At 40.4% G+C, this 1,145,964-nt stretch overlaps 15 protein-coding genes, 3 long non-coding RNA genes, 2 other non-coding genes and 6 pseudogenes across 44 annotated transcripts; 16 read left to right on the top strand and 10 right to left on the bottom strand.

Moving 5' to 3' along the window:
- Positions 1–5,767: 5,767 nt before the first annotated feature.
- On the bottom strand, positions 5,768–20,943 carry TRIM38 (tripartite motif containing 38). 4 transcript variants are annotated; one of them, XM_036869181.1, is made up of 8 exons: positions 20,615–20,943; positions 20,431–20,466; positions 18,467–19,012; positions 15,272–15,367; positions 12,937–13,167; positions 11,904–11,926; positions 11,696–11,808; positions 5,768–6,472 (listed from the first exon to the last, which is right to left on the bottom strand). In XM_036869181.1, the coding sequence occupies exons 3-8, from the start codon at positions 18,863–18,865 to the stop codon at positions 5,949–5,951; spliced, it is 1,386 nt and encodes a 461-aa protein (XP_036725076.1). In that variant the 5' UTR covers positions 18,866–19,012; positions 20,431–20,466; positions 20,615–20,943; the 3' UTR covers positions 5,768–5,948. The 4 variants fall into 4 exon arrangements, with proteins under 4 accessions (XP_036725076.1, XP_036725073.1, XP_036725075.1 ...); XM_036869178.1 differs by having other exon boundaries at positions 20,643–20,943; XM_036869180.1 differs by having other exon boundaries at positions 20,664–20,943.
- Positions 20,944–46,009: 25,066 nt separating this feature from the next.
- SLC17A2 (solute carrier family 17 member 2) lies at positions 46,010–69,821 on the top strand. The gene is made up of 12 exons (XM_036869177.1): positions 46,010–46,253; positions 52,229–52,339; positions 53,795–54,006; positions 55,846–56,079; positions 56,165–56,252; positions 64,826–64,912; positions 66,267–66,385; positions 66,508–66,669; positions 67,170–67,302; positions 67,388–67,535; positions 68,310–68,400; positions 69,599–69,821. Exons 2-12 carry the CDS (start codon positions 52,312–52,314, stop codon positions 69,731–69,733), a joined length of 1,437 nt encoding a protein of 478 aa, XP_036725072.1. The 5' UTR covers positions 46,010–46,253; positions 52,229–52,311; the 3' UTR covers positions 69,734–69,821.
- Positions 52,449–52,522, bottom strand: TRNAR-CCG. Its single transcript has one exon. It is a non-coding gene; the product is annotated as a tRNA-Arg (tRNA).
- A 22,042-nt stretch (positions 69,822–91,863) lies between the features above and the next one.
- On the top strand, positions 91,864–106,519 carry SLC17A3 (solute carrier family 17 member 3). The gene is given in 13 exon segments (XM_036869257.1): positions 91,864–92,668; positions 96,438–96,649; positions 96,853–97,086; positions 97,168–97,255; positions 99,693–99,779; positions 103,697–103,791; positions 104,131–104,154; positions 104,278–104,401; positions 104,404–104,438; positions 104,717–104,846; positions 104,938–105,085; positions 105,380–105,470; positions 106,385–106,519. Coding segments are annotated over 13 exon segments (1,623 nt in total). The 5' UTR covers positions 91,864–92,448.
- A 16,588-nt stretch (positions 106,520–123,107) lies between these two features.
- SLC17A1 (solute carrier family 17 member 1) lies at positions 123,108–197,394 on the top strand. Of its 9 annotated transcripts, XR_005021703.1 has the most exons (14): positions 123,109–123,532; positions 127,198–127,282; positions 145,138–145,310; positions 154,002–154,235; positions 154,322–154,409; positions 154,749–154,835; positions 160,604–160,722; positions 160,826–160,987; positions 161,999–162,131; positions 162,223–162,370; positions 170,714–170,804; positions 178,220–178,356; positions 191,780–192,112; positions 197,145–197,394. XR_005021703.1 is itself a non-coding variant. In XM_036867721.1 (13 exons), the coding sequence occupies exons 2-12, from the start codon at positions 127,255–127,257 to the stop codon at positions 178,352–178,354; spliced, it is 1,383 nt and encodes a 460-aa protein (XP_036723616.1). In that variant the 5' UTR covers positions 123,108–123,532; positions 127,198–127,254; the 3' UTR covers positions 178,355–178,356; positions 197,145–197,394. The 9 variants fall into 9 exon arrangements, 8 of the variants coding, with proteins under 8 accessions (XP_036723616.1, XP_036723615.1, XP_036723614.1 ...); XM_036867721.1 differs by lacking the exons at positions 145,138–145,310; positions 191,780–192,112 and adding an exon at positions 148,971–149,128 and having other exon boundaries at positions 123,108–123,532; XM_036867720.1 differs by lacking the exon at positions 191,780–192,112 and having other exon boundaries at positions 197,133–197,394.
- On the bottom strand, positions 195,224–217,945 carry SLC17A4 (solute carrier family 17 member 4). Its single transcript, XM_036867726.1, has 11 exons — positions 217,855–217,945; positions 210,759–210,964; positions 207,691–207,924; positions 207,521–207,608; positions 206,993–207,079; positions 204,534–204,652; positions 204,261–204,422; positions 197,911–198,043; positions 197,673–197,820; positions 196,745–196,835; positions 195,224–195,399 (listed from the first exon to the last, which is right to left on the bottom strand). The coding sequence occupies exons 1-11, from the start codon at positions 217,943–217,945 to the stop codon at positions 195,253–195,255; spliced, it is 1,506 nt and encodes a 501-aa protein (XP_036723621.1). The 3' UTR covers positions 195,224–195,252.
- A 27,959-nt stretch (positions 217,946–245,904) lies between these two features.
- On the bottom strand, positions 245,905–246,453 carry LOC118903514 (annotated as a pseudogene).
- Positions 246,454–246,566: 113 nt separating this feature from the next.
- Positions 246,567–246,947, top strand: LOC118903764 (histone H2B type 1-A-like). Its single transcript, XM_036869189.1, has one exon. It carries the CDS (start codon positions 246,567–246,569, stop codon positions 246,945–246,947), a length of 381 nt encoding a protein of 126 aa, XP_036725084.1.
- Positions 246,948–255,013: 8,066 nt separating this feature from the next.
- LOC118903728 (histone H2B type 1-A) lies at positions 255,014–255,397 on the bottom strand. Its single transcript, XM_036869102.1, has one exon. The coding sequence runs from the start codon at positions 255,395–255,397 to the stop codon at positions 255,014–255,016; it is 384 nt and encodes a 127-aa protein (XP_036724997.1).
- LOC118903513 (histone H2A type 1-A) lies at positions 255,396–256,120 on the top strand. Its single transcript, XM_036868670.1, is given in 4 exon segments — positions 255,396–255,402; positions 255,724–255,839; positions 255,841–256,052; positions 256,054–256,120. Coding segments are annotated over 4 exon segments (402 nt in total).
- Positions 256,121–296,371: 40,251 nt separating this feature from the next.
- SCGN (secretagogin, EF-hand calcium binding protein) lies at positions 296,372–333,708 on the bottom strand. Its single transcript, XM_036868166.1, has 11 exons — positions 333,627–333,708; positions 332,647–332,717; positions 328,184–328,276; positions 324,681–324,770; positions 320,312–320,368; positions 319,931–320,008; positions 309,082–309,137; positions 303,798–303,843; positions 303,491–303,550; positions 301,796–301,864; positions 296,372–296,500 (listed from the first exon to the last, which is right to left on the bottom strand). Exons 1-11 carry the CDS (start codon positions 333,706–333,708, stop codon positions 296,372–296,374), a joined length of 831 nt encoding a protein of 276 aa, XP_036724061.1.
- On the top strand, positions 330,461–361,328 carry LOC118903287. The gene is made up of 5 exons (XR_005021767.1): positions 330,461–330,538; positions 351,419–351,470; positions 359,552–359,581; positions 359,876–360,344; positions 361,253–361,328. It is a non-coding gene; the product is annotated as an uncharacterized LOC118903287 (long non-coding RNA).
- Positions 361,329–365,542: 4,214 nt separating this feature from the next.
- Positions 365,543–682,082, bottom strand: CARMIL1 (capping protein regulator and myosin 1 linker 1). Of its 10 annotated transcripts, none has more exons than XM_036868153.1 (38): positions 681,579–682,076; positions 677,378–677,475; positions 562,132–562,182; positions 557,121–557,180; positions 546,878–546,999; positions 537,189–537,286; positions 536,782–536,852; positions 536,459–536,532; positions 516,310–516,385; positions 510,479–510,567; positions 509,176–509,270; positions 497,501–497,587; positions 490,198–490,301; positions 487,707–487,784; positions 487,486–487,562; positions 484,412–484,516; positions 479,572–479,641; positions 470,999–471,080; positions 470,103–470,202; positions 469,947–470,001; positions 464,895–465,067; positions 463,254–463,322; positions 460,394–460,487; positions 453,754–453,852; positions 443,621–443,749; positions 442,605–442,736; positions 431,316–431,491; positions 428,114–428,201; positions 424,116–424,265; positions 396,765–396,831; positions 396,323–396,519; positions 387,795–387,907; positions 382,256–382,691; positions 378,533–378,614; positions 376,582–376,785; positions 375,238–375,378; positions 372,597–372,746; positions 365,543–366,573 (listed from the first exon to the last, which is right to left on the bottom strand). In XM_036868153.1, the coding sequence occupies exons 1-38, from the start codon at positions 681,616–681,618 to the stop codon at positions 366,437–366,439; spliced, it is 4,269 nt and encodes a 1,422-aa protein (XP_036724048.1). In that variant the 5' UTR covers positions 681,619–682,076; the 3' UTR covers positions 365,543–366,436. The 10 variants fall into 10 exon arrangements, with proteins under 10 accessions (XP_036724048.1, XP_036724049.1, XP_036724057.1 ...); XM_036868154.1 differs by having other exon boundaries at positions 372,597–372,743; XM_036868160.1 differs by lacking the exon at positions 365,543–366,573 and adding an exon at positions 373,082–373,106 and having other exon boundaries at positions 372,694–372,743; positions 681,579–682,078.
- Positions 366,570–382,507, top strand: LOC118903286. 2 transcript variants are annotated; one of them, XR_005021766.1, is made up of 6 exons: positions 366,570–366,645; positions 367,145–367,323; positions 368,603–368,676; positions 375,807–375,955; positions 381,891–381,991; positions 382,421–382,507. It is a non-coding gene; the product is annotated as an uncharacterized LOC118903286 (long non-coding RNA). The 2 variants fall into 2 exon arrangements; XR_005021765.1 differs by having other exon boundaries at positions 366,580–367,323.
- On the top strand, positions 387,921–402,034 carry LOC118903285. Its single transcript, XR_005021764.1, has 3 exons — positions 387,921–388,774; positions 394,509–394,641; positions 401,196–402,034. It is a non-coding gene; the product is annotated as an uncharacterized LOC118903285 (long non-coding RNA).
- Positions 445,410–445,962, top strand: LOC118903284 (annotated as a pseudogene).
- Positions 579,118–847,765, top strand: LOC118903280 (cytidine monophosphate-N-acetylneuraminic acid hydroxylase). 2 transcript variants are annotated; one of them, XM_036868163.1, is made up of 18 exons: positions 579,118–579,195; positions 601,718–601,838; positions 729,761–729,822; positions 791,587–791,684; positions 791,925–792,128; positions 795,602–795,693; positions 810,366–810,475; positions 812,734–812,924; positions 818,637–818,784; positions 819,114–819,195; positions 819,967–820,104; positions 822,508–822,643; positions 830,234–830,374; positions 833,912–834,086; positions 835,666–835,782; positions 840,340–840,455; positions 843,644–843,740; positions 846,481–847,765. In XM_036868163.1, exons 4-17 carry the CDS (start codon positions 791,677–791,679, stop codon positions 843,717–843,719), a joined length of 1,734 nt encoding a protein of 577 aa, XP_036724058.1. In that variant the 5' UTR covers positions 579,118–579,195; positions 601,718–601,838; positions 729,761–729,822; positions 791,587–791,676; the 3' UTR covers positions 843,720–843,740; positions 846,481–847,765. The 2 variants fall into 2 exon arrangements, with proteins under 2 accessions (XP_036724058.1, XP_036724059.1); XM_036868164.1 differs by lacking the exons at positions 729,761–729,822; positions 791,587–791,684.
- On the top strand, positions 622,811–630,758 carry LOC118903447 (annotated as a pseudogene).
- On the bottom strand, positions 725,612–726,970 carry LOC118903281 (annotated as a pseudogene).
- Positions 807,769–809,222, top strand: LOC118903282 (annotated as a pseudogene).
- LOC118903101 (tissue alpha-L-fucosidase-like) lies at positions 814,884–817,415 on the bottom strand. Its single transcript, XM_036867808.1, is given in 4 exon segments — positions 814,884–816,034; positions 816,036–816,183; positions 816,283–816,554; positions 817,402–817,415. Coding segments are annotated over 4 exon segments (1,233 nt in total). The 3' UTR covers positions 814,884–815,235.
- Positions 847,766–966,809: 119,044 nt separating the features above from the next.
- On the top strand, positions 966,810–1,077,694 carry RIPOR2 (RHO family interacting cell polarization regulator 2). 3 transcript variants are annotated; one of them, XM_036869854.1, is made up of 22 exons: positions 966,810–966,903; positions 1,022,614–1,022,740; positions 1,026,550–1,026,705; positions 1,027,438–1,027,516; positions 1,028,986–1,029,009; positions 1,031,837–1,031,890; positions 1,035,502–1,035,651; positions 1,038,712–1,038,775; positions 1,044,362–1,044,405; positions 1,045,741–1,045,866; positions 1,046,186–1,046,334; positions 1,047,682–1,047,811; positions 1,052,260–1,052,937; positions 1,055,891–1,056,075; positions 1,058,335–1,058,503; positions 1,061,856–1,061,991; positions 1,063,248–1,063,409; positions 1,064,356–1,064,514; positions 1,066,989–1,067,191; positions 1,068,470–1,068,553; positions 1,072,336–1,072,426; positions 1,075,935–1,077,694. In XM_036869854.1, the coding sequence occupies exons 1-22, from the start codon at positions 966,843–966,845 to the stop codon at positions 1,076,033–1,076,035; spliced, it is 3,132 nt and encodes a 1,043-aa protein (XP_036725749.1). In that variant the 5' UTR covers positions 966,810–966,842; the 3' UTR covers positions 1,076,036–1,077,694. The 3 variants fall into 3 exon arrangements, with proteins under 3 accessions (XP_036725749.1, XP_036725751.1, XP_036725750.1); XM_036869856.1 differs by lacking the exon at positions 966,810–966,903 and adding an exon at positions 990,891–991,150; XM_036869855.1 differs by lacking the exon at positions 966,810–966,903 and adding an exon at positions 991,390–991,424.
- LOC118904640 lies at positions 1,008,894–1,009,000 on the top strand. Its single transcript, XR_005022087.1, has one exon. It is a non-coding gene; the product is annotated as a U6 spliceosomal RNA (small nuclear RNA).
- A 6,347-nt stretch (positions 1,077,695–1,084,041) lies between the features above and the next one.
- Positions 1,084,042–1,086,549, top strand: ARMH2 (armadillo like helical domain containing 2). The gene is made up of 2 exons (XM_036868145.1): positions 1,084,042–1,084,303; positions 1,086,122–1,086,549. The coding sequence occupies exons 1-2, from the start codon at positions 1,084,042–1,084,044 to the stop codon at positions 1,086,547–1,086,549; spliced, it is 690 nt and encodes a 229-aa protein (XP_036724040.1).
- A 3,236-nt stretch (positions 1,086,550–1,089,785) lies between these two features.
- GMNN (geminin DNA replication inhibitor) lies at positions 1,089,786–1,100,568 on the bottom strand. Its single transcript, XM_036870787.1, has 7 exons — positions 1,100,402–1,100,568; positions 1,098,166–1,098,220; positions 1,095,115–1,095,192; positions 1,094,230–1,094,377; positions 1,091,818–1,091,900; positions 1,091,401–1,091,511; positions 1,089,786–1,090,196 (listed from the first exon to the last, which is right to left on the bottom strand). The coding sequence occupies exons 2-7, from the start codon at positions 1,098,211–1,098,213 to the stop codon at positions 1,090,035–1,090,037; spliced, it is 630 nt and encodes a 209-aa protein (XP_036726682.1). The 5' UTR covers positions 1,098,214–1,098,220; positions 1,100,402–1,100,568; the 3' UTR covers positions 1,089,786–1,090,034.
- A 29,290-nt stretch (positions 1,100,569–1,129,858) lies between these two features.
- LOC118903512 lies at positions 1,129,859–1,130,989 on the top strand (annotated as a pseudogene).
- Positions 1,130,990–1,145,964: the final 14,975 nt, after the last annotated feature.

The raw sequence follows: 1,145,964 nt of genomic DNA, 5'->3' as shown, positions 1-1,145,964 counted from the left end.
TTAATATTTTTCTGGAGTAATGGTAGGCCCAGAGAAAGAATTGAATTACCCAGGATTCCACAAAGAATAAGTGATGGTGGCCCAAGAATTCCTCTTCAGCAGGTCAGAAGTATAAAAGTGCTTTGCAATCATTATATAAATTAACAAAAATCCTGTTTGTTGTGTTGTATACCTAGTGCTTTGTGCCTGAGCACTTCTCACTACAAACTGGGATTACTGCCCCACTATTACACTTGAGGAAGCGGATGGAGGCACAGAGGGGTGGTGTCACTTGTCCACTTGTAAGTAAAATCAGAAATTGGACATAAATCTGGCTGGACCATAGAAAGGTGGAAATTTCTATTTTTAAACTTTACCTAATATCTTTAATGGATTACAGGATGTCCAGAGAACTAAAACAGGAACTCAGGAGTGGCATCAAGATTGAAAAAAGGAAAAAAACCAGTCCCATCCTCAGAGAACCTAGAGAAAAGAGACACAGGGAGACTGATGGCGGAGATACAAGATGTGAGAAAGAGAAGGAGCTCTGAAGACTGGAGGCCCTGCCCATGAATTGGAGTGATGAGCGGACACCCAGTTCCTGGAATATGACAGATTGGATCATTTTTACTTGTCCAGGGGCATCAGGATAAACTCAAGGAGATTAGCATAGTCTCTTGGCCACAAGCTAATCAATATGCTAATCAAGCACCTTCTTGAACAACGATCGCTGTCTTCCTTATTCCTGGTGAAGAAGGGACTTTTTTGGGGTGAAGAGCCTATGTGCAGAGCTTCCTGCATTTCCAATCCCAGCTGCCTGATAACGCCGTTCCCTCCCTGCGAGTCCCAGAGAACCGGTGCACAGACTCCACTTGAGGCTGTTGGTGTGAGTGGGCGTGAGAGGCAAGGCTGAGAGAGGAGGATATGAGGCGCCATTCTCACAGAATCCCAGGCACTGAGGCTGTTTGTGTGGATGAAGAAAGTGCAATTATTGATGGCGCTGAGAGCTCTAATAGACCTTGTCTTTGGGGAGAAACTGGTGCTGAATCTATGGAGGACCAGGGACTCAGAATGTCTCTGCATCTCTGTCCCTCCTTAATTTAGATTTTGAGACTGTATGCAGCAAATTTCTTATGATAGATTGCAAAACTTGTTCTAAATTTATCTCATCCTATTGCTCGTTACAATGTGACATTGTAGCTCCTCTCATCAAGAGGTGGAGTTTATATCTCTGTCCATTGAATCTGGGCTTGGCCAAGTGATTTAACAAATGTGACCTGAGCAGATGCTTGAAAAGAGCCTGGCACATTGCAGCTTGTCCCCGTCTTGGTTCTCCGACAGCCCTGAAACACCCATGTTATGAAAGAGACTGAGCTTGTCTGCTGGAGAATGAAGCACCCAGTCAACAGCCTACCAACTGCCAGACTTGCAGGTGAGGCCATCCTATATTACCCAATGCCAGCTGACTCTCCAGTTGGTAGAGGCACAGGAGAAGAACCAGCAGAATTCAACCCTGACTACAAGAACCACCAGCTGACCTACAGAATTGTAAGTGAATAAATGGTAGTAGTTTTAAGCAAATAAGTTTTGGGGTGGTTTGATACTCATCAAAAATTGGCATGTGCTTAGTGAATGGCCATGAATTAGTCTTCTAGGACAGTGACAGCTTTGCCTGTCCTTCAGGAGAAGCAACCATGCTTCTGCAGCAAATCCCAGATGCATCCAGCTCCTTGTTCTCTCCCCTCCCCCTCCTTTTTTTGTTTTTCATTTTTATATCCCTCCCTTTCCTACGTTAGGAAACAGAAGTGGGGATTAATGAAGTGGTCTAGGCTCCAGTGATGTTTTCACCTGCAAACTTTAGCATTCTCCATTCCCATCTCCTTGGAAAGATTCTCCCATCTGATTCACCAGCCCATAGTTTTCCACATTATCAAAGCCCCTCCAGGTTCCCAGCTCCTGGAGGGGTTGGCTGATGACAGTGAGAGTTATGGAAACAGAAGAGGTGGGTAGGGGAAGTGGGGGAAAGGGAAAGAGGGAGATAAGAATATATCAATAGTATTTTAAATAAATGTTCATATACTGTGACTTGGAAACTTTCTTTCAAAAACCCACCCTGAGGAAAACAAGAGAAGTGAAAACCTACTTACATACAATGATGTTCATTTGAACATAAGTTATAATTGCAAGAAACAACCTGAGCGTATGTGCAATTAGATCACTACAGTCATTTAAAACCACATATTAGCATGTTTAATGCCATGGGGGAATGCTCACACTGAGAAAAACATGCAAGATCAAATATATGTATGGGGAAGGTGATTTACCACCACAGTAGGAGTGTTCATTCCTTAGAACTGAGAGTATAATTTATTGTATTTTACAGTATTCCATAATAAATATCTGTTAATTTAATCATTTAATATCTATATCTTTCTATACATATATTTATATATAGAAAGCGGACAAGAGTGGGGGAGGTAGCAGTGGTTGCTGTCTCTGAAAAGTTGAGCTCAGATCTGGTTGTGGGTGAAGGTGGTAACTAAGATGTGACCCCAGAATGCAGGGTGCTGGCACAGGGAAGGTGGAAAAGGCAGTCACAGGTGCATTCCTGACCTGGTTCCCACTTTGAGCACTTGCTTTCATTTCCCTGGATGTCCTCTGAGGCACTGTGTAGATGGGGTCTCAGAATTGTTCGTCTGAAGCTCATCTGGTTGAAGCTTTATCCATCCACACCATTCCCTCTTCAGTTGAAGTTTTACTCCTGGGATGTTAATTCTCTAACACTTCCTGTCTGCCAAGCTGGTGATCCAAATGAGCTCACCCAGCTTCAGAAAAAGCTGGGAAAGACTACTCTGAACCTAGAACACATTATGCTCAAAGGCTCTTGGACCAGAATGACCTTGGCATTGTCTAGGACCGAAGAGAAGGCCACTGTATATGGAAAATGAGAAGTGGGAAGAACAGATTATTAATCCAGGATGGCAAGGTCTGTGGGGCCAGAATTTGCCTTCTAGGCCGTTATAAGGAGTTTAGATGTTACCTGAGAACAGACTCTTTCTGTGTCAGTTGGACTGCTTATGTTCCTCTGCCTCCCTCAGTTGCTATCCTGTCTGTCATTCCTGCTGTTCCCTGCCTGTCTGTGTCTCTGGTCCTCTGCCGCAGCACCACGTACACTACACATACCTGACCCTTTGTGCAATTACAGGCGGAGGGAGTGTCAAAAAGGTATGAGGAAGGGGCACCAGAGGGCCCTCTTCTTTTGTTTCCTGGCTAAATATGTACCAGATGCTGAGGGTTTTCCAGACTGGACACGTGAGACTTTGGGCTGGGTGGGTGTGGGAGCCGCACTCCCTGTAGCTCTCTGATGAATCTTGCTCAGAATCCTAACAATGTAGAGCTAAGCTGCCCGAGTTCATGTACTGCCTCACCAAGGCGGAAGGTGGCTTTGGACTAAGTTCTGGCTAATGGGATGCAAGCAGAAGGTTGTAGGGTAGGTAGTAAAAGATAGCTCTTGGATACATGCCCTTTGCTCAACTTCCGTATCTCTTTCTCCATCTTACCTCTTGGAATGAAGGTGTGATGCCTGGAGCTTTAGAAGCTGTCTTGGATCCTAGGGATGGTGGGAGGGTTGCTGGAAGGCTTGGCGATTTTGTGGAGTTGCCATACCAGCCCTGGACTTTCTGGATTTCCTGCACTTCCCCATCTGGACTGCCTTTACATGAGAGAGACGTGAACTTGTTTCAGCCACTGTCCTTTTGGGTTTTCTATTCTATAGAACTTAATTGAGTCTTCAGTGGTACAATGAGTTGCTATCCTTAAAAAAAAATGCAGTCATAAATCCATCTGCTCTTTGTTTTGCTTTTTTTCCCTTATTTAATTGGAATTCTGTAACTTTCTGAATTTCACTTCTACGTATTAGTCTGTTTAGATTTTCTTTCCCCTTCTTCGGTCAGTTAGGTCTTTTAGTTTCTTTTTTAAAAAGTCATTTAGTCAAGATTTTCAGTTTTATATGCACATAATTCTTCAAATTGTTCTCAAAATTATCTCCAGTATATGCTTTTTCATGTTTCCATTTTTTCCGTATTCTCCTTTTTAAAAAATCTTTATTAGAGCAGCCAATGGTTTATCTAATACAGTAGAACTTTTAACCCATAAGGACAAGTAGGACTTATTTTTCTTTCTATAACTTGCCTGCACCACAATCAACTTGTAATTTTATCTTTATTATCCTATGGTTTCCAAAGATTTATTTTGTTAATTAAAAAAATTTTTTTTCTTTAGTTGAATGGTTATCATTATTTTTTCTTGGTCAGCAATTCAAGTGTTTAAGGACATAGAATTTTCTCTGAGCAAAGCATTCTAGGCCCTGCCACCGTTTTAAGGAGGCCACCCCTCACTGGACAGGACTATACTTGGATAAGACAGGACTGCAGGGCACCTAGAGGTAGAGATGAACTTCGCAATATCCAGATGGTGCCTTCATTTATCCTGCACGAAGGCAGGGTCTCTCAGTTATCCAGTGGGTCTGAGGCTCCAGAGTGGGTACGTGTGCTTGGACTATGGGGACAGAGAACAAATAACATTGGGGTTGCTTGTATAGGGGAGGAAACAATCATTTTCCTCTACCCATCTTAGGTTTTCCAACTAGGAACCTGTAAATTAGACTAACAAGAGAAAAACAATAAGTTTATTAACATGTTGTGAAATAATAATAAAACATATGTATGTGTGTATATATATATATATATATACACACACATATACATGAATACACACACACACACACACACACACACACACACACATTGGCCTCTTCCCTTGGTTCCTAGTACAGAGCTCCTAAATCCCTTGGAACTTCCTAGGTGATAGGAATGTCTCTTGCTCTAATGAGGCAACTCTTGGTGGGCTCCTGGATAGATCAGGATGGGGGCTGATCACCAGAAGAACCAGGCCGTGATTAGTTGCTTGGAACTTTCAGCCTCACTCCCTAGCCTTCGGGAACGGAGGAGGGGCTGGAAATTAAATTGATGGTTGATCATGCCCACATGATGAAGCCGCCATAAAAATCCTCAAAGTACAGGGTTTGGAGAGCTGCAGAGTTGGCGAACACATCCACGTGCTGGGAGGGTGATGTACTCCAACTCCATGGGGACAGAAGCTCCCGTGCTAGGGACCTTTCTGGACCTCATCCTATGTATCTTTTCATTTGGTTGTTTATTTGTATCCTTTATCATATCTTTTATTATATAAGAGACCAGTAAACAAAGTGTTTCTCAGAGTTCTGTGAGCTATTCTAACAAATGATCAAACCCAAAGAGGGGATCATGGGAACCTCCAATGTATAGCCAGTCAGTCAGAAGCACAGGTGACAACCTGGACTTGCAACTGGCTTCTGAGATGGGGGTAGGAGGGTGGTTATTGCTCAAGCAGATCTCACCAGGTCTGGTAGCCATCCAAACTTACTACATCAGATTATTGATGGCTCAGATTATTAATGGCTTACTATGGCTCAGATTATTAATCATGTCAGTGGTTAGATGAGTCATTGCATTTTTTATTTTCCTGCTCTTTTCTGCAGTTGACAGAGACAATTGAAGCTTTTCCTCATCCCCCATCTATGAGTTTAAATGGCACCAAACAAACTGGGAGAAGTCAGACCTCCTGGTCTCTGAGTCACCCTCCTGGTCACTCAAGAAACTCTGAAGCCATTGAAGAGGGATGGAGAGGACAAAGCATAATCATCACTATTATCTTGCTTTTCCCCAGCTCAGGCTGACCACTTGGGGTATTTTTACAGTCATTACAGTCATTTATTCAAGGCAGATTTATTAAGTATACACTAAAAACCCAGCACTGTTTTAGGTACAAGGAAATAGCAGCGAAGAAAAGAGACCACATTTCTGTCCTCATGGGATTCAGATTATACTCTCTATGCTAGTTAAATCAAGGAGGAGACTTTGCTCCTTCCCTTACTCATCTGGGGGAGGCAGGAACAAAGGAGAATATTGATAGACCTGGAAATAGGGCCGGAGAGTGTCAAAGAAGGAGGCCTTTGGGAAGGTGAAGATGTGGGAACCAGTGGTCATGTTGTAAAAGGATACAACTCCAGCCTCAAAGTCCAGAAAAATCCCCACAACCAGGGGCTGCTCCCTCAGCTGAAGGGAAGTTAGGGGAGAGGTAAGCGCTACATAGCCTTTCTTTTTGCACAGTCTGATGGCCCAGAATCCAGACTGAGGCGTCTGCACCATGACAGTGTCCCTCTGCACATTTTCCATACAGACTCCTAAATCCCACCCAGTCCCTTCTCCCACATCCACTTCAAAGTAATGTTTTCCGGAGGTGAAGCCTTCACAGCCCAGGATACAGGGTAAGGCACTAAATCTCCTAGAAGAAATATTAAGATTCTCCTGGGGGCATCCACGAGTCACTTGTCTCCGATCCTCAGACAGAATTAGTTCGTAATAAGCTGTATCTGGATCCAGAGTCACGCTGACTGGGGGGAGAAAAAAGGACATGATTTTTGTAGCTGAAAGCACAGTTTATTTTAAATAAAACCAGCCTGCATTCAAATCCAAGCATTGTTTCTTTTTTTATTTTTATTTTTATTGGAGTATAGTTGCTTTACAATGTTGTGTTAGTTTCAGGTGTACAGCAAAGTGAATCTGTTATACATATACATATAACCACTCTTTTTAAGATTCTTTTCCCATATAGGCCATTACAGAGTATTGAGTAGAGTTCCCTGTGCTATACAGTAGGTCCTTATTAGTTATCTATTTTTTATATAGTAGTGAAAATATGTCAATCCCAATCTCCCAATTTATCCCTCCCCCCACTTTTCCCGCTGGTAACCATAAGTTTGTTTTCTATGCCTGTGACTCTATTTCTATTATGTAAATAGGTTCATTTGTACCATTTTTTTAGATTCCACATATAAGGGATATCATATGATATTTGTCTTTCTCTGTCTGACTTACTTCACTCAGTATGACAATCTCTAGGTCTATCCACGTTGCCACAAATGGCATCATTTCGTTCTTTTTTATGGCTGAGTAATATTCCACTGTATATATGTACCACATTGTTTCTTACTAGCTGTTGTGAGCTTAGGCAAATCATTCTCTGAGCCTCAGTTCTGTTAAATATAAAGTGGAAATCATTGTATCTGTCACCAAGCATGGTGGGGAAGATTGAAGGAGCTAATGTATGCTTAGTGCTTAGTAAAATTCCTGGTATATAGTAAGTGCCCTGTAAATGGTAGTAATAGTAATGATATCATCATCATCATCTTCAACATCATCACCATCTTAGTCACTCAGAGAAGCCAAGGAGCAGAACTAACCAGAGTTAACGTGGTTACGGTCCTCTCCAAAGCCCTTCCTCTCCCTTGTAGGACTTCTAGGAATCATGGAATATTGGAGCAGAAATGAGCCCTTCATCATCTCTACTAAATTACCATTAACACTGAGGATCAGAGAAGGAAAACGACACAACTAATGTCATAGCTTGTTATTGGAAAACCCAAAATTTTACCCAGGCTTCAGGACACACACCTAGTCCCCTGACTTTTAAGTGTAAGCTCTTCTTTCTTGCTTCAGGTAATGCTCTATAGGGATTATATAAAGTAACACACCAGAGACCAATATACATGAAAAATATCTGACTAGAGTCAAGTAAGACATAAAAAAGTATAATAAAGTGTGATATTGGCCAGCAATGCAATTTTAAAAATGAAAGGTGGTAATGGGGTGGTCCAGCAAGAGAGTTAGCAAACCACTGTGTTACTGGGTTAAACACTGATCATTTGGGCTGTGGCAACACAGGAAATCAAGTATTAGGAAACACTTCCACTGCTGGATGTTCTCCACTTGCCCCTACAGATCACTCCCCACCTTTCTCCAGCCTGCTCTGTGTCCAGGAAGGCTAACCCCTATGGACACATCAACCAGGCTCCCTTCCCTCTGACTGCTATTTGGTTAAGCCAGTGAGAAGCACTAGAGGAGACCACAGGACAAAAAGAAATAGAGTTAGAAGTATTTAGTACCCCAAGTCCCTCCCCACTAGCTATGATTTGGAGGGTCTGCATTCCTCTGCCTCTGGTTATAGCTCCCTCCATCTGTTACCGAAGCCTTGGGGAGGTGATGACTCCCTACCTATTCCTAGCCCTGGTTTGCTTCACTGTTCCTTGATGATCACCCAAATCCTCGTCTTTGTAAATAATCCCTTTATTAAACTCTCTTCAGTCAGTCCTTATCATGAGCCTGACTCACAAAAGTTTTGGGCTTCATTAATATTCCCTGAATGATCCAGGAAAACCAAGCTGAGAAATTAAAATGTTTACAGGTTGGTAATACCACTAGAAAGATGGTTCATGCCTGAGCTCTTTGGAAACAAAAGTCATAGACCTTGAAGACAAATGTGTCTACTCTAAGTTTGAATCTCTATACATCAAAAGATAGGATGAAAATGTAAAATGCCATACACATAACAGAAGATATTGGCTATAAAAAGCTCCCATAAATCAATAAGGAAAAGAACCCAAAAGAAAAATTCTTAAAACACAGAAGAAGCCTGAAGGCTAATGGACTTACTGAAAGAAGCTCAACCTCACTAGTGACACTGGAGAAACTCAAATTAAGTCCACAATTAGGTACCGTTTCAAATCCATCAGATGGCCAAAAATTATAAGCAGAGAGTCAGGGAGATGAGAAACAGTGGGATCTCTTATGTTGCTGGTAGGGTATAAAGTGATACAATTTCAAGATCTGTAGTATCTAGTAAAATTAGATGTGCATCCCTACACAGCAGCATTTTTAATTCAAGGTATATCCCCAGAGGAAACCATTCACAGGACACAAGAAAGCATGGACAAGAAAGTTCACAGTAGTATTGTGTGTAATAGCAACAAACAAACAAAAACCAACTACACATACCTTCAGTGTCCACTCCACAAGACAATGAATTAAAAAATACATCATTTTCATTTTTTGCCACATTGCAGAGTGATTAAGAGAGTGAGTTCTAGAGAGATACTACCTGAGTTACCACCTGCTGGTTGTGGGAATTTACAACAGTCACGTAACCTCTCTGTGTTTTGGTTTGTTTCCTTATCTATAAAGTAAAAAATGCTTCCTACAGAGAGGCTTGTGGTGTAAAACAAGATAACACACGTGAAGCTCTTCTCATCTGTCACAGAAAGAGTGTTCAGTATATGTGAATCGTTTTTCTTGGTGCTGGTGAGAGAGTGCATGTTGATACATTGGAACAAGTAATCTGGTAACATGTGTTAAGATTAACAACAATCCCAGCTTTAGGTATACACCCTACAGGAATGAAAGCACCAGGATATAAGATTGTATGGACTAGAAAGTTATTGGTGCAAATGTTATAATACCCAAGTGCTGAAAGCAGCCTGAAGCTCCATCAGTAGGAATATGGTTACATATAGTTATGATGTACTATGGAATATTAGACAGCTTTAAAAAGCAATGGGTGAATAGGAAGAGACGATCTATGTATTAAATGTTTGTAAAAACATAGAGAAAGACCTAGGTCTTGTTACCTGCAGAAGGGTAAGAGAAACCTTGAACTTTTTTTTTCATATCTCTCTATACGGTTTGACTGATTACAATTTATTTATATTACTTTTTTAATAAGAAAAGCTTTACTAATGAGGGTTTCAAAAAGAAGAATTATCTAGTTAAAAGATGAGCTCATTTTAGAAACAGATTGACTTGAACCATGTTGTAATGCCTTCTGTGAAAGATAAGAGTAGAAAAATCAACTCAGTTAAATCTGGACATAATCAATATAAAGTCCTTCCTTGCATCTGTATAGGATCAAATAGAGAGTTGCTATTTTTTGGTAGTTGTTATTGTTGTTTGTTCTTGTTAACTTGAGGGGAAACTGAATACAGGTTCATAATCCTTATCTGAAACCCCTGGGGCCAAATGAGTTTTGAAATTCAGAATATTTTTGATGTTATAAAGGCAAACAATACAGATGCTCTAGATTATGTGCCCACCCCTGGAAGGGTCTAAGGCATTGTCTTGTAACCTAACGCATCAATATTTCTGCAGTAAAACATAAATTCAAACTAAGCGGGATAAATAAAGACCTTAAATAATCTCATATCAGTGCAGTTCAGGTTTGGCCACCGTGTCACTCAGACACAAGGGTAGCCTTCCGTGATCCTGCCTCTTGGTGTTCATACCCTTATGCAGTTCCTTTCCTTTGAGTGTGGGCAGGCCCTGTGAATTGCTTCTGACCAATAGAATATGACAAAAATGATAGGATGTGACTCCTGTGACTATATTTCATTTTATAAGCCTCCATCTTTCTGGCAGACTTGCTCTAGGGACTCTCTCCTGAGCTTACTTTGAAGAAATAATTGGCCATGTTGGGAGGCCCATGTGCAAGCAGCTGATGGCTCGCTTCTAGAAGCTGAGGGCAACCTCTGGCCAACAGCCAGCAAGAAGCCAGGGCCTTAAGTCCCATAACCATAAAGAAATAAATTCTGCCAACAACCTGAGTGAGCTTGGGAGAGGATTCTTCCCCAGTCTAACTTCCAGGTAAGAACACATCCAGGCTAACACCTTATTTTATCATTTATTTATTTATTTATTTATGGCTGTGTTGGGTCCTCGTTTCTGTGCGAGGGCTTTCTCTAGTTGTGGCAAGTGGGGGCCACTCTTCACCGCGGTGCGCAGGCCTCTCACTATCGCGGCCTCTCTTGTTGCGGAGCACAGGCTCCAGACGCGCAGGCTCGGTAATTGTGGCTCACGGGCCTAGCTGCTCTGCGGCATGTGGGATCTTCCCAGACCAGGGCTCGAACCCGTGTCCCCTGCATTAGCAGGCAGATTCTCAACCCCTGCGCCACCAGGGAAGACCCCAGGCTAACACCTTAATTGCAGCCTTGTAAGACCCTAAGCAAAGGACCCAACGAAGCTGTGCCCAGCTTTATCTCACAAAACCTGTGAGATAATATATGTGTGTTCCTTTAAACCACTAAATTTGTCTGCAGCAATAGATAATTAATACAGCCACCAAATCATTTTAGGTTAGGTCCAATTTTGCAGCCAAACAAGTTATGAAAAAACTGTCAGTTTTCAGAACTTTTGGAATCTTGTAGTTGTGGATAAGGGATGGTGGAAATATAGCAAGCACTGATGAAGAGAATCAAAGGAGCAGGAAGCTCAGGCTTTGGAATTGGTAAAACTTGGTTTTTGTCGTGGTTCTAACATTTACCATCTGTGTTATCTGGGCCAAGGCCCTAAAACATTTGGACCACAGTCATAATACTCACCTACCTTTCTTGCATTGCTCTGAGAATTGACCAAAATATTAACAATAAACACTATGTCCCAGACACTGCTAAGCACTTTACACATGTTGACATATTTAATTTTCCCGACAACCCAATGAAGTGGGAGTTGTTAATATTTTCATTTTTCAGATGGGAAAACTGAGGAGGTTATTTGCCTGGAATGACATAGCTGATAAGTGAGAGAGCAGGAATTTGAAGGGTCTGCACAGATAACCAGTACGCCATGTCCCTGTCTAAGCACTGGAGCAAACTAACAAGGGAGAGGGTGACAGCTCAACTGAAAATATCTGAATGACCCCTCTGGCTGTGAGCCTGCCCAGGGATAGGTGGTGAACTTGGTTACCACTTAAGGTCCCTTCTGTCCGTAGCATTTAGGGCTTCTTCACCTACCTTGGTAGCTCCTTAACACTTTCTTCACATCAAAGTAAAGCTCAGAAACATTGCACACAGTATGAACGTCCAAAGAGAGGGCCTGTGGTTGTTCTAGCTTCACAGCCCAACTCCTAGAATAAGCAGAGACCAAGAATTCTTCAGTGGTAAATTCCATTCAGCTCTATATACCCACACCCCTTCCCTCCTGCATTTGTACAGGACTCACCTGCTCAAAGTATCTTTCACATCCTATGGAGAAAGACAAAATGTAAGTGTGGGAACATCAGCATTTCATGGGACTTGGCATGTGGGGCTGTTCTCTATAAACACTCCTTACAAAGAATTAAAGAGAGTAACCCTAGCCTTAGATATTGATAGATACCCAGATAGAATGATTTCCATCCCGGCCCCCTGGGATATTCAGCATATCAGAATGTTTATCTGTTATCTTCCTTGCTGTGGTCTGTGGAGAGCTGCAGTGTCTGCAATCACATCTACCTGCGGGCTGCTTAGGATAGAGGGCCAAGAGCTTTGCCCATGCTCCCCCTGGAAAGACTTGCTTTCAGTGACCTAATTTCCTTCAGAGTGAGCCCACAGTAGAGACCATTCATTGCAAAGGTCCGTAGTGGTGAATCCATGCATAGCCCCTGTGACTGGGCCATTAAGATGGTAGCAGCAGGTATCACATGTGGTGGGGCAGTCATGCTACATTCTCAGGCTACAGTGTGACCTCCATTTCTATTAGTGGGGAATAGAAAAAACAGCTCCAGTCGTAGTTTGTCTTAATGGGCTGGATCCATTATGCAGCTGAAGGAAGGCCCCAAAAGAGCTCTGGAGGGCTCTACAAGCAAATCAGGGAGAAGGTTATCACTCATAACCTTCTTTTGGCTGCCCCACTTTGTCACCCACCAGTCATCTGGAGGAGTATTTCAGGAGACAGTTTGACAGTCAGAGTTTTGTGAACATGGGACAGAGGCAAATGGTAGTAAAAGTTATCCCATGGTTCCATTTGGCCAAGGAGCCCACCATATCCATATTTTTTCTGATTCACCTAAAGCCGCTCTATAGACTAGTGAAGGCCATCTTGCAAATATTGATGTGTATCCAAAAGAAACATTACTTTAAATTCCCTACACTAATGTGCCATTTTTGAGTGAAACAGACAGGCCTCGCCCAGCTTCCCATGCTTCCTCACCATTCTCCTCCTAAAAGCTCAGGAACAGATACCTTCCTTCCCTTCTCCAAGTGCATGGCCTTACCTGCAGCAAATTTTGGGCTGAGCCCTGACATTTATGCTCTAGTTCCTGGATGTAGCTCTCGAGTTCATGGCTCTTCTGTTCAAGCTTGGCCTCATTGTCCCTCAGTCTCCTCAGAGTCTGCTCTTTTTCTTTCTCCAGTTTCCATAGGTAAGACTTCTCTTCCTCATGCAGGAAGCTCTGGAGATTCTTAAAGTCAGACTGGATTTTTTGTTTCTGAACTTCTGTCTTCTCCTAGAGTCAAGAAAGGTGGAAACAAACCAAATGTCCATTGATGGATGAACTGATAAACAAAATGCAGTATAGATATAGTGGAATACTATTCAGCCTTAAAATGAATGAAATTCTGATACATGCTAAAACATGGATGAATCTTGAAGGCATTATGCTAAGTGAAATAAGCCAGAAAAAAAAAAGAACAAATATTTTATGATTCCACTTATATGAGGTATCTAGAATAGTCAAATTCATAGAGACAGAAAGTAGAATAGTGGTTACCAGGAGTTACGAGGAAGAACTGTGCACATAAAAATAGTTAAACAGTAAATTTCATTATGCATATTTTAACACATACATACACAAAAGAAAGTTTGGGGCTTCCCTGGTGGCGCAGTGGTTGAGAATCTGCCTGTCAATGCAGGGGACACGGGTTCGAGCCCTGGTCTGGGAAGATCCCACATGCCACGGAGCAACTGGGCCCGTGAGCCACAATTACTGAGCCTGCGCGTCTGGAGCCTGTGCTCCGCAACAAGAGAGCCGCGACAGTGAGAGGCCCGCGCAACGCGATGAAGAGTGGTCCCCGCTTGCCGCAACTAGAGAAAGCCCTCGCACAGAAACGAAGACCCAACACAGCAATCAATCAATCAATCAATAAAATAAATAAATAAATAAGAACGTGAATTTCTTTAAAAAAAAAAAAAAAAAAAAGAAAGTTTGCTCAGCTACCATAACATTATTTTCCCATGAATCATTCAAGCTGGAAGAACGTCGCAAATTGCCCACTGCAGAGTCATGCCCGAAAGGCGGGTACTCAGATGTGGGAGAGGTTATCACCTTATTAATTTCCTTCTTCAGCCAAGGTGCAGGAGTGCTAGATAATTTAATCATGCGACTAGGGCCAAGGTTAAAAACTTTATCAGTTACAAAGATAAAAATGAGGTTTTATTCAGGATATAAGAAAGTAGCTCTGAGTCTGAGGGAATTTCTTGAAGCAAAAGCTTGTAATGAACATCACCAAGACTGGACTTTAAGACAACCAGGCTATTAGGAGAGTCCATGATTCTCAGCAGCGGGAGGTCTGGGTATCAGGCATTTGTCATAGTTAACTATGAAATAGTCATCCACCAACTCGGGTCCACCTACTCATCCTTATGTATAAGAAACCAAATGGTACAGCTTGTCAGACTCAGCTTTCATTTGGGGAGATAAGAATTGCAATTTCCATGAGTGCTTTTTCAATTCATGCAGTGTTTTGATGACTGTGATGTTGTGGTAGAGGGTCATTGACAGGGTTTCCATATGTATTAGTTATAATCAAGATCCTCCCCATTGCCCAAGATCCCAGAAATGAGGGAAGCAAGAGTGTCCTCTGAGAGTTCGTTTAACAACTGTACACAAAGGATTGGGCAGAGGTTGGAAGGTTGGAAGAGACCTCTGAAAGAGGCAAAATGGCTCACTGGCCTGTGGGATTTGACTGTAAGCTGATTAATTACATAAATAGTTCCATAAAGGAATGCATCTCTGATCATGGGGAAGCTGGTCAGCCACGGAAACAGTCTTTCAGACCCTAGAGGCTACAGTGCCAAGTGTGTAGGTTCTTGGAGCACTCTGGTCCTCCTTATAAATCAGATAGATTTCCTTCTTCAGTCTAATGAGCTTGAGTAATACGAACCTCAACCTGGAGTGATTCTGTTTTCTTAGTGCTCACAAAGGGTGGCTTCTGAACCTGTAAGGCTGAAAGCCATACCCTGCACTGTGGTACATGTGCCAAAGCAATAAGGTTAATAAGGCCTTCAAATCCAGAAGGTACTTTGAGACATTAAGAACTGAAACCCAGTCAAGAATGGCTCTAGGTAAATGGGCACACCAGTTCTGCTTCTCCTAACTGAGGTTTCGGAATCCTAGCCGGTTACTACTGAAAGGTTGAAGGGGTTGGAGATAAATGCTCATAGATATTAGACAATGAGGGACATAAAAACAAATGTGTTTTCTTCTTTGGGTTTTATCTGTTTGGTCTCGTTTAGTGAAAATAAGCCATCACTATGCTTTGCTCAATCGTCCCCTGTACCTAAGCTCTAGGATGGAAACTAGCTTGAGATCAGTAAACCCAAACTCTTACATTCCATTCGGTTATTTGCTTTGCCGTGAACACCTTCAAGTTCATACATTCCTCTTCCAGTTGCCTCAATTTTGTCACAGCTTCCTGGAGCTTTTCCTGAAGGAAAAATTGGGTGAATAAAGTCTTTTCAATTCAACAATTCTTCATTAGGCACCTAAGGAGCATCCCAGCCCTCCAAGACTATTAGAATAGCATGACTATTGAATATGTATTGAGTCCTTACACTTTGCCAGGAAGCATGCTGAAGGCTGTATAGGCAGTAACATATTTGATTCCCTTGGCAACACTGAGCAGTTAGTAGGATTTTTAACATCATTTCTGTGCCGCAGAAACTGAAGCTTAGAAAGGGGATAAATAACTTGCTCAAGATGCTGTAACTGGTGGGTGGTTGGGCTGTGATTCCAGCTCATCTGCTGACCCTGAGCCTGAGCTATATGCACCGCTAACAGTCTTGTCAGGGAAATTCTACACATAAAACAAGATAATAATCACCTAAAAAGATTTTATGAAGTAATGTGCTGACCCAAACAGAACCAATACCAGAGTGTTTGGCACACATGGAACTTTGTATGTATTATGGTGAGTCAGGAAGGAAAGACAGACCAAGATGCCAGCTGAAGTTATTAGAAACAGTTAATGGAGGAGGGGAGCTCTGAGACCTTTTGAAGAATGGTATCATGAAGCCCTTTAAAAATGATTTAGTATCCATATCAAGCTTTTAGGTTATTTTTCAAAATAGTTTCTCACATTTTCATGGAAAGCAAGTTTAAGCTAAACCAAATTGCTACTTGTGATCAACACTAAAAGAACTGGCTCTTGGGACTTCCCTGAAGGTCCAGTGGTTAAGAATCTGCCTTCTCACATATATACAATGGAATATTACTCAACCATAAAAAGAAATGAAATGGAGGTATTTGTAATGAGGTGGATGGAGTTAGAGTCTGTCATACAGAGTGAAGTAAGTCAGAAAGAGAAAAACAAATACAGTATGCTAACACATATATACGGAATCTAAGGGAAAAAAAAAAGGCCATGAAGAACCTAGTGGCAAGACGAGAATAAAGACACAGACCTACTAGAGAATGGACTTGAGGATATGGGGAGGGGGGGGGGTGAGATGTGACAGGGTAAGAGAGTGTCATGGACATATATCCACTACCAAATGTAAAATAGATAGCTAGTGGGAAGCAGCCGCATAGCACAGGGATATCAGCTCGGTGCTTTGTGACCACCTAGAGGGGTGGGATGGGGAGGGTGGGAGGGAGGGAGATGCAAGAGGGAAGAGAAATGGGAACATATTGTATATGTATAACTGATTCACTTTGTTATAAAGCAGAAGCTAACACACCATTGTAAGGCAATTATACTTCAATAAAGATGTTTAAAAAAAAAAAAAGAATCTGCCTTCTAATGCAGGAGACACAGGATTGATTCCTGGTTGGGAAACTAAGATCCCACATGCCGCGGGGCAACTAAGCAACTAAGCCTGTGCACTCTAGAGCCTGCACGCCGAAACTAAGACCCGACGCAGCCAAATTAATTAATTAATTAATTAGAAAAAAGAGAAATTTTATCTTGATTTAAAAAGAAAAAGAATCGGCTCTTGTCCTAAAGCCAATAAGTATACTCAATTCTCACGTGCTCTCGAGAAAGGGTTCTATAGAACTTGTTAGCAAAAGACTGTATTGCCCTCACTATGTGCCAAGTGCTATTCTAAGCTTTACATGTATTGATGTCCCGAAAGCTTATAACAACCTCCTGAGCATGTATGTTGGAGAGGAAGGGAACTACTGTTATCCCCATTGATAGTTGGGGAAACCAAGGCATGAAGACATTAAATAACTTTGCTCAAAGTCACCCATCTAATAAGTAGCAGAACTAAGATTTCAAACTAAGCAGTCTGACTCTCAAGGCTTAGAACCATCACCCCGTGCTGCTCCTTTTACTACTTGGTGGGAAAATAATTCCAATGGGAATATCCCCATTACAGTAATTAGCTGCTCCATGGAGTTTAAGGAAGAGCTGCCATGTGCCAAGTGGTGGTCAGTATTGACGTGTCCTGATGAAGGACCCAGAACCTTAATAGAAGACCACCTCCACGTCATAGGGGAGGGAACAAGGAGCTCACACTGGGGGCAAGAATTTTTCAAATCTAGCCAGGGCAGAGAAGGAATAAGGCAGCAGGACCATGTCCCCTCCTTCGTTCCACAATAGCAAAGGTCAGCCTTCCTTTATATGCTCTTAAGTGATAAACAGGAGTTGCCCAAAACCTCTCCCTCCATTTCATACTCCATTACCAATCACTTCCAAACCCTTCCACTCATTCCCCTTCCTGAATCTTGCTTGGAACTGCTCCCTTTCCCCCTTCTTATAGGAGTAATCTGAATTTTACTCTTTGGTATTCCTTTCATTGTATCTGTACCAGAATGTTCTTTTCAATGTCAACCTGATCCTTCACTGTGCAAATGAAAATCCCCCCGTGGCCAGGACTACTCTGGGCTAGGGCTTAGATTCCGAGCGGATACCAAGTTCTGGGCCCTGACTTCCTTTCCCATGACATCACCTGCCTTCCCCGCACACACCCTCTGGCCTGGTCACAGCGAGTCAGGTACGCTCTCATGGCTGTGCCTTTGCACATGTGGGCCCCTCGGTCTGGAATGCCCTCTCTCTTCTCCATACTTCTATATCTGGTTAATTTTTATGTGTTCTTCAAGAGTCACTTTTGGGAAGATTCCTCAGTTACCGCTCCACACCCCTTGGTGCTCGTCTCCACCATCCAAATCAGGGGACTCCAGGCAGCCTTTTTGCTGGTTTGTCTGCGCTACTAGACTGTAGGATACCTAAAAGGGGGTGTGTCTTCATCCCCTGTGTTTTCAGACTCTATCCCATGGACTTGCACATTGTGGTTTCTCAAATTACACACACAGTGTGAGGCAATAAAACATGCAGGTGTGCATTGGAGCACATGGCATTCTAGAACAGGGAGGAGTTCATCAGAGCAAGAGTGGATAGGGACAAGAGTGACCGTCAGGCCTTGATTCAGTGAGGACCCATCATAAACTACTTTTCAGAAGAATGACATGATGAAATCTGTATTTCAGGATCCTAATCTTGGGCTTCAGGCTAAATAATCTCAGGTCTTAGGGGGCAACATGAGGCCGGGTATTCGCCAAGGACCTCTGGCCCACCACTCACCTTGTAACCTTGGCATGCATCTTCCACCAGAGCTGTGGTGTGCCCTTTGTGCTGCAGTCCTCGATCACAGCGCCAGCAGATGAGCTGGCCCTCGTCTTCACAGAACAGATGGAGCTTCTCTCCATGTTCCTCACATGACATTTCCTGGTCCATCTCCTTGATGGCTTCAATGAGGTTTCCCAGCTGCTTGTTGGGTCGGAGGCTCGCCATTTTAAATGGCACCCGACACTGGGGACAGGAGAACAACTCCAGCCATGGTTGCATCTCACAGAAGCTCATGATGCACCAGTGGCAGTAGCTGTGGCCACAGCTGATGCTCACTGGCTCGGTCATCAGTTGCAGACAGATGGAACAGGTGGCTTCCTCCCTCATCTTCTTGGTGATTGGGGTTGAGGCCATGGCTTTTCCTGAAAATCTCTAATATTGGATCCAGAGGCAGAGATTAAGCAGCCAGAACTTTCCCACAGTGATGGAACTTCACCTTGTCTGAGGCTCTTTCCGATGCACTGGCTGCCACTGGCCTCCACAGGTCACGTGGTCTTCTCTCTAGCGAGAAGAAATAGATTGGAATATAGAAGATGCATCAAATGTAGCTCTGCTGTGGAATATGGTAGTGACTGTTACATGTGGCCACTTTGAATTAATAACAATTAAATAGAATTTAAAATTCCGTTTCTCACACCCACTAGCCACATTTCAGTGCTTAATAGGTGCCGGTGATTGGTGGCTACACGAAAGCCCAGATAGAGGACATTCCTTTACTGTGAAAAGTTTTCTTGGACCAAGCACTGAGAGAGATAGAGAAATGAGGCAGACTTCTTCAGCAAAGTTGCAGTAAGAGAGAGAACTCAGTGAGGGATTGTCAAACTCTTTACTGCTCTAATGAATATTAAGAATAATTAGTACCAGAGTTATTTCTTTGTAACTGCTAGTAACACCTACATCCAGGTAACCCAGGTAACTGGGTGGTCTATGAAGGATTTCATTGAGACAATCACATTTGATTCTAATTTTTTGTTGTTGCTTGTTTGTTTGTTTTGGCCGTGCCTCTCAGCTAGTGGGATCTTAGTTCCCCGACCAGGGATTGAACCCAAGCCCTTGGAAGGGAAAGCGAGGAGTCCTAACCACTGGACCGCCAGGAATTCCCTAAATTTGACTCTAATTAAACCCTCACTCCCACCCCACAAAGAACAAAAGACACCAGGTTAATAAAGTCCCCAGTGGAGACCCAACCAGTATGATAATGAAAGTAAAAAAGACAACCAGAAAAACCAACAAGTTTTTTTTTGCCCTCCCTGACCTGAGGAAAAGAGAATTGGAAAGAGAACTGGGAAGAGAAGAGGTTGGTCCTGGGGTGCAGAGCTCCTGGAGAGCTAGGGAGGTGACTATCTATCTTTTCAGGCCAGGACTTTTCTCTCAGGAAAAGTTCAGGGTGACTGGAACACAGAGGGTTGGCAGAACCCAGGATGTGGGGAGGTGGGAAGCAGATGGGGAAGGTGGGGCCTCTGTAGGATCCTGGGTGCTGGACACCTAGTATCCACCAGCGAGGACCTGACAACCAATAGACAAAGGAGGAGTGACTAAGAACAAAGGACTCGGTCCCTTCAGCCACTGCTCCGGCTGCTTCGTGAACCTAGCCCTGCTCCCTGCTTCCCCATTCCTGGGAGTTTGTCAGGGAGGGCAGCAGAGGCTGGAGGAAGAGAGTGGCCTTTCCTTTGAACTGACAGTGGCAGAATTAAAAGCAGGGATTCAACTAAAGTTACTGGATAGGCTATGTCCCTCTAATAACCAGGACCAGTCTCTTGGATCCGTAGAGAATTCCTTCCGGAGACTTCTATTCTTTGGCAGGTTATCTCCCCCAAGAGATACACTAGGCTCCACTCTGCCAGGGGTGCTTTGCTCCCGGGGAGAAGGACCTCCCCTCCTCTGAGGCCCCATGGTTCCTGTCCTGGGCCTTCACTCACCTCACATCCTGGATCTTCGGAGATCTGACATGGAGTCTGGCGAAAGAGAAAGCAGACAGGGTGTGAGAGCTATGAAGCAAAGTCCTAACCATTTTCAGAGTTCCAGCAGCTGTTATCAGGAAACAAACTCCCTTCCCCGTGCCGCCCACCACACACACACACACACACACACACACACACACACACGTCTCCTTTCCCTCCACCGAAAAAACCTGGGCCTGGACCCTTCTCACTCCCTTCACCATGCAGCGAGCACATATGCACTGCTAGCTCCCTCCGTCGCTGGTCGCTGCCGGTTCCTGAGATCTGGGTGAGGAAGTTAACTCAGACTGGTCTAAACTCAGAAGTGAAACTGCTGTGGGAGGTGCCGCCCTGTAGATCCGGGGAGGAAGCTCGTGAAATTGCCCGTAGCTTTTACACTCAGCTTGTCCTGAAAGGGAGGGGAGACTGTAGGAAAAATATTTTTCTTTTACAGTAATAAAACGAAGGGACAAGTTAATAATTCAGTAAACTCTTTTGTGACCCCAGCACAGAGGATCTAAAAGCAGGAAGTCTGCAGAGTTCACAGACTCTGACGTGAGATCTTTCTACTTTTGCCACCAACCCCCTTGGGATTTATAAGCCTTTCTGGCTGATGTTATGCTTTACTATTTTTAGTCGCTGATTGTTTTATAACTGCTCTGAAGAGTATGGTGAAAAAAGGGGCGGTACAATAATAGGGCTCATCGGTATCAGAGAATTTGCTCAAGCCGTTCTCCCATTCTTTTCTGTCCTGATGCTGTGTCTCATTTTCCTCCTCGGTATCCCTCCGCAAGATTCAAATACTTATCAAATACTTATCGGAGTCAGGCACCAAGGCCAGCAAACGGGAGCCACTAATGGCCCACAGTTAGAGTTATTATTTAATGGGCAAAAAATAAATAAGACACTGCCACATTTATAGCCTTAGGTGTAAGAGGTATTTATGATAAGTGCGCAACAAGTGTTTGCTTAGGAAATAAATATATGCAGTGGCCCAAAGGAGCCAGTAAGGAAGGCTGAGGACACAGGCAGGGGAAGTTAAATTTGGCTTCTGAGAGCTGCCTGGGGTAAACTCTGGGCCCCTGGCCTGGCAGGTCAGCTGCTGACCCTGAAAGCTCGTGGAAGCCCGTGCTCAGGGCAGCGGACCCACAGATGGAGCCTGGGGGGAGCTGGGTGCAGCCACAGTCCTGCTGGTCCAGCAGCTCAGGCTGGAGGCAAAATTGTGAAACAGGCTCTTCTCTTCCCACCCAAACAGGAGTCTCTCTTCAGCACTGCATCCTCCTGGGTGCCCACAGGGCCTTCTGCCATTTTGCCACCAGGTGACTGAATCATCGTGCTCAGGCATGTCCTGTGGTAGCAGGCCCTGTACACAGTACAGGACAGATCTACTCCTGAGGCAACCAGCACACAGACAGAAGAGAAAGAACGAACCCCTGTATCCCTGATCCAATGATGACTCCTTACAGATTCCCACGACTTTCATTGTTGTGGCTGTGACTCTGGACGTAGGCACAGCTCACTCCAAATTTGTCCTGTCAAAGGATCAGGAAAAGGAAGCTAGTGAATGCCCAAAAGAAAACAGACTGCCACTACAGGCAACAAAAGCAAGACAAAAGCATCAAGCTCATGATGGGGACTGTCTTGTGAGAGCTGCCCCATCTTGCACCTGTTTCTTGTTGCATGAAGGAGGGACAGGTTCACACAGAGAGCTGCAGGTCTTAAAGGGGAGAGGGATGCAGATGAGGCTTCAGAGATCTGTTCTCCAAAGGTGAGCCTAGGGAGAGACCAATCGGAGCTGCCCCATGGGGGATGCATCCCCTCCACTAAGTGAGGCTGGGCTTGACCCTGCGAGTCTGGGCTGTAGGAAGCTGAAGACCCAGAATGGGGAGTGGGTCACTGGAGTCTCCTTAAAAAGGCCTGGACTCTGGCTGTTCCTTCTGTGGGGAACAGTCATCCCTTAGATATCCCTAGGGTGCCTTCCCTCAACTCCTTCAGGTGTCTCTTCTCAGTCAGGCTTACTCCGACCACCTAGTTTACAGTTACACCCCTGCCCCACTCCCAAGCCCTCTAACAGTGCTCTCTTTTGTTCCCATGGCACTTATTACTGAATATTTTATTTATGTATCTTGCTTATTGTCTGCCTCCTGCATGAGAATGCAAATTCCACAGCGGTGGAGAGTTTTGTCTGTGTTTTTAATTGATGAATCTCGAGTGTTTAGAGTGGTTCCAGGCATAGTGGTATGTGTTAAACAAGAGAGTAACTTTCTATGCTGCACTAAACACACATCATAGGAGGTGTGCACACATGTGTGTAATGTATGTAGTGTGGCGTGGGTGATATGTGAGATGTGTGATGGTTTGTGCTATATGTAGTCTGTGATGCATGCTTGCATGTGTGTGATTTGTGTGATATGGTGTCTGGTATGCGTGTGTATGTGTGTGTGTACAGTGTATGTTGTGGGGTGTGGGGTGGTGTGTGCTAGGTGTGGACTGTGATACATGGTTTGTGTTTGTGTGATACGTGCAATGGGGTGTGTCTGTGAAGTGTGAGCAGAGTGTGTGTATGTACATGTTGGAGGTGGTAGGCAAGTTAACATGGCGAATAGTGCCAGAAAATACCAGAACCCATGATGGCTACTGGTTTTCTAGAGAGCTGTTTCTCTCTCCTGTAGGATATATTAATGATTTGAACTGGAAGAAAATGAAAATGAAAGAGAAGACCTAGGCTTCTGAGAAAGAGAGCTTAGCAGAGGTTTGATAAGAGCACACTGCAAAAGTGATCTTGAGGACAAACTTTTCAGATGAGCAAAGGGGAGAGAGGAAGCAACACCCAGAGGTAAGAAGAGAGGACACAGGATTATAGGTTTAAAAAAAAAAGCCTGAGAGAAGACTTATCTGAGCTATTCAGAATGATGAGCATAACAAAGACTTCTCCAAAGAAGTCTAGCACCCTTTGCAAATAGTTTGTACCTATATCTCTCATAATATAGATGACTGTTTCACTGAAGCCTGCTCTGAGGTGAGCTGGGACTTGAGGAGCATTTTCCTTGGCTGGCCCTAGGAAGAGCTGGTAATAGCACACCTAACAAGAAAAGGATGTGTGCTCTTACCATTTCTGTTCAACATTGTACCGAAGGTTCAAGGAAATAAAAGGCATCCAGATTTAAGAGGAAGAAGACAAATATTCTATTTGCCAATAACATAATTTTGTATATAGAAAATCTTAAGGAATCCGTATACAAAAAATATAGATCTAATAAATGAGTTCAGCAAGGTTGCAGGATACAAGATCAATATATAAAATTTCATTGTATGTCTATATACTAGCAATGAATAATCTGAAAATAAAATTAAGGAAATAATCATTTATAATAGCATCAAAAATAACAAAATTCTTAGGAATAAAATTAACAAAAGCAAAATAAAATTGTACACTGAAATTTGCAAAACATCATTGAAAGAAATTAAATTGACCTAAATAAATAGACATTGCATGTTCATGGATTAGAAGGCTTCATATTGTTAATTAGCAGTACTTCCCAAGTTGTTCTACAGACTCAGTGCATGCCTATCAAAATTCCAGCTGGCTTTTTTTTAGACATTGGCAAGCTTATCCTAAAATTCATCTGGAAATACAAGAGGCCCACAATAACCAAAACAATCTTTAAAAAGATCAAAGTTGCAGGACTCGCAGTTTGCAATTTCAAAACTTACTATAACACTACAGTAATCAAGGCTATGTGGTACTATCATAAGGATAAACCTATAGAGTAATAAAATTTAGTAAAGAGTCTAGAAATAAACCCATACGTTTATGGTCAATTAGTTTTAACAAGAGTGCCAAAACAATTCAATGTACAAAGAATAATCTTATTAACAAACAATAGTGGGACAACTGGATAATCCATATGCAAAAGAATGTATTTGGAGCCCTACCTCACACCATATACAAAAATAACTCAAAATGAAACAAAGATCTAAGTGTAAGCACTAAAACTCCATAAAACACTGAGAAGAAAACTTTGGGGCAAATCTTTGTAATCTTAACTTAGCAATGGTTTTTTGGATGACACCAAAAACACAAGCAATAAAAGAAAAAATAGGTGAGTTGGAGAGCATCAAAATTAAAGACTTTTGAGCTTCATAGGACTCCATTAAGAAAATGAGATGACAGCCCAGAGAATGGGAGAAGATTTTTGTGAATTATATATCTGACAAGGGACTTGTATCTAGAATTGTAACTTGTATATAAAAAGTTCCTACAACCCAATAACAAAAAGATAAATAATCCAACTTAAAAATGGGCAAAGGATCTAAGTATACATTATTCCAAAGAAGACATACAAGTACCCAATAAGCACCTGAAAAGATATTCAACAACATTAGTCATTATGTAAATGCAAAACAAAACCACGAGATACCACTTCACATCCTCTAGGATAGCTATAATAATAATAATAATAATAATAAAAAACCAGACAATAACAAGTGGAGAAATTGGAACCCCATACATTGCTTGTGGGGATGTAAAATGGTACAATGTTTTTGGAAAACAGTTTGGTAGTTCTCTAAAAAGTTAAACATAGAGTTATCATATGATCCAGCAATTCTACTTCTCTGTAAATACCTAAGAGAATTGAAAACATACTCATGTAGAAACTTGTATATGATTGTTTATAGTAGCATTATTCACAGTACCCCCAAAGTGGAAACAACCCAAATGTCCATCTACTGATCAATGGACACATACAATGTGTTAAATCCATACAGTGGAATATTATTCAGCCATAAAAAAGAATGAAGTACTGATACACATTCCAACACTGATGGACCTTGAAAACATACTAAATGAAAGAAGCCAGACACAAAAATAACACGTATTGTATGAGTCTTTTTACATTACATGTCTAAGATAGGCAAACTCATAGAGACAGAAGGTAGGTTAGTAGTTGCCAGGGGCTGAGAGGAGGTAATGGGGAATTGCTACTTAAGGATATAGGGCTTCTTGTTGAAGATCTTGAAATGTTCTGGAATTTAGTTAGTGATAATGATTGTACAACTTTGTGAATACACTATAACCACTGAATTGTACACTTTAAAAAGGTGTGTTTTATGGTATATGAAATATATCTTGATAAAAATTTAATATTGGAAAAAAACAGATATGCAAACAAGAAGGAAAATATATCCTAGGATAAGAGAGGAATCAATCAATCAAAATTCACCCAGAACTGACACAGGTGTTGGGATTAGCAGATAAAGACATTTAGAATGTTTTTATAACTGCATTCCATATGTTCAAAAAGTTAAATAGAGACCTGAAAGATTTTTAGAAGACCCAAATTAAACTTCTAGAGATGGAAACTATGAGATAAAAAGTACTCTGGATAGGATTAATGACAGATTAGACTTTGCAAAAGAAACAAGTAGTGAACTAGAAGGCATAGCAATAGAAACTATATAAATGAAATGCAGAGAGAAAAGAGAATAAAAATAAAAAGTGACTACAGCACCAATGAGTCGTGGAAAAGCTTTAAGTCTCAAATATATATGTACTTGCTGTCCCTAAAGGAGAGGAAAAATTGGAAGAAGAGACAAAAAAGAATATATGAAAAAATAATGGCTGAAGTGTTTTGAAATTTGGTGAAAACTATAAACCTACTAATCCATGAATCTCAATGAACCATAAGCATGAGAAACAGGAGCAAAACTAAACCAATACATAACATAACCAAATTACTCAAAATCAACAATAAAGAAAAGATTCTTAAAAGTAACCAAGAACAAAAGTCATATTATGTATAGAGGAACAAACATAGATCACAGATTTCTCATTGGAAACAATGCAAGCAAGAATACAGTGGAGTAAAATCTGTAAAGTAATGAAAGGCCTAGAATATTTTACCTAGCAAAAATATTTTTCAAAAACGAAGGTGAAATAAGGACTATTTCAGATACATGAAAGATAAAGGAATTCGTCTAGTCACATGTAGGAATTGAATGATGTTCATTACACCATAGATGTAAGTTTTCTGTTTTATTTTAAAAAATCACCTGTACAATTAAATATTTTGTTAGTGGATAATCTTGTTTTTTAAAATTGACTCAGCCCTTAACTGAAATATTGTAAAATATTTTTTCTTTATCTGACCAAAAGCAATAAACACCTAATCAGCAGATTAGAACTATGAGAAATATTAAAAGAAGTTCTTTAGACAGAAGATACCAAATTGAAATACCAATCTGCACAAAAGAATAAAGAGCACCAGCAATTGTGACTTCACGGGAAAATAGGTTAAAAATTTTTAAATGTTATTTAAATCTCTGTAAAAAGTGGTCGACTGTTTAGCAGAAATAGTAACAATGTATGTGGAATTTATAAGATTTAAAAGTAAAATGCAAGGTAACACCAGCACAAAAGTAAGAAAGAGAGATGGAATAACAATTTTAAGGTTCTTATTCTATATAAGTGGTATATCACCTGAAAATGGACTGTGATAAATTAATGATGTACACTATAAAGTCTAAAGTAACCACTGAAATTACAAAACAAAGAATTATGGCTAATAAACCACAAAAAGAAATAAAATAGAATCAAAAACTATTCAAGTTGTTCAATAGAAGAGAATAATGAGGGAAAAGGGAACAAAGAATAGATGGAACAAATGGAAAAGTAATAATAAGGTGACAGACTTAAATCTACACATATCAATAATCACATTTTTTAAAAATAAATTTATTTATTTATTTTTGGCTGCATTGGGTCTTTGTTGCTGCACGTGGGCTTGTCTCTGGTTGCAGTGCGCGGGCTTCTCATTGCGGTGGCTTCTCTTGTGGAGCACGGGCTCTAGGCACGCGGGCTTCAGTAGTTGTCGCACGCAGGCTCAGTAGTTGTGGCTTGTAGGCTCTAGAGCACAGGATCAGTAGTTGTGGCACACGGGTTTAGTTGCCCCACGGCATGTGGGATCTTTCCAGACCAGGGCTGAACCTGTGTCACCTGCATTGGCAGGTAGATTCTCAACCACTGCGCCACCAGGGAAGCCCTCAATAATCACATTTAACGTAAATGATCTAAATACTCCAATTCAAAGGCAGAGGTTGTCAGATTGAATACACACACACACACAGATCAAGCCCCATCTATATGTTGTCTACAAGAAACTCACTTTAAACAGAAATACACAAATCGTCCACCGTCACTTTTCACAGGTTTATTGAAACTTCCTAACTAGTCTCTCTTCATCTATTCTTGCTTCTCGCCCTCCAGTCCATTCTGTGTGCTTGGTTGTTTTACTATTATTTTCTTCATTGTTCTCGTAAAATTATTTGTGGTTTTGAGGACTGGGATGAAAGTGCTTTCCTCCAGAGGTGATTTGTGTTTGCTTTTGCCTGGCAGCTAGCATACTACCAGTCAAGAAGTAAACTCAGTTCATGGCTTGAGGGTTTTTTGCTTTTGTTGTTGTTGTTTTTTTGATAACCCAAGTGACGTGAAATTTTGCCCCAAATATGTATAAAAATTGGCTTGTGGTTACAACTTACCAGAGTGTCTCTCTCTCTCTCTCTCTCTTTCTTTTCTTTGTTCCCTGCTCTGCTCAGCACCAGAGTTCCCAGAATTCTTGCAGTTTCCAGGAAGTGAGATCTGTTTACTTCTAGTTCACATTTATCATCCTTTGGGATCTCAGTTTTATAGGTGGTGATGGAGGTGTGTGTCTTCTCTTAAATATACCACCTTCACAGGATCTAAGCTCTGATTTTTATTATCTTTGTTTTCTATGTAAACAGTTTAAGCTATAAACTTTCCTCTAGGCACTGTTTTAGTTGCCTCTCACAAAGTTTTGTATGCCTTATTTTCATTATTCTGTATTTCAAATACTTTATAATTTTTCTTATGATTTTTAAAGTGGTAGATTATTTAGAAGTATGTTTGATTTCCAAATATTGGGGGTTTTCCCCTAGATATCTTATTTTTTATTGATTTCTAACTTATCTCTCCTGAGGTCAGATAACATACTCTATAGGATTTACATCCCTCTAAATTTATTGACTTGTATAGTGGCCCAGAATATAGTCTATCATTATGAATGTAACCATGTGTACTTGAAAAAATGTGGATGCAAATATTCAGTATAATATCCTATAAATATCAATTCATTCAAGGTGATAGATAAGGTTTTTCAGATCTTCTATGACTTTTCATATATTTTACCTAGTTATTCAATCATTACTGTAGGAAAGGTACTAAAATCTCCAACTGGGATTGTAGAATTGCTTATTTTTCCCTTTAATTCTTTCCATTTTTACTTCATGTATTTTGAAACTTTGTCATTAAGTTCATACACATTTATGATTATGCTATCCTGGTGAACTGACCCTTTTACCAATATAAAATGTCACTCTTTATCTCTGAAAATGTTCTCTGTCTTCAACTCTACTTTATCTGTTTTTAATATAGATAATCCAGTCTTTTTATGCTTACTGTTTGCATAGTACATGTTTTTCTACACATTTATTTTAAACTTATCTGTGTTTTTATATTTCAGGTGTTTTTGTTCTAGCTAACATATGTTCAGTTCGTACATTTTTAAAAGCCATTCTAATAATCTTTGCCTTTTAATTGAAGTATTTGGACAATTAACATTTAACATTTACCTTTATTTTTCTTCCATTACTACAGTGGCTAGTATATCCCATACAAACATTGAACATTAAATTGAAATAGTTGGCATCCTAATTTTATTTCCTAATCTAGGGGGGAAGGACAGAAGTGGGAAAAAACTTTCAATAGTTATCATTTTGTATAATGTTTCTTGTTTTCTGGTTGTAGGTTTCTTTTTCATTTAAAAATCTTTACATTTTGCACAATTACTAGTATAAAATATTTTCCAGGAAAAATATCATATAACATCTGTCAATTTTGCTCCCATCTTTCTTTCACATTTTATACAAGCTACCTAAGGGACCACATTATTCAAAAGTAAAACATATTTTACCGGCTTCTTAGTGCTTATCTGTTTATATGTTACCAATAGATGGCACTCTTGCATTTTTGGTGGCTTATGTTCCTATGGTTTTGTCTTTATGAAAGCATAACTACTTCTTTGACCAATATTAAAGAAATGTAAATTTAATCTGGCTCTTATCAATGATTTTAAGTGATTCATACTAACGATGGCAATTAAATCCACTCATTTAAAAATGTATTCATTTATTCACCCAATGAGCATTTATTGAACAGCTTTTTTATGGCAGACACTAGGCTGGACCCTATGGATATATCAACTAAAAAAAATGTATTTCCTTTAAAAGTTTCCAGAAAGTTAAAATATTTTTTAAAAAATAATTATATTCTAAATGTTATACAAGGTAAGAAAAAGTGTTGAGGCTGAGGAAGAAAAACAAAGAAGCAAGTAACTCTTGGCAGAACTTGGATACTTCTGCAGAGGTGGTAACCTCTGAGCTATGTTCTGAAGAAGAAGTAAAATTTCACCAGCAGAAGAAGGGAGTCCAGGAGTTACAGAAAGACTCTTGTAAAAAATGTCAAGGGTCATTAAAAATATTCCATATTATTTGGAAGTTCAGGACTGAGAGCCTGGACTACATGAGGTGGATTGATTTCAAACAAATCTGGGGGGACTTCCCTGGTGGTCCAGTGGTAAAGAATCCACCTTCCAATGTAGGGGGGACGCAGGTTCGATCCCTGTTCGGGGAACTAAGATCCCACATGCTGCAGGGCCACTAAGCCCACGTGCCACAACTACTGAGCCCGCAGGCGCCTCAGTGAGAGAGCCCGCAGGCTGCAAACTACAGAGCCCACGTGCCACAACTAGAGAGAGAAAAACCCGCACGCCACAACCAGAGAGAAGCCCGCACGCTGCAATGACAGATCCCACACGCCGCAACTAAGACCCAACACAGCCAAAAAAAACAAAAAACAAAAACAAATAAATCTGGGAATGAAATAGTCAGGCATTCAGCAGAGCTCACATCTCCTTCCTCCCCTTTCCCGTGCACATTTCCTTTATGGAGTGATTACATGGCTGGGAAAATTCATAATCACTGTTGGTCCAGAGTGCTGGGGTAAGGTGGAGAATGAACCTGTTTGTTTGCTCATTCCAAGCTAGGCCCTTCCTCTTTCTCACCCAATCCCCTCCCCTCAGAGGGGCCCAGACAGCTTAAATCTAGATCTCAAGGACCCTTTACCTACAGACAGAACTTGATTCCATCCAGAGATGAACAAAAACCCTTCCCTGACTCAGACACAGCCAAACTCAATCTCAGCCTCCCTTCCCATAAGTCTCCCACCTCTAGGAAGACTCCTCTACATTCTAACACCCTTCAGGACAGTGAAGGTGCTGCCAGGTCCCTAGATCTATACCTGATAAAGCAGTAGTGGGATGATAAGGCCTTCAGCCCTTGGATCACACCCTTTTCTGTGGTTCCTATGTATCTTACACTTGTTTCAAACTCTGCTGCCAATACCTCTTTGGTCTTCAAGGGCACATTGCTGGGAAGTTTAAAAAATCAATCTATAAAACACCTCACCAATAATCTTTAAAAACTCACTGTCATGAAGGATAAAGAAGCTGAGGAACTTTTCCAGATTAAAAGAGACTAAAGAAACATGACAACTAAATGCAATGTGTGATCCTGAATTGAGGGAGGGAAATGTTATAAGAGACACATTGGGACAGCTGGCAAAGTTCAAATTTAGGGATAAAGTATTAAAGCTAAAAAAGGATGAGACCTACAACTTATTCTCAGATGCTTCAGCAATTATATATATAGAGAGAGATACAGATCTATAAATAGATGGATAGGTGGAGAGAAGAGTAATATTAACAATAGGTGAATCTAGGTAAAGGTTATATATGAGAGTTCTTTGTATTCTTGTAACTTTTCTGTAAGTCTGAAATTATTTCAAAATAAAAAGTTTTTAAAAACCACAAGTCCCGTTGACCCTTGACCCATATCACTAAGAGTGCAGGCCAAGTAGGGGCCCTGTGTCTTTAGGCTGCAAGATGGAGGGATCCTAGGAAAGAGATAAGCTGTTTGGTTCCTCCCTATTGGGGCTGGGGCTCTACCTCTCTTTTTGTCTCTGTCTATGTCTGTCTCTGTCTCTCTGTTTCTCTCTCTCTCTCTCAAACACACACACACACACACACACACACACACACACACACACACCCCTCTGAATATCAGATCACACTATCACTCCTTAGTCCAGTCTTCCTCTCTCTCCCCTCCACGGTTTTGTGTTCTGGTGGCTTGTTTGCTTGCTTGCTTGTTTTGTTCTTTTTCTCTTTCTGCAGCTGGGAGAACTTCCAGACCAGCCTTTTGCCCATTAGATTTATGATGGCTCCATTCAGCCTTCAGAGAGAGAGATCTGGGTCAACCCAGGGTCGGGCACTTGGGGTTCAGCAGTGGGGAGCATTTATCCAGTTCAAAATAATGCATTCTCTCCAAGATATAATTTGAAATAAAACAATACTAAAACACAAAATTTGATATATGCTGAAAGTTGAATCATATTTTTCTGTATGTCTGGGGTAGAAAGTCATGCACGCACACCCACACACACTCCTGCTTTGCTGATTGACAAGTGGTCAGTTTGGTAACACTTCACTGGGAATTAGTTTTAGAGTGGGAGAGGGTACAGTCTAAAGCCAAGACTCCTATTGCTTCATCCAGCATTTTCTGGAGTATCTGTCCCGGGTCTGCTTTAGATACAGTGTGTCCAGGGCTTCTTTATACATCTAGAAGAGGGCAACGGTTTTCTTTGGGAAATGAATCTGTGGCCTCTCTTTTATATCTGGTGACTGATCCATGGTCTAGCTCAGCTGTCCAGAATAAAATTTCCATGTGAAGGGTTTTAATAATTTCAATAATGTTCAGCCTGGTTGAACGTTAGAATCACCTGAGGAGCTTTTAAAATTCTCATCACCGAGGACACACTTGAGAATAATTACAACAGGATCTCTGGGGTTTGGCTCAGGCACTAGTGCTCTTTAAAGCTCCCCAGGCAGTTTGAATGTTTATCCAAGGTTGAGAACCACTAGGTTAAGGCCAAGCTTTATAATAAAAATTTTAAAAGCAGTCTTCATTTGTCTAGAGATGCAGCAGCTTTTTTTTTAAAGGGGAAGTTTTGCTGCCATCCACATGCTTAAGCTTCACTCCTGAGAAGCCTGGCACCTGTGTTTTCTTAAAATTCCCCAGGTGATTCTGAAGCTCCCTCCTAGATAAGAGCCAGTGACCCTGGAATGTTCCACTGCCAATCTCCCCCATGAAACTTGGGAAGTGGTAAGTTGATTATTGGAAGATCTTGGGCCTTTAAATCCTGAAAAATATTTTCTATCTCATTCAGACTAACATTTGGTACAGTGCAGCAAGTTAAGTGAATTTTGGAGACTGAGTCCTTTCGCAGCTTTTGCATTGGAAGATGCTCAGGTGGTAATTATGTAGTTAAAACTATAAGCTCGGCTGAAGGCTTGAGAGGCAGTGTGTTCCGTTGGATGTGGTCTAAAGTTTCGGTTAAGAATTCAGACAAATCCAGGTATCAAACTTCAGGGGTAACTGCCTATCCTGAGACCCAAGTCATGCAAAGAAGTTAGGTGGAAAATGACATTGGAGAGACTTGAGGTTATGATGGATGGACATTTTTCTAAGAGGAACTTCTGCCTCTGTTCTGGAGGAGATAGAGTTGGTACTCCCAACAGAATCAACACAGGGTTATTGAGGACGTGGGGTGTTGCATAAATTAGAGAGATAAAAACAGAAGAACTGGAGACTGGGATTGCATAAAGTACAAGGACATGGGCCTTGTTGGAGAATTGCCTGTTGTAAATGTGAAGTAATGACCTCCCTGGAAGGTAGTCTGGTAGTAAGTTTTACAACTGAGCCAGTTATTTTACTTCCAAGACATTATCTGAAGAAAATAATCAGACCAGTGTGTAAAAATATATGGGTTTTTTTTGTTTTTTTTTTTTAGTTTTTAAGTGTCTTTTATTTTTTTAATATCTTTACTGGAGTATAATTGCTTTACAATGTTGTTACAATGTTAGTTTCTGCTATACAACAAAGTGAATGAGCTATATGCATTACATATATCCCCATATCCCCTCCCTCTTGAGCCTCCCTCCCACCCTCCGTATCCCACCCCTCTAGGTCGTCACAAAGCATTGAGCTGATTTCCCTGTGCTATGCAGCAGCTTCCCACTAGCCATCCATTTTACATTTGATAGTGTATATATGTCAATGCTACTTTATCACTTCGTCCCAGCTTCCCCTTCCCCTCTGTGTCCTCAAGTCCATTCTCTACCTCTGCATCTTTATTCCTGTCTTGCCACTAGGTTCATCAGTACCGTTTTCTTAGATTTCATAAATATATGGTTTATAATAGCATATGTTTAGGTAGGCATATATTTATGATAGAAAAACACTGGAAACAAATTGCATGCTAAGAAATAATAAGTTAAATAAATTATGATTCATCTATACAATATATTATATAGATATTAAAAAAGGAAGGTGCTCATATATACAAAGATTCAATATTATATAAAGATCTCAACAAAATATTAAGTAAAGAATAGGTCACAAGACAACATGGATACTTTAATCCTATTTTTCCCTTAAAAAGTGCATGTTTTAATGACAATGAAAACACAACAACCCAAAACCTATGGGATGCAGCAAAAGCAGTTCTAAGAGGGAAGTTTATGCAATACAATCCTACCTCAAGAAAGAAGAAACATCTCAGATAAACAACCTAACCTTACATCTAAAGCAATTAGAGAAAGAAGAACAAAAAAAAAAAAAAACAAAGTTAGCAGAAGGAAAGAAATCATAAAGATCAGATCAGAAATAAATGAAAAAGAAATGAAGGAAACGATAACAAAGATCAATAAAACTAAAAGCTGGCTCTTTGAGAAGATAAACAAAATTGATAAACCATTAGCCAGACTCATCAAGAAAAAAATGGAGAAGACTCAAACCAACAGAATTAGAAGTGAAAAAGGAGAAGTAACAACTGGTACTGCAGAAATACAAAGGATCATGGGAGATTAATACAAGCAAATATATGCCAATAAAATGGAAAACCTGGAAGAAATGGACAAATTCTTAGAAAAGCACAACCTTCCGAGACTGAACCAGGAAGAAATAGAAAATATGAACAGAGCAATCACAAGCACTGAAATTGAAACTGTGATTAAAAATCTTCCAATAAACAAAAGCCCAGGACCAGATGGCTTCACAGGTGAATTCTATCAAACATTTAGAGAAGAGCTAACACGCATCCTTCTCAAACTCTTCCAAAATATAGCAGAGGGAGGAACACTCCCAAACTCATTCTACGAGGCCACCATCACTCTGATACCAAAACCAGAAAAAGATGTCACAAAGAAAGAAAACTACAGGCCAATATCACTGATGAAAATAGATGCAAAAATCCTCAACAAAATACTAGCAAACAGAATCCAACAGCACATTAAAAGGATCATACACCATGATCAAGTGGGGTTTATCCCAAGAATTCAAGGATTCTTCAATATATGCCAATCAATCAATGTGATACACCAAATTAACAAATTGAAGGAGAAAAGTCATGTGATCATCTCAATAGATGCAGAAAAAGCTTTTGACAAAATTCAACACCCATTTATGATAAAAACCCTCCAGAAAGTAGGCATAGAGGGAACTTACCTCAACATATTAAAGGCCATATATGACAAACCCACAGCCAACATCGTTCTCAATGGTGAAAAACTGAAACCATTTCCACTAAGATCAGGAACAAGACAAGGTTGCCCACTCTCACCACTATTATTCAACATAGTTTTGGAAGTTTTAGCCACGGCAATCAGAGAAGAAAAAGAAATAAAAGGAATCCAATTTGGAAAAGAGGTAAAACTGTCAGTGTTTGCAGATGACATGATACTATACATAGAGAATCCTAAAGATGCTACCAGAAAACTACTAGAGCTAATCAGTGAATTTAGTAAAGTAGCAGGATACAAAATTAATGCTCAGAAATCTCTTGCATTCCTATACACTAATGATGAAATATCTGAAAGAGAAAATAAGGAAACACTCCCATTTACCATTGCAACAAAAATAATAAAATAATTAGGAATAAATCTACCTAAGAAGACAAAAGACCTGTATGCAGAAAACTATAAGACACTGATGAAAGAAATTAAAGATGATACAAACAGATGGAGAGATACACCATGTTCTTGGATTGGAAGAATCAACATTGTGAAAATGACTATACTACCTAAAGGAATCTACAGATTCAATGCAATCTCTATCAAACTACCAAAGGCATTTTTCACAGAACTAGAACAAAAAATTTCACAGTTTGTATGGAAACACAAAAGACCCCGAATAGCCAAAGCAATCTTGAGAAAGAAAAATGGAGCTGGAGGAATCAGGCTCCCTGACTTCAGACTATATTACAAAGCTACAGTAATCAAGACAGTATGGTTCTGGCACAAAAACAGAAATATAGATAAATGGAACAGGATAGAAAGCCCAGAGATAAACCCACACACCTATGGTTAACTAATCTATGACAAAGGAGGCAAGGATATACAATGGAGAAAAGATAGCCTCTTCAATGAGTGGTGCTGGGAAAACTGGACAGCCACATGTAAAAGAATGAAATTAGAACACTCCTTAACACCATACACAAAAATAAACTCAAAATGGATTAAAGATTTAAATGTAAGGCCAGACACTATCAAACTCTTAGAGGAAAACATAGGCAGAGCACTCTATGACATAAATCACAGCAAGACCCTTTTTGACCCACCTCCTAGAGAAATGGAAATAAAAACAAAAATAAACAAATGGGACCAAATGACTCTTAAAAGCTTTTGCACAGCAAAGGAAACCATAAAAAAGACGAAAAGACAACCCTCAGAATGGGATTATATTTCAAAAAAGTATTTGCAAATGAAGCAACTGACAAAGGATTCATCTCCAAAATTTACAAGCAGCTCATGCATCTCAAAAAAATATCAGAATATCAAAAAAACAAACAACCTCATCCAAAAATGGGCAGAAGACCTAACTAGACATTTCTCCAAAGAAGATATACAGATTGCCAACAAACACATGAAAGAATGCTCAATATCACTAATCATTAGAGAAATGCAAATCAAAACTACAATGAGATATCACCTCACACCAGTCAGAATGGCCATCATCAAAAAATAAATGCTGGAGAGGGTGTGGAGAAAAGTGAACCCTCTTGCACTGTTGGTGGGAATGTAAACTGATACAGCCACTATGGAGAACAGTATGGACGTTCCTTAAAAAACTAAAAATAGAACTACTCTATGACCCAGCAATCCCACTACTGGGCATATACCCTGAGAAAACCATAATTCAAAAAGAGTCATGTACCACAATGTTCATTGCAGCTCTGTTTACAATAGCCAGGACATGGAAGCAACCTAAGTGTCCATTCACAGATGAACGGATAAAGAAGATGTAGCACATATATACATTGGAATATTACTCAGCCATAAAAGGAAACGAAATTGAGTTATTTGTAGTGAGGTGGATGGACCTAGAGTCTGTCATACAGAATGAAGTAAGTCAGGTAGAGAAAAACAAATACTGTATGCTAACACATATATAAGGAATCTAAAAAAAAAAAAAAGTCCTGAAGAATGTAGGGACAGGAATAAAGATGCTGACGTAGAGAATAGACTTGAGGACACGGGGAGGGGGAAGGGTAAACTGGGACGAAGTCAGAGAGTGGCATGGACATATATACACTACCAAATATAAAATAGCTAGCTAGAGGGAAGCAGCCGCATAGCACAGGGAGATCATCTCAGTGCTTTGTGTCCACCTAGTGGGGTGGGATAGGGAGGGTGGGAGGGAGATACAAGAGGGAGGAGATATGGGGATATATGTACACATATAGCTGATTCACTTTCTTATACAGCAGAAACTAACACACCATTGTAAAGAAATTATACTCCAATAAAGATGTTAAAAAAATGCATGTTTTTATGAATATGTGATTTGTCTGTGCACCAGAACAAATTGTAAGTAACAAACACCAAAACTATGATTATCTCTGGATTACTATTACAGGTGATGCTTACTCTCTTCTTGATAGTTCCTGTATTACCTTTATTATTTTTAGAATCTGTATTTTACTCCTTTGGGTATAGAAGCCTTATTGGCATATAGATTCCTTTATCCTTCCTCATTTATGTTTTAGTCATCTTTTGTATTACATCTGCATACATTGATAATCCCATCAAAAATGTTATAAACTTTGCTTCCAATGTCAAACATATTTTAAGGAACCAAAGAAGAGAAGAGTGGTCTACTATTCAATATATTTACCTAGGTATTCACTATTTCTGTTGCTCTTTCTTCATTCCTAGTGTCCAAATTTCCTTCTGGTATCAGTTCCCTCCACCTGAAGAACTTTAGCAATTCTTTTTGAGCAGGTTTGCTGTGAATTCTCTTATTTTTCCTTCATTTGAGAAAGCCTTTACTTCACCCTCATTCCCGAGGGATATTTTTACTGGATATATAATTCTGCCTTGACAATTCTTTTCTCTCAGCACTTGAAAAATGTTATGCTACTCCTTTCTGGCTTTTTTGGTTTCTGATAAGAAATACGTAGTCTTCAAATCGCTGTTGCCTTCTACGTTTTCCTCTGGCTGATTTCAAGATAATTTCTTGGTCTTTATCTTTCAGTAGTTTGATTATGGGCATAGATTTCTTTGGTTTTGTCTTGTTTAGAGTTTTCTGATCTTCACAAATCTGTACACTTATATTTTCAGTGTATCTGAGACTTTTTCAGCCAATATTTCTTCAAATATTTTTTTCTGCTTCTCCTCTGAGACTCTGATGACACAAATGTTAGAGTTTTTCAGGATTGTTCCACAGGCTCCCCAGTCTCTGTCCATTTTTTTAACATCTTTTCTTCCCCCTTTCTCTCTAGTTCAGACTGGACTTGAAGATAGAACACTACAAATTATTCACTGTCTCTTTCCTCTGTCATCTGCATTCTGCCATTGAGCCATTCAGTAAGGTTTATGAGGGGAGGAGGTATTGTATTTTTCAGTTCTAAAATTTCCATTTGGTCCTTCTTTATATCTTTTGCTTCTTTGCTAGACTTTCTATCTTTCCAGTCATTTCAAGAGGATTTGCAATTTTTTGCTGGAGTGTTTTTTAAAAATAGTTGCTTTAAGTCTTGCCAGAAAAATTTCACATCTGTGTCATTTAAGTATTGGCATCTGTTGATTGCCTTTTCCCTTGTGAAATGTTGCCATTTTTCTAATTCTTCATATGCCTAGTATGTTTGGTTTGTATCCTGGCCATTTTGAACATTGTCTTATGAAATCCTAGCTGTCGTTTAAGTTCTGTTGAGAAGGTTGATATTTTTCCCTCAGTAAACAATCAACCTAATTAGATTCAGGCTGTATGTTCCCATCAGCTTGCTGTGGGTCAGTTCAGTTTTCAAGGCTCTTGCAATGCTATTCAGGTTTACTGAACATGTGTGCCACCCAGTGGTCAGTCAAAGTCCTTGGTGATAATATATCCATAGTTCATTTCTCAATTCTATAGTATACTGTACTATAGAATTGAGAACTTCAATTTCTCAATTCTCAATTCATTTCTCAATTCTATAGTATACTGTTTAAGGTCGGATCCATGCACATGCTGCTTGGAGGTGAGCCCAGGAGTTCATAAACAATCTCATGGGATTGATTTTCCAAGCCCCTCTTTCTTCAAGATCTCCCTGGCACTTTCAGTTTCTTGGTTCTCCCCTTCGAGAATCCCTTTGTCTGGAAAGCTGGGACTTTATTTACTCCATTCTGCTGTGTTCTTCCTGTGACTGCACCTTTGTCCAGGGCTAAATATCAGAAACACTGAAAAAAGAAATGGGCATTCACCACATCATTTTGAGACCCCTGACATGAGATGAAGTTTCACTTTACTTGGAGTTTTGGCTATGGGATTGCTTGAGGGCCAGGGTTGGAGAGAACGGAGAAAAGAAAAAATGGGTTTACTCCCACTCTTTTTTTTTTTTTTTTTAAAGCTTATTTATTTATTTATTCACTTATTGATTGATTGATTGCTGTGTTGGGTCTTCGTTTCTGTGCGAGGGCTTTCTCTAGTTGTGGCGAGCGGGGGCCACTCTTCATCGCGGCGCGCAGGCCTCTCACTATCGCGGCCTCTCTTGCTGCGGAGCACAGGCTCCAGACGCGCAGGCTCAGTAATTGTGGCTCACGGGCCTAGTCGCTCCGCTGCATGTGGGATCCTCCCAGACCAGGGCTCGAACCTGTGTCCCCTGCATTGGCAGGCAGATTCTCAACCACTGCGCCACCAGGGAAGCCCTACTCCCACTCTTTTTAAGGGTTAGAAGAGGCTTTTTCCAGTTGAGCCACAACTGAAGGGCTTCTTTTGAATTTGTCTTTGTGTCCCTGTGGCCACTTCTGGGTTGTGAGCTGCCTGGAGCCCAGGTCAGGGGATACTGAAGAAAAATAAATGACTAATTCACTCCAGCTCAGTGGTACTTCAAATTCTCTTCTTCCCCTCTCTGCCTGCTACTGTTTATATTTCAGAGTCCGCAGTTGCTGCTCTATGCATTATTTCCAGGTTTTATAGCTGAAGTCAATGGAGGGACAGCATGGAGTATGCTTATCCACCTTACCCTGAAACTCCCAGGGTAGTTTTAAGGCAGAAGTTAACAAATAAGTTATCTATTTCTTTTGTAAACAGAAAACAATGAAACTAGTTTTATTTAAAAAAAAAAACAACTTTGGTTAAGATGAATATAGGGCTTCCCTGGTGGCGCAGTGGTTAAGAATCTGCCTGCCAATACAGAGGACACGGGTTCGAGCCCTGGTCTGGGAAGATCCCACATGCCGCGGAGCAACTAAGCCTGTGAGCCACAACTGCTGAGCCTCCGCGTGTAGAGCCTGTGCTCCGCAACAAGAGAGACCACGACAATGAGAAGCCCGCGCACCGCGATGAAGAGTAGCCCCCACTCGCCGCAACTAGAGAAAGCCTGCACACAGAAACGAAGACCCAACACAGCCAAAAATTAATTAATTAATTAATTAATTTTTTAAAAAAGATGAATATAAAATTCATTCTCCTTTATTTCATTTCATTATATTTTATCTATTTAATAGGTAAAATATAAATAGAGGAGGGAAATAACAAAACTCAGAAACAGTATAAACATCTCTGTAAGCTAGAAAGTAAGGAGAAATCTTTGCACAGGGCTGAGGCCACAGGCCCGCAGAACCCCAGGACTGAGAGCTGGTAGTAGTGTCTGGGAATTTGACCTCTCAGCATTAAGAGGACAGAGATAAAGAGTGGTCTCTGTAAGGACATGGGACCAGAGACAGCCTCACTGTTTGACATGTAGTGCTGATAGACTCTACTGCTCATGGGTATTAGTTATCTACTGCTGCAAAATGAATTACTAGAAACTTAGGGGCTTGAAACAATGCATATTTATTTTTACCCAGTGTCTGTAGGTCAGTTCAGACATGGCTTAGCTGGGTTCTCTGCTTCAGGGTCTCACCTGGCTGCAGTCCAGGTGTTGGATGAGCCTGAAGTCTCATCAGAGGCATGATGGGGGAAATATCCACTTCCAAGCTCCCTCGAGTTGTTGGCAAAACCCAGTTCCTTGCAGCTACAGAACTGAAGGTTTAAACTTCTTGGTGGGGGCTGCCTCAGCTCCTACAGGCTCCTAGTTTCTGCCTGGGTGGGTGTTCCCCAATAGAACCACTTGCCTCCTCCAAGCCAACAAAAGAGTAAGAGAGCAAACCTGTTAGCAAGATGGAGGATAATATAATATAATATAATAATATAATATAATATAATATAATATAATATAATATAAATAATAATATAAGATAATATAATTATAATATAATATAATATAATAAAATAAATATAATATAATAATATAATATATAATATAATATAATAAAATAAATAATAATATTAATATATAATATATAATATAATAATGGAAATGACATTCCTTCACCTTTGTTATATTCTATTGGTTGGAAGCAAATCACAGGTCACACCCACACTCAAGGGCATGAACACAGGTATGAACATGGAGGAGACAGGGGTGACTGAGGTCATCTTAGAATCTAACACATGATGAAAGAGGCAGCAGATCATTCTGTGACTGATGACATCCAGGGCTATGGGCCTTAGCAAGATAGAGTCCTGAGGAGGCAGGGGGCCAAACACAGACTAAGGCTGGCAACTAGGACCTCAATCAAGCTGCCCACAAGATCAGAGACCAGATTTGGGATGACCAGAATATTATCACAGGGCAGGAGACCTGGAATGCTAGGGTAAGCCCTGGAATGGTTCTGGAACATGAACCTTAAAATGCAGATGAAGGCGACACAAAAAATTCTAGGCAGTGTAGGGTAAGCAGTGAGAGAGACGGTGAGGGGAGAGAAGAGAGAGACTGAGAAAGAGAGATAAGTAAAGACACTAATTTGGTTTGTACCCCAAAATTTCAAAATTTATGAATATAGACCTAAAAGACAGCAGGCAAACTCAACAAACGGAACATGAATTTACTTTAAAAGAAAATAATTTTAGTCAGACAAAGGTAACTATGTTTAGACTGCTCAAGGAAATAAATGAAGGATTAACTTCTAGTTAAAATCACCAGGAAATTACAAAACTGAAATAAGTAGAAATTAAACAAGAAAAGTTGACTATTTTTACAATTTAGAAATCCTAGGAAAAATATGGGCATTGAAAGAAGGACCTCTATTGCTAAATAAATTTTTGACAAAATATTATTCCTGGAATGAATTATAGACTAAATACAATGGAAGAGAGTATGAGAGCATTTCTTTCTACACAAAGTAACAATGGGCCAGCAGTATGGGAACTTGCACCATCTGGAAGCTTGATACAAATGCTTAACCTCAGGCCCACCCAGACCCATATATTTAACACTTTAATAAGTTCCCTATGTAATTCATATGCACATTAAATTTAAGAAGTGCTATTTTAGGGCAGTGGAAGAAAATTTTGAGAGATTTGTTCAGAACACAGAACAGAAAAACAAAGAAACCCATACATACATATATGTATGTACATGTATGTACACGCATAGACAAATGTGTGCATATGTAAATTTACACACACACACACACAATTCTACATGCACAGGCTATAACTGTTGCTTTTTTGTAGCCACCTTTTTGTTTAGTTTTATAGGTTTCTTTTAGCATCTCACTAGTTACCCAAATCAGATAACCAAAGTTAACAGCCAGGTCTGGCTCATAGAATCTCATATAAAAATACTCATAGAGGCTTTTCTTGGGTAAATAAATTAGAAATTGGATAAATAAATAAAAAATTTAGAAAAAATGGATCTCTTTCTATGTACTCTGCATCTGCTTTACTCATTTAAAATTACATGACATTGTACAAAAGCATCCAAGTCAAATGGTATAGATGCAACTCATTCTTTTAAACTGTTGCTTAATTTTCTGTGATAAGGCTGTATCACAATGTATTCTGTTAGTCCCACTGATGAACATTTAGGCTATTTCCAGTTTGTCCTTCCATCTTTTCTTCTTCTAGTTGGATTTTTACTGAATCTGTCTATTAATTCAGAGGAGATCAATATTTTTATGATATTAAGTTCTCCCACCCAATCATATAGTATATAGTTCCATTTAGCCAGATCTTGTTTTATGTCTTTTAATGCAATTGTATTGTTTTCTTCCTTTGAGTCATACTTTTCTTGTTCAAATAATTCCTAAAAATTTTAGAGTTTTTGTTAGTAGAGAACATTAAAACTTCTTTCAATTTCCATTCTTGGCTAGTTATTTCTACTACTGAGAAAAGCAATTGATTTTTTTTTTAGTGTTTGTCATGTTTCCCGTCAGTTGACCAAATTTCCTTTATGCCTTTGTACTTTAATCCCCAGGGATGTTGAACAATTCTAATTCCCCACACCTGCCTCTATGGCCTTGTTCTTTCTGGAAAGTCCTTTCCCTATATTACTGGCTCTTTCACGGCACCCATGAAGACTGACCAGACTGCCTTCTCCAGAAGGCCTTCCTCTGACACCCCTCTGTTGACAGGGGTCCTTATTTGTTCTCTCCTAGTGCTTTGTGCACGCTTATATTGTTAGTTTTTATTACTTTTCATCCTAGTTGTCTGTCTTTGTGTATAGTCTCGCTCAGTGGCCTCTGAACTCTGTGGAGTCATGGGTCAGGTCTTAAACAAATTGATATTCTCAGAAGCTAGCATCCTGTCTGGAATATAATAAATTCTCAAAAAAGAGTGTGGGATTGAACTGCTCTGATTAGAAACAGCTGCTAATGCCAGGCCAAAGAGACTTAACTTTTTAAGATTCTGATCTTTTCTGCTACATTACTCTTGATATTTGTAAATAAGTTATAGATACTTATTAAGTGTGGAGCTCACTGAGTTGATTTAACACTTTGTTATGTGAAAATCATGATGGGGGCTAAGGGATTTGGCCCAGCTACAGAAATCTTGATTTTTAATGGCAAGCGTGACTCAAGAATTCATCCATTCAATGAACTAATGTTTATTGAATATATTCTATAGTCCAAATACTGTGCCAAGAGCTATGGATATAGTAATTCTCAAAATACACAAGATTCCTTCAGGGAACTTGCAAAATCCAACTATAGGATTACACTATTTAAACAAAATATGTCGCTTGAAAAATATAGTTTAAATCTTACTTCTGGCATTGGACACTGTTGATCACTCTTTCCTTATTATATTTAGTCCTATTTTGGGGATCCAGTCTCAGCTACTTTTTCTGCCAAGGCTGCTGCCAGGTCATGCTGTACTTTTGCACAAATTAGAAAATGTCACACCTTCATTGGGGCAAACTAGGCAAAAGAAGTTCTCATTTGCCCTCTTTTTAACTATTTTTATTGGCTGACCAAGTACAGAATGACTTTATAATAAGTCATAACCAGAATTTTCAATTACAGGAAGGAAGGCACTGTTGTTTCAGCTCTCCATGCTACTTCTCCACTTTTCAAAAGTGGGCTGCGGTACGCTGAGTAATGCCACCTGAAGATTTTCACATCCTAATCCCCGGAACCTGTGAATATGTTACCTTGTATGGCAAAGGGGACTTTGTGTGTATGATTAAGGATTTTGAGACGTGAAGATTATCCTGGATTTTCCAAGTGAGCCCAATATAATTACAAGGGTCCTTATAAAGAGGGAGATAGGAGGGTCAGAGTTAGAAAGATTTGAAGATGTTATGCTGCTGCCTTTAAAGATGGAGGAAGCGGCCATGAGCCAAGGAAGGCAGGTGACATCTAGAAGCCAGAGAAAAAGAAATAGATTCTCCCCTAAAGCCTCCAGGGAGAGTGTGGCCCTGACGGCGTCTTGATTTTTGGCCCAGGGAAACCCATGTGGGACTTCTGGCCTCCAGAACTGTAAGAATAAATATGTGTTGCTTTAAGTCACTAAGTTTGTGGTAATTGATTACAGCCACAATAGAACACTAATACAGAGAGGAACCAAGTAGCTAATCTAAGATGCTGGTTCCAATAGGCTCCTTGGGCAAGACTAACTGGGACAGGGAAACTCAACTAAGGCAGTTTAAAGCTAACAAAGGCAGAAAGGGTAGGACTTCACCTCATTTTATAATGGCTGAGAGTCAAACTGGGAAGACCCAGTAGCAACCACAGTCCAAAATTTAAGAATCTCAAATAAAACACAAGTCCAGGGGCTTCCCTGGTGGCACAGTGGTTGGGAGTCTGCCTGCCAGTGCAGGGGACACGGGTTCGAGCCCTGGTCTGGGAGGATCCCACGTGCCACGGAGCAGCTGGGCCTGTGAGTCACAACTACTGAGCCTGGACGTCTGGAGCCCGTGCTCCGCAACAAGAGAGGCCGCGATAATGAGAGGCCCGCGCACCGCGATGAAGAGTGGCCCCCGCTTGCCGCAACTAGAGAAAGCCCTCGCACAGAAATGAAGACCCAACACAGCCATAAATAAATAAAAATAAATAAATAAAAATTTTTTTAAAAAAACACAAGTCCAAATACCAAGCGTCAAGCAGAGACTGGATGAGAAAGAGCACAGATAAGAAGCAGGAAGGAAGGATGCAGGGTAGCTTCATGGGAAGATGTCAGAGTAGCCAAAGTTCACATTTATTAAGCTGTGGGCACCAAATGCTTAAGGAAAGTCTAGGTGATTTAACAGAACCCTTTTATGGGAGCATCTCATTTGTTGAGGACCTATTACTGGTTAGCATATGTATTTCATTTTATTTGCCCAATAACCCCATGAGCTGAGCATTAAACCCTTGTTTTACTAAGGTAGAAACCAGTTCAAGGAGGTTAAATGACTTGTCCAAGGCCACAGAAAACACTAGGAAGTGAAGGTGGGGTTGACCTCATTCCTGCAGTCCCAGGAGCCCTGATCTTTCTTCCACATCATGCTGCCTTCCCTTCAGGAAAAAGTCGTGTTGACTTTTTCAGCTGTCTGCAGAGTTCAAAGCAGAAAAACATAGTGTCATCTTTTGAGATATTCTATCAGTGAGAACTTGAAAATGAAGTTAAAAATTAAGCAGCAAAGCCAAACCCAGGCTCTCTGCTCCGAGAACGTAGGGCTAAACCTGATGCAGTCTGCCTGCCGTGTGACGCGTTATTTATCCTTGTGAAATTGTGGAATTATTTGAAAGAGAAGAAGGGACGAAAATGCCTTCTTTCTTCAAGGTAGCCTATAGTCTAGGGCTTACAATACTGGTTTAACGGTGAAGGTAAGTGCATTTCTTCTTTTGGGGTCAGAGGATAATTACTAATCAATCAGAGATCCATTAAAGGGAGGGAACAGTTTAAGGGGAAGTCAGAGGAAAACATTATCAGCAGCCTAAGGATCTCCACCTGGGAATGGTTTCTGATTTCAAAACGAAGAAGAAACTTTCTAAAAAATGTAATCCACTCAATCAAGACCCTACAGCAAGGCTTGAGAGGCCACCAGTGTCAATAGACTCTGTGGACAATTGTCACTTCTCCAAGGATTCCGTAAGTATTTACTGTGACACCTTGATGAGTTGAACAGGCTTTGGCTGCAGAATAAAATACTGGATCAGAACTAACAAAGTTTGGGATTGGGGACTGTGATTCATGGGGCTTTTCAGATTTCTGTATATAGTTGACATTGTCTCTCAGGAAAAGGAGAATATGAACAAAGTTGTGGATAAGACTGAAGGCAAGAAAACTTGTACACTTGTGGAGATCACCTGTTCTGTTGCCCTCATTGTACAGCTGAGGAAAGGTGCCCCAAGAGATTATGGTTAGTACCTATCAGTGCTGTGATGGGAAACCCTAGGGGAAAAGACCCAAGGAAGGTGCCCTCTCCCAACCTGCCCAGAGAAAATCCCAATTCCATAGCATAGATGGATTCATACAGGCCTGGAAGACATAGCCTGAGGTTGTTCCTTGGAGGAAAGGTGCCCAGGCACTCCTGTGTTATTGCTTGGTGAGCAGAGCTGTGAGTCCCCTGTGGGCAGGGCCCCAGTTGCACCTTAATTTTGACCTAACCCTGCCTTCTAGGATTACCTACTATTGGTGCTTAGTACATTTTTCTTTTTCTTTTTTTCATGATTACATTCACATGAACTAACAGCATGATGTAAATGATCTACTGGAATAACCAATTTTATTCCAGAACTACCAATCTTTCAGAAAGGTAAACAGGTGATAAAAGAGGCCTCAGTTTTACTAGCATGGAAGAAATTACTTCTTGGCATGTTCTCTGATGTTGGTAGCAAGGTGCATCCCTTCCTCATCCATCTTCTGGATTCTAGTCCAGAAGAACCCACTTCTAAAAGGAAACATTTAAAACCAATTTAACAATCAATCAAAAGCATTTTTATAGAAAGATATTTCATTTGCTGTAAACCTGTATTTATTAATCTGAGAGGGCCCAAGTGCCAATCTTGTGACTACTTATTATTATTTCTGTTGTTAATATCAATAACATTTTACAATGTATGATATTTTACATTGAGAAGGCATGTCTCATAGCTTTGTTTTCATTCCCAATAGTCCTGTGAAGTAATATTATCCCCATTTTTCCTATGAAACTGTGACAGCTCTGAGATCTTATAAAATCTGCTCTGCTTTACTCAGACTGTGAATGACAGAGAAGAATTGGTCCTTGGATACCCTTTGACCTGCAGGTTCCTGCTCTTTCAACCACATGTAACGTTTACTCTGAGTAAACTAGGGGACTCGGCTAACAGAGGTGATGCAAGACAGGCTCAGTATTAAGGGAAATCTAAGAGCAACAGAAAGACCATTATAACAAAATAGTGAGTTCTAGACTAAGAGTAAGAGGATAAAAATTATTTTGTTTATGCATAAGTCATCTTGTCTATGTCTATATTATTTTTATACCAAATATAACTCTATTTTGTGTCATAAAATTATTTTTAAAGTATAGAATTTTTCTTTTACTTAATTTTAATTCCATTTTTCTATGTCTATTACAGCTTTGACACTAGGATTCACTATTTTTTAGAAATGTCACTCCTGAGTAGGAAGGTCCTTGACAATGTTTATAATTGGGCTAAAACTCATTCCACTGTCTCTAAGTGATATCAATTATGCCAATTCTCAGATCCCATACTATCATATGCTTCTGTGATTATTTTAGAAAAATAGTTGCCATTACTACGTCACAGAAAGACCCTCTTTTCGATTGGTTTGGGATGTCTGCCTGATTTCTGCATTTGTCTCATATACAGGAAACAGGGCAATTAACAACTGAAGTTAGCTATTAAGGCAAATTTCAAAGTAGCATCTGAAACGATGAAAGCCAAGGTAGGGATGGCAGCAGATGGAATGAGAACTGAAGTGATGGATTTGTGATATAATTCCACTAATCAAAAAAGCAAGAAAGAGTAGTCTTTTTTATTTTTTTAAATATTCAAAGCTCAACCTGAAAGTATTTTCATCATCAAATTTCCTTCTGGAATAAATGATTAAAACTTAATTTAAAATCATAGATAAGCAACAAGGGTATACTGTAGAGCAGAGGGAATTATGGCAATTATCTTGTAATAACCTAGAATGGAGTATAATCTGCAAAAATACTGAGTCATTATGCTGTACACCTGAAACTAATATAATATTGTAAATCAACTATACTTCAATTTTTTTAAAAACCCTTAACTTAAAATCATATAAATTCCTATCTGGAATACCTTAAAATGAAACTACCCTATTGCATTTTAAGCTTGTGCTTAAAATATGACCATAAAGAGGAAGTAGTATTAACAGATAGAAAAAAGCAGCAGTCTGGGCATCGGGAGACCTGGTGCTGACTCAGTATATTCTGTGACTCGAAGCAACTTTTCAAGCATTCTGCACATCAGTCTTCTCATCAAAAAAAAAAGAACAGTTGGGTCAGAGAATCTTCAAGTCTCTTTCAGCTCTAGAGCTCAATGTTTGTCAGATTGGTTGGAGAGGTTGGTGGGAAACCTGTAAGTGGAGTACAAGTACTTGTAGCTGAGTGTATAGTTGAAAAATTGCCTTCTGCCAAGTCTTGTGGTCTTACATAACAAGAGAGATCAAATAGAAAATGATCCAAACTCCGGGTCAACCAGGTGGCCACTCCTGTTTCTTCAGCTAAGATCTGAGTGTAGAGCCCTGAACTGAACTCCTGATATCATCCAGATGTTAGCAGGACTGGAGAGCCTTCCAAAGCACAGCAAAACTTTTTGACCCACCTCCTAGGGAAATGGAAATAAAAACAAAAATAAACAAATGGGAACTAATGAAACTTAAAAGCTTTTGCACAGCAAAGGAAACCATAAAAAAGACTAAAAGACAACCCTCAGAATGGGAGAAAATGTTTGCAAATGAAGCAACTGACAAAGGATTAATCTCCAAAATTTACAAGGAGCTCATGCAGCTCAATATCAGAAAACAAACAAACCAATCCAAAAATGGGCAAAAGACCTAAATAGACATTTCGCCAAAGAAGATATACAGATTGCCAACAAACACATGAAAGAATGCTCAACATCATTAGTGATTTCTCACTAATCATTAGAGAAATGCAAATCAAAACTACAATGAGCCGCATCTTCTTTATCCATTCATCTGTCGATGGACACTTAGGTTGCTTCCATGTCCTGGATAGCACAGGGAGATCAGCTCAGTGCTTTGTGACCACCTAGAAGGGTGGGACAGGGAGGGTGGGAGGGAGGGAGATGCAAGAGGGAAGAGATATGGGGATATATGTATATGTATAGCTGATTCACTTTGTGATAAATCAGAAACTAACACATCATTGTAAAGCAATTATACTCCAATAAAGATGTAAAAAATAATTAAATAAAATAAAAACTACAATGAGGTATCACCTCACACCAGTCAGAATGGCTATCATCAAAAAATCTACAAACAATAAATGCTAGAGAGGGTGTGGAGAAAAGGGAACCCTCTTGCACTGTTGGTGGGAATGTAAATTGATACAGCCACTATGGAGAACAGTATGGAGGTTCCTTAAAAAACTAAAAATAGAACTACCCTATGACCCAGCAATCCCACTACTGGGCATAAACCCTGAGAAAACCATAATTCGAAAAGAGTCATGTACCACAATGTTCACTGCAGATCTGTTTACAATAGCCAGGGCATGGAAGCAACCTAAGTGTCTGTCGACAGATGAATGGATAAAGAAGATGTGGCACATATATACAATGGAATATTACTCAGCCATAAAAAGAAATGAAATTGAGTTATTTGTAGAGGTGGATGGACCTAGAGTCTGTCATAAAGAGTGAAATAAGTCAGATAGAGAAAAACAAATACCATGTGCTAACACATATATGGAATCTAAATTTAAAAAAAAAAATGGTTCTGAAGAACGTAGGGGCAGGCCAGGAATAAAGACGCAGGCGTAGAGAATGGACTTGAGGACATGGGGAGTGGGAAGGGTAAGCTGGGATGAAGTGAGAGAGTGGCATGGACATATATACACTACCAAATGTAAAATAGATAGCTAGTGGGAAGCAGCCACATAGCACAGGGAGATCAGCTCGGTGACCACCTAGAGGGGTGGGACAGGGAGGGTGGGAGGGAGATGCAAGAGGGAGGGGATATGGGGATATATGTATACGTATAGCTGATTCACTTTGTTATACAGCAGAAACTAACACACCATTGTAAAGCAATTATACTCCAGTAAAGATATTTTTAAAAAGCACAGCAAAAGCCAACATGTTTCCTTGTGCTGACATTCTCTTGTTGGCAACTGGGCATCTATTTGGGTCCATTGTAACAAAAAAAGAAAATTTCAAAACTCAGATGGGGTGATCTTGTTCTCAGAATTCTAGAGCCATTTGGCAAGCAGAAAACTATCCTGACTGGCTTTATGAAGACTAATTATTGTTCCTTCAAAGACACTGGGTATAAAATAACTACTAATTGTTTAAAAAATCACTTGATAAATATGGAAAATCATAAAGAATTACATGACCACATTGTGTTCTGTAACCCAGAAATAGCCATTGCTGGCATTTGTGTGAATCCATTTCTCTCTTCTTGGATGTGAGTGTATTAACACAGGCATAGTGCTTGTTTGTATACTAGAGTACAGGCATTTCCTTAATATTATTCCATATCTTTGAAAACATTATTTTAATAAAGTCCACTATAAGAATCTATTAAAATTGACTCACCAAACCCTTACGGTTAGGTTAATTTGTCTCCAATATTATGTTGTAATAATACTGCAAAGAATATTTTTGAACAAAATTCTTCACCTGTCTCTTCCATTATGATCCTCCATCCTAAGGTCATAGATCAGAAACATTCTTAAGTGTGCAGATAAGTCTTGTTAAATTTATGTGCAGAAAGAATGCAAAGCTTTGAATGATGCAGTATAAGCATGATACATGTGTTTGTGAGGCCATGGATGCTTCAGTTTAGGAATGGCTGCAAAACTGATGATATTCTTAGCATGAGGATTGTACCTAAAAGAAATAAATGTATGAATCCCCAAATATTGGGGTACAGATATCAAATTGGACGTGTCCATTTCTAGGTCATGAATTCTCTTTACCTGTCAAGTAGCTGGATTTATTCATAATTATAGTAGAAAGCCCTCATTCAGGTGATTTGAAGAACTTTTCAGCCCAGTAAAGTGTCCAAATTGTGTTAACAAAGACAAGAATAAACATTTTAAACCATTAAATACTACTAGTATTATATATATGTGTTATGCAATGTCATTCTTCATGTTCAAAGAAGGAACCATGGGACATTGTTCTGGTTGTACAGAAAGATGTACAGAAACATGGTCAAAATGAAAGGGCTGCTCTGGAAATTTCCTCCCCAGCTCTTGGGCTTAATTTTCCTGTCTTCTGACCTTGCTTCAAGCCATAATATGCCTTACCTTTGCATGGTTCTCTGTGGTTTGCAATTTTCTCATTCAGTTCTTGCAGCACCACTCAGAAAGGAGATCTATTTTTATTGAACACACAAGGAAATTGCCAATTAGAGAATTTAAATGACTAGCTCTATGTCACTTAGCTGGGACTTAGCCAGATTTCTTATAAAAATCGAGTCCTCCGTAAGCATAGAAATAAGGAAGCGTACTGCAAAATGTAAATCATATACCTGTGTTAGGTCTAAACTTTCACTGATGCTGAGAGAATGCAACATTAACACAAGAAAATTATTTGTGTGTCTTGTTTTAGATTGTTGTTCTTCCCCATAGATAAAAGCCCATCGTGGTAAAAGAGATTCAGGGCAGAGGGAACCTCCACCACAAAGTGTGGTACCATTTCCCAGAGGAGCCAAATGGATGAGAAGCCTTCCACCAGGAAGGGTAAAGCCACATCTCTCTCTCTCTCTTTTTCTTTAATATTTATTTATTTGGCTGCACCGGGTCTTAGTTGCGGCACGCAGGACATTTAGTTGCGGCATGCGGGCTCTAGTTCCCTGACCAGGGATCGAACCCGGGCCCCCCTGCATCGGGAGCAGGGAGTCTTAACCACTGGACCACCAGGGAAGTCCCAAGTCACATCTTGTATTTGCAGGCTACCTTATGGAAGAGTGGAAGCTTTATTTCCACATCCTCGTTCTCCATTCCTTCTCCTTTGTTTTTTATCAAGCCTCCCTGTTGTGGAGATTCTCCCAGTATAACATTGACCAGATCCAGCCCCTCATCCTGTTACCTGCTACTTTTTCCTTAGGGAGCCCCAGTGAGGTATCTATGAGAAATTACATCAAATGATCACTGAATCCCAGGGCATAAGGAATGGAATGAGTCCAGAAAAGGTCATTTTAAACAAACCCCTAACCCATATATGAGTTCCTGCTACAATATCTTTGCTATGTAGCTGGTTATTTCCCATGAGCTTTGGAAACCTCCAGTAACAGGGAAATAATTCTTTTGCAGGCAACCAAATCTCATCCCTGAGCCTATTTGGTCATTAAAAATTATTTCTCCCATTATATATATATTTTTGTATGTTTATCTGTTTCTTCACAGGTTCTCTCTTTGTTTCTCTTTAGTCCCAGTTCTCCAAATGTGCAAAAAAATTTAATCCATCATTCACATGGGAACCCTTTCAATATAGGCCCATTGTTCCACTTCACGGGGACCTAAAAGAACGTGTTGCTCTTGTAACAGAATGACAGTTCCTCCAGTACCATATCACCTACAAACAGTAAAAATAGTTCCCCATATTAGTTTTTTTTAAGCTGAATATATGTGAAGGCAGAGCCTAGTGACATACAACAAAAATACTTCCAAGTGAACATTACACTAAGGAGTTAGTGGTTGTGCTCATTTATACACTATATATCAGGTATTTTAAAAGAGGACCCTTGGATGTTAGCTTAATTCAAAGGCAGCTCTCTAAGTATAAACTTTCAAGCTTTATGGTAGATGAATATGCAAAACAGATGGGACCACAGACTTGAGACTAGGAGACTCAGGTTCTGTGACTGGCTCTTCCCCATCTTCCTCATTCACTTTATTTTGGAACAATGTGACATAAATGCCTTCATTTCATTTTTCTTATATTTTCATCTGCTTCCCACACCTCTGAAAAAAGGCCATATTTGTTTTACTTGACGGTAAGATCCCCGATTTATTGTCTTGAAGCCAACTAAAGAATATGACAAAGAAGGGTTGTAGTCATGATTATTTCAGTGAAAAAAGATAGTGGGACTGCGTGAAATCATCTGTAGTTTTCTCAGACTTAGCAGTGGGTGAAATGGAAAGAAGGTGATCTCAGTCAGGATACTCACTGCAGACATCTGTGTTATTCTCTAGTTCCCGAATTCTGTTCATTACGCTATGGACTGGCTCTCATCATGCACTTCTCAAACTTTACCGTGATAACCCAGCGTGTGAGTCTGAGCATTGCAATCATTGCCATGGTGAATAGCACTCAGCAGCCTGGTTTATTCAATGCCTCCACAGAAAGACCTCTTGCATTCACCCTCAATCGCTCCAACAGATCCACCAAGGAATTTAATTCAGGAGTAAGTATAATGGAGACCAAGGCTCTTTGTTGAGAGGGAAAACCCAGTTTGAAAGGAAGACTTGTATCTTGATTCTGTGGCATATAGAAGCATGAATTTTCAGTGGCAAACTAAAAAGGACTGGAATTATTTTTCTTTGAGATAGTGCTTACCTCTGTGATTAAAATGGCCTCACTGAGATTATTATGATTACAAGGTTGGGGGTGGGGACTATAGGAAAAACTTGTGAACACTTCTAGAAAGGAATAGATTACTGGGTATCTTCAATGAAAAACTAGGCACTAGGATGTATCTAAGCACATCCTTCTGCCTGATTCTAAGCAGGTCTCTGTACTTTTCATAGTCTTTGAGCCATTTTACAACTCAGTAAGTTCTATATAATAAATAGTAATGCAAATGATTCTTGCCCATAGCTCTGCAAATGAATCTTGTTCTGTGAAAAATCAATTGCTACTCTCCTCCACTTGCCCCTCAGTTGAATAAGCCAGTTTTGCTATATATTTAAAATCTATTTCAGCATTACTTCCCACTTATATATGTGTGGGTCTTTGAATTCTCCTTTGGGCCAGTTGTAACATCTTACCAATTCCCCCATTAATCAATGAGTTAAATAAAATCTTTATTACATGTTCATTTTTTATTTGTATAAGGATCATGATTACAACCCATTTAAATTTTTTCTTTAAACTAACATTTATTTCACATTTCTAAAATCATCCTCATATTTTATGATTTTGTTACCTTGGAGCCAGCTTATTTATAATGACCTCTCTGTCTCCAGTCTTTCTTCCGTCATTCATTCTACACATTCACACACCTGTGCTCGAGAATCCAGGATACCTTCAAGTCACGAACTCCTCTCTTGAGATGCTGTACTTCTCCAGAACCTGGGCCCACTTCTCAGCACACTCATATCTGCTATCCATGGCCCAGGGAGAGTCTTTGCTCTGAGCAAGTCAGAGTCCTGGTTAGTTTCATTGGGTATCATTCCAAATACTGCAAGTCCACTTTTGCTGTTTTTCTTCAATAAGAATGAGTTTTCCTGTTTCTCTTTATACAAATCATAGGCATTCTTCAAAGAATGGTTCAAGTACTTCTTCCTTCCTGGGACCTTCCCAAATTGTTCTTCCCTCTTCTCAAAGTCCCTATTTTACTGCCGTTCATCCTCAAACTTGAATTCTGACATGAGTCATATATCTTGTATTATTTATAGTTATTTTAAGTGGACAAAATATTTTATATTTTACATTTTTTGGCTCTTTACTTCAATTTATACCATGATGCCATGTATCTAGTGGTCTACCAAAATTATTTATTGGGTTACATCAGAAGAAAATGTGATCTTATTAATGTGTAATATGTGTTTTAGGAAGTCACCTCTGCTAGGGCAGACCATGATTCCTAAACTTGATTTTAGGGACTAATTTTGATAAGCATTCAGTAAAGATGTGTTTTCCTTATTTTTTGAAATGAGAGTCAGCATGTCACCTGAATTATTTACTAGAACCAAAATAGTTAAAAGAAGCTCTTTCACTATATTTCATTTACATCTTCCTATCAACTACCTATGTAATCATTTCTTTATCTCTTTTCTTCTTCATTTCTCTATTTTTTTTCCTTTTCTTCTTCATTTCTCTGTTTTTTTCTCCCTCTGAGGGGAGCAAATTAGAGATATAATTGGTTGTTTGGAAAAGGTGGAATATTTGTTTGGTTAAAAAATGGAGGAAAGCCAAAATTGATATTTTATAGGAGGGTCAAAACCCCAAGCAGCTCTGGCTATAAATTAGAATTTTTATAAAAGAAATTCTTAGCAAAGACTTTTCCTTTTTTTCCCCCCAGGCCTCTGTATATGAATGGAGCCCAGAGACTCAGGGTATCATCTTTAGCTCCATCAGCTATGGGATAATACTGACTCTGATCCCAAGTGGCTATTTAGCAGGGATATTTGGAGCAAAGCAGATGCTTGGTGCTGGTTTGCTGATCTCCTCCCTTCTCACCCTCCTTACACCACTGGCTGCTGACTTTGGAGTGATTCTGGTTATTGTGATTCGGACAGTCCAGGGCATGGCCCAGGTAGCCGGTTACTTTTTCATTCTGTGTGGGATATGGATTCCTGAATTCTACTAGAGATCAAGAGTCTTAATGATTTTCATTTCAGGGAATGGCATGGACAGGTCAGTTTACAATTTGGGCAAAATGGGCTCCCCCACTTGAACGAAGCAAGCTCACCAGCATTGCGGGATCAGGTAAGGATATACATATAGATCATAACTTTGTAATCTGTTTCACCCTATGACATCTTTCCTTCTATGCATAGGATGGTTTGGGGGACAGGGAGAAAAGTGCTGTAAAAATATTCAACAATGTAAGACAGTCACATAACAAATAAGACAGATACATCTGTGCTGTAAAGCCACCAAGACTCAGAAGCAGAAAAGACCATTGTGAGCATTGTGAGGGTAGTCAGAAAAGCATTGTAGGGAAAAGTTTAGAACTTTAAGAATTTGCAAAAATAGAAAAAAAAAACCCAAGTAAACTGTATAAACACCATTTTAGCAAAGATATGCAAATGCAAATTAAGACTATCAGTGGTAAGGAGATAAATCAGTCTGGAAAGTAGAGTTTCAGGAGCCCACATTATTCTGAGTTCTTTACTCTTCTGAGCTAATATTCACAACATCCCTTTGAAGATAATTTTTAACTCTCAATTTCTTTTCTTTTGAATTTTATTTTATTTATTTTTTTATACAGCAGGTTCTTTTAGTCATCCATTTTATACACATCGGTGTATACATGTCAATCCCAATCTCCCAATTCATCACACCCCCACCCCCACCCCCACCCCCCACTGCTTTCCCCCCTTGGTGTCCATATGTTTGTTTTCTACATCTGTGTCTCTATTTCTGCCCTGCAAACCAGTTCATCTGTACCATTTTTCTAGGTTCCACATATATGCGTTAATATACAATATTTGTTTTTCTCTTTCTGACTTACTTCACTCTGTATGACAGTCTCTAGATTCATCCACGTCTCTACAAATGACTCAATTTCCTTCCTTTTTTGGCTGAGTAATATTCCATTGTATGTATGTACCACATCTTCTTTATCCATTCGTCTGTCTATGGGCATTTAGGTTGCTTCCATGACCTGGCTATTGTAAATAGAGCTGCAGTGAACATTGGGGTGCATGTGTCTTTTTATGTTATTGTTTTCTCAGGGTATATGCCCAGTAGTGGGATTGCTGGGTCGTATGGTAGTTCTATGTTTATTTTTTTTTAAATTAATTAATTTATTTATTTATTTTTGGCTGTGTTGTGTCTTCGTTTCTGTGCGAGGGCTTTCTCTAGTTGTGGCAAATGGGGGCCACTCTTCATCACGGTGCGCGGGCCTCTCACTATCGCGGCCTCTCTTGTTGCGGAGCACACGCTCCAGACGCGCAGGCTCAGTAGTTGTGGCTCACGGGCCTAGTTGCTCTGCGGCATATGGGATCTTCCCAGGACACGGCTCAAACCTGTGTCCCCTGCATTGGCAGGCAGATTCTCAACCACTGCGACACCAGGGAAGCCCCCAATGTTTAGTTTTTTAAGGAACATCCATACTGTTCTCCATAGTGGATGTATCAATTTACATTCCCACCAACAGTGCAAGACGGTTCCCTTTTCTCACACCCTCTCCAGAATTTATTGTTTGTAGGTTTTTTGATGATAGCCATTCTGACTGGTGTGAGGTGATACCTCATTGTAGTTTTGATTTGCATTTCTCTAATAATTAGTGATGTTGAGCAGCTTTTCATGTGCTTCTTGGCCATCTGTATGTCCTCTTTGGAGAAATCTCTATTTAGATCTTCTGCCCATTTTCTGATTGGGGTGTTTGCTTTTTTAATATTGAGCTGCATGAGCTGTTTATATATTTTGGAGATTAATCCTTTGTCCGTTGATTCATTTGCAAATATTTTCTCCCATTCTGAGGGTTGTCTTTTCGTCTTGTTTATGGTTTCCTTTGCTGTGCAAAAGCTTTTAAGTTTCATTAGGTCCCATTTGTTTATTTTTGTTTTTATTTCCATTACTCTAGGAGGTGGATCAAAAAAGATCTTTTTGTGATTTATGTCAGAGTGTTCTTCCTATGTTTTCCTCTAAGAGTTTTATAGTGTCCAGTCTTACATTTAGGTCTCTAATCCATTTTGAGTTTATTTTTGTGTATGGTGTTAGGGAGTATTCTAATTTCACTCTTTTACATGTAGCTGTCCAGTTTTCCCAGCACCACTTATTGCAGAGACTGTCTTTTCTCCATTGTATATCCTTGCCTCCTTTGTCATAGATTAGTTGACCATAGGTGCGTGGGTTTACCTCTGGGCTTTCTATCCTGTAATATTGATCTATATTTCTGTTTTTGTGCCAGTACCCTATTGTCTTGATTACTGTAGCTTTGTAGTATAGTCTGAAGTCAGGGAGTCTGATTCATCCAGCTCCGTTTTTTTCCCTCAATACTGCTTTGGCTATTCGGGGTCTTTTGTGTCTCCATACAAATTTTAAGATGATTTGTTCTAGCTCCGTAAAAAATGCCATTGGTAATTTGATAGGGATTGCATTGAATCTGTAGATTGCTTTGGGTAGTATAGTCATTTTCACAATGTTGATTCTTCCAATCCAAGAACATGGTATATCTCTCCATCTGTTGGTATCATCTTTAATTTCTTTCATCAGTGTCTTATAGTTTTCTGCATATAGGTCTTTTGTCTCCCTAGGTAGGTTTATTCCTAGGTATTTTATTCTTTTTGTTGCAATGGTAAATGGGAGTGTTTCCATAATTTCTCTTTCAGATTTTTCGTCATTAGTGTATAGGAATGCAAGAGATTTCTGTGCATTAATTTTGTATCCTGCAACTTTACCATATTCATTAATTAGCTCTAGCAGTTTTCTGGTGGCAGTTTTAGGATTCTCTATGTATAGTATCATGTCATCTGCAAACAGTGACAGTTTTACTTCTTCTTTTCCAATTTGTATTCCTTTTATTTCTTTTTCTTCTCTGATTGCCGTGGCTAGGACTTCCAGAACTATGTTGAATAATAGTGGTGAGAGTGGACATCCTTGTCTCGTTCCTGATCTTAGAGGAAATGCTTTCAGTTTTTCACCATTGAGAATGATGTTTGCTGTGGGTTTGTCGTATATGGCCTTTATTATGTTGAGGTAGGTTCCCTCTATGCCCACTTTCTGGAGAGTTTTTATCATAAATGGGTGTTGAATTTTGTCAAAAGCTTTTTCTGCATATATTGAGATGATCATATGGTTTTTATTCTTCAATTTGTTAATATGGTGTGTCACATTGATTGATTTGCGTATATTGAAGAATCCTTGCATCCCTGGGATAAATCCCACTTGATCATGGTGTATGATCCTTTTAATGTGTTGTTGGATTCTGTTTGCTAGTATTTTGTTGAGGATTTTTGCATCTATATTCATCAGTGATATTGGTCTGTAATTTTCTTTTTTTGTAGTATCTTTGTCTGGTTTTGGTATCAGGGTGACGGTGGCCTCATAGAAGGAGTTTGGGAGTGTTCCTTCCTCCGAAATTTTTTGGAAGAGTTTGGGAAGGAAGCGTGTTAGCTCTTCTCTAAATGTTTGGTAGAATTCACCTGTGAAGCCATCTGCTCCTGGACTTTTGTGTGTTGGAAGATTTTTAATGACAGTTTCAGTTTCATTACTTGTGATTGATCTGTTCATATTTTCTATTTCTTCCTGGTTCAGTCTTGGAAGTTTATATCTTTCTAAGAATTTGTCCATTTCTTCCAGGTTGTCCATTTTATTGGTATAGAGTTGCTTGTAGTAGTCTCTTATGATGTTTTGTATTTCTGTGATGTCTGTTGTAACGTCTCCTTTTTCATTTCTAATTTTATTGATTTGAGTCCTTTCCCTCTTTTTCTTGAGTCTGGCTAAATGTTTATCATTTTTACTTATCTTCTCAAAGAACCAGCTTTTAGTTTTATTGATCTTTGCTATTGTTTTCTTTGTTTCTATTTCATTTATTTCTGCTCTGATCTTTATGATTTCTTTCCTTCTGCTAACTTTGAGTTTTGTTTGTTCTTCTTTTTCTAGTTTCCTTAGGTGTAAGGTTTGATTGTTTATCTGAGATTTTTCTCGTTTCTTGAGGTAGGCTTGTAAAGCTATAAACTTCCCTCTTAGAACTGTTTTTGCTGCATCGCATAAGTTTTGGATCAGCGTGTTTTCGTTGTCATTTGTCTCTAGGTATTTTTTGATTTCCTCTTTGATTTCTTCAGTGATCTCTTGGTTATTTAGTCACGTATTGTTTAGCCTCCATGTGGTTGTGCTTTTTACGTTTTTTTCCCTGTTATTGATTTCTAATCTCATAGCGTTGTGGTCAGAAAAGATGCTTGATATGATTTCAATTTTATTAAATTTACTGAGGCTTGATTTATGACCCAATATGTGATCTGTCCTGGAGAAGGTTCCATGCACACTTGAGAAGAATGTGTAATCTGCTGTTTTTGGATGGAATGTCCTATAAATATCAATTAAATATATCTGGTCTATTGTGTCATTTAAAGCTTGTGTTTCCTTATTAATTTTCTGTCTGGATGATCTGTCCATTGGTGTAAGTGAGGTGTTAAAGTCCCCCACTATTATTGTGTTACTGTCAATTTCCTCTTTTAGAGCTGTTAGCAGTTGCCTTATGTATTGAGGTGCTCCTATGTTGGGTGCATATATATTTATAATTGTTATATCTTCTTCTTGGATTGATCCCTTGATCATTATGTAGTGTCCTTGCTCGTCTCTTGTAACATTCTTTTTTTTTTTTTTTAAAGAAATTCACGTTCTTTTATTTATTTATTTATTTATTTATGACTGTGTTGAGTCTTCGTTTCTGTGCGAGGGCTTTCTCTAGTTGCGGCAAGTGGGGACCACTCTTCATCGCGGTGCGCAGGCCTCTCACCATTGCGGCCTCTCTTGTTGCGGAGCACAGGCTCCAGACGCGCAGGCTCAGTAATTGTGGCTCACGGGCCCAGTTGCTCCGTGGCATGTGGGATCTTCCCAGACCAGGGCTCAAACCCGTGTCCCCTGCATTGGCAGGCAGATTCTCAACCACTGTGCCACCAGGGAAGCCCTCTTGTAACATTCTTTATTTTAAAGTCTATTTTATCTGATATGAGTATTGCTGCTCCAGCTTTCTTTTGATTTCCTTTTGCATGGAATATCTTTTTCCATCCCCTCACTTTCAGTCTGAATGTGTCCCTAGGTCTGAAGTGGGTCTCTTGTAGACATTTATATATGGGTCTTGTTTTTGTATCCATTCAGCAGGCCTGTGTCTTTTGGGTGGAGCATTTAATCCATTCACGTTTAAGGTAATTATTGATATGTATGTTCCTATGACCATTTTCTTAATTGTTTTGGGTTTGTTTTCATAGGTCCTTTTCTCCTCTTGTGTTTCCCACTTAGAGAAGTTCCTTTAGCATTTGTTGTAGAGCTGGTTTGGTGGTGCTGAATTCTCTTAGCTTTTGCTTGTCTGTAAAGCTTTTGATTTCTCCATCGAATCTGAATGAGATCCTTGCCGGGTAGAGTAATCTTGGTTGTACGTTCTTCCTTTTCATCACTTTAAGCATATCATGCCACTCCCTTCTGGCTTGTAAAGTTTCTGCTGAGAAATCAGCTGTTAACCTTATGGGAGTACCTTGAATGTTATTTGTTGTTTTTCCCTGGCTGCTTTCAGTAATTTTTCTTTGTCTTTAATTTTTGCCAATTTGATTACTGTGTGTCTCGGCGTGTTTCTCCTTGGGTTTATCCTGTATGGGACTCTCTGCACTTCCTAGACTTGGATGGTTATTTCCTTTCCCATGTTAAGGAAGTTTTCGACCATAATCTCTTCAAATATATTCTCAGGTCCTTTCTCTCTCTCTTCTCCTTCTGGAACCCCTATAATGCGAATGTTGTTGTGTTTAATGTTGTCCCAGAGGTCTCTTAGGCTGTCTTCATTTCTTTTCATTCTTCTTCTTTATTCTGTTCTGCAGCAGTGAATTCCACCATTCTGTCTTCCAGGTCATTTATCCGTTCTTCTGCCTCAGTTATTCTGCTATTGATTCCTTCTAGTGTATTTTTCATATCAGTTATTGTGTTGTTCATCTCTGTTTGTTTGTTCTTTAATTCTTCTAGGTCCTTGTTAAACATTTCTTGCATCTTCTTGATCTTTGCCTCCATTCTTTTTCCTAGGTCCTGGATTATCTTCACTATCATTATTCTGAATTCTTTTTCTGGAAGGTTGCCTATCTCCACTTCATTTAGTTGTTTTTCTGGGGTTTTGTCTTGTTCCTTCATCTGGTACATAGCCCTCTGCCTTTTCATCTTGTCTATCTTTCTGTGAGTGTGGTTTTTGTTCCACAGGCTGCAGGATTGTAGTTCTTCTTGCTTCTGCTGTCTGCCCTCTGGTGGATGAGACTATCTAAGAGGCTTATGCAAGTTTCCTGATGGGAGGGACTGGTGGTGGGTAGAGCTGGCTGTTGCTTTGGTGGGCAGAGCTCAGTAAAACTTTAATCCACTTGTCTGCTGATGGGTGGGGCTGGGTTCCCTCCCTGTTGGTTGTTTGGCCTGAGGCAACCCAACACTGGAGCCTACCCAGGCTTTTTGGTGGGGCTAATGGCAGACTCTGGGAGGGCTCACGCCAAGGAGTACTTCCCAGAACTTCTGCTGCCAGTGTCTTTGTACTCACAGTGACACACAGCCACCCCCCGCCTCTGCAGGAGACCCTCCAACACTAGCAGGTATGTCTGCTTCAGTCTCCTATGGGGTCACTTCTCCTTCCCCTTGGTTCCAATGAGCACACTACTTTGTGTATGCCCTCCAAGAGTGGAGTCTCTGTTTCCCCCAGTCCTGTCGAAGTCCTGCAATCAAATCCCGCTAGCCTTCGAAGTCTGATTCTCTAGGAATTCCTCCTCCTGTTGCCGGACCCCCAGATTGGGAAGCCTGACATGACGCTCACAACTTTCACTCCAGTGGGTGGACTTCTGTGGTATGTGTTCTCCAGTTTGTGAGTCACCCACCCAGCAGTTATGGGATTTGATTTTATTGTGCTTGTGCCTCTCCTACCATCTCATTGTGACTTCTCCTTTGTCTTTGGATGTAGGGTATCTTTTTTTGCTGAGTTCCAGTGTCTTCCTGTCGATGATTGTTCAGCAGTTAGTTGTGATTTTGGTGTTCTCACAAGAGGGAGTGAGAGGATGTCCTTCTACTCCGCCATCTTGAACCAATCTTAACTCTCATTTTACAAAGGAGGGAATTAAAGTATGCAGAGATTAAGTAAATTGCCCAGAGACAAATAACTAGCTGGCAGTAGAACTGAGATTTGAGCCCCGGCAATTTGGTCCCAGAGTGCACATTCTCAATCACCATGTTACACTCCCCCACCAGAGCATGTGATCATAAGGACTTGATAACTACATCATTGCTATCTGCCCCAACTGGTAGCACTGAGAATGTGTACTTGAAGAACAGAACTGAGGGTCATCAAGCCTCTCACTCCCTAGTCCAATGCATGACTGCATCCTGCAGATTTTTATTCTAAAGCCACCGTCCTGTGTGGCTCCTTCCATTGCAGTTGTCACCATCTCCTCTATCTACAAATGCTCAGTTGGTCTTCTCTCTCCTCTAGCTTTGTTTCCTTCAAACTTCTCATCAAAGCCAAGTTATCTCCCTAAAGCACAGACAGGGCATTTTTGCTAGCCTGCTTAGGAATCTTCAGTGTGTGCCTTCATGATTACAGAAGAAGACTGACCCCCTTATTGCATGGATATAAAGATGCTTTACCATTTGGTCCCAACCTGCCTTTGCGCTCAACATCCCTCTGTAAGCAGTGCTCAGATTGTAGCATGTACAGTCTGCACTTAACTTCTCTCTGGCTCTATTTCTACCGGCTCATTTTCTTGGAAGGTCTTTTGCTCCCAGCTTCTTTTACCAAAATTCCATCCATCCTACTATTAGCTCATGTAAACAATTTGTGAATCTTATCATCAGTTTTAATTTTCTCCTCATGTATACTTTCAAAGAAAATTGTAGTTTTATTATCATGTTTATATTCCACATTCTTTTTTTTTCAAATTGCATATTGGGACCCATTGAAGGGGTCATAAAATCAATTAAGTAGGTCAAAACCAGTATTTTTAAAATGAAAGTGAATAGAATAGAATGGAAAATTTTGGAGTGAGTTGCACACGGTAAGATTAAGTATTGATTCATGAAACTCTTGTTTGAAGTGTGTGTGTGTGTATTTGTGTATATATTGTGTTGCCATGAAAGATACATTTCTTATTATGGGTCTCTGAAAAATATGTTCAGACTCCAAGGTCTACATTGTATTACACTTATAATAGTGAATTTTGTTCACGTTTTTCTCTGCAACTGGACTGAAATCCCCTTGAGGTCAAGGACTTTATCGTATTAGTTTTTGTAAGAGTTTCCTTTTCTGCTGCCAACCTCATATTGCCCCTGCCAGAATGTAACTCTAATTATAAGGAAATACTTGTGGGCTATGTTTGCAGAGAGTTTCTATGACAAACAAAGGGATTTGTATTTGGTCACATTGGAGTTAAGGAGCCATTGAAGTATCAGGTGGCATATTGTTATTATTTATTAATTCTAACTACTTCTCATGACTTCTCAAGATCTCTTATTGGGGGAGATCTGTGAGCTGGAAGAAAGACTCTCATCACCCAGTAATTCTAAGTCTGCCACCTCTTTGTTGGGACAACATCCAGGGAAGTCACTCAGTCTCAACCTTTGTTATTTTCCTCAGTGTTTTTTATCCCTCTTCTCTTCAGGGGCAGCGTTTGGGTCCTTCACCATCCTCTGTGTGGGGGGACTAATCTCACAGGCATTGGGCTGGCCTTTTATCTTCTACATCTTTGGTGAGTCACTTTCTCTTAACTCCTAACACCTCCACTTCCCAGGCATTTGTTTTTATGCTTACATTACCTATCGCCCACATTCTTCCCATTTGAGAGAAAATGTCCATTGTTAAATGGAAGATGACAAAGAATGTTGAGGATTGGTAGATTTCTTAGTCTAGTCTAAGAGATGACCATCTTCATGGTGCTGACTTCTGAGAAATCAGGAGTGTAGCCTTACACACCCACCCCAGGCATCTTCTGTAGAATCTCTGCCACCACGTCTGAAACACCGGGTCTAGTTGCTCTATGTGGTTAACATGTCAGAGTTGGTGAAGCACATTTTCAATATGTCTTCATATTTTATTGTAATTATTGTTTCTGCCAAGATGCCCTTAACCTATTTTCTACCAGGTGAATCTTGCAAAGCTCAAATTAAATGTACACCTCCCTATGGGGACTACCAAGACTTATCCCATCAGATTAAGTCTTTCCGTCCTCTATGATGCTTACTGATAATTTCTTTTCTAGGCTGTGTTGGCATGTAATTATTTATTTCCCCTTCTCCCTCTCCACTAGATTATGAAATGACTGAGGCAAGAAATTCATTCCATATTTTTTTTATCACTTTAGTACTATCATAGTGCCTGACTTAAAGCTTTATAAATAAAAGAATGGATAAATCCAGTAATTAGAGGAAATTTAAAGAACATTAGTCCACAGAGTCTTTTAACACAGAACCTCTTCAGGTGACAAATCTCAGCAATGAGACAAGTTTCTATTCTCAATATGGTTCCAGCTAGGACGGCTTTCTCATTAATGATGCTAATCCCAGGTCATTTTTGTCCATACATGTTGATCAGGTACCGTCAGAAATATTTTTCTGGAAATCCATAATGGATGTATTGTTTGAATACAAATAACACTGTCTTTTGCAAATGTGTTGGAAAATTTTCCTCGCCACACTCATTTTATGGCAGGTTGTTTTGTATGTGGATGAATCCTTTTCTCTTCAATCCTGACTATTCAGATCTTCTAAAATACAACAGTAATGTGTGTATTAAGAAGTTGTTGCTAATGACACACCACGATATATCCACTCGAGTCTGAAGAGTAACTAATCAGCTATACAGTGGTACGTTCATGCTCCTGCTCTGTCGAGAGGGCTCTGACATTGACAAATGGCACTCTACATTTAGTCAAAAGGAGATTTGTAGATGAGTTGAGATGAAGAAGTGGGAAACTTTAAGTCATGATGGTGGAACAACCATGAATTGATATGTGTGTTTTGGGGTGAGGTGTGCTACTTCAGAGGAAACTCCCTTCCCCTAGCACACAAATCTACCTGAAAACTAATTGGATCCCAGCTTCCCAGGTAGCATTGGCTGCGTCTGCTGTCTCCTGTGGTTCATGGTGATTTATGATGACCCCATGCATCACCCATGCATAAGCGTCAGGGAAAAGGACCACATCGTGTCTTCACTGGCTCAACAGGTACAGTGCAGCCCTTCTACCTGTGGGCCATGCAGAGATCTCCAGGGTAGGGTGTGGGGCTCTCAGGAGAGGCATCCTCTGTCCTGTTCTAATACCCATACTGATTAGATATTTCCTTTCAGTCCAGTTCTCCTAGACGATCTGTCCCCATAAAGGCTATGGTCAGATGCCTACCACTTTGGGCCATTTTCACGGGTTTTTTCAGCCATTTCTGGTTATGCACCATAATCATAACTTACCTACCAACATACATCAGTTCTGTGCTCCATGTCAACATCAGAGATGTGAGTATGCTTCCTGTACTTCTATGAACATGATAATGGCAATAAGAAGAAACAGTTCTGTGCTGCCTACTACATTCTGACTTTACACATAACCACTCATTTAACCCTCACAATGATTGAGAGACATTGTAATGATTTCCATTGCACAGGTGTAGAAATGGGGACACAGAGGGGAGATGACTTGCCCTGCATTACACAATTACTGAGTGGTAGAGCTGCTGTGGTATCTGTGTTCTTAACCACTATGCAACGCTGCCATACTAGCTGATGCTTCAATTTCCCTTAGAAATGAGTAGTGCTTTTCTCTGGAGACCAGTGTAATGCAAGTGCTGGCTCTCTTACCTGAGAAAGTGTTCTCCTCATGTGGAAAAGGATGCTAATTTCCTTAAAGCAACTCCAAGTGTCAGGAGGGTGGGCTAATGGTTGGTCTGTGTAACTGATAAACTCTGGTGCCATATGCACCTCTGTAACTACTCACTGTATACATTTCCTTCCTTCAGAGTGGGGTTCTGTCCTCCCTGCCTTTTATTGCTGCCTCAAGTTGTACGATTCTAGGAGGTCAGTTGGCAGATTTCCTCCTGTCCAGGAATCTTCTCAGATTAATCACCGTCCGAAAACTCTTTTCATCCCTAGGTAAGGATGGGGGGACTCGGTTAACCAATCCCTTTTTCCACACGTGGTCAGAGAAGTTTCCTGATGGTGTGTCCTCATTGCCCAGGGCTCCTCCTTCCATCACTGTGTGCTGTCGCCCTGCCTTTTGTGGCTTCCAGTTACACAACAACTATTATTTTGCTGATACTTATTCCTGGGACCAGCAACCTGTGTGATTCAGGATTCATCGTCAACACATTAGATGTCGCTCCCAGGTAAGATTTTACCTGTTTTTTCCCCTCCCCAGGCCCTTCCGGAGGTTTAGGCCTCAGTCTTCTTGCAACTACTTCTTGTTGTTGACATGCACAAAATGATGGCAGAGTAATAGCAAATAACTAGAAATGTCAGTACGTGGCCATGACCTAAGGCGTTTTTAGAACAACAGTGCCCAATCTTGGCCAGTAACAAGTAGATGAAACTTCCTTAGTTTCTCCACTAGAGATTGGACTGTGCGTTCTGGGAAATGACCCACACACGTGTTTTGGAAAAGCTTCCAGAGTGTTGATGATATTAGCTACCACATATGTATACACTTGCCCTGAGCCAGATCCTATTCAAAGGACTTCTCATATATCAACACATCTGATCGGCATAACTACATGTCCTATTGTTATCCTCACTTTATAAGGGAGATGACTGAGGCACAAGAAGTTTAAGTGACATGTCTGAGGTCACACAAAGGCAGAGCCAGGATTTGGACCCAGGCCGTCCGTCCAGTGTATGTTGTCTCATCCACTGCACAAACTGCCTGCCATGCTGAGATGCTGTGGTGGGAACCTGGGCTCCTGAGAGACAGAATTGTTTCCTAGTTGTTGAGTCGGTGGATAGGTGATTTCAGGTTTGGCAAACAGACATTGCCCTAACTATCTTGAAGTGAACAGAAAAAACTGAATTAGGCTAAATGACTTTGCTATTAGAGCTGAACCGCATTAAAGTTGAGTTGCTGAAAAGTGATAGGCAGCTTTCTATATACAATCATCTCCCCGCAGGTATGCAAGTTTCCTCATGGGAATCTCAAGGGGATTTGGGCTCATCGCAGGAATCATCTCTTCCACTGCCACCGGATTCCTTATCAGTCAGGTTGGGCCAGTTTATTGAACATCTGAAAGTGGCAGGTATTGTTTTAGGCACTGGGGATTCACAACAGGGCCTCTGTTCTCAAGGATTGTATGGTCTGATGGGGAAAGTAAGCCTGGATGCCAACACAATTACTCTGTTTGTAGGGGACTCTAAATCAGAGTCTGGGAGTTCACATTTCCCAGGGAAAGAGAAGTAAAAGCTGAATTTCTAAAAATGAATAGGTATTAGATTAATGAAAATGAGCAGTGCAGGCACAGAAAATAGCACATGTGACTTCCTAGAGGAACAAAAGTATGAAACAGCTCTTAGTTATGACCAGAGTGAATGATACATGTCAAGGATAAGAGATGAAGACACAGGAGCAGAGGGGGAGTCCGTTCAGATTAATTCCAATTTCTAAAAAAAAAATCACAAAATGGAAACCCAAAGGGTCCCAAGGCCAGCTTGAAGAGAGGTTAAATCATGGGTGGAAAGAGAAAGGCTGTGACACAGAGCAGGGAGCATAGCCCATGAGGCTTGCTCAGTACCAAGTGTGGGCTGGAAGGGAGGATGGAAAGGCAGAACCAGGCTGGGATGGCAGGATGGCAGGAGCCAACTTACAGAAAAAGATTTGTTTTGTTTTCAACACATCTCTAGGTGATCTATTTTCAGGTTGCTTTTTGACCAAATTGCTAGGAATCCACTTTGACTATAATGCCAGAAATGAACTGTGACTTACAAGGGCTGGATGAGGAAAATCATACAGTCAGACCAAGTGTAACTCACATCATATTGAGATGTCCATCCAGAGGGTTGTTGTGACTGATGTCGACAGTCAAAAACAAAACAAATCAGAGAGAGCACAAGAGTGAAAATCTTAAACCTGTTGTTTTAGGCATAATTTTAAATGAGTAATACGATATTTTCAAGAATGCTGAGATCCAAATTTCTAGAAAAACATTAGTGTAGGTTAATTTATTTGGGTTTAAAGAAAAGTTCATCCCAAGCCAGAACCCAGTGTTCATTTTAGCATCCTCTTGCTTCCATCAGTTTCATAAAACCTTCTTTGAGAATTCAAGGTGCTCAGTGGTTATTGCATATTGTTCCCTAGATTCCTTGTGATCAGTGTTGCAATATACAAAATGGAGAATTTCTAGAACTAGTGGAGAAGGAACTGTAAGGCTGATAATTCTGTGTATTTTTTTTTTTTTTTCTCCAGGATTCTGTGTCTGGATGGAGGAATGTCTTTTTCCTTGCTGCTGCTGTCAACATGTTTGGCCTGGCTTTTTACCTCACATTTGGACAAGCAGAAATCCAGCACTGGGCCAAAGAGAGGACTCTTACCCGTCTCTGAGGATATAGTTGCAGACTTAAATGTAGTAGTGACCATTAACTTTTTCAACATTTTCTACTTATCGTCATTCTCTTTTCATATTCTTGGCCATAGGCTCAGCAGTTCTCAATTTCGGTTACATGTTAGATTTCCCTGGGGAGTTTCTAAAACATACAGATGAATGGGCTCTACTCAGGAGATTCTGAAAGAATTGCTCTGGGATAGAGCCCAGATATCACTAATTTTTAGACACTCCCCAGGATTTCTAACATGCAGCCAGGGTTGACAAACTGCTAGACAAACTTGAAACATCAATTCCTGTTGCCTTTGAATTTTCCTTTTTGTAAGAAACTAGATAAAAAGCTGTGTGAAAATAATCACTGATAAGTACCTTCATGAGGGCGATTATAGACACAGAGAAGATCTACTAGAACCAGAGTTGTATGTTCTAGAGCTCAGCACAGAATTTTAAGGCTGTAATCCACAGCGTTAACATTTTTATTGTTTTTATACATTGAGAAACATGGATGTTTATTTATGTGGTTACATTCTATTAAAATTCACATGCTAAAATTAAATGGGCCATTTAAAAATTATTTACATTAGGATTATTTCCATCAGGCAAAATAGATATTTATTTATCCTAGCTAATTTCCAGGAGATTAACAACCAGGAAATGACAAGAAGATTAAATTAGGCTAACTGAAAATCATGGGAGAGAGAAGATAGAATTGGAAAGCTTACAATGTAAAAAGAATGGATGTGAAGGGAAGCAATGTGGGCAGTTCTAGATGAGACATTGAGATAGTTTGGTCCACAGAATGAAAATTAGAGGAAGATGACAGAGGCACTTTCAAATGAAATGAAGACTTAAATGGAGGAGACGAATACTGAAGGTATAACAAGATGGAAGAAATCATGGAACAATATCACACACACCAGAGAAATTCCTCCTTAGGATTGAAAAAGATCATTTGACCTTCTTCAGATTTTCCTTATTTGCCCAAGATTCTCAGATAGTCATCATCAACCCCAACAGGAATTAATTCTGTCTCCTAACCCTTAAAATACATCCTCTAGGCTGTCTCTACACAGAAAGCTGATGTCAGTTTTGCTGTAACTATTCCAGAGGAGAAATTCTTAGCATGTTTAGAAGCCAAGTAGAACCACAGGGACTAAAGCCTTGGGCTAATTTAGCAGATAAAGAGAATCTCCTAATGCAAATCAACAGGTATTTTTGAGCAGGTGCTTTAAAGAAAACAGATTGACAGGCTATGAGGGTGATACTGAGATAAGAACACTCTGGCTCTGTCTTCTGGATATTTACAATTTAGAGAGAAAGGAGAGTTTGTAGTAAACAAAATGAAGAAAAAAAGAGAGGAGTAGTAAAATGAACTAAATTAAATATAGGCAAATTAAATACAGGCAGAAAAAAAAAAGCAGACAACACAATAGGCAAATATTTTGAACAAAGACTTCATAATAGAGAAATTCTAAGTGGCCTATAAGCATATAAATCGGTGCTCTACTTCCTTAGACATTAGATAAATGAACATCAAAACCACAGTGAGATACCACTACATGCTTAACAGAAAGAACAAAATAGAAGATGGAAAACAGCAAACGCTGGCAAGGTGTGGAGCAACTGGAATTTTCACACCCTATGACTGTAAGTATAAATCAGAACTTGGGGAAAGCTTCTTGGCAATATCTCCTAAAGCTAAATTTAGACATTCCAATGACTTAGACATTTCACTTAGAAATGTACACAGACATTTGGAAAAAGATGTACAACAGTGTTCATAGGAGCACTACTTATAGTAGCCCAACAGCAAACAAATTGTCAAGAGAAGAATGAGTAAAAAAAATGATGGTGTATTCATACAGCAATGAGAATAAATAGACCACAATACACAACACCATGGATGGATCTCATAAACACAATTTTAAATGAAAGAAGACAAAACTTCTTCAAGAAGTTTAAATAGTTTAAAAAAAAACAGACAAAACTAATCTATCCAATTAAAAATCAAGTTAGGAATTCCCCTTGAGTAGGAGTGGAAGGGGGCACTTCAAGGAAGCTCCTGAGGTGCTGGTAATGACCTATTACTCGGGTGCTAGTCACATGGGTGTTTTTACTTTGTGAAAAGTGTATATTTATGATTCGTACGTTTTTGTGTATATAAAAAGTAAAACATTTACTTAAATTCAGTGTTTCATCCACTTCAAAGTTTCTCCTCTCTCTTCAGCTTACGTCTGACAAATGGAGCCGTTGGGAAGGAGGTGTGGTCTCTACTTTCACGTGCTCCCTGATTCTCTGTCTCCTCCTCCTTTGCCCGACCCTCCAGCATCAGAGCAGGGAGGAAGGCAGCAGGACAGTCTGTGTTGTCAGCTTTTGGATTAGAGTCTAAGTTCCCAAACAGCAAAATGAATGAGCTTGGGCTTCCTAAGAAACCCAGTCCCTGGAAACATTTGGTTGTCATCGGTGGCAAAGGTAAGAATAATGGCTCAGCACTTCTAGGTTTCTGAGCACCTGCTATGATCGATTCCTGACAAATAACATCTGTGTGTCAGAGACGCTTCAGTTATCTTTCTCCATTTGATGGTTTGAAAAAGTTACCATCCACTTTTCCTAATGGCTTCAGAATAGATGCATTCTGAGTTGATAGGAAGCATCTCTAACCCATCTCCCCCATCCTAAAGAGTTGTTTCTGATTTAACAATTCTTTTCTAACATTCATTTCTAACATTAATGTGAGTTATTTCACTTTTCTCGAATAGCTTACTGACATCTATTGAACAATGAGATGATCTGCTTTTTCTCTTTTGACTGTTGAATATTGAGTTATATTAATATAGTTCTTAATGTTGAGCAAACTGTTCCTTGAGTATCCTTTCGATAAGCCAGAGGATTTGATTCACTGATAGTTTATTTAGGACTTTGGCTGCTGTATTGTTATATGACACTGGCTCTGTATGCGTGCGTGTCATATCTAGATATGGGGCTTATGCTGAGTTCAAAAAAAGAAAGGGAAACTTTCCTTATTCCCAAGTACTCTGAAAAAATTAGCTAAAACAGAAATTGTATCATTGTTATTATTATCTGAAGGATTGAATACATTGGTTTGTAAAATTATGGAGGCTTAAATCTACTTTGAGGAAAGTTCTTTGATAAAGTTCTTAATTTACTTCATGGTATGGGCCTGTTAAGGGGTTCTATATTTTCTTCCATCAGTTTTGACAACTTAAGATATCTTGGAAGATCATCCATTTTATACACAATTTAAATTATATTTGCAAAATATAATTATTATGTTTTATCAAGTATCTTTTTACAATATATTCATTTTTTCTGTAGCTGAGGTTTGAGCTTCTTTTGTACCTCTGACATGATTCATGTATGCTTTCTTTCTGCTTCTTCATTAGACCACTTATGATTTATTTATTTCTAAGAGATCTTGTCTTTTATTTTTTAATATATTAGCTTAATCTTTTGTCATTCTTACTTCCTATTTCCCTTTGTTTTACTTCCTGTAAATTTTGTTTTGAATATAGAGTTCATTTATTTTTATTTAATTATGAAAGAATTTAAAGCGTAGAGGAAGGCTTCTACTCTAAGTCCTCTTGTGTGGGAAGATTACATTTTACTGTGTTGTGACCCCAAATTTATTGTTTTCTAAATGCATTATTTCTTAAGTTAATAACCTGTGGAGTAAAAGAGCAATTGTTGACTCCTACCTTACATACAATGAGGAAACTGGTTCACTGAGACATCTGAATATCTCACCTAAGTACAGTCCCTTGTTTTCATTGCTGTTCTCTGAAATTTTGCTCTAACTTGTTGCAGTTACTGTATTAGTGTTGCATTAAGTACTTTGCATACAAGAACTGCATTCTATCGAGCATCATAATTGTCACTGTTACTTGGATATAATTCAAGGGTCAGTAGGGTGAGGCAAACCAGGTGCCCAGGGAGGCACTCTTCCTCAGGCTCATTTCGTGCAAGCACGAGATTGGCACGTGAGAGTGAGTATCTCCTTAATTTTGCACCATGGACACCTCTCGCTTACCTTAGCCTAGCCCTAGCCACTGACATTTCTTTTCATGAAATACCCCTCCCACTTCTCAAAATATTTCAGTGGAGATTATTTTGGAACAGTACTTGGATAATCCTCTGAATCCCATAATAGTGGAGAATTTCTTTTTTCATATGCCGTACTATTATTATGGAGCCTTAATACATTAAAATATTAACTTAGCCAGTATTGACTTCCTGCAAGTCTTTTCTGGTGTCTAATATAATAAGGAAGTCTGGTTAGCCAGCTAACTTTTGTAGGAGAGATATATTTAGGCTCAGTGGTGCAGGATTCTCTCTTTAACCTGGAATTCCATACTTTCCCCAAAATGTTATAAAGTGTAAATTACTTTCGACCAATGTTGCCTTGAACATTATGAATAATTTGCTTTTCAGCTAGTGGTCTTAAGAGTTTCTTTCCTTGTATCTTTTTTTTCTTTTCTTTTACTTTGCTTTCTTCATGGACTTCTCAGTGCTGAAAGCACATGAACACATTTCCCAAGATCTTCCCCGACTTCCATAAGTTCCAACTTATTTCCTAAAATTGCCTGAAAATATGCCTATGTTCACACTATCCCTCTTTCCATTAAAAAAGAAAAAAGGCATCCACGATCTATTGTGGAACAATACCTAGAATGTAAACAAATTGTTTCCAAATATTGCTTTGGGGATTACCTATTAATGATTAATATTCATCTGGCTTTTGGTTTTCCTGCCTTTCCTTGTCTGCTGTGTGTGCTCTTATTAGAGATTGGCCAGAGTTGGAATGTTCTGAGTTCAGAACAACTGAAGCAAGGCAGGTTAGGGAACTGGTTCTTTCAAATGAAGTTGGAATCTTTTCCTAAAGTACAAAGTTTCAAGATATATTCGATAAAATCTTCAGACAAAAAAGTTATGTGATTTCTTCTAGATTTGCTATAAATTATACAATAAGATGGTTAAAACTTTTTTATTAAAATCAAATCATGTCATGAAATATTTATTCTAATTGTAGTCATTCCTCATTTTATGTTTCATATTTTCTTTTATTTACAAAGCAAGTCATTTCTATTTTTGATGAAAAGTTTTAGATGTCAAGTTAAAAATATTCAAGGGAGTACCTGAAGTTTTCAAAATTCTTTCATGTGGTACACAATCAAAAGAGTTTGAAAACCACTTCTCTATACAAATTATCTATTTTTAAGCAGTAACCATTCTGATATTTACTATTTCCGGTTTGCTTTAAAAATTTGCCATAGCATTATTTGTTAATTAAAATCTTTCTTTAATACTATCAGTTTCTTTTTCCTCTCAGCGAGTGTCATATTTTAATTTTTATAACTTGCCTCAGAAAGTACATATTTGTTCTGAGTTCTTTAAAAAAGTTTTAGGAACTTACTCTTACTTCCTTGAGAACGTTTTAGGAATTTACTCTTACTTCCTTGAGAAAATCTCAAGAAAAATGTGCCCATCATCTATACCCCATGATGTTGATTTCCTTTTTTTTATTGAGAATTTTTTTTAAATGTTTTCATCAATGAGGCTGGATTGTTTAAGCCACAGTGGATTTATTCAAAGAAATTGAAAGAGGGGCTGCTGCAAGAAACCTGAAGCGAAACCTGAAGAAGCAGGCAGCCTCAAAAGGTCTGAGCTACAGCAGCTCGCTCCATTGCTAAAATATATGGTTTACCCTGTGTTCTCCATTCTCCTGTCCCTCTCCTCAATAGTTAAGGTCTCAGGAGAGAATTTAATTGGTGGAATTTAGGTAAAGTGCTCACTCCTTGGCTTTAACATAGCCTGGAAAGCTGATGAGCAGAGTCTCAACTGACCCTTTCAGCTTCCAGAAGGAGATCAGAGCACCATGATTCACTATCACAATAGGGTTACACACAACGGGCAAGAGATAGTTCCCCCAAATAAAGTTGTGATGCAAGTAAGAAGGAGTAAGAAATATTGGAAATAGATTTATATAAAATCTAATTTTTTTCCTTTTTATTATTGTGGAATAGAACTAGTTCTACCCAAGCCAGCTGTTTGCCCAACTAAAGCGGGGATGGTTTCTCCTCGGGAACCCCCCTTGCTGCTCCGACTGCCACTACGATTCTTAGGACCTGAGCTCTTTGCCAAGTGATATCAGTTTATATGATGAATAATTCATTTAAATGACTCAGTTGAGCCAAGGGAGCAGAGGCATGGACATCCCCAGCAAGTGAATGTAACGGCTTCCCTCAGTTTGTGTTGAGACCACTTTCAGAGTGGTCATGTCCTGTTGTTTTTCTGAAACCAGGGGAGTGCCCACTCCCTGTTTATATGTGATTCTTTGGTTCCAGAAAGCACTCCCTAGTTTTAAGGGTGAATTATCCCCAATGGTCCAGCCCTATGGACCCATCTCCACCTCTAACCCTGGCCCCTAGGGAACCAGAAGAGAAATTGGGTACCGTAGACATAGTCTCAGTAAAGCAGAGAGGCTGAACATCACTGAGATTAGTGGACAGTAGCCATACTTACAACTCTGTTATCACCCAGGAGCTAGAGAATTCCAGCCAGTTTGGCAACTGAAGCTATAAATTTTGTTGAGGCTCTTGGAACCAATCCTGAGAATGAGCTGTTTAGCCATTTCCGGGTATGATGTATGTTGACGCTGCCATCCAGAAGTTGTATGTAAAGGGGTCTTCGACCTCACATACAGATATAGGGAAGAACCAAAATGTGTCAGACAGGTTCAGATTGGTGGCCTAGAATATTATTTACACGTGAGGTACAATGAAATTGAGGAACTCTTTCTTTTCATGCAGGTATCATCATTATTCATATATTTCTTCAAAGTCAATTTTTATCAATCTTTATGAGTTCTTTTACTCTTTCAGTAATTCAATAGTTTCTTCTCAAGATTAGTCTTTAGTCTTAAGGTTGAACCTCTCCATGTTATTTCGTAAAATGATTGGTTGCTCATGATGTATCCTGGCCTCCAGATGGGATTCTCCTGTTTTGTTGTTCATTTATCTATGCTTTGAGCCACTTCTGGGTGACTGGAGGTGAGGTGCTGGAGGTACAGTGATATATGATACCATTGTTGTTCTCACCACAGAAGTCAACATCCTAAATGGGGGCTTATACCCCAGTTCCAAAAATACACGTCACATGCCTGCCATGTAACCTACTTGGGCGAAAGTAGTGACAGGGACAGACACACAGTCCCATGTGAAATGGAGGAAGACATTAAATAAACTGCGTATTGTATACAAGTGATAAACGCTAAGGAGAAAAACTTAAACAGGGAAGCAGGACTCATTGAAAAGGTGACATTTGGGTGAAGTCCTAAAGAGGGGAAGGGAAAGAGGGGAATTGGCTTTGGGGGAAGAGCACTCCAGGCAGAAGGTTAAACAGTGGATTCTAAATCAATCACATATTACAATTAGGGTGAGAACTAAGGGAATGTAATGAAGAAGAATTAAAAAGATTGGAGGGAGAAGAGGGTGGCCAAGGAAGACCTCACTGAGAAAGTGATCGTTGAGTTGAGCTGAGCTCTGAAAGTTAGTGAGAATTACTAGATAAAGGAAAATGGTAAGTACGTTCCAGGTAAAAGAACCAGCATGAATAAGAAGAAAAATGATAAAAATAATAGTATAATAGCCAGCATTTTTGGAGTGCTTATTATGTGCCAGTTAATTCTTACAACAATCCAACAGGTAGGTAGGATTTTTACCCTCATTTTATAATGAGGCAACAGGGGCAAATAAGATATTACATAACGGGATTTAGAATCCTGGCAGTCTGGTTGAATCTTAATGATCAAGAAAATTTGGAAGATATGAAATGGTTCTTTTCAGAAACTGAGGATAGCAGTGATTTTGAATAAGTTGACACCCTTCTGGAGGTTACTGGTTTATGATACTATGCAGGGTGCTGAGAGCCTTCTTAGTGTGTAACCAGTGTTTTAAGAGAACTTGTAGAGAAGTAGCAAACAGTTGGGAGAAAATTTAATCCAACTTTAAGCCTTGCTTTAGTTAAAGTGGCTCCACTTACAAGACAGAAGGTTATTATCTGGCATTTGACTTCCAGTGAAGGCTAATAAGACTAATTAACGAAAAGCTTTCAGAACACAACAGAGCACAAAGAAACCAGAACTTTTATGGTGTGCATAATAGTTCTGCACCCCACAGGGTGCAGAACTCCAAGTGTGCATGAGTGGTGTGCACAGAGGCAGCCTGAGGTTAACGCCTGCTTATCTTGTAGGTTGCCCATTTCTCTCCTAAAATCAGTGTTCCCAGCTGATCAGCTTATCAAGAGCCCTAACTAAACACAGCAGCAACAGTGGGAAGGGGTTGCTTTTGGTAGGCAGTTGCCTGACTATGCTGTGTGGTGAACATGCTCTACCTGGATCCATCATGTCCAGGTCTCCTGGTTCTCCAGTGTTCCTGGTGCCTGGAAGGGACCCCGGTACCCTCATAAGCTGAGTGGGTTCTCCTGTCTGCTTTACTACTGAAAACTCTTCTCTAGGTCTGGGCTTTTGTCCACTTCTATTTGATTTGTTTTCCAGCACATGATTTGGCACTGGATATGTCACTGCTGCTAGCTCAGCAATTCCAGGGTCATTGCCCCATTGCCCCATAAAAGGATTTCATAGCATCTGCCAGCCTCCTCCTTCTTTATACTTAGATTTCAGCATTGCCATTTCTCCCCTCAGGTGTTACAGCTCTCTTTTCCCCTTCCCCATGTGTTATTGGCTTTCCACTAACTCCTCCTTTCCCTAGATTTGTGTTTTCCTTGCTCGTAATCATCCCACCTATCCAGAAGCACCTGCAAACCTTAATTCTTTGGAGACATCAAACCCTAAGACTCTCCACTAGTCATAATATAGACTCCCCAATTCCCAAGCCAGCACAGTCTTTTATATATATTCTCCATTGCACACGCTTTCCCACCTGGAAAACTCTTATGCCAACACTCCTTCCCCTAGGAAGCCTTTTAAAATATTCCCAGGCAGTCAGTCACCCTATTTGGTCCTTTTCACGTCTCATTTTAAAGTTCTGCACTTTTATTTGTTCTATTTGAATGAAGTCTCCTGGAGGGTGGTAATCATCTTTTCCTTTTCAGCTTTTAACAAATAGCTTGATACAAAATGGATGTGTGATAATAACATTTTGAATGGTACATAACTGAACGAATATTTCAAGATTCCCTGGTGCTCTCAATGTTTTGTAATATAAGAGAAAAAGAAACATCTTGAAGTACTTGCCTTAAATTTTATCTACACTGTGATTTCCAACCAAATGAAAAAATAAGTAGGGGTAAAAAAAACAACAAGGAAAATACATATAACTGAAATTTGTGGGTGGGGGTGAGGATGATGAATCTTGGGTAATTTTCCTGTTTCCCAAGTTTATTTGAAATCGTATTAAAGTTTTTTAAATGTATACTAATTTATTTAAAAAGAGGTAGCCTGTCATCCTTTCTGTTAACAAGAAAAAAATATGTTAAAAAATTGTCTCTGGAAGGATACAAGGAAACATTATTCTGGTTTTTTTCAAGAGGGAAATGAAGGATTGGAAAACATCACTAAGCAGAGTTTTTTAATTTGTTTTAATTTTGTTTGCTTGCTTTTTATTATCTTCTTTTATAGGTTTGAATTTCAAACCACATGAATGCGTTACATGTTCAAAATAATGTTATGTTTCAGATAGAGCTTTTGAGAGTTCCCTGGTGGCCTAGGGGTTAGGATTCAAGGCTTTCACTGCCGAGGCCCGGGTTCAATCCCTGGGTGGGGAACTAAGATCCTGCAAGGCACATGGTGTGGCAAAAAAAAAAACTTTTGTTTCAAAATATGCAATATTTAGTACTAAATAATTCTGAATTTTAGAGTTAAAAGTACTTAGGGGACAGTTAATAACAATGATCTCATTTTAAATGATTTTTATTGAAGGATCATTTATAGGAAAGTTATACATATCAACAAGCTAAATTTTCACAAAGGACAGGCCCATATAATTAGTTCCCAGATTAAGAAGAGAACCACTACTACCATCTAATAAGACCCTTCAGGCTCCATTGCAGTCCCTAGGCCTCTCAAGGTGACCCTTATCCTGACTTAAATTAGCATACAATTTTTTATTTTGGAGTAATTTTAATTTTCAGAAAAGTTGCAAAGATAGTACAGAGAGTTCCCATATACTTCTCACCCAGTTTCCCCCCTCGTTAGCATTTTACACTATTGTGGTACATTTGTCAAAAATAAGAAAGTAACACTAATACATTAATATTAACTAAACTCCAGAGTTTATTTAGATTTTACCACTTTTTCATCAATATTTTCTTTCTGTCCCAGGGTCCAATCCAGAGTACCACATTGCATTTAGTTGTCATAGTTCTTTAGTCTTTCTTGTTTTACAGAACCTTAGCAGTACTGAAGAGTCCTAGCTAGGTACCTTGTAGAATGTTCCCCAATCTGGGTTTGTTTGTTTTTCTTATGATTGGAAACAAGTTATGGATTTTTTGAAATAATACCAAGGAAGTGAAGTGCCCTTCTCATTTCATGATATCAGAGAGTACATAATATTCACATGACATCATTGTGATGTCAACCTTCATCACCTGGTTGAGGTGATATTTGCCAGGTTTCTCCCCTGTAAAGTTATTATCTTCCTTTTCCTCACTCTATTCTTTGATAGTGAGTCAGTAAATCTAGCCCAGCCTCAGCTTATCAATTTTTTTCCCCATGGATCATGCTTTTGGTATTATAGCTAAAACTGTATGCCAAATCTCAAACTATAGCTAAAACTGTATGCCAAATCTCAAACCATACATATTTTCTCCTATATTTTACTTTAAAAGTGTGATAATATTATGTATTACATTTAGGTCTATGATCTATTTTTAGTTAGTTTTTGTGTAAAGTGTGAGGAATGTCTCTAGGTTCTTTTATTGGCATATGCACATCCAACTGTTTCAGCACCATTTGTTGGAAAGATTATCCTCTCTCCATGTCATTCCCTATGCTCCTTTGTCAAAAATCAGTTGATAATATTTGTGGGGGATTATTGACTCCAAATTGCCAAAGCAGTCTTGATTTAAAAAAACAAAACTGGAGGTATCATGCTCCCTGACTTCAGACTATACTACAAAGCTATAGTAATCAAAACAGCATGGTACTGGCACAAAAATAGACACATAGATCAATGGACCAGAATAGAGAGCCCAGAAATAAAGCCACACACCTATGGTCAATTAATTTATGACAAAGGAGGCAAGAATATACAATGGAGAAAAGACAGTCTCTTCAACAAGTGGTGCTGGGAAAACTGGACAGCTACATGTAAAAGAATGAGATTAGAACATTTCCTCACACTACATACAAAAATAAACGCAAAATGAATTAAAGACCTAAATGTAAGACCTAAGACCATAAAACTCCTACAAGAGAACATAGGCAGAATGCTCTTTGACATAAATCATAGCAATATTATTTTGGATCTCTATCCTAAGGCAAAAGAGATAAAAGCAAAATAAACAAATGGGGCCTAATTAAACTTTAAAGCTTTTGAACAGCAAAGGAAACCATGGACAAAATGAAAAGACAACCTAAGGAATGGGAGAAGATACTTGCACATGATAAGACTGAAAAAGAGTTAATTTTCAAAGTATATTTACAGCTTATACAACTCAATATAAAAAAAAAATCAGAAAATGAGCAGAAGACCTGAACAGACATTTTTCCAAGGAAGATATACAGATGACCAACAGGCACATGAAATTATGCTCAACATTGCTAATCATCAAAGCAATGCAAATCAAAACCAAAATGAGATATCACCTCACACCTGTCAGAATGGCTATCATCAAAAAATCTACAAATAACAAATGCAGGCAAAGATGTGGAGAAAAGGGAAACCTATTACACTGGTGGTGGGAATATAAATTGGTGCAGCCACTATGGAAAATTGTATGGCAGTTCCTCAAAAAACTAAAGATAGAACTACCATATGATAGAATTCAGCAAGATGGCCAAATACAATATTACAGCACAAATTATCAGTAGCATTCCAACATAGAAAAGCAATGAAAAATACAATGGAAAAATTCCTTATTATATTTCCACCCAGATAAGTTAATTTTATATCAGATAAGGTAATAGACATTTTAAATAGAAAGGATAAGAATTTACAAAGAATGTCAACTTTACAGGACCCTGGACAACTCACAAGGAGGTAACACAGATATTTATATTAGAAATATAAATTCATTGTGCTAACTATTAAATGAAAATGTTGATGGCTCTGAAAAGAGCTTTTGTCTTATGCTGTTTAAATCCTCCTAACAGCAGCTTATTTGGGTAGAACTGGTGTACTTGATGATGGCCTTGATATCATCAGATACAACATGCTTAGTCAATTCCCTGGGCAGGAGCAGGCTCACAGACAATCGGATCTCCCTGGATGGTCCAGAACCTGTAACAAGGAGCCAGGTAGGAAGCATCTCCTACTAAGTGCTTGAAGGTATCTTTGGCAAAATACTTCTCAATACACTTGGATGAAGTGCCCATGTTGGGGTATACCTGTTTCAAAAGGTTAATAAGGTAGATGGACATCTACTTGTCTCTAAGCCATCTCTCCTGCAAATCTGAGTTTTGGTTAAAGTTTTCTTAGAGTCGTTTTTAGAGGCAGCAAACAATTTTTCTTAGAATCATCTATGGAGATAGCAAAATCCTTAACGGAAGACCCAGGTATAATATATCCAGCCTTCCACTACTTCGAGGTAAAGAAAATGGCAGTTGGTACAAAATGGGACCTATTTACAATTGCTGTAGTCAAATGAGGTGTTGGGGCAACCCAATCTTTGCTTGGATGAAAAGTAGAAAAAAGAATACATGTAAATGAGCTGCTTGAAGTTCACCCTGATTGGATAGTATTAATACTTGGCATCAACCACTCAGGAAGCAAATTCAACCAGACAGCCTAGTAGCTGACTGTGGCTTCTACCAAGAGCACTTTGAAATGATTCTCTCTACAGCGCCTACATTTTGTAGATTTCAGTTTCAACCACTTGAGAGAGACTGACCCCCTTAATCTAAATCCATGAGGAATAATGTTGGCCTACTTTGGGTCATATATCCACCCACCCACAATCAACTGTTGTTAGACTGGACCTCCCCTAGATTAAGCAAGAACTATTTGACCTGGGGGAGGAGAATGATCTTGGGAAACGTGGCACCTGGGCTGAGGCCACAGTGTCTCCAGGACTGATTGGAAACCTCAATAAGTTGGAAAAATACTAAACAATTTATAGAGAAGGAGTTGGACTAGCATATTAGGTAACAGATTAAATCAAGGCACCATCAAAGATTGAGAACATTCTGAAAATGATATTTAAACACTGAAGAAAAGCTTTAAACATGGCATGAAATGACATTTAAAGCCTCTAATCAAAAAGTAAAGGATAGAGGTTATCATTTCATAACTGGTACATCAGAGCACATGCACACAGTACTATACAACCTTGGAAACAAAAAACTGCAAAAGACTTTTTTTTTTTTTTTTTTTAATAGAGAGAAAGTCTTTTTTATTTTTATTTATTTATGGCTGTGTTGGGTCTTCGTTTCTGTGCGAGGGCCTTCTCTAGTTTTGGCAAGTGGGGACCACTCTTCATCGTGGTGCGCGGGCCTCTCACTATCGCGGCCTCCCTTGTTGCGGAGCACAGGCTCCAGACGCGCAGGCTCAGTAGTTGTGGCTCACGGGCCTAGTTGCTCCGCGCATGTGGGATCTTCCCAGACCAGGGCTCGAACCCGTGTCCCCTGCATTGGCAGGCAGATTCTCAATCACTGCACCACCAGGGAAGCCCAAAAGACCTACTTTATTCATAAGGAAAGGTGTCAATGCCGAGAGAAAAATTAAACTGCCTTTTTTCCCTGCCGTGTTAACTTACTAGTTGACTGGGTGATTCACAACCAATGAATTATTAGCAAAAACACATGCTAACTAGAACTTTGATGTTAAACACTAAGATGGCTCTTAACAATGTCTTTGGTTTATGATATTCAAGTCTGGTTAAAAACAACTCGCAGCTGGTGTAGTTGTTGATGGCTTTGGCACCCTCAGACACAGTGTGCTTGGCCACTTCTCCAGGCAGTAGGATTCATAAATGTCTGCACATGTGGTAGAAGTTAGTCTAAAACTTGCTTTTATTAAACCTAACGCTAGACTACCTTAAGCTTCTTTAACAACTGCCATTGTCTAACAACCAGAATGTAAGGTCAGTTCCCAGACTGGACTGTGGAATAGAGTCTGATCTGGAGTGAAGAATGAAGCACACCTGCAAACCTTTGACCTTGGAGTTCAGAGGAGAAATGGATGTATATTGCCATTAATCTCTGTAGAGTAATGAAAAGTGATTATGTGATTAAGCAATCACTTTCTTTTCTTTTTTTGGAACATCAAAAGCACAAATTTTAATTTATTATCCGAATTGTAATAGAATTTCCTGTGTTTTGGTCTTTTCTTTCCTATGACTGCCATCTTCAATAGCATAAGATTTTGCAGTTTGAGTTAGGCATTCCTGTTACTGTGGTTGCAGAAGTAAGGGGCATTGAAACTAGAAAGTGGAGTAAAAGAAAGCCATATCTAAGGACAAAAGCAAGGAGTATTTGCAGTATGGCAATCTAGCACATACTTGAATGTGTTGTGTAGATAACAGAAGACATACCATTCTGCTCAGGTGATAAAAGTCACAATAATAGAGATGGTCTTCCAATATGAGCTTGATGACCGGATTGACCACATTTGTTTATAGCGATGGTGAGGCAAACAGGAGTTTGACTTGAACTTGGAGAAGAAAGGATTTGCAAGTACCATGATGTGGACTTAAGATTCTGAGCAGACATAACACATCATTTGGGTTCATGGTTTCCAACCTTTCGAGTGTGTGTGAAAAAGCATCCAAGCTCCAGAGAGTGACCGTTATCATTTAGTCAAGTCTTTCATTTCAGGATTCAGATTCATCCGATGTGATTTCTCGACAGCTGTCCCTGAATCACCGCTAGACATTATGAGGATTGGGGCAGAGTGTGCACATGAGAGGTGCTTCCTTTGCTGGAGCCTCCTAGACTAGAAACAGCAGGCTTTCTGTGTTTACAACGAGACTATACACTGGTGCCCTCTGAAACATCAGCCAGAATCAGAGCCCACATCTTGCCGAGCTGTCGTGTGTCTAATTATTTTTTTTATGCCTTTTTTTTTTTAATAAACTTATTTATTTATTTATTTTTGGCTGTGTTGGGTATTCGTTGCTGCACGCGGGCTTCTCTAGTTGCAGTGAGCGGGGGCTACTCTTCGTTGCGGTGCGCTGTCTTCTCATTGCGGTGGCTTCTCTTGTTGCGGAGCACAGGCTCTAGGTGCGCAGGCTTCCATAGTTGTGGCACTCAGGCTCACTAGTTGTGGCTCACGGGCTCTAGAGCGCAGGCTCAGTAGTTGTGGTGCATGGGCTTAGTTGCTCTGCAGCATGTGAGATCTTCCCAGACCAGGACCGGGAACCCATGTCCCCTGCATTGGCAGGCGCATTCTTAACCACTGTGCCACCAGGGAAGTCCCCATGTGTCTAATTATTAATGACAGTTGTTCACAGTCTTATGAAAACAGCTCTGAGGATAACTTCAACAGTTACCACAGGAGAAATGTGCACCCTATCCTTTCTAATAATTCTAGTTACTAAAAGAAAGCAATTTAAAAACCAACCCTTTTCAAAAGGAAAACAAAATTTTTAAAAGGTAGATATCACAATCTAAGTCAAGGTAATATTTCTATCTATATTCAAGTGTTTGAAAATTAATTATAGAAATGAAGCGAAGTTGGATTTTTTCCCACACAGAGACAACTTACGTCTATTTCTACCAAATCAAAACAAGTTGAATACAAGAATGCTCCAAGTTGAGCATTTTAAGATGAAGTTAAAAATTAAATTGCAAAACCAAGTCACATTTTCTGACTTGGATAATAATTCAGGGTTAGATGTATTTGAATTCTAAAGTTGTTGATTATTTATCGCAGGGTACAGAGTCCTTCAGAAAATGACTCAGGGAAAAATCTTTTACACAGGAAGGTGAAATTTTCATCCCTTTCTTCTATATAATGGACTTAGATTATCCATGCTTAAATTCCCGAAGTGCAGATGGAACAAATCTGTTTTTCTTTTCTCTTCTTATCTCATAATGAATATAATAAGGCTTACCTGAAAGAATTGTGAGGAGGACATATAATAAATGCTTGAAAAATAGTAGCTTGGAGGACTTCCCTGGTGATGCAGTAGTTAAGAACCCTCCTGCCAATGCAGGGGACACGGGCTTGATCCCTGGTCTAAGAAGAACCCGCATGCCACGGAGCAACTAAGCCTGCGGGCCACAACTACTGAGCCCGTGTGCCACAACTACTGAAGCCTGTGCACTTAGAGCCCATTCTCTGCAACAAGAGAAGCCACCACAATGAGAGGCCCAAGCACCACAACGAAGAGTAGCCCCTGCTTGCCACAACTAGAGAAAGCCCACACACAGCAATGAAGACCCAACGCAGCCAAAAAAGAAAAGAAAAATAGTAGCTTGGACTCCCCAAGACCCAGGGACCTCCTTCAGAATCCTTGATCTCAGTAATAGACTTTGCCAGGATCCCACTCCTCCACCAGAATGCTGGGAGGTGATTTACTCTCCTATGATGTAGTCCAAATAGGTATAAAGAGTCAAACTCAAAATCAAAAGGAGATCTCCTCAGGGGCCATAAACTAAGAACTAAGAAGGAACTTAAAATCAAAGTGATGAGCCAGAGCTTAAGCCAGGACAGCTCAAAGGAATGCAGAACCAGGTTTAATTCTCCATGGCTGGAGACTGACTCTCATGCTCACACAGGGAAAGGTGTCTGGGTTGCAAGCACAGAGCATGCAGGGAGCTGGAAATGAACTATCTACATAAAGCAGGGGATCTGAAGGCATTGTTTCATCTCTGAGACAAAGACAAGTAGAACCATATGCGAACTTGGAAAGCAGTGAGGATGTTTTCAACTGCATGGGCATGTAGTTAAAAAGAAGTCAACGTAAACTGAGAGAGGTTGGCTTCCACTGTGCCCATGTGCGTGTTCCAAATGCATGTTGCTTATTCTCCAAAGTGAGTTATAGTGTGGCCCATACCGCATGATAGCATGTACACAAATTTAGAAATGATACAAAACATTATTTTATATAGTTTGTGAACATACCTATAGATAGTAAAAACAGAAAAATGTAGAGAAGCCTCACTAAATTTATGTGAGACATATTATTGTTCGTGTGTGTGTGTGTGTGTAAAAGAGAAAGGATCAGGGAAAGCAATAGAGTGAAGTTCAACTTTATCTGTTATAGTTCAGTATTTCAAAGAAAAAATTAAAATTTCAAAGAGAAAAAACCCAAAAACAACAAAGAAGGGAAAAAAGTACTAAACTGCATTTAATTATAATATTCTCTTTCTTTTTTTAACCTTTTCAAAAGAGAACTAAAGTCATTGAAGACACAGTAAATCAAAGTAAAAACCACATGCAAATGTCTGAACTAGAGAAGGCATCTGAAGTTTTGAGGAGATACACCTGAGGAGAAAGGTCGAGAATCACACGTTGGCAGAGAAGCAGGCAGAACTGCAGAGGGGATTCAGATTCCGAGTACTCAAGGCACACTTTTCTGAAAATTTCCCCAAAGGCCACTTGGCAAGAAGCCTTCTCATTCAACTTCTAGTTTGATGAATCTCATTAATGATTACCGAGTCAAGCCCCAGGCGGCCAAGCATCTTCAGCTGCCTGCTGGCAAAGCTGTGGAGGGAGAGAGCGTGAAGGGAGAGCAGGTTCTAAGTCGAAGTCCTTCCTCAGACACCAAGTAAGTCACTTATCTTGGTGTTGCTACGAAAGCTCTCGAAGGGTCCTTTCTGTGTAACAATCGGCAATTTTTGTATACCCCCCAAGTCACAGGTTTTCTCATATTGAGTTTTAAAAAAAAGTGAATGAAGATGTAAAAGCCTTATCTCCGTAACAAGGCAGAGAGAAGAGAGGTAGAAGCAGGAAGCTGAAGTTTTGTGCCCGATCAGCCATAAGCGTTGAGAAAATGCCAATTGTGGAAGACATTTCCAAGAAACAGGCTCTCTAGTGAAATGTTTAAAGGCTGAGTTTTGGGAGTTTAATTTTGGGGCTTGTGAGCAAACATCAACTCTTTCATTTGCCAACGGGATGATCTGGCTGAAAAGGGTCAGTAATAGCTCCATCTGGGGTTGATGTAAACTGCCTGGGTTAGTAGTTAATTACAGTAGCTATCATAGTTTCTTTTGTAGCAACAGCTGGTGGGAGAAGAGCTGCAGAGTGGTTGTGAAGGAACACTTCAGATAAGAAAGCCTTGGCAATCACAGCTCCATCTCTTACGTGAAGATTCATTGCCCCCGCGAAGGTTGTGCAGGGCTTTTCTCCTGGGCAGATTCACAGCAGCAACAGGACTATTGCCAGTGTCCTGAGGGACTCCATCCTTTTGTAGTCAAGTTCTTTGCCTTAGTTTCCCACCCAGATCAATTAGGGTCCAGGGCTTTGACACAAGACAGGGCTGGGGATGACTCTAGTCTAAGACAGCATCTAGAAGAATGCTGAGTCGGAACCAGTGAGATGGTGTGAAATTTAACCAAACTAAAATGGCTGGGGATAGAAGAAGAAATGTCGAGATGAGGCAATGGAAGAGTCACCAGGGCCACCAGAAAATGGTAGGTGGGCTGAGGACAGTTGGAAGGAGGTGATCAGGGAGAGTCCTCAAGGCAAAGATGTAGAAGTTACAACTTTTTGATGACACTTGTGCCCTCACAGATGTATAGGGAGGGTACTATTGGTTGCACACCCCCAGCCTTTAAAACCAGTGGTCTCTGCAGGAAGGTGAACCTCAGTATAATTCCTTGTGAACGCTGCTTCGAACCAGAAACATCTCAGGATGCCATATACAGTCTCTGACTCAGGCAGCCAGCAGCGTTTTCTGGACCAATAATGGAAAATAAGGTAGCTGTTAAAAAATATGTGTGCGTGTGTGTGTGTATACACACACATATACAAAACATATATAATATGTAAATATATATATGTAGTTTCTTTTGTATAGCCCTATGCCTTGGAGGCTAGCGGGAGTGGAATTGTATTACCCTTGCAACCTCACTGCCGGGACATCCAGCCAGAAAACTTTCTTGAGGTCACCAACCTTCCCTGGAATTCAGATGTTCCCTTGGCAGCCACTTGCTCTCAGAACTTTCCCTTATGTGGATCCCTGTTTGTTGCCTATTCTCAACCACCTGTTTAGCTGTGTGAGTGAATGCTTGTAAAATCTCCTGGGAGAATGATCTCTGTGTATTGAATATATGGTCACATCTGCTGGGACTGGGCACTCAGGTTTCCGAGACAAGGCATGCCTGGTTGTCTAGAATAGAGATAATAGAAAACTGGAAGTAATCTGACATTCAGAATGTTCCAGTCCAAACAGTCCCACAGCAGGGGGATGGTAAAGTCTCACAGCCACAGAGTTACATTGACTGACATCATAGCAGAACATGGAAGTGAGAATAAATATCACTCATGGGGAAAAGGTGTTAATAAAAACAACATATTCCTGTTCAGCATTGCCAGGTTGTGCAAGACAGTGCAGGTGGCCACATCTTTGTCTTTAGTAAAGTATCTCCCGAACAATCTCTGCAATTAAAATCAGGGCAATTTCCCTAGGTACAAAAGGCCTATTTGTTTCAATTGAAGTATACTTGATTTACAATGTTGTGTTAGTTTCACGTTTAAAAGACCTATTTTTGAAATGTTCTGGCCACACCAGGGAATTAGAATGCCCAGTGCCAAGATTTGAAGAGACACCTCTCCAAAGAAGGTATATTGATAGCAAATAAACACATGGAAAGATGCTCAACCTCATTAGAGAAATGCAAATTAAAACCATGATGAGATATTACTACGCATCCTTTAGAATGTCTAAAACTAAAAAGACCGACCACATCAAATTGTTGAGTATGTAGAGGATCTGGAACTCTCTCATACACTGTTAGTGAGAGTGTAAAATGGTACAACCACTTTGGAAAACAATTCATCATTATCTCAAAAAGTTAAACATATACTTACCATATGGTATTTATCCACTCATAGGTACCACTTGTACGTATTTATCTAAGAGAAATGAAAGCACATGTCTAAACAAAGACCTGTACATGAATGTTCATAGCATCTTTATTTGTAATGGCCATGAACGGCAAGCAATGCAATTTTCATCAAAAGATGAATGGATAAACAAATTGTGGTATAACCGTGCAATGAAATATTACTCAGCAATAAAAAGGAATGAAGTATTAATGTACACAACATAGATGAATTTCAAAATAATTATGCTGAGTGAAATAAGCCAGGAAAAAAGTGAGGACATACTATATGATTCCATTTCTATCAAATTGCTAGAAAATGCAAGCTAATCTATAGCACAGAAAGCAGATCTTTTGTTTCCAGGGGTAGAAGAGCAGGATGAATGGGCAGGAGCTGGGAAATGCTGTGGAGAAGGATTACAAAAGGACAGGATGAAACTTACAGGGGGTAATGTACAAGTTACTATTTTGATTGCATTGATTGTCTCATGGGTATACATCCTTCAAAACTTACAGAATTGTACACTTTAAATAAGCATAGTTCATTGTCAGTTATACCTCAATGAAGCTGTATAAGAAAAACAATGAATAAAAACAGAGAGGAGACATCCAAAGGCCACACTCTGAACTTGACCTGCACCCAAGTAGGATAATTATAACATGAAAAGAAAATAGAATTACATTGAAATGGAATCGTTTTAAAACCATGATTCCATAATAACTCTCTAAAATGAAGGTATTAATGTAAGAAATGCTCATATAATAGTTATAACACAAAGAAGGATAGCATTATTAGGGATGTTTTAAAAGTAAAATTTCAATATGTAGAGGGGAATAGACAGAAGTGTGCCCCATTTTTTAAAGTACATATGCCTTTTTACAAAGTTCATTTATACAAAGAATGGTTGGATTTGTGTCCTGGAAGTAGGGCAAGCAGTTGAGGGAAAGTGGGATCAGGAACAGGAAAGACCAATCAACCCTGGTAACCCCACACTCTCACAAAGTGAGAAAGAGACGCAACATTGCTGGCCGTGTGCCACCAGAGAGGGTCTAACTTTATATCCTAAGGGGGCAGCCTATGGCACGTGCAGTAATGAAACTTTTCCTGCACTAATGAAACTTTTAATTTTTAGATAATGCTAAGAAGCCATGCCTTAGTTTGCAACACTGGTTTTAGACCAGGTCTAGTTAAGTGCCAGTGTTTAAATGTTTAAGAGGATATTACTTATTGAACCAACAACTTTGATTTATTAGTGGCATAAATAGTTACATGTTTTGAAACTTTTCCTTTAAGAGGTTTAACATTTAATAAATTGAGCACTAAACATAGCACAAATATTGTAATTCTATACACAGTACCATACAAAAATCCCCTTGGGTATTAAAGATCTTAATATTGTATGTAGGAAAGATTTTTTTACTTCTCTTTTAAGCAGAAAGGTCAAGATCTGTGTTAGTTTTTTCTATAACTCTGTAGACATATCATCAACTTGTGGCCAAAAATGATCAGGATTAGAATTGTATCATCTTGTGGTATATACACAATGGCATATTACTCAGCTATGAGGAAAAAGGACATCCTGCCTTTTGCAACAGCATGGATGGATACTGAGCACATTATGCTGAATCAGATAAGCCAGACAGAGACAGACAAGTACAGTATGATATCACTTATATGTGGAATCTTTAAAATCAAACATGTAAAAAAACCACAGAGAGTAAAACAGTGGTTACCAGGGGATGGAGGGTAGGGAGTAACATTGATGGTATTTAAGGGTACAAATTTGTACCAAGTACTAAAATAGCCATAGAGATTTAATGTACAGTTTATTGAACATAGGCAACAATATTGTACTAAGTATATAATGTGATAAATATCATCACAACGGCAACCATTTTACAATATATAAATGTATCAAAGTAACACGAGATGTACACCTTAAATTTACACAATATTACATGTCAAATTTATCCAATTAAAAATTGTATCATCTCATTATGCAAATTTGGTCTCCAATTATTGATGACACATGTTAGCGACACTCACAGTGGGTCAAATGGGGAAGCAGTGTGGGAGTCATCAGGGGTACCAGAAGCCAGGTTCTCAGGTGCAGCAGAGGATGCCAGAAGGACACAGCTCCGAGGTGACCCACATCTGTAGTAGCTCCAACAATGATGGCAATAAACCACATAGCAACCACTTGCTGAGCACCAGGCACGTACAGTCTATTGAATCCTTACAGATCCTTGATGAAGGTGCTGCTGCCGCGCTGCTGTTGTCATTGTTCTTATTAACAGCAGATGGGAAACTGAAACACACAAATTTGTTCCTGGTAGCACTCAGCACATTAGGTAAATCACAAGCCTGGATTTGAACTTAGATATGCCTAGCTCCAAATCCAGCGCTCTTAAATTGGCAAACAGTGAGTACTCCAGATCCTAAATAATAAACATTTCCACGCCTTAGGCACAGTACACCTGTTGTATTGAGCCAAGAGTAGGTAATGATCCTCCTTATACCCCATCCAGATGGAATGGCCCAGCTTCTGTTTGCCTGTTGCCCACTTTTTAAATGTTTCAAAGAAGTCTCATTTCTCGTGGCTGACACCTTGGATAACATATCACCCTGTAGGTGAAAAACAGTCATCAGGAGAGAAGAACGCAATGGCCACCATGACAGAATTGAGTCCCACGGCAGGGAAGTACTCCCAAGATGTACAAGGGGATGAGAAGCTCAGTCCTGGGAAAGGTAAACTCAACCTCGACTATGTGGTTTTAGGATTTTATGGTGGATTTTTACAATATTGTAATACAAAGAAATGAATTCATGTCTTTTAAGGTGTTTAATTGTTTTTAAAAATCAAGTACTATTAATGTACATTTCTAAAAAAGTATTTTATTTTTGATGATTACCTCCTAATCTTAATCCATATGCACTTGCGTTCTTGATAAATACTACCAAATCGTCTACACATAGTATTGTGTATTCTGCTTGTTATTGCATGTAATATTGTAAGCATAATTGTATTGCTTAATTAAGTAAAGTACAAAAAGTTATTTACAGAAACCTCAAAAAATCAAGATATGAAAAAAGATGTTACTAAGCTTAATGTAACCACTGTAATTTGTTTTTATTGCCTTCCCTTACATGTATATTTTATATAGTTCTGTGCTGTATATATTATGTTGTATGTTTTAGACCACACATAGTTTTCAATTTGCTTTATAATACAATCATTATTCTTAAAGGATACATATTATTATTCCAATATATCCAATAGATAAAGTATTATTTACCTGAAAAATCCCTGTGATTGGATATTTAAGTTGTGGGGTTTTGGGGGTTTTTGCTTACCTATCATACAGATAGATTAATTGATAGATATAGTTATATAGATATAACATATTGTATATGTTATCTATAATATATCTATATATATATATATATATATATATCTCATGATATCCTGTAACATAACACTTGTCTACAGTTCAAATTATTACTTCCTCAGGGCTTTTTCCTAAGAAAAATAAAAATTTTAAGCAATGGTTATAAATATTTCATTTCCATTGGCCACTATGAAGACCTTAGTTTTTAATCTGAAAAATAGTGTGGCCACATAGAGAATTTTGAGCAGAAAATGGCGTGATCAAATTTATGGTATGACTAGAGCACTCCAAATGCTGTAATGAGAGTAGACTGGAACAGGAAGTCAAGTTGAAGGCTATTGCAAAAATCTAGGCAAGAGATGTTGGTAGCTAGAACCACATGGAAGAGGCTTTAAACAAAAAGATAGCAGTGGCCGAAGTGGTTGAATTCTACATATATTTTGAATGTAAAGAAAGCAGTATGTTCTAGATAGATTGGATGTAGGCTGTGAAAGAAAGAAATCAAGGATAAATTGCAAAGTGTTTGGAAGGATGGAATTTCTATCACCTGAGTTGGGAAGGAATTCGGGTGGAGCAAGATTGGGAGGGGGAACTTAGGCGTTTAGTTTTGGATCTATTAAGTTTGATTTGTTGATTAGTTGATCAATTGATTTTTAGTAGAGCAAAAAATGATGCATTTTAAATCAATGACAACTTCAATTTGACAAAAGGCAGTATTATTATGTTATATATTGAGTTTTTAAATTTTAAGACATGAGATGTACCAACATTATTTTTCATGTATCTTAACTAGACACGGGAAACAAATAACTTTTTTTTTTTTTTTTTTTGGCTGTGTTGGGTCTTCGTCTCTGTGCGAGGGCTTTCTCCAGTTGCGGAGAGCGCGGGCCTCTCACTATCGCGGCCTCTCCCGCCGCGGAGCACAGGCTCCAGTCGCGCAGGCTCAGTAGCCGTGGCTCACGAGCCCAGCCGCTCCGCGGCACGCGGGATCCTCCCAGACCAGGGCTCGAACCCGCGTCCCCTGAATTGGCAGGCAGACTCCCAACCACTGCGCCACCAGGGAAGCCCACAAATAACTTTTAAGGACACACGTAGTAGCCTGTAGGGAACGCTTAATATGCAGCAAGCACCAGACTAAGCCGTTTAAATACAGCCTCTAGTGGATCTTTCAGCAATCTCCTGAGGCAGGTGTTCACCCCACCCATTTGTGAGCCATTAGTCTCCTGGTTTGCTGATACTCGCTTTCTGTAGCCTTTGGCCTCTAGGATCCCAAAGCAAGTTGGGGAGATCAGAGGCCAAAGAACTGATAAATTATTAGTTGATTTGATTGACATAGGAAGTCATCACCCAGCCCTGAAAAAGAAAGGAAGACCTTTACAAAGATATTATTTTTTAGCTCCTCGCTCTAATTACAGTACACTTACCAGTTTCTTCCAAATTCTTCCTTCCCCACTACATTCACTACAAGATTTGTGTTCTACTTAAGGAGAAGAGAGTATGGTCTTGAGGGAAAGGCTCTTTTGTAAACCTCAAGGCACCTCTTTTCTTGAAGTTTTGAAGACTTCTTGATGATGCATGGTGTTGTTCTCCTCTCCTACACCATACAGCCATACAAACCCCATAGATGAGTGCACTTGGGTTGTGGCAAAGGTATTCTCATGGAATCATCTGGGACAAAATAAAAGCCACCACACACATGCAGTGCAGTGGTTAAGAGCAGAGACACTTGAGCTACACTATTAGCTGACCGCTCTGCACCTGTAAAATTGGAATAGTAGTAGTAGCTGCTTCATAGGATTATTGTGAGGATTAAATGAGTTAATTCTCAGTCATCATGTTACATAACCTATCAGAAACATCTGACACACCTACTGACTCCCTCCTCCCTGTAGCTCTTTTCCCCTTGGCTTCCAGGACACCACACTTTCCTGGTTTTCTTCCTACCCCACTGACCATTCCTTTTCAGTTTCCATTGCCAGTTTCTTCCCATTTATCCAACCTCTAAGCATTGGAGAGCCCTAGAGTCAGTCCTTGGTTATCTTCCCTATTTATTCTCATTCCCTAAATACCATGGCTTCAAGTATCATCTTGAAGGTTATTAACTCCCAGTGTTTTGCCTCAGCCTCTACCTCTCTTCTAAACTCTAGAGTTTTATATGCAACAACATTCTCAACATCTCTTGGGTGCTTTTTAATAAGCTCTTTATCACCCCCACTGCCCCTGCTTTTTCTGCAGAACTCTCTTCCTCATTGAACAGCAACTCCATTCTTCCAGCTGTTTAGGACAAGAAACTCTCCAATGCCCTTCCCTCACCCATCTGTAAAATTGAAACCAAGATTCAGTTATTCCCCTACTGCAGTCTATCTAGGATCTTATCACATCTTAGTTCCTCTACTGCTACCACCCTAGTTCACGGTTCTTCACTTCTTTTCTGGATTGTTGCAATAGTTTCTTCCTGGCAACAGCCATCTTTCCTGGAAGTACAAAAACAGATTATTTTAATTTTGTGCTCATTTCTTTTTCTGTTATTTTTTCACTTTCACTATATTTTTTCATAGTTTGTCAGTGTCAATTTTTCTCTAATGAGAAAATCTTTCTAGAGGTTTAATTTCAAAATTTAAATGAAAGTTTGCCCTCACTGACTGAGACATATGAGAAGAATAATAAATCTACACCAATGAACAACTCCTTCAATGTTTAAAATTTACATTATATATGTATATAATATAGTACATATAGTATAAATTATATAATTTAAATATGTATACTATGCATATTTCATTTATATGTATATATTTACTTGTAATATATATATTCTATATATCCATATCTATATATATTTAAATATGAGTAATTTCATCAACCATAGAATACAATAACCTAGGAATGGGAGAGACAAAATTGCAGGAAGAACAGAACACCCCAGAGCAAGTCAGGGTCTATAAAGCTGTGGTATAAAACACCCTTTGACTCAACTCAGTCATTTTCTGCTTTTGTAATCTTTCTTTCCCAAAACCGATAGAAGTGCCATTTAAATCATCAGGTGATACCTTTCTGTATTATAACTTGTGGAAAATAAATGATGGTTCAATAAAGAAAGCACTAATATAATGCCATAATATTTCCAGCTCCAAGCTTATGTTCCACTCGCTATGGAATAGCCTTCATCACACATCTCTGCAACTTCATAATAATGGCACAAAATGTTATCATGAACATCACCATGGTAACCATGGCCAACAGCACAAACCATCAGTCCCAGTTTAACAGGTCCACTGAGGGGCTGCCTGTTGACTCATTTGATGACCCAAATAATTCCCCAAAAAGTCTTCCTGCGGGGGTAAGCAATGCAAGATTTAAGTTGTGTTCTTGTTTTTGCTATTTGTTTGTTTGGATATTTATTTTTTCTAGAGTTTATATGTTAAGAAGTTTTAATTGAGGAAATAGTGATTTGAAAGCAAGTGGAAGATCTAAAGAGGCTTCTTAAGTTATGAAACAGCCTTCCTGTAAATGGCTTACGAAAGCATTCTCTGTTTCTTTAAGGCCCCTGTGTATGATTGGAGCCCTCAAATCCAGGGCATCATCTTCAGTTCTATCAACTATGGCATGATCCTGACACTGGCTCCCAGTGGATACCTGGCTGGAAGAGTAGGAACAAAGCGAGTGGTTGGTGCTGCTCTGTTTGGATCCTCATTTCTCGTTCTCTTCACCCCTCTGGCAGCTGACCTTGGACTAGGTTTCCTCATTGCAACTCGAATACTTCAGGGCGTGAGCCTGGTACCCAGACATTTTATAAATATGTGCTGGATATGAATTTCTCTATGGGACCACATGTCAAGAACTCTATTTTTATTTCAGGGGTTACGCTATGGGGGTCAGTTTGCACTCTGGGAAAGATGGAGTCCTCCACATGAACGAAGCCGACGCTGAAGCATTGCTTTCTCAGGTAAAAACATAAAACGGAAATAAGTCCACTACAATCCAACATTCTTTCACTGAGTTCTTCGACTTTTTTTATTGCAGGGTTCTTTGTCTTCTGCTCAATGTCAATCAAGTATTTATAAACTAGGGGGATGGGTCCTTTGTGACATGACTTTTAGTTATTTTCCCCAGGTTGTCATTTGTGATTTGATTTTGCTTATAATGCCTTTTGCCATTTTTTAAAAATACATTTTTATGTAGTCAAATTGATCATTCTTTTCTTTTACGGTTTCTGGATTTGAGTCATAGTTAGAAATGTTACAAAAGCATCCAACCATGGCTTTTATCAAATATGTATGATTTCATTTTTTATATTTAAATTTTTGACATATTGGAGTTTATACTAGTGTTCAGTGTGAGGCATGAACCCAACTTAACCTTCTTTGGAATTGCTCTCAGTTGTCCTGAGAACTACTTTCTGATAATGATCTGTCTGGACAGTGTACCTGGAATGAATATTCTGGAGGAAGAAAGCTTCAGTTACATTGAGTGAAAATGAAAAATGGAAAGAGTAGGGCTAACAAACTGGAAATTGCCAAAGTATGGGTGCTGGGTAAGAAAAGAAGGGTAGGAGAGCCAGGGATTCTTCAATTCCAGAAAACGAGTCACGTGCACACACACACACACTCTGCCTGACCTTATGCCTCTCTAGAGCACTTCACAACCCTGGAGGATTAGTCTTTGTCATCAGAGCTCATATCCACTGATAGGGGAATGGAGGCTCCAGTCTGGACTAAGGAAACTCACTTTGGTTATCACAGCTGACTAAGGGATATCCTCAAATATAAATAAGGATTGGCTTTCCCAAATCCTCAAACATTTGAAGGAAATCAAGAGCATGAAAGAGAGAAACCAAACTCAAAAACTGCAAGAGCTAACCCAAATGAAAAAGAAATTAATAAAGGAATTGAAAGAAGATTTTAAATAATTAACAAATAACATCAGAGAGATCCACGGGAATATGTGTAGATGATATTCATTTTAAAAGAACATACTGCTATAAAAAACAGTTGTTGCTGGGACTTCCCTGGTGGCACAGTGGTTAAGAATCCACCTGCCAATGCAGGGGACACAGGTCCAAGCCCTGGCCTGATTTTTTTTTTTTTAACTGTGAGATCAGGAAAGCCCTTTTAAGCAAAGGAGTAAATCTAGAAGTCATTACAGAGGAAACTTACAGATCTGACCCCATGAAAACTCACAACTGCTAGATTACAAAAGACACCATAAACAAAGTTTAAATTGGGAGAATAGAATTGCAGCCAGCATGACAGACAGAGGGTTATTATTCACAACACATAAAGATTCTATAAATTAAGACAAAGTTAAACAAGTGAAAGAAACAAAAAAAAGATGATGAACAGTTCACAAAAGAAATAAAAATGAAAAAAATGTTCAACTTCACTATAAAAAGAAAAAATGATATACTGTTTTGCATTCATATTTGGAAAACTATTTAGGAGCTTTGAGGATGTCCAATGTTGTCAAGAGATGAGGAAAACAATCTTTGTTGTCAGTTTAATTTAGTATGGACTTTTAGCAGGATACTTCAGCAGTTCTGTCAAAAAATGCACAGTCTTTGGTTTAGCAAGCCTACTTCTTTAAGTTCAGAAGTGATAATTAAGTTTATGTTCATAAATAACAACTAGGTAGAATCTACAGTGACATGGAAATATTTACAAGACCAATTGTTAAAATATAAATGTCACAGGACAATAGGTACATTATGGTCCTGCTTATTTAAAATTAATAATAACTCACATACATATATATAAAAGTTGACAAGTTGATGTTAATGTTCATCTGGAAAATTAAAAAAAACATAATAGTCTAGTTTTGAAGAAGTTGTAAAGGGAAATGTTCCTCACTATTTATGAGAATACTCGGTAAAGCCATGGAAATTAAAACAGTGTTATTAACACATTAATAGACAAATCTATCTTTCTGTCTACATATTACATAAATGCATTTACCAAGAGATGCATGTATGTATAGATATACATTATGTATGTGTGCAGAGAGGAAAATGTATGCAATTATACATCATATAATAAATTGTAGCTGTTCATTAACATTCGAGTGGGGATGGATTGGGGGGCATGTGAGGGGAACCTTTGTTCTTTGCACTAATTTACTTTTACAATAGCATATGTTATATGAATTGTGTAATTAAAAATTAAAATAGCATAAAAGGAAGCATGGTTGTCATCTGCAATGTTACTAGGGAACTGCCAGAAAAATGGATCCTCAGGAGAACATATGAACTCAATCACAAGTTTGAAGTTCATATATTCTACTATGCTTATCTCTTTGTGGTGATACTGCTCTGTAACATGTCATCTGTCATTCTATAGGCATCTATCAGATGGCAGTCCAGAGCCCCACAGCTTATTCTCTCTTTGCAGGAATGATGCCGGGAAGCTGCATTGCCATCCTCCTGGGTGGCATCATCAGTCAAGCCCTCAGGTGACCTTTTGTCTTCTATATCTTTGGTAAGCTGCTGTCTCCCCACTCTTAGGTTTTCATATTCAGGGAGATTCTTCTGAGTATCTATCTGTGTGTACTTTTCTGGAGGAAATGAATCAAGACAGAAAGATCCTAGTAAAAGAAAATGTCTTAATATAATAGTAGGGAAGAATTAACTTATACCATCAAAGGATTTGGAAGTCCTCCTGCCTATGATGCTGTTAACCTGCCATGATGCATTATTAACACAAAGTGATTGGGCAAAATCTGCTGCCCTAGCAGGCAGTAGGGGACAGACTTGCAGAGCGGTGGTTTGTGAGAGACAGAAGAATCAGAGTTGAGGAGATGGAGGTAAGAGCCCTGAGAAAGTAAGGCAGGTAGAGCTCACAGGAAAGAGTGCCTAACAGGAGACAACTGTACACAGAGAAAACCCTGGCTATCTGCAGAGTCCCCCTTGATACTCAGCAGAGCACTGATTAGAATACCTGTGTGGAGACATCATCTGAGGCCGGTGGGGGGGGCATGGGGTGCCGGAAATCATTGGAAAAAATTAAGAATAGTGTCCAGTACTTATAGAGAATCAGGGATAGTGCCTGTTTCCACAAGACAGAATGAAAAAATGTATAATTCTTGGGCCATTGGGCAGAATACTGATAAATGTCTTTCCTCAATAGTGAGAAATAATTAGCTCTAGAGGACATACTGTTGTGGATCCCTCTAACAAATGATGATGACCAGACCCAAAGGGTCAGTGTTTCCATGTAATTTAACTGTACCCCAAAACAAAGCTCAAAAATATTTATAGGAATACAAAAATATTCAGCACCCAACAAGATAATAATTCGTAATGTCTGGCTCAAAGCATAAGTTACCAGGTATGGACAAAGGCAGGAAAACACAATCCATAATAAGGAGAATAATCAATCAATCAAAACCAACCCAGAACTGACACAAATGTTAGAACTAGCACACAAGAATAGTTACTATAACTATAACATAACTTTATTTGTTCAAAATTTAAGTAGACACATGCAAAATATATTTTTTAAGACCCTAAATCAAACTTCTAGAGATAAAAACTACAATATGGGGCTTCCCTGGTGGCGCAGTGGTTGAGAGTCTGCCTGCCGATGCAGGGGACATGGGTTCGAGCCCTGGTCTGGGAAGATCCCACATGCCGTGGAGCAACTAGGCCCGTGAGCCACAACTACTGAGCCTGCGCATCTGGAGCCTGTGCTCCGCAACAAGAGAGGTCGCGACAGTGAGAGGCTCGCGAATCGCGATGAAGAGTGGCCCCCGCTTGCTGTAACTAGAGAAAGCCCTCGCACAGAAACGAAGACCCAAGACAGCCATAAATAAATAAATAAATAAGTGAAATTCTTTAAAAAAAAAAAAAAAACTACAATATAAGGATTGAATTAATGACAGATGATACAACAGAAGAAAAGATTAATGAACTTAAAAGTAACAATAGAAACCATCCAGAATGACCTACACAGAGAAAAAAGTAATAATAAAATGAGAACATAAGTAAGGTGTGTAGTGCCCAAAGGAGAGGAGTGGGATGGGGGAACAGAAACCTTTGAAGAAATGATGGCTGAAAGTTTTCCAAGTTTGTTGGAAACTATAAACTCACAGATCCAAAAAAGTCAATGAATCTCAAGCACAGGAAATATGAAGAAATCTGTACCAAGTTATACCATAATAAAATGGCTCAAAACCAGTGATAAAGATGAAATCTTAAAAGCAGCCAAAGTTTAAAAATAGAGAGAGAAGAACAAAGATATGATGACTGCAGCTTTCCCATCAGAAGCAATAAAAGCAAGAAAGCAGTGGAACAACATCTTTCAAATACTGCAAGAAAAAAGAAAAAAAAATCTGTTAACATAGAATTCTAGAGACAAAGAAAAACTTTTCAGAAACAAAGGCAAAATAAGGACATTTTTAGACATACAAAAGTTGAAAGAATCAGAAATTTAAATTAAACAGAACAATACCATTTTCAATAGCATCAAAAAATATGTAACAGTGCTAAATCTGACAAAAGATGTGAAACATGCACTGAAAACTAAATTATCATGAAAATAAAAAGATCCTAGAATAGCCAATTTTGGAAATTAATGACAAAGTTCTAAGACTAACACAGTCTGATGTCAAGGTATATTATAAAATTACAGTCATCAAGACATTGTGGTATTGGCATAGAGAAAAACAGATCAGCGAAACAGAATACAGTCATAAATAGACATACACATAAATGATAAACTGATTTTTGATAAAGATGCAAAAGCAATTCAATGGAGAAAGGAGAGTCTTTTTAACACATGGTGCTCAAAAAAAAAAAAGAAAAAGAATTTTGATCCATATCTTGCAATCTATACAAAAACTCAAAATGAATGTTGGATGTAATTGTAAGATCTGAAATTATCATTCTTTTAAAAGAAAACATATGAGAAAATCTTTGTTCTTTATTTAGGCAAAGATTTCTTAGCTATGACACCAAAGGCTTGATCCATAAAATAACAAGTTGATAGATTGGATTTCATCCAAAAGACATTATTAGAATAATAAAGAGACAAGTTGAGATGGAGAGAAAATACTTGCAAAACACATATACAATAAGGACTTTTATCCAGAGTGTGTAAATAATTCTCAAAACTCAATAACAAAACAAAAACCCAGTTTAAAAATGGGCAAAGACACCGCACTAAAGAGGATAGGGAGAGGGAAAATAAGCATGTGAAAAGGTGGTCAGCTCAACATCCTTAGTCATTAGGGAAATGCAAATAAAAGCAATGAGCTACCTCTGCACACCTATTAGAATGGCTAATTGTGACATAATAAGAAATATATATGTATGGTTTCTGCCACCAGTTCCTGACCCAGAGCTCCTAAAACTCTTGTAATTTCGTGGTGAGTGGTGGGGATGATAGGAGCTCTAAGCAGAGTTCCTAAATCCCTTGGAATTTCTTGAGTTATAGGAACATCTTTTGTCTAATGAGGTGACTCTTGGTAGCCTCCTGGATAGCTTCAGGCTAGAGGCCACCAGAAAGACCAAGCCGTGATTATAAGCTTGGAACTTTTAACCCCACCCTCCATCCTCCCAGGAGGAGAGGGTGCATCAGATTGTGTTAATAATCAATTATACCGACATGATACAGCCTGCATAAAAATCCGTAAACTGTGGGGTTCTAAGAGCCTCCAGGTTGGTGAACACATCCACGTGCTGGGACGGTAGCATATCCCCAACTCCACAGGGTCAGAAACTCCTGCACTCAGGACCCTTCCAGACCTCACCCTATGTATCTCTTCATCTGGGTGTTCATCAGTATCCTTTATCACATTTTTTATAATAAACCAGTAAAGACAAATGAATATTTCCCTGACTTTTGTGAGCTGTTCCAGCAAATTATCAGACTAAGAGGGAGTTGTGGGAACCTCTGAATTTGTAGTAAAGTTGAACAGAAGTGTGGGTAATTTGAGGACTCACTACTTGCAATTAGTATCTGAAGTAGGGGGCAGCCTGTGTGACTGAGCGCTTACTCTGTAGGGTCTGTGCTAATGCCAGATAGTGTCAGAACTGAGCTAAACTGTAGGATGCCAGGTTGGTGTCTCTAGAGAATTAGAGAATTTCTTAGTGTGAAAACCCCACACATTTGGTGTCAGAAGGGTTGTGAGTAGAGAAATAGTTTTCCTTTATTAGTATTAAAAAGGTTGAGATATCAAGTTTAGTGCCATTCCTAGGGTCTGTGATTTTTGTGCACACAAATAATCAAGAAATATAAAGGAATAGGTTCTCGAAAGCTGTGATATTCATGTGAATATTTTGAGAAATGGGAAGAAGATATTAAGAGCAAGAGCTTTTCCCAGGAACCATATCAGAAAATATCCCAATGTAAAAGAAATTCACACAGAAGTTTGCCAATTTTACCTCTGCTTGCAGAAGGTGTTGGCTGTGTCTCCTGCCTTCTCTGGTTTGTTTTGATTTACGATGACCCCGTCACTCACCCATGGATAAACATCACAGAGAAAGAATACATCATGGGCTTCCCTGGTGGCGCAGTGGTTGAGAATCTGCCTGTTAATGAAGGGAACACGGGTTTGAGCCCTGGTCTGGGAGGATCCCACATGCCGAGGAGCAGCTAGGCCCGTGAGCCACAATTACTGAGCCTGCGGGTCTGGAGCCTGTGCTCCGCAACAAGAGAGGCCGCGATAGTGAGAGGCCCGCGCACCACGATGAAGAGTGGCCCCCACTTGCCACAGCTAGAGAAAGCCCTCGCACAGAGATGGAGACCCAACACAGCCATAAATAATAAATAAATAAATAAATAAATTTTTAAAAAACAACTGTCTTTAAAAAAAAAAAAAAAAGAATACATCATATCCTCCTTGGCCCAACAGGTACACATAAAAACTCTGACCTTCTCCAGAGATCTTGTATCAGCATCTGGATTTATCAGGGTGACTAAGAACGTGTGAGCATGTCTCAGATCTTACTATTCTAATCAATAAATTTGTTTTCAGGTCAGCTTTTCTAAGCAGCCTCTTCCCATCAAACCTATGGTCAGATCTCTACCCCTCTGGTCCTTGTGTTTTTGCTGTTTCAGCCATCAATGGTTAATTAACGTAATGGTTGTATACACACCAACTTAATCAGCTCTGTGTTCAATGTTGATATCTGAGATGTGAGTATATTTCCCTCCACCCGTTTCTCCTGTTTGCATGACTCTCGAATTACTCTGCCTTCACAAATCGTCCCATCTAGAAAAATTTATCTTTTATTACCAAGAGATAATGTAACAGTCATGTGAGTAGCTTTTCTGAGGGTATGATGGAAGAGGCTACTGATTTTCTTAGGAAAGTATGATTTCAGAGTTGTCGGTATGATTATTAGTGCTTTATCGATACAAGTTGTGATCTCACAGCCTTTATTATGATGGTTTACTCAAGTTTTTCCCCTCAGAGTGGCTTCCTGTCTGCCCTTCCTTTTATTTTTGCCTGGGTCGTTGGCATCCTGGGAGGTTACCTGGCAGATTTCCTTCTGACCAAGAATTTTAGGCTTGTTACAGTGAGGAAAATTGCCACAGTTCTAGGTAAGAACAGGACCAAAAGCTCTGATAATTCACAAGGCATACAACAGCCAAATATGTATCTTGGTTAATTTGTCTGTTCCTGGTTCCATAGGAAGTCTCCCCTCTTCAGCATCCCTTGTGGTTCTGCCATACGTTGCCTCCAGCTATATCACAGCAGTGACCCTTCTGACGCTCTCCTGTGGACTAAGCCTGTTTAGTCAGCCAGGGATCTATATCAATGCCTTAGATATTGCTCCAAGGTAGGACTATAATTTCCAATCTCATTTTCATATTTTCTGAAAAAGATTTAGCCCGCAGCCTTCCGGGAGCCCCAAACTTTGTGAAATTATAAATCATGGGCAAGGACCACTGATAGCCTGTGGTCATTTTTTTCAAGTATGTGGGAGGAGGGTGTTGTTGATTTGTCTCAGTACCTTTCAGTGAATATACACAGAGAGAGTCCTTTTTGACATAATTACTATATGACGGATTCATATGCTAAGCAGGGCTGAAGTGTCTGTGGATCTAGCGTGGAACATTCCTGTCACCCACAGGCATTCCAGCTTTCTCATGGGAGCCTCGAGGGGGTTTGCACAGATATCTGCTATCCTGGCACCCACTGTCAGTGGATTTCTTCTCAGTCAGGTAAAGTTTTCTTGTCAAGGATTCTTAAAACACTCTGCTGAATCCATTCATAAAGGTAATAGCATAAAAAAATGTTTTCACATTTTGGATAATAAAATTAAATTGTGGGTGACTTTGTCATGAAGATCAACTTGGCAAAGAAAAATATAAAAGAATTTCCTTCATGACCTCAATCTTTACTTATTCTGAAACCAAAGCACTCACTAGCGATCCACTGGTAATATCCAGTCTTTGAAATCACACAGCCACATAGATGTCCTGTGAGAAGATGATGAATCCATGCATATATGCAACTTGCCATGTCTTCTGCAACACTTTGAAATTTTCATTTGCATAACCATGCAAAAGCAAAGAGATAGTAAAATCAAATATGTTTAAGTGCCTGATACATGCAGGTATTATTACAGGTATTTCATATGCAGTAATCTCATTTAATTATTGATTCTCCCACCAATTATGAAAATGAAACATTATTATCCTCATTTTCTGATGATTAAAATCTGATAGAATATGTCTTTCCACTAAGAGGATGTAGAATCGGAATTCTCCTAACTTAGACCTGTCTAGCTCCAAAGCTCCAAATCTTCTTCCTGCAAGATTCTTCTTGCACCGCAAGAAGAAATATTATTAGCATATATATAGTCATGATTCGCACAAAAGAGAAAATGTATGGCACTTTGATAAATAGGGACAAATACAATTCTGGAGGTTAATTGTAATGGTCCTTAAGTCCATTTTATGAAGAACATTCTGAATCCATTTTGAAATTCTTTCCACCAAACTATTAAGTTGTGTTCAGGAAATGAACTTCTACATGAAAACCCACTGGTGAAAGTTGTCTTCTAAACTACTAATGAGTTTCATAGAAAAAGGGATGAAAGGGGTAATATTTACTTGAAGTTTTGTCTCCTCAGGACCCTGAATTTGGGTGGAGGAATGTCTTCTCCTTGTCATTTGCCATTAACACATTAGGACTGATCCTCTACCTTATATTTGGAAAAGCAGATGTCCAAGACTGGGCTAAAGAAAGGAAACTCACTCACTTATGAAGGTAAAGAAAAATGATTTCATCTATGGTTATAACCAGAGAAGCACTATTTAAATTTTTTTAATTTTTATTTTATATTGGAGAATAGTTGATTTACAATTTTTTTTAATTTTTATTTTATGTTGGAGTATTAAATTTTTAATTCTATGCCATTTTTCCTTCTTAGTTACCCCACCTTGTACGGAAAGTCATTAGGCACCTTATTTCATAAACGAGAAGCCTTCAGTGATGAAAATACCAACAGAAAAAATTTTCTTTGCTGTAGCTCTTTTCAAATCTGAGATCAGTTCTTTATTTTACTCAGATTTCATTTTGAGAAAAATATAAGATGAATGAAAATTCAAATAAAATGATAGCCAAGAACAAAGTTGTCATCTTCATAGAATTAACAATGGATTCAGAGGAGCTGCTGTATAGGAGCCAGCAGGCTAGATTCACAGTTTTTGAATCTCTAAACAGGAAACTATGTTTTGAAACTTTTAATCAAGGGCAGTAACCTCCCTAGGGCAATGATTCCTCCTATTTGTGAAAATGAATATTAATTTTATATTTGTTGGGCTGGATATTGTCCATGTGTTCCTCCCTTTGTGTGCTCCACTCTCCTGCATCCTGCTCGGGCCCCAGGAGGCTGACCTGAGTGCTTTGCATCCTACACTTCCTTGTCCACTGCCTTCTGCTGGATTTTCAGTGGAGGCAGGAGAGTGAGGATAGGGAGTATTTATCTCTAAAGTCCCTCCTCGTGGGGACTGCAGGTGTCTGATCCTTCCTGTATAGTTCACAGCTCCTAGCAGACAGCCCTCTCCACATAGTCTGGTAATTTCTCTCTTCCCATGTCCCATCAAACCTTTTTTGGCCTTTATGTTGCAGGTTCTGGGATTCTCGAGAATTATCTTGTGGTTTCCTTCCCACCTTCCCAATCCTGTGTAAATTGTCTCATTTAACACTGTCCTCAAATTACCCAATGTGAGTCTGTTATGTTTCTCCTTCTAGGATCCAACTAATTTCAGCAGTTAAGTCATATATAAAGCTCAAAACATGAAATAGTTCAGTATTTCTTTAAATTATAATTTGGGTCATAGGTCATAGCATGTTCAGAGGGGCCAAAACTATGCTCTAGGTTGCTTCCCATGGTGGTCTCTACTGTGTTGAATAGAGATTATAGCCATAAAGTTATTTTGTATAGAAGTGATGTGATGGACGCTAGTTCTGAGTGAAAAATTAGGGCAAGGATATAGAAGGTCAAATTTGAATAAGCAACAGCAATTACTGAGATTTTGCATAGTCTAGAATCTAGGCCCTTGGAACACTAGAGTAAATTAGACACAGTCATTATTGTCCATTCAGATGTGGAAGACAGACATAATAATACATGGCAAGTGCATTGTCCTAGCTACAATAGCAGGGGGACATGCAGGTCATTACAGGAGACCAGATGAGGGGTTCTAATCCTAAGCTGAAGAGCACAGGGGAGATCTCCTTCTGCAAGTAATTCCTGAGCTAAATGTTAAAAGAGGAGTGTTATGGTAGAATTTTCCACATTGGAGCCCAACTTGTACAAAAGCATGAGAAAAAAAAAAAAAAAAGAAGAAGGATTCTGAAGGGAATCACTTGCCTACACGGTCAGTTAGGGAAGGGCAAAAGATTAAGTTAGGGAGGTGGGTGTGACCAGAACATGGAGGTCTTGTTTGCCATGTCAGGGAGCTACAAGCAATAGTGACATGGGCAGATTTTCTCTCTAGGTAGGACACTCTGGCCCAATTCCAGAATCAGGAGGACTAGTTAGTGGTCCACACAGCAGCGGTGAGGACTGGACTAGGGCTGGAAGAGCTGTGATGGAAAGAAGAGAGACATGAATAACGTTTAGGAGGTAGAAGTGAAAGATCATGGCATTTGGTTAGATAGATGCAGGAGAAGAGAGGAGTTAGGGGTCCTGGGCCTCTAACCTGAGATATTGAATAGAGAGTGGTCTGAATAACTAAGCCAGAGAATGCAGGAAGAGTCCTTTTCAGAGGGAAGATAATGAGTTGACTTTGGACATGTATTAGCAGTAATACTGGGATAAACAAGTGGGTGTGTGTATTAGTTTCCTGGGCTGCCATAACAAAATACCACAGCGTGTGGCTTAAGCAATAGTAATTTATTGTCTCACAATTCTAGAAGTCCAAAATCAAAATGTCAGCAGAGTTGGTTCCTTCTGAGGTTTGTGAGAGAGAATCTGTCCCATGCCTCTCTTCTGGTAGCCTCAGGCATTCTTTGGCTTATAGGTAGCTTTCTCTCTGTGTCTTCATCTCATCTTCCCTCTCTATATATCTGTCTCTGCATCCGAATTTCCCTGTTTTATAAAGATACCAGTCATATTTGATTAGGGCCCACCTTAAGGACTTCATCTTAACTTGATCATCTGCAAAGACCCTATTTCCAAATGAGGTGACATTTGGTACTGTGGGTTAAGACTTCAGCATCTTTTTGGGAGACACAGTTCAATGCATAACAGCAAGCCCAAAAAAAGCCAGACCATAAATCTGAAACTGGTAAAGAGAACTGGGATGGAGACAAAGATATAAAAGTACAGATGTTCAGTACTAAAGACATGAATGTTTAGTGCTCAGGAGGAGCCCGTGAATGAAAAAATACCAAGCCAAAGACAGAATGCCAACATTCAAGGAGTGGGCAGAATAAGAAATGCCCACACATAACAGAGCCAAAAGTGTCAGGCTTGTACATGTGAGGAACAATGGGAGGACACAACTATTACAGAAACGCATGAACATGGCCTTTAAGAAAGATGACAGATCAGCAATAAGTACACTGCAATTCAATTAGATGAGGTCAGGAAAGGAACATGGTCAACTTGTGGTTAGAAGTTCACTGGTGGCTTTTTCATGACACATTTAGCAGAGTTATAGCTGTGCAGGTCACTTTGCAGTTTGTTGGTGAGTGAATGGGAATGAGAGAGTAGAGAAAGCAAGAAAAATATTTTCAGGAAGGGATGGGAATATAGCCAGAGGAGAATAGAGGGAAAGGAAGAGTGACCTAAGTGGGAAAAGGACTGGCCCAGGGGAGGCTTTGGGGAAGAAACAGTGGAGTGGGAGTGAAGATATGGAAGGACAGGGTGAAGAGATGGAGCAAGGTCTTTGAAGATACAATAAGGATTCAGATACAGGTTTGTCTTGAACATATAGAAAGAAAATATGAAATCAAAAACATGAATTTTCTCTTTAAGAAAGGGAGTCCAGGGAACCAGCAACAAACGAAAAAGCAACCTACTTAATGGGAGAGAATATTTGCAAATCATATATTTGATAAGGGGTTAATATTGAAAATACATAAAGAACTCATACAACTCAATAACAAAAAAACAAAACAATCTGATTTAAAAATGGGCAGAAGAACTGAATAGACATTTTCCAAGAGAAGACATACAAGTGGCCAAAAAGTACATGAAAAGGTGCTCAACATCATTCATCATCAGCAAAATGCAAATCAAAACCATGAGATATCATTTCATACCTATTAGAATGGCCATTAACAAAAAGACAAGAGATAACAAGTGTTGAGGAGGATATGGAGAAAAGGGACTCCTTGTACAATGTTGATGGGAAGGTAGATTGGTGCAGCCACTATGGAAAACAGTATGGCAGGTCCTCAAAAAATTAAAAATAGAACTACCTCATGATCCAGCAATCCCAGTTCTGAGAATACATCTAAAGGAAATGAAAACATTATCTCAAAGAGATATCTACACTCCTATGTTCACTGCAGCATTATTCACAATAGCCAAGATATGGAAACAACCCATCAATGGTAAATGAATAAAGAAGATATATCTATGTATATACACACACACATATACATACATTTCAGCCATGAGAATGAAAGACATTCTGCACATGGACGGACTTTGAAGGCATTATGCAAAGTGAAATAAGTCAGATAAAGACAAATACATATTACTTACATGGGAAATCTGAGAAAGCCAAACGCATAGAAACAGAGATTAGAATGGAGGTTACTAGGGGGTGGGGGATAGGGGGGAAAGGGGAGATGTTTGTCAAAGAGTATAAACTTTCAGTTATATGACAAATAACTTCTGGGAATCTAATGTACAGCATAATGATTATAGTTAATAATACTGTCTTATACACTTGAATGTTGCTAAGAGAGCAGCATTTTAAATCTTACACTTTTAAATCTTAAAAGTTCTCAACACAAAAAAAGAAATGGTAATTATGTGACGTGATGGAGGTGTTAGATAACACTATGGTGGTAATCATTTTGCAATATAAGTGTTTCTAATCAACACAGTGTATACCTTAAACTTACACAATGTTAAATGTCAATTATATCTCAATAAAGCTGGGGGGAAAAAAAGAAAAAGAGTCTATTTTTTTTCTCAGTAAAATGCCTGCTGACTATACTTGTTGAACTAAATTAAGGAGTTCCAAAGTAGATACATTTTTGTTTGATGAACCCTCTTTGTTCCCTATGATATTGATGTCCCAAAAGAAAAAGAAAATCCAGTTGGTGCCAATGAAACCTCTAAGTTTTCCCTGTTGAGCGGTATAACCTAAAGTCTCCATATGCTCGTATCAGCTGCAAGATCTTGATTATTAAATATATTATTAAAACTTCTACCTTGAAAATGAAAGATGACTTAAAATTGAATCAGTTGATTAAAATGATTCTACCTTTAGGTGTATTATTTTTTAAAACGTTACAGACTACACAGTGAAAGCTCCTAAAGTTTAGGATAGCAATTTTACTCTTCCTATTGCAATCAAGTTTTTAAGAGTGATTTCTGCTATCTTTTCTGAAATCCAGAACACATACAAAAATGTTTTCCCTATCCCGTTGTTGTTTTGTTTGTTGACTCTAATCTTCCCTAAATAGAGGAGGCACACCTGTATTGCTTGACAATAAAGAAGAAGAGGTAAAAATGGGTGCAGTGATGATGATTATGAGAGAGGGAAGACATTGGATGGGATTATGGTGCCGCTTTGCCTTTGTGAGTGAAAGGTTGATCTGTGCACATGGCAGTTCATTCATGCAAGTCCACATGCCAGTGTCGTGGTGGGTTAGATGGGAGTCCATACGACAATATATTGGGTTATACAGGCCTGAGTCACAGTACAACAAGGGTTGGTAACTCCATATGAGATGATACTGGGTATTAAAAGGTCCATGTGGGAGCTTACTGATGGGTTTGTAGGTCTAGATGACTATACATTGGGTGTTGTCTTGTGTGATATTGTGATTTATAATAAGAATTTTGTATTTGGTCTTTGTCCCTTCCTAGCTTCCTAGCTCCTAAAAACCTCGGAATGTCCCAAGTGGAGAGGTATCTTTTGTTATGTTAATGTGGTTACTTTTGGAAGGCACCAAAAGATGGGGGCTGCTTGCCAAGGGAATCCAATCTGGATTAGGGGGTGGAATTTTCAGTCCCACTCCTGTGACCTTTGGGGAGGGGAGAGGGGCTGGAAGTTGAATCAATTGCCAATGGCCAATGTTTTAACCAATCATACTTACATAACGAAGCCTCCATAAAAACCCAAAGGAGTTGAGCTCAGAGAGCTTTCAGGTTGTTGAACCAGAGCATGTCCATGTGCTGGGCTCCCAACCCCATAGGGAAGAAGCTCTTGTGTTTGGGACCCTTCTGGACCTCACCGTATGTATCTCTTCATCTGGCTGTTCCTTTGTAGCCATTAATGTCCTTTGTAATAAACTGATAATCCAGTAGATAATTGGTTTCCTGAGTTCTGTGAGCAACTCCAGCAAATTAATTGAGCCAAAGGAGGGGATCATAGGAACCTCTGATTTACAGCCAATATGTCAGAAGCACAGGTAACAACCTAGGTTTATGAGGAGCATCTGAAGTGGGGGCAGCCTTGTGGGTTTGAGCCCTTAAGCTGCGGGATCTGATGCTACCTCCAAGTAGACAGTGTCAGAATTGAGTTAAATTGTAAGACACCTGGTCAGTGTCCATTGAGAACTGGAGAATTGCTTGGCAGTGTGTGAAAAAAGTCCACATTGTACCTTGTGCATATGACAGTGTGCAAGAGGAAGTAAGCCCACTTGGAAGCATATCATGTGTTGATTTATTCATTTGTCAACACATCGGGTGTTGGTTGCATATGACAGCACATTATTTGACAGGACATTATTTCAGCACAGCCACTGTAGAATTTGTGATTTCATGAGACCTGTTCATCCTCTTCCTTGGCTCTAGATGAACCCACAGGTGTGAGGACAATAGTGCAAGTGGGTGTGTGCTGATCTCCAGAACAACCCAGTATTTGCAGCAGCCTCTCTGAGTGAGAGTTTTTCAAGAAAAGGGAACTGATTTTTCTTGAATAATAACAGTAGTGAACATTTTCTAAAAGTTGCAGAATGGTTAAGTTGCTTGTCCAGGGTCACAGCAGTGAGTAGCAGAACTGAGATTCAGTCTCAGGCAGTCTGACTGAAGAGTGAGTGCCTGAAACTTCTACCCTAAACTGCCCCTTAAAAGTATATTTTACTTGGATCAGGAATAGCTACTAGCTATCAAAAAATTATAAAATTTAATATAAAATATTTTATTAAATCTTCACAACCTTATGGATTAAGAAATTATTTCCATTTCCTCACAGGGAAGAGATTGAAGGGCCAGAAGGTTAAATGGCTTCCTCAAATGCTATTTGTGTTAGGGGCAAGAATTTTACAGCAGCCAAAATTCCATTGTATAGATTGATGTAAATGTTAATCAAGACTGATATTTCCGTTGTTCTTCAAGTACATTGTTGATGTTGCACTGAGCACTTCATCATTTTATCCTCCTGGGTTGCCATCAAAGACCGTTTACCATGAGCTATAAGTTTCATCTGCTGGTCCCCATTAGCTCAAGTCTCACCCCAGAACTAAGTGCCCATCAACCTGCTGGTCCTTCTGCACACACATTTCATTAGTTGCTATTTCACCACCAGAGTAAACTCTGAATCAGAAAGCAGGAAGGCCACATAAGGGTAGGCCAGCCATCGAGGTCTGACTCAACCTCACGGAGGAGGTCTCTTCTCAGAAACTAGGTCCTAGAATTGTTCCAGTCAAGGGCAAGGGGGTCTTACCCTTCTGCTCTTCGTATGTGCTCACCTTTATCATTTCTGAATTCTTCAATTTGGGTCATTTGGGCAGAAGTGACCAGTGTCCTCCATAAAGACTTCAGCCATCTGGCCTCCCCATTTGAGCACATATATGACCAGAGATGTGCTGACTGAGGATGGATTTTTGTTTGTATTCTGTATCCTTGCCTTCAGCCTATACACTCTGATCTCCCTTCTCATCACTCTGTCTGCAAACAATTCATTACCAGGCATACACACAGCCTCTAGTACAACATCTTTCTTATAGTAGTTTTAACGTGAATTTTTAAGTAGGCATAATTTACATGATACAAGGAGCGAGCTTTTAAGTGTAAAACTACTGAGCTACTTTATTAAGATCAGAAGTTTACAGGTGATATTCAAAAAAGAATGACATGTATTGTGAGACTTTTGTTTCCCCAGGCAACACCAACCTGGGGTGGAAGTGGGGGGAAATGATTCACACTTACAGGGGAAAGATTACACTGATCTGACTCCAGCCACAACCCGCTCCTACCAAGACTTCACCCTCCAATAAAGCTCAAATATTTCTGAGAATCCCAATGAGGGACTTATTATCATGAGTTTTATATTATCATTGCTATGTCAATATTTGGTGTCAAACCAACAAGAAATTTAAAACCATTTCCAATATGTTCATTTGATTCACTCCTTTTCATTATTTGTAAATTCCATTACACACATGAGTAGTCATCGTGGATGATATAATAAGTATCCCAGCAAGCTGTTCCTATACCAGATTGGCTAGCAGTAATTTAACTCTATCCATTTTTGACCCAAACCACATAAATGTAGCCTAATTTTTAGCCCAAATTAAGTATATTCCCACTTAAGCTTTGCCTTAGCAATATTAAACCATTACTTCATCACCCATCACTAGGGGGAGTCCAAGAGAATGGTGATGGATGGTGGCCTTACACAATTGTGGTTAAAACTGGTTAAAATTTTCAAACACCTAAGACTATGTGAACACATTTCTAGTGCCCTGCCCCCCTCCACCGGAAGTTTGGAAACAGCCCATGCAAATGACAGGTTCTTAATCTTGTCACTGAGAGTACTACATGGATATGACTGACCGCTGAAGGCCCTGACATGGCTGGGCCATGCTTCTTTGAGTCTTCAAAGTAAGCACATAATGAGTATCTAGTGAACTGAACTGAAGCACCAGTGTACGGTCAGGCCACTCAGGATGGCTGTTCTCTTGCTCTCTGTACATCTCCTGCTCGACCTACACCTGCTTCACCTACGCCCTACTCACAGGAACGTGCTTTCCCCCTGCCCCTTAGGCCAGAATGGCTTCACCTGCTAGTTTATGAAAGGGAAACAGCTGTCCTCAAGACGGTCGTTAACCTGAGGGGCTGTGAGGGACGTGCCCCAGCGGCTGGTTTCCCTGGTAACTGATGAGCCAAGCTGACATCATTCCCCCTATAAATGGTAGCCTCTCCACGTCCGCCCCCTCCACGGCGAAGGCTGCTGCCGTGTCCTGGTCGCTGGCGGCCGCACACAGTGGCGTGTTGCTCCAGGACCTGCCTTCAGACATGTAAGAGCCCCTGTCCAATAAGCCATTGATGTCTCTGTCGCTGTCTCCGAGCTATTTCTTCGGTCTCGAGGCTGGGCAACTACAAGGCTTGCAGGCCTGCGGGGTGCAGACTGGTGAGTCAGCCAGAAGGCCAGGGAAACTCCTGTGAGCGCCACGATGTTGGGAAATAAGGACAAGGCATGGAAAGCTGCGGGGAAAGATGTGGCTGTCCGCTCGCGTGTGGGGGCCCGTAGCAGCTGTCTGCCATGAGAGGCATCTTGCTCTTTCCATTATATTCATGATATCCTGTTAACCTCGGAGTCTCTTTCTAGTTTAAAAGTAGTAGCCCCGTGCTAGTGACTCATCTGATTGCACGGAGATGGCTGGTGAATAAGCCACTGTTCGGGGTCTAGAAGAGCTATGTGTGACCTACAGGACCCCCATGGACATCAGTAGTGACCAAGGGATCCACTTTGTCGGCCATGAAGTTCAGGAATGGGCCGATAAGAATGACACACACCGGCATCTCCCCCCGCCTCACAGCCCCACAGCTGCTGGGCTGTGAATGAGCTGCTTCAACAACAGCTGAGACGGGAAACCCGCTCCTTCAACGTGTGGACACATCCCAGGAGCGATCGTCCCAGTGCTGACGCCATGTTAACCCAGAGGCAACTAGTCAACGCCATTCGGGTTCAACTGTTAACCACTGAAGGACCGCTGCCAACTGCTGGCCAGGACGATAACTCACTTCTGCCCTCGCCACAGGCTCTACCCCCAGGGGAACACGTTATAACATGGCCCTGGGATTGGCAGGTAAGTCTCTGTGGTTTGGGTTTGCTGCCTCATGGGGAAGAGGATTAGAAAGGGACTTAGAGCTTTCACCTGTCTCCTACCCAGCCCCACCTAAGAGGACTAAGGTAATTAATCCGGGCCCCCTACTGGAGAAGGGCACCGTCACACTAACCCTGCGGTCTGTTGTTCTATGGCCTCTCCGGTACTCGGCACTGGCTGTGGGGACTGAGGGTAGGCAGGCCGTGTGGTCCTGCAGGCCAGGACAAATCCACGGGCGGGGGGGTGGTATCTCAGAATGCTGTTACTGCTTGTATTTTGCTCAGTGGTCATCATCTGCCCTGTACTGTGCCTGTTAAACACCTTTCATTTCACCCCTAGTCTGAGCAGAGGGGATCTGTCCACAGACTGGGCGACAACAGTGGCTCACTGTGAAATGAGTCTGATGGCTGGGTCTACAGGGAGATGCCGTCGTGGTCCTCCTCTGGCCCCTCTGTGACCCGAGAAGCACCTGACGCCATACGTTTGCCCACCTCTTGGCCTCCTGGTCCTCTTTAGCTGCTGTTGTCTGTATTGCGTTTGTGGTAGCTGGTTGCATTTTGTCTCTGTATACCTGACCCCTCGGACCCCTCTCTCCTCAACATCTGAGGGGACAACGCGGAAGGTGGGGGGGTAAGATTGTAAGGGTCCTGCGGGGTGTATAGGGGTGGAGTATATGGAGGCTGCTCAAGATGGCTGTTCTCTTGCTCTCTGCCCATCCCCTGCTCGACCAGCGCCTGCCTCACCTACACCCTACTCACATGACTGACCTTCCTACACACCTGCCCCGGCCCCAGCTAATGATTGTTCTAGCTTTAGATCAGGACATCTCCATCATAATAACTTATCAAAGGGGCCGCAAGGGGCATGCCCCTTTGCTGGTTTTCCTGGTAACCGATGAACCAACCTGACGTCAATTCCCCACCTGAACGTGCTTTCCCCCTGCCCCTTAGGCCAGAATGGCTCCACCTGATAGTTTATTAAAGGGAAACATCTGCCCTCGTGATGGCTGTTAACCTGAGGGGCTGAGGAAAGTGCCCCCACTCCTGGTTTCCCTTGGTAGCTGATGAGCCAATGTGATGTCAAATCCCCCTATAAAGGGTAGCCTCCCCCTCCCCGCCCCCCCCGCAGTGAAGACTGCTGTCATGTCCTGCCTGCCTTCCGCCCCACATGGTGCCACTCCAGGACCTTGCTTCAAACACGTAAGATTCCCTATCCATTACACCATTGATGTCTCTGTCACTGACTCCAGGCTCTTTCCTCGGTCTCGAGGATGGGCAAGTACAGGGCTTGCAGGCCTGAGGGGTGCAGCCCAACCAGTGTCTTCCAAATGTCCTATTCCACCTCATCATATGAGTTTCCAAGCAGAACTACCTTGTCCACTATGTCTTAAAGAAGTTTTGGTAAAATTGCTCCTTTAGTTTTTACCTGCAAACCCCTTGGAACCCTCTTCCCTCAAAGTCTGAGGGGCTGAACCACACTCACTTTTTCTCTCCTAGTAATTGCCTCTCTTTATTTCCTATGCAATTGTTACTGAATCAGCAATATTGAAATTGTATGCCTGCCTTCATCACCCCTTTGGGTAAGGTTTCTTCCCAATTTTCCTCATTCCCAGCGGGTCTTTAGTCACTTATGAAGAGGTTCCCATCGGATTCCTCCATAAACCAAGCATATTTGGATTTTACTGATTATTATCAATAAAAACAGCTTAGGTTCATCCTGAGACAATCTCTACCTTAGCTGTATGTGTGCTTAAAAAAAAAAATCAATGTAGAGGTTCTTTCCCATCAAAAATTAAGAAGTCTTTCAATTAGTCAGTAACTGCAGTACACATTCTCAGTTCCCTTTGCCAGAACTACATATCAATTTGCAGTGAGCTTTCATTCCCAACACCTGGCACCTATTTGCCTTATTGGGTTATAGGAGCCTGTTTTGCCTGCCAGCATGAATGTGCCTGGGAATTTATGTCCTCCTGGGAACAGGAGGCCAATAATTCATCGCCACAGAGATATAAATACTTCAGTCCCTTGCTCCAACTTGGGACGTCTCTGAGGCAAAACCTACACTGTCCCCCAAACTCCTAAGAGTTGGTCTGGACCTTACTCGCTATCCCTTCTAGATCTTCTCTTCTCTGCCAGTTTTTCCTGGGAATGTGTCCTAACAGATCATTTTCACAGGAGTCCTCATTTCAGGATCTGGTTCTTCAGAATTTGATCTAAGACAGTTGTTTCTGCAAGGGAACCTAGGATGCAGACTCTCAGGATAGACTTCTGGAGTTAAATCACTCACAGGCCAGATGGCACAAGGACCCTCTTGATGTTAGTAAGAGCAGTGGTAATAATCCTGGCCTACTGTAACAGTATGATTACTAAGACCCTCTCCTGTGGAACACTGGGATGGGAAATGGGATACTGGTGAAAGGACATGCACTGGCTTAGTTAATACTTCTAGTGTTGAGAGATATGGGGACGTAGCAATTATAACAACTTCGAAGTTGGCTCTTTGTTGGTCAGTACCACTGAGGGACTCAAGCAGGAGAATTACATCAGAGCATGATATGAAAGTCAGAAAATCTTCCTGGCAGCATTTAAAGATACCACGATCTCCAATAGCCAGAAGGAAGACCTGTTCTGAAGATCAGACTCAGGATTTGATGGTCAGACTAGCAGAAACACAAATAAGACTGGAGTTAAAGGCACAAAAATTATCTTATACTAAAGACAAGTTTTGGGTAAACCTGAAACTTATCCTGCAGGAGTGGCCATACCTGGTGCTGGCAGATAACAGCCTCTTTGTCTGAAGACCACATAGAAAGCACAGTTGATACAGATGCCTTGCAAGAAAAAGCTTACTTGGTCAGTTTCTCTTATAGTTTCCTCTAATATCTGACAAATAATAAACCTAATGCTAGACAAATAACTAGGTCAGGTCTTAGTATGTCCTAACTGGTATAGTACTGGTCTCACTAAGGGAGGGAAGGGATTTTTCACCAATAAAGTGTCAGGAATAAGGAGAGTGTGTCTGAAATATGGAACCAGGGTTTTGGGGCAGAATGTAAGACTGGATAAGGGAGACTTTGTCAATACGGGGATACAGTGCTGTGACTCAGGACTTAATGTTGTATAAGCCTAAATGGGATGCCTGAAATGATCCACTCGTGGAAAATTAGTAACTCAAAAGCAATACTGCATGCCAGGTGGAATGGCGGAGAGTAATACCATTTTAAAAGATTTACAGGATGCTAGGATGATGGCCTCTATCATATTCCCATTCAACTCACCATTTTGTGGCCCCAGCAAAAATGGATTGTAACAGAAGATGAAGGATTACCATAGACTTAATCCAATGGTAGTCTTAATTGCGTGTGTTGTGCCAGATGGCATATTTTTAATAGAACAACTTTATTTTCAACATGTGTAGAAGTCCTAGGTCCCAGAAGAGAGGAATGCTTCCAGGAACGGGCTTAGTAAGGCTTCCAACAAGCCTAAAACTATGAATGCTGACTTGTCATGTTGGGATCCTCTTGCTGGTAGACCAAGAGTGAAAGAAAGAAGTCACCATACTGGCCAGGAGTATTTAACCCGGATCATTATGAGACGGTTGGTTGCTACCACATAATAGGGACAGGGACAAGTATGTCCAGAGCTCAGGGAATCCCACGTCCATTTTAACTATGAAAAGGTAATTACAGCACCTACATCAAAGTTATGGCATCAAACCTTCAGAGATGAATTATTGGGTTACCCCACTCTGCAAGCAACCCAAAGCAGCAAAAGTGCTGGCCAAGAGAGGAGACCTGTAATGGGTAGATGAAGAAAGATCATGAATATCAGTTAAGTCCTTGGGACTGATTACAGCAGCAGGGGTGTAAATGTTTCATTAATCTTTTCTTCCTGAAGAATCAGTGCTATGAACTTAACGTGAAGAGAGAATGGAACTGAAGAGTGTGAAGGGTGACAGAAGCTGTTGGTGCTCTGCCCTTATCTCCTGGGGTCCTTTATATTTTGGAGCACACAAATTCCCCTTGTGCTTTAACTGGCAACAGCCAGCACACCCATCACTTGGTTCTAGGGCTGTCCTTGGGCTGCTGGAACCTACTTGATCTGTACTCACTGAAAGATAAAATTGTCTGGGGACTCAGGACCTCCCGGAGGCAACCCTTAGCCAGGGATTAATGGGTGCTGGCGTATACATACTCCAACTTCTTTAGCTTTGGTTAGGAAAACTCTGAGGTATGGTCAAGACTATGCCCGCTGCTCCCTTGCAGAATGAACCCAAAATTACCTTCCTCCAGATTTAGCTTGTTACCACACACTTGTTTGCTCTCCTTTCTTTTTCTGCCCACTTCCCTCCTTCCCTGCTGTTTTCATTGTTTTTCTGAAAATACTACCTATTAAATCACTTTTACAGGAATCTTAATGTCAAGGTCTGCTTCTAGGAGAGGCAACAAATTTATTTTGGTAATAATGTTAGTGTTATTTTGATGTTAATATGGGTATGTTATAATAAAGCAAGAAAATTAATTATATTAACTAAGATGTTCAACATAAGGGGAAAATGCAAGAGTATAAAATTAATGAACTTTAAAAGAAATCACTCTAACATTCAATTTGAATTGGAAATATTAGAATTTATGATTTTTCTCTTAAAAACTGTTTCCAGATTCTTCCACTGAAAAGGCCTAGACGCAATGAGCACCCCAGTGCCCAGTGTGTGGTCTCCAAATGTTATTTCTTCCTGAAAGGAACCAGCACTCCTTAAAGTCCAGGTCTGGGAAGAGAAAATATTTGGGGACCCTAGAATATAATTTGTGCTGGAAAATAAGGAAGCTAACCAAGATCATTAGGGTCATGTCATAATGACATAGAAGCCAGCTTGAAGGGACTCTTGCTGGCCAAAGAGGAGACAATCTGAGAATCAAAATACAGTAAGGACTGTGATGGATTGAAACACATCAAATTCCATGAGGTCATAATTTTACTTGGTCATCTTTGCTAAGGCACTAAATTATTATTCTGGAATTTTATAAAGTATTTATCCTGACTTTCCTATTAAATCTGTATTTAAGGGTAACCAAATATTTGATTAGGTATATTTCCTGTTTTGTAGAAAATTCCAGCTCATAAATGAAGGCATGATAGAATTACAAAATCACCATTTTGCAACTTCTAATGAAATAACAGTTCTAGGTAACAGTAACAACAGCTAAAATCACAGGTGAAAGGTTAAGTACTTTATTAGTGGATAAGTCAGAGAATATCTGAACCCCCTGATCAATCTTACCAAAAGTGAGACAACCTGCTATGGTGAAAACATCCAGCACCCCTACGAAGTATTCTTGTCCTGAATCTAACGAAGTCTCTCTATATACTTAGCAGTTCCCAGGATGTAAGGGGATAAAGAAATATATCAAATGACACAGGAAGCAATTAGCCAAATCAATTATGAGAGTCATTCTGCAAATGACTCTTGTATTATTGTTGTTTTAAATAACAGCAAGTAGAAAATAAGGGGAGGAATTGTTATGAAATTAAAGAGAGCCGAGAGCCATAACAATTAAGTGTCATATGTGGATCTTGTTTGGATCTTCATTTAAATAAATCAAGTATAAATGGATAACCTTGAAGCAATTAGGAAAATTTTCATAATGACTGGATATTAGATGATATTAAGGAGTTATTGTTTATTTATTAGATGTGCTGATGGCATGTTATGTTTTCAAAAGTCCTAATGAACTATGTCGTCATGCTGTACTTTTTGCAGGAGAAATGACATGATATAATACAGAAAACAACCTTTGGGTATATGGAAACTCGAATGGCCAATTATTGAAAATTGTGGAAACTGGTTAATGGGTACATGGTTATATTAGACTGGTCTACTTTTTTTTTTATGTTTGAAACTTTCCATAATAAAACGTTAGACTTAAAAACTTAATAAGGAAAACACAGAATCCAGTTGTAGAATCCAGAAGTAATTTCAAAGGGTATGACCGAACAGTGTAATGCTTTGGGGCCAGCAAATAGAATGATGGTTCCCTCCTGGGTAATCAGTACCTAGAACTGGGGATATTGACATCAGATAGGAAAATTGTTTGCTTAAAACATGGACATTAAACCGCTGCTGACCTGGGACTTTCAATCAATAAAAGGGCCCCTTCCCAGAAAATGTCAGAAATTGCCAGCCTTCGTGTCAGACAGGACAAACAGCACAAACATCCTGGAATAGCCAGATGAAAACCAGCAGAACCTAGACTTCAGAAAAAGAAAAAAAACATCCAGCTGTATATGACAAGACATCAAAGTCTCTTGGGCAAATGGGTTAGGGTTTTCAACATTTAAAAAACTTTTTATTGGAGTATAGCTGATTTACAATGTTGTGTTATTTTCAGGTGTACAACAAAGTGAATCAGTTATACATATAGATATATCCACTTTTTTTAGGTTCTTTTCCCATACAGTTCATTACAGAGTATCGAGTAGAGTTCCATGTGCTATACAGTAGGTCCTTATTAGTTATCTATGTTATATATATAGTAGCGAGTATATGTCAATCCCAATCTCCCAATTTATCCCTCACCCCCTTACCCCCTGGTAACCATAAATTTGTTTTCTACATCTGTGACTCTACTTCCATTTCAACATTTCTTCAGAGAGAAAATAACTTGTTTAATTTATAGAGCATCTTCTATGTGCCAAACATTTATTGGGCACTTTAAAAGCACAATAAAAAAATTTTAAATGCTTAAGTATGTAAGAAACTGTAGTGCAAAATTTTTTATTTAAGGGTTTAGATGTCCCTATCTGCTCAGTAGTTTGCCTTTAAAGAGTTCCAAGGTAAAATGCTCCCAAGTACTGCTATAGATAGGAGGCTGAACCAGCAGAACTTACAGTCAATGCAGGAGAAGCCACAAGGGAATTCATACTCTTCAGAGGACACACCTCAATAAAATGTACCTCTTTCTGAGTAGCTTGAATATCAAACAGATGTGACCTTTGGAAGAGATGAGGAAAGGAGTGTGGGGGGAGGAGGGATGAGACGGAGGGAGAGGAAGGGAAGAGGAAAAGAGAGGAGAGGCAGAAGGGAAAGGAGGGAAGAAGGGGGAAAAAGCCAATAGGTCATTTATAAGGCATTTAGAAAGCCATAGCATGCCTGTCAAAATAGTACTGTACACACAGAGCCATCCTCAATAGAAAAATCCTGGAAACTCTTATGGGGCAGGCAGGTTCTACTTCCTGGTAGGGACGGAGACTGGTGGTGTCTGTCTGTCATGGTCATGAAATTACTGGCAGATTTCTAGGAGGTTTCTGGTCCATTGGATGACTTTAAGACTTGCATTCCTCCCCTGAAGATTCAAGGCAAGAATGTAAGTGAAGTTAAAAATTAAGTTTTCAACTTTGACCTAGGGAGATCAAAAGATATGGTGAAGAATTTAAATGGCTGAAATTAGCAAATCCAGTAATTCAGTATTTTTAAAAGTTGACAGGAAAGTCTTCACAGGGGAAGAAGGAATCGCTTTTCTGTCCTGAATCAGGTTAGTGACTATATGCTTATCTGCTATTCATTAAATGAAATTTACAATTAATTAATTCCCCAGAAGGATTCATCAGGAGGGCTCCTTTGTTAGAGATCTGATCAAAGGTATTTAGCAATCTGGGGAAATCTGGGGGGAAAATATGTATTTTTGCTAGTTTTTCACAAGGGAAAGAAAAAAAAATTCGTAGGGATGAATGTGAGCTGGACAGTTATGTGGATAGACAAGGAAAGAGAAGTGTGTATTGTGTAGTGGATGGTGCTTGTGTATTTGTGAGTGGTGTGTATGTGGTGGAGAGTACATGTGCGTTCGTGATGTGTGTGATGGTGGTGGTGTGTGTGTGTGTACTGAAAAACACAGCAGCCAGATGTTCCAATGTGTAATAATGGTAGTTGACAAACTGCTCATTTAAATGCACTTTGCAAATCCAATCTTAGGAATTTTAAGTGTCTTTTGAGCATCTGATGTCATATATGCTGATATGGTCAAAATTCTTTGTTTGATTCGCCCACTTTTCTGAGCTTCCTACCAGCAAAGGCAGACCTGGCAGTAGGAGTCGTTTTGTCCAAGGTAGTAGGGAGAATGATTTGCCTCTCCTTATAAGGGTGCTATTAAAAAGCAGATCTTTAACTCTATGAAGATATAAGAAAAATAAAGGAATTTATTTTACCTTTAATTCCTTTTCTGACATCTTTCCTTTCTTTTTGTACATCCAAGTTTCTGACCTTTAGCAATCTCCTTCTGTCTGAAAAACTTCTTTTCATATTCCCTGCAAGGTAGGTTTCCTGGCAATAAATTCCCTCACGTTTTATGTGTTTCATAGTCTTTATTTCTCTTTCACATTTTTTTTAATTCATTCACATTCTTGCATGTAGCTCAAGTTTCTTTTCTTTTTTTTTTTTTTTAAATCTTTATTGGAGTATAATTGCTTTACAGTGTTGTGTTAGTTTCTGCTGTATAACAAAGTGAATCAGCTATATGTATACAGATATTCCCATATCCCCTCCCTCTTGCGTCTCCCTCCCACCCTCCCTATCCCACCCCTCTAGGTGGTCACAAAGCACTGAGCTGATCTTCCTTTTTTCAGAACCTTTTTGTTTTTTTAGATTCCATATATATGTGTTAGCATACGGTATTTGTTTTTCTCTTTCTGACTTACTTCACTCTGTATGACAGACTCTAGGTCCATCCACCTCACTACAAATAATTCAATTTCATTTCTTTTTATGGCTGAGTAATATTCCACTGTATATATGTGCCACATCTTCTTTTTTTTTTAACATCTTTATTGGAGTATAATTGCTTTACAATAGTGTGTTAGTTTCTGCTTTATAACAAAGTGAATCAGCTATACATATACATATGTTCCCATATCTCTTCCCTCTTGCGTCTCGCTCTGTCCCACCCTCCCTATCCCACCCCTCTAGGTGGTCACAAAGCACCGAGCTGATCTCCCTGTGCTATGAGGCTGCTTCCCACTAGCTATCTATTTTACATTTGGTATGTATATATGTCCATGCCACTCTCTCCCTTTGTCACAGCTTACCCTTCCCCCTTCCCATATCCTCAAGTCCATTCTCTAGTAGGTCTGTGTCTTTATTCCCATCTTGCTCCTAGGTTCTTCATGACCTTTTTTTTTTTTTTCTTAGATTCCATATATATGTGTTAGCATACAGTATTTGTTTTTCTCTTTCTGACTTACTTCACTCTGTATGATAGACTCTAGGTGCACCCACCTCACTACAAATAATTCAATTTCATTTCTTTTTATGGCTGAGTAATATTCCATTGTATATATATGCCACATCTTCTTTATCCATTCATCTGTCGATGGACACTTAGGTTGCTTCCATGTCCTGGCTATTATAAATAGTGCTGCAATGAACATTGTGGTACATGACTCTTTTTGAATTATGGTTTTCGCAGGGTTTATGCCCAATAGTGGGATTGCTGGGTAGTATGGTAGTTCTATTTTTAGTTTTTTAAGGTACCTCCATACTGTTCTCCATAGTGGCTGTATCAATTTACATTCCCACCAACAGTGCAAGAGGGTTCCCTTTTCTCCACAGTCTCTCCAGCATTTATTGTTTGTAGATTTTTTGATGATGGCCATTCTGACCAGTGTGAGGTGATACCTCATTGCAGTTTTGATTTGCATTTCTCTAATGATTAGTGATGTTGAGCATCCTTTCATGTGTTTGTTGGCAATCTGTATATCTTCTTTGGAGAAATGTCTATTTCGGTCTTCTGCCCATTTTTGGATTGGGTTGTTTGTTTTTTTGATATTGAGCTGCATGTGCTGCTTGTAAATTTTGGAGATTAATCCTTTGTCAGTTGCTTCATTTGCAAATATTTTCTCCCATTCTGAGGGTTGTCTTTTGTCTTGTTTATAGTTTCCTTTGCTGTGTAAAAGCTTTGAAGTTTCATTAGGTCCCATTTGTTTATTTTTGTTTTTATTTCCATTCCTCTAGGAGGTGGGTCAAAAAGGATCTTGCTGTGATTTGTCATAGAGTGTTCTGCCTATGTTTTCCTCTAAGAGTTTTATAGTGTCTGGCCTTATATCTAGGCCTTTAATCCATTTTGAGTTTATTCTTGTGTATGGTGTTAGGGAGTGTTCTAATTTCATTCTTTTACATGTAGCTGTCCAGTTTTCCCAGCACCACTTATTGAAGAGACTCTCTTTCCTCCATTGTATATTCTTGCCTCCTTTATCAAAGATAAGGGGACCATATGTGCGTGGGTTTATCTCTGGGCTTTCTATCCTGTTCCATTAATCTGTATTTCTGTTTTTGTGCCAGTACCCTACTGTCTTCATTACTGTAGCTTTGTAGTATAGTCTGAAGCCAGGGAATCTGATTCCTCCAGCTCCATTTTTTCCCCTCAGGATTGCTTTGGCTATTCAGGGTCTTTTGTGTTTCCATACAAATTGTGAAATTTTTTGTTCTAGTTCTGTGAAAAAATGCCATTGGTAGTTTGATAGGGATTGCATTGAATCTGTAGATTGCTTTGGGTAGTATACTCATTTTCACAATGTTGATTCTTCCAATCCAAGAACATGGTATATCTCTCCATCTGTTTGTATCATCTTTAATTTCTTTCATCAGTGTCTTATAGTTTTCTGCATACAGGTCTTTTGTCTCCCTAGGTAGGTTTATTCCTAGGTATTTTATTCTTTTTGTTGCAGTGGTAAATGGGAGTGTTTTCTTAATTTCACTTTCAGATTTTTCATCATTAGTGTATAGGAATGCAAGAGATTTCTGTGCATTAATTTTGTATCCTGCTACTTTACCAAATTCATTGATTAGCTCTAGTAGTTTTCTGGTAGCATCTTTAGGATTCTCTATGTATAGTATCATGTCATCTGCAAACAGTGACACTTTTACTTCTCTTTCACTTTTGAGGGATATCGTCACTGGATTTAGAATTATAGTTTAGCAGGATCTGTTTGTTTTCTATAGTTTTCAGCTTTTCTGTATATTTAGTAATCAACAAATATATCATAAAAATGAAATGTGAAAGCAAGAACGTGATAGAGTTGAAAGGGTACTGGTATGACAAAGCAAATTTCCCTTGGATTAATGTTTTAAATCAGAGAGGAGTGCTAGATGGATTTTGCTCAGTTCCTCCCTGAGTTATGCTGACATCAGTGTGTTTTGCACTTGCAGTGGATAGAGAACAAACCCTTCAGCAAGAAGAGAAGCAACCGGAACACCCTTATGTAAATGGATAACCAGGTCCCTCCCAGGAAAGGTAGAAATTATTCTCTGCTCTGTCACATAGGTTTTCTACTTCTCAAATATGACACCATAGATTCCATGTGAGAGGCTTTTGTCCATAAATGTATGTGTGGGGTCTTAGAAATGTTCAGGAAAGGAGGTGAAAGAAAAATAACAGAGAGTCCTGCTATGGTTTTCCATTAGAAAACCCTAAATAAAAGAATCCATGTACCTAGATTGTTCACACTTTGTTATTTTGATTCTTATACACTTGTCAGTTTATCACTTGGTGGAGAATATCAGAAAGAGGTGCACTATTTTGGTTTTATCTCAAGGAGAAAGAGACAGATCCATGGATGCAAGTGAGGCAGGATGAATGTTCTTGCGTCGCTGCACCCTTGTATATCAGCAGGTGGATATTTACAGAATATTTTTTTAGACTAACTGTTTATCTCAAGCAGGGCAGGGGAAAAACAATACGGAATTACTGCTATCAGATTAGTGTTAGGTCCATGTCATGGGGGACAAAATTCTAGAAGAGAGGGTGGGCAACAGATTGCATACTCTTTCAATTTATATAAATGTTAGTGGGCTATTAAATTTTATATTTCTTGTTGTATCAATTTTGATATCTTTATATTCCTTTGAATTTGAATCTATATTCAAATTTATACATGAACATATAAAAGATATAAACATGTATAAGATATAAGCATATATACATATATATATATAATTGATTTCTGCCTTTATGCTTAACATTTCCTCTCTTTTAGGTTCTTTGGGTTTGTCCCTTTGTTCATTTTCCAAGTCTTTGAGTTCTCTCTTCTTTTCTGATAAATATGTTTAGGAGTGTACAATTTGCTCTAACTTTCCATGAGTTTGATATGTAGTATCTTACCATTACTCAGTCCCAAGCACTTTAGAACATCCTTTGTGATTTTTTTTTTTTTTTTTTTTTTTTTTTAAATTTTTTATTGAAATATAGTAGATTTACAATGTTGTGCTGATTTCTGCTGTACAGCAAAGTGACTCAGTTATACACATATATATATATTACACATAAATATACATATACACATATATATATTATTTTTCTATATTCTTTTCTAATTTCCTATGATTTCTTTAATTCAAGACTTATTTAGAAGTAAAGCATGCTCTTCCTGGAGCAATGTAGAGGAAAACAAAACACAAAAGGACACCCTTAACTGACCATGACAAGCCCTCCTCCATACATGGTGAGGATTAGGTTGTTTAGAAAGCTTTGGAGCAAGTCATCTTGGTGTATGTGTGTACATGTGTGGTCTGAGATGTTTTCCAGATGACCCAAGGCCAGTGAGTTTAAAGTGAAAGGAAGGGCTCGGTAATAATTAAATTTCTGAGGCATTCTTTTCTTCCTTCTGCTCAGTTCCAAGGTTCAAACAGGGTAAAAGTTTTTGCCTGTCTCCCTGGAAAGTTAGGAGGCAGTGTATTTACCTTTCACTGACTCAGTAAGTCTTTGGCATCTAAACGTTTAGGGAAGGCGTCTCTTACTAGACCTTTCCACTGCCAGGGCTTTGGTATCTGACTCCTGTTTTCCCCATTCCCTGGGAATCCAAAAAAACCCCTGAGATCAAATGTCTTCAGGGTAAAATCTGCCTTCAATGATCAGTTTATGCCCTGAAGACTGTCTTCACAAAATCCTTGGCCTGAATATCTCATCTTTCCTGCCAGATCATCCACACTTTCAATGAAATGTTATTTTAAATATATTTTATCTAATATTCTTATCTGTTTACAAAGGGAATCAGTCCAGAAAACTTATTTTCCAGGCACTAATGTTTCTCTTTTCACTTAATATATCTAAATAGTATCCCACATTTGTACCTAAAGAGCTTCCTCATCATTTTTTAGAGTTGCATATGAATTTGGTATGAATATATTATAATTTATTTAACTAATTATTGATTTATCTAATTTGTTTAAAATCTTTTACTGTTGTTTCAAACAATTCTTCAAAAATGGATAATGATATAAAATTCAATTCATTGAGATTACTGAAAAAATATTTATGCAACTAAATAAAATAGCCTCAAATATATAAAAGCAAAATTAACAGTATGTTAGAAAGATACAAAAATCCTAATAAAATATTAGCAAAACAAATTGAAGAATTTATAAAAACATTTTTAAAAATCATGAACACTAAGTCCAGCTTAACCTAGGAAAGGAAGAATAGTTTTATATTAGAAAGTAGATATCTGTCATTCAACACAAATTAATTTAAAGAGAAAAACTGTATGATGATCTCAATAGATATACAAAAATATCTTTATGAAATTAACATTCATTCCCAATGAACACTATTAGGTAACTAGGAATATATGATGGACAGAACTCTAAGGTGGCCCCTTTGCACTCTTGGGTGGAACCAAAGTGCAAAGGACAAAGCAGAGAGCTCAGAGGACAGAGCCAAGAGCCACAGGGATTATCCCCAGGCCTTGAGAAAGATTCAACATTTGTCTAGCTGAACTTCAAAACTCTTATGGATCAATGACTCCTTTTTATTCTCCATTTTTACCCTTTGGAACTCGAATGTCTGTATCAGTTATTCTGTGCCTGTCCCACCACTGTACAGTGGAAGTTTTGGGGGCATGTAACTTGTGTCCTTAGTTTCACAAGTCCACAGATAGATACTGCACCAAGGGTGGTTTACTTTTAGAAGCCTCATCCACACCTGTTTTAGATGATTTGGATCATGAGATTTTGGAAATTTGAGCTAATGAGATTTTGATGAGGATTTGGACTTGAGTTGATGCTATAATGAGATGAGACCTTTAGGAACCTTGGGAATGGGGTGAGTATGTTTTGCATACGGGATGAACATGGATCTTCTGGGACCAGATGGTGAACTGAAGTAGGTAGAATTCTAAGCCTGCCCACAAGATCCTGGCTCCTGGTATATATACACCTTCCTCCAGGTTTTTAAGCAAACACTAACCTGCGTGCTGCTTGAAGGGATTTTGCAGATCTAATCATGGTCCCTAATCAGCTGATCTTAAAATAGGGAAATTTTCCAGGTAGGACTGATCTAATCATGAGAGCTCTTCAAATCTGGGTCTAGATGTCAGAGAGCAGTTAGAGAGGTTCAAAGCATGAGAGGGCTTCAACATAAGAGAGATTCTACCTTGCTGGCTTTGGGAATGGAGGGGACCATGTGAGAAGGAATGTGCACAGCCTCTTAAAACTAGCAGCTCTTAGCTGACAGCCAGCAGGAAAATGGCAACTTTTGTACTACAACCATGGAAAACTGAATTCTTCCAATAGCCTGAATGAGCTTGGAAATAGATCTTTCCTTAGAACCCATCTTGGCTGATCCCTTGCTTTTAGCCTTTGAGACCAGGAGTGGAATATCCAACCATATCATGCTAAAACTTCTGACCTACAGAACTATGAGCTAATAAATGTGTGTTGTTTTAAGCCATTAAGTTTGTGAATGTTTTTTGCACAGGAATAGAAAACGAATACACTTCATAAAGCATATCTACAACAGAAACTTCAACAAACATTATCCAAAATGTAGAAACATTAGAATCACTCTGTGTAAATCAGGAGCAATGGCATAAAACCAGGATGCTTGATGCAATCAGTAATACACCAGTGCTTCTGATCCAGTGAGACCATGAAATTAAAGACAGGGGGATAGGAAAAGAAGAAATAAAATCGTCATTATTTGCACACACCCTACATAGAAGACCTTCTCAAATTAGCAGATGAATTTTTAGAAACAATACTAACTTTGGCTAGCTAGCTGGATATAACGTCAATATTTAAAAGTCAAATTTATTTCTTTATACCAACCACAGACAATTTAAAAATATAACCTCCATTGGGTTGTAACAATGTAGGTTCACTCCTCTTTTCTTTCAGGCTGGCCAACAAATGTGCTTTTGGATCTATGCCAATCCGACATGTCATCATAGTTTCTCTCTCTACACAAATGTTTTTGGTGTGTGTGGGGCCATTATTCTGCTTACCACACATCCCATAACAGTTATTTGAGTTATAACAAGTTCAACCCACAATAACAAATTCTACTTAATTTAAGTTATAATTTTATTTCTAGAAATCTAATTGGCACAAACTTTTCTGGAACATATTTATTACTTAGACATTAAACCACATAATTTCCTACAGATTTTTTTCTTTCTTCCTTCCTTTCTTCCCTCCTTCTGTCCTTTCTTTTTTTGTACCTCCTTAACCCATTTTTTGTACCACCCTCCTCACCGCTGGCAACCACTAATCTGTTCTCTGTATATACGAGCTTGATTTCTTTTTTTTTTAAGATTCCACATATAAGAGAGATCATACAGTGTTTGTCTTTCTCTGTCTGACCTATTTAACTTAGTGTTAATGTCCTTGAGGTCCATCCATGTTGTCCCAAATGGCTAGAGTTCATTCTTTTTAAATAAAAACACTAATTCAAAAAGATACATGTATCCAATGTTCATAGCAGCATTATTTACAATCACCAAGATATGGAGGCAAACTAAGTGCCCATCAACAGATGAATGGATAAAAAAGATGTAGTATATATGTACAATGGAATGTTATTCATCCATTAAAAAATCAAATTCTGCCATTCGTAACAACATGGATGGACCTAAAGGGTATTACGCTTAGTGAAATAAGTCAGACAAAGACAAGTATTATATATTACCACTTATAAGGAATCTAAAGAATAAAACAATTTAATGAATATAACAAAACAGAAACAGACTCACAGATATAGAGAACAAACTAGTGGTTACCCAGTGGGAAGAGGGAAGGAGGGAAGGGGGGAAGGGGCCAGATAGGGTTAGGAGATTAAGAGATACAAACTACCATGTATAAAATAAATATGCAACAAGGATATATTGTACAGTACAAGGAAGTATAGCCATTATTTTGTAAAAACTTTAAAAGGAGTATAATTTTAAAATATTGAATTACTGTGATGTATACCTGAAACTAAAATAATATTATAAATCAACTATACTTCAATTAAAAGAATTTTATTCTTTTTTAAGGCTTAATAATCTTCCATCATATATATAACCACATTTTCTTTATCTATTCATCCATCAGTAGATACTTAGGTTATTTCCATATCTTGGTTATTGTAAACAATGCTGCAATGTACATGGGGGTATAGATACATTTTCAAGTTAGTGTTTTCATTTTCCTTGAATAAGTACCCAGAAATGGAATTGCTGGATCATACAGTAGGTTTTTTTTCTTTTCTGTAATTTAATTTTAATTTTTTTAATTTAATTTTATTTTTTTTAATACAGCAGGTTCTTATTAGTTATCTATTTTATACATATTAGTGTATACATGTCAATTCCAATCTCCCAATTCATCCCACCACTACCACCCCCCCACCTTCCACATTCCCTCCTTGTGTCCATATGTTTGTTCTCTACATCTGTGTCTCTATTTCTGCCTTGCAAACCAGTTCATCTGTACCATGTTTCTAGATTCCACATATATGTGTTAATATACAATATTTGTTCTTCTCTTTCTGACTTACTTCACTCTGTATGACAGTCTCTAGGTCCATCCACGTCTCTACAAATGACCAAATTTCATTCCTTTTTATGGCTGAGTAATATTCCATTGTATATATGTACCACATCTTCTTTACCCATCTGTCTGTCAATGGACATTTAGGTTGCTTCCATGACCTGACTATTGTAAATAGTGCTGCGGTGAACATTGGGGTGCATGCGTCTTTTTGAATTATGGTTTTCTCTGGGTATATGCCCAGTAGTGGGATTGTTGGGTCATATGGTAATTCTGTTTTTAGTTTTTTAAAGAACCTCCATACTGTTCTCCATAGTGGCTGTATCAATTTACATTCCCACCAACAGTGCAAGAGGGTTCCCTTTTCTCCACACCCTCTCCAGCACTTTATTGTTTGTAGATTTTTTGATGATGGCCATTCTGACCAGTGTGAGGTGATACCTCATTGTAGTTTTGATATGCATTTCTCCAATAATTAGTGATGTTGAGCAGCTTTTCATGTGCCTCTTGGCCATCTGTATGTCTTCTTTGGAGAAATGTCTATTTAGGTCTTCTGCCCATTTTTTGACTGGGTTGTTTTTTTAATATTGAGCTGCATGAGCTGTTTATATATTTTGGAGGTTAATCCTTTGTTGATTTGTTTGCAAGTATATTCTCCCATTCTGATGGTTGTCTTTTTGTCCTGTTTATAGTTTCCTTTGCTGTACAGTAACTTTTAGTTTCATTAGGTCCCATTTTTTAATATTTGTTTTTATTTCCATTACTCTAGGAGGTGGGTCAAAAAAAGATCTTGCTGTGATTTATGTCAAAGAGTGTTCTTCCCATGTTTTCCTCTAATTTTATAGTATCCGGTCTTACATTTAGGTCTTTAATCCATTTTGAGTTTATTTTTGTGTACGGTGTTAGGGAGTATTCTAATTTCATTCTTTTACATGTGGCTGTCCAGTTTTCCCAGCACCACTTACTGAAGAGACTGTCTTTTCTCCATTGTATATCCTTGCCTCCTTTATCATAGATTAGTTGAACATAGGTGTGTGGATTTATCTCCGGGTTTCTATCCTGTTCCTTTAATCTATATTTCTGTTTTTGTGCCAGTACCATATTGTCTTGATTACTGTAGCTTTGTAGTATAGTCTGAAGTCAAGGAGTCTGATTCCTCCAGCTCCGTTTTTTCCCCTTAGGATTGCTTTGCCTATTCAGGGTCTTTTGTGTCTCCATACAAATTTTAAGATTTTTTGTTCTAGTTCTGTAAAAAATGCCATTGGTTATTTGATAGGGATTGCATTGAATCTGTAGATTGCTTTGGGTAGTATAGTCATTTTCACAATATTGATTCTTCCAATCCAAGAACATGGTATATCTCTCCGTCTGTTTGTGTCATCTGATTTCTTTCATCAGTGTCTTATAGTTTTCTGAGTACAGGTCTTTTACCTCCTTAGGTAGGTTTATTCCTAGGTATTTTATTCTTTTTGTTGCAGTGGTGAATGGGATTGTTTTCTTAATTACACTTTTTGATCTTTCTATGTTAGTGTATAGGAATGCAAGAGATTTCTGTGCATTAATTTTGTATCTTGCAAGTTCACCAAATTCATTGATTAGCTCTAGTAGTTTTCTGGTGGCATCTTTAGGATTATCTATGTACAAATATCCTGTCATCTGCAAACACTGTCAGTTTTACTTCTTCTTTTTCAATTTGTATTCCTTTTATTTCTTTTTCTTATCTGATTGCCTGGCTAGGACTTCTAAAACTATGTTGAATAAGAGTGGCAAGAGTGCACATCCTTGTCTTGTTCCTGATCTTAGAGGAATGCTTTCAGTTTTTCACCACTAAGAATGATGTTTGCTGTGGGTTTGTCATATATGGCCTTTATTATGTTGAGGTAGCTTCCTTCTATACCACTTTCTCGTGTAATGTGTTGTTGGATTCTGTTTGCTAGTATTTTGTTGAGGATTTTTGCATCTATATTCATCAGTGATATTGGTCTGTAATTTTCTTTTTTTGTAGTATCTTTGTCTGGTTTTGGTATCAGGGTGATGGTGGCCTCATAGAAGGAGTTTGGGAGTGTTCCTTCCTCTGAAATTTTTTGGAAGAGCTTGAGAAGGAGGGGTGTTAGCTCTTCTCTAAATGTTTGATAGAATTCACCTGTGAAGCCATCTGGTCCTGGACTTCTGTTTGTTGGAAGATTTTTTTATCACAGTTTCAATTTCATTACTTGCAATTGGTCTGTTCATATTTTCTATTTCTTCCTGGTTCAGTCTTGGAAGGTTATACCTTTCTAACAATTTGTTCATTTCTTCCAGGTTGTCCATTTTACTGGCATAGAGTTGCTTGTAGTAGTCTCTTAGGATGCTTTGTATTTCTGCGGTGTCTGTTGTAACTTCTCCTTTTTCATTTCTAATTTTACTGATTTCAGTCCTCTCCATCTTGATGACTCTGGCTAAAGGTTTGTCAATTTTGTTTATCTTCTCAAAGAACCAGCTTTTAATTTTATTGATCTTTGCTATTGTTTTCTTTGTTTCTATTTCATTTATTTCTGCTCGGACCTTTATGATTTCTTTCCTTCTACTAACTTTGGGTTTTGTTTGTTCTTCTTTCTCTAGTTCCTTCAGGTGTAAGGTTAGATTGTTTATTTGAGATTTTTCTTGTTTCTTGAGGTAGGCTTGTATAGCTGTAAACTTCCTTCTTAGAACTGCTTTTGCTGCATCCCATAAGTTTTGGATCATTGTGTGTTTGTTATTTGTCACTAGGTATTTTTTGATTTCCTCTTTCGTTTCTTCAGTGATCTCTTGGTTATTTAGTAACGTATTGTTTAGCCTCCATGTGGTTGTGTTTTTTACGGGTTTTTTTCCCTGTAATTAATTTCTAATCTCATAGTGTTGTGGTCAGAAGAGATGCTTGATGTGATTTCAATTTTCTTAGATTTACTGAGGCTTGATTTGTGACCCAAGATGTGATCTATCCTGGTGAATGTTCCATGTGCACTTGAGAAGAAAGTATAATCTGCTGTTTTGGGATGGAATGTCCTATCAATATCAATTAAATCTATCTGGTCTGTTGTGTCATTTAAAGCTTCTGTTTCCTTATTTATTTTCATTTTGGATGATCTGTCCATTGGTGTAAGTGAGGTGTTAAAGTCCCCCACTATTACTGTGTTACTGTCGATTTCCTCTTTTATAGCTGTTAGTATCTACCTTATGTATTGAGGTCCTCCTATGTTGGGTGCATATATATTTATAATTGTTATATCGTCTGCTTGGATTGATCCCTTGATCACTATGTAGTGTCCTTCCTTGTCTCTTGTAACACTCTTTATTTTAAAGTCTATTTTGTCTGATATGAGAATTTCTACTCCAGCGTTCTTTTGATTTCCATTTGCATGGAATATCTTTTTCCATCCCCTCACTTTCAGTCTGTATGTGTCACTAGGTCTGAAGTGGGTCTCTTGTAGACAGCATATATATGGGTCTTGTTTTTGTATCCATTCAGCACGCCTGTGTCTTTTGGGTGGAGCATTTAATCCATTCACATTTAATGTAATTATTGATATGTATGTTCCTATTACCATTTTCTTAATTGTTTTGGGTTTGTTTTTGTAGATCCTTTTCTTCTCTTGTGTTTCCCACTTAGAGAAGTTCCTTTAGCATTTGTTGTAGAGCTGGTTTGGTAGTGCTGAATTCTCTTAGCTTTTGCCTCTCTGTGAAGCTTTTGATTTCATCACTTTAAATATATTGTGCCACTCCCTTCTGACTTGTAGAGTTTCTGCTGAGAAATCAGCTGTTAACCTTATGGGAGTTCCCTTGTATGTTATTTGTCACTTTTCCCTTGCTGCTTTTAATAATTTTTCTTTGTCTTTAATTTTTATCAATTTCATTACTATGTGTCTCGGTGTGTTTCTCCTTGGGTTTATCCTGTATGGGACTCTCTGTGCTCCCTGGACTTGGGTGGCTATTTCCTTTCCCATGTTAGGGAAGTTTTCAACTATAATCTCTTCAAATATTTTCTTGGGTCCTTTCTCTCTCTCTTCTTCTGGGACCCCTATAATGCAAATATTGGTGCATTTAATGTTGTCCCAGAGGTCTCTTAGGCTGTCTTCACTTCTTTTCATTCTTTTTTCTTTATTCTGTTCCACAGCTGTGAATTCCACCATTGTGTCTTCCAGGTCACTGGTCTGTTTTTCTGCTTCAGTTATTCTGCTATTGATTCCTTCTAGTGTATTTTTCATTTCAGTTATTGTATTGTTCATCTCTGTTTGTTTGTTCTTTAATTCTTCTAGGTGTTTGTTCTTTAACTCTTCTAGGTCTTTGTTAAACATTTCTTGCATCTCCTCGATCTTTGCCTCCATTCATTTTATGAGGTCCTGGATCATCTTCACTATTATTATTCTGAATTCTTTTTCTGGAAGGGTGCCTATCTCCACTTCACTTAGTTGTTTTTCTGGGGTTTTATCTTGTTCCTTCATCTGGTACATAGCCCTCTGCCTTTTCATCTTGTCTACCTTTCTGTGAATGTGGTTTTCATTCCACAGGCTGCAGGATTGTTGTTCTTCTTGCTTCTGCTGTCTGCCCTCTGATGGATGAGGCTATCTTTGTACATTACTTCTATTTTTATCTTTTTAAGGAACCACCATATTGTTTTTCAGAGTGGCTGCCACAATTTATATACCCACCAACAGTACACAGTTCCTTTTCTTCACCTCCTTTCCAACACTTATTCTTGCGTTTTTGATAATAGTTATTTTAACAGGTATAAATTGCTATCCCATTATGGTTTTGATTTGCATTTCCGTAATGATGAGTGATGTTGAACATCTTTTCATGTACCTCTTGACCATATGCATGTCTTCTTTGGAAAAATGTCTATTCAGTTCTTCTGCCCATTTCTGAATCGGATTTTTTCTTTGTTTTTCACTGTTTAATTGTATGAGTTTTTTTATATTTTGTGTGCAAAGCCCTTATCAGATATACGATTTGCAAATATCTTCTCCCATTCAGTAGGTTTCCCTTTCATTTTGTTGATAATTTTCTTTGCTCTGCAGAAGTCTTTTAGTTTGATACAGTGCTCTTTGTTTATTTTGCTTTCAGTGCTTGTGCTTTTAGTGTCATATTCAAAAAATCATCGCCAAGGCATATGTCAAGGAATTTACCACCTGTATTTTCTTCTAGAAGTTTTATGTTTTCATGTCTTAAGTTTGTCTTTAATCCATTTTGAGTTAATTTTTGTATATGGTGTAAGATAGTCGTCGAGTTACATTGTTTTGCATGTGACTGTCCAGTTTTCAGAACACCATTATTGAATATTGTAATATTTATTGAGGTATAATTATATAAAATAAAATATGGATCTTAGGTGTATATTTAGATGTGTTTTTTTTAATTTTTGAATTTTATTTAATTTATTTTTTTATACAGCAGGTTCTTATTATTCATCAATTTTATACACATCAGTGTATACATGTCAATCCCAATCGCCCAATTCAGCACACCACCATTCTCACCCCCCTGTGGCTTTACCCCCTTGGTGTCCATACATTGGTTCTCTACATCTGTGTCTCAACTTCTGCCCTGCAAACCGGTTCATCTGTACCATTTTTCTAGGTTCCACATACGTGCGTTAATATACGATATTTGTTTTTCTCTTTCTGACTTAATTCATTCTGTATGATAGTCTCTAGATCCATCCAGGTCTCAACAAATGACTCAATTTCGTTTTTTTTATGGCTGAGTAATATTCCATTGTATATATGTACCACATCTTCTTTATCCATTCATCTGTCGATGGGCATTTAGGTTGCTTCCATGGTCTGGCTATTGTAAATAGTGCTGCAGTGAACATTTGGGTGCATGTGTCTTTTAGAATTATGGCTTTCTCTGGGTATATGCCCAGTAGTGGGATTGCTGGATCATATGGTAATTCTATTTTTACTTTTTTAAGGAACCTCCATACTGTTCTCCATAGTGGCTGTATCAATTTACATTCCCACCAACAGTGCAACAGGGTTCCCTTTTCTCCACACCCCCTCTAGCATTTGTTGTTTGTAGATTTTCTGATGATGCCCATTCTAACTTGTGTGAAGTGATACCTCATTGTAGTTTTGATTTGCATTTCTTTAATAATTAGTGATGTTGAGCAGCTTTTCATGTGCTTCTTCGCCATCTGTATGTCTTCTTTGGAGAAATGTCGATTTAGGTCTTCTGCCCATTTTTGAATTGGGTTGTTTGTATCTTTAATATTGAGCTGCATGAGCTGTTTATATATTTTGGAGATTAATCCTTTGTCCGTTGATTCATTTGCAAATATTTTCTCCCATTCTGAGGGTTGTCTTTTCATCTTGTTTATGGTTTCCTTTGCTGTGCAAAAGCTTTGAAGTTTCATTAGGTCCCATTTGTTTATTTTTGTTTTTATTTCCATTACTCTAGGAGGTGGATCAAAAAAGATCTTGCTGTGATTTATGTCAAAGAGTGTTCTTCCTATGTTTTCCTCTAAGAGTTTTATAGTGTCCAGTCTTACATTTAGGTCTCTAATCCATTTTGAGTTTATTTTTGTGTATGGTGTTAGGGAGTGTTCTAATTTCATTCTTTTATATGTAGCTGTCCAGTTTTCCCAGCAACACTTACTGAAGAGACTGTCATTTCTCCATTGTATATCCTTGCCTCCTTAGTCATAGATTAGTTGACCATAGGTGCGTGGGTTTACCTCTGGGCTTTCTATCTTGTTCCACTGATTTATGTTTCTGTTTTTGTGCCAGTACCCTATTGTCTTGATTACTGTAGCTTTGTAGTATAGTCTGAAGTCAAGGAGTCTGATTCCTCCAGCTCTGTTTTTTTCCCTCAAGACTGCTTTGGCTATTCGGGGTCTTTTGTGTTGCCATACAAATTTTAAGATTTTTTGTTCTAGTTCTGTAAAAAATGCCATTGGTAGTTTGATAGGGATTGCATTGAATCTGTAGATTGCTTTGGGTAGTATAGTCATTTTCACAGTGTTGATTCTTCCAATCCAAGAACATGGTATATCTCTCCATCTGTTGGTATCATCTTTAATTTCTTTCATCAGTGTCTTATAGTTTTCTGCATACAGGTCTTTTGTCTCCCTAATTAGGTTTATTCCTAGGTATTTTACTCTTTTTGTTGCAATGGTAAATGGGAGTGTTTCCTTAATTTCTCTTTCAGATTTTTCATCATTAGTGTATAGGAACGCAAGAGATTTCTGTGCATTAATTTTGTATCCTGCAACTTTACCAAAATCATTGATTAGCTCTAGTAGTTTTCTGGTGGCATTTTTAGGATTCTGTATGTATAGTATCGTGTCCTCTGCAAACAGTGACAGTTTTATTTCTTGTTTTCCGATTTGTATTCCTTTTATTTCTTTTTCTTCTCTGCTTGCGATGACTAGGACTTCCAAAACTGTGTTGAATAATAGTGGTGAGAGTGGACATCCTTGTCTTGTTCCTGATCTTAGAGGAAATGCTTTCAGTTTTTCACCATTGAGAATGATGTTTGCTCTGGGTTTGTCATATATGGCCTTTATTATGTTGAGGTAGGTTCCCTCTATGCCCACTTTCTGGAGAGTTTTTATCATAAATCGGTGTTGAATTTTGTCAAAAGCTTTTTCTGCATCTATTGAGAGGATCATATGGTTTTTCTTCCTCAATTTGTTAATAAGGTTTACCACATTGATTGATTTGCGTATATTGAAGAATCCTTGCATCCCTGGGATAAATCCCAGTTGATCATGGTGTATGATCCTTTTAATGTGTTGTTGGATTCTGTTTGCTAGTATTCTGTTGAGGATTTTCACATCTATGTTCATCAGTGGTATTGGCCTGTAGTTTTCTTTCTTTGTGACATCTCTATTGGCTTTGGTATCAGGGTGTTGGTGGCCTTGTAGAATGAGTTTGCGAGTGTTCCTCCCTCTGCTATATTTTGGAAGAGTTTGAGAAGGATGGGTGTTAGCTCTTCTCTAAATGTTTCATAGAATTCACCTGTGAAGCCATCTGGTCCTGGACTTCTGTTTGTTGGAAGATTTTTAATCACAGTTTCAATTTCATTACTTGCAATTGGTCTGTTCATATTTTCTATTTCTTCCTGGTTCAGTCTTGGAAGGTTATACCTTTATAAGAATTTGTCCATTTCTTCCAGGTTGTCCATTTTGTTGGCATAGAGTTGCTTGTAGTAGTCTCTTAGGATGCTTTGTATTTCTGTGGTGTCTGTTGTAACTTCTCCTTTTTCATTTCTGATTTTATTGATTTGAGTCCTCTCCCTCTTTTTCTTGATGAGTCTGGCTAATGGTTTATCAATTTTGTTTATCTTCTCAAAGAACCAGCTTTTAATTTTATTGATCTTTGCTATTGTTTTCTTTGTTTCTATTTCATTTATTTCTGCTCTGATCTTTATGATTTCTTTCCTTCTGCTAACTTTGGGTTTTGTTTGTTCTTCTTTCTCTAGTTCCTTCAGGTGTAAGGTTAGATTGTTTATTTGAGATTTTTTTTGTTTCTTGAGGTAGGCTTGTATAGCTGTAAACTTCCTTCTTAGAACTGCTTTTGCTGCATCCCATAGGTTTTGGATCATCGTGTTTTCATTGTCATTTGTCTCTAGGTACTTTTTGATTTCCTCTTTGATTTCTTCAGTGATCTCTTGGTTATTTAGTAACGTATTGTTTAGCCTCCATGTGGTTGTGTTTTTTACGTTTTTTTCCCTGTATTTCATCTCTAATCTCATAGCGTTGTGGTCAGAAAAGACGCTTGATATGGTTTCAATTTTCTTAAATTTACTGAGGCTTGATTTGTGACCCAAGATGTGATCTATCCTGGAGAATGTTCCATGCACACTTGAGAAGAAAGTGTAATCTGCTGTTTTTGGACGGAATGTCCTATATCTATCAATTAAATCTATTTGGTCTATTGTGTCATTTAAAGCTTCTGTTTCCTTATTTGTTTTCATTTTGGGTGATCTGTCCATTGGTGTAAGTGAGGTGTTAAATTTCCCCACTATTATTGTGTTACTGTTGATTTCCTCTTTTAGAGCTGTTAGCAGTTGCCTTATGTATTGAGGTGCTCCTATGTTGGGTGCATACATATTTATAATTGTTATATCTTCTTCTTGGATTGATCCCTTGATCATTATGTAGTTTTCTTCCTTGTCTCTTGTAACATTCTTTATTTTAAAGTCTATTTTATCTGATATGAGTATTGCTGCTCCAGCTTTCTTTTGATTTCCACTTGCATGGGATATCTTTTTCCATCCCCTCACTTTCACTCTGTATGTGTCCCTTAGGTCTGAAGTGGGTCTCTTGCAGACATTTATATATGGGTCTTGTTTTTGTATCCATTCAGCACGCCTGTGTCTTTTGGGTGGAGCATTTAGTCCATTCACCTTTAAGATAATTATTGATATGTATGTCCTATGACCATTTTCTTAATTGTTTTAGGTTTGTTTTCGTAAGTCCTTCTCTTCTCTTGTGTTTCCCACTTAGAGAAGTTCCTTTAGCATTTGTTGTAGAGCTGGTTTGGTGGTGCTGAATTCTCTTAGCTTTTGCTTGTCTGTAAAGCTTTTGATTTCTCCATCGAATCTCAATGAGATCCTTGCCGGGTAGAGTAATCTTGGTTGTAGGTTCTTCTTTTCATTACTTTGAGTACATCATGCCACTCCCTTCTGGCTTGTAATGTTTCTGCTGAGAAATCAGCTGTTAACCTTATGGGAGTTCCCTTGTATGTTATTTGTTGCTTTTCCCTTGCTGCTTTCAATAATTTTTCTTTGTCTTTAATTTTTGCCAATTTGATTACTATGTGTCTTGGCATGTTTCTCCTTGGGTTTATCCTGTATGGGAGTTGCTGCACTTCCGGGACTTGGGTAGCTGTTTCCTTTCCCATGTTAGGGAAATTTTCGACTGTAATCTTTTCAAATATTTTCTCTGGTCCTTTCTCTCTCTCTTCTCCTTCTGGGACCCCTATAATGCGAAAGTTGTTGCATTTATTGTTGTCCCAGTTGTCTCTTAGGCTGTCTTCATTTCTTTTCATTCTTTTTTCTTTACTCTCTTCCACAGCAGTGAATTCCAGCATTCTGTCTTCTAGGTCACTTATCCGTTCTTCTGCCTCAGTTATTTTGCTATTGATTCCTTCTAGTGTAGTTTTCATTTTGGTTATTGTATTGTTCGTCTCTGTTTGTTTGTTCTTTAATTCTTCTAGGTCTTTGTTAAACATTTCTTGCGTCTTCTCAGTCTTTGCCTCCATTCTTTTTCCTAGGTCCTGGATCATCTTCACTATCGTTATTCTGAATTCTTTTTCTGGAAGGTTGCCTGTCTCCACTTCATTTAGTTGTGTTTCTGGGGTTTTATCTTGTTCCTTCATCTGGTACATAGCCCTCTGCTTTTTCATCTTGTCTATCTTTCTGTGAGTGTGGTTTTTGTTTCACAGGCTGCGGGATTGTTGTTCTTCTTGCTTCTGCTGTCTGCCTTCTGGTGGATGAGACTATCTAAGAGGCTTGTGTAATTTTCCTGAAGGAAGGCAGTGGTGGTGGGTAGAACTGGCTGTTGCTCTGGTGGGCAGAGCTCAGTAAAACTTTAAGCTACTTGACTGCTGATGGGTGGGGCTGGGTTCCCTCCCTGTTGGTTGTTTGACCTGAGGCAACCCAACACTGGAGCCTACCTGGGCTCTTTGGTGGCGCTAATGACAGACTCTGGGAGGGCTCGCGCCAAGGAGTACTTCCCAGAACTTCTTCTGCCAGTGTCCTTTTCCCCACGGTGAGCCACAGCCACCCCCTGCCTCTGCAGGAGACCCTCCAACACTAGCAGGTAGCTCTGGTTCATTCTCCCCTGGGGTCACTGCTACTTCCCCTGGGGCCCGAGGCACACACTACTTTGTGTGTGCCTTCCAAGAGTGGAGTCTCTGTTTCCCTAGTCCTGTCAAAGTCCTGCAATCAAATCCCGCTAGCCTTCAAAGTCTGATTCTCTAGGAATTTCCCCTCCTGTTGCCAGACCCCCGGGTTGGGAAGCCTGACGTGGGGCTCAGAACCTTCACTCCAGTGGGTGGACTTCTGTGGTATAAGTGTTCTGCAGTGTGTGAGTCACCCATCCGGCAGTTATGGGATTTGATTTTACTGTGATTGTGCCCCTCCTACCATCTCATTGTGGCTTCTCCTTTGTCTTTGGATGTGGGGTATTTTTTTGGTGAGTTCCAGTGTCTTCCTATTGATGACTGTCTAACAACTAGTTGTGATTCTGGTGTTCTCACAAGAGGGAGTGAGAGCACGTCCTTCTACTCTGCCATCTTGGTTCCTCTCCCAATGCCAGTTGTGGTTGTGGTTGTTGTTGCTGTTGGATAATCTTAGATGTGTTTTGAAAAATGTATAAACTTACAAACAAGACTCATAGAACACTACATTAAAGTCCCTTCATGTCCTTTTGCCCTCCTCACCAAGAGGGAATTGTTTTTGTAATATCTAGCCACATAAATTAATATTGCCCATTTTTGAAATTCATAGAAATAGAAGGCATAAAAATAGTATGCACTCTTTGGTGTCTAGCTTCTTCAGCTGAGCATATTTTTGTTGAGATTCATCCAGATTGTTGAGTGTATCAGTGTTTCCTTACTTTGTATTTCTGAGTAATATCCATTGTATTAATACACTATGGTATGTTCATCCATTCCAAATATCCAGCTATTTTGAATAAAGCTGCTATAAACATTTCAGTACAAGCCTTTTGTAGACACATATTTTTATTTCTATTAAGAAAGTGCCGTTTGTTGAAAAGACTACTTGCCTCCATTGATTTGCATTAGTGTATTTATTCAAAAGCATATGATTATTTATACTCCTCTCTTTCTGGACTCCCTACTTTCTCCTATTGATGAATTTGTTTGGCCTTACACCAACACTACACTGGTTACTCTAGCTTGAAACTACTTCAAATACATTACATTTTTTTAAGTGCTGTTTTTCTCTGCAATGTGCACATATGAGTTTCTCAACCAGACTAGTCATATAAGTTTTGAGAATGCAGCAGTTTACTTGAGGGAAGGTCTTTTTTGTTGTTCAGGGGACTTAATTCCAAGAGTAACTCAGGGTATTTGTAAATGGTCCCTTTAAAATAGACATGAGCCAAAGTACTTCAAAGACTGGCTCAATTTTCTGGGACATTCTATTAGGGATTATATTTTAGTGGGTATGAAATTATAAGATCAGTCCCACATCTTCTTATTGTGTCATAACTTCTCAAAAGCCAGTTAGTACAATAAAATTTTAAATTAATATATAGGGGTCCAAATTTCTAAGTGGCACTTCCTAAAGTTAAAATATGTTATTACCTCAGATGTGTTAATGATGGATACTTTCTGTTCTACATTCCAGTTCCAAATTTTTGTTCCATTCGTTATGGAATTGCTCTCTTACTCCTCCTCTGTAATGTTATAATAATGTCACAGCGCGTGTGTATGAGCCTCACAATGATAACCATGGTGAACAGCACAGAGCCACATGGTTTGTCCAACACCTCCACAAAGGAGCCACAGGATAACATAAAGGTATATCAAAAATATTATAGACAGTCATAAGTTTAAAATCCTATCTTGCTAACTAATTTGTGGAGAGGTTGAATGTTATTATAATTGATATGACAGTAATTATTAGAGAAAGAAGCTCAAGTCTTGATCTGCCTTGCCAGTAATAACCTAAATAAACATGTCCCACAACTAAAATATGTCTCAATATTTGTAAAGGGCAAGAGAAGTTTGCACAGGAGAAAAAAGGAAAGCATCTTAAATGAGAAGTAGAAGTCAAGACACTTTTTCTTTCTTATTTACATTTTTAACATACAGTACATTTACATGTTTCATTAATTTCATCTATGGAAGGTAATGAGTTGATACCTGTCAGAAGATATAGTACAGAAAAAAAATGAAAATAGGTGGGAAAAATATTTTCCACTATACTCTTCCTATGTCCCTTTATGAATACACAGGCAAATAAGAAAATATTTTCTTATTATCACCCCTATTTACATTAAAAATAACACTATATGAAGTGTACTGCACCCTGATTTTTTTTAACATAAGCATCAGAACCAGGCTCAGATTTGACACATATGTAGGAATTCCTAGACAGGGAATTTAAAATAAGTATAATTAATATGTCAAGGGCTCTAATGGGAAAAAAAAATGACAACATACAATACTAGATAGGTAATGTTAGTAGAGAGATGGATATTATTAGAAAGCATAAAAAAGAAATAGTAGAAATCATGGCAACTGTAACAGGTACAAAAAAATGCCTTGATGGGCTTATAAGTAATCTCAACACAGCTGGGGAAAGGATCAATGAACTTGAATATAGGTCAATAGGAACTTCCCAAGCTGAAATGAAAGAGAATTTAACAAATAAATAAACAAACAGAACATTGCAGAACTGTGGACAATACCAAAAGTTGTAACATATGCATGACTAGAACACCAGGAAGAGTAGGAAAAAATGGGAAGAAGAAATATTTGAAAAATTAATGGCTGAGAACTTTTTGAAATTAATGGCAGACACCAAGCCACAAATCCAAGAAGCTCAGAGAACACCAAACAGGATAAATACTAAAAAGAAAAATAATCAACAACAACAAGAACAACCACCCAGACATACATATTTAAATTGCAGAAAACTAAGACAAAGAGAAATCTTGAATGAAGCTAGAGGAAAGAATCACCTACAGAGGAACAAGGATAAGAATTACGGAAGACTTCTTATCAGACACCACTCAAACATGAAGAGAGAAATGAATTCTTTAAAGTATTGAAAGAAAAAAAAAAAAGACACCTGCCAAACTAGAATTCTATATCCGATGAAATTACCTCAAAAGTCACAGAGAATAAAGACATTTTCAGGCAAAGAAAAACTGAGGGAGCTATATTAATTTCAGACATAGCAGAATTTATAGCAAGGAAGATTATTAGAGTTAAAGGGGACACTGTCTAATGATAATGGGGTCAATTCTCCAAGAAGACATAATAATCCTAACCATGTATGTCTCTAACAACAATCCTAAACATGTATGTCTCTAACAAAGCAGCAAAATACAGAAGGCTAAAACTGCTAGAACTAAAAGGAGAAAAGGCAAATATAAAATTGGTAACTGTTTTCTATTTGTTACATCTGTTCTTTGTTACCTTTCTTTTTTCCACTCCTTTTTTTGCCTTATCTTGGTATAATTGAGCATTTTATATGATTCAATTTTATTTCTTCTCTTGATGTATCATTTATACTTTAAAAAACCTGTTTTAGTAGTTTCCCTAGGGTTTACAATATACATTTTTTAATAATAGAAATCCACCGTCAAATAACACTTTACTGCTTCATGTGTAGTGCAGGCACTTTATAACAGAGTATTCTTAATTCCTCTCTCCCATCTTTTGTGACACTGCTGCTATTCATTTCCCTTATCCATATGATATAAATACCCAATACAGAATTACATTATTGCTTTAAACAAGTAGGTATCTTTTGCATCAATTCAAAATAAAATAATTTACACCTTCATTTATTCTTTCTTCATGCTCTTCTTTTTTAAATGTAGATCCAAGTTTCTGAACTATATAATTTTCCTTCTGCATAAAGAACTTCTGTTGGTTTTACCAAAACTTCTTCTGGCTTTATATCTAATAAATCTTTGCATAGCCCAAAGTAAAAATATATGTTATGTTTTCTTCTAGAAGTTTTATAATTTCAGGTTTTACATTTAAATATGATTCATTTTTTCAATTTTTGTATATGTTGTGTTGAAGATCCTTTTTTACATATGTATATACAACTGTTCTAGCATCATTTGTTGAAAAGACTTCTTTCTCCACTGAATTGTCTTTTAAGTTTGGTAAAAAATCAATAGTTATAGGAATAACGCTACCTACCTGATTTTAAGACTTTGTTATAAAGCTACAGTAATCAAGACAGTGTGTTATTAGCATAAAGACAGAAAAGTAATCATTGAAATAGAACAGAGTGTCCAGAAATAGACTCACACACATATGAACTACTGATTTTTTTCATGATCCACAAAAGAACAAACAAAAAAATTGGACTTCACCAAAATTCAAAAAACACTGTTAAAAGACTGAAAAGACAAACCAGAGACAGTGGTAAATTTTTGAAAATCATATCTAGTAAAGGAAGTTTATCAAAACTCAGTAATAAATGAAACCAACAATGCAGCACAAAAATGGGGAAAAGATGTGAATAGGTACTTCATCAAAGATGATACATGGATGGCAAATACATGAAAATATGCTCCACCTCATTAGTCATTAGACATAAACAAATTAAATCCACAAAGGTATATGACTACACACTAATTCAAATGGCCAAAATTATAAAGATTGGACATAAGTGTTGGTAAGAATGTGGAGGAACTGGAAGTCTTCTACACTGCTGGTGATAATTCACAATGGTACAACCACTTTAGTTAAGCATACAGCTACCGTATGATCCAGCCATTCCACTGCTACTAAAGAGAAATGAAAGCATGTGTCCATACAGAGATGTATATATAGATTCTCATTGTAGCTTTATTTGTAATAGCCAAAAACTGGAAACAACCAACATGTTCATCAATAGGTGAATGAATGCACAAACTATGGCCCGTCCATAAAATGGAGTACTGCTTAGTACTAAAAAGGGATGAACTATTGATACACAGGACAACATGGATGCCACTCTAATTATGCTGAGTCAACTAAGCTAGACAAAAAGAAACAGTACATACTGTATGACTCCATTTATATATATAAAACTTCTAGGAAATGATGACAAAGCAGATCATTGGCAGCGGAGGAGCAGAAGGGAGGAATTACAAGGAGTAAGAAAACTTTTGGAGGTGAATAATATGTTCATCATCTTGGTTCTGATGATGGTTTCATGAGTGTACACATTTAAAACTTTAGCAAGTTGTACACTTTATGACAAAGATTAAATATACAGTTTACTGTGTCAATTGTACCTCAAAAAATCTGCCAAATCTATTCAAAATTTTTTTCTTTAATTCTTAAATATTTGTAGTATTCCATTGCCTTGGTTTAAAAGTCGAGAACCCCATTTTCTAGAGAGATGACTATTCACAAAGCCTGTGTTTTATTTCTTTCACTGTAGCAAAAGAAGAGGCAAGAGAGATGGCTACTCACAAAGGCTGTATTTTATTTCCTTCACTATAGAAAAAGAAGAGGCAGCTCAAGCTGTGGAGCTTGGAACATTTCTTTGGCACATTCACCCCCACCCCACCCCCCATGGAACCTGCTGCTATAATCCAGGACAGTTGATCTTCTTCAAATATGAGTCACAGAAAAGGATTTCAGTTTGTTGCTCTACAAAGGTACTAGATGAAGAAACAGAGCACATAATTATTCTCAAGTATGAAAACTCACCAGGATATCATTTTCCCAAAGCAGATCTAAATTGTAACCTGAAATTACAAATGAACCTAAAAACTAGGAAAGCAACTCTAGCTATGGAAGGAACACTACAGTGCAGCATATCCAGGAGCTCAAAGCAGAGATAGCCAGGTGGTAGCAGTCTATGCTCAGACAGCAGATGAATGGGGGGGAAAAAAAGGAAATTAACAGAACTCAGAAAAGGATTATGATAAAATGAGACAGAACATTTTAGGAAAGAAGACAAAATAACAAGGAAAACAAGAGAGAATAGGAACCAGAGAGACCACAGTAAGGGACACTGAGTATAGAAAGGAAAAGGAAGGAAGATGAGAAAAAGTGTGACACATAAATGAGGAGTATTCTCTATCAGTCTTCCCTCTGCCACAACAGCCAAGGAGTATGTATAATTATTCTATTTAAAATTTACCATTCTGATAGAAATTGTGCCATAACTTGAAATTTTTTATTATTAATGAATGTGCACATTTTTATATTTCTGTGACCTATACTTATTGATCATTTCCATTTTTCTCTCATAAATTATCTATTGATACCCTTAGTCCATTTTACAAGTAGATATTATCTACTTGTTATTCATTTATATGACTCATACAGATGTATATATATTTATTCCTAAGATTTATATAGGATAATTTAAACATTTATATATGTAGCACTTTGTTTAATGACAACTAGTTAATGCAACTTAGGTTTTATCCTTCTGGTGTGGGGAGTTTATGAGTTCAGGAGTTTTAATTCAACTATGGTGGGCTTTTTTTCTTTTTTTTACATCCTGCTGTGAAGAGTGATGGCTTTGTGCCATTAGAAAAACAACCCAATATTCTGAATAATCTGCACAGGGAGAGTTGAACGAATGTGTGCTGGACCACCTGATATGGGTAAGGGTGAATATTGATTTCCTTGGCGAAATTCCTGTGATTTAGAAAAAAATGGCAGAACATCTTGTTCCATCCTCTGAGTAGCTTCCCACCAAATGGAGAAGATCTGGAGCTTCCATGCTCCCTTGGCTATTCTATGGATGCCTCTCACTATTCAATATTCTCAGAGTTGTACTCCTACCAGATCTCTCATGAAAGTCCTTTCCATCAGAAAGAGACATCACTATACAGAGGCCACAGCTACAGGATGACAAAGATTTGAGAAAGGGAGGGAAAAGAAAAGGGATGAAGGGTGAAAGATAACAGTGATGAGAGAACAAACACATAGACTCCTACCTATTTCATTATTTCATAGTCAGCCAAAATTTTCATTAAGAACATTCATTCTTTATTTAACAAAACTCTTCATTTCTTAATATAAAAACTGATTATGCAAGTGCAGAGAAAGTTTAGAGAAGCAGACTATCATACACATTACCAAAGAGGCTTTATCTTGTCCTCGCCTACTAAAATTAAGGCTTCTCCCTGTTCAGTGGGTCCAAAAATAGCACAGCCTCCTCATAGTCCAAAGTATAAGTTCAATGTTCAGAATTTCTTATATCAACTTTAATAATGCAACAAATTTATGCAAGACCACCTAGCCTAAGAATTGACAGAGGAAACCACTCCCAAGACAGACAACAAAACATGCCACATCAGAGCCAAGCAAAAGAAGAGAAATGGTCTTTTTCCTTCACTATCCCATTCAATTATTTCCATAGTTCAGCCTGAGAACTGCTCTTCATGATTTGATATTCTCTCAATTGCTGTTTTTCTCTCTGGGATCATGTGTGTGTGGGAAAAATGTTGTTTTGTGAATGAGGTTAACTGAATAGAGAAATTAGAGGGTGAGAAGGGGCAAGAGGAAATTAATGATTGCCGTAAATGTAGTATTACACGGCACTCTACAGAAGAGTTTACATGTTTTTTAGCAATATTCAAGAAACAGGTATTAGAGATGTTGAAGATGGAGAGGTAGAACGGTCCTGGACTCACCTCTTCATACAGACACGCCAAATATACAGCTACATATGGAACAACTTCCTCTGGAAAAAAAATTGAAAGCTGAGTAACTCCTACACATCAGGCGAACAAGAAAAAGCCCACAACCAAGAGGAAATTCTTGGTTCAAGGAAACTCAAGGAAACTCAAGGAAAATTCTAAACAAGTGAGTATAGAGGGAATGTACCTCAACATAATAAAAGCCATGTATAACAAGACCACAGATAACATCATACTCAATGGTGAAAATCTGAAAGCTTTTCCTCTAATATCAGGAATAAAACAATGATTCCCACTCCCACCACTTTTATTCAACATAGTATTGGAAGTCCTCCCCAGAGCAATTAGGCAAGGAAAAAAAAAGGCATCCAAATTGAAAAGGAAGAAGTAAAATTGTCACTATTTGCAGATGACATGATATTATATATAGAAAATCCTGAAGACTCCACTAAGGAAACCGTTAGAAATAAAAATGAATTCAGTAAAGTTGTAAGATACAAAATCAATATACACAAATCTGTTGCATTTCTATACACTATTAACAAATTAGCAGAAACAAAATTAAGAAAACAATTCTAATTGCATCAAACAGACTAAAACATACAGGAATAAATTTAACCAAGAAGGTTAAACACCTATGCACTGAAAACAGTACGATGCTGATGAAAGAAACTGAAGAAGACACAAGTAAATGGAAAGATATTTTGTGCTCATGGATTGAAAGAATTCATATTGTTAAAATGTCTACAGATTAGATGTAATCATCAAAATTCCGATTGCCTTTTTCACAGAAATAGAACAAACAGTACTACAATTTGTATGGAACTACAAAAGGCCCAGAATAGCCAAAGCAATAATGAGAAAGAAAAACAAAGCTAGAGGCATCAAGCTCCCTGATTTCAAACTACATTCCAAAACTATAGTAATAAAAAAAGTATGGTATTTGCATAAACTCAGACACGTCAATCAGCGAAGCAGTGTAGATAGCCCAGAAATAAACCCATACGTATTTGGGCAATTAATCTATGACAAAGGAGGCAAGAATATAAAATTATGAAAAGACAATCTCTTCAATATATAGTGTTGGGGAAACTGAGCCACTATCTTATAATGCACACAAAAATTAACTCAAAATGAATCCAACATTGGAACATTAAGACCTAAAAACATAAAACTAGAAGAAAACATAGGTGAAAATCTCACTGACATTAGTCTTGGCTATGATTTTTTGGATTTTACATCAAAATCAATGGCAACAAAAGCAAAAATAAACAAGTGAGACTACATCAAACTAAAAAACTTCTGCACGACGAAGGAAACCATCAACAAAATGAAAAGGCAACCTACTGAATGAGAGAAAATATTTGCAAATCATATCTGATAAGAGACTGGTATCCAAAATATATGAAGAACTCATACAACTCTATTGCAAAAAAAAAAAAAATCTAATTAAAAAATGGGCAGAGGATCTGAATAGACATTTTTCCAGAAAAGACGTACAAATTGTCAACAGGCACATGAGAAGGTGCCCAACATCATCAGGGAAATGCAAATCAAACCCACAAGGTATCACCTCATACCTGTCAACATGGATATTATCAAAAAGACAAGAAATATCAAGTGTTGACTAAGATGTGGAGAGAAGGGAACCCTAGTGCACTGATGGTATAATGTAAATTAGTCAGTCACTATGGAAAACAGTATGAAGGTTCTTCAAAAAATTAAAAATTAAATTACCATATCCAGCAATTCTAGTTCTGGGTATTTATCCTAAGAAAATAAAAACACTAACTTGAAAAAATATCTACACCCCCATGTTCATTGCAGCATTATTTACAACAGCCTAAGGATCCATCCAAGGATGAATGGATAATGCAAATGCGGTGTATATATACAATGGAATATTATTCAGTCATAAAAAGTAAGAAATCTTGCCATTTGCGACAACATGAATGGACCTTGAGTGTATTATGAAATAATAGAGACAAGGAAGGACAAATACTATACGATCTTGTTTATATGTGGAATCTAAACAAACAAATGAAAATGAGCTCCTGGTTACAGAGAATAGGCTGGTGGTTGCCAGTAGCAGGGGGTCGGGGGAGGGCGGTGTTGGGCAAAATGGGTAAAGAGAGTTAAAAAGTGCAAACTTCCAGCTATAAAATAAGTTATGGAGGGACCTCCCTGGCGGTCCAGTGGTTAAGACTTTGCCTTCCAATGAGGGGGTGTGGTTTCAATCCCTGGTTGGGGAGCTAAGATCCCATGTGGCTGGCGGCCAAAAAACCAAAACAGAAGCAATGTTGTAACAAATTCAATAAAAACTTTAAAAAAATGGTCCACATCAAAATAAATCTTTAAAAAAATTGTTATGGGGGTGTAGCATATAGCATGGTGACTATAGTTAATGATACTGTATTGTATAGTTGAAAGTTGCTAAGAGAGTAGATCTTAAAAGTTTTCATCACAACTATATATATGGTGATGGATGTTAACTAGACTTGTGATCATTTCTCAATATATACAAATATCGAATCATTATGTTGTACAACTGAAACTAATATAATATGCCAATTATATCTAAATTTTTTTTAAAAAGCAAGTATTAAACGTCTATGCTGTGACAGGTATGGGTGGTACAAATGATGCCCTTGACTGCAAAGACTTTTCGTTATAGTTGAGGGTACTGATGATAAAATGTAATTACACACAGAGAATGATGTTATTAGGAATAAAGAAGTCCCATAATAGAGGATATTAGGCAGAGGGCAGCTATTTTACATGGGGTAAGCTGGAAGACCAGTTTTCCCATATTCCTGAACATCATAGAAAATCATCTGCAGAGTGGCTAGATGTGTCTCCTTTTTCCTTTCAGAACCCTGTGTATAACTGGAGCACTGAAATCCAGGGGATCATGTTAAGTTCCATCTTCTACGGTATACTCATCAGCCAAATTCCTGCTGGATATTTATCTGGAATATACTCCTTAAAGAAAATGGTTGGTTCTGCATTGTTCCTCAGCTCTCTATTTACTCTGCTTATCCTACTGGCAGCTGAATTTGGAGAAGCTTTGGTCATCATATGCCGAGTAATCCAAGGACTATTCCAGGTATTAAGATAATACAAAAACTGAACCAAGAGTTTAAATTCACAGAAAGTGTCGGAGATCAAATGTTCTAATTATTCTTCTTTCAGGGGATAGCATTAACAACTCAGCAAGTAGTATGGATCAAGTGGGCTCCTCCCTTGGAACAAGTCCGACTTACCTCTCTGAGTTTATCAGGTAATGACTACGGGCCTAGAATGTTTAATCTCATTGTCATCTCATGGTAGCATGTGCTGCCCTAGAGCCGTAAGAAACATGTATGTTTTGAACTGTCAAGGGCTTTGGAAACCATCCTCACTTTAAAGATATGGAAATTGTCTGGAATGGAGAAGAGGCTTCCTTATCTCAAACAACAGAGAAAAGAGAGAAAAGCAAATATTTTATTATTTTCTTCTGTTCGGTGTTATGTTATACAAATATTTCACTATAAATTGTTCACTGCTACCATGAGACTACATTATTTCTACTTCCAGATGCCTGCATTCATTGGGGGTGTTCTTTGTGCCTTCTGATTAGGACTTCTGCTAGGACCCTGTGTTGTCCTACTTATAACTGGATTCATCTGTGACTCCCTGGGATGGCCTATGGTCTTTTATATTTTTGGTGAGTCTCTTTCTATAAAAATCTCAGTCATTATTCAGAATTTTTAAAACTTAAAAATAAAAATGGAATATAGTAGTTTATATGAAATTAGCAATATTAAAAATCATAAATCCCGTTGAAGGAAAAAGAGCAGTCAACATTCATGAATTTCTTCTTATAAGCAAGACATCATGCTCAGAACTATACATGCATTACTGTATATAATTTCACAATTCTACAACATCGATGCTACAGATACATATCCCTTACATGAAACTCTTGGGGAAAGGGATGATCAGAATAGATCAAAGATAATATGAGTATACTATTTATACTTAACATCCCAAGCAAAATTTAGAGCATCATCTCATAATCAAACACATTAATTTCTGAAGTGAAACCTGAAATTCTCATAAACTGGAATAAATGAAAAACTATAAAGGATTGGGGTCTCTAAATACGTTAGAAACTCACTTGTGGCTTTCAAATCTTGGTTTCAGATTTGTGGATAAGGGACTGTGGATGGGTGCTATTGTGCTCGTTTGATACGTAAGGAAAATTACAGAGGCTTAATTCAGAAGGATCTATTACAAAGTGATTCTTTAAAATGGTAAATAAAGATGTGGCAGAATCAAATGGATAGAGCAGTAATCAGGTGCTAGCAAAATGGAAGCTAATACCATCCCCAGGTCCAAAAGGGCAAGCAAGGGTGTAGTCGATGGGAATCTACTAGGAGAGGGTCCTGTAGAGATGGCTGCCTTGAGAGGACCCATGACTTTTCATAAAAGAGCATATAGCTGAGACAATGCTAGGGAAGGTGATAACTAGAGAAAGAGACACCCTAATCTCATTCAACTCTCTCCCTCTCATCTTCTGCTCAAGCTTTCTGCTGCCTAAATCTATCTGGAAAGCAGAGAACATAGGGGCCGGTTGATATTCATTCAAGTCTGCCATCTGTGGCCAAAGCAGGGTAAAGAAGGGTGGAGAGTGGATCTAGAGGGACAAACAGGGAACCCCCAATACCCACAGTGAGCAAATGGCAGAGGCATGTCTTCCATCCTCACAATTTCATTGTTCTTCATCACTGCATTAATCATCAGTAGTAAGTAATGGTCAGTATAGTGATGTTACACAAACCCTATGTCAGGAAAGGGCTGGAAGACTTGGAACTGTCTAACCTGGTGAATGAAAACTTGAGCAGACATGCCTTGCAGGACTCTCGTGTAAGAGAAATGCATACCTGCTCTGCATTGCAAAACTAAAACTAATACGCAGGAAATTATAGGGAGGTGAAGTTTCGGCTCCATGTAAGAAAAACTTTTCAATAATTAACGCTGCCCAACATTGCTGATCAAAAGTTGGGTGAGCTCCAGTATTCATGTTGTATTCATATTTCAACATCATATACATGTATACAGCAGTATTTGTCATTTGCAATTCTCATGGGTGGCTCTATGAAGCGCAAAGAAAGGGACTATGCATTATACTATGATAACAGCTTTACCATGAATTGCCCCATCTGCTTTTTCTTATCACTTAGAATAGGGGAAGAGTGCCATCACTTAGATGGCAGCAGTATAGGGATTTGGGTGTTTCCTCTACAACTCTTACAGTGAGTCATACGGTGCCCATAGATGTGAAATAACCTGCCCAAGTTAGTGGCAGAGGCAAACTAAAACCAGGATGTTTTGTGGTTCCATTTGAATGCTCTTCTCAATAAAGTTAAATAAATCTAATCAATACTATTTTAAAGAACAAAATAATACCTGCTTTTAAGCAGCTGATAATTGCTGGGGAAAATTACCATCCAGAACAAATTGAACCATACACTTACATTTGCACTTAAAAGGGCCTGACTGTCCTGCCATGTTTCTCTCCATAAATACTATTTCAAACCTCTCAAAACTTCTCTCCTCTCCTCAAATCTCTAAAATGGCTCCCTTTCCCTGCCGTCTCTTTCAAGTTACCTCCCTTTTAAGAGTCAAAATTATTGAACAACCTGTCTACACCCACTGCCCCCATTTCCTAGCCACCCACTGTCTCCCCAACTTACATCTGACTAAGTGTCTGACCCATTCTACTATCAAGAGAGCCCTTGCCAAGATCACTTATGGCTTCCATCAGAGCTAGAGCTGCTCTGAAGCCCAGGCAGGAGGGGCCTTGCTTTGGATTCTACACTGTAGTGAGCCCATTCTGGCCCCCCTCCAGCCAAGCCTTCTTCATAGGGTAGAAGTCTATGGCATCAAAATTATAGGCTCATCAGAGCCCGTGACCTTCCTTCTAATCATCACTCCCAGAATTTTTTGCTCATATACAACCAAGGCTTTTTCAGACCTGGCAGGACTCTTCCCCACATTCACTGAATTGAGGCTGGGCCAGGAGGTGACAGGTAAAACTATTTGCAGAGAATGTAGATAGAGCATGATGGGGAAGCCAAGAATTTCTATACAGAGCCATTCAAAACCCCTAGTGGTGTGGGACTGGATCTGGGTGGGAACAGAAGAGGTCAAGTCCCAGATCAGTGACCAGGGATTTGTGACCAGTGGAATCTAAGAATTCTAAATTTAAACCCGACTCCCCAGGTCATTTTCTTTCCTCTGGCTTCTTTCAAAATTTTCTCTTTTATTTTCTGCAGTTTGAATATGATATGCCTAGGTGTAAATTGATTGATTGATTGATTGATATTCATCCTTTTTGTGTTCTCTGAGCTTCCTCTATCGGTGGTTTTGTGTCTATCATTACTTTTGGGAAATTCTCAGTAATTATTGCTTCAAATATATCTTCTGTTCCTTTCTCTTACTTCTCTTTCTGATATTCCCATTACATGTATACTACACTATTGTAATTGTCCAACAATTCTTGGATATTCTGTTCTTTTTTATTCTTTTACTCTATTTGCAATTCAGGTTTGGAAGTTTCTATGGACATTTCTTGAAGCTCAGTGATTTTTCCTCGACTGTGTCTAGTCTCTTAATGAGCTCATTAAAGGCATTCTTCATTTCTGTTACAGTGTTTTTGATTTCTAGCATTTTCTTTTGATTCCTTATTAGCGTTTCCATCTCTCTACTTACATTACTCATGTTTTTGTATGTTGTCTGCTTTTTCCATAAGCATTTTAATCATAGTTGTTTTAAATTCTTGATCTGATCATTCCAATACCTCTTCTGTGTCTCAGTCTGGATCTGATGCTTGCTCTGTCTCTTCAAACTACATATTTTGTCTGTTAGTGTGCCTTATGTTTTTCTTGTTGAAAGCTAACAAGATATACTAGGTAAAAGGAACTGAGAAAAATAGCCCTTTAGTGTGAGGTTTTATGTTTTTCTGGCTAGGGGTTAGGCTGTGCTTACTGTGTGCTATAGTTATAAGTTTCAGAGGCTACAGCTTCCTCTGGTGTCTTTATTTTTGTCTTTCCTTGTCTTTGAGTTTCTCTAGAGACTTCTTAAATAAGGTTTGTGATGTGCAGTTCTTCTAGGTGGATTCCCAGTAACATGCAGGACACTTTTGATGTGGTGGTAAGGTGTGTACGTGGGGAGACAGTGTTCTATAGTCCTGTGATTAGGTGTCAGTATTTTAGTGAGCCTCTGCCCCGAACTTGACCTTCACAAGTCCTTCTCAGTTTTTTTTTCCCCTCCTTAAGTGAGACAGGAAGAAGGGGCTGGAATTGGATATTTCCCTTCCCTTAAGTTGGTTAGGCTCTGATAAAACAGTTTCCCTTTGAGCAGTTTTTGTTAAGAACAGAATGCTCTAGACATAATTCAGAATAGCTACTTTTCCCTTCCTCTCCTGGAAGGATGAAGGGATTTTTCTCTTATATTCACTGTGAGAACCTGGTAGGTGTTCTTGAGATAAAACTCACAAAAGTGTGAGGGGTCTTCTTAAGACTGGGCCCCCTATCCCCAGACTTTTCATCTCTCAAACTTGTCTACACTGAACCTAAAGCAAGCCATCAATTGCTAGGTTTTTCTACCCTAGAACTGACTGGTTCCAATGGAGTTTTCTGTTTCTGGGCTTCTGTTCTGGGAAGTTGTAATTCTCTGTATCTGCCTGTTTGTCTCTCTAGAAACAGGAGGGCAGTGGTTTGCCCTGTGACCTCAATTCTCTGATGGATCAAAGAAGGGTTATTGATTTTTAGTTTGTTCAACATTTTCCTTGTTGTAAGGATGGGAGTGATAACTTCTAAACTCCTTATATGCCTCCCAAATGCTGGCCAAGCTCCATGCCCATAAATCAAGTGGAAGTTTTTCAGTCCACATTTGACCTGAACTCTCAATCATATTCAACAATACCTTTCTTTCCCTCGTGCCTTTGCCTCTGACTCCATGTACTGAACCTCAGTGATTGGACATTTCCTTCTCATCTCAGTCTCTCTGACCCTGTTCTTCCTGCGGTGGACTTTATCCTTCTGGCCATTCCCTCTCAGTCTCCTTTGCAGACTTCTCCTCTTCTACTTGCCATTAACTCTTGTCTTTCTTCAAAGCTTTTCTCCAGCCTCCTCCTCTAGGGCTATTTTCCCTCCCTAGACAATATAATCCATGCTTAAGTGTCAGTTACCACTTACTAATCATGTGTCCCTGGGTAAGCAAGCAGATCTTTCCGAGCATCAGTTTTCTTATTTTGAAAAAGAGCTAATAGTATCAAATGTATTTTCTGAGGGTTGAGTACAATAATATAGAGAAATATATGTATTGCATGTGTATTTATTAGGTGCTCACTTTTCTTCATTTACATTTTGCCTTGGGTTTGGGCTCTCAGGTCACAGAATGAGGTGGAAATGGTATATTGTCAAAGTATTCTTTTAATGTTGTCTTAAAGTGTGTTGTAAACATCTGAGATCTTACAGTGGCTCCAGGTTTCCACATGGTCTGATCTCATTACCTCTCATCCTCATCCATTTCCACCCTCACCTTGCTCCCTGCCCAGTGACACTGGTCTCATAACTCTGGGCTTTGGTACTTATTTCTCCCTCTGCCTGGAGTGTCTGTGCCCCAACCACGTCCTAGCCTTCCCTGAACATGGTACTCCTTCCTTCCTCTCCCCATAACTCTCCTCCATAGCTCTTTTCACTAACATTTACTACCTTTTATTTAATTACTTTTCATTATCTTTGTCTCATCCATTAGAAACTAAAGTCTGTGAAGGCAGGGCTTTGTCTGTTTTATTCACTGTTGTATTCCCAGGACCTAGAATGGTTCATGGTACATAATGGACATTTAACCAATATTTGTCTAATGAATGAATGCAATTCTGGAAGCCTGACTACTGAGTACTACATACTCCCTGTCCTAACAGAGGATTCCTTATGATCAGATCATTAGTATAAAAAACTGAAAAACAACAAATAATTTGGCAAACTCTTATGGGACTTGGGCAATCCCTAAGGCCTGGACTGCATCTTAGGAGCATAGCTAAGGCCTAGCTCTTAGAACTGGGTGATTGTCAAGCCCTGTGTGGGCTCAGCTATGCCATACTCTCACAGTAGAACACATTAGGAATCTGTAGAGATGATGGCCTAAGAGCAGGGAGGCCCAGCTGTCCTGCGTGGAGAAAAATAGAGGTTAGGAGATCAGGAGAGGCCAGAGGGTTTACCACCATTTCTGTAAAATTCATTCTGTTGAGAGACGCAGCTATGGATACAGAGAAAACTATCAAAATGTGAGCTTTGTTGCAAAGTTCCAAAAAAGAAAAGAGGAGGTCTAGGTTCTCAGACCAATAATGAAAAATGCCAGTTTGGAAAAGAAACTCACTATAGACAGAAGCAATTCCAATTCTAACTTGTCCTGTTCCAATAGGTGCTTGTGGTTGTGCCTTAAGTCTTCTCTGGTTCGTTCTGTTTTATGAGGACCCAAAGGACCACCCGTGTATAAGCAAAAGTGAGAAGGAATACATCACGTCCGCCCTCACCCAGCAGGTAGAACACGCATGCTCCACTTTGGTATCTCCCAGATTCTGTGCCAAATAAAATGTGTTCCATCTTGTCCTAATGTGCTAATGATTAATGGGTTCCTTTCCAGGTCAGTTCAAGTGCACCATCTCTGCCCATCAAGGCTATGCTTAAGTCTCCTCCACTATGGGTCATTTCCCTCTGTAATTTTGCTTTTTTCTGGGCAAATAGCTTCCTGAGTCTGTATACACCAATGTTTATCAACTCCAAGTTTCATATTAATGTAAAAGAGGTAAGTACACCTTTTGTTCTTCACTTTATGAAGGACTTTGCACCCATTTCCTTTTCTCCCATGACTCTAGTCCTAGCTCTTGCCCACCCCTATAGTACTTAGCTGATGTTCTTTACCTGGAGACGTCACTGTTTCCAATTATTAGGTCAACATTGCCCAGAACAAAAGGTGTAGACATGGTGTCTAGCACTCCCACAACAATACCACACTCACCCACATTCCCACAGATTCCCTATCTCGCATTCCCTGTATAATCACCCTTATGTATTCCTTAAGGCTCAACACCATTGTTCCCTGCAGGGTCAGATCCTTTCCTGAAAGTCAGTTGGCCAGGCTCTACCACCCTTTCCAGCTCATACCAATCCTCTCCCGTGGGGAAAGGCAGAGTCCTGGGTTGTGAACCCATGACTCACAGCTTGCTCTGAAAGGACTGGAACTTTCATTGGTTGTCTGACTTGGAGAATTACTGATGCCTGGAACCTTCTGTTGTTTGATGCCATAATAACCAGAAAAGACTCCTTTAGAAATGGAGTCTGGGCTTGACATTTTGAGATATTCTATAATGAACTTCCAGTAACCCAGCCTAGGGACCAGTGTAACAGTGAGGTCACTTAAGCTCTCTAAGATTCAATTTTATCTTCCACGAGATCATGGACTTGCTGCAAGGACTAACAGCAGCTGGTCCACAATAAGCACCATATACATGTTTTCAATTGTTAGCATTATCATCTCTATCATTTTCCCCACAGACAGCATTTCCCATTCCCAACATAGTTTTCCTCTCTACCATCTAGGACTCTCAGGTCCCAACAGAAAACTAGGCAGATTGTGATGACTGTTTCTGACGTCAAAACTATTTTTCTCTTTCTCTTGGGTAGTATGTCCCCAGAAGTAACTCTGGGATTGTACGTTGATGGCTTCCTATATGACAGTACAAATTTTAGATACTGAATTTCAGTGTAGGGATTATCCTGTTTCTTATACTCACTCACAATAACATTCCCTCCTCAGAATGGGCTGCTGTCTTCCCTCCCCCATTTGTTTGCCTGGATTTTTGCTATCCTAGCAGGTCATATGTCAGACGTCTTCCTGTCCAGGAATATTCTCAGCCTACTCACCATCCGGAAACTCTTCACCTTGCTAGGTAAGAAACAGCCAGGACATTCAAGCACTTTGGGGTATTTCACCTCCATCTTTGGGATACACCTGACTGTGTTGTCTGAATCACTCCCCAGGACTTCTCCTGCCTGCCCTCTTCAGCCTGTGCCTGCTTTACCTGAGTTCCAGCTTCCATGGCACTATGATTTTCCTGATACTTGCTAATGCAACAGGAAGCTTTTGTATGGGTGGAATATTAATAAATGTCTTGGATATTGCTCCCAGGTAGGGTTTTAAAAATCTCTTTCTTTCTTGTATCCAAGTTCTCAAAGTTTTAAGATTTCAAGTATTTTGGAACTGATGGTCAGCAGGCCAAAAGTTCTGAAGAAGCATCTATATAGGTCAGACATATAACTTAAATAATATTTATATACCAAATGATATATGCAAATGTATGTAACTCTCACATGTGTATGAAGAAGTATAGTCCAGTGATCAGGAGAACAGATTCTAGAGTCAGACTATTGGGTTTCATGACCATTTTCCTCAAGCAAATTACTTACTTTCTCAACACGTGTTTCTCACCTATAAAACGGGAGTAATAAGAAAATGCTTACCTCATAAAGTTATCCTCACAAGAGGATTAAACAAGTTAATATAGTCAAGTACATAGAAAGTGCCTGGAACATAGTAAACATGTATAAGGGTTAGCTGATCCATTAAAATTGTTATTATACCATGTTTATATATTATTACTCATGAAGAAAAGCCATCAGTTAGTAATATTTATTTTGTAACTAAGGAAACTGGGTTTCAGATACTTAATTGTCAGCCTAAGATCTCACCACTGGCTTGGATATTAGTTAGGATTTTAATCCAGATCTCTGTGACAAAGAACTTTTCCTCTTTTTACTATGTTATGCCTTTTTTTAGATATAATAAGTGTGACTAATGGAAGCAGTTCTGTCATTTGCACAACTCTAGGGGACACTCTTCACATTGTACTTTATGGGGCTAGCACTCTCTGGAGAACATAGATCCAATATGAACAGACTTCTTTGAAGTTTTGTAAACCAGTGACCTGGGGTAGAGAGGCAAAATTAAACCAAGAATAATCTACTTTGTCACAATTCTGTAAAGAATCTTGCCCATCAGATCTACACTAGGTGAAGGCCAGAGTAATGAAGACATGTATCCATTTGATTTATTGAGTTCTGAGACCCTCCTTAAAAATGCCTGCAGGTATTCTGATTACTTGGAATTATATAAAGACATAAAAGGATTATTTGATATAGAATACACAATTCCACTTGAGCCATATGCACTCTGAAAAACAGGTAAATTAAGAATGTATATACAAATAGATAAAGGAAATTATAAATAGCTACCATTTATTGAGTATTTTTTATGTGCCTGTTATGCCCCCATGTGAGATAATATTGTCCACATAGTGTGGGTAAGGAAACAAAAGACCAGGGAAATGAATGTATGTAAAGTCACATGATTAGTAATAAGTAGAGGGAAGGTTCATACTTAGATATGTCTGCCTCCGGAGCCGTCTAGATGTAGTAAATGCCTCACTGGTGTTATTTACCAGTACCTGGTCACTAAGATGGGAAATATCTCAGCCAGCAATGGCTTGGATAACATAGAACTTGACCTGAGTTGCATCATTCTAATGGGCCCAAATACCATGTTAGCCAGGTAATTTTGTAGCATCAGAGAAGATATACTAATAGACAATTTGGAAATATTCTTAGTCTCTTAAGCTAATTCATCCTCAATATTTAGGGCATATGTGCATTATGTCACAAACATATTAATTTATAATGCTTAAACTTTTTAATGGTTGGGGATGAAACTTATTCCTAATATTCCTAACCATATACTTCCCTTGCCTATTAAAAAGAGTCCCCTTAGAGGATAAATTACTCAACTGTCCTTTTAGGAGAATTTGGTCTTTGCTAGAACTGAGGAATAGGGCAAGTGATTATATTTTTTGAGCATAATGAAGGCGTCAAGGAAGAAGAGGAGACACAGATGTGTTTTTGTGAGAATATTGTTTGGGAAATGAAATTGAGTGAGACAGAGAAGACCTGGGAATGTAGTGACCATCTCTTTGGTGGGTAGCATGAGTAGAAAAGCACAGAGGATTCTAAAGATGCTGTGTGATGCATTAAGCAGGCACTGTCATCCCCTTGACATTCTTAAAGGGAGGCTCCAAAACTTTTTTTAATTGCTTTTAATTATTTTTGACTGATGGATGGGTCATGCACCCTTGAATTTCCCCCCATGTGGGACTGAAGTATCGTTCAGGTATCTGAATCTTATTTAGGTTCTACTAAATCATTATTACACCAAAATATAAAATCAATTAAATTGAAAGTCGACTTCAGCAGCTATTTACCCTTCCAAAATGCTTTTACCATGGGTTATTGCAGCTGAAGAATAAGCAATTTTAGAGCTAATAGCTGTCCAGGAAACTGTCCTGCATTAAAACAATCTCAAGGTTGTTTTCATTCCCCATATCAAATACCTACTGTTTGGGATTTGGGTGGCATGAGGTATGGAGCATATAAAGCTCTCACCTTGCTACTCTCAGATTAGTGAACTGCTCCATACTGTGGATGTGTAATGATTTTCAGAGTAATTGTTGTGGCACTCAGGACTCTTGACACTGGGGATTTTGTTTATATCTCTAATTATGGAATGAAAGCACCTCTTTCAGTAAAAATAGGTTAAATCCTTTCCAACCACCACAGCATGCCAAAGACTTCTGAATCTGAAAAGAGAGCATAGTCATTAAAGGTGCTATAGTTACTGAATAAATAATAGGATAAATACAAAGAAATCCACACCTAGACTTGTTATTGCAAAACTGTGAAAAAAGAGAGAGCTCTTTTAAAAACAGCTGTATACAAAAGACACATTACTTTCAAAGGAGCAATAGTAATACTGACAACTGCCTTCTCAACAGAAACTATGAACGCTAGAAGCCAATTCCTAACATGTTGAAAAAAAAAAATCATTGTTAACCTAGAAGTCTTTGTCCAACAAACATTTCCTTCAAGAATTAAGGTAATAGAAAAACATTTTTCAGACAAATTGGGAATTCATCAGCAACAGACCTCCAGTGAAAGAATTATTAAATGGGAATTCTTCAGGCAGAAGTAGAATAATCACAGATGAAACATAGAGGTATAGAAACAAATGAAGAGAGAAGGAGAGGAAAAATATTAGAGTAAATCCAGTAATTACTGAATTCACAAAACAAAAACAAAAATACCCTATAGGGTATAAAATATATAAATTAAAATGCATAACAATAAATAGCCCATAAGATGAGAAGGTATAAGTGAATTCAAGTGTCCCAAGGTGCTTTCATTAATGGGAATTTTTAAAATATTAATTTATATTAGAGCATAATAAGTCGAGGATACATGTTTTAACCTCTAAGGTAACTACTGAGGGATAATAAAAGTGTAAAGGGAATGATATTTTTTTTTAAATTAATGAAAAAGAAATCGAGTGAAATTATAAAGGAAGATAGGATAGAAGGGAAAAAAATAGAATGATGATCATTTTAAGTCAAATGTGTCAGAAAAACATGAAATATAAAAGAACTAATTCTTCCAAATTTTAAGTTAATCTGGATTGAAATAAAAGCAAAATCAAAATGTAGTAGATTAAAAGTAAAATAAAGGAAACTAGATCAGACAATGTAGACTTTAAGACAAGATACATTACTAGAGATAAAGAAGGATATTTTATAATTATTTTAATCCACTAGAAGATATTTCTATGCATCTAACATTTTATAACCATAAAGCAAAATTTGAGAAAACTGGTAAACCTCCTCATGGGATTGAGCAGCTTGTGTATGACTGACATTCTGGCTGGGAAAAACTGGAAAAGTCCAGATAAAATACCATGAGTATTCACTAAAAGGTATCAGACAGCAGCAGAAGCCAGTAGGACCAAAGACATCAGAGGCTAGCACCTCTGAGAGGTGAGCTGACAATCCCCACCATTTTTTCCTTGGGGCTATTTGCCAATTCTGGAAATTGGCAAAAGGCTGATAATCCAGCTTTGGCCCTGGTAGAAGCCTGCAGCTCTGGACATAGAAATTAGCCAAGTATTTGTCAGTTGCACAGGGCTAGAGTGGCAAAATTGGAAATTAAGGGAACTTAAACACAAAGTCAGTTTCTCTCCTTGAGGTGTTTTCTGAATTCTGAAGTTTAATAGGGTAAGGGGCAAAAAAATTCTAAGCTAAAAATCAATAAGAAACATGGCAGAATTTCCCATACCATCTGTGCTAAGGAGACAAGATCTACCAGGGCCTGGAGGGACCCAGCTGAGTATACCAAGCTCTCTATTTAACACCATGGAGGGCTATATTCAAGGAATGGGGGGGTACCAGAGGTAAACTGAGTCTTATCAAAATTGAAGCCTAGCCTCATCTCATTTCATTCCCTATTTAGGTTAGAGTGTTCAATTTCCTCCCCTCCAAATCTATCTATTAGAGAAAAGAGTAAATCTTTTCTGGCAAAATACAATATATTCTAAAGTCTATAGCTTCTTTATTTAATGTCCATCATTAAATAAAAATTACTAGGCATGCCAAGGGACAGGGCCATTTGATTAATAACCATAAAATGCCATTAGAAATAGTCATACAAATGATACAGATATTAAAGTTATCAGGTAAGAGCTTCCCTGGTGGTGCAGTGGTTAAGAATCTGCCTTCCAATGCAGGGGACACAGGTTCGATCCCTGGTCCAGGGAGATCCCACACACTGCGGAGCAACTAAGCCTGTGTGCCACAACTACTGAGTCTGCATGCCACAACTACTGAAGCCCGTGAGCCTAGAACCCATGCTCTGCAACAAGAGAAGCCACCACATTGAGAAGCCCCTGCTCACTGCAAATAGGAAAGCCCGCACGCAGCAATGAAGACCCAATGCAGCCAAAAATAAATAAATAATAAAGATCTCTCAGATCTTTATTAAAAATAAATAAATAAATAAATAATAAATAAATAAATAAAGTTATCAGGCAAAATGAACTTCAAAATATCTATGATAATATACCCAAGAAACCAGGGAGAAAGCTGAAGAAAATAGACGAAAAGATAAACAATTGACCAGCGCTGGAATCTATAAAAACAATCGAATGGAAATTCTAGAACTGAAAATAAAATGTCTGAAATTAAGATCTTCATAGATAGGTTTAATAACAAATAGCCACAAGAGAAGATAGATTGGTAAACTGGAAAACATCATTAACAAAATCCAAATTGAAACATACAGAGAAAAAAATAGAAAATAAAGAAATGAGCAGAAATGCGGAATTAAGTGAAAAGGCTAACAAATCTGTACTTAAGTCTCAAAAGGAAAAAAGAGATAAAATGTGACATAAGCAGTATTTTAACAGAAAACAGCCCCAAATAGCTCAAAAGTAATAAAAGACCATAAGCCACACATGCACAAAGCTCTGCAAATTTAAATCATGATACAATGTAAATTTATATATATATATATATATTATATATATAGTAAGAATGCTGAAAGTCAAAGATAAAGAGAAAAATCTTAAAAGGAACTAGAGAGAAATGACATGCTACTTTCAAGTAGCAAGAATAAGCCTGACATCTGACTTTTCAACAGAAACTATGAAAGCCAGAAGATAATGAAATGAGTTCTATAAAATGCTGAAAAATAAATGCCAACCTAGAATTTTATGCCTAGTGAAAATATTCTTCAAAAATCAAAGCAAAATAAAAATGTTTTCAGACAGGCAAACAGAAATTTTCATCAGCAGATTTTCACTAAAAGAAATATTAAAAGGAATTTTTCAGTCAGAAAGAAATTATGCCTGATGAAACCTGAAAATGCAAGATGCACTGAGGAGCAATAGGGGGGTGAATATGCGTGTAATTAGGAGACCATTGATCTTTAAAACAACAGAGAGTATCTTATGAGTTGAAATGTATATAGAAATAAAATACACTAAAGAATGAAAATACAGGATGAACTAAAGCAAAGAACTAAAAATGTTCTCATATTCTGGCATTATAATGAAAATAGTAAAAGTATAATTCATAATAAACTTAAGTAAAGTGCATGTTATATCTTCAGTGCTGAAAAGAATAGTGAAATAATGTCATAGAAGGAAAAATGAAATGAAAATGGATTAATCTGAAAGAAAAAAAGTGCAATGAGAAAGGGTAGGTCAAATAGAAAATAAATAGTGAGCAGATAATCACAAATATATCAGTAATTATATTAAATTAATATGGATGAAATACTCCAAGTAAGTATCAAGATTGTCAAGGTCAATAAAAAAGGAAATGCAGCTCTATGCTACAAATAAAAGACAAATTAAACATGAGGATACAGAAAGGATGAAATAAAAGGATGGGTAAAGATATGCCAAACAAATATTAACCCCAAGAAACCTGGAATAAGTATGTTAATATCAAATAAAATAGATTTTAATTCATGAAACATTACTAGAAATAGTGATATTTCATAATGGTAAAGAGAAAAATATCAGAATTCTACTTCTTTTGGAACCCAATCATACAGCTTTAATTTATACTCATCATGAATTGAGCAAACTCAAAGAACTAGACAAATTTACAGTGAAAGAAGAGACTTTCACACACTTCTTTCAATAGCTTATACCAAAAAAGAGGTAGACAAAAAGTAAGGATATGGATAATTAAACAACATCAACAATGAACAGAGTTGACCTAATTGACATATGTAGAACACTGCACTCAATAAGGAGAGAATTCACATTCAGTTGCCCATGGGACATTTTTTCTGAAATTAACAATATGCTGGATCATAAAGCAAGCTGCAATTCATTTAAATGACTAAAACCATTCAGAATACATTCTTTAATCACTGTGAAATTAAGGTTGCTATCAAAAGCAAAAGATAGGTAACTCCCATTGCTTTGAAACTAATGTTTAGGTCAAAGAAGAAATCGCATTTGAAATTAGAAAATATTTTAAATTACAATGAAATATGACATATCAAAGCATGTGGGATGCATTTAAAATCATGCCCAGAGAAATGTATAGCTTTAAACATATATACTGAAAGACAATTAAGTCTTAATATCAATAATCATGTTTGTATCTCAGGTATTATAGGTAGGGAAAAAAAGCAGCAAATTAAACCCAAGGAAAGAAATTATGAAGAGTAGGACAAAAAAATGATATGTAAAGCCAACAATATCAAAAGTTGCTTCTTTGAAAATTAATAAAATTAGTGAAATAAAGATTGATCAAGAAAAAGGGGAAAATTGTCAATATAAATGATGAAAAAGGGTGCATTGTAATAACTCTTAGCATATAATAAAGAAAATAACAGAATATTATAAACAAGTTCATACCAATAAATCTGACAATTTAGATGAAATTGAAAAGTTCCACAACACATAGACAGAGTCATAAAATAAAATTGTAAGTATTTTTTATGGTGGAAGGTGATTATGAAGGCAAAAGTAACAAGGGCTCCCAAAGGCATAAGGAGCCCTATTATCACTGAAAACCCAGGGGTTCTATTGCTAAAATGAAAAAGGAAACAATGAATACTGGAGACAAGTGATGGTTTCTGCCCCAATCTGCACCTGTGGCTGCTCGTAACCATAAATGTTCTTCTTCACACATTAAAAGACACTTTCCAGCTCCCCCCAAAAAGAGACAACTCAAATTTCCACCATGCGACTGCATACAGCTCCACAATCCAGGGACTCTAGGTCCAGATGCTTCTCTGACCCAGGACCCATAAACTAATGAACTATACACTTGCTCCCATATTCAACAGGTAAAGGCAGAGTAAGAATGGAATAAACCCAAGGAAATAAAATAAGAGACAGAACAAAACAAACAAAAAGCCCCCACTCTCATAAAAGGAAAGAATTGAAAACAGAGAACATTTAATGGTGAAATCTGTTGGGCAGGAAAGGAACAGACTCCCTGTCCTGGAGTGAACTAATTTCTTAATTAGACACGGATTCTGTTCTGCAAGAGGCACTTCCTTGTTCTTTATGGCTGATGGATTTGATCCCTACTTTATCTATTATTCTCTGTGGCTTCCCTGCTTTTGTAGCTCACTCTCTGCTGAAGTTGGTTTTGGTGCTCAGGAATGGCCAATCACAGTTGCTTGTAAACAAGTTTCTGGTTTCCTTGCCTGAACAATGGGAGCAATCGTTGGGGCCGGTATTTGTGGGACTGTGAGAATAGGTCAGGTGAACAGAGCCCTTCAATTTTGTATTAATCCCAAACCTGTTCCTGTTACCAGCACACATCACCTTTGGAATTTCTCAACTGTATTTATAGATTTCCTAACTCTGCTGGCTTTCACTCTAATATGGCCTTATTTTCTCAATATATTAATATTCTTTACTGCTAAAGCCAACCTTTCTGGCTCTGCAGTGCAACCAGAAAGTTACTTATATCCATATACTTTTTCAGACATTGTAATGGAATTTGAATAGTGGAAATGGGAAATTTAGGAAGTCAACAGTTATCTCTCTTAAATCTCATTTCATTAGGTTTTTCCTGCAGCACTTGTATTACTTTACATCTGTGTATTATCATTCATTTTTGTATAGATATTATGGACTTCTTAAAGGATTTACAAATGTAATTGGACTAACAGGAGGACTGGTTGCTTCCACTGTGACTGGAGTGATCCTTAGTCAGGTAAGGAACACCCAGACATGGGTAGTTATTTTTCTCATACTAACTGTACAGAAAAAGAAAGTGTAATGCATACAAAAAGTTGCAGAGGAGACATCAGCAAGAGATGAGTTATGAGTTTTTGTGGCATATTAAACTTGGCATTCCCTCCAAACTTACAGATGATACAAGTTCTTTCTTGCTATATGTCAATTAGTTGTGCTGGTAACTCTTTAGTCATTGGTTATTGAAACAGAAGTGGACCTCTGTGATTTTTAACAATTAATGTGTGCCTTTATCAAAACAGGTAGTTGACTGGGTGAATGGTAATATAAGTAAGAAGATATAGTTTTGTCAGGAAAGGAATGAAAAATCAGGAACAAATACAATTTTAAAATGACCAAAAGAAACAATTCTATGAAGGCTGGCATCTGTTTCTGTGGATGAGGTTACCTGAAATTCTCCTCTTAAAAATACTTAAAATGCCTTATCTGGTGCTGAAGGAAAATAACTGCTAGTCTAGAATTCTACAATCCATCAAAAAAAAAATCCATCATAAAAAATGAAGTTTAAATTCATCCATTTTCAAACAGAAACAGAGAATTCATCAAAAGTAGGCTAGCACTGAGAAAAAAAGCTAAAGTTAGTTTTTAGGGAGAAATAAAATTATCCCAGATGGTAGATTGGAGATACAAAAAGGAAAAGAGGCAACAGAAATGATCAATACGTGGATGATTCTAAAGGAATATTGTATAAATTGATAGTAGTATGTAAAGAAACCCCAGTTCTCAAAGCTGATTACCTAGTGGAGGCAAAACCACTATCGTCACCCACGTGACAACTGGAAACACGTGCACGTTCCTCAACCATCACGTTTACTCTGACTTTTCTTCTTAAGCCACAGATAATTTACCTGCTAACCATTAATACTAAGTTTCTTTATTATTTGTTACATTAGTTCATCTTTGACCAGGATTTATTGATCTGTTATGATGACTCTGTTCTGATACACCTGAACATGCCTTCTCCAACACACTATATGCAAATTGTTGTACAATCTTTGCCAACACATTCTGATGAATTCTGTGGTCCCAGAATCTAATAATATATATTCAAAAAAAATTTTAATGCCTTATCAAATTTTAACAGTCATGTTAAATGCATGCCTAATCTTGAGGAAAAAAAAACAGTAAAGGAAAATTTCAGAGACTGAACATGAAGGAAGAGCTTGATTCCAGAGAGGTAAATGACCATCAAAGCCATTGGCTGTCTTGGAGAAATTGTGCATCCTGGGTGTTATAACGGACACCCAGTTATAATGGACAAACAGAGCATAAGAGATAATATCCCAAAACCACTCATAAAAGAAAAGTCAGAATGAAAATGCTGATATATACCTGTAACCACTAAGGACTACAACCTCACATCACTACTACCATGTAGCTCATATATAAACTTGAAGGAAAGTTTTGGAGGAAAATCTCCAAGCTGAGAGGTAGCAGTGTTCAGGCAAATACTCCAATTGCTCCTTGTCCCACAACTTTGGCCAAGGAGAGACAATTTGTACTCACCATGGCCAAATTTCCCATAGAGAGGAGCCCCCCCACCATCATGTGCTAGGACTTATGGTATCAGAAAGGCTAGGAACATCACTATAACCATGGAAGCTCCCTGATCAGAGAGGTAGCCTTACTAGAAAAGAACTCCAGGAGACCAGGGTGTGTTTTCTCCCCCTGAGCATGGAGCCCACTCAGCCTGTTCTTCCAATGAACTCATTCAGACCTGCTGAGCTGACTTCCCCCAAAGGTGGCAGGAAACATGGCTCCAGAACTGTCCAAAGTTGTCTCTGCCCAGTGAGGAAACTTATGTCTCAGCCTCAGCTACAAAGGGAGAGGAAAAACTGAATAAAGACTCTTCTGAACATTTGAAAAAATAAACCAATCTTCACAGTGGTTTGAGGCCCTAATTCAAATTCTATTGTGTCCAAATGCCATAAGCCAAGAATTGAATTTCTAGTAGTCCACAGATGCCTAGTAAAAGTAAATAAATTTTTTTTCTGGAGAGACTCTAAATTCATACTCCAGAATTTCATTATGCATAAAGTTTTGGTGAATATGATTTTACAATCAATCAAAAATTATAAAATGCTTGAGGAAATAATGTGTTATGTGAGAGATGAATAAAAACCACCGAATCAAATCCTCAGAGATATTGGACATATAAGTATATATTTAAAGAAGTAAAAGAGAGGATTGAAAATATAAATAAAATATAAATAAGAAAAAATATAAATATAAACTTAAGAAACATAAGTTTAGACAAAGAACTAAATCTAACCTCTTGCAATTAAAAATATAAAAATTAAAAATTCAGATTAAGTACAGCTAATAAGAGAATTAGTGAGGCTTCTGCCTCGATTAATGGGAGAGTAAGTAATTTGGACCAATTCTCTTAAGAAAGACAATTTAAAAGCCTGAAAAAATGTATAAACCTACATGCACAACAATTTTACTCCTTCCATAAGGGAGTCAACAGACATCCAAAGTCCCACCTAGTTATGGCATCAAGTTCAAAGTGCAGGATGTATCACCCTTTACTGGGAGATAATGCATAATGGCCCTCTATATCAGGAATTATGTGCTCCATCATTACGTACTGTATACAATGGTAGCATAGCAATCCAGTAGCTGCAATAAATACTTCCTTTCAGAAAAGGAGGATTGGAAAACAAACAGCAATCATTTGTCCTTAGTAATGCTGACACACTGCTAGGCAGACATTTTGAGAGTCACATCCTGATGAATGTTTAAATGTTCTTCAATCAGGCTCAGAAACAGATGAAGGTAGGGACTGGAGGATCTTTGGAGTGGTCTCCCTTGATTAGTGTGTTTGGCATAGAGGAAGGTGAGTGAATCCAATGTTTATGGAGCAGAGTGCAGGCTGGAAAGTAACTATTGCAGCTACAATAATTTTTTTGGTTCTCCTCTTGGGCATTTCCCCACTTCCTTGAAATTAGATATATTTATATAACTTATTTTGGCCAGTGACATATGAGAGAAAGTGATATGCATTTATTCTGAAGAGAAACATTGAGAACTAAGCGGCCACTCTCTCGGACACAGCAACTGGCAACAATCAGAATGTCAACTGCAACTCCATTGACCAGGATCCAGGAATGAAGAGATGTGGAGCATAAGCTCTAGCCAACTTGCTATGGACATTTAGTTTAAACAAAAACCAAATCTCTGCCATTAAAAGCCACTAGGATTCGCGGTGGGGGGGGGGCAGTGGGTAACTGTTACTGTAGTATAACCTACTCTATCTTGACTGGTCAGGAGGATCTATCCAGAATGAATCACATTAAGAAAAAAATTATAGAAAATACAGAATATGTGGACTCAGTGAGAAGGCCCAACATACATTTAACTGGAGTTCCAGAAAACAGAATAGGGCAGAAGTTAAATTTGAAGAGAAAATGATTGTTTTCTAGTTTTTCAGAAATATAGCAATTCACATCTTTAAGGAGTCCATTAATGACAAGTAGGATAAACAAAAGAAATCCACAGTTGCACACCTCATAGAGAATTTACAGAAAAGTAAAGACAAAAAGAAAGTCATACAAGCAGTAAGAGAAATAAGAAAGGTTGCCTTCAAATGAGCAACAGTTAAACTAATCTCTAACTCTTCATCCACAAAAAAGGAAGCCCAGAAGACAGTAGAATATCTTCAGTATACTAAATGAAAATAACTGCCAACTTAAATTTGTAAACTCAGTGAAAATATTTTTTTAAAGGAGATAACATATTTCAAGCAAACAAAAATCAAGGAGGTTCAATTCATTAATGGGCATTTAAAGAATGTTTTTAAGCATAAGAAAGTTGGAGGTACAAACAGGAATGAAGAACAGTAAAAGTGGTGTGTGCAAATCCACTTATTTACTTATTTGTTTTATTGTACAAAATAATAATAGTGTCTTGTGGAGTTTTTTAAAAACTACGTGTATAGAATGAATGAAGTAGAGTAGACAGTAACAATAGTAAATTAATCAGGAGAGGATAAATGGAATAATTATTCCAAAGACTTCATGTTCTCTTGCCATAGGATAAAAGTATTAATAGAGTTTGGTGCACCAAGGATACATGTTGTAATTTCTAGGGTAATAATTTTTAAAATACAGAAAAATATCTATAAATTTCAAAGTAACTGGAAAATGAAATAAAAAGCACTTTCTTTAATAAAAGAGGGCAAGAAACAAGAGAAAAAGCAATATAGACCAGGAGTTGTCAATGTAAAGCCAACAAAATAAGTAGGTAAATTAAGATACATCACTATTTATTCAGAGACTACAGAATTATTCTCCAGCTTTCATTTTTAAATTGCATAAGTGTTTGTGTGTGTGTGTGTGTGTGTGTGTTAAAATAAAAACCACATAACATAAATTTACCCTCTTAACAAATTTTGAGTGTACATTACAATATTGTATAGTTAGTATTGTTAACTATATGCACATCGTTGTATAACAGATCTTTAGAACTTTGTCATCTTGCATGATTGAAGCTCTATACCCACTGAACAAGAACTCCCTGTTTCCCCTCCTCCTGGACCCTCTAATTTTTTAATACATAAAGATTAGTATTAAATTTGGGGGGTATGTGTATTAAAATTCCAAGACATAGAGTGTGGAACTTTCAAACCAGGAGAGAGGGGAAAACATGGAATAAAAAAATTTTTTAAAAAGGAAGCAAAAGCCCCTCAATGTGAAAGAAGGTAAGAAATGGTGTGGGGGTTGGGGGTAGGACTATAGGTAGAAGATAGGACAAATTGAAAGCACAAAGACAGATGGTAGAAACAAATACAAATATACCAAAGATCGCAATAAATATAGATGGACTAAACGCTGCAATTAAAGGACACATTTTGTAAGACTAAAAACAAAAGCCATTCATATGCTATTTATATATAAAATACATACCTAAAATAAAGATGTAGAAACATTGAAAGTTGTAAGGACAGCATAAAAAATGAAGTAAATATTAACCAACAAAAGATGATATTATATTATCAGGAAAAAAGTTTTTCTTTAAGCAAAAATACTAGAAACGATGAGAATCAGCTACTTAGTATTTTACAGTGTATATTTCCCCAGCAAAATATCTTGTTCAAGTCTTAGCTCACCTACTTATAAGATATGTGACCTGGAAACATTTCTTAATTGAAGTCTCAGTGTCTCCAGCTGTAAATGGCTAAGATGACATAGAAACCTCATGCGGTTAAGGTAATTACCAAATCAGATCATGTATGCAAGTGTCAGATGTTTATGTGTTCAATGCATAACAGCTATAAGTATTTTTAGTCTCATATACTTTTAAATCAGGAAAAATAAAAGTGTTTTTGCTATCCTATTGTTTAGCATTCTGAAAATGTTAGCAAACACAATTGTCAAGAAAACTTAATTACGGATATGTACAATGTAAGTGTAGAGGAAAAATATAACATTATGTACAGAAAATGCAATTGTCTTCCTGGGGAAAAAAAAATTAAAGTTAGGTAGCATACTGTGGAAAAATCTAAAGCACAGTATCAACCAATATTGCAAAATACCTATGGGTATTTTGAAAATTGTACAAAGTCCATATGATGTCCAAATCGTACAAAGTCCAAAAAGTTGCTGCACACCTATTGAGCAACATCAGTGAAAATATTAGACGGGAGAGGCACGTCAAGTTTCTAGGTTGGAAATGTATAATATCGCTTATATGTGGAATCTAGAAAAATGGCAGAGATTAACTTATTTGCAAAGGAGAAATAGATCTACAGATGTAGAAAACAAACTTATGGTTACCAAGGGGGGAAGGGGGGGTAGGATGAATTGGGCTATTGGGATTAACATATATACACTACTATATATAAAATAGATAACTAATGAGAACCTACTGTATAGCACAGGGAACTCTACTCAATGCTCTGTGGTGACCTAAATGGGAAGGAAATCTAAAAAAGAGTGGATATATGATTCACTTCGCTGTACAGCAGAAACTAACACAACATTGTAAAGCAACTATGCTCCAATAAAAATTAATTTTAAAAAAGTTTCTAGGTTGGACTTCAATTCCAAATCGCAATAGATTCTATTAACTTAAAATTACCACAAGCTTTATTATTTATCATTAAATTTCTAAGCACATCTTGGTTTTTTCCTCCACTTTCTGTTTGCCTACTACCTGTCAAATTTGGCATGTTTGATTACAGAAATCACTGTAATTCAATATATTTAATGTCTAGTTTGTCAGGAAACATTGTTTTATTTTTTTCAGCGTCTACTCTTAATTATATTTTAAATGAAATTGATGATGATTTAATAATGGTCAAGTTCCGAAAAGAATACATTCTATATAATAAAGTTTCATTTCAAACCGGAAGGAATGGATTGATTTTTTAAAAACATAGTGGCAAGCCCACCTGAAAAATACAATTACACTCTGTTCTCATATTTACCCCCAAGTTAATTCTAGGTGATTAAAAAATGTAAATGAAGAAAGGAAACAATAAAGATACTAAAGTAAAATAGGAGTTAATAATTATTTAAGCTTTAGGCAGGACATCCTTGAAAAGCATGGCACCAGAGACCAAAACCCAATCACAATGCATTTTACATTTAACTACATAAAATTTAACCTCAGCTGATGAAAAAGTAAAGGGTAAAGTGGTAAAGAAAATCTGAAACATAATTGAAATTTAATGTCATCTTTGAATATGGATTCCAAAAATAAATGACTTGTGCACAGAATCCACCAACATATTAAAATATATATGACACCGTGATTAAGTAGGCCATTTTCTGTGAAAGTAAAAGTGACTCTATCTATTAATAAAATCTGTTAATGAAACTGATCATATTAATAGGCTGAAAGAGAAAATGTGTCAACAATTTTTATAAATAAGGAAAGCATATTTGACAAATCTTATTCAAAAGCATTGCTCTATATGTAATTAACCACCAATATATTCAAATTTATAGCAACAAAAAGTGAAAAACAACTTTAAAGAAATAAGGGATGCTTTTGTAAATTTTATAAATCTAAACTCTGGATTACTAACCAGTCAGTAACGGTTAGGATATAGTCAAATATTTCCTGATATGCAAACATGTTTATGAGATATTTCTAAATGAAAAACCATATGCATTCTTGGCTTTAGCACTATATACATACAATGTCCTTTTTATACATGAAAAATTATATATACATAGGTCTAAATCAAAACATGGAAAGATAAATAATGATTATCTTAGTAGAGTGAAATGGCTTTTTTGGTTCCTTATGATAGTGTTTTGCTGTGTTTTAGTGACCTGTGTTGAGCCTATATTAATTTTAATATTACATTTTAAATGTTACAAAACAACGTTACAAATTTATAATTTTTTCACTTTAATTCCTCAGGATCAAGACTCTCCCTGGCTTAAAATCTTCTTCATGATGGTAGCCAATAATGTGATAAGCCTAATCTTCTACCTTATATTTGCTAAAGCAGAAATTCAAGACTGGGCTAAAGAAACACAAAACAGTTATCTCTGAAGGTAAGAAGTGATCCGATTAAGGGCAGATTTTGAAGCTGGGGATGCAGGAAACAGAGGAGTTAAAGATGGCCCCTGAGCAAACTGTGGTGTTGCTGAGATGGGAAAAAATAAGGGGTGCAGGTTTGGGGGAGAAGAGGGGGCCATGTAAAGTCTGAAACTATTTGACATCCTGATGAGATGGCATGCAGCCCAGCGGATATACCGGTCTAGAATTCTTGAGAGATACTGGGGCTAGAGATATAAATTTGGGAGCCTAGGCCTCTCTGACATCTAAAGGTGAGGAAGAGAGGGGGATGCTTGCAAGGGAAACTGGGAAGGGCCTTTGGTGAAGTAGGAAAGACAGTTGAGGAATGTGGTGTCTAAGAAGAAAAGTGAAAAAGGTGGGAATGAGTACCAGTGGCAAATGCTATCAAGGGGTCAAATGATATAAGGTCTGTGAATTTATTAATGTGTTTGGCAAGAGGTACTTTAAAGGTGATCCTGACTAGAGTGGTTTTCAATGAATGATGGAGACAAAGCATCCATTAAAGTTCAAAGGAGAATCTGATATTGTGCCTTTCTTCTCTAAACTCTGTCAGTGGTAAATAAATAAGTAGGAAAAATGTATTTTTGTAGAATTAGTTCAGCTAGTACACAAATAAGAATTGATGGATGTAGAAAATCCCCATTTTGCAAACCCCAGTGAATTAAGGGATCTAGGGTTGAGCATCAGTGGCTGATATCACAAAGAGAGACATAGAGACATTGTGTACATCCTGGTGAAAAAATGCACCACCACCAAGGTCTTGCTAAAAAGATCAAACTGAATGTGATCGAGCCTCAGGATACAGCTACTGTTTTGTAATAAATATAGAAAATAGAGAATATGTTGAACTAAATCCTAAGGATATCATCAGCAAACCTAAACTGTCTTATAATTGTCTTTAACAAATGAATTATAAGGAAAAAGAAGAGTGATGGAGGGGGAGTCTCTAGATTCAAAGAGACTTAAAAGACATACAAAATTTTTTAAAACTGGCAAAACTAAAGTCTACAGTGATACATATGTGGGTAATAAATCTACAAAGACATGCACAGAAGACATTACACTAAATGTCAGGATACTCATTACCTTTAGGGGGAGGGAGAGGTTGTGATTAGGAGAGGCCACATGGAAAACTGCTGGGATCCTGGTGATAGTCTGTTTTTCATATCCAAAGTTATTATTAAAAGAGTGTTCATTGGGCGGAGACTTTAGGGTTCTCTATATGGAGTACCATGTCATCTTCAAATGATGACAGTTTTACCTCTTCCCTTCTGATTTGGATACCTTTTATTTATTTTTCTTGTCTGATTGCTATGGCTAAAGAAGTGGAGACAGCAAGAATAGACAGCCCTATAAAGGAGAGCTGAGAAACGGCATGGTACAGCAGGGAGTTTTTTATATGTTTGTTGTTTTAGAATTAGATGTAATAGTATATAAACTGATGGTATAATCCAATAGTGAGGTTTCACAACGTTGGAGAGAAAATGCACATGCAGAATTAAACTACTTGATTTACCAGGACTCATGCATACTATGAGACTCAGGTTGAAGCAGCAGCTGAGGCCCTGTCCATAGGGAACTTAGAGAGCATGGCACAGAGGATGGAGGTGTGCCTCGGTGGGCATTTGCAGTAGAGCTCTCCTTGAAGACTGTGAGCTTCTGCAAGGTACAGTCTAATGGCTTCACCCACTGAAAATCGCCCCAGGTATTCACCCAGGTCCCCTCTTCCTCTCCCTAAAAAACCACCATGAGAGAGAGAGAGACAGAGAGAGTAAGAGAGAGGCAGGCTGGTGAAGGGGCTCTGAACACCAGGCACATGTGTACATCCACAGAAAAAAAAAAGGGGAGCAATGCACCAGGCTGTAGAAGTCTGGAGAGTTCTGCCTTTCTTGGCCAGGAAGTGCTGCTGCTACTGATAACAGCAATTTTATAGGCAAAGAAAGTATTTGTGCTCAAGTAAACTTTGATTACACAAATTATGTACATATTAAAAAAGTGTGTATGATTCCTCGTTAAAAAAAAAAAAAAGAAGAAGTCCAGAGGGGATGAAATCCAAGCACAGAGCAGAGGCTGGCCTTGGATACAAACCCAGAGTTTATCCATAGTAGCTGAGAGAAAGTAGGGTTTATGGACACAGACTTGGTAGGTCAGCACATAGGTTGGCATTTTGTCTGTGCAATAAACAGTGAGGTTTTCACTTAAACTGTCCTCACTTCTTTTCATTCTTTTTTCTTTTTTTCTGTTCAGTGGCAGTGATTTCTCCTACTCTGTCTTCCAGCTCACTGATCTGTTCCTCTGTATCATTTAGTCTACTATTGATTCCTTCTAGTATATTCTTCATTTCAGTTATTGTATTCTTCCTCTCTCTTTGGTTGTTCTTTTATATTTTCTAACTCTTTGTTGAAAACTTCTAATTTCTCATTCTGTGCATCCATTCTTCTCCCGAGTTCTTTCATCATCTTTATGATCATTACTCTGAACTCTTTCTCAGGTAGATTGCCTATTTCCACTTCACTTAGTTCTTCTTCTGGGATTTTATCTTGTTCCTTCATCTGGGACGTGTTCTTCTGCCACCTCATTTTGTCTCGGTTGCTATTAGTATTTTTATGTATGTAGTTGGTTAGTTATATTTCTCGACCTTGGAGAAGTGGCCTTCTGCAGGAGAAGTCCTATGCATTCTTGCAGCATACTCCTCTCTTGTCACCCAAGGTATAAGCTTTAGGGATTCCCCCTAAAAGGGCTGTGTGTTGTGGTCCTTCTGTTGTGGCAGTCTGACTATGTGGGTGGTCTGGTAGTCTTGGTTGACCCCTGGCCCGGTTGGTTGCCAGGCCTTGCCTTGTGTGGATGCTGTTGCCTAGTAGGGCCTGGTCACAGGTGGCTGACTGCAGAGCCCCTCACAGGGCCCCAGGGTTAGTGCTGGCTCACTGGTGGGTGGATTAAGGGTCCAGAAGGCTCCAGTGCTATTCCCCCCCGCCATTGGCGGGTGAAGCCAGGTCCTAGTGTTAGTGCTGGACTACTGGCAGGCAGAGCCAGGTCCTGGAGTTTGGCTGCAGGGCCCAGGGATCCCAGAGCTGCTTCCAGATTGCTGGGGGAGGGGGTGGGGCTCCTGACACAGTTGCATATGAGGTCCTTCATGTCCCTGTGTTGTCCTGCTAGTGGGCAGGGCTGGGGCCCAGCTGGTCCCAGGGTAGGATGTGACCTGCTACGAGTGTGCTGTGTGGCGCTCAGGCTGTGGGACTGTGGTTTTCTTGTGTCTGGTGTCTGCCCCCTGGTGGGTGAGGCTGGTCTGGAAGCTAGTGCAGGCTTCCTGGAGAGCAAGGTCAGTGCCTGCCCACTGGTGGGAGGAGCTGGGTCTTGGTCTTCTGGTGGGCAGGGCTGTGTGTAGACGCCATGTCTAGAGGCAGCTGTGGGCTCAGGAAGTTTTTAGGCAGCCTGTCTGCTGATGGATGGGGTTGTGCCCCCACCCAGTTAGTTGTTTGGTCTGAGGCATCCCAGCATTCCAGACTGTTGGGTGGGGCCAGGTCTTGGTGCTAACAAGCCAGAGAGAGGATCCCACACAGTGGCACCCGCCAGCATCAGTGGCTCCCAAATATGTATGCCACCAGTGTCTGTGTCCGCAGGGTGAGCCGCAGCTGCCCCTCACCTCTCCAGGAGACTCTCCAAGACCAGCAGGTAAGTCTGGCCCGGGCTTGTATCAAATTACTGCTTGTGCCCTGGGTCCTGGTGCGTGGGAGGTTTTGTGTGCATCCCTTAAGAGTGAAGCCATGAAGCCTCTATTTCCCACAGTCCATTGGGACTCCTGAAATTAAGACCCACAGGCCTTCAAAGCCAAATGCTCTGGGGGCTTGTCTTCCTGGTGTAGGACCCCCAGGCTGGGGAGCCTGATGTGGGGCTCAGAACTCTCCTATGGGGAAACCTCTGTACTATAATTATTCTCCAGTTTGTGGGTTGCCCACCTGAGCATATAGGACTTGATTACATTGTGAGTCCTCCCCTCCTACCCATCTCATTGTGGTTCTTCTTTCTGCCTTTAGTTGTAGATCTTTTTCTGATAGGTTTCAGTCATTTTCATAGATGATTATTCTGCAAGTAGTGATTCTGATGTGTTTGTGAGAGGAGGTGAGCTCAGGGTCTTTCTACTCCCACATCTTGGCCAATCTCCAAGGTTTTTACTTAAGAGACAGGAGTTGAGAGAAATGGAAAGAAAAGGAATCCACATTGGAAAAGGGTAAAATTACCATTATGAGTTGATGATATGATTGTTTACCTAGAAAATATAACTGGGTTGGCTGGAAAGCTACAGAAACAATAAGTGCACACAGTAAGTTTCCTGACTAACCTATTAATACAGAAAATTTTTTTCATGTTAAAAAATAACTAGTTAGCAAAATTATTGAAAGAAATGATCCAAATGATAGTTGGAGGGAAATCTGATGTGATCAATCAAAAATTTACTTGACTCAGTTTGCCAGCACCAAGAAATTTCCAAAATGGTGCACTCACAAAAATTCACCAGGATGCATTTATGCTCAAGATTGCTGATTAGAAATGACAAAAATCTGGATCTGGAATTAAACATGTCTACCAATGGCGTCTTCGTTAATAAATTTTGTAAGTGAGTGGAATATAACCAGCAGCTGAAAAATATAGGATCTCATACAAATATTTTAATATAGAAATTACTGAGGCCATTGCTATGAATAAGCACATAACAACACTAGGAAATATTCCATAGGTGTTAGCGAAAGTTTGTCTTCTATTTCCAAGGTACAGAGTTGGGCACAGCTATGGAAGCAATCACACTACTTTATTCAGACCCTATAAATCTTACTTGTTTCTATATATTTGACCTATTTAAATACTAAAAGTTATACTAAAGTTTTCCATGATTGTTATTTCTATTCATTTCTGTTTATGTCCAAGCAGTCATTATTGAATATTCTGATGTTATATTACAATTTCAAAAAGATTTTGACAAGTATATCTTAATTGAAAATTAAATTTTGATTTTGTAAAGTTATCAGCCTTTTCCATTTTATGATTTTTACTCAATTGACTTTCTGATATTGATATTGCATCCTCAAATTTTATGCATGTGTGTGCTTGTTTTAGATTCCCAGGAATACTTTTTCATAGCCTTTAAATTCCGCCTTTCTGAGTCATTTCATTTAGTATGTGTTTCTTACAAAAGGTATATAGTTGGGTTCAATAATTTCACCCATTCCGAGACTTGTCTCCTATGTTAGCTGAGTTTAACCCAACTGCATTCATTATGATTACAAATATATTTCATTTTCTGTCATTTTATTTTATATTCCCTTAAAAAAAAGTCCTCCTCCTCCTGCCCCCTTGCCTGCCTCTAGTAATTTGGAAGGTTTATGAAATATTGTAAGTTTGGGTTGTGCTTACACTCTAATGAAATCTTTGAAAATGTGTTCATTTTCCATTACCATGCTACATTCTTTTCCTGCCTTCTTTTCCTTCCGAAATATTTAACATATTCGACTTTTCTAATTACTTTTCTCTGGCTAGGACCGATTCTCCCTGAGCTTGTAATTCCCCAAGCATGGTTTGGGTAGAATTTTCTCAGTTCTCCTGTTTACCTGGTCGCAGTTTCCATCTTCCAATCAGGCTGCAGCTGGAGGTCTGGGAGTTTGAATCCACTTTTCAGACCCTAGGCAAGAGGACAGCTCAGGGAACACCAGCCTGGGTAATGGGGTAGTTCCGCAGACGTTTTCCTTAGCTTTGCTTTTTGTTTTGATGTGCTGATGGTTGTTTCTTCAGTCATCTGTGTCTTCAGGGCTGTCAGCCATAATCAGAGGTATTTTTCCCTGTCAGTCAAACTGACACACTGTTGCAAAGGTGATCAATCCCAACTTCCCATCTTTATTTAAGAAATTGGGGGAAAACAAGAAAGAGCTGAGTCACAGCCATGTGTTTCTCCTCCAGCCCAGAAGCCATTGCCAAAGGACCTGGGACACCAGAATTGCAAGGGTCCACCTGGTTCCCAGATGCCCTGGCCCTGGGTCATTACCCTCTCTTACTTCCAGACGAATGTACCAAACTTTTGAGTCTGGTAGGCATCGTGAGTTGATTTCCAATGTCGCTTTTTCATTTGATCCCCATTGTTTTGAATTTAGCAAATAGTCCTTGTTGTTTTTGGCATGGTGTAGTGCTCTAGTCTTTGTAATTTTCTGATTTTGCTTCTTTGAATTTATTTCAGTGGGTTCCAGATATAGTAGTTGTGTAAAGGGACATACATTCTGCCTGTGAAAGTTCGTTTAGAGCAAGGCTTCTCAACTTTTTTGTGATGGACCTCAATTCACAATATAATGCCCAGAATTCCAAAGGAGAAAGATTATAGTGAAATAGTTATCAAGATATTTTAAAAACATGTTTATGATCATATATATGCTCCTTTATTAATTCATTAAATAATGAGAGCTAATTACAGGTCTAATAGAACCACTGTAATTTCAAAACAGTGTTGAGCAAAACAGCATATTTTGCAATATTGGTAATAACTGTAATGACATAAGAAGATATCTGTGATTTCTTATGGTGTCAGTCATCAGTACCGCTAATATTACTGTGGTTTGTTGCCTACATTCATAATAGATAGAAATGTTAAATTTCAGCCAGAGGTTGGGGGTATAAAGATGTAATTTTTTTCTATAAAGTTCACAGATCCCACATTAAGAACCCCTGCTTTCTAATATTCAACCAGATAAAAAAATACATTTAAAGCATTTTTATAAGTGCTGAGAAGTGAGCTACATCATCAGGACTTCTATTCCTAAAGGAGCTTTATGTTTTGTTGTGTGTGGTAGGGTGTGTGGGGAGGGGGGTACAGGGAGAGAAGATGAATGATATCTATAGTTTAAAAGTTAAGACAATTCCGGTACTAATAGCCCATAAAGAACATGAAAGAGGGTAACATCATAGAGAGAGTCCAGGAGATCTGCTTTAGTTGCAGATATAGGACGTGACATTTGTGTTGAGACTTCAGTGATGAGAAGGAGAGCCTCATGACAATCAGGGGAAAGAGTGCTCCGAGCATCAAAAATAACCAAGGGAAGGACCTAGAGATGGGAATGAGCTCAGGCTACCTAAGAGGGAGAGCAGAGGGCAGTGTGGTTGGAATCTAGTGAGTGACGGGAAGTGAGATTGGGAACTAGTTAAGGGCCAGATCCTGTAGAGCTTGAAGATCATGGTAAGAGCTTGGTCTGAATGTAATTCTATTCATAATTGGATCAATTAAATGCTTTTGAGGAGGGAGGTGACTTACCTCATTAATGCTGTATAGAGATCCTCTGGCTACCTTCTAGAAAAGGGTCTCTAGGAAAACAAGAGTGGAGGGAGGGAGGCAGGCTGTTTCAGAAGTTCATGTCAAAGATGTTCACGGTGTGGGCTAAGATGGAGGCAGAAGGAATGGTGAGAAGCAGTTAGATGTAGACTCTGCAGGTAGAGCTGGGCAGATATGGCAGGGAGATTATGGATTGTGCAGGAGAGAGAAGAAACAAGGATGGGACCTAGATTTTGGTTTTAACAACTAAGTGAATAAGGAAGTACATTACACAGAGCTCTCAGCATTTCATTCATAGTTTGTTGTCATACTTGCCTTTGCCACCTAACTGTTTTCCATAGCGGCAGTACCATTTTACATTTCCACAAGCAATGTGTGAGAGTTCCAATTCTCTGCATCCTTGCATTTCTTATTTCCTGTTTTGTTGTTTTATTATAGCCATCTTATTGGGTTTGAAGTGGTTTTGATTTGTGTTTCTCTAATGATTTCTTTTTAACATCTTTATTGGAGTATAATTGCTTTACAATGTTGTGTTAGTTTCTGCTGTATAACAAAGTGAATCAGCTATATACATATATCCCAATATCCCCTCCATCTTGCATCTCCCTCCCACCCTCCCTATCCCACCCCTCTAGGTGGTCACAAAGCACCGAGCTGATCTCCCTGTGCTATGTGGCTGCTTCCCACTAGCTTTCTATTTTACATCTGGGAGTGTATATATGTAAATGCCACTCTCTCACTTCGTCCCAGCTTACCCTTCCTCCTCCTCATGTCCTCAAGTCCATTCTCTATGTCTGTGTCTTTATTCCTGTCCTGCCTCTAGGTTCTTCAAACCTTTTTTTTTTTTTTTAGATTCCATATATATGTGTTAGCATATGGTATTTGTTTTTCTCTTTCTGACTTACTTCACTCTGTGTGACAGACTCTGGGTCCATCCACCTCACTACAAATAATTCAATTTCATTTCTTTCTATGGCTGAGTAATATTCCATTGCATATATGTGCCACATCTTCTTTATCCATTCATCTGTTGATGGACACTTAGGTTGCTTCCATGTCCTGACTATTGTAAATAGAACTGCAATGAACATTGTGGTACATGACTCTTTTTGAATTATGGTTTTCTCAGGGTATATGCCCAGTAGTGGGATTGCTGGGTCACATGGTAGTTCTACTGTTAGTTTTTTAAGGAACCTCTATGCTGTTCTCCATAGAGGCTGTATCAATTTACATTCCCACCAACAGTGCAAGAAGGTTCCCTTTTCTCCACACCTTCTCCAGCATTTATTGTTTGTAGATTTTTTGATGATGGCCATTCTGACTGGTGTGAGGTAATACCTCATTGTAGTTTAGATTTGCATTTCTCTAATGATTAGTGACATTGAGCATCCTTTCATGTGTTTGTTGGCAATCTGTATATCTTCTTTGGAGAAATGTCTATTTAAGTTTTCTGCCCATTTTTGGATTGGGTTGTTTGTTTTTTTGATATTGAGCTGCATGAGCTGCTTGTAAATTTTGGAGATTAATCCTTTGTCAGTTGCTTCATTTGCAAATATTTCTCCCATTCTGAGGGTTGTCTTTTCGTCTTGTTTATGGTTTCCTTTGCTGTGCAAAAGCTTTTAAGTTTCATTAGGTCCCATTTGTTTATTTTTGTTTGTATTTCCATTTCTCTAGGAGGTGGGTCAAAAAGGATCTTGCTGTGATTTATGTCAAAGAGTGTTCTTCCTATGTTTTCCACTAAGAGTTTTATAGTGTCCAGTCTTACATTTAGGTCTCTAATCCATTTTGAGTTTATTTTTGTGTATGGTGTTAGGGAGTGTTCTAATTTCATTCTTTTACATGTGGCTGTCCAGTTCGCCCAGCACCACTTATTGAAGAGACTGTCTTTTCTCCATTGTATATCCTTGCCTCCTTTGTCATAGATTAGTTGACCATAGGTGCATGGGTTTATCTCTGGGCTTTCTATCTTGTTCCATTGATCTATGTTTCTGTTTTTGTGCCAGTACCATATTGTCTTGATTACTGTAGCTTTGTAGTATAGTCTGAAGTCAGGGAGTCTGATTCCTCCAGATCCGCTTTTTCCCTCAAGATTGCTTTGGCTATTCGGGGTCTTTTGTATCTCCATACAAATTTTAAGATTTTTTGTTTTAGTTCTGTAAAAAATGCCATTAGTAATTTGATAGGGATTGCATTGAATCTGTAGATGGCTTTGGGTATTATAGGCATTTTCACAGTGTTGATTCTTCCAATCCAAGAACATGGTATATCTCTCCATCTGTTTGTATCATCTTTAATTTCTTTCATCAGTGTCTTATAGTTTTCTGCATACAGATCTTTTGTCTCCCTAGGTAGGTTTATTCCTAGGTATTTTATTCCTTTTTTGCAATGGTAAATGGGAGTGTTTCCTTAATTTCTCTTTCAGATTTTTCATCATTAGTGTATAGGAATGCAAGAGATTTCTGTGCATTAATTTTGTATCCTGCTACTTTACCAAATTCACTAATTAGCTCTACTAGTTTTCTGGTGGCATCTTTAGGATTCTCTATGTATAGTATCAGTTCATCTGTAAACAGTGACAGCTTTACTTCTTCTTTTCCTATTTGGATTCCTTTTATTTCTTTTTCTTCTCTGATTGCTGTTGCTAAAACTTCCAAAAATATGTTGAATAATAGTGATGAGAGTGGACAAACTTGTCTTGTTCCTGACCTTAGAGGAAATGGTTTCAGTTTTTCACCATTGAGAACGATGTTGGCTGTGGGTTTGTCATATATGGGCTTTATTATGTTGAGGTAAGTTCCCTCCATGCCTAGTTTCTGGAGGGTTTTTATCATAAATGGGTGTTGGATTTTGTTGAAAGCTTTTTCTGCGTCTATTGAGATGCAGATGATTGAGATGATCACATGATTTTTCTCCTTCAGTTTGTTAATATGGTTTATCACATTGATTGATTTTCATATATTGAAGAATCCTTGCATTCCTGGGATAAATCTCACTTAATCATGGTGTATGATCCTTTTAATGTGCTGTTGGATTCTGTTTGCTAGTATTTTGTTGAGGATTTTGCATCTATGTTCATCAGTGATATTGGCCTGTAGTTTTCTTTCTTTGTGATATCTTTGTCTGGTTTTGGTATCAGGGTGATGGTGGCCTCGTAGAATGAGTTTGGGAGTGTTCCTCCCTCTGCTATATTTTGGAAGAGTTTGAGAAGGATAGGTGTTATCTCTTCTTTAAATGTTTGATAGAATTCACCTGTGAAGCCATCTGGTCCTGGGCTTTTGTTTGTTGGAAAATTTTTAATCACAGTCTCAATTTCAGTGTTTGTGATTGGTCTGTTTATATTTTCTATTTCTTCCTGGTTCAGTCTCAGAAGGTTGTGCTTTTCTAAGAATTTGCCCATTTCTTCCAGGTTGTCCAATTTATTGGCATATAGTTGCTTGTAGTAATCTCTCATGATCCTTTGTATTTCTGCAGCATCAGTGTTACTTCTCCTTTTTCATTTCTAATTCTATTGATTTGAGTCTTCTCCCTTTTTTTCTTGATGAGTCTGGCTAATGGTTTATCAATTTTGTTTATCTTCTCAAAGAACCAGCTTTTAGTTTTATTGATCTTTGCTATTGTTTCTTTCATGTCTTTTTCATTTATATCTGATCTGATCTTTATGATTTCTTTCCTTCTGCTAACTTTGGGGGTTTTTTTGTTGTTGTTGTTCTTCTTTCTCTAATTGCTTTAGGTGTAAGGTTAGGTTTTTTATTTGAGATGTTTCTTGTTTCTTGAGGTAGGATTGTATTGCTGTAAACTTCCCTCTTAGAACTGCTTTTGCTGCATCCCATAGGTTTTGGATCATTGTGTTTTCATTGTCATTTGTTTCTAGGTATTTTTTTATTTCGTCTTTGATTTCTTCAGTGATCTCTTGGTTATTTAGTAGTGTATTGTTTAGCCTCCATGTGTTTGTATTCTTTACAGATTTTTTTTCCTGTAATTGGTATCTAGTCTCATAGCATTGTGATTGGAAAAGACTTGATATGATTTCAATTTTCTTAAATTTACCAAGGCTTGATTTGTGACCCAAGATATGATCTATCCTGGAGAATGTTCCATGAGCACTTGAGAAGAAAATTTATTCTGTTGTTTTTTGGATGGAATGTCCTATAAATATCAATTAAGTCCATCTTGTTTAATGTGTCATTTAAAGCTTGTGTTTCTTTCTTTATTTTCATTTTGGATGATCTGTGCACTGGTGAAAGTGGGGTGTTAAAGTCCCCTACTATGATTGTGTTAATGTTGATTTCCCTTTTTATGGCTGTTAGCATTTGCCTTATGTATTGAGGTGCTCCTACGTTGGGTGCATAAATATTTACAATTGTTATATCTTCTTCTTGGATTAATCCCTTGATCATTATGTAGTAGTGTCTTTCTTTGTCTCTTGTAGTAGTCTTTATTTTAAAGTCTATTTTGTCTGATATGAGAATTGCTACTCCAGGTTTCTTCTGATTTCCATTTGCATGGAATATGTTTTTCCATCCCCTCACTTTCAGTCTGTATGTGTCCCTAGGTCTGAAGTGGGCCTCTTGTAGACAGCATATATACGGGTCTTGTTCTTGTATCCATTCAGCCAGTCTATGTCTTTTGGTTGGAGCATTTAATGCATTTACATTTAAGGTAATTATTGATATGTATGTTCCTATGACCATTTTCTTAATTGTTTTGGGTTTGTTATTGTAGGTCTTTTTCTTCTCTTGTGTTTCCTGCCTAGAGAAGTTCCTTTAGCATTTGTTGTAAAGCTGATTTGGTGGTGCTGAATTCTCTTAGCTTTTGCTTCTCTGTAAAGGTTTTAATTTCTCCATCAAATCTGAATGAGATCCTTGCTGGGTAGAGTAGGTAGACACTGGGTAGATCCTTGCTGGGTAGACACTTTAAATATGTCCTGCCACTCCCTTCTGGCTTGCAGAGTTTCTGCTGAAAGATCAGCTGTTAACCTTATGGGGATTCCCTTGTATGTTATTTGTTGCTTTTCCCTTGCTGCTTTTAATATTTTTTCTTTGTATTAAATTTTGATAGTTTGATTAATATGTGTCTTGACGTGTTTCTCCTTGGATTTATCCTGTATGGGACTCTCTGTGCTTCCTGGACTTGATTAACTATTTCCTTTCCCATATTAGGGAAGTTTTCAACTATAATCTCTTCAAACATTTTCTCAGTCCCTTTCTTTTTCTCTTCATCTTCTGGGACCCCTATAATTCGAATGTTGGTGTGTTTAATGTTGTCTCAGAGGTCTCTGAGACTGCCCTCAATTCTTTTCACTCTTTTTTCTTTATTCTGCTCTGCAGTAGTTATTTCCACTATTTTATCTTCCAGGTCACTTATGCCTTCCTCTGCCTCAGTTATTCTGCTATTGATTCCTTCTAGAGAATTTTTAATTTCATTTATTGTGTTGTTCACCATTGTTTGTTTGCTCTTTAGTTTTTCTAGGTCCTTGTTAAAAGTTTCTTGCATTTTCTCCATTCTCTTTCCAAGATTTTGGATCATCTTTACTATCATTACTCTGAATTCTTTTTCAGGTAGACTGCCTATTTCCTCTTCATTTGTTTGGTCTGGTGGGTTTTTACTTTGCTCCTTCATCTGCTGTGCATTTCTCTGTCTTCTCATTTTGTTTAACTTACTGTCTTTGGGGTCTCCTTTTCACAGGCTGCAGGTTTGTACTTTCCATTGTTTTTGGTGTCTGCCTCCAGTGGGTAAGGTTCGTTCAGTGGGTTGTGTAGGTTTTCTGGTGGAGGGGACTGGTGCCTGTGTTCTGGTGGATGAGGCTGGATGTTGTCTTTCTGGTGGGCAGGACCACATCCGGTTGTGTGTTTTGGGGTGTCTGTGAACTTATTATGATTTAGGCAGCCTCTCTGCTAATGGATTGGGTTTTGTTCCTGTCTTGCTAGTTGTTTGGCATGGGGTGTCCAGCACTGGAGGTTGCTGGTCGTTGAGTGGAGCTGGGTCTTAGCATTGAGGTGGAGATCTCTGGTAGAGCTCTCGCCGATTGATATTACATGGGGCCAGGAGGTCACTGGTGGTCCATTTTTCTGAACTCGGCTCTCCCACTTCAGAGGCTCAGGCCTGATACCCAGCCGGAGCACCAAGACCCTGTCAGCCACACAGCATACCTCCTCACTGAGCCCAGGAATGGCTGATCTCTGCTAGGTGACCTGATGCAAGTTGTCCTGATGCCTCTCTTACCGAAACTCAGAAGCAGAGCACCACTTGGATGAGCACAGGAAGGAAAGTCCAAGCTCTGACCTTTGCTGAGGCCTTCACAGCAAGGCCTGGGGCCTGGGCACTGCTGGTTCAGAAGTGGCTCATTTTAATACACCCTGGCCTAAAGTTACAGCTCGTTTCTAGAAAGGGAACCAAAAACACCGCCTCCCTGATGATTAATGATGGTGAGCATCTTTTCATTGCATATTGGTCATTTTTATATCTTCTTCAAAAAAATGTTTATTCAAGTTTTGCCCATTTTTTAATTGGGTTGTTTGTCTTTTTGTTGTTGAGTTTATGTATTCTATATATAAGACCCTTATCAGATATGTGACTTGCACAGAGTTTCTCCCATTCAGAGGTTGTCTTTTCACTTTCTTGATAGTGTTCTTTGCCACACAAAAGTTTTTAATATTTATGAAGTCTACATTATCAATTTTTTCTTTTGTTGCTTATGCTTTTGGTGTTATATCTAAGAAACCATTGCCAAGTCTGAGGCTGTGAAGAATTTACCCCTATGTTCTCTTCAAAGAATTTTATTGTTTTAGCTCTTACATTTAGATCTTTGATCTATTTTGATCTATTTTAATTTTTGTAAATTGTGTGAACTAAAGGTCCAGATTCATTCTTTAGAATGTAGCTATTCAGTTATCCCAGGACAATTTGTTAAAAAGACTATTCTTTCCCCATTGAATGGTCTTGGCATGTTTGTCAAAAATCAGTTGACCATAGACACTTTGGTTTATTTCTGGACACTTAATTCGATTCCACTGGTCTATATATTTATCCTTATGCTAGTACAACTCTGTCTTGATTACTGTTGCTTTGTAGAGAGCTTTGAAGTGTGAGTCCTCCAACTTGGTTCTTCTTTTTCAAGAATGTTTTAGCTATTCTGGGTCCCTTGCAATTCTGTATTAATTTTGGAATCAGCTTGTCAATTTCCACAGAGAAACTGCTGGGATTCTGATAGAAATTGCATTAAATCTATGGATCAATTTCAGGAGTTTTGCCATTTTAACAGTATTGAAGTCTTCCACTCCATGAACATCGATTCTTTTCATTCATTTAAATCTTCTCTCATTTCTTTCAACAATGTTTTATACTTTTCAGAGTGTAAGTCTTACATTTCTATTGTTAACTTTATTCCTAAATTTATTCTTTTTTATGCTACTTTAAATGAAATTAGTTTAATTTTTGGATTGTCCATTGCAAGTATATAGAAATATGACTGATTTATGTATATCAATCTTGTATCCTTAAACCTTGCTGAACTCATTTATTAGTTCAAATAGTTTTTTAGTGGTTCTTTACAATTTCTATATAGAAGATTATGCCATCTGTGAATATAGTTTTATTTCTTCTCTTCCAGCCTAGGTGCCTTTTATTTCTTTTTCTTGCCAAGATGCCCTGCCTAGAACCTCTACTAGGATGTTGAATAGAAATGGCAAGAGTGGACATCCTTGTCTTGTTCTTGATCTTATAGGGAAAACACACATTTAAAATTTTTTTCAAAGCCTTTCTCTAACTCCACTCTCCTAAGGCTTTTACTTTTATGTAATCCTAAGTTGTTTTAGAACCATATGACTTTTAAAAAATCACATCCTGAGCAATATCTGTGAGGTACCCTAACACCTCACATTGGAATTTCATGTCTGTTATATATGGCCACCTACAGCAAGTCTTCAATGTAACATCATCATACACCCTGTTACAGAATTAGTCACCATAAATTTGGCCAAATACAGGCCGTCCTAGAAAAGAGGAAACAGAGAAATCTTTATTTCTTCTGATGGACTATGTGCACTTAAAGCAGTGACACTTTGGTGAGAGATGTCAACTTTTTTCTCAGTCTTGGGTGAAATACCTGTGTTGCATAGCATTTTCCCTCCTGTGGATAAAACGCATCATGGTTGCTTACGTTAAAGGAATGTTTATATTCATTTAACACGTAGAAACACATGTGGGGGTACTTACTGGTAGTTATTAGGCAACATAAGTAACTGTTTCCACTGGGAAACCCAGAAAACGTCTGTTTGTATGAATGGCATGTTTTAGTGTGCCTTCCTCATCATTGCCCCAGATAGGCTCCCGTACTGATACCCAAATTAAGCACCTTGGCCACTTCCCCTTTTTGGGTTTTGGAGAACATTATATCAGATGAGTTGATCTGGACACCTGCTAACCAGGTGAAGCTAGGTTTCAGTCCAGTTTTCCATATAGCACTGTCCCAATTGCCACAGGTTTTGGTAGCTTGTTCTTTGAAAGGACTGGGAATGCTTCTGAGCAGGACCAGAGTGTGTGGTTGGTGGAGGATCACAAAAAGAAGTTTCATTTTCATTTTCTTAGTAACAAATAGTTACAAAGAATGGGAATTTGGTCAAGTACAAAAAGTGTGCCTTGTGAATGCTGTGGATAAAATGTATTCCTATTAGGGAGAGCAGCAATATCAAACTACCTGAGTCCCAAACCCCAGGAGTGTGCAGTGTTTTTATTTTCAGGATACAGCATAGGTATAGAGCAAATGGTGGATGGTTTCATACCACGTGCTTGGACCTAGCAAGATATTGGAATTGTTCAGACCTCTTACTCAGAGACTTTTGGGAGTAGGAACGAGTAAGGAGGATAAAATTGCACCATTTTTATGTCAAGAGATGAGAAGTGTAACAAATGCCTAGGATAAACTAATTGGGACAAAGAAAACAACTTGAAAAAATATACTAAGCCAGACTATTCCTTCAAACTGTTGTAAAGCTTTCTTATATCCACTGGGTATCAGGACTCAGTGACATTTATGTGTGCTTTTTTTCTTTCTCTACAAAACTTAGTGTAAAACAGAGCACTAGGAGAGCCTGGGACTGAACTCCTTATTGAGGGGGAGAGGGGCCAGCACACAAGCTGGGACTGAGGGGCAGTCACCAGCCCAAGGAAGAAGATGGCATGGAGATTCCTGGGAGGCCAGTCCCCGCCCCCACCCCCTGCCACCACGCACACCCTGTGGGCATCTCTTTTGTCCATGTATTGTTTGTAACAACACATCTGAATTTTAAATTTGGGTTTATTTGTCTTCCACTCTGCATTAGTTGCCTTATAAATGATTGTTAAATAAACCGAAAACAAGCACAAGAAGATAAAATTTTATTCTAAGACTTTATGAAAGTCTTTCCATAATTTGCAACTCTCACTCCTCCATGTCCTAGGTGTATGGACCAGTGGAAAATCTGAGATTTCTGTACTTTAAGGACAGCGCATTTTGGGGTAGAACTGTAAGCCAGGGGAATGTCCACGAGGGCAAACAGTGAACAACTAAGCACCGGCATCTAATTCGTCACTCGGTTTGCTCAGAAGAGGGTGCACATCTACCTTTAGCCCAGTCCTGCACCTCTGCTTGGCCGAAGATGAGGTAGAAAAACAGGCCTGCTATGTTCACAGCAGCTGAAAGCAAGAAGACATTCCTCCAACTGAACTTTGAGTCCTGGAGGCAGGAAACTACAAGTTATTAACAGTCTCCTAGATCTTGTCCCTCCTGGTTCAGAAAGGCTTTGGCACCATGTTCTACTGCCCTCATCCCCAATTCTGCCCCGCATTATATGTTCCTGGTTGTTCTTAGAATATGCAGGTACATTTCCGGTGCCCTGGTCTTTCCCTCTGCTGGAATATTCCTCCCCTCAAGTGGTCATTTGTCTCGCCCATGTACTTGCTTCCCATAAATATTACTTTTTCAATGAGACTTCCTCAACCACCCTACTTAAAACTGAAATCCCACTCCCTCTTACGTGCCCTATTCTCCTCTCCTGCCCTACTCTTTTCTTAGCGCTTACCACCATTCACTATACCATGTTTTCGTTTAGTGTGTTAGTTTTCTATCTGTTTCTTTCCTACCGACTTCACAAGGGCAGGGACTTCTGTTTGTTTTATTCACTTAAACAGTGCATGGCACATGCTAATGTTCAGTGCATATATGTCGAATGAATGAAGAGGTAAATGAGTGAGTGAGTAATAAGGGAAACAAGAGCAGTTTGAGAATTTCCATTTTAAACAGTGTGTTAGTCAGTGGCTGGAAGAGAACTGAAGCTTCAAAAAACAAGGACTTGGTGTCAAAAAGAATACCCTTTCTTTGTTATTCTCCATTCATTTTCCTGGCTTACTGGTGGAAACCACAGGAAACTTAAAGAATGATAGTCGTGTGAATGTCATATGCATGTTTCTTCCCGTAAAGTCTGTATCAGTCTGATCCTTATGAAATTGTCATCAGATGAATTTGTTTATTCTGACAACTTTAAATGCATCTCCCAGGATGGAAGGCTGTATGAATGTAAAAACACTATGTAAGCAATACTGGGCAGAGGAATTTCTGTACTAACCACTGATGAGCATACATGTAATGTACAGGTTGCTCCTTCGCTCTGTCATTCACTCATCCACTCAGCATCTCGTTCATTTGTTCTATAAATATTTGTTGGGTTTCTACATAGGGTGACCAACTCTTTCCAGATTGCCTGGAACTTTCAAGGTTTTAGTGTTGAAAGTCCCACATCCCAGGAAACCCCTCAGCCCCAGCCAATCAGAATGGTTGGCCATTCTATACTTCACAAGAAAGGCCATGATTATTGCTAGAAAATGTGATGATTAGCATGAGAAACTCATTCTAAGAACTCATAAAGCATAAACTCATACAGTGGAGCATTCTCCTTCACTCCATACCCGGAACATGTGGTAATTTTTCTGCATGAGCTGAGCCTAGGGTCAGAATGAGAGGCTGGATGATCTTTTGAGATGACTCTTGTGAATATCATAATCATCAGAACATTTGACCTTACCTGACTGACAAAAAATCCGGCAACTGTGGGAGAGATGGCTCCCGCTATGTAAGAAAAGATTTGTGACAGTCCCCTGAGTAAGGCACTGTACCTGCGAGAGAGAAAGTGTGAGAAAACAATATTCCTCTGTAAGCAAAGGGTTAATCTCAGCTGATCTGTTGCAACTCTATGATTATCTCTGGGGATTGCTGGAGCTGTGCTGACCCTTAGTCAAACCTGAATGAAATGTACTGACTAGTGATCAGTATAATCCAGTTCTAGGATCTGGGATTTCCAAGGGGTAACCTGCACTAACTTGTAAACATTCATTATACAAAATGTACAGATTGATGATTGGCAGCTGGTTTATATGTTCTCTTGTCTTCTGCTATGGAGCCTGATCTTTCAGCCTTGTTTTTAGGTATAAAAGACCTCCCATTGGATGAGACATGGGCTTCCCTGAGACCAAGGTATCTCCCATGTAATTTGGTGGTTCATTACCTGAAGATGAAGTGTGTCCTATTGACTGTGAACGGTCCATGGATGGTCCCTGGGAGCTATATTTGGAAGTCTCAGTCATCTGATATTTACCTATATCAGAGGTGAATGTTTCTCCTGCTATCCTGTATCCTCTACCTTTATTAAAGCCTTACATGAGCACGCCCTCTGAAGTTTACGAGTCCTTTCAGTGATCCAGCCCTGTGTAACTGCTGCATTCTCCAACAGAAAGAAATTGGTGTGAGTCTCCCACAGTTGAACTGTGAGTGTGGCCACTGACTTCTCCTGTCTTCATCTGGAAAAACTAAGTTCACAGAGGTTGGCTAGCTTTGGGTCCCTTCCAGGAATTATTTGGATGTACGGCTGGTGCTGAAATTTCCTGTGACCCATTGCATGTGTCACATTTTACTCATGTGTAAGAGCATGTTTAGGGATGATCACAGGTCCCTACCGAGGAGCAATATCCATGAAGTTGACAAGGGCTCCTGATTGGCTGAGGCTTTTGGTGGCAGAAGACCGTATCAAGAAGGCCATGGTGGCACTGAAGCTGGATCTGACCCAGAAAAGGGACACGAAGAACGCACATGGGAGGAGAACCCCTGGGGCAGGAGAACAAACACAGAGTGAATAGGAAGCTGCCCTGAGCATCCCACATCCACCCCCCACCCCATGTCTACCTTGGTTCTTACCTATGGCAGTGAAGACTTTCCTGATGGTATTGAGTCTGAGGATTTTTCTGGAGAGGAGAAAATCTGCCAGTAGACCTCCAGGGACAATGCAGATACCGGCAGAAACAAACGGCAGGGCTGACAGCATCCCACTCTGAGAACCAGAGCTGAGGTGAGGTGCATGCTTCACTACACCCACCATGACACAGATTGATCCCTGGGTGAATTGTCCACACCTATAGCTTTTCTTTTATTTACACATCACCTTTAATATGTATTTCTGGAATGAGCCAATATAATTTTAGTGCCTGAGGAAAAATATGCACACAGTTCAATTTGGAAAAAAAATGGACCAATGCTGTCTTCATATATAAGGATCATGTAGAAATAGATATTAAAAAGAACAAGAGCCAGTAGAAAAATAGTCAAAGGATATGAATGGATCATTTACAAAAAAGAAAAATAAGTGATTTCTAAGCATATTAAAAGGTATCCACCCTCATAATAGTAAAACTACTGTGAGATACAATTTTATCAAACTGGCAAAAGTGCAACAGTTTTTTGACATGATCTGTGGTGATGCCGGGGGGAATCAGGCACTTCCAAATATTATCAATGCCCAATGGAGGGCAATTTGATAATAAATATAAAAGTTTATAGAGGAGATAGATCAAGATAGTGGAGTAAGAGGACGTGGAGCTCACCTCCCCCCATGAAACATCAAAAATACATCTACATGTGGAGCAATTCTCACTGAAAACAAACTGGAGACTGGCAGAAAGACTCTTATACAACCAAGTCTGTAAGAAAGTTTCACATGTAATTGGGTAGGAAGGGAGAGAAGTGATCAGATCAGGACCTACACCCCTGGGAGGGTACACAGAAGAGGAGGGGGAATTACACAGGCTCAGAGATCCTCCCTGGGGAGTGAGTGGTGAGAACCACTGAGCACTACGCCCTAGGATCTGGCACCAGGAGGACAAGTCCCCTTAGCTGATTCAAAAAACTGTGGGATTGATAGCAGGACTATAAAAAACCAAGACTCCGCTCATGAAGAGCATGCACACACTGGCTTACTCCCCAGAAAAAGGCAGAGGAAGCAGATTGAAACTGATAGGGACTCTGGCTGGTTTCCCACCACTGCCTAACACACACCCCAGCCTGAGCAGAGCACCTGCTCCAGCCGCTCTTGCTCCCAGTGCAGCTCCACACTGGAGAGAGGGCTGCCATGGCTGAGAGGAGTATGCAGTTGTGAGGGAAAGAGACAGCTCAGACTTAGCACAGCATCTGGACATTGCTGGTGCCTATGAAGGCAGAAGATCAGGAGCTGTCCAGGACTCCGACTAGTGCTGTCACTACCACAGCTTGCACTCCAACCCATACCAAGCACCCACTCCAGCTCCTCTTGCTCCAGCACTGTTCCCCTCTGGGTGAGTGTGCCTGTGCTGGGAGGGGAGAGAGCACACACGTAGAGGGAATGGAGCCAGATCAGACCAACCCTCAGGTCTTCTGACCCAGCAACGTGGGACCCACCCCCACCCTGATAGCATGGTGTTGGCCACCAAACCGAGGAGAAGCCCTGGCTCACAACTGGCTCTTGCTCTAGCCCTTCTACCTCCAGCCCTACCTCCTACCCTGGTGATAGCTGCCAGCACACCATGGGGGAAGAGTGACTTATGCTCAACGTCAGATGTAGCTGTGCCACCAAAGACACTGGGCACATACAGACTGCACAGGGATGCTTCCACACAAGGACACCCCTTCAAGTCCAGGATAGCTAAATGTTTCACCTAATTTCATAGAGACAGAGAACGTTAAGCAAAATGAAAAGATAGAGAAATTTAATTCAAAGGAAAGAACAAGAGAAAACCCCTGAAAAAACAAGTAATGAAACAGAAATAATGTACCACATAAGAGTTCAAAGTATTAGTAATAAGAATGCTAACTAAATTAAAGAGTAGATGAACACAGTGATAAATTTAATAAGGAAATAGAAAACATAAAAAAGAGCCAGCCAGAACCGAAGAATACAATAACTGAAATGAAAAACAGAGTAAAAGGAATTAACAGCTGACTAGGTGATACAAAAGAATGCACATGTGATCTGGAAGATAGAATAATGGAAATCACCCAATCAGAGCTGCAAAAAGAAAAACAGAAGAGTTTAAGAGATCTCTAGGATAACATTAAGCAAACCATGATTTGCACTATAGGAGTCCCAGAAAGAGAAGAGAGAGAGAGAGACAGGTCAAAAATGTATTTGATAAAATTATGGCTGAAAACTTCCCAAACCTGAAGAAAGAAACAGATATCCAGATACAGGAAACACAGAGGGTCCCAAACAAGATGAACCTAAACAGACCTACACCAAGACATATCATAATTAACATGGAAAAATTAAAGATAAAAAAAGAATTCTAAAAGCAGCAACAGTCACATACAAGAGAACCCCCATAAGACTATCAGCTGATTTTTCTGCAGAAATTTTGCAGGCCAGAGGTAGTGGCATGATATATTTAAAGTGCCAAAAAGGAAAAACCTGCAACTAGGATACTCTACCCAGCAAGATGATCATTTAGAATTGAAGGAGAGATAAAGAACTTCTCAGACAAACAAAAACTAAAAGAGTTAATCAATACCAAACCTACCCAAAAAGAAATGTTAAAGGGTCATCTCTAAGTGGAAAAGAAAAGGCTACAACAAGAAGTAAGAATCTATAGGAAAGCAAAAATCCCACTAGTAAAAGAAAATAGACAGTAAAGACTGTGGATCAACCACTTAAATAGGCTAGCATGAAGATTAAAAGACAAAAAATTGTAAAATCAACTATAAATACAATTAACAGTGAAGGGATAAACATGAAGATGTAAAATATGACATCAAAACACAAAACATGGAGGAGGAGAGTAAAAAATGTAGATCTTTTAGAATGTGTTTGAACTTAAATGACTACCAGTTTAAAACAAGTAGATATAGGTAAATATACATGAACCTCATAGTAACCACAAATTAGAAACCTACAATAGATACAAAAAAACGAGAGAAAGGAACACAAGGATACCACTTAAAAAATCATCAAGCCACAAGGGAATAAACTAAAAGAAAAATAAAGGAACAGAAAAGAACTATAAAAACAATCAGAAAACAAGAAACAAAATAGCAATAAGTACATACCTACCAATAATCACTTAAAATTTCAATGGACTAAATGCTCTAATCAAAAGACATAAGGTGGCTAATTGGACTAAAAAACAAGACCCATCTGTATGCTGCCCACAAAGACTCACTTCAGAGCTAAAAACACATACAGATTGAAAGTGAGGGGATGGAAAAAGATATTTCATGCAAATGGAAATGACAAAAAATGGGGGGAGCAATACTCATACCAGACAATATAGACTTTAAAACAAAGTTTATAACAAAAGACAAAGAAGGGCATTATATAATGACAAAGGAATCAATACAAGAATATATAACACTTTCTAACATATATGGACCTAATATAGGAGCACCTAAATATATAAAGCAAATATTAACAGACATAAAGGGAGAAATTGACAATGATACAATAATAGTAGGAGACTTTAATACCTCACTTACATCAATGGACAGATAATTTAGACAGAAAATCAATAAGGAAACAGTGGTCTTAAATGACACAACAGACCAGTTGGACTTACAGGACATTCCATCCAAAACCAGCAGAATACACATTCTTTTCAAGTGCACATGGAATGTTCTCCAGAATGGATCACATGCCAGGTTACAAAAGAAGTTTCAACAAACTTAAGAGGATAGCAATTATATCTGGCATTTGTTCCAACCACAATGGTATGAAACTAGAAATCAATTACAGGAAGAAAAATGGGAAAAACACAAACATGTGGAGACTAAAGAACATGCTACTTAAAAAAAAAAAAAGGGTCAATGAAGACATCAAAGAGGACATAAGAAATACCTTGAGACAAATGAAAATGGAAACACAGTACTCCAAAATCTATGGGATGCAGCAAAAGCAGTTAGTTTATGGCAGTATAGGCCTTCCTCAAGAAACAAGAAAAATCTCAAAATCTGGTATTTGAAAGAGAACGAAAAAAGCCCAAAGTCAGCAGAAGGAAGGAAATAATAAAAATCAGAGAGGAAATAAATAAAACATAGATCAAAAATAAATAAATAGCTATAGAAAAGATCAGTGAAACCAAGACTTGGTTTTCTGAAACGGTAAACAAACTTGATAAACCTTTAGCCAAGATCATCAAGAAGAAAAGAGAGAGGACCCAAATAAACAAAATAAGAAATGAAAGAGGAAAAATACCACCCAATACCACAGAGATACAAAAAAAATCATAAGAGAATACTATGAACAGTTATATGCCAACAATTTGGACAACCTAGAAGAAATAGATAATTTCTAGAAACATACATAACTGAACCAAAAATAGACAATCTGAACAGACCAATCACTGGTAGTGAAATTGAATTCATAATTTTAAAAATAACTCCCAGTAACAAAAGTCCAGGACCAAATGGCTTCACAGGGGAGTTCTACAAAAAATTAAAGAAGAGCTCATACCTATCTTTCTCAAACTATTCCAAAAAATGGGAGAGGGGGGAATACTCCCAAATTCATTCTATGAGACCACCAGTACCCTATACCAAAATCAGACAAAGACACTACAAAAAAGAAAATTATAGGCCAATATCTCTGATGAATATAGAAGCAAATATCCTCAACAAAATATTAGCAAACCAAATTCAACAATATATAAAAAGGATCGTACCCCCATGATAAAGTGATTTATTCCAGGAAGGCAAGGATGGTTCAATGTTCACAAACCAATCAATGTGAGACATCATATTAACAAAAGGAAGGATGAAAATCACATAATCATCTCAATAGATGCAGAAAAAAGCATGTGACAAAACTTAATATCCATTCATAATAAAAACTTCCATCAAAATTGGAACATAACATAATAAAGGCTGAGAAAACAGGGCAGATTGGGGACAGGAATGAGAGTAAGATTTTTCACTCTTTTACCTTTTTATATATTTTTTTAAAATGTTGATCCCTGTTTTTATCAATTCAACTCCTAAATTAAATTGCCATTAAAGAAAATGCAAGGAAAGGAGACCATTCTTTGTTGTATGTAACCCAAACAATGAAAAGGATCTCACTGTCAACTGGTCCGAGATGTTTATTTTACAGATGAGTAAACCAAGGCCATCAAGGTAATGTGAGTTACTGAGAAAAATACCCTGAGAGCAATGGGAGTCCAGATCTCTTGACTTCTCAAGCTGGGAAAACTCTACTGTCTGTTCTCAACTTGTGCTAATCATTCCCTCATCCTCCTCTTCCTCAGCCTTGGCCTCTGAGGATAAAGAGCCTACCCTGCTTCATGCCAGGGATCAATCACTTCCAACAGCCAGCCTCAGGATGTCTAGATCTCAGCACTGGCATCCTGCTTGTCTGGCCCTCCTGTCCCTGATTCCCTGGCCTGGGATTCTGGTTCGATTGCCCGCTGCTGCCCACCCCACTCCTTTGGGAAGACCCATAGCTACTCTATTCTTGGGCTTTCTGATATCAGTACCTCCAGCCTGCTTGCGTGCATGCTCCCCAGACTCTGACCTCTGCTAAGAAGGTCAGTTCTCTGTTGACCACTCAGCGTGTTTTCACCAGATGAGCCCAGTCAACATGAGAGAACTGCTTTTTGAATACAAAGGACAAGAATAAAACACTAATTCAATGACCTAGTGAACTGTCACTAATAAGCTAGGAGATGATATACTCTTCACCAATTTTGAGACATTCATCTGGCAGGAATTGACAGGCTCCTCTCAGCCAATCAGAGCATCTGTTCATTTTTTGAAAAGTCAGAGAGATGTACACATATGTGCACTTTTCTTTTTATATGTTATACTTGAATAAAATGTTTTTCTAAAAAGACATTGTCCACAAGTTTTTGGTATAAGTCCTATTTAGGACTTTATGTGCTATTAATGTCTTACTTTCAGCATATGTTGTTTATGCTTCTCTGTCACAGCTTTCTCGAAGGCAGACTTTGTTTTGTTAATGCTTTATTATTTATGCTGCCAGCAGAATGTCTTGTTTGCAAATGTTGATTGGACTGAACATTAAATTTCTGCATAAGTTCCTTAAAAAATATGATATTCTATGAATGGCAAGTTGACCTAGAGCCATACTACTCTGCCCCCAATAAGCAGTAGGACACATTGAGTTGAATCAGAATTCAAGTGAATCAGGTTGCGTTTCCTACATGAAGGTCCTTGGCCTAAGCCCATGACCATAGGAGAAAGAAAGGTTATATATGAAGCAACAGAAGAGCAGAATGAGTTTTCTCCGTACTTACATCTCTGATGTTAGCTTGAAGTACAGAACTGATGTATGTTGGTAGGTATGACCTGATTACAAAATAATGCCAGTAGTCACTGAAATAAAAGACGAGAATGCTCCAAAGCGGTAGGGATTTGATCATAGCCTTAATGGGAAGAGACCAGCCTGGTGGAGAATCCTGGAAGAAAGTACATATAAATATCCCCTCCATCTAAAGACCAGAACTTTGCTCTACTGAACTCTTCACCACTGAGACATAGGTAAATGGCAGAGGAGTTCCCCTGTGCACCTCTTGAGCCAGTGAACAGATGATGTATTCCTTTTCGCTAGTGCTGATAAACGGATGATTCACGGGGTCATCATAAATGAGAGCAAACCAGAGAAAAGAACAGATGCAGCCAATGCCACCTAAAAAAAAAAACGAGAATCTGCTTAGCACAGGATTGGAGTTCTATCAGTTTGATTCTGCCCTGAGATGATTCCTGTGGTTAACAGAATGGCCCCCATACTCCACTCCTTCCTGCATCTATCCCTTGCATAGCCCTATCATAGGTGGAGGGTACTTCCTCACCACTTGACTTTGGTCTTGGCCATGTAACTTGCTTTTGCCAATGACATGGGGCAGTTCAGAGCCTAGGCTTCAAGAAGCACTTCATTTTTTCACTTGTCCTCTCGAGTCTTATCAATTGGTATAGGAACAACATGCTCCAGCTCACCCATTGTCCAAGACAGATGAGAGACACAGAGAGCAGAGCTGCCTAGCTGTCCCACAAAACTAAGAGACTAAACATTTGTTGTTTAAAATCACTGAGTTTGGGGAGGTTTTGAAATGCACCAATAATAAGGCTGTACGTTGTTGTTAAAAGTTATCAGTGTGTTTGCCCCATGTGCTAGAAAACGCCCTCACTGTTGAAGTACCAGTCAGCATCCCTCCTGCTAGTCATGTTTCTGCAAAGTTTATGTCTTCATTAAATCTTTTCTTATCTATCTCTAACATTTAAGAGTTAGCAGCAGTACATATGTGCAGCTGATTGCCCAGATAATTTCTGGATATGGAATGAAATTCATCCTCAGCAAAGAAATTTCTCTAATATACACATTATTACAGTGTTGGACAACTCAACATTATTAGTATTGAGTGGAAATATGATTCATCTTAAAATTCCCTTTTTAGAATCTTAAAGTCTTGAGTTCTCTTCACTTGTTAGCTTGTTGTTTACACGGTCTTTCACGAATATAGAACAGCCACCATACAGCAGGCATTTTGCTAGATTTTGAGAATATAAGAATACAAAGACATAATTTTGTCATCAAGGAACTTAAAAGCAAGTGGGGAGTGAGAGATATGAAAATTAGTACTGTTGCACATTGAGGATGGAGGATATTAACACTGATTCAACAAATATTTAGTGAGTTCTCATTTTATACACATTGCTTACATTTTCTCAAAACCAGGAGCACAGTAAGCCTCTCTCATTCCTTGAAAATTTTGTAACCTGCCCTTTTGAAGTTTCCATGACAGACCCTTTGAAAGGTGATATGCTATAGTAATCAATCTTCATACACTTTTTTTTTTCTAGCAGATGTATTGGCCTGATGCTATAAGAATCCTGGATCTAAGAGTATTATCCTCTAATGAAAACGCCAGTGGGATTTACTGGTCCCACTGGAATCAGGCGGTTTGCAGATGGGATTCCACAGAATGTTTCAAAAATCAGACAAACACAAACATTAGCTGAAAGCATCTGGGAAGATCCCACCCAGGGCTGGGTAAAGGCAAAATTGCGAAGCAGTAGAATATTGTCTCTGAAGCACTCTGATCTTTGGAAACTTCCACAGCATCTCTCTGTCTATTATGTCCAATCCTAAACCTCACATGATCTGCTCTGTCCTGCAGCCTTTACTGGTAGATTCTCTACTCCAATCAGTATCTTACCTATGATTAGGTCACGTTCCCACAATTTTCTGGTTGTATTAATAATAGGAGAATTTAAAAGAATGTATTAAATAAATAGCATAATTAAAAATATAATCCTACCAAGATTACATTTTCAGCATCTTTTTTTTTTTTTTTTTTTTTTGAAATATGGGGTGGTTAGTTTTTTTTGTTTGTTTGTTTTTGTTTTTAAATTTTTATTTATTTATTTATTTATTTATTTATTTATTTATTTATGGCTGTGTTGGGTCTTCGTTTCTGTGCGAGGGCTTTCTCTAGTTGTGGCAAGCGGGGGCCACTCTTCATCGCGGTGCGCGGGCCTCTCACTATCGCGGCCTCTCTTGTTGCGGAGCACAGGCTCCAGACGCGCAGGCTCAGTAGTTGTGGCTCACGGGCCCAGTTGCTCCGCGGCATGTGGGATCTTCCCGGACCAGGCAGACCAGGGCTCGAACCCGTATCCCCTGCATTGGCAGGCAGACTCTCAACCACTGCGCCACCAGGGAAGCCCACATTTTCAGCATCTTATGAAAGAAATCCGTCCGAGATCCTTTGTGGGTTCAATTTAGAAGCAGGACGGAATGTTACAATGCCTTTAAAGTCATCAGGTTATTCTAGCTATACACTCAGGATATTGAAACTTAAATATCATTTGCAAGATTCGCAACATGATTAGCTCTGAACATTATCAACTTTAGTTATATATTTATATCTATTAGGATTTGGTTAACCATAAATGACTTGCATCACAGAAATCATGCCCAGCAATCTCTGTCATAAAACAAGATTCTGAGATTTGAAAAGCAAAAACTTACCAAAGATATAGAAGACATAAGGCCATCCTATGGTCTGGCAGAGGTGACCACCAACCAGGAGGATGATGAAGGAGCCCAGCACTGACCCTAAACAGAAGATGTGAGGATATTCTGGGTGACAAGGTCAGGCTTGGGACTCTCTGAGCTTCCTGCAGATTGACTTGATCACAAAGCTAAGTTGCAACCCAGGCTACATAGGTTCAGATTCTGCTCCTACCCTCAGTAGCTGTGTGACTTTGGACAAGTTATTAGTCTATTTGTGTCTCAAATTCCCTTATGTGTGAAATGGAAGTAATTATATATAACTGAGTTGGAAGATTGTTCTGAGACTAAAAGGAAATTAAAAGCATTTGCAAGAATGTTTGGTGTCCAGTAAACATTTGGTTATGATCAAGAAAGATAGTATAGGGTAGTGCTTTAGAGCAAGGAGACAGAGTAGTTAGGATGTAAGGTTTGGCTTCTGTTGATAGGCCATGGCAGAGTACTCTTGGGCAGTTCACATAAGGTGACAATTAAGTTATCAGTTACCTGATACAGCAATGGTGATGAGTTGACTCCTTTCCGTTGGTGGAGCCCATCTGGCCCAGGTTGAATACTGACTTGTTAATAACATAACCTGAAAAAAAAAGTTGATTCTTGGCTATCTGAGGTCACTTTGGAACCTATATTCTACTCGTACTTAGAAAACATCTCGGTACCTGGACAATGCCTTGGATGATCTGTAGGACAATGAGCAAAGTCACTCCAGTATCAGCTGCTAGTGGAGTGAAGAGGGTCAGGACTGAGGTAGTAAACATGCCAGCACCAGCCAAGTACTTGGTTCCAAATATTTCAGCCAGATAGCCACTGGGGATTGGAGCCAAGAATGAGCCATAGTTGAGTGAGCTAAGGATGATTCCCTGGATTTCAGGACTCCAGTCATACGTAGCAGCCTAGATGACAAAGAGAAACTCACTGTTTATCTTTGGCTAGAGTGTTGACAATTTTTATCATGAGGACTTGAGATACAAGAAAATAACTGGCAGTTCTCTTTCCTTTTACTTCTCTCCAGTTCCTCCAATCTACCAATTTTATCAAGAAAACCTAAATATATGCCCAATATACTCTTTCCCCTTTCACAGTTTCCCCAGCTACACAATTAACTGACCAATTAAAATAGAGCCTGTAAAGAAAGAAAATCTATGAAGAAGAAAGAATCATAGGCAAGGTAATAAAAAATATGTGAAGGAAGAAAGTAGACATAAATCTGTGAAACTTATTTTGTGGTGATTTTCATCATTGTAAGGGAAGAATTTACCTCCACTAAATGATAAAAATCTGTTTCCTTCATTCTAATTTTAGTCCCCAGTCACACTTACAGACACTAAGTCAGGATAAAATCTCAGATACGTGTTATGTTCTTGTGTAATATCGTTCCTTGAACATAGTAGATGCTCAATACACTAAGTCCCCTACGTACATACCTTCAAGTTGCAAACTTTCAAAGACGTGAAGGTGCATTTGCATGTCCAGTCACGTAAGTTAGTTCACGTGTCTGGCATACATTGTCACGTGCATGTATCCTCTACAGTTGGTTGTGCTTTTGTGTACTTTACTGTATAGAATACAGTAGTACAGTATCTTTACTTCAAGCCCAGGATGTGCGGAAGCAAGCGTAAAAGCAGTGGTGATGTATCTGGTACTGCTAAGAAGCACCAAGAGATGATGATGGAAACAAAAGTGAAAATAATTAACAGAATGGAGTGAGGCGAGAAGAAGGTAGGCATCACTCGTTCTTATGACATGAATCATTCAACCATCAGCACGATTCTAAAGAACAAGGACTAGATCGTGGAACATGTGAAGTCTGCTGTGCTGATGATGTCAACAATAATATCGAAGAAGCATAGAAAAATGATGGAGGAGATGCAGAAACTGCTCAGTATGTGAATGCAAGATCAGCATCAGCATTGAGTCCCATTCAGCTTAATGCTGAGTCAAGAGGAAGCTAAAAGCCTTTATGAATACTTGAAGAAGAAACACGATGAAGAATCAGAGGGCGCATCTTTTAATGCCAGCCATGGCTGGGTTCATTGGTTCAATGCTAGAGCCAACCTTCACAACGTAAAAGTAAGTGGCAAGGCAGCAAATGCAGATACATTAACTGCCCAGGAATTTCCTGAAATGCTTCGAGAAATTATTGATGAAGGTGTGTATTTACCTGAGGGGGTTTTTAATGTGGATGAGACAGGACTGTACTGGAAGAGGATGCCAGACCAAAGTTACATCAGCAAGGAGGAAAAATTGATGCCAGGCTATAAAGCAGCAAAGGACAGGTTAACTCTGTTGCTTGGTGGCAATGCTTCCGGCTATATGAAGCTCAAGCCTCTCTTAGTTTATCATTCAGAGAACCCAAGAGCCCTTAAAAACATAGCCAAGGCCTCTCTTCCTGTTGTGTGGAAGAACAACCCCAATGCCTGGGTTACACAGGCTATTTTCCAGGATTGGTTTTTCCACCACTTTACCCCAGAGGTAGAGAAATATTGCTTGGAAAAGGATGTCCCATTCAACATTCTTTGCTGCTCGACAATGCTCCATGCCAACCCCATTCATGGACGACTTTCATCCCAACGTCAAAGTAGTGCATCTGCCACTGAATACTACGTCACGCATCCATCCAATCTATGGACCAGGAAGTTATAGCGACTTTCAAGAAATATTATTTATGTCACACTTTTTGTCAGTTAGTAAAGATGAGTGATGAATCAGGAACAACCTTGCAACAATTTTGGAAGGACTATAACATCTACAAGGCCATAAAAAACATTGACTTTGCTTGGAGTGAGGTTACGGCCATCACCATGAATGGAGTTTGGAAGAACCTTTGCTTGCAGTTTGTTCACGATTTTCGTGGATTTAAGAAGGTGGATGAGGAGTCCAAAGAGGTCTTCAGCAACATAGTGACCCTCAGCGAGAAGATGGAGCTAGATCTGCAAGAGGATGACTTCATTGAATCCTTGCTGTGCAACACGAGGAGCTTACTATTGAAGACCTGGTGGAATTGGAGGCCCAGAGAAAGAACAAAGAGAGACAAGAGAAAGAAGAAGTAACTGTAGAACCGAAGGGATTCATGATTCAGGAAACGGCAAGGGGGTTTCTTTGTTTGAGGAAGCACTGTTAGTTTTGAGGCACAGGACCCAAACATAGAACGGTGCACGAAGGTTGCAGCAGCCGTTCAGAATGCAATCCGGTGCTACTATGTCATCTCTGATGAGAAAAAAAGAGCTACTACCCAGACATCCTGGATCATTTTTTCAATAGAGTAGAATTGAATACAGCAAGGAGCCAGAACCTGTGCCATCAACGTCAGGCATGAGTGAAATTGCAGCTTGCCCTCCATCTCCTTTTGCTGACAATCCTTCAGCTCTACCATCTCCCACCTCCTCTCCCTCCTCCAGTCAGTAACTCTCCTTGACTGTTCACTTGATGCCAGCCTCTGTATGCCAGCTGTTGTACTGTGCTACTGTACTTTTCAAGGTATTGTACTGTAAGATTAAAAATGTTTTATTTTTTGTTTGTTATGTATTATTTGTGCAAAAAGTATTATAAACCTATTACAGTACAGTACCATAGAGCCAATTGTGTTAGTTGGGTACCTAGGCTTTGTTGGACTTACGAACGAGCTCTTGGAACAGAACTCGCTCGTATGTAGGGGACTTACTGTACATAACTCTTTAGGTCCAAACATTTGAGCCAAAGAAAGGATCCAGAGTCTCATTAGACTTACCACTGCCTTAAATTCATTCAGAGTTTCATTCCAGTTGTCCTGGAAGTCAGTGGGTGGCCTCTCTGTGGAGATACTGGGTGGGCTGGGTGGAGCTGTGTTGTTCACCATAGCTGGCAAGGCAATGCTCATGTTCATTTGTTGGGTGGAAATCGAAAAATTACAGACATGCACAATAAGGGCCAGCCCATGTCGGACTGAACAAAAGCCTAAGAAAAGAGGGTACAGAGAGTCTTACATTCAGGGTGCTTTTCTCCCACCCTTTCTAAGTCTGGAAGTGGGAGAAGATTGCAGTCTGTCTGTGAAGCAGAAATAGAGAGCAGATGTGACTTTGTAGGTGTCTGGGAATAGAGGAGGTGGATAATTCCCTCAGAAGCGTTACTTAAGCAGAGACTTAAAGAATGCACAGAACTGGCCAGAGCAAGCATTAAGAAAGAGTTTTCCAGGCAGGGTCCTGGGATGAGCTGATGAGAGCAGGAATGGAAAGAAGTGAATTTAGAGAAAGAATTAGCCGGAAGCTGTGATTGATTGGATATGGATAGTAAGAGAGAAAAGTTGTTGGAAATGATTCCCAAGTGCCCCACTTGGGCAGCTGGGATGGCTTTTGGTACCATATGTAACCAGGAACATGACAGATTAATATGTTCGGGGGCTGGGAGGAGATGAGGTTTGAAAGGAAGGTTAGGTTAGACTATAGAAGTATTTAAACATCATCCTGGTATTATAATCTAGGCTTGCAAAAAATTTTCTAGTGATCCATGGGAACTCTGGGGTTATCCCTGGGGCTGAGTCCTGATAGATTAGTTTGACAACAGCTGGCAGGATTGATTGATTATCCCTGGAGAGAAATCTCAGAGGTATAATGTGTGGTCACTGTCCTCAAGGCATGTGGGCGCCCCGTTTCCTGGCTCCTGCAAGGGAGCAAACATAGCTGGAGTGGCCAGCACTGTTCCCTCGTGTGTAGCAATATTCTTGTTAAGTTCCAGGAATTGACAGATCCCTACCGTTGGTTTAATTCTGGGAACATTTAGTTGACTCTCCCCTCCCCATCCACAAAATTTACACTAGAATTTTGATCAATATCATATTGATATGGCAGATTAAATTAAGAGGGATTGCCATATTTATAGTATTGCCTTCTCTCAGCCAAGAACAGGGATGGCTCCCCATGTATTCAAGTCTTTTTCTCTGTCCCAGGGTGGAATTTTATAATTATCTTCAGTTAAGTCACACACAGGTTTTTAAAGTACTTTTTGTTGGTTCCATAACTGTGTCTTTTTCCCTATCATTTTCATCTTGTTTTTCCCCCTTAGGTTTAGACAAGAAAATTAAACACATACACACGTTATGTGCAAATAATGGAAAAAATAGGTGATTCTTTTTGCCGTTTGTAACATGTACTCTATTCTCTTGGGTAATTTTATTCACTGGCAGTTTCTAAACAATGGTAAATAGGAACGGAGAGAGTGGGCACTCCTGCCATATCTGAATCTACTGGGAATACTTCTCACATTACACCATTAGGTATGTTGCTGGTGTTGGTGGCTCTTGTACTTTTATGGCATTAAGCTATCTCATTTTGATTTTTTATTTTTATGGGAATGTAATGAGTTTGATCAAATGTATTTTAATCATAGAACCAGACTCCTGGATCTGCTCTCTTTACAGCTGTGTGTTCTTGGGCAAGTGACTTAACTCTCTGTGGCTTCAGTATTTCACCTGTAAAATGGGGTTAATAATAGAGCCTCAAGGTGCTGTGATGAAATTTGAATAAGTTTATGTAAGTTCATCATAGTTATTATTAATAATATTTGACTAGCCTTATATTCTTGGAATGATCTCTTCTTAATAGACTGTTTTAATGAAAACACATGATTTATTTTGCTAATATTTTAGCTAGAATTTTACATTAACATATATAATTGAGCTTAATTTGTAGTTTGTGAATGTGTGTGTGTATGTGTATGTGATTTTTTGCCATGCTAGCTTTGTAAAGAAAGGAAGTTTTAAGCTTTCCATTTCAGTCTGTGATCTGAAGTATTTTAGGTACATAATCATTTTCTTTTTTCTTAATACATTTTTGTTTTAGAACAGTTTTAGACTTACAGAATTACTGAGTTCCTGTATACGTCACACCCAGTTTCCCCTATTATTAACATCTTATATTAGTATGGCACATTTGTCACAATTAATGAACCTACATTAATGTATTATTATTAGCTAAAGCCGATTCTTCATTCAGACTTCTTACTTTTCACCTAATATATTTTTTTCTGTCCCAGAATACCATTCAGGATACCATAGTATGTTTAATCGTCACATCTCCTTGGGATCCTTTTGGCTGTGACAGTTTCTCAGCCTTTCCTTGTTTTTGATGACTTTGACAATTTTGAAGAGTATCAGTCACATATTTTGTAGTGTATCCTTCGACTGGGATTCGTCTGACGTTTTTCTCATGATTAGACTGAGATAATGTGTTTTTGAGAGGTTGACCATAGGGGTAAACTGCCATTCTCATCACATCATATCAAGGATACATGCTATCAATGTGATCTATCACTGCTGATATTAACCTTGATCACCTGGCTTGAGATAGTATTTGCTAGGTTTCTTAACTGTGAAGTTACTCTTTTTTTCACCCTTTTCATGCTGGGCTCTGAAAGAAGTCACATGCACAGTCCACACTTAAGGAGTGAGAAGCTATATTTCACCTTCTTAAGGTGGGTATCTATATAAATTATTTGGATTTCTCCTGCATAGGAAACATAAGCATTTTCTGCTCCTTAAAAATCTCATAGAATTTTTCTAGTGAATCTACCAGGACACAATTCATTTGTTTTGTTAAAAGGGATAACTTTTGGACAACTTTCTCACCTTATTACACAGTTTTTTTGACATGTACAATTTTTCTCAATTCAAACTTATAGTTTCATAGAAAATCATGTACTGTATCTATTTCCCCATAATTAGTACCTTATACATTTTAAATGCTTCTGTCTCCCTTTTCCCCATGATTGCTTGTGTTTAATCTCTTTGATCAATCTGAATAGTGAATTGTTTGTTTTATTGCTGTGAATGGAATCTTCTTTACCAAGGAATCAGCTCTTATATATTTTTTCCATTTCAATTCCCTTCATGATTTGATTTTACATTTTTTCTACATTTGAGTTGTCTACTTTGTTTTTACACATACTTTCCTTGGAGTTGTAAACTCAGCAAACTGATGCTTAATTAAGTTGCTTTTATTTATTTTTGTATGATCTTTGTTTTCTTCCCTTCTTCACATCCATTATCTTTTGATCCATGGCCTTACTACCCCTCTGCTTTTTCCATGACTGAGTCAAGCCTCAGCTCTGCATTGCTGATTTGATTTTGTATAGTGATAATTTCTTTCCTTGCTACTACTAATTCTGTTTTAATTTTGAAGTGACATTTTTTCCTCTTTAGTTTTCTTTCTCATCTTCTTTCATATTTTCCTGTTGATTCACTTCATACACTCTAAGCTTTTTTAATTATTATTAGTCTTGAGAACTTGGAGAAATCGGAAATGAAAATATTCTTCAATTTCCCCGGATAAAATAAGCACAGCACTATAATATAATGGTTAATAATCAGACCACTCTGGTTTGAATCAGATAGCACCTGTTTGTGCCTAGATGACTTCAATGAGTTACTCAGTCCCTCTGTGCTTGAGTTCTTGCTCCTGTAAAGTGGAGATGATGCTGGTAGTACCTTCCTTGAAGGACTGTTGTGAGGATTCAATGAATTAATCCATACAAAGTGCTTAGAACAGTGCCTCATAGGCATGCCCTCGTTATGCAATGATCTCTCTTTTATTTAACGTATTTGTTTCCCTTTTTTTGTGCTGAAGTATTTACATAGGTCCCTTGTGGGTCCTACCCACACCCCCAGTCTTGGACTGTAAAAGCCAAGCGTGTGTGACTTTGTTCCCATGTGTTGTAACCTTTGCAGTGGGCCACCTTGGCTGGTTGAAGTCCTGTTGTCATGTGCTGGTAACAGTGTGTATGTGTGTGGGCAAGAGGCAGCTGGTGGGAGGATGGCATCTTGGAACTCTTTCACCAATACAAGGGAAACTAGCTATTCTTCCACTTTAATTCTGCAATGACATCCCCCAAATTTCCAAGTTAATTTCTGCAGTCATGCATGTTTTCCTCTGCTCTGTTGCACTGGCCCCAAGATGCTAAGCGGCAGATGTTTAGAAAGACTGGTGAGCTGTCGAGAGGAAAACATCAGGATGTGGGCACAGAGAAGCTTCACCCACCATATCCTAGCACTGAAGACCTCACCTTGCCTGTGGTCCACCAGCCTCAAGACACTGCCGCTCTAAGCTGGGAGCATGAGCTGGGGCTTCCCCGTGCCCTCCCCTTTCTTCCTATAACATTGGGCCATGCTCCAAGGATGAGAGTTTTGTCTGCTCTTGGCATCCTCTCAATTCATCCAAATTGTATTAAATCTATCAACAAGCCTTAGAGTTTGTAGTGTGTGGTAGGAATAATTCCCAAGTTTTAATATTTCTCAAACTGTTGTGCTTGTTTTATTGGTTTCTGTGACTTTCAGAAAGGAATATTATTGCAGATTCGTCTTTAGGTGACATTCCTAACATAGGCCAGGGTGTATGTACCTCCGTGCAGGCTTTTGATAGGGAGCAAGGAAGCGGTGCCCAATATTGTTTATTAATTCTCACTGCTATCTCTACCCTTCTCAGTTCTTCACAGTAACAGACAAGTACTTGGAAAGTACAATCCTCAACCTACACGCAAACAGGGTTCCAATAATGAGGGCATTCGGGCGGGGTTTGGAAGGCTGAACACAGTGAGAAGCCACTGTGCCGCGGCGGCCGCTACAGGCAGGAATATGAGAATCGGTGATGGTAGATGTGGGGTTTTTGCCTGGGCCTTGTGTGAATCCTCCTGAAAAGTGCCTACTATGTGCTACACAGGATCGCTAGTGGTTTCCCATCCATCCTATACTTCAGGATTTCCTGAAAGTGACTAACTTGACTTTTGCTTCCCCAGTCTCCCAAAGTCTGTGGACTATTTCCATCCCCTATATTAAACCTCTTTTTTTCTGGAATTATAAAGTGGCTTCCATTTATTTGACTGAACCCAGGCAGAAGCTCAAGGGACCCTGGGAGAAAAGGGATAGGAAGGTCAAGATGATATCTGTCCCTACCCTGCCCCATGAACCCTTAACTGAGCCTGATAGAGAGAAATCACTGACCTTCTGGGGGAAACTGAAGGTCCAGCTTTTTTCACCCGGGGTCTCTAGGGATACAGGAGCATAAGCAACTCTGTTCTGTGGCCATGTGGTCAGATGTGACATATAATGGGGGAGGGGGCATTTCCCCACGTGCCATGGAACACCTGGATTTGATTTTGTGAGTGTCTTAGAATCACAGTCATGCCCAGTAAATATATCAGTAGTCTTTGGGGGTCCAGTACTGGGAGAAAGCCCCAGCAGGGTCCTAAGGGTGTGATACAGAGGACCCAGCAATGCCCAGTGAGTATGGGCTAGAACGAGAGATGAGAGGAAAATTGATGTTGGACACCAACTGACGAAGCAGCCAGCAGGGTTTATTCATAAGCACTTATGAGAAATACTTGGACACTCAACAGAATAACCAGGTGGGACTTTAAGAGGTAGTTGAGGGTCTGCCTTATCAGGTAGGATGAGATTTAGCCAAAAAAGGATTAATATTATTAGCATAATGCCATTTGTGATAACAGACTGGGGTCGAGGGGTGGTCACCAGGGGACTAAGCAGCATGGTTGGGTGGATGCCCTAGAAGACTGTGGAAGAAACTAGAAAGACCACATTGAGTCCCACTTTTAGACAAATTATGACGGAGAGTTCCAATGACTGCTGAAAAGTGGGCTGAGGAGGGAAACCTGTGTGAGAGGTGATAATGATAGCTAAGTTTATGTAGTGCTTACTACGTGCCCGGCATTGTCCTAAGTGGTTCACATACTATAACTAATTTAATCCTCATGGAAATCCTATGAGATAAGTACTATTGTTAGTGTCTCATTTTTACAAATTAGGAAACTGAGACACAGAAAGCTTAAGTAACTTGCCTAAAGTCACACAGCTCATAAATTGCGAAATCAGGATTGCAAACACAGGCAGTCTGGCATCTTAATCCATACTCTTACCCAACATGCTATATTGTGCCATGGAAAATGTTTATATGTAAGTTCTCTGTATTACTGATTTTTAGAGAGAAAGAGTTAGGTTAGGATAGGAGAATTTGACCAATGGTATATAGTCCAATAGGCTCCTAAATATTTAGAAATGGATGGAATCTTAGAGATTACAAACCCTTCCATTTTATGGATGAGGAAGCTGAGGCAATGGAACAGTATTCATTCCATGCCAAATGGTAGTTTATTGTAGGGTGAGTATTAGAATGCACGTCTCCTGATTTCTTCTTTGATAGATAAGATTAGGAGAATCCTCTTTTCTTTAAGGCATGTTCATTTCCCAGCAGACATACTGGCTAAAATGTTGAGTCTTGCAAAGCATTCCATCTTGGTTAATGTTTTAATTTTTAAAGGCATTATCTTATGAAAAGCCTATATCTTAAGAGAATTAATGAATAAAATAGTTATTAAGTCATCAAGAGTTTAGAGTAAAATAAGGTGTTCAACAGTTTCCCTTCTGACATATTATTGAAAAGCACTAAGTTGTAACATAACTGAGAGGAAGGAGGAAACGTGACTTCTGTGGTATGGTGTAAAGAAAAAGCCTGTTCTCCTTGAGGTAGGTCTGGATCCGATATGAGCCGAAAGATCAAATGGGGGTGCTCCCTGGACTTAGAATCAGAAAAGCCAAGATTGGTTTCCATATTTTCTACTTAGCATCTGCTCTGAATTTTTTTCTTTATCTCTAACTAACGTCTTGATACCTACCTGTCCTATATACCTTCAAGGTTTCTCGCAAGAAATGAAGTAATTCTCAGTAAAAAAGGCTTTACAGCTATATAAAATTCTTGGCAATTGATGGTAGCAAGAAGATGCTGTGCATCACCAAAGGGTGATATAGATCCCGGTTTTATCCGCACCCCAGTACATGATTTTACCTTTCTTGAAGGTTTGAACTTGAGCTGTGTTTAAAGTACCATCATTGACAATACCTCCCACTGTGGCTTCAGCTTCTACTGTAGTAAACATTTTGGTTCTCTTCTCCCAGACACTGGTGTTTACCTACTGAAATAAAAGAATGCAAAAGCAAATACAGAAAGAGGTGTCCTATATCATACATGGCATGGCCCCAGTTCTTCTAAGAATTAGGAGGAAATATTTGGTGGAAAAAGTGCTAGATTAGGGTTCAGGAGACATGATTTGTTGTCCAGATTCTATCACTATCCAAATGTTTGGCCTTGGGAATGTCACATCTCTGCTTCTCTAAAATGAGGAATCTTGTCTGGATTGCCTTAACAGATTGTAATATTCTTTCCAGTTCTGTGTTCCCATGTCTCTCAACTGATATCAGTATCAACTGGATGTTAAAACCTGACAACCTTCTTTGAAATTTCATCTGGAAGATTCCAATGGATTAAATTACCTGAAAAACTAGATCTACTAAATACAATCTAGGTATACTAGATAAAACCTAGCAAACATCTTTTTAAATACATGGATCCAGGGACTTCCCTGGTGGCCCACTGGTTAAGACTTCCCCTTCCAGTGCAGGGGGTGCAGGTTAGATCCCTGGTCAGGGAGCTAAGATCCCACATGCCTTGCAGCCAAAAAACCAAAACATACAGAAGCAATATTGTAACAAATTCAACAAAGACGTTTAAAAATGGTCCACATCAAAATAAATAAATAAATAATAAATACATAGATCCAAAGATAGTAAGAGATATCCCCATGGATGTAATGAAAAGTTAGAGGTATGAGCTTACTCTTCAGAGATCTTGGGCCTGGGGACAAGGCATCAATTTCAGTGATGCAGGGGCTTGTGACCCAGGTCCCTATTGGGATGAAGGATAAAGCCTTAGACTCATGCCAGGAAGGCAGTTATAATAGAGATCTTAAGATAGAGCCAGAAGCCTCAAGTAGGTTCAAAACTGAGTTTGAGGCTCTGCCCTTTGCAACAAGTGAGACAGTGACAAGTCTCATCTACATTGTCCTGAGCCTCTCCTGAAAATTACAAAAATTCATAACTATGTTATGGGGAGTTAGGGGTTAGAATTCACACTGTCTTCACTATCTGAGAGCTCTTCCTCCACTGAAAAATTGAAGTAAGAATTGGGCCTAGCCTGATTTGCTCAACAGAGATCACACAGAACTACTGAAGATGAAGCTCCTCTTAATATGACCTCAAGGTCCAAATTATAAACCTCAAAGAAGTGATCATCCAAAGCAAGTCCTTAGACTCAACACACAGCAGGATTAAACTGCTGAGAACTTCAAAAATGAATAGAATACACTGATAAAAACATTATATAAGCACGCTTAAAATCATTGAAGAAATAAAAGATAGACTCTAAAACATAAGAAGATACCAAAAAGAACAGGCAGATTTAAGAAAGATACTGCTTGAAATACAAAAGACAGATTTAGGCATTGAAATTGGAAACTAGGTGACTAGACATAGCTAATGAAAGAATTAGTGAAATAGAAGATAGAGCTAAGTAAATTATATCAAATAAGGCTGAGTGAGATAATGAGGTATGATAGCAAAATTAAGAGATCTGGAAAATGCAGTGAAAAGGTCCAACATATGTTGAATAAGACTTCTAGGAGGAGAAAATAAAGAGAATTGAAGACAGGCAATACTTTTAAAAATAATGAATAGGGCTCCTTCAGAATAGATGAAACACAAGCTTTCTCAGATTCAAGAATCACAAAGAGTGTCAAGCCAAAGAAATGAAATGAAATTTACACCTAGACATATCATAAGGCTGCAGTATATGTATACTGCTTTTTGTATACTGCAGGATACAAAAAGCACAGGCCTTATTTATAATAATAGCTGCCATTAAAGGTCATTGACAAAAGGGGAGAAATCCATTTCAGTATGATATCAGACAGGGGAGAGGTGTTTTTTAAACTTCTTCAAAATAATTTTAAAGAGACAAAATATAGGAAAATGGGTAAAGAGCAGGTAACTATCAGAAGAATAGATAAATACAGATGAAGAACGAACAGTGGGAAATGCAGTCTGCCTTACTTTAAAGGAAGGCCATGGATGTCAAAAGAACAATCTCATACTATCTCTTACCTATCAACCTTCATAAATATTTAAAAGACTTTTATCACCAAGTTTAGGCAGAAGTGTGAGTAATAAGCTGTTATTTATGGTGGTCAAACTGCATTCCTTCCACCTGATATTGCTGCTTCATGGTGTCTGCACAGCCACACAGAGTATGTCCCAAGACACTCCTTGTGCTGTGACTCTTGGCCTGAGGCTTCAGAGCAGAGAAGGGCCCACAGCACACCGAGAGGTCATGAGACCTCCCACAACAGCAGATGCAAAGATGCCTGGACAGAGACCTGCAGGTTCCTTCTGAACCAGATACGGACAATTCAGGAGAGGTCCAGTTTACAGCCTTTTAAAATCCTGCCCAAGAGAACTGTCTCGAGGGGCCACATAGCCCAAAAAAGGTGGGGTGGACTGCAGGATGCCCAACAGGTGAGGGGGGAACAGTAAGGGCTGAGCAGTGGGCATGCATCACCTGTGACATGGGGGAGACTGATGGGCGTCCCCAGTGGGGAACTCTCCAAAAGATCAGCACTGAACATCCACCCAAGCCCAGAGAGCCCCAAGGCCAGATCACAAGAGTCCCAGTCAAAACCCACACTTCCTGCCTCTTATCCACCAACCCATATCGCCCTAACCACCAGCCCTACAAGGATCAGACACCTCAGCTAGCAAGAGGGGCGAGGGGAGGAGCTGACGGAGAAGAGAATAAGAAGCCAAACCAAATCATCCACCACTCGCCTCCCCAATCAGACCCAAGCTGGAGATGGGGAGAAGCTCTACTTTTAGATAAAATTTGGAGTTTTATGCTTTTCATCAGACTGGAGCTATTAATTATAACATGAGATTATTTGGAGGCTGAAAATAACCAATGGACTTTTCACTCTCTGAAAGTGATCAGAAAAGTTACGGGGCTGAGCAGATATAAAGGGAAGTGAGGGCAGGGCAGGAGTTGCCGGTAAAATAAAATTTCTAATTTCTCTCTATGGAGTACTACTTTTATTAACATAAAAGCAAGTATATATCTGATTCTTTGATGATTTGTTTTTAAGTATAAGTGGAAACATTGCATAATGTCTGTGTATGTCACAACTACAGTAGGTAGTGGTTAACTAACAGAACAGTTGCCCAATTCCATCATTCAAAAGCACAGATGCTGGAGACCAAGGAGCCCTCCGGTCCACACTAAAATTCAGAAACAAACTGAAAGTTGAATTGAAATCCAAATCATTGTTCATTGGCAAAATAGAGTGGCTCTGCTAACTGAGAAGAAACCTGTCACAAGAAGGGACTGAATATCCCGCTGTATAAGTAATTTGCTTATCATGTCTGTCTACACCTTAGGGCAATTAGTTTAATTGACAGGGTTATTAGCAGTCACAGAATTGAAGACATAGCTTTCAGAGTAACATTTTCCCCCAAGGGTTTTACCTATAAGGACTCTTCTAGTGTACCAGTGCCTAAGAGTTCACTGACCACTTGTTCCTTCATTGATTCAGTAAATATTTGTTGAGCCAATAAGTGGAATGTTCTGCTACCTTAGCCCTTTCTCTTGCATTTGTGACTGAAGGACTCCATTCTCATTAAATTTCCTCTCTCTGTACTTATTATTACAGAAGCACTTGCTAGTTTTTCTGGCAACCGGCAATAATGCCAGCATACTGTCCACACCAGCACCCTTGCCCTATATCAGCTTTGTCCCAGCTTCTACTGCCTTGTTAACTCCAGCAAAGTCTCCAGGAGGGGCACAAAATGAAAAGAAAGAGGAATGACATTTGCTATGAAGAAAATGAGAGTAGCAGTGACAGTGACTTAGTAACTAGCATCTGGAGAAGAGGGCAACTACTTTGCCAAATCTAACTACTTTACCTGGTTGTGTGAGAAAGTTACATGTGAGCTGAAATGGGAATGATGAGAAAGAGGCAGCTCTGAGCAAGAGCATTCCAGGCAAAGGAACCAGCAAGTTTGTCCAACGTAGCCAGTGCAGAGTGAGTGAGGAGGTTAATGGTGGGAGATGAGATCAAAGTGGCGGTCAGGGCCACATCATGAAGGGTCCTATGGGGTGGATAAGGGGACTGGCTTTCCCTTGGCTGCTGTGGGGTGCATGGTCTACAAGGCACAAGGCTAGGAACCAAGAACCTGGAGAAGAGGCTGTCGTAGTCACCTATTCAAGGGTTGATGGTGTCTGAGCTAGGCTGTCGTGGTGCAAAAGACAAGATTGGGAATCTATTTTGGAGCTAGACCCAAGAAGAATTGCTGATAAGGTGGATAGTGGGATGAGAAAAGAGGTGGGGGGTGATTTTTGGAGACTTCTAGATTTATGGCTTGAGCAAATGAGTGAGTGGTAGTGTGCTCAATGGAGGTGGGGAAATGAGCGAGAAGGGAGCAGGTTTCCAGAAGAAAAACAAGGGTTTCATTTTGGACATGTTGGGTTTGAGATGCCTGTTAGACCCAGAAGGGAAGATTGCCAAGTAGGCATTGTGTCTATGAGTTGGTAGCTTGGGACAGAGGGCCCAGGTAGAAATATAAATTTGAAAGTCATCAGCCTTATTTATTTAGAGACCAGGTAAATGAGGAAGAACCAGCAAAGAAATTGGACCATTCATTCTTATATCAATTTCCTGGCAGTTTCTCTGGCCAAGATTGTTTCTGTGTCTCTTACCTTTGCATTAAGTATACCCTGCTTTTCCGCCATTGATTAGTTCACTGTAGAATGAGACTTTTCTTTAAGGTACCATTCAGAGTTATTAATAACTCAAATGTTATCTCTGTCTGGTCTCAGCACTGAGCATTTCTTCCATATAAGAACAGTTCGTGGCTCTTATTCATAGCCCCAGAATAAAAGTTCTCTGCCCCAAACTCTTCACTCACTACCTACTTCCCAAAGCCATGTGGGATTTCATTTTGTTTTACTCTTCCCCCTACATAAATTAATTGGAAAGGTCTAGTCTGTTTTGATTATTTGATGTTTTAGCCCCGATGAAAATCTCCCTTTGCCAGAATATACACTGACTGTCTCACCATAGATGTGATCAATGTCTTTTTTTTTAATTAATGTGTCCTACAAAAACAAGCCCAGTTTAGGAATCTTAAGCTGGCCATCTAGCCTAACGCCAATAAATGGGTGATATTAACTCTAAAAAGCATAATTTAAAATTGTTGGTTTATCTCCAGGTCTCTGTAGCCATCCTTTTGGATAATTTTGCTCCCAGAGTTTTGTTCCCTGAAGTTCTGTGGCTCTGGTTTCTCTTAGGAAAAGGTGACACCTTCTCTCACTTTTCAGAATTATCTCAGGAAAGAAGAGGTCTCTTCCCCACTCCAACAATCTCTACCCCAAAACAGCAAATTAAGCTCCTCTCTATGGGAAAACTCATTCCCATCACCTCAAAAGCAGAATATTAAAGAGCAAAACATTGAAGGCTAATCTGAGGGAGGTGCAGTGCAGGGTCCTCATTCCATTCAAATAAATTTCTCTAAACGTCTGCAAATTTCCTAGTCTTCAGGAGGTTAATGATTACCCCAAACCTTTAGCATCTATGTTACCAAAGGGGAGAATTTTATTGGCTTAATGGTTTAAATTTTAACTTCACTTTCATTGTCTCACTGACAAGTAGATCGAGCTCATTAAATCTTCCTCATGCTTCAAGCCCAGATGAGGCCAATGCCATCTTCCCTGATCTCCCATTTGGAACTGATGCCCACTTCTTGTAGGAACCTGACAGCCCATGCTCCTTGTTTAAGCACTGCTACCTTATGGGGTCTCTCAGCGTTATTATGTTCTTCATGAGGATGGGATATGTCTTGTCCCTTTTTGGTCCTCTCCCCATTATCCTCCTGTTTAATAGAACTGGGCTCTCCACAGAGTGGAGACTTAATATATTTTGGTTAACTTGAATGATTTTTGTGGTTTTCTGATTATACCTATTTGCACAAAGGCCATTGAGTTTTCTGTGAAAATTGACACCCTGTGATTCTGCTCCCTTTTGTAGCAAAATATTTCATAAGACTCAGGCATGCTTGTCTGTTTCCTCACCTCCAATTCTTTCTCTCTCTTTAAATTGAACTATAGTTGACTTACAATATTATATTAGTTTCAGGTGAACAACATAGTAATTCGATATTTTTCTAGATGATACTCCATATATAGTTATATTCTCTCTTGAGCCCACCAGCAACAAGACAGCCCTTGGCAAAGCCATCACCGACCTCCATACTGGCAAATCCAGTGGTCACTTCTCAGGCCTTATCTGTCGATACTTAACAGCTTTCATCGCTCACTCCTTCCTGTTTCCCTTGATTGCCACATGCCATTCAGGTCTGATTTTTCTCATGCCTTATTGGTTGCTCTTTCTGAATCCTTTTTGCTGAATCACCATCTTTTCCTTCACCTCTAATGTTGGTGTACCCAGAACTCTGTTCTTGAACTCCTTCCCAATCGAAACTCACTCCCAAGGTGATCCCATGCAGTCTCCTTTCCTTACATGCCCTCTCTCTGAGATCCAAACTTTCTCTCTTCAGCTGCCTTCAGCTGTTGTTGAGGTTGGATTTCCACCAAGTGACACAAAACCACAGCAGCTCCTCTGCCATCCAGTGAGCTACAGATGTGCCCTCTCCCAGAAGGTCTGGATCTCAGTCCTTGGGGCTCCCCTTTGGCCCTATGGGTAGTAACTGCCCCTTATCTCCGCTAGTCCTCTACTATTTAGAGTTATTTTTACTGCTTATTAGCCAGTCCCAAGTCCTTACTCCAATTCCCTGAATTCATTCTTTATATTCAAGTTTCCCTCTTCAGATAACTGTTGGTTTCTCTCTCCTGATTGGATCTAGTGGTATAACCGTTGACTTATTTTTTGTGTATTTACTGAATATTCAACCATTGGGATCATAGGGTGTCCTTGTGTGCTATTTATTTAATGTTCTCACAGAGTTGACTTTTAATATTTAACATAGGAAATAGGTCACTCTGAACAATTTTGAGCATGTTGTTTTCATTAGGTTTCAACATACTGTTATATTTTCTACATAAATAGAAATGAAGTGTATTTTTGCATAATTTTTCTGGGGTTCAATTTTCTCTCTATATTTCCCAGAATTTCTTTCCCTCTTTTTGGGAAAAAGAAAACTGTAGCTCACACACACACACACACACACACACACACACACATGCAGAGGGAGGGCATATGTGCTTAATTCAAGGAACAATTGACTCTCATAAGTTTGATTATTCTTAGCTATCAAATTACATCATTACTTCTAATCTTATGTTAATCCTCTTAGAAAGCTTTAGACTTTTCTTCACAACATCACTGCACATTTTTGTTGTTTGTCCCAAATCTTTGTACCTTTTGATCATATGTGATAATTAGTAGGTGTATGGATTACATTGTTTTACCTCATAGCCTCATAGTTAAAAAGGAGCTTTTTTTTTTTTTTTACAGTAATGTACAGTAATGTATTTGGATTTCTATTTTCATTTCTTTCTTTAGATGTTTCTCTATACTCAATGCAATAAATCAACTCCTTGGAAAATTCCTTGACTACTATTCCTGAATATATCACAAAATGTCATCAAATAATGATGGTGGTACAAAGATTTCTTGTCACATTCCTGACTCTCTGGGGAACGGTACTGATATTTCACCATCAAACATGATATTGGGCTTTAGGTTGAGATATACTTGGTCCATGTGTTAAGAATACTATTAGTCTTGTTTTACTAAGCACTTTTTTTTAATGTAAAATAAGTATTAATTATACCCTTTTAGCAAATTTCGAATTTAACAGGGTTTTTTTATTTTTTTTGTTTGTTTGTTAGCACTGTCAGGGAGGAGGAAATTTCCCCCTACCCCTCTCAAGTTCTTTTGGCTGGTCTAATAATTAAATTGACACAAGAGAGATTAACAGGAGAGAAAAACACCAATTTAATTCGTACTCATTGGGGGTCTCATAGAAATGGGAACCCCAAATTCTCAAAGAAGGCTGTTTATATAGCATTTTTAGACAAAGAAACAATTATTTGTGAAGATTTAACAAAACAAAGGGGCTTGTGCTTGGGGTAGCTGACTAACGAAGAGTAACAAAATTTGTTTATATAGCTTTCTTAGCCTTGAATTCCCTAACTCTGGTGATATATTCTACCCTCCTGGTACAGGGAGGGTACCTTTACATGAAAGATTTATTTTGCGCTTTCAGGGGGAAAGTAGAGGATCAGAGTGGGTTTTTTAATCATTTTTTTTTCCCCACTGGCTGTTTCTTAAGTAACTTTAGTTCAAAATAATATATACTGTTTTCCATAGTGGTTGTACCAATTTACATTCCCGCCAACAATACACTAAGGTTCCCTTTTCTCCACATCATTTGTAATTTGTGGTCTTTCTGATGACAGCCATTCTGACAGGTGTGAGGTGATATCTCATTGTGGTTTTGATTTGCATTTTCCTGATGATTAGTTATGTTGAGCATCTTTTCATGTAAAAAAGAAACAGACTCACAGATATAGAGAACAAACTAGTGGTTACCAGTGGGGAGAGGAAAAGTAGGGGAGGAGCTTTAGGGGATTAAGAGGTAAGCCAGAGCAAAATTAATTTTTATTATGTTTAAAATAAATAAGCTACAAGGATATTTGTACAGCACAGGGAATATAGCCAATATTCTATAATAACTTTAAATGGAGTATAATGTATAAAAATACTGAATCACTATGTTGTATACCTGAAACTAATATTGTAAAGCAACTATACCTCAATTAAAAAAAATAATCAATATGCCATTGAGGCATATTTTGGGGCAGCCTGCCCTGGGCCCCAACAGCACAAATATTACATTTAATTTGAAAACAAAAACTAAAACCAGCTATAAAAAATTTTCAGAAAATTGGGCAAATTTGAAAATAGACTAGGTATTAGGAAATTATTGTTAATTTTCCTAGATATGAGAATGATACTGAGAATATCCTCTCTTAGGAGAGGCATACTGAAATTGAAGTTTCCATAATGTGTCAATGTGGGTGTTCATCATACTATTCTTTCAAATTTATATTTGAAAAATATAACAATAAATAGTTGAGAAAATTAATAAAATAACATAAAAAGTGAATGACAGGGTTGGGAAGGGGATATTATTGAAAATAACATTTTCAGGCTATATGTAATTTTTGTGGTCTACTCCTATTTAAAATTTTTGTGTAACTTTTGTATGTTATATATACACAATTTTGTTTACTAGAAAAAAAATAGACTAACTGCTGTCAAGTCAATATTAAAATGACTGGTGTTAAAAAATATAGTACCCGTTTACTGAATAATGGGCTTCAGGAACTTGTATTGGAAGACAATGAAGTAAAGAAATGATTTTTTTATGTGCAACTTAAGGCGATAAAATGACTTGTAAAGGTAAGAAGGGTATTCTGAGGAACTATAGCACTGGTGTGGAAAAAATGAGCAAATACTTTTAGGAACAATTTGTTAAAACAAAGCAAACACAAAATCTATAAATATGTTTGTATAAAATATTAGTTCTAAGAGAAGAATTGAGAAGTCTTTGTGCCTGCTGGGGTTTTTTGAGGAGGGATAATAATATATCAATCTCACCCCTACTTCACAGCTCCCTTATCACTTCCCTCTCAAATGAGGTTATGTCAGAGACATCAATAAATTATGTTTATTTTAAGTAAAAAGGATTTCAAGTTTTAATAAAATGGGTGCTTTCAAAAAAGCAAAAAAGACAATTTCATTATCAGTTATGTGGCATATGTTCTATAAATCTGACTTTACTCTCACTTTAGTTTTAGAACCTAGTGTGATAAACCATGATCACGCTGCAGTTACCTGTGGTTTCACTACAGCTCTTAGTGAAGGGCATTGCTGTAGGGCTTTGCTTTTTCCACAGTTAGGCTTCTTTTCAAATCATGGATCTTTTATATTTGCTCTCTCAGTGGAATAAGTAGATTTTATGTACATAAATTTAAAACCATTTAAATATAAATTATCTCTCAAACTTGAAAATTGACGACCAATATCTCAAAATTACAAGACCAAGTTGTTACATTCTAATATTTACCCAGAGCAAAATGTTCGTATAATTCACTTGTCTGCTGTCTCAAGAGCCATAAGCCGGAGCAAAATTAATTTTTATGGAGAAGAAAAATGAATAAAATGGGGATGAGGACCAGCTCTGGGTTCTCAGTACTGTTGGTGAATTGGAAAAAAGGCGTTTAACACAATTTTTGGAATCTTTTTGGCTTGGTATTATAGATCCCACATTATAGATGCTCTAATGTTAATATACGCTAAGTTTCTTGGAAGAATATTCCTAACTAGATGTATGAAGAATTTACACAGCCTTGGAGGTGTGGTGTTATCTGCCGACATCCTGTGGGCATACACTCCCATCAGACAGTTGAGCTGAAAGCTGAAAGTTTACATGTCTCCTTCCACCGCTTCTAATCTCATTGGCATTTAAGCCTAGCTCCTTACATCACTGAAATATAAGCCCTAAAATAAGATTTACCCACTCATCCACTATGATCTATATTTTTATTATCCTTTCTGAAGAACTACGCTGCTGTCACAATGCATAAGCAATTGTACTTTACTCCAATACCCTAGAATAGCTCCATGAGTGCCCTAACCAAGACTCAAATGGTAATATTGCTGCCAGATCCTGCTGGGCCCAGCTGCTCTGCCTACCCGCAGGAGGTGCTAAGATAGATCCACTTCCACACCTGCATCCTCTCTGAAGCCACAGGCATCAAGGGTTCCTCTGTTGGTGATATTCTTGGTGAATAGCTTTGGGAGGCCCCTGTCATTCAAATCAAAGATTCTTTTTAGGTTACTGTGAATTTGTAAAAGAAAAGTTGTGATAAAGTATCCTTTTTATTGGCAGTCTATTGCTGGGAATCAATCAATTGCTCCCTTGATTCTCTTTCCTACTTTGTGACTAAAAGAAAATGCGTTATCTATTATAACCTAATCTCCACGGTGACATATTCTAACTTCTGCTGTATTGTATTTTCTGAGTCCCATAGACTAACCCTCGTACAACGTGGGAAGGGGCTGCTCAAGGGTGCCAATACCAGGAGGTAGGGGTAATGGAGTGCCATCTTAGAAACTGGCTACCGCACTAGGTCTGCAATGAAGTCATCCGCAAGTATGAAATTGGCTTAGAGTTGACCATGGTTAAATTCCGTGCCTACTATCTTTGTCTAATATTTCACAATAAGACATATGGTGGTGATAGGGACTTTTGGGGGCAGGTTCCTGACTCTAATGACAGTAAAACTATTATTTCACTACTGGACATACGATGCTGGGTTTTCTTTGGAGATGTATCCAATTCAACAACTTCTAGAATTTATGCCATTATCTTCAGTTTACGAAAAGTTTTTAACTGTACAGTAACTATAGAGAGTATTTTCAAATGCATTTTTAGTAACCATTGTTATGAATATAATGCTTTATCAGTATTGACTTGCTAATTTGGTGAATCACCTTTATGGATGTGCCAGTACTGAATCATCCTTGGATTCTGCGGAGGAACTCTATGAGGCAGTCATCAAGGACTCCAGCTGCAGATAAGCTAATTAAAGATCATCAGAAACCAAAGTATTTTCAGAGCAATTAAGTTTCCATAATAATAGCTGTAATTAACTGTGTTTTTCTTGTTTATATGCTCGTGGCTCTGAATCACATAGTTCATTGGATAATACATGATATATTTTTTTTGTTGAGTTTATTATTTGCAGATGTGGTAAACATTCATGCTCACCAGGTAGATGACATTTAATTCTACTTATTATTAAGGTTGCAAAATCTTCTCATGAGTGATCCTCTCTGTCGTTAAGTCAAACTTGCGAATTTATTTCCAAGTGTGTCTTCTAAAACTTCTGAAACGGTCTCGTGCAATAGGACCGTCTCTAGAAAGTCTCTGAGGATTTGTTTATTGGATGGAGTATAGGAGAGGCAATTTTTCAAATAGAGGAGGAGCTCTAGAGAGACAAACTAATGCCTCCATAGTGCCCATTTGTTTTGGCCTTTAGTACTTTCCCAGATTTTCTGGAAAGAGGCCAGATCATCTGTTTTTGTTATTTTGATGACTGTTATTCTGTAAGTCTGAGATAGAAGGATCTCCTGATCCTGAGAACAAGCCTCCAACTTTGGAATGGGAATAATAAGCACCCATTTTCTTTAGTATAGGAAAAAGGAGTTTTTCCCATGATCTGGCCTCCCTCCCCTCAGGAAACATGCCGGGGTTTGAGGCTACAGAACAAGTGAGTGTTAAAAGTATTCCTTTGCCTCTCATTGCCCTCTGTACATTTGTTTCATTTCGGGGCCTCTCTCAAATGTCTGGAGTGAGGGTTATAGACAGTGATGTGCTGGTAAATGTTAAACAACTGGCTCTAACAGAAAAACAAATACACACACAATACATACACACACACACACACACACGCATACATATACATGTTAATAAAACCCTTGATACCGCTCAAGGGTTAAGGTAAAAAAACTCTGTTAAATATTTTCATACAGTTTTAGAAATAGATTTTAGCTAAAACCTCCTTGATTTTCAGATTAGAGCTATAATTTCAAAGGAATTGCTATTTCTTACAAAATCTACTTACCGTTTTTATAATTTTATTGCCCACAATAGTGTCATAAAATCAGACTGCAAATAACTGCTTGATTACTATCCATTTCATCACAGAAGTCACTCACACCACTGACCAATGAATATAGTCCTGACATAAATGTTGATTCTTTTTTTTAAAATTTCACCAAGAAAGAAAAAACTATGTCAGCTCATTGCTCAGATGTCATTGACATGAGGGACTCCTTTGCTGAATCAGATAATAGTTTCTGAATACTAGAAAAATATTTCCTTAATATTTGGGGTTATTCACAGTGTAACAGCTGCAGATACACCACACTTCTAAGTTTAATGCACATTTTCTCCAAGATGTTTTTAAATCTAGATAATCAACAAACTTAAATCTAGGTAATCACCAAAACAATAAGTTAAGTCCTGCCTTTATAGCATTTGTTGATTTCCATGGCGTAAAAAAATCCCACCAGGCTGATTTCCAGCTACCAGCACTTCTCTGAAATCAGAACTGGGAAGAGAGCACAATAGCAAGCCATTAAATGGCATGTCTATCATTTAGATAGAATTAATGAAAATAACCTCAAGGGCATAGGTAATAGTAAACACTAGCAAAAATTAGAAAGTGATGTATATTTTTACCTGTTCTAAATTTATTTAATTGTAGTTGTATACGATTTAATTTTTAGTAATGGTCTTATTTAACACCAGCTTGCAAAATTCCTCCAAATTTAATGGTTGACCCTTGCAAGCAGGTTTGCTCTCACTGGAGCCTAATCCATCACAACACTGGCTCCGTGAGTGACAATTTGTAGGGATTAGGGACAGAGTTCAATGCTTAAGAGAATCCCAAGGATCTGGCTGAAGCAAACTCATTAGATGTGTTTCTTCAAACTTCCCTACCTCCCCATTACAATCCATCCGCATTGGTGCCAACAGTCTCTCAATAACTCACACATCTGACCATTTCACTCTCATACTCAGAAGCTTTGAACAGCTACCCTTTTGATTAGCGGTTCCAATTGCTTTAGCATCCCACACAAAAGTTTGTGTCAACCATCCCCAAGCTGCCATCCGGTCAAGTCTTCCCACCGTGTGCCTGTGTTGTCTAGTCATACTGGACTCTATATTACGCAGAGAGGCCATTCTCGCCACACCTCAGGGCCTTTGATGATGCTCTTCTATATCCCTCAGTCGGTCCTGCCCCTTCCTCTGCATGGCATTTAGTAACTCCCTCATCCAGGTCTGGCTTACACAACCTTCTCCTTGGAAAACTTTTCTTTACCTTCCTCTCCCGAATGAACCAGACTTTCAATCCAGTAGCTCTCGTACACTTTTGTACATATTATCTGCTATACAATAGGGTTTTTTTTCTTAAGCACTTATGATTTTTCTAAAATTATCTGGTTCATTTATTTGTTCATTTCCACATCCATAAGTTCTTTGAAACATTGTCTGGTTTGCCACCAATTCCCCGGGGCCCAGAGCAGTTATGATTGGCATGTGCATGCTCTGTAACCCTTGTTTAATGAGTGGGTGGAAGACATTTTAAGTCCTTAAGTATACTGGCATTCCAAGGTTCAACCATCTGGCTTCACAAGGTATTTTTCCTTAATAAACTGCTTGCTTAGATTTTATATTATTCTGTTTAGGACTTTTGCATCTACTCAAGTAATTGAGATTAGCTTTGAGTTTTCTTGTGCTACCTTTGTCTAATTCTGGTTTCAGAGTAATGTTAGCTCATAGAACCCCAGAGAAGTTGCTTCATTTTTCTGTTAGTTTACAAAAGCTGGAATTTAAATTTTTAATTTATTTTCTTATTATTTTCTTTTTAATTTCTGACAGAAATAGAAGGCATCCCAATAAGAATATATCATCAGAGAACTGTGTTCAGAAGTCACTGGAAATAATCCATTCTTTGTGTATTCATGTTACCAATATGATATACAGTCACCTTCATTCATGTCAGTCTGTTTTCAGAATCTGCTTATTTTCCTTTTGATGTAATTTTTTTCTTGAACCTGTGAAGTATGAACATGGTTCAAAATTTCTGTCCTTTACCCAAAAGTAGCACTCAATATGTATTTTTTCTGCATTTCTTTCTTCACCTCACAGTATATCATGGAGCTCTTTCCCTACCAGCACATGAAGATGATTCTCATTCATTTTCATGGCTTCCCAGGTGCTCCAGTGTGAGTCTGTCCTGGAGATTATTCAACCTTTCCCCTGTGGATGGACATTAACATTATTTCCATTTTATAATATATCACAAATAATGCTGCCTGAGCAACTTCATACATTTTTGTTAATTCATATATGTAGAATCATATTTTTCAGGTAGATTCTTAGAAGTGGAATTCCTGAGTCCAAGGTTAAGGCATATGTTACTTTGTTAGATATTACTAAAGTTTCCCACCATATGTATTATATCATTTTACACTCCCACCAGCAATGTACATGTATGCCCATTTCTCCTTAGCATTGTCAGCTGGGTGGGTTGTAGGATTTTTGACTATCTGATAGGCAAGAATTGATATCCCAGTGTAGTTTTAACTTGCCCTTTATTTTGATTATAAATGTATATCTTTTCATGTATTTAAGGGTCATTTGCCTTTTTCTCCACTGTGAACTTTCTTTTCATCTTGTTAAATAAATAGGACTACACTGAATTTGACATCTTTAGGATGTTATATCATCCTGTCCACAAGTATAAGATGCTTTCTTGTTTATTTAAATCTCCTTTTGATTCTTTTAGGAGTATTTAAAGTTTTTCTTATATAGGATTTACATTTCTTACTAAGTTTACTCCTAGATATTTCACATATTTTGCTTCTTTTGAAAATTTGGTCTTTTCCTTTTTTATAACTTCTAACTGGTTATAGTTTATACTTAATGCTATTGACTTTTGTCTTAGTTTCATATCCTGCCACTTTATTGAATTATCTTGCTTTTCACTGGTTCTCTTGGGTTATCTTCAAGAAAGTTCTGTTAACCTGTTGCCTACAGATAGAGTGTGCCCTTTATTAATCTGATTCTTGGGCTCCCATTTGCTCCCTTTCCAGTGCTCCTTATGAGAGCACTTATACAACACTTTCTATGCGTTGGTCAATGTTTGAAGCACTTTACAGACATTTATACTTTTAATACTCACAGCAAATCTACAAAATACTGTCATTATCCTTATTTCACAGAGAGGTTAAGTAACTTGCTTGTATGGAATGGAGTCAGGATACCAGCCCTTGACCCTGGCTATAGGGTCTGTCCTCTTACCCTCCACCTATTACAAAATAAAATCGTTTCCCTTAAATTTTCCTTCTTTTAGTTCAACCACCTTGGAATTCTTAGATTGGAGACAAAAGCAAGAGGAGTTTATTTTTCTTTCTTTTTTTTCTTCTTCGTTTTCTTTTTCTAATACCCACTGTTCTCTTTAAGAATGTCAGGCATCCCTTCAGACTCTACTTGACTACTTCCACGACAACCATTTACTTTAAAGCTTTTGAGTGGGGTTTAATGCCATCAGGCTCCTCTCTCTCTCACTCTAATTTCACTTCCCTTTCAATGAAAGGTAAGTATTAAGAGCAAGACATCAGTATTGTTGCTACAGAAAGAAAGGGCAGAAATAAGGGCAGAATGCACTTATTTGTTCATATGCTAGTAAATGTGGAATTCTCATTGTGTTGAGTTAGTTTTTGGCTTGGATTTGTCACACAATCTCTTGTTAGTGACAGAAGTCAAATTGAATAGCATTTTAAAAGAGAGAGCAGACAGAAGTGGAAGGTGGTGGTTTGTGCTAAGTAGACTGAGACACCTCACATTATAAGAGCGTTTGAACAAGCACACCTGCTGAGACTGGAAATAAATGTATCTCTCCGTTCCTCACCCCAAACTTCCAAACTCATTTTTGTTGTTCCCCTTCACTTCACCTTTCTTCTCAAATCTTTTCCAAGAGGCCGGAGACACTTTCCTCAGCCCCTCCAGTCTCATTCACACTCTCATAAAAGAAAGAAAAATTATGTTCAAGCTGCTGAAACTCTCAGAAAGCTCTTTCACTGGCTCAGCTCAGGCCACTTCCCTACTTTTGGCCAATCTCTGTGGCCCAGGAGAGCAGTTCTATTGGCAATAAGCCTGTGTAATTATCCCAGCATTTTTTCAAACTGCAGTGTCCTACCCTGCCTTGAAATCAATTTAGTGAGCACCAGAGCATGGTTTTTAAGAAATGTAAAAGGTTAGAACAGGATTTAAAAATCTAATGACAATCTAAATTTCAAGAAAACTAACTTTCACAGAGTAGTCACAACAAAATTTACAAGGAAGGTGTCAAGATAACATTTTTAACTGGACTGTTTTATTGAAAGATTGTATATTGCTCTTTGGAATCTAGCCACAGCTCTTTCTCAGAAACTATGTGCTTAACCTTTGGTTTTTGGTTTGTTTCCGTTCCCCAGAAATGCATATTACTTACTGGGCTTTGCTAACTGGAGACTTTACTGGCACTTGCCTCTGTGGTGGTGGCCCTTGGTTTCCTTTAATATCGGACTGTATGCCCGCCCTGGGCGATGGTTGTGCAGAGTCGGGCAGGATGATGCCTGACTTGTAGCTGCCATGTTGTTTGCCAGCCCTTGCATCGACCATCGCTCCGAGCAGACTCGCTCCTTGCCAGCCAGGGAGAAGACATGATAAACCTTTGCCTACCTGCTCCCCAGCTTCAAAAGAGAGAAAGCTGAAAAACAAGAGTTAACACACGATTGAGGGAAATACCCGCAGGCTATTTTAGCTACTTGACTAAGGTATAAGGTGTGGTTAGTGTTCTGATTGGCTGAAGTCAGGGAGGCATTTATCCAATCAGAGAGTTGAATTGGCAGTCCTACTTTTACTTTTATTCTACTATAATCATCCTCCAATCAGACCTGGTTGTTTCAAAACTTCATTTGAATACACGGACTATAAATAAATCCCTCCCACCGCGTGCATGTAAATCGTCAGTCTTTCTTAGAGAGCAAGTTGCGTTACAATGACTGATTTTCTGAGGGGTTTTTGTGAGTCTCTAAGAAAGGCGATTGAAAAGGGAGGACTGCAAATGTTGGCATTACAATAGGATTTGTGTTTGTTTTGCGAGTTCCTAAAGCAAGTTTGCTTCAAAATCCAGCTGTGGTAGTTGGGTCAAGTTTTCTGGGAAACATCGGAAGTTATAGAATTCGGTGCCTCTAGTACTGCCCAGAGAACTGCAAGGCTATTGGGCTGTTTTACTAGAACCCAAAGGGTTTATTCTGAGCCATTTCAAGTCCTTTCGTCAAAGGAGTGTTTCCTGTTTACTCACCATCTAGGACATCAGCAAGAAATGAGTAATAATTTATAATTTATCTCTATAATTTCGTTATTTTTGAATGTTATATGAATGAGATCATACAGTATGTAACCTTTTGAGATTGACTTTATTTTCACACAACATAATTCCCCAGAGATCCGTCCAAGTTGTTGCATGTATGAGTAGCTTGTTCCTTTTTATTGTTGAATAGTATTCCATGGTATGGATAAACAACAGCATATTTAACATTCACCTATTAAAGGACATATTAGTGTTTTTCCAAGCTTTGACCACTACAAAATAAACAAATCAAAAACAAATAAACAAAACCCTGGTATAAACATTCACCCGCAGGTTTTTGTGTCAATGTAAATTTTCATTTCTCTGGGATGGATGCTCAGTAGTGGGAGAGCTGGATCACACAGTAAGCATATGTTTAGTTTTTTAAGAAACTACCAAAATATTTTCCTCCACCTTCATGCCAGCATTTAATTTTTGTCACTATTTTTAATTTTAGTTGCCTAATAGGTATATATTAACATCTCATCATAGTCTTAATCTCATTTCTCTAATGGTTATTAATGTTAAACAGCTTTTCATGTGCTTTGCTTGCCATCTGTATGTCTTCTGTGAAATGTCTCTGTGACTTTTGCCCATTTTTTAATGGGATAATTTGGGTTTGGGTTTTTGTTGTTGTTGTTGTTTTTAACTATTGAGCTTGGAAAGCTCTTTATATACTCTAAAAATAAGCCTTTTGTCATATATATAGTTTGCATATATTTCTTTTATGTCTATAGTTTGTCTTTTTATCCTTTCCACAGGGACTTTCACAAAACAGAAGTTTTTACTTTTGATGAGATTTACCAACTTTTTCTTTTCTGGATCATTTGGGTTTCATTTTTGCCTAGCTCTAGATCCCAAATATTTTTATATCTTTTCTTCTAAAAGGTTCATAGATTTATATTTTACATTTAAATCTACCATCCATTTTGAGTTACTTTTTGTAAGTGGTTTGAGGCTTAAGTGGAGGTTCTTATTTTTGCCTAGTGCTCCATCATCATTTGTTGAAAAAACTATTCTTCCTTCATTGTATTTCTCTTCATCATTGTCAAAAATCGGTTGGCCATACTTGTGTGGGACAATTTGTGGGTTCTCTGTTTTGGTCCACTGATACATTTATCTATTCCTTTCCTGTTACTATACAGCCTTGATTACTGTAATACATAATAAATCTTGAAATTGGGGAGAGTGATTCTTCCCACTTTATTCTTCTTTTTCAAAATTATTTTAGACATTGTGGTTCCTTTACCTGGCAGCTATTAGTTTTAGGAGGTCTTTTGTTTTTTTTGCTTTGTTTTGTTTGTAGATTCCTTGTTTTCTTCTACACAGACCATCATGTCATCTTTGAACAGAAGGAATTTTGTTTCCTTCTTTCAGATCCATATGCCTTTAGTTTCTTTTTCTTGCCTGATTGTGCAATGGAGGACTTCAAAGTGAAGTTGAATTTAATGGTGAGGATGGATATCTTTGCCTTGTTCCTGACCTTATGGGGAGGCACTGAGTCTCTCTTCATTAGTTATGGTGTTACCTGTAGGATATCTGTAGATGCCCTTCATTAGACACAGAAAGTTCTCTTCTACTAGTCTGTTGAGAGTTTTTAATCAGATAAGGTTGATGAATTTTGTCAAATGTTTTTTCTGCATTCACTGATGTGATCATGTTGTTTTTCTTTATACTGTTAATATGGTGGGTTACACTGATCGATTTTGAATATTGAACCAGTCTTACATTCTTTGATCTACATTGCTGGACTTGATTTGCTAATATTGTATCAATGTTCATAAGGAATATTGGTCTAGTTTTTGTTTGTACTGTTTTTGTCTGATTTTAGTATTAGGGTAATTTTGGACTCATAAAATGAGTTGGGAAGTATTTTATCTTCTTTTATATTCTGGAAGAGATTGTGTGAAATCAGTGTTATTTCTTCTTTAAACGTTCGGTAGAATTCTCCAGTGAAACCATCTGGATCTAGCGGTTTCATTTCCTGAAGGGTTTTAATTACTATTTCAGTTTCTTTAAGATATAAGAATATTTAATTTCTATAATTTATCTTAGATGAATTCTGCTAGTTTCTATTCCCTTATTATCATTTTAATAGTCTGTTATTTTATCCCCTGTTTTGAGATTGGTAATTTGTGTCTACTCTCTTTTATTATCAGTCTTGATACAGCTTTTTCAATTGTACTGGTCTTTTTAAAAGACTTTTTGTTTCAGTGATTTTTTCTGTTTTAATCTCATTGAGTTCTCCTCTTGTTTTTATTTTCTTTATGCTTAATTGAACTTACTTGCTCTTCTTTTTCCATGTCTTAACATTGAAACTTAGATTAATGATTTGAGAACTTTTACCTTCTCTGATATAAACATTTAGTGCTAAATTTCCCTCTAAGCATGGCTTTCATTGCATTCTACAAATTTTTTAAATTAAACTTTTTTATTTTGAGATCATGGTAGATTCACATGCAGTTGTAAGAAATAATGCAGAGACATACCATGCACCCTTTACTCAGTTTCCCCCAAAGGTAACATCTTGCAAAACTTAGTACAATATCACAACCAGGACATTGCTATTGATTTAATCAGGATATAGAATATTGCCATCACCACAAGGATTTCTCTTGTTGCCTTTTTATAGCCACAGATACTTCTCTGCTACCACCTCCTCAACTCTTGGGCCACTAATATATTCTCTGTTTCTTATGTCATTTCAAGAATGTACTATAAATTGAATCTATAGTAGGTAATCTTTTGGAGTTGGCTTTTTTTTTTAATAGACTTTATTTTTTAAAGCAGTTTTAAGTTTAAAGCAGAAAAATTGTGCAGAAAGTACAGCGACTTCTCATATACCTCCTCTTCTTCTACATTAGTGTGGTACATTTGTTACAATTAATGAACCACTATTGATATGTTATTATTAATTAAAGTCTATAGTTTGTGTTAGGATTCACTCTTTTTTTTTTTTTTTAAAGAATTTTTTTTTATTTATTTTATTTTATTATTTATGGGTGTGTTGGGTCTTCGTTTCTGTGCGAGGGCTTTCTCTAGTTGCGGCAAGTGGGGACCACTCTTCATCGCGGTGCGCGGGCCTCTCGTTATCGTGGTCTCTCTTGTTGCAGAGCACAGGCTCCAGACGCGCAGGCTCAGTAATTGTGGCTCACGGGCCTAGTTGCTCCGCGGCATATGGGATCTTCCCAGACTGGGGCTCGAACCCGTGTCCCCTGCATTGGCAGGCAGATTCTCAACCACTGCGCCACCAGGGAAGCCCTAGGATTCACTCTTTATGTTGTAAAGTTCTATGGGTTTTGACAAATGCATAATGTCGTGTATCTACCTTATAGTATCATACAGAGTGGCTTCCCTGCCCTAAAAATCCTGTGTGCTCCACCTGTTCATCCTTGCCCCCTCCCACCCCCAAACCCTGGCAGCTGCTGGCCTTTTTACTATCTCTATCGTTTTACCTTTTCCATGATATTATTAGTTGGACTCATACAGTATGTAGTCTTTTCAGACTGGCTTCTTTCACTTAGCAGTATGCATTTAAGATTCCTCCATGCCTTTCCATGGCTTGATAGTTCATTTCTTTTTATCACTGAATAATACTCCATTGTATGGGTGTAACATAGTTTATTTATCCATTCGCCTGTTGAACAACATCTTGGTTGTTTCCAGTTTTTGGCAATTGTGCATATAGCTGCTATAAACATTTTGTGTGTATGTGTGTGAATGTACATATAAACTCATTTGGATAAATACCTAGGAGCACTGTTACTGGATCAAATAGCCAATATTTACTATTGTAAGAAACTGTGTCTTCCAAAGTGGCCATACCATTGTGTGTTACAAACAGCAATGAATGGGTGTTCCTGTTGCTTCATCTACTTAGCATTTGGTATTGTCAGTGTTTTGGATTTTGGTCATTCTAATAGGCGTGAGATAATAGTGGTATCTCATTGTGGTTTTAATTTGCAGTTCCCTAATAACATATGGTATTGAATACCTTTTCATGTGCTTATTTGCTGTCTGTATACCCTTTTTGGTGAAATGTCCCTTCATGGTTTTTGCCCATTTTCTAATTGGATTCTTTAACATTTTCTAACTGTTGAATTTTGGAAGTTCTTTATATATTCTAGATACTAGCCCTTTATCAAATATGTATTTTGCAACTATTTTCTTTGAACCTGTATCTTGTCTTTTCATCCTCTTAACAGAGTGTATTTCTTATGGTCGCCGTAACAGATTTTCACAAACTGGGTAGTTTAAAACAACAGAAATTTGTTCTCATGTAATATTGGCAGGACGAAGTCCAAAATCAGGTGCTGGCAGAATTGGTTCTTTCTGGATGCTCTGAGAGATAATTTGTCCCATGCTTCCCTTCTAGTTTCTGGTGGCTTCCAGGAATCTTTTGTGTTGCTTGATTTGTAGCTGCATCTCTTCAATCTCTGCCTTCATCTTCCACGCAATCTTCTCTTCTGTGTGTCTTCTCTTCTGTCTCTTATAAGAATACTTGTTATTGGACTTAGGCCCTACTGGGGCCCTTGAGATGATCTGAGATCCTGGATAACCCAGAATGAACACAGATACCAATTAGAATCCAAGCAGAACCTGAAAGGTTGGGATTAAGGAGAATCAGAAGAAAGGTATCAGGAATGAAATGACTTATATCACACAGGATTTATTTTTTATATTTCTTTATGGTAACAAGAGGAGAGACTATTCATTTGGGAAAACCTAAATTTTGCTGCCAGATTTTTTTAAGGGGGAAACTGTGATCTAATATCACTATTATATTTCAGTGAATGCAGCAAGCTTAGTTCTTATTTCCAGCATCATGTTATTTGGGTGCCATTAGTATATGATGGTCATATATTATTGGTTGATTAACAGACTGACGAGTTTAGTTGGACCATGTAAGAAAGTAAAGTTCAAGATCAAAAGACAAGAGGGTGTCACTTTTATTTCTACTGGGTAGAAAGGGCTTGGAGGCAAACTTAGTTAAATGTGATCCAGGTCTGATAAAATTTCAAGATTTTAGATGACTCATTGGGTAAGAGAAGGAACCATGAGTGACAGATTGACGTTATCTCACTGCCCTCATACGGATTCTGGCAATAGAGGTAAGGATTGAAAAGATGACTCCATGGAATGGATCCCCACCCAGAAAGGATGACCCCGTCAGAATGTTCTGATGATCCACAAATACTCTCAAAGGGCCAGCCATACTCCTTTTTAGGTGTTAAATTTGTCTTTTAATTGCCTTATATCATTAGAAGAAGGAGGAAAATTCCATCCCTTAACTAAATTTCATCCTTCTCCTCTGCCTCTCTCTCCTTTATTCTGTATTTATCTCTCAGTGGTACACCATGATTAAAAACAAGGCCATTTTCATTTCAGTACTAAAAAAAGTACTGAGATGAAGGACCCAGATTAATGACCAAACACATTTCATTGACAGTGGTGCTGGACAGAGGGTTTTCGTTGTGCCAAGTTGAAAGCTGTCCCTTGAATTTGCCAGACAAATGTGCTTGCAAGTGAAACACGTAGTTGAAATATATTAAGGAAAAATAGGGGAGACATTAAAAGTAGCCTGAATAACCCTGAGAACAGAAAGAAAAGCTACTGGGACTAAGTCCTTAGAGAGTGGAATCTCAGCAGCCACAGAATTTTTTTCTGATGTTGCCTTCATTTTCTTAATTTGGTCTAAGAACAAGAGATTAGCCACTGACAGTTCTAGATTAATTTTCTAAAGTCTTCAGGTTGCCCTGCACCTGTACAAATGCGTCCCTTCGATTTCCAGGTCTGAGAATCCCAGGAAAGATTGGGTGGCATTCCCACTCTTCGAACGAATATTTTGGCCAGAGAGTGCAGTTTCTTTATTGGCTAAACCTGTGTGCCTCATGAGCTGCTTGGATCAGCCAGCCATTCCTATCATTTCAGCGTTCCAAACAGCAAATCATGAACCATTTGTGAAATAGGATACTCAAGAGAACAGTTGAACAAAATGGAATAATTAAGAACAGTAATCTCCGAATCCTTCCACAGTGGCATATTGTTTATGAAAACTTTTAAGTTATTTGTATGCATGTTTATTTCTGAGTGTGATTTTGCTCATATAGTAAAACAGATTTCTTAATGTGTTGTAGTAAAAAAAAGAAAAAGAAAAACTCACTGTACTGCATTGAATATAAATTTGTGTATTTGAATTCTGTCAGTGCTGCTGATGCTTGTGTAACTCATTACTCACAGCAGTAAGGCAGTTTCCCCTGTTTTGCGTAATAGACTGCATTAGCGCATGATTGCTCACTTAACCCCTGGGCTCCTCATTTACCCATTTAGAAAGTAATCAGATGTACTTATTTCCCCCTCTGGGCTTCAGCATCAAGCTTCATTTATCCTTGTTTCTCCTGATTTCATTTGTCTTTAACCCCCCTTCTTCTCCCCAATTTTTCCATAGTCTGATTCCAGTGGAATATTACAATTCTTTTACTAAGTGTTTGCTATGGCTTTCTGAAATTATAAATGAAAAACGCTATCAATCACCAAAAAGTCCGATTTTATTTTACTTATTAAAATGGCTTCTCATATAACAGTTTAGATGAACTGAGGATAATAGATTAATACCAGCATTAAAAATTTTTTTTTTAAATTTTTATTCTATTTTGGAGTGTAGTTGATTAACAAATGTTATGTTAGTTTTCGGTGTACAGCATAGTGATTGAGTTATACGTGTATCTATTCTTTTTCAAGTTCTTTTCCCAGTTAGGTTATTACAGAATACTGAGCAGAGTTCCCTGTGACATACAGTAGGTCCTTGCTGGTTACCTATTTTAAATATAGCAGTGTGTATATGTCAGTCCCCAACTCCCAATCTATCCCTCTCCCCTACTTTTTCCCCTCTCCCCCCTCCCCCATAACCATAAGTTCATTCTCTAATTCTGTGAGTCTGTTTCTGTTTTGTAAATAAGTTCATTTATACCATTTTCTTCTGGATTTCACATGTAAGAGATATCATATGATGTTTGTCTTTCTCTGTCCAACTTACTGCACTTAGTATGATAATCTCCAGGTCCATCCATGTTGCTGCATATGGCATGATTTCATCCTTTTTAATGGCTAATATTCCATTGTATATATGTACCACATCTTCTTTATCCATTCATCTGTTGATGGACATTTAGGTTGCTTCCATGTCTTGGCTATTGTAAATAGTGCTTCAGTGAACACTGGGGTGCATGTATCTTTTTGAATTATGGTTTCCTCCGGATATATGCCCAGGACTGGGATTGCTGGATCATACGGTAGCTCTATTTTTAGTTTTTTAAGGAATCTCCATACTGTTCTCCATAGTGGCTGTATCAATTTACATTCCCACCAACAGTGTAGAATGTACTGTTGGTGGGAATGTAAACCAACCTTTTCTCCACACCCTCTCCAGCACTGATTATTTCTAGACTTTCTGATGATGGCCATTCTGACTGATGTAAGGTGATATCTCATTGTAGTTTTGATTTGCATTTCTCTAATAATTAGCGATGTTGAGCATCTTTTCATGTACCTCTTGGCCATCTGTATATCTTCTTTGGAGAAATGTCTATTTAGGTCTTCTGCCCATTTTTTGATTGGGTTGTTTGGTTTTTTGATATTGAGCAGCGTGAGCTGTTTGTAAATTTTGGAGGTTAATCCCTTGTCGGTCGTATTGTTTGCAAATTTTTCTCCCATTCTGTGGGTTGTCTTTACGTTTTGTTTATGGTTTCCTTTGCTGTGCAAAAGCTTTTGAGTTTAATTAGGTCCCATTTATTTATTTTTGTTTTTATTTCCATTACTCTAGGAGATGGATCAAAAAAGATATTGCTGCGATTTATGTCAAACAGTGTTCTGCCTATGTTTTCCTCTAAGTTTTTTAGTATCCGGTCCTACATTTAAGGCCTTTAATCCATTTTGAGTTTATTTTTGTGTATGGTGTTAAAGAATGTTCTAATTTCAACACCAGCATTTTGAAGTAGCTATAATTAATATTACATTGAGTATAAATGACTCATTGAAATGCTATTTTTTTTGAAACTTGGTCACAGCTCCTTTTCTGAAAGATGGCTCTGAAGAGAACTGTTGATTTCCAATATAATTATTTCCCAGTTAATTGTGAAGCATTACCCTGCAGGTGTTACTTGCACCTAATTTTATTTTCCTTCTGTTACAGCAGAATCCTTTCAATATTTCTAAATGATTTGTCTAACATAGTCCAGAATAATATTAAAATATAATGATAAGAAAAAGTCTGCTAACAGTAACTACTATTATTCCTCTAAGAAACAAAAACTATCCAACTAAACATACTAGCAAATGTTAAGCATCTTCTGAGTTTAACAAGACTATTTTTCCCTTTGGCTTTATAAAGTGAATTGCTTGCTTTGACTCAACATTGAAACAACCTCACATTCTTAGATCCCCATTTGTCATTGTTTGGTAATTTTTTAATGGGCTGCCAAAGTTAGTTCACATTTAATGGAGATTTATGGGTTATTTAAAACTTATATTGCACTGCACTTAGTAGCATGCTTTTTTCATTAGATTTTATATTTCTTCAAAAATATACTTTTTTTCATAATCTGGAACCACTTCCTTAGCCATAGATTTCTATTTTCCTTAAATATCTAAGAGGATGGTAGCTCATCGATGACTTTTTTTCCCATTTATCTTAGTCCTCACTGCTTTCTAGGTTCAATTTAAGCAATTTATATTTTTCCAGAAACTCTTACATTTCATCATTATTTTTAAATGTGTTAACATAGTTTTTTTAAAACTGTGTTTTTGTAATTTTAGAACACTTCAATTCTATATATAGGTTTGGGTATACGTTTATAGACAAGAGTAGTGTTCAAATTTTTGGTCTAAATTTTAACTTGGCAACTGTTTAAGGAATTTTTAAATTATAAACATGTAGATCTTTGTTTTGTGTTGTGTTTGGAAATTTTTGATGCTTTCATTTTCGTACAAGAATTTTGTATTTGGCTGCTTTCTTATTTGTCAGTTGTCTCTGTGGGTGTTTACTCATAGGCAGTGCTAAAGGATCAACAAAATATTTTGCTTCATTTTCAGTGGTTAAATCTGTTGAATTCAGTGCCTACGATTCCTGAATAATTGGTGGTAGAAAGCTGCCTTGTCACATTACTTACCCACTCTAATATTGATAGTATTTTACCATAAAAATGGTATGTCTTGTTTGAGATTTATCCTACACACTATCAACCTGTTTGCTGTTTTTCACGTAATTAGCTGTCAAGCATGTCTTTCATCTTTTGGCTTAGCATGTCATGCTTAGAGATTTCAGGACATGGAACCATCCTAGAACTCTTGGAAATCCCTTGCTAGAAAGCACTTGAGAGAACAAGAAGCCGTGATGCATGCTCATTTGTTAGCTGCTTGGCTGACATTCTGTAGACATGCTCTCCAAACATGAGTTAAGCCAAAAGCTGCAACTTCACAAGTCTTTCTTTGCTTCTAACCCATTCATTTAGTCTAATTTTATCCTCACTAAAGATTATGCGTCTTAATTCTTTTTCTTCGGAATTGTGTTCATTGTCAGAACAGTCCTAAATTTGCTCCTTTCCCCAAGGAGAATGGCATCTCCTCCAACCCCACCCCTATCCCGCCAGAAGCCCGCCAGGATGTTTGCTCTATCTACCCTGAAATGTGAAAACTTTACACCCAAGTTCACGAGTTTTGTTGTAAAAATTTTTATGAAGTTAAACTGTTTCAGAGGTGTCAGTCACCGGAACTAGATACTTTCCAGAGTTCTGTTAGCGTTAGGAGTTGTGGTCAGTTCTTTTTTGGTGCCAGTCACTGCTCTGTAGTCTCTTTGTAAACCTAAGCTGCTTCTCAGTAATTGTGAGTGGCTTTGGTTTCAGTTTGGGGCTTTTCTCCTTTAGACGTTCAGGTTACTTGCTTGGCTTTGCAACTTGTGAGGTGTTACTTGCACTGGACCTTGTGGTGGTGGCTCTCGGTCTTCGTGGGCAGCAGCACCGCCTGGATGTTGGGTAGGACGCCGCCTTGCGCGATGGTCACACCGCCCAGCAGCTTGTTGAGTTCTTCGTTATTACGGATGGCCAGCTGCAGGTGACGCGGGATGATGCGCATCTTCTTGTTGTCGCGGGCCGCGTTGCCCGCCAGCTCCAGGACCTCGGCCGTCAGGTACTCCAGCCACTGCTGCCAGGTAAATCGGCGCACCGGCCCCAATCCGCTCCATGTAATTGCCCTTGCAGAGAAGGTGGTGGACTCGGCCCACAGGGAACTGCAGGTCGGCTCTGAACGAACGACATTTGGCCTTAGTACGTGTCTTACCACCCTGCTTGCCACGTCCAGACGTTACTATAAGAATACTGATCTGTTATAATGGAAAGAAATACCGTTAGGGTAGGTACGGTGGGTTGTGATTTACTATTTGATTGGCTGATACCCTTATATCCAATCAGAGAACCATACTGGAATCACCTCATTTGCATACACGCCACTACCCATTATCCAATCAGATGTGAGCTCCCCAATACGTCATCTGAGCTCCGCGCCTATAAATATCACGCTTCAGGGGAGCGACTGTTGCTGGTTTGCTATCATAAAGCTGTAGACCGGTGATGCTGGGGCAGAGTATTAAAGGTAGTGCTATTCCAAAGAAAGGCTTCAAGGAATTCGTGACTAAAACTCGGAAGAAGGGGAAAAAGCACAGCAGACGTCGCAAAGAAAGCTATTCACTTTATATCTATAAAGTACTGAAACAAGTTCATCCGAATGCTGGTATTTCTTCAAAGGCCATGAGCGTTATGAATTCTTTTGTTACTGATATGTTCGAGCGCATTGCGGGGGAGGCGTCCCGCCTGGCGCATTACAGCAAGCGTTCAACCGTCACATCCAGGGAGATCCAGACAGCAGTGCGCTTACTGCTTCCTGGGGAATTGGCCAAGCACGCGGTGTGCGAGGGCAGCAAGGCTATCACTAAATACAGTAATTCCAAGTAAAGAAATTCAGCCACCAGACGACTTTTATAACCCAAAGGCTCTTTTAAGAGCCACTTAACTTTCTAGAGAGTTGTAGGCTTTTTACTTGGTTGCTCAGTGTATGTGGGCAGGCTTACTCTTAGAGTGAGGTATAGCTGTTACACTAGTAACTGTTTATTAGATTCACTTTGCTGCCTTTAGTGTGGTTAAGAAATACGTAGGTAACTCGTCCGTCTCACGTGACTATTAGCCAGAATGATTTCAGGTGAAATCCCGGATCTCTTAAGGATGTCAAAGAATAGAGCTCTCTGAGTTGAAGGCAGCTCCTTTAAGTCTGTCTTAAGGGAGGATGGGCCGAGTGCCTTGAGAAACGTGGCTTGCTCTTCTCTGGGGTATGTCCTGTTTTAAGTACTTTCTATCAAGAGACTGAAAGGGAACTTAAGCTGTGGAAAGACAAAGAACATAGGCAAGTTCAACATGGGAGCGTTAAGGCTGTTTTGCTTCCGCCCTACATTTTCTGTAGTGTGTGAAAATTCTTCCTATGGATCAGGTTAGATGCCCTGCAGCTGCTGAGATTTCGAGTCCAATAGTTCCTTGGTCTGGTGGTGTCATCTGTACATTATTGGGGTGTCTAAACGAGGCTGTTTGTTTAAAACAGCTTGATATTGGAGTGGAGGTCTTGCCATATCAAGTAATCCGTATTGGAGTCAAACAATCTGGCTAACCACAACCGACTGGCAAACAGAAGTAACACTGACTGAATTTTTGGGGGGCGTTACTTTTCTTCCAAGTTACAATAGGATCACTTGCATTTTGTTTTATGAGAGGATCATTAAATTGGTGTTTGTGTCCTATATTACTGGACTCCAATACTAACATGTTCCAAATTGGGTCATAATGGGTGTTTATCAAGTCAGGGGACTTTGGGTGCAAGATCTACTCTGTCACGATCGTCTGGACTCTTAGCAGACAAGCATTAAAAAGTGACAAATGACACTGAAATTAACATTAAAAAAGATCAAATTATTACTACTTCCCACAAACCAGTGGTTTAGCTGGACTCAATTCGTTCATTTATATTTTTCATTCTTCCCTTTTAAAAACAAGATTTCGTGCTCATGTGTGTCTTCCTTACAGTTAAAAAATACTTTAGTATCATTTGGTAGAATATGTGTACTAAAACTCCACAGGAAAAAAAAAAAAGTGCCCTACATTTCTGCACAGTAACAGCCCCTACAAGAACCTCTGAATATCTTAACTGGGAATCATCCAAGGAGTTAACAGATGGGGCATCTGTGCCACATTGTCTGGGAGGGGAGGCATCATCTCCAAGCAGGGGTCCCAGCTGACCTCATAAGACCTTGTGAAACAGCAGATGTCTGTATAGCTCCCAAATCCCTGTCAACTCTTGAGTTGAAAAGCATGCAGTTTTTCCACGCTGGTTTTTGCCTTAGCAGCATGTGTTTAGATTCACCCATTTTGTTATGTGAATTAAGAGCTTGTTCCTTTCAGTGGTTGACTAGTATTCCATTGTATGGATAAACCACAGTTTGTCTATCCATTCATCTAATGAAGTGATCTTAGTTGCTTCCACTTTTTAGCCGTTATGAATGAAGTTTTATATAACTACTCACATGCAGGTTTTTGTGTGGACATAAGTTTTCAAATCAGTTGGGTAAGTATTATCAGGAGCACAGTTGCTGGATGGTAGGCTCAAGAGTATGTTTAGCTTTATAAGAAACTGTCAAACTGTCTTCCAAAGTGGCTGTGCCATTTTGCATTACTACCAACAATGAATGAGAGTTCCTGTTGCTCCATAGCCGCCTCAGCATTTGGTAATGTACAATATTTTGGATGTTATCCATTCTAATCGATGTTTAATATCTCATTGTTTTAATTTGCATTTTCCTAGTAAATGATATTGAGGATCTTTTGGTATGCTAATTTACCATCTGTAAATTTGTTTGGTGAAGTATCTGTCCAGTTCATTTGCCCATCCTTTAATTGGGTTATTTTCTTATTGTTTAGTTACAAGCATTCTTTTTTCTATTTTCTTGGACACAAGTCCTGTTTCAGATAAATGATTTGAAAATATTTTCTCCTGGTCTGTGGTCTATTTTTACAGTATCCTAGCAGAAGTTTTTAATTTCACAAATGTCTGGTAGAAATATAATGCAAGCCACAAATACTGATCACATATGTCACGTTAAACGTTCCAGTACCCACATAGCATAAAAAAAGTGAAATTAATTTTAATCCAATATTTTGTTTAGTCCAGTTTATCTAAAATGTCAGTGTGTAATAAGGGTTAAATTATAATAATTTACATTTTTAAAAATTAGGACTTTGAAATTCAATGTGTGTTTTATACTTACAGCATATCTCGTGCAATATTTCAAGTGCTCAGTAACCACATCTGGCTAGTGGCCACCATATTGGACACTGTAGCACTAAACTCTTTCTCTAGGCAACCTAAGTCATACCCTTGCTCTAAATACCTACAGCAGATGATTCACAAATTATATCTGCAGTCCAGGGCTCTCCATGAACTGCAGACCAGTAACTGCTTACTTAATATCACCACCCTGATGGTGCTCATCCATCTCAAACAATTTCTCTCCACAAGGGTTTCCAGTGTATCCTGACAGACCTGTTGTCAAATTCCAATGTTCCCTATATCCATGGGGCCACCCCAATCACATGGTTGTCCAAGCCAGAAATGTATTTTTTCCTTGATAGTACCTCTGTTCAACCTCCATTTCAATCTTTTGACAACATATGGAGATTTTATTTCCTAAATATTTTATTATTATCTGACTTCTTTTGTCATCTCCACTGCCACCATTTTTGTCCAAGCCCCCATCATCTCTCACCTGGGTTACTGTCTCTAACTAGACTCACTGCTCCTAGTGTTTTCTTTCTAAAATCCACTCTCCACACAACTGACAAAGTAATCTTAGATAAGAAAAATATGGTCACTAACCCTTAACTGAAAGTTGGCATTTCTTTTAGTTTTGAATATAGCAAATAGACCAGTCGCATTAGCTATACCTGTGACTTTATTGTCAATGAAAACCATAGCTATAGTCCTAGCACTTAACCATGGTTACAGATATATCAAAATATTGTTTATGCTCATCCCAACCTCAGAATATTATAATTTTGATCTTGCTATTTGAAGCACAAATAAAGAAGCACAAATATTACTGTATCAAACAATATTTTTAAAACTGTCTCAACCTGGCATTGTTTTATTATTAAAATTCATATTTTACTTTATGTATTTAGAAATTTATTTTAAGAAGATGTATATAGGGTCAACTAGACTTTCAAAGAAATTCATAATACAATAAAAGCTAAGAACCCCTGTTTAAGGATTCCAGCAAATACCTTACATATAAAGTAGACTAGAGACAGATGATATAAAAATCAGATGGCAGAATTCCACTAATAATCCAGCTGGGAGCAGATAACTGAATCTTCCTTAGCTGTTAGACTGATTCCTTCATCAAGGATGCCAATTCTACAGCCACAGGATACTGGGGTTACTAGGGTATCCCACTCAATTCATGCATGTGTGTCTGCTGGAAACACACATCTTGATTATTATTGTTTTTATCACTGAAACAATTTCTCACATTACTTCTGCTAACCATCAGCCCTCTAGTGTGACTGGAGATGAAGAGCTAAAGAACTTGTAGTGGGTGAAAAGAACTTGTAGTGGGTCAAATGATGACTAACCTCTTCTGGAGAGTAAATTCCTCATTAGGAAAGTCCATTTATTAGTTTCCTAGGGCTGCTGCAACAAGTTACCAAAAACTGGTTGGCGTAAAACAGAAATATATTCTTGCACTGTTTTGGAGGCCAAGAAGTCCAAAACCACAGTGTCAGTAGGGCTGATTCCTTGTGGAGGCGCTGAGGGAGAATCTGTTCTATGCCTCTTACCTGGCTTCTGGTGGCAGCTGGCAATCTTCGGTGTTCCTTGGCTTGCAGCTGCATCACTCCAATCTCTGCCTGCCTCAGTTTTCATATGGTCCTCCACTTTGCATCTCTGATGCCCCTCTCCCTTCTCTTATGAGCATACCCTAAATCCAGGATGATCTCATTTCAAGATTCTTAACTACACCCTATTTCCAAACAAGGGTCACATTCATAGGTGCCAAGGGTTAAGACTTGGACATGTCCTTTTTCAGGACACTCAACCTACTACACTTCACAGAGCCTAAGGTTTAGCTTAACATTGACTCACACAAAATTTACATCACGCTATCTGGATAGAAGTATTTTAGAGTAAATTACAGACAATACAAAGCTTTCCTTAGGCACCTTATTATCTCTCTCATTCATAATCAGCTGAAATGACCTTGTGTGTTTATATCTGCCTCACTAAACTAGAAAGGAAACAATGAGAGTAAGGACCTCCTCTCTTACACACACAAACACACACACTCTCTTTCTCTCTCTATCAGTGAATGTTTGAAGAGTGAAGAAAAGGGAAACAATTTTTTAAAACCTTTTTGGAAAACAAAATAAGGAAAAATAACAAAATGCAGCCACTTGTCTATGACCAGCCCTGCACTGAAGAGCTAGCAGTGTCCACCTGCCGGAACAATGTAGTGAGGGCTTGATGTGGTCCAGCTCCCTCTGGCCCTGCTCCTTGGGAGGGTTCCCCTTGCCCTGTAGACCTCAGGGACGCATCTGAGATGAGAATAGAAAATCTCTTTTTTGAGGGCTACACCAGCCCTCTTTCTCCTTTTCTGAATTCAGAGGCACTGTGGTGGCTTTTGGGTAATTACAGCATCTGGGTTTCTTTTTTTTTTTGGTTTTGGTTTTTTTTTTTAATTTTTTTATTTATTATTTATTTATTATTTTTATTTTTCGCTGTGTTGGGTCTTCGTTTCTGTGCGAGGGCTTTCTCCAGTTGCGGCAAGTGGGGGCCAGTCTTCATCGCGGTGCGCGGGCTTCTCACTATCGCGGCCTCTCTTGTTGCGGAGCAGAGGCTCCAGACGCTCAGGCTCAGTAGTTGTGGCTCACGGGCCCAGTTGCTCCGCGGCATGTGGGATCTTCCCAGACCAGGGCTCGAACCCGTGTCCCCTGCATTGGCAGGCGGATTTTCAAGCACTGCGCCACCAGGGAAGCCCCATCTGGGTTTCTAAACAGGCCTAGTTGCTCTGCCCTTTTTCCAGCCCTCATCTTACTGGCATCCATTATGTTCTCTGTTCTGCGGCACAACAAAACCACAGCCTAGAATCAGGGAAAGACAGCAAATGTCTCCCCTGCTTCCATGGCAAATCTCAATGGGTAACCATTGCAATGATTTTAGGGTGAAGTTAACAGCCAGATGTAGCTTAGGGAGGGTAGCACCTAACGGATCTGCTTTCCCCAGTTCCGAAACCAAACCTTATCATATTTAAAGCAGAGTCCTAACTTTGCTGTGGCCCTTTTCTCAGAAAATTTTGTCTTGCCAGTCCTTTATAACTTAGGGATTGAGATGTGGGTGGACAAACAGCACCTTTCTTAAACATTTTAACCTAAAAAAAACCCAAAAAAACAAAAAAAATCCTGTGTTTTCTCTGCTTTCACATGAATTGTCTTGGACTAAAGCTTTACTCTTATTTCTCTGACATTATTAAAGTCTTTGAAGGTTGCAAACCCATCCCGACGTCCTGTGTTTGTCCCACCAAGTTCCGTAAAGCTGGGTCCTTGGTCTGCATTTGGTCTGCATCTCTGATGGAAGGAGAATTTGACCAGCTGCTTTGCTGGTCGATAACAGTGATTTCCAGGTTCCTAATAGGAAGTGAAGGAATCTGCTTTTTCTAGCGTCTCTCTCACATTAATGAAAATTCAGAATATATACAGAACTTGTGGGAATAAAGTGAAGCCTGGCTCAAAGGAAAAATGATAGATTTAAATGCTGCTTACATTAATAAATTAGAAAGTGTAAATGCAGGCAGTCCTTCAGGTAGTGTGAAATCTTAAAAGTGACTATGCAAAGCAGTCTTAATAATCAATGGGAAAAATCATGATTGTTCCATGATCTTTAAAATTTTTTATCAAAACATTAAAAACTCACCATCTATCATAAATATAAAGGGAAGTGAAAAACTAATATTAAGGACATTGTAATTTTAAATATTAAAACAATGAGAATTAGTGTCATTTCTTTTTTAAAAACTTACCAAAAGTAGTTGAATGGTGCTTGATTTTTTTCTTATTATGTAACTTATGATACAGAGTGAGTGTCCTTCCTATGCTTTGGTGAATTGTCATGTTTCTTTCTAAGTTTGGATTAACTTCCAACATTTTATCCTTTGCATTTTTAATGCCATGAAATATCTGAGAATTCGTTTAATATGAAGTATTTTGCCAGTGTCACTTTCTTTGGAAAGTATTTATTGAAGTATAAACTGTAAATGATCCATTGGCAACCAGAGTTCAACAGAACATTAAATGAATAACATATGATGCCCAAGCAGGGGGTTATATAAAAAAATGCAAAGATGACTATTAAGAAGTTTATTAAAATAACTCATCATAATATATATTAAAGAGGGAAGGCCTATGCTCATTCTTCAGAGATGCTCAAATGGCATTTTATAAATTTCAACATGCATTCTTAACAATTCTCAATAAAGCAGACATAGAATTCTTCCTCATTGTATGATATATCTAATGAGGAATAGTGCAGATCTTCCGCAAAGTGAGGGATAAAACAAGAATGGCCACCCTATTTAACATTGATATGAAGGTATGAGGCACTGAAATCAGGTGAAAGAAATTAGAAGTGAACTAATTGAAAGGAAGCAGTGAAAATGTTTACTATTTTCAGACATTGCAAACATGTAAAACCCAACAGAATTATATCAGAAAGCCAATGCAAAAATTAGTCAATTCAGTAAGATATAATAGGATATAAAAATGCACAAAAATCAGTACTTTCATATAAAACAAGATGCTGGAAGATATGAATTGGGAAATACACTACTTATGGAAACGAAAACAAAATACCTAGAGCTAAATGTAATAAATATGCCATACATATCAAGTAAACTGGTCCACATCAATCGCATTGTCCCAATTTCCCTTCAGATGAATGACTCAGGCAGCATCTGGGACTAGGCTCAGTCTTAGAAAAGGGACTTGAGAGGAAATCCTCTGGGGAGGCTTTCATTTGCTCTCAATTGGAAACGCAGGGAGATAGACTGTCTTCCTGCCACTACTTTGACCTGTGTGAACACTTGGAACTGTGACCAGCATGAGAGTGTAAAGCCAGGGTCGGGAAAAGAGCAGTAAGACTGCACAGCCTTGGAGCCTGGGCTCTGATCCATGATTGTTACCACTTATGTTTCTTTAATGCTTGTCTGAGTGGAGTCCAGGTGGTTCAGTAATACAGGACACCAACATCTTTTTAAGTGATTCATCATACAAAACACCCACAAATGATCACACCGTAATTTATAGGAAAAATCAAAAAAGGAGTTTGTTACTGTTTTCTAATCAATTGTGGTTAGCCAGATTGCTGGCTTCCGGTATGAGACAGAAAGCAATATTCCCACATTCCAGCTCAACATGCCCTGGACAATGGAGGTCACCAGGACAAAAAGACCCCAAGCTGAGGACCTCAAACCACTTGAGCTTTCAAACAACTTCACTGGCCTACAGGCTCCAAATTTTTCAGACACAGAAGTAGAATAAAACAGGATAATGTCCCTTACACGACCTCTCCACAACTTCAGACCCTTTATAGAATCCTGTTATTTGTAGAGGCAAATGCATCTTTTATACTTTACAGCTCCTTCACTCTAAGAACACTCTGCACTCTGTATATGTTATTAACCATAAACTTCCCTGTAAAAGGCATTTTGAAGAATTTCTTTTGCCGCAGTTGACTTCTGAAAGACCGTTGGAGCCTCATGGGGGCTTCTTTACCGTAGAGTCAGTCACTAAATTACATACACCAGTTGAGTACTGAAGTTTACAATGTAAGTATCCTACTTAAAGTTGAGTCCACAGCTCTCTTTCAGGAACGTGAGTGGCTCTGAAAAGAGCCTTTGGGTTAACTGGAGCAGTGTTTATACTTTACAAGTTTACTTGGAGCTGGTGTACTTCGTAACAGCTTTGGTGCCTTCAGACACAGCGTGCTTAGCCAGCTCTCCTGGCAGCAACAGGCGGACGGCCGTTTGAATCTCCCTGGAGGTGATAGTCGATTGCTTACTGTAATGAGCCAAGCGGGACGCCTCGCTTGAAATACGCTCAAAGATATCAGATACGAAAGAATTCATGATACTCATGGCTTTCGAGGAAATACCGGTTTCCGGGTGCACTTGTTTCAGCACTTTATAGATATAAACCGAATAACTCTCTTTTCTGCATCTTTTGCGCTTCTTTCTTTCTTTATTTTGAGTTTTCGTTACAGCTCTCTTAAACCCTTTCTTCGAAACCGCAGTATTTCTTGAAAACAACTCTGGCATGATTAGTGTTAAGCTCTAGAGTGTCAACAGCCCTAGCGTTACAACTCAAACAGCTCCCGTCAACGCCAAGAAAACGAAGCGACCTCCTGGCCCGAAAGGGTGGTATTTATAGGGGCAGCACTCAAGTGACGTGTGGAGAGGCCAGTATCTGATTGGATATCTGGGACTGTCGTGTATGTAAATGAGGTGATTCCTGTGAGCCTTTCTGATTGGATAGACGGCCATCAGCCAATCAGAAAGCAAAGCACACCCTACCGGCAGACTATAAATAGGCCCAGTCGTAGGGATTATATTTTGCTGTACCGGCTTGGCACATTGCTTGGGAGTTGTGTGTGGGCGTGGGGAACGAAGTGGTAAAGCTCGCGGCGAAGGTGAGTCTCGCTCATCTGGAGCGAGCTTGCAGTTTCCAGTGGGTCAGATCCGTCGTCTGCTCCGCAGCGGTAAATTATGCGGAGCGCATTGGGGCTGGTTCGTCTGTGTATTTGGCAGCGGTGTTGGAGTCCCTAACGGTTTATATCTTGGAGTTGGCGGGCAATGCCTGTCACGACGACAAGGGGACGTGCATTAGTCCGGGCCACTTGCAGTTGGCAGTCCGCAATAATGAGGAGCTTAACAATTTGCTGGGTCGTGTGGCTATCGCTCAGGGTGGCGTTTTGGAACAGCCACGCCGTGCTGCTGCCCGGGAAGACTGAGAGCCGCCATCAGAAAGTGCAGAGCAAGTAATCCAAGCGGAAGTTACCAGGGAGCAGTCTAAAAGTGATGAAAGAACAGAAACCAAAGGCTCTTTTCAGAGCCACTTAAATTATCATTGAGGGCTGTGCCTGGGCTGTCTGGATCTGATTGTGACGTGTTCCAAAAGTAGGCCGCCAAAAAGATCCATTAATTGTGACTTTATCGTGTTGATTCTAACACGTGAGGTTCTTCGCAGCTTTTTTGTTACTGAAGGGCAAGTTCATGGGCCTTCAAGATGCCTTTCGGGTGAGAGAAAGAGAAAGCAAAGCTTCAGTATTCTAATACCCTTTTTAAGGCTCATTTTGATAAGTATTCGTGATGCCTATGGTTTAACACGTGCTTAGAAAATGTTTCTTAACATGTAATGTCCGTCAAAAACCTAAATGGCACATGTGGGGGAGGGATACTAGTGTCTCACTAGAGGTAGAAGTGTGACATGGTATATCATAGTTGGAATTATTAGGGAGGTTTTGTCAGATCTTTCAAATGGTTTCATTTGATCTGTATTATAAACACCAAGAAAAATTGGAAAGTAAATGAACAGGTAGACTGTCATAAAGTTACAGAAAATTCAGCAGTTTGCCTTATCTCAAGGAGAAAGTCTCGCTGGTTATTTTTTTAAAGTCATTGTTAGACACGTGAGAGTTAAATACATAAGAAATACAGAAGCAGGTACGAAGTATAGAGTTCTGTAAGAAATTAAAATATGAAAGTAAACTACGTAATATGTTGATGAGGAACAATCAAATTACGAAAAAGCCAACCATGTCTTAATGTACATAGATAAGGCATGTGATTAAGAAGGGCACAGAAGGAAGGGAAAATTTTGAAAACTGAAACAAAATTGTACAGATATATTGAACAAAATTAGATTATGTTTAGAACATGGCATTAAAAACTAAAATGTGAAAATTTTAAATCTGAGAATGCTGATGTAAGTGATTGACTAAATGAGGTATATGTGAAAAATCTCCTAAACAGAAGAATTTCAAATCATTTATATAGATGCTCCCCCATCAAGCAGTTGGAACTTAACTCCCCAGACTTACCGAAGTGGAGTATGGAAAGGCAGGGGAAAACAGGAGTGACTTTACAGTAGAGAAACCTGGCAAACACTACCGCAAATGATCAGTGTTAAGATCATCAGTGATAAACCACGTGGTTTGCATGTGCCATTAATATGCACTTGATCTTAGCCAAAAGGCCGAGAAGCGACATGTGCCATTAATATGATGTGTTGAGAAGGGCAATTCACTTCTCTGCTCTTCCTCCCGGCAACACATAATCTCAGTCTAAACATGAGAAAAACGTCAGACAAATACAAGTTGAGGAACGTTCTAAAGAATATGAGTCCTCAAAATTATCAAGTTCATCGAAAACAAGGAAATTCTGAGAAACTGTCAGCCCAGAGCAGTTAAGGAGACATTACAAGTAAATGTCATGTACAACATGACATGGGATTAATCAGCATATACCTTATAGTCGGATTCCATATTCAAGGTTCTTCCACATCCACATATTCAACCACAGACTGTATAGCACTGTAGTATTTACTATTGAAAAGTATCTGCGTATAAGTATACCCGCACAGTTCAAACCCCAAGTTGTTCAAGAGTTAAACTGTATTTTGGATTGAATCCTGGAACAGAAAAAGAGCATTAGGTAAAATCTAATGAAACCCAAAGTTTAGAGTTTAATTCACAGTAAAGTACCAGTGTTATTTCCTAGGTTGTGACAAATGCATAAATGTTGACAACAGAGGAAATGGTGAGAGGTATATGGGAACTACCTTTACAACTTTTATGTAAATCTAAAATTGTTCCAAGTTAGAAAGCTTATTGAAAAAAACAAAAAATAAACACATTTTTTTTAATCAAAGAAGAGTCCCAAATCCATAACAAATGAAGAAATCTCAATAGACTATCGCTCAGAAGCTGAAAGTATGAGTGGCTCTGAAAAGAGCCTCTGGTTTCAGATGTTGATGTCCTAAAAAAAAGCTCTCTTGTAGCTGTTGTACTTGGTGACGAGACATAGTGCCTTGCACACAGCGTGCTTGGCTGGTTCCCCAGTCATCAACAGGCATTAGTTCTCTGGAATTCCCTGTAGAGCAGGGGTCCCCAAGCCCTGGACCATGGACCGGTATGGGTCATGGCCTGTTAGGAACAGGGCCACACAGCAGGAGGTGAGTGGCGGGCAAGCAAGCAAAGCTTCATCTGTATTTACAGCTGCTCCCCATCACTTGCATTACCGCCTGAGCTCCGCCTCCTGTCAGATCAGCAGCGTCGTTAGAGTCTCATAGGAGTGTGCAACCTACTCTGAACTACGCATGCGAGAGATCTAGGTTGCGCGCTTCTTATGAGAATCTAATGCCTGATGATCTGAGGTGGAGCTGAGGCGGTGATGCCAGCGCTGAGGAGCGCCTGCAAATACAGATTATCATTAGCAGAGAGGTTTCACTGCACAGAGACCATAATAAGTCAATTGCTTGCAGACCCACATCAAAACCCTATCAGTGACTGACAAGTGAAAACAAGCTCAGGGCTCCCACTGATTCTGCATTATGGTGGGTTGTATAATTATTTCATTATATATTTCAAGGTAATAATAATAGAAATAAAGTGCACAATAAAGGTAATGCACTTGAATTATCCTGAAACCACCCCTCCCCTCCACCATCCATGGAAAAATTGTCTTCCTTGAAACCGGTCCCTGGTGCCAAAAAGGTTGGGGACCACTGCTGTAGAGGATAGTCAAGAGTCTGTTGTAATGAGCCAAGTAGGTTGACTCACCAGTGATGTGCTCAAAGGTCACAAACGAGTTCAGTATTCACATGGCTTCCATAGAGATGCCAGGGTTGGGGCAAACCGCAGCACTGTCTGTGACATCTCTGGTGCTTCTTGCCTTTCTTTTCATCTTGAGGATAGCTTCTTGGACATGACAGTAAACTTAGAGAAAGACTGGGAGATAAGAGACACAGCCATTATCTACCTTGAGAAAAGAAGGATGGCAGTCTGTGAAGCCACAGCTTATTTATACACTGTGTATTCAAATGAGGTATTGAATAAACAATTTCTGATTGGAATAAAAGCAAGAGGCAAATGAATGCAAATAAGGTATCTCAGGTCAACTCTGATTGGATAGTACTCCTACTGGCATCAACCGCTCAGAAAGCAGAAGGCTATCATGTGGGGTCTTGCTCAGGAGCATTTGAACCCAGGGGCCCCTACAGCTGCTCAGTTTTGTAGATTTCAGCCTCAGCTTGTTTTGAGAGAGACCAACTTCCTTAACCCAAGTTTAAATTTCCAAAGAAATTGATCTGGCCCAGTGTGAATCGTTATGTCCACTCACTGTCCATCAATAGTAGTCAGAAGAGAATGATCCTGAAAACAGTGCATCAGAATTGACACATTAATGTTAGGATTATTTGTTCTCAGTTTCCCTGATGCTGAATAGTATTTGCTTATACTTGCCTGTTTTAAAAACCCTGTCCTGTGGTCAAACGTGGTTCTTATCTACTACCTGAGCAAGTGAAGGTGACTCACTGCTATTCAAGTTATTAGCCTGATTGAATTTCCATTTTTTTAATAGTGAGGTGAGGCATCATTTCATGTTTGGTGGTATCTTTTTGACGTTTTTCTTCCTCCCGGTTTTAAAGACTACCATAATGTAAGTACTTTCTGTCAAATGGTGTAAGTTGCCTTTTGTACTTTTCAGAATCAACCTATGCGTTCTCTTTTTTCATATGCATTTCTTAATCCTTTTCCCATTATAATGAAATCCTATTTGAGTTATATTAAAGTAAAAGCTTGTATAGAATAAAATATTTGTAAACAACGTGAATACACGTTTAGGGTGACATGTGCCTTGACTTTTTCAAACCTTTTGTGTATCTCTTATAAAACTTTATGATTTTCCTTATAGAGCTTTTACACATATTTCATGGAGTTTATATCCAGGTGCCCTTCTTTTTATTTTATTTTAGGGGCATTTTGTTGTTGTTGTTGTTCTTGTTGTTAGCTTATACCTTTATTTCTTAAAATAATTTTTCACCCGCTGAAAGGAAACAGAGCACCTTGAAAGACAGGCTGATTTCAGGCCTGTGGCAGAAAATTAAGAGGAGTCTGGGACATCTTGCTGTACTGGAAAGCAAGGAACCTATCAAGAACTAATGGGTCAGGTCAGGAAGACACAAGAACCAGCAGGGGTAAGATACTGGTAAAGGAATGAAAGGAAAGAAAGGAAAAAGGGAGAGAGGGAGCAAATATGGCAAAATCTTGATCATTGTTTAATCTGGGTGATGTGTATGTGGGATTCATTTTAATATTCTTTCTTGTATTTGAATTTTTTCATTATAAGATAAACATTTACATATTTAGGCCTTCTTTAATGCAAAGCAACACATATGTATTATCAATAAAATTAAGTAACACAGATGGGTAAAATAAAAAGCATTGATAATTCTATCACTCAGATAATTACTGAACTACTACTACTAATTTGTTGTGATGCTTTCTCGATATTCTTCACTACATATGCAAATTTTAAAAAACTAATTTCATATTCAATTTCTCATATCATCTATGGCCTAAAAGCACCACTTTGATTATACTATTGGCCTGCTTTCTAATCCATTAGGACTTTCCACAATTACCAAGTACAGTCTGGGCTCCTTGACATTAAAGGTCTTCCAACGTTCTTTCCAGAATTCTTTCTACTACCTTGTCTCCATAAACCCCCCTATGCTCTAGCCACTCTGGATCACCTACATTTCAATTCGTATTGGTTTCTGTATAAATGTCATAATTTATCATCTGAACGAGCACTCAAGACCTTTAAAATAATATATTTGGGGATTTCAAAGTTTAAGACTCCTGATACAACTAGCAACTTGTCCCAGCACAGAGCCTCATTTCTGTCAAAAGGCCAAGCTGTTACATAAGCATTGAGCTGAGATCCATGAAAAGAAATCGAGAGAATGCATCTTAGCCTGTAAGGGATGGCTTGAAAACTAAAAAAAAAAGTGAGAATCTGCCTCCACAAGTCACAGTGCTTCTGCAATATTTTTTTCTGCTGGTGGTGTTAGAAGAAGAAATAACATGCCTGTTTTGCTGAATACAGGGAGTGTGAGGTCCCCCAAAGGTCCTAGGCATCACACTCTTTCAGAATTGGGAATTTTGGTCCCAGGAATAAGCTTGTCCCTTTTTCAGCTATGCTGCATTCACTGCACTTCTGCAACTTTGAGAGGTTATAGTTTTGGTCCGAAAAAATGTAACTCCAATGTTGTTTCTAAACTTAAACAGTCTTGTATGTCAATTTTTTTTTTTAATATCTGTATTGGAGTATAATTGCTTTACAATGGTGTTAAGTTTCTGCTTTATAACAAAGTGAATCAGCTATACATATACATATATCCCCATATCTCCTCCCTTTTGCGTCTCCCTCCCACCCTCCCTATCCCACCCCTCTAGGTGGTCACAAAGCACCGAGCTGATCTCCCTGTGCTATGCAGATTCTTCCCACTAGCAATCTATTTTACATTTGGTAGTGTATATAAGTCCATGCCACTCTCTCATTTCGACCCAGCTTACCATTCCCCCTCCCCGTGTCCTCAAGTCCATTCTCTACGTCTGCATCTTTATTCCTGTCCTGCCCCTAGGTACTTCCTAACCTTTTTTTTTTTTTTAGATTCCATATATATGTGTTAGCATACGATATTTGTTTTTCTCTTTCTGACTTACTTCACTCTGTATGACAAGACTCTAGGTCCATCCACCTCATGACAAATAACTCAGTTTCATTTCTTTTTATGGCTGAGTAATATTCCATTGTATATATGTGCCACATCTTCTTTATCCGTTCATCTGTTGATGGACACTTAGGTTGTGTCCATGTCCTGGCTATTGTAAATAGAGCTGCAATGAACACTCTCATACTTGACTCTTTTTGAATTATGGTTTTCTCAGGGTATATGCCCAGTAATGGGATTGCTGGGTCACATGGTAGTTCTATTTTTAGTTTCTTAAGGAACCTCCATACTGTTCTCCATAGTGGCTGTATCAATTTACATTCCCACCAACAGTGCAAGAGGGTTCCCTTTTCTCCACAGCCTCTCCAGCATTTATTGTTTGTAGATTTTTTTTGATGATGGCCATTCTGACTGGTGTGAGGTGATACCTCACTGTAGTTTAGATTTGCATTTCTCTAATGATTAGTGATGTTGAACATTCTTTCATGTGTTTGCTGGCAATCTGTATATCTTCTTTGGAGAAATGTCTATTTAGGCCTTCTGCCCATTTTTGGATTGGGTTGTTTGTTTGTTTAGTATTGAGCTGCATGAGCCGCTTGTAAATTTTGGAGATTAATCCTTTGTCAGTTGCTTCATTTGCACATATTTTCTCCCATTCTGAGGGTTGTCTTTTCATCTTGTTTATAGTTTCCTTTGCTGCAAAAACTTTTAAGTTTCATTAGGTCCCATTTGTTTATTTTTGTTTTTATTTCCATTCCTCTAGGAGGTGGGTCAAAAAGGATCTTGCTGTGATTTATGTCATAGAGTGTTCTGCCTATGTTTTCCTCTAAGAGTTTGATAGTGTCTGGCCTTACATTTAGGTCTTTAATCCATTTTGAGTTGATTTTTGTGTATGGTGTTAGGGAGTGTTCTAATTTCATTCTTTTACATGTGGCTGTCCAGTTCGCCCAGCACCACTTATTGAAGAGACTCTCCTTCCTCCATTGTATATTCTTGCCTCCTTTATCAAAGATAAGGTGACCATATGTGCGTGGGTTTATCTCTGGGCTTTCTATCCTGTTCCATTAATGTGTATTTCTGTTTTTGTGCCAGTACCATACTGTCTTCATTACTGTAGCTTTGTAGTATAGTCTGAAGTCAGGGAGTCTGATTCCTCCAGCTCCGTTTTTCTTTCTCAAGATTGCTTTGGCTATTCAGGGTCTTTTGTGTTTCCATACAAATTGTGAAATTTTTTGTTCTAGTTCTGTGAAAAATGCCATTGGTAGTTTGATAAGGATTGCATTGAATCTGTAGATTGCTTTGGGTAGTATAGTCATTTTCACAATGTTGATTCTTCCAATCCAAGAACATGGTATATCTCTCCATCTGTTTGTATCATCTTTAATTTCTTTCATCTGTGTCTTATACTTTTCTGCATACAGGTCTTTTGTATCCTTAGGTAGATTCATTCCTAGGTATTTTATTCTTTTTGTTGCAATGGTAAATGGGAATGTTTCCTTAATTTCTCTTTCAGATTTTTCATCATTAGTGTATAGGAATGCAAGAGATTTCTGTGCATTAATTTTGGATCCTGCAGCTTTACCAAATTCATTGATTAGCTCTAGTAGCTTCCTGGTAGAGTCCTTAGGATTCTCTATGTATAGTATCATGTCATCTGCAAACAGTGACAGCTTTACTTCTTCTTTTCCAATTTGAATTCCTTTTATTTCTTTTTCTTCTCTGATTGCTGTTGGTAAAACTTCCAAAACTATGTTGAATAATAGTGGTGAGAGTGGGCAACCTTGTCTTGTTCCTGATCTTAGAGGAAATGGTTTCAGTTTTTCACCAATAAGAACGATGTTGACTGTGGGTTTGTCATATGTGACCTTTATTATGTTGAGGTAAGTTCCCTGTATGCCTACTTTCTGGAGACTTTATCATAAATGGGTGTTGATTTTGTCAAAATCTTTTTTCTGCAACTATTGAGATGATCACATGGTTTTTCTCCTTCAATTTGTTAATTTGGTTTATCACATTGATTGATTTGCATATATTGAAGAATCCTTGCATTCCTGGGATAAACCCTACTTGATCATGGTGTATGATCCTTTTAATGTGCTGCTGGATTCTGTTTGCTAGTCTTTTGTTGAGGATTTTTGCATCTATGTTCGTCAGTGATATTGGCCTGTAGTTTTCTTTCTTTGTGACATCTCTGTCTGGTTTTGGTATCAGGGTGATGTGGTCTTGTAGAATGAGTTTGGGAGTGTTCCTCCCTTTGCTATATTTTGAAGAGTTTGAGAAGGATACGTATTAGCTCTTCTCTAAATGTTTGATAGAATTCGCCTGTGAAGCCATCTGGTCCTGAGCTTTTGTTTGTTGGAAGATGTTTAATCACAGTCTCAATTTGAGTGCTTGCGATTTGTCTGTTTATATTTCCTGTTTCTTCCTGGTTCAGTCTCGGCAGGTTGTGCTTTTCTAAGAATTTGTCCATTTTTTCCAGGTTGTCCATTTTATTGGCATAGAGTTGCTTGTAGTAATCTCTCATGATCGTTTGTATTTCTGCAGTCTCAGTTGTCACTTCTCCATTTTCATTTCTAATTCTATTCATTTGAGTCTTCTCCCTTTTTTTCTTGATGAGTCTGGCTAATGGTTTATCAATTTTGTTTATCTTCTCAAAGAACCAGCTTTTAGTTTTATTGATCTTTGCTATTGTTTCCTTCATTTCTTTTTCATTTATTTCTGATCTGATCTTTATGATTTCTTTCCTTCTGCTAACTTTGAGGGTTTTTTGTTCTTCTTTCTCTAATTGCTTTAGGTGCAAGGTTAGGTTGTTTATTCGAGATGTTTCCTGTTTCTTGAGGTAGGCTTGTATTGCTATAAACTTCCCTCTTAGAACTGCTTTTGCTGCATCTCATAGGTTTTGGGTCATCGTGTCTCCATTTTCATTTGTTTCTAGGTATTTTTTGATTTCCCCTTTGATTTCTTCAGTGATCACTTCGTTATTAAGTAGTGTATTGTGTAGCCTCCATGTGTTTGTATTTTTTACAGATCTTTTCCTGTAATTGATGTCTAGTCTCATAGTGTTATGGTTGGAAAAGATACTTGATATGATTTCAATTTTCTTAAATTTACCAAGGCTTGATTTGTGACCCAAGATATGATCTATCCTGGAGAATGTTCCATGAGCACTTGAGAAAAATGTGTATTCTGTTGTTTTGGGGTGGAATGTCCTATAAATATCAATTAAGTCCATCTTGTTTAATGTATCATTTAAACCTTGTGTTTCCTTATTTATTTTCATTTTGGATGATCTGTCCATTGGTGAAAGTGGGGTGTTAAAGTCCCCTGCTATGATTGTGTTACTGTTGGTTTCTTCTTTTATGGTGTTAGCATTTGCCTTATGTATTGAAGTGCTCCTATGTTGGGTGCATAAATATTTACAATGGTTATATTTTCTTCTTGGATTGATCCCTTGATCATTATGTAGTGTCCTTCTTTGTCTCTTGTAGTAGTCTTTATTTTAAAGTCTATTTTGTCTGATATGAGAATTGCTACTCCACGTTTCTCATGATTTTCATTTGCATGGAATATCTTTTTCCATCCCCTCACTTTCAGTCTATATGTGTCCCTAGGTCTGAACTGGTTCTCTTGTAGACAGCATTTATACTGGTCTTGTTTTTGTATCCATTCAGCCAGTCTGTGTCTTTTGGTTGGAGCATTTAATCCATTTACATTTAAGGTAATTATTGATATGTATGTTCCTATTACCATTTTCTTAATTGTGTTGGGTTTGTTATTGTAGGCCTTTTCCTTCCCTTTTGTTTCCTGTCTAGAGAAGTTCCTTTAGCATTTGTTGTAAAGCTGGTTTGGTGGTGCTGAATTCTCTTAGCTTTTGTTTGTCTGTTAAGGTTTGAATTTCTCTGTCAAATCTGAATGAGATCCTTGCTGGGTAGAGTAATCTTGCTTGTAGGTTTTCCCCTTTCATCACTTTAAATATGTCCTGCCACTCCCTTCTGGCTTTCAGAGTTTCTGCTGAAAGATCAGCTGTTAACGTTATGGGGATTCCCTTGTATGTTATTTGTTGCTTTTCACTTGCTGCTTTTAATATTTTTTCTTTGTGTTTAATTTTTGATACTTGGCTTAATATGTGTCTTGGCGTGTTTCTCCTTGGATTTATCTTGTATGGGACTCTCTGCGCTTTCTGGACTTGATTAACTATTTCCTTTCCCATATTAGGGAAGTTTTCAACTATAATCTCTTCAAATATTTTCTCAGTCCCTTTCTTTTTCTCTTCTTCTTCTGGGACCCCTATAATTCGAATATTGGTGTGTTTAATTTTGTCCCAGAGGTCTCTGAGACTGCCCTCAATTCTTTTCACTCTTTTTTCTTTATTCTGCTCTGTGGTAGTTATTTCCACTATTTTATCTTCCAGGTGTCTTATCCTCAGTTATTCTGCTATTGATTCTTTCTAGAGAATTTTTAATTTCATTTATTGTATTGCTCATCATTGTTTGTTCTTTAGTTCTTCTAGGTCCTTGTTAAACGTTTCTTGTATTATCTCCATTCTCTTTCCAAGATTTTGGATCATCTTTACTATCATTACTCTGAATTCTTTTTCAGGTATACTGCCTATTTCCTCTTCATTTGTTTGGTCTCGTGGGTTTTTACCTTGCTTCTTCATCTGCTGTGTATTTCTCTGTCTTCTCATTTTGTTTAACTTACTGTCTTTGGGGTCTCCTTTTCACAGGCTGCAGGTTCGTACTTTCCATTGTTACTTTCCATTGTTTTTGGTGTCTGCCCCCAGTGGCTAAGGTTGGTTCAGTGGGTTGTGTAGGCTTCCTGTTGGAGGGGACTAGTGCCTGTGTTCTGGTGGATGAGGCTGGATCTTGTCTTTCTGGTGGGCAGGGCCACGTCCGGTGGTGTGTTTTGCAGTGTCTGTGAACTTAGTATGATTTTAGGCAGCCTCTCTGCTAATGGGTGGGGTTGTGTTACTGTCTTGCTAGTTGTTTGGCATAGGGTATCCAGCACTGTAGCTTGCTGGTCGTTGAGTGGAGCTGGGTCTTAGCGTTGAGATGGAGATATCTGGGAGAGCTTTCACCGTTCGATATTACATGGGGCCGGGAGGTCTCTGGTGGACCAGTGTCCTGAACTCGGCTGTCCCACCTCAGAGGCATAGGCCTGACACCCAGCCAGAGCACCAAGACCCTGTCAGCCACACAGCTCAGAAGAAAAGGGAGAAAACAAGAAAGAAAGAAGGAAAGAAAGAAAGAAAGAAAATAAAGTTATTAAAATAAAAAAGGATTATTAAAAATAAAAAAATTTTTTAATAAAAAAAGAAAGAAAAAAGAAAGAAGAGAGCAACCAAATCAAAAAACAAATCCACCTATGATAACGCTAAAAACTGTACAAAACAATAATAAAAATAATAACAAAAAAAACACACAGACAGACAGAACCCTAGGACAAATGGTAAAAGCAAAGCTATACAGACAAAATCACACACAGAAGCATACAGATACACACTCACAAAAAGGGAAAAAGGAAAAATATATATATATATCATTGCTCCCAAAGTCCACTGCCTCAATATTGGGATGATTCGTTGTCTATTCAGGTATTCCACAGATGTAGGGTACATCAGGTTGATTGTGGAGATTTAATCCGCTGCTCCTGAGGCTGCTGGGAGAGATTTCCCTTTCTCTTCCTTGTTCGCACAGCTCCCGGGGTTCAGCTTTGGATTTGGACCCACCTCTGCGTGTAGGTCGCCTGAGGGCGTCTGTTCCCCGCCCAGACAGAACGGGGTTAAAGGAGCAGCTGCTTCGGGGGCTCTGGCTCACCTAGGCCGCGGGGAGGGAGGGGTGCAGAGGAGGCGGGGCGAGCCTGCGGCGGCAGAGGCCGGCGTGACGTTGCAGCAGCCTGAGGCTCCGTGTGTTCTCCCGGGGAAGTCGTCCCTGTGGCGGGCTGCACAGATTCCCGGGAGGGGATGTGTGGAGAGTGACCTGGGCTCGCACACAGGCTTCTTGGTGGCTGCAGCAGCAGCCTTAGCGTCCCATGCCCGTCTCTGGGGTCCGCGCTGGTAGCCGTGGCTCGCGCCCGTCTCTGAAGTTCATTTAGGCGGCGCTCTGAATCCCCTCTCCTCGCGCACCAGGAAACAAAGAGGCAAGAAAAAGTCTCTTGCCTCTTCGGCAGGTCCAGACTTTTTCCCGGACTCCCTCCCGGCTAGCTGTGGCGCACTAGCCCCTTCAGGCTGTGTTCACGCCGCCAACCCCAGTCCTCTCCCTGCGATCCTACTGAAGCTGAGCCTCAGCTCCCAGCCCTGCCTGCCCCGGCGGCTGAGCAGACAAGCCTCTCGGGCTGCTGAGTGCTGCTCGGCACCGATCCTCTGTGCGGGAGTCTCTCCGCTTTGCCCTCCGCACCCCTGTGGCGGCGCTCTCCTCCGTGGCTCCGAAGCTCCCCCCTCCGCCACCCGCAGTCTTTGCCCGCGAAGGGGCTCCTAGTGCGTGGAAACCTTTCCTCCTTCACAGCTCCCTCCCACTGGTTCAGGTCCCGTCCCTATTCTTTGTCTCTGTTTTTTCTTTTCTTTTTTACCCTACACAGGTACGTGGGGAGTTTCTTGCCTTTTGGGAGGTCTGAGGTCTTCTGCCAGCGTTCAGTAGGTGTTCTGTAGGAGTTGTTCCACATATAGATGTATTTCTGATGTATTTGTGGGGAGGAAGGTGATCTCCATGTCTTACTCTTCAGGCATCTTGAAGGTCTCTCACATTTTAGGGACATATTAAAAGGGACTTTTTATTATGTTTTCTGACTGTTTTTTTATAGGTAGAAACTTATCGAGTTTTGTATTGTAATTTCGTATTTAGCTTCCTTATTGAATTCTGTCATTTCCATTTTCTACCTTTTTTTCCCCTAGGGTTTTCAAGCAGGCAAGAAAATCATATAATGTTGCTCCTTAGTTAACTTTCTTGTCTAAATGAATTGTCTAATAGTCAGGAATGATGATAAATAAAAGTGGTGATTGGGGGCTTTCTCATCTTACTGCTGATTATAATCAGAATAATATGACATTGGTGCAGTTCTTGGATTGTTTCTCCTATTTCCTTACCACCACCACCCCCACCCCAGGCAATTTATATTGCTTCACAGTTACCACTCTACTTGGGGGTGGTAGACTTACTGGTTCCCAGTTGGCATTTCCCCTCAGTACTGGTTTGATTACTCTAACCGGAACTGGGAGTCGCAGATAGAGGTTTGCAGAGTTTGACCTTGTAGAATATCAGTGCCCAGTATGTTCTCTGAAATTGGAGAGATAAAAACCTCATATTCTCATGGGGGAGAGTGCGCAATGTCAGTGTCAAAAGGACCTTCCTGGCCATAATTGTTTGCCATCTGTAACTATCGATGGCACTGAGGGGCCAGAAAACCCCTGAGGGTGACCATGTATTAGAGTACATTCGGTTCCAGTGTCAACCAGAGCCATCACCTTCTGTTTACTTCTGGGGAACAATGAATAGTGAGCACAACATGGAGCCTCCATTCCCCCACAACGGCCCTCTCCTGGAGACAGTATTGGCCACATTCTAAACCCAGTACGTGGGGGCACCCACCATGAATAGGACCGTGTCTCTGAGGTCTCCGCTGGAGCAGGTGGGACATCAGGGAAGGTAAGGGCAGGTGGGGCAGGTCTGAACTGTGGTTCAGGTTTTAAGGCTTTTTACCGGCTGACCAACACAGCATTGGGTTGTTGGTCTATCTTTTCAGGTGGAGTCCTTGCAGCAATGAGGTCAAACCCCACTTGCTTCCAGGTTACTTTTACCAGAACGTTTACAGCTGATTGGGATAACCTACTGGCTTCTCCAGCTCCCTCTCTGTCTCAGGTCTTTCCCACAGCCTGTACCCACTCCCAGGGTTTGTCAGTTTCCCCTAAGATTAGCAATGGATCGCCCAACATAAATATCTTGTCCCACGACTGGACCCAACATGGACATCGGTGTACATACCGGGTGCTGGGGGAAGACTGGAGTATCATGGCTTTCACTCCTGCAGTGAATGTAGCCCAGTCAGGGCCTTCAGAGATCAGGGGCATAGATGACCTGACTCATTCCTAACTCCTTAAGAATTTGTTGTACCTTCTGTATAGATTTCTAGAATCCCGCGTACCCGGCAATATCTTCCCCATCCCCCCAATTGGGTCAAGCCTCTCTGTAGGATAGAATGACTCAATCTATAAAGGAGCGAGTACCTTGAACCCCCACACGACGCAGGTGCTGCCAGAGGGCAGGGTGTGTGGGGATGTTGCTCATTTTCTCTGCCTCCTGCCCAGTCAGAGAAACACCATTGCCCCCTGTATCCCATAGCCGTGCTAATAATGCCTGGATACTTTCCCTGGCCTCTGGCTGGAACATTGCAGCTATATTAATAAGCTCAGCAGGTATATAGTCTCTCATCATGAACATTTCCTGAACTGGGGACTGCCCCGCTGACTGACATTGTTGTTGCTATGCTTTTGCTTTTTTGAATTAGGGGTTGGACAGCATGGGACGTTCTGTCCATTTAACTGTCACTCACCTCTTCATCCTCTTCATCAACATCCTCTTCATTCTCCTCACTTTCCTAGGCATTCCACCTTTTAGTGTCCCAATCTGGCTTTGTCACTTCTCAGACCTTAATCTGTAGTAGCTTGTGCCCTCCTAGCTTTGCAAAATGGCACCCTAAAGTCTACACCTTATCCTGCTCTCCTACCTTGCCTGCCAGCTCTGAAGCCAGCAGAGTAGTGGACACCCACATGTCCTTCCTAAATCTCAGCTCTTCTTCCAGCTTTCTAACAGTGCACTCTGTGCAGTACCTCAGTCAAGCAAATTCAATCAGACCGAGTTTTTAGGGCATCCCAGTACTCATGCAACAGTCCACAAGCATCTAACATACAGGCCAGCCTCCCCACACAGAGGTTGATGACCAACCTGGGATTCCCCCCAGGTGCCCCTTTCCCAAGACCCATTTCTTTAGTCTCCTGGTTGGCTCACCAATTATTGGTTCGCAACCTTGGTAGTTCCCCAGGTGAAATTCAAAACTGGCCATCGTTACAGAGGGCAAGGGGAGACTGAAAAAAGAAGCAGACAACTCCAGATTGGTGGGTGGCAGTTTTAATAAGCAAGGGAACTTACATATGAGGCTTGTCTTGTGCAGCTGCAAGACGAGCAGATCCCTGCATCTGCCCACCAGAATCTTAAAGAGTTTATATAGCGGCCTTAAGGGGGTTCAGCCACGAATACAGTCCAGGTGGCCTCAGTAACACATTACTCTCTCAAGGCTGCATCTTTGAAGTGGCTCCTAGTACAGGGACAATGGGTGGAAAGTTCATTCCAAGGACAGGGGAGGGGTGAGGAGTCTCCAGTTCAAGGGTCAACTAGTGGTCACATCCTCTTGATGACCTCCTCCAACAACATCTCTCAACTGCTCCCCCCTAGCTTTCAGGACAAAATTCAGATTCCAAGCTAAGCTGTGGAATCTAGCCCCTGCCTACCTCACTGGGCTTTTTTCTTATCAGTCTCCCATTTGTGGTTATATCAATATACTTGCAGTTCCGTGAATTTAATTCACTTTTGTCTTTCTTAGTTGTATTTCCCCCCGGAATGTTCTTCCTGCCCTTCTTTATTTAGTTTCTGAAAATCATTCAAGATTATGGTCTTGTAATAATATTTCATTATTTCAATCAATGCTGTAACGAACATGTACATGCAAATAGCTTTTGCCTCCTTCTGAAGTAGTTGCCTTAAACCATTCCTAGATATAGGATGATTGGATCAAAGAGTGTACATGATTTTAGGGCTTTGTCCGCAATTGTTAAATGATTCTTCCAAACGGTTGCATCAAAATGCCACAGCCAAGCATGAAAGTATATCTGTTTTATTTCACTCTCAGAGAAGTTGGTGTTGTTTAAATAAAGGTTTGCTTAAGTGTTAGGGTAAAGTGCTACCACATTATTGTTTTAATTTGTTTTTCTTTTGATCATTGTGAGACTGCACGTTTTCATTCATATATATGTTTGTTTTTTCCAGTTAGTTCCATCTTGTGAAATGTCTTTCGATCCATTAAAAAATAATTTAAACAACAAATTCACATTTGTTGTTCTCTAACATTATAAAACCTAAGTTATGTTGGACCCTTAATAGAATATTTGTGAAATCTGAATGAAACAATTTATAATATGGTCAGTAAGAGCCAGCTGAAATTTTTAAATTGCCGCTTGACGAAGAACATATTCCTCATTAACTTGAAATGTGGTCACACATGAGCTCCTTTAAAGGCAAATATAATCTTAGCTGACACCAGAGGGAGCCCGGTAGGCATTCCACGTGAAAGTATATCCAATTTTTAGTGCATTTCTGAAATGACACTGGAGAAAATATACAGTGAAATTATGAATACTGCACTTAACAGTCCTAGAGAGAAAAACAGAAATCAGTTCTTAAAATATATTTTCAGACTTCAACCTTTCTTGAACTAAGGAAGATATAAAATAAGAATGGTGATTAAATGAACAATTGTAGAACACCCACAAATGCCTTTACTGATCTTGTTTTAATTGTTATTTCTGGCTCCTGTGAGCATGGGAATCAGTCAGACCTGCTTCACAGCCCAGCTCTGCTGCTTCTGAGTTGAGTGTTCTTAACCTCTCTGCCTCTCAGTCTCTTCACTTGCACATTGTAATACCTACCTCACAGGGTTACTGTGAAGGTCAAATTGTAGATCACATCAATAAAGCATCTGGTGCATAGCACATGCTTCAGATATGTTAGTTCTTCATCTAGTGCAGTGGTTCTCAACCAGGGGTGATTTTGCCACCCAAAGAACATTTGGCAATATCTGGAGACATGTTTGGCTGATGGAGCCTGGGAGAAGAAGCCTTTGAGTTAGAAGTCCTGAATTTGAGTCCTGGCTCTGCCCCTTTCTACCTGGGTGACCTCTCTTGATACCTCAAGCCTCTTTCCCCATCTATGGCATGGAAGGAAGAATCCCTCATGAGGTTTATGTGGACTTTATCCATTCATTGCTTCACAAGCATCACCTATAATTCTCTCCTTTGCTTGTCAGGTTCTGCCTCACAAAGGAGTCTTGTGGCCAAGCTCAGAAGTTGCCACAGAATTACTATTGTATGGCCTTAAGTTGCCAGCGAGAGGCAGGTGGATTCACACTTATTGAGCATCTACTATGTGAGGATTCCATGTTCAGCACTTCAAGCCCGTTGTTTAAGATGCAAAAAATGGCAAAGCATTAAAAGGCAGCCAAGGGGCTGATCCAAGGAGCTATCTACTTTTTCAATGGACGAAGGGTAAGTGACTAAAATGTAATTGATGGCTTCCTAGGCCCTAGAATGGGAACGTTAATTTAGTTCCCTTTTTTTTTTTTGGTTCACCTGCCCTGCTCACCTCAAAACTTGCTTAAAGGAAGAGGCCACAAATGAATCAACTAGATGCCTGCGAAGTAGGAGATAGGCTGAGGTGAGAAAAGGCTGAAGAAAGGAGATCTTAGGTAGAGGGCCCTTTCCTCCAGCAGCGGGGATTCCAGGGCTGGGGGCAGAGCTGTAAGTACACAGCCATTCTACTCCCTCCTCATCTTGGCTTCTCTCTTCTCCTGAGCTGACCCTCTCTGTCCGTCTACCTCCCTTGTCTACATATGTCTCTACCTGCAGATCTACCTCTCCCAGGCTCAAGCTTATCAAGAGTAGCGGGTTGTGGTGAATGCTGACAGAAAGAATGCATATGAAACACATGGGTAGCCTGTTTCCAAAAGAAGGCTTGGGGCAGGGAGTTTAGCTTTACATTCTCACAGTTAATGGATTTAATCTTGTTGGAGGGAGAGGGAGGTGTTTCTCTCCAAAAAAAAAGTGAAAATGAAAATATCAAAAAATGGTTCAGGGCTTCCCTGGTGGTGCAGTGGTTGAGAGTCCGCCTGCCAATGCAGGGGACACGGGTTCGAGCCCTGGTCTGGGAAGATCCCGCATGCCGCGGAGCAACTAGGCCTGTGAGCCACAATTACTGAGCCTGCGCATCTGGAGCCTGTGCTCCGCAACAAGAGAGGCCGCGATGGTGAGAGGCCCGCGCACTGTGATGAAGGGTGGCCCCCGCTTGCCACAACTAGAGAAAGCCCTCGCACAGAAACGAAGACCCAGCACAGCCATAAATAAATTTAAAAAATTTAAAAAAAAAAAAATGGTTCAAGGGTCTGGCAAAAATGGGAGTGGTTTTGGTTGATTTGACCTCTGGGATACCCAAGCACAAGATCTGCTGGTGGGGCTGCTGGTCTGGTTCCTTAAAAGTTTTCAACCAAAGATGCTTATCCAAGCAGAGATGGAAGGATGAGGCAGCCAGCTACAAAGACTCATTCATTTATCTGCTCTGGACTGAAGGGTTTTCATATTGAGAATCTACATCTGTTAAAGGTCATCATCAATCCTAGGGCATGTGAACCAGGCCTGCCAGCCCCCTGGTGACAGCGTGTTTGAGACAATTGCAGGCTGTCCTCTTCGACAGCTCCTTTTGACTGAACAAGTGCTGCCTTTCCCAGCACTGGCTTAATTTGGAGTTAAACAAATGCTGTAATCCTGATGCAGCAGCTGAGAGTGGTTCTCAGATAATCACTGTGCAAAGCGATATTATTAGCAATATTAGCACTTGTTGGCAGATTACTATAATTGTGCCCGTGGTAATCAATGCTGACTCAGAATGACACAGATTTATAAATAAGACAAAAAAGTGCGTGCCAAGCAAGGATTTCCATGCCAGACAGCCTCTCCCTCCCCCATCATATGTTCAACAACATTCTCACTCAGTTCTTCTACCATCTGCACTCAGATAACTAGGGAAGTAAAATTTTGTTTTACTGTCTAGGAGAAAATGATCATTATATTTTGATAGATGAAATTGGGCTGCCTCATTATTTAAGCGGAAAATGTTGATCTCAAGACAGTGCAACAGAGCGGGACAATGGAAGGATTTGAGGGTCTCAAGTCTCATAGTCAAGGCTGGCCATGCCATGAGGTGGAGAAGACCACTGCCCACTTTGGAAGGTTTGGGGAGGCCAGAATTCTCCAAAATTATTCTTCCAACTGATTATTGAAGTCTGAAATGCCTTTAACCAGGGACAAAACCTCTCATACTAGCAATAAGAAATGAGGTTGTTTTCTACATACATTATTTCACTAAAACGTCCTAACAATCTATGCTCTTGTTCTTTCATTACCCCCCACTTTGCAAGAAGTTTAGAGAAGTAAAATCACACACAGCTAATTATATGATAGTAGCCAGGATAAACCTATTACATGCTGGTTCCTGACCCCATCTGACTGTTCTGCACCCCTATTTTACACTAGTGGCACCAGATTTTTCCCTGAAACCTGGCAACAAGGAGAAAACGTGAGAGAAGAATGGGTTTCTGAAGCAAAAGTCCCCTCAAAGGAACAATAAAATAGAGACGGAAAGAGTAGGTGCCCCTGGGGACCATGAAGACAAGTTGTCACTTCCCACCTGTGCCTGAGGACTGACCCTGGGCAGTGTTTCCCTCCTTGACTTTGGCAGGAGTCATGGAGCACTATAGTCCTGTAACAAAAGTCATGAGAGGCCTGCTTTGCCTGGGCACATTCTTTTGGAGACTAACACTGCTGTGACTAAATAGACCCCACCAGACCTCAGAGGCCCCAGCCTGGGGAAAAGGCAGTCTTGGTGATTTCTTTTATTGTGGTTATTTTCTTTACATTTTTCCCTTTCCATTTGTCCTCAAATACCTTTCTTTAGTCTTTAATTGACTGGAAACAGTTGCCAGTAAGGAAGAGAAGTATATTGTAAACTATTTGTAGGGATTCCATATTTGTCCAAAAATTGCTCTCTTGCTTCATTTCTTGTGGATAATTTTTGGCCCCCATTTACAATGGCTGCTTGATCCTCCCCAACAAAATTCATGGTATAATATTCCATTGTATATATGTGCCACATCTTCTTTATCCGTTCATCTGTCACTCAGCCATAAAAAGAAACGAAATTGAGTTATTTGTAGTGAGGTGGATGGACCTAGAGTGTGTCATACAGAGTGAAGTAAGTCAGAAAGAGAGAACAAATACCTTAAGCTAACACATATATATGGAATCTAAAAAAAAAAATGGTTCTGAGGAACCTAGGGGCAGGACAGGAATAAAGATGCGGACGTGGAGGGTGGACTTGAGGACATGGGGTGGGGGGCGGAATGGTGGGCTGGGACAAGGTGAGAGAGTGGCACGGACATGTATACACTACCAAATGTAGAACGGATGGCTGGTGGGGAGCAGCTGCATAACACAGGGAGATCCGCTCGGTGCTTTGTGACCACCTAGAGGGGTGGGATAGGGAGGGTGGGAGGGAGACGCAAGAGGGAGGGGATATGGGGATATGTGTATATGTATAGCTGATTCACTTTGTAACACAGAAGAAGGTAACGCACCATTGTAGAGGAATTATACTCCAATAAAGATGTTGAAAAAAAATTCATGGTATAAAAGACTAAATATGGGAGTTCAGGTCTTTTGAGCATGAGATGCCCATTCTCCTTGCTGAGCCCTGCAATAAACCTTTCTCTGCTCCAGACTCCAATATTTTGGGGTTTTGGGCCTCACTGTGTGTCAGGCACACAAACTTGTGTTTGTCAACGCTTCCTGTAATAATCTGTGCTGGTTAATAACCCTCAGATGGAAGGGAGGAGGACTCAGGTGATTTCAATCTCTTTTCTTTGGTATTTACCCTGATTGGTGTTCTCTGTGCTTCCTGGGTCTGTGGTTTGGTATCTGAAATTAATTGGGGGAAATTCTCAGTCATTATTGTTTCAAACATTTCTTCTGTTCCTTTTATCTCTTTCTTCTCCTATTTCCCTTACATGTATGTTACACCTTTTGTAATTGTCCCACAGTCCCTGGAGAGTCTGTTCTGTCTTTTTAAGTCTTTGTTCTCTTTGCTTTTATCTTTTAAAGTTTTTGGGGGGATATCCTCAAGCGCAGATATTCTTCTTTCCTCAGCCATGTCTAGTCTGCTAATAAACCCATCAAAGGCATGGCATTCTTTATTTCTGGTACAGTGTTTTTGATCTCTAGCATTTCTTTTTGGTTCTTTCTTAGGATTTCCATTTCTCTGCTTACATTGTCCATTTGTTCTTGCATCCTGTCTACTTCATCCATTAGAGCCCCTACCATATAAATCATAGTTTTAAATTCCGGGTCTGATAATTCCAACATCCCTGCCATGTCTGGCTCTGATGATTGCTCTGTCTCTTCAAATTGTCTTTTGTGATGTTTGGTATGCTTTGTCATTTTTTTCTTGGTAGCTTAACATGATGTACCAGGTAAAAAGAACTGCTATAAATAAGCCTATCGTCATGTGGTGGTGCGGTGTGGGGCAGGGGAAGCATTCTGTAGTCCGGTGGTCAGGTCTCAGTCTTTTGGTGAGCTTAGGCCACTGGACGGTGAACTTCGCAAGAGTTTCTCGGTTTTTTTCTTCCCCCCTTAGGTGGAACAGGGTGGCTAGAGTGGGCTGGAGTTGGGTATTTCCCTTCCCCCAAGTCAATCAGGCTCTGATAATAACCCAGCAGGTGAGGCTCTGGTTAACTAGTTTCCCCTGCGGGCAGGCTTTTTAAGTAGAACAGAGTATGCTGGGATATTTCAAAATGGCTCCTTTTCTCCTTCCCTCTGCTGGAAGCAGGAGAGGATTTTTCTCCGATGTTTCCTGAGGGAATCTGCTCGGGCTTCCGGAGGTAGAGCTCACAGTATTACTGGGTCCCTGTGGAGTTATAACTCTCAGACTTGTTCCTGCTGAGCCTCCAGCAATTCGTCAATTACAGTTCCTGGTTTCCTGCCCAGCATGTCGGTTCCCAAAGGTAATCCCTTATATTTGCCTGTCTCTCTGATCTTGGGGGCAGTGGTTTGCTCTGCGTTCTCTCCTCTGTATGAGTTGTTGCTTTTTGTCTGTTCAGCTTTTTACTTGTTTGAATGGGGTTGCGGCTTCCACGCTCCTTACATGGGGAACCAGAAATGAGACCCCATCCCACACTCCCCCTCCATCCCAGTTAAAGCAGAGAGCTGCCTGAATAGTAGTAGGAAAAAAAAAAAAAAAGGACTAAGCATACGTGTGGGAGTAGGGAAGTGTGGAAAAAATTACCTAAATCAAGTGTCTATTATGTTTTAGATCTTTAAACAATGTGTGTCTTTACTCATCACAAAAGTCATATGCTGTGTTTTACTGCCAGACGTACCCCTTCCTTTTTCTGATAATCAAATGCTCTGTTGTGAAACATTCAGGGTCTTTTAGGAAGGTCAAACTCTGCACCAGAGGCAGCTGGACCACCTAGACAAGCAATCAGCAAACTTTTTCTGTAAAGAACATGAAAAGATGTTCAGCACCACTAATTATTACGGAAATACAAATCAAAACCACAATAAGATATCACCTCACACCTGTTAGAATGGCTACTATCAAAAAGACAAGAAATAATAAATATTGGAGAGGATGTGGAGAAAAGGGAACCTTTTGGTAGGATTTAAAATTGATGCAGCCACTATGGAAACCAATATGAAGATTCCTCAAAAAATTAAGAATAGAGTTACCATATGATCCAGCAATTTCACTTCTGGGTATTTATCCAAAGAACATGAAAACACTAATTCAAAAAGATACCTGCACCCCCATGTTCATTGCAGCATTATTTACAGTAGCCAACATATGGAAACAATCTAAGTGCCCATCAATGGATGAATAGCTAAAGAAGATGTAGTATATATATACACAATGGAATTCCACTCAGCCGTGAAAAAGAATGAAATCCTGCCATTTGTGACAACATGGACAGATCTTGAGGGCATTATGCAAAATGAAATAAGTCAGAGAAAGACAAATACAATATGATTTCAACCATATGTGGAATCTTAAAAAAGCAAAACAAGCAACTCACAGATACAGAAATCAGAGTAGTGGTTACCAGAGGGAAGCAGGGGAGGAATGGGGGAAATGGGCAAAGGGGGTCAACTGAATGGTGATGGATGGTAACTAGCCTTGTGGTGGTGATCATTTTGTAGTGTATACAGATATAGAATTATAATACTGTATACCTGTAACTTATGTAATAATAATTATACACACACACACACCCCCCAGATAGAACATATTTTTGGCTTTGCAAGACATACTGTCTCTGTCATAACTACTCACCTCTACTGGTATAGTATAGCATGAAAACAGCCATAGACAATATAAATGAATGAGCATGACCAGATGTGGCCCATGTGGGGCTGGATTTGGCCCCAGGGTTATACTTTGTCCGCTCCTGATCTAGACCTTACCAGTTGAAGTGCCCTGCCCTCTGGCCACTGTGATTGGCTCAGGGATAGTACGTAATCCAAGCTAGACCAATCAGAATACGCCCTGGAATTTTTCTATTGAAGCTACAGAAAAGTTGGCCCCGCAGTTAGTTGTGAAGATGTGGATCTGTAACTGCCAAGGGCCATCTTCTTTGCATGTTAGAAAGGTTCTGGCTGAGAAATGGAGAAAAGAGAGAGAATTATTGGTGTTTCTTGAGCCCCTAATCCCAGTCAAGGATCCAGATCTTCCTTTATGATTTATAGTTCTATGCACACAACTTTTTGTGGAAGCTAGTTTGAGTCTGGTTTGGCTCTTAAAACTAAAATATTCTGGCTAATATACTATAAGAAATCAACATTATTCCTGTTTTACAAATTAATTTGTATTCTGCTCTGTCACTTACTAACTGGGAGAACTTCAACAGTTTAATTACCCTCTCTAAGCCCAAATTTTCTGATTTGTAAAATAGGAATAATAATGTACATTCATCCCATGATTGAATGGGATAATTTATGTGTAGCATGTATGAATCTCTGTTCACAGATTCAGGTGATCAAGGAATATCACTTTATCTTCTATGACTTCATTTTACTCTGAGGCCCCTTTTTTCCTGGCTAGTTAAAACTTCTCTGGCATTCTTGAGTGTCCCTGCCCCTTACCATCATTGTATTACAACTCCATTGAGTGTGTGTGTGAGTGTGTGTGTGTGTGTGTGTGTATTATGTGGAGGGTATTTGTCATTTGTCATTTGGTCTCATAGAAATAGGACTCAAGAAGTGGCCAAAGGAGGCAGCTTTTATATTTTTTTAAGACAAAGAAACAAATTTGAGGGGAATTGACAGGACAAAGGAACGAAGTTTGGGCTTTTAATGATAAGGAACATCAGCAAAGTTTGGTCTTGTGTGGTAAATTAAAGAAGTAACAAGGTTTGTTCATAGGGGCTTCTCACCCAAATTCTTCTGGAGATAAGGGTGTCCTTCTACCTCCAGATGCACAGAGGGCACCTTCCATATGAAAGATTTATTTCCTGCTTTCAGGGAGACAGAGAGGAGGGTCAGAGTGTTCTTCTTGCATTGGCTCTTTCTTTAAGTAACTTTAATTCAAAATAATCAATATGCTGTTGAGGCACATTTTGGGGCCACCCACCCTGAGTCCCAGCAACTGCATGGTTACAAAATCAGGACTCACAGTCAGCATGCGTGTGTGATGTACAGACCCACAAGGTAACGTTGAGTAACTGTAAGTGATTTGGGGAGCAGGGATGGGACAAGGGAATGACAGAACTTTTTGGTTTGTTTTTTTGTTTGTTTTTAAGTATAGTTGATTTACAGTATTGTGTTAATTTCAGGTGTACAGCTTGATGATTTGGGTTTTTTGCAGATCATATTCCATTATAGGTTATTATAAGATATTGGATATAATTCCCTGTGCTAAACAGTAAAGCATTGTTCCTTATCTATTTTATGTATAGTAGTTTGTGTCTGCTAATCCCATACCCCTAACTTGTCTCCCCACCCCCTTTGATAACCATTAGTTTGCTTTCTATGTCTGTCTGTTTCTGTTTTGTATATAGATTCATTTGTATTATTTTTTAGATTTCACATATAAGTGATATCATATAGTATTTGTCTTTCTCTGTCTGACTTATTTCACCGAGCATTATATTCTCTAGGTCCATCAGTGTTGCTGCAGATGGCAATATTTCATTCTTTTTTATGGCTGAGTAATATTCTCTTGTATATATATACACCACATCTTTTTTTTAATTGAAGTATAGTTGATTTACAATGTTGTGTTAATTTCTTCTGTACAAAGTGACTCAAACATATATATACATATATATTCTTTTTCATATTCTTTTCCATTATGGTTTGTCACAGAATATTGAATATAGTTCTCTGTGCTGTACAATAGGACCTTGTGGTTTATCCATCCTATATATAATAGTTTGTCTCTGCTAATCCCAAACTCCCAATCCTTCCCTCCCCTACCCCCCATTCCCCTTGGCAACCACAAGTTTGTTCTCTATATCTGTCAGTCTGTTTTTGTTTCATAGATATGTTGATTTGTGTCGTGTTTTAGATTCCTCATATAAGTGATATCATATGGTATTTGTCTTTCTCTTTCTGACTTACTTCCCTTAGTATGATAATCTCTAGGTCCATCCATGTTGCTGCAAATGGCATTATTTCATTCTTTTTAATGGCTGAGTAATGTTCCGTTGTGTGTGTGTGTGTGTGTGTGTGTGTGTGTGTGTGTGTATGTGTATATATATATATATATATATATATATATATATATATATATATGTATATATACCTCGTCTTCTTTATCCATTCATCTGTGAGTGGACATTTATATTGCTTCTGTGTCTTGGCTATTGTAAATAGTGCTGCTATGAAGATGGGGTGCTTGTATCTTTTTGAATTATAGTTTTGTCTGGGTATATGCCCAGGAGTGAGATTGCTGGATCATATGGCAGCTCTTTTTTTTCATTTCTTGAGGAACCTCCATACTGTTTTCCATAGTGGCTGCACTAATTTACATTTCCACCAACAGGGTAGGAAGGTTCCCTTTTCTCCACACCCTCTCCAGCATTTGTTATTTGTAGACTTTTTAATGATGGCCATTCTGACAGGTGTGAGGTGGTACCTCATTGCAGTTTTGATTTGCATCTCTCTAATAATTAGTGGTATTGAGCATCTTTCATGTGCCTACTGGCCATCTGTGTGTCTTCTTTGGAGACATGTCTATCAAGGTCTTCTGCCCATTTTTTGACTGGGTTCTTTGGTTTTTGATATTGAGACACATGAGCTGTTTGTAAATTTTGGAGGTTAATCCCTGGTCGGTTGCATCATTTGCAAATATTTTCTCCCATTTGCAAATATTTTCTCCCATTCTGTGGGTTGTCTTTTCATTACGTTTATGGTTTCCTTTGCTGTGCAAGAGCTTGTAAGTTTAAGTCAAACTTTTGTTTATTTTTGCTTTTATTTCTGTTGCCTTAGGAGACTGACCTAAGAAAACATTGGTATGATTTGTGTCAGAGAATGTTATGCCTATGTTCTCTTCTAGGAGTTTTATGGTGTCTTGTCTTATATTTAGGTCTTTAAGCCATTTTGAGTTTATTTTGTATATGGTGTTAGCGTGTGTTCTAACTTCATTGATTTACATGTGGCTGTCCAACTTTCCCAACACCACTTGCTGAAGAGACTGTCTTTTCCCCATTGTATATTCTTGCCTCCTTTGTTGAAGATTAATTGTCCCTAGTTGTGTGAGTTTATTTCTGGGCTCTCTATTCTGTTCCATTTGATCCATATGTCTGTTTTTGTGCCAGTACCATGCTGTTTTGATTACTGTAGCCTTGCAATATTGTCTGAAGTTTGGGAGGGTTATGCCTCCTGGTTTTTTCCTTTTCCTCAAGATTGCTTTGGCAGTTCTGTGTCTTTTATGGTTCCATATAAATGTCAGTATTACTTGTTATTTCTGTGAAAAATGTCATGGGTAATTTAATAGGGATCACATTAAATCTGTAGATTGCTTTGGGTAGTATAGCCATTTTAACAATATTAATTCTTCTAATCGAAGAGCATGGGATATCTTTCCATTTCTTTGAATCATCTTTAATTTCCTTCATTAATGTTTTATAGCTCTCAGCATATAATCTTTATCTCCTTGGTGAGGTTTGTTCCTAAGTATTTTTTTTTTCGGTACAATTTTAAAAGGGATTGTTTGTTTACATTCACTTTCTGATATTTCATTGTTAGTGTAAAGAAATGCAACCGTTTTCTGTATGTTGATTTCTGTCTACCACATCTTAAGCCAATTGTCTGTTGATGAACACTTGGGTAGCTTCCATGTTTGGCTCTTGTAAATAGTGCATGACAGACGGTTTTAAGCTTTACTACTTAAGATGGTGATGAAACAAACCTCCCCCTTTCCTCCCCACTGTTATTGTCTCACCTACCTAATGTTTGTGCAAAGCATCACAGTTTATAAAATGTTTTCATGCACATTAGTTCATTCAATCACACAGTCTTTTCACCAATCATGTGAGGTAAGTATTTTTATTACTGTTATTATTTCCATTTAACAGGTGAGGAAGCTGAGGTTCAAACAGGTTGGACATGAGTATCCATATAGCACATAGCTTGTGAGAACTTAACCAGGCTTCCTGATGCCAAGTTCAGTTACTTTTCTTCTCATTTGTATAGGTTTTTTGTTTTGTTTTGTTTTACATGTCCTTTCTGACCTGGAGTATCCTAGCATCTTCTGCACATTGGAGACATTTGTTTGGTCCAAATGTCCTGCACTTTCTCTCTCTTGTATATAACATACAGACAGGCTCCATGAAGCCATTTAGTTCATAAAAGCAACTTTCAGCTTTGAATCATCTTTGGGACAACAGTTGTTAAACAAGTAATTTTAAACAATAATATCTGTAATTAAAATACAGAATGAAAACATTTGCTTACACTTCCATCATAGCAGATGTTTCCATGATGTTGGCTGCTCTGCTACCTTGCAAGCTATTGTTTTTATTAATAATGGTATTTTGTCATTCTACAAACAACCTTAAGCAAGGGAAGGAGAGAAAGAGAGAAACATCAAAACAACCTGTTGGTTTTTATATTGTCAAGTACTTTTTTTTCCCTTAAAATTTTTTTTGGCAAGTGAGGGAACTAGAAAATTGTTTTCTATTTCTGTCTTAGCAGGAGTCAAAACTGGTAAGGATTTCTCCAGACACGCCCTAACTTATTCATGGTTTTTAGGACTATTAGATTAAATGAGAATATTTATCTGACTCTTTTCCTTTAGAATATTGCAGCATTAGAAACATGTCATGAAATTGTCTCCCTTAAGAATGTACCTATCTGATTAACTTTGAATAATAGTTCAACTCATATATTCTCTTACCCTAATGTGAAATGCGTCAGGCCATGCAAAACAGTGACACAGAAACTAGACCAGAGGGGAATAGGGAAGGAGGAGAGAGTAGGAGTCTGGGGTCTGGTCTAAAATCACATGCCTACCAGCCTCCTTCCCAACCAATAACTTACTCTGAGCTCCTGGCCAAGACATGGTCTCTCTAGACTTAAGAACTGTGTTAATATAAATATGAATAGTTATGTAAAATAACTTAACTTACATATTCACAAGGATATTGGGGAGGAAAATAAGAGACCAATCCCTGCTTTTCATTCAGTGGGGAAGCTTAATATGTCTTCTTACTAAAGACAAATAGGGGAATTGACGGTGTTAGTTCTATTAGATTTTTCAATGTACTTGATTTTTTTTCTTTACTTTTCAAAATAGCAGACTAAATTCTCTAGTTCTGTTTAACTCAGGCTATGGTAAAAATTCATCGGAACCCTTCAAATCTACCGTGGCTGGCAGTGGGCCAGGCTCAAGAGGAGAGTGACAGGAACACACTATAAATGAGTGGGGCCTGGTGACGTGAAAGGGGGCCCCTGGGGCAAATCCCTGGTGAAGAGTTTGAGCCAGATCCTCCTGACTCAGGGGTTATGATAGGCAGGTCACAAAAATGGCTCCAATTCTTCTCTCCTTAAATCCATGCCCTTGCCATGTAATTTTGCAGTGCCCTCGTCCTCTTGGTCCTACTCTTTGATGCTGCTTTGCTTTGGTCATGGGACATTAGCAAATACTGCTCAAGAAGAAGCTTGAGCAGTGCCTGCCCACTCATATTTCTGCAGTTGCCATGAGGATAACATGGGCAGACTAGCCTCCTCAAGAATGAGACACACAGAGCTGAGCTGAGTTATCCCAGTTGCCCAAGCTAAGGCCAGCCTCTATCAGCCAGTGGCCAACCGATCCCCAGATATCTGAGCCAGCCTAGCCAAGATCAGCAAAGTGATTAGCTGATCTTAGACTGGTGAGCAGTAAACACTTAAAGTTATGTTACTTAGATTATGTGGTTGTTTGTTTCAAGGGAAATGCTAATTGATACAGCCTCCACCCCCCAAGTTTTCTACCTGGACCCAAACCTAGTGGCCCTGGTGATAGGGAAAACTAACTTGGAGCTTATCCAGAATACCAGTTAGTAGTAGGGGAAAGTCAGCCAGTGACTTACAATTGAGCCAGAATGGTTCTCAATGGGACTCCTTCCCATGTGACCAGTTGAGCTTTGACCATGTTTGTTATTTTCAATTTCTCCTTCCATCTGGGGACTGAGAAATGTTCTTTCTTTCATGTTCCCTTTTCATTCCTAAGACTTTTCTAAAGAGCTGAAACAAAGAAACACATACAGGAAACTAGAGAGGCAATCATTCATGTTGCTTGTTGTTAGGAACTCCAAGATGTATCCATGTCCCCCAGAATCTTTTCCACTGGCCTGTGTTTCAGAAAGCCTATCCACTCTTTTGAGAGAAAGCATTGTTCTCAAGAAACAATAACAAAATGATTACAGTGCTAGTATGCTCACCAAAAGGCAATTCATTAAGTTATCAATTCTGCCACACGGTTGTCATCAAGTATGTGGTTACAATAGAAGGAACCTTAGAAATCTATCAGTCTCGTCTTTGATTTTATGTAAAAGAAGCATAATCCTAGGAAAGTTAGGTGACTTTGTTCAAAATAAAATAACCTAAGTTGAAACTCACATTCAGGATTTCAGACCCCAGGTCTGATGCCTCTCCCACCATGCTGCTGCGTTTCGGGCAGCAACTCCCAGCTCCTCAGAGGAGAAGAGCCCATACATATCAGACAGCCTCTCTGGGTACTACCGAGTGTTACCGAATTAAAATTAAGCAGCCTTGTGGCCTACTTATACACAGTGGTTTATTCAAGGAAACACCAATCTGATAACCAAAAAAAATTTTTAAAGAAACTTAAATCATTACTGAACTATTTCAATAAACATCAAAGGGGGATTCCATTAATAAAATCCAGTGAACTGTCTTCCTCCCTTTATACCCCTCACACATAGCTGCCCCCATTCTCTCCTCCCTCATTTCAAACTCTCCCAAACTGTGCCCCAATTCCAGCCCACACAGCTGCTTCATTTCTTCCCTCCCTTCTCTTTTGGATCTGTTCCTCTCCCAACGACTCCAGCCCTTTCCAACGAAAACCAGATGGAATTCTTGACTTCTGCGATTCTGTCTCTACCTAATACCCTTATTTTGTGTAACAGGGTCTTGGGAATCTAGTGGGCAAAATAAAATTCTCCTCAGTGGATGGGAGTGAGAGAGAAGCTATACACACACCAGGATATAAGACCAGAGAGCAGGACTTTGTGTCTGTGACCCTGCTATATACTGATCGCCCAGAAGAGTAATGGTATGCATTAATTAAATGCATAAATATTTGCTAAATAAAGAAATGTCACACATGCAATGAAACCTCCAGGAGGTACAGAAGAACAAAGGCTGTCAAGTTGTATTGTCAGTCACGTGGACCCCATTGCAGCAAAGTGGCTGGTGTCAAGGAGAGGATCTTATAATCTAGCAAAGTACATTGTGCCAAAGACATTAATCCTGTTGATTCCGAGTAATGAAGTCACGTTAGGAGCGAAGGATCATATTTTCACCACCATGCGGTCTTCCTGGTAATAGGTGAGCACAGGATGGCAGACAAGCCACTGGTTGTTGCCCCTCCTTTTATGGTGTGTATGAAAAGAAAAAGATGTTCCCTCTACTGTAATCTGGGGGGCAAAAAACAGAATTTATCATTTCATGCTCTAACAAATTAATGATGACAGTTATTAAAGGAAGAATGTGAGGTACAAGCTCTAATTCTCTGGAAATGATTTCCCTATGAAAATGATTACCTCAGCTCTGTTGCAATATCATCATTTTCACATAAAGAAAGTTGAGAAAATGTTTAAAAATAATTAGATTCCAGGAAAGTTAATTAGACAAGCACTAATTCTATTTTAAGAGGAAGATAATAAATAGTTTTATGACAAGACAAAGTGGAGGGTGGGGGAAAATCACATCAGAAGAAATGCCATGAAATGCTTCAGTGTTTTTTTTTTTTTTTTTTTAATTTATTTATTTATTTATTTATGGCTGTGTTGGGTCTTCGTTTCTGTGCGAGGGCTTTCTCCAGTTGTGGCAAGCGGGGGCCACTCTTCATCGCGATGCGCGGGCCTCTCACTGTCGCGGCCTCTCTTGTTGCGGAGCACAGGCTCCAGATGCGCAAGCTCAATAATTGTGGCTCACGGGCCCAGCTGCTCCGCAGCATATGGGATCTTCCCAGACCAGGGCTCGAACCCGTGTCCCCTGCATTAGCAGGCAGATTCTCAACCACTGTGCCACCAGGGAAGCCCTGCTTCAGTGTTTTTAAAGACCAACTTCCCCAAGACATGCTGCCCCCAACTTTCTCACATAGCCATTGTCAATCTCCACAGAGAGTTGGGAGCATTTCCTTGTAATGTGACATAATGGAATAGAGTCATGACAGATCCATTTCTTTTGTCTAAAGAATGTCTCTAAATGACTGAAATGCTCCTTCTAAAAGATTGAATCATTCAATCTCTGCTTTGGATATATTTCCTAATTCATTCCAGTCTGCCTTTAGTCATTTCCTGTTTGTACTCTCAATGATCTGAAAATGTCTTTGTACAGTTTTTAAAGTTGTATAATACTAATTGGAGAAAAAAATAATTATCTTCATTCTCTACTGTCAGGCAAATATAAAGAATAAAGAATGAAAAAACTTTTTACCACAAAGGCATTTTCTGAGATGATTATGTAATAAGCTTACTTGGAAATGTTCCCTTGTCTTTGGCATCTAGCTTTGCTGATAAAAATCTGCTTACGATAATTATCATTTACTAAATATTTTTCTCCTTTTCTCAGATAGCTTTTGAGGTTTTACATTTTAACCTTTATTTTCGACAGTTTTCCTAGAAAGTGTCTGGTGTGAGTTTATTTTTATTTGCTAGGTTTAATATTCAAGCTGTATTCCTATTCTGAGGACTCATGTCTTTCTTCATTTCTGGAAACTCTCAACCATTATCTCTTCAAGTTTTATTTATCCATCATTCCTTCTGTTCTTTTTGTTTGGAATTGCTGTAGACACACATTGTGGACTCTTAATATAGCTACCATCTTTCTTTTTCATATTTATTATCTCACTACATCTCTGTGTGGCTTTCTGTGTGAATTATCTGCTCTATTTCTATTCACTAATTACTTCCAACTGTGACCAGTCAAAAGTTATTTCTTGCATTGATATTGTCTCAGTGATTATACTTTGGGCAAAGGTGATCAAAAGGTACAAACTTCCAGTTATATAATAAGTAAGTCCTGGAGATGTAATGCAGCAGGGTGACTATAGTTAATAATACTGTATTGTATATTTGATGCCAGCCCCTGGTGTCAAGCAGTGAAACCAACTCCTGCCTTCCAATCCCTTTTAATGCCTGATACTAACCCTTTTGACTCAGAATTGGGAGCCCAGCAAGACCTCTGGCCCTGTGTTATCTTACAGGAAGATTATTTTGTTTGTGAGCATCATTTTTAGAAGTCTTTTTTATTGCTTGCTGGGACACTGCTATGCATTTGGAGTGGTGACCTGGGGAGAGATGTGCTCAAAGCCTGAACATACAGCATAATTTTCACTGGAAGTCAACACGGTTATTTTACAGATGAGGAAATTGATGTGTAGAGAGATTAGGTGATCTTTCCCTAGGAACAGACAGAATTAGAACTAAATGCCAGACTACCGTGTAGTCTTATAATTGAGACTCTTTCCATTACACAGTAATATTTTAAGTTTCTAATTGGTGCTGGTGTTGACCAAAAATAATTCAATAGTCAATCTAAGAAAGAAATGGAAAATTGTATTCAAGTCAAACTGAGGAGTATAACCCAGGAGACAGTGTCTCAGAGAGCTCTGAGGACAGTTCCAAAGAGGTAAAGGGAGAGGCCAGTTCATATGTGAGTTTGGCAAATGGGTACGTGCAATCAGGCACTCATCTTGGTAGAAGATTTTGCTGTTTGTGAGGAACAGATATCTTAGTTAATGGTTTAGTGCTTTTCTAAGTATGAGAAGATGCAAGAAACTGGGATCACACAGTCTTCTCCTGAAAATATCTATCTCAGAGCCAGTTCTGTCAGTTTTCCCGGAACACAAAGTGCCGCATCCTGATCTTCGCCCTGAATTCCTTTCAAGGTGTATTATAGGTCAGTGACTGCAGTGGCTGGTGACTTGATTCTTGTAGAACTGGATGGTGGGCAACATTCTATATTTTACAATCTCCTCTCTTTTGGTCTTAATTTCAACCAAGGTTTGGGAGGCATTTCATGACCACTTTGTCCCATGGTGCTAAGATCGCTCATTTCCAGGTCAGGTGAGGATTTCCTTGATAGGCTAGTCAGTGTGCTGTTACTGGACCTAGGCCCTGTTAAAGTAGCCAGAAGCCTCTGGACCACCTGTCTTACTAGTCTGTTATGGTCCAGGAAATGTTTCCCTTTTGTTGCTTCTTCCCATATCTAGAGTTGTAATATTACGATCATTGATCTTATAGAGCTGGATATTTGATCAACTGTTTCAAGTCACCTAATTATTAATTTTATCTGAGGCTCAGTCATACATTTAGTAATGCAAGAAACAATCTTGTAAAATAAGCAGAATACAAGTAATATAGCTAGTAATATTAATAAGGTCATAAGTAAATATTTAAGCTAAGAACTTACATTCAGTATGGCCCAGTATCTCACCAGGTTATCTGACCAGTCTGTTCTGCCCCAATCACAGTCTTTAAGGGAAATGATATATTGGCTGCACCTGTAGATGGTCTGCACCTATAAGATGAGTGGTGAGTCATCATGACCCCTTATAAGTTAGAGAAACAAATATTATAGTCTAAAGAGTTACACAGCTGGCATCAGAGGGAGAAAAATTGATCTTTATGGTTGAGCAGGTATTTCTGCCACTGGGGAGTCTGGTTAATGCAGAATGCAGATAGATGCATGATGCACACTAGAGGGGAGGGAGGAGGCCCAAATGGGCAGAGAAAATTTTGGTTTGAATTCTTCTTGTCATGCCTTAAACTGTGAATTTCTGTTTCATCACTGGGCACTGTGCTAAGAGATGTATGTATGTGTGTAGTGGTCAGGTAGGGCCAGCTTCTGGAAGAAATCTAAAACAAGGTTTTCTGATCTTAAAAGAAGCTTATCACTTCATTGGAAATGACAAAACCAGACGTATAAAACAACTACAGAAGGATTAGAATCAAATTATAGAGTATTGGTTAAACAATGACAGAAATTGGGGGGTAAAAGGACATCGGTGGAGAGTATTGGGGCAGGCTCTATGGGAAAGTTGACGCTTGAGCAGACCTTTGAAGAAAGGGTGGATTTTAATTGGTCAAGGGGAAGAGGAATGAGGTGGGAGGTGCGAAGGGACTAGAGACCAGACAGAGGTAAAGAAGAGGGAATGGGCAGCTGTAGGCACCGCAGTGAGAGGCGGGAGGGGGCAGCTGAGGAGAGCAGAGCCGACCCTCAGGGAAAGGAGCCCGCCTGGGAGGCACTGAGATGTCCTAGGGATGTGGAGATGCAGAGAACCAGTGAAGAGGGAAGGTTAGCAGTCATGATAATTCGTTCCTCTAACCCTGGAGGGAAAGAAGAGAGAGGATCCGTTAGGGAATAGAAACACATTTTTATCTGCCAGGTTGATTGTTTGTTTTCATAGTTAGAAACTTATATTGTCCTAGAAGTCTCATAGACTCTAAGTATCTTTACCAGAATAAAGCAGAAATATGCCGACTATTGCTGTTCCTAAAACTTACAGACTTTCAGAACTTATAAGTTTATAAGCAATCAAGAAGCAGAATTAAAGCCTATGGGTCTGGTAGTAGGGCCTCTGAAGCTGTTTTTTTGGTTTGTTTGGTTTTTGGTTTTTTTTAATGCCAAGTCTTGTCTGAGTTCAGTCAGAAAGTCTGTTATTTGTGCAATTATTAAATTCATTCAAACTGCTGGATCTTACAGGATTTTTGGCTGAACTGATCAGATACTGCAGTGTCAGGATAAAGTAAAGCTGGTACCCACACCAGTTTTACTGAAATTTTACAGAAATGAATGATTGGATTCTATCACTCAACCTTTTCTTTTAGGCTACATTATGCAGCAAATATAATCACATTCTTTTTTGCTTTAATATCATGTAGACATATATTAAAGCAAAATAGAATGTAATATATATATGTATGTACATGTAGAAGAAGATTATATGTATATAATCTTTTTTATTTATGTATCCATTGATGGGCACTTAGATGGTCTTTGCATCTTGGCTATTGTGAATGATGCTGCAAAGAAACGTGAAAGTGAAGGTACCTCTTCAAGATCCTGATTTTATTTCCTTTGACTGTATACTCAGAAGTAGAATTGCTGGATCCTATGGTAGTTCTGTTTTTATTTTTTTGAGGAACCTCCATACTGTTTTCCACAGTAGCCGAACCAATTTACATTCCCACCAAGAGTGCACAAACGTTCCCTTTTCTCCACATCCTTGCAAACACTTATCTCTTGTCTTTTTGATAATGGCCATTCTAATAGGTGTGAGGTAATATCTCATTGTGGTTTTGATTTGTATTTCTCTGATGATTAGTAATGTTGAGCACCTTTTGACATACCTGTTGTTCATTTGTATGTCTTCTTTTGCAAAATGTCTATTCAGATCCTCTTCCCACATTTTAACCAGATTGTTTGTTTTTTGCTACTGAGTTGTATGAGTTTCTTGTACATTTTGGATATTAACCCCTTATTAGACAGATGGTTTGCAAATATTTTCTCCCATTCTGTAGGTTGGCTCTTCATTTTAACTGTTTTTCCTGCTGTGCAGAAGCTTTTTCGTTCGATGTAGTTCCACTTACTGACTTTTGCTCCTGTTGCTTGTGCTTTTGGTGTCATATCCAAAAAAATCATTGCCAAGACCAATGTCAAGGAGCTCTTTCTGTATTTTTGTCTAGTAGTTTTATTGTTTCAGGTCTTACATTTAAATCTTTAATCCATTTCACGTTAATTTTTGTTGAGTGGTATAAGATGAGGATCCAATTTCATTCTTGTGCATGTGGCTATCCAGTTTCCCCAACACCATTTATTGAAGACACTATTCTTTCTCTTGCACATTCCTGGCTCCCTTGTCAAATATTAGTTGACCATATATGCGAGGGTTTATTTCTGGCCTCTCAATTCTGTTCCATTGGTCTATGTGTCTGTTTTTTATGCCATACCATACCATTCTGATTACTGTAGCTTTGTAATATAGTTTGAAATCAGGAAGTGTATTGTCTCCAGCTTTGGTCTTCTTTCTTAGGCTTGCTTTAGTTATTTGAGGTATTTTGTGGTTCCATGCAAATTTTAAGATTATTTTTTCTACCTATATGAAAAATGCTATTGGAATTTTGATATGGATTGCAATGAATATTAGATGACTCTGGGTAGTATTGACATTTTAACAATATTAATTCTTCCAAATGATAAACACAGGATATCTTTCCATTTACTTGCGCCTTCTTCAATTTCTTTCATCAAAGTCTTACACTTTTCAGTGTACATATCTTTCACTTCCTTGGTTAAATTTATTCCTAAGTATTTTATTATGTTTGATGCTATTGTAAATGGGATTGTTTTCTTTGTTCCTTTTTCATGTATTTTGTTGTTAGAATATAAAAATGCTATATACTACAGCATTTTGCATGTTGATTTTGTATACTGCAACTTTACTGAATTCATTTATTAGTTCTAACAGGTTTTTGGTGGAGTCTTTAGGATTTTCTCTATATAAGATCACATCGTCAGCAAATAGAGACAATTTTACTTCTTCCTTTCTAATTTGGAATGAATGAGCAAACATCTTCAGCAAGGAGCACAGCTCTCTGGGGTGCCATCACACCTTTCCCCAACCCATCAAATATTTACAGCATGGGCTTTGATAAGAGACTTCTGCCTTCTGTCAGTCCGTTATTCAGCACTCTGTTCCCCTTTGGTGCTCCAGCAGAGGGCTAAGACCAGTTATTTTCCTTGGCCATTGCTATAGACTGAATGTTTATGTCTCTCCAAGATTTATGTGGTGAAGCTTAATCCCCAACATGTTGACATTTGGAGATTTGGCCTTTGGGAGGTGATTAGGTCACAGGGCAGAGTCCTCCTCATAGATGAGATTACTGCCCTTATAAAAGAGACTACAGAGAGCTTCATTGCTCCTTCTACCATTGGAGGACACAGGAATAGACATCTGTCTATGAACCAAGAAGCAGGTTCTCACCAGACACTGAATCTACCAGGACCTTGAACTTGGACTTACCAGCCTCTAGAACTGTGAAAAATAAATGTTTATTGTTTAAGCCACCCAGTCAATAGTATTTTTGTTATAGTAGTCAGTCAGTATGGGCTGAGATAACTATCCATTAATGTACATACCAGCACCTATATTATAGGACATGAGGCTCAAACTTCTTGAGAATGTTTTTGAGTGAACTCATTCCTTAAGTGGAACAAACCCACCTTCCTTCCACTTAAAGATCTCCACCAGCCCTTTCTTTGGATGCTGGGAAAGGTCTTTGCCAACCTAAGGTTATGACTGGGCAAGAAACCTGAGAGCTTCTGATAGAATCTCAGCCACATGCCATGACCGAAAGCTTGCTGGTGCTCAAGGCAAGTAGCTGCCCTCAATGAATCTTAACAAATTACCCTTAAAAGACTAAAGCTTCCCTTCCCCACTCACTTCCACCTCCATTATCTCCAGAAAGACACTGAGGACCCTTTGGCTAAGAATGTATACAGTCATGGCTGGAGCAGTAACCTCAAAAGTTCTCCTCATGTAGCTAAAGGGAGAGTCATGAATTAAATGAATATATGTCAGCTTTGGGTCCAGTTTTTATTTTTTCCTTCTTGTGAGCTTAGGTTGTCTCAACCCTGGAAACAAATGTTTTCTCTTTGAAGGGTGTGTGGGTACACAGCTCAACATTTGGACAATGAGGAGAAGTCTGTCTTCTTGGCTTGCCCTGTACTCCTTCCTGGGCTCTCTTTAAGCTCCCATGAAGCATTAATCCACACTGAATGACCCAGACTTAGAGAAATGTTCTGCTGGGGGCTGCTGTGGACCCCACAGTGAGACCAAACCTGTGGGGAAGGGCCAAGGTTTCCTGAAAGGTGCATGAAAATTGGCCATTATTTGTATATATGTCCCACATCTTCTTTATCCGTTCATCTGTTGATGGACATTTAGGTTGTTTCCATGTTTTGGCTATTGTGAATAGTGCTGCTATGAACATAGGGATGCATGTATCTTTTTGAATTAGAGTTTTGTCTGGGTATATTCCCAGGAGTGGGATTGCTGGGTCATAGGGTAATTCTATTTTCAGTTTTCTGAGGAACCTCCGTACTGTTCTCCATAGTGGCTGCACCAACTTGCATTCCCACCAACAGTGTAGGAGGGTTCCGTTTTCTCCACACCCTCTGCAGCATTTGTCATTTGTAGATGTTTTAATGATGGCCATTCTGACAGGTATGAGGTGGTGACTCATTGTAGTTTTGATTTGCATCTCTCTAATAATTAGTGATGTTGAGCATCTTTTTAGTGCCTACTGGCCATCTGTATGTCTTCTTTGGAGAAATGTTTATCAAGGTCTTCTGCCCATTTTTCAATTGGGTTGTTTGCTTTTTGTTGTTGAGTTGTATGAACTGTTTGTATATTTTGGAGATTAAGCCCTTTTCTGTCGCATCATTTGAAAATCGGCCATTGTTGACCCCCTGACTCCCAACCTCTGATATGTATGAGCACAGACATGCTGCTTAGCTTCTATTTGCCTCAGTTTCTTCATCTCTAAGGTGGGTGTCATGAGAGTACCTACCTCATAGGGTTTGGTGAGGACTAAATTAGTTAAGGTATGGAAAGCATCTAGAAGAAGTACATGGCACATAGAAAGCACTTGATCAAATAGTAATTATGGATACTAATTATCTGTATGTTGGAAGTAAGGGGCACCTAAGAGGAAGGGAACCAGGTTAGGACCTGTGTGTGCCAGTGAGGGAGATCTCTGTGAGTGGTAGAATTTCTTGGGTTATGGTCAGCTCTAAGTGAACTATGCTGCACTGTAATTTTTCTGAATTACCTGCAACACTTCGTTAAACCTGACATTCCTGCACAGTCTGGTATAAGGTAGGGGTGTTCTGGAAAGTAAAGTGTCAGGACAGCAGAGGAATCAATCTATCTGCCCCTGCCCCAGGGGGACTGAGTCAAGAGTTCCAGGAGTGAAGGGAGGGGGTCTGGTCCATGGGGGAGCCAGCAGCCTGCAGAGGGGCCCACAATAGTCACAGGCATAGGAGGAGGCCTCAGGGGTCCCAGATTTGCCAGAGGAAACTGTTGGAAGGGGAATGGTTGGAGGGGGTGACAGATGCTTGGGTTACCTGGGAAAGATTTTCTCCAGATTTCTTCTGTATTCCTGCCTGCTTGGCCATGTGAGTTCGCAAAGCACCTAAGAGCAAAACCCAGCCCAGGATGAGTGTTCTTGTCTTCTCCACGCAGTGAGATGAAAGTGACTATTGGCAACTCCTACTTTGACTCCAACTCATCCGGGCACCTGAGAACTACAGAAGGACTGGTGATGGGGACTCCATCCAGGATCTTGCCCTTCTCTCTCCTTCTCCTCTTTCCCCCACCCCAGTTAGAGAAGTAGTTCATCCATCCAACCATCAGGTAGAACCCTCCAAATGTCACAACACAAAAACAGTTATCAGTGCATCTTTGTTTCCAGCTGCAGGTTTATTTCCACTTCAAAATCTATTTGTAAAAGTCACGGGACTGCCACGAATGCCACATACCATTCAGCAGAAAGCCGAAAAGAAGTGCGCAGATAGATGGACTCAGCTGCCCCACCTCCGCAGTGACTGGGGGAGGACAAGCCAAGCAGATCCTGGAGGTCAGCTGAGTCTTTAGGGGGACAGGAAAGCCCAGGGTCAAGCGGAAAATAACACAGACCCTGCGTGGGGGGCTTCCAGTAAAGGTAGGAAAACACCAGGCCATTAAAAAGAAGGCCCTCAGGTCCTCCCCTTGCCCAAGAACACCACACCATTTGTTAGAACGTTTGCCTACTGTGTCCCCAGTAGCAAAGCACAGATACAGTTTTACCAGCAGGAGCTCAGAAACACGCTAAGAGCAAAAGGCAAAGCGGTGTGGGGATTAGGGGTTGATTTTCAGCCCAAGACACAAAGCCAGCTCAGACTTCTGAATTTTTCCATCCTTATTCACATCGCAGTGACGCAAAAGAATCTCCCGGAACTTATCAAGGTCCACGCCACTGATGCTGGGCTGAGGACAATAAAAATAACATGTCAGTAGGCAAGCCAATGGCAGTCCCACCCTTTCATGCCACCCTGCCTCCCCTCCATGTTTGTTAAGCTTAGGGGACACCCTGCCTTCTGAGAGCCCCTCCCTGGAGACAGGCCATGAGGGAGTGATTCTATCTCCTCATCCCACCAAATGTTACCAAGGATAAGTTTTCTGCCCACAAGTTCATTTCTCAGCATGTTCCTTCAGGCAAAAGAATGTCTATTCCCACATCATTTCTCTGCAGTTCTAACAGAAAGCCTGCCTTTTTCTCAACCATAATAAAGATATTTTGCCTTAGAGCAGAGGATCGTCACCAAAATTCTGTCTCACTACACTGCTGAAAGAAGGCACATTTATTATCTCCCTGTGGGAGGTTTCTGTGCCTCTAGTTTTTAAAAGGGCTACAATGCATGAAAATCTAACTAAAGAATTATGTTGTTGAGCTAGATAGGCCCCATCACATTTATTCCAAGGGGATATTTCAGGGGCTAAGAAGGAATTGTGAATCAGGTCAGCTAGGAAAATATTCTAAACTCAAAGGCCTGCAAAAGTGAGCAATGCTGGAACTGATTCTCCCTAGGTTATTTTATTTAATCCTCGCGGTAACTTTGCAAAGTAAATGATTATGCCTTGTTTACAGATTAGGACGCGGAGGCTCAGAAAGAGCTGAGACATCTTGCCAAGCTAGAAAGAGGCAACAGCATTTTTGATCCCAAGTCTTTTGTCTCCAATTAAGTGCTTATTTCACCAGTTCTCACTGCTCTCATGGCGAAATCGCTGGCCTAATGAAGCTGTATGCGTGGTGATGAATCTAAATTTAAAAGTCAGTGTCCGGAGAGAAAGGAAAACATCAGATTTCCAAACCCCTTGATCGTGGACTAGTTATGAGTGAGCAGCAGAGGCTCACTCTGCAGGGTGTGATTTCAGGAACTCTTGGAAGCAGACCTCATCACCCAACCCCACCCCAAGGTTTCCTCACTTCCAAAGAAAGCTCCAGAAAACCTGCAATAGGAAACAAAACCTTTCATTCTGCAACTAGACAGCCATATTAAGACAAGCTAATTTGCACCGTCCCACAGGGTAAATGACTGACACGAAATCTACCCCTGATAGCAGGTTTTAACAGAGCGAAGGAGGGGAGGGAACACCAGGAACGGGGAGCCATACGGCAGAGCAAGAAGAAGAAACGCCGAAGTGGGGCAGGATTCTGGGAGATATCAGGAGGTGAAAGGGTCTGGGGCCAGAAGCTAAACCTGGCGAACTTCACTCCTCTGCTGAGAATACCTGAGTGTTTGGACTAAGAGGCTAACACGTAACACATTGTCAATAGGTTCTCTTTGTCGGGGCTCTAGAGGATAGCTCCCTGGGTGTCAGTGCCAGGCAGGTATAGACGTGGCCTGAGGAAATGTGGCCTAGAGGTCCTGAACACAGCAAGCTACACTCTGTGGCTCTGTATTAGAGGCTCATTTGTTGTACAGTTACAAGTGGGGATATTTGGTTTTCAGTATCCTCAAACCACTTTTGCTAAATCCTTTCTGCAGCAAGTGACACCTTGCCCCAGGATCCTTTTAGTAAATTCCCACACTTAGAAAAGACTCGGGTGGTAGTCATGTACATATTAGCATATATTAATTTGCCAAGGCATTTATGCAATACCAAACTATTCTAAGCTCTTTTTTTTTTTTTTTTTTTCTAATTTGTTTCCTTTAAGTGAGTAGAAATATCTTAGGTTGTGTGCAGGCATGTGTTGGGGAGGCAGTTGTGGGTATGAATGTGGGTGTGTGTATAAAGGAAGTTTCTTTGGATCTTTTGAGTTGTGGGTTTTGGGTTTTGTGGGGTTTTTAAAAATTTGTTTATTTATTTTTGGCTGCGTTGGGTCTTTTTTGCTGCATGCGGGCTTTCTCTAGTTGCGGCGAGCGGGGTCTACTCTTCGTTGCGGTGGGTGTGCTTCTCATTGTGGTGGCTTCTCTTGTTGCGGAGCACGGGCTCTAGGCATGTGGGCTTCAGTAGTTGTGGCACGAGGGCTCAGTAGTTGTGGCTCGCAGGCTCTAGGGCTCCGGCTCAGTAGTTGTGGTGCACGGGCTTAGTTGCTCCACAGCATGTGGGATCTTTCCGGACCAGGACTCGACCCCGTGACCCCTGCATTGGCAGGCTAATTCCCAACCACTGCGCCACCAGGGAAGCCCTTGAGTTATGTTTTTAATGCTTGACAAATCACCAGGATTCAGGAGGACTGAATGCCACTGCTAAAAAAATGCTTGGATCACAGAAGACAAATCATTTGAAACCACTGAGGGCTTCTATTTTAATAACAAGTTGCCAATATAAATGCATGCAGGTTCCTGATCTAAGGCCTCTATGAGTCCCCTCTTGCCAACCATCTTCTTGTCAACAACAGAGAAAAGCAGATGGTGTATCTAGCAGGGAAAAGAATAAACTTTTGGAGGCCTGGGGGCAGGACCTCTCATCATCTCCAGGCAGACACCCTGGTCATCTCTGGCATCCCTTTTATTTGGTTTCCAACATTTTTGTTCACATTGCTACTTCTCCTTTGTGGGTGCTTGGAATCTTCAATGTCTTGCCTTCCCACTTTCTAGTTTAGGTTGTAGATTCTTGTGTTGATTTTCTTGCTGTGCTAAGTGAGCTACAGGCTTTCAAAAAGTCTTGTGTAGAAATTATGGTGTCTGCTCCCTCAGGGACTTGCTATCTTATCACACTGATGGAGGACAGCCTTGGGTAGCATTTTCCAGAGGTTAAAGAAAAGGGTGGGTGTTCTAGTAACCAAATAATTTTGTTAATACAAATTCAACATATGCACCATATATTACTGTACAAGAACTAAAAGGCTATAAAATAAGCTTACTTCAGGGTTATTATTGCAAACATTGGGGATCCTGACCAGGACTGTATGTTTAGAAACTGAACCAGCTCCCTGCTGACCCCATGGCATGCTCTGATAGTTGCTTTTAAAATAAATCCCAGATACTGGTTTAATTGTCCTGTGGCCCTTTCTTTCTTTTTTTTTTTTAATTAATTTCTTTATTTATTTTTGGCTGTGTTGGGTCTTCATTTCTGTGTGAGGGCTTTCTCCAGTTGCGGCAAGCGGGGGCCACTCTTCATCGCGGTGCGCAGGCCTCTCACTATCGCGGCCTCTCTTGTTGCGGAGCACAGGCTCCAGACGCGCAGGCTCAGTAATTGTGGCTCACGGGCCCAGTTGCTCCGCGGCATGTGGGATCCTCCCAGACCAGGGCTCGAACCCGTGTCCCCTGCATTGGCAGGCGGATTCCCAACCACTGCGCTGTGACCCTTTCTTATAAGATGAAAATAAAGAAAATAGTCACAGGAGATGGCTCTAGCTTATGAAGCTGAGAAATGTCAGATCTTCAGTGGTCTCAATGTCAGGGTCTCAGTGACCCAATGGTCATACTTCACTACATCTTTCAAATTGTATGTGAATATATATTTAAGCAACCTGGAAGACTAGAAAGATCCAATAAAGATAGGCACCCTCAATCATCTGGCTTCAGGGGAGAACATTAGTAACTAATTACTGCGTACATACTTTTTAGCTCAACAGATCAGCCTCCTATAAACTGCTTTTGTATTACTAACCACAGTCTGACCCAATCCTTAGAAACCAGCTGTCTCATATTATCTGGTACTGACATGGAGAAGTGCTTTTTAGTTGCCCCAGTAGCCCCACAGAAATAGAGGGGCAAGGACAAAAGTGGTGGGGATCCTCTGATTTCCCATAGAGGTGATATAAGTCCATCAAAGAGTGAGGCGGACTTCTGCCTCCAGCTCAGGTTTTTAGATGGTCATGAATTTTTCCCTTTAATTTTCTCTAGAAAAATGTCTTCTCTGCTCCGTTGCTGGTTTCGGTTTTACTTCCATCATCTCCCATTAACCTTTGGAAGCCATTGCCGAACCCAGAGACAGCTGAAAGGTAATTGAAAGGATCTGTACGGATCTGAAGCCTCTGGGCTCTACACTCAGGCAATCAGGGGCCCTGGCTCCACAGCAAAGAGGAGGCCACACAGCTTTGGAAAACAGGCTCCCCATCCCATTATTCTATCAAAAGCAACTTAAAACTCCAGTTAGGCAAGGGCTTCTGCTGTGCACCTTTAGTGTCCCATGGATAATTGCTCACTTTCTATTATAGAAGTCATTCTGGCATTAAATAGGTAATGAGTGAAATGGGATTTTAATTTAGCAAGCAGTGTAAAAGGCAATATCACACCAACACCCAGCAACTATCCTGGCTGCGCAAATGTTGGTGAAATCTCCAACAGGAGCACCACGTGAAGGGGACAAAGAAGTGGCAAGGGGCCAGTTGGGATGGGACTAATGAGAGTTAGGAGGCATCCTGATAAGAGAAATCTCATCCATGCCTGCTTAACTGCAGTATGTAAACTTCCTGGAGATTTACGCAAAAATCGGTATCTGGGCATTTTTCCATGGCAAAACTCCATAGTTTTAATCAGATTTTTCAAAAAGGTCTGAGACCCCAAAAACCGTTAATAATTGTTGCTATTCAAATTTATTGCCATCTGGGCCAATCAGGAAACGACCATTGTGTCCTATACAGACCTCAAAAGAAATCCCTAAGGATATGAGACTATGAAATTCAGTGTCTATACAGTCTCATAGAAAAACACCCACACAGGAGTTGGAAAGTACCTGTTTAACTGGATCGTGCAGCCAGTCAGTACAATTCATCAGGATCTCAAAGGAGATTGCTTTTTTAAACATTGTTTACCCTACGTGAAACAGCTCTGTGATGTAGATATAATCTAAATATCATCAGTCCCAATCACTGCCTTGCTAGGTAAAACAGCCATCTTAGGCTAGGTGTTAGAGCAGCCCCTTGGTGTAAAAAAAAAAAAGAGAGAGAGAATCCCAAGTATGAGATTTATTACATGAAATTAAAAGTTTTAGTTATTCTAATAACCAAGTCCACAGGAGAAGGACTTTCTGTAATCGAAAAATAAAGCAGTAAGATATATAGTGGCACTGTGCTCCTTTGGTAAAATAGATGACATTCAAATGATGGTAACAAGAAGCTTCTATGGGGGCTTCACTTAATTGAAACTACAAATGATCTTAAGAGAGAAGAGAGATTTTTTGGGCTTCAAAGTTTGTTAAACAGACTACATCCCTAGATTTTCTCCAGCATTAATCTTTGGCCCTACTGATTCCCCAAAATAAACAGTGGAGTCAAAACGTCAACCCCAATCCATGATGGGGATGATCTACACAGCCTCGTGAAGTTACCTGGACAAGCTCCATCATGTCTTTGACAAACCCATCCACTTCTGGGCCTTCTAGGGCTCCAGTTTTACTCTGAAAAATAAAAGATCCAATCAACCAAATATCATTTTCTTAAGTCAGAAAGCTTAAAGAATAAATTATACAAATAGACCAAATCAGTATTCTTTTGTGACTGCAAACAAGTTTGGAAATGGCATGTTCCAACTTATCGTCTCTCTGCAGGATGTGAATGCTCCACATAAATCAGAAGCACTCACTGTACATAACTCCCTCCATTTAACCAAATGGGAAGCAGTAGTTTTGAGTTCCTTGGCTCTTACAAATAGCATTAATATGACATGTACCAACTTTATTTGCTTCCCAAATACTAGGACTCAGTTCAGACTAGTGCTAATTGAACATCCACTGATCCTTTGAAGGATAGGTTGACATTTTAAAATTTTGCTTTATGATTTAGCAATGATTTAATGAGTATCAAAACACATTTTAAATTCAAGAGAGACTAGATTGAGTGAGCATATTAGAATTACTATATGGTTCATGCAAAAAATCTTTTATTTTTTCTACCCATTTTATAAGAATGCCTATAAAATATAATACATATTAACATATTTACATATTTTAACATATTTATACATATATTTAACATAAATATTAACATATTTATAAACATAAATATTAACATATTTAACATATAAATATTAACATATTTCAGTTTCTTCTCTAAAGTTCCAGTTAATGATAAGTCATCCATTCTCTTCAAGGTTTTCTAATCCTGAACCTTTAACATATTATAAAAACTCATTCCCTTAGTGTATTTACCAGACACTAATACAGTACTTGCCACATGTCAGGAACTCCTCGAAGAGCTTACGAACATGAATTCATTTAATTCTCATATAAGAAGTCCATGAGGTAGGTATTATCATTATCCCCATCACCCTAATTTTATAGATAAGGAAAATGAGGCACAGAGAGGTTAAGAAATTTGCCCAAGGTCACACAGCTCATGAGCCGTGATTCAAAGCCAGGTAATTGGTCACAGAGTCCTATATACTTAAACAGCTTGCTAGACTGCCTCTTCCAGGTGATTTTCTTTTCTGCTCAGAGTATGACACACAGATATCCAGTCTGATTAGTTTCAGGATCTCTTATGACCTTTCTCAACTTTCTTTTTGTTTTCCTTGCTCCGTGCATTATCCCACCTTGTCCTCAAGAAATTCAATCTCTTTGCCATACTTCGTTCTTTAGAATTATTATTTTCTCGCCTCTAAAGAAGGACCAAATGATAGTCTTATAAGAGAAATAGATTTTGTGCCAAATATGCCTGACTTTCCCCCTATTTCTTTAGGTTGGTTGTGTTTTTTTATTTGACTGTTTGCTTTTGTGTTTGAGCATACTATGATAGATAGAGACCAAGAAGGAGAAACTTTCTTTTAGCTTGGTTACAAGGAGCAAAATAATAATAATAATGTGATTTTATTCTCTTCTCCACCATAAGTACTCCTATGTCTATTTTTACTTAGTTCTCAGGAGTTTCATAGAGAAGCTGAGGGTACCTTGACATAGCAACACACATGTGTGATTGCTGTTCATTATATAAATTTAGGGTCTGTAAGTAGGATGACCCCACATAAGGGCTAAAAATGCTTCCTACCTAAAGATGGCCAGCATAATATATTGAAAAGGCACACTTACGACATCATAGTGAGCAAAGATTTTCTCAAAGTCCCTCTTTCTTTCTTCAGTGGAACAAGCCTGTATATGGAGAAAGCGTTATGTCAATCAGCAGTGTGAAACTTCCATTGTACAATTCTTCCAGGGTCTTAGACAACTTTTATAAACTTTGAGTCAACAGTTCCTAATCCCTTAGTTCTGACACTGAGCCTTATCAGTCTTTAGATAAATTAAAGGCAATACAATTAGCTACCTTTCTTCCCTCCCTCTCAAATCTATAGAGCAACATGAATGATACAAATCCACCTAGAGAAATGCCACCACTTACATCCATTTTAAACTGGAGAAGGAAATTTTCCTGAAGAGCCAGAATCCTAAATGGGGGGGAAAAAAAAAAAAAAAGTAATCCACATGATGATCTATCAACTCTCAATTACAAGTAGATTTATAACTCTGGTGTGAGGAAATGGCAGGCAATGTCCAGGTTATTCTGCAGAATAGGGTAGGTGCTTAAAAAATAGGAATTTGTACAATATAAAAACAAATAAAGACGGGAAAGACTTTCACAGGGATTAGTAGTCACCATAGAGAGACATCTAAAAATTCCAGCAAGGTTTTAGGTACACGATCAATATGCAAAATTCAGTTGTATTTCGATATACTAGTAATGGCCAATCCAAAAGAGAAATTAAGAATACCATTCCATTTACAACAGTATCAAGAAGAATAAAATACTTAGGAATAAATATGATAAAAGAGACCTAAGACTTATAGACTGAAAACTATAAAACAATGTTGAAGAAAAACAAAGAAGGACTAAATAATAGTATTAAGGACATCCTGTGATCATGAGTTAGAAGACTTAATATTTTTAAGATGGCAATGCTCCTCAAATTTATCTACAGATCCGACACAATTCCTATAAAAATCCCAGTTGCCTTTTTTTGCAGAAATTGATAATCTGATAATTGATGATCTGCAATTCATGTGGAAATGCAAGGAATTCAGAATAGCCATAACTACACTTTTTAAAAGGGTAAATTATATAGTATATAAATTATACTCAATAAAAAATTATGTATTTCTCTTTCCTGCATAACTACAATTGTACTTCAGTGGAATAGAATCAGTTTCAAAAGACTAAAGCATTGGATTTGTGTTGAATTTATAATCATGGGTATATAGAGAGAAAGGCAGAAAAAATATCATACAACTATTTGGAAAGTTTTACTCCTTTGGATGCCCAGGGTAGAGAGAATTAAATTGAGCCAAATAGAGGGTAGAATATCCTGAGACTCTGCAAGGAATACTGTCCTCATCTATTTGCTGGCACCAAGCAGTCTAAAGTATGTTGCCAGTTAGAGGACATATACTCGAGAGGTGATTGTATAGGAGTAATAGGGCTACATTTCACAGCTGGGGGTAGAGAAAGAAGATTCCCATGTGTAAATGTTTTAAGACCTTTTGTCATTGAATTAGTTTCTTATTGCTGCTATAACAAATTACCACAAACTTAGTGGCTTAAAACAACACATTAATATCTTACAGTACTGGAACTCAGAAGTCTGAAATGGATTTCACTGGTGTTTCAAGGTGTTGACGGGGCTGTATTCCTTATGGAGGCTCTAGGGGAGAATCTGTTTCCCTGCCCTTTTCAGCTTCTAGAAGCTGCCTGCATTCTTTGGCTTATGGCCCCTTCCTCTACTTCAAAGCCAGCAATATAACATCTTCAAATTTCTCTGTGATTCTGATCTTTTACCTCCTCCTTACATGTTTAAAGGTCCTTTGTTATCACACTGCACCTACCCAGGTACTCCAGAATAATCTCTTTATTTTAAGGTTTTTAATTAGCAACCTTAATTCTATCTGCAACTTTAGTTATCTTTGCCATATAACATAAAGTATCCACTGGTCCTGGGAATTAGGACATGAACATCTTTATTCTGCTTACCCTAATTGTCATTTTCAAATTCCATAGCAAATTGGTTTTAAAATAATGTAGTAACTGTCTTATTGCTTTGCATCTCAATACCACTTAACCCTTTCTTCAGTCCAGAACTATTCATTGAATCCTCCCATGTAGCTCTCACTGTGTGAGAAGCTATTCAGGAGATTAAGACATAGTCCCTACCAGCTAGGTAGGACTATAGTAGGGGGTGTTTGTAAATCTGCAGAGGGGCTTTTTGTTTATCACAGGGATAGAATGGCCATGACTAGTGCTCTGCTTCACTGTTCAGTGTACAATTGCCATCCAGCCTGACCCTGAGGAACCTGGTATTATAGTTGCTCCCCCTAAGGGTTCTATCCATGTATTCTTTTTTTTTTTTAATATCTTTATTAGAGTATAATTGCTTTACAATGGTGTGTCAGTTTCTGCTTTATAACAAAGTGAATCAGTTATACATATACATATGTCCCCATATCTCTTCCCTCTTGCATCTCCCTCCCTCCCACCCTCCCTATCACACCCCTCTAGGTGGTCACAAAGCACCGAGCTGATCTCCCTGTGCTATGCGGCTGCTTCCCGCACATTTGGTAGTATATATAAGTCCATGCCAATCTCTCACTTCGTCCCAGCTTACCCTTCCCCCTTCCCATGTCCTCAAGTCCATTCTCTACGTCTGCATCTTTATTCCTGTCATGCCCCTAGGTTCTTCAGAACCATCTTTTTTTTTTTAGATTCCATATATATGTGTTAGCATACAGTATTTATTTTTCTCTTTCTTACTTCACTCTGTATGACAGTCTCTAGGTCCATCCACCTCACTACAAATAACTCGGTTTCATTCCTTTTTATGGCTGAGTAATATTCCATTGTATATATGTGCCACATCTTCTTTATCCATTCATCTGTCGATGGACACTTAGGTTGCGTCCATGTCCTGGCTATTGTAAATAGAGCTGCAATGAACACTTTGGTACATGACTCTTTTTGAATTATGGTTTTCTCAGGGTATACGCCCAGTAATGGGATTGCTGGGTCACATGGTAGTTCTATTTTTAGTTTCTTAAGGAACCTCCATACTGTTCTCCATAGTGGCTGTATCAATTTACATTCCCACCAACAGGGCAAGAGGGTTCCCTTCTCTCCACAGCCTCTCCAGCATTTATTGTTTGTAGATTTTTTGATGATGGCCATTCTGACCGGTGTGAGATGATATCTCATTGTAGTTTTGATTTGCATTTCTCTAATGATTAATGATGTTGAGCATTCTTTCATGTGTTTGTTGGCAATCTGTATATCTTCTTTGGAGAAATGTCTATTTAGGTCTTCTGCCCATTTTTGGATTGGGTTGTTTGTTTTTTTGATATTGAGCTGCATGAGTGGCTTGTATATTTTGGAGATTAATCCTTTGTCAGTTGCTTCATTTGCAAATATTTCTCCCATTCTGAGGGTTGTCTTTTCATCTTGTTTATGGTTTCCTTTGCTGTGCAAAAGCTTTTACATTTCATTAGGTCCCATTTGTTTATTTTTGTTTGTATTTCCATTTCTTTAGGAGGTGGGTCAAAAAGGATCTTGCTGTGATTTATGTCATAGAGTGTTCTGCCTATGTTTTCCTCTAAGAGTTTGATGGTGTCTGGCCTTACATTTAGGTCTTTAATCCATTTTGAGTTTATTTTTGTGTATGGTGTTAGGGAGTGTTCTAATTTCATTCTTTTACATGTAGCTGTCCAGTTTTCCCAGCACCACTTATCGAAGAAGCTGTCTTTTCTCCACTGTATATTCTTGCCTCCTTTATCAAAGATAAGGTGACCATATGTGCGTGGGTTTATCTCTGGGCTTTCTATCCTATTCCATTGATCTATATTTCTGTTTTTGTGCCAGTACCATAGTGTCTTGATTATGTACCTTTGTAGTGTAGTCTGAAGTCAGGGAGCCTGATTCCTCCAGCTCTGTTTTTCTTTCTCAAGATTGCTTTGGCTATTCGTGGCCTTTCGTGTTTCTATACAAATTGTGAAATTTTTTGTTCTAGTTCTGTGAAAAATGCCATTGGTAGTTTGATAAGGATTGCATTGAATCTGTAGATTGCTTTGGGCAGTATAGTCACTTTCACAATGTTGATTCTTCCAGTCCAAGAACATGGTATATCTCTCCATCTGTTGGTATCATCTTTAATTTCTTTCATCAGTGTCTTATAATTTTCTGCATACAAGTTTTTTGTCTCCTTAGGTAGGTTTATTCCTAGATATTCTTTTTGTTGCAATGGTAAATGGGAGTGTTTAATTTCACTTTCAGATTTTTCATCATTAGTGTATAGGGATGCAAGAGATTTCTGTGCATTAATTTTGTATCCTGCTACTTTACCAAATTCATTGATTAGCTCTACTAGTTTTCTGGTAGCATCTTTAGGATTCTCTATGTATAGTATCATGTCATCTGCAAACAGTGACAGCTTTACTTCTTCTTTTCCAGTTTGTATTCCTTTTATTTCTTTTTCTTCTCTGATTGCTGTTGGTAAAACTTCCAAAACTATGTCGTATAATAGTGGTGAGAGTGGGCAGCCTTGTCTTGTTGCTGATATTAGTGGAAATGGTTTCAGTTTTTCACCATTGAGGATGATGTTGGCTGTGTGTTTGTCATATATGGCTTTTATTATGTTGAGGAAAGTTCCCTCTATGCCTACTCTCTGGAGGGTTTTTATCATAAATGGGTGTTGAATTTTGTCGAAAGCTTTCTTTGCATCTATTGAGATGATCATATGGCTTTTCTCCTTCAATTTGTTAATATGGTGTATCACATTGATTGATTTGCGTATATTGAAGAATCCTTGCATTCCTGGGATAAACCCCACTTGATCATAGTTTATGATCCTTTTAATGTGCTGTTGGATTCTGTTTGCTAGTATTTTGTTCAGGATTTTTGCATCTATGTTCATCAGTGATATTGGCCCGTAGTTTTCTTTCCTTGTGAAATCTTTGTCTGGTTTTGGTATCAGAGTGATGGTGGCCTCGTAGAATGAGTTTGGGAGTGTTCCTCCCTTATCCATGTATTCTTGATCCAATGATTTCAACTCTCTATCTGCTCAGAATCTCTTTTTTCCTTTTTGTGGACAATCAGAGGTTGTTTTGGGGTCGGCTAGACTTGACAGAAACATGCTGACATCATCATGTGTCACAATACCAGCCTCATAGGCAGCACTTTTGCAGATACTGGACCACTTCTGCTGTCATCCTCCCCTCTTCCACTTCTAGCCTGCAGATACTTGGTGCCCCACAGAGGATACGCCAGCACTCAGACCACAGGGTGCAGCTGTGAGTCTGACTCTGTTGTTCTCTGTCCTGAACTAACTATTCAGTATTCTCAGAACCAGTGAATGGGATTCAGGACTTTTTTTTTGTTGTGGGATCCTTATGTAGGACCATGAATGTCTGGCCTTTGAGGGCAGGGCTGGCCCATTTATAAAATATTTTGAAAATGTTGTGCATAGTGCTTTTCTGGGGAGAAGTGCTTTTATGATCTTCACAAAGGTATCTGTTACCCCTAAAGATTCACCTATTCTTTAAGACTTCAGGTGAGACTTGATCTCTGCCTTTCAAAAAGAAGTGTATGCTGTCAGTAAACCCCTAGGAACATGTTTCTGAATCTATGACACCATTTTCACACTACTCACCTTGCCAAGTCATTAAGATCCAACCGGCCATCATTATTTTTGTCAAAGATCTTCATCTGGAATGCAGAAGGGGAAAGGAGTGTAAGAAATACTTGTAATGGGAATTTATTTTGAAAGTCATTAAAGTGCTTTTCTGTTTTGCTCTTCTGGTTATATATTTGTCTAAATTGGCTGAGGTTGACTCATATCATAGAGTACTCTCTATAGAGTATAGAAGAAATAGTTTTCCATGAAAGCAGAAGTAGCTGAGGGGGATATGATGTAGGAGAAAGTCTGCCCTGTGTAGGCCTCAGAGGATTGTAGGAAGGAAAAGAGAGAGAGAAGCAGAGATGGCAGAGTAAAGTAGATGTGTGACCTAGCTCTGCTGGAAGGGGATCTGGAGGGAGAGGAGAACTAGCTAAGGAAGGACAACATTGAGCAGACAGAGTTGCTGGGGCTTAGCTTTCCTGGGACCCTCTGAGCACCCAAGGGTTTGGAGGCTGAGTCAAGGACCAGTGGACCTTCCGTGGGGCCAGCTGAGTATGAGATGATGCTGGAACAGAGGATGGGGGTGGATCACTGAGTCAGCAAGCTGGAAGGAGGATATGGCAGAGAATTAGTGATCTGCATCCAGCAAGAGTTAGAGGATGGCTTCAACCATGAATGTCAGCCAAGTAGCAGCAACTGTGTGGTCAACAGGCATCACCATGGAAACCAGAGCATTGTGACTTGGGACCTCGACTCCTCCCCTTCACCATGAGGTCCTATAAGCTGCCTTTTCTCTCCTTACCCAGCTTGATGACATTTTTAGAGAAGGGTCTGGGTTGGATCCAGAGGACTGAGAAATCTAAGAGACTGAGCTTTTCCTTTTGCAGAGACTTAGCCTTATTCAAAGAGGCTGTTTGAATTTATTAGATCAGGCTAAATTTGTTTTTTTTTAACATCTTTATTGGACTATAATTGCTTTATAATGGTGTGTTAGTTTCTGCTTTATAACAAAGTGAATCAGCTATACATATACATATATCCCCATATCTCCTTCCTCTTGTGTAGATCAGACAAAGTTTTAAGCAAGATATAAGAGGTTCATTCTTAGAAAGCTAGATTATCTTGAGTTTTAAGCAAATAATAGCTCACCTTGAAAGACATGGGCCCATCTTCATTGGTGTGCAAATTTACACAGCAAGTGTAAGGGGGAAAAGCCCTTTGCTCAAAATTGGCTCAAGGAAGAACTGAACACTAATGTGTAAATTATGCTTCTGCCCATCAGAAAATTGGTTATGTGGTTCACTTAAGGATCAGAATCAGAAAAAAAAAATCACTTGCTTAATTTTACTATCCCTGTGTGTGTACACATGGGGGTGATTAATACACCTATTCCCCTGTGTCTCCTCTTCTAGTTGACTGGGACATCTTTGACTACAAGAAATATGCATAACAAGGGAAGCTTGAGACATGCCTATTGCACCAGACCAGAAATCAGACCTCTTGTCACATTAGTAAAGTCATATGATCTCTTTGGGTGCAGCTTCTTCAGCTATTACTGTGCCCATGATTTTAACTTTCCTTATCAGAAGAACCCTATTTTCAAATGAAATTCTGCGTGGTGCTTGAATGTATAAAGCAAAGAAATGGAGCTGTACAAGTAGTGGCTGGAAGTGGGCTGGAGCTTTGTCCTCTAGGTTCCCTCTCAATCCTGAAGTATTGCCTCTGAGCCCAAGGGTTTCTTGGAACCCAACAGGCCAATAACCACTGACTGAATTAGGGCCCAGATTGCATCCAGCTCTGAAAATTAATGATTTCATGACTTTGTCAAAGCAGTTGAAGGGGAGTAAGATTGATGCTGAGCACTTTTCCTGGTAAAGTCGGCAAACAGAGTCCTTCAGAGCAGGTTCCAGTGTGGCTAATGGGAGGACTGAGTTCTTGGGAAGACTGGGTTCTTAGGTATCCAGGGACCTCGGTGGCACCGGCCCTTGCACTTCACCCCTGAGTAATTGATGGTCAGCATCTCCTCAGAGGATGCTATATGACTACTGAACGGTGGTGTTCAGAACACCCAAATTACACGCACCACAGCACTGTTTCATATGCAAGTTCACTGCAACCGCCACGAGAGTATCTTCCACCAGAAGCCATCAGTAGAGTAGCAGCTGGTTGCTAATCCAGGTATATGAATTTACCAGGATTTTCTTCCTCCCAAAACTTGATTATGAAAAAGAAAAAGCCTCAGAAAATGACCGGTTTCTAAGAGGGAGGGAAGAGTAGGCTCCTAATAGTTCATGATCTCAGTAACTGAGAAAGTTGTTTATAAACAGGTCCATACTAACTCACGGAAGTTACTAACGACCTTTGATGAATTTTGAATGTTTGGCAATTTGGTGGTGGGGGGGGGTGGGCATAATGGCTTCTTAATTTTTAAAACTCTAATAGTGACCATTTGTAGAGCAGCCAAAACTTTGTATGTTATTTCATTTAATCATCACCACATTCTCAGAAGGTAAGAAATAGCTGCATGCCACACATGCAAGAAACTGGAATATAGAAAGATTGATTTGTCTAAGAAAGTAGCAAGATTTGAATCTAAGCATATCTGTCACCAGAGCTCTAGAGCTCTTCCCATAAACCAGGCTCTTAGCTTTATAGAGTCTGGGTAGCTTATGGTTAATGTAGTTTGCTTCATGGTTGGTTATGAAATAAAACATCTGGTGCTATAGATTATGCCAGAGATGTGGTGTTTACCTTTTCTAATTGCCCTTCTTTCCCTGGGAAAGCAAAAAAAGATTCTATTTATGTGAGTTTCCCTCTGACCTTAGTGGTCACGTGCTCGTGGCACAGGTCCCTCCTAGAGGGCTGTGGTGATTCACAGTGCTGGCGGTGGGGACAAGATTCCATTCTGAAGGGTTGATTGTTGAAAGGTTGTGAAGGGCCCTTAACCACTGTTCTCACTTCTGCCACTGCCTTTTCCAAGATTGAACATCCACACATTTTGAGTACTAAGTACATGAAAGGTTCTATAAAGTCTCCTGGAAATGGAACACAATGACTTACTGACAAACTCCTTAAAATTCTGTAGACCTATGGTTCCCCACGAGAGACCCCCTCAGAGACTATAGATCTACCCAGCATTCTCCTTAGATTGAATAATAGGTTTACCTTAATTTTTTGATTCTTTAAAGATGCCATGGTGATTGTGAAATGTAAATCCATTTAAAACCATTGCTGGGTTAATATCGGGTTGGCCAAAAAGTTCATTCAGGTTTTTCCGTAACATCTTACAGAAAAACCTGAACCAACTTTTTGGCCAACCCAAATAGTAACTTCTTACCAGACACAGTAGATCCAAAGTATGACTATTGTCATGTGGTGAGAGAGGCAGTCCGTGAATTTTTTAAACAATTGCTAAATGATAATTTGAGATGCAGTGCAAGGTCAAAATTATGCAGATAGTTCAGCAGAGTGAAGAGTACAAAGTATAAGTCCTTCCCGTCCCTGTTGTAAAGGTAACTACCATTCACAGGACTGTGTGTCCTTCCAGAAACTTTTTAAACATTTTAATATGTCCATCTTTATTTTTTGGACAAATAGGACCACATTCTATGTATCATTTTGCAACTTGCTTTTTTTCATTAAGCAGTATTCTTAGAAATCACTCCTTATCGGTTATCATTTTTTTTTACTTAAAAAGAGTTCCTCATTCTTAAAAAGTCTGGCAATTGTTGCCATACACAATCTCAAAAAGGATTTAGAGGGCCCCCCCCCATATTACTGAATCAACAATTGTGTGTTGAATAATTACCATGTGTCTAACAACATGTGAGGCACTGTGAGAGATTCTCAAATATCATTAAGGTGGTACAGGCTTTTAGGAGCTTACAATGTAATTGGAGAGGCAAAAATGAATATCTGAAATAAGATTCAGCATTATCTCCATGACCACTGAGTCAAAGAAACAGAACAATGTGTTAGAATATTGAAGAACACTGAGAGAGAAGATGGGACTTCAGATAAATCTTGAAGGAGGGGCAACTTGAAAGGTATAGTTCACATTCACTGGGCTGAGGAAGATCACCAATGGAACAGGACTTGGGGAGAAGGTCAGAATGTCAGTTTTGGACATGCCAAGTTTGAGAGGCTTATTGGGCATCCAAGTGGAGACACACATCCAAGTATATGCAGGCAGCTCAGAGAAGTGCTCTGAGTCAGAGCTATAAATTGGAGGCAGTCACCTTTAGTTAGTATTCAGAACCATCAGACTGGTTGAGATCAACAGTAGAGTGAGGGTGGACGTGGAATAGAAGAGATTTCAAGACAACCTGGTGGCGGAGGGGGGGATAAATTGGGAGATTGGGACTGACATATACACACTACTATATATAAAATAGATAACTAATAAGAACCTACTATATAGTACAGGGAACTCTACTCAATACTCTGTAATGGCCTATATGGGAAAAGAATCTAAAAAAAGAGTGGATATATGTATATGTACAACTGATTCACTTTGCTGTACCCCTGAAACTAACACAGCATTGTAAATCAACTAGACTCCAATAAAAATTAAATTTAAAAAAAGCACAGACATGTCTCAGATTGGCCTGGATCAGAGACCTAGGGGGAAGGAAGCAGCTAGGAAGTCAGGTGCTTTAATCCAGGCATGAAGGATGAGAGCTGGGACCAGGGTAGAGGATGGGGGTATTCTCTTTGCCCGCCACATTCTCAGATTTTAATTTATTGTTTTACAGTAGTTCAAGTTCCATGCTCTAATTAGGTACATGAGCTTAATATCTCCCACATGTATTAGCTTACATTTTACAAAGCTCAGTATTACCAAATAATATTCTACTCAGACAGCTAATCTTTCCCCCTGCCAGGTGTTGGCAGCATCTCTTAATTAGATGTCATAATTGGATTTTGTTAATAGTTTCCTTCCTTGTACAGAACATTAATTACGAGTTTAGATGAGACAAGGTCTGCAGACCTCAACTTTTCTCTTCTGATTGGATGTTCTGCCTTGACTTGTTGATTGTTACATTTCAGACAGCTTTCAAGTGTGCCAATCCTTATTTGGGTCAATTTGAATTCATTAATAGGTTACATCTCTTAAGTAAAGCATTTGATGCTAAACCTCAGAACCAAATCTTTAATGCAGTGTTGCTGTGACTGTGTCCATTGCTCATTAAAAAGCCATTAAAGCAGCAGTAAAGTGATTTCACACTTGGTGTATCACTTAGAGCTCAGATCCTAGAAGTTTTTTTTTCAGAATGTTGAGTTTCTAAAAGTCAGTATACCTAAAAGTCTCTAAGGAAATGTAAAGAGTCTTTAAAAAAAAAAAAAAAACAACTGTAGTCCAGTTCCCATATCTGTTCATTGGAAAAGTATAAGTCACCTTTACAATTTAAGAAAGAAAAATGAAATAGATGGGCCAAAATCTCATTAAACTCATCTAGTCTTCAGGGCAAACTCAGATCCTTGGGTGGAAACTCTTTCACTAGATTCCTCAACACCTACGTATCACCCCAGCGCATAAAGAACCAATGAGGGGCTACCTGGAGTTTAATTGATCATGGGCCTTCATGGGACAATTTAGAGCAAAAATGAATACTTAACTGCAGCACACATGAGCAGAAGAGCCACAGGGTTCTAGCAATGAAACAGACACATATAACAGGAGAAACAGGACAGTCTTGGTCAACTGTCATTTCTCAACCTCTAGATACTCAAAAGTTGGCTAAGACCACTCGGATTCCCCTCAGCTACTTCACAGGACTCTAAGCTTCTGGATCCAAGCTCAAAGCCATCAAAAGTGTACATTGCCATTTCTTTTTTCATTTCATAGGTTTTCTTCAGCTCAGGGCATTCCATTGTAAGAGCTGCCAGCCTGAGGTTTCTTAAATGTAAACTGTAGAGCTGTGAAGAAAAGAGCTCTGGGCAACTAGGGCTGCGGGGCTTGATGTGTGATGTGCAGGATCTCTTTTCAGCCCAGTACTGACTTTCTAAGCAGTCTACATTTCTCCTCCCTGCCTGCTCCTGCCCCTTATAATGGGATGTTTGACTGAGGTGACCCCTGGGGCTTTATGCAGCCACAATTCACTCTTCTTCTCATTCTCCCTTCCCCAGTTTAATCAGTGTTCCTCTTTTCTCCAGAACAATTTTGTGGAACCCTTTCTTGTTTCTTTCATTCATTTGTGTCCTTTTTGGTGTTAAAGAAGTTGTCAATTCTTAGGAGTATTTAGGGACTTCAGGAGGAGAAAAATCCATCTTTCTGGGTAATAAATTCTGTTGTGGCTATCAGAGCTCCTGTATTATCTTATCCTTAAAAATACTAAGAGAATCCTAATCTCCTAACATGGCCTTTTCCTCCCCTTGCTCTTCACTTTATTCATAGGGATTTGTATCTCTTCTTGATCTCTCATAGAGCTCAGCCCTCCCTCTTTTGGAAGTTTTCATTTTAATAATTTGACATTTAGACTTTCAGACGTGAATGTTATGGTTTGAATACAGTTTGAAGATGGATTTGGGTCTGAATTTCCACTCCATCCTTATCATCTCTGACCTGTAGTCCTCAGTTTTTTCATTTACAAAATAGGGGTTTAAAAATACTTATTTCATAAGGTTCATGTGAGAATCAAATAAGATGTTTGAAAAGTGCTTCACACAGGGCCCAGCACAGAAGGAACTCTCAATTATTAGGATTAAAATATTTAATACTAGAACAAACACTGGCTACGTTTCAATGAAAATAAAGTACTGTGTGTACTCTGTTAAGAAGACATCTTTTAAAAAATTTAACTTTAATTCTTTTCACCTACCTTTTTTTTTAATTGAAGTATAGTTGATTTACAATGTTTCAGGTATACAGCAAAGTGATTCAGTTATACATATATGTGTGTATATATATATTTTTCAGATTCTTTTCCATTATAGGTTATTACAAGATATTAAATATAGTTCCCTGTGCTATACAGTAGGTCCTTGTTGTTTATCTATTTTATATATAGTAGTGTGTATCTGTTAATCCCAAGTTCCTAATTTATCCCTCTCCTGGCCTTTCCCCTTTGTCCACCTACCTTTTCTTGTCCTGCCTTTGCTGAAGCTCTAGAATTGCTGCTTCATTGCAGTCCATCTTATTTTTTTAAAAATCCAGAAAACTGTTCAAGAATCTTTTAATTAGATCTCAAGGTGAAATTGCTGTATTTAAGGGCTGAAAGGAAAATTGAACTCAATTCCTACTTATGGGTCGATACTCTAGGGCAGTGATACACACACTGGGGATGAAAGGGAGGGACCAGAGGGAATGTTTGCTCCCTTTCCCATTCTTACCAAATTTCCTCCCAGTTGGAAGACTCCATAAGGTCAGAGACCGTATCTTCCTTGGTAGGTTCTCCCTAAATATTTGTTGAAGGAACGAGCTCACATCTTTGTATGAACTAGTTTACTAGAGCACATTCTAACCTGAGAGAGCAGCATTAAGAGAGTGGGGTTTTGGTGAGGGAGGGGATATTCTCGGTCACTTTGAGACCCTACCTTTCAGCCCAGAAAAACCATCTCAGACCCAGCTTAAAAAAAGGAGCAGAGTGACGTGACTTGCGAATCCACAGGGGCATATACTAGGCTCACCCTGCTCTGACTGTCCCTTCTGGATTTGCTCTGTTCTGTCTCCATGGCTCCAGCTCTAGCCCTCATTCCTGTCCCTCCTATACCTCCCATCATCAGCTCGGGGCTCCCATCTCCCTGTCTGTCTCTGTCCCCTGGGCTCAGCACGGCTCCTACCCACTGCCTGGTTGGGATCCTTCTGGGTGACTCTTTGTGATGAAGGACCCCAGTGAGAGACATAAGGAGGGAGCTCAGCACTTCCAGGCTCCCTTTCTGGTTCTGCCCTGGAGGGTCTGGTTTTAAACAAGGAAGGAGAAAAAGGAGAATTTCGGAACATGAAGCACTGCTTGAGGAAAGCTGGGTCTGTGCAAAATGCTGCGATGTGCAATATGCAGTATGCGAGGCACCTCAAGAGGGATCAAGAGTCATGATGGAGCTGGAGGGTCCCAAGCAACACAGACAAGGGAGGCGGGAGGGTCCCAAGGGCAAATTTTACTCATATTGTTAGGGTTTATTCATAGCTGTTTATGAGGTAATAACTGAAAATTCCGTTCAGACAATTCGCATTAAGTAGCCCACTGTGTGCCAGGCTCCGTGGGAGGGCTGAGAACACAAAGGTAAGATGCCACCTTGCCCTTGAGGAATCACAGCCTAGTGGAGTACAAGATCCATAAACAGTGTCAGCGTCATCCTTGACTCCCAGCTGCTTCATCAGGAAATCCTACTGATTCCATCTTCAGACAGATCTAGTTCTCATCTCTTCTGCTACCCGACCCTGGTCCAAGCTGCCATCCTCTCTCACCTGGATGGAGCAATGGCCTCTTAACAGGTCTTCCTGATTCCCTCCTTGCCCATTTCGGGCTCTTCTCAACACAGCAGCCAGATCACGGCATCCTCTGCTTCAAATCCTCCAGTGGCTCTCCATCTCCCTCCAACTAAATCCCCAAGTTCTCACAGTGGCCCCAAAAGCCCAACCTGGTCTGGCCTACATCTCATCCTTGCTTACTCTGCTCCAGCCACACTGGTCTCTTCCTGTTCCTGGAAATCCCAGGCACGCCCCTGACCCAGGGACTCTGCTTGCTGTACCTTTGGTCCTTTCTCATGTTGCATCTTCTTGAAGGGCCTCCCCTGACCACCCTGTTGAAAATTACACCTCCCCAAACTCCCATCCTAGCTGCCCTGCTGGCACTTGCCTGGTCTACTTTTCAATTTTTTCCATAACTCTATTACCCTCTATCAGGCAATGTAATTTATTATTTATTGTGCTTATTGTTAGTGTCAGTCTCTCCTTTGTCTATTTCACCCACTGCTGAATCCTTGATGACTAGAATAGTGCCTGAGGCGTAGCAGGTATTTGAGGAATATTTGTGGAATGAATTAAATGGATGACTATGATGTTAAGACAGTGAAATACACAAGATACTATAGGGGCACAGAGGAGAGGCACTTGGATCCACTATAGAAGAAGGTTATGGAAGATCTGCTAGGGCAAGATGACGTCTAACTAAATCTTGAAGGATGAGCAAGAACCAGGTGGAGAAAAGTAAGGAAAAAATAGCCAAGCTGTGTTAAAAAGTCAGAAAGCAGTGGCTTAGTATTCTAGTTGGAGGTGGAGGGAAGCCCCTCAGAGTCAAAAGTATTCAGAGAAATACTGGAAACATGCTGGAGATCCTAAATGCAAGCATTTCATTGTGTAGGGCCTGTTTTATACATTAATGAAATCAAGATAACAACAGCCAGTGCTAACATTGTTAAATCAATGTTGAAAAAAATGCCCAACTGGGAGAATAATCTCCTTGTTATTCTCTCCCCCAGGCAGTTTCAGTCTAATTTCCTGTTTCAGATTATTCATTCTATTAGAGGGTTTCACTGGAATTTAGGTCAAAAGGAAACTAGAGATATCACTGTAGCTGGGAACCTGCTTCCTGCTTCTCAGGGATTTCCCACATCACTCTTTAGTGCTAAGTACCTATTTACTCAGGATTTCATACAGCATTTTGCATGCTATTACAACAAGGCAACATAGTAAGAAGCCAGCTAATTTCCTTGATTGAGATCCTGGCCTGGGGTGTGATTCTGTCCTTGGCATCAGCTTTGCTCCTGTCCAGCCCATTTACAAGGTATCATGGTCAAGAGCACATTCTTCCTTCCCGGGGCTGATGCCCTTGGCTGGAAGCAGCATTCGGAGTAGTCAGAGTACAGAGTGAGAGCCAGGAAGATGCAGGGTTGAAAGCCAGGAGAGCCCAACTTCCAGTTTAACTGGTGCCTTAGGCTAGGCAACTTAACATTTCCCAGTTAATCTGATTTTTATAAAACGAGTCTAGGGATTCAACTTGGTGGTGACTTAGTTACTTACCCTTTCCAAGCCTCAATCATCAGATGTACAAAATAGCAGGAACAATGCCAGTGCTATAGAGGAGTTGTTAGAATTAATACAGTATTCGGAAACATCAATTAAAGGCCTAAATAGATGAACCTAGTGGTACACGTTTTAACAGGGATCCATAAAACTCTTCTCAGTGATATGCTTCCGTGGCTGTTCACCGGAAGGTTCAGTAAGATGCGTCTACTCGAGAACTCTTTCTATAATAAGTGTAGCAATTGCACAAGTAATTAAACCTTTACCAGCAATTTCCTTGCTTGTTAATTATGAAACCTACAGAGTTTGATTGGAATGAAGCACACATCTGGGGATGGGAAGGGGCTCGGGGGGAGATAAATGGTAGAGAAGCCAGAGCCAATTCAATACAGATTGTTGATTAGCACTGGGAGAAAAGCATCAAGTTAGGAACTGAAACAGAATATGAGGATGAGTTCACCAAAGGCAGCTTCTCCTACTTCACCATTTTCCAGGGAGCTTTGACGCTGAAATAGTCCTGGGGTCACATGATGGCATGAGTGGCAAGTGAAATAATGACAACAAGGACCACAACAACCACTACAGGAAGAGCTAACATGTACTGAACATTTCTTATTTCCTTGATGCTCTGCAAAGTGCTTCATATGCATCCACTCACTTGCCCTCGCAGTAACTAGATACTATTAATCTCCATTTTTCAGATGAAGTAAATAAAGTTGAGAGGCTGGACAGTTTCTCAAGGCCATGGCTAAAGATGGCAGAGGTGGGACACACATCTCCCATCTATCTGATTCCCAATTGCTCTAAATCAACTTGCTAAATGAGTAGAATCATCCACTGTACCAGACAATGTTTCTGGGCCGTGAGGAGGCAGTGGAGAAGCTGTCCTCATGGAGATCGCATTGCTCGGTTACTCACCATGGTGCCAGTATATTCTTCCAGCTTAGCCTCAGAAATGGCCTTTTTGTGGTGGCGGAAGAGGTCTCGGAGGAAGTTCTGTGACATCAAGAGAAGAGCTGCATTTTATCTAGTGAGCAAATAAACCTAAAAATCTCAAGAGGCGGTATTTTAAGAATTGTGGTTCGTTTGTTTTAGGAAGGAACTGAAATGCTTTTAGCAAGCAGTAAGTCCAACATACAGTATCTAAACCTTCTAAACATGAATCAGTTTTTTTAAGTAACAAATTCATATCCATGTTTCTCGGAAACACAGAAATCAAACTCATGATGCACATATATCAAATTCCCAGTGATGAGCAAACCCGCCCTTCACCCAGACACAGCTCCCGGCAACACTTACACGAAGCTCAGCAGCTGATATAAAGCCACTGCTGTCAGCATCGTATTTGCGCCAAATCTGAAATACACAAAAGCCATTAATCCATTTATCCTCAAATAATTTGGGGTCAACTTATGCTGCTGTCTACTATGGTTCAGCATCTGATAACAGTACTTAACTGGGTGCAACTAAGACTTTGCATGGAGAATTTTAGGCTTTCTTTGGTGACAGCTATTGTTTGGGCAGAACTCACTAGAAATGACTCACTGCATTCACTTAGAGCCACTTAGGAGGACCACAGTGCACTCACTGAAAGGGAGCTATGGAAAGTTCAAAATGGAAAGATATCAAGGGATGGCCTTCAGTGGGAGGCAATATAGCAAACTATGAAATCTTCTTTGTACTATATTCCTAAAAATGCAGAGTACTCTAAAACACAACTCTTTAAATACATAGCTCAGCTGGCAAGAAAGTGAGGGGACTTCTAAGAGGTCTGACATGATAGGAAAGCACAAAATGCATGACAGAAACCAAAGTCTGTCCTAGGTACATCTACTGATCTCTGATAACTCAGCCTGTAGCTTTATCAGGAAACTGCACACAAGGTAGACGGGAGACAAATGCTGGGGCCACCCAAGGTGGGAAGTCAAACTGAGGCACCCACATAAGACTAAAACCCCAAACAGCAATAACCGTAATGCAAAGGTGAACTTCCCCAAAATAAATTGCACGGCAGAAAGGGCCCCTAAGGAATCTTGCCTTTGTGGTCTTTGCTCCAGGTAAAGGGAATAAAACATCTCTGATAATTCCCAGTAGTAAGCCAACCCTTTCATTGGTTTAAGAACAGCATTCGTGGGACTTCCCTGACAGTCCAGTGGTTAAGACTCTGCGCTTCCAATGCAGGTGGCTCGGGTTCGATATCTGGTCGGGGAACTAAGATCCCACATGCCGTGCAGTGTGGCCAAAAAACCCCACAAAAAACAGCATTCATCCAGCTGAAGATACAGTTACTTAAACTGGAAGACAGAACAGCTGAATATTTTTAAGGAAACATTGAACTGCTTTCTTTAGTAAATGGTGTGATTTTGACCACCTCTGATTTTTTCCATATCCAAGCCTCACAAGTTAACAAGTTCCCTAACTCCTATACAGAATGAAAAAGTAGCATTAAGTATTTTTTTTAATTGACAGATGTTTCATTGATGTGGAATGGGTTACCTGAGTCATCAACTGCAGGGACCTTAATTCTAGATCACAACTAGGGTCCTGCCTGAATATCCTGCAGGGATAGTAGGAGATGCTGATATTTAGTGAGAAGTGTTCAGAAACATTGCCCCTTTCAGTCCCTGTCACCAACGTTTCTGCCTGAATCTAACCAGGCTTAGAAAATCAACTGGTTAAATGTGATTTATATCCTAACTTTAATGGTGTGACTATACCAGAACTAAGAATGAGAATTTCAAATAACAAAAACATTTTTACCTGCTTTTTTATGCTGTTTCCCAAACATTTTCCATCTAAATTATCTTACAGTTTTACTGCACCTGAGCTATTGGTGGGCCAAAGATCTTTATGTGACTACTATATATGCCTGTCTTTAAAGAATAAAAGCAAAATAAAGAGGTTTCCAGGCAAACAAAAACAGAATTTATTACCAACAGTCTCTTGGTAAAGGATATACTCCAGGAAGGAAGAACACAAAGGAGGAAAATCTAAGATGAAGAAGGAATGATGTACAAACACAATGGGAAACATGTGGGCAAATGGAAACATATCTTGTTAACGTAAAATTTGTGGGATTAAAGAAAACAAGATAGAACTAATATTCTGGACAATAATGGCAAGTGAGCTGATAGTTAAAGTGTCTTAAGGTCCTGTAGTTCAGGGGGAATATAAAGACATTAAGGTAGGATTTCTTAAAATATATAGGAGAGTACATAGGTTATAACAAATTTAATTTAAAAATAAAGAATTCAAGAATCCAAAATATTTTTTTTAATTGGGTAGAGAAAGAGAAAGCACTTCTTTACAGAAGAAATTGACAAACTAGAAGGGAGGGAGGAAAAACGGAGAAAGTTTTTTTTTAAAAAAAAGATGGAAATGGCATTATGGAACCTTTCTTTTTCCCATTTCTCAAGATTATTCAAGCCTACATAGGCATAATATTTTAATACTTTCTGCTGATTATAAAAGCAAATCATATTTATTGTGCAAAATTACTGAAATAAAAAACACTACAATCTTCTGAAATTCCTACCCCAAGATAGTCACTTGTCATTTCTATGTGTTTCCTTTTCATTGTGTTTCTATTATATATGTGACAAAATGAAGGGGAAGTCATATGGCCTACACACTTGGGTAGTCTACTATTTTCATTTAAAATTTTCTGTGAGCATTCTTAAACACAACTAAAATTATTTTGAAAATGTCATTTAAAATAATCTGTAAATAATAGAACAATGATTCTACACAATTGGAAAATACAAAAGTACAGAGAACATAAAGATTATCCAAAATCTTACCCCTAAAAAAAAACAATATTTATCTAGTGTGTATTTACCCGTTGTCTTATTTACGTGGGTGTTAGGGTAAATAATTTTTTAAGCAAAGTTAAGATCATAACGCATATACAATTTTGTTTCTTAACACCATAACGCATTTCCTTCTTGTCACTAGATAGTCTTTGAAAACTTGATTTTCAGTGATGCATAAAGTTCCACAATGGGGTTTTTCTCTCATGAATCTCCAGGGCCTAGAGCAGTTTCTGGCATACTGTAGGGGCACATAAGTATTTGTGGAATGAATGAATTGTATGAATGTATCATAATTTACCTAATTTTTCTTTCATTGTTGAGCATTTATGTTATTTTCAGTTTTAACTATACTAAGTAACAGAAATATTTAATGTACATCATTGTGTAGAAAATTTGTCTGCATCTCTGATTATATCCTTAACATAGATGCTTGAAGTAGTAGAATTATTGAGTCAAAGGGTAAAGATTTTTATTTTATTTTTTTTAATTATTAGCACCTTTAATTATTATTTATTTATTTATTTATTTTTTTTTTTTTGGCTGTGTTGGGTCTTCGTTTCTGTGCTAGGGCTTTCTCTACTTGTGGCAAGTGGGGGCCACTCTTCATTGCGGTGCGCGGGCCTCTCACTATCGCGGCCTCTCTTGTTGCGGAGCACAGGCTCCAGACGCGCAGGCTCAGTAATTGTGGCTCACGGGCTTAGTTGCTCCGCGGCATGTGGGATCCTCCCAGACCAGGGCTCAAACCCGTGTCCCCTGCATTAGCAGGCAGATTCTCAACCACTGCGCCACCAGGGAAGCCCCAAGATTTTTAAAAATTAACTGTGGATTATGAAATTTTAAAGAATCCTGATTACGTTTTTGCAAAATCTCTTTCCATAAAATTACCCCAGTGTGCGTGCCTGCCCGGAGAGCACGAGCCACAGTCTCAGTGCTTGCTTGCCAGCGCTGTATCTTTTTGTTGATCCTCTTAAAATCTTTACCACTTTGGAAAAGTTAGTTGTTTCTAATTTGCATTTCTTTGGTTGCTGTTGTATATCAATTGTCTATTCATATTTCTTCTGTGAATTGTCTATGCAAGTGCTTGCTCCATTTCTCATAACTTCCACTTGGCCAGAAGATAAATAAAGTAGTGCACAAGGGTGCTAAGTTATTATCTCCTAAGTGGGGACCTGGTAAGTCTTTCAGGAATGGGGCCCTGGGTGCAGGAGCTGTCTTGAATCTGCCGCTCTGGCCTTGAAGACACCCTGCTCTGCCTTCCCTGGTCTTTTTTCACCCACAGACAGTAACACCTAGAGGCTGAAAGAGGAGATAAGAGGAGCCATTGATTCTGCCTTTTGTTTTTATTCTGGCACAATGATTGCAAAGAGATGCCTGCTGGCTGGATCAGCCCTCTAATAAGTTATATTTTGACCATACTGTGCCTTCAAAACTAGAATTAGTTGCCAACATTTAAAAATAAGTAGTTTCCCATAGAGTCTAGATGCCTAGGCTGCATTCCCAGAAGGCAGCAGTTGGCTGGAGCTCACAGGACTCTGGGCTCTTGATGGGCATGTGCTCTCCAGGCTCCACGGCCCCCACCCTACGCTCCCATTACATGCCTCAGGTGCCTGCCGGGCCCCTCGTCTAAGCCTTCCTCTAGCCCAGGCTAAGGAGTTTGTCAGCTCAGGGGCAGCCCGGGGCAGCACGCTGAGAGAGCACATTGGGGCTTGGGGCCAGGCTCGACACAAGGGCTTCTTTGCTTGGTCTTGTCCTCTGTGGGCAGCTCTCCCTTGGGGGCTGGGCAGGAGTGGTGGCAGCCACAGCAGGTGGCTGGGATCCTGGCCTCACCCTCCATAGAGACACAACCAAACGCTTACCTGCATAAACTCCACACTGCTGTCCAAGGGGGTTTCCCGGCGAAAGAGCAGAAGAAAGTTTTCATCCTCGGACAAGAACATGCAGGCAAGCTAAAGGAAAAGGGAGAGATAGCAGCTGGTGACACTGGCCAGGGCTCCGTGGGTAAAAGGCATCAAGGAACATATTAGAGGGCAGAAGGGCTTGGATCTCTCAGGATGGAGAGCCCAACACGTAGTTCCGTGCCCTTGATTGTCATTTTGGATTCATTGATTCTTTCAAGAAGTGTTGCACCCTTCTAGGTATGAAACACTATGAGTATCTGTCTTCCATGAGCTTACAATCCAAAATAATAATAATCATCTTTATTATTATTTAATAATAAATGTGTTAGTGCTTAAAATGTTCCAGACCTTATTCTGAGAGGCTCCAATTTTATATTAACAACTCTATAATTATAGTAGAAAATTAAAATACCCAATAATTTTTATATGTGCCATGAATTGTTCTAAATGCTTATATATGCTAACTCATTTAATCCTAACAATCTATAGGGTGCATAACACATCATTATTATTATTTATTAGTTAAGGAAACTGGGCTACACAGAGATAAGGAACTTGCCATCATTATGTAGTTAGTAAGTGGTGGAGTCAGGACTTCAACTAAGCCCACACTTTTAACCCCTATGCTGTGCTGGTGAGATGTTGTGTATACAGATCACTTCGGTGCCGTACACAAAAGCAGGAATGATTGCTGTCTGGCTTGATTCTTGAGTTGGCTATGGTTTATATTCTTTTATATTATTAGCATCTATATTGATACTTTAAAAGTTGGTTCACTTGTGGTAAATTTAACCGTCCAGCTGTCTATATGAGCACCAGTTCTACTGATTTACTTCCCTTGCTCCCATGAACAAAGGTAACATGTTCTTCCCGTGTGTGACGGTAACACTTGTTTCAGCTCATAGGCATGTTTGGCTGGGTTCTTTGCCAAACCTACGGTATTTCAGTGTATACTGTCTTCTTTCTGAATTGTCCCCCATAAACAGTGGCCATTTCTTCTATAGCCATAGTTCTCCCAGCATCTTGTTCAATGCTACAGAGGAAGTCCAGAGCAAATGCTTCTGCTAGGTTGTAGGAACGATTAGCCCACACTCCCATTCATATTCTCTAGTTGGATGTAGGTCAGCTCAAGGGCACATCGTGTTAATAACAGCTGTCATATATTGAATACCTACTACATGGCAGGCACTGGCAATGTACTTTTCATTTATCATCTCATTAAATTCTCACACCAATCCTTCAGGTAAATATAAGTATTGGCATTTTAATACTAATGGGAGGCAGCACAATGCAGTATGTGGTTGGCTTTAGTGTGGATCCAAATTCCTTCTCTGTATTCACCTATTATTTGATCTTGGACAATTTAATTGATACCTCTGTGCCTCAGTTTCCTCATTTGTAAAATGGAGATAATAATATTTATATCCTGGTGCTTATGTGAAGACTAAAAGTCAGGTCAGGCACTATTTATAAACTGTTTAGCAAAGTCCCTGGTACCTATTAAAAATTTAGTCAGTGGTAACTTCTCTGTGGATGAAGATGATGAACTTGAGGCTCAGAGAGATGAAGTCACTTGGCTAAGGTTTCATATTTCACCTGTTGACTTTGTGTTTTTCCTACCCACCCACACAAGGTCAGCTGAGAACTGCTCTTCAGAACTAAGTGTGTTTTCGCATGGGGTGGCACAGGCTAAGAAACCAAATTAAAATGTAATTCACCAGCCCTAAGTCTTTAGAACACACTCTGTCTTCAGTTTGACCAGAGTGGCACAGAGGAGCCCTGGACAAATCAAGTACACAGATCATCCCCAAGCTTCACTTTGGCTCTTAGATGTGACTCCTTTCCTATTTTGTTTTGTGCTAAAATATCTAAAATGTGTGCAGGTGAGCTGATTTTATGTCACAAGTACCTGTAACTGGAGTACACGAAATGGCCAGCGGTATAGCAGGAGGCAGTAGGAGAGACCTTGCTACTCTTTACTCTCATAGACTCATGAGGTTTTAAGGGGACCAAAGCAGTCCTATACCATCAGCTTCTCTACAAACAACCTCAGTTATGCTCATTGGCAGGACTCCATGACAGGTTGGTTGGCATGGATGTCAAAGTTTTAGCCAAGTTCCCAGTTGCTTCAGGAAGGTCTACCAGTAATTGGTAAGATAATGGCATAGTTTTTCATTATTTACCATGTTTCATTCATTTGTTATTAAGTTAACAAATATTTGTTGAGCACCACTATACGCTATGCTCCGTTCTGTGGGCTGGAGAATGCAACCGTGAACATGTAATTATGAATACTTTGGTATTTCTAGCTTGATGCTTACAATTACTTTTCCATTAATCAATACACTGATATGTTTACATCAATTATAATGCAATTATTATTGGTTATATAAATAATTTTTGCCTTTTAATGAAAACTTTGGAAACAGCTACACTCATAAATCTGGAGTTTAGCTTAGTAGTTTTCTGAAAAGACAGCCTCATGGTGTGAACATGTCTATTTTTTATAAGAAGACATAATCTTGCCTTATTATCGTAACTTTCTGAAGAAAAATTACTGTTTTCACCAACAATATTGACTAAGTACGACAGCATTAAGAGACTAGCTCTTCAGATTTCAGGTAATATGTCTAGCAGGCACTTTTGTCTATGAAATAAATATCTTACTTTCATAGCAGCTCATTTTTATGTATGGATTTATAACTCTATAGAATAAACCTGTATAGATTCATACCTATAAGTGGGTTACAACTTAATCCAGTGCCACTTACTGGCCATACGATGCTAGGAAAGTAACTTAGTTTCCTCATCAGTAAAATAGAGATAATGTTCCATGCCCATTTTCTATAGCTACTGTGGGGGTAAAGTAACATAATATGTGTGGAAATCCTTTCTAAACTGTAAACCTTTTTGTAACTGGAAGGAAAAATTATCAGGTTAAAGATAGACTATGCCTGGCACTGCATGCTTAACACAGTTCCTTGCTTTAGTAGGTACTTAATAAGTGTGGGTTGAGTTGAAGTAGAGGCGGCTGCTCTCTGTTTTGTTTTTAATGATGTTCACGGACAGATCTTTCCAATCTCCATTGGGAACTGATACTGAAGTTTAAACTCATTTATTGTCAGTACATTTTCCCTTATGTCAAGGTTGAATTTGAACAGGACACTGTGGAAAGAGACAAATATTAGATCAAGTAACTGAAAAGCCTCCAGCATATCAATTCCCCAATTATAAAATAAGTATAAATATTGATTGACCTAAATAAAATGATGGAAGCATCATATACTCTTTGTTATTAAGCTGATGAAAAAGGAAAAGTGAGTACTTCAGAAATGTTATGTAACCCAGCTGCCTTGCAGAGGGTTCTAATTTTCCAATCAAATGTAAAACTTTCATTATCCTTCAGAGAAAATTATAGCCCAAGAAGGTACAGTCAAGAAAGTTACAGTCATAAAAGGTACCTCTTCCATCTGTATGCGACCGTCTTTAGAGACATTGTGGGCAGACATAAATTGTTGTTTCATCTTCTGCACATTTTCTTCCATGACTACATCCTACAGTGGACCAGACAGAACCACATTAAAGCCACTGAGATTCCAAAAATGTAGTTAGGATATCAAATATTCAGAGTATATAGCCTGATAATTATGTTAGTCTAACCTGGAAAGTAAGTTACTTAGCCATTGAAAGTGATCCCACCAAGTTGCACATGAGAGAGAGAGAGAGAGAGAGAGAGAGAGAGAGATGGAGATTTCTTAAACAAATAACCACTAATCAGAATCCTAACTAGGTAAGACTATGTAGCTAGTGAGCTCCTAAAATATGAATGAAGAGAAGCTTAGAGACTAGACTGTTGATAGAATGAATTTGAACATCATTCTATATTTGGTTGTGACAAAAGATTGTATTGTAATGAACATATAAACTTTCTTCCCAAGAACTCAGAGGTTTTTTTTATTCTTTTCTATTTGAAAAGTCCAGCTCTTCTGGGTCCCCAGTTTGCTAGAGTTTATTCTTTTAATCTTGGTCTCACCAAGGAAAAAAATAATTAGGGGAAAATAATTAAAGAGGAAACCAAATAGATAATCATTGAACTACCGAAGACGTCACATATCCCTTCCTTGTACAACCTTTTCCACACATTAAATTGTTCTTCATCAATGGACTGCAGGGTTATTACAAAGAAAGGTGACATGTATAATCAACAATGGAGAATGAATTTTGATGTAGGGGCTGAGAGGCTCAGATACTCCCAAACAGTGCCGTATTCCTAGACTTCAGACTAGATCAGTTATACTAAATTTATTCTCCCTAATACTACTACACTATCCCTGCCAACCAGGTTTCCTCATTTGACACTCCACTAAGTAATGAGAGATTAGCCTCTTTAGTCTTGGCACCATAGATTGTGTGGTTTGTTTGCTTGTATGAGTGTGTATGTGCATCATACAGAAAAATCACAATGGAAATCACGCAAGAAAGTGGGTCTTCACTTTGAATTTCAGCTTGGCCTTCTACCTTTAGTTTGAAGGCACAGAAACTTGACCTCCGTCCTCTCAGACCTCTAACTCCAAAGTCCATGATTATCCCTTGGACCTAAAGCAAAAGAGTCTAGGGCTCCCTCTGTTGTAATTTCCCATCAGCACCAACCCTGCTCACCTTGTCTGAGACTCTAGGCCCCAGCAGAGTATTCATCTCTGAAGCATTGAAACAGGCCCAGGATGTGCTACAATCTGTACGCGAAGAATGCATACACAGCCCCAGAAAGCAATGCTGTGCAACAGGCTGGCTAGATCTGGACCTAGTTCAGAGGCCAGTTCTGAGTATTTGAAAAGACAAAAGGCAGAGATATGAGGGGAGTGAGTGGGTAACAGAAACAGCAGCAAGAGCAGCCGATGGTTCCATTAAGTCAAGCCCCTCAGAGGCTGTGAGGAACAGGTAATTACAAGCAGGCTGGTTGCTCTCCAAGGTTGACTAGCAGGCAGCTTGCTGTTAGAAATCTTCAGATTCCTTCCCCCAAGGTCTCTGTGACTCGCTAATCAGGGCAGGAAAGTAGAGCTAGCTATTCAGGCCTCTGATGAACTGCTTGTCACACTTAAACACCAGGGTGAGGGGCTGCCTGGTCATGGAGGCCCCCCTGCTGCTGCTTCTGTACCCAGTGGGGCATCACTGATTAAAAGTAGGTGTCACAAATGGTGATTATCCCTCCGCTGAGAGGGACATGTCCTCTTGTTAAGGACATACTTAGGGCCTATTCATTTCTCAGCAGGAAAAAAAGTCCAGAGTTAGGAACAGTTTCCTTAATCATGGTTGTCCCGGTATCGTGGAGCGCCCAGTGAAGGTCCCTGTAACTATATTCCCTGGGGTAATGCCTCAGCATTTTGAAAGGAAACAATGGCAGATGACAGCATTTCTGATTAACAGTTTAAACAGCTTATCCCCTGGCTCCAAAACCTCTCTCCTTTGCCAAGTGCTGAGGAGGGGCACCTGGGGCTACAGCCACAACTCAGCAGGACTGGCCTAATTATATTACAGTCCCCTGTCTGACAGGTAATCACTGTTCCTGGAGGGAACAGAGTGAAAGAAGATGCAGTGTGACTCAGGGTGCTTTTAAAATGCAAGACCCCAGACAGACCCCCAAACGTACTGAAATACCTAAGAGGTGGGACCTGGGGCTTTGCATGTTAACAAATACAGGTAATTCTTAAGTACACCAAAATTTTATTTTCACTAGCCTAAGGACTCTGCAAGCCTTCCAAGCCCTTCGCCTCTGGACTCAGGCGTGCCTGCACTGAACACAGTTGCACAGCAGACTGGTGAGTCATTTGTTGTTTCCTTTCCTCCGAGGACCATGCCTGCCCATGTGTGAGAAGGTGAGGCCATGGGCCAGATCTGAGGGAGGGGTGATGGTAAGATCAGCCAAGCTACGGGAGATGGCATCCACCTTCTCCCTCACTAATGGGAACGATGCCTTTAAAGTCAGCCCAAGCCCCAGAAGAAGGCAGCTCACAGTGTCCTCAGTCTAGAGCAGACCCCAGTGTTTGAGTAGCCCTACCCCTCATCCCATGACTGAAAATTAGACACTTTCGGTTTCAATAGTGACAGCAACTTTTCTCCTCCTTTTCTTTAAATCACTAAAGCAAGGAGCTTTCTGAAAAGGTGTGAAGTTCCAAGTCTCTGGGGTTTAGTTTTTTTGACCATCCAGTTTATGTTTTTTTTTAAACATCTTTATTGAAGTATAATTGCTTTACAATGGTGTGTTAGTTTCTGCTTTATAACAAAGTGAATCAGTTATACATATACATACATCCCCATATCTCTTCCCTCTTGCGTCTCCCTCCCTCCCACCCTCCCCATCCCACCCCTCTAGGTGGTCACAAAGCACCGAGCTGATCTCCCTGTGCTATGCGGCTGCTTCCCACTAGCTATCTATTTTACATTTGGTAGTGTATATATGTCCATGACACTCTCTCACGACCATCCAGTTTATTGCAAGACTTTGAATGGTTTTGCCTTCATCTTTTTGTTTTCCTGAAATACTCCTGTCATGTTTGACAAAATGGCGTCAGACCCATGGGTTCTGGAATGACACGAGCCTTTGCATTTACAGTAGTAAGTGGCAGCAAAGCAGAGAAAGAGAGAGATAGAGAAATAAGGGAAGGAAAGAGAAAAGGAGAGGAGAGAAACTGATAAAAGAAATGAAGGGCAAAGAGAGATAGGAAAGAGAGAGGAGCGACAATGAGAGAGCTTGAGAAACAGACTGAAGAGAGAAAGCAGGAGAAACAAAGAGACAGGAGAGGGACAAAGACAGATGGAGAGACATGAGAAATAGAGCTGAGAGAGAGAGATGAGAGACAGAGAAGTCACAGAGAAAGTCAAGAGATGATGGGAGAGGAGCCCATGAAACACAGAATGAGAAACAGAAATGGGCAGAAACATAAGAGAAACAGATCAGAAGAGAGATGGAAAATGAGAGGCAGACGGGCTGAGGGTGAGAGAGGGAGACTACGAGTTCTGTGTATGGCTGTTAGAGGCAGATGGCAGCCTCTCTTATTCTGAGCTGACTGCCCTTCCCCCAGAAACAGCGTCCCCAAGCTGCTTGTTCCCCACACTGGGCTCCTATGTGAAAGTGTGATGCACTCCAGTATTCTTCCATGTAAACTATAGCTGAGGATAAGCTGTCGCCACAATTCGTTTTAAACGCTACTATCTCCAGAGCTACTCCTCTTACCATGTATCCCCTGATAGAGTCTTTACCAGGTTATCCCAGCCCCAGGCTGGTGCGTCTCTGTGCGCATTTTTCCTCTGCTTTGGTACAGGGCTCATCTAAAGGTAATCTGCATCTCTCAAGGCCAGATTTACCATCAGGGAGGCATATGGACACTGGATGGATTGGTTTACATTTATACTTGGGCTCTGGGCATGTTTATTATTTTCTGGTTTGCCATTTCCTAAGAAATTTGTAACCTTTCTGACAAAATGAAAAATGATTTTGAATGGTTTGTTTGTGGTTTGCTATCCAAGTAATATGAAAGGCACTAAACACCCAGAGCCTGAAAAGCTCTTAACATCTTTTCCACCTTTCTGAACAAAGTAAGCTACCTTATCTCTAGGTTTAAATCCATTAGCAGAGACATAACCAAGGAGACGTTCAAAACAAGGTTGTTTGATTCTACAGTTAAAATCTCTGAGTGGATGACAAATGTCACACTAAAAGTCAGTGACCAGCATGTCAAGTGCTACAGCTGAACCTCATAAAACCTACCTAAATCCCTCTGTGCTGCTAGGAGAGGGAGAAAAATTACATGCAGGGAAGAAGAGAGGTCAGATGTGATTAATAGGTACAAATCAACATAAGATTTGGATGCTTTTTATAATTCACTAAGAGACACATAAATTAATGCTTAGTGGCACAAGTACTTACATCAGTACAAAATTGCGGCAACATGTGGTAAAAGAAAGCATCAAGCTCCTTCTCTTCTATGTAACCTTTTTCTAAATGCAAGAAGGTATCCATAAATAATAGTCACTTACACAGAATAACATGTGACATTTAGTATTTAACATTTAACATCTAAGTTTGTTTTTAGTCTCAAATTTATAAAATCCCCATGGACACTATCTACTGTAACTCTAATTAAGTGCCAGTATCTACCTCTAGATGACATGGATGTGAATAGCAAATACACATTTGAGAGTAAATGCTTTGTGCTGGGGTTTGTATAAATATTGGGGAAAGGAAAGCTATTTATACATGAATTTTAATCCACAAATAAACATGAGTTTTAGAATAAACCCTAACCCAAGGATTTTGCAGTCTTGGAAAAATTTAAGAGATGTAAGCATTGAATCTTAGTTTGCAAGGTTAAAACACACACTTTAGATATTTTCTTTATGTTTCTTTTTTAATGAAGACAAAGCAAATGTAAGTAGTTCTTTTCAAATAGTTTTTTGGGGAGTGAGGGTAGTGTCTTTTTGAAAGTTGATAAAATTCACCCTCTCTTTGAGAGACTGGGGGTTACACAACAAAGTCATTGAGTAAAAATGAGCATTTGAGTAAAAATGTCAGAGAGGGCTGACTTCAGATACCCGAGTGTCAGCCCACAAGCCTCTAATATATACAATGATATTTGTCGTTATATATACGGTATATCACTGCACGCACACACACAGGTTGGGGGGTGGGGGCCGGGGTGTAGTTTCAGGTCTCTCCTCCCACCCTGAACTTTCACAAGGTATCAAGAAGTGCAGCTCCAGTATACCAAACGTCTGTTAGGTATACTGCGTTAGGTATATTGCATTAACAGCGCTGGAAGACAACTTCTTCTGCAGGGAAAGACGTATGGGGAAGAGGGAACTCTAGGTCCTTTCAGCAAGGCTGTACAGGTGGCTTGTTTTACTCACCCTCCGCGTCAAAGCGCTGCCAGACCTGCCAGAAGCCAGCGGCGTCCAAGCGCCCCTGAGTTGTTTCGCGGGTGCTGTCCATGGTATTGACAACGAAGCGCAGGCACCCGCCGGCAAGAAACAGCTAGAGAACTTAGATAAGGACTCCTTTACGGTATCTTCTGACACTCTCGCCTGCTTCTTTCGCCCTCTGATTTCCTTTGAGCACCAGTCTGAGGGGCGGGCACGGGGGCAGCTGGCGAGGCAGCTGCTGGCGCCTTAGCGTCGCTGTGCCGTCCCCAAGGCCCCACCGCGGACTCGGGGAAACCAGCTGCTGGGAACCCGCCCTCTTCATGGCGCGTCGTCCCTGACCCGCCCAGCGCGCTGTCTGTCCTGGGCACACCAGCGGGGAGCTCTTGTCTGCCTCAGCGCTGTGGGGAAGTGGGGGAGAAAGGATCTGTCTCCGCTCGGTCATGGTTCACTCTCTTTGCCCCTTAACTTGTTTGTCAAACTCAGAGAAAGTATCCCCCTTATGTTTCACTCACCTTCCAAACGTGTGTCTCAAGGGGTTTTCTAGAGACAGCTCCCCCATTTAAAGGGTTGGAAGGGTGTCAGTGTTAGGATCCTTTGGCCTGATGATTTAGAAATGTCGTGTGTGGGGAGGGTGGGGGTGAGGAGGAGAGGGGTGATAGTGCTGGGGTGGGTAGGAGGTTACCAGTAAGCAAGGAGACAGTCAACAGGGCAATTACTGAGCTCTGATTGTAGAGGGCACGCACGTTGCAGAGCTGTAATGCACTATAAGGACTTGCATCTACATAGAGATTCTGCAGGGAACTGTGGTCTAAATCAGGCTGTTAAGATGCTGAGGGAAGTTCATACTATGCCATGCTCTTCCAGGAAAGGATTGTCTAGGGCGAGACATGGTGGCCGACTGCAGAGTTCTTAGGTAGAAGTTTAGGTGATTGTGTTTGGCTCCTCAGAACCACACTAAGACCAAAGGAAAAACCATTTGGAAGAACACAGAGCTCTCGTGATCAGAATTGTTCAAAACTTGACTGGATGTTTTGTGAAACAGTGAGCTGAGTGATACTGATGGCTTCTGACCATGTGCTTAGAACCTTTTGTTGAGGAATCTATAGAAGGAGCTTGGGCAATAGGAGAGTTGGACCAAATATCGATCTTTATGGCACTCTAACTCTGCTATTAACATTTAATTTTATTTTTTAAAAGCACATGTACATAAGCCACCTAAATTAGAGTATTGAAAAGAACATGACACTAATGGTCAGACAGTCCCGGGTTAGGATCCCAGCTCCATCACTTACTAGCTTTGTGACCTGCATCATTAGTTTTCATCTCTAAGTCTCGGTTTTCTCAACTGTAGAATGAGGATTATAATAGCTTTGGAGAGTTGCTGTGAGGACCAAAGCCACTCTCAACAGTGCACAATAAATTGTAATTGCTATGGTCTTGTAGAGGATAATAGGTGACTATATTGTAAAAAAAAAAAAAAAGCAAAGGTTTAGAGAAAACAAGCAAAGTCTGAGAAACTGTCACAGCCAAGAGAAGTCTAAGAAGACATGATTAAATGAAACATTGTATCCTGGGTGGTATCCTAGAGCAGAAAAAGGACATTAGGCAAAAAATAAGAAAATTTGAATAAAAATGGACTTTAGTTAATAATAATAATAAATTATGTAGAAGCAAACAGGTCTGGGTTTAGGGCCAGCTTTGCCTCATACTAGCTGTGGTATTAGTCAAGTTACTCAAAAGAAGCTTCACTTTCTTCACCTGTAGAAGGGCGATAATAGTAGTACTTGCCTTGTATTACTGTCATAAAGTTTAAATGAAAAAAATTCTTATAAACCTCAAACCACAGAAAACACAGTAAATATTCAGTGTAGGTTAGCTACTAAAATGATGAATCTTCCCTACATACACATTTGGAAGATGGTGATATAGACTTCAGGATTTTTGAGGAATGTGGCTTAGGTTGAAGGAAGAAAAACAATATCTTCACTCTTGGGGAAAATGTTGGGTACAGAAATTGGAGAACAAAGCAGGAGGAGAGGATAAGGGACTCAGTATCCATATATCCACATATCACATGTGGTCCTGGGAAACTATTGGATATAATGTCAAACATCAGTCAGGAAAACTGATAAATATGGACTCACAAGGTTGGTGACTGTTTTCTGATAAATAGTGGGAAAAAAGAAAACACAAGGCAAATGTCAGAAGTAATAATCAAGGTCTAATGTAGTGGATGGTTAAATGATGGTAAGTCACTATGATAGTCTTTGCTGCATACACAGAAATCTTGATTTTCAAGCCTGACAACACACAAAAAATGCTCAGAACATAAGGTTAAGATTAAAAAGCAAGTTACAAAAATGCACGTATTGCATGACCCAAATCTTTAAAATAAAATACATGTTTCTACACATAGGAAAACAATGGAAGAATATGAACTAATAATGTAAATGATTATCTCTGGAATGGGGAAGAGGGAGAATAATGGGTGATTTTAATTTTGTTATTTGTAATTCTTCTACTTTAAAACTTTCTACAAAAACATATAATGCAAACATAGTTTTTAAAAGTTGTAAAGGTGAAATCTAGAGAAGGAAGGAAAGAAGTACAGCTATAAGGACTGCTGTTCTTCTTAGAACTCCAGAACAAATGGAACTTGGACCAATTTCCAGGAGCCTGGCATGTGGAGCTCTCTGGGGAGTTGTAATTTCCATTCAATGGCTTACTTTTTTTTTTTTAATTTTATTTATTTTTTTATACAGCAGTTTCTTATTAGTCATCCATTTTATACACATCAGTGTATACATGTCAATCCCAATCTCCCAATTCATCACACCCCCACCCCCACCCCCCACTGCTTTCCCCCCTTGGTGTCCACACGTTTGTGCTCTACATCTGTGTCTCTATTTCTGCCCTGCAAACCAGTTCATCTGTACCATTTTTCTAGGTTCCACATATATGTGTTAATATACGATATTTGTTTTTCTCTTTCTGACTTACTTCACTCTCTATGACAGTCTCTAGATCCATCCACGTCTCTACAAATGACCCAATTTCGTTCCTTTTTATAGCTGAGTAATATTCCATTGTATATATGTACCACATCTTCTTTATCCATTCGTCTGCCTATGGGCATTCAGGTTGCTTCCATGACCTGGCTATTGTAAATAGTGCTGCAATGAACATTGGGGTGCATGTGTCTTTTTGAATTATGGTTTTCTCTTGGTATATGCCCAGTAGGGGGATTGCTGGGTCATATGGTAATTCTATTTTTAGTTTTTTAAGGAACCTGCATACTGTTCTCCATAGTGGCTGTATCAATTTACATTCCCACCAACAGTGCAAGAGGGTTCCCTTTTCTCCACACCCTCTCCAGCATTTGTTGTTTATAGATTTTCTGATGATGCCCATTCTAACTGGTGTGAGGTGATACCTCATTGTAGTTTTGATTTGCATTTCTCTAATAATTAGTGATGCTGAGCAGCTTTTCATGTGCTTCTTGGCCATCTGTATATCTTCTTTGGAGAAATGTCTATTTAGGTCTTCTGCCCATTTTTGTATTGGGTTGCTTGTTTTTTTAATATTGAGCTGCATGAGCTGTTTATATATTTTGGAGATTAATCCTTTGTCCGTTGGTTCGTTTGCAAATATTTTCTCCCATTCTGAGGGTTGTGTTTTCGTCTTGTTTGTGGTTTCCTTTGCTGTGCAAAAGCTTTGAAGTTTCATTAGGTCCCGTTTGGGTTTTTTTGTTTGTTTGTTTTTGTTTTTTTTAAACATCTTTATTGGAGTATAGGTGCTTTACAATGGTGTGTTAGTTTCTGCTTTATAACAAAGTGAATCAGTTATACATATACATATGTCCCTCAGAATGTGAGAAAATATTTGCAAATGAAGCAACTGACAAAGGATTAATCTCCAAAATTTACAAGCAGCTCAGGCAGCTCAATATCAAAAAAACAAAAAATCTAATACAAAAATGGGCAGAAGACCTAAATAGACATTTCTCCAAAGAAGATAAATAGATTGCCAACAAACACATGAAAGAATGCTTAACATCATTAATCATTAGAGAAATGCAAATGAAAACTACAATGAGATATCATCTCACACCAGTCAGAATGGCCATCATCAAAAAATCTACAAACAATAAATGCTGGAGAGGGTGTGAGAAAAGGGAACCGTCTTGCACTGTTGGTGGGAATGTAAATTGATACAGCCACTATGGAGAACAGTATGGAGGTTCCTTAAAAAACTAAAAATAGAACTACCATACGACCCAACAATCCCACTACTGGACATATACCCTGAGAAAACCATAATTCAAAAAGAGTCATGTACCAAAATGTTCATTACAGCTCTATTTACATTAGCCAGGACATGGAAGTAATCCATTGGTTTATTTTTGTTTTTATTTCCATTACTGTAGGAGGTGGATCAAAAAAGATTTTGCTGTGATTTATGTCAAAGAGTGTTCTTCCTACGTTTTCCACTAAGAGTTTTATAGTGTCCAGTCTTACATTTAGGTCTCTAATCCATTTTGAGTTTATTTTTGTGTATGGTGTTAGGGAGTGTTCTAATTTCATTCTTTTACATGTGGCTGTCCAGTTCGCCCAGCACCACTTATTGAAGAGACTGTCTTTTCTCCATTGTATATCCTTGCCTCCTTTGTCATAGATTAGTTGACCATAGGTGCATGGGTTTATCTCTGGGCTTTCTATCTTGTTCCATTGATCTATGTTTCTGTTTTTGTGCCAGTACCATAGTGTCTTGATTACTGTAGCTTTGTAGTATAGTCTGAAGTCAGGGAGTCTGATTCCTCCAGATCCGCTTTTTCCCTCAAGATTGCTTTGGCTATTCGGGGTCTTTTGTATCTCCATACAAATTTTAAGATTTTTTGTTTTAGTTCTGTAAAAAATGCCATTAGTAATTTGATAGGGATTGCATTGAACCTGTAGATTGCTTTGGGGAGTATAGTCATTTTCACAATATTGATTCTTCCAATCCAAGAACATGGTATATCTCTCCATCTGTTGGTATCATCTTTAATTTCTTTCATCAGTGTCTTATAGTTTTCTGCATACAGGTCTTTTGTCTCCCTAGGTAGGTTTATTCCTAGGTATTTTATTCTTTTTGTTGCAATGGTAAATGGGAGTGTTTCCTTAATTTCTCCTTCAGATTTTTCATCATTAGCATATAGGAATGCAAGAGATTTCTGTGCATTAATTTTGTATCCTGCAACTTTACCAAATTCATTGATTAGCTCTACTAGTTTTCTGGTAGCATCTTTAGGATTCTCTATGTATAGTATCATGTCATCTGCAAACAGTGACTGTTTTACTTCTTGTTTTCCAATTTGTATTCCTTTTATTTCTTTTTCTTCTCTGATTGTCATGGCTAAGACTTCCAAAACTATGTTGAATAATAGTGGTGAGAGTGGACATCCTTGTCTTGTTCCTGATCTTAGAGGAAATGCCTTCAGTTTTTCACCATTGAGAATGATGTTTGCTGTGGGTTTGTCGTACATGGCCTTTATTATGTTGAGGTAGGTTCCCTCTATGCCCACTTTCTGGAGAGTTTTTATCATAAATGGGTGCTGAATTTTGTCAAAAGCTTTTTCTGCATCTATTGAGATGATCATATGATTTTTATTCTTCAATTTGTTAATATGGTGTATCACATTGATTGGTTTGCATATATTGAAGAATTCTTGCATCCCTGGGATAAATTAAAAGGTGTATGATCCTTTTAATCTGTTGTTGGATTCTGTTTGCTAGTATTTTGTTGAGGATTTTTGCGTCTATATTCATCAGTGATATTGGTCTGTAATTTTCTTTTTTTGTAGTATCTTTGTCTGGTTTTGGTATCAGGGTGATGGTGGCCTCATAGACTGAGTTTGGGAGTGTTCCTCCCTCGCAATTTTTTGGAAGAGTTTGAGAAAGATGGGTGTTAGCTCGTCTCTAAATGTTTGATGGAATTCACCTGTGAAGCCACCTGGTCCTGGACTTTTGTTTGTTGGAAGATTTTTAATCACAGTTTCAATTTCATTACTTTTGATTGGTCTGTTCATATTTTCTATTTCTTCCTGGTTCAGTCTTGGAAGGTTATACCTTTCTGAGAATTTGTCCATTTCTTCCAGGTTGCCCATTTTATTGGCATAGTGTTGCTTGTTGTAGTCTCTTAGGATGCTTTGTATTTCTGTGGTCTCTGTTGTAACTTCTACTTTTTCATTTCTAATTTTATTGATTTGAGTCCTCTTCCTCTTTTTCTTGATGAGTCTGGCTAATGGTTTATCAACTTTGTTTATCTTCTCGAAGAACCAGCTTTTAGTTTTATTGATCTTTGCTATTGTTTTCTTTGTTTCTATTTCATTTATTTCTGCTCTGAACTTTATGATTTGTTTCCTTCTGCTAACTTTGGGTTTTCTTTGTTCTTCTTCTCTAGTTCCTTTAGGTGTAAGGTGAGAGTGTTTATTTGAGATTTTTCTTGTTTCTTGAGGTAGGCTTGTATAGCTATAAACTTCTCTCTTAGAACTGCGTTTGCTGCATCCCATAGGTTTTCGATCGTCGTGTTTTCATTGTCATTTGTCTCTAGGTATTTTTTGATTTCCTCTTTGATTTCTTCAGTGATCTCTTGGTTATTTAGTAACGTATTGTTTAGCCTCCATGTGCTTGTGTTTTTTACGTTTTTTTTCCCCTGTAATTGATTTCTAATCTCATAGCGTTGTGGTCAGAAGAGATGCTTGATATGATTTCAATTTTCTTAAATTTACTGAAGCTTGATTTGTGACCCAAGATGTGATCTATCCTGGAGAATGTTCCGTGCGCACTTGAGAAGAAAGTGTAATCTGCTGTTTTTGGATGGAATGTCCTATAAATATCAATTAAATCTATCTGGTCTATTGTGTCATTTAAAGCTTGTGTTTCCTTCTTAATTTTCTGTCTGGATGATCTGTCCATTGGTGTAAGTGAGGTGTTAAAGTCCCCCACTATTATTGTGTTACTGTCGATTTCCTCTTTTATAGCTGTTAGTATCTGCCTTATGTATTGAGGTCCTCCTATGTTGGGTGCATATATATTTATAATTGTTATATCTTCTTCTTGGATTGATCCCTTGATCATTATATAGTGTCCTTCCTTGTCTTTTGTAACATGCTTTATTTTAAAGTCTATTTTATCTGATATGAGTATTGCTACTCCAGCTTTCTTTTGATTTCCACTTGCATGGACTATCTTTTTCCATCCCCTCACTTTCAGTCTGTATGTGTCCCTAGGTCTGAAGTGGGTCTCTTGTAGACAGCATATATATGGGGCTTGTTTTTGTATCCATTCAGCAAGCCTGTGTCTTTTGGTTGGAGCATTTAATCCATTCAACTTTAAGGTAATTATCGATATGTATGTTCCTATTACCATTTTCTTAATTGTTTTGGGTTTGTTTTTGTAGGTCGTTTTCTTCTCTTGTGTTTCCCACTTAGAAAAGTTCCTTTAGCATTTGTTGTAGAGGTGGTTTGGTGGTGCTGAATTCTCTTAGCTTTTGCTCATCTGTAAAGCTTTTGATTTCTCCATCGAATCTGAATGAGATCCTTGCCGGGTAGAGTAATCTTGGTTGTAGGTTCTTCCTTTTCATTACTTTAAGTATATCATGCCACTCCCTTCTGGCTTGTAAAGTTTCTGCTGAGAAAACAGCTGTTAACCTTATGGGAGTTCCCTTGTATGTTATTTGTCATTTTTCCCTGGCTGCTTTCAATAAGATTTTCTTTGTCTTTAATTTTTGCCAATTTGATTACTATGTGTCTCCGCATGTTTCTCCTTGGGTTTATCCTGTATGGGACTCTCTGAGCTTCCTGGACTTGTGTGGCTATTTCCTTTCCCACGTTAGGGAAGTTTTCCACTATAATCTTTTCAAATATTTTCTCTGGTCTTTTCTCTCTCTCTTCTCCTTCTGGGACCCCTATAATGCGAATGTTGTTGCATTTAATGTTGTCCCAGAGGTCTCTTAGGCTGTCTTCATTTCTTTTCATTCTTTTTTCTTTATTCTGTTCCACAGCAGTGAATTCCACCATTCTGTCTTCCAGGTCACTTATCCATTCTTCTGCCTCAGTTTTTCTGCTATTGCTTCCTTCTAGTGTAGTTTTCCTTTCAGTTATTGTATTGTTCATCTCTGTTTGTTTGTTCTTTAATTCTTCTAGGTCTTTGTTAAGCATTTCTTGCATCTTCTCAATCTTTGCCTCCATTCTTTTTCCGAGGTCCTGGATCATCTTCACTATCATTATTCTGAATTCTTTTACTGGAAGGTTGCCTATCTCCACTTCATTTAGTTGCTTTTCTGGGGTTTTATCTTGTTCCTTCATCTGGTACATAGCCCTCTGCCTTTTCATCTTGTCTATCTTTCTGTGAATGAGGTTTTTGTTCCACAGGCTGCAGGATTGTAGTTCTTCTTGCTTCTGCTGTCTGCCCTCTGGAGGATGAGGCTATCTAAGAGGCTTATGCAAGTTTCCTAATGGGGGGGACTGGTGGTGGGTAGAGCTGGCTGTTGCTCTGGTGGGCAGAGCTCAGTAAAACTTTAATCTACTTGACTGCTGATGGGTGGGGCTGGGTTCCCTCCCTGTTGGTTGTTTGGCCTGAGGCGACCCAACACTGGAACCTACCCGGGCTCTTTGGTGGGGCTAATGGCGGACTCTGGGAGGGCTCACGCCAAGGAGTACTTCCCAGAACTTCTGTTGCCAGTGTCCTTGTACTCACGGTGGCACACAGCCACCCCCCGCCTCTGCAGGAGACCCTCCAACACTAGCAGGTATGTCTGCTTCAGTCTCCTATGGGGTCATTGCTCCTTCCTCTGGGTTCTGATGAGCACACTACTTTGTGTGTGCCCTCCAAGAGTGGAGTCTCTGTTTCCTCCAGTCCTCTCGAAGTCCTGCAATCAAATCCCGCTAGCCTTCAAAGTCTGATTCTCTAGGAATTCCTCCTCCCGTTGCCGGACCCCCAGGTTGGGAAGCCTGACGTGGGGCTCAGAACTTTCACTCCAGTGGATGGACTTCTGTGGTATAAGTGTTCTGCAGTTTGTGAGTCACCCACCCAACAGTTATGGGATTTGATTTTATTGTGATTGTGCCCCTCCTACCGTCTCATTGTGGCTTCTCCTTTGTCTTTGGATGGGGTATCATTTTTGGTGAGTTCCAGTGTCTTCCTGTCGATGACTGTTCAGCAGTTAGTTGTGATTCTGGTGTTCTCGCAAGAGGGAGTGAGAGCACGTCCTTCTACTCCGCCATCTTGTTTCCAGGAATTGTCCAATGACTTACTTTCATTTTCTTGGTATCCAAATATCTATCATGGCACTAGGTAGATAATGTTCTGATTCTTTGCATTCTCCCATACAGAGATTTCCTTCTGGGAAAATTATCCAAACTCTTGGCAGAGAAGAGAGCCATTAGGAAGGTATTTAAAGATACTGGATCAGCAGGAGTCATCTTTAAGACTGTCTCACTTGAAAGGTTTTCCTGCCTGGGAATGGAGTGATGGGAGTAGGGGTGAAAGAACCAAAGGTGATTTACTTGAGTCCCTGATTGTCCAACCAGAGAACTCAGAGTAAAGCAAATTCAAAGAAGCTAGAATTAACTTGAGATAAATTATGCAATTTATAGATTAATTTAGCCCCTTCCACAGAGATTCTGATTTAAATGGTCTGCAGGAGGACTCTGCATTGATACTTTTTAAAAGGTCCCCTAGGGATTATATTAGAACTACCAACTAGTCTTTTGTCTCTAAGTTTCCTGCTGCTTATATTTTGGTCATTTTATTCTTTGGGTAGGGCTTCTCTGAAGGACAATCTGGAAAAGGAAAAGACTTCTAAGGAATTAATATTATTTTTTATTAACACCCCAACTCTTTCAAAAAAAGCTTAGAATTTACATTGTATGTCACTCTGGTAAATTTTAACAACTGATGGCTGAAACTAAGGGCTTCAATGAGTTGTTTTTCTTTTTTAGTCCCTGCTGATTTCATTTTCTCCTGAAATCATTTCCTGCTTTCCTCATTAACATAGCTAATTGATGGTTAGTTGTACAAGAAACATCAGTGGTGTCTAATTTGAAGCATTGCTATTTAACCTTGATGCATGCATTAAACTTTGAGTTAGAGTATCTGCATCTTTTTACAAACTCAGAATGATATTTCTAGCTGGAAATATAAACAATGCTTTTCTTAATATCATCACCCAGTAGTTATTAAACATTCAAACATGGGAGACACCTCACAGACTATATAGTAGACCTTAGGATTCAAAGAGATTGCCTTGGTTTGATGCTACACCAACTCCAAAGGGCAAAGAAAGTTGACTAGAAGAAATCAGACAATGTTTATCATAAGAAAATGCTGGAAATAGAGTTAATGCTTTTTTAAAAATATACCTTTTATTGTTTCTTTGGTAATCACATGAAAAATACAGATAATTAAATAATAAAGATCAGAAAATTCAAAAGAAATATATTCTCCCATAATTTCACCACCAGAGATATCCAAGAATAATAAGATATTAGTGTATATCCTTCCAGTCTTTTTTTTATATGCACAAAAATTGGATTATACTGCTCTGTAACTTGCTTGTTTCACTTACTATTATGAACGCCTCTCCATGTCATTAAATTTTCTTCAGTGACATCATTGTAAGGGTGGGATTGCCATAATGTATTTAACTAATGTCCTCTTTCTGGACTTTTAAATTATCTGTAGGTTTTCAATATCATAGTGCTGTGAGAGCTAAATATTTGCACACTCTCATAATTATTTCTCTAAGATAAAATTCTAAATGCAGAAGTTCTGGACTGAACAATACATAGCATTTTAAGTCTTCAAAATACATTGTTAAAAAGACCTCCTCCATCTTAATTTTACCAATTTATTCTGCCATTAGCAGTGGAAAAGTGTAATCCACCCCCCCCCCCAACATTAACAATAAAAGCAAAAATCTTTAAATGGGATGAATTTTAAAGTAGTAGTTAATAGTTATTTTATAGTGAATGTTTCATGTAGTTTAGGATTTATTAAGAGGTGGGCTATGTGTTAAAGCCTGTGATACTCAAGTGGCTGATCAGAATCTCTGTGCTCTCTCCCTGCCCCTCAACACATAGCTTCTGTCACAGTGTCTTGAAAACAGTGGCTAATATTTCTATATTGCACCAATAATACCACTTAATGTATTATATTTCACTAAATTATGGAAGGAGACTTTGATAGCCTATAAAAAAGAGCAAAGCCAGGGATAGTGATGAGTTGCCGAGGGTATAGGGGAGGATGGGAGCGTCGGCTGCTTCTTCTAGATGCTAGGTAATGCAGTTGGACCTGGATCCAAAACAGGCTATCCATATCAACCAGGCCCAGAGGACAAGGCCCAGCTGGAGGACCGAGCGGAGCGCAGAAGGCCAGCCACCGTGTGCCTTTGGATTGGAGAATTTAACCCATTTACATGTAAGCTGTGTGGCTGACAAGGTCTTGGTGCTCCGGCTGGGTGTCAGGCCTGAGCCTCTGAGGTGGGAGAGCCGGGTTCAGGACATTGGACCACCAGAGACCTCCTGGCTCCATGTAATATCAATCAGCAAGAGCTCTACCAGAGATCTCCATCTCAACACTAAGACCCAGCTCCACTCAATGACCAGCAAGCTCCAGTGCTGGACACTCCATGCCAAACAATTAGCAAGACAGGAACACAACCCCACCTGTTAGCAGAGAGGCTACCTAAAATCATACTAAGTTCACAGACACCTCAAAATACACCACCGGACGTGGTCCTGCCCACCAGAAAGACAAGATCCAGCCTCATCCACCAGAACACAGGCACCAGTCCCTTCCACCAGGAAGTCTACACAACCCATTGAACCAACCTTACCCACTGGAGGCAAACACCAAAAACAACGGGAACTACGAACCTGCAGCCTGTGAAAAGGAGACCCCAAACACAGTAAGTTAAGCAAAATGAGAAGACAGAGAAATACGCAGCAGATGAAGGAGCAAAGTAAAAACCCACCAGACAAACAAATGAAGAGGAAATAGGCAGTCTACCTAAAAAAGAATTCAGAGTAAAGATAGTAAAGATGATCCAAAATCTTGGAAATAGAATGGAGAACATACAAGAAACATTTAACAAGAACCTAGAATAACTAAAGAGCAAACAAACAATGATGAACAACACAATAAATGCAATTAAAAATTCTCTTGAAGGAATGAATGGCAGAATAACTGAGGCAGAAGAACGGATAAGTGACCTGGAAGATAAGATAGTGGAAATAACTATCACAGAGCAGAATAAAGAAAAAAAAGAATGAAAAGAATTGAGGACAGTCTCAGAGACCTCTGGGACAACATTAAACACACCAACATTCAAATTATAGGGGTCCCAGAAGAAGAAGAGAAAAAGAAAGGGACTGAGAAAAGATTTGAGGAGATTATAGTTGAAAACTTCCCTAATATGGGAAAGAAAATAGTCAATGAAGTCCAGGAAGCTCAAAGAGTCCCATACAAGATAAATCCAAGGAAAACATTCCAAGACACATATTAAACTATGAAAAATAAAATACAAAGAAAAAAATATTAAAAGCAGCAAGGGAAAAACAACAAATAACATACAAAGGAATCCCCATAAGGTTAACAGCTGATCTTTCAGCAGAAACTCTGCAAGCCAGAAGGGAGTGGCAGGACATATTTAACGTGATGAAAGGGAAAAACCTACAAGCAAGATTACTCTACCCAGCAAGGATCTCATTCAGATTTGATGGAGAAATTAAAACCTTTACAGACAAGCAAAAGCTAAGAGAATTCAGCACCACCAAAGCAGTTTTACAACAAATGCTAAAGGAAGTTCTCTAGGCAGGAAACACAAGAGAAGGAAGAAACCTACAATAACAAACCCAAAACAATTAAGAAAATGGTAATAGGAACATACATATCAATAATTACCTTAAATGTAAATGGTTTAAATGCTCCAACCAAAAGACATAGACTGGCTGAATGGGTACAAAAACAAGGCCCATATATATGCTATCTACAAGAGACCCACTTCAGACCTAGGGACACATACAGACTGAAAGTGAGGGGATGGAAAAAGATACTCCATGCAAATGGAAATCAAAAGAAAGCTGGAGTAGCAATTCTCATATCAGACAAAATAGACTTTAAAATAAAGACTATTACAAGAGACAAAGAAGGACAATACATAATAATCAAGGGATCAATACAAGAAGAAGATATAAGAATTGTAAATATCTACGCACTCAACTTAGGAGCACCTCAGTACATAAGGAAAATGCTAACAGCCATAAAAGGGGAAATCGACAGTAACACAATCATAGTAGGGGACTTTATCACCCCACTTTCACCAATGGACAGATCATCCAAAATGAAAATAAATCAGGAAGCACAAGCTTTAAAAGACACATTAAACAAGATGGACTTAATGGATATTTACAGGACATTCCATCCAAAAACAACAGAATACACTGTCTTCTCAAATGCTCATGGAACATTCTCCAGGATAGATCATATCTTGGGTCACAAATCAAGCCTTGGTAAATTTAAGAAAATTGAAATTGTATGAAGTATCTTTTCCAATCACAATGCGATGAGACTAGATATCAATTACAGGGAAAAAAAACTGTAAAAAATACAAACACATGGAGGCTAAACAATACACTACTAAATAACTAAGAGATCACTGAAGAAATCAAAGAGGAAATCAAAAAATACCTAGAAACAAATGACAATGAAAACATGATGACCCAAAACCTATGGGAAGTAGCAAAAGCAGTTCTAAGAGGGAAGTTTATAGCAATACAATCTTACCTCAAGAAACAAGAAACATCTCAAATAAACAACCTAACCTTATACCTAAAGCAATTAGAGAAAGAAGAACAAAAATATCCAAAGTTAGCAGAAGGAAAGAAATCATAAAAATCAGATGAGAAATAAATGAAAAAGACATGAAGGAAACAATAGGAAAGATCAATAAACTAAAAGCTGGTTCTTTGAGAAGATAAACAAAATTGATAAACCATTAGCCAGACTCATCAAGAAAAAAAGGGAGAAGACTCAAATCAATAGACTTGGAAATGAAAAAGGAGCAGTAACAACTGACACTGCAGAAATACAAAGGATTATTAGAGGTTACTACAAGCAACTATATGCCAATAAAATGGACAACCTGGAAGAAATGGACAAATTCTTAGAAAGGTATAACCTTCCAAGACTGAACCAGGAAGAAATAGAAAATATAAACAGATGAATCAGAAGCACTGAAACTGAGACTGTGATTAAAAGTTTTCCAACAAACAAAAGCCCAGGACCACACAGGTGAATTCTGTCAAACATTTAGAGAAGAGCTAACACCTATCCTCCTCAAATTCTTCCAAAATATAGCAGAGGGAGGAACACTCCCAAACTCATTCTACGAGGCCACCATCACCCTGATACCAACACCAGACAAAGATGCCACAAAAAAAGAAAACTACAGGCCAATATCATTGACGAACATAAAAAGACTAGCAAACAGAATCCAGCAGCACATTAAAAGGATCATACACCATGATCAAGTGGGGTGAATGCAAGGATTCTTCAGTAGACGTAAATCAGTCAATGTGATACAACATATTAACAAATTGAAGGATAAAAACAATATGATAAGCTCAATAGATGCAGAAAAAGCTTTCAACAAAATTCAACATCGATTTATGATAAAAACCCTCTAGAATGTAGGCATGGAGGGAACTTAACAAAGGCCACGTATGACAAACCCACAGCCAACATCGTTCTCAATGGTGAAAAACTGAAACTATTTCCACTAAGATCAGGAACAAGACAAGGTTGCCCACACTCACCACTATTATTCAACATAGTTTTGGAAGTTTTAGCCACAGCAATCAGAGAAGAAAAAGAAATAAAAGGAATTCAAATCAGAAAAGAAGTAAAACTGTCACTGTTTTCAGATGACATGATACTATACATAGAGAATCCTAAAGATGCTACCAGAATACTACTAGAGCTAATCAATGAATTTGGTAAAGTTGCAGGATACAAAATTAATGCACAGAAATCTCTTGCATTCCTATACACTAATGATGAAAAGTCTGAAACAGAAAATAAGGAAACACTCCCATTTACCATTGCAAAAAAACTAATAAAATACCTAGGAATAAACCTACCTAAGGAGACAAAAGACCTGTATGCAGAAAACTATAAGACACTGATGAAGGAAATTAATGATGATGCAAACAGATGGAGAGAGATACCATGTTATTGGACTGGAAGAATCAACATTGTGAAAATGACTATACTACCCAAAGTAATCTACAGATTCAATGCAATCCCTATCAAACTACAAATGGCATTTTTCACAGAACTAGAACAAAAAATTTCACAATTTTTATGGAAACACGCAAGACCCCAAATAGCCAAAGCAATCTTGAGAAAGAAAAACGGAGCTGGAGGAATCAGGCTCCCAGACTTCAGACTATACTACAAAGCTACAGTAATCAAGACACTATGGTACTGGCACAGAAACAGAAATATAGATCAATGGAACAGGATAGAAAGCCCAGAGATAAACCCATGCACATATGGTCCCCTTATCTTTGATAAAGGAGGCAAGAATATACAGTGGAGAAAAGACAGCTTCTTCAATAAGTGGTGCTGGGAAAACTGGACAGCTACATGTAAAAGAATGAAATTAGAACACTCCCTAACACCATACACAAAAATAAACTCAAAATGGATTGAAGACCTAAATGTAAGGCCAAACACTATAAAACTCTTAGAGGAAAACATAGGCAGAACACTCTATGACATAAATCACAGCAAGACCCTTTTTGACCCACCTCCTAGAGAAATGGAAATAAAAACCCAAATAAACAAATGACACCTAATGAAACTTAAAAGCTTTTGCACAGCAAAGGAAACTGTAAACAAGACGAAAAGACAACCCTCAGAATGGGAGAAAATATTTGCAAACGAAGCAACTGACAAAGGATTAATCCAAAATAAAAAACCCAATCCAAAAATGGGCAGAAGACCTACATAGACATTTCTCCAAAGTAGATATACAGATTGCCAACAAACACATGAAAGGATGCTCAACATCACTAGTCATTAGAGAAATGCAAATCAAAACTACAATGAGGTATCACCTCACACCAGTCAGAATGGCTATCATCAAAAAATCTACAAACAGTAAATGCTGGAGAGGGTGTGGAGAAAAGGGAACCATCTTACACTGTTGGTGGTAATGTAAATTGTTACAGCCACTATGGAGAACAGTATGGAGATTCCTTTAAAAACTAAAAATAGAACTACCATATGACCCAGCAATCCCACTACTGGGCATACACCCTGAGAAAACCATAATTCAAAAAGAGTCATGTACCACAATGTTCATTGCAGCTCTATTTACAATAGCCAGGACATGGAAGCAACCTCTGTGTCCATTGACAGATGAATGGATAAAGAAGGTGTGGCACGGATATACAATGGAATATTACTCAGCCATAAAAAGAAACGAAATTCAGTTATTTTTAGTGAGGTGGGTGAAACTAGAGTCTGTCATACAGAGTAAAGTAAGTCAGAAAGAGAAAAACAAATACCGTGTGCTAAGACATATATATGGAATCTAAAAAAAAAAAAAAGTGGTTCTGAAGAACCTTGGGGCAGGACAGGAATAAAGACACAGATGTAGAGAATGGACTTGAGGACACGGGGAGGGGGAAGGGTAAGCTGGGACAAAGTGAGAGAGTGGCATGGACATATATACACTACCAAATGTAAAACAGATAGCTAGTGAGAAGTAGCCACATAGCACAGGGAGATCAGCTCGGTGCTTTGTGACCACCTGGAGGGGTGCGATAGGGAGGGTGAGAGGGAGACCAAGAGGGAGGGGATATGGGGATATATGTATACGTATAGCTTATTCACTTTGTTATACAGCAGAAACTAACACAACACTGTAAAGCAATTATACTCCAATAAAGATGTTAAAAAAAAAAAGGCATTTGCCAACATTAATTCTATTCTGTATCATTAGTCTTTATTGTTTCTCAATTCTCTAAAGACAGAAGGTGGACACATCAGGATGTGATGTTAAGCCTTTCTCACGAGTGGTCTGGGTTCACAGAGCTTTTTAAAATGGCCAATTTATTCCTAGCTTGTCCATAAGGAAAATTTGGCCTATTGAAAGCCCTTAGGGCCCTAGGAACCCACCTTCATTCAAGAAGTCAATTTGGTTCAATTTTCTAAATGTTTGTTGCCTGCCCAGTGAATGCCAGGCACTGAGCAAGATTGTGCAGGGCAGTCTGGGACAGTCGCTAGCAGCAGGTAATCGGTACCAAACTGAAAATAGACGACCTGAGGTTTGTGGCCCAGGAGCTAGGGTCTCAAGGACTAGTAACCAGTAGAAGCAGATATAGCTTATATGACTTAACTCATTGGTGAAATCTCTGCAAAAACATTAATTCTTTTAACTTAGTAGCATATTAATCATTGATTATTTTGTCTGCAAACAGCATGTAATATAAGTGAAGTTTCCAGTAATAAAGCACAAGATCCAAGTTAATTACATAAAATGATAAACCTTTCTGTAATGAGACAGTGGTCATTGAAGCTCTTCTTTTTTATGGGATGACTTAGAACTCATTTTCAGCTCTGCTGCTTGCTGCCAGGCATTTCTCTACTCAACACTGCGTATGTCATGCTCTGTGTTCTATCTAGGGCTCCCTTCCAGGGTAACGTTCTTTTTATTCTCTTCCAACAAAGGTCTGCCTGGTGTCTGCCTCAGAGCTCACCCAAAAGAAACTTGGCAATGGAGGTAAGTCCCATCTTTTCATCCGAACTGCGACTTCTCCATGGTGGTTTTTCTCAGTTATCTATTGCCAGGTAACAAATCACTCCAAACCTTAGAGAAGCAATCATTTAATTGCTTATAATTCTGCTATTTGGCCTTGGGCCCAGCAAAAGAGGCTTACTGCTGCTCCTGGTGGCATCACCCTGATTGGGCCTGAAAGGTCCAACGAATGGCCTCCCTCACATGGCTGGTAGTTGGAACTGTCAGCCAGGAGCTCAGCTGGGACTGTCTACAGAGATCCCTCCGTCCTCCTCCACGTGGCTCACTTGGGCTTCTCCTAGCATGGTACCTGGGCTCAAAGAGGGAGCGTCCCAAGAGACAAATACAGCAGCTGCAGATCCTTTAAGGCCCGGCTTTGTAAGTTATGTCGCATCATTATTGCCATATTCTATTTGTCAGAACACGGTGAGAGGCCCGCCCAGACTCTGCTTTTCAAAGGGAGGAATTGCAAAAAAAAATTGGCACCTGCCTTTAATCCTCTTTAATCTTTCTGACTTTGAAAAAATGCCTGTTCCTTTAAAAATAAATTCCTGCGTTTGTCTTGTGGATTCTCTTCCTTTATATATATATGTGTATATTTTTGACATTCATTTTTAAGTCCCCTTCAGATAGCTTTTTATCACTGGTGGTGAGTTTCCTTGTTGCTTTTTAACTTTTGCCTGTGAGCTCATCTTGATGGGAGTCCCATGCAAGCCCCCTGTTTTGTGGAGGCAGTCTTATACAGTGGATAAATCTCCAACCCAACGAGGAAGTATTTTTCTTATACTCGTACATGGAAAGGACAACCCCTTTCTGGCTCCTGGGTTTTTGGTGTTAGGTGTTAGGATAAGAGGTGGGGCTTCCCACATCATCTCAGTCCATTATCTTAGTCTGAAGTTCTTTTGATGATCTATTCCCAATGACAACAAAATCTCTCGTTTACAACCTGGCCTCTGCCAGTGGTTTGCAGTTCCTTTTCAGATTTAAAATCACACCTCAGAACGGTAGCAATTAATTTTAAAAGTTAACAGTGATTTCTTCTCTAGGATGAGAAAACCAGTAACACTCTTCAGTTAAATAAATAATGATGTAGCCAGTATCTGTGATATAAGTGGCAAACATTTTTCCCAGTTTACCATTTATTTTTTTACTTTCCTCATGGACATGTTTGACACACAGATTTTTTTTATGTTATTAAGAATTGGAGTTGTCAGATTTTTCTTTTATGTCTTTGGTTTGATGAGAAAGGAAGGTTTTAATCATTCTAATTATTTTTATCAGTGTCTTTACTATTGGATCACCTTCCCGTTTACCGACTGTACATAATTTTGCAATTTTATTACTTCTTCTAAGTAATATGGTTATTCCTAGTACATGATGTATGGCTATTAGCATAACTGATGCCCTCTTGGGCCTGTACATTTCCTTCCATCCTTTCGCTGACTCTACCCAGGACTGTACTGTGCGATAAATCACTTCTCTATCATTAAGAGCTTTGTAGTTAATAGATATTGTTTAATAATCATTAGGACCAGGTGGCCGCTATGCTCAGCTAGTCCCCAATCAATGATGAAGACCTCTGCTGTTGTATTCCTGGCACCTGCAAGACTATTTACCCATTCATAAATCTGGACTTTAGGAATGCACTTTCTGTTTCCAAGTGGCATACCCCCATACCTTAGGTTAACTATAAAGTTGTCCCAATGATTCATCAAGAGAGTCAGCAATGGCTTCAGAGACCTTAATTGGTCCATACTTACTATAGTCACATAGTAGCCCCTATGACTGATTTAGTCAGGATTCATTTTGTTGAAAGAAACAACCACAGTCAAACTAGCTTAGGTAAAAAAGGTTTATGGTAGGATATATAAGACCATCACAGGGATGGAGCATGAGAAAGACGCATGTGTCTCATGGATATTGGAAGGTCGTCAGGCCCTTTCTGCCCTTTCTCCTCTGAGTTGCTTAGTTCTTGTCTGCTCTTGGCAACCTCTCTTGCATAATCTCTCTCCCCCTCCTCCCCTCTCTCCCCCCCTCCACACCCCAAGTCTCTGAGCACAGCTGCTTCTCTTCTGAATGTATATGACCCTCCTGCCCCCAAATGGTGGTCACAGCATCCATGTCTCTGTGACCTTCTCTTTCAGGAAGTGGAAAATTTTGTAAAGGACAGGTAGTAAATATTTTAGACTTTCTGGACCCATAGATCTCTGTCGCAAGCATGGACAGTCATAGATAATATGTAAACTAGTGGGTGTTGCCAGATTGGGCTGATGGGCAATAGTTTGCCAACCCCTGAACTAATTCTTCTTTACTTTTCCAAATTATTTGGAGAGAGAGAACCTGATGGGTTCCCTGTGGGTCAGATGTTCACTCCTGATTCAGTCATTTAGGGAAGAAGGTCTAGATTTGCCCTTCTGGGCTTATGGGCTGGGAGGACAGATCTTTCTAGCAGAGTAGCTCAACTTTGTTATCTGTGAATTGGGGTAGAGAGAGTTTGCATGTCTCACTTCCAGACTTCAGTATGATTATGGATGAGGAAAATTTCCTAAATGCTGGGGCATCCTGGGTCCACATTAAACTCCATAGGAAAAATAAGCAGTTCCTATTCTAAAATGCCTGGATCCCCATGATAGTGGCCCAGACCCCTTCCTGGTTAGAGCTTCCAGCTGTACAGCATAAGGAATGAAGTCTCTGTTGCAGGGATAGAGGGGTTTTTTTTTGTTTTCTGTTTTTGACTGAGTTGTTGTCACGTGTCACACCTTCTGATGTAACCTAAAAACCAACCATTAGGTGTTCTACTTTAATAAAATAGCTGTGCCCTGCTCCATCCTATGCCGTCCTTAAGCCAGTGTTGGGATGGAATGAGCCGAGGCTCAGGAATGGGGTGTGAGCATCTGGTGGTGGTAAAAAAGGAGCACTTTTACATATTGATACATCCAAAGGTCCTTTTTGTACACTGCTTCACTTTTTTAAAAAATTATTATTCAATTTTTATAGTAACCCTAATTGGAAGATAATCAGTATCCCTAATTTTCAGGTGAGGAAACTCCTCTGTGGATTTAGGTCCAGCAGTTAGGTGGGATGGCTGGGGGTTGGGGGAAACCACTGATGTTGCTTTCCTACTCACCCCTCCTTCCCACTTGTAGGGCAAGCGTAGTGCATATCACATCTCTGCCCCCAAGCTCTACATATGTCCCTGCTCCCTGTGGCCCCTCATTTCTTTACACCCTCCGTATTCCGGACTCTGCACCACACTCACCTCATCCCATGACGGCCGCCTCATCAGCAAGAAGAGCCAGCACAGTGGTTCCATCAGACAAGGATTGGCCACGCTGCATCCCAGCTCCCAGAGCCCAGGACCTGGGCTGTGCTGAGAGCAGGTGGCAGGGCTGTTGGGCACACAGAGCTGTCTCGATGCCCAGCTTACTCTGGACACCTTCCATATGTGGAAGAAAAGCCAAGTCACTTCCTCCAGACTCCACAGACTAGCTAGCAGTGGTCCCTGTGCCAACAAAAAGTCAGGAGCCATGGCGCCCGAGATGCTCCACCAACATGGTGCTGCCCTTCCTACTTCCTTTCCTGCTCACTCATGGCTGTGGGTCTGAAAAGTCAGGAGGAGAAACTACCTACACTGTGCTTTTTTATTTTTTTAAGACACCATATACATTCGCAGCCTTTTCTCCAGGTCTTTCTCCGCTTATGAAACAATCTAGGCTGAACAGCTTTGGCACCTCACCCCGCCCCCCCCACCACCCGACCCCGACCTGACCACCACCACCAAGCTATCTGGACTTGATCACAAAAAGGGATGAGGCTGAGCCTTGGGGGCTGGAGGTGGGGAAGAAATCAAAGGCTAGCTCCTCTGATTGCCGCCTGCATGCCTTAGATGGACCAGCCACTTCCTTGACTTTTCCTGGGGAGGAAGTTGGAAGCTAATCAATGCCCCTTCCCTGCAGGTAATTGGCGTTAAAGCCACAATCAGTGCTTTTACCAGACTGGCTGCTCTGGGCTCCTGGGGCTCCTGATTGTAATGAAATAACCCCTTTTCTGGAGTGGGACCTTGCTCCCTCCGCCTCTCCCCAGTGTGATCTCGCTGCAGAGGGAATACTGGAGGATCCAGAATTGTTAGTTAATGCCAGGCAAGAAGGGGCTTTTTTTTCTGGAAAAAGACAGGATGCCCTATTTGCATCAGCATAGTGGGGCAAACCTTGGGACTTACGCAGCCACGCACTTTCCCATCACTCGCAGGGCTTCATCTCCTGCCTCCCAGAGCTCCGGACTGGAAATCAGGAGATGGGCTCTTCCCCTTGGTAAGGTAGCTTAGTGCTAAGGAGTAAGCGATTTTGGCGATACACTGGATCACAAACTGTGTGACCTTGGGTAAGTTACTCAACTTCTTTAAACCTTGAATTCCTTATTTGTAAATGGGGATGGTAATGCTCTCTACTTCACAGGGTTGCTCTGAGGTTTAAATCAGGGGTAACGCGTGTAAAATGCCTGGCATGTTGCCAAACTCAATTAATGTTTACAATTCTTATTATCATCTTCTCCATCTTTCTGGAGGAATTTCAGAAAGCCCCTAACTGTTTCCTTTCTCAGTTTCTTCACCTACAAATTGTGAATATCTGTGCATTTGGAAACATTTAACAAATGCCAGGAACTTTTGAGTACCAAGACCGTCATATTGGCATATAGCATTGAGGGTAACAAGAAAACAGAGGTAGGGAGGCCAGTGGGAAGAGGAAGTCATTGTGGATAAGAGAGGGGGGAAAAAAAGATGAAATGGAAAGAAATGAAACAGCAAACTCAAGCTAAAAGGATTAATGCCCCTCAATCAACCCCAGCAACTTTGAAAGGTTCCCAAGAGGCTTAAGCTCTCTGGGGCAGCTCCAGGTTGGGCGGCTCTGATAATGACGGACCAGGTGTGGTTTCCAAGGAGAGAGGAGACTCATAGGCTAGTGTTTGGCACACAGCAGATACTCTGTAAATACTTGTTAATGGTTAACGAAGAGATCACAGCCCGCTTCTTCAAGGTGGAAAAGAGAGATGGCAGTGGCACCAGGGAAAAGCTGAGAGAGAATTTCTGGATGTTTCCAGAACCCAATTTATGCAGCCTCTGCTACTGGAAGATGAGTTTGCTCTCCTAGAGGGGCTGCAGGGGCAACCCCTCCCCCCAAAGAGCATCATCCATCAGGCCAGGAAGTTCCAAGAGGCTGAATGAGAAGAGCAGGTTCCTCTAGTCTCCCAGCCCTCCTGGGAAAAAGAATAGAATGCTACAGTGTTTGCAGGGGAGGGAAACACTGTTTGCAGGGACTGGGTTTGCAGTCCCAGGAGGTTTTAGAGGCGCTCTGAGGCTAACCCAATGAGTATTTATGAACTATAAATATGTTCTGTCAAATAAGCTCAACATAACTACTTTAAGTACTTTAAATTCATTTTGTTCAAAACTGTCTCTGATTGGGTTCACCAGAAAGCCATCTCCCAGATGGAGACTGGTGTGTAGGACGGTTACTGGGAAGTGTTCTTGGGATCAAAGGAAGGAAGGCACCAGGACGGGGCAGAGGGAGAAACTGAGCTGTGACGCTGTCTCAGTGAAGGCCTCAGCCCACCCTGTGGAGGGTTCTGAAGATGGGGTCACTTTTTCACAGCTGTTGTGAGTTGGGGTGAGGGGCTGGGCCTTCATCAGCCACTGGATGAGCCACCGGGGAAGGGGTGTGACCTTGGGCAGGTTGGCTCTCTTCAGTAGAGGAAGGTCCCCCCCAAGGAGCAGACAGCCGAAGTGATAAATCTGTTATTCCTAAAATAAGGAGATCCGGGTGGTGCCTCCCAGGCCCCACTGTAATGGGGGAGCATAAACCAATAGAAAACGGTAGGGTAGGAAGAAAAAACCTCCTTCTGTCACCGCCTTTTCCCCTGCCATACAGAGCACTTACCATGAGAAATTGTCATTCATTAACTTACTTGTTTATTTTCTGTCCCCTCTTTTAGATTGTTAGCTCCATGAGTCGAAGCTCCATGAGCCAAAGGATGGGAACTCTGTTTTACCAGACAAGCACCCAGACCATCTCCTATTGCGTGATAAGTACTCAGCAAATATGGAACAAATTAACGAGACGAGAAGCCGTAACTGGTGGCAAGAAGCCGGTCGCATATTGCAGATGTTCTCAGGAGTCAGGGAAGGAGAGGAGAGAATATACTATGAAGCCAAATTCCATGGAACCAATGACCTGGGGAATCAATGAGACAGATTGGGTTGTGGAAATGCTCCGTCTGATGCTGTAATCGGGGATGGATGGTCCTTCCAATCTCCGGGTGTTTTGCATGGTTCTTCATCCAAACTGGGCCTCCCTGGGAAAGGGAGTGAGACAGTAAGGTACGTTTCATTCTTCCTTCTTAATCCATGACGAATCTTGTCGTACATAGTAACACTGGCCCCAGCCTTGTTGTGTACCCTCAAGGGGGCCGCCTACGTGCTAGTGGTCACTCAGCCCTGCTCCCCATAGCCTGAACACTTAGAATTTCAAAAGCAAGATGCCGGCGTGAAATTTGCAAGAAACCCACATGGCACGTGGGGTTCTTGCTGCTTTGTTTGTGTTTCGGTCACGGTCACTGTGGCTCCTTGTGCATCATTGCTGGTAACGGGAGGTGCCAGCAGTCTTGGCTCTACTGACATCACCTCGCTCACCTCAGGGGGTCTTGCTTTCTTTGTCTTTCAGGATTGGTTGGAGGGCTAACTTCAGGCCAGTATTCAATTAAATAAAATTGGATTTAGTGGAGTGGAAGTTTCTTCCTCTTGCCCTTTCCAGGAAGAATCAATCTCATTAACATGTTCATGCTTCCAGGACTTTTTTTTTTATCTCCTCCTCCCTTTTTCAATTGAACTCATTAATGACACAGTTTTCTTTTGAAGCTATTCAGTGGTTGGAGTGGCTGGCAAAGCTTGTTCAGAGCAAGCTGTCTGCACAGCAGTCCTCCCAGGATGGGCACTCCTTTGGCAACAAGACTGAATTGATTGCTTTCCTACTTGAACAGGCTCAGTCCCCAAGGCCTCTCTGGGCCAGCCCCTTCTGGACCATAAGATTGCCCTCAGACCCCAGGGCACTAGGGGCACTCGTTTCCAACCCTCTGCTCCTCTCCTTGGGCCTCTGAGATCCCCAGAACCCACGAATCCAGACACGCTGAGCCCCTTTCCCACCCACTAGCCCAGCAGGAGGACGAGGAGTATGGAGAAGGGTGGGAAGAGGCCAGGGTGCTGGGAACATACGCCAAAGGCCTATTTCCACCCGAACGTTCGGCTCTGTAAGCCTGGCCCGACCATCCTGCTCAGGTGTCTGCTAAGGGACCGTCAGTCAGCATGCTCTCATAGGAAGCTACAGAAGCAGACCTTCTCCCAGAGTGCACCCCTGCAGCCAGGAGTCTTAGGGGGCCTCTGTATTAATCATGCCTTTTTATTTTCTGTAAATATGATGCATTGACATCTTGGGGCCTTGCTGACACTGGAGAAACTGCCCCTCCCAGGGCTGGCCAATTCCTAGAGATAGTAAACAGCGTCTGCCGGGGAGTGTGCCTTTCATTTGCAAAGTAACCAATCCAGAACCCACACACTCACCACCTACCTCCCCACTCAGGGCCACTATTCCCCTGCCCTAATCACTCCAGGGCCAGGTACTAGCAAACTTGGGACAGCCACCGTACTCCAGAACCCACTGAAATTATTCAAATTAACCAATCCGAAACCTCCTTACCCTGCCTTGCCTGTTCCTTCCCACAGAAACTATAAGCACCTCATTTTATTGCACTTTGCACATGCGGTTTTTTTTTTTTTTTTTTTTTTTACAAATTGAAGGTTTGTGGCATCTCTGCATTCAGATGATACATTTTTTAGATTAGCACTTTTTAGCAATAGAGTATTTTTTAATTATGGTGTGTACCTTATTTTTTTAGATATAATGCTATTGCACACTTAATAGACTACAGTATAGTTTAAGCGTAACTTTTATGTGCACTGGGAAACCAAAAAATTCGTGTGGCTTGCTTTATCGTGACATTTTCTCGCTTTATTGCAGCGCTCTGGAGCCGAATCCGCAAGCTCCGAGGTATGCCTGCACCATATAGACTCTTGCCCATGTTCCCCCCAACCCTCCCGGCTCCCCAGAGGCGGAAGATGGGGTGTTGGGGGTGGGTGAAATGGTGAAAGGTGTCAAAAGGTACAAACTTCCAGTTATAAAATAAGTCATGGGAATATAATGTACGGCATGGTGACTGTAGTTAATAGTACTGTATTGCATATTTGAAAGTTGCTGCACACGGTGTGGGTGCCGCTTCAGGACCTGGCTTCAGACCTGTAAGATCCCCTGTGCAGTAAGCCATTGATGTCTCTGTCACTACAGGTGGAAGACATTACAAAAGGCCTCTCCGAGTTGTCTAGTCACGCAAAAACAAACAGTGTTTGGGGCCTAGAAGAGCTGTATGCACGACATACAAGACCCCCATGGACATCAATAGTGACCAAGGGATCCACTTTGTCGGCCATGAAGTTCAGGAATGGGCCTATAAGAATGACACACACCGGCAACTCCCCCCGCCTCACAACCCCACTGCTGCTGGGCTGTGAATGAGCTGCTTCAACAACTGAGACGGGAAACCCGCTCCTTCAACGTGTGGACACATCCCAGGAGCGATCGTCCCAGTGCTGACGCCATGTTAACCCAGAGGCAACTAGTCAACGCCATTCGGGTTCAACTGTTGACCACTGAAGGACCGCTGCCAACTGCTGGCCAGGACAATAACTCACTTCTGCCCTCGCCACAGGCTCTACCCCCAGGGGAACACATTCTAACATGGCCCTGGGACTGGCAGGTAAGTCTCTGTGGTTTGGGTTTGCTGCCTCATGGGGAAGAGGATTAGAAAGGGACTTAGAGCTTTCACCTGTCTCCTACCCAGCCCCACCTAAGAGGACTAAGGTAATTAATCCGGGCCCCCTACTGGAGAAGGACACCGTCACACTAACCCTGCGGTCTGTTGTTCTATGGCCTCTCCGGTACTCGGCACTGGCTGTGGGGACTGAGGGTAGGCAGGCCGTGTGGTCCTGCAGGCCAGGACAAATCCACGGGCGGGGGGGTGGTATCTCAGAATGCTGTTACTGCTTGTATTTTGCTCAGTGGTCATCATCTGCCCTGTACTGTGCCTGGTAAACACCTTACATTTCACCCCTAGTCTGAGCAGAGGGGATCTGTCCACAGACTGGGCGACAACAGTGGCTCACTGTGAAATGAGTTTGATGGCTGGGTCTACAGGGAGATGCCGTCGTGGTCCTCCTCTGGCCCCTCCGTGACCCGATAAGCACCTGACTCCATACATTTGCCCACCTCTTGGCCTCCTGATGCTCTTTAGCTGCTGTTGTCTGTATTGCGTTTGTGGTAGCTGGTTGCAGTTCGCCTCTGTATACCTGACCCCTCGGAAGAGGGCTGGGCCAGGACAGTAAGGGTCGTGCAGGGTGTTTAGGGATGGAGTGTATGGTCAGGTCGCTCAAGATGGCTGTTGCTCCCTGCACATCCCCTGCTCGGCCGACACCTGAGTCACCTACGCCCTACTCACAGGAACGTGCTTTCCCCCTGCCCCTTAAGCCAGAATGGCTTCACCTGCTAGTTTATTAAAAGGAAACATCGGCCCTCATGAGGGCCTGTGTGGGAGGTGCCCTGGCTGCCGGTTTCCCTGGTAACTGATGAGCCAAACTAACGTTAGTCAATTTCCCCTAAAAATGGTAGACCACCCACCACCACCACCACCACCACTGTAGGAAAGACTGCTGTTGTGTCCTGCTCACTGGCTGCCTCACGTGGTGGGGTGCTGCTCCAGGACCTGGCTTCAGACTTGTAAGATCCCCTGACCAGTAAGCCGTTGATGTGTCTGTCGTTGTCTCCCGGGTCTTACTTAGGTCTTGAGGCTGGGCAACTACAAGGCTTGCAGGCCTGCGGGGTGCAGCCCAACAGAGTATTACAGTGGAAACTAATTACACTGATGTGTACAGTTACTAAAAATATTTTTAAGGCAAATTTTGATTTAGAAGTGAATGTGCTTTAGAGGTGAACGTGCTTTATCAATTTATTAAATAACACGATCTAGCAGGATATCTCACAACTACCATAATTCTGAGTTGTGATGAGTGTGAAGGATGTCTTGCGACGCCTGCAATGATTGTAAACTGATAGGAAAATATCCCAAGTGTTGCTAATACAACCGTGGCTTGTTGCATATCCTCAAACTGAAGGAAATGCTAAATTGCAAACGAGGTTAAAGAAAATAAAGATGCAGTTTTCACGATCCAAGTTCACAGATGCCTTGAATCCTACCCAGCCCGTGGCCTGCAGGTTAAGGACCTTGTTTAGAGTTTGGAAAATCAGTGGCAGGTGGACAACCTGGTCTCCTCTTTGAACTGAGTCTGGCTTCAGCTCAGGGGCACTCTCCAGGAGCCCAGCAGTTCAGGCCAGCAAATCACATCTTTGTTAGCAAATGGTCCCCCCTGCCCTCTGGCCTGGAGTGGGGGAAAAGCCATGCTTTTCCTTTGCAATCGTGGGCAATGGGTGCCATCAAGGTATCTGGGATGGGATAGAGCAAGCTCGGCAACCTTTTGCAAAATCAGTTTCCGCTCTATAGAAATGGAAGGGCATGGTGCTTCTCACCCCTTATCTCTGTCAAGAGTTGGGTCTTGTGAGTCCTAGATCTCTACAGTTATCACAAAGTTTGATTTTTGTCATTACTGGGCATGCCTCACGGTCACTCTACAGTCATGAATCACTGGTATTGGACATGATTATTTCTTTTTTTTTAATTAATTTTTTTAGAGTACAGTTGCTTTACAATGTTGTGTTAATTTCAGGTGTACAGCAAAGTGAATCAGTTATATGTATACCTATATACACTCTTTTTTAAATTCCCTTCCCATTTAGGTCACCACAGAGCATTGAGTAGAGTTCCCTGTGCTATACAGTAGGTTCTCATTAGTTATCTATTTTATGCATAGTAGTGTGTATATATGTCAATCCCAATCTCCCAGTTCATCCCACCCCGCCTTCCCCCTTTGGTAACCATAAGTTTATTCTCTACATCTGTGACTGTATTTCTGCTTTGCAAATAACTTTATCTGTATCATTTATCTAGATTCCACATGTAAGTGATATATGATATTTGTTTTTCTCTTTCTGACTTCATTCACTCTATGACAATCTCTAGGTCCATCCATATCTATGCAAAGGGCACTTTTTCATTCCTTTTTATGGCTGAGTAATATTCCACTGTATATATGTACCACATCTTCTTTATCCATTCCTCTGTCAGTGGACATTTAGGTTGCTTCCATGTCTTGGCTATTGTAAGTAGTGCTGCAATGAACACTGGGGTGCATGTAATCTTTTTGAATTATGGTTTTCTTCAGATATATGCCCAGGAGTGGGATTGCTGGATCATAAGGTAGCTCTGTTTTTAGTTTTTTGGGTTTTTTAAAAATTAATTTATTATTTATTTATTTTTGGGTGTGTTGGGTCTTCGTTTCTGTGCGAGGGCTTTCTCTAGTTGCAGCAAGCGGGGGCCACTCTTCATCGCGGTGCACGGGCCTCTCACTGTCGCGGCCTCTTGTTGCGGAGCACAGGCTCCAGACGCGCAGGCTCAGTAGTTGTGGCTCACGGGCCCATTTGCTCCGCGGCATGTGGGATCTTCCCAGACCAGGGCTCGAACCCGTGTCCCCTGCATTGGCAGGCAGATTCTCAACCACTGCGCCACCAGGGAAGCCCAACATGTATCTTTTTGAATTATGGTTTTCTCCAGATATATGCCCAGGAGTGGGATTGCTGGATCATATGGTAGCTCTATTCTTAATTTCTTAAGGAACCTCCATACTGTTCTCCACAGTGGCTACACCAATTTACATTCCCACCAACAGTGTAGGAGGGTTCTCTTTTCTCCACACCCTCTCCAGCATTTATTGCTTGTAGATTTTTTGATGATGGCCATTCTAACTGGTGCGAGGTGATACCTCATTGCAGTTTTGATTTGCATTTCTCTAATAATTAGTGACGTTGAGCATCTTTTCATGTGTCTGTTGGCCATCTGTATGTCTTCTTTGGAGAAATGTCTGTTTAGATCTTCTGCCCATTTTTTGATTGGGTTGTTTGGTTTTTTGATATTCAGCTGCATGAGCTGTTTGTATATTTTGGAGATTAATCCCTTGTCAGTTGCTTCATTTACAAATATTTTTTCCCATTCTGTGGGTTGTCTTTTCATTTTGTTTATGGTTTCCTTTGCTGTGCAAAAGCTTGTAAGTTTCAATAGGTCCAATATGTTTATTTTGTTTTTATTTTCATTACTCTAGGAGGTGGATCAAAAAAGATCTTGCTGCGATTTATGTCGGAGTGTTTTTCTCTGAGAGTTTTATAATATCCAGCATTACATTTAGGTCTTTAATCCATTTTGAGCTTATTTTTGTGGATGATGTTAAGGAGTGTTGTGATTTCATTTTTTTATATGTAGCTGTCCAGTTTTCCCAGCACCACTTATTGAAGAGACTGTAGCAGGGATTTTATAGTTCTACTTTGTCCAGTCAAAACTCAGGAGAGACAAATCAAATGCAAGAGAAGAAAAAAATACACTCTCTTCATCCTTCCATTTTCCTTTGTCTTCCCTACTCTGTCTTCCTACTCTGGTCTTCAGCAATTTGGCCAAGGGGTTGGGTTCTGGGCTAAAGTGAGAGTCGAGAATGCAGGTTTCTAGTTGACTGTGTACCTTAGGAAGAGCAGGACCCCAAACACAGCAGTGACAACCCTTGAGGGTCTGAAACCTCTATTTCCTTAGCGCCTTATAGAGTGGACATGAGGGTCAGCCTCATAATCTAGAGCCTTCTACCAAAATCTCCCACTGGGCTCCTTCAACAATCTATAGAAGGTGTTGGTTAATGTTCTTGCTCTGAAGAAAAAAAAGAGGAACAGGCAGAATGAACTCCCAATGGTTTCTACAGCAGGGCCGCACTTGGGCAGTGCTTTTAATCTAGCAAGTAAAAAATGCTAAATCTTTTCATGGCCATCTCAATTTAGGATTTGCACACTAGGGGTTGAGGACAGGTGCAACATTTTTGACAAACCAGGGCTGCCCTGCCTCCTTAGATTTTGTTGTAATTTTCCCATCTATTTTCTTTCGCAAAAAAGAAACAAGTCATTGTTTTCCCTTCAAGTTGGCAAAATTTCCTCTGGGAATACTATTTTGCAAATGGAGAGTGTTAAAGTGCATCGTGAACAGAAGAAGCTGGATCACACGGGGAAACAAGCCAGCATGGGGCAGGGTCAAAGGCATGAGAACATCTTTTCTACCACAGGTGGAGCTCCCCATCGTTAAGTAACCAGGTGTCGGTTATCCTTTTCCTGGATTTTCAGTGGCCATTTTTTAATTGCAGTTTGACTTCTTTCCAACACCTGACACATGCCTGCCCAATTGCTGGCCAATGGCCTCTGCAAAGTAGACCCAGACCAACCAATGTTAAACTAAGGAAAAATAAATTTGGAAGGTCAGCCTGCCCAATCTAGCCGTACAACGATGCGTCCTCAAAACAAAGTGATTCCTGGCTTTTTTGGCCCGTTTGGTATATCTGAGATGGGGTGTGAATTACTGATAGCCTGATTCTTAGTTTAGGGCTTGCACATGGCACCAATAGGAAAACCATGGTCTGTAACTTAGGTGAAGATTCCCAGACCCCTCCTAGCAGTAGTCCTGCTCATCTCACAGTGCCTTGGTATTTTCTGAGCAACTCAGGCCCCCACTCCATCATCTGGCCCTGTCATTTGGCCTGAGTGGGCTCTCTTGGACACTCGTAATATAACCTTTTGATGAATTTCATCCTTTTGCCAAAGGTGAGAGCAGGCCATGGAATGAGCAGGTTGCATTTATTTGGACTGTAATAGGTTTTTGATTATCTGGGAACTGTGATTATTGTGGATTTTTGGAAAACAAAGTTCATCACCACAAGCCAATCCTCACTAAAAAAGTCACTGGAGAAAGTCACAATTCCACTTGTAAAATCATTTTATTGGTATAAATATACATATGGATAAAATACCTTCAGCATGTAATGTAAGTGAATATTTGTGAAATGTCTTCTTAAAAAGTAGTAGTTTGATTTTTTTTACAGGTGTCAAAGTGTTCTCAATCACACGTTAAAAGCTAATATGCAGACAGAAATTAAAGGCCTTCAAAAAACACAAATATTCATAAAACCTCATTCCAGTCAACTATATACATCAATCTGGGCACATGGTAGAATCAGCCACGGGCCTTTCACTCGGTTCTTAATTTGCTTGTCGATGGTATCGTAAAGGTCACCAGACCAAGTTTAAATGTACAATTCCACATCGGGAAGGAAGAAGTTCCCCATGGGAGAATGCAAAAACCATACCCAAGATCTAATATATATAATTTATACAAATTATTAGTGTGCTCTGTTAATATAATTACAGTGTGCAATTGCATACATCAAGAATAAATTGCTCTATCAAGTCAAGTGCAGATTTGACACAGGTACGTGCAGCAGTACCCCAGGGTCAGCTGGATGGTGTTACTTGTGAGTGTGTGTCCAGTTACTTTGTTTGATTACGTCCCAAAACTCATCTTACAGGGCAAACTGTAGCTGCCTCAGAGAAATTCAAGTAGGGCCCATGGGATAATTGCTGGCATTCATTGAAGGCATATGAAGGAATGCATAGAAATCAAATGCCAAGGGTTGGGAGAAGATCAGACATGTGCTTTGATTACTGAGAGATGGATCTGTTTCAGTTTTGGGGGGGAAAAAAGGACAAAGGAAAAAGCACCAAGAGAAGATGCTTAGGAAGTAGGAAGAGGTGTTGCCCTTGGTTCCTCTCTGATGGCCAGCAAACGCACCCTGCATGGTAAGACTTCTACATGGGTGACCGTTACACAAAAATAAACTCTTTTTCTGCTTCTTCCCCAGAGTCACTGGATTTGCTGCCTTGCTGGCCATCTTTACTGGAGGTCCACTGCTTCTGTTCTTGACACTCCTGGGCCTGCTGGCCCCAGCTTCTCCTGGACACTGAAACAGAAAGGAAAGGAAGTCATTATAGTTGATGAACAAGAAGATGCCAGTGGCCTGAGCAGTAACGGGGTGAGATGCAGGGGCCCTGAACAGTGGGAGGGTTCGGGATGAACTTTCTCAAAAACAACTTGCCAAGTACATTTCAAGACTCTAGACAGAAATTAAAAACAAACCAACAAAACAAAACAGAAAACAGAAAAACCCCAGTCTATGAGAGGGTGAGCCTCTCATAGATGTGGTTGACCATCTGAGGGCAAGGACCCCAGGAGGTGAGGGTGTGGGTGGGAGCAAAGGGAGAGGCCAGGAAGGAGGAGCACTGAAGCCACTCTGCCCCAGGTGACCTCCTCAGTCATAGCTGCCCCCTCATGCAGCACAGAGCACAGGAAACAGAGCCCTGAGGTGGACCATTTAGGGTTGGCCATCCCTGCTTCGGGGACGGGATATAAGCAGAGGCCCCAGTAATCCTTGTCAGGGTTTTCTATGTCTTAGAAAACCTCAGTTTCACTTGCTAGGAAATGAATAAAGTCTTGTAGAAATGAATTAATACTGCCTGTATTCAATCCTCTAGGAACCAGCCTCCAGGTAAAAGAACTGCCATTTTTGTTGCCTGTTCTGATCACATATAAATATGAAGGATCTGCTGTGTATCTACAAAGCAATGATGAGAGAACAATCACCAGACTGAGCCTTTGTGATGTGTCCTGCCAGGCACTCTGTTTTATCATTGCTACTCTTCACAGCTACGGGGTAGGTTCCATAAAACTTGGAATCGGGATTTAAACCAAATCTTTCTCCAATGCCCATGTTCTTTCCAGCTAGATCATAGCTTCACTGCTACTGTACCTTGGGAAAGGTTCCGATGCCACACCCCAGCATGGCTGTTAAGGGTTATTAAATATTACTCACCAAGTCTATTGTAGAGACACCACTTAAGCTAAAAATACCAAACCCATGCACTTCGTGTGGCTTGAAAGAGTACAGCTACCTCACTACTCAGAAGTTTAAATGATCCAAACAGGAACATAGTCCTGGAAAAGCAAGAGGATGCTTCTAATCATTTTGATGTTAGCATTATGCTAAAAAACTCATCTTGGCTACTTAAATGTTTACGCTGCTAAAGAATGGTGTTTCAGGAAGTGAAAGCTCATGAAACCTAATAGTCAAAATGCAAACATAATAAAGTACTTCTCCTGCCCCTCCTGCTGTCAGGGCCAGATTCTGACCTCTAGACAATAAAAATTTAAGTTTAGTTAATTACATTAAATTGAAATTACTCAATTCTGAAAAGGATAAACTTTCAAATCTCACCATACAAGTAAGTAATTTTTTTAAATTTTTTGACTTCTTTTTACCCAACAGCTTTGAGCAAATTCTCAGATGGAGGGGAAAAGCAATGAATAAATGTTATATATTGATTTTTATATTTTAGCTTGAATTGGGTAAAAAAATTAAATGTGTCTGTTTGGTCCTTTGAAAGTTGTTAACAAGCCAGGTTTTGGAAAAGTAAATAATTTTCTATAAATAGTTTGCCCTTTATCACAAAGCCAATTTGATAGTATTCAATAATACTCAAAGTATTTAAGTTCTCAACTTGTGTGTATATTATGAACAGGAGTTAATAGAGAAAATTTATAATATTTTCATCTTGAAATACTGTACAATAAATAATCTAACCTCAAAGTAGAGCATTACTAGTGAAAACTGCTAGAAAATTTTATTCATTCATTTTAAAACTAAAATAAGTATTACTCAAAAATGTCCAACACTACAAGTTCTAAGGAAGAAATAAGTATGGTGATACATTGCTCATTTGTCTTCAGAGCAAACATATTAGCTTTCTTTCTTAGATTAAAACTTTTCATCCTGCCCAATATTTTAGGCTTCCTCGAAATCCCAGGTCTAATTGATGTTACATGATATGTACATCAGATTACTACTACTACTACTACTACTACTACTACTATATACATCAGACTACTCTCTAAAAATGGAGAAATTCATGCAATCAAATATGTTTCTGTCACAGATAAAAACCGAGAACCCTGGACCAGCGCTAAGCGAAACTGAGAGAAATCCAACACAGGAATCTTCCTGAAAAAAGTAAGACTGTCCTTTAGCCTCCATCCAGGTGACACTAGTTTTTGAGTCCTCCAGGGATGGGGGGGTGGGCGGGGGGCAAGTTAACAGGCTCGTTTCTGAGTTGGTAACATAGACCCGACCTGGTACCAGTCATGAAAGCAAAAATTTTAATTTGTCCGACATAGTCACTGAGAGGAATAATAACATGCTCTTTCTAGGGGACTGTCAAAGCAGTTCACTAGGGTGGTGCCATTATCTAAAAATGTATTCTAAAACTATTCACTTTCATTGATTTAACTCTACCAATTGTGAATGTGACAATGAGTCTAGTACCAGGCTGACATTTTCTTTGTATCATAGGTAGGCACCTTTCTTGGATAGGAAAACTGAGGCATGGTGAGATCAAGGAACTAGTTGCACAACTAACTGGTTTGAGTTTGGAAGCCAAAGCACTCAGTATTAGTCCAGATCACTAGTGCAAACAACTTTGTAGGGGGAATGTTCTTTGTCAAGCTTGTTTTCCAGCCTTTAGGCAGCATTATTTGATTGCATGTGATTAGGATGTTAATTACAATTATATTGAAGTAGGTTCAATATTTCTGAATTTAGACTCTACTAATTCAGAGGAATCTTAGGCAGCCTGCTTTAATGTGTGAATTTTTACATTAAAGAAGTGTAGTAAAACAATCATTTTTTTTTTATACCGTATAAAGTCAAGCATAAAGTGCTGGAGCATCTCTATATATGTGTCTATACACATATTTATTACCATTCCAGGTACCATTAAAATTATAAAAGATACTTGAGTAAGTAAACAGGCAATTTATTCAACACAGACACTCCATGTATATTCATATCCTGTCTACAGTGTTGATAACTGGCACAGAGAGGCTCAAATGTGAAATCTGTCATTCTTGAAGATGATCTGATTTTGCGTATATATATATATATATATATATATATATATATATATGCAAATACATACATATGCTAATTTTAAAGCTTCTGAAATGTGCATATAAATTCAGAATTAGAGATTCATATAAAAATTTGAGCTTTTCTTCATTTTAAGCTCCACTGACCTCCATATTTCCAAGGAGAAAACATTATGATGACCTTAAAATAATACTCAGTAGTCGGCCCTGGTTTTTTAATACTTTCTGGCAAGGGCCCAAAGTGCCAACCAACCATTAAATTTCATTTGAAGAATTCACATAGGGGTAGTAGAACCCAGATCTGGTGAAAAATGGGGAACAGAGCACTGGCTTACAGATGATAAGCCACAGCCAAATATCTGTTGGCTATAGGTTGAATTATGGAAGAAGCAAGTGATATATATAAAAGGAATCTCAGAATAAGATGGCCTGTACAAATAGGATACATTACAATGCATATAAAGCCAAAACCGACTGTTTTCTTCAAGAAAATAGGACATACTCTAATAAAAACATCACAGCTTATGATTAAACGTAGAGAGGAAATGATATGAAATTCATATCACTCGATGCAGTTACAAGTACTTCCAGGAAAAGAAAGTAAGCATTTTACCTGTCACATCAATATTAAAATAGCCACACAATTAAAACATAATAATCATGATAAAGATAGGTAGCGTGCTTTGAGAACAATAGCCTCTGTTTCACGGATACATGATTTAGGAAAATAAGAAAGCTATTTTAGCATAAACAAAGCTGTTCTTAAAACACTTAAAGAAAAGTACACACCGTGGTTTAATAGAATTGCTCTGCTGAATGCTATTTGTTAACCAGGAAACTATTCAGAAAGACTGCTACGCAGTTCTCAGGGGTGAAGACAAGTGCTGGGAATCGGCACTAACAAAACAGGATTAAAATATTATACATAAAATTACTTTAATTGAAGCTCCTGTAAAAATTACATTTTTGGTTTCCTGTCCATAGTTCAAGAAATCAAGGCAGCAAAGCAAATCAAGATGGTCCTATTTAATTCCATCAAAATTTGATGCAGCCCATCACAATGAGAATTTTAAGCCGAAGAGGTCATGAAAAAAATCAGAGAGACACAGAATTTCTCGCCTTTCTAGGATTTGGCTTATCTCTGGCTTCATCTTATTTTTCCTCTAACTCAAGGCCTCGCTGGCTGATGCATGTGGTACTGGCTGTCGGGCTCCTCCTCTGTGTGTTGTATAAAGTGCTCTAGTGTCCTCTTGAAGAAGGAACATTACTTGGTATCAAGGGTGCTTTGTTACTAACAAGTGATGTAAGTCAACTGATGTAATAGTTCAAATGTAAATTTCCAAAATCTAGAAACATCTATGTAACCTTGGGTGTCCTTATCAAAAGAGGCACTATATAGAGATAGAGCTTCTGATTTAACATACTCTAAGAATTAATTCTCTCTCCCCAGAAAATAAGTGTCTTAGGTGTTCATTTATGTAATTTTTCTGTGACTTGAAGACAACAGATTTTCTTAGAAAATCTCTTGCAGGGAAAAGAGTTATTGTAATCGTGTGTCTATGAACACACCTACCACAAAGGAAGTACTTTAAAAGTGAAGGACCAAGTTGGTTGGTTTCCTCTAGGGCAAGTGCTACTCGGCCCAAACAGAATGCTCCATGCGTATCTACAGACTACGGACATTGCTTTATGTGGTGGGCATGTCCTCAACTCCACCCTGTCATGTGGCCAGTGTGTGCCGGGCCACCAGGCAAGTCAGAGTACATGGCTCATCCAACAGTGATGGCCAAGAAGGCTGATTCCAAATGCTGTTGCTTGTGGGGGGCTGGTAGATGCTTTCTTTGTTGATTTTGTGTTTAAATCTGTCGAGGAAAGTCCTCAAAGACAATAGTTCCTACCTGAGAAATCGTAACTCACTGGGCTACTAAGCTCTAAGGTGGGAGAGGTTTATCATCAATAATCAAGTGCTAAAGTTTGAGAATGGTTTAGCCTTTTAAAATAAAGGGAAATTATCCCTATTATAAGGTCACTTCCAGTGCCCTGCCCTCTTGAGGGATGTGGGGTTATGGCTAGACTGCGGGGCTGTGGGCACTTTATCCCTGGAGCCAAGACACTCATATGTTAACCTCTGATAAAGTTTTACAGAAAGAAAAAAAAGCCTTCTTCTAAGGGAAAAAGTCCCTTAAGGAAATTTCACATACCAGAATATTTTATATTCTTTTTCTTGTATGATACTAAAATTTCCTTTAAAAGACTTTTCAAGTCATATTTATAAAAAGTTATTAACCAGGGAGAGGATGAATAGTCATAGAAAAGCCATTTCCTCTCTGAATCAGCAGTGCTTGTTCTAAAATTTCCCATTGGAGATGAAAGCTGATTTAAAATCTGTCTCCTGTTTCTCTCCTGGGACTGTCCTCACCTGAAAATAACTTTACAGAATTTACTACAGTGTCAAATGGCAGACAGAAGTCATTGAGTAACTGCTGTAAAATAGTATAAATTGTTCCTAGAGGTTGAAAAGTTAATTAGTACTTCTCCTTTCTTACTAAAGGGTCATAAAATGTTCCCTAAAAGATCATGTGCATCCTTCCCTAAAAGAGTGTAAGGTAAGGTGTTAGACCAACATTGTCTAAAGGATAAACTGTGCTACTCTAAGAATTTCTGACCCCATCCCAGTTGAAATCTAAGACAAAAGAGAGAAAGGGAGACATGACCCTGAATATAAAAATAAACCTCGACGATCACAGAAATTTGAAAGGACAAGTCACCATACTCGAAAGTAACTTGATCCTCCTCATAAGAATTTCTAAATTTAGATTTTTAAGTCAATACTTTTTTGCCACCAATGGAAGGACCATCCTGTTGCCATTCAGAAAAAAAAAAAACCAGTTTATGAATAATCCCTGACCCAGTCCCAGGACAGAAGTTACTCAATTAAAGTTTGTTTTTGTTAGTGCCAGTTCATAAGCTTTGGGACAGTGAGGGATGATAATTGAAGACTCTAACCATTTGTTGGCTGTGACTTCCTGTGCCCAATTGCATTCACTTCCTCTTCTGCAATGGTGGAGTACAGTTTTGAAGGTCTTTTCCCTCTACTGGAAGGCTTGCCACTGTCATGATCTGAATGCCTTTTGTAATAATCTCCTCTTTGCACTACTGAGGAAAAGGGATTCATTTTACCCTTTGTAGTAGCAAATAACATCATGTTGACATTAATATTAAAAAATATTAATATATAAAACTTAAATATCAGCTTACCCACCCCACTTAAGAGTCAAGGAACCTCCAGTGTTGGTCCTGAACAGATACACCATTATCTACAGAATTCAACAGCCAACATTATGGAAATGTCGTGCAAAATGAGGTGAGCGCTGAGTCTGCCCCCAAAAGATACTAATAAAAAGGCCCCTGCGTTACCATTTCGATTCCAAGATGGATTAACGAAAGTCACATTCACTATGGAATAATCCAGAAGAATCACAGCCATTTACCTGTTTCAGAAATGAGTTGGGCACGCTAGTCCAAAGGGAGGCACAGAACAAGGAAATGAAGTAACCAGCATGAATAATATACAAGAAAATAGGAATGAGCACAGCAGGAACATTTTTCTAAAGAAAAAGAGAGGGCTCACAAGCGGCTCTCATTCCTGGGCCAGCTTAGTGGACAAGCTGAAAAATAAACTGAAGTCAAAATATTACCACCTCAGACATTTACAAACCGTGCTCAGACCTCACATAGATTTTCAGTCCAATTTCAGTGTCAAGCGACACCATCAGAATGATCTCGGTGATTAACTTATCCTGGATGCCAGAGGGGAAAGCAATGGTTTCCCCAGCTCTACAGTCTTTAGCTGGAAAGATGGGGTCGCAAACCATCCATAGTATTTGCTGTTGGGGGGAGTAAGGAAGGGAATCAAATATCTATCCCTGAAGCTATGAAATATTTGAGAAGCAACTCATTCATTCCTAAGTTCCTGGGGAAAGAACACCTGAATTTTTCAAAGCAGCAGTGGGCACACGAGCAGCATCCAGTATTTCACCCACTTCGTTAACTAGAGGCTCGTGGGTGACTCTAGGCCTTGTCTGATCCTATAGCCAGGCGTCTTAGAAAACATCATTTTTCAAAAATGTTAAGCAATTATTTCTTGTTCAGCCTTCTCCCCCTTTCTTTTTAATCCTTCCATATTTCCAATGGCTTTTTGATGAGAGGAGCATTCCTACTTACCCCTACCACCCCTCCATGCCTCCCCATTTCTCTCCAACAAAATTCTCTCAGGCATTTTCAAAGCTTCCTTATAAGTAAAGACGCAAGGTCAGCAGTTGCAGAAAGAAGGGCAAATGAGGGGTGGGGCTGTGTGGTGTGAGCGGGCCTATCAGGGACACTCGCTGGCTCCAGTCTCTCTGAGCTGGCACCACCAAAGTTTCCTCTTCCTACACCAAAACTTCCAAAGGCCGTGGCTGTAATACCAAGCCCTGTATTTATTGACTACCCCGTGTGAAATGACTGTAGGTGTCAGCCATTGTTCATGGCTTCAGTTTCTCTGACAGAAGTGGTTTGTCAGCTTTGGTCAAAAACCCCACCTTTTAAAATTTATAGCCAATAGGTGAGTGAAGCTTGTACCCACTTAGTAAATCTGCAGAATGGAGATGAGAAAGCAGTCTGTGTTATTTTTTATTCGACTCCCAATTAACAAAGACAGTACTCACAAACACTTTCTATTAACTTCAACCCAAGACCATCATGAATAAAAGAAAATGGCCCAAAGGAGGAAGATGTCAGAGAGGTCAAAGAATTCTAAAGCATCAAACAATAAATAAGACCAAGCAACTCCAAACCATGCTGAGAGCTATCTGGACATGGGTGACGATGGCTCTAGAATTTCTTTATAGGTGGTGCTTAGAGATGGCAATTACATTACACTTTATGAAGGACAGAACCCCAAAGGCAACTGTGCATTGAACAGAATGGGAGGAGGGGGGGAAAGACCTGGTGGGGTGCGGAAGACACCCCGAACCCACCTCGCCTCCACTGATACCGACATTTGATCTGATTCTGGGAGATGAGATTCAAGTCCCGGGACTACCTTGTTCTGCTCCCACCTCAGCAAATTTGAAGGAACACACTGGTGCCATGATGCCCTGCGTCCACGCAGGTGACACACTTCTGAGGACGAGGAGCATCTGACCTCACGACTGAGGGAGCTAACAAGCCACAGGGTCTCCCAGGCCTGTGTGAGCCGCTCCTGAACCATAGCAACGGTGACTGACAACCAGGGGGAGCTCTTCTGAGCAACGATGGGACCTAGAAACCTACAGGTAGCACCAAATGAGTCACAGAACAATGTGTGTGCACTTCTGATACACTGGGAGTCAGTTCAGGAGCATCTAGAGATTATTATTACAAAGATCTTCGGGCTGAGTGTCTCAGTTACGCTTTTATTCCCTGTATATGGTCCTTCTTTAAGACCCAGTGTCACCAACAATGTTGACTCAAGTTTCTGAACAAAACTGCACTGGTTCCAAAATTTAATCCAAGGGACGCTGGGCTGACCGACAAACTCTAGGATATAAGTTGAGTCCAAGATTATTTCCTTCCCCTTGAAATGACTCTCCTTGGGGAGAGCTCACTCAGAGAAAAAATGTCTTACCTTCCCGGGAAAACGTCCTGGGACTGGGCTGTGGGCTGCCCTGGCTCTCTCTCTCCTTGTCCGAAGGAACCTTTTTCAGGACAGGCGGAAGAAGAGCGACTTTAGGGGAACCCGGGCTGGATGGAGAGTCTGGGATGTCCTCTATGGAGACACAAAGACATGAATCAACCTGTCCCACAAACTGGATTCCTAAAGCATAAGCTGGGTTAATCTTTAAAAACAAATGACTAATAATCTTTTAAAACGCAGCAGAGAATTTTTCTGGCCAAAAACTAGCTTCACAGCTCAGTTGAAGTAACAAACAATAGAGAGAAAAATAATGAAAACTTACGAAGAGTTAAAATCTGCAGATGTGAATCTATCTTGCAGATAGAATTTCAATTTCAGAATCTCAGTGAGCTGGTATTTGAAAATTAGACTGTAAGTGAACTAAATACTCCCTCTGCCTCAAATACAAAGGCTATTTGATTTTCTTAAAATACGTGATAGTTATAACCCATTGCCTTTACCTGTTGTCAAATCCAGTAAAGTGGTCACCATATGTATATAACGTGTATTTGCGCTTTCAGGAGTGGAGGTGCACGTACCTACATACACATACTGAGATCAGTAAGAATAACTTAGAATCATGGACTTTGAGAACCAGATAGGACTGTGGTGAGCACCGTACAACTGGAGAGACTGAACGACCTGCTACGCTAAAAAGATGGCAAAACAGGTAGGATTAGAAGTCTCGTCTCTTGATTCTAAAGGCTGTCCTGTTTCAGTCTAATTGAAAGGATTAACTGCATTGCACTCCTTTCTCTGCTCTATCACCAGCAGAGTAATTCTCAGTTTGGTGTGTGTGTAGGCCGGGCTGTGGTATACACAGACGGTGGGGCTGTGTGCCCATGACATGTTATTTACAAAAACAGGCCCACAGTTTGCAGAGCCCTGTTCTAAACCCTAAATATTTCACAGGATATGGGATTAAAAACACAGCAACTTATGCGTTCTCTATTTGTGGCCCTCATCCTTAAACTGTGGCCTTCTGAAGGGTCGGAGAACCAGGACACAGCTTTCAGAAAGCTACACCGAGCCCTGTCAAGGGGTCAGCACCCCACGAGGCTGCTTTATCCATCCTGCCTCCGAGCTGGAGCCCTGAGCGCAAGGACAGTCCCTGAGTGGGTGACCTCAGCACTGAATGAAGGCACCCTTCAGCCTCTGTCACTCTGGCAGGTTTCTCACGGCCCCTCCCGCACACACGCCCCCCTCCACGTTCACCAGCCGCCCTGGAAACCAGCTGTGGAGGCCCGGTCCTGCCGCCCGGTCATGGTGTCACTTCCTGACCAGCAAAACCCTTACCAGGCCGCGAGGCGGTTCTCGGTTTCTGCGGGATGGTGGGCCGCACCGACAGGCCGGGTTTGGGCGACTGCAGGAGGGGCTTCGGGCTGGTGGGCCTGCTGGAAAAGCTCCGGGAGCTAGAGCCCGCCTCCACCTTGAGCTCTGCTTTGGTGTTCTTTTCTGGTGTTCCCAAACCGAAGCGGTTCTCTGGATGCACTTTAGGCACTTTTAAAATGAAAATGAGTACAAAAACCACTTTACTGTAAAAACCAAAGGTGAAAGAAACCAGTCCTTTGAAGGTAGAAGTCTGGTGCAAACTGCTAAAATGGTTTCTTGTCATTTCTCATCAGATATTTTATTTAATTGAAGTATAGTTGACTTACAATATTATATTAGTTTCACGTGTACAACACAGTGACTCAATACTTTTATAGATTATACTCCATGTTATTATAAAATATTGGCTATATTCCCTGTGCTGTACATTACAGCCCTGTATCTTAGTTATCTTGTACCTAGCCGTCTATACCTCTTAATCCCTAATCTTGGCCCTCCTCCCACCCCTCACCCCACTGGTAACCGCTAGTTTGTTTTCTGTATCTGTCATCAAAGATATTTTAGAACAGGAACATGCTATTCTAGCATGTTTTTAGAATCAAAACACGCTGGTGGAAGACAAAAATTCTTGCTAGAAAAGTGGTGAATTTGGTGGTGCTCTTCCGATCACCCTTGACTATTCCAGAGATGACAAGCCTCATATTTAATAGGGTACATGTCCATACGAGTGTATAGGGGGGACAGCAGGCCTCAATCCATTTGAAGCCGTCAGATCTTCCTTAGATCTGGCACAAGGTACAGGTCTAACCAACTGCAGGTGCCTCCGTTCTGGAGGACAATCCGTTAGGGGTCTGGCTGCAGGTCCTGGGAGAGGAGTGCTGTGCTGATGCCCAGAACCTCAAGTCTAGTGAGAACCACTCCAGGGGCATCAGCTCATGCCCCGCCTCAACAGCTTCTGCTGCCTTAATTATCCAGATAACCGGCAGAAATAAGCCAGCTGAATATGAGTTTTAGTCCAACTCTTACCTTATGAAGACGCTAAAGCCAAACACAAGAACGTCAAACAGTAAAATGAGGTAATTTCTGCACAATTTACAAGTTACTCTCCAGTTTGCATCTAAAGTATCTCACTCTCTTTCTGCACCTGAAAAGTCCGAGGGTCAAAGGAAATCAGATATTCAGGAATATTCAAGCTGAAAGAAAAGAGCATCCCCTCATGTCAGTTAAAAGGGCCTCCTCCCATATACCATGTATGGCGTATTTTTTTTTTTTTATGTATGGCGTATTTTTAAAAACATCAGTAAAACAGAAACAGATTCATAGATACAGAAAACAAGCAGGTGGATTCTAGAGAAGAAATGGGTAGAGGGATGAGTGAAATTAGGTGAGGGAGATTAAGAGGTATAAACTTCCAGGGACAAAATAAATGAGACACAGGGATGAAATGTACAGCATGGGGAATATAGTCAGTGATTTTGGCATAACTTTGTACAGTGGCAGATGGTACTTGACTTATCATGGTGATCATTTTGTAATAGAAATATCAAATCACGGTGGTGTGCACCTGGAACTAACACAGTGTTGTAGGTCAATTATACTTCCATGATTAATTAATTTAATTAAATTAATTCATCAGCCATGTCCCCTCTCCAAATGCCCACAGTTTAGGAGTTCTTCTCAATGAAGTCTCTTCCCTTTGGGAAACAGGGAAAGGTGCCCTGCCCAGGTGCCAGGCTACTATGGTGGGAGGTGTCGGGCAGGTGAAGGGCTGTGGTCTTTTAGGTGAAAGCTGAGAACATGTAACACAGAGGCCCATCCTTGCTCTCCATCTTTATTTGCCTTCTGTCAATCACATTTGACGCATGGAATCAGAACGTGTTTTTCTTAAGGGGGTGACGGCAATGGCCTGACTTACCTGCCCCACCTCCATCCAACCGTTCTGTGCTGCTCAAGGCCAGGCTGGAAGAATCCTGGGAGATGGCATCATTTCCAAGTTTCTAAAAAATTCAAGTGCCCCGCCCCAAAAGTGCATAGTTTTTTAAAGTGTAAGAAAAAGAACAAAACAGATAATAACTGGCAACAAATAATGGCTCCTTAACTCTACTGTCATTACACTGACTGTGTCCGACCTCCCCATCTCCCTGAGGCTCTGCTGCTGGGACAAAAGCATGAGAGACACGCTCTGTTCTGTGTTTACAATCAGGGCTCTGGGGTCCAAAGTGCGGCCAGTTCCTCAGGATGCTCCCCATGGACAGAGGGGCGGGGCCCGAGGGAGCCAGCGGGCGTGGTGACATCTCCTGTTTTTCTGATTGAACACCTAGGCGGGCTCTGCAACCCCTGATGCTCCACGTGATGGGGGCACTGATACTCTAATTGTTTCCAGGACCCTCTCCAGATTGGGTTCCACTGATCTAAAAGCAGTGGAAACCTTCCCAACCTCAGTGTACAAAATAGGTAGGAAGGGGCCTGAAATGGGCAGGGTCTTCCTTGCCACTGAGGCAGAAGCACAAGACACACATCTATAGTTTAGGAGGCAAGTATAAATAAGTCTGAATTAATTTTTTTTAAATCTGCAGGTGGGAGGAGTTTATGATGGCAAAGACAAGGAAGGTGAGATGGCCAGGGAGGAATCAGCCTCTGCTTTATGGGGCAGGAAGTCCACAAGAGCGTGAGGCATTTAGATACAAAAAAGATATGAAGAAAAAAAAAGGCTAGCGTTTGCTCAATGATACCCGAGAACCCTATTGGCAGAGATGACCCACATCTGCCTCCCGTCTAAAAAACAAAAATAAGAGGGGCGGGTGGACCAGGAGGCACGATGATTCCTAAGCCAGTTTGAGCTTCAGCCTGCCGGTTCCTGCTCAACTCACGCTTCTGACAAACCTAAAAAGCAAATATCTGCTGCCAGTTCCGAGCTTTAAATTGTTTCCGATGATACAGGAGAGATGATCTGAAACACAGTTGAGATCTGCCTCGTTACAATCTGCCACAGCCGTGCATCCGCCGGGAGTGCCAGCTGTGTCAGGAGGGAGCGGGGAGCATGGCAGGAGTGCCGAGGAATTTCTCAGCGAGCCCATGGAAGTTCCACTTTCACTAGGGGTGGTTACTGAGCAGGTCTCAGAGGAAGTGTGGACACAAGTACCACAGCGAGAACGGCACGTTATTTGACATCATTATGGAAAAGTGACCCCAAGGAAGGGAAGCCCCGCGCCAGGGGCAGCACGTGGAGCACTCTGAGCCCGGACGCAGGTCCGCAGGGCCAGGAGCTAGCCATGAACTGCCAGCCAAAACCAGCAGGGGGCGCTTTAGTCCCCCCCCCGCCCCCCATGTCTAGAGCCTGGGCCAAACTGGTCCTCAGATGCAGAGTGCCTGACCTAGCCTTTCATAGCTTCTTAGAAGGCAAGGGCGTGGGTATCCAAGCTCAGATAAAAATGATAAAGTGGAGTATTTAAACAGGGCCAGGAATGAAGAGGAGTTAAATTTGTGCCCTGAGCGCCTTGCTTAAGGAGAAACTGCCTTTTAGGCTCATGCGAGTGCAGGGCTGGCATCTGAGAGTAAGGGCCTCCTTAAATTTTATACCCTGGGCACCTCATTTGCCTACATTTAAAATCTAATCCTAGGAGTTGTTTTCACTTTTTCCTTCCAGGCTTTCTGAGGTAGTTATAAATCCCCAAAATGACTGTGCGGAATGAGGATGAAATAACCTGACGTCAGTTGTCTCTGAGTGCAGGCAGCTGACGAGGTGGCCCCAGAAGAAAAGATATGGCCGCTAAGCTTTCAATACCTGTTACTCTCCTTTGTTAATAAATAATAAACACCATACTTTCATTTTCACAGCTCTTTCTGTGAAAATATATGTAATTTTTTAAATAAATACATATATTAAAAGTAAGTAGTGTAAAGAGAATTACTCCAGAGGAAAGTGAAGGCTATATATATACATACACACACATATATATAATATATATATATATATATATTTTTTATCATAGTATATTCACTTCTGGTGCTTATGTTGCTAACTTTATAGGGAACACAGTCATGGAATTTTAGGGGAAATATTCTAAAACTAATTTTCAAAACACGTTCTCATTATTTTATAGTTCTGATAGAACACCCTTGACTGGTTCCAATTTTAAATACTAAGGATTTTTATTCTTGTTTTAATAGACACTAGATGGTGCTCAAAGATCATCAGTATGAGTCTTGAACAAATTAAACCATAAGAATTTTGTCACTTAGAGCCAATTTATCGAATCCAAAGCACCTGGAAAAAAACCGTCCAGCACTTCTCATCTTTCTACCAAAAGGCAGCTATTCATCCATGGAAACAGTGATAAAAATAAACCGCTCATTAATGAAAACAGCACATGCCTTGTTGTAAGGAAAGTCTATGAAACAGGTTGAAATTTAAACATTTCCTTGGGTGTCTGACTCACCAATGATGTGTTCACAGTGTTCAGAATTCTGAGCAGTGAAGGCCACAACATGCCTCCCATGTTAACAGAGTATAGTTTTAGCTCAACCCTTCCCTGCGGGCTAGTGAGTGAGTGAGGAGGGATCCGTAACTAGAAAATTGCTAGATAACAATGGTGCTGGTGGAAGAACTACGGTGAACAGCTGTAAAAATCATGCGGGGTGCAGGATTTAAAAAAAAAAAAATCAGTTGTTTAGAAGTAATATAAAACAGCCCTGCATGTCCTGGTAAACAGTTAACCATTTACTTTCTGAAAATCAAGGGTTCATTGGGATGAACTATTTTATTCTGATTCAAATAAAAATCGACGTGCAATTTTCCTTTCATTGGAGAACCCAGTTTTACAAACATAAAAGAGCTCAGGATAGTGCATAGAAACCAAAACCTGGGTTAAACGTACTGATCTTAGTGATCACAATAAGGATACAATCCTCAAGTAGCTGCAGGAAAAAATAGAGGTAAAAGGAGAAAAAAAATAAACACACAACTTATATTTTAAAAAGAAGTTCAAAAATAAGTAATGCATTAAGTCAGATTTTGGGGGGACTCAGCAATTTTTAAATGATAAAGTGCTTCTTCATAGCAAAAGACAACATATCTCAATGGTCAAGTATTCAATTAATTCTAACAGAATACTTTGACTTTTAAACCTGGAATTTAGCAAGGAACTTTCAGGTTTGGAAAAGGACATAAATTCTGAAATAACTGAAAAATAGATCTCTCTTGATATAACTAGAATCTGGTTTCAATAATTTTATTTGCCTCTGTCAGCTTTCCTATCTCTAATCACCCTCAGGTCTCCATTTGGATTCAACAGACAGTCTTTCCCCAGAGTGGAGCACGTCCCTGGCACAGCTGTCACATGTTTCTATGACACGCACAGGAGCACCTGAGCAGGTGAGACAAGGCCCGTGGACCTTCAGCCACTGCCTGACCTTCCCAGGCTGAGGCTCTCCGGGAGAGCGTGACCCTCATGCCAGCGGGAAAACATGGGAAGACCAGGCCCTCTGGTCTGTGTTCCGGGTTCTTTAGGAAAAAGTCGTGTTTTCGGATTTTTATTTAACCCACAGGTTATTTTTCTGTACCTGTCTTGCCCATAAAAACCGAGTAGAGACAAAAACGACAAAGGCAACCAAGTCAAAACAGACCCTCCTCCCTTACCTTCAGCGGGCAAGCAGCCTTGGCTTTCATCTCCTGCTTGGCCTTCATCTCCGCCAGCAGCCTGCTGCCCATCATTTGGACCCCGTACCTTCGCCCTCCTTGCGGGCTGCCCTTGCTGTCACTCCGGTCCACCTTCCCCACGTCTTCCCCTTGACTTTCTTCTAGGGAGTCAGGTGTTTTGATGTCCTCTACCCGATCAGCACTGCCATTGTGCTCTGCTGGCTTCGTGTCCTTCCTGGGGGTGTCCACAGCTGGGCTTCTGACTCCTGCCTTTGGAGAGGAGAGTTCTTCTGTCATCAAGACTGTTGGTGACCGCTCAGGTTTGGTCCGGGGTTTGATTAAGTTGAGAAAGCCACTTTTCCGAACGTCTCGCTTTTTCTTCTCGTCTCCTCCTTCACTAAGCTCGTGGGACTCTAAGCCTCTTGCTGACCCTCTCCTGTGATTCAAAAGAACAAATCCTGTTGGGTTTACTGTAATTAAAGCTCCAGCAAGAACCAGTCAAAATCGAAATAGGGAGATTGCTGCTTATACAGCAACCATTCTGAAGCATTTAAAAAAAAGTTGACTTTGGAAAGACAAAGGAATGTTGAATATCATCATATCCACACAAATCAACAATGGGAATGTGATGTGACTGGGAGGACTGAGAGCAGAGGTGAGTTTATGTTTAAATGCTGTATGTAGTCAAGCGCCTCTCCACTCGCAAGAACTTCCAGAAAAGGTGGCTCCACCCAAGACATAGGTGGGCGACGGACTGCCTTATTTACTTTGGCGGGCACTGGAAAGGGCCAGATTTCCCCTTAAGCCCCTAAAATCCTTCCATGGTCATTAGATAACATCTGAAATCCCGCCCTAAGTGCTCAAACCAAGATCCGGATCCCTGCTTAAATGTAATACCACTGAAAGAGGCAACAACATGAAAAAGCAGACAGTAAGCTTTGGTAGAGGTCTGTCAGGAAACGGATGGGGAGAAAGTGTAAATGATGTGGGTTGAGTGGGAGGTATCATCACTGCCTTTCACTTAAAGCTGGAAGGATGAATACCCGTTTAGCTGCCCTGAGTCCCCGGGAAAATCCCAGTAAGGGATTGAAAAAAAAAAAGGCATAAACCCCAGAGGGGAGAAAAGGCAAAAACAACAGTTTGGAAGCCAAAATAGTTAGGAGTGAAAACTGACTTAATCTGGGAAAGCTGACCTCTAAAGCATTGTAGGGGAGGCCCTGAAGCAAATGGATTTCAGGTGAAGGGGAGCAAAATGTGCCACCCCATAATATGCCTCTTTGGCACAGGATTATTTGAGGCTGATTATTTTTAAGGAACTGCAGACACAGGAGAAGCTCTGAAAACAGAGTAGTTACCCTTTTGTAAGAGAAATTTACATTTCTAAGGAAAATCTCCATTTGTAAGGGTGTATTCCTTTCAGTACCAGGAAAAAAAGAATCACTAAATCCCTAGACATTTATCAGTGGAGAAGGCAGGGACTTAAACCTGCATAACGACCTTACCCTTGTTTATCTGGTCCAGGATAACCTCCCCAAACTGTCCCCAACCCCATCTTTCTTCTGTCTTTAGCTGAAGATGGTATTTAAGGTGGTAGCGTGGGCCATTTCAGGGAATTATTGTTTTCCTTGGGATCTCACATGTATACAGGGGGTATACATGTTAATAAACTCCATGAAACAAGAATAGTAGAAAAATATGATAGCATAAGTGGAAGACTCAAGGTTGGAAGATAAGACTGAGGAAATCGCACAGAAAGTTGATGGGGGGAGGCTAAGAAAAAGAATGAAAAAATAGAAGAGAAACAGTAAAAAAAAAAAAAAAAACTAGTGGATTAATAGAGGAAACAATAATGGGAGATTAAGAAAAAGAATATAGAGAAAAAGGAAGCAAAGAAATTATAAAAGAAATAATTCACGAAAAACTCCAGAACCAAACAATATAAATTCCCAGATTGAAATGGCTCATTAGTGCCTAGCAAATGGGTTTCAACGAAACAAAATCCAAAAACCCACACAGAGGATATCATCATAAAATGTCAATATACCAGGAGCAGAAAGAAGATCCCAAATGCTTCCTGAGAAGAGGAAAAAAAGAACAAGCCAGAAAGGATCAGGACTCAAGATGACACTGGATTCTTAGAGCAACACTAGAAGCTTGAGGATAATGGGACCAGGTTTTCAAAATTCTAAAGAAAAATGGATTCCAATCTAGAGTTCTGTACCTAGTCACACTATTAAGCAAAATGCAAGACATATGCATTTCAGAAACTCACTTCCCGTGCTTCCTTTCTCAGCAAGCAACCCGAGGAGGTGCTGCACCAAACGAGAGTGAAGTAAGGAAGACGACGACCGGGCCAAAGGAAACAGGAAAGACACAGGAATGAGTGAGGGGAGGCCCCCAGCAGACAGTGAAGGGACATCCCAGGAGGACAGCAGGGGACGAGGCCTACAGGTCACCCTGGGGCTATCAGACAGCAGTGAAGGATGTGCCCAGGAAGATGAAACTGAGAAGACTTGTGGAAATTTATACCTTTACTGGAGACTTTGGCGGGCACTGGAGAGATGTCAGAGATAGGAATACGGAAAACTAAGCAAAGGCAAAAGGAGACAATTGTTAACTCCAGGGAAAATAAAAAGTTGTATAGCAGATGAACCTATTTGCAAAGCAGAAATAGAGACACAGACAGAGAGAACAAACGTATGGACACCATGGAGGGGAAAGGGGCGGGGGGGTGGGATGAATTGGGAGATTGGGATTGACATATATACACACTACTATGTATAAAATAGATAACTAATGAGAACCTACTGCCTAGCACAGGGAACTCTACTCAATGCTCTGTGGTGACCTAAATGGGAAAGGAAATCCAAAAATATGGAGATATATGTATATGTATAGCTGATTCACTCTGCTGTACAGCAGAAACTAACACAACACTGTAGAGCAACTATACCCCAATAAAAATTTAAAAAGTTGTATAGGAAAGGAAATGTAATCATACCATACTGTATAACTCAGCTGTGAATATTTACATGCTTATAATGAAGTAAACATTAAACACTGATGTAACCAACAGTTATGACCTAACTAAATAAGATGGCAGGAAGAGGAAAAGTGTGTGTGTGTATGAGTTTGCCTGCATGCGTTTGGTGGACAGAAGGGTCAGACTGTATAAGAGCTAAAGTATCATCCTCTATATAGTAAGAAATCACCAGTTATGGTTACTATTTAAAACTGAAAAATAAGAAATAGCAACAACAACAAAAAAGTTAAGAAATATGGAAGCAAAATCAAAAGTAAACAGCTAAAGGAAGAGGAATTAATTGCCTCTGGGGAATAGGGAAAGAAACAGCCCCCCGCGTGTTTTTGTTAATAAAAAGCCTTGAAGAACATCTGACATTTTAAACTATGAGGAGCATGTACAACTTTGATTTTCAAACTTCCTTCATACAACCTGACGGTCTGACCTGTGCCTACACCTCTCGTAACAAACTGACAATGGTCTGTTTTTATATAACAAAATAAAACAAATCACAGCTTTTAGTGGATTCCATCATTATTCGACAAAAATTGATGTACCTAGTTCTATGTGTGCACTTGGACATGAAGAGAATCCTCCTAGAGCAGTATCTTTGTAGAAAGTGGGTTTTACACCTTATAAAGTTTGCCCAACTTTCATTCAGAGCCTATTGAAGAAGGAGGCAGCTTTAAGGGCAGAGGACATCACACTGGCGGTGACACCACAGATGATCCAGATCTAACGCGCACAGATCTCTCCACTAACTCAATTTCCAAACTTTGGGAAGAGGAGAGCCTACAGTATTATCTGTTTGTACAGATACAGGCCAAGACTGTCTTGATTCATTCAACCAGTAGTGACTGAGGGCAGTTGATACATTATGGGCTGTGTCAGACACTGAAGTTACAATGAAAAATAAGACCCAGGCATTGTTTGTGAAGAACAGCATTCTTTGGGAAGAAAAGACTTGAAAGCCAGTCATTAAGAAGGATTTTCCCGTTTGGCTCAGTTTATGTTGGTATTGCTTGAATCTTCTGTGCTGAGAATATGTCCATCTATTCCCCACGCTGTAAAAAAACTAAAAACCAAACAAACTCTGGAAGGATTATGTTGCCCTAACAGATGTGTGCAGAGGATGAAAAAAAAAGGGGGGGGGGGGTTGACTCAGCACTAGAGAAAAAGCAATTAATTTGGGGGGTGGGGGGTGGGGGAGGAATAGTCAGGGCTTTCCCCTGACTAGAATAAATGACATTTATTTTGAATAAATGACATTTACGTTGGATCTTGAAGGAGAGGAGAATAGAATTTTCCCTAGTATGCCAAGCTTCAAGTGTCAAAAAGACAAATAATTGGGTCCTAAAGCTTATAACATTAGGTAAGTTATACTGGTATGGACACAAAAATTTAACTTATTCCCACCTCGCCATCCTGCTAAGGCAAGATAAGGCACATCAATCTACAGAACGGACTAGCTTCTTCCTTCCTGGTGCCTGGCCTGTTCACCCTCAGCTTATCAGGATGGTTAAATTCGTTCTTGAATTTGATATCTCAAGGTGAAGAATACTTCACAGACACAAATCCATATTCAGAATGTACTTGGGGATGGATCTGCATATAGTTGGGGATTAAGTAACTTGGTACAAGTCATGCTTAAAGGCTGGAGTGTTTCAAGTTAAGCTCTTACTAAAAGTACTCTTGAATTGTCTTCTAAGGAAACTCCATGTTGTTAATAAGAAAATACAGAGAAAACTTTTTAGAGGCTAACTCTGAAGCCTCTTCACTAATTCTGTTGTCATTTTGACACTGTCTGTTAAAGCTGTTCCATTTAGCAATGATGCAGGGCCCCCAGATAACTCAAATTATGAACATGAGGAATTTTAAAATACAGCTGACCCTTGAACAACGAGGGGGTTAATTCACATATAACTTAGAGTAGGTCCTCAGTATCCGAGTTTGTCCACATCCCCAGATCAACCAACCACAGCCTGTGCAGTGCTGTAGTATTTACTGTTGAAAAAAATCCACAAATAAGTGGACCCATGCCGTTTAAACCTGCGTTGTTCAAGGGACCACTGTAAGTAATTTCAGCCTGCCAACGCCCACTGTCCTAGATATACCCAGGTGAATGTGATGATGCCCTAAGAAAAACACCCTGGGGAGGTACATTTTGTGGTCTGATTTAGAAGAGTACGGTGGTCCTTCAACTAGAGCGTGCCTCAGTATACCCTGGAGGGCTTATTAAAACACTGGCTGCTGGGCCCCACCTCTAGCTTCTGATTCAGTAGGTCTGGGGTAGAGGTTTGAGAATTTGCATTTCCAATAAGTTCCCAGTTGATAGTGATGTTGCTGACCTGAAGATCACATTTGCAAACCACCAGAACAGTAAATCCCCCGTAAAATGTGTCTGTTTTATATATTTATATGAAATAAGAGCCTTAGTACATACTAAGTTTAATTGTAATTGTTAGTAATTTAAATATGAATTAAATAGTATGATTAGTGAAATGACTCTGAACTCACTTGGAATCCATTTTGGTCACCTTCTTGGTGAAAAATTCATCTACACCTTCATCCACTCTCCCCATAAGACCATTCTGTTCACCATCTTGGGAGACTAGGCTGGTAGCACAGCCCTGCAAACCAAACAGGTGTGATATTAATTTACATTCAACTTAATTCGGCAAACATGTATTGCTAGATTCAAGGCACTGTGATAAAGGCCATGGGAAGGACAAGACTGACTGACATAGGGCCCTTATATTCTACTGGAATAGAAGTCACATTACAACTGTAACAAGGGTAGAAAGAAACAAAAGTGAGAAATGCACTATAAACACAAAGCCTGCTGGAAGATTAAGGCTGACTGCTGTCTCAGAAGCAGCTTGGAACCTAGCAGGCTATGAAGAGCCATGTGTTCCTGAAGCAGAGGAAGGCATTGCGGGCATATTGGTAAGGGAAGAGAGAATGCATGAGAAAATGATACTTACACTAAGTTTTGAGAACAGTAATAATTCCAGTGGCCGGGGCCTGAGGTTTAGGGATAGAGTTAACTGCTGAGTATTAACCCTAGCAGATACTAAAAATGGCCACTCCAAACACCATCCCCCAACCCCCACCACCTGCTTTCTTTCTTGCTTGCTGGAAGAACCCTGATTTCAAGATGGAATACTTATCTGAACAAGTCAAATACTATAATTCTATCTCCTTGTCTGTGACTGGTAGGCATGGGCATGTGATACAGTTCTGGTCAGTGAGTTACAAGGTGGCTCACGGGCAGGTTTTCCTGCAGAGGAAGGGATGCATTTTTTTATGCATGGTTGTGGGAGAGAGGATGTGATGTCTGAGCTGCAGCAGCCACCTGGAGTTCAAGAGGAAGCAAACCTGAGGACAAAATCCACTATACTGAGGATGAAAGAGCAGAACAGTGGAAACCACCTGGGTGCTTATGCTGTGCTGAATAAACCAGTCCTGGATCATGAGACTTCTGGGTTTCTTGTTAAGTAAGAAAATAAGTATTTCTCATGATCTAAGTCATTTTTAATTCAGTATCTCTCATTATCTCTAGTTGAATGAATACTTCCCAACTAATAATACAAGGACTGACAGTGAACAACCTTGAATCCTATGCTAAAAAGTGCGGAATTTACTTTGTAGGTGAGAGGGAGCCCCAAAGAAATGCCATGGCCCAACCTGTATTTTGGTCAGATGATCCTGGGGCAGCATGAAGGATATACTGGAGAAGCCAGGGATTATAACTAGGGAAATCTGTTCAGGAACACAAACGAAAGACTTCTGTGATTGTTTAGTCTAATCTGGAGGAGATGAGGAACTAAGTACTAGGGAAATGAGAAGAGAAAGAAAGATGTTGCCCAAGATGACGTTGAACTTTCCAGGGTGGGTGAATGGGAGCATCGTTCTAGGGAACATAGTTCAAAGATCCGACTTGGGGAAAAAGATGATGAGTCCAATTTCAGGCAGTGTTATTTGAGGTGCTGTGGAAATCCAGGGGCAGGTGTCGAAAGCTTGAGTCTCAGGACAGAAGCTGGTGAGAAGGTATATGGAAATTATTCATCAATCTAGCATTTCTCTTTGAATGGACAACTCATAGTGAACTCAGTAACATGCTTGGTTTGTGTCTGCAATAGTGTATTAAAATTTCACACAGACAGGTTGTGGGCCATTGAGAAAGGACATGTATCTTGCCCATTCTGTTGGGCAGAGGACAAATTCCCGTGTGGTTGCGATATCTGGGCAGGATGTCTTGCCATAGAGCGGTGGGAAAGTTCCTTTCTGTAATCTTGATTTGCAAGTCTCAAGTTGCCTCTGGGGGAACCTGGCTCTTGTCTGCACAAGCACTGTTTAAAGAAAAGACCCATCATTTGCTTTAAACAATCATTCACTGGCAACGTCCACTATAAAAATGAGCTGTGTGTTTGAGTTCACATTTGTGAAATGCTGAAAAGTGAGCAGATAATAGGTAATAGACCAAGAACCCTGTGAAATGTGAATAATGAAAACAATTAGACCTCTCTTCTGAATGGTGATTTATAGTGGAGCAAGGCTTTCTTGTGAATTTCAAGAGAGCAGAGAATCAGCCAAGTTGGAGAGAAAGCAGCTCACTGAATAACTTCTGTTTTAATTACAAAAGACAAAGTAGCACAGAACTTGCTTGGATTGTCATTTTTCCTTTTGTAAAAGAATGGAATCTCTACAGTAATAATAGCTCCCTAAGTTTGTACAGTGCTCGATAGTTTACTATTTCATCTTCACACCTACCCTTTGAATTGAAAAGGAAAGATAGCTTTATCCTAGGTTTTGGTTAGTACCAGATCAAACCCACACAGGTCACCTGACTGATGGATGAGAAGGATGTGACCCCAGGACATGTGGTCCTAACACGGGGCTTCCTTCCAGGGCGCCCTCGCTTGCCCTCAGAGGCTGCCTCTCAAATTCCTCTTCCCATTTTGAGGGGAAAAAAAGTTTTGCTAGCATAATTTCTCCTTTCAGCCCTTTTCTTTTTTGCCTGCTTTGAAACAATTCACAGCTAGCATAAAAGGTCTCTGGGGACATGAAAAACAATCAATGGATTTCAGAGATGGAGGCACATGGGGCTCAACAAAGCAATCTGGTTTCCCATCCTGTAGGACAGGCCAGTTTTTAGGGCTGGACAGGACCTTAGAGACCCCACCCACCACCCTGGGTCCAACCCTGTCATTTTAGAGATAAAGAGACTGGGAGTAGAGAGATTAAGAGAAGTCCAGGATCACTGGGAGACCTTGAGAGAGATGCAGCTTAAAATGCATCTGTTAAAAGCAAGAGGTGTCAGCAGCCTGTAAGAAAAGCAGCAGAGAAGCTGAAGACTAAAATGACGTGCGGTTTGTCAGGAGAGTTCAAAGCCAAACACACATGCTGTTTTAGCTCAATATCCAGCAAAAGGAAAGGAAAGGAAAGGAAAGGACATACAGACGTCGGAAGTTCTCAAAATTCCATTTGATTTTGGTCTTTAATGTCAAGGAGGATAAATTCCAGACTAAAAAGGGGAGCGGAGCTATTGGAAAGGGAGAGCAGAAACCTTAGCCCTGAGCTAGTTGGAACCGACTGCACCTGTGCTCAGAAGCAGGCTTTTGCAAATAAATTCAGAAATTGCTGTTGTTAGTATCTGAGAAGTAAAGAAGGTAGATTTCACACCTCTGGTGTATAAGTAAATGCTAATAGGATAATTTGTGAATGCTTAGAAGATAAGCCGGTGATTATGAAGACGAAAGACGATCAGACCACCCTCCGTTCTCCTCTTCCTGGATTATTAAGACGACTGCCCCAGGACAGCACTGCCGGGGGTGCACCTGGATTTTGACGAGGCAGCTGCCAAATCTCTCAAGTCTCCACAGGCGGGGGGAGAGAGCTGGGCAGGAAGGAAGGACGATTAGGTACATTAGGGACTCTGAGCCAAAAAAAAACCCTTAGAGTGCTAATTAGTGAGTTGAATAATCTTGAAATTTTACGTGCATACATTAGACAGTAAGAAACATGGAAAATTAAGAGCCAAGCAATCAAGCCAGGAAAAAAGGAATCCAAGAGGAGGTAAAAGAAACAAAATATAATAAAAAAAAAATAAGACAAAAATTAATGAACTTGAGAGGACTAGTAAAGCTAATTCTTTGAAAAAGACTAGTAAACGAGACCTTGCAAAATTAGGAGAGAGGAATTAAGTTATATTAGAAATGGAAAAATGGGACACAGCTATTGATACAGAAGAGATTAAAAACGCAAAAGAATTCTATAAACAACTAAATGAACTATTAGACTAAGTGGACAATATCCTAGACAAATAGAAATTACCAAAGTGGCCTCAAGGAGAATTAGGTAATCTGAATAGATCTGATGAAATAAAATTCATATTTTATGGCAAGATGAGAAAAATTTAAACACAAAATTTTTCTCTGCCCGTTTGGACCTCCCTCCCTCCCTCCCCTTTAGAGTGTACTGTGCATTCTGCCTTAACCAGACCTCCTGAGGTGATAACCTTCCTTTTTAATCTTGTAAGGGGTCAGGATGACCCACCTCTCACTTTGTTCATGCAGGTCTGGATTGTGTAAACTGTCAGTACACCATTTGACGTATAACCCTTTGTCTCAAAAACTTATATAACTGTGTTTTGACCTCTAACAGGCAGAAGAGTCCTCAGAGCTTTCTGAAAAACTGTCTCCCGGGTTATAATCCTCAGGTTGGCTGAAATAAAATTTTCCATTTCTTTCTTAGATTGACTATTAATCTTTTTCATCAACAGATCTATAACAAAAGAAATCAAACCCCTAGTTTAAAAAAATCGACATATCAGCATGCCATGCACCCAGACGGCACATCAGGCCCAGGTGGCTTCCCGGGAGACGAACAGAAGATCTATGATACACGCAAACTGTTCCAGAGACTAGGAAAGGAGAGAGAGCATCCCAACTATGTTATGAAGATAGTTGTGATACAGTGATTTACAGTAAGAAATACATATTTGGTCTTCATCCCCATTTCTGGCACAGAGCTCCTAAACGCTTGGAATTTCCTAATGAGAGCCATAAAGGTGTTTGGATTATGTTAATGAGGTGACTTTGGAACCCACCTAAAAATGGGGGCTGATAACCAGGAGACCCAACCACGTGATTAGAGGGTTTGAACTTTCAGTCCCACCCCCTGCACTTTAGGGAGGTGATAGGGCCCAGAAGTTCAATCAGTCACCAATGGCCAGTGATTTACTCAGTTATGACTGTGTAATGAAGTCTCCATAAGAACCCCAAAGGACAAGGTTCGGAGAGCTTCTGGGTTGGTGAACACGTGGAGATGCAGGGAGTGGGATGTGCTGGGGGAGGGCATGGAAGCTCCGTGCCCCTTCTCGCGTATCTTTCCCTAAGCATCTCCTCCTGAGTTAAATCCTTTTATAATAAACTAGTAATCCAGTAAGTAAGGTCTGGGTTCCGTGAGCTGCTATAACAAATGCATCAAACCCAAGAAGGATTGTGGGAACCTTTGATTTATAGCCAGTTGGTCAGTATGGGTAACAACTGCCAACTAAAGATTGTCGCTTGCCATGTGGCTCTACAAGAATTAAGCCGTTAGCCACTGCAGTCGCTGACCTTCAACACACCCAAAAGGAGTTCAGGGTGCAGATCAGGAATGAGGCCCTCTGTGCTCTGGGAAAACTGGCAGAACAGGCCTTCAGATAGTTAAATATTTTCAAGAGAAAATTTTATGAACCCAATTTCTTGCATCTTCCCATACTTAGAAAAGCACTACAATCATTAAGATATCTGTGCCCCATGACCAGCAGCAACCTTCTACCAAGATATGTGCTTGACTGCACGTACCCGTTCTCCAAAATCACACATATGCTGACCTTCCCCCCACCTCTTTGAGCAGTTCCTCAGAGTCTTTGGAGAGGCTGTCTCCCAGGCTATAGTCCTCAGAAAGTCCCCAAATAAAACTGAATCTCACAGCTCTCACACTGCATGTTTTTATTTCAGTTGACAGTATCCTTTATAATAAACCAGTAATAGTAAGTAAAGTGTCCTCTTGAGTATTCTGAGCCATTCTAGCAAATTATCTAACCTAAGGAGGGGGGCATGGGAACCTCCCATGAAGTCGGTTGGTCAGAAGTACCGGAGGCGACCTGAGACTGGTATCTGAAGTGAGGGTACTGCTGAGCCCTTCACCTGAAGAGTCAGAATTGAATTGAATCGTGGGACACCCAGTTGTTGTCCAGAGTTGAAGAATTAGCAGGTGTCGGGGGAAGAAAACCACACATTTGGTATTAGAAATGCTGAAAGTTAAAAACAGCCTCCATACCTTGGCTTTGAGAGTTCTGACATCCAGAAAAGCTCATTAGGGGCATTAAGGGTCAAGGACAAGCTCTAGAAAAGCTAAGATCGATTTAGGGTGGACTAAGGCTACTCAATCCATCAAAAGAAAACCGAAACGATAATATCAAATGACTGCTGCTACTAAATCCTGCAGCCTTCTCACCCTCCTCCACTGGAAAATGCGTACAATGGGGCCAGTGTGGCAGCTTCACAGAGGCGTTCGACGTGAGAGCACTCTGAAAATCACAAGCTCTGTGAAACCATTAGGCAGCATGTTTCCACTGTGAACCCAAGGGAGAACAAGCTGTGCACGTTTCTCAGGCTACCAAGCCTCTGGGGAGATCTATTTAGACCCAGGACCATAATCCATTACCCTAGGACATACCCTTGTGCTACAGGGTCCCTAGGATGGAGCAGCCTGGGGTTTGCCAACCCTGTGAGTCTGAGCTTTTCCGTGGACAAAGTTGAAATCGCTCTAGAATAGCCCTAAGTACACTCCTCCACCAAGACTCTGTCACAGCTTTCTTCCCTTCTTTCTCGTTTTTCAAATGGGTAAAGAAAAAAAGGACACGACGTTCTCTTTCCCTGGGTCACTGACTTCATCAAGAGGAACCTTAAACCATCATGTCACATACAAGCTATACGGCTAATGACCCTCCACAGGGAAAGAGCCAGAGGAACCATTTATTCAGTAACCGTGTAGAATCTGGAGTGTGGGATGCTGTCTTTTTCCCCATCTGAAAGGTCTTTCCCTTACTTAAAAAAGAAAAAAGTTTATTCCTCGAAGAATATGTAACAGTGCAATAAAAAGTTAAAATCAAGTAAGTTGGAAAAGGAAACAATTTATTAAAATTTTTTTCTTCTGTTTTTTTGAAACCATGTCAAGATATTCAGAATCAACTGAGAGAAATCAACCAAAGACACCCAACCTGGATCTGGAATGAGCAAATGACTGACCATGCAGATAACTGGTTTTGACTTTTATCCATCTACGACTCCAGTCATCCACCTATCATCCGGTGAGTATTGAACGCCTGCTACATTGTATTGAATAAATTCATACTAAGCGCTCAGTAGACAACCATGGATAATAAACCACACACCTTCCTACACAGAGCTTATACACAAGGAGGAAAGCGTGCTTAGAAAACACTGTACGGCGAGGGCTGTAACAGGGTGAAAGCCAGACACTGGGGGAGCAGGGCCTCCATGGAAGGTTGCTCAGGCTGTGCGCTGTGCACAACTAGTGTGGGAAAACGACCTTCCCTGGAGTCGTGCACCCCCAGCCATGTGGGAGAACAGAGGCAGAGACGGGGGGGGCTTCCTGGGAGAAGTCTTGCCTCAGTGGAGGTCTGCAAAATGAGTAGTTATCCACCTAGGAGCTAAGGGTAGGGGGATGGAGGGGTGGGGGCGGGGGGGAGAGAGGAAGCAATGACAAAAAGGCTGCATCACTGGAGGCCTGAAACAGGATGAGAGTGAGGGATGCAGGGGTGCTGAGGAGAAAGGAAGAAGGTGAGGAGCAAGTAGGGCTGGCAGTGGGGAGCTGGTGTTTGGGATCATATCCGGGTTTCTAGCTTGTTGACTGGTGATGCTCCTTGTGGGGCAGGGCAGGTTTATAGAGAAAGATAGGCTCCCAGTTCTGAATTTGTTGAACCTGAGGTGCTCCGGGACTTTCAAGTTCAGGGGGCAGGTGAATATCTGAATATGGAGTTTAGCAGAGGAGGCAGGAGTCAACAACAGGGAAACTGAAACCACAGGTTTAGATGACATCACCGAGACAAATAATACACTCAAAGGCCAGGCAGAGGAAAACTGAAAAGGCATCACTGGAGAGGTGAATAGGAAAGAAGAGAGAGTGATGACTCAGAGGCCCACAGAAGGATGGAGCTTTCTGGGTCAAGTAACTGCTGAGATGTCAAGTAGGCTGACAGCTGACAAGTGTCCACAGGATTAGGTTAGGAGTGACCTTGGCAGGGTAGTTTCAGAGGTGGGTAGGTACAGAATGAAGATTTTGGTGGGTTGCAGAGTGACAGGAAGGTGAGGGAGAAAGACCACAGGCAAAGACAAACTTTTTCAAGAAGTCTGACTGCAAAGGAGAGAAAAGACGCTAACCAAAGAGAGACATGGGGTCAATTGCATTAAGGCTCCTTAGCGCAGACAATTCAGTCCTCTCCTGAGTGGAGAGCAGGATGCTAAGAAGCATGCCGCCTGCATGGTCCTCCCAGGTACGGCCTCTTCTCCGCCACTCAGCTTGTGGGTTATCAAAAGCCAGGGCACCAGAGCCCTGAACACCAGGTCAGAACACGGAGGTGGGGGAGTATATGGGTGCAGTCCAAAATCAAATGCAAACAACTTTTAATCACAAATCAATTCTTTGGTACTTATTTTCCATCTTTTCACACCCAGACACTATAAAATTCTATAGATGTAGCCTTTTTATCTCACCCACGTGACTGATATTTTTCTAACGACTTCCAAGGGGCAACTCTGTTCTAAAGAGTTGAAAACCTTACAGTGTTGTCTTTTCCAAAATTGTTGAGCACCACATGAGACATTTTATGTGAACATCACACACACGGAGAGGTTCTATTCTCCTTAACTACAAGCTTTCAGGTATGCAACGCGCTTTTATAAGACTCTCCAGGTTTCCCCGGAGGAGGACAGGGTGAGGGAGAGACGGGGCCCCTCCAGCCCACCTACCGCTGCGTGCGAGGACTGCTGCTTCTTTGTCCGTTTTGGTCTTAACTTGGTAAAGTGCTCCAGCTTCTTTCCTTCCTCGGACGGCAAGTCAGAGATAAACCCTGAGCTCTGCTTCTCTTGTCTGATGGATGGGAAAGGCGGGTCTTCAATGTGAATTGGCACTTCTTCCAGGGCTTTATCAAGATCAAATTCCATTTCTAAAATAAAACAAAGCCCCAGGTTGAAGCTTATTGCATACAGAGGGATAAAAAAGTTCCTAAAAGTAATTTTAAGTCTGTCACTGAATAGCAAACACCCATTCACAAATCACTTAACTCTCTTTCTCAATGTTTACTCACTTAGAGCATCCCTAAGAAATATCCTTGAAGTGGTCCGAGGTTCTTGCTGAGGGGTGTTTCACAGTTATAAGGAAATGACTGGCATTAGCAAAATACTCACTTACCAAATGCCCTGGAAACAGGCCGCAGCATTCGGCTATGGATAGTCTTCCTTTTGGATTTAGGAGTCATCTAGCAATAAAATAAAGAAAGTACTTAGACAGGTATTCCCAGAAAACTTAACTTTCAAAGTTTAGAAACATTGTTGGGGGGGGGGGTAATATTTGGGATCAATTGTTTTATGCTCAGTATTTACTTCTTCAGAGGATGGTTAGTAACATCTGACAGCCAGACTGAAAAGACTAAGCCAAGACATTTCTAAATGTTTACCACTTTCTCAAATGATATAGCCAACTTCTTTCCCCTAGCCCTTTTCAGTTAAATTCTATTTTTATAGCTAAAAGGAACAATGAACGATATAGGATTTAACTCCAAGCTGCACATGAGGATGTTAAAACAGATATAAGGAATAAGAATGAAAGACTGTAAAAATCAGTCGCTAAAAATTGAAAACACAGTTATTCACTGTTCATTATCACAGCAACATCAATATAAGCAACACCAAACTCTGTCATCTTAATGATTTAAGCAGTTGAACTGTTTTGTTTCACATTTCTGCCACAAAAATTTTGATCTTTACATTATGAGCAAAGACCATAGACCAAAGACCAAAGAAAAACGTTGCCATGATTTAGAAGTCTATCTGCTGTCACTTCTCAGTAAGACATCTTTGTTCCTTCTTTTCCTTTTAAAAAAGGAGGCCAAAACCCAAACCATGGCCAAATCTTCTTAGAGCATTTTTCTAGCATTGGTGTCAACTGTTGATTATGTTAAGTCAAACCTTAAGGAAGACATTAGCTTCTCCCTCAACACGATAACTCATGTCAAAGCTGGAGGGAACCTTTGTCATCACCTCCACAAACAAATTGCAAGGAAGAAACTGAGTCATGGAGATGATAAGGACAACCACTCAAGTCAAGAGGAGCAGGGCCAGGGACAGAGCCAGTTATTAAGGTCAGCCCAGCATCCCTCCAGCCTCACCACTTGTGATCAATAAACGGATGGATTTTAGGGGTGTTAACTGCTTTGATACTGGAAACTGGTATTCTTGTAAACTAAGATATAACATAACTGAAAGAACTTAGTTTGTAGACTTTGATTTCACTTAATAGGTTGTCATCTAAAACTTTCTCCAAAAAAAAAAAATCCACAGGTTGATAACAAGGTTCAAAGAATAAATTGTTTCATACTGACCTTTAAAGCAAACAGCTTTACAGTTTTGACAGTCTTATGTCATTTTTAACAATAATAGCCTTTTGCTATTATTTATTATTGAGAGAAAAAGGAGATTAAAAATGGTGAGCAGGGTGGTGCCTTACCCCCCAGGCAGGCCCCCTCCGCTCTCCCTCTCCCAGGCGCTAGAGCTGGTTGGAACCCCCGGTTTCAGGAGCGGCGTCCAGGGGGGCCCGCGGAGAGGGAGAAGAAAGTTTCGCTTCCTTCCCTCCGGAGGCCAGGAAGGTGTGACGCCCCTCCGGAAAGCCCCCTGCCGGCGGGTAGGGGCCACCTCAGGGCTCACACTGACGCCATCTCCCAGAGACCTACACAAAGACCTTGCCAACACAAGCAGCTACTCCCTGAGGACCACTACATTCCTGTCCCCCACCATGGAGACCCTGCCAGGCCCCCTCTCATGTATTCCTGCCCCTCCGCCAAAAAAAATTGCTCTTCTCGTGCACATTTGGAGCATGCTCATGTCCCCCACTCCCAACCCCGACACACACACACACACACACACAGTGAGCAATAGAACTTAAATCCAGACTGGTCCTCCTGAACATAATGAAACTTGCTGATTTGGTTCTTGTTCTGGCAGACAATTGGTTCTGTTGTCTTGGCAGACAATCAGAGGAAAATCTTTTTATAAAGCATTGGGCTTTGCAGGTTCAATAAAAATACAACCAATCCAATGCAACTGGAAAGGAATCCAGTTTCAAGGTAGTTCTCCCCAAAACAGGCCTTACAGGTGGTTGAAGGTGGTGTGACTGGTCTATTCATAAGTGAAACCTCTAAAAATAATTTTCAAGGAGACACAAACTATCAAAATATATGCTGTGTTTGGTCATGAAAACTTCTTCAGTATTGTATCCACCTTGTGCACAACCTTGATAGGTAAAAGGATTAAGAAGTAGCTTGGGATATAATTTCCAGCCAATTCATCTAGATAGTCACAGATAAATTGGAAGGAAGTTTAAAAATGCATAGAATGAAGATGTCTTCCAAAAGTTTTTCCTGTGACTCCTGATTAGATTTTATAAGAAAAAGTGTTTGTGGGCAAAAATAATCTGGGTCAAGTTTCCCTATTTAGCCTTTATAATGAATACCAAATACATGTTAAAACATATGACAATAATGACATTTCAACTATATTATAATTCTTAAATATATAAAAAGAAATACATATAGAATTACATATAAGAGAATATATATAACATATATAAAAAATAGAAACTCATTTACAAACTGATGCCCAACTGTAAATGGACCATTCCGCTCAATCTAATTTTATAGACACATTGAGAAACATACAAAATCATCAGGATTTTTCATGGCTGACATTAATCAAAGGGAAACCAGTTTGCCTTTCTTGGTCTAGCTTTCTAATGCCTCAAAACCTAGTACACAAAATCTGAATATCAGAAAGATGCATTCTAATGCATTTTCATTGCTTTCCTTCATTTCATATGCTCTTTACAAGAGCATATAACTTCCAGTTGCATTCTGCATAAAACTCTCTCTGTGTTTGACGTATCTGTGAATTCTGAAGTTTTGCCGTGTTTGGACAGGGCCAACGGCCTTTTGCTAAAATGGTCAGAGCTTGCAATCAGGCTGGTTTCTACAATTGGTGTTAAGAACGCAACCTGATTTTATACATTTCTTTCGATGGATGAACTGGTTTACAATCTCTTTCTTTCATGAGAAAGAATAAGTATGGATTTAAGTATAACAATGGAGAAAAAAAGTGAATTTTATTTCTTCATAGTTTTCTTTCTTTTCTTTACAATTGTTTCTTCCCTAACAGTTTTACAGACAGTGTGGACTTGCTCAATCTTATTGGCTCATTCCTATGATTCCATTACATATAAATCTAAAGCAAGAGGAAATGTAAGAATGATATGATTATCCACCTATGTGTACATTTAGGAACACATACTGTATGTTTCTCTAGAAAGATGGTTTCTATGCATTCTCTTCTCCCTTCTCACACCTGTTGGTTAGATGAATTGAATCCTGGAAAAAAAAAATCTGGCTTTACAATCCAGATTTACATTTACTCTCTTCCCTTTTTGAACCAAAATGAAAGGGTTAATTTTCTCACACTATGTCTTAGTCCTTGTTTACTCTTCCTGGACATCTGTCAACGCCTAAGTATTTTCTGATCAGAGAAATCACAGAGTGCCCAACAGATGAAGGGGGTCAGCAATGGAAGCAGAAGAGGTACACACGCCAAAAGGACCCTTCACAAATCGATGTATGATTAACATTGCCAACTATTACTTCAGGCCTAGACAAAATTACTTTGTCTTTAAAAGTGCATTTTATGAGTAGTAAGTAATTTTCAATATTCACATCCTCAGGAAATAAGAGGAACAATGCATTAAACCCTTTAAAATATAACTTTAGAAGGAAAACTCTAAACATAGACTTATTCTGATATCACAAACATCAGTAAATCCCCATCGTGGCAGACAGTGAATGAAATTCATGGCTCTATTCCCTAAGCATCCAAAAGCAGCACAATGTCTACATTGCTTGGAAATCGTACTCGTTTGATCCAATTTTTATAATGGATTTATAACTATTCTCCATGTAGCTCAATAGTGATACATATCCACTTTTACCATAAGTTAAGGACTAATGTTAGAACCTTATATAAACAACACAACATATTTTTCCTGTTAAACTCATTTTTAACACATAATGCCTAGACATACTAATTTTTTTTTAATGAGAGTTAAATTGTTTCTATCACCAGAAAAATAGGATGGAGTAGTTTCCTTGTTCATTTTACCAAGTTTGCGCAAAGAATAATAAACAACACCCTCACTCCAAAGCTCAAGAATCCTTAATCACTTTTCTTTTCCTTGAGGTTAAAAAAAAAAGAAAACAAAAACAGTTGGAAAGCAGATTAGTAAAAATCTTCTAATACAAGAAGGTATTATGATGCCAGTTTTCTACAACTCTGGGAAACAAGTAATATGACAAGAATCAGAAATTTAAAACCTTGGAAGTTTAAGTAATCATGTCTTTTTTTTTTTTTTTAAACATGAATGGAAGAAGCACTTTTCTCCTCTTGAATGTTTATACCCTCTTCATCAACACTCTGCTTGCTTTCAGGCACATGGCTGGGAATATTTTAAATTCATCCCCTGTTTTGCTAAGCTGAACCATTTTGTAAAGTTCAGTCTTGTCTCTAAATTGCTGCCTATTTTATTCAGGATCCACAGATGGATGACGACACTACAGTCTCCTGGGAGATCAGCCAGGCAGCACGGAAGCAAATGGAGCACAAGAATGTAAACTAGTACGGCCAGAATCTGCAGAGCCACCAAAAAGTACTTACACTTGTACAGCAGAGAGTCTCCATGCAGCAAAAAGAAAGGAAAAAAAAATTTTTGAATGGAAGAGAAATAAAGCAACAGCATTACAAGAAATGGGGAGGGAGAGGCACCATACACAAATAAACAGAAAAGCTACATAAAAAGCCTTCATAGCAAAGGAATGAGGCAAGAATGAGGCCAAACTATTATTAGCTTAAGGCATCCAACCTAGCTTTTCTTAAGCAGAAGCACAATTACAGCTTGAAAACTGCAGAAACTCTTAGAGATATTACCTCTTCTGCTAAGTGCGTGCAAAATGCCATCTACCAACCCCGTAAGGTATTAATCCCACTTGGGAGATGGAGATGTCATCAGCTCCAAAGGCACATGGTAGACAGAACACTGGATGGACATTAGCAAACACCATGCAGGTGTTGGTTCTTGGGCCACAGGGCTAGTCCCAGCAACTAAGTGGGGACAACATGTCTTCGGGCACATGTAAGCGTCCCTTCTGGGGGTCTTTACATCATTCTGTCCTCCCCCACTGTAGCAGCAGCTTTGAGTTCTCTCTCCCCCTCAGTCATCAGAGCATTTCAGGCAAGGATCTGATACCAGGACCTAGCACAGTTACCTACCTATAGTGTCATTAACATTGATAGTACCTTGTACCTTAGTGGGAATTTAGGTCACCTTACATTTCACACTAAATCTCTAATGAAAGAATTTTTAAAACCTCATTGGTCACCATTATTAACAGTTGTTAGGGCATGTTAATATTCTGAACATTTATAAAAGAATTTTTTAAAAAGCATAACAAAACTGAAAATGTCCCATTGTAGAATGTCAGATCTTTGTAAAGATGGGGGGCATCTTTTCCAAACTTCCTGAAAACACACTCTGAGGAAGGCCACCGACTCCATCTACCTGGGGCTGACTTTTTTCCTTCAAGTTCCTTATTTTGTGTGTGTCAATTCTTCTCAATATACAGCAGGATGAAAATACAGGGCTTCTCAGTTTGTGACTGTAAACCGGTGGTGGCACACAAGTAAAAGGCTTCCCATAACCATCACCACCATCATTATGATCATCCTCAGTATTATTTGCTTATCAGAAAGGCTTCCATCAGCAAGGTCCTGAAAAAGTCTCAATCCACAGACTTCTAATTTCATATTTCATTAGGCAATTTTCTTCAAATATACCTCATTTTATGATACCTTAGATTGAAAACAGCCTTGCTGAATGAAAGGAGAAAAAGTACAAATGTATTTTCAAATATTCCTGAATGGCCCGAAATAAAGACTCTTGCCCCTGTCTTAACTATACATCCCCTCAAAAGCTTCCTTAAAGATGTGACTATGGATACATACGTACGAGAGTTATAGCTGATGGTTAAGTCCCACAGATAATTTTAGACTTTCTCTTTGTGAAAGGTTAATACAACATGACAAGTACTCTGTCCCAATTATCCACCTAAAGGTCATTATAAGTGAAGGTAAGGAACCTTTCAGTTGGTTCAACTCCTAAAATGACAGGCAAGCAAAAATATGTTTCTATGAAGAGGGAAACCATGGCAACAGACATTTCAACTTTTCAAAGGAATCAAGATCATTAGTTCTCTACTCCTTCAGCACACTTTTTGGAACTCATTTACCTATACTGACTTCAATGTCTCCCCATCAGGGCAAGGGAAGGACTAGTGAGTACAGAGAGCTCATCCTCTCCCGAGAGTATGTCCCATGCTCAAGGTTTTGGCATCCAAGAACTGAGCTCGAATCAGTTAAGGGGTTGTGGAACATCGGCCAATGTTTTTGTAAAGTCAGGCCTAGTTTTCTAGTTTGTAAAATAAACTGTTGTGAGGATTAAACAAGATCATGAATATAAAGTGTTTAGCACAGAGCCTGGCATATAGTGCCAGTCAATGGCCCCACAGTGCTTCAACAACTGGCAGTGATTATGAGCATTAGTAATATTATCATTTTTTCATTTTGCTATTCCCAAGGAGAAAAACTGAGGGGAGAGGAAGCATTTGTTAGTAGATTTATAATGGCAAAAATCTGGGAACAATCTAAAAGCCTATTAAACACAGGAATGGATAACTAAAATGAAGTATATTCAAATGATGGAACAGCAGTTAAAAGGAGAAAAAACTTTATATATAGCAACATGAAAAATCTCAAAAGGTAATACTGAGTGAAAAAAGCAAGTTTCAGAAAGAAACACATGGTATGATGCCATTTATGTAAATTTTAAAACATACAAAATAACACTATACACTGTTACGAATACATTATGTTTGGAACATACAAAATAAACAGAAAGCATCCAAAATTGTGACAGTGGTACTTCTGAGGAAAGGGGGAGAAGAGTGAGACTGTCAGGAGAGGTCAAATGAGGCTATAATTTTATCAATAATGTTTCATATTATTTGAAATTCAACAAATATTTACTGAGCACCTACTGTGCACTGGGCACTCTTGGAGAAGGGGTGTGGGTATAGCAGTGAAGAAGATCGATGAGGTCCCTGCATTCCTAGAGTTCATATTCTGGTATCAAAAAAACACACTGGCAAGACAAAGATGCTAACGTGTTGTCTGTTCAGGCTGGTGGGAACACAGGTGCTTGACATTTTTTTGGTGTGCTTTTTTGTAATTTTGTAGGAACTCTCCAAAAAGCTTATTTAGGAATACTTAAAGGCATCACTCAGGTCACTTGGTGCTGACTGATTGCCTGGACTTACTCTGCAGACACCCCAGTAGAAGCGCATCTGCAGGACCATATGCCACCACCACTGTGGCCACCTCTTGATGGGTAATGACAAGGGACAAATTTGATCATCAGGTAGAAACTGACCAACTGTAATATATGTGAAGAAACTTTAAAGATTCTTAAAGCAACTCAGGGTTACATGTACCAGTGTTTTACAAGTGTTATTATTGCCATGAAGTGTTCAAGAATAACTGCCATCTCACAGGCACATGAAAAGATGCTCAACATCACTAATTATTAGAGAAATGCAAATAAAAACCACGATGCGGTATCACCTCACACCAGTCAGAATGGCCATCATCAAAAAGTCTACAAAGAACAAATGTTGGAGAAGGTGTGGAGAAAAGGGAACCAACACCGTTGGTGGGAATGTAAATTGGTGCAGCCTCTGTGGAGAACAGTATGGAGGTTTCTTAGAAAACTAAAAATAGAACTACCATATGATCCAGCAATTCCACTCTTGGGTATTTATCTGGAAAAAACCGAAAACACCAATTCAAAAAGACACATGTACCCCCAAGTGGATAGCAGCATTATTTACAATAGCCAAGACATGGAAGCAACCCAAGTGCCCATCAACAGATGAGTGGATTAAGTGATATGTATACACATGGAATATTACTCAGCCATAAAAAGGAATGAAATATTGCCATCTGCAGCAACACGAATGGACCTAGAGAACAGTATAATGAAATAAATCAGACAGAAAAAGACAAATACTGTGTGATATCACTTAAACGTGGAATTTAAAAAATAATACAAGTGAATGTATATCCAAACTAAAACAGACTCACAGACATAGAAAACAAACTTGTGGTTACTAAAGAGGAGAGGGAAGTGGGGGAGGGACAAATTAGGGGTATGAGATTAACAGATACAAACTACTATATATAAAATAGATACACAACAAGGATCTACAGTATAGCACAGGGTATTATACCCGTTATCTTGTAATGACCTACAATGGAATATAATCTGCAAAAATACTGAATCACTATGCTGTACGCCTGAAACTAACACAATACTGTAAATCAACTATACTTCAATTAAAAAAATAATAATTAAAAATCAATAATAATAATTAAAAAAATAGCTGCCATCTCAACATTTAGGAGCCCAAGAAGCCAAATTAAAACAAGAACTTGGTACCGCTTCTAACTTTTTCATTTTCTTTACCACAAAACTCACATTTGAGGGACTAAAAAAATTCAACATGCACCTGGATGGGATTCACTCTAACAAAACAATGTAAATGTTTTGCCGGCCACTTTAGTAATTCATTTCAACAAGAACACGGAGATGGCGATTTGGTGTTCAAGAACCGGCCCAGACTGGGTGAGGAAGAAAAGCCATTTAGTTAAAAAAAAAATAAGCAAATGAGGGAGTTTACCTCTAAGCACAGAAATTTAGGCAAATCTGCCCAAAGACTGCAGAGGTGCCTTTTGGCTCCCACCTCATCAGCCCTCCCTCAGCTTCCATGGGCTGAAACAGCATCACATCTATGAGGACTTCAACTATGGATAGTTGCCTAGTCTATACTCACTTTTTAAAACTTTTGCAGAGATAAACTCTTTTTACAAGTTAATGGCCAAAGACATTTATTACGGGATCCTATATCACACACAAAAAAAGTGATTTTTTCCAAGTTTTTTTTCTTTTTAATATATGGCAGAATTCTTTTTGAAACATGTTAAACAGTATCTCAAAAATACAGAAGAGTGAAATGGAATTAACTTGGCTGAAATAGGAAAACGCCTAGAGGTTGACTCAGGAGGTTTCCTTTAAGTGACCCCTCCCTACCCTTGTGGCCACAAGCATCCTTGGGGGAAACAAACTGAACGTCTTTGGGTGGAAAGGATAAGCCAGGATTCTGTCTTGCTCACCTCTAAATCCCCGCAGCCTGGACAAAGCCTGGTAAGTAGTGGGCATTCAATAACTGGTGAATGAATGAGTGAACTGACCCACTGTTTTAACCCAGCGCTCCCCCGCACTTGGATTTTATAGACTTGTTTAAAAGAGAACATCTGTCACTACTACCACCATCACTTCCATAAAGGGAATTTAGGCACAAAGATAGAAAGGCACAATCTATTATAAAGAACAGGCCTTTAAATTAGATACATTTACGTTCATGTAAAGTTTTTCTGTTGTCCTTATTTTTCCCATTTCATGTTAGATTGACAAAAAACTTCCTAATGGACCCTAGTGGTTCACGGATTGGTGTCCACTTCTTTAACTTCAAATACGTACACCTACTCTTTGCTCCCCAACTATTCTTAACATTTTCAAATTTATCACAAAAATAGTATAATAAATACAGGTATACTCTTCACATGGATTCTCTAACATTTTGTCACATTATTTCCTCCATTTTCTCTTTTTATCACAAACACACAAATTTTTGGTTGAACCATTTAAGTTGTTGACATCTTGACATTTCACCTTTAAATACTTCTGCGTGAATATCCTAAGAAGTATATTCTCCTACATAACCATACACCTAACAAAATTAATAGCAATTACATAGTATCTATGTACATACCATGGTCCACATTCAAATTGCCCCAATTGTCCCTTACATGTGTTACAACACTCCCCCTCCCCTTTTTAGATGCAGGATCTAATGGAGAATTCACCCACGATATATGGTTATGTTTCTCTCATCTTTTTTATCTAGCAAACCCTCCTTCCCCCACCCCCAATCCTGTCTTTCTTTTTCATGATACTGACCTTCTTGAAGAATTCAGGCCAATTGTTTCACAGACTCTCCCACATTCTATATTTGTCTGATTGTCCCCCATAATTAGATTCAGGTGAACTATTTTTAGCAAAAATGCCAAACGGGCGATGCTGTAAACAACTGAATCACAACAGGTGGCGCCCAGATCAAGTTGTTCCACTCTTGGTGACACTAAATTTCATCACTTCAATAGGACAGGAACCTCCCAACTGCTTCGCAGGAAAGGTACCTTGTCCCTTGGTAATTTGTAAAGGTACCTTGTCTCTTGATAATTAATAATAACTCTGTGAGGTGATACTTTCAGTTTATGCGGATGAGCCCATTTGTAAACAACCATTGACAATCCTTGCCTGAATGAATGAATATAAGAGAGCTACAAAACTGTCACTTTCTACTTCTATCATTATTCCCACATTTTATTAGGTGCCATTCCTCTGTAAGGATCAAATTTCCCTTTTTTAAATCTTCTGTACCATCCCCTCTCTTTTATTTTCCTAGTATTACTATGGACTTAAGGATTTTTTTAAAATTAATTCAATGTATCCTAAACTATTACTGTCATTACTGTTTTGGTTGCAGGGAGTATCCCAGTGGAAGCCATTTCAATCTGGATTTTGTATCCTTTGCAATGATCCCATTGGATTTAGAGCCAATCCTTGCTTTTTGATTCAAGATATCCTAGTGTCATCTTGTGCTTTTCTGTGCATTTTTAAAATGAATATGGGTAATCCCTGTTTAATGAACTAGATTATAATAATTAAATATTTCCTACCAGATTGTCATCTGAGTCAATGCTCAAGAGGAACCCAAAGTTAGTCATTATCATTTTTACCCTCAAAATATCTAACCAAACAGTATCATCACATTTGTAGTTTCAAAAGTAATTTTTATGCATTTCTACTTGTTAAAGTTTGAGGCGGTATAAATCTTACTGAGAAAATGAGATACCTAACCCTTCCTATGATGACTGTTGGAGAGCAACAATCTTTAATATCTAGGAAGAGTAGTATATGGAAGCCATAACTCTGAGAGAGCCACTATAAATCAATGGACAAAAGGAGGAATGATGTGGAGATTTAGTGAGGCACCACATTTCCTACTGAATGCAATATTAAATCCAGCTATTCACATCACACTCATTAACTTTTATATCCAGAATCTCATTTCATATAAAAGTTAAAATGGCATCATGATGTTAAAACAAAAACATTCAGGGAGCTGTACTGATGAGACTTGTGAAGATCACAGTAGAGTACTATTTTTAAATGAACATCGTTTGTTTCCTTGTTTTCCAGATCTGCACAATTTTTTTGATACAAGAAAATTAAATCTTTATTTTTGTCATGTTTTCTCCAGGAAACAGGCCACTTTTTATTCATTTTAACTAATCTTGCAACCAAGCTATAGAGGAAATTGGATAAATTGTCTATCAAAGACACTTTTTACATGCCACTGTGATGTTGTATTACAACCAAAGAAGAATGGCTTTCAGAGCATATGTGTGTAATCTCTGTTGTCCTGACTTAATATTAACTATAACAAACCCTGTCTTTCATTAACATTTTCCAACATTTAAGGCTTCAGCATCAAATAACAGGATACAGATGGTCAACGGATTCAGTTACCTGGGGAGTGGAGGCCACACATTGCACAACTAGAAGCCCTTTCTGAGGTTTTGCTATGGCCGTGATAGAGGAAGTTCTGAAATCTTTTTCAGGGAAGGGCCATTTTGGCCATGCTGAACTGGGTATGGCATTGGAGATTTCAACTGGGTACAGTTGACCCTTGAACAATATAGCTTTGAACTTGTGCAGGTCCACTTAAGTGGGGATTATTTTTCAATAAATACATACTACAGTACTAGTCAATCCGAGGCTGGTTGAATCTGCAGAGGTGGAACAACAGACATAGAGAGCTGGCTGTACAGAGTTATAGCCCAATTTTCGGGGGAGGGGGTGTCAGCGCCCCTAACCACCGCGTTGTTCAAAGGTCCAGTGCACTCGTGCAAGGGCTGAAGTGGAATGAAGGCTGCTCCCAGGGAATCCTGGCTTGACTTACAGGTACCCACCCTACCGTTTAGCTCTGGTTAGTTGATCTCCTGCCTGGGAGAGCAAAATGACCACATACGTCAATTTTGATAATCAAAGTCAGATCAGTTAGGTCTAAAGCTTGCAGCACTAGTTCCCAAGGTTAAGGCTCCACCTTACCCAGCAAGCAAAACAGAGCACCATGGAGTCATAGATAGGGACTGATCTTGAACTTTGCTGTATCATAACTTCATTCCCTCCTTAGCAAGCCTTTATTTTCAGGAGATATTTGGCTAACCCTCAAATTCTCCTAGGCAAGAAGGAAAACTGTCCAACTGAAAGTCAGGGCCAGTGGCATGGCCTGAGTAAGCAGGACTGAACTGGGGATGATCATGTGTGTTCTCAGTATGCAGCTTCCAGAGGCAGACAGCCCTCTTTTCTCGGTTTTTTTTGCTGCTTGTTCCCATCAGTTCAGACACCTACAACTCGAGCCATCACTTGCCCCATTATTTCAAGAGGTGGGATTTGCCACCACAGGTTAGAATCCCTCCCAGTTCACTAAGAGGAAGAGTAAAACCCTGGAGGGACAGGGTTGGCCTGCAGTTAGAGACACCACCCACCAAACTCAGTGCAAACCCTCCGTGAAAAGGCTCTTCCCCAACCCAGCCTTCCCTGGACCTTTCTTCCAGTGACCTGGTCCAGCCTGAAGACCAGGGGTGCCGCAGAGAGGGTACAGGCTTGGGAACTGGACCATTTGGAGTTGAGCCCTCCGCTCTGGCTACCCCTAAACCAGCCGTGTGATATGGGGCAAGTGCATTAACGTCTCTGAGCGCTGAGCTCTCATCTGAAAAATAGGTTAAAATAGTTACCACATACGGCTGCCATGACAAAGCAGAGGGCACAGCGCATGTCTCACAGCGGGTACGTGGTTTTCTCCTTTTTTCCTATACAACTTGCTGAGAGCTTGGATCACTGAGGATATAACCTATAATATTCTCATTAATAGAACCTCATAGGTTTAAAGATAGCCTTTTCAGGCCAAGAATTATTTTCTAGAGTTCCCAGAGAAATCTGTTACTGACATTTATTGCTGGCATTAGCCGTACAGAATTCAAAGACGTAACTCCCGTACCCTCAAGGAGCAGAGAATCTAGCAGGAAAGTTGAGCTAAGCAAGGAACTGCAATGCAAAGCCAAGGCATTAAACAAAATGTACTGAGCAATTATTACGTGCCAGGTACTGGGCACTAGATACTGGGATTATGTGGTCCAAGCACAATCCCAGCCCCTGCCCTCTAGGAGCGTATGCTCCAGCGTGGGGAGATGGCAAAAAGTACCTACACGAGTAAACAAGATCATTTCAAATACTGATAAGTGCTGAGCAGATAAAACAGGATAATATGGTAGAGAGACTGGAGGGTTTCTTCGGCTCGGAGGGTCAAGGAAAACTTTTGAGAGATCTGAGTTAAGACCTGAGTGGCGGGGAAAAGGTAGCTGAGGGAAGATCTGGTGAAGCGTGTTCCAAGCTGAAGGAAGAAAAGGATGAGATGGGAGCCAGGGCAAGTTCTAGAGAAAAGCAATGAGGCCACAGTGGCTTGAGGGAAGTGAACAAAGGAGAGAGTAGAGCACATAGGGAGAGGGAGGCCAGATCACGGAGGACCTTGTGAACCCGTGGGGAAGAGACTCCATTTATTCTGGGTGCAACGGGAAGCCATCAAAGGAGCTGACACCTCACACACTGATCTGTTCTCTACTTTAGAAAGTTCCTGGGCTACTGAGAGGGGATTGATTGATTGCAGAGAGGCCAGAGTGGAAGCAGAAGTATAAGCTACAAGTCTATTTCAGGAGTACAGGCAAGGGTGGCTAGGGTGAGGGGCCGCAGTGGATACAGACAGTAAGGGAAAGGGTAAGACTGAGACTGACTGTGGAGTTAGGAATAAACGGGTAGAATAGAAGGTGGTGTCCCACACTGAGAAGACGAATGCTCCAGTAGGGGAAGGGGAAATCAATGATCCTGTTTTGGACACATTAAGTTTGAGATACCCAGTAGACATCTAATTGAGATGTCGAGTAGGCAGATGAATATACAAGTCTGTAGCTCAAGGTAAGCTGAGATAAATGTCATGAATGTAGGAAAAGAAAAGTGCTTATAGAGTTGAAGGGACAGCAGTCAGGTGAGGGAAGGTGTCTGGTGAGCGCATCTGTACCATGGCTGTGCGTGGATGACTTACCAATCCAGCCCTGGCTACTGAGCTCCGAGGCCGCCTCTACAATTCCCTACTGGACATCTCAAGCCAGGGTCTTGCAAACGCCTCACCTCAACATAACCAAAATGGGAATCACTAACGTCTGTTTCTGCCAAAATCTGCCCCTTCTCCCATATTCCTCACCTTCAGTGTTGCCTTCAAAATAAATAAACAATATAGAAACAACTAAACCCTTAGTGAGCTCTACAAGGCTCTTTGTGATATGGCCTTCACCCTCATCACCTATCCTCTCTCCTACCCTTTATTCCCGTTGTACCATAATCCCACAATAGTTCCTCAAATCGTGATGCTCTCTCCTCACGCCAAGCCTCTCTATAAGTGCTATTCTCTCTGCTAAATTTACTTACTCATTTTCCTCCCGGCCAACTTCTCCTTCAAATGCTAACTCTCATTGTACCAACAGTTACTAAGGGCCTATTATGTACCAAGCATGATGCTCACAACTTTCCTCCAGGAAGGCTTCCTTGACAACGGCCCTCCCCAGGCTGGGCTGGGCACCCCTGCTCTGTGCTTCCATAGCAACCTACACATCTCTATCAGAGCTCTTTCCCACCATATCTCATATTTCACTGTATTAATGGATAACAACCTCAGTCAAAAAGTGAACTGAGGCTCATGAAGAACAGCAAGTTGTTTTTTTGTTTTGTTATGTTTTTGTTTTGTTTTTTTAGTTTATACCCTTTTACTAACCTATATCTATTCCCCAACCTCCCAGCCCCTGCCCTGGCAACCACTTTTCTACTCAGTTTCTATGACTTTGACTGCTTTCTTTCTTTTCTTTTTTTTTTTGAATTTTATTTTTTTATACAGCAGGTTCTTATTAGTCATCCATTTTATACACATCAGTGTATACATGTCAATCCCAATCGCACAATTCATCACACCACCACCCCCACCCCTCCCGCCACTTTCCCCCCTTAGAGTCCACACATTTGTTCTCTACATCTGTGTCTCAATTTCTGTCCTGCAAACCGATTCATCTGTACCATTTTTCTAGGTTCCACATATATGTGTTAATATAAGATATTTGTTTTTCTCTTTCTGACTTACTTCACTCTGTATGACAGTCTCTAGATCCATCCATGTCTCTACAAATGACCCAATTTCATTCCTTTCTATGGCTGAGTAATATTCCATTGTATATATGTACCACATCTTCTTTATCCATTCGTCTGCCTATGGGCATTCAGGTTGCTTCCATGACCTGGCTATTGTAAATAGTGCTGCAATGAACATTGGGGTGCATGTGTCTTTTTGAATTATGGTTTTCTCTGGGTATATGCCCTGTAGGGGGATTGCTGGGTCATATGGTAATTCTATTTTTAGTTTCTTAAGGAACCTCCATACTGTTCTCCATACTGGCTGTATGAACTTACATTCCCACCAACAGTGCAAGAGGGTTCCCTTTTCTCCACACCCTCCCCAGCATTTGCTGTTTGCAGATTTTCTGATGATGCCCATTCTAGCTGGTGTGAGGTGATACCTCATTGTACTTGTGATTTGCATTTCTCTAATAATTAGTGCTGATGAGAAGCTTTTCATGTGCTTCTTGGCCATCTGTATGTCTTATTTGGAGAAATGTCTATTTAGGTCTTCTGCCCATTTTTGGATTAGGTTGTTTGTTTCTTTAATATTGAGCTGAATGAGCTGTTTATATATTTTGGAGATTAATCCTTTGTCCATTGATTCGTTTGCAAATATTTTCTCACATTCTGAGCATTGTGTTTTCATCTTGTTTATGGTTTCCTTTGCTGTGCAAAAGCTTTGAAGTTTCATTAGGTCCCATTTGTTTATTTTTGTTTTTATTTCCATTACTCTAGGAGGTGGATCAAAAAAGATCTTGCTGTGATTTATGTCAAAGAGTGTTCTTCCTATGTTTTCCTCTAAGAGTTTTATAGTGTCCGGTCTTACATTTAGGTCTCTAATCCATTTTGAGTTTATTTCTGTGTATGGTGTTAGGGAGTGTTCTAATTTCATTCTTTTACATGTAGCTATCCAGTTTTCCCAGCACCACTTATTGAAGAGACTGTCTTCTCTCCATTGTATATCCTTGCCTCCTTTGTCATAGATTAGTTGACCATAGGTGCATGGGTTTATCTCTGGGCTTTCTCTTATTCCATTGATCTGTGTTTCTGTTTTTGTGCCAGTCCCATATTGTCTTGATTACTATAGCTTTGTAGTATAGTCTGAAGTCAGGGAGTCTGATTCCTCCAGCTCTGTTTTTTTTCGTCAAGACTGCTTTGGCTATTCGGGGTCGTTTGTGTCTCCATACAAATTTTAAGATTTTTTGTTCCAGTTCCGTAAAAAATGCCATTGGTAATCAGATAGGGATTGCACTGAATCTGTAGATTGCTTTGGATAGTATAGTCATTTTCACAATACTGATTCTTCCAATCCAAGAACATGGTATATCTCTCCATCTGTTAGTATCATCTTTAATTTCTTTCATCAGTGTCTTATACATTTCTGCATACAGGTCTTTTGTCTCCCTAATTGGGTTTATTCCTAGGTATTTTATTCTTTTTGTTGCAATGGTAAATGGGAGTGTTTCCTTAATTTCTCTTTCAGATTTTTCATCATTAGTGTATAGGAATGCAAGAGATTTCTGTGCATTAATTTTGTATCCTGCAACTTTACCAAACTCACTGATTAGCTCTAGTAGTTTTGTGGTGGCATCTTTAGGATCCTCCATGTATAGTAGCATGTCATCTGCAAACAGTGACAGTTTTACTTCTTCTTTTTCCAATTTGTATTACTTTTATTTCTTTTTCTTCTCTGATTGCCGTGGCTAGGACTTCCAAAACTATGTTGAATAATAGTGGTGAGATTGGACACCCTTGTCTTGTTCCTGATCTTAGAGGAAATGCTTTCAGTTTTTCACCACTGAGAATGATGTTTGCTGTGGGTTTGTCGTATATGGCCTTTATTATGTTGAGGTAGGTTCCCTCATGCCCACTTTCTGGAGAGTTTTTATCATACATGGGTGTTGAATTTTGTCAAAAGCTTTTTCTGCATCTATTGAGAGGATCACATGGTTTTTCTTCTTCAATTTGTTAATATGGTGCATCACATTGATTGATTTGCGTATATTGAAGAATCCTTGCATCCCTGGGATAAATCCCACTTGATCATGGTGTATGATCCTTTTAATGTGTTGCTGGATTCTGTTTGCTAGTATTTTGTTGAGGATTTTTGCATCTATATTCATCAGTGGTATTGGTCTGTAATTTTCTTTTTTTGTAGTGTCTTTGTCTGGTTTTGGTATCAGGGTGATGGTGGCCTCATACAATGAGTTTGGGAGTTGTCCTTCCTCTGCAATTTTTTGGAAGATTTTGAGAAGGATGGGTGTTAGCTCTTCTCTAAATGTTTGATACAATTCACCTGTGAAGCCACCTGGTCCTGGACTTCTGTTTGTTGGCAGATTTTTAATCAGTTTCAATTTCATTACTTGCAATTGGTCTGTTCATATTTTCTATTTCTTCCTGGTTCAGTCTTGGGAGGTTATACCTTTCTAAGAATTTGTCCATTTCTTCCAGGTTGTCCATTTTATTGGCATAGAGCTGCTTGTAGTAGTCTCTTAGGATGCTTTGTATTTCTGTGGTTATCTGTTGTAACTTCTCCTTTTTCATTTCTAATTTTATTGATTTCAGTCCTCTCCCTCTTTTTCTTGATGAGTCTGGCTATAGTTTATCAATTTTGTTTATCTTCTCAAAGAACCAGCTTTTAGTTTTATTGACCTTTGCTATTGTTTTCTTTGTTTCTATTTCAGTTATTTCTGCTCTGATCTTTATGATTTCTTTCCTTCTGCTAACTTTGGGTTTTGTTTGTTCTCCTTTCTCTAGTTCCTTTAGGTGTAAGGTTAGATTGTTTATTTGAAATTTTTCTTGTTTCTTGAGGTAGGCTTGTATAGCTATAAACTTCCCTCTTAGAATTGCTTTTGCCGAATCCCATAGGTTTTGGATTGTCGTGTTTTCAGTGTCATTTGTCTCTAGGTATTTTTTGATTTCCTCTTTGATTTCTTCAGTGATCACTTGGTTATTCAGTAACGTATTGTTTAGCCTCCATGTGCTTGTGTTTTTTATGTTTTTCTCCCTGTAATTGATTTCTAATCTCATAGTGTTGTAGTCAGAAAAGACGCTTGATATGATTTCAATTTTCTTAAATTTACTGAGGCTTGATTTGTGACCCAAGATGTGATCTATCCTGGAGAATGTTCCGTGCGCACTTGAGAAGAAAGTGTAATATGCTGTTTTTGGATGGAATGTCCTATAAATATCAATTAAATCTATCTGGTCTATTGTGTCATTTAAAGCTTGTGTTTCCTTCTTAATTTTCTGTCTGGATGATCTGTCCATTGGTGTAAGTGAGGTGTTAAAGTCCCCCACTATTATTGTGTTACTGTCGATTTCCTCTTTTATAGCTGTTAGTATCTGCCTTATGTATTGAGGTCCTCCTATGTTGGGTGCATATATATTTATAATTGTTATATCTTCTTCTTGGATTGATCCCTTGATCATTATATAGTGTCCTTCCTTGTCTTTTGTAACATGCTTTATTTTAAAGTCTATTTTATCTGATATGAGTATTGCTACTCCAGCTTTCTTTTGATTTCCACTTGCATGGACTATCTTTTTCCATCCCCTCACTTTCAGTCTGTATGTGTCCCTAGGTCTGAAGTGGGTCTCTTGTAGACAGCATATATATGGGGCTTGTTTTTGTATCCATTCAGCAAGCCTGTGTCTTTTGGTTGGAGCATTTAATCCATTCACGTTTAAGGTAATTATTGATATGTATGTTCCTATTACCATTTTCTTAATTGTTTTGCGTTTGTTTTTGTAGGTCCTTTTCTTCTCTTGTGTTTCCTAATTAGAGAAGTTCCTTTAGTATTTGTTGTAGAGCTGGTTTGGTGGTGCTGAATTCTCTTAGCTTTGCTTGTTTGTAAAGCTTTTGATTTCTCCATCAAATCTGAGTGAGATCCTTTCTGGGTAGAGTAATCTTGGTTGTAGGTTCTTCTTTTCATTACTTTAAGTATATCATGCCACTCCCTTCTGGCTTGTAGAGTTTCTGCTGAGAAATCAGCTGTTAACCTTATGGGAGTTCCCTTGTATGTTATTTGTCATTTTTCCCTGGCTGCTTTCAATAATTTTTCTTTGTCTTTAATTTTTGCCAATTTGATTACTATGTGTCTCAGCATGTTTCTCCTTGGGTTTATCCTGTATGGGACCCTCTGTGCTTCCTGGACTTGGGTGGCTATTTCCTTTCCCATGTTAGGGAAGTTTTCCACTATAATCTCTTCAAATATTTTCTCGGGTCCTTTCTCTCTCTCTTCTCCTTCTGGGACCCCTATAATGCGAATGTTGTTGCGTTTAATGTTGTCCCAGAGGTCTCTTAGGCTGTCTTCATTTCTTTTCATTCTTTTTTCTTTATTCTGTTCTGCAGCAGTGAATTCCACCATTCTGTCTTCCAGGTCACTTATGCATTCTTCTACCTCAGTTATTCTGCTATTGATTCCTTCTAGTGTATTTTTCATCTCAATTATTGTATTGTTCATCTCTGTTTGTTTGTTCTTTAATTCTTCTAGGTCTTTGTTAAACATTTCTTGCATCTTCTCGATCTTTGCCTCCATTCTTTTTCTGAGGTCCTGGATCATCTTCACTATCAGTATTCTGAATTCTTTTTCTGGAAGGTTGCCTATCTCCCTTCATTTAGTTGTTTTTCTGGGGTTTTATCTTGTTCCTTCATCTGGTACATAGCCCTCTGCCTTTTCATCCTGTCTGTCTTTCTGTGAGCGTGGTTTTTGTTCCACAGGCTGCAGGATTGTAGTTCTTCTTGCTTCTGCTGTCTGCCCTCTGGTGGATGAGGCTATCTAAGAGGCTTATGCAAGTTCCCTGATGGGAGGGACTGGTTGTGGGTAGAGCTGGCTGTTGCTTTGGTGGGCAGAGTTCAGTAAAACTTTAATCCACTTGTCTGCTGATGGGTGGGGCTGGGTTCCCTCCCTGTTGGTTGTTTGGCCTGAGGCGACCCAACACTGGAACCTACCCGGGCTCTTTGGTGGGGCTAATGGCGGACTCTGGGAGGGCTCACGCCAAGGAGTACTTCCCAGAACTTCTGTTGCCAGTGTCCTTGTACTCATGGTGGCACACAGCCACCCCCCACCTCTGCAGGAAACCCTCCAACACTAGCAGGTAGGTCTGGTTCAGTCTCTATGGGGTCACTGCTCCTTCCCCTGGGTCCCGATGCACACACTACTTTGTGTGTGCCCTCCAAAAGTGGAGTCTCTTTTTCCCCCAGTCCTGTTGAATTCCTGCAATCAAATCCCGCTAGCCATCAAAGTCTGATTCTCTAGTAATTCCTCCTCCCACTGCCCGACCCCCAGGTTGGGAAGCCTGATGTGGGGCTCAGAACCTTCATTCCAGTGGGTGGACTTCTGTGGTATAACTGTTCTCCAGTTTGTGAGTCACCCACCCAGCAGTTATGGGATTTGATTTTATTGTGATTGTGCCCCTCCTACCATCTCACTGTGGCTTCTCCTTTGTCTTTGGATGTGGAGTATCTTTTTTGGTGAGTTCCAGTGTCTTCCTGTCGATGACTGTTCAGCAGTTAGTTGTGATTCCAGTGTTCCTTGTTTTGTTTTTAATGAGTAAATTAGGATAAAAATGGGAAAAAAATGAAGCCAGAATTAAGACTGACTACAACAAACTATACTTCTTTAGGCCTGGAACTGCACCCCCAGCCCTATTTTTTTGATGTGGACCATTTTTAAAAGTCTCTGTTGAATTTGTTACAGTATTGTTTCTGTTTTATGTTTTTGGTTTTTTGGCCACGAGGTATGTGGGATCTTAGCTCCCCGACCAGGGATCGAACCCACACCCCCTGCATTGGAAGGCGAAGTCCTAACCACTGGACTGCCAAGGAATTCCCAGGCCCAGAACCCTTTTAATAGGTCAAGTGCACATTCAGCTCTGAGCCTCTCAACTTACAGTACAAAAGGCAGGCATAAGTCATAGCACAATTCACTGTGTCTGAGACGGAGCAAACTAACGGCTCCAGGTCTCCACTCCTCTTGACAAAGAACTGCAATTTCTTCTGCATAGATTTGCAACAAAGGCATCTGGGGATGAAACTGAACAGTGCCCACAACAGTGGTACAGCCAGTAGAAAGAGCACATATGGTAACAATTTTTATAGGGATATTAAAGCAGCCCTTAATGAAAGTCAATGACATGATGCAAAAGCACAACACAGTAAAAGCAATGCTGTGAGGCCCAAAACAATAGGAAAAAAAGGGGGTGAGTCTATTTAGCAGAGACTCTCCAGGGCACCATACCCTCTGCTATCTCCGAATCTCTGCTCAAGGCCCTTCTGGACTTTGGTCCTGAAGGAATGAGACCTGGAATGTGCTTCTGGCACTTCCACAAAGGGCTGTCAAAAAAATTACTAGAAATTTTAACGAACATACATTTTAGCTGAATTATACAGATGGTATCATAGTTCTGAAATTTAGAATTTGGAAATTAAGGTTTTCATATGTTGCTTTCTAGTGGTTAATAAGTTAAGCCTCCGTTTTTCCAGAGTGATATCAATATGAAAATGACAGTACAGAATAAATAAAACTGTAAGAGGAAACAAACAGGACTTGAACGACCTTCTGTGCACAATTAATATCAGTGTGACTAATTTTAAATGAGATATCCACTTAATAGTCTGCGCTTGGCAACACTGTTAATAGATTAGTTCAATTAATACCTGTTGGTATGTGAAAATGAGGTGATTTGTTTAAAAATAAAATATCATTTTGACCAAGACAAATGGATCTTCACTGAATTTTAATCTATGTTAAAAAGCTTAAAAATTATATATGGAAATTTGAGGTTGAATTTGTTAAGGGAAAATAATTGCTATTTGGTCATTGGAGCAAGGATTCACAAGATATATTCTGTAACAATTCAAGCCTTTTAAAATTGTTTTCCTAGGAAAGAGCAGTAAGCAGATGACCTGTTCCTCTGCATGAATACATTTTGATTTAAAACTGGTATGACACTCATTAAAATAATTGAAAGAATTACACACAATTAGTGAGCTAGTTCTGCCTAAGGAGCAGATACTGACTCTTCACCACTTGGCACATTATTTGAAACCCCAAACGTATGCGATTTTTTAAAGGTAGTAGACTATATATAGTGACAAATTAAATATGTAGACATTACCAGTCAGTAGAAGGAGAACTGTATCCTTTAATACCCCAAGGGCCAATGACAAACCAAAGTTGAAAGATATGGTGGGAAATACTGATTTCCTAAGAGCACCTGATTGCAGAAAAAGAACAGATGGTCTACAGACAATAAAGACTCTAAGTGAATACACGTTTCAGCTTGACATATAAGGCATGTATGTTGAAATGACAAGAAGCACATTGGAAAGCTAATTAATCACTGTCAGCAACAAAATAACACATGGAGAGGCACCGAATGTTCCAGGTAAGCCCAAAGTAGACAGATTCATTTCTAACAATTGGATAACAATTAAGTGGATCAGATCCTTGATGCAGTTGTTTCCAATAATGTTTAAAAACTATGGGCTTACATTAAGGTTAAGTGGCACACATTTTTCACTTGTGTTCTGTTCACCTATTAATTTAGTATAGACATAGTAAGCAGATATTTTGCATAAAACAATGCAGTCTATTTAAATCTAACTTGGAATTTAATTCTGATTGCAAGAAATGTACCAGATATGAAATCAGTATACAGATTATAGCAGACCGGTTAAACATGCAGTGGTCTACAGACCACTGGGTGCCTGCTTTTGGGTGACCTTAGATCATCTCGGCCAAGTTACTTAATGTTTCCATGCCTCAGTTTCCTCATCTGTTAAATAGAAGGTATTAACACCTATCCTTCATAGGTTGTCATGAGAATTAAACTGGTTGCTATTTAATAAAAAGCTTAGACTAGTGCCTAGCATGTCATAGGTGCTATGTAAGTGTTAAATAAATGAATAAGAAGACTTTTCAAGCCATCTGATTCCCAGCCCTGGAGTTAAAGGGTTATCAGAATCTCTGGCGCTACGACAGTGGATACAGGTTGAAAAACCCTGCAGGTTATTCTAACAGTTCTTGTTCTACGCTGCCCTCCTCCCCACCAAGTAAACTAAATTACCTCTTAGTTTCTTTCTAGTTAAAAGGAAAAAAAAAAAAATTACTTGATTGGAGACAGAGTTTTTAAAAATGATTCCCCTTTCTGTCATTTTGTTTAAAGAAATCAGCCTTTTTCTTCAACTTTATGAAATTAAGGTTGATGAGAAGCTCTCAGTCATCCTCCCAGCAGATAACAGGCCCCATCAAATCATTCAATCATCCCTATTTCAGCCCTCAAAGTGCAAGTTTAATAGGTGTTGACTAAGTGAAGAATTTCCTTCTAAGAAATCAATCATTGTTTCCATCTCCACAAAGGCAATCCTTAAGTTCAAACTAATATGTATTTCAACAACTAATCTACGGCTCTGAACCTTCCCTAGTGCTATCATAGCTATCGGTTCTTTAAAGAGACTTAAGCACTGAAATGGAATTGACTTTTGGACCACAGAGAAATGGAGGAAAACATAAAGATATCCAGGAACAGGGGAAAAAAGAGATGCCCAGAATCTCCACTAAGTCTGTTAAAGAAATGTTCAAAAATGGATTTAGTAGATACCATGAACATCACAAATAGAAAATGCCAGGATCTGTTAACAATCTTGAATCTATAAGTAGAAGGTTGGTGATGAGTCAGAGTTACTTTGGAATGTCCTAGGGAAACTATTTCAGGGCTTCGGGCTACAAACAAACATTTTAGGGAATAAAGTTATAGCATCTCCCAGAGCAGTCACATTCAAGAGTGCTCTGGCTCCATGTGGCACAATTTCTACCTGCCAGGGATGCATAATTACATGTAGGAAAGGTTGTATGCATGTACTTAAATGCTTCTAGAATTTTCTATGCAACAGTTTATCTTGTGTCCTTACTTCCTGGACCACTTAAGATCTAAACGCTGCCAAAGAATACATATAGGCTCATTTAGAAAATCATCACCAATTAAATGTCTCTCCCTTTGAAATATGTACTTCAAAAAATTTTTTAAATCGCACCACATAAGGATAACAACTTGAAATATGTGGTAAGACGTCAATGAGAAATAAAAATGATTTGCTACTTTGATTATGGAAGGTGGCAGTGAAAGTAACTTAAAAAGGCAAATCTAATGCTCTTTCCAATTAGTTGTGAGTTTGTACCACTGGCTTAGGGTAAGAAGTCCAGAGTTTAGAAAGCTGATTTTCTTTCAAAGTGGGACCTTTGCACCTGGGGTAACTGCCCATGTAAATGGGGCTATCTTTGGGTGACTTAGAATCAATAGTTAGGCTGAGAGTATAGAGGAAATTATTATAGCACAAAATCCACTGACTTGCACTTTCTACACAAAAATGTTCTTTTTCATTAAACTAACATCAAACTTGGCTCTGGTTTTCTGCTACTTAACGATTCATTAGCCTCGTTAAAACAATGATCAAAGACAAAATTTTTAGAACTGAAAAAAATGCTATTTTTAATGGCTTAAAAATTCTGCCCAAGTATTTGTTTTCTTTATAGAGAGCTCCGTCTTGTCTCAACAAGACACTCGACACCAGAGGCCCTGCTTCTGGTCCTAGGATTCAGTAGGTGCTCACGTCAGGAATGGCCCTAACTGCTTGCCTCCCAGCTGTCTGAACCAGAAAAAGACCACCCTTCTAACCTGGGTCATCCTTTGAGTGAAGTTCAGAGAGATCTTCATCTAGTTCTGCCTCTTTCTGCATCATGGCAACAAGACAGTTTTTACAAAATGGAAGCCACACAGTGCTGGATGTGCCTGCAGCATGGTTTGCCCTTTAGTCCTCATAGTGGTCCTGTATCTGCATTTCTTTTTTAAAGTACAAACTTCCAGTTATAATAAGTCCTGGCGATGTAAAGTACAGCATGGTGACTGTAGTTAACAATACTGTACTGCATATTTGAAGTTGCTAAGAGAGTAGAGCATAAAAGTTCTCATCACAAGGAAAAAAATCATACCTATGTGTGGTGATGATGTTAATTAAACTTGTTACAATCACTCTGCAATATATACATATATTGAATCATTATGTTGTACACCTAAAACTAATACAATGTTATGTCAATTGTATCTCAATAAAAACTAAATTTTAAAAAAGGGTTCTTTTCCTCTATCCTCACCCCACCCACTTTATTTAAGGAGAACAACTTTTTTTTCTTTCACATAACAAAAGCAAATTAGTCAATCAAACAAAAACAAACCAAGCTTATACGATTTAAAACCATCCTTACATAAGCTAAGCCAATCTTTTTTAACCAATACTCCATCACCCAAAACCACATGACTTATGAACTCAAAAACTCATGTTTCCTATACCCCTTTCCAACTCACACACAACCAGATAATTCTGGCAGAAAACATCATATGTAGAGTTAATTTTAAATTTTTAATTCAAATCTATTTCCTATTACTGCTTTTTTTTTTTAGGGTTAGCCTAAGAGGTTTCCAGAATAATTACCCTATGATAACTTAGTGTCTATTGCCTCAAAGTGTAAACAAAATTTAAAATATTTATTAAACATACATTTTATAACATACTGGACAAGCAAGTTTTAAAAAACTTGATATTCCCTCTACATAGACCAAATATATTTACAGATTTATACAGTTATATATTAACAGAAAATTATTTATCTTTAGTTATACTAGAATGTTACTAGTTGAAATATATACTAACATACTAATGTTGAAATCTAAGATACATTTTAGTCTTTCTTTGCTAGTCTCCTTGTATATGATAAGGTTTTATCTGGAGGGCATTTAACTATTTTATTCACAGATTTTAAAAGATGATAGTAATGGTTTATAAATAAGGAACTACTTAAAGCATATTCTCTTCTGGGCTAGAAAAATAGTATCAGTCTCATCAGATCTTTGGTTTTAAAAGTTAAAAACAAGTACCATTTCTTTACAATGGCTGCATTGAAAAATTACTAAAATCAGAAGCTGATATAGAAATATTTGGGCACATAAGTAGACCAAACCTAGTCTCACCAGCACCCTCTCAGATTATAAGAAATTACTAAAAATGAATGTTTTAGTAAAACATAAAAATACTAAATACAGAGGATGAAAACATATTTAATAGAGGTATATACAACTATATTAATGGTAAAATGAGAAATAACTATACTAATACCACAAATTTTAGAATAATAAAATAAAAACTGACATCAAATTGTCCCCAGAAAAATGAAGTATCAACAACCTGAATACTCTAGTTTTATGGTCAGATGGATGCACCACGTGGATGTACCATATTCCATCTTCTAAAGCACATCAAGTCAAGTCAATGAAAGAATATGAACTAAACAGGAAATGCAAATCTTAGGGTGTACCCCAAAATTGTGTAAAGAAAAAACAGGAAGAAGCAAGAGATTAAAAAAAAAAACCCTATAGGACCAACAAAGAGATAATCACCCTACGTATTTTTTTGGGGAAAAAGTCCTTCCCCACGTTTTTCTGAAGGCTTATTTATTTAAAGATATTTTCCTGTCACAAATGACCTTTAAAAGGTAAATAAATAATTTCTCCTAGTTAATTTAGGAATTCCCACCCCCCCACTATGGCTTTAGGGACAGATCCAAGTTTTATGTTCACTGCGATTTTCACAGTTTTTCGTTTTTTTGGGGGTGAGTGGGGTGGGTGGAGGTACTCGTTAAGAAAAGTTTTACAAAATTACAGATAAAAAGTGAGTTATAGGGCCTTCGTGGGAACCAGAAGGTTAAGTTTATCAGCGTCATTAACAGACTATATTCAGCAACAAGTTTCTGAAAGAACTGTCTCTGCAGGGAAGTTTTGTTTGGTCTGGTTTGTAAAGGTGAGATTTTTTTTTTTAAAAAAACAATAGCAAATCCAGTGAATGGGATAATGCTGTCACCAAAAGATGTGTCTTACCATACAAGTATCCAGATCTTCCAAACGTTCTATCTCTGTGAGCTCCTCCACCATGACGATGGAGCGTTTAACGGGCTTCTCCTCAGGCAGCTCGATCTCCAAGGAATCTTGCTGAGGAAGGGCCTTGCCACGTCTGCTGAAATGGTCGGCCTAGAGAGTCAAGACACATCCAAGGAGAAATGAAAGCCCAGAGGCAAGGGAACAGCAGGTCAGCTGAATTCCAGAAGATACCTTCCACAAGGTGGCGAGTGAAGGACACTGTCTGCACTTGGTTAATGGCAACTCTTAATACATTCACACTGGAGTACGTTACCTCTTTTATCATCTTTCTTTGGAAGGTGGAGTATTTTAAACAAGAAATTACAAAATCTCCCTTTAAACATCTTTTGAGACGTTAGTTGAAAAATAGGTAATTCATAAATCTTTGCCATGTTCGTGTAAATATGCACAAAGTAGGCATGTATTTTTGTTTTCCAAACGATGCATTATGAACATTTTCAGGAAGTTGATGTCATTTTTTTCAGCTTTCAGTCTTCAATACAATCACCTAAATGTCCGTCGACAGATGAACGGATACAGAAGATGTGGCACATATATACAATGGAATATTACTCAGCCATAAAAAGGAACGAAATTGAGTTATTTGTAGTGAGGTGAATGGACCTAGAGTCTGTCATACAGAGTGAAGTAAGTCAGAAAGAGAAAAACAAATACCGCATGCTAACACATATATATGGAATCTAAAAAAAAAAAAAAGAAATGGTACTGATGAACCTAGTTGCACGGCAGGAATAAAGATGTAGACATAGGGAATAGATCTGAGGACACGGTGGGGAAGCTGGGATGAAGTGAGAGAGTGGCATGGACATATATACACTACCAAATGTAAAATAGATAGCTAGTGGAAGCAGCCGCATAGCACAGGGAGATCAGCTCGGTGCTTTGTGACCACCTAGAGGGGTGGGATAGGAGGGAGGGAGGGAGGCTCAAGAGGGAGGAGATATGGGGACATATGTATGCATATGGCTGATTCACTTTGGTGTACAACAGAAACTAACACAGTACTGTGAAGCAATTATACTCCAATAAAGATCTATTAAAAAAGAAAAAAAAAACACTAGGAAGGAAAGAAGTCAAAGGGGAAGGACAGATTGAAGTCGCTGGATTAGACCCACAACCATAGCAACTCGGGGCTGGTCTGGATGCTGATTCCAACATTTTAACTGTAAGAAGACATCTCTGAGTCAATTGGGGAAATCTGAATAGAAAGTGGATTCTCACTGGTAATAAGGAATCTTTGTTGATTTTGTTAGGTGTGACTGTTTCGGCAATCATGTAAAAATCATGCTGCCAGTTAGAGACGCCTTCTGAAGTATTTACAGCAAAATGGCATGGTATACGAGAGATGCTTTAAAATAGGCCAGAAAAAATTGTGTGTGTGTGTGTGTGTGTGTGTGTGGTGTGAGAGAGAGAAGGCGGGGGGGGGAGAGAGAGAGGTAGAAAAAGCAAAGAAAGATCAGCAAAATATTGGGATAATTGTTAAAACTGAATAGTGGGCAAAGGAGGGCTCACTGTCATACTTTCTCTGTTCTTGTCTGTGTTTGAAATTTTCAACAATAAAAATGTTTTCTCCCCCTTGGGAAAAAAAAAAGTAAGTGAAGCATGATGTCATTGCCACCAACATTACTGGTGGAAATATAAGGGAAATTTAAACCAGAAAAATAACTGACACAGGGTAAATGAGGAGACCACTTAGTACAAAAGAAAATAAGTATTCTTTTTTGTTAATTTTATTTCGTATTTCCTCTGAAAGAATTTCTTTCTATATCTAGTGCTCAAAAGTATCTAACGAGGGGAAATAAAATGATTCCAACCTTCATTATTTTTAAAGGACTAAAAGGAAGGAAATTGCTAATAAAAAGTTTAATTATTGCTAGCTTTCATTGTTTTCATGTAATAATTATTATATTTTACATAACTTATTAATTACCAGTGTTGTACTTTAGATAAACCTAAAAAAAGTAAATGGTAAGAGATGAAATAAACTGGGCTGAAATTAATAAGCTCTAGTGCTGAGCTGATTCATCACCAGGAACTTTGAAACGTTGAGAACCAGTTGACAATTCTATGGAACCTTCGGGAATATTTCTAAACTTAAGTCGGAGAAAATATTAATGCTACTGGAATGTCTTTGAAAGCAGTATTTCACTTTGAAGGTACAATTTCTTTCACACAGCAGTTAAGCTCTCAACTTACAATCCAAATCAGCAGTAAGAAATTCAAAACGAAAGTGCATTCACACAATTCTTTTTCGATTGTAAAAAGAAAATGTCAGTACTTAGAGTTACCATATTCTTCAAAGAAGGACAAATGCAAAACAAGGGAAAATATTCAGTGTCAGTGTAGTTCTCACATGCAGCCATATTGATACAACATCTAGTATCTGTGTCATCAAGTAGGCATCTTGAGACAGTCCCTGGAGCTGTAGGTTATCAATAAACTTTCTATAAAGGATGCTTTATTGATTTTGTTTTTGCTTTTTTTAAAAAAAAGTTTGAATTGTGATCTCTTGACAAGGTTGTAGCTCTTTATTGTGCAACGAACTGCAAACCAGTGCTTCTTAAAATCTCTGTGGTGAGGAACCAGTTTTTTGTATTTCCAATTTGCCACAAACCAGTATATTGATAAAATACAATACAAATTTTTAAAAAAATTTAAATAACATGTGTTTGGACATTATTGCCATGTCAAATTGCTCTAGAAGTCTCTCCACGCTTCCTCTTAGTTTCTGAACTTGCCTTGTCATGGACAAGTGGGCCAGCTCCAGTCCATAGGCAATACTGGGAGTAGCTAGAGACATCCAGCTTATCTTTTAGATTTTAGAGAAGAGTCAGATATTTTTCTCAAATGAATTTTTCAAAATACTCATTTTGTCTGCCTCGCAGAAGAAGCTGTTGCTGCTCCTGTGACTTTGGTGTTCTCTACCGTCACCCAACAACTCAATGCCATTAAACTGTAGGGTATCTACAGCCTACATAGTTAACCTGCAATTCTTCTCTGGAGAAAACACTGTCATAACTTGTTTGGGAGATTTCTACCGCATCATATCACAAATATTTTCGAGACACAAGATATAGCCACTTATAAAACCTTCATCTGCACCTCAGAGGACCTCGTGAAGTTTCTGATATATTTTTCATATGCACTGATATTGGAAATATTTCTACCTAGTTTCTACCTTGATGTAGAAGCAGTCTCTAGATGAAGAAAATTTTAGTTTTTCACCTTGGTGATATCCAAAAGGCCTGGTTAGACACTCGGCAGCTATCAATTGCTGGAATATGTCCATTTTACTCTTGCACTCTCTTTGGACTCCAAACATTTCATTTCCGTCATGTTTTTAAGAATACTCTGTTATCAGATAATCATATCAGAGAACAACAAAACGAGCACAGATACATTAAATACAGGTGAGCCTTGGACTACATGGGTTTGAGCTGTGCAGGCCCACTTACACGAGAATTTTTTTTAGTAGTAAATACTACAGTACTACACGATCCGGGTTGGCTGAATCCTCGGATGTGGAGAGCCAACTATAAGTTATATGTGGATTTTCAACTGCAGGGAGGGTCCTGCTCCAAGCCCCCGGTGTTGTTCAAGGGTCAACTATAATCTTAAAAAAAATTCTCAATTTTAGACCTTAGTCCCAACATCATCTCCTATCAAAATTTTTGACCTGTACGCATTATAAATGAACAACAATTCTGAGTACTGTCGCTTCTGCTTTGCCCTGCCATTCTCTCTGGAGAAATTCTAACATGCTCTAGAACAGCTGGAAGCAATGAAGAAGGAGGAGGAAAACTAGGATTTTAGCCCATAAAGCTGCAAAGGAATAAAATGTAGAAAAGCAACCACATCCCCACGCCGGAGGCTGCCCTGCATTACCGCAGACCAGACCAGGGGTTAGGATAAGGGTTCAAGATGTCCACAGCACTTACCAGTTTGTGATGGCAGTGTGAAAGTGCATCCAGAATTTCATCCACGATTCGATCAGATAGGAAGGAGGCCACGGTCAACTTCACTTCACTGTGTGAAAATCAGAAGCACAGAGTGGCATTTTAATTTGTGCAAGAGGGAAAAAAAATCACCCACCCTTGATACTATGTTGATAAGGTCAACTGTGATTTAGTTTCTGTCTTTGAAAATGGCATATAAGAATGTGCAAACAGGGCTAAGGATTTCCAAAAATAAGCCTTAAACACTGCCATAAACACACAGGTAATAGACTTTCTTCACCAATTCCAACCTGCCTCTGCAATTTCAAAACTCAAGATTTAGCGGTAGAAATGAAAAACATCTGGATAAAGACAAACTTAATGGGAACCATATGTACCATGTGGGAGGAACAATTCATCCATTGACATAAATGAAAACAAACTTGGGCTGGAGTAAATTAAGAAAATCTAGTCTGGTTGTGACATCTTGGTTATTTCTTTCATATGCATATCCACCGCCTTTTACAAAACTCTTTACCAGTCAAATGGTACCATATTGAACTGCTTCTGCTTTGAGTTGCCATCAAGTCAAATTCACTGTTCTCTTGCCTTTTATGAACAGAAGTTATCAAAATGTTAGTTTTAGTGCCTCTTACCTAACCTTACAAAGATGCCCAGACAACAAGAAGTAGCTTGTAGTTTTTACTAATAAATGACTCAGCCACTAAGGTTTCCATCAGAGGGCTGGTATTTTAGTTAGCATTTTAGCTATTTGGCATTCCCAAGAATTCAACTTCCATGTGTGTCTTCAGTCTAAATAACCCTACCTAAATGCACACATGCACAAATGTGCATAAATGCACAATACATCGAAAGGTAAACGTGCTGGAGAGATACATACCCACGTTCCAACATCGTCACATAATTTCAGCCTACTTCTGAAGTCAATAATTTAAAAAATTTTCGAGCAGGGAAAGAAGGTATCAAAATAAGATGATTTATTCCTAAAACTAAAGTTGAAAGTATATTTGTGTAATAGGGAAAAATCTTTCTAACTGAAAGGCAATAATTTGCATTGCAATGTTTCTGCTCAGAAGATTTCTGATGGCAGTGCAGAGGGGAAGCACCAACTCTTTGATGACTACACTAAAAATTTTCCTGGGCTACATAAAAAGGAATGTTTCTTTAATTCCTGTCTCTGAAACAAGGTGTCACTAGCTATTTGGTTTATCTAATACTATATTATTCCCCAGAGGTGTCCACTGATAAGATTCACCTGGGTTGCTTATGAAAAATACAGATAACTAGGTCCCACCCCAAACATCCAGAGAGGCCTGGGAATGTAATGTTAACAAGTACTTCCCCTGATGCTTTCAGACATGTTTGGAAATTTTGCTTCCTTCTAAGACTACAGAGTCAGTAGTTTGTTTCTCTTCCCCACCCCGCCCCCCTCTGAGGTCGGAAGGGAAAGTTTATTGCAAGTTATAACATCAAAAAAAGGTTCTTAAAAAGAAAACAATAGATACATGTATAGGTATAACTGAATCATTTTGCTGTGCACCTGAAACTAACATAACATTGTTAATCAACTATGCTCCAATATAAAATAAAATTTTTTTAAAAAAGCAATTATTTTTTAATGTTTCAGGACCATTCTATCATTTTGCTACCGGACGCTCTACTTCCTTCCTGACTGAACTTCCAGTTTGCAAAACTTTTAAAGGAAAAGATTCAATTTAGCTTGCATGTGCCTATTTTCATTCTATCAGTGCTCAGTATAATGCATTATAAGAAGCCAAGTAAGGAGTTAGTGGACATATAACTGATTTATTTAAGTGAGGAGTTTTATACTGCTATTCAACTTTTAGAATTTGCCCATTTTCAAGGGAAATGAACATATTTGACAGAATCTGGTACTCCAGGAAAGGCAGAATATGATCTACTGGTGGTTCAATCCACTATTATGAAAAATGGTGGTCAATACATTTTTTTTCTCCTTAATACTTAAGGGACTTCAATAGAAATTCTGAAACTACAGGTTACAGAAATATGTAAGCATACCTGGGCTAGAGTTCATAAAATCACAATCTGTGGGGTCCTAAAAACCCTCTGAAAGTCTTTTCTTAATTTCTCAAGTCCTTCCAGTTGCCTTGCAATTCAGTTGAATAGGCATTAGGATCTTTGTTTAAAAGACACACACACACACACACACACACACACACACACACTACAGCTGTATCTTAGACCTGAAACTGTCTAGTTACTACAGAATTCCTAAACCCTCAAAGTTCTATAGTCTAGCTTTAAGGTTATCAGCCTTTGATATCTACATTGTGATGACATAATTTTTTTTGCATATTTTGTTTTTAACTCTTATTTTTCTTGCAGGCTGTCATCAAGCTACATCATGATGTGTCAGTACCTCTCTCAACTCTCCAGATAGGAGCTGTTATTTTTGCTACTCCTAATTATTCTTATCAAGATTTGGACATGGTTAAAATGGGAAATTTTAAACGCTTCTGAATTTGGTTTTTAGTCACCTGACTCTCCAACTAGAAAACATAATGAGAATTAGCTGAGCTATAATGTAATACTGGTGATCATCCCAGAGTTTCTACGTAAAAATCCAGGAAAGTTTGTTGGTGACCACACCTTCTAAATATTTATACCTAGGCATAATTTTCAAACTTTATCAAGCAGAAATCTATGTAAACACTCCAGAGCACCATTAGCACATACAGAGTCTCACAGACCCATCAAAGAACCCAAAGGAAAATATGGTGAAGTCCTAGTGGGCCTCTTTGCCTATTTATAGGCTGTGCATTGGCTCCGAATAGTCTGGCGGTAGAAAGCGAACTGACCTCACTCTTCAAAAGTTAGTGATTTATAAAGGTGAAAGATAAGCTTCAGAAGCAGAGAAAAAGAGGGGCTTACAAACATGTACCCCCCTCTTAAAAAAAAGAAAACTCTTAAAAAGAGCAGGTAACTGTTCCTCAGTAATGCAGGCATATCTGGGGTCATCTGATTTTGGAAATGTATTAAACCTATGCATTTATGCACAGCTATATCTGTATATAGTCGCTGCCTCTTAGACATGTCTAAACACATTCTGTACAAATAAAGCCAACGATAACGCTCTTCACAGCTGCCTCAACTGCATTCACAGACACTGCAGCTCCTCGGTTTATTAACATTATAAACCTACCTAATTTTATTAAGGATATCAATTCCAGACTGCTCCAACAGGACATTTTTAACAAAGGTACGTGGGATGGAGATCTTTTCAGTGCTGGCATGAATCAAGTCCTGCCGAATGTGGGCTTTTTTCATCACATTGGGGCAAAGATTCTCGGCAGCATCAACCATGGACTCAAGCAACGCCTGCAATGCAGCACAAGTGGAGAGAGAGAGATGATGACACAGCCCCGGAGGCGCCCGCCATAAAACTGAAAGGTGGTTATATATGACGCCAAGCTCTCGGAGAACAGGGACACGACAGAGTCCCAGGTGCGACTAGGGATTCGGAGCTGCCCTGGGGCGACTTGTGACTGCTGGGTGATCACTGATCTCGGGTGATCACTTTAAATCAGACACCTGGCAGATCCACGCAGGCTTCACCCTGGCATCTGAAGCATGATGGTGTGCTAGCTGTACTTAACACAGAGGCATTCATGATAAGATTTAGAAAGACACATATACACCAATTTACCACACCAGACTGTTCTCCTGGGTAATAGCAAATAAAGTTACAGATGTCCCTAGAACATACGTCAAGTTAGAACTCTTGTGCAATTTCACAAATCACAGAAACCTCAAATCAGGGTGAAGCATTCAATAGCTCCATCAAAAGAGCAGTCGTAGCAAACCACTATATAACAACTGCTAGTTTTCCCCTTTTAAAAGAAAAGCTTTAGTGTTAAGCAAAATTATAATTGTTATCAGAACAATAAAAAAACATGAATAACAGACAAAAATATTAACAGAGTACTTTATAAACATTAAATAACAGTCAAAACCTACTTATATAGCACTTCAGAATTTTAAAAATGTTTCGTCCATTTTATCCTTCCAACATCTGTGAAGACGGGTACAGAAGCTATTCGTGTGATCACCATTTTATAGTTGAAGAATGTGAGCTAAGGGAAGTTAAACGATTTGCCTGAGATGGATGGCACGGCTGGTAAGTGTGGAAAGGGCGCCCAAGTTAGCATCAGACCTAAATATGAATCCCAGCTGAGTGACACTGGGCTAAGTTACTCATCTCTCAATTTTACTTTCCTCATCTATAAAATGGCAAATAAAAAAGTTCTTGTCTCATAGGATTACTGAAGATTAAATGATATTACATGTGTAAAGTGTTCAGTATCGTGTCTAGCATACAATAAAATTTCAGTATATCACAGATAATGTTATTAATTTGTTTTCAAAGATGCTAATCTTCATGATAAGATCCCAGCATATACCCTGAGAAAACCATAATTCAAAAAGAGTCATGTACCAAAGTGTTCATTGCAGCTCTATTTACAATAGCCAGGACATGGAAGCAACCTAAGTGTCCATCATCAGATGAATGGATAAAAAAGATGTGGCACATATATACAATGGAATATTACTCAGCCATAAAAAGAAATGAAATTGAGTTATTTGTAGTGAGGTGGATGGACCTAGAGTCTGTCATAGAGAGTGAAGTAAGTCAGAAAGAGAAAAACAAATATAGTATGCTAACACATATATATGGAATCTAAGAAGAAAAAAAAAAGTCATGAAGAACCTAGGGGCAAGACGGGAATAAAGACATAGACCTACTAGAGAATGGACTTGAGGATATGGGGAGGGGGAAGGGTAAGCTGTGACAAACTGAGAGAGTTGCATGGACATATATACACTACCAAACGTAAAATAGATAGCTAGTGGGAAGCAGCCGCATAGCACAGGGAGATCAGCTCGGTGCTTTGTGACCACCTAGAGGGGTGGGATAGGGAGGGTGGGAGGGAGGGAGACGCAAGAGGGAAGAGATATGGGAACATATGTATATGTATAACTGATTCACTTTGTTATAAAACAGAAACTAACACATCATTGTAAAGCAATTATACTCCAATAAGGATGTTAAAAAAAAAAAAAGAAAGCCAAGCTTGATCCCATTACTATTGCAGTATGAAGGGGACTAGTGGAGCATTATTATGGAAAGACTAATCTCTCTGCTCATATATTCACATGCAAAGCATGATGCCAACAGTACAATCTCTCATCACGCTGTAGGATGAGCAGCAGAGCGGCAGGATGTTTATAAAGATCTTGTGAAAAGCAGGAGAGGAGTGGCGGAGGCAGCCACTTGAGAAGTTTCCAAAAGCCACTCGTATTCTGACAGTGCTCTGTCCCTGTGAGAACTCTGACGAATCACTCATTTAGTACATTATTCCAAGAGAGCTACAAGCAATGCCAAATGAGGCAGTTTAAGACATATCATTGTCCTCTTTGGCATTAAAATAAACACATTCTGTTCCAGATGGAGTAGCAGAGTCCAGCACTCCTGCTAAGAACGACCTCAGGTATCAATACGCTGTTTGAATTCTGTCACGTTCATCAGTGTAGCGTGACTTTCTGAAAGGTCCCCTGCATGACAGTGCTAATTCAGTTGGAATGAACTCCAGACCTAAGGAGGGAAGCCTGGCTTCCGATGTAGACCCCGACGTGAAATTTCTGTGGAATGTTAAGTGTGCAGCATTAAGTGAAGAACCCTTGCAGATCTCTGCTTTCTGACCTATAAAATTATTTCTAAGGTCTCTTTCTGCTCTACAAATCGACTACTGCATGATTTTTGACCCTATAAAAAGGAATTTCATCCTGCCCTGGGCATCCAATTCGACAGATATTTTGCAGTTAGTCCCCTACCACCACCTCTAGCCCGACACTTTATACTCTACAAAGTGATTTCATCCATGATTTCCTTTGATCCACATAACAACCCAGTGAGTAGAGGTAGATTTTAGCAAACCCATTTTATAGATGAGAAAATGGAGACTCGGAGGAGATAACGGACTTCCTCAAGGTCACTCAGCTGGTTACTGGAATAAGTGAGAAGGGGACTCAGGTGTTTCGTCTTCTACTCTTGTTTCGTACTCCAGCCGCCCTTTTCCAATGCTCTGCCCATTGCCCAAAGGTGTGTCCCTTTCGGCTCTCTTCATTACCTACAATTTTCATCCCCTAATGCTGGTACCTAATGCCACCATGGTGGATTTTCTGGTGACAGGGCTGGTAAAAAGGGGAGAAAGGACCACAGGATAAATTTGTAATGCAGCCCCTGACCACTTCTTTGTGTCTAGCCCCCAGCTCAGGTCCTTAAACAGCATCTCCTTCCAAGTCCCATGGCCCTCTGCACACCAAACCATATTCTTCAACATCCATCCTTCCCATGGCTTCAAATTACTACCTATATTCCAATGGTTCTCAACTAAATGTTTACCTATAGCCACCTACCCAAAACATCCAATGCATATATAATACAGCCTATTAGGAATTTCCACCTGGATATTCTACCATGGCAACGTCAACTACAACATGTTTGGCCTCCCGTTAACCCCACCTGAACAGTAACTGCAACAGCAAAATCAACCATTCTTGCAAAGTTTTTATTGTGAGGTACGGTGCCAAACTAGGGCAGAAATTTGCAACTCTCCTTACACTCCACCTACCTCAACTCCTTCCACCACATCTATCTCTAAAACATGTTAAATTTACTCCTAGACATTTTTTCAAAAGTGGAAATGTGCCAAAAATATTACTCATTAGCACAGAATAGAAATCCCTGAAATATCTGGTAAATGCTCCATTTTCTAGCCTCATTTTCTGTCATATCTCTATATTCCCCTTCTAACTATTCATATCCAGTTATAGCGCAGTTCCCCACATGATCCAGGCCCTGTCTCCATGCTTTCTACAACTGTTCTCTTAGCCTAGAATCCTGTTCCCCTCTGTAGCCGGAATAAATCATCTGTACTCCTCCCTACTCAGCTCAGCTCAAGCACCACCTCCTGGAGGATATGTTCTTACTCTTGTTCCTTCCGCGCCCTTCACACTCCAAACTGCGTTTGATGATCTCATAGCATCCAGTGGGGACCTCAGTAATCAAATGTGTTAGAAAACGGTCAAGAATGCAGTAATCTGGGGATCCAAGGACGCCTTTGAGAATCGATGCACACTCATCCAGAAAAATTGGTATGAGATTTTACACATAACTTTGGAAGTTCATGGAGAGCTAGAGGCACCAGACTCCAGATACACAACTTGTACCTGAGAGCAACGGTGAAGCCCTACCCTCTCTCCCCAGGGCCTAGCACACTTCTTGGAACAATCTCTAAGAAACATATAAAAAGTATTATAAGCCCAGGAACTTACTGAATGTGGGTTCTGAATAGTCCATCATTTTTCTATTGATCAATGGTAACTCACTGAAGGTAGCATTATGAAAATTTGCATAGATGTATGGGTCCATTTCTGGGATCTCTCTGTCTACCTCTGCATACTGTCCTAATTATGATAAGTCCTAATAGGTGGTAGGGCAAGACTACCAACCTTCTTGTTCTTCCTCATAAGTGTCTGGGCTTATGAAGCCATATACTTCACTCTAAGTACTGGTTTAGCGGCATCTCACAGGTTCTGATCACTAACTACTTTATTGTTTAATTATAAATATTCTCTAATTCAAATTATGCCCTCCCCTTTGACCCTTGGGTTACAAGTAATTTTTAAATGTATAAACATGTGAGGTTTTTCCCTTTTTTAAATTGTTATTAATTTCTAATTTATTTTAAATGAAACCAGAGAATACCGCCTTTGAAAATTGTTGAGATGTTCTTATAGACCTCATGTCAAATATTTCACGTATCCTTGCAAAGAACTGATAGTCTCCTATTATTGGTGCACTGATCACATAGGTCCACTAGGTCATAATTGAGAATTCTATTGTTCAAATATTCTTTATCATTATAAAGAATTTTTTCAAATATTCTTTATCATTACTTTATTTACTTGATCTATCAGTCACTGGCAGTCATTTTGAAAGATCTCTACCATAATAGTAAATGTTATCAATTTTTCTTTGTAATTTTGTCTACTTACTCATACATATAAAGCCATATAATTAAATACATACACAGTTGAAATTATCTCTGGCAAATTGGATCATTTGTCATTATTCACTGATCTATTTTATCTCTAGTAATGCCTTTTTTTTTTTTTTGGCCACACTGTGCAGCAGGCGGGACCTTAGTTCCCTGACCAGGGATCGAACCCATGCCGCCTGCAGTGGAAGCATGGAGTCTTAACCACTGGACCACCGGGAAAGTCCTAGTGATGCCTTTTCTACTGCATCACTAGATTTTGAGTGACAGCATTCCTTCTGGTGTGGAACTGAACCTTGTATTACAGGATGTTTAGGATCATTATCAACTGCCCACGCCAACCCAAAATAATCCCAAACATTTCCTAATGCTCCTCTTGGTATGCAGTATGACCCCTGGTATACTGCCTCTGTTTTGGTGGTTACACTAGAAATTTTAACCTGCATACTTTACTTCATGTCTAAAGCAGCACTGTCCAATAGAACTTTCTGAGATGATGGGAATACGTGTGCTGTGCAATATGGGAGCCACTAGCCACAGGTGGCTATTGAGCCCTTTAAATGTGGCTAGTGCAACTGAGAAACTGAATTTTAAATTTCATTGAATTTTAATTAATTTACATTTAAATGACCATATGTGGCTAATGGACAAGATAATGGACAACCCAGATCTAATGTTGATTCCTTAAATCTTTTCCAGAATAAAACTAGGATGTTAGACTTCTTTTACTCACTCCTAACTGACTTAGATGCTCACTTCTAGTATTTTACTTGCATTTATTCTTAATTTGACAGCAAAAATTAGACATCAATGTTGTTGTCTCATACAGTTGATGTTTCACATTTGGCATTTTCCCTGCTCACTATTCTTTCCTGCAGCTCAGACCCTCTTTCTTTGATAATGTTTCCTTTGTCCTAAAGCATATCCTTTAGATGTTTATTTAGTGTGGTCTACTGGCAGTAAACTATCTTGGATTTTGTTTGGATGAAATGTTTTCATTTCATCCTCATTCTTAATAGTAGGTTTATTGAGTATATAATTCTTGATTTGTTCTCTCAGAAGCATGAAGATATTATTTGTCTTTTTAGCTTCCTGTCAAGAAATGAGCTGTCCTGTCAGTCTTCAGTTTGATCTTTTTAAAGTAATATGGCTTTTCCTTCCCTCTGGCTCCTTTTAAGATCTTCTCTTTGTCTTCAGTGTTTTCCACTTTTCATTACGATGATTCGAGACATGGATTTGCTTCTATCGTTCCTGCCTGGGTTTCGCTGGACTTCCTGCATCTGAAGATTCTAGCCTTTCATCAATCCCTGAAATTCTCAGCCACCATCCCCTCAATTGCTACCTTCTCCTATTTATCTTCTCTTTCCTTCTGGAAATCTAATTTGGCTTATGTTAAATTTTCTCACTCTATCCATGTTTCTTAATTTTTCTTACATATTCTCCACTTTGTGAGTCTATGTGTCCTACCTTGAGACAACTTGAATGACCAGGCCCTGTATTTGAAATGTGATAATCAGATTTCATTTTGCATGTATCTTCCAAATGATAGTTAGGAGAATCTATATTTCTTAACTGTAAAAATAACTAATGGTACTTAAAAAACCCTGTACAATATTTGTAAAATAAATTGAGTTAATATCCTTAACATGGCAGCTATGCTCACATATTCTTGCAGTGAGCAAATGACTAGCTGTAATTCATTACAAGCAAATACAACTTCCACACTGAATTGCTCTGAAATTTCTCTTTCTTTTGCTTTGGAAAATATTATATAAAATGTAGGAAAATAAGAAAACTCAGAGAACTCTCCCAGCAAACTGAGTTAGTACTTGCCAAAATGCCACCTACACCCCTCAGGCCTCATTTCCTTGGTAAACCTGATATTTACCAGTGAAGTATTTCACAGTTGAAGCCCTGAGGGAAATGAAGCATTTTCAAGGCCAAAACAAGCATTCTAAAATTTAAGTCCAGAAGGGGAAAATGAAAGTTCCCTTATGTTAAAACATTCAAATCCCACTTATTCATCTACGATTACCCCAGGAGTAAATGTTAGGATCAAAAACAGGGAAAACAGGAGGTGAGGTGTCATTTAAAAACACCTAAAACAGGCCAGTCCAGAGAAAATATCACCTCGTTTCAAAGAAGGACTTTCTCCACACTTACTGCTTTCTTCTCCTCCAGGAAGTTTGCTAAGAAGGCTGGCTCTTCCGGCCATTTCTTTGGCTTTTCTGAACTAGTATTTTTTTTGACAGATGACTCAAAGAGCTGTTTGAACTTATTCTTATCCAGAATTCAAAATGTGTACTACTGACCATGATACAGGATGAGTAAATATTAAGGATAAAATCTCCCTAATTACCTCGAGACAAAGACAATCTTGCGCAAGGAGGCTCAGTCCCAACAAATTAGGTGACTTGCTTGGAGCAAACAGCTCGTAGCAAACCCAGGTCACAAATCCAGCCTTGCTAGTCCCATTTTTTTAAATTCACTACAATAAAAACATATTTTTACAAAATAATACATTCACTTTAGCTTTTGCTAGTATAACATGTTAATCTTAGAGAATTTCAGAAATAGAGAAAGGACTCTTTTTTAACCAAACAAAATATAATACTACTAGTGAAATAAATAAGGACACAGTTGTTTAAGAAACTGAATATTGATTGTGGTAAAAATACATTTTTTTCCTACATAATTTTAAGAAAATCAAGGTGCTGGAAAGCTATATAAATAGATAAATGGGGATTTTTTTTTTTTAATCATAAAATGATGTCCACTTGTCAGGTCAACTGGAAGGAAAAAGAAAGGAAGTAACTGCCTATAGTCTGTTGAAAGTATCAAAAACTGTGAACTCAGTGAAAGAGAAATTAATAAGTAACATTTAATTAAGAAGTTGTGGTTGAGGATGTGCTTTGATTCATGCCACAAGTCCCTGAAGGGAAGAGAAGGGAAGAGAACTTGCAACTCAAAAGGATTGAGAGTAAAGAAAACAAGGGAGTGGGGAATAGAAAAACTCAGGGCATTTGGGAGCCGGGGACCTCAGAGATAGAATGAGAGAAAAGCAGGCGATGACACTTGCAAATAAGGAAGCTGTAATGAACGGAGAACACTGGTGACACTGACAAGGGGCCAGAAAGGTCAGCCTCAAAAAATTCAGGGATGGGCTTCCCTGGTGGCGCAGTGGTTGAGAGTCTGCCTGCCAATGCAGGGGACACGGGTTTGAGCCCTGGTCTGGGAAGATCCCACATGCCGCGGAGCAACTAGGCCCATGAGCCACAATTACTGAGCCTGCGCGTCTGGAGCCTGTGCTCCGCAACGGGAGAGGCCGCGATAATGAGAGGCCCACGCACCGCGATGAAGAGTGGCCCCCGCTTCCCCCAACTAGAGAAAGCCCTCGCACAGAAACGAAGACCCAACACAGCCATAAATAAATAAATAAATAAATAAATTTTTTAAAAAGTTAAAAAAAAAATTCGGGGAATGTCTATTTACAGAAAAATATTTTTGGTCCTAAATATATTGTTATTATTTCAGGCTTTTAAAAATTCAAATGCCTTTTACTTTAGACCTCTGCCTTCTACTCCCTCCCAAGAATGACTGGCAAAAGTCAATTCCAACCATCTGGTGTGCTGGGGAGGAAACGGACCAAAATTTCAAGGGATAACTTGTGGTTTAGACCAGTTGAAACAAGTGCCCGTAGGAAGCCGTTTGACAGGAAAGTTCCAGTTGCAATGTTTCGTGCTGATTTAAATGACAGCCCATTCTTAGTATATAAGGAATTCTTATAAAAACTTTAAAGGAAAAAGTTAAGCAATAGATACAAATATGTAATTTACAAAAGAAGAAATACAAATGGATAATAAAATTACTTGATGCATCACTGGTTATTAAAGAAATCCAAAAGACAAAATGAGATTTTTTTTAACCTGTTACACTGACAAATATTAAAAGGTTAACATGCTTAGTATTGGTGAGGGTGTGACAAAACAAGCAATTGGGTACACTACCGGAAAACAGTTTGTGAATACATATGAACGTATAAAATGTGCGTACCATTTGACCTCGGAATGGATCAACTACAGGCATTGACTCTAATAGGATTCATCAGAAATTAGAAAATAAATTATGCTGGCTGTGAGATAATAGAAAATGTATATTGGTCTCTGCCCCCAGTTCCTGGCACAGAGCTCCTGAAACCCTTGTAATTTCCTAAGTGATAAGAACACTAGGAGCATCTTTTGTTCTAACATTTGATCCTTGATCCTGGTTCCTGACACAGGGCTCCTGAAACCCTTGTAATTTCCTGGGTGATGGGGTGTCTTTTGCTTTATTGGGTGGGCTCTTGGATGGCTCCTGCATGAGGGCTGGTCACTGGAAAGACCAAGACATGATTAGAAGCTTGGAATTTTCAGCTCCACGCCCGCCTCCTAAGGAGGGCTAAAAATGGGTTTAATGACTGGCCATGCCTACATGGCAAAGCCTCCATCAAAACCCCAAAAGTACGGGTTCAGAGGGCTGGTGAGCACGTGGAGGGGCCGGGAGAGTGGCGTGCTCCAAGAGAGCATGGAAGCCCTGAAACCCTTCCCACATACCTTGCCCTGTACATTTCTTCCATCTGGCTGTTCATCTATATCTTTTATCATATCCTTTAATAAACTGGTAAACATAAGTGTTTCCCTGAGTTCTGGGAGCCACTCTGGCAAGTCAACTGAACTGGAGGAGGGGTTATAAGAACCTCGGATTTATTGCCAATTGGTCAGGAGCTCAGGTACAAACTGGACTCCCAGTTGGTATCTGAAGTGGGGCGGGGGCAGTCTTGTGGGACTGAGCCCTTAAACTGTGGGATCTAATGCTATCTCCAGGTAGATAGTGTCTGAATTGAGTTAAATAGTAGGACACCCAGCTGAGGGGGTGGGGGGGGGGGAACCCGTCACATCTGGTGACCAGAAGTGTCAAAACTGAGGAGTTCTGTGTGAAAGTAAAGGAGAGACACAGAGGAGGACTGAGCTTCCCCAGTACACTGGTACATCTATACAATGAAATACCATGTAGCCACTAAAATGATGATGAGTACTCACTGATCTAGAATTGTATTCACGATATTGTACCAAATATAAAAAAGTACGTATAGTATGATCACATACATAAAATTGTGTGTGTAGACAGAGAATGTTTGGAAATTCACTAAAATATTAAGAATGATGCTGTCCCCGGGATTTCAAGTGATTTTTACTATTCAAATGTTTCACAAAGAGTAGTTTCATTTTTACAGTCAGAAGTAAATAAGCAACAAAGATGACTTTATTTTAAATGTGTAAGAAAGTATCCTTTTTACATATTTGATCCTTCATGGAGGATAAAACAAGTGCTGTTAGGTAACAACTGATCTGGCAGAACTCTGTACCAACCAACCAATCCTTTTTCTACCCCTTTGTCTTTGCTCAGAATGTACTCAAAATAACCACAGTTAAGTAAAATAAAAATGATACACAAGAGTCTCTCTGTATTGTACGTACAGGAAGAAAGGGGCTTAAACTCCTAAATAATCCACAACGTTCTCTCCCACATTAATTAAATTTACAAACAGAATAATTAGCATGTTGCAAAGTTATGATTGAGTTGCTCATCAAATCCCTCTGAGCTACAGCAATTGTGTTCTCAGAAGAAAATGAACCAAATAAATATAGAAATTTAGACAAGGTCTTTTTAAGACATCCTTGAACAGACAGATTGAAAATGATAAAAACTTTCGGAAAGTGAAATGTCTTCTGCTGTAGCTGTTTTTTGAAGTTACCTTAGGAAAAAGTTGGTCTTAGGTTACTCTCGTCACTTAAATTTCAAAGACTTTTTTTTTTTCAACCTATGAGCCTATAGACAAGTCTCCGCTACTTTGGGTGCCTTGTAACTTCATTCTAAATCCCTTTTTAATCTTTCAACCAGCTCCTTACCTAGTGGCAAACTCTCCATATACGCAGCAGCTTGGCACTAAGCACACAGCTCCTGTCATCTCTCCCATTCTCTAAATCGAATGTAATAACAGGAGATATTTTTTCGCGAAGCAGACTTCTCTTTCTAAGCAAAAATCAATCTTTCCCTTATCAGTGGCAACCTGTCATACGTTAAATACGGTTAGAGATTTACCATCAGAAACAAAATTGAATTTGATAGGTTTTACTTGATCTTATTATGCAAAAAGTTATTCCAAAAATTATAAATGAAGCTGGGAAAGGCACGGTATTCAATTTTTACTACACATGCACACATGCGCACACACACGCGCCTATAAAACATAGGATAGCATGGTATGAAATGCTATCATACATAGTTAAGTCATAACAATTTCATTTTCCAAAATAACAGAGACCACAAACCTTGAGTTGTTCATCTACAACTCTCGTAACTTCTCCGGCCATTGATTCCAGGGTCTCCTGAATTGGACTGGATAACAAGCCACTGGCTCCCGCCCAAGATGCACCACCAACGTGGTATAAATTTGGTAACAACTGTAAGAAAAATAAAAGTAACCTCTCCATAATAAATATTTAAATAAGCACCAAAGTCACTGCAGAGTTCATAAAACAGGGTGGAGAAATACTAGCGATAAACAAAGATCGTCTTGATGAAAGGCCCTTTATACCAATTAAAAAACTGAGGTCCAGCTTTGAAACCAGAGGAACAGTACCTTACCTGTTTGTGGCTTAATGTCTTCATCTCGGATGTGAGAGTATTTGACTAACCCACGAGGTTCCTCCTACTTATAAAATTCAATGACTGTGTGATTCTAATAGCAGAGCCTGGACCAGATCTCAGGTTTTCTGACTCCCAGTTAGTCCTTTCTCTATGAAATCACACTTTGGGGACCACAGTCTAAGTTGAAAGAAGCTTCCTTTTAGAGGTGACAGAGGAGAGTTTCGTGCTATCAGTTTGGCAGTAGAATCATGTGCAATGAGTTGCTACTCACTGAAACTACAACTACCTCCCAGTTACCTAGAACCTGATTATACCCTTTGTAAATCACACTGAACCTCTGCTTTTAATTCTATACAGCCGGCTGGCTGTATCCGAGGCTGCAGAACCCGTGGATAAGGAGGCCCACCTGTGCTACGCCATTTTATATATAAGGGATTTGAGCATCCACAGATTTTGGTATCTGCAGGGGGTCCTGGAACCAATCCCCCCGCAGATTCTGAGGGACAACTGTATTTTGATTATTGGTAATTAGCACGGGTACAGAAAGGAGGCAAAGACTAACTCAGTTCACCTTGCCACTTGTTAGTAACCTTGAAATTGGGTAGAAAAGTAAATTTAGTTAGAACGAGTTTCTAAAACTGAAGTTTACAAAGTCTTTTTATTCCACGGGACTCACGTAGCTGGAAGTGAAACTCACCGTTTTAGAGTTCTTAGCATCACGCATGAGCCTCTCTGCTGATTTCAGATCTTCCTGGACAGCACCTCCCCCACAGTTTCGTAAAGAGTTGAGATGATCTTGCACTTTCACACATATTCTGTCAATCATCTGCTCCACACGTAACAATGAGGGCAAGCATCCAAGTCAGCACAGCCAATGTTCAGACAAAAGGAAACACTGAATGAGGATGAACACTTCTCCTAACTGGAATCTTCAAGAAGACAGCTTAGAGCCAATTATTAATTTATCTATTTCTATAAGAAACCTTTAGCAACGTTAATTCCAAACAAACATGTAAGGGATTTTGGTCCCCTCTCCTGCCTTAGGAAATGCAGCATGTAGAACAAAAGTGAATACTTCTTGATGATTCAGAATCTCATAGTTACTCAGTGACATTTTGCTTGATAGTAACTCTCCTTCATTAATTTTTATTGAGTACCCTCTATGTGTCAGACATAGTGCTGGGTACTGAGGAAACAGAAAAAGGAGATGTACAATTCTGAGGCAGTTGATGACAAAATGATGCCCACAGCCAGTTGGTCTCAATATTATGGAAATCAGAACATCCCTGGAAATTAATATTTTTTAATTAGTTCAATTATATCAGGTAATTTTCTACCAAAAAAAGCACAAGCTGAGGTTTTATTATATTAACATAGGCAATAATAAAGTTAACAACATCTAGTTTCTATTCTATTAAGGTCCTTCTCCCATGTTAATTACATCTGAATCACTTTCAGATGTTTAATGGATTTAAACATAAAACCCACAGGGTAGTGGCAGATCACTACTGTGGACAAAAACTAGTACAGAAGGGTAAGATTATGCTCTATTCTATTTGTATGTATAAAGAGAAACACGAACAAAGCTAAGACGTCTGAAGAAAAAGACAACTACAGTGTGGTTTTAAAGGTTTCTCCAATATTTTTTTAATAGATCTTTATTGGAGTATAATTGCTTCACAATACTGTGTTAGTTTCTGTTGTACAACAAAGTGAATCAGCCATATGCATACACATGTCCCCGTATCCCCTCCCTCTTGAGCCGCCCTCCCATCCTCCCCATCCCACCCCTCTAGGTCATCGCAAAGCTAATCTCCCTGTGCTATGCGGCTGCTTCCCACTAGCCACCCATTTTACATTTGGTAGCGTATATATGTCAATGCCACTCTCTCACTTCATCCCAGCTTCCCACCCCTCCACCCCAGGTCCTCAAGTCTATTCTCCATGTCTACATCTTTATTCCTGCCCTGCCACTAGGTTCACCAGTACCAATTTTTTTTTTTTTTAGATTCCATATATATGCGTTGATCAGAGCTGCAGGTTGTCTAGTCTTAAAAAAAAATTATTTATTCCCCAGAGACCCTACATATCAAGTCCTATCCTACCTGATAATTCATTCGGCAGAGGTGACGATCCAGCAACAATCTTTTTTATTTAAATTCACACTTCTCTATTTATTTTGAATTATTTGGTACAACAGCTATAGGAAGCCAAAATCAGCCCTCCTTCCCCCGTAAATTCCACCATAGTAGAAACTTTACTACACTGCTCAGCAAACTGAAGGTCTGATTATAGAGCCCGCGTCTACTTGCTGCAGCATCACCAATTCTCCTGCCTTTCTCTTTTAAAAAATCAGGTTCGTAACGTCTACTCCATCTTCTTTTCTAGTGTATGATGAAGACAACCCAGTAAAATAACACCACTCAAAGCACTTAGTCTCTTGACAAAGGGTCAGTGATGCTAATGTTAACGTATGACCTCTAAAAATGGTTCGTTATTCACCTGACCCAGAAAACCCCACAAAATCATGCAAGTCAAGAGGTTCAAATCTTCACGTTCACTTTAAGAACACTCGTGAAACTGCCCAGGCCATTAAGGGTACACATATCCGAAAAGCCACCAAGTATCTGAAGGATGTTACTTTAAAGAAGCAATGTGTGCCATTCTGCCATTACAATGGTGGAGCTGGTAGGTGTGCCCTGGCCAAACAATGGGGCTGGACGCAGGGTTGGTGGCCCAAAAAAGAGTGCTGAATTTTTACTGCACATGCTCAAAAATGCAGAGAGTAATGCTGAACTTAAGGGCTTAGATGTAAATTCTCTGGTCATTGAGCACATCCAGGTGAACAAAGCCCCCAGGATGGGGTGCAGGACTTACAGAGCTCATGGTCAGATCAACCCATACATGAGCTCTCCCTGCCACACTGAGATGATCCTCACTGAAAAAGAACAGATTGTTCCTAAACCAGAAGAGGAGGTTGCACAGAAGAAAAAGATATCCCAGAAGAAACTGAAGAAACAAAAACTTATGGCCCGGTAATAAATGACACAAAAAATAAATGCAAAGTAAAAAAAAAAGAAAAAAAGAACAGCTCTTATGACTGTAAAATGTACTGAGGCTACATAAGTGAACTACGTGCAACTCCCGTAGGAAAAAGAAGTTACATGAATAATGCTTCTCATATAATAATCATCTCCCTGACCAAAATCTAAGCTTGTAGGCAGGGATCACATCTTAATTTTCTGCATTTACACAGCACCCTGAAGAGAACTATGTTTTTTTTAATCTTAATTGATATAAATTCCAGCTCTTCCAACTATTGTATTGATCTGTGCTTCCTGAAACAAAAATGGTCATCAATAATTCATATCTCACCAAGAATGAATACCTAATTTCAAGAAACAAAATGAACCCCATACTAAGGAAGGAACTGATATACATCTGAGGCCACAAAAGACTAATTTGAGAGGCATGTGGATGTGGCACCATAAAACTGATCATCTTTAATAATCATGAGAGACCAGAGACCCTTGAAGCGCGTGCCATTAAGCATACACCAAGGAGAGAGGGTCTAAATGAACTCAGCAAAATGGTCTTTAAGTAGAACTTTTAAAATCACATCCAAAAGAAACATAAAAATTTTGTTCTTCGATTCAAATAAGACATTAAATCTCACAAGTCTCAAAGATTCTTCTGTACACACACTTGCTAAGGGTCAGCACAGCCCAATAGATCACATTCAGATGCTTTGCAACTAAAGACCGCAAGGCCCAGAAAAGTGAAACTATTTAAGATGACACAGAATGATTACACAGAGTACCAACTGGAAATTTGGAAAACAGGAAACCAAGGATTTTGACTCTCAGTTCATATTCAAGTCCCTATGATACACAAATAAAAACAAAGGAAACTGCAGTCTGAAAGACTGTCATCTCTTTGGTTATCTCATGAAAGACCTCAGGGTAGATGACTGCATTTGGGCTCTTGATTTTCAACTCCCTACTTTACCCTAACCCCTAGTGTTCCATTTTCTAAAGCACCCCAGGAAAGTTGTTAACTGCCACAGTTTGAGAAGCTCAGTTCTTTCCAAGGAAATGTACTTGGACTTGGTCTTCTTTGAGTCCTCATCTGTCTTCCCATGTTCTTCTACAGGTCACATGTCTTCCCCCTTGAGAGCACTCTGAACAGTCACAAGCTCTCTTCCATGTGACAGTCTTGCCCACGTTTGAACACAACTATCTTTTCTTCTCTAATCTTTTCTTCTTCAGGCTTAACATTCCCAGTTCCTTCTACCATTCTACTGTGACACCATTGTGTGGTCCCTGACTGCCACCTCCCCCTGTCTACCCCAGGTCACTTCTCTGAATTCTCCCTCCATCTAAGACTGTCACAAAACATGCCCCCCCTCAATAAAATATATTGTAACAGAGGAAGAGTGGATCAGTAAGCTGAACGGGGCTATCACCTTTCTTACTGTAGAAAGTATACTTTCATTAATGTGGTATAAGTCAAATTGGCTTCTTTGGCAACTAAATCACACAGCAACTCACATCTCACTTGGTGGTGCCCACTTAGGCTTTTCCAAACATACTGGGCTATAGAACCCAAGTGCAGAACTTAGAACCATTAGCAATAAATGCCATCTTTGATTGCTTGCAACTTGTTACAACTGTTCTCAGTCCCAGCAAATAGCTTACTTGTGGAAAATTTTATCTTCCTCCACATCTATTTCTTTATTCAATTCAAAAGAAATATACTCAACACCTTGCATTGAATGAGATACAGTCCTGAGTAAGACATACCCTTTGCCACCAAGCAACGTAAAAATCTAGAAGTGGAAAGAAATATTCACAATTAACAATAACACAAGATATAAAGTTTGCATAATGTAATATCCACAAAGACAGGCACATTTTATTCACTGCCAAAGCTCCATCTCCTATAATAGTGCCTGCCATATCACAGACCCTTATAAGTGTTTATTCAATGACTAAATAAATGATAGAAAGTTCTAAAGGATTTCAGTCAAGGAAGGGATCACATGTAGCTGATGCTGAAGGTAGCTTTTAGACTGGGTCCTGAAAGATTTCTACAAACTGAGAAAAGAGAAGGGAATTTTAAAAGCAAAGAATGAACATAAGCAATGGCATATCCAGACACCTGTGATTCCTATTTCCTGATTAGGAACAGAGATACTTTATTGTGGGAGATCAGATTGGAATGCTGAGTTGAGGCAAGATAGTATAAGACTTAGGCACAGGCTAAGGAGTTCAAACACCGTGTACAAGGCATAGAGCATCTATTCCCCCAGCTTCTCCCACAATTGTGAAGATCTAAAAATTCCTTACCCCATAACACTCACAGTGACTCGGCTTCCCTGATACAAAGGAAAAGGGCTGTGAAAAGCACAAGGAGACATGGAAGATGAATAAACTAGTTCTTGCAGTGCTTGTAAAAGAAGACATAGGAGGGAGTTAATACAAAGCCTTAACAAGAGGAGAGGCAATAGAAACGGAAAGAAAAGAATGGCTGTAAAAGACACCTTGAAGGTAAATGGGCAGTAAATAGTGACCTTGGATGAATGAAGCAAACGAGGCATCCAAGATGACTCCAGGAGTTCTATCCTCAGTGAATGATGATGTCACTGAGAAAAATGGCAAAATCGGTTGTTCCAAGGGATGAGTTTGGTCTTAGTGACCATGCTATCTCAGAGGGCCATCTGGATGAAGATGCTGAACAAGCAGTTGAAAAAAAGGATTTTCTGGAAAGAAACAGTGACTGAGGGGATAGATCCAGGAGTCATCCACAGATGAGAGAGTTAAAATGGCAGAAGCAGATCAGATAGCACTAAGTACAAAACTCTGAAAAATGATTGCATTTGAGGGATAAAAAGAGAAAGTTATGTAGAAAGGAGACAAAGAGCAGCAGAAAAATATTCAGAACAGCACACTGTCAGATGAACCAAGAAGTGCATCTTAAGAAAGACAAAACAGTCTATAATAATAATAATCGTAATAATAAAAATATAGCTACAAACAATGTTTACTAGTGAGGAGCCAAGTACTTTGCATGCATTACCTCACTGAATTGTCACAGCACCTTCTGAGTCATTTCCCCCATTTTTACAGATGAAATCAAGCCTTAAAGAGGTTAGTAAATGACGAACATTTCCCACTAAGAGGGAATAGCAGAGCCTGTACTTAAATCCAGGTCATCTGACTTGAGAGCCCAAGTTCCTGACCACTACACATACGGACGGCCTCTTTTCATCAAAAGATGAACAGGGAGAAGAGGCCTCTGACTCGGTGACCAGGTCCATTGAGAGCCATCTCAGCAGACAGACTGGGACAGAGGGCACATTCTGAAAGGTTGCAAAGTGAGTGGGTAGCAAAGAAGTCATGAAAGCAAGTATAAAAATCTGCGCATGAAAGGAAGGAAAGAGAGTGTGCTAAGTAAATAGGTCTAGGCAATAAAATTGTTTTGTTTTTTCTTTTAAGGGTGAGAAGACTTAGCATAGGTTGTCAATTCTGGGCCTGTCTTTGTAAATAAAGTTTTATTGGAACAGCCACGCTAATCTCATTCATGAAGATATTGTCTATGGCTGCTTTTGCTCTACAATAGCACAGCTGAGTAGTTGCAACAGAGACCATACAGGCGGTAAAGCCTATTTACTGTTTGGTGTTTTATAGAAGAAGTTAGCTAACTCTTGATTAAGAGGGTTTATAAGATGGAAAAGAAGAGATCAAAAGCAGAGGTGGAATGTTGAGTCATGTGAAGGTCAGCAGTGGAGTGTTGTCATGTGAAGGTCTTTCCTAAACAAAGACTAGAGACAAAAACAAATATGTGAACAATTATGAGACTTCAATGTTTCACTGAAACATATTTTAATCCCTCAGTGTCACCCAGGAATGATGACTGGCTATGCGTTTGGCAGAAGTAGTCAACAGAGGGTCTATTCTTTCTGTGTTCCTATTTCTGGAAACTTCAATAAGAAGTTTCAATAAGAAGGAGATGAATCTCTCCTAAGGTGACTGAAACAATTAAAGTCTGAAAACTGCTAATCATCATGTCCTAAGAAATCCCCAAAGCGAAAAGGTGGCAGTATACCTACTACATAATGACTCAAATAATTCAGAATGATGTCACCCATGCAGAATGAAACATCTGTATATGCCTCCTGTGTATAATTTCCTCTTGATTGAGAAGACAAAACTTACTTTTAAGAATTAGCATTAAAGGTTGGGGCAGTAATTTTTTTGGATGAGCAAAACCCCTGTAAATGAGGAAAAAAGTTAAAAGGATATTGTATCAAGAAAAGCCTGCATTATGGTAGCTCATAAAGGAACCCAAGGCAAAGGTTCAATGTAAGATTTTAGCACTCTCATTGCTTTTAATGTTAAACACTAAAACCAGGAAATAACAGTAAAGCATAAAGTACTAAAGGCTAATATTAGTCTCTTGCAGGAAAAAAATTGAGATTTTTTAAGGCACTGGTAAGGTCAAAATAATGTTTTCCTTCTCAAAACTCCCTGTTACTTCACTAATATTCATAATTACTGTTTTTCTTTTTCTCAACACATATCGCTTTACTTTTTCTTATATAAATAATACATGCTTACTGTAAAGCATTCAAACAATACTGTGAAGTATAAGAGAATAAAAATCACCTAATCACAGCACCTGAGAGAACCATCATTAACATTTTGGTGAACACTCTTTCACAAATCTCTATGCATATCTATGCAGTCATCCATATAATTTTACCTACTTAAAAGATTACACACAACTCATTTATTATGGACATCTTTCCCTCATTCCCTTTTAAGAAAAAGGAACAACAAAAAATTAAAATGACACTCCATCCCAAAGCAGTAAAATACATATTCTTTTCAAGAGCACATGGAATGTGCTCCAGGATAGATCACATGCTGGGCCACAAAACAATTCTCAATATATTTAAGAAGATTGAAATCATATCAAGCATCTTTTCTGACCAGTATAAGACTAGAAATCAACAACAAGAAAAAAAGTGCAAAACCACAAACATGTGGAGGCTAAACAATATGCAACTAAACAACCAATGGATCACTGAAGAAGTCAAAGAGGAAATCAAAAAACACCTGTAGACAAATGAAAATGGAAACACAACGATCCAAAATCTATGGGACGCAGCAAAAGCAGTTCTAAGAGGGACGTTTATAGCAATACAAGCCTATCCTGGGAAACAGGAACAATCTCAAATAAATAACCTAACTTTGCACCTAAAGGAACTAGAAAAAGGAGAACAAACAAAACCAAAGTTAGTAGAAGGAAAGAAATCCTAAAGATCAGAGAGGAAATAAAAGAAATAGAGACTAAAAAAAAAAAATAGACAATATTAATGAAACTAAGAGCTGGTTCTTTGAAAATATCAACAAAACTGATAAACCTTTAGCCAGACTAATCAAGAAAAAAGAGAGGGCTCAAATAAATAAATCAGAAATGAAAGAGAAGTTACAAGTGACATCACAGAAATACAAACGATAAGAGATTACTACAAACAAATATACCCCAATAAAATGGACAACCTAGAAGAAATAAATTCCTAGAAACATACAATCTCCCACGACTGAATCAGTAAGAAATAAAAAACATGAACAGACCAATTACCAGTAATGAAATTAAATTGGCAATAAAAAAAAAAACTCCCAACAAACAAAAGTCCAGGACCAGATGGCTTCACAGGTGAATTCTACCAAACACTGAGAGAAGACTTAACACTTATCCTTCTCAAAGTATACCAAAAAATTGAAGAGGAAGAAACGCTTCCAAAGTCATTCTATGAGATGAGCGTTACCCTCATTTGGTTTTGATACCAAAACCAAAGACACCACAAAAAATTAAAATGACATCTACCCAAGGTAAGAAAATAGAACAAACCATACAAAATGGTCTCAAATGACAAAACTTTCCCTACCAGTCAGTTCCTCTCAATCTGCTGAAATAAACATTTTTGAAAACCCTCTGTTTTAATCCTTTTGGTGGCTTCCATTTTAAATTTAATAGTAGATTTACATCTTGTATTTTTGATTTTATGAATTATAGAATAGAGGATTATTCCATGAAACAAGTAAAAATTTAGTATACTTATACTACCACTCACCTTCTCCCTCTTCAACTCCTAATTTTAATTAGTTTCATTACTTTTACATTAAAATTTCCGACATGTGCATTTTTTAGTATAGCCAATAATTAGGTGTTCCCTTCCTGTCTAAGTGATAATAAAATTTAAATCTACTATAAATGCAGGTACAGAATTATGATTATGGGATTCATAGAGAAAGAAATGTAATCCTGTACCTTTTAATTCTGCAGCTCAAAGCAGATTTTCCCAAAGTGGCAACTTTTTAAAGCTTTCTTTCAGCTCTTATAACTTCTATGATTTCGTTTCTTACTTATACCTCATACTGTATACTTTCTTATTTTTCTTTGTTACGCTGGAGAATTTCCTCAAAAAGCCTTTTTTCGTATGGAATATTGGGGGTAAAATTTCTGGGTCCATGTGCGAGGACAGTTTTAGTCTGCCCTCGCATCTGTTTGATAAAATGACTAGATATAGAATCCTTGGTCCAAAACAAATTCCCCTCTGAACCTCATTTGTTTCTAGTAATTGAGATTGATGCTAAGAATTGGTTCCAGTTCCCTTGTAAGATAGCCTTTTTATTCTGTCTGGAACTCTTTAAGATGTTTTTTTCTTTATTCTCAGTGTTCTGACCAGGTGTGGGCCTTCACCCATTCATCCATATCAATTTCAGTAGGTCATATCAACTCCAAGATTCATATGAAATGCTTTTCTATTATTTTCTCTTTTTTAACTTTTTCTATTATGTCTCTTTTTAAATTTCGACATTCCTATTAGAAGGCTATTGGTCACTTTTAATCTCTTCATGATTCTGACTTACTTTTCTCTCATATTTTTTATCTGTCTTTTACTGCATGTTTTAAGATTTCTCTTGTTTTCTACCAGAGAAACAGCTTAATTTGTGCCCTATTGGTTAATTAAGTCTATATTACAGTTTTCATATTTTCAACTGTTTAAGCATTGTTTCTTATTCTCTGATTATTCTTTTCATAGCAGCTCATTCCTATTTTATGATATAATATTGTCTCAATTCCTTTCTGAACTTACTAATTACAATATTTTTTTAAAGTCCTCTGCTGTACTCTGAATTATCTGAGCTCAGTTCTTTTGGTTTATCTTCTTCTTTTCTTTGACATCCTATAGGTTTCCTCAAATATCTTATGATCCTTGGTTTTGGTTAATATTTTTGGAGGAAAACATTCCATACTTTTTTTATTCTAAAGTGGGTAGAGAGAAGAGGAATGAAGTAAAAAAACAGTTTAGTGTCTCTTCAGCACTTGTGTTAATTAATATTCAACAAATTCTTAACTATTCAGAAGAATCTGGGAATTTGTTTCCTACTCATAGAAGTGAGAGGGAAGTAGAAGAAAAGGAATAGGATGTCTCCAAAGTAGCAAATATTGATTACCCTCAGACTTTTATCATCTGTAATCCAGGGTTCCTAATAGTTGGATCTAAAATCTAAGATACACCCGTACTGACAATCTTAAAAGGCACAAAATCATCAACAATGAAAAGTGCATATGTAGCATTAGAATTAACTCCCCCAAACTCTACTTAACATTTGTTGTCATTTCAGAAACAGGTTCTTACTGCCCCATTGGAATGATTACAAACGACAAAAATCCTTGGTCCCTGGCTCTTAAAAGGGTCAGTTCAGCATGCGTAAGAGGAGGAACTGTCACTGGAGAAGACTGGCACCTTCTTACCTGCTGCGTGGTGCCTGGTGACAATGCCCTGCTGTAGGCGGTAGGCCTGCTCTTGAAGGTATTTTCTAGTCTCGTGATTCCGGAGCAATAGTTTTCTATCTGGAAATTAAGCACAGTCTCTCTCAAGAACACATTTCGACTCAGCAGAGAGGTAAAGTCATAAGTGCAACAGCCAGCTGCTAAACTGAAGACCCAAGCAACTAATTCACACATCCTGCCACACACACATCCTTGACCCCACAAAACGTATGAGATGGGAAAACTGGCTATTGTCGTGATGCATTATGGGTGTTTTTAGTTAGAAATTTCACTCGCAGGTAACCAGGGTAATTTTTATGTCACTCAGTAGTTGACAAAGATGAGCAAGTGTTTAATTGCCTGCAGGGTTAGAGACCCCTTTTAGTGACTTCTCATCACTTTCCTGTACACAATCACAATCTTTCTCTCTCACAAATTTTTAACCACTAAACAGTTCAGAAGCTAAATAAATACCCCTATAGTGTATGGATGGTCCTTTCTGAACCTCTTGGCCTTATCCACCAGCACTCAGAAAATTCTTTATTTTAAGGGAAAAAAGGAGAAAATAGGTACAAAATTGGAAAGACACAGGCTGGTACAACTCAAAACCATATACCAATTTCCTTAATCCACCAGGTTTACATGTTTTCTCAAAAACAGGAATGGTTTTAGCAAAATTACCAAAAATAAGAAAATGGATTTCTACAGAAAATGAGAAATCTTGAAGTTGCTTGACAATCTATATTTTTATACATAGACAATGTATTACGAAAAATTCAAACATACAAATGATAACTAGATTGAAATAAAGTATTGAAGAATAATATACAATGGATATATAATACATTGAAAAATGTAAACTATTGATTATAATGAATACCTATTAATGTGTTTTTTTAAAGAATGATTTGAGATGATTAAGTATGCCATCTATTTTTTTTCAGTTGTTGTTTTTATTTGTTTTCATAATGCAACTTAACCATTTGGCTTCTAATTTGTCACTACAGTTCCCTGGTTAAGAATTTCTAGTAACTGTGAGGCTTTCAGGATTATTACATTTTCATTTTCATTTTACATATGCTAAAATGACTACTACTTAATACCAATTAGGAACAATTAAAATACAGGCTATAATTATTATCATCCTTGGAAACCATAAAGCAGAACAAAACGTACCATTCTACTAAACATAAATGAAGATATTATAAAAACAAAAAGACCCCTGAAATGAAGCATCATTAAAGTGACACATTAATACTATGACATTATATTACATTAATTTTCTCTTGCTGCTTCCCAAGAAGTCATCTCTTTCCAAGGTGACATTACCATCAAGATAGAATGTCTTTGCTAAAAAAGATTCTGCCTGAAATATGACAGGCACACACTGCCACCCAGCTTTGGGTGATTTTGTTTTGTTCTTCTACATTTGGCCTCATTAAGCCCTGGCCATGGGCCAGTTCTGAGAGCAGCTTGTTTATTCAGGAGGCTCAGCTCACACACAGGCAGTGCACCCAAGGCTGGCCCACGTGCTTCCAGGCCTTCCCCAGGTGCACCAACAGTGCTTCACAGACTGAGCCTAGAGGAAATATTTTAGAAAAAAAAAATAATATTCAAAGCTCATTTCTAAAAGCTAGTGCAAGGGGAAGGAAGAAAAACAATGCTGAAGTGTCTTTAATAACGGTCAGGTACACATCACTGCTGAAAGTATTTGCATCTGGAAAGTTTACAAGGTAAACTTTCCTTCTGTGCACTATTAGAGACCAAGACAGAGAACCAGGACAGGACAAGGTGCCTGACTCAGGTCTAAAGGAAAGAGGAAGAGCCAAAAGTGTCATTAATCACATTTGCCAGTACCCCTGGGCAGCAGTGACCTGGGAGACAGTCTACAGTCAGTCAGACATCTTTCAGTCTCATTGCTGAAAAGAGCAGCAGCACAGAAGGCAAAAAAATGCTGTGCTGTGTTTTAATTAAAGGAATCTATATTTTAAAAAAACTAAAGATTTGAGTATAGAATCACAATATTGTTTTTCAGTAGAGTAAAATTAAAGAGCCATAATTCTTCCAGAGGACAGTTCTGTTAAAATGAAAACTTGAACATATAAGAGAGCATAGTTAAATACTATAGGGGGAAAAAAACAATAAATATGAGATTTAAAGTCACCGATTTTCATTTTAAAAAAACACAACTTTTATAATTAATATATTTGCATATTCTGCATTTGTTCTTTGTTTCTTCTTTTATCCTCCTCTCTTTTTCTGCCTTCTCTGGTTTTAAGTATTGTATATGATTGCACTTTTCTCTCCTTTCTTAGAATATTAAGTATACTTCTTTATAAATATTTTAGTGGTTTCCCTAGTGTCTGCAATATACATTTACAATTCATCCAACTCCTCTTTCAAATAACACTGCAGTTGTCCCTTGAACAAACAGGTTTGAACTGCACAGGTCTGCTTATAAGTGGATATTTTTCAGTAGTAAATACTACAGCATACATGGTCCATGGTTGGTTGAATCCATGGATGCAGACAAGAAGGGCCAACTATAAGGTATACTCAGATTAAGCCCCGTGCTGTCCACGGGCCAACTGTATACCGTTTCACAAATAGTGCAGGTACAGGTACATTATAAGGGAGTATCACTAATTTCTCCCTTTCACCCCTTGTAACACTGCTGTCTTAGAAAGTATTTCTTCTTTATTTTTGAAGGAAAATATTGCTAGATACAGATTTCTAGGCTGCTGGGTTTTTTTGGGTTTTTTTCAACACTTTAAATATTTCACTCCACTTTCTTCTTGCTTGCATGCTTTGTGACTCAAAGTCTGATATAATTCTTACCCTTATTTCTCAATATGTAAGGTATATTTTTCCTCTGGCTTCCTTCAAGATTTTCTCTTTGTCTTTGGTTTTCTGCAGTTTGAATATGATATGCCTACACATCAATTTTTTTTGGGGGGGGGGGGCGGTATTTATCCTGCTTGGTGTTCTCTGAGATCCCTGGATCTGTGGTTTGGTGTCTGTCATTAATTTTAGAAAATTGTAAGTCATTATTACTTCAGACATTTCTTCTGTTCTTTTCTCTTTCTTCTCCTTCTGGTATTCCCATTACCAGGATGTTCAATGTTTTGTAATTGTCCCATAGTTTTGGGATCTTCTGTTCTTTTTTCCCCCTATTCTTTTTCTCCTCTTTGCATTTCAGTCTGGGAAGTTTCTACTGACATATCTTCAGGCTCAATGATTCTTTCCTCAGCTGTGTCCAGTCCACTGATGAACTCATAAAAGGCATTTTTTTGCTTGTTACAGCATTTTTGATCTCTAGCATTTCAATTTTTTCTTAGAGTTCCTGTCTCTCTGCTTTTATTACCTATCTGTTCTTGCTTTTTTTTTTTTTTTTACTTTTTCCATTAGAGCCCTTAACATATTTGATCATAGTTATTTTAAATTACCTGTCTGATAATTCTAAAATCTGTGTCATATCTGAGTCTGGTTCTGATGTTCGCTTTGTCTCTTCATACTGTGTTTTTTCTTGTCTTTTAGCTTGCCTTGTAATTTTTTGTTGAAAGCCAGATATGATGTAGCTAGTAATAACTGAGGTAATCAGTCTTTTAATGTGAGGCTTTTATGTTCCTCTGGCTAGAAGCTGAGGTGTGTTGAATGTCTGCTCTAACTGTATATGCCAGTTAATTTCTTCTATTGACCTTGTTTATGTCTCCCCTGCTGTTTTGGGGTTTCCCTAGAAATGCCTCCTTAAATAAAGTGTCTTACAGCTTTGCTTAGTTGTAATTCAGTGTTATTATAATTGATATGTGATGTAAGTATAATAGGGAGGGGAAGCATTCTATAATCTTATGATTAAATTTAGGCTTTTTTTTTTTTTTAACCAGGCCTGAGTCCCTGGACTGTGACCTTCAGAAGTGTTTCTTGGCCTTTTTTTTTTTTCCTCCCTTATGTGAAACAGGAAGGCTGGAAGGGGCTGCAGTGGTCTAATTGTCTTCTACTAGGTCAGATAAGGCTCTGGTAGAATAGTTTCTCTTGAGGGTAGGCCTTTGTTATGGAGAACAGCATGCTCTGAGTGTATTTCAAAATGGTTACTTTTTCCCTTCCCCCTGCCAGAAACATGAGTGAATTATCCTCCTGCAATCTTCACTGTGATAACCTGGGGTTCTTGTAACTAAAACCCATGCAAAGGTCAGGGCCTCCCTAAGACTAAGCACCTAGGAGTATTTAGCTTCTTCTTTTTTTTTTTTTTTTAAGCTCTTAAACTAGTCCACACTAAGCCTCCAGCAATTCAGCAATTACTGTTTAAGCATTCCTCTGAGTTACCAGCTCCATTAGCTTCTGCCCCTGGTAAGCTGATCTCAGCTTTGATTCTCTGTGATTCTCTGTATTACCATCTCTCCAGTTTCCAGGGTGACAGTTTGCCTTGTAACCTCAACTCTCTGGCAGACCTAAGAAAAGTCACTGATTTTCTGTTTGTTAAGCCTTTTTTTTCTTCTTGTGAGGATGGGAATGATGACTTCCAAAGTCTTTACATGTCTAATCTGAAACCAGAAACCTTGTTTCTGTAGAATATGTCTTTTGTTATAAGCTGACTAATATCCTTCAGGAAAGTGTAAAGATATCGAACATTTGTATGTTGCTTTATGGTCTACAAACTGCTTTTCACATATACCACCTCATTTGATCCTCATGGACACCTTAGGCAAATTACTTAATCACTCTGTCCTTCAGTTTTCTTATCTGTAAAATGAGCATATAATAGAACCTACCTCATGGGTTTATTTTAAAGATGACAGATGTTAATTTATGTAAATCATTTAAAATAGTGTCAGGCAGCCAGTATAAACTATATGCTAAGTGTCAGCTAAATACAGTTATCGTGTAGCTTTATTTTTTATGTAGATGGAGAAACTAAAGTTCAGAAAAATTAAATACATACTGAACTTACAATGCTGGGAAGAGTTTGATTTAGTCAGATCTTCTGAATCCAAACCTTAGATGGTTTCTTTTGCTACACCACAGCTTCCTCTCCCCTCCACTCCCAACCTTACTCTCTTTAATTCACTGAATGTCTAAAGAACAGCCATCCAAGCATGCATGCCAGGTACTGCACTAGCTTCTGAGAATAAAACAAGATGAAAAGTATAGGCTCTGCCTTCAAAGAGCTCACAGTCGCTGGGAGGAAAAAAAAACAAAAACAAAAAATAGAGGCAGGTAACTTAAAACAATGTCACAAGGCTAGTGACAGACAGAACTACAGGAAATTCTGAGACCACCTACCTAGCAGGGAAAAGGGACTCCGAGAAGTCTTCGTGGATGAACTGACCCTTGATTTCAATCTCAACAGATATGCACAATAGTGGGGAAAGCACGAGTATCATCTAGATTCGAGCAGTGATTCTCAAATGTTACAATCACCAGGACAACTCAGAAAAACACAGATGTATAAGTCCCACCCCAGTTTCTGAGGCCCAAGAAATTGCATTTCTAACAAGTTCCCTGAGGTAGAGCAAAACAAAGACTAAGGGTTGGCAAGAGATGAAATTGGCAGTGAATAGGAGGCAGATCCTGGGCAGAAATTCATGATAAGTTAAGGAGATTAGGCTTTATCCTAAAAGCCACCAGGAGCAATGGATTGAAGGTTTTAGTCTGATCAACTTCACCATGAAGGAAGATGGCTATTTTTGACTGCAGCATGGAAAACAGACAAGAGGATGTAATCATCCTGGTGAGAGAGGATGAGGTTTGAATAAAGGCATCTGTTATAGGAATAGAGGGAAGGAGAGTTAATGAAGAGATTTATGCACTAGAATCAGTAAACTTGGTGACTGACTGGCTACAGAAGATATAGAGGGAAAAAAGTCAAGCTTAGGAGATTGGACAGAGGGTGATACCACCAGATGAAAGAACAAAGAGGGAAGAAAGATTTAGAAGATTTCCCAAATAACACCATAATAAAGGTGGAGTAGGCTTCCTCAAATGGGAAATATTTGAGCACATCTAAAAGTAGAGAAAAAGGTAGCCATAACCATAGAACAAGAAGGATGAAGATATGAAAGAGCGAGGGAATGACTCACAGGGCAAGTTTCCAGCACAGGGCAGAGATGTTGGGGTTAAAGGCACTGAAGATGGCTGGGCTTTGAAGGGGAAGGTACCCATCATCCTCTGGGGTTGCCAGAAAGGAGGTGGGCATGGGTGTGGATTCAGACACATTTATAGACAAAGGTGGTAAAACGAGATCTCAGTAATACCCTAAATTTCTCGATGAAGAAGGAAGGGAAGGCTCTAGCTGTTGAGGATGAAGGGGATGAAGGTTGTGTTAGTTGTCATTCACTTGTACGCATTCTCCAATGGACGAAGAGGGAGTTATCCATGCCTAAGTCTGGCATGTTGATGCTGTAAGAATGTTATTTTACTCCACTTAAATTTCATGACAAGTTTTAGTCTTTATTTTATTCCTCCCCCAGTCATGCATTATGCCAGTCGTGATCATAAGAATACAAGCTAATGTGAAAAAAGCTTTATAAAATACAAAGCACTGTTCGTATGTTCAGAATGTATTATCCACACAATTCCACTCGAATGTGAATTTATTATAATTAAGTTACTGATCCTTCAATACCTTCTGCAGAGCCTCTTCTGTTTTTTCAGGGTTTGTTTTTAAGGCTTGAGAAGCATCATACATAGGAATTGGCATAAATCTCAACGTGTAGTTCCTAGAAAAAGGAGAAAATGGTATGTTTATTTGAAAATAACTTCCTATTATCTTAATTCAGCACTCTTTTTTAAAATCCGAAAAGAGAGTTGCCAGAGTGTCTTAGGAAATTCTAAACTACCGGACCATCTTAGGCCCCTCGACTGCAGGTCAGCCTTCTTTCCTACCACCTGTGTGACACCACAAGTGACCTCGTCAATTCACGCTGTCTACAAAACCTACACAACTTGAAGCAATCTGGTTTTGTTGTTTTGCTTTCAGTTTTCAATTACAGCAAGGACAGGATTTTCAAATTGGAACTGGAGAGATGGCCTGAGAGAAAGGCTAGGAAAAAAGTCCAGCATCAACTTGCTACTTGGATTTTAGTCACCAACAGATCTGAAGGTAACTTGATTACCACAGTGACAACGTGACAGACAGACCCAGAACGGTAGAGGAAAAACCCAAAATAGAACCAAAACATTTGCTCTCCAAGCCAAGGATGTGAGCATCCCCAAAAACAGTCTGTTCAGGCTCTGGGCTCCTTTAAATAACCAAGTCCGAGACCAGTGACTGTCTTTAGAAAACCTTCCTGCTGGCTCAACACCCTGACCTCTGCAGGTTCTGGCAGTTGGCACCCCAAATCAGCCCGAGTGCCCCAGGCTCTAGACACCAAGTAAAGCAACTGTGGAACTCTGGGTCTATTTAATACCTCACACGGCTGTTGCCTGGCTGATTAGACACAAGAATGCAAGGGTGAGTCATTTTTGCGTGAGAACTCTAAATCTGCACTCTGACCTCTGCTCCTGAACTTGCTACAAAGTGCTATGTGTCTGGATGAACACTCACACCTGCTCCCCTACCACAAACTCTAGCCCTGGAGATGCCTCCTCTCTCCCAACCAGAATGCATCTGTTTCTACAACAAGACACTCAGGAAGGATGACCTTGTGGGCCACGTGTCGGCAACTGGTACCTAGGCATCCCACAGCTGGCTTGTTTCAGGTCTCTAAACAACAAGCAGCACTCACGGTGTGGCTCTTATGGATAGTCAGATGGCTTCTACTGGAAGAATAAATTAACAGCTAATTCCTAAAACAGGTACTAATAATGAAGAAATAATAAAGAAAATAAACAGTCATCTTAATAAAAGCAGCCAATCTGGATGGTTACCTAATGGGGAAAAAAACAACAACAACTGTTCTTCATCCAGTCCAACTGACAAGGTGGCTGAAAGTAAAATAATCAGCAAAGACAAGGCTGTTATTTCTATAACTTCAATTTTTACCTTAGCTTTGTTTGAGCAAAATTGCTTTTGTTTGACTGAAGAGGAACCAGCCAACTGAAACTAAGAGATAATACGTCTCTTTCTGCAGCCCTGGAGATTTTCTTTTCCCTCATCCACTTTTCATCATGCTTCAGACCAGCGTGGTTTATCTAAACCAAATGTGATTTCACACCATTGGCATCTTGGAGCACAGAGTACATAACAGACTGTGATCAGGGAGTTCTGCTTTCAGTCTGGAAACGTGGAGGGTTGGGGGTGCGTCCTCTTGGCTTCTCACAAAGACCCGCCTGGGCTGGCAGTCTGCAACGTCATTAGAGTGGCAGCTGTGCTGTCAGCACCCAAATGCAGCAATCTGTAAATGTATGTTTCCATTCAAAGGTTTTGTGTGCAATAGGTGTAATTACAGGAGGTTCTGCAGTCACAGAAGGCTCCCGGGAGAGGTGGCCATGATGACTGATGGTATAAGCTGTCTTGTTTAGTGATGTTTAGTGATGGCGGTGGTGGCAGCAATTTTGACTTCCTGGCTAAAGGAGAACCATGGGATTTAGAACTGAAGCCACTTAGAGATAATTTACTGTGATTTCTCACTTTATAAAAGAAAAATTCATCAATGAGGTGAAATGATCATAGGCTCAAGATCACAGGCTTATTGGTGACAGAGCTGGGGACTGAATGGAGGGCTCCTAATTCCAGGTCTAGGCTTTTATCCAGGTCACCATGTTGGGCATGACAGCTCCACCTGAGGGGCCGTGAATGGAGGAAAACACAAAATAAGGAGCACCCCCTCCCCCTCCTAAGAGGCCCAACTTCTATGCTACTGGCCCCTAATTTCCCTCCTACATTTTGTAACCACTCGTTTTTAATGCTATAAATCTGCTTTGATCATTCCTACCATTAGAATACACTATGAGGATTGAAAAGCTCAGAAAGAACCAGATTTCTAGCATTTTTTTCAGCCACGTTTGTATTCTTCTTTCCCCATTTAGTTTACTAGGAAAGTAAATTTGACAATAAATAATAGTTGCAGACTTTAGTTACGAAGGTAATAAAAAAAAGCCTTTTACAGAAATGAGACCAGTGAGCCCTAGCCTTGCCATTTCATCAATTTCATTTTTATTTTCTGGACCTCAGCTTTCTTCTCACCACTGGATTCAGAGTTGTCATCCTGGGCAAAAAAAGTGAGATCCAGTGGAAGGAGATTTAAAACCACAAGGAGAAAGAAGCAAGGTGACCGCTGTGTAGCCCCCTCCACCCCACCCCCCTGCAACCATGATCTTGTGTGTTCGGCGGAATAAGCATCTCTGCTCTCATTTTATAGATGAAGAAACTCACACCACAGGAAAGTCAACGTCTTCCCAGGTCCCATGGCTGGTTAGCAGGAGACTAATCAGACCCAGACCTTCTGATTCCCAATCTATTGCTACTTGTATTACCCCACAGAGACACAAACACCATTGGTTCTTTTCTATTTTTCTAGAAAGAAGTCCTAAGTAAAACTTACTTTTCCATAGCAACAGCTATATCTTGAAAGCCTTGGGCAGTAATGTTGTTCTTGTCCCATATAACAGTCCTGTTTGGAAACCAAATCACATAAATGATCAGATACTTAAGAATGGAGGAAATGATTCTCCCATTGCAGATAAATCTCTTACAGGCAACACCATCTAGGTATTTTAGTACAACGAGCAAGGAATAATGTTCAGCTTTGTTTCAAACAAAGCAAGGATGAGCATTTCCCCCAACATTAGATTCCAAAGCCATTCTCTGCTCAAGTACTATGAAAAAAACCATACTTAAAAGCAACAGCACACACATTAACTTACCATTAAGTCACCTAATGCTTTGCTAGCCAGAAAGCCCTAAAACCTGATTTCCCTGATATTCTCCCAACATATTCTCCAAACAGCATTCTAGTATTCAAGTCTGAGGCTGAAGCTATTTATACAAGAGGCTAAACAGTCTCATGTCCAACATAAAGAATTCCAGATACTGAGACTTTTTTCTATTCTAAACAACTAGAGGGACAAAGTGGTCATATTTTCTGACATTTCATCATTGCCCTGACATGATATGATCAGCAATCCCAGCAACTGAGTTCACTCTGATGATAAACCTCAGTTACCCTAGGAGGTGGTTTACTTTTTAAATACAAAATCTCTTTTGGAAGAAAAGTATTACTTTCCTTTCAGAATGTGAATACTTCAGAAGTATTTTAGGATTTGTCAATTCACCCGACACATGAAATGGCTTTTATTTGTCTGAACGCTCCCAGGATCACAACCTCTAATTGCTTTCTCTTCTTAACCTCAACGACCTTCTTCACGTACACACTGACCTTCAAAGAAACTGCTGATTTTGGCTTTTGCCTTCTGTTTAGACAGAAGGTTCATGCTCTGCCTTACACTGGGAAGCAAGGGAAACAGCCAGAAAAAGCCCTTGAGGAGCAGTGTGAATTATTAACTCTTCCTTCACCAGACTGCTGGGCTAGGTAGCAACTGGATCTCTCTGAACGATGGATGGTAACATGGTGACCAGATAACTAGTCCCTAAGAGAAGTGGTTACTGCATAGCTCATCCTTAAGAAAAGCCATGCTTGGGAAGCACTACGGATGAAAACCACTGAAAAGAAGAGTTCGCATCCAGTACAAACTTGCCTTCGACCCAGAGGACTTCATGGATCCCTTGGGTTTTAGGTCTTTATGTCGCAGGAGTGGGAAGGGAAGATAAGACGCTGGGCTCACAACCAAGTACAGGGAAGCCCCTCGTGTTATTCCTCCAGTCTTCCGAGCTCTGCCCCCAAACCCCTCCTCTGCTGCTCCCTGCCTTTCCCGACACATCAGTCAGCTGGCAATGCTGCTGTGAAATGGGAAACTGCAATGGTTCTCAGTCGGGTTTGCCTCCTAGCGGAAACCTTTAAGACAGCAGTTTGAAGGAATGACTGTGTCTAAATTTGGGAACGCCCTCATCCATATTTTGACAAAAGACTTGAAGCTGTCGCTTCTGCTCCCCAGCTGGTCGCCTGGGAAACTGAGGCCTCACGCGAACACAGCCGGCCCCCCAGCGGTTGCTGGGTCAGACCCTCTTCCAGACCTTCCTTTGAACCAGCATCCACTCCTCGGGGCCGAGGGCCCGGCCTGCGTACCTGAGCTTGGTGTTGATCTGCAGCGCTTTGGCCAGCATCTTTGCCCCCATGTCCCCCATGCCATTCCCACTGATGTCCACTGTGGTCAGGGAGGTGTTGCTTCCCAGGGCGTTGATGATGATGGTGACCTCGGTCTTGAGTTTCGAGTCAGCCAGGGACAAGGACTGCAGAGGCTGTGGAGGGAACACCAGGCAGCGCTCACACAGTGTTGTCAGAGCTGCTGCGGCTCGCTGGGACCCACTTCATGGAGAACCATCAGGGGAGGGACCCACCGCACAAACACAAAGTGCCTCATTTGGAAACTTCTGGCCAAAAGACACTGATGAATGGGACCTGAAGGTTCTGGACCTTTGGAGTCAAACATGAAGAGCGTGTGTCTTAATGCTGAATATCAGCCACCTCTCTTCTAAGGGAAGCTGTGGCAGATGTGGCAGATGCCAGCTCTTTTGCAGTGGAGGATGGGAAGAAAGAAATAAAAATACTACACAAAAATGTCTGCGCTTCAGTATGGCAACACTATCCCTTGACCCATTTTATTTCTATGCAAGGTAAAATGACGTCTTAAAATACTAGTAGAGGAATACTAGTACTAAATTACTAGAAGTAGTAAATGCAAAATAAAACCCAGCCAAGATCAATAATGACTGACATTTATTGAATACTTAACCACTATTTAAGCTTTTTACATATATTTACTCATTTAATCCTCCCAGTAACCCAATACTTAGGTATTATTATATTAGGTATTGTTATTCCTACTTCTCAAGTAAGAAACGAAAAGGTTAAGTGATTCAACCAAGGTCACACAGAACGTAGCTGAACAGGAACCGGACAGGCCGGTTGCAGATTTTGTGTTTTCACCTCCTGCACAACATTGCCCCTATTGGCTTATCCGAGATCTTTTTGATCCTCACTCTTAGCTTTGTCTTATAAGATCCAATCAAAAACACACTTAAAATTTAAAAAAAAAAAAAGTCAAGTGTGTGTGACCCTTTCATTACCGTAAGCTGTGTGGTGAACCCAAGCCAATCCACTCACTGTCTATTTAAACCAGAGACTGAAAGCCCTCTGCCTGGAGGCATGTTTTGTTTGGCCTACAGAGTATCTGACAAAAAAAAAAAAGAATGGGCTCCCTACTTACACCCAGCTCACACTTGTTTATGTCACCTTCCTAGCCCTGTGGGTATTTAAATTGCAATCCCTGATTTCAGCCATAACTGAATTAATGAGGTGGTGCGAATTCCAGGACTTAAGACAATGTTGCTCTAAAAGTCAGAACTAAGAATTCTCCGGGGGATTTGGATGTCTTCTGGGTTGCCTGCGGTGGTCTACACTGGCCCAGCCATATTCAGCAATTGTATATGCTAACTCCATAAGCAGTTCGGACATTACAGGGAGGTGGATGCTGGAAGCAGCTTCTAGGATCATCTATGACCAGGTTCCATGGTGGCCCTTGGGACTGGGGTTCTTGAGATGTGCCTAGGTGGTCTGTAGGACCCCCGCACAAATCGTGGGGTGTATTCGTGTCCACTTAACCACTGAACATGGACTTCTAATAGAACACTTGTTCCAGGCACATCTGCCAAAAGGCTCAGGAGGCAGAATGAGAGTGTTGACAGTTTCAAGACTCATATGTCCACAAACTGGCATTATTATGCATTTGGTTCTAGTTTTCCCGAGCGATTGTTCTTATTGTCCAAATTTGATCATGTTTTCTAAACGTAATACATCTATGGTAAAATCAAAAGGTAATATTATATAAATTAGAATCAAATTTTTTAAGGTTAAATGGCATAGTAAGTGCTAAGTCAATTAAAACCTCAGCCCAAAAGCCTGCATAATCTTAGACTCAGGCAGGTTTAGGGAGGGAGCTTCAATTTTCTTAAGAGTCTACGTTCCAGTAGATAGAAAAAAAACTAAACGAAAAATGCTTCAGACTCCGGAAACTTCATGTTTTAAATGAAAACATAAGCAATGTTGCTTTAATAAAAAGCTGTAATCGCATCTCCCATCATTTCAATAAGCTCTATTCAATGCCTACAAAAATGACACATTACGGCTTCTTCCTAATACTGGAAAACTGCCAAGTCTCCAAGCTGGAGAGCACCAATTCCAGTACTATATTCAAACCCTAATACACCCCAGTTAACACTTAAAAGTAATAGGCAGAGCCATTAATGCGAAGAGAACAGCCGGAATTGCATGCATATTTATAAGGTCATCCCTTCTTGATTTACTGCACTTCCAGGAAACATTCCTATTTGAAATCTTACTATTCCTGTTCATAGCTGAACATGCCTAATCTGACAATCTGTCTCCTTGCTACAGGGACTCCAAGGACAAACACATACTGTTGTATTGTTCACAACACAGGTTTGTATGTAATACTTCAGAACAAGAGTCCCTGTCATCTTGGCCCTTCAATGTTACCATCCCTCGACTCTGGGAACAGCAGCCTGACAACCACTGTCTAGAGTTGAAGGCGACACTGAAGCCCGTGCGTCTAGGTTGTCCAAGTGAACATATTGTGCAATGTCGGGAGAATAAAGTATTCCACACGCTGTCTAAGAATAAGCTCTACAGACACAAGGTCAGAATGTAAAAAGCAAAGAGTTTCCTTTTTATATGTAAAAACCTTTAAAAACATAAAACCAAAACATGAGCCCAATGGTGCCAGTTATGGGTGGAATTTTTATAGTCACAAGACTGAACTCCTAATCATTTTAAATAGTTTTGCACATTACTGATTCAGAAGTAGAAAAAAAATAAAAAGAAGGTAATTACTTATTGAAAAAGCCACCTACTTTTCTGTGACATGAACATAAAAGGCTTTTCACTGTACATTATTAGCGGCAACTTTTCAAATTTATAACAGAGTTCACATTTTTGTAGCAAACTTTACTGTCTGCGAATATGTTTTTAGGTGTACTTTAAATATCAAGATTATCTTTGAGTAAGAGACTTTGAAAATTATAGGAACAGAGTTTGAAGACCCTCGTGTAATAAGCAAAACATGAAATTAAGAAATGTATTTTTCATAACATATAAATTTTCCTAAAATATGTGCTAAGGAACAAATATTTGGGAATGATTATTAAATATGATTCTGCAATACTGGCTTCCCCAACCTTTTAAAACTGGGCCAATACTAGGAAATCAAAATCTCAAATACAGCAGGGTGGTATAAAGTCAAATTAAATATGTAAAACAAACTGCATGAATTCTGAAAAGTATAAATTACATTCTAATTATGCCTCTAACTTTAATGACCCAGTATAAGAGTAACAAAATATGGGGTTTATTAGCAAATGAGGACAAAGAGAAGTGTCTGAATTCATTAAATAATAATGAGTTTCATTTCTAGTCCACAGGTTGGAAATTATATCCACACAATGAAGAGGCAGGACAACAGAATTTTCTCCTGCCCTCCAGATCAGAGCTCCACAAAGAGATGTGGGCAAGGGTAAGCAAGGAAAAGTACCAGTCTCCATCTCTCCTGACTGCATGGCTTTCTCCAAAAATTTAGCTTACAGTTATAGTAGAATTTGCTATAACCCTATATGAATTCAAAATGGGAAATGATACTTTTTTTTTAATGATTTTTTTTTTGATGTGGACCATTTTTAAAGTCTTTACTGAATATGTTACAATATTGCTTCTGTTTTATGTCTTGGTTTTTTGGTCACGAGGCATGTGGTATCCTAGTTCCCCCACCAGGGATTGAACCTGCACCCCCTGCACTGGAAGGCAATGTCTTAACCACTGGACCGCCAGGGAAGTCCCGAAATGATACTTTTTTTAAATGTGACATATCTCACATGATTAATACAGGAAATCACTCTTATGACCTATAAAAGTAGCTATCACCGAACATGAATAATATGAATCTTCATTATACAAATTGATTTGGATGTTAGTAACCACAAAAGCTCTTTGGTGGCTGAATAGGACTAAGATAGGAAAGGGACAAAATCTTAAAGAGCATCAGCAAAATATAAGATGTGATGCACCAGGTTTCAATGAAAGGAATTAATGGTAGAGCGCTTCTCACTTTGTCCATAAAGTATCTTCCTTTATCCTAATGCACTTCTAAGGGCAGCTAAATAGGATACTATTTGAAATTAAATTTCTTTACCCTGAACCGAGTCTTAGCCAGGAACAACTAAAGGGAATAAAAATATAAGAAGGATTATTAGAGCTCTAGACACAATTTAAGATGGGGGATAACTTTCTTAGTCTCTTGTAATTCTGCATAATTACTAGATGAAATTCAAATTAGCAACATCATGTTTCTCAGCATGACAGAAGGTTATAAAGTCAACTAGAGAGTAAAAATTCACACTTGCAGATTACTGTATTAGCTGAAGCTAGGAAGTAGTAAGGTTTATTAAAAGATGGGCTTAGGAGTCAATGTATACGTCTATTCATCTATTAGTTACAATCTTCCTTTAATCAGTGATAAGCTGAATAAAGTGAAGAGTAGGCAAATTTTAAGTACACTCTAAAACTGTACTAAAGCATAAATATTTATTGCACTTAAAAACAATAACAAGAGGGGGCTTCCCTGGTGGCGCAGTGGTTGAGAGTCTGCCTGCCAATGCAGGGGATACGGGTTCGAGTCCTGGTCTGGGAAGATCCCACATGCCACGGAGCAACTGGGCCCGTGAGCCACAATTACTGAGCCTGCGCGTCTGGAGCCTGTGCTCCGCAACAAGAGAGGCCACGATGGTGGGAGGCCCGCGCACCGCGATGAAGAGTGGCCCCCACTTGCCACAGCTAGAGAAAGCCCTCGCACAGAAACAAAGACCCAACACAGCCATAAATAAATAAATAAATAAATTTAATACTTGCTACTCTAACTAGCTCCTCTGACATCTCTCTGTATTCACTATAAAAAATAAAATAAAAAATAAAAAAAAAACAATAACAACAGAAAATGTATACAGTGATAAAATTATCTGAAAGCATATCTGCATTAACCCAGCAGACATAATTAGTAAGAACAGCAACAAACAGCAGATTTTAGGCAAGAGTGTTAAAAATAATACTCACTGATTCTTCATCTTGAATCATCTGTACTAAGTTGTCCAACACAGGTGTCAGATTTCTAAAGAGATTTTAAAGATGTGGACAGTGGAATCAAATCAAAAGCTTTCAGGAGGCTGGTTATTTTCACCATTGTCATATAAAAAAATGCAAAACTCTTACTTGGATTTCATATTATTAAAATTTTTGCCTAACGCCAGGTGTTGTATGGATCTGTTTTTACTGAGCCACACTATTAAGGTAGATAGGTCAGATTCTAAACCTGGAAAGAATCAGAGTAAATGGAGAATCAACACACATGTGGATAAATAAATTCTCAGGTGCAGCACAATTAAACAAAGGTGCAAGGCAGTGGATGACTTTCTGTCCTGAGAGCCCTGAGATGCTAATCTTTTATCCCCCAACCCCCGCCAAAGGAACTTTTTGTCCTCTTTTTATGTCCTCTTATTTCACAGGGATAAACTCATTCTCCACAAAGACTTATCTAAATCTCTTATGCAATCAGTGGCTAAATAAAGTCAACAAGGAATGGGGAGGTATGACAGCAGAAAATTTCATCTCTCCCCATCCCTTCGTGAAGGAAGATTCTGACATACTGCTCACTGGGAAGTAACTGCAGTTAAAGTTGTCTATGCAAATTCATACTGCATTCTTGTCTATGCACGTTCATATGCACATGCTACTATAACCAGTAGAAATAAAGCTAATGAAACAAGTTTCTGAATAAATAAACAAGACCTCAATTTTATTACCACTAAGCATGCAAAGGGTTGGACTCAGATCTTTATCAATGTATTGATGATAACTTTTTTTTTTCTTGGTCTGAATTGTTTTACTGCATAGACTTTTCATTTTTGGCCATGGAAAAATCTTAGTAAGACTTTGGCACAGAATTATTCCATAAATAAACTCTGTTAAATTAAAAGGTCCTCTAGTCAAGAAGTGAAATAACAATTTTATTAAGGTGTCATCTAGATTGGGCTAGAAGATTATATTCCCTTTACCAACTTGCTTCAAATAACATTTCTATGTCTTTTCTTCTCTGATTTCTGACTTACCATTATCGGAGATGTCTAGGCTGGTGATGTTGTGGATTTCGGCGATGCAGCCTTCTAATACCTGCGCACCTCCAGATCTCAGCTAGAGAAACACAAACCAAACAGGTAAAGGGGTCACTGGAGGGGTAAAGCCAAAAAAATGAAAAATAGGAGATATAGTCTCAAACTTAGCACCAAAGAAAAAGTGAAAACTTATCAACTCCAAAAACGCTATCATCAGTGTAAAGAGCTAATCACTAGTCATTATATGGTTTCCCATCTCACGTAAGTCTGAAAATCATTAGAAAAAGAAACAGAAGACAGAGGCCACCCCGCATCACCACTGCCAAGACGGTCTCCGTCAACTCACAAGAATTTTCTTCATTTCTGACTTTTGGAAAGCTAACAAATCCCTTTTATACATTAGAAACGGCTACTATTTTATTTGATTATTATAGATTTCAAGGTATAACTCTCCACCATGTAGCAGCAAAACAACCAAAGGGGACAGTAAAGACCCATAAAATCCTTTTCATCTTTTCCCATAAAACCAAAAGCGTATTTTACAGAGGTCAGAGTAGTTTTGTTTTCCGTGCAGCAACTATCTGAGTTCCTACTATGTGTAAAACACTGTGCAGGATGCAGTTTCCCAAGCTGTGGCCCTTTGTTCAGTAAACTTACGATCTAATAAGGGAAAAGAAACTCATTTATTGGGAACCTACTATGTGCCAAGGAACATGGTAGTTTCTCTATTCACTTAAGAAAATTAAAATTTATGTAAAAATTCTATACCAAATTGATAACACTTTCTACTTGTTCAAGTTTTGATGTAAAAATTTAAAGAATCCTTATTTCACTATTTTAGATGAAATATGTCTGTGGTACTCTGGACCAAACCCTGCCAATTTCCCTGGCTGCTTACATGTTAAGCAGAATTTTGCACAGATCTTTGGAATTGCTTTATTCAGGAGTATTTCATCTGGGTGTTTAAATTCAGTCCTTTCTACTTTTTCAGGTAACAGCAGATCACGGTGAGGTGCCTGATGTGAACTCTGACGGGGTGTGTCACACAGAGGCAGACCTCCCCAGGAGGCTGGTCTACACACTTCAGGGAAACCAAGGCCAACCAACTCCACAGCTGCAGGGCTACGAATCCAGTGTGTGGAGCTACGGCCATTTTTATTATATTTTTGCCAAAGTACTGGTTTATGATTGGTTGTAAATTAAAAAACAACACCCAGGTTCTTCACAAATAGATTTGAGAAACACTGTTCCAGGTCACAGTTTGTTAATATTTGAAGAAGTGAATGTTATATGTAGACTATGTCAACATTAAAGCAGGAAATAATTTAGGCAAACACTTCCAAGGAACATAATTTGATTTTCAGAGCATGAAAAAAATTATGCTTTTGAGAAGACAAACATAAGCTTTTACAATTTCATTATTTGCTGTTAGTGATTTCTCTGTTGAGAAGTCAAATTTCTACAACAAAATCTCTACTTCTTATTATAATGTATAGTAAAAATATTCCATTTGCAAAAATGGAAAATAAAGGTGAGATTTCAGTGCTCAATTCTGTTTATTTTACAAATACTCCTGACTGATATTTGTAGCATAATACTAACATTTCCAATACTAAAAAATGTCATCATACCCTAATTTATTAATTCATAAAGTACTTACACAATGGCCAAGCTAAGGAAAGCCCAAGGAGAAAAAACAAAAAATGTTAAGTAAGCAGAATAAGAACAGAGAAATAGAAGTCTCTATCAACACACGATGTAAAAAAGCAGAGTCAGAAAAAACACTTCAACTAAAATAAATTCCCAAAACAAAAATCCAAAACTTAAATAAGAAAATAACTGACCTTCAGTCACAAGAACATTCGATTGAACTCACAGGTTATTAGATGCCTAAAATTCCCCCAAAGCTTAAGGCTTTCCCAAAACAGTAAAAGCTTTTCCATTACTGTAAATGAAAATCCTTTTAAATAAATTTGCATAATTAGAGGCTGTGTCTGCATGTAAAACTGGTTTTAAATTACCCTCATTTGGATCCCACACACTAGCATTATTTAAAAAGAAAGCAAGATCAAAGAGGAGTAAATGTGACTGAATCACTCAATACTTTTTGAAATGTTAAAAATAAAATCACATTTCTTTCAAGAGAGAAGTGTGGTCTCACTCAAGGAAGGTGGAATATTTCAGCTGTTACTCATAGTTCTAAGTGAATAGTTCTATCTAATACAAAAACATCCATAATGGGTACAGAAACAAGGAAAACTAAAATCTAGAGAACTTTTAATAATTCATTTTCCTTCCTCAAGAGCACTTGCCATTTAAAAAGAGGTAGCAAATATTACAGGTTTATATATAAAATAACCTCCCTATTTATCACTTGTCCTCTATAGGGGTTCCATTTTTAATGAAAAAATAATTTCTATCCTGGGAAATTTTCTCACATGAAACTGTGAATACTGTAAGATTCTCTAAGAACAGAAAATGGTTTGACATGATCCAGTTCAACATATCCTCGCTAACAGGGTTTGATGCCAAAAGGTAAGTTAGAACCCAAGAAAGATGTATAATACAATTGACCCTTGAACAACTCTGGGGTGAGGGGAGTTGGGGGGGGCCAACCCTCCACACAATCAGAAATCCAAGTATAACTTTACAGTTGGCCCTCAGTATCTGTGGTTCCTTCCCCACGTGCAGATTCAACCAACCACGATGTAGTACTATAGGAGGTATTTCGTGAAAAAAAATCCACATATAAGTGGACCCATGCAGTTCAAACCCATGTTGTTCAAGGGTCAACTGTATATATACTGTCATTTCCAAGAGAATGGAAATACTTGCATTTCCAAATAGTTGCATGCATTATATTGCTTATGTCCATCCTGTGGTGAAACACTTTCCATTTTGCATTCCATACCCAGCCTAAGAGGAAAGTGATAGCAAGGGGTACAGCAATGATGGCGCTCAACACACACAAGCAAACCCGCCTTCTCACCTCAAAGCTGGCTGAATGACTATCAAATTGAATGGAATTGTCTGAAAAGTTACTAGTGACTTGCTGCAATGTCCTACTTGTTACAAATTTTAATATCTGATGCTCCTTTTTCTACTCATCATCAAAGCACATTGCAATGAATATGGCATAATGTGCAGGAAAATTTCTCCTTAAAAGAACCAACTCCCACATCCAGACTGCAACAAATCCTCAGTTATGGCTAGCCTTTACGTCTTCTCTGAAGTATCAGAGATTTTCCTCTCTCACTTGGAAGGAGATTAAGCTTGAAGAATTCAGTCCCAGCACTGACTTGTTCTTCCCTTGAAGTATGACTATGAAGTAATAAGATTTTTAAACACAAGCCAGGATGCATACACCCATTGCCTCCTTTCAGGCAAAGGGGTACATGGGGAGAATGCATATGAATGTCAACATCACTATCACCATATATAAAAGAGTTCTGAAACTCTTGTTTTGGAACTAACCTTGAGGACAAGGGAACACACACATTTCTCTGAACATCTGCACAGATGCTAAGTCCTTACGCTTTGAGAGTGAGTTGGGATCAGCCACAGGCCGTTGAGAGCCTGGCCGTAGAGGGTAATGCTGTTTTGTGTCCAAAACCAAGTGTGCCTATAAATTGATGAGACTAATTATTCTTGAGAGATTTAAAACAGCTTTGAAGGTGATTTTTTTTTAATGGTTTAATAAAGATAGTTACCCTAGGCTTGGCATTGTGCCAAATACTATCTCAGCAAACTACTACAGTTGGCCGTCCGCAAAATTTCAGTCCTAGGTTGGTTGAATCCGCAGATGCAAAACCTGCAGATATGGAAGCCAACTGTATTTATTGTACTCCACTATATTACATGGGGGACGTGAGCATCTGTGCATTTTGATATCTGTGGGAGCTCCCCAAACCCATCCCCAGAGGATACTGAGGGATGACTGTATAATCCCCATTTCACAGGTGAAAAATGAGGGCTGAAAGAAGGGAACCTTTTGGATTCTGAAGTGCCCACCCTTTGTTTGATATGACAATCTCTTGCCGTCCATGACTACTTTTTCTTATTCTTCTCAAAGAAAACCTTTCTGGTACTAAAAGACCGAGAAAATGAAATGATAACATAATTAATGTGAAACAGGTAAGTTTTTTCTCTAAGTACAGAAGTTATCTGTAAATGAAAGGTTAATTTCAGTACTGACTAGCTGAGCCCTCACAGAGCAAAAGATTACAGCCCCAAATTCTGGATTGAAGTTTCTAAATAACAAGGATGTTTGTGTTGTAGGAAAGCAACTCCATAATTTATAAATATCTGCATGACACTTTTTTTTTTAATAGCATGAAGTGTAAATCTCTCTCATTCAAACTGATGAATGTGAAATGCCTCTTTCAGGGCAGTACTGAAGGATAATGCACCAAGAAAGGTAAACGTGAAGAGTAAAGGAACCAGTAAATGGTAAAAACAAAATAATTTGCTTAAGGAAAGTTATTCTAAGTTTCCTGTCTAGACACTTTTAATTCCTGTTTCAAGGTTACATTCTCTCTCCTCCAAATAAACTCGACCACGATTTTAGATGATGGTCGTTTACTTTCTATGACACCCATATAAACCTAATTTTAAAGTTAATAAGTGGAGAGCAGCTGTTTTATAATAAAATAAGTGATCTATTTATAAATATGAAAAAAAATTTCATGGTATTTCACATTTGTTCTTTGCTTCCATGGTTTGGGTAGACTATTGTACTTAGAGGCATTTGTAGGGGGCACTGAACTCATACAGTGCCCACATCTGAAACTCCCCAGTATTATACAACAGACATTTGACATTTTAGGTCTGTCAGTCCCTCATCTTGAGTAAGCCACCCCTGTAGAAATGACTTCCCGAGATGATTATGGCATCAGGGTGAAGCTTCTTTCCCCCCCAACCCACCACAGGTGGGGGCATTTATCTGATCATCAGTTTCTTTTTATTCATCATGAAGTGATGAATTCTTCCATGGTTTTGACTGGCATGATAAGAGTAAAGAAGACTGTCTACTGTGGCTAAATAGAGAATGAACAGAAAAAAATTCACATATGCATAATTTTAAACTTCCAAGTTAGTGAAAGCTTTTTTCCAAGAGCATTACATAAGTTCTGAAGCAATGAATGATTTAAGGAGTAGTAGTTAATACTCTAAATGCCAAGCATTCTAAACAGAAAATATTGTAACTTCTAGTACCTTTATAGGAAAGAGGTTTACTGTATCATGGAGATGAGCAAAGTGAAACCTAGTTAAATTTGGACATCTAGCTTTAAGAAGAAAAATGTCACAAGACACCTTAATTTACAAAAATAATTTTGTGTTTCATTAATTTTTATGAACAGCAACACAATGTGTGACTTTATAAACGTGGTCACCAGTACTGTGATTCAAGCTGTAAGATGGTGGAACAACATGGCACTAAGGTAGTATTAAGGGGTCCCCATCTCAGCAGTATCATTTTATCATATAATTCATAAATGAATGGCCAAAATGAAGATGGAATTATCATCACAATAATGGTCAATCCTACCATCAGAATTTGATCTGGATTCCTGCTTTATTAAGAAAAATTATAAAGGAAAAAGTCTACTAGCCATTTGATGGATCCATATGAAACTGCCAAAAGTCTGCCATTTTTTTCTTCCATTTGTGTAAAATATTTTTTTTAACATCTTTATTGGAGTATAATTGCTTTACAATGGTGTGTTAGTTTCTGCTTTATAACAAAGTGAATCAGCTATACATATACATATATCCCCATATCCCCTCCCTCTTGCGTCTCCCTCCCACTCTCCCTATCCCACCCCTCTAGGTGGACACAAAGCACCGAGCTGACCTCCCTGTGCTATGTGGCTACTTCCCACTAGCTATCTATTTTACATCTGGTAGTGTATATATGTCCATGCCACTCTCTCACTTCATCCCAGCTTACCCTTCCCCCTTCCTGTGTCCTCAAGTCCATTCTCTACATCTGCATCTTTATTCCTGTCCTGCCCCTAGATTCTTCAGAACCATTTTTTCTTTTTTTAAGATTCCATATATATGTGTTAGCATATGGTATTTGTTTTTCTCTTTCTGACTTCTTCACTCTCTATGACAGACTCTAGGTCCATCCACCTCATTACAAATAACTCAATTTCGTTTCATTTTATGGCTGTGTAATATTCCACTGTATATATGTGCCACATCTTCTTTATCCATTCATCTGTTGATGGACACTTAGGTTGCTTCCATCTCCTGGCTATTGTAAATAGAGCTGCAATGAACATTGTGGTACATGACTCTTTTTGAATTATTGTTTTCTCAGGGTATATGCCCAGTAGTGGGATTGCTGGGTCGTATGGTAGTTCTATATTTAGTTTTTTAAGGAACCTCCATACTGTTCTCCATAGTTGTCTGCCATTTTTGACCCACAAAAATGTTAGTTAGTTTTATATGGTTCACCAAATATAACTGTCTCTGAAAGTTATTCTGAATAGGATCACAAAGGAGTTTAAAAAACAAGCTGTGTGACAATCTAACACAGTGTTCTTTGGGCATATGGTACCTATCAACTTATTTGAGAAGAAAATGTCTAATTGTATAATATTCTAATAATTACTAGTATTAACAACAATCAGGAGAGCATACTTTGATTATGACTCTGCCATTAGTGAGCTGGATTATTTCAGCTTCTTTAGACCTCAGTTTCCTCATCAATAAGCATGAGAATCAGATGATCACTTATGTCCATTCCAGTTTTGATTACAGAATTAAATGAATGATGTTATATTGGTAGCAATCACGATCTTTAATCAGGATAGTAAAGCATATGGGTTATTGCTAATTCAGTATTTTGATCTCACAGAGCAATCAAGGTTATACCAACTTGCTTTTTTAATAGAATAACCCTTTCTATCCTCATTCGTCTTATGCCTTCCCTCATAAGGAATTTTTATTACTGGCATGCCCTTAATATTAAGTGCTGGTAAACAAATAATTAATTCATATTACCAGAGCTAGTTTCTGTTTTATGGTCTGTCTTTATAAATGAAAGAGCATTAATTTGCACATGAAAATTTCACAATGCCAGATTAGGTTTTTAGGATTTTCCCTTTCCCCCACTCCCCCCAACAAACAAAAAGACTAGTAAATCTCACACAGTTGGCGTTCACCCCAGCTCAAAATTAATAAAGAATCCTGCACTAACAATTTATATGGCTGATTTCAGACTTGTCAGTTTCTAGAATTTTCCGAGAGGTAAAGCATTAATCTTCAATATTTAGTGTTGGCTTAGTGCTCAGCATTTTGTTAGTGGCTAAAGGAAACACAAAGCAAAGTAAGACACAAATACTGCCTTCCATAAAGTCACAACCCAGCTGGGAAAGCATACAGGAGCCAATTTAATAACTGTGCAAGGCACTACATGGTTCACTGTCCAAATGTATGTCACCGTCATTAAGTACTAGACAATGAGAAAAAAACAAGACCACAAAGTGCTGAAGCAGTCAGGGAAGAAACGTACAGACAGATAAGCAACAATAGTGAACAACCTTTATAGGTACTGGACGTTCTAAGCATCACATTTCAAAGAAGAGCTCTTTTAAACCTCATAACAACCTACTAGGAGAGGCACTAATGTTGTTTCCTTTTCGCAGATGCAGCAATTGAGATGTAATGCTATCAAGTAATTCACCCAGGATCGCATAGCTAGTCATGGCCAAACTCAGATCAAACAGTAGGAATCTGATGCAGGTACAGAGGAGACAGGACCTGAACGAGATCCTCAAAGAGAGGGAGGCCTTGGGGAAAAAGAGGGACATGGCAGGAGTGTTCCGGAAAGAGAGAAGAGTGGGCATAAAGGCCCAAGAATAGGAATGAATAAACTCCCACCTCCAGCCCTGAGAAAAGGCACCAAGTGTGACATGGTGGGTAAAGTCAGGCTCTGAAGAGGCTGGATAGTTTGTACCCGGATATTTTCTTACTAATCTCCACACAAACTAGAAGTTTCAAGATAGCGAAAAAGTTCAGGTACCCTCTAAAATGTAGAAGCTTTTAGTCTCAATTCTTCTGTGTGTACTTTGATAGAAACTGCTTGTAGTTACTATAATTGAGAAGCATCTTAATTTTCCTGTTTTAAAATGAAGATATTAAAAAGCAAAATTAATGACGAAGATCTTCCCTTTCACACTCTCCAAATCCAAGTTAGGCTGTACACATCTGGCCCCTGCAAGGAATGCTATATACAATTTTCAGGTACAATTTTCCTGATGGTAAAGCTAGTTTAAGGCTTGATATCTCCAAGTTTCATCATAAAATACTTAGCAACTGGCATGAAGAAGGGGAGAAAAAGAAGAGTCATTAAAAGCACATTTGACTGCTTTCTGAATGGTGTTCCATGGCTGTTTGTAGATAACACTCGCAATATACAAACATCAGAAATTTCTATAAAGCGTGTTATTCTGCTTCTTGTATACCGTCTGGAATCACAGTATCACACTGTTTCCAGGAAAAAGACAAAGAAATTTTCAGGCTATTATCTATTCTAGTGCATCATCTAAAGGTGTTCTTACCTCACAGTTGCTGAGATCAAGAGAAACTCTCTTCAAGTTATGATTACAAGCCAGGCCCAATAACAGCGCTCTGAGGGGAGGAAACACACACACTTTAGATAAAAATTCCACTTGTTGCTCTAAAAATGTGTAAGGCACACTGAACAAAACCCAGAGAAAGAAGAAGGCGTTTTCTGAATCATAGGTCAAGCACCAAGCAGCGTTTCACTTTTTAAAATGCCAACTGCATTTCCGCCCACCAAGAGTAGTGACAAAAATGACAGGGGAACATTCTTCTGTTTGACACGGAGCGGGTCCCTCATAAATGCGAAACCCGACAGGGTTGCTATTCCTAAGGAAATAAACCAACAGTGCTCCTAATTGCACACTGAAATTAAATTGCGTTCATCACAGATAAACTGCCCCCTGCATCTGCTTGAGAACACCTTTAATAATGTTTAGAATATTATTAGGCAATTGCTATTAGAATAGCAAAGTAAAGCTAGTTTTCCCTGAGGGTTATGTTAATGGGGGAAGGCAGGCTCTAGAGTATTCCAGGATGTGAAATCATATCTAGATGAGTTTGTTAAAGGACTTACAGAGGTGGGATGGGTAAGGGTGTGACAGCATGGAAGGTAAGGTGCTAGTCTTCAGTTTCAGTGCAGGATCCTCTGCCTGTCTATCCAACTACTAGCTGGTCACAGGATAAACACCGTCACCACTCTGCAAAGGATTTTTCTTATCTGCTTATGGAGGAGACTGGACTCATCACATGGATCTCATATGTAAGAGAATGAATTGACTCCACTTTTACAAGTCAGTCCTGTAAAATCCAACACCACTGAACAGGCTTGAAACAAAAACTTCATACATGCACCCACATCCATTAATTACACTGAAAGGAAGAGAGACCCTCAACTAGGCCCTGTGAGGAGTACAAAGATGAGCATGAGAGGGTTGCCAATCTCAAGCAAAGGAAACAAATATGCGTGCAAATAACCAAAATGCAAGGCAGACAGTTGTAAATACTAGAGAGTAGAACCAAGGCAACTGCCACCTGGGGGTGACTACCTGTTCTCAATGTTCCCAGGAAAGGCACCTCTACTAGCAGACTCCAAAAATACCCCAGGGGAAGGGGGAGGTGGGAAAGTAGGGAATTACTTCATGCCAAAGTCTCTGAGACTTTCCCCCATCCAGTGATTCTCTGGTCTCATCCACTGAGAGAGAATCCCAGAGGTGGGCAGAGCTCAAGAACTTGGCTGCTCCCAGCTGCGAAAACGACCCGTGTGGGTAAGAAGGTCGAGGGGACTGCGTGTCTCTTCATTCCTTTAATCCAGTTCACTGTCCCCTCTTCTAAAACACTATCCTATGAAAAAGGCTGGGCATATCTCATCTGTGTGTGTGCCTCTGTTCAATTAATTATTCAAGCGTTTCTCTTTTCCTAAAAAGTGCCTTTTCGCCCTTTCTTTCTTGGGGGCAGTATTGAGCTACTGAAAGCTATTGGTACTAAGAACCAAAAGGCCTGTCCTCAGGTCCTGATTCTGTTACTGAGCATTGGGTAGCCAGAAGGACATCAATTTTCCTCTCTGTGTCTCAGGTTCTCATCAGCAAAATGGGAGAGTCAGGACATTACCAAAGAGGTCCCTACATTTCTAAGTTTTAAGTTTCCAGCACTTAGCCACATATTTTCACATTGTATTTGTATAATGCTTAGATGGAGGGAAAACTCTTCCTACTTTTCTGACGTGTAGGTTAAGGACAAGGAAATAAATGGTGTCCTTTAAGATACTTAACTATAGAAGGCCAATGATTAAGAGGTAACGACTCATGAGACAAATATAAATAACCCCCAGAAACTGTCCCTAGTAAAACAAAACAGAACAACTACAACAAAACATCGCAGGCTCTGGGGGAAAACTCTATCACAAGGTGTGTTGTTTATTTTAACCCAGTGTGAACGGCCTTCGCAGCGTGATCCTCTCGGTCCTCAATCATTAGCGCCAAACTGACTAACAGAAGAATTTGTATTTCATTTCCACAGCTCTGGCAGCGTCACCATGTTCTTACAAAGCCCCGAAATACTTTAACGTGGACAGAAAAGAGCCTCCAAGGAAAAACACAACTATGAAATAAGCAATTACATCAAAAGAAGTTGCATTTCTTTAGCTTACTCTCTTATGGCTACTGATCTCCCTTTAAGAAATGAGGGCCTCCCTCTGGCCCTCTTGGTGCCTGGGATACAATGTGGGCTTAGGAACAGGACTGAGCCGGTGCCCGCTGGCTGACAGCAGTGGACTCTGCAATGTCCCTCCCAGAGCCCCCTCAGCTGTCGGTCCTCGTTGGGGGCTGCCTCAGCCCAAGACAAGTGCCTCGCCCAAGGTCACACCTGATTCTGGGGCAGCCTGTATCCAAGGACTGATCGACACAGGGGTATAAAGGCCCAGCCTCCTCGCCCCAGCTCAGGGACATTCCAGCAACAAAGCTCCCATCGGGTTGGCTGAGGTCTTCACTGTGACAGCCCCAGTTCAACTTGCCCTCTGTCCCATCCTGCTTTCTTCCTGCTCCCCCTCCAGAGATGGGATTCCAAGAGCACTTCCTAATAAACATCCTACATGCTAATCTCCATCTCTAACTTGGCTTCCCAGAAAACCCAACCTGCGATGGCAGTGAGTTTTCACAGATTACTTAGCTTCTCTGAGCTTCAATTTCCTCAGCTGTAAAATAGGGATAATGATACCTTCCCACGGCTGTTGTCAACACTGCAGGTGACAGTTTGTGGGTAGGTACCCAGTTGTGTGTCCAAGCACTTAGGGCAGTGCTTGGCAAGTTCCCTTCCATCTTCACCCCCTCACAGGCAAACCCAAGCACCTCAGTTTTGTTATATCTTTTCAAATTATAGTATCACATTAAATGTACTTTTGGAATTTTGTTTACACAATCTTTGGCCACGAAGGCTTTTTCCTCATATTAAAATTTTTACTGAGTAAAACACAGACCTGAAGAGACTACGGGCATACCTCATCGTATTACATTTCACAGATACTGCGTTTTTTTTACAAATTGAAGGTTTACAGCAATTCGCATGAAGCAAGTCTATTGGTGCCACTTTTTCAATAGCATTTGCTCACTTCATGTCTCTGTGTCACATTTTGGTAATCCTCATAATATTTCAAACCCTCCACCAGCAAAAAGATTACGACTCGCTGATGGCTCAGATGATGGTTAGCATTGTTTAGCAATAAAGTGTTTTTTATTTAAGATATGTACATTTTTTTGGACATAATGCTATTGCACACTTAATAAACTACACTATAGTGTAAACATAACTTTTAAATGCACTGGGAAACCCCCAAATTCGTGTGACTCGCTTTATTGCAATATTCACTTTATTGCAGTGATCTGGAACCAAACCCGCAACAGCTCCGAGGTCTGCCAGTACTGATTTATTATTAAACATTAACATAAATAACAACAGGTCACAAGATTTAACACTGACCTATAATAAAGTACAGTAAATCCAGTGTTGTTGTGGTGAGGATTATTCTATAAAATCAATTGTACTAATCAATGAAGAACTACTCTATATTTTACAGGAACCAGCAACATTGAATTAGTATACCATGTACCTATCACTAAAACTACTTTGAATATGTTAATCTCCCGCTGATACGATATGATAAAAGCAAGTCTGGTTTTGCTTTCTACTCAGTGCCCTCCTGGCATCTAGTCTGTTGTAAATGCTCAATAAATATCAGTTGAATGAATGAGTGTGGTTAAGTTATAATGGATCCCCTTTAGAATATTGATGCTGATAGCTTTATTAACATCCATACAAACAGCCTAATCATGATGTTTTTACAATTTGTAGCTGTTATATTTAGAGATCTCTAATACAAAGATTCAATTCTTCCTCTTTTTTTTTTTTTTTTAAAACAGGCCGCTATAACATCAGGAGTTTTTTTTTTTTGCACAGGTGGATCAACTGTTCTTAAAGGCATCCATTGTTTTAGTCATATGGTACTTTGTAGAAAACTAATCAAGAATTTCACACCTCTCGAAAAGAAAAGGCAATTTACAAATTAGATGATTAATTTTCTAGTAGAACGAATAGCAGACATTGATTTTAACATTTCATACAAATTGCAAGGGAACAATTGAATGCTGATTTACATGTCAGCTGGGGAAAGCAGAAATCGGTGCATACATTTGAACACATCTGACAACGTAGATATTCATAACTACTTGAAAATGTTCTTTTGACTCAAAGAGAATTAGATTCTGTAGCTCTTTTGATTATTTCTGGCAATGGTGAAAAGAAATTCAAGGATAACAAATTATTCTAAAAAGTTCAACTTTACCATGACACCTACACTGAGGATATTAACCCATAAGTTGCCTGCCAAGTAAAAATACCAAACAAATAGATACCTAGGTAATTCAGAAAACAAAGCACCTAAAAATTGTTTCTGTTGTACACACGTGTATAGCCTTTGATTATTACTGTTAGTAGAAATATTGAGAATTAATAGATTTTAAATGCACACAAGAATATACCTAAAATGGACTGAAGAGAGGTCAATAGAAAGGTGATGGTACCCAGAAACACAACTTTTATACATCAGTGACTACTGCCAAGGCCACAAACCAAAGGAAGATTTTTTTTTTCATAGAAGATGCAATAATATCAACAGCGTACAATGTACTCAGAAAGAATTTGACTTCCTTTGTGACCCAAAGTAAAAAGGCATTTTTATCTGCCTTGTCTGTCTTAGGATTGTACTTCTTTTTCCCTTCCCTCAAGCACATTCCTAATAACAAATTGAACTTTAAAAGCTCTGGATAAAATGAATTAACCACTCACTTTAAGGGCTCGGGAGACAGTTTTGTGCCTGAAAGGTTGATTTGCATCAGAGCCAGAGAACTACTAAAAAACTGCTTGAAAGATGGAGGTACTTCTTTTCCTTTCCTGAAAAACAAAACATGAGAGTCTTACATGAAGTTAAACTTCCATCTCTGCACCCCACTTCCAAACTGACACAATTATTCATCGGTAAATTCAAACACTGTGAAATAATCCACGAACTTGTTGTGTTTCAGTAGAAATTTAAAGGTAAAAAGAAACAAAATGTCTGAAAGTTAAATAAATTAATTCAGTGTACTTTCGAAAATGATGTAGGAGAGGTTAAGAAATGTCATTAAGTCTTTAAAACATTTTATTCCTATTCTTTGTAGCCTAAGAACTCATTGTGTTCCACCCCCTAGTTCTTCAGGAAACTCCATATTTGAATCTTTAAGAAATAAGTCAAAGAAGATACATACTTCTCACCAACTTAAAGAGCCTTCCCACTGGGTGGCATCAGATTGTTAAGGATCACTACCTGTGTTTGGCTATGTTTTCAGATGCAGCAGGTCTCAGACGCAACGAGATTGTGACCAGATGTCAAGTCTGATTGGCAAGAAGCCTGCATGACAAATATCCTACTCAGCTCTTATATCCACACCACAGATCTAACTATTTCAGGCCAAATATTAGAATAAAGACAAAACTCCAAAAAGAAATGCTTATAACCTCCAAATACGTCCCCTTGCTATTCCAGTGGGAAGTACATGAATCAAATCATACAACTCAATAAGAAGACAGAGTCAACACTGCACTATGAGGATTTAAGAAAAGATTCCAGAGTCAAAATTGGAATACGAATGCTTTGTTTGTTTTGTTCTATCTGATAGAATTGTTGGAAGGTTTGAGTAAGTACAGCACTTAGCCTGATGCATTGTAAACACTTATTCAATGATAGTTATTCATATTCTGTGGCGGGAATCATAGACTCTCAGGGCAGAGGCCGTCCTAGGGGTCGAACTCAACCACATAACATTCAACAGTATTTTATGTACAGAGGTCTAGGAAACCTGTCAATATCTGAAAAAGTTTTAAAACAGGACAATTTCAGGCTGAGAAGAAATACCTAAGCAACCAGAATATCTATTTAAGAGGATGAAAAATACACTTAAGAGGAAAGAGAATTCTGGTAGAATACATATTAGACGTTTCAAACAACTCTGGTCCCCCGACAGACGCTTATATACTCAGGTTCATTTTCTTTTTCTTTTTTTTTTAACTGAATAATTGAAGTAAAGGTGAATTACAATGTTGTGTTAATTACTGCTGTATAGCAAAGTGACTCAGTTATACATATATATACATTCTTTTTCTGATGAGCAGACTTTGGCAGACTTCAGAAATGGGGTCTTGGCAACATGAATAAATTGAGGGTGGCTGGCAGCCAAAATCTCAGGAAAAACAAAAAAATTAACCTGCCTTGTATTCCCTGAAGTACAATGGGATATGAGTGGAAGTGATGTGTGTGATTTCCAGAGACAAGTTTTACCAAGATTCTTTCTCCTCTACTATGTGACTGTCAACGTACTAGAAAGAGGCTGCTCTGCCTCCCAGAGTGATGTGACTAACCCATAAGGGACATGTCGCAAAATTGCTGTTGCTGAAAGCTGTGGAGAGGGTGGTGGGTTGGGGGGATCATTTGTTACTGGAACAACCTGACCTATCCTGACTGCTACACTTATGAAATTATCTGTGAACCAAAGTATGAATAGCCTGGCTAACAATCCACAACTCAGTGCAAATGCAGCAATTTCTACATAATTACTAAGGGCTTTCTATGGTTATATCTAGGTAAGGTAGTGGGTACTAAACAGTTTAATCACAACCTCTCATTTGGAAGACAAGGAAATTTGTTAGCACAATTCTGCTCTATAAGCTTAATAGCTCTACTTAGGATCAGTCATCACAGAATTCACAGGACAATCCTTATCGTCTATGATATCATTTCTAACCCAGTTCCTCAGTCTATTATAGCTCCACCAAAGCATGGCTTCATAAGCTGACTTCAAATACATGAGTGGTCTGGGTGGTCAAGTTAATACCCTCTAAGGCCTTTGAAATAAAGTATCTTAGAAAACTCTCAACTTCTCCCACCATTTTATCTCCTACATTTTACTCTCTCTGATCTTATCCTATTGAGGTATATGTGGCATACTTTTGCTATCATAGACATTTACATACTGTAGAAGTAATGGACCAAGAATACTTTAAAATATAGACTAACTCACTATGAGGCATAATTGTAGAATAAAGCATGCTGAATTGTGAACTTTCCAAACAAGTGACTGTTATCCCTTTGAATATGTAAAGTTTTCAAAAAGTTAACCAATAAAAAAGGAGGTATTTCTAATATTAAGCAATTCTCCATGTTATTAAAGAGCATATAATGACTAAAATATTGTTTACGACTTGTGGTAATAATTACAAACGGTAAGTGTTGAACTGTATTAATACACTAGATGGTTCCAGAATTCCACAGTTACATAACCCATGTACTTTTCATAATTTTTCTGCATTCTGCCATTCTAAGTTGCTGCTGTGTGTGAATACTTTGCTTCTAATCTACTGCCTGATTTTGCAAACAATTCTAAGTCGGGAAGGTAGAAGTGAGGTACTTAGGCGGGCCCTCCACTTCTACAAATCAGAATGTATGAGTTCTGGGATGACGATTCTCTTTATCTCCCAGACACAGCTGATACTTAATTCAAAGTGCATTATTGAGAAAAACCCATAGAAGTTTCTAAAAGGGTCTTTACCATATTAAGAGAGAATGCCTGTCCACATATGAGAAATAGTACATTATTACATCGTTCATATAGGCAGTCTGGAGTTATTGATAAGAACACTGTCCTGCAGGGAAAAAAGATATAATAAAAACTTGAACTTTCAAGGTCTAATATTCATAGATAATGGTTTAGGACCATCTCCTTTCATGCACAACATTCACCCTTTATCACTCTGTTTTCAGCTCACTACAACTTTCTCTGAGAGAAAGACACTCCTAGATGATAATGATAGCAGGAATAAATCCATACCGGTGAGAAAAGACAGTTCTGGAGAGATTGAGCACAGCTAAATACTGAAGGCAGCCTCGGAGAAGAGCTCCACAGACCTGGGAAAGAAACAAGGCTCTCTTATTTTCAAATATTTCTAGGACTCGGAGAATATTTTATTGGGAAGAAAGCCCATTGTTTCCCATCTAAATATGGGACCCCCATATTTGAGACCCCCCCCAAGCAATATAAAAAAATATTACCATGTCCAGGGAACATTCTGTATTGGACAAATCCAGATGAGCAATGGCATTTGGCTGGGCCAGAAAACTGTACATGGACTTGAATAAAAAGCAAAAACCAAATATGTTAGGATCCAGAAACAGACATGCACACGCTCGCACGTGCACACACGATGTTAATATTTTAAAATCAAGTTGCCCAAATCCACTGAAGATCATCCTCTACTCTTCCCAAGAGGATGGCAGAATTTTCTGTCATTCCATTACCTTCCCTGAGAGCAAAATTCCAAAGAATATTTTAAAGCATGTTTAAGTTTAAAAAAGGCCCAATGGAGTCTTGGCTACCAAACCCCCTTTTTGTTACACATGACTTAGTTTTCCTGATTAGCTCCATTTTTATTATACAATTTGGAACAGTGCTAATTAATTTTAACTGCTGAGATTGAAATACCACCTGAATTGCAGCCACCCTATCAAAATGCTAATCATTTTTGAAAGTGTTTAAGGAGACACTAATTTGAATTTGAACCACAGGATGGTGGTCTCGGGCTGTACTCTCTTCAGTTCAAGAAAATAATTTTTCTATCCTTAGTTACTTCCAAAATCTAACAAGGGCCTGACAGTACTATTAGGCTTTTTTTTTTTTTCTTAATCTCACTTATAACTAAGACCCTTCAGTTTCTAGAGTGTCACAATGCCTAAACTATACCCTCATCCCCGTGCAAGGCTATCAAAACAATAAAATTAATAACTCTCTGTTATTCTCTAATACCCCTGTGTGAGTAGTAACCACCAGCATCCACCAATAGCACACCAAATCCAAGCTCCTGCCACCAAGCAAATAGCTAAATTCTGCTTTGCTTCACTGGATGCCACGAGATATTTGCAAAAACAAACAAGCTTACATTGAGATGTCCTAGTCCTTGGCAAAGACTCATAAGTGTAGCAGCTTAGCTATAGATGCTTGAGAAAACTCCTCTTGACCAAGGAATTCAGAATAGCAAAAGACGGGCCTATAAATATTTTAGAATGACCAGACATACAATGTACTGTATTATGAAAAGTTCTGATTCAGAAAAATAATCTTGTTCTGACTTAATGAAGATCTGATTCTCTGGTCTTTGCCTGGCACTGTGATTTTTACTCCTGGCCACCAGCTGGGGAAGCTCTAATCACCCTCAAGCGGTGACAAGACCCTACCTGGTCAACACTTCTCCAGCAGCCTCTGCTAGGCTGCTCTCCCAGAAAGCACAAGGCCAGGTAAGCCCCTCCCTGCACCTGCTGAATGGCTCTCAGAACCTCAGCCTGTCAGGGCTAGAAGCCCACTGTCACTCGGCTTCATCGTTCCACTTGCCCTTCCCCAGAGGCAAGCTGGGACAGGACTCCTGGCTGGCTACTTTGCTGTCTTGGGTGACTGTCAATGCTCCTATGTTAGCAGCCTTCTTGTTTAATCTTCAGGCTCTTCTTTTACCTTTCTCTCTATTCTGCTAGTTTGTCACTGTAATGTTTTGGTGGTTTCACATCGGAATCCTTGTTTCATCTTGGGAGGGAGCAGATTTATGAATCATCAGTGCAAGTGACAACTACAATTGGACAACACACTGAAAAAGTCATGGCACACCAGGAAGCAAGTATTAATATTATGTAAATGAGTTCAAGTGTAAGGGAGAGGAAAATAACTACAAAAAGGGCTGTGGCAACATTCCCTGTCTTACAGGGAAAGGAAAACAGAAGAGAAATGAGAATACATGTCACAGTGTTTTTCACTCCCATAAAGCAATGGAATGTAAATTAAGGTCCTTTGAAGAGGTCCATGTGCTGTGGGTCCCACCCCATTGGTAAGGGAGCATTTCTTCTAAATTCTATACTGTGACTAGAGGGCACTATTCACCCCATCTGGCAATGAGATCATACCTAATTCACTGTATTAATAAGATCTGCCAAACATTTATATTACTGATTCAGCTGCATGAAAAATCTTGTTGTAGTTGAGGGGAAACGTTTTGCCTTCACACTCAAAACTTTCAAGAGTGGCCCCAGCTGACTCCTAACCCTCCCCACCCCCTACTGTAATCATGGAATATGGGACTGAAGTTCATCCCAATATCCCCTTTCCATCACAAACTATTTTTTTAAAAAGCCACCAGTCTTCTTAACAATATTATTTAATGATGAAATAATTCATTTTACGTTTCCAATCTTTCTTATCAGGCAATTTTAACAGGTGCAATAATGTTTTGAAGTGGAGAAAAAAATTCCTTCAGAATAAGTATTTCCAAAAAGAATTTAAACTTCAACAATCTTAAGTGAGGGGGGAATAAAATCTCTAGAATAGGCTACATTTAGTAAAGGAAAGCTCTGGAACATTTCTCTAAAACTCTTCATAAGCTCATGACTAAATGATTTGAAGGTGTCATGATAAAGGGAGATGTGGGGAAATATGTTTCGAAATTATTCCAGGGTTAGTAAGTACAGCTTCTTTGAAGATGGCAGTAAGGAAAAGAAAACCTACCGAGAGGTCATCTCCGCGAAGGATGTTCCCTGAGAGGTCCAGATGGATAAGAGTGGTGGCGGTCAACAGGTTGGCACTGAGTGACTGAGAAAGGCTATTCACCCCTGCAACATTGATGAGATCCAGGCTCAGTTTCCACTCCAGGAACCAAAATGAGGTTTGTGAGTTTCTTTAAATGGTCTAGCAGCCCCATCAACTTGCAGGACTGAGGTTAACCATAAGCCCTGTCCCCAAAAGGCAGCTCTAGGATGGTCTTTTGACATCTTCTCAGGAAGAACAGGTTAGTCACAGACACGACCAACTCACCGAGTAGGAGAAAGAAACAGAATAAACTTCATTTTGTTCTACTTCTAATGATGTGGAGGGAAAGGATTTTATTTTGAAGTCTTAAAATGATGCAAGCAGTCTAACTGATCATTTTCATCCTTCTCTTAATCCTGCCAGGTGATTCTTGCCTTAATGTACAGTACTGAAAGGATGCAGATGCAAATTCAGATACTTTAGGCTACTGAAAGTACTTGGAAGTTAATACAGGAATGTACTGCTCTACTTAACATATTATACTCCAGGCAAAATTTAGATTGAAATGGACTTTACAAAGAGCTAATGACCTGTACACAATGGAAGAAGCAATCAAAAGGAAAAACTGATAATTAACACTCTACACATTATTTATATATATAACATAAATGGTTCAAGTTAAAGTCAACTGAAATAAACTGATAATACCACCTCAAAAAATAAAGAATGAACACATGAGGAGGGTAAGATTATTCTGTGGAGAGAGAGGTATGGTCTACTATCTGTGGGTAACAGGAATTGAAACAGGCCTGTTAGTCAGGAACTTGTGGTGGGTAGATTTTCATCAGGCCACTTCAAAATGGGAGCCCAGAAGAGGCTGGTCCCTCCCTGGGATTCAAAGAGGTCAATACACACAATTATCACTGATGATTATTCTTCAGATAACTGGGATATGGATACTGCAAAGCTCTTCATGTTTCTACTGAAAGTCCATGGTTCTAAATCGTATATTTTGGAAATATGGCTATTTCTAAGGTGGGTATACTTCCATAAATCATTCTGTTTTTCTTGTTTTTCAGTAAAATTCTTCTTGAAAATCCCAGCCTATCTTAACCACCCAAAAGGGAAACAGGGAACGGGGTTTTTGTCTGTACATGGACAGAGCCTTCATCAGGATAAGGGGCGAGGGTCAGGCCAGAACTGGTCACGGCTGCAGGACCCAAGGAGGCACTCCAAGAAAAAAAAAAAAAAGCTGAGGGTTACAAGTACCACCCCACACTGGAGCAGTTTGGTGCATGGCACTCATGGAGGGGTTACTACCTCATCCTTCAGCTTTGGAGAGTTACAGAGAACCAACTCCAGTGTGTGTCCAATAAAGGCTACTGAGCCATTTCTTGATGGTGAGTGTGCATTTGGGTTTGTAGAGAGAAGACTCAGAGGCAGAGAGGGGAAAATGTTTTACTTAAGTACGTGGAAGAATTTCTTGGCCATCAACTCAACATTTATTAAGTGCTCATAACATGTTTATCAAATGCTGGGGATTTGGGAGATATGTGTAAATAAGACCCATTCTTTGCCCTCAAAAAGTTCAAAGACCACCACGAAAGAAGCTAAATAAATTCCAGGATGAAAAGTCAGTGCTACACGAGGAATATTTATTCAATACAACAAATCTTTATTTAAGGCCTACTGTATACCAGGCGTGGGCTTCTGAGACCCAGGGGATACTCTTTTACCCTCTCAAAGCCAGTCCAGTGGGAGACCCAGACAGTTGAATAATCATAATCTAGTGAGGTCAATACTATCAAAGAGGTAAGAGACAAGAGCTTTGCAGTGAAGGAGGTGGAGATTTGATTAACTGTGTTAGATAAACGGAACTTGCAATGGCCCATAGAAAAGGCTAATTTCTGGAGGCAACTTCTATGATTGTTTAAATGACCAACTTCCTTCAGTTTGTCCTGTTATTGGTAGTATCAATGTATTTTGAAATGGAATAATTGAGTCCAAAACCTGTGGAAAATATCAGACTCTCATCAAGAAAATCATTTGTAAAATTATGTCCTTAGTGAGGTATAACAAAACTCAATAAATAAATTCCGAAATTAGAAGGTGAAATTACTCTTGACAGCAAAACGCTCCTTAACAAGCGTGGGCGCTTGGCAGTTGGCCAACATCTGAATAGAACTGGGAGAGAATCAGGTTATCAGCTCAGCTTCAAGCTACTGAAACAGAATGAAGGATTTCCTCCCCCACCTCTGGAGCCTACATCCACATGAGGCCTGTGTTAATAACACACTCATAGCAGGAAATGACAAAAATATAGGATGGAAAAAATCAGGGCTCTTCCAACCCAAACTATGCACAGATTTTCATGTTATCCTCGATTCTGGCTGTCAAGTGATTTTGACCATTCTTCATATTTATTATTGGAGTGTTTACAGCTGGAAAAAGGTGGTACCAGATGGCCCTGCATTGACATAATCTGGCAACCAGCAGGACATTTACTAGAAATCCAGAAAACTATCACTTAGCTAACATCTGAGGAAGAGAAAGGATATTTGGAGACAGTGTGGATGTCATGGGCAGATTAAAAAAAAAAATCTGTCTTGAATTATGAGCCATGAATATAAATGTTTTCATAGAACGAAAATATAAATGTGAGTCAAATTCAGCAAAGGCTTAAAACTGCAATTTAATCTGAGTTATTCTGAACCTGCAAAACCTTTCAGATCCTTTGTGACAGTCTGCAAGAGTACTGAAAACCTTTAAGAAATCACTTTTTTTAAAAAACAACATTTCAAGATATACATCTTAGGAAGGGCAACTTAAAATTCTTTGGGTCACATGTTATAAAACAATATTAATTCTCAAACACATTTTATTGCAGAGAAGAGATAAAGGTGTTGATCTTTATTTGTGAAGGGTATAGGGCATGTGGGGCTGTCCTGATTCACAAGGAAGCTGAGGAACCCAGCTCTGCCTAGGGAATCTGCCCACTCTCATCACACTGGGAGGGACAGGGCATCAGTGAGTGGGTAGCACTCAGGTGCCTCAGAACCCAAACCTGCCCTCAGAAGGATCAATGATCATACATCCCTCTATCTGTCTTATAGTAATGAACAAATAAGTTAAATAAATATAATCAAGTTTAAAAACAAAAAACAAAAAAACCTCTACCTAAAAAAAGAGTTAGACTTATGAAGCACATAATAAATGATTAACATTTTAATGTGTGGAGAATTCAAATGGATAAAGAAAAAATTGACACTGTAAACAGAATAGTAACAGAGGAGGGGGACTAGCAATTTCCTCCAAAAGAAATACAAGTGACTAAGGAACAAGGCGGGAAAAGCTACTTAAGCAATAACTGAAGAAACTAAAATTAAAATATCAGAACACTTTTGTTCATATGCTTGATAAACAATTAAAAAAGAGAACAATATCCACTGATAGTGAGAGTGTAAAGAGGGTTATATGAAATACTTGGAGGACAACTCGACAATAAATATCAGAAAAAGCTTTTAAAAATGTTTGCAAACTCTGATCTAGCAATTCTACTTGCAGGAATTTATCCTAAAGAAGAAATTAACACATGACCATTAACTGGATATAGAAGTCATTTTAGTGTTCTTTGCACTACTGAAGAATTTTAAATGATCTAAATGTACAACAGATCATTTAAATAAATTAGGGAACACTTTGCATACGCTGAACTATGGCATAGCCTTTGAAAGTGGACCAAGTATTTACTGACATAAATGATCACGATTTACTACAGGGGGCAGGGGAGGAAGCTTATGAGATAGTAAGCACAGTATAATCGCATATATGCATGTGAGTGTTTTTTGTAGGTATGTATATAAATAAACTATGTACAGGCAGAAAACAGTGTGGAAGGATGGGTACCAAGTTGTCAACAGTGACAGTCTTGTAATGGCTTGGTACTGGCATTACAAGTAATTTTTGCTTCTCGTTTATACTTTTCAGTATCTTCTAAATCTTTACCATAAATATGTAATGCATTGATAATCATCAGAAAAAAAAGTTTTTTATGAAACTAATTTGCTGAGGTAGAACAGTGATCACAAAAAGGGACTACACACACTTAGCTTTAAGATCTGTAGATGGCTTCAGGCATCAAGACAGAAAACACTGGCTCCTGGGGAAATGTTTCCCTTTGGAAAGTTACTTTTATGCCTTCATCTTAAACATGTGGGTACAAGTGTGTGCACATAAAATCATGGAACGTATGGAACCAACCCCAATTTCAAATCACTCAGTGTAACTGTATGGTCAGGATAAAGTATGACCAGATGGATAGAAAACCATTCCGGGACCACTTTGCTTCACCCACTCATCCACGACACATTTAGTGAGAACTTGCAGTGTGTTGGGTGCCAGGGACATGGCAATGAATGAGGCAAAGCCCTTACCATCCAGAACCTCCCAGGCTAGGACACAACCAAAATACAACGGGAGACGCACTAAAATTGAGGAATTTACAAATTCCTGTGCTGTGGAACACAGAGAAGGGAACATCTAGTCCCACAGGGTGTGGTGAGAGGAGGTTGTCTGAGAGGCTTCAAAGAGAAAATGAGATAGAAACTGAATCTTCCAGGAGGAGCAGTCATTCACCAGATTTGTAGGTGTGACACTGCGGTTGCCCCAGGTGAAATGAAAGCATATAAAAACATACAACAGAGAGAAGGAAGGAAGGGAGGGAGAGAGGGGAGGAGGGAGGGAGGGAGGGAGGGGAGGAGGGAGGAAGGGAGGGAGGAAGGAGAGGAGGAGGAGAGGGAGAGGGAGGAGAGGGGAGAAGGAAGAGGAAGAAGATGATGGCAGCAGGGATAGCACGGCCCTTTGTGCCAAAAACTGCACTGTATGCCTATTAACGCATTTAATCCCACCGCCTCTGATGAAGCAGATGCTCCTATTTCCATATTACAGATGAGGTAGGTAAAACCAAGAGATTGTAAAAGCATACTTATAGTAAGCAAAAAAGTTAGGATTCAAACCTAGGCAATCTGCAAGAGAACCGGCAATCGCTACACATACTGCCCTCAAAAGATAGTGATATAGTTAAGGAATGGGAAATTATTCAAGAAACTTCCACTAAACACCCACAATGGTCCAGGCACTATGCCAGGTGCTGGAGATACGGAGACGAGAGATACAGAGGCTGCACGGAGAGCCCCCTTCAAGTAGGGAAGACACCACATGTATACCATAATGTTAGGTATGATCTAGAAGTGACACAAAGGAAAGAGAAATTGATTCTGTTGAGGCCTCAGGAATAAGGAAGACGTCTCAGAAGAGATGATCACAGATGAGGGTTTTATAAAATAAACTGAAGCTCTCCAAGAATATTTGGAGATGTGTGAGATAAGAGAAAATATATATGGGTCTCTGTCTCCCATGCCCGTTCCTGGCAGAGAGCTCCTCAAACCCTTGTAATTTCCTAGGTGGTAAGAGCACTAGAAACATCCCTTGTTCTAATATTTGTCTTTGACCCTGACACTGACCCAGGTCTCCTTAAACTCCTGTAAATTCTTAAGTGGTAAGAGCATTAGGAGCATCTTTTGTTCTAATGAGGTAACCCTGGTGGGCTCCTGGATGGGGGCTGGTCCCCAGGAACACCAAGCCATGCTGAGAAGCCCCACCCCCACCCAGCAACACTTCTGCAGAAAAGGGAGAGGGGCTGGAAATGCAGTTAATAACTGACCATGCCTACGTGATGCAGCCTCCACGAACATCCCAATGGTATGGGTTCTGGAGAGCTTCCGGGTTGATGGGACACATCCACACCAGCAGAGTGACACACCCCGACTCCACAGGAACAGAAGCTCCTGGGCTCAGGAACCCCCCCAGACCTCGCCCTAAATATCTCTTCATCTGGCTGTTCATCTGTATCCTTGATGATACCCTTTAATAAGCTAGTAAACGTAAGTGTTTCCCTGAGTTCTGTGGACCACTCTAGCAAATTAATCAAACTCAAGGAGGGGGGGTCTTTGGAACCTCTGATAACCTGGGCGTGTGAATTGGTATCTAAAGGCGGTTGGGGGGCATGGCAGTCTTGTGGGACTGAGCCCTTAACCTGTAGGATCTCGTGCCATCTCCAGGTAGATACTGAGCTGAATTGTAGGACACCTAGGTGGTGTCACAGAGAATTGCCTGTTGTGAGGGAAAAACTTCCACACATCTGGTGACCAGAGGTGTCAGAAGTGAGATGTTTTGTGTGAGTAGTAAAGGTGATGCACAGGAAAGAGAAACACAAAAGGAAGGCAAGAATGGAGGTTTTCCCTATACAAGATGAAAGAAAAGCTTTTCAAGCAGAATACGAAGTGTGTACAAAGGCACAGTGTATGCAGGGAAATTTTAATTATTATTGTGACGGTGCTGATGTAGCAAAATAAGAAAACTGAAAAACTGAGAGGATGGTGAGTGGAGTCAGGAAAGAACCTGGGGAAGGAAAGGCAATTTCCAGGACAGGAAATAGAGCAGGTAGAGCTACAGCGGTGACTGGGACTGGGCAGTTAGGCCCAACTGTTTTCTGTGCAGCAGACAGTCCATCTGGAGGGGAAGGGGGAACAGGGAAGTGGGGGTGGCTGATGTCTTTCCAAGGATGAACCAAGAAAAACACAACCAGTGGTGACTATTTTGTCATGTACAGAAATATCGAATCACTATCTTACGCACTTGGACCTAACAGAGTGTTGTAGGTCAATTATACTTCAATAAAAACAACAAAACATTGCTAAATCAAAAACAAAAACAACAACAGCAAAACACAACCAGCTACCTCTAGGAATGTGAGGCAGGAGGCAGCCAGGTGAGCGTTCCCTGACTCAAAGTTTAACAAGTTGGAGACCACAGGTATACTTGAAAATTATTCCCTACTCTGAAAGCAGTTCACTTTAGAACACCAGAAGTCCAATCAGATAACTTCTTTATCTTAAAACTGCCAGAGTACTATAATACACATACAGCTGACCCCTGAACAACGTGGGGATTAATCTGCATGTAACTAATCATCAGCTCTCTGTATACACAGTTCCTCCACTTCCGCAGATTCAACCAACTGTAGACCGTGTACTACTGTAGTATTTACTGTTGAAAAATATATGCATGTAAGTGGACCCGGGAAGTTCAAAGCACATTGTTCAAGGGTCAACTACATTTTTAAATGCAGATACACAGCGAGTAATAATTCTAACTATGTAAGGTACCATGGAGCAGCAGAACTATTATAGACACACAGTTAAGTAAATAAGATATACTGTACCTTTAGGTGACAATGAGGTTTTAGATAAATTTAAATGCTTTAATCCCTTTGGGAGTTTGGCAAACTGAATACTTAAAGATGACACACCTGAGAAAGAAAGGGAAAATGGGGATTGTTAGACTTTTTAAGTTGTCAGGATTGCATTTCTTTTACAATGCCTGAAAATTAACTTTGATTCCAATTTAAGTGAGCATTTTTTCTTTCTAATGTTAGACACTGTTTTCTAATCATCTACCATCATGGCTCCTTTACTTTCAGTCCTACCTATAGGGTAAGAGAAAAGCACAATTATCAAAACTTTACCATTAGAGATGTTTTTCTTTGGACCAAGTATTATCCTCTCCTCATAGTGCTATTTCAAATGCAAATAGTCTTGGGAAGAGTTATATAATTTCGACCTTTTTCTTTTTAACCTGTGTCTTAATGAGCTGATCACTCTTCTGGGTAAGCGGATGCATGTTATTTAATTATTGTCAAGAAAAACAACATGATATTAACTATTCAGATAACAGCTTCACTTTAAGCAGATGGATTCCAATATTTAATTGGCTTATGGCTAACAACCTCAGACAAAACAACAGAGCATGTTTTAAACTACCTTTAACCTACGTTTGGTAACATAAAATTAATCCCAAGGAATTTACAGTAATAAAAATCAGGTGGTCTCTAAATTTAATGGCCAGAGTAGGCTACTGTGAAAACCAGCTCACTCACCCAAGGACTGTAATGAATGTAGACTTTTCTGGGAGGAAATAAGTAATAGATGAATGTATGCTCTTCCTACAGGTCCTTCAACCAACCTCCTGCTGTATCTAAGTTATCACCTTCCCAGGGGGCATGTTTTGGGAAGAATCCTAAAACAGTATTAACTGTATGGTCCCACAGACTGATTCTCAAACTCCAGGCACCAATAAGGAACAACCGTGCTGGCTGCTGCCCTATCACATAACCTCAAATTATATACAAATTTTATCAATTAATACGTACTACTCTAGAAATAACCTAAACGTCATTCAGCTTGACGAAGCTTCTAGATGGGCATTTCCCCAAGGATGGTAGGGTACTGGGAGACCCTATCTCCCACAGCATTTCCCAAATAAGTTGGACAATCACTGGATTAAATAATGTTAAACAGGTCTTTTAATTAAAAATATTTCTAGAGATTTGAAAATGTTAATCCATAATGTTAATTGCAGAGAGGCAATAGGCCTGATATTTAGTCAATACATTCGTGTAAAATGTATTGGGGTGGGAGGGGAGAGAGGAAAAAGATGGAGAAATTTTGAAATTTTGATTAATACAGAAGTCAAAAAAAGAGAGAGGAAAAGGGAACAAAAAAAAAGTGATAAAGAGAAAACAGATATATAGTGGATTGTCACACAAATAAATCAATAATTACATTAAATATAAATGTACTAAGTATTCAGACTAAAACTTAAAGATGGGTTAGCTAAACAATAACATCAGATGGTTTCGAGAGACATACTTAGAAATGCATGTATTCCAAAGTGAACCAAAAAGCATGGAAAAAGATATATGCTGCAAATCTAACCAAAAGAAAGCTGGTTTATCTGCAATAATATAAAACACGTTAGATTTTAAGAAGTACTACTAGGGATAAATGAGATATTTCTTTAATGAAGAAGATGTAATAGTTTTAAATCTGCACAATCTGAATATCATAGTCTCAAAATATATAAAATAAATCTAATGGCAAAAAAAGAAAATACACGTATTTTTATACATATATATGTGTGTATACACACACACACACACATACACACTCAATAGTGGGAGATTTTTAAACACATCTCTGTCAGTAGCTGATAAATGGACAAAAAAAGCTATAAAATATACAAGATATCAAGAGCATAATGAAAAAACTCTACTTGATATATTTAAAACACTGCACCTAATAACTACAGAATATATTTCTTCGAAGTACACAAGGAAAATTTACCAAAAGTGACCATCTACTGAGTCATAAAGCAAGTCTCAATAAACAGTATATTCCTTAACTTCTGTGAAATCATACAGAGTATATTTTCAAACTATTAGTACGTTTTCTAACTGCTACCATTACTATGGAATTAAGATAGGAATTATAAAAAAATTATAATTAGAAAATTATAGAAATTATAGAAAATTATAGAAAAATTATAGAAAATCCCCCAATAATTAGAACTTAAGCAATATATTCCTACATAACAAATGAGTCCAAGAAAAAAAATCACAATGGAAATCTTTTAAAATTTTTTATTTAAATTTTAAAAATTATGACATCAAATTTTGGGGATATAACTCAAGCCCTCCTTAGAGTGAAGTCTACACTCCTAAATACATATGTGAATAAAGAAGAAAAGCTGGAAACTAATTATCACAAGATGTGTAAAAAAAAAAAAAAAAAAAAAAAAAAGCAAATTAATCCCTACTCCATCCCTATAAACAGAAGGAAAGAAATAACAGAGAGAAGACATCATTAAACAGAAAGCAGTCATAAAATAAGTAAATTTACCAAAGCTTATTCTTCAAAAAAAAAACCAATAAAATTAATAAATCCCAGCAAGACTTTAAAAAAGAGAAAGAAAAGGATCAAATTATATAAATCAGAAATGAAAACAGAATGCCAGTAGAGATCCTGCAGACACTACAAATAGACCTGAAGGGTATAAAAAAATCTACAGATCAAAAAATGTATCATTTTAGAAGAAATTCCACATGAAAAATACAACTTAGCAAAATTTACATAAGAAATAATCTTCTCTATTTAAGAAAATAATAAATCTATTATTAAAAACTTCTCAACAAAGAAAAGCAAAAGATGACAAATATAAAAGAGTATGCATTATATAATTCTATAGTGGTGAGGTTCCATAATAAATAAAGCTAATCTATCATAACAGAAGTCAGAATAGTAGTTATCTTTTCCGGGTGGTGGAGGGGAAGGGTGGGGCAGAACAAAAGAGAAGCTTGTGCAGTGCTGGTAACGTCCTATTTCTTGATCTTTGTAGAGGTTGCATGAGAGCATCCTCTTTGTAAAAATTCATTAAGATGTAAACTTGGGATTCACAAACTTTTATCAATGTACATTATACTTCAATGAAAAAAGTTACTTCAGAAAATTAGGTACGGAAGATAACAGAGGAGAAAATCTAGATGTCTGTGGGTGGCAATGACTTTTTAGATACAACAGCAAAGGCACAGTCGATGAAAGAAATCATTGATAAGCTGGACTTCATTAAAATTAAAAAGTTCTGTTGGTTACCAAGGAGGGGGAAGGATAAATTGGGAGATTGGGATTGACATATACACATGACTATATATAAAATAGATAATTAATAAGAACCTACTGTATGGCACAGGAAACTCTACTCAACACTCTATAATGTCCTATATGGGAAAAGAATCTAAAAAAGAGTGGCTATATGTATATGTATAACTGATTCACTTTGCTGTACAGCAGAAACTAACACAACATTGTAAATCAACTATACTCCAATAAAAATTAATTTTAAAAAATCAAAAAGTTCTGCTCTGCAAAAGACAATGCCAAGAGAATAAGAAGACAAGCCACAGACTGAGAGGAAATCTTTGCAAAAGGCACAACTGATAAAAGACTGTTATTCAAAATATACAAGAACTCTTAAAACTCCACAGTAAGAAAATAAACAACCTAATCAAACAATGAGCCAAAGACCTTAATAGATATCTCACCAAAGAAGATATACAGGTGGCAAATAAGCATATGAAAAGATGCTCTACATCATATGTCATCAGGGAAATGCAAATTGAAACAACAATGAGATACTACTACACACCTATTAGGATGGCCAAAATCTGGAACACTGACAACATCAAATGTTCCAGGATGTGGAGCAAGAGGAACGCTCACTCATTGCTGGTGGGAATGCAAAATGGTACAGCTGCTTTGGAAGACAGTTTGGTGATTCCTTATAAAACTCAACTTATTATTACCATGTAATTCAGCAATCACACGCCTTGGTATTTACCCATAGTAGTTGAAAACTACACGAAATTCTGGAAAAGGCAAAACGTTGGAGACAGTAGAAAGACCAGTGATTGCCAGGGGTTGGGCATGGGGGTGCATGGGGAGGAAGGATAAACAGGTAGAACTCAGAATTTTTCAGGCAGTGAAAATACTCTCCATGATACTATAATGAGGGATGCATGTCATTATACATTTGTCCAAACCCATTCAACACCAAGAGTGAACCCTAATGAAAACTATGGACTTTGTGTGATTACGATGCATTAATGGAGGGTCATCAATCGTAACAAATGTCTTAACTCTGCTGATGGATGTTGATAACGAGGGAGGCTATGCCTATGTGGGCCCAGGGAATATATGAAATCTCTCTACATTTCTCTCAATTGTGCTGCGAACCTAAAACTACTCTAAAAAAGTTAAGTCTTTAAAAAAAATTAGGTATGGAAGAGGAAAGGACACCAGATTCTTACTTTAAATATTGACAAGAGTTATCATGGACTACTCATGACCAATTCTTTCACATATTTTTTCACTCAGCAAAGTATATGCTACGACAATGTTTTAAAATCTATATATATACCCCCAAATCATGCTGAAAATATCTGTTAGATCAAAATTAAACTTCAAATTTGTTTCACTCAGGTTGACTTGAATTGTTTTGCTTTGTTCTTTGAGAAAATGATAATTTCTAAACTTTCAATATTTTCTTTTCTGTCAGACACACCTGGAACACCACATAAAACTGTAAATGCCTACAACAAAATGCAAGGCCAGAATGGAACAATTATTTTACACTACTGGTGACACCCACCCATCTGTTCATTCTTTAATCGTAAACTTTCTTTTAAAAAGGAAGGTAGACAAAAAAGAATAAATAATCCAACAATACTTTTCTCTAGAAATAGAACTATCACACCCTAAGTAATGAAAGTAATAAAAAGTGAAGCTCTTAAGTTAGAATAAAGGTGAATAAAGTCATGTTTGAGCATTTATTTTAAACGAAAAAAGCAGGATTAAAGGTAAACAGGATTAAAGGTAAAAAGGACTAAAGTCTCAGATACAAGATTGTTTGGTTAAAGTATTTTTTATTTAATCCTAGACTAAGTTACTAGCTTCTTTTTTTCTTGATGAAATGTTTTGTTTTAGTTTCCTAGGCATCCACAACTCATAAGTATATTATATTTCGTCTTTAGAGAAACACCCTTGCTAAGTGCTAATGGAATGAAAGGCATAACTGGGGTCAGTACTGTTCAGTTTTTTGAAAATGAAAAAACTAAATTCATTTTTGATAAAAAGGTAACATTATTACACAAAGGGTCCTCCACTTTGGCAGACTTCAGAAATGGGGTCTTGGCAACATGAATAAACTGAGGGTGGCTGGCAGCCAAAATCTCAGGAAAAACAAAAAAACTAACCAGCCTTGTACTTCCTCAAGTTAGTTACTCAATAGTGCCATGGAAGAAACTGATCATCAAGAAAACATTTCCCCACAAAGAAAGGACAGAACAGACTTTTCAACCTCTGGCCAAAACTATTCAATTCTGCCCCCCAAATAAAGCAAAACTTAGCCTTCAGAGCTGTGAATTAAAACGAAATTTATCACCAAAAGCTTTCATCTGGAGACTCTACTGGATGAATAACCCTTCTTGTAATTTATTTTTGTTTTACTATGTGTCAAATTTAGAAGAAAAAAATGGTCGAATTTTTATTTCTCCTTTCAAAACAAAACTATTATCGAAATATTTATGACTAATAAAAAAGTAATTATAAAATGTTTAGAATTATAATTTGCCATCTGATGTAATTAACTTCCTAAGACAGGAAATTAAATTTGACATTGCAGTCTTAACCCATTAATCATGCATGTACTTAAAAGCCTATGACAATAACATATAAAACTCTAAAATTTTGATATTCTGGAATCAGTGTGATTCACATGGTTGAAAAAAACGGTTTAAGGTGGGTCCTTGTTGACTGAAAGCATAATATTAATAATTTAACAAAATCCTGCTATGGAGTTCTAGCAACATGATACAGGGAAACACAAGACCTTTCTTGTCTGTTAGGAAGCATACAGATTTGACACTGTAGATGTCAGAACACAGGTGAGAGTTAAAATCTTTAGATTTCTACTAATTCCAATGGCTTTCCTGGAGAGTTCAGAAACACTAAAAAAAAAAAACTAAGTAAATAAATAAAACGCAATGGAGTATTTCCATTTCAAAAATAAGGCTGAGTGAAAAAGATTCAAGAACTAGGAATATAGGAATACAAGACTAGTGGGAAAAACCAGTCAACACACTTAATTTTTGAATGCCCTAAAATCCAAATCTATGCAGTTTCTAAAATGCTGTTTTACCCTGTATAACCATAAAAATATCAATTAAATATGGCTGAAATCATGACTCTAAACAAAAGTACTTTCTGCTGAGTAGCTGTCACGCAGAAACCTGGCCTCTTTAAATATCAAAGTGATTAAGAAAATGCATTGACGTGCTATGGAAAAAGCCAATGTTTTCCAAATCGCACACACAAAATTATTTCCTTCCACTTCCAAGGGAAATCTAGACAGCCAAATCAGAAAATCCCAACCGCAGTATAAGAGGCTGACTGATTGATCACTAAGGCAATTCTCAACAAGAGTCTGTCGGTACTAGGTATGACTCTGCAAGCTTTTCCAAATTATGTAAACATGGTTTCCTCATCTGTAAAGGGGAATAACATTTGTGCTATTTAACTTCACAAGACTATTTTATGAATCAAATATGGTAGTAAAAGTTAACACTTATTGAGTGCATAGTATGTGACAGGTGATTCTTATGTATATTATCTCATTTAATCCTTAGAACACTGTTATGTGGGAGGTGCTATTATTATTTTAGAGATGGGGAATCTGAGGCATAGAGAAGTTAGGTAACTAGTCCAAGGAAACTCAGAGGTAAAGTAGAGAAGCCCAGATTTGAACCTATGTATTTTGACTCCAGAATCCACTGGTATACACTGAGATATTAAAGATCTACAGCACCCCAAAATGTAAGGGACAATTCTAGAATCTATTTATCTTGTCTCATCCAGAAAATCAAATCAGAGCCACCACCAGATGGCTGGAGAAAAAAAAAATATTTGGGTGCTTCAGGTCAACATTTCCAAAAGAAAAACACTCCAAGACAGGATTCTAAATCATCTTTAAACAAAATAATCCAATTTAGAACAAAGTGAGTGGAGGAAATAAGGACAGACATTCCTGATGAGGCTAAGATCATAAAATCTAGGATAACTGGGAAGGGTAACTAGGGAGAACAGAACACAGAGCTTGTGACATTTAGGGAAGGAAAGTGTGTGAAATGAGCACAGAGAGAAGAGCTGCATTCCCCAAAAACACTAAACTTTGATCCAAAAAGTCATCAGATCCAAAGGATTAGTCACGAGGTGATGACTGAAACACCCTGGTTCAGATACTAGGTCAGCCCAGAGGACTCACCACAGAACTAGTTAATGAAGTTCAGCTAGGACAGGGAGTTTCAAGCCTTTTCGACCATGACCCACATAAAGAAAGAGATTTGCCATCATGATGCAGGAACCTCATACCAAAATAAACACATACACATGTAATAGAAAACTAAAACCCAAGTTTTCCTGAAAATGCACTCTGATATTTTCTATTCTATTTCTTCTTTTTTTTTTTTAAATGCTTACCAGGTCTTGACCTACAATCTGAAAACACACTGGGCTAGAAGGCCGAGAGCAAGCTGGGGAGCAGGGCCGGCCCCACAACCAGGGTAAGAGGAGCTCCTGCATGTGTGTGGTCCGTTCACTGCCCTGTGGGGCTCTCGCAGAGCGGAAGCAGGGCATCCAGCATTGGAAACATTGCCCATACACACTACACCCCTCCTACTAAATCATACTTCAGCCTCCTCCACCCCAAGCCCCTTAACAACAGAAGGCTGCCTGTCCTCTGCACACGAGCCTGACAGGGAAGCTGAGCTGTAAATATCAGGGCTTTGCTGCATCAACTTTTATATCATAAAGCAAGGAGCCAAACTTCCTCTCTAGAGTTTCCAAATAAGTCCCTGAAAGGATGGTTCAGGTACAAAATCAAATTCCACTTGGTGCTTAAATTCCTCAGAATTCTAGGCTGCCAAACTGCCTTGTGTTTCTTTGCAATTCCTTGTAAATAATCTTCCTGGGCTCGGGCTCTCTTTATAGACTAAACAATTCAATTGCAAACTCCTCCCCCATGCTTTTTTATTGTTTTCCATTGAAAAGCTCAGAAAAAAAGTCATGAAAATTTTTCCCTATTTTGAAGTTTCTGTAAATATTTTACACTCAGTTGGATTTCTTGTGGACTTTCCATCCAGGAGCAGAAAAGCTACTCATCACTTTCAGATATTTAGCCTGGATGAAAAAAAAAGCCTGTAAAGAATTTGTGTTCAGGAGGCCCAGCCCCAAGAGTGAAAAAAGGTGGGGAATACAGGTGCTGGCAATTGTCCCAGAGCACCGGCAAACACAGCAACGAATGAATTAGACGGGGCAGAAACGTGTCAGGAGTGTCAAAGCTTGAATGTAAGTGAGCAGAAAACACCCCAGAGAGTCGGTATCTACACATCAAGCTGTGGAAAACGTCCTTGGAAGGATTCATGGTTCTAACACCTGGGAACAGACTGCAGGTCGGTGAAAAGATGCACAAAATCAGGTCACACAGGAGGAAGGAGGCAGGGAAATGTCATCTCTGAATACATGTTCTGACTCTGTACAAAAGAAATCTCTATAAACTTCACCATGGTTTTCAACTGCAATTTAAAAACCACAAAAGGGAATTCGATTAAATGAAATCAAATTCAATTTAAAGAAAATATTTATTGATTACGTACAAGGTCTTAGGCTAGATGTAGTGTGTCTTCGAAGGTTAGGAGAGAATGACGGACAGAAGTAGGGAAGAGAACTAAGCTGGTGGAGAAACATCCACTCTAATTACAATGCGGCAGAATGAAGGAAGCACTGTTGCAGGAGTTTAAACCAAAGGAGAGGGTCCAATAGATAAGGTTGTCCAGTAGGGCTGCACCTCAGGGCATACGACGCACATTACAAGAAAGATGAAGGGCCTCAGACTCATTCTGCCGCTCACTGCCTCCCAAACCCAAACAATAACAAGAGGTCTTTGGAGTCTGGCTTCTTTAACTGAGCGTGACGTTTCTGGGGGTTCAACCGTGTCTTAGGCAGGATCAGTGCCACGTTCTCTCGTGCTACTGAGTAGTGTTCCACAGTACAGATACACCATATTTTGTTTATCCCCTCACCAGTAATGGGCATTTGGGTTTCCACTTTGGGGCGATCATGAATAACACTGCTATCAACATTCATTCACGAGTCTTCTTGTGGACATACGTTTCATTTCTCTTGGGTAACACCTAGAAGTGGAATTGCTGGGTCATCAAGCAAATTTGTGTTTAACTTTTGAAGCAACTGGTTAACCAGAGGCTGCCCCATTTTACACTCCCGCCAGTAATGCATGAGTTCCCACTTCCCACATCCTCCCCAACACTTATGTTGATTATAGGCAAACTATTGGCTCTGAAGTGGTATCTCAATGTGGTTTGAATTTGTGTTTGCCTGATGACTAAGGAGTGTCCCTTACTGCACTCTGGATTTCACATCCTTAGCAACTGGCATTTAACAACTACTGATTTTGTCCTGTCAGTAGATAAAAATGTTCGAGTCCCTTCCATCTTAAAAACAAAAGCCAAACAGCCCTCATGTCTATAAAAGGTGATCTGCATGGTTTCCACTTTGTTATAGTCACCTCTTTGTAGCATTCGACTAATAGAACAGTTGCCTTTCTTAAAGAAAAGACTAAACCCCAGAGAAACTCCTGTTGCAGGGATATGTATCCATTATTTTCAGCTTTGCCCTATATATCTATGAGAGTGTCTTTCATGTGAACTAGTCTTCCAATTCAGTCTCAACCTTCCTTTAGGTTCACTACTTCAGGTGCTGGGAAGTTCCTCTTCAAATGTTTGTTTGGATACCACATGGGTATCTTTTTCAATGAAGAACAATGTCAATATCAGGAATAAAAAAGCAGAATTGAATGTCTATATCAGTATCTTCAGCTCAGTTTAATAATTAATCCTCATCAAATATATAACATCACAAGATGAAAGGCCCTTATTCAACAATGCTGGAAAACATCTGCAACAGATAATGAAAACGGAGTATTCCCTCTAGAGATAAAGCTACTTCATCTTAAACCTCATCCATCAATGTTCTCCTACTGAGAATTCAAACTCTCAAGTTTCACTTTCTAAACCTACTGACTCTTCCCTCTACTCACACAAACACTTTTAATGAAAACTTCTTTTGCCTCATCATGAAATCTAGTCCTTCAACTTCTCTCTATTCTTACATTCAAATCTTGTTAAAAATTAAAAAACATTTGTGATGGTCAGAATTGTAAGATGGTCCTCAAGATTCCTGCCCCCTGGTAAACACACCCACTATAGTTTCTTCAAGTGTGTGGGACAGACCAATGAATATGCTGGGATATTATGAATGTGATTAGGTTACTAATCAGTCGACTCCGAGTTAATCAAAAGGGAGATTGTCTTGGGTGGGTCTGACTCAAACAGGTGAGCGGTCTAAAAGAAAGTAGAGCATCAGAGAGATGTGCTTCTGCTGGCCTGGAACGCGAGGCAGACAGGCATGTTGCGAGAGGAGGGGACTACATGCCAAGGACCTGAACACAGCCTCCAGGTGCCAGGAGTGGTCCCTGGCAAGTAGCGAGCAAGAAAATAATGATCTAGTCCTACAGCCTCAGGAGATTGATTCTGCCAACAACCAGTGAGCTTGAGGAAGACCCCGGGTCACAGATAAGATCACAGCCCCAGCTAACAACTTGATTTCTGCCTCATGACACTGAGAACCCACCTAACCTCTACCCAGACTTCTGACCCCAAAACACTGTGTCATAATAAATCTGTGTCACCTTAAGCTGCCAAGTTTGTGGTAATTTGTTACCCAGCAATAAAAAACCAATATAATAGTTTAAAAATAATATCCTCTTTCTGAGAAAGACAAATACCATATCACTTATATGTAGAATCTAAAATACGACACAAACGAACATATCTACAAAACAGAAACAGACTCACAGACATAGAGAACAGACATGTGGTTGCCAAGGGGGAGGGGAGGTGGGGGAGGAAGGACTGGGAGTTTGGGGTTAGTAGATGCAAACTATTTCATTTGGAATGGAGAGACAACATGGTCCTACTGTATAGCACAGGGAACTATATTCAGTATCCTGGGATAAACCATAATGGAAAAGAATATAATAGAGAATGTATATATGTGTATAACTGAGTCACTTGGTGGTACAGCAGAAATTAACACAACATTGTAAATCAACTAGACTTCAATAAAAATAATAAATAAAAATAAGATCCTCCTTTCCATCTGTGTCACTTCAAGAATAGTTTATCAGCTGATAAAATCGTAGCATGAGTACTTTCACCAAAGGGTGGAAAGAATGAGAGGCCAACAAGAGCATCAGCAGCATTTATAACATAATTACAACTAAGCTTGACACTATTCTTCAGGCACGGCTCAGTTAAAACTCCCTAATCCTCTCAGAGTTCTGGCATCAATGGTCACGTAAATGTCACGGTACCTCGATCCTCCAGTGGGTTGCCAGCAAGGTTAATCGTATGGAGTCCTGAGTTGGGATTATGTGCTAGAGCACTGGCCAGTTTTTGTGCAAAATCTCTGCAAGTAAACAAAACAGTCAGATGAAATAACACAAAATGTAAAACTGCTCAAATAAAAAATTTAAAGTTAGAATAGCTAGGGTGAAATCTAAAAAGAGAAAAGCATTCTTTACAATATTAACCTATATATCATATATTTGTTAAGAACCAATCTATTTACACTAGTTCATATCCTCATTAGAGAGTCTGTAAAGCCATAGCTAGAACATGGTTCATCTTGATCAGTCAAAACCTCATTCAAAAGAAAAAAGAAAATATATAATTGCCCCTTTAAAGACACACTGCAGGATGCTATTAGTAGTACTATTTGGCTCCTTCATGACTTAAAAAACAAATCCTGAACTGAACCTGCTTTACATGAAAAGTACAATAGGCTATTCACTATATCAGTTCTAATTTCATGCAATAATCATGAACGCAAAACTGATTGCCCTAATCATTGAATTTAAAGGCTACAGTTGCTAGCACTATATTTTAACAGAAGTCAAAATCACTATTTCAGGTGTGTTTAACGCAAAATAACGCACTAAGTGCTATGATTACGAAACTGTCAACCCTCCTCACGTAGTAGCAGTAAAGTCTTTACTCCAGCAGATTCAAACTCGCCTGCCCCTGGTAAGGCTTGGGTATTGGTTACTGAACCACTAGATGAAGATTCTTTAAGTGTGAATTTGAAAAGGGAGAGAAATGGCTAAAACAGCTCACAACAAAGCAGTAACATCCTATGAAATGTGTTATTACTATGACTACCATTAATGATACTAGTAAAATCTAACACATAGCATCTATAATATGAAAGATACTTTTCTAAACACTTCCCATGTATTAATTCATTTATCCTTACTACCATATTCTATAAAGTAGGCATTATTATTATCTCCACCTTAAAGATGAAGAGACTGAGGCACAGAGAACTGAAACAATTTGCCCAAAGCCATCAGGCATCTGGCTCAAGGGTCCATGCTCTTAACCACTATGCTTATGTACCCTCAAAAATACCATGTGACACAACCACAAAAGATGTTAGAAAATCCTTGGCCTTCATGATAATGATGGGGATCACAGGGACTTTTTTTAAGGAGGGAATACACTAACTATACTCTATATGTGAGTAGCCTAACTTTTTTCTCAAAACTATATATTAATTTTAGAGGAAATGGCAAAATGTTTTAAAGCAACACATTCACGTATTCAGGAAATACTCACGTTCTAAGTCCAGCATTTTCCAACACCAGTTCTTCCAGTCGATTGGACCTACTCACCACCCTCAAGATCTGTTCGCAGACATCAGTGGACTATAACAGAAGATATTCTTTGACCAAGTCATAAGCCTAAAAATAATCTCACTTCACTGTCATAAATCTATGCAGATGCAAAGTTTTAGTTAAATAAATCATTCATTCAACATACTATGACTCAACATCTACTACTACACACCCCCATGATGAAGGTCCTGGGAATACAACGTAGAGGACAAAGTCTCTGCCTTCAAGACTGTACCCTCCGGAAGGCAATCAGACAAGAAGGAAATACACAATTATGATAGAAAAATAGAAATAGAAAAATAGAAAGGCCATTTTTGGTAGTGCTATGGGCATACAGAGGCGTATCTCACCCAATCCTGGGAAAACCAAAAGGAGTTCCCAAGAAAGTGATATCCAAAATAACAAACTAAAGACTGAGTGGTAGCAACAATGGTGATGGTGATGAGGAGGAGGCTCTCTTTTACTGAGCTAAGCCCTTTACGTGTATTTCATTATAAAACTGTTAATTAAGTATTATTATTCCCTTTTTGTAGATAAGAAAATTAGATTAAAGATGTCATGTACTTTAAAAGGGAGGCTGAATAACCACTTGATAATCGTTAGGTATTACGATGTTCCTACTAGTAATCTCTGAACTAGGGTAAGGTAATAAGAAAGACTTCAGTAATTAATGGTCTCATGTTAATAAACCTCATGTTTACAAAAATTATGTAGTTGTAAACTTACATCTGTCAAAATATTTTAAATTCTTATGATATAATGTTAAACGAAAATGCATAATTAAAATAAAATGTTTAATAAAGATTACAACAATTGAAATAGGTAAGGTATGTAGCAAAAGTCTTGAGGGGACTATGAAAAATGAAGAGCTGTGCCCTAGTAGAATTGTGCATAATTTTTTCTTTTAAATTTTTATTTATTAATGTTTTATATTTACTTATATCCTGCCTTATTCCAAAAGTAATTTAAGGTGGCTCCTGACCTTAAAATTATTTGGATATTAAAAAGTGATATTTAAATGTCATTATAATCTAGGGTCTATTTAAATCCTTTATATTATTTTAAAAAGAGAGAGAGAGAGAAATCATTTTCTGTGTCATGCATACAAATGTCAAAGCAGTTTCTTTTCTTAAAATACCACATAAAAATATTATAGTTCTTTGATTTATCAGATCATAAATACCCAACTGGATTAACCATTATGGGAACAGTATAAAATATAGCAAAAGTTCTCCAGTCAAGTAGACTTTAGAAAAACTGACTTGGAAAAACTACCAAGTTACCCAGCATTTAAGGCTGTTATAATTCTTCTGTGCTGCTTGATCCCGCTGGGTCTATAACGTTGCTTTCACACTATTCCTGGGCTTCTAATGTGTCCCACAGATTGATGAGGGGAGAGGAAAATTAATTCCAAGTGACCCAATGCCTGTAATTTATATTATGCTGACAGTGGTGATTTTCAAAATGGTGACCCCTTATCAGTATAATTCTTCGCCTTACAATATACAATCGGAGGAACTGATCTTATTCTGTGTCGTCATGATAAAAAGTGATTACTCAGACATGTTTTTGCGAAGATTATTCTAATTTCCAGAAACAATCCATGGTATCATTACCGTTCCAGGGCTACCTCAGAGCATCCAGAAAAGTAATTTACCAAAGCCAGGACGTGAAGCAGGGCTTTCATTTACCCATTGGGCATAATTACTGTAATAAAAGTTTTTATTTTAAATGTATGAAAAGTGTGTCCAACTTTTCTTTAAGATGCCAGTAGGGTAGAGGTGTAATAAGTCGTTCATGATTACATTAATTTTGCTACTTTTTATTAAGTGCCAACTACATGAAAAGCATTATTTGCTACACCAAAGAATATAAAGTGATGGACATTTTAAAGAGATACACACACAAACCTAGATAACAAGTAAATGTTACCATTACGTTGTCTTCCCCAAATGTCTACTTCATGTTCAGCACTACATTTACAGATTTAGGGAAAATTTTTTTTAACAAATTAATACAATGACTCTCTAAGAGCTTGTATTTATTTAAAAATCAAATGTAGGACTTCCCTGGTGGTGCAGTGGTTAAGAATCCGCTTGCCAATGCAGGGGACACGGGTTCAAGCTGTGGTCCAGGAAGATCCCACATGCTGCAAAGCAACTAAGCCCATGCACCACAACTACTAAGCCTGAACTCTATAGAGTCCGCGAGCCACAACTACTGAGCCCACGCACCACAACTACTGAAGCCCGCATGCCTAGAGCCCATGCTGTGCAACAAGAGAAGTCACTGCAAAGAGAAACCCATGCACCGCAACTAAGAATAGCCCCATTCGCCTCAACTAGAGAAAGCCCGTGCGCAGCAATGAAGACCCAACGCAGCCAAAAAAATAAAAATAAATAAAATCAATTTTTTAAAAAAAATCAACTTTTAAAAAAAATTTAAAAATAAAAATAAAATGTACAGTATAAAAACTAGAAGAATCACTATAAAATAACAAATGAACTAATCCAAAATAAAACAAATATGAAAATTTGGAACTAAGAGGAACCACGTACATTATCCAGCCCAACCATATCATTTTTAAAAGATTTAAAAAGACCCAATGATGCTCACTGATTTGCCTAAATTCTAAACCTGAGAGCACTGAGCAAGACCTCAATTCTACTGCTAATTTAATGAGTCCAGAATCTTGGTCCTAATTGCATATTCAGCATATCTTCAAAAAAAAATCCCTCTATCCCTCCATTTAAATTTAGGATCCTGACTGCTAACTGGCTTCATAAGATCAGCATAAAGCATGTGTCATATTTTTCCTGTGGTGCCTTAAGCTCAGGAGACTTCTACTGAGCAAGCAGCAGTCTTAACAACCCAGCGAACTAACAACTCAGAGAATTCATATAACTTGAGAGGAGGTTACTTCTTTTTACACTTCATGTTTTAAGAAATTCACAGAAGGTGTAATGCCTTCCTTTGCCTCAAATAGACCAGGTGTTAGAAAATGTTCTGAGATTGCATACTGTAGAAGCCATCAAAGGGGAAAGTTTCATTTCTTTTTTTTTTTCTCTTTTTGGCTGTGTTGGGTCTTCATTGCTGCGTGCGGGCTTTCTCTAGTTGCGGCGAGCAGGGGCTACTCTTCGTTGCAGTGTGCAGGCTTCTTATTGCGATGGCTTCTCTTGTTGTGGAGCACGGGCTCTAGGTGCACAGGCTTCAGTAGTTGCAGCACGCGGGCTCAACAGTTGTGGCTCATGGGCTCTAGAGCGCAGGCTCAGTAGTTGTGGCACACGAGCTTAGTTGCTCTGCGGCATGTGGGATCTTCCCGGACCAGGGCTCGAACCCACGTCCCCTGCATGGGCAGGTGGATTCTTAACCACTGCGCCACCAGGGAAGTCTCTATCATTTCTTTTTAACTTTGAGTAACAAACATGGAAGAATTGCTAGTATTCTTTTTGAAAACTTGCAGAGAGGTAGCCCAAAGACCATTTTTCATTTTTAAATACCAAATATTAAAAATATGCACATTTGCATTTTTATGTTTAAATCTCAGTTAATAGATAAGCAGTGAGGGCAATCCTCAAATCCTGTCACTCCACTTCCTGCCATCCCGGGACACCCAAGAAAGCATACGAACACTTATATGCTTTGTCTGGCCAAGACTGAAATAATTAGGTGCATGCTTTCTTCCCTAAACATCTAAGGCAGTTAAAAGGAGATACTGCCTGGGAGGAATAATGACAGAACGGTAGCACTGGTGGCCTGGTACTAATGATTTGGGACAACTTCCAAAAATGGGATATCCACAACCTCCCCATAGCTCTCTTGTGCCCCATTTTGAAAATCATGGGCTTAGGTGAATGTCTGAATGAACCAGGAAAACTGACTTGGTAGCAAAGCATTGTTCTCTCTGATCCTACAATCCCTGGGCTAATCTACTTCTCATTCCTCAAAATGGCTCCCCTCGCGCACCTGGAATCTCTGCTAGTTCAGTCCTGCAAATGGTCCCCATCCCTGCAAATAGCAATGAGAGGCTTCTGTTCCCAGGTCTCCCATCACGGCTGTCTGTTTGTTCCGTGAGAGGTCACCATCCGTACCTCAATCATCAGTGACCTCAGACACCACCACCACCCCCGGCCGTGTAGCTGATACAGTTTCCATAATTCATGCTCCCCCATTTGTTCATTTCTCAGCCTCTTTGCTAATCTGACTGTGACATGCCTATAATACGTTAGGCATTGTTAGAATTTCTATACACATTATTTACTCATCTCAATAACCTGCAAAATAGTTATATTGCTATGTCCATTCATTCATTCAACAAACTCATTTGACATCTATTTATTAAACCAATTTTTACTGTGTAGCTATTGAGCCACAGATTCTGATAAGACATGAGCTCCAACTAGCTCACAATAATAGGGACGCAGGAAACAGAGGCCCTGGAAGGTCAAGTAATGTATCTAAGGTCACACAGCCTTGTAATAAGAGTCAGAATCTGAAACCCAGATTTCTGGGTTTCCAAGCCCACACTCTTTTTGTCTACCGCATTGCCTCTAAATAATCCCCAAATGAGTTCTGCCCATGCTCATACCTATAACGCCTTAAGTCACTCACACGCCAGGCAAGTTCAGAGAACCAGCAGGCTGGCCGCCAGCAAATCTCAACCCTCCACTTTCAATAGATCCATGTCTCAATCCAAATCCTATCTCTTCGCTTGTAAAATCTTATACCCCCAGTTTGTATGACCTCTGAAAGTTGGAGGCTTGAATGTAAGAGTCTCCAATAAAACAACATCTAAATTATCTTCTGTGCTAAAATGAAGCAGCAGAAACCTAACTCATGGATAAGCATCTGTCCATATGGCTGCTTTGAAATTGCAAAAAAATAAAAAATAAAAAAACCCAACAGAGCATCTTATTTCCAATAGTAAAACAGACCAAAACTTTGGCTCCCCCATGCCTTATGAAAACTAACGGATTTCACTTTGATTTCATTTTGCTTACATATAAATCTGCCCAAAAACTCATCTAGAAAATTAATGTTAACTATCATAATTCAACCAGACCAACTCTACCTTAGTAACGTTTTCCTAAATTCTCAGGAAGGGAAGCTTTGTGGAGATGGAATGCAAGATAGGAACATAAAACCTGCTATCTGCAGCTGTGCAAATGTAACTTTTTTTTTTTTTAATTTTTTTTATTTATGGCTGTGTTGGGTCTTCGTTTCTCTGCGAGGGCTTTCTCTAGTTGCGGCAAGCGGGGGCCACTCTTCATCGCGGTGCACGGGCCTCTCACTATCGCGGCCTCTCTTGTTGCAGAGCACAGGATCCAGACGCGCAGGCAGAGTAGTTGTGGCTCACGGGCCCAGTTGCTCCGCGGCACGTGGGATCTTCCCAGACCAGGGCTCGAACCCCTGTCCCCTGCATTGGCAGGCAGATTCTCAACCACTGCGCCACCAGGGAAGCCCGCAAATGTAACTTTAATAGTCTTTGCCGACAGAATGAGTGTGTACTGAAGGCTCCACTAAATGTGTCTTTCTGTTCATCATCTAAAATTGCCTGACGCAGCTGAAAACATGAGGAAGTACTTCTCTGAAGCATCTCACATTACAAACTTTATAAAATGTTCTGCAGATCATTTATAAGAAAATATCCCCCTCAGAAATAACATGTATGCAGCTCGCCAGTGTGGTAGAAAAACAAATGTGTGTTGTGTTTTTATATAATTATCAGGTTTTGAAATTCAGCAAAGCTAAGCAACATCTTCAATTACTTACCAGTTTTAGATCCTTAGAGGACAGCTTAGTGAACCACTGATTGTATTCCAGAGCAGCAATGATAGGTATTAGGTCCCTAGAAGCAGAAATAACAAAATACATGAAAGTGCTCTTACAGTAGCCATATTGGCGCTTGACTTTTTAATCCATGACATCCCAGTTTACCTGTTAATTTCTATTATTTATAAGCACAACATTCAGCTATATCTATTTTGACCCCCAGACAACAAATTCTCTAGGACAGATCTTCAGGATGATGTACGCAGAATTCCTAAAAGTTGAAGGTAAATTACCTCTAGGGACTCTGATTCCTATTTCCAAAGAAAAAGAGAGGTTGGTAGCAGTGTTTGTTTGAAGAACCTCCTTACTCTAAGAGAAATCATACGTCTAATTCCATACTAACAGGTCCTATTTCTTTAGACTGCTCCTTCATAAATTCTTTCACCATCAAGTATATCATATGCTCTCTAGCTAGAGGAGTTTATACGGCAAGCAAGGACAGTATCTAGCCTGATAATAAGTGACATCAGATGGGATCCCCAATGCTTATTGGCAAGCATCCCACAACCATTTGGTACCTTGCTTGCAGTTCTTAGTACTGATTATACACATGAGATGGCCCAGGTGTTTTTTTTGTCTTATGCTGCATACAAGTTCTTCAGCCATAGCGTGAAGCTATTTGTATCAGAGAGCTGCCACCACACTATTTTTCCAGCCCCTAACTCATGCTCAAGCCAAAAAGCAGACAACTCACTACTCACCAAACATATGCAATTTCACAATCAGAGTTATCTTTTACTAGGGGGGAAGAAGGGTGGGGGGAAGGAATAGTTAGGGAGTTTGGGACGGACATGTACACACTGCTATATTTAAAATGGATAACCAACAAGGGCCTACTGTATAGCCCAGGGAACTCTGCTCAGTATTATGCAACAACCTAAATGGGAAAATGTATAACTGAACCACTTTGCTCTACACCTGAAACTATCACAACATTGTTAATCAACTATGCTCCAGTATAAAATTAAAAGTTAAAAAAAAAATTTTAAAGTAAAAGAAAAGCTGTGTTCAGCTACGAAAATCCATGTATCTTTCAATGCCTATATCATAATCCTCTCCTCTATAAGTTCCCCCAGGTCACCTCAACCAGCACAGTATTTACACCTCTACTTAGCATTTATTTTATTCTGTCTTATAGTATAGTTTGATGCTTAAACATCTATTCCTTATCACCCCAGGTTGTAAGTTCTTTGAAAACAACATCCCTGTCTATTTCAGTTTTGTGGCTTCAGGGGGGCCATATCAGTTTTACCCTCAGGGCATGACAAGCAGCAAATGAACAAATTTTTACTGAAATAGAAATGAAAGGCAGAAGGTGGAAAGAGAACTGAAAATCACTATTATTTCAAGCTTCAAGGTACCAGGCCCCATGCTAGGCACTTTACATTTAAATCTCAAACAACAGCTCATTTAAATCTCAAAACAACGCTAGGAGGTATTATTGTTTACATTTTACAGATGAAGAAATAGATGCTCAGAGAAATATAGTGAAACTAGGCCAAAGGGACAGGACTACAGTCGAAAGCCAGCCTCTGAAGCACGTGTGTGCAGTTTCATCAGATTTGCTTTAAAAAGTGAAATGAGCACCCACAGGTGTTAGAGAAAATGCCAAGGAATTAGTCTTAGTCATGTGGTTCCACGTGCCATCTTTTCCACCAAAAAGCCTCTTTATTAACTTTGCTAAGTTTTAAATTAAAAAAAGAAGTTTCAGATTAAAAACCAAAAACAACAACTCTTCCCATAGTTGTTTTAGGGTCTCCACTCTCTCATCTCTCTCCACCCACCAAGGGCTCAAAACAAGTCCCAGCATTTCTCCCTGACGTCTAATGACAGTTGCAGCTTCTCTGGGAGTGAATTCCACCTTGTAATACAAGGCCCCCCAAGCCCACGGTATCTGAGAGTCCTCGCCTGTACTTCCCCATTCAGGAACTATGGCAAATCATTCTCGTCTCATCTCATCTCATCTCCTTTTGTGGATTTAATGTCAAGTAGTGACTACACTTCAGAACCTCTTTACTGTGTATTTTGTTCTGTCACTTGATGTGACTTGAAGTACAGCTGGCTTTTGTCATAATGAATTCATTTCCAGGAGTTGAAGGGCACATCATCAACAGAACCAGGTTTCACGTTAATGCAGTGGGTAGGACAGCATTATCTCTATATATGACATGCAAAAACCTTGAAAATAATATTCTGGTACACTAAAAGTCAAACCTAACACTTAATGACACCAGAAATGTTTGGAGTACAATATTAAATTTTAAAAATATACAGCATTACAGGTGTATACTTGTGTGATCAGAGCCAATGAGTGTAACTGGTAAAAACTACATATAAAATGATAGATATAAATGCTCACAAATACAGACACTGTGTTTTTTTTTTTTAAGAAGAAAAATATAGCAAAATGTTACGAGAATACCTTGCCTGGGTGGTAGCATTAAAGATGATAAGAATATTTTTCTAACAGAATTTTTATACTATATTTTAAAATTTATCTATAATGATCCATATTCATAATCTAAAAGAATCATACAATTAAATGTTCTATGGATGGTGTAAATAAAATTTTATTATAGAAAAAATGTCCATGAAGATGATGGAGACTCGTGCATGCTGGCATGGTCTGCCCACCGTGTTTCTCTAAATTATGTTAATGCCTAGGCTTTTTAATGTTAAAAATAAATTAGAAAAGGACAAACATATACCGTAATTCATTCAATAAACATTTATTTAGTACCTGCTAAGTCCTAGGTAGGGATATTAGGGTCTGAGGGTTAAGTGATGAGTAAGGGCAGCTCTCCAGCGGTGGAGAAAGACCCCTCCCTCAGCTACCTGCAGCACCATGGGAGACACGCTGCAAAGGGAGCATGTTCAAAGTGCCCTAAGAACACAGGAGGACATAAGCACTTCATCCTGGAGCAAATGGGGAAGGGTCCACAAGGCTTGAGAGATAGGAAGGGGCCAACCAGGCAGGGAAAAGGCAAGAGAGTATTTCAGGTAATTAGGAAGAGCATGTGCAAAGGCATGGGAACTCGAAAGTGACCAGCAACTCCATCCATTCACAAATCCAGCGAGTGCCACCCACTATGCATGAATCGCTGGGTTGAGGCAACAATGAACACAGCAAGATAGCCCCTCCCCTTGTGATACTAACCGCCCAGCACAGCCTAGCAGAAGGCTCAGAAAATAAAAGCAACTCTAATAGAGCGAAATAATCCCTCTGGCACAGGGGGAATATGAAGTATTACTGTGCAAATAAGAGAGATGTTAATCACAAAAAAGCAGTCACAAAAGATTCTTACGGGAAGTTAGTGAGCCTTCTAGATGAGACACATCGCCATCCCAGAAGAAATGGTCAACAGAGTAATGTATGGCTTAGTCAAAGAGTCAAAGAGTTTTTATATCTGACGCCAAAAGCAAAGGAAAAAAAACATTGATCCACTGGACTTTATCAAAGTCAAAAACTCTTGCTCAGCAACAGATGCTGTTGAGAGAAGGGTAAGACAACCATATTCTGGGAGAAAATATTTGCAAATCCCAGTTCTGACAAAGGACTTGGTATTCAAAATGTATAAAGAACTCTCAGAAGTCAGTAATAAGAAACAATTAACTCAATTTTTTTCAAATGAGCAGAAAGATATAAACAGACACTTCATCAAAGAAAATATACTGAAGGCAAATAAGTACATGAAAGATTTTCAAAATTATTAGCCATTAGAGAAATGCAATTTAAAGCCAAAATAAGATGCCACTACAAACCTACTGAATTGCTTAAACAAAAAAAAAGTGACAATATCAAGTGCTGACCAGGATGCAAAGCGACTAAAACCTCATACACTGCTGATGGGAAAGCAAATGGCACACTCAAGGTAGACAACAGTATGACAGTGGCTTATTAAGCTTTATGTACATTTACCACGATCCAGCAACCTCAATTCTGGGTATTCACCCAAGAGAAAGAAAAACTTTTATTTACACAAAAACTTACATATGGGGTTGGCCAAAAAGTTCCTTTGAGTTTTTCCATAAGATGTTACAGAAAAACCCAAACGAACTTTTTGGCCAACCCAATAGTATTGTTGATAACAGCTGTATTCATAATTGTCAAAAACTGGAAACAACACAGAGGTAGATGTCGTCCAGTGATGCTGAGTGACACCAGGTTAGAAAAGGTATTAATACGGCTGCTGCTTAGCCCATTCTCCCTGTGTCTGTCTCCCTCTTCCTCTGATTTGGCCCCCCTTAAATAGAAAATACACAAGACACTACATAACTAATTTCATTTCTGAGAGTTCATTTTCTGGGACGGCTTTCTCAGAGCACAGTTATCAGTGAGCACATAAGCAAATCTTGGATAAATACTCAATTTGCATTCACATGCGTCTCCCAACTGCTGTGCTGATGCCACCTAACTGCAGAGAACTCCCTGCACTTCCCTGACGGGGGTCTGTGTCACTCAGCAACAATCCTTGCCCATGTTTTCACTAAGTACTGCTTATATTACAAAATGATTATATTACACAATGTAGAAAGCTTTCCAAACACCCGTGCTAGTCATCTTGACTGATTTTCTCATGGTGGGAAGTGGTTAACAGCTTTTTGCCATCAGTTCATGGCATTTATTGTATATCCCACTATGTTTTGCTTTGACTTCCTAACTGACTCTTCATTACCATGTGACTTCTGATCTGAAGTTAGCCTTGAAGAGTTACAGCCGTTGAGGGAAGCCTCTCCCGACTCTTGGCAACCTCACAACACAGTATTCTCATGTATGTTCTCATGTGACACTTCTACCAGTTCCTTAAAATGGGAGCAAAAACCTTTCAAGACTCCAAACCCTGAGAAGGAAGAGCCAGTGTGAATATCCTGGAGGGCCACATGGCAGGATTGTTTCTTATACTCTGCTGAACAGAGACAAGACAGTTCCTACCCCCTAACTTTTTACTGACGTAAACGTACTACATATAGAGTTGGTTTGTTTTTGTTGTTAGTCCAGCCTCTAGTTGGGGTTGGTAAGAAAAGTTGGGATCCTTATTTCTCATTTCAGTTGACACCTTTGAATAATCCAAACTTTCCCTTAAAACTCAAAAGAACCAAGTTTTTCGCTTTTATCTTTCTAGAAGAAAATACCAGCATAAAACTGACAAGAGAGAAACAACATAGAAAAGACCATAAACTACGCTCTGAAATATCTAAAATTTTCTGTAATGTACGGATTTTGTAACTCTAATCCTTTTTCTTTCAATGAAGAAAACTGGTCACTTAATATAGTTGTTCATTTAAAAAGAGGGCAAATCTTGTAGGATATAAAAATAGCAAGTATTTATTTAAACATTTTTATGTACTAGCACGAAGTGTTTTAAATACATTAATCCATGTAGTCTTCACAGTAACTCCAGGAGGGAGGCAGTGTCATTAACACCACTTTACAGATGGAGACCCACCCTCCTCTCCCAAGGCACAGAGAGGTTAGCGAGCTGCCCATGGTCACAAAGTTAGTCTGGACGGAGACAGGATTCAGACCTATGATGACTGTGACCTATGACCTGGTTGTCTCAACCACTGTGCTATCATCTCGCTAATGGGTCAGATGCTTTCCATATTGTCAAGAGTCTTCAACCTACTCTACAGGGGAATCCAGGGTGGCATATCCATGGGTTTTCAAATCAAAAATTTCAAACCCTTTTCATTACATCCAACCAACTACTTAGTTTCTAATTTGAAAGCCAACACTAAGATGTATTCTGAGGTGATTTCTTAAACAACGATTGTCCTCTTATTCCTTTGGACATCAAAAATAAACTAATATTTGGGGGCTATTAAAAGAAGTTAAAATGCAAAAACAAAGAAGTTGGCAAGCAACTTGGAGTCTAAATCACTTGCCAAGTTCTTTGCCACTCTAGATTCTAGATAATCTATTGAATTAGAATTTCTCACCTGATCTTTCTGATCTAGATGACTTCATAAGAATTCAATTTTTCCAGTTATTATTTTGGGGCCAAATTTCCCTCCTTACTCCTTCGCCCCCGCCCGCCTCCTCCCTGAAACTGTAAAAACACTGTGACTTTCAAATAGTGTGAAATACTCCAGGACAGTGTTAACGAACAAAAATGACTGACAGATTGGAAGGATGTCTAGCAGGCCCCATAATCTACAATGCGAGAAAAGCACAAAGGTACAGAGTAATAATCCAACGAACAACACTGTGATTATCTGAGTGTGCCCACATAACACAGGATTGAAGAGTTCCCCCCAATAAATCTTACAAACATTTAAAGGCTCGAAGGAAGTGTTTCATGCAAGAATACAGAGTTTTGCCACTCTCCTGCTCTCTGTGTGCACACAATGAAATATGCTCTGTAGTAGAAAGGCTGGTAAAACTCAGAACCACAGCAGTCTGTTCCTGACATATTCATTTGACAGCCTTTCTGGGGATAATTTAGACTTTTCTCCTTTACATCTAGTTTGAAAATGGGAGTGGGAAAGCTTTAAAATTTTTTAGATGTCATGGATACCAATCCTGCCTGATATTCTAATTTATATAGATGTATGTTGATGTTCAGGGACATCAACATATAAATGCAAACGTCTATATAAATGAGTTGATGAGTTGGACCACTCACCAACTCTGTGAAGGATATGACAACCTGAAACACTTCCCAGATGAGGACATGCCAGAGGCCTAAAGGGGTATTCTCTAAATTTTTTGATCGTTCACTCCTAACTGAAAAGTATTTTGAGCACACATCTCCCCCAAATCTGTGTGTTAATCTGTAAATTATACACATGTGCTACTATATTAATATATTAGGCTCAGTAAAAAAAAAAAAAAAAAAATGCATACTCACACACATAAAATGGATAAGAAAAAAATAAGCATAAAACAAGTTCTACTCTTTTCTCCACATTCCTCGATATATCATCACTTACTCTGTTCACCACACAGTCCATCTGACCAGGGCTGCAGACCACAGTTTTACAGAATTATTTATAGAAATTTAGGAATGGAAATAGAAGCTAATGCTTCTGATTCCACACTCCAAACAGCATTTCTTCTTTTTTAAATGAGAGCAGGAATAAAGAGAAGGAGCTTAGATTAGGAAAGAATTATACCAGTGTCTTCAGGACAACCTTGACAAACACTAATCCAGACTCTTCCCTGAAAGCATCAGGCACATGAATGTCACCTTGATGAGTATGAAATATGACAACACAAAAACATGAGTCTGAAGGGGATGGACTGCTGGCTGGGCTCTCATGAGCCAAGTTTAAGCTTGATGATGCATGTCGCCGAGGCTTTAGAGGATGGAGAAGATTAGCTCCTCTTAAAAATCTTCAAGGAACAAGAAAAATCGATGTAGTTAAAGCTATATATTCTCTTCTCCTCGGCACCACCACCTCTAACCTCATCGTTCCCTGCCACTCCAAATTACAGTGTAATTACATTTTTAACATGTCAGCTCACAGGCCATTGAGAGATCCCATGAGAAATGTATAACAAAGCCTTCTTCAATCTGTGCCATCTTTTTGGCCCACTGATACCTAAACTAGAATAAATTTTAAGAATACACTTAAATAAAATTTTGGAAGCTATAAGTAATAACTGAATGGGCATTTTTCCAAGTCCTTCCTAATTCCTATTCTCCTCCAGAAACTAGCTGGATGGATCCAGGATGATCGCTGTCATCCTCATACCTGAATGCTTATTCAGCAACAACAGGGTACCTGGCCCTACATTTAATTCTGATAGAGCCATAGTTCGTTAGTTAGAATCAATTAATTCATTAATCAGTTACAGCATTCAAGTTGCTTATAAATCTACCTTGAAGCTCCTGGGCAGACCTAGTGAGGTAGCAGAATATATAGGAACAGAGAGGCTGGTCTACAGTGAGAGAGAATAGCATGCTGGATGACTCCTAAGAAGCCTCAATACAATGTATATGCTTCTCTATTTCTCAGTACATGAGGCTCTATAGGTCATGTGATATAACATGTATCATACCACTGGGCATGTCTCTGAAGAAGAGCAGATCCCAGGCAAATCAGAGGGTGAGGACATTAGTAAGGTCTCTGTGATGAGAACAATGACAAGGGCACAGCCCTGTCCCTAGATCTGCACCTTCTTCTAAATCCGTCTCCTATGTGTGATGATGGGGTCACACAGAGATTACTGTTTCTTCCATCTCTGCGCTCCAGATGATAAAGCTGCCAAAACCATGTTTGGTCCTCCCTGTAACTAGACCTGCAACATTAACATCAGTACCGCACACACGACCCAGATCTCCCACTTTGTATCTGAGCTGGTCCTAGAAAACGGTAGTTACAAACCCCTGGGTGCAAAAAGACAATGAACTGGGCGAGTAAACTGAAAGAAACAGATGGAATTGCATAGGAATCCAGACAGGATTTAGCCCTGGATTGGAGTAGGTAACGCAGAGCAAAATTGGGTGCCATTACAGCAATAATTGCCAACTTGAGTATGGGGAAGAAAGTATTTGAGTAATCTGATAGACTCATAACACATTATTGACTAGGGGATTTTTGCAGAAACTAACACCTGTGGCTGTTAATACATCTCTGGTCAAAAATGTGTTAAAAATTAATCCGCTCAGCCTCCCAAGATTCCAATCTGCTATCCTAGAGCAGTTCAGTTTCCCTTGAAAAACTCTGAGCCACTGGTTTGACTGTGGAGTATCAGGTCATATGGTGTGAACAAGACAGAGAGAGCCCAGCCCCCATGGAACTTCCATCCTGGGAGCACTAATGATTTCAAGGACCCTTAAGTCATCTACCTCTGATGACTAAATGCAATGGGGAGAAAGAATGGAATGAAAAATAAAGCTTTGAATGAGGGACAATCAGGAGAGCTTTCAGACTGACTACATGAAGTGTGTACAGCTTTCTAGAAGGAAGTCTGCTGAAATGATCAGGTTCAGGGACGTCAACATATAAATGCATGCAGAATCTCATTTTAATTGTAAACAAAATTGCTTATTTGTATCTGAATTATGATCAAATAGAGATACATGGGAGCCAACTGCCACAGTGGGAAAATTCATCAGTACATATGAGAACTATTGCCCCTATTTTCTACCAAACTCCAGCTCAACACACGGCCCATTTAATCTCCCATCTTGCACCTCTAATTCCTCCGTTCTCTTCTCCCTAACTCATACCCAAATGAGAAAAATACAAACATAGCATGTTGTAAAACCTCTCAAATGACCCCCATAACACTCAAATTCTGCCATTATGAATCCTTCCAAACTACTGTGCCATTTAAGTACAGACTGTTCCTTCATGGGTAAGCATGCTCATTCTAATATAGAGAAATGTTCAGCCAATATACTTTGTTGCAACTTGATTAGAAAAATACTATTAATACAGGCCATCTAACAGGACTGGGGGTAGCCTCTTTACACAGACGCTGGCTTCAATTTTAACAGTAAGAACCATGGGAAAAAATTAAATCCTCAAGAAGAGGAGATAAACTTTAAAGATTTGGGTTATTAAGATAGAGATCTGAAAAAAGCCAACTACTTAGGCATTAGCAGGAGAGATGACATCTAGAGCAGTGGTCCCCATTCTTATTAATCAAGCCCACTACAGTAAAAAAGTTTTCAGTACTCTAATTTTTTAACATTCAATTATATACTAAATAGATCATTGTCATTATTTATTATAAAACTAAGATAGAAATCTTAAAAGGAGTCAACAATAAAAATAAATAGAAGTTCTAATGTTTTTTGTAGCTCATCTTGCATTTTCCTTTGGTTACATACATCCCACATAAGAAGCCACTGATCTACAGCAAGAGTCAGCAAGCTACAGCCCACAACATACATATATTTTTTTTTTAACAATTCTTTTTAAGGATTTACTTATTATTTATTTATTTCTGGCTGCGCTGTGTCTCTTAGTAGCGGCACGTGGGATCTTCGTTGAAGCACACAGGCTCTTTGTCGCAGCACGCGGGCTTCCTCTCTAGTTGAGGCGCCTGCGGACTCAATAGCTGTGGCGCGCAGGCTTAGTTGCCCTGTGGCATGTGGGATCTTAGTTCTCTGACTAGGGATCGAACCCGTGTCCCCTGCATTTGAAGGCAAATTCTTTACCACTGGACCACCACGGAAGTCCCCACAACATATATTTTTGCAAATAAAGTTTCACTGAAACACAGTCACACTCATTCAGTTACATACTGTCTAGAAGTGCTTACAAGCTACAGCAGCAGTGATGCATAATTGTAACAGTGACTGTCTCATAAAGCCTGAGATATTTACTATCTGGCCCTTTAAAGAAAATATTTCCAACTTCTGATCTAGAGTCTCAGGAATGAAAAAGTCCTTCTAGCCCTTAATGAAGTAAGAAAAGCAGATGATGATGATCCACCCCATTAATGTGCTGTTCACTGATGAAATAAAAATTCTCCAGCTAAGAAATCAGGGAAAATCTACCCATGGGAAAATTCTAAGTTTTGACAGAGTTTCTCGATTTTGGATAGTACTCTACATATTTCAAGTAACTGTATTTAGTAGCTTCTCTAGATGTAGTTTAATCACCAAATTAAGCACAGGGGATAAACTGGAAAGTTTAGCACTGATGCCACACATAATCTATTAACAGTGTAAATATCATGAAGCGTATACGAAGGAAAGCTGGAGAAACACCTCAGGCTGCCCTACATGTCTTCACTCCTATAGACCAGCTGTTCTCCAAGTATGGTCCATGGACCCCTGGGGGACCCTGAGACTCACTTAGAGGTTCACAAGTTCAAAACAATTTTCATACTAATACTAAAACAAATTTGTCCTTTCTATCATGTTGACATTGCATGGATGGTGCAAAAGCCATGGTGGCGAAAACTGCTGGTGCCTTAGCACAAACCAAGGCAGTAGCATCAAACCGTGCTAGTCATCACTGTATTCTTTACCACCACACAAACAAACGACAATTTCATTTAAGAATGTCCTTGATGGGACTTCCCTGGTGGTCCAGGGGCTAAGACTCTGCGTTCCCAATGCAGGGGCCAGGGTTTCATCCCTGGTCAGGGAACTAGACCCCGCATGCCACAATTAGGAATTTGCATGCCACAACTAAGGATCCCACATGCCGCAACAGAAGATCCCACACACGGCAACTAAGATCCGGTGCAGCCAAAATAAATAAATAAATAATTTTTTTTTTTTTTTTTTAAAGAAAAAAGAAATCAAAGTGATCTGCCAGACTGGTGGAGTTTCAAGATGGCAGAAGAGTAAGACGCAGAGATCACCTTCCTCCCCACAAATACATCAGAAATACATCTACATGTGGAACAACTCCTACAGAACACCTACTAAACGCTGGCAGAAGACCTCAGACCTTCCAAAAAGCAAGAAACTCCCCCACGTACCTGGGTAGGGTAAAAGAAAAAAGAAAAAACAGAGACAAAGAATAGGGACTTTTTTTAATCTTTCCTTGGGTACATGCCTGTGTTGGGTTAACAGTGTACTTAATAAATAATTTAGTGTTGAAAAAAAAGAATAGGGATGGGACCTGCACCAGTGGGAGGGAACTGTGAAGGAGGAAAGGTTTCCCCACACTAGGAAGCCCCTACGCCGGCGGAGACTACGGGTGGCAGAGGGGGGAAGCTTCGGAGCCACGGAGGAGAGCGCAGCCACAGGGGTGCAGAGGGCAAAGCGGAAAGATTCCCGCACAGAGGATCGGTGCCAACCAGCACCCACCAGCCCAAGAGGCTTGTCTGCTCACCCGCCGGGGCGGACGGGGGCTGGGAGCTGAGGCTCGGGCTTCGGTCGGATCCCAGGGAGAGGACTGGTGTTGGCGGCGTGAACACAGCCTGAAGGGGCTAGTGCGCCACAGCTAGCCGGGAGGGAGTCCGGGAAAAAGTCTGGAGCTACCGAAGAGGCAAGAGGCTTTTTCTTGCCTCTTTGTTTCCTGGTGCGCTAGGAGAGGGGATTCAGAGCGCCGCCTAAACGAGCTCCAGAGACGGGCGCGAGCCGTGGCGATCAGCGCAGACCCCAGAGACAGGCATGAGATGCTAAGGCTGCTGCTGCCGCCACCAAGAAGCCTGTGTGGGAGCACAGGTCACTCTCCACACCGCCCCTCCCGGGAGCCGGTGCAGCCCGCCACTGCCAGGGTCCCGTGACCCAGGGACAACTTCCCCTGGAGAACGCACGGCGCGCCTCGGGCTGGTGCAACGTCACGCTGGCCTCTGCCACTGCAGGCTCGCCCCGCATCAGTACCCCAGCCTGAGTGAGCCAGAGCCCCCAAAGCAGCTGCTCCTTTAACCCCGTCCTGTCTGAGCGAAGAACAGATGCCCTCAGGCGACCTACACGCAGAGGCGGGGCCAAATCCAAAGCTGAACCCCAGGAGCTGTGGGAACAAAGAAGAGAAAGGGAAATCTCTCCCAGCAGCCTCAGGAGCAGCGGATTAAAGCTCCACAATCAACTTGATGTACCCTGCATCTGTGGAATACCTGAATAGACAACGAATCATCCCAAATTGAGGAGGTGGACTTTGGGAGCAACGATATATATATTTTTTCCCATTTTTCTCTTTTTGTGAGTGTGTGTGTGCATGCTTCTGTGTGTGATTTTGTCTGTATAGCTTTGCTTTTACCATTTGTCCTAGGGTTCTGTCTGTCCGCTTTTTTTTTTTTATTTAAAAAAAATTTTTTTTCTTAATAATTATTTTTTATTTTAATAACTTTATTTTATTTTACTTTATTTTATTTTATCTTCTTCTCTCTTTCTTTCTTTTTTTTCTCCCTTTTATTCTGAGCCATGTGGAGGACAGGCACTTGATGCTCCAGCCAGGTGTCAGGGCTGTGCTACTGAGGTGGGAGAGCCAAGTTCAGGACACTGGTCCACAAGAGACCTCCCAGCTCCATGTAATATCAAACGGCAAAAATCTCACAGAGATCTCCATCTCAACGCCAAGACCCAGCTCCACTCAATGACCAGCAAGCTACAGTGCAGGACACCCTATCCCAAACAACTAGCAAGACAGGAACAAAACCCCATCCATTAGCACAGAGGCAGCCTAAAATCATAATAAGGCCACAGACACCCCAAAACACACCACCAGACGTGGACATGCCCACCAGAAAGACAAGATCCAGCCTCATCCACCAGAACACAGGCACTAGTCCCCTCCACCAGGAAGCCTACACAACCCACTGAACCAACCTTAGCCACTGGGGACAGACACCAAAAACAACGGGAACTACGAACCTGTAGCCTGTGAAAAGGAGACCCCAAACACAGTAAGTTAAGCAAAATGAGAAGACAAAGAAACACACAGCAGATGAAGGAGCAAGGCAAAAACCCAGCAGACCTAACAAATGAAGAGGAAATAAGCAGTCTACCTGAAAAAGAATTCAGAATAATGATACTAAAGATGATCCAAAATCTTGGAAGTAGAATGGAGAAAATACAAGAAACGTTTAACAAGGACCTAGAAGAACTAAAGAGCAAACAAACAGAGATGAACAACACAATAAATGAAATTAAAAATTCTCTAGAAGGGATCAATAGCAGAATAACTGAGGCAGAAAAACGAATAAGTGACCTGGAAGATAAAATAGTGGAAATAACTACTGCAGAGCAGAATAAAGAAAAAAGAATGAAAAGAATAGAGGACAGTCTCAGAGACCTCTGGGACAACATTAAACTCACCAACATTCGAATTACAGGGGTAGCAGAAGAAGAAGAGAAGAAGAAAGGGACTGAGAAAATATTTGAAGAAATTATAGTTGAAAACTTCCCTAATATGGGAAACGAAACAGTTAATCAAGTCCAGGAAGCACAGTGCGCCCCATACAGGATAAATCCAAGGAGAAACACGCCAAGACACATATTAATCCAACTATCAAAAATTAAACACAAAGAAAAAATATTAAAAGCAGCAAAGGAAAAACAACAAATAACATACAAGGGAATCCCCATAAGGTTAACAGCTGATCTTTCAGCAGAAACTCTGCAAGCCAGAAGGGAGTGGCAGAACATATTTAAAGTGATGAAAGGGAAAAACCTACAAGCAAGATTACTCTACCCAGCAAGTATCTCATTCAGATTTGACGGAGAAATTCAAACCTTAACAGACAAACAAAAGCTAAGAGAATTCAGCACCACCAAACCAGCTTTACAAAATATGCTAAAGGAACTTCTCTAGGCAGGAAACAAAAGGGAAGGAAAAGACCTACAATAATAAACGCAAAACAATTAATAAAATGGTAATAGGAACATACATATCAATAATTACCTTAAATGGAAATGGATTAAATGCTCCAACCAAAAGACATAGACTGGCTGAATGGATACAAAAACAAGACCCGTATATATGCTGTCTACAAGAGACCCACTTCAGACCTAGGGACACATACAGACTGAAAGTGAGGGGATGGAAAAAGATATTCCATGCAAATGGAAATCAAAAGAAAGCTGGAGTAGCAATTCTCATATCAGACAAAATAGACTTTAAAACAAAGACTATTACAAGAGACAAAGAAGGACACTACATAATGATCAAGGGATCAATCCAAGAAGAAGATATTAACAACTGTAAATATTTATGCACTCAACATAGGAGCACCTCAATACATAAGGCAAATACTAACAGCCATAAAAGGGGAAATCGACAGTAACACAATCATAGTAGGGGACTTTAACACCCCACTTTCACCAATGGACAGATCATCCAAAATGAAAATAAATAAGGAAACACAAGCTTTAAATGATACATTAAACAAGATGGACTTAACTGATATTTATAGGACATTCCATCCAAACACAGCAGAATACACATTCTTCTCAAGTGCTCATGGAACATTCTCCAGGATAGATCATATCTTGGGTCACAAATCAAGCCTTGGTAAATTTAAGAAAATTGAAATCGTACCAAGTATGTTTTCCGACCACAACACTATGAGACTAGATATCAATTACAGGAAAAAGATCTGAAAGAAATACAAACACTTGGAGGCTAAACAACACACTACTTAATAACCAAGAGATCACTGAAGAAATCAAAGAGGAAATCAAAAAATACCTAGAAACAAATGACAATGAAAACACAACTACCCAAAACCTATGGGATGCAGCAAAAGCAGTTCTAAGAGGGAAGTTTATGGCTATACAAGCCTACCTTAAGAAACAAGAAACATCTCAAATAAACAACCTAACCTTACACCTAAAGCAATTAGAGAAAGAAGAACAAAAAAACCCCAAAGGTAGCAGAAGGAAAGAAATCACAAAGATCAGATCAGAAATAAATGAAAAAGAAATGAAGGAAAGGATAGCAAAGATCAATAAAACTAAAAGCTGGTTCTTTGAGAAGATAAACAAAATTGATAAACCATTAGCCAGACTTATCAAGAAAAAAAGGGAGAAGACTCAAATCAACAGAATTAGAAATAAAAAAGGAAAAGTAACAACTGACACTGCAGAAATACAAAGGATCATGAGAGATTATTACAAGCAACTATATGCCAATAAAATGGACAACCTAGAAGAAATGGACAAATTCTTAGAAATACACAACCTTCTGAGACTGAACCAGGAAGAAATAGAAAATACGAACAGACCAATCACAAGCACTGAAATTGAAACTGTGATTAAAAATCTTCCAACAAACAAAAGCCCAGGACCAGATGGCTTCACAGGCGAATTCTATCAAACATTTAGAGAAGAGCTAACACCTATACTTCTCAAACTCTTCCAAAATATAGCAGAGACAGGAACACTCCCAAACTCATTCTACGAGGCCACCATCACTCTGATACCAAAACCAGACAAAGATGTCACAAAGAAAGAAAACTACAGGCCAATATCACTGATGAACATAGATGCAAAAATCCTCAACAAAATACTAGCAAACAGAATCCAACAGCACATTAAAAGGATCATACATTATGATCAAGTGGCGTTTATCCCATGAATGCAAGGATTTTTCAATATACGCAAATCAATCAACATGATAAACCATATTAACAAACTGAAGGAGAAAAACCATATGATCATCTCAATAGATGCAGAGAAAGCTTTCGACAATATTCAACACCTATTTATGATAAAAACCCTCCAGAAAGTAGGCATAGAGGGAACTTTCCTCAGCATAATAAAGGCCATATATGACAAACCCACAGCCAACATCATTCTCAATGGTGAAAAACTGAAACCATTTCCACTAAGATCAGGAACAAGACAAGGTTGCCCACTCTCACCACTATTATTCAACATAGTTCTGGAAGTTTTACCAACAGCAATCAGAGAAGAAAAAGAAATAAAAGGAATCCAAATTGGAAAAGAAGAAGTAAAGCTGTCACTATTTGCAGATGACATGATACTATACATGATACTATACATAGAGAATCCTAAAGATGCTTCCAGAAAACTACTAGAGCTAATCAATGAATTTGGTTAAGTAGCAGGATACAAAATTAATGCACAGAAATCTCTTGCATTCCTATACACTAATGATGAAAAATCTGTAACTGAAATTAAGAAAACACTCCCATTTACCACTGCAACAAAAAGAATAAAATATCTAGGAATAAACCTACCTAAGGAGACAAAAGACCTGTATGCAGAAAATTATAAGACACTGATGAAAGAAATTAAAGATGATACAAGCAGATGGAGAGATATACCATGTTCTTGAATTGGAAGAATCAGCACTGTGAAAATGACTATACTACCCAAAGCAATCTACAGATTCAATGCAATCCCTATCAAACTACCAATGGCATTTTTCACAGAACTAGAACAAAAAATTTCACAGTTTGTATGGAAACACAAAAGACACCGAATAGCCAAAGCAATCTTGAGAAAGAAAAACGGAGCTCGAGGAATCAGGCTCCCTGACTTCAGACTATACTACAAAGCTACAGTAATCAAGACAGTTTGGTACTGGCACAAAAACAGAAATATAGATCAATGGAACAGGATAGAAAGCCCAGAGATAAACCACGTACATATGGTCCCCTTATTTTTGATAAAGGAGGCAAGAATATACAGTGGAGAAAAGACAGCCTCTTCAATAAGTGGTGCTGGGAAAACTGGACAGCTACATGTAAAAGAATGAAATTAGAACACTCCTTATAGCATACACAAAAATAAACTCAAAATGGATTAAAGACCTAAATGTAAGGCCAGACACTATCAAACTCTTAGAGGAAAACATAGGCAGAACACTGTATGACATAAATCACAGCAAGATCCTTTTTGACCCACCTCCTAGAGAAACGGAAATAAAAACACAAATAAACAAATGGGACCTAATGAAACTTAAAATCTTTTGCACAGCAAAGGAAACCATAAACAAGACCAAAAGACAACCCTCAGAATGGGAGAAAATATTTGCTAATGAAGCAACTGACAAAGGATTAATCTCCAAAACATACAAGCAACTCATGCAGCTCAATATCAAAAAAACAAACAACCCAATCCAAAAATGGGCAGAAGACCTAAATAGACATTTCTCCAAAGAAGATATACAGATTGCCAACAAACACATGAAAGAATGCTCAACATCACTAATCATTAGAGAAATGGAAATCAAAACTACAATTAGATATCATCTCACACCGGTCAGAATGGCCATCATCAAAAAATCTACAAACAATAAATGCTGGAGAGGGTGTGGAGAAAAGGGAACCCTCTTGCACTGTTGGTGGGAAAACTGATACAGCCACTATGGAGAACAGTATGGAGGTTCCTTAAAAAACTAAAAATAGAACTACCATACGACCCAGCAATCCCACTACTGGGCATATACCCTGAGAAAACCATAGGTCAAAAAGTGTCATGTACCAAAATGTTCACTGCAGCTCTATTTACAATAGCCAGGACATGGAAGCAACCTAAGTGTCCATCAACAGATGAATGGATAAAGAAGATATGGCACATATATACAATGGAATATTACTCAACCATAAAAAGGAACGAAACTGAGTTATTTGTAGTGAGGTGGATGGACCTAGAGACTGTCATACAGAGTGAAGCAAGTCAGAAAGAGAAAAACAAATACCGTATACTAACACATATATATGGAATCTAAAAAAAAGAAAATGGTCAGAAGAACCTAGGGGCAAGATGGGAATAAAGATGCAGACCTACTGGAGAATAGACTTGAGGATACGGGGAGGGGGAAGGGTAAGCTGGGACAAAGTGAGAGAGTGGCCTGGACATATATATACTACCAAAATAGATAGCTAGTGGGAAGCAGCCGCATAGCACAGGGAGATCAGCTCGGTGCTTTGTGACCACCTAGAGGGGTGGGATAGGGAGGGTGGGAGGAAGGGAGATGCAAGAAGGAAGAGATATGGGGACATATGTATATGTATAACTGATTCACTTTGTTATAAAGCAGAAACTGACACACTATTGTAAAGCAATTGTACTCTAATAAAGATGTTAAAAAAAAAAAAAGGTGATCTGCCAAATAGGTAAACTGATGCCACTTTTCTTGCTGACTGATTTTTGTTTTGGAAAATAGTTATTTTTTATAAAAATGATATCTATGTTACCATGCAATAGGTTTACTAACATTATTTTTAAAGGACTTAATAAACTTTTTATTTTAGTTTTAATTTCCAATATGATAAATGCCAAAAGATAAAACCCACATAAACAATGCAACAATTTTTAAGAATATAAAGAGATCCTGGGACCAAAAACATCAAGACTGGATACTGTAGGCCTACCTACTCCTATCTTATTCTACATACAATTTTCTGTTTTTATTGAAAAATATTTACAAAATAAAATATCTCCCCTTTATGTTTCTCAGTTCACTTTTTCATGAGCTACACAGGAAACATCTTGCCTAAGGAGGGAGTATGACTTTCCCTCAAATATAGGAAGAGGGAGAACGGCTCTAAGCAAGAGAAAACTGCCTGTTCCACAGAAAGGAATCAAATCTGAGCTTGAGAACTGGGGGCTTTAGGCTTTAGCCACATCTACAGACACAGCTGAGCCTGCTTCACCGTCCACCGTAGACCCAGGCTGTGCACAGAGGCCATATCCATTCAGCACACTTTTTCTTTGCTCAGTTCAGTTGGCGAGAACTCTTTGGGGACTCTGCTACAATTCTGGACTCCCTTCCAGGTAAGTGGAAAAATAATTTGACAAGGTATTTTGGGGGCAAGATGCTGGTGCTAAAAAGAGGCAACCATCCTCTCCTCTTTACAATTCCAATCGTCCAAATGGCATGAAAGGTACAGCTGGAATCTCAGATTTCTCTCTCTGCATTCCAAACAGAGAGAAAAGATTTCTCAAGCTGGGATTCACTGCGATGGAGCTATCATATCTGCCCACCTAAACGAAGTAGCAGTATCTCCAGGGTTGAGGAGATAGGCCGGGATAGATGACTAGAAAGACTTGCCAGGGGCAGGGGGAGTGGGGTGACAGGGGAGTTCCAACGCTCAGCTTTGTCAGGGATCAGAATCACTTTGCTAGGTCTGCTCTTACAGAGAGAAGGGGAACGGAATGAAGTTTCTTCTCCGGGGCCTGATCACACAAGCCACAGCCCTAAATATAGTAAAGTCGACATCTTAAAACCTAGAAGTCTCTCAAATAACTTGTAACAGGTTTCATCGTTTTATTATCACTATCATAAGGTAGATATTGGCAAACTGATTTCCACCAATATATGCATATAAACCCTAGCCATCCCCAATAAAGGAATTGTAAACTCAAAGTCATTTGTTAGGATTTTAGCATAAAGTTCCCTTATAGAAAAATGTTCTAAATGGCAATTAGACAAAATAATACTGTATTTTATATACAGGGTAGATTAAATAGATTTGTGGGCTGGCATAAGAACCTAAGAATTAAATTGTTTCCACAGTTTATAAGTGTAAATCCTGGACTTGAGGTATACTCACGCACCACCATCCCAAACTAGTCGTAGTGATAAACACACTGGAAACTCTTACTTAAAAGGCAAAATCCAGAGATTCTTAGGTTCTCCTGATTCCCCTTATAAAAAAAGGATTCTCTGGAGATAATGTACACCTGTAAGTACCGACAGACAAGGGCAGCTCTGAAAGCAAAATCAGAAGTGAAAGAAAGGAAAGAAAGAAGCTTACCTGTGGTCAAGATGACTGAAGTCTTGTAAATTCAATTCCCTGGTGTCTTGTGTCAGATAAATTGTATCCACATCCTATTTGAAACATAATTCAGTCATATAAACAGTCCCCATAGAGGATCAGGGAAGCAAGAGAGATGCAAAGAGAATCAGACAATGACACAGGCAGATTTTTATGTAATCTGAGGAAGGAAGATTTTAAGCAAGCAATGAATGGTGGGGGGAAAAAGAGAGAGAGAGCGAAATAAGCCAGTCAAATACTGGAATATTCTCCAGGTGTGTGTGTGTGAGAAAGTGTGTGTGCATGCATACAGATACACTTACCCATTGTACTTCTTCCCTGTATGAAAATCCAAGCCAGTCACAAACACAGGCATACATCTGAGAAAATCCACCTGAATTATACAATAGAAATGTGACAGGTTTTCGACTAAATGTTTTTTAAGTTAAAATTTAAAAGCTTAAATATGGCCAATGTTGACAATGCTGATTATTCTCTCCTTTTGGGAAAACAGCAAAGATTCTCCCCCCTGTTCTACAGTAAGTACATAGCAGGATGCAATATAGCTTAAATATAGGATGTTTGTCCACCAATCTAAAGTCTGTGCAGTGCTAATTACACCTTAAAAGTAATTGTACCTTTACGGTAGCACACTAGGAATAGACTTAGCTTCCTGGCAAAACGGCAGCCATCCAGCCATTTATTTTTTGGTTTTAAAATGCATGCTCACCACAGGGGCCCTGCTCGGCCACAGTCTGGCTGTCCCACAGAGCCTGGAGACTGGCCAGTCGCTCAGATGGCTCCACGCAGACTTTTTTCATGATTCTCCTGTAAGATCAACAAAAACAATGACACATTTCAAAAATCAAGTTTTCTGAAGTGCACTCAGAAATCTATTTTGTGATACACCATTTTTTTTTTTTTTTTTTTTTAAACAATGATGGGTTTCCAGACTTCCCTGGTGGTCCAGTGGTAAAGAATCCGCCTTCCAATGCAGGGGATGCGGCTTCCATCCCTGGTCGGGGAACTAAGATCCCACATGCCGCGGGGCAACTAAGCCTGTGCGCCGCAACTACTGAGCTCACACACCTCAACTAGAGAGCCCGCGTGCCGCAAACTACAGAGCCCATGTGCTCTGGAACCCGCACACCACAACTAGAGAGAAGCCCAGGCGCTGCAACAAAAGATCCCGCATGCCTCAACGAAGATCCCGTGTGCCGCAACTAAGACCCGACGCAGCCAAAAAAAAAAAAAAAAAAGATGGGTATCACTTCAATTTTGGTAAATATAATTTCATTTTTTGAGTACCAGGAGCTGGAGAGCTATAGGAACTTAATAATAAAGCCCTTTATTTAACGCCCATTTGTAGCTAAAGGTATCTAACAATATAAATATTCTCCGTGTTTAGTTCTTTCACAACATTAGATTTTATTACAATAGTTAGAAAATGGTGTGTTGCACTTAATAAATTATCTAATTTATCTAATAATAATTTATTAGATTATGTGTACACTAAATATAAATTACTAATTTTCAAGGAATTAAAGTACAAATCTCCTCTTCTGTCCTTCCATAGTACAAACAGCACAAATGTCCATCAAGAAACTGGGCATTTCATATTGGAAGAGCTGTCCCTTTTACTCTCTCTTCCCCTGGACTACACCTCCTAGGGAGCCTGTGCTTTCCAGAGACTGAACACAGTTCAAATCAGTTAGCAAATAACGTGTAGTAGGGAGGGGATGACAGAGGAATCTAGGAGCTAAGTGGGAACCAGGTCACAGTGAGCCTCAGAGGTCAAAGGAAGGGGTTGGGATTTTATTCTCAGGGCAACGAGGAGCCACAGAAAGGCTACACAGGGAGTATGAGATGATCAGATAGCACTGTAAACAAACATCTACAGGGGTGGGGGATAAGCCTGCGGCAAACTTGGGAAATAAAGAGATAAAATAGCTTGAGAAATTAAAAAGAACTTCCCGGGACTGTTAAGAGCCCAGTGAGAGTGAAGGTCATGAATTGTTGGTGGCACCAAGCTGAACAGCTGTGTGATCTTCTCCTGCAGCTCCCAGCAGCCCAAATGTGTGCGGAGAAAGGGCAGTTGGCTTGCTGCAGGGATGCAGGCTTTCCAGGCAGGCGAGCCAGAAAAGCAGTGGGGACAGAAGGAGTGGAGGATACTGACAGAGCCCCACTGAAGTGATGGACACCACGGGGCTTGGCGGTCAGGAGAGGAAGGGAAGGCAGGAAGGAGATGGAAAGAAGGGGAAAGCCAAGCGAACCGTGGCCTGGAGGCCCCGCCAGAAGTCCAAGTACGGGTACCGCCAAGGGAGAGAAAGTGAAAGACTAGAGGCTGTGGTCCGAGAGAGATGACTAAATGATGATTTCACCCCAGGAGAAGCCGTTCCAGGAGATGACAAGGTCTAGCCCTCAAGCGTGAAGCGGGGTGGAGGGGAAGAGGTCAGGGGCTGTGAGGGAGGCTGCTGGCAGGTCGAAATCACCCAGGACCATGACAGGCCCGGGGTGCAAAGTGGTGAAATAAACATACTAAGTCATACTGAACATCATTTTAATCTTTCTTTAATGATTTAAAGCGCTTTGGCTATGTGTATAATGCTCATCCTTATGAATTTCAGTCACCTTGTAGAGTATTAGAAGAGAATGGTCCCAATTATTTCCACTTTCTGATTGGATGAATATTCCAGATAAAATGTGCTAGAGCCTGACAAGTTGCCTGGTTGGCCTGTTCTACTCCTAGAAAAAACTTCAAATACATACCCAAGCATTTAAATACAAGCATTCTGCTAGCACTGAAAAATACTTCTACTTCTTTATAATTTTTTTGACTGAAGCATAAGCAGGTATCACCAATTGATGTCAAATATCAGTGATCCTTTCAAATTCTTGTGTAAATGCATGACATCTACAAATGCAGCATGATTTTTCTCTATTTTACCTGAACACACATATGATTAACTCTCATTATTCTAAAAGTTCTTAATTTGGGGACAACTGTGGGTTAAAGAAGATGTTCATAATGAAAGTGATATTACAGAATCTGGCAATTCGGCATGGTTCATCGCGGTTCAATACCATCATTCTGGTATTGCAGTGGCACTATTTTCTGGCTACAAGACAGCGAAGCCGGATATTATGTAAAGAAGGAGCAGAGTGGTTGGAAGCAGATGCATTTCCACAGATGAATTAAGTAAACCTTGGACACACCAAGCTGGATTTATGTCTGACTTCATCTGAGATCACATTTCTCTTCTAAAATTCTTGCTTTATTTCAGCTGAACTGTAGGGCATGTTGTTTCAATAACACACAGGATGAAGTTGAGCTAGTCCAAAACAGACAGAAAGTAAGGCAGGAAGCTGGTAGGATTAAGAATAGGAAGGTGGCTGTCTAGGATTATAGGGAGAAATAAACTAATCCTTATGGCAGGTTCAGAAACCAGAGCCTAATTTTACTCCAAAAACAGCACTGGACAGTCACACTCAGAAGTAGGAGGAAATGATCTGGAGAGTGAGGGAAGCGGCTAGTGTAGACATCCATGTGAACAGGGCCCTGCTGTGAGGAGGCTACACCTGGTATTTTCCCTAAACTTCAAACCACCCTTCAAAAGTATCAGTCTGAGCTTTTCCAAGTAGCTCCCCTTCTGTAACAGTTTTCATCTTTCTTTTTTCAGGAAGGAAAAAAAATCAGGTATCAGGAACTAAAGATGAAACAAGTGCATTTATTTACCTAAGAGGTAAAGTCATAAGAACTAAACTTCCAGAAGGCGGCAACTGTTTCTTACGTATTCTAATGCTAGACAGAGACAACGAGGAAAAGAAAAATCTACCCCACATGAGTTCTACCTGTAGCTAAATAACAGCAAAGAGCCATCTGTGTATGCACCACAGGGCACCCGCTCACACATACACACACAAAAAGAGCGCGTGTGTGTCAGACACAGAGAGACAAAGGAGTTGCTGTCAGAATAAGTGCCCTAAGAGGTAAACCAAAATCCTAGCAAACAGATATGTACATCCTGTCACTCACTAACGGGCGGCACTATACAGCTGAACCAACTACATTTACATTATGTGCATTTCATTTACACAAGACTCAGAAAATAGTTCTATGTGGTAAGAACAGTGAACTCGGTGACAAGCATGCCCGCTCTCTATGCAAATCTCATGCTTAAATTGTTGACACGGAAAAAAAATCTGCAAATTATTTTAATCCAGGTAAATTAATTGGTTTATCAAAAATTCAATTGCAGTGCTGATCCTATACCATATGGCAGTTGTCTCCAGAAGAGGACATGTTTTATTGACGTAAACCACACCACACAATGCTACCTACTGCTTTAGAAAAGTATAGAAACTGCCGCAGCCTGTAAAGCACCTTTCTGTTGTTTAACCATAAACTTCTATTTTGCCACTTCTCTTCACTTATAATAACCTCACCTTTTCATACTTAACCAGCTTTCGACTTGAAAAGGGATTTGCAATTCCATTTTTATCATGGTAGTAAAGACGCATTGTCCTAACATACCGACACTAATACCCAGCCAACTTTCAAATTGTCACATACGTGAAAGAATAATCCAATATGATGAAAGCCTAGAAGAAAATCATGTTAGAAGGTTACTGTTCTGTCACCTAAAACGGTGTTATGAGCCACATTTAACAAGAATCAAAGTAGAGAAATGCAACCAACTTACATAGAAACATATAATAATAATAAAAAATCATAAACATCAAAGAAATTCCCTACGGATGTCACCCATTTCCTTTCCAACAGTGGAGGCTTTCATTCCAGGGCCTCTGCGTAAGAACAGCAATGGGCTACACAGCTAAGACTTGTGGAGCACTTGTTAAGCAGTCAGCACGAGTTAATTTAATCCTCACAAAACTGCATGAGTATCATTATTCCCATTTTACAGAGGAGGACACTGAAGCATTGAGAAGTGCATTAATTTGCCAAGAGTCTCGCCCCCTAAAGTAACGAGACAATCTGACACCTTCCAGTTCCACCTCGAGGCTCTCTTCCCCCAGGTTCATAAATCAGTGCTACAAGACTGACTCTCCCTTAAGTGTAGCTGTCATTTCATTCTAAAGTTCAAAAGCCTTCACTAGCTCCCTACTGCCTATCCCAGAGGCTTTTATTCAGGCCCTCTCCAGGTGTGCCTTACCTTTGTCTCACAGTGATATCTGCAGGCTCCCAATTCTAACTGCTTTAGGCTGGCTGCTGTCCTCCTAAGGCAAGTTAAGTTACAGCTGCACCTGCCCTCGCCTCTGCCTCCAGCCTCCAACCTCTGCCATTTCCCCCACAGAACTTTCCCTGGAGCTCACCCCCAACAAAAGCCCACCTCTCAAAACAAAGAGGAAAACAGACACAAATCAAACATTATTTTCTTGACATCCCAAGTTACATGGAACTTTCCCTTCTCTGAAATCTGAGGATGTTTCACTCTCTTCATGATATTGTTTGTGGAACTTTCTTACACTACCTTTAGACAATAAACTCTTAGATGGCAGGAAACATTTCACTCATCTACGTTCTCTAGTAAGCATTTTCTAAATTAGTTCTAACTCGCCCTAATGACTTAATTTAATATTAAAAAAAAAAAATCTACCTTGGTTTTGGAAAACAGCCAGGGTTCTTGGTATTAGAAAAGCTAAAGGCCATAACACAAAACAGCTTCCTGAAGGGAACTGCCATTACAGACATCTCTGTGAAACGGATTAAACAACACTTAGGCTACAAATATTTCCCTAGTTTCCTCCCAATATCACTGCCTTAGAGATGAGGCCTCCAGCGATAGTGACTATCACACAGCAAAGATGAGAACGTTGACAAAACAATGCTAATGGTGATTTGATTTTTAAATTTAAGTTTTCTTCTTGAATCTTTACATTTTCTCTGTATTTTAAAATAAACTTTCCTTATTTAATGAGGGGAGGGGGGCAGGGAAATGGCACTCTGTGAGGGAAGAGAGGGACAGAGAAACATCCTAACACATACATGTAGCAGGGAGGTGAAGATTCTAGGCGTAAAAACTTAATTTTAATTAAAATTCTTCATTTTTTTTTTCCTACCAGCATTCTCTTGACTATAGTCAAGGGGATTGGTTATATTTCATAGATATATATACTATTTTTCTATATTTGATTTTGATCATGGATGTTATTTCAAAATTATATTTAAAACCAGAAATTCAGGTCCTGGCAGGTTATCATTTCATTTATAATATATACAGCCAACCTTAGGTTATTCAAGAACGTATTATGTTAACTGAGGCCCTGGCTGTGTTTGTCCTCCTGATTCACCCAGTTTCTGGTATCTGCTCATCAGACTTTTCCCCGATGATCAGGCTCTACCTGAGTAAGGAAGGAGGTGAGGGCTAAGGACCCAAGGGCCCCACGATGGGCTCAGGTAATACATTTGATGGGACAAATGACTCAAACAAGGCTTGAGAATTCCAAATACAGTATCATATTCTCCAACTTACTATGAGTAGGTCGTATGACATTACCGGGGACCTATTTTCTTTTGCATGTTCTATATTATTTACGTAAAGGATCTATTTCCCTTCCTGACAGCGTTGACTACTAGGAACGTAGAAGAAAGGGTATGATTACCTCCTTCTTCCACTCTCTTGTCACAATAACCAACACCAATAGAATTATACATTTCCCCGGCCAACCTCATGTAGTACAATCTAAGGAACTTCACGAGTAAAGTCAGAACATGCAAGTCACAAAATATTAAGAGTTTATTTTGACAAGCTAACTGTGCACGTTGGGTAAGAAAGCGAAATGGAAGTCAAGTACATTTATTTAAATTCTCTGCCCAGTCATTTTCTAAATTATAATCTACACTGTCTTCCACGTTGGTATATTCATTTGAACCGCCTCTCCTTTCCCTACCCTTTCCTATAAATTCTATCCATCCTTTCCAGGTAGATCTCCTCTGCACAGCCAGCCTCCACTCACTCACCGCCCACTTACACCCAATCACTTTCAGTTCAAGAGTCCATGGTTTGAGGGCAGAGCTACCATCTTGTAAGTTCTATACACTCCCAGGGCACCTCTCCCAACAATGTACTAGGCAAAGAGGAAGCACGAAATGTATGTGCTCATCCAAAACCTCGGTGACTATCTACTATGTGCCAAGGGCTAGGGACTAAAGATTAAGAAAGAAATGTGGCCTTTGCTCAAGCAGCGCCCAGGCTAGAAGGAAGGTCAGGTGTGTCTTGTGATCTGTACCCCTCTTACCTTCTCAAGGATATTGCTGGTTTATTACCAATGTCTCCAGCAACAATCTCTTTCTACTAGATCATTCCCCTTGTTACAGTCATATACTTTAATATCTCCCATTCTGAGTACCAAACAGAAGTTCCCTGCAATTCCTCATACCCGTCATAGCTAAACTTCTCTACTTAGTTTTCTACACATACCACATCCACATTCTCACGTCTGAGTTCATCCTACAGCCACGGCAGTCTGCCTCTCCCCATCAGAACACGTGAACTGCTCTGGTCAAGGTCGTCTGTGCCCTTCATGGTGCCAGCCCACTGGACACCTCTCTGCCCTCGGCTTATTCAATGCCCAGTAGCATTCTGCAATCACCCACTCCTTCCTCCAGAAAATTCTCCCAGGCTCTGCTTTCCCACTGGAATCCACCAAAAAATCTGGTTTTCTACTAGAGTAACCCAGCTCCCTTTGTGGTTCTTCCTCTTTTGCTTGACCTCTAAACGTTGGGACATTTTCTCTTCTAGGTCCACATCTCTCTCCAGGTGATCTTATCAACAGTCATGAATTCAAGACGCTCTTTACACTAATGACTCTCACATTTGCAACATCTCCAGACTTGGACCTCTCCTCCAAGCATATCTAACTGCCTATCTGATTTCCCCACCTAGATGCCCCAGATTTCACATTATGCATGCGTACAACAAAATGGTTGGTAATTTTTCCCCCAAAAAAACTTGCCCCACCCTACTCTAGGCCCTCTTCACCTCACTGAAAAGTAGTGTCAGTCACTAAGTTATTAAACCAGAAACCTAAGAGCCATCCTTGGTTCTTCCCTTTCCTCACTGTTGTCACCTATCTACCTAATCCATCATCATGTCTTATATCCAAAATAAATCTTAATAAATCTACTGTCGCTCTCATCTTTATCTCTAATAGCATTACCTTTAGCTATTAGCTTTCAAATTAGCTTAGCTTTGATAATTTCCAAATTAGCTTTCTACTTCTACTCTTTCCCCTTCACAACCCACTCTATCTAGAAGCAAAAATAATTTCCATAAAATATATAAGGAACCATGTCTTTCCTTACTTACAAGCTTACAGTGACTTCCTAGTGGAATGCTACTAAATTCCAAACTCTTTACCAGGAGTCTCTATAAAAACTGACCAGGGCCTATGTTTCCAGCCTGATCTTACACAATTTCTCATTTTTCTTTTTTGCGGGGGTTTCTTTCCCAGTGTAAGTAATGCAACTTCCCAATGTAAGTTCCATGTGGTCAGGGACCATATTCACTGCTGGGCCCCAACACTTAGCACTCTGCCTAGCATATAGTAGAAAGTCAATAAATACTCACTGAATGTATAAATGTATAAACAAACAATTATAACACGATGTGCTTTGTGGTAGTATAGGCAGTAATCGCAAAGTTCTATGGAAACATAAATAAACTCTTGACTGATGAGAAACTCTTCACATATTTGGGCTAGTCTTTTGGAGTGGGAGTCTGTCAGGATTAGGAGCCTATATAAAAGGCATGAAAATATAAAAGAGGCTGATGTGTTCAACAACAGGCTGGACTATGGGGCAAGACGGCAGTGGTTTTCTATGCCAGGCTACGTGTTTGGATTTTATCAGGAAGGATAGCCATTAAAGAGCTTAGGCAAGGAATAGAGACTATGTGAATTATGGAAAGATAATTCTGGCGACAGTACGGAAGATCAGTTGGAAGGGCAAGAACTAGAGACAGAGAAACTAGCTAGAAAGATGCTGCACTGGGCAAGTGAGAAGAAAGACAAAGGACCAAAGAGCTATTAAGACAGAAGCAAAAGAGCTTGGCAACTAATCAGATGGGCAAGTAAGGAACAAGAAATCAAAGCAGCTCAGCTTTTCACTTGGGAGACTACGTAAATGAAGAAGCCACTCACTGAGATAGAATATCCAATACAGGGAGGTTTTAGGGGAAACAGTAAGAAGTTCCGTTTGGGACATACTAAGTGTGAGGTGCATGGGGACATCCTTGTGGGGATGTCTGATAAGCAGCTGGGGGACAGAAATGAAGATCAGGGTGAGGTGGAGGGTCATGAATTTAGAAACCTCTCTAGAGGTAACTGCCTCTCTAGAAATGGAGCTGCTTATTTAAGACTTGTGGTTTAATATTTGCTGCCTAAACATTTTAACAAGAAGTTAAATGGAAGATAAAAGAGAAAAACACTTTTCGTACACAACTTTCTCCAGGAAAAAAAAATGAGAGAATCCAAACCAAAAATAAAACCGATAAACACGAAGGCCGGGTTTTCCTGCTGCTTTGCCTCCTAATTTACAGGCAGCAGCAGTGGAGGGACATGTTCCATAAAGGACGACAGTCCCCCAAATTCCCCTCCTGCCCCCACCAACCAAGGCACACAGCTACTCATGTCTGTGCTCTATGTGAGGTTTCATGGCCTCCTCGGCAGGGATTTCCTGCGATCTGTGTATCATCTCCTTCCATCAGGAAGGTATTCTGAATATGCGCTATTATTTTAGGGAGCTTTCTGACATAAGGATCTCTCTGCCTTTCCACCTCAGCCAATTTAACTCCCCCTTTCCAACAAGCTACACATTCCCTGTGTTCAAACTCTGTTACCCAAGCACAGGATCCTGGTTTAAAATGCTTGACAGAAAAATATGAGGCCATGTACAGACAAAATGTACTCATGTCCTTAATGTGTATTCCAGAAGAGTGAGAGGGAAATGAAAGAGGCTAATTTTGATGTTCAGTTTTGGCTTTTTAAGTTTCCCCTTACTGAACAGAAAAAAATAAGGAAAATGAAGCACTCTCACTCGTCATTAATACTCACTGCCTTCCTTTCAAAGCATGCAGCTCCTGGCATGCTGCTAATAGCTGTGAGTAAAATTCACACTAGGGTAAATCTCAGGTTACATTAAAAAGGCTTCTGTTTTAGTCTTAGGAGTAGAGGTTAAAGGATTGCCAAATCCCTTCATCACTCCAGCTCTCTAAAGAGCAGTCATGTAGAAAATCTCAGACATAAACACAAAGGTTTGAGCGAGGGTTGTAACATGTAATGTTTAAGAGAAGAAGAAAGTATGAGAGAGGAACCAAGTGAAGGGGCAAGAGGAAGGCTGTTTTCATTTTGCGGGAGACCAGGTCTCTGCTCTCCTCACCCTCCCGCGGGAGAACTCACACCGGGGAGAAGCCAGGGAAGATCTTCCGCAGGCTGGTGCCGATGTGCGCCAGCACCTCGGTCACGTCCTCAGGTGATGCCATCTTCAAGGAGATGCTGCACTTCTCAGTTTCCACAACCATCTGCAACAACCAGGTTGGACATTGCTTAATAATGAGTCCAATTCCTTCCATTTTTTTATTTTAAATAATGTAAACTATATACAGCAGTCCCCCCTTAGCCGTGGGGAAACATTCTAAGACCCCCAATGGAAGCCTGAAACCTCGGATAGTACCGAACCCTATATATGCTGTTTTTTCCTATACATACATGCCTGTGATAGAGTTTAATTTATAAATTAGGCACACTAAGAGATTAACAACAATTAACTAATAATAAAATAGAACAATTATAACAATACACTATAATAAAATTTATGTGAATGTGGTCTCTCTCAAAACATCTTACTGTGTAAATTTAATGCCTTTTCCATTTTTTTTAATTCAAGTATTGATGTACATATTATATAAGTAACAGGTAGACAAGATAGTGATTTTTAAAGTTTACACTCCATTTATAATTATTATAAAATATTGGCTATATTCCTTCCTGTGTTGTACAATATATTCTTGTAGCTTATTTTCTCCCTAATAGTTGTACCTCTTAATCCCCCACTCATATATTGCCCCTTCGCCTTCCCCCTCCCCACTGGTAACCACTAGTTTGTTCTCTATATCTGTGAGTCTGTTTCTTTTTTGTTATATTTGCTAGTTTGTTGTATTTTTCAGATTGCACATATAAGTGATATCACACAGTATTTGTCTTTCTCTGTCTGATTTATTTCACTTAGCATGATGCCCTCCAAGTCCAACCATGCTGCTGCAAAAGGCAAATTTTCATTCTTTTTTATGGCTGAGTAGTATTCCCGTGTGTGTGTGTGTGTGTGTGTGTGTGTACACATACCACATCTTCTTTATCCATTTATCTGTTGGTGAATACTTAGGTTGCTTCCATATCTTGGCTATGTAAATAGTGCTGCTATGAACACTGGGGTACATGTGTCTTTTCAAATTAGTGTTTTTGGGTTTTTAGGATATATACCCAGGACTGAAACTGCTGGATCATAAGGTAGTTATATTTTTAGTTTTTTTGAGAAACCTCCATACTGTTTTCTACAGGGGTTGCACCAATTTACATTCCCACCAATCATGTACACGGGTTCTCTCTTTTCTCCACATCCTTGCTAGTATCTGTTATTTGTGTTCTTTTTGATGACAGCCATTCTGTCAGGTATGAGGTGTATCTCGTTTTGATTTGCATTTCCCTGATGATTAACGATGTTTTGCATCTTTTCATGTGCCTTTTTGCCATCTGTATTTCCTCTTTGGAAAAATGTCTATTCACGTCTTATGCCCAGTTTTTAATCAGGTTGTTTGTTTTTTTGATGTTGAGTTGTGTGAGCTGTTTATATATGTTGGATATTAACTCCTTATCGGTCATATCATTTGCAAATATTTTCTCCCATTCAGTAGGCTGTCTTTTCACTTTGTTGATGATTTCCTTTAATACCTTTTTCATCTTAATTAAGCAGTTATCACACTCTGTGGTCATAACTTCGGCAATTTGAGGTGCAAGAGCAAAACTCACACAAATTTCTTTTTCCTGCTTCACAATTTCACAGATAGAAGATTCGTTCTTCCCTTAGATCTTAGCATCCTCAGCATACAAATTTTTTTCTTTCCTTATTAAGTCAAGAACTTTCACCTTTTCTCTTAAAGGGAGCACTTTATGACTTCTCTTTGCCACTTCCAAATTGCCAATGTCATGACTCTTGTGCTTTGGGGCCGTTATTAAGTAAAATAAGGGTTACTTGAACACAAGCACTGCAATACCACAACAGTAGATCTGATAACCTAGCTGGCTACTAAATGACTAACGGGTGGGAAACGCTGGATGAAGAGATGATTCAAGTCCTGGGTGGGAAGGGGCAGGACAGTGTAAGATTTCATCACGCTACTCAGAACAGCATGAAATTTAAGATTTATGAATTGTTTATTTCTGGATTTTTCCATTTTCCAACCATAGTTGACCACAGGTAACTGAAACCACAGAAAGTGAAACTGCAGATATGGGGGAACTTCTGTACTCACGCTGATATATACTAATACAATACCAGCTTTTTAAGAAGCACTTCCTTAAAATAATGCTCTTAACTTTAAGACTCAAAGAACTGTTTGGGTAGAGGGTGGTTACTGAAGCAAGTTTCTAAGGGCCAAACTGCAGATTCAAACAGACCACCCCGCCCTGCACCCCCCCTCCACCCCCAGTGATGGAAACTGAATAGCCACATTTGCAGGTGAGTTCTCCTTTTACCAAGATTTCGTCTTGCCTTACAAAGTCTGTCATATCCCTAGCATCTAGTGTAAGTAAGAATACCTCCTTCAGTGAGCACTGGAGGATACCCCAATAGTCACTTTTTTGTAAAATGTGTTTTAAAAACAAGACATATCATGAGATATTTAAATGAAATGGTAAAACCTTTTGCCTGATAACAAAAGAAAAATCAAGTGCTTATAAAAGCTTCAACTTTTCTAAGAAGACAGGATACTTGGAAAGGATTATACAAAGGGAACAAAGTAATAAAGTTCATGCTAGGCAGAGACTCATTCCTATAATTAACTGCTGGAGATGTCCAAAAATGCTGAACTGAGGTCATACAGCTAGTCCTACAAATAAGTATAAAACAACCTGATAAAAAGGGCAGGTCACAAAAGGGAAGATAGGTTGATTATAAACACGTTCCAAATAAAAAGAACTGACTTCAATCACTCTTTTAAAAAAAAAATGCTATTTATTATCTTGGATCTCAAAAATATTCACGTACAATTCAATCCTTCTGATGATCACTGCATCAAAATATCCTTACACATTTACCTCCTGTTGTTACTTAATTTGTACAGAAATATGATGGGGAAACACTACCCTTAATGTGTGACTAGCCAACTGGATTGACAAAGAAGCTTTTAGATTTGCTTTAGGTTGTCCTACGATTAGCTGAATTTTAAAAAAATAATCTGTCTTTCAAAGTGTTTATGTTAAAAGAAAAAGCAATCCAATTTATTTGTCAAAATGATGAGATCAAAGAAAAAGACTTCAGTGATTTGAGTCCTTAAAATGTTACTTCCTCGTAAGTACCCCTAGAGGCATCTGTTAACAGGTATTTAATACATACCACCTTTGTACCAGTTAGTTGGCTCCCTATATAAAAAACATTTTTTAATCCTAATTCTCAGCACATTCATTCCTCAAGGAATTAATGGCACTGCCTTTGAAATTGTCTAGACAAAGATTGCCCCGGTCTTGTAGAAGCTGGTCCAAGAGATATTTCCCCCCAAAAAGGCAGCAAGCATTATTGTACTTGGAGGTATTTACTGATATGACACTTCAGTGATGTGTCTTAAGACTAAAACTGCTTTATGCAATTAGGCTCAGATATTTTATATGCACCTATCTGGGCGAATGTATGTTTTAACAAGCCAGATACTTTGGGATGCAGCCACCTTATCTATGTTCCACACCCCACCCCCTACCTTCCCACCACAGGTAATTATATTTTTCACTATAAGGTACTTCTTCTTTCTTCACATCTAGTGCATCTATTCAGTTCACAGTTTGGGTACGAGTAATTAGTAATTAGCTTATTCTAATTCCACTTAATCTTAACACCTAATCATCCTTAATTGCACAGGATTGAATAGAATGACAGGGAAGAAGAAAAGGTGGCAGGTGGGAAGAAATGAGGTCTTTAAATTCAACTTCACATAAAAGCATTCATCCAGCCCTGCATAATATGTCACCACCTTTGCATAATGTGTCACCACCTTTGCATAATGTAAAGAATTACAACAAAGTGATAGAGGTGAGACTAACACAGTAAATCATTTCATCAGGAAAAAGAACTCCCTCTCAAATATCTCTTTCCCTCCTATTTCAGCTGGAGAAAAATAGAATGTTTGAAACAATTTTTGCTTAGACACCTAGCAGAACATAATTCATGACCACCAATACACATGTAAAATAATAGTGATATAAGCCCTAGTATCCTATTTAAGACTCAAGTTTCCAAACCCACTCTGCCTCTTGTTTTAAGGTAGAGCCACCTGACTAACCTTTAAGAAAAGCATTTTTTTTTTTTTTTGGCTGCATTGGGTCTTCGTTGCTGCGCACCGGCTTTCTCTAGTTACGGCAAGCGGGGCCTACTCTTTGTTGCGGTGCGTGGGCTTCTAATTGCGGTGGCTTCTCTTGTTGCAGAGCATGGGCTCTAGGTCCGTGGGCTTCAGTAGCTGCAGCACGCAGGCTCAGTAGTTGCAGCATGTGGGCCCTAGAGCACGGGGGCTTCAGTAGTTGAGGTGCGTGGGCTCAGTAGTTGTGGCTCACGGGCTCTAGAGCGCAGGCTTGGTAGTTGTGGCGCACGGGCTTAGCTGCTCCATGGGACGTGGGATCTTCCCAGACCAGGGATCGAACCCCTATCCCCTGCACTGGCAGGCGGATTCTTAACAACTGCGTCACCAGGGAAGTCCAAGAAAAGCACTTTTTACTAACCCCCAGCCAACAGATCTGTAAAGTGTTTTTCTTTCTTCTAACAAAAACAGCCAGGGGTGGTTTACCAAGATCATTCTATGACGTAGCAAATAATTAACTTATAATTTAAAAAAAAATTTTTAGCAGGTACTTCAGTTGTACAAAAAAAGGTCCAAAACTTCTGTAACTATAAAACTATACAACTGTTGGTCTCTATTTATTGACTGTGACAGCAAGAGAACCTGAACACCAGAAAGTGTGATGGCAAGGAGACTTGTCAAGTAAGATGAAGGTCTCCCCCATTTTCACAAGAAAGAGGAAAAGAGCAATAGTAAAGTCACACTTCACAAACTCAACACATTCACTCACTCTCACTCATATACCATGAAATGCGTATACCCCCTGGCATTTTATTGGAATTTACAAACGTAATTAAATAATGATAAAAATAGCAATGACAGAGAAGTTAATAAACACCAGAGAACATTAGAAAAAAATGTTCTAATCAAGGCTAGACTGCAAGTGCCACGGGCAGACACCATCATCCTTATGATTTCACATCAGGAAAAATCAAAACCAGAGACATCAAGGGTCCTGAGGTTACACAGGTTATTCATATTCAACCTTTGGGACACAACAGAATCAAATGCCCACCCCAGACATATCGAAGCCTAACTGTCATGAGTGTATGAGTGTGTGTGTGTGAGAGAGAGAGAAAGTGTGTGTGTGTGTGTGTGTGTGTGTGTGTGTGTGTGTGTGTGTGTGTGTGTGGCAGGGGGGTGGGGTAGGGCTGCTGGATGTATCAGCATCTTTTTGATTTTTTTATTCAATTTTTAAAGGTTACACTCCATTTATAGTTATTAGAAAATATTGGCTATATTTCCCATGTAGCACAATACATCCTTGTAGCCTGTCTTACACCCAATAGCTGAGGTATCAGTATTTTTAAAAAGCACCACAGGCAATTTTGAAACATCAAATTTTGAATACCACTAAGTGACTCGTATTCCAAGTATCTGGATTGCTAGCTCCTCTGTGAAGTAGTACCACTGTTTCACTATATAGTAATTTCATTTCCAAGGTCCGTACCATGGGACAAAGTCAAACTGAGGTCATGTTGTAGAGCTATTTTTGTGGTACTTACAACCACAGAACAGCTCCATGGGACTGAGGTGGATTGCTTTACACCCAGTTCCTCTGAATGCTGGATATATTGAAGGCACAGGACCACAAGTGTGGTAAGAGCAGTTCCAGCAGCCACATGGGAAAATTAGTCTTGCTATATCAACATCCTTTCTCATAATTAATACCACAGTCTAATCATATTCTGAATATAACCTTGGCACTGGCATTTCAATAGCGCCCTTCTATTCCCATCCCAACCCCGAAATCATAAACATAAACATTCCTGAATTAAGACCATCAAGAAGGCCCTGGTTATGTCATCATTCATGAGTTATCACTCACTCCTGCATATGTTTGCCCATTTGGGCAAATATATGGTGCTGTAATTTTTTCTTCCAAACTCCAGTTCTTGGAGAATGATAAACATAGGATAAAACATTGCTCTAAGATGAACTATGGAAAAGTTCCAAGGATTTGTATGTAATCTCAATCAACATAAAGTGATGATTTTGACAATTTCTTTTACGAATGCTATCAACAAACTACACACACACACTCACACACACACACACACATTTTCTTTAGAGTTTTAAAAACCAAAAAAACGTAAGTAGAAGGAAGGAAATAAAAAGATCAGAGTAAGAATCAATGAAATAGAAAATAATCAATGAAATCAATAGAGAAAAATTAATGCAACCGAAAAGCAAGTTCTTTGAGAAGATGAAAAGAATTGATAAACCTCTAGCCAGACTGATACAGAAAAGAAAACAGAGAAGAACCAAATTATCAATATCAGGAATGATATTCTACAGATATTTAAAGGATAACAACTGGATACTATGAACAACTTTATACCAATAAATCTGACAACTGAGATGAAATGTATAAATTTCTTGGGAGACACAAACTACCAAAGCTCACTCAAGAAAAAAAATATGAATGTATCTATATCTATTAAAGAAACTGAATTTGTAGTTAAAAACCTTCCCTAAGAGAGAACTCCAGGCCCAGATGACTTCACTGGAAATTCAACCAAACATTTAAAGAAGAATTAACACCAAGACTACATAGAATTTTCTAAAAAAAATTGAAGAGGGGGGACTAATTCCGAAGTCATTCCATGACCCCATGATTGCTATAATACAGAAAGCAGATTAAAACATTTTAAAAGACAGAGAGAAAGAGAGAATTACAGCCAATAAGTCTCATTAACATAGTTGCAAAGTTCCTTCACGAAATTTTAACAAATGAAATCCAATATATAAAATGAATAATACATCATAACCAAGTGGGGTTAATCTCAGGAAGGAAAGGTTGATTTAATATTTGAAAAATCAATAAAATTTACCATATTAACAAAAGAAAAAAGAAAAGAAAAGCACACAATAATCGTATACAACAATAATTCCTAATAACAAACTTTCAGCAAACTAGTAATAAAAGAGAACTTCCTCAACCAGATAAAGGGCATCTATGCCCAACAGCTAAAATCACACTTAATGGAAAAAGAATGATGCTTTCTCTCAAAGATAGAAATAAATCAAGAGTATCTGTTCTCACCACTCTACTCAGCACTGTACTGGAGGTATTAGCCAGTGCAATTGTCAGGGTTTCAGATTTGATTTTTACCCTACTTACAAGCCAGTAAGTTAGTCTGTTGCTGTTTCATGAATGCTGGCAGGAGACAAGAGACTCCTGGGTCAGAGACAAAGGACTTTATCATTCATGGCACAGCAAGGGCATTAGCATCATGTTTGCTTAGATTCCTCCTTTCCCCCAAAGTCCCACAGGGTGACACGGAGGGCTCAGAGAGATGCCTGCACACACAGTGGGTTGCTTACAGAAAAGGAACTGTTGAGCTTAGGTAATCTGATTTTCGTAGTAAATGGTAAGCAAGCCTGCTCTTTGTTCAGAAGGGGAACATCCCATCATCCCACAAGGCCGCTCAATGCAAACATAACCCTGAGAAGTAACCTGGGTAAAGAGCAGTCACAGCACTGAATTCTTGGCATACTCAGCAAGACATGTAGGAGTGTGCAAGACCCATGAGGAATGTCTCCCAACAGCAATAAGGCAAGAAAAAGAAATAAAAGGAATCAATATTGAAAAAGGAAGAAGTAAAACAATCTTTATTCACAAACAACACAATCATTTATGTAAATCTATTAAAAAAATAAGCTGCTGGAACTAACAGATGAGTATAGTAAGGTGGCAGGATACTAGATCAATATGCAAAAATCCATTGTTTTTGTATCTATCAGAAAGAAACTATTGGAAATTGAAATTTAAAACAATACCATTTATAATAGCATCAAAAAAAACATGAAATACTTAGAAATAAATCTGACTAAAGATATATAAGACCTGTACACTGAAAGCTACAACAAAATACTACCAAGATAAATTTTAAAAGACCTAAATACATGGAGGAATATAGTTTTCTTGGATAAGGGACTCCATTTTTTTAAGATGTCAATTCTTGTAAAGCAATTATACTCCAATAAAGATGTTATTAAAAAAAGATGTCAATTCACCCCAAACTGATTTATAGATTTAATATAATCCCAATGAAAATCTCAGCAGGCCTTTTTGTAGAAACTGAGCTGAGTCTAAAATTCATATGGAATTGCAAAGAACCTAGAATCACTAAAACAACTTTGAAAAAGAACAAAGTTAGAGGACTAACACAATCTGATTTCAAGTCTTACTATAACAGCTACAGTAATCAAGACAGTGTGAGAGCAGCATATGGATAGACAAATAGACCAAAGGGACAGGATTAAAGGGACCAGAGTCCAGAAATAGACCAACATTTATGTGAACAATTGATCTTCAACAAAAGTGAAAGCCAGTTCAGTGGGGAAATGACAGTCTTTCAAACAAATGGTACTTGAACAAGTAAAAATACTATACATAATGGAAAAAAATAAACTGATCCACATATTGCTTTATATACAAAAATTACCTCAAAATGGATCATAGACCTAAATGTATAACTTAGAGCTATAAAGCTCCTAGAAGACACAGAACATAGAACATCTGTGACCTTAGGTTAATCAAGGATTTATTCAATATGATACCAGCATGATACATAAAAGAAAATACTGATAACTTGAACTTCATCAAAATTTAAAACTTCCACTCTTTGAAAAGCACTGTAAAGAAAATGAAAAAAGAAGCCACAGACTGAGAGAAAATATGTACAAATCACATATATGATAAAGGGTTTGTATTCAGAATATATGAAGAACTCTTAAAACAATAAGAAAACAACTCAATTTTTTAAATGGCAAAAGATTTGAACTGACACTTGAACAAAAAAGATATATGACAGCAGATAAGCAGATAAAAAGATGCTCAATATCTTTAGTCATTAGGGAAATGCAAATTAAAACTACAAATGAGAAAGCACTACAAATTTATTAAAATGGCTAAAAATTAAAACACTGACCATACCAGTGTTGGGACGATGTGGAGGAACTGGAACTCTTACACATTGTTGGTGGCAACCTAAAGTGGTACAACCACCTCGGAAAACAATTTAGCTGCTTCGTAAAAAGTTTACATACATATTTACACTATATACATACATACATTTACATACATACAATTCAGCCACTCCACTCCTAGATATTTACCCACAGGAAATAAAAGCCCATGTCCAATCAAAGATTTGTAAATAAATGTTCATTGCACCTTTGCTTGTCGGCCAAAAACTGGAAACAACACAAACGTCCATCAGTGGGTGATGGATAAACAAACTGTGATATAGTCATACAATGGAACACTACTCAGCAATAAAAAGGAATGAGCTATTGAGACATGCAACAAAATTAATCAGTCTCAAAATAATTACACTGGCTAAAAGAAGGCAGACAATCAAGAGTACACACACTGTATGATTCCATTCATATGAATTTTTAGAAAATGCAAACTAGTCTATAGTGGCTGAGAGTAGATGCCTGTAGATGATAACGAATGAGGAGGGGCAAGAAGGAACGTTTACTAAGATGCCTGAGAAAACCCTGAGGAGATGAATATGTTCAGTATCTTGACTGTGGTAATGGTTTCATGGGTCTACATGTCAAAACTTATCAAACTGTACACTTCAGTTGGCTGCCTGTTACTGATAGTTCAATAAAGCTGTTGTTAAAAATCTACATTTTATTAATACCAAAAGATTCACTTATCACTCTATTCCCAGAAAGATCTTACAGAGTACTGTAGAATAGCTATGAAATTTTAGTGCTGTAACTTGTACAACATCTCTAAGGAACAGTACTCTCATGTTTACATGGCCAGGTAACGTAAGAGCTAATTAGTTCTTTTCAAATTGAGTTATGGAGAACGTGTTTCCCTTATCACAAATTCCCGACACCCTCCCGCCTAGCCCCTGTTCAGTCTCTCAGGCAGAAACTTCCATTTTCCCTTATCTTGTTTTTCCACATTATCTCAAGAAACTTTCAACAGTGAACCAAATAGAAGGTATGAGCTGGTTTCAGAAACTCAAGAAAGGTTCTGACCTTGCAGTAATGACAAACAGGTTATTCACACCCACCTGAGTTGGCTTGCTGCACAGGACACCGTGGATCTCCAGGTAGCTGAAGGTTACCTCGAGCTGCAATTGAGGGAGGAGGGGGAAATAAAGACCTGTAATGAGGGTTTTAAAACCTATAAGTCAAAGTAAAAATGCTACAATTAGAAACAGTCCAGTGCAAACAAAACACTGGGCATCTTCTGAAGGTAGCCTGGTTTAATATCTCCATATATTCAATACGACATGACCTTGATCTATCATATTTCAGGAAAAGCATTATTCATTTTCCCAAAGGGCTGAAAGGAAACTCCAAGTCTGACTTTTTAAATTTCATCCAAGGACAAACCCAATGGAAAGTTTCTGTACTTCTACTCCAGTATTTATTTACTGAGAAATGAATATATGAAGGGAGCCATCTAAATAGACTTTTTTTTCCTCTTATTTCAAGATGTTGCTTCAGCAAATCAGATCAGGATAGAGACAATGTTTGTCTTCCCTTCTCTCTAAACCCTTACCTCTTTGGGTTACCCTCTGACCACTTACTGGATTCATCATTCCTTCCACTGTCTTTCATTAAAGTTCATATTTTGAATGGATTTAAAAGAATATAATATTTAGGAATTTTAATCTGTGTTTCAATGAAACACACATAGTTAAATAAAAGTCTTCTCTCTCTCTCTGTGCATATACATAAATGATGATTTATTTCCTTTCCATTTTAATAACAAGTGCCCCTTCCTCACTTCTCCTGTAATCAGCATTTCTTTTTCTTCAAAATACCTCTAGTCTCACACTCTTTGCCTATTTTTCCTGGAAAATAGCCACTAATCTTTCTGCCAGTTTTTCAGTCTCTCATCTCAGTACAAACAGTCACAGGGCCTGGTACTAAAGACAATGAAGACCTGAGTTGGATCAGTTTATTTTACCCTCTCGCCTTAAAACTAGAAATGTGGGGACTTCCCTGGTGGCGCAGTGGTTAAGAATCTGCCTGCCAATGCAAGGGACACGGGTTTGAGCCCTGGTGCAGGAAGATCCCACGTGCCACGGAGCAACTAAGCCCGTGCGCTGCAACTACTGAGCCTGTGCTCTAGAGCCCGCGAGCCACAACTACTGAGCCCACGTGCCACAACTACTGAAGCCCATGCGCCTAGAGCCCGTGCTCTGCAACAAGAGAAGCCAACACAACGAGAAGCCCGCTCGCCGCAACTAGAGAAAGCCCATGCGCAGCACCGAAGGCCCAACGCAGCCAAAAAAAAATAAATAAAATAAATAAATTTATTAAAAAAAAAAAAAACTAGCAATGTAATGGAAAAAGAACTCATTCAGAACCAAACCCATAGGACCCTTAGTTCTGCCTGCTGGTGGTAAGTTGTACCTTTACACATTTGGTCGGATAAATTTTAGAACACAGAACCCCTGAATCCCCAGTATGGTGATGAGGGCTGGAGGTAGAAAGATAATTCATTCTTTCGTCATTCACACAGCCAACCAGCAGAATTTATGGAAGGCCTACTGTGTGCCAGGACTGGAAAGAGGAATGAGACATTCATCTTGTCCTCCCATGGTTACATGCGGCATCGGGGGCACATTTTAAACATTCCTTTAGAGTGGACGTCTTCTTACTTATCATTATCAAGATCTATACTTGGTGGATTTTGAAAAGTCATTTCAAGCAGGGAATCATTTTCTAAAAACAGTACCTCTCTACCTTCATTTATTTCAAATTAAAACTTATAAACATATTTTCATCTGCTAGCCTTGGACATAGTGCCAAATTTTCTTCTTTGAGTCAAGCCCCATTGTCTGGCCCTCCAGTGGCATTTCCTCTGTGGACCACACCCGTAAATGCAGGGCACACAACTTCCAACTGAAGCTCTTTAAAACGGAGTGAGAGCTTGGAGACACTGGGAAAGCAGTGTGAGGGCATAAGTTCTCTAGATTATTATGTTCCCCAACCCCCCAGCCTTTAACAGTTGTCCGGTCCTTAACAAGACAGTAATTTTTTAAAGTGAATTATTTTACCAACATTCAATATTTCACAGACACTCTCTCCTTTTGCAGCCAATTTCATTGATATGTAAAATATCTTTTTAAAAATTTACTATTGTAATCATAACTGCTATGAATAGGTTTGGAAGCAAACCACTGACCCTTGGTGGGCATCTCATACAACTGGTGGGAACAGGTGTAAACAGCTACACTCTCTTATAACCCAGCGGCTATGAAGATGCAGCTGGCATCAGTCAGTATATCAGGACTAGCATGGGCAGCTTTGGTCAATTTGGCTGGGGGAGGTTAGTTGGAGGTCAGTTAAGACGCTTCTGCTGCACCTCAGTGCTGTTCCTGGAATAAGCAAAGTGCCAGGGAACCGGGAAAGCACTGAGACATTCCAGCCAGGCCCTGAAGAATGACTTCAAGCGTGTCAAACAAAGAAGGAGTGAAAAGAGAAATCCAGGCAGAAGAAAAAGAATTTGCAAAGGCATACAGGCATTCAAAGAACAAGGGCAAGACAGAAACGAGAAGTAGACCCTGCAGTTTCAGGGATGAGTAAGCGGGGGGGGACAGGCTGAGTATGCGATTCATCGGAGCCCTGGTTCTTATCAATGGTGAGGAGGGGAGTCATGGAGACACACTGACCGACATCACAGCAAGGTTCAAGCCATTCTCTCTAATCTCACCCATGGCTCTTTTTAACAGGCCTTTGCTCTCAGCTCCCACCACTGACCCTCCTGACTCCAGCCCACCAGGAAGACAGTTTAAAGAATGTCACTGGGCAGGAGGGGGCAGGGGGACTAGTTAGGAAGCTGAGACACAGGCAGGCTGCAGGAAGACCTGAGGACATCTTGAAGAGGGAACCACAGATACAAGTGATCAGTTAGATAAGAGGAAGGAATCACCCAAGGCCCACCTCTACCCTCAGCAAGACAGTCCCCACCCAACAGGCAACAGAGCGAACCTAAATGTGATTATGTGATGCTCCTTCGGGAACTCCCACTGTTTCACACGCAGCAACCCATGTCACGATTGCCCATCTTTCTGACCCATTTCCCTCCCTCCACAGCCTCCTACTCAGTCCTGGGCCCACATCTCAGCTCCCCCAAACACACTGTGCTCTTGCAAACTGCTAAACCTCTGACCAGTGGGAGACCCCTTCACCTGCCCGGTTGACGCAGGCTGATCCTCCAGCCCAGCTTCTCTGCAGACCCTGCCCCGATCTGACAATCACCCGCCCCCCTCACGCCCCCTTCTGGAGGGAATGGCAAAGTTCTATCTCTTCATCTGCGTGTGGCTGCAGAGGTATCTGCTTTGCAATTAATCACGGTGATATACATTTCTATTTTGTGCATTTGACTGCGTATGTGGTACATTTAACAATAAAAGGACAAGAGAAGAAAATGTTTAATTAATCAGCCCCCAAAGAAAAGAGAAGAAACCTATGTGAAAATCGGGGCTGTTGTACACCACTGTTCCGAATATAGTTATTTCCCCAGAAAAATGTCATTGACACCGGTTCTGCTTCTTAGCCAAGGTGCACTGTGACACCAAAGCCAGCCTTCTACAGGCAGGTCACTTTGGAAGAAGATCTGCCTTTATTTGTGATGCTGACAATATCAGAAATCAGAACCAATGTCCAAACCACCCTAGCCAGGCCGACGTGAGATGTTATATACATGTTGGGATGAAGCTGGGCCTTGCCTCAGGGGCAGAGCAAGGAGGGGGCAACAGAAGGGAGGCAGATGACTTCCCAAGAGGTAACACACCTTCTGCTGTGTCAAAACATTTTTAATTAGGGTAAACATATCTTTCAGGAGCCTTCTATTCAATAGGCTGCTTGACTATTTTCTCAAGCCCATAAAATTTCCTTCCGCAATTAATTTTTCACCAGTGGGATAATGGTTAACACTTCCTTACATCCTGCCTTCAGGTACTTTAGCATATAGGTAATTTAGTCCAACATCATTTATATAATGACTGATTTCACTTATAACACATTATAAACATAAAGACTCACTTTATATTATCAAAAGCGGTGGGATAATATAAAGTCTCATTCCTCTATGAGGAGAAACTTTATAAAATTTAGCATTTGTATGATCAGAAAGAAAAAAGGCAGCAGGTACCCATGGCCTTTGACTAGCAAACAGTGGGTTGGTACCTTCTCAAAGTTCAACAAAAATCATGCAAATCATTAGTTTGTCGCTCCTACCAGGTCCACTGCATTACAGCACCGTGTCCAGCGCATAAGTAGGTATTCACAAGACAGTGGCTAAATGTTGAATTTTAAGAAACAAGAAAGGACTGAGAAAATGAGCAAATAACACTGCAGGGCAAACACAGGAGCAAGGCTGAAAGCGTCTCCCAAACCTTCCTCATCTTCCTGGGTTTGTGGGCAGGTGAGTTCATATCCTATAAAATCAGTCAACACCCTTTTTGTTACCATCAAGAAAATAAAAGAAGCAATTATGATGCCTAATTCATGAGCTATCAGTTCAAATGTTAATTTGCACCCTATAACAAAGGACATCTTATGGAAAATGTTAGATCTTTTAAAGAACCAAGTGGCACCGTGTTATTTTTTATAGGCAACACCAGAGTCTGCCCACGAAAGAGGGCTAGGTGGCTACGTTCCCGGTAATGCACTCTGTAGAGTTATGAAGGTTATTTCCCACGTGTCAGAGCCTTAGAAAAATGGGCCGTTACTGGACCCAAAGAAATAAGAACTAGACTTGAAGAAAGTGTAAACCCTGCCCCAGTTGAGAGAGAAAAATAACTGAAATCCACAAGCCTCGGGGATATGGAGCATGAAATGCTTCGCCACTTTTCTTGGGATGCCTTTAACACAGAGCAGGAACAAAGGAGGAAACGTTTAGGTGCTTTCGGGGAGAAGGAAGGAAAATATGTGCAAAGAGAACTCTGGACACATTGGCCTAAATCATAAGTCTACGCAATTGAGAAGCGTGTGCATTTTGTGGGGTGTGTGTGTGTGTGTGTGTGTGTGTGTGTTGGAAGGAGGAAACTCATCAACACTTACCTTGGTGGGGACTCGTGCTGTGACAAGGAAGGCTCGGCATGACGTAAGCACCTGTAAGACAGAAGCAGCCGCATCAGTATAAGTACCGAAAAGTGAGCTGGTGGGCTTTGGTGTGACCCACAGGCCTTTAATGATACTGAAGCCTCGAGAGGCTTGGTTCCTGACATGTAAGAAGAAGAAGTGACCTGGGACAGCTTGTTGGCCTTGTAGGATTATTAGCTGTACTCTAAGAATCACTGTACGAAGGGCTGTATCGAACAAATCACCTGCAAAATCTCAAGACGAGCAAACAGTCAGCAGCCCAAAGGAGCCACCGATTACTCCAGTTGAGTAAGCAAGACAGGTGTCTGAGATATTAAAATACAGATATCTTATCCATAGCAGGAGCCTCACTATATCAACAGCAAACTTAATGAAGAAGCCAAGTACTCATTCACACTTTCCAAATTACAGCCGCCACCCACGTTTGCCCTCTTGACTCCTGTTCTCTGTCCACTAACTGATAACATTTACATAACGCACAGGCAGCAAAACAGGCTATTCTCCCAAGAAGTCAACCCCGAATTTGCTTCTCAGCTATGCCTCTCTCAGTCCTAAGGAGAACATTTATCAATTCCAGTTCTCAGCTAAGAACATACAGATAGCCCATGGGGGTCCCATATGCCTACAGGCACCTCTTGCCCAGCAGGGGCCCTTGTGAATACAAAGGGGCTGGAACTAGTCTGAACTCCTAGTTCACACCTGGAGCAGAGAGATCCCAGTCTAACAACCTTAATGTCTAAACGGGCCACTCTGCAACCGGGAGGTTCGGGCAGGCCTCGGGGGCCTTTGCAATAAAGAAAGCGGACTCCAGCACTTCTCAAGTTCTGATGGGAGACCTGTCTTTGATTTTCCAAACAACTTGCTTGTCACTAAGTTGATATTTAGCGAATGATACGTATGTGCTAGTCTAAGAATGCTAGATTTGAACAAAACTTGAGAAATCGTAAGTCAAGGACACTGAGGCCCAAGTTGCTACAGGATTTATCCAGATTCAAGCCAGGGCCCACCCTGTTCATTCACACACAGAAGGAGAGTCCATGGGTGTGCCTGGAGCCTGCTCTGTGCCTCCTTTAGGCTCCCAACTCTAAACAGAAACGGTATATTTTCTAGATAACTCTTCTTTGAATAATCAGAGTTCACCGTTATTGGGAATAACTCAAGTCAGGACCCTTTATGAGACAGATGATAAAGAGAGGTAGCCCAACACTGGCTGGGAGAGTCTGATAATGAGCAAGGGGAAGGCAGGGAGGGAGGCGCACGGCCCATTGAAGACTTTCCACCCAGATGCCTTCAATCACAGCTATTCATGGGATCCTTTTCCACCTGGGTTCATTTTTGCTACTTGACTTTAGAGGTGATGTGCTCTAAAAGACCATTAATAAGTGACTTCTAAAAGTGGAGCCAACAAAAGACAACTATATTTGAATATTCTTAGGCCATGAACCACAGTTCTTTTCCCAAAGGAATGATCCTTACTTTTTTTACTCAGGCCCTTCAGAGACAGGGGAAAGCACCAAGCAATAGAAGGGGGAGAGGCGTGTAAGAAGTGGGGTCAGATGAGTGAGTGGAGGTCAACTGTAGCCCAGGAGTAGCAGGATTGGCTACATAAACTGCAGGGCCCTTTGTTCAAAAATTATGAAGAATTTTAAAGACAGTGACAGAAAGCATTTACCCAAGCGTAGGGCCCTTTTGAGAGCAGTGCCCTGTGCACCTGTACAGGTCACATGCCCATGAAGCCAGCCCTGAGTAGTAGCTACCATTTATCAAGTGTTCCCTATGTGCCATAAATGGGCAAACATCCTTGGATACACTGATTCATTTAGTCTTCCCAACAACCATATTCTCTATCATTATTACCCCCATTTTACAGACGAAGAAACAGATTCTGTGATATAATCCAAGGGCAGGAGTAGGGTTCACGTCTGTCAACTCCAAAGCCTATGCTCTTCACCATTAGGCTACCTTTACACATTCTAACCCAATCTTGCCTCCTGGTCTCTAGCCCCTGGCAGTTGTTAGATTTGGGGTAGAAGGGTGAGAGCCCAGGGCCATCTGTGACTGGGAAGGGATTCACAAAGCTCCCAGCTCAAACAGTATCTTCCTCAACATTCCAGTAGTTTAAAAGATTCTCTTTTCAAATCCAAGAATGGCCTGGAGAGCTAAATTTTTCAGGTCATCTGCACTAGCCAAGCCTTGACTAAGACAGCAGTACCCAGGGAAGTAGAGTTTGGCTGCCTTTGGGGAAAAGGCAAGAGGCAGTTTTGTTGCGTGAGACACACAGGGTTCAGTGGTGAACATCAGACAGTCAGAAGAGGCCTGACAGTAATAGAAAGGGAGATAAAAGGGGGCCAGAGACATGCGTGGCCGGTGTTCTCCTTTGCTTAGGTCTGGCAAACACGTTATCTGTGACTAAATTACAAGATCAGGACTCATCTTAAAGGATGAAAACTTTGCCTTCTCTGAACTAAGACCTTGTCCCACAGCACGTTTTTTTTAATTGAAGTTTAGTTGATTCACAATATTGTGTTAGTTTCAGGTGCGCAGCATAGTGATTCAGTATTTTTGCAGATTATACTCCATTACAGATTATCACAAGACAGTGAGTATAACTCCCTGTACTATACAGTATATACTTTTTGCTTATCTATTTTATATACAGTAATTTGTATCTGCTAATCCCATACCCCTAATTTGTCCCTCCCCACTTCTCTCTCCTCTTTGGTAACCACAAGTTTGCTTTCTATATCTGTGAATTGGTTTCTGTTTTGCATATACATTCATTTGTATCACTTTTAAGATTCCACATCTAAGTGATATCATTCAGCATTTGTCTTTCTCTGTCTGACTTATTTCACTAAGCATAATATTCTCTAGGCCTATCCACATTGCTGCCAATTTCATTCTGTTTTACCACTGAAAAATATTCCATTCCACGGCACATCTTGATGTGGCACCCTTTCAAACACTGCTCCTCCTCCAGGGGAAAAGGAAAAAAGAAAAAGAAGGAAATAATGCTGACAGTCGTGATAACCAGCATGGCGATAGGAAGCCAGACTCCTCACCTCTTTACCTATGGTTGACCCTTGACCAACTTGGGGCTTAGTCTGCATATAACTTAGAGTGGGCCCTCCATACCCACAGTTCGGCCACATCTGAGGATTCAACCAACCACAGACCATCTAGAAAGTACTACAGTCTTTACTACTGAAAAATATCTGCATAAAAGTGGATCTATGCAGTTCAAACTCATGTTGTTCAAGGGTCAATGGTACAATGCAGCACACACGTTTCTTTCTTCCTGGGGTACTTGTATGATCAATCCCTGATTTTTCAAGAATCTTAAGTCCACAAAACCTTTGCATAGAGGTAAAATAAGAGTCAAATCATAAAACTCACATGCCAGAAAGGACTCAATATCAATCCACCTAGTGAAAGACCCCCTTAGAGTTTATAATCTGAGAGCAGATCCAAAGACACTCGTCTCGTAGATAGTTTGGGGTGGAGCTGGACTATCAGAGGCAACTCCTTATTCCCAGTGTGTTACCTTTTCACTCTCTCCTCATATAGCAATAAGGGTCAATGCCAAAAGCCCCAGACAGGAACACACAGCCTCTCAGTAGTCAGAAAAATATGTTTAGCTCTGTGAACATTCCCTCAAAGGAAAATTGGTCCTACAACATCCAGGATCATTTTACAAGCACAGTAGTAACACCAGCCAATACATGTTGGGTACCATGTTCTCATAGGTTTGCATACATCATCTCCTTTAATCCTCACAGCAGCCTATGGGCTAGATACTATAATTAACCTCATTTTAAGAAGAAACTGAGACACACAGAGAGTATATAACTTGCCCTAGCAAGTAGGTGGCAGAGCTGGGATTCGAACCCAGATGGTCTGGCCCCAGAGATTGTGCTAATTACTTATAAGGGCTCTCAAATCTCACCTGTCCAAGAACCAGCTTCCTCAATAGTCTGCACACATGCAAACACAGATGAGTCATAGAGCTTTAAAGCCAGAAAGAAGCAAACGGGTAAAACCGTCATCAATAAGATGATGGATATTTGCATATCATAAGAACAAGGACCAGTCTCTACTGTCTGTCCAGACCAGTGTCTGTCTGTCTCCGTCTCTCTCTGATCATGGGTTAATCTCTGTGAGTCTCTATTTGGATCTGTCTACTTGATTCTACCTGTGTATCTCTCAGCTTATCTGTGTCTCTCCTTGCCTGTTCCCCACCCCTCCCTCCAATCCCTTCTCTCTGCTATGGCCTCCGTTATACCCCCATGCCCCAACCCATCTTCTCATTCTCTTTTCCCTCTTCTGGCTCCCCACCCCCTTCACTCTGCCCCCATTTCCCAGCGCTTGCTCTCTGCTAATCACTGAGAGCTTATATCTTATTTATGCCCATTGCAAAACAACAGGCACCCATCACAGAAGAAATACTGCGTTCTCAAAGAGTATTTCATTTGGAACATAGTCACAGAGAAACTTGAAAATACCATGAAATAAAAATGACAAGACACCTTTTGACATTATTATACAATGAGCACATCAGTAATTAAGTGATTACAAGGTCCCCTGTGTGAATCTAGTTACCAAAAACTAATCTCAAAACAGGCACCCACATAACTGACACACGGCAGCAATCACCAGCACGAGGCGCAGGCTGGCCTTTCCGCCCGTTTACAAGTGTCACGTTTTGGAGAATAACGTCTCCCACAAGCAGCCAAGGCATCTTGGCTTCTCTTGATCTGCCCTCTCCTGGAAAGTCACCAGGGGGTTTCTAGGGGCCACTGACAAGGTATTAACTGGCTCAATATATTTTTTAAAAGAGAGGAAAAAAGCCTAGGGTGTTCACAAGGATTCACCTTTCGAGTACAGAGCAATCCCTTGACCATATGTAGATACATGAGGTTCTAATGATCACTTCTGCTTTCACTCTGGCAACAACAGCGCTCACAATCTGTGGCCCTGCATGCCAACTCCCTTTCTTTAGAAATATTTTAAAGGCCGCGTAAGTACACAGTGTCCTTCAGAAGTTGGACACAGGCCAAGATCATCTGTTTGAAAAGAGACACACCCAGGCTTTGAAGGCAGAAGCTTTGTGCTGGCTGGTCCCCATTTCTGGTGATCAGCTCAGATCCCCAGAGGCATGAGGACTGTTCTTAGAAAGCCTTGAAGGGGATGGAGCCGAAGAGATGAAAGAGATGAAATTCTCCCAATGCTGACCCAGCCTTTCCCAACACCATGCCCACTTGTGAGCACAAGAGCGTAGCAATGTTTTGAAGCAAGTGTGCAAAACTATGAATGCTACCATTCCAAGAATTGTGCTTTTTGTTTTATCAACCCAAACTGGGCCAATAAATGGGGCCACATTCATGCTGGGAATCCCAAAGAACTCAATCTCCTAGCTTTCCTGTTTGGGGCCAAGATGCCCTAGGATTTGTGGCCTTGGAGGTCTTACACACACACACATGGCTTCTAGCAGGTGAGGGGGGAAATCGCGCAGGAAAACTCCTCTTTGATTTATCGGGAAGTGTTTCCTGGTAGTGTGCACTACCTTGGTGAGAGGGATAGCAAGCATCTTCCTTGCAGGGTGACCACATCTTCATTTCCAGTTTTAGCTCTGAGAATCCTGCCTCCCGGAAACTGGGACGCTTGGTTGCCCTACTTGTCGGGGTTTTGGAATCAGGAAGACAGATTCCAATTCTGGCTCTGCCGCTTTCTAGCTGTTTAACGCTGACAGAGTTAGTTAACTTCTCAGTTTGCTCACCTGGAGAACAAGAATAATACTGCTCTGCAGGACTAATCTAATACTGTTGTTTTAAGTAAAATACAAACATAGATAAAGCCCTAGCCCAGCACCCAGACGTCTCTGCTGAATATATCAAAATAATTGGTGTGAGAGAATCTTAAATTTAGATTCCCAAAGTAAGATTAACATCTACTGAATTTTTAAATAATGGTTTTTGTCAACAGAACAAAACAAACAACAGCAAAACAGAAACAATGATTCTGAGACATCTCCTAGACTGGCATTTTCAGTTCAATATATATACCTTTAACCTTGAAGGAGAAGAACTTCCTTGCAGAGTTAAAAAAACGGGGGTTGGGGAGGGGGGTGGAGGGCATTAGAAGGAGTATATGAGCTGAGCCAAGGAACCTTAACCACAAAGGGCAAGCTAGAACTTCCCTCCCACCTCCTCTGCGAGGCCCATTCTTCCAGAAGAGTCTTAGCATGCAAACCACATTTTCAACCTCTATAATGAATTTCCTCTCCCTTTCATTGAAATGCAAGCAGCAGCCTGGTTCCCTTTGAGGCTTCTTGGTTCAACTTTTAACTTCAAAATTTCACTTGGAAACATTTATAAAAATCCTCCCTACTGTTAAGACACATAGCTTAGCAGAGAAGCCTAAATTTCCTTACGGAAATGATACAAAACGAGGTCGGCCATGGAACCCTCTCATGGCACACTTATTAAAAACAAAAGTATCTCTTTCACCCTCTTATAGGACTCCATTACCTAAAGCCTACCGCTGCACAGGCAATCCGTAAATTCATGGCCCCTAAATCCACATTCTCTCCTGCACATTACCAAAAACGCCTTTCCTGTAAAACTGGGCTCTTCGTGGCAAACATTCGACCAATGGTCTTATACCACCCAAATGCTCTCTAACTTGCAAGCAAACTAAGTGAGGAGCGCCATTTAATACGTTTCCCCTCTTCCAAACCCCCAGACCTCATTAATCCAAGACACAAGCTTTGGGGAGGGAGAGGGGCAGGTGGCGAGGACTGTTAGTGCCGCTGTGGAGAGTTATGAGTGACAGATGCTAATGGACTTGTGCAAGGTCACCCAGAAAGTTGAGCAAGAATAAAAAGCCCCTCTGGCTCTGAGCCTCGTAACAACCCACTGCACACAGCTCTGATGACCTTCACCCTCCCTGGCCAAAGCAGGACACTTCACCCAAAAGGAATACAAAACAACACATCGTTTTAGTGCAATTTCTGGCCCCAAATCCCTTATAAAACTGGATCACCACACTAGGAGGCAGCATAGTCCAGCGCAGGTCCTGAAAACTGCAAATCCAGCCCCACCTGTTTTTTATAAATAAAGTTTTACTGGGACACAGCCCCAACCATGGTTAATGGATCATCTCCAGCTGCTTTCACACTATGAAGGCAGAGCTGAGCAGATGCAACAGAGATTTTTATGCCTCACAAAGCCAAAAATATTTACTATCTGGTCCTTTACAGAAAGTAAAGGTTTGCTGACCCCTTGCATAGCGGTTTCGAGGACAAACTCTGGGGTCGGGTTGCCTGGGCTTCCAAGCTTCACCATTTACTATCTGTGTGACTTGGGGCAAACTACTTAATCTTCTCAGTGGCTCAGTTTCCTCTTCTGTAAAATGGGAGCAACAAGGTACACCTCATGGAGCCATGAGGGTTAAATAAGTTGTGTGTCAATAAGTGAACATATGTAAAGTGCTGAGAAGAACATACAGAAAGTGCCAGCATATGGAAAGTGCTAGTGTTTGTTATTATTTATATTACAATATTATAATAATATTATACATGTCCATTATAGTATTACACTAAGAACAGAGTTATTGGATTTAGCCTGGGTTTGGCCTCAAGCTGGCCAAGTGACCTGACTCTGAACAAGTTACCCTCTCTGTGGACCTCAATTCACCCAAGTGTAAAATAAGGGGGTTGGAATAGGTGTCTAACTTACCTCTTGCTACACTCTGGGTCATGACTTAGGCCCACTGTGGAACTGTCCCAGTTCTAGGACCCCTCTTCTCTTTGCTTCGCATGGACTGCCAAGAATGGCAAATCGCCAGTAAATATTTGCTGAGAGGAATCAATTCCTTCTTGGGCCCCTGCTCCCCGGTAGGACAGATGCTCCCTCAATAGGGGGGGCAAGGAAGTCACTGGAGCTTGGTTTTTGTCTTCTGATATCTAGTTTTGGGGGAAGTCTTTGTACTCTAACACCTGTGTAAATCCATTTCTTTTCACCTGGTTATTTATGCCATTAAGCAGAAATGGAATGTTTACATACAGCTTGTCAGACACAATCGCTTCATTCTTCCTGCAGTCCTTTTATTGCAAATTGTAAGGTTTTATCAAAGCGTGAGAGAAAACAAATGTTTCTAATTTTCCCCCACGGATGAACATGTGGCTACTTCCAAACAACATCAATTCTTCTTGATGTCACTAACATTTCAGATCTTCTTTTCAAAGCACTGGCCAAAACAAAATTCTGGAACCAGCTGCACTGATTCTATGACGATAACATATTTTTAAAGGCAGAATAATGGCGTGACCATAATCCCTGGAATGGGACCACCTCTTAGGCTAAGAGTAAAGATGAGCCCAACACCTAGAACCAGCCCCACAGGTCCAGGAAGGTCAGGTTAAGGCACTTACATGGGGCAGAGTTTCTGCCCAGACCTCTCAGCATTGGGGTCTCATGGGTCTGCATGGGGCACGCTTGGAAAGGGACGTCTGCTAGTCATCAGTCATATTTATGGTTTAAATGAATTCCCCAACAGTAGAATCACAGTCATTCAAAGAATACAGAAAAATACAACATGAATGGAAAGGTCACATTAAGCCAGTTAACAAAACTTCTCCTGCTTCCCTAACACAGGGCCAGCCAGTCTCTCCTTGAACAAGTCATGAGTCACCAGAACCTAACTCTAGCGAAAAATCACAAAGTTAAAAGCAATCTGGAGATAGGCGTATCTAATTCCTTTATTTTATAGATGAGGAAACAGACCAGGAAGGGTCAAACAATTGTCTGCATTTATCAGGGCTTGCTTTTTTTTTTTTTTATTTTCTCCAAACAATGGAATTTAAGCACAAATAAATTTTTTAAAGGAAATGGGTAGGTCTCATAATAAAACATAAAAAATAAAAATGTTTTTCATTAAAAACCAGAGCTCAAGAGGGACAGAAACCAAATCAACTCTACAGATTTGAGAAGCAAGGACTAGCGAGGAGTCCCTTCTGGCTGCCCTGATGGAGTGAATGGACTCCAGCCACTTTTCTTCCATGTATGATTCCTCTCAAGATTCAAAACCCAGAAGCGAGAACCCCAACCTGGGCATGGCACCCAATAAAGACCACAGAGAATTACCTGAAAGGAAAGACACGTAATAGTTACGGCGTAATGACAAAGACCACGGGCTCCAGAGGCAGAAAGCCTGGGTGTGAACCCCTGCTAGACCACTCACTACTAGCTGTGTGACCTGGGGCAGGTTACTTAGCTTCTCCATGCCTTAATCACCCCACCTGTAAAAACAAGGAGACAATACGCCTACTGAGATAACATAGGTACACAGAACGAGACCTGGCACATAAAGGAGTCCAATAAACACATGTCCTTGGACAAGTTCAGTGGTAATATTAGTTAACCAGCTATACGGCAGAGCTGGAACATGAAGTAAGTTTCACTCATCTTTTATCAGAATTCTCATGCTGTGGTCCCTCCCCAACCTACACTATTTCAACTTGTCAGCCTACAAGGGGGGCCCTTAGATCCCCATCTTCTCAAGCCAAGGAGGCACAAATGTCACTTCCTTATTCTTCACCTTTTGTTAATTACCATTTTCATCAAACGAAAAAAAGTTCACATTTTCTTTCCTGCTCTCAGAGCAAATTTATGAAATATTCCTCCACTCTGCAGAAGTGTGGGTGGCATATGGTAGGGGGAATTGGCTTAGATTTAATACTGTTACATAAATAATCAGATTGAGAGATATTCTTCATTACATTCCACGATAAACAGGGAGAGGAGGAGAAAAAAGATTTGGAGTGATTATACTGAGAAATCCGGGTATGCACATAATTTTCAAACTGAGGGCTGCAGCCCATTGGTGGCTGGTTAAATCAATTCAGGAGAGTTTAACAAGCATATTAATAAAATAGACTGAACTGGAAGTGAAAAGAAAATCAAACGCATTGCAAACAGAAACCAGAGCATTGTTTCATGAAACTTCTGTTTCAGAGATATCAGTGTGCTCGTGGCACACGTGCATGTGTGTGTGTGTGCGCACGATTGTGTGCACACACGGGGAGGTGTTTCTCAAAATCAATATAAAATGCATTTCTTCTGTGGGTCCAGATTTTGAGAGTTTGATAAAAACTGGTTTATGGCACCATCTGCACCTATAAGCATGATCTGCCATGAGGCTATGAGAAGGTTGAGGCAGCGTGGTAGGATGGCAAGAACATGAGCTTTGGAGACAACAAAATCCCAGCTTCGGCATTTTGTGAGCAGACTGGTCATAGGCAAGTTCCTTTAAATCTCCAGGCTGCAGTATCCACACCTCTAACTTGGAGACAGTATTTGTCCTTGTGTAAGAATTGGAGATTACCTATCAAGTGCTAAGCCTATAGCACACGTTAATACAAAAGAAGTCATTATAACTGGCCTCAAAGAATACAGCTCTGAAAGTGATCTACAGGGATAAAAAACTGAGACCTACAGAGACGTGTACAAACTTGTTAGTTAGGGACAGAGACAATCCCAGATGCCCTGTCTCCCGCCCTGAATCCCGTTCTCGACACATCATCTCAAGGATGTAGCTTGAGTCAGTGCAGGGGGAGATTATTCCCATGGTAACTACAGCCTATCTGAGAATTAGAAAAGAATTTTCATGTCTGGGTGGGGATGTAGTGAAACCTGATATAGAGAAAGAATAGGCTTTACATCATAAGAGACTACCACAAGCAACTCTATGCCAATAAAATGGACAACCTGGAAGAAATGGATGAATTCTTAGAAAGGTATAACCTTCCAAGACTGAACAGGAAGAAATAGAAAATATGAACAGACCAATCACAAGTAATGAAATTGAAACTGTGATTAAATATCTTCCAACAAACAAAAGTCCAGGACCAGATGGCTTCACAGGTGAATTCTATCAAACATTTAGAGAAGAGCTAACACCCATCCTTCTCAAACTCTTCCAAAAAATTGCAGGGGAAGGAACACTCCCAAACTCATTCTATGAGGCCACCATCACCCTGATACCAAAACCAGACAAAGATACTACAAAAAAAGAAAATTACAGACCAATATCATTGATGAATATAGACGCAAAAATCCTCAACAAAATGCTAGCAAACAGAATCCAACAACACATTAAAAGGATCATACACCATGATCGAGTGGGATTTATCCCAGGGATGCATGGATTCTTCAAAATACACAAATCAATCAATGTGATACACCATATTAACAAACTGAGGAAGAAAAACCATATGATCATCTCAATAGATGCAGAGAAAGCTTTTGACAAAATTCAACACCCATTTATGATAAGAGCACTCCAGAAAGTGGGCACAGAGGGGACCTACCTCTGTGTGTATAATAAAGGCCATATACGACAAACCCAGAGCAAACATCATTCTCAATGGTGAAAAACTGAAAGCATTTCCTCTTAGATCAGGAACAAGACAAGGATGTCCAGTCTCATCACTATTATTCGACATTCGACATAGTTTTGGAAGTCCTAGCCACAGCAATCAGAGAAGAAAAAGAAATAAAAGGAATACAAACTGGAAAAAAAGAAGTAAAACTGTCACTGTTTGCAGATGACATGATACTATACATAGAGAATCTTAAAGATGCCACCAGAGGCATGGACATACATACTCTACCAAATGTAAAATAGATAGCTAGTGGGAAGCAGCCACATAGCACAGAGAGATCAGCTCTGTGCTTTGTGACCACCTAGAGGGGTGGGAGGGAGACGCAAGAGGAAGGAGATATGGGGATATATGTATATGTATAGCTGATTCACTTGGTTATAAAGCAGAAACTAACACACCACTGTAAAGCAATTATACTCCAATAAAGATGTTAAAAAGAAAAAAAAAAAGATGCCACCAGAAAACTACTAGAGCTAATCAATGAATTTGGTAAAGTTGCAGAATACAAAATTAATGCACAGAAATCTCTTGCATTCCTATACACTAATGATGAAAAATCTGAAAGAGAAATTAAGGCAACAATCCCATTCACCATTGCAACAAAAAGAATAAAATACCTAGGAATAAACCTACCTAAGGAGGTAAAAGACCTGTACTCAGAAAACTATAAGACACTGATGAAAGAAATTAAAGATGACACAGATGGAGAGATATACCATGTTCTTGGATGGGAAGAATCAATATTGTGAAAATGACTATACTACCCAAAGCAATCTACAGATTCAATGCAATCCCTATCAAATTACCAGTGGCATTTTTTTACAGAACTAGAACAAAAAATCTTAAAATTTGTATGGAGACACAAAAGACCCCGAATAGCCAAAGCAGTCTTGAGGTAAAAAAACGGAGCTGGAGGAATCAGACTCCCAGACTATACTACAAAGCTACAGTAATCAAGACAATATGGTACTGGCACAAAAACAGAAACAGATCAATGGAACAAGACAGAAAGCCCAAAGATAAACCCACGTACCTATGGTCAACTAATCTATGACAAAGGAGGCAAGGATATACAATGGAGAAAAGACGGTCTCTTCAACAAGTGGTGCTGGGAAAACTGGACAGCTACATGTAAAAGAATGAAATTAGAACACTCCCTAACACCATACACAAAAATAAACTCAAAGTGGATTCAAGACCTAAATGTAAGACCAGACACTATAAAACTCTTAGAGGAAAACATAGGAAGAACACTCTTTGACATAAATCACAGCAAGATCTTTTTTGACCCACCTCCTAGAGAAATGGAAATAAAAACAAAAATATGGAGGCTCCTGAAAAAACTAAAATCAGAATTACCATATGACCCAGCAACCCTACTACTGGGCACATACCCAGAGAAAACCATAATTCAAAAAGACACATGCACCCCAATGTTCATTGCAGCACTATTTACAATAGCCAAGTCATGGAAGCAACCTAAATGCCCATCAACAGGTGAGTGGATAAAGAAGATGTGGTACATATATACAATGGAATATTACTCAACCAGAAAAAGAAACGAAATTGGGTCATTTATACAGATGTGGGTGGATCTAGAGACTCATACAGAGTGAAGTCAGAAAGAGAAAAATAAATATCGTATATTAATGCATATATGTGGAACCTAGAAAAATGGTACAGATGAACCAGTCTGCAGGGCAGAAATAGAGACACAAATGTAGAGAACAAATGTATGGACACCAAGGGGGGAAAGTGACAGGGGGCGGGGCAGGGGTGTGTGTGTGTGTGTGTGATGAATTGGGAGATTGGGATTGACACATATACACTAATATGTATAAAACAGATAATAAGAACCTGCTGTATAAAAAAATCAATAAAATTCAAAAAAAAAAAGAATGGGCTTTCGACTCAGACCAATTTGAATTCACTTGTCAATTCCCCCACTTCAATTATATAATCTCTGAGTCTCAATTTTCTTACCTGTAAAATGGGTATGGCATAAGCTCTATATGACAGTTGTGAGGATTAAATGAGATAACTTGTAAAAACCCTAGCACTCTCTTAGACACCCTAACTTTACTCACTGATGATGCTAACACCTGGCTAAAAATCTCTATACACCATCTCCTCTCCAACTTCTGCGATCAGAGGTCCGTAATGCATCCAGTCACATAAGGGCACTGGACTCTGGAGATGTACTGGAGTTCTACTGTCCCAGTTTGAATCCTGACTCTGCCACTCACAAGCGTGGGTGATGTGGAGAATGGCCTCCCTGTGTCTCACTTTCTCATCTGTAAAATAAGGGGTCATCATACATACCTCATTGGGGACTGTCGTGAGGATATACACAAGGTGCTCAGAACAGTGTTGCCAACAGTAAGTGTCAGCATCATTGTCATGCATCGGCAAGACTCAGTGATCAGGTGGCCTTCTCATTCTTTGACCTTTTGGTCCACTTAGTCATTCCCTGGGCCGTGCTGTCTATCTGCTCTATGATTCCTAATTCATGCATCCCACTCTCTGACCACAACCTTCTAATTTCTCCTTCAGTGTGACCCATGGGCCAGAGGGGCTGGCATCACTTAGGAGCTTGTTAGAAATGCAGAATCTGAGGCCCCACTCCCAGACCTACTGCATCAGAATCTGCAGTTTAATAAGATCCCCAGGTGATTTATACACACATCACAGTTAGCGAAGCATGTGCATCTTTTCCTCTACTCAGCTGGGTCTGCCACTCTGTTACTTGCCCCCTGACCCTGCCAGGTCACTGACCATCCTACATCCTCCCAGCCCATCTTCATCCCACTAAAACCCCACTGAAATCATTCCTCCACTGTTAATACCTTCGGCCTGTGTGTTCCCTATCCTTTCATTACGCCCACAGAGAAAAACCTCAACCCTGGATGAACCCACCCAGCCACCTATTCCAGGTTTGCAGTGGCGTCTGCCAAGTGCAGCTGGAGAACAGGTCGAACCCACGAGCTGATTTCGCTTCCTGCATCTGGAAAGACGACTTCACTCCTACTCCACTGAGTACACACACTTCATCAGAATGGTACCGCTGACCATCCCACTCCAACCCTCCACACCTGCCTGCCCCTGCGGCCACATCTGTCCTCTCATCTTCCTCTTCTTCTGAACTGCTGGAGGTAAATGCCCACCCCCTCACCTGGGCTCTGGATTATATCCTGCCCACCTTCCTTTGCAGGAACTTTAAGTGACTAACTATGCCTTCCATTCCATATGTAAATATCCAGATAGAGAGATCCCAAGATCTAGATCTATATCCTGGATTCTTCACCCCTCTTGTAGCTCCATCTAACTCCCTCCTTCCTCTGAGCCCAACTTCTCAAAAAAGGATCTGCACCTCATGTCTTCATTTTTCTGCCCCAAATTCACTCTACTGTTCAAAATTGGCTTCTGTCCCCACAGCTCCACTGAGGTCCCAATCACCTCTTTGTTGCTGAGCCCCGTGTACAGTTCTTAACATTTCCTAACAAGATTTCTCCTTAGCACTGGGCACAGCTGAATGAGATTTCTCCTTAGCACTGGCACAGCCCCTCAAGCTTGGAATTCTCTTTTCCACAGGTTTGTCCACCCACCTCCCTGTTCATATCCATTCCCCACTCCCTGCTACCTTCCATTCTCTCCCATGACTTCGATGGATCTCACAGGAATCCCAAGTTCATGTGCAGCCCAGATCATTCTTGGATCATCAGATCTATCTCTCTAACTCCACTTGGATGTCTCTCCGAACCTTAAACTCAGCATGTGATCTTTCTTCCAGAATCTGCTCCTCCTCTAAGAGTTTGAGCTCAGTAATGAGTCATGGCCATCCATACAGTTTCTCAAGCCAGAAATCCAGGCATTGTCAATGTCACTCCCTACCTCAGTCATTCACCAAGTTCAGTGCAATCTAACCATCTCTTAAATCCAGTCACTTCTCTCCAGCTCCAGTGCAATGACTGTACTCCAAGCCACCATCATCTTGCTCCTGTACCACATGCCATAGCCTCCCCACAGACCCATCTTGCCTCACCAAGTCAGCTGCCCATATAGGATCTTGATGCGATCTTCTAGAAACCCAAACATTATCTTATCGCTTCTCTGCTTAAGCTCTCCAGTGGCTCTGCATGACTCCACTGATCCCTGCTTCCACCTGCAGCCTCCTTTCCCTCCCTCTCCTCCCCAGCCCCCCCTCCAGTTCCAGCCACACTGGAACTTGGTCCCCCCAAGGGGACAGCTCCTGCCCCACCCTCTGCTCCAACTGCTCTTCCTTCCCGCTTTCTTTACCTTCACGTGATTCACACCTGCTCATCCTTCAAATCCCAACCTAAAGAACTTCCCTAAGAAAATCCAGACTACAGCAGGTCTCCCGATCATATATTCTCACAGTATTTGCACATTTCCTTAGTAATACCTTTTAATTATTGGTGGAATTGTATATGTAACATCTAACAGCCCCACCAGACTGTAAGGTACCTGGGAGCAGGGACCATATCCATCCTAGTCAAAGTTTACTGCTCTTCCTCACCCCCTTTCCAGCTGCAAAAACTCAAGAGTTCAGAAGGTAAAAAGAGTTGTTACAGTCTGTGACTCCAATTATAAAAATTGTTATGCCCGTTTATTCCTGACAGCTACCACGTAATAGACACATCCTTCCTATTTAAGTCATATCCTATAAGGGAAGTACCTGAAAATCTGTTGTTTGCAGCTCACCTCGACCCACTTAAAACAGATCTACTAGCTAATCCCCAACTCACCTGCCAAAAAAAGAAAAATAGAACAAGAAAAAGGTAACCTAGCAGAGGAAAGGTGTAGAAATGCCAAACGCTGACATCCCTGCCTTTTGCCTACTGTGTTCGAAGAACTTCTTTACTCAAAAATTCACTACAGAAAGACTCTAGTTTTCTGCAGCTCCCACAGGCTGGGAATGTCATTTCTAGCAATGCATGCAGGAAAAGCAAAATCCACTCCAATAAATGATGTCAGGTGTCCGAAGGCTCTCTAGACCTTGATTTTGCCCTTGATGGTGCCAAAAGAGCAACAGAGTTAAGTCCACAAAACGAAACAATTTACAAAAGGTGGGTCAGGGTACTGACAGGACAGACTTCATACAAAATACAGGAAAAAAACACGTTATTTTACTGACAATTAATAAACCATTTAAACAGAAGGAAACTTATCTTTAAAATGCAGGCATAATGAAAGGACATGCCAAAGAGAGGAAACCTATTTTTGTAAATAGAGCATGTTTTTCTTTCTGGAAACTTCAGATAAATGAGATTTGCTACGTGGAGAAGTGTTTTGCTCTGGGAACACAGAAACGTCACTCACCTATTCAAAGAACCCCACCTGAACATTGTGCCCAATGGCTCAAAGTTGCCAGATAAAGTGAAACTTGGGGCAGAGCTTTCTAAGCCAAACCCAGCCTTTGCACAATGGGAGGAAGTGAAAAGCTGACATCCCTCAAGCACAAACACTGTTGCTGCTCCGCCCTTTAATGTAGAAATTAGCAACGGGTTCTCCGTGTGGCTATGCCTCCTCCTCCCTGCCTCGGTAGGAACCAGCAAACTGTAAGTGACCCCTTCATTTTTTTGGCTCCCGACCACTCCCAAGCGTTCCCCTCTCCCCAGCTATGCCAGAAACAGGCCGGGTACCCCAGTCTGGCATCGACCACTTCCCAGCGCGGGACAGGAGCTCTCTGCCTCTCTGCTTCTAGATTTCTATTTCTGTAGCTCATCACCTCCCCTCCCAAGGCAACAAACTGTGGTTGGCCCCTTCCCCCAGGCCCCTGCTCCCTCAGAACACACACATACCCGTGCAGCGCAGCTCCACAGCCAAGGGGATCCCTCTTCTGCCTTCTTTGAATGGCATGACCGCAAGGATCAGCCCAGACTGGAGCCCCAAGTTCTTTTGCTTTTCCAAGTTGTCCACATAGAACCCCTGGAGCCCTGGTCCAAACGCTCCTCTGTGCGGCCCCTCAAGACTAAGAGGGAGAGGGACAGAGGCCTCTGGCAGAGCCCGCAAAAAGTGGAGGCTGACCCCAGAGTCATCTCAGAGGGGAACGGGGTAGAGGCACGATAATGCTGGAAGGGGTGTCTTTGTGTTTCTCTCTCTCTTGCTAAAATGAATCTCATTAAATTAGCACTCTTTGGTTCCAAAAAAGTAGAATTCTCTTTTAAATGTACCTATCTTATTCTTTTTTGTACTATTTATAATTGTTATTAAATATGTAAGTCATTCATTCATTCATTAGATTATGGCTGTCTACCTTGTAGACATTAAGGATAAAAAGACATAAGGCCCTGCCTTCAAGCAGCTTATAGTCTACTGAGAGGAGACAGACTAGACACAAATAAATAAGTAAAAATAAGGTATGTCAGATGGTGACAAGCGTTATGGAGAAAAAGCTAGTAGGGAAACGGAAGAGTGAGTGCTGTGTGGGCACTGGAGAGGGGGTGGTGGGTAGGTGGCATTTTTAAATAGTTTGGTGAGACCTCATTATGAAGTGATGTTGAAAACCGTCTGAAACAAGTGAAGGAATGAGCCATGTGGACATCTTGGATAAGAGTGGTCCAGGCAGAGGAAGTGGTGAAGGCAAATAGCATATTCCTGAGGCAAGAATATGCCTGTGGTGCTTGGAGGAGAAAGAAGAGCTCACTGTGGCTTGAGGCGAATAAGAACCGGTGAGGTCAGAGGGGGCTATGAGACCCGTGAGGCCCTACAATCCACTGTCCACACTTTCGCTTTTACTTGGAATAAAAGCGGAAGCCACTGGGGGATTTTGAGCACAAGAGCGATGTGACCTGACATTTAAAATGATCTCTCTGACTGCCGTGTTGAGAACAGACTGGAAAGTGGGTGAGAGGGCAAGAACAGAAGCAGGGAACCAGTCAGCAGGCAACTGCAATAACTTGGCGAGAGAGAGGATGGTGGCTGGGACCAGAGTGGTCAGTGGGAGTGGGGAGAAGTGGATATCCTTTGATGACAGAACCCAAATAGATTTGTGAACCGAGTGGATTTGGAATATATTAGTTATTTTGCTAAAGGCAACAGTTTGGTTTATACTCCTGAAATAATTATATAACAAATGAAGATGGTACATGATTAAGTGACTACTGTATTGGTCTGGGTAATGTTACTTAAGTAAGAAAATAATTATGGAAGAAGTGCAACTTGAGAGCAAAGAACTGGTTCCAAGATTTTCCAAGTGTTATTCTGAAAAGCATGTTTGTTCTCAGTAGGGAAACAAATGATGTTTTGAAGTGAGTGGTTCTTCTCTGCCCAAACGCCTTTTGCTTCCCTTAATAATTTCAAATGTACATTTAAAATTTAATAATATAAGGCCAGAGATTCTATTTGAATTCTAAAAAGCAACTGGGGGGAGGAAGGGGAAGGGAATTTTCTTTTGCCTTTTTCCAGTTCCTCTAGAGCAGTACTGTCTCACAGAACCTTCTGGAAATGTTCTATATCTGGACTCTCCAATACTGTAGCCACTAGCCACATGTGGCTACTAAGCACTTAAAATGTGACTAATGGGACTAACTAAAATTTTAATTTCATCTAATTATAATTAATTTTAATTAAAATAGCTACCTGTGGCTAGCTGCTACCAGACTGAACCATACATCTCACCACACAGAGAAACATTCCTGAACTATACATAACACGATTTCCTTGAAATTGAGTTAAAAGGATATATACGAAATAGATCTGTAAAATATTGAAGTACGCATTCTTATTTTCTATTATACCCTACAGTCACCATCTAATTCTCCTATTTGAAAGGAAACAGTAGACGGCTTGGTTCTAATCATTTTAGAACACATTTTCTTAGTTTTTGCATGCAACTCTAATATCTTCTCGACCATCATTCTATCAATGACATTCAAAATGAGATTTCCCTCCCTGATGCGTATTCGATGCTAACATTTTAAATGTCACATAAAAATAAAGATAGAAGATTCTTATTTTAATTGAACTTCCCTCCTGCTCTATATTCAAAGCACTTTGTGGCATCAGTTATCTCATTTTTCTTCCCAAAGCGAATGAAAGGGCTGAAGTTAGTATCACCATTTTTCCGTTCAGAAAATCAAAGCAGAAGATTAAAGGCAGCCCGTTATACAGTGTACATCTATAGTTTTGTCGGAAAAGAGCAGAAATTAGGAAGATATAAAAAGGGAAATCAGTTGAAAATGAGGGGGGGAAAAAACTACATATAAATCCTTGGTTACCAAATTCAAGTGAGCTGAGACATGGGTCTAGAAAATGCTGTCTGGATGAACAGGGCTGGTGTCAGACCTTCCGCGGGTCCCAGCAGTGCACCTGATGCAAGATGCTGGCTCCACAACTAGATGGTGAAGAAGATGCAGCGGTCAGGCTGTGGCTCGATTAATGAGGTGGTCCTCAGGATAATGACGCTGGCTTATTCATCAGCAACCCAGGTTCAAATGACCGGGCAACATTCTTGAATAATCTCCTAACCCGACAGCTGGAGAATGAGCTTTCATTAATCTTGCTTTTGAAACACTCAGGCTAACCCCAGTTATATCACTAAATTGCATGACCCAAGAGATTAACAGGGCAATTCAATCAGTTTAGAGCTGACCTCAGAAGCTGTCAGTTAAATTCCTTCATTTTGAGAATGAGCATACTAAATCCCAGGAACACTGTGATACTTGCAAAAGAACAAAATGTTATTCACTTTACAAACAAGCAAGGCTGCGTTCCTATGTTACGTATAACTGATAGGGTGCAGTGTCTCCCATAAATAGTTAAAAGAAGAACAGTTAAAAGACTATCTTTATTTTGAAACTCCAAAATGTTTCTAGAAACTATAGGTTAGAGGATAATCAATGTTATATATGTTATATTATACATATAACATATAACATGTACATCACATACCAATAACATATAACATAATTATATATATATACAGTTTGTATGTGAAACTTATATAATTTCCCCCACAGGAAGGATATTAAAATTGGTGACTGTATCCCTGAACAACATTCTTAAATCTGAACTGAGACACAACAGTGTTAGAAGAGCAAAGATAAAGCAAATACAAACCATTAAAATCACTCAAAATTGTTCAAGAACGTGTTAGTTCCTATGAAATAAGCATAAATATACTAAATACATTATAAACAGAGCCAAAAGTACTATTCAATATCTAGGAAATGCATAAAATTAGAACTACCTGTATCATAAATCTTGGAATTTATGCTTCTTGGAATCTGGAAGGGCCTCCTCAGGATGGCTTGGTTAGGCTGGTCTTTCAAAACGCAGCCTGGTCAAGTCCGAACTGATGTTTCCTTTCAGTGAGCAGAGACATTCAAACATCCCACCCACCCCCAGCCCCACCGTAGTGATAAGGCAAAATGCTATATATGGGCAGTGGCTTCAGACATGTTTCCGACGACAATGAACACACTGGTGGTGATGGTATTTTAAATGCTAAAGCGGAGTAAGGCCGATTCTGCTCTGCTACAGGTTTTCTGCCCAGAAGGTTGCCAGCTGTGTGGCATCACTTGGCTTATCACTTTGACAGCCACTGTTAGGAAAAAACACATTTCCTTCATAAGCGATTTTTTTCGTTCCCCAAATTATAAGTTTTTAAAGGAGCTTCAAGATATGAGTCCAAAAAGTTCCCCATCTTAATCCTGAAAAAAATTTTGGCCAAAACCATTTAAGTACAGCCAGGGGCAGGGACATAATCTGCATAAAGCATTTTAGAAAAAAGGGCAATGAGTCAAAATTCCATCGTTATACTTAAAATGTCTTTTTGATACCCTGAGACACCTTCGTGGCAGGAAAACTGATTCCAATTCTTCCAAAGATATGCAGGAAGGAAAAGCTTCCAGGAAGATGCGTGTTGGTCTAACACAGAGAGAAGCTAATGCAATCAGAACGGGCACCGGAAGAACCAGGTTCCAGAGACTTCACCTTACAGTCTTTAGGTCTTTTCAGTGAAAATGCTAAGTGGGTTCACCATAGATTTTGCTAAATTAGCATGATTTACATGTAGATTTTAAGGTGAAGAACTAAAGACAGAGAAGAACAGAACAGAAATGGAAGCTGCACAGACATACGGCATGAATTCTGCATGTCACACAATTCCCACAGACATAATTCTAGATGATGCTACAGTGCTTCTCAAGACGGATATGCCTGAGCCAGCTCTACTGCTTACTAGTGGTGTTAGGCAAATTATCTAATCTCCCTACACCTCACATCCTCAGCTGTCCATGGACACAATACAGTATCCACTTCCTGTGAGTGTTGTGAAGATTAGATGCGAGGATGTAAAAGCTTTTCAGCACAGGGCCCAGCCAACAATAACAATTCAATAAATATTAGCTGTCTAATGATAATAACAATAGTAGTCATGGTTCAAACAGTATAATAGCTCTCTGCAAGGCCAAGCTAAACCATTTTTTTAATTCCCCTAGCATACCAATAAATTGACTGAAATTGGATTTAAAATTTCCCCCAGGCATAATTTGGTTTACAGGTTCTCTAATGATTACATAAAGGACATACACAGAGCAGGTTCCATCCAAACCATCCCTACACATTCATTAGTGTTATTTTCCAATTTAATAAGTTAGCAGAAACTTTTGTTTTCCACTCATTAGAAGCCAGCCTCTTATATTTTCAGAATGTTCAAGGGCTGGTTTGATATCTGGTTTCGATACCTCTGACATTTTTACAAAACTTGCCAATTTGCAACCATTTTCAGAAACCTGACTCGCACCCAGTCACCAAATACACACCCATCCCCAATAGAAGGTGGCCATTCAGGTCTCCTATAAGCATCCCTGGTCAAAGGGACCACGGCTGTCGAGGAATCTTCTCTAGCACATGGGCAGGTTTACAGCCATATTTGGGCAGAGCGTGAAGACGGGAAGCCCAGAATCCTTCGTTAGCAGATGTATTTGGAACGACAGCCCCAGTAGCTGGGCAGCCCCTGCCGTCTGTATTATACCTGCACAAGCAGGGAACCCAGGCTTTATCTAGACGCAAACACTGGCCTTCCGTTCTGGACCACTCATATAGTATCTTTCAGATACGTATCAAAAGATATGCCAGTTCACAACTACTCTTCCTCTTAAGAACTGCCTGGGAGGAGGAAGCAAGGAAGAGAGATATTTTTGAAGTCTGCTATAAGCCAGGAATGGGGAGGCACTTCCCTTATTGCATTTAACCCTGTACAGAAGGTACCATAATCCTCGTGTTATAGATGAGGAAACCTAGACGCAGAGAGGTTTAATTTAACTTGCCCCAAGGACACTGAAAGGAATCAGGATTTGAACCCACATCCATCAGTTCCTACACCCGTGTTCCCAGCAGCTCCCCTGTGGGGTGCGCCTCTCACTGTCAGTGCTTGTCATCACCACCTCAAACCACGTTGTGGTGCTTGAACCGTGAGTCACCTGATTTACTCCTCAACGTCTTCTCGTGTCGGGCAACAATTTCTACGCACCTCAAAGAGCGTGTCCACGTCACACTTCATTCAGCACAGTGTCTGGCAGAAAGGAGGCAGCTGCCCGATCTAAGTCTCCCCTCTCCTAACCTGAAGACAGCAAGCCTGTGTCCTCTGCATGTGACTATCACATAAATGAGCCTCACTAATGTCAAGCTTCCAAAAACCAGCCTCTTCCCACTAAATAACAGGCTAGTTGGTAATTAAAAGATGCACTGGTCCCTCATCCTAAGCACTTCACATTAAGAAGAGGATTAACTCAAATGGAGAACGCTACTGACGCTCCTATATAGGGAGACCTTTGGAGGAGGGGGGGAATATGCATTATTTTAATATACGTGCTAATTTCTCTATTTGTGCGTTTCGTTGTCTCTGAGTCGTTAAAGAGGCATGTCGTGGCTGTGATTTCTGAGCATAAACAAATGAATTATCCCTAGTTGAAAGCTCTTGGAGGAACAGATCCTAGTCACGAATATCACTGGGTCTCACTATTAGAGATGCAAAGCTCCATCCACATCGGAAAAACATTATAATTGTCTCATTCACTAATTTGTAAACAGTTCTTCCTCCAGCCATGCCTCTTTTGCAGTAAATATTCAGAGATGTGACCCCTTTTCTGATTGCTTAGGAAACGAATCCTTTTCCTCCCAATACTCTTAAAACATCGGAATTTGCGCCGAATGACAGCATCAATATTAAATGATAATCCAGGAAAAGGTGTGTACATGTCCCCCACACCCCCCACACACAGCTATGTAAATAAAAGGAAATAAAGCTGAATTTATTTCAAATTTGTGCACATGCAAAAAGTATATCTGCCTAATTTGAAGTGCCTAAAATAAGATTTCAAATTTCATGGATTCTCCAGGAAAACTATACTGAGTAAGGGAAAGCCTAGGAATACATTAGGGGGAAAAGAGATGACGGCCAACTTACTAGAGATAAGCCAGACAACAAACCATCCTTTACCCAGATTAAGCAGCACTTCTCCAAGCAGCCTAGTGAATGCCGTGCTGTGCACTTGACAGAAAACAAGTGTGTCCAAAAATGGTCCCTCCACGGGAACCAATAAAGTGCACATGAAAAAGACCCTTTCTGGGAATTCCCTGGTGGTCCAGTGGTTAGGTCTCCACCCTTCCACTGCAGGGGACACAGGTTCGATCCCTGGTTGGGGAACTAAGATCTGTGCGTGCCGTGTGACGCAGCTAAAAAAAAAAAAAAAAAAGACCCTTTCTTTGGTTGGTGCCTATAGCTGCAACTTTCATCACTTACCCTCTTCCTTTTTCGACTCATCATTATCCCAGCCCACATTCAGAATTGCCCCCATTCCTGTTGAGTGCTTGCCCCCCAAGGTCTATTTGCTGCCATTTCCCCAAACCATCCAGATTTCTATTCCGACCATCTACTTGACGATGCTCTCTTGATGTGAACTTGGGCCAATCGGCCTGCATTCCCCTCCTTAGACACTATACACTACAACTTGGTATCCCACCTTTTATGACAGTTTAACCACCAGGCACTTGTTTTTGTGGAGATATGAAAATAACAAAAAATTTTTTGGAAAAAGAAGCTAGAATCACTGGGCTAGAAAGAACTTTAAAACTGTAAACATGCCTTCAAACACTTTTCTGGACTATTTGCTCCTTGAGGCTAGGACCAGGCTTTAATCGTCTTTATCTTGGTAACTCACTCCCCCTAAAGTGTTTGCTGAATGACAACCTCTTCGATGAAGCCTCTCACCAGCCTCTTTCATCAATGGCTATTTACATGAAAATTGTTAATCAGCTTGGGACAAGAGACCTTAATGGTTCCATGGAGTGAAGAAAGCACCGGATCAGCAATCATTAACGAGCTATTCCACGTTGGGTGAGCCCCCTAGCCTTGATGCACTCATTTTCTCATCTCTGCAGAGTATGACCAAGACCACTTCTAAGGGACCCTGTGGCCCTATCATTCTCTACATTTAGGTTAAGGAAGAACTTCCTTTAACTTCCTATTGAAACAAAAAACAGACTATGTTACTGAAGAGTTAGTGAAACCACCTAAAGACTAAGATATGATATTTACTGATTTTCCTGGGATGCTTTTGCTCCCAGGGCTTTAGGAAGCAAGGATGTGGGCAATGGGTCCTGGAAGAGCTCTTTCTTTCAGTTCTGTGACCAAGTGAGGACTTTTCAAAACAATGTTATAATCCTGCTATTTAACTGTTCATAATGCTGTGGCTTTTATGAAATAGACAGTCCTTAAGGAAAAAATATTTTTAAAAGGCAGAGCAATTTTAATTTTTCCTGGAAAGAAATGGGGCAAGCCCTCCAGGAAGTGCTGTCAAAATAAATCTGCTCGGCTTTTTCACCAGGAGTCTGCATGCCCTGAAGGGGATGAATCTCAAATAAAGAAGGGCTTGAGTATTACCCACCAGTCAAGAAATAACCACAGAGCAGGAAAGACTCTGGGAGGAGGGCAAGGCACGGAATCATATTTAGAATTTGTGTCATGTGGAAGTCACAAGGACCCCCACAGTCAAGGTAGCCATCCAGAAGAATAGTCAACACCACAGTATGAACAACAGGCTTCATCACCCTGCTAGAAACTATCTTCCCCTTGCAAGTGTCTCACCTCAACAGGATGACAAATGCAATTTTCTTATTTCCTCCATCCTCTATATAAAATTATCACCTATAACAGCACCTTTAGAGGAATGTTAATAAGGATGACTTGCAATGCTCAGGCAGCTCACTGATTCAAAAAAGTAAATAACAATATATGAGTGATTACTGAAGAGGTTCTCAAATTTTTACTTATATGTAAATAAAAACACCTTTTTAAATCCTTTAACAGGAAAAATGAAAACAAAACTTCATATTATCTCATTTCCTACTAGAAGAGGCATTCTTCAGTTAACAATCTTATTCACAGAGATACTGATAAAAGAGTGGCCCCAAAGAGGGTCAACTGAAAATAGTTTATTATAGCTTAGATTTTTTTTTTTTCTTTACTGTAATTTAAAAAAGCCTTACCCCACCCAAAGAAGCCAATGAGCCTGGAGCAGGAAGTTTCTAAATTTTCAGTAGTGCTAAGCATTTATCACAAAGGATGCTTTTGTTCTTGATGTATAAAAATTCTTTACTCTGCCATTCAACCGATGTTGATTAAGGGTGTCATGGCCGCCCCTTGTTTCTGCATCCTGTACACCCTCCCTAATGTGTTCCTCACCCCATCCCTGCCACAACAGTGTACATTCCTAAGGCAATGGGCCTGGGAGCAGCGAGGCACAGAAACATGTCCACATACTCACTGATGTGAGCCACGTGGGCGAGGCTCCTGGCCCCTGCTGAGGTTGTAATTTGCACTTTTTGTGCTGTGCTGGTAAACTGAAACAAAAATGTTGAAAAAGATAAAAGGGAGGACTTCCCTGGTGGCGCAGTGGTTAAGAATCTGCCTGCCAATGCAGGGGACACGGGTTCGAGCCCTGGTCCGGGAAGATCCCACATGCGCGGAGCAACTAGGCCCATGCGCCACAACTACTGAGCCCGCGTGCTACAACTACTGAAGCCTGCGCTCCTAGAGCCCATGCTCTGCAACAAGAGAAGCCACCGCAATGAGAAGCCCACACACCTCAACGAAGAGTAGCCCCTGCTCACTGCAACTAGAGAAAGCCTGCGTGCAGCAACGAAGACCCAATGCAGCCAAAAATAAATATATTTAAAAAAAAAAAAAGATAAAAGGGAAAACATATTGAAGGAACAGTATTTTTTTTAAGTGATAAGATGCCTTGGTAAGTGTAATTAAGGCACACGTTACAATACCATTAATCAGAATATGTTTTATGGGTAAAGTAAATAATCCTTGGATACATTTCCCCAAAATTATTTTCCTCTACTAAGGCAAAAGAAAATAAGTCTGTAAATAGTAAGACACTTCCAAATAGGTAGTGTTCATTTGCTGGAATCATTTATCCTGTCACAAACACCACCAAAAAACAACCGTTTATGTGTAAAGGTTTCTTTGAAGTAAAACTAGATACATAATGTAAATTTCCTTTACTGAAATTCTTCATTTCTAACTATTCCAGCAAAATTGTTTATATTAAAACACTGATCCTTCCAACAACTCATGATGGCTTTGTCCATTAGACTGGCTTGGGAGAAGACCATGACTTCATCACCTGCAATAACCCCAGCTCCTGACACAGCAGTGGCCACAAACTAGCAGCTAAAGACAAACGCAGAGGTTATTTTTCATGATCATAAATGGTATCTCAAATTTTTTCCATTAACTCTATAGATTAAAAAAATATTTTTAAACCTAGCCTAACCAGAGTGATTACCAGTTTTCTCATTTTTTTCCTTACTAGTTGTGTGATTTGGGACACATTTCATCTCTCTGTGCCTCAGTTTCCTCTTTTATAAAATGGAGATTAATTACAAAACTTGTCTACTAGCATCATTATAAAGATTAAATGAGTTAACAATGTAGTACTTTGTGCTGAGTACCCACGTCATCATCCTAACCATCATTACCAGTGTTGGGAAGAAGGACAAAACCATGGTGGGAAGGGCTCCAGTTCCCAGAGAAAATGACTACCACGTATCAGCTCTGTAAATACAAGTTCATTAACAGTGGATAATGACAGAGGGATGGATAGATTATGTGACAGACTAAAATGTAAAAGGTAGAAACTAGGTGGTGGTATGTGGGTATTCACTGTAACAGTCTTTCAACTTTTCTATATGCTTGGAAACTTTCATAATAAAATGGTGAAAGAACTGGATAAGGGGAAGAAATATGTGAAAAAGAAAGAGAAATTAACATGGGCAATTAGTCACTCGACCTCCCTCCAAAAAAGTATTATTCATCAGTAACAACAATGAGAGCACAACAGGAATAGCCATGATCTTCACAGAAGTCTCACCTACCGTGTACTATCATTTTGATTTTAAGGCTTAGAACAATCCTAGGAGGAAGCTACTCCAAGGACCATTCCCATTTCAGAAATTCAAAAGCAAGGACAGACAAAAAGACCTGCTGGGGATCATATGGTTGATAAGTGTCATCACAGAGAATTCAGCATGTTCTGCTGCATCCTTCCCAATTGCCAGAATAATTCTACCACTCATTTATGCCCTCTTCAAGGAAGAAACCTCTCTCCTTCACCTCTGTGTCCCCAGTACCACGGCTCTTGGCACACAGCAGGCACACAAAGATTGGTGAATGAACGGGATGAAGGAAGAAAGAAAGGGAGCGAGGGAAGGAGGGAGAGATGGAGGGAGGTTGGGAACATTATTTCTTTGTTTCACTCACTACATCCAAACTCTACCCAATATAGTGATTGGAAAGAGAAACAGTACTTTTATTAAAATTATAAAATATTTTCTGATTATAAAAGTAATACATATTTATTACAGACAACTATATTACTTCTTACCAAAAAAACTAAGTTACTATGTTTCCTACAGGTGGATAATAGTAGCCATTTTTTTCCCTCAAGAAAGACTTGCGATTTTCCGAAAGTACCTAGCCATGAGATACATTCAAATGAAAGATGAAATTTTCAATCACACAGATCTGAGCCATCCTGTGCAGTTTGTCCAGACAGAAGCAAGCAGGATGGTGAGAGGTTTGCAAAACATGTCACATAAGGCATAGCTGACGGAAGTAGGCCTACTTAGCATATAGGAGAAAAGACATAGGAATGACAGGAAAACAGTCTTCAAGTATTGACAGGGCTGCATATCAGAGGGAGTAAACTTTTTTTGTGTGAGCCAACTTGGGCCAATGTGTAGAAATTAAAGGAAGGAACATGTTAGCTTGATATTAAAAAAAAAAAAAGAAAAAAACAAGATTAGAAGTTGTGGAAAGAAATGAACTCTTTTAGAAGTTCTCTCACCATCAACAGCCTTGTCAAGAGTATGTGCAAGGTTAAACTAGATACCTTCAAAAGTCCTGTCCAACTCCAATACCCTGTGATTCTAGATCCGCATGTCCTCTATGTGATGGGCATCATATAGACCAAGATTAGCAATATATGGCACATGTGGCAAACTACCACTGTACACACATGCAAGCGCGTACGCGCGCGCGCACACACACACACACACACACACACAGACACAGCCTAAGGTGAATCACAAATTTTTATAAAACTAGAATTATGTAGTAAGAACTAATCTCTAACTCTATTATTGAGTCTTTCTCACAGACTTTGGAAGAAGGATGTAATACTCCAGGGACAAACGTTTTACTTCAAGTTATGATGCCCAAAACTGAAGAGCTGCATGATATATACACTTTTTAATTGCTAAACTAGCGCAAACTCCTGATTCTGCACTAACTAGCTACGTGACCTGGGGCGTGCCACTGCATCTCCATAGATGTCGGTGTCCAAAAGAACTGGAATGCAATTCAATATGGTAGCCACTAGCCACATGTTCCTTTTGGAGCCTCTGCAGTGTGGCTAGTGCAACAGAGGAATTTTTAATTTAAATATAACTTAATTATATCTCGTAATTAATTTATTAAATCTAAACAGGCACATGTGGTTAGTGGCTATTGTATTGAACAGTCAAGCTCTAATGATTCCTGAACACTTCTGGAGGAGAGAGTGAAATTCCAGACCAACTTCATTCAACCCATCATCCTGAGTAAGATCTGAATACCATAGAGGCAGCTGTGTGAGAAGGAAGAGAGATGAAATTCTTGAGGCCCAACCACAGAAGATTATTAGGGTTCCTGCCAGCTACTGCCTCTCCAGTGATCATCTGTCCAATATCCTGGGATAGATAGCCCAGTAGCCCTTTATCCTTTAACGTCCAGAGTTGAGTTCCATATTCAAGTATGGTAGTGTAATTATCAAAGTTCTCCGGAAAAGATCACCTGGGAAGTGCAATGCCCTGTTGGTGGGAAATACCACCAGCCAGTAATACCACTAGCCACCTACCCTAATATGAAGACATTAGTGAAATATTTGTGAATAATAGTGAATAAGTAGTGCCTATCATTGAAATATAAGGTTCCCTGCAGAGTACAAAAAGCTACCTCTAAATTAGTTAAACATCTCTTATGAAGTACACCATCGGATTTATTTTAGTTTTATTTATTTATTTCAAATTAAATTGTGCAACCAACCCTAAAAGCTCTTTCACATGTTTGAAAACATACGAAGTCATAAAAGCCAAAAATTATGACTTTTTAAAGAGTCATCTTGGTTGATTAAGAAATGTAAAGAGTCTAGAAAAACTCCCTTTTAAAAAGTTGCCAGATAATGTTAATAACAGGCATATTCCAGAGCTTTAGGAGAAACCTGGAGACAAATCTACAAACGTATATTAGTAATATCAATCATTACAGCACTGGAAAATGAGACCTCAAAACAGCAAATGTGAAAGGGCAGGGAGCCTAATCACAGGGGCTATTTTTAGGAAAAAGTTCACAGCATATCTAGGATATTATTATCATTATTATTGCAGTACTCTACTCTTGCAATATTTTAAAGTCTTTGTTTTTAACTAGGCAATGGCAACCAGAAAAAAATCTTACAAATTACAAGCCAATCATCTGTTTAACAACTGAGTGGATGGCTTGCTAGCATCTAACGCACCACCACTGGCTAGTCTCACAGAGGAAATTCTATGCAGAAAACTCAGATGTCAGCTTGCTGATTCTTAATTCCTGAACTGCATTCTGCTGATAATGCATACTGCTCGTAATTATCATGAGTCCTATATCCAGAGAACAAGGCAGACGAAAGCTCCATTGCTGTGCCCATACAAGCATTAGCTTGCCTTTCCCTGCTTAACTGGCTCTGATCACTGGGCAGACACTGCCATTTTCTTTTCACATGCTGACTCAAGAATTCCCAGCATGAGTATTCATGTTTCAGAGTGTCTAGAATAAAAAACACTGATATTCAACTCCAGCAATTATTCCATTTTAGACCTAAGCAGCTAACATTTTTTAAGCACTTGACTTAAAAATAACTTGAGGTTATAAAAAATATATATAATGGAGAATACCATAATTTTTTAACATTTAATGAAAGGCTGAAGGACAGATTCCTTTAAAGTTGCCCATAGACCCTGTCTTAGTCTGCTTGGACTGGTATAACGAATACCCTTAGACTGAGTGGCTTTAACAACAATGTTTACTTCTCACAGTTCCAGAAGGCTGAGAAGTCCGGGCTAAAGGTACCAGTCAATTTTGTTCTGGATAAGAGCCCTCCTCCTGGTTGCCGATAGATGCCTTCTTGCTGTATCCACTCATGGCAGAGAGAGAAAGAGCTAGCTTTCTGGTCTCTTCTTATAAGGGCACTAATTCCATCATGAGGGCTCCACCCTCATTACCTAATTATTTCTCAAAGGCTCCACCTCCAAATAACATCACATTGGGATTAAGGTTTCAACAGATGAATTTGGGGGAACACAAACATTTAGTCCATAGCAGACTCCACATAAGGCATGCAAGTCCTCCTCTTATCTTCTGAATTAGATCAGTACATTTTCAGTAGGGAGGGTATCCAAAGGTGAAAGAAGCACAGTGCATGGTACAGTTCCAGGCACTTGGAAATGCCTGATGAATGCTGAATTTGCAAACATGGGTGTGTGGGTTTCCCCATTCGTGATGGAGGAAATCCCCAGCAAAAAGGAATGAAAGCTGAATTCCCCTTCAGCTAGTTGTTCCTACGTTCTAGGTAAAGCCTATCTCGTAAATAAATGGAGAAATCCATATTGAAAGATGGAAAACTAATAATGCCATTGTCTGGCTAAATACCTTGGAAAGCTGCAGTATTAATATAACAGGAAGCGTCATTCCTGTCACAGAACTTCAGCTCTTTCAACTAAGACAGTTATCACCATAAGGAACACTGGCCTTTCAATACTCTCCAGCCTTAGCTCTCCCAGAGTTTTCGAGAACAATGCCAAACGTAACATTTATCAGCTCGTGGACATCAAGACTGTTTCCAAACACCTGCAGACACATGACAGGTGTGATGCTACAATCACCACATGATTCACAAGGTCTGGAGGCTCCATGCACTTGAGACATTTGCTCCCACTTGCCCACCCGCTCAAGGTCCCTTCTTTTTTTCTCCTTATGCATATGCTTCCCGTTTCCTTTTCATTTTTCCAAAAGATATCCAAAATGACAGAATCCATTTGTCAACTCATAGCCAGAGTCCAAGAAGTCATTACCCACTGGAAAAGGGGCGACTGGTGATTATTCTCCAGTTCATACAACGCCTACATGTTTACATTTTTCCCTCCAAGGCCTCATTCTTGTACTAAAACTATTCTAATTGTAATTATAAAGTCATCACCATCCATATGTATAGCTGGTTCATTTTGCTTACAGGTCACTGCAGCCAAGAAACAAGTCGCTTTAGTTTCCGTCCCTCCCTCTCGTTGTGCTCAACATCTTTGCCAGTTGCATCTAGAGAAAGGCTTGCTGAATTGAACAAAAGGAGAAATTCCAGATTCTGCATCTTCAAATCCAAAAGATGGTTATAAAAATCGTAGCTTGAAAAGCTGCTGAATTGCAGAATATATATTGCTATTTAAGAGTCTGTACATCCTCTATTTAAGGAAGAGTAGACCTCTTAGAAAATTCAGAACAATTTACATTAATGTTTCATTTGTCTTGAAATAGTGCTGGTGAGCACAGTGCCCGATAAACTGAGCTATCTAATATTTAGTCACAGACTTTGATGTTTCTGCATGCGTTCTTCAGAATTATTATTTTGGGGATTGTTGAAGAAAAGTCACAGCCGAAATGCTATATTTACCTGTTCCTCAGTTCGTAGTAAAAATTTTTCAAACGTAAGTCTACAAGTATAAACACTTTTAACTTTCCTTGAACCTAAGTATTTTAAAACGTCTAGTCTGCCCTTGCTAGTGAAGTAAAAGGTGATATAATTTTATATTATCTAGTCCCATATGCCGTATTGTCTTATATTATCTAGATATTGTATCATCTAGTATTGTCCTGATTCTCTTCTCACCTGTTGCTTATTAATTTCACACAAAGTTCGACTGATTTTCAAAAGTATATAGATCAGTAATAATGGCCAATATTTATATAATATTTACCAAGTGCTGGACCTTAGGCATTGATTATATTAATCCATACGATCCTCACCTTGACCCTAGGAGGTAGGTACTATTACCTCTCCAAGGCCTCAGGGAATTGTCATTTGTTTTTATTTTAAAATTCCTACTCCTAAACTATACCAGCAAAGTTCAAGTAAAAATAAAGATCAGAGGAATAACAAAATAAATTCCATGTCCTTATATCAGACCAGGGTAACTTATTTCATACTGCAAATGATTAATGTGATAGGTAAAATAATAAAGTATATTAATTCCTGGGCTATTTGCTCACACCAAATTTCCAAGACTAATCTGACCCCTCAGTGTGTGAGACACACACCCACCAGATATATCCAGACATGGAGTTACCCAGGCTTCAGAGAGAGTAGGAACTACAGACTAGAACAAGACCATAGACAACTTATAATCCAATTTTTTATATGAAATATTAATCTCATCACTTTCTTTACCAAATCTGCTAACAAGTAGCAAGTCAAACAGAAGTTTCACTCTCCTCCCTCCTCCCCAGTCTCTGGTAGAGGTGCTAATGAACAGAAAAATGAGAGTCTACAGCCTAGAATAATCTACAGACTGGAATAATCAACCTTTGAAACCTCAAGAGCTGATTTAATAAAACTTTACTAATTTGCACCACAGAAGTGGCTCAAATCCGAGAAAAAATACCCCAAATCAGCTTATTCCTTTATAAAACAAGCATGTATTCAAAAGTTTGGCATGATCATGAACAGCAAACTCTGCAATTTATTTGGTATTAATAACTTCAAAGAATCTTACTACTACTTCTCTTTTCGGTTCTCCTTTGTGAACGAATATTCCATGTGCCTAGAACAGAGCACAGGGCACATAGCAGGTGCTGAGAAAGGTTTACTTAATGAAATGCATGAATGAATAGTTCAGGCACCTCAGCATTCCCTGAGTTTCCAGTCCCTGGCCCCTGAAAACCAGACTGCACATAAACACAAGAGAGACTTTTCCAGAACACAAATATATCTATGTTGCTACGCTACTTGTATCCCTTTCACAGACTTCCCCACACCTCATCAGCAAGCTGAACAGACCTGACTCTGTCACAGAGCAACTGTGTTACATCTCCAGCCCATAATCTCACCACTCTTGGCCTTAACAAGAGTGAAATTCCTCATGGTGTCCTCTCCTCCTTTCCATCCACCAGATGCCTTAGCTGACTGTGTTCTCCTGAAAGGCTGCACATATCTTTATCACTGCACTTAGCTCACTGTTAACTAACTATTTTGGTGTCTAACTGCCCCCCCTAGCCTATGAACTCTTTAAGGGAAGATTATTTTAGTAATCACTGTGTCCCCAGCATCTAGTAAAGTATTCAAAACACAGTAGATATCAATAAATGTTTACTGGAGGCCTGGATGGATGAATGGATGGGAAAAATCAAACAGTACTACATCTATTCATAAAAATCCCAGGCAGCCATGCTTTTGAGGATAATTTCAGACTTGCCAGGAGGAAACGAAAATAACCATAAACGAATTACATAACAAAATACTCCCCATTATTAGCAATGATTACAGAATGTATACTCATCATGGAAGGCACTGCCTGTTGGGACTTTCAATTAATTGCTCAGGGCAATGAGGTATGGGCAAAACTAAGAACAGGGAGCTTAAGTGGTAGCTACACATTCGTGTATTCTCTGCTCCAGAGGTAACATTCTGAAAGCAAATCTAAAAACAGAAATGATTTTCAGCCAGTGCTAAGGAAAAACAAGCCAATGCCCCTGCGGTGCCATGCAGGCACATGGCTTCCACTCAGCGCAGAGCAGGCGGGGGCTGGCTCAGTGCAGCCTCAACCATCACCCCACAGGCACACCAGTGCAAACCCACCCTCCTGCAGAAGAGAAAGCTATCAGAAGCCCAAGTACCTGGTGTGCACTGGGCTGGCGCTGCAGAATTTAGTTAGTCTAGCTTTAGCTAGAACCAGAACGCTGGCCGGAAGTTTTTGGTTAGTGTCTTAATTGAGGCATCACCTTTGGCACAGGTGCTGAGTGCTGCTGGCCACAGGGGGGACCTGAGCACCAACACTGGCAAAAACAGACAAAAGACAAGAGTGTCTGTTTTTGCTGCATCTGAGCTGGGCTGTTTTTGCTGCATCTGAGCTGGGCTAGGGAAGGTCCCACCGTGTCATGCTCCTGCCCTTCAGGCTTTGTCCCCAGATAGAACACTGGGACAATCAGCCTTCACTTCTTGAAAACAAATACTCTGAATTTCTGTATCTTAAAAACAGAAAATAGATGGGAGGTTCATTATGCTATTCTATTTTTGCAGATATTTAAAACTTCTGGTAATAATTTGTTCTCAAGACATTTTCCATAGTAAGTTTTTAAATATATAAGTCATAGTTTTCTATCTCAGGACTTCAATTCCAAGGTAATTGGGACAATAAAAAATAAGAAAGTGATTATCCTGTTGAAGGGAAAAAATGCCAAAATACTAACAATAGATTTAAATTTAGATTTCATCCCACCTGGTATACAGTGACTCGATTAATGTCACCAGAAGCAGATCATACTCTTCTCTATGAATTGTTATATATTTGTGGAAATCGTGCTTTTGCAATATACTATTTTTGTTTTCCATTCCTAAAATACTTCAGATAGTCGTGATGCTTTTCTTCTACATCTATATATGTTTAAAACCTTACACAGACAGTCCTAGGCACCTTCAAATACCACAATCTGAGCCCATCTTATTCCCACCAGCTGACCCTTCATGACCGCAAAGGGACAAAGTAGAATTTCCCTCTACTTCAAAGCAAGCCACTATTTCATCAAAACAAAAAAGGTCTTTCCTCTGTATTTTTTATAGAGGAATATATAAAACGCTGCCAGTTACATATTTTTATATTCACTCCCTCATTGTGTCTTCATCATTGACATACTCTGCCAACTGTATTTGTAAAAATGTATCTTTTTATTTCCATTCTTTAAATGTTCTTCCCTCAACCCCAACTGCTTCCTCTCACCTCAATAAACTCTACTAAAGCACATCTTTGGGATATTTTTTATAATTATGTAAAGTAAAAAGAGATGAAAGCCCTCTTTCTTCCAAAGCCTTTTCCAAAGTCACCTGAGCCCAGATCTTTCTCATCTTGAAGCCGAGTCTGCTCCCTCTCTCTCCAACCCCCTTGCATTTTGTTGATAAAAGGAACAATCCCTCAAAAGGGAATCACCTCCTCATGCCATACTCCTACTTAGGGAACAACGTTCTATCTGTCCTCTATTCCATCACATGTAAATTTCAGCCTGGCTCCCAAGGTCCTCTGCTATCAGAATCACGGATACCTGTCCAATTGCGCCAACCCACAGCGCTCAATGTGCCACACCACTTGGGGTCGGAGAACTCACATTCCACACCCACTTGGACTTTAGAGCCTTCTCCTTCATGAACTGCCCAACAACTCCACCCAGTCTGCAGGGGCCAGAACAGCTCAGGTCCAAAGAACACTCTGGAAAGGTGACTAGACACAGGACAATTCTCTACACCTGTGTATTTCGATACTATTAGCATATTACCCTCTGCAATCTGGTGGGGCTGGTCTATAATTTGATGGGGAGAGCTGACAAAAATTCACAAAATGATGTAAGGTGACTAAGTTAAAACTACAAAGGGCAGGAAAACACACAACCTCTTGAATTATCAAGACTGAGAGTGTTGGCAACCAAGTACTAAAATAAATATTTTCACCACTTGTAAATTCTTTGAGCAGACTTTTTCTAACAACACGCAAATAAAGAGAAATAAAAATACAGAAGTCCCAAGTGGATATACAACAGAGAAAGAAAAGATGAGTGTCCCCCCCAAAAAGTCTCTTTTTCGATGCAGGTTCCTTGGTACACTGAGCCGTAAATTTGATGTGGTCCAAGGCATGGGCCCTCATTTGGCAACAACGATGCACTGTCTAGACAGTGGCTCCCTAGAGGAAAGGTTTGTGCCTAAATTATTTGTGAATTTCCAATGACCTACACAGTGTCTGGTACAAAGAAAACAATAAATGGTTGCTTAATAAAGAGACACTTGTTTTGAACCTTAGATCCTAGATTCAAAAAAAAACTATAGATAAAGATGTTTGGGGTTTATTCACAAACTCATTATTAAACATGAAGTTTAATCCAAACAATAGGAGAAAATTTTTTTCAAGCTTTTGGTGGAATTAATTATCTGAAAATGTTGTGATTTACCTACTTTTAATTTTCCACTTACCTTTCCAATCCAACAAAATCTCTTTCCTTTAGGGCAGGGTTAGTGGACCAAATTTGACTCTCTGAAGCAGTCTATCTATTTTTATAAATAAAGTTTTATTGCAAAAAGCCATATGCATCTATTTATCTGTTGTCCATAGCTGCTTTCATACTACAGAGGCAGAGTTGAGGACTGAGAACTGACCTGCAAGCCTAAAATATTTGCTATCTGGCCCTCTATAGGAAAAGTTTGCTGAACCTGCTTTACGGCATCATGTAGTACTTAATATCCAATAAAATGTGTCATTTAAAATAGCTGGAAGGTTACTGAGCTAAAGTTATTTACAAGTTAATTGAATATGCTATTTACTTCTGGCCACTATGGTTTTATTATATCCTCAAAATTGAAATCTACCAAAAAGACATGCCTCGAAAAAAAAAAAAAAACAGAAGCTTAATGATAAGGAAATTTTTTTCTTGCTACCTAACTTATGCCATGGTTTTCTTAAAGCCTTTGAGAGCCCATAGGGAGCAGAATAAATTTCATAGAGGTAAGACGAAAGGAAGAACTGCATAGAGAAGTTAAGAAGCAATTTAAGGCTATACCAATTGAAGCAGGGACAAGGCACACAACACCTTCGTCTCTGCACAGATGGAGCAAATGTGGCATTTAAGAGAAAGAGGTGTGAGTAATGTTAAAGAAAAAATGTTTAAATGGTAGAGAAAATAAGGGAGTGTTTCGTTTGGATACGTTGGCTTATCCAGACTAAAAGGCTATCACAGCAAAGTGCCTTCTGGGGAATATGCAATCCTAGCCATACACAAGGAACTCTCAGTGAAGACAGTGTGAAGAGAACACACGCATTTCACCCTGACCTGTATCCATTACACCAGAAGGTTCACTCCACCCAGCTTTCTGTAACTGGAAAGCAGCAAATTCCCGGAAGCACCTTGAGCCTCAAAGCCTGCCTACTCATCCTCGGCGCAAACAGCTCTCCTGCCAGCTGGGAGGCCTCACCTTCCTCTGAAAGAACCTTGTTTATTCCTACCAACTCTACCCTCATCCCTCTTCCATCCATCCAAATGCCACCTATCCTTCATGGTCCCACTCAAAATCCCAACCAGTGCACCTGTACCAGTCAGAGGGACCCACTCACAAAGACGATAGTGTGAAGGTTGCTCCCGGAGTTGTACAACACGGTGGCCCCAATCCCAGCCCCTCCATAAAGTCTCTCCCATCCACATCACAGCAGGCTGATAGTCCCTCTCTCTTTCCTAAAACTATGCATGTGTCTCGTGCCCTCACTGGGCTCGCATTATGTATTTTTTCCATACACAAGTCAGTAGTCACACTAACAACAAATAGCCCTCGGTGAGTGAGGCCCCGTGCTAAATGCTCTGTGTGCGTCATCTTATTTAATTCTCAAAATAATCCTATGAGTAGGCATTATCACCATGTTCCAGCTTTACAGGTGAGGAAGCTAAGACAAAAGTGGTGAATTTGCTGGAGGCCACACAGCTAGAAAGTGGCTGAGCCAGGATTCTGACCGGGGTCTGTGATTCCAAGGCCAATGTCCTTAAATGATACTCTAACTCTCACCCAGAAGGTACTCAATGAAACTTGCTTCGTGGACCAAAACTCTAGTTCAATCCCTAGCTACCCTTTGGTCTTTCCACTTCTTACTTAGAACAGCCCACAGAGTGGGAGAGCTTTGAGGCAGACAAATCTCCTAGTGCTCTACCATCCCGCAAAGAGTGACTACAAGACTCCATTGGGATGGTACAAAATACCGAATATCCCTATTTTTCACTCCTATGAGCAAGCATATCACACAAAGAGTTTACAATTACTTTCCATGCTTCTTTTGAACAGCCAGGCCATGCATGGCTTTATCTTTGACGACTGAGCTCCTCATCAGACTACACACCCTCAAAAATAAACACAGTTACAGGAGAGGAGGTCTGTTCCAGTCTACTCTACGGGTAGCAAATGACTCTTACGGAACCATGGAGCTGTGGTCAAAATGAAGACTCTCCTCTCCTTTACCAGTGAGATGAGGGATTAAATAAAACGCAGGCATCCAGCTCCCCATTCTGAAATGAAAATTCCATACTTAGAAAAGCATTAAGAAGGTCCCCTATCGAGCTGGTTTCAAGTGTTTAATTATATGCATCATGTAATTTTATGCATACATACTTTGTCACTGTTTTCTACTGAGGTTGGCAGCAAGAGAGAAACTCGGCATTGGATTCTTAGTTTAATGGGCTTGTTTTTCTGCTTACTATAACAGCTTGCTGGGAGAGTCTGATAAGCTTTAAAAGAGGTGGCAAGGAAAACCAGCTCCCTGTGGACGCTACCCATATGGAAATAGGCCAAGACTGGAAACACCTTTAGGAAGACAGGTATCCAAGGTAAGCGACATCCTTCATAGATGGATGAAACCTTGACTGCAACCCTCCTATTTTCCAATAAGATTTTGAGCTTTAAAAACAAGTGGATGGGCGGGGGGGGGTGGGGGGGGCAGGGAGCCACAGCTGCTTAATCTGAAAGCACCTTTTAGTTTCCTTGCAAAAGTTTCCAAGTCAAGGACGGGGAAGAATCAACACTTACCATATAAAGCAGGCCCTTGAGAGGCAGCAGTACCCCAGGGTAGGGTCCCACCTGAAGAAAGTGCTCCCAGTGAAAGAAGCTACTATGAACCTAAGGCCCTTAAGGGTGAGAAGTCAGAAGCTTATTTGGGAATTTGCCACCTTGAAGCGCAGCAAGTGAGGAAGTAGTGAGAGGTGGCAGATGGGATGGGGTGAGGGTAGAAGCTACACCCAGACAGCTGTGGTGTTAATAAAACCGCAGCAGCCGAGCAGCATGGAAACAGGAGTCTTAAGCATCTGAGTAACTGAGAAGCAGCTGTGGTAATTTCTGAAATAACTTGAAAAAAAAAAATCAAAATACAGCATTACACTCAACTGTTAGGTAGACTGCAAGTATGAGCCATGGGTTGAGAATAAAACTAAAACCCAAGACACTAAGCATTGCTCTAATGGTATCTACGCCCGGGGCCAGGCTTACGGGTAAAACCAGCTTATAGTGAGCTCCCCCATCTGGGACGTACAAGAAGAGTTCCCTAGAACAGGGTCCACCCAGTATTTAAATCCAGCCTTTAAAGAAGGCCCTGTATGGACACCAGACTTAGTCATTTGAGCCTAAGAAGAGACTCCTAAAAATTCAGATAAACTTGACTACTTGAACTCACCCATTAGAGCAAAGATAGAAAGAATGTGTAATCCAATCATGTAAAGGTTTTTAAAACTCAGCCAGAATGATTGGCAAATAGGGCCATATGAAATTTTTCTTGCTAAAATGGCAAAAAACCAAAACCCTCCTAAAAGAACGCTTCATTATATATAATTCCTTACTGTAAATCAATAACTGTACCATTCTAAATGACATATTGGTACATACAAGCATTTTGGCTGATTCAAAATTTGGATGAAGAAACATGAGCCTAGGACAAGGGACAATGATATACATATGTGAAGTAAGGTTGCAGACATGCAAAAGTCTCATTAATTCCACATCTAGACATTTGGGCCATTTCTGAAGGGCGGGCAGAGAGAGGACTTAAGAGTAAAGACTGCCCAATTCACACACTTCAGTGGGAAGTCTCACAGATTATCAGACAGTTCTTGTGTTGTTGGTTATGCCAAGTCATTTTGCACTGGGTGTTCTGTGAGATTCTCAAGTCATGTCTGTTTTGTCTCCCCAAACTGACTGCCCACCTTCAGTTTCACTGGAAAAACCTTGATCTGTATGCAGTTGGTGCTTATTAGGAGGTGTTACCTGTCTGCTCAAGGAGCTCAAAGAGTGATGTAGTAAGCTCATTTAATGCAAATGGCTTTATAATTCTGTCTCAATCTTCTTTCTGCAGCCGCCTCCTTTTTCTAGGGCAGGGTAATGGAAATGATTTCAAGAAACGGGAAAAGTGTGATTTAAGTAACTCAACTGAGCTTATTTCTCTTGGGAAAAGGACGGCTAGCTGACTAGGCTCAGAAATTAATTAAGTGGTGTCTGACCTCTATTAGTTATTTAAATTTAGCAATAACTTTGCTAACAAAGAGAAGGTGTTCCAGTCAGCTCAAATGAACACCAGGATTCTTTGCTTTCAGCATACTGAATGATTGAACTCGCTGCACTTCCCTCACAGCTGTACTCAGAATTTTCTTTAACGTTCAGCTGACATAGAAAAGTCAGAATCCAGTACATGAAAGGTGGTTTGGGGGTGTCTGTGGATAATGAAGGAAAGTGTGAGTTGTTTGGGAGCCAAGTGTTCACACGTGGGGCCTGTCTCAAAAAAATGAATTACTTTCTTGTTGCCTTAACATTCTCCCTTAACTCTTCCCTCTCCAAGCTTTCTCCTCCTGGCATTTTTTTTCTTTAACTGAAGTATAGTTGACTCACAGTATTATACTAGTTTCAGGTGTGCAACATAGTAATTCAATATTTTTATAGATTATACTTCATACAAAGTTATTATAAAATATTTACTATGTTCCCTGTGCTGTACATTACATCCTTGTAACTTATTTATTTTATACCTCTTAATCCCCTTCCCCTATCTTGCCCCTCTCCCCATGCTTCTCCCCTCTGGTAACCACTAGTTTTGTACCACTGAGTCTGTTTCTGATTTGTTTTTTAGATTTCACATATAAGTGAAAACATACAGTATTTGTCTTTCTCTATCTGACTTACTTCACTTAGTATGATAATCTCTAGGTCCATCCATGTTGCTGCAAATGGCATTATTTCAGTATTTTTTATGGCTGAGTAATATTCCATTGTATATATATATTACATCTTCTTTATCCATTCATCTGTTAGATGGGCACTTAAGTTGCTTCCATATCTTGGCAACTGTCAGTAATGCTGCTATGAACGTTGGGGTGCATGTGTCTTTTCGAATTAGTGTTTCTGTTTTCTCCAGGCATTCTTAACTCATAGAGGGCCAAATAACAGGAAGCACCCACACAGCCACACCACAGAGAGCTGGGAGTCCTGCAGGCACCGGTGGGAGAGGGGGTACTAGCTCTCCCTCAGGAGGCCTTTTCCAGCTACAGCACCCCTCCCCCTTCCTGCTCCTCAGCTGCTGTCCCCAAACCACTCAAGCAGTCCCAGGGAAACCACACCTTCATCCAGCCCGGAAGCTTCCAATTCCACCCTACCCTACAATGCTGTTGTATAGACAACACTTTATTTTTTCAACCAGAGTATATATTACATCAAGTATCCCTAGAGCAATACTTACGTCTTTTTTAGTGCATTCTTTGCACTAACAAAAAGAGCCCCCAAAGAAAATTTTAAACCAATAGTTTACTTCCATCATGGATTCTCCTTTCACCCAGAAAGCAAATGCTCTACAGCACTGGGCCACACCCCCCCAGATCAAAACAGTGACACAAGCTTCCAGAATGTATGAGGGAAGAAACCAATTTACACAGTAGCAGCCAACATGTGCGAATACTTTCACTGCAAAATTGAAGAGTGTAGTTCACCAAATACATGCTAGAATGCTAATGTGAGTAATTACACAGGTGGTTATGCAAACACTGAAGTCATGCTTCAACTTGGCAGAAGGGTAAACATTTCTAGGATAGTTTGCAAGGTTCAATTATCTAGATCGACTGGTTAATTTCCTTTACATCCGAAAGAATTCCCTAAAGTCGATCATTTTCCAACAGAAAAGTCACTGCTGGGAACATTTTCTGCACAGGCAAGAAAAGTATACACTTGTAGTAAACTGACTCAACATTTTTAAATGAGCATCTTTACCAGGAGCTGACCTGTGCAGACATGATTATTCTATTGTGTCCTACAACTTAATTCAAACAAATCTTTACTCTTGAAAACATTTATTTGAGTAATATCCATTATCTAACATGTGCCAGGCACTATTCTAAGATGCTGGGGATAAAGCAATGAATGAAATAGGCAAAAATTCCTGCCTTTTGGAGGCTCATGTTCTACCGGGGGAAAACAATACAGTCACATAAATAAGACACAGGGCATGTTAGATGGTGATCAAAGTGTGATGGAGAAAAATAAAGCAAGTAAGGAGAATGGGGTGGGGGCGTTATAACTTTAAATATCAGGGAAGACTACAGGGAAAAGGTAACATTGTTCAGAGACTTGAAGAAGGTTGAGGGAAGGAGCCAAGCCAGGTGGAATCCTGGAAAAGAGCTTTCCAGGCAGAGGGAGCAGCTAGTTCAAAGACCCTGAAAGAGGAGCGAACCTGCTGGGTTCAGTGATCAACAAAAACCTAGATTTGGCTAACTGTTCCATAATCTTGTTAAAGACTGTATCCCACACAGAGATTTCAAAAGGCTTCATTGTTTACAGTTCTGGAGTTTTCTCTTAAATATATATAGCCTTTGACATGACTGTGATTCATAGAAATGTATGTGTTTTGCTTTCCCCCATCCCTGCATGCACTGACACCTTCTTGTTTGCACTGAGTTAAGTCCCAAGGGCCCTAGGAGTATGTTTAGCACCACAGCAACCAAAGCTAGTAGTACAGCACTCAGATATGCTGTAAGTCAAAGACGCCTCTATATGGATTCAAGGAAAGGCGTGCAGGAATCTCCACCTTTATCCCCTAACACCACAACATCCTCCTCATTTGTGCTCCGGTGTCAAGGTAGTGAGAGGTCAGCCAAAAAATCTCCCAAAAAGGTAATAAGCTCAAAGCAGAGCGGGAGGGGAAAAAATACCCATCTCTGCACTTCCAAAATAATAATGTGATCCAATTTGCTTTCTTAAAAGTTGCAATTTTTCAAAAAAGAAAAAAGCCAAGAACTCTAACTTTGAATACAGGGGAAGGAAAAGGAGAACTGAGTACGTAAAAGAACAGCATGTGAATCCCCGGAGTCCAGAGTAAGGTCAAGGGCGGAGTGAGAGGAGCCAGGACTAAGAGTCAGGCACACCTGGGCCCCCTCTGTGGTCCACTAGCTGTGTGCCCTTGGCTGTGCCACTTTACCTTTTCGAGGCTTCGCTTCCCCATCTGGGGGAGAGGATTCATAATCCCTACGGTGCTAGATGGTTGCAAAGACTGGAAGCAGTGGATTAAAAGGCGACAGCATGTAGAAAGGCCAATCGCCAAAGGTTACTATTGTGTGATTCTATTTATAGAGCATGCGTGAAATGACAAAATTACAGAGGAGGAGAACAGATTGAGTGGTTGTCAGGGCTGAGGGCTGAGATAGAGTAAGTTGGGATAGAGAGATAAGTGATAGAGAGAAAGTTGGCTATGATTATAAAAGGGGACCACGAGAGATCCTTGGAATGGAGCTGCTCGGTATCTTGACTATGGCGGTCACATGAATTGTCACACATGATAAAACTGCATAGAACTAAACACACACACACACACACACACATAAGTGCATGTAAACCCTTGGAAATCTAAATAAGATTGATGATTGTATCAATGTTAATTTCTGGATTGTGAAGCTGTAACACGGTTATGCAATATGTTACCACTTGAGGAAATGGATGCAAGGGATATAGGGTCTCTATCCTTTCTTACAACTACATATGAATCTATAATTATCTCAAATAAGTGTTTAAAAAAAAAAATCTTATCACCTTAAAAAAAAAGTGGCTGGCATGTCATGAACACTCCCTAAGTGGCACAGTGGGCAAGTTATCTGTCACCTATAAACCAGAACTGCAAGTTCCTACTTCTGGCTTTAGATTCCAGAAGAAACGCTGAGCACCATCCCTGAGTGAGCACACTATGTGAGGGTTCATGCCACAGAGGTTATCACCACCACCATCTTTGGACCCCAGCCCTCCAAAACCTCACCAATATCCAAGTGAAATACACACACTCTTTATATAACCAATGGAGAAACTTACTGACAGGAATCCATTTACCACACTATTTAAAGAACCTTTTTTCTGTCTCTGAGTAATAAACACATACACACTAATAAAAAAGAGTTCTCTAAAAAGAGAGAGAAAAAGTACTTTCATGGTCCAGAGCAGCATTTTCCAAACTATTCTCCAACCAAGGAACACTAGTCCCCCTCAGGGACTAATAATTCAATAATGATAATGCAAAATTTTAAAATCATGGTCAAGTAAATTTGGGAAATACTGCATACATTTTCCCCCTCTGACAGCTCTAGTGGGGGCGAGGGGCAGGAATCCCCTTCATTTAACTAAGCTTTTTCCAAATTTACTTGTTCACAAAACCATTTTATTATACCTACTGGCATCCTGAGAAATACTCCCAAGGTCTAGAAATTTAAAAATCATTCTACATCGGTCAGCTACTCACTACCAAATTTCTTCACCCTCTATGTACTTTAGAAGAGAAATGGATGGTTTTTCTATAGCTAGTGCAGTAGTTCTAACTGCATGCAATTGGTCATTAATAAACGTTTGCTGAATTAGATTCAATGCAGGTACAATTTCCAGGATGACAACTTTAGGCGTAGGAGAAGCAGCATTTCCTGATGTTGTTGTTGTTTTTTGTTTTTTAAGTCTCAGTTGAGAAAACAAAAGTGCTCCTTTCTAGAAGTTTCTGAACGTTTCTCAGAAACTTGTCTCCTCCTGAGTGGCAGCTACTCACAACTAAAACAGCAGTTTACCACATGGTATGATTATAAGGAATAAGCTCAAGACTAAAAAACTCTGTACTCAAAACTCTAGGTCCTGAAATTCGATTAGCAGGATATAGGACCTTGCATACCAAAAATAAGGAAAAAAGCTGTAATTGCGATTATTCCTGGGAGAGGGAACGAGTTAAATTTGTCATTTCATGAAGGTGACTTTAGCGTAAATGAATTTCGAATGTCAGAGAGTTTTCTGAGATCAGGCTTGGATGAGGGCAAGAGAAAGGTGAAGATCCTGAATCCTACGGACTAGCAGGAGAAGAAAGAGAAAAGGGAGGCAGACAGTATCAAAAGCAAGCTCCATTTAATTCACAGGTCCCTCAAGGCCAGAGACACTGGTTTACAATGACACATTTCCATTTATAGAAATAACCCATACTCAACTTGAAGAACCATAAACCAACTGGAAAATTAAAAGGAATTAATCAGAATAATTTTAAAAGAATGAAATTAATCAGAAGAATGAATAAGAAACAAACATTCAGGCTCTTTAAAAAATACACAAAGCACTTGAGGAATATGCACTTGGAAATTAACTCAATTATACACATCTTCTATGTAAAGATTTGGAAAAGAAGAACTTATCATGAACCCCTGATGTACTGGAAAAACGTCTCAATCACCAAAGGATAATAAAGTGAACTCACTGAGCATTCCACTCCAAGGCACACTCATGCATTTTAGGAACATTTTCAACATGTCTGAAAACAAAATGGGTTTCAGATAAAACATCAATTTAACCGGGAGAACCTAGCTTTGCAAGCATTCCTGGTCTTCAGGCTGCTATGGAGAACTGAGGAATGGTTTAGACATTCCAAAACAGTGAATAATCCCCACATCACAGGAATACGGCTATCACACACATCCATTTCTCAGTATGAATAAGGCCAGGTCTAATCGTTCCAGTTCAAATGAACTAAGATGTCAACTGACAAATGTCAATCTGGCCCTCCACTCTGCCTTCTCTGTGGTCCTCCCCTGCAGCATCACAGGACCACATCCCTCCCCTTGGCTACAATAATTTGAGCAGCTTTTGCCTTGGCTGTCTCAGCCTTCTCCTCTTCTTGGCCTAGAAAATATGATGGCGAAAATATTAAGTATTTTGGTTAAAAAAATGTTTTCTGGTAATTGAGCTGAAATTGACACAACAACAATAACAAAGTATCTATGGTTTAGCAGAGATCCCAATGAGCTTCCAGAACTCCGGGCCCCCACAAACTGAACAAATTGGAGATAAGAAAGTCAACAGAAAATTTCTAAATCTGCCTGCTGACTAACCGAAACGCCCTCATGGTCAATGAAAGTTTTCTTACAAGGACCTCAGGTATCTTTTATACTCTCACTCCTTGCAGCAAGATGTTCTTTCCCGGTTTCAAAGGGAGAAAAGTGGTCTGTTTCTTTCCCTCCCCCATTCACGAACACAGGAAATAGTGATTTTCCTAAATTCCTTTTAACACTGATGGAAGGAGGGAAAGCCTAGGTACTCTATCCCTAATCCGGTATTCTATTAATAGAATTTTAAATGCTGTGCAGTTTTTAAAATAATGTAAGTGCGGGCTTCCCTGGTGGTGCAGTGGTTAAGAACCCGCCTGCCAATGCAGGGGACACGGGTTCGAGCCCTGGTCCGGGAAGATCCCACATGCCGCGGAGCAACGAAGCCCGTGCGCCACAACTACTGAGCCCACATGCCACAACTACTGAAGCCCGCGCGCCTAGAGCCCGTGCTCCGCAACAAGAGAAGCCACCCCAATGAGAAGCCCACGCACCGCAACGAAGGGCAGCCCCCGCTCACCGCAACTAGAGAAAGCCCGCGCGCAGCAACAAAGACCCAATGCAACCAAAAATAAATAATAAATTTTTTTAAAAATCATATTAAAATACTGTAAGTGGGAGGACAATGAACAATGACTGTGCTGTGGCACTCCGCTCCCCTCACCTCCCCGGGAGGCTGACTCGTATCTCATCTGGAGGCTCCCATTTGGACACTGATGCACCTGCAAAGTGACAGGCCCTGCCTACCTGCTGCAAAAGCACTCCCTTTTATCCTTTAACCTACCTAGGCTCATTTAGGTCAATAAAGCCAGGTTCAAAAACAAGCTAAACTTTATTCATTAAAAAAAAAAAAAAGTGCTGGGACTTCCCTGGCACTCCCAGTGAAGGGGGCACGGGTTCAGTCCCCGGTAGGGGGACTAGTAAGATTCCGCATGCCACACCACGTGACCAAAATAAAAAGATTAAAAATTTAAAAAAAAAAAATTTTTAAGTGCTTTTGTTTTTGTAAAAGATTAAACCATTCAGCAAGACTTGGCCAAACCTTCCATTTACACAATGGGAAACACAGTAACAACTGGCCCAAATACCCCTAAGGGAAGAGCCAGACTCAGGGCTTCAGAAATGAGCTAAAGCCTCCAGGTGGGCTTCCTGGTTCCCCCACTGTGCACATCAGGGCACTCACAGGAAGTGATTCCCATTGCGATTTCTCTGCTTCCATAGTCAACGGAAGGCAATCCCAGCAACAGGAGAAAAAAAAAAAAAAATTAGTATGCCACTGGAGCTCGAAGCCCGCTGGATCATCAGAGAGCCTCCTCTCCAATTCCAAACACAAACCCACACGCCTGAAACGCTGCACTGAGGAGAGGCTGTGTGCCTGCCTCCAGGTCTTGCTCCGCTGAGTATCTTCACGTTTATCTAGAGCACTGGGCCAGCCTAATGGCTGATGCTTCTGCCTTCCTGGGTCCAGTGGCAAGTCGGCCAGGAGATCCTCCTGGCCAGGCAGAAAGAGCTTCGGTGAGCTAAGGGAAGCCAGCCGTCAGAGCTGTGTGTGTCTGAGAAAGCAGCCTGCCCTGCCACGCAGTTCTGAAATGCCAGCTCATTAAAGGCTTCCAGCAGCAGGACTGAATGGTGTCAGCAAAAATCAGCGAGTCCAAGTCCTTCCGGCTTCCCTTTCTGGCCAGTATGGGAGAGTCTTAGCCCCAGCGGCCTTCATAGAATAGACCTCTGTCCAGCAGGAGGGAGCCTTCCCTTTAAGGCACTCAAGAAGCCTTTTCTGTGCACCCTGGCAGAAAAGGACAAACCATGATCCCAATAATTAATGCACACCCAGCAGAGAACAAATCAAACTTAGCATGATTATACATTCACAGTTAGCTTCCCAAACTGGGTGAAACAATCAGTATTCTTGGTCACAACGGCCACATAATAAAACTGCCATCCTAAGAGATTTCTAAGCACAATGCCAGTATACATGAATTGCACGTGACTAACACGATTGCTGTTCAGATCGTTGGACCCTCCTCGTGTCATATTTCTTAAATTGCTTATATACTAAGTTCTGTTGTTTTGCTGTACATTTCCTGGCTTTATTTCTCAGAAATGCATGGTATACATTGCCACTGTTTGCTAGGGGACCAGCCTTAAACAATCTATGGCTTCTCATATAAGCAGCTAGAGACTACTTATACCTCCTTCAGAGGTACATCACTTCCTTATAATAATGACTCCGTATGACCCAACTATCACTGAGGCATATAGATTGGCTCTGAATGTCCCAACTTTATACAGCCTTTGATATGCTTTACAAATATTGTAATGTTTATAGGTAATGTGTTATTTGATTAATTTCCTAACTTTTACTTCTTTTTATCTCTAGCATGTGCTCTAACACCCAGAAAATAGAAAACCCTGTATATTTTTTTACATATCACATTAAAGTAATACCTCTCCTACTTCATATTCCCTCTTTGTTTCTACTGTCTATCTAATCTAACCAGAAATGAAAGTACAAGACAATTACAATGCTTCACCCAGAAATGAAACCCATCTCTTATTTCATGGAAGAAAAATTACAACCAATATGACACTTTCTGCTGATGTTTTTGAGGCAACAGCCAAGACTCAACATAAGTTGTGTTCATAATTTAGTTCAGAAATGGTTGGTCCATGCGTTGAATTGGTTAAGTTTTATTTTAAACCAATATTAATTTTTATTACCAAAAAGTTTTTTTTTTAAGTGCATGTAAAGCACTGTTGGTTACTCCTTGTATAAACAAAATCAGTGAATAAGACAAGTTGGTCCAAGTTGGGGGGTTAAAAGCTTACAAACCGCTCAATTAACTAACTAGATTCATCCTGCCCTCGCATAAATCATAAAGTGTGTGATTTCAAACTCTGAGATGATCACACCTAGAAATCTGAAGCATTCACAACATACCATCAAAGACAATGTGCCCACCACACCACATCAGTCCACCCCTAGGGAGTAAAGTTGAAATTCTTGTGCCTTCATTTCATTTACCAGCTACTTGTTAGAAAGGCACTTCAACTTAAGAAAGTAGTTAGAGCTTCTTATCTCATTAACCACATAATTACAGGTTGTTTACCCTGAGCTGGGAAATTTACCCCTACCCAGGATAGGCAGTAAATGACAGCTTCTCAAGGCTTACTAAACATTAATTAGAATAACAAACCATAAATATCTACGTGCTTTCAGACTGCGTTGAGTTTGTGACACATATTTGTGACTCTGAAATTTCAAGTGCTTTCTCAATTGTATTAAAAAAGAAACAGAACCTGACAACAACCGCCCCAAGAAGGAAATCCCAATTATCTAATTTAATTTCATTTATTCTAGAGGTGAGTCCTCCTGGGGAAAATTCATCTAATAACTGACTTTCCTCAACCCTTACAGGTGGCTACAAAAATAATACAAAAGCCTGTTAAGTCTCAGAACACAGCTCCCATCCCACCCTGATAGATAAGCCCACTAAAATTCTCAAGTAAGGCACAAAACCACCTGCAAAGGTAAGAGTTGGAAGAAAAGGCTGCAGTTAAAGGGTCCCCAAAGAGAATTCTGTTTTTCCCACCACTGTTTACTAAAGGCTGCACAAACAGCATCCTTCTAAAAGAAGGTCAGCTGGACAGACCACAGATTGCCAGGGTGCCTGCCTGGTAAACACAACTTAATGACTAATTCATGAATTCAAGACACCACACAAGAGTCTAACAGCAATAAGGCCAATTAACTCAAAATTAAACAGCACCCAACACCTGTGATTCAGGCCCAGCAAGACAAGGGCATGGCTGCCAGGGGGCATTAAGAACTAGGGGAGCTACCATATGGGATACTGGAGAGGGAGAAGTGCCAGGAAAAACAACCCTGTACATCTTTCCATGCTGGGACCTTGTGCTCAACTCAGAGAATATTTTCAGCTGAGGTATATACTTGCTGCCCCAAACGTTCCCTCTCGTTAAACCAAATCTCTGGTTTTTCAAACCCCACCTCTACCTAGATTCCCAGGTAGCAAGTTTGTAAAGACAATACAACAACTTGGGCAAATTCACTGAATGGCTGGCCCAGCAGTCTTACAGGGGGGAAAGTCTGGCCAGAGGAGCATCTTTTCTGGACCTAAAGGCTCAGTAGGAGCATTTTGTAGAAGGGGGACAAGCGGCAGGGCAAGCGGTAAACGAACAAACATATAAAGACACGTCTCACCCTACGTCACTGTGAAGGATACTCAGCAGACAAGATGAAAAAGTTCTGCAGATGTGTTGACTTTTACCTTCATGTTTGTTACCTCTTGGGCATCAGATGGATGCCCTGCCTCTGGGCTCAAGCCCATGTTGAAGGCAGAAGAAGCTGAAAACAGGAAGGGATAGCTCCTGTCTCAGAAAAACAAAACTTTCACAGAAAGCCCCAGTGGACTTTCACTTATATTCAGTTGGCCAGAATGTATCATGTGACTCTCTCTAGGCCAGGGTTTCTCAGCCTCAGCCCTACCAACATTTGGGGGCCAGATAACTCTCTCTTGTGAAGGACCAGCCTGTGCATTACAGGATGTTTACCTGCAGCCCTGGCCTCTACCCACACATGCAGCTAGCACCCCAACCCCAGTTGTGACGATCAAAAATGTCTCCAGACACTGCCAAATGTCTCCAGACACTGCCAAATGTCCCCCGGAGGGCACAATCACCCCTGGTTGAGAACCACTCTTACGCTAACCACCACTCCATAGGCTAAGATGAACAAGGGAGTGATGAACGGGGCAGTCAGGCAACCAACAGAGCCTGCCGCAAAGGCTCTATACCTATTTCTTAAATGTTTTCAAATGAGCTCACTTACCACCATGCTAAGTATTTTGGAAAATTGAGGAGAAACATACAAAGTGCCCCCCCCACCTTAGAAGTACTAACAATAAAATTTAAAAATCAAGATTAATACACAAGAAATAATCAGCAGGAAAAAATACATTGTAAAGGACTTAAACCATAGAGACAGGGAAGACATCTTTCATTTGGTCCAGATCAGGAGGGATAAAAGCACATAAGAGTGTAGCCTGGAGTCCGTAATGAAAGTGTCACTTCAGAGTAGAACTTGCTTTTGAAGACTCGAAATACTTAGACAAGTGGCCGGAGAGAAGGAAAACAATCTAAGCAGAAGTCACAGAGTGAGCATGGCTAAGAGCTCAGGAGCTACTCTTCAACAGGCCTGGGTTCTGACGAGTCAAGCCTGAGAATGGACAAGTCATTTAGCCTCTCTGTGCCTCAGTTTTATCATCTGTATAATGGGGATAACAACATCTACCCCCTATGGTTGCTGAGAGGATCAAGTGAGAGTATTTGACAAATAGTAAGCAATCAGTTGTTAGTGTCTATTGTTATTGTACAGCTATAAGATGATATATTAATTAATATAATAAGAATTCAGAAAGAGAGGCTGCCTATCAGGAATCAGAGGAGTCCCTGTTAGAGAGTAGCTGTGATATTCTAAGCAGACAACCATAACCTAGAGTTGGTGGGTAAAGCCAGGCTCCTGATGGCCGTGAGATACTGGCTGAGATCCAGGCGGGACAGCAGAAGAACCACCCCAAAAGCACCATCCTTACCTACCAAGAGGTGTTGGCAGGAGGGTTGGCTGGAATCTATGGGTGATTTCTAGTAAACTTCCTGGCCAGCAGCCATGGTCAAGTCAATAATAAGACATATGTTATAAAGGACTTGTAGGTTACAAAGCATTTCTACATGTACTAGCTGAGTACTTTGCATGTAACAAGCCCGTCCACAGCTAATAGAGAGTTACCCTGGCAAGAAGGAGTTCGATTTATCATTTGAAAAGTTACTGCCAAGCAAAGTCAATCTGAGGAAAGAAGTGAGAGATATAAGACTTGCCTTTATAGCACAAGAGACATGGATTTGAGCCAGAAAATGATTGATTAATGCAGTATCTTTCATTGATTTAAGGGAAAATAGATAAGCTTTAAAAAAAAAATTTTCCAGTCTATGCATTTTTATCTGCGAGCAGGCCACCAATGAGCCTTCAGAGTCCCAAACTCCTATCTTCTGGGTCCTGATTCTTTTACGATCAAAGGAGAAAGGATTAAAACACACACACACAAAACTACCAATTATTCCTGGTACCCTGTTATTCCATTCAGGGTTTCTCTAGCAGTTAACACCTGCAAATGCTCCCCAGGATTATACACATTCATCTTCCACTAAGTTTAATAAGTTCCATAAGGCACATAACAATAGTTTGAGGAAGTGGAAAACTTAGCCTTACCTAAAAAAAGAAAACAACATAAAACTACAAAGTACTCCTGTGTGTGCCTGACAACCGCAAAGGGAGAGGACCAGATGAAGAGCAGGTATGCGCTCTCCACGGCATGGTTTTGGTCACTCCGCCCATCCTCACCTGTCCAGTTATCTGGGATCTTTTATGTAGTAATGTATAGATTGCTTTCTATCGTACCCACGACAGATGCCTCCAGCTTCTGTCAAAATTCAAGGCGTCCAATACTTTCTAGAAAGAATCTGTCATTTAGTCCACTGCTGGGTTTCAATAAATACTGAAACTCAACAACTGAAAAGACTGATCCACTTATAATAAAAACCTTTGCCATGGAAAGAGTGAGTAGAAAAAAATCCACGTAGAAAGGTTTTCTGGTGGATCCATGATCACATCACAGAAGCAAAAAGGTGCCTTTTTCTGATTTGCGGGGCAGCCTTACTTCTAGCACACAGAAGTGATAAAATGAGACTTTTTTTCATACTACCAGGAATGATAAATTTAAACAAAAATAAATATCATTTACTGTACCAATACTGTGTCCTCAATATTACACTGGGCATTTTACATGTACTATTTTCCCTAATTTTCACACAATAGGGTGGATCACCAATGTCCCTAATTTTCAGGGCAGGGCTCTGAGGCTCAGGAGGGTAACTAAATGACTCAAGGACATAGTAGAGAAGCTTGAATTCCAACGAGCATCTTTCTGACTTCCAACAGTGTCACACCACCAATACAGCTAAACAAGCAATAGAGCAACTTGGTATCCAACTAAATGCACCAAAAACACTACAGTGATCAGTGAAGTACAAACTTTATTAAAGCCAAGAGTTACGAAAACAATTTACCATTCCATTCTGTCCACACTTGTTCTTTGAACTTGACTTTACCACAGCCTAGAAAACAGGCTGCTCACCCTTTCTTGCCATCAAATACAGCAGGATCTAGAGCCGCCCTATCCAGTAGAAACATAACATGAGTTATGTCTGTAAGTTTACATTTTCTTGTGGCCACATTTTTTTAAGTAAAAAAAGAGAGATGAAATTAACAACTTAATTCAGTTAATCTAATTATCCAAAATAGTAGCATTTAAACATGTAATCAATATAAAAATTATTACTGAGACATTTTACATTCTTTCCTTCATGGTAAGTCTGAAATCTGGTATGTATTTTACACTCACAGTGCAACTCAATTCAGACTAGCGCATTGCAAGTGCTCAGCAGCTTCATATAGATTTGCAGCTGCCATATTGGGCCACACAGATATACACCCTTAGAGTTACATGTACAAAACCCCTTTAATAATTAGCCCCATGTCTCTATAATGATCTGAAAAGAGAATGCTCTCTTCTTGCTTCTATATGTATACGCTCCTAAAGGGGAGGAGGGGTGGAGGATGGAAGGATTGGGAGTTTGAGATTAGCAGATGCAAACTATTGTATATAGAATGGATAAACAACAAGGTCATACTGTATAGCACAGGGAACTACATTCAATATGCTGTGATAAACCAGCAAAAGAAAAGAATATGAAAAAGAATGTATATATATGTATAACTGAATCATTTTGCTATACAGCAGGAATTCGCACAACACTGTAAATCAACTACAGTTCTATAAAATAAAAATTTTTAAGTACAATTCCTAATTTAAATAAATAAACAAATAAATAAATAAATAGAAGTATACGTTCCTGGGATGAGATTACAGGGATACCAACCAGACACCGCCTGAAATTCCACCACTGTAGCTTCCACTTAGTTCTTTAAATATAGTACTTTGAGCTGTTCTAACAAAAATGCCCCTGAACAGAACACTTTACACTGATATGCATCGTTAAACATTAGGTCACACAAAGGGAGCTGACAGCATGTCCGGGAAGAGGGGACAGGACACAGAAGACAAAACGAGATAGCTGACTTTCGGCACACCTAGGCTCTGAGCCTATCACAAGTCCCTGTCCCAAATTCCCTTTGTCCTCAACAACTTGGAGGAATTACTGAAATCACTCCTTGTCAAGAATAACTAATGTCAAGAAACACAAAAAGGATGGACTTCCCGGGTGGCACAGTGGTTAAGAATCCACCTGCCAACACAGGGGACATGAGCTTGAGCCCTGGTCTGGGAAGATCCCACATGCCACAGAGCAACTAAGCCCTTGTGCCACAACTACTGAGCCTGCACTCTAGAGCCCACGAGCCACAACTATTGAGCCTGTGTGCCTAGAGCCCATGCTCCGCAACAAGAGAAGCCACTGCAATGAAAAGCCCACACACCGCAATGAAGAGTGGCCCCCTCTCGCTCCAACTAGAGAAAGCCCATGGGTGGCAACGAAGACCCAATGCAGCCAAAAATGAATAAATAAATAAATTTTAAAAAGAAACACAAAAAGGAAACTACTGGGGCTTCCCTGGTTTCCAACCCAATAACCTAAGGCTAACGCTGTAAATGCGCACAGGGTCCCACAGATGTAATGCAGGGGCCAAATAAGCCAGTTCCCAGCTGAGGGCACAGACTTGAGTCCAGGCCAGGAGACCACGGCGGGTGGGAATGTGGCCCCAGCATTGCTTGGTCACCTGACTTCTCAAGAGAAGTCACAAAGCTGGATTTTCAGGTTCATCACCTGATTTTTACATGGTAGCAACTCACATAATATTTTAGATAACCGTGTACAGCTGAACAGGAAGTGGCTGCAAATCAGACGTCGTCTCAGGGAACTCGTTTGCAAACTCAGAGTTTGCATGCGGACTAAGGGTGGGACTAGACCTCACGGAGCATTTACACTGCACCCTCTTCCTGCCATAATCTTTGCTGTCCTCTGGGGGAGACAAAACCATGCCTTGCCAGCTCTGAGACCAAGAGGAGCACAGAAAGCAAGACAGGGTGGGCTACGTGCAACGCTTGCCTCCTGGGGCATCTTCACCTGTGAGATGAGGGGCTGGTTTAGCCCAGGGCAGCATCGGGAGGGGCACAATCTGGAGTGAGTGGAATACACTTGCCCATAGAGAAGGGACAGCCACATCTTGGAGCCACACAATTGTCCCAGTCAGTCAACAGACCTGGGGCAGCAGGAGCTACCAATGTCTTAAAAAGAAGGCAAAAATACAGATTTTTCTGGAAAACCTCCTAATCATTAAATGTTGGCAACTAATTCAAATCCTATTCCAATATTGTATGAGCTGAATTCAGCTCATAGGGCCACCTCTTTGTAGCCCCTGGATCAGGACATCTCCAAAGTTCCACCTAGCCCCTTAAACGTGTAATTCTTACAACTTCCCTGCAGCATTAACTTGACCCACTTTCTCATGTAAAGCTTTGAAAGAGGTGCTGTTGACTGCAGGAGACTAGGAGAAAAATGACTAAGTGAAACACAGTATCCTGGATCGGATCCTGGAATTAAAGGACCGTTAGTGGAAAAACTGGTAAAAATCCAAATGAAGTTGGTAGTTGATAGTATTGTATCACTGTTAATTTCTTGACTTTGGTAAGTTTACTACAGTTAAGTAAGCTGTTAACGTTAGGGAAAGCTGGGTAAATGTACATGGGAACTCTGAACTACTTTGGCTACTCTTCCATAAATCTAAAATAACTTCCAAATAAAAATTTTTTTATAGAACTCATAGAACGGTATCCCACCCAAAGTATTAACTTTATAGTACATTAATTTCTAAAATGAAATGTGTTTTTAAACTTGCTAGTAAGCAGAACCATGAATTGCCTTAAATCTTCACTCAGATAGACTAAGAGAAACCAGAACGTACCAGAACAGGTTCTGTCCTTTGCTTTATAGCGTCTGTGCAATAACCTGTGGGGCATGGAATCAATGGACTTTTACTAAGATAGCAAATGGCTGAATTTAGGTAATTATGATTAATTTGACTTGAGAAAGTTGTCAAATACTCAATAGCTTTTTGGTCTTAGAATACAAATTAACTTACAACTGGAGGACTGGAGACATGATTACCCAAACAAGAGAGGTAGAACCGAAGTAATAAATGAAAAGTTCTGGCATGGAATAATGCAAACTGCACAACAAAAGGCAGTGATCGCTGCCCTCTGGCAAATGAGGTAATTAACATAAATAACATACAGTCTATTCACATCACCCAGCATTTGAAACAGCACGTTAGGTTACAACATACTTACATCATCCCGTTTCCAACCAGCTCCTTTCAATCTTTCTTTGCTTTTGTAATAAGGCGGGATACGTGGACAGAAATAAGCTGACATATTTCCAAATGTATAGAGAAAGCTGTACCATGAATGGGACGCACTGAAATCAACCAGCAGGAAAAGCTGTAGGAACTCTTTTCTAATTTGCATTCTGTCTGCCATTCCTATTATTATGGTCTTAAATCAATGTGACATATATAGTAAATATACTTAATAGAAAACATGAAATAAAATAATTAGTTTCATTAGTGCTTTGTGGCAAACAGATTTACAATAACTTTAAGCCACAAGAATGCCCAGAGCAAGAAATAGTCATTCTTGTTTAACAAATATTTATGAGGCTCTACCACAAAGCAACCTATGCGCTCAGCCTCGGGGATAAGCAGCGAGCAGAACAAAGACCTCTGGTCCTGTGGAACTTATATTCTAGCAGAAGGGAGAAGAGACAAGGAATGAGATAAATAAATAAAATGTAGACTCTGTTAGATGATGCTAAATGCTAAGGAATAATAAAGTAAAGAAAGGAGACAGAAAGTGTTGGAGGGGTGTTGAAAGTCAAGACGGGTGGTCAGAAAAGCGGGAAAGGCCTCACTGGACAAGTGACATTTGAGGAAAGGCCTGAGGGATGTGAGGGAGCCTTGCCACATGGATACAGGATGGGAAAGGAAAGGGAATTTCAGCAAATGCAAAAGCTCTGAGGTGGAAGCAGGCCCAGACTGTTACCAGAAACAGTCAGGATGGATGAAGTGGAGAAAGTAAACAGGGGAAAGTAAGAGATGAAGTCAGAGAGTAACGGCGGCCTAGGTCCCATAGTAGCTTATAGGTCACAGGAATGACTTTGGCTTTTCCTCTGAATGAGATGGAAAGAGGACTGACATGATCTGAGCACATCTAATAACTGACTAAAGGGGATCAGGCTGGAAGCAGAGAGACCGGTTAGGACATTCCATTAATCCAGCTGAAAAATTATGGTGGCCTGGCCCAGTGTGATAGCAGTCAGATGATAAGAAATGGATTCTGAATATATTTTGAAGGATTTGGATTTGCTGATGGGGTGTGAGAGAAAGATAATTCAAGAATGACTCCAAATGTTTTGTCCTAAGTAAATGGAAGAATGGAATGCTGTTCACTGAGATGGAAAGACTGGCGGGGCAGGTTGGTGGGGGAGGGGAGCAGCTTGGAGGTAAGAGGAGAATTAGGATTTCCTTTTTGGACAGTTACATTGTTTGTTTGTTTTTATTGTGGTTTTAAATTCAAGCAGTTGATTTTTTTTTTCATGTGGGAATAGTTTTAATTGGCTAAATGCCCTAACTGAACACACTTCCCAAAATTATTAAGTAATAGCCACACCATTTACATTAAAAACATTTCAAAACCAAAAGAACAAAAGAACTTGAAGTTTTGCCTTTTCCCCAAGGTTCATTAAACAGCTAAAAACAGAGCTGAATAGGTAAAACACAAAATAATAACTAGTAACTAGCAATACTGAAACCTAGTTAACTCTCAGTTACCCAAATAATCAAGTTATCCAGAACCCTTTACTCACCAAACTCAATGGAGAAATGGCACTGAATGTATTGGTGGACTAGAAAATATTATCAAAACATCTGTACGTTTCAAGCAGTTGATTTTTACTCCAGTATTCCTGAACTTATATAATCAAAAAACAAGCTGACGGGATATTACCTCAAGATCCATTCAGAAAAGGCATTATCAGCCCTAGGTTTCATCACTGATTTACCTTTTCCAAAGCTCATCCCCACATCCTACACCCCTCTCAGGCCCTCCCTCCGAAAACATTAACGCTTCTCAGCAGTAGTAACTTTGACAAGATTCAAGCAATTATCAAGGCAATTTTGCCCCCAACCTGCCTTTTTTTTCCCCTCCCTTTGCCTCTAGAAGCCCTCCTTTGCCCACACATCCTTGTGCGATCCCCCAGATGCAATTTCCCAGAAAGGAGCCCCTAGAAATGATCACCCAGTGAAACAGACACCTCAGCACCCTTGAGGGGTTCCAAGGACATGTTATGTTTGAAATGCCTATTAGACACATCTGAGTATCGATGACCAGCAGGGAGTCAGATAAAGGGGGCCTGGGTTCACAGGAGAGATCAGGGCTACAAATAAAAATGTAGCAATCTTCATCGCACAGATGAGTTTTAAAGCATAAGCTAAATAGAGAAGAGATATAAGTGCCCTGAGGCACTCCATTTAGAGTTTGGGGAGATGAGGAACCAGCAAAGGAGGCTGAGAAAGACCAGCCAGAGAGGAACAAGGAAAACCAGGAGGGGTGTGTCCGGGCAGTCAAGTGGAGAATGTATTCAAGGGGGAGAATAATCGACCGTGTCAAGTGCTGCTGTAGGTGAAATAAGAGGAGACTGGGACCACTGTGGATCGCAGCAGTGAAACGTCACTGATGACCTGATAGGAGCAGAGGAAGTGGAGTCCGAGTGAGGGGTAAAAACCCCACCGTATGCGTTCCAGATAGAACGGGGCAGGGTGGGGGCGGATAGCAATATTAGACGTGATGAAAACAGATGACTCCTTCCAAATGTTCTGTTGTAAGAGGAAGAAATTCGCCAGTAGCTGGAAGCGAAATCAGAGTCAAGAGAGGATGTTTTTATTTGATGGGAAAAATAATAACTTGTATGCCTGTGGGAATTCAGTAGAGAGAAAACTGATGATCTAGGAGGGAAAGGAGAAATTTTATGGAGCAATGCCCTTGAGAAGGTATTTGGAGATGGAAATGGGATGTCGTGCCCAAGGAGCTGGGGGCTCGGGCACAGACACAGGCAGGTGCTAGGTGTGGTGCAGGGAGCATGTGGAAGTTCTCTTCTGATTGCTTCCATTTTTTTTTTTTTTTTTGTGAAAAGGGAAGTGGCAAAGAGTACAGACAATGGATGTTTGAAAAGCAAGTATAAAGTATGGGATGGTTGTCTAAGAGAAGGAAGGAATGAACAGACAGTGGCAACACGACATGACTGTCAGGTGACATCAAGGGCCCACCTGGCACTTGTGATCACTAACTTAGAGTGAGATGATCAATACGGCGGGGTATGGTTTTGTCCCGGCACATGTGGTTGCCCAGGTGCAAGTACAGAGTAGGTGCAGAGAAAGAGACGGATTTAACCGGAATTGTGGTTTAGTCAAGCGAGAACGACACAGTGTGAGAGGGACAAGGGTGATGAGGATGTAAGTAGTGATGAGAGTGGTTGATCGGGGAATTCAAGCTGGGAAAGGAGAGAAGTCAGGACTTGGGGTGAGGGTGGAACCATGAAGAGGTGGCAGATTCAATGAACTGAAGGTCCTGGTGGTCCAAGGACTGTCGAGGTTGGAGGTACCGCACAAGGCGAGCCAGAAGGACGGGAGTGGTGGTCAGAGTGGGGTGTCCAGAGAGAGCTATGGAGGCACAGAGGTTACTGGTGATGACAGGACCAAGGGCATGACCCTGGGATGGAGTCACTGAGGAAGGTGGGAGACCACTCATAGGAGGAGATGAGGTTGAGAAGCTGAGGGATGAAGGGGTTGGCAGGATTACCGACATGAGTAGTGAAATTCAGGAGAACTAGCAGGAGTTGCATTGGAGCGAGGGACAGTGAACCAGAAGCCGAGATCTTCAGGGAATGAGGGGAGTGACTGGGTGAGGAGCAGACGCCTGGCAAGGGACGGTGCGCCACACAGAGAGAGACCTGAGACAGAGCAGGAGGCTCTCGGGAGGAGGGGATACAGCACAGAAACCTCGTAGAAAAAACCTTTTTTTTCTAAATAAATTTATTTATTTATTATTTTTGGCTGCATTGGGTCTTCGTTGCTGCGTGCGAGCTTTCTCTAGATGCGGCGAGCGGAGGCTACTCTTCGTTGCGGTGCGCGGGCTTCTCATTGCGGTGGCTTCTCTTGTTGCGGAGCACAGGCTCTAGGCACGCGGGCTTCAGTAGTTGCGGCATGTGGGCACAATAGTTGTGGCTCATGGGCTCTACAGCACAGGCTCAGTAGTTGTGGCGCATGGGCTTAGTTGCTCCGCGGCACGTGGGATCTTCCCGGACCAGGGATCGAACCCGTGTCCCTGCATTGGCAGGCTAATTCTTAACCACTGCACTGCCAGGGAAGCATAGAGGATACTACCCCATCCCTAACCGTGGTTCAAGGGTAAGGTTAAAAACCTGCAGCCACTTGAGAGGCCTGCAGGAGAAGCAGTATTGTCAGGGGAGCCCCAGGTTTCCATAAAAGCAAGAAGGGGAAGGGGATGTCCACAGACAAGGTCAGGAAGTTGGGGATTTGCTGATGACTGACCCCGAGGGCACAGAGTGCACAGGGAGGGGGCTCCAGAGGGAGAGACAAAACTTTTAAAACTGAAGTAAAAAGTCTGAAGTAAAAACTGAAAACTGAAGTAAAACTGAAGTAAAGAGTCAAATGAGGACATGACGAAAGAATGAGGGATGCCTTGGGAGTCAGGCTTCCTATGGTGACTGGCACAAACAGGAGTAGGAAGTGTGATGCGACTGGTCCTGATGCTGAAGGCAGAGAGTGATGGAGAGGCTGGCAGTGTGGAAGGGTCTTTCCAGGAGCAGAGAACTGGGAGTCCTATTTGACCCCTACTGAGGATGTTAGGGGTGCTGAGGAAGGTGGGAGGCTGCTGAGAAGATACAGACTTACTCCTCACTAATGGGCCGATAGAGAGATGTTTCGTAAAATTAGCCTCTTCTGGGCTTCCCTGGTGGCGCAGTGGTTGAGAATCTGCCTGCCACTGCAGGGGACACGGGTTCGAGCCCTGGTCTGGGAGGATCCCACATGCCGCAGAGCAACTAGGCCTGTGAGCCACAACTACTGAGCCTGCGCGTCTGGAGCCTGTGCTCCGCAGCGGGAGAGGCCGCGATAGTGAGAGGCCCGCGCACCGCGATGAAGAGTGGCCCCCGCTTGCCGCAACTAGAGAAAGCTCTCGCACAGAAACGAAGACCCAACACAGCCAAAAATAAATTAATTAATTAATTAAATTAAAAAGAAATGTACCACAATTTAAAAAAAAAAAGTAGCCTCTTCTGAAAAATGTGAAAATACTGACTTGATCTAACTATCCCAGCAATTACCTTAGATCCTTTATGTCTAAAAATAAATGTAAATCCTCTAGAAACCAAAATTCTGCATTTTTTAAACTACCCAAGGGAAGTCCCTGGCAGTCCAATGGTTAGGACTCGGCGCTTTCACTGCCAGAGCCCGGGTTCTGTCCCTGGTCAGGGAACTAAGATCCCACAAGCCATGTGGCCAAAAAAATAAAATAAACTACCCCAAATTTCCTCAACTACGGGAGAATGAACATGAAAGCACATAAGCCTTCACAGTGACACACTGGCCATTGGGTGCTATAGACATTCTAAGTTAAAGAAACACCCAATGATGTACATTCTTCAAGTACATACAATCTTATAAAACATCGGAACAAGGAGAAGCAGTGCTTAGGCCCTGAACACTTTAGAAGGATTCTTAGAAGGAAACTGTGTGCTTATTTTACGTCTGGAAAATAAGATTAGACAGATAGTTACATCATATTTCCTGACAAGATTATTAGAGTGCGGTTGCCAAAGTAACCAGTGAGCCACGTGCATAGCTGGAGGAGGAGGAAAATTAGAGGGCATCTTTTTCAAAAAGAATAAATGACATACTTTCAGAGCAGGTAAGAACTGCTAAAGGCCCTGTAGTTGGATCCTTCACCCAAAGGGCCCTAAGAAGTTATAAAGTTTTTACATATAGAGAAACTGTAAGAAATGCTCTTTTGAAATTTCACATCATCCAAAGAGAAAAATAAGGTAAAAAATGAAACTTCTTAGGCATGAGTTGAGAGATGTTGGAAAACTTATCAGTAATAATAAATAAGATAAAGATTTCAAGCCTAACTACAAAGAACAGAGACATATCCTTAGTACTTACTAGATGCCCAGCACTTTCTTTTCACTTAATCCTCACAACAATTCCATTTCTTCCGTTGAGCAGTCAAAGAAGTAATCAAGGTTACAGAGTACAGTTGGCCCTTTGGATCCGAGGTTTCCACATCCGCAGATTGAACCAACCACAGATCGAAAATATTTGAAAAAAAAAATTCCAGAAAGTTCCAAAAAGCAAAACTTGAATTTCCTGCACTCTAGCAACTATTTACACAGCATTCACATTGCATTATGTATTATAAGTAATCTAGAGATGATTTAAAGTATGCAGGAGGATATGCATAGGTTATATGCAAATACTATGCCATTTTATATAAGGAAGGTGAGCATCTTGGATTTCGGTATCCTCAGGGGGTTCCGGAACCAATCCCCTCACGGATACCAAAGGATGACTGTAAGTTCCAGAGCTAGGATTTGAACCCCGGTGAGCCCAGCCCCCAAACCTGCCCTGCATCTAGAGACTCTCGGGATGGCCCGGTATCCATGACAGCTGTAGTCAGGTTATCAGTCCAGATGAGCGTCTAGCCTGCCTGTCACCAAAAGCTGACGTGAGAAAGTCACTCTCATCCTCTCCGAACCTGAGTTTCCTCATCTAGAAATGAGAGTAAATAACCTCTTCACAGAGGGAAAACCAAAGATCCAAATAAGTCTCTGGCCTAGTTTTATACATACAAAGTCATGCTCTTAGAAACAGGTCAGAGGAAACCTTAATGGTCTCATCACCTCCTAATGTTTATATCGCGTCTGAGACATCCCCGTGCCAAAGTCTCATCCATCTTACACCTGAATTCTTCCAAGTGCGGGTTACTCACCAGCCAATGAAGAAAACCACTTTAACTCCAGACAATTAAACTTTGTCCCATTTAATGTCCTTTCTCTGACTCTAGTTGTATACTATGCACTCGTTCAGAGCAAGTCTGGATACTCAGTAAGCTCTAAATATTGGGAGATACCAGCTCCTCTGAAGAAGAGCTTCGCAACCTTTTCCACACCTGCGCCCCCCTCCACCTGTCAGGCACTATTTTCTGTTCTCCACGTTCCCTAAAGATCGCAGGCATGGATGAACAACCTCTAACCCAAATGTCCTCAGAACCCTGGGAAGGTATTCTGTTAGGCTAAGAGGCTTAAATTCATTTAGAAAAACTAGATCTTTCTTATTACTTCCCCAACACATTGCTAACATTCTGAATTTTTAAATATGTATATAAAAGATAGACCAAAAAAAAAAAAAGATAATAGGAGCTGAAGGGTTTTGCTCCATCAGTACACACACCCTCCATCAGTTCCATTCAGATGCAGCTTTTATTTTCTTCTGGCTCTGAGCACTTCTTTGACAACATTTTATCGTCCATAGCATCTTCTGCAAGTCTCACATCTCTCTAGAATCAGACAGCCTCGAGTCACACCCCAGCTACTTAACTAGCTGTGCGACCTACAGCACTACCTAAAAGCTCAGTGCCTCAATTTGCTCATCTGTAAAATGGCAACAACAATAACATCAACCTCATAAAGTTCTAGTGAGGTCAAATAAGAACACTTAGTGCCTGGCACAAGTATGTAAAGATTAGCTACTATCACTGCAGTTCCCCTTGACTGTCAGGGCTCTATCTTTTGTGTACTTCCTTTTAAGATCTAAGTTCATCAGGAAGCTGCCACATTGTCATACTTCTTCCTTCCGGTACCTTCCCCTTATCTTCTACAAAGGATTCATTTATAAATACACAGTCAGAATTAAAATATCTGAGAGTTTCCTAACTTTCCTGACATCTGGCCTATGATCACTTAGCAATTCTTATTCAACATTTTTTAAAACAATAGCTCCCTTGACAATCTTCTCCAGCATTCATTTTTGAGGTTGAGTCTACTGACTCACCATCTTGTACGCAGGGGGCATTTGGATCTCTCCTCCTAGTGAGTGGTTGGTTCATGGTCTTCTGCGGATCCATCCGGTCTTTCATCAATGTGACCAATGCCCCTTGTGGTCAACGGCACGCATGTTAAAGACAGATGGCTGGGGTCTGAGGTTCAATCTGAAGTTGTGGAACAAAGCTACACTAATTGGCCTATCTGGGAATTAAACCTCTGGTCTTTGGCCTTTTTAAGTATCATACCATAAACGAACGAGCCCATATTCTTGGCCTCCAGCCAAAAGCAATAAATTCTCGTGGATTGTTCTTAGTCGTCTGTAAAGTTCTACAAGTGGAGGATCTGTCAGATAACGAATATTCTACACTCAAAATGTTGTGACACAAACACTGGTTCAAAACTAGCAATCGTTACAAAAGACATTAAGCTACCCATTGAACACGGAAGACTTTAATGGCAGCTGACTTTAGAAGTAAGGAGAAACCTTCTGCTTCTTCACTATGGAGCTTGAAAAACAAATGACCCTCCCAAGGAAGGTCTGCCCACCTGGGTTAGTTGGGGAGAGAATCAGAGGCTCAGTCAAATTTCCATTTTAATGCTATTTAGAAAGCGGTCTCTGACTGTGGTAAGGCTAAAGAAAACATCTTAAAAATATAAGTAATGAACCTATAAGGAGGGGAAAGTAATAAGGAACCAAACGAATAATGAAGCTGACCGTTTCCTTGAGTCTGACAACAACGCAGCCTAAATGGGCATGATGTTGGAATCCTGGAAAGTGGGAAGGGAGCGTCTCCAGCCAATTCTCTCCTAATAACGTCACCATCACCTCCACCATTTACTGATCATGTGCCAGCAAATGACTGTGCTAAGAGTGTTCATGCCATACCTCATTAATCTTTACAAAAACCCCAATGGCAGAGATTACAGAGGTTTAACAAGGGTAAGTAACATGCACAAGGTCGCACAGAACAGGGCTGGGACTCAAACACCAAAGCCTCTCATGCCCTTAATTACTGCCTTCCAACTAACATCAGCATCTCTGCATCTGGCCTCCCACTTTCCAGCCAGAGACAGACCCAACTCTGAAGAGAACAGAAACTTCCATTTGGTGGCTTTACCAGTACCGGACACCATGGTCCCAAAGGCCACCAATTTGTCTATGGCCACACTGCTAGGAGTTGCTGTTCTGTTCAAGAAAGACCATCTGAAATATCTACTACCTGAATATCCACCACACAGGGAAGAATAATGAAAACTGGACAGACTCCATGATAGGAATCAAAGTAAGCCCAGAAAAGAAGCAGGCAGGTTGCATAAAAGGTAAAGGGTTTCCTGACCCGATATTACATTAAGAAAATAACCTCCTGGCAGGGAAAACTCCATGAATCCCAGTGAAAGGAAGCAGAGGGAGATGGAGGTGAGAAGCAGAGGGAGGTGGATGGGGGGAAAACCAAACTCCACCTTCATATGCTAGCTAGAAGCCAGCCAGGCAGCAAGAGTAGCCAGAACTCAGACTCAAATGATTTCCCAAGAGGGTTCAAACAGCTAAGGCCAAGCTTAAAAGATTGTGGGTGTGTGCATGGGGGAGGTGGTAGGCCTCTATTTATAACAGGGGCAACTTCTTCATTTTCACCCCCATCAGTTTGTTGTGGTGGTTTCATTTTATTTTATATTGGTGGGGGAACAAACGGGAACTTGGATAGGAAAAAAAAAAGTCACAAAGGAAATTCTGTAGTTTGTTTTTCATTCATGGAATATACAAATTCCATCAAAACTATTACACCCTTTAGGGACCCTCTATGGGAGGAGTAATGCTGGTAGAAACTCAAATTCTGAAACAACGGGATCACCCTTTAACTTTCAGCATATAAAACTTATGTGCTGATTCTTTTCATTTTAAATAACTTTCAAAAGACAAAAATAGCACAGCCCAAGAAGTAAGATTTAAGTGTGAAATCCTTTCATAACAGAACGACTCATTCATCAAAATAGCTGTTAAAACCCAATCAATGGCCCACTCACTTACTGGAAAAGTGCTAAATACAAAGATTTCCTCAGAATAAAATTCTCTGAACTGGGTCTTTTTTTTTTTAAATCACTCCCTATTTTATCAAATTTATTTATTTATTTATGTTTGGCTGTGTTGGGTCTTCGTTTCTGTGCGAGGGCTTTCTCTAGTTGCGGCAAGCGGGGGCCACTCTTCATCGCGGTGCGCGGGCCTCTCACTGTCGCGGCCTCTCTTGTTGCGGAGCACAGGCTCCAGACGCGCAGGCTCAGTAGTTGTGGCTCACAGGCCTAGTTGCTCCATGGCATGTGGGATCCTCCCAGACCAGGGCTCGAACCCGTGTCCCCTGCATTAGCAGGTAGATTCTCAACCACTGCGCCACCAGGGAAGCCCTGAACTGGTCTTTTAAAATAAGTGCAGCGATTTATATCTGCTCATAGATAATGACATAATGGCAAAACTATTACCAAAAGTATAGACTCTCCTAATAAAAGTAGTCAAGAAATAGAAAAAGGACCACCTTTTTTCTGTAAAACTAATATGTAAAGGCAGAACTACTAGGAAAATCAAGGGAATATGCCTGCCTCTATTCTCATCAGACACACAGAAAATGAGGACCGTGGCTCCTTCCCTGCGGCTGCGGAGTTGCACAGAGGCGGAGGCTCGGATGCACTCAAGATTCGGCTCTACCCTTAACCCACAGCCATGGCCCCGTGGCCGAGGAAGGCTTTGCTGCTGGAGGTGTAATGGACGTTAATACTGCTCTGCAAGAGGTGCTGAAGACTGCCCTCGTCCAGGACGACGTAGCACGTGGAATTCGCGAAGCTGCCAAAGCCTTAGACAAGCGCCAAGCCCATCTCTGCGTGCTTGCATCCAACTGTGATGAGCCTACGTTATGTCAAGTTGGTGGAGGCCCTTTGTGCTGAGCACCAGATCAACCTGAGTAAGGCTGATGACAGCAAGGAACCAGGGGAACGGGTAGGCCTCCGTAAGACTGACAGACAGGGAAAACCCCGTGAAGTGGTTGGCTGCAGCCGTGTGGTGGTGAAGGACTATGGCAAAGAGTCTCAGGCCAAGGATGTCATCGAGGAGTACTTCAAACGCAAGAAATGATCAAACTAAAAAACTGGGCTCTTGTTCCTCATATCTGGTGTTTTATTTGGGGCAGGAAAGTAAGGTCCCTGTTAATGAAGGACAAAAGAATATTCATTGCAAAATAACTGGAAGCATGCTATCTGTCTCCTGGTTTCTAAGTGAAAGCCTATTCTCCCAACCAGTAAGTAATTTCAGTGTTGGCAAGTAGAAGAGCCCAGTAAAGACAGGCTTACAGTAAGGTATTGCTGACAGTCAGGGCTTCTTGGGTGTGAACATTTATCACGACTATGACAAGGCCAGCCTAGAACCTAGAGAAATGGGTTGAGGCTAGTCAAGCGTGGGTGCCAATAACTTAAAATCCTAAAGCTGGATTGGATTTAGGCTGTGGGACACTAGAAGGTACATGAAGTCCAGGTGCATTTATGCACATGCCCATTAGGGAAGGTCAGGGTGCCTTACCTTTATTTACCTAAATACTAGGCACAGAAACAAGATGTGCTTCCATGTACTCTATTCCCTCTAGAATCTCAGTAGGGAGAAGTAATGTACTTCAACAAGCCTGGATCGAGTTGGGTTTGTTGGTATGAGTATGAAACAGTTGAGTCAGGTAGGACTAATGGAAGTCTTAAAATTGGAATCCCTTGTAAATTGCCAACCGGGGTGCTTTGAGTTTCTCTCCCCTGGTTTACCAGTCTTACTATACTGTTACAGGACACATGTGAAGGGAAAATGAATTCAGTTTGCTTTTAATTCTAATTTCTTTATATCATCGTCGGCTTAACATTTTGAGTCCCTATACTGTATCTGGTGCTGTTTGAGTCTGTTGATGCAGTGGAAAAACCATATTTTTGTTTGAAAAAAAAGAAAAGAAAATGAGGACTGTGGTTTGACAACCCATGCAAAATAGTCTCCCAGGGGACAAAAGTCCTGGGGACAGAACGCAGCAGTGTACAGCCACAGCCAGTGGGGTACCCTCCTATCACGTTAAACACTACTGAGTATTTATAACTATAATAACCTTCTTTACACACGAAGACCTTGTGGTTAAAGAAGTGTTTTTTTAATATCTTTACTGAGTCAAAATATTAGTCACCAAATGAAAGTTTTCAAAAACTCTTCACTACATCATGTCCACTCTGAGCAAACAACACTCTTTGTTACAAGAACATTTTCGAGTATTTTGTTTCACCATGGAACAAAGGAATCACTCACTGGGCTGTCCTCATTCGCGGCTGGCCTCATTCAGTTCACTTGAAGAACCTCTGACCCATCACCACCACGATCGCCCCCCCCCCTTGTGTTTTCTGTATGGCACCTTTCAGAGAACAACTCCACGCAGTTCAAATGTCAATGATGCCATTATGGGCATGGAATCTTTTAGAGGATGTTGGCTGCTTATATACCATTGTGTGACTGGACAACTGACTCGACATTCAGTTTTTTAGAGGTGGTCCAGATCTCAGTTTCCTTCCAGCTTCCTTAAAATAGAGGTGAGATCATCAAGGTCAGAAGAAAGGTGCCCAGTTACCATAATACAAATGAATAAACAGAAACGTAAAAAATAAAGAAATTAAGACCCTTAGCTCGTAAATGTTATTTGGGTTTTAAGTAGTTGTGGAGAAATGAGAACGAGTGCAAATATACTGGAGCGAATACTGGACGCTGAACCATCAATACTTGAATCTTGAACGGATATATGGTTGACTCACAGCAAGACATTCATTAACTCAGAAGTGGAGATGCATAATAAGGAAGTAGAGAGATGTATTTGAATAGCTCTACATTTTTTTAAAGGCACAAATCATGATAAGCATTTGTCTCTTTAAACTTTATGACATCATAATCCAGCACAATGACTGCCTTTACAAAGAAGCACTTCACTTACTAGAGCAGGCATAGTTTATTTAAACATGATATTTTTTACATCCAATCTATACACTGTCTTTTAAAGGGCAACTGTACCAACACTACAAATCTGTTAGTGAAAGAACAGAATTTTAAAAATGTAATTCTAAATGACTCCTGAGTCTGAGGAAGATACAGATATTAAAGTTTATATCTATACATTGTTCCTAAAAGGATGCATCTAAAACAGTGATTGAAATAAATCCTTTTCTGGAACACAGCTGGGCATAACTTGACAAACACTGAAATAGGTGCTCTGTTTATTGACTGTTTTGGTTCACTCATTCAGGTAGGCAACATTTACTGAGTGCCTACCAGGTACCGTGCACTATGAAAGGGGCTTGAGGGTATAAAAATGGAATGAGAGTAGTTTTTTACTCTTAATAAAAGCTAATAATAATAATACTAGATTGAAAATATAAATAATAATCAATAGGACTTAAGCATAGGTGCTTTCATGAGTGATTTACATGCATTAACTCATTTATCCTAAAAACAATCCTAGGAGATAACCATTTTACAGGTGACAGAGCTGAAGCACAGAAAGGTTAAGTGACTTGTCCAATGTCACACAGCGTGGAGCCAGTACAGCAGGGGTTTGAACCCAGGCCACCTGGGACTACAGTCCACACTCCTCACCATCATGTTCTACTAAGGTGCTCGCAGGCTGATGGGAAGGTGGCTGCGTCTGGAAAGGATTCTTAGAGAAACACACCCAGGAGCCGAGTCCTGAAGGATGAAGTGGATGGAATGCGGAGAGGGAGGCATTTCGGTCAGAGGTTAATGCTACCTAAGAGCATGGAGGCAAGAAACCTCTTCTCATCCATAGAGCAGGTAGTTGCTAAAGCTGGGACTAAGGATGCACACAACGAGGGGCAGGAGATGTGGCTGGAAAGGGAAGCAGGGGTCAGAAAACAGCACCTGAAATCTATGGGCGGGAAGGGGGGTGAGTGAAGGGTTTTTCCTCCTGGGAATACAGAGGATGGGTGGAAAGGGGGTGAACTAGGAAGCAAGGAGGCAAGTTGAGAAGCAATTCAAGAGAAAAGCGATGAGGATCTAATAGAGGTGGTGGGAATGGTCAAGCGACCAACGATCATAGCAACATGACAGCATGGAGATCCGCCAGGAATGAATAATTTAGACATGCACAATCTTCATGTAAAAGGTGTGCATATCTTCCATATAAAATGACTTTAATGACCTGTAGGTGATGTGGAAACCTAGAGATCATAAACAAAAATACAGATGCCAACACGAGGCGAGGGAAAGAGCATTGCACATGAACCCACGGAGCACGGCTTCAGCCCCCGCTCTGCCACCCCACAACGGGGTGACTGCGACAGCCCACGTGGCCACTCGCTGCTAAGTTCTCTGTAATCAGGCTAGAAATGAGCTATAGGTCTCCTTCTCATTGAGTCTCTGCCCGCCATTTCTCAGCTGGAGGCGTGTCAGAATCAGTAAAATGCTTCATCCTACTTCTCTATTAGCTTATTTTCAACAAGTGTTTACAACAAACACAGCTTCACAAAAATCACAAAGATTAAAAATAAGAGTACAACCGCACTCTCAGAAAATAGATCTCTTTAACAGACAGTGCATCAAAATGGAAACTGCCTAATGACACTGTCTAGAACGTGGAACGTCCAGAGACCTCATATCATTTTCATAATTTAACACATCCTTATCATTTAAAGCCAGGAACCCAGAGTTGTTATACATTCCTTACAACAAAATCAAATCGATCGAACTGCGTGCTTTCCAGGATTTCTGAGGATTAGCCGCTCACCTATAGAGAAGGCCTGAGTAATAATACAAGAATCAGGGGCACAAGTTGCGATGCAAATTGCAATTTAAAAAACAAACACATTCAGACCATGGCATATGGTTCACAGAGACAAGCGTTCTTATACAAAACAAAACAGCAGACTGCCAGTTCAACCACTACCTAGGCTTTTATGATTATTATGACTGAAAATTTTAGCGTTGAGAGTCCTGGCAACAAAGGCAAAAAGCAAACAGTGTTATTTTAACTAACTGATTTTTTAAAAGGAAGCAGGCAAGATTTTTAAATGAGAAAAGTTTGTTTTTCCTGGCACTAAATGCTAACAGCAATTTAGCATAGAAGCTATTCACTCAAAAATATCCACGGGTCCTTAATGAAGCACAGAATAGGAAAATGGACTCATTATTCCTTTAACCAAAAAATGTGGACATGTCCTTCACACTCAGCTTCTCATATCAACTTTTGCTAAAAGCCAAAAACAGACATTAAAAATTACAGGCGCTTCTTCCGGGCGGGTCCAGCCAGGTAGTTTTCTAGAAATCTAATAACAAAGAGGACTCTATTCTGACTACCTGGGGGACAGTCCTCTGGGTCCTGCCAGGCGGTGAGGCAGAATAGAAAGAGTAAAGGCCGCAGGGTCGGACAGACGACCAACATTGTCGGCTTCTGGCCTCCACTGATTAGCTTTGGAAAATGGTTGAAGGATTTTAAGCAGGGAATGATACACTTGGATCTGCATTTCAGAAAGCCACTGGGGCGGCTGTGCAGCCAGAGGATCAGAGTGAGGCCACAGGCCATGGGGCTAGTAGTTAAAAGGCTGCTGAAGTTTGCCTGGAGAGCCGGTGATGACAGCCTGAACGAAATTTTAATGGGACTTTAGTACCCACAAAATCTCCTTAGTCTACAACAGGTCAGCCTCGCTCGTGAGGCGTCTATGACAGCAGTGGTGCCCCAGGAACACACAGTCCTTCCCCAGAATATTTTGTGGAGGGCTGTTCCCCCACCCACTAATGAGGTCCTTGCATGTAGCAGAGAACAAGTGACTTCTTCAGCTTTTATACTAAAACAAACAGAAGAAAAATGGTTCTGACAGCAAGAGGCTGGAGGAGGCCCAGAATGAACTGACCCCAGAGCGCGAGCAGTGGCAAGGCTTTGTTCCTCAGGGCCCTCATGGGCGGAAGAGATACTGCCTACCTCCTCCCAGGAAGCTTGCTTCCCCTTGTTGAAGACTGATTTCCCGTAGAAACAATGTTAGAATCAAACAAACTTCTTGTATAATTTATCTTGATAAACATGATTCACTTCTGCAAAACTTTTAGCAAAATTATATTACAATAAGTTCTGTCCTCCCTCCCCTATCTAAAACACACAAACAAAAACCTTAAAATACAAACTATAATTTATGAGCTCAGTAAAATGATAAGACTGATCAACAATCCTCGAGCTTTCTAAGTCTATAATGGAGCACCTGAGCCAGTCCTTCAAAATGGCAAAGAGTCAGCACCTCTGAGAAGTGTTCACCTTAGGCAGCAGGTAAACCATGGCCTAGGCCATTCTAGGTCCCATCCTCACCTGTCTTCTAAAACCAAAAAGGATTTTCTGACTTGGTTGCTACTTAGCAGGTCTCCCAGCCTCCAGCCCTGCCATACTGTAAGCCCATTACCACACTGGGGTCAAGTGTAAACCTGATGTCTCCCCTTCTTTCTGGACTCCTTAAAAGGTTCTAGAAAGCCCTCCATGACTTAACCCCAAACTATACTTCGTACATTAAATTCTTTTCCCACTTGTCACTAACTCTTAGCCTTCAAGCCTCAACTCAGGCGTCAACTTCCCAGGGGAACATCCATCTAGCTCTGAACTAAGCCAAGGGCCAGTCCGTCACCCCACAGCACTGTGGGCACACCTCTTACTACATGATACTGAGATTATCCGTTAGAGTCTGCATGTTCTTTTTGTTTTGCTTATCTTCCTACCCCTGGTAGTAGCACTGGGCCCAACACATCACAGGCATCTCATTGGTGTTTGCTAAACTACAGAATGAAACTTGTTCTCCGACTTCCCTCTCTACTCCTGACCTTCAATTTCCTGCCCTACAACTGTGTGCCTCAATGTGCACAAATGGGTTATTTTAACCACAAATCCCCAATGCTGAATAGAATCACATACTCTTCACAAGTTCACCATTAAACAACTCATATCAAAGAACGTCTGCTAGGGGACTTCTCTGGTGGCGCAGTGGTTAAGAATCCACCTGCCAAAGCAGGGGACACGGGTTCGAGCCCTGGTCTGGGAAGATCCCACATGCAGCGGAGCAACTAAGCCCGCGAGCCACAACTACTGAGCCCGCGTGCCACGAGCCCGTGCTCCGCAACAAGAGAAGCCACCCCAGTGAAAAGCATGTGCACCACAACGAAGAGTAGCCCCCGCTCGCCGCAACTAGAGAAGGCCCAGACGCAGCAATGAAGACCCAACACAGCCAAAAATTAATTAATTAATTAATTTTTTTTAAAAAAAGAATGTCTGCTTAGATTAATAATAATGAGCTAATGCCCGGACTAGAGACTGAAACTTTCCACGTATCTTCATATACACTGAACAGCCTGAACAACTCTTTGGGGTAAAAATATCCTTTCTTCTCATTGTTTTTCTCAACCCTATCTTTCAAAACACACACATGCAACAAGAACAGCTAAGATACTGTCAATATCTTTGAAAAATCCGGGCGGAAACAAGAAGGGATCTGTACTTAGTTAGATATGACAGAAGAGATGATCAGTTCTCTCATTGAACTTCTCCAAAAGATCCCTTATGTGTTCCATTTAAACACGTGTTTCCTCTTACTCATATCTTGATCTGAACACCAGCAATGCCTCTTAGATGAGAAGACTTCTCAGCCTGTGCTTTTGCAAGGATAATACACATTTCCAAACACATCATGTCCTGATCACTTAGGGTGAGAGTCAGGGAACCCAAATGTGTACAGAGGCCAAGGTGGTGTTGGGCCAGTCACTACCTCTTCTGATCTGTGTTAGGCACAGACGTAGGCCTGATTCCAAGGTCTAAGTTCTCAAGAGTGGCTGGAACTGAGATATATGACTGAAATCTCCCAATTTGTAAATACTGGCAACCAATTTAACTTTTTTTAAATTCTGTGTACTTAAAGCACATTAGAATAGGCTGCAGGCCACTAGCTGGTGACATCTGCTTTCCGTCTAAGCTACCCATTGTCATTTTCAGCGGCCCACTGATTCTTATAAACTTTTGTCTTCTCCAACATGAGAGATCTTTTGTGACTGAAAATACATATGACTCTCTAAGACTGGCACCAACTGTAGGGCCCAACACCCGATGCCCCGGGCTCCAGAACAGCTGGATTAAAGCATCCATGTTAACCTACAGGAGTTTCATCCAGCTCATCATTCCAGGAGAGTTTCTCCCCATATTTCAGCTTAATTACCTCAACCACTGTTTCCACCAGGAGCCAGGGGAGAGGTGAAGGCAAATGGAGTCTACAGGGAACTGCTCCAAAGGCCCACAGAACCCGAGATAAGTCTGGGAGAGAGAGAGAGATAATGATCCCAAGTTCGTATAGTGGAACTTGAGAGAGAATGGGTGAGGAGGCTGAGACATCTGAACTCAGAGAGATGGAACTTCTATAGGAAAGGAACAAGGCCTTCCAGCTCTAGAGGAAAGAAAAGGTAAATAAACATGCACACAAAAAGTAAATAAACATCAAAATAGAAAGGAAGCTTTTAATGAAATGCCCAAAGAAGCACCTGGTCTGTAGCTGCTTTAACGTAAGATTCACAGGACTATCTAGAGAACTCCCAGGTCCGTCTTTAAGGACCAAGCCCAACACTGAGCATCTAAAGAGTCCTTTCTGTCTGTGAGGTACCTGCCAGGGAAACTAAACTTAAGTGCCTTGCCATGGCTCAGTCTCCTTTCAAGTACCTCATTAGGGACCTCCCTGGTCCAGTGGTTAAGACTCCGTGCTCCCAATGCAGGGGGCCCGGGTTCCATCCCTGTTCAGGGAACTAGACCCCGCGTGCCGCAACAAAAGATCCCTTGTGCCACAACTAAGACCCGGCGCAGCCAAATAAATAAATAAATATTTTTTTAAAAAACAAAATAAGATAAAGTACCTCACTGGTCCTTTATCCCTTGCGGACGCCTCTGGCTTTATCTGGAAAAACTCACTCTGTGAGCCCTGTCCCACACTCCGCTCTCACACCTACTTTGCCCTCACAAGCTTGGCATGGAAGAAAGATCCATTTTAAACGTGGGTTTAAACAGAAATTTTCTTTATGCTCTCATTTCGTCAGCTACAAATGAGGAAATCCCGCCTGCCTCACAGTGGGGATGAGATGAAATAATAAATCAATGGTTCCAACCATAAACGGTACTCAAATGTTCTTTGCTCTCCCCAAGCCCAGTCTCCCACTCCAGCCCCAGCATTGTTTTCTCTTTTTTTCCTTTTTTTTTTAATTGGAGTATAGTTGATTCACAATGTTGTGTTAATTTCTGCTGTACAGCAAAGTGATTCAGTTACACATATAATATCTACATTCTTTTTTTATATTCTTTTCCATTATGGTTTGTCAGAGGATACTGAATATAGTTCCCTGTGCTATACAGTAGGCCCTTGTTGTTTATCCATTCTCTATATAAAAGCTTACATCTGCTAATCCCAAACTCCCACTCCATCCCTCCCTCAACCCCCTCCCCCTTCAGCCCCAACATTTTATAGTTTATGACCCAAAACGTCAAAAGTACAAAATTCTGAAATACTGACTGTACCGAACAGAAGCTTGAAGAGATACACAAGTGATAAATCTCGTTTTCCTCTTCTTACTCATTAATATAAATTTGCTCAGTGACAGATTAACTAAAACACTGTCAATTCCACGAAGTTGGATGCAAAAACACAACTTAAAACACACAGTAGCCCATATCAACAGCCAGTAATAATTTTTATTGCCGCCTGTTACGCTAGTTGCCAGGAAATTTTTTTTTTAATCTTGGATGTTGTTTTAAATATGTAATAAAAGAAAATATGACCGGCTGTTGAAGCCCATATGCTACTCCTTTTCAGGACTACAAAATGCTCATTCAGAGCTGGTTTGCACACAGCAAGGAGCAGCTTGCTTCAAACACTCCCTTGTACACTGGCAAGTCCCAAACATTTTTCTTGAAATTAAACCTTTCCCTGGGCTAGACGCTCATACTGCCACCAAAGGCCAACATCTTCACTTAGACGTTTCAAAGGCATCCCAAACTCAATGTGTTCTGAAGTTATGTCCTTTCCCAACCCCACCAGTCTCCCGCATCACACTGAACAAGGTCCCTACCTACCCAGTTTCTCAGACTCATCCCTGATTCCTCTTATTTTCCTCAACTCTCATATGCAAGTCCTACTATTCTATACTCCAAACACATCCCGAATCTGTCCACCTCTCACCACCTCCTCTAGCAATCCTGAGACCAGCGGTTCTCAAACTTTTCCGTGCATCAGATCACCTGGAGGGCTTGTTAAAACACAGATTGCTGGGTCCCACCCCACCCCCTAGAGTTTCTGATTCAGTAGGCGTGCGATAAGGCTGAGAATCTGCATTACTAATAAGTTCCCAGGTGATTCTGCTGCTGCTGATCTTGAGAACACCTTTGAGAACCATCACCCTACACCAAGTCATTATCTCTCACCTCCTTACCCAGGAACACCTAAATTACTGGTTGTCCCACTGTCTTGCCTCCCTCTAATTTATTCTCTACTTAAGAAGCCTCAGTCATCATTTTAAACATATCAGATTGTGTTATTTGAAAATAAAATCCAAACTCCTTAGTTACCACAGTGTATGTGGTCCGGTGTGGTTTCTCTGATCCATCGTGCTCTAGCCTCAGTGCCCCTTTAGGTCCCCTAAAACCACAAGCTTCCTCAGGGCCTTTGCATATTCTGCTGAATCTGCCTAGAAGCCCCTTCCCCTCACTCTTCTCTCTTGACTGTTCTCTCTTTTCCTTCAGGCATTACCTTAAATGTCACCACCTCAAAAATGTCTCATCTAACTACCCTACAAAACCCCCCACCCCACTCCAGATTCCTTATCATTACACCGTTTTTGACAGTTTTTAGCCTCGCCACAATTAATGTGTATGTATTTATTTACCTGTTTGTCCGCCTCACTGTCTAGACGGCTAGTCAAGCCCTATGTGTCATACTTGCTGTATACCCAGCACAGGGCCTGCTATATATACGTAGTACATACCGAATAAATGTCTATTGTATAAATGGATGGATAAATGAATGAATAACAAACCTTATAACAAGAGAAGACAATGACTTCAAATTTCTAGCTAACGTAATCAAACCACCTTCCAGATTATTTGAATCCATCTCTTTAGGACAAGTTAATTATGTTCCAAACAAGTCAAAACAATACCATATGAGAGCTGTAGGGGGTGGAAAAAACGCAGCTGAACGCAAATCATTTCCACAAAAACAGACCCACAGCAGAACCCTGAAATCTGAAGGTAGATTGTCTTGTCCAGTACTTTTTTTTTAAGATAACTAAATATCAGCCTTCCCACCAGATGACACTTTTTACAAAGTATTTCCGTATTAAACAACTCATGGTATATGACAAGATGTCAACACCCTTTCATAGAATATATATTCCTGCGTCACATAATGGCAAATATTCAAGTTTCAACGAAGTCTCCACCACATGGTGGTGGAAACCTCATCTCAGGGCACAGCTCAGGGAACTGGTCTCCACTGATACTCAGTAATAAATCAAGCAAATGATCACAAAGCTCAAAGGAACCTGCACCCCCAACCCCCCCAAATAGTGTCTACTCTTCTCTGATCCATGATAGAAGGCCTACTCCATGCTTGTCCATTTAGCAAATATTTTTTGAAGAATAAGTAAAATAATACATCATGGGCATTCACAGCAGTATTCTGTAATCACAGTGCCACTGATATATTCCTCCTAAAGTCTGTTATCACTTTTCTGCTTATAATCCTCTGATAGCTCCCAGGGGCCTTCAAGAAAAACTCTATACATTCCTCAGTGTGGCACGTGAGTCCTTCCTGACCTGCTTTTCCTAGCTGCGGCTGATGCTTCCAGCTACATTTGTCACCACTCCCTGGATTCTCCTCTTGCAATTCTGTAACCAAATTTGTTTCCCCTCAGATCAGGTCTCCTTGCTCAGCAAACCCACCACTGACCATCTCCTCTTAATCTAATTCTAGTTTTTCCTCAACACTTAGTTTGGTGTAACAAATGTGGACCACATGCCACTCTCTGGGCTTCCCACCACCATCGCTCTTCCTGGACTCCACGGAAATAGTTCATTTACTTGCTTTCTCCTTGACGACACTGTGACATCCCTGAGGGTCTGATCCGGGCCGTGTTCTTTTCCCATCCCAGTGCCTAGCACAGAGCCTGACACAAGCAGGGTTCAAAAGAGAGTAACAACAGCCAACAGCAGAAGCAACCCAAGTGTCTGCCAACGGATGAATGGACAAAGAAAATGGGGTATATTCATACAGTGGAATATTATTCAGCCTCAAGAAAGAAGGAAATCCTGTCATATGCGACGACATGGATGAACTTTATGCTAAATGAAATAACCCAGGCTCCAAAAGACAAATACTTACTGATTCCATTTATATGTGGTATCTTAAGTAGTCAAACTCTTAGAAACAGAAAGTAGAATGGTGGCTGCCGGGTACAGAGGGGGCAGAGAAAATGAAAGTTGCTATTCAATGGGTATAAAGGTTCAGTTTTGCAGGATGAGAAAGGCTCCAAAGCAAACCAAGAGGAGACCATCCAGCAAGCTGAGGGCCGACAAGGGCCTGTGTGGCCCGGCCCCTGGTTACCCCTCCACCAGCCTTCTTGGGGTTCACACGTGTGCTTCCTTGATCAAGCCAAGCATACTTCCACCCCAGGGCCTCCATTCACACCGTGCCCCAGATGGAATGCTTCCCCCCCACCCCGCAGAGTTCTCTACTGAATGTCCTCAAGTTCCTGACAACCACCATCCCTAAAACAGCACCCCTCACCCCACTGGGTCCCCTATCCTCCTGGCTCCTATTACTACCAGAGATTCTGTCATGTGTTTATCTATCTAAGCATTCACTGCCCATCTCTCCACTAGAATACAGGACTCTGAGACTTGTTTTGCTTGCTGCTGTATTCCCAACAGCTAGAAAGCCCTTGGCTTAAGGTAAACACTCAAGTGTTTGTTAAATAAAGAGCAAGATACATTCAGGCCTATATGAGAAACGTGACACTTAACACTCTTAGGACTGCTGTGCCACGCTTAAGCATCCTGCAAAAATCAGCAGCAACTTCCCAACACCAGAAATTTACTTCTCATTTTCTTCTGATCAGTGTGTTTACTACGAGAGCTTTGCCCTGAGAGTCCCTCTATCAATAGATATGTGTTTTGAGCCTCCCCCCAAAAATAAAATGTATTGAATCATGAGGTATGACGCTCTTCACCATAATTACTACCTTGCATTAGGGATGGTATACTGCTATCAGAGCGACCCCAGCTCTGTAAGTGGAAACAGGAGGGTCTCCCTTCAGGGGTGACCCAAGTCTCCTCCACACTCCCCAGCCTGGGGTCTGCTACCCTCTGTAGCAGACGCAGACAGGAGAAGGCGTTCCTACAGGCCAGCGCCCTTGTGGGGCATTAAGTGAGGTGAACTTCCACAATTCATGACTAGTTAGATGATTATCTGAGCCATGGGCTCCCAAACTGCTGACTTGGGATGCCAGCCAGATACTCGTCTTTTTTCTCTTTTCTCTGTGCCTCTTTTTTTTCTGCCATGATGACTAATTGCTACAACTGATCACTACTCTTCCATCTTTCTATTCTGAGCTAGAAAACCAAAGTCCCCAAAGTCCTGAGCCATCTTTTACCCTCTTGTAACTTGATCACTTATATGTGAAAACGACAGCCGAGAGGGGGAAAAAATGAAACAAACAAGCAAATGAGCAAACTGTGCTTTGCACGGGGGGATGTGAAGATGAATGCAACAGTCCCAGTGCCCACAGGTGTATAATCTAGTGACTATCCATTAAAGGAGCTGTCAGGAAAACTGGAAAAAATAACCAGGAACTACTTATGGTTTTCAAAAATCTTTGCAACCATCCACGAATTCCTTAAGGTCAGCTTCAACTAAGACAACCAACCAAGCTTCAGGAATACTTTTTAGTTCACTTTCTTTTACCCATTCCTTCCCTCTGTCACTGTGAATATTTTTTTCTACGAATACTTTTCCAAATGTTGATCCAGCACAAGATAGACATCCCTTTTGATTCTATCCACCTAATAGATTTTTACTTCTCTGTTTCCATCTCTTGGAACTCAAGAGTTACCTAGCCAGCAGGCTACAGTGAGAGAAACTTTCCAAACGAAGTTGGAATTACCTGTAATATTTGCAAAACACCAAAGGGAGAGGGGAAAAGAGCGCTCCTGGGGGAAAAAAATTAATCCCACCATCACTACTCTAGCTCTTCCCCCCGAGTCTCCTCCCTCGGTACGTACAGACCATAAATCATCACGTTGTCTTTGAAGTTGAATGGAGCAACCCAGCCAAAGCGATGGGGCCTTGGACTGGATGGAATGGTGATCTGTTCAAAGATAAGATCCTAGCTTCGCATTTGGCAGAGAGACTCCCGTGAGAATTATCTGAATATTGATAAGGAGGGGCAGAGAGACGTAAAAACTGGGCTTACGTGATAGCAGTAAGTTATCAGAGCTTAACAGAAAGCCTGCTCCTTAAAGAGCTTCAGCCTAAGACTGTCACTCAGATAACGTCACCCAAATCCAGTTGGATCAAAGAACGTCCCACTCCAGTCTGGAGGTAGCATTTTTTCAAATCATTATAATGCAGAGACTGTGGTAGTAAAGGAAAGTTTACAAGATCATGGAAAATAGAAGATTCTGATGGCCAAGCAACTCAAAGGGAGCGCCTAGGTGGACAGAGGAAAACGTTAAATAAGGTCGAATGCAGCTTCACTGTACTTCTGGCATTTTCCTGTGTAGCTTTTAGGGAGAATAAGACAACTTTCTGTCTTTTCTCTACTGATAACTTACATGGAAAGGTTCCCACAACTAGAAGTGGTGGGGACACTCATTCCTCAAGTGTTTACCAAGGTCCACGGGCCACACGGTGTGCTGAATGCCGGCAATACAACGGCTCCCACCTTTGGGGCATCCACAGTCGAGGGGGTCAACCCAACTCACCAGGGAACCCTCTTCCCATGTGAGATTAGGCAGCGGTGCTACTAACCAATGCCAACACCTCTGTGTTGAAAAACAGTGGACCTTGAACGACGTGGGCATTAGGGCCAGTGGAAAATCCGGATGCAACATGTGGTCAGCCTCCCCGTACAAAGAAGCAGCTCCTCCACACCTCGGGTTCAACAACCCCGGATGTGTGGTACCTGCAGTATTTACAGTATCTACATCCCCATATAAGTGGATGCGCACAGCTCAAACCTGTGTCGTTCAAGGGTCAACCGTAGCTATTTTCTTAGAGAAGAAATGTTCATCAATACAGCTCTGACCTGAGGTTGGCACTGACAGTAAAAACAGACGACAGCTCAGGGAAAGCCCCAATGCTCCCGCAGCTTCTCCATGCCCACAGGAGCCATTAGACACATTTCTCATGGGTTGTATCTAATAACTTCATTGGCCAAACTTGAAAACTATTTTTCATCTGCCTCCTGCATTCTTCCTCATAAGTGTCCTAGCTGCTCTGGGATACATTCTGACACTTACAGAAATTATCTATAGATTGTAAGTACTTCAACACATAATGATATACCATCCCCACAGCAGGAGAGAACACTGAAAATTATACGCAGCATTCACTGACGTGCACACACATTTAGGTCACCTAAACAGTGTGTGTGTGTGTGTTTAATCCAGAGCACTTTAACAATCATCCTATTTACTCCTTTGCATCAAAACATTAATTTCTTTAAAATTAACTGAAAGAAATGAAAGACTCAAAACAGTATCAAATACTTAAATTTATTTTCCCGAGTAATATGTAATGTAACATATTACATGTATGTTGTGTTCTGTTGATTCAATTATCCTCATTTTTGGAAGGCTTCTTTGTTCTTTTATTTGGAAAATCACTTTAACCTTTCCTATTTACATAATGTGCCCAGGCTGTAACATTCCGGAGGTTTACAGTAACAGTACACGTTTACCATTAATTTACTCATTCATTCAAGTGCCACGTTCCCCTGAACCTTCCCGGTTTCACCGAGGCTGAATCACACCCTCCTTACGCTTCTCGAGCATTCGGTGTGGCTGCTAGCAGAGCTCTGATCTCACCTCCAGAGCTCCTAGACTGCCTACCTGTCCCCCCATGAGTCTGGGAACAAATCGAGTACAAAGACTTTTCTTGTTTTGCCATAGCGCCGTCTAAGTTCCTGCAACCCAGTAGGTGGGTGCTGGATAAAGGTAGAAAAACAGTAAATGACCACATTTCTACTGACCAACGACTATATTATATGCAACCAGGTGCTGTAAATCCTCCCCTCGAGGAGTAATTCCAATTCTGGACATTTATAGAAGACAGGCAGAGACCAGGCAAACCGTGTGCATAAACGTGGAATGTACACGTTGGGGGTGGAGGAGGCAGACAGGGGTAGCACAGAAAGGTCTAGATGATCTTTAATGCTCCTCCCATTCCCGAGTCCTAGAAAGAGGCAGGGCACGCCCCTCCCACCTGCGCTCGAGAGAAACTGGGAGGGAGCATTCGGCTGCATCTCCACCGCTTCCACCAAGAATGCCACGTCCCATCAGGGAGGAATGCTATCTCAAACATCCGACTAGCCTGCAGGGAGAGATTATTGACTACATGACTTTGTTTCCTTTTTATTTCTGCGCAAGGCCTATTCAAAACATGCAATTTGTTGGGGGGATAAAATGGGTTGTGATATGTAAAAAGCTTAGAAACAGTAAGCACGCTATGTCTGTTAGCTATTAATATCGTTTTCTATTTAGTTGGGGCAAAGGTGAACCATGACATTTTGCTGACAGTTATCTTCCTGATCCTCTGACTTGTCTACTGTGTCATTATTCAGCCACACATGCAAATGAACAGACCTGGGGAATCTCAATCCTAAAAACAAGCAAATGAAAGCGCACCCTTCCCTGCAAGTTTAGGGCAATAGCTTTGCTTATGTAGATGCGGCAAATTAACAAGATACTGCTTCCTCTAAAGCATCCAGCGGTGCCCACCCCTCCTCTAAAACCTGCCTCTAACCACGGAGAGGGGTCAGCAGGAGGGACAAGACGAGGGAGAATGTTCCCATTTCACCTAATCAGAGTGCTTTTTCTCTTTAGTAACCACGTTACAAGCGTAGCAGAAATAACACCATATTCTGATTACCTTTTGGGTCTTTGAAACAAAATCGCCTGTGTTCATTGACTAGGCCTCAATGACTAACCTTTGACTATTGTCTGAACATAACATGTGCAGGTGCCTTTGCTGATAGATATGCGGAGCAAACAGGAATTAACTAACCCACTCTCAGGGAGCCATAATTTTTTTTTTAAGAGGTGAATACATGTAGAGAGTCAGTATTTCCCAAATCTGCAGCAATGTTATTCCACTCAAGAAAACATTTTACCTAATTTATTAGATAAATTAGGAGTTTGGGATTAACATATACACACTACTATATATAAAATAGATGAACAATAAGGACCCACTGTTTAGCACAGGTAACTATACTCAATATCTTGTAATAACCTATAATGGAAAAGAATCTGAAAAAGAATAGATATACATATATATCACTTTGCTGTACCATTGAAACTAACACAACACTGTAAATTAACTATACTTCAAGTAAAAAAAAAAAAGTTTTGCAGGGATTCCTACTCTTAAGGGGGCTAACCCCTCCTTTGAAAATCCAATAAACTATGGGTCCCAGAAAAATGAATACAGATTAAGTTAGCATGTATATTCTAGCAGGTTAATGGGTCCAGGATTAGGAGAGTTAGTCTGAAAAACGAAGGCTAAACTCTGTGTGTGCATCCCCTCTCCTGAAAGGACCATCAGCCTCCCTTAATTAGCTGTTATCAGATTTATACACTCTCTGCCTTTTAAGGAAATCTAGCTCTTTGAAATTAGCAGAACTTTCAGTGTCAGATGGCACAGTTTCAAAGTATGCATGCTACTAAACAAAACCTTACCTAAATTATTACACTAATTTTTTAAAGTGTGAATTATAAAAAGTTATTTTATTACTTGCAACATTCAAAGAAATCAGAACAAGTCGGCTGAGGGAAGCCCAGCACAGGCTGCAAAGCAGAGGATTCCTCTGATGAATAAATCAGAATGATTCACAATTAGTCTAATTAGTTTACTCAACACGTAAGCTGAGACTTCTGCAGGGCTAGAGGAGGACACTTAAAAAGGAGTCTATGTTCTTAGCTGTTTCGAACACAGCAACTCCTTCCCATTTGACTTACCTTCCTGTGTCTATATTAAGTGGCCTACCTCGTCAATAAAGAGCTAATAATGGATGTCAACAAGTCCAGCCTCAGATAAATACAATTTTCAAATTTTGCTATTCACTGAGTAAGGCTTTACTAAGTATGAGATGTGTCCAGATCCCACTTCAGGTCAAAAGAAAAAGCATTCTGACCTTCCCTGGTGGCCCCTGTGTCCCTATTGGGCACCTCATGAACCTGGGTGAGCAATCACCTTCAGGATACAGGACTGGGTTTTCTGGGCCATTAAGACCAGGTTGACATCCGGGCACTTCAGGACTCCACCCACTTAACTGAACTCCCAGGTGCTCTGGGGCAGCAGGAACACCTCTCCCAGGTACAGAGCATCCTGGGTGGCAGCCTCATAAATACTGCCTCATGCTTCATCCCCAAGACGGAACCGTGGGCAAAGGAGTTGTGTTAGACAAAGGGGGTCCCAAAGAATTAGTCTTGCTTAGGAAGTTCAGGCCACCCACCTCCTCGTGCTGGAGGACTTGAGGCATGGGGCAGAAGAAAGAAAACAAGAAAAGGTGAGGTGCCTTCTGCAGCCACTTCTCATTTCCCTCAGTAGGATTTATGAAAAACAGCTCAGAAAGGATTAAAAATTTTAAAAAAAGCAAACTCTCCTGGCTCAAAGCTTAGTTGATAAGGTTCCCCAGAGAGGAGAAAAGAACACCAAAATCTGAAGAGGATTTTCTCAAGGCCACATCAAGGCCTGATAATCAAGGTCACACAGATTCTTCCCTTTTCCTTACTCTCTGCACCTGACCAGTAGCCCGGATCAGCTGGTTTTGTCCCCAGAAGGTCTTTCACATCTCTGCATCCCCTCCTTTCCAATTTCATTGGGTATGCTCCAGTCTGAGACCACCCAGACAGCTGTCAAACCGGTGCCCTACTGATCCCCTTCCAACCCACTGTGCACACAGCTGCCAGAGCAATCCTCCAGGGCAGACCTCTTTCCTCCTGCCCCAAATCTTCACAACTCCTCAGTCCAGACAGAACAAAATTAGAGGCTGCTTGGTCTGACACATACCAGGCCCAGAGTCTTGCATATAGAAGATGCTCAAGCAAGGGGGAGCTAATAACAGAAACAAAATGAATATGCTTCTTTCTTTCTTTCTAAGAAATACTAAGTTAATATTTATTTCCTCACTTCTTCCAAAAAGAATGAAATGACTTAAAATGCAGATCCTAAAAAACAAATTTTTAATTAAAACAAGAACTGGAAGACAAGGAGGAAAAGATGGGTGAGATCTAGAAGCTCTGTAAGTAAAGAGAAGCTTCTAGTACAGAGTGAACAAAACTTAGGGGCATCCAGAAAGAAGAATATGCAAAGAGTATTATGAGTTGTGGCTCTCATTCTCTTATAAAAGGGAACACACAGTAAAAAACCTTCCCAACTCAAATTTGAGAGAAACTTGTCCCAAGGACAATCCCCAAAATATGCATTAGAGAGAAAGTAAAAGGATCAGTGACAGTTTTTACTTTGTAAATTGTAGAAACAGTCCTCAAGCCTTCCCCCTCCGCTCAACATTCTGATTAAAAACTGAGAGCCTACTGATAAATCTTGCCTCTAGAAAAACCACCCTAGGACAGGAGGACCACACCACCAGGTACAGTACCTTCATGTAGCGATTCAAGAGTTGTGCCATGATGAGGATTTAATAATTAGCCCTTTGGAGTATGAACCATCTTTTCCAGAATCATTAAGACAATTCAAAACTGAGACCCTGCCAGCCCCTGCGGGACAGGCTGCCCACCAAGCTGGAGAACCACAAGGATGGTGCTTCCTGACAAATGCAAACACCCCGAGTTGTGTCAGGGTTGACTCCTAACTCCACACGGTGCTCTGCCTGGCAGCCAGGGCTCCCTGTCAAATTTTTAACCTGGTGTCATCATTTCACTAATTAATTAAGGCTACTTTCAGTTCTATCTTCTTAGTTGTCAGAAGCATTTCTCAGCTTATGTCAAGAAACATTTCCCAATTTAATGTCATTCACAAAGCTCGTCAGCACCAGCATCACTACTAATAATGACATTGAAGGCTTTCACCTGTGACCAAGTCTTAACATTTAGCCTTCAAAAAAAAGGGGGGACGAAGGTAAAGCAGACTCACGGTGATTCTTAAACATTATGCGCATATAATCACTTAGACTGCAGGCTCCGGTTCTGTAGGTCTGGGAGGGGCTAGGATTCTGCAGTTCTAACAAGCTCCCAGGTGATACCAAGGAGGCTGGTCCATGGACAACCATTTGAGCAGCAAGGGGCTAGATAGTGTCTGTTTCTTTTTCTTTTAATTCTATTGTATCTTATTCTGAGTGAGCACAGGGAAAGGAAAACTAAGCTTAGAATACCGATGAATCAGATCCCAGCAATCCGCAACTCATGGGAAGGGGTACCTTCATATGTATGACAAAGGTGTGAAACTAAGAACGCATTTTGTCATAGAATAAGATTTCCTGAGATGGAATCAATTCATATGCCTTGAGGGAAACACATACACACAAAAAGGAGGCTGGAGAGAAAAAAGGAATGAAGTGGTATATATCGTTATAGGGAAGGCTGTATGTAAGAGCCAGTGACCTCCACCATAGAGGAGGTATGTGGGGAGCCCTTAGGGTGGACAATGGAGGAAGCAACAGTGTACAAGCTGCTGTTTCTGCAAGGGGGATGTTTGTAACTGCGCAGTGCCTATCATTCTCAAACAGTGAGCAATGAATAACAAGAAAAGGATCAAAGCACAGGCTAGAATTGGTGTGTGGGAGACAACCTCACCACACCACAGGATTCCTAGGATTAGACAGGGTAGACTAGGAAATTTTCCTTCAGGCAGGGGAAATGAGTGCTGTCCTTATAATCTGAGACATATGGCCTCATCCACATTCCTCCCTCCTTCTGCAAACTTGGGTGCCCAGCTAAAGTTTCTGGCTTGTTTCCTCATCTGTACAATGGAGAAAATAAGAGGACCCACCTCATGCATTTACTGAGAGGTTTCAACTGGTTACTGCATATAGTAAGGGCATATAGGAAACCTTTAATAAATGGGAGCCTCTATTCTTTTTCTTTTTTCTCCATTCAACAGAGCAGTGGCACACACTATCTCTGAAGTACCACCCCGTCTATAACATTCTATGATTCAATGATACTTTTCGGTCCCCTCTAAGACTTTGCTGCTATTTTTCCGACACTAAAGCAACTCAGTTCGTAAGCAAAACGTTAAATATGTAGGCAAATCTAACCATCAGAAAGTTAAAAGTTATTTTGGGGAGTTTATACACACTACATCCATCTGTATCATAGCCAGTTCTTGTAATAAAGCCAAGTATACGCTCAACTGTTGATAAATATCTGTAAGATGAAAAAGATTCCATTTCGAAAACAGTTGGATATATCAGGAAATAGCATGGATATACAGAGATAGTGACAGAGAGGAGTAGCAAAAATTAGTTTGACTATAATTACAAATACATATATACACACATTAAAGAAAAATAAGCTGGCTTTAAAATTAGGCAGAAAAAAGACCTGCCAAACAGCTTAGACTTCCTCTAGGATTTTTTTTTGTAATTGAAGTATAGTTAATTTACAATGTTGTGTTAGTTTCAGGTATATAGCAAAGTGATTCAGTTACACATATATTCCTTTTCAGATTCTTTTTTTAATTGAAGTAGAGTTGATCTACAATGCTGTGTTAGTTTCAGGTGTATAGCAAAGTAATTCATATTTTTTTTGATTCTCTTCCATTATAGGTTATTACAAGATATTGAATATAGTTCCCTGTGCTGTATACAGTAGGGCCTTCTTTATTTTATATGTAGTAGTGTGTATCGGTTCCTCTAGGATTCTTTATTCCTTTTACCTAGAATATTTTTCCCAACGTTCAAGTGTCTGAACCACTATAATTAGAAAAAGATCAACTGAAAACAGAACAATTGAACACATAATTTAAAAATCTCATTGGATGCAATAGTTTTCATTTTCTTTTCCCCTCCAAGTTTTGCTGGGGCTTACTTTAGCAAAATTCATTCCATGCTTTACATCCTTTGGTTTCTCACACCCGTTCCGAGGAATGAAAGAAATCATTGAAAGACAAGAAATCAGAGAAGGAACTGGCCAACCTGCAGATAAGTGGGCCCTAAAACACATTTATTTGAAAGTTCAAGGCACCTATCTTTTTAAAAATATACTACCTCTGGTTTCTCCCAAATAACCTTTTAAAAAAAAAAAAGAAAAAAACTGCTTTCCCTGGGTAAAGATCTGAAGACCTTAAAAATGCCAGCACTACTGGTACACACAAGCAGATCTCTGTCCTCAACTCTCTGCTGGACTGCTAACTAGTTTCCTGGTCCAGAAGCCCATCCCCTCATCCCCAGGCTGCACCGCTCACCCTACAAGCCTTTCCTATCCTAATCATCATCCATCCAGATGGGTCTCAGCCAAGCGTCCTCAACCCCACATCTTTCTGTCCACTAACTCTGCAGCCTTAGAGACTCAACAGCACACTGGCACTAAAAGTATAAAATGATTAGGGAAGCAACTTGACCAGGGAAAGAAAAGCCCCAGGGAAACAAGCCACTCCATGCGAGCCTGGCCTGTGGGCAAGCCGGGCAGGGGGGCCAGCAATTCCTGTCCCCAGAGGAAGGCCATCCTCCAGGGCGGGGTGCAGCCTGGCACAGGAAGGATGGGAGGAGAGAAGGACCCCTCTTTCCCTCTGGGCAAATATTCAGGCTACTCCTTTTGTACATTTCAGGACAGTGTGTTTCCTCTTCCATTAATCATCCCCACACTTAGGAAGATAACTATGTTCACTAAGCGAAAAAGAAAAATTATTTTCCAAATAAAAATGCAGGAGGCAAGGCCAGTTCACACACAGTTTTTGCAGAGTTCTCGCAGGCTGAATTTGGGAGGAGGGTTTCTCTGAGTTCCTCACACACTGTGGTCCACCGAAGGAAACAAGTACAATTAAATGAAAACCTTCATAAAAGCCCTTGGCAGCTCAGAACTGGAAACAAGGGTTTCTTCTCCTCCCCACTTATTCCCCTCCGCTGGCTTTTTTTTTTTTTTTAACTGAGTCATGCGAAGGAAATTTCAGGCACTGGCACGAACAGAGTTGGGACACTGCAGAAATCTGCCAGCTGTTTCCTTAAATAATGCAAATCTCCTTACCACCTGGCAACACTTCAAACAACTGTCTTCAGTAATTTCTTAGCGAAAAGAAGACAAAAGTCATTTGAAAAGGGGGATGGGAATTCCAAAAGCTTTCCCAATAATAAGACTGAATGACCCCCCCAAAAAAAATAAACTCTAAAAAGCAAGTTTCCACATCAGAATATTAATTTCCCACCAAGTATGCATCCTCAATTTAAAAGGCTTATCACACATTTGAGGGAGAAAAAGATGTTAGGAATTAAAATTCCACAGGTATTATGGCTGTGGTCCTCAATTTATGTTCTTATATTCATGAAGGTTTGTCTTTTAAAAAGCTTATGTTTTACAATCTTCCTGGCTATTTTCCCAGGAGGAAAAATAAAACTGGTGGAATAAGAGGAAGAACACATAAAATTTGTAAATCATCCTTGGGATCTTAACCACTGAAGGTTTTTTGTCTTGGGGGATATATACTCTCATACTAAAGTAGTCAAACAAAATTTCAATAGGTTTATTACAAACCAGAAGCCCAGCCTTTGGTGAGGCTGCTATAAGGGACGCTATAAATCTTTGGTGTTTTGAAATTTATTTGCGATCACCCAAAATGAAAGGGGCTGGTAGGGGATGTGGACAGAGAAAGGTTTTCACCCTTCATCTTGACAAAATGTCTTATTTTTTAAGTGTATGGCTTAGAATGTATTTAATCACTAATAACTAGATTTTAAGTTCTGTGGGCATGGGATAATTCTGTTGCTGTTGTTACTGTTATTGCCTCCCACCAGACACAGCACGTGGCTAGGCAGACCGTATGTACTATGGATGTTCAAACTAGTCGTATTGACCAAGGGGAAAATAATGCACCAGTAGTATGATAGGCAGCTAATGCCTCCTGGAAGAAAATCAGTGACTGGGAAACAAGGGTGGATGGGAGGGTAGTGTCTTCAAAATCACCTTGGATGGACTTCCCTGGTGGTCCAGTGGTTAAGAATCCACCTTCCAAAGCACGGAACATGGGTTCAATCCCTGGTAGGGGAACTAAGATGCCACATGCTGCAGGGCAACTAAGCCCAGGTGCTGCAACTAGAGAGCCCATGCGCTCTGGAGCCCGAGTGCCGCAACTAAGACTCGACGCAGCCAAAAATATAAATACTTAAAAAAAAAAAAAATCACCTTGGAGCGACTTTCAAACTACACATCCCCTGCCCCTCTGAGATTATGACACATCCACAGGGGTTTGGCATCTTTCCCCTCTTCCTCCTCCCCAACCCCATTTGAGAAGCATTGCCCAAGTGTGTCATTGTTTCTGAGGGATGTGTGTCTTATCTCAGGTGTGTGTGTGGGTGTTGATGGCTAATGATTTACAGCTTCACTCTGTAACCTTGGCATCTCCTTTAGGATAAGAGGAGGGGCTGTCACCTGAATCTGATGGATGGGGGTGGGGACTGGGGTTTAACAGCTTTTATAGACCTTTACCTAATGCCCTTCTTTTCAGCTCCACATCCTCTAGCCACTGCTGCCAGACCTGGGGCTTCCAAATTTTGGGTCTTTCTGGGTTCTGTGGAGCTAACTGGCTCACTTCTCATTGGGATCCCTCTTTGAGACCCTAGAGTCCAGCTGCCTCTGCTCTACCAAGTCAGTGACCCCCTCCTTCCAAAAAATCTGGTGGTGACTCTTATCTGCTGTGGTCTCTGCTCCTATTCTCCCATCTTTGTGGGGCCTACGTCATTTTTATTCCTTTGCTTTCTCCTTTTAGAGGAGTTTTGGAAGGACTAGAGATATTCCTGTGTTCAATCCACCATGCTTTACCAGGAGTCCCTGGGATTGCTGCTTTACTTACGTCTCCCCTGCCAGATTCTAAAATCCAAAAGAACAGGGCTCTTACAAACCTTACTTATGGTAATGCCCCCCAGAACCTAGCACAGTCCAGACACATGGTAGATATTTTCATATTTGTTGAATAAATGAATAATTCTAAAAGCATAAAGATCACAGACTTTTAAGCTTTCAAAGGATCCTCAGATTTCTAGGTTATGCTCTTTTCCACCTCTGTGTCTCTCAATCTTCAAGTAGGACCATATTTAAACCTCCAGATTAATAACCTAATCCCCTATTCCAAAAGCCCCAGGCTTTCACACTTCTGACTATAACCTAGAGTGCCGAATCCATTTTACACTACAGTTCACTACACATTCACGTGTAGCTGACAAAAATTTTACACAATACTCACCCTTCCCACATGGGATGCTCTCTGATATCAACTATTCTAGTTATTACAATAGTTCAGCTCTTAAAAGCACTAGCCATGATTCACTAAAGTGATTTCACAACCTACTAATGGGTCATGACCTACAGTTTGAAAACCATTTTTAATCATACTTTCAAGTCTCAGCTTAGACATCGTGTCCTCGGGAAGCTTTCTCTGCCTCCCACAGTTAGGGCTACATGTTGCTCCCTATGTTCCCATGATATCTGACCCCTCTACTGTTATGTAACAGATCTGTGGGATGGGAAGGAGATTTAGGATATCTAAGAGAAGTGAACACATATGTTCATGCAAAATCTTGTACACACCTGTTCAGAGGAGCATATACTCACAATGGCCAAAAAGTAGAAACAACCCAAATGTCCACCATGGATGAATGGATAAACAAAATATGGTATATATATAATCCATACAATGGAATAGTATTCAGCCATAAAAAGGAATGAAGTGCTGACGCAAGCTACAGCAGGGATGAACCTTGAAAACATTATGCTAAATGAAATAAACCACACGTGAAACGTCACGTATATTCTTTTATATGAAACATCCAGAATAGGCTAATCTATAGAGACAGAAAGTAGATCGTGGTTGCCAGGGGCTGAGGGGGATGGGAGGACTCAGACGAGAGCTAAAAGGAATGGGGTTTCTTTTGCAGGAAATAGAAAGACTCTAAAATTGATTGTGGTGATGGATGCACGGCTCTGTGAATATGCTAAGAACCACTGAGTTACATATTTCAAATGAGTGCATGGCATGGTATATGGATATTTTTAATAAAGCAGCTTAAAAATAAGAGAGGGAACCAGGGGGAGACCTGGGAAGTGGCCTACATTGCAGAAGGCAGGGGAGAATCTGCCTCCTTACACTTAATCCCCGGCTTTTGGCACAAGGCCAGATGCATGGCAGAGGTTCCGTGAGTATTTGGTGAGTTAATAATTGACTCCAAGACGAGGACTGGATGGGCTTCCTCCTCAGGCAGACACTCCTACCTTGGGTCAGCCTGAGGTTAACCACTGGAAGAAGGAAATGGGCTTTCTTTTTATTAAACAACCTACCACCTTCGTTTATAAGTTAATCCAGATTCCAATAACCTCGATGATTACAAACTCAAGGGTTTTTTAAAGAGAGAACAACATTATTTTTTACTGTTCTGCTGTTCCGAAAAGAAAAAGTCATCGAGCAGTACAGCAGTCTGCCCTCCAGCACCGCACCTGAAATCCCGCTAATAACAGCTTTCTCAGCCACAGTGAGAAAGGATTGCTGAAAACTGCGCTGCTCAAAGTTAGGTCAGGCCTCCGCAGTGGCCCACGACCTCAAACTGCCAATGTTAAGCTTAATTCCTGTAAAATTATAGTTTGGCTCAGCTATGGATGGCAGCTAACCACGAAGAGACCAGAAATAAAGGCTCAGTGGAACTAAAATCACAAAAGCAGTGATTCTGTGCTACTGCTACTTTTGATAATAAAAATACAATTTTTACATCCGTGTTAAATATGGAGCTTAATCTACACATTCTTTTAGCCTGAGCATAACTGGATAGCTACTTCACTGAAGGTCTTATCAGTGTCTGAATGCCGACATCCCCAGCCACTTGCCATTAACAACACAAGCTTGCTATAAATAGATGGATAACATTCTGACCCAAGAGGTGAAAATTCTAGTTGTCTATTAAAAATAAAACCAACAACCACAAAAAACCGTCTTTCACCCATCCCCCATCTCTTAAAAAAGCCTTTAAACTTCAAATTTAGATGCCTACAGAGTGGTCAAAGGAAAGGCAGTCTAAACGAAATAAGAACTAACACGACCTAGAACTACCCTCAATAATATTCTCTTCCCGTACTATTTCAGTTCCCGATGGAAGCTGTTCCCCAATATGTATTGTTCCCCGATATTTTTCCATTTTACCATCTTCTTCTTTAGCATTTATTTTTAACAGCAGGAATACTTCCATTCCGCAACCAAGAGAACTTAAATAGTATCGGATCTTAGCTCTGACAAAACAAAACTCAGAAAGAACTCCAATGTGTTTCTTTCAAACTGATCTCTTTTTTAAAAAGATGTTTTAGACTATGTTGCACATCTAACTAATGTAGCAACAAACAACTATTGCCGTATGAACTGCAAAAAAGGTGGCCATCAATGGAAAAATGCAGATCGGGTCAAGGAACTTCTAATGAAGTAGAAAACACAGACAGGTACCCAAACAAATGAAATTCAAGCAAGACAAAATATAAGTACATAAAGTGCTACTACACTCTGTTCAGTTTTCTAATTTAAAGTTCCAAATGGTTGATAAATATCTGAGAACACTTTTTACAAACACAGGTACTATTGCCCACTTTTAAAATCACCAGGGTGGGCTTCCCTGATGGCGCAGTGGTTGGGAGTCCGCCTGCTAATGCAGTGACACGGGTTCGAGCCCTGGTCCAGGAAGATCCCACATGCCACAGAGCAACTAAGCCCATGCGCCACAACAACTGAGCCTGCGCTCTAGAGCCCACGAGCCACAACTACTGATCCTGCGTGCCTAGAGCCCGTGCTCCGCAACAAGAGAAGCCACCGCAATGAGAAGCCCGTGCACCGCAAGGAAGAGTAGCCCCCGCTTGCCACAACTAGAGAAAGTCTGCGCGCAGCAACAAAGACCCAACACAGCCAAAAATATAAACAAACAAATAAATAAATAAAATCACCAGGGCACTATAGAAAACAGTTTGGTGGTTCCTCAAAGAGTCAAACACAGAATTCTCATATGATCCAGTAATTTCACTCCTAGGCATATACCCAGAAGAACCGAAAGCAGGGAGCAGTACATCGATATTCACAGCATTATTCACAACAGCCAAAAGGTGGAAACAACCCAAGTGTCCAGTGACAGATGAATGGATAAATAAAATGTGGAACGTCCATACAATGGAATATCATTCAGCCATAAAAAGTAATGGTGTTCCAGTACATGCTACGATGTGTATGAGACTTGAAAACATTATGCTCCGTGAAATAAGCCAAACACCAAAGGAAAAGTATCATATGATTCTACTTACATGAGGTAACTAAATAGGCAAATTCATAGAGACAGGAAGTAAAATGGTGGTTTCTGGGGGCAGAGAGAAGAAAGAAATGAGGCGTTATTGTTTACTGGATACAGAGTTTCTGTTTGGGATGATGAAAAAGTTCAGAAAATGGATAGTGGTGATGCTTGGATTGTGAATATACTTCATGCCACTGAACTTTACTCTTAAAATGGTTAAAATCGTAAATTTTATGTGATCTATATTTAACCATAGTTTTTTTTAAGTTAAAATACATTTTTTAATGGCTGGGGCATAAAGCGGCTCAGTGAACATGTCATCAATGGTAGAAACAGGCAGGGGCCTGCCTCCCTTTCCCCTCCTAGAGGCCAGTAACTTACACGAGGCTACACATTCACAGAAGAGGACAATTATCTACAAGTTCCCACGAGAGAAACGTTGTATTGCTTTATTTTGTGTGCTCCCAGCACGATAGCCAGGGCTACCTATAAAGAAAACTTTAGAATAAAGAATTATCAACAGCCCCCATTGCATGCACCTCACTAGATAAAATTTAAGAGCCCAAAGTTGAGACTGCGGGCAGCAATGCCGAAAGAGCAGCTTGCATTAGGGAAGCAAGAGTGGGAACCAACTCCCTAGTCAACTTGCCACTTGTTTTAACTACTTAGCAAAATGAATGTCAGTAGATGTACAATAATAATACTTTGAGGAAAGCTCCACAGTTTACCTTGGGGGCAGGGGGTGGGGAACTAGTAAGTTATCTTACCTTTTGAAAAGCAAAGAAAGAAGGACTCTCAAAGGGAAAAACTCTTCATGCATTATTAACTGAATGAACTGGGCCCTCTTCTCCTAAAATACTAAAAGCTCTACTTCCCACTTACTCTCAAAGTATCCCTAGAAGGAAGCTTTTCCATTCCCACACTATTAACTAAAACAGCAGACCGAAGGACTTTTTTTTTTTTTTTTTGCCGTGCCGCGGCATGCGGGATCCTAGTTCCCCAACCAGGGATCGAACCCGCACCCCCTGCATTAGAAGTTTGGAGTCTTAACCACTGGGCCACCAGGGAAGTCTCCTAAGGATGTTTTCAAAAGCCTTAGCACTAACCCTCAGGTCTTCCGATTCCCAAGTCCCCACAAGGAGAATGGCTCTGTAAGTGCCCCTACATCTTTCCCCAACTAGACAGACACACAATGCCTGTTGTTTTCTGCCACCGGGACAGCAGGGGGAGAATTCTGCTCAGAGTAAGATTCAGAAGTGCCAAAATCCAACCCTGATAAACATGTGCGACAAAACTTCTCACATCTCTACGGGAACTCAAAGCAGTAAACGCGCTGCTGTAGGCCAAAGGGCCAGACTTCCCAATGGGATTTTAACCTCATCAAAGTAATAAAGTGTATTCAATCCTAAAACACAAAACCAGCCCATACCAGCAGTGTGAGACTCAAGAGTTCCCAGCAACTGCTCTGTCCTAGCCTCACTAATAGAAGTTTTCAGTTTTTAACAGTATAATTGCAATAGTTAATAAGCCCTAACTAACAAAAATTATTTGACACAGGAGGAGTGAAAGCTCTGAATCCTGGAATCTTAGATCAAAGGATGCATTTTCCTACCTGAATGTCCTTTAGGACATCCCAGTTATGAGGTCAAGCAATCCACACTTGAACTTGTCCAGTTCCAGGGAACTCAAGATTCCACCCTCCACACAAATCAGCAAATTCTATTACTGGACAGCTCTGGCTGTTGGGGAGATTTTGAGTTTCAAGACAATCCTCAGGCCCTGGTAGTTTTTATCCATTGTCCCCAGTTGGGGACTATAGACAATAAATCCACGCCCTCTTCTCTGTGACGGCCCCTGCCATGTGTGAGGGCTGCTCAGCACTGCAAGAAGGGAACTCGTAATATAAACTGCACACAATCTGTGAGATTAGTGTAGATAAGGAAACTCTCCCCGCCCCATTTCTCAAAACTTGTTTTAAAGCAGAGTATTCTGAAATTACCCTGAACATTTATAATAAGCAGACTGACATCCAACCCAACTTCTCTTCCTCAGATCAGACCCAATGGAAGAGATTCCTGAAAAAAAGGTTTCTTCTTTGACTTTAACTCAATCAATTCCCAAGGCACTGCCTTCTTCCTTCCAGAGTTCCTTTACTCACAGATGGCATGCAATAATTATTTGATAAATGAAACATTTCAATAATCTTCCTAAAAATAGGATGGACGAATGTGTCTTCTTGACATATTTTTTTTTCCAATTGGCTAATTTGTAAAGCATCAGAAGCAGATAACGACAACAGTCCAAAGGGCTATGCGAATTCTAATATATAGGTCCTTTGTGTAAAAGATAAAATACTGAAATAAATAAGTTGTCAGCCTTTCTCTGAGTTCCTTGGAACCCTGGTGCCCTATGAGGTGTTAACCGGTGCTTTATGACATGTACAATGTATATTAAGTAAGAATGCTAAAGGTTCTGAGAATAGAGAAAGGAGAAAGCTGTTTAGGTTTGGGAAACACAAGGTCGAAGTCCTTGGGCAGGAGCACTTTGCCGCCAGCACATCTTGTTCATATCTTGGGATCAGGATCTCTTCTCCAATTTAGGAAACACAGGCTTGGAGCTACACAAGGTTTATATGTTAAAATGGGTTGCTAGTGGAACCAATAGGAAATGAGATGCTTTCTCGGCTTTTCCAACAACTGTAGGTGAACTTTCAGATGTCAGTTCTACTTGTTTAAAAATAATAAAATCACACATTATAATTTTATCACACAAAAGCAATGAAGTGTCATCTCTGAAAGCCTAAGAAAAGAAATCCTTTCATTGAATCGGCGTAACTCTCATGATGGAAAGAAAGACTATCTTTCCAGGCAAAGGAGGAGCCAGTAACCAGCAAAAAGTTGAAAGTACATCCAATTTCTCTCCCATGTAATTGATGAAACCAAGCCTTCACAAACAGGAAATAAATCACTCTCTCTGACATGATATGCAGGAAGGGAAACAAGAGAAGTGGCTCATTTGCACAAAGGTTCACATTCCTGAGACAGTGGCACAAACACTGCACAGTACCACAACAGGGAGACGTGACCACCTTTCTTTTGAAGCATCCCTTAATCTCCTGGGTAAGGAACTGGGCGTAATGGGAAGCAGAGCTCAAGTGAACTAGTCAGGGAGCACTTCATGGCTTTGTTGACTGCACTAATCATTCTGACCAAAGTAGAGTCCAGACCAAGGGTCTGCAGCTGGACATTCCCCCCCACTTACTGCTTCACTGTTATTGGTCCCTGAATCCCGCGCAGGGCTAAATTAAAGATGCACTACGTCACATAAGGCTGCTGAGCAAAGAGACTTCCCAGGTCCCTGAGAAACCAGTTTGGGCTTGAAATTTGTACTCCAGGCCTGGGTCCTTTACTAGGCAACTATTCTGTGTCTACCATGAAAAGATCACTACTAGGGCTGGGGGGCTTGGTACACAGGTACAATAAGGAAATAGCCCGAGGCTCTGGAGTAGTTGACAGTCTCCTCAAGGATACTAATTTGAGAATAAGAGAATTCTGATTATGTTCTTGGTCGGGCCCCAAATCTTTTAAGCAGGACTTGAAAATAAGCACTGGCCCAACATTCCCAGACTCTATTACCCTAATGGAACTCAGCCAACTTTCCAAACAACAATGTAAAATATACTGTATCTCCACTCACTCCTCTCCAGAGGGATTTGTGTGAAGGAATCCAATAGATTTGCTACATGAAGGTATTCATATTCTTTCCCAGGTTTTAATGGGAAAGAGAGGGAGGGAAGGATGACTGCAGGGATGAGGGAGGTACTAATGAACTATACAGGGTTGATGTCAATAGTGCAAACCGGAAAGAAATTTCTGTAGGCCCACTGAATTTTTAGAAAATGATTCACAAGGTTAATTTCAACATTCTACTGCCGGTATTTCCACTGGTTTTTTGTTTGCTTGTTTGTTTGTTTTAAGGGTCTAACTCTTAGCACATCCCTCAAAAGAGATGGTACTGAGATCCCTTCACAGGAAATACTAAGAGAAAATGTTATTGGAGTCAAAGCAATAGATCCTTGGAATGACTACGGTGAGTTGGCCTCTTTGGTCTGCTCTAAGGAAGTGAAGCCCGGCTTGAGGTTTCCTGAAATGTGCTCTACACAGGTTTCTTTGGGGCAAGTCAATATAACATGCTGAAACGAACAGCGTCCACTGCCCATTCTTTCCTGTAATGTTAACTTCAGTTGCCTCAGAGTGTTTTTAAATAAAGAGGCGGGGCTACCCAGGTGCTTCTGAGACACAGACAGCCTGAGAGTCTCTGCTTTAAGGAAGCAGCGTGCCACGAAGCCAGTCTGCAGAGACCACCTGGTCTTCCAACCTAGTATGGATTTGTTGGGCCCGTTCAGGTGGCAAAGAATAGACATACACTGAAGCCAACTCGGTGAATGATGGTCAACCATGAGGATACCTAGAGGAGTAAGCAAGGCTGGAATCCCTATCAGCAGCTGCCCAGCTGCTAACCCTCCTAGAAAACTGAAAAATACTCTTCCAAGATACGGTCAATAGTTTGATTCACTCAACTTTTGGAATCATCCTTCAAAAGCAGCCGTCCAGGGCTCTGTCACCCTCTTCCCGCTGTTCTTACCACAACTGGCTTATCAACAGCCTCTTCACCTCCGTGGCTTCTGCTTCTACCAGGGCTTTTACTGCCTCGTGCCTTCTACTTTCTTCCGCATCTCTCTCCATGTCTCAGACTCCCAAGAGGAAGAATCCCTGTCCCATACAGATCGGCCCTGTGGGGCAGAGCTGGGAGGTATATAGGCTGTTGGGTGGCCTACAGAGGCTTATCTTGGCGGTCACAACCACCCCCAGTTCGGAGATGCTGAGGAAAGGAAACCCCCAAAAGGAAGCTGTGGATGTGACAGACTCTCAGAGGGGACCAATATGACCAGCAGACACCTAGCATGACCTGCCTAGTAAAAGACATTCCCCTAAGCAGATTTCAAAGTTCTGTATGGTGGGTTATGATTATTCCTCAGTAAGGCTTATTCTACAGGTATCTAGTTGGAGCTTACTTAAGACTCTAACCCAGTGTTTCTCAAATTTCAGTGTGCATCAGAATCACCTGAAGGGCTTGTTAAAACGGATTGCCAGGCCCTATTCCCAGTAGCTCCGGATGTGAAGCCTATGAATTTGCATTTCTAACAGGTTCCCAGGTGATGCTAAAGTTGCTGTTCTCAGGACCGCACACTGAGAACCACTGGCCAAATCAATGGTTTTAAGATTAGGTATCTTAAAACAAGACAAACTTCTGTTTGGTGCCATCTGTTATTTTTGTTATATACAGATACAGAGATCTAAGTACTTCAAAAATAAGTATTTTAAAGTGCCTATGGATTTGTAATTAAATTAACCAAAGCTATATTACAGAACATACATTTTCAGCCTTCAATATAACTTTATAAGCTAAGTATGACAAAGTATGCATTTGTTCTCTGACATTTGGGGACCCGCTGATCTAAACCAGTGGTTCTCAACTGGGGGCAATTCTGCCACCCAGAGAACATCTGACAATGTCTGGAAACATTTGTATTTGTCAGAACCAGGAGAAGGGAAAGCTGCTGCTGGCGTCCAGTGAGTAGAGGCAGGGATGCTAGTAAAACACCCAGTAACGCACAGGCAGCCCCTGACAGCAAAGAATTATTGGGTGCAAAATCAATAGCAGTGCTGTGGCTAAGAAACGTTGGTCTAATGCTTATTTAGAAAGGGAGAATCCAGCATGGCCAGGAGTCCTCAATGGTGGAAAAGCAGAGCTACACGAGCCCATGAACCCAAATAAAGCCCCTAGCATCAAACAAGAGCCATCATAACCGAAACCCAAGAGGAAGCAATCTGAGTGAGGTACCACGAACAGGTGGCAGGGCCCGTGGGAGCCCCACGAGGATGAACAGGGGCCAACTACTGATTTTTGGCTTTTTTGAGATCTGACTTGAAAGTGAAAGAGGAACTCGAATATATTTCTGAATACATCGGGATCTGCAGGGAAAAGGAGGCATAAATGTACCCACAGAAAATGCACAGTCCTGTCTTCAGAGACATACATCTCAACAATGTACATACCTAAACCCTTTCTTAAAGAAAGATTTTTTTTCGAAATCCACGTACCCTCTTTAAGACCAGCAGAGTGAAAAAAATCCTAAACCCATTTGTGGAGACAGCCGATACTGGCTTCAAGAGCTCTGAGCAGAGCAAACATCAAAACAGGTATCTTGCACAGAGCCAGGAAAAGATGCAAAGTAGAAGTACTTCTCTGGGGACTTCCCTGGTGGCGCAGTGGTTAAGAATCCGCCTGCCAATGCAGGGGACATGGGTTTGATCCCTGGTCCAGAAGATCCCACATGCCGCGGAGCAACTAAGCCTGTGCGCCACAACTACTGAGCCTACGCTCTAGAGCGCAAGCCACAACTACTGAGCCTGTGTGCCGCAACTACTGAAGCCGGTGCGCCTAGAGCCCGTGCTCCGCGACAAGAGAAACCAGTGCAACGAGAAGCCCGCATACCGCAACGAAGAGTAGCCCCCCGCTCCCCGCAACTAAGGAAAGCCCGCGCCCAGCAATGAGGACCCAACACAGCCAAAAATAAATAAATAAATTTAGTTTTAAAAAAAGAAAAGAAGTATTTCTTTGGGGATATTTAGATAATATATATCCAAGTAATCTATGACTATGGATACATAACCAGATTCTCATATCAGAGCATTTAGCACAGTTCACTGCAACACCCCTCGCAACAGTAACCATAGCTAAGACTTGAGGACTTACTCTATGCCAGACACTATTTAAAATATTTTATATGGAATGTCTCATTTAATTTTCAAAACAAGTCTAAAGGTAGGTTCTATTATTATACCCATTCTATGGATGAAAAAAGTGAGGCACCGAGAGGTTAAATAACTTGCCCATAGTTAGTAGTTTTAGGATTCTAACCCAGGCAGACTGATCCCATAACACAGAGGAAGCCGCTAAGAGAGTGGGAAGTATAAAATGTCTGCAAAGGTATTTAAAAAGAAGAAAAAAAGCCATCCCTGAATTTCAGGCTAACTATACCACAAGCATCACTCTCCAGAATATGAAAGTATGGAGCCCTACTCCGACGGGTAGAGAAACTGTCTATTCCCAGGGAACACAGAGCCTGCCAAAAAGGACCCGAGTATGAAGGCTTCCTGCACACACAGCATTGCTGACAACACTTGTTCAGTTCCAAGGACAACCTGCGCGTATCTGAGGTAAAGACAGATGCTTCATTAAGTCTCTGCAGTGAGAACTCACAAACGGGAGGATGCTTAAGAAACTCTAAGTGACAAAGTGCTAACAGCCTCTCCTTTGCTCCAGTTGCTTTGTTAAGAAGCAACACTAGACAGGAAGGATTGGACCGACTTCTTGCATCCAGGCCTTGTGGAGAAAGAGAGAAATATTGACAGAGACAACCTACCATGTTCCTCGCAGAGACCACTTAGAGGAGTGTAAAACTGATGGAGGGTTAAGGGCTATTGGAGCTTCAAAAGTTTTTTTTTCTAGAGAGGAGAACTGTTGAAACGGAAACAGAACTTCACAGTTAATTCACCAATGATGAATTTTGAGGGGGTAAAAGTTCTGATACGGAGCAGGAAGCCCAGGAGATTGAAATGGAGGCAGCCACACAAGCCAAGTGCCGCATGAACTAAGCCTTTCTCTGCAGGCTGGTTTTGATTTCCATCAGCACAGGCAGTGCCTGTGATTCAGTGAACTAAGTTGTACAAAAAGTTTCCCCAGACTGCAACATTTTTGCTACCCCAAGGATGCAGGCAAAAAATAGAAACTGGCTCATGGAGACCTAAAGGAAAATGGGCTGAAATGTTCCAAGCGCCAAACTGATCTGTCCAAGAACCACAAGTACTTCTCTCCAGGTCTCGGTTTCATTCTCATGCCTAGGAGGGATGATCCGATCTTCTTTTGGTTGCTAGTGACAACCGATTTCAGACAGATGAATTCAGGAAACCGAAAATGCCCACTGGTAACACCTAACTAACCAGCCTGGACTTCACTAGCCATATTTTAGCTCAGATTCAAGAAGAGAGTGTTGCTGGGCCCCTTAGGCCTGGGAGTCAGGAATCAAACTGCAGAGAAACTGTCTTAAAAGAGACTTTGCAAGACTTTGGAAATCTCAGTAACTTCCCCACTTCTGGTTCTATTTTTTCCCTTGTCTCTTCCACACTGGGACTGAGCATGTAACTCTGAAAATGGAAGGGGTCCTATGTGCTTGTTTTCTGATAAGCATAAGAGGTTCCCTGAGGAACCTCATCCCACCTGCCAGTCTTGGAAAGAAAGATAACCACAGGCAACATGGTACCCCAGGGCAGCACTGAAAGGAGAGAAACGCAGGCTGAACACTCGAGGGTCTCACCAAGGAACATGGGGCTCCAGGAGCAGCTGCTCGTGGGAGCAGAGCCCCAGGGTCCTCGTGACCCGGACACACCCCCTCAGGGGTGGGGAGACAGGGAAAGGGTGAGGTAGTGGGAAGAGAAGCAAGAACTACTCTGCAGGTGCAGGTGGGGTGGGGAAGGACCATGCCACTTAAGAGATGGATGTTAGCTACACAGGTGAAGTCAAGTGCCTTCAGAACTGCCTGAGAGAAAAAGCAATGTCTCCTTTCCTTATGATACTAAAATATCTTCTAAGACACCAGATGAGCTGTACATGCATCTTGGTTTAGGGTTCTTCTTAGCTACGTTTCATCCAATGAAAGCGCCATGGGCCTTATCAGTTGCACATCTGCTCAACTACCATTCATCAGAGCCTCAAGGACCCAAGGTAAGAAAGTCTTGAGACCAGAGCAAAGACCAAAGATCTAAATTGTATAATGCAGTCTCACATCGAGCTGGGGTTCAGCCAAGAAAAAGCTGTGGCTGATTCAGCAGAAGCCAGGGCCAAGCAAGACCTGGGACTCCAGAACCCACCAGCAAACACCAGAGCCACAGGACTCCTTGCCTGCAAACGTACTCCAGTAGAAGACAATGACGCATCCACCCAGGCAGACTTAAAAGGGCCCTAAACTTCAAGGAAAAAGTTTGCCTCGGGAGCTAGGGTCCAAGGAGTCCTTGCCTAAGAAATATAAGGACCTGAAAAAAGAGAACCAGCCATTCTGCTAAGCAGACCTTTCTAAAGACAATAAAATTAATGAGGTGGGGGAATTATTCTCTATTGAGACTTCCTGAATAACAATCAGGTGAAAAATACATCCTTTAAAAAGTCTGTCAGGCAGCAATTCCACTGCCAGGAATTTATCCAAGAAAAATAAAAGTGAGGATGTGTCACTTATAAGGCAAAATACTGGAAGCAACCTAACTATCTCATTGTAAGTGTTAGATAAATTATGGTATACCTCTCAAGTGGGCTAATAGAGTGCCAGGCAGAAATTCAAAACATTTTATATATATATATATAATATATGTGTATTATATATAATATATATATTATATATATAATATATATATAATTGTCATGGAAAGCTTTGACCTCAAAAAGTAAAATTTAAAAGTAGGTTACAAAATAGGATTCAGGATTCCATTTTAAAAACAGATCATAGGGGCTTCCCTGGTGGCGCAGTGGTTAAAAATCTGCCTGCCAATGCAGGGGACACGGGTTCGAGCCCTGGTCTGGGAAGATCCCACATGCCGCGGAGCAACTAAGCCCGTGAGCCACAACTACTGAGCCTGCGCGTCCGGAGCCTGTGCTCCGCAACGGGAGAGGCCACCACAGTGAGAGGCCCGCGCACCGCGATGAAGAGTGGCCCCCACTTGCCGCAACTAGAGAAAGCCCTCGCACAGAGACGAAGACCCAACACAGCCAAAAATTAATTAATTAATTAATTAATTTAAAAAAAAACAGATCATATAGTTTATGTATGTTAACATAGAAAAATTTTTTCCAATGATTACATCCAAATTGATAGGACTAGGTGATGCTTCAGTTTTGCTATCTTATATTTTATAACTTTTTAGTAATGCAAATAGCATAGATACTTTCAAAATTTTAAAAACAACAAGAAGAAAACTTTTACTTGGCCAAAGCAATGTGCAGCTGGTACTCTTCACTTGGCCGACTGTACCCACACCAATGTTTCCTACAGAGTCTGGAGAACAGATTCTGTGATGCCACACACTGCATTCCCCCCTTCAAGAGGCACAATCCACAAAAGCCCATTAAAGACTCTGAGGAAGTCTGTTTAATTCAGTTTTAACAGTGTTTGCCAAACATTTGTGATCCCAAAACACCTACAGCTTAAAAGGCTCACTGGTAAAGTAGGATGAGTCCAAAGCAAGGCAATCAGAACAGTGAAAAGTCTGAAAGCAATGTCCTCCAAGGATTAAGATTTGTAGGAAGTGAGCATATTTCGCCTGAGGACTAAAAGACCAAGGAAAACATAACTGTCTTCAAATACCTGACCCGCACTCATGTAGGAGGGAGCAAAATTGTCCTATGATGTTCCAGCAGATTACGTTACAGTGAATTCAGAGAAGTTACTGAGAAGCAGGTTCCAGCCTAAACTAAGAAAGGGCTTTCTGGGATTCTTGCTTTTCCCATCACCATGAACACTGAAGCAGAAAGTGGATACTCAGCTATCAGGGATGCTACAGAAGCAACTTCTCATAGGCTAGGGTGCATGGTTAGATGGCTACCAAGAGTCCTCCAGCCTCAAGATCTTCCGGGCAGCAATCAAGAGGGGCCAGGTCTGAAGAAACTTCCCCAGAGTCAGCTTAAGCCAATCTGTACACACCAGATCCTGTCTGGAGGACACGCCTACTCATCCCAGTCGATGCCCATAAATGTCTCCTGAGACCCCCAAAGCCCAGGGATCAGTAGGAATGGACACACCTGCCTCCTTAGTGGGAACTCAGCACATTCATCTCAAACCTTTGCCACAGGCTGGAGATGCTCTAAGCACAGTTCAGGGCATTTGTACAGCCCTGCTTCTACTTCTAAGAGGACTTGCTGTGCACCCAGCGTGTCTAAAGAGACAAAGATACCTGCTGGCCAAGGTTCATCGAGAGATAATGTTTTCAAAAAAGAAAAATTCTCTCCCAAACAACCAAGATGAAGGAAAGGACCCAATGGGTGAAAGTGAACAGACTTTTATGTAAACACACACACACACACACACACACACACACACACACACACCCCACCCCAAGCATCCTTCTTTCCTCCCTTTATTTTACCCCTCTTTTCTCAAAGAGTTGGAGAAAGTGATAGAGAGAGAGAGGGAGAGACAGAGGGAGAGAGAAAGTGTAATAGGGCACAGGAAGATTTAGACAACAATAGGCCCCATATATACCAATCCAAATCTTTGTATTCTGTTCAAAGACAACAAGCTTTTTAGAAAGGGGAAGAGTTCTAGCCTTCATCAGATTTTAGTTGCATTTTCAATCTACTTTAACGATAGATATTAACAGCATTTCTAATGAAATGAATCATAAAGGTGTTACCGTAACCTTTCACTAAAGCCTTTCTGTTTTGTTTTCTCTGTACCTATTTTACAACTATGAAAAATGAGTTCTTCCAATTCATGGCATATTCTAGTTAGATTTCCCGGCTCCTCCTTGTCCACAATGCCCCCTTCACAAGACTCGAATACTCCCTCTCCTCCCCCAGGGTGTACCTAAATGCCCCTTCCCAGGGTGCCTAAATCCCAGAGGCTGGAAAAGAGTATCTTTTTAAGAACAATGAAAAGTTACACCAAGGCTGGTGTATGTTCAACAGCTTCTTACCCAAGGTCATTTGACTCACCTAACCCAACTACAAAAGAAACTGGGGCAGATGCAGATGAGAAAGTAGAATGTAAATGCAGCTCAGGTAACAAGTTCAAGTTGGCCAGAACTGTCTCCTGGAAACATGTGCCCAGAGCCATTGCCTGCCTCCAACCCCTACCCAGAGATCAGCGGGGGCTGACTCCAGGTCTGAGTTGGGGTAAATTCTGAAGCACTCAAATGCGGATTATTTTATTTTGAGTTTCCCAGAACTTTTGCAGGACCCTTGGCAACAATGTGTGCTCTCTGATACCTACTCCTGAAGATTGTTTCAATGTTGTTGCTGTTTCCTAAAGCTCAATTTTCTAGTCATGTAACTTCACCCAGGTGCTTTGAAAATTACCTATGCACTGAATTGTAAGTGATCCTTAAAAGTTGAGGCTCCTAAAGTTCCACAAAGAGAACTGTTCAAATTACCCAACAACTGGTACAAGAGCCTCCTGCAGAGGGAAGTAAACCCGGAGGCCTAGAACAACGATTTTCCAATAGCATTCTTCAGAAGCCGCTGCAATCTACAAACATCGGATGTGAATTTCATTCTTACTTCTATTTTAACTGCTGGGATAAAACACAAACACATGATTTGCTGTTACACCAAATTTAACTTATTGGAGATCAACAACGAGGTAAGCTTCGCTGTCAGGATACCCCACTTTTGTGCAGAACTCAGGATAAAGTGTCTCCTGACATCTCCATTTCCTTGGAAAGCATCCTGAGATTGCAAAAGTAGCTATTTTAAAAACTGTGAAATTTGTACTACTTAAAGGGTAAATAGGGAGTCTTTCTATACTAAGGAGCCAAAACAAAATCCAATCTCCCCTCTATTTCTAAGTTATGTTCATCAAAACAGCCTCACACAAATCACTGATTGGGTTTATACTAGTATTTTGGATTTTAACTATAAACTTGCAAAACACACTTACACTCCTAAAATAGCACTATTTTATTGGTCCCATGGAAAATTATGTGTTTTATTTATTTTTTTTTTAATTTTTATTTATTTATTTTTGGCTGTGTTGGGTCTTCATTTCTATGCGAGGGCTTTCTCTAGTTGTGGCAACCGGGGACCACTCTTCATCGCGGTGCGCGGGCCTTTCACTGTCGCGACCTCTCTTGTTGCGGGGCACAGGCTCCAGACGCACAGGCTCAGTAGTTGTGGCTCACGGGCCTAGTTGCTCCGCGGCATGTGGGATCTTCCCAGATCAGGGCTCGAACCCGTGTCCCCTGCATTGGCAGGCAGATTCTCAACCACTGCGCCACCAGGGAAACCCCAAATTATGTGTTTTAAAAGGGTACAACTGATTTTAAAAAAAAAAAAGTCTGGAAACCATCGGCTAAGGTTGATGTCACCTGAAAGTAGCTGCAAAACGTAATTTCCAGAATGAATATTTGTCTGAGAAGTGACTATGCCATGGGTCGTGCTGCTGAATCAAGTTAGGTATTAGAGACAGGGGAATTAGGAAAATATTAAACAGACTAGCCACAAAAAAATGAGCATGGCCTCGTGTAAAAGAACAATGCTTTCTGTATCAGAGACTGAGGTTTAAACTAATTCCTGATTATGTGGGCCAGATGCTTACAAAACTTTTAGGTGAGAGATATTCCCTTTTTAATGCATTTTTTAAAAATAAACAGGTAGGAGTTTATATTTTAATGAAAGACAGCACTGCCACCAAAATATTTTAAGGCTACATGTTACCCCAAATAACGTCCTTTTACTTTTCCTCGTCTTAAAGTTAACTTAGTTATTCCAATCAAGCCAAATCCAGATGCTCAAAAGTTATAAATAAATAGCCAAACAAGAGAAAATACATTAAAGAGATTCAGGTTAACTTTTCAAAAGAAAATAAATGAACGACGGATGAAGTGTTTTCAAGGGAACAGGTGAACAAACTGACATGGTTACATTTCCATGCCATTCCTCGACATGCTCAGTCTAATAAGAAAGGGAGTCCTGCTTCTGCCCCATTTTAAGAGGGATGTGGAAGAACAAGGGGTTGGCAAAGATGATCAAACCCAAATTCCAAAGTGAAACAGGAAAAACAAAGCTGAGACCAGGAACGGATCTTCCACACACTTCAGAGGCACCATTCTGGAGCGAGACACACATTCCTCTCCCGCAGACGACCAACAGCAGGAGCGTGGGTGGGGGACCTTGCTTTCCCCCGACAACATTTTTCTTTCAACCATTAGTCCTCAAAAAAAAAAAAAGGCCAGGCAAAACCAAACTGCCTGGGTCACACATGCATTGTTGGTAGGACTACACAATGACTCAGCCATTCTGGAAAATGGAAAACGACGGCTTCTAAAAAAAAAAAAAGGCAATTTCTATACAAACCCACAATTATACTCCTTGGCATTTCAAAGGGAGAAATGGAGACTTATTTTCACAGCAAAATCTATAAACAAATGTTTATATCGGTTTTATTCCTAAGAGCCCCAAACTGGAAACAACTTACAAGTCTGTCAGTGGGTGAACAGTGGGTGAACGAAGTGTGGTACATCCATACCATGGAATACGCCTCAGAAACAACAACTAAAAAGGAACAATGGATACACACAACTTGGATGAATGTCCAGGGAGTTATCAGAAGCGAAAAGAGCCAATCCCAAAAAGGCACACATACTGTGTGATTACACTATCCAACATTTTTGAAGCGACAAAATTATGGAAGTGGAGAACAGATCAGGGGCCACCAGCAGTCAGAGAAGTGGCGGGTGTGGGGGTGTGGCCCTGAAAGGCAGTGTGAGGGATCTCTATGGTGGTGGAAATGTTCTGCATTTTCCGGTATCACTGTCAACATCTTGACTGTGGTCATGTCCCACAATTTTGCCAGATAGAGGAGACTGGATATAGGGTACAGAGGATCTCTCTGCATTACTTCTTATAACTGCAGGTAAACCTACAATTACCTAAAAATGCAAAGTTTAATGGGAAAAAAATGTGTAAATTAAATTACACTTCAAAAAGTCCAGGTACTACAAAACTTGGGTAGAGATTCAAGTAGCAAATGGGAGGAGGGACTAAGAGTCCAGGGAACACAGAATCTCTTCCCGATGACATCACCTAAAGACAACAGAGAAAGGTAGTACAGCAAAAGATGACATGGTGCCAGTGTGTGGCTTGCGGCAGACCTGCCCACCACTTAGATAAAAAGTACAGGCCAGGGACTTCCCTGGTGGTCCAGTGGTTAAGACTCCGTGCTCCCACTGCAGGGGGCACGGGTTCGATCCCTGGTTGGAGAAACTAAGATCCCACATGCCGAACAGCACGGCCAAAAAAAAAAATCCCAAAAACGTACAGGCCAAAGAACTGTCCGCCAGGAGGACACTCCAAGTGACAGAGAGCCTGTTCTAGTCTGTTCCATGTTCCCTTTAACTGTTCCCAAAGGCACCAGCTTGGACCTGTTCCATCCCAGTTTCCCAAACTATGGCCAGTAGGGTCTCTGGCCATATAAGTTTGAGAAAGACAGTATACTTCCTCTCATTCTGAGAAATCTACTACGCACAAAGGTGTACCAAAGGCTCTGAATCAAAGCCATGCAGTAAAGATGCTGGTTCATCTTTGTTTACCACTTGACTGTCAAACTTGTTTGACCATAGAACACTCTTCCCCCGAACATCGATTTCTGATTTCACTGGACCAGTGCATACCTTAGGAATTTGGGATCTCATCAGTTGCACTCCAGCCAGCTTAAAAGGTACCATAAACTATGAATAAATATTGGCCTTATAGTGAACTAAGCTCAATCCCTCAATAAAGGCAGTGAATACTTGGGCATGGAAAGAATAGGCATTTTCTGTGCCACTGAAAAAACAGAATGCACCACCCTTTGGTTCCTTACGCTTTATCATTTGTTGGGTCTTCATCATGTGCTAGGCATTGTGCTAAGCACTGTTAAGATACATCCCAGTTAATCTACAAAGAAACCATACACAAACAGAAGGTCTGTTTCATTAGAGAAAGGAATTGAGGCTGAACAGTGTTATGAAGTGGCTAGGCTGCAGTGTGAACTAGGCATGACTCAAGGTCCAAGGCCTTAACCGCTGAGTCCTACTGCCTCCCTAAAAGAGGGGAGGATAAAGTTCATGTGATGGTCATTAGAAACAGGTGGTGGGAAGAGACCTGTTTAACCGGTCCCAACTTTCACCTGATCCCAATTGCAAGAAAAAGAATCAGCTTTACACCCAGCCATTCTCCACCCCGTATCCCTTGCTCCAGCTGTACTTAGTATCTGCCTCTAACATGCTAAGCTCTCTCTGGCTTCCAGGCATATTCTGTTTCCTTTGTCTATAACATGCCTCTGCTCTCTTCCCTTAGTAACTCTTATTCATCCATTGGGTGTCAGTTTACCTTTACCTTCCTTCTGGAAGTCTTCCCTGACCTTCAGGCCTGAGTCAGGGGTTCCTCCCATGTGCCCCCAATCATCTTGCTTATAGCACATCTCAAAGCACTGCCTGTAGAGATGTTTACCTCCCAACTCGACTCTGAGCTCTGGATCCCATGAAGTCAGAATCTATGTCCATCTTGTACATCTGGCACATGGGAGAGGCTCAACAAGTGTGGAACCAAGCAATGTATAATGTTATCAATCAATCAGTCAAATCCACACAAGGGAGCACTAATCCTTCTAAAGTCCAAATCTTCCTGAAAGTTTGCAACCACTGAACAACAAGCCAAAGGATATTTTCTTTCTATGTTGAGCATAATGGGGAAGTGGATAGGCTCTGAGTGAGACAGATCTGGGTTCAACTCCCAGCTCTGTCATTCATTAGCTGGATGACCTGAAACAAGTTCCTTTAGCCTCTCCAAATCTCAGTTTCCGCAAATACAGATGTAAATAGTGCCTACCTCAGAGGGCTGCTGCTGGAGCGAATACGGCAATGCATAATCAAGTGTCCAACAGAGCCTGCTGAATAAACATTAGCTCTTATGACCATGAGAAGGAAGATGAACCCTCTACAAAAGATAAGCTAGAAATAGCATAAAGTCTCAGTGTGAAAAGAAGGAACCAAGTCCTATATAACACACTCCCAGCTTTATAAGGAAGGACACTAAGAGCGGGGGTGGGGGGGGAGGGGGCACTGGGGGAAAAGGAACAAGAAATAAAAATCAGAACAGAAATACTGATTTAAGCCAATTCAGGTATACCCTATTTTACTGAACTGACAGCCAAAAGAAAGTCAGAAATGCAAATTATAAGGAGATTCCCAATGTTTTAATTTAAGTAACTGAATTTCTCTGAATTCAGAAACTCCAAAATCAACAACTTAAAGAAGGTTAATTCATAGACCATCCTGCTCAAACCTGAAGCTTGTCAAAGCTTGAATATTTTTATTAACAATTCCTGCCCCTGCAAGTAAGGAACAGGCAAGACAAGTTTACCCAAGCCACTAGAAACTGCTTAGATTCCAGATTTGGGGAGATAAATGCTTAAATTCAAATACATTTGTAATTTGGTTACAACCTTAATCAACTCCAGCTGATGTTAAGAGCCCCCCCCACAACATCTTAACAGTAAGTACCAATCATAACTATTCTTTAATGGTGCTAACTTTATTACACTGGACATGTAAATTTGTCTTTGCACTTTTAACTTTGCAAATTTTACTCATGGCCTGGGTTTATGAATAATACTCTGATGAATAGTGTCCATACCAAATAACACCACATACCATGTTAGACTGTTGCAGGAAACCTACTTGATATTTAAATTGTATAAAGGTGAATCCATCTTGTGAAGATTTACTGTAAATGTATAAAACAACAAATGGCAGAAACAAAATTTCTTCTCTCTGCACTACCACTGCCAAAATATACCTCTACCCTATGGCTGAACAACAATAAGTAAAACATACTTTAAGGAAACTTACTCTTTATTAAAACTAAATAAAGCAGAATGATGACACCAATCATTTCTGCTATTGATAACCTTAATGATGCAGTCTGTGTGAACACATTTCATTGCAGGGCAAAAGTCACTCAATCAAGGTTTTCCACTTCAATTTCTCTGTCATCCTGCTTTGTACACAGAGAAACAGAAGTCATCCATCAATAGCACAATCCTCCCATCCACAGGGGAGGGCAGTCAGATATTTTAAAAGATTCTCAAGACAGATGGTATCAGAAAGATACTTCAAATTCTGTGGCAACTTCAACTGAAGAAACAGAATATTAAAAATATTCTTTTAATGACATATGCTTGGGACTTATTTTAAAATACTCCAGAAGTGTGAGGTGGGGGGAAACGGTGATGAGATAAAACAATATTGTCGAAATGCTGAAAACTGTTGAAGCTGGATGAAAGGTATACAACAAAGTTCAATATACTGTTCTCTACTTTTGCATATGTTTAAAATTTTCTAATGATAAAAAGATAAACAAAAAGATGAAACCGAATAGTCTCTCCAACAAAAACACAAACAAGGTGTATTTACCTAAGCTTAAATTAAGGTTTGCCACAGTTTCAACACAGAAACCACTAAAACACCACAAAAGGCTTTTCACCTCTCTAAAGGTACAGCTCAGGCACTGACAACTCCCTAGCAATCCTGTGCTCAACAAGGGCCAATCCCTCAGCCCCCCAGCAACTCTTCTCACAAGCTAGAGGGAGGAGCTGGCATTTCCCTCCCAAACACCAAAAACCAATTTAAAAAGACAAATGTTTTCTTCGCCTTCTCAGACCATCACCCCGAGATGGCTGTGGATATAACATTTGAGAAAATTTAATAATTAAACTGACATAGGAGGAGTTTAAAAAATTCATCTCAAGTCCTCACAAATAAAATCAGATAATCAGCCACAACAAAGATAATAAGCAAGCTCCCTTTAACATCCAACTTTGAATAACTTGAAAACGGTCTCTAGGAGATGACCTAGATGCGGGTGACTTCTTACAACATTAAGAAAGACAATTTTTGAAAACTTCAGTCTCTAAAATTTAAATTAACCCTACTTTTAACTTTTAGTGGACAAATATTCCAACTAACCTAGGACAAAATGGGCATCAGAACTTTCGAACAAAATATAAAACACAGAACCAGTGCTGCATGAAAATTAGGCAATCAAAACAATAGAGGGGAAAACATTTTTACTTCCAAACTTTTTTTTTTTTAAGAAAAACATTAATACTTACCAGCACTTTGTTTTCCACTTTGTCTCCCTTCACTTCCAACTTCACTTTCTTCTTCAATGCAATCTTTATCTTTCTGCCAATAACATCCTTTATGCTTTCTGAAAGAAAGGAATAATTTTGTTATATTCTTTTATTAATAAGAGAAAAAGCATTGGGGAGGACAGCATCTGAAGGAGCATTTTTGGTTGTTTTTTTTATTGTTGTCTTTTGTTTGTTTGTTGTTGTTGCTTGTTTTAACAAGCCTGATAGTTATTGGTTAACAAGTATTTGATGAACGCCTACTTTGTGCCTTGGACCGTGTGCTCAGATGCTGAGGCAAATATAAAAGCATATGATATAATACCAGTCCATGCAAGGCATGATATAATCTTGCTGGGCAAAGAGGATAAGCACACACAAAGAAAAAAAAAGAAGCAAGGTCAGGCAGTAGCATAGAGCACTATATTGCAGGCACTATATTGCAGGCAGGCAGACCATAAGCACAACAGGAATTCATAAAATCCCTTGGCTGGTTACCTCTGGCCCCCAGCAGACTCTGTATTCATGACCGTGCCATATACATATTATCATTTTCTAGGAGTGCCTTGACATGAAGGTTGGGAAATATGGCAAAGAACCAGAACCGGCCCAAACAATTTAGTCAGGGTGCTCCTGGCCATCTGTCCTTTCAAAATCTTAGTACCACCACATCCCCAAAGAGTGGTCAAAGGCGGAACTGAGAGAGAAGGGGAGACTTGAAAAGTTGGATGGTAGTGGGAAGGCCCTTCTGGGACTCCCGTGAGGACCCCAAACTGAACAGGTCCCAAATCAAAGTCACTATTTTCCCTGCTCCTCCTCTGGCCCTTAATGAAGCTAGAAATCTTGTTTATCTCCAACTCCATTCTCTCAGGGAGCCAGTCACCTACTCTCCTAGGACCACCTCCTAAACAGCTCCTGACCCGTGGGCTTGATCCTGCATTCAGGGCCTCAGAATCTCTCACCGAGACTAAGCCTACCACCTCCAACCTGTCAGCCCCCTGTACCACACCTCCCCCAGAACTAAAGCGACCCTTCCAAAGCCACAGATCTGATCATGTCCCTCTTGCTCTATGAGCCACAGTCATTTTTGGATTAACCCAAACCTTACAGCAGGCCACTCAAGGCCTTTCACACTCTTCCAGCTTAACTTCTCAGCACACGCCCAATTATCTCTATCCTCTCCACCCTTTACACCCCTAGGGTCCTGTAAATATTATTCTCTTTCCTGGGCTGCACTTTCCTTATTCTCCTGCTGGTTAGATTCTACCTTTCTTCAAAACACAGCAAACTCCTTTATACCCCCACCACTCTGAATTGTGTATTATAATCATTTTGGTTTATTCATATATTCAACAAATATACCTAGTGTGCCAACTACTCTACTAGATGCCGGGCTAGAGATGACCCCTGCCTTCCACAAGTGCTTACCATCTAGTGGATGACTGTAAGCCACTAGATGGATTGATGTCACTAGATGAATCTGCACTCACTACCATGAGATCATGGACAAGAAGATACATGAAGGTTTCAGGGAGGAGGGGACCCTTGAGCTGAAGCTTGAAGGAGTAGGAAATAGACCACTGGTTTCCAAAGTACAGTGTACAGTACAATCCATTGGGGTGCAGGAAGAAAACAGAATTTCTACTTCTATTTGCAACGTGTTTCAGTTTATGTTTTAGATTGCACACAGTAAATGAAGTATGCATGCAGCTTAACAATATATGCTTATTAAGGGGTGATCAAAATATTCTTACTGGAAACCCACCACAAAGAGTTTAGAGCCACTCAGATAAGAAGAGTGAAGGAGGGGAGGATAGGGCAGTGCCAGCAAAGAGAAGGGCATGGGAACAAGAGAAAGTACAGTTTGCCCAGGGAACAGCAATGAGGTGGAATGTTGGCGGGGGCGGGGGATAGGTCGGGGAGCTCACTGCACGGGGAGTTCTCTAGGCAGCTCCTATCTTATCAGAACTCAAAACGGGTACAGGCTACTCGTCCCTCCCCTAAAAAGAACTGTGGGAAATGAGCATCTGAAAGTGATTTAAGAATATATACACAAAGAAAAAGATGGGAAAGTTATATACCCATAGGTCAAAAGTAGCTATCTTGGAGTGGTAACATGGGTGACATATATTCTCATTCTTCTCTGCATTTAATTTTTTTAAATAAAAAGCCTGTATTACTTTAATAATCAGAAAGATACACAACACATTTTTTAAATGCCTTGGGGGATTAGCTTCAGGGACTATACTGAGGTTTTCACATGGTTGCCATTTTGAATTGATGAGAGCAGAACTCCTGCAAGCACTTGAAATTAGAGACTAAAGCAGATGCAGGAATTTCCCCTAGCCCAGGCCAATTAGACCATTTAAAGGCCCAGAAAAATCATATTGGGCCTATCACAAAAACATCTGTCCCTTGTTTGAAAGATATGTGAGATAGGCAGGACTCGATAAACACAAAAATTCCATTTCTAGATAAGGGTTAAATTCAACTTTTAAAATATACCAAAGGATTTATTTTGAGGACCGTCAATATAAACCAGGTACCTTATTTCCATCCTATCCTGCATCGCCCTTTTTCTTGGGTAATCACCTAAACTTTTCACCACCAGGCTCAAGGACAACTAATTAAAAACTCTGCCACCTTCTTTAGTTATCCTTATCCCCTGGCCAGCGAGGCAAACTCTCCCCTAAATTCTCTTTCTCAGGACCTCTGGAGGCATCTTCAGAGGTTCTGGGTGTCTGTTTCCTTCCCGGAAGGGTGTTGGAAAGATCTCAGCCTCCCAGAACTGGATGGACCACTCACTCCCAGTGGACTCTACAGGGTTGGGGAGAGAAGAGGCATGATTGGGGGGGAGGGTGGGGTAGACTTTATACCCTAAATTCGGTAGTTAGGTTTAATTCAACAAAAGCAGAAGCTTCCATCTTCCATACAAGCCTAGCAACAGCTTCTTCACATCTAGTTTCACCTGCTGAGTTAACAGTCACTAATGGAAGAGCACACACAAACTCCTCCAAAGTATTACTGCTAAAAGGTGAAACAGAGGGGCAAATTCCTCAGATGCAGATGAATGGGCGGTTAGAACTCGTCAGCACTGATTAAACATCATCTTTCTGAGCTGTAGGCTGTGTAGTGTGCCAAGAATGGGACAGTAGGAATATAGGTCACTGGGGCTCAAAACACACACGCACACAGAAACACATACCTTGTTACAATACAACATGCTACATACACACACACGCTTAAACGCTTGGTTTTCCGAACACTCTTCCCCCCAAACCTCATTTGAGCTCTGCCATTTTAACCCTCCACATAATTAAGTTAAACCCCAAGACAAAATATTCACCCCCCCCCCCAAAAAAACCCTCAAGGGACTCAAACAATGGGTCACCTTGCATAGGGTACCACACACGGGTTCCCTAAGAGATCCGGGATGGGGAGAATCGGTAGGTTAATCATTACTGAAATAAGGCTTTTATCATTAACCCTCAATTTCCTGACCCGAGTTTGCGTCAGTCCTGTAACCCTTTCGCTCCCAGTTCGCTAGGCGAAGCCACGCCTTGCTAGGCTCAGTCATTATACCGGACTAGCACCCCCCTCCCCCAGTCTGTACGTCACAGGGGCACCTCCCGCCGGTTATTTCCTGGGGACAGGGGGGTCCTGGCACGTGCCGGAGGCGACCCACTGTGCGCTCTCCAGCACTCCCGGTGCTGGGCTTTCCCGGACTTCCCGAGTTGGGGACACTGGGCTGGGCGCTGTAAAGGATTCTCCTCGCTTCCAGAACTCCCCAAACCCTGGCAGAACCCCCCCCTTCTTCCGCCAACCTGGACCCCCGGTCGCGGCGGAAGGAGGCGCTTGGTGAGGGGGGGTCCCAGCGGCGCAGCAGAGTGCGCTCCCGGGGCTCCCGATTCCTCCCCGCGCCGGCCCTCTCCGGACTCGGCTTTGCAAGCGGTCAGATGGGAACAAACTTCCCGGCGCCCCCCAGCGACGCTGCCCGACACCACTCCGACCCCAGGGGCGCCGGGACTTCGCGGGACGCACGGGAGGGCAGAGGTGGGAAGGGAGGTGGAGGTGAGGGGGAGGTGGAAGTGAGGGGGACGCACAGGGGGAGGTGAGGGGGAGGTGAGGGGGAGGTGAGGGGGACGCAGAGGCAGAGGAAAATCAACCACCGCGCGACTCTTACCTATCAACTCCCTGGGCACCTCGGAGCTCTCCTCGGTCATGGTGGCCTTCTAGGTGCGGGGGTGCTGCAGGTCCAACTCTGATTTACAGCTCCCCACCCTACCCTGAACCCCTCAATTTCTTAGAGGCAGATGCAGCTTGCAAATGGGAATAGGCAAGAAAGCGGGGGCGGAGATAGAATTTTGCCGCGCCCCCCGCCCCACCAAAAAAAAAAAAAAAAAAAGAGTTGCAAATCCGAGGTGGGTTTGCGGCTGCTGCTACATGACGCCTCCTTGCAGTTCCTGGCGGCGGAACGGAGACCCGGCAAGATTGGGAGCGGGCGCGGGGCGGCTGCGGCTCGCGGCTCGCGGCTCCCGGCGACGCTGCTCCGGCTGCTGGCAGCTCCCGCCCGGTTCCGGCGCCGCACCTACGGCCCTAGGTGGAGGCGGAAGGCGTGGGGAGAGGCGGGGAGAGCGGCGCGGGGCGGGGGACTAGGGTTTCCTCGCGGTCCTGCCGGGCTTCATCGGGGCGGGGGTAGCTTCGGCGCTCCTCCTCTTTTTCCTCCTCCTCCTCCTTCTCCTCCTCCTGCTCTCCTCCTCCAGCGTTTCCTCCTCACCTCGCGAGACCCAGCCTCCCGCGCCCAGGCTCACGTTCCCCGGCGTGGGGCGCACAGCCCGGCGGCACGCGGCGCGGGGCTGCGGCGGCGGCGGCCACGGTGCCCCTCCTCGCAGCCTCCCTCCCGAACCGCCGAAGCCCTGCGTCTGGAGAGGGGGCGAGAGAGCCCGGGAGCCATCTGCTGGCTGCTCGGGAGGACAGCCGGGTGGGCCTCGGCTGCCCGATTCCCCGTCCCCACCTCCCGGCGGGCCGAGGGCGCCAGGGGATGGGAGGCTGCAGGCTCGCGCAGATTCCGCAGACCCGTCTGCACGGAAACCGGGTCTTTCTGGGAGACCCTCTGCCCCCTTTCCTTTTTCAGCCCTCCCTGTGACTGCTGACGTTTCCTCAACGTTATTAATTTTCCATTTTCTCCTGCTCTGGGGAGCAGGAGCTAGACGAAACCTGTAAACACTAACCATATGTTAAGAAAACACTTTTTTGTATGCTCAGCGGGCGCGCCGCCGCTGCTGTTTCCCATCTCAGACACTCGAAGTAGGAGAGCGCCCGGAAAATGCCTTTCACTCGCTGCGGAACCTCCTTTAACCCCAGGGCATATTCGGGCAGCTGAGCGTAATTCACAAAGGCCAGAATAAGCCTGCTGATAGGTCTGACGGACCTGGCCCAACTCCCTCCGACTTTCCCTGGGCTCCACCCCCGGAGAGACAACTTCTGGGCAACTTCTCGCTTCAACTGCTGCATCGGTGCCTGGCGGCTGGGAATGCCTGTCGAATCAGGTTCTGTTTCTAAAGGACGGAAGGAGGGGAGGGAGAAAAGGAAAGGGAATCCTACGCACTGATAGTCTAGTTTTAAACACTGCCGTCGACCTAGGATCCCCAAGAATCATCTTCAGCCTCTCCGCCAGGCATTACCGTTAAGGCATTTACCAATCTGGCCCCTTCCCACTCTTACAACCTGACTCTCCAAAACTATTTGCTATTTGCTTTTCCCTTCCTTTTAAGGTTATCTGATTCTTACCTATGTTTTCAATTCCAGCCCGATATGTACCTTCTTTGTGAAGATTTTCCAGGGTTTTTCAGATCACTGTGATCCCTCTATTCAAAACCGCTAGAATATATTGCCTGAAACACTATTTTCTATGCCCAGCCACACAATGCCTTGTTTCATTACTTGTGTATTTGTCTAGTTTTACTACTTAACTCTTGCTTTTTTCCCTGAGTTTGTGTTTATCTGCCCAACTAGACTGGGCGATTTAAAGGCGAGAGTTTATCTCAGACTTTTGAACCTCCTCAGCAGATTTGTGCAAAATAGGTGTTCCGTAAACATTTGTTAACTTATTGGTTTTAGAGTTTTGGACCTCAGACTCCCTACTGTTTCTCAAATGTTGGCGATGTATTGAAAATAGACCTGTCCTTTACGCGTTAAGTATCTTTTCATGCACTAAATGGAAATTAACATCTCAAAACTATCTTGCATTCAACTGTGTGTGTTAAAGAGGATTTTTCTGGCACTTACCAATGAAGTTTCAGAAATTGCCCTGAAGGTTCCACACCATGTGGTAACTCGTGAAAATAAAGACAAAACTTTTTTGCCCCCTTGGCCTGGGGTGGTCAGAAGAATAAAGAACAGGCTGTATGGCATTCCTGTAATTCAGTCCTCCTTGGTGCCTTTTAAAGGAAGCTAGGGTTTCAATGAAGAATCACGTTTTTTCACTGGAGCAGGATCCTGATTGACTCCTACACCTCTGAAGGCATGGATTCAAATGAATCTCCTATATTAATGCTCAAAAATGACTGATTTTGGAAATGAAAATCATTTCCTTCTTGGGAGCAAAACTCAAGTATGTTTCAGAATAGCAAGCAGAGAACTCAAAGGAGCACTGTTTATAACACTGTAAAACCCAACAAGTGGTAAATGTCCCCGGCACAGGACAACCGAGGAGTCAGCTTAGAGAATGCATTTTGAATTCTGAAATGTGCACTTGTTGACTGAAATCTGCCCACCCCCTCCAATACTGCAATCTTTCCTCAGCATCTCTGCCCTCCAACTTCCGTGCTTTTAAGTTTACCCCTGCCATTGTGCTCTTGATTAAGAGAGTGATTAAACCACTACCTGAAACTAATTGCCACTATAAATGTGATTACCTACAGCTTCATCTAATATGTATATATGTGGCTTTGTTTAAGTCTTTTTTTAATAAATTTATTTATTTATTTTTGGCTGCGTTGGGTCTTTGTTGCTTTGCATGGGCTTTCTCTAGCTGCGGCAAGCGGGGGCCACTCCCCATCGCAGTGCGCGGGCCTCTCATTGCGGTGCTTCTCTTGTTGAGGAGCACAGGCTCCAGGCGCATGGGCTTCAGTAGTTGTGACACATGGGCTCAGTAGTTGTGGCTCACGGGCCCACTTGCTCCGTGGCATGTGGGATCCCCCCGGACCAGGGCTATGAACCCGCGTTCCCTGCACTGGCAGGCGGACTCTCAACCACTGCGCCACCAGGGAAGCCCTGTTTAAGTCTTATAACTAGCACTGATGAACTGAAACCTATTAGTCAGAAAGGAAGAGAAAACCGGTTTTTCAGGGAATATCTACTGCACCTGAACTTTTAAAATGTTAAACACAATCACAACAAATTTAACACATACCCAGAAACAAAATTATTTTGGAAAACTATACATGGACTTTTATTTTTAGTTCCAAGGTATACATTCATATCTCTATTGTATATTTTGCAGTGCATTATGGTGAGAAAATATGCTATGAATTTAAAAATCTGCTGAAAAATACTTAATGTCTATAATGGTCTAACATACTCTCATTAGAACCATATCATATAGGGACTTCCCTTGTGGTGCAGTGGATAAGAGTCTGCACTCCTAATGCAGGGGTCCTGGGTTCGATCTCTGGTCAGGGAACTAGATTCCACATGCATGCTGCAACTAAGACCCAGTGCAAACAAATAAATTTTTTTTTTAAAAAAGAACCATATTGGGGCTTACCTGGTGGCGCAGTGGTTGAGAATCTGCCTGCCAATGCAGGGGACACGGGTTCGAGCCCTGGTCTGGGAAGATCCCACATGCCGCGGAGCAACTAGGCCCGTAAGCCACAATTACTGAGCCTGCACGTCTGGAGCCTGTGCTCTGCAACAAGAGAGGCTGCGATAGTGAGAGGCCCGCGCACCGCGATGAAGAGTGGCCCCCACTTGCCACAACTAGAGAAAGCCCTCGCACAGAAACGAAGACCCAACACAGCCATAAATTAATTAATTAATTAATTAATTAATTAATTTTTAAAAAAAAGAACCATATTGTACAATGATTAAACCCATGGAGACAAAACAAAAATTAAGAAATCAGCAAGCTAACAACAGCAAAAAAAAAAACTCCACTATTTACCCAAATCCATTTCTGATCTTGCCTACTGCCTTAAGAACTGGTTTTTAAACTGGAAGATATTCGGCTATGTGGGAACCAATGACATTTCCACTCCCCAAGTAGTGACTTGCAGACTAACTTCCCACCCTTAGCAACTACTGTCGGTCTGGGGTCTGCTTAATGAGGTGTGTGTTTCTCAAATGGGTTAATTAGACCTTTCAGGGAAAGGACACAATGAAATACTAAGCTTATAAACACCTCTAGGAAAAAATTAGTTTATCTCTGATTAGAAGACAAGGAGAGGTAAATGTCTATTGGACAATATGCCTTTAAAGTATTTACAAGTGATATTATATTAGATTTGCTTGAAAAATAATCCAGGGGAGAGGGGTTGTTTGTGGAGTGGGGTGGGGGACTGAGTAGGGATACACATGAAACAAGAGGGGCCCTGTACTGATTTTTGTTGTAGCTGGATAATGGGGTACATGGGAATTCATTGCTCACTTTTAAGTGTGTTTGAAATTTTCAGTCATCATCATAATCAGAGCAAATCCTCAACAGATACGACCAAGAGACGAGGAAAGTCAACTCAGTCATTAATGCAGAAAATATCTATTTGCGTGTGCCATTATCAGAGCTCATAGTACAATTGTTTTCCATATTCAGAACACTTGAACAGAGCACTTCAACAGATGCGATAGTGCTGTGATTCAAAGAAGCAATTGTTTTCATTTTAATGATAATAAAATCAGAATGCATTTTACAATTGTTGTAGACAATTAACATCATGCTTCTCATACCCCACCCCCCACACAAATACAAAATCTGCTATCAGATCACTGGTGCATCTAACAACTGATGACCTCTGACAAATAAGGAGATAAGGATTTAGCATATTTGAGTTACCCAGTGACCTCTTAGGTTAGAAGGTGTACTTACTATATCTTTATCACAACTGGGCATAAGTTCAGATTTGTGGGGTAACTTGCTCAAAGTTACAAGGGTTGAACCTAGATTTGAGATCTCCAGGCCAAAGTTCATTTCACTATGCCACTTCACCAGCCCCTTGGTCTGTGTTCCATGGAAAGTGTAAAGATGGCCAAGGTTGGGACCCACCCACCCACAAGGAGCTCCACCTCTAGAAGGAAAATTAAGGTGACCTTCGATTGCCCTGCAACTAGTCCAGTGCTGACCACGCAGTAGGTGGTGAGCTAGTTGAATCTAACTGAGCAATTTTAGAAAATAATAAGATAAATGAAAAATGTGCAGGACTTCCCTGGTGGCGCAGTGGTTAAGAATCCACCTGCCAATGCAGGGCACATGGGTTCGATACCTGGTCAGGGAAGATGCCACATGCTGGGGAGCAACTAAGCCCGTGAGCTGCAACTACTGAAGCCCGCACACTCTAGAGCCTGCGTGCAACAAGAGGAGCCACCGCGAGCCATGAGAAGCCCACCCCCGCTCGCTGCAACTAGAGAAAGCCCACGCGCAGCAACGAAGACCCAATGCAGCCAAAAAAGAAAAAGGAAAAATGTGCTAGTTAGGTGCAAAATGATGTGTTCAGTATTTGCTATAGAAATTCATAGAGGTGGTGGGGAGAGAGCACTAAAAGGAGGAGAGTTGTTTTATAATGTCACTCAACAAATGTGAGGGGAGCACTTACTATTCGCCAGAGGATATAATGGTGAATTACACAGATGCTTCATGGAACCCTCAAGAAACAGTCTGGGGGCGGGGGCGGGGAGAGAGAGAGAGGCAATTACTATAAGTGCGGACGTGGAGAAAAACAGAATTATGGAAATGAGAGGGCTGGGGGGAGAGGAGAGAAAGGGAGTGAAAATGTTCCTGGTAGCAGGAACAGCATGTGTACAGGCCAGAAGACAAGATAAAAACATTGAGAAACTGAAATAAATTCAGTGGTTTTTTTGGCTGCGTGGGGTCTTACTTGCGGCAAGTGGGCTCTTCGTTGTGGCACGTGGGCTTCTCTCCAGTTGTGGTGCACAGGCTCCAGAGCACATGGGCTCTGTAGTTTGCGGCACGCAGGCTCTCTAGTTGAGGTGCGCAGGCTCTCTAGTTGAGGTGCGCAGGCTTAGTTGCCCCGGGGCATGTGGAATCTTAGTTCCCTGACCAGGGATCGAACCCTCGTCTCCTGCATTGTAAGGCAGATTCTTTACCGCTGGACCACCAGGGAAGTCCCAATTCAGTGGGTTTTAATCAATAGAGATGGAGTAGGAACAGAAGGTTAAAAAAAAAAAAAAAAAAGAGGACCGTACCATGCAGGACCTCATGAACCACTAAATGAGCTTGAATTTACCCAAAGAGCAAAGAGTAATTCTTGAGAGATTTTGAGTAAGGCAGTATCACAACAGATTTTCTTGTTTAGAAAGATTACCTAGTTGGAATAATTAAAAAGACTGGAAGGGAGGCAAGAGTATTCGAAGTAGAGAAGTTAGGAGGCTGTTGCAATAGTGAAGCAAAACAAAAACACCATAGTAATCTGAGCCAGGGTGGTGACAGCAGATGGACAGATCTGAGAGCTGTAGGTGCGGGAGGGGAGGAGGAGACAGGGAGGCCCAGGGTCTCCCCGTCAGGAGGCAGTGGTTGCTAACAGGAAAAGGGAGCCTGGAGGAGAGCATATGTGGTGAATCAAGATGAGGGGTTCGGGTTTGGTCTGAAGGGGTGGAGGTACCGTGGGACATCCAAGGGAGATGTCCGTTAGGTGAATGGATATGGAAGTCTGAAGTTCAGGAGACATTCTGGTATGTAGACTCAAGATCCATCAACATACGGCATATGAAATGATAGGATTTAGTAGGAAAATCTAGCTTATCTGATGAGATGACAATGGGGGTTGGGTACATTGTTACTAAAGGCAACGTGCCTCTTGGGAAATGGGTGAGATCTAACAAGGCAAGTATGCAGTATGAGGAGGAAAGGAACTCTGAAGAATTGCAGGCATCCAGAAAAAGAAGAGCTGCAAAGGAGACTATAGCAGTTATCTCTTGCAGTGTAACAAATTACCCCCAAACTTGGCAGCTTAAATCAACAAACATTTAATATGTCAAAGATTCTGTGGGTCAGGAACCTGGGAGTAGCTTAGGTGGGTGGTTCTAGCTCAGGGTCTCTCATGAGTCGGGATCAGGCTGTCAGGTGGGTCTGTGGTCAATTGAAGGCTCAACTGGGGCTTCCTCTGGTGTGGGCAGGTATCAGTTCCTTACTGGTTGTTGGCTGAAGCCTCAGTTCCTCAGGACACACAGGGCTGCTTGAGCGTCTTCATGAAGAACAGCTGGCTCCCAGAGTGAGTGATGGGGGGGTGGAGATAGAAAATACAGTGCCTTTTATAACTTTATCTTGGAAATGACATACCATCATTTCTGCTGTATTCTACTGTCACATAGATTAAGGAATCACCCCAGGACAATGAGAGAGATGACACAAGAACGTGAATACCAAGAGGCAGGGAGGGATCATTGGAGGCATCTTGGAAAATGGCTACTATAGAGTCAGTGAAGGACCAATCAGCAGAGAAGTAGTAGGAAACCGGGAAGATACGATGTCAAGTTGGGAAGATGTGAAAAAATAATATTTCAAGAAAGGGGAAATGGTTTAACAGTGTCATGTTTTGCTAAAAAGTCAAATGTGATAAGGTAACATGTATTTGAATTTAGCAATAAGGGAAGCATTAATTTGTTTTTGTTTTGGGGAGAGATCAATTTTAGTAGAATAATGGGGGAAGAAGATAAATTGCCATGGGTTGAAGAGTGATTAGGAGATGGAAAAGGAGAGGAAAACAGAATGCAGATAACTCCGGAACTGGGGATATGAAGGAGAATAAAGGCAGAGGAGTAGCCAAAAGGCTGTATAGGGGACCTTCTATTAAGCATTGAGGATTTAATACTTGCATTTATATAACTATGCTTCTTCCCAGTGAGAGTAGAAGAAAAAAAACACACATAGAATCCCTAATGTAAACCGTGGACTTTAGTTAATAATATTGTATCAATATTGGCAATTGTAGCAAATATACCAAACTAAAGTAAGATGTTACAATAGGGGAAACTGTAGAGAGTGAGGGGGTATATGGAAATTCTCTGTACTTTCTATTCAATTTTTCTGTAAATCCAGAACTGCTCTAAAAATAGTTTATTCACTTATATTAAAAATGCATAAAGCCACAAGGACAAAGAAGATAAGAGACAGTAGCAAACTAGAAAATGTAACATTTTGGAAACTGGGAAAGTCAGTGGAGGAATGGTAACTAACTTAACAGACCAGGGAAAAACAAATTCTAAGCCAGAGGGGAGAAAGCAAATAAAAAGCAAGCTAATTTCTATAGCAGAGCCCAAGAAAAATCTCAGGAACTAGAGACGCAAATGATCTCTGAATGCAGAAGTGCAGAATGAGAGAACAACAAAAAACAGGAGGATTGGTAAAGAGTTTAAAAGGAAGCGTTAGACACTCCATAAATTCCCTCCTCTATCTCACGCAGCCAGTCAGCTCTGCACTGCCTTAGACTGGAGGCTTACTCTTAGAAGAGATTGAAACCAAAAGGACCTAGTCTTAGAACAGCAGAAGGTAAAAGTGAGACATCATACCATACAGAAAAGAGGGAAATTTAGAGAAAAATCTACCTCCTAAATATAAAGCTACCACAAATTGTTTCTCTGCTTGATTCTTAGAAGTCTTAGCAGCAGGGTTTATAATCCTGGCATCATATTCCTCTCCTAGATTACTGACTATCCTTAAAAGAAAAACCTGTAGGATACTGATATGTGTTCATTTGCCAGTGAAAAGACCAGGTCCCCACCTATCACCCTAAATTGAGCCCCACCAGTTGAGAAGCCCCATCCACTCACGTAGAGCTTCAGATCAGCTTTATTAAGCCTCACTGTTAATATAGACATCCAAGGAGCACTGACATTTGAGGAAAGCCTCTATCATGAGAGCCAGAGACCAAAATAAACAAGCCTTAACAAGGATCATAGAAGAGCCTGGGAGCAAAAGAAAACTTAAGAATCCAGAGTGAGGGAACTTTTGCTTGAGGTCATGATGGAATAATAAAGATTGGACATTTCCTTCCTTCAAAAACTAGAAAATAGTACAAAATAGAAGGAACTACTGTTTTTCAGACATTGAACATTAGATAGGACAGGACTGTGATCCTTGAAAGAAGGGAAGCAAACGAAGTGAGCACTACAATTGCCCCAGATTTCTACCTGGAAATAACTGGATGATGGGTGCAAAGAGGGGGACCCTCAACAGAGTCCAATGGGTCAAGAAGATGTAAAGTTTGGAGAGACAGAGGTGGCTGTATCTTGTGAGGTAGAGTTCCAAGGAGGAGGGAGCTGTACTGAAAATCAAATCAATAAATCAAATCAATAAATTTGATACAATTCTAGGTGCACTGATCAAGACAAAGAGATACAAGATACAAATTAGCAATATGAGGAATTAAAGAGGAGGCCTCACTACAAACATTAAAAAGATAATAAGAGGATACTAAGAACAACTTAATGCCAATAAATTTGATAATTTAGTTGAAACATACAAAAGACAGAAATTCCCAAAATTGACTCAAGAACAAACAGAAAAATCTGAAGAGCCCTATATCAATTAAAGAAATGTATGTATATATTTTGGCCATGCTGCGTAGCTTGTGGGATCTTATTTCCCCAACCAGAGATTGAACCCAGGCCATGGCAGTGAGAGCACCGAGTCCTAACCACTGGACCACCAGGGAATTCCCTCAAGTAAAGAAATTTGAATTTGAAATTAAAACCTTCCCATAAATAAAAGGAGAAATAATCACAAAACACCTCAACAGATGTGCACACACTCTCTCTCTCTCACACACGCACACAAAGACAAAATTCAATACCCATTTATAATAAAAACTCCAAGTAAACTAGAAGAAAAGACAATTTCCTCAACTTGATAACAGGCATCTATAAAAAAAAACAAAACGGGGCTTCCCGGGTGGCGCAGTGGTTGAGAGTCTGCCTGCCAATGCAGGGGACACAGGTTCGAGCCCTGGTCTGGGAAAATCCCACATGCCGCGGAGCAACTGGGCCTGTGCGCCACAACTACTGAGCCTGCGCGTCTGGAGCCTGTGCTCCGCAAAAAGAGAGGCCGCGATAGTGAGAGGCCCGCGCACCACAATGAGGAGCGGCCCCCGCTTGCCACAACTAGAGAAAGCCCTCGCACAGAAACGAAGACCCAACACAGCCAAAAAAAATAAAATAAAAAAACAAAAAAAAAACAAAACCAAAAACCTATACCTAATGATATAGACTAAATGCTTTCCCCATAAAATCAGGAACAAGAGAAGGATATCTACTCTTCTTACTCGTATTTAATATTAGGCTAGAAGTCTTAGCTATTCCAATAGGGCAAGCAAAATAAATGAAAGTCATAGTGATCAGAAAGGAATAAAAAGCTTTGTAGACAACATGATTGTGTTCATAGAAAATCCTAAGCAAACTACAAAAAAAAAGCTACGAGAAATAATAAGTGAGTTTAGCAAGATTGCAGGACACAAGGTCAATATATAATCAATTGTATTTCTGTATGCCAGAAATAAAAAATTAGAAATTGAAATTTTAAAATTATCATTTATGATGGCATAAAAAACATGAGATGTGTAAAGATAAATTTAATAAAATGTGTGCAAGACATGTACAATGAAAACTATAAAACATTGCTGAGAGAAAGTAAAGAAGACCTAAATAATTGGAGAATACAGCAATAACAATGGATTGGAAGATTCAATATGATTAAGGTGTTACTTCTCCTGAAATTGAACTAGAGATGGTAATGCAACCTCAACAATAATCATAACAGTATTTTTGTAGAAATTAACAAGATGATTCTAAAATTCATATGGAAATTCAAAGAAACTAAGATGACCAAAAAATTTTGAAGAACAAAGTTGTAGAACTTATACTACCTAAATTCAAGACTTAAAGTTATTATAATTAAGATGTGTGATATTGGCATAAAAATAGACTTATAGATCAGCAGAACAGAGTAGAAAGTACAGAAATAAGCCCACACGTATTTGATCTATTGGTTTTTTGTTTGTTTGTTTGTTTTTGTTTTTTAACAAATTGCCAAGGTAATTCAATGGGAAAGAGCAGTTTCTTTGATGAATGATTCTGGAATAACTGGCTATCCCCATGGAAAACAATGATCGGTGACCTTTATTTTATGCCATAAAAGATAAATTTCTAAATGGATCAAAAATTAAATGTAAAAGTTAAATCTATACAAACTCCTGGAGGCAACAAAGGAGAAAATCTTCACAGCTTTGAAGTAGGCAAAAAATTCTTGTATGCTATATGTAAAGCACAAGCATAAAAGAAAAAATTGGACTTTATCAAAATTAAAAACTATTGCCCTTTGAATGACACCGTTAAAAAAGTGAGAAGGGAGAACATTTTCTTCCTTTTTTTTTTTTTTTTTGCCATGCCTCGTGGCTGGCGGGATCTTAGCTCCCCAACCAGGGATCGAACCCGGGGCCCCAGCAGTGAAAGCACTGAGTCCTAACCACTGGACCGCCAGGGAATTCCCAGGAGAACATTTTCTCAATACATATATCTGGCAAAGGATGATATATGGAATATACAAACATCACTTACAACTCAATAAAAATGGGCAAAACATTTGAACAGCCATTTGCCCAAAGACATATGAAAAGGAGCTGAATACCATTAGTCATCATAGAAATGCTAATTAAAACCACATTGAGATACCACCACTCCCACTAGAATGGCTAAAATAAAAAAGATTGACAGTGTTGGTGAAGATACAGAGTAACTAAACTCTCATACATTGTTAGTAGGAATGTAAAATGATACAATTACTTTGGAAAGTATTTTGTCAGTTTCTTACAAAATTTACCAAATACTTAATATACAATCCTGCAATTCACTCCTATATATTTACCTAAGGCAAATAAAAAGGTATGTCCACACAAAGACTGATACATGAATATTTATAGCAGCTTTATTCACCATAGCCAAAAAACTGGAATCAAACGAAACATACACAACAGATGAATAGATAGACAAATGTAGCACATTCATACAATAGAATATGACTCAACAGTACAAAGGAATGAACCAATGTTAATTGCAACATCATGCATGAATCTCAAAAACATGCTGGGCAACATATTCCAGACACAGAAGAGTACATACTGAATGATACCATTTATGTAAAACTCTACAAAAAGGACTTCCGTGCTGGTCCAGTGGTTAAGAATCCCCCCTCCCATGCAGGGGACGCAGGTTTGATCCCTGGTCGGGGAACTAAGATCCCACATGCCGCAGGGCAACTAAGCCTGTGTACCGCAACTACTGAGCCCGCACGGTCTGGAGCCTGTGCGCCACAACTAGAGAGAAGCCCCTGCACTGCAAGGAAAGATCCAATGTGCCACAACTAAGACCCGAGGCAGTCAAAAAAAAACCAAAACCGAAACCAAAACAAAAGAAACTCTACAAAAGACAAACCTAATCCATAGTGACAAAAAGCAGATCAGTTGTTACCTGGGGCCTGGGGCTCAGAGGCCCCAGGAAACAATTTGTAGTGATCAAAATATTTCATAACCTGATTGTGATTGTGGGAACAGAGTGCATACATTTGTCAAAACTCATTGAATCGTACACCTAAAATGGATGCATATTATTGTCTGTAAGTTATGCCACAATAAGGTTGTTAAAAATGTCTGTAATTATATCATCAGAGATTTAAAAAAAATCATTGCATCCATGAAAACTAAAGAATCCATGGGGATTCTATTTTTAGAAATCAGAGAAGATAAAAGAGCTCTCAGAATTTTAAAATATACTACCAGGAATTTTCATTTCTGGAGGCCCTTGGGAAGAATCTGTTTCTAAGCACATTCAGGATGTTGGCAGAATTTAGTTTCTGGCAGTTGTAGGACCTAGGGCTCCATTTCTAGAGAAGCTGCTGTCAGCCAGGGACCATTCTCAGCTCCTAGAGGCTATTCACATTCCTTTGCATGTGCCCCCTCCCCATTTCAATGCTGGCCAAGATAAAATCTCTTGCATCAAATCCCTCCCCTCTCATGTTGCAAATCTCCTTTGCCCCTGAAACACCTGTTCCTTTTAAGAGCTCACCTGATTAGATCAGGCCCACCAAATACAGTCTCCTTTTTGTCAATCACTTGTGCTGTATTAACATACCCTAATCATGGCAGTGATGTCCCGTAATATCTCAGGTCCCTTCCACACTCCGGGAGAGGGAATGTACAAGGGGAGGGGTCTTTGGGGGTGATTTTGGAATTCTGCTACTACAATAAGACTGGCCTAAAACTTAGAGAAAAATAATTAGGAGGAAATTTCAACAAATTATTATGTATGGATGCAACTGATGAGCTACACTTGTTTTTGCTTTGCTTTGCTTTGCTTTGCTTTGCTTTGCTTTGCTTTGCTTTGCTTTGCTTTGCTTTGCTTTGCTGAACTTAGGTGTGTGTGTGCGCGTGTGTTGTATTTTTAGCATATTGGTCCATTACAAAGTCGAACAAGGATATCAAACTGTTTTTATTAGTGAATTTAAGTATTTTCCATACTCTTTCTCTTTTCAATTGATACCTATGTACTCAGGATTCGGCTTTATTTGGCTTATCTCTTCTGGAACTTGATATCAGGAAGCATTTCAAGAAGGGGGTCTTTGAAGTGGGAGTAAAAAATAAGTCAAGTTAAAAACAAAGACAGGGACTTCCCTGGTGGCACAGTGGTTAAGAATCCACCTGCCAATGCAGGGGACACGGGTTCGAGCCCTGGTCCGGGAAGATCCCACATGCTGCGGAGCAACTAAGCCCGTGCACTACAACTACTGAGCCTGCGCTCTAGAGCCCGCGAGCCACAACTACTGAAGCCTGCATGCCTAGAGTCCATGCTCTGCAACAAGAGAAGCCACCGCAGTGAGAAGCCCACGCACCGCAACAAAGAGTAGCTCCCCAGCTCTGCAACTAGAGAAAGCCCGCATGCAGCAATAAAGACCCAACGCAGCCAAAAATAAATTACAAAAAAAAAATTACACACACACACACACAAAATGACACACACACACACAAAAGTAAAGACAGTTCATGACATTTTTTCAAATTCTCTTAATTAAAAAATCTAGCAACCAAGATTCCCTTCAGTACATGAACGGATAAATAAACTGTGGCACATCCAGATGATGGAATTCAACGCTAAAAAGAAATGACTTATCAAGCCATAAAAAAACATGGAGGAATCTTAACGGCATATTACTGAATGAAAGAAGCCAATCTGAAAAGGCTACTTACTGTATAATTCCAACCATGTGAAATTCTGGAAAAGGCAACCCTGTGGAGACATTAAAAGATCAATGGTGGCCAGCGGTTTGAGAGGAGGAAGGGTTGAATAGGAGTTCAAGGATTTTTAGGCCAGTGAAATTACTCTGTATGATACTATAATGGTAGATACATTTCATCATATATTTGTCCAAACCCTAAGAATGTACAACACCAAAAGTGAACCCTAGTATAAACCATGGACTTTGAGTGACAATGATGTGTCCATGGAGATTCATCAATTTTAATAAATTACCACTCTGGTGCTGGATGTTGATAACGGGAAAGGTTGTGCATATGTGGAGGCAGGGAGTATATGGGAAATCTCTGTACCTTCCACTCAGTTTTGCTGTGAACCTCACACTGTTCTAAAAAAAGTAAGTCTACTTTTAAAAAAATGTAATAATACCAACAGTAATATCTGCCACTTAATGATGCTAAGTCCTTGACATATTTCATCAGCATTGTTTATATTCTATTTTCCCTTGTTCAGTTTCATCACATGAATTTTCATAAAAATGAGACTACTGCTGCTTAGTTGCTCATCAGCTCAGACTGTGGAGCTCTCCCCAAAAGAGTAACCTTCCTGTGAGACAGCACTCTTCATTAGTATTGAATAGAAAATGTGTGGGATGTTTTGGGCTGCGAGTGGAAATACAGTTTGCCTCTTTAATTGAACTCTTGAGATTGTATGGAAATCATCTCTTCCCCGTAGCACCTTAATCACTCCCATATGGATGAATTCATTCAATAAACACCTCTCTTTGCATATCTGGATTATCGCTAGGAATAGCAGTCCCTGTTTGGGGGAACCTTTGCTGTTTAAGCAGTTCTCAAAGTGTATGAAAGGATCTCCATCGACAGACTCCTGAACCCCAACTTCATGCCCCAGTGTTTCTCCCCCACATCTTTTCTAGAAGTGAAGTAAGCTGACTCTGAGGCTTTTAAATTCTGAATTCTGGCTCCTTCTAACTGAATCATTCCAGCTCATTCTACCTGAGTCATTCCAGAGGTCCGGAGGTCTTGAAACAATGTCTCCTTTGTCCAGGAAACAATAAGCTTAAGTCCAACTGTTCACTTTCTAATAGCCCTGGGGTTCCCTTGGCTATCTAGGTAGGAACTCTATTAGCAAGCCAAATACCCCTTGGATAAATAGGAAATCTACAAATAATTCACCACTACTTTGAATTAGTACAACTAGGAAGTTATCAGACAACCAAGATACTCTAAAAGTGATCTGTGAGAAAAGCAGCATTTAAAAAAATCTGCCCAATTTCTGGCTTTCTTTCAAATGATTACCTTAAACGCGTATTGCACCCTTTGTTATATTTTTAGTTATTTAGATCTCCTTTTTCTCTGTTGTTAAAATTTCTCTGTTTTTAATATTTTTACTGCTCTATGAAGAAATACCTTTTCTCAAAATTAATTTTTATTTATATTATTTATTTTTGGCTGCTTGGGTCTTCATTGCCGCGCACGGGGCTTTCTCTAGTTGCAGCGAGCTGGGCCTACTCTTCATTGCGGTGCGCGGGCTTCTCGTATCGGTGGCTTCTCTTGTTGCGGAGCACGGGCTCTAGGCACATGGGTTTCAGTAGTTGTGGCACACGGGCTCAGTAGTTGTGGCTCACGGGCTCAGTAGTTGTGGCTCACGGGCTCGAGAGCGCAGGCTCAGTAGTTGTGAGGCACGGGCTTAGTTGCTCCGCGGCATGTGGGATCTTCCCAGACCAGGGCTCGAACCTGTGTGCCCTGCATTGGCAGGCAGATTCTTAACCAGTGTGCCACCAGGGAAGTCCCAAAAATACCTCTTTTAACCGTCTGATTTGATTCCTATTTTGGCAAATTGACACTTTGTCAAATGGCATGAGAACAGTATCTACTGTACTGAATAAAAACAACATTTACGGTCCTTCCTTCATTCTGAACAATTTAAACCTTTTCTCATTTAATCCTCAAGACAATTTTACTATCTGCATTATTCAGGTAGGGAAACTTCACCCCAGAGAGGTTAAACGACTGTCCCAAGGTCACACATCAACACCACAGAGTAGCTCTGATTTACAGGTTGGGTTTAAAATGTTGTGGTAACACCATTGTAAAGCAATTATACTCCAATAAAGATGTTAAAAAATAAAATAAAATGTGGTATTTCCATTTATTCCTAAAGCCAATAAGCTGCTTAAACAACTGACTACTACTGCCATCTGCTGGTAGCTAGCTGAGTTGCTCTTCCTCAGGTTGCACTACAGGCACAAGTGATTCTGACACACACTAGTGCCATCTATCATGCTGGCGTCTAGAACAGTGCCTGACACATAGTAGACACTCAAAATTTGTGAAACGAATCTCTGGGAGATCCCAGGAGAATTTTGGTTGATAAAATCTCTCAAGTTGTTCTTTAACTCCGCAAATAACCAAATCCAGAAAGAATACAAAGGCTACCTCCACATAAGACAATGATATTGTTGTAGACTATTTACTCCATCAATCGTGCCACCTCTGCATTTATATACACACTTCACATTTCATTGCTTTAACCTAGTTTATCAGTTGAGTCTCACTCTTATGTTTCAATCCAGCTCTACTATTTGTACTGTATAGATTTCAGAAAGAATCTTAGTTTTACCACTGGAAAGGACCTGAGAAATCCTGGCTAGTGTTCCTCAAGTCCTGTTTCAAAAGATGGTGATAAAAAAGTGTTTCATAGATAAATAAGTTTCAGCAACGGTGCAATAAATGAAGTTCCAATGGTTTCTTCACAGAAACCAATGTAGAACTTCTCAGAGTAATTAACATGCTACTGTGCCTTAGGGCTTTCTGAAAGAAGGAATATAGGATACAGCACTTCCCAAATGTACTTGACTACTGAATTCTTTTCCATTAAACTTCTGTTAATATCTCAAGGAATGCTAGTGTTCTGTGGAACTCAATTTGGAAAGCTCCAATATCCCAATTCCAGTTATTACAGATGGAGCTGAATGAGAATAATTTCCTTAATATCATTCAGCAGAGCTAGGACTCTCATTTTAAGTGTTCTTTTCACAATATCACTCTTGTTCTATGTAATTTCTCCATATGAAAAACAAACACTAATACCTACTGACTGGTACAGAACTTTACAGTTATAAAGGGGATGTGAAGTAACATTTAACGAGTGCTGTTATGTGCTCTTTTCTCCCCCTCCCCCCTGCTATCAATGGGCCAAACATTCCAGACCTTATGACTGTTGTATTTCACACCATGAAATAATAAATGAGCCTTCTTGTTTAAACATATCCCTCTGTAGGATTGGTCAATTAGAGTCTGCTCTGAGAGATACATCTTGTTGATTTTCGATGTACCAGCCACATTGGCCTTTTTTATTTTCTAGAAAGTTAAACCATTTCCTGCCCTAGACCATTCATACATCCTGTGTCCTTTTCTATTCCTCCTGTTTTATTTCTCCCACTGGACTTCAAGTGCATAGAATTAGCTTAATCATAACTTCTGGTTGATAATACACCATCATCATTGATCCATTCACAGCATCCTTTATTTTAATAAAATAATGAACATAATCCAACCCAAGGGCCAGAATACAACCAGAAATATATTTACCTACATGTTTCTTCCTCATCCCATCTTGCTGCATCTCCCTCAAAGGATAAGCTTGATCTTAAATATTAGATTTATCATTTCCTTGCTTTTTTGTTGTTTTTAATTTGCTCACATGCATATGTGAACACACAAACACACACATTTCTTTTTTAAGAGAACCTTTTTTAAAATTTTTATTTATTTTTGGCTGCATTGGGTCTTCGTTGCTGTGCATGGGCTTTCTCTAGTTGCGGCGAGTGCGGGCTACTTTTCGTTGCGGTGCGCGGGCTTCTCGTTGTGGTGGCTTCTCTTGTTGCGGAGCACGGGCTCTAGGCACGCGAGCTTCAGTGGTTGCAGCACACAGGCTCAGTAGTTGTGGCTTGCGGGCTCCAGAGGGCAGGCTCAGTAGTGTGGCACAGGGGCTTAGTTGCTCCATGACATGTGGGATCTTCCCCGATCAGGGATTGAACCCGTGTCCCTTGCATTGGCAGGTGGATTCTTAATCACTGCGCCACCAGGGAAGTCCCCATTTCTTTTGATTACTTGTTTCTGGGTCACATTCTCTTGCTTCTTTGCCTGAGAATCTTTGAGTAGATGCTGGACATTGTGAAGCTTATATTAGTTAGTGTCTGGGTTTTATTTTCTACCTGGGGTCCACTTACATCCCAAGTCCACTGAGACCAAGGGACCCATTACATAGTGTCAAGGCTGGTTCAGTTTGTCAATTCCATTGAGATTGTTTTATTATTTGATTCAATTAAATAATCTATTGAAGGTTTAATTTTATTCTGAAAATTTTCCACATTTGCTAAATAAGATCGGGTGGATTTGACTTTTCCCTCTTATCTTGTCTAGTTCTAGGTCACAGATCAAAGGCCATTTTAATGATGTCTCCAAGCAGGTACAGACATTGCCAGGAAACTTGCTGCTCATGAACAGATGAATGTTTCAGTCCTTGGACACCCCACGTTTAGAAAAGGCAGCACTGTCTGTGCGAAAAGCATAAATAATTTAGAGCAACAAAATAGGAACATCTAGAAAGGGAACTAATGCAAAGTCAAGCCAAGTCACAGAAGTATATCACTTAAATGCACAAATGATCTCCAATGAGATCGAGCTCTATCACGGGGCTTCCCAACACATAGAAAATAATTGTATTTGTCCAGAACACTGGCATAAACGATAGGGCAACTCTCAACAGGAGGGGGGTCTTTCTAGGGCCTCCAGCACATCCCCAGGCCCTGCCTGGCTGCCCTGAGGGCTGAGGGGATCAAGATGTTAACATACTTAATATCTATTCACTGGGTGATAGTTGAGATTCTCTAGGCTAAAGGTTCTTGTAATTTTATAAATACTGTTCAAGAAAGAAATAAGACAAAAAACCTACAGTTTCTATGACTCTACAGACTCATAGTCAGCAATTGTTGAGATGTTTAAGATCTGCGCTGACTCATAGTGAGGCTGAACAAGTATTATATATTTCCCTGCCAGTCGATTATATAACATCATCTTATTCATGTCTTCGATACACACACACACTAATATATACATACAATTACATAATACATTTTACATCATAGAACACTTCATCATGAAAGCTTTTTTAAAAAACGCCAAAACCAGGGACTTCCCTGGCGGTCCAATGGTTAAGACTCCATACTACCACTGCAGGGGGCATGGGTTCAATCCCTGGTGGGGGAACTAAAGTCCCACATGCCACGTGGCATGGCCAAAAAATAAAAAAAAAATTTTTAAATCCCACCAAAACCTATTATGGCACTTAAAAAAATTCATCCTCATTAGGTAATCTTATTCACTTTGACTAACAAGGCATAGGAAAGGAGAGCTTCTTGTTTTGTTTTGTTTGACAAAGGGTATACATCTAGTAAGTGAAAGAGCTAGTACTTGAATCTGGGTTCTTAATTATACAATATGAGTACACATGTGACAGCTGAGGAACACATCTTGAACCATCACTGGCAGATATATTTTTCTGTGGAATGAAAGAGACATCCACGGGCAACATAGCAAATGCCACCATCAGGATGGGTCCTGAAAGAATAAGATCTTGGATATTTTAGTTTTGCTCAAATGCAGCTAACATTTCCACAACTCGAAAGGAAAGAGGGAGTTTGGTGACATTCCTGTGTACAACCATAAAAGTTTGAATTCTTTTAATCACATGAGGAAAGCTGAAATAGCATCAGTTTCTTTTTCTTGGAACAGACAAGGGCACTCAAGTACAAGAAAGACCATGTCCCTGGTTTAATCTTAAAGGGGACTATTTTGTTCTTTCCTCTTTAGAATAATAAGCCCTGAAAGAGGCTAGAGAACAACCATGGAATTTTAGAATTACAGTGAACAGCCATTAGATTGTAGCAAAACCAGCCGATGGTCAAATAAGCTTTCAAAAGAAAGTCCTTCGTTAGGTTAAATATATATATATACATTTATAGTTTAAACTTCCTGTACCAAACACACCTGCATGCAACCTCAAGGAAATAGAAAGAACTGAAAAAACTTTACCATGGAGCTATAGTACCCTTGACTAAAATAACAAATACAGAGGATGGAAATCTTAATTCCAAGAAAAAATATACTTAAGCCACAGCATAAGAAATGTGGGTTGGAATTAAGGAAGATTTCACTGACATCTAAGTTTATTACTTACTGGAAGAAGAAACAGGAAAAGGTAGTTAATTTCCTTCTCTGAAGATCTCATTTTGTTTGTATTTTCAATTTATTAAATATAACCACAATAGGCAATATTCAGGGAATAGAAAATACATTTAAATTATCTATACTCTCATAGTGTTATATTTCTAACAAAGTAACTGTCACCATTTTTGGTGTATCTTTGGCTACTCTTTTTGAAATATGTGCACTGATTACATAGCTGTTGCTATACCACAACAAAACTTCATATTTTACCGTTTTCTTTTTTTTTCTTCTTTTTTGGCCGCATCTTGCGGCATGCGAGATCTTAATTCCCCAACAAGGGATCGAACCCGTGCCCACTGCAGTGGAGATGTGGAGTCTTAACCACTGGACCTCCAGGGAAGTCCCTACAATTTTTGGTCAACGTTCTCCAAGTATTTTTCGATATTGCTATGGATTCCATAATTGTTCTTGAAATTAACATTCCATAGAGGAGGTACACTGTAACATTAAACATTGCCTTAAACATTGCCCTATTGTCATTTCTCATTTCCTATCAGTATGAATTATACTGCAACAGACATGTTCATGCAGATAGTTTTTGTTCATGTTTGGACAAGTTTCTCAGGATAAAGTCCCAGAAGTTTGGATCAGAAGCTAGGAACATTTTTTTGTGGCTTCCCAAATTGCTTTAGAAAGGTATCATTTTTATTGCTGTCAGCCATGCCCAAGAGCGCCAGTTTTACTAAAACTCTACTGGCACTGAATATCATAGCTTTTTACATTTTCACTAATTCAGTAGGCAGTAACTGTTCCCTCACTCTTTGATTTCTTTTTTTTTTTTTTTGCAGCCACCGGACAACACAGTAATTAGCAATGTATCTAATTTATCTCTTGACCAGTTCATAGAATGGGATGTTTGGCTAACTCCTTAAAGTGATCTGTACAGGTGGTGACTCCCGTTTGGAATGTTGTTCAATCATTCCTTTTTTGGGTGCATAAATGGAGAAGCCTGTCTTTTCCAAATGCCAGTTTATAGTTCATATTTTTGCAGCTTGATTTAAACCCTGTTTGTATTTTGAAGTACTTGAAACTGAAAACAGCAATTGGGGGAGAAACATTCACAGGCAAGAATATTTAGGAGGAATTTGATGCGAAATATGCACAACTCTATCCAAACCTCCACACATAATTAACAAGTTTTCTAACTGGTGCAAATTATCCCAGCCTTGAAAGAGATCAGCTTGTGCTCATGACTGATTCTCAGCTGCAGTAAGACGATGAGAATCACTTTTAATGTGAAAAGTAAAGTATTTCTTCAGTCCACTAATTCTTTCTGCCCTCAAACATACCTGCTCTAATTAGTTCAATTCAACCCACAGTTATTTAGCACCTACTGAATTCACGGTACTATATACTCTGATCTGCAAAGGCTGCTGAGATGAATAAGGCATGATCTTTCCCTCATGGCACACACAGCTTTATATTATAGATCCGGGAATATTTTTTTTTTTTTTTTTTTTTTTTTTTTTTTATTTTTTTTAGATCCGGGAATATTTTTCAGGTGGCAGATATTTCAGGACTTACCTCCAAGACTGCAAAATAACATGTTGCATCTGGAAGACTGTGAAACTTAGGGGGCAATATGCTCTAAGGCATATTTGTCTTGGATTCCATCCAAGAAAGCATCAAACTTTTTTTTTTTTAATGATGTAGAATTCTGCACAATGGATGTGACAAGCATCTATGGTAGTAAACTAAGAGATTCTCTGTGGCTTGTAGCTTTAGAAAGATCCCAAATTCCCACTATGTTGCCCTGGGTGCAAACTCAGGGAGGGTAAACTTGAACATAATTAAGATTTAGTTAGTAGAAAAAAAATCAATAATATCAAACCCTTTTTGGAGAAAGATTTTGTGAACAAAGAGATAATCTAGAACAGGTGGGGATTTGGGGCGGGACAGTCAAGTATGGCTCACGGACCAAATCCAGCTTGTTGCTTGTTTTTGTATATAAAGTTTTACTGTGAAAAAAAATTTTTTTTAAATGATGTGGTTTTATCTACGAATGGGCCACACAATATTTCCCTGTAGGGTAGCCTGGGCTCATGTGTTGAATCGAAAATCAATGGCCTTTCTTAAATGACTCTCTGTTTTAGCAGAGTATACATTTTCAAATGTTGCTTCCCAGTGTGTGTTGATTTCAATGGTTTAAAACTCTATGTTTTTATTGAATACTGGAAAATACTTTGCTAGAACTAAAAAATGCAATAGCCATTGCCAGGTTTTCTGAACAAAGTGTTTCAATAGCCAATTGATTTTGATTAACTCTGTCCTAGTCATACACCCAACTTACACCTGGCTGAAAGGTTGGTTAGTCAACTCCATTGGTTATCGCCCATCACTGGAGCTCAGGCTTACGTGAACTTTATAAAAGATTGGGCATTGCCCCCACTTCCAGTGAGCATGTAGTTTCCTGGAGGACACAGTATAATATCCAGAGAGAACCAACATCGTGATAATAGCATGCTGCAGTCAGAGTGGGTTGGGGGCAATGCTAATGATAATCAAGTGTGGGTATGAGCTAACATTTGTTAAGTGCCTACCCTGTATTAAGCACTGGGTCAGGCACTTGATATGTATCTAGTCTTGAAATTTTCCTAAGAAGAACATGGGAAACATTTTATCCCAACTTTCAAAATGTAGACACTAAGGCTCAGAGAAACGAATCAACTTTATGAAGCTCACATAATCAATAAATGGTAGTGCTAGCATTCGAACTCGGAACAGCCTGACTCCAGAGCTAATATTCTCTCCTTCATTCCGTCCTGTTCAAGGAAAGCCACTTGGAAGACACATGTCAGGTGTGATCAGAGGGAAGGCCAATTGGTTGAGGACGCCACATCAAGTGGTTCTAGGTACTTTCCCCATAAGCATCTTTGCCATAGATATCTTTGCCCCAAGCATTTTTGCTGCAAACATTTCAGCCATGAAACTAATTGACCGTAGGGCAATTTTGCCATAAAAGATTAAATAAGTGGTTAACAGTTTGGTTTGACAGTTTGGTTTCAACTGGTTGAAATGCATTAGCATTTCTTCCAGTTAGTGGTGTTATTGATAGCTTTATTGAGCTGACAGATATTGATGGATTGCCCCCAAGAATTGGTTTCTTACTTTGAAACACACCACATTGGAGGAGAAAGAGGCTGAGAACCTCAAAGGCGCAGAATTGAACGAACCCACATTTCTCTAAAAAATTGGAACGTCTCTCAACGGATATGTGACCATATATCAAGAACAACAAACAACAAACAACCGTGTAGATGCTTTCACATCGCAATAAAAAGCTCAGTTACAAATACGCATCCTAGTGTTTGGAAACTGATACATGTCTTAATGAAGGAGGAAATTTTAGTGAAAATGAAAACGTATTGTTTGGAATGAGGAGAAAAAATTCAACAATCAAAAAAAAGTGTGTGATTAAATACTCTGAACAAAAGACTTGGAGGACAAATGCTTAAGTACAACCCCAAAATAAAATCAGTTATTTGTGTAGTATTGCCATGAATCAACACACATTTTAAATGTATTCAAATATTTTGTATTTTGCAATAAAGTCTTTTAAATTTTGTTATTCATTTTTCCTGTTTCATTATGACCTTTTTAATGCCCCGCTTTTCTATTTGATCTTTTATGGCAAAATTGCCTCATGGCCATTGTTATGCGGCAAAAATCCTTGCAGCAAAGATGTCTACAATGAAGATGCTTATGGCCAAAGTACCAGACACCATCTTGAGCATCTGCGACTATTTGAGCAAGTAAACCAGCCCTGCCTTTGAGGTTATTTGGGCTACCTCTATGCTTTTAAGTTACTTGGGGTTACCAACCAGTAAATAAAGTAAGCCAATAAATATGGTGAATTTTAATTGTATTTGCTTTTGTCTAATGGAAACTTAGGGAAGGTAATGAAGAACAAAGTCAGGAGGAAATTAGAATGCTCTCATTTGAAACGGAAACATTTTCCTTTAATCTAAAATACATAATACTGAAATGTAGATGTATGTAGCATTGGCATTAAAAGGTATGTGAAAATGAGACTCAGACTCTATGGGTTCATTTATTTAAAAAACTTGACGTGCTATTTTACATGACTAATTTACTTATTAGAGCTGACATGTCTAAACTATATCTTTCTCTTGCCCGACTCTCTCTGGCTTCTGTAACTTTTGCCACTTAGATCCTCTTTTTCTTTTTGTTGTTTATCATCTACTGCTGGCAGCTGTCAAATCACGTTAGCTGACAGCAAAATTATCATGCATTTAGCACACAGTGACAATACTCTGGCCCATCCATGTTTACAGAGGAAGCTGGGTGGGTTTTTTAATGTATTGTTGGGCATAATTATGAAGTGGTAGCAACTGTTCTTCAGTAGAAGGTCAGGACAATTTGCCTAACAAAGCCATTTGTCAAGTTCTCCCAGTGAAGCATCTGTGGTCATCCAAGGGTAAGCAACGGGAGGTGGGTCTTGGCAGAAGAAGTGACACCTAAAAAGCTTTGAAAAGGTATCAATTCTCCACAGAAGTGAAAAAACAATATTCACAGCTGTTAGACACACAACGGAAAAATACCTCATGCCCAACGCTTATGAAGGGGTAGTGGCTTGGGCTCACGCAGGATTCAAATACTAGACTCAGTACGACACGTCAGCTCTCTGAGAGTCAATGTCCCCATCTGTGAAAGAAAGATTATGTATCAGTCCTGCAGGGTAGGTATTGGGATTAAATGGGATAAAAAATAAAGCACTGACACATGATAGAGACTCAGCAGATGACAGCTCCTTCTTCAACTCACTCTTACGCTCCTAAAGCATTTTTAGCCACTTGTGAGGACAGCAGAAGGACACCACGTGTGTTTCCTCTCCCTGTTACCTCAAGTCCTTGCTGTGTTGATGCAGGTTCAAGTTTAATTTAAAAACTTTCCTCCCTCCTTCCCTTCCTCCCTTCTTCCTTTATTCCTTCCTCCCTTTCTTTCTTTTTCTCCTTCTCCACTCCCTCCCTCTCATCCTTCCTCTATCCATCATTCCATCCAATTTTTATTGCTTTTCAAGTTACAGGCATTCAATTACATGTTTATTGTAGAAAATGTACATGTTTATTGCAGACAACACAAATAAGCAAAAAGAATATACAATTTCCCATAAGCCACATCACAGGTAGCTCTACTGCAAATGTGTGTGTGTGTGTGTGTGTGTGTGTGTGTATCTCTAAATCAGTAATTCTCAACCTTGGCTGTAATTAGGATCACGTGGGGAGCTTTTGAAGTAGGTGCCTGGGATCCCCAACCAGATTCTGACTTAATCGAACTGAGGTGGGGTCTGGTTATTGGGTTTTTAAAGGGTCTCCAGGTGATCCTTCTGTGCAACCAGTACCTGTTCCAAACTACTTTTCTAAGCTTACTTAATATATTTCACAAAAATAAGCTCATAGCCTGATATTTCCCCTTAATATACCATGAAGATCTTCCTATGTAGATAATGTACTTACATAAAATCATTTTTTTGAAAAAACAGAAGTTATACATAGTGAATTTATTCAAATAAAAGAAATGACTGACACAGAACTAATGATATCAGAAATCTGCATACAGTAAAGAAAGTGAGTATAAATTAGCTAAATCCCTAAACATTTCAAGTGAAGCATCTGTAAAGGAATTTTTCATCTCTTTTCTTTCACATAGATACTCATTCATGACATGTTGATTCTGGCAAAAATCAGAGAAACCAAAAATAGTCTTGAGTTTTATAAACTGTGTGAAATTAATTTCAACCACCACATTCTATATGGATGTACAACCCTGATTTCATCGATGTATTTTATCATGTAATATGATGGTTTTTGTTTTTTAAGTTATTGATATCATGACATATTGGCTCTTTAATAATTATGATATTTTGCTTACCTAGTGTCTCTGTGAACAAAATATTATTTACTTTTAAAAACATTTAAAACACTTCAACATAAGAGAATAGCTACACACATTTAAACGTTTCCTTGTGAAACACAGTCTCAAGCAAATGAATGGCAATTGCTGTTTGCTGTTTCTGGTAATAAATGTCTTTCACTTTTCTTCATAGAAATATAAATTATATTCGTGGGCAATACGAAGAATTGCTTAAGGGTAAAGTATTCTTAAACAACATTAGACATTTCAGCAAAGGAATTTCTCATAGTGCACTTTTACCTCCTTTCACATATTTTTCAACTTCGCTGTGAAGTAGATTGCTATTTTTCATTGGTGGTTTCATTATATGGTTTTAAAAAAGGTTTTGAATAGATGTCTTTCTGGAAATCATGTATTTCGAGATTTTGGATAACCAGTAGTCTTTAATAGGCAAAGCCTCTCAATGCAACTGCAATAAATATTACCAGGATGTTCTGGAATTAATGGAAGATGATATTCTCATTTCCACAGTCCTTTCAATTGTTTGAAAATCTTAACATTTGCATCGTACTCAATTTCTGTATGGGCTGATAGGCCTGACGTTTTTTAAATGATTGCTTAAAATCAGTATAAATCAATTATTACATATTCTTCAAATTGCTTTTGAGTCATGATGTTATAAGAGTCAACAACACAACAGCCAAGTGAGATGTATTCTTTTTCTTTCTGTAAACTATTGGTGAACATAGGAATTCAGCTAAAACCTCACTTTTCTCTGGGAAGCCTTTCATAACCTCCCTACCCCAGCAGAATATAAGGAATTATTCCTTTCTCTATGCCATTTTACCTTATACCTATGTCTATAATTACGTGATGCATTTCTGTTACTGAATTACATATTCACCTTCCCCACTAGAATTGTGAGCTTCTTGTGAGACCAGGTTTCCAAGTCTTATTCATTCATTTTCCCCCACCTGCTCCTAGCAAAATGTCTGGCATATATTAACTGTTCAATAAGTGTCTTTGAATGAATGAATAAATGAATTTTTAAAAGACTGCCTTTTATTTAAAGAATTTTTTCCTTGAAAGTGCTTTGTATAAATATTATTTCTCTTGATCCATATAAGAATCCGAAGAAGTAGCCATTATCATCCCTAAGAGATGTTAAGTGAATTTGCCAAGGTCAAGTAGCTAGTTGGGTAGAAGTTCAAGGACCACTTCTTGCACTACCACCCTAAATACATTAAGATGTTACCCACAAGCGGTCCTCCACTTTCAAGTAGAATGAAACAGGTCACGGCTGCACAGTGCTTCTGTGCAGCAATCAGAAAAACTGGGTAAATGACAAAAGCATGTTCTTTTAGGTACAGAGAGCTGTGAGAGCAACGCAAACCAGATGACTGGGTTTAGCCTATACGGTGGGACTCCGCTGGAGGAAAGAGAAACCAGTGAAGTTTTGTGCATGGCTGGTATGACACGCTGGCCATTTGAGGAGCGGCAGGAGACATGTGCTGGGTTCTGGGGTTGTGTGAAGGAAGCTGAGAGGCTGGGTTTGGATCAGCAGAATGAAGTCCTCTTCAATTCCACATTGTCTAGGAGGCAAACTCCTAGATAATGCTAGAGGGAGGGAACCCATCTTTAATATATAGCTGGTCTACCCCTCAAGACTTCTTCCATATTTGAAGCTATTGAGAGAAGGAGGCTAAATAGATAAGCTCAGAATCTCCAAAGAGCAGGGCAGAATGCACTGCACTCTTTCAAGGCTAAGGAGACAAAGACTGCCAGGCTCTTAATCAAAAGCCATGTAGGACTATGTCCAAGGAATGGGGAGGAACCAGAGCAGACCTAACCTTTGTGTGTGTGTGTGTGTGTGGAGAGAGAGAGAGAGAGAGAAATTTATTATTATAGGAATTGGCTTATGCAGTTATGGGGGCCAAGAAGACCCCTGATCTTCTGTCTACAAGCTGAAGAACCAGGAAAGCCAATGGTGTAATTCAGTCTGAGTTCAAAGGCCTGAGAACCAAGGGAGCCGATGGTACAAGTCTCAGTCTGAGTCCAAAAGGTCCAAGAATCAGGGGATGGGGGTTAATGGCATAAGTCCTGGTCCAAGTACAAGGATTGCCAATGTCTGCGGGCAGGACAAGAGAGATGTCCAAGCTCAAGCAAAGAGAGCAAATTCATCCTTCCTCCACATTTTTGTTCTATTCAGGTCCACAACAAATTGGATGAGGCCCATCTGCACTGGTGAGGATGATCTTCTTTACTCAGTCTACCAATTCAAATGCTAATCTCTTCCAGAAACACCCTCACAGACATGCCCAGTAATAATGTTTTACCAGCCATCTGGGCATCCCTTAGTCCAATCAAGTTGTCACATAAATTAACCATCACAGTGGGTTGACTTCTTCTCTCTCCGTACTTCCCCTTAATCTTTTCTTTAACTAGTAGGTTCTAGAAGAAGAAGGTCAGAACCATTTGGCTTCCTGCATGCTTCCCAAAGCCATAACCACTTCAGAGATTCTGCATCAGTTAGGATATTTCCAGTTGCAAGTAACAGAAATTCAAACTGCATTACACAACGAAGGGAACGTATTCCTTAAGGTGTGGATCAATCAGGGTTACAGTTCTCTTTAATTTTCTCAGTTTTCCCTTCTTGGTGTGTTGGATTGATTCTGAGGTTAGCATCCTATATGGTGGCAAAGTAACAATAACAATTCTAACTTGTGTCCTACACTACACAGAAAGAAAGAAACATGTTTCAGAAGTGTCAATAATAGTCCTGAAATTCACTATTGGCTAATACCAAGACCCATCTCTGATCTAATCACCGTAGTCAGTACAGCAGAATGTCCTCTGGCCCAATACATGTCGTTTGTTCCTGCCCTGAAGTAGGATATTTGAGGGTAACAATGGATCTGCAGTGTAAGTGGGGACTATTGGAAAAGGTTAAGTGGGGCATGGATATTGGGGTTCAGCCATTAGGTGACCTTCACAGTGCTTGACACAGATTCTCACACAGACACACACACCCCAACCAGCAGCAACTAGAAGCTTAACCAAATAAACGAACATAAATCATTTACAGAGTATGTTAGAGCAATAGACTCATATAGAAGACAAGAATTGTGTTAAATTGTAAAACTATAGTTTAGTGAACCAGAGAGGATAAATAATATATAACACTGTGATGGGTTTTCTTTCATCTTTCTGTAGAAGGTTTTGTGTGGAAAAGAGCACTGACTTTCCTTTGCACTTCAAGGCTTAAGCATTTGAGAATTTCTCTTGTACTCTCAAGTATAATCATATTACATCAGATCTTAAATCAAGACTTTAACATCTTTGTTAATGTTCTAAGAATGTTCCATACTCATGACTGTATAAGCATTACTGAACTTGGCATTCTGCTCCTGTATCCTTCATTGTTAGATTAATGCTCATGTAAAAACATTGACATAATTACAGCAATGGTGGTTGGCAGACACCCTCTGTGAGCATAAAAGGAAACTTAAAGCACAAAGAAAATATGTCGTAAAGAGGAAAGGGCTTGACTGAACAGGCGGTGATAAGTTCTCCAAGTTAAAGCTCATTGAATATAAAAGTTGGATTTACATACTGAGCTGGAAAGGATCTCAAGAGGTCATCTGGTCCAGTCCCCAACGTCTAGGAAGCAGCATACATTAATATTATTCAAGAATAAGAGTTAAGAGTTAACTGTATTCTGTGAAGCACTTTTTTTTTTCTCTTAAAAAATTGAACAAACAGTAGGGGAAAGAAAAGCCCAATTAATTCTTAATTCAAAGCTTTTTGTATTTTGTGGTTCTGGAATATTTGAGAGAAGATTTTAAAATTCCAAATCCCTGCCAGATAGAAAGCAGGTATTCCAAAATAAATATTTTACTATTTGTTCTGCCGGTGTGATATTAGGCAATAATTCCTTTATTACCACAAAAGCCTAGGGGAAGCCTTTGGAACTAGGATCAAACTAGCAATTCTGCTTTTCTGAGACTGTTGAGGGACAGTCTGTTCTTTAATTTTCCCAGGGATTATTAAGCACACAATCCAACCAAAATGCTAAAAAATATATCAATTACATTTGTAAGAAACTCTCACATACTTCATGAAAGTATATTACTCTTTTCTGCATATCCTATTGACTTATATGTAATTTAAATTATGATAGCAACATGATTTTGTACCACACTTCGCTCCAGCAACTCAGTTTCCACTTCTAAAAGTTTATCCTGAGGAAATAATCACAGATGTGAGAAAATACTTATATACAAATGTTAATTACAACATTATTTCTAAGAGCCAAAATTGGAAACCACTAAAATACCGAACAACAGAAAAGTGGTTAAATAAATTATGGTGGATCTGTACAACAAAATATTACATAGCCATTAAAATTATGCCATAGTGTATCCAATGTTATGGGAAAATGTTTGTGACATGTATCATCGTGAAAAAGTCCAAGCGTGTATCATATGATCCTATTTTTAAAGCAAACAATATGATCTAAAGGAAATATACCAAAATATTAATAAGAAGTTAAGCTGAGTGGTAGATATACATGTGATTGCTACATTTTTCTTTGTGCTCTATTGTATTTTCTATAGTGAATATCACTTTGATAGCCAGAAAAAAAAAAACCCATAAGAACCCTCCTACACTGTTGGTGGGAATGTGAATTGGTGCAGGCACTATGGAGAAGAGTACGGAGGGTCCTTAAAAAACTAAAAATAGGGACTTCCTTGGTGGTCCAGTGGTTAAGACTCTGCGCTCCCAATGCAGGGGGCATGGGTTTGATCCCCGGTCAGGGAACTAAGATCCTGCATGCCGCATGGCACGGCCAAAAAAAACCCAAAACCTAAAAATAGAGTTACCATATGATCCAGCAATCCTTCTCCTGGGCATATATCCAGAAAAGGAGAAAACTTTAATTTGAAAAGATACATGCACCCCAATGTTCATAGCAGCACTATTTACAATAGCAAAGACATGGAAGCAACCTAAATGTCCATCGACAGATGAATGGATAAAGAAGATGTTGCACATATACATACACACACACACACACACACACACACACACACACACACACACACACTGGAATATTACTCAGTCATAAAAAAGAACGAAATCATGCCATTTGCAGCAATGTGGATGGACCTAGAGATTAGCATACTAAGTGAAGTAAGTCAGACAGAGAAAGACAATATCATATGATATCACTTATATGTGGAATCTAAAAAAAGATATGAACGAACTTATTCACATAACAGAAACAGACTCACAGACATAGGAACCAAACTTACGGTTGCCAAGGGGGAGAGGGGGATAAATTAGGAGTTTGGTATTAACAGTACACACTACTATATATAAAATAGATAAACAACAAGGACCTACTGTATAGCACAGGGAACTATAATCAATATCTTGTAATAATCTATAAGGAAAAGAATCTGAAAAATTATATATATATAACTAAATCACTTTGTTGTACACCTGAAACTAACACAACATTGTACATCAACTATACTTCGATTAAAAAAACCCCACAACTATTATTTTTAATGCTATATCTCTTAGCTTAAGTAAGTAAATATTCAAAATATTCAGTTTCTATGCATTGTGGAAGATATACATTGCACGTTATCTGTATTTCTTGCTCAGTCTACATATATGCTGGGAACCCATTGCCTTAAACAATTATATACATTATCTCGAAATAGTTCCATGTGTTGTCACTTGTATTTTTAATTTTTTTTTTTTTTATAGCTATTTTTATTTTTATTTATTTATTTATTTTTGGCTGTGCTGGGTCTTCGGTTCGTGCGAGGGCTTTCTCTAGTTGCGGCAAGTGGGGGCCACTCTTCATCGCGGTGCGGGGACCGCTCTTCATCGCGGTGCGCGGACCTTTCACTATCGCGGCCCCTCCCGTTGCGGGGCACAGGCTCCAGACGCGCAGGCTCAGCAGCCGTGGCTCACGGGCCCAGCTGCTCCGCGACATGTGGGATCTTCCCAGACCAGGGCTCGAACCCGTGTCCCCTGCATTAGCAGGCAGATTCTCAACCACTGCGCCACCAGGGAAGCCCTGTCACTTGTATTTAAAAAAATTTTTTTTTAATCATTGTGTTCTGAATTCACAGCATTATTTATTTATTTATTTATTTATTTATGGCTGCGTTGGGTCTTCGTTGCTGCATGCAGGCTTTCTCTAGTTGCGGTGAGTGGGGGCTACTCTTCGTTGCGGTGTGCGGGCTTCACATTGCGGTGGCTTCTCTTGTTGTGGAGCACAGGCTCTAGGCACGTGGGCTTCAGTAATTGTGGCACACGGGCTCAGTAGTTGTGGCTTGTGGGCTCTAGAGCGCAGGCTCAGTAGTTGTGGTGCAGGGGCTTAGTTGCTCCGTGGCATGTGGGATCTTCCCAGACCAGGGACCTAACCCATGTCCCCTGCACTGGCAGGCGGATTCTTAACCACTGCACCACCAGGGAAGTCCCTGTCACTTGTATTTCTAATTCTTCATTCTAATGTCTTTCCACTGACTAATGCTTTCTATATCTCAGTAGTGCTTTGAGACTCTTTCACAGTGTTTTTCTACTGGATGTGGTGTTGCCTCATATCGTAATTCACTCTGGAGAAAGGGTATTTTCTACCCAACTGCTCCTCTGCAAAATTATGGGTCATCCTGGCAAGTTTCATCAGTCCTTACTCTGATTTGAACTCAGGTCATTTTAGGAGATTTCTTTGAAAAGAAATTTACCTCTGATACTAAATATCATGTTGATTTTAATAAACGGAGAAGATTCCTTTTCACAAGGCCGTGCATCAGTGAAAGTAAATATTCTGCTTCAAGTGACACCCTCAATGAGGGTGTCTCTTGCAAATTAAAGAGACATTAAGAGCACATTCTTACAACATCCTCACCTGACTCCACTCTAAGTAGACCAGATGAGACTGTAAAGAACTTTGTAGGCTGTCCTGAAGAGCTATACAACAGGCTAGTTTATGCTCCAGATTGCCTCAGATATTTTAATTGCTTTGTGCCTGCCTGCTTGTCTGCCTTCCCGAATAACTCAGTCCAAAGTCACCATGAAAGACAGAGTGAGGTAGGCCTTTGAATGGGCGTGGGCAGCAAACTAGTACCAGGAAGGCATCTGTGTCTGGGTGTGCGGTCAATGAGGGGGTGAGGAGAACACCCACATGGGAGTGTTGGCAGTGGCCTCACACAGGGTGTTAGAGCCCAGCTGGGTTTAGGAGGTCACCCACATGAGCCTGGGGGATTTTGGTGGTAGCACCAATGGGAGATTAGTAGTGTAGCGGGGCCGGTGAGGATCAAGGATCAAGGCACTGACAGATTCGGTATCTGGTGAGAGCCCACTTCCACATAGATGTCTGTCTTTTTGCTGTGTCCTTACATAGTAGAGGGGGATAGGAAGATCTGTGGGCTCTCTTTTATAAGTGTATTAATCCCATTCATGAGGGCTCCACCCTCATGACCTAAGCACCTCCCAAAGCCCTCACCTCCTAATACCATCATGTTAGGTATCAGGTTTCAGTGTAAGAATTTTGAGGGGGACACAAATATTCGATCTATAGCACCCACCCATTAAGAGACCATGTACTAAACAATTAAAATTATATTCCAGATCTTAGAGCCTAACCTAATCGAAGGGGTTCCAGGTATCTGGGCTGGTTCCTCAGGGTCATGTACCAGCCCTTCAGCAGGTCATTTAGATTTGATAGAAAAGGAATCTCCACAGAGGTTAAAACTGGTCTTCAGGGGATACATGAGGTTCTAGAGCAGCACAGTCTTATAGAAATATAATGCAGACCTAAATCTGAGGCACATGCATAATATGAAATTTCTTAAAAGCCACATTTAAAAAGTAAAAAGAAATAGGTAAAGTTAACTATAATAATCTGTCTTCTTTAACCCAATATATACCATATATCATCATTTCAACATGTAATCAATATAAAATTATTGATGAAATATTTATATTTCTTGTTTATACTAAGTATTGACAATCTGGTGGTATTTTACACTGACAGCACATCTCAGTTTGGACTAGCCATATTTCAGGTGTTCAATAGACACACCTGGGACCTTACTGAGCCTTTCTAGGGTCTTCAGGCCCTGTTCACAGCAGCAAAGCAAAGCAAAGTTGTTAGCACCTCTCTTCTGGGTAGAGCCAGGTCATTTTTTACAAAATATTACAAATACCCTGATGTAACATTCTGTGTACCCTGCTGGCTTACAGCAGACTTTGTTAGTGGTCTTTATTAAGCTCCTTCAAGCAGGGATCCTCTCCCCTAGGGCTTCAGGGACACACTCACTGGCAGTTCCCTTAGCTTAAGGGAACCCACCAGAAACATCCTCTAGGATTAAGAGAAAGTGGTGAGAGCCCATCCTGGCGGGCTAGAACATCTGCTGTGTGAGTTGGATTTTGGCAAGGTCATGAGATTAGCTAAAATGATTTTGGCGAAGCAGCAATAACAAAATAAAACAATTAATTCCATCATAGAAAAACAAGAGACAGATGAGTGTGGCATGCGAGAAGGAGCTTGATAGCTTTGGAAACACAGCTGGGTCAGGTTCCAAGGGCTCTGATAGACCCAGCACAAGATTTTGTTGCTCAGGAAACTTTGGAGCAAAAATTTTTATTCTGGGGCCCATGCACCCTTAGAGGTCCAGAGATGGGTTTCTGGGGATCTCTGGATCCCTAGAAATTATAAGCAAAATGCTGTATTTCCATGTCGGAGGAGACAGATACTCACAGGAACGTATTAACCACAGAAGACAGAGAATCATGTTTTATGAGGCCTGGGGTGACCAAGTACAAGGTCAGAGTAAGAACTGTCACTTACTCAAAGCCAGGAAGAGCTTGGGGCTCCTGAATGAATCCTGTCATTTTCCAGCAGAGAATACAGAGACACAGAGATGTCGAATTACTTGGCCAGGCAAGGATTTTCACCAGCTACTTATTGACTGAAATACAAGATTTAGGGGAACTAAATGGCCTGTAAGACTTAGGAGAAATGAGGTACCCTGGACCACAGAAAACCCACTTGAAGGCTCAAAACCTTCTCTGATTACCCCAAGTGGACGTGATCTTTCCTTCTTTGCTCTTCTGGAGCACCTGACTTGTATCCAATTTACAGCACTACACTAGTTACATTATAATGTAATTACGATGTTTTCTCAACCTTGAAGAAACCACAGAGTTGCTCTAACTTGGCACTGTTGACCTTTGGGGTGGGATACTTCTTTGCTGATTGGGGCTGTTCCGTGCATGGTAGGCTGTTTAGCAGAATCCCTGACCTCTACCCACTAGATGCCAGCAGCTTCATTCCCCATCCCCACCCCCAACCGAAGTTGCAACAATCGAAATTGCCTCCAGACAGGACCAAATATCTGGGGGTGGGGCGTGGAGGGAGGCAAAATTACCCTCAGCTTGAGAACCACTGACTCATCCTGAAGGTATTTTAATACATGCCATGCTTCTAGATGGAACTTTGCAAGGGCCACACCTTGCAAAGCTCGAGGCAAGCACAGTTCTTACCATCGCGTGCTTAATGTATTGGATAAATAAATGGTCAGTCTTGTGTTCCTGGATCCTGCAGGCCACACTGACTGTTTCCAAATAAGCAATGGCTTAACGGTTTCAAAAGAGAAGAAAATAAAAAGGAAGCATTTCATTCCACTTGTGCTTTTAGGTGCTCCGGAGTTCTGCAATGGGAACAAGTTAAGGCTTTTATTTTCCTTTTTGAGCAGTAAAATATAGGTTGTCAGCTTGTCCAGCGTGATAAGGAAGAATACAATTAGAATCTTACCCAAGTGAAGTTTTCCTTTGGCCTCACACAATGCATTCCATTCAGAGTTCCTCACAAAGAGAATATTTCCCTCTTACTTCCCTCATATTCTTTTTTTTTTTTTTTTTTAAACATCATTTATTTATTTATTTATGGCTGTGTTGGGTCTTCATTTCTGTGCGAGGGCTTTCTCTAGTTGGGGCAAGCGGGGGCCACTCTTCATCGCGGTGCGCGGGCCTCTCACTGTCGTGGCCTCTCTTGTTGCGGAGCACAGGCTCCAGACGCGCAGGCTCAGTAATTGTGGCTCACGGGCCCAGTTGCTTCACGGCATGTGGGATCTTCCCAGACCAGGGCTCGAACCCGTGTCCCCTGCATTGGCAGGCAGATTCTCAACCACTGCGCCACCAGGGAAGCCCCCCTCATATTCTTTTAACTGGGAGTTTTAAAAGGACCCAAAACTCACCGTAAAATTAAAAAAAGAAATTGTCCCTCTTAATAGTTATCTCTTAAAATAAGCATGCTGGAGCACAATTTTAAAAATCTGCTCTCCTCCCTGCCCCCCCAAAATTAAACCATGCCTTATAAAGCATTTCAAGTAAAGTTGATGAGTCCCCAGATTTTCTTTCTTTTCCACTCCCACCCACATTGTCTTGTGTGATTCTTATAGGAAGTGCATATGCAAAGAGTATCAATAGGGAGGAAATACATTTCAAGCCAAATTTTAGATGTAGACAAATTAATTCCACACTATTTCAACCATATGACCTTAACTAGATAGAAACAGTACAGTAGTTTCCCAGTGGATGGGGCTGGAGGTGCAGGGCTGGAAGAAACAGCCTGTGTGGTTTGGATGGGCTGGTGCAAAGGATTAAGTAGAGGCTATGTACAAAAAGTCCCAGCCACCCCACTAGGAGAGGAAAGCAGGACTAAGACACCATCCTAAGGGATGACGGAACAAGAGAATCCTCTAGTCATGGAAGCTGAGCCTCTGCCAGAGAGGCCAGACCCTGGGGAAGGGTTGGGACCTGAGACAGACCCACCTGGGGCCCTGCAGGCTCTAGCAGGTGGTTTCCATTTGTTTACCTACTTTTAACAAACTTTTATTTTAGAATAGTTACAGATTTAAAATTGCAAAGGGAGAGGGTTCCCATATACCTCTTACCCATTTCCCCTCACTGTTGACATCTTACATTCTCATGGTGTTGGGCTGTACCCCGCAGGCCTACAAAGCCTGTACTTGCCCAACTTCAAGACCAAAGACAGAGCCCAGAGTCAGCAACAGAGACATCATTGGTTTAATGGACGGGAGAGCTTACACGTCTGCAGCCAGGTCTTGGAGCAACACCCCACCGTGTGCAGCAGATAGCTGGGCAGGACATGGCAGCAGTTTTCTGGGGGAAGGCGGTTGCGGGGGGGGGGGGGTACCAGTTATAGGGGGAAATGACGTCATCTTGGCTCATCGGTTACCAGGGAAACCAGCAGAGGGGCACGCCCCTCACCGTCCCTTTAATAAGCATAGTGGAGAGCTCTGATCTAAAGCTAGAACAGTCATTAGCTGGGGCCGGGGCAGGTGTGTAGGAAGGTCAGTCATGTGAGTAGGGTGTAGGTGAAGCAGGTGCTGGTCGGGCAGAGGATGTACAGAGAGCAAGAGAACAGCCATCTTGGGTGGCCTGACCATACACATGGAGTATTTGTCAGAACTAAGGTTGGTGTATTATTATTATTTGTTTATTTTTAACTAAAAGGTTTAACTATTTTCTTTAACATGAAAACATTCAACACACATTTGAGGTTTCGGGTGTCTGGGGGTGTGGGCCAGTGGCTCCCTCAAGGACACAAAAAAGGCAGTTAATTAGATGCTCCTGTTACATCCATGATGAAGAACGAACCCCATAGCAAGCTTTGTTCCCCAGCGTTTGAAGTAATTCCTTCTGTCCCTGAACATTTTCAGTTATAAGCCTGTAGGGGTGTTGAGGGTCTCAGAGGGAGTCCCCATCCTGCAGGATGGTAGGGTGGGCAGGGCAATTTCCCTGGCATCCTACCCATAGGGTTCCTTGGTAGGGGTGGGGTTAAAAACCTGAAGAATAGAGCTCTTGGGGCCTCCATCTGGTCATCCCATAGGTGCTGGCGGAAGCACGCTGTCTTCCACCTATTTGGGAAACGCTGGGTCTAGCTTAAGAGGATAAGTGTCCTCTGGTCTTCAGAGGCCAGCTCTGGGGCTCTTGGAACCTCTAGAGCAGGATCCAGGACAGACGCTCCTGCCCATCCCTTTTAGAAAGGTCAGGAATCTAGCATCTTTCTTAGAGGGGATGCCCTCATTTACTTGTTATGAAGTGTAAGCTCCACCCACGGTTGTTTGTCTCACAACCATCTTGGGGAAGTGCAGATCCTTAATCCCAGATGCAGTGGCTCTGGGATGGGTCCTAAAGATCTGTGTTTCTAACAAGCTCCCCAGATAATTCTGATTCAAGTAGTTGATGCTTAGGTGGGCTTATGCTGTTTGACTAGCCTGCCCATTCTAGGCACTAGAAATTTCAATTACTGTCAGCTGAGAGGGTCACGGTTCGCACTCCCCAGGGGGGAGGCTCCTTAATTCAGGATTTTATGAATTTTATTTTACTGTCGTTCATTGACAGCAACTGAACATACGTTATGGGAGGAGAACTAGGTACAATTTCCTAAACACTTAACTCAAGCGTGAACGTATACATCACAAGTTACATGCAGTGCTGTTCTAGTGATAGATAACCATCCTCCACTAGATGGGGTCAAGGGAATTGTTCTCTTCTGGGTCTTGGCTCCTGGATTTCTGTTGGTTTCCAGGATCTTTCAGTATTTTGAGAATGTCATTTCACCCTCTACTGGCCTGTAGAATTTCTGCTGAGAAATCTGCTGATAGCCTAACGGGGGTTCCTTTGTAGGTTGTCATCCTTTTCCCCTGGCTGTCTTTAAAATTCTTTCTTTGCCATTGACTTTTTTTTTTTTTAAGTATCTTATGTGTTTTTATTTTTTGCATAAAAATGAGGAAGATAACAATTTATTTACTTGAATATATATATAGCAGCCTCAGGAAGGATACATATGAAACCAGGAACAGTGGTTCCCCATGTTGGGTGTCAGGGGAACTAGGCAATTAGGGACATTTTATGGAATCCAATTTTTAATTTAATGTCAATTTACAAAGAATCATATAGTTCTATATGTAGCGACAATGTAAAGATGTACTAAATTTAGAGAAGTCAGACGCAAAATAGTAACCTGATTTTGCCAACTATAGCATATTTAATATAATGTGGTCTTACTTTTTTTAGATGCTTCAGAATCTTGAGTTGTTTTCTAGTTCTGAAGATCAATTCTTTTTTTTTTAACATCTTTATTGGAGTATAACTGCTTTACAATGGTGTGTTCGTTTCTGCTTTATAACAAAGTGAATCAGCTATACATATACATATATCCCCATATCTCCTCCCTCTTGCGTCTCCCTCCCATCGTCCCTACCCACCTCTCTAGGTGGTCACAAAGCACCGAGCTGATCTCCCTGTGCTATGCAGCTGCTTCCCACTAGCTATCTATTTTACATTTGGTAGTGTATATATGTCCATGACACTCTCTCACTTCGTCCCAGCTTACCCTTCCCTCTCCCTGTGTCCTCAAGTCCATTCTCTATATCTGTGTCTTTATTCCTTGCCATTGACTTTTGACAATTTTAATATAATGTGTCTTGGAGAAGATTTTTTGCATTGAGGTAATTAGGTGTTCTCTTAGCTTCATGGACTTGTATATCCAGTCCCTTCTCCAGGTTTGGGAAGTTCTCAACTATTATTTCTTTAAATAAACTCTCTGCACCCTTCTCCCTCTCATCTCCTGGATACCTATCATCTTAATATTGCCCTTCCTAAAAGAGTTGGATAGTTCCCGTAGAATTTCCTCATTTTTTAAGATCTTAATTCTCTTTCCTCTTCTACCTGTATCATTTCTAGATTTCTATCTTCAAGCTCACCAATTCTCTCTTCCATATTGTCTGCTCTATTTCCAGTGCTTTGTAATGCATTTTTCATCTTGTTTATTGGGTTCTTCAGCTCCAGAATTTCTGTTTGGTTCTTTTATAGAGTTTCAATCACTTTGGTGAAGTATTCCTTCTGTTCATTAATTTTATTCCTGAGCTCACTGAACTGCCTTGAGTTTTCTTGTAGCTTGCTGAGTTTCTTCATGACAGCTGTTTTGAATTCTCTATCAGATATGTCACAATATTCTGTGACTTTAAGTTTGGTTTCTGGAAGGTCGTCATTTTATTTTTGTGATACACTGTTAACTGACTAAGCACCGTGAAGAGCCACAGTTATTCCTTTGCTGGCACATTTGAAGTAGCGAACACCTTTCTTCTTTAAACATGATTGTAATGATTCAACAGGTTAGAAATTAGAGGCCTTTCTTTTACTTTCCAGTAGGTGGTGCTACAGCACAAGTTTTGGGTTTTTCTTACCTGCGCTGCCTATTTGAGAGTCAACACTTTCCACCCACCATCACTTCTGTCAGAGGTGTGCCCTCCTAGCCGCTGCTTGTGCCTCCGGGGTCGTTGGTGCCTTGCTGCTGCTGGTGTCACTGGCTTCGCCACCTGAGGCACTGGGATGGCAGGTGCTTCCCCTGCGTCCAGGATCTCTGGAGTTGCAGGCTCTGCTGACATGCGGAGAGGGGAAGGGTGGGGTGCAAGAATGTGAGGTTGCGGGTACCTCTGCCCCGTCTAGGGTTCTTGGGTCTATGGGTACTGCCGCTGCTGGTGGGGGGTGGAGGGCTGAAGTCATGGGTGCCTCAGTGGCTGGAGGGAGGAGGCCCTGTTGCTGCTGCTGCCCAGTTACCTGTGGCTCTAAGTGCTGCTGTGTGCTGTAGCTGGAAGGCCAGAGTTGTGTGTGCCGCCTCCCCTGCTGTTACTGGGTTCTCTGTGGCTGTGGGTTCAGCGGCTAGGGTTCAGCTCTTGTGCCCTGGGGGCTGGGATTGCAGGCACGGTCTCTGCTGTTCCCCTGGTTCCACTCCTCTATAAGTTGAGTCCACCCACCTTTAAATGTACAGATGTGTGGGATTCTCTGGCATCTTAGTGTGTTGGGCAGAGGCACCTTTGTTGAGTTGTGGATGTTTTACTGGTTGTAGATTGAAGGGGAGAGATCAAGAGAGCACCACCATGATGGTGACATCACTCCTCCACTCTTACAGAGACAAGAGTTCCCTTGACTCTCTCCTTGGTCTTAAGAGCCTCAGCTCCAGCACCTTTTCTTGGCTCCAGTCATAGAAGAACTCAAGCTAAGTTCATGATAATCTCTCAGTCACAGGGCCAAGATTAAAGCAGTGAAATACTCATTAAGGCACAGATTTTAAGGGAGCATCAAAAAGCCCAATAATCACAGTCAATAATACTTTAACGCAATATTTTAAAAAATTAAAATGAATGCAGAAAATCCATGATGAACAAAATATCAAAAGTTCAAATAAAGACAGGCTGTTTGTTTTATGACTCTGCGTTGTTGTGCAACAGGAGCAGTAGTTGACATTCAGCCCGAGATTCCTGGACCCATAGGCCAAGTGGATTTATGAGGAGTGACAATGGTGCACGAATAAATTGGGCAACATGGGGCTTTATATATAGTCATATTTTTAAATCGTAATGCTTTTATTGACTCTTTCCACTTGGCTGAAGGTATAAGAGGGTATTTTGTGCACGTATATAGAGGTACACATTTTTCCCTTGGCCTCAAATCTCCAATGGGGCACTGCTCAGCAATGTTCATCCACAACAAAAAGAGGTTTTTATATTATTGTCATAGTGGGATTCTGGGCCTTGCCATGTATAATTAAAGCCTATCAGTGTGTACCCTGTACCTGAAAGTAAAAAAAGCAGTCCCCTCTCAAAATGAAGTCTGCCACCCCTATAGTAATAAGTATAAACCACAGGCAGCTTTTTAAATTCACAAAATCATATTCTCACAAAATGCATTCCACTAATGATTATTTGTGAATCAGGTCTCTGCCCTGTACTCTTCGTGGGACGAGGAAGGATTTTCTGCAAACCTCTGGTCCTTTGGTGGGAAAAGCAATTCCTAGCTCGAGGTGCGGAAGTCATTAAAATCGTTAACACTCTACCTGACGTGCAACCACAGGATGGTTACTGTTAATCATTCCCTGTTCATGTCTATGAAGGCTACACTTCTCTATGCATTATCTCATCTAATCTTTACCAAAAAATCCATGACACTAGTATTATAATTCCCTTTTTACAGCTGAAGAAACTGAGTGTCAGGAAAGTTAAATGGCTTTCCTCATTAGCACAGTTGGGACCTGACATACAAGGGTCCAGTAAGTACAAATATGCTAGCACTCTGTTTACGGACTGTAAGTTTTGCTAAATATATCAATCTTGTCATTTGAACAAAATATGCAGGAGTCTCCTGAATTCATAACTCTATGTACCTGCTTCCGAGAGAAGCAGCATCCAAATTATTTTTTACTGAAGGATATGTTATAACATCCCTTAGTAGCTAATTCAGTGATTGACAACTGATATATACCTGGGGGGGAATCTTAATTACGCATATTAGTTTAATAAGAAAACCTGATAATAAATCAATTAAAACTAGGGAATGGAGGACAAAGTGGCATATGGCATAGAAGCTTTAATTCTATTACCATAATCCTTGACTGCTGAGAGAGTGTGTGTGTGTGTGTGTGTTTGTGTGTGTGTGTATGTGTGTATGGCAATACTGCCCAGTAGAATTTTCTGTAATAATGGAAATGCTCTGTATCTGCACTCTTCAATGAAGTAGTCTCATGTGACAACTGAACATTTGAAGGGTGGCTGGTACAACTGGGGAGCTGAATTTTTAATTTTATTAAAGTTCCATTAATTTACATTTAAATTTAAATAGCCACATGTGGCTATGGCTACCATATTGGACAGCATGGGGCTATAGAACAGGTGTGAAAATGTTGTCATTCAGTCCTTCTGGCAGTTCCTCTGATTCATTTTCTTGAACATATTCCAAGATGGAACTTTTTCACCCTAAATTCTGAGAACAAATAGGATTGCAGTGAAACGCTAGTGTAGTCATGTGAATGAAAGCTGAATAAGGACAAACCTTTCCAAAAAAGGGTCATATATCTACAAGGGAGGAAAATCTGGTCCAACAAACCAGGTAAATTGTACATTGGGGAGCTCTACTGTGTTTCATTGCTAATGCTCATCTAGTGAACTGATTGATTTTCCTGTTAGGATGTAATGCAAACACAATCTGAATGTTTTTTGACACTGAAGACAACCACAGCTAATAAAAAGAACACCATTTGTATTTCAGTGATCCTGATGGATTATGATAAAGGGCTGCATAACACATTCCAAGTAGAATTTGTATAGCACAGTGCTTCCCATTTTTCTTTCTTGTCAAACAGCTATTTTACCTTCTATTAAATTATACAAATATAGTTTCATTTTTATAACATTATTCCTCCTATCTCTGAATACTTGCATCTTCTCTGTCACAATATCACCTTCTCTCTTTGTATTGCAATTTGGCTCCCATACCTAGTCTGTTCCTTCCATTCTCAGAGTATTCTTGAGAAGAATATTCTCAAGAATATTCTTTTTTTCTTTTTTTTAGAAATATCACTTTTATTGGCAAGATAGGGCCACAATGGGCAGCTCCACAGAACACAAATAAGACAGTCCCAAGAGAAGAGGGTAAAATTGCAGCAGACAGGTTAATATTCTTCACCCTCATCTTCTCCCTCAGCGCTATTGGCTCCAACCTCCTCATAATCCTTCTCAAGGGCAGCCGTATCCTCACGGGCCTCAGAAAACTCTCCTTCCTCCATGCCCTCACCGAGTACCAGTGAACAAAGACACGCTTGGCATACATCAGGTCAAACTTATGGTCCAGGTGAGCCCAGGCCTCAGCGATGGCTGCGGTGTTGCTCAGCATGCACACAGCTTGCTGTACTTTGGCCAGGTCTCCACCAGGTACCACAGTGGGAGGCTGGTAATTAATGCCAACTTTGAAGCCAGTGGGGCACCAGTCCACAAACTGGATGGTACGCTTGGTCTTGATGGTGGCAATGGCAGCATTGACATCTTTGGGAACCACATCGCCATGGTACAGTAGGCAGCAAGCCATGTATTTACCATGGCGAGGGTTGCATTTCACCATCTGGTTGGCTGGCTCAAAGCCAGCATTGGTGATCTCTGCTACAGTAAGCTGTTCATGGTAGGCTTTCTCAGCAGAGATGACAGGGGCATATGTGGCCAGAAGGAAGTGGATGCGGGGATAGGGCACCAGGTTGGTCTGGAATTCTGTCAGATCAACATTCAGGGCTCCATCAAACCTCAGGGAAGTGGTGATGGAGGACACAATCTGGCTCATGAGGCGGTTAAGATTAGTGTATGTTGGGCGCGCAATATCGAGGTTTCTACGACATGTTATAGATGGCCTCATCGTCTACCATGAAGGGACAATCAGAGTGCTCCAGGGTGGTGTGGGTGGTGAGGATGGAATTGTAGGGCTCAACTACAGCTGTGGAAACCTGAGGGGCTGGGTAAATGGAGAACTCCAGCTTAGACTTCTTGCCATAATCGAGAGAGATGTTCCATCAGCAGGGAGGTGAGTTCCCCCACCAAAGCTGTGGAAAACCAAGCAGCCCTGAAGACCTGTGCACTGGTCAGCCAGTTTCCGAATTGGGTCCAAGACGAGGTCGATGATCTCCTTGCCAATGGGGTAGTGACCTCGGGCATAGTTATTGGCAGCATCTTCCTTGCCTGTGACGAGCTGCTCAGGGTGCAAGAGCTGGCGGTAGGTGCCAGTGTGAACTTCATCAATGACCGTGGGTTCCAGGTCTACAGACACTGCCCTGGGCACATGCTTGCCAGCGCCTGTCTCACTGAAGAAGGTGTTGAAGGTGTCATCTCCTCCCCCAATAGTCTTGTCAGTTGGGATCTGGCCATTGTGTTCCAGGCAGTAGAGCTCCCAGCAGGCATTGCCGATCTGGACACCAGCCTGGCCAACGTGGATGGAGATGCACTCATGCATGACTGGAACTTGTAGGATTCTGCGGGGCTGGAGGAGGGGAGGGGACAGCCACGTAACTCTCCAACTGACAGACTACCAAGGAGTCCAGGGGAGAAGTAGTCTCAAGAATATTCTTGATCTCCTTCTCTAACGCTTACTGGGTTCCACAATCTTTTCCTTTCTTTTTAAAAATTAATTAATTAATTAATTAATCTTGGTTGCATTGGGTCTTCGTTGCTGTGCATGGGCTTCTCATTGCGGTGGTTTCTCTTGTTGCGGAGCACGGGCTCCAGGCGCGCGGGCTTCAGTAGTTGTGGCACGTGGGCTCAGTAGTTGTGGCACGTGGGCTCAGTAGTTGTGGCTCGCGGGCTCTAGAGCGCAGGCTCAGTAGTTGTGGCACACAGGCTTAGTTGCTCCGTGGCATGTGGGATCCTCCTGGACCAGGGATCGAACCCGTGCCCCCTGCATTGGCAGGCTGATTCTTAACCACTGCACCACCAGGGAAGTCCTTTCCTTTCCTTTTTTACACCATCCACTTTATGATTCAACCGTAGTCAAATTCAATATAACAGATTCCCCACCCCCCACCTAATGGAGCAACATAAGAATCCTTCTGGGTGCTGGTTGAACTGCAGCCCCTCAGGTGCCAATGCTAACATTTAAGCTACAAAGAGGAAGAGCAGCCCATGGCAAAGGCCAGAGGAAAGGTCAGAAAGTGATGGAAGATACAAAGAAAGTTATCAGTGGTGCCTCCTGGGGAAGAGACGTCCTGTCAGTTAAAGACTGAGAATGTTACCCATCTACAACCTTGGTGAGAACCGTCTCCAGATGGTACTGGGGTGAGAAGTTAATGGAAGACATTGAAGCTGCCATCACAAATGTAGACCATACTTCCAAGAAGGTTGGCTAAGGAGAGAAGTAGAAAGGGAAAAGGAGCTACAAAGGGCTCAGGGAGAAAAGGCTTTTGTTTAGAATGGGAGAAACGTGAACAAGTTAACATCAGGTGGGACCTCCCTGACTCTGAGAGATTTAGGTAAACTTGGTCCAAAGCCACGGTCAAGGGCTTCCTTCCCTGATTTCAGTGACCTGAGAGCTTGCTCCCTCAGGCTTCTGTCCACTTGCACACCTATACCTGTGGTCTCAGGTCCATCTCATGTCACCTCAGTGGAAATCTTAGCCCTTTCCCCAGTTTCTAAAGAGATACATATATTCATGTTAATAGTAATCTATATAATCAAAAATGTCATAAGTTAAAAAACTTAAAGGAAGTCTGGAGGTGCTCCCAGAGAGAGATTGCCCTGCAAACCACGTTGCCTTCTGCCATCCAGCTGGCTCCTCCTCCACCCTCCCCAACTCTCTCCTTTTTCTTTAGAGCAAGGAACTACTTTCCTTGTCTGAAGCAGAGCAATGCTCCCACAGTCAGGCCCCTGTAAGGTCTCAGTTTCAACCTCTATGGGTTTATCCATTGATTCTTCTAACAAATCCTCAACAGGAACTTTCATGCCATTTGCTAACAGAATTCAACTTTTCTCTATCCTGTTATATTAGTGATCTGGGGATTAAGGGTTTATAGAGATACAGAGATTGATTCATGGAGCAAAGTGCTCAGAGACACTTGGAGGAGATGGGAGGGTGACTCTTTTATTTCTTATCATTGGTGGGGCTGGAGGTGAGAATAGGTGAGAATGAAGATGAGCCTTTATGGGTAGCAGGATATTTATGAGGGGCAGATGGGAAAGTGAGGACTTGAAGGTTTGTGGACTCAACATTCTCTATGGGGCGAGATCATCTGCTAGGAGAGAGAGAGAGAGAGCTGAAGAAAGTTTGGGATAGTAGCCCAAGAGCGGGAGAGAGAGAGAGAGAGAGGGATTCTTAAACAGGGAAAGGGATTGACAAGCTGAATTGAGACTCCTTATGAGGTAAGAATCATACATCTGTGAAAACACTAATTCCCGTGGTTGTACTTTTCTCCAGCAGTGCTGTCACTAAGTTCTGGAAGCGGAGCAGGGGGAGTGCAGTGTTGATCCAAGGTTGAGGGCTTACAGAGCAGGACAGCCTGGGGACTGGCTGATGAGAGCTCAGTTCTAGGGTTTTATTTTGAAGTCCTGGCCAACAAGGGAAGAGCCAGTGCAGGAGCCTCTCCGCAGTAGAGAGTCACCCTTGGTGGACTGTCAGCTCACTTTGGACCATACCTTGGTAATAATAAAGCGGGAAGGAAGGATGCTTTTGTACCAGTTTTATTTAGGCACCTTGGGCAATTGTTTCAAATTTGTGATGATGATGCCTGCATTTTCTTCTGACTCCTCCTATGGTTCCTTTCACCTGCTTTGGTCAAAAATGATTGATCTTACGACTTTATGTTATTTCCTTAAACGTTATTTATCCCTCACTCTCTGGTTTCCTGGACTTATTTTTTCCTAACCCCCACTATAATACTGACACCCAGTGGCCTGTTAGTACAGAGCTGCAGACATGCTGCGTTTTCTTCAGCACAGCCTTAGGAGAAGATATTAAGAAAGCATATCCTTCCTTGGGGAAGAAAGTAAAAGAAGAGCTTCTTGTTCCTTAAGCAGTCAGAAGAAAAATGCATCTTTTTAGGAACTCAGAGGACCCTGAGAATAAGAAAAGCTTTGACCTCAGAACTAGACATGCTTCTTTAAGAGCTAAGTGAATTTAGCCAGAAACTATACTAAACTGGGAATGAAAGGAGATCAGGATTTTGAAGAAAAAGAAAAAGAAAGAAAGAAAAAGACCTCTCAAATTAGAGCTAGGCAAAAGAGATTCTGAATGTAAAGCCACTTGGGGAGGATGTGTGCTCTTGGATAAATCTTTTTTTTTTTTTTTTCAGCAAGCATGTATTAAGGACCTACTGTAACTGGCTTATTGAGCAGTCTTGGTTCCATGGGAGACGTAAGTGTGAAGAAATTTTATTTTTTCCTGTCATTGTTTTCAATCTGTCAGATATCTCTTTTTTGACCTTTAGTGAAATCTTGGGCAGATTTAATAACATTTGGTTACTGAAAGTCCATTTGTTTAAAACTCCAGTAGTATCCAATTCAAATCTCAAATATTACCATAGCCCTACTCCCACTCCAGGTACTAGGTCACAAAGAAAATCTTAACTTAAAGAAGTCATAATTTTTTAAATTTAGGTATAACTGACATATAACATTGTATTAGTTTTAGGTGTACAACAAAATGAGTTGATATATGTATATATTGTGAATGATTATCACAAGTTTAGTTAATATCCATTATCACACATAGTTACACATTTTTTTTCTTGTGATGAGAAATTTTTTTTTTTTGGCCACATGGCATGAGGGATCTTAGTTCCCCGACCAAGGATCAAACCCACGCCCCCTGCACTAGAAACACAGCGTCTTAACCACTGGACCACCAGAGAATTCCCAATGAGAACTTTTAAGATTTACTCTCTTAATGACTTTCAAATACACGATAGTTACCATACTGGACATTACATCCCCAGAACTTATAATCTTATAAACAAGAAGTCATAATTTTGAGAATCTAAGTTATATAAAACATATTATCTGGTCATATTGAAATAATTACATCAGAAATAAGCAATAAAAAGACTTGATAGAATCTAAATATTTGGAAACTTAAAACGGAATTCTCAAATACTCATGAGTTAAACAGGAACTATAGCAGAAATGACAAAATATTTGTACTGAAGGACTGGGAAGGTACTACAGATCTGAACCTTAAGTTAAAGGAAAATTTATAACCTTATATGCATTATTTAAAAACAACAAGATCTAGAAATAAATAAAGCTTTTTACTCATGAAGCTATTGAAAGAGTGATAGGGCAAACTTAAAGAAAGTAGAAGCAAAGAAGTAGTAAAGATGGCAGAAGATAAAGAATTAGAAAACAAAACAACAAAGAGAATCAAAAATCTAAAAACTTCTTTGTAAACAGAAAATCATAATACAAATCATCTTCTAATGAGATGAATAAAAGAAGGCATAAATAAACAGTATTAGGAATGAGAAACAGATACGACTGCAGATACAGTAGAGACTTTTAAAACCATGAGACAACTATAAATAATTTTGCCAATAAATTTGAAAATATGAAGAAGATTCAGTGTCTTCTAGAAAATGTAAATGATCAAAAACTAATTCAAGAAGAATTAGGAGACCTAAAAGGAACTATAGCTGATATTTAGAACTTCCTTCTTTTGAAAACTGCTGCATGTTTTCTGTTACCTTCAGTCATGATCTCAGCTGGCCAAGATTCTTCACCTGCTGGTGTGACCCAAACCCTCATTTCTGAAGGGTTGAATCTTCAGCAGTCTTGCCTTTTCTTGTTTGATGCAGTTTTTCATTAACTTTTCCCTCCTGATTGCAATTTAATAAGGGTTGCATTTAACAACAGACTTTTTACATATTGCAAACATTTTAAAGTATAGTCAAGCATCCTTCCATTATCGATCATTATGGGGATTTTAGTAAAGGTAAAAATTCTTCTGAAAACACTTGTAAAATGTGCTACCATCTTAATATTTGTGTAAATATTAAGAAATACTTAGGAAAGATTATCTTTTTCTTTTCAAAAGGTTTTCACTATAAGGCACATAATATTAAACTCTAGAAGCCATTAGATTATGTAATATTTCCCTTTTAATCATTATTTGCCTTTTACCTTGTATTGCCTGAAGAAGCAGGTGAGTAGTGTAGTTATAACAGAATTGATCGAAACTACTGGATTTAATAAATAACATATTTGTATGCAGAAAAGGTATTATTAACTTTATTTAATGAGAAAAATGGCATATTATATGTAAACTATGGATCCTATACTGTTATAGGCAAAAAAAATTGTGAGGCACTTAGATTAACAGTGAAGGAGAAAAGTACTGAGATTTCCTTTTTTTTTTTTTTTAACATCTTTATTGGAGTATAATTGCTTTACAATGTTGCGTTAGTTTCTGCTTTATAACAAAGTGAATCAGCTATACATATACATATATCCCCATATCTCCTCCCTCTTGCGTCTCCCTCCCACCCTCCCTATCCCACCCCTCTAGGTGGACACAAAGCACCGAGCTGATCTCCCTGTGCTATGCGGCTGCTTCCCACTAGCTATCTATTTTACATTTGGTAGTGTATATATGTCCATGCCACTCTCTCACTTTGTCCCAGCTTACCCTTCCCCCTCCCCATGTCCTCAGGTCCATTCTCTACGTCTGCGTCTTTATTCCTGTCCTGCTCCTAGGTTCTTCAGAACCTTTTTTTTTTTTAGATTCCATATATATGTGTTAGCATACGGTATTTGTTTTTCTCTTTCTGACTTACTTCACTGTGTATGACAGACTCTAGGTCCATCCACCTCACTACAAATAACTCAATTTCGTTTCTTTTTTTTTTTTTAATTAATTTATTTATTTATGGCTGTGTTGGGTCTTCGTTGCTGTGCGAGGGCTTTCTCCAGTTGCGGCAAGCGGGGGCCACTCTTCATCGTGGTGCGCGAGCCTCTCACCATCGCAGCCTCTCTTGTTGCAGAGCACAGTCTCCAGACGCGCAGGCTCAGTAATTGTGGCTCACGGGCCCAGCCGCTCCACGGCATGTGGGATCTTCCTTGAGCGGGGTTCGAACCCATGTCCCCTGCGTTGGCAGGCAGATTCTTAACCACTGCGCCACCAGGGAAGCCCAGCATTTCATTTTTTTGCTGCTACTGAAATGGAATTTCTAAAATTTATTTCAAATTATTTGCTACTTTTAATAGGTTCCTTTTTACATGTTGACCTTGTATCTTACAATTTTGTTAAATTCGTTTATTCTAGAAGTTGTTTTGCAGATTACTTAGGATTTTCTATATTGATGACCATATCATCTGCAAACAGAAACAGTTTTATCTGTTCTTTCCCAATCTTCATGATTTTATTTTTCTTACTTTATTGCACTAACGTCTCCAATACAATGTTGATTAGATGCGTTCAGAGTGGACAATCTTGCCTTATTTGTTATCTAATGGGGAAAACATTTAATATTTCACCACTAAGCATGATGTTAACTGTAGGTATTTTGCAGATGCCCTTTATCAGATTGAGGAAGGTCTTCACTAATCCTAATTTGCTGAGATTTCACCATAAATAATGTTAAATTTTGTCAAATGCTTTTTCTGCACCTATTAATATGATCATATGATTTTTCTCCTTTATTCCGTTAATACAGTGAATTACGTTGTTTGATTTTCAAATTTTAAACTAACCTCACATTCCTAGGTTAAATTCCAGTTGGTTATGATGTATTATCTTTCTTTTATATACTGCTGGATTTGACTTGCTAATATGCTAAGAATGTTTTTCATTCATTTTCTAACAACTTGATATTAAAACCCAAAGCAGTGTATGCTTATTGGGGAAAAAAAGACCCTCAACCAATATAAAAGCATGTGAAGTAAAAAATGAAAGAACTTCTCCCCTCCCACCCACCCTCTTGCAAGAGGCAATCATAATTAACAATTTGGTGTGTATCCTTTCCCACTTTTTTCTGTGCATGTACAAATATATTACATACAGTGTAAATTCTGCTTTTTCACTTAACACTTCCTCATAACATTAACTGTTCTCTTAAAACATGGTTGTTTTGTTATTTAAATTGTAATATTACATAGCATTGACTCTAATTTATTTATCTATTGATATTTTCCTATTGTGGGACATATAGGTTACCTATCTTACTTTATAATGGAATGAAACAAAATGGTATTGACGTTCGTTCAGGTTTTTCTGTAAGATGTTACGGAAAGTCCCAAACAAACTTTATGGCCAGCACAATAATAATGACATATGATAGGATTGTAACAGAGATGTACACCAGCTGCTGAAAAAACTTCCCAGGTAAAATGGCTGGGCTTGACCTGAGTTCTAATGCGTGAGTGAGTGCTGAGTTTCTTCATTAAGAAAGGAGGGGATGGGAATTCCCTGGTGGTCTAGTGGTTAGGACTCTGTGCTTTCACTGCTGTGACCCAGGTTCAATCCCCGGTTGGGGAATTAAGAGAAAGAGAGGGAGAGAGGAAGATAAGGAAACAAAGAAGAAAGAAAGGTAGAAAGACAAGAAAGGGAGGGAGGAAAGGAGGGGAGAAGGAAGGAAGAAAGAGGAAAAGAAAGAAGGAAAACAACATCAGTGTCAAGCCCAGGAGTTGGCTGACATAGACTGTACCCATTTTTCCATCCCAGTGGTGAAACACTTGGAAAAAATAATCTCTTCCCAATATAGTTCATTCTTTTCTTGCAAAACTTTTCTCGTTATTTGACTTTTATTATTTTTAGCTGATGAAAAGCCAGCAACTCACTGAAAACTTTCCCATGAGGTAATGGGAGGAACCACTGAACCACATTCCAAATTTCTTATTGTAAGTTGATTACATGTAAAAGTTATCTTCCTCCTCTGCTTTCCCTGTGGATAATGAAGAACATCTACAGATGTTTGTTTTGGAATGGCTCCAACTCCTCTTGTAGATTCTATCATGGTTTGTCTTCTAAACTCTCACTAAACACAGGGGATTTTGGGCAGGGGATTTTTGCCTCATTTGACCTCTTTCTTTTGAATGGCCTACAACAGACTCTTTCCACTTAAGTCTGGCTTTAAAAAATTTACCTAAATTCTCCTTCTTTAGCATGCCACTGTCTTCCTACTGAATGGTATTTAAAAGACTTTGAAGATCTGTATTATTTATTTCCTGCTAGTCTTCTAGTATTATTGGTGTGAACAACAGGAAATTTACTCCTGGATTATTCTAGTTATTGTAGTGCCCCTTGAATTTTTTCAGGTGAAACCAATCCTTGTATTAGTTCCCTATAGCGAGGTGTGTTTCTTTTCTGTGCATTATTTTTCACATTTGAAAAATGGATATAAACTTGCCATGCTTCTTCCCAAGGGAAGAATTGATAATCAAATGAAATAATACAGGTAAAAATAATTTAAATGTTCAAAGGTGGTAGAGGTCCTATATCAGTAAGTGCTCATTATCAATAATAGAGCTACCATTAAGCTGAGTTCCTGATGCAACCCAGGCTGGGTGCCAAGTGCTTTATTGACATTATCTCATTTTCATTCTCACAACTCCTTTATTCACATTTTACAGATGAGGAGGTTAAGTAATTCACCTGATGGCACACAGAGGCAGAATTCAGATCTGTCTTAATCTATTGTCTGTGCTCTTAGATATCGTACTGCATACCTCTCAATAATATTTATTGAATGTGCAGTATCCAGTGTGATGATGTCACTTGGATGGTCTCCAAATAACGGAAGGTCTATGATGGCTTAGGTGGTCCCCCCTGCCGACTGTTAGTTTAGTCAGAGCTAGCAATAATAATTTAAAAAATAACTTGTTTGTGTAGTAACCCTTACTGTATAGACATTTCTACCACTTCGTTTAATCCTATCAACACTGCATTAACCACAGCAGATATTAACCTCACTTTATTCAGAGAGGCTGGTAGTCCAAGATCTCACAATGTCAGATCTTTTCTTAAGTGGGTTTTGTGTCTGTTAGTATCCAGTTGATCAGCAGTCAGATGTACTTCTTACATATATAACTATCTCTCAGATCAGAATTCTTCAAGTGGGCCTTTGTTTATTGATCATGGTAAGTCTCCCACACTCAGGGTTTTCATCCATGGGGGCTGTGTGAACTTTCTATGGTTGCTGTAACAAATTACCACAAATTTAGTGACTTAAAACAATACAAACTTACTATCTTACAGTTTTGTAGGTTAGAAGTCCAACATGGGGCTCCCTGGAATAAAATCCAGGTGTTAGCAAGGCTGTGTTCCTCTCTTGAGGCTCCAGAGGAGAATCTGTTTTCTTGCTTTTTCTAGCTTCTGAGGCTGCCCACATTCCTTGGCTCATGGCCCCTTCCTCTTTCTTTTATCAAAGCCAGCCACAGCTGATCAAGTTCACCTCACATCCCATCACTCTGGACTCCCCTTTTGCCTCCCTCTTCCACTTTTATGGACCCTTGTAATTCCATTGGACTCACCTGGACAATCTAGGATAATTGCTCTATCTTAAGGTCAGCTGACCTTAATTTCATCTGCAACTTTAGTTCCCCTTTGCCATAGAACCTAATTTATTCATAGTTCCCGTGGATTAGAATGTAGATATCTTTGAGGCCATTATTCTGGCTACCACAGGGGCTCATTTATGTTTTTTTAAAAATATATTTCTTTCTTTCTTTGTTTGGCTGCGCCGGGTCTTAGTTGCAGCATGCAGAATCTTTGCTGTGGCACGCGGGATCTTTTAGTTGCGGCATGTGGGATCTAGTTCCCTGACCAGGGAGTGAACCCGGGCCGCCTGCATTGGGAGTGCAGTCTTAGCCACTAGACCACCAGGGAAGTCCCATCATTTATGTTTAAAATGAATGCTCATCTGTGTTTAAGACTGATGAGCGTAGGTGGTTGGTGTGAATTTCCACAGTGGCCTGTAGATCTATTTCCACCATGGGAAAGGGGAGAGTTGACTCTTGACTTTTAGGTAAGTGGGCGGGGCCTGCTCACACACAAACTGCTCATTAGGGAGAGGCAGGCACCTGAGCTAGCCGCACCCATTGGTGGCCAAAGTAAGGTTGTTTATACTTTGCAGAGGCATTCTAGAATAATTGTGCTTGGCCACAGCTGCTGTTCCTTTTTGTTTTCTCTCTGTTGGTTGAAAAAGTCCTGAGATAATTCGGGCTTTCCTCCACTGACACTATAGCTCCCCCACTTCCTTTTCAAAGTGACATTTAATGGCTCCCCTTTGTATACGTAACACATTCCAACAAGGTTTTTCATAATATTCCCCTGCCCTCTTTTCAAACCTCAATAGGTTGTTTCCAGCTTCAATGAGATACCACATATCAAATACCTAGTATGAGGTAGATATATCAGTCGGAGAATTTAGTTGCAAACCTACTTTAGTTAGTGTAAGTAGTAAAGAAATTTGTTAAAGCATATGAGAATGTCTAGGAGGTTCAGAGAGTCAGGCATGAAGGTTAAGGAGCCAGGAACAATGCCCAGATTATAATGCTGAACACTTCAGAGCCTGGACACAGGCCTGGACAGAAGATGCAACTATTGGGCTTCTGGCCAGTTCTGCCTCTGTAGGCTGAATGCCTCCACACCACCATTGCCAGAAACAATCCTCCTGGCACTGTTTTCATATTCAGTTTTCAAAGAAATAATAATGTCCACATTATTGGGTTAAAAAAAATCATCTTTTTGTTTTGACTGAGCAGCATTCATTCTCTCTTCCTATCAGGACAGCCAATTTCAGACACTTCCCCCTACCATGTGTAGTCTCTTTTTTAAAAAAAATACATATTTATTTGTTGGCTGTGTCGGGTCTTAGTTGGGGCGCACAAGCTCCTCTCTCATGGCATGCGGGCTTAGTTCCCCACGAGGGATCGAACTGATGTCCCCTGCATTGCAAGCCCGATTCTTAACCACTGGACCACCAGGGAAGTCTCCCATGTGTAGTCTTGATGGGAGAGTAAATCCAGTGGGCTGCCTCTCACTTCCTCTCATGATGTTGGCAAGACAAGCTCTCTTTTGAGATTCTGACAAATGGTTTACCCCAGACATCCTGGACCAGACCGTTCCTGCCGGGAAACTGATCCATTAGCTCCTACTTTCTTGCTCCTGGAGCTACCCAATGTCCTGCCACCTTCCAGGGTGGGTTCTCTTAGCTTGCTTATTGATTTTCAGAGCTTATCCATTTCCTCACAATAACTCATTTGCTGAGGGTAGGCAGCATTGGGTTTTCCCATTAGTAAGCAAAAATTCTCATTCTTGTATTCCAAATATTGGCCAATTAAGGGTTCTTGGAGAAAGAGGCTGTTGCCTGGAAATAGGAATAGAGAGAGAGTATGGGAAATAGAGCAAAGATGGGGCTTGCAGGAGCAAAATTTAGCAGGAAGTTAGAAGTGGAAGGAGATGGAGACAGAGGAAGAAAGGCCAATTTTTTCACATCCATCCCCTGCCCCAGTAACAGCCATATCCACCTCTCGCCTTAACTAGCTTCCTACCAAGGCCTGTACTTCAGATCCTACCCCTCCCATTCAAAGGCTTCAAACTGTCCAGGGCCTATCTGCAACTTCCCAGGCACTTCCCACGCATGTGCTTCCCCACCCATCAACCAAAGGCCTCATATCTCTCAACCAATCTGTCATTCCACCCCCCACCCTGTCCCTGCGGAGCCCTTGGACCTGCCTCACCCATGTTTGTCTGTATTAGACAATTACTTTAGGTTGAAATGCTCAGGTGAGGATGACCTGAAGTAGGCAATTAAGACTTGCATCTTTTCACAGAAGTGCTCCCTTAAAAATAGAGGTTAAGCCTGTAAAGTGGTTGCTTTTTTTTTTAACATCTTTATTGGAGTATAATTGCTTTACAATGGTGTGTTAGTTTCTGCTGTATAACAAAGTGAACCAGCTGTACATATACATATATCCCCATATCTCTTCCCTCTTGCGTCTCCCTCTCTCCCACCCTCCCTATCCCACCCCTCTAGGTGGTCACAAAGCACCAAGCTGATCTCCCTGTGCTATGCGGCTGCTTCCCACTAGCTATCTATTTTACATTTGGTAGTGTATATATGTCCATGCCACTCTCTCACTTTGTCCCAGCTTACCCTTCCCCCTCCCCGTATCCTCAAGTCCATTCTCTAGTAGGTCTGCGTCTTTATTTCCGTCTTGCCCCTAGGTTCTTCATGACCATTTTTTTTTTTTTTTTAGATTCCATATATATGTGTTAGCATATGGTATTTGTTTTTCTCTTTCTGACTTACTTCACTGTGTATGACAGACTCTAGGTCCATCCACCTCACTACAAATAACTCAATTTCGTTTCTTTTTATGGCTGAGTAATATTCCATTGTATATATGTGCCACATCTTCTTTATCCACTCATCTGTCGATGGACACTTAGGTTGCTTCCATGCCCTGGCTATTGTAAATAGAGCTGCAATGAACATTTTGGTACATGACTCTTTTTGAATTATAGTTTTCTCAGCGTATATGCCCAGTAGTGGGATTGCTGAGTCGTATGGTAGTTCTATTTTTAGTTTTTTAAGGAACCTCCATACTGTTCTCCATAGTGGCTGTATCAGTTTACATTCAAAGTGGTTGCTTTTTAAACAAACATACGTGAACTCAAACATCCAAGCAAATGTTAAACCTATTAAAATCATGACCTCAGAGCCTGCTGAGTTATCCTAATTATGCGACCATATCTCCTCATATTTCTGAAATGCATTTTTGGTAATTTCTTTCAGCATCTAAAGCCTGATTTTTCTCATCCAAAGTGTATATTCTGAGTGTCTAGCATGCTACAAACTTTGGGTCAGGGACCAGTGAAGGAGAGGTTATGGCTGTAAAACTCTTAACCTCAGAAAGGACACAGATACATAAGCAATTATAAGAAGCAAGAGATCCAGATAATCATTCTTAAGCAAGTGTTTTTAGGACTGCATACAGTTTGCAGAAAATTCTTTATAACATCCAAAAAATATGAGCAAATTGACGTCTTTTAAGAGTGGTCATACCTCTAGCACCTAGATTGTGGTTTCCAGACACTATTTCCAACAAAAGAAGCCAAAGCTTTTAGGAGAAATAGCTGATTTGAAATCTGGAGCAGGAAATCTACATGATGGACATAGAATACCTTATCATATAAGTGGCAAGGAGCTATTAAATACTATTGGGATCATCTCAAAATGACTCACAGAAGTCAATTTGAAAAGATTCCCACTGGCCAAGCTGGAATGATTTGAGCATTAATAAGATTAATAACTGGAGTGGATTCAAGGTCGTCAAATGTGTTAAACTCAATGCATTCAAAATGATGCTAAAAAGAAATTGGAGGATTGGGGACAAAATCATGCATTTATCCTCCCTTTCCTTTACAAACTGTACAAGTGGGTAACTAGTCAATAAAGGGAAATTTATCTTACAAAAGGATTATAGTTAATGTATGAAAAAGTATTGATAGAATTTCTCCATCTTTCAAGCCCCTAATTAAATAATCACAGTACTGAACATCAATGGTTGGAGACATCACAAAAAGACAGAGCCTGACTTCTCTGGAGGTGAAAAACTTTAATCAGTTAATATAGGGCAACATTTCTCAAAGCATGTTGTGCTAAATTCTGTCTCTATTAGATATTCTGCCAAGAATTATTTTAATCTTAAATAAGTTTGGGGAATGTGGAACACAGTATCCTTTCTTTCTTGATGATTCATAATGCACATTAATATATTAAGTTCCTGAAAAAACAATGACATCATGGGCATCCTGATAGAAGAAACAAAGCCTTACCTGTGCAACTCATGAAAGAAATTGAACTTGAATCTAATCAAGCCTCTAGAGTCAACTAAAGGAAATATGTAAGAAAGCAGAGGGACATGTTAAATTATACCACAGGGATGTAATCTGCAAGATCCATATGGTGTAAAACTCTGAGGGCTAAAAAACTTGGTTTATTCTACAAATAAGTTGTAAGGGGAAAAGAGATGGAAGGGAGTCTACTAATGAAAAGAGACTTAAAAGATATATCAACCAATCATGATATGGAAAGCTTGTTTAGATCCTGAATTTTTTTTTAATGCTAAAAAACTCCATTTAATGACAGTTATGAGACAGTTGGAAATTTGAACACTCAATATTTAATAATATTGAGGAATATTTTAGACATAATGTTGGCATATAGTTTTTTTAAAAATAAATTTATTCAGTTATTTATTTTATCTCTGGCTGCGTTGGGTCCTTGTTGCTGTGTGCAGGCTTTCTCTAGTTGCGGTGAGTGGGGGCTTCTCTTGGTTGTGGTGCGCGGGCTTCTCATTGCGGTGGCTTCTCTTGTTGCAGAGCACGGGCTCTAGGCCCGTGGGCTTCAGTAGTTGGGGCATGCGGGCTCTAGAGCACAGGCTCAGTAGTTGTGGTGCAAGGGCTTAGTTGCTCCGCGGCATGTGGGATCTTCTGGACCAGGGATCAAACCCGTGTCCCCTGCACTGGCAGGTGGATTCTTAACCACTGTGCCACAAGGGAAGCCCCAGCATACAGTTTTGTTTTACAAGTGTTATTTCTCTTAGAGATTCATATGTAAACACATATGGATATAAGGGATTTTTTTTTTTTTAAGAATAAATTATTTAATTTTGGCTGCGTTGTGTCTTCGTTGCTGTGCACAGGCTTTCTCTAGTTGAGGCGAGCGGGGGCTACTCTTCATTGCGGTGCGTGGGCTTCTCATTGCGGTGGCTTCTCTTGTTGTGGAGCACGGGCTCTAGGCGTGCTGACTTCAGTAGTTGTGGCACGTGGGCTCAGTAGTTATGGCACACGGGCTTAGTTGCTCCGCAGCATGTGGGATCTTCTCGGACCAGGGAACGAACCTGTGTCTCCTGCATTGGCAGGCGGATTCTTAACCACCGCGCCACCAGGGAAGTCCCAAGGGATTTGTTTTAAAAAAAATACTGGATAGAGGGAAGTGGATGGGAGTTTGGATGGGACCATGGGTTGGCTGTGGGTTGCTGGTTGTTGGACTGGGTAATGGGTACGTGAGAGGTCATATTATTCTGTCTACTTTGTGTGTGTTTTAGATTGTCTGGAGTAGAAAATTTTTAAAAAGAGTGGTCATAATTTTTAAGTGGCCATTTAGTGTCAAATCGGACAAGGGAAGAGAGTAGATCAAGGCAAGTCTGTTTTTCATAATGTTTAGAAAGATAAATACCAAACTGTCATTGTTGGCTGTTCTATACAGCTTTAAGAAAAGATTTTTTCCCCATTGTGTCTAATAACTTAGCTCAGGTGATCACAAATATCCAATTCCTTAAAATAACGAAAGCATTTTTACAACAAGTGTCACTGAAATGAAAGAGTATCACATGTTTTGACATGTAAAATTCTGATGCATTATTTAAGTCTTGTGATTATTTAGTTCTGAGTCATACATAAAATCAAATAGATCTTATTGATGAAGCATAAACTGATTTTGGAAAATGAGTGTAGAGCCAAGGGAAATCACGCCAAGGACTAGAGCCAGAGACTCCCCACCCCCTCGGAGGCTGTATATTTATTTAGCCAAATGGCCAGACACAGCAGGGACTGGGGACACCGTGTAGCAAATTGAAACAAAAAATGTGCTGCTGTTGCTCACTCTTTCCCGAGTGCCCGTGACATTCAGTTTTTGTTCATAGAAGCCAAGGTAGAAAGCACACAATATAATTTGTGATAACTTTATATAAGGGTCTCTCTTTGTTTTTGTGATCTGTGTCTTCAAGTATGTTATCTCAGCCAGGAGGTCATTTATTCATTCAATTTACCCGTGGTGGGAGGCAATATAGTATGATGGTAAATGCTTTTGTTTCTATTTGCCACAATTCACATAGCAGGCATTTAAAGGGCACCTACTGGGTGTGCAGCAAGGTGTGATAGAGATAATGAGGGCCATAACAACCATTCTTTCAATAACTATTTGTGGTGTGCTTACTAGGAGCCACGTGTTATTGTAAGTCCTGTGGATAGAGGTGAACAAAGCAAAATTCCTTCTCATATGGAGCTTATGAACTAGTGGGACAGAGAGATAATCATACACAAATATATAATATAATGTCAAATACTGATACTGACTGTGAAGAAAAACAAAGCAGGGTTTGTAGATAGTTATGGGACTGCTACTGATGATCACGTATTAAAAGGCTACTGTGTGGCAAATGCAGTCGTAGAAGCTTTGAATCCATAAGCTCACTAACTCCACAACCTCTGTGGAGTAGGCATGGTAGAGTATTTCACTGTTGCAGATGTGGAAACTGAGGCTTAAAGAGGTGAAGGTCATTTAGCAAGTAAAGTGGAAGCCGCAGATTAGAACCTCCTCTCCCCTCCCCAACTCCCCTCCTGTCCCTTCCCATCCCTCCCCCCTCTCTCCCAATTCCAAACCTTGGGATCTTAACCATTATGATGGAGGCACAGTAGAGAGATGGAAGGTCATGTTAAGATGGAAAAAATGACCTCTCTCTTTTACCAGTGGCCATGTTGTGTGCTCTCTCTGAGTCTCACTTTTCTCATCTATAATCGTACCCACTACATAGAGTAGTTTTTAGAATTACATGGTAAAATATGTGTAAATCAGTAAGAACACACCTGGCTTATCAAAAGTCCTCAGTACATGTTAGATTCTCAAATGTAATTGATGGGCAGGTGATGAGGGGGTTGATAAACACTGGGAACTTGCAGTGGTTTCTCAGGGGTGCAGGTGGCACCTGATTACACAGGCCATGTGCATATACAGATCAGGAGACTCCTGGGTGTTTGGGGGAAAACTGGGAGGACATTAAAGGCCAAAGTCATCCACTTCACATTTGCCTCAGACAGGCCCTGGATGCCAGTATAACATGTGAAGGAAGTGTAGCACCTAGGTATTTAACAAAACTGTTTTGTAAAAATCAACAGCAGGGGGTGTTGTGGGCCGCTTTTTTAATTTATAAGGACATCTCAACTTGCTGTTTTGATAGTGGTTCCCCAAACTGGCTGGAAACCAAAATAACCTGGGGAACTTCTTGAAAATACAAACTCAAATGTTCCAAGGTAAAATATTTCTATGGTGGGGAAATTTTGAGGACCACTAGTGTAAAGGGAACAAAAGCATTTGTTCATTGCTTCATCCCCAAAACCTAGAGCAGTGCCTGGTATGTAGGAGAGAATCAATTAGGATTTGCTGAGTGAAATTTCTGTATTCTCACCGCCTTCCTATCTTTCCTTCCCCAAAAACATAGGGCATTTTCCCCCTCTGTGAAATACTCTCTGAGATGCTGAGTATTCAATTTAGAGTCTTCTCAGTGGTAGGCCCTGTGTAGAGGAAAAAGAAGAGAGATTTAAGGGGCATGGTCAGGACTTTCTTGCTCCAAACTTCCTCTCTGTGTCTGCCAGAGAACTAGCAATTTCTACCACTGCAGCTTTTCTTGGGTTAAGATGTTGTGTCTCCAGGCAACTGCAATTACTAGACAAAATACGTTACATCAAGAGAGGGAGGTTGTTGGAAAGGGAAGGTGGAGAGTGCCAGGGGTAAAAACACCTTATTCATAGTATATCACACATTAGGACAGATAGCAGAACTGATGGGAAGTAGCAGTAAGGAAAAGCCTCAAGGCTTGGGGATAGCAGGCTAGGAGGAGCACCCCGGAAGCTGGCTGGGATGGGGGTGGGGAGAGTTGATGGGGCGGGGAGGGAGGGCAGTGGTGGTAATGGTGGTGAGCATTTGAAGAGTACAGAGAGGTTCACACTTAAAAGAAACTTTTCCTAAGTAACACTTTGTCTATGGAGTAGGGTGGGCGGTGGGGGAGGGGGTCAGGAGACATTAACAGCTCCAAGTGCTTGGTACACAGTTGACTGTGACCTGTTGAAATGCATTGCTAAGAGTTAGCAGTTCAATCCCACGAACATTTTTGGATATCTTCTAAGTGCTAAGGTTTGGGATACAGAGATTGTCCTGTGTGCTGCCTTCAAGACTCCGCACTTCCACTGCAGGGGGTGCAGTTTCGATCCCTGGTCGGGGAACTAAGATCCTGCATGCCGGGTGGTGTGGCCAAACAAACACACAAACAAACAAACAAAAAAGCCCCACATGACTTGTCAGATTCACAGATTCACACCATACCCAGGGCTCTGTTATTGTTTCCTGAAATCATTTCAGTTGTTCTTTCCCTGGCCTTAGCCCTTTCTCACACACACACGCCCATGGGTACTCAGCTGAATACCTGAGGGGCCCTCTGCAGACCTCAAAGTTCTCTCTTGGTGCAGAACTCTTGTCTTTTGTGTTCTGCCCCACAAACCCTAACTGCCCCAAACTCTCCAGACCCTCAGGTGTTTCCTCAACTCAGGGAGACTTTTGGAAAGGTGTCCCTTTCCTTCTCTGTGACCTGAAAATTCTCTGAACAATAAGCTGGGGCAATCATTTGGCTTACCTTATCTGTTTGTTTCTTGGAGGTCACCATTCTTTGTTGTCTGATTTGTTTTGAGAATTGTTCCTTCATATATTTTATCTTTTTTTTTTTTTTTGGTTGTTTCAAACAAGAGGGTAAATATGGTTCTTATTTACTTCATCTTCAAGAAGTGGAAATGTATGAGTCATTCTTGATGCTTTTTTTTCCTACTAGTTTTGGTTTTAATTTACATTTCTCTGATGACTTGTGATGTTGGGCACTGTTTCATGTGCTTATTGGCCCTTGGTTTATCTTTTTTGTTGAAACGTCTGTTCAAATCTTTTGCCTTTTTTTTTTTTTTTGATTGGGTTCCTTATCTTTTTATTCTTGAGTTGTAGGGATTCTTGAGTTGTATATCATGGACATGAGTTTTTCATCAGATATGTGTTTTACAAACATTTTCTCCCCGTCTGTAGCTTGCCTATGTCTTTTGTTATGCAGAAGTTTAAAATTTTTTGATGAAGTCTAATTTGTTAATTTCTTTTTTTATATGGTTATGCTTTCTGTACCATTTCTAAGAAATCTTTGTGTGCCTCCAAGTCCTGAAGTTATTTTCTGTGCTTTCTTCTAAAAGCTTCATAGTTTAGTGTTTAAGTTTAGGTCTATGTTTTATCTCACATTAATTTTTGTATATGGTATGAGGTAGGGATAAAGGTTAATTTTTTTCCTCCATATGAGCACTCAGCTGTTCCAGTACCATTTGTTAAAAAGTAACAAATGGTTTGTATTGTATTCCATCTACCTAAGTTTTCAATCCTTTACTAGTACCACAGTCTTGATTCTGGAGCTATATAATAAGTTTTGAAGTCAGGTAGTATAAGTCCTCCAACTTTATTCTTCTTTTTCAAGATTGTTTTGGCTATTTAGGTTGTTTGTATTTCCATATATATCTTAGAATAAACTTGTAAATTTCTACCAAAAAAACTTAGATTATGATTAGAAATGCATTGAATCTATTGCATCGACAGATCAGTTTGGAGAATTGATATTTTAACAACTGAGTCTTCCTACCCTTGATATTTTAGTGTTACTACTTATGCAGGGTTTAAATTTATATATTATATAATTAAGTTTTAATGGAATACTGGATTTAATATTGTTCTAGGATTTTATCCATTGCATCTATATATTTATATTTATTGGTACAAAGATTTTTATATTATGTTATCTTTTTAATGTCTGCAACATCTATAGTATATCCTCTTCTTTCTTCCCTATAATGGTGATTTATGTCTTCTTCCTTTTTTTTTCTTGACCAATAATATTACTAGATATTTTTCATTTTTGTTTTGACCTTTTCAAAGAACTAATTTTTGAATAGATTATTATATATATATATATATCTTTATTGGAGTATAATTGCTTTACAACGTTGTGTTAGTTTCTGTTGTACAACAAAGTGAGTCAGCTATAAGTATACATATATCCCCATATCCTCTCCCTCTGGAGCTTCCCTCCCATCCTCCCTATCCCACCCCTCTAGGGGGTCACAAAGCATCGAGCTGATCTCCCTGTGCTATGCAGCAGCTTCCCACTAGCCATCCATTTTACGTATGGTAGTGTATATATGTCAATGCTACTCTCTCACTTCGTCCCAGCTTGAATAGTTTATTTTGAATAGGTTATCTCCATTGTATGTTAATTTTCTATTTTATTAAATACTGCTCTGTATTTTCTTTCTCTTTTTTTCTCTGTTTACTTTGCAGTTCTTTTTCTAACTTCTTGGAATTAATATTTAGCTCATTAAATTTCAGAGTTTATTTTCTAGTGTCAGCATTTACCTCTAAATATTGCTTCAGTGAGTCCCCGAGGTTTGTTATGTATATTTTCATTAATACCTAGTTCTAAATAATTTCTCATCTATTATGATTTATTTATGACCAATATATCACATAAATATCTGTTTCTTAATTTCCAACAGTAAATTTTATTAGTTATTGTTTTGGTTTTGATTCTGAGCTTAGTTGCATTATAATATATGCAATATTGTATCTCTATATGATATTATCTCTTTGAAATTAGTTGAGATTCAACCTGTGTATGATCAGCTATGGTAACTGGATAACTGTTACATATATGCAGGAAAATAATGTATATTCTGTAGTTGTTGAGTGGTATGTTTTATATGATATATGTTATATATATCATATAGAGGCAATATATAAAATTATATATTATAAATATATAGCATATCATATATGTTATATATCATATAGAGGCATTATATATGAACAAAGGCATTGCATATGATATTATATATATACTATTTAATGTATCATACAATGTTATATATGATATTGAGGCAGTATATATGTTACATATCAGAGAATGTATGTGTATATATATATATATATATATATTTGGTTGTTTCAAACAAGAGGGTAAATCTGGTCCCTATTACTTCATCTTGGCCAGAAGTGGAAATACATGAGTCATTCTTGATACTTTTGTTTCCTATTCATTTTTGGTTTTAATTTACATTTCTCTGATAACTAATGATGCTGAGTACTTTTCCATGTGCTCATCCGCCATGTGTGTGTGTATATATATATATATATCTATATATCTATATATATCTCCATTATGTCAAGTTTATTAATTGTGTTATTCAAACCCTCTTCATCCTTACTAATTTTTTCCCCTTGACGTATCCCAACATGTATTTGTGCCTTTGGGGGGCTAACAGTTTTCTGATGATGGCTCCAGTGAGTCTGGAAACTGCACAGATACCATCATTAGGATAAAATTCTTCCTGAAGTCACTCCCTGAGCTAAGTTACTGCTTCCTCTTGAGGGAAAAGAAACACCACGTGGGATCGGCCACGAGAGTCCTGGTGGAGGGAGAGTGGGGGGCAGGGAGCCTCGGTGCGGGGCTCATGGAGCCGAGCGCCCGCCCTGCGCGCAGGGGCGCAGGAGGCACTGGGGAGGTTTCGCCTCGGCGGAGGGTGCTGGGCGGGTTCCCAGATGTCCTTGAGCCATCAGTAGTCTGTGACGCGGCGGGGAGGAGCCTTTCCCGATGTAACGGGACGGGGAGGAACCGTTCCCTAGTTCCCTGTCCTGACGCCTGGGCCGCGCCCAGGAGGTACCTCCTGACCCCACGCGGTTCCCAGCCAGGCACCTCTGGTGGAGCCTATTTTATGTTCCCTTGCCTGGTGCCTCTCCCTCCCGCCCCTCCGTGTGCAGCCATACTCCTGCAGTGCCTGCTTCTCCGGGGGTGCCTCCGATCAGGCCACTCGCCTCCTGACCACCCTTCCTTAGTTCCCACAGGTGAGAAGGCCTCACTCGCTGCTGGCGAGCCGCGCCCTCCACGCCAGGAGCTTCCTGCTGCGCTTGCGCACTCCTAATTGCTAAAATACATTTTTAATCGGCTTATGCTATCAGTTACTGAGGAAGCATTTACAAATCTACTATGATTTTGAACTTGCTTTTTACTCCTTATAGTTTGTTAATATATCTTGAGGCTGTTATGAGTCCATGCAAATTTAAAATTATCAAGGTTTCTGGTGAACTGAACCTTTTATCTTTATGAAATGCCTATCTCTGGCAATGTTTATTGCTTGAAATATTCTTTCTCTATTGTCAGTGTGGCTCTGTCAGTGTTCTCTTGGTTAGAATTTGCCTTATACCTCTTTTATACATACGTGATATGTGTATAAGTATGGAAACAGACATATTTCAGGCCGCAGTTCATAGAATTGAATTCATGATAATTTTATGGACTTTTTATGCTGTTGTTTTGGCTTATGGTACTTTGGCTGTTTAGTTATTTTGTACTACAAGATCCTCGATGCTTTAACATTTTACCTGCAGAAATCGTCTTCATTTGGATTAGAGGTGAAGTCCTCCAGAGAGGGTCTTCATTTGCTTCTTCCAGGTTTATGGGAACTAATAGTCTAGGGTCACTGAAAATCAGATCTTTCTCCATTTCTCCCAGGTAGTGTGAATTCAGGCTGAAACCATTCATGAAGGCCAAGTTCTGTTTTTTGTTTTTGTTCCTTCTGAACTGATGGTTTAACCCACCCAGATGCCGATTTTGATGAGAAGATCTGTTAGATTCCTCAGGTTGGGCAGGCTCTGGGCGGTGTCTCTGGAGTCCTTTGAGGCTATGACTTCAAAACTCAGTCTTCGTTTCCCCTTTCCCCCTTGTTTGGTAAATAGCTGGCTATAGTGCTCCCTCAATATCCCTACAGATTTCTGTGTCTTCACTTACCCCTTGATTTGAGAAGTCCTAACTTCTTCTGTGACAGCTTATTGACTCTTTTAAGATTTTTGTCTGTTTTTTGTTGTTTTCAACAAGAGGATCCATTCAAGTATTTAGCTCACCACCTTACTGGAAACAGAATCTAAATTTGGTAGATGGCACATCAAACCCTATTAGGTGGCTGACTTATGCTTTTTCCCCTGTCAAGTAATTTTATATCTCAGTACACTATAAATGAGAAAATTTGTTTTCTTTAACTGAATTCCATAAAGAGAAGTTGGAAGGGTGAAAGGCCTTAGTATGTGATAACTGTTTTAGTAACATTTTTAGCATGGGCCAGTTTAAAAAGAGGACACCACAAAGTTTTGAAGAGGATACCACAGACCATTTACATCTGTCCATTAGAAACTGCCTGGGAAACTCGACTTTTTTTATTTTTAGCTTTTACTTCCCTTTAGATTATATTTCTTTTCTAGTAGCCTTCTTTCAAAAGTAGAACCACACAAACACATGGTGGTGAGTTGATTGGTTCCCCCAGCCTCCAAAAATGTGTCTAGTCAGAACCTCTGAATATGACTTTATTTGGGAAAAGGGTTTTTGTAGATACAATTAAGTTAAGAATTTTAAGATGAGATCATCCTGGATTATCCAGTTAGACCTGACCTAAATGGCAAGTGTCTTTATAAGAACAGAAAAACACACAGACAGGAAGAGGAGAAACATAGATAAGAAGGTGATTTAAAGATGGAGGCAGAGACTGAAGTGATGATCTATGAGCCAGGGACCGTCAAGGATTGCCAGCACCGAAGCTAAAAGAGAGGCATGGACGTAAAGGCAGGGTCCTTTACAACCCCCAGAAGGAACCAACCCTGCTGACATCTTGATTTCGGACTTCTGGCCTCTAGAACTGTGAGAGGATACATTTCTGTTATTCTAAGCCACCCAGTTTGTCATCCTTCGTTATGGCAGTCCTAGGAAACTCAGAACCAAGTTTGTAGACTCTCTCTGCTCCAATAATTTTGAAAAGCCTGCAATCTAGTTTCCCTTCAAGCATGATTAAGGAGTGACAATCAGGTGAGGGAACTAACATGTAATGTCTCTGGGGGCCCCTCCCAACTTCAAGAGTTTCCTGGTTGTGAGGTTTAAATGTAGTGCATGCTTAAAGCTTTATACAAGTATAAAGCCTTTCCTGACTATTACTGTCACTTTTTTTTTTTTTTAACACGCTAGCCTTCAAACGTGGCACTTGCCCTCAGCCTCCTCTTCATCTTCATCTATGGCACTGTTTTTAATGTTTGACCCTTCCTCCTGCCCCTTCATGCTTCTCCCCTCCTCTTACATAAACATTGAAATAAGGCTCCCTGAAACTTCCCAGAGTGACTCTGAACTTGGCAGAGAAGTCGTTTTTATCCAGTGAAGACCAACCACAAAATAGCTCCTGGAATTTGTACAGCAAATTATAGCTTAGAACCTAATTTTGCATATCTCGTTTATCATCATGGCAGCTCTTTGAGGGAGGTATTATCATGACCATTTTATTAATAAGAACAGTTTTTCTCCAGGTAGAATCAAAGAACTGGATCTGGAAGGAACCTTGGTACTGCTGGCCTGACCATTTCATTCACTGATGAAACAGTTCTTGAGTAACTATCATGTACTAGATTGAAAGAGTTTCTGGAAATTCAAATGTAATCAGTATGTTCCAGGCTTCATCTGCTGGTGAGCAAATATATATCACTCCCAGCAATAGTGTAGCAATTTTGTAGCATTAGTAAAGTGGATATTAATTTTAAAGCAAAGTAATTGTAAGTAGAATTTTTGGCACACTCCAAATCAAAAAATATAAATGAACAATATATGTTGTAGAGCCCTATTTATGTTGGTATCTATAAATCTACTTCATTTCTAACTGCTATATCCACAGAAGGTTGTGCCGTAATTTATTTGCTCATTCCTCTATTGGTATTTTCAATATTTTGTTGCAACAGACATCTTTTTGTACAAGTGCTAAAGTACTTCTTAAAAAAAAAGCAAACTTATACTAGAAGTAGAACTGCTGAATCAGAGGATACTCACATTTAAAATTTGCTAGATACTGTCAAATTTCCCCCTAAAGTTACCAATTTATACTCCTATGAGCATTATGAACATACACCTTTCCCAATGTGCTCACCAACACTGAATAATATTCATCTTTAAAATTGTGTCAAACTGAAGGGTGAAAGATAACTCAATCTTGTTTTAATTGATGGCAGGAGGGCAGAGGAGAAGGTTAGGGGAGATTTTCACTTTCTTCTCTCTATATCTGTTGGGAGACAAATCTGGATGGCCTGAGTACCTATCTCCTTCTACCAGGCTGAGCTGGCCGGAGGCAGTCTGTAAAGGGGCAGCAAGGCTTTTGGCTGATGCTAGCATTCTGGATATACAGAGGCCCTTCAGGATAGTTCCAGGGCCTTCTATATGCAGACTTTGACCTTCACTATAGACCCAGGCCCTCAATATGCATTCTCCCTACTCTTCTTGCTGGACCTAAAAATCCTGTTATTCATTTCCCAGGACCTGGAGAACCTAAGTATTCCATAGGCCAACCTAGCTTTACAACAACATAAATGTGTAACGTGGCAACATCTTTGGTGTGAGATCATGTCCTTTCTCTTGTGAATCCAGGCTACTGTCAGAGGCTGACCCTTCTCGGCTGCACGTTGGCCATGGTGGGTACAGATTATCTCTGCCTGGCCCAGGCTATGGGGAAATGAGAGTCGGGAGGTTCCATGTGCTCTATTTCTTCTGTGTAAGTTTTCTCTAACAGACCCTATAACTGTACTGTGTGGAGCTACTGCTGTGTCTCTGTGGCCCTCTAGCCTGACAAGACCAGTAATGTTTTCCTTTTATACTAATAGAAACTTAATTTAAGTATCACGTGAGTACTTTTTCCCCCAGTGTTTATTATGCTCACAGAGCCTGTGGGTCAGGCATGCTCAGTCAGGGCACCGCCGCAGGGACAGCTTGTTTCTGCTACGTGCTGTCTGGAGTCTCAGCTGGAAGACTCGAGGGGCTGGGGATGGAGTCATCAGAAATCTCACTCCCTCACATGCCTGGACTTGCTGGACACCTACGCATGGTTCCTTCATGTGGCCCAGGCTTCCTTATAACGTGGTGGCATCCGAGGACAGGTCCCGAAGAGAGAGGGCCGGGTGGAAGCTGTATGATTTTAGACACAGCTTCAGAAGCCACGAAGCATCACATCTGTCATGTACTCCACTGTTCGGAGCAGTCACAATCTCCCACCCAGATACAAGTGGAGGGAACGCAGATCTCAGCGAGAGGAATGCCAGTCACATTGTAAGAACAGCCTCGTGGGAAGGTGCTACCATTTTTTGAAATGCAGTCTAATTCCTAGCAACTCATTCTTTTAACTTCCAAACTGGAAGATACTTGGTCAAATATTTCCCACCAGAAAAATGTAATATAAGATTGGAACTGCTGGAATGATAGGGGGATCACACATTTGTCTCCCTAAACTAGAGTCTAGTTCCAGTAATTATTTAATCATATATCTTTCATTTATTGTAGCTGCCCCAGAAGTAAATATCTTAAGAAAAGTGATTTCCCTTATATTTATTATGACCTTCAAAATTGCTGATCCTAAATCTGACTATACACGAAGTTGGTATATTCCTCTTAATGCTTTATCAGTACTTAGAATGGTCACCAGGAAGACAAGGGGCTAGAAATGCCTTTACTGCATTGTAGGTGATGACCTCTAGATGTCAAATCTGGACACAAGACCTGACCATTTGAACAGGATAGCCATATTTTTTGCAGGTGGCACTCTTTAAGTATTAGTCAATGTCATATATTCTTCATTGAGTTTAGTGCTGGAAGAATGTATGCATCAGGTGTTTTTTTTTTTTTTTCCTCTCACAACTTTACATTTAATTTCTGATCCTGGAAATTATATTTACCTGTATACAACATCGACCCCTTTTAAACTAAACATCCTGCCTCTCCATGTTTACATAAGAAATTCAGCTGTTCGTATTTTGGAAACTAGAAATGAAACGGGCCTCAGAAGGAAAGAAGATAACACCCAGAGCCACAGTCTTCACAGCATAAAGGCGGAGGAGGAGTAAGTTCTCAGGCCTCAGAAACACTGCTCTTCTATTCATGTGCTAGATGGTTCCTGGCCCTGTGCATCAGATCAGTGTGTCAGTTCAAGAAACTCTGCTCTTGAACTAGAACAGAAAGAGAAGTGGAACCCAAAGAACTAGCTGCAAACTTCTGCTTCTTGGGGTTACAATTCTGCAACTTAAAAAGCATGATTTGTTTCCCACACCTTAACTTCCCTCTCACAGACAGCAGGGCAGTTCTTTATCATCACTCTCTTTTAAGGCACTGCCTCGCTCCATTCCCCAGCATACACGACGATTTAGTCAATCCTGGATTGAACTGCTGCTGTCCGTACAGGGTGTGTGTAGCTAGTAGAGCTCAGTATGGCAGCATTCAACTTCACAGGAGCCAAGTGTCACAACAGAGGAAGAGAACGTGTGTCTGTCCTCATCCGAGCATGTTTCAGTTCTGATGCATCGCAGGAAGAGGACACTGGTGCTTTATTAAGAGGGAAAGTGAATAAGGTAATGTGCTTTACTGATTGATGTTGGCTTGTTTGGAAAATAGGAATATGAATCCATTTAGCCTTAAGTTTTAACTTTTTTCTCACAAGTTGAATATTTAAAGTGTGGCTCAAGATTAATGATTACTGATTACATCAACATTAATATAGTCAAATCTTGCTCTTTTTATTTAATGTATAGTATATCTTTTCCTATCCTTTTACTTTCTATCTTTCTGTGTCGTATCTGAAATGAATTTCTTACAGACAGCATATTGTTGGTTCATGGTTTTTCATTCTCTTTGCAAATTTCTGTCTTGTAATTACGGTATTTAGACTACTTATATTTAAGGTAAGTTTTTGTTTGTTTGTTGTTTGTTTGTTTGTTTGTTTTGGCCACACTGCCCGCATGGCATGTGGGATCTTAGTTCCCCAACCAGGGATCAAACCCGTGCCCCCCTCAGTGGAAGCACGGAGTCTCAACCGCTGGATTGCCAGGGAAGTCCCTAAGGTAATTGTTGATATGTTAGAGCTTATATCTTGCATTTTATTTTTTGTTTTGTTTGTTTCCTCTGTTTCTTGTTCCTTGGTTTCTCTTTTTTGTACCTTCCTTTGGTTGCTTGAACATGTTTTAGGATTCCATCTTGGCTGGAACCGAGAGCTGTTGAGTAATTTTTTTTGGTATTGTAGTAAAATATATATAAAACATAAAATTCACAATCTTAACCATTTTTAAGTGTATACTCAGTGGCATTAAGTACATTTACAAGGTTGTGAAACAATCACCACTATTCTAGAACATTTTCATCAGCCCAAACAGAAACTATGTATTCATTAAGCAATATCTTTTTCATCATCTCAAACAGAAACTATGTACCCATTAAGAAATAACTCCCTCCTGCCCTTGGTAACTCTTTTCTACAGTATTGCATCTAAATGAAATTGTACAATATGTGTCCTTTTGTGTCTGACTTATTTCACTTAGCATAATGTTTGCAAATTGCATTCATGTGGTAGCATGTATCAGAATTTCGTTCCTTTTTTAATGTCTGAATAATATTCCATTGTGTATATATCACATTCTGTTTATCAACTCGTCTATGGATGGACTCTTGGGTAGTTTCCACCTTCTGGCTGTTGTGGATAATGCTGCTAAGAACATTGGTATACAAGTAGCTGTTTGAGTCCCTGCTTTAAATTCTTTTGGATACATACCTATGAGTGGAGTTGCTAGATCATCTTGAATAAGTTTTTAAAACACGAGAAGTTTTCCAAATATTCTCTGACAGCAAGGAGACTGATTGTCCCAGAACTCAGAAAGGACAGATGAGAACAATGTCGTACAACGCCGTAGAGGACTTACTCCTTGAGTTCTCCTTTACGGCATGATGTCAAGGAGTTCCTCAGAGTCCTTCAGTTACTACTATTATCACCTCCTGAGCCTTTCAGAAGTGTGGGTGGTGAGGGGAAGGTGTTATTTAGCAGCACCTAAAGGGTCTCTCTATGCGGGGTATGCTGTTTGGTGAACCAGGATCAGATTAGAGGAAGGCAAGGATTTCCAGAAAACCTTTTTCAGGACATAGTTTGGAGAAACCTTATAAATTCCATAAAATTAGAGCTTATTAGAGGCAAGGATCAGAAAGAATTCAGTTTCATTGATACAGAAACTGGGTTTCTATTACCAAATTTGCCACTAACTGGGCACAAAACTTTAGGAAAGTGACTTAACCTCATCCAACAGTGGGAGGGAGAAGAGCAGGAGGGTTCAACTGGATAATGTAAGGTCTCTTTCAGTCCTAAACATCTATGATTTTTAAATTTTTTGTAGATTTCATTTTCTCTAGATCAAATTTTTGTATAAAGCCTTGATTCTAGGTCCAGGCTTGGTTGATTTATGGAATGAACTAACGCCAAATGTCTCATCCCAGAAACTCTTGTTTGTGTCTACGCCGCCACACATCTACTTAGCTCAAGATATGCACCCTGAGTTTATCTAATATAACAAATATGTCCTCAGGATATGAACCATACTACTGGCCAGAGGTATTGGATATTGTCACAGTGTAGATTCTGTTGTATTTTATGTTATAAAACTTCAGAATAACAATGGTTCTCTTAAAACCCATTCAGTCTCCTTAGCTGATTTCCACAAATATTCTCACCCTTTACAAACATCCAGCTCTTTCTATAAACTCTTGCATTGGTTTTGATTGAATTTCCCCTAGAAATTATAGTAGTATAGGTTTAGAAGCAGCTTGGCCCTCCTTTCCCTCTGAGGACAGGCTTAGGTGTCCCTCTTTGTTATTTTTAACAGCATTCAGTGTATCCATTCATTCATTCAAAAATATGCACCATGCTAGGTGTTGGGGATACAGCAACGAACAAGGCAAGCATGACCCCTGCTTTCATTTAGCTTAATGTCTAGGGATGAAGACAGACATTGAATAAGTAATAATAGGCGTGCTGGATATTAAGAAAGAGAAATGCAAAGTTCTGAATGCTATAGGATCTTATATGGGGATTTAACTGAAATTGTGGTATAAGAAATTTCTAGATGAAGTGGCATTTAAGTGGAAATCTGAGTAGTGAGTTGGAGTTAGGCAAAGATGGGGAGGGAGGACATTCAAGCAGAAGGAACAGTTGAAATGAAAAAGTCCATGGAACATTTGAAAAACGATAAGGTCACACTGGCCAGAGTGGGGAGAGGGAAGAAGAGAATGGTAGGAAAAAAGGCTGGAGAGGCAGACACAAGTCTGACCAGGATGCGTGTTATTAGCCGTACTAAGGATTTTGCACTTCATCCTCAAGGAAGTTGGAAATCATAGAGAGTTTAAGGCAGAAAAGAGACAGGATTAAATCTGACATTTACAAAGCTCCTTTGGCTATAACGTAGCAAGTGGGTTGGAGGCGGGTTGGCAAGAGAAGAGGCTGGAAGCTTAGTTAGGCTGTTCCTGCTGCGATTGGATGAGAATGATACGTGCTGGGACCAGGGTACTCTGTTCACTTGGAGGTGACAGGGTTTGGTGTTTTGAAGAAGTTGGGGGAGGAAGGGAGGACAAGAATGGTTCTGTGAAGACCAAAAGGAGAGAGTGTTTCAAGAAGGAGAATGCTGTCAACTGGAGCTGAGCTATCCAGTAAATGGATGACTGAAAAATATTGTTTAGATTTCATGATGTGGAAGATATTGCTGCCTTAGGGAGAATACTTCTGGTGGAATGAAGTGGGTAGAATTCATATGGGGTGGCTTGAGGGGTCAATGGAAAGGAAAGAGAAAGGAGGAAGAGAGACAGACAGTGAGTGACTACTACTTTTAACTGCTTTGACTATGAAATTGAAGAGGAAGAATCATTGCTGGGAGATACTGGTGAGTTAAGAATTACAGTTTTCAAACTAGGAGAGGCTTCCATATATATAAATGCTAAAATGAAGTAGCAGGTAGAAGGGAGAGTGGAAGAATTAGGAGAGAAAGGGACCAAGCCAAAGTTTCCTGAGACTATGGATTGGAGGATGAATTCTGGAACCAAGGTGGAGGAATTGGTCATTTGTCACATTTTGCTGACATTTTCCGACTAGATGTCTGTCTCCTTCGCCAGGCTGTGAACTCCTGAACTCCTGAAAACTAGGGACTGTACCTTCTTTGATCTTATATCTCCAGCACTCAGTTTAAGGTTCACCACCCAAAGGTGCCCTGTAAGTGTTTAGCTGAACTGTGGGTCATTTGTGGTAGGAAGACCACAGATGTTTTCCCTTAAGGATATAGATTAAATGCCTTGACACTTAGAGGACTGGGGATCAACTTGAGAGTGGGCTTCTGGAATAGATTTAAAAAATGACCAAGAGCTGTGGAATGGCAGAGCTCTCTGGCCAGTTGTGAGGCTAATTAACTTGGGTTTAAATCTGATGGAAAGGCCTCAGCTGAAATTAATCAAGTGGAGATAAAGAGCAACCTATAACTTATAGGTCAAGAGTAACTAAAAAACGAACTCCCTCCCTCTTGGCTGTCTCCTTGGTCCAGAAAAGAAAATGAACAATCCAACAACACTCCACAGGAAAAGAAACAATGCTTGATCCTTTGGAGTCCCATTTTCATCAGCTAGGATGCAGCTGTGCACTCAGGCCATGAACAGAGCAACAAATAGCTGACCTCTAATGTTTCTCCATCCAGTTTATCCTAATGTTGTACAAATAGGGAAGCTAAACTAATTCAAGTGAAACAATTACATTAGAATGTTTCTTCTGTACTGGCAGAGGATGCCATTAACATTGATTAGCACATGTTATCCCATATTTATTTGTTCTCCTGAAATTTCAGAATCCTTCAAAAATGTTTGATATTTACGTCAGATTCTCCCAGGAATGAGAAAAGGAGATGGAAGTGGCCTTTCCGTATTTGTAGGAAGGGAAAATGGAAGCAGGATGAAAAGGACATATGGATTTGGTTACAGAAGTAAACTAGTTAATACTTCTAAGAAGAATATGCTGAGGATCTCTTTGTTGAACCAATATTTATTTACCATTTACTGTGTGCTTCTGGCCTAGGCTCTTCTTGCCAGATATGGGCAATAAAAAGAAGATACTGCTTGTCTTTCAGAGTTCATAATCTAGAATGCTCACAGTCTTAGAATGAATTCAAGTTTCTCTAATACTATTCAGGGAGAGAGTTCCCTAGGTTGTAGCAAATGGGGCATACACATAAAGACCCACTTGCAAATGGGCAGAAAGAATGATTTTATTACTCAGAACAGTACCCTATAAATCCCAGTGCAGACTTCTTTGATAAAAGCCAGATTACCGAACATGGCTGAGGACAGAGGCTTACGCGGGGTCCTCAATCTTCCATCCTGGATTTCCCTTGGGGGACTTGCATGTCCCTATGTGCCTGCGGAGATATGACTGGGCTTGCAGAGGGGATTCTGAGTCCAACCAGTAGCCTAAAAAAGAACCCCAGGCCTCCCGCCTTCACTGGGCCCATTCCTCAGTGGTCCTGCCCACTCTTGAACTTGATCCTGTAAATGCTAGTGTCTAGTCATCCAGATTAGTCTTTTCCCTTTCTCCCATATGCCATGGAAACACAAAGAGAAGGGGGATACGCGTTTTGCCCTATCCTGACATGAGAGGAAGAGTTCTTTGAGATTTGCTGGATCCTCCCAGCAGATCCCTCTTTTTACTTGAGGAGGTTTTGCTCTCTGGAAACAAATGAGTGAGGCAGACAGTCTCTGTAATAAGATCAGTGAAGCAAGGGAGCCTGGGAAACAGGGACATTTAAGGTCAGGCAGAAAAGAAGGAGAAAAAAAAACCAAACAGAGCTAGAACAAAACAAAAACAGAGCTATGGAGACCCAGGAGAGAATATATTTACTTCTCAGATTTCTAGAGAGTAGGAAAGTTTCAAGAAGGAGGTAGGCAGCAGTACTGAGTGTAACAATGAGGTCAAGGTAATAATGAAGTAAGGTCTGACAACTGCTCATTACCCTTCACAGTGTGGAGGCTACTGATGGCATCTGTCCTGGTGAATTGGTGGGAGAAGCCAGATGGCATGGGGGAGGGATAAAGTTAGGGAACTGAGAGGAGGAAGAAGGGAAGCAAGAAACTTGGTAGATGGGGGGAAAAAAGAGAGAGGATAGCTGCTAAAAGATGTCATTGGAGGTTTTTATTAGGACAATGAATTGAGGCCTAGAGACCAAGGGTATTGTGTGGGTGAGAGTGGGGACATTACAAATCTTCCACTAGGCGGGAGGGCTTCTTTGGAGGGGATGGAGCGTTCTGTTACAGAGGATTTTCACCGAAGAGTATGAGGCTGCAACGACTAGGATACTGTGGAACTGATTTTCTGAGGGCACAATTGAAAAGTGTGTATTCTGAGTCCTGGTATGTCTGAAAAGGTCTTTATTTTATAGCGTTGCTTGAATTACAGATAGGCTGTAGACTTCTCCCTCTAAATTGCGTAAATATCCTTGCATGCGGTTCCCTGGCATTCAGTTTACAAATGAGAGGATGTCAGCAGGTTTCTTTTTCCTTGTCTGGTGCTTGAGTTGGGGGAGTCTTTTGGTGGAGGGAGTAGGGTAGGGTAGGGGCATGTCTGGAAGCTTGTAGGATTTCTTGTAGGTTTTTCCTTTGTCATTTGTAAATTTCATCAGATTATCTATAGCAGGGGTCCCCAGCCCCCAGGCCACAGACCGGTACTGGCCCGTGGCCTGTTAGGAACTGGGCCGCACAGCAAGAGGTGAGCTGTGGGCGAGTGAGCAGAGCTTCATCTGTATTTACAGCCACTCCCCATCGCTCTCATTACTGCCTGAGCTCCGCCTCCTGTCAGATCAGAGGCGGCATTAGATTCTCATAGGAGCGCGAACCCTACGGTGAACTGCACATGCGAGGGATCCAGGTTGCCCGCTCCTTATGAGAATCTAACGCCTGTTGGTCTTAGGTGGAGCTGAGGCGGTGATGCTAGCGCTGGGGAACGGCTGCAAATACAGATTATCATTAGCAGAGAGGTGTGACTGCACAGAGACCATAATAAATCAACTGCTTGCAGACTCACATCAAAACCCTATCAGTGAGTGACAAGTGACAAGCTGCATCTGGTGGCAGGCTTTATAGTGGCAAGTGAGTTGACGTACTTCAGTGGTACAGCTGCATCTGGTGGCAGGCTGTAAGTCAGAATCTGACACTTATTTCAGTCTGCACATGGCCCGCCCATTATTTTATTTACCACTTCCATCCGCGCCTCTTTCCCACAATGTGCACTTGTCTCAGTCACAGTTTTGGTAAGCCCACAAGCGAACCCTAGCCGAAATGAGTAAAAAACAAACTTTGCTGGAGAGCTTCTTTGAAAAGGGGGAAAGACCCAGTGATGCGACAGCAGAAAACTCTAAGACTGCCAACAAAAAGAAAGCTGCATTTAAAAGAAAATACCAAGAGTCCTACTTAAATTACGGGTTCATTGCAACAAGTGATTCATGTTCTCCAATCCCGCTTTGTATAATATGTAGCGACTGGCTACACAATGAAGCCATGAAACCTTCAAAACTGCTTCGCCACATGGAGACCAAGCACCCTGCATTAAAAGACAAGCCTTTGGAGTTTTTCAAAAGGAAAAAACATGAACATGAAGAACAGAAGCAATTACTGAAGACCACCACTTCATCAAATGTGTCTGCACTGAGAGCATCATACTTAGTGGCTAATGGCATTGCTAAAGCTAAGAAGCCCTTTACTATTGGTGAAGAGTTGATCCTGCCTGCTGCTAAGGACATTTGTCGTGAACTTTTAGGAGAGGCTGCAGTTCAAAAGGTGGCACGTGTTCCTCTATTGGCTAGCACCATAACAAGATGAATTGATGAAATAGCAGAGGATATTGAGGCACAATTGTTAGTGAGAATTAATGAGCCACCGTGGTATGCAATCCAGTTTGACGAGTCTACCGATGTTGACAACAAGGCAACAATGCTTGTTTTTTGATATATAAATTTATTTATTTTGTTTTATTTATTCTTGGCTGCTTTGGGTCTTCGTTGCTGCATGCGGGCTTTCTCTAGTTGTGGCGAGCGGGGGCTACTCTTCATTGCAGTGTGCAGGCTTCTCACTGTGGTGGCTTCTCCTGTTGTGGAGCACGGGCTCTAGGTGCGCGGGCTTCAGTAGTTGTGGCACGTGGGCTCAGTAGTTGTGGTTCATGGGCTCTAGAGCACAGCCTCAGTAGTTGTGGCACACGGGCTTAGCTGCTCCGCAGCATGTGGGATCTTCCCGGACCAGGGCTCGAACCTGTGTACCCTAAATTGGCAGGCGGATTCTTAACCACTGCTCCACCAGGGAAGTGCAACAATGCTTGTTTTTGTGTGATATATTTTTCAGGATGATGTGCATGAGGATATGTTATGTGCACTTTTGCTGCCAACCAACACCACAGCTGCAGAACTATTCAAGTCTTTGAATGATTACATATCAGGAAAATTGAACTGGTCATTTTCTGTTGATATATGCACGGACAGAGCGACTGCCATGACTGGACGGCTTTCTGGTTTCACTACTCGGGTCAAAGAGGTCACTTCTGAATGTGAGTCTACGCACTGTGTCATCCATAGAGAAATGCTGGCTAGCTGAAAAATGTCACCTGAACTTAACAACGTTTTGCAGGATGTGATTAAAATTGTCAACTACATTAAAGTTCCTGCCCTTAACTCACGTCTATTCGCGCAGCTCTGTGAGGAGATGGACGCAGAGCGCACACGTCTTCGCTTATACACAGAAGTGAGATGGCTTTCTAAGCTAGATCACTGGCCAGAGTTTGTGAGTTACGAGAGCCACTTCAGAGATTTCTTTCAGAAAAACAGTCACCACTGGCAGCACATTTCAGTGACACAGAATGGGTCACAAAACTTGCTTACTTTTGTGACATATTCAGCCTGCTCAATAAACTCAATCTGTCACTTCAGGGGAGAACGACAACTGTGTTCAAGTTGGCATTCAAAGCCAAACTGGAATTATGGGGGTGACGAGTGAACATTGGGATTTTTAACATGTTTCAAACATTAGCAGAAATTTTGAAAGAGACTGAGCCACAACCTTCTTTCTCCCAGCTGGTGCATGATTGCCTATCTCAGCTTTCAAAAGAGTTTGAGCATTACTTCCCAACCACAAAAGACCCATTTGTGAATAAGCCAGGTGAATCGATTTTGTCTGTGCCAGAAGAGGATCAACTGCTTGAGACTGCAAGTGACAGTGGCCTTAAAAGTATGTTTGAGACAACTTCAAATCTCCATATGTTCTGGATTACAGTCAGGGTGGAATATCCTGAGATTGCCACAAAAGCACTGAAAAGCCTGCTTCCATTTCCAACATCCCATCTTTGTGAAGCAGGGTTTTCTGCCGTGACAGCAACCAAAATGAGATTACAGAGTAGACTGGACATAAGCAACACACTTCGGGTGTCACTGTCTCCCATCACCCAGATGGGACCATCTAGTTGCAGGAAAACAGGCTCAGGGCTCCCACTGATTCTGCATTATGGTGAGTTGTATAATTATTTCATTATATATTACAATGTAATAATAATAGAAATAAAGTGCACAATAAATGCAATGTGCTTGAATCATCCCCAAACCATCCCCCCTGCCCCCGGTCCTTGGAAAAATTGTCTTCCAGGAAACCAGTCCCTGGTGCCAAAAAGGTTGGGGACCGGGGGCTGATCTATAGGATGCTTTTTTTTCAGTATTTCTGCCCTACAATCATTAGATCCTTTATATGAAATCAACTTTTTCTTTAGCTCAGAAAAAGTTCTATTATTTCCTTGATCATTGCTTCTTCATTTATTGTCTTTTCTCCTTCTGGAATTCCTGTTATACAGAAATTAGTTGTTATATGTTTTTCTTCCTGTTATTTTGTTTTTCATAATTATTCTCTCTCACTTCCTTGTTCTCTTTCTTTCACTCTTTTTTCTGTTGCTGTTGTTTTAGATTCCTTAAATTGATTTTCTGTGTCACAGATTCTAGATTTGGTTTTTGACATATTATTCTGCTACTGCCTCTACTGCTTCTGTTTGGTTTGGGCACTCTTGATTTTATTTATTTTTTTAACTTTTTGTTTTCTTGTTGCCACTTTTCATGGCTCCTGTTTCATTTACACAACATCTTCCTGAAGGCTACCCTGTCCTTTGAGATTTAAATTAAAATGTCTAATTCCCAATATCATATGTGATGAGAAGTGTAATGCCTCCCCTAGGGCTTTTCCTGTTTAATTCTGAGGGGTTTTGTACATAGGGTCCCCTCTGGGTCCAGTTTTCTTTGACCAATGATCTCCTGATCTCACTCCTTCTTACAGCCCATCCTGGCCTGAGCACATCTGTCTCCCTTGTATTTCCCAAATGACATTCACCTTGTGTAAGGTGAAGTCGTAAGGAAGTGCTGATATCACAGCCCTCCAGAGAGTACATACTGTTCTTAAAAGTCCTTTGGCCACCCCATCACCAGGGATTTCTCACCTTTCTCAGTAGGACCCCTCTCCTGTCCTGTTGAGAGGCTATTGGTTCACAAACTGGTCCCATACAAGGATGGCAGGGGAAGACCAAACAAAGGCAGACCGCTCAGATTGGTAGGTGGCAGGTTTAATAAGCAAGGAAACTTACCTATGAGGCTTGTCTTGGGCGACTGCAAGAGTAGGTCTCCGAACCCACCCACCAGAATCTTAAAGTGTATGTATCAATAGAAGCCTTAACTGGCTTCAGTCATGTATTCAATCCATATGGTCTCAACACCCTACTCTCTCAAGGCTACGACCTTGGAACAGCTCCCACTGTGGGAAAGGTGGGCAAACATACATTCCAAGGATGAGGAAGGAGCGATGAGCTTCCCATTGCCCAGATCCAGCTCAAGGGTCAACCGGTGGTCATGTCCTCCTGACGACCCTCACAGGCCTGCCTCTCTTCTTACCTCCCACTTCCATCTCTTTGTGCTAGTTCCAGAATTTCCTTCTCTTGCATTCTAAAGTTTCCTTTGTTTCTCTGTCAATACTCAAATAAGTCAGAAAGGTGTTGCCAAACCTGTTCTCTCCTCAAGAGAATTCAGTGGATTGAATTCCGGTTCGTGCTGTTAAAATGACAATTTTTATACCTCGATACACTAATGAAAAAGATGAAAGTCCTTTCTTGTTTCTTTTACTAAACCCATCTTGGCAAGAGATATCTTTGCTTTGATTGCTCAACTTGTTATTTTTTCTGATAGCTAATTTTTCTCCACCCTTCCTGGATTTCTCTTATTTCTAAACAGGGGTCTAGGTTCCTCTTGGCAGTTGCTGTGGGTTTCTTCAGCAGTTGTGCATGTCATGGTTCAGTTACTTCTGGTGGTTTCCTGCTTCCTTTCCCTAAATGAGGCTTATATAGGATTTATTAACCATGTAATAAATATACAACCATACTACCTCCAGCAATAAAACATGGACCCTAGAGGGTGTTGTTCTAACCTGAACTAACTATTGCTTCTCTCTCAGATACTTGAATCACTGTTAGCCAGGAGTAAATAACAGACTCGTTACTGTCTATCCTCCTGTGTTTACCTGATTTAGATTCGTTTTTCTGATGCATCTGTTGGGTTTTCCATATGCTTGCGTTAGGGCTGATAAACCAATCACAAAAGTTCATAGTTGCTTAGCATGCAACTGGCTATGTCCAGTTGACTAATTGCACACTAAAAAACACTGCAAAAATGTCTGATGCAAAAAGCTGTGATAGTGCAACAGGAACTCTTTTGCATTTGCTACTGGGAGTGTAAATTGGCACAGCCTTGTTGGAAAATTGGTTGACAGTGTCTACCACAGTTTAATGTTTATGTACCATTTGACCCAGAAATGCCACTCCAGAGATGAGGGCTTATGTCCACCAAAAGTTATGCACAGGAATGTTTATAGCATATTTAGTCAAATAGCCAAAACAAGGAACAATCCAAATATCTAACAATAGTAGGATAAAGAAAATATAGTGTATTTATGCAATGGAATATTATACAGTAATGAAAAGGAACACACCACTGCTGTGTGTAACAATGTAGATAAAACCTACAGTCATATTGGTGGGAGAAAAAGCCAGATATATTACTGTATGATTCCATTTATATAAAAGGCAAGAGTAGGCATAACTAACCTATGGTGATAGAGGTTAGAAGAGTGATTACTGTTTGAATGGGTATTTTATTTTTGAATTTTATTTTATTTATTTTTTTATACAGCAGGTTCTTATTAGTTATCCATTTTATACATATTAATGTATACATGTCAATCCCAATCTCCCAATTCATCACACACACACCACCTCGCCACTTTGCCCCCTTGGTGTCCATACGTTTGTTCTCTACATCTGTGTCTCAATTTCTGACCTGCAAACTGGTTCATCTGTACCATTTTTCTAGGTTCCACATATATGCGTTAATATACGATATTTGTTTTTCTCTTTCTGACTTACTTCACTCTGTATGACAGTCTCTAGATACATCTACGTCTCTACAAATGACCCAATTTCGTTCCTTTTTATGGCTGAGTAATATTCCATTGTATGTATGTACCACATCTTCTTTATCCACTCGTCTGTCGATGGACATTTAGGTTGCTTCCATGACCTGGCTATTGTAAATAGTGCTGCAATGAACATTGGGGTGCATGTGTCTTTTTGAATTATGGTTTTCTCTGGGTATATGCCCTGTAGGGGGATTGCTGGGTCATATGGTAATTCTATTTTTAGTTTCTTAAGGAACCTTCATACTGTTCTCCATAGTGGCTGTATCAATTTACGTTCCCACCAACAGTGCAAGAGGGTTCCCTTTTCTCCACACCCTCTCCAGCATTTGTTGTTTATAGATTTTCTGATGATGCCCATTCTAACTGGTGTGAGGTGATACCTCATTGTAGTTTTGATTTGCATTTCTCTAATAATTAGTGATGTTGAGCAGTTTTTCATGTGTTTCTTGGCCATCTGTATGTCTTCTTTGGAGAAATGTCTGTTTAGGTCTTCTGCCTATTTTTGGATTGGGTTGTTTGTTTCTTTAATACTGAGCTGCATGAGCTGTTTATATATTTTGGAGATTAATCCTTTGTCAGTTGCTTCATTTGCAAATATTTTCTCCCATTCTGAGGGTTGTCTTTTTGTCTTGTTTGCAGTTTCCTTTGCTGTGCAAAAGCTTTGAAGTTTCATTAGGTCCCATTTGTTTATGTTTGTTTTTATTTCCATTACTCTAGGAGGTGGATCAAAGAAGACCTTGCTGTGATTTATGTCAAAGAGTGTTCTTCCTATGTCTTCCTCTAAGAGTTTGATAGTGTCTGATCTTACACTTAGGTCTCAAATCCATTTTGAGTTTATTTTTGTGTATGGTGTTAGGGTGTTCTAATTTCATTCTTTTATATGTAGCTGTCCAGTTTTCCCAGCACCACTTATTGAAGAGACTGTCTTCTCTCCATTGTATCCTTGCCTCCTTTGTCATAGATTAGTTGACCATAGGTGCATGGGTTTATCTCTGGGCTTTCTATCCTGTTCCATTGATCTATGTTTCTGTTTTTCTACCAGTACCATATTGCCTTGATTACTGTAGCTTTGTAGTATAGTCTGAAGTCAGGGAGTCTGACTCCTCCAGCTCCGTTTTTTTCCCTCAAGACCACTTTGGCTATTCAGGGTCTTTTGTGTCTCCATACAAATTTTAAGATTTTTTTGTTTTCTTCTGTAAAAAATGCCATTGGTAATTTGATAGGGATTGCGTTGAATCTGTAGATTTCTTTGGGTAATATAGTCATTATCACAATATTGATTCTTCCCATCCAAGAACATGGTATATCTCTCCATCTGTTTGTATCATGTTTAATTTCTTTCATCAGTCTCTTATAGTTTTCTGCATACAGGTCTTTTGTCTCCCTAAGTAGGTTTATTCCTAGGTATTTTACTCTTTTTGTTGCAATGGTAAATGGGAGTGTTTCCTTAATTTCTCTGTCAGATTTTTCATCATTAGTGTATAGGAATGCAAGAGATTTCTGCACATTAATTTTGTATCCTGCAACTTTACCAAATTCATTGATTAGGTCTAGTAGTTTTCTGGTGGCATCTTTAGGATTCTCTATGTATAGTCTCATGTCATCTGCAAACAGTGACAGTTTTACTTCTTCTTTTCCAATTTGTATTTCTTTTCTTTCTTTTTCTTCTCTGATTGCCATGGTTAGGACTTCCAAAACTATGTTGAATAATAGTGACAAGAGTGGACATCCTTGTCTTGTTCCTGATCTTAGAGGAAATGCTTTCAGTTTTTCACCATTGAGAATGATGTTTGCTGTGGGTTTGTCATATATGGCCTTTATTATGTTGAGGTAGGTCCCCTCTGTGCCCACTTTCTGGAGAGTCCTTATCATAAATGGGTGTTGAATTTTGTCAAAAGCTTTTTCTGCATCTATTGAGATGATCATATGGTTTTTATTTTTATTTTTATTTATTTATTTTTTTTTTTAAGGGAATGATTTTTTGTATTTTTCTTTCTTTTCAGACCATTGGCACCAAGTTGGTTAGTGGATGATTTCTAAACTTTTTTTTTTTTTTTTTTTGAACTTTTTTTTTTTTTTTTTTATTCACACACACACACACACTGTATTTTATTTTTACAAGACATAAATAGACTGACACCAAGCATTGTACATGGATGACCACAACAAAAGCAACAATGATTGCAATTACCAAACATGAAACACACTCATACTATGTCATAATATTGACATTCAGTCCAGTAATCCTCCACTGTAACAGCTCCTTTACTTTGCAGTGAAAATTGATTTGTATATTCTTTGGATCATATGGTTTTTATTCTTCAGTTTGTTAATATGGTGTATCACATTGATTGATTTGCGTATATTGAAGAATCCTTGCATCCCTGGGATAAATCCCACTTGATCATGGTGTATGATCCTGTTAATGTGTTGTTGGATTCTGTTTGCTAGTATTTTGTGGAGGATTTTTGCATCTATGTTCATCAGTGATATTGGTCTGTAATTTTCTTTTTTTGTAGTATCTTTGTCTGGTTTTGGTATCAGGGTGATGGTGGCCTCATAGAATGAGTTTGGGAGTGTTCCTTCCTCTGCAATTTTTTAGAAGAGTTTGAGAAGGATGGGTGTTAGCTCTTCTCTAAATGTTTGATAGAATTCACCTGTGAAGCCATCTGGTCCTGGACTTTTGTTTGTTGGAAGATGTTTAATCACAGTTTCAATTTCATTACTTGTGTTTGGTCTGTTCATACTTTCTATTTCTTCCTGGTTCAGTCTTGGAAGGTTATACTTTTCTAAGAATTTGTCCATTTCTTCCAGGTTGTCCATTTTATTAGCATAGAGTTGCTTGTAGTAGTCTCTTAGGATGCTTTGTATTTCTGCGGTGTCTGTTGTAACTTCTCCTTTTGCATTTCTAATTTTATTGATACGAGTCCTCTCCCTCTTTTTCTTGATGAGTCTGGCTAATGGTTTATCAATTCTGTTTATCTTCTCAAAGAACCAGCTTTTAGTTTTATTGATCTTTGCTATTGTCTTCATTTCTATTTCATTTATTTCTGCTCTGATCTTTATTTCTTTCCTTCTACTAACTTTGGGTTTTGTTTGTTCTTCTTTCACTAGTTCCTTTAGGTAAAGGTTAGATTGTTTATTTGAGATGTTTGTTGTTTCTTGAGGTAGGATTGTATTGCTATAAACTTCCCTCTTAGAACTGCTTTTGCTGCATCTCATAGGTTTTGGATCATCATGTTTTCATTGTCATTTGTCTCTAGGTATTTTTTGATTTCCTCTTTGATTTCTTCAGTGATCTCTTGGTTATTTAGTAACATATTGTTTAGCCTCCATGTGTTTGTGTTTTTTACGTTTTTCTCCCCGTAATTGATTTCTAATCTCATAGTGTTGTGGTCAGAAAAGATGCTTGATATGATTTCAATTTTCTTAAATTTACTGAGGCTTGATTTGTGACCCAAGATGTGATCTATCCTGGAGGATGTTCCGTGCACACTTGAGAAGAAAGTGTAATCTGCTGTTTTTGGATGGAATGTCCTATAAATATCAATTAAATCTATCTGGTCTATTGTGTCATTTAAAGCTTGTGTTTCCATATTAATTTTCTGTTTGGATGATCTGTCCATTGGTGTAAGTGAGATGTTAAAGTCTCCCACTATTATTGTGTTACTGTCGATTTCCTCTTTTATAGCTGTTAGCAGTTGCCTTATGTATTGAGGTGCTCCTATGTTGGGTGCATATATATTTATAAATGTTACATCTTCTTCTTGGATTGATCCCTTGATCATTATGTAGTGTCCTTCCTTGTCTCTTGTAACATTCTTTATTTTAAAGTCTATTTTATCTAATATGAGTATAGCTACTCCAGCTTTCTTTTGATTTCCATTTGCATGGAATATCTTTTTCCATCCCCTCACTTTCAGTCTGTATGTGTCCCTAGGTCTGAAGTGGGTCTCTTGTAGATAGCATATATATGGGTCTTGTGTTTGTATCCATTCAGCAAGCCAGTGTCTTTTGGTTGGAACATTTAATCCATTCACATTTAAGGTAATTATCGATATGTATGTTCCTATGACCATTTTCTTAATTGTTTTGGGTTTGTTTTTGTAGGTCCTTTTCTTCTCTTGTGTTTCCCACTTAGAGAAGTTCCTTTAGCATTTGTTGTAGAGCTGGTTTGGTGGTGCTGAATTCTCTTAGCTTTTGCTCGTCTGTAAAGCTTTTGATTTCTCCATCGAATCTGAATGAGATCCTTGCCGGGTAGAGTAATCTTGGTTGTAGGTTCTTCCCTTTCATCACTTTAAATATGTCATGCCACTCCCTTCTGGCTTGTAGAGTTTCTGCTGAGAAATCAGCTGTTAACCGTATGGGAGTTCCCTTGTATGTTATTTGTCATTTTTCCCTTGCTGCTTTCAATAATTTTTCTTTGTCTTTAATTTTTGCCAGTTTGATTACTATGTGTCTTGGCGTGTTTCTCCTTGGATTTATCCTGTATGGGACTCTCTGCGCTTCCTGGACTTGGGTGGCTTTCCTTTCCCATGTTAGGGAAGTTTTTGACTATAATCTCTTCAAATATTTTCTCGGGTCCTTTCTCTCTCTCTTTTCCTTCTGGGACCCCTGTAATGCAAATGTTATTGCATTTAATGTTGTCCCAGAGGTCTCTTAGGCTGTCTTTGTTTCTTTTCATTCTTTTTTCTTTATTCTGTTCCGCAGCAGTGAATTCCACCATCTGTCTTCCAAGTCACTTATCCGTTCTTCTGCCTCAGTTATTCTGCTATTGATTCCTTCTAGTGTATTTTTCATTTCAGTTATTGTGTTGTTCATCTCTGTTTGTTTGTTCTTTAATTCTTCTAGGTCCTTGTTAAACATTTCTTGCATCTTCTCGATCTTTGCCTCCATTCTTTTTCCGAGGTCCTGGATTATCTTCGCTATCATTATTCTGAATTCTTTTTCTGGAAGGTTGCCTATCTCCACTTCATTTTGTTGTGTTTCTGGGGTTTTATCTTGTTCCTTCATCTGGTACATAGCCCTCTGCCATTTCATCTTGTCTATCTTTCTGTGAACGAGGTTTGTGTTCCACAGGCTGCAGGATTGTAGTTCTTCTTGCTTCTGCTGTCTGCCCTCTGGTGGATGAGGCTATCTAAGAGGCTTGTGCAAGTTTCCTGATGGGAGGGACTGGTGTTGGGTAGAGCTGGCTGTTGCTTTGGTGGGCAGAGCTCAGTAAAACTTTAATCCACTTGTCCGCTGATGGGTGGCGCTGGGTTCCCTCCCTGTTGGTTGTTTGGCCTGAGGTGACCGAACACTGGAGCATACAGGGCCTCTTTGGTGGGGCTAATGGCAGACTCTGGGAGGGCTCACGCCAAGGAGTACTTCCCAGAACTTCTGCTGCCAGTGTCCTTGTACTCACAGTGACACACAGCCACCCCCCGCCTCTGCAGGAGACCCTCCAACACTAGCAGGTATGTCTGGTTCAGTCTCCTATGGCGTCACTGCTCCTTCCCCTGGGTTCCGATGAGCACACTACTTTGTGTGTGCCCTCCAAGAGTGGAGTCTCTGTTTCCCCAGTCCTGTCGAAGTCCTGCAATCAAATCCCGCTAGCCTTCAAAGTCTGATTCTCTAGGAATTCCTCCTTCCGTTGCCGGACCCCCAGATTGGGAAGCCTGACATGGCGCTCACAACTTTCACTCCAGTGGGTGGACTTCTGTGGTATAAGTGTTCTCCAGTTTGTGAGACACCCACCCAGCAGTTATGGGATTTGATTTTATTGTGCTTGCGCCCCTCCTACCATCTCATTGTGGCTTCTCCTTTGTCTTTGAATGTAAGGTATCTTTTTTGCTGAGTTCCAGTGTCTTCCTGTTGATGATTGTTCAGCAGTTAGTTGTGATTCTGGTGCTCTCACAAGAGGGAGTGAGAGCACGTTCTTCTACTCTGCCATCTTGAAACAATCTCCCACAAATCATTATTGTATTAGAGGCCATAGTCCATGATCACAGCACTGGCATGGCTGGATGAGGGCCTTCCTCCAGGTCACTGACTTCTTCTTGTATTCTCAGTAGGCAGAAAGGGCCAGGGAGCCACTTCTGATTAATCCAAGCATGGATCCTTGAGTGGGTATTGATTGGAGTACTAGAGTACTAGAATTGAGTGGAGTTAGCTGGAGTACTAGAAATGTTCTATACCTTGGAAGTAGTTACATGGATATATACCTATGTACATGCGAGATTAGTACACCTTACTTTGTTATACCTCAATTTAAAAAAATAATGTGATGTCTTCTAGAACAAGAGAAGGAAGGATTTGAGAGAGCTTCTTGATTTGGGAAAGAAAAGAATACTTTCAGTATAAGGTGTTAACTAGAAGAATTGCCTTATGTAGAGGCCCTTTCTTCCTTTATCCTATTAAGAGACATTTCTCCAACTAGAACATATGTGGTTAAAACTGACCCTTGCTGCTTTACTGGGAATTTGCCACTGAGTTTGCTTATATATCATTGTAAGCACCGTGGTGTATACAAGTCCTAAGACACATTCCCTGCACTCCATAAGCTTATAATCTAATAGACAAGACCAACACAAATAAAATATTTAGAGAACTTAGTATTACTTTTTTTCTAAAGTGCAAATTGTGAGGTGCAGAATTCTCTAGGAATTCAGGAGGAAGAAAAAATGGGTGAGAAATGGAGTAGGTGATTTTCATGAAGAAGGAAGGACTTGATATGAGTTTTTAAAACTAGATGTGCACACAAAATGTCAGAGAGCTCTTCACTTTATTGTACTTGTTTAAAGAATCATAGAAAACCTGTTTGCTAGAGCTGGAATGGTGACCAGCCAAAAGACAGGATATTTGTCAAACAGGGGGCAGGACCACAGACTTCTCAGGAGATCCAGGACTGGACCCTGAATTGACACTGGTTGGGGCTCTAGGGGTGGGAAGACAGAAATACAGAGGAGTGTAGGGATCAGGAATAAACTGAGGCCAGAGCTAAACCACACCCCAATGGGAAATATTCTACAGAGATCCTTTCTCTTTCTAATAAAGCAATTATTCTTATTGCATTAAAAAAAAATAAAACATTTTGTGTGTATGTGACAGGCTGAGTCACTTTCAGAAGAGTTCAGAAAGTTTGGGGAAGGATATTAATTATTCCTTAATGCGTTTTCCTTTCACCCCACTGAGGGGTCTTCAAAACACACCCCCCCTACCCCACCGCTCCCCTCCACCCCCCAACACACATACACTTCATATTCTGGTGTTGGCAGGGAATTAGGAGTTTACCTAAAGTTGCTAGGCTGTGGGTGGAGCCCAAACAGTAACAGAAACATTCGAAGATATATAAAGACAACTGAAATTCACATCAGCTGACTGAGAGTGCATTTTACCAGAAGTCTGACTGGCCTGCTATGCTCTCATAATTGCTTTTGAAAAGGTTTTCTCTGAAGAAATCAAATCAAGTCTGTTACCAAGCAAATTGAAATTTCCAAGCTGCAGCCATTCTAGGAATTCTAAACATCATTTAAAAGAAGATCTCAATCTCACTCTGTTTCTACTTTCTCGAAGGAGCTGTTTTTGTGCTGTTTGGCCCCTTTCTACCTGGAATGGAACAAAGGTACAGTTGAAAATTGTTTTCCTGCTGAATTTAGGATTGATATTTTTGGTAGTTTGTCTTTACTTCTTCTGGTGAAAAGGTACAAGAACTGAGAGCTCTTGAGGGATGGGGTGGAGTTCATGATGTTAAAACAATTTTTGTGGATATAGTATACACCATCTCAGAAACATCTGATTCACAGCTCATCCAGTTATTTGGGTACCGAGCTTGCCTTCCCCACGCCCTGCTTGCCCTGGATAGTCTATTTGCCAGAGCCCCTCTCTCCAAGCCCTGTCCTCTTCACCCAGCCCTGTCACTGGTGACATCTTTTCTGTAGATTTCCCTTATTTTTCCTCTGGCTGCCAGTGTATCTTGTCTTTTGGAACTTTCCTTCTGCCAATACATTACCTACTGCTTTGCTCGAGCCTCAGAAAGCCATAGGACCAAAAGAGATGCTAAGGCTGGAAGAGTTCAGAGGACTCAGGGTTTGGAGTTGAGGTGTGGTCTGGACTAAGATGTGCCCTGAATTCGTGGCTCAAAGCTGCAGTCCATCTTACAGCTCCTCACAGGAAAATGCTGACTTCTTCAGGGCATAGATAAGATTTTATAGCCTGGATTAGAACGTAATTGCCATTAACAACTTGTTTCTATGGGGAAATATTAACTGCAATACAAATAAACTTTAAGATTGCCACCTACTCATAATGGGGCACTGTCTGTAGGATAGTTAATTTTAAAATGTCAGTGTCACATTTGGGTACATGCTAGTTCTTAAGAAAATATGAACAGGTTCCAGGTTCATAAAAAAGGTTTTGTAGGAATCATTGTGGGCCAGTAATTGCAGTATTCATTTATTCTTTCAACAAATATTCATTGGAATCCTCATGTGTGCTAGGCTCTAGGGGTACAATGCAAACTCATACAGGCATGGTTCCTTCCTTCGTGTGTCTATTAGTTATCTTTAGGGGATACAGGTATTAATCTCATAATTAAAGATGAAATTAAAAGTTTGATAAGTCACATGGAAGCACAGGTACGTAGTGCTGTGAGTGTTTATAATAGTAGGATTTGACCTTCTTTGGGGTGTTGGGGAAGGCTTCCCAGTGGAGATGATGATTGAACTGAGATCAAAAGGATAAGGAGAGTTAAATCTGTGAAGAAGGCATCAGGAAGTTTATTCTGGGCACAGGGCTGTACTTTGAGCAAATAAAAGAAGGTCAGGTGTCACAGAAGAAAGAACATAGTTCAAAAAGAGCTAGAGGAAGTGATTAGGGGTCCCTATGCATCACCTCTTAGGCCACATTAGGAATTTTGTTCTTTCTCCTGGGAGCAATGGGAGGATATGAGGCATTTTTAAGAGGTGGGAGAAGGATTGGCAGGATGAGGTTATTTTGAAATTTCCATTTTAAATATGTTATTCTGGCCATAGTGGAAAGAGCAGAGAGTGAATGCAGGGTGACCAGTTAGGGGCCCATGGCAGTGGTCCAGAAGGGAGATGATGGTAGCTTGGATCAGGGTTGTAGAAGGGGATGCTTATGAGATAGACTTAAAAGTTAAATTGACAGACTTGAATTGAATATGGGATAGTGAGAGAAAGGGAAGGGTCAAAGATAACAGGGGGTGTCATGGTGGACATTTGAAAGTTTGGGGATGGGTGAGATATGCTGAATTGGATTTTGGATGCACTAAGTTTCAGGGGTCTTTAGGATATCCTAATGGATATGTACAAAAGGCAATTAGCTCTCCACATAGGGCTTCCTGGCTCAGGTCTGCTCGTATGGGAGTCACTGTGTTCTGGAGCCATGGCTATGGATGATCCCTTAGGGGGAAAACGTCAAATGAATAGGATACAGAACTGAGCCTTGAGGAACTACAACATTTCATGACCAGGTAGAGGAAGGATGAGTCTACAATGGAAACAGAAGAATGGCCAGAAATGTAGGGTGAAAACTAATAAGCTATTAGGTGTGTAGAAACCACCACCACAGAAAGTATGTCTGACTGTGAAGGAGAGGAGAAAGAGAACTAGCTGGAGAGTATGTGAGGCTGAGCTGTAGTTTTTTAAATGGGAGACATTTGGACAGTTTAAAAGGTAATTTAATGCTGTAGGATTCCATTTATATATCATTTGTGAAATGACCACATTATAAGGGTAGAGAACAAATCAGTGGTTGCCAGAGGGTAGGTGATAGTGGGGGTATGACTATAAAGGGTAGTCCTTGGGAATTATATCCAGCAAGTTCTTTGGTCTTGATGGAAGAGTTAGATGTCTTGATTTTAGTGGTAGCTACGCAAATCTATAAATGGAATAAAATTTCATAGAACTATCTATGCAGGCACATACACGTATGCAAAAATGGTTGCACGTACAAACTGGTGACATCAGAATAAAGTTTGTACTCTAGTTAACAGTATTGTACCACTGTCAACTTCCTGGTTTGATATCATAATACAGTAATAAAGTGATGTAAGATGTCCCTATTAGGGGAAGCTAGTTCCCCTAAGGTACAGGGGACTTGACTATCACTGCAAATTCCTGCGGATCTATTTTATTTTCATTCAAAACTTTATTTCAAAAAAAAAGTTGTAAAAACTCAATGAGAGAGAAAGATATGAAATTTACAGTGAAAATTGTGGAGTAACGTCTTTTTCTCTTTTTCTTTAGTACTTTGTCCTTCAGGTGCAACCTAATTATTATCATCATCATTATTACTCATGCATAATGTACAGGAATCACTTCTCATTAATGTATAACTCAAAACTCCCAAGGTCTTGCCATTAGAAGACACTTTCCAGAGGCAATTTGGCAGACTTAAAGAGCCAAATATGTTCGTGGTAGGACCTTATGCATTGATTATAGCTGGTGGCAGGAGTGCGCTGCTCCCTCCTGGGAGGGCAAGCTTTACCCTTCCACATCCATGGATTCAACCACCTGGGATCAAACATATTTGAAAAAAAACTTCCAGAAAGTTGTAAAAAGCAAAACTTGAAATTGCTGCCCCCCACCCTACCCCATCAACTATTTACATAACATTTACATTTTATTAGATATTATAAGTAATCTGGAGATGGTTTAAAGTATCTGGGAGGTTGTGTGTAGGTTATATGCAAATACGATGCCGTTTTACATAAGGGACTTGAGCATCTGCAGATTTTGGTATCTGCTTGGGTCCTGGAACCAATCCAGGACCAATCTCACGTCCCTCAAATACCGAGGGACGACTGTATACATCAGAATAAGTGAGGTGTGCATATTCTTTGAAAGAACGTGTTTAAAATATCAGCTTCTCCATTATTTTTATTGTGCAATATAATGCACATAAGAAAAGTTTATAAAATATAAATAAAATTTAGCACTTATAAAACAAACACCAGTTTACTCCAGGTCAAAAATAATAACATTACATACCAGCACCCCAGAATTCTCTCATGTGCCCCTTTCTGTTTTTGAAAATATCTTTATTGATATATGATTTAGTACTATGAAATTGACCTGATTTAATTGTACCAGTCAATGATCTTTAGTATATGTGCAGAGTCGTGCAGCTATTTCCACAATCTAATTTTAGACTCTTTCCATCACTCCCCAAAAAGAATGCCCAATCATCAGTCACTCCCCATTCCCATACACACCCCTACTCCCGCCCTTGGTAACTACCACTCTACTGTCTACCTCTATAGATGTGCCTATTCTGGATATTTCACGTAAATAGAATTATACTATATGTGCTCTTTTGTGTGTGGCTTCTTTCACTTAGCATGATTTTTTGAGGTTCATCTATGTTGTAGTATGTATCAATCACTACTTCATTCCTTTTTATTGCCAAATAGTACAGTTGATCCTTGAACAATGTAGATTTGAACTGTGCTGGTCCACTTATACACAGATTTTTAAAAATAGTAAATACAGTACTACATGCTCCACCATTGGTTGACTCTGTGGATGAGGAAGTGTGGATATGGAGGGCGGACTATAAAGTTATGTGCAGATTTTTAACTGCTCAGGGGGTCAGCGTCCCTAATCCCCACACTGTTCAAGGGTAAATGTATTCCATTGTGTGGACATACACATTTTATTTATCCACTAATCAATTGATGGACATTTGGGTTGTTTCACTTTTTGGCTATTATGAAAAATTAGCTAAACGAATGTTCATGTACAAGTTTTTGTGTGGACATACGTTTCCAGTTTTCTTTTTTTTTTAATTCTCAATCTTCTCTTCTTTTTTCTTAAAATTTATTTATTTTATTTATTTTATTTTTGGCTGCATTGGGATTTCATTGCTGCACATGGGCTTTCTCTAGTTGAGGCAAGCAGGGGCTACTCTTTGTTGTGGTGCACGGGCTTCTCATTGCTGTGGCTTCTCTTGCTGCGGAGCATGGGCTCTAGGTGCACAGGCTTTGGTAGTTGTGGCTCATGGACTCTAGAGCACAGGCTCAGTAGTTGTGGTGCACAGGCTTAGTTGCTCCACAGCCTGTGGGATCTTCCTGGACCAGGGCTCGAACCTGTGTCCCCTGCATTGGCAGGCAGATTCTTAACCACTGAGCCATCAGAGGAGCCCCACAGTTCTTTTGGGTAGAGACCTAGGAGTTGAATTGCTGGATCCTATAGACACTATATGTTTAACATGTTGAGAATATGCCAAACTGTTTTCAAAAGTCCCACCAGCAATACATGTTGGATCCTGTTTCTCTACATCCTCACCAACACTTGTACTACCTGTATTTGTTACTATAGCCATCCTAGGATGTGAAGTGTTAGCTCATTGTAGTTTTGATTTGTGTTTCCCTCTTGACTAATGATGTGAAGCTTCTATTCATGTGTGTTACTGACCATTCATATATCTTCTTTGGAGAAATGTCTATTCAAATCCTTTGACCATTCCTAATTGGGCTATTTGTTTTGTTATTGAGTTTTAAGAGTTTTTAAAAAATTAATTCCTGATATGTGATCCTTATCAGATATGTGATTTGCAAACATTTTTTCTTGGTTTGTGTGTTGTCCTTTCACTTTCTTGGTGGTGCCATTATCAAAGGACTACCTTTGTCTTTGTTGATACTGTCTAATATATGCAGAGTTTCTGTTCTATAATTCTTTCTTTGGATTATTTTATTGTTCTTTAACATTCTTGAGATGGATGCTTTTTAGCCTTTCTTTTTTAATATTCACATCCAAGGCTATATATTTATCTCTGAGTACTCCATTACCACATTGATCATTCTAGCTTCATCCCCTTGCTTATCTATTGAGTCCCACTCCAACAATGAGAAAGCTGGCTCTCACCATTGTTGTCCATGTATTTAATTATGCAGTTCCAGTATACATGTATAAAAGTATCAGAATTGCTAACCCATACCCCTATGCAAAATAGCTTTGTCAACTAGATTATAGTAGTTCCTATGTGCAGCTCCTTGTGCCTCTAATCTTACAGACTCCATTCATTTCCAAAGATACTTGGCCAGCACTTTTCCCCTCACCCACTTCAGTTAGGTTGTTTCATACATTTGTAACAGTTAGATTCTCTTGTCAGTCTATATTCTTTCTTGGGATTCCTCAACCTCCTAAATGATTTTTTTTTCTTGTTCTTACTTTCTCAGAGCCTTAAAAAAAAACAACAACCTTCTAGATTTGAATAAGTGTAGATGTTACTACATTTATATATTTTACCTGAAACAACTACTGTGTATTTTCTGACTAATGGATAAAATCTTCTTTTATTTGCCTACGTCTTTTATTTCAAACTTCAAAATGCTGCCCTCTCCTCTCTAATATTTTGAAGTTTGATGAACAAACCTGTACTCCATTTATGCTTCCCCTGTCCCCTAAATCTTCATCTCTTCAGAATAAAAGAGTTCTAACTTTTAGGCTCTAACTAGAAAGCCCTTCCATCTACTTTATAACTTCAATCTCATTTCTCAGGATCTCTCTCAACTCTGGTATGTCTTCCTTATAGTGTCGGGAACCCAAAATGCACAGCATATCTAGCTGTGGAAACTGAGTGGTTTTTGAATAAACAAATTTCATTTTGTTTCCAGTGTCCTTTCTGGTAACACTCAGTGTTTAATGGCCTTTTGTAATGAAACATGCAATGTGATGTCTTAAGGGAATTGTCTAAGCTGGTGCTTTTTTATTAAATAGTTTAGCTTAGAACCCATTATTCTAAAAGTATAATTGGAATTACTTTTCCCAAATGTTTCTTCATATTTGCCTGTTGCTCTTTTGCCATAATTTTGCCTATTCATACAGCCTCACGAGAACTTGTCTCTCAATTTCTCATTTTGATTTCTGGAACAGCGTGAAGGCCATTTGCAATCTTGAAGGTTTCACGTTACTGGTTCAACAAATATTTATTCAGTTCCTAATGGAAAATGCAGTGATGAAAGATTCCCATATGAAGCTCGCAGCCTAATGTTCTTCTGCTAGATCACTGGTTACTAAAGCATTTTGAGTATAGACCTCCGTTTTAAATTAATTTTTTATTGGCCCTCATTCAATAGTGGTGTTTTTAATGGCTGGTCATTGGGAACAATATGTAGATTGGGAACTACCATTCTAGGTAATTTATGAAAGCATTAAGCTCCAGTCCAGAACTGGTCAATGGGTTTCAAAACTCCACTGTTTCATGGTTCCCCATAAGTGACAGTCACATAAACACACACACACACACATACACACACACAGACCCACACACCATAACATTTGCCCAAGTTCTGTGGAATTCAGGGTTTTTTTTGGTTTGTTTTTTGGTGGAATTTGGGCATTTAAAGTCTATAGAAATTCTGTCTACTAGTTTTGCTGTAATCATACTGTTTTTACCCATTCAAAGAATTCTAGTAGGCTAATGAGGCCCTTTCAAAATTAAGATATTCCCTCCCCTTCACCCAGTTGATATGTTTTCTTAAGTATTTGGAAAATTTCCTAGTCAACTAGCAGATCCTGTAATAAAAACTGAGAATTTATATTCACTTTTTTTTTTTTTAGTTTCCAGATCTTCCTTGAATAGAAACTTATCCTGAGAGAGGACACAGTGTCAATCTGCCAGTCCTGGAGTTGTTATTTACCCCCGAGGGGGTTGTACTTACTGTAGCATGGTTCCACTGTCTCACTTTTGAGTGAAATTTGCTCTCAGCCTAGACTCCAGAGAACTGAGGAACCTGCCTTGTCTGTTGACTAGGCCACACTAGATCACTAGGTGAGCTCATCATGCCTGGGTCCAGCTTGTTCGGATGCTTCAGGGTGAGTCCTGCTGAGTGTCCTTCAGGGTAGGCCATGGTCCCTGCTGGTATTTATGGACATGGGGCAGGGGCCATCACCAGACTCTGAGCCCTGAGTACGGCCCCCAGGCAAGGTAGGCAGCTGTCTGTGGTTTGCTCTTCCTAACTTGGGCATGCCACTTGCAACAGGTTGCAGAGGCTGGTGTATGCTGAAGCTTTTAATCTTGACTACACCTTTTATTTTAATTAAGTTACTTCATTGATTTTCTGTCTTGCTGAGTCATGCCAGTGCTTTAAGAATTTTATATTAATGATTTTTAGAGTCTTCTGTAAGAAGCTCATTAAATTTTTTGACTTGCCTAATTTCTTCTTCTTCTTATATATTAAATATATAATTTAATAAAATTACATAAGCGATATAATTTGAAATAAATGCTTTGAAAAAAAATTGAAAATACAGATAAACAAAAGAAAATAATCTAATCATCTGTTGAGATACATTTAACATTTTAGAGTATTCCTCTACCCTTTTTCATAAAAATTATATTTATTAAATTTTTTTGTTAAATAGAGATTTGCTGTATATACACTTCAGTATCCCTTTTTTCTCATTTTATATTAGGAGCATTTCTAATAGCCTTAAACATTGATCTATAAATGATGCCTATCATTTAATTGTGTTAATATACTGTAATTTACTGAACCAATTTCCTATTGCTAGAACTTTAGGTTGTGTTGTATGTTTTGTTATAATATAATTTTGTTATAAATAATTCTGTAATGATTATCTTTGTCATGTGCGTCTCTATTTCCTTAGGATATATTTCTGGAAGTGGAATTATTGAGGCTTATATATATATATATGTATTACTAAAGTTCTGTGGAAAATGCCATTGGCATCTTGGAAAGTGATTGCACTAAACCTATAGATTGCCTTGGGTCCTATGGTCATTTTAACAATATTAATTCTTCCAATCCATGAGCATAGTTTATCTTTCTATTTGTTTGTGTCATCTTCAATTTCTTTCATAGGTTTCATAGTTTTCAGAATACAGGTCTTTTACCTCCTTAGTTAGATTTATTCTAGGTTTTTTTTTTTGACATGACTGTAAATGGGATTGTTTGCTTAATTTTTCTTTCTGATAGTTCATTGTTAGTGTATATAAACACAATAGATTTCTGTATATTCATTTCATATCCTGCAACTATAGTGAATTTGTTGATGAGTTCTAGTAGTTTTATTGGTGGCATTTACAGGGTTTTGGTATCATATCATGTGCATACACTAACAGTTCTACTTCTTCCTTTCCAATTTGGATGGCCTTTATTTCTTTTACTTGTCTGATTGCTGTGGCTATGACTTCTAATACTGTGTTGAATAAAAATGGTGAGAGTAGGCATCCTTGTCCTGTTCCTGATCTTAGAGGAAATATTTTCAGCTTTTCACCATTGAGTATGATGTTAGCTGTGGGCTTGTCATTTATGGCCTTTATTATGTTGTATGTTCCCTCTATACCCACTTTGTTGACAGTTTTTTTTTTTTTTATCACAAATGGATGTTGAATTTTGTCAAAAGGTTTTTCTGCATTAATTTAGATGATCATATGGTTTTTATTCTTCAATTTGTTAATGTGGTGCATCACATTGATTGACTTGTGGAAAATGAATCATTATTGCATCCCTGGGATAAATCCCATTTGATCATGTTGTATGATCCTTTTAATGTGTTGTTGAATTCAGTTTGCTAATATTTTGTTGATGATTTTTGCATCTATGTTATCAGTGATTTTGACCTGTAATTTTCTTTTTTTGTGGTATCTTTGTCTCGTTTTGGTATCAGCGTGATGCAGGTCTTGTAAAATGAGTTCAGAAGCATTCCTTCTTCTGTAATTTTTGGAACAGTTTGAAAAGGATAGATGTTAACTCATATTTAAATGTTTAGTAGAATTTACCTGTGAAGCCATCTGGTCCTGGACTTTTGTTTGTTGGGAGGTTTTTTTTTTTTTGGTTCAATTTTATCACTGGTAGTTAGTATATTCACATTTTCTATTTCTTCCTGATTCAGTCTTGGGAGATTGTGCATTTCTAGGAATTTGTCCATTTCTCCTATGTTGTCCATTTTATTGGCATATATATTGTTCTTGGTAATCTCTTATGATCCTTTTATTTCTGTGGTATTGTTTGTAACTCCTCTTTCATTTCTGATTTTATTTACTTGAGCCCTCTCTTTTTCTTGATGAGCCTGGCTAATTTTCATCAATTTTGTTTATCTTTTCAAATAACCAGCTCATAGTTTCATTGATCTTTTCTATATTTTTAGCCTCTATTTCATTTATTTCTGCTCTAATTTTTATGATTTTTTCCCCCTTCTACTAAATTTGGGTTTTGTTTGTTCTTCTTTCTCTAGTTCCTTTAGGTGTAAGGTTAGGTTATTTATTTCGGATTTTTCTTGTTTCCTGAGATAGGCTTCTATTCCTATAAATTTCCCTCTTGGAACTGCTTTTGCTGCATCCCATAGATTTTGGATCATTGTGTTTTTGTTTTCATTTATCTTCAGGTATTTTTTTTTTTTTTAAAGGAACCATTTTGAGATATGTCAGAGCACACGGTTCTTTTTTTTTTTTAATTTTATTCATTTATGGCTGTGTTGGGTCTTTGTTTCTGTGCAAGGGCTTTCTCTAGTTGTGGCAAGCGGGGGCCACTCTTCATCGCAGTGCGCGGGCCTCTCACTATCGCGGCCTCTCTTGTCGCGGAGCACAGGCTCCAGACGCGCAGGCTCAGTAATTGTGGCTCATGGGCCCAGTTGCTCCGCGGCATGTGGGATCTTCCCCGACCAGGCTCGAACCCGTGTCCCCTGCATTGGCAGGCAGATTCTCAACCACTGTGCCACCAGGGAAGCCTATCTTCAGGTATTTCTTGATTTCTACTTTGATTTTTTTCAGTGACCCACTGGTTTTTTTAGTAGCATATTGTTTAGCCTCCATGTATTTGTTTTTTGCAGTTTTTTTCTTGTAGTTGATTTCTAGCCTCATAGTGTTGTGGTTGGGAAAGATACTTGATATGATTTTAGTCTTCTTAAATTTACTGAGACTTGTTTTGTGGCCTAGCCTGAGATCTATCCTGGATAATGTTCCATTTGCACTTGAAAAGAATGTGTATTGCTGCTTTCAGATGGAATGTTCTCTATATATCTGTTAAGTCCATCTGATCTAATGTGTTGTTTAAGGCTAGCGTTTCTTTACTAATTTTCTCTCTGGATGATCTGTCCGTTGATGTAAGTGGGGTGTTGAAGTCCCCTACTATTATTGTGTTACTATCAATTTCTCCCTCTATTTTAATATTTGCTTAACATATTCAGGTGCTCGTATGTTGGGTGCATATGTATTTACAATCATTATAGCTTCTTCTTGAACTGACCCCTTTATCATTATGTAATGTCCTTCTTTGTCTCTTGTTCCAGTTTTTGTTTTAAAGTCTATTTTTTCTGATATTGCTACCCCAGCTTTCTTTTTTGTTTCCATTTGCTTGGAATACCATTTTCCATCCCCCTCACTTTCAGTCTTTGTGTGTCTTTAGATCTGATGTGAATCTCTTGTAGGCAGCATATGTATAGGTCTTGTTTTTGTATCCACTCAGCCACTCTATGTCTTTTGATTGAAGTATTTAGTCCATTTACATTTAAAGGAATTATTGATAGGTATGTATTTATTGCCATTTTGTTAATTATTTTCTGGTTGTTTTTGTAGTTCTTCTTTTGCCATCTTCCCTTGTGATTTGATGTCTATCTTTAGTGTTATGTTTGGGTTCTTTTTTCTTTTGTGTGTGTGTATCCATTACAGATTTTTGGTGTGTGGTTACCATGAGGTTTATATATAGCAATCTATATATATGGTCAATTGCTTTAAGTTGCTGATCTCTTAAGTTAGAATGCATTTTAACAACTCTGCTTTCTTACTCACCCCTCTCTATTTTGACACCATATTTTACATCTTGTTTTGTGTGTCCCTTAATTACTTATTGTGGATATAGATGGTTTTACTACTTTTGACGTTTAACCTTCCTACTAGCTTTATAAGTGGTTTATCTACTACCTTCTCGGTATTCTGCCTTTACCAATGAGATTTTTCCTTTCATATTTCTAGTTGTGGCCTTTCCTTTTCTACTTAGGGAAGTCCGTTTAACATTTCTTGTAAAGGTGGTTTGGTGGTGCTGAACTCTTAGCTTTTGCTTGTCTGTAAAATCTTGATTTCCCCTTCAAAGGTGAATAATAGCATTGCCGGGTAGAGTTTTCCTGGTTGTAAGTTTTTTCATCACTTTAAATATATTGTGCCACTCCCTTCTAGAGTGCAGAGTTTCTGTTGAAAAGTCAGCTGATAGTCATGGAATTCCCCTTGTACATAACTAGTTGCTTTTCCCTTGTTGATTTAATATTCTCTCTTCATCTTTAATTTTGGCACTTTAAATACAGTGTGTCTTGGTGTGGTCCTCTGTGGGTTGATCTTTTTGGGGACACTTTGTGTTTCCTGAATGCCTGTTTCCTTTCCCAAGTTAGGGAAGTTTTTCAGCTATTATATCTTCAAATATGTTTTCTGTCCCTTTCTCTTATCTCCTTTGGGACTCCTATAAGGTGAATGTTAGGATGCTTGATGTTGTTCCAGGTCTCTTAAGCTGTCCTCATTTAAACAATTTTTTTTTCTTTTTTTCTGTTCAGCTTGAGTGATTTCCACCACTCTGTCTTCCAGTTCACTGATCAATTTCTCTGTATCATCTAATCCACCATTGATTCCATCTAATTTTCTTTCTTTTTTTTTATGGAGGAGAAAGAAAGAGTGGCTTTATTTCTTTACCAGGCAAAGAGGGAACACAGTAGGCTAGCACCTCAAGAACTGTGTCCCCAATTCCATCTAATGTATTTTTTATTTCAGTTATTGTGTTCTTCAGCTCTATTTGATTCTTGTTTATATTTTCTAACTCTTCATTAAAAACTTCTAACTTCTGATTTTGTTCATCCATTCTTCTCTTGAGTTCTTTGAACATCCTTTTTTTTAAAGATAAATTTATTTATTTATTTATTTATTTATTTTTGGCCGAGTTGGGTCTTTGTTGCTGAGCACAAGCTTTCTCTAGTTGTGACGAGTGGGGGCTACTCTTCGCTGCGGTGTGCGGGCTTCTCATTTTGGTGGCTTCTCTTGTTGCAGAGCATGGGCTCTAGGTGCATGGGCTTCAGTAGTTGTGGCATGTGGGCTCAGTAGTTGTGGCTCATGGGCTCTAGAGCACAGGCTCAGTAGTTGTGGCACATGGACTTAGTTGCTCCATGGCATGTGGAATCTTCTCAAACCAGGGATCGAACCCGTGTCCCCTGCATTGGCAGGTGGATTCTTAACTACTGTGCCACCAGGGAAGCCCTGAGCATCTTTTTGATCATTAACTTAAACTCTTTATCAGGCAGATTGCTTATCTCCATTTCATTTAGTTCTTCTTCCAGGGTTTTATCTTATTCCATAGTTTGGAATATATTCCTCTGTCACCTCATTTTGCTGAATTCTCTGTTTTTATTTCTAGATATTAGGTAGGTCAGTTACACTATTGATCTTGGAGGAGTGGCCTTATATAGGAGATGTCCTATGGGGCCCAGCAGTGCACACCGCTTTGGTCACAGGAGCTGTGCTCCAGGGGTGCCCTCTATGTTGGTTGCCTGAGCCCTACTGTTGGGGTGAGCTTATTACTATGGGCACTCTGATAGGCTTGGCTGGTCTGCAGCCCAGTTGGGTGCCAGACCACACCTAGTGAGAAAGCTGCCAGCCCATGGAAGGGTGAGGCCAGATCCTGAGATGGCTGAGGGGCTCAAGGTGTCCTGGAGCTGGTGTTGGCCAGCTGGTGGGCAGAGGTAGGTCACAGGGGCAGCTGACTGCAGAACCCTAGGGAGTCCTGGGGCTAGTGCAGAACCTTTGGTGGGTGGAGCTGGGTCCCAAGGTGGCTGGCTGCAGGCTACAAGGCTGTGAGGTTTCCAAGGCTGATATTGGCTTGCTGGTGGGTGAGACCAGTTCCTGGTGCTAGTGCTGGCCAACAGGTGAGTGTAGCCAGATTCAGGACAGCTGGCTGAGTGGTCCAAGGTATCCTGGAAATGGTGTGAGCCAGGTGTTGGGTGAGGTTGGGACACTGGGCAGGTGACAGCAAAGCCCCAGAGGGTTCAGGAGCTAGTGTTGGGCTACTGGTGTGGAGGGCTGGATTCTGGGGCAGCTGGCTGAGGGGCCCAAGGTGTCCTAGAATTGGTGTCAGCCAGCTATTGCCTGGGGCTGGGTCAGGAGGCTGTAGAGCCCCGGGGAGTCCTGGGGCTAGTGCTGGCCCACTGGAAAGTGTGGACGAATCTCAGGGTGGCTTGCTGAGGGGCCCAACATGTCTTGGAGCTGGTGTCAGCCAGCTGTTCCAAAGGGCTTGTTATAGGGTAGCTGATCACTGGGTCCCGGGTGGCTGGTTGTGGGACCACGGGGTTCCCGGGATTGGTACTAGTCTCATGGTGGATGAGGCTGGATACAGGGTGACTGGCCGCCAGGCCCAAGGTGTCCTGCAGCTGGTGTTGGCCAGCTGTTGGGTGAGGCTGGGGCATGGGGAGGCTAACTGAAGAGCCCTGGTGGGTGCTGTGGCTACTGCTGGACTACTGGTGGGTGGGCCCAGATTCCCAGGTAGCTGGCTGAGGGGCTGTAATGTTCCAGAGGCGAAGTCAGGCCCCTGTTGGGTGAGGCCGGATCCCAGGGCTAGTGATGACCCACTAGTGAGTAGGGCCAGAGCCTGGGGTGGCTGCCTGGGGGGCCCAAGTTGTCATGGGGCTGTTTCAGCCAGCAATGGGCAGGACTAGGTCACAGGCCAGCTGACTGAAGAGCGCTGGTGATCCGAGAACTAGTGCTAAAGCACTGGTGAGTGGGTCCAGATCCAGTGCCACGGGAAGAGGGCCTTGAGGTGTCCTGGAGCTTGCCAGCTATTGGGTTGGGTTGAGTCATGGGACTGCTGGCTACAGAGCCCCAGGGGGTCCCAAAGCAGTGCTGGCCCACTGGCAGGTGGGGCCGGATCCCAGGGCAGGTGGCTGATGAGCTGCAGGGTTTCTGAGATGGTGTCAGCCCCCTAGTGGGTGAGGATGGGTCCCGGGGCTAGTGCTGACCCACTGGTGAGGAGCCAAAGGTTTCCTGGAACTGGTGTTGGCCAGTCTTCCTATACCATGTCTCCACCCCTCCTACTGGTCTCATTGTGATTCCTTCTTCATATCTTTAATTGTAGAAGATCTTTTCTTCTAGTCATCCAGTCTTTCTCATTGATAGTTGCTTTGTAAATAGTTGTAATTTTGGTGTGCCCATGGGAGGGGGTGAGCTCAAGTTCTTCCTACTCCACCATTTTGGCCACTCCCCATTCTGACCCATTTTTTAATTGGGTTGTTTGTTTTCTTGTTGTTGAGTCTTAAGAGTTCTTTTTATATTTTGGATAACAGTCCTCTATCAGATATATCTTTTGCAAATATTTTCTGAACAAAATATGATACACACACACAATGGAATATTATTCAGCCTTAAAAAGGAAAGAAATCCTGTTAGTACATGTTAGTTACAATAAAGATGAACCTTGAGGACATTATGCTACATGAGATAAGCCGATCACAAAAAGACAAATACTGTATGATTATACTTATATCAAGTAGCTAAGGTAGTCAAATTCATAGAAACAGAAAGTAGAATGGTGTTACCAGGGGCTTGGCGGGGGGAGGGAAATGGGGAGTTGTTGTATAATGAGTATGGAGTTTTGGTTTTGCAAGGTCAAATATTTTGGAATTTTGTTGCACTTAACAATGCATATATACTTAACACTACTGAAATCTATGCTTAAAAATGGTTAAGATGATCAGTTTTACATTAAATGTAGTAAAACAATTAAAGTGCAGTAAAGCAATTTTTAAAAAATTTGTTACATCTCTCTACCAAGAATAACTGATCCAAAAATAAAATTACAATGATACCAATTACAATGGCAGCAACAGCTGTAAAATATCTAAGAATTACCTATGAAAAAGTAAATTTTCAAAACCATAATAAAGAGCAAACAAGATGATTTGAATAAATGAGGAAGTACCCTCTGCTTTTTCATGGGATTAAAAACAACAACAACAACAACAACGCTCCTAAGTTGCTTTTTATTATTATTATTATTTTTTTGGCTGCGCCACGTGGCTTATGGGATCTTAGTTCTCTGACTAGGGATTGAACCTGGGGCCCTGGGAAGTGAGACTGCTGAGTCCTAACCACTGGACCACCAAGGAATTCCCTTAAGTTGCTTTTCAGAACTTGTATGCGCCATTAATTTGATTTTTCCCTTAACAGATCTGTGACCTTTGGAAGCATTTTCACATCATTTGTCTACATGGAGTACATATTTCATTCTTGTGAGTGTATTCCTTCATTAGTCAGATATTTACTGGGCACCTACCATGTGACAGACACTTTATATCTCAGCTTTCATGGAGTTTACATCCCTGTGAACAGAATACTGAACATCTTCCCATTTAAAACAAAACTAATCTAATTAAGAAATTGTGAGTAGCAAAATGCATTTATAAATTGACAATTCTGAGTGAGTTGCCTTTTCTTCCTCTAGCCCTTTTTCTCAGAGCTTAAACTTCTGGAGGATTCCTGGCTTCATGAGATGCACATAATCAAGATGAATATCATTAACATAATATTTTTAAAAATCAAAACTAAAGCCAAAATTTCATGACAAACAAAATATCAAAATTTTAAAGACAGGATGCTGCATTGCAAGGCCATGCCACCAAGTCTGAGGCAAAAGGCAAAAATGTATGTCCCTATATAAATGCTTTTGTGTATTTTTTAATGATTATTTTTTCACCAACATTAAAGTATTTGAAAAAATAATGAAATGTTGAAAAGTAGGTGTACTAAAACTCACATCATTTTAGTTTAAATATTTTATTTATACCCAAACCAGAACTGACTATAATTTTACTTTCCTGATTTTAATGGAATCCAATCCAATTTTTAATAGCTTTAAAAGTTGACTTTTGGGAAAAACTAACCATTAAAAAATACACAAAAGCATGTATATAGGAGTGCACATTTTAAAATTTTGCTTTAGGTTCCAATATATGTTTTCACGGAATTGATAAACAAAGATGTAGTTAGTTCAACCTGCTTTACACAGTGCATGGAAAGCCTTAGAATCTAACACAGAACTTTGGCTAACTGGTTCATTCAATCAAGTAAAACAAAATATTTAGAAAGGTTTCCTTTTTACACTTTTAGGCTAATTATTCCAGAAATTGCCTCAGTGCTTGCTTTGGCTTGGTGTCAGATATTTGTACTCGTAAGAACAAAGATAAAAGAACTTCATGAGGCTTTACATGGAATCCTTTCTATCGAATACATTTAAAACATATATTTGGAAACATTTCAAGTCTACTGTGAACAGAATTACCAGGAATTTGGGACAGAAGTGACAATGAGAATCTGCTTTGAAGAAATGGATCATACTCAATTATAGAGCTCTGCCTTATTAGTTGAAAATTGGAAGTAGCTTCCCTATTATTTTCTATTATGGTGTGTTTTTTACATTATTTTAATTTCCTGTTTAAGAAATTTGTGGGACTTCCCTGGTGGTCCATCTTGCAATGCAGGGGACACCAATTTGATCCCTGGTCAAGGAATTAAGATCGCACGTGCCGTGGGACAACTAAGCCCATATGCCGCAACTACTGAGCCCATGCGCTCTGGAGCCCGTGCGCCACAATGGAAGATCCCGCATGCCACAACTAAGACCTGACGCAGCCAATTAATTAATTAATTAAATAAAACCTGATCTTTAAGAAAAAAAGAGAAATTTGCAGTACTTCCAAAAATGAAAGTGAAAGTGCCACAAATGTACATGAGCTCCAAATCAATTTTAAATTAACACATGAAGAGAATTTTGACCACTTTTGGTTTGGAGTGGAATGTAGAATTAAACATGCACCCAGATTTCATACCATGGATATACCAAAAGTTATTTTGAAATCCCTCTTGGCAAAAATTATATTCCACTATGATTCAGACAGAGTTGCATCACAACAAGAGTTTGTTTAAAGATTGGGGTTTGAGAAATGTAACATTTGTATTTTCCTTGAAAAAATATGAGAGATCAAATGCTTTGCTGCTAGAGCTTTTTATAAATTACTCAGATTGAGTGCAGTTGGTTCAATCTTTAAGTAGCTAGCTCTTAAAGATAGTCTGCTAAGTGGTGGGAAGAGAAAAGCAGAGAGATAGAGTGTTTTTAAAAGCATCTATGTGCAAGTAAGCAGGGCAGTGCACTGGTACTAGGTTATAATGTTCTACAGAATAGTAATACACATTGAGAAGTGCTAGACTTATGAAAACTAGACTTATCATGGTGATAATTTTTAAATGTATAGAAATATTGAATCACTGTGTTGTGTCCTGGGAACTAACATAGTGTTGTAGGTCAATTATACTTTAAAAACAAACAAAAAAAACCTCAGAAAAAGAGATCAGATTTGTGGTTACCAGAGGCAGGGGGTGGAGAGAAGGGGATTTGGATGAAGGTGATCAAAAGGTACAAACTTCTGGTTGTAAGATAAATAAGTACTGAGTATGTAGTGTACAACAGGATCAACATAACTAACACTACTGTACATTATATATGAAAGTTGAGTAAATCAACTAAGAGTTCTCATCTTATCTTTAATTTTGTTTCTATATGAGATGATGGATGTTCACTAAAAGAAAAAGAAAGAATAAATTTCAATCTTCTGGAAAGTAAAAAAAAAGAAGTGTTAGACTTGACCTGGGGGTCGGGGGGTGGTGGGTAGCTCGGAAGGCTTATCCAAGGAGGGGATGATTGAGTTATGTTTGAACCTAAAGGATGACTCTCAGTGGCAAAGGAGAGCAGGTGCAGAGACAAAAGCATGGAGGTGGGGAGAGCAGACTGGGTTCTTGAAACTAAATATAAAATTCGGCTTCTAAGAGAGATATGGTAGAGGAGGAAGCCGTAGGACGGAAATGCTGAGCTGGGCCCACACCCCCTTTATCCACACAGACTAATGCCTTGAGGGAGCGAATGAGTCATAGAAGCTGAAGAAGCAACTGCCGTTCTTCCAAAATACCCAGAGAGAGGCAACGACAGACCATGGGCAGGCAAGTGAGAGGGGCATGAGCTCTCTGGGAAAGTGGAGATAAACCCTCAACAAGTAGGATGGACATTGAAAGGAGGGGAGAAAGTTCACCGTCAGGTGCCACCCGGCCTGGGTACTTGGAGGGATGGCCTTAAAAAGTATTTTAATAAAAAAGAGGTTTTTGAGGTGTCAATGCCAAATTGTTCTCTCTTAAAACCTAACAGTATCACTCTTTCCTCTCAAAATGTTTGCCTTTTCATAGCATCGAACAAACAACTGAGATCCTGTTGTGTCTCTCACCTGCTGAAGTTGCCAATCTCAAGGAAGGAATCAATTTTGTTCGAAATAAGAGCACTGGCAAAGATTACATCTTATATAAAAGTAAGAGCCACCTGCGAGCATGCAAGAATATGTGCAAGCACCAAGGAGGCCTGTTCATAAAAGATATCGAGGATTTAGACGGAAGGTAACATGAGTCCTTTGCTTTCTCCCTGGTGACCCTTCTTACAATTAGATTTGGCAGGAGTTGTGCTCATTGAGAAATCAAATGAACCAACTGACAAATTATTTCTTTTAGCAAATTCATAACTTTTACTTGTCCTCACTGAGGCAAATCTCTGATCTCAAAATGTTATGACCTTTACTTAATTTCCCACTCTCTCTTAAGAACTCTAATTGAAAATTGATTCCTAGCTTGATAAACAGTGAAATTTCTAAGGTACATGTGTCTGTGTGTGTGAATGAGTGGTTGGGTGTATGTAACAGCTTTTATTTTTCAGGACTCAAGCCTCCTTTGGGTTTCCTTTCCCGCTCCCCCAGAAGTATGAGTGGGGCAGGCCCTTATCCAAACACTGCTAGAGAGCAGATAGACTTGCCCTGACTGCCTCATGGTGATTAAAAACCCCAAATGGCAGAGCCCCAACTGTACCTGCCCTGAACAGCAGCTCTTCTAATCATTTCTTGGAAGAACTAGTGCTGGTACCCCTCTCTCCCCCTTGATGAAGCCTACATATAGATCACCTTCCTCCCCAGTTCAGGGGCAATACCAAGACAGGATGGTTGTGGGTTTTGTCTGTTTGTTTGTTTTCAGTGACTGCCAAAGAGATAGCAGCACCGCCTGGCAGAGACAGGGGCAGTTCTGGGTGAGGGATGAGATAGCAGCACTGCCTGGCAGAGACAGGGGCAGTTCTGGGTGAGGGATGCTTTGTCAGCCTGATGCTCAACACTGGCAACAAATGAGTGGTTGACCGCACCTTTCCAAGCTTTGCTTCAGCCTAACTTGACCTGGGTGCTTTTTAGCCATTCCCATGTCAGGCTTGACCTCCACCGTGTTGTTGATCTGATTTCTCGGGTCATCTGTGGGCAGTTTAGTGCAGGTGGACTCAGAGGGAGCTGCGTAGTTTTCTAAGAGCTCCCTGCTATAATCGTGTAGAAGACCATCACCCAAGTCTAGAATGTTCTTACACCTGCACACAGATTGGCTTCACTGCATACTTAGTTTCAGGGCCTAGACGCACACTATTAGGTTTCTAAATGTTCATAAACACTGCTGCACCTGTAGCTTGCTTGGCTCCTCCGATGGGGTTGCTAGATTAGGCAAATAGAAGGCACCCAGTTAAATTTGCATTTCAGATAAACAACGAATATAGTTTTAGCATAGATAGGTTCCAAGTATTGCATGGGACACAGTTTTAGCGACAGCTCTACTCTAGGAGAGCCTCATGGTTATTTGCTGACAGCCCTGTTTGGAGTCCCTTCCATCTTCTCAGTGGATTCAAGTTAGGGAAACCTCAGACATGGCTTGTTCTGTCACTGGTAAGTTTCTGCAGGCACTCTTGGACCTTGAGGCTTTCTGACTGTTGCGGTTTGGGGACTCCACGTTTCCTCTCTCCCTTTCTCTCCTTAGTGGGCTTTTCACATGGTGCTCCCTGAGCCAGCCGTTTAAGGAAGTGTTGCAGCTTTGTGATTAGGAGCATGATCTCTTCTCACAACCTGCCCTGTTCAGAAGCCTGCCCCCACCATTTACCAGCTCCGTGACCTTGGACAAGTTTCTTAGCCTTTCTGGACCTCAATCCTCTCCTCTATACAGTGAAATTGAGAGTATTACCTACTCTGTCTGACTGCTGAGAGGATTAAGTGATTTCAAATACATAAAGCACTTAAAGCAATGTCTGGCCATATGATAAGTGCTCAATAAATGTCAATTACATTTGCTGTTATTACTCTGTCATGAGCTTCTAGTGTAGCTTAGGAACAGAGGTTATTTACAGGAATTCAGATTGTTCTTGAACCTGGCTGGCTCATCTTAACAGAGTGATTGCTTTGCCACATGCTGGCCTTTCTCTCCTTCACCCAAAGCCTTGGGGGTGATTGATCCTAGTTTCACCCTATTCTGTTAGCAGGCTAACCTAGAGCTGGCATTGTCTTAGCACTCCGGCACATGAGGAACCAGATTTATCTCCTGCACATTCTCCCAGCTTTATTCCCAGATGCAGCTCACCAAGCATTGATGTGCTGAAACTCCATCCTCAGAGTAACTCACACCCTATACTCCCCCATCCATCGCTCCAAATTTGACTGCTTCTCTGTGTAGCAATTCACCCGAGGAATCTCTCACCTAGGAGACAGTCAAGAGTAATGACCTACCTCTTCTACCCTCCCTACATTTTTCTTCTTCACACATTTTTCCTAGCCATTTTTCTTCTTCACACGTAACCAACGTCAGCAACTCTCATAAGCTGTGGTTCTCATTTTCTAAATCTAACAACTTTTCCCAACCTCTTTGCACATGAAGCTGTCGCCTCCCTCCTGTCTACTTGCTGCCTATGAACAGTTAAGATCCTGCTACGTTTCCCCTTTAATGACCCAGCATGCTCAATAGCTGCGTTTGGAATGTTCTCAAGTTTTGAAATGTTGTTGGCTACTCATTGATGAGAAAGTAGATGTTTCAGAATAATCCTCTATAAATTGAAGTGTGGAATATGTTTTTTGCCTTATTACTAGAAAAGAGCATGAAAAATTCTTGATATAATGAAGCTTGGAAAAATCAGTGTAATTTACTGATATATAAGTTAAAATAGACATTGTTAGATTTAAAAATCTGATGTTTCCGGTTTGAGACATATTTGTTTGTAAAAAAAATTCTTTAACTGTGAAAAAAAAAAACTTCACAAGAAACACTACCAAAATAGGGAGGAAATGGAACTTTTATGCCTCATCTTCCACCACCACAACCCCCTTCACGGTCTGGTAAGAAATAGAAAAAAATTTACCAAGCCTCCTATTTTGCTGCTATCTGATTCTCATTCTGAAATAGGGTTGCCAGAGTTAGCAAATAAAAATGCAGAACACTCAGTTAAATTGCAGATAAATGACGAATTTCCAGTATATGTCATATATTGTGTGAGTTGTGTTTTTAAATTATTTCTTATTTATCTGAAATTCATACTTAACTGGGCATCCTGTATTTTATCTGGCATCCATGCTCTGAAATCTTAAACTATAAGGAGGTCTTTTCTCTTCCTGAAAACTTGAGTTGAACTTAGGTTTAGCACACTATACTAGGGGCTAAGGGTTGTAAAGTGATTATAAATCATAGATATGTCTTTATGACTGCATTCTTTCCTCATATTGGCCCCAGTTGAATCTTAACCAACTTAGCTTTTGTATGAGAGCCATCCCTAAAGATGACTTTATTCTGATGGTTCTGTTGATCTCTAACACATATTATTTTGTGACATGGCATTTATCTTCACTTTTAAAATTACCTACTGATGATTAATCTATATTTCCTTGGATATTTGAGTATGAGCTATTAGTAGTTTTTCTTTCATGCATTTTATGTTCAACCAACTACAGTTGTTTATAATGCATTTAAGCCTAATAAGATTAATTTTTATTTTCACCATTTCATAAACCTAAGTATAATTTTTCATCCAGGTCTGTAAGATGCACAAAACACAACTGGAAGTTGGATGTGAGCACCATGAAGTATATCAATCCTCCAGGCAGCTTCTGTCAAGATGAACTGGGTAAATATCATCTATATCGATCAATGTTTTCTGCTATTATTATTATTGGGGTCCTTCTTGTCAACTTGTTTCCAATCTCACTTGAAGCTTTGAGTATATTCTGATTTTAAACTATGGACATTAGGTCTTTTAAAAATAATTAACACTGAAAATTCTAAACAGGATTTCTCCAAAAGATCCCTTCATTCATTCATTTGTTCAGTAAGTATTTGATGAGAACTTACCAGGTGTAAACATTGTATTGGGTATTAAGAGATACAAAGATGGGTAAGATAGAGTCAGTGTAAATGAGATGATATTAACATGAGGTGGTGGCAAAGACAAGCCTGAGAACAACTAAGATCAGGGATACTCTAGGTTTCTTTGGTACAGTGTACTATAGAATAGTGGCTCTGAATATTCTATCAGTGAAGACACACAAGATAGATATTCAAGTGTGTGATCTTTTCAACAGTTATAATGAAACTTCACAGTTTCAGTTGGGAAATAAAGTCCTTCAAATTCCATGGCTCTTTCTGGCATAGGTAAGATGCTACAGTTTACATGTGATTCCCGGTATGCTGGCTCCACTTCTACTTTTTCCTTCCTCCTACTCAAGAAAGCAGGTAGAAATATGAGTAAGGAGGGCTTAGTAATAGGAATAAATTTGTCTTTCACCTAAGTGATTAAAAGCGTGTTTTATCAGTAGAAAAAGTTACTTGGGAAGATTCTTAAAACTGCTCATGCACACTGTTTCAGAATGTCTGTTATAAGAATAAAAATATAGATTTGATCTAATTGGGGGAATCATAGAAAGCTTCATGCCAGAGATGGCATTTGTGTTGGGTTTTGAAAGATGGGCAGAATTTCATCAGGCAGAGAAGAGAAAGGAGGACATTTCTGGTAGAGGGGACAGCTTGGGCTGTTTTAGTTTATTTGGGGCCGAATGTGTAGTTTAGTTGGCTGGAGTACAGGGTATGTGCATCAAAGTAGTAGAACATAAGATTTCAAAGGTACATTGTAGGGAGGGCCTTGAATGTAGTTGAAGAATCATGACCTAGTCCAGAATGTTATTAAGTGTGTGTTAGGTGTAGTATTAGGCACTTTGTTTGAATTATTTCACGTTATCTTCACATTGACAATGCAGTAATGGGACTCAGTAATGGAGAGTCATTTTACCACCAAATTGTTCAACCCATCTGCCTCTGTGCCTGCACATCCTTCCTTGACTCCTGTGACAGTTGACAGTGGCTGCACTGACCCTGCTCCTATGGCTCGCCCTGCTCTCGCACCCTGGATCCCACCTCGCACCTACTTGAGGACTTCCCTCCTGCAACTGTCCTTCTCTCTCCTGTATCATAAATTTTGTCTTTGCCTATTAACCCACATGTACACACACACACACACACACGCACGCGCCCTAGTGTTCAGATAAGCCCTCTTATGTTTCCATTTCTCCAACTGTCTAAACAGCTAAACCCCTTGAAACAGGCATCTCACACTCATTGTCTCTGCTCCTTCCCCTCCCATCATCTCTCAGTGGAGCTTCCATCCCTACCACTCCGCTAACACTGCTCATGTCAAGGTCACCAGTTTGCTAAATTCAGTGGTCACTTTGCCATGGCCATTGTACTCAGACTCTCGGCATGCAGCACAGCGGCCCACTCTCTCCTTAATACGCAGCTGACCCTTGAACAATGCGGTTTGAACTGCACGGATATTTTCCAATAGTAAATACTATAGGACTACACCAGCCAAGGTTGGTTGAATCTGTGGATGCAGAGGAACCGTGGTTAAGAAGGGCCAACTATTGAGTTCTACATGAATTGACTTCTTTTATATATATATATATATTATTTATTTATTCGGTTGTGCTGGTTCTTAGTTGTGGCATGTGTGCTCCTTAGTTGCGGCATGTGAGCTCTTAGCTGCAGCATGCATGTGGGATCTAGTTCCCTGACCAGGGATCGAACCCCGGCCCCCTGCATTGGGAGCACGGAATCTTAACCACTGCGCCACCAGGGAAGTCCCATGAATTGATTTCTAATAGGCATTACAAGCTGCAGCCAAAACAGAACTAATGGCCAAGCCCAGCTTATCCCCAGACCTGTCCCTCCTCCAGCCTTCTCCATCTTGGTAAATGACGCTGCTTCCACTCAACTGAACAAAACCTGGTGGTCACTCTTGAGTCTTCTTTTTCCTTAAACCCCCATATCCAAACCATTAATAAATCCTGTGCCAAAACACCTTCAGAATCCATCCACTTCTCTCCGTCTGCACTGTCTCCAACCAAGTGCAAGTCACAGTCACCTTTTGTCTGCACAACTGGCCTCCCTGCTTCCATGCTTGCTTCCTGCAGTCCATCCTGCTTACAGCACACAGCTTGATATTTTATTTTATTTTTGTTAATTTAATTTTATTTTATATTGGAGAATAGTTGATTTACAATGTTGTGTTAGTTTCAGGCTGGTTAGTACCAGACTGATATTTTAAAAATTCAAATAAATTCATGTCATTCCCCTGCTTAAAACTCTCCAATGAGCTTCCTATCACACTGAAGAAGGTGCATCCCTTTGACCCGGCAATTCCACATCCGAGACCATATGCCTAAGATCTTAATAATCACTGATATGTCAAAAGATATGGCTATGAGAATGTTCATTCACAGCAATACTATCTACAAAAGAGAAAAATTGAAAACAATTTAAAGACTAGAAATAATTCCACTGTGTCTTAAAAGTGATACTATTGAAGAAACTAAAATCATAAGAGTGATTTTTGATAAATAAAGCAGATTATAAATATTACATATAGTATGGCCCTATTCTGAAAAAACATGTACGCATAAGCACCTATGGACGGGGGCAGGCTGACCACTGGTTACCTGTGAGGGGAGCTGAATAGCGGGCTTCCTGGGCTGGACCTCCAGTCTGGGAACTTTGATTACACTACCTCTACATCTTTTTCAGGCTATAATTATCGTATATGGAATAGGCTATCAGGGCCAGTGCTGTCCAGGTGTCTCGGGGAGACCAACTCCTAATCACTTTTTAAAGAAGGGTCTGACCTGCAAAGGCATTCTCCCAGTTCCCAGAGCAGAGATGTCACTTACTGAGGTGCATGTCCTTTTCCGGTCACCCCCCAAAAGAGATAGAATGCTATTCTGGGGAAAGTTGCTAATTGCTTTGACTACAAGTTCATCCTCCCCCTGCCCCTCAAAGGGATGCCTCGGTTACTAGGTTCTTTTGCCAGTAAGCCTCATTCCATGTCTGTTGACCTAGCCTAGGAAACCTGCAGACTGCATTGTTAGCAGGAACTGTACAAATACCGTTAAATTTATTTGGCAGAAAACAGGTGAGAAGCAAAGGTTTGAACATATCAAACTGTTTGTGTAAGTGAAAGGACAATAGACTATCAACTTTATGAGTATGTAACCCAGAAATCTGCTTAGGGACCTTTATAAAACCTCTAAGTCTTTTGGACAAGACCTATAGTGAGACATTATAGCAAAGTGGTTAAGAGTGAATGGCGCAGGACAGCCTGGGTTCAGATCCTGATGCTCAAACACACAATTAAATGACTTGGGGCAAGTTAGTCAATCTCTTTGTTCTTTAGTTTCCTCACTAGGATATAATATTGGTAGTAACTATCTTATTGCGTTGTTGAAAGAATTTTCGAAGTGAGCAGCTGTTAAATTCTCAGAACTTGGTACACAGAGCATAATGTTTTATTTGTATATGTATGTCTCAAATAATCTGCACATCACCCCTGTAACTGGGACCTTAGGAGCAGGAGGAAGGGATTTCCCACCCAGCAGAAAATTGGATCAATTGGAAAATAGATCGAGGCTGGGAACTGATGCAAAGGGCTGATGTTTGCTGCTGTGGCAGGTGAAGGGCAGGGCTAGAGGTGGCAGCAGGGTCAGTGGAGGGCTGGAGATAACAAGACCCACTGAAGTTTTTAGCCTTTGCTCCAGTGAGGAAATGCTGTGAGAGTGGAAAATCTTGTTAACAGAGCCCACTTTTCAGTCCAGTGCTACTTACACTGTAGTGATTTCCTACCACATCCCAAGAAAGAGAAGGATGGCTTGATCTCGTACGAACTGAGATTATTTGATTTTATTATTATTATAAATAACAATATATGGTCATCATTAAAAAGGTAAAAGTCAGGAAAGTAGAAGGAAGAAGACGCTCACTTGCACTCCCATCACCTCAAGACAACACCTGTTTTGGTATCTTCCAGTCGTCACCGAGGTCCCCTTCCTTCCTCTCCCCAGCCTTCTCCTCCTCCTTCTCTTAACTGAGATATAATTCATGTACCATAAAATTCACCTTTTTAGAGTGTGCAACTCAATGGTTTTTAGTATTTTCACATGTTGTGCCATTACCACCACTATCTAATTCCAGAACATTCTCATCATCCCCAAAAGAAACCTTGTAACTATTAGCAGTCAGTCCCATTCCCCTCTTCCCTCAGCCCCTGGCCAACCACTAATCTAATTTCTGTCGCTATGGCTTTTCCTGTATTGAACCAGGCTGGCATAAACCCCACTTGGTCATGGTCATAATTATTTTTTATATTGCCAAATTGTATTTGCTAATATTTGGTTAAGGATTTTTATGTCTATATTCATAAGGAATATTGGTCTGTAGTTTTTTGTGTGTGATGTCTTTGTCTGATTTTGGGATCAGGGTAGTAATACTGCCCTCATAAAGTGAGTTAGGAAGTGTTCCCTCCTCTTCTGTTTATTGGAAGAATTTGTGAAGTTTGGTATTGATTCTTCTTTAGACATTCGGTCAAATTCACCAGTGAAGCCATCTGGGCTTGGGCTAATGTTTGTGAAGTTTTTTGTTTACTAATTAAATCTCTTTATTTGTTATGGGTCTTCTCAGATATTCTATTTCTTCTTGAGTCAATTTTGTTAGTTTGTTTCTTCCTAGGAATTTCTGCATTTCATCTGGGTTATCAATTTGTTGATATATAGTATTTATTATATTTCCTATGTTCTTTTTTATTTCTGTAAGATTGATATTAATGTCCCCCTTTTCATTCCTGATTTTAGTAATTTGAAACTTTTCTCTTTTTTCTTGGTTAGTCTAGCTAAAGGATTGGAAATTTTGTTAATCTTTTCAAAGAACAAACTTTTGTTTTCATTGATTTTCTCTTGTTTTTCTAGTCTCAATTCCGTTTATTTTAGCTCTAATTTTTTAATATTTCCTTCCTTTTGTTTGCTTTGGGTTTAGTTTGCTCTTCTTTTTCTAATTTCATAAGGTGGAAGGTTCAGTTTTTTACTTGAGATCTTTTTTATTATAGGTGTGTTCCTTTTATGCACTGCACTGTTTTAGCTGCATTCCATAAGTTTCAGAATATTATGTTTTCATTTTTCCTTGTCACGAAGTATTTTCTCATTTTTCTTGTGATCGTCCTCCTTAAACCATTTGTATTTAGAAGTATGTTGTCTGATTTCTACATATTTGTGAATTTTCCAACTTTCTTCTCTTATTGGTATCTAATTTCATTTCATCGTGGTCAGAGAACATACTTTATATGACTTGATCCTTTTTACTTTATTTTATGGCCTAACGTATGGTTTGTACTGGTTTGTGGAGAATATTCTGCATGTACTTGAGAAGAATGTGTATTTTATTGTTGGGTGGAGTGTTCTGTCTATGTCTGTTGGGTCTGGTTGGTTTATAGTATTGTTTGAGTCTTCTATTTCCTTGTTGATCTTCTATCTAGTTGTTCCAACTTCCAGTCATCTTTTTAAGCATACTTTTACAAATAATTATAATTATTCTATATATTAGTTTTGCATCCTTTTTTTGTCTTGTTAATTTATTATATTAGTCATATTATGTCAGATTCTATATATACATAATTTTAAAGTATGCTTACATTAAATATTAACTTAAATAATTTATTTAGCCATTTCTCTGTTGTTGGAATTTAGGCTGTTCACAGATTTTTTTTTTTTTTTTTTTGCCATCAAAACCAAAACTGTGATCTTTCTGCTTAAGAACTTCTCTGTTTTTGGAGTTTTTTCTGTAAGATAGGTGAATTACTGGTAACAGGGTATGACTAATTAATGCTTTTACCCATATTTAACACCTCATACATCGTAACATAAAGATGGGCTTCACATGGACTAATAGCCTAAATGAAAAAGGTCAGACTGTAAAAGTAACAGAAGAAATGTAGAATATCTTTGTGACCTAGAAATTGGTAGCACTTCCTGACTCTTCAAACAATACTTCAGAAGTACAGCTCAAAGGATAACCCCCCCACCAACACACACACACACATACACACACACACACACACACATATACACACACACACAAAACCCTGGTGAATGTGATTTCATCAGCACTAAAGATTTCTGCTAATTGGAGGACACCATGGACAAAGTTAAAAGACGTATGACAGTTTGGGTGACTATTTTGCAATATTGGCAACCAACAAGGGAATATTATCTAGCATATAGGAGGAAGTAATGCAAATTGACAAGAAAAAGATAGGAAACCCAATATAAAAATGCAGAAAGGATATGAACTAGCATTTTACAGAAGAATCCGCAAAGGTCAATAAGCCCATGAAGATATGCTCAAACTCGTTAATTATCAGAAAACTGCAAAGTAAAGCAATGAGGTGTTACTCTATGTCTTTTTGACTGATAGAAAGAAACGAAGGTGCCGCAGAATGTTGTCAGAGATATAAGGGTATAGAAATAGTCATGCCTGTGGTGGGAATGTGGCTGGTACAGCCACGCTAGAGAGGAACCCGACAGTGACTAGTCAGGGGAGGTTTATGAATACGCCATGACCCATCACTCCCATTCCTCTTTGTATACCAAAGAAACCTTGTTGTGGCAGAGTCTATGGGTCCACCACTGGGAGAGTGAATCAGTAAAATGCGGTGAACCAGGGAATACTAAACTGCAGTTAGAGGAAATGGACTAGATGTACATGTGGTAACATGAATGAATCTTAAAAACAGGGTATTGAGTGAAAAAGAGTAAGAAACAGACTGGAGACCCAATACCGTTTATATAAACTAAAGATGCATATATACAATATAATACATTTTTGCATGACCCTTCAAATTGTAGCCTGTAGGGGAGGAGGAGGAAATAAGAGTAGGAAGCAGAGATAAAGGGAATAAGTAAGTTAAGTAAGTAAGTAGCTTTGCCTGGACCGAATATCATGTGTCATGAACTGAAAAATATGATTAGCACAGTCGTCTTTACTTGAGGTACTAAATGAATGAATGAGTCCATTATTCATTCATTCATTCTTTAATATGTATTGCATTACAATCCATTTTTTAGAATGAACCAGTTTTTGTTCCCTCTAACTAGTTAATAAGCCTGCCTTTTCTCTTCATGCCTTACCAGCTCAGGGCATTCTTACTTTTTCAGACTTTCCTCGTTTGAGTCAAAAAGAGCATTGTTGTTTTAAATTACACTTGTTTCTCAAATATGTTGCTAATATTTTCCAAACATGTTTGCCAATTTTCTTTGGTGGTAGAACTTTTTCATTTTACATTTGTATCTGTTCAGATTTTCCACTGGAATTGTTTCCATTGCTATTAAACTTAGAAGTCCTCCCTTTGATATTCTATTTTTTCATACTTTTTAACCACTTGGTTGCTTTTCTTTGTGTCTTTAATCAACTGGAATACTTAGCTAAACAGTTGCACAGCACCGTTGTTAGATAGCCCTTCCTTTTCCACCAATCTATGATCCCACTCTTAGAATATTAAACTGTTATTTAATTAGGATCCTCTCCTTGACCGTCCTTATGCCAATAATCAATGATTTAATTATTACAGTTTTCTAAAATGTTTTTGCTCTAATTCTTCTTCATTATTCTTCCTTATAAAAAGATTTTAATGAATTCCATTTGTTTGTTCTTCTGGATAAATATTAAGTTATAACCCAAATAACCTAGATTGCATCAGTTTGTGCAGTCAAAATAAGGATAACACATTCTCCTGCTTTATAGAGGCAGGGAGTTGGCAGATGTTATGCTTTTCTTCCATGCATAAATGCATTATCTTTGTGCGAGGGGCATAAAAACTTTTATGGTGTTTGCTTTGAAATAATAGTTAAGAGTTACAGACTCTTATTTTTTTCTGCTTTTCTTGAGAGAGAACAATTCTAAAGAAGGAAAATCCTTAAGAGTGGATATCAATGCAGTTTTCTGAGAGTCTTCCATAATGCCTTGTATTTTTGAAATGGTATTTGCTAGTATATAATTTTGTTTGTCCAATACTGAACCTTCTTTTTAACTCTTCATTCTTGGAAGGTAAAATAATTGCCATAATAATTATATTATTTTTCAAATCCCTTCTCTGTGCCAGGCATAGTGCTAGACACTATAGGATTTATTATATAATTTAATCCCTACAACAACTCTGCAAAGTATGTATCATGATCCTATTTTACAGATCAGGAAACTGCAGCCCAGGAAGCTGATAATAGGCAGCCGAGTCATAATCTCAACCCAGATGTTTCCAAATCCAGCATTCTTTCTATTTCATGACACTGTTCTCTGGCAATCATATAGCCTGGAAATAATAATAAGATGTATCTTTATTATATCACTTGCATTTTCAAGGACATAGTTTAATAAGAATAGTGCTATAAGCATCCTTTGTGTGTTCCTGATTTTATTAAGAAAGCCAATTGTGTTTTACTATTAAATAAGTTGATAACTATTACTAGGAAAAATATTAATTAATATGCTTCTATTACACTCTTAAGCAATATTTAAAAGGTGTAAAAATAACAGAGTGAACAACCATGTGCCCAGTGCTCAGCTTAAGACATAAAACATTAACAGCAGAAGATCTTTAAATACCTTTCCTTGATCATATTACATACCCCCTCATCCCCCAGAGGTAATCACTCTTCTGAATTTGGGGTTTCAGGATAGCGATTCTTAATTACTGTATTAGTTACATTCACAAAAGGAAAAAAGATGGCACCCTTAAATTGGGATGATTTGTAGAGCGTGTTTTCATCAAAGGATATTTTATAAGGTGTGGATGTGGGAGAATCACAGGGAAGGTGGAGTAACCTGGAGTTGATAACAACCAAATTATCTGTCTTTAGGCCCAAAGGGATGAGGGGGGAGCAGTTTCCAGAATCTGGAAGAAGAGAGAGTCATAAAGAATTGGCTTCTATGAGATGAGCAGTGACCTCTGTCCATGCCCAGAGCATAACTAGTTCAAGGTGACCTTACAGGGAAAGAGGCAGAGGTATTAGCGACCCAACCTCACTGAGTTCTCTTACCATCTCACCCTGGAGCTTCCCAATAGCCAAACTCACCTAAAAGGAGGAGAGTGTGGGAACCCTTTGATGTGGTCCAGCTAAGTCAACCTCCTGAAGGAGACAGTAGGTGGACAAGGGTGGAGACAGGTAGAGAAGAGGGGGTTTGTAGGGACCAACTGAAGCTATCTGGTACAATCATGTTTCTAGCTTTTAAAATGCTCTTTTAAAAATGAAAAAGTAATATACTTTATTTGGGGCTTTTGTTGAGATAATCTTATATCTAAATTTCCCAACTTGAGGTGCCCAGTCTGGGCCGGAGCAGTGCCTGGGTTGGGAAAGGGGGCTGTGCACCCCAAGAGAGTCTTGGGAGACATGGAATGATGACCATTAATTAATCAATTAACTCAACAGATATTTAACAAATGCCAATTGTGAGTCAGGCAACGTTCTTGGCACACTACTGACAGAGCACCAAACAAACCACGATGCCAGCTCTCACAGAGCTCATAGTCTTATAGGGGAGACAGACCATAAGCAAACAATATACAATACGTCCAGTGACAATAGGGCTGGGAAGAAAAAAATGAGGGTAGAGGGCCGGAGAGTGCTCTTGAGATGGAGTGGTCAGAAGGCCCTGTCTGATAATATGACAGCTGAGTCCCAGATGAAGCCAGGTAGTGGGCAGTGCTGATACTGAGGAGAGCTTTCCAAGGAGATCATCTAAATGTGTTATCAGTGTTGTCAGGGGCAGAGAGGGAGAATATGTAGCCACGAGGGTGAAGCTAGGGCAGTGAGAGAGCAAAACAGACTTTAGGGGACGTAATTCTTTAAGTTTTCAACTCTTCTTTCTTACAGTCCCTCAAGTTGACCTTGAAAATTGAAATTTGACAGCATATATAAGTTTTTGTTTTCAACTATTAGGGAATATTAAAAAATGCACCATTTTTCATTTTAGGGGTAATTTTTACCTCAGTTTCTTCCATTAGCAGTTGTCTTATAGTGAGTATAATTATTCATTTGGAAAGTGTAGGCAAAACATTTTTTTTATATGCTTTGAAGAAAGTAGGAAAATGCTTGGCTTTGAGGGCAGGGCAATGATGCCATTTCCACAGGGACTGCTTTGGTCTAGGACCTCACTTGCTTTCATTGAGCAGTTAGTAAAATTGCTGGCATTTATTAGGATGACTGTCCTTGGAGGTGGCTAGGGTTATAGATAAAAACAGTGAAGAATGGAGAAGTCAAGTAAGTTGTCCAAGGTCATCCAGCTATTAAGCTATTAAGTGGGAGAGTGAGGGCTCCAACAGGCCATCTTTCTCCTGAGTGCATGTCCATCAGTGGTTTGCTGATGGCCTCCCAAAACAATGGGAGGGCTCTCAAATATGGTCCCGCCTCCCTCCAATTGATCCTCTCCATGTGTCTCACAGTGGTCTTCCTAAAATGAAGTTCTGATTTTAATACTCCCTTGCTATAGCATTTAGGTATTGCTTTCAGCCATTGTAATAGAAAACGCAAATAAGAGTGGCCCAATCATATCTGAGGTTTTCTTACATCACAAGAAGTTGGAAAGCAGGCAGTCTTGGGCATTACGGCTTTGGTTAATCAAGGAGCCAAGTTCCTTCTGTCTTCCCATTCTGTCATCTTTAGTATCTGACTTTTTTCCTGAGGGTCTCAAGATGGCTCCTGCTCCTCCAAGCATGGCAACCAAGTTTCACACAAGGGGCGGGGGGAAGATGAAGGGTGAACAGTCCAGATCCGTTGAGTTTGTCCCTCTTTGTCAGGAAAATAAATGTGTTCCTGGAAGTCCCACTAGTACACTTCTGCTCACCTCTCACTGGGCAGAACTATATAAACTGTACGTAGAGCTATGGCCACTCATAATTGCTAGGGGGTCTGGGAAATCATGATCTTTAGATAGGTGTATCACCACTCCTTAAAAAAAAAAAATTAGATGCTAATAGTAAAGAAGAAGGAGAAAATAGATTTTGTGCAAGCCACCAGCACGTCTGCTACAATTGCTTAAAATTCTTCATTGACCCCTCATTGCCACAAGATAAAATCCAAACTCCTCCTTAGCAGGGAATCTAGGGTCCTTCATGACCTTCTCTGACCTACCTGTCTATCCTGGCCTGGCTCAGACACCATTTTCCTCGGTCATAAATGAGTAGTCACTTTGTGCATATCAAGCTCTCTCGTGCCTCTATGCCTTTACACATGCTGTTGTCTCATCCTGTTTGCTTCACATCATCATATTTCTTTTGTTGGGCCCAGATACCTCATCTTTCAAGTCTAGCTGGAGCGTTACCTCCTACTTGAAATCGGCTTTGACTCTTAGAACCAAACTAGGTACTCCTTCCTGGACACTCCCCTAGCACCTTGAACTCATCTCTAGCAATCATTCATTTGATGGTAATGAAGCTGTTGGTGTGTGGCTGTGTCCCTTGACACACTTGAGATCTCATGAGTTCCTTAAGTGTAATATGAAGAAAAATGAATGGGACGCCCTCCCCGAGGCGCCGGCTGGGCGAGCTGCGCAGCTGGGGCGGAGGCTGTTCCCTCGCTCCCCCCACCCGCCCGGCCAGGCTCCAACCGCCGCCGCCTGCGCCCCCGGCCCCCGGCCTCCGGCCCCGCGGGGCCTCCCGCCCCCATCCAGGGGGCGTCGCCACCGCCATCACCGCCGCGCTCCACGGCCCGTCAGGCGCCCTCCTTCCCTCCCTCCCTCCAGCCCGCCGGCTTGCGAGGGCGGCAGAGCGGCCCGCCGGCCATGCATTCGGCGCAGCCCGCGCCCCCGGCCCCCGCTGAGCCCCGCCGTGGCGGAGGCCATGTTCCCCGTGTTCCCTTGTACGGTGCTGCGCCCCCCTTCCCCGTGCTGGGCCTGGACTGCCGGGGGTGGGGGGCGGTCTCTCGAACTCCTTCCTCCCACCTCAGGGTCACGCCCAGAACCCCCCGCAGGTCGGGGCTGAGCTCCAGCCCGGCTTCTTTGCCTCCCAGGGCTGCGCCCAGAGTCCATTCCAGGCCGCGCCGGCGCCCCCACCCACGCCCCAGGCCCCGGCGGCCGAGCGCCTCCAGGGTGACTTGCTCCCGGTTCTCGCCGCCGCCCAGGAGTCCGCCGCGGCCGCCGCCGTTGCTGCTGCGACCCCGGCCCCGGCCGCCGCCTCCACTGTGGACACAGCAGTTCTGAAGCAGCCCCCGGCGCCCCCTCCGCCGCCCCTGCCGGTGTCGGCGCCCGCCGCCGAGGCCGCGCCCCCTGTCTCTGCCGCTACCATCGCTGCAGCTGCGGCCAGCGCCGTCGTTGCCCCAACCGCGACGGTCGCTGTGGCCCCAGTCGCATCTGCCTTGGAGAAGCAGCATAGAGCAAGGGGCCCTACCTCTGCGCCCTGTGCGCCAAGGAGTTCAGGAACGGCTACAGCCTCCGGAGGCACGACGCCATCCACGCGGGAGCCAAAGCCGGCTGGGTCCCCTCGGGTGCTATGAAGATGCCCAGCATGGTGCCCCTGAGCCTCCTGAACGTGCCCCAGCTGAGCAGAGCCGGCGGCCGAGCGGCTGCAGTGGCCGCGGGTGCCGTGGGTGCCGTGGAAAGCGCATCCAGAAGAACCACGCCTGCGAGATGTGCGGCGAGGCCTTCCGCGACGTCTACCCTCGGAACCGACAGAAGGACCGCAGGAGCTACCACGTGTGCTCACACGACGGCGCAGTGCACAAGCCCTACAGCTGCTCCCACTGTGGCAAGAGCTTCCCCCGGCGGGATCACCTCAACAGTCACGTCAGACGAGTGCACTCAACAGACCGGCCCTTCGGATGTGAGCACTGCGAGGCAGCTTTTGCTACGAAGTTCAAGGATCGAGTGCGGGTCCGCACAGTACGACACGAAGATAAGGCGCCGGGTCATGTGTGTGGCAAGATGTTGAGCTCGGCTTATATTTCGGACCACATGAAGGTGCGTAGCCAGGGCCCTTACCACGTCCGTGAGCTCTGCAACAAAGGCTTCACCACAGCAGCATACGTGTTGACCTCATCCTGTGCAAGCTGTGCAGCGTGCACTGCGAGACCCTGCCCAGCTGGCCGGCCACATGCGGACCCATGGGGGGGGCGACGCCCCTGTCCCGGAGACGCCTCCCCGGCCACAGCCCACCAGCTGAGGGGGACCCCCGCACCCACCACGTACAGGTGAGGCCTGTCCAATGGTGGCGGCAGCCCCTTCCAGAGCTGTGGCTCCCTTTCGGGGGCTGAGGGGGTGCGTGTGAGCTCTCAGCCACTTCCCTCCCAGCCCTGGTGAGCTCCAAGTTGGTAAGGGGGAGAGGGGAGAATGGAGGAAAGTCCCTCCTTCCCATCTCCTCTTCCCCTGTCTCTTCCCACCAACTCCTCACTACTTGCCCCACCAACCAAGGAGCCTCCAGAAGGAAAGGAGGAAGAAATGTTTTCTAAGGGGAATTTGCTAGGTTTTAACGATTTGTTTCTCCTGCTCCTCACTTCTCCCTATCAGACCTGACCCCATATGCACACCTGGCCCCTCAGTCGTGTTGAAGCCCCCTGGACGGTGGGCAGGGGTGGCAGAGGACAGGAGCGGCCCCTGCCCTCACCCCCTCTCCTCTCTGTAACCCCCTGCCCTGCCCTTCCAGGGATTTGTGAGCCTTCTCCCTTGATGGTCCTTCTTGCTGTCCTCGTTCCAGTGCCCACCCTACTGTCTACTGCCCCTCCCTGGGGAGTTGGTGCTTTTTGTTTTTTCCAGGAGGAGGGAGGAGAGGAAGGAGGGAAATCAAAGATTCTGTCCCAGAGAGGGGGAAAGGTGAGATTTGAGAAGGGGCAGAAGCAGGGAAGGCACAGTTTGTACCTTCATAAGGTGGGGTTGTTTGGGGTCAGGCCCTAAACATCATCCTGCTTGAGAATCTGTCAGGGGAAAACAAGTCAAGGGGAGCAAAAGAAGGAGCCACTAGGGCCAGAGGTAGGGCAAGAGATGGAATCTTAGGGGGCCAGGGTAAATGGGGGGATCCAGGGACTAGAGGTGCTCCCTGGGGGTGGGGGGAATGCAGCCACAGTGTCTCCCCCTTCCCTCTTCCACCCCAGCCCCAGCCCTGGCCTTTTCTTTTCATCCCTCCCCCCGCGACAGAAGCTGTGGCCCTGGCCATGTCATCGTGTTCCTGTGTCCCCTGCATGTTCCCCACCCTTCACCCCCTCCTTTTGTGCAGACCCCATTACAATAAATTTTAAATTAAAAAAAAAAAAGAAATGAATGGGTGATGGTCTTCAGCCTTCATCTCAGTAGATATTGCTTGACCCAAATGAGCATTGCCTTTTGTTTTTATTTTCCTTTGATTTTTGTACTCTGTGTACCTGAGCCATGCATTTCCATTTCAGTGATGCTTTTTAAAAGTCATTTTGTTATTGTTGTTAATCCAGATTTGTTCCCCTTTGGTTCTAGTTGTGGAAAAGAATGAAGAAAATGGACTTTTGTTTCTAGAACTGAATCCTCCTAACCCCTGGGATTCAGAGCCCAGATCTCCTGAAGATTTGGCTTTTGGGGAAGTGCAGGTAAGGAAATATTAAATTGTAATAATCTTAAAAACAAAAATAGAACTAAGATTTCCTCTTATATATATATTTACATTCTGTATTACCTTGAATATTCTTGGAGGTGGCTGGTTAGGACATATAATATAGTTATTCTGAACTCTTGAGCCAATGTTTTAGAAACACCCAGAACTTGGCAGGGATTACAAGGAAATACATCCAGAAAAAAAACAAAATAAAACAAAAAAACTTTTAGTGGAGGTCCCAAAGGAGAGTCATGCAAAACTATTGGTGGAAGTTCAGAAATTGCCCTTGATACCAAATCGCTATCAGGTAAAATGGCCAGTTGTATATTTCTGCACATTGCCCTGAGAACTTTACAAGCCTTCTTGTGCATTTTCCTACCTTTAGAAGAGAGTTTCCTCCAGAGAAAAACACTTTGATAGTTTGAGAGAGGTAAACAATCAAAAATTAATTTTTCTGGAGTATTTGAGAATCTTTTCATTTGAGAAAATGGGCTGTTACTTTTTTGAGGAAACAAATGGGAACCTATATAGAGTAGGCATAATCACCTGAATTTGATTTCTTTTTTTTTTTTTATAAATTTATTTATTTATTTTTGGCTGCATTGGGTCTTCGTTGCTGCGCGTGGGTTTTTCTCTAGTTGCAGAGAGCGAGGGCTACTCTTCGCTGTGGTGCGCGGGCTTCTCATTGCGGTCGCTTCTCTTGTTGCGGAGCACGGGCTCTAGGCGCGTGGGCTCAGTAGTTGTGGCACACGGGCTTAGTTGCTTCGCCCGCGGCGTGTGGGATCTTCCCGGACCAGGGCTCGAACCCGTGTCCCCTGCATCGGCAGGAGGATTCTTAACCACTGCGCCACCAGGGAAGCCCTGATTTCTTGACGTCTCCTTACCCTCTTTATTGGCTTTTCACACTGGAGTTTCTATTACCTTATCTCTGCTCCTGGTGTTTTCCTTTTTCCTGTGGATATGCCAGATCAGGGGAAGGAAGTGAGGGATTGATTTAGAATCCTCTAGTCTATGCCAGTCTCTAAGTCATTGTTTATAGCCATTCTCAGAGGACCCTGACATCCTGAGTGAGTCAGCAGGTAATTTAGAAGAGAAAGCCTTACAAGCCTGTTTAGCCAGGCTGCATGGCTATGCCAACCCAATCTCGGGTGGCCTCAGCCTGCAGCGGCTTGAAGCAGAAATCTCAGTTCCCTGACCAGAGACTGAAGCCAGGCCACGGCAGTGAGAGCACTGAATCCTCACCACTAGACCGTGAGGGCCAGTGACAAGGCCTTGGCTTGTCTGCTTTGTAGAAATAAATTTCAACAAAGAGACGAAAAGTAGTGAAACAAGTAAAGTGTTTATTAGGAGGAAAAATGTATGTGTGAATAGACACACATGGGTGGGCTCAGAGAGAGATAGTTGTCCCTTCGTGGTAGTTTAAATCACTTATATGGGGCATTTCTTCTGGGTTTCCTCTGGCCAATCATCTTGCTTTGCCTGGCTCTGAGTCCGTATTTGGTTATAACTCAGGGTCCTCCCCTGTGTGTATGTGCATCTCTTAGCCAAGATGGATTCTAGTCCAGAGGCCTATGGGAAGGTTGACATCACCTACTGTGGGGTGGCGCACCCTCCCTTTTTGGCCCTCGAGGAGCCTTTCTGCGCATGTGTAGTCAGGAAGGTCTCCTTGACCTCGAGAATGAGGTATGTGTGGTCTCTTTATCTCTTATCTGGGCAGGACTCAGCTCCTCTCTGCTCCAGCTATTATCTTTGTCTTGGAGTATCTGTCCACAGGCGACAAAGTTCAGCTGCTCAGCCTGGGGCCCATCTATCTCCTGCCTTAAACCCACCAGGAATCATTCATTCGTGTACCTATTCCCAGCCACTCCAGCATTTAAATCCCCAAGTGTCTGCCATAACATCTCTAATTGCCCTTCCTTGTAAATTGTGCTTTGAAGGACTGGCCGCAAACGCTATTCTGCAGTGCAGACTGTAAATAAATATTTAGGAGCTAATTTAAAGAGAGTAGAGCTGGGTAAATCAATTGGTTTGACACCTAAAACCCACCATGAACATTTCTATTCTACTAAACTAGTGACCTGTGCTGAGAGTTGTATTCTATATAAACACTCCTGCTGGGTCTCACTTGCATCCTGTTTCACTGAACATACTTAGGAGCCAAGTTCTCCAATGTGACTTGTCAGCTAAGCAGCCGAGTTCATTTTTGCTGGCTGGTAATGATTTAATAATCTGAATCTCACTGTCTTCCGACAGATAACATACCTGACTCATGCCTGCATGGACCTCAAGCTGGGAGACAAGAGGATGGTGTTTGACCCTTGGTTAATCGGTCCTGCTTTTGCCCGAGGATGGTGGTTACTACATGAGCCTCCATCTGACTGGCTGGAGAGGCTGTACCAAGCGGACCTAATTTACATCAGTCACATGCACTCAGACCATCTGAGGTAATGAAGTCTGAGCACTCAACTCTGAAGAAAATGCTGCAGTAAAGGCATCGCTGGTTTTCAGGTTCTTGTGCAATCACTGCTCATTTTGAGGTAGATTCAGTTGGGCTGATGATAAGAGGACTAATTTAGATAAATGCTTACATTTGCATAGCATAATTTTTAAAGTGCTTTCACGCTTTATACCACTGGGAATGCGAAAGGAGCTATTGTGGGAAGGAGGACAGGGGTTAATAACCCTCCACCCTCTCACTTCCCACCCTCAGGGTACTTGGTGAAAGTCTAGGTTTAAGGATTATTAATGTTGACTCCCTTTTTTAGTTCAACATTTATGGTAGGAATCAGCACACGTTTCCTATAAAGGGCCAGGGTGTAACTATTTTCGGCTTCACAAGCCACGTGGTTGGTGTTGCAGTGACACAGTTCTGCTGTTGTAGCACAAAGCAGCCATAAACGGTCCCGAATCACCCTGATTGTCTTCTAATAAACCTCATTTATGGACAATGACATGTGAATATCATAAAATTTTCATGTGTCACCAAATAGGATTGCCCTTCTGATTTCCTTTTCAGCCATTTAAGAGGGTAAAAGGTATTCCTAGCTTACAGCAGCAGGTCACTGTGGTTTGCCAACTCCTGATTCGTAGCATTTCAACAACACTGAACCTCCCAGCTTTTGAACCCTGAGTCCACTTCATCCTTCATTGAAACCAGAGCCATGTGATACTAAGAATAGGAACTGAAACTTCCTTAACCCAGGCAATCAAAAAGGAGGGAGAAAGAGGAACTTGGATTTACAAAACCACACACATTTGTGAATGAACTGTTACCAGAAGAGGCAGGGTCATATTCCCAATCCCCTGGTGTCATTTCAGGGTCCTGTTTGTTCATGCTTATTCAGAAGTTTGTGTCACGACTGCTGGGCTGCCAGTGTAAACATCTAGCAGTGCCCACAGTGTTCTAAAATGAAGCAACTTCACCGTATTTTTTTTCTGTGACTTTACATGACAAAATTCACATGAAGGACATACTTTGATCGAAATGTCCATGGTGAGGGAAAATATGTTGTTTGCTGGTTGACTGGACCCTTGACTTTTCTATTGAAAGCATATGAGATCTCTAAGGCACGAGTATGTTCTCTCTTTTTTTTAAGGAAACGGTTTAAAAACAAGTAATTAACTGCTTTAGTAACAAATTAGCTGCAACACACTTAAAAACTGAACATCACCCACTGGGATATTGTGGTGCCACAATTAAAAATCGGCTTGTCTACTGCACAATACCTTTGTTCCATACAAGCTTCTGGAACCAAACACGTACAACTGCAGAATTATGAGAGGCCTGGGTTCATGCATTGTGTAATAACAGTATTGTGTGGTACTAATTTTATATAGCTTGTATAGAGAGAACAGTAAACCAGGTGATTGCTTTATAGTACCTGTCACAAGATGCCGTTGCCTAAGGTCCTGATGAGGGACATTCTATGGGAAAGTCCTGAATTATAGGGAAGATAAGAACTTTTCAAGTCACTTAGCCCAGTTATTTCTCAACCACTGTCCTGAAAACCAGTTTCATTTTAATTTCAGGGAATTGTGTGGGCAAAGTTGCCAGGCATTAAAACACTGGTCCTCTACTGTAGTATCACAGTGCATTGGTTGTGTAGTGTATTGTGAATAGTTTATTACTGAAAGTTACCGAAACTTATAATTTTCACTCCTTTGAGTTTATTTCTCTGATATAGAATAGACCCTTACTTTTTGACTCTTACCTAGTCAACTAATAAACACCAAAGTCATTTGTCCCCAGTCCTCTTGTCTGACCTTGATTTACTGAATAAAACCTCCTTTATTTACAAAAACAAGGGGGAAGGCCAATGTGCTTTAGAAAACAGTCTTTTTTTTTTTTTGGTAGAAAATAATTTGATGTACAAATTTATTTATTTGATTGTATTAAAGAAAGCAGGACAGAATCACATTCATTTTCTTCATAGTATCACTGTAAATAGACTGAATTTCAGAGCTGTTAGTTTGCTTTGGAAACTTCTAAAAAGCTGACTGTTAGCAGCCTAGGAAGCATTTTCCTTCCCCTGCAGTATCTCTTGCTCCTGGGGGTAGGTGGGGGTAATTGCTCACATTTGATGCTAAATAAATAGCATGTGGTGGATTTTGCCAAATCCTTTTCAGTTCCTCCCATAGGCAACAGGATGACTTGGCTTATTCTTGATCTGAAGTCATTTGAGTAAACAAGCAGGTTATGAAACACAGAAAGGAGTGAAGTTTCCATCGTAGATAATTCCCAAAGTTAGGATGAGCTTAACTGTTCAATCCCTTCTGCTGATCAGAGAGAGAGATGCTAGCGATGGATCTCAGATCTTTGATCCTGTGAGACATCAGCGTAACATAATCCATTCCTTTTATTAAAATGCGTTGGAAAAGAGATGTCTGAGTAGACAAGTGTAGTTTATTACAGTGATGGTACCATAAGAGGAAAGTCAAAGTGTAGGCAGTGTCCCTTTCTTGTTGAACTCCTGTCAGCTTTACAGTCCAAGCAAGCTCAGTCGGAAGAGCAGACGGTGGTAAATGGGACAGGTACATGAGGAGACCTTTATCTGGATTTGTGGACCACTTCAGATCGTTTTCGATTCCCAGCTTTGTTAACTCTGTAGTCGAAGTAGTTATGGGGGATTTAAGGCTTAAGATTCCATCTTCTGGCCAGTGCAGGCAAATGGCATAAACAGCTGATCCTTTTGAGGTATACCACACAGAGGTGGTGTTTGTTTCAGATTGTACCCTCCATGGTTTGGAGGCACAGATAGCCTCCCCACTGATGCTCAGCCACTCCCCAACAGCAAGAAGCCTTTCTTGGAAGATGGGAGCAATCAGTCCATCTTTAGTTGGTCCAATGTTGAGAAGATAGTTGCCTCCCAAACTTACTGTCTGAATCAGTTCCGAAATGATTCGAGATTCACTTGTGATGTCACCCATTGCCATGTCGTGACGATAGCCCCTGGACAGCTTGTCTGTTGAGGTGCACATCTCCCACTTGTGATCTGGCAAGGTCTCTGGCCTGAATTTATCTTGACAGTTGTCGTATCCTCCATGGCGACAGTAAATGACCCCATAGGTCATTTACTATGACCACATCCTTAACTGGCCTATCATTATAGAGCCAAGCAAGAAAATTTGTAGAGTTCCAATAAGTATCCGGACATTCCCACTCTCCATCAGACCAAATCAAGTCAGGTTTGTACCTGTTTAAGGCTTGTAAATAACAAGAGCCAGGATTCAAATACAAATCTGCCAGATGCCAAATCCTCTTCAGCGTCCGGCAGACCATGTTGCCCTTCTTCAAGGTCCTGCTAACAAGGTCATATAGCTCTGGCATTGTTTTTGCACGGACAAAATGCTGTGTTTTGAAGCCGTTTTTCTTATCACATAGGTAGAGAGGATGGAACCATTCTAAGAGTGAGTGATAGAGTCCATAGCGTATGTTCCTATTTCGGATGGCTGTTCCCAACTCACCAACCAAATCACGATGGGGCCCCAGATCCTTAGAGTTCCACTTCCAAGACACAGGACTTGGCCAGTTTGTGAAGCCTTCGTGATGCTTTGTTGTTAGAACTACATACCTGCTGGTGTTGGAGGGTTTCCTGCAGAGGCGGGGGGTGGCTGTGGCTCACCGTGAGGACAAGGACACTGGCAGCAGAAGTTCTGGGCTAGAAAACAGTCTTTAGTCAAAGAAATGTGATTTATTATGTAAATATATGAGTATCGTAGTGGATGATATTATTAATAGATGCCAGTAAGAATTGTCAACAATTTAAAAATCGCAAAGCAATAAACATCCATTTTAGAATAACTTATCCTAACTCCTAAAGTCCTTTAAAGTAGAAGATTTAAGTGGTTAACCCAGAGACTGAAGATGTGTTCAAAGAATCCTTGATTTTTTGAATCCTTTGTTTTTAGAGAAGAAAACCTACTGATTTTTTTCCTCTGGATTCTACTTATTTAATATAGTTCTGGAACTTGAATATTAGTGAAGTTAATAAGTGCTGATATGCTGATTTTGTTTATAATTTTCTTATTATTAAATATCTTATTTCCCCTGACATTATACTCTATGCACAAGTCTGATTCTTAAACCAGATAGCACATTCATTAAAGTTGGAATTGCCTTCTTTTTTTTTTTTGAACCTTTTATTTTATATTGGAGTATAGTTGATTAACAATGTTGTGCTTGTTTCAGGTGTACAGCAAAGTGATTCATTTATACATATACATGTATCTATTCTTTTTCAAATTCTTTTCCCATTTAAGTTGTTACATAATATTGAGCAGAGTTCCCTGTGCTGTACAGTAGGTCCTTGTTGGTTATCCATTTTAAATATAGCACTGTGTACATGTCAATCTCAAATTGTCTTCTAATAGAAGAAGCACTAAGTTTAGGATCAGAAAACCTGAATTTGAATACCAATTTACTATCTGTTAGTCATGTATTTCTGAATATGTGTCCTCATTTATTAAAAGCAAACAAAAAATTCGAGGGTTTTTTGGTGAGAATCAAATAAAATAACATGTGAAATTGCCTAGCACCATGACTGATATATAATAGATATCTAAACAGCCATTTATTTGTTTATTATTCATGTTTTACCATATCCCACAGTGGTATATAATTCTTTTATGTAATGAATGCTCAGAAATGAGAATTGACAATCTATGTAGGTACTAAAAAAATGCTTGGATGGTTAATGGTGTACTGAGTTGGGATTACTACAGATGGTGAATGTCATTTTCCTCTACACTAAATTTTACTGTCTTGCCTACCTGCTAACCAACTCTCCTAAAGGACAAAGAACTCATTCTTTATACCACAGTGTGACTATCAACCTTTGACGGTTGAAAAGCTGTCTCCAGTGATGGGCAGCTCATAGGTTCTCCTTGTTTAATGGCCAAGACCTTTCTCTTATTGGGAGCTGCTAGTTGAGGGATGAGAAAAAATGAAGATCATGGAGACCTTCACCTACCAGAAACCTCTTCAGCAGGACTTTTCCACTCTGCAACTTCTGTTAGAACTACCTTTGTTCAAAGCAGCATCAGTGTGGAAGATGGAATTTGCACTCCTGGTTTGATATACACACTGTGGTATATGGTATGTTCTCACAATAAAGAGAAACCTCCTAGGAAATTCCCCTCATTGTTACAGTCAACCTTGAGAAAAAACTCTTTTTTGGACTCTGCGGAGAGTCTGGTTTTTCAGTACCTTTCTTCTTCTTTTTTTTTTTTTTTTTTTTATAATTTTGCTTGTAGCCTTTTTTCAAGTTTATTTATTTATTTATTTATTTTTGCTGTGTTGGGTCTTCGTTTCTGTGCGAGGGCTTTCTCTAGTTGTTGCAAGTGGGGGCCACTCTTCACTGCGGTGCGCGGGCCTCTCACTATCGCGGCCTCTCTTGTTGCGGAGCACAGGCTCCAGACGCGCAGGCTCAGCAGTTGTGGCTCACGGGCCTAGTTGCTCCGCGGCATGTGGGATCTTCCCAGACCAGGGCTCGAACCCGTGTCCCCTGCATTGGCAGGCAGATTCTCAACCACTGCGCCACCAGGGAAGCCCAGTACCTTTCTTCTTGGTCAACACGTTGGTGTAAGGAGCAGACTGTCTCTTATACTAGATGATTCTATTTTTTCCCCTTTCAACCTTCGAATTCTTCTGATCCTAGTTACCCCACACTGAAGAAGGTTGCTGGAAGAAGACCAGATATTCCCATTTATGTCGGAAACACAGAAAGACCTGTCTTTTGGAATCTGAAGCAGAGTGGTGTCCAGTTGACTAATATCAATGTAGTGCCATTTGGAATATGGCAGCAGGTCAGATATCTGTGTTCTTTCCACACTTTTCAGTTATGCTTTCTGGGGTAAATTTTAGGCGAGGTATTCGCTTTAAACACTAAAGAAACAATGGCCTACTTTTTCTGTACATAGTACTGTGTAAATACATAGCACTGTGTAGATCTCTATTTGAGCTAAAATAAAACGTGGCTTTTCTCTCCATTTATCAATGGTATGATTCTACTGGATAATAAATCCAGTTCTGAATAAAAGGGATTTCTTTCCAGAAGAGATGACAATTTCTTCAAATATTGAATTAAAAGCCAAACTGACATAAACAGTTATTGGTTTTATTGTTAAAATTCCAGGTAGACAAAAATCTTCGATTCATGATCTTGATGGATGGTGTTCATCCTGAGATGGACACTTGCATTATCGTGGAATACAAAGGTATTTTCTTATTCTCATTAACAGTGAAAAATGAAAAATATTCTTGGTAAGAAGGATAATAAGAGCTATCCAAAATTTCATCCTATGTTCATCTTCTTCCATCTTCATTTTCCATAGAATACAATATATTCTATCCCTGTCTTAGGAAAAGGGGGTGTCATTCAGATAATCTTACAGAGAACAAATTAGCAGTAACGTGCTCGATGTAGTGACAGGTGCAAAGATTTTTTTTCATAAGGCAACAGATATTCTATATTTCACCTATAGTAACTTATTCAAAACTGCCTTTATTGAATAAGTGTTTTATTTTCATCTTGAAATATTATGATGTAACGTAATCGTACACTTCTGCCTTTCATGTGAGAAGATGGCTTTATGCCAACAATCATTGAATAGAATTTCCAGGGGGTTGAGAGATTTGTGCTGATTTGGTTACTCTTTCCCCTGCATCCTTTGGGCTCAACATCTGAAGATAGCTGGCCGAGGAAAGTAGTCTTTCTACGATCCAGAGTGGAATCAAGCTAACTCTCCTCACCCAGAACCCACCAATCAGACAGGATGAGCTTATTCACTTGAAAGTTCAAAATGTGCTATTGAAGAGTTTAGATTTTGAAACCTTACTCTCTCTTTTCCTTGGACATAAGCAACTCTTCTATAATTGAATGAGTCAGATTATACAGACTTACATGGAAGACTTTGTTGACCTGGGATTTCAAACTGTGGTTTTCAAGATTTCACCTTGAGTATTGATGCCACTTTATTTTTCCACAGGTCATAAAATACTCAATACAGTGGATTGCACCAGACCCAATGGGGGAAGGCTGCCTGTGAAGGTTGATCTAATGATGAGTGATTTTGCCGGAGGGGCATCAGGCTTTCCGATGACTTTCAGTGGTGGAAAATTTACTGGTAATACTTGATATCAAAGTGATGCCAAGGAGCAGGCATGGCGCTTTGCTAAATGCTGTGCGAATCAATACAGAGATAATTAAGACATGATCCTTCCCCACAAGAAGCTTACAATCTTTTTGGGAAACCACTTACAAATCACAGATACACAAGCTAAAGTTTCCAGCTCAGAATATGCTGATGGAGCATGAAGGAAACACTAAGGAGATTAGGGGGCATCTCAGGAAAAGTCAAGAAAAAGAATCATTTGGATCAATTTGATTCCTGATGTAGACTGTAGAGCAGAACAGGAAGAGTCTGACGTTGGTAATCCAGGCTTAAATGCTCTTGGAATGTGGTTCAGAATAGGGTGTGGGCAACTCGAGGTGGGCACATCCCCTTGGACTTGTGGAATGCCCATACAGGGGAGGGATGAGGCAAAGGAAGCCCCTCTAAAGTATGAGGTTTCTGGGGGCCGGGGAAATAGTGGTCAAAGAGTACAGACTTCTAGTTATAAGATGAGTAAGTTCTGGGGATGTAACGTACAGCACGATGACTATAGTTAACAGTACCGTGCTATATACTTAAAAGTTGCTAAGAGGGTAGATCTTACATGTTCTCATCACACACACAAAATGGTAATATGTGAGGTGATGGAGGTTAACCAGCCTTATCGTGGTAATCATTTAGCCATACATGCATGTAATGAACCCATCCTGGTGTATACCTTTAACTTATGTAATATTATATATCAGTTATATCTCAAAGCTTGAAAAAAATGTGGGGTCCAAGGCAGAAGCTCTTCTGCTCTGGGTCTAAGGGTGGTGCTAGGGTTGGGATGGGGGAGGGCGTGTAAGTGGTATATTTTGTTCCTACTTTTGCTCAGTATGTAAGCATTGCTAGCACTGTAAGTTCTCAATATATGTCTACTTAATAAATTAATATTTTCTGTAAGTGATCTCTGTTTAGCAATGTGGCAGAAATGCCCTACTTGCAGTATGAGGAAAGCCTGTCCAGTTCCTTCCTTTCTTCTCTGAGTCTGTGGTCATTGCCTCCCAGAATGAGTCACCAGTGAGAGATAGAGGGGAGGTGCTGTCATTACGGGGTTAACATTGTGACTGGGGAGGTGACATATACCTACTAAAGGGTAGCTAGCATACCTCCATTCTTATGTGAGTATGTGTGTGTGTGTGTGTGTGTATGTGCAGGCGCACACGCACATACATTTTAAAAGGTCTAGAATATACCAAAGTGTTAATAGTGGTTATGTCTACCTTATGGATAACTTATTTTTTTCTGTATCCTTGTCTGTGTTTATCAGATTTTCATAGCGGTAACAGTAGGAGCAGTTCCCTGACATGGTACCCCACATGCTCTGGGCCCTGCCTAATTTCAACTTCCTTTACTGCCTGTATCCCCATTGCTTGACAAGTGTCAGCCCATACTGGCCTGCTTTTTGTTCCTCAGACCCAATACACCAAGTCCATCTGTGCCCTGGACCTTTGTACGTGCTGTTTCCGCTGCCTGGAGTGCTATTGCCTTTGACCTCCACGTGGTCGACAACTTCTATGTCTCTGTCTGTGTTCTGTGATTCCAATGTCATCTTCACTAACTGCCCTAATATGCCCCTCCACCCCACACCTCATCACCCCAGCCACTCTCCATCCCGTGGCCCTGTTTTACTTTCTTCCTAGCTCATCACTCTTTGAAATGAACTTATATCCTTATTCCTTATTTGCTTCTTTCACTAGAATGAATGCTCCATAAGAGCAGGGACCTGCTTTATCTTGTTCACCACTGTATTCTCAGTGCCTAGAACTACGTCTGGCACATAGTAGGTGCTCAATAAATATCAATCAAATGAACGAACGAGCAAACGAACAAATGAACAACCTGTGAGGTAGGCAACATGATTCTATTTTACAGAGGAGAAAACAGACTTAAAGAATTTAAGTGGTGGAGCTGCATTTTGATCCTAAGTCTTAACTGACTCCAATATCCACGCCCTTGACCACTGTGCATCGCCTGGGTGTAATGAACATGCTTTGCTTTTATAATCCATCCAAATAGCAAAGCCATTTCCATGTTAGTAGAGAGTTAAGCATTACAAGAATTACAGTGCCCTTAAAATATGCATGCATGCAAGATACAACTACACATGCCACACAGTTTATTCAGCTAGGGTCCAAATGAATTGCCATTAACAAGGAGAGGGTTCAGTGTCTCTGGCTGGTTTGGGAACATTTTCCTAGTAACCAACTGAAATTTGCAAAATAAAGCCACTAAAGACAAGGAGCTTTGCTCTATGTCTGCATTAGTCAGCTGTCAATTTTTATCTCCTGAAAGCCTTCTAATCTACTAGAACTCTTGTTTTCCTGTGATTTCTGAACAGAGGAAATTCTAATCCAAACCCTGTTATTCCAGAGGAATGGAAAGCCCAATTCATTAAAACAGAAAGGAAGAAACTCCTGAACTACAAGGCTCGGCTGGTGAAGGACCTACAACCCCGAATTTATTGCCCTTTTGCTGGGTATTTTGTGGAATCTCACCCATCAGACAAGTATGGCTGGACGTTTTGCATAACATATTTACACATGAGTTAATGTATGCTGGGATGAATGATTTAGCTGTGAATACAACATGAAATGAGAAAAAGTAATTAGTAGGAGTCTGGAGCTTATTTAACAAGCTACCTGGGAACAGAGAGCCATGCTTGACAGCTAGAGTTAATTCAGATAGATTTTGTCCAGAAGGATCCTGGAAAGAATGAAGGCAACTGATATGTATTCAGTATACACTAGGAATTGAACTGGGGCTTTTAATCATTTAGTCTTCCAATGACACTGTAAGGTAGGTGTTATTATGCCTGTTTAAGTTAGGGAATCTGAAACTCAGAGAGGCTAAGGGACTTGCTTGAAGTCACCCCGCTGGAAACACTGGAGGTGAGAAATGAATCCTGGTATGCCTAGCTCTAAAGCTATTTTCTCTGTACTACACTACCTCTCAGAATAGAGACTGTATGATTATCAAGTTATTTTCTCATTTTTGAGTATCTAAAAGGACTTCTCTTGCAGCGACATAACTTCTAGATCTTGTTTTTCAAGTGTATTTTTGGAGGTCAATGAGTTTTCTCTGAGAATGTTTAAATGTTGAGTTTTCATTTTAATGGTCAAATGAATGACAATCTTAATACTGGGTATTGCACAAGATTTCATAAATGTGAATATTCACACTTATGGTTCTTTTTTGGTCACTTTGATACCAAGTCATCATTAAAGATTTAGCAGTTAACTTTTAATAAAATGTTTCTCAAACAGGAGAAACTTCAAATTTAAGAAACATTGGTTTTAGTTCAGCTTAACTACTGTTTTTAGATTGGATTGTCCTTCTTTGGACTTTACTACTGTCAGGTGCCTGTGCTGGGGAAGTGCTTTTCCTTTTCTCTCAAAACATGGACCCTGTGATCCAAAATTTCTTATGAATTACTAAAGCCAAACTAAACATTTGCAATATTGTTAGTGTCCTTTTGAGATTTTGAGTAGACCTGCTAGGGCCAAACTATGAGAACACTTATTATTTATATTGCAATCACATTAACTATATAAATTAGTTTAGTATAAATGATATCATTTTGTTATTTAGTCCAAAAACAAGGCATGTCTTTTCATTTGTATAGGTTTTCTTTTGTGTCATTCAGTGGCATGTTAAAGTTTTCTTTATATAAGACTCACACACTTCTGGTTATGTTTATTCCTAGATATTTTCACTTTTTCTTTTGGTTGCTATTGCAAATGCAGTCTTTTCTATAATTATATTTCCTAAGTAGTAGTTGTTTTAATTGTTTGGAATAGTTTTCAGCTGATTTTCTTTAAATCATCATCTGCAAATAGTGGTAGTGATACCTCCTTTCATTACTTTATATGTCTGATTCATTGATGTTGTTTTGTTGGATTATTTCAAGTAAAATATTCCTGACTTAGAATGTTTATGCTCACTTAACTATGAAGGATGGAAGATGGAGTAGGTACAGTGGAATTAATGGAGGTAGACAGCAAATGAAGGACTTAGTGAACCAGGGAAGGGTTGTCTGTGTCAAGTGACAATGATACAGAACCAGGGGAATGAGCTACTCCAATATTACTAGAAGTTGATGGCCCTGGAAAACTTCCCTTCAATTTCCCCCAAACCCTTCAGTTTTCTAAAGAAAATACTAGTTATCAGTGAATAGGTGTGTCTCACACTCAATCTTGATCTAGAGCGAAATGACAGTTAATGCGACAAAAATAAACTTACTCAGTGCCAACCAATGTAGACATGGCACAAAGGTTTCACTTAAATGCACTAAGATTCAGTGTAGTTAAGAATCAGTATGGCATAGACACCAAGCAATCAGAACAGATAACAGGTAGTGCTGGATCAGGTCCTGGAGGCTCTGCTCTCTCAAACTTTAATCCTTTAGTTGACTGAATTGAGAGAGAGCTAGGAGGCCCCAGGGGAGGGTCAGGTGCCTGGGACAGCAAAGAGGGCACTCAGGGAAGGAGCTTTGAACCAACTGGCATAGAACTATTTCAGTATTTTAGCAACTGTTATGCCTTCTGGCTGAACAACAATCTGTCCTTAGAGCAATGGAAAAAGAGAAGAGATTCTGCTGCCATTTCCAGCTCTCACATCACACTACGTGGAAATACCCAAGAACTAAGGGATTAGACTGTGGTGGTATTTTGCATACCACACTGCTTTGGACAGTGGTGAGCATCTGTTAAAAGATATAAAGAGAAAGCATGTCTAAGATAAATCCAGGAGAGTGTGAAAAGGTGAAAACAGTGGGTTGTTCTATCACTTTCATGTTCTTAGTTATGGGTCACTCAAGTAAAAAGTACAAAATCGATAGCTATATTTGCCACATGACACTGTGGAGAGTATTAAAGTCAGGCCAGTGAGGAAGTATTATGGAACTTGAATTTTTTAAAAAACTCGGAGAATTTCCTAAATTGGCTTCATGTTAAATGTTCCATGTCAAAGCATGTAGTCTGAATGTAGATAAGTTAAGCATCCTTTGGGATGATCTATGGTCTAAGGTTTAACTAGAGAAGATGAACCAGACAAGATAATGGACATTTGAAGTGACTTAATCTATTACCTAAAATGTGAGAAGGAAATAATTTTTTGCATCGGACCCACAAAGGGTTCTCTGCCTGAGAGGTTAAAAATGGAATTGTACCCCAGACTCAGGTGTATTAGAGAGGTAGAGAGATGGGCTGTATCTGTGGAAAAACAGAAATACAAGCAGAGAAAAGAATGCATTGTTCATATGGAAAACTTCAAGTAACTGGATTTCTAGTCATAAACCATGGAGACTAGAAGGTGGTAAGATAGTATTTTTAAATTGCTTAAAGAAAAGAATGGTCGAGATAGACTCTATATCCAGTGAAAATATCCTTCAGGAGTGAGGGTAAAATAAAAACATTCCCAGATGAAGGAAAACTAAGGCAATTCATTATAAGAAGACCTACTTTAAAAGAAATGCCAAAGAAAGTTATTTAGATAAAAGGGAAATGACACTAGAGGGAAACTTGTGGAGGGACCACACTACCCAATTGTAAGACTTGCTATAAAGCTCCAGTAATCAAGACAGCATGATATTGATGAAGGGATAACCACACAGATTAATGGAATAGAGTCCAAAAACAGAGCCACCCAAATATAGCCATTTGATTTTTGACAAAGGTACAAAAACAATTCAGTGGAGAAAAGATAGTCTTTTCAATAAATGTTATTGAATGCTGAGCAATTAATTGGACATTCATATGCAAAAACTGAACCTCAATATAGTAGACCCTGCACTGTATACCAAAAAATAAGTCAAAATAGGTCATAGATCGAAATGTAAATGTAAAAGTATGAAATTTTTAGAGGAAAATATAGGAGAAAATCTTCATGACCTTGGGTTAAGCAAAGACTTCTTAGGACACCAAAAGCACAATCCATAAGTGAAAATTTTAATAAATTGGGCTTTATCAAGATTAAAATTTTTGCTCTGTGAAAGACACTGCTAAGAGAATGAAATGATAAACTACAGACCATGAGAAAAAGTTTGCAAATCATATATCTCATTAACAATTTGTATCTAGTATATATAATGAACTTTCAAAAATCAGTGTAAATGGCAAAAAGTATTCAAAAATCAATAATAAATGGGCAAAACATTTTGAACAGGTACTCCACCAAAGAAGATATATTGATGCAAATGAGCATAAGAAATGACGTGCCCATATCACTAGTCATTAGAGAATGCAGATTAAAACCACAATGAAATAAGAATTAAAGTTAATAAAATTTTGAAAGATTAACACTATCCAGTTATGGCAAAGATACAGAGCAATAGGACCTCTCAGACATTGCTGTTGAGAATTCAAAATGATACAGCTATCTGGAAAGCAGTATGGCTGTTGCTTTAAATATACATTTATCATACGACCCAGAAATTCCATTCATGGGTATTTACCCTAGAGAAGCTAAACTTTTATTCACACAAAACTGTACACAAATATTAATAGTAGTTCTAGTCATAATTACCGAATCAACTCAAATGTCCTGCAACAGGTGAATGGATAAACAAACCGTGGTATATCCACACCATGGAATACAATAAAAAATAAATAACTATTGATATACACAACAACCTGGTTGAATCTCAAAGGTATCGTGCTGAGTGAAAGCAGTTAGTCTCAAAAGATTATATATTGTGATTCCACTTATATGACATTCTGAGAAAGGCAAAACTATTGGGATGGAGAAAAAAGTCAGTGGTTGCCAGAGGTTAGGCTGAGGGGAAGGGAGGGTTTGACTAAAAAGGGCCAACATGGGGGAGTTTTGAGAGAACAGAATATAGAGCAGAGAGAAGTGCTCTGTATCCTGATTTTAGTAGTAGCACAAATCTATACATGGGTTAAAATTCATAGAGCTGTTCACCAAAAAAAGTCCAAAAATTGGATCTAAGTAAATCTTAAAAATCAAAAAAACAACAACAAAAAAGCTAACAGTTATTCTTAACACCTCAGTCATGTTAATTAAAGCTACATATTTATTTAGGTCATATTTGTGATACAACAAATATATATGCACATCTTATATAATACACAACCCCTTGAAAAAACCAAAATATACAATTAATCCATTTGGTAGTATTTGAAGCATAGTTTTATTATTTTAAATGTTAAAATCTTTTAGATGTTTTAATTTTGCTTTTATAAGATTCTGTCAATTGTATAGAGCATCTATTTGATCACAAAGTGACTCAGCCCCTAACGTTAATAGTGTTTTTATGAGCAAGTACCAGTACCATCTGCTTCATTGCTGATCACTTTATGACCAGTACCTGGAGCGTTTTGTGAACAAAGGTCAGGGACTGCCCACATGCAGATGGGGAATGCATATGTCTTTCTACTCTGAGACTACACTTACCTGTAAATTTGTTGGATAGTAAAGAAACCAGTCCTTGAGATAAGTTTTTATGACGAAATCCTGTAAGTACTGGCCATAATTTCTCATCCATTGAGGCAGCAGAGTACAGTAGGGGAAATGGTGTACATGGAATTTAGGGTCTTTCCTACTACCACTTATTAGGACCAATTTTTTTGACTTCTCTGGGCTTCATGTGACTCATCATTAAAACCTGACTGTTTTCACTTTGAAGTTCTTCTTTGTCCTCTGATGACATATCTATATGTGTCTAGTCACTTAATATGTCCTTTTGCTGATATGTTTCCTTCTTTATTACCTTCTTGTTGATATTACTTAGCTGTTCCTCATCTTCCAAATATTTCCAGAAAGATTGGCCTAAGGTTAAAATATAATTTCTTTCGATCAGTGCTGTTCATCATTCATTCATTCATTTATTGAGCAGCATGTGCTAGGTGCTGGAGAACTAGAGATGAAATGACTGTCTTCAGAGTTGGAAGAGAAAAACAATGGTAATACAGAATGATAAATGTTATGGTACATGTATGTTCTGGAGAAAATGGGATACAGATGGGAGTCGGAAAATGACTACTGGATGAGACTATGAAGCAAAGTTTTGAAGTATGAGTAGACACCCACCAGCAAAGATGGAAAGATGCTGAGATGACAGGTTGCAGTTCAGTGTAGGGGACTGAGGCGGGTGTACTGGGGGGGGGGCAGTGGGAACCAGACAGTGAACACCACTGTGTGCCACTCCACATGGCTTGGATTTTATCCTTAAGAATGGGGAACCTGGTGAAGGAGTCTAACAAGGAACAGAGACATGATCAGATGTGCACTGGAGAGGTTAGGTTGTATGTCTGTGTGGTGGGAAGGGAGACAGGAATGTCGATCCTGGAGTACAGTTTGAAAATCATTACAATAATCTCAGAAGGACTGATGAATGACAGTGGGGACTGAGAATTCAGATTCTAGAAATATAAAGGAGGTTGAATTGCAAGAACTTGGAGACAAACTGGGTATGATGGTTTCTTACTTAAGGACACTTGACTACTTAATGTGATGCTGCCATTTAAAGTAGTTATAAGTCACACTTCTGTGTATTAGTAGTTGGCAGAGGTTACCCTCTGTACACACAATACCCCTCAGAGGGCAGCGTCTGGGTATTAATATTATTATTATTTTAGAGAGGCAGACAAAGAAGCATCAAGAAGTTAAAGACTTTTGTGAACACCACACATGTTTTAGGAAGAGTGATCTGATAGCATCCCGGTTCGGAGGCAGGGAGATCAGTTGGTGAACCATTTTGAGACTAGAGCTAGTAAGATGATGAGACAAAGAGGTGACACTGCTTCAAATTGAGGACTGCGCCAGTGGGAGGACACTCACGTGTGTAGGAAGGGACAAGTTAGACATCTTTGGGTGGAGCGATATCTTTACTCATGTCTGCAAGATCATAAATGATGTAAGTCACCTTGGTGCTATAGAAATACAAATGCTTACATATGTTTTGTGTTTGTCTATCTGACTGAAAATATCTATCCAGTCTAGGTAACCCAGTTGTAGCTCAAGAAAGTAAAATTCCCTTGAACAGAAATGTCTGTCCATGTAACCCAGGTCTGACGAAACACAGTGACAAATCCTAGATCTCTCTTTTTCTGCTCCAGCATCACCACAATTACCTTCCCATATGACATTAAAATTGATGATTTACAGCTTTTCCAGAAAGATTGTGGCTTGGAATTAAATTTGGGAGATACCCAGCGCAATAGCACAATTAGAAACTAGATCTCAGGATGGACTCTGAGGATGTGTGTGCTCTTTTGTAACAGGTGGATTTTAATGGTTTTGAATGGAAAACCTTTTTGCGGGGAGGGGGTTTATAAACAACAGAAATTTATTTCTCAAACTTCTGGAGACTGGAAAGTCCAAGATCCAGGCGCTGGCAGATTTGGTATCTAGTGAGGGCCCACTTCCTGGTTCATAGACACCTGTCTTTTTAAATAGAACCTCACATGATGGAAGGGGTTGGAAAGACTTATCAGACTTTACTCCCAAGGCTGGGGAGAGGCTCTGCCTTGTGGCCTCCTGGGAAGAATAAGCCCTGCTTTGGCGGTGGAGAGCTGAGTGGACACTGCCGACCTGGGGCAAGTCACCTGACCCCTCTGATCCTTAGTCTCTTTCTCTATAAAACAAGAGTAATTAATAATGGCAGGTATCTCAGTGGGTGGTGAAGATAAAATCAATTCGTTCATGTTAAACGCTTAGTATATACCTGTCAAGTAATATTTAATCATCTATATATTTCATTAATATTAAATATAAGAAAATGAATAACTATGCTATAAACTGAAACTAACACAGTACTGTAAATAACTATACTTCAATTTTAAAAAACTGGAAAAAAATACAAGATTGTGCTATTCCTACTTCTTTATAATAGTCTTGCTACATCTAACTTCAATTCCAATCACTATGTGATTATACTAAAAAACAAAGTATAAATAATAGCTGTTCCCTAATTAGGGACATTAGCCCAAATGTAGTCTTTATTTTTCATGGGATAAGTGCAGGGGGATTGGGAAGTAGGAATGCAGAGGAAACAAACAAACAAAAATTCTGTCGTTGTTCTAATCAAAATTTCATCTGAGAGTAAACTTTCTTACATGGGAATGTTCTTATTTCTCAGGTATATTAAGGAAACAAACATCAAAAATGACCCAAATGAACTCAACAATCTTATCAAGAAAAATTCTGATGTGTTAACATGGACCCCACGACCTGGAGCCACTCTTGATCTGGGTAGGATGCTAAAGGATCCAACAGACAGGTGTGGCTTAAATACTTATAGAGAAAAAAATGATTCAGGGATTTTTTCAATTTTATGAGAAAATAAAGGACATACCTGTGGTCTCTTGGTAGGTCCCTAGTTGTCAGAATATTAAGTTTTTATTGAGTAGCATCCTGAGCTTGTCATGCATTAAGATCCACACATCACTTTTTAAAATGGAAGTCTTTTTTTTTTCTTTTTAAATTAATAGCTACTTTATTTATTTATTTATTTATTTTTGGCTGTGTTGGGTCTTCGTTTCTGTGCGAGGGCTTTCTCTAGTTGTGGCAAGTGGGGGCCACTCGTCATCGCGGTGCGCAGGCCTTTCACTATTGAGGCCCCTCCCGTTGCGGGGCACAGGCTCCAGACGCGCAGGCTCAGTAATTGTGGCTCACAGGCCTAGTTGCTCCGCGGCATGTGGGATCTTCCCAGACCAGGGCTCGAACCCGTGTCCCCTGCATTGGCAGGCAGATTCTCAACCACTGCGCCACCAGGGAAGCCCCTAAAATGGAAGTCTTAACTGTCTAAAGAAAATAAACTATTAAATAAGTATCTTTCAAATCTAGGGGAAAAAAGACTGAGTTTGTTCTCAGTCCTATATAATAATTTTCTCATCCTATGTAATAATTACTCAAACGTTTTCCTCATCTCAGAGCCTTACTTGAGAACAGAGAGTGAGGAAGTTTTTTCTATGAAGGACAATTGATGCAGCTCAAAAATAAGTTGTCTGAAGTAAAAAGCAATAAGCATGAGAATTCGTTTTCATATCAGTATAAACATTACCCAACTGCCAATTCCACAGACAGTACCTTTGAACAAGTAACAGTGCACTGGGAGTGCAATTCAGGAAAAGTTACTATTGATGTCACAGACCTATAATTTTACATATACTTGTCTTGAGCCAAATGGAACAGTTAGTTCTTCACCCTTATTTAGAAATGGACTGAACGTGTTGGAGAGCTGGGCACACAGCTGCCAAAAGCACAGCCCTCTCCTGGCCTTACCCTTGCAAAGTTGGTGTGAATGGCACAGCCAGCTGATTATGCCCTTTTGCTAACTTCCCATATCCAGCTAGTTACCAAATCTGGTCAGTTCTTCATAAATCGCTCACAAATCCACCACTCGTCTCCAGCCTCTTCCGTCGTGACCTTAATTCGGCCTCTCACAATTTTTTTTCACCTAGCTTCAAGCAGCGGCCCTTGACTTGGCTCTGTGCCTCCACCCTGCTCTCCTCTGATCTGTCCTCCATGCCAGCCTTTTTCAATCTGCTGGCCACAGTCCGCTGGTGGGTTGTAAAATCAATGGCATTGATCACGACCAGCATTTAAAAAAATGAAATAGAATAAAATAGAATAGACCTGAGTACATTGCCCGAGTACATGTAACAAGGAGTAGTATTATTTCAGGAGACTTTGTTTCACAGGCATGCTTGGTATGTGGACCCCCAGGGTCCTCAAGTAAAATATAATTCTTACTGGGATCATAAGCAAGGAAAGCCTCCACTCTGCATTGTTGCCGAAGAAACCTTTTTTAAATGCAAAACTCTTCCTGTTCCTTTCCCTGCTTAAAATGCCTTAGGATCTCCCCAGTACCTCTAGGATAAAAGCAGTTTGTATTCTCCAGATCAAGGGTGAGAGAAGTTTTTAATTATTTCAGGATTTAGCAGGACATTCAAGAGTCTGGCATTTGGCACTTGCAGAATTCTCCATCATTTCTCTCCATTTCCCCAGATGTATCCTATGGTAATAATCCTCAAACTTGAATGAACATCAGAATAACTTGAGGCACTTGGATAAATGCAGCTCCCTGGGCGCGACCCCCTGAGATTCTGATTCAGTAGATCTGAGGCAGAGCCTGGGAATCTGCATTTGTATCATTGTGTCACACCAAAGCATTCTGGGTAACAAGAGAGTCGATATTGTTGGATTCTCAGTAGTAAGACAGAGTGTAAGGACACAGGGAGACAAAGTGCTTAACTCTGCCTTGTGAGGGGAGGAGGGGCCAGGAGAGAACAGGAAATGTGGTCAAGGAAAGCTCAATCTGAAGTTTTAGGCATTTGAGCTATGTCTTAGAGATCAGGAGAAGGTTATAATTAAGAGAGACAGATGGAGATTCCGGTCAGAGGGACTGACACGTGCTGGAGAAGGGAGGTGTAAATAGTGTCATGAGTTTGGTGAGTGCAGATACTTTAAGTGAATAGACCTATGCCATTCATTCGGAAATGATTTATTGAACTCCTTCTGTATACCTGGCATCATACTAAGTAAAAGGAAACAGCTGTGACGAGGTCCTTCCCTCATGAATCCAACCATCCACCTGACTGTAGGGTTGGTAAGTGAAGGTGGAGGAAAAGGATGAGATGGGAATGCCCTGTTGGGCCAGGGTCGGAAAGGACTTGTGAGACAGTCCAAGGAACTTGCCTGTGAGTAAGAAGAACTTGAGAAAGTTATAAAGCGAAGAAGGAACATTACTGCGTTGTGGTTTAGAAAAACTACTTTACTTTTTGGAAGACCATGTCCTGGGGAAGAGGCCACAGGGGGAAGAACTAGAGTCAGGGAGGCCAGCTGGAGACTGAGGCTTTATCCAGGGAGAGATTAGTGAGGCTGTAAACTGAGATGGGGGGGAGGAGTTGGAGAAGCAGATTTGACATTCATTTAGAAGTTAGAAACTTTAGGTTTTGATAGGTAATTTATTGTTGAAACCAATGCCTCTCTAGCTTTGGGCAAATAATGGACTAAAAGTGTTGTTTTGATAAGTGGGACATAGTTACCAAATCTCTACTAGCCAGGTGCCCATTTCCCTCCTCATCTTTCCCTTATCCAGATCACATCCTATTCTATTGCCAGGATTCAAGATTCCACGTTCCATGCAATGATCCATCTTCACACTGGATGGGCAGCTCGAGGAATGTCAGAGAACTCTCTCGTCCATATTGCTGACTGGGCTTACATACAGAGTTGCCCATCTGTCTGAGAGCTGTGGTTTGATTAGTATAGTGAGAGGACCATATATTAGAGACACAAAATTCTGCGTATATCTCAAAGATAGACTAAAGTCATTCCTATGTTCAACAAATATTTGTGGTGCCCCTTCTATGTGCCAGTCATGGTTGCTGCTCTCATCAAACTTATATTCTAGTGGAGGTGGGGGGCAGGGCAGGAGTGAGCAGACTTCCACAAAATCAGTATGACCACTTATATTCCACATTTCCATAATTTAGTTATTTGAGCCGAAAGGGTCCACATCAGTGGTTTTCCAATTTTTGTTTCCCCGACACGGACTTTTATCTTTAAATGTATTCTGACTTGGAGAGCCATCACACTAAACAATTAACAGGAGCTGTTCTGGTTTAGGCTGGGCTGGGCTGGGGCCCTACCCCTCAGTGTTCCCCGAGGCTCTTCTGTGAGACCCCTTGGTATCATCTGAACAGTCTTAAAGCTGCTTGTCTGGTTGACTGTTGAAATTGAAGTGCTAATTTCTGCCTTCCTTATTTGTTGCTTTCTTCTTTCCTTGTTCTCTCACGTTTGTGTCTTTAAGCAAAGGCATCATAGAGCCTCCAGAGGGGACTAAAATTTACAAGGATTCCTGGGACTTCGGACCATATTTGAGAATCTTGAATGCTGCTGTAGGAGATGAAATATTTCGTCACTCATGCTGGATAAAAGAATACTTCACTTGGGCTGGATTTAAGGACTATAACCTGGTGGTCAGGGTATGCTATGAAGTATTATTTGTCTTTACTGTCTTGTATTATGAAGTATTCCAATTTGTTTCTCAAAAAAACATTTATTAAGCCCTACCATCTGCTTCACAGAAAATAGATTGGACAATGTGCTAAAACAATCCCTTGTTGAAAATGTAGGGGACGTTCCGAGGTCCAGCTCAGTTTCTCTCTGGGAGCACTTTTTCCTCCCATCACCATTGTTAGTTTTTGTTTTGTGGGTGTTTTGTTGTGTTGTGTTTGTAGCAGAAACAGGTACTTAGACTGTGGAACAGGCAAGTGGGCTCCACTGGAGAGGTGGTGTCCTGTAGCAGCAGAGAAGCAGGTAATTCTTATCTGCAGCTGTGGTAAGGCATGAATTGCACAAACCATGAGGTCAGCTTAGAACTTAAATTAGCCCCAACATGTACGCACGGAGCTCACAAGCCCAAGTGGTTCACGTTAGAAGCTGGTCACCAAAACTGAGGAGGTATCTAAAAACAAAATAAGTACCAACAGGCAGGGGGTGAAAGAGAAAGAGGAGGCCTGAAATGGGCTGGAAATCCCTGCAATACTTATATGTATATTTTATCCCACTTACATTTAGTGCCTGAATTTGTGCATGGGGAGCAAAGTTTAAGGAAAGCATCAGGAAATGGACAGCATTCATACCCTTAGAAACAAAGACTGGTTACCCTCAGGCTGAGGGCTGTTCCCAAGTTTCCCTTTCAACCCCTGAACATTAATACTGAGCACCAGGCAACACTTAGCATTCTCAAGATCAGTGAGTCCTAAAAACCTACCTGGGGGTCAGTGCCAGTCTGTGACAAAGTTTTTGATGGTCAGTAATGAAACAAGTATGAGTATGCATGTGAGTGTGGTTACAAAGATGTCAACTCTCTTTTCTTGGGATGAATTGTTATTATTCCAAGATTAGGTCCTTTCTATTTTTGAGGGATGAAAGCAGTCTTCCTTTAATGAAATAAAAGGATAGTAGATGTAAGAATTTTTTTTAAGTCCTCACTTAGCAAAATGAAATGTTGATGCCTACATTAGCTACCAAATATTTTTTAGAAAATTGTCTTTGAAACCCAAAGACCTGGGAAACATTGGTCTACATTATATTTTCAGTTGAGCAGTTAGTATGAAAAAGAGAAAACATTTGGAATTTTCAATGACACTCTTTATATTTAGCTGCTATGTGATGGTGAGAAAAATTTCACATTTTATTTATTTTTTAGCCTGCAAACATACAGTGGTATTTGATATCTCATTACTAATAGTGCTTAAGATAATGATATCCTTCTCTGTAAATTTGATTGAAGCTAGTGATATGAAGCAGTTTTGCTAGTGTAGAAGACTAGGATTAGAATTCAGTTCAGGAAAGAGGAGAGAGGGAGAGAGGGATTGAAGGAGGGGGTAGAGGAGGGGGGAATAGAAGAGAGCAGAGAGGAGAGACTCTTTTTGTATTAACTCCACTTCGTTGCTATCATTTAAGAGCATTTGGGTCTTGTATGTTCCAAAATTTTTTAAGGACCTTGACCACCAGATTGATATGCTTCTTCCCTTTACCATGTTGTCATTTGCACAGATGATTGAGACAGATGAGGACTTCAGCCCTTTTCCTGGAGGATATGACTATTTGGTTGACTTTCTAGATTTATCCTTTCCAAAAGAAAGACCAAGCCGGGAACATCCGTATGAGGAAGTAAGCAGGAACACCAGTGGCAGTGCTCCTTCCTTCCTTCCTTCCATCTTTCCTTCCTTCCTAAATAAACTTTTTAGATTGGAATAACCTTTAGATTTAGAGAATAGTTGCAAGGATAGTACAGAGAGTATTGTTAACATCTTACTTTACTGTGCTACATTTGTCACAACTAACATGCCGATACTGAAACATTATTATTAACTAAACTCCATACTTGTTTCTTTTTGAGTTATTTGCAAAGATTGGCTTTTCTACCTGCTTCCTTCCAGACAGCTGACCCGCCTGCACTGTTATCAGACCTGCAAGCACTGATCTCTGCCTTCCTTGCCTTCTCTCCAGTGGTGTCTCCTTCCCCAGACAAACCCAATGGGTGGCTCTCTAAAGAAAGTGAAGTCAGCATAAACCAACACATATTTTGTTGAGCTCCAATTTTTAACAAATCCCTAACCCACGGCAGGCATGGTGTTAAGAGCCGGGGCTTTGGACACAACGTCAAGACTGGGATGGGTACCCCATCCCTACGGATGAGGATTATTGATTATGAGGCTTTGAGTCCCTGTCCGAGCCTTGGTGGTTTGTTTGTTTTTTTCCTTCCATTGGGCTTCTTCCCACCTTATCAGTTTTTTTTTATTATAGTCAAATGACATAAAATATGTGAGCATACATTGTAATTTTAAATTCTATATAAATGCAAAAATCACTAAATAAATAAGGAGGGTGTATAGTCTGCCCTTAAGTGTATTACACATGCCATATAAATGTGTGATGCCTTAATTATAGAGGTTTAAATTTACCTTTATAAAATAGATGTATTCTTAAACTACATTTTAATAATTTGACTTGTATTTTTATGTTTAGTACTTGCTGTTGAAGAGACTCTTATGGTGAAACTTTAGTAAAACCAATAATCCACTGCCTGCTTTATGGGTTTTAAAAAACTGGGTTTTCACACATAGGAAAACCCTACATAAAAAACACCCATTTTAAGCAAAATGAATCTGCTAAATTTATTGCTTTATTTACCAAACACATACATAACACAGCTTCATAAATATTAGGTCATTTAATACAACCACCTCATGAACCCATATTACTATACTCCCCATTTATGGATGAGGAAAATGCCATGCCAATGGGTTATATAACCTGCCCAAGGTCATACAGCTAGTAAATGCAGGGTGCAGGGCTTTGACCACAAGTGGTCTAGCTCTAGATTCTGTGTATTTAGCCACTGTCTTGCTTCTTAACTCTGAATTTACAAAACTTATAAATTAAGGTATCTGTTGCCGTAAGGGAGATTTTTCTTTGGAATTTTTAAAATCACAAGTTCATTTAAAATATTTCATTGAAAAAAAGTCACTTTTCCACAGCTTTTCATAATGTATCTGTTGGATAAAGCAGGCAACAGCTCTCTTGCAGATTTAATACACCATGGGGTAAACCATCATGCCTGCTGTGTACGTGGTGGTCCCTATTTTGACTCTCAGTGCTTTTATCTCCCAGGATTTTAGTGAGATTTCTGTATGTTGAGGTTCATATATAGAGGATATGCCTATACTTGGAAGAGCTCCTTTTCTTGCCACCTGGAGCCTTCTCATATTGCCTTTTTTTTGAAGGCGGGGGCCATTCATTGCCTTTTAAACTCATAAATACATTTTCTATCACACCAGCTCTCCATCTTTCCTAGATGCACAGCTCCTGTAGCTGTACATCCTGCTCCAATCTGGATGGGCTCCTCTCTAGGTCTGCTGCCAATCTGTCACCCTGTGACATCCCTTACCCACTTCCAGACCCCACCCATGTCTTCACCTTCTTTGCTTTCCTCCTTTGTGGGACTTTTTTTGCTTAAGTATCTGCCAAAGAAATGTTACACGGGAGCTAAACTTCAAGTACTTTCCTGTCTGATCTTGCACGATAGCTTGGCTGAACCCATTATGCTGGGTGGCAATCACTTTCCATGGTTACCTGAAGGCATTGCTCCTTCGGCTTCTACTGTAGTTACATGCGGTGTTGCTTACCCCAGGCTGACCTTTTTTCCATTGTAGGTGACTTTTAAGAATTTAGGGATTAATCTATATTTACCAAAAAAAAAAAAAAGACCTTTTCAAGCAGCAGGCTTTACTTGAAGGCAGGGGTTACACACTTAAATGCTCACAGGCGGACCCGAGGCAGATCTTGTAAATAGGGGGAGCTGGGTGGGGACTGTATCAAGTGGAAAGCATGGGAAGGGAGGAGCCCCTGCTGAGCTCCAGCTGATCTTCCGAATTTTCCAGAAAACTTGGAAATCTGGATTTTCATGTAAAATACCCAGATTTATAAATGTGGAAAGTTAATTCAATTTTTTAAAAAGGAACTGTAAGCTATCAACTAAGACCTAGGTTGTGTTTGGACAGGGGTTCACCCGTTTAAGTTATGAAGGTGAGGAGCCAGCTATTAGACTGAGGGACCCCTAAATACCAAAATGTGGAGGTCCTTGCTCTGGGGCATCACATATACACTCCTGCCCTCATTCTCCCTGAAAAATTGATTCCATTTATTCAGAGAACTGTCTGAATGTATTTGGCCCAGGAGCCATGCATAGGCGTAAGGAAGGGGTTGACTGTTTTGTGTACATACTTTTGTGCTCTGTGTTCCTGCTGTCATCCATGGTACATACCTCTTCTCCTTCTGAATCTGAATGTCCCTCCACATACTCTCTGGGATCCTGCAGCCTCTACCCTGGTCTTTAGATGCCACTCACCCTCCTGCTTTCCAGATTCACATTAGTTAATTGAAATCTCCTGCTGTCAACAACTCACTTCATTTCTTCTTCACTGTGACAGTTCATACCTGTATGCTTGCTTTGTCAACACTTCAGCTGCATCTGGAAGTGGGCAGAAGGCAGGTTATGAATGGGATCTGTCCATCATTTTGAATTAGAAGTCCTTTCTCAGCTCCAGTGACACTAGCCCTTGTTTTTTTCACTTCTTGACTGTTCTTCTACATTCTTTCAGGGTCTCTCTTTCTCCAGCCACCACTTAAATCTCTTGTTTTCCTCCAGGGTTCTGTGCTCAACCCACCGAACACATCTGCTAGCACCGCTTCTCTGACGCCAAAAATCCATAGGTCCTGCCCAGACTTTGCCCAGCTCCCGCCAACTCTGTCCAGCTTCAGATTCATTAGAGTTAATCGCCTGCTAGATATCATCACCTGGATATCCAGATCCCTGTCACCTCATTTTCAACCTGTTCAAAATGCGACACATCATCGTTCTCTTAAAACTGCTCTTTGTCCTTTTCTGTCTTGATCGTTGGCAATATCAGTTCCTCCTCCCCACTTCCCCCCACAGTGAGCCCAGCTAGAAACAGGGGGGTAATCTTCAACTTTTTCCTTTTCCCTCATCCCCAAATCTAATCAATCACCAAGACCTTCCCATTTTACAATCTAAACGTTTCTCAAAACCTCCCCAATTCTTCCACGTGCTCCTCTCTAGTTTGAAAGGTCAAGAAAGGCCATCACCCCTCCACTGTGAGGAACTAGATCTTGATACTGCACTTTAGCTGGGCAATCCTCAACTTAAACTGTGCAGTCATGTTTCTAAGTCTCTGTTGGCAAAACAGGAGATCTTCTGACCTGTGTTTGCGGTCTCAGTTCACAATGGATGTAATCGTTTTGTAGGAATGGTGCAGGAAAGAGAAATAAATCCTAAATGCCAATCTTCTGATCATTCCGTGTCATTTAGTAGCCTGTCATTTATGATAAAGTTGCCTCTACTGGCATTAGCACGGTATTTATCAGGAAAAAAAATGTGATGCCAGATACTGAAAAAGGCTCCTGGTAAACTTGAACATGTGTACCTATGAAGTGTTAAAACCATGTCCAATCTTAGTAACTTCCCTTCATGCTACCTCATGCTCTTTTTTTTTTTTAATGAATTATCTCTTTTTTTCTCACAACAGTAACAGAGGAGACCGAGGCTTAGCAAGGTTAAGGTCACATGATTAGTAAGTGCTGGGCTAAGACTCAAAACCATCTCTGCCTGTCTCCTAACCCTGTGCACCTTTGACTATTCAACAGATCCCGTGTCAGGAGTTGGGATTCTTTAAAGGTAAGGGCCTTGCCCACCGAATTAAGGTAATCTTGCTGTGTGGCAGGCCTTGTTTTCAGTATTTTATATACACTGACTCAGTGAATCCTCACAGTAATCCTGTGGGGAATGTTCTATTATCTCCATTATATAGATGAGGAAACTGAGGCACAGATTGTTTGCCAGGATCACACAGCTAGACCATGGATTTGAACCCAGCAATCTGATTCTGTCTGTGCTCTCAGCCACTCTGCGCCACCCCCAACCCCGGCTCCTGATCCATTTCCTGGTTTCCTTCCCTCAATTTCTACTGCACTCAAGAGCCTCTCTTTCCCCCTCCTCCTGTGATATCTACTTCAGTAGGCTTTTCTCCTTGACTCCTCAGACCCCTGCCATTATAGGCAGCTGCTTCTTTCAGGGACACAGGGGGTCAGTACCGATGCTCAGTGCTGGCTGTGTCACCCCTGCTAGTTGTTCCATATCTGTTGCAGATTCGGAGCCGGGTTGATGTCATCAGACACGTGGTGAAGAATGGTCTGCTCTGGGATGACTTGTATATAGGATTCCAAACCCGGCTGCAGCGGGATCCTGACATATACCATCATCTGTAAGTCTGAAAATGCCTGTCGTGCTCTAGGCCACTGCAGAGGATGCTGTGGATATATAAGCAGAGTTGGTGACTGACTATCCCCCAGATTTTGATGAGTGTGTGAGATTCCGCCATTAGATCTTTATTTCTTTGTTAACGTGTTAAAAAGCAAATCTGGTTAGGAAAATAACATTTTAAAGAGTCATTGTTTCTATTTTCATGCAAATATGTTTCAGTCTTTTCTGAAAGTGGTTTATGGCATAGGAAAGGGAAGGACTTTATGAGAGGAAAAGGGTGTGTTTGGCCAAGACAAGAATGAGGAGGGGGTTTTATGTGGCAAAGATGTGATCATCAAAGACAATTATTTCCCATGACAAATTTTTGCCTGTGCCCAACTCTGAGCATGAATCTGGTGAACTAGTTGGTTAAGGGGAATGGCCCTGCGAGTCTCTACCTGCTTACACTTCAAAACCGTGTCAGTTTCTCATTGCAAAACTGTATATGTGGGGGCTTCCCTGGTGGCGCAGTGGTTGAGAATCTGCCTGCCAATGCAGGGGACACGGGTTCGAGCCCTGGTCTGGGAAGATCCCACATGCCGCGGAGCAACTGGGCCTGTGAGCCACAATTACTGAGCCTGCGCGTCTGGAGCCTGTGCTCCGCAACAAGAGAGGCTGCGATAGTGAGAGGCCCGCGCACCGCGATGAAGAGTGGCCCCCGCTCGCCGCAACTAGAGAAAGCCCTCACACAGAAACGAAGACCCAACACAGCCATAAATAAATAAATAAACAAATACTTTAAAAAAAAAACTGTATATGTGGACCTCCCTGGTGGCACAGTGGTTAAGAATCCACCTGCCAATGCAGGGGACAAGGGTTTGAGCCCTGGTCCGGGAAGATCCCACATTGTGCGGAGCAACTAAGCCCGTGCGCCACAGCTACTGAGCCTGCACTCCAGAGCCCCTGAGCCACAACTACTGAGCCTGCGTGCTGCAACTACTGAAACCTGCACGCCTAGAGCCTGTGCTCCGCAACAAGAGAAGCCACCGCAGTGAGAAGCCCGCGCACCACAACGAAGAGTAGCCCCCGCTCGCCACAACTAGAGAAAGCCCGTGTGCAGCAACGAAGACCCAATGCAGCCAAAAACAAAAACAAAACCCAACTGTATATGTCTTTAAGACTATAGTTGGAATATCTGAGTTGAAGTGTCAGAAGGGCCCATTTGCCATTTTCATATTTGCAAAATAATCAGCAAGAGGGAGAATACTTTCTTATCATTACCACTGACCCTCTGAAAAGTTCAGGAATTTAATTTTAAATAAGCAAAGCCTACTATCTAGCTTCTGCCTTGAGCTCCCAGGCACAGGCATGTCTTGAATTTTCTTTCTTATTTATTTCTTTTTGAATGTTTTGAAATGATTTTTAAAATATTTAAAGAATGTAGATGTATATAAAATAACAGGAAAGAACCCTACCCCACACTTCCCAGAAAACCTTGTCTGTTTCCTGTCTTTCTCTCTGCCCACTCTCCGGGGTAACACTTGATCACAGCACAGTGTGTGTCATCCCAGGCCTAATTCTGAATACATCAACATTTAACTAAATATATTTGTTCTCAATAAAACGTCCCAGATAGTTGGGGAGGGAAGGTTATTGTTGCTGTTGTTTTTTAATGTAATCCTAGTACATCTGTAACTTGCATTTTTTACTCATTAATATATCTTTGGTATCCCTAGTGTTGGGACACACAGATCAACCCCAAACATTTTAACAGCGGTAGAAAATTACAGGTTTTGTTCATTTTGAACAAAACTTATACGTGTCTTCTTGTTCCGGAAAAAAAGGAAATGTAACAACTTTGGGGGAGATTCGAATGTTACTTTTCTTAAAAAAATAATTCCATCTTGGAAGCTTCTGGGATATTGGTGCTGAAGCCTATTTTCTTATGTTGTTTTGATAGCAAAGGTCATAAATGTAAGAGAATCCCATAATGAATCTTGGAAAGCAGTCACAACCCAATTTATCTTTGTTGCTTTCAAAATGGGATTTATGAGTTTATTAAATATTTTTCTGGTCATAAAACTAATACATATCTACTGCAGAAAATTTGAAAAAAAATTTTAAATACAAAAACAAAACAAAAAACAACAGTTAAAACCACAAATGATCACACCATCCAGAGAGAGCAATTTGCACTTTGGTATCTAGTTAATCTTTCTTCACATGCACTTTTTTTTATAAAAATGGGATAATACTGGACTTCCCTGTGGTGCAGTGGTTAGGAATCTGCCTGCCAATGCAGGAGACCACGGGTTTGATCCCTGGTCCGGGAAGATCCCACATGCCGCTGGAGCAACTAAGCCTGTGCGCCACAACTACTGAGCCTGCGCTCTAGAGCCCGTGAGCCACAACTATTGAGCCCACGTGCTGCAACTACTGAAGCCCGTGCACCTAGAGCCTGTGCTCCGCAACAAGAGAAGTCATCGCAATGAGAAGCCCACGCACCACAACGAAGAGTAATCCCCACTTGCCACAACTAGAAAAAGCCTGTGCGCAGCAACGAAGACCCAACGCAGCCATAAATAAAAAATAAATAAATAAATTTATTTAAAAATAAATCAATCAAAAATTTTAAAAACTGGGATAATACTGTACATACTTTTGTTCCTGCATGTTTACTGAACAATCTTTGATCCACCCTGTAAGTTTCTAACTTTCACTATTTGAAATGATGTTTTGCCAAATAAACACGTAGGTGTGTCTTGCACACTTTCATAGTGATTTCTTAGGATAAATTCCTAGGAGTGGAGCTGCTGGATCCAACACACACTCAGTGTGTAGACTTTTGCTACACGCTGCCAAATCATTCTTAGGAAGCCAGCTCACCTCCCCAGAAATAATGTACAACACATTTACCTGCACCTTCACCAATACCAGGTCCTTTTGTGTTCAGAATACAAATCTATATTTTTACATATAAGAATTCCTTAAAGCAAGGCGCATCCCAGAAAAATAAAAATAAGACACAGTTGTCATGTTTTAAGGGACTGCATTCAACACACTGGAAATGTTAAGCTACATTAACATCTGAAACAGTACAGGAAAATGCTGCCTCAGGGAGAGCTGAGGACCAGGTACCCAACAGATCTTGGCAAAACAATAGGCATGGAAGTTTCGAAAACATATTTTTCTGCTTTATCTCTTTTACAGGTTTTGGAACCATTTTCAAATAAAACTCCCCCTAACACCACCCAACTGGAAGTCCTTCCTGATGTACTGTGGGTAGAGAGGACCTGAGATTTCCCAGGTAAAGCATCCTGTAGATCTGGGAGACACCTTTATATCCATCCCATCACACTCTCTTTGGCATCTGAATTAAGCAGGCACCGTGCCTGTCAGAAAACCTGACTTTCGGGGGAATGAGAGGAGCTAACATTACAGGAAGAACATTCAAGTTTAAAAACAAGTAAATAAAATGAGTAGTGAGTGCCTCCAGCCCAGAGTCCATGGGATCTTTGGTCTGGTTGAGGTGAACGTGCAGCCAATTAACAAACAAGACAAAAATTATCCTAGGTGGTCAGTGAGTGTTCAGAGCTAAATCCTGAACATATGAAGGAAGGCAGCAACCAAAGACAAATACTGTGTGATTTCCCTTATATGTGGAATCTAAAAAGCAAAACAAACGAACAAACATAACAAAACAGAAACAGTTATAGAGAATGAACAAGGTGATTGACAGAGGGGAGATGGGTGGAGGGAGGAAGGAAATGGGTGAGGGAGATTAAGAGGTACAAACTTCAGTTTAAAAATAAACTTCCAGGTGCAGTCACAGGTATGAAATGTACAATGTGGGGAGTATAGACAATAACAATGTAATATCTTTGTGTGGTGACATTTCATAACTAGACTTATGGAGGTGATCATTTTGAAATGTATAGAAATATTGAATCACTATGTTGTGTGACAGGAACTAACACGGTGCTGTAGGTCAATTATACTTCAAAAACAAACAAACGAACAAACTCATAGAAAAAGAGATCAGATTTGTGATTGCCAGAGATGGGGGGGAGGGGGAGGGGGAATTGGATGAAGGTGGCCAAAAGGTACAAACTTCTAGTTATAAGATAATTAAGCACTAGGAATTTAATATACAACATGATAAATGTAATTAACACTGCTCTATGTTATATATGAAAGTGGTTAAGAAAGTGAGTCCTAGGAATTCTCATCACAAGGAAAACATATTTTCTACTTCTTTAATTGTGTCTCTATATGAGATGATGGATGCTCATTAAACTTAATGTGATAATCATTTCATGATATAGGTAAGTCAAATCATTATGCTGTATACCTTAAACTTATATAGTGCTGTATGTCCATTATATCTCAATAAAATAAACAGAAACACTGGAAGAAAAAAATAAACACAAAAAAGAAAAGCAGCAACCAAAACTGAAAGGAGAAAAACTAAAAACAGAGTGAGATAGAAAACATCACCTCTCCATTTCAATAGACCCCTCTCTTTTTCAGACTGATGGAGATCAGCTTGTCTGACACAAACCAGACTTGACATTCCTTCCTACACCACTCGGGATGTGATTTTATAAACTGAACTACAAAACCTGTTTCCATACATTTGTTATTGGAAAGGTCACATAATATTACTACAAAGATAGTAAATTCCTTGACTCATGCATTTATTTATTTATTCCACAAACAGCTATCCCATCACGTTGTATTGTAATAATCTGTTGTCTCTTCCAGTCAGTAGACTCTGAATTTCTTAAAAGTAGACACTTTTGCCTGCGTAACCCTGGTACTCAGCACAGTGCTCTGTGCACACACAGTATTATTCATAATATGAATTTAAGGAAGGAAGGAACAAGTGAATTTCCGTCTTTAACTGTCAGTGTGACTTACATCTTAAACTAAGCTTTGGTGTCCTTACCAGTAAAATTAAGGATCTAAATAGAATATTCTTTTCAGTTGTAACGTTCTTTATTCCATACTCTAGCCTAGATCTTCTAAGTTACCATAGGCTAGAAGGGATGTGAAAGGAATTCACATACAACTAGATTATAAGGCAGACTTAGTAAGCACTATATTTGTTGTACCAACTTAGTGTTGGGAATACTGAGGAGAGAGAAATTACATCTGACTTTTTGCAATGACCAGGAAGAACATTACAGAAAAGGTAGTATTTCAGGGGTGTAGGGAGGGGGCGTTAGGAGAGCACCTTGAAGGTTGGGGAATATTTTTAATAAGCTGAAATGGAGGGAGCGATGATAGAATATTCCAGACAGAAGGAGTGGGTGAAGTTAAAAGGTAGAAAAATACAAGGTGAATTAGAGCAATGGCAAGTCCTCCTGGTGTGACAGAGAAGGAAGGGAAAGCAGGAACGAGGCATGAGTGGCCCTGGGAGAATAAAGAGAGTTAAGAGGCTCAATGGGGATGCTGAGCGTCTTCAGTAGTTGTGAAAAAGCAGGAGGCATTAAAGGTAAGGAGGCAGCTGAACGAGAGAATGCCAAGTCCAAGGTCTTGGAGATGGAGCAGATCTGAAAAAAGGTCAAATATCAAGGAGGCAATAGTACGGTGGTCAACACTTCAGACTTGGAAACTGACTTCTTGAGTTAAAATCTTGGTTCTATCACCTACTATGTGACCTTTGGGGAATCTGTGTCTCAGATTTTCATCTGTGAAGTGAATATAATAATAGCACCTACCTCACAGGGTTGTGTTGTATTAAGGCCCTTCTAGAAGAGTGAGTGGCACATGGTAAGACAACAATAAATGTTGACTATAACAACCTTATGAAATAAATAGGAGAGTCATGTGACCTATAACCAGTCATTTGGTGAATCTGTAAAAAGTTGGGAGGAGAGTCAATTCCAGTTTACATTCCAGCTTTAGATCCTCTTTTACCTTAAAGCATCATAGACTATATAACCGGAACTAAAGACTAAAAATAAAAATTCACCCCAATGCAATAAAGAAAGAAAAAGTATTAAAATGAGTTTCATACTGTTGCTCATTAGTAATATCTCTAGTTCACAGGGATACCAAGCAACATGAAAAATTCAAGTATTTGCTGATGCTACATCTTGAACATAGAAGCTTATACCAAAGAGACCATGCCTTATTGACATCAGCAGTGGATAATTACATGTCGCATTTGTGAAATGTTCACATATCTTATGTTTGTTGGATCACTACATAGCCAGATTATTAATATTTTACTTATTCCGTCAATAATTTTTTATAAAAGAACCAATGAACGCAATAGGAACAACTTCTCTGTGGAAAAGAAAGATAACAGGAGATGTAAATCCAAGCACAGAAGAAATAGAACGGGCAGAGAAAAGGTTTCCTAGAAGACAGTGAAGAAAAAGGAAAGGGGTGGGGGAGCAGAAGTTAAGCTAGAAGAAGAGAAGAAAGAAGAGAAATAGATAAATGAGAGGCAATAAGAAGAAAATAGGGAAGAGACAAAATTAAGATGGAACTTAAAAAGGAGAATGTAAAAACAGACATTTTGCTCCTTAATAGATTGATTCCCCAAATAGAGTCCATGAATCTAATTGAGTAAGAAGTGTTCATGAGCTGTTTTCAATTTTTCAAAAAGCTTTGTTGAAATCATCTATTTACCAAAACAAGGCTGCAGAGGCTACCCTAAAATGTAATACTTTCGTTGGGACTGAAAGTATTTTAATTCGGTAACAAAATCTGTTATTTAATGTAAATTATAAATTCTAACATATGGCGGTATCTTTGACTAAAAATATGAACACTAGCTAGTGATAAAATGAGTTTTATAGACAATAATTTTCAAAATCGATAGAATAATCAACAATAAAGACCCATATCTTGAAAAAATTAGGAAATCCTCTTCTGAACATTTGAAAATGCTGTTGCAATGGTTAAAATAGGCAACTAATTTACTTCTGCTGATGTCTGTAGTTTTTGATGATATTCCCATGATTATCACATTATCCCTAGGAATATGTGATTGTTAACTACATTTCTATTTTACATATTGCTGTTTCCAGTAACACAAACCCCTCATTGATCTGAACATCAAAAGTGATTTTCTGATTATGTATACTACCTCTTTAATTCTGAAGATAACAAGAATCCAGTGATGGAATTTATCTCCTTAAATCTCTTGATTATCTACTTCTCATAAAGATGAACACCAGTGAAGTTTGATGGCTCTGGTTCACTTCACACATTATGCATATATTTTGTGATTTTGTGATTTACATTATGCATATATTTTATAAATTATTTAACTATCACCAAAAAATAAATGTATATCAACAGAATATGTGTTAAAATGTATATGATGAGCAAATAAAAGATTATTTTAAAATTCAAATTTGTTTTCTCGCCACCAAGCCTATCTTTATTCTCTTGCTGTCTTCCTAGTTATTGCCGTCTGATACCCTGACTCCAGCATTTCTTTGATATTACCAAGACCTTCAATCCATTGACCCTACTTGTCCTCACTTCTCTCCTTAATCATCTTCGATGGTTCTTTTCTACCTGTGTCCACATCACCCCCCCCGCCTTTCTTTTTCTACCCCACATCACCTGCCCTCTTTCCCTCTTCCATATTCCAGATCTCATTTCCATGACTTAAACCCCAAACTATGAAATCATTCTTTATACCTTGCTCTAACATCCACTGCATCAGCAGATCCGTCACCTTTACCTTCAAAATATACCCAGAGTGTAACCACTTTCCACCATCTCCACTGCTATCAAATCAGGAGAAAAAGGAAACCCACAGAGGTAATCTTGGCATTAGGAACTGGTTTTCCTTATGCCATGAATAGGCATCTGTCCATTCCAAAGAAGGCTGACAAGCTGAATGCCTTGAAACTGGCTCAGAGCCGCTCAAGGGGATGCTGGGAAAGCCATTCTTGGGGAGGTGACTTGCAGGCTGCACAATCCTAAAGCCACTTTAAAGGGTCCCAGAGTAACAGCTAGATGCTGGGCGCTGCTGCTCATATCATACTTCAGGAACCCAGCTCTGGAGAAACTAAGGAGAGCCAGAACAGAAACCTTTTCCTTCTCTAGTGCCCCTCTAGTGCCCTCTACAGACAAAGCTTCATACTAGCTAGCAAAAGAGAAATAATTCTTTTTTGCATAGCCGGCAATAAAGAGTGGATTTAAAGCTGAGAGCCAATAAATTGATAACTGACACACACTTGATAAGAATACATTTTGTAGTCTCTAGGGTAACCACTTAAGGAATTTTAAAAGAATGTGTAACCACAAAGGTCATAGAGGGAACATGAAATAGTTTAAAAATATTAATCTGTGAAAGAAGCCAATTAAAGAAAAAAAAACGTAAATGAGACAGTAGAAAGTAAAAATCAAGATGGTAGATTATATCAATAATTGCATTAAATGTAAATGGATTAAATGCTGTCATTAAAAGACAGTTTGACAGACTGGATTTGAAAAAACACTGCTTACAAGACACATACTTAAAAGATAAGTACACTGAAAGCTTGAAAGAAAAAAGAGGAAATATATACCATAAAAATACTAATAAAAAGATGGCATAGCTATCTTAAAGTCAAACAAGGAGGAACACTTCATAATGTAAAAAGTCTTAGTTAACCAGGAAGCTATAAAAATCTAAGTTTATATGCACATAATAAGAGCTTCAAAATGTATAAAACAAAGAACGACATAACTAAAAGAAGAAATACACAAATTCAAATCAAAGATATTTGAAAACACCCTTTTCAGTAAATGATAAACCAAGAAAATTTTCAAGGCTATACTTGTACATCTTTTCTTCAGAATTTTAAGATCAGTTTATCATGCTCCAACTTGCTTTTGGAAAAATTTATTATCAGCAACTTTATTTCCACGTCTGTTAAGGATCTAAGAGATTCTAGTGAGGGAAATGCTGAGACCTGGCCTAACGGAGGTGGAGGTGCAGAAGGAGGGGAAAAATAGACACGGTGGAGACATCCTGTCTTGAAGACGTCACAGTTTAAATGCCTAAAGATTTTGAAGGACCATTAAGTAACTGGAATTATTTTCCTTGATGACCCAGCTGCCCAAGCTGGATACCCCACTTGGCCTCCTTGTTTACTGCCAGGTAATAAGTAGCTTGCCAAAGAAAGGAAAACAAAGTTTACTATTCCCAAACTGTGGTTTTTCTTCTCTCTCTCTCTGCTTTTTATTTTTTGTATCTAAATCCCATTTTTGGTGTGTTAAGAGGACATGAAAACAATCTGTTGATTGATTTCCCTTGTATACAAGCAAATTATAGGCTGATGATTATACTTTGAGTTATTTGACAGATCATTATAGGTTTAAGAAACTGCTGTGGTTTCAACTGGAGCTGGTAACTGTTTCAGTTAAAAAGTATTTCAGTTATGTAAATAGCCATCGAAAATGTCTTCCTTATGTAATATAAATTCCCACAAGAAGTGTACAGGATCTAAAGAAAACAATAACATTTTGTCAAGGGACATAAAAGAAAACTAGAACAAATAGGGAGGGATATTATGCTCTGGATGGAAATATTTTATGTTGTACCAATCTCTAAATTCAGTGAAATCTCAATAAAAATCTAAAATTCATAAAGAACTCCAACAAATAAATTTTTAAAATGTAAACAATGAAATAGAAACTTTTGCAAGAGATATGAATAGGAAATTCTCTAAGGAAATACAAGTGGCCAATGAATAAATGAAGCTTAAATTCATTAATAAGCTGTACCAGGATAAGTATACAGGAGAGCTCATTTGCAAAATTATTTAACATTTTTAAAATGAGAAGAAATAAGTATCAATTGTGAAATAATTAAATGTATTAGAATAGATCACATTCAATAGTGGTTAAAAACAATATAAATAGTAAATATATACTATTGATCCAGAAAGACCTATAATGCAGATTTTAAAAAGAATCAAGTTGCAAGTAATACAATATTATGACTTTTATGTTAAAATAACACTACAGGGAATTCCCTGGCGGTCCAGTGTTTAGGACTTTGTGCTTCACTGCAGAGGGCCCAGGTTTGATCCCTGGTGGGGGAACTAAGATCTCGCAAGCCGTGTGGCCAAAAAAAAAAAGTTTCTAAAAAAAATAACACTACACATAGTAATGTGTGCATGTGTGTGTGTGTGTGTAACTCCAAGGAAGAAGATCTGGAGAGCTTACATCAATCTATTAACAAGATCCTTCATGTCTTAATCTATTTCTATATAATTTAAATGTAATAACAAGAAAGCATTCCTGTATTTATCATGTAATTAGGAAAATATAAATATTAGTATACATAGCATTGTAGACTCTAAATCCACCCTCTAACTCAGTTTTGATATTTTAAATATTCTTTTCCAGTTTTATTTGATATTTCTATTTTTACTATTTTATATCTTCTTGGGTATGCATTTTTTAATATTGCTGTGTTAAGATAATTTTCATGTCTGCAATATTCCATATTTTGAATGAACAATAACTCTTCTGTTGCTGAGCATTAACTAATCTTATAAAGACTATCATCCATATTACTTTTTTCACATTTTGGGATTCTTTTCTCGGGATAGAATTCTTGAAGTTGGATTACTGAATCGAAGAATATGAACAATTGGGCTTTTGGTAGCACCTTCTCAATCTTCCAGCTAATGTACAGACTGCTAAAACATATGGACAGTCTCCCATGCTATACTGGCATTTGTTCATTCCCCATGGAGCTCCATAATGTTAATTCTGCAGACCTGACACACTCTCTTGCTTGCAAATCTTACTCATATACTATTCCTCTTCTAAAAAGTCCTTCATTACCTGTAGGGTGATCATTTTTTCTGAAAAGCAGCAACAACAAAAAAATACACAATACATTATGTATTCTAAAGCATTAAGCTAATGTAAGAAAGACAATAACAAAACTCTGCCTACCTCTTACTCCCAATATATTATTATTTTGGCAGCTGAAAATCAGAGGTAATTTACTCAGTAAAATAAGCCATCCAGATTTTAAGAATATGTATTTTCCCTGACGACTCAATAAATCTATATTAATTTGAAGGCAGAAAAATGTGCCTTGAATGGTTTTAAGTTTCCTGGACTACTCCTTATCCTGAATTGGTCCCCTTCATAGGGAGCCTAGGGCCCTTTGGAAACTGCAATGAGCTGATGCTGTCGATAGGTGGCGGAAGAGGAGCGCATCCAAACCTCGCGGCCCGCGAGACCGACCCCTTCGGCGGGTTTCTGGATGTGGCTTGAGTGCTGGATGTCGTTCGCTCAGTGATGTCTTCAGAGTAACTCAAGCAGCAGCTCTCACTCTTTCAAGAACCCTCTTCCTCTGGTGTATCTGGGAAGAGAGGGGCTCAGTGGTCCCTCGGAAGCTCGCAGTCGTCTTCCCCGGCTCCTCCGCAGGGCACGGGACCCCTGTCGTCCGGTCTCCACGCCACCGCCTCGCAGACTGAAGGTACGGCCACTTCACCCCAGTGTTGAGATAATTAAGGGAACAGCGGAGCAGGAGGTTAAAACTTAAAAGTTGTGCGCTAAACATGGCTTTCCCCTATGTTGGTGGGAAAACACGTGAGGCATCAAATCCTTTCCAGGAGGGCCCCTGGAGTGGCACACGATCCCAGGCTTCACTGTAGGAGAGGAGACAGATTAAACACCCTGCTTCCTATATCAGCCAGGCATCCCTCACCCACCATTTAGGGGACCCTTTCCCACCCGTTGAAACGGACCCAGGACCACGCCTGTTCCCAGGTAGTGCATTTCCTCCAGTCCGAAATATTTACTCAGTAATTCCTCGAGGGCATCAGTGACGCAGTCAACACCAGCTTTACGGCTGCAAGACCTGCAGGCCCTGCCGCTTTGGCCTCAAGGACCCCCATGTCCAGGGCAGGGGTGGGCCTCTTACCCAGTCCACTTAGAGCTTCCTCTGAGTAAACATGCAGGTTACAGCTGAATCAAACCCACCATTCATGGAGGGACAAATGTTTATTTTTGGAAAAAGCAGTTTCAAATTTTCAGAAGGAAGGGATAGTTTCCTAACTTGCTAAACAGCAGAGTTCAGACTTTGCTTTACGGGTCAAAGCAGTGTTACTTCTTGTCCTTTGACATCATCGCGCACCCGCTCCCGTCCAAACCTTCTTTTCAAATTGTGCATCTTTGGGACAAGCGGGCATAAGAAAGAGCTTTGTGTCTGAGCCATTTCCCTCTTAATGGACCCTCCCCTTTGGTACACAAACGCTAGAGTCCCTTAACTTTGAAATGTCATTTTGTAAGGGTTAGATTCTTAGTGTCCTCCTCAGCCTCAGTCTATGGGAGGATGGGAAGTTGGGTAGTTTTATTCTTCTGTTTACATAATCAAAACACCAAGATGGGAAGATTGTACTGCTATGTGTTACCACAACTATCATACAATTGAAAGGCATAGGCCTGCTGAAAGGGCCTCATGTGTTACTAATAATCTGATAAAGGATGGTGGACCTGCCCAATAATAATCCAGCTAAAAGAACAAAGAAGGGATTTTTTTCCTTTTGGAGGCCTGGACCTATCCAAGCTGGACCTGGGAAGCCCTTGTTTCCATTAAAACGGCATTTATAGAGCTGATTATTTCAGTAGCTAAAATTGACTCAGGCGAATGGAACCTCTTCAGCAGTAAAAACTTTCATTTATCCCTTTTGCATGAAAAAATTCTAGGACCAGGGTTAATTTGCCTTCACAAAAATAGATCAAGCAAATTCTTATAAGGCCAGGCAATGAAACAATGTTCCCAGATCCTCAGGCTAATATTTCCCTAGAAAAAAAATTAAAATATCAGTGGCCTCACAGCCCAGGAACAAACATTCTGTTGCCCTCTGGGTAGACAAAAATTATTAAGTATGAAGTTCAATGAGACATTTGGGACCCAGTAACCAGAGCATTTATGACTATTGCAACAGTGGGTCCCAGCTGCCCTGCCCCCACCAGCTGAAGTGCCCAGGAAGTCAGGTGCAACTCTATGGAACTTACAGTAAATTCTGAAAATGGCACATGTCCAATAATAATGATCACTGTTATTACTGTATACTTTTTATGAAGTACTTATGAAGCCAGATAGCTTATTATTCAACAACATCACCCAGGAAACGTGGCACTTGTGTTCCTGCCCAAAAAGAGAACCATTTGGAACTTGAGTCCCATCTAGAATTTACTTTTCCCTTCAAGAGGACGAAATACCAAAATTCATTTTCATCTCCCATCAGTGACTAGGGGAGAAAAGAGGCAAATGGGAGAAAAAAGTGCTCTGAAGAGCAGTGCTGCAAAATTGGGCAAATAAAGGAAGAAATCCTTCCCAGGATAAAAATTCAGCCGAGACTGATAGTTTGCAAAGCTTATTAGAGAAAGCAAGAACTCCTTAGGAACATAATTGCAAAATACTCTGAACCTGCAGTGCTATGCCAAAACGAAGAATTTTCTTTGATGAGTAATTAGATAGTTTTAGCATTTACCTGAATTTAGCCCCCAGTAGAATAACTTCGGATGCAGAGGGTGGTAGGAACTGGAAAGCCAGAGAACAGTAAAAGCCCAGACAGTTCAATCTGATCATCACACTCAGCTAAGAGTTTTCATCAATTTATATTGGAAATGAATGAGCGATTCACATCAGAAATTTGCAGTATCATCTGCAGTTTGTTGTATGTAATGTCGCTTTAGAGAAACCTGTACCCGGCTGTCATTCCAGAGTGTGGCTTCCATCATTCTCAGCTCCTGTGCTGGTTTTTAGAGGCTTGTGATTTGAAGAACCCTTGAGTGCTGGGTGGTAGACATGTGACTCCTGTCAGAGGATCTGCCTCACCATTGAGACCAGCTTCTGGGTCTCAGCTGGGATAGCTCAGATGAGGGGAAAGCAGCTCCTGTTTCCTTCTGGAGTGCCACCTGCCCCGTTTACCCAGCATGCTTCTCCTCCAGGCTGTGCTGGCTTCCACTGAGCTTTTTCTTTCTTTACATCTTTCAAAACCCCAAGCATCCTCATCGCTTACCTCCTGGGCACGTCCAGCCTGCACCTGTCTGCACCCACCTCTTTTCTTCTCTGAACCCTCATCACACCAAACAGCTGAGCAAGACGCTGGATGGCCAATCATTTTATGTGATTAGTCTTGTCTCCCCTTTGAGTACATAAGCTGTGGAGGTCAGGGTCTGTATATTTCTATGCTCACACTTCCTAACACAGAGATATTTTCAATGAATACTTATTATTAACAATAGTTAACATTTATGAAACTCTACTAGGTGTCAGGCACTCTGCTAAACATACACTATACATTGCTTTTTCTTTTATTAAGGGATGGCTAATTTACAATATTATATTAGGTTCAGGTGTACAACAGAGCAATTCAAATACATTGTTTCTTTCAAGATAGGAGGAAGGTTTTATTATCCCTATTTTACCAATGAGGAAACCAAGGCTCAAAGAGCTAGTTAACTAAGTTGCCCAAGGTCACACCATCCATTTGTTCTAGAAACTTGAATGGGCGTCTTCCTGCATATGAAGCCCTGGTCCTAACCCCTCAGATGCTACTTCTCTGGTAGGTGGGGCATTTCTCAGTGACTGTGTTTCTCCTGTGCCCTTTGCCTGGGCGTCACTCAGGGCTTGAGGGAGGTGGTTCTGATTAACTCATTTGGCCGCAGGACCTTTGCAAGGACTGCAGGGAAATATGTAGCATTCTCCCTGAGTACCTGTAAAACAGCTCCTTTGCAATGCTAATGGCTTTTCTGGAGACAGGTGGGCAGCTCTTGGGGGTGGAATGGCCCATGATGCCTGGTTATGCATTCCTAGCACACGAGCCTCCTTTCGGGAAGAACTGGGGCAGATGATTAAACAACTATTCTCTCTCTCCCTCCCCACCCCAATCTGCTGCCTTCTGTCCACCGAGGATACTTGCTTTTTAAAAAAATAACTCTCTGGGTTTAAGGATACATGTGAATATTTTCTTTTCCCAACTGCATCAAGAAGTAGCTGGATGTTTCAGATTCTTGGGGCTCTCAGAGATGGTTCACGTCAACAGTGCTGTCCTCTCAGGGTATGGCGGGTTAGAAAGATGATCCAGATTAGTGCCTTCCAAATTACAAATGTAAGATAACAGTAATCCTGAATATTAAATTATCATCATTAAGGACTAACATTTATCCAGGGCTTTCTCTTAGCTTTCAGTCAATATGCTAAGTTTTTAATAAGCTTTGTCTCATTTAGTCACCAAAAAGCTCCCACCAGATAGATATTTATTAACTGTGTGACCTGGAGTAAGTCCTTAACCTCCCTGAGCTTCAGTGCCTTGGTGTGCAAAATGGAGATAATAATAGTACCTGCCTCCTAGGTTTGTAATGATGACGGAATTAACTAATCCACGTAAAGGGCTTAGCCCCACCCCTGAAGACAAAGTAAGAGCTCAGTGTGTGCTCTCATCCCCATCTTACAGATCAGGTATCTGAGCCCTCCAGAATCTTGCCTAAGGTCTCATGTCTGAGATCTAAACCTCAAAGTAAAATCCATTAACCAGTCTGATATACTGCCTTCCTTAGTTAATTGCTGGTTTAATTTAAAACGGTAATTATTTAAACTGTGTCTTTTGCCCCCTAACTACACTGTGTCTGGTTGGGTAGGGAACAGGGCTACCTCCCTCAAAAGGTTTACATTTTAACAATAGACATGTTTTCAGCCCAAAGAGGTGGATTTGTGCAGTAGGATTTTAGTCTTCAGTGTCAAGCTGAGGTGGCCAGAATATTTTGAAGTGGGAAGAGGAAGTAGAGACAGCCCAATTCCACCACGCCAAGGACTGTCTTATCTGCCTGGCATTGAGACTGGCCCAAAGGCGAGCCAGTCCTGAAGCTTGTTTGACTTCAGGCCTAGGACACAGCCAGCCCTGTATCATCTCTCCATGTAAGAACCATTCTCATTGAAATCCACTCGAAGTGTTCATCCTCATAACCAGCAGTAGCAATCCGTGCAATAGGCATTAGGAGTATTACTATGTAAGAATCAGCTAAGGTGGCAGCTTGTCCTAGAAATGTCACCTCTTATGCTGCCTTCATTTACTGGCCTTCCCATGTTTAGCTTTCAGACAGGCAGCTTGACTTGGCAGGAAGAGTCTATTTTTCTGAAAGTTAAAATGGCTCTCCCAGCTGGCGGGAGGAAGGGGGCCAGCAAAGAAGATCAGGTCACGTAGCAGACCAACCTTCTTTTTTTTCTTTTTTTCTTTCTTTCTTTTTTTTTTTTTTCAAATCAGAGTGGCTCTCCTCCTTGTTTTCTTTGAAAGAAGATCATTTTCTGAAGGCAGAGAGATTGGGCTCTCCAGCAGCCTCTCTCGGTGGGTGGGACCTGCTGAAGAATGCAAGGGTGAGAAACAAAACCAAACCTCAGAGGATGGAAAGAATCCCTTTCCCATGGACATCAGTTACATTCATTAATGGCTCACAAATGAGTTCAGACTCATTTTTTGATCTGTGGGATTGTTTTAAATTGAGCTCCAGAAACAGGTCCCGAGAGCAGGATTCATGTGTAAGTGATTTATTAAGGAAATGTTCCCAGGGAAGCCAGGACGTTAGGGGAAGATGGACAGAGAAGGGAAAGAACCCAAGAAAAGCGCCATCTCAGGTCAAATACCTGCCTCAGCCCGATCCTCTAGGGGAGCTCTGGAGGGTGAATTATGCCTCAGGGTGTGTCCCCACTCAAGGGCAAGGTTGCTGGGCTTTCAGGCTCCCTCACCAGCAGTTGACACTCCCAGTTATGGGCCGCCCTGGAGGAAGGGAGAACTCCCAGGCCTTTCTGGCTCTTTATCACGAAAGATTACAAAATGCAGGCTTTCTGGGCTCACCCCTTTGGGGAGGATTAACCAGCCCATAAAGACACCCTTTTTTTCTTTGAGAACTACCATGGCCCCCTCCACTCCCATCCCTCCACCCCTGTGCCCACACACACATGCAATGCCACCCTCCACAGCTGAATTCCTCTGTCTCCATGACCACAGTCCAGCCAAGGAGATTCTTTCTCCCGAGATTTTGGTTTGGGGACTGAGAGAATCCTGTGCCGTCTGGCTGTTGGCCTGGCTGGGGGTCGTGTGGACTTAGAAGTGAGGTCCCCGTGTGGGCTGGCTGAGCTTGGACATGGGCCCAGTGAAGCAGAGAAAACCAATCCATGGAGAGAAAAAAGAGGATGTAACCAGATTAATAGCTAATAAATATCAAGTGCTGGCACTGTTTTCACATGGATGAGCTCATCTGATCCTCACCACAACCTTGTGAGGTCAGAGCTGTCATTGTTCTCATCCAAGGTCAGGGACACTCAAGTCTCAAGTGGTTTAGTAGCTTTTCTAAGGTCACACAGCTTGAAAGGGTGCAGTCAGGATTCACTCCCCTGGTTTAACTCCAGTGCCACACGCTGCCCACAAGGCCAGGAGGGCAGCTGAGTACTCAGAAGCCCAGATTAGATTTTGTGACCCTTGAGAGCAAGTGAAGACCAGGCAGGGTCTGACTGATTGCTGCCCAGGTCCCTGGTGGTGGTCCTCTCCTCAGAAACCTGCTTGAAACATTTGCTGTAACATGTTATTTTAAATACTCCCCCCTTGCTTAAAAAAACAAACTCGGATAATGTTTATAGTGGATTTCTCTTGCTTGCAACTAAAAGACTCATAGGGAGAACACCTGCTCTTGATGAAATGAGTAAGAAACTGAAATTTGTCTCCAGTTCTTTTCAACTCCAAAAGTTCCTTTTCTGGTCCTTGTGCCCCGGGTTGGGTGCACAGGAGTTTCACCCACGTTAGACTCCAGGGTGTCATAACAGGCAATGCCTGGGCAATGTGATGCTAGCAACTGCATGGCCTATAACATCCCCACTACAGCCTCACCTTTGGGCCCTCTGAGTTTGAGAGTAAAAATCTCCCTGGGAGAGAAAACCCCTCCTAAGAGAGATGAGCCTTTTCAGGTGGAGGTGATACAAGGGAGAATCAAGGAGGAACCCCAGACTCTAAGAACTGTCAGAGAAATCATGCTGTGTGTTGTATTTAGATTATGTCTGAGTGGCTTGATTAATGCTCTCACAGACATAAGAAGAGTCAGCCAAAGTGCTCACTGTCTAACAGGAGAAATGAGCAATGTATATAGTGGAAGAGAAAATAACGCAAGGCTGATAACTTCATTCAGAGTTTAAGTGAGCAGATTCAGTTTCCTTTAATAGTCATATTCTATGGTCAAGGGAACAAATACAATTTCCTCTTTCAAGCACATATTACAACCTTTATACAGGATTAAACAAAATTTTATTCTAAACTATTGGATAGTAAAGGAAATAGTACATGAGTATAAGAAATAGAATAGAGATTTAAATTTCAGTAAGATCTTCATTCCTTCTCTTTAGCCACTCTTTACAACACTCCTTAAATGTACTATATAAATACTGTAATATATAGATCTTTATAGTGAATACATAATACTCGCTAGAATGTAACATTTTTTCATCTTCTTTATCTTTGCTGAGCAGGAGATTTTCAACAGAACATTTACATTCTTCAAGAACTTATGTCAACAATTATTCAACCCTTGATATCAAATACAATTGTAGCTTATACTTCTAAGATTAAAGTTAAAGAAATCTGTCTAAAATTTCTGATCTCCAGTGTTAAACTCACAAAATCAACACCTTAGTAGAAGATACCTTTAAGATGACAGTATTGTTGTAAAACAAAAGAAGAAAGACATGGTTTTGTCAATAGTCTTAACCACAGATGGCAAAACTGCAATTATTCCCCCTTTGGTATCCTAACAGAGACCCCCAGTCCATCAGAGCAGCCTTGCTCACTGAGCCTGGATGAGGCCTCAGGGTTCTTTCCAAAGCAGCATCCAGGAAGCAAATATTAAGCTGTTGGTGATGGCATCTTATTTACCTTCTGTATCAGTCTGTGTTTCCTTGTAAACTACAGGGTCTTCTGGCTAATTTATGCTAAAGAAGAGTTATGATAGCTCTTAAAATCACTAAGAGGGCTGAAGGTACACAATCTAGCCTGAACTTCTCAAAAGAACTGGGAGCTATAGCCAGCAGGGCCCCAGAAGCACCATGCCTCTGGCATGATCAGGGAGCTTCTGAGTCTACAAGCTGCCCTGCCCCTGCTGGTTTTAGCAGAATAAAAGCCATCGATCGCACTGGCCAGAAGGCCTACTCTCCCTACACAAGGCCAACAGCTTGCTTTGCCCACTCGCTCCATCAAGACTCACATCAGTGCACGGGCCTGGCCGACTCTAGGTCACGTGAGGAGCCCTAGCTGCCGGCGAGTCTGCAGGATGCTTGTAGGTTTCCACCACTACAGAGCAGGAAGGCGCACTGCAGGAGGGAAAGGTATCGAGGGAGACAATCTGTAGGTCTGCTTCACAGTCTCACGATGAATCTATGGCATTAGATATAGGAAGGAAGCACGGGAGAATAAGGAAGAACTATAAAACAATTGGGATTTGCCCGAGTTCATTCAGCGCTGTCCAGGAGAGAAGGCGCCCCAATGACATGGATGTCCACTCCTTTGTAGAGGTAAACCTCTAAAGAGAGGAGAGAGAAGCTCTGGGCCATTATAACCTGACAGAGGGTGATCAACCATCCTGGTTTCCCCAGGACTGGGGGATTTCCCAGAACGTACAACTTTCAGCACTCAAACTGGGAAAGTCTCTGGCACCCCAGAATGAATTGCTTATCTTAACTCGATGACAGTTACCATTGGCATCAGCCAACTAACTCACTCACTTGGTTCAGATTTTACTCTCACTAAGCAAAATTCTGGTTAGCATTTGGCTTTCCCGACCTGTGGGAAATAATGCCGCCCAAAACATTTAGCCCAGTGTCTATTTTAAGTTTATTTCACTTTTGAATATGTCCCGACCAGGTATCTACATGTTTCATTTCCGTGGCAGTTTTTCTTCCTCTGTACATGAACATACTTCCTTTCTGATTTGCATGTATCTTTCTGTTGAGATTTTGCTTAGTGTGAGGTAGTTCCCGCCGACAGGGCTTCCCTCCGTGCCGTCTTCTCAGGCTCCCGACCTCAGCGCCACACATGGGACCCAGAGGGGTCCATGGGGGCTGCTCCCCACTCTCCGAGGCTCTAAGTGAGCAGCTGCCGGTGTCTCGAGGTATCACCTCCCCCGACTCCTGTGCGTGGCAACGCCCTGTGGTCTAAGTAGCTTCTTCGACACTTCCTTGTCAGGCCGGCCCTGGTGAAGGGAGGAAGCCTGAGAACTGAGGGCTCCTGAGGGCTAGGAGGCAGATCAGCCAATTGGTGAGGGAGGCCCACGGAGGCCAGAACAAGTTCACCTTCTTTACCACGACCAGAAGGCTTGTTCCACCCCCGCTGTGGTGCCTCCCCACAGCCCTGCCTTTGCAGGCCACACTCTCTGCTCCCACCGTCCCTCCTCCTTTCACTCGGTTCACAGTGCCCCCTCATTTCCTCCCATGACCTTTGCTCATGTGAGTCTTTGGCTGCAATGCCTTTTTTTCTCATTCCTCTCCACCCCTTGATATACAGCCCATCTTCAAGGCATAGCTCTAATGCCTTGGATTTGCTCTTCCGGTCAGAACTGGTTCTCTGACATCCAGGCTCCCAAAAGACTTGATGCTGCTGCTCTAACACCAATCGCATTGGATCAGGTAATAGAGTTGTTTGTGCATCCGTCTACACTCCCTGCTGGATTTTGAGTTCTCCAGGGCAAAGCCATGTATTATGCATCTTTGTGTACCGAGTGCCTACTGCATATTTAAAACCAGAATTAGATGAACCGGGTAAGGAAGAGACCTCCAGGCTCCTTTGAAGACCTCCCTCAAGCAGCCTAGATAGATCCCCACAAGTCCAGGACCTCTGGCAGAAACGTCACGGAGAGAAGATTCCCTTACTGTTTCTTTCTTTATCTCCCTTCAGTCTCTTCCCCCTCCATCCTAAAGAGACATAAAAATACACGTTACTCCAATTAGATAAATATCCCTTTGGGAACAAGCTGGGTGAAACTTGGAGAAGGTCTCGTTTTATAGCACAATTTAAAAATATAGTCCTTGTTATGCTATTTGTTCACACATAAAATACAATGTTTAAAACATTGCTGAAAAACACAAATATTTTATATCTAAGACGTCTTTGTAATGACTTGTGAATATGGAAGGAGCCCTGAACCATGAATCAGAACAACTGAGTATTAATATTGCCTCAGGAACTGAGTGGTTTTGTGCCACTGACAAGACATTTATCCCCTTTGAGTCTCTGCTGCTGCTTCTGTGAAATGAAAGAGTGGAGCAGTGATGTCTGAGGTCTCTCCAGCTCTAAAGGTCTGGAAGATTCTGACGCTATGGTTTCTGAAAGTAAAAAGAAGAGAACCTGCCCTCGAATCATGGAGTCTTTCACCTCCTCCTCATGTGACGAGACTGGGAAGAGTCCAAATCCAGTGACATTAAGATCAAAGAAGAGTTGAATTTTCTTTTTTTGTTTTTTAACATCTTTATTGGAGTATAATTGCTTTACAATGGTGTGTTCGTTTCTGCTGTATAACAAAGTAAATCAGCTATACGTAAACATATATCCCCATATCCCCTCCCTCTTGCGTCTCCCTTCCACCCTCCCTATCCCACCCCTCTAGGTGGTCACAAAGCACCGAGCTGATCTCCCTGTGCTATACGGCTGCTTCCCACTAGCTAGCTATTTTACATTTGGTAGTGTACATATGTCCATGCCACTAAGAGGAGTTGAATTTTCTAAAAGTAGATGTAATAAGGAAGTATTTCTCCTCCACATCTTGAGTATTCCCGGAGGAAGCCACCACAGTGGTTACACCAATCACTGCTCTAATATTTTTCTTCAGCCTAAGTCAAGGCTGCTTCACTGGGCTGGTGGTGTCAGCTGGGAAAACAGACCTTGTTCTTGTCCCTACTGTGCCACATAAAGGCAACTCTGCTCCACCGATGTCACTCAGGCACGACTTGCATAATAAATTATTTTCAAACTAAAAATATCTGGGCCCTTAATCACAGAAGAAAACAAGTCTCTTCTGTGAGGCCTCATAGTGGTTGTAAATTTCGAGGGCTCTTGGGACAGACATTGCATGGCCGAATTAACAAGCTCACACCCAGCTGCTCTCATAGTCATTCCTATATCTGTTTCTCTGGGCGTGGTCTGGGTCTCTGCCTTCTGAAGCTTAAACTCAGTGCACGGGCACTTTCTCTCTTTTGTGCCCAGGTGGTGAGTGCTTCAAATTGGACCCTGGGTGTCATCTCCCAAATGGCTCCTTTCTCTCTCTCTTCCAATAAATCAATCATCAATTCCATTGGTTTAACATCTTCATTATGTATCTCCTCTTCCACTGTTGTGAGAGTAGTTAGCTTGGAAGTAAGATTAAGGAAGGTGGATTTTATCCTGAGAGGAAGTACATTACTAAAAGGGTTTGAGTGGTGGCAGTATATGGTCAGACCTGCATTTTCCAAAGATTACTCTGGCTATAAAGAGCGAATGGATTGGGGTGGGTGGCAAAAGTGGGACAGGAGGACACCAATGAGGAGGCTGTCAAGGCAGCTCACATGACAGATGGTGGTGGTTCGGTCCAGGATCATGGCTGTGGGGACAGCTAGAGGGAGATCTGGGAGGGAACTAGGAGGTAGATTCCATTGGATCAGCTGTTGGCCTGAATGTGGGCAGGAGGCTTAGGGCGCAAGGAGGATCACCTGCGTCTCTGGTGGGGGCAGTGGATGGAAGGTGTGGCTGGTTCACTGAGATAGGAAATGCTGTGGAGAAGCAGTTAGAGAGGGAGGAAGAGGAGGAGGGAGAGGGCGGGGATGGGCTGTGTCTGACAGGAGGAGAGCAGATAAAATGCAGGCACTGCCCTCTCTTTGGCTCATTGCCTCTCGTTTATCATCCAACTCAAAATTCTCTGTCTCTACTCCACAAAAACCATCCTCCAAAAATGTTCTAGGCCTAAAAGCTTCTGGAAAATCTGATCTCAGCATCGGAGGAAAGAACACTGTATTGAGGTTGGGAGATGGGGTGGGTGAAGACTTGGCCCAGATCCACCAACCTGCTGTGCAAACTTGGATGTGTCCCCTAACCTGTCTGAGCCTCAGTTTCATATTCTCTAACATGAGGCTTTCGGATGTGGTGTTGTCTAAGATAACTCTCTAAGAGTTGTCAAATGTTCTAATTCTTTATTATTCAGTAATAGCCTTTGCCAAGGCTACATGGGACATATTTCAAAAACAGAACAGTATTGCCAAACTTAAGAAGCACTGAATATGTAGAGTATAGTGCATAGTTACACTGCAGTTTTTTAAATTACTTAATGTGAAGAGTTAATATAGGTTGTGGTTAAACACAGAGCTGGGCTATCTGAATTCAAATTTCATCTCAGCCACCTGCTGCTGTGTGAGCCCTGCAAATTATTGAACTTCTCTCTGCCCCAGTTTCACCACCTACAAAATGGGTAAAGGATTATTGTGACAGTGATCTGAAATTAAAATCTGTAAAGTACTGTATTAGATCATTGCTATTTAGGGTAACCACTCTTTAGCCTTCACTCTTTTATCTGTAAAATAGGATTACTAATAACTTATTAATAAGAATATGGGGAAATTAAATAAAATTGCATAGCTACTTAAAGCATGCAACACAAAGCCTATTTCTTGGTAAGTACTCAATCAATGCAGGTAGATAGATGGCCCAATAGCCACAACTAGAATCTGGCTCTCAATCCCATTCCAGTTTCCAAAGAATAAACAAAACGCTCTGTCCTTTTTGGGTGTGTTTGTGACAGGAGAGAAATAAATCAGATGCTGTGCTGTTGTTTTCTCCTGGTGTTTAATAAGCTTTTATTTTAAAATAATACCGAGTTTTCCTAAATGGCTTTCTTTAAAAGAAGCACAGTGTGCCTTGGCTTAGCAATTTCCATTCTCCACTGAGTAATTGAAGGTCTGTTTCTCCCCAGGACAGTTTTAAAGTAGAAACAGACATGCTGGTGCTCCTTATATTTCTCCTGAATATAACATTTAGCTTCCATTTATTAAAAATGAGTTGAAGGAAAAATGTAGCAGCAAGGATCACATAATTATGCTTTTCCCCATATTCTTTTTAACACGTTTCTCCTAGCAGACTCTCTGTATTTCGCCCTGAAATTCTGCAACTTATGAAAATTTAATAGCATCACAAGCCCAGAGAAGAGTAAAAATTGATATCCTACACTTAACACAAATGAAAACGTTCCTTGGGAGAGTAACACCCCACACACCATCTACTGCAGGCACTTATGAGTGTGTACTTGATAAAAGAAGAGAGAAAGCTGGAAGCGTCAGGAGAGGGAACCATATGGTGTGAGCCAGGGGTCTGCAGCGTTGCCAACCTGACTGGAAAGAATGACAGTAAGAGATGGAGGCGAGTCTTCTGTTTCTAGTTTCGACCCCCACCTCCGGGTCCCTCCATGATAGTAAGGAGTAAACTGGCAAGATTTGTATTTAAATTCACAAGAGAAGAGGAAACGCAAACTTTTCAGCTGCCTCTCATTTTAGACCTAACTGTACTTTCCGCCCCCTCTGGCCCACTGTTCCCTCTCATCTACTCTTGTAAATTATGTACATCAGAAAAGCAGTGACTCATGCGGCAGAAGCTTGAGGAAATGTGTGGCTTAATGAGGAGGAAAGAAGGCCTGATACTGATGGCAAAAAAAAAAGGGTACTTCGTTTTGTATGACATGCTCCACGTTCAAGTTCATCGTGGGCACAGACTTGCAAGAGCCAAATGGTGAAAGAAGGTAACAGAAGGGAGCATGACGACAGCACCCTAACAGCCTCCCTGAGTTTCCCCTCGTCTCTAATTTGCCTGGCTGGCAGCTACCTGATTTATTTATGGTAAGTGACATAATGAGCAGAAATGTGTTGCAGTTAGCAGTTGTACAGGTCAAGACCAGACCAGACTGTTGGAACAGCCATCCTAGGTCTCTCAAACGTACAGCTTTCTTATGCTGCGTGTGTCACTCTAGGGAATTATGTCCAGTTTCAACAGTCAGTAAAATCTCAATGGCTACCTTCCACAACTTTTGTCCTCATCTTGGTGTCTACCCTTCCCTCGCTTCAGAAACTGAAGCTTGGGATGCAGGCACATCAGTGAGGGCTCGGGGTCCAGCAGCAATTGTCTGGACCAGCAAAGCCCCACGAGACCCACAATTGCCAAGTCACTACATTTGATATAAAGGCCCAGGTCATGGTCCCTCAGGCTAAGAAAGATAACCTGGAAATCGATTCAAAGAATACTCTAGAAGTTGGACAAGGCAAGGAACAGATCCTCCTCTGGAGCCTCTGGAAGGAATGCAACCCTGCGGACACCTCAGTTTTAATCCTGTTAGACCCTTTCAGACTCTGACCTCCAGAACTGTAAGATAATAAATTTGTGTTGTTTTATGCCACTAAATGTGTGGTGATTAGTTATAGGAGCAATAGGAAACTGAAACCCAGGACTCTTGATGTAATGTATCCCAGACCACCTCATTTTGTAGATAAGGAAAGTGAGACCCAGGGAATTTGCTAACTCTCACAAAATTGCGTGGCTAGTGACCAATAGCCACTGATGACATGCAGCAGTTCGCCGATGCTAAACCCAAAGCCCTTTGCGTGTATTAATTCACTAAATCATCAGCGTGACCCTAAGGCAGCAGCTCTTGTTCTTAGCCTCATTTTACAGATGAAGAAACTGAGGTACAGTGATGTTAAAGTCATGATGCTACTGAGAGTCTGCACCCGGGCACTGCGGCTCTGGAACGTACTCCCTTCACCACTTGGCATAGTGCTAATTGGATGCGGAGCACTCCCACACTCTACCAACCCCTAAAGAGTTATTTTTTTTTATAAATTTATTTTTTATTTTTATTTTTTGCTGCGTTGGGTCTTTGTTGCTGTGCGCGGGCTTTCTTTGGTTGCAGCGAGCAGGGGCTACTCTTCGTTGCGGTGCACGGGCTTCTCATTGCAGTGGCTTCTCTTGTTGCAGAGCACGGGCTCTACGTGCGCCGGCTTCAGTAGTTGTGGCTCACAGGCTCAGTAGTTGTGGCACGCGAGCTCTAGAGTGCAGGCTCAGTAGCTGTGGTGCACGGGCTTAGTTGCTCCACTGCATGTGGGATCTTCCCGGGCCAGGGCTCGAACCCGTGTCCCTTGTATTGGCAGGCAGATTCTTAACCTCTGCGCCACCAGGGAAGCCCCACTAAAGAGTTATTTTACCTTTATCTCATTTCATCTTGACAACGCCATGGGGTGTGCAGGTTATTTCCATTTTAAGACGAAGAAAACAAGGCACAGAGACTAAAGCATACCTCTGGTTAGTTGCGATTATGACCCCCCCCAACCCCCCTCTCTTGGCAGTTTTGCCTCAGTGGCACCATGAGGGACACAAAAGACAGAGGGCAGTGTTTCTGCCTTCTGCAAGCTTATGGATTATCTTGGGCTAAATTTGGTAACATGAATGTCACTTTTTCCAGCTCCGACCTCTTGGCAAGACTATTCCTGAGGCTTTGATCAATAACTGCTGTCTGGAGCAATCTGACATCGTACACTGAAGAGCTTGGAACAAAGTAAGCGATCAATCATAAACAGCAGTTCCCCTGCCAGGCACAGCGCCCAGGGCTTACGAATTGAGGCTGTGTTTTTATAGCCAATACAATGTATTTCATTAGACTGTGTATTTATTTGGGGTGGCTTGAGGAGGGGCTGGTGGAGCTTTGGGGACCAGACTCAAGCTGCCCCAGCCACTCCTCAATGTCACCAATTTCCCATGCAAACCACTGTAGGCTCAGGAGAGGAAGACACAGTTCCTGCCACCAAGAAGCTGACTCGCTATTTGGACGTGCACATTAAGACAAACCAGCGAACAAACGAAAGCCCTAACAAGTCAGGGCCATCCGGGCATGAGGAGCGTGAGAGGCACAGGTGCGTGGGTGCTGGCCCCATCAGTGTGGGTGCAGGAAAGCCTCACAGGAAAATGAGATTTTGAAGCACGAATGGGTGGGTGAGGAGGGAGTGTGATCTTAGGTGGAGAGAAAAGTGTGGGCAATGGGATGGGTGAGAAAGTTCAAATAAGCGTTTTGAAGACAGTGAATATAGCAGGTCAGCCGGCGTAAAGGACTCGTGCAGGCACAGTAAAGTGCTGATGTTGGTTACCACTGAACCATTCATTTAGTCAACAAATATTTATTGTTCACCTACCCTGTGCCAGGCGCTAGCCTCGGCACTAGAGACCCAGCAGCAAATAAATCATGTGCCCTAAAATGTGACGACTGTTGCCCTGATTTGGGCTCCAGCAGCCCTGCCCCATGTTCCTGGCAGCCAAGCTCTGATCTTCAATCCTGCCTGCAGAGAGGGATCCTCATTTCAGCCATTCTTCCTGCAGACAGATTACACCTGCCCTCCCCCAGCCTCTGACGTGGGGCAGACACAGGAGCCCGGTGATCGGCTCGGCTGGAATAAATTACTGGCCCATCATCTTCATGCATAAAACATGGCACAGGAGGCCTGGGCTGGGCAGCCCAGCACAGCAGCTGCCTTCGGGCCAGTCAGGAGTTAAGGGAAGGAAAGAAAAGGCAAGTTTCAAGATAAAAGAAGTCAACGGAAGCCTTGGATATAAAAAAAGAGAAGAGAACTTTAAAAAAAAATTTTTTTTATACGTCTGGCCTTGACTTCCTGTATCGCTACGAGCACTTTTGCTCTCCAGCCATGAGAAGGTATTAGACCCTCACTTTGGGACCATGGTGTTACCTTCACGATTGCACTGGATCAGAAACAGGCCATGGAGGGACAGGATCCGGAGGCGGCAGCTCAACCGTGAGTGTCCCGGGGTGTTGCCCGCTCCCCCCAAACACCCCCCACTGCCCCCGCCTTCCTTCTCCACACCTTTCCCAGTACACGCATTTATACCCCTCCTGCAAATCCACTCCAAGCTTCACCCCCCCATCTCCTCCTTCATGTCCTGTGCACTCTCTTCCAATGGTCTTAATTTTCATCCACTCCTCTCTCCCTATTTCCTTCCTACAGTTCTATCCTAACTGGAGGTAACTAAACTCACTTTGTTTCAAGTAGCAAGCAAGAGAGGGCCTCTTTTCTTTATTTCTCCACTTGATGGAAAATACAAATACTTATACCAGTCAAGGGGTCGTGTGGATCGGAACTTTTGTTTGTTATGGTGGGGGGAAAAATGCAGTGTCTGAATCAAACAGGTATCAGTGATGTAATTAGAATGCGTGAAACTCAAGGATCAGCGAGTCACATTTCCTTCAAGGACCCGATCATATGGTTTCTTAAATTATCAAACTCATACTAAGATTCCCCTTGAGTCGACAGGAACTCTAACCAAAAGTGAGATTTAATTAAATTAATTTATTTATGATTTACTAAACTATAGTTGATTTACAATATTGTGTTAGTTTCAGATGTACAGCTTCAGATTCTTCTCCATTATAGGTTATTACAAGATATTGAATATAATTCCATGTGCTATACAGGAAACACTTGTTGTTTATCTATTTTATATATAGTGGTGTATATCTATTAATCCCATGCTCCTAATTTATCCATCTCCTTCCTCTCTTCCCTTTAGTGACCATAAATTTGTTTTCTATACCTGTGTCTGTTTCTGTTCTGTAAATAAGTTGATTTGTATTATTTTTTTAGATTCCACATATAAGTGATATCATATAATATTTTTCTCTACCTGATTTACTTCACTTAGTATGATAATCTCTGGGTCCATCCATGTTGCTGCAAATGGCAATATTTCATTATTTTTTATGGCCGAGTAATATTTCATTGTATATATATATACCACATCTTCTTTATCCATTCATGTGTCGATAGACACTTAGGTTGCTTCCATGTCTTGGCTATTGTAAACAGTGCTGCTATGCACATTGGGGTACATGTATCTTTTCAAATTAGCATTTTCATCTTTATGGACGTATGTTCAGGAGTGGGATTGCTGGATCCTATGGTAGCTCTATTTTTAGTTTTTTAATGAACCTCTACTGTTTTTCATAGTGGCTGCACCAATTTACATTCCCACCAACATTGTAGGAAGGTTCCCTTTTCTCCACACTCTCTCCAACATTTATTATTTGTACACTTTTTGATGATGGCCATTCTGACCAGTGTGAGGTGATCAAAAGGGAGATTTTAGTGTTGACGTAATCTGAGAAAGAGAAAGCATTCTAAGATGTATGTGTCAAGACCACTATCCTTCAATAAGTAACAAATTGGTGTGTGTCTGTTGCTGGAAAGGTGTGTTTAACTCAGATGTCAGCAAATTCAAATGGTTAGAGGGGCTATGCTGCTAAGTTCAGTGAGCAAAAGGGCTGTTTTCAGGGTGGTAGGAATAGCTCACTTTCTTCTTATCTCTGTCATGGGAAAAACAATAGTGAAACCACGATGATAAATTACAACTGCCACTTGGCCTCAGTCTGAGGAGGCAATAGGGCATGTTGGAGACTGTGGTACATGGGAAAGCACTTGTACAGGAGGGCACCCACCATTCAGTGCCATCAGATTATTTGCATGAGGAATGGGGGTCTGACCGGTGGCCAGATTTCCCAATTTCCCTTTTTTTTTTTTCAAGAAAAGCAAAAAAATGCTATGTTCTAAGTGAAAGCTCTCAAGCTTAAACATTGGAAGTTAATTCTTTAAATTGCAAATATAGCCCATAGTGTGCTCTAATGCAAAATGTGACAGCTGTGGGGCACCAAGCCCTGGTTTAAGTGCTGGGTGCTGTTCTCATTAAAAGCCCATCACATAGTCTATTTAAGTCTAGTTATACGTTGGCAAGCCTTTCTTTTGTGTTAAAAGCCCCTGGGGAAGACAGTTAAATTATGATGAATGAGTGGTTTAGGAACATAAATAAACACAGTCTACTAGCTTAGGAGGGCAAGCTGGGCTGGTTGCATTCCAAATGGCACCCCAATACAAGGAATTGCACCCAGCAAAATCATTCCTTAATATAATTGAAGAAGCTATTAATAATTTTTCCAGAGTCTCCACATTATTCATCTGCTTCTTTCAGCTGCACCTACCTTGACTTTAAATTCCAGTTTTTGTGACACCTCATTTTGTGTTGGTATGAAAACAGTTGTTGTCCCACAGATTTAGGGCAACATCTCTGCTGTCACTGAGAAAGGATGGAGTGCGATCTGCATTATTGCATACTGTTGGCAGTAGTGGGGGGGCGGGCGGGATTGGCCTTCCCTCTAAAAACAAGAACTTGGGAGAAAGGCCTGCTTCATTGTACTGACTTCACTTAAATTATGAGACCAAAATCTGGGTACTGTGATACGGTGTCTGCATGGTTTTAATATGAAACAATGATGTGTTAATAAATGTTTAATCCAAGCTTGATGTTCAGCAGGCTAGTCCTGACCTCTCTGGCCTATGTGTCTGAGGAAGGAGGGATTCTGACATTCCTCCAGGATGGTCAAGAGCTCTGCTGTATCAGGGTCAGGGTGAGTTAGAAATAGCAGCAGGATCAAGTGACTTTGTTTGGGGTTGATTTTTCCAACTCATGGAACCACTGAGCATGTTTGAAGGCAGAGAATTAGAGGCTGTGGAAAGGGAGAAAGAGTGAAGACACTGAAGGGGGAAGGAACAATGGAGAAGCCTCTCACTGCAAACACCGGCCTGCAAGGCTAGTCCTAGACATTGTTTTGCAATTGCTAAGATTTGTCTTGGATAATTTTCCCGTCCTCTTTCTCTGAGGCCTTTCTCACAGGTCAGCATCACCTCTGACTTGGGAGACCCAAGCGTTGTTGCCTCTTGGGGTTATTCTGTCACTGAGAAAAATAAGTTAATAACCCTTTTTTCCTCAAATACACAAAGTGACCTTGAATGGCAATAGAGGGTATACATGCCACCACTCACCCTTTCCATGCCCGTGCAGACATTGCTAATCAACCACAGCTTTCTCCATATCTTTCTTTCCCAAGGAGGCCATGCCCAATCTTAGAATCCTTTCCAATATAGTGCTGCTATTTGTAATCAATTATAATTGCCACAACAGTTGAAACCTGGATTTGTTTTTTTTCTATTGCTTCATAACAAATTGTCACAAGCTTATTGTCTTAAAACAACGTACATTAATTATCTCACAGTTTCCATGGGTCAGGACACTGGGTATGAAATAGCTGGGTCTTCTGCTCAAAGTCTCCCAGTGCTGCAGTCAAGGTGTTAGCCAAGACCACAGTCTCCTGAGGCTCATTGTCTCCTTCCAAGTTCAGTGGTTGCTGGCAGAATTCAATTCCCTGCGGTTGAAGGACTGAGGCCCTGAGCAACTAAAGGCTACCCATTGTTCCCTGCCACACGGCCCTCTGTACAACATGGTAGTCTGCTTCCTCAAGGCCAACTAGAGAGTGTCTGTTGCTGGTTGTAATCTCGCCTTTAAAGGACTCGCCTGATTAGGTCAGGCCCACCCAGGATAATTTCCTTTTTGATTAGTTCAAAATCAACTGATCAGGGACCTTAATTACATATGCAAATTATTTATTTATTTATTTGTTTATTTATTTTTGGCTGCATTGGGTCTTTGTTGCTGTGCATGGGCTTTCTCTAGTTGTGGCGAGCGGGGGCTACTCTTCATTGCAGTGCGTGGGCTTCTTATTGCGGGGGCTTCTCTTGTGGAGCACAGGCTCTAGGCGTGTGGGCTTCAGTAGTTGTAGCACGTAGGCTCAGTAGTTGTGGCTTGTAGGCTCTAGAGCGCAGGCTCAGTAGTTGGGGCGCACGGCCTTAGTTGCTCCACGGCATGTGGGATCTTCCCGGACCAGGGCTCGAACCCTTGTCCCCTGCACTGGCAGGTGGATTCTTAACCACTGTGCCACCAGGAAAGCCCTGCAAATTTTTAATATTTGCCATATACCAAAACCTAATAATGGAAGTAAAATCTCACCATATTCACGAGTTTTGCCCACACCTACATAAGGGGATGACACAGAGCATGTGTACCAGGGGGCAGGAATCATGGGGCCATCTTAGAATTCTGCTTACTACAAAACCCAGTTGTCATCCTTGTAATAGAACCTTGATTCTGAGCTACTGGCTTTGTTTTTCTTTTTTACTTTTTATTGTGAAAAATTTTTAAACATACAGGAAAGTAGAGAAAATAATATAATGAATCTCATATACCCATCTAGTTTAACAGTTGTTAACATTTTGCCATATTTGCTTCTTCTATTTTCCTACTGAAATAGTTTAAAATAAATTGCAGGCATCATGACATTTCAACTCTAAATATTTTAGTAAGAGCATCCCTAAAAAATAAGGGCCTTTTTCTACATAACTGCCTAATAAAATTAACAATGATCCCCTAATATTGTTTAATACATAGTTTATATTCAAATCTCCCAGGCAGAATACAATTCTTAATGTGCTCTCCTAATGCCTGTAAACCCTTAGCAAGATGCCTGGCACCTAGTGTACTCAAAAAGGTTTGAATTCAATCAAAATTATATTCATATTTTATAATCATGTTAAAGCAATGACTCCCAAAGTCCAATTTCCCCTAGCCCCTCTCACTTCTTTTCACTGCCAGGGTCTGTAATGAGATATTTACATTATTTCCAGTCTATAATAGTGTGGGGTGGAAAATAATGGAACCAAGGTATGAGAGCTGTAATGTGTTACCCTTCTTAGGGATATTCAAATTTTAAAAGAGGCCATCAATTAAATAAATTGTTTAAATAATAAAATAAAAGATACCAGCAGAGAAAGACCCAAACATGTGATGGCGGGCAGATATCTTGAGGAGAGGCTTATCTGACACCCTGAAAACTGTATCAAGCTGCTTACTGAGACCTCCCCAGGTAAAAAGGGGTCTAGAGAGAGCACAGTGGGCACTTGGCTTTCTGAATGATGACAGCAGTGTCAGGGCAGGGTCTGGCAGTGAGGGGTAGGCACAGATAAGAGGGTGCCCTGTGACCCTTTCTTTCCTTGAATCTGCTAAAGTTTAGGGGTGGTGAAAGGGCAGAAAGCCTGGAAATTGTATAAATTTTGATAACAGGGAGATATGACTTTACATCCTACTTCTACATCTTAGCTCTTGGCCTGTGGGCAAGTCATTCTACTTCCCTGAATGTCTACTTCCTTAAGCCCAAAATGGTTGTTATAATGACACCAACCTCGCAGTGTTATTAGGGGGATTACAAGACATAAAATGTATCAAGTGCCTGGCAAGTGGCAGCAGTAGCTATTGGGATCCAAGAGACTGGTAACGGTAATGGTGACCTTTGGGACAGGATAAAGGGGCTACCATTGCCACCACCACGCTTTTGGGTTGGGGAAAGTGCCATGCTGGAGAAGGCAGCCCCCTCTTCCTCAGATCCTAACATCACCCCACTTCACCCCCATACCCAGCCAGCTTGCAACACACCAGGTAGGAGGCAACCCAGCCCTGCCAGGGGAAAGCCACCGGCCCCTGGGGGTGCAGTTAACTCCTGTTCTTCTGGGAGGCTGGGGTGAATGTTTTCCCCAGTGGTGGATCCCCAGGCTGTTTGCAGTACAAGTAAATGCATCCAGGTGACATAGCCCAAGTGGAACTTATTGCTTTGCTGCCTTGAAAGGTGGAACTCCATGTCTGGGGAGAGCTTCGATGGAGGGGGCTCAGGATGCCACCCTCTGTGGACCCAGCTGAAGCAATGGGAATGAGTTCTCTCTGTCCCTGAAAAGACAACAGTGACAAAGCTGATACACGTTTGAGATTTGGGAATGCTGCTGTCTCAAAGATACCACTTGTCACTTCCTTCCCAGTGTTGATGTGACGTGGCTGTCTTGTTCGGCCATTCTCCTGACTCAGTGTGGTGGTATTGTCCATTGTGATGGGGCAAGAAGGGGGGCCGTAAGCAGCAGTCTGAGTTCTACACACCCATCCCTGCACAGTGGTTGGGAGAGCGGGTGTGATTTTGAAAGGGGGCTCTCCCGGACTGACGGTTCTCCTACACAAGGAGGTAAGAACCCAGCCGGTTATTCCTTACCCGGTGTGGCCTTGGAGTCTTTTCTAAATACCTCTGTGTCTCCAGATGAAACGGTAGACAAGGGCTGGTGCTGGGCAGGCCCCAGGTAGCCAGGGGCTGGTGGAGGAGTGTGCACAGCGCCTTTCCCAGCCTCTTCCGTCCGCGCAGGGCCGCCCACTCTGCAGATGACCCCTGCTCGCCAGAGACCCAGCGTCAGCTTACAGAGCAGCCTGCGGACTATCGGTTTTCCGCCCAGCTCACCTGTTACCTGGGGAGGGTCGGCAGACGTGCTGTGGGGCTGGAACGACTCTCACGTTTCTCCTCAGGGCTCCTCCCCTCCGGGATTTTGCACCAGCTTAGGGAAGCCATATGGCTGCAGATTGACCTTTTCAGCCTGGATACAGACACCCAAACGTCCTAGACCACAGCAGAAGCCGTGTTGCTGCCTTTCCTGACTTGCTGCCTCAGTATCTTGCCATTGATCTGACTTAATTAGAATTACTCCCAAATGTCAGATTCCTAGGGCTGCTGCAGCTGATTCAGGCTGGTCTTCTCTGTTTTTGTTTTAGTTTTTAATTGAAGTATAGTTGACTTACAAAGTTGTGTTAATTTCTGGTGTACAGTAAAGTGATTCAGTTATATATATATATATATTCTTTTTCATATTCTTTTCCATTATAGTTTATTATAAGATATTGAATATAGTCCCCTGTGCTATACAGTAGGACCTTGTTGTTTATTTTATATATAGTAGTTTGTATCTGCTAATCTCAAACTCCTAATTTATCCCCCTCTGCCTCCTGCTTTCCCCTTTGGTAACCACAAGTTTGTTTTCTATGTTTGTGTGTGTGTTTCTGTTTTGCAAATAAGTTCATTTGTATCACTTTTTTAGATTCCACATATAAGTCATTTCACATGATATCTGTCTTTCTCTGGTTGGCTTACTTCACTTAGTATGATAATCTCTGGATCCATCCATGTTGCTGCAAATGGCATGATTTCATTCTCTTTTATGTCTTTGTAATATTTCATTGTATATATGTACCACATCTTCTTTACCCATTCATCTGTCAGTGGACATTTAGGTTGCTTCCACGTCTTGGCTATTGTAGATGCTACTGCTATGAACATCGGGCTGCATGTATCTTTTCAAATTAGAGTTTTCTCCAGATATGTGTCCAGGAGTGGGATCACTGGATCATATGGTAGCTCTATTTTAAGTTTTTTAAGGAACCTCCATACTGTTTTCCATAGTGGCTCTGTTCTGTCTTACACCCCATGAATTCCTCGCTTGGCTCCTGTTTCCTTTAAAGCCATAAGCTTAAAGATTTGGGAGGAGGTAAGCAAGGGGATCACCCCAAGTGTTAAAAAAAAAAAACCAAATAAAGAAGCCTTTTAGAACATTTCTGTAAACCACGGGTCACATGTTTTCCTAGGTTCCAGTCTAGCCACCCGCTAAAGTCGCCCGTGAACAGCCTCAGCCCAGACAGCGGGCAGGCTGGGCCCCCAGGGCCTGAGTTTCTCCACAGTTCTGCATCCTGTTTACCAGCTGTTCTGTCAATTACTGAGAATTTGACTGTATTTTGTTTAGGGAGCCTAGTATTCATACTGGTGTAAGAGTTAGTTATATAGCTTCCAACACGACATTACCTGTTTTCTCATCATCCAGAAGATTAATTGCTTTCCATAGAAGCCTTACCCTCAGCCTTCCTGCCTGAGTGATTGAGTCCCAGAGTGCTACTTCCAAATGCCCCATTCCAGCTTATACTGTCAAGGATTAAAAGCATGGGAAACCCGAGAAAGGGAGATACTTTGAATAATTCAAGGGGGTTCTGTTGGTTGAGAAAGTGCTCTCTTTGTATGTACATTGATCTGGACAGATATTTTAGCCATCTCCAGCCAAGGACGGACAAAAGAGAGGGTGTGGAGGGAAAGGGGAAGGAGAGGAAGAAGAAACAAATTCGAACACAACTAACCGAAATTAAAAAGAATGAAAACAGCAGTGGGATTAGAGGACTCAGAGCTTGGTGGCGGCTCTTAAAGCCTTTAATCCTCAGATTGGTTGTTGGTGGACAGATCTAAACAGCCCAAAAGTTAACCACTGGAATAACAACTTGGACTCTGGTTGGAAGCAGAAAATTACCAAAATAGCAAATTTTCTCAGTAGCATTAAGCCAGTGTATTACGTTGGGGGGAAGGAGGGTCTTAGGGGATAGGAACCATCTGGAAGTATGTTAGCCTAAAAGCAAGGCACTATGTGAGTACCAGTTTTTCTATATCAAGATCCAAGAAACTGTTTAACTGCACAGGAATATGTGCGTATGTTTGTGTACACATACACAAACACACACACAGACACACCCCAGTCGTCAAGAATGTGATGACTGTGAGCTTGGGCAGCAGCACTAAAAAATAAATGTCTTTAGTTTGTTTTGATCTGATACAAAGCTATTATGTCTTTGTTATATAAAACTCAAACGATTCAGAAACACATAAGAGAGAGCGGGAAAGTCATCTAGAATTCCCAGCCCCCTCATTGTACAGCATAGTGCTCCCATTTCTTTTTCTAAAACATACTCAATATATTATTTTCATAGGCCCTGTTCTGCAACTTGCTTGTTTCACTTAACAACATAACTTGAATACCTTTCTGACAGTCAATGGTCATAAAGATCTTTAGACTGGATCCATACAGCCAAATTCAAATGGAGGCCTGCAGAGTTTGGGCAGTTTAAATGTATCTAATCTGATTCACTTATTCCTGAAAAAATTATTGTAATTATAAAAGTGGAGTGTATTGGATGGGGACTGAACTGTTCTCTTAATTATTCACATAGCCTGGGTGTCTCTGACTCTCCAGCCGTGCCTGTCTGTACTCAGATGGTAAGGAGGAGTGTTTAAAAGGTCAGGGTAATCAGGAGAGGGTTTGTGTATCTACTTTCAGAAAACTATCCCACACACAGTCCTTGAACGGTAAATCTTTTCATCCCCCACCAAAATGAAGGGTGATTTGGGAACAAGACCATTCCCTATCCCATTGCAGGTTGGTGCCATTGGTGCCTGGTTCCCAAGGCACCAGGATGTCCTTGTGCTTAGGGGTGGGTAGCTTGGCACTTAGCTCCATCATAGAATGGAATGGGAAGAAGCATCTTAAACCTGAGCCTGAAAAAAAAAAACAAAACAACAACAAAAAAACCTGAGCCTGCACCCAAAAAGAGTCAGGCAAGATCAAGAAAAACAGAGTCTAGGATATTTGCTAATAACTCTTTGAATTGCTGCTGCCCAGAGCTTTGTTCCCTGAGGTTTTGTGTATGAATAGAGTCAAATTAATCCAATCCTTCAATTTTCAAGCACGTAACAAAAACCCATAAAGGACTTACTTGCTAATATTGTGTTAATGGAAGGATAGCAAATTCATGTAAATGAGCCTGCAAATAATCTCAAGAGATTTCCCCCCTGTGGACCAAGAGGAAGCTTTACTTCTGTCAGGATGGTTTCAAAGGGAGAGAAAGGATGCTCTTTTGAGCTATCAGAAACGATGAAAGCAATTTTGTGGGCCTGCAAGCACCCTCTAAATGGTACAGATGATGAAGGGATGTGTTAGATGTATTTTTTAATGTTTTCCGAGATTTCATAAGCAACAATTTTTACATACAGAAAAGTTAAAAGAATTATAGAGGGAACATCCATATAACTACCACCTAGATTCTACCACTAATATTTTATTATACTTGCTTTATCTTATATCTACCCATATATCCACCCCTCTATCAATCCATCAATAAATCTTATTTTTAATGCTTTCAAATTTAGTTACAGACATCCATACACTTCCCTCTAAACACTTCAATATGTATGTCATTTAATCTTTGTTACTGGTTCTTTAAAAATATTTAGTCAAGTTTTTTGAGGTTTAATTTACATATAGTAGTTTTTTTATAAGAGCACTTTTACTTTCTATTGTACAGTCCTGTGAGTCTTGGCAAACACCTATGGTTGTGTAACTACCACAACAATCAAGATATGAAAAGTTCCACCACCTCAAACATCTCCTCATGCTCCTTTGTAGTCAACCCATGCCTTCGTCAACTGATGGTCTGCTTTCTGTCCTTATAGTTTTGCCTTTTTCAGAATGTCTTAAAAATGGAATCTATAACCTGTAGCCTTCTGAGTATGGCTTCTTTCATTTAGCATAATACATTTGAGGTTCATCCATGTTGTTGCATGCACCTTTGTGCATCTTCATTGCAGAGTAGTATCCATTACTGGATGTATTTTTATAAGGTATAATCATGTGCAGGTGGTAAGACCTCTCATCACCAAAAAGCATGGGCAAACAGCGATCACCAGAGTGGACAGCCCCTGAGGTCTCCATGTTCCTCATGGCTCTGTGCCCGTCTTGGGAATCTCTAGGCAAATCAAGGGCAAGGAACCTGTCTGGAGTCCCAATGTGCCTCATCTGTGCCCTGGGAATATTAGTGGGAACTACTCAGGGATACTGTATTCAATCAGCAGTAAAGGATTATGGTTCAGAAGGTAGCAACCCTACATTTTTTTCTTTGACGTTGTATGTGATTGCAGAACCTGTACACAAGTCAGGGATTGTTTCTCCCAATGTGAGACCTAAACCCAGGCTGATATAGAAGAGCAGAGGCCAGGGGAGGCAGGAGAACGAGGACGGGAGAGAGGGAAGAGCCGTTCTCTAGTGGAGGCCGTGCTGGCCCTGACAAGCTATGACACGGTCACAGAGGATCCAGGAGTCCTGCTGGGCTTCAAGAGCTTTCTGGCTGCCTTGTTCTTACTCTCTCCATTTTCTTTCCCTAACTCAAGTTAAAATTCTGTGTTTTGCATCTAAAATAATAACATCCAGCACACAGAGAGAAAAGAGTGAAAGAACATCTTGATTTCTTTAGGAAATCATGTAGTTTAGCTTTATGCTTCCAGTACAGCTTTGAGCTGAGCAGCCCACACACCGTTATCATTCTCCCAAAGGACAAGGAATCGACTTCCTTCTGTTTCCTCCACAGCTGAAATGAAGCTGTGTGGTTTTTAAGATGAGAAACATAATCTTCAGGGAGAGACTACATATTTTTTTCTTCACCCTCACTCCTAATGCGGACTCCATTTCAGTATCATCTGAGAAGGTGATGGGGGGGTGGGATGTGAGTGTCCCTGCCAAGGGCATGGGATTTGTTTCCGGATCTTGCCTCTGAGCATCTGAGAGACATCAGTCAGACCACTCACCCTCTCCATACAGTCAATATACATTCTTTTTTGCCCAGGCCAGAAGTTTGCACTTGGTTTCTTGTGCACCCCTTCTTTCTTGTGCATCACCTCTTCAGGGGTAACCGCTTCCAGGACTCTGCTGCCTCCAGCTGTACTAGGAAATGATGTCCCCCTCCGTCCTAGACACAGCCCAATTCTCACCTTTCCTCTTCCCACATCAAACCAAACTCACTCCTCCCTGTCACTCCTCACTTATCAGGGACAGAACTTGTGCCAGGCACTATGTGAGTCATTCTTTTGTTTTTTAGGGAATTCCCCCATCTTATTATTATTATTTTTTTAATTAATTTATTTTATTTTTGGCTGCGTTGGGTCTTTGTTGTTGCACACGGGCTTTCTCTAGTTGCAGCGAGCGGGGGCTACTCTTCGTTGCGGTGCGCGGGCTTCTCATTGCAGTGGCTTCTCTTGTTGCGGAGCACGGGCTCTAGGCACACAGGCTTTAGTAGTTGTGCCTCGCGGGTTCTAGAGCGCAGGCTCAGTAGTTGTGGCTCGTGGGCTTAGTTGCTTCGTGGCATGTGGGATCTTCCCAGGCCAGGGCTCGAACCCATATCCCCTGCATTGGCAGGCAGATGCTTAACCACTGCACCACCAGGGAAGCCCTATATGAGTCTTTCTTTCACTTAATCCTCATCCAAAACCCTACGAGGTTGGTCACTGTATCCATTTAGCAGGTGAGGACTTTGAGGCTCAGAGAAGTTAAAGGATTACTAAGTGGCAGAACAGAGCCAAGATTCAAAGTCATTTCTGTACAAGTCCAAAGCGATTTTCACGGCAATAACTTTTATCTCCAGGACTCAATCCCAAATCAGCTGACTCCCAGTCTAGCAGTTTTTCCAGCTTCCTGCACTGTCTATTCAGAAAATCCATCTTACCATGCTTCCCCAAATATCAAAATGTGGGCCCAGTTGAAATGCACACAGCTCTGGGAGTCTCCTAAAGGTAGATTCCAGGGCTAGCAATGTCTGACAGCAGTCAAAGAGATATTTGGTGTCTGCTGGGAACAGTATCTTCCAATGCTGTGCTAAACGCACAAGTGTTTGAGAAATATACAGAAGGAAAATGCTAACCAAATGTTAAAATCTGTATGGAATATCTACCCTGAGTTCCTGGATTCTTTTCTGTGCTAGACAGGCCCACCACGAGGCCCACTCAGAAAGAAACCTGAACACCCAGGACCCTTGGCCTCAGAGCTAGTGCCTGTCTTGGCCAGACAGCGCCCCCTGTCTTCTCCAAAAGCAAGTGAAAGCGGACACACACAACCCCACCTCCCACCGCGCCCCGCCCCCCCACCCCCAGCCTTCCCCTCCACGACCTGAAGCGTCGCTGCCTCCAGGGTCCCAGCCCCATTTAGTGATCCCTTGCCCCAGGGAACTTGCCTGTTCCCACCTGTTAAGTGAGTTTCCCATCCTGGTTGTGGCTTCTGACCTTTGTGCCTCCCCACGTGGCACTGCCTCCGAGCCGAGTTGAAGCGCAGAACAGAGCAGGGCAAGACCTGAAGTCGCACCAGGATGTGGTGACCCACACCCAGGGGCCCCTTTCCTCCGCAGCACAAACTCGGTTCAAGGCCGCGCCCACGCTCACAGGAAGATGCCTCCTTCCGTACTCAGAAGGGGCTCTGCTCCTAGTTTGCCATTTGTAACGTGGCCATTGGGAGCCTGGTGACCCATTTACTGGCGGAGCTGGGACGATGTATGCCCTCCGTTCTGCGCCGAGCAGGGAGAAACAGAAACCCCACACTGTACATCTATATTTGAAGTCTGGACACTGACCCTCCCGCAGAGGTCACGCTCGTAGACTTTCCTTTCTGACCTTGGGGATGAGTTCGTACGTCACCGTCACCGTTGCGCTCCTCCTCTTCCGAACCCGCCGCAGGCTGGGCCACTGACCAGCTCCGTTACACCGTGTGCTTCCGCTTTTCTAGGCTCTTGGGCTGCACCGGGAGGGTGGAATCCACCCCTCACAATAGTCCTGAGCGTTAAGTAAGATAACGCACGTGAAAATATTTTGTCAGCCTGAAGAACCATCCAAATATCTCTGTTCTTAGTCTAGCAGATTAGAGTATGCCTTTAAAATTTAATTTTTTCTATCTTAAAAATATAATTTATCAGAAAGTCCTTCACGGGCTTACTCTTCTTTTAATATTTGAAAATTTGAACACTTGCTTACAGGAAACTGGCAGATCCAAAAAGTGCCGTTTGCCTGAGTGGTTCCTTTTGGCCTTGCTGTGTCAGGACTTGTGGGGCGCCCTGGGGTCAGCTCCGGTCCCACAGCTCAGCAGCCATGGAATGCGTGGACAGAGCAAGGACAGACAGACCTGCCTCTTCTTGCTCTCTGCCCCCGACTGGAGAACAGTTGTGTTATTTATTTCCTCCAGGCCTTCAGCCTCTTATCTCCTGCCAGCTTCCTTTCAGAGGGAATTCCTGCTCCATATCTCAGGATTTTTCTCTGTTTATTCTCTTTAAAATTGTCAGGGTCTTGCATTTAAGACCACTGTAATCTCCATTGTACTGTGAAGAGTCACCAAGTCAAAGAAATAGCAGGGGAATTCATATTCTAAATTCATACAAATGATTTCTTTAAAAGTATACATTACTTTTTTTCCCTTTTAAAAATGGACAGAAAAAGAAAAGAAAAATGTACAGCAATTCAAAATAGAGTAACAAAAGTCACGCCTCCAGAAATTCTGAAGCTTCTTGTTTTTCAGGAGAAACAAGGATTTATAATTAGTGTCACCATTGTTTACATACTGACCTTCCAAAGTGCTTTAGAAGATTAATCTCTTCAATCTACCCTTCAGTCCTTTATTTTTATCTGCTAAGCAAAGGTAGACTTTAGCCTGTCTTTATGTGAATTGTCATAAACTGAACTAGTGAGACCTGAAATAATGAAACTCAACTCTCCTTTCTACATGTGGTGAAATGCATACCTATATAAATATCTAAGAAAAATGTACTAACAGCCAAATGCAACCAATGGAAGCAACTTCCCTCTTTTCCGCACACAATAACCCTGATTAATTATACAGCACTGGGAATAAAAAACCTCTTATGTAGCATTTTGTGCTTTTGTTCACCTTTAGTTTTACCTGTAATTAGCATTCATTTATAAAACTGTCTTTCTGAACACAATCCTTTCAAAAATGGCTCACCTCAGAAAAACCTAGTCTCTAACTTTTAATCCCATGCAATTTCTTCAGTTTCTTTTGCTCATGAATACACTTAGAATTTGGCTTCAAAATACCATGAGTTAAAGGACAAATAAAATATCACTTAGAGTCAGAAAGAATCTCATCAGTGCATTACAGTCCTTCCATTCAAGCCCGTATTTCAGTCTCCTACAGCTCTGATTCTTGACCTCTAGGAAAATCAACTTCTTACTCTTCCTGAACAAAAATGACTCACTGGAGGGACTATGTGAAGGGAATGATTGCTCCTTGAAGTCCAAAATCAGTGTTTCCAAAGCCATGTTGGAATATTCATAGTCCTCACATCACAGGAAGTATATCTTTTTAAACCCTGTGTGCATTTTCTTTAGACAAATGTATGGTCTTTTCAATTCCAGCACCTAATTTTTATTTCAATCGTATTCTGCAAAGAGTAAAAGAAAAACATTTTTTTTTGTCCTCAGAAGTTCAGTTTAAATTCAGAAGATCTTTTACTTTTCCCTTCTTTTATGACACAACTATTGCTGGGGTGGGGATGAGGGGAATAGAATGAGCTTCCTTATCGGTTTCTGTCATTTTTTTAAAGGCCCCATTGCTTTTCCATTTCTAACCCTGAAAGGTCTCATTGTCATGATACCCAGTGTCCCCCTAGCTCTGGCCTCCCAGAGCACTATTGTTCAATAGATAGTTTCTATATAAATCCAAGGTACTATCTCCAAGTAGCAGAAAATTTAAACAGCACTGGCACTTTTTTGAATTTCTTTGTCTATAAGAACCATAGCGCTAAATAAGTAGAAGCTTTTAAATTACCCTTTTCCCCCTTTGACTATATCTTAGGTGAAATTCATAGAACTCGCACCACCCACGTGAACACCAGGACCTGTGGGTGGGAGTGGGCATGAGGCAGAGAGGGCCTCGAGTGCCCATTCAGTGGAGAGACAGACACCCCCATGCACACCTCTGTCCTCCCTGTCCGCTCCCCTCCCCCCGCCCATCTTCTCTTTCTTTCTTGGCTCTTCTTCCCTCCATTTAGTGTGAATATTTGGAGGTTAACTGGGCCTGATTACACGTCTCATTACTCACCTAACGATATTTAGCCCAGAGTCACAAACTTGGCCTCCGAGAATGTTGTGAACCCAAAAAAGATGGCAACTTCGTTTTTCAAACGTGTAGCTAGAAACATAGAAAATAGCTTTCCATGTCCTAGAGAGACACTGTAGTGGGTTGTCAGTGTAGTGTCAGGCCATTCCAGGACACAGAACTGGAGACCTTCAATCAATCGTTCATTCTCTCTGACTGCTCTGAAAATGAGTCTACTGGACAGTGACATTCACATTTCCAAAATTAATTTATACTATACTTGGATTTTCTCTTTTTCCTGTCTCCAGCTATCTTTGACAATTAATAAACAGTTCTCCAAAACTTAGAAATCTTGTTTGGGCTGATTGAAGGTACCATATTGGTTATATATGTTATATTAAAAAGAAATATATTGCCCTTCAATTGTGGATGACTAAACAAACTATGGTACATCTATACACGGAGATACTACTCAGCAATAAAAAAAAAAAAAAAAAATGGTTACATGCAACCACATGGATTGTTCTCAAATGCATTATGCTAAGTGAAAGAAGCCAGACTCCAAAGGCTACACACTGTATGATTCAACTTACATGACAGTCTGGGAAAGGCAAAACTATAAGGATAGAAAACAAATCATTGGTTGCCAAGGGCTGGACGGAGAGGTTGACTACAAAGAGGTCTGAGGGAACTTTTTTTGTATGATGGAACTCTTCTAAATCTTGATTGTGATGGGGGTTACACTATCATATGCATTTGTTACAACTCATAGGACTGTACACTAAAAAGGATGAATTTTACTCCATGTAAATTATACCTTAAAAAGTATCTAATCCCATTAAATTTATGGGTTTATTTCTATATAGTTACAGAGCATTTTAAAAAGTCTAACATGTAGGTCTCCTTGCCACCAACCTTCATTATAAACCAATTATTTGATTCAAAGAATTAAGGAATGTAGGGTGGCTATTTTGTATAATAGGATAGATTTCAGTCTGGTCCCTTACCAACTCATGCTATAGACAGGCTCCCCAGCCAAATGCTGGGACCCTTCACAGTCTTGCCATATGTGCCACAACCTTTCACCCATAACTCCCCTACCTGATCCCTCTTATCAGGCAGGGCTGTCTCCCCACAGCCTCTCTAACGCCCAGAGCTCATCCCTCCATCCAAGGTTTTTCCCATGTAGTCGCCTGTCCAGGAATGCTTTCCTTTTCCCTCTCTTCTTCCTCCTCTTCACCTCCCTTCCATCATCAGTAAACACCCAGGAAATGAGCACTATTCTAGGTACAAAGGAAACAAAGGATAAACTAGAAATGAGTCTTATCCCCAAAGAGCTAACAGGCTAGTCATATAGGTCCAGGAAATAGGATTTATGCAACATGCTAGAAGTGTTTTGACAGAATGATTTGTGAATTTTATTTTCTTTTAGCTCATCGGGGCTATCCAATCGACATTGAATACTTTAATAAGTAATTTTTGGCAATAAGAAGGGAAAGCAGAAATTAAGGGCTTAATAAGTGGTTTGGACCAGAGGTTGTCAGACAACTAGACATTAGGATGTCAAAAATTAGAAATTGTCAGTATCAAGAAGGGAACTGGTGGGAGGAGATGTCCTGTGGAAACCCGTTACAAATGACAGACACACCCATCTTCATCTATGTTGATGTGTCTCATTCACATTAAGAATCAAGCTGAAATATCAGATTGACTCATTGGATAGCACAGGGGAAATGGACTTTTGGAGAGCGTAATTAATTGCAATGATCAGATCCTAGGAGGGAAAATATAACATATCTCCAGTATGTTGCATTTCGAAGTCAGCTCAGTTCTATATTCATTCTTTAAGTCAGAATGATCTTTTGGTTAAGGGGAAAAAATGTGCTTTCTTTCTTGCACAATTACCACTAAGAAAAAAGGACATTTACTTTGGTTTATTATTCAAAGAATAACAAATCAACGTTACCCACAAGCAAATTTCAATACTAGCTGCTTTTAGATAAGATCTACTGTGATACGTATTATTGGAGATCATTTGTAAAATAAAGTACAAAGGAGACATAAAAAATTCTGTAATCCACCATCTAGATATAACTATTATTAACACTTTGAAGTATGTCTTGCTAGACTTCTGTTTACATACATATTTGTATAAAATAATTGGGGTAATATTATGTAAATAAGATTTTGGTAATCTGCTTCTTTCAATTAATATAATACCATAAAAATGTCCCCATGATAATAAAAATTCCTCAAAAACTAGATTTTTCACATGGTAGCTATAATATTTCATCATACAAATGTATCAAAACCTATTGACATCACTTTCTAATTGTTCACTAGAATTAACATCTTTCTACAATTATTATCTACCCCTCTGATCATCTTCATAGAAAAGATTTCTTTAAGTATGATACTAGGGTATAAATCAAAGGCTATAAGTATTTTTAAGTCTCCTGATACATACTGCCAAATTGCCCTCCTTGAAAGTGGTAACAATTTATCCCGAGAGTGTAACAACTTTACAATTTAGCTTTGCTACCTATTAGAGTATTTGTGTTAAAAATATACACATTGGTCAAAAGTGGTACAATTTGGGCATCAAGAAGAATAATGCCTGCTGTTGGCTGAAATACATTAAATATATAACAATCTTGAATTCATAATGAAACACACACAAGCATTGACCACCTTTGGAAGTTTCTAGGACACTAATTTATTATCCTAAAAATATGTTTTAAATAAATAAATTACACATTTTTCCTTTCTTCCCTGTATGAACTGTACTTCAAACTAAGTAAATAGATCATGAGGGAATCACAGCTAATAAATGTGGAAGGAATAACTGAATTTATAAAATTACCATTTTGCAATTCTCGTGAAATAATGGTTAGAGACAATGACCATCAGTGGATGTCTAAACTATCAATGAGAAGTTTTGGGGGAACTTTATAATGTAGGGATCCCTTACCAACTCATGCTATGACATCACATGAGCCCACCAACTGATCTTAACATCATAGCTGGTCATTAGTGCCTGGGGCTTTGATGGAAATAGGAAGCATACAGCATCACCTACGAGTAGTCTTACCAAAAAAAAAACTGAACTGGAATCTAGTCAAGATCTCATCTAATCTAAATCTTATAAACTACTAGTTTATAGGCAACAAGGAATAGAGGAACAAATTAAGCCACATCATGAGGAAGTAATCAGCCCAAACTAGAATGTGGAAAATTCTACAGGACAAATTTTCAACCAATAAATAGTGTTTGTTGGCTAAAATGCTGGGGATGAAATCAGTGCTGGGGGTGATGAAGGAAAGTTCTGTGCAGAAGAATCCCTGCTTAAAAAAAAAACTGGAGAAAAAGTAACAGAATAAGAAATTCTTATTACACAGTGGAAATCCAATATAGTCCAATGAGTACTATATACAAACTCTCTTTTTTGGTGGTAGATTACTCTGTATATTATTGAGTTTGCTTCAGCCAGAATTCTAAATGTTTTCTCTGTTTCTGATTTTCTGGGAACATGTATCAGTTTGCTATTTTAACGTAAAGCATTAATACGAAGGCTTCTGAGCTAGTCAAGATTTCTCACTGTATTTGAAATAACAAGCCTAATTCAAACATTTAGGGTAGTGACCACCAGGTGGTGCCACTTTATAGTTTTTCTCAACCCAACATAAAACATTTCTTCAGAAATTAATAGAAAAAAGCAAGGACCTAACACATTATCCACTCATATAATTTTTCTAGAAAAGCATAGCTCCTCATTAAGTAATTTTGTATAATGATCAATTTTTAACTTACTGGCAAACCTAAATCTCTGTTATGAGTCCTTGTCACTAAACACAGCTGTCATTTAAGGATTGTTCAGCTAAACTTTTTTTTCTTAAGGAGAACATTTAGCTTTCTCTCACCTTTGGAGTTTTCTCAGGCTTTATGTATATTTGACAACTTTATTTACTACTTTACAGTAATGAAATTACATTTCTTTCTTCCCTATTAGAATGTGAGCTTCTTGGGGACAAATATGATTTTATTTCTCTTTGTAATTTTGTGCTTGGCAATGTTTGGTTCCTGGTAGATGCTCAGCATATGTCTGCAGAAAGAAACAATAGAATCCGGAAGGATATGAAGTGCACCCATGAGTTTACATTTTACAATTCTGTCCTCTACCCGTCGTTACTATCTTTCTTACCAATATGGGATATTCTTTCCACTTCTCCAAGTAATAGCTCTTCTGGCTAAATCAATTATAATTGTCGTCTACTACATAGTGGTCTGCAGAGAAAAAGCAATAAGTAAACACCACCACACACTTGTGTCTGCACCTTGATTTTTTTCAGTACCAACAAGTCTTTATGCATTCATTGCATTTTTTCAGGGCAAAAAGAGAGGAGAGGGAGAGAGTTGGCATGTTTTACAAAATGACAGAGGGGAAAGGAAGTACCCAGTAGAGTGAAATCAACTATTAAGTAAATATCCTCCAGTAATGGGGTCAGGAATGAAGGGAAAGAGAAGGGAATGACCAAACATACTTTTCCATCCTCTCTCCATTCCTCCCTCACCATAAATTCAAAAATTTTGGTTTCTAGTAGTAAACATAGTTGTACATTCATTTGCCTCCTATTTTGTGGCCACTTTGACATAAGTTTCTCGCAGCCATATAAAAATTCCTGAATGACATATATGTATTCATCTTCCTTTTCTCAGTCTCCCACCCCCACTTTTTAAGCCCTGACACCCCTCTGCCCCCACTTCTCTCTACCCTAGACTGGAGATTAAATAGGTTTGGTCCATCCAAATATAGTAGAATGTGTGCTTCATGTGAATTACAGCAAGAAATTGTACTTGACCAGGAGGATTGGGCAAGAGGGTAGCAGTGGTCCCAGTTTCTTCAGGTTTTCCACACAAATGGTTCAGGAATCATCACAACAAGATACAAATATGTATGTGTGTGTGGATTGGCGGGGGGACACACCTTGTTTTTTGGAGTTTTAATTTCTTTCTAATCAGTGGTTTCTCCAGCAACACACTTCTAAGTCACTGAATCATATTTCTTGAAAAATAATTGATTTTTAGTTTCAAAACCAGATGCTGCTCCACCACGGCAGCTTCTCACGAAAGAATCCTTAATTCTATAAACAATTTTAGTATATCAGTAAATAGAATTAAACTGTTTTAAAATAGAATTATATGATAGCTTCCTCACTTACTCCAATAAACCAGTCATTTTCTTGGGTGTTGGATTATTACATTTTTGTTACTGTGGTAGTCAGAATAATGGCCCCTTAAAGAAGTCTACTCCAATCCCTGCAACTGGTTACATGGCAAAGGGGAATTAAAGTTGCAGATAGAATTGATGTTGCTAATCACTAACCTTAAAATACGAAGATTATCCTGTATTATCTAGGTGGGTCCAATGTATTCATAAGGGTCCTTATAAAAGGGAGCTGGAGAATCAGAGTCTAAGAGAAAGATTGAAGATACTGCTTGGCTGGCTTTGAAGATGGAGGTTGGGTCCACAAGCCAAGGAATGCGAGTGGCCTCTAGAGACTAGAGAAGGCAGGGAAAAGGTTTCCCCTTAGGGCTTCCAAAAGAAAAGCAGTCCCACTGACACCTCGATTTTAGGATCTCTGACCTCCAGAATAAATTTCTGTTGTTTAAGCCACTAAATTTGTGGTAATTTGTTATAGCAGCCATAGGACCCTGATACAGTCACCAAATACTTAAATTCAATCCATGTCTTCCCTTGACATTATGAAACTACTTATATGTGTAGCTCATCCTACTTGTTGACAACCCTTATTACTTACAGGTTTTAAGCAGAAATGTGTGTTTTAAGTATACTACTAGTAACCAAAATATCAATTTCAACTCCCCAAAGAACTATTCCTATCATGAAACCATCTAAATACTTTACAGTAAATTTAGTTTTTCTTTTGAAACCAATGCAAACCCATGGGGCTTTGCCAGTGTCCACACTTCCTCTCTCTGTTGGTTTCTGCATTCCCATCTATCACTAAACTGACAGGGGTTTACTGGACTCCTACACTGCAATCACCACTATCCTGAATTAAAACACAAGAATGGCAAATCACAATCCCAGCCCTCCAGGAGTTTACTATTTGATTACTATTCAATGTCATGACCAGATTAAAGAACAAGTAAGAGCTAGAACCAAGGGCTCTGGTTAGGGGTGAGGGGCATGGCCAGGTGAAACCAGTGGACTGGAAGAGGGGGCACCTGAGTCAAGTCTTAAAGAAAGGACTTAATTTGAATGCACACCAAAGAGAAGAAAAGCTGAAGAGCATCGGCCAGTGTGTGCATGACTGTGAACTCAAAGCCTTTGAGCAGGCAACATAAATAAGTGGGCAGTCTAGGTGTCAGACATTAGAGAGTAGAGAGGACTGTGGCAAACTACAGAGCTTTTGCTCTGACTAGAAGGTGTTTATTTCATTTTCTTTTAACATGGTGCCAGCCTGTATTACCCCAAAAAATGTCTGCCAGCTGACCAGATGCCAGTTTGAAATCTCTGGGAGAGGCAGGCAAATTCTTTAGCTCTTTTTTCCCATATCAGTCTACCATGTCAAAGTGTAATACCTACAAGGTGACACCCCAAGAAGATATATACAATGAGGAGATCTTTATCCCTAGGTTCTTTCTGGAAATGTTTTTTAAAGACCCAGAATTAAAATTGAAATCAGTAAGTATTTTTTAAATTACAAGATAGAAAAGCACAACTGAAAGGAGAGAGTTTGACATTTTAAGGTCAGAGCTTATTTGATGAGTGTTCATGATTATAGGAAGAAAAAGAGTGATGAATCAGTTGAAGGGACGTTATTACCATTAGAAATGGAAGTTTTAGTCATGCTTTGCTTGTGAAGCTCACTCCATCTCTAGTTACTACATGTTCCTGGATCCATGACTATTTTGTCATTCAACAATCAAACACTTTATTTGCCTTTCTTCTCTTTCCTCTTAGGTGTTTCAGCGGCAATTAAGTCATGCTGTGGAATGCTTATTGCAATAGAAAATGTCATGAAAATTGAACATACAGCTAATTTTACTTCTCATGAATAGAGCCCCTGTGGTTTCCCTTCAAGGTTAATGGAGGGGATACATTCCATCCTTATTCTCTATTTTAAATCACAAAGATTTACCCTCAAGGATCCACCTCCCCTTAGTCTAAATTTTTCATCATTGTGGTTTTATTTCAGGCAGTTCCATTCCATTGTTGATGCCATATGCCTCGGGAAGTACTGGAGTGAATAGCTATTTATTATTTATTTTTAACCTGCGTTTTCAAGAGAAGGCTTTCAAACCATGATTAACCTCGCTTTCTGTAGGCCTGTGAAAGACCGCCTCCTCCTCCAGCTCCATTTCCAATATATGAGTGCCCTACAAAACCTCCACAGAAAACTAGGGAAATTTATTTCTGGGAGGAATAAGCAAGAGAGGTACTTCCTTTTCCCCCAATTACTATAATAATGTTTGACATCAATTAGTAAGCAGAGTTTGAAAAGGAAATGAGAATCTGGTAAAAATGACCCATTGAATTGTCCTGAAGTTAACACAGAGTGGGAAAGATCCTACGAGTTTTCCACTGGCTTGTAAATATAACACAATCTAAGAGGGCAGCATGCCTGCTAGAGCCGTTTAAAAGACAGAACACGTTTCATTAGGCTACATGGATGATGCAGCCTTTCACTTCGCATCCCATCTTATCAGGAAGGTTTTGTTATTTTGTGCTCATTTCAGAAGCTGATGTGTAAATGGTGTGTATGTCTGTTGCCATGACAACCCAGCAGCAGTTGGCCTAGGCTTCTTAACAGAGTATAAATGTGCTCTGGAAGAGATGCTGTCAGAATTTGCCAGACTATTTTACCTCCTGGATTCACACAAAAGGTTTAGAAGGTTCCTAACTGCATTTAGAGGAGAGACAGGCTGAATTTAGCGTTTGGCTAACACGAATGATGAATTTCAAAAGCTCTGATCCCCTGCTGAAGTAATTGTGTTCCAGTCTATCATTTCAGTACTTTGGGGGCAACTCTACATAATTAAAGAGAAGGACCAAGTATAAATGCAGCAAAAAATCTTGATGATTACTGGAACTGAGGCTTTTGTTGACTTTTAATGTGACTCATAACTATCTCTGCATTTAATAAGAGGTCATTGTGACTGCCTGTGTTCTTATTCCTATTTTGTTTTGTCAAATTTGTGTGTAGGTGCTGTACCAAAAGAGAAAAAAAAAAAAACCCCAAAACCAACACAAGCCAAGTGCATGATCCCACAGGCCCCTCTCCACACACTTGCTAGGACCTGTTTTTCCTTGTCCTTGGTGACCAAATGAATTCAACTCATAGCATTTTGTGCCAAGTTACACACAATTGTCAATTATTTAGGGATGGATGGACTACACTTTGGAGTTCTTCAAGTCCATCATTTTTTCTCTTTGCCTTCCCCGCTATCTGCCAAATCTCCTTCAGAGGACAAATAAAGGAAGTGAAACACAAATTAATTCAACACTTCTCAGCAGCTTTCAAAAGGGTTTTATTAAGAAGATGGATCTAGTTAAATGAGATGTGGGTATTGTCTGTGCTTTATGCCAACCCGGTCTTCAGAATCATGAGTAATCTCTAGTCAACTCTACTTACAGATAACTTCTGTTAGTTACTTCTTTATTACATTAAAGTAGCTCAGAAAGTCAAATAAATACCAGATTAAAAAAAAAATCTTCATATATCTGAAAAGGTGAGTGCTATTGAGATAGTTGAGTATAAAAGTTTACAGGAAATTTCAAGGTGATCATAGTTTCGTTTGGATCCTAGTTACCAGTTACAACTTGATCCATTGAAAGAAATATTAACTACACTAGGATTTAGCCACAAATGTCTGACATGTCTTTAAAGAAGCAGTTTAAACCTAATGAACCTTAGTTCCATCAACTGTAAAATAAGGGAGTAGGAAAACAATAGTTCTGAGGGCCACTCCAGGTCCATCGTTCTGTTTCCTTCTGGGAATTCTGGAAAACCTAAGCCCCAAATGTGCTGATACATTTTAATGAATTAGAGTTTAAAAAAATATAGGCATACATCAGAGATATTGTGGGTTCAGTTCCAGACCACTGCAATAAAGCATATATCTCAGTAAAGAGTCACACAAATTTTTTTGTTTCCTGGTGCATATAAAAGTTATGTTTCCACTATACAGTAGCCTATTAAGTGTGCAGTAACATTTTGTCTAAAAAAACAATGTGCATAGCTTACTTTAAAAATACTTTATTGCTAAAAAATGCTAATCATCATCTGAGCCTTTATCAAGTCGTAATCCTTTTGTAAAAGTAATATCAAAGATCACTGATCACACATCACCATACAAATATAATAATAATAATGAAAAAAGTTTGAAATATTGCAAGAATTACCAAAATGTGACAGAGACACGAACTGAGCAAATCCTGCTGGAAAAATGTCAACAATAGACTTGCTTGCTGCAGGGTTGCTACAAACCTTCAATTTGTAAAAAAATGCAATATCTGCAAAGTTCAATAAAACAAGGTATGCCTGTATTAGGATTAGCAATAAGAGAGAATCATTTAAAAAATCAACAGTGAAGCTCTTTCCAGCCCTGTATGTTAGGCTTGCTCCCCTCAACCCACCTCTACCTCCATCTCCTTACCTAATCCTACCCTGCAATGTTTTAAATAAGAAGCCAGTGAAGAAACTGCATATTTCTGGTTTGAATTATTAACTTACTTAAATTCAGGGTGACCACCTGTTACAGAAGGGATTTTAACATGGAGTGGGAGGTTAAATTAGATGAACTCCAGGTACCATTTTAATACTCACTTTCTGATTTGAAATTCAGATTTGAAGTTTTGATACTAATTACACAAAAGAACCAGGGCAGAGACCACTTATAGCCTAGATCACACACTTGTGGTCTGTGGTTGGAACTCAGCCCACAAATGCTTTGTTTGGCCTGCACAAGTGATTTAAATTTTTTTAAAGTTTCGTTACCAGCATTTTAAAAAATGAAGAGTTTACATTAAAAAACTAAATCCAGTTTTCCAGCTTCTATTACCAGTGGAAAGTGGCTGCCCTACTTATGCAAGGCAGCTGCTCCCCTCACTGTTCACCACCATCCCCACCCCACTGCGTCCTCATGCATCCTCCCCGCCCTGCCCTGCCCTGCCCTGCCCTGTCGACAAGGGAGCCGTAGATGCTTGATTTACTGGCTGGTCAAGGACCACCTGCTGGCTTCAGACCACCATTGAAAACCATTCTACCAGGAGAAAAATCATTGAGCTTTCAAAGAATATGACCTGAGTATTATCCAATCAAAAGTTAGAGCTTCCTATTGGGGAACTGTACTTATTTAATAATTTTTTTAAAAAAAAGAGAGAGGAAAAATGAAAAAGCAATCTGAACATAGATGACAGATATTCGGTAGGTGGGATGCTATTTCTGCATATCCTGATGGAACACCTCACTCTGTGCCAGAGAGCTGTCTGCAGATGCTCACCTCTCTGAACAAAAGGAGAGGAATAAATCAAAGGTTTCCAGTGTGGGCTTCCCTGGTGGTGCAGTGGTTGGGAATCTGCCTGCCAACGCAGGGGACACGAGTTCGAGCCCTGGTCCGGGAAGATCCCACATGCCACGGAGCAACTAAGCCTGTGCGCCACAACTACTGAGCCTGTGCTCTAGAGCCCGTGAGCCACCACTACTGAGCCGGCGAGCCTAGAGCCCGTGCTCCGCAACAAGAGAAGCCGGCGCACTGCAACGAAGAGTAGCCCCCGCTCGCCGCAATTAGAGAAAGCCTGCGCGCAGCAATGAAGACCTAACGCAGCCAAAAATAAATAAAATTAAATAAATAAATTTTTTTAAAAAAAGGTTTCCAGTGATTGACAATGCAGTGCTTCTTAATCAGACCACCCTCCGTTGATAAGAGAATAAGTGGTGGTCCTGGACCTCCCCCTCTATGGATGCAGGGATTGTGCATTCTGGGGTTTTCTAACAGCTTTATTGAGATATAATTCACATACCATAAAATTTGCCCTTTTAAAATGGACAATCCAGTGATTTTTAGCAAGTTGTACAGCCATCACCACTAATTGCAGAATATTTTCATCACCCCCAAAAGAAACCCCTTTCCCATTAGCAGTCACTCCTCATTTCTCCCTCCCCCTCCTCCTCCTGTAGCCCTAGGAAGCCACTAATCTGCTTTCTATCTCTATGGATTTGCATATTCTGGACATTTCATATAATACATACAATATGTGTCTGACTTCTTTCACTTAGCATGATGTTGTCAAGTTCACCTGTGTAGTAACATGTGTCAGTAGTTCCTTTTTATGGCCAAATAATATTCCATTGTATGGATATACCACCTCGTGTTTATCCATTTTAAAGTTGATGGACATTTGAGTTGTTTTCACTTTTTGGCTATTATGAAAAATTCTGCTACTTGTACAAATTCCTGTATAAGTCTTTGTGTGTACATACGTTTTCATTTCTCTTGGAGTGGAATTGCTGGATCATAGGGTAATTCTATATTTAACTTTTTGAGGAACTACCAAATTGTTTTCCCTGATGGCTGCACCATTTTACATTCCCATCAGCAATGTATGTGTGAGGGTTCCAACTTCTCCACATCCTCATCTACACTTGTTATTGTCTGTCTTTTTTAGTTTAACCATCCTAGTGGGTGTGAACTTGTATCTCATTGTGAGTTTGATTCGCATTTGTCTAGTGACATATGGCTTTAATCATCTTTTCATTGGCCATTTGTATATCTTCTTTGGAGAAATGTCTATTCAAATTTCATCCCACTTCTAAAATTAGGTTATTTGTCTTCTTATTGTTAGCTGCAAGAGTTCCCTATATATTCTGGAAACAACTTCCTTGTCAAATATGTAATTTGCAAATATTTTCTACCATTCTGTAGGGTCATCTTGTTTTCATAAAAATGTCCTTTGAAGCACAAACGTTTTTAACTTGATGAACTCTGATTTATCTACTTTTTCTTTTGTCACTTTTGCTTTCAGTGTCATATCTAAGAAACCTTTACCTAATCCCGAGTCACAAAGAATTACTCCTAAGTTTTCTTTTAAGAGTTTTTTTGCATTAACATTTAGGCCTCTGGCCCATTTTGAGTTAGTTTTTGTATGCGATATGAGATAGGGGCGTGAAGTCTGGTTTTATAGTTTATAGAACTTGTTTCATGTGACTTATGCTTCAGGCTGTGCTTTATTAAGGAGTGCAAAATATGAAAATGTAATGTGCTTGTAGATCTTATCCTAAGGAGAAAAGCTTTCCTCAGATCCTCAGTGTGATACAGAATGATATCATGCAATTAACCTCATGCATTATAGTGTAATATAGGTCAACTGGAGTTTCCTGATAACCTTTTACTTTGCAGAAGAGCAGAGTAAAATGTGGCTGTATGATTATGTGATATTCGAGAGTTCAGATAAAAGATCCAAAGTCATGTGGCAGTGATGCATGGAGTCCTGGCCATCCCTGCCTCATTCCCGATATCTCACCCAAAGACTGAAAGGCTGGGTACCGGGAAACTGCTCCTCTCTGCGAGATTCTTTTGACTCCTAAATCCATGTTCATGTGTGTATGTAAATATGTATGCGTGTATACATGTGTATATACATATGTGTGGGAGGGTTGTATGTATACACATATCCATGTGTGTATATGTATGTGTGTGTGTGTGCACTCAATTCCCAACATAAAATGGTAAATTGTGTAATCGTCACTTCTGCTGGCATTTTCATCCAGCCTTGAACAGCAAAAGACTGTGTGCTCTTGGTTTCTCACTTGCTTGGAGACAATTGAGCACCTCCACCGCCCCCAGCCCAGGAATTGTAGTTCTTCTTTTGTCTGCTTTTCTCCCAGAAAATACTCATGGAGAATTTCTGGAATTCTTCTCTCCGTTAATAATCTTGGTTATCTCCTGCATGAGATAAACTTTATGGGAGATCTTGAGAATGTTACCACTATTTCAAAGATGATTTCTGCAGGAAAGCCTATATGCGTTCCAAACAACTGATTTACAAACTTTTGGAATTCAACTTATTCACAACCTAGGGGCTATCTGAGTGGTGACTAGTTTTATGGTTTCTTACTCTTCTTTGAGTTTCATGGTTTTGAACAAAGTTCAATTGAAGTTAAAACTGAGGAACTACTTCCTACTAATTCATGGGTATTTTCATGAACCTTGGAATCTGGCAGAAGTGAATGTTTCTGGGGAAATTTGGCCTTCAGAGTCTTAAGATGACTTCTAAGAGATCCCTTTTGTTTAATCAACCAAATTAACACCTCAGGCTGGAGTGTCTAAGATTGACTTACTGGAAGAGGGCAAGTGAATTCAGAGAAACCATTAATCAAGATGAAGATTGGGGTTTCCCTGGTGGTGCCGTGGTTAAGAATCCGCCTGCCAATGCAGGAGACACGGGTTAGGGCCTGGTCCGGGAAGATCCCACATGCTGCGGAGCAACTAAGCCCGTGTGCCACAACTACTGAGCCTGCACTCTAGAGCCTTCGTGCCACAGCTACTGAAGCCCGTAGGAGCCTGTGGTCTGCAACAAGAGAAGCCACCGCAATGGGAAGTCCGCACACCACAATGAAGAGTAGCCTCTGCTCGCCGCAACTACAGAAAGCCCATGCACAGCAACGCGTAGCCAAAAATAAATAAATAAATAAATTTATTTTTAAAAAAAAGATAAAGATTGATAGGCAAAGAAGCACATGGTAAAGAATGTTGTATTTTGTCTGACCTGTCACAAAGAAGCAGGTCTTCTCCTGTTTTTTGACACCGGCCCTAGTAAACGGCACTTCCCCTTGGGCTCCCTACTGCTAATGGCCATCCTTCCCCCAGGAGGCCAACGTTGCTGGCACTTTCTAAGCTAAGACCCTGCACATTAATCAGAGCTCCATTCACTATCTGTGCTGCCTTCCCTGAGGTGAAGCCATCCTGAATCTGTGTCCTGATTCCATCCTTATGAAGCTACATGAGCTCAAGCAAATTATTTAACCTCTCTCTGCTTCCACTTTCCCATATACCAAGCGGAGGTAGTATCTGCACCACTTGGAGAGCAGAGCTTCTCCATCCTAGCTGCCTGGTAGAATCACCAAAAGATTGGTTTTTTTTAAATATCAGTGCCTGAGCCCACACCAAGTAATTGCATCAGTGTCGATGGGGGTGGGGCCTGGGGAAGAATATTTTTTGAAAGCAGCCACGCTAGAGACCACGGTTCTGGCGAAGTCAGTTAGACGGGCTTGTGAAAAGTGCCTTGATGCCTATAAATCGCTACACAAATTAAAGACAGAATTTTTATCTTTTACTTCCATTAAACTGACCCTCGTGGAATGTGGACTGTATGTTCTAGAGGACACTGTTCTAGAGGAGACAAAGGGGCCTAAAACCTGATCCTTGACGTTGGGAATTTACCAGACTAGTGGTTCACCATACAGTGGAGGAGATGTGTGTTATCTTGTAATCGTGTATTATAAAGTGTAACACAATCAGGTCATGGTTAAGGGACCACGCCCAGCCACTGCTGCTGTCGGTTGTACCTCTCTGCTTATCAGCATCTCAGTAGACTGAGCGTCCAGAAGGGCCTCAGGACAAAGGCCATGTCTTACCTACCTGGTACCCCAGCAGCCAGCACCGTGCCCTGCACTGGGAATGAATAAAGTGCTGGTGGGACCCAAAGGAGGAAGAGAGGGAGGGTCACTTCTGCTCGGGAAGACGGGCCAAGGCTTCATAGCGGAACTGACATTTCCACTGGGCCTTCAATGGATGGTTTAGGACTTTCACAGAGAGTGGGGTGTGATGGGCTAGGGGAGGGGGTGACCAGGGAAGAGGAAGAGCAAATGTACTGGGATGTATGATATGTTCAGAGAGGGGCAAGCAGGCCCAGTAACAAGAAGACAAGGAACATGGTGTGAGTGACAGGAAGCAGGATTGTGAAGGGCCCTGAAGGCCACACAAAGCAGCTGGAACCTCATTCTCTAGACTTGAGATCGGGGAGCTGCCCGCAAGTTCTGAGCAGCTCGTGACAGGGTCATCGAGAGTTGGGGAGAATGGCAGAGGCCACGGTGGTGAAGTTGGACTGGAATGGGGGGAGATGAAGGCAGGGAGACCGCGTAGCACATAAAGGAGTGGCGGGTCTGAGAGCAGGTGGGGAGGGGAACGTGGCGGGGCGCGGTGGGACTTGGCCAAGAGCAGCGAGGAACATCCAAGGGTGGGACAGGTAGTGCACAAGCAAGAGGCATGGTTTGTACCAAAAAGCAACTTTATTTTCTCCCACTGTCCCTTTGAACTTTATCGGGGATGGGGGAGGGGGCTCATTGTTTCTGGCTAAGACGAGGCAGCCCCTGCATGACTTTTCCGGTTACGCTTGGACAAAGCCTCTCTAGTCACTTTTAGTTACAGAACAGGCTCAATTTGGGAATTAGAGTGTCCAGTCTCATGGACTAGTCAGGACTCGGAAGAGATAAGGGGCTGGGTCAGCTCTTACTTTGGCTTCGGCTGTTTGCACTGCTCACTGGGAGCGCTTCAGGGATTCCCTGCTGGCCTGTCTCTGCAGCACTCAGCTCCTTCCTCAGCCCTGGGCAGGCGTTCGGCAGTGCATCCCAGCCACTTTCCTCCCTCTGCCTTGCCCTCCAGGTGACCCTGTTGGACAGACGACCCCACACCTTCCCTGTCTCCCGGGTGACCCACACTGGTCCCAGGGAAACCCTAACGCACCCCTTGTCGCCACTGTCTCTGGGAGGGAAGGTCCCACAGCAGCACTCTCCTGCCTCAGCCTCCCAGTCTGTCCTCCTGAGTCCTTCACTTGCCCTGGGATTTCTATACCCTCTGGCCCTCCCAACTTCCCAGATGGGGTCGGACCTCAGCCTTTGACCTCAGTCAGCCTCAGCCTTTGCAGGGGTGTATCAAGCAGTAGTCGTCTGTGTGTCCCAACAGCAAGAAACACATTCTGAAGCTCTCCAGTAGGTACACTTGAAGCCCCTTTCACCAGGCTGTGGTTGGAAGTTGCACCCACCCCCTCCCGTAAAAGGGGGAAAGGGAGGAGACCCACAAAGGCCAACAGCTCTCCTAGAGCTATCCCCTTGCCCATCTCCTCACCAAATCCCTTCTGCACCCTGACCCATCTCTGTCAACTTGATCCTTGGAGCAGACATCAGAGAGGATGCTTTCTTTGGAAACCTGTCTCCCACTCACTTTGCTATTTGAAATCTCTTGTTGTACTAGTTTCCTATGGTTGCTGTAACAAATTACCACAAACTTAAAACAACATGATTGTATTATCTTGCAGCTTTGCAGGTCAGAAGACTGAAATGGGTCTTATGGGGCTAAAATCAAAGACTGTATTCCTTCTGGGGGTTCTAGAAGAGTCTGGGTTTTTTATTTGTTTGTTTGCTTTTTCCAGCTTCTAGAGCCATGTTGGCTCAGGGTTGCATCATTCCAAGCTCTGCTTCTGTCCTCTCCCCTCCTTCCCTGACTGACCTCTCTTACAAAGGCCCTTGTGATTACATTGGACCCACCAGGATAACCCATGGCAAAGTCCCCATCTCAAGATCCTTAACTAAATCACATCCACGAAGTCCTGTTTGCCGTGGAAGGTAACATATTCACCGGTTCTAGAGATTAGGATGCGGCCATCTTTGGGGGGAAAAATTACTCAGCCTACCACAGTTGTCTTGGTACCTCAATAAAAAATGAGGCAGAAACAGTCCTGTTTGACATTCCAGTAGGAGGTATTGCCAGTGTTTCCAGCTTTGGTTGCCTGAAGTGATGCCACTAAATACAACAGGAAATAGCAGTGGCAGAGCAGGTGGGGTGGGAGCAGGTGGGAACGTAAGGAGCTCATTTGGTGGTAAGTTATATTTGAGGTCCCTCCAGGACATCAGTGTGGAAAATGCTTACAAGGCAGTTGGAAGACCAGGTCTGGGGCCCTGGAGAAAAGCCGGGGCATAGATGTAGATTTAGGAGCATGGACAGAGAGGTGTACGCTAAAGCCATGGGGTGCCAAGATCACCAGGAAGGGAGATGGGAGTGGGCAGGGAAGAAGGGGCAAAGGATAAAAGGTGTGTGGGGAAGAGAAATACATCTAGAAAGCAGAGGGCTTTTAGAGAGGCAAAAGAGAATGAAATAATAATTCTGAAAACAATTGCCTTGGAAATAAAGTGAAACTTTATTTGATCATATCTTTTTTCAGTATCTTTATTGGAGTATAATTGCTTTACAATGTTGTGTTAGGTTCTGCTGTACAACAAAGTGAATCAGCTATATGTATACATACATCCCCATATCCCCTCCCTCTTTAGCCTCCCTCCCACCCTCCCTATCCCACCCCTCTAGGTGGTCACAAAGCACCGAGCTGATCTCCCTGTGCTATGCGGCTGCTTCCCACTAGCTATCTATTTTACGTTTGGTAGTGTATATATGTCCATGCCACTCTCTCACTTCGTCCCAGCTTCCCCTTCCCCACTGTGTCCTCAAGTCTGTTCTCTAAGTCTGCGTCTTTATTCCTGCCCTGCCACTAGGTTCATCAGTACCGGTTTTTTAGATTCCATATATGTGCGTTAGCATACGGTATTTGTTTTTCTCTTTCTGATTTACTTCACTCTGTATGTATTTGATCATATCTTGCTGCTTATGTATGGAGTGGAAACCCACTCCATTCGTGCTAACATTTTTCGGCATGTCACATTCTCAGTTTATCAAGTAAGGATTTGTCATAGTTTCATAGTGTTGAGTGCCAGCTATGGACCAGGCCCTGCGTCAGTACTGAGGATGCAAAGATGGATCAGAAGGTCCTCTGTGCTTAGTCCTTCTACAGAGAGGGAAAGTCAAATGTTATCAAATCAATGATGTCCTCTGGGGTACAGACCATGACCAAGTGGACTGTAAGGTCCATCTTACCATGCAGACATGGAACATCCTCTGTTCATGGTCTTTTGCCTTTAACAGTCTTTTCTTCATCTATTGAAAAGGTTAAGATATTGGCCATTTTCCTCAGCAATATTAGGAAGACATTAAAAAAAAAAAAAAAAAAAGAAAAGAAAGAGTACATGTGTCCACAGCCAAATCAGGGTAGAAACTTGGGTGAAGCTAATCAAATAATTGCTCCCAGTCCTTGGCTAGGAGAACCAGACCCAGCTTCTGGCTGAGCAAGAGGCCCACTCAGAGCCTGGCACTGAGACTCGCGCAGCATCCCATTGCAGGGCCACAAGGCCTGGGGCAGCAGCGCCACACCGCATATGGGTTCCGTTTCCTCTAGGCTTTCGGCCATGGCACAATGTGTTTGTTTTTCCCCAAACAAAAGTGCTGCCTGGCAGCCAAAAAGGAGAATTAATGTTTCCTCTTTCTTAGCCCAGCTTCTTTGATAGCTGTGCTATGACCACCAGCTCTGACTTCCTCTTCCAAACGCCCCTCCTTCCTATCAGTAGAATTCTCAGAACTCTCATAGCTTTGTAGGTGTAATCAGAAACTTTTGCAAGACCACTTGTGGTACAATCCGCGCTCTACAGAGCTGCCTCCACCCTCAGTGACTCATCTGCCCTTGGAGGACATGGGGGTGAAATGTACAAGAAGGAACCGAGAGTTCCAGGGCACCTCTCATTTGAATTGTGATGCAGGTGTATGAATGCACAAAAAGTAGAAGGAGATTGGAATTTGTGGGGACGAGATAGCGGGAGAGGTTTGAAAGGGAGATGAAACTTTAAGGCCAATAGACAAATACAATTTTGTCCTCAAAGAGAAATTAGTAATGTTTTTTCAGATCTATCTTCTTTAGGTTATAAATGTCATGAGAACCATGAGGGGCTATGGCACCTTTGTAGTTCATTTTTACCCCATAAAGTGCTGGCTGGTACGTAGTATTGGGTTGGCCAAAAAGTTCATTCATTTTTAAGTAAAAATAAAAGGTATTTTTCATTTTCACGAAGAACTTTATTGAACAACGTATTCACTAACCAAACGAACTTTTTGGCCAACCCAATAGGTGCTCAAGAAATGTTTATTGAATGAATGAACCAATGAATAAAGGTAGAACAGAGCCATAAGAGCATTGAGAAATAATCCATTTAAAAATATGCTTTAGTGTATGAAGAGAAAAAACTGGATTTATACATATTAACAATGTTCATCTCTGGGTGGAGGGATTAGAGATTATTCTAATTGTTTATCTTTTATCATTTTTTGTGATGGTTTCTAAAATTAGTTCTCATGTTTGTTTAATAGAAATACTTTAAAGTGAGGATTCAAAATTTTAAAGGTCTGGAAGGGAATATATAAAACTTAAAGCAGTTTTGTGTTGGGCATGGAATTACAGAGTTTCATTTTGTTCACTTTCTGAAGTTCTGTTGCTTTTATCATCTGAAAACATTTAAACAAGTGTCTTAGTTCAGGCTGCTATAACAAAATGCCATAGACTGTGTGGTTTATAAACAACAGAAATTTATTTCTCACAGTTCTGGAGTCTGAAAAGTCCAAGATCAAGGGGCCGGCGGATTCAACGTCTGGTTTAGGCCCACTTCCTGGTTCACAGGTAGTGTGTCCTCTTGTGTTCTCAAATGGAAAAAGGCATGAAGGTCTCTTCACTAATCCTGTTCATGCCCTAAGCACCTCCCAGAGGCCCCACTTTCTAATGCCATCTCACTGGGGAGTTAGGATTTCAACATAGGAATTTCAGGGGACACAAACATTCAGATCATAGCACCAGGTTAGTGAGTCATCCTGGTAGGAACGCTACATTGTATAAGGAAGGGCTGGGAACCCAGAGTTCACTAACCATGAAGAAAATACCAAATTTAAGAGGAGAAGCAGGTGAAGAGCTCTATGATAGCATATTTTTCAATTGGTGAATAAACATGTTTATAGGTTTTATTTTTGAAATCCCCCTTGGAATTGTTTAAATTCCCTGTCACAGTTACCAGAAGCTAAGTTAGTCCTGCATGCTTTCTTCATCTCCTCTTATCAGAGGCTTGTTTTCTGACTTTCTGTTCATGGTTAAGGATTTTTTTTCTGTTTATTAAGATAAGACAGATTTCTTATGCTTCTTTCAAGTGGAAAATTAGAAACACTGGTTATTTGGGCATATTTTGCAAATGCACAGGTAGGAAAATGAGAGCACAAAATATGATTGTTGTATAAATTATATAAAGAACTGTGCAGGTCGGTGGCTCTATGACACTTTACAGATGCGTGAGTTTTGTCTAATGGGTTTGATTTGTAATCTGGTACATGAACACTGTGAGCTAATACCTGCTTTGATTGAGGTGGAACCTGGCCTGAGTCTAGGGACAACCCAGTCAGGTTCAGCCTTTGTAGGTGAGAATTCCAGGGTCTCCATCTACCTCTGGTGAACAGAACCGTGTGAAGGAATAGCTGTAGGAGTAGACACTCCAGGTCCTATTAGCACCACCAAATTGGGAAATAAGCAGGGAAGTTCTCTTGGTGCAAAGCTATCAGCTATGGCTTAAGGGTGGAAGAGTTCACGAATGAATACCATGATGTTGGACATAATGGAATGGATGATAGCAGAGTGTGTGTGTGTGTGTGTGTGTGTGTGTGTGTGTGTGTAGGCTGTATGAATACATTTGGGGAATTAGCTTATTTTTGGAGTATAACAGATTTGAATGGTAATTATACCGATCCAAAGGAGGAAATTAAAATGTGAGAATACTAAAGCACCTTAAGGAAGGAACTGGAAAACATTTTGTCTCCTTTTGAAGACAGAAGATTCTCTCTCTCTCTCTCTCTCTCTCTCTGTCTCTCACACACACACACACACACACACACACACACACACACACACACACACACGGTGCCAAACACAAAGTGGACGTGGCTTCTCTCCAAAAACAGCCCATGCAAACTCTAAAAGGGTATCCTTCAATTATTGGCTTCCACTGGGTGGGGGGAGGAAAACAGAACCTGGGTGGCCTCTTGCATAATGGGAGCTCTCGGCCCGCCTGAGCAGGGATGCAGGCAATTTTCCTGATGCAAATGACTGTCAAACCAGTGCTGTTTGCAGACACTTATCTCCCTTCTTGGCAGGAGAAAACCTGGGTCGGGGGAGGGAGGTGGAGAAAAGCCCAGCATGAGTGGTGAGTGGTTGGACATAAAGGAGAAGCTATTATCCCGTCAAAATAGAACTGATATGGAAATGCTGGGCTGGGACCAAGAGGCAGGTATTATGAGATATAAAGAGACTTTCTGCTCGCCTCTGATTATGTGGTGTTTAATTACATGACTTTGGTTGTCTAAAGCCTGTCTGTGTTCACCAGCCAGTTCATTCTTTCTTTTTCATCTCCATCATTCAACAACCAGATCCTATCAGCCGTGCCATTTTAATTCCCATCTTTCTTTTCCTGGGGTCTGAGTATCACTGTGGTTTTAGCTATTTGACAGATATATTGCTTTCTTGAGATATTCAGAAATCATCTATAAGTCATGGGAGGTTGAGGCAGTGGACACATCATGACCCTGACTTCCCTTGTCTTAGTTCTACTCAGTTACTCCTTTTCACTGTATGTTCTTCACAGTCCCAAGAAGTGCACTACTGTCTATTGATACTTGGAACTTTTAAGATACAACTGCAGCTGCTTCTATTTTTTATCTATTCTCACAGTGACCTAGCAGATGAAAGAATAGTGGAAAGTGGCCATAACTGCTCTGAGGTCAGATTTATTAGCATATTTTTAACATTTAACATGAATTCAGAAATACTGTTTGAACAAATAAACATCAGAAGTGTTCAAAAAAATCTGAGACTGGAGAAAGAATGCCTTCTACTGAAGGTATAAAAAAATTAGACTTGGAATAAAAGGTAACACTACCTTTAAAGGCAATGATGGTAACTATGGTATGTTAATTCTGAAAAACTCATAGTTTATGTAGACTAAGAGTGGAGGGAAGAGTTCCATAAAAATAAATATTGAGATACCTCTTATGCAATGATACTCTCAAAGTCTGAAGTCAAAATATATTCCCTGAATTTTGTTCCTCAATTGCGAAATGATCAGTATTGTGACTTAGAAATGCATGTTCTGGGAAAAAGTTATTTAGAATGGTTTTAAAGACGCAACCCTACCTCAGAGGTCAAGATGTGAGTGGCCGGTCTTTCCTCCCTACAGTCTAATCTGCTCAGTGAAAACAACAGTGAATGGCAAAGAGTTCTGAATGTTCATGTCTGGACCACAGAAAAATTCACAGGAGCTGCAGTCCATGTGAACTTGTCTTCAGTCACTTTTGTACTTGAATCTTTGGTAAATTGCAAAAGGTAGTGCTGGCTATAAATGCAATTAACCGCACACCTCATTTCAGGATGGCTGTTTCATCTTTCTCAGACTGAACAATGCTCAGTCATTTCTTGCCATGACATTTGTTCACCCCAGGCACACAGGGGAGGCTCCTGTGCCCACCATCACTTCTACATGTGATGTTCCTGACTGATATTGTGCTGAGTAGAGCCAAGTGCCTTGCTTTTATTCTGGTCAGGAGATTGTGTGACAGAAATTGAATGTGAGCCAGAAAGGGGTAAAATGTCGTATGTCTAAAAGATTAGGTTGCCTTTAAAGGACACTGTTGCTATTGCAGGTTCTTTCAGGACTTGTAGGGGGGAAACATGTAATATAGATTTTGTTTTCTTTCTTTCTTTTTTGGTAAATTTATTTATTTATTTTGGCTGCGCTGGGTCTTAGTTGCAGCATGCGGGATCTTTTAGTTACAGCATGTGGACTTCTTAGTTGCGGCATGTAGACTTCTTAGTTGCAGCATGCGTGTGGGATCTAGTTCCCTGACCGAGGATTGAACCCGGGCCCCCTGCATTGGGAGCTCGGAGTCTTACCCACTGCACCACCAGGGAAGTCCCTAGATTTTGTTTTCCATGGAAAATGTAGGAAATCAAAGAGCATCCACTTCCGGAGAGCTTGCTGAATGGATGAGGAAATATGGATGATTCACAGAACATTTTAAAGTATTGATGCTGGACAACATTATTATAATTATTAAAGATGAAAAATGGAGAATACTTGTGCTTTAGATAAATCCTTTTATAACAGGTAGTTGTTCTCATAGTTTTTATGGATTTAAATTCTGCTAACCAGAGAACACACTTTATGTTCTTATGCATAGAATTTGTACTTTGTCATAGTATTCAATATGAGAATATAATAACTACATTATATGGTTATCAAAACCTTAGATAATTTTGTGTTAAATGCCATTTACTAAGTCTTCCAATCATACCTCTAATCTAAGAAGAGGGCTGGCAAACTATGGCTAGTGGGCCTAATCCAGCCCACTCCTGTTTTGTAAATAAGGTTTTATTGGAACACAGCCAAACTCATATGTTTACGTACTGTCTATGGCTGTTTTCACAGTATAATGGCAGAGTTGAATACTAGTTGTATCAGAGGATGGTGTGGCCCACAAAGCCCATCTGACCCTTTACATTAAAAGTTTGCTGACTCCCGACCTAAATTATTAAAATTTTACAAGACTATAAATATGTATATAATCTTTGTATTTGTATAATTATATATTCACATATGCATATCTATATGTGGCTATATATGCATATATACACATGTATGCACAGACATACATAGATGCATAAGTACATATAAAAGCATATATAGATACACGTGTATATATGGGTTTACATGTATATATGTGCATATTTGTGTATACATGTGCACATGCTCAAAATTTTTTTCCTTCCGGTTTCATTGAGATATAATTGACATACAGCACTGTATAAGTTTAAGGTGTATGGCATAATGATTTGATTTACATACATCATGAAATGATTACCACAATAAGTTTAATGAACATTTATCATCACATATAGATACAAAATTAAAGGAATAGAAAAAAACATATTTTTTCCTTGTGATAACTCAGGATTTAGTCTCTTAACTTTCATATATAACATACAGCAGTGTTAATTATATTTATCATGTTGTACATTACATCCCTAGTACTTATTTATCTTATAACTGGAAGCCTGTACCTTTTCACCACCTTCCTCCAATTCCCCCTCCCCCCCCCACCCACACATGCTCAAAATTAATTGAATTCTAGGTGAGCCATCACTAGGGAATATCTTTAATTATATTTGAAAAAAAATCGAGGTCAGCAGCCCCTTTCCTGAACATGTTGTACTGGTTCCCCTCTACAGCAGTGGTAAATAATGCCTAACGCAGGTTTTACAGAAAGCATGTTCTATGTCTCTGTGACTCATGGGTCTTCCTCTGGAGAAAGCACTGCTATGAGGGTGTTTGAGGGCCAGTGTTTCTTTGCTGCTGATGCAGGAGGCGTGCGGTGCCGGGACTTCAGCGCCGCAGGCTCAGCGCCAGGTTCCTGGGTGATGCCTGCTGCTCTCCCACGGAGGGACGCAAAGCCCCAAAAAGAACAGAGGAGAAAAGAGCACAGGAAGAAAACAAAGGTTGACTGTACTTAACAATACAATGTAGTGCAACATTGCTAACTAATTTTAATTTGGGGGGAAGAAAGTTGGTGTTTATTTTAGATTCAAAGCCCCTCAACCCAGGTATTAATTCATTTAATTAGTCATTTAATAAACGGCTAATTGAGCATTTACTCTGTGTCCAGAACTGGGCTAGGCTCAGGGGATATAAGAGTACACAGGATACAATCCTGCCCTTGAGGACCTAACAGTCCAGCTCAGGAGAGAGATGCATGAACGCTTACACTGGGGGAGCCGTGAAGCACATGTGGTCCGTGCAGGGTGCTGCAGAGCCCACAGGAAGGACACCTAACCTAGTCTTGCAGCCTTTGGGGGTGAGGAAAGGGTTTCTAGAGGAAGCAACCTCTAATCAAGAGTGAAGTGAAAGTAGAAGTTCGTCCAGCAAAAAGACACCGGTAAGAACCTTCTCTGCATGAGAGGCAACTTGTGCAAAGGACTAGAGTTGGGAGAAACCATGGTGTTGGGGTTATGCAAATGGGCTGGGAGGCTGGGCCCAAAGACAAAGGGGGGTGTGTGTGGCTGAGGGGCAGTGGGGGTGGTTCAAGGTTCACTTAGAGCTAAAACTCTGAGCAAGGTAGCTGACCTTCTCCCCCCACCATGCATATTACTGTCCCCAAGGATCCCAGATCAGCCTTCATTGGATCTCCCAGATCAAATAGGAGGATGTGATACTCTGATTCAGTGCCATGTGCAGCCATACTGGAGCCTGAAGCGAAAAAAAAATAATATATATATATATATATACACCCCTCGATGCACTTACCCCAAAATGCTCCATAGGTTGAATCAAGTGGAAGAAGCTAATAAAATCTCTACAGTCAAAAAACATGTCTACGTATAAAGTCCCACATTGCCCAATCTGGTCGCAGGCCACTGTCAACCCTCATAAAACCGCCTCCCCTGGCCAAGGTTGGACTGATTAGAATTCCCATCGCACAATAACAGAGATCACTAAGCAAACATCAACAGATAGCCTGTCTCTACCTACATTTTTGATATTTTGTTCATCGTGGATTTTTTTTGCCCATAACTTAATCTATAGATGAGACTAGAAAGATAAGTAAGCCTAGGTAGTGAAAGGTCTTGTGAAAAATAATGAGTTTGGACTTTATCCTGAGGCCCATAAGGAATCACTGAAAGGCTTTAAGTAAAAGAATGAAGGGATTGGAGTTTTTGGTTTAGAAATCTCTCTAGCTGTGGGTTTGAGGATAGATTTGGGATATTAGATCTGAAATCCACTAAAAGTAGAAATTAATGGGATTGTTATTAACTTTATAAAAATGGTCCACAATACAAAATCCCTGTAAATGAGAAATACATTTATAAGTATGTAGTGATTTGTACATATGTCTGAAGGTAAATATTTGATTATGCACAGCTTTTCAAAAACACACTCCTGTGTTTTTGCAAGTGATCATCTGTTTTGTTGAGATTCTCAAAGAATTACTTGAACAACTCAATGAACACATCACAGAGTACAAAGTGCAGAAGAAATGGTTTTAAATCCAAATTCAAGAAAGCAAACAGATTGAGGAAGTTTAAAAAATTAAGGGAGAAAATGAGGGATTTGGCAGTTTCAGAGTAAAGGCTAATATACATCTGAAAATCCTTCTCCAGTGCTGTTTCCTTCACCTGTAATACCCTCCCGGCCAACCCCAAATCAGGCTCTACTCCTAAGAATTTTCCGATTGCTCCAAAGCATTCAATCTTCCATCCCTCTTTAGACCATTTAGTAGCGCACCTGAAAATTGAACGCGCGTGAAGATCACCCAGAGGACTTATTAAAACAGAGTTTGGGTGTCAGTACATCTGGGGTGAGGCCCAAGAATATAGATGTCCAACAAGTTCCTAGGTGATGCTGCTGACCCGGGGCCACACGCTGAGAACCAATGCTCTAGAACGGTGCTTGTTTCTCACTTTAATGTGCATACCAATCATCTGGGTCTCGTTCACATGCAACGCCTAAATGAAAATCAGTGGTTCTCAATAAGGAACGATTATAGTCCCAGAGGACATTTGGCCATGTTTGAAGACATTTTTGATGTTTATAAATGGTGATGGAGACGGGGGTGTTCATCTAGTGGATACAGCCCCGAAGATGTTTCTAAATATCCTACTGTGCACAGGACAGCCTCCCACAACAAAGAATAATCTAACCCAAAACATCACTGTTGTGAAACTCGAATCTAAACCATACAATTTAGATACCATCTTAGACTATATTCTATTGTCTCTGGCAACTGTAAGGAATGCAGTTTCTTCAGGGCAAGTACTATGACTAATATAGAAATTCTGAGGCTGCCCTTAGGGGCAAACTCCACCTCCCACCCCACTTCCAAATGCCTAACACAGTGCTTATATTGTACTATATGGGGGGCACACAGGAAAAGCTTTTTTTAACTAACTGCTCAGGATTGTTTAAGCTAGTGGTTCTCAGCGTGAGGCTGTATATTGGAATCACCTGGGGGATGGTCCTTAACGCACAAATGCCTGCCTCCTACCAGCAGAGATTCTGATTTAATTGTTCTGTGCTTGTTGGGGGGGCGGTTTTGTAAGCTCCACAGGTGAATCCCATGAGTAGCCAACTTTGAGAACCACAGGAATTCAATCTTGCTAGTGATCCAGCAATTGAAACAATGAGACTAAGAAGGGACATTTGTAGTCTCTTGATCATATGTACCATTGCAGCTGAAGAATGAGTTCTATTCCAAAACAAGTTAGACCCATAAAATGTCATTAATTTAGCAAGCATCTGTTGTGTACCACGTCGGGTTGTGCATTATGCTGTGTGCTAAAAACACAAAGTTGAAAAGTTTGAGGGCTCTGTCTTGCAGGGAACTCACAGTGCAACAGCGAAGTGAACTACATACAATACAATAAGTGCTAGAACAGAAGTCTGTGCAACTGCAACGTGCCAGGGTCACACAGGGGTTACTTCACAAGGGAGGAAGTGGCTTGCTCTTCCCTGGGGCACTGAGGGAAAGACTTCCTGAAGAACGCAACCTCCAAGCTGGGTGTTGAGAGTAAATGGTGGTGTTTGGGGGTGTCAAGTACATCAACATGGTTGGACTGTCCAATGTTAAAGGAAGCAGGAAAAGTGGTGGGGAAGAGGGGAACATGGCACAGAGCTGGGGAGTCAGTAGGACCATGTCATGAAGGACATTATGTTCAGGGTTTGGACTGTAGAGACAAGGAGAGCCAGGGATGGTTTCTAAGCAGAGAAGTGATGTGAGAAGGTGAGTCCACCACGATCACCCCATCCTCGTCATACTTGGTAGCTGTAACTGAGCAGGGGGTGCCTCGTGTGTTGTAGTCTGTGTGAGCAGTGCCCCCTGGGGTTGTGCAGCACTGTGGCCCTGCAGCCCTCACCCCCAAGCTTGCTTAGCTCACCCTCCTTGGGCAGAGAGTCTAGAAGATGACAAACCATACAAGGGGGTAGATTAGCCTTTAGGGATTACCAGCTCCCTGACCAGGTGTAGCTGCCCAGACCCCTCCCTCCCCCCGGTTGCCTGCCTGCCTGCCCGTGGGCTGCTTTCCCTTTGTCCCACCCGCCCCTCATGCTGCCGCTGAGGATATAGAGGGATCCTACCAAACGGTTCTTCTCCGGAACTGTTCTCCTCCGTCCTCATGGACTCATTTGGACCATCCTTGGCCTCTTCAGCAGATCCTGCTGCTGGGGCCCCAGCTTCCTCAGCAGCCACAATCAATGCCAGGGAAGGTCTCTGTGCACTTCCAGGCTGAGCATCCCCTTCAGAGGGAAGACACGTGGCGGAGCTGAGAGGCCGATCAAGGCTGGGATCCTGCACTCCAGCACAGCCCTCATAATAAAAAGAGAAGATGATTCCGACAGGGAGGCTAAATGCCTGCATATTCACAGACAGCTTTGGCCTAGTTCTCAGCCATTTTACACAAACCGCTAACTTCTTCCTATTAAAACTGAGCTGTTAATTAAAGCAAACTTGAAGTAGCATCTTAATACCTAAAAAATTCAGCCAAAAAATAAAGGCAAGACCCATTGCTGATGGAATTATGGTGAAATTAATTTATTTATATACTCTTGGAGGCATTGTACATTTATATAATCCTTCGGAAAAGCAATTTAAGAACCATCAAGATACTCATAGCCTTTAACACATTATTGATAAAATAAAAAGCTAAATGCACAAAGATGCTTGTTGAAGTGTTGTCTGTAATATCAAATAACTAAAAACAACCTATATCCTCAACAATAAAACGTCGTTAAATTATAGCATATCAACAAAATTAAATGTTATGACCTATTGCAAAGAATAATTAAGAAATTAAGTAGAAATAAAATGCTTTAATCAGCTAGAATTATATTCAGCTGTAACAGACAGCCTAACCACAGTGGCTCAAATATAGTTTATTTTTCTCATAAACCAAGAAATCCAATTTCAGTATTGGTTCAAAGCCAACATCCCTGTAATTCTCCTGAGCTTTTCCTCTTGGTCACAAAATGGCTGCCAAAGCTCTAGCCATCATGTCTTTGATCAATGTAGGAAGAAGGGGTAAGGGAATTCCCTTTTATGATGAAAGTGAGAACGTTCCCAGAAGCACTCCCAGCAGGCATTCCCTATGTCTCTTTTGCCAAAGCTGGTTCACAGATTACCCCCTAGCTGTAAGGAAAAACGAGAAACAGGATGATTACAATTGGTTTACCAAATCTGATTCATTACCTGGGACCAGGCACATTGCCACTTGGAAGCAAGATCAGGGTTTTATTAACAAGAAAAAATGCGGAAGTGAGTATTTAGGAACAAAGTGAGAGTATCTTCCTCAAAATCAAATAATATGAACCCTTTGATGACAGCTGTGTCAAACTATGTATGCATTCAAGCAAAGGTTGGTTGTGAAGAAAGATGCAAAAGGAAACGTGTATTTGTATATAGGATTATGCATGTTTTTCCTAAATTTTCTATAACACTGTTAATATAATTTCTAAAAGGAAGCAATGCTTTGGTGTAGAGTCAAAGACAGAAAGAAAATGACTCCAAAAACGCTGTGGCCTTGTTTATATATGCTCACCCTTCACCAAAAATTGGTTTCAGCTCTCAAAACTCATAATGATTCCTCATCAGGTGGTTATTCTTTTCAAACTGAAAATGATATATTTACCTGAGCAATCACGTTTGTCCTCCAGATCTTCTTTTTGCAATTGTGCCATATTATCATCAAACCTTCCATTTGCAAATGTTCTATTCTCATTGAGCGAGAAGGTGGTCAGACCCTTAGCATCTGTCTTGTTCTTAGATGTCGGAAGTATATATGTGAGGCTGCTGATTGTATTTACTGAAGGTGAAGCAAGTTTGGGGGAGTGTTGCAAGGAGAAGCCTGCTGGTCTCCAGCCAAGGGTTTTAAAGGGAAATTCCTTCTTTGGTTGAGGCTTCGGCTAAGTGGCTTCTAGGATTTCTTCCAACTCAGAGTCCTCATTTGTCTGAGCTGAAGTTGCTGTTACATGTCTAAACAGAAATTCCAGGCGGTTAACCTCCCTCCAGTATCTAAGGATGGTTATAAAAATCAATTTGACAACTTCTAGTCTTATTAAATAATTTGAGCTGTAATTTGTCAAGTCTATGGGCAAACAGAAGCAGTTCAGGGGCTCAGTATATGACCTAATAAATATGAAATAGAACTGGGGGGAAAATCCACAATGAGACAGTAGAGGAAGTTTGCCTCTGTGCCCTGACTCCTCACTCCTGACGGTGGTTCCATCGTCTCTTGTGGCAGCCCCCTTGGGGCTCCCCCTCCCTGCCGCCCTTCACTGGGGTGACCCCAGCAGCAGCCATTTATTTTACGTGCTTTCTATTCTATATACCCAGCAAAACTTCCTACTTCCTATCCTTTAAGAATCTTTCTTCTTCAGGACACCTAGTGAATGTGATAACGAGTTCTCCATTTCAGGTGCCCTACACACGTTCAAGCAGTAAACTGTCTTCCAGAGGTGCAGTGGTGGGAATCTCAGGTTCACTCTGCCCACAGATAAAACAAGGAAGTGGGGGAATTCCCCGGCCATCCAGTGGTTAGGACTCGGCGCTTTCACTGCAGAGGCCCGGGTTCAGTCCCTGGTGGGGGAACTAAGATCCTGCAAGCCGAGCAGCCAACAACACCAACAAAAATTCTTAATCGTCTCACTTCCCAGCCTTCCTAGTACCGAACCTCTGATGGCTATCTTTCATCCAACACTAACACTGTTCTATTGCAGGCACGTTAAAATAAAGGCCATCGCTTGATGCCATTTTGTTTGTCTGGTTCACAGCATGTTTTAAGTTTGAAACACTGTCTTTGTTTAAAAATTGTGAGGTTTCACATATAAATCCAGATTTCAGGCATCTCTTGCAGAATCAGAAGATCTGGCAACCCTGGGCCAACATTTCTCCCGGCTCGGCTCTCCATAGAGTTGAATCGAGGCTGCCTTTCTTGGACAGGATAAAGCTCCCTAGGGCACGGTCTCCACCGTTTACCACAAAGGCCAGGGAGTTTGTGGTCACATGTCATCTTTTACCTTCCTGCTTCCCTCATTTGCCTTACCTTCCTGGCTCTTGAAGGCATTTGAGTTTAACCCTGCTTTAAAGATTGCAGACAGTGCTCACTTTGTATGGTTGTGCAGGACTAAAAATGACTGTGTAAGCTGAAATCATGCAAAGTTATCTTGATAATCAATAGGAAAATGAAAGTTGTTCCATAAACTTTAAAAATGTTTGTCAAAACATTAAACAAAAAGACTCTTTTACCGCCAGTTATAAATAGGAAAATGAAAAAAATTGCAAAACTAATATTTAGTACACTGTAATTTAAAGTTTTTTTTTCTTCTTATTTATTTGGTTGCGTCAGGTCTTAGGTACGGCAGCTGGGCTCCTTAGTTGTAGCATGCAAACTCTTAGTTGCAGCATGCATGTGGGATCTAGTTCCCTGACCAGTGATCGAACCCTGGCCCCCTGCATTAGGAGTGCAGAATCTTAACCACTGCGCCACCAGGGAAGTCCCTGGTACATTGTAATTTAAACGTTAGAAATACTGAGAATTAACGTGTTTTATTTCTTTGTAAAAAACTTACCAAAAGCAATTTAAACTGTACTTGACTTCTGTATAATATACCATATGGAGCAAGCATCTTTTCTACACCTTAGCAAATTGTCATACTCCTTTCTAAGTATGGATCGGCTTCCAACATTTTGTCCTTCGTGATTTCAATGTCATAAAATCTCTCTGAGAGTTTTTTTTAGTGAGAAGTTTTGGCCGGTATCACTTCCTCTGAGACATCCTCATCCTCTCCTTCGTTTATGTCAGTAAGTTCTCCTTCCCAAAGTTCCTCTGACTGAATATCTAATCTCTACAACATGGCAGTGACAGTATTCCCACAGTTACTTATTACTTCTATAACTCGCCTTACATTCAGTTGGAATTTCACTTACGACATTATCCCTTTTTGTTTCTCTGTTTATTGGCCAATTCCCTCTTTCAGTTATCCATTTTGATAAAACGTCACATGGTTTTATCACTGAGAGATAATGAGGCAACGAAACTACACACTTTGCTGTCTGTGTGCAAACTGTCTGACATGACCAGTCACGGACCATAATGCAAATCTGTCATTTCCATGAGTGATTTGTGGACTGAGGAGCTATAAGTGAAGTTTGTACCTATGCAATCGCTCATGGTTAATATACTGCAGGAACTGAAATTGGAACCGTGTAGTTGAGGGACTGGTGTTACTTAACTAAATCATGGCAAAGGAAATTCGTGCATATTGGAATCATGCAAAGTGAGGACTGCCTGTAATGTCTTTTGCATTTGTGACAAGACAAATTATGAAAGGTTCATAAGATCTAAGATTTAGAGTGGACTTTAGAGGTCACCCAGGCCACCTGGCCTCCAAAGGAAGGGTCTCCTATAGTATTCTATCTTGTGACCATTTGCAGCGCCCTTGAGAAAACAAACCATTAGCAATTGCTTAAATAACTCAGTGCCACCAATTCTTAGTAAAAACCTGTTAATACAGTATTCTGACCACCAGGTGGAGTGCTTGGCTTCCTCTCTTGCCCCCGCCCCCCGCCCCCAGGGCCCTGGTGCTAAGGGCCAGAGCTTTCAAAATGTGATGGTGAGCACAAAAGGAGTTGGAACCCTGAGTCCATATGGTGAACTTTCTCTGTGGAATCCTTTCTTATCCCAGAAATCAGGTACAGGTAGAGGGACGTGGGAAGGCCTGGAGTGAGATTAGACTAGTTCATGAAACTCTTCCCTTGACCCATTTTCTCCAGGATGGTGTTGTTTTTTTCCCTTGATCCTTTGAGGTGAAGTTTGGTTATGGGCCCGGGTGATAAGGGTGCCACTTAGTCAGTTTTGGTGGACACCTAATCTAAACAGAAGAACTCCTGGCTCCAAGTGGCCCAGAACACTGGGAGCCCTTGGTAAGAATTCCGTGGGCCTAAATCCACACGTAGGATTCCATAGATGCCCCCAGACACTGTGTATAGATGTCCCTTGGGAACCTAGCTGGGGGACATGATCATAATAGTTAGCTGGTTAAGGTTCCAGAATCCTGGATTCCATCTGTCTTGTGGAAAATTACCTTGGTGCAGTGTGTACCTCCTAGGGCACTACCAGGCAAGCTATCCCAGAGGTCACAAAACAGAGAGGCTCACAGATCAAATTAAAATGCTCAAATCACATGGGTTATTAATTTAAAATACACAGGGAGAAGCAAGTGGTAGTAACACAAAACAGGATGTAAATGGGGTGGAAGAACCATGGCGCCTGAATCCTAGGGTGTGCAAAGTTCATCTGTTCTCTTTCTCTCTCTCTGTCTCTCTCTCTCTGTCTCTCTCTTTCTCTCCCAGCCACATCAACCTTTGCCACTAATGCTTTGGTTTGTAAAAACCACAACTGAAGCTTGAACAAGAGGGTCCACAGGCAGACGGTGTCTGGAGCTAAGGACACACACTTGTCAGAGAGACACAGGGATGGGGACAAGTATGCCCTTGTCATTAACTAGGTCATTAATTAGCTTAGTGAACATCCATGAGTTTTATTTGTAGTTCATGGAGAGAGAATGCGTTGGCCATGATGGCTGACACCAATGGTTGGCCGAATTAAGGCCTTAGGAACATTGAGTGTTCATGCATATTTTGTATCCTGAGTATTTGGATTTTCTTGTTAGTGCTTCATATGTCTCATGTATATTTATTATTTCATGAATATTAGGATTCTCCTGGCTTGTCCACTCTTTTCTGTCTACGTTTAACATACACATGCTCTACTTACTAGCTATTTATGTTTACTTAGCACATCTTATGAGTTTCAACCATCCTATTTGGTTTTTTTCTTCTATGGCATAGCTTTATCTTCTCAGCAGTGCAACAAATGCGCATTACAAGTCACCCTCTGAATATTCACTGTTTCCATTCTAACATATCATACAGATATGTTATTATAAACCGTCATTATTAAACGATATGGAAATACCATCTTTTAAACAAGTCACCCGTATCAACATGAGTCCATTCAGTCCAATCTTTTCAGAAGCCCCGGGGCTGTGACTGCTGTCGGCTTCTCCAGACCATGAGGCCTCATGAAGCCTGTATATCCAGGCGTCATATCTTTTTCATCTGCTCTATTGTCTTTGCGATGTCAAGATTCCTCTTTTGGTGTTGAATTCTTATTTGTTGATTTAGCTCTTGTGCTTCCTTATCAGAAGCATTGTTTGTGATGTTTGTGTAATTATCCACCTATTAACCTTGATTTCATCATGTCCTCTGACAGGTCCAGAAGGTAAGACCTTTATCTTTTGAGCACATTGAGACATAGTCTAAAAAAAGCACATATTACAACCTGACCACAAATATCATTACTTTTTAGATAAGCCAACACTCTCATTGTGAAAAAATATCCAGAAACCAAGACTGAAAAAGTATGCAGAAACTAAGACTGAAATTTTTATTTCTGATATAGTATGTTTTGTGGTACCTGGCCTGTTTTATTTATGTAAGTACAACAAGAGGTATTGAGTATTGAACCTATGCAATTAACTATATCACAACAAAAAAGTTTAAAAAATAGTAAATGTACTTTGCATAGCTTTCAACTACTTTTCAAAGTAGTAAGATCAATCAATATATGACATCTTTTCTACAGAATCGTTTTTCGTTGAGTTTTCTTGACAGCCTATCAGAAGAGCTTTTATAGAAAGTTTTCTGAAACCTGAGGGATCAGTTAGGGCAAGATACCAGTTGAAAGTGTGTTCAGTGTTCAACTGACAGATCAAGACAGCTTAAGGAGTAATTCACAATGGAACATTAACCACAATCAAATTCATTATTTCAGTCTTAGGTAATTAGTTCTTGTTTTTTGATCTTGGGTTAAGCTCGACTTTCATGAAGTCTGCTTCATGACTAAAAGAGTCCTGAAAATCCCAATTCTCTCCTTGGGTAGAGTCTGGCAGGTATCAGATACCATCTGTTATTGAGATTCTTTGATGTTTCTTCTAAAACTCAATTTCAGAGCTGTAGTTTGTGGTAAGGGCCTTTAGACGAGTGTAAGGGAAAAACAAGAACCATCTGTTGAGGACAAGACAGTAGAGGTCTGGTTAATTTATTATATTCAGTATGGAGAAGGATAAAATCTTCTATTTAGGTGCGATGCTGTGAATAGGGAAGCCTCTGACAACCCCCAGGGCTTTCTGACTTACCCCATGAGGTGTATGCTATACTTGCCACTGAACGACAAGGCCATTTGTACCTGGGCACAAAGTCAGTTTGTTGGCAATTTGGTATCAGTCTTTGTTTTGTGAACATTGCACATCCCAGGCTTTACATGGTATGGTCCCTCCACTCTGCTTGTAACCCTATTGTAAGCATATTGATAGGACTCCACCTTACTCCCTTTGTATCTCTTTTTGTGTTTTAAAATGATTGAATGAAATATGTGATTTGAGGCTTTTAATTTGGTCTGGGAGCCTCTCTGTTCCGTGACATCTAGGATAGTTTGTCTGATGGTATATACTTGGAGACTTCCATTGCATCAAGCAATTTCCCATATGACACCACCCATCAGTCACTCCATCATTAAACTTCTTTCTACCCTCCCAATATGAAATACGTGTCCTTACCTCCATTTGACTGCTGGGAAACTGAGATGGGCTGGAATGTAGGTCCCGTAGCTATGGTCCTCTGACCACACGCTTTCCAACACGCCACAGCTGTCTCCATGGCCGTGTCAGCCAGCCTTGACTCCTGCTCGGCCATCCCAGAGAGTCAGGTATCCAAGACTTCACAAAAAGCCTGTTGTATTCTAAGAAATTCTCCTTCATTCTGAGTGGAAATTTGCTTCTCTAGTACTTTTCCTTGTTCATCCCATTTCTGTCCTCTAAAGGAATACGCAGAAGCCCTTCAGATACTTAAAGAAGTTAGTTTCTTCCTCTCAGCCCCTCTCCAGACTACACTCCCCCATCCATGTCAACTATTTCTCAGCTAATAGTGATGTTCAGGTGACTCTTGGTCATCTTTGGTTTATGAGAAAACATGGTACCCAGCACTGAGCAGAATGTTCCAGGTGAGGCCGGATAAGCACAGGGTACACAGTCAAACAACTACATCTCTGGAATAAAATTGTTCTTCTGTACATTTATTTCGGTTTGAGGACAACTATACCATTTTATTGGTCTTCAGTAGGGTCAACTAACCTTCTTAGCACTGGTTCCCAACTTGTTTAAAGAAACACTCATCTATAAGATATAATTGGGGTGCCTTAAAAAAAAGTGTGCAGGTACTTCCCTGGCGGTCCAGTGGTTAAGACTCCGCATTTCCACTGCAGGGGGTGTGGGTTCAATCCCTGATCGGGGTACTAAGATCCTGCATGCTGCATGGTGTGACCAAAAAGAAAAAAAAAAGTGTTCAGTGCTCAAACAAGTATGTGCAATTTTAATTCAAAGTAAAACCAGTTTCTTTACTTATGAGTCCTTGGAGAGGCATTATGACATAGCATAAGAGTGGTTTTAAGAGTGGTTTAAGAGTGGTTTAAATCCTAGTTCTGCCAGCTATGTGACCTTGATCAAATGTCCTTCAGTTTCCCCACAGGGAGACTGGAACAACAATAATAGTACCTACCACAGAGGGTTGTTACGAGAAATAAATGAGTGAATATACCCGAAGCCTTACAACAATGCCCAGCATGTAATAAGTGCTTAGGAAAATATGAATTAATATCATGCAATGTACGCTATGAATCTTCTGAAAGAGAATTCTATGGAAGAAGGTTTGGACAGTGCTTCCCTTTGTTTTTATCATGTTGAAATATTGTCAAGATTTTTTCCCATCCTTTGTTCATGCAATTGATATCTGGAATGTAAACATAGGACTTTATAATCTGTAGCTCTTATTTATATTTTGCATGATTTTTGGTACATTATTCCAGCCTTTCTACAGTTTTTGAATGTTGATTCTGTCATTGGTTCTATTAACTACCACTCCAAATCATGTGAAATAAAATAGAAGTTTCCCAGAGTAATTTACTCTCCACCTCAGCCCAGACACTTCTCTGTCTAGGACCCATGAAGAGTAATTGGATTTATGTTAACCAGGGGCCTACCGGTCCCGGAATCCCCTACTTCTCATTCCCAAGTCATCCCTAATGGGAAGTGTGTGTGTGGCAGTCGTGGGGCTTGGGGGGGGGACACAAAGTCATCTTGTCAATGGCCCTTTCATCACCAGCTGAAGAACATGTCAGGGCTGGGTGTCCTGAGTAACTGCCTTCCATTCTCAGGTTTATAATCCACTTGGGTTAGGATTTCCTGGGACAATGTGGTCCCGCTGAGATATGCAGGGACAGTCAACCTGTTATTGTCAAGAGATTTTGCTCACTTACAGCCTTCTCTTTCATTTCAGTGGGGTTTTTTCTTTTTTAATTACTTGGCCTGTGGAACCCCAGGTACCACCTCTTGCTTTTCAGAATCCAGTTTACCTACAGCTGCTGTTCTTGGCCATTTTCTGGCAGTGTTAAAAGGGAGGAAGCTCTTGAATTCCAAACAGTAACTGACCCCTTTTCTCCTAGCTAAGCTGCCTTCTGTCCTTTTAAACTGCCTAGCCAAGTTTACTGAACTGAAAATTAACTTGTCCAAGGAGTTGATGCCCCTGTTGAGAATACTGAGAGGATGATACTGGCTCAGGTAGTGGTGTTTCCTCCTGGTTTTTAGTCAATTATCCACTCCCAACTGGAAAAAATTAAGGTCCTTTGGTTATGGAATTGCTCACAACAAAGAAACCTGGTGCCAGTCATGTATGTTGTCCAGGGGGAACACTTCCGGAGGAGAGGATGCCAAATCCACTGCTTTTTCATTCCAGTCAGACTTGTGTTCGTTTAATTGATCAGAACAGGTGGCAGAGTGGTTGGCAGGGCTTCCCCAGGCCCCGATACCAGTCTCAGCAGCAGCAGTGGGATGTGTAGAGCACCAGGAGGAACTTCCATCAAGGTGCCTCCTTGGGTCACCAGGGCACCAGGGCAAAGGGGAAGGCCACGATGCCCTCTTTTCCTCTGTACTACACAGTGGTCGCTGAGCTAAGATCTTGGGGCTGATTTTATTTCCTATGTCAGGGATGAGTTCATGTAAATAATAACAATAAGTGAAGCTTATATTTTATTGAGCATTTACTGTGGGGTCAGATACAACTCCAAGTGTTTAAAGGTATTGTCTCATTTAGTCCTCACAATAACTCTTTAAGATAGAAACTATTATAAACTTATTCAAATTTGACAGATTAGAAAATTGTGAGTAATTTGTCCAATATATCAGTTAGGGTTTGGACCACTTGTACATGTTAGGAAACAGGGAGATTCAAACAAAAGGTAGAAGTTTATTTCATTTTCTCTGTCATATTTAAAAAGGCTGAAAGTAAGCTGTGCAGGGCCGATGTAATGCTTCAGGGTGTCAAGATCTAGAACTCCTTCCATGTTGTCACCCATTATTGTTCACATATAGCTCCTTCTTCATGGTTCAATAAGGCCACTCAGGTTCCAGCCATCACATCCTTATTCCAGCCAGCAGAAAGGAGGAAAGCCAAAGAAGTGTGTGCTCCACCCTTTAAAGACACTTCTCAGAAGTCACACATAATCTTTCTGCTTATATACCATTGACTAGAACTTAATCATGGCCACAGCTAGCTGCAAAGAGGGTCAGAAAACTATAGTCTTTATTCTAGGCAGCCATGAGCTTAGCTAAGACTCAAGCATTCTAATATTAAGAGATATGTGGAGAAAAGGCATTAGGGAACAGCTAACTATCTTTGCCAGAATTAAAACCCAGGTCAGTCAGATTCCAAAGTTTATATGCATATTTGCATAGTTGCTTTATTTCACATATATATATATATATATAAATGTTAGTCTGGCCTCTAAATAGAAAAATTGGGGAGAAATTTCATAAGGGCACTGGAAACAAGAAGTAGTGCTACTGTGGTACTCTGAGGCTATATTTCTAGAGCTACATCATTTTTTAAAACAACTTTGCTGAAGTATAATTGACTAATTGACATACAGCAAACTGCATATATTTTAAATGTACAATTTGATAAGTTTGGAATATGTGTAAACCTATGAAAACACTACTGCAGTCAAGACAGTGTACATATTCATCATCCTCAAAAGTTTCCCTGTGCTCCTTTATAATAATTTCTCCTGCCTCCCTTTGACCTCCTCCCCAAGCAATCACTGATCTTTCTGTCACTATAGATTATTTGTGTTTTTCTAGAATTTTACATAAATGGAATAAAATCAAATGTACTCTTTTTTAGTCTGGCTTCAGTCACTCAGCATAATTATTTAAAGATTAATCTATGTTGTTGCATATATCCATAGTTTATTCCTTTTTATTACTGAGTGGTATTCCATTGTATGGACATACCATAATTTGTTTATCCATTATTTGCTGATGAATATTTGAGTCATTTCCAGTTTTTGGCTATTACCAAAAAAGCTTCCATGATCATTGGTGTACAAGTCTTTGTATAGACGTATGTTGTCATTTCTCTTGGATAAATACTTATTCCTGCAGAGACTGTGTTGTATGGCAGGTATATGTTTAGCTTCTTAAGAAACTGACAGACTTTTCCAAAGAGGTTGTACTGTTGTGCATTCCCACCAACAGTGTATGAGAGCTCCAGTTCCTCCATATCCTCACCAACATCTGGTATGGTCAGTCTATTTAATTTTAGCCATTCTAATTGATGTACAGTAACATCTCATTGTCATTTTAATTTGTGTTTTTCTGATGACTAATGACATTGAGTATCTTTTCATATACTTATTTGACATTTGTATATCTTCTTTGGTAAAGTGTCTGCTCAAATCTTTTGCCCACTATTATTTTTTTTTAATTGTTGAGATTTGAGAGCTCTTTATATATTGTAGATATAAGTCCTTTAACAGATATATGCTTTACAAAGATATTTTTTCAATCTGTGGCTTGTCTTTTTATTCATTGACAGTATCTTTCAAAGGGCAGACATTTTTAATTTTGATGAAGTCCAGTTTAACAATTTGCAGAAATATACTATCTTAACTAGTTTTTTAAAAATTCATACAGAGTGAAGTAAGTCAGAAAGAGAAAAACAAATACAGTATGCTAACACATATATATGGAATCTAAGGGAAAAAAAAAAAAGGTCATGAAGAACCTAGTGGCAAGACGGGAATAAAGACACAGACCTACTAGAGAATGGACTTGAGGATATGGGGAGGGGGAAGGGTAAGATGTGACAAAGAGAGAGAGTGGCATGGACATATATACACTTCCAAGCGTAAAATAGATAGCTAGTGGGAAGCAGCCGCATAGCACAGGGAGATCAGCTCTGTGCTTTGTGACCACCTAGAGGTGTGGGATAGGGAGGGGTGGGAGGGAGGGAGGGAGATGCAAGAGGGAAGAGATATGGGAACGTATGTATATGTATAGTTGATTCACTTTGTTATAAAGCAGAAACTAAAAAAAAAAAAAAAAAATTTATTTTTTTATTTTTAGCTGTGTTGGGTCTTTGTTGCTGTGCGTGGGCTTTCTCTAGTTGTGGAGAGCGGGGGCTACTCTTTGTTGAGGTGCACGGGCTTCTCATTGCGGTGGCTTCTCTTGTTGTGGAGCACGGGCTCTAGATGCGCGGACTTCAGTAGTTGTGGCACATGGGCTCAGTAGTTGTGGCTCGCGGGCTCTAGAGTGCAAGCTCAGTAGTTGTGGCACACAGGCTTAGTTGCTCTGTGGCATGTGGGATCTTCCCAGACCAGAGCTTGAACCCGTGTCCCATGCATTGGCAGGTGGATTCTTAACCACTGTGCCACCAGGGAAGTCCCTATCTTAATTAGTTTTTAATGGAGGTATTTCACACTTATTAGGTCCTTAGTATGACCATCTGACAAGCTAATATATGGCATCCATTTTATATGTAGAGAAACACAGGGACATCGACCAACTACTTTTTTTTTGATTCTCTAGAAGTTACACAGTAAGCAAGTCATTGAGATCAAATGTTCTTTAATGTGTGAAGAAATTTAGACACTTAGAAAAGTTTTTTCAAAGTAAATATTTAGTGCCTGAATATGTGTATGTGATAAGCTTGCTTGGCCTCAGAAATATGTAATTAACAAAATGCAACACTAAGCAAGAATAAATCTTACTAAGACAATAGTAACAAGGCAAGTTGAGTCACTTATAAATGGAACTAAAAAAAACAAAAAACAAAAAACCCTTGACTAAATTACTAAATTCGTTCACATGGGCCATGTTAGTCACACTAACTACTGAATAATTCATTCTGCATGAATTCATTCTGCAGAACTAAAAGAATTTGGATCCTGGAAGTAGCAACAACCAAACAGAACTATTACTCTTTTTATTTTATATATTTCTTTATTTTTGAACAAAGCCAATAATTCTTAATAGCCTTTGGAAAACGGGTTTTGTGGAAGAAAGCTTTTGGTTTTCATTTTCTATAGTTTAGAATTATATGAATTTTAACCACAAATATGTTTTTCTTCTGTTACTGAAAAAGAAAAGAAAAAAAATCTTTTAGAAATCAGATATTGCAAAGACATTATTAACCTTTGAAAGGTTGAGACTGAGGCAAATACTCTGGATTAGGGTCATTTTTCATCAGTTTATTCCTTGTAAATCAAGGAGCTGAAGCCCAGCCCAGGGACCATGTCTAGAGCAAGGTGTGCCAAGCTCTCTGTTTCACTAACGCCAAAGGACAAGGTGAGCCCATTCCTCTCCATGCTTCTGTGGGCTTACAGCAAAATAATTACCATGTATTGAGCATTTTCTAGGGGCCAGAAAACCTTCTAAGCATTTTACAAGTATTACCTCATCGAATCCACTCAACAACCCTATGAGGTAGCTACTATTATAACCTCTATTTTACAGATGACAAAACTGTAGCACAGAGAGGTTAAGTGACTTCTTCAAGATTGCACAGTTAGAAAGTGGTGGAAGCAGGGATTAGATCCCAAGCAATATGGTTCCAGAGTCTGTGGTATTTTCCGCTGAAGCCAAACAGACCAGACTGTAAGTGGGATTCAAGGCTAAGCTGGGACTGGGGGACTGGCCAGGAGACCCTGGGCCTACTCAGTACAGATTCCTTCTACCAGTTCCGCAGCCAGAGCAGGCTCAGTCAGGACCCAGTTGGCTAGTGTGGGGACAAAGGCAGGGAAGTGCTCCCTAGAGGTGAAGAGAGAAAGCCCTCCCCTCCATTACGTGTCATACTTTGTCATTCAACCTTATCTCCTTCCTTCTTAAATTCAGAATTCCTTCTGCTTTAGAGGGGAAAAAGTGTGGAGGGTAAGCAAGAATTTATGCTGACTGTTTTCTTTTGAGAATTCAGTGTGGCTCCATGAGGAAGGGAAACCTGGGAAAATATTTCTTTGGGTTGATAAGTGCTTTCTACTTACTCACTCACGAGGCAACTCTGCGCTCAGGACACAGAAAGCAGCTATTGAAAGCCTTATCCAAAGATAAAATTCTTTATAACCCTGTTGGTTTTCATCCAAACTCTACACCCTTTTGTTTGAATGGAAGAGAGCAAAAGCAGTGGCAAAGGAGAAAAGAATTTCAACTATTTGAGACCCACCCCTGTTTCTGTATCTCATACAGAGGTGGAGAAAATATCCCACAGAGAAGTGAGGCAGAGGAATTTGAGATAGAAGCCTGGGACAATGAATGAATGTGCTCATTCATTCAAGGACCAGAGAAAGGATGTGTGCCCGCTCCCCACTCCCCTGGTCCCAGCCACTGTCACACTGCTTCCCTGCTCTCATCCTGACTAACTAACCTCGCTTACCTCCCCAAAGCCCAGCCTCAGCATGCCAAGGCAAGCCTCTGAGGTGCTGGAGGCAGGGAGACAGGATAATGGAATAAAAGGAGGCATCAATGCCCCTACCCCCTCCATGACTCCCCGACACCCTTGCCTGCATCCCTCATGCACCTGTGGATTGACAGGTGTTCCTGTGCACTTGGAGAGTTACAGAGCTCTGTGTACCCACCGCTCCTCATCCACCCTTTACCCTATAGGTGTGAGGGACCAACTGCTTCCCTAATTCACAAACTGTGGTTGCACTTGTGGCTATAACAAGAGCAGGAAAGGGAGGAAAACCATAGCTTAGCCATGATCTTATTTTCACATCAGGGAAGTACACAATTCATACTTTTTAAAAAAAAAATCCATTTACATAAAAATGCATATATTTGTAAAACATTATGTTATTGGGTCACATTTAAGATGTCCAGGTGTCCTGATTTTACTTACTATTGGTGACGTGTAAACGGTGTATGGATGTCTGAGGAAGCATTCCTGCTATAACAGGCTCAACTCATATTGCTCCAGCAGATAAACTCAGAAGCGCTTTACTTGCTTTGTAAATTTCCAAATCTGGGCAAAAATAATGAGAGAGTAATTCAAAGTCATTTATGGTGTCTATTGAGTTCTTAGCAACTTCTCAGATTAACAATGCTGGACTGTGGAATAGCAAAGGGAAGATTTGGATTGCATTACATACTCAAGGCCAAGGAGCCTCTCTAGGATGGAATTCTCTGCCGCATCCTAGCAGAGGGATGCCACCTGGGGATACGGTTTCTTATAGGCTATTCCTCTCCCACATGCTCTCCTACATCCAGTGCTATATTTGGTTGGTCAAAAACACGGTTACTCGCCAACTAGCAGCAATAATAATGTTAACTACCATTTATTCAGTTCCTACTATGTGCCAGATATATAACTTCGTTTAATTTCTATGAAGTTTGTATTACTATTCTTCCATGCAGAGGAGGAAAGTATAGCTGCGAGACTGGTAACTCATAAAGCTGTTAAGTGGCTAAATGGAAATTTGAACCCAGATCTGTCCATTTTAAAACCTGTGCTTTTAATCACCATGCTATACTAGCAACTTGCTTTCAGTACTCAAACTAGGCTTGTAATTTTCCAAATTAAAACTAGTCATATGGGACTTCCCTGGTGGCGCAGTGGTTAAGAATCCGCCTGCCAATGCAGGCGACACGGGTTCGAGCCCTGGTCCTGGAAGATCCCACATGCCGCACAGCAACTAAGTCCATGCGCCACAACTACTGAGCCTGCATCCTACAACTACTGAAGCCCGCACACCTAGAGCCCGTGCTCCGCAACAAAGACAAGCCACCGCAATGAGAAGCCCGCGCACCGCAGCGAAGAGTAGCCCCCGCTCGCCACAAGTAGAGAAAGCCCGTGCACAGCAACGAAGACCCAATGCAGCCAAAAATTAATTAATTAATTAATTAATTAAAAAAAAAAAAAAAACTAGTCATATGGATGACAGATGGACCATTTCTTTGGTTCTGGGTCCCAACATGGTGTAGAGGAAGTCTTGAGAACTGGCCTTTCCCTTTCCCAGCAAAGCAGAACTGGTGGCTTCCCATCAACCTACAAGCCTTTTTTTTTTTTTAACACCAGATAGTTGGTTACATAAAGAAGAATAAGATCCAATTCACATTAATCTCATCAGGATTTTTTCAAAATGGGAAGCTCCCTGCGTTCAATTTTGCAGAAAACACATTTATGCCTGGTGGTGTGGACTTGCTAATATGTCTTAGGGATGACTTGGAAGAGGGCATGGTCCCTCCCATAGGACAGTAGGTGTACAGTGTGACTCTTAAAAACAAGAAAAAGAACGTTAGGGCTAAGAAACCAGCAAAGTACATATATCTTTGCAAATAACTAGTTCACCATTCAGGTTCCTTCCATGGTCCTTGGTTCACCCAGGTGTAGACCCAGTGAGAATGGAGCAGAGAGGGGCTCTGTGCAGCCCATAGATAAGATGCACAACAGATGAAAGAGGAAAATTAAGCCCATTGTTTTTAATTATTCCATAAGGAGCAATAGAAAATGTTGAGAGGTCAATTATAAAAAAGAGTTGTAGATGGGAAGGAACTAGTTCATGAAATAGAGAAAACCATATTAAACCTTTACTCCAAAATATATCAGTCTCAGTAGGGTGTACTTCAGGCCCAAGCAAATGTATCCAGCATGTGAAGTAATGTCAGCTTTATTTCATCACCATTTCCACCCTGGGGGCTTTTTGCATCTTTCCCTGAGATGCTCACATTGCTCTGAAATTCTCCCACCAGAAGAAATAATAAGCATTTACTGAGAATTTACATGTGTCATAATTCTTATGACAATTCTTAAGATAACCCTCTGAGAAAGGTACTAATATTCACCCCATTTTATGAATGAGAACACTGAAGAATGAATGATTAAACAGCCTGCCCAAGGTCATACAATGAAGTAGAATTTAGGATTTGAACCCTGAGCACATGCTCCTAGCCTTCATTCACCATGCAGCATTAGTGACAACAAACTTACTCCTAAATAATAAATCTCTGAAAGTGGAATTGCAGGCACTGTGCTGTCTGGTATGAGAGATACTTGGAAGTTAGGGAGGAAAGGGGGCATTTTTTTCATGGCGACTGGTTGAATCAATTGGCTTTTATCTTCAGAGAAGATCTTTGGTATTAATAAGACTCTGATTCTAAACTAGTCATTTAAAATGTTATGTATTTATATATTCATGTGAGGGGTGTGTGTGTGTGTGTGTGTGTGTGTATGAATAAAAGTGGTGGTTTCAGTGAATTATATAATTATATAATTTTAAAATTTAAAGGCATCCTCATATTGAAAACAAGGAGGGATGCACCTAAAACTATACATCCAAGTGGTGACCTTCAACTTAACAAAAATAGTTCTGAAACTGCAATAAGCTAGCCTGGTGCTTTTATATATATTATTTATATATCTATGTATTCATTTGGAAAGTCTACGAAATCTAGAATTTAGAAGGGAAAAGACTCATTCACACTAGATTCGTATTAGGGCAATACAGGTGTTTTTAAAGCATATTTCACCTTAAAGAACTTTCTTACTTATCCTAATGAGATATCAAGACCTCACTCTGGCTGTTGTAGGGAAGCCTTAACTCTCATAGCTTCACAGGCTGAATGCTGCATTTCCTTCATGAGTTTATTTCAAAATAAACAGGCAGCCCTGACTCACCATATGTCGATAGAGTTTTGACTGACATTCAAGCTGGTAACCCAAAATCCACTGTGGTTTATACAGCTTTAGATGCAGTTGAATAAACACTTCTAACTTTTTTTGAGATGCTGATGACTTTATTTCTCAAAACATGTTCATGCTGAATCATTAGGCTTTCAAAAAGCAAGATGTTTCTAGAAATCATCAAAAAATCAGGCAGCCTTTCAACAGGAGCAATAGTTACCTTCCCACCACTGACGTGTCAGTGGCTGGAGCTCATTGTTTCCTTCCATCATCAAGATTTTCATCAAAAGTAAAAGGTATTTATTACATATGATTCCCCTGAGTCTTCTTATATTTGAACAATTAAATGTGAAACTACAGTGCTTTATTTTTGGAGATAATAATTTGCTCTCAATTACCTCTAATGTTCCAGAAAGACCTTGCTCTTAAGTGAGGATTAAAGTGGTTCACCTCATGTTCCATATTTCTTTGTTTTAAATTAAATGTTTATCTTTATTATGATTCAAAAGAAATACAAAAAAAGGAATACACGTTCATTGTAGACCTTTTAGAATGGTCAGAAAAGTTTCAAGCAAAAAATAGAAAACATTAGTATCCATTTCATGCTTTGGTGTATTCTTTCTATATGTGTGGCTTATTTCCCACAAAATTATCATACTCTATTTGCAGTGGGTTTTTTCCTTTTTCTTAAAATTGTAAGCATTTTCTAGTATAATATATTCTTCTTCAAAAACATAATTTAAATGGTTACATGGTATTTCAACATATGGGTGTACCATAATATATGTAACTATTTTCTTATTGTCATACATTTGGTGTGTAGCAATTTTTTCCATTATAAATGATGCCATAGTAGTGTGTTTACGTATATTCTTTGTTTCCTTATTATATTCTAAATGTAAAACTGTTAACAGGGATGAGTATTTTTGAGATTCTCTTAGCATGTTTCCAGTTTGCTCTCCAAAAACACTGGACCAATGAACACTTCCGTTGGCATTTCTTTAGCTGTTCATGAGTTTGATGCTTTTCTGGGTTTACTGTCCATCTGTACTTCTCTTAAATACTGTGTCCTTACGCAGTTTTTTACTGTGCTATTCATCTTTTTCTTTATATGTATTTATTTTATTTGGAAGAGTTCTTTATTAAAGGATATTTCCCATTCTTTGTTATACTTGGTGTAAATATTTCTAAGTGCTTTACGTTTAGGTGGACTATTACAGTTAAAAGTTAGTAGTTTGGTAGAATTTCAAAATGGATATATATATGTATACACACATTATATATATAATATGTGTATATATATGACAGCTTTATTGAGATATAATTCACATTCCATATGATTCACCAACTTAAAGTGTACAATTTAATGGTTTTAGTATATTCAGAGTTGTACAGCCATCACCACAATCAATTTTTAGAGTATTTTTATCACCCCAAAAAGAAACCCCATACTGTTAGTAGTCACTACCTATTTCCCCTTCTCCCCAGCCCCTGGCAACCACCAATCTACTTTTTATCTCTATAGATTGGCTTATTCTGGACATTTCATCAATAAATTCTTACAATATGTAGTCTTTTATGATTGGCTTCTTTCACTTAGTATAACGTTTTGGAAGTTCATCCATGCTGTAGCATGCATCAGTGTTCACTATTTTTCATTGTTGAATATTCTTGCACTACACGAATAACCACATTATGTTTATCCATTCATCAGTTGATGGACATTTGAGTTGTTTTCATTTTTTGGCTATTATTAATAATGCTATTATGAACATTCAAGTACAGGTCTTTGCATGGACATATGTTTTTATTTCTCCTGGGTATATACCTAGGAAAAGAATTGCTGGCTCTTACAGTAACTTTTGAGGAACTGCCGAACTGTTTTCCAAAGCTGCAGCACCATTGTACATTCCCACCAGCAATGTATGGGTTCCAATTTCTCCACATCCTATTCAACACTTGTTATTATCTATCTTTTTGACATAGCCATCCTAGTGGGGGTGAAGTGGTATCTCATTGTAGTTTCGATTTTCATTTTCTGGTGAATAATGGTGTTGAGCATTTTTTCATGTGCTAATAGGCTATTTAAATATCTTATTTGAAGAAATGTCTATTCTGATCAGATGAATATATTTTGACAGATACCTCCCTCTCTCCCTCCCTCTTCCTTCCCTTCCTTTTTTCTTTTCTTCCACCCTCTCTTTCCATTACTTATTCTCAGATTTGTACTTTAAGACAGTCAAAAGAGCTGGAAAATGCCTGTGTCCCTCAGCAGTTGAGCAAGCCCACTTCCAGCATGAGCACTGGTCCAGGCTTCACATTAACAGACGTTTTTAGTAAAGAGATCCCGTCCTTGTCTCTACCTGTAAAATAAAGTCATTACTCAGCATTTCAAAATTCATTAGTAAAACAGTTTTCAAGGTTGAAAGGGCTTTTCAAAATTACCCAGTCTAACCCCCCATGAGTTCCTTCTGTAATACACACCTCACCAAGTCATGCAGACGGCCAATGACAGGGAATTTATTACCTCTCAGACAGTTCATTGTATCGCTGGACCAACAACTTCATTCCTAGAAAGTTCTTCATTATACTGAACTTAAATCTGCCTCTCTGAAGCTTCCAGCATCTAGTTCTACCTTTGAGTCATTATTACATCCCTGAGTCCTACTCAGATATCTGAAAACCTCTATCTTATTACCCTCCTCTGAGATTTCTCTTCTTCGAGGTAAATATCACAAATCCTCAGCTGTCCTCAGACACTATGGTTCGTGTACAGAGCCTTCACCAACCTTCTCTGAAAAGTCCAATTTTGTTATTTCCCTACGAGAGTGTGACTCTCAGCATGGGAGGGGTGAACTGACCAGGGGCAGGTAAGACAGAAATTTTCCAAATTATGCAGTTTATGTGCTCTTTTCCTGTTGTTCCTGTCATACGGTTGGCTTTTACACTGAGTTTCAGTGGCAACAAAAATACCTATGTGTTTTTTTCCTCTGTGAACTGCTAATGAACTCCATCTCTGTGTTTCTGCATATCTTTGTAGGATTCAAATATAGGATTTTATTTTTACCCTGTTAAATGTCATTTTGCTGAATTTGGTTTCATCAAGTACAGATAATTAATGATAACAATAATATTAAAAATAATAATATGTCAAAAGTGCTATGACCATTTTTCCATTTGAATCTCACAAATACCCTATGAGGTAAGCACAATTACTATCCCCATTTTATAGCTGAAGAATTTGCAACTTGGCATGGTTAACTTGTTGAAAGTCACATCCATATTTGCTGTATTCAGAGGCCAAGCTCATAGGCAGTTCACCGTATTGTCTCCTATGGCTTGGAAGGCTAGCACTCTGAGCAGTGGAGTCACTGCCTTCCAACATTCTGATCTGCACACCTGGCGAGCGTGGCTTCCGTGGCTCCATCTAGCTCGGATTTCAAACCACAGAGCCCTAAAGGTTCCATAGCTGCTTCAGGAGATGAAGGGTGCCCTCCCCGGTGTCGTCTGACCCTTCCATCAGAGCAGCTCTGCTTTCATCTGGGATGGTGTTTATGTGGGCCTGGGAGCTACAACCTGAGAGACCTGTGGTTCCCCACAGATTACCAGTATAACTTTAAGTTAAACACATTCTTGGGCTCCTCCCCAAGAAGGTCTAGCTTACCTGGCATGGGAGAAGGAGCAGGACTTTGTATCTGAAAAGTAGCCCAGTTACTAGGCCTCCTCAGTCTTGCTCTTGCTTCCTGAAACCTGTCCCTTGCATTTTCAGCCCTGTGCCAACAAGTATACAGAATTCAGAAGCATTTTGAGTTTCCCCTAAATAATCCTCTACCCCCAACGTTATTATTGGGTGATGTAGACTTGACTGAAGACTTCGTAGGAGAGAAGGAATAGGGGTTTCCAATACAAGGTAAACGTCCCTCACAAGGTAAACAACCAAATTAGGTGTTTCTGTTTTTCATGGTTCCTTCTGCTCTCCCCGACAATAGGGCCTTTTCGTGATGCCCCCTGTTTTCCCTGCAACTTCCACGCAGTGCTCTGCCCCCTCAGCTCTCTTCTTTTCTCAAACTTCCTATCCAGGAACTTCAAAGATCTCTTGCCTCTCTTATAAAAGACATTTGAACTCTCAGCCTTAAAACTATCCCCAAACTAATTTTTTTTGTTTATGCGACGAATATTTATTGAGCATCTACTATGTGGAGCAGTTCCTTCTTGCTTTGGTGGAAGAGGCACGTAAATCAATAGATAATTTCACTTAGTTAAGAGTAATGAGTCCTTGAAGAAGATCAGAAAGGCTGGTGGGATAGAAAGAGTGGAACAGGTAGCCACTCTTGGTGGGAGGGGACTCTGGGAAAGTTCCTCCAGGAGGGGACACATCAAGTAGGAATGTCCTGAGATGTGCGAGCTCAGCAGGTTGGAAGAACAGAAATAGGGGGAGGGCTGTATGCCTGGCGGAGCAAGTAAGAGAGAGAGTGGAAGGAGGTGAAGTTGGAGAGCAGGGCAGGGCCGATCCCAGAGAACATTGTCAGTGAAACCCATCCTGGCGCTGGTCCGGGGCCCATCCACTTTAGACTGCAGCCTGGTAGCTTAGTGGGCACCTTGGCAATTCAAGTGTGTGCTTGGGGTCTCTCCCCCCACCCACGCAGTGACTCGTGAAACTGCCCTTCCCAGGAAAAATAGTGAATAAAGGTTCTTCAACTCAGTAAGTCAAAGAGCTTCCTCTGGTTATTCTAATGCGCAACCAGAATGGAGAACCACTGATTCTGAGGCCAGCTCCTCAAAGTTTAATGTGCACATGAATCACCTGGGGATCTGTTAACTGGCAAATTCAGATTCTTACCCACAGTGACTCAGCAGGGGAGGGCCCGAGATTCTGCATTTCTCCCAGGTGATCAGATACTCCCAGGTCCCTGGGCCACTCTTTACATAGCCAGGCCCTAGAATAGTGGTTCTCGAAAATTGTGGTTCCTGGACCAGCAGTGACAGCATCACCTGGGAGCATGTACAGAATGCATTTCCAGCCCCTACCCCAGATTTACTGGATCAGAGACACTGGGGGGCCCCAGAGGTCTGTGGTTTAACAAGCTCCAGGTGATTCTGATGCAAGCTAAAATTTGAGAGCCGTTGCCCTGGAGCACCTAGGTTCTTTTTCACAAGCAACTTATACAACTTGTCTAATGATGGGAAAGTGGTTGAAGGTAATGAGAAGAGAAGGAAAAGCAATGAGCTGATTAAACTGGTCACCTGCAGGAGCAGCCAGGAGTCAAAGGCACAGTCTCTGAAAGGTGTAGCCCTTTCAGTATTGTTCAGGCAACTGATATCAGGATGTCGTATGGGGTTTCTTACCCTGGGCACTATGACAGGTTGGGCTGATAACTCTGTGTTGCTGGAGGCTGTCTTGTGCACTGTAGGCTATTTAGAGCAAGCCAGGGGCTGGAGTGAGGCAAGTGGGGCATCTAGGGCACGCAATTTAAGGAGGCACTTGCTCTCAGGGACCTACACGTAGAGGTTTGGCATTTGCATGACTCTGCGAGTAAGTGCCTCCTTAAATCGTGCATCCTAGGTGCCTCACTTGCCTCACCCTAGTCCTGATTATTTAGCAGCATCCCTGCCCTCTACTCACTAAATGCTGGTAGCAACCTCCCATTCCCCATCCCCTATTTTTGACCATGAAAAATGTCTCCAGGGCTTCTCTGGTGGCGCAGTGGTTGAGAATCTGCCTGCCAATGCAGGGGACACGGGTTCGAGCCCTGGGCTGGGAAGATCCCACATGCCGCGGAGCAACTAGGCCCGTGAGCCACAACTACTGAGCCTGCGCATCTGGAGCCTGTGCTCCGCAACAAGAGAGGCCGCGATAGTGAGAGGCCCGCGCACCGCAACGAAGAGCGGCCCCCGCTTGCCGCCACTAGAGAAAGCCCTCGCACAGAAACGAAGACCCAACACAGACAAAAATTTAAAAAAAAAAAAAAAAAAAAAATGTCTCCAGACACTGGGGAAGCACAGTTGCCCAGCTGAGAACCACTGATATAGAGGCAAGCACAAGGATTTGTTACAGACTAAGATTCTAATCCTCGGGTCCTCTGGCTGGAGGCTGGGTGTAGAAGATGCTTCCACTCAGCAGGGAGTGACACCAGGGGGAGCAGACACTGAAAATACCCCGAAGATGCTCCCCCCAGGCAAGAGAGGGCTCGCCTTCCCTCTCGAGGGCAGCAATAGCTCAAATCCTTGAGCTACTGCTTGATTTCTGAATATGAATCCTTGACATAGGAAAGGCAATTGAAGTCAACCTTTGATGCATGGGGGTCAAGGTGTGATGTATGAAAGTTCACTGCATGTGGCAGGACTGGGGTCTTGCAGCTGAGACATGTGGCTCAGGGGGGCTCTGAGGACCTGGGCTCCAATTCAAGGCCCAGCCACTTCATCTGTAAATCATGTAATTTCTCTTAATCCTCAATCTCCTCATCCATAAAAGAAAATAATGAAAATACCTACTGTACAGAGCTCTTTTGAGGATTGAATTAGATCACATATTATCTCACAGGAAAGCAACTAATATATTCTTTAATTCATGCAGTAAACTCTTGTCCTAATGGAAGCTTTATGCCAGTTAGAAGAGGGGCCAATTATATGTTATAAACAGATTTGTAAGTCCAGCGAGTCACCTGAGAAATGTGCACAAGACACGTCGGGGGAAATCTCTGGCGGTCCAGTGGTTAGGACTCCAAGCTTCCACTGCAGGACTGCAAGGGGCACGGGTTCAATCCCTGGTCAGGGAACTAAGATTCCCACACGCTGCGCTGCGAGGCCAAAAAATAAATTAAATAAAATAAAAAAATAAAAGAAGGCACATCGGGTGTCCTGCATTACAGGGACCACTTGACTTCCCGTCAGCTGTGTGACCCTGATCACTCTTGCCAGGTCTCAGTCCCTCAGCAGCAAAATGAAGGGGTTGGAGCAGATTGTCTTCAACGTCCTCCTTCCCTCCACTGCACTGATTCTGTGCGTGGTGGCAGTGGACAATACGTCTTTGTCCTTTATTCTGCACTTGGACAGTATCTTAGACCAAGGATTCCTCCCACATCCTTCTCTCTTCTTGGTGCCCACGTCCACACTCCCACACGCAGCCTCCTTCCAAATCACACCCCCAGAACGCTGTGAAAATGAGCTGATTTCCCAAGCTGCAGCGTGCTCCTTTCCCAGCCAGAGTTCTGAGATTTGATAATGATGAGAATGGCTTAGGCTTTGCTGGCTTTCTTCAAAGCCTTCCCCAAAGACCGACTAGCTCCCATAATTTTGTACCACTTCCCAATGGGGAGCCACTCCTTTGGTCAGTAACTTGAATCATCTCTAGAGCCAGGAGGGAGGAAAGCACTCACTCCCCTCCAGCCAATCTCCCTCCAGAGTATTTAGGGTAACAGGTAGTTACAAGGGAGGGTGATGGTCTCGAGTAGCTCCACCCCTAGACCCCCCTGAAGGACTTGGCATGGAGAAAGGAACTAGTATCTAGGGAGCTCCTACCATGTGCCAGATACTCTGCCCTTTAATCCTCCTTGAGGGATAATGGCATAAGCTTATATTTAATAAGGTATTCTTTGCATCCCAAGTCCAGAGGGAGCCAGGTACAGCGCAATGACTTCATCAAGCTTGTTACTTGAACTCATCTTTCCCTGGCTGCATAATGTGGGTTCGCCCGGCAGTGCTGTACCCTGGATCATGCCTTGTTCTCCATCCGCCTTCCCATTTAGACAGAAATAAACACAGAGATGAGCCTCCCGTGTAACGTGACTTCATCGTGCATGATTGTTGGAATGAAAACCTCCCGGTTGCATATCTGCACAATGCCAGTGATTACAGTGATTAAATCAATCAAGTCCAATTTCATAATCGTCAAATGTATAATTTCCCAACTCGGCAGGGCTCCAACACATGGCATCCCAGCTGTCCGATACAGGGATCAAAAACACAGTATTAAACAAAACATTTTGGGCTAGGGTTAGGTAATTTGGTAAACTTAATAGCATATTAATAACAATGATGAGACTCTATAAAACTCCATGCAGATTTTGTATAATGATGATGAAATATCTGCTTTGTGATTTCCCCAGTGGTGACTTACTGAAGTATGAAAAATGCTCCCACTCCCCCAAGAAATTGCTCCACTGAATGTTCTATTCCCAGAAAGAATCATTCAATTACATGTATACCTTAATTATATTATTATTGTTATGATTACATAAGGAGCTTTGCAGGATGCCTTAACGTGGGTCCTATAGAGAGCTTGATGGCAAGCTGTCCATCTGATTTTATGTGCTGATTGATGCCTCTGAGGTCCCAGGCTGAGATCTTGAGCATCACGTTTACAGCAAAGAGAACTTCAGGTGGGAAGCATGGTTTCACAGGCTCTATTTCTTCTCCACAACTAAAGAGAAGAAATTGTTCCAGAGCCAAAGGAGGAAGAAGAAAGATTATACATTCCTTTTTGTGCTTTTCACTTAATCCCATTCTATTTCTCTACATGAGGCAATCATTTCGTTTCATGCTGCAGTTGATTTTGTAAAAGTTTCAAAGTATCCAGTTTATTCAGTTGTGATAATCAGAGATTCTACAATTTCTAGGGCTTGAAACTCTTGCAAGACAGAGGAAAATTCTTTTATCCAGAATTGTGTCTACTGTGTGATGAGTAATTTTGAAGGTTACTGATTAGGGTAGGGATGGGGCACATGGAGGGGTTTTGGCAGTGGCTGTCACAGTTTGACTTCTAGACCTAGGCAGAAGTTACGGTAGCATTTGCCTTATAATAATTCATTAGCTATATATTTGTTTTGCATATTTTTCTTATGTTTTATTTTACAATAAAACGTTCTTTAAATATCATTGATCTGCAGATAATTTGTAAAAGAATTTCCCATCTGAATTGGACCAAATGACCTAAAGACTTCTCCCTCTAAGACAGGCAGAATAATGGTCCCCCAAAGATGTTCATGTCCTAACCCATGAAACCTGTGAATATGTTTCATTACATGGTAAGGGGGAATTACAATTGCAGATAGAATTAAGGATATTAATCTGCTGACCCTGACATGAGGAGATTATCCTGGAATATCCTGTTAGGCTCAGTGTCATCATAAAGGGTTTTTAAAAGTGGAAGAGGGATGCAGAGGGGTTGGCATTAGAGTGATGCAGTGTGGGAAAGACTCAATCAGCCACCAATTCTGGCTTTGAAGATGGAAGAAGGCCATGAGCCAGGGAATGCAGGCAGCCCCTAGGAGCTGGAAAAGGCAAGGAAACTGATTCTCCCCTAGAGCTTCCAGAAGGAATGTGACAACTTGACTTCAGACCAGTGAGATCCATTTCAGACTTCCGACCAGAACTGCAAAATAACAAACTTGTGTTGTTTTAAGCCACTAAGTTTGTGGTAATTTGTTACGGCAGCCATCGGAAACTAATACACAATTTTCCTTGATAGGTAGCTAAGCTCACTATGCTGTACTAGAATTCTACTAGCACTCCCTTTTCCTTATGACTTCTTCTTTCTCTTTTCCTTCCTCTAAAGGACTTCAGACTTCAGGTTTTCCCTTCTTCTTAAAAGAAACATTTACCCAAAATAATGGTTTCACATCCTCTGGAACTCTTCAGCTCTGCCACACTTATTGCTGTTTACTAAATAGTAAATTAGTTAGCTATGTAACCATTTTTCTCTCCTTAATGTTGGCTTTTTAAAAAGCATTTTTAAAGCAAAGATTTAATTTATTTTAGCATTTTGTTTTAATATTTTTATTAAGTTTTAAAATTAAAAATATATAAAAGGGAAGCTAAATCTCCCATAATCTCATGGTTGAAAAAATTGTCTTTGGAAAAAATATATTCGCACAGCAGGCAAAACCCAGGGCCAGCCTAAGGTTTGATAAGAGCTCTTCCCTTACCCAACTCCACCCCGTACAAAGCTAGGATCCCAAAGGACTCACCTTCAATATAAGAGTGAACTGGAAATAAACCAGCTCCCTCATCCCATCTCCACCATCACCCCTACTGGGGAACCTTAGGAACTATGTCAAACCTTGAAACTGAGAAGAGGAAGGAAAAAAAAGCGAGAATTTGCTAGTTATCAATCTGTGTGGTAGAAGTCTGGAAAGAGGGGTGAAAAACACCAGCATTCTCTGCTGAGGTCTCCGTAGCCAACCAAGGAAAAGGTTAAATGTCGGAGGACTAGATAATCCTGCCCCAGTGGAATTTGGAGCTCGAATTCTCTCCCACCTGGCCTTGATCAGAACAAAGGTATTGTGAGTCATTCTTCCATTTCCAGACCACTGAATCCTAAGACCTCAAGCAAATGCAGCTATTTGACTTTCTAATATCACTCTTGAAGATTAGCAGATATACTTCATTCTCTAAATTGTGAGGTTTTCATAGAACTAATTTGGCCAGAAGATTTATATCACCTTTTTACATACACCCATCTACAATCTCCTGTTTTAGCTCTATTACCCTTTTTCAAATGCTGTTCTTTAAGCAGCCTCAAAACCTACCACAGTAGACAAACATGAAGTCTCTTTTCTCCCACCTCTCCCAGGCAATATATAAAACCATGAAAACCAAATAAAAAGATGAACTATGAAAGAAAGGTATCCATCCTTGAGATCAACTGCCTCCTTTTTTTTTTTTTTAATTTTATTTATTTATTTTTGGCTGTGTTGGGTCTTCGTTGCTGTGCGCGGGCTCTCTCTAGTTGTGGGGAGTGGGGGCTACTCTTCGTTGCGGTGCACGGGCTTCTCATTACAGTGGCTTCTCTTGTTGCGGAGCACGGGCTCTAGGTGAGTGGGCTTCAGTAGTTGTGGCACACGGGCTCAATAGTTGTGGCGCATGGGCTTAGTTGCTCCACCGCATGTGGGATCTTCCCGGACAAGGGATCGAACCCGTGTCCCCTGCATTGGCAGGCGGATTCTTAACCACTGCACCACCAGGGAAGCCCTCAACTGCCTCCTTTTAACGATTAACTGTGCCTCTCAGCACTTTGAATGGATTAGTTAATTAATGATTGCAGAGTCCTTTAAAAACCACAGCTCTGTATATCCATGGCATTAAATACTATGATAGACTAGTATATTAAGCATTGTTAAATGGAGCTAATATTCTCCCTTTTAGTATCATTCCAGTCGGCTCCTTATTTTTCATTTCTACAGCCCCTGCCCTAGGTCCAGACCTTATCTTCCCTTCTAATTAGTGCCCACTACTACCAAACTCTCTCCTCACCAAACCATAATTTGTCACAGGAAGAACAATCTTAAAATAGTTTTTACTTATCTCTCCTGCGAGGCTTTCAATGGCCACATGGAACCTATAATTGTAAGTCCAAAACAACTCATTCAAGAAGCAAAGCAGTAAATGGAAAAGAATTCCAGTTGCGAGATAGTCTTATTTCCCTTACCCTGGTGCTCAAGGTCATTACCACACTATGCAATCGCATATCCCACTGCCATCATATCCCCTCTGTGAGCCCTCCACCTCAAAGGCCAGCTGGCACAATGGGTTAAGAGCATGGGTTCTGGCACCAGACTGCCTGGGTGGGCATCCTGCCTCTGCCCCTTGTGAGCTGTAAGACCTAGAGCAAGATGATTAGCTTCTCTGGACCACAGTTTCTGCATTTGTAAAACGAAGCTAATAAAAGCACCCACCTCCCTGGGTTATTCTGTGGATTAAATAAGTTAACACCTGTAAAGTTCTTAGAATAGCACCCGTGCCATACAGTAAGCACAAATAATAAATAGGGACTTTTGTTACTTACTGTCATATCCTCAGCACCCAGCACGTAGATAGGGAAACTGAGGCTTGCAGAGTTTAATGGCTTGCCCTAGATCTCCCCGATGAGTCCAAGCTGGAATTCCAGTCTACAAATCTGGCTTCAGAGCCCACCCTCTTGACGACCACCTTACACTGTATCCACCTCATTCCCTGGTTTTCGCACAGCAGGGACTCCTTAAATGTTGCTTGAATTGCTTACTAAAATATCTTGAACATTCTAACTTTTCATACACACTTCCCCTGGCCCGGAATACTCTCTTCTCCTACAAGTATCCCCCCAATGTTTTATCAGCTCAAAGTGTTCCACAGTGTTCTTCTCCTCCTCTGAATTTTCATGGCTCTTTTACTGTCTATAAAACTCACTGGCACTGACCACATCCTGTCTTGTTCTGTAACTTGTCTTTTTTATGTGCCTTGTTTCTCCAACAAGACTGTAAATCCATTGAGGATAGACTTTGTTTGCCTTGCGGTTCTTTGTGTTCCCGGTGGGGACTAGGATGGCGCCTTGCCCAGAGCAGACTCTCCTTAAATGTTTGATAAACGGGCACAAGAGCAGCTAGAAATGGACAAAGCCCCCTCTTATTCTCACCACGGCCCCTCTTAGCGCTACAGCATGTCCTGCTCCTCACTCACGACTGTGAAAAGAGGCGGGCTTTGGGAGATGGAAGTTAATTAGAGGCATCCTCCATATCTTTCCTTTCTGTCTGTCACATCTGGTACTTAGGGTGGAGGGAGTATCTGAAAATGAGCTAATTGCGTCCTTTTCTGGAGATTCAAGGAAACCTAGAGAGGCATCTTTTTTTTTTTTTTTTTTTTTACTTGGAACCATCTGCAGGAAATAGGCAGAAGAAAATCAAAATAACACCTGTATTACAGGAAATGCAGACACATTTCCAATGTAGATAAAGGCCATGTTGGAGGGTGTGGCTTAGATCTCTTGGCCAAGTGATGGGCTAATCCTGTCCGCCCCAGCCTCCCGAATTAGGCGGACTTAACCTACCGAGTCATAAGCAGCACTGGACAGCCGCTGGCCTCCCCCATGGGGCATTGCCCTAGGACAGTTTAGCGTGTGGAAGAACAGAGAACATGCAAGCAGCTGGCTCCGAAGAGGAGAGAAAGCGGGTGGTTGGAGCCTGCTCAGAGCCATCTTCCAAGTTCACCAATCAGCTAAGTCACTCTTCCTCCACTGAGAAGGCTGATTGAGGAAGGGATGAGGACAGGGGCACTTCTCTAATGTGTGTCCCTCCATGTGGAAATACAAAATTAGGGAAGAGAAGCTCCCCACAAAAGCCTCCAGCTGCCTTCACCCATCAGGCTTAACCATTACTTCCATGGTCAGCCAAAAGTGAGGCCACCCTCTTAGGGAGAAAAACCAGCAGTCTATTAGAGCAATCCATCCCACTTTCATATGACCATTCCCCCATTACCACTTTTCCTGAGTGGATCCTCCTAGGACCTGTCATGGCAGCCTAGAGTTTGCTCTGAGAAAATTCTGGAATGAATCAGAACAGTATATTAATTAAATTATCTCCAAGGCCACCTGTTAGTGGTTGGATTTTGTCCCCCTAAAAAGGTATATTGAAGTCCTAACACAGAGTACCTCAGATTGTAACCATATTTGGAAATAGGGTTATTATACATGTGATTAGTTAAATTAAAACGAGGTTATACTGGAGTAGGGTGGGTCTGTAATCCATATCCTTGTAAGGAGATAAAGAGACACAGGGAGAAAATGCCATGTGAAGACAGAGACAAAGATTGGAATGATGTATCTGCAAGCCAGGGAGCACCAAGGATTGACGGGAGTCACCAGAAGCTGGGAGGAAGCATGGAACAGAGTCTCCTCAGAGCCCTCAAAAGGAACCAGTCCTGCTGACACCTTGATTTCAGACTTCTAGCCTCCAGAACTGTGAGAGAATCAATGTTTGTTGTTTAAGACACCCAGTTTGTAGTACTTTGCTACGGCAGCCCCAGGAAGTAAATACACCACCCTATACCCCCAAACTGAAAGCTCACTCTTTCTCACCCCAAATTCTATGCAGACACATTCTCAGTGTAACTCATCAAACATCAAAAAATAACACTTCATTAAGGCACTGGTTGCACTTCTCAGAAATGAGAATTCTCAACAGCTAAATTCTGAGAAATCTTTATTTTCTTCTTTCCAAGTTTTTATTCTTTCTTTCCTAGATATTAAAATAAGGATTCAGTGAATTGGGAAATAACTAAGAAAAAGATGTGTTGAAGAAATATGAAGGTGTTTATCTTGCCTTTCAGAAAGAGTTTATTTTAACTTCCATTTTATATTCAAGCAGCCATTTTTTCTGTGCAAAAAGATGTAATAGATATTAATATTGTGCTATATTAATTTTAAGCTTTGTCATCATCCATCCATCCTTAGACCGTTTGCAATTAACGTGTATGTGCAAATTCTGTTTTGCTCACTTCAACATTATTTAGTATATGCATTCGTGTGTATTACCAGACCACACTACAGTAACCATAGTTATTATTTAGGGTTCTATTTCACTATAGAACATAGTTTATTTATCTGTCCTCTTCTTCTTGGGCATTGGGATATTTTTCCATTCTTGCCTATTATAAATAATACATCTTAGTATGTATTTTTTTCTACTCCTAGAATATTTCTTTAAGTTATTTTCCAAAAGATCTTACTTGGTGAAGTAAGGTACTTTCACGAAAGACTGATACAGTTGACAGTACTACCAGCAATGTGCTCAGGAGTTAAACATTTTAAAGTTTCATTTGACAGATGTATAATACCAAACATTATGTACTTCTCCATAAACCTCGAAAAGATTTTTTAAATCGGCATTATAATCAAATTACTCTTGCAGCTAAACTACATTTATTTCCTGCCCCAGCACAAGAGTAACTTCTCCCGTGTGACTGGGACATAACATCCTTAAGGAAATTATTAGCTATTTTTAAGGAGCTTCACTTTACTTGTACAGCTAAAATTCACAAAGTAGGTCTGCTCTCACAAACTCTAAAACAGTAGGACTTGAGAGGAGACTGGCTATTTTCACGATGAGCAAAGGACAAAAGGATGGCTTGATCTGGTGTCAGGAAAGATCCCCGGCTAAACCCAGCGCAACTGAAGTGTTTGGTGCATGTGCTGTTTTTAATGATCTACTGCTTCTTCCATTAAAAAAAAGGGGAAAAAATGTGGATTGATGTTCTTTCTTCCTGTCTTTCTGTAATTTTGGGAAAGAAAAGAAAGTATAAAGAATAAAAGTTAAATTATGCATACCAAGACAATTCAGATGGGGAATTTTTCAACAAATGGTGCTGAATATCCACATGCAAAAGAAAGAAGCTAGACCTCTTCTTTACACAATATATAAAAACTAACTCAAAATGGACCTTTGCCTAAATATAAGAGCTAAAAGTATAAAATTCCCAGAAGAAAGCATAGGACCAAATCTTCATGACTCTGGGTTAGGCAGTGGTTTCTTATAAAGCACAAGTAACAAACAAATGAATAAATTGAATTACATCAATATTTAAAATTTTGTGTATCAAAGGACACCATCAAGAAAATACAACCCATAGAATGGGAGAAAATACTTGCAAATCACACATCTGACAAGGGGCTTGTGTCTACAGTATATAAAGAATGCTTACAAAGATAAGTAACCCAATTTAAAAAATGGGCCAAGAATTTATACGGACGTTTACCCAAAGAAGATCTACAAATGCCCAATAAGCATGTGAAAAATTGTTCAACATCATTAGTCATTAGAGAAATACAAACCAAAACTACAAACAGATACTGCTTCACACCCAGTAGGATGTGAAGACAGAGAATAGCAAGTATTGAAGAAGAGGTGGAGACATTGAAACCGTCACACATTGCCGGTGGGAATATAAAGTGGTGCAGCAGCTTTGGAAAATACATGTCTGTACAAAAAGGTGTACAGCAGTGTTGACGGCAGCAAACTTCTTAATAGCAAAAAGGTAGAATAAACTCAAATGTCTATTAACTAATGAATATATAAACTAAATGTGGTATATTCATACAAGGGAATATTATTCAACCATGAAAGGGAATGAAGTGCTGTTACAAGTTTTAACGAGAATGGACCCTGAAGACATTATGCTAAGTGAAAGAAGCAAGCCACAAAAGACTACATGTTACATGACAGTATTTATGTGAAATGTCCAGAATAGACAAATCCTACCAATTCTACAGAAAGTAAATAAATGGTTGCCTGGGGCTGCATGAGGTGGGGAAACTGGAATAGGGAGTGACTACCGGTACAGGGTTTCTTTTTGAGATATTGAATGTGTTCTAAAGTTAGGTTGTGGTAATGGTTGCACAACTCTGACTATACCAAAAACCACTCAAGTAAATACTTTAAATGGGTGCATTGTATGGTACATGAAATATATCTCAATAAAGCTGCAAAAAAATTTTTTTAATTTGCCTAATCCTACCACAAGAGATAATGCACTTAACATTTGCCATATTTATAAACTTTGCAGACCTCCCTTAATAAGGGTTTAGTGAGTGGTGAAGGAGGATGTCATGGGAATGTTATAATTAGACTCTAGGCAAGTTATCTTTTCTCTGCATATTAGGTCTAGTCTATTTATTATCCACATTTTAATCAAAGCCATAGATGGTAATATGGGAGACTTACTAGGTAAGCCAAGGCCCAGGTCGTAATCACTGAATCCCCTTCTTTTCACCGCCTGTCCAATGAAGCTCCTTCAGAGGGCCGTCTGAATCCACCTGTTTGTTTCTCTCCATCCCATTTCTACTGCTCTACAGGCAACATCATTTCTCACCCAGATTGTTGCAAGTACTCCTTTAACAGTTTACTCTGCCCACACTCTTACCCTCTTGACATCCACCCTCCACCCAGCAGCTAGAGTAATCTCTCTCCTGCTCAAAACCCTTCTCTGTCTCCTCTGATATTTAGACTACAGTTAAATCTCATTAAAGAGACTCACAAGAAGATGGGCTTCTGTTGACCCTTCCAACTCTAGGACCTTTCACCTCCCACCCACCCTACCCCACCCTTTGTCCCAACCATACATCATTTCTTTCATCTTCTAGTACATAACGTTCTCTCTTTTCTATGCCTTTGTACTGCTACTCTCTCCAGCTTAAATATCTCTACCCCTCCCCCGACTCCCCACTCACAGTTCCCTTCTCCAGTCTATGTCCAGCCTACTCTTCATTCTTCAGGAATCATTCGGATGTCACTCCCTCCAAAAGTCTTTCCTGACCCTCATGGCCCTTGCTAAGAGTTCTCACAGAACCCTATATTTCCCCATGGTAAATAACATTTATTGCATTAAATGGGAATTGCCTACTAACTTCCCCCAACTCCCCAGTTACCAGTTAAGAGACTTAGGGCAAGTTACTTAACCTCTCCATGCTTCATTTCTTCATATGAAAAATGGAGATAAAAAGAGTACCTACCTTGGGACTTCCCTGGCGGTCCAGTGGTTAAGACTCTGTGCTACCAATGCAGGGGGCGCGGATTCGATCCCTAGTCGGAGAACTAAGATCCCACATGCTGCACAGCACGGCCAAAAGATTAAAAAAAGAAAGAAAGAAAGAAAGAATACCTACCTTATATAGCCTTGCTATGAAGATTAAATGAGATAATATTTTTTAAAATTAATTTTTATTGGAATATAGTTGCTTTACAATGTTGTATTAGTTTCTACTGTACAGCAAAGTGATAATATTTCTAAATCACTAAGAAAAATGCCAGGCACATTACAAGTGCAAGATAAATTTTTAAAAGTGTTGTATACGTCCCTAGACTTTATGCCTCAGAAGAGATTTTTAAAATCTTATTTACTGTTGCATTCCCTATAAATATCATTGAATGAACAAGTATATCAATTAATTGATATACCAATTAATTAACAAGTATATCAATTAATGAACAAGTATATCAATCAATTAACCAATCAATTACAGATAACTGAAAGCTAGCTCATATTTTCAAGATCCAGGAGAAATAGTGGATGCTAAATAAAACGAGTTTCCAAGGAAAGCAAGAGAAGATAGAAGCAAAAACAATGGTAGCAGTTTAAATTAGTGGAGAAAGGATAGGTTACTCAAGAAATAAGACTTGGATCACTGACTAACCATGTGGAAAAAACTGAAGTGAGAATTCACCCACGGAATAAAAGTAATTCCACATGCAACCATGAATTGAAAAAGAAAATCTTAAAAGAACCATGCAGAAACAAAACTCAGTATTTGATCCTGGTGTATGGTAGATCTCTATAAGCATGGCACAGAGCGTAATATTTATCATGGAATATTTAACATGGGAAGATGTTCTCTATAAGCTGAGAGCTCTATAGATGAGTTGTGAAGAGTTCAGCCTCTGTAGGAAAACTGCCTCGATCCAAATCCCAATTCCACTGCTTACTGTTATGTAACTTTGGACAGGTTACTGAGCTTCTCTGGGCATCAGTTACCTCATCTAGAAAATGGAAGTTAGCATCATAATACCAACTACACAATGTGTTATGAGAATTCAATGAGATAATATTCGTATATCACAAATACTATAGAATGATGCCTGATGGAGACTTTTTTCCTTGTAGTTTTATATATATGTTTTTAATTGAAGTATAGTTAATTTACAATATTATATTAGTTTCATAGGTATAACACAGTGATTCAATATTTTTATAGATTATACTTCATTTACAGTTATTATAAAGTATTGGCTATAGTCACTGTGCTGTACAATATATCCTTGTAGTGACTGAACCTATTTTTATAAAGTAGTTTTATATAAAATTATGTCAGCTGGTTACATCTCAGAAGTGGGGCTATAGGTATTTTGTTTTTCCTCTTTTTAACTATATTTTCTAATTTTTCTACAATGAGCATGCATTGCTTTTATTTATTTTTTTAAAGTCTCTATTGAATTTGTTACAATATTGCTTCTGTTTTTTTTAATGTTTTTTGGTTTTTTGGCCGCGAGGCATGTGGGATCTTAGCTCCCTGACCAGGGATCGAACCTGCACCCCCTGCTTTGGAAGGCGAAGTCTTAACCACTGGACCGCCAGGGAAGTCCCTGCACTGCTTTTAAATTAAGAAAAAAAATTATTTGTAACTTTAAAAAAATATTTTAAAATCTCATTGTAGGAGACTATTTGCAGTCATGCAAAAAATATTCAACATCTATTATAAGAGGAAAAAGGAGATTTATGAAATAGTATTTACAGAATAATTTCCATTGTGTGAAAAATATTTATTTAAGGTACAGATATATACAATCATGCATGGAAAAAACAAAGAATTTACAATGTTAGCAGTGATTGTCTCTCAGTGTTTGAGTTACATGTGATTTTTATTTTCTCCCTTGTGTTTTCTTATATTTCTAAATTTTTCAATATTGGTATGATTACTTGTGAAGCCAGGAAGAAAATGTGATTTTTTTTTTTCAAAGAAACAGCATGAACCTTGGTCAGGGAAAAAGATAGGTTTTCATCTGACACAGCAGGGAAGAAGGAATGGGCACAGATTTAAAGGTGGAAGGGAAGGAATTGAAGAGTCACATATGATGGTTTATATTTTCTCTGAAATAGGAAGTAATACAAAGAATGGCTTAAGCTTTGAAATAATTGTGGGGAGTGAAAAGGGGCTAATTAGAGATAAATCTTAAAAAAAAATGCGTGAGCTGAGATGAAGGGCTTACGTGTTAAACAAAACAATAATAGTGTGAGCTGTTTTGCCCCGCACTGCTCAGAAGCGCTGGTCAGGAACTGGAGACAGACTAACCTAAGGCTGAAGAGAGGTAGCAAAGGAAAATACATCATGCATAGGAGGTCTAGAAGGTCACATACCAAAATACCAACTGCGGTTATTTCCAGCTGTTGGGGTTATGGTTGTATTTTTAGTTTCCATCTTTAACCTTATTTATTTATTTGTTTGTTTATTTATAATTTATCTATTTTTGGCTGCATTGGGTCTTCGTTGCTGAGCATGGGCTTTCTCTAGTTGTGGTGAGCGGGGGCTACTCTTCATTGTGGTGCGCCGGCTTCTCACTGTGGTGGCTTCTCTTGTTGCGGAGCACGAGCTCTAAGCGTACAAACTTCAGTAGTTGTGGCACGTGGGCTCAGTAGTTCTGGCTCGCGGGCTCTAGAGCACAGGCTCAGTAGTTGTGGCGCATGGACTTAGTTGCTCTGTGATGTGGGATCTTCCTGGACCAGGGCTTGAACCCGTGTCCCCTGCATTGGCAGGTGGATTCTCAACCACTGTGCCACCAGGGAAGCCCCGTTATTTTTCTTTTTTACAATTAGCAGATATTGTTTACTGCCACAAAAAATTATTCACATTATTTTTTGGCAAAAGAAGATATAATTATTAAACCATGCAAGCAAATATATAAAAATTAACCCTCCCTGCAGAAATTATCATCCAGAGGGAATCACTTGTTAACATTTTGGCCAACATCTTTTTCTCTAAGCACATATACACACACGTGGTTGATTACGTCACCTATGACCTGCTCTGCAAATCAGAATATAAAGGTCACAACTCTTAACTTTGTTTTTTACTATTTGCTCAAGGCCACATATGCCACATTAGGGGGGAACCCCTCAACTTCTGTCCAGCCACCAAGTTGTCTAAAAAATCTCAGGGACTTTCTCATTCCAAAGGGCATAAATTTTGCTATCCAATGCCAGGAATCGAGGGAATTAGAAAATGTCATCAATCCTATTTATGCTGTTCATTTTGTTGCCACGAGATGTCGCTGTTGAAGACGGGGCCTGTACAGTTCAACAGGTGTGACTCCTCTTGTTACACTGAGGGGTCCTTGCTCACCCCAGTACTCACCTGCCCTGCTAGGGTGTCTCAGCTTGGGCTCCAAAGTTAGAGTTTCCCATTGCCCAGTCAGCACTCTGCCAAGGATAACAATTGTGCCAGGGTGTTTGGGTCTGAAGACACTGAGGAGAGATAGAAAATATTATTGAGAAAGGAAGGGCCACATGCTGAGTTCAAACCAGTCCTGCTCTGTGTATTCTTAGGTGCTTGTGTTGAGTCCAAGTCAACACCCTCTTCTCAAGGTAATTTTATTCTGGGAGTCTCACTGTACTTCCCCACTAATTCTAATACCCAGCATTTTCCCCTACTGCAATATCACATCAGCTGTAGGGCTACTAATTATTTACATATGTATACGTACGTCTTCCTTTCTAGACAAAAAACTTTTGTAAAGCAGACAGCCTGCTTTATTTATCTCTGTCCAGTGTTGTGCTGGAGCCAGCTCATGCCTGCTCACAAGAGCCAATTGTTAAATTTTCAGAGATGTTGTGAGCTGATTGTTGAAACAGCTATTATGTAAAATTAAATTACATAAATGTACAATTGAATAAATTATATGACAACAAACTTAGTAAGGACTCAAAACTTATCACTTCCTAATTACCCCCGTTTAACTAATACCTGTGTACTTGAGGTTTTGCATCTACTGTACCTGTAGGGTGGAAACACTATACAATGGTGGGCTCCTGTGCATCTCTTCCCAACTTTGTGTTCAGTGATGCCATCCATGTTGGGAGTTTGAAATCAGCCACGGTGGGAGTATTTACACTATGAAAATCAACAAACACTGCAAATCATCTCCCCCACCCAGAAGCTAGTTCTTTAACTTTTGCAGCATGTCACTGATAGTCTGTATTCCCAGCAGCTAGAATGACAGGGTCCCCAAATGTTGGGTGGATGGATGGATAGATGGACAGATGGATGGATGGATGATGGGAAAGAATAATGGATGAGGGGAAAGTTGCAGAGCCTTGGAGGCAGGAATAACACCCACAAGAGGATGTTAGCTAGGTGGGGTATTTCATATTCTGCTCTTTTCCTTGCAGCCTGCCCAGCCAACAACCTCAGTTGTTCTATTTCCTTCTTTTGTAGGTTTCTCATGTTGTGTTCTTTCATATTGTGCAAAAGAGTGCAATATAGTACAGAAAATGTAGTCATCCTATTTCTGAATTCAATGTTGCTTCATCACATTTCAAAAGAGGCATACATTTTCCATTCTAGCTCATTCCACTGGAGATAGTGGTGTGGCAATGCACACTGCAGAATACAGGAAACTCCACATTTACCCCTCACCACATATTTACAAGTAGATCCAGCGGAAGGTAAGCAGGGGTGGAGTCCTTTTGTGGCAAGGTTATTTTTACCACAAGTTCCGTTCACATGTGCCATCTATCCCAGTGAGTACAAAGAAAAGGGAACTATACTGAAGCAGGGTAGTCTCTGTGTTAAGGACCAGTGAAAATCTTATCCAGAAAATGCAAGAAGGAAGGAAGGTCTGAACTTTTTCTCACCAAACCTTCATAACGTGCCCTATCATGAAATTTCCCTTATACCAGTTTTTAATGTTTCTGCTGAGTCTTTTATATAGTTTTCTTTTAGGGTGTTAAAAAGAGGAGAGGAACCAGGAAAAAGAACTACAGGGGCAGATGCCTGGGGCAAAGTGGTAGAGAAACATTTATTATAGTTATAAACACCTTGCTTTGGATTTCCTTATTAAACACCACTGAGGGATCCTTTTATGGAAGTCTTACCTTTGTCAATAAAATTTGAAGATATCTCCTCCAGGAGTTGACAGATAACATTGTGTAAAGACATCTATTTAACTGTAAAACTCATGGATTAGCTAATTAATTTACATGAGACAATATCTGTCAGTCCCTCTCTGCAGTACCTGCAGAGGGGTCTGCAGTACCTGGAAGGCAACACAGATCCTTCCAAACATTAAAAACCAAATCAGGCCCTGTGTGATGTTTGTGCTTCCACCCCATATTGGGAAGTGGGATAAAGTTCACTCGCAGGCAAAGCTGTGTTCCCAACCATCCTAACACCAGCAGGTGACCTGGTGACCACCTGCTGCTCGCCCAGGTGTCATTCCACCCGTTAATAGGAACCTTCTAAAATCTCTGATCACAGTGAGATTAGAGAACTTCAGGGAATCCATTACTTATCATTTAGAAAATGTCTGTGGAGCGCTGGTTCCCACTGGGCTTGAAATGAAGATGCCAAGGTCTTGCTTGACCTTTGCCTTCTGGGAATCTCCAAGTCTAGCAGGACAGCCTGGATTAAAAACAAATAAATGTGACCTAGATCCTGCAGCTTCAAGTCATATGCTTGCACTGTGTTCAGAGTTCAGCACAGAAAATGAAAGATTGGAGAAATGAGCCCCAGTGCAGCAAACCCTACTCACCCACCCCTGTCCCCTTTGCCTGTTAGATATCTCCACTTTGGGGCTCTGTTTACATGAATATATTTTCTTTTCATGTACATGGAGCAGTTCAGCCATCCCTGAAAAACTTCTCTGGCACGGCTTCCACAATCTTGACTCACTTGCTCTTTGAGAGCGTTTTGACTTGCTCTGGAAACTGTGCCGCGTCACGTGTGCCCTGCTGCCCATGGATCTGTAGCTCCTTTGTCCTAAATCTCCCCATCAATAACTTGAGGACAGTCATACTGAACTCCTTTTCTTACCTCATAGGAAACTCAGAAGAACAAGCAACAGACACTCCTAAATTCCTTAGGAGAAAAGTGCCTTCATTGATATTAAAATTCTCATCGCAAAGGAAACCATGAGATCCTAGGGGTGTGCAAAAGCTTAAGGCAGGGCCCAAATTTTCCTGAGAGTGAGGCAAAGATTGTGGGAGGGGAGGGAGGGAGGAAAACCAAAGAAAGAATCTTGCTTTTACTATGTGCAGTATCAACTTTCTCCCCTCACAGAGTTACCTGGTCCAAACCGGAACTTAACAGAATTATTATTATCAGATAATATCTATAATCAATAATAGTTCATTACTTTTGCAAAAAGCTTTTATTAGATTCTGTCCAGTGAAAGAAACACTACTAGGTGCTCTTCCAGGGCCATCTAGTGCCCAGCTCAGCACCCTGTTCCGTACGAACATCAGGGACTTGTATAGGATTCTACACATAACAGCCGAGCCATGTGGATGACGCGGGCAGCTGGTTGCGTGTGCAGGTTTTGACACTAGGTCACACCTAGGTCGAGAAGTTGGACAGAGCATAGAACTTCCCCTTCTCCTCCCTGCTGCCTCCACCCCACCCACACACAGTCCTTGACACCTCCTCTTTTTTGTACTTTGTTAAAACTTTGGATGAAATTTTATGAGAAAATATCTCACCCATCATTCTAACATTTTCCCAGCAGCTACTCCTTCCACGGGGTGGGCTGGTGCCCCCCCCCACCCCTCCCCACATCGAGGGCAAAGAAGACCTGTCCTCCTGAGCTCTTGCTAACCTACTTCTGACCTCTCGGGCCTCTCTTCCACCTCAAGGTGGTTCGGGAAGCCCCTGCCCCATCACCACCCCGGGTTTCCATGATATTAGAAGATGGGAAGTTGACGTTTATACTGCCTTTGGCTTCTGCCAAGTCCATGCTACACTCACCTTCATTTACCCCTGACCCATTTTCTCCAAATGTGCTTGCTTCTTCGCTGACGGAATGACCAGAAAGCTGGCCCAGCCGAACCACTTCACAAAAGCTGACTGTAAGGTTACCTGAGGAGCACAGAGACCCTTTCCACTGAGACCCTTCCCTTAGACCCTATACCTTGAGGCTGAACTTTTAAGGATTTGGGTTTATAGCTCCTGGGTACCTCGGGGTAATGGAAGAAGTCTCTAAAGTCTGCAGTAGAAACGACTCTCAAGACCTTCGCCTCATGACAGTCTCATGAGCTTTGTGTTTTGCTGTTTGATTCCTGTTTTCTGAAGGGCTGGCTGCTTTCGGCTCACCTCGCACTTGAAGCTGCAGTGCTTTTATCTTCTTGCTTTCTTTCTCCTCCTCTGGTCTCATCACGTTCTCTGGTCAACGCCCTTGTTTATAAGTCTAGGTTCACTGATTCAGCTCTGTTTGTGGTCTCAGAGAGGATGGGTGGCACTTTTCAACCTGTAATCACACCCGATATGGCTCTAGGAAAAGAAAAAAAAATTGGTCTTATGTTGAAGAGGTAAGTAAGAGGGATTGACACAGCTGTGCAGAGATGAAACAAACCATAGACTGTTTTTCACACCTCTCAGCTGAAAAGAAATCAGAGAGCAGGAACCAGAGGGAGCATGACGGAGAGAAGAGGAAAGGGGAGTCCAGTGCCTAAAAATAAAGATCCCTTGGTCATAACAAAGTTTCTCCATGGGCAACCTGAACTCACAATTAAAAGGGAAACTTTTTAAAAATAAGCAGACTGTTCAATAACTCCAAATTCCCATATGCAATAATTTGAGAGAGACAGAGAGAGCCACCCTTGAGGGGAAGCTAAGCTCATCCCCTCACTGCTTCAGGTTATGGCTGTGGTCAAGTATTGTGTTTAGAATCAAAGCAGCTTTTTCTTCTCCTTCTCTTCCTCCTCCTCCTTTTTTCTTTTCTCTCTCTTTCTTCTCTTTCTTCCCTCTTCATCTTCTTCCCTCTCCCCCTCCCTCTTCCTCTCTCTCTCCATCTTCTCCTCCTTCTCTTTCAGCTAGCTTTTTCTTTTAGTTTGAGGGAAGAGACGAAACCATAGCCCCCCTTTTTCCACTGAAGTTCAAGGCTGCTCATTGAACTATAAAGCATCAGAGCTGGATCACCCTCTTTCTCTACCAGCTTGCTGCTATGTTTTCAGGGAGGGGAGGGAAGCAGCTGTTGCTACTCCACTTCTTTAGAGGGGAAAGCTTAAAAGCCACTGTCGAGCTGGTAGATTGGGAACATTGGAAAGCCAGAGTTAGGAGATGAAAACTTAGTCCCTCCTGGGCAGGACTGTGCCCTTATTTGGTAGACGGGACGCATTGCATTGTCTTTCCTTTTACTCCACGGCTCTGTTTTCACTCATCCTCTTAATTGTGATTTACGCTTCAAAACAAAACATTATTTGTGACTATACGTCTTTATACATCTTTATATATCTTTAAAATTTTGAAATAGAATCATTTTCTTCTATAACTGGAATAAATTTGCTTTTTGAAAGTGAAAAAAAAAAAAACATTAAAGGAGGAAGGAGCCTGCAGAGAAACAAAGGAGGAATCATGATTTCTTCATCTATAATTCTCCATTTTCTCCATCCAAATAACTCAGTGCATTTAGGTCTTTCTGGGTGCCTGACAAAGCAGGTTTTTTTTTGTTTTTTTTTAATTTTTATTTATTTATTTATTTATTTATGGCGGTGTTGGGTCTTCGTTTCTGTGCGAGGGCTTTCTCTAGTTGCAGCGAGCAGGGGCCACTCTTCATCGCGGTGCGCGGGCCTCTCACTATCGCGGCCTCTCCTGTTGGGGAGCACAGGCTCCAGACACGCAGGCTCAGTAATTGTGGCTCACGGGCCCAGCTGCTCTGCGGCATGTGGGATCTTCCCAGACCAGGGCTCGAACCCGTGTCCCCTGCATTGGCAGGCAGATTCTCAACCACTGCGCCACCAGGGAAGCCCCCAAAGCAGGTTTAAAGCTTATCTAAGATGAGCCAGGAACTTGGGAATCAGAGTTTAAGCATGTCAGGGGTTTATCCAGGGCCCACCTCTGCCCTGTAGTGTTCATACAGCACCCAGAGCCGGATTTCTGAATTTCCAGGAGGGCTAAAATTTCAAATCAAGGAGTGTTCTGGATATCTTCCCCCAGAACCTTTAAAAAAAAAAAAATGCAGTCTGGAAGTATTTTCCTTCCAAAAGAGAAATGTTCTGCCCTTAGCCTCACGCTTTCCTTTTCTTTCTCTCCCCTCCTTCCTTCCCTCCCTCCCTCCCTCCCTCCCTTCCTTCCTTGAATGTGGTCTCTGAAAGATCTCTTTCCCCAGATTGTTTTTCTGTCCTCTGTATAGTCAGGGGTCACTGAGACATATCTATTAAAGAGAAGCCACACTGGAAAGAGTTTTCAAAAACATTTGGCCAAAATCAGAGCATAGCAAGTCCCAAATTTCAACTCCTAACTTTCGTTGCTATCCTTGAGGAGAAGAAATTCTGAGGCTAAGAAGAAACCGGTCAAGGGATGAATGGGTCACAACCCACAAAGCTAGTACGTGTAAAGGGATGGAGCTGCCAGGCCTTCCCTCTGCAGATGCCCAGATGCCATGGGCCCCAGCTTCCATATGGGACACCCGATCATGGTTCCCGGTCCTACAGGGCCTGCTGCAGGCCTGCTCCACTCAACGCGGGATCTGCACCAGGGGTTTTTAACTGTCTAGTTTTTGAAACCCAAAGTAAATTTTGGGAAACTATGTACCTTTGTATATCTAAAAATTTTTATTGTAAGTTTTAAAATTTACAAAGGATGCAGTTTAGATGATCATTAACATATTGGACTTTTTAAAAAAGAATTTCTAGTTTAAGATCATCAGTATCTTAGCTCAGTATAAGGCTATACGTTAGGCAGGTAGGATAAATCGATATTCCAGAAGGACTCTTATCTCATGAAAATCTATCAGGAAACTGATGGCACATTTTATTAAGAATATTAGATACATCCCAGAAGGTGCTGCTGTTCCAACCACACCACAAAGTTTGACTTCAGCCCAAGTTTGGGACAATTTCCCTTCTTATAATGTAAAGTATTTTTATTACATTAAAATAATAATGTAATATTATTACATTATTAATAATGTAATATATTACATTATTAATAATGTAATATTATTACATTATTAATAATGTAATATTATTTGAAACTCTTTTTTGATCATTCTATCATATTTCTCTGTCAGAAAAAAATATATGTATACATATGGCTTTCTTTTTTTTATCGAGGTATAATTGACATACAATGTTATATTAATTTCAGGTATATAACATAGTGATTCGACATTTATATACATTATGAGATGATCACCACGATAAGTCTAGTTACCATCTGTCACCATCTTAAGTTATTATGATATTATTGAGTATATTCCCTCTTCTGTATATTACATCCCCATGACTTATTTATTTTATAACTGGGAGTGTGTGCCTCTTAATCCCCTTCACCTATTTTGCCCATCCCCCCACTCCAGTTGCCCACCTCTGGCAACCACCAGTTTATACCCTGTATCTATGAGTCTGTTTCTATTTTGTTTTGTTTGTTCATTTGTTTTGTTTTCTTAGATTCCACATATAAGTGAAATCATACAGTATTTGTCTTTCTCTGTCTGACATTTTGCTTAGCATCATACCCTCTAGATTAGTCCATGTTGTTGATAAAGGATAAGGTTTCATTCTTTTTTTATAGCTGAGTAGTATTCCATTGTGTATATATACCACGTCTTCTTTATCCGTTCATCCATTGATGGGCACTAAGGTTGTTCCCATATCTTGACTATTGTAAATAACACAGCCATGAACATGGGTGTACATATATCTTTTTGAGTTAGTGTTTTTTGTTTTCTTCAGACAGTATCTTCGTGTTGATATTCTCCATCATGAGACATTCTTCTCATATTTAGTTTCCTTTAGTTGTTTGAATACATTTTAAATAGATGATTTAAAGTCTTTGTCCTAGTAAGTGTAACATCCGGGCTTCTTCAGGGACGGTTTCTATTGATTGGTTTTGTTTTGTTTTATGGGCCATACTTTCTTGTTTCTTTGCACGTCTCAATTTTTTGTTGAAAACTGGACAATTTATTTAATATTATATGGGAACTCTGGAAATCAGATTCTCCCCCTTCCCTAGGGGTTTTTATTGTTGTTTAGTGACTTTTCTGAACTAGTTCTATGAAGTCTGTATTCTTTGTCATTTGTGGCCACTGAAATCTCTGCTTAGTTACTTAGCAGTCAGCTAACGTTGGACAGAGATTTCTTTAGATGCTTGGAAACAACGAGTCTTAGCTTTTGCCAAGCGACTCTGTATGTAAGCTGGGACACACCTTCAACACTCAGCTAGGCACTTTATAAGTTTGCCTTAACATTTACTTCCTGCTTCTGCAGAGCCTCAAGATTAGACAGAGGTGAGAGTTTATGGCCTTTGCAGGTCTTTTCTAAGCACGTGCACAGCCTGGTCACGCACACAGTCCTACACATGTTCGGCCTTCTGGATTCCCAGGAATATGTCAGAGCTTTTCAAAGCCCCCGGTGGCCATCTGTTTCCTCAGCTCTTTTTTTTTTTTTTTTTTTTTTTAAGATTTTGGTTCACCTAATGTTTGCCCCCAGTTCTTACCACTGCCCTAGGCAGCTTAGTTATTCACCAATTGCTTCTGATTGTTTTCAACAGGCAGGCCCAGGGAAGAGGCTCTTCACTCCACGCAGCATTGAGTCAAGTTAAATAAAGACAGCCTTGTAAATGGGGTCTTCCAGGGAACCAAAAGACAGGTCAAATCATGACAGTTTTCTGGGAAAGGGGCTTTAAAGAAGCTCCAAACCCATTCTCTATCCACTCCAGTGACTACCAGTCTGCTGGTTTCACTATATTGTACGCTCTTGGTTTTCAAGGCTACGACAGAGCTGGGGAGGCAAATCCATCCAGAGCTTTGGTCAGCCTGTCCTTCAGGCTTCCCCAGCACCTGTAGTAAGCGACCTTGAGTGTGGCTTCTACAGTTGAAAGATACCCCTAAAATGGGGGAAGGTGAACAAGAAGACTTCCAAAGCCTCTGGGAGAGCTGTAATCCCATGACGTGGGTGTCTCCTCTTGTAATGTGAAAACAGGAACACCATTAAAATCATGTTCCTTTAGAACACGGAACTAACAAGCCACCACCAACCGGAAGAATAAGGGAAAGGTCAAAAGGAGAGAGGAGACACCAGTCCACATGTTCTACCAACCTCCCAGGATCCTCCTTGCTGGAATCCATCTTGGCTGAGCGGTTCCGCTCGCCACCAGAAAGGACTCTGAGTCAGAATGATTGGCCAGAGACAACCAGAAACTAATCCCATCACCATAAAACCCGAGACTGCGAGCCACGTGGCAGAGCAGCCCTCCTGGGTTCCCTTACCCTCCTGCTCTCCACCCGGGTGCCCCTTGCAGTAAAGTCGCTTGCTTTGTCAGCAAAAAAAAAAAAATCATGTTCCTTTAGTCTCAGCTCCTTGTCCATGGCATTCTGCATTTAGACACATTTTTTTTTTTTAATTTATTTATTTATTTATTTATTTATTTATTTATTTATTTATTTTTGGCTGTGTTGGGTCTTCGTTTCTGTGCGAGGGCTTTCGCTAGTTGCGGCAAGCGGGGGCCACTCTTCATCGCGGTGCGCGGGCCTCTCACTATCGCGGCCTCTCTTGCTGCGGAGCACAGGCTCCAGATGCGCAGGCTCAGTAATTGTGGCTCACGGGCCCAGTTGCTCCGCGGCATGTGGGATCCTCCCAGACCGGGGCTCGAACCCGTGTCCCCTGCATTGGCAGGCAGACTCTCAACCACTGAGCCACCAGGGAAGCCCTAGACACATTTTATGTGCATCTTTACAGGCAAAGTTACCCAAAGATAAGCTTATTTCTGGCTCTGTGGTATTTTCACCTTCTTTTTCTTTTTTGATTCCAAACACTCCTCAGTTTCAATTCCTCTCTCCTACTTTGTTCTCCTTTCTGTTTCTAATACCCCTAATTATTTCAGATTCTTCTCCCTGCTCTGAAGTTTTTGTATCTGAAAATTATGTATTTAGAAATACTTTCTGGAGGGAGTGGGAAATTCTCCAGAAATGGGTACAGAGAGAAGGTTGTGAAGCCCATCCTCTATTGAAATGAAAGCCCACATTGGATGATGACATTTTCCCATCAGTGTGACTTCCTCCTCTAAGCACTTCACAGGTGGTAATTTTTTTTCAAAACAGCAAACCATGCAGAAATGTTTAAAATTAATAAATAGCCAGTCATTATAACAAATTCTCATACCACAAAATAATATCACTGTGTTGATTTTCACATGTTCAACACAACACAAGCACAGTCATTTATATATTTACTTAAATGTTTCCCACTGTGCCTGAAATATAGTAGGCATTCATTATCATTTTTCAAATAGACAGATGGATGGATGAATTAATGAATGAATGAGTAAATGAATGAGCACAGGAATGGGCAAGTAAATCTCCTCAAAGCAAGGACTAGACCTTGCATATTTGCATACCTGGTATAGCACAAGGTGGATACCAACTGTTCAGAGTATAAAAACTTTGCCATGTTCCTGTACTTTTGACCTTGGTGAGTTCTGTTGTTAAACTTAGCCCAGGTTATCACAAATCAGCCTTTTATTAAAATAGTTGGCTCACACTGGTTCATCCTTACTTTTGTTCTCTTCCTCAAATCCAAGTATCAGCTGTTTGCCTCAATCACTGAAATGCAAGGTCCTTTAGTTATTGTTCCAGACTCACCTCTCACTGCTTAGTCAAAACTATAACCTACACCCCCTTAACTCTACCTCACCGACTTGCCTAGCTCTGAGCACTGAGTTTCCCTAGCTTTAGTCTTTCTTTTCTAGTATGGATTTGAAGAGGATCAGAATACGCCACCCCAAAATATGCCACATTGGCATTAGGATTGTTTTTAGCTGAAGGCAATTCAGAAATAGCAGACACAGGGCATAAATTTCTCTTTGTAAAAGTGTTCCCCTCTCTGGGGATGGTGGTGTGCTGAACTGGGCGATTGGGATTGACATGTATACACTGATGTGTATAAAATTGATGACTGATTAAAACAAACAAAAAAAAAGTGTTCCCCTCTCCCGTACCAGGAAGAGGAAAATGACTCTTTATCAACTGAAGGCCACTTTTATCACCAGAGATGAGATGAGTCTGCATAACATATCTTTTTTTTTTTCTTTTAGAACAGCACCTATTTATTAACTCACAGTTCTGTAGGTTAGGCTTAACTGAGTACTCTGCTCTGGGTATCACAAGACTGATAACAAAATGTCAGTTGGACGGGGCTCTGGGGAAGAAGTTACTTCCAAGTTCGTTCAAATTGTTGGCAAAACTCAGCTTCTTGCAGCTGTAAGATTAAAGTGCCTGTTACCTTGTTGGCTGTCAGCTAGGGGGTCACTGTTTGCTCCTAGAGGCTGCTCTTTGGTCCTTGCATGGGACCCTCTCCATCTTCAAGCCAGCAAAGGTGCATCAACTCCTTACACTTTAGTGTCTCTGTATAACATATCTTATTAAACAACCCTTATCTGTCATACATTTCTTAGTCTCCTTCCCACAAGTCACTACCCCTAAGAGTCCAAACCTCCCCACCTTTCTTTGTCTAGTCACTTCTCCACAACTTATCACTCTTTGTTAAAATAGTATATAGCCCCCAAGTCTAACCACTTCTTTGGGATTTTCACTTCTTTTCTGTGAAGCCCCCAGGCATTATACAAATGTTAATAAAATTTGTATGCCTCTTCTCCTGTTAATCTGTTTTTGTCAGTTTAGCTGTTATTTATATATTTTTTCATTTTGCCCATTTTTGTGATTTATATAAGTCAACTCATATTATTTATATTTTTATGAGACTTTCGTAGTCAACATGATGTTTCTGGAGTGAATCCGTATGGATGCATGCATCTGGAGGTCATTCATTTTCCCCCTTAGCCAACACGTCATGCGTATATGCCTTCTCTCTCTAAGGTGACTGTGAACTTTGGGAGCAAGGAACATGTTTTCTATGCTGCTGCTCTCAAGGCATTCTTAGTGGCATTTATGACTTGTTCTTTGAGATTGTTAGCTGTCTTTTTAAAATATCTAAATTGGAGGAGAAAAGACTGAGGAGAATGTCCAGAGGGTTATTGAGATTTTGTACCGAGCACGATGGCGGCTCACTCTCCGCCCACACTGAGGCCTCAGCCCAAGAAATGGCCCTAAACTGCGCTGTGAGAGACTTAATTTAGATAATTACAATTGGGTATGTATGGTGTGCCGTGTGCTATGTCAGTTCCTTTACATGAATTATCCTTTGTAATCCTCAAAACAAGCCAAATGAGGAGGTGTATTAGCTTGCTAGGGCTTCCATAACAAAGCACCCCAAGCTGGGTGGCTTAAATAACCGAAATTAATTGTTTCATAGTTTTGGAGGCTAGAAGGCTGAGATTAAGGTGTCAGTAGGGTTGGTTCCTTCTGAAGAAGGTGAGGCAGAATCTGTTCCATAGCTTCTGGTGGTTTGCTGGCAATCTTTGGCATTCCTTGATTTCTAGATCTCTGCCTTCATCTTCACATGCTGTTCTCCCTGTGTGTGTGTCTGTGTCCAAATCTCCCCTTTTTATAAGGACAACTGGATTTTTAGGGGGCCCGTCCTATTCAAGTATGACTTCATCTTAACCGATTACATCTGCAATTATCCTATTTCCAAATAAGGTCACATTCTGAGGTACTGGGGGTTAGGACTTCAACATATGGACTTCGGTTGTGGATGGGGGAGGGACACAATTAAGCCCTTAACAGGGAGATATTATTTTCTCCATTTGAAGATAAGGAGGTAGGCCTAGCGAGGTTATGTTCACTTGCCGAAGTGGAATGGCTAGGGACGCCGGGGTTACTACCGTAACCTGGTGGTTCTGGGGGGGGAGGAAATGGAGGCGGTGCAGATCCCCAGGAGCCACGGGGATGCTCTGGTGACCCAGATCATTGGCAGTCACTCCATAAAGCTGTTTAGATGAGGGGTAATGGGGTGAGCTTTAGAATTAGTGCAATCTGCCGCTCGCTAGCTATGTGCTCTTAGGAAAGTTATTTAAGCTCTCAGAGTCCCACCGCTTCAGCTGTAAAATGAGATAACACCCACCTTGTGTGGTTATGCAGATTAAAGGGCACAGGACAATGGGTGAGAAACGTAGAGATAATCAGAATTGATACCTATCCTCTCATCCCAGTCACAGCTTATTGCATTTAGCATAATGTCCTTAAGATTCATCCATGTTATAGCATATACCAGGATTTCCTTCTTTTTTTTAAGGCGGAATGATATTCCATTGTATCTATATGCCACACTTTCTTTATCCATTCACCCACTGATGGACGCTTAGATTACTTTTACATCTTGACTATTGTGAATAATGCTGCAATGAACATGGCAATGAAAGCATCAATTCAAGATCTTGCTTTCAAATTTTTGGGATGTATGCCCAGGAGTAGGCTTGCTGGGTCATATGGTAATTCTATTTTTAATTTTTTGAGGAACCCCCGTACTATATTCCACAGTGGCTTCACCATCCTCCAGTTCAGGCCCATTTAAATTGATTTAATTTAGGTAAATAAGCACAACCCTTGACCAGAAAAGTCATCTGAGTGGGAATTGGGGTGGGGGATGGTGGTGGAAGGGTCAGAAAGGAGAGGAGCAAAGGCAATCTAGAGAAAGGCTTCAGCTCCAGCTGTCTGCCTCTCAGGGTATTTCTCAAGGGGCTAAGGGCACTATTGGCCTTTAGGGCTGGACACTAAATGCCTCTCGAGCCACTGTCCCATGCATTACAGGAAGGTTACCAAGACATTAAATATCAGTCGTACCCCCAGTCGTTGTGCAACCGAAAACACTCACCATTTCCAAACTCTCCCCTAAGGATGGTCTGAACCCTGGTTGAGAGCAATTGGAGGTTCCTACAGGCCCCAGGCTACGTACTCTCTCTGGAAACCCCACAGCAGCCGGCGCAGGGGTAAGCCCACTGCTGGTGCTCAAATAACCCTTCGTGATTGACTCACTCTAGAATTCCTCTGTACACATCCTTTCCTCAGTTGGACTTCTCCAGCTCCATTTTCCATACTCTCCCCTGGGAGGAGCTGGTGTAATTTCAAGGTTACGGTTAAGGGAGGAGGGGACATTTCTTAGCTTGGAACGTAGCACCAGGAGTCTCTTCAAAAGCACTTAGTAATCCGAGATACCACTACACACCTATTAGAATGGCCAAAATCCAGAACACCAAATGCTGGCAAGGATGTGGGGCAACAGGACCTTTCATTCATTAGCGGTTCGGATCCAAAATGATACAGCCACTTTGGAAGACAATTTGGCAATTTCATACAAAACTTAACCTACTCTCACCATACAATCAAGTAATCGCGCTCCTTTTTATGCACTCAAAGGAGGTGAAAATTTATGTCCACACAAAAACCTGCACATGGATGTTTATATCAGCTTTATTCATAATTGCCCAAACTTGGAAGGAACCAAGATATCCTTCTGTAGGTGAATAGATAAACTGTGTTACATCCAGACAATGGAATACTATTCAAAATTAAGAAGAAATGAGCTATCAAGCCATGAAAAGACAGGGAGGAAACTTAAATGCATACTACTAAGTGAAAGAAGCCTATCTGAAAAGTCTACCTTGTATATGATTCCAACTATGACATTCTGCAACAGGCAGAACTATGGAGATAGTAAAAAGATCAGTGGTTGGGACTTCCCTGGTGGTGCAGTGGTTAAGAATCCACCTGCCAGTGCAGGGGACACGGGTTTGAGCCCTGGTCTGGGAAGATCCCACATGCCGCAGAGCAGCTAAGCCTGTGTGCCACAACTACTAAGCCTGTGCTCTAGAGCCCACGAGCCACAACTACTGAGCCTGTGCTCCGCAACAAGAGAAGCCGCCGCAATGAGAAGCCTGCACACCACAACGAAGAGTAGCCCCCGCTCGCCGCAACTAGAGAAAGCCCATGTGCAGCAATGAAGACCCAATACAGCCAAAAATAAATAAATAAATAAATAAATAAATAAATTTATAAAAAAAAAAAAGATCAGTGGTTGCCGGGGGTTGTGGTAGGGGGGGATAAATAGGCGAAGCACAGAGGATTTTTAGGGCAGAGAAACTACTTTGTATGAAACTATAATGGTGGATACATGTCATTATGTATTTGTCCAAGTCCATAGAATATACAACACCAGGAATGAACCTTGGACTCTGGGTGGTAATAATGTATCAGCGTAGGTTCCTCAGTTGTAAAAAATGTACCACTCTGGGGGTTGGGGTGTTGATAATGGGGGAGGCTATATGTGTGGGGGTCAGGGCGTTATGGGGAACCTCTATTACTTCCTCTCAGTTTTGCTATGAACCTGAAACTGCTCTAAAAAACAAAGTCTATTAATATATGTACATATTTTTAAAACCCTACTCAATAAATAAGTTTGCCAGCAATAAACACCTTGGGCCAACAACTCCCTACCATCAACTCCGTTTGCATTTTCCAAGCTTCTGACGCCCGAGATGTCTTATAACACAAGGTAGAGGGCTGGGAAACCCCAAGTGAAGTTGCAGTATCACTCAGAGATTTGTGTTTGAACCGCCATACAGAATTTAGCACACTTTGGGTGTTTCAATATGGTGATGCCAACCACTGGTACTGACATGACAGCTCAGTGGTTAGTCCTCCCTCTGGGAAGAACGGCCTTCTGAGTTACATTTTCTCCTTTCTGCTTTAGTGATAAGTCTGAAGTATCAGACTGAGTCAGTATTATGAAATGGAAGTCGTTTGACCCAAACGATTTATCCATTTATTGACCATAGATTAATTGAGTCAAAGAGCCTAGATGTGCATTACATTTGGTTTAAGTGTTGGAAATTTTCTGATCCTCAAATGCCAGGGGTTTGCAAAGAAAGAAAAATGCAGCTATTACTGAGTGAAAGAAAAGCTCTGTCCCTCCAGATGCCTGCCTGGGTCTAGCATAGTGACTTGCTTTCCTTTCAGATAAATTGTCGTTGAAGCAAAACCAAGATAGAAGAAATGTGAACCCCCTCTCTTTCAACACTACCCATTGTGTTCAGATTCATAAGAAAGTTAAACGGCCGCCTTCCTCTTTAAGAAAATATGAAAGCTGTCGCTTTGCAATAGAATTCATTGCTCTCAGACTTTAAGCGCTATCTGTGTTCAGCTCCAACCGGATCTGCAGCCCCCTTCCAAAACAAAAAAGAAAATAATTCTTTCTTCTCAGTGGTGAAAATTACCCCACCTGGAATGCACTCTTCAAAAGGCTCACGAAGCCTGTTCATATGAATGAAGCTGCTTTCTCGAGGGCAGAGGCTGACGCTGCCCTCTTGGGGCGCTTAGGCAACCCGGGAAAAGGAAGTCGCCTCGGGGGGCAGGGTAGCTGCTGAGGCCGCTGCACACGCTGACTGCCGGCTCCAAGATGCAGTATCTAGACTCCAAGGAGCTCCTGATGGATGAAGAGGATGATGTTTTTGGTGAAGGTAAACACGTCATTCTGGCAGGAGCCTTTCTGATCTACTTTGCTTAGCTTTTTTTTTTTTTTATAAATGTATTATTTATTTATTTATGGCTGTGTTGGGTCTTCGTTTCTGTGCGAGGGCTTTCTCTAGTTGGGGCGAGCGGGGGCCACTCTCCGTCGCGGTGCGCGGGCCTCTCACTATCGCGGCCTCTCTTGTTGCGGAGCACAGGCTCCAGACGCGCAGGCTCAGTAGTCGTGGCGCACGGGCTTAGTTGCCCCGCGGCATGTGGGATCTTCCCAGACCAGGGCTCGAACCCGTGTCCCCTGCATTGGCCGACAGATTCTCAGCCACTGCGCCACCAGGGAAGCCCTACTTTGCTTAGCTTTGACACTGTTGGAAACTGTGGCCCGGCTTGGGTAAGGGACTTGAGGACTTTGAAAGCATCCTGGATGGGATGGCACCCCAGAAGTACACTGCAAAACCCGGGACAAGGGAACTGAATGGTTCCTCCAAATAAATTTTTGTTTAGAAAGTCATGACCAAAGGTTTACTTTAGGGTAGAAAATAGTACTGAAATTTCCCCTTGTCCCTCTTCTGTGCTGTCTTGTCTAACACCTTAAGGAAGGAAGTCTGTCTCCGTGCTCAGCACACAGCAGGACTGCAGGGCAGCAGTTGGACAGATGGGCCGGGGATGGTGCCCCACGGTGCCATATTGCTTTGCTCTGCACTACCCACCTCTCCTTCTTTTCTCTCTCTGCCTTTGGGTCTTGCCCTCTCCACTCTTCCGTGGACTTATTTGGCACCCCAGCTCTCTCGGTTGCCTCTCCCTTTTCCTCTTCTTCCAGGCTGGGTGGCAGCAGCCATGCTAGCTTCTGACATCAACTGCACCGCTTAGGTTTCCCCAGGTAGACGGGTGCTGTGGGATTTGACTGTAAGGGTTGCAATTTGAAATGGCTAATCTTGTAATCTACAGATGCCTTGTAATCAAATGCTGCCTATGAGGCTGGGCTGTAGGCAAGAGCTTTTCAAGAATTTGGAACTGTCTAAAGAAATGGTAATCTGGACTCGGGACCTCATAAACTCGGTGGTTTCCGCAAGAACCATAGCTGGTAGTTTTTTAAAAACTCTTATCGAGTAATTTTTTAAAGGAGCTCTAGTAAAATTTTTTGCAGTTACCCAAGTAGTACAAGTTCATTGAAGGCAAACGAAAGAGTATAGCATAATAAGAATCCCTTGTAATCTAGTCATTTAGGAGGTAACCATTACTGATGTCTGTCTTCACATTACTTTGTTGTAGCCTCAGAAATTTTTAAAACCATAATTTGGGTTTTTATCACAATTTCAACCAGCTTAAAGAATATCTCCCCCAGCTTCCTCGCTGTTTGGCATGTTCTCAAGCTGTTGCTCTACTTGGATGACAGGTAGAGCCACTCTGACTCGAAGTTTGATCTTAGGCTCCATTCCTCAGCTTTCACTTCTACTTAAAGATGTTTTCTCTGTGTAATACATACTTAGTTACTCCCTTCAGGAATTAGAACATGTTTACAACTAGGAAAATAAGCCTAAATGGGACAATTTGGTAATTATCTACCCAACCTCCAAAACGCCAGGCCACATTTCTTTCCCCCAAAGGGATTTTTCTCTTTTACCAATGGCTACAGTGCTAAAGAGTGCCACCTATAGACAGATAGGTGAGCGGCCCCACTCTGAGGGAAAGAATTAAGACCTCAGCAAAGCAGGGCTTGATGAGTAAGATCTCTCTCTTGCGCATTCATGATTATCAAGGTGATTATTTCAACCTCAACAGCACGGTAAAGAGTCAAGTTGGGAGTCAGACAAGATTCCGATTCAAATTCTCATTTTGCTTCATATTACCTATGTGATTTAAGCAAGGTAATTGCTAAACTAAACCTGTTTCTTCAGTGGTGAGATGGGACAATAATACCTATTGGGTTGTACAGAGTATCTTCATAATAGATTCATAACATTTGCGTTGTACTTCACAGGTGATATGCTTTGTACTTTCCTGACTGATTATCTCATTTAACTTAATCTCTAAAGATTAGAGAGAGAATCCTTGCAAGTCCAACATCCAGCGTATTTGTATTCAGTTTTCAGAGTCATGGATCTTGTTTGCCTATTTATGTGAAAGCTTGTCCGGGTAGTTCCTTCATTTTAAGTAAGCTCCCTGCAGGATAATAGTCAAGAGCTTCCTCTCCAGACTTGCGCTGCCTGGGCTTTACCACTTAATTCACTCTATGACTTTGAGCTGGTTACTTAATCTCTCTGTGTCTCAGTTGACTCACTTATAAATGGAGTACTAACTTCCTAGGATGGTGTGTGGATTAAATATTGTTACAGGGAAGGTGCTTAGAATAGTGCCTCAAACACAGTAAGCACTCAATAAATACTAATTCTGACTATGTATTCACAAAAATGGGTTCTTAGAATAGGTTAGAAAGCAATGTATAAAAGGAATTCTGCACAGAGTTTTTTCACATGTCTGGTTAACCTAGTATATTCAGAATAGGACTTATTACAGAAAATCAGTTTATAAACCACTTTTCAGATGTATGCCTGGGTGGAAACAGCACAGGACAAGTTGTCAGGAGCCTGGATTGTAGCGCTGCACCTGCTGTTATGTAGATGTAGGCTCTTGCGCAAGTCACTTAATCTTGCTGAGCCTCATTTTTTACCTAAAACAAGAGTGTTGATTACACATTCTCTCAGATCTCATTTGAAAAGCTCCAGCATTCTATTACTTCATCTTTTCTGCACAGTGGCATACATCTACCTAGAAGAGTTCAAGCTTGCTCTAGGTTTCCTCCATGCTTTTAGCTCACTTTAACATGCCTAAGAAAGCAGAAAGCTTTCGGTCCAGTGAGTTTCCTCTAACATAAAGGTAGGAAGATGCCTAGGAGCTTGTTACCAAGGCAACCATATTTCCTTGCAATGGACACATTTTTAAAGGACCCTTTCCCCCTAAAGAAAAACAAATTTAGAATTTAGGTCCATTTGGTTAAAAGTATATATAATCCATTTAGATTTATGGACCACATAAAGATCTGGGAAGAAAAAACTGAGTCATGCTCATAATATATTTTTTTAACTGCCTTTCTGAGATCCTGTTTGCTTCAGCTATTGTTTTCTGTGGTTAAAGAAAATGTTAAAGTTCGCGAAATTAAGAAGCATTGGTGTGTAACTTTGATCTTGTTCTAGGGGAGCATTGCATATGATTAGTGAGAGGGAGAGAGGGAGAAGGAGAGAGAGAAAAGCAGTCACCCACCTACCCACCAGAAACCCCAATATTTTATTCCTCTTTCTCTCCCTCCCTCCCCCACCCCCACCTCAGGTTGGCTTTCCAAATATCACTATGTATTTATTTATTTTTATATCACCATGCCATTTAGAAAATGGTTACTATCCAGTAGACTTTATTCCTTCTTGCGGGAATGATTGGTTTGATTACTGAGCCATTGAAAAACCAGTCATTAGAATTAGAGGGCTCCTTTCCCATTGTTGTTTCAAACTTATCAAATTAAAGGGCTTTCATCTGTTTTGTCACTGTGCCTTCTTGACAGCCAGTCTGGTGTATGTTAGTAGAAATAGCTGGATGGATAATAATAGTAATGATAACTCTAACAATTATGATGGTGATAATAATAGAAAAAAAGTGTCACGCACAGTGGAGGCCCTTGGCCAGCTTTCAAGAACAGAATGGGATTCGTGTGTGGGAGGAAACAGTTCCCCAGGTGGTGGTCAGCCAGCAGGTTAGCAGTCAGAAGTACTCCTTGGCACAAGTTAAAGTTGCAGTCCTTCTTTCCTTAGAACCACAAGCCCTCACTGCCTTTGTTTTCAGCAGTGCTCGGTAATCTGTGGTCAAGTGCAATGATTAGAAAAATAAAACTCCACGAGTTCACGGTCATGTGTGCAAAGTATTTCTCAGGCTTATATAGTCCCTGGACACTTACATGCCTTTTAAAATCTTGCTTCTGGAAAGACCACAGGAAACTGCAAAGCTTTGCCAGACCTTCGGATGTTCTGGTACAATGCAGCATAGCATAAGAATACTTCTCCTGTCCTGGATTACAGTATCTAGGAAAGTTGTTTCAAACTCCCCAAAGGAGAAGAACTCTCCCAGATAGAGAGAAACTCAAAGGGAAGTCCACTCGAGCATTAGCTGCCTGTCGCTCTTAAAGAGACTGACAGATGCTTGAAAAAAAATGCCACACGCTTTCGAACCAAACCTCTCTCCTTTCCCCAAGCCAAGTAAGTTAGCATTTTTTTCCCTTTCAATGGGATCTTCAGCTCAGAGAGAGCAAGAAAATTGCAAAAGTTTTAACAAAAAGGAATTGTAAGTATAGAATAGATGCCCACTTTGTCTTTCTGTGTAAACTGCTTATGAAGCCAAGGTAGATTTTTTTAAATGGGTAAACAATTATGCAACCTGTTGTAATCTGGCACGTTTTGATATTTACTGAATTACATTTGCCCTTTCCAAAATTAAAAGAAAGAAGGAAGAAGAGATTAAATTAAGATTATGTACAAAACCAATAAATCCTGAAAGTTCAGACTGGTTAAGTCCATACCCTCTATGGAAAAAGTGTTGAGAAAGAGAACATAAAAGTGTATGTGCCTTGGCTAGAGAGAGTTGGACCTTTTTGTTTGATTATGCCACATTTTATAGCATGTAGATATAATAATTGTTATTTAGCTATGTTAGCCCTTTCTCAAAAACATCCATGTCTGGGGTTGTCAAGTGGACCCAAGTAATGGGATTGGAGAAGGGACAGGAAGAGGCTGCCTTAGTTTCCTGGGTTGAAAAAAGTTGGCCACTCTTTGCTTTCGCAATTTGCCGAGATTGCTTGGGTCAATTTCCATTCCTGGAATCCTGGATAAACGTTTTGGTTGGAAGTCGTTTTCCCTACTTTATTTGTCACAGGGTCTGGAGCAGACACAGACCTCCCCACAATATTTCATGCCTGTGTGACCTATGCCTTGGATTACTGCAAAACACTCCCTTCCCATAGATGTCTAGGAAGCTTGCTTTGGCTGGTGCCAAAGAGATGGTGTCATTTCAGGGGCACAAACTAAAATAGCACATTGCACTAAAGCTATGCAGGCTGTCTTAGCCACAAGTCCACCCCCCTGATTTATGGCCCCCAGTGACCTCAGGGTGACTTATTTAGATCAGGCCAAAGCCAAAAAGGGGCCCAGTATCACAAAGAAAGCATTTTAAATGCTTATTTAATATCTCTATAAGCAGCCAGTAAAGTCTTTTTAGGAATAGTATGAGATAGCCTGGAGTATATCTTCTATAGGACTTGAGTTGAAAACTACAAGTATATGCATACCCATTGTTTGTGTGGGGGGAAAAATAGTTAAAAAAAAAAAAAAAAAGAAATGTGTAGTTGTTATGACCAAAGCAGTGAAATAAGTTGGGAGTATTGCCCTTGCTCTTTGATGGGAGTTACTTCACTTACTGAAGTCAACCTATTTATTAAAGAAATGTGATGTATCCCATTACCTATACCTCACATGTTTTACTGTGCTTAGCAAGTGTAGGCTTATTCCACTTCTCATTTATTTTTGGATGGCTAAATTTTGTCTGTTGATTGTTTACCAAACAGCTGTGATGTTTAATGAAAATGTTTGCAATTCAGTTGGTTTCAGGAGAGATTTTAAAGAAGGAAAAGGTATTAGTTGAGTCAAGTTGAAATGACTATTTCAAGTACCAGAAGAAGGACAGAGAGGAAGAAAAATAAAGATAGTGACTGGTCCTGTCAAGTAAAAATGGACAGAAGAAAATGAAACCACAATGCAGGGGCTGGTGGGATATTGAACATTCATGTACTTCCTTGACAGTAAGTTCCAGGCTGGATTGGGGGCTGGTTTCTGGGGTGCCTGAAATGTGGATATGCCTGGCCGACTAGGAGGGTGATGATTCCATACCATGTGTACACTGCAGAGTGAAGGGATTTGTCAAGAATCTGAAGTGTTTGATCCTTGTTGATAGACAAACCAGGTCGTTTGAGCTGAAAAACCACTTCACTTTGTGCTGTGTAGACAGAGTGTATCTCATCACTCATCAAGAATTTCCCTTCAAGAAAAACCACAATTTACTTGATCACTTTTAGATATTTTTAAGAGAAAGATTTTGACATATACGCTGGGATAACAATCAAAAGGCAGGTATAATGGCCAGCTTCACTCCAGAAGGCAAGTTAATGATAATGTATATTATCGTCATTCTTTCACGTGTGGACTTTCCATATCTTACGCTTTTTCATGCCTCAACTTGCCTAACAGAGGCTTCAGGCAGAAGACACTTGAAGATCAATGATGGATACAAGTAAAACATTCTAGATGTTAAAATATAAAAGTGAGGAAAATGTGACCTTTTGGCAGGGTGAGGTGTCTATTTTCCCAACTGAGGGAGAGAGAAAACACTGTGTCAAGCTTTGTAAAGATTGTCATTAATAGATAACCTAGTAAACAGAGAAAAGATCTTGAGGGTATGTCATCTCTGCTGTATTAGGAGGTTTAACCCTAGGAAATAATGATTTCTAAATAAAATAAAGAGAACTAAAAACAAGTTGCTGCCTTCTGGAAAGTGACGAGGTTATGGTGCCATCTTTTCACTGCAAATCTTTCCTTCTTAGTCTTTGGATCACTGAGAGTTAAAAGTTTAAATGTTTATACTGTACAACTCAAACAGCAATGGGGGACACCGGCTGGTCTCTTCTCCCTCTCGACGTCATTCTAAACTGCCCATTCAGTGTAAGAAGTGATGAGCCGAGAACCAGGAAGAAGATAACTTGACTTTCAGATCACAAATTGAGTCAGCTGGTTGAGCAGTTGAAGATATTTTTTTTTTCTCTCTATGAATTGGCATTCAGGAAACTCTGAGAGGGAGTAAATATGAAAACATGTTCTATGGTGGGAGTTTCCTTCCTATTTATAACAGCACAACGAACTGATAGAATGGCATTTGAAGAAAAGCGTGTCAAAGAATCAAATATGCAGATAGGATTTGTAGAAGGCACTTTTAACCACTTTCAGATAAATTATATGACTGAAATATTACGAAAAACAATCTCTTCTCCTTCAACTTCTGGTTTATATGTTCAGGGTTACCAAGGATGTCTTTGAGGTGGGGCATGCCTCAGCCCGCTATTAATCTCCATTAGCATCTCTAAAGAATAAAAAATAAATTAGAATTTGAAGTCTTAATATAAAGCATGATAAAAAGCTTTTTCAGAAAACATTGCTATTTTGAATGATTTGAACTCTATAATCTGAGTAAAAACTCATATGCTTACGCTGCAAACAGTTTCCAGTGGAGGACAGACCCCTTTTCTGGCCATATTGCTGTACTAAGTACTTGGCATCCAAAAATTCTAGAGCCACCCATGTTTGTAAATCTTTGATTTTTTTTTTTTTTTTTACCATTCAGACTTCCAAACTGAGGGAAGATAGCATAGCTGAAAGAGCAAAATATTTGGACTCAAAAGACCTAATTCAACTTACTAGTAGCTTGACTTTAGGCAAGTTTCCTAACCCTTCAGAATCTTCACTTTCCTTCTTCCACTTGGAGATGATGATAATTATGGTGGTGGTGATGGCGATGATGTTGGGGTGGTGATGATGGTGATGTGATAAAGATGGTGGCGGTGGTGGTGGTCACCTCCCCCCCAGACTGCTTGAAGTTAAAGGAGATAATGTATGCGATAATGAAAAACCAGTAAGGACTTACTACATAAATGTCAGTGATTTTTTTAATTGTGATTTTCTCAGCTGTCCCAGTCTCCCAAGTCTATACAATTCTCCTCTTCTACTCTTGGCCTGTGATTAACAAAGACACAAGCTGATGAGAGCAGAGCTATTGAGACTGCTCACTTCAGATGCTTTCCTGGGAATATAGAGGTGCGTCTGGCTCATGAATTAACAAGCCTGGCTGCTATCCAACCTCCACCATTTGACCAAGGCAGGACTCAGAATAACCCCTTCACTTGGCACAAAATAAATTTGTGATTTCTTACCTTTTTTTTTTTTTTTTTTTTGCTTTAATCAATCTGGTCTCCCTCTGAAAATCCTTTGAGTATTATGGCAGTTTTCTTGTGGAGAGAGTCCCCTTTGCCTTGGTCAGGAATGCTGGAGGTGAAGAATCATATCTTTAACAGTATCTTTAACAATACACAGGCCCTTTCTCCTGGGTAAATATTTACTTGGGGTAAACACACCACAGTTACTGCCTCTGCATGCCGCTTTACAGAGTACTTTTTAAAAAGTAATTTGATAAAGGCTGGGCTCTCTATATTTGTTAAACCATTTCTAATTTAAAGATAACACTTATTGAAACTTGAGTTATACATATGTTAATGGCATTTTAGGACAGTAATTAAGATTTTTTTTTTAATTAATTATTTATTTATTTACTTTTGGCTGTGTTGGGTCTTCGTTTCTGTGCGAGGGCTTTCTCTAGTTGCGGCAAGCGGGGGCCACTCTTCATCACGGTGCGCGGGCCTCTCACTATCGCGGCCTCTCTTGTTGCGGAGCACAGGCGCCAGACGCGCAGGCTCAGTAGTTGTGGCTCACGGGCCCAGTTGCTCCGCAGCATGTGGGATCTTCCCAGACCAGGGCTCGAACCCGTGTGCCCTGCATTGGCAGGCAGATTCTCAACCACTGCGCCACCAGGGAAGCCCAGTAATTAAGATTTTAAACAAAGCCTCTACAACGTTTCCTCTAGTGGTGTTTTGCTTTGTTTTCACTTCCATTGCTTTTTAAAATATTTTCAGTGGTAAAACCTCCTGGAGAAATCATGGTAATCTGTTTATGTAGATTTGTGTGTAAATATGTTAATGTGCACATGTGTTTACAGGAGGACAAACATTAGTTCAGTTCTTTAATAATAATACTTCATGGGACACAGAGCGAGTTAATGGGATCTACCCACTGTGAACTAATCACCAAATCTTTATTGAGCACCACTCAATAAAAGTTAGGACTAGGGCACATAACTGGTCAGGCTGGAAATGGTCCCAGCTGTAGGAGGGGAGACTGGGGAGGGTCAACCCAGGTCCTCCCCACTCCTGGAAGGACAACTGCTGCTGGGTCAGAAGCATCGTCTTCTGTATGAGAAAAGACAACACATCTTGTCATTTACACCATGGACTAGAGTGCAGAGGACAGAAAAAAGCCCTGCGTGTCTTCCTAACATTAATGATACACCAAAAAGACAGATGTCTGTGCCCTTATAAGCTACCAGGCAATATTGAAAACTGCACATAGTGAGTCAGTAGCTCATTACCCACCTCTTGGCCTGGGCAGGAGATGGCAAACCTGCAGGCCAGACCCAGCCCACTGCCTGTTTCTGTACCGCCTGCCATAAATGGTTTTTACAAAAAGGCAGACATTTACAATCGATTTGATGATAGGGAACATTGACCTTGAACTTCAATTAAGCAAGATGTTATCCCAAAGAAGAATTCCATTCTTCTCCTTAGTAGACTGGTGTTATTAAAAAAAAAAAAAAAGCTCAATTATTAATTATTATATTTTGAATTTCGTCCATAAAAAATGTGAAAGTTTGTTTTCTCTCTTGTTATATGTAAGTATACAATTTCCTCATTTTTTACCTCTTGGCCCCAAAGCCTAAAATATTTACTATCTGACTCTTTACAGAAGAAGCCTGCTGACCCCTGGTTTAGGTCATCAAGTTCCATCATTTTGCCTCTTAAGGTTATTGAGAGTTTCTTAACCATCTCTCCCACTAGCTCTTCCCCTTTTCATGTCTGGTGAGAGGGTCCTATCATTTTAAAATCACCATTTAAGAGAAGATTTATCCCCTCTTATTTTTATTTAAATATTATTTTTAAGAGAACACATGTCCCCATATTACATTGCTCTGTAACACCAACTGGTAGGATGATGAAAAACTAACAAACAGTCCAAGACAATACCAAAGACAGAATGCGCTGGGTGGGGGAGGGCAGAGAAGGCAGCATGATGTAAGGGGAGACACACAGGAGGACTAAGGCCTGGTTCTCCTAGCCCACCGATGAATGAGGTGAAAGAAGGTGGCGCACAGGAGGTGTCCAGGGTCCTTCCCACTTACTCTTCTGCATGACTTCAAGGCACTCTCCTCCTCATTTGACTCTTTGGGTTCTTTGTCCCCGAGATCCGAAACCCTTGGACCTCCTTGCAAGAGATGACTGATGCACGAACATGGCTCAAGGCCGTCTTCTTGGCTTTTCCACACACACACCACTCCAAGTCTCCCAATTCATCAAAAAGTGACAGTGCCAACCTTGGGGGCATCTTTCAAAGAAACCACAAATTGGAAATATATCCCCTTTACGTTAGGAGATTACAAGGGATTAGCAGAGCTTTGATCATCCCCAAAACAGTGCTGGCTCTTGCCCACTGCCCTCTGTCTGTAGGGCAGACCCGCGGATGTCCACTCAGCCTGCATGTTAATTCAAGGACAAGGAAGCCGTTTCAAAACAGTCACGAAGGAAAGAGCAAAAAGCACCACCACACACACCCTCGCTCGTTCAGTGGGGGCCACTCGGCTCCTGGTTGCTAAGCATTGGAAGGAGCTGGAATGTTTAGCACTATTAGGCATCTCTGAGCAGTTCTAACTTGCTGGAGGGGAAAAATATCTTACTATGAAAAGAGTTCAGGAGCCATTGTACACTGTTAGTGAGACTATAAAATGGTGCAGCCACTATGGAAAACAGGTGCAGTTCCTCAAAAAATTAAAAGTTAAAATTAATTCTTTAACATATGATCTAGCAATCCCACTTCTGGGCATATACACAAAAGAACTGAAAGCAAGGTCTTGAAGAGATATTTGTACATATGTTCACAGCAGCATTATTCACAGTAGTCGAAAGGTAGAAACAACACAAGTATCCATCAACAGATGAATGGGTCAACAAAATATGGTCTATACATGCAATGGAATATTATTCAGCCTTAAAAAGGAAGGAAATTCTGACACATGGTATAACATGGATGAAACCTGAGGACATTAAGCTAGGTGAAATAAGCCAGACACATCACTGTATGATTTCATGTATCTGAGGTGTGTAGAGAGTCAAATTCATAGAGACAGAAAATGTCAGGGTGACTGCCAGGCGGTAGGCAGAGGGGGAAATGGGGAGCTGTTGTTTAATGGGTCTAGCTTCAGTTTTCAGTGTTACAAGATGAAAAGTGTCCTGGAGATTGGTTGCACAGCAGTGTGAATGTACTTAATGCTACTAAACTGTAGACTTAAAAATGATTAAGGTGGTAAATCTTACATTACATGTATTATATCTACATACGTATATAACATATATATATTTCCACATTTTAAAAAAAAGAGTTAGGAATGGGTACACCAAAAAAACAAAACAAAACAAAACAGGAAAGAGCCAGGCAGTTCCTGGAAGTCTGCAAAAAGGTTGCTTTTTCTTGAGCCATGTAAACTTAACAACAGGGAACTGAATACCCAGGTGAGATAGAATTGGTCCCAGGGAGCTGATTCTGCCCAGGGCTGGGCATATCTGACACAGTCTTAGAAAGACTGTTTTCTCCATAGCAGGATGTGTAAGAATGAGGTCTGGGAATTTTTTCTACCAATGTCTGCCTAGCTGGGAATCAGTTTTAGAATCTCTGCATAAATATTTTGGGATTAGCACTTACCGAGGCTCCTCTAGAAAGGAGTAGCATAATTAGCAGATGCAGCCCCTCAGGAGCTTATGAACTATATAGGGATAGAAGATGTATTGTTTTCATTCATTAAAGACTATCTGTTGATAGTCTACCATGTGCTAGATTCAGTTCTACTCGGCTCTAGAGGCTTGAAGGGACCGCAGGACCGACTTGGATATCAGGAGAATGTTCCAGGGAGAGTCGGGAGGCCAGTGTGGCTGCAGCACAATGTGAGCACGGCCAAGAGCAGTAGAAGCTGCAATCCTAGAGGTTTCTGTTAGGAGGGAGGGGGTCCAGCTCTTGTAAGCCGTACAGGCCATTGCAAGCATTTGGGGTTTGCTCTATGGGAGATGCGGAGCCACTGGTGAATGTTGAGCAGAGTGACATAATCTGATTTGCCTTTCAAAAGGATCATTCTGACTACTGTCTGGAAAATTAAAATGGGGGCATAAAGGGCAAAAGCAGGGAAGCCAGTTAGGAGAGGATGGCAGCAGTCCAGGAGAGAATTGGTGGGGAACTTAGCAGGCCCGATACCGATTGGATTCTGGAGGTGAGGAGGGAAGTGTTACCAAGGATGTCTCCACGACTCTGGCGCAAGCATCTGGAAGGATGCTGCTGCTCTTTACTGCGATGAGGAAGGCTACTGGAGAAGCAGGCTTGCAGTGGGGAAGTGTGGCCATGAGGGGGAAGCGGGAGTCCACTTCGGGATAGTTTAGATGTAAATGGTGGATGACTTCATGAAGTCCCACTCCAAGTACCCGGAATAGTGGGCACTAGGAAATGTCTGTTGAAATGTTGATGATAAAGCAGCATATGCATAAATGAGAATTATTCATAGATTTATCTCTAGCTTATGGGGATTGGGCTATATAACCTATATGGGCTGTTCCATAAAACCAGGAGTTGGAGAATGCAATACAAACTGCATAAACACGTAAAGGAAATTAAAGGAAAGATCAGGGGAAGGGGTGGATCATCTGGGCAGGCTTCTTTTTTTTTTTTTTTAATAAATTTATTTATTTTATTTATATTTATTTTTGGCTGTGTTGGGTCTTCGTTGCTGTGTGCGGACTTTCTCTAGTTGAGGCGAGCAGGGACTGCTCTTTGTTGCGGTGCGCAGGCTTCTTGTTGTGGTGGAGCACGGCTTCAGCAGTTGTAGCTCACAGGTCTAGAGCACAGGCTTAGTAGTTGTGGCGCACGGGCTAAGTTGCTCCGCGGCATGTGGGATTTTCCCGGACCAGGGCCCGAACCCGTGTCCCTTGCATTGGCAGGTGGATTCTTAACCACTGCGCCACCAGGGAAGCCCTGGGCAGCATTCTTGAAGGTGAATATTTGAAGGAGAGCGCTTAACATCCTTAGGAGCACTGTTCTGATATATAGAATAATTGTGGAAATGCAGCCATGAACTTTCCATCTTCACGTGGCCTCTCTGCTTTTGGTGCTATGCTCACCACGTTAAAGTGCTTGCGTCTCGGGCAGGAATAAAGAGGTAGACATAGAGAATGGACTTGATGACATGGGGTGGGAGGGCAAAGCTGGGACGAAGTGAGAGTAACATCAATATATATACATTACCGAATGTAAAATAGTTGGCTGGTGGGAAGCAGCAACATAGCACAGGGAGATCGGCTTGGTGCTTTGAGATGACCTGGAGGGGTGGGATATGGAGGATGGGAGGGCGGCTCAAGAGGAAGGGGATTGGGGATATATGTATACATATGGCTGATTCACTTTGTTGTGCAACAGAAACTAACACGGTATTGTGAAGCAATTATATTCCAATAAAGTTCTATTAAAAAAAAATTGCTTGCATCTCTTGCCCTTTTGCTCCAAGGCTGTACATCCATAGCCTCTCAGCTGAAAGAGACCTCTTTAGAGGTTTTTATTCTTATTCTCCTAATAGAAGGCAGGCGAGGGGTCAATCCCATTGCTAAACTCCCTGCCTTTTTTCCCTTCCCCAAGGAGCTTTATCAGCCTCCCTCAGTCACGTATCCATTTAACAGTCAAGAGCTAGCAATCAGCACATTTGCTTGTGTGTATTTTAACTCAAATCCCATGAACTATGTCTTCAGTCACCTTACTTTACTCTAATCCCAGGGGAAAATTGTTCTTCCTCCTGTAAGATAGTCTTTCGTATCCTTGAAAACCATTAAAAGAACATATTAACACGCCAGTAATTCTCCAGACCTTGCAATAGCCAGTCAAATATTTGTATTCCACCAGGCACTTGAGTTGAATAGTATATCTGTGCCAACAAGAGGGCAAGTGTATCCTGAGTGCCGAAGAGGCCCAAATGTCTGTGAATTAGGATCTGAAATGCAGGGGCACACGCCCCACAGCTGTTGAACTTGAATTCCTCTTTGAATGCGGCACCCAGGGCTGAGAGGCACTTCTCAGAGAGGCCTGTGTGCGTTCGTTCTTCTAAAACCTGCCCTTGCCCAGTGCTTACATCCTCATTCTGACCCGGCTGCCGTCTTGGGCGCAGAGAACAAACGAGAGCAGGTGTTCAGATTTATCTTCCACAAGCAGCCCCTTGAGGCTCGTTGAGGACGGGCCATTGAAGGAAGAGGCTGACATATAGCCTTCCAGGCCACAACTCTCGTGCCTGCCAGCAGACAGCTGTTCCAGATGCTTCTTGCTGCTGCTCGTGAAAACATAACTGCAATTCAATGAAAGATATTTAATAGGGGATTGCTTGGAGCAGCCCCTTACTTTGGAGATCGGCGGAAACCAAAGCACTTGGATCTGTTGCCATCCCTGTGAAATTTTCACCTCCAAGCAGCCTTAGTGCGAATGACCTATTTCGAACGTGACAGCCGATTACACTTGGGTGGCGTGAATAATTTAATAGGTGTGAGAGCTCTGTCAATGCTGTGATATTACAGCAGCCTTGCCTGCCTGGCTAATTATGGAGGGTAACAGCGCCCTGTCCTGTTGTCACGGCTCCTATCCGAAGCTGCCAGGGACGTGGATTGTGTGTGAGCAGAGAAGGAAAGAGGGGAAGTGGGGCCAGGTCTCGTCCCTGCTACCAAAGAAGGCTTTGTGGGTTGAGCAAGCCTGGCTGCAGGAGTCAGATTTCCACTTTCACCTCTGCAAAGTGAAACTGTGCGGGGGCCCACGGGGATGGAGCTTTGTATCCAGTATCCCGATTGTGCATAAAATGTATGTTAGTAGGGGGAGGCACCGGACGCTGAAGCTAGCAGGGATAGCTAATGGTTTCCAGGCCTCACAGAGGCGGCCCTGGCCTTTGAAACATGCAGCTGAACTCAAGGCCCAGGAGCAGGAATATGAGAGCAGCTGTGGAGAAGAGCGAACAGCCAGGAGGAACCTCTGTCATGGCTTCAGAATCTTTCCCTTGTGTTCTAAGGTACCTTGATACTGCCTCCAGCTCTCTCTAGCTTTGCTTGAATGGTAGTGACAGCCGTTTAACCTCAGAGACCTGTTTCCGATGTGAATTGGACTCCAGAATAATGTCCATGAAGATGGTGAAGATTAACAACCAGTGACAAAGTGTTAAGTAAAATGGCTTCTGGGCCTGTAATTCCTCCTAAAATCACCTCCTGAAGTTAACGATCTCAATTTCGTGAGTTAGGGAGGGACCAAACTTCGAAAAGATTTGTGTGTGCATCGTTGGGGGACAGTAAGGAGGAAAGGAATTGAACGAGATTAACAACAGATCTTGCCTAAAATTGAAAGAGAAATGAACATAATTAAAGGAGTTACTTAAGAAATATTTTAAAAATATGAATGACTGGATAAAAACAGATTTAATTTTTTTTTCAATAATCAGTACACTATTGTTAATGTGTATCAGTCAGGGCAATGTCAGGAAACTGATAGCGCCCATTAGAATAATTCCAAGAAGGTTTATTTACAAAGAGATGACTTACAGAGGTGTGGGTGGATTGTGGGGGAACCAGAGGGCAGAGAGAGGCCAACACCACCTGGCTCCAAAGGCTGGGAGAGGAAGAGGTTGCTAGAATCTGCAAGGAGAGAGAGCTGTGTTGAGAGGGCTGCCTTGAGGGGGTGGGGGGGAGAGCAGTTGTCTTTTACGAAGGGGCACAGCCAGCCCAATGTGACCTCTGAGGGAGGAGCCAGGTAATTAACATCCTCACCTCACTCCTTTACCTTTTTCCGATCTCCTGTTGGGGCTCCCCATTGGCCAAACCCTACTGGACATCACAGGGCAGTCGTTGATGTGGTCCCTACCTGGGGACCCCCAGGGCGGGAAGCAGGAGAGAGAAAGGTGGAGAATGGACAGGAAGGGGCCACGTGGGACAACCTGCAAGCCAGGGACTGCAGGGGGCCCGGGGACACAATATAAATAAATCACCTTGGAGAACCTTACAGACAAATCTCTTCTTTTATGTTTCCCCTAATAATGAGAGAAAAGGGAAGGGATTCATTATGAAGGAAAAGTCCATTTTAGAACCTTAAAAAGAGTCTACATGTCAAGTACCTAGCACTGTGTTTACACGTGCATAGTGTTAGCTTCCAGTCACTTCTACATTCATTCTGCATTATTTTATACTTCTTTTAATATCTTTGTGGATTAATATTTGTTAAATTAGATTTATACTATTTACCTTCGGCCTTACCGGGTTCAGAGCTATAGGAATTTATAAAGTTAATATTCTACCAAAATGTTTGTCAGTCTAGAGCAGAGGTTCTCAAAATATAGTCTGAGAAGCCATCAAGTTTCCCAAGACTCTTTCAGGGGGTCCCCAAGGTCCTCAACAATTTTTAAAAATATAAGAGGGTTTAGTCTAGATTATGTTATATATATAAAGGTGGGTTTTTTAAAAATTGAAGTACAGTTGATATACAATATTATATAAGTTACAGGTGTACAATATAGTGGTTCACAATTTTTTAAGGTTATATTCCATTTATAGTTATTAAAAATATTTGCTATATTCCCCATATTATATCCTTGTAGCTTATTTTATACCTAATAGTTTGTACCTTTTAACCCCCTTTCCCTATAACGTCCCTCCCCTTACCCTCCCCACTGGTAACCACTAGTTTGTTCTCTATATTGGTGAGTCTGCTTCTTTTTGTTATATTCACTAGTTTGTTGCGTTTTTTTTAGATTCCACATATAAGTGATATCATGCAGTATTTGTCTTTCTCTGTCTGATGTATTTCACTTAGCATAATGCCCTCCAAGTACATATACACATAAACATATGTGTGTGTATATATATATATATATATATATGTTATATAAAATGGCTAGTCTAGATTATGTTATTGTGTAATGGGTCTTGAGACCAAAAAATTGGGAAGTGATTTTTATAGATGGTATTATTGCAGAAAATGACCTCTACATGTAATATAATAATAATGTGTGAGAAATCCAATCTCAGGTTGCTGGACAGAAGGGGAATGTTTGCTACATGTAAGACATGTTTTATTTCCTGTCAGCCTTGAATATTTTGCTGACTATCTTCCACCCATGCAACTTCCAGGTCACTTGGTGCAGAAGCTAGAAGTGGGGGTGAAGGCAGGGTTTAAGATTGGGATCATTTGCCTTAATGCATAGGCCTGATTTCAGCCCCCCTGGGACATCCACTCCTGGGACATACTAAAATGCTAAGGGTGTTGGCCCAACTAGTTTCCCATTGTGCAAGCAGATGCATGTGACAATGGTAAGAAAACAACAGCTTGAGATGTTTACTCCCTTGAGGACCTTATCATCAGGACCAGACGTGGGCAAAGGAAAATGGGGTTTTGCTCTCACCAGTTCAGAAAGCAGCAAGCAAGACCCAGCTGTCATTTGTCAGGTGGAAACATACTTCTGTAGGTACAGCTCTGATGTCAATAAATACAGGCTTGTTAGGCACTTTTTCCAAGAGAAAAGGTGACAGAAGGCAGCAGGGGCACTGTATGCTCTCATTCCTAACGTAGTCAATATTCACTGACAATTCTCTATGCTCATTAATATAGAGGTTACAGTCCTGTAAGTGGTACTAAGCATAGTTCCTGACATCAAGGAATTTATAAACTGATGAGGAGAAGTTTACCAAATATTTATGACAGAAGGAAGCTGTGTGATAGGGTCTTATTCAGGGGACACACAAGGGACTTGCAGGAGGATGCAGGTAGGGTTTAGAGGGCCAAGAAGGCATTGGGAAGGAGGTAGTGTTTTTTTTTTGTTTTTTTTTTTTAATTTTTATTTATTTATTTATTTATGGCTGCGTTGGGTCTTCGTTTCTGTGCGAGGGCTTTCTCCAGTTGCGGAGAACGGGGGCCACTCTTCATCGCGGTGTGCGGGCCTCTCACTGTCGCGGCCTCTCCCGTTGCGGAGCACAGGCTCCGGACGCGCAGGCTCAGCAGTTGTGGCTCACGGGCCTAGTCGCTCCGTGGCATGTGGGATCTTCCCAGACCAGGGCTCGAACCCGTGTCCCCTGCATCGGCAGGCAGATTCTCAACCACTGCGCCACCAGGGAAGCCCGGAGGTAGTGTTTGAACAGGGCTTTATAGGCTAGACAGGGTTTTCAGAGACAAACATCAGAGGTAAAAGAAAAAGTGATGGGCAATTCTCAGCGGAAAATTTCCAGGCAGTGAAAATGGCCCGAGCAAAAAGGTAGAAGTAGGAAGTATCATAGGCAGAAGGAATATATAGGAATATAAATGGATAGAGGTCCCTAGATATAACCAAATCTCCGGGACCTTCTGATCAGAGCATCTACTTCATTGCACAATGGCAGTGGGTCTTCAGGCATGTTCTGAATTCTGCATTAAATATCTGATGCGCTAAATGAGGAAACTAAATTGGCTGCACTTTGGATGCTCTTCTGCTTTCTTCTAATGAATTATGCATTTACTAGGATTGATTGGTGGCGCAAAGAACAATCAGCCTGGCATTGCCAATTCTGTTCCCTAAACGAAAACTGGCTTTAAAAATGCCCATGAGAGAAAAACAGGATAAAATTCAGTTTTTAGAAGAGACCATTTTCAGTGCTGCTGAAGTTCAAACACCCTGTTTTATGGCACCAAAAATAATCACAGTTCCCATAGCACCCATAGTACTTCCTCTTTCATAACACCCACCTCAGTTATTTACCACTGTTCTCACCACCAGGCTCCCCGAGATGGGTTCCATGACTTTCCTATTTACCTCTGTGGCTCCTTCCCTTAGCAGAGTGCCTGGCACCTGAGTTGAAATAATAGCTTGTTGAAATAATAGCTTGTTGAAATAATAGCTGTCATTTGTACCTAGGGATTTTTAAATTAAAATTGATACATGGGTGGGACAGGGGGAGGGGAACTTGTGTTAAGCTGTTACTCCTTTGGAGGGAATCTTTCTTTCCATTGGTGTTAAAGAGTGACAAACTCTCACACTAGCAGAGTTTTCTATAACATCCCCACCCCAATTCCTAACAAGCTCTGGCCTTCACTGTTTCCCTGGATGAGATTTAAGGGCTTCACCAGGGAATCTCTGAATGCTTTGACCAGTGAAGTTTTTGAGGTAGATGAATTAGAGAACCTTCACCAGAAATCAAATCAGCCAGAAACTTGATCTTGGACTTCCAGCTTCCAGAACTGTGAGAAAATACCTTTCTGTTGTTTAAGCCCCCCAGTTTGTGGTATTTTGTTATGGCACCCCTAGCAGACTAATATAGTGGGGAAATGGAAAGTCTGCTTCTCTCCAAGGGAGGTGTTAAACCCTGCTGCCACCCCCCAGATTTTTCCTAGGTAGCCTATTAGCTCTGATGCTAATCTGCAGTAGCTCTTATTTCTCCCAAGACTTTTCCTGCATATCTGTGCTTCTTTCCAGGCCTCTATCTCTAGAATGAGGTAAATGGAGAAATGTTTGGAACCATCCGACTCTACACAAATAGCTGTAATACAAGGTGGCAGGTGCCCAGCATCTCAGGAGATGTTAAGAGCTAAGATGTTATGAAAGTTCTGAAGTGAGAGGGCAGGGAATGGGGCAAGAGATCTGGGAAAAACAGATGCAAACTAGAGTACTGAAACTGGATCTTGATGAATAGATGTGGCTATTAGGAAATGGGTGAAGGCTACATGGATGGAGATAGGCTGGGGGGGGGCGGTGTTGACAAGGTAATAAAAAGATCGAGGTAAGAGTACAGGTGTGCTCCAGAACGGCAGAGTTATTCATCTTTCATTCAGTAAGTAGTTATTGAGCTCTTGTTCTCTGTGGGGAGATGGTATATAAGACAGAAACAGTCTCTACCCTTACGATCTCACAGTCCAGTGAAAAAGAGACAAAGAACAACTAAAAAGGTAAAGAAAACCATTACAATTTACAATTGGTGCTATAAAAGGCACAGGGCGTTCAAAAAGAATAACTGAGGGGAAGGATATACTTAAAGATGTGGGTGGTCAGGGAAGAACTCTCTTAGAAGTGACTTGGCGTGTTTAAGGAACTGAAAGAAGACCCTTGTGACCTGAGTCAGTAACCTGAGCTTAGTAAGAGGGAAGCCAGAGGCATGAGTGAGGCTGGAAAAACTAGAAGGGATTGGCTCACCAGGGTCTTGTAAGCATTGGCATGGAATTTGGATATTATTCTATAATAAATGCGGAATGAAGGCAGGGTTTTAAGCAGGAGAGTGACCACAGCATAATTTTTATTTTTAAAGATTACTCTTTCTGTATTAGTTATCTATTGCTACATAACAAATTGTCACAAATACAGCTGTTTAAAACAACACATGCTTATCATTTCACAGTTTCTGTGGGTCAGGAGTCCAGGCACAGCTTAGCTTCAGGCTGCAATCAATGTGTCATCCAGGGCTGGGGTCTCATCTGAAGGTTGGACTGAGGAGAGATCCACTTTCAAGCTAACATGATGATGGCGAGATTCAGTTTCTTTGGGCTACTGAAAAGAGGACCTCAGTTCTTTGTCACATGAGCTTCTCCAACATGGCAGCTTGCTTTATCGAAGCCAACAAGGGACAGATTCAGCTAGCAAGATAGAAGTCAAAACCTTTTATAATCTAATCATGAAAGTGCCATCTCAGCCCATTTGCCATATTCTATTGGTTAGAAGTAAGTGACTAGACTCACGCTCATGGGGAAGGGATTACACAAGGGTGTGAATACTAGGGGGTGGGAATCATTGAGGACCATCTTAAAGTTGGCCCGCCACAGTGGAGAATGGATTCTAGGGAAGGGCAAACTGGAGGCAAGGAGATAAGCGATACAGGCTAGAGATGAAGGATCTCAGAGAAGGGTGATGGCAGTAGAGCTGGAGAGAGTAACCAAGAATGAGAAGTGTCTTGGAGACAAAAGCAACAGGTTTTGTTCATGAATTGCGTGTGGGAGGTAAAGGAAAAAGAGGCATCAGTAACGACTTCTAGATTTCTGGCCCTCTAGCAACTGGTTGGATATTGGTGCTATTTATTTATTTTTTTAACTAAGATGGTTAAGTATAGGGGAGGACCAGGTTTGGTTTTTGGGGAGGAGAATCAAGAATTGGCCAGCAAGAAATTAACAGGAATTTTAGGTAGGTACTCAGATATCTGACCTTAGAGGAGAGTTCTGAGTTGGAATGGAAATCTGGGAATCTTTAGCACATGAACATGACTTAAAGCCATGAACTGAATGAGTATATGAGGCCCCACTGTGGGGCTTTGAATACCCCTCTAAGCTGTTTATGTGCAGATCATTCCTAGAACCGCATTTAGTCCTCTGTAAAGTGCCTCAATCTACCTTTAGAACTGCCTCTCTTTCATTTGCCCTAATTCTAACTATCTTTTAAGAAGAGTATCCAGGTTCCATCCTCTCTCTCCCGCTGGTTTTGCTTACTTAGCGGGGTGGGGGGTGGGGGGCGGGAATGAGTGTATCATTTGACTTAATCCTACTTGGCCTTGTGGTCTATTTCACTATTGTCTTAAACAATGTCATTCAGCTCCCATTCTCAATCTCATTATCGCCATTTAGGTTGTAAACTTTTTGTGGGGTGGGGGTGGGGGGAGCGTTCTTTCTTTTATCCCCCATCCCTTTCTCAGTTCTCCACAAGTGCTTATTGTATGAATGAATGTTTCGATAGCAGTTTTATTTATGGCCATTTTAATAGCTACCAAGAGGCCAAGGGGTGCTATGGGAGTTGTGCAGCTGTTTGGACCTTTGTGACTCTCAGATTTATTGATGCTGAAAAGGACTGGGGGAGTCATCAGATAGGTAAAAGGAAGCGAGAAAGGAGATAGAGTAAGGAAATACCCACAAAACCTGGGCTCAGCTGTCAAGTATCAACAGGGATACAACAGAGATGAACCCAGGTCCAGAATGAAGAGAAGAACAAGGATCTATGACAGACAGGATAGTGGGGCCACTACCACCCGTGTTTGCAGGTGCCAAAACCCAGCTTTTGCACATGTATCTAAAGTTGATTCAATTGTGTCACCTTGGACAACTCACATTAACTCCCTTGAATCTTGGTTTTCCCATCCATGAAATGGGAGCAATAATACCTACTGCAGACTTATAGTCAGGAATAAATGATACAGTGCTTCTAAAGTATCTGCTCCAGAATCTAGGGTATAAGAAGTGGCCAATGGGGAAAAAAACAAAAAAAACAGTACTGATGAACCTAGTGGCAGGGCAGGAATAAAGACGCAGACGTAGAAAACGGACTTGAGGACACGGGGTAGGGGGAAGCTGGGACGAAGTGAAGGAGTGGCATTGACATATATACACTACCAAATGTAAAATGGATGGCTAGTGGGAAGCAGCCGCATAGCACAGGGAGATCAGCTCTATGCTTTGTGACCACCTAGAGGGGTGGGATAGGGAGGGTGGGAGGGAGGCTCAAGATGGAGGGGATATGGGGATATATGTATACATATAGCTGATTCACTTTGAGTGCAGCAGAAAGTAACACAACAATGTAAAGCAATTATACTCCAATAAAGATTTTTTTAAAAAAGGAAAGAAGATAGCCAATGAACTGTAGTGTTGAGCATCATGAGGATTACGTCAAGTCAACCAAACTCACTAGGGACACGTATACTGACCAGAATACCAATATTGAACACATACGAGGAGTTAGTTGCCAGGAAGACTGGAATGTTCGTATCATGTGCTCAACACATTTTCTCTTCTGAAGGAGAGTGTATGTGGGAAGACTGAGTGCTGTCAGGAACTATTTAGTAAGTTGGAAGGACAGAGGGAGGTGGGTGTCTGGAAAAATCCAGCTGTCATGAAGTGTTCAGCCTGTCAAGGCACTCACCGCTCAGGCTGCCCTTCATGGTCGAAGGCAGAGACACAGTGACCAGAGCTTGCTTTGGGGTGCCCTTTCTAGGCATCAAGCGCATTCTGCTCCTACTGTTGTATCATTGGTTGGTTATGATGTCATTGATTAGGCTATGATTTGGGTGGCTTAAGAGTCCAGGCCTGAGGATGCAGTCTCCTTATCACAACTGGATAAGGACACAGTGTCCTCAAATGTTCCCTTTTGGTTCATATCTATGTTCATCGACTCTTACTCCCGCACAAGGTGACTGAATTTCAAGCTGGGGAGGGCGGATGCACCTTGCAGTACCATTCTATTTAACATATTCTACGTACACAATTTATTCAGAATGGTGGTTTTACAGGTAAGGAAACTGAGGTATAAGGGATTCCCTATTTAAGGACGGAGGCAGAGACCTTGTCTCTGGGTCTTTGTAGACTCCCTGTCTTGGACAATTTCCACTCCAAAGACTCTTTCTATGGAATGTCTTTGTCTGTCATATCCACACTTTCCTAAAGGAAACCTTTATATATATAGTTCAAACCCACCAAAACAAAATTAAAAGAAAAAAAAAAACAATTCTGTTTCTCCCCATTGTTATGAGATCTCTCTGCTCAAACAGGCCCTAGAGGAGAGCCCATACAAAGCAAACGTCATGCCGTGGGCAACCAACTTCACCCGCCCCCACACGCGCACACACACACACACGCACACACAACACACACACCACCACCAGAGTCGCCCCAGCGCGTTGTTTCAATACACAGCCTCTCTTTGAAGTACCAAAAGGTTAGCTGAAAGGGCCGTTCATGGCCTCGGCTGTTCTCCCCTGCCCTCTCCCTCCGATGCACTCGGTCTCCTGCGCGAATTCCCAGGATAACTCCAAAGCGGTGACACCAGCTAGTGCCAAGGAGCTCGGCGTGGCGGCGATCCGCTGGACGCAGACAGCAAAGCTCACCCTTCGCAGTTGGGCTGAAGTAACTGTCAAGCATCTAGCTCCCCCGCCCCCTCCCCGCCTGGGTGACGCCGCCGGCCCCTCGGCCGAGCCCCGCCCCCCGCGCGCTCCGCGCTCCCCGCCCCCCGCGCGGCCGCCGCGCTCGCTCCACGCGCTGCCGGCCCCGCAACTTCAGCCCGCGCCGCAGCTGCCGGGAGCCGACGTGGGAGGGCCGCCGGCGCTGGGGCCTGGACGCGGGGACCCGACTGCTTCCCGCGACCCTTTGTACCTTCAGCCGAGTGAGCGCGCTCAGGGTAGCTGCAAAGCCGGAGGTGCGGGCGGCCCGGGGCATTGCATTGGCACGGAGGCTGTTATTCTAAGCCGGAGACCTCAAGTGTCCTCCTGTCATGACAAGGAGCCTTCGTCTTTAGGTATGAGCACCTTTTTATTTGTTCTTTTTTGCTTGATTTTGCTGACAACCCGAGTGAGGTCTGTGTGGCGAGGGTGTCCTCGGCTTGCATGAGTGTTGCCTGTTAAGGAGCCGTTGGGACTGGGGCGTCCTCGGCTTCCTCCGTCTGGGAGGGTTCGGGTCTCTGATGCCCACAGGGTAGAGACGCGAAGTTGCCGAGCGGTGCAGGGCACAAGCACTTTTGCAGTCAGAACCGAGGAATGCCCAGGAGAGTGGAGGGACCGGCCCAGAAGATGGTAAGGGGCCCCCGGCAGTGCCCGGCGGCTGGAGCATTTCTGGGCTAGGACACGCGTGGCCGGACGTTAGGTGCCCTGTGGCGGGCGGGGTGGGGGGGGTGAGAGCGCCCCGGGGTGCGGGTCCTGAGCTGCCGGCTGCCACCGAACGACTTCCGGCACTCTCAGCGCCCACGGGGAGTCCAGCTCAAGGCTGAGATCGCAGTCTCTGGGGTCCCAACTTGCCCCCAGGCTGCCCGGATTCAGCTTGGCAACGAACCAGCCTCATCCCCGCATGTCTGAATTACAAATTGGCAATGTGGGGTGACGAGGGGGGGGGATGAGAATTGGCAGGAGGGGCAAGAAGGAGAAATTTGTTGCATTGATGCCAACCAGTGTCTGGAAAAACGGGGGGGGGGGGGGGGGGGAGTGGGGTGGTTGATGATGCACCTGAGGACCGGAGCACCCCTGCAAGTTTCTGTGGCTTGGGAGATGGTCTAGAGAAGAGAAGCATCTGCGACTCTGTTACCGCGAGACTGTACCCTCCCATCCCCCTCCCCCAGGGTAGTGGGGAGCGGATAGAGAACCTCATGTTAGAAGGGAGTAGGTGCTGCTGGAAATTAGACAAGCGGAAGCCATCCCGATGTTAAGGTGGCAGAAGCGCTGTGCCAGTCCCTCGTGCGAAGTGACAGCTCCCGCAGGAGCAAGAGAGCAAGTGGAAAAGCAAGATAACCGGGCGGATTTTGTTGGGGGGAGGGGCGGGCGTGGTGCAGAGGGGATGTTGGCAGCGTGGAAGGTTCTTATCCTGAAGATACCAACGTGTTGCTCGAGTGACAGAGAGGAAACGTTTAAGCTTTTGGTTCCGGGGGAAACAATCATGATTGTCTTGGAAAACATGTTGGGTCCGTCTTTCCTCCCTGCTCCCCACTTCCTGCACGCTCACAGCCATGCAGTTGGTTGAAGTTCTAGGGCTGGGACTAATCGTCGCCCCCATTCCCAAAGAGATTATACTTGGCGCTCCGTATGGGACTGGGCATCTTCTGTGAGCATTTGCCCCTTTGTTATCTGACACGTGATCACTTCTTCGTTTTTGTTTTCTATCAGGGTTATCTGCCTCTGAGAATGTTCCTCTCCTCCTACCCACCCCCCCCCCCCAGGATACTCCTATTCACCTATTTCCCCTCTTCGTCTTCCTCCTCCAGCCTTTTTGGACCAGCCTCTGAGTTTTCCCTCTGATCCCCACCCACCCACCCTCCACCTCCATTGTGTCTCCATCAGACTGTTTTAGCTGCTGTTCCAAGCAAGGGATGTCAGCTGTGAACTCTTCAAGAAGGAGCATCATCAGGCTACTCTCCAGTGGTTAATTAGGAAGCAGCCAGTGGCTAACCTTCTGTAGGAGCAAATCGCAGGGGTGTGTCTACTCAGGGTAACAGCCACTAGAGGAAAGGGCCTCCCTGCTTTTCACCGCCCCTGGTAGCCCAGCCCTCAGGCTCAGCCTCTTGTGCCCAGCTCCCCCTTCAGTAGAGATACTGCCTAATCCTGTCTCTTCCCCAGGAAGGTGATACATTTGTCCAAAAATCTGCTGCATCCACGCATCTGAAAACCTGAATACCGGAGAATCTGTACTACATATGTTGCTTTTCCGAAAGGCGCCCAGTGGGTGCTGCTTCTCTCTTCCTCTGCCAATCCAGTGTGAGATTTTTGCTTTAAATATTTTATCTTATGTATAAATATAAAGAAATACCAAGCTAGAGCGAGGAAAAGCTAATAAAAGCCTGCACTAGGGACTTGCACAGAATTCTGGGTACCCGAACACTAGTGCCAACAATGGCTCTCTTTCTTTTTGTTGACTGCAAAGTCAAATTATTTCCAGCAGAAAAGGGACCCATCCCTTTTCAAGGGTGACCTGGAGAAACCAAGGGGCCTGGGAAGGAGATATTTATATCTACAGATGTTGGTAGCTAAACTCATATCAAATTCTACTCTTTAGTATTGAAGTCCATTGACTTGGGCCCTGCCGATGACGGCCAGGTGTCCTGCCCTAAGTCTGAGGTTGCTAAATGGATACATCCCTAGTGTAGTTAAACCCCACAGCCCAGCTGTGATACCAACCACATGCTCACTTCTGAATATAACCAAGTCACTTCCCTGCTATATTTTGGGTTAATTCACAGATTATTGGCTCACCCCTTGGTGTCAAGAAACTAAAACACAGACAAAGGCAGTTCCGGAGGGTGAGCGGCACAGCCCGCACGTTTCACATTAAATGGTAGAATCGGGCGAACAACAGTCCCTGGGGCTGAAGCATTTGCAAACAGTGTTTTATTTTTACTGTTCATTTCATTCAGTGGGTTGGGGAAAAAAGATAAAAAGCTGTCTTGTTTCTATTCTGCAAAGAAGTCAGAAGTCTAAAACCAGTTTCTGCCTTTTCTTGGGAGGAGGTGGCGGTAAAGTGAAAGTCCGTTTTGTTTATGCAGTGGGTGCTCCTCTGGGCGATGGCAGATTTGACTTTCCACTTGGGCCTTCTCTGCCCTGGTGGCCATGAGCAGGGCCTTGTGCTTCTGAACAGCTCCTCTACCAAGGCTATTTTCATCTGCCAAGCTGAACTCCACGAGCTGGAGGAGATAGACAGCTTGTGTTTGTGGCCATTCAACCAGAAAAGAATACCAGCTGAAAACAGACAGTGAAGCAAGGGAATTGGGGCTGGGGGTGGGGAGAGGAGGTACAGATAGGCCAGCAGCACATAATTGGTTCCCCAAAGGCAAACCTAGACACGGGATGGCTCCGTAAAGCAGTTGTCATGTAAACACCCCACAGTGATTATTTGAAAGATCTGTTCAACAAAGGAGAACGATTATGACTATGTGCCTTTTCATCTGGAGGGAACCCTCCTTTGGCTTCATTCCTCTCCGCTTTCAAAATCACATCCTTCTAGACAGCTTCTCCGCACAACATTTTCCCCCTGAAAATGAAAACCTCCCCATTGTGCACGTGGAGGCCTTCCAGCCGCTTCAACTAAACAAAAGCACTCAATGCACAGATCTTGAATGAATTAATATCGAAACACCCACACGCCCTCCTCCCTCTTCCTATCTCCCCTCTGAGGCCACCAAGTTCCTCTCTGGCTGAATGGCCAAGGTTTGTTGTTGTTGGCTTTTTCGTTTTGTTTTTGTTTTTTGTTTTTTGGTCACTGTACACTCATCCCACCTTAGTTGGAAGTATTCCCAAATAATAATAGATGTTTTTCTCAGAATGTGGCCGGCTATGTAGAAAAGATCATTTTACACACGGCCCAATGCTGGGGTGGCCTCCCTGGGCACCATCAAGAAAAGAAGCCACTCCGACTTATTTTCTTGTGCGCATGGTTTACATGACGCTGATGAGCAGTGCGTGGAGGAGATGAATGTTTTCACATGTCTATCACACTAATTAAAAAAGAAAATTAGATTTCTTTTCAACGGTGAAAGCAAATGAGGTGCAATATTTCTATGTTGTATTTCATAAGATCAAAACGAGCTCTCTGCCAGACCAAGGAGGGCAGAGTCTTAGACAAAGGGAATGTTTTTCACACCATTTAGCATTCAAAAATATAATAAAGTGATTAACAAGTATTTTTATTTCTGAGGTGCATTGGAAGTCCAAGTCCTCAGTGTTTTGTAATTTAAGGGAGTACTGGGATCTGGCCAAAGTTAGATTTTTCATTCAATATAAAAGTATAAGATATTGATTATACCTTCTAGGAAGTGCACGGTCTGGTAGAGAAGGAGGAAGAACCCAACTGTGTTGGACAGAGTGCTGTCCACACGTCTTGGTTTGCCCTGTATACATCTGTTGTTGCAACATAATTATTAACTTTTTTTTTTTTTAATTTATTTATTTTTGGGTGTGTTGGGTCTTTGTTTCTGTGCGAGGGCTTTCTCTAGTTGCGGCGAGCAGGGGCCACTCTTCATCGCGGTGCGCGGGCCTCTCACTATCGCAGCCTCTCTTGCTGCGGAGCACAAGCTCCGGACACGCAGGCTCAGTAGTTGTGGCTCACGGGCCTAGTTGCTCCGCGGCATGTGGGATCTTCCCAGACCAGGGCTCGAACCCGTGTGCCCTGCATTGGCAGGCAGATTCTCAACCACTGCGCCACCAGGGAAGCCCAACATAATTATTAATAGCACCCCTTTCACTCAGAAGGATTCCGGTTTGGTCACCCTAGAAATAGGGCTGTGAGAGGTCAGAGGAAGGAGAGAAAGGCTATGTTTGAAGTAGCCAGTGAAGATTTCATCCGTGCCTATGGTACGATTACAGATAAATGGAAGGGAAAAGGGAAGACTCACCAGATAAGAAGACTAGGAAGACGGTGAGCTCCCTGAGGGCACAGAAGGTCTATTTTGTTCGTTCCTGGATCCTCAGGGCTTGCGTGCTGCCTAGCAAATCATAGGCATCAAATGTGAATTCATTGCCTGTGACCTAGATTTAAGATCAAGACCGAAGGTAGGAAAGTTCACGATAGTGAGGCGGCGTGCCTGGCAAAGGTCAGATGGGCACGATTATGAAACAAGGCTATTAATAATGGTGATGGTGCTAAAACGAGGCTGGCGATGACCATCCCGTAAAACAACCTGTGTACAAAAGAACCATGTCCTGTAACTCTTATATAATAAAGTCACTCGTCTTTGGGGTTTAATGCTGTGGCTTTCACCTCTAGCACTGGAAGTGATCTATTCCTTCTCAAACAAATTGTTCAGGAAGGAACTGAAGGAACAATGACTCCATTCTCTTCAAGCTGGTCCCCTTCTGTCTTTGTCTTCTGGGAGGACTTTTGGAAGAGAGGCAAGAGCGGGGTGGGGGGAGGGTACCTCACAAATACAAAAGTAATACAGATGAACACAAAGGGCACACGGTTTTTCCTTCCCCTAATAGGGGGAATAAATCCAAAGTGACAGTTTCCTGGAGCTAGTGCAACTCCTGAGAGGTTATTCCCAGTGCAGCATTTGCTTTCACTACTTTTTGCTATATATGAAGGCCTGGAGTAACTTGGTCTTGGCCTTAACTGTGATAGTCTACCTTCTAATTAATGTGATCCTGCTGATATATGGAGGTTCAAGGTTAACTTCCCTAAATGAAGATTCCAGTATAAGTACCAGGTAACCCTTGAACGGCAGTGCCATCCTTTTCATTTATAAAGTTATTTAGCAGCGTTTTAGCCACTTTGAAATGATCCGTATCTTCCGAAATTGTAATGTAATTTAGTGTTGTCTTGGTGATGGTTCAGAAATATGTGGAGCTTAGAAAAGAGAGAGATAGACACACACAGGGATATAGCACTGAGAACGTGCATCGGGGTTCCGTTGCAGACAACAGAATCCACTCAGCAGAAAGGATATAAAATGACTTATGGAATTGTCAGGTCAGGAAGGCCAGGGAAACACACTCTAGGTCGAGCTTTCTGTAACAACTTTGAAAGTCGTGTTGTAATGGAGTCACTGCCTGATCAGTAATCAAGACGCTGCGTGCTGATTTAGGGAGCTACTGTCTCCAGAACGAGGCTGCCACTGCCACGATCAGGAAACAGCCAGCCAGGAAGGCACCACAGAAGAGCCAGACAGTCCATGAAGGTGGTTGCCAGTGGTGACAACAGAAAAGGCAGAAGTATAGCATAGCAGGCAAAATAATGTGTCGTCACCCACCCCACCAAAGATATCCATGTCCTAATCCCTGAAACCTGTGAATGAAGAGATTACCTTACATGGCAAAAGGAACTTTGCAAATATGATAAAGTCAAGCACCTTAGGATTATCCTGGATTCTCCAGGTGGGCCCAGGCTAATTTCATCAGTCCTTAAAAGCAGAGAACCTTTCCCAGCTGTGGTCATGTGACTATGGAAGAAGGGTCAGAGAGATGCAACATTGCTGACTTTGAAGGTGGAGCAAGAAGCACCAAAAGAAGAAATGTGGGTGACCTCTAGAAGCTAGAAAAAGCAAGGAAATGGATTCTCCCCTGGAGTCTCCAGAAGGGAACACACCTGTGCTGACACCTTGACTTTAGCCCAGTGAGACCCATTTCAGACTTCTAACCTCCTGAACTGTAAGCTAATAATTGTGTGTCACCTTATGCCACTAAATTTGTAGTAATTTGTTATAACAGCCGTAGGAAACTAATACCCACAGCCTCCCCATCAAATCTTGTGGCAAGTACACCTGGTGGAGGCCCCCTGCATCATGTGCATAATCTGAGCTGCAGGGGATTCTCGAAAATGTTTTCAGCTTCTGGGCTTCGGTACTGGAAGGCACCAAGATGGGGTTGGAATGACATCAAATGCCAGTCACTCATATCCAGTGCAGCTGCCGTGGGAGCACATGGGGAGCCGGGGAGCCACAGGTGTATATGCACAGTGCCCTGAGGGACGGAGGCATGTAAATGTGGCAGAACAGAATTGGATGCCTGAGATTTTTAGGAAGTTTAACAAGTGTTATTAAGTCATTAAGGCACAAGGGGGAGGGGAAGAGAAGGCATCAGAATAGTTGCCTGTTTTACTGAACTAGAAGTTACTATCTGATCTGTTAGCTATCGCTGGCAGGGTGGTAGTAAGGAGAGATTGTATGTAAGTATCAGTATCAGGGATAATTATTGACATTCTACAACTTATCTCAACTTTATACAGTCAGTCCATATGGCAGACTATATTTTCCAAAGATGGCCTCAACAGTATCTTCCACCGTACAGGCCTTCCTACACAGTGACTTTGATACTCTTCCCATTGAGAAATGAGGCCTTTGTTTCTCGCCTCAAAAAACCTGGCTCTCTGGACTAATAGGGAATGTGACTTCTAAGGCTAGATCACAAAAGATAACTCAGCTTCTTACTAGCTCTTGAAGCTATCAGCCACCACGTAAGCTATCTGACTATCCTGAGGCTGCCATGCTGTGAGGAAGCCCAAACTAACCAGCCACACGGAGAGGCCTGGCATCACAAGACGGGAGAGAGATGCCTGGCCAGTACCCAGCTTCTCTGGTCCCTACTGCTCCATGTCCAGCCACCATCTGACTGCATGGTAGACCTTGAGCCAGACTGTCCAGCAGAGCCCTTCCCGACTCCTGACTCACTCTTGTTGTTTTAGGCCACTGAATTTTGGGATGGTTTGTCACGCAGCAATAAATAACCGGATTGGTCCATGCTGTCAGATGCAGAAAAACTGTCAATTAAGACCACAATCTTGTGTTATTCCTATCAAATTTCTTCACTGTGAGGTAAATAGTGTGACAGTTGTCAGTAGTAGAATAACCAAATCTAAAGCCCACCTTCTCTTGCTGTAGAATATTGGCCTAAGAAACTCATTCTTAAAATATGTATCAGAAGCAGTTTGTTGGTTGGTTTATTGGGGGAGGATTTAGGAAAAGGGGAATTGGTAGCATTGAGAAAGAATTTCATACTGGCTAATTCAACATGTGAATAAGCAAGACTCCCGGTAACTTCTTTTGAAAGTAGAATTGCCTCAGTGTGGCAGGTACAGGTGCTGCAAATCTTTACTTTGGGGAGTGTCATCAAATTTGGGACCCATTTAGGAGATGGAAAAAAAGAGATGAAACATAGCCGGACTAACACACAATGAAGAGTGTAGCCCACCTCCCCAGCAGGCTGACTGCTCTTCTTTCTTTTTCTACCACTTCTTTTTTGCACATGCCTCCTTCCTTGATACCTAAAGTTTATTGCTCCTGAAGTTCAAGTTCAAGGTCCCCTCGGAAATGGTACATAATAATACATTGGTCTAAGTCATAGTACCTTATATTTCTGCGGGTTTTTGCAGTTTTCAACAACTTTCATCACATCCATTATCCCATTTCAACCAGAGAACCCCATGATGTAGGCAGGGCTAACATTAATGTCCCTGGTTTCACCAATTAGGAAACAAAACAAAAGTGTTGTCCAAAATCACGGTGCCAGTGTGTCTAAGAGGCTGGATTAGTGCTGAGCTGTTCTCACTCCCATTTGGCGTCTGCCACCCCAGAACATCCATTCAACTGGCCTTTGTAGCAAAATCAGTGTTAAGCTGGAGAGAGGGAGAGGTGATTTGTTCTGCCTGCCCACCATCTTCAGTCACCAAAATATGGCCTATTTGAAGCCCAATTCATTGAGAGCCTGAAGCATGACTATTTTCTCTTATTACCTGACTAATGATGTCAGTTTGACACTGTATTTTGCAAGTGGAAACCTGCCCCGATAATGACATAAGAAAGGTCAGGAACTGCTCCCTTTGCAGGCTCCCATGACATCCCTAAAAAAGCTTGCCCTTTGAATTTTGTCAAATGGTCTTTGGCCTAAAATAGGATAGAAATGGCATGTGCTGTTTCTTCTTTAAGGGTTATTTATTATTATTTTTTTAGATCCTCAAAGTGTGTTTCTTCACATTAATATATTTTCCAGATGTAAATTTTTTTTTTTTTTGGCTCTGAATATTGCAAAATGGCTCTTTCACCACTGATGGAAGAAAACAGCCAAAGCAAGAAGAGGCTAAGGGGCTACATTAACTCAAGGTGCTTTCATATATGTGAATATACAGTTATCAAGCTAGAGGTACTGAGAAAAAATATTGAAAGAATGTGTAGTTTTCATTTAAGGAATGAGTCTCACTCCTTTACAGTCTAATTGGGGGGAAATAAGTGCAGGTAGACCTTGCATGTAGACTCTATGTACAAAAAAGATGTTCCTTGCATCTTCTCCCCTTAAGTAAATTATGTGATACTGAATGAAGGCACAGGGAAGTCTGAAGCCATTGCAATTTTTAAAAATAAACCCAATTTCTGAATTACGTATGTGTCCATGTGTATCTCATATCGCATGTTGACATAAAGCCCCTCTTCTGTAGTGAAACATCGAATCTAAATAAAATGTTTTATATAATAATACTAATAATAATAGCTATCATTTAATAGCATTTCCAACGTGCCAGGCACATGTATTCATTCACTGAATTCTCTCAGTGACCCCAAGGTAATTACTATTACCATCTGTAATTTATAGATGCGAGAACTGAGGTTCAGCAAAATTAGTAAAGACGGAGTACGATTTTAAATCCGGGCCGCCTGGTATCAGTCTGGGCTGTAGCTGTGGACGTAAATATACAAAGACCCCAGATTCAGAGTTCCTATAACTGCCGGTTAGTAGCACGTTCCATAAGCCTGAGTTCTCCCACAGAACTGAGCTGGAGTGTGGTTGCCAGATGGCTTGGCTTAGTCACTCAGTACTCAGATGGTCCATGCAATTTTCAGGTTGAGAGTCGTAGTTGATATCAAGGCATTAATGAGACACTTCAGGATTTTATTGTAATCACTGAGAAGCTTTTTCACATCATCCAGCCAAAAGGTTCATGAGTCCCGCTAAGTAAGCAGTGTGCCTGTGCCGAGAGGTACCCGATCACAGGGAAACAGACACTTTTCCTCTGAGTAGACAATGCATCCTGATAAGTGATGCGTGTCCGCGGCAAGCCTTCCCCTTCCTCATGCAAACAACTGTCCTTCGCAATGCCTCCGATCTGAAAAGCCCACGAAAGGGGAGGGAAATGGAGAAAGAGCAAACTTGAGAGAAAAAAGGAGTCATTCCTTCCCTTTTAGAAGGACTATTGTCTAATCCATACCCACATGTAAAGTGTCCCTTGATCAATTTTGTCTTAATTACTGAATGTAGGAAAACAAGATCATTGTTAATTCATGCAGTTTAATTTATGCATAGGAGAATTATACAGGATAATTACCTGCAGTTGAAGGAAATGAATAGTGTCAGAGCTGGTTAATCCATGCATGGTTCACCCTTCTATCCCTCTTTCAGAAAAGACTTAAAGCGGTAACCAGTGTGTGTGATATGCAAAATTGCATTGGTTTGTTAAACAGAAGTATTTTTTGCCTTTGATTTGCATCACAAGTAGAGTTCTCAGATTTGGACTGACTACATTTGAATATCATTTTCGGAACAAAAGCTTTGATTCCCTGACTTAACTCCTGTTTGATCTTTTCCAGAAGTGCCCATTTTTCAAATCAGTGCAAGAGAAATTATCTTCATGGGCCCTATGTTAGCCTGAGTAAAATTTCTTTCATGGGACTAATTCAATGGGAATGATGATTATTTCGTTTATCAAGATTTATGGGAGATTTATAATAATGATTGCTAGTTTCCTCATTGTCTGGAACCTCTGGGATCCAGTGGCTTCCAAAAACTAAAACCGAAACAAACAGCTGGAACAAATTATGGGACGATGAGTGGACACAGATGGAAATATCCTTGTGACTTTTGTCAAGCAATAGATAGCTGTTAAAGCCCCTTGGAATTCATCTATGGTAATTGGGAGAAGAACAAGACTTGGTTAAAGTTTATTAAAAAAAATTATTCTCCATAACTTTTCAAACATTTTAGACAGGTTACAATAATACACAATTAAAAAAGAGAATAAGTATCAAAAGAAGGAGCTTAGAAAAGTCAATATTCTAACTTTAAAAAATTAATGTTTATGCTACAATTGAGCAGCAAGTTTTGCTCTGAACTTCGTTGTAGCCAGACCAAAACGGGTACATATTCGGTTATCACTGAAGTTACTGCTATCAGGAAGATGGACATGAGAAATACAGCAGTTCCTCGGAGGGCCAATTCCCCCAGCGATGAATTATAAAAGAAATGTCTTATGTGGGAACTGACACAGAGGAGGTTAATTTGAGCTCATTAAACCAGAGCATTGCAGTGAAGTTCAAAAGTCGACACTTTGCACGTCGACCTTCACTCTTATTTTCTTATCCCTCCATCAAGTTCTCCTAAAGATCCAAAAGGAGCAATCAAAGGAAACTCCATGAAGAGAAAAAGAAATATGTATAGTTGGCCTTCAATTGCTCTGTTTTGGACAAAAAAAAAAAAGAGATTCAACTTTTCTAAGGCAAAGTTACATGCCATAATCAGATTTTTGTCTTCAGGCAAGGTTAGCAGAAGTTGAGGGTGACTCCTCCCTGCCTACACGTTCTCACAGGGGAGGCCGGCTGAGACAATTGAGTTGCAACTTCATGATAATCTTATTACAGTGCCAGAATTCAGCACTTGAGATCTTAGGTTTTAGCAAGACCAACTTGATTAGCAAAATGAAGAAGAGCATAAAAACATAAAACTTTCATTGCTTAGGTAAGGCCATTTGTCTTTATATCCTTGACCTTGATGTTGATGATGATGGTAGTGGTGGTCGCAGGCATCTGTTTTACTGAGTGTATACTCCATGCCTGGCGTTATACTTTACAGGCTTGATGTCCCTTAATCCTCACAATAACTTAACGATGTAAATGTTATGAGCCCCATTTTAGAGGAGAGGAAACTGAGCAGAGGTCATTGTTCCAAAGAGGAAATTCACACCAATTGTGTGACTGCAGACTGATGATCTAACCACACACCACACGACTTGAGGTATCTGTGTGTGCACGTGTGTGTTTAAGCTTCTGGATCCTGCTGCACCCTTGCGCTTACTTGCTGCTTCTCTCTGTTGCTTACAAAGACACTGACTGTGGCAATCTCTAAGATTCTGTCTAACTTAAGAACCTCTATTCATTAGAGCTGTGATGGCATGACATTGTCTCTGAGCTGACTCTCAGGAGATACGTAACATATGTACACATGTGTTAAGTTTAAGTGTATTCTCATTTACTAAGACAAATGCTCCCACTTAAACCATTTTCCTTGACTCTGGAAGTGCAAACAGAAACATAACTGATAAATTTGATACTGCCCTTCCCTGCTGAGAATATTAATTGTGGCACACAGCGTGGTCTGAAATCCAGCTCTGGAAGGCAGCAGGAGGGCAGGGGGTGCAGTGGCTGGCTGTGTCCAACCACCTGTCCATACTGTTGCCCCCTTTTTCTCTTTACCCTGAATACCCCAAGCTGAACAGTTGGAGGGCATCTGCTCTTGGGGCTGGAACACCCACACTGCTGACTCGGAAACAATAAACCCATCCTGCCAAATGATATATTTTTGGTACAGAGAAAAATGTGTCCCTCCTAGGGATCAAAATACATTCTTACGTGAATGCATGCCATTTTGTAAAGACATTGCCCAGTCCGCATTCCACATTCTCTCATCCCATTGGATTGTACTCAGCACCCACATTTAATGTTCTCTGTACTTTCAATTCCAAAGTCTTGGGATGAGGTTTGAGAAACACACAGTGTGAATGACATCCTTCAAAAAAGAAAATGTTCAGAGCAGCTGGTTGTCTGGAGGGCGTCCACTGAAAAGCTCACAAATCATACCGTAGAAGATCAACTCTTAAAAATGCCTGCTTGGTGGTAAAATATCCTAGGATCTTGTGCCATATTTAATACCAACTGCATTTTTTTATTTAGGAAGAATCAACTGTTTTTTTTACCCCCTCTGCAGATATTATATAGTCTCTCTAACTGAAGCCTAGCTCAGCTAATTCGACTTTCAAGAGACTTGAGAATGCACAGTACTATAAATGAGATCCTAGGTAAATTATAAAGCTCAGGAAATCAACCTCCTTTGAAAGATTTTTCCTCTGGGAGATGCACAGGAAGTCTCCATCCAGACCTCATTAAACTGGAGACAACTTGATAATACATCCTCATCATTGTAACGATAAGAATAGCGAATGCTATTCACTGTTCTAAGCACTTTAATTCAGTAACCTATTTAATTTTCACAGCAAACTATGAGTTTGGTTCTTTTCCCAATTTTACAGATGAGGCAATTAAGGTCTGGAGAGGTTAAGCAACCCATCAAGGCCATACAATATAAAGTGGTACTGCCGGGCCACAAACCCAGGCAGGCTGAATTCTTTGGTCTCAGCAGCCCTGAGATGGAAAGCTCGTTTGTTTTGTCAGCAATTGGAAAACAGAAGATTAGATGACCATGAGTTCCAGTCCTGATAGGCAGTTACTTTTGAGTCTTTACAACAGTGGAAAAGTTTTTTCTTTTAAATCCTAAGATTCTCAGAGCCATTCCTTTTTGCCACTAAGTAAGAGAGACAGTTTTGTCCTGTGTTTCTGGTAAAGACTACAATGCCTTTTTCAAATATTTCTTGTAGTGGAGTTGGAATCAAGCGACTAAAGAACATTAATCGTGACTCAATTCTTTACATATTGAAAGAATGGAAGGCAGATGTGATCAAGATTGTGGCATACTGTGTGCACAGAGAAAAATTAAACCCTGGGAAGATTTTTTTAAGTATCTCTGGCGAGGCTCCACCCCAGATCAATTAAAACAAAATCTCTGGGGATGAGGCTCAGACAATCACATTTTTAAAAAGCTCTCCAGGTAATTCTAATACGCAGCCAGGTTTGAGACTCTCTAAATTATATTAGGCTCTTTCTAGATGTTATTGATAGTTATATCAATAGGAAGGTGCAGAGGCTGAGATATAGGTTAAATATTTATTCTAATGTGGTAAATATCTTCAGATAAACCCAATAATTCAGTTCTGGGTTTAGTCAAAACTGAACTTTCTGGATTTAGCCACAGGAGTTTAAGGTACAAGGCATTACTCCTGAACAGCAAGGATTACCCATTTATTTTTGTTGAATCTAAAATGCTGTTATTATTGTTACACTATGTTATTCTATGTTATAATGAGCATCTCACTGTGGGGAATGGTTATGGAATAAGAAAATAAAAAGCAAGGAGAGTGACAGTGAGACAAAGATCAGTTGTTCCTGAAACCTCTGAGCACCTGATCAGAACTGATCGATGATGTCTTTGGGGCCACAGGGCATTCTGAGTACTGGTGACCCTCCGCTCCAAGTTGAAGGAAAGTCACATTAAGAAGCAGGCAAAGAAGGGAATTCCCTGGCGGTCCAGTGGTTAGGACTCTGCGCTCTCACTGCCAAGGGTGTGGGTTCAGTCCCTGGTCGGGGAACTAAGATCCTGCAAGCCACGCAGCGCGGCCAAATTTAAAAAAAAAAGAAAAGAAAAAGAAACAGGCAAAGAAAACTAGAGGAGGAGTTCTGCTTTCTCAGCTAAAGGAAAATAGAGATGAGTAGAAGCAAGACCACATGTGGGTGGTAGAAACTCCAATTCTAGTTCTAGTTCTGCCAACAGTCTTGTTGGTACAGTTGTCTACAGGTCAATTTCCTGGCCTAGGAATCACGGTAATTGTCCTACCTAATTTACAGGGTTGCTGTCAAGATACAGATGTCAAAGCATTTGGAAAAGAGCAATCTGCAAACATGAAATGTTATTATGAGTCTCCTCATTAGGTGATACTACAGACAGCTGTGTGGCCACCAAAAGATGCACCATTCTGTTTATTTTTATTCCCCAAAGGGTCGCCTATTCCAAAGTCTTCTAAATTTAGCATCAGGTACTAAATTCTTTGGATGCTCCATATGGTGGATAAGGCCTCTGTCAATTGGCTTGAACACCTAACTTCCCTACACAGAGATTATTTCATCTTTTCATTTTTACATGACTAAAGCTACCAAGCTCAGTGCTGCCAGTTTGTTCCAAGTATGCATTTGTTTCTCCAGTCCTGACAGCCTTAGACCCCTCTGTGCCCTTGTCCATGGTGAAAGCCTCAGGATATTCCCACAAGCTTCTCCCTACAAGCCAGAGGACGGAGGCAAAATCTGAAGTCCCCTGACCACATGGTTCCTTTCCCTGTTAATCTGCTCCATGTCCAAGAGAGATGGTCCCAGCTTGGGGGTTTCTGTGTTTACACAGATGTTGGTCTGGGAGGAATGGAAAATTAGATGGATCTGGAACTTATTAAAGCCAGTTAATCTGACCACCAATGTGGTCAAATTATAGGCTTCTTGTTTGCTTCGAAGTGGGATTGGGTCGACTCACCGAGGAAAAAGGCTAAACCAAATCTCCCTCTCCTTCTAGAGAGAATAGACAAATTTCCCTTCTCTATGACCTCATCTTTACCTGCACCGAGATTCGAGGAGGACAGGGATTATCATGTATTGCATTCATCCTACATCTCCCATTCTTACCTTCACTGTGTTCTAAAGTGCTCCGTAAAGCGGGTGAAGGTTAAGAATTACTGTCTCTGACACTATACTTGCCTGCTTCGTGCTAGATGCGGGCCCTGACACCCATACACTATTTGGGATTGCCTTCTTATATCAGCACTGGGCCAGTAGACATCCAATAAATTAAAATGTTCAAATATACATGTAAATAAAGAAAATGGCAAGACGGGAATAAAGACACAGACCTACTAGAGAATGGACTTGAGGATATGGGGAGGGGGTGGGGTGAGATGTGACAGGGTGAGAGAGTGTCATGGACATATATACACTACCAAATGTAAAATAGATAGCTAGTGGGAAGCAGCCGCATAGCACAGGGAGATCAGCTCGGTGCTTTGTGACCACCTAGAGGGGTGGGATGGGGAGGGTGGGAGGGAGGGAGATGCAAGAGGGAAGAGATATGGGAACATATTGTATATGTATAACTGATTCACTTTGTTATAAAGCAGAAGCTAACACACCATTGTAAGGCAATTATACTTCAATAAAGATGTTTAAAAAAAAAAAAAAAAGAAAAGAAACGAAGACCCAACACAGCCATAAATAAATAAAAATAAATAAATTAAAAAAAAAAAGAAAAAAAAAGAAAATGGGATAACAAATTCCTAAAAACCCATCACCGAGTGGAACGATTGTCAAGAATTTTCCACACTTGCTTCATCCATCCCTTTTGTTATTGTTGTTATTAAAGCATCTTAAAGTAAATCTAGACCGTATGTCATTTCACTCCTACAAGCTTCTGTGGGCATCTCAAAAGTGTGGACGTTTTCCTGCATGATCCTAATTCCATTTTGCACCTAGCAAAATGAGCGATATTTCCTTAGTATCGTCTAATATCTAATCCATATTAAAATGTCCCAAGTGTCTCAAAAATGACTTTTTTCATTAGGTTTGTCATCATGATTAAAACAGGGTCCACACGTTGCATCAGGATGGTATGTCTTTTGAGTCTCTTGTCCTTCCTCCTTCCTTTTTTCCCATGAATAAATGATTTGATGAGTAGGGAGTCTGAAGCCCTGAGAAGATCTGTCCAGAGAAAGCCTGTTACCTGCTTTATTTCTCCCAGGCTGACCAAAGAATCACTAGCTCTCACTCTACTTTTTATAACTTCGCCCAGGCTGACCAGATGGGTGGGGTGGTGGAGACAGTGGCTAAGGACCCAAGAAAATGAATGAAAACCACTTTCTCACTAGTGAACCAGAGATAAAATTTAAAACACAGAGCCAAAAGAAAGCCAGGCATTTCAGAGTGAGATTTGAGTCCCAAAAGATAAAAAGTATCCCTTCAAACAATTCTACTGTGACCCAGAGGATGGAGTGAATTCACAGGGAATGGCCTAGAACAGGGTTGAAACTGGTGAGAGTCAGGTGATGGAGTGGCGTGGTAGGGGAGACAGGTTGTCTTGGGAAAAGTCTTCCAACCTCTCTTTTTCCTGCTCTATAAAAATGGATCTGACTCCCCTCCAGGTAGATTGGCTAAGGGCATGAATGGGCAAAGGGTCACAGACAGCTAAGAGCAGAAGTTAATTTGCTAGCCGAGTGGCGCTTGGTGTGATTTTAGGAGTTATGTGGGCATCTGAGAGGGGAAGCTTCCTGCCAGTGCCTTCGGGCTCAGAATCCAAGTAATACGGCATTTCACATGTGTACAAATAAGCCCGTAATGTATTCTTTTGTCTTTGCTGTTGGGAATTTGCCATATGTTGATGGGTCCAGTGTGGGATCCATAAACATTTGTTCTTTCTTTGCACTAAATTGTACTTGAAGCTAAGGATTAAATGGACTTTTTGCTTCACTCCTGTTTCTACAGCTTCAAATCCTCTGGACAGAGCAAGGGATAGTAAGAAATTATTTTATGCCCTTGGCGTACCATAAAAAGGGACATAATTCTGCTTTGTTGATAATCTAGGTATTTGCACATCGCTATACCTAACTGCTTTGCATTCTGGTTATAAATTATTTGGTTTTGGCAAACAAAAATAACTCAGCAGATGTTGTTAATATGACCACCTTCTTGGTATGCAGCAGCAAGGACCAGTAATGAAACCACTATCCCTATTATAGCAGTTTAATTTGCAAAAATTACCATTCAGAGAACTCGTGTACAGGCCTCTGGGAAACCACTCAGCTTTGAAACTGCTGGCATGTGATGGCACATTCATACACAGCCTTATTCTATTTGAACCACGGAGTAACTTTCTGACACTGAGTTTTTCTGAAATGTTATTGTTTGCATCCTCCTTTTTTAATCACCTCTACTTTGTTTAGTAATAATACATGTGACTTCAGACAGAACGCCACAGGTCTAAGAAGACCAAGGTAAAATTATCAGAGAAATTTACTTTAAGGCAGAGAGAATTAACAAGACAGATAAATTTCCCCCTATTAGTACATAATGATTGGAAAGTGCCAGCATTCAACTAGCTCATTTCCTTAATAAAAACATCTTTTTATTTGTGTGTTGCTTAAGAAACAACAACAACAACAACAAAAAATTAGTGCTCACTTCGGCAACACATATACTAAAATTGGAACAAGACTGAGAAGATTAGCACGGCCCCTGTGCAAGGATCACATGCAAATTTGTGAAGCGTTCTGTATTTTTCTATTATACATAAAATAGATAAGCAATAAAGATTTACTGTATAACACAGGGAACTATATTCAATATCTTATAATAAGTTATAATGGAAAATAATCTGAAAAAATATATATATAACTGAATCACGTTGCTGTACACCTGAAACTAACACAATATTTTAATAAATCAACTATACTTCAATTGAAGTAAGTCAGAAAGAGAAAAACAAATATCGTATATTAATGCGTGTATGTGGAACCTAGAAAAATGGTACAGATGAGCCAGTTTGCAGGGCAGAAGTTGAGACACAGATGTAGAGAATGGACATATGGACACCAAGGGGGGAAAACTGCGGTGAGGTTGGGATGGGGGTGTGCTGAATTGGGCGATTGGGATTGACATGTATACACTGATGTGTATAAAATTGATGCCTAATAAGAACCTGCAGTATAAAAAAACAAACAAAACAACTAATACTAAACTTTCATTGGGTTATTTGTATGGAAATATGTTAATATAAATGTTTCAGACATTACATGAAATTTCTAAAAATCTTATATTTGTATTTGTATGGAAATATGTATGGAAATATGTTAATATAAATGTTTCAGACATTAAAAAAAAAAAAAAAAAGAAAAACTTACAACATAAGATTTAACAAACATTTTTGTGCTTTCATCAGACTGTAGTGCAAACACAACAGGTCATTGCTTCATGTAGTAGATTCACTCCAATACCACTATCCCTTTATCGATTTTTTAAAATTAATTTTTATTGGAGTGTGGTTGCTTTACAATGTTGTGTTAGCCTCCACTGCACAACAGAATGAATCAGCCACACGCATACAGATATCCCCTCCCTTTTGGACTTCCCTCCCATTTAGGTTGCCGCAGTGCATTAGGTAGAGTTCCCTGTGCTATACAGTATGTTCCCATCAATTGTCTATTTTATACATAGTATCAATAATGTATATGTGTCAATCCCAGTCTCCCAAATATCGATTATTAATTTTCATAATAAGTCTGCGTTATGAGAAGTCTTTCTATAAAGTTACAGTTACATAAACGAATCATTCCAATTGCTAACAATAAGCACCTGAAGTTGATCAGCACACGCCATCATTTACGGACTTCTAAAAACTGCATGACACAGGCTGTAATCAAGAGAATCAGAACAGAGACTGTGAATAATAATGCATATCTTCCCACATAAGTTCTTTCATCTTCCCTCCTCTGGATGAGCCCTCACTTCTTTTTTTTTTTTTTTTTTTTTTTTAAAAAGCCAAGTTAAGGAGCTCCAGGGGCCAAAGCTGAAAAGGCATCCAGGTGTTCTAACCCTGCATCCCTTGGCCCCTTTAAAACCCCTACGAGCTGCACTTTATACCCTCATATATTATATTCAAGTCTATAATAAGATGCCTTGAATGCTAAGCATTTGAAGTGCTGCTTTTAAAAGTGTTGTCATAACAACAGGAATAAAATGACAAGTATAACTTAACTTTGAAAAGACTGCCTTAGTTTTAAGTCCATTGCTTTACCTAAGCAAGGGCTTAACTGTAACCTCCTAGTGCAAACGAAGGCTGTGATCAAATGACATTACCATAATTGAGTCGGTATCTTTAGCTATATTTGCCGTCACATAAAATTGTCAGTCCTCCATCAATTCAATTTAATTGCTCGGATGGCCAGAAATAAATTAATTGACCATAAGAAGAATCTATTTGTTTGATTATATAGGCCATATCTGAAAAGCGTTAAGATAATTTCTTATCCTTTCTCTGAGATGAACTGTACCATGTAGCTTAATTATAAGGTTCAATTCCATTTTCTACCTGACTCTCATGCCCGCAAATGAATACCAGTGTTGGTCACCCATGCTGGGCAAGGAAATAGTACATGGTGCATGATTATGCTTCCCAGCACACTGTTGGGTACATTCTTCCAGGACCTAAGGATTTTTTTTCTCTTTAAGATGTCCAAAGATGTAGCTCCATTCTAGTGAAAACGATTAAAAATATGAGCTTTTAAAAATGGTAATTTCAGTAAAGTCAAATAACAATAGAAGATGTCAGTGTCATTTTGATGCTGTTTTGAAGTAAAGAAGCAACAATCACCATTAGCTAGAAATGAGTTGCCAAGCTCTAGGGGTAAACAGGCTACATGCAAGAAAAGCCTGAAGGAGTTGATAACACCAGGCATGGGACCATTTTCTTCTATGTTGGAGTGTTGTTTTTGAATCTGATGATCAAATAATGAGGATTTGTGGTGGGTGTATTTTTTTCTCAGCAGGATCAGCCAAGCTGTCTATGAGGACCATGTTTCCAAGAAATTTTCCCTTTTGATGTACATGGTTTTGAATAGGTTTTAAAAAAAATTGGGTAATAAGTGCAAAATGCTTTTTCCTTCGAACCAGGAAACAGTTGGTCCTGTTTTGATGTCTAGTTTGCACCAAATGAGGGTCTCCGAGTGTTCTAGACTTTGCATTTTAAAATGAGTTATAACAACATTAGTCAAAATCCATTCAACCCCTCTTGACATTTAAGTGAGTTTTATGTCCTGAGTCATTTCTCTTCTAATTATCGTGAGGCCAGCTGCTTCTCCCTGCATTTATTTAATCCACCAGAATGGAAGAATATTGAAATCGAGTTTTCATTTTCCCCAGGCTGAAATGGTGTCAATTATCTAGAAGTTCCTACAACTGACTGTCCCAGTGAGTAGACATGCAATTAACGTTTCTTCTTTACTCTTCAGATGGTTCAGCCAGACCCTTAACATAGCTTTACAGTTCTCTGCTGTCGTTGCTTAGAGGGGGAATAAAAGAGAAAGAAAGAGGAGAGCAGTAATGTCAAATTACTTTATTTCTGTATATCTCTTCACCTGTAAAGTATGTATGGTTTTATAATTAGTGCATTCTATTTGATGGATAAAAGCCAGATATATCTTCAAAGGGCACATTCTAGTTAGTAGAAAAGACCATTACTCCACACTAAGATTTTTACATATGTTTTCTCATTTTCTCCTTGCAATAACATCGGTGACTTAGGTCTTATTATACTCATTTTATTGACAAGAAAAATTGGAGCTCAGAGAGAACTTGGGTGAACCCTGGGGTTAGCCTGCCTCCAGAGACAATGCTTTTCTATTCTACCATGTATTGAGCATGAAAGAAGTTGGTACAGACAGGTGGTACCTACAGTCAAGAAGTTTGTAGCTTATTAAAGAGATGAAACATTCGGGGAGATAATTATAATACACTGAGCCCCTGAGTATGTTAATTCCCATGAATAATTGGAAGTTTTGTCAGAAATAGAGTCACAGATGTAGAAAACAAGCTTATAGTTACCAAGAGGGAAAGGGGGGGAGGGATGAATTGGGAGATTGGGATTGACATATAAACACTACTATATATAAAATAGATAACTAATAAGAACCTACTGTATAGCACAGGGAACTCTATTCAATATTCTGTACTGACCTATATGGGAAAAGAATCTAAAAAAGAGTGGCTATATGTATATGTATAACTGATTCACTTTGTTGTATAGCAGAAACTAACACAGCATTGTAAATCAACTATACTCCAATAAAAATTTATTTTAAAAAATCAAAAAAATAAAATAAAACCCAAGCTTTGAAAACAAAAAATAAATAAATAAAATAGAAGTGCAACAACAAAAAATAGTTGGAAGTTTTGTGGTTCACAAGGCAAGATCCCTCTGGTTGAGCTGGTTGATCTGCTCAGAAAATGCTTCAAGAAACAGTTGGCTTTTGCATCAAATGATAGTCATGGATCAAACCCATTGAATAAAATAAGAATCCATGAATCTATGCTGACAGTCCTGAAAATAAATAAAAACAAATAAATAAAAGGATTCAAGAAAGCTCTTACAGTAGAAAACAATGATTGAGTTCAAAGAGTACCATTTTGCCACAATCATAATAATAATTGATTTGGGCAAAAATTATCAGCAGATGCTAAAACTTCTGGGTTAAAGAAACAAGATATTTGCATAGCCCCGAAGTACCTCCTTACTAACCACTTACCAGTTGCAAAGGCAAAAATAGAAACTTTCCAGGGGAGAAACTGTCCAACAACACCTTAACCAAGTAATCAAAGTTAACATCACTAGTAACAGGACCAAGTGATTTCTTGTGCCTTCTGATGCAGTACCTTCAGAAGGACAACAATATCACTTATGTGATGTCACTCCCAAAAATGCATAGCCTAAGCCTAATTATGAGACAACATCAGACAAACCCAAACTAAGGAACGTTCTATAGAACAACTGGTCTGTACTCTGTGAAAATGTCCAAGTCACAAAAGACAAAGAAAGGACAAGGAACCATCCCAGTTTAAAGGAGACTAAAGGCATATTTCAAGAGAGGCAGTGCATGATCCTGGGTTGGCTCTTAGCATGTGGGTGGGGGTGGAGGGACAGTATACCAAACATTATTGGGACCATTTGTAAAATTTGAATAAGGTCTGTACATTAGATAATAGTATCGTATTGATGTTAAATTTCCTATGTTGATAATTGTACTGCAATTATGTAAGTGAATGACCACGTCTTTAGGATATACACATTGACGCATCATATCTGCAAATTGCTCAATGGGGAGGAACAAATATATATATAAATATGTATATGCAAGTTGCTCTCAAATGATTCAGGAAGTAGTAATGGGTATGTGTGTATGGGGGGAGACGACAGAGTAAAATGTGACAGATTTCAACAAATGGTGAATCTGGATGAAAGATGTATGAGAGCTTTTTGTTCTTTTCTTGAAACTTTTCTGTAAGCTTCCAATTACTTCAAAAAAACAAAAACAAAACCATAATTGGTTTTTGAACTGGGCTTCCAAAGTACCCATGGTTTTAGTTTTTATCAGCCAGTATTTAAAGTAGTTCTGCTTTTTAATTACCTAAAAATTGCTATGTTCACAAAGATGCTAGTTTCTGGCTTCCCTTGATTTCATCTGTTCAGATCACATCCATTCTTCCGGATGTAGCCAACGTTTTATCTTCTCTATGAAACTTCCTGGCTGTACCTGTCTCATTTATCTCCCTCTCCATTGAGAGAACTCTATTATTTTAAATTGTATTAAGCACTTACCACATACCAGGTATTGAGTATACTAACTCATTTGCACCTCAAAAATCCTCTGAAGTGTTAGTCCTTTTATACAAATGAGGAAACTGGGATTCACAGAGGTTAAGTAACCTGCATAAGTTCAAACAGCTGTAAACTGTAGCCCCCAAATGGAGCCCAGATTTGTCTGACTTGGGAGTCCACATTCTAATCATCTCAGCTTTACTGCTTTCCTTGGAGCACTGAGAAATAGACATCACTTAAAATTTCACTGTGTGTTATTTCTTACATATTTCTTACATCGGAAATGATCTCCCAACGGCTTTATGTACAGTCATATTTTCTTCTCCCATTAAATTATTAAAACTGTTTATAGCAGAGATCAGTCTTTGGTTCTTTTTGGATCTTGGGCACCATATAGCATCCTGCCAATGATGAGCCGATAATATGTACTTAATAATTGTGTTGATTGAGGTGTCTTAGAAAATATGGAAAGAAAACCATTGATATCAGTTTCCAGAGATTCTGAAAATGAGTTCCTTTTCTTCCATGTTAGTTGAACCTCAGTCTTCGTTATCGCAATCTTTGTATTTCTCAAGCACCTTACTTTTTATAAAGCACTTCCTCATTTTCTGTATGTTTTTAAGCAGAAGTCTTACCGTCTATAGGGCTGGTGGGAAGTCAGGTTAGAAGATGTCCAAGTAGCCTCACGATTGTAAGATGGAAGGATGCTTTGATCTCAGTTGAACCTTACAATGCTTGTCTATTAAAATGGGGAGGAATTAACTACTCTCATTCTCTAGATACCAAATTTGAGCTTCAGCAAGTTTAGTATGTGCCCAAGAGGCCAGTAAGAACACCTGAGCTTGGTTCTTCCATCTCTCACTGAGGAGTGAGTCTATGTTGCTTTGTAAGTTTTTTCATCCGTTCACATCACTTGTCTCAGTCAATGTAATATCTCACGCATGTATTTATTGTTTGGTTAGCAAACAAAGCTGACAACTGAGAAGCAAATATTAGCCTTGCCTTGATTTATTTTAAGGCAGTACACTCCAAAAAAAAAAAAAAAGCCCGTGACTTAAATATATCCACTCTTTTTAAGATTAGTCAACTGTTCTGTAATAGGTACCTTGCAACCATATAATAAGCAGACACCTATTTTTAGGATTCATCTTAAATAATCATTTAGCATAGCAGGCTATTTACATCTGACCCACATGCCTCTTTCAGACAACTGAATTGTACTTCTACCCTTGACCAAGATGTGGAGGTGCATAAACAGGATGGCACTGTTAGGAGAGGAGAGCGGAGGAACACAAAGCAGACAGGAAGAAATGACTCAGAAAGTACAGTGGGGCCAGTGTGCTGCAGCTTACGTGGTATTGATGGGGAAAAGGATCAAATCACGAAATATTCAACTCTCAGGTGGTTGCTTGTTGATCGAGCTTTTCCTTTTCAGGTCCTGATTCCTTGGCACTTCCTCTTGCAGAAGGAATGATGACTTTTTCTGGAAATTGATAGTGATTTTCCGAGAGCTCTATTGATGTAAAACTCATATATCGTAAAATTAATTCATCTTAAATGTACAGTTTGAGTTTTAGTAAATGTATACAGTTGTGCAACAATCACCACAACACAGTTTTAGAACACTTCCAGCCCCACCCCCAAAAGTTCTCTCATGGTCCTTTGCCTGCTCCCATCCCTGGCACCAGGCCAACATTTGGGTTGACTGTAGAATTGTCTACTTTTGCCAGCATTGTCACTCCAACAACCTGCCAATTGCCCTAGTGGCCATTGCCTTATCTCAGAGGGTTGGTCTCAGTCTAACGTGGAGATGGCGTAGCTTTGTAGCTATGCAACTATTGATTTCTAAGTCAACATTTTCGCTCCACGACAAATGCTTTGGTGAGAACTGAGATGTCCTTACTAACTTCATTCAGAAATCACAGATGTCTGTTCTATTTTCTGTCCATAGTGGGGGTCTTCCAGAATTACCTGTTTGCGTTCTATATTAGAGAATTTGGTTAAATGAAAAAAAGGAAAACACCATAAAAACCTTGCTCTTCCAGGATTAAGACAGTGATGTCAGCTGTTGTGTTGTTGTTTTTTAAATTTCATAATGTTTGATGTCCTGCAAATCCAGCATGTACAAATGCTAATCTACTCCCCCGTCTCCCATAGAGAGGCCCAGGTGTCATCCTGACAAGGGTCCACTTTGCTTTTGACCATATCTTAAAATCAGAAATAAAAGGCATATATAATGTAGACTGTATGGATTCCCTTTTATTATCCAAGGTAGCACATGGAATGTGGGGTAGACGTAAGTACCCTCTTAAAGGTGGTTGAAGAAAAAAGCTAATTTATAAACCCCTCAACATACCTCTAAAAAAAGAATATGGTAGGGACTTCCTTGGTGGCGCAGTGGTTAAGAATCCGCCTGCCAATGCAGGGGACACAGGTTCGATCCCCGGTCCGGGAAGATCCCACATGCCGCGGAGCAACTAAGCCCATGTGCCACAACTACTGAGCCTGTGTGCCGCAACTACTGAAGCCCACACGCCTAGAGCCCATGCTCTGCAACAAGGGAAGCCACTGCAGTGAGAAGCCCGTGCACCGCAGTGAAGAGTAGCCCCTGCTCTCGACAGGTAGAGAAAGCCCACGAACAGCAACAAAAACCCAACGTAGCCAAAAATAAATAAATTAATTAATTAATTTTTTCAAAAAAGAATATGATAGAAAAAGCAGGATACAAAATTTAGCATGCATTGTGCTCAAAATTCTTATGTTTTATGCGGAAAGGGAAGAGTTGAAGAAAATTACGTGCACCAAAATTCTGCTGGTGGTTATTGTTGGGTGCTAGAAAACAATATGGTTCTTCCCTCCCCCTCCCTGCCCTGACTTCTTTCTGCTTCTCTGTATTTTCCTAATACAGCAGAGTGCTTTTATGCTTGGAAAAAACTAAAAATAACCTAATGATTCCTATTTGCTTTCATAAGTCTTAGTATATTTAACTCTAACGATCAATATTAACATTCCTTCTAGCTGACTGGTTGCTTTGTCCAGTTACCATATCAGTTAATCAATGCCTCTAACACTTCTACTGTGAACTCGTCAGTTTGGAGATTCATGCCCAAGAAGTGATGAAAGGAGGCTGGCCTTTCTTACCTAACCTTGGGGTTCCCCGAGAGGAATTGTTCACATTTGGGGAGAGAAGCTTGCTAACTCAGGCTAATCAAATTTACAAGAAAGTTTAAGCCAGAATACCAGTTTATAAAAATGTAATGGGAAATGGACCTGTCACCTAGACTGAACTTTGAAAGCATTTTTCTTCCATTTTTACTACTTCTACTGGTAACACTCTCAGGAGCTGCATTGTAGGGTCTGGTTCACAGCCCTGCAGTGTGACGGGTGCCCTTCATTGCTGTCTTCCAAGCAACCCTCCAAGGTTGACTTCTATCATTCATTTGTTTATTCTTAAGAATCAGGTTATCTCTGTGTTCTCCAGGTCACTGGCTATTTCCCCCCTCTGAACTGCACTCATATTGTACCTTTTATTTCTGATCTAAACAAGGCATGAGACCTGGTGGGATGAAGGGGGACCTCTTGACCCTTGATCTTTTTTTAATCTGCCTCAGCCCCCTCCCCAGACCCTGCCATCTCCAACCAGGCTCAGTGCTGTTTCCAAACTGCCTGCTGATTTGATAAGCTACCTTCTAATTTAAACAAACTAGGAACTTCCGGTCGGCTGGTGGCTCATGGTACCCACCAAGGCCTGGTGTACTTGTATCACCGTGTCATATCAGAACACATGAAATCCTATACTCATTTTTATTTCGAAAGACTCCAGTATGTGTTCAGTTGGATCTTAGCACTGCATAGCCAGGGAGAAGGCAGCGGTTTTCACTGTATGAAGAGCCGAGAAGAGAAACAACTGTGACTTTCTGGCTTCTGTGCTAAGAGACTCGGCTCAGAATGGTAGGGTTTGTTCAACTCTTAGTCAAGGTGCTGGGGATTCTTTCCAGAAAGACTCCGTTCTTCCCAGGGACTGTGGGAATGGCAGGGCAGGGGTGGCCACCCGGTGTTACAGCCTGGGCCTCCTGGGACAAAACAAAGTAAGGAACAAAGCACAGCAGCTTTATCGTTTGCCTAAGATTTGAGACCTTTCTGGGATTTAATGCGCAAAAATGAATGTTAGTTCTGCTGGCATTTTCAGAAAGACCAGGTGAGAAGTCAATAACTTAGGGACTGGAAACAGTTTTCAAAGAGCCAGGAGTTTCAAGTAGCAGCAGCCAAAGAAGGATTTGTGGTTTTATGTGGAATTTCGTGCTTATTAGATATGGTATTTGATGAACCTTGACAATACGTATTGGGTATAGTGCGTCCTACCAGGAGTACGGTACCATCTCTAAAAATCCTTCAGATGAAAATAAAGAAGTTGGTACATAGCTCAGAGCTCATAATGGGAACTTCACTGGGGAATCTGAATTATTCTAGTGTAATCAGAATTTATGAAACCTAATACATTATTTCTTAGGAATTATATTTCTCCTCTTCAGGACTTACAAATATAAACTATATAAATATAGCCGTTACCCATCAAAGCTATCTTATATGTTCTTGTATGTGAGCTCTCTCTCCTCTCCAGTCCCAACTCTAGACAACTCCAAATGTCTGCAGTTTCAAAAAAGAATTTTGCATCATATCAGTCATACATAAATCCATTTCCTTTATAAAAACTCAAACAATATAGAAAAAATTAAAATGTTTCTGACTACTACTCAATCCCACCTCTTCATAGACTGTGTATACTTTCAGAACTTTTCTATTCATGTACATAATTTTATATTTTGTTTTCAACATTCCTGGTATCATACTCTATTTTGTTCTGCAATTTGTCCTCGGCCGGGCGGGTGGTGGGGGTGGATCTTTCTATGTGGGCATATTGTTTTTTTTGTTGTTGTTGTTGTTGTTGTTTTTAAAACTTTGGGTTTATTTATTTATTTATTTTTATGGCTGTGTTGGGTCTTCGTTTCTGTGTGAGGGCTTTCTCTAGTTGCAGCAAGTGGGGGCCATTCTTCATCGCGGTGCGCGGGCCTCTCATTATCGTGGCCTCTCTTGTTGCGGAGCACAGGCTCCAGACGCGCAGGCTCAGTAATTGTGGCTCACGGGCCCAGTTGCTCCGCGGCATATGGGATCCTCCCAGACCAGGGCTCGAACCCGTATCCCCTGCACCGGCAGGCAGATTCTCAACCACTGCGCCACCAGGGAAGCCCGGCATATTGTTTTTAACTGCTATGGTTATGCCATAGTGTATTAACCATTCCTGTAATGATTAACATTTACATCATTTCCGTTTTTCCGCTATTACATTAACTGTCGTGAATATCCCTGTATATAACTTTTTGTGAACTTGAGTATTTCTCCACAGGAGATAGCAAAGAGTAGATGTGACATATTACAGGATGTTTTACATTTTAAATAGTAGATACTACCTAGTTGTCTTCCAAACTTTCGGTACCACTTTATACCCCTACCAGCAGTGATACTGCAATTCTACTTCAGTCCTTTCTTTAGGTAAAGGTTCAAAGAAGCATCTGCTACTAAAATGCAAATAGCAAGGAACCAGTTTGAAGTCCTTAAAGCCTGAAAATGAGTAATGTAGCTTTAAGGGCAGTTTTGCTGGAAGAAAGCAGGTCTGTGAGATTCTAGGAAGCCAGGGAGCAGCTTGAAGACTTAGGGCTCCAAGAGGTGGGAGTGGTGTCGTCAAGAAGATGATAACAGAGTTGCAGGATAACTAGCCACTGGGGAATGGCTGAGGCCATTGGAAGAGTAGTAGCAAAGAACTGTCACCCCTACTTCAGAGTTAGGGGTGTGGGCGGGGAGGTGCTTTGCATACTCTTACCCTTCAACCCACCTGCTCTTCCCTCTCCCAACCTACTCCTTTTCTCCAAGAGCCTGACCTTGTGCAGAGGCCCTCAAACTTATTTTATGACTCTCCTTAGGCAGTGAGCCAGCCTCTAGGGGAATTGATGGCAGGATAGAGATCTCAGCCTAAGCCAGCTATCAGTCGAATTCTTTTCTGATAGATAATGGTCATTTCTAAGACCAGACAGGCAAAACCACTTACCCCCCTTCCTGTTCCCAGCGGGCATCCATTCAACACGTAAATGTAATGAAAAGCGTCTGAGGATTTTATCCATCCCGAAGCAATTTACAAACTCAGAATCCAGGACAAACATTTGTTTTGTTCTCAAGAAGCTTTCTTACCTATTACTGAAAAAGGGGGAGAAGGAAAATTATTTCACTCTCCAGTTCTAATGTTTAATTCATCTAACATTTAAACTTTGCAAAGAGAGGCTTATTTAAGACTTTTTAAAAGTTGGACATTTGAGAAATTGTAGCAGATGATTGTAACTGAAGTTTGAACATTTTCAACCAATTCAGCATCATCCTTTTTTTCTTTTCTAGGCTGAGCATCAGAACCATCTGGGGTCCTTTTCAAAATCCCAATACTCAGGTCCATACTAGTTAAGTCAGAATGCCTGGGAGTATGTGAAACTACTGATCCAGTGGATAAGAGAAAAAAATCTTTTTGGTTTAAAAGCATAACCTCTAGGAAGTACAAGACAATAACGCAGTTAAAATAGTTCAGATACTTTAAGTCTTTTCCCTGTGACCAAAGAACGCCATGATGCAACAGACCTGTTGAACAATAATTTACAAAATGAGATACAATACTAATTAAATTTGCCAAATTGAGCCTTTGAGGTGAGTTTTAGGTTATAAAATTATTGAGCACAGAAAGAACATGTTTTCCTGATATTTATTAAATTTTCTGGATCTTTTTCTTGATATTTATTACGTTTTCTTGATACTTGCTACGTTTGCATGTGATACAAAGAGAGCACAGGCATGCTTTATGAACCTAAGAAGGTGTTTTTAATGAGAACTAGACAGACTGCTTAGTAAGCAACAAAGAACACTTAAGAGAACCTCATTAAGGATTTATGTGAATCATGGTTATTTTTGAAACTTGGGGGTGGGGGGGAAGTAACCAGAAGGAGTCTTATTTGCACTGCATTTTGTCCTGCCATTCGTGCACTAGATATTAATGTTATTGCACATGCATACTTCTACGTCATTACTTTTAAAATTCTAGAGAATGTTCCAAAGCTTAAGCCTCCCTGTCCCCATCCCTAGCTGGATTGGGTGGGATTCCTGTCCTACCCAGATCAAAGACCAACCTGTTGCTCATTGCAAAGCCTCTTGCCAAGTGAGTCAGCGCCTGTACCCTGCGAGAGTGCATGCTTGCTTCCTCAGAGCTGCTTTCTCCTGGGGTGGGTGGGGAGGAGGGGATTTAGAAACCTGCAGCCTCATGGGGAAGGGGGCTGTTTGTTCTCTCTCTGGGGAAGTAACTCACTCAGACCTCCTCCCTTGGCTGAGCTGCTTCCAATAGCTTTGAGTAGGGCCCAGTGAAGTTGGCTTTTCCATTACATCTAGATGGACTACAAGAGTGTCTTGCTGCTGTTTTTTAGCTTTGCTTGCTTGCTTGCTTGTTTGCTGGGTTTTTAAAGGGCGACTATTGACGCTATTAGTGTCTGCCCAGTTTGGAAGTCTTTAGTCTGGACAGCGGCTGTGTCCCCTTTCTCCTGCTAGCCCATCCCCCTCTCTGGACTGAGGTTACCTGCTAAGACAATGGTATGTGCTTTGACTTTTCCTGATCTAAAGGGAATAGAATTACCTAACTGTTCTAGGGCAGTCCTTTGGGGGAACTAACCTTGGGCTTCTGTCCAGCTGAAGTTGTATTTTGACAACGCGTCTTGGTCAGTGGTGATGAGTCTTTATAAAAGGTGAGCTAGCGACTGAAATGGGGTGTGTGCCTTCTGCTGTATTTTCCCCTTTACCTTTCTTGCCTCTTCTCTTGCCTTCTTATCATAACCTAGATTATCACTACTTCTGTGAGCGCTCTCTGTGCTCTTCTTTTTTCTCACTGCCACAAGAGCGGCACGATCTTATCTTTCAAAATATACTTAAGGGTAGAAAAAGGGAGAACAAGTTTAAGTAAGTTCATCTCTCAAGAAACCTAGTGTTTTTAGCCTTGTGACTTCTAAGTGTAGAATTCCACCCTAAGACTGGACTGTGTTTTGAACGTCATGCAGAACCTATCTGAAACTTGACTTGGCCTATTTGTGTGCTTTTGCTGTTGCTATTGTTGTCCTAAATGGAGGGAAACATTCCAAAGTTTTTGCATATTTTGAAGGTATGGTTGAACCTTGTTTAAAAAAATAATCCCTGAAGGAACCCTAAAGTAACTGATAATGGTGTGTAATTTATATTTATTTACATCTTCATGTGTTTCTTCAGGTTCACCTGAGAGCTGAACCCTTTGGCTTAAAAAGAACATGTCGTAGGAAAGAAATCTTACAGGCATCTAATGGCCTCATGACTCACCTTTCCTCATGTCACCTCCTATTATCGTTGACAAGCTTAGCGCGTTTTCTGTTTGAACCCGCCTGTAATTTGCCTTAATCTTTCTGTTGTCTTATAGGACTGCCAGCCAGACTCCCAGAAATCATGTTGGTAGGATCCCAGTCCTTCTCGCCTGGAGGGCCCAATGGGATCATCAGGAGCCAGTCCTTTGCGGGGTTCAGTGGCCTTCAGGAGAGGCGATCCAGGCAAGTTGTGTGTGGTTCTCTCCTGGGACGCAGCTTGAGAGGGATGTGAGCCTTGGTGCTCTGAAGAGGGTCCGCGTGCATGTGGCCTTGTCAAAACACACACCTGTGTTATTTTCATCTCTTTCATGAAAAAGATGTAATGTTCCCCAAATTTCTATCATTTAGAATTCCTCCTTCAAAGAAGATTTAGGACAAGCTAGCAATACACATGTATAGCTCTCCCTACCCCCACCCCATTTCTTTCAGATCTTTTGATGCCTATTGCCAGAGTGCCTCCAAATGTTCGAACCCATTTATCCTCTAACCAGTAACAACAGATTTACCTTTATCCACACATCTGTTGATCCTGAGCATTTTCTAAAAACCTTTTCCAGTCTTTTATGTCATCCCTAACGAGGTTAAATGTGCTTTCATAAGTTTACTTGTGTTTTGTATTTATTTTGGGAATAACCAGTGCATTCACATCCATTGCCTATTTTGGGGGTGGATGTTTACATATTTTCTTACAGAACAATAAAGGCTTTTTATATATATCCATTGTAACACCATGTATTGTAGTCTTTTTCCCCCTAATTTGAATTGCTACCTTTTTTTTTTTAACCTTTTGACCCCCTTCACCCATTTCTTCTATCCCGCCCACACTCCCTGCCTCTGACAGTCACCAATATCTATGAGCTTGGCTTTTTGTTGTTTTTCTTTTAGATTCCATGTATGAGAGATTGTACAGTATTTGTCTTTGTCTGACTTACTTCACTTAAATATGATGCCCTCGAGTTCTTTCCATGTTGTCACAAATGGCAAGATTTCATTCTTTTTTATGGCTGAGTAATATTCCTATATACAATGGAATATTATTCAGCCATACATATATATATATAATATATATATATCACAATTTCTTTATTCATCCATTCATTGGACACTTAAGTTGTTTCCATAAATCTTGGCTATGGTAAATAGTGCTACAATGAACATGGGGGTGCAGAAATCTTTTTGAGTTCATGTTTTCATTGTCTTTGGATAAATACTCAGAAGTGAAATTGCCAGATCATATGGTAGTTCTATTTTTAATTTTTTGAAGAACTTCTGTACTGTCTTCCATAGGGGCTGCACCAATTTACATTCCAAGCAACAGTGCACAAAGGTTCCCTTTTCTCCACATACCTGCCAACACATGTTATTTCTTGTCTTTTTGATAATAGCCATTCTAACAGGGGTGAGGTGATATCCCATTGTGGTTTTGATTTGCACTTCCATGATGATTAATGCTGTTGAGCATCTTTTCACGTACCCTTTGGCCATTTGTATGTCTTCTTTGGATATGTGTCTGTTCAGATCTTCTGCCCATTTTTTAACTGGGTTGTTTGGTTTTTGTTATTGAGTTGTATGAGTTCTTTATATATTTTGGATATTAACTCCATATCAGATATGATTTGCAAATATTTCCTCCCATTTAGTAGGTTGCCTTTTTATTTTGTTGATGGTTTACTTTGCTTTGCAGAAGCTTTTTATTTTTTAGTTTGATGTAGTCTTACTTGTATAATTTTGCTTTTGTTGCTTTTGCTTTCAGTATCATATTCAAAAAAATCATAGCCAAGACCTGTGTCAAGGAGTTTACTACCTATGTTTTCTTTTAGGAGTTTTATGGTTTCAAGTCTTACATTCAAGTCTTTAATCCATTTTGAGTTAATTTTTTATATGGTGTAAGAGAGGGTCTAGTTTTATTCTTTTGCATGTAGCTGTCCAGTTTTTCCAGCACCATTTATTGAAGAGACTGTCTTCTCCCCATTGCATATTATTGGCTGCTTTGTCGTAAATTAACTGACCATATATGAGTGGGTTTATTTCTGGGCTCTCTATTCATTGATCTATGTGTCTGTTTTTATGCCAATACCATACTGTTTTAATTACTATAGCTTTGTAATAGAGTTTGAAATCACCCCACACCCCTTTTTGTTTTTTTTGTGGTTTTTTTTTTTTTATTTTATTTTATTTTATTTTATTTTTTTTTTTTTGAACTTTTTTTTTTTTTTATTCACACACACACACACACTGTATTTTATTTTTACAAGACATAAATAGACTGACACCAAGCATTGTACATGGATGACCACAACAAAAGCAACAATGATTGCAATTACCAAACATGAAACACACTCATACTATGTCATAATATTGACATTCAGTCCAGTAATCCTCCACTGTAACAGCTCCTTTACTTTGCAGTGAAAATTGATTTGTATATTCTTTGCCTCTGAGTCCTCCCACACCCCTTTTTGAAGCACATTCCGTTGTATCCAGATTTGGGAGATTATTTTTGGTATGAAGTTACGTAATCGATAAAGACTGACTCTGCAGACTGACTCTGGGGAGCAGATGTCTTTCAGACACAAGCTTGGGAATGTTAGTCTTCAGTTTCCCTAGTATCTCCCCTCATCTAAAATAGGACTTAGAGGAACTCAAGAAAGAGAACACAGGTAGTGAAATAGGTAACATGGAATAAAGTTCATCAGTTTTTCTGACATGATAAAGATCTTACATTCTTAGGGGTCTTATGTGCTTTGACCTGTATTGTCCCCTTTGGTGCACACGGTAATGGCAGAGGAAAGTAAGAATTAACCTGGAAGGTGCGCAGCAGACACCTACCAGACTCAGAAGTCACGGCTTTCCACTCAGCAGCTGGGTCAGTGAGTAGTCCGGCCTCTGAGCTTCCTAATCAAAGCAGTAGTTTGGGTTTAAGTTACCAGGTGTCCATCTTACCACTGTAGGCTGCCTCCCTACCACTAATAGGAATGTTGAGTTTCATGTTATACCTAAACAAAATTTACTCCATAAAAATAAAGCTTAAGGGAATTCCCTGGCTGTCCAGTGGTTAGGACTCAGTGCTTTCACTGCTGGGACCCCAGTTCGATCCCTGATCGGGGAACTAAGATCCCACAAGCCTCTGGGTGCAGCCAAAAAATAAATAAATAAATAAGTAAACTTTTAAAAAGTCTATTCATCCAGCTATGTGTGCTTTTCTTTACTTTAACACTACAGACATACCTCAGAGATAACTGCAGGTTTGGTTCTAGGCCACTGCAATAAAACAAATATCATAATAAAGCAAGTCACATGAATTTTTTGGTTTCCCAGTGCATATAAAGGTTATGTTTACACTATACTTTAGTCTATTAAGTGTACAATAGCATTATGTCTAAAAAAAATAGTACATACCTTAGTTAAATACTTTATTGCTAAAAAATGCTAACCATCATCTGACATACAGAGTTGCCACAAATCTTCAATTTGTGAAAAAACACAATATCTTTGAAGTGCAATAAAATAAGATGAGTTTGTATACAGCATTAGCCCTTTGTCATGCTTATGGCCCTTTATTTAAAAACTATTCATTCACATCCCAGTCAAATTTAATAGACGCTTAGGTCTGATGTCACATAGTGCATATATTTTTTTAGCTGAATTACATTCTTCTGCCTGTTCATTATTTCCACCTAGAAGTGTTTGTTCTTGGCTTCCCATGAGGTTTCAGTGATGTGACATGCTTTCACTCGGAGTGTACATTACCTGAATCCAGGCTTTGACTCTGGGTAGCCACTGCCCAGCAGAGCTTCCAGACTTCAGCAGTTAACTCTAATACCACAAAACTAAATGAAGGATGGCTCAGATCTATTAATATACAAGGGAACGTTACCTTCCCCAAAAGACACTAACACAAACACAAGATGATTAAAAGGCATTTCTTTGGTCAGATCGTTTTGGATGCCCAAGACTCAAACAATTTCGGCTTTTCTTTTCTCTTTCCATAGATGTAACTCCTTCATTGAAAATCCCTCTGCTCTCAAGAAGCCTCAGGCCAAACTGAAGAAAATGCACAATTTAGGACACAAGAACAGCAGCCCTCCCAAAGAGCCTCAGCCTAAAAGGGTGGAAGAGGTCTACAGGGCTTTGAAAAATGGACTTGAGTAAGAACAGCAAACCTAATAATGCACTGAAACCTTTTCCCTTTCTAAAATGCTCTGGCGGGTCAGAAAAGCTAGTCTTATGAGATAATTTTAGAATGTCTATTTCTGTAGTAGGTGTTTTATTATTGCACCATAATTTAGGAAGCCTTAAATGAGTCCCAAAGATATGAACTTGATCGGGTTTCCATAGCATAACCAAACATTGAAGGAGACCTGAAATAGTAATATGTTTATGTTTAACTCTGTGTAATATTGTATTTTACTTAAACACTGGTAGACAGGCATATCTGTTTTAGAGATTGCTGAAGAAGCGTTCTAAAACCTCCTGAGTATATTATAGCAATGACTTGTCCAGAATAAAACTTCCCTAGTATGTGGTGAGATGCATACTGTCAGTGTCCTACGGAACTAGATAGAATTCTGAGAGCCCAGATCCAGGACTGACTCCATGGTTCTTGCCATTCCCTCCACATTGGTTTTTCTTTCCTGCGAAGCCAGCCTCATAGGGATTCTCCTTTTTGACTATCTGGATAGTATCAGATTCAACTGCTAGAGCTTTCAAAATGTGGAGAGTTTAGGAAAATGCAGAGCCTCTTCCCTGCCAGCTCTGTGCTCCACAGAGCAAGGTTCAGGTTCTTAATGCCCCCCCTTTAGAAGGGAAAGGTCAGCATCAGCATCAGATTCTACCTGACAGTCACAGAGTTCACGATCACGTCTCTCTTATCTTTGCAGTGAGTATCTGGAGGTTCACCAGACAGAGCTGGACAAGTTGACAGCTCAGTTAAAAGATATGAGAAGAAACTCTCGCCTGGTAGGTACCATCTAATCCTTAGAGTGTTAACACAGTGGGTTTTTTTGTTTGTTTGTTTGTTTTGGCTAACTTCTCTTACTGGATAGACATGGGGATGAGGAAGGAAGTTCAAGAAAAGTAGATCCAAGGGGCAAAGTGCCATGTGCTTCCTGATGTTTATTTTAATGCTTAATGCTTAATATGTTCCAGTATTTTCCAAGCATGTTTATGTAGACAAACTTTGTAATCAGGAAGAAATACTTTAAAAAAACCAACTCCCTATACTCCTCTTCCCAAGTAATATAAGGAAATGAAAAGTTGGGGTTTTCCTACCATATTGTTAGTACAGCATTTGGAACCCAGAACTTTCCTTTATCTCCAATTTTTAAAAATTGTAATAGGTCAGTGATACCTGAGAGGAAAAGGAGGCTCAAGAGGTCATTGGTAGAAGAAATCGGAGGAGTCCTTGAGCCAGTTCAACTACACACTGTATTGTTGGAGATGCTTGCAAGTTTCCTTTACTCTAATGAATTGTGAGGACTTGTCTGCTTGAAGAGGTGTTTCTAATGATTTTAAATGATTTTGTTAAGTTCTAAATGATATTATGCCTTAAAGTTTCAAGGCATCAGAAAGCCCAGGAAAAGTTTACATATACGAGGTACACATATACATGAATAGCTGTTATCTTCTTTTTTAAAAGATGTTATCCTTTTCAAAGGCTTAGAGGTTAAAGCCTTCATAGAAGTTAAAAGTTTTATATTCTAATAATATTAGAAGATAAATTGCTCCCATTTATGTGGAACTCTCTGTGGAGTGGCCTTCAGAGCTTTTGAATGTCCCTGGCAGCCCTCAATGGCAACAAATGTTCCTCCTTGGAGAACAATGGCGTATGGATGGAGGAGCTTCCAGCAGGAGCTCATGTTCCATAAAAACCCTCCTGATGGGGGATGTGGGCTTAGTGTACTGATTATACTGTGATATTGTGAGCACACAGGAATAAACTTGCTTTAAAAACAATTTGTGAAAAGCTTTCACCACTCTCAAGGGCTCTTCTTAAATGCCAATTTTTATGTGTTTAAACAGGAAGGCAAGTCTTATTTTAACACATATAATCACTGCTACTTTTTATGTTAACAACATTTAAAAAAATTTATGTGGACGTGAATTTATGTGTCCCTCACTATGTAAGAGAGGAGAGCCCAAAGCAAGTGAACATCTTAAGGTTCCCAGAAGGCAGAGAGGACTGGGTAGAATTCTGGAGACACAGAGTATAAATAAATATTAGCTCTTAAAAGTATTCTTACTATTATTTAAAATAACCCAGATTTACTCTTTTAAAGCAAATATCAAAAAGTCCAACAGACATTATGGGGCTAATCATTATTTCATTGACGATGCAGAAATGCAGACAAAATCCTTCGATTCATATCAGTAACGGTTTTGAGGAAGATGTGTTTTAATCCAGATACTCCTTTTTTTTTTAATTTTAGGGTGTGCTGTATGACCTAGACAAGGTAAGTTATTGTTCTGTGTTGGGGAGTTACTGGGAAATAAAATCCTTCATCCTTGAGGAGAAGTCAGTGATCCTTGCTTAGGTACAGTAAGATCCTAGAGAAATGATGATTTTTCTAATCCTAGAAAAGTTTGTGCTTTTATCTAATGAGGATGATGAATAAATACTATGATCTTCAGACCCAATAATGTGTTTAAGGTCACTTTTGTAAAAAAAGTCACCTGGTTGCAGGGTTTCTCAGTGCGCTGGTTAAGCTTAAGAATTTCCCAAGGGTTTGAAGGTCCTTACCTGTGTTCTCTCTAAATGGGAACTATCATATTTCATCAAATGGAAGACCTCCTTGATTGGAAAACACATCATTATCTTATTTGCCGCTAAGAAAAAGAGTGATTACAGCTACACTGTGACACAGTTCTTTCTTTTCACTTAAAATATGTATTTTATACTTAGTGACAAAACTCTCTTAGTCCTATTTTAAATGTAGATATATTTTTTTAAGTTATATATGATGCTGTCTCTTTCCACACCTTTCTGTGTATACAAGACCTTTAATACTGAATCATATTCAATGCAATCCCTATCAAACTACCAATGGCATTTTTCACAGAACTAGAACAAAAAATTTCACAATTTGTATGGAAACACAAAAGACCCCGAATAGCCAAAGCAATCTTGAGAAAGAAAAACGGAGCTGGAGGAATCAGGCTCCTGGACTTCAGACTATACCACAAAGCTACAGTAATCAAGACAGTATGGTACTGGCACAAAAACAGAAATATAGATCAATGGAACAGGATAGAAAGCCCAGAGATAAACCCACGCATATATGGTCACCTTATCTTTGATCAAGGAGGCAAGAATATACAATGGAGAAAAGACAGCCTCTTCAATAAGTAGTGCTGGGAAACCTGGACAGCCACATGTAAAAGAATGAAATTAGAACACTCCCTGATACCATACACAAAAGTAAGCTCAAAATGGATTAAAGACCTAAATGTAAGGCCAGAGACCATAGAACTCTTAGAGGAAAACATAGGCAGAACACTCTATGACGTAAATCACAGCAATATCCTTTTTGACCCACCTCCTAGAGAAATGGAAATAAAAACAAAAATAAACAAATGGGACCTAATGAAACTTAAAAGCTTTTGCACAGCAAAGGAAAACATAAACAAGACGAAAAGACAACCCTCAGAATGGGGGGAAATATTTGCAAATGAAGCAACTGACAAAGGATTAATCTCCAAAATTTATAAGCAGCTCATGCAGCTCAATATCAAAAAAACAAACAACCCAATCCAAAACTGGGCCAAAGACCTACATAGACATTTCTCCAAAGAAGATATACAGATTGCCAACAAACACATGAAAGGATGCTCAACATCACTGATCATTAGAGAAATGCAAATCAAAACTACAATGAGGTATCACCTCACACCAGTCAGAATGGCCATCATCAAAAGATCTACAAACAATAAATGCTGGAGAGGGTGTGGAGAAAAGGGAACCCTCTTGCACTGTTGGTGAGAATGTAAATTGATACAGACACTATGGAGAATAGTATGGAGGTTCCTTAAAAAACTAAAAATAGAACTACCATATGACCCAGCAATCCCACTACTGGGCCTATACCCTGAGAAAACCATAATTCAAAAAGAGTCATGTACCACAATGTTCATTGCAGCTCTGTTTACAATAGCCAGGACATGGAAGCAACCTAAGTGTCCATTGACAGATGAATGGATAAAGAAGATGTGGCACATATATACAATGAAATATTACTCAGCAATAAAAAGAAACGAAATTGAGTTATCTGTAGTGAGGTGGATGGACCTAGAGTCTGTCATACAGAGTGAAGTAAGTCAGAAAGAGAAAAACAAATACAGTATGCTAACACATATATATGGAATTTAAAAAAAAAAAAAAAAAGGTTCTGAAGAACCTAAGGGCAGGACAGAAATAAAGATGCAGATGTAGAGAATGGACTTGAGGACACAGGGAGTGGGAAGGGTAAGCTGGGATGAAGTGAGAGAGTTGCATGGACATATGTACACTACCAAATGTAAAACAGATAGCTAGTGGGAAGCAGCCACATAGCACAGGGAGATCAGCTCAGTGCTTTGTGACCACCTAGAGGGGTGGGATATGGAGGATGGGAGGGCGGCTCAAGAGGGAGGAGATATGGGGATATATGTATATGTATAGCTGATTCACTTTGTTATAAAGCAGAAACTAACACACCATTGTAAAGCAATTATACTCCAATAAAGATGTTAAAAAAATACTGAATCATAGTATAATCTGTTTGCAGCTATTTTAAAGGGTAATTAAATTTAATGCATATGATAATATTTATAACTCAAATGGAAGAGATGACACATAACCAACTATGATTATCTTGGGGCGTGCACAGACAGTTGCAGTTGTAAAATGCACCCCATTTCAGAGACATTAAAATGGGGGATGAGTTCATATTTGAGCTGATAAAGTGTTATTATGAAGAAACTTAAGTATACTCCAATATGATACTGTCCTGCCAGAAATCCAGTGAATTCCATTTGGTTGGCCCCTCTTAATGTTAAACATAAGGATTCCAATAGCTAACTCAAGTTTATCTCTCAGAATAGTATTTATTCAATATTTTTTAAAAAAATACTTTCTAAGTTGATACTAGAGAATCTTTAAAGTAGCAACAAAGATAGGAGGAAAGGGGAAATAGTTAACATCTTCTGGTACTTTTGAGTATGAGATAATAAAGATAGCCACACAAGTCTAATCAGTGAAACTGTAAATGGCTGTACTTTTTCAAATTTCTTCTTTTATTCCAGCAAATTAAAACAATTGAAAGATACATGAGACGCCTGGAGTTTCACATCAGTAAGGTAACTGACGTTCCTCTTGTCTTTGCCTGTTTTTCAGTTCTCAGTCACTGATCAATACACCTTTGCCCTAGGCATAGCCCCTAGTCCATGGAGAATTTCTTATCCAGTTGACTCCTAAGCTGATTAGCAATTAAATCCTCCAACAGGCAGTAACGTTGTAGGAAAAAAATAAGAATGGAGAGCCTGATTATCTAGCACATTGTTTACTCTGCTTCAGTTCAACAGATATTTATTAAGTGTTTCCTATGCAGCGTGCACAGTGCCTGGTAGAGGATACAGTCTGGGTGTAGTCTGGTTAGAGATAAGATTAAACCAAAGTGACCTACAAAAATCTTCACACTTGTCTAACTTTACATTCAGGTCCCACGTACAACTTGGTACCCCCATAGCCTTCTTCATGAAGGCCTTTAAAGTACTTAACAACAGCTGTCATGTAGCTCCCTCAATCTTTCTCAAGCTCTTAGTTCCTTCCACTCTTCTTCACATGGCTTGGTTTCCAGATTCCTTTTCATCCTCTTTGCCCCCCTCTACGTATACCAGTTTGTCAGGGTCCTTGACATCTAGCCCTGAACCCTACGAATAGTTGACGGATGGTCCCACCAGCCTAACGTGGAGTGGGACTATCCCCCCCACCCTGTTCTGGACACTGTCAGGCAGTATCAGTACAACCTAGAAACAATGTCCCTTTGAGGGCAGCTGGATCACACCATTGGCAATTCCTGTTCTTATCTGCACCCATCATCCTGTGTTCCAAGTGGAGAGATGGGAGGTTTTAGCAGTTCTCTCTACTAGTGGTCAGAAGCCCCAGGTGTTAGTGCCATCTCTGCCACGTACTCACTGGGCTATAACATCTCTGTGGACCTTGGCTTTCCACTCCATGCAGTGAGGCTGGAGGTGCACATAGTCAATCTAGATGATCCTAGGAATCCTTTCCAGTTTAAAATTCTATGATGATTTCAACACATGTATATGCTACTGCCATTGTGCATTCCCATTCCCACTTTGAAAGATATTTATTACCTTGGCAAATCTGAAATCGCTCCTATTTCTGTTCAACTCAATAAATAAAACAGGGACTTCCCTGGTTGGTCCAGTGGGTAAGACTCCTCACTCCCAGTGCAGGGGGTCCGGGTTTGATCCCTGGTCGGGGAACTAGCTCCTGCATGCAGGCTGCAACTAAGAGTTCGCCTGCCACAACTAAGAGTCTGCATACCACAACTAAGATCCGGTGCAGCCTAAATAAATAAATAAACAAACAAACAATGACATCCATCAGAAGATATTTATGTGGCGGGCAAGCTTTGAAATTACTCTGTTTATTTGGAAAAATACCAAGAAAACAATTAGTATTAGGTAAGAGAGTATTTATCCATCTTGTATCCATCATTGTAAGATATAACAATCCTAGTGGTTATTAAAGGTTGGTAGTCCTCTATCTGCAGCATCTTATGGATGGATCCCTAACAAATCCTAACAAATGATATTTAATTGATTAATCAGTTTATTTTGATGAGAGCCACTGCTGACTTATAGGTAAGACAAATTCTTGCCTACAGATGGGCCCGTTTCTGCTTAGGTGAATACATAGTTATCCTTTATTCTAAAGGTTAACTCCATTTGGCTAGGGTGGATTGATGTTTAAATGAAAACAAGGGTAAACTTTTCTTTAAATGCAAAGTAGTATACTAAGCCATTAGGGCTCTACCAGTGGTCCAGTTAGCAGTTTCCTTATTGAGAGGATTACAGTCTTTGGACTACAGTGGGGGAAGGGCTGAAGGGACAGTCCCCCAGGAGGCCATATGGGTGAAACAGCCTGGCCTGCATCGGAAGAGGTATCAGCTCTTGTGTTTCTAAGTCTCTAGGGGACCTGCCACATCAGAACAATCTGCACTGTTTACTTAAAATTTCAGACTCCTCACCCATCCCTAACCTGCTGAATCAGCATCTCATAGTGGGGCCTGGGCATCATCATTTTAACAAGCTCACCAAGTGAGTCTTAGCTTAGTTTTAATGTATGGAAACCACCCTCTATGCCAGTCACCCAACCAAAGGATCTTATCAGCAGATATGCCACAACCCCTTGGGTCTTATACCTCCCTCTTACTCAGAGACAAACCCACCAACCCCAAAGAGGAAAGATTGTTCCTTCCAGAGTTTTGACGATTCCTCTCAGTGAAGTGGAGTGAACTGTTGAAGAGCAACAAAGAATCCTTTAACCAAGAGAATCATTTTCAGTCTCTTAACTAACATTCATTTGCTAAGCTAAGTATCATTGACATCTGTATAGAGAAAGCAACTATGGAAAATTGTACTATTAACAGGTAATAGTAATGCTTTTTAATGTTCAGCCAAAAGTTTGCCTTCAGAACAAAAGGGGAATGCTAAACCCTGAAATCCATCACATTCACCTCTACCTTCTTCTGGTTCTACAAATGTAGCCTCCTTTTTGAGGGAACAAAGTTTGTACTGAAATGAAAAATTCAAGTAGTCCTAGGTAGATAACTGCCTCCCAGAAAACATAATGTCTGGTGATATCCTTCTTCTTAATCTACCTGATAATTCCTGTAGTTAACTGTGGTTGGTGTGTTGATAATTGAAGATAGGACGAGAGACTATAGAGATAAGTATCATCAGGAATAGCTGCATGTTTTCTCAGCCTAGGCACTGTTGATATTTGGGGATAATTCTTTGTTGTAGGGGGCTGTCCTCTGTGTTATAGGATGTTTAGCAGCATCCGTGGCCTCTGCCAACTAGAGGCTAGTAACACCTCCCAGCTGTGACACTGAAAAATGTCTCCAGATGTTGCCACATGTCCCCTGAATATCAAAATCACCTTGGATTGGTAGAGAATCACTGCCTTAGAAGTATTAAGTGACTGTCAGGCTTATATAAGGAATATGATCAATAGCCATTTGCAATGGGTATATTATTATTTGAAAGCCTAAGTATAGAGGTATTGCAGAGAAGTGTTCATTTCCATTCCTCCCGTTTATTTTTTTAAATTGTGGTATAAATTACATGCCAAAAATGTCACAGTTCTTATGTTCAGTCTGATAAGTTTTAACAGTCATGCTTCACCCTAATTTTAAGAATAACTTACCTTTGTTTTCTCTCTTTTGTTGGGCCACATCTTTACAAAAATCATTTTCGATAAGTAGCCTTGAGTTCTTTCTTTAAAAAAATCTAAATCTGGATGCGTGAATATCACCTTGTGATGCTCTCTTAAAATAAAGTGATAATAGCCCAGTGTAATGCAACGTCTTCACATTGGTTTGAAACTGCATACACTCTTCCAGTGTTCTTTCCTTATATAAAAGACTCCTGTCTTCATTATCTAAACCTTGTCTCACGCAGTCCACCAACGGTAAGTTCATTTTCATTTTGTGTCATTTGAAAAGAGAGCTCAGAGTAAAATCCGGTTTGAAATAGAAAATGGATCATGTGGCTAAAACAAAAATGATGGAGCTGTCTAAAAGGATGGCACTTCTACAAGATTCTCCTTTTGAGGTCAGAAACATAAAGTATCTTAAGCACTTAACGATGGCCAATGTCACTTCCTTCAAGTGTGACAAATATTTATGTCCCTTGTGTTTCTGTTTTGACTCCGGCAGGTAGATGAACTCTACGAAGCTTATTGTATCCAAAGACGCCTCCAAGATGGTGCCAGCAAAATGAAGCAAGCCTTCGCGACGTCCCCTGCCAGCAAAGCTGCCCGGGAGAGCCTGTCAGAGGTCAGCCGGAGCTACAGAGAGTACACAGAGGTATGTGCCAACATGCGCGGCTGCTGAACTCCACCTGGCCCAATCTGAATTGTCGATACCTGCTAAGAACCAGGGGAATGGCACCCTCAACGTCATTCTACTCTTTAGAGAGAGACGTTCTACTATTTGCCTGTCTTGCGTTTCCCTGAGGCCATCGGTGGAGCTGTTGAAAATGGCTCTCGGGTGGTTTTGTTGGTTGTATTTTTGTTTAGAGCCTTCCGTGGACTCCAGAGCATGTGACGTTCTGTTGTGAGTATCACCTGTCAGACACTCACCTCCTAGTGCCTGGTAACAGGTTTGTTCATGGACGTGTAAATCCACAAGATTTTAGACATTGTGAAGCCATTCACTGACCACATCTTATACTTCTTTATGTGTATAGTCTCTGCACAAATAGACTACAAATGCATGTTAAAAATTTCAGCAAATGAATAAGTCGTAAATGCCCTGGTATTGGTCATTGAAATGCACTTCCAAATTCTCTAGCGTACAATCTAGTCTAGCTTTATCCCTGCAAATTGAACAGACCTTGTGGTTAAGATGGCTGCCCTGCATATTGGGTTCACCCACCTCCTGCCTACGATTATTTTATTGTAAGAAATTTCCCTTCTATCTTAAAGGAGGCAAGATAAAGAACCATGAGCAGAAGCATGCTTTCCTGCTTTCTGACTGTCTCTGGGGCCCAAACACATGACACAGGGAGGTCTTCACTCCTCCGGGGGTCACCCGAAACCAGTGCCTTTGATGAAATGACTGAATTATTAAAGCAGCACTTCTCACTCTCCCATGTGTCTTTGTTCAGAGATCCAATTTCATGAATGAAGTCATCGGCCTGATGAGGGTCTGCTGGACAATTCCCAGAGCTGAGCATCCGGTCTCAGCCCTGGGACGGGAGGGATGTCTCGGATGACTTGCCGCAGCATTGCTTCTTGTGTAACCCTCCAGCCCCGCCTCTTGTCTGAACCAAATTTGTCTTTTTTCATGGTCTAAAACAGGGCTTCTTCTTTCTCTCCATTTGGGAGAATGCTTTTTGAATGCATAAAATGAAACCCATAGGAATTCAAAGGAAACAAATTATATTGAAATATAGTTATTTCAATATTGTCAGTACAGTGATCAAAATATTTTTAAAATCAAATGTGTGATACAGTACAAGACTGCTGCTTTATTAACTCGTCAAACTACAAGATTTAGCAGTGGCTCCAATAACGATTGCAATTTGAAAGTAATGAAAAATAGAAATGATTTCTCAAGGTACTTGCAACAATTGATGTGACATGAACATAGACGTGACTTTTATCAGGTTTAAGTCACAGGTACTAGTCATACGGCTGCGGCGTGTTTTCTACGTTCATGATGTATGGACATATTAGATATCAGTTAGAGGTTAGTGGAAATAGTGATGTGACTTTCTTTTTTCCCCATCCAAGTTGATGGAGCACAGGTTAAGAATCTCTGGCTTCGAAGCGGCCCTAGTTCATGAGACCACATTTCCACACATCTGTGAAATCGAAAGAGCAGTTGCCAATGACAGAGGCCGTTCAGAGTACACACGTAGGAGGACTGAGTGGCAGCCTGTGCCTGTCCCAGAACTTTTGTGGGTTGTTTCAGAAATACCCCCTGGTGGTCAAGTGCCGAGACATGGCATCATATTTCCTCACAAATTCAAAGATGTAGAGTGTGATTTCGGCAAGAGGAGAAAGAAGTCCAGGACTTCTGTAGCTTCCTACCTCACTTGACATCAAGTGGATTCGTATCTTCACATAACCACAAGAACCAGGATTTTATCACAAAGAGGGTTTAGGAATAGATGGTTCTGGGTGCCTTTGCAAGGGCAGCAATGTTCATCAATGGCTGCCTGGGTGAGACGGAAGGCAATTCTGACCATGGATGTCCTCAGCTGTTAAACTAGCTACCCCCAAGTTTTTCAAAGACACTGGTCGCAGTCCTGACATGCATGATAACATCGTTGATATATTTCTAGAAATAGTAATGCATTCCTTCCCAGAGACACCCAGTGCTCTGAGGAAGAAAATTGGTTTACAAAACTGAGACTTTGTTTTCAAAACTTTCCAGCTGCACAGAACTCAACCTCAGGAGTTTTCCCCAGCTTTGCTAAACCACAGGCATAGGTGGTGTGGCTCCTCTGCCTTTACTGTTCCTCAACATTAGAGTGAAGAGAGGACGCTTGTCAAACCCGAGAATCATTTTGAGGGCCTCAGGGCATGGCAGCAGGAACTCTGCCTCATTCACTTTGAGTACAGCTGAGCTCCTGAGCTCTTTTTGCCCCAAATCCTTATTAAGAAAAATTTCAGCCCTTCAGAAAAGTCAAGCCTAGTATGTTGAACATCATATACCTTTATTTAGACTTACCAATTGGTAAAGTTTTGCCATATTTGCTTTTCTTCTCTTACATATGCTCGATTTTTTTTCCTTTTTTACTCAGTCACTTGATAGTAAATGGTAGATAACATGCCATTTCACCCCATAAATATTTTAGCACAGATCCTTTAATGATAACCTATGTAACATGTGTATCCCTTATAACCACACACCATTATCACATCTAATAAAATTACCAGTCCTCCTATAGAATTATCTAATATCCTGTGCATTGTCAAATTTCCCTTATTTGGCCCAGTGATGTCTTTTATAACTGTTTCAGTTTATTTACTTTCAAATCAGGATGGAATCAGAGTTAACACATTGCATTTGGTTGTTATGTCACTTTAATCTCTTTTATCTAGAATTTTTTTTCCCATAATTCTACTGCCTTTTTATAGAATCCAGGCCAGTTCTTTTAGAATCTCCCACATTCTGGATTTATCTGACTGTTTATGATATAACTTAACTTGGTCTTCTATGCTCTGAATTTCCGGTACACTAGAAGGCTTGCTTAGGCTTAGGTTAAACATTTTGTGACGATTTGCTACATAACGTGTAACTCATTGCAAACAGGTAAATGCCTCCCATTTGAGCAGTGGTTGTCCACTGCTGTGAGAACATCCTGTGCTTTGAAAGAAATGTAGCCCTAACGCTGGTCTCCTGTGCTCTTCTTAGAACATGTGCACCATTGAAGCAGAGCTGGAGAAGCAGCTGGGGGAGTTCTCTATCAAGATGAAAGGTATTCTTCCTCCTTTTTATAGAGAGTGGGGTGCCATCTCCGCCTAGCTCCTTGAAGTGTGACATCACACACTGTTTTTATTTTCCTTGCAAAGATATTGGGCCCCTATCTCTCAACCCTCCCTACTTATGTTAATTTATAGATGCTCCAGAACCTTCTCGTCCTGAGACTTGCCTACATAATTAAATATTTACTGTGACAGGATCTCAAACATACACAAACATGGAAGAATATTATAAGGAACTCCCATAGACCCATCACCTCCATTTAATAATTAGCAAGATTTTGCCACCTTTGTTTCATCTGTTTTCTTGTCTTTGTTTTTCCTTTGATGAAATAAAACCCAGATGTGGGAGTCTCTCCCTGTAGACTGCGATGTGCCTCTCTTAAAGAATAGGGACATCTTATGATAGGGACACCACAATGCCAAGTATTATCACTTCTAATATAATGAATATGCCTTTGTTATGAATCCATTCCATTAGCAAGTGACCTGGTGGTCTCAAAAGTGAGTTAAACAATTGTTCAAATCAGGATTCAGACGAGGTCCACGCATTATCATTGGTCATTAGATATCTCTTTTAAGTTTCCTTTCATCTAAAACAGGCCCCTCCTTGTTTTTTTTTCCTACCATTGACTTGTCATGTTGAAGCTGTTGTCACTGTTGTCACTTTCAGCATGTTGTCACTGTTGTACAGAATGTCCCACTTTCTAGACTTGTCTGTCGGCTTCTTAGTGGTGTCATTTAGTTTGTTCCTTTATGCTCTACTTAAACGACCTACCAACTTCTTTATTTTTAAATGTTTTTTAGTGTTAAACCCATACAGGACTGTGCATTTTCCTCTTTTACCCATTGCCTTTCTGGTGTTGACTCCAGGAAGTCCTACTCTGGATGCACTGTTGATTTGTACTGCAAGTCCTACTCTGGATGCACTGTTGATTTGTACTGCAAGCATCCTACTCTGGATGCACTGTTGATTTGTACTGCAAGCAAAACAAAAAGAAGCTCTGGTTGTAGAAAACGGAGCATCCTTCAGGTGTTGTCAGATTTACAACTCGGTGGCCAACAGGGCTTCAGATGAGCAGCCGTCACAGCGAGTCCGTCTTCCTTCTGAGTTTGGGCCACTCACCCACTCACCGCAGGGAGAAGGGCTAGTTTGTGTGCCTTTCCTTTTCTGAGGTTTCTTAGCAGCTGGACCCCTGGGTTGCTAATGGGGATTTAATCACCCTCTTGTCTACTTTTTGCCATTAAGGGAGTAGAAAAGGGGCGCTTTTTTTTTAAGTGCTCGACAGGAGAGCTTAATTTTCCTATGAGTCACCTAACTCAGGAGGCAAAGTTTTCTGTCAAGTGTGATGCCCGTAGAGCTGCTCTGGTTGAGTGTACCTGCAATCAACATGACCTTGACCCTCAGCTGCCCACACGGCTGCGTTCTTCTCTCCAGCAGATCCCGTAGTGAATCAGTCTGTTATTCAGTATGAAGTCTCAATACTTACTTTACTACTGAGGCGGGGCATCTGTGCTTTTTCAGTTTTTTAGGTCCATTCTCTTCACTGTGGGTCCTCACCCGAGTCCGTGGTTCTAAAACCACTGAGGCCCTGCCCCCATCTCAGCAAGTCAGGGCGGGGCCCTGGCACCAAGGAGCTCCACAGCTCTCTTCCCAGCATTCTCTCATTCTAAGGCAAGGGTTACAATGGGAAGCTGTCCTCTTCCCCGTTTCCCTCCCCCAAGATAGGTGGGTGGCACCCTTCGGGTACATTTTTCATCCTCAGGATGATTCTGTCAGCAGCCTGCTTCTGGAAAACCACTGCCCTGAGTCAGTGTTTAGCAGAAAACACTTCTCTCTCCTTCCCCTGACTCTCGGGCACCATCCATGCAGGCTAGCACAGTCTAGGGTCTTACAGCTGAGAGAAATTCCCGTCACACCATCTTCTCACTGTTAATACAAGCGGTACCATATTTCCCCTATTTCTGACGCTCACTATTATCAAACTCACCAATTTGGGGTGGGTTGGTGATTTCCCCATTTTGTCGATGGGGAGCAGGGTTAAGTGACTTGTCCCAGAAGTCACACAGTACGTTGGAGTCAAACTTGAAACTGAATTCCAGAGCTCGTGGCTCCTAGTGCATTCCCATCCCCCAGCCCCATATGAGGAGGGAAATTCTAACAAAGATGAGCAGATACTATAAACTATTGCTCAAAAAATGTTCTCTTCTATGGGATGGTAGTCTTCCACCCAGCACACAGGCACCCAGGAGTGGGTGGGAGGAAAGGGACACCCACCCACCAGACCTGGACCTCAGGCCTGAGGGTCAGTGAGGATGCTCTGGGGGCCCTGCCATCCACCGGGGGGCCTGGCCGCCCAGCTAAAGGACAGCTCTGGGTTACGATGGGTCATCATGACGGACGGGCTCAACTTTCTGCAGCTCCCGCTCTTCCATCTGTACCCTCAACGTTGTTCTCTCTTTCCTGCCCGACGGGCTTCCCTGGCTTCTGTCTGGGTTCCGGGTTTCTCCCGGGGGGGGGGGTCACTCAAACCTGCAAGTGGTCCTCCTTTTTCATTATTGATTTATCTCACTTCCACTTTCCTAATCTAACATGAAAACTTGAACTATTTCTATGAAGCCTTTCAAGGGTAACGCCCCCGTGGAAATCTTCCTCTCTCTTGATAAAAGGAAGCCCCTCACGCTGCCAAGAAATCTTGCATCTTTGCAGTTAGCTACTTTCTTATCTGTTATTCATTCTGGTTTCAAAAACAAAAAAAAAATTACCGCCCCCAACATACATAGTGACATAAACTGAGGATCTTTCATAATATTCTCAGACATGGTAAGCCAACTTCCTCCTGCCACACCCTTCCCCAACACACAGACAGCAATCATTCTGTGGGGTTTTGGAGGGGCGGGGTAAGTGATGGTGGTAAAGACAACTGAACAAGTGCTCACTGAGCCCCTGCTGTTGGCCAGGCTCTTGGCTGCATCCTAGTGAATGGTCTCTGGCCTTGACTTCCACACGGTCTACCGGAGACAATGGTTGCATGAGCCAGTCTAATCGAATTCCATGGAATAAATGATCTACTGGATCAATAATGTGGCCAATTGCTTCGATGCCTGGGGGGCAGGGGGCAGGGGCGGGAGGGGGGCGCAAAGGGTGCCACCCACCTATCTTGGGGGAGGGAAATGGGAAAGAGGAAGGCTTCCCGCTGTAACCTTTGCATTAGAATGAGAGGACCCTGGGAAGAGAGTTGTGGAACTCCTTGATGCCAGATTTTGAAGAGGGTCCAATGCCAGGCTAAAGAGGGAGCACTAGACCCATCCACCGATTTGCAGATGGAAAGATGTGGTCTGTTACAGAAAAACTACTTCTTCTCCAAGTATTACCTACTTCATATTAAGTTCCAGGCAGTGTGTATATCCAAAAGTCTGTGTTGGCACCTGCAGCTTTTAGGGCAGGTCCGGCCTTGGGAGAGGGGACATCTACCAGGGAGCTAGTAAATCTGCATTATTTATGCCTGGTCAGTAAATCAGTCAGTCCTGTAATGGGAGCGCCTATCTATTCAGCCGTCTGGCTGTTTTCCTTGGAGTAGAAAGTGTCATTTCCTTAGCTTCAGACTCGCTCCCCCACCCAGTGCTAAAACTGTCATGAATATCCAACCAGCCTTTTCTCTGTGTATATGCTGCCTGCCAACATGTGTGATCTTTTTTATCTTTGGAAAGGAAGATCCTCACAGAACTAGAACAAAAGGCGGCACATTCTTCTGGCAGAATGGTCCCTGAGCAAAAGGACAGGGCGGGCGGCTGCAGACTGTAGCATCTGGGCCTTCCGAACGAGGTCATGGAAGAGCTGTTTTATCAGTAATAGGTGTTTACAGTAAAACATCCACAAGGTGCAGGAAGATGCAGCATGCAGACGGAAGTCCCCACACCGCCTCCACCTCCCCATGCTCATCCCTGCGTGCTAACCCCCATGATGGTTTTTGGAGTGGCCGTAATGAAAGCTTTGTAGACAGTGCAGCAGTAATCCCCAAACTGCTGAGAAAACATGAAGCTTTCCCCAACTGAAAATCCCAAAAGGCCTCAGACCAGAGTCTGAAAGAAACCTGGCCAGGTTTAAAAGACACAAGGCGGTAACTCTAATTGACCCACTGTTAGTTTCAATTCTGCAGTCAGTACCATGAGTGGCTTACATTAGCAGGTAGGACTTGAAGAATCACAGCACAGCCCCAGGCCTGTTTTTGCCTGTCTACTGCCACATGCCACGTTATGGTTACAATTAGAGTATCAAGAGTGATACTGCCTCAAGCATTTCCAAAACATTTTGCTTTAATAACATGAGCTGAGAAGCTCAAAAACAGCACTACCAAGTAGCTTTCTCCCATCTGGATCAGTTCTTCCAATATGAAATTTCTGGTGATTTTGAAAGGAAAAAATAAAAGTAAAAACCCTCAAAGGATTTTCCCCTTTACTCTCCTTTATCCAGCACTGATATCAGATCAGTTTTTTCGGTTTTTTGTTTTGTTTTTTAACCAGGCTTCCATTGTAATTGCATAGGTATGTAAATAGGCAGTAGATGAATCCTGAATATTCTGCAGAGGTTTTTTTTGGTTTGTTTTTTTTTTAGACATCTTTATTGGAGTATAATTGCTTTACAATGGTGTGTTAGTTTCTGCTTTATAACAAAGTGAATCAGCTATACATATACATATATCTCCATATCTCCTCCCTCTTGTGTCTCCCTCCCACCCTCCCTATCCCACCCCTCTAGGTGGTCACAAAGCACCGAGCTGATCTCCCTGTGCTATGCGGCTGCTTCCCACTAGCTATTTTACATTTGGTAGTGTACATACGTCCATGCTACTCTCTCACGTCGTCCCAGCCTACCCTTCCCCCTCCCCGTGTCCTCAAGTCCATACTCTACGTCTTCTGCAGAGGTTTTTAAAGAGTGTTTAGGACTTTATTAGAATTGGTATATCCAACCAATTGTGATTTATAAAGATCAGTCGATTGTGCTTTTTTTCAGAAGTATTAAAAACAAAAGACTAATCCTCCAGAAAATTATTAGTGAAAATTGGCTTCTTTAATTCTGCTCTTATTTCAGTAAATCTTTTAAGAGGCTTGTTATGTTCTACTTGTTAGTGGAAACTGGTCCTCAATGGACCGGCTCCGTGGATGGAGAGGTGTGACGAACTGGTGAGTTGCTGCCATCTACTGACAGAGAGTGGTAACAGCAGGTGCCTTTTTAGGCCTCCCTGGACCTTCTCTATCATCTTAACCCTGGCATAGCCCGTGAGACTGGTGGAAAGCAGATTCATGCGTCCCACAGTCTCACAACTTAACGGGGCTCTTCCTAGAAAGAACAGTCTTCTCTGCCCCAGAGAGCACCTCTCCCATCACCCCAGCAAGGAATATCCTCTCTTGCTGTGATAGATGGAATTCCCAACAATAGCTGTGCCCACAGTCATTCCCCAGAAACTATTATATGAGTTTTCACAAAGGCCTGACACTTTGAGTTTTATAAGTGTGCCAGTGTGGGTTTATAAAGAGGGGAAATAAATTCTGCACCTCTGATCCCAGTTGCTTGTTTACAGGTCTGGCTGGTTTTGCTCGCCTCTGTCCTGGAGATCAATATGAAGTAAGTGTGGTGTCGGTCTGGGTGTTGGACTTGAGAGGCAGGAGTCAGCTGTCATTATTTTGCTTCTTCAATTTTTTTTTACATTTTTTTATTTTGAAAGAGAAATTTGGGCGAATAAGTAATTTTGGAGATTAGTGTAAGACCTCCCATATACGGGTCACCTAGACACCAATTTTTAACATTATGTCACATTTGCTTTATTATTATTAATACTATTATTGTTGTTGTTATTTTGCTGAACTATTTTAGATTAATGCACAGATATCATGACCCTTCACCCCTAAATTATTTTCCTGAGGGAATTTCCTGGCGGTCCAGTGGTTAGGACTTGGCACTTTCACTGCCTTGGCCCAGGTTCAATCCCTGGTTGGGGAAATAAGATCCTGCAAGCCACGCGGCACAGCCAAAAAAAATTATTTTCCTGAATGTGGAAAGACATTCTCTTATATAAACGTTATACAATTCTCTACACCAACAAACTTAGCACTGGCCCTTTAGCTAATGTCATTTGATGTACAATCTATATTCATATTTTTCCAAGTGTCCCAATATTGTACTTGATAGCAGTTTTTTTTCCTGTTGCAAGATCCAATCCAGGATTATGACTACTAAAAAGTATCATGATTGAAGAATAACAGAATCTAGATCTTTCTTTATAAAAATATACTCCATAAAAGTAAAAAAGCTTTTTATCTTTTCCCTCTTCAAAAGGGAACTTACATAATGATTTCATCTAACTATCTCCTCCAAAACCTTCTATAATCATTCATCTTGGCCGGGGGTGGTGAGGGGGAATGTGTCTTCCTCTAAGCAGTAAAGCTGTCTGACTGAGGAGAAACTGCACACCCTCTCCCCAGAGCGTGTCAGATTTCAAAATCCTTGTCCAGATCTGTCTCCCTTATCCAAAAGGAGGATGCCCTATTTCTTGCTTCTGGCCACGAAGTAGATTTTAGCTGATGGTTCCTTGTCTTTCTAAAGGAGCTGGGGAGTATGGAGAGTTAATCCAGTGGTTGTTCTACTGAAGTAGAACTAACGAGAGAAAGAGCTGAGCCAAAGGGCACGATGCAGTGACCTTTCTCTAAAGAAAGCCCTTCACACCCTCTATCCTAGAGAAGCAGAACTTACCCCCCTTTGAAAGTCTTTCCCTGCTGGTGCTCTGCTGCACGCCCCCTGCCAGGGAATCTGGAAGAAGCAACAGTCGAGGGGTGTCAGGAGGACGCTGGAGAAGGGGAGGAGCAGTAGCTGCTGTATTTACTCGCCTTTTTCATCCTGGTGTTTGGTGGGAAGGCGGGTGAGGGCAGTGGAACCTGAGGGCCCTTTGGTGTCTTTCCCCAGATTTTCATGAAGTATGGCCGACAGAGGTGGAAACTGAAAGGCAGAATAGAAGTAAATGGCAAACAGACCTGGGATGGAGAAGAAATGGTGTTCCTGCCCCTGATAGTTGGATTAATTTCCATCAAGGTACAATATCGTCCTTGCCGTTTGTTGTCTTTGCTGGTGCCATGGTTGGATGGTCCATCGTGGAGACCTGTGCCCGTGACTTCTGCCTGCTGCCCCTCCAGCCCACAGACCTCTGTATGCAGTACAAGTACATCAGAAGACCTGCCCTCGTGTCAGAGCGGGCAATGGAAATGTGAGATGGGCTTGGGAAACATCCACCTCTGATTTCAGATACGATTCTGAAATGCCTGCCCTGGCCAAGAAAAACAAAGGAAGGAGTAACCTGTCTTCATCCTCTGCTCTCCTGTAAGGCCTTTCTTACCTCTCCCTCTCTCACCAGGTCACAGAACTCAAAGGGCTAGCAACTCATCTCCTGGTCGGCAGTGTGACCTGCGAGACCAAAGAGCTGTTTGCAGCCCGACCTCAGGTGGTGGCTGTGGACATCAATGACCTTGGCACCATCAAACTCAACCTGGAAATCACCTGGTAGTAAGTTGCCCTTTTCAATATCGTCATGATAAAAACAAGTGCTGTAGGCTCGTGCTGTCCCAAGGGTGGCTTGTGGACCATCAAAATCACTGGGGAGCTTGGTACGAAAGCAGAGTCTCAGGCCCCACCCCAGACTCGCTGTGTCAGAATCTCTCAGGACCCAGGAATCTCTTTAGTAAGCTGGGTGACGTTCACACATGTTAAAGGAGAGCCCTCTGCCATATCACTACTCTCCTCTTCAACTTCCTATTTTTAAATATTTTATTCTGTCTCCTCCCCTCCTTCTCAACCTTTAGATGTGTATAAAGAAGTATATCTCTCACGTCCACTAATTTGAAAGAAAATAACTCTCCAGAATGAGATATTTTATCCACGTAAAGATCCTGATTCTCGCTATGGTGTTTTAATTGCTTAGCCGTCTTTATCTCAGATACCTTATACTGCTTTGGAAATTTCTGGATATCCTTGGTCTCTCCACACTCTATATACTGAAACAGAATATTTCCAAAGGGCCAGAGATACCTTTTGTCAAAGCAGGGAACTTAAAAGTGGTTTTCTGAAGTCACCCCGTGAGAAAGGTCATGATAAGCTATTAAATACTGGTTGCTCACAACATTTGATCTTATGCCCCTGGTATATTACCAAATAACTAGGACATGTTCAGTATTAATGTTTGGGGCCACCTTTACAATGTCGAGGGCCAGGCATGGAAGCAGCAAAGACATGTTGCCTTGTTATTGGAACAGCGTCCACAGCTTTTGCCCAGCCCATCTCTCCTCGTAACTTGTAATGATTGACGTCTCAAATGCAAGATCAGTGCTTCTGCTGGAGGAACACATGGCACGCTGATAAATGGCATCATTGTGAACAGACTGTTGTCCTCTCAATCACACAACAGGCTCTGGGTCAACTGAAAGGAATAGGAGAGTTTTCTTTAGAACCAAACAATAATCTGTTGCTCTCTTGTATCATTAAAGTGTCTGCCCTTGCAAAGCTCCAGGAATTTTTACAGACTTCTTCAACATCTCATGTTGGGACAAACATTAATACGTTTGTGTCTCTAATATGAATGAGGAAGTAAATTTATCTGGTATGCAGGTGTGCACATAAATTGTGCTTAAAGCTGTGATGATAATCTGGGATCCCTTGGGTGAGTCTAGACCCCGTTTTCTGCTCCACTTTTTTTTATCTTGGTTTGTTTGCTGACAGACCAATTTGGCCAAAACCAGGCCAGTTCCCACTGGGTTGAGTTTATGTTAGTATAATGAGGTGCTTTCTTGGCCTGCGGACTGGTGATTATAGGTGACTTTAACAAATGTGTGTTCATGGGCACCTGTTGTTTTGCAGTCCGTTTGACGTGGAGGACATGACGCCATCCTCAGGCGCTGGGAACAAGGCAGCCGCCCTCCAGAGAAGAATGTCCATGTACAGCCAGGGCACCCCAGAAACGCCCACCTTCAAAGACCACTCCTTCTTTGTAAGTTCAGTGTGATTTCTGGAGGAGAAATGATGAGCCTGAGGCAGTGCTTGCACCCAGGGTTTGAAATGCTTAGTATACGGTGTTAGGGAGTCTCTATAATTCCTAATGCAGTCGTCCCTCAATATCCGAGAGGGATTGGTTCCGAGAACCCCCCTTTGATACCAAAATCCTAGGATGCTCAAGCCTCTTACGTTGAATGGCATAGTGTTTGCACATAACCTATGCACATGCTCCCAGATACTTTAGATCATCTCTAGATTACTTATAATACCTAATGCAATGGCAATGCTGTGTAAATAGTTACCAGCAAATTGGCAAATTCAAGTTTTGCTTTTTTGGAACTCTCTGGAATTTTTTTTTCATGGAGGCATAACCCTTGGATACGGAGGGCTGACTGTAATGTCATCTTCAGGTTCACCCTAAGCACGTGGTGACTAAGGAAAGCACATTCCGAGGTGTCTGTGGCCACCCGCGCACAGGTGGTAAACCACCTCTGGCTCTCCTCTCCTCTCCCCCCACTTAACCTGTTGCTTTGGTAAACACATGTAGACTTTTCTGCACATTCTCTAAGATCAGACTTTTAAAGAAGTGGGTGTAAATAATGGCCTCCTTGTTTTAATCAGAAATGCTCGCTAAAAAGCTGACAAAACCATGGTAACCTGCTGCTTTCCACTAACTCCCCCATTTTGCTTTGACTTCTGAAGAGATGGTTGCATCCTTCACCAGACAAGCCAAGGCTGTCTGTCTTGAGTGCCTTGCAAGACTCTTTCTTTGCCAAGCTGCACCGCAGCCGCTCTTTCAGTGACCTGCCCTCCCTCAGGCTGAGACCCAAGGCCGTGCTAGAGTTTTATGTGAGTGTGTGTGGCCCGCCTGGGTGTGATGTGCTTGCTTTAGGGGGCTTGTGGCATGTGGGCTTTGGCATGGCTCTTGTTTTATCTTCTCTCTCGCTCATTGGCTAACGGTTACAGGCCTCCTGTCCCCGGGTGGGAAATTTGGGCATGCATGCACCTTTGTGAGAGAGGCCGTTTGTCCTTCCCTGCTCATGATCTCCGCTTTTGTGCTGTGACTTTTCTGCGCTGTGGCAAAGATATCCATGGTAACAATATTGTCATTAAAAAAAAAATACAGTTGCACTCAAGGTCAAAGAAGATTTTCGTTCACAGGTTAAGCTAATGTATCACTAATAGCAATCTTTACAGTTGTAGCCTTCAAAACCTGGCATTGGATTTAAACCAATTTTCCTAGAACTATTTTTATTGAAAGAGGTTCTTAGCCTTAATTTATTGTATTGTTTGCTAGTTTTATACTATCGAAGCAAAAGAAACTCTTTAATTTGCAATCAGTAATGTAATAGGTAACCTACATTATATGTGTTATCCATTATGTCACAAGAGAATACACATACACGTATGTACATACATACCTGGAATGTTCTGCCATTTACAGACATATAAAAGTAATCTTTGAATGTCCAGAAAGGAAAGGGTTAAAAGTCTTCTGGTTAATAATAATAATAATTGTTATACTCCAATAAAGATGTTAAAAAAAAAGTGCAGCTCTAGACTAACTGGCAAGCCTAAATTAGTGGAGAGACTGATTATAGAGGAGTTTGAAATAGATTTTTTCAAATCACTTTCAAGTACCCACTCTGCATGCTCAAATGAGGTAAAAGAATGTTGCATTAGTAAGATATCTTTTAAAATATACTTTAAATAAAACTTAAAAATAGATTTATTTTTCTTTCTAAATGACTACTTGAAACACGTTTTTTATTTTTCTTCCAAATAAATAAATAAATAAATAAACCATAAAAAAAAATAATAATAATTGCATCTTATTCATTGGATTAAAAAACACAGGTGAAGTGGACCAGGCTAAACTCTAGTGGAGTTTCCACGGAAAATGGGAAGACTACATGGGAAAGATATGCACGTGCCAGAGAAGAGTAGAGCTGATGCAGTAACTGTCAATGTCATGTGTATATTCATGCTCATATGCTGCAAGCTGGAGGGTGTAGAGATGGTTAGTAGAGGTTTTAATTGCATCATGTAAACAAGAGCAAGATTAGAAAAGAATGTGATGGCTTCCTATAGCCTTTTGGATAAATGCAAACTCCTCGGAGCAGCTGTTCCTTTCCGGCCCAGTTTTCCAGGCCCACCTCTCGTCTCTCCAGGCTTCATTCTCTGCCTGACTGCCCCCTGCCGACCCTGAACCCCCCCTCACTTTCCTCCAAATGCACCCTCCCTCTCAAGAGCTCCCACAGACTGTTGTTCCTTCTAGGACGCACTTCCTCCTCCTTCTGCCCTGCTTCTCCGCATTTTCCAGGGCTGAGTTCCAGACCCTCTCTCTGCTGGGCGGCCCCCACCCCCCTGCCGGGGCTCCTACCACCCTGCAGCTTCCCTACATCACCCCTCAGTTACAGCACGCCTTCCCCGTGTGCCCGTTTATAGGCTCGCCCTCTCGGCAGGCTGTACGTCCCCTTCAGCAGGGCATCTCAGTCTAACTGGATATTTGCCACTTAAGTACATGCAAATTGGGTTTGGGAATGTGAGACTTGAGAGAAATGGCTGAAGAGGAGTTTGGAATTTAAATAAGAATCGTGACCACCAGGCACCCTCATTACTTAGCCAGCGCCTCCCGCCTCCCTCAGAGCTGCTCGGAATGTGTGTTCTGAAGGTGAGCTGAGGCTGGGCAGGGGCGCTCAGAGGACCCAGGGCGTCTGTGAGATCCCCAGGGGACCCCACGGAGGAAGTGCAGGGAGCAGGACTCAGCCTTCCCCCATCCCTCCCCAGAAGCTTCCTTTTTTGTCTGTCCTGGAGGCATAAAGCGTGTTTGGGGGGAAAAGGGGGGTGCAGATACAGGAGGAAGGAAACTGAAGTAAAGGAGGCCGGAAGTAGTGAGTCGCACGGAGACCCACCCCCTCCCTGTCCCCTCCCGAGGATGGTCCCTGGCCCTCCCCCCCCCCCCCCCCCGCCCCCCCCCCCCCCCCCCCCACCCCCCCCCGCCCAGGACTCTGGGAAGCACAGTTAAATAATCACTAATCCAGGAAAACATTCTCACTTTTCGAGGCAAAGAAACTGAGCCTGCAGAGGTTACTTGAGTGCCCCAGGGACACATCCTTTTACTCATTCTGTGGTTAAAGTAAAAAACCTTCCAACCAGATGAGAATGCAGAGTTTAGTTGAAACTGCATGTATTGGGAGCTGGTGGCCCAGATCCAGCAGTGATGGGACCATGGACGCTGCTGGAGGAGGATGGGGAGCCTCCGTCTGCTCCCCATTTCACTTGCTGTAACATTTTTGTTTCCTGGGCTAATTTCCAGCACTATCGTGATCATTCGTTGTTTTATTTATTTTTTATTATTATTATTATTTTTTGGCCACACCACACGGCATGTGGGATCTCAGTTCCCCCACCAGGGATCGTGGAGCCCACGCCCCCTGCAGTGGAAGTGCGGAGTCCTAACCACTGGACTGCCAGGGAGTTCCCTCATTGTTTTATATATAATTAAAATAGGTACTTACCTTTACTTAAACAATCAATTCTGGAATCCAAGGGAGAGTATTCATTTTGAAGGAGTTGATCTCAAATAACTGAAAAACTTTTCCCACAGAACAACATTTAGCACTTCGCCAAGACCACAGTGTCAGGAAAGGTGACTTAGAAATTGCTCTAACGCCTGCATAAACAAATTATCTTGGTTACCTGGATATTTCTGACCTCTGTGTTCTGAGTTCTGCTTCACGGATCACAGAGCCTGGGGCTGCCTGACAGAGCACTTGGGATTTCTAGACACCCTGGGAGCTCTGGGGTTTGCAGCCCTGGAAGATAGTTGTTCAGTTTATCAGTCTTTTTCTCCTCTTTTCACAGAAGCTCTGCGAACGTATTTCTGGTCTTGAATTGTTTGTGGCATGGTTACTGAATTAGTAAAACTTTTTCCAGGGCTTGGGATTTGTGGGTAGAGATTTTCAAAAAATAATTTATGAGAACTGAAGCAGAACAAAGCATCACATCTTTTGAGTGAAATAGCAAGAATGTTGTAAAGTCTTTTAAGATCGATGCCAAAAAACAAACAAAAAAATCAAAACAAAACAAAAGAAACGGTGGTGCTGTTCTTAACTATGGCTGCCAAATACTGTGAGATCCTGGGACTTGGGAAACAGGCACTGCTCCCCTGCCTCCAACCTCTTCTTCTGAAAAATGTCAAACCTGAGAATAGTGCAATGAACTTTCACCTAGATTCAACAATGGTAATAGAGTTTTTAAAGGCTTGTTTTCTTTTGCCACACGTGTGCGTGCGCACACACACAAAATCAACAATACAATGTTAATATCATGAAAGGTCTGTTTTTTAAATTTTAATTGTCTTACATTTTGTCTGGAAATGAACCATGCCAAACGCATCACTTGTATTTAAAATCATAATGATTTGCCTTTCATCCACAGTCGAATCTACCTGATGACATCTTTGAAAATGGGAAGGCAGCTGCGGAGAAAATGCCACTGTCCCTCAGCTTCAGTGACCTGCCCAATGGGGACTGCGCCCTCTCCCGCAGCCCAGCCGGCTCTCTCCCCAGCGCGTGCTCAGCAAATCCAGAAATCACCATCACCCCCGCAGAGCTGAACCGCGGCAGCCCCTCCTCCCAGAACGAGGGCCTGGATGACTCCGGCTCGGCCTCTTCCAAGAGCTCCTTGGGAGAAGGCTCAGAGCCCAGGCCCCACCGGGAGGAAGAGACCGAGGGGCCCGGGAAACCCGAGGCCAGCAGAGCGTCCGCGGGTGCCCGGACGGAGCGCCTATTCCTGGAGAAGGGTGTCGCAGAGGCCCTTCTGCAAGAGTCTGACGAGGCCTCTGAACTCAAGCCCGTGGAACTGGACACTTTTGAAGGAAACATCACGAAGCAGCTGGTCAAGAGGCTCACCTCGTCAGAGGTGCCGGCGACCACCGAGAGGCTGCTCTCTGAGGGCTCTGTCAGTGGAGAGTCCGAAGGCTGTAGATCCTTCCTAGATGGAAGCTTAGAGGATGCCTTTAACGGGCTTCTCCTTGCATTAGAACCACATAAAGAGCAATATAAAGAGTTTCAGGATCTGAACCAAGAAGTCATGCACTTGGATGATATTCTAAAAGTAAGTACATTTTTAGGGAAATTGGATTAGGTCTGGAGACACGTATCTTCAGCCAACATTCTATTTAAAATAGCCTATCTTTTTTTTTTTTTTTTATCCTGCCCCATCACAGGATCAGTAGATAATCATCACGTAAATGGCATTGATTTTTAATACTAGTAGCGTATATTAATTTTTATTTTCCTGAAAACTGATCAACTTAAGGAAAATGATTAGGAGTTAAATTAACAGCTCTAGAGAACGTCTAAATTCCCTCAGTCCCTAAGTTCATCATTCAGATCCCAAATATGAAATGGTGACCTTTTGAGCATCATAATCTCATTGAGATGTTACTGGAGAGGGAACCTCTCTGAGTATCAGGGAAGCAGGAAGGCCCTCCCATGGTTGAAGACAGAGTTAGGCAGTACAGATGTGAGAGGCACGGGCATCTCTCCCCGCCACCAGGGCACCACCTCCTGGAGGATTTCCTTCTCTGCAATTGGCCCAAATCGGTGAGTCGGAACCCCAGATAATCACCCAAGAATAATGTAGAAGCCAGAGAACCCTGACTTCACCAGAGTTATCTTCCTCTCTCCTGTTCCTAATCAGGCCGCTCAGGATAGACATGGGAAGATAGGAGTGAGGGGGTGATTTCCTCTTAGGCAGGAGGTCCTAGCAATGAGGTCGCTAATGCTACCCCAGAATGTATCTGTCTCCACTTGGCATACAGATGAAATTTTTAAAAACAAGGCACAAGAAGACAGAACTGGAATTTTTGTCCCGAATCCCACTGCCACTTCTTGTATTCTTTGCTTTGCCACTCTGATTTATAGTGCCATAGAGAAGAGAACTCGGATCTTTTCTCTTGAAAGAGCAGTTCTTTGGGAACCTGTTCTATAAAATAAGCTTGAAAATAAAATCAGGGGCAAGTCAACCCACAGCAGGCTGTTGCATCCCTTGGCGTGACGGCTTTAAAATGTGGCCTTCCCCGTGGCATCTGGAACAACCTTCCCAAGGCTTTTCTCACAGTCTCGGTCACGCTGACCTAGGTCTGGAGGGGATGTCTGCCCAGGGCAGATAATAATTCATGCTCTGACTCCCCACATCCTCTAATGCTCATGACAGATTGATTCAGCTGTAGGTATAGCCTCCGAGCAGTAGGGATGGGCATTCTGAATCTGCTTCCTGTAAAACATAACTCAAAAGCATCTGTTCAGGGCTCATGCATGGAGGCTGTTTGTCCAGTACTGCAGTGAAAACATCTTTTATCCCCTCAGCAAGCTCATGTCAGCATAGCTGACCAGCTTTTGCTTAGTGGGCAAAAAGTTGTTACATGTAAAGAGCTAAGACACAATTGATCCACCTAAAGTAAGTGCCTCAAATGTCTAGATGCCCCCATTTCCAGGCATCTAGGGTGCTGATCAGTAGCTCAATCCACCAGGAAGCACTAAGCAAGTCATCTATTAGTCTTATAAAAACCTGGTGGCTATAGGTTTCTTTCCAGAGGATTATTTCAATCTGCTGTTGTTCCAAAACTATCCCGCTACTAAAATCCTTAACTGCCCCTTTCTTTATTTTCATCAATATTTAAACACATCCATACTGTGCAAGATCAGGTTCTGCAATCTAGCTTAGGGAAGAAGACCCTAGAAGTGGGTCGGGTCGGGCCTGGCTCCTCCTCTCTCTCTGAGATGGAAAACGGCATTAGAGTTGAGGTCTGGGGCAAGTGGCTTTGTCTCCAGCCAGGATTAAAGCATCCGCTGGACAAAGCTTTCTCTTTTTTCCCTCCTTCACATTCCTAGAGTGCTAAACACCTTGAGGATGAGAAACTAAACGATGCTGCCTCTTGGACGGAGATCACTGAGGGCGAATGAAACAACTCTGATTGAAAAGACTGAAAGACGGTTTCCTATATGCTTCGTCTTGAGTGTCAGAGACTCAGGCCCCTGCAAGGCCCTTCCGACCTTGTGTAATGAAGTCAGCAGGGAGTGCCACCTAACTGGACGGAGAACATTTAGTTCTTCTCACTTGCAGAATTTGTCCCATTCAGTCGCCCCCAGCATCCTCTTGACGATTTGGAAGAACTTCTCTCCATCTCTGTGCCCATAGCAACTGGCATTACCCTGTTTGTAATGTTTCTGCTTAATATCCAGCAATGTAGAATTCTCCAGACCATAGAATGGATTTGCTCACGTAATTCCAGGGCCCAGTCAGGGAAGAAATGGAACTTGTTCCTTCAAAGAGCTGTAGAGGAAGCACGGCTACTCCTTGTCATGCCCGTGCCACTTATTTTCTCCTCGATGCTCAAAGAAAAATTACATGCTGTGAATGTAAAATTAATATTTAAGTGTACTTACCTAGGGAGTGTGGATTAGGTGAATTCGAGTAGTTTTCTGTTTCTGGGATTTGTTTTGTGCATCCTTTAGAACAGGTGCCTTAGATAGCTCACCCCTGTCTCAGGACACTACACATGTTGCCACTTGGAATTAGAGATTGGTTAGTAGTTGGCATTGACTGTGACTCTTTAGATCTGTCTGCCAGTTGAATTTTATTTGGGGTTGAGCACCAGGCGGAGAGAGTATAGCAGTTTTATTTCCCAAAGCCTTCTGATTGTAATATTTTTTAAACTGTTTATTATAAAACTTTCAAACAGAGGTAGAAAGAATCAGATAATGGATCCTGATGTGCTCATCCCGCAGCCTCCACAGTGCTCAATTCATAGCCAATCTTGTGTCTATTCTTCTACCTGCTTCCTTCCCTCTGGATTGTTTTGGAACAAATCCCAGATATTATGTCATTTTATCCACGGTTGTACTTTCTTTTAATAAGAAGATTTTAAATGAATTTTTTAATGCCAACAAAAAAAAATAAAAGCTTGAAAAAAAGAAAGTGTCACATCTCCCGCTGGGTGTCTTTGTTGTGTTTCTCCTTACGAATATGTTGATATTCTCCTTGGTACCTTCTACCTTTGCAGTGCAAGCCAGCAGTAAGCCGAAGCAGGTCTTCCAGTTTAAGTCTTACAGTTGAAAGTGCTTTAGAAAGCTTTGATTTTCTGAACACCTCTGACTTTGACGAGGAGGAGGATGATGGTGGTGAGGTTTGTAATGTTGGAGGAGGTGCTGACTCAGTATTTTCAGACACTGAGACTGAGAAACATAGGTAAGTCTGAAGTTAGCGTCTGCTTCTATTTCTACTGTCATAGCTGGTACAGCAGTTCTTTGTAGCTACCAGACGGGACCTGATACACATCTCCAGGAAGATAAAACCCCCTATACATGAATTGGCTTACAGATCCTTTTCATTGTCAAGTACAACTTTTAAATATCATTCACCTCTATTGGTGTTGTTTAAGGAAAATTAAATTGATTTTCTTCCTTATAAATGAAGGGGAGATTTTTGTATGAGTGTGTGTGTATATTTATGTGTATACACATACATCTTGTAGGTTTCAGTGTCTACAACTTGTCCCCAATGTAATTAATTCCAAATTAAGTAGGCATACCGTATTTCTGGAGAACTCTTACTGGATGATCAGTTTGGACCTGGTTCTCCTTGATTTGCATCGTATTTCTAATTCCTTCATTTTGTTAGATTTTGCTTTTCCCACCCCTTGTCTCTCCATTCCTTTTGGCCATTGGGTCTTTGCAGTAGATTAAGCTCATCAGTGCCTATATCAAAGCCAGGTTTAAGCCCCGTGGTCCATGTTTTCCTTAGAGCGTAAGAAGAGATGACTGATAACTGATAACTGATAACTGCCACTAGATCTGCAGGCCTCCAGCTGGAATGCGGCCTTCTCTAGGATGGGGATGGGACAGGGCAGTGGGAAGGGAGGATAAAGGTGAAATGTTGTCACCTTCTCCATTGGGCTTTCTTGTACCAAACCACATGTTTAGAGCTAGAGCCTGGGGTCCATTCTGTAAGCACAGTGAACATACTCAGCTCCATCAATTGCTGCAAAAAAAAAATACACAAACACTTTCCCAAATGAAAGGGTGGGTTTCCATCCATCGTTTCTTTTGACATGTTATATACACTGATTTTCAAGTTACAACAAGCTATGGCTGTTCAACCTTCGCAAACCTCTCTGTGGGTGGTGTTAATATTTTGGAGTTTTGTTGTTCCTGGAGGGTTTCTTCTGCCAAAGTGAAACCAGGAAAAGAAAAAGTGAGAAATAGAATTTATCCTTTGAGCAAACTGGGGGCATAGCAAAGAAAATTTACGAAATGAATGTCATGTTTAAATTATCCTTCTACATTCTACACTGAGATTCTTCTAACTTGATTGAATTTGTGAAATGCTTCTTAAACCAAACATCTTCCTGTATACTTGTTAGCTTAAGCTATTAGATGATCGATCAAGATCAGATTAAACTTTTTTTCTTCTTGCTATAAGAAGCATTTTAAAAACATCATAGCCTTTGTAAATTTTACAGAACATTGCTATTAAATATGTCTAATTTGATCAGTCTTACCATATGTCATCAGAGGTATTATGGAAAATTGTGGAAATTGTGTGTGTGTTTTAAATATGTGCTGACTACCAGGACACAAGCTGAATGTTTTCCCCTTGGAGGCAAATGTGAATCAGAGTAAGGCATTCAACGCCTCTAAACTCTGGTGCATGATCTTTTTAAACTGTGGAGACTGGGGAGCATGAAACTAGAAGCCAAAAACCACCTAGCTGTGTGAACTAGGACGCTCTGGTTAACACCTCTGCTGGTCATTCCTTCCGTGTGTGAAATGAGACTCTTCCCTCCCCCTCGCCCTCCTGCACAAATTCATATTAAGAATAAAATTAAATAATAGGTGCCACAGATTTATTTTTAAATGTAAGTGCCCATCATGATACAACTTTAGACAGTTCAACGGTGGGCTTTACACAAAGCCTGCGAGGCAGAACTAAGCGATACAAATGCCCCTTTTAGCTTTTGTCTGGAGTAGAACATCATGTTTCTTCCTAGCAGCTTTCCTTTCTCCTTTTCTTCAAGTCGCAATTGATTTAAGGCCAGGAAAAAGCCTTGACTGATTATTTCTTAATGGTATTGCTCTTGGGAAACCACAGGTACGTAGGACAGTTTAATCCCAGAAAATTTGGCAAACCACCCCGTCAACAGAACAGGAAAGTGCCACAAAATGAGGGCACATTTCAAAAGACTTCTTGGTGAGCCAACTTTACAAATGGTTCCTTGTGCTTGAGAAGCAAACAGAGAACTCTGGAAACAGTCTGTTTGCAGGATCTTTTTAATATTAGGCAAATTGGTGACCAGGCTTAGTTATGAAATAGTTTTTGAAAGGTATCTCTATTTTTCAAGATAGGCAAGCGCAAGACTCTTTTCAGTGGGTGCTGTGATTGAGTTGACCTGTGATTTCCATGCAGAAAGAAACAGCTAACATGTCACTCACCTTCCTGCTTCAACAGTTACAGATCAGTACACCCGGAAGCCAGGGGGCACCTCAGTGAAGCCCTGACTGAGGACACGGGAGTCGGGACTAGTGTGGCAGGAAGCCCTCTCCCACTGACCACGGGAAATGAAAGCCTGGACCTCAGCATCATCAGGCACCTCCAGTACTGCACCCAGCTCGTCCAGGTAGGACTGGTGACGGCACTGGGTTTTTAGAGCCCAGGCTGTTGATGCACCAAGAATGAATGTGTGCTTCCTTTTTTGAGTTTTCCCAGGAAAATGAGAATTCAGGAATAAGAGAACCATCCTGCTTTGATTTGACCCAACTCAGAAACTCTGAAAGGCATGGCCATGCTCCCTCAATCCTGGGTTTTCTATCTTAAAACCTAGATCTCCAGACTTTAACAGGTAGTAGGTGACATATAATGTGCTCTTGCTTTCAAATCATTTGATAATAGGTGAGAGTAATGTGATTTTTTTTTAGGTGAGGAATTTGCATTCTGCCATCTACAAATGGACTTTGAAAGCCACTATTATTGAACATATGTTAATATGAACCCATCACATGAGCTAGTTTTCTACCACCTGGACAGCTAAAGGCAAAATGCTCCAGAACATAAGCACAGTTTCCCAGATCTTGAATAAGTACTTATTAGCAACAAGAAGAACATTTTACAGGTATTATCCTCCTCACCAGTTCGCCTTCATTCTGCGACACCCTGGGGCTCACTTTTCTTCTCATTTCAGGCTGTTAATCACTTAAGATTTTGCCACAGCAGAGCAACAATTTTGACATTCTTTTGCTGCAGGGAGAGTTTCAGCTGTCTTGAACAAAGCATTTTCCCCCAAGCAGCTATTGGTACTTGAATGCTTCCTCCTCACCTGGTGGCTTGTCTTCTCCCAATCTTGTTCTTCTCCCGCTTGCTTGGATGTGTGGGGAACACAAAAAGAATGTGAAAGCAAATGTATAATGGTTTCAGGGGGGTGGGCCAGGCAAGAAGAGGAGGAATCATGCTTTTAAGAGCACATGGCCAACTGGAAGACCAGAGGCAGGGTGAGGAGGAAGGACCCCAGGGAGGCCGGGAGAGGGTTAATGTTGCTTTTTTAGTAACACACTTGTGATGAGATGTAGAAGAATCTGCTTCTCCTCCACGAATGTAGACCCTCAAAGCAGCCTCAGACACCTCACGTGCTCTGGGAAACTGGTTGGCAGTTATGACTCTTGCAGTAGGTTGGCCAACACCCCAGCAGATTCTTCTGTTGAGCGTTGAATTTACAAGCCAGGTGCTGACACCCAATCTGGCAGAAGGTGAAATTTTTTTTTCTGACCAAAATGGACAAGGATTGTCGTTGACTTATAGCTATCCTCTATTCACCAAGCATTGGAATGAGATGGTTTTCACAGCTCTTTGTCCTTGGTGAGCCCGAGACTGTGCTGAGCAAACTCCCCGTTCACCTTTTAGGCGTAAAGTCATTACTTTGTGAGGCATGGGAGAATTCTCTTCCATGAAGGGATGGATGTTTTCTCTCAAAGAATAATTGGCATGCAATAGTCAGTGCAGTGTTTCTCTCGATAATAAGGCCTTGGTTATAACACTTCAACTCTTCTGTGGAGAAAATCAACACTAGAAAAACAAGAAGGGAGTTCCTCTCTACGTGGTACATGAGATACTGCCCAATTCATGAATCGTTTAGTAAAGCCAATTAGATCTTTAAAATTTAAAAAAAGGAAAAGAATTTGTAGAGACGTGGATGGACCTAGAGATGGTCATACAGAGCGAAGTAAGTCAGAAAGAGAAAAACAAATATCGTATATTAACGCCTACATGTGGAATCCAGAAAAATGGTACAGATGAACCGGTTTGCAAGGCAGAAATAGAGACACAGATGTAGAGAACAAAAGTATGGACACCAAGTGGGGAAAGGAGGGGTGGGATGAATTGGGAGATTGGGATTGATATATATACACTGACATGTATAAAATAGATAACTAATGAGAACCTGCTGTATAGCACAGGGACCTCAGCTGTACAGTAGAAATAAACACAACATTGTAAAACAACTATACCCCAATAAAAATAAAGAAAGAAAGAAAAAAAGAAGAAAAACAAAAGAGGTAGACCTAAAGATATAGAATAAAAGAGTAAGGGTTAGAAGCTTGATTTCTAATTCACACCCACTCCTGAATCAGTGAGTTTACTTATTCATTTGGTATATAATTGCAAAGAGATAAAAATGGGCAGTGCGTAAGAATCATAATAGCTATAATTATGTTTAAAATAAAGAAAGCAGGGCTTCCCTGGTGGCGCAGTGGTTGAGAATCTGCCTGCCAATGCAGGGGACACGGGTTCGAGCCCTGGTCTGGGAAGATCCCACATGCCACGGAGCAACTGGGCCCGTGAGCCACAATTACTGAACCTGCGCGTCTGGAGCCTGTGCTCCGCAACAAGAGAGGCCGCGACGGTGAGAGGCCCGCGCACCGCGATGAAGAGTGGCCCCCGCTTGCCACAACTAGAGAAAGCCCTCGCACAGAAACGAAGACCCAGCACAGCCATAAATAAATAAATAAATAAATAAATAATTTTAAAAAATAAATAAATAAAATAAAGAAAGCAGTTATTTTCTACCGTATTTATTTACATGAAAGGCATTAGTACATAATTGCTGCGCTTGACTTTTGAATTTGAAAAATTCTCTTTGCCTTAGAGTCCAAATGCTTTAGACCATACAGGATGGTGGTACAGGTCTGCATGCTGCAGCCATGCCTACCAAGTGAAGGGGACAGGTTTCTGAGAGACACAGAAAGGACTAGAACCTTCAGGCAGCAACTGACTTCTGTCCTTTCCCCTCTCAAGCCCTTCCTTATTCTTGTGATCTGCACACAAGTGAAATCACTTGCTATTTATGTGCCCTTGAGCACGTTACTTGACCTCTCTGTGCCTCAGTTTCCTCATCAGTAAAATGGAAAATCAAAAGTTCCCACCTCATTGGATTGTTGTGCAAAATAACACAAACTAGTCCATGTATAAGGCTCAGACCAGTGCCTGGTACATAGTAAGCACTTGTTAACTATAGTGAGATAGCTTTGATTGTAATTAGGATTATTCTACAGCACGCTCTTAATTCTCAGCTTGAAAACAAGGAAATAAATCAGGCTGTGAAAAATTACTACGCTTTTAAAAAAAAAAATCTTTTTTCTGTTTCCATACCGGAGGGCAACCTAAATATGCCCTTCAAGTTTCAGAGAGGATTTTTAGGTTGACAGTACATACAAGAAAGGTAACTTTATAATAACCTTGCAACCCTACTACTGAGAAAATTCAGGAATTTACACAGGCATGAAAAAAGTTGAAAGCAACAAAAACATGTCTGATTTCAGCAGATGTTGTAACCGGCCTGGAATGAGGAACATTTTCAAACTGGAAGAGAAACGTGTATGAGTTTAACATCCCCACTTCATTCAAAAGGACAAGGTTGAGTGGGGAAAGCTCTTTTGACAACAACGTAATTGACACGGTGGTTTTGTTTGTTTTATCAGCAAATTGTTTTCTCAAGCAAAACCCCATTTGTGGCCAGAAACCTCTTAGAGAAGCTTTCTAGGCAAATCCAAGTGATGGAGAAGCTCTCAGCCATCAGTGATGAGAACATAGGAAACATCAGTTCTGTCATCGAAGGTGAGCACCTGCAGTTACGCTGCCATTCTTGTAAATGATGACCCCGTGAGCCCCCTCCCCTGCCTGCATCTATCCATGGCTTTGTTAGGATGGCAGAGAAGCGCTCTTGGGCTGTAGAGGAAGGTCTCCACACTGGTGTGGTCATAATTAACACCATGCTTCAGCCTTCGGAGTCAAAGCAGCAGACGCCTAGCTTTTTCTAGAGGGGCCTCCACCTCCAGAAGGCAGACTCTAGTGTATACACAGAACCAGCATCCACCTCCCAGGCAGTTTCACAGACTTGTTCGCCTGGTGTGGTTCCATTTGGGGCAGGTAATTAAGATTGTGCTTGCACCACAGAGCTGGCTGAGACAGCTCCCATAGTGGTTGACTGTCAAGGCAAGGTGCTCTCAAACCCTACTGGGAAAGGTAGAAAAACGAGAAGTCAAAGGCCTTCAGGAGCGTCCCTGGTTCAGAGAGCTTTAGGTAGAGAACTTGACCCAGGAAAGATACCTTTGAATCTGTGTGGTCTGGCTACAGGGCTGTTTCCTAAAGACAAGAATCTGTATCGTTTTTCACATCAGATAGTCTGTGGAAATAGTGGAAAACTAGAATCTTCTGGATTATCTCCGATTAAGCTTAAAACACCCTGTAGGTTCTTTCTATACATTTCTGCCTCCTGCTTCCGGTCCTCCCAGGAGCAGGTGACCTTGGCAGCTCTCTGAGAGATGTGAAAAGGGGCAGGACATTCAGACTCCTGTCCGTTCCTCCCCCAGGCCCCTCTGCATGATCACAGCCACATGAGTGAAATGCTGACCGTGGCATATGGCTCTTCAATCATTTCAGTCAGAGAGCCGCCTGGGCAGGGTGAAAAAACACCTTCAGTCATCCTCTGCTCTGTTGCACCCCCTGCGGAAAAGTCTCCTGAGGTTTGAGTCTCTGATCCTGTACATTTTTTGCTGTTAAGTTATAGGAGATGAGATGATTGGACCTTCTCCCAAGGGTAGACCTGCTGTTTTCTATCACCTAAAGCAAACAGTTTTGCTTTTGCTGCATTTTCTTTGCTGCCCAGGCTGGATGAGATCCTCATCTCAACTTCTTTGCCCTCGGGACACCTGCCAACGACAGAGGAATCCTGTAGTTCTGATTAAAAAACAGTCTTTAAAAAAAAAAGGAAGGCCCTTGGTGATGACTGCCCCATCCTCACCCAGGTCCATCTCGTCATCTGTTTCTTCAAAACATGTATCATGGGATGGGGGGTTGCTCTTCTATTCCAGCCATACCGGAATTTCACAAAAAGCTGTCTTTGCTGTCATTCTGGACCAAGTGCTGCAGCCCGGCTGGGGTCTACCACAGCTCAGCAGACAGAGTGATTAAGCAGCTAGAAGCCAGCTTTGCCAGAACTGTCAACAGAGACTATCCCGGACTCGCAGACCCAGGTACAGGGCAGCAGGAGCAAGGGAAACATTTCTGTCGTTTGTTTTGAGAGTGAGTGCTGGAGAGGTTCCCTCAACACTTTCCCCGCAGCGAGCCCTGAGAAAGGGCTTACCCTCCAGAGAAAACATCACCTACTCAGTAAAATCAGAGAAAAGAAAGACACTGAACATGTTTTCATTCTGAATATCAGCAGTGACTTTGAAAAGGACTATATGTCTGTGTTGCTACTGAAGTACGTATCCTTTTTTCATTAAAATGTCAGCAATACAGGAGTGTCAAATGGCATAACCACTTGGGAAAAACTGTTCAGCAGTGTCTATGAAAACTAAATATGTATCCTCCTACCCTGTGATCCAGCAATTCCACTCCTAAATGTGTCAAGAGAAATACATGCTTATGCTCATTTTTTAATAGCAGCTTTATTCACAAGAGCCAGAAATTAGAAACAAGTCAAATGCCCGTCAACAAGAACATGGATAAATTGTAATATAGTCATACAATAGGGTATTACATAGCAGTTTTCAAAAAGAATAAATTACTGCTACAAGCAACAATTTGGATGAATCTCACGGATATTTTTTGAGCAAAAGGAGCTAGATACAAAAAGTACATACTATATAGTTCCATTTATATGAAGTTCAAGAACAGATGAAGCTAATATATTGATAGAAATTTGATTATTAGTTGCCTATGGTGGGGATAGGTGGGTAACTATAGACTGGAAAGGGGCACAAGAAAACCTAATGGAGTCCTAGCAGTGTTCTGTATCTTGATCCAAATGACAAGCTATACAGGTGTATAGATATGCAAAAATCATCTGGCTGTACACTGATTTCACTTTACAGACTTCACTCTGTTGTGTACCACAATAGAAAGACGAATGAATGAATGAATAAATGATTGATCATGTTTCTTAAAAGCTGCTCCGTATCTTCCCCTTCCAAATAGTGTTTCGCACACTGGTGTCCCAAATCCTGGACCGGGCTGAGCCCCTGCTTACCTCCAGCCTCTCCTCCGAAGTCATCACTGTTTTCCAGTATTACAGTTACTTTACGAGCCACGGTGTGAGTGACCTAGAGAGTTATCTGAACCAGCTGGCCAAGCAAGGTGGGACGCGTTCTTTGGTCACACTGTGTGGGGCTCAGTTTGGAATGATCCCTGGTCTTTCTAATCATAGTTTTTAGTGATGGTAATTTTTTTTCCCCCAAGTCAACAGATTCGCCTTTTAAATGACTTCTGGACCTTTAACATTAGTAAGCCCCTTGGCAATGAACCAGGGATTTGCTAAGCACATGCCACTCATCCAGCAGGGGTGTACCATTAACAGGAAGCTGGTAAATGATTTAAGACTGCTGTAATTTCTTTCCCTCATTAATGTATTTGCCACTTGTAGGATCAAGCCCGCAGGCGGTGCTATTTTATGTTGCCCTTTTTGGTGGCGCTTTCATAATACTAAGCAGAAGTGAGGTTCAGAAGAAGGCCAGTGGGGTGACAGATTGGGAAGGGAAAGGAGGAAGAGATGGAAAACCAAATCTAAGGCTTCACATCCAGGGATTGAAGAGAACAGGCACCAACGCAGGGCTGCGGCAATGAAGCTCCTTATTGCCTTCTCATGTGGCCCTTCGAATATAAGAAATAAAATCAGTATCTGCAGTGAGTGAACACCTCTTTGGGAGTGGAGCCAGGCAGAAAGGGGCTGGTTTCTGGTTCCCAAGTTTGTGCTCTATTTCTCCACCCACGCTTGACAATGGGGCAATGGAGGGGGGGAGGGGAGGGAGTGAGGGGTGTTCTTGGTAGTAGACAGGTTGGCACAGCGCTAGTGGCAGAAACACTTCTGGCCCTGACCCAGACCCGGGCTCAGCCCTTCTCTTTCCAGAGCATTAAACCCTGCGGCACCATGTTCAGCACGGTGATTGGCATCACAGGGAGAAGAAAATCTCCCTCCACCCAGGGCCACTCCAGCCTGAGCACGGGCGTCTGTGCTTAGCTCCCACTCCCCACCCCCAAATAGCCATGCTAGCCCAGAGTGCCAGAGAGGGCAAGCCTGGGCAGGAGACGCCTCTGATGGAAACTGAATAATATAGAAATTTACTCAGAAAATTGATTTTTTTTTTAGAAAATCGATTTAGATTGTGACAAATTTAGAATCAAGGAATGAAGAGCATAACAGAGTGAGACCCTGGGGTCCTAAAACCGTATCCCCTTCCTCCTGTTACACAGCCCTGGAGAATGACCATGGGAAGAACTCTAAGCCTTTGCTTATCCTTTTTTCCCCTTTCTTTATACAAAGAAAAGCCCTTCATTATACAAAACAAAAAAAAAATTTAGAAAACATGGAGAAATATGAAGGAAGAGATTCAAATCACCTATTCTCCTATTTTTAAAATATAATGTGTTTTTCAGTTGATTGTGCACTGGTTTTAAATTTCAAAATTGTGATTACTCATTATAGAATATTATATCCCGGTTTTTTAGTTTGACATTATATCCCATGTTATTAATTCTTTGAAACATTTTTTAGTTTTGTAATATCCCTGCATTTAGATGCATACTAATATATTTGATGATTGTTGAATGTTTAGGTTGTTTTCTGTTACTTATTTAGCTGTTATACATAATATTATCTGGAGACTTTTTACTAGAGTGTTTATTTATAAAACAGTGAAGTTACCAGAACAACCACAACAGGAGAAATAGGAAATTAAAGCAAAAAAATCTTGATCATTCACATATTTGTTCATGTGTAGAGGATGTGGCTCTATCAATGGAATGTGAATTTTATGTTATATTTTCCCATCTGCACGGACCAGATACACTCTTATCCTAATGTTTTTGTGGCTAATGGATGCCCATGCTGGATGTCTAGTTAAGGATTAGAGTACATAGAGCATGGTCAATTTGTCCAAATGGAACTCAGAATCCTATTTTTTATCATATTGTCCCCATATTCCAACCGACTGGATTTTTCCATCAGGGTCCAGTTTCCTGAGTGCAGACAGAGAGAAGGCTGAGTCAGGGGTCATTCAGGGTCAGGGTTTTGCCAGGCAAGTATGACTGAAATACAGGGGGCTGGGGACTTCCCTGGCGGTCCAGTGGTTAAGACTTCACCTTCCAATGCAGGGGGTGCGGGTTCAATCCCTGGTTGGGGAGCTGAGATCCCACATGCCTCACAGCCAAAAAACCAAACATAAAACAGAAGCAATATTGTAACAAATTCAATGAAGACTTTAAAAATAAAAAGACAGTAAAAAAAAGAACACAGTAGAAACTGTTTACTTGTATTTTCTTCACTATTATTTTTGCAGGTGACTGTTTAATTCATCTCTAAGTTATTATAGTAGCCATTATGAGGTGGAAATCCACTTTCACTTTTTTCTCATATGATTCTTCATTTGCCTTGATATAGCTATTTGAATAATCTGTCCTTTTCTCACTGATTGGAAACATCGCCTTTCTAATATGCTAATTTTCATATATCCTTGGGTCTGTTATTATGTATATCCTTGAGTCTTATTTATATTTTTAATGAGCATGTTCCTTTACTGTCAGAAGGTGACCTCTGTTTTCTTCTCACTCTCCAGTTTCCATGGTTCAGACTCTGCAGTCACTGAGAGATGAAAAACTGCTACAGGCCATGAGTGACCTTGCACCCAGCAGCCTCCCGGCCCAGCAGGAAATACTCGGGACTCTGGCTCTGCTCTTAACCGGGGATGACAGTGGAGTTAGTGAGGCTGTGATGCTTTACTTGGCAGCAGCCTCCAGAAACGAGCATTTCAGGGAAAAGGTAGGGCATGAAATGATGGACATCAAGGCAGAAGCTTGTTTAATTTTATGCCATTTACTATTAATAGTTTGTCATCTTTTCCTTTATAAAAATAATTTTCTTTCACTTATTAATAACATATATTCTGTAAAATGATTTAAACTACAAAAATATACTGAAAATAGTTAAGTACCTGTAGGTCCAGCCCCCGTAGAAAACTGTTAATAACTTAGTGTACATTCCTTCAGATTTTTTCTATTATATCCATGCTAACATGGATAATTATTTTTTTCTTAAATGAGATCACACTATTCTGTTGTGCAACTGATTTTTTAAATGTAATATATCATGGTTATTTTCTTTCCATGGCAGAACGTATCGATCTACTTCATTGTATTTGATGGATAAATGGCATCTCAGTATATGAATAACCCATTATTTTCTTATTCCATATTGATGAGCATTTGTGTAGTTTCCAACTCTGAAAAATATTATGATGAACATACATATATATGTTCACGCACATGCATTTCTTATGAGTAGTTTGGAGTTAAGTCATCAAACTATTGGGTCAAACAGCTAGAATATTTTTAATTTGAAAAGCCATCACTCCTGATGCTAGGGAAGAGGCAGTTTACCTCTCTCGGCTTTAATTCAACAGTCATCCAGGTATAATAAACATCTGAAATTCAAGCACATTGGGGCCCAGTACAAGCAAGGGCCTCAGTCCTCTGGGAGCCCTTTACAACTTGAACAGTCATTCTAAAAATCAATTCATGTCAACCTTCAGATCAGCTCAAGAAAATCAAACTTGGTCCTTCTTGTCCTTGGGGAGGTCGATGTTGAACTCTGAGAAGAGTTTGCTTAACTTTTCTAAGGCATTACATAAGCTAGCATGTGGTGGGATGTACTCACAGGAAGATATTCCATTCTAATGCCATTTTGGCCCAAGAGCATGAACTTCATATTGTTCTTTCCTACAAAGTTCTGATCTTTTGGTAGAATTTGCTCAAAACTCTCTTCTATGGGCCAAATACCATCACCCCCACTGAAAGAGCAAGACACTAGAGGCCATGTATTATGTGATTCCAGTCATAGAATAGAAGGCATGATGAATTGAGTAAAGAGACAGCTCTTTTAATAAACATGAATTTTAATGGATTTTTTTTTTTTTGTTCTGAAGGTAGTGCAAAATGTCTTGTTTTATCTGTAGCTTATCTCAGGGAGTAAAAATGATATATACATCTAAAACTACAAACAAATCGAAGTGTCTTCACAGAGTCCTTTCTTCTTTTTCAGGCCCTGCTCTATTACTGTGAAGCCCTAACAAAGACTGACCTCTGGCTCCAGAAGGGAGCTTGCCTGGCCCTGAAAAGCCTGAAGGTAAGGCTCAGCCTCAGAGCCCCTGGCGGGTCAGCTTTGAGCTGACTTTGGCTTTGAGACTAAGCCAGGTGCATAGAACAGCTTTCTTTCTGTATTTGGAAGTACCTGCTTTAGCAGCATTTCTCCTCTCCTTTACACTGTATATTAGTTCGGGAGTCCTTTTTGTCTTTTTCTTTAACTGAAGTAGAGTTGATTTACAATGTTGTGTCAATCTCTGCTGTACAGCAAAGTGACTCAGTTTTATACACATATACATTCTTTTTAAAATATTCTTTTCCATTATGGTTTATCCCAGGAGGTTGGATATAGTTCCCTGGGCTATACAGTAGGACCTTGTTGTTTATCCATTCTAAACTTAATAGTTTGCATCTACCAACCCCAAATTTAGTACCTAAATGTAACTTAGTTTTGTTAAAGTCAATACGTTTCAGACAACAATTCCATTTCTCAATAGCCCACAAGAATCAGTTTGCCTCAGAATTACTGTTAGAAAAGTATCTCCCAGGGCTTCCCTGGTGGCACAGTGGTTGAGAATCCACCTGCCAATGCAGGGGACACGGGTTCAAGCCCTGGTCCTGGAAGATCCCACATGCTGCAGAGCAACTAAGCCCGTGCACCACAACTACTGAGCCTGTGCTCTAGAACCCGTGAGCCACAACTAGTGAGCCCGCATGCCGCAACTTCTGAAGCCCGCGCACCTAGAGCCCGTGCTCCGCAACAAGAGAAGCCACCACAATGAGAAGCCCGCGCACTGCAATGAAGAGTAGCCCCCGCTCGCCGCAACTAGAGAAAGCCCGTGTGCAGCAACGAAGACCCAACACAGCCAAAAATAAATAAATAAATTTAAAAAAAAAAGGGAAGAAAAGTATCTCCCATCCCAAAAAAGAGATGACATGCTGATTTCATCAGTTTTTCTTGTGTACAAAAAAATAGCAGGGACAAATAAAATTGGCAAAGAAGTAGTAAAATCCAGTGTGCCAATAAACTCCCAAATCCTTCCCGGAGAACTCCTTTACTAAGCAGCTCATCAATCTTAATTGTGTCAGAGGGAGGTGTAAATGAAAAAAGGGCCGAGAATTGCCAACATTAAAGAGCTTGCCTTTCAGTAGTCAAGATTTAATGTTTGACCGACCTTAATCACAAAATATAAGATTAATCATCCTTGAGAAAAGAATGAAAAGGCCACACCTTAAAATTTGCTGAACTCTTGGGTTGGTGCAAGGACCTGCAGGCCTGATGGAACATGAAGGAAGGGATTAACACCTCAAAAGAAAAAGTTAATGACCTGTGAAGAAAAACAGCTCTGGGAAAATTTGCCTTCCTTGTTACTTGGTCACAAAATTACCTTGAGGTGGCCAGAAAAAGCCCACAGTGGTTGCTGTGTACTTGGGTGCTCTCCTGATATACAGTGACAGGTCGGTGATGATAGCTCTGATACAGAGTTAACATAAATTAAGACATGAGGATAAGTGATCTGCACCAGTTTTTGTGGATTTACATGCTGTGAAGCTTACCATAAAAGCTACAGTTTTAGGACTTCCCTGGTGGCCCAGTGGTTAAGAATCAACCTGCCAATGCAGGGGACATGGGTTCGAGCCCTGGTCCGGGAGGATCCCACATGCCGCAGAGTAACTAAGCCTGTGCGCCACAACTACTGAGCTCACGTGCCACAACTACTGAGCCCATGCGCCTAGAGCCCATGCTCCTCAACAAGAGAAACCACCACAATGAGAAGCCCGCGCACCGCAAAGAAGAGCAGCCCCCGCTCGCCACAACTAGAGAAAGCCCGTACACAGTAACAAAGACCCAACGCAGCCATAAAAAAAAATAAAATAAAATAAATCTATTAAAAAAAAAAAAAAGCTACAGTTTTAAAGTCTAGCATATCCAGAGTCTGGGAGCACCAATTCTTCTCCTTTACCTTTTTCTCCTAGAGGATAGGATCCTTTGTGCTGACTAAAAGACCTCTTTCTAAATCATCTGCAGCCCCACAACTCCTGAAAGGGGCTCCATGCAGCATGATGTGAAAAACAGTGCAGACTCAACCAATCAACTCTTGTTAACTTGTCAGGGAAAAAAAATTTTTTTTAATTAGTGATGGCAAACAGACAGCCGACATTTTTCTTTCCTATTATCAAAATGAAAACAAGCTTGAGAGGTCAAGGTCCTCAAATCCAGTGGCCCTCCAATTTTAGGTTCCCCATCTGTCTTACTGAGCTAAAATAACCCATAGTCTACCCATGCAGCTACCATTTCATAAGCCTACCTTTCTTTCAGAAAAGAAAACTGTAATTTGTTACCCAATATCGACTCCTCAAAATGACAGGAAGAGCATTTTATTTCGTAGCAGGCTCTCTTTCGTCTACCTGCCTTCAATACTGGTGTTTGTAGAGACACCTGCTGGGCCCTCTTCTCCCTCTGAGTCCTCCCTGGGGAAACATCAACTCCTACATTTTCCATCATCATCTCTATGCTAATAATTCCTCGTATTTCCAGTCCAGGGCTTCCCTTCCCATCTCTGATCAGCTTGCTCTTAGGTATCTCCCTTAGGAAGTCACCTCAAACTCCACCCATCTCACCCCCACCTCTAGTCTCTGGTATCTTAGTGGATTGTACAACCGTCTCTCAGTAGCTCAGGCCAGAAACCTAGGAGCCATCAGTGACCCCGCACTCCCCCTCATTCTCCGCATCCAACCAGCCTCCTCATCCTGTGGATCCTATCTCCTTAGTAGCCGGAATTTGCCCACTCTTTATCCCCACTCTATTCACCTGGATTCGAGCTACCTTCCCACTCGTCTCTCTGCCTCCCTGCAGTCCATCCTCTCCACTGCAGTTAGAAAGCTCAGAATAAAAGACAACTCCTTCTTAAAACTCTTACATGGCTTTCCATGATCTTAGAATGATGTCCAAAATCTTTAATGTGGCTTATAAGCCTCCTCTCGATTTGGACCCTGTAACAAGCTATTCCCCTTACCTAGAATGTATTTCCTTCTCCACACCCCCAAGCACTACACATACACACACACATGTACACACACACACACACACACCCCTACCATGTGCCCAAACTTGACTAACTCCTCTAAGATATCCCTTCCTCCAGGAAGACTTCCCTGATCAGACCAGGCTGCATTTCCCAGTCGTGTTCTGCCCTGCCACCCTGACTCAGCCTATCATTCATCATAATAATTAGTTTACTTGTTTCACGGTCTGTCTTTCCACCAGACTGTAAACTCTTGAGGGCCAGGACCATGTCATGTTCCTGGCTTGAGTCTCCCAGACCCTGTGAACTGCCTGGTTCACAGAGTGCTCAGTAAATGTTTGTGGAATAAACAAAGAGAAGAATTCCCATCCTTGATCTTTATTCCCCTCCTCTATTTTAGTATACAGACTAAAATTAGGAATTCTTACATTAGAGCTGTTTTGGAGGGAATGAGATACAGTAGAAAGAACTAAGAGAATTGGATTCTATTCTGGAAAAGCAGGCTGGTCACTTCACTTCTCTAGGCCTGGAGTCCCCTGTGAAATAGGAACTTAGCTGATCATCAGAGCTCCCACAAGTACAAATCCTGGGCTCCAACCCAGGACGTTCTAATATAGTGTGTCTGGCGTGGCACCCAGGAATCTGTACTTTTACAAGAGCTCCCTAAGTCATCTTGATACTCAACTAGGTTTGGGAAGCCCTGGGGTTTTTAAGGTCCCTACCAGCTACGAAACGCTAAGTCTCATGTAATCCCACACATAAATGTCAGAACACTATTTTAACTATTTTCTCCTTGTAGGCTACTGAAAGCATTAAAATGCTGGTGACATTGTGTCAGTCTGATACTGAAGAAATCAGAAATGTGGCCTCAGAAACTCTCTTATCTCTTGGTGAGTTGTTAGTTGTTTTTTTACATGATTGTTTATTTCTGACACCCTCAAAGGGAATGGTAAGGAAGAGCTTCATGTGCCTTGTTTTAGCAATTTTTCCCCTATAGGCTATCGGCTCACACTTACACACACACACACACACACACACACATATACAGTATGACTGATCAATTTCCATCTCACCCCAGCTCCTCGTTCTAACTATCTGGATGTTGAGGGAGAAAGTTGCTCTCTGGAGCCTTTCTAGCTGGTTTCACAGTCTGGGCACTATTTGGAATCAAGAACATAGAAATCAAACTATCAAGCAGAGGTCAGAGTCAGGAATCCAGGTTGGATTGCCAGGTCGGGGTTGGCACTACCTGGAGGACAGTGATGGGTTCCCCAGGATGCCATGATCCCCCACGTACCACAGCGTCCCCCAGACTCTCAGGTTAACCTCTGATTGCCCTGCGGGCCTATTGCCCCCAAGCCCCGACACCAAAGAAAAGAAATGAAGTATTTTATTTTTTTCTGGAATATCCAAATAACCCTTCTCCTTCACTTCACTCCAAGTATAAACATTATACTCCTCAAAGTCCTCAAATATAATCCGCTCAGTAATACTAGTTGGGAAAAAGCCGCTGCCCTAGTGTGACTCTAGTAGCAGCTTAAGAATGTAAGGAAGACTCTCATGGCACTTAGAGTCACCGTGGCAATCACACTCATTGTTCGGTGCTCTTTCTTAGGGTTTAATAAGGCTTCATTCTGCTGTTGATATATCATGCAATGCATAGAAATCTTAGCCAACATATGTGTGTTTAAAGGATAAAACAGTAATTCCTCACGGCTTGCTTTAGGCACAGAAATTATTTAATTCCCTAAAAACGTGCCCAGGGTATTATTAGCTTGAACTTCTTTTACCCTTCAGTGTCCTGAAATAGCAATGAAGGGAGGCACAGCCAGCGACGCTGCCCGCCCACTGTAACCTGGCGAGGCTCATCCCTGTCGATGATCCAGATGCAGTTCAGCTGCACACACAGCCGTATCTCCAGGGCTGGTCATCACACCTGCTTCACCTTAACTCTTTACAGATGTGGCTCCCCAAAGCCCCCATAGCCCACCACGCCACCGGTTCATGATTCTCAACACTAGATGCCCATTGGAATCACCAGGGAACCTTTAAAATACACCCGTACCTGGGCTCCACTTCCAATGATTCTGCTCTTGTTGGTCTGAGCTGGGCCTCGGCACTGGGATTATTAAAAGCCTCCCAGGTTGAGAACCTCTGAACTCAATGTTATGAATTTCCTTTGACCCTAAGACAGAAATACTGGTGTATTTTTATCTCACACAGACGACTGAATTAATATAGTGAAAATAGTATTTTTGATGGGAATTGGTAAAAGATACTCTATGATAAAGGGCTGAGGGTTGTCACAGGGCATTCGAGGGGCTCCGAGCAGCCACTGTTTGCCAACCAGTATGGAATTACTTCAATATTTGAACCCAGAGCTGTCCAGTAGACCCCTCTGTGATGATGGGGCTGCTCTGTATGCACCGTCCCAGACGGCAGGACGTATTCACACGTGGCAGCTGAGCAGTTCAACATGGCTATTATGCCTGAGGAATTAAAGTTTAATTTTGAGTAGTTACCACTGAAATGTAAACAGCCACCTGAGGCTGGTGGCCTCTCTGTTGGACACAGCAGTTTTCACCGTGGCTCTGGCTGTTCCAGTGCGTCCCGGCTGGACCTCAGTCTTGTTTGGAACCACACTGCCTGACACCCCAAAGCTCGAGCTCTTTCTCCTCCAACACCCTGCCTACTTCACAGGGCTGTTAAACGGACTAGCAGAGGAGCCAATGCAGATCCAAGCCCCTGAAAACTGAATCTTAGTAACAGTGAGGTGCCCTGAAACCCCGGCCCGGGTTGTGTCACTAAAGAATATTGGGTAACACGTGCCAGGCACTGTTTTGAGGGATCTACATGCATTAGCTCATTTAATCCTCCTGAGACTCTATGAGGGACAGTTAATCCCAATTTACAGAGGGGCACACTGAGGCATGCTAGGGTTGCATAACTCACCCACGACACCCAGACCCAGTCAAGAACTGCAATGGAATCCTGACCCTCTAGGTCACCTGGATGCTGTAGGTTACTGGAGGAAGAACTGAAGACCTCTAAATTGGAATCTCCCTGTGAGCAAACTAGGAACTAGCCTGGTATTATTGGGTTTTTAAGTAGCATTCATTAGCCTAGGCATCCACAGGGGTGTGTGTGAGTGGGCAGGGAGTATGGTATAAATGTGCTTAATTTAAGGGCCCTCTGTCTCTCCTCCCACTATCGTCAACCAGAAAGGCATTGCTGTTAATGTTTTATATCCAGGGTTTTGCATAAATATTTTGTTTCAAATAAAGGGTTCTACTCCAAAGTAAGAAAAAGTTGGAAACTATTGAATTAGGGAAAAAATAGCGTTTGCCTCAGAAAAGTCAAGGCATGCAGAAACAATCAACAAAAGAATCTAAAAATTGATGGCTTTTGCTTATAGAATAGTTCACTACAAAGTTCTTTTAAATACACGCAAATCTCTACTTTTGTATCTAATGTATTACTGAAAAAGTTAAATGTACTGAAAATAAAAACAACCAAAAACAGACTTTTGGTTTATTGAAAGGCCTTTATATCCAATAAATTATACATATATAGAGGCAATATATTATAAAATCCATGATTACACTCCTTTTCTAAAACCCACTAATATCAATATATTTCCAGCATTTCAAGGAATCTTTTCTTCTGTTTTTCTTCACAGTGAACTTCTGACTGAGCACAATTAATTATTTGCATCTTTGTCTCATTTGTATTAAACGTATGAAAGCCTGTTTCTTATCACTAGTTATGTGTACTTCATTTTCCCATTTTCTAATCATTTTTTCTTAAATAGGAAAAATGGAGTAAAATATTCAAATAATTTGCAAATACATGTTGGCTGTTCAAGATGGTACTGCTGATAGAACCAGCCTAGTTGTTGGCTGGCAGACAGCATCACTACATGTGTACAGGGCAAAGAATAATTTTTTAGCAGAAGTTTGAAAGCCTAAACTTGATTTTATGACAGATCATTTGGATGTACCAATATCTAATGTATAAAAGTGAAAGTTATGTAAAAGTTCAATGCACTGAAATCAAGGACTAGCCATGTTGAAATCGCTAATGCACTTAAAATATAATCCATATAATTCCTCAGGAATAAATCTATTATGTGAAGTTATTGACATCAAATGCCCATAGGACGTCTACTGTGTTTCACATTCTTTTAGTCTCTGGCATTAGCTCAAAAGTTCTTGGTTGTTCTAAACATTACCTAGAAAACAACATCATTAAGAATAGCCAAAGATGACTTTTCCTCACCTAAAGTCAACCTTAGCAAAATATAGCGACCCCTACCTAAACAGCTGGTATTAATTTATTATTCTGAGTGATGAATAAAAAAGTTCAAACTGGTATTCATTTTTGATGCTCTATATCCAGGAGAAGATGGGCGGCTGGCATATGAACAGTTGGACAAATTTCCTCGAGACTGTGTTAAAGTTGGAGGTCGTCATGCAAGTGAAGTTGCCACGGCCTTTTAATTACAAGTTAACTCTGCCTAACAGCTGTCTTAATAAATGGCCCTGTTAATCAAGATGGTGCTGTGACTTAGCTTGAAGTTGTTGAGGTTGTCTGGAAATTTAACATGTTATGGGAGGAATTCAAAGTCCCCTTTTCCAGTACTTATCTGCTTTTCCTTCAGCCAACAGAATAGGGCTATGTATATTTCAGTAGCTTACATGGTTGATTGCGTCTGACAATACTTAGTAAAAGGGTCTGTCTTATCTAGTATGTATGGGATTTTAAAACAGCCATCTTTATACATTTTCGGAAGTTCTTCTATAAGCTTGAAATAGTCACATGATACTTTGATAAATATCATATGCCTTGCAGTTTTTCCTCTGTTGTGTTCTCAGGGTTGAGTGGCCCCTTTAGCTACCTAATTTTACCTTAAGTGCAAAGCAAAAAAAAAGATTTCTTCAAGTAAAAGTTTGCCTGCAGAACCTGGTAAAAGGACATATTGTAAGAGTTTATATATTTTTTTAATTTCATTTTTTCAAGCCTCCACTATTTCTCTTGTTTCTTTTGTCTATCGTGAAAATTCCAAAGGCATGTTTCCATTATGGCAAAAAAGATGGGTAGATCACTAAAAACGACCTTATTAAGATTATACCCATACTCATTTTAAAAAGATACTCAAAACTTAAGCTTTTTTTTTTTTTTTAAACAAGAGCCATTTTATAATGATACTTTTACAATAGAGGTATTTTGCTGCTAAGACAAATCAAACCGAGAAGTTTTCAGACAGCTGTGATTAATTCAGAAAGTTATGATGCTCCTTGAAGTAGAAGAACATAGAGGTTGGAGGAATCCTAATGGGGTGGAAGCAGAGGGTCATTAACAGTGGTCTTTTCTTCTATACAAATTACCATAAGGTTAGGAAGAAGAATGCCCTGAATGATGGTCACTGCCCCCAGAGAAATCATTCATCACTGGATAGGATCCTTTGGCCAAATAGTTAAACCAACAGCTCCCATATTGCTTCCATATCAGGATAGCAAGTCCTTTAAATAAAGTACAAGTCCATTCAGTAGCTCTTATTAAATAACTTTTCTTCCTCTTAAGCGTATACAAGGTGGGATATGCCAAGATATCAAAATAATATGTGTGAGTGTAATTTGAACTGTGGAATATCAACTGTTCTCTGAATGTGCTTATATAAAATATCATTTAGATGTCAGTTTAAATATTTACATTTTAGCAAGACCTTTAAAAACAACTCTTATTTCATTTTAAAGTGAAAATTGTCAGGCTTCCTGGCAAATAAGTTCTTTCAACTGTGAAGTTATAATGTATATATATATTTGTAAATTTATAAATATTATATATATGCATATATCTTTCATTTTAAAGGTACATTGTACAGTCTATATAGTTAGTATGTATAGTCTACAGTCTCTGTTAAATGGTTGAAATGATTCTTTTTATAGAAAGTCAAATCACAAATGTTACAGAGTTGTTTGCTTTGTTGTTTGGGTTTTTTTTTTATTTTTTGAATATTGCATGAGTACTTCCATATCTTTTGTATTCACTTCTGCATTTTATTTTTGGTTGAAGGGGGTGCTTTTAGTTTTGTGGCATTTGTATTCGTCACTCTTTCAATCATGTAAGTTAAAATAAAAATTATTTTTGAATTACTAGTCTCCTGTTCAGAGTCTGGTGTATTTTTTTCACATGCCCTTCTTGAGTTGGTATTTACACAACACACTACACCTCATTCTCAACTTGAGTTTATGCTTATCTTGACATTCCTTTATCCATACATGAGGATGATATTTACTTCTCAGATTTGTTGTAATGCTAACTGGAGAAAAAGAGCTGCATTTCATCATATCCCTTCGTCTGGAACATATTCCTGTGCCGCCTCATTTTGTCTAAGTTGCTATTGGTATTTTGATGTCTGTGGTAGGTTAGTTACGTTTCTCGGCCTTAGAGAAGTGGCCTTCCGTAGGAGGCTCCTATGGGTCCCAGCAGTGCACTCCTCTCTTGTCACCCAAGCTGTACGCTCTGGGGCTTCCCCCTAAGAGGGCTGCGTGGGTCCTTCTTTTGTGGCAGGCTGACTATGTGGGCCTTCTGGTAGGCTTGGTTGGCCCCTAGTCTGGTGGATAGCCAGGCCCTGCCTTGTACAGATGCTGCTGGCTGCTGTTTAGTGGGGCCTGGTCACGAGGTAGCTGGTGGTGGAATCCTTGGGGGCCCTGAGGCCAGTGCTGGCTCACTGGTGGGTGGAGTCAGGGTCCCGAAGAGTCTGGGGCTGTTGCCCACCCACTGGCAGGTGAAGCCAGGTCCTGGGGTTAGTGCTGGACCACCGGCAGGCAGGGCCAGGTCCTGGAGTCCAGCTGCAGGGCCCACAGATCCCAGAACTCCTTTCAGATCGCTGGGGAGTTGGGGATGGCGGTTCCTGATACAGTTGGGTATGGGGTCCAGGGTGTCCAGGAGGCTGCGTTGGCCTGCTAGTGGGCAGGATCAGGGCCCAGCTGGTCCCAGGGTAGGGTCTGGCCTGTGGGATGGTGGTTTCCTCGCTACTGGTGTCTGCCCTCCTGGTGGGTGAGGCTGGTCTGGAGACTTAATGGAGGCTTCCTGGAGGGAGGGGCCAGTGGCTGGCCACCGGTGGGTGGAGCTGGGTCTTGGCCCTCAGGTGGGCAGGGCCGTGTCTAGAGGTGGGTCCAGAGGCAGCTGTGGGCTCTTTAGTCTTCAGGCAGCCTGTCTGCTGATGGGCGGGGCTGTATCCCCGCCCCCCCCACCCCCTCCCTGCCAGGTCTTAATGATCCAAGATGTCGGCCGCCAGGACCCCAGGGTGAGCTGCAGCTGCCCCACCCCGCGTCTCCAGGAGACTCTCCAAGACCAGCAGGTAGGTGTGGCCCAGGCTCCCAGCAATTAACTGCTTTTGCCCTGGTCCCAGTGCGCATGAGATTTCGTGTGCGCCGTTTAAGAGTGAAGCCTGTATTTCCCCTGTCCTGTGGGGCTCCTGCAATAAAGCCCCGCTGGCTCTGGGGCCTCGTCTTCCCAGTGCTGGAACCCGGGGCTGGGAGCCTGACATGAGGGTCAAAGCTCTCACTCCTGTGGGAGAACCTCTACAATGTATTTATTCTCCAGCTTGTGGGTCAGCCGTCTGTGGGGGGAGGGGGTGCGGAATTTGATTATATCACAGTCCTCCCCTCCTGCCCATTTAGTTGTGGTTCCTTCTTTAGGTCTTTAGTTGTAGATCTTTTCTGGTAGGTTCCAGTCTTTTGCACTGATGGTTCTGCAGATAGTTGTGATTTTGGTGTGGTTGTGAGAGGAGGTGAGCTCAGGGGTCTTTCTGCTCCCACGTTTTGGCCTCTCTCAGTGCATGTGTTTATCACCCAAAGGTCTTAACTTTGTCTTCCCAACGCCAGCCCGCATAAACAGTTTCTTTAGGAGAGGTACCTAATTGAAGAAATCTCGATACACGCATGCACGCCTTGCTAATGCCAAGGTACTGCTTCCATCACGGGTGGCTTTCCTTGCTGTAGTTACTGCAGGTGGCCATAACATAAGAGCCTGCGCCGTTTCCAAACTAAGCTTTTTTGTTCTGCTTTGTGATAATGCCTTGCAATGCCACCGTGACTGCAACTCTGCAAACCCCATGTCCCAGAGCTGCGTTTCAGAGTTGCGGTATCTATGAGCGGAGACTGTAAGCCCCCTGAGGCTAAATGAGTCTTTGTTTATTTGTATATGTTCCCAACCCAAACCCCCACCAGCATCATCACAGAGAAGCCCCTGACATTCAGCTCTCAGAGTATTTACCAAGTGATTCATTAAACACCAGTGATTGCTTAGTTACAGAGTCAGCAGTAAAAACAATTTCCCCTATATGGTTTGTTGCTGTACTGCTTAACTGAATTACCTTACTTACTTTATAAAATTATAAAGTAAAATTGTAAACCAAAGTCAGCAGAAAACACCAGCACTTCTCACTATATCAGAAAAACAAAGTAGTCAAATAGAAAAATAAATATTTTTATCCCTGAAATTTTCCTGGGGACATTATCTCTTATAAAACAAATATGATGGATTTTGAGAAAGTTCTAAGTACACTTTTTGCAGGGAACAACAGTTGTTTGTTTGCTAAAAACTAATTCTCTAACTTCTCATTTATTCAACAAGTATTTGTTGCATACTTAACTATAAATGAGGTATGCATATGCCAGGGACTGTTCTTGGCAATGGAGCTATAGCAGTGAAGAAAAAAAAAAAATGAGAGGACATAAAAATCCCTACCCTTGCGGGGCTCCTATCCTCGAAAGAGGAGACAATAAGACAGAGAAAAGGAAGGAACTCCCTGGTGGTCCAGTGGTTAGGACTCCGCACTTCCACTGCCGGGGGCCTGGGAACTAAGATCCCACAAGCTGTACAGCACGGCCAAAAAAAAAGACAGAGAAAAGTAATGTAATTGCCCAGTGTTGGCGTGGGAGATGTGATAGGGCAAAGATCACAAGTTTCAAAGAGAGTGCTCAGGGAAGGCCGAATAGAAAACTACATTTGAGGATGGCCTGAGGAACTGATGGGATGAGTCAGTCATGTGGATATGTGGCTATCCCTGGGAAGAACATTCCGGGCAGAAGCAACAATAACCACAAAGACCTTAGAAAGAGACCATGCTTGATGTTTTAGATTTTCTCGTAGCCACTAGAAAAGAAGTAACAAGAACAGGGAAAGCTAATTCTAATAATATGTTTTATTTAACCTAATATATCCAAAATCTTTCAACTTGTAATCAATATAAAAATTATTAATTCTTTTTCTCATACTAAGTCTTTGAAATACAGTATATATTTTACACTTACAGCACATCTCAATTCAGACTAGTCACATTTCAGGTGCTCCATAGCCACATGTAGCTATAGTGGGTACCATATTGGATAATGCAGGTCTATGTTTCCCCAGTTGTCCCAGTAATATCCTTTATAGCATACACACACATACACATGCTCACACACATGCATGCACACACATAGATACAGGATCCAGCCATGGGTTACATGTTTAATTTAGTTGTCATGCCTCTTCAGGTTCTTTTCTTTATTAAATTTTTTTATTGATTTACAATGTTGTGTTTCTGAATCACAGCAAAGTGATTCATATATATATACATATATATATTCTTTTAAAAATTCTTCTCCATTATGGTTTATTACAAGATATTGAGTATAGTTCCCTGTGCTATATAGTAGAACCTTGTTGTTTATGTATCTGATTTATAATAGTTTTTATCTGCTAATCCCAAACTCCTAATTTATCCCTCCCCCCACTTTCCCCTTTGATAACTATAAGTTTGTTTTCCATGTCTGTGAGCCTGCTTCTGTTTTGTAAATAAGTTCATTTGTATCATATTTTAGATTCCACATATAAGTGCTATCATATGATATTTTTCTTCCTCTGTCTGGCTTACTTAGTATGATAATCTCTTTGTCCATCCATGTTGCTGCAAATAGCATTATTTCATTCTTTTTTATGGCTGAGTAGTATTCCATTGTCTATATGTACCACATCTTCTTTATCCATTCATCTGTAAATGGACATTTAGGTTGCCTTCATGTCTTGGCTATTATAAATAGTGCTGCTATAAATATTGGGGTGCGTGTATCTTTTCAAATTAGAGTTTTCTCCAGATATATGCCCAGGAGTGGGATTGCTGGGTCATATGGTAACTCTCCTCTTCAGGTTCTTTTACTCTAGAACAGTAATGCCCCCCCCCCTTTTTTTAAACTTCCACACCTTACTATATTTGAAGTGTACAAACAAGTACATTTTGTAGAATGTCCCAAATTTGGACAGGGTGTCTAAATATCTACTTTGAAAGTAGAGCCAAAAGGATTTGTTGATAAATTGGAAATGAGATGTGAAACAGACAAAAGCCAAGGATGAATCCAAAAATTTCAATCTGAACAACTGGAAGGAAGGAATGCCATCTTCCAAGATAGGGAAACTGAGAAGCACGAGATTTAAAGAAGACCAGGGGGCTTCCCTGGTGGTGCAGTGGTTGGGAATCCACCTGCCAGTGCAGGGGACATGGGTTCAGGCCTGGTCCGGGAGGATCCTGCATGCCGCGGAGCAGCTGGGTCCGTGCGCCACAGCTGCTGAACCTGCGCTCTAGAGCCCGCAGGCCACAACTGCTGAGCCTGCAGGCCATAGCTGCTGAGGCCCGTATGCCTAGAGCCTGTGCTCCGCAACAAAGACAAGACACCACAGTGAGAAACCTGTCCGCCGCAATGAAGAGTAGCCCCCGCTTGCCGCAACTAGGGAAAGCCCGCGCACAGCAACGAAGACCCAATGCAGCCAAAAATAAATTAATTAAATAAATTAAAAAATTAAATTAAATTAAAAAATAATAAAGAAGACCAGGAATTTTGCTTCAGGCATGTTAAGTTGGGGAAGCCTCTTAGACATCCAAATGGAGATACCAAGTTGGTGATTGAAAGTAATTGTGTTTGGAGTTCAGGTGAGAAATCCAGTTAAAAATATAAAATTGGGAGTCTTCAGCATGTGAATGGTATTTAAAGCCATGAGACTGGTTTGTTTCCTCCAGGAAGTATAGATAGAAAACAAGAGTAACAAGAACTGAGCCTTGGGGCACTCCAATATTTAGAGGTCATAAAGAAGAGGGGGAAGCAGCAAAGGAAAAGAAGAGTGACCAGTAGGGAATTAAAAGACTATGACATCTTAGAAGCCAAGTGAAAAAAGTGTTTCAAGGAGAAACGAGTGACAAATGCTGAGGACTGAGAATTGGATTCAGCAGAATGAAGGTCATCAGTGACCCTGATGAGCAATTTCAGTAGAGTCATGGTGGGGTTAAAATCCAATTTGGAGTACATCCAAGAGAGGATAAAAGAATATTTCAGGGACTTCCCTGGTGGCCCAGTGGTTGAGAATCCGCCTTCCAATGCAGGAGACGCGGGTTCGATCCCTGGTCGGGGAACTAGGATCCCACATGCCATGGGGCTACTAAGCCCGTGCGCTGCAACTACTGAGCCTGCACTCTCTGGAGCCTGCGTGCCACAATTAGAGAGCCCTCACGCCGCAACTAGAGAGGAGCCCACGTGTCGCAATGAAGAGCCTGCACTAGCAATGAAAGATCCTGCATGCCACAACTAAGACCCGACGCAGCCAAAAATAAATAAATATTAAAAAAAAAAAAAGAATGTTTCAAACGGCAAGTATGGCAACTATTTGAAGAGTTTTTGTATAAAGGGGAGCAGAATATTGCACATTGTGTGAATGTGCAATAAACAGGAGGAGGGGCTATATGAAGTCAAAACAGTTGTTTTATTTTTTTAATGAGCAAAAGTACAGCGTGTTTGTTGATGCAAAGAACCCAGTTGAGATTGAAAAATTAATAAGGCAAGAGAAGAACAGTGAGCAGTCTCCCTGAATGGAGTGAGAAGGATTGGCCGAAATCTGCATAAATGGAGGGGGCATCCGTATAACAGGAGGAAAGCCAGAGGATATGGGCACACATGCAGATCGGTGGGTAGATGTGATGGGGAGAGCTATGGAAGTTCTTTTTTGATTGCTTCTATTTTCTCAGCAAAATAAGATCAATATAGGAAATCTATGATGTAGAGAAAAACTCTATGTAACAAATAAGCAAAATAGGCATAATACTATGAAAGTTCAACGGAAAGTTCAGTACAGGTTGGAACAGTCAAAGCAGAATGGGCAAGTTCCTAGTAGGCGTCACCTAAGCAAAGGGGCAAAGACAGGAACGAACTGCGTGTGTGTTAGGGGAAGCCAGTTTAGTTTAAGCTGAGATTCTGTGCACCAGAGAAGTGAAAGTAAGCTTGGTTTAGCTCAAACTGTAGAAGGCCTTCAATGCTAGGCTGAAGAAAGAATCTAGGCATACATGGCCTCCCCCGGATTTGTGTATTCCATTCTATGGTGTTGCTAAGTGATGCATTCCAGAGTTCTTGACTGTTCACTTCTGTTACTGCCAGTGGTGTGACTTAAGCACCCTTGGCCTTTTTACACAATGGCAAAGACCCAGGCTTACTGTGCGCAATTTTGGATTCAGGTTTATCGATGTTTTGTGGGGCTGTATCACCGCCTCAGGAAATGCTGGAGTTTCGTTAAGGGCTTTTTCACTAAAAAGGAGGAAGAACACATCCCTACAGCTGAGAGTATTTTTCACAAAGAAAAAATTGCGGTGCTTGGCCATATGTTGAAGGATAAATCTCTAGCCCTTGAACAGAGAGCTCAGGCTGCCTATAGAATTGGACTGTTGGCCTTTACAGGTACTGATTTAACCAGCTGTGCTGACAGAGGTGTTCCACAGTCTTTTCGCCTGTTCTAACACTGTCAGTGAGTGATTCTCACAGCACTCGTCTTAACATTCCAATAACATTTCCTTTGCCTAAATTATTAGTTTTTTGTCTTTGCACCGCCAAAGATATTACTAATTACTTTCTCCTCAAGGATCTCATGTTTTTAAAAGAATGTGTCCATCAAATAAATTACTAATTAGGTACTTTCCTGTTTTTAATTTAAAAAGTATATATATATATATATATACACACACACATATACACTGAAATTGCCTATCAAACTTTTCAGTATCATGAAAAAATTGAATCTATACTGAATTGATATAATTTCAACCCTTTTACAGGATAAAACTACTCGGTATTTTATTTTTTATCTTGTAAAAATGCATTACACAGACACTAGTTCAGAAAAATTATGAAGAACTTAAGGCTTTTAAAATACCTACTAGGAAAGCCAATAGGTGCCTTAGTGAAAAGCAACCATGTATACTTGGCTAGAGAATTCAGTGGTAAACCATTTAAAGACACACTGCTCTGATTGTCAAGTCCAAACTTGCTTCACTTTTTTTTCTAATAAATTTCATGTAAAAAAATTTTATAGACAATCCTCAACAACACATCGCCTTATGAGAAGCTCTTGTTGGTAGCTGTTAGTGTCCTTGGTAGATCGATTATTTTTTAAATGGGAAAATGAATTACTTCAATGCAGTTTAATAGACTACTTTCACAGAATGGTGTCCATGAGAGAAAACATTTACTGTTTTCAAGGACCAAGGGGTCCGAGGTACCAGAATGATTGAGAACCACTAGCATAGGACCAGAGAGAAGACAGAAACTCAGGAGAACACCCAGGTGAGGGGTGTGTAAATGGCACCCACCACTTGAGGCAGGCTCAGTTCCCTGTAGAGCTGTGGTCACCATTTGGGGTAAGAGTTAGCTAATTATAAAGGGATCAGAATCCTTTAACTTGATGTTACTTAGCCTTGGTTGTACTGGTGGGAAGCAATGGAAAGGGCTTATGCCCAGGCTTTGGTTAAAGCTTTACACTGCATAGAATATCCTTGGGACCATGGGACTGTGGTAGTGCAAATAAGAGGAATCCAAACCAGGTCAAAACTCCAGTGGCTAGAATCCAGCCAACTGTGCCAGCTTCTCCTCACCATCTAAATTGTCTTCATCAGTGCCTTCTTATCTAGGACCTTCTCGGAGTTTGAGATTTGAACTAGGATGATCTGGGGTTCAGGTATATGATGGAAGTAGAGCCAAGCACCAGGTTGGTCCCAGATCTGCAAAAGATTTGGGCTGAGAAATGTATAAGGAGAACAGGACAGTGATGGACAACTCATGAAAAACCTCTCTCTTACCATTTAGACCCTGGCTTTGCAGCTCGGCCTTTTGGTTTTTCCTTTGTTTGCTCTAATGCTCTGGTACTTTTTCAAGTACTGAAGACAGAGACTCAGGAATGAGACCATGAGGGAGATTTGCTAGGTGAACACAGCCAGGCTTTATTCATCTTGCAATTCTGACTCATAGGCGCCTGATTGAAGGAAACAGGGAGGAGCTTTGGGCAGGCAGGGACCTCCCAGTGCTCTTCATAGAACTCCACGCTGATCAACACACACTTTCTCATCTTCACAGCAGCACACGGGGTGGGGGAGAAAGAGGAAAACTCAAAATATCCAAAGTATCACATCCATAGCGATGAGAATATGAACACAGGAGCACTCAAATGTCACTAGCTACTAGATACGCTAGATACTTCTGGAAATGCAAATGCTTGTTTTACAGGAGGACCAACTGCTGGAAATTTTGCAGCTGAGTACATGAAAGAAGTAGCTCACTTGTTGCAAAATTACGAGATGGAACCAAAAATAAAGATCCAGCTGCTCCAGAGTGTTGCATCTTGGTGTTACTTAAACCCTGTCAACCAGAGAAGAGCCAAACATTTGCAGTTTATTCCTATTCTCGTTGATCTTTTCGATAACAGACTTGAGCCTACCATGGAAAGTGACGTAAACAGCAACCTCCTGGTTAAATTTTGGAGTTGCTATGTTCTCTCTGTCATGACATGCAATAACCTGTCCTGTATGCAGGAGCTTAGAGACTACAGTTCTCTAAAATATCACTTGCAAATGTTGGCCAGTGAGAATTGGTCTGGATGGCCTGAGAATTTTGCAGAGGTGCTATATTTCCTCATTGGTTTTCACAGGAATTAATTTCTCTAAATCCAGTTACCTGATGCAGCTGTCTGCACCATTGTATCACCCTGGAAAACTGAAATAAATAACAAAAGCCGATCACATTATTCTTCAGCATTTTCTTTTAGATAGTTGAAAAATTCTATATACATTTTCATAGTTACTGCAATAACCAAACTTATGAAAAGCGCCACTGTTTAAAATAACCTCATAAAAATTAAGTTAATAAAATGAGAATTCATTGGAAGATGCATTACCTATATAATTGTTAGAAGCAATGGTGTGTTTGGGGGGCTATTAGATGACATTAAGCTAAGGCACTCAGAAATGCCAAATCCAAACCCAACTCACAGCCACACCCTACAGTGGACACTGTCGTCCCACCCATATGTATCCTTTCAGCCCTATTTCAGTGCCGGCCTTCCGGTTGCCGCATCTTTGGCTGAGGTTGCGTTCTGGCTACCAGACCGTGATCTTTCTGCACATCAGGCTGACCAGTTTGGGGGAATTTACACTGAATAGGAGCAGTGCTTACCTCCACTGGCACAACTCTGGATAGAGATGGAGTACCATGTGTTCAGACACCTAAAGATAAGCCTAAAGCTAGGCTCCTGGATTTTTACTCTCCCTATTTTGCCTGTTCAGAGAATATGTAAAAGAAAGCTTGCACCTGACTTTTGTACTGCCCAGCCTCATCAAAAGCTTTGTTACAAAAAATGTTTACGGAGAAGTGCTTACAGGATGTGTACCTGTTTGTGTCTCTAACTACATTAACATTTGCCTCTAGCTTAAGTCAGAGCCCTCATAGATTGAACTATGTACTTTCCTATTTCACAGACTTGCCTTGACTAAGCTTACTTTAGCGTTGCGCTTCTACCTTTCACTGAGGGGCCTGTAAAAAAAGTAGTGTAGGTCCGTGATCCTTGCTTGTATTTATTACAGGAATGTTGTTAGGGATGCTAATCACATCACGTGGATTCATGAGGCTCTTGGGGGCAATTTTCTCAAAACTTAAACCGGGAAACGCTGTGTTCTACTGAGCAACTGTTATCTTTTCATCCTTTGTGGATTTTGTGAATTGTGTTAACGCAGAGTTTCTCAAACTAGAATTCAGTTTACAGTGGGAGAATAAGGGTCGGAAATCATAAGTCCCCTTTAGAAACTGGGTCACGGTCACAAATTACTTTTTTCAAGTGCTTTTTAAATTGAATTTTAATTTTTCCTCAAAGTAATTCATGAACGTAGTTTGAAGAGTCAAATAATGCCAGGCCTCTGATGAGAAACAGAGGTTCAGATTTGGGCCTTGAGGCATTTTTATGCTACGATTTTAAAATCGCTTACCAAAATTCTAACAACAAATGGTTACTGTTTTCCTTTGCTGTCCCTTGTAAGCTCATCTCTCTCCAACATTTGGATTTTCTTACAAGCAAACCCACGATAAGACTTTGAGCACAAGGGCTTTATTTGCTAATCTTCATGTGGACATATGCTTTCATTTCTCTTAGGTAAATACCTAGGAGTAGAACGGCCGGATCATACAGAATGTGTATGTTTAACTTTTAAGAAATTGCTGAACAGTTCGATAGCATCTGTGGCATTTAACATTGCCACCAGCACTGCCGGACAGTCCCAGTTGCTTCACATCCTTAACACTCGGTATGGTCAAGTTTTGTTTTTCAAACGTCAGCCGTTCTGATGGGCACATAACAGCATCTCACTGTAGGTTTAATTTGTACTTCCCTAAGGACTGTGTTGCCATCTTTTCACGTGCTTATTTGCTATCTGTACATATGCTTTGCAAGTGTCCAAATCTTTCCTCTATATAAAAAATAAGGTTGTCTACTTAATGAGTAGTAAGTTCTTTATAGATAGAAACCCTGTGTTGGGTATATTTTGCAAGTATTTTCTCCCAGTCTGTGGCCTGTCTTTCCATTCTCTTAAAAGTCTTTCAAAGAGAAGTTTTTGATGTTTATGCAGTCTGATTTATGGTATAATTCGTGATTTTTGTGTCCTTTTTTGAGAAATCTTTACCAAATCCAAGGTCACTAAAATTTTCTCCAATATTTTCTTCTGGAAGATTAATAATTTTAGCTCTGACATTAAATTTTAAAACCCTCTTCAATTCCTTCCTCTTTTGCTCCCTGCCATCAAATCCTGGCAATCCATTTTTGACATTTTCCAGAAATACTTTCTATTTGCCAAGTCATCCTATTCTACTTAGCTCTCCTCTTTCTTTAGGCTGATGGCCCAAATCTAAAACATACACAGCTGCACTAATACAGTAGCCACTGACCTCACATGGCTCTTTAAATATAAATTAAAATTTTAAAAATTAAAATGTTAGTTCCCCATTCATACTAGCCACATTTTGTGCTCAAAAGCCATATATGGCTACGTGGTTATTATACTGGACAACTCAGTTCCAGCATCCCAGGAAACTTTATTGGACAGCGTTGCTATAGATTAATAATAGTTTCCATTTATTTAAGCATTTAGTTCAGGCACTCTAGGAAAGGTTTTAATTCTCACAAAAACAGAGGTGGACTTAATATCAGAGATAAGAAAATTAAAGTTCTATAAGAATAACTTGCCTAAAGTAATCCTTTAAAGCTTGACACTGCTCTTTATTGCCAATTTATACAAAGCTTCTTGTATGCTTTCCACAGAACTTAATCCCAATGCTGTATGCTTTGCCAACAATTTCCCTTTATTTTGTCCTTTTCTTCCTTCAGAACAGTCCATATGAGAAATCCTTAATTTCACCCTACTCTTACTTCATATTCCTTCAATATACATACTTTGTCTATACCAGTATGTGAAATGTGCAAATAGAAAGTTTCAGAACCCTTAGCTATTCATGCATCTCTTCATCTGCTCCCCACTTTGCTTCTCTAGAGGACTACCAACACCACCCCAACATTTTAAGCTTCCAAGAAGAGTATGATCATACCAGCCTTTACTTGGCTTCTCAGATTCACTTGGGGAGCCTTTGCCTCTAGATGCTCACACTCCTACTGGGTTAGATTACCTGGGCGTGGGGTCTAGAAATCATCAACATTCCCTCCAGTGAGCTTGAGGTGCAACCAGGTTTACGAGGTAAGACCTCAGCTATCTCAGTCTAAAGAGGGAGAATTCATTTTCCCCTTGTTTCCTCCAAGCTAGCAGATTAGAAAGGAAACAAAACAAAAGCACAGAAATAGACAAATTTTCTACCCAGACTCCTTATACTTCATTCTTCAAGATATACACAAAGCTCAACAGAATGAAGTTTATTTATCATATACACAAGTCATGTCTGACAACTGAGAAAATGCTATTTACACAAAACACCATAGATTAAAAATACATAGTATTTGTATTTTAATACAATAATAGGGCCCCAGGATACAAACAAGGAAGTCTGAGTCCAAGTTTTCATTATAAAGTTATTTGCTCTGCTACAAAGAACTACAGTGGAGGTGAACGTTGGCAGTATATTTCTCAAGAGTCAATATTACTGAATTTCACACACACGGTTTTGCATCTGTAGAGGAAGAGACAACTTCTTCAGCACATGTACCAATTTCTGAGTCTTCTACTTCAGAATCCTCACCAGTTTCCTCTTCAGAATCAAATTCCTGACTATCCGGTGATTCAAAGTTATCCAGAGGTTCTTGATTCAGTCTCTTGTAAAGAATAAACCAATAATTTATTGTAAAAACTTTACAATCCAAGCTCATTATCAGTATGCTGATATAACTGACCCTCAATGTTGTAATGAGGTTTCATTTCATAATGTCTCTATGTTAAATTCACTTACAAGCAGTCAAGTGTTTGTTAGATCAAAGTGCTAGCCATGTTAGATCATATTTCTGCAAAGTCACAGTGTTTAAAAGTTTGCTTATTTTTTTTTCTAAGTACTCGCATGCTTTCAGAATACAATTTAAATCAGTACTTCTCCAACTATCTACAGTAAAGGACCAGGTTTCCTAATTTCCCATCTGCTTTGGATTAATACTTCCATGGCAGTTAGAGAGCTACTACAGTACTTCCAAATGAAAACTTCAAATGTGAGTTCTGTCATGGCGCTAAAATGTACGGCAGAAATTCAGTACAAGAAAAGTTTTGATTTGAAAGATGTCCTTCCCAACAGCAAGATGATTTTTTGCAGACATGAATAAGTTTAAGACCTATTTTTTAAGACTGGTAACAGTCATCAGGCTAATTCTTATAAACACATTAGCTACTGCCAAATTAAAAAAAAAAGTCAGATAAGACGACCAAAGTTATTTCGTACACCAATTACCAGTTTTATAAATGACAGTAGTATCTCATTGGCATTATAGTTAAATTAAAAACTGTCTGGAGATATATATATATATATCTGATTCACTTTGCTGTACACCTGAAACTAACACAACGCTCTAAATCAACTATACTCCAATAAAAATTTAAAAAAAACAACTTGTCTGAAAATTTGACAACTGTGAAATATAATTTTCCATATGTTTTTCAGATGTAAGTTAATTCCTTTCTATACTGTTACAAGAAAATAAGTGGTTTTTTGCTTCATAATAATAGCATCTAACAATTATTGAGCTCTCACTATGTATACGCAATTCTCTCAATTTTCTACCTATTCTCTACTTGTTATTCTCATAGCAAGCCTATAAAGGTAGGCACTATTACTCCCATTTTATAAATGAGGAAAATGGAGCCCTGACAGGATAAATAACCTGTTTGACTCAAACTTAATGGTGCTAGGCAGGGGGCTAGGACTCAAACCCAGGAAATCTCATTCTAGAGCCCAAACACTTTCTGATCACACTACTGCCTCAACTTTATAGAAAAATAGATGCCTCTGAATCAGGTGAATGTTAAAATACCTACCTCTATTATCTCCGCCATATACTGTACATGTTCTGCTACTTCTGCCAATTCCTTATTCTCCTTCTTCAGGCGGGCAATTTCATTGTCCTTTTGTTCAATTTCTTTATGAAGCTATGTGACATAAATCAAAAAGTTCAGTTTTTCATAGACTTGCTATGCTATAAACCAAATTATATGCCTCCAAGTATATAGCTGACACACATTTAGCACAAAGTTCCTAACAAAGGTGCTGTCTTTGGCTCTCAACACAAAAGGCTTCTTTTTGTATAATAGTTCTGGTAACAGAGTTGCCTAATTAAATCTTTATTAAGACAACATTAAAGCTAGTTTATATTGCTCTAATAAAATATCCTGGGCAGCAGAAAGAAAATAATCCTGGAATGTTTAAAAATTCCACAAATTATATTCAGTACATACTTTCTCATTTTCCTTAAGTGCTTCATAGAGAGCCTTCCTCCGTTCTTCCGCCACTTCTTTCCAATATTGAGAGGATGGATTTTCTAAAATAAATTGTTTTACATGTAACTTTGAAAATCATTACTGTTATATACTGCTGTAAAAACCCAATAACTAAAAAAAAAAAAAAAAAAACCAATAACTTTTTTGTCTATTTTTTAAAAATTTACATTCTCATTCAGTACTTAGTAATACCCATTTTTAAAAAAATTAAAGTTAGAAAGCCAAATCAGTTTTTTTCTCTTATTTTTCCCAACAATTTGAAGATTTCAGTCCCTTCAAAGGAATTGCAACACAAGTACAATGCACATATAACTTTCACCTAGATTGTTAAAGGTGTTTGCAACATTTGCTTTGTGTGTTCATATTTTCTAATTTGTTTAACATTCACATTTGTGAAAAGTCCAGATCAATTATTTTGACACTGTCCTTAAATTTGGATTTGTCCATTTCCATGATTAAATTCAAGCTACACAAGTTGGCAGGAACACTGTAAGAATGTTGTATCCTTCTCAGTGTATCACCAAAGAAGCACATACTAATTGGTCACAATACTGGAGATGTTAAATTTGATCACTTGATTAAGATGATTTCTCCCTTGTAAAGATACTTTTTTCCTTTAGTAACAAATAAATGATCTATGGAGTAAAATTTTTGAGTCTGTGGTATTAATATCCAGTTCCCTAACAACCTTTCACCCAATTTTACCTCCACTGATGTTTCTTGTTCCTTCTACATTTAGTAGTTGGCATTATTCTGTAAAAGAACTTTCCCTACCCCAATTCAAAAGAAAATTACCAGTATGGATTCATGTATTCTTTTTTAATTCAATGTATTATAATCCATTCTTGTCATTATTCATTTTGATGCTCAAACTTTCCCAAATTTAGCCAGGGGGGATCCGTTCAAGCAGACTCCTCGTTTTAACCAGTGTCCATCAGGTTTTGAGTACTTCCGTATTTTCTAACACAAGAGATTCCAAGCTCACTCTGTAGTTTCCCTGCCCCGGTCCTGGAAGCAGCCATTTCTCCAGGGAGCTTTAGTGGAGAATAGTGTTTACAAACCAAGAACTGAATGCGACTGTGCTTCTTATTATTCGGGTGTCATTTGTTTCTGGGCTCTTTTCATTGGCAGAGTTAGGAAAGGTTCTTTTTAAAAAATCATCAGTTTACACCAACACTCCCAATTCCAGTTCCACAACAGAGTTCTTCCTTTCCTTCCCCATTACATACTGTATCTCCCTTAACCATACCATGGACCCAACAATATCAACATATTACTCATTTGCTCAATCCTAAAATATACACAAATTTTTTCCCAAACTGCTACTACACCAGTACCACTGCCAACAAAAATTAAATTCAAGATTTCTTTGTAGTTCTTTTAATCCTCACAGTATAGCCCTCTGAGGGTCTACAGTCAGAGTTCTGTGTTCAAGTTGCATGGATTAATGTTTTTCATCTATGTGGTATGTTAGCAATATAATGTATAGTTGAGTTGTTTATTTCCGTATTTAACTTTAGTGTTTTTTTCCCACCAATCTTCATTAATTTTAGCCAAATCAGATATAAGCGTCACAAATCCTGTTGTTTATTCTATATTATTATTAGAGCTTCTTTATTTGTATGCAGTCAACCTTTCTATTGGGTTGGCCAAAAGGTTCATTCGGGTTTTAACATCTTACAGAAAAACCTGAACAAACTTTTTGGCCAACCCAATAAATGAAATCCCACTGTCTTACTTATTTTTCCCCTCACTGTCCTCAGGGGACTCAAAATGAGCCCAAATGTCACTATAACCTTGAGTAAGACAATTAACTTCTCTAGGCTCAATTATTTTCCTCAGTAATAATGACCCATGATTAGGACAGAAGTAATCACCTTCCATAATACTTATAAAACATCATTAACTTCCTCTTCTGATTTCCACTGCCATTAAAAACTAGTATTTATTATAGGCACATGCTTCTCATTCATCTTTACTCCCTTTATTATTCCTACTGTTCCCTTATTTCATTCTCCTGGTATCTTTTCTTCAAATTCACTATCTCTAGACATTTTTCTTCTGAAAAGACTATTTCCAATATCAGAGCTGCCATATTAATCACTTTCCTTTTCTTTAATATTTCATCCATATATGGATCTTACCAAACAGTAGGACCTGCCCAAATGTACACTGTTTTATATATTTACACCATAAAAAACCTTACATTACCAAAAACATAAAAGTAAAATAATAAATTAAGAGCTGTGGGCAGAGTTCATAACAGTACAACAAATAATATTTACCCTTATTATAATTAAAAAATTTAAGATAAAAGCCATATATATATATATACACACACACACACACACACATTTTTTTTTTCCATACCTGTAATCATAAGATCAAATGCTTCTTGGGTGACGCCTCCAAGATTTTTATTTTCACTATGTTCTGGGTCAGTAACAACTCCAGAGCTGGAAGTCTTAGATATTAACTGGTCATTCCAATGTTTCCGTTTGGACAAGCTTTTAACCAACTATAATGAAAATATATACATCAGTCATTTTGTTTAATGAACAAGAAAGCTAAGCGGTTTAGTCTCTTATGAATTAAAACTAAAGCACTCAGATATGGGGATATATGTAGAGCTGATTCACTTTGTTATAAAGCAGAAACTAACACACCATTGTAAAGCAATTATATTCCAATAAAGATTTTAAAAAAACAAAAGCACTCATATCTCTTTCTGATATCTTTGGCCCTTTTAAGAAATTACACAATTCAAAACTCTACCAAAATGTATAGTTATATTTTAGGAATTTTATTTACATCAACTATTCTGAATTAGACTTGAGTCTAAGGCTTAGCTGAATTTATTTTTATTATTTAAATGATTCAGTACCATGGAAAGGCACTATTTTCAACCTGCAGAAGTCTAGAAACCCTCATCCATGATTTCATCATTTACATACAGGGGTAAATGATTGAATCTAACATTTTATTCTTAAAAACAAAAATCAAGCATTATGCCTATAGGTTAACTTATAACTTATTACATTATCCCAGTTCTACTACAGGTATTCATACCAATTTTGAACTTCCTAAATTGAAAAATTAAAACAAAAACCACTTTTGTGGGGAATATACAATTGTTATCCTTAAATTATTTCCAAATTTCAATGACTTAGGTATTTCTGACCAAGGAACTCTTTGAAATGTTTTTAATGTAAAGGTAGCATCATCTGTACCCCATTCTAGCTCAATAATACACACCTCATTTTCTCTTCCGACTAGCGATCCAGCCGTAGAAGGCTGAATCATCTTCAGAGTTCTTCTTGGAACAGGACTACTCTGAAAGTCAAGATAATGAATTATCTGGTTACTAAGTTCCTATATGGATTGTTACCATCTTAATCCTACCATAATTTACAAAAGAAAAAAAACTGCTAAGGACACTAATGTTTGATCTGCTATATAATTTTATAATGCTACATACGATTTGGTCAACTAGCAAGCTTATTATTTCCCTAAAATTATAATAAAGTTTGAAGAAATTCTAAGAATAAATCACATTACCCAAACTTGACACAAACAAGTAGCTCTTCTTCCATTTCAATATATGTTCTTGCTATAGTCATGTAGTCATTTGTTTAGTTAAAACAAAAATATAACATTAAGTTCTAATACTCCAAACCATATATGATGAAATTCCAGTAAAACAGGAATATTTGTATTCCCTCTTAAAAAGATCTTCTACACAGAAACTAGAAATTTACCAAACATCATAACATTTAATGCTACCCACAAAAAAGGTAAATTGGAGGAAAAGGTTAATTATTTATACTGCAAAATACTTCTTTCCCCTAATCAAAAGGATTCATCTCAGGCTTCCTTTAAATTGCGAATAGTCCCTAACACATTTATATGAATCCACCAAAAGAATATCACTTTAAAGAATATTACACATGTAAGAAGACCCGCTTCCCCCCCTTCAACCTTTACCTGACTGTAGAAACAGTTTTGCTTCAAGCCCATTCATTAGCAGACAGAGAACATGTCAGTGCTTGAGGCATACAAACACTCTAAAATGCACAAGCTATTGTTTTTGAAAAAAAATTGGTTTCCTTGTAATATGTAAATACCTTCCTGTATATTTCCTGATCTAAAAGGTCTCTCTATTTTTGCAAAAAATGATTAGTTATACTGCCACCACGGGATGGCAAACAATGGTGAATACTCAAACAAGGTCAGCAAGAACATGACACCAAAGCAGCGTGAGAAAGTTACTAATTCCACACTGTACTTCACAGGACTAGAGTTCACCTTTCCCACGGTAAAGTTTCTACTGCTGATTATTATCTCACTATTTAACTGAAGAACAAATGCTGGCTACTGTGAGAACAAATATTACACCAACATTTCAGATATAATTTAGATTATAGATTAGTCAACAGTCTCCAGACAAATAGAAGAAAATACAACTTTGGAACCTTAATAATAGGAGGTGTTAATTTATTTAAATGCTTGCTACTCATAAAGGCCAAAGAAGCCAGCTAAATGACCACTTCCAAGATTTAACTTTCACAACTGTAAGCTTTATAGAATCCAGCCATCCAAATGTAATATTGCTATGATCATTTTATTCATACAGATCATGCATTAGAATAATAAGTTCTTTACAGCCAGAAAGGTTCTTATATATTGAGTCGTAATCTTTTTAGAAAACAATTTGAGATTCTATGAACCCCCTCAAAAAAAAGAGCATACTCACACAGAATTTTGTGTACAATTGGCAAGGAATCGATGAACTCCTAAAATGTACTCTTACAGACCTAGTTTCAGTCCAACTCCCTCATTTTACAGATGAGTAAACTGAGGCTGAGATGCTAAATAACTCACCCAACGTCACAGTTTTGGAGGCAGAACCAGAACCAAACAGAACCCAGATCCTTTTATATCCCAGATAGTTGTACTATAGATAGTAAATATTAGACTTCTCTTTTAACTGTTAGAATCTGCTGAAATTACATAAATTATTTGTCTGGGATTTGATTCAGTGGAGGAAAGGGGGAGTGAATGGAGATGGAGATGAAACAAGACTGGCCATACACTGATAATTGTTGAAAATGGGGGAAGTAAAATGAGATTATACTATTGACTCTATGTTTGAATATTTAAAAATTTTCATAATAAAAAGTTTAAAAACACACACATACAAAGCACAGTGGGAAGATGCCATCACCCTTTATGAAAGCTGATGGAATAAAATTCACAAATTATCGATGCAAAGTATTATTCACGAAAAATAATGTAAGGAAGATACTAAGGCAAGGTAAACATAACAACCTATCAAAAAGCACCTGCTATCACTTACAAAAAGGCTTTTATTTATACTATTTAATTTAAATCTGGAAACTGGTACACTTTCCTGACAATGTAGTCTCATTCCCAGGAATCCTGAGAATACATATAGTCTAAGTTGTGTGGCAAGACCTCCTAGCTAAGTTGTAAATTCATTTAGAACCTTAAGAGCGAAGCCAGTCAAAATTACAAACTCAAAATTAAGCTCTGTCTTTATTGTTATAAGAATAAACATTTGGAACAAGATTTCCAGTGACAGTATAACACGGGGATTCAAAAAGTGTGGCAAAATGAGCAAGTTAGATGGTAATGAGCATGATGTACCCTGGAAATATATGCAATATAATGCAAACTGTGTCTCTGTGGTCAAAGACACTAATCTGAAGATACACAAAAAGGATTTTAATAAAATCATTTCATGAAATGTACTAAAAGTAGAAACAAAGCATTTCTTGTATATAGAAAATCCTAAGGAATCTACTAAAAAACTATTAGAATAAACAAGTTTAGCAAGGTTGCAAGATACAAGATCAAGATACAAAAATCAATAGTACTTCTATACCGTGACAATGAGCACCCCAAAAATTTAATTAAGGAAATGATTCCAGCTACAACAGCATTACAAAGAATAAAATACTTAGGAAAAAATTTAACAAAAAAGTGAAAAACTCAAAAAACTCCAAAAACTTTGTTGAAACTTTTTTCTTTCAACAAAACATTGTTGAAAGAATGTAAAGAAGACCTAAATAAATGGAAAGACATCCCATGTATGTGGATCAGAAAACTTAACATTCAACCGTAATTAATTTTTAAACAGTTCTCTATTGTTACTTGTCCTCAGACTAAAAACTGATTAACTCAACGTTCATAGAAATTATATTCAGGTTAAATTTGACTAAATTATGTCAAAAAACATCTTACTACATGCTTTCTATAACAAATTAAAGTGATTGCATCACATACCTTTACATTCTCTTGGATTCCTTGTTTCTGCTTCATACTGTGATTCATTATACACCTAGTGAAGAACAGAAGATTAGTAATTCAAAAACAGAATATGGTCTGCATCAGAAAGTGAAACCTAGTTTTTTGTTGTTGTTGAAAGTACAATCATAAAAATAAAAATTTAAAAATCATAGCAATAAAAAATGATGGACCTATCTTTTCTCACTGTACTCAAACTCAGCCCTGTCAATGACAAGTGACTAAAGCTAATGACTCTTAATATCTTTACTTTATACACACATATACAATAATTCTGGCTGGAAAAACATTGCTACAAAAGGGAAAATCTGTATTCTAAACAAACTTACAAAACGTGACGGTGTCCTGGATTAAATACAGGACTCTCAAAGATCTGAAAAACGGGACTTTCCTGGTAGCACAGTGGTTAAGAATCCGCCTGCCAATGCAGGGGACACAAGTTTGAGCCCTGGTCTGGGAAGATCCCACATGCCATGGAGCAGCTAAGCCCATGTGCCACAACTACTGAGCCTGCGCTCTAGAGCCCGCGAGCCACAACTACTGAGCCCACGTGCCGTAACTACTGAAGCCCACACACCTAGGGCCCATACTCCGTAACAAGAGAAGCTACTGTAATGAGAAGCACATGCACCACAGTGAAGAGTAGCCTCCACTCCCCTCAACGAGAGAAAGCCCCCCCCCGCACAGCAACGAAGACCCAACACAGCCAAAATTAAATAAATAAATTTTAAAAAAAAGATCTGAAAAACAGTCACCAGGAAAAGCAAAACACAGATACTTGGGTGTGTCCAAGTCAACAGCAGCATCCTAACTCTGCTGTTTCAAAGGCAGATTTAAGCTATAATAAACTTGGCTCTGGTAACCAGCAATAACTTAATAGTGATTTAATATCCAATCAAATAAGATTATGCATTTACATTTGTAGGGAATGTTTAACCACCATCATGAACTGAGACACTGCTGGAAGCAAAGAAAAGGGAGCAAGAGACAAAGGGCTATGTAACCACACCACTGGGCCGGACTCACTCCAAACCCAACTTTGAACTCCCCAGCCATGTCTCTCCCTCAGACAGATCTCCCTGATTTCTGTGGCATGCCTTTCTTTACCCAGTGCAGTGGCTTTTACACTTTGACTATGACCCATCCCATGTGAATACACTTTACACTGTGCCCTAGCACAAACAAACGCAAACGAAAATGTTTAGGAAAGAAAATCTAATTGTGTGACGCACCCTATTTTCTATTCTATTTAATATTAAGCAAATGCTGGTCGAGCTGAGCCAGGGCAATGATTTTCAAACTGCGGGTTGCAGCCTGGGATTCCAAAATCACTCAGTGGTTGTTTAGAAAAATGTAACTAAACAGACGAGAAAACATCAGAGTGCAAGGCATATGAGAAATAAATACTGCTTAGTGAAGGTTCTAATTTAGTTGGAGGGTTGCATCCTAAACTGCGATGTAAAAAATGTGCTTTAGTACATGTCCAGATTTAAAAAGTTGAAAGCCACGGATCAAGTCTAATCCTTCACTTGTTCATCACACTCCCGCCAGAAACCTTGCGTCCTTACTTTTTATTCTCTAGCTCTTTTAAACAACTAGATTGAAAACTCTGGCATAGGACTGGGTCCAAGGAAATCCTGATAAACTGGTGAAACCAAGTGTCAGCAAGTTCAATTTTTTTTTTTTTACGGGGGACGCAGAATTCAGGGACCTTGTCCCATAAACCCAGTTTGCAGACCCCCTTGGATCACCGCCAGTTAACTACTGGTCAAGAGGGTGGATGTTCCGCCTCATCCCGACAGCCAGGCACGCCCAGGCTGAGGCCCTCACACCAACCAGCTGCACACAAACCGCCCCGCGACCCCGCCAGCTCGTCCTACGGACAGAGACCCAGAAACCAAAACCTGGGCAGAAGATGCGGTGCTGCGCGCCCGGGCCCTCCAACCGCCGAGCGCGCCACAGGGACTGCGCCCGCCAGCCAATAGAGAGCGCGGACGGGACAGCGCGCCAAAACCGATCCAACCAACGGGGCAGCCCCGAGCCTCACATCCCTCCCCGTCCCAGCTCCTGTGACCGTTCAACAGCCCCTTCACTTAGACCCCGGCAGCGGCCCGGCAGCTGTCACAGGAGTACCCGACTTCCGGCCGGTGGGAGCCCAAAGCGGCTGGTCTAGCAGCCCCTGCGGACCCACTCCGGCCACCTCTCTCACACTTACTGGATGGAAGCGGGCAATCCTCGTAGCGAACGCACGTAGTTGTGGCTGCGGCGCCTCGCGTGGGGTCCACAGGCAATACGCGTTCGTCCCCGCAGCCGCAGGAAGGTTTCCGCGCGCGGCTGTAAAAGACTAGAACTACGCCCTTCGGCCCTAGACGGCCACGTGATCGCCTGACACGAGGCGGAGGGCGGGGCCATCCGAATCCGGCGAATCGCCTCTCGGCTCCGCTCTCTTCGGCTCCGCCCCTTCCTGCGCCTGCGTGGTGGAAGTAGCGTGTGTTTGGGCTGGAATAGCCTGGGGCTTCTCCTACTTGATTGTTTAGAGTCCTCGGATCCTGCCCTCTGACCCGTGCTCGGAACTTCGCTTCAGAGTGGAATCCTTTTTTTTTTTTTTTTTTGACTTTTACAAGCGGGGAAAAGACCTGCCCCCACTAGTTGTAAACACTGGGAGAACAAAATATTGTATATGTAGTACGGCTTATTTTTCTGTAAAATCCTCGTTCCGCGGACTCCTAATTGTATTAAGAGCTTTTATGTTTTGGCTTTTTGTATTTTGACTACATTGTGGTGCGGTAGTAGTGCCGGAAGGCATAATCCTGCAATGAATCCTGCTGTTCACTGAGCATCTAGTACGTACCAAGTACTGTTCTGGGCGCCGGGAAAACAACTGCCATTGCAATTTGAAGGAGCAGGAAAGCCTTAATAATAATTACGTCTAGCTTTTTTTTTTCCTTTAAGTCGTTTTACAAATTTCTCAACTTTCTTTGTGGGCATAGTACATTTCGGTTTACTGGAGTCTTGTTAAATCTTTTGTTTACACCTACCATAGCTATTAATACAAGTCTGTTTTCCCATTTCTTAACTTTTCATAGGATTATCATTCTCAGAAGGAAGGAAATATTTATCTACTAACTACGCACAGCACCGCCTTTAGGAAATGCTTTCTCAGCTGTATACCCTGCAGACACTGCGTGCCCACCTCCTGCCACCCGCCCCACCATATTTCTTTTTGACAGCGCTCAAAATCTAGCTTTCTTTGGGGTGAAATGTAACATTTAATATAAATTCCAAATAAAGGAAACAACCCACTGATTTGAAAACTGTTAGTAGACAACTGAGTTTCCGAGTAAGAATTTTGATGACCTTGTAATTTGACTTTGAAACACCAGCCAGTCAAAACTAAATCTGACTTCTAATTTCTTCATTCAGCCACATGATAAAAAGGCATCACTGATGAAAAGAGCCCAAATAGTAAGTATATATTTTAAAATATATGAAAAGTTATATTCAGGTAGTCTGTACTAAGTATTGTATAAAGCAAAGTACCTAATGTTATTTCTTAACAGAACTAAAAAGCTGGGAAAGAAAAATGTCTTCTGTATGAAAATGGTAACCAAACCAGAGGGGTAGAATTTAGAGGTTATCATAGTTGAAAATCTAGAGGCAATAAAAGAATTGATTTTTTAAACATCTTATGAAGCACACCTCCCCAAATGTTATCTGTAGTTGCTAATAGTACTGGTTAGTTTTGGAATGGTGTGGAGAGACATTAACTTTATACATTTTAGTGTTATTTGACTTTTTTTAAGTTCAGCATACCAAAGGAGATGATGCCTCCCTTAGGAAAAATTGTGAAGCCCCCAGAGTCTGCAACCACCATGTCACCAGCTTAGGTAAGATCCCTTATGCTTTGCCTGCTAAATGATCAACTAGTTGATGTGACAAATTAATTCAGATATCTACCTATGCTATTCATTTGGGTGGCTACCAGCCACATGACGGCTGTTGAGCACTTGAAATATGTCTAGTTTTCACTGAAATGTACTATAATGTAAAATACACACCGAATTTCAAAGATTTAGTGTGAAAAAGGTAGAATGTAAAATGTTTCCATAATTTTTTGTATTGATTACATGTTGAAATAATACTTTGGATATATTGGGTTGAATACAAATATTGTTAAAATTAATTTCACTTTTAATTTTTTTAATATGGCTACCAGAAAAAATTGTAATTACAGATGTGATTCACATTTGTGTCTCACATTTTATTTCCATGGCACCTGGCTGCTCTAAACTATCGTAATGTACATTATCCCATTGAGTCCTCTCAGTAGCCATGTAGGGCAAATGTTTTCTACTCCCTTTTTTATAAGACTGAGAGGCTAAATCACAAGTCCAAGATCTCACCCAACTAGGCAGTGGTAGACTGAGACTTCAGATCTTTTTTTTTAATTTTTTTTTTTAAGTTAGTTTATTTATTTTTATATTTATTTTTGGCTGTGTTGGGTCTTCGTTTCTGTGCGAGGGCTTTCTCTTGTTGCGGCAAGCGGGGGCAACTCTTCATCGCGGTGCGCGGGCCTCTCACTATCGTGGCCTCTCTTGTTGCGGAGCACAGGCTCCAGACGTGCAGGCTCAGTAGTTGTGGCTCACGGGCCTAGTTGCTCCGTGGCATGTGGGATCTTCCCAGACCAGGGCTTGAACCCGTGTCCCCTGCATTGGCAGGCAGATTCTCAACCACTGCGCCACCAGGGAAGCCCGAGACTTCAGATCTTCTGACTCAAAGTCCACATGTGGAAAGAGGGAGGTTCTAAAAATATTCCTCTCTCAAGAGACAAAGGTTCCTCAAACCCTCGAAGTACTGGGGAATGTCTCCAAAACATATGCTTTTTGTTTGTTTGTTTTTTGGCCGTGTTGCTTGTGGCTTGTGGGATCTTAGTTCCCCCACCAGGGATCTAATTCGAGTCCTCGGCAGTGAAAGTGCGGAGTCCTAATCACTGGACCTCCAGGGAATCACCGTATCCTTTCCTATTGCTTTTGAAGAACAATTTATAAGGAAACAATTTTGCAGGTATCTGGAAAAAAGTTATAAGTAGTTAATCATTTAATCAGAATTTTTCTCTAGGCATCCAAATATAGTGTCTTATCTTTAGTAAGAAGCCATGGGTATTGATAGGGTTAAGTTTATGCAGTGCAGATGTTGACTCATATATAATCCTTTAATTTATTGCAGTCTTCCACTGTACAAGTTTTGAAAAATTATGGGTATTTTAATGTAATCTTTCTATTAGCCACGTGTAGCTTAGCACAGACTCCGTTGCTGGGCATTGTAGGGCTGTGTCTTCTTATCTTGCCCAAGAGCATTTATCAGTTTGTGAAAGAGAAAGGAAGAAAGAAACACAATACTGTAGGATAATAGAAAAATAAAGCTGAATCATTTAGCATGGTATAAAGAATAATGATAAATTAAAATGTTAATGAAAAGCAATAGAACCTTTTAAAATTTTGTTATTATTTATTAAGGCTAAACTGAATTCCCAAGGTTTTCAGCCAGAGTGCAGAAATTGCCTGACTTTTACATGATAATCTCTATCCTTCTGAAAACTGCCAAGGGGAACAAATAATAATTTGTTACATTCTGATTCAGAAAGCTCATGTAAGATCATTTGTAGAGCATCCATTTTACCCAATTCCCCAGCTCTGAATTGTATTCAAATAGTTTAACTTAGGTTTTAGGTTACCTGTGACATGTGCAAGGTTAAAAAAAAAAAAAGTGAGAGTAGGAAAAAATGTTAAAATTCAATGTATCAGAATTAAGTTTTTTATTTTTAAGATAACATTTTAATAATAGTTAATATGAGACACATAGGAATTTTAAAGATGACTAGTCAGCTATAAAAGAGAGTTAACAGGTGATTACAAAGCACCAAGGAAATGAAAAATAAAACACACAATGAGTGCAGTCCATGATGAACATAAACCTTTTACTTCAGACATTATAATTTCTCTTCTCGTTGTATATTTCATTCTCACTTTAAAAGGGTGTTTTCATTTTCAAGTGTCAGAACAGTGAGTATTGATCCTGAGAAGTCCATTATTTACAGAAGACATATTTCGGTCTACTAGTTGTCATTTGTATAAAGAAACTGTTGAATTTTCATGATGGCCTGTCAGTGTTCTTTTTTCAAAAAGTGCATTCCAGGCAGAAATTTTCTTCTTAATCTCTCTTTCATTTGATGTTTATTTATATTTTATTCCTTAAACCCAGAACATTTCTGAAAGGATTTGAACATGGAGAAATATTTCACAAAATCCATAGCAGTAATTTTACAAAAGTTAGTTGGTAAATTTGTATGGTGAAAATGAATTGTTGGCTACGTAAGGAAGGATGGGTGTATTAGGGCTCTCCAGAGAAACAGAACCAATAAGGTATATTTTATATATATATATAAATAAGGAATTGGCTCACATGATTATGGAAGCTGGCAAGCCTAAAATCTGCAGATACAACGTCCATTCTGAGTCCAAAGACCTGTAGCTGCTGTAGAACCAGGGACCAGTTCAAAGGCTCCCAGGCAGGAAAGTGCGCTCTTGAAGGGGGAAGGGGAGGTAGTGAGGCTTTCATTTGATTGAGTGAGGCCCACCCACATTATGGAAGCCAATCTGCTTTACTCAGTTTACTGATTTAAATGTTTATCTCATTCAAAAACACCCTCACAACTTATATATACTACCAAATGTAAAATAGATAGCTAGTGGGAAGCATCCACATAGCGCAGGGAGATCAGCTCAGTGCTTTGTGACCACCTAGAGGGGTGGCATAGGGAGGGTGGGAGGGAGACGCAAGAGGGAGGATATATCGGGATACATGTATATGTATAGCTGATTCACTTTGCTATAAAGCAGAAACTAACCATTGTAAAGCAATTATACTCCAATAAAGATGTTAAAAAAAAAACCACCCTCACAGGAACACTCAGAATAATGTTTGTTCAAATATCTGGGTACCCTGTGGCGCAGTCAAGTTGACCCATAAAATTAGCCATCACAATGGGAAAGAAAGCCTTGCCTGGACCTTGACTGAGGATTTACTTGGATCCCCTTAGAATGGGAAGGCCTGGGAGTACACTACAGTCCATACTCGGCTGATGGGTTAATAGGAATGTCTTATATGAAGGAGAGAGAAAATTATGTCTTGTGTCTTATTAGTATAAAGGAACCAAAAATTGTTGAGCTTTATGTGTAGGTGAGTGATTGCAGCTCTGTTTTCTAACAGCAGACCTTGGTTCCTTCTGAAAGCTATGAGGGAACGATCTCTCTCCTTGGCTTATCGATGGCTGTCTTCTCCCTGTGCCTTTTCCCATCATCTTCCTGCTATATGTGTCTCTATCCAAATCTCCCCTTTTTGTAAGGACATCAGTCATATTGGATTAGGGTCGGCTATAGACTGAATGTTTGTGCCCCTCCAAGATTCATATGTTGGAACCTAATTCCCAATGTGATAGTGTTTGGAGGTGGGGCCTTTGGACGGTAATTAGATCTTGAAGGTGGAGCCCTCATAAATGGGATTAGTGCCCTTATAAAGGAGACCCCAGAGAGCTCCCTCACCCCTTCTACCATGTAAGGAAACAGTGAGAACATGGCCATTTATGAACTGAAAAATAGGTCCTCACCAGACTCAATCTCCTGATTCAGATCTCCTTGATCTTGGACTTCCCAGAACCAAGAGAAAATAAATGTTTATTGTATAGGCCACACGGTCTCTGGTAATTTTTTTTTGGCCACGCCGTGCGGCATGTGGGATCTTAGTTCCCCAGCCAGGGATCGAACCCATGCCACCTGCATTGGAAGCTCAGAGTCCTAACCACTGGACCACCAGGGAAGTCCCTCTGGTATTTTTATTATACCAGCACACACTGATTAAGATAGGATCATCCTGATTTTCTCATTTTAACTTGATTACCTTTGTAAAGACCTTGTCTCCAAATAAAGTCACATTGTGAGGTACTGGGCAATAGGACCTAAGCATAGGAATTTGGGGGGGTACACAGTTCAACCCATAACAGAAAGCTTTTCAGCTTTCCCACTCTACCTTTCTCAGCTGCTTGCTCCTCACTTCAGAGTGGGAGTAGCCAGCATAAACTCTAGAACTAATGCAGAGCAACTACCTAAGCCATTCTGCAATTTGTGTAATTTTTCCTTTTTATGGTCATTTCATTTCAACTTTATTGTATTTGAAGCAATGCTAAGCAGCTCCTGCATTTTAAAAGGGCTCTCAAGAGGAGAAAACCCCTTTTCTTTGAAAAATCTGTTTATCTTGTTCTCAATGAAAAGAAGTATTTCTAAGTAAGTTTTGATATATGAGGCCCAAATTTAAACTTTTGACATTATACATCGCCAATCTCAGGAAGGTCTGTCCTGTTATATTATGTTTTTGAACATATAAGATGTGTTCCAGTAACACATTTGTCAGAAATAATACAAGAGACATAGAATTTTATTCACAGACATTAGGAAATATGAATGAAAATAATAACATATATTTTTTAAAAAAATAAAAATGTTGAGGTAGAGAAAAGGCTTAAGGCTGGCTGAAAGAAAAGTGGTCAGACTTGTGCTCAGAAAGGGCAGGAGACCTTCTGGGTAGATGGATTCCCAGTACAGGAAGAAGCCTGGTCAAGTAAGCTACATCATACTTCCCCTCTCAGTAGCTCTTGGGACTAGGTTTCTGTCGGCCAGTAAGAGAGCAATTCTATTCTACTTTTGAGGGGAAATTGTACCAGTTAGTAGAAGTTTCAGTTTAGTAAAGTATCTCAGATTGCATACAACAGACATTAATTGGTTAACTTCAGTGCTTAGATTGTGTCTCCAGGATCTTCCCATAGTGCAGTGCAGCTCCAATGACAGTCTGTGCCCCTATGGTCCACCCTTGAAATTCCTGGGAAGGAGAAGCTGACTGACTCTGCTTGGGTCAGATGGTCCAATAAGCTCTGGCTTAGACATGTATACGGGGGGAGGTGGTGTGATGCATTGTCCCATAGACATGCCACTTCACCCCACTCCAGGTATAAGGGCTGTTCCTGGAGAACAGTGGATGGCTGCTGCCCTAGGAGGTCTCCTTCAGGCATTAAAAAATATAACAAGATCATTAAAGATCACCACACTTTGAGGGTGGAGGTAAAATGACTAAGAAAAAACTTATGATGGACCTTTGCGTCTGAGCCAGGAAAAGACTCTTTAGTTATTGAACTCTAAACCTGTCGGTTACTTCTACTCTACAAAATAGACAAAAACAGGGATGTTTCTCAGAAAAATGAAATGTGGTGACCAGCACAGAAAGTGAGTCTGAGTATTGAAAGTGGAAAATGCAAGGATGTAGTTCAAGTGATCAAAAGTAGTTGAGGCCAAGGAGACTTTGAGTATCAAGGATATGCTCTATATCTTAGTGTGATGGTGGTTACAAGACTGTATATAGTTACCAAAACTCATTAAACTGTATACTTAACATAGGTGAATTTTATTGTGTGTAAATCATACAATAACGCTAGAAAATAAAACAGGCCAGTTCCTGGGAGAGGCTGCCTGGATGCTGAAGGAGAATATAGACAGAACCCCTCACTTGTAGGAGGCTAGAGCCAACTTATCTGCCACCAAGTGACTGTGCTTCAGCAGATAACAAAGCAGAAACAGAACTTGGGCTCAGGAAAAGCTTCAAGTGGCCTGAGAAAATTCAACAAAATTAACATCGGAGAGCCTGAAAGCAAGGACAGGCATCCTTACAGCCAAATAATTTTTAATCCTATCTTAACATTTGTATCTTTTATGAAGCATTTCACATGTACCATTTCACTTTCATCAGCACAAAAACCTGCAAAGTGAACAAAATTATTTTTTCTATATGCCACAGAGAAACTGAACTGGGCTGGTGTCAGAATGTGTGCCAGGTATCAATTTATTTCCTTTCGGCCCCAGATTCACTGTCAAGTTCCAGAGGGAGGATTTTCCCACAAGTTCCGCCAGCACAGCACCACAGCAACTTCTGCCACTGTCCTTTCCATCCTCTCCAATGAGGTCTGGATCTCAGAAAGGAGGAAATTCCTTGGATGCTCTATCTCAGCACCCAAGGAAGCAAAGAGAACTCTCGAGAGCGCAATATAAGGAGCGGCCACTGTTCCTGCATCTAAAACACAGCATCCAAGGCAGACCCCATGCCCCCAGCCAAGATCTAGACCTTGTTGGAGAGGGCATGCCAGTGGCAGGGAGGTCCCTGTGGTGCTGCACCCAGGGAACTTGCTGGAAATCTTCCCTCTGGAACTTGCCTGAGATCCACCCTCTAGGGTGCCAGAGGAAGCTATTCCCTGGGAGGTGTCTCCCCCGAGACCAGAGGGGTATTCTACTACAATATTGCCCAAGATGTGGGGGCCGGTGGCACCTGGGAAGCTGCTGGCTGCTGGGTGCTGGTGGCCTCTGCAGACTCCTGTCACACGCACTATTGGGTATTAGCGGGAAACTTGGAAATGTAGCTTACTCAGCAAAGTCTCCTTCTACACGTGAATCTGCAGGACAGCAGTTGTTCTAGCTGGCTGCCACTCCAGTGACTTTGGGATGTGTTGATCCCTGCGCACCTGTACGCACACATAGAAAGACCCTTAATCCCCTTTAGAACTTGCTTCTGACTAAATCCTTACTTCTGACAAGTAGGATGAACGCCTTGTTTTAAATCAGATTGTCTTTTCTTATCTTTTCTATCTCCCTAGGGTAATGTTCATTATTTTATCCCCAAGAGACTAGATACAGCTTGTTCAAGGCTGTCAGGAAATTTGAAGTCGTTCGTCTTAGTCTCAGGTCATCTCGTTTAGGCACTGGGCTGTAGGCAGGAAAATTACATGGGACTCTTGAGGCTTAGGTAAGTGCCTAGAAGGGCCATCATCCTAGGTGAAGCTGCCATCTGAGAAAACTGCTGGGAGTATGAGCTCTAAAGACTCTGCTCTTAAATCCTCTAATATGAGAATGTCAAGAGTTCAGAATTTATTTTCCAGATCAGCAAGGTTATATTTAGAAACAAAGATTCACTGGCTTTTTCCTGGATATTTCTTTAAAGATAAATGCACCACTTATGAGGTATTCTTACCCCCAAATTGAATGTGAATTGGAAATCTACTGCCAGTTTAAGGAAATACTGGGGACAGAAATGTGGTAAGCACCATGGGGATGCCATCAGCAAAATCCAACGTATAGGAAATGCTACAGGACAAATAACCTGGTTTCTTAAACAACTAAATGGCAAGATGAGAAGGAAAAAAAAAAAAAAAAAAGCAGAAGGAAGGATTTGTAGAGTACAAAGAGACATAATAACAGGTGCAATAGATGGATCTTGTGTGGAATAACCAAATGTAAAAAAAAAATGAAGTAATAAGGGAAATCTGAACGCTGACTGGATATTTTATGATGTTAAGATATTAGGTGTAATAACGGTATTATGGTTTTTACTGTAATGGCTTTATCTGTAAATAGTGTTTACATATTGGATATTTTCTTTGAAATAATCATTGTGGGAAGGAAGGGTAAAGGTATAAGTTAGGCTTTCTAACATGGGCACCATTGACACTTGGAGCCAGATAACTCTTTGTTGTGGAGGCTGCCCTGTGCGTTGTATGCTGTTTAGCAGGATCCCTGGCCTCTACCCACTAGCTGCTGGGAGCACTGCCCAGTTGTGATGATCAAAAATGTCAACAGACGTTGACAGATATCCCCTGTGAGGCAAAATCACCCACAGTTGAGAGTCTTTGGTGTAAATAAGACAAGATTGGCCTGGTGTTGATAACTGTTGAAATCAGTGTATATGAATACATGAGGATTCGTTATTCTGTTTCCTCTACTCATATATGTTTGAAACGTTCAATAATATATCTTTTAAAAATATTAACTTAAAACGGGTGAAGAGATAGAAATACTGCAAAGTGTTTGACCATAAAAACCTTGGCAACCACAAATATTTGCACCAATTAATTTTTGGAGACAAAAGACAAATGACAAGCTGAGAGAAAATAGATGCAATGTATTTCACAGGTAAAGGGCTAATTTCTCTAATTTACAGAGTTCTAAAACATTGAAAGAGAAAAAAGCCACCAACTCGATAGAAAAATGGGCAAAAGACAGGAACAGTCAATTCCCAGAAAAAGATATACAGTTGGTCCTTGAATATATGAAACAGTACTCAGCTCTACTCATAATAAGCTATATGCAAAGTAAAACACTGAGAAACCATTTCTCACCTATCAGATTAGCAAATATTCGAAAACTTGACAACATCCTTGTGGTAGGCAGAATTCTAAAATGCCCCCCACCATGATGTTTGACCTCTGGAGTTATAACCTTGAATAGGTTATGTTATATAGCAAAGACAAGTGAATTTTATGAATGTATTTAAGGTCCCAAATCAGTTGTCTTTAAATTAATCAAAAGGGGAATGATCCTGGTAGCCCTGACTTAACCAGTAGGCTGCCCTTCAGCAGAAGGCTCAGACCTTTCTTGAAGGTGGAGACATTCTCCTACTGTCCTTTAAGAAGCAAGCCACCATGAGTTTTATAGCCTCAAAGAAATGAATTCTGCCAACAACCTGAATGAGCTTGGAGCCAGATTCTTCCCCAGTAGAGCCCTCAGATGAGAACACAGCCTGGCCAACACCTCCTTTAATGCTGTGTAAGACCCTGAGCACAGGGTCCAGTTAAGCTGTGCTCAGATTCTTGACACAAAAACTATAAGATAGTAAATATGTTTTATTTTAAGCCACTAAGATTGTAGCCATTAAAAAAAAAAAAAGATTGTAGCTATTTGCTACACAGCAGCAGAAAACTGATAGAACATTCTATAGGTGAGGCTTGGTGAAAACAAGCACTCTCATACATGGCTAATGGGAGTGCAAAATGATAAAAGCCCTATGGAATTTGGTAATATGCAACAGTGCATTTCTACAGTGTCTGTATATGCATTGACATTTTATATATATATAAATTTATTTATTTATTTATTTTTGGCTATGTTGGGTCTTCGTTGCTGCGCACAGGCTTTCTCTAGTTGCGGTGAGCGGGGGCTACTCTCTGTTGCAGTGCGCGGGCTTCTCATTGCAGTGGCTTCTCTTGTTGCAGAGCACGGGCTCTAGGCACATGGGCTTCAGTAGTTGTGGCACGCGGGCTCAGTAGTTGTGGCTTGTGGGCTCTAGAGCAGAGGCTCAATAGTTGTGGCGCATGGGCTTAGTTGCTCTGCGGCATGTGGGATCTTCCCGGACCAGGGCTCGAACCCGTGTCCCCTGCATTGGCAGGAGGATTCTCAACCACTGCGCCACCAAGGAAGCCCCGCATTGACTTTTGACTTAGCAGTTGCACTTCTGGGAATTTACTCTGAAGATATACCGCTATACATTTATAACAACATGTGCTCAGGGCTTTTCACTATAGCATTATTTATTTATAATACCTAAGTGTTGGAAACAACCTAATTGCACACCCATGGGAAACAGGTTGAATAATTATGGTTTCTCTACACAGTGTAGTACTATGAAACCATAATAAAAGAATTAGGAAGCTCTTTGAGATGGAGAATTCCTAGAATATATCATTAAATGAAAAGAGTAGAGTAAGAGAGTATATATAGCATTCTACCTTTAGTAAAGGAAGAAATAAGAATATAGGTGTGTGTGTATTTGCTTATTTTTTATTAAAAAAGAAACACAGAAAAGCTAAACAAGAAACTGATGAAAATAGAAAGTCATTACTTAGGAGAGGGGAACAGGATGAGAGTGAGTCTTTTGAGTGTATATAAAATTTTTGAACTCTGTAAATGTTTTACAAATGCAAAAAAATTAAATCAAAAACTCTATTATTGATGTGGATGTGGCAGTATATAGTGGGAAATGTACCAGTATCTGCAATCTATTTTGAAATGTTTCAAAAATATAAGATACATGGATGTATACAGAGCTGTCTAGATGAATGTGATAAAGTAAATATACTAAAATGTTAATTGTAAATTTAGGCAGTGGATATACAAGTGTTCACTTAAATTTTTTTCTGCTGCTCTCTATGTTTGAAAATTTTATAGTAAAATGTTGGAAAAAATTAAATGAAAATGAATGCACAAAAGCAAACCCTAAACTAATTCTAATTGTGCATCAAATTGATGATGTAACCACATAGAGAAAAGAATTAATTCAAGTACGTTTTGAACATAGTACTCCCTACACTCTCAGTGGAATGTATTCAAAGGACAAAAAATTTCAAAGCAATCTTGAACTTTGCCTATTAGGAATCTATGTTGACTTCATGATAAGCAGTCAGTCAGATCTCCCAAGTTAAAGTAAATACCAGGACAACAGGATTCTTCCTGAAATAGCTTGCTTAGATTCAGTTTCAGAATGTTAATAACCTTATTCACAATAATTTACCAAACAGTATTCATGGCATATAGTTGCAGGAAGAATTTTTTTTACTACCCACTAGGTGGCAGTGCTCTCTAATCTAATTAAAAGCAGAACTTGAATTGGAAAGACTCATTCATCTAACAATCTATATGCTACATTGATTTTCTCACCTATCGAGCAAACTAGATTTTCATTAATATCTATGCAAAGTAATGTTCTTCAGAATTTTAACAACAAAAGAAATAGATCCTATTTCCCCACACATGGGCTATATTATATTAAATCAAATTCAGAATCACTGGATTGGTGGGGACTTCCGGAAGTCCGCTAGTCCCTTTACCTACCCGCAAACAGAATAACCTTCTGACTCATTATCTTTTCTCTACCTGGGAAATAGGACATTTCTCAAAGTTCTGTCCCAACATTTAGCATAAAGCCAAGTGGTTCATTTATTTCTTCATTCATTCTTCATAAGGCAAACAATTTCTGAGCAATTACCATACGCCAGGTAATTTGCTAGGTGTTGGGGATAGGATGGTGCCCGCAGACACAGTCTGTTGCCCTCAATGATATTACTGTCAATTGCCCTGGCAGTTGGCCCTCCTGAAAAAGTGGAAAAGTTGGTGTGGCTCCTAGTAACATGGCTTACTCTGCTCTTTTCAGCTCAAGCAGAGGAAAGATCTTACAACTATACGAAATGGAGGCCAGTGGGGAAGAAAAGATTAGTAAATAATTACAAGGCAACATGAGAAATGCAAGGGAGTAAGTAGAGGGTGCTGTGAAGCCCACAGGAGGGGGGAAGAGCCCAGCCAGGCTCAGGAGTAATCAGGAAAAGCTTCCCATGAGAAGGGGCATCCTAAATTGACTTGTGAAGGATAAGTAGACACTAGATGGGGGGGGGGCAGATGGAATGGGAGAGGGGAAGGACCATCCAGGTTGCAAAAGTTGGAGGGGGAGGAATAGCATCTTATCCGAATCTGTATCCCCAGTGCCCTACACAATGCCTAGCACACAGTAGACTTTTGTTAAACATAACTGTCACTCTGATGCTGTCATACAGTGTGACTTTGGACAGATCCGCCACTTCTTCGAGCCCAGGTGTCCTCACTCTGAAGGTGAATAAGATCACTTGAGGAGATTGTGGAGAGGGAGATAAGAGGGCTCAAGACCTAAGCCTGAGGACCTCAGATACTTAAGAGACAGGCAGAGAAAAAAGAGTTACCGAGGAAGGCTGGGAATCAGCAACGTCAGAGGCAGGAGAAACCAGGCGAGTGTGGTATCTCGGAGGCGAGCATTTAAGAACTTAGCATTGATCAACTGTCAGAAGTCAAGTAATTTAAGAAATAGTAAAAAGTGACCATTAATTTATCGATAAGAAGTTGCCATTAGACTTGGTAAGAGAAGATTCAGTGGCCTGGTGGGTGCAGCGGCCACATTGCAGTGGGTTGAGGCTAGAGTAGCACGTGAACCCGTGGAGCCAGCAAGTACAGAAAACTCAAGAAATCTGGCAGTGAAGGGAAGATCCAGATAGGAAAACGACTGAACATTTAAACCATGTTTAAATGCTGCTGGAAAGGAGACAGGGAGAGGTCACAGGTAGTGGGGGAGAGGCAGATGAGGCTGTGGGGCAAGTGTGGCATCTGGGAAGGTGGGAGAGCACAGGAGGTAAAGCCTTGTGGACTGGAAGAGGGTCACCCAGAGGTGTACTGAGCTTATTAGACACCCAGAGTGGACCTTCTTTTTATTTTATGAGACTTTGCCTTTTTAGAGCAGTTTTAGATTCACAACAAAATTGAGTGGAAGGTACAGAGATTTCCCATATAATCCTCCCTGCCCCAGACACATGTATAGCCTCCCCCATGATCAACATCCCCACCAGAGTGGTGCATTTGTTACAATTCATGCACCTTCACTGACACATCTTTATCAGCCAAAGTCCACAGTCCCTTCAGGTTCACTCTTGGCTGGAGTACATTCTATGGGTTTGGACAAATGTACAATGACATGTAGACATCTTTATAATATCATACAGAGTATTTTCACTGCCCTAAAAGCCTTCTTTGCTCCACCTATTTATCCCTGTCTCCCCCACAATGCCTGGCAACCCCTTATCCTTTTACACTCTCCAGAGTTTTGCCTTTTTCAGATGTCATATAGTTGGAATCATATAATATGTAGCTGTTTCAGATTGGCTTCTTTCACTTAGTAATATGCATTTAAGGCTCTTCCATGTTTTCTCCTGGCTAGATAACTCATTTCTTTTCAGTGCTGAATAATACTCCTCTGTCTGGATGTACCACAGTTTATTTAGAGTGGATCATTTTTTTTTAATTGAAGTATAGTTGACTTACAATGTTGTGTTAGTTTCAGGTGTACAGAAAAGTGATTCAGGTATTCTTTTTCAGATCCTTTTCCATTAGAGTTTGTTACAAGATATTGGATATGGTTCCCTGTGCTATACAGTAGATCCTTGTTATTTATTTCATATATAGTAGTGTATATCTGTTAATCCCAAACTAATTTATCCTTCCCTTGCCCCTTTCCCCTTTGGTAACCCTGAATTTGTTTTCTATATCTGTGAGTCTATTTCTGTTTTGTAAATAAGTTCATTTGTATAATTTTTTAAAATTCTACATATGTGATATCATATGATATTTGTCTTCCTCTGTCTGACTAATTTCACTTAGTACGATAATCTCTAGGTCCATCCATGTTGCTGCAGATGACATTATTTCTTTCTTTTTTATGGCTGAGTAATATTTCATTGTATATATATACCACATCTTCTTTATCCACTCATCTGTTGATGGATATTTAGGTTGCTTCCATGTCTTGGCAATTGCAAAGAGTACTGCTATGAACGTTGGGATTTGTGTATCTTTTTGAATTAGAGTTTTCGTATTTTCTGGATATATGCCCAGGAGTGGTATTGCTGGATCATATGGTAACTCTATTTTTAGTTTTTTAAGGAACCTCCATACTGTTCTCCATAGTGGCTGCACCAGTTTACATTCCCACCAACAGTACAGGCAGGTTCCCTTTTTTTTTTAAACATCAAGGAAGATAGCACCCCATCTCCCTGTGTCTGTGGTATACTCCTAGGCTTTTTTTTTTTTTTTTAATTAATTAATTAATTTATTTATGGCTGTGTTGGGTCTTCGTTTCTGTGCGAGGGCTTTCTCTAGTTGCGGCAAGTGGGGGCCACTCTTCATCGTGGTGCGCGGGCCTCTCACTATCTCAGCCTCTCTCGTTGCGGAACACAGGCTCCAGATGCGCAGGCTCAGTAATTGTGGCTCACGGGCCTAGTCACTCCGCGGCATGTGGGATCCTCCCAGACCAGGCCTTGAACCCACGTCCCCTGCATTGGCAGGCAGACTCTCAACCACTGCGCCACCAGGGAAGCCCAGAGAGTGGGTCATTTTTAACACATTATTTTCAGGAATCATGAAATGAAACAAATGGCCAGAAAGTAAATGCAGAAAGTAAAAATTTTCTCTTATTGAACTTTGTACATATGTGAGTAAAAAAAATTTTTAATTAAAAATATTACAGTACAAAGGGGGGAAAGTAATGCATTAATACTTTTGTATTGCATGCAAAGGGTACAATTTAGGAAGAATACTGAACTGTACCACTGATGTGGATATGTTCTTTAGTCATTCTCCAGTTTTAAACAATTAATTTAAAAAGAAGAAATGTCAATTTTAAAGAGTTTACTCAAATTCAGTAAAATATTTCGAGTATGAACTAAAATTTGTACTTACCAAACAAAAATACCACACTTTTCAGTTTGCACTGTTCGTTGTCTTATGTTTTAAACACATAAAAATCCCAAATGGTGAGAGCCTCCCATCAAGCCTCTTAGATAGCCTCAACCACCGGAGGGCAGACAACAGAAGCAAGAAAAACTACGATCCTGCAGCCTGTGGACCAAAAACCACAGTTACAGAAAGATAGAGAAGATGAAAAGGCAGAGGGCTATGCACCAGATGAAGGAACAAGAAAAAACCCCAGAAAAACAACTAAATGAAGTGGAGATAGGCAACCTTCCAGAAAAAGAATTCAGAATAATGATAGTGAAGATGATCCAGGACCTCGGAATAAGAATGGAGGCAAAGATTGAGAAGATGCAAGAAATGATTAACAAAGACCTAGAAGAATTAAAGAACAAACAAACAGAGATGACCAATACAATAACTGAAATGAAAACTACACTAGAAGGAATCAATAGCAGAATAACTGAGGCAGAAGAACGGATAAGTGACCTGGAAGACAGAATGGTGGAATTCACTGCTGCAGAACAGACTAAAGAAAAAAGAATGAAAAGAAATGAAGACAGCCTAAGAGACCTCTGGGACAACATTAAACGCAACAACATTCGCATTATAGGGGTCCCAGAAGGAGAAGAGAGAGACAAAGGACCAGAGAAAATATTTGAAGAGATTATAGTCGAAAACTTCCCTAACATGGGAAAGGAAATAGCCACCCAAGTCCAGGAAGCGCAGAGAGTCCCATACAGAATAAACCCAAGGAGAAACACGCCGAGACACATAGTAATCAAAGTGGCAAAAATTAAAGACAAAGAAAAATTATTGAAAGCAGCAAGGGAAAAATGACAAATAACATACAAGGGAACTCCCATAAGGTTAACAGCTGATTTCTCAGCAGAAACTCTGCAAGCCAGAAGGGAGTGGCATGATATACTTAAAGTGATGAAAGGGAAGAACCTACAACCAAGATTACTCTACCCGGCAAGGATCTCATTTAGATTTGATGGAGAAATCAAAAGCTTTGCAGACAAGCAAAAGCTAAGAGAATTCAGCACCACCAAACCAGCTCTACAACAAATGCTAAAGGAACTTCTCTAAGTGGGAAACACAAGAGAAGAAAAGGACCTACAAAGACAAACCCAAAACAATTAAGAAAATGGTCATAGGAACATACATATCGGTAATTACCTTAAACGTGAATGGATTAAATGCCCCAACCAAAAGACATAGACTGGCTGAATGGATACAAAAACAAGACCCATATATATGCTGTCTACAAGAGACCCACTTTAGACCTAGGGACACATACAGACTGAAAGTGAGGGGATGGAAAAAGATATTCCATGCAAATGGAAATCAAAAGAAAGCTGGAGTAGCTATACTCATATCAGATAAAATAGACTTTAAAATAAAGAATGTTACAAGAGACAAGGAAGGACACTACATAATGATCCAGGGATCAATCCAAGAAGAAGATATAACAATTATAAATATATATGCACCCAACATAGGAGCACCTCAATACATAAGGCAACTGCTAACAGCTATAAAAGAGGAAATCGACAGTAACACAATAATAGTGGGGGACTTTAACACCTCACTTACACCAATGGACAGATCATCCAAAATGAAAATAAATAAGGAAACAGAAGCTTTAAATGACACAATAGACCAGATAGATTTAATTGATATATATAGGACATTCCATCCAAAAACAGCAGATTACACGTTCTTCTCAAGTGCGCACGGAACATTCTCCAGGATAGATCACATCTTGGGTCACAAATCAAGCCTCAGTAAATTTAAGAAAATTGAAATCATATCAAGCATCTTTTCTGACCACAACGCTATGAGATTAGAAATGAATTACAGGGAAAAAAACGTAAAAAGGACAAACACATGGAGGCTAAACAATACGTTACTAAATAACCAAGAGATCACTGAAGAAATCAAAGAGGAAATCAAAAAATACCTAGAGACAAATGACAATGAAAACACGACGACCCAAAACCTATGGGATGCAGCAAAAGCGGTTCTAAGAGGGAAGTTTATAGCTATACAAGCCTACCTAAAGAAACAAGAAAAATCTCAAGTAAACAATCTAACCTTACACCTAAAGAAACTAGAGAAAGAAGAACAAACAAAACCCAAAGTTAGCAGAAGGAAAGAAATCATAAAGATCAGAGCAGAAATAAATGAAATAGAAACAAAGAAAACAATAGCAAAGATCAATAAAACTAAAAGTTGGTTCTTTGAGAAGATAAACAAAATTGATAAGCCATTAGCCAGACTCATCAAGAAAAAGAGGGAGAGGACTCAAATCAATAAAATCAGAAATGAAAAAGGAGAAGTTACAACAGACACCACAGAAATACAAAGCATCCTAAGAGACTACTACAAGCAACTTTATGCCAATAAAATGGACAACCTGGAAGAAATGGACAAATTCTTAGAAAGGTATAACCTTCCCAGACTGAATCAGGAAGAAACAGAAAATATGAACAGACCAATCACAAGTAATGAAATTGAAACTGTGATTAAAAATCTTCCAACAAACAAAAGTCCAGGACCAGATGGCTTCACAGGTGAATTCTATCAAACATTTAGAGAAGAGCTAACACCCATCCTTCTCAAACTCTTCCAAAAAATTGCAGAGGAAGGAACACTCCCAAACTCATTCTATGAGGCCACCATCACCCTGATACCAAAACCAGACAAAGACACTACAAAAAAAGAAAATTACAGACCAATATCACTGATGAATATAGATGCAAAAATCCTCAACAAAATACTAGCAAACAGAATCCAGCAACACATTAAAAGGATCATACACCACGATCAAGTGGGATTTATCCCAGGGATGCAAGGATTCTTCAATATACGCAAATCAATCAATGTGATACACCATATTAACAAATTGAAGAATAAAAACCATATGATCATCTCAAAAAAAAAAAAAAAAAAAAAAAATCCCAAATGGTCAAATATACAGTGACAGAATTGAAGTAACTCAAGATCTGTTTCTCCACCTCTACAATCAACGTGCCATCATTTATTTTGAATCTAGTGTTTAAAAGCAAAACTGTAATACCCCACGGACTAGAGGCAGGAACTGTACCCAAAGGGAACTCCAGTGATGCCACTAGAAACAGGGCTCTCCAAACCCACTGTCTGTGGCTGAGGCTGGGTGTATTGGACGCCCACTCTGTGGCTGGGAGTTCTCTGAACTACTTTCCAGCTAGAATATAATGTTTATTAAAGAAGGTGTAATAAAAATGTGTTCATTTCAAGCTTATACGTATATTTTGCAAACTCAACAATAAGTGCGTTAATTGTTTAGAACTGACTAGCAAAAGACTTTTTCCAGCAAGGAGTATTTTATCTGACATTGTTTAGCATTGCCAATGTTTGGGGATGGTTAAAAGCAGACCAACTAAGCGGTTTTGTTTTTAAATAGCTACAGACAACACATGCCTCATGGCCTGCACCTGGGCGACCGCACCTCCCCCTCCCCCTTGGTAGGCCACTGAGACATTCTGCCCTCGTGGTAGAAGGAAAGCCAAAGGAGGCTTAGCAAGGTGGTAGGAGCAACGCCATCTGTGAGATAAGGGGAAGCTGACGTGGGTGGTGATTGTAGCAGAAAGTGCACTAGTAAGGCTCGCGCAGATTGGAAGAGGCACAGAAGGGGGTGGGATTATGTTGCACGGAGGGGCAGGATCCAGAAATAGCATAGGAGACCACCTCAGCAGCTGACCAGTCACTCTGGGTCCCAGGACTTCTAAAACCGGGATGAACAACAGGCCTCAGATAATTGGACGGATAATCTGAGTTCACATAAGCATTTGTCCTCACTAAGAGAGTGTTTGATTGGGTGGGTGTGCCAGTATTCACTGTAACGAGCGTCCCTATTGGGAAGAGTTCCACTCTACCGTCTCGGAGGAGGGGGACGGGGGCGGGAGGAGAGGCTCTGCCTTTACCGCCCTACTTTTGACCCCTGGCCGGGCAGCAGCACTGGCTTCTCGCAAATGGCGCAAACCACAAACGTTTTACGAGGAAAATGCTTTGCCTGGGACTGCTTTCCTCAGAAAGGTCTAAGGGCTTGCTTGCCCTTAGAGTATAGAGCTCAGTAGAATGCTCTTCAGCACAGGAGAAATAGTTTGAAATAACTGCTGTGAAGAGTGAGACAGAACTGAAAGGAAATACAGGATGAAGGACCCAGAGGAGGTTGGAGACCACAAGTTCCTTTTGCTAAAGCTTGGAGTCATTTTTTCTATTACGACCTCAGTGGGGAGGGAAGGCAGATTGTTACTGTTCTCTAAACCAAGGGCTGGGAAACTTTTTTTCTGTGAAGGGCCAGATAGTAAATATTTTAGGCTTTCCCTATTGCATGCTGTTTGTTTTTACAACCCTTAAAAAACATAAAAACCATTCATAGTTCTCAGGAAGGACAAAAATAGGCCATGGGCCCAAATTGGCCTGAGGACCATACTTTGGTGAACTTTGCTCTAGATAGTTGACACATTCTTGAACTGAAAAGAAATCACAAGCAATCTGTTAGAGATAATGAAGTTACTTCTACTGTTCTAAGGCTATTTTCTTGCAAGAGACTTGGTAAATCATTTTGAAAGGGGTGTGTGAAAGACTCATTTTCTTTCTACCTGTGTGAAATAAAAGTTATATTTTTATTGCAAGACGAGAAATTTAAGCAAAAAATCTCTGCCCTTTGGCCTCCTCTCTCCCCTCAGTGTGCATGGTGTATCTGCATTATGCATCAACCAAACCTCCCCCATTGCTCAACTGTAAAGGGCAACATTCTCCCAGCATCAACAAGATACTCCTTAAAAGACAGCATTCTTTCTTGGTCTTGTAAGAGGTCACATGACCCACACGATGCCGCTTAGATCTGGATTATGTAAACTGTCAATAATATGTCATTTGATGTACAGCCCTCTGTCTCAAAAAACTTACATAACTGTGCCTTGACTTCTGACAGGTAGAACAGTTCTCATAGCTTTCTGAGATGCTCTTCCCAGGTAATAATCCTCAAATTTGGCTGGAATAAAATTTCCCATTTCTTTCTTAGATCGACTGATTAATTTTTCATCGACATGAGTGAGAAAGAAAATGGACAAGTGGGCAAGCAAGGTACAACTAAATAGGCTTATGAAAAGAGCTAAGGCAGGTGCCCTTAGATGAAAGGAGAATTAGGGGAAGTTATACGATGTCTTATTTGTGTTATTGATTTGCTCAATACCTCTTTTTTTCTTTGGGGAATTTATAGGTTAGATATGAAACAGATTTTTGGAAAATGGACTGAAAAACAATTCAATGAAAAGAAGAAAATATACCCCATGATTTAGGACTCCAAAAGTGTTTAAGAAAAGTAGAAACACAAGCTCCAGTCTAAATTGTGAATAACCTCAGTGAGAATGAAGAGAGAAGAGAGCCAACCATTGTGAGTACAAAGAGTTTTCCTAGGAGTTCAGCATTTTTAAAGATTTTAAAGATTTTAAAGATTTTAAAGATTTATATAAAAGGTGAAAGACGGAGTACATTCCTCAAAATGAATGCAACATTAGCAAAAGCCTACATGAACAGTGTTTGAAAAGCTAAAACCTAGAACAAACTGAAAGTTATGTCCTCCCCCTTAAGAAGCTGAAGGTTTTGGTTAGAAGTTATGGTGGGTTTGAGTGCAGGTAGTGATTAGCCTGGGTCAGGACCAGCTGCGTATTTGGGGGACCCAGTGCAAAATGAAAATGCAAGTCCCCTTGTTAAAAAATTATGAGTAGTTTTAAGATGGCGACAGCAGAGCAGTAAACCGAGCGAAGGGCCCTTCTGAGTGACTGCTCAGGTACACATTTAGGAAGCAGGCCCTGGGCTGAGGACGTAAGACTGATCAAACCCTGCCTCAGCCAAGCCATCTCTGCTTCATGGTTCTCAAGGGAGCCATGCAAGACACAACATATAGGATACTACACCAGGTACCCCTTCATTCTTAGTGGGTTCCTATAACTGCCTCTGCAGGGCTCTCTGGTAAACTCAGCTGCAGGACACAATGAGGCTCAGGACAGAAATCTTTCTTCCAAGCAGGAACTGAGAATGCCTGAGGGTTTATGTAAATAGAGGAGAGAAAAAGAGCAAATGACTGAAGGCACCAACTAAGCTAGAGGGAAAAGCCAACTCTAATGACCTCTCCCTCTGGCAGAAGCATCCTGTTCACTATTTATGACTCCAGATCAGTAGCAGCCTCCTCTAGGAGGCGAACAAAGTTGGAGGTGCGAAAAGGACTTTCTCCAGTCCCCTCACCCCATCCTGAGGGAAGGGGCTTTTAAAGGTACATTTGAATTGAAAAAGAAACAGAAAAAGCAGTATTCTTTGCTGCTTTGATGGAGTAAGCATAAATGCTAAGAGATAACAATAAGCAAGGAAAATAACCAATTGTTTTTTTCTTCTTTTCTGTAAAGCAAGGTTTAGTAATCTGCAAAGTTTTAACAAAGAAAAAAATGGAAACAGTAAAAGAGTGTGTAAGAGCATCAGATAATGCAGATGTTTTAAATGAATTTAAGTGTCTGGAACTAGACAAAATGCATTCCTGGGACACTGTAGGAATTGGTACATGTGCGCTGCATCACTGTAATTACTCTTTGAGAAATCGTAGGACGCGTACGGAGAAACAAAAAAAAAACTGGGGGAAAAATCTCAAATTTTCACAAAAAGAGGAAAAAATTTAATTCTCAAACCAGGGACTGGTAATGTCAAACCCAAGTTCATGTGCCTGATGCACAGTGAGGCCAAACAAACTGAAATGTCAGAGTTTGGAGCAGAGAATGGTTGGAGTTTGGAGCAGAGATTGGTTTATTGCAGGGCCAAGGAAGGAGAACGGGTGGCTTGTGCTCAGAAGACCCAAACTCCTTGATGGTTTTCAGGGAAGTTTTTAAAGGCAACATTTGGGGTGCTGGCTGCAGGGTGTATGACTTTCTTCTGATTGGTTGATGGTAAGGTGACAGGATGGTGCTCCAGGAATCTCAGTCATCAGCCTTCTGGTTCCAACCAGTCTGGGAGCTCAGTAAGTAGTTACCATCCTCTCCCTAGGTGGGGGCCTTAGTTCCTGTAGAACAACTCAAAGATGTGTGTCAGATTGTTATGTATGTCCCTTGAGGAGGAACTAGGACTCCATTTTATCACTGCATTATTGTTTCTTCACTGCTTTTCCTTTGTTCCTGCATTCCCTTACTTAGTAACTGCTTGAATCTGCCCTTTGGAACTCAGGGAAGGTGTAGCTGAAGGCTTTTTTTCCTACAAACAAGAAACGGGGAACATGAAAAGGCTTTGGTACTCAGGAGGGCCCTCCAACACCCCCCTCCAACTCAATTTCAGTAAATTTGAAATTTAAATTTTTGGTAAAATCATGTATAAACACCACTATACAAATAATTTGCAAAGACTTATGTAAGAATGAAATGATGATAGAAGTCCTATTATGTGTCTGTAAACAAATCTTTTCAATCCAGTCTATTTTTAAAAGGGGGCATGGTGGGGTACAGTTGTGGTGGCAGATTGGTTGAATAAAACAGAAATTACAGCAAAATGATGAGCAGAATCTATCATATTGTCCTTGGGAACAAGATGAAGAAATGTTGACAGACGAATCAGCAGTTTGAACCATCCAAACAGTGTTGATGAGTTAATATATCAGAGTCAACTTGTCTGGGTGGCATCTTACAAGGGTTTTACTCATCACTGTCTTATTTGGCACCTTTCTCAGTGTTAAAAAATAAAATTCAACCAAAACATTTTAAGATCTAATAGGCTTTATTAAGCGATTCATGAATCCAGCAGCATCCCATTAGCAAGTAGAAGCACACTTGGAAGAGTGGTACAAAATAGAAGGCTTTTATTGAAAGGATGGTGGAGCAAGAAAGTCATTAGCAAAAGAAAAGAATGGGTTATTTGGGACAAGGACTTCTTCTTAGGGTTGGGTGGGGAGTGGGCTGTGGTACCAAGGGTCTTTATCATGCAGACTACCTTTCTTTCCTCTGGGGCGGAGTCGGGGAATGGAGAGGGCCCAGACGAATTACCTCTTTGGTATCATGGGCTTTAACACAAGTGATGCCATTTTGCGCCTGTGGTTTTCTCTTTAATGTCAGTAATTTACATGTTGGCACAGAAAGTGTGCTTACAAGGTTTAACGATTATCCGTAACTAGGAGGTATAGTTAACACAATGGCTTAGCTAAAGATTCCCAACTATCTTCACAGCTGGAATCTCAATCCCAAATCAACAGGTTGACATTTTATCTAGAAAAAATGTAAAGAGATGTTTTTAGGTTAAAAAAAAAATTGTGCAAATATAGGAAGGAGGAGACCAGGCTTGGTAACAACTCATAAAACAACACAAAACAAATAAAAATGTAGAAAGTTTGATTGATTATGGGTTAAAGTGAACCATCTCTACACTCTAACTGTTGAAAAAGCTCATATTGCTTTTGGCCAAATTATCAGAAACACAATAATCATTTACTGAGAGGGAGTTATGAGCACTGGCTCTAGAACTAGATTGTCAGTGTTCAAGTACTAGCTCTGCTACATTGGGTGACCTTGGGCAGATTATTTAATCTCTTTGTGTCCTTGATCCTCCATTTAAAAAATGAGGGTAAGGATAAAGCACACTTAATAGAGTTCTTTTGAATATTCAAAGATAATACATGTAAAACAGAATAGCGCTCTATACATGTTAGCTGTTATTGTTCTGTTCTGGGCACTTTACAAACTATGTTTGCATGTATTTGTGTGTGGCTTTTATTTAATTGCATGTATTTATTGAAAAATAAATATTAAATATTAAAACAGGACTAGGACTTCCCTGGTGGTGCAGTCGTTGTGAATCTGCCTGCCATTGCGGGGGACACGGGTTTGAGCCCTGGTCCAGGAGGATCCCACATGCCATGGAGCAACTAAGCCCATGTGCCACAACTACTGGGCCTGCGCTCTAGAGCCCGTGAGCTACCAGTATTGAGCCCGTGTGCCACAGCTACTGAAGCTTGTGCGCCTGGAGCCCGTGCTCTGCAACAAGAGAAGCAACTGCAATGAGAAGCCCACACACCTCAACGAAGAGTAGCCCCCTCTCGCCACAACTAGAGAAAAGCCTGTGCGCAGTAACAAAGACCCAATGCAGCCAAAAATAAATAAATAAAATTTAAAATATATCTATTAAAACAGGACTAAAAGATATACACTGGGGGCTTCCCCGGTGGCGCAGTGGTTAAGAATCTGCTTGCCAATGCAGGGGACATGGGTTCGAGCCCTGGTCCGGGAAGATCCCACATGCCATGGAGCAGCTAAGTCTGTGTGCCACAACTACTGAGCCTGTGCTCTGGAGCCTGCGAGCCATAACTACTGAGCCCACGTGACACAACTACTGAAGCCCGCGCGCCTACAGCCCATGCTCTGCAACAAGAGAAGCCACTGCAATGAGAAGCCCATGCACCGCAATGAAGAGTAGCCCCCGCTCGCCGCAGCTAGAGAAAGCCCATGCGCAGCAACGAAGACCCAATGCAGCCAAAAATAAATAAATAAAATAAATAAATTTGTAGAAAATAATAGATATACACTGAAACATTCTTCCTTGATTACCAGACCTTCTCCCCAGAGATAAACCATTGCTCAGAGTTTCTTGTGTACCTTTCATTATGTACAAATAGATACATAAGACTACAATATTCTGTAGCTTGCTTTTTGCCTCATATATACTGTGTATCTTGGAGACCTTCTCATATCAGCACATGTAGATTTACTCCATTCTTTTTTAAGCTTCATAGTATTCCATTGTGTAGAGGTACCATAATTTGTTTACCCTGTCCCCAAATCAGGGTCATTTATGTTTATATGCAATCTTCTGTTTTTACAAACAATGCTGCTGTGGGTTTTCTTATAGCTCAGATGCTGGAGTCAGATTGACTGGATTTAAATCCCAGTGCTGTCACTTATTTACTCTGTGACCATGTCTTAGCTTCACCAGCCTTAATTTCCTCAAGTGTAAAATGGTGATAATAATAGTGCCAAACTCATAGGGTTCTTGTGAGGATTAAATGTAAAGTGCCTTGCTTGGTGCCTTAGTGCATAGTAAGCTCTCAACAAATATAAAATGCTCCTATTTTTAATTTTCCAACTTTATTTACATTTGAGTTTCTCTGTAGGGTGAATTCTTAGAAGTTGAATGGGTAGATCCAAGGGTGTTTATTTAAAATTGATAGATAATGTCAACTTGTTTCTGTGTTGGATAGTCTCTTTGTCCTCTAAATATACACTGCCTTTCACCACTCTGCTTGGTACCCCAGGAGGCTGACCTCCATGAAAACTCTTATCAGCCAGTGTCTTTGCCCACCAATTTCCAGTCAGGTTCCCTGTGAGAAACACTAGCACCAGATGGAAGGGCGGGAGAAGGGAGCTCCAGGCTTGTTTGGCAGTGGCTGCGTTCCTTTTCCAGAAGCCTGTTTGGCAACTCCTCCCCAGTGGCCACCGCTCCCTCCACGCTTCAGTAAAAGCTCCCTCCCCTTGCCGGTTCAGGCCTGGTGGCAGCCACCTCCTGCAGCTGCCTGTCCTTGGGTGCTTCGCCAACCCTGATACGTTCCCTCAACCCTTACATCTCTATAAATAATCTTTTCGTTAATCTTCCTTCAGTTACCCGCTTAACATGCCATCTGACTGGTACACTAGCCAATTTACACTCTCTCTAATAAGCTGAGAATACTTGTTTTCCCATACTTTCGGCAATACTGTCATGCCAAACGTTTTTTGAGGTTTTACTTAGCATTTACCCTTATTTCTTTATTTTTTCTGGGCACCGATGTTGTTATTTATCCTTTATCACAGATAGTTTTTCCTATTGAACTTCAGTTTCTTAAAGGCCATTGCATAAGTATGATCTCAGTCCCTTCAGGCTGCTATAACAAAATACCATAGACTGGGTGGCTTATAAACAATAGAAATTTATTTCCTACAGTTCTGGAGGCTGGGAAGCCCAAGATCAAGCCCAATCAGCTGGCAGATTCTGTATCTGGTGAGAACCAGCTTCCTGGTTCATGTGTGTCCTCACATGGTAGAAGGGGCAAGGGAGCCCTCTAGGGTCTCTCTCTCTTTTTTTAAAAAATGTGAGGTATAGTTGATGTACAATATTATGTAAGTTTCAGGTGTACAACATAGTGATTCACAATTTTTAAAGGTTATACTCCATTTATAGTTATTATAAAATATTGGCTATATTCCCTCTGTTGTACTGTATATCCTTTTAGCTTATTTATTTTATACATAGTAGTTTGTACCTCTTAATCCCTTACCTCTATCTTGCCCCTCCCCCCCTTCATCTCCTCACTGGTAACCACTCGTATGTTCTCTGTATCTGTGAGTCTGTTTCTATTTTGTTGTATTCACTAGTTTATTTTTTAAATTCCACATATAAGTGGTACCATACAGTATTTGTCTTGCTCTGACTTACTTCACTTAGTATAATGCCCTCCAAATTCATCCATGTTGCTGCAAATGACAACATTTCATTCTTTTTTATGGCTGAGTAGTATTCCATTGTGTATATATACCACTTCTTCTTTATCCATTCATCTGTTCATGGACACTTAGTTTGCTTCCATATCTTGGCAATTGTAAATAATGCTGCTGTTAACGTTGGGGTGCGTGTATCTTTTTGAATTAGTGTTTTTGTTTTTTTTGGATAAATACCCAAGAGTGGAATTACTGAGTGATATGGTAGTTCTATTTTTATTTTTTTGAGGAACCGCCATAGTGTTTTCCATACTTGCTGTACCAATGTACATTCCTACCAACAGTGTACGAGGGTTCCCTTTTCTCCACATCCTTGCCAACATTTGTTATTTTTGGTCTTTTTGATGGTAGCCATTCTGACAGGTGTGAGGTGATATCACATTGTGGTTTTGATTTGCACTTCTCTGATGATTAGTGAGGTTGAGCATCTTTTCATGTGCCTGTTGGCCATCTGTATGTCTTCTTTGGAGAAATGTCTATTCAGGTCTCCGGCCCATTTTTTAATTGGCTTTTTGTTTTGTTTTTTTTAAACTTTAAGTTGTATGAGCTGTTTATATATTTTGGATATTAACCTCTAGGGTCTCTTTTTTTTTAATTTCTTTTATAGGGGCACTAATCCCATTAATGAGGGCTCCACCCTCATGACTTAATCACCTCCCAAAGGCCCCCACCTCCAAATATCATCATGTTGGGGGTTAGGTTTCAACATATGAATTTGGGGGGGGGTACAAACATTCAATATATAGGAAGATAAATATTTATTTCCTCAATATTGTGTTAGTTAAGTTTTCAGAAGGCCAATTAAGAATATCACAAAAGTCAACCAAAATTATTTTAAGAATTATTGGAGACTCTTAATACTTTAAAATATTATATGCTATAAGGATTCGTTATAAATTCTGTTGGGTGTGATGATGACACTGTTGGCAGGTTAAAAAAAAGAAAAAGTCCTTATCTTTAGAGATATCCTCAAAACACTTATACGTGAGATGATATGATGTCTATCTAGATTTATTTTTTTAATTTTTATTTATTTATTTATTTTAAATTTATTTATTTATTCATTTATTTAATTTTTGGCTGCATTGGGTCTTCGCTGCTGCACGCGGGCTTTCTCTAGTTGCTGAGAACGGGGGCTACTCTTTGTTGCGGTGCCGCGGGCTTCTCATCGTGGTGGCTTTCCTGGTTGCAGAGCACAGGCTCTAGCCGCATGGGCTTCAGTAGTTGTGGCGCGTTGGCTCAGTAGTTGTGGCTCGCGGGCTCTAGAGTGCAGGCTCAGTAGTTGTGGCTCACGGGCTTAGTTGCTCCGTGGCATGTGCGATCTTCCCGGACCAGGGCTCGAACCGATGTCCCCTGCACTGGCAGGCGGATTCTTAACCACTACACCACCAGGGAAGTCCCTTTATTTATTTTTATTGGAGTATAATTGCTCCAGAATATTGTGTTAGTTTCTGCTGTACAGTGAAGTGGATCAGCTATATGTATACCTATATCCCCTCCCCCTTGGACCTCCCTCCCACCTCCCCACCCCCCTCCTCCCCACAGATATCTAGATTTACTTTAAAATACTCCAGATAAATAAAAAATAGAGTGTGAGGAATACATGGACCGAGACTCAGAAAATGTTGATAATTGTTGAAAGTAGGTGGTGTTTCATTATATCCACTTTTTTCCATTCTGTACCCATTTATTATCCCCACTCCTGTTTGTATGAAAATGTTCAAAATAAGTAAACAAATGAGAATTCCCTGGTGGTCCAGTGGTTAGGACTCTGCACTTTCACTGCTGGGGGCTGGGGTTCGATCCCTGGCCCAGGAACTAAAATGCAAGCTGTGTGGTGAGGCAAAAAAAAAAAAAAAAAGTAAACAAACAAGAAAAGCCCATAGCAACAACAAACAAACAAAAAGTAACTAAAAAATTCAAATAGGGGAAAGAATGGCCAGCACAGTCCCCAGGAGAGGCTCTCTAGCCTGCCTCAGCCCCTGGCTCTCAGCATCGGCCGGACCAGCCCTGCTCAGCCCAGGCGTGATAAAGGCGATCCTCATTTTCAGCACCCATGGTGCTGGGCTGCACCCTGCAGACCTACAAGCCCTGTACTTGCCCATCCTTGAGAAAGAGCCGAGAGTCAGCGACAGAGACATCAGTGGTTAATGGGTAGGGGGATCTCACACGGTGCTGGAGTGACACCCCAACTGTGTGTGGCAGACGGGGGGCAGGACATGGCAGTAGTCTTCGTTCCCGGGGGAAGGGAGAGGTTACCAGTTACAGGGGGAATTGACTTAGGGTTGGCTTACCAGTTACCGGGGAAACTAGCAGAGGGACATACCTCTCATTGCCCTTTTGATAAGCTATCAAGGTGTAGATGTTCTGATCTAAGATAAGAACAATCACTAGCTGGTGCCAGCGCAAGTATGTAGGAAGGTCAGTCATGTGAGTAGGGTGTAGGTGAAGCAGGCGCTGGTGGAGCAGGGAATGTACAGAGAGCGAAAGAACAGCCATCTTGGGTGGCCTAATCATACACATGGGAACTTTCCAAGTTCTACCAGCCCTACAGTAAAGATACGCAACAGCAAATCATCAGGGAGACTTTCCATTTGGTACCTAAGAGAGATGAAAATGTTTGTAATTTCCTAGAAGGAGGATTATTAATTGTAGGATCTAATGACAAACTGACTTATAGACATTATATAACATTATATTTTGTCTTCCATGTGGATTCTTCAGAGAGTGAACTTGGCATTTTAGATCTAATGCAAGTATTTTGGAAACTTTAGATAAGTGTTTTTGAAAGTGTCTATGAACTGGTTTTAATTTTCCATGTAGACAAGGAATAGAAATGGTGATGGGAGTAATGATATTAGAGACCAATATGAATGAGATTATTACATAAATTGATGCACAAAATAAGCTGAAGATCTCTGAGCCTAGCATAGCAGGAGCTCCAAGCTGTACTGTATGTATCAGATGTAAAAAAAAAAAAAAAAAAAAGAATCTTCCTGTGATCCAAGAAATGTCAGCGGTGGTGATATAAGTATAAAAGTGCCAAACCTGCCTTCTTTCAGATAAAAAATTTAAAAGGTTACTCCCAGGTAAAATCCAGAGGGAAAAGTCATCTAAGTTTACCATTCACTTGTTCACCCAAAATAGGGGAGAGTCTTAGCTTTTGCTCTTGGATCGAAGCCAAGGTACTATATACAAGTTGTGCAAAATTAGTATGTGTAGTTCAATGTTGCTTTCCTTGCTCGGTGATTTTAAAGAAATTGAGTAGTTGCTGTATGATTTTTTTTTTTCCTTTTCTAAACTGCATTTCTATGCCCACCAAAGGCATGCTCTAGTATTGGCTACTGTAGTATTCAATATTTCAAAAAGTGTTTGAGACATTTCTTTAACTATCAACACCCAAAACGTTGGCGTTTGAATGGGTATCAAGTGTAGCATTCCTTAATTCTTTCCGCTATTTGTCACAATTGTTATTTAAAGAACCAAATATGTATTGCATGAAGACGTTGTACCCTTTTTCCCTTAGTTAAAATAAATGCCAAGGTACCTGGAAAAATAATTCAAGTGTACAATTCAGTAAGTCCATATCTCACTAGGATCTGCATTCCATTAGGTATGACTATGAACATTTAATCAAAACTTTTCAGTTGTAATTTTATGTTCACATTGTATTTGAATACCTCCCAATATTTTTGAAAGAAATCTTTCAAACACATATATATGACCTGTCCACAGATTTCTCACGCTCTTTTTATTTTGAAAAATTTCAACTATACATGAAAATAGAAAGACTAGTACTGTGAAAGCCTCTATGCCCCCTACCCAGATTTAACAGCCATGTTTTTGATCTCTCTGCATATAGTTTTTTTTAACTGAACAATTTGCAATTCTTCGTGACACTTTTGCTCCTTCTATTTCTTCCCTTTCCTCCTGAGCTTTTAATTGTCCCTGCTCAGGACCCTTCACCAACTCTGCTTGCTGCTTGCCCCTTGAACCGGGCATTCTAAATGACTCAGCTCCATCCTTTGTCTTCAGTTAAGCACTAAAACATTTTGTCGCTTATTAAAGGAATATCAGGCATCAGTAAGAAGATGGAGAAAATCTGCTTTGTGTGGGAGAACTCAAGAGAATGTTCTGGCCTTTGGGTGTTGACTGAAAAACCATACCCCGAAGCTATTCAGAGGAAGGAATGTAGGTAAAAAGCAAAAATGGTTTTGCATGTTAGAGGCTTAGGGAAAAGATTTGATGGCAAATAAGGCAGAATATCATCTTTCTCAATTATAAAGTTGTGGGATGTCATCTATCCATGGTAAAGACCTGTCTCCCCCATCTCCACACATAAAGTGGACAATTGCAAACCCCACTAACAGTACACATGGTAACCCCAAATACACACAGTGCACCTTGATCTCAGGTCTTAGTGCTTCACAGGGTTAATCAATCTGTTTCGCTTGAAAGGACTGCATCTAATCCTTTAAGTATTAGGGAATGGATTGCTAATCCATAAACAAAAGAGAAAAGCAAGTCCCTTTGCTACCTGAATGATAGGTAAATCTTCCATTCAGGAGTTCATTGCTATTAAGGAGACAACACCCGTGCTGAGAATTAAGCCTAAACTGAGGTAAAGTGGACCTTGAGATTAGGAGAGAAAAGGAACCAGTACACAGTGCTGATGTGTCAGGTAAAGAACAAGGAAGGAGGCAAGCTGAGTCCTTTAGTAAGTTGTGTGTGTGTGTGTGTTTAAATGGAATAAGAAAATTGGATGTTTAAATCAACAAAATGCAGAAGATAAATTAGTGTGTAAGATGGGCATTAATAAGCATATATTTTTACTATTGGGAAAAAAAGTTTTAAAAAAAGGAACTAGTTTAAAGCAAGATAGTTCCGTTTTGGGTTTTCTTTTATTTACCAAATATGGTAAAACTGTAGCAGCTACAGATTTAACAGAAGTAAAACAGGTGATGTTATTAGGAAGTCACAAATGCACTGGTTTTAGACTTTGTTGGCTTTTAAAAATAAAACAGTTGCCCTTTTTATTTTCCGTTCCATATTACATATTAAATACTCTCAAATATCTAAAGGACCCCAATCAGAATTTTTTAATAATAAAATAATCTTGACATGGCTTCTTTCTTATGAATTTACTAAAATACTTAAGGAGAGGAGAAAGAATAGTTAAAAAGACATATCCTGTGATTGTAATCTACTCTTAATCTAACTAGAGACTAAATTAATTACTAATTTTTATGCCTGCTTTATTATAAAATGGTAGCCCAGTTGTAAACAACTTACTCTGATTTTATGTCAAAAGACTAGCACAGGTGAAAACTGAAAGTCTAGAGTTTAGTTAATAGTAGTGTATTATACCAATGTTGGTTTCTTATTTTGGCAGCTGCAATACAGTAACATAAAATGTTAACATTGGTGGAAACTGGCTGAGAGTAATATGGGAACTCTCTGTAAATAAAAGAGTAAAAGGAGTCTTTGTGACTCTTCTGTAAATATAAAACTATTCTAAAAGAAAAAGGTTATGAGTTTTTAAAAAGCCTAGCACGTGATGATGTTTATAACAATGGGTGTAAGGATGTAAGGATAATGGCTTGCTCAATATTATCCAGATGATTACTGTAATCATGAAAATTATACATAAAAAGCTTGTTAATTAATATTTTGGACTTTTCTAAGTAAAATCTACATTTAAAAATTCAGCTCAGACTATCAGTTCTAAACAAGTAACCTATAGAGCACAATCAGACTAAGAACAGTTCTCTAATTTGGGGGATATTAGAATACCCAGAAATAGTCTTTCTTGAGACCAAAATAAGTTGGATGAGGCCATTTGAACAAAAGAAAGTTATTGTCTGCCAGTTTCTCCTGCATTTCTGGTTAATTTGGAAGGAAAAATAAAGAACTGCAAGGAATCAGATGTCCATCTATATCTTCTTTTTCCATTTTTTTCTGATATTCAGATATTTCTGAAATCAGGGCAGTTGGTAAGATCTAAAAACCCAGGAGACAGAGCTCTTTTAATAAGTAATTTTGTAGAGCTCATTAAAGATATCACATGCATTCTTATTAAATAAACTAACTAGCTAACTAACTAACCCAAAGAACCTGTGTCCGGTCCCACCACAGTTCTTGGCATTTAGTCTTACAGACCAGGCAGCTGGCAGACAGTAGCCCATGGACCCAATCTGGCCTGTTGTTGTTCTTTTTTTTAAAGCCCATGAATTAAGACTGGTCTTTACACTTTTGAATAATTGAAGAAAAAAAGACCAAAAGGAGAATATTTCATGACACATGAAATGAAATTCAACTTTTAGCATCTGTAAATAAAGTTTTATTAGAACACACCAATATCTCTATGGCTGCTTTTCTGTTATAAAGGCAGAGCTGAGTAGTTGTGACAGAGACGATAAAATCTAGCATATATACTGGCCCTTTAGAAAAAAAGTTTGTCACTTCTATTATAGACAACTTCCGCCATACGCACACACCTCCCTCTTGGTTTTCAGAGCAGTGTTCTCATTTGACTTTCCAACTAACTGCCACTCTGGGATTTAAGCAGCCATACGACAGGCTTGGTCTGGTGAAGACAGGACAAGGAGCATGGCTAGCTAGGAGGGGCCTGGCAGACACTAATAGGAAGGTAAGATGTCAAGTACTGGAAGAGCTAATATATGGCTGAAGAGGTCGGGCAGGTCCTGGTGATCTGATAGAAGGGTCCCATTTTAGGAAGTCAGCTGAGGAATTAGGATACAGGAATAGGAGACATGATATGAGTGGTCTAGGAAGAGCCTAGAAGGTCAGAGTTTGCAAGAGCTGCATGAACAAGCAGGGTGAAACCAAACCTACATTCTAATCTTGAGACAAAGGTCACTGCCCCATTTTACACTGCTATCTGGGGTTGGATGGCATTAGGTCCAGAACTACTAATGACATTCAGAAGAAAATCAAGGACGTGAGGGGAACCCTACCTTCTCATAGATTTAACTCCTGTGATGGATGCTGAAGAAAAACCGCTTATCTCTCGACCACTAGACTTGCCTTGATACTGGTCTTCTTCCACTTACAATGGTGCTACGTCCTGATGAACCCATCGTAAGCTGAACATATCGTAAGTCAAAAATGCATTTAATACACCCAACTTACAGAACCTCATAGCTTAGCCTGGCCCACCTTAAACATGCTCAGACACTTACATTAGCCTACAGTTGGGCAAAATCATCTAACACAAAGCCTAGTTCATAATAAAGTGTTGGATAGCTCATGTTATTTATTGAATACTGTACTGAAAGTGAGAAACAGAATTGTTTACCCTCGTGCTTGAGTGGCTGACTGGGAACCGCGGCTCGCCGGCCGCTGCCCAGCATCACAAGAAAGTATCATACTGTTTATCACTTGCCCAGGACAAGATCAAAATTCAAAATTTGAAAGACGGCTTCCACTGAATGCATATCACTTTCACACCATTGTGAAGTTGAAAAATAAGTCAAACCATCATAAGTCAAACCATCGTAAGTTGGAGATCATCTGTATACAGTTCCACAAAGTATTGATTTACAAGCTTTCTTTACTTTTATATCTTTACCTTGGGGCAGAAGCTTGTGCTTGTTTCATGACTAGGCCATATATCTAGTTCCATTATCAAAGTGAAAAGCTATCTTACCCATCTCCCAAGCAAGAAAATCTCCCTCATATGTCACTAGAAGTCCCCAGTGCCTACATTCATCCCAATTCCCATCTGACTCTACAGGAAGTATATACTGTAATGAACAATAGTTGGGTGATGAAAAGTGACAAAAAGAGGGAAGTCATTAAGTTGTGCTGATTCAATCATTTAATAGCCAGGAATAAAAATAGATAATTTTTTTGATTTGATAAATCAAGTATAGTAGAATAAGTATGTTTTAAAATGTAAAGATAAATACTAAAAAGAGCAGAAAGAAGGAAGAAGTGGTAATAATTTCATCAGTGCTGATAGTATGGGGTCAATTGGTCCTGTCTAAGGAATAGAGGATTAAGTGTATTACATAAATTTACATTTATAAAGAACCATTACATTAGGAGTTTGGGATTAACATATTTACACTACTATATATGAAGCAGTTAACCAACAAGGACCTACTGTATAGAACAGGGAACTATACTCAACATTTTCTAATAACCTATAAGGGAAAAGAATCTGAAAAAAATATATATATCTATATATATATATAGAGAGAGATATAGATATAGATATCTGAATCACTTTGCTGTGCACCTGAAACTAACACAACGTTGTAAATCAGCTATACTTCAATAAAAAAATAATTTTTTTAAAAAAGTAACTGCTGGGGTAAAAATGCAAATATGTATTTCCTTATAACCCACACCCATACCCACAGAAGAAAATACAGTCTGAATATTGAAAGATTTAAACAGTAACAAAACAAAACACCACAAACAAACAAAAAACAACCAATCCAGAAAACGTTTTACAAAATGTGATGCACAGTTAAGACCAAACGTATATGTATATGAGCTTAATTAACTCTGACAGGCACTGTTGCCTACCCAACAGCCATTGCCCTGCCTTTTCCCTGTTTTTCTGTACCCTGCTTTTGTTTGGAGCATGTACCCAGCCCTATGGGATGAGTCACTATTGGCTAAGCTGGGCATGGGTATTCTGTCCTTTTGTCAGCATCCCTTACATCTAAGAGTAGCCAGGAGTTGACTGAAGGAAAATGTACAACCTAAAAGTTTCAAGTTATGTTTTAATCGGGGACCTTACTGAAGACTATATAGCCCAGGAGACAGCCTCTCAGATAGCTCTGAGAAACTGTTCCAAAGAGGGAAGGGAGGAACCAGGGTATACAGGACTTTTTGTTGGGAAACAACACCCCCCCCACCACAGCCCTGCCCAGAAAAAAAAAACCCATGTCATCAGACATCAAAAGATTACTGCTGGGCTTCCCTGGTGGCGCAGTGGTTGAGAATCTGCCTGCTAATGCAGGGGACACGGGTTCGAGCCCTGGTCTGGGAAGATCCCACATGCCACGGAGCAGCTGGGCCCGTGAGCCACAACTACTGAGCCTGCGCGTCTGGAGCCTGTGCCCCGCAACGGGAGGGGCCGCGATAGTGAAAGGCCCGCGCACCGCGATGAAGAGCGGTCCCCGCACCGCGATGAAGAGTGGCCCCCACTTGCCGCAACTAGAGAAAGCCCTCGCACGAACCAAAGACCCAACACAGCCAAAAAATAAAATAAATAAATAAATAAAGTAGCTATTAAAAAAAAAAAAAAAACCCTCACACCGACGGTTGGTCATGCTAGACCAATACAATCATTTAAAAAAAAAAAAAAAAAAAAGATTACTGCTAATCACAAAAAAACAGATCTCAAGTTAATGATTTTAGTGCTTGTCTGTGTATGGGAAGATGCAAGAGTCTGGACTCATTGAAATTATTCCTTAGATGTGTATCTTAACTATCTAGGGCCAGTATCCTGTTTTTCTCCATCCTGAATTCTCCTCAGGGTGCACCGTTGGGGTGACTGAAGTGGCTGATGGCTTGATTACAGGCAACATTCGTTGTTTACTGGAATGGCAGGCAATTTTTTTTTTTTTTTATACACTGGTATATGACCCGTTTTTAAGGCCAATGAGACTTGAGGGGACATCTACTGCAGGGCACCGGGAAATATAGTTTTTTCCCCTGACAAGAGTAGCCCCAGGAGGATAATACCTTTTACCCTGACCACCCTTTGTTTTCTGCCTTTGAATGTGCCTATGATGTTAGGAGCTGTGGGAGCCATCTTGTGTTCATGAATCAACAAGAATAAGGGCTGGCAGAGCAGAGGGAAGGAGCCTGAGATCTGATGACTTTGCTGAATGAAGGCCAGCTACCGAGTTGCAGAGTGACTCATATCTTTCCTTGCAACTTTCATTTCTGTCTTCAGGCCTATAGTACAAGGAGGTCATGATTAATCTTGCTTAGCAAAATATTCCCCTCCAAAGCTTTTAACCATTTGCCTTTGCAGACGTTTAGGTATTTCACTTGCAGCAGAGAAGAGTTGACTTTGTACTAAAAATCTTCCTAGCAGAGAATCTTCCCAGCTTCGGATTACGTAAGTGACCTTTAGCTTGTGGCATAGAATTCCAGAACACTGGAAATGGCAATGCAATAATGGAAAATGATTCAGAAGGAGCTTCTTGAGGTCACACACTTGGGTTACATAAACTGCTTCAAACAGCCTTTAATTCTTTATTCTTATACATGCTTAAGCTCCTATTAGTTATTGGGTATTACTACTGCTTGGTATCTTTTACTGATTTCAACAATGACCTCTTTTTAGCTAAATCCATTATTCTTCTCCGGTTCTTCATTTTCTTGACCTCTCTATTGCATTTTTAGAAAACAATTACTGCTACCCTCAAATGCTCTCTTCCTTGACTTCCGTTCTATTTGCTAGCAGTTTCTTCTCTTTTTATTCTCTTTGATTCCTCACGCCACCCCTTCACGGTATATTCCCTTTCCCCGGTCCTTTGCTCCCTACGCTCTTTATTCTTTCACTCAAGGTCACATCATCTTCCCTACAGCCATTACCTCTGTGCTAACAAAGGCCTGTGCTACTTTCTCACTTAAATTGTAGTCCCCCACTGCTTCTTGCTATTTACTCTTGGATATTGCACTGGTACTGCAATTTGAACGTATATCCCTTCTCAAACTGGCTCCTTTTTCCATTTTCCTGCCTGTGGTCACGGCACGGTCATTTTCTTAGTAACTGCTGTTGTTTGGTAGAAACGAAAGAAATTTAAGTTGGCTCAAACAGCAGAAATTTATTTTTTTACAGCTCTGGAGGCTAGGAGTCCACGATTAAGGCATTGACAAGTTTAGGCCTCTCTCCTTGCCTTGTTGATGGCTGCCTTCTCGCTGTGTCTTCATATGATCTTTTCTCTATCCACACACATCCCTCATGTCTCTCCCTCTCTTTTTTTTTTCTTTTTTTTTGTCTCTCCCTCTTTTTATAAGGACACCAGTCATATTGGATTAGTGCTCACCCTAATGACCTCATTTAACCTTAATTACATCTTTAGAGGCTTTATCTCCTGATGCAGTCACACTCTGAGGTATGCTGGGAGTTCTGGCGGGGGGGGGTTGCATAATTTCATCCATTATAGTCACCCAGGCCATAAAACTTTGTTCTCCTCTTTACTTATCTCCATTATCTTCTATCCAGACGTTTAGTCTTCTAGACTTTTCCTATTGTGTCTAAATCTATTTCTTTACCACCATTGCCAGTGCCATTCTCAGACCTTAATCAATTCTAAATTTCCTTGCCTAGTCTTTATAAGGCCCTCTATAATGACTCACCTAATCTTTTCTTTTGGTATTTTTGTCAAAGCCATTCATGTTTGTAAGGAATATAAATGCTAATAATCAAAAGGAACAGTCCTCTGCCCTAATCCCAGGCCCATCACCCAGATGTAGCCTCCACGTAGAGCTAAATACTGTGCCAGGAGTACATTTTTTCCTTAAGATCCACTGTTCTTAGAGACTAGAAGCAAGATAGTTTGTGACACATATGCGTTCCAAAAACTAGAATAGATTTTTACTGAATAGTGGTATAACTGATGGTATGTTTCTTAAAGGTCCAAATGTAATTTTAAAAATGGAAAAGGAGAAAAAAAGACCCACTGTTAACAATCCCTGGGCCATCTGAAATAAACTGCTCTTAACAACCATACAAATACTTCCTATTTTCTGTCACTCCACCAGTTGCTCAAAAATCTTGCCACATTTAGTTCATTTCATATTTGGACATTTTCTAATTAGTCTTAGAGCTTCTAATTATTATTTTTTTCCTTATTGAAAGGTATATTAGTTTCCTAGGGCTGCCATAACAAATTACCACAAACTAGATGGCTTAAAACAATACACATTTATTCTCTCATAGTTCTGGAAGCCTGAAATCAAGGTGTTGGGAAGGGCATGCTCTCTCGGGGCTCTAGGGAAGGAGCCTTTCTTGCTTCTTTCTAGCTTCTGTGGAACCAGCAATCTTTGACATTCCTTGACTTGTAGTTTCATTATTCAGCTTCTGCCTCCATCTTCGCATGGCCTTCTTCCTTGTGATTCTGTGTATGTCTCCTCTTCTTCTTGTAAGGACACCAATCATTGGATTTAGGGACCACCCTAAATCCAGGATGTTTTCATCTTGAGATCCTTAACTAATTACATCTGCAAAATCCCTATGTCCAAATAAGGTCACATTTTTTTTTTTTAAGGGTGTTGTTTTTCACTTTGTTTCACGAAAAGAAATATTTACCAGGTTACCAAGAAAATGCATAAGGCAACAATAAGTACCAGAAAAAAAAAGACAGACTGTGCATTTGAGTTCAGCTAAATCATAGTATCTAGCGTGTTGACTGGTACAACTTCCAGATTTGCAATGTGTTCTTTTTTTTTTTTTTAAAGAGGGCTTGAGTTTTAGCTCAGTTTTTTGTTTTTTGTTTTTTTTTAAAATTAATTTATTAATTTATTTATTTTTGGCTGTGCTGGGTCTTCGTTTCTGTGCGAGGGCTTTCTCTAGTTGCGGCGAGCGGAGGCCACTCTTCATCGCAGCGCGCGGGCCTCTCACTGTCGCGGCCTCTCTTGTTGCGGAGCACAAGCTCCAGACGCGCAGGCTCAGTAGTTGTGGCTCACGGGCCCAGCTGCTCCGCAGCATGTGGGATCTTCCCAGACCAGGGCTCGAATCCTTGTCCCCTGCACTAGCAGGCAGATTCTCAACCACTGCACCACCAGGGAAGCCCGCAATGTATTCTTGATTGAGGATCCAGATTCCAGTCTTCTTTTTCTCCATTAACTCTCATTTTTTAGGGTTAGATCTGTATTCCCTTACAGATTTTCTTCTCTTTCCACAAAGGGACAAAAATTCAGGTCAAAAACTGTAGTCACATCCCGGGCTTGAGAAAATAATTGGTAGTTAAATAATGAAAGCGGTTATTCCTCCCCTACACATTCCCAAAAGAGAACATGAGGGCTGGATAATTATACATTGGCTTTTTGACCATCAACCCCCAACAGGATTTTTCCATCCTACCATTAAAGTGTTGATTTCTCAACACTGTCCTGTCGTGTTGTTGGACTGCTCTGGTTAGAAAGCTCTGGATGTTAGGAGGTTCTTCCCAACATTAAGAAAGAATCTGGAGTGAATGTTCTTGTCTTCTGCTGAACTTAAAGCTTCTGTTTGGAGTAACATAAACCAAGACTAGTTTCCCTTTCATGCAACAGCCCTTCATGTGTTTGAAGATGGCTACTGTGCTGCCGCTGAGCCATCCTCCCATCAACTAAGAAATGCCCCAGTTCTTTCAATCATTCTTTGAATAACTTGATTTCTAGTACTTTACCCAGCTTATCTGTGCCTTCTAGACAGTGCAATTCTTCAATATGCCTACATGTGTACCTAAAACTAAACACAATACCCCAAAGGTGACATCCTGTCCTGCCCAGAGAGATGTGGTTACTTCCCATCAGCCATGCAGTGTTTCTTTTAATGCAAACTAAGTTTGGGGACTATTTTAAAGTATCTGCATCCACTGTTGTACCAAGCTTGTGATGAACTAAAGTCTTTATCTTTTATTTTAAGACTTAATACCATTCTGAGTCTTTAATTGCACTTATGCAATTGATTTAAAAAAAAAAAAACTAAATATGAGATTTTACATTTATTCCTATTAAATATATCTTGAAGCTTCCAGCCCATGGAGGCCATGTTGATACTCTCATGAGCTCTGAGGGCCAGAAGGTCACATTTTGAGGTTCCATGTGGACATGAAGTTTCAGGGGACACTATTCAACCCACTATAAGGGAAAAATATGACTTGCTCCGTATATCATTAATGTTTTTCCCACCCTAACTACTTTGAAAAAAGAGGGAATTATGGTCTAAAATGAACCCAGGAGCTCAAACAATGTCATCACTGCCTTGTTTCTTTCTCTCCAACACTATGGCTTTGTTTTCCTCTATGTTGGCTTCATTCTCAAGCAAGCTTACCTCATGTGCCAGCAAAGATAGGTTCTAGCATCTCTCTAGGCTCATCCTCTTCATAGATGATGATCCAAGAAAAAATACAAATGACTTTCCCGATAGTTCCAGCAAAATACCTAAGGAAGTCTCAGATAGACCTTGTTTGGCTCATCTCTGAACCAATCACTGTGGTCAGGGGAATGAACAAAGCTTACTCAGCCTAACCTGGGTCACATGCCCACCCCTAGTATGAGAGATGGAATGACCCTACCTAAACCACAGGGAATAAGAATGGGGAAGGATGGTGCCCTAAGGAGATCCTTGGTAGATGAAAATCACATTATTCCTTGCAAAGCTGAAAATAGCTTTATCAATAGCTTGATTGATAGTTTAACTGTACATGAAAAAGTTCAAAAGTACAGAAAAATTGAAAGCATTTTATGTGAACACCCATATGTCTATCACCTAGATTCTACAATTGTTATATTTACATTATCAAATATCTATCCATCATTCATCCCTCTATTCATCTATTGATCCATCTTATTAGGCATTTCAAAATCAGTTTCAGACATTACTACACTTTACTCCCAAACACTTTGGCATGCATATCATTACCTAGAGTTCAATATTTGTTTATAATTTTTTAATTTGAGTTAAAATTTGTATACAACAAAAGGCAAAAATTTTAAGGGTACCATTCAATGAGTTTTGACACTGCAACCCAAATCCATATCAAGATACAGAACATGATGTTCCTTCATGTCCCTTTCCAGTAAACCTCTGTACCTACCCCTCGCAGAGACAACCATTATTCTGGGTCTTTTTTTCAATCATAGGTTAATTATGCCTGTTTTAGGACTTCATGTAGATGGATTCATACAGTATTCATTCTTTGTAAGAATTATTTTATTCCACATAATGTTTTTGATGTTCATCTACATCGTAGTCTGTATCTATTCCACTGTATGAATGAATACACCACAGTTTATCCATTCCCCTATCGATAGACGCATGGGGGCTGTTTCCAATTTTCGGCTATTATAAATAAAGCTGTTATACACAATCTTGTACACATGTTTTTGTGGGCATAGTTTTCAACTTTCTTGGACAGACACTTAGGAGTGGAATTGTTGAGTCATAGAATAGCTGTAGGTTTCATTTTATAAGGACCTGCCAGATCTTTATGCAAAGGAGTCGTACTGTTTTATAGTCTACCAACAATATATGAGAGTTCTAGTTGCTCCACAATTCTTGCCAACATTTGTTGTTGTCAGTCTTTTCAATTTCAGCCATATTGATGAATATATTTTGATGTTTCATTTTGATTTTAGTACTCATTCCCTAATGTCTAATGATTTTGAGCACTTTTTCATGTGCAATTCATGTATTTTCTTTTAAGTAGTGTCTAAGCAGATCTTTGTTCATTTAAAAACTTGGATTATCTTTTTATGAATTGTAGGGGTTCTTTTATATTCTGGATTCTACACCTTTGTCAAATATGTGTTTTGGAAATATTTTTTCCCAATCTGTGGCTTGACTATTGACTTTCGTTTTTTCTTTCTTTTATTTATTTATTTATTTATTTATTTTTGGCTGCGTTGTGTCTTCGTTGCTGCGCACGGGCTTTCTCTAGTTGCGGTGAATGGGGGCTTCTCTTCATTGTGGTGTGCGGGCTGCTTATTGCGGTGGCTTCTCTTGTTGTGGAACATGGGCTCTAGGCGCACGGGCTTCAGTAGTTGTGGCACGCGGGCTCAGTAGTTGTGGCGCGCGGGCTTAGTTGCTCTGCGGCATGTGGGATCTTCCTGGACCAGGGCTCGAACCCGTGTCCCCTGGATTGGCAGGCAGATTCTTAACCACTGCGCCACCAGGGAAGTCCTCTTCATTTTCTTAACAGCATCTTTTTGATGAGCAGAAGTTTGAAAATTTGATGAATTTATCAATTCTTTCTTTTATGGTTTTTGCTGTCAGCATCCTTCCTACTCCCAAGTCATGAAGATATTCTCCTGTGTTTTCTTCTATGTTTTTATTCTAGTTATTACATTTAGGTCAAGAGTTCATCTCAATTTTTGTGTGTGGTTTGATGGGGGTGGTCAAGAATCTTTTTCCTCCCATATGAATATCCAGTCATTTTAGCAACGTTTAAAAAAAGATTCTGTTGTTTTTCTGATGTCTGATAATTGCATATAGCCTGTTGCCAGTCTGATTTTTTTTTCCTTTGAAGTTGACCTATTTTCTCTCATCTCTGAGTGCTTTCTGGATCTTCTCTTTTCCTTAGTACATCTAATATTATCTTGCTTATCTTTCAGTATACCCTTTGAATCTGAAGATTCATGGCTATCTTAGCTTTGGCATATTTTCTTCAATGATTTCTATAACATCTTCTATTGTTGCACTTTCTTTGAGCTTTCTTTCTGGAATTCCTATTGGTTAGATCTTGGACCTGGATTGGACCTCTAGGTCTTTTATATTTTCACTTTATTTTTGGTCTTTTTCTGTTTTCTAATGTCATATTACCACCTTTCTAGAAAAAATTTCAGTTTGGCAAGCATATTTTTAATTTCCAAGTGGCCGTTCTTGACTTTCTTGTTTTCCAAGTGTCTCTTATTTATAGCACCCTGTTTTTCACATTAGGTGTTCACTGTCTTATAGAATACCTCTGAGAATATTAATTAGAGGTTTGAAAAAATCTTTTTCTGTTACCCAAGTTGGTTCTTGTGAGCTCAGCTTTTATTTTTGCTTCTTCTGTTTTTTGGGTTTTTTTTCTTTTCTGTTTTATGTAGCTGATTTCCCTTGTGTGTCCAGTGATGTGAGGGTGCATTTTTTAACATTTGAAAAAGAGGAAATAGGCTGATTTTTTTCTAGATTTGTTTCTTCAACTGTTACGTATCAGGCTGTTTTCTGCTAGTTAATTTCCCGGAAAAACAGAAGAGATTGACAGAAAATTCTGTGTTCATGAGCAGAGCTTGCTAAACAGGGAGGCTTCTAGTTACAAGGAAAGGCTAGGGAGCCAGAGAGAGGAGGGCTTACCTGGATGGCTACCACTCACCTTAGCATTAGTTCATCAGTATTTAATTAAAGTTATTGTCTGCTTATTGTCCTGTTCCCATTACTCTTAGCTTTTATGGCTTTATTCATTTAAAGAATTCTTTACTGCTCTTTTAAATTGTGTATTGTAAGGGAGGGGAGACAAAAGTTTTTGCTTAGACTGCTGTTTTGAACCAAATCTTCTATCTTTTAAAAATTATTTCCTGCTCTTTCTAAATGGGCATCTTCCACTATATTTAGGTTGTTATGTTTACTGTCTCATGGATATACCAGACTAGTAGCTACCTTCTTGCCCTCAGTTATTGTGTTTCTTTTCCAGATATTTCCTTCTTCTCTTCGCCCTCTTCTTCCACCTAAGCCTAATGAAATTTTCCCCAACTTTTGAAGCTAACTTGAGCACACTTCCTCCATGAATCCCATGTGTTTAATCCAGCTTTCATTGACATCCCTTTCATCTTACTACTATCCAACTCAGTACCTGTCATTCACAATTCAGCTCTTTTTTAAAAAAATATTTATTTATTTATTTGGCCGCGCCAGGTCTTAAGTTGCGGCACGCAGGATCTTCATTGTGGCATGTGGGATCTAGTTCCCTGGCCAGGGATCGAACCCGGGCCCCCTGCATTGGGAGCGTGGAGTCTTAACCACTGGACCACCAGGGAAGTCCCCACAATTCAGCTCTTAATTATACAGGCTAGTATTGTTCATTCTTGTTTCAGATGTTTATTATTATGTTGGTAACTATTAAAAACTCTTTGGGAACAGGTATTTATTTTTTCTCTGTCCTTCAAAACACATAGCATAGTATGCATGTGTAGTAGATATTCAGTAAGTATTTGTAATAACTTCCCTACTATTTGCAAGAAAGGAGGCAGACGACAGCTTTCTTTTTTCTTTCTTTCTGGAAACAGTAGGAGACCTGTCTTTGAATTGGAAGCCGAACTGGGGACACTCCATTCCGGGCAGAAGAAATGCTTATTCTTATCCA

This window comes from Balaenoptera musculus, chromosome 11, assembly GCF_009873245.2.
Source record: "Balaenoptera musculus isolate JJ_BM4_2016_0621 chromosome 11, mBalMus1.pri.v3, whole genome shotgun sequence".
Lineage (NCBI taxonomy): Eukaryota > Metazoa > Chordata > Mammalia > Artiodactyla > Balaenopteridae > Balaenoptera > Balaenoptera musculus.
Note: the sequence above shows the minus strand (reverse complement) of the source record. Positions and strands in the feature narration are given on the sequence as shown.

Bases quoted from the DNA above. Each gene is read 5' to 3' on its own strand.
- LOC118903280 (XM_036868163.1), top strand. The intron at 820,105-822,507 runs GTAATACTTGAT...CTGTTATTCCAG, and splicing joins CAGTGGTGGAAAATTTACTG to AGGAATGGAAAGCCCAATTC. The intron at 834,087-835,665 runs GTATGCTATGAA...TCATTTGCACAG, and splicing joins ACTATAACCTGGTGGTCAGG to ATGATTGAGACAGATGAGGA.
- ARMH2 (XM_036868145.1), top strand. From the start codon at position 1,084,042: ATGGCAAAGACCCAGGCTTACTGTGCGCAATTTTGGATTCAGGTTTAT. The intron at 1,084,304-1,086,121 runs GTACTGATTTAA...CTTGTTTTACAG, and splicing joins TGGACTGTTGGCCTTTACAG to GAGGACCAACTGCTGGAAAT.
- TRIM38 (XM_036869181.1), bottom strand. From the start codon at position 18,865: ATGGCCTCAACCCCAATCACCAAGAAGATGAGGGAGGAAGCCACCTGT. The intron at 11,809-11,903 runs GTGAGTCCTGTA...TGCTTATTCTAG, and splicing joins GTGAAAGATACTTTGAGCAG to GAGTTGGGCTGTGAAGCTAG. The intron at 6,473-11,695 runs GTAGGTGAAGAA...TTCTCCCCCCAG, and splicing joins AGTGTTAAGGAGCTACCAAG to TCAGCGTGACTCTGGATCCA.
- SLC17A2 (XM_036869177.1), top strand. From the start codon at position 52,312: ATGGATGAGAAGCCTTCCACCAGGAAGG. The intron at 66,386-66,507 runs GTACAGTGCAGC...ATTTCCTTTCAG, and splicing joins TGTCTTCACTGGCTCAACAG to TCCAGTTCTCCTAGACGATC. The intron at 67,536-68,309 runs GTAAGATTTTAC...ATCTCCCCGCAG, and splicing joins ACATTAGATGTCGCTCCCAG to GTATGCAAGTTTCCTCATGG.
- LOC118903764 (XM_036869189.1), top strand. From the start codon at position 246,567: ATGCTGGGGCAGAGTATTAAAGGTAGTGCTATTCCAAAGAAAGGCTTC.
- LOC118903728 (XM_036869102.1), bottom strand. From the start codon at position 255,397: ATGCCAGAGTTGTTTTCAAGAAATACTGCGGTTTCGAAGAAAGGGTTT.
- CARMIL1 (XM_036868153.1), bottom strand. From the start codon at position 681,618: ATGACCGAGGAGAGCTCCGAGGTGCCCAGGGAGTTGATAG. The intron at 443,750-453,753 runs GTAAGAAGGTGC...CGTGTGGAGCAG, and splicing joins CACCAGGCACCACGCAGCAG to ATGATTGACAGAATATGTGT. The intron at 396,520-396,764 runs GTAAGTGAGTAT...GTTTTATTTTAG, and splicing joins GCCTGTTTCCAGGGCATTTG to AAATGGAATTTGATCTTGAT.
- GMNN (XM_036870787.1), bottom strand. From the start codon at position 1,098,213: ATGAATCACAGTATGAAGCAGAAACAAGGAATCCAAGAGAATGTAAAG. The intron at 1,094,378-1,095,114 runs GTGTGTATTATT...TTTTCATTATAG, and splicing joins TAGTCGGAAGAGAAAATGAG to TTGGTTAAAAGCTTGTCCAA. The intron at 1,090,197-1,091,400 runs GTAGGTATTTTA...ATTCTTTACAAG, and splicing joins ATATGGCGGAGATAATAGAG to AGACTGAATCAAGAACCTCT.
- SCGN (XM_036868166.1), bottom strand. From the start codon at position 333,708: ATGGACAGCACCCGCGAAACAACTCAGGGGCGCTTGGACGCCGCTGGC. The intron at 324,771-328,183 runs GTACCTTTTATG...CTTTTCCTTTAG, and splicing joins GTCGCATACAGATGGAAGAG to CTTGCCTGCATGTTCTTGTC. The intron at 296,501-301,795 runs GTAACTTCACGA...TATTGTCCTCAG, and splicing joins ACATGATGGAGCTTGTCCAG to CCCAGCATCAGTGGCGTGGA.
- RIPOR2 (XM_036869854.1), top strand. From the start codon at position 966,843: ATGCAGTATCTAGACTCCAAGGAGCTCCTGATGGATGAAGAGGATGAT. The intron at 1,035,652-1,038,711 runs GTATGTGCCAAC...TGCTCTTCTTAG, and splicing joins GCTACAGAGAGTACACAGAG to AACATGTGCACCATTGAAGC. The intron at 1,067,192-1,068,469 runs GTAGGGCATGAA...CTTCTTTTTCAG, and splicing joins ACGAGCATTTCAGGGAAAAG to GCCCTGCTCTATTACTGTGA.
- SLC17A1 (XM_036867720.1), top strand. From the start codon at position 127,255: ATGGATAACCAGGTCCCTCCCAGGAAAG. The intron at 154,236-154,321 runs GTATTAAGATAA...TTCTTCTTTCAG, and splicing joins TAATCCAAGGACTATTCCAG to GGGATAGCATTAACAACTCA. The intron at 154,410-154,748 runs GTAATGACTACG...CCTTCTGATTAG, and splicing joins TACCTCTCTGAGTTTATCAG to GACTTCTGCTAGGACCCTGT.
- SLC17A4 (XM_036867726.1), bottom strand. From the start codon at position 217,945: ATGTTTACTACAGTAGAAGCTGAAGCCACAGTGGGAGGTATTGTCAAT. The intron at 197,821-197,910 runs GTAAGAACCAAG...CTCCTGCCCCAG, and splicing joins GAAAGTCTTCACTGCCATAG to GGGTTCTCCTCCCATGTGCG. The intron at 196,836-197,672 runs GTAGGGACCTGT...TCTCTCTCGCAG, and splicing joins TTCATGGATATTGCTCCTCG to GTACAGTGCCTTACTCAGGG.